The following is a 1,022,492-nucleotide window of genomic DNA, read 5'->3' as shown; positions in this document are numbered from 1 at the left end:
ATATATAACGTCCATAATTTGCTGGTATTTGGTATATAATGTAAATGGAATTACGGTCCGCTATTTCAATAGTCATTTAATATAATATTTAGATCGATAAAGAATACTTTGTGGATATATTACATATTGCTTTTTCTCAAAACTGAATATAACAGAGTGAATGATACGATAATATAACTTAAGTACAGAAAACAGAAACCAATTACAGGAAATATTTTGATTTTCGTATCTGTTCGTATCACTGCTGTGTTTAATATGTAATATAGTAATATTCATGTTATTTATAAAAGAAAGCGTAGTTCATCACGATTGTAACGATTTTTGTAATAATATTAAAATGAATACAACAAGTTACTTGATATCGATATATAGCATCGATTCGATCAATAGCCGTTTAGTCTACGATGGATGTCCCAGTAAGTGTAGTGCCTTGTTTTATAGATACTATATACTAACAATTTATTATTCGATGTAAGTAATAAGTTAGATTCCAAATACACTATGTAATTGAAAACTAACTTATTTGTTATTGGCATATCCATTATTGTAGTTTTGTAAGTTCCACGAGAAATGGTCATAGCCTCTATAATGCTAAGTAATAGGCAATAGAGCAAATACAGTCAAATATATAATAATTTTCAGTCAATGTTTATTTTATACAAGTTAGGTGTTGTGTTCGTATTCCAGAGCAATAAATATCTTTTTATCTAAACAGTCTTTTATTAAATAAAATAAAACTCAAAAATATTAAGAATACGTTTTTAATGTACAGTGTTTGAAGAATTAAATTATAACTATAATTAAATGCAATTCATTATATATATCCTAAAATAGAACGCACCAATTAACCTATGACGAAAATGTTAAAAAATATTCTTGAATCTATAATAAATTAAGACCAATTACAAGGCAATTTATGTAGTCACAAATAAAACTAAAAATTAGTTTTAACATTCCACAATAATCATTATGAAAGTAAAATACGATAACCCTAGACAACAAACAGAGTTCAAAATTAGTCCAACTGATACCTATCTAGTACTTAAGAAATTTTACATCTTCTCATAGTCATTAAAAAATACAAGATAAGACCTAACAACCAAAGATATCATGCCAAGTAGATTAAAATTATTCTTAATTAACATTATTTAAAATCATTCCACATTTGTTATGTCCATTCTAAAAACACTTAAATATGAGTTAAAACTTTAGTATTCTCAATATAATGTTGTCGCACAGATTTAAGTGTTTTTCCAGTCTTCGATTCGTAAGCTATGTCAGATTAGAAAATATTTTTTTTGCTTATAGAAAGGATTCAGCGAAGCAATAATACATACTATAGTACTATTATAATCCAGTTTAACTTATAACAGTCATTTAGTTATTTTTACTGAAGGCACATGTAATGTATTTTATTCGTTTTTAAATGTCATCATATATTTTTTGCCTATTATTCAGCTCATGATTACCACATATTCAGCTCAAATTAAACATATTTAGGCATAATTGAAAAGGGTAAAATCCGGATAAAATATGTAAGAGTATTTAACTTATAAGTACAACGCTCAATTTTATAATATGACCACTTAAAATATGCATTTTGCACAGATTTTTTAGGTAAATAGGGTGAATTGGATAAGTAATCTAATTACAATTGAAAATTAATGAAAATCGTTGTTTTTGTGTGTATTTTTGTTTACAATGTATATAAAATACAAAATATAAAATTCTGTTCGTTTTTTATAAAAAGTTGATTTTGGCAACTTGAGGTAACAAGGATTTGAATATTCAATTCGTTCAAGAGCTTATAAAAATTGGCAGCACAAATTTCCCGTCAAAATTACAGCAGTTATGATTTTGATATGACAATATTTCAAATATGTATGTCAAGTAATGTCTAGCTTTCGAACAATACGAGTTAGTTTCGTAGTTAATGAGATTTCCTAGTCAAGTGAGCAGTCATACTACCCATGCAGATAAATAATGATATTGAAAGTGACATTGCCTCCATTCACTTATCGTTTGTACATTCTCGCTTTATCTGCATGGGTAGTAAAGAGAAACACCAACCGATTGAGTCAAAAATTAAGTCAATCTTTATACCACGGTATTATATTGTTAGTGCCCTTTTTTGTTACATTATTATTACATCATAAATATTTTATCACTTAAGTAATTTAACGAAATGTCTGTCTATATTTAAAATATTTTAGTACACGTTGGTAAGATCCAAATAGCTTGAATTCAAAGTCTAGTGACAATTACTTTTTAAGGATAACTATGAAATAAATAAATAAAATACTTTGATGCCACAAAAAAATTGTCGAAAAAGTAAGTATCTATTCTTACTAGGTTTTTAGTTAAACAGTGAAATCCGCGCTATCAGAATGGGATGGAACCTGGTCAAAATGAATCAGAATGACAGTTCACGAGAGAAGGCGCGCTGATATTAATTTCTGAACAATACAATAAATCATTGCAAATGTCGCGATAGAAAAAAGCGAATAGGATTTAAGATGATCGTCTACGAATGTATTTTAGTTGCTATTTATTATGAATCTACTCACTAACATAATCTGAAAACTATAAATCTTATTAATGATCCTTTCAAAATCTACAGCAACGTCTCGCTAATTCGCCGATGCAAAACTACCAGGCCGACCTCACTCTGCATGTGTCTCAATTACAAAATGTCGCATCCCATTCTCATCGGAATTTAATTAAAATTCTTTACGGCGTGAACTACAATGTTACGGCTAATCATTAAACATCTAATTTAGTCTTATGATGATGGAAATAATTCCATCTTGTAATGGAATATAATGGCAGTGGTAGGTAACACTTTAGAGTCTTTACTGGTTTGATACTAAATTATTATTTTGAACTTTGATATTTGTAACACAATCTTTTTTTTTTTAAATTTAAATTTCAAATCTATATCTACCATTTATAAAATTTTTAAAAACCATCACATATTTATAAATTACATATTACGAAGGATTGACAAGTAATCGGTACACATTATGAGTTTACAATATTATAAGTTTTATAATTGGAACAATCTTTTTGTTAATATTTTATTATTTTTTGAAACATTAAAAATCCAACTAATTTAAAATACATACATACTTCTTTTGTGTAAACTTTTTGTTACAGATAAAGCAAATACTATTTATGCATTTATAATACAAAATAGTTGACAAAGTATGAGTTTCATTGATTACTCTTTAATAAGACAATTACAAGAAAAAGTTTAACTTGTAACCTTTTTTTTCAAGGACGATAAAAAATATAATAAGAATATTTTACATAAAATAGTCTGACAACTGGATGAATAGATTAAAATTGAATGTATATAAAAATAAGACTGGACTGGGGGTAGGTAAAGTTTTCTAATATCTGAATTAAAGAATTATCAATAAAATTTTGTTTAAAATGATAGTTATTTTTGTGTAATAAAATAATTTATACATGAATTTTCTACACTAAAAAAGTTAATTACATTAAAAAAAATTTAAGTTATAAAAGTTAGGCAATTTCGATTCTCTTTACGGTTGTTGCACTTTGCTATAAAATTTCTCTTAACCCCATAATAATTTAAATGGTATGATTAATTTATTATAATGGTGATACCACAATAAAATACATTTATTTTATTGAATGTGTTTATGTTTAAAATTATTAATTTTTCCCGCAAATTTGTTATGACCATACATATTTTTTGCCTTGAGTTAAAAAAAAGACATTATCGGATTAACATTTGGGTAAAACAGAAGACCAGATGCAGCCCTATAAAACTTAACCCTCTGAATTTCAAAGTCTCTGTCAATTGTGCGTTGATAATCAACCAGTCAGGACCTAAATTTCAAGTATCTACATTTCAGTTTTAATAAAAAACACTATTTATATATCAATGCTGTTACAACAATGTTCATAGGTTAACAAATTGTAACATGTATTTGATCCCTAAATACCAACATGCACAGATGATACTCAGCCTCCCTAACTACATAGATATTTTATACATGATCCATACAGAAATACTGCTCTAGCTGAATGTGACCTAGTGCTGTTGGCAATAACAGTCTACTGTATCTTTGTGTCTAATAGTTATTAACTCGAGAAGTTGTTAGAATTAATACTCTGCAATGTCACCAACAAGTCATAAGGCTGTAGGATTGCTCAATGGCATGCCATTATCAGTAGCAGCACAACCTCTCATTTTGGTTGTGTAATAGATATTTTCAATACACTCTATCACTTTGTTTTTAGGCACTATAATATATATTATGCACATTAGACACTCTGCACTGTGTTGTCAGTGTCTGGTGAGCCGTCGGCAGTGTATCGTATGTAGGGCGCGTGTGTAGCTAGTCCGGGCGGCAGCTTCACGTCCCGGAAGTAGCGGTGTCTGCGCGCGTCCTTCGCACTGATGCGTCGCACCGGGTCGTACACGAGCATCTTCTGGAGGAGGTCCATGCCAGTCTCGTCTAGATTTTGCACCTGAAAAATCAAAATCAAAATATACTTTATTCAAATAGGCTTTTACAAGCACTTTTGAATCGTCATTTAACAAACTATTTAAAGTAAAGCTACCACGAAAGTAGAAGTATTACAGTTTATGTAAAGTATCTATAAAAAAAAAAGATATCACATTAAAATAATTTAAAAGGAAATTTTATAGAATAATAAAGTATGAATCTGAGTAGTTATTAAAATAACTTTTTAGCTTCATCAACAAAATTTATTTATTATTCTGGGTTTTTAATCAAATCCAATACTTAATTCGAATACAATGTATTACAAGCAATGTTGAAATATATTGTTTAAATCATTCATTAATAACAGTTGCACTATGCAAATACTAAATATATTTATCATGAACATACCAATTTCTCACTTTTATATAATTTATAAACATGTCTAAAGACATTTTATACTTTTTCTCATAAGGATCAAGTCTCTGACTTCTCTAACAGATGAAGTGAGGTTAAGAGTAGTAGAAATATCAAAAATTACAACATTTGCTCACAAACAAAGTTCTGAACAGTCTTGAAATTCTATCTTACAAAGTTGTGGAATTAACTGACACAATTATTGAAATTACGTTATTTACTTACATGGTTATGAAGATTAAAAGTAGTCCAGTTAGGGAATGTGGGTTTGTAGTCTGGTAGTGAAGATACACCTGGCCAGATATCTTCAGTAGGCGTTCTCAACATTCTAAGTAAGAAAAGTAAAGATTTGTAAATAACATTTTTATTTCTTAGTAATCAAGCTTTTCTTCTTTATTGTTGATAATTTTGAGAAAACATGCAGAGAGGGTACTAGAAACTCATTAATTATTCTAACCATAAATACAAAGGTTGCTCTAATAGTTTGATTAATAGATTATATTTCAGAGTCAACCAATCAAGGTGAGCAGTTACAATCAGTTTTAATCAGTATTCTTTCTTTCTAAAAAAAAACACAACACAACAGTTCGTAAATTTTAGAATGCCTAAACATCATTTCACTTAATAAAAAAAAATATGTAAATTATTTTATATAGAGTGCATGAGGTTACATATGTCCTTACCTTTACCTGTACCCCTAAATACATGCATACAAGATTTATGATTATGGGTGAGTTCTTAAAAGTGTAACAAATTACATATTCATAATATTAGTCCAGATTAAAAATTAAAATTTTACACAAGGTTAAAACATTGATTAATTATGAAATTTCAACATTGTTACGAATATACTTCTCTAACATATACACAATGTGAATATCCTTATCAATATTATCTTTTATAAATTTACTTTATACTTTATTTTAAAATGAAATCCCTAATTTTCGCAAGTGTCACTGGGGTACAGTACAAAGATCAATTTCATACCTGAATATGCGGAAGAGTTGATCGATTTCTGAATCACCTTGAAATAAAGGCTTCTTTGAGGACATTTCTGAGAAAATACATCCCACTGACCACATGTCAATTGGGCATGAATACCTGTAAATAGAAAGTGTAAAAATATTACTTGGCCTAATTACACTGTTAATCCACAAGGTTCAATAGTTAAACTGATATACTTAATGTAATCCAAGCACAAGCTTGATTGAATTTGCTTTTAAATAGTAAGCTACACTTGGAAATGTAAGTAAGTATATAGATTTTTTTTTTTTTTCTGAAATACTTATAACAATGAGTACCATGTCAATTCTGTATACATGCAAGATGCCTACATTGCTATTTTTATATAATAAATTTCTGTACTTAACAATTTTCCAAATATCTAACAAAATGGTTATCAGACCCATACCTTTGACTGCCAAGCAGGACTTCAGGTGCTCTGTACCAAAGTGTTACAACTTCATGAGTGTATACCCTCACTGGTACACCAAATGCCCGTCCAAGACCAAAGTCTGCCACCTGAAATGAGCAAAATTCATAAACATTCATAAACTTATCTATTTTATCAGTAAATGTTTTTGTAATCTGTCTGTCTAGCAACGTAATTGTCACAATGGTTTCTTATTCTCATATACAGCAATATAACACATATAATCTAGATAAGACAGTAAACAGAATCACTACAGGCAGATTAGTGTGAATGAGAACATATTTTTGTTTTAAAAAAATGTTAAGGCCTCTTCTCTCTTTGGTATGAAAATCACTCCATCACACTGCTCTAATGCTGATGAGTGGTATCCTAACAATATTTTCCTTTACCACTGAGTACAAGATTAATAAAACAAATTCAGCAAATTAATTCAGTAGTGCTTGCCTCAGGTTTGAACTCAGAATCATTGGTTATAATTCACATCTTGTAACCACTCGGTCAATACGGCTCCTGTGAATATTGTTATTTAAATTGCAGAAATTAAGAAAATTATATTTCAGCATATTAAATTCTGTAGTAAACTCATTCAATTTGCACTGTATATGTAAATTAACTAATGTGTGTATACAGTGAATAAGTGTAGTCTTAACGTAAAGGTTGAAATTAGAGAAAAATAAAGTGACCAATACCTTGATAATACCAGTTTTATCAATAAGAAGATTCTGAGGTTTTAAGTCTCTGTGTAGTATGCGACGTTGGTGGCAGTACAAGATAGCATTGTTTATCTGATACAGGTAACTTTTCACTACCGTGGGATCCATGAACTGGAAAACAAAACAGTTTACAAATATGTGTACAATTTGAAAGAAACTCTAAAACTTATACTTTAATAAACAATTAAATTTGATTTTTCCCAATAAAGAAAAACTAAACTACCACAGCGGAAAACACCAATAGCACAATTATAAATATAATTTCAAGTTTAGATTTAGTTTTTTGTTTGTAAATTCATATATGAAAGTTATTATAAAGACAACAGTGACATATAAGCACTTGTCAGTACTATGTTCCCATTAAATGCCTTTCATACACATATAATACATATAATATTCACAAAACGGATCCATTTTTTGACAAAATTATGTGTCTAATAAATTACTTGCTCAAAATGTTTTTTGACACATTTGAAATAAATATAGTACTCACTTTGCCTGATCCTAGAGAATCCATGTATTTCTTTAAATCCATTGATAAAAACTCGAATATAAGATAAAGGCGAGATTCCTCCATTAGTACATCTTCCAGCTTGACAATATTCGGGTGATTTAATTCTTTTAGCAGGGAAATTTCCCTGTAATAGGAAAGATGTAAAACAAGAAAATGTTAGGTTATAAATCACCTTACATGTTTATTAATATTTGTGACTTTAAAATTCCACCGGCAGTTTTCCCTTCATTGTTTTCGTACGTAAAACATTGAAGGAAAAAATGCTTTAAGACTTACCGTATAGCTGTCGAGGGAATGCCTTCATCTTCAGATTCCAACCTAATTTTCTTCATAGCAACAAACTGTCCAGTTATTTTATTTTTTCCTTTATACACTACTCCGTAGGTGCCTTCGCCAATTTTTTCTATTTTAAGAAAATCATCCATCTTGTAAGGCGGAATTTTGTTAGATTTAGCAAACACAATTTTATCAAACTCTGCGGGTCAGTGGCCGCGCGTGTTTCTTTGAGGTTTATTGAAACATTTATTAAACTTATATGTAACCTATGTGTCACGAGGTTTGTAGTATTTCAATTATTTTTTTATTGCAAACTATTGCAACGTTTACAGCATTTAACGACTTTCAAACGAAGTTTTTTTAAATTCTACGAACGACATTTAACGCTGACATTGCCATTACTTAGATTAGTCTTTAATACTTATAACATATTTAAAAAATCTTATTGGATATAATAATGTAGAAATGTAATTAAAATAATGAAAAACATCAAGTTACTAAAAAATCTTTTAAAAAAACTAATTTTATTTTATTTCATATAATTAGTAAATATTTTTCCCCATTCACAGGATAAAAATATTTAAATTTGAATAATTAAACTTTTGTTCTGTTCAAGATTACCGCTACTAAACTTCCAAACTATCTATAAATTTATAAACGAAAACAGGTATGCGAGTATAAGAAGTGGCGATTCGGCGAAGCTATAGTCGTATCTGTAAATGTTGACGATGTGATACCAACTTGGGGGTATTTCCCCCAAAGGGTCTAGTCGTACTTCTATGGTGAAACTGCCCCCAATAGAAACCTATATCGTTACCTCTGTTATTTTGAAAGGATTAGTAATAGCCCTTGATCGAATAGATATTAGATTCATATTTGAGATAGTCTAGGATCTTATATATTATGTATATCTTTATTGATTTTAAAGCTAGAAAAATTTAACCGATGCCTGTAGAAGTACAGCTATATACTTTAGGGAGAAAAGTATAAAAAGCAAGAAATTATGTTTATAAAGAAAGAAAAAATTCTGAACAAACAATAATACAATTGAATTGAGAACCATCAAGAAAATAACTTTTTTTAAAGTTGTATTTTTTTTAATGTTAGTTAAAATAAATACTCTAAACCAAAACGTTTTAACTGCGCTACCTGTAGTCTAAAAATTTAAATACATACCTTAGAAAAATAAATACCTTAGAAAATGATGATTGGAAAGTAATGACTGGGCTACTGTTATACTAAGAGCCAGTTTACGTAGGAAAAAGATATGTGTATGAGTGTTGGACGCGACGACGAGATATACGTCCGCCGTTAAAATTTATATGGCAATACTGCTAATCTGCTCGTTTACATTTTGTTTACAGAAATAACTTACAATACACTTTATGAGTATAACAGTGTTCAATTTAGATTGAACAGGAGAATTTTTGGGTACATTTAATTTTTATATTAGACTTATATATTACACAATACGTTTTACGAAAAAAATACTATTTCGATTGAAAAGACACTTTCAAATGAGTAGTAAAGTCTATCAATATCGTTGAATATAATGTATTGATGGAAATTTACAATACAAAAGGTATACTTTAGAAATTTTATTTTTAACTGTCTCATTAGCTAAATACAAAATGTTCTTTTTGTGAGAACAACTAAAGTACACATTTTGTATAATTATTTATATTGTTATTTATATAGTGTCATTTTTATATTCCGATTTGATAAAATAATATACAACTAATGATTAAAACAGGTGACATTGCTTAATGACTGCCAGATAGTACCTAATTTTCGTCAAATATAAATAGACTACTCCTAAAGATCACATTTTAGTTTTAAGAGCAGGGATGTTACGGATATAAAATATCTCATTAGATCAGGATATGAATACGAAAGTATTTCGCAAGTGTTCAATTGTTTCATGTACGTAGGTATATTAGATTAGGAATTCAAGAAAAGGAAATATAAACCATTGCAAGGTAACTTTATTATATAAGACGGTTCGGTGCTCCCCTAATATCGCTCCTAAGCACCTAATAATTAAACAAATTATCCATTAAGTTTTTACCAGTATATTCCATTTACCAGTATGTGAACAATACCTCAAACATATACCCGGCACTTACGTAAATATTTATTTTCTTATTTTATTATTGGAATATCTTTAAAAAAATATTCAAGAGTACATAGTAACTATACAAAACACGATTACGTTGAATCGAAATCGTAATTGTATTGTATTATTTATTTAAGATATAACTTTAATAAATGTACAAAAACACCTGTTATAATGTCTGGTACCAGACAAAGACTTAGCAAAAAATACTTCAATATAATTCACATATATTCTTTTTAAATTTGTATTAATTTAAATTTGTTTTAATTTACTTTATGTGTATATTTAATTTTTAATGATAGAAGTGTACACTTGCTTATTGATAGTCAAAAATCTACCACCGGTTCGGAATTTAGCACCTCGGACCTGAGAAGAACCGGCGAAATAAACTCAGCGGGATATATATATATTTTTAAATATAATCTTATATCTGTATATAATATTACATTAAGAAATTTGTTTACTCTTTTATCAACAATTAAAAAAATATTACAATATAAACAACTTATTTAAAATAATGTCTGTATATAATATTGCAGACATATAATACATTAATATATTGACGACCTCCGTGGTCGAGTAGTGTGTACACCGGTTTTCATAGGTACGCCACTCTGAGGTCCCGGGTTCGATTCCCGGCCGAGTCGATGTAGAAAAAGTTCATTAGTTTTCTATGTTGTCTTGGGTCTTGGAGTTTGTGGTACCGTCGTTACTTCTAATTTCCATAACACAAGTGCTTTAGCTACTTACATTGGGATCAGAGTAATGTATGTGATGTTGTCCAATATTTATTTAATATCACTTTAAGAATTCTGTTTACTGTTTTATCAACAATTCCATTCAGAATATATAATAATTATAACAACGATACCAATAATATAAATGCTAAACTAATAGGTCTGACATTTAGTCAGTCTGGGACCAGGATAGACATAGATCATCAAACACAGGCTTAATGGAAAAAAAATGTTGACGTCAACAGAGTCGCGAGGAATAGCTAGCAAACTAATTGTAAGTCAAATGGCGACTTGATATGGTATCTTATTTCTGTCGATCTCATCACTTTCGGTCACGTAATTATTCTTATTATTCACAATGCGTGCTTTTGAACTCATTACCGTTATCGTTAAATTATCGAGAGATTATCTTCATTATAATCATATTAAAATAGCCTGATCATTGAAAGATCAGTTTATTTGGACGGAGATTCCGATGTGAATTAGAAAAAGTTCAGAAATGTGGAAGTGGTTCATTTTGTTATGGTTATCGCAATGGAGAACTGTAAGTTTATTTATATACACTTATTAAACACTAATTCTTATAATTTGTTAAAAATCAAGCAAATCGCAGTCGATGAAATGATTCTAACAATATTCTGTAGAGTTTATAAATGTAAAAATTATAAAACAAATTAGCTTTCTACATTTATCCTTAATTCCGCTAAATTCTTCAAAATTAAGTATTCAACGGTTTTTATATGGTTTCCATTAACATAAAGTTCGATAAACGCAAAAAGTTCATTATCATCATTAGTTAATATTTTGTACACAAAGATGATGATTTATCCAAAAAATGGTCTACAGAAAAATCCGCAATAATATGTGTCCGCTTTCTTAGGTACACTCTTAAATACTATTTTTTATCCGACTAGCAGGAAACTTGCAAAGACATTTTTTCAATTTTATTATTAAACATTATTCTGGTAAATATGTTTACTAGAATAAGGCGTAATACCTAATACCTGGCTTAATACCTTGGGTATTTAATGTACTTATATAACTGACTGTATGTAAAAACATATTAGGATAGGATGTTTGTTTATTGGTTAGTTTATGTTTATAATATAATTATATTTTTATTTTTATAGTTCATGTATGTAATATAATTTAATATACTGTAAAAGATAATTTTCATCTAAAATTTTCTTGTAGATTATATAAAATTTCAAATAAAGTACAAGAAAAATCTTTAAGTGAACCGCCAAAATTTCAACCACTTTAGGTCGAACCCGAAGGTTAAATTTGAGAAGTATAACCAATATGCTACGAAATTAATATAAAAGATATATCCAGATTTATATATTCACATTCGACAGTAATTTCACGTAGAATTTACGTTGACAAATTTATAAAGTCATGAATAAAAATGAAAAAGCGTATTTGATATGCGCACGTATGATATTGTATTTAACATAAATTAATAAAGCTAATAATGAGCCGAGATGGCCCAGTGGTTAGAACGCGTGCATCTTAACCGATGATTTCAGGTTCAAACCCAGGCAGGCACCACTGAAATTTCATGTGCTTAATTTGTGTTTATAATTCATCTCGTGCTCGGCGGTGAAGGAAAACATCGTGAGGAAACCTGCATGTGTCTAATTTCAACGAAATTCTGCCACATGTGTATTCCGCCAACCCGCATTGGAGCAGCGTGGTGGAATATGCTCCAAACCTTCTCCTCAAAGGGAGAAGAGGCCTTTATCCCAGCAGTGGGACATTTACGGGCTGCTAATGCTAAAAAAAAATACTCCTCAGCATATTTAAATGAATCAATGAACCCTCGAACCTACGGTGCAAAGAACCGCTTATTTTAAGATAGATTGAAGTTTAAGAGAAGCAAAATGATGATTGATGAAATGATGATTATGACATCTAATTTATTTAAATGATCGCTTATTTATGAATAGATATAATACTAGCCAACCACCTCGGCTTCCCACGGGGGCAATTTATTAATAAATAAAATGAAAATCACGTTTTGCGTGAATATATTGTGTAGGTATGTTACTTTTTATAAGGTTTATTTAATGATTTGTTAAATATACTACAAATAATATAAAAATAGCTTTGAGTCATAATTGTTGTTTTTATGGCGACAGCCAATTTCTCGGTTTCACCTGGGAATTAACCTTGGGAAACTATTTAACAAGTTGCAGGGAATTACAATAATCTCGTTATATTGTTTAAATATACAGTCACCATTATTTTATTAACTTTTAGCCAATCTGTAACAGGATTTCTTAGGATTTATTAGGCCTTCGGTGTCGGCTCAGCCTTCGGCCGAAGGTTTTACCGATAGCCGATACAAAATGTATTTGTTATGTTGCCGATATAAATGGTTGTAAAAATTAGGAATTGACATTAAGTTCACAAAAGCCCAGTTAAAGTAAAAAAAAAAAACAACAAGTTTAGTCGTCCTAGGCTCGCCCTGCTCAGCTAGCTAGTAAATCCGCCATTTGGAAAGCAATAGAAATGCAGCTATTTGCAAACGTTGAGAAATTATACCCCTGTATCTAATAAACTAACTAATAAACAAACATCCTATCCTAATATGTTTTTACATACAGTCAGTTTATTTGAGGTCTTTGTACTTTACTTTTTGTACCTACTTCATTTTACTTACATACATATATTTTTTCATCATTTTATCAAATTATTATTATACCTAAATAAACTAAATTAAGAAAAGACAAATGTATTAAAATGTTATTATTTTTTTAATTTTATTACAAATTACAGTTATCGTCAGAACCTCTGATAAGCGAGAATATAAGAGAGTCCAGACAATTAAATTTTGCTGAGTGTTGTCCCTGTCACGAGTCACAAACAAGCGCTGATTACGATGCTATGGAAGCAGCAACGACTCTTGACAGCTGTCCTTGTCAGTCGGCACTAGATTCTGAATCGGCCCCATCAATCTTCATACCTACTGTGAGAGCAGTCGAACCATTTATGAGGTACCCATTATTGTGAATATTGTTTTAACAAAAATTAAAGTGGGTGGTATATATATATAGATACATATAAATAGTGGTTATACTTATTTAGATTCCTAGACCTAATAGATTTTTTTTTTTCAGATCAAGTGAAGTAAAAACTCCTAAGCCTCTTTTGAAACCTGAAGTAGGACTTGCATCTTCTGTTTTGGAAACTTTACAGGAAGTAACGGACCAAGAATATCAAGAAGCATTGGTTAGAGATGCTACAAGAACTGCACTTAATGATAGAGAGGAAAACCTGTTAGAACCAGAAATGGATAATATACCGAGAAATATAGTTAACATTATCTTGCAACCAAAAGATGGGCATACGATAGATGATGTAATGCCAGAAGCATCGCATGTACAAGAAACACGTTGCGTTCATCCACCTTTAAGTAGAGCCAATAGTTTTGACCAAATGAGGCTTAAGCCAAGAAACAACCTGTTAGGAAAAGCTTTTCCTTCGTCAACAGTGAAAAGTGGTAAAAAATATTTTGATATGGCAAACAGTGCGAGTGATATTCAAGAACATAAGATGCCTCTAAAAAGTAATATTATAGAAGATTTAAAATTAAAATCTGACTTACTAAAGATGAAACTCTTTTCAAACGTTAAGAATAGTTTAAAAGATAATTCTAATACATTAAATCAATTTGATAAGCAATCTAAAAATAAAAATTCTAATGAGAGTCATACCAAACGTATTCCTAATTATAAATTTGGTTCGCTCTTAGATTACTTAAAAACGTCGAAACAAAAAAATAATCTACCGTTGAAAGAAACCAATAAAAAGTCAGAAGATATTTCATCTTCACCAAGTAATCCTCAAAATTATTACTTTAGAAACAATGAAAATATACACCAACTATACGAAAATGATAAATCATTACTACATGCAGAAGACTTGATAAAAGAAAATCCAAATTCAAGAGAAAAGTATTTAAATGATAAGTTTATAGAAACACAAAAATCAGTAATTAAAGATAATGAAAAAAACAATTGTGATGTAAACCTCTCTAATGCAAACAATTTTAAAGAAACAACATATATTAAAAGTGATGAAAGTATGGATGCAGAGACGAGTCCGACTGAACTAAATACTAGTGTAGTGGATATATCTATTAAAAAACTAAGCTCAAAAGAAAAATATTTCAACGAAGATAGGAAAAGTGACATGTATCCTAGTACAACATTCAATAACAATATGCAAAATCAAATTTCTGTTAAAGAAACTGTACCAGGAGACTATGACGTAGAAGAAAATAAAAACAAAAATGAATTTATGACTAAAAATGGAGAAAACGATGAATTTGAATATGAAAGTAGCGACGGACACTCATGTGACGCTGATGAGGCTGGATCAAGTGATGTCTTTGAAATTGCTAACATTCCACAAACAAAGGAAAAAAACAGCGTTGATAATGTCAATGATTTTGATATACACGAACAGAAACTATTAAATACTGCAACATTGTCACTAACAACGACAGAAAAAAGCTTTGTAAACTATGATATTTTTAAATCAAACGACAATAAAATATTTCCAAATATAAAGACCGACGTCCTTAAAACGTTAGAAAAAATTAAAAATGCAAATATAAAAATCCAAGATAAACTGCGATTAAATGCACAAAATGTTCAAAATTTTGATGTGATAAATAATTCTTCGACAGAAATAGAACCGAGTACTTTTAAAATATCTAAAAATGATACTGAAGAAAACTATACTAATAAGAGTAACAATATAAATACTCAAGATTTACAGGAAATGTCAGATCGTATACTTAATTTAAGTTTAGCTAATGAAAAGTTAGTAGAACCATTGGTATCGGATTCTACGGTTAGTATAAATAACAATACAAATGTCGATATGGATAACGAAATATCACCATCGGAATCAAAAAATACTATAATATCCACAAATAATATAAATAAAATGAAAAATCCAACTTATTCCTCATCAAATTCACTATTAAAAAGTTCTGATAACATTGAAAATATAGTGGAAACATTTCATGAAATAGATAAAAATCAAGATAAAATCAATACTGATGTAATCGATTCTACATCTACAAAAAATCTATGTGAAAATATAACTCCTAAATTTCCCAATAACAACGAAGTAAGTTCATCAAATGATCAAGAGAAAGAAATGATGTCGCAAGCTAGTAGCCCTTTTGTAAACAGTGTACGCCATACTAATCGAGATTTTGTCGTTCAACCTGAATCGAATTTAAATGTAAAAGGATTTCTGGATAACCTTAAGTCTTCATTATCAGATATTTTTAATAATGATGAAAATATAAATGCCAACAAAGGTGGTGACAATAATAATAATAATTCAAATAAAAATTCAATATATTTAGAAAAACCTGAACAAAATAATTTAAATAGATCACCATTCAGTTTAAATGAACCTAAAAATATTGATACGGTCAAAAGCTATTCTCAAACGAGAACTCGCGATAATATATCGAATTGGGATAAAAACAATCGCTTACAGTCTTATAAAGCTAGAGTACCTAGCCCAGATTCACTTAATTTAAAAACAGTACCATCATTATCTAATAGAAAACAAGATATTTCACAAGGGCCATTAAAAGATGATGCTGAGGTAAGGTCAGCAAGTACAATCTTTCAATATCCAGTGGAAATACCGAGTTCTTCTAGGTTAAAAATTCCGACTAACAATGGCAAAAAAAATTATGATTCCGTTTTTAATTTACAAAAAACTCAAGACATCTTACCAGCTACTGAATCTTTAAACACATTTTCGGAAAACTTCAAATCAAGAACAGATGATGCTTTAAGAAATATAAAAGAGTCTATTGATGACTTACGAAGATCACACATAACAAATCAGAATAATTTAGTAGGGGAACCCCAAACGCGTCAAAACATATTTCGGGCTAATATACAACCAAATGATCTTGAAAAAAAATTACAGAATTTCAATTCAGATTTAAAGGACAGACTTTTGCAAGTGTCGCAAAGAATACCAGATATTTTGCACTTTGACGACAAGTCTGCTTTACATGCAAAAAATAAATTAACAAATCTCAATAATAGAATGAAAAGTAATTCGAAATATAAACCTCAAGTTAAAAGCAATGATTTACCAAAAAGCAGAACGAATTTAGCGTTAAAACCATATACATCGCAATCAATTTTAGGTTCAAGTAAGAAGGGAACATCAAAATCAAGCTTAAATCTCTCTCCGAATATTTTAAATGCTAATTTAAGAAAATTCGAAGATTCTTTACATTTGGGTCATAAAATTGAAAGTAAAAGTCCTCTAAGAAAAGAAATTAAACGTAAGCCATTAAAAGAAAACAAAGTAACCTTTTCTTTTACTACATCTCGCCCGGAAATAACCAAATTAAGACCAAATCAAAAAATATATAATAAGCTTACACCAGAAACTTTGCGATCCTTGATTAAGTTACCAAAAACATCATATAAAACTCCATTACAGAACGGTCTTGAACCTAAGTCAAAATTAAAACCTGATGAACTAAAACATGCAGCAAGTAACCAATTTACATCACACATTGCACCGGATTGGAAATTAGATAATTCCAAAACAGCAGCATTTTCTTCTTTGGAAGAATCCGTTAGTGATTTATGTGACGACAATACTAATCCAAAAAATAGTGGATTTTACTTAAAAAATGTACCAGAAAGTAATGAACCTAAAAATGTATTGTTGTCTAAAATGAGAGATGCCGTCAAAGCCAAAAATATGCCATCAGGTAGCGATTTAAATAAAAAGTTTTTATATAACAGCAGTAATAATTTGAAATCGATAGCTCTACCAGATGCAAAGCAATCAGCTTCTAATAATATTAATACAGCTACACCAAGTTTTACAGATAGACCTTTAAAGGAAAACGTTTCATACAAATGTAAAATGATCTGTTTTGAGGATAATGAAGATTCCAAATAATAGAGGCGAAAAAAATTACGACAAAAATATTTATATGTTGTAAATAAAGTCTACCAAGTGCATAGCTGTTAAGATAGTTAAATTTTATATGTAAGAATTTAACTTGTAATAAAATACTATCAGTTTTCTTTGATTTTTATTTATTTTTATCTACAGCATCAATAATTAAAGGCTCTATAGAGATTTGACAGTCTTGTACTGTAAAAATAATATTAGAAGATTAATAGAAAGAATAACAAATGAATATATTAATGGTATTTAATACCTATATATATGTAAGATAATGTTATACCAAAGCTCTCGGTTTCAGCGAATCCAGGAGAGAACCTTCATTTACCCGCCAATATTTTTTTTTATTTAATATTGCCAACGCATTCGCCCCCGAATGACGTTACTCGGTCTGGTGTATAAAGCTGTTTATGTTAATTGTACAAACAACAATTAGACCAGTCAGTAGAGCTCGTGAAGGGCAAATAATTAGTATTATTATGATTTTTTGATATGTGGTTTGGGACGTTAAAATAACAAATTAAAATTTTCAACCCTCTGGGGTGAACGCTAGGCGGTTGAGAGGGTGGAAAAAGGCTATATATCAATTCAAATTAAAATTATATATAAATATAAAAAATAGTATACATATAAGGATATAAACGTGATATATATATAATGAATACTTACGGTAATTTTTTTTCTTTATATGTACGAAAACATCCGCTTTTTAGTCATCATTGGATATGTTTATAAACGCTTTCATGTTTTCGACACAAGCGACTCCGTTGTATCGTTTCGAAGACTCAACAACTACTAACTTGCTAGTCTGGTCTGATTCTGGCTCTCAGTAGGTATAACTAGGAATCTTGATTACCAACAAACAAACTGTTTCCTTTTTGCGTCAAATGCCTGTTATTGTTTCTAAGCATGTTCTTAAATTGTAGCAACAAAAAACAACACAAAAATGTTTATTATTTACAATAGTATACAAAGCATATTTAAGGTTGGGTCTCTCTAGTGAGCATAATACATACTCGTATCAGAGGGACCCACTCTTATGGAACAAAAGAAAAACGAAACGAAACGAAATCGTTGTAAGCTTATTAATAATAAGCAGCTTATAATATGTGAATAATATCTAACATAATGATTATAGTTGTGATGTTTCGTGTATTTTTACATTTATGATTTTAGTTTTTCTACATAAAGTTAAATAATCTGTCTTATATGATGACCCTAGAATTCCGTTGAACTTCAATTGGATATAATTGCCAATAGCATTCGGTCGTGTTCACTACAAACGTGCATACGATAAAGAATGTTTTATACTCTACGTTTCAAAAAGACAATGAAGTTGTGCCTTGGACTTATTATATTGGTTTTAACAAGTTTTACTTATGTTTTAGCCGGTAAGTTCTTTAAATAATATATATAATTATAAAATAGATGTGACATTTCACTATTTTGTCAAAATATTTTACAAATATTTTTTCTTATATTTTTGACTATAGCTGGCTTAATTTTTTTTTTAATAGACATACCATGTGCAGAAAGACGTATTCCAAATCAATCTGTAGTGTGCGTGTGTAACACATCATATTGCGATGATATTACAAGAGAAATTCCTGCGCCAAGATCGTTCGTAACGTACACTTCGTCGAAGGTAAAAATATCTCATATTTTATATTTTTCAATAAGTCCGCTCCTCGTAACACCCCTCTTCGATGGTACGATATATTTCATCATGTTTACTAAAGAATAAATAAACATCCTGTCGAATGTTTATTTAGACTAATTTTATTAACTAGGAATGAGAGATATATTATGGGCAGTATTGGCCGGGTCATATTCTTACCTCTGCTATAAATAGACAATGTATTTATCTAGGCTTGGTATTTTTTTTTAATACGAATCCTTATAACTTCGGAAACGATTGTATTAAAAATTTAAATTATAGATTATGTCAGATTCTAAAGGTACAATATTATAATGGTGTTTCATAGTATTGTTATAAATAACATAGATAGGTACTCTTCTTCCTTCGGTTATGGGCCGACATGATTTTGTCCCAGCGACTAAATATGACGTTTAACTTGATTTTTTTTTAATATAGAGCGATACAGGCAAACAAAGAAACTTATATTTTTATATTAATTAAAAATAAGTAGGTAGGTGTCATCGTATATGTTACTATTATTAGAACATTGTTGACCTAGGCTGTATAACGTAGTAGGTTGTTTATAGTAAGCATATATTAACGGAGATTAATATTATTCATTCGTAACATAGAATTTCTCGACATTCTATAGAAATCCAAGACAGCTTAAGCTATGTAAATCAGTTAATAATTGTTTAACGATTATACACATTTCCTAGACGCTATACAATCTATAGATAGTATTGTATAGAATGTAGATAATAGATTCTACAAGTAAATATTAAACGAAAGTAAAGAAACAGGTAATTTATTTCACATTGTTATTTAAAGGTTAGACATTAATTCAACCATATGTTACAAAATCATTCATTTATATCAAGAATTCAAGACATGACGAATTCAAGACACAATCAAATCAATTTATTAAAAAAAATGATTTGTCGTGAAACTTGGATCTGTATTATAGTATTATATATATACTAACTGTGCCCTCGTCTTCATGCGCGTTTAAATTTAACAAAAAAACTTATTGTTGAAGCCTAAGTTACTCCTTATTGCATTGGCCAGTGAAAGTCCCGTCAAAATCGGTCCAGCCGTTCCAGAGAGTAGCCGGAACAAACAGACAGACAGACAGACAAAAATTGAAAGAAATGTTAAACATACATATGCATTTAGTAAAGGGGTTGTTTTAACATTACAAACAGACTTTTATTATATGTATATAGATGTTTGGTACGTGAAACACCAAACAACAATAGTATTGGTTTTTTGCGATATAATATGTGATAAGAGCTATTGGACCGAACCTTGACTGGTATACATTGGATCCGGTAAGCGTGGGTAATCGGGATCCTGGTTATTTCTATCCCCTACAAAGTGGGAAAATATAAAAAAGCAGCTTGTATATTTTTCTTGACCTTAAATTAACTTTTAAGCAGTGCAATGGCCACCTACAGTTTTGTAACTAAAACACCTGTTAACTGTCTATTTGGGAAACAATGGAGTAGTTTCTGTTTTTCAAATATTGATATCAATAACTGTTAACTGCTGGGCTTGCTGGTGACAAGTACCTATTTGTAACACCTTGTTTTGTACTAAGTTGATAAACTAAATGATCTCAGCATGTTTTGAGTAATCATTGTTAGTGGTAAGAAAATTCAATCAAAAACTTTGATAAAACGTCAACAGCTTTCACCACATTTCGGTATTTTAAGTACGTCACGACTTTGCTTCAAGTTCTAACAAAGCTATCATCCCAATCTATACACAATAGAGAGGTTTACCTAAAAATAAAACTTATCTATTATTTTTTCATCAATATCCGGAATCCATCTTGAGTTAAGCACCGATCTTTCTGCCATAAATCAGCCTTTCCTACTTCCTCTGCGTTAATGGCGAGCCTTTGCTTGCTTTAAATTTGTTACTAGGTTACGCACTGGGTGACGTTTTGTCATTATGGCACTCATGATGCACCAGGTAGACCTTACCAGGATTCCGGATATTGATGAAAAAATAATAGGTAAGTTTTATTTTTAGGTAAAACTCTCTATTATTTGTTTTGTATCAATATCCGGAATCCATCTTGGGTGATGTGTTTGTTATCACCTGGTGCTAGTAACATATGTAAATGTTATTTTATTGACGCTATAATGTTTAGAAATGAGAATGTCTAAGTAAAATAAATTACATTAATAATTATAACGTTGTATTAACTGTTATAAATGACATTCAATCACACATACAAAGTAGTAATTATTTTTTTTAATCTGTATTTAACTAGTGAGAAAATTGATATTGACACTGATTCAGTAGGATTAAAGGATTTTTAAACTATGGAACTAATAATTTTTGACAGTAATTTTGAAATGTATGCACCATTTTTTACAGATAGTAGACTGTTACTAATTGCAAGTTGAGTATGAACTATAGATCTAATTGAGGGATACTACTGCTGTTTTCACTGACACTAGAGGAGTCTCATTATTAGCATAATTTAAAATATATTTACCCAATCAACAATTTTTATTCTGGATGCAGGAGGTATACTCTTGCTATGATAAAGAAATTATTAATATTTTCTTTACGTGATATAAACAAATTTCGATAAAGAATTTAACGTTTAAATATTTAGCAGAGTGCTCTTAAAGCCAATCAGACTTTGTGATTTGTGACAAAAGTGAGCTACAAAATTATGACAGAATTTTCATCAATTAAATATTACTGCTCGTAATAATGTAAGTTTATTAACTGTACGATGTACCTGATGTTTATCATACTATATTATGCAGTAAGTTTAAGTAATTGGTAAAGGTTATCAACAACTCATATATTTTTCCTTGCTTTTTGCTGGTAACAGATATATTTTTAAGCATTTGATTTATAAATAATTTAAAGAATTATATTACAATTTAAATAAATTAAAGTAAATTAGAGTAAATGTCATAATTACTGATTTGTGTATTAAAATTCTATATGCAAGACCTATGTCAGTGTAGACGTGCTAGGTATCGAGCAACTGGTTAAGCGCTAGGATATTTTTAATTAATTTAATAAGACTTACACCACTTCGTCCAATGCTGCAATGGTTTGAAAGAGTTGATTATAATACTTTGCCAGTTTGACATCACTAATCTCCGCCCCTGATTATTCCACTATTTTAAAAAATCATGCCACCTGAAATCTGCTATTCTTCCAAGTGCAAGTCCCGAACTTGTTGTGGGTGTTGTTCTGAGCTCGTCTCTATTAATGCTTGTACTAAATCCATTATCCGATAAAAAGTTCGTAGTGCTCAGCGGTTTACATCTGCTTTCCAAATTACTTTTATTTTAGCCGCTCATGTGTATTTGACTGCCTCGTTGGTCTAGTGGCTAGTGTTGATATAAGAGTACAGATCATGAGGTTCTGCGTTCAAGCCACAGATCGGGCTCATATAAAGTTATCAGGTTTATTAGTCGAAAAAAAAAACCAATAATAGCCCGGAATCTGAAAGTTGGACAAGTGTTAGCTCCTCGTACCTCGGGAAGCACATGGTCCTGTGCTTAAACTGTTACCGGTTGTACGGACGGAATATGAGAGAAAGGGAGTAGAAAGTACACCCGTGTTTGCGCACACATTTTTGCAATAAAACCAGTCCTGTTTTTTTTTTTGTTTATTCTCCCTTGAGATTGGCTGCCGTAACCGAAATCGGTCAGTATATCATCATCATGTAAATAATATCGAATTCCTTTCATTCACATACCACCATTTTATCGTCTATTGAACAGACAGGAGAATATTTACTTGACAGTTTAGATGATTCTGTGGCAGCTGTCGAGTGAAAAATTATTATACAAAACAAATTGTTATACAAAACAAATAATATAACATTTTTCATTTTATTACTTAAGAATTATTAACATTAAGGTCCACTATTTTATTTATCGTGACACATATAACGATATTTTATATTTAACCAGTACAGTCAGTGTATACAATGTCTAGACCAAGTATAAGATAGTCTTTTCATATAGCACAAATGTTTCAGGCATCGTAGGTGTAGTGGCTAGATTTAAGTCGCTATATTAAAAAAATCCCAATATTAGCCCGCTTTTAGAAATGTGTACACTTTCCAAAGATTGTACGCAAGCTGTTGGTCCCGCGCCTGAACTCCTTCCGGTCAAGTCAGATTTGCTATCCCGTCAATCTATGAGAATAAGCCTATATGTCGTAATTTGCTTTCCCTTGAGATTGTCTGCCGTGGCCAAAATCATCTAGAACTCATGACCACCATCATCATACTGTATTTAAAATAATAGTTTTTCAACAAAAAGTATAGGGATATGTATTAAATTAATAATAATAAAATAAATTCCTCTATATATTTAATTCTATATATTTTAAAATTTGCTGCTGTGGATTTTTGTTGGCAGGATGGATTGCGTTTCAAAAAAGACGGTGGAACCTGGAATGATTCAACGTCGGGTAAGATTTTTATTTATATTTTATTCATTAATTATCACATAATTTTATGCAAATTAATGAACCAGTATAATTATTTCATTGTTCAGAATCATGTTGTTCAGCGACACTGGAAGTATTCCCGACCATAAAATACCAGAGAATTGAAGGTTTCGGGGGTGCGGTGACCGATTCTGCTGGAATCAATTGGAAATCTCTGCCATCTTTACTTCAGGATTCTTTTATTCGGTAATGCCTATTTCATTTCAATTTTTTTACATGCGTATATTGCAATTAAAACTAAATAAATAAAACTTATCAAATAATCGCAATAAACTACGCCGAAATTTCGCCCCAGCTGTGCAAGCATGTAATTTACAATTGAAGAAAAAGAATTGTCTAAAAAAATATCGAATTCCATGTAATGTCTTGTCATAAAAGTTAATGTTCCTATGAAATATTACCATTGACTAATTTAGTTCTTTCAATACAATAATTTTCTCGACTATAGGTATGTTGATTAAAACTTACTAATTATCTTATTTTTTGAGAAATTTGTGTATTTACATAAAATCAGAATGGGGAATGCAATAGATAAATGAAATTGAATAAAATCAAACTATACAGACATGACATAGGTGCAAATTATAGAAATAAATACGCGGTCCAAAAGATTCTTCTGTGGCATTACCCAGAACGCTGGAAATATTACATCAAATACTAATTATGATAAATAAGATCAAATTATTATTAGATACTAGTAATATTATTCAATAATGAAAATTATAATATAAGGTACTGATGTTTCATTTTCTGTCTCATAAAATATACATAATGTCGTGAAGATAAATAGTGGCTTAAACAAATAACGGTAACCAATACAGTTGTTCAAGGCTCAAATCCGTAATTTCTTATCGTCCGAGACAATAATACAAAACAATGATTTATAACCTATATATAGCCTATTCCAATGGAAGTAGGAAAAAAGATAAACAAACCTAAGATTTACGGATTTCATACGTAACTTGTTTAATTTATTTCTTGCTAATGACTCAGCTATATTGTGAACTTCTTAGAGTTTATGATTAATGAGCTTTTTTCCTGTTATGGTTAGAATAGAGTATAACATACTCGCGGTCGTAAGTTTAAGGAGATAATTGTAAAATTACAATGAAAATAATAACAAAATTAATACCTTAATTTTGTTTAATATTATATTAATCTACGACCGTAGAGTATACCGACCACACTTGTAACTTTCTTATATCTATAATTATAATAATATATATGTATATATATATCTAAATATCACACATAATGTTATCTCTGTACAATCGCAGCTCGATATAAATTACGGCCTTTATTTTATTTATCATTTACAGAAAATAACGGGGTTTAATAATTTTTAACATTAAGTCCTTAAATATGTATATAAAAATGTGAATTAGAAATTGTTACTGTATTAATCATGAACACTTGGAATGTTGGATTTTTTGCCAATTTAAACCTCTATAAACGGATTGGTATTTTTAGTGTAATTACTTTTTTAAAGACCAAGGGTAAATTTGCAATCCTTATCATAAATTTTATGAGTTGTGAGATAATTTGTTAAAATAAGTTTATGTTTTAAGTATTGAATGGCGCCCAGGGCATGTACCGCCCTCAAATGTATGAATAAAATGCTTTGATTTGGTACCCCAACTTGCCTTCAGCTTTGGAACTGATGCGGTATTGGTTTCTGTACAGATCCTACTTCAGTGCGAATGGTCTCGAGTATAACATGCTCCGCGTACCCATCGGAGGCTGCGACTTCTCGACTCACGCATATGCTTACAACGAACTGCCCGTAAACGACACGCAGCTTTCGAACTACACGCTAGCTCCAGAGGATATCTTATACAAAGTATAACCGAATTTTATTTTATTTACCGTATAAATTTCTTCGTTAAATTTAATTGCCTCCTTATTATACTTTAATGGCTGCCTGGCTGCCTGGCTTTACTCGCAAGTCTCAATATTAAGTGTCTCTTGAGCATGTAATAACATAGACTTAATATCTTAGAGCGTAAAAGATTTGATGTTTTATATACCTAAAAACTCCTAAAGTACCAGTAAATAGAGCTATAGTCTATTTGCAAAATTAAACAAAATATGTTACTGTGAAGCAGTGCAAGATTCAAATAGAAGTACTGGCACAACCATTAGCAGTGACAAAAATTATCCGGAACAAATAAAATTATTTGATTGTTGCCAAATTAAAAAAAATAATAAAGGAAATTAATTTTAGATACCAATGATAAAATCTATCATGCAAGTAGCAACGGCTCCCGTGCACATTGTGGCCACCACCTGGTCTCCGCCCCTTTGGATGAAGACTCACCAGACGTATGGAGGGTTCAGTCGTCTCAAGCGTCAGTATTACCAGACCTATGCAGACTACCACATAAAGTAAGTACTGAAATTAACAAGGAGGTATAAAGCCAATTGTCTTCTATTGACTTGATCGTAAGAATAATTTTTTAAGTTTGCGGACCAATTTTTGCGCAGAGCGATTAAAATCTGTTATCTTTGAAGACCAAGGTTGATATATTTTTTATCTCTAATATAAATGTGTATTGTTCAATGTTTATGATAATCAAATAACGAAATACTATGATAAACAAAAGGGTTTTAACAACTTGGGAGTTTCATATCAGTTTTTAATTTAACGCAAGAAAATTTAATATTTTAACAGTCATAGAAAAAGAAACTAATGTATTTATAAACCAACGTTATTCGTTCACATCAAAACATGTGACTATATGTTATTATTTATATTAAGATAGTTTTGTAAGTTTAAAATCTTTTTTATCTATAATATACATGTGTATTGTTCAATGTTTATGATAATCAAATAACGATAAATAGGTATAATATGATAATTAAATTGTTTTAACAACTTAACGTTACACGTCAGTTTTTAATTTAACGCGAGCCTATTTTATATTTTAACACAATTTCTTTCGTACTAAAGACGAAGGTGTTTGTAAACGACTGTAATTCGTTCACATCAAAACATGTGACTCCTACACTTGTGATACGTTTTTTAAAGAGATTAAAGATTAGAGATTTGAATTACGATTTGTAGATTAATTACCATCCGACATGCAACTAGAAACTTGAATCACCAAGGAATGTTATATTTCTTCTTGATGCAAGTTTCAGATCTTATAATATTTTCAGGTTTCTTGAAAAATACAATCAATCCGGCATTCCTGTTTGGGGCATAACGACAACTAATGAACCCATTAATGGAGTAATATCACTTGCACCGTTTAACTCTCTCGGGTGGGATGTAAAGGAAATGGTAAAACATAATTAAGAATAGATTATTACATTAGCTTAAATAAAATGACGATGAGATGATGAGGCAAGGTGGCTCAGTTGATGAATGAGAAATTTGACTGGATTTTTTTTACAATACTATAATCAATAATAATAAAATATTATGTAATTTTTGAATGATGTTCATTTATTGTGCCTGCATTTAATTGCCAGGCAGCTTCACAATGTAAACTTTTATTTGAAAATATATACCTACTGCATTATCATGCACTTCATTTGTGTTAAAAAAATATCTCGTACTCGGCGGTGAAGAATGACATGACAAAGAAATTCATTCCATTAGGGCATTCCTTAACCAGCATTGAAGCAGCTTAGCGGAATACGTTCCGACTTTCAAAAAACAAAGGAGACCTATCAGTGCCTTCTTTAATGAACTTTGTGTAGATCAAAAGAAGAGAAAAGAAGTGTTAATGTTAATCTTTTTTAGGGAGAATGGATTTTGAACAACTTAGGACCAACGATCCGCAATTCCGCGTTTAAAGATCTCAAAATATTAGCGGGTGACGATCAAAGAGCCACTATACCGTACTGGTTCAATGTGGTGAGTTAACAATTGTTTTATGTAAGCAGTCATGCGTTAGACATCAAATATGAAAATGCAATTTACAATTTTATATCTGAAATTCATTTTTTTTTTATACGTAAACGTAAATTTTCACTTATAATGTTACGTAAAGTCCATTCCCGGAAACGAGCTCCCAAAGGAAATTGTCCATGTGCACTCATTTGGTTAATAGTTTTATATAATTATCTTCCACTTTCTAACATCAACATACCGCATTCGTCTCCTATATTTCTAGCCATGTGTTTTGATCATTGGTCCGAATATTTTATTCACTAGGATTTCGATTCTTGGAATAGACTATGAAATATTTCTATATTTTATTTTTATATTGTTAGATGTTTGCGCGTTACCCAAAAGCATTAGACTACGTCGATGGTATGGCAGTACACTACTACACTGACAGTATTATACCCGCCGCTGTATTTGATGCAGTCACGTTAACACATCCAGAAAAATTCATTTTGGCGACTGAAGCTTGTGAAGGTATATTAAAATTAATACTCAAATGTATATATATTTTTAAATACGTTAATTATTTATGTTTTTTCTAGTTTTCCATTTGAAACATAGTAAATATTGTGTACTTAATATTTAAAGGTAGCTACCCATGGCAAAAACACAAGGTACTACTCGGTTCATGGGACAGAGCGGTAACATACATAGAAGACATTTTAGAAGTAAGATTACACTTAATTATTATTAACAAAATCATGTATGACACTATTTTGATCTTTTTACGCGATAGTTCCTTACCACAAACATTTTGGTAGGGCTTCGTGCAAGCCCGTAGGGTTAGTTACCATCCACTCATCAAATATTCTACCGCCAAACAGCAGTTCTCGGTATTTTTGTGTTCCGGTTTGAAGGGTGAGTGAGCCAGTGTAACTACAAGCACATAGGACATAAAAACTTCATTTACTTTTCAAGAAAAAATACAGTATAATCGAAAATCGGCTATCGGCGGGTTTCTAGACCCATGCTCCATGTGACCTTATGATAAAGACGGTACTGCATATAGAGTCACCCCTTGACAAATTTGAAAAAAATATATAGTCTTTACTTATATATAAAAATTATTAAGTTTTATACAATTTAATATTATTTTTAGGATTTAAACTACAATTTAGTTGGATGGATAGATTGGAACTTGTGTCTGAATAAGGATGGGGGGCCAAATTGGGTTGGAAACTTTGTCGACTCGCCAATCATTGTGGATGAAGACAAACAGGAGTTTGTGAAACAACCGATGTTCTATGCGATGGGACATTTCTCAAAATTTATACCCCGTGAATCAATAAGGATCAAAGTTGTGGAGAAGAAACAGTTATTTACTCGAAGCCTGCGACATGTGGCTTTTGTAACGCCGAAAAACACGATCGTGGTTATTGTGTACAATAAGTAAGAGTTATTTTACGTATCTTCTGTGAAGTTCAATATTTATTGTTGACTTAAAGCTAACATGTTCGTATTTCTTTCAGTGGACAAGCCAGAACCATTCGTTTGAAAAATGGCATCAAGCAAGCATCGATTAATTTGGCAGCACACTCTGTAACTACCGTTGAATTTCCATATGAATAAAATATTGAAATAAAATAACTATACCCATATTGTAATGCGTACGAAAAGTTTTAAATTTTATTGTATATTGACTAATCACTGCATTATATCAAATCTTAATAACTGGCATGAACATAAATGACACATTAACCAATACAGTTTCCACTAATTTAAATTCTAACAACGGTGGCGCGTAGTCCAATAAAAAAGTTAAAAAGTAAAAAAGTGTTTTTGTAAAATCTTTAGAGATACGCAGTATACCTATCATTTTGTATGCTTTCTAAATTAAAAAGCGCATATGTGATCGAAATAGAAATTTTACTATCCAGTTGAATTCCCAAATCACGCAACTCGCAACAACACAATATTGAACACAATCCTGTTCAATATTGTGTTGTTAAGTCAATTTATATATAGTTCTAGTCCATTTCGGTACAAAAACTATATTTCATAGTAAGTAATTCGGTTTTACACGAGGTCGCTCGATAACTGATGCGGGAATAGCACTTCTCAAACATATTTACAATGCTTGGGAAAAATCACAGAATGCTATTAGAGTATTCTGTAATTTATCTAAAGCATTTGATGGTGTAGAACACGGGACGCTCCTTTATAAGCTCAAATACTATGGTGTTGTAGGTAAACCTGTTGATTTCATTACTTCATACTTAAGTCGAAAAGTCCAGAAAGTTTTCATTAATGGAATAAAGTCTTCTGGATTTACGTTAAAAATAGGTGTTCCACAAGGATCAATTTTGAGTCCCTTTCTATTACTAGAATATGTATATAAATGATCTTCCTTTCTATGTTAAAGGTATTTGTGATATAGTATTGTTTGCCGACGATTGTTCACTGATTTTTAAGGTTGACAGGAAAATAGCTGACCATGACGATGTGACAATGCATTATCACAGATACACGATTGGTTTACAGTAAATAATTTAGTTTTTAATGCTCAAAAAACAAAATGTGCAGTTTTTAGCCTACCCAATTTTAGAAAGCAAAATTATAATAAATTTTTAACCGTTGGCCGTCTTGATATTGCCGATACTACGACGTTTTTAGGAATAGCATTGAATTCGAAACTTCAGTGGAGGCCTCATTTATCGTCACTGACAGGAAGACTCAGTTCCACAGCAAACGCGGTTAGAAAAGTTAAACAACTAACTGGTATTGATACCGCTCGTCTAGTATATTGTGGTTATTTTGACAGTATTATGTCATAATATGGCATATTACTTTGGGGTAACGCTGCAGATATTGAATCGGTTTTTATTTTACAAAAGAGAGCAATCCGGTCTATTTACAATCTTGGAAATAGAGACTCTCTTTCGGATGTTTTTTACAAAGTAGGAATACTCACTGTTGTGTCACATATTTAAAACAATATTAGGTATATTCACAGTAACATTGATAAAATCAGTGATATTCATTGTATGTGTACAAGAAGTAAGGATAAGCTTATAACGCTAAGTTTCCGACTCTGCAAAATCAATAAATCCTTCTTGGCGCAAGATATACGTTTCTATACTACACTTCCGCAGACGTTTTTAACTTTGCCGTTCCATAAATTCAAATCATTTGTAAAAAATACATTGGTAAAGAAACCATATTAGTCCAAAACAAGATTTTACAGATGATAAAAAAGCATGGAGCTAATACTTGTTGACTTCCAGGCATGATATATTACATACATTTATTAACTGTATTTAACTAATATGAGAGTATTTTAAAATGTTGAAAAAGAGTAACTACTGAGTTTCTTGCCGGTACTTCTCGGTAGAATCTACATTCCAAGCCGGTGGTAGCTTCACTTAATATTGTTAGTTAAATGATGATCCGAAAGTGCTTGTAAAAGCCTACTTGAATAAAATATATTTCGATTTTGAATATTATTTGTAGTCATTTTCTAGTCAATATTACTATACAACATTTTATTTTATAATTATATTGAATTTTATTATCGTTGTGTACAGTACGTTTTAATTTATTCAAATCTTCCGAAGTAATTTGTTATAATACGTTTAGCTTTAATAGCTTTAAATATTATGTTGTCATTGGTCATTTTGACTTTTTTCAAAAATAAGGTTATTCAAAGTACGAAAACACAAGGAAACTTCATTTATGTGAGTATAAAATAATAGTGGCCCGAGATGCGACCCCGACCCCAGAGGAACGGTAAAGGAAATTAGTAATAAAAAAAAAAAACATTTGACGATAACATCGAGACGTCGATCTTGTAATGATAATTTCAACTTTCGCAGTAGATCACTATGTACACCACTTCTTTCAGCTTTTAGATCTATAAACAGTGATAAATAATTTTATTGGAGGCTTTCGAGTAATCTGTGTAAACAACAAACACCAATCTGAATTATACTGCCCAGAGCATTATAAATAGTCATAATTATAAATTTATTTCCTCCACGTTAATAAACACGTAAAACAGAAATCATATATAATCTAATTAGGATTTTTTTGACGTCTTAACTCTTATATTAATCGTGTCTATCAAATTATATAAATATCTAATAAATATTTTTATTGTTTGTATTAAAGGATTTTTTTAAATTAGTTTTTTACCTTTTTTATTTTATACTTTCTGACGGAAGTAACTCATTGTTTAAAATAATACAGTTACTCTTTAATTTGATATTAAAATAATTAGTTCCTTTAAGGTAACTGTAGGTAATGTTAATAGTTTTCTTCTATGAAAAACGACCCGTTTTTAATTATAAAATACCAAAAATGAACAAAAATTTTTTTTATCGAACAATACAGTTGTTAACGATCATTTAAAAAAAATATATGATAACCGGATTTTTAACTTAGCTTTTACCGTTACAACATTTATAAATTCAACTAATTTAAAAAAGCTTTACAATACTCTGTAAGCTTATTAATCATAAACAGCTTACAATATCTGACTAATATCAACGCAATGATTATATAGTTGTCGCGTTTCGTTTATTTACGTTTATGATATTAGTTTTTCTAGACAAAGTTAAATAAAAATAATTATATAATGACCCTAGAATGCCGTTGAACTTCAATTGGATATAATTGCCAAAAGCATTCGGTCGTGTTCACTACAAACGTGCATACGATAAAGAATGTTATTAAGAACACTCTACGTTTCAAATATACAATGAAGGTATTCCTTGGACTTATTATATTCGTTTTAACAAGTTTTACTTATGTTTTAGCCGGTAAGTTCTTAAAATAATATAATTATAATATAGATGTGACATTTCACTATATTTTAAATATTTTGTTGTTTTTTTTTTCTTTTATATATTTTTTGACTATAGCTGGCCTAATTTATTTTTTTCAATAGATATACCATGTGCAGAAAGACATATTGAAAATCAATCTGTAGTGTGCGTGTGCAACACATCATATTGCGATGATATTACAAGAGAAATTCCTGCGCCAAGATCGTTCGTAACGTACACTTCGTCGAAGGTAAAAAATATTTTTTATTTTATATAGTTTAATAAGTCCACTCCCCATAACACCACTCTTTGGTGATACGATTTATTTCATAATGTTTACCAAAGAATATATAAACATCCGACAATTGAGACTAAATTGATTAATTAAGAATGGATGACACACCTCACAGTTTGGGCTTCTTCGCGACATTTCTTACCTCTGCCGTAGACAATCTATTTATTTTTAACTAGACTTGGTATTTTTGCTTGCGAATAACTTCGATTACAGATATATTAAAAATTTAAATGATAGAATATGTCAGATTCGATAATATTATTTGTTGCTAAATTTAGTATTCCGTAGGATTGTTATAAAAATATAGATACTCTTCTTCCTTCGGTTAATGGCTGGCATGATTTTGTCTCAGATTTTCACTTGGAGAATTTTATTTATTTATTTATTATTTATTATTAAGGACAACTTACAAAACATACACCATTTAGAGTTTAAAAATTAAGGTAATAAAGGTAACATTTTTAGCTTAGTGTTGTTTCAATTAAAAGTTATCACGGCATGCAAAAGGACAGTTTTATCTATTAACCTAAAACAACTTTTTCTACTATATTATATAAAAAGGGGGAAAAAATACTAACAATAATAATACAATACAAAAAACGCAAATTACGTTTTTAAGTTAAATAAAAATAAATTATATCATATTTTAATATTAATTAATAATAAGCAGGTATACATGTCGACGTATGAGATGAGGGTTCCAGATTATTTTTCTAAGAACGAAGTCGGGACAAGCAGTTTATATATTGTTTTTCTATATAAATCATGACCGCGTAGAATGGAGCACAAACACTAGCAGCATTTGCCCGTCATTTCCCATTTGAAGCGCAATTCCGATCGTCAGGGCTAAAAATGAACCAGCACTCCTCTCACCAGAGGAGGCAGTATGGCGAAATTTATACTTTTAATTAAGATTTTTGGCATGCCTTATGTCAAAGCATTCAGCTGTAAATGGAACCAAGACATCATTTGGAATAATAGACGAATATTTGGATCGTTTGTTCGCTTCGGCTCTTAACATTGTTTCCTTGATATGATCTTCTATATTTGTATTTTTAATATGCAACGATATTTCACACCTAACCAGTACAGTCAGTGTACACAAAGCCTATACCAAGTACAAAATAATCTTATTATATTTTCTAAGCGTTTTAGTTATAGCAAATACTATTTCATTTTGACTGTCGCGTAGATCTCGTGGCTAGGCCAAATTCCTATGTTATTGGGCTTTTTTGTCTAAAAAATTCTCATTATAAAGCTTACTTCTGGTGTGTACGCTCCCCTCGGATAGTACGCAAGAAGTTGGTCCTGCGCTTGAACTCTTTTCGGGCACGTCAGATTTGCTGTCCCGCCGACAGTGATGAGAGGAGAGAAGACAGTGTGCCTGTGTTAGTTAGCACCTTTGTGCACTATAATATATCCTGCGTAATTGCTGTCTCTTGAGACTGGCCGCCAAAATCGCCAAAATCGTCTAGAAATTATCATTATCATCATTATACTATATATTGTATATACCTAGATATTGTATAGAAAAACGTTGCCGGTAACTAACCACTAACATATAAAACTGACTTAAAATAATTGTTTTTCAACAAAAAGTAAGTCAATGTGTACTAAATTAATAATAATAATAAAATAAATTCCTCTGTAATTTCGAAATTATAAAATTTCCTTCTGTGGTTTTTTATTTTCAGGATGGATTGCGCTTCAAAAAAGACGGTGGAGCCTGGAATGATTCAACGTCGGGTAAGATTTTTATTTATATTTTATTCATTAATTATCACATAAATTTGTGCAAATTAATGGACAAGTATAATTATTTTATTGATCAGAATCATGTTGTTCAACAATACTGGAAGTATTCCCGGACATAAAATACCAGAGAATTGAAGGTTTCGGGGGTGCGGTGACTGATTCTGCTGGAATCAATTGGAAAGCTCTGCCGTCTTTACTTCAAGATTCTTTTATACGGTAATGCCTATTTCACTACATATTTTTAACATAGATACGTTGCAAATATTGCTAAATAAATAAAACTTATCTAATCACAAATAACTACGCCGAAATTTAATCAAAGCTTTGCAAACATATATAAGCAAAGATAGTAAAATTGAGAAAAAGAATGGTCTGTTTGATTTCATCTTGTCATAAACGTTAATGTTGCTATGCAATATTACCAATGATTATTTTAATTCTAACAATACAATATTTTTTTGATGAATGGATGAATTATCAAATTAAGAACTGTATTTTTTTAAGATATTTTTTTGTGACATAACATCAATAGATAAATGAAACTGAATTAAATTAAAAAAAAAATACAGACATGACAAAGGTACAAATTATAGAAAAACACACGCGGTCCCAAAAGATTATTCTGTGGTACCCAGAACGCTGGAACTGTTACATACATACATCTAATACTAATTATGATAAATAATTACAATACAATTACAATACAATTTGTTATAATTTAGAACATCGGTTCTAGTAATATAATTCAATGATGAAAATTACGAAATAATGCTCATTTTCTGTCTCATAATAGATTAGAACATCGGTTCTAGTAATATAATTCAATGATGAAAATTACGAAATAATGCTCATTTTCTGTCTCATAATATATATAATACATGTAGGTAAATAGTGGTTTAAACAAATAAGGTGTTTCATTGCTAAAACCCATAATTTTTTATCACCTGAGTCTAAAACATATAATAATCATATTTTATTATAACCTATCTAACATACTTGCGATCATAAGTATAAGGATAAAACTGTAAAATCACAATGAAAATTGTATAATAAGATCATTATCTTAATTTTTCATAATATTAATCTAAGACTGTATAGTGTCTTATATCTATTTAAATATACACAGATAATATTATCTCTTTACAATCACAGGTAAATAGCGACATTTTTTCACGTAAGATTTATTGAAATGAAGTCCTTAAATATATACTAATATGAATTAGAAATAGTTACTGTATAAATCACGACCGCGTTGAATGGTGGCAAGAATGCTAGCAGAATTTCGCCGGTGAATCGGAATTCCGATCCTCCGGGCAAAAAATGAACCCTCCTGTAACCAATCAATACTAATAATAAAGGATGTCTTTGTTTTTATGTGGATAATATTTTTATAGGCATATAATGTAATGCAATAATGATGTAGCTTATCATATTATAATTATAAGGATATTAATGGAATAATTACATTTAATTATACTTATGTAGGTTATTACATTATATGTTGTAGGTACATTGTATGTAATATAAATAATGTTCAATATGAATGTATGTGTCTTAGTGGGAGGACTCTATGCAAACCCATCTGTGTTGGTACCACTCACTAATCACACATTCTTCTGCCAAACAACAGTACTCAGTATTATTGTGTTCCGCTTTGAAGTGTGAGTGAATCAATGTAACTACAGGCACGAGGAATAATGGGTTGGTGGCGCTAATGCGATGTATATTTCTTACAGCGCACTTGTCTATGGGCTTTGGTGACTACTTACCATCAGGTGGGCCATTTGCTCGACCGCCTACCTATATCGTAAAAAAAACAACAATTTCTGTCAAATCTTCATCCTATGTGAATTTAGCGAAATAATCTGCGCTGCAGCAATTGGCTGAATCGTGATTTTTATTTTAGGTATATGTTGTGTACAATATGGATGTAAAATTTGTATGATAAACAGATCGCTGTAAAAACGATGGAGATAGAAGAGTGTAAGAGAAAAGTTATGTTTTGAGTATCATAGATGCAATATAATTTAACCGCGACTTATATTAGCAACCCTACCCTCTAAAATTAGGAAATAATGGTTAAAAAGTAACTTAACCTCTATAAGCGGATTGGTATTTGAAGTGTAATTACTTTTTAAAGACCAAATATAAATTTGCAATCCTTATTATAAATTTTATCAGTTGTGAGATAATTTGTTGAAATAAGTTTATGTTTTAAGCATCGAATGGCGCCCAGGGCATGTACCGCCCTCAAATGTATGAATAAAATGCTTTGATTTGGTACCCCAACTTGCCTTTTGAACTGATTTGGTATTGGTTTCTGTTACAGATCCTACTTCAGTGCGAATGGTCTCGAGTATAACATGCTCCGCGTACCCATCGGAGGCTGCGACTTCTCGACTCACGCATATGCTTACAACGAACTGCCCGAAAACGACACGCAGCTTTCGAACTACACGCTAGCTCCAGAGGATATCTTATACAAAGTATAACCGAATTTTATTTTATTTACCGTATAAATTTCGTCGTTAAATTTAATAGCCTCCTTACAATAAGGAGTAAAGCCAGGCCATTAAAATACAATATTTTAAAGGCCTGGCTTTACTCGATAACCTTAATATTAGATGTCTCTTGAGCATGTAATAACATAGACTTAAACCGTATCTCTCAGAGCACAAAATATTCGATGTTTAAAATATTTACAAACTCCAAAAGCACAAGTAAATAGCTCTATAGTTTATTTGCGAAATTAAATAATAGATGTTTCTGTGAAGCAGTGCAAGATTCAAATAGAAGTACTGGCACAACCATTAGCACTGACAAAAATTATCCGGAACAAATAAAATTATTTGATTGTTGCCAAATTAAAAAAAATAATAAAGGAAGTTAATTTTAGATACCAATGATAAAATCTATCATGCAAGTAGCAACGGCTCCCGTGCACATTGTGGCTTCCACCTGGTCTCCTCCCCTTTGGATGAAGACTCACCAGACGTATGGAGGGTTCAGTCGTCTCAAGCGTCAGTATTACCAGACCTATGCAGACTACCACTTAAAGTAAGTGCTGAAATTAACTAGAAGGTATATAGCCAATTTTCTTCTATTGACTTGATCGTAAGAACGGTCTAATTCATTATTATTTATATTAAGATAGTTTTGTAAATTTGCAAACTAGCTTTTATGCAGAGCGATTAAAATCTTTTTTATATCTAATATAAATGTGTATTGTTCAATGTTTATGATAATCAAATAACGATAAATATACTATGATAATTAAATTGTTTTAACAACTTAACGTTACACGTCAGTTTTTAATTTAACGCGAGCATATTTAATATTTTCACACAATTTCTTTCGTAGAAAAGACGACGGTATTTGTAAACGACCGTAATTCGTTCACATCGAAACATGTGACTCCTACACTTGTGATAAGTTTTTTAAAGAGATTAAAGATTAGAGATTTTAATTACGACTTGTAGATGAATTACTATCCAACATGAAAAATGTTATATTTCTTGGTGATGCAAGTATCAGATCTTATAATATTTTCAGGTTTCTTGAAAAATACAATCAATCCGGCATTCCTGTTTGGGGCATAACGACAACTAATGAACCCATTAATGGAGTAATATCACTTGTACCATTTAACTCTCTCGGATGGAATATGCAGCAAATGGTAAAACATAATTGAATTGATGACATTACCTTAAGTAGAATGATATGACGAGACGAGATGGCTCTGTTGAGAGTGAGAAACTTGGCGGGTTTTTCTTGGGATCTCATAATTTCTCCAAAGACGTGCTGTATATATATACTATATTCAAATTTTCAAATATGTTAATTTTTCGTACCTTTATTTTATTGCCAGGCAGCGTCACAATGTAGATTTTAATTGAAAATATATTATGATCTTAAACTTACTACATCTTCTAACTCTTCATTTGTGTTAGTAAAATTATTCTCGTGGTCGGCGGCGAAGACATATCAAGGAAAGCTGCATGACTCGGATGAAATTCCGTGTGGGCATTCCCTAACCAGCATTGAAGTAGCTTAGCGGAATACATACCAAAGTTTCAAAAAAAAAAGGAAACTTATCAGTGCCTTCTTAATTTAACTTTATGTAGATCAAAAGAAGAGAAAAGAAAAGAAGTGTTAATGTTAATCTTTTTTAGGGAGAATGGATTTTGAACAACTTAGGACCAACGATCCGCAATTCAGCGTTTAAAGATCTCAAAATATTAGCGGGTGACGATCAAAGAGCCACTATACCGTACTGGTTCAATGTGGTGAGTTAACAATCGTATTATGAAAGCAGTCATGCGTTAGACATAAAATTTTATATCTGAAATCCAGCCAACGATGCCAAAATTATAGCAGATGGGAAGTTAAACAAAAATTTTGTAATTTGTGAATATTCAAAATACCTCGTCAATGAATCTATCTTGTATAGATAAGTCAAAGTACCTTAATCAATTTTATGTTTACAATAATAACTATAATATTAGATAAATAGCGTTTTTTTTACGTGAATGAAATAGGTATTTTCACTTATAATGTTACGTAAGGTCCATTCCAAGAAACGAAATCCCTAAGGAAATTGTCCACGTTGAGTGAACATGGTTTGTTAATAGTTTTATATAATTATCTTCCACTGTCTAACATCAACATACCGCATTCGTCTCCTATATTTCTAGCCATGTGTTTTGATCATTGGTCCGAATATTTTATTCACTAGGATTTCTATTCGTGGAATGGACTATAAAATATTTCTATATTTTATTTTTATATTGTTAGATGTTTGCGCGTTACCCAAAAGCATTAGACTACGTCGATGGTATGGCAGTACACTACTACACTGACGGTATTATACCCGCCGCTGTATTTGATGCGATCACGTTAAAACATCCAGATAAATTCATTTTGGCGACTGAAGCTTGTGAAGGTATATTAAAATTAATACTCAAATGTATATATATTTTAAAATACGTTAATTATTTATGTTTTTTTTTTAGTTTTCAATTTTAGACAAAATTAAATATTGTGTACTTATTATTTGAAGGTGCCTTCCCGTGGCAAAAAGAGAAGGTACTACTCGGTTCATGGGACAGAGCGATAACATACATAGAAGACATTTTAGAAGTAAGATTACACTTAATTATTGTTAAAGCTTAACAAAATTTTTAAAGCTTAAAATTCGTCAATTCTGGTGTTCCACAAGTCTGCGAACTATCCTACCCGCTCTGTTTCTTCTGCCGTGTTGTAAATCAGGAACATTTACTGCTATGCAGATGACATTACCGTAGACACCTAATATACCGGCCATGCTAATATTTCTCGGGAAAAGGTCGACGAAAACCGGAACAAACTTGTGTCTGAAATCGAGTCATTGTTAAACAAAGCCTCGGACTGGGGCCAGCTAAGCCTAACCCAATTCAACCCCTAAAAGAAACAAGTTTGCACGTTAACCACCAAAAAATCACCATTCGTCGTATATCCATGATTTGAGAACATTCCCATTGCTGCGGGGAATGTTCTCGCAACGCATCTGCAAGCACCCCGGTATTGCATATGTCCATGGGCGGTGGTAGTCACTTACCATCAGGTGAGCCTCCGGCCCGTATGCCACCTATACCAATAAAAAATTACCAAAATCATAGATAAAACTTTTTTGATCTTTTTATCCAACAGTTCCTTACCACAAACATTTTGGTAGGGCTTCGTGCAAGCCCGACAGATTAGTTACTACCCACTCATCAAATATTCTACCGCCAAACATCAGTACTCAGTATTGTTGTGTTCCGGTTTCAAGGGTCAGTGAGCCAGTGTAACTACATGCACAAAGGACAAAAAAAACTTCATTTACTTTTCAAGAAAAAAATACAGTATAATCGAATATCGGCTATCGGTGGGCTTCTAGACCCATGCTCCATGTGACCTTATGATAAAGACGGTACTGCATATAGAGTCACCCTTTGACAAATTTGGAATAATTATAATGTCTTTACTTATATATCAAATTATTTATTTTATACAATTTAATATTATTTTTAGGATTTAAACTACAATTTAGTTGGATGGATAGATTGGAACTTGTGTCTGAATAAGGGTGGAGGACCAAATTGGGTTGGAAACTTTGTCGATTCGCCAATAATTGTGGATGAAGACAAACAGGAGTTTCTGAAACAACCGATGTTCTATGTGATGGGACATTTCTCAAAATTTATACCCCGTGAATCAATAAGGATCAAAGTTGAGGAGAAGAGACAGTTATTTACTCCAAAACTGAGTCATGTGGCTTTTATAACGCCAAAAAACACGACTGTGGTTATTGTACACAATAAGTAAGACTTATTTTACGTATCTTCTGCGAAGTTCAATATTCATTGTTTACTTAAAGCTAACATGTTTGTATTTCTTTCAGTGGAGAAGCCAGAACCATTCGTTTGAAAAATGGCATCAAGCAAGCAACGTTTAATTTGGCAGCACACTCTATAACTACCGTTGAATTTCCAGATGAATAAAACATTGAAATAAAATAACTATACCCATATTGCAATGCGTACGAAAAGCTATAAATTTTATAATATATTGAATAATCACTTCCAGTCATTAGTCTATATTTTTTATTTTTCAAAGAAAACATTATATCAAATCTTAATAACTAACATGAACATAAATGAATAATTAACTAATACAGTTTCGACTAACTTAAATTCTAACAACGTTGGTGCGTTTATGGCGCTCAGCTAATAGTGTCGTATTTTAACATGTTTTATAAATTTGTTTTAAAGTTTTCTAATTTCCTATTTGTAAAATTGTAGTGTGCATTATCTAGAATGTTGAGCAAGTAGTCCAATAAAGAAATAAAAAAGAGAAACGGTGTTTTTGTAAAATCTTTAGAGATACGCAGTATAAATACCTATCATTTTGTATGCTTTCTAAATTATAAAGCGCATATGTGATCGAAATAGAAGTTTTGCTATCCAGTTGATTTCCCAAAACACCTAACTCGGTTACCCTGTTTAGTATTGTGTTGCCAAGTCAATATGTAATTCAATATTTTTTGTTGTCATTTTCTAGTAAATACTATACAACATATTTTTTTCATTATATTGAATTAAATTTTCGTAGTGTACAGTACTTTTTAATTTATTTAAATCTTCTAAAGTAATCTTTTCTATATTACAACATTGTATTGTTAAATTTTAAGTATCATGATTCTTAACTATAATACGCCACAAGTTGTTAATGTTTACAAATGTCCACGCACTTTACAACGTTGCCAAATCTCGTCTCGAACTCCCTGTACGTGGTATGGTTTCTAGTAGACAAATTGAATCCAATCTCGCATGTTGCGCGGATTCGCGCGCTTTTGCAAATGAATAGATTTGGCAACGTCGCGTTTTTATCGTTATATTAACGTTATCTTGCTGTCTTCATTTCGTTATGATACTTATAAAACGTTATACAAAATATTGAAAACTGTATGTTGGTTGAGGTATCGATACTATTTGTAAAGATAATATATTGTTATAAATTCCGGTATAGATAACGTTTTAAGTCCCTGGATTATATATATTTATATGTTTATGTAATGTGATTCAAGTGAATAAGGGTGTTTACATAAGGCGCCGCAAAAGTAACGGTACCGTCCAGGCCAGCGATTGGTTTTGTGTATCTACTTTGTTTTGTGTTGACTTGGAGAAGGGTACACCTTTGTCTTGTTTCAAGAGAAAATAATTAAGCAAATAAAAAAAGTTAAGCGTCTCTGAAGTCTGTCACTCCACTTATCAGTTGTCAGTGTCATTGGCAAGTGTCACCAAAAATTTTAACTTGAACTTGTTATTGCTTAAGTTACAAAAAATAACTTTTAAAAGTATCTCATTAGAAAATAATTGTAACCATGGCAAACTCCAAAGACGAGCCAGCTTTCCTTGCTCATCAGTGTTATTTGAAAAAAGACTACGCAGGTGCAATGCAACATTTAAATGAATTGGAAACTATTGTCGGCAACAACAGCAGTTTGTTGAAACGAGTACAACACAACAAAGCTGTTGTTGAATTTGCCATCAGTGACATGAAAAATATTGATACATTCAAAAAATCAATTACACAATTTACAGGGCTTAATTTTTCTGAAGTTGATATAAAAGATACAAGTATGCCTTGCTTATTATACAATTACGCCGTGGTGCTATATCACTCTCGATACTACTATCAATGTACAGTAGTATTAGAAAAGTTATTAACCTCTAAGAATATTAATGACACTAAACTGCATCATAGAATCATACTGCTATTGCTTGAAGCTACATTGTGCCGTAGAACATATGAAAAGACATTGGAAATAGCCAAAAATCATGGTGAACCCCTAAAGTCTAATAACGAAGTGAGTGATTTATATGAAAGGTTAGTTTGTAGAGCGCAGCTGTATCTCGGGCAAAAGGTTAACTTAAAGCCTGATTCAATTGAAAACATATTTATTATAGCCCAACAGAAGTTTGTGAGTGGTGATACGATTGATTCAGCCAATACACTTGGCCAATATAAAGCAATGAAATTCAATTATGATTTAAAAACTCAAGGAGAAGATATTTGGGCTGCTATCAATAACAACCTTGGTGTTATATATTTGTCTATAAAAAAACCATTTTTGGCCACAAAATACTTTCAACACGCTGTCAAAGAGCACTTCAGGGCCATGGAAAGTGAGGACAGTGAAATGTTGATAGCATGTAAGGACAGACCACTATATGTGTATAATTTAGGGTTAGCATTGTTAGCTGCTAATAACTCAGAAGGAGCATTTGAGTGCTTAGTAGAGGCCGCTCGTCACTATCCAAATAATCCTCGGATATGGCTGAGATTGGCAGAGTGCTGTGTCAGGAAATGCTGTAATGAAGAAGCACAACAGTTTACAGTCAAGAAACTAGGTAGTGGTCCACATACAAGAATTCTTCTTTCAAAAGAAAATAAGGAGAAATATTCAACTTCTGGTGAATCATTTGCTATTCCTTCACTTTCGCTAGAATTTGCCGCCCTTTGTTTGAGAAATGCAATAAGTTTACTCCCCGATCAGGAAACGGTATCAGACACTAGTACAGCTTCAATTCAAGCACCTCCGGGCCCCCCTATAAACTGGAAACAGAGGTGTGACCTGAAGAATTCAATCTTAGTCCTCCAGAGTTACATATTTCTTCATTTGCAAGATCCTTTATCAGCTCTAATGAGTGCAAATGAATTATTGAATCAATCAGATGCAACAACTTGTCAGAAGGCATGGGCACACATTTATGCTGCCGAAGCATTGATAAACTTAGACAAAATAACAGATGCCGTGGATCACTTGCATCCTCCTATGATTCATGATCTGGTTTCAGTCCTACCATCACAAATGAGAGATATGATTGCTGTTTCGGTTTGGGCTAAAGCAGCTGTTTGTCATATATTAAGGGGAGATTTAATTACAGCAAGAAAAATTTTATTACAAATCAATTCACCAAGAGTCCTGCCACTACAAATGTATTTGGAAATTTGCACAGGGAATATTGAAAATTGTCATACAATATTGCGAAAGATTCGCATATCTAACACATCTTAACCTTTTATTTGTGGTTATTTATCAAATATTGCAGCTGTTTCGACAGGGAATCTGTTAATTACTATTAAATATATTTATGATATTATAACTTATTATAAATTGAATATTTTGTATTAAATCATATACCTACAAAACTTTTGTTTTTAAATCATAATTTGAATTGTAAATGTTGTTGTAAGACAAAATGAAATAAATATAGTATTAATTTTGCAAGTACATGTTGGTAATGCGTTATTTTAATATTTAAATTGATAAAAAGTAAATTTCATATAAAAGAAGGAATTAAGTATGTAGTTGATAAATTTATAAAAGGTACAAGAGCTTTAAATGGAGCGTGATAGTGGGAAATAACGCCCAGTTTTATTTTAACTAATAAATACGCAAATTTATCTAAGAAATGTGTAAACGAAGAAAAAATAACATCAATCGGCATCTGCCGCGGCGCATTCATAATTTCTTATGATAACAATAAATAATACAAAGCAAAACTGAATATCTGATCTGAAATAGGTATATATCATTTTAATAATAACATTAAATGGTTCTTTTATTTATTATTCTCGTTACAACACTAAGTAAGTGTGATACTTCTATGTTGAATAAAGAATGAATTTGATAAAACAATTTTCTGAACAGAAAACAAATATAGTACTGGTAGCACTGTCACTTAATGTCATAAACATTTTAGTTCAAACAAAATGAGTGAGCTATCTACACTACATACCGATTAACAAGTTGTAATTAATAACGAAAGTTTCCTATTCATATTTGATTCATAAAATATCTGCCTGTAATTACAATTTTGAATTGCATTGTTGTCAATTATTTAATAATCGAATATATTAATACAAATTGTATTCAATTAAATTTATGAATGTAACATATATTGTTTATTTTTGACAAAATATTTTCATGCTGTATAAAGAAAAATGTCTAGGAGACTAACGTTTCTTCTTGCTGTGATGGTGGTATTAATTTACTTTTCGTTAATTGTGTTTATGTTACGTCCCTTGCAAGGAGCTAAAAGTTATTACGGAAATAATTTAATAAATCACCTTGGTTTACGAGAAACACCCAGGGTGAATTGGTGTAAACAGCTGCATCGGCGTTCTCCACCGTCTCCAAATGTGGTAGCTCTTGTGTCATACCCTGGGAGTGGAAATACGTGGTTAAGATACCTACTGCAACAGGTTACAGGTATTGATATAATATATATAATACTGATATTAGATAGAAAACTAGTTTCAATTTAAATTATATTAATTCAATAACATTTTAAAAAATTAATAGTATATTTTAAAAATGAAAATAAAATGGTAATTTATAGTTATTTTATATTATTTTAAAGATTTGGTAAACAATTATTCCAGGAATTGTAACAGGTTCTGTATATATGGATTATGGTCTTCGAATGCATGGTTTTCCAGCTGAGAATGTGACTGATGGATCAGTATTAGTTGTCAAAACTCATGAAGCTCCACCCATCGAAGTAGACAAATTCAAATCTGCTATACTCCTCATCAGGAACCCCAGAGATGCTATTTTGGTAACTATTATAATATGAACTTATTCATTGAAACTAATGTTTGTTATGAGTTTATTCCTTGGTCATTATATTATTATTTGTCAAATCTGAATGCATCTAAGTAATTCTATTCAATTTTTTTAGTTACATTTTAATTTATCTCTATCATATGAAAAATGAAAAAAAAAAATACCATACATTATAATAAGATTATTACATAAATAATAAATTTAAATACTTAAAATATATAAGGAAATCTCAAAATCATTCAATCAAAATCTATGAGAGTACTAATTAAATTAAAAACATAAGAAATAATTCCAAATGATCAAGTTATCTGAAAAATATAAAATGCATGCACTGTTTATTATTACTGCTTCATGATTTGCAGCTTTTCATTAAAATTAAAAATTTTATTTACTTTTTAAAACTAGAACATTAAAATCACTAACATAATAAACGACTCAGTTTACAAGAAACCATGTATATATTCGTTTGTTTGTTTAGAGACAGAGCTATCCATAAACAAAAAGTTGATATTTATTGTTTAAAATAGAGAACTATCTCTCAACAAAGTTAATTATACTAATATTATAAATGGCGAAAGTAAATCTGTTACTTCGTCACACATAGGCTTGGTATGGAGATAGTCTGAGTCCCAAGAAAGGACATTTAATACACCCCTCGAGGGGGTCAAATGTTGACAGTTGGTGTACTATAGGTAATGTTGGATAAATTTTGCATGAGTAAAGTTGCATATTCATCTAGTAAAGAATAAAGCTGTAGAATAGTGTATTCTGACAATGAAATCAGAATGAAATACATGGTTAAAATATAATATGTATATATATTTAATACCTTTATGTTGTGTCATATTTCAGTGTTCTGTGTTGCAGCTTTTAACAATATGCTTCTGCACTTAAACGAAGTTTGACCGGTAATTGTTTTTTTTTTTGTTTTTAAGTTCTCTTTATATATTTCTCTTCATTTTATATTTTTTTCAAATATTTAATTATATAAAATATATTAGATTTACATTTGTTTTTTAATTTATGCACATTTTAAATTTAAATCACTAAATTATTTATGTTATATTAACATATATGATAAAGCAACGGCTCTGCTATATTGTGCACTACAAAGATTTGTTCATTAATAAATCTTTATTTATAAGACGTCACTATTCCTATCTCTTTTAATTTTACTTCTAAAGTCCATGTCAAGTCCATGACATCTTTAATGCAATTCGAAACACAAAAAAAGTTTTTTTATGAATAACACTGATTATATTTCAAGGTCAACGTTATTTATTTATGTTTATTTGCTAGTGGAATCTGCAATTGTATTAACAGTTATTACACCGAGTATATATATATATATATATAGTGTAAATACCTTAACTTGGTCAACTTTGTGTTTATGATTTGTTACTTAATGAAATAATTTATTTATTGTAAACTGTATTTCAGGCAGATTTTAATAGGCTACACAAGGGTCATATAGGAACAGCTCCAAAGTCGGCATTCAAAAAATCTAATAAATACAAAAATTCAGGTTAGTAGTGCTTTCATTTGATTAACATACTTTTGTTTGAATTTTTTGATACATATATTAATAATAACAGTGATACGCCCATCTAATCTTTTATAACTTATTTGTGTGTGAAAAATTGAATCGTTATTATTTTTTGCTGGCAATTGTAATAGTAGGTTCAATCCCAATTAAAAAAAAAAAGAATCAGAAATTTGAGAACTTGATACTTTATAATATAATCTGCTACTTAGTTAAATATATTCCTTCAAATAAAAATAAGAATTGATATTTTTAGATTGGTCGACATATGTATTTAATCAGCTGTCAACTTGGGAGACTCTCCATCGGCTGTGGCTTAAAAGGTTCTTGGGACCGGTACATATTGTGTTCTACGAGATCCTTGTCAGGGATACCAGGAGGACATTACAAGAGATTTTGAATTTTCTCAACCATACAGTAACTGAGGTAAGCGTTTTTGGCTGTTAATTGACATAGTAAGCCTTTTTAAAATAGAAAGCTTTTTTAACCATATTCGCTTCATTTGTACGAAGATGGCGTATAATGTAATTATATAAATCTATTTACTTGCCCGATTTTAGTCATAAATTAGTTCGAAGAATTAGCAAAATATTTGCCATGAAGGTACTTTCAGTGTATGGAATGTGAATACTATAAGGTCAGGAATACACTCGAGACAAATAATTCGAGACAGTGCGAAACAACTAAAGGTTTCAAAATACATTTGTTGACCAGACTTCAGCTCCTCATGGTCAAGATGTGGCATTATTGCACTCGCATTCAATTATTTGTTTGATAAGAATTAGTCTACGAATTCAAGTGGAGCTAAGTGTATATAATATTTGAGAATTTGCCTAATAGATATACTGCTTTAAGCTCATATATTAAGACACTTATATATCACATTTTAAGATTAATATAGAATAATAGACACAAATTTTAAAAATGTCTATTTGGTTTTAAAATTAATTTTGCCCTTAGCCAATTAAGGAAAAATTAAGCAAAACATCAAACTAAGTTATAAGAAATTATTTATAGAAGCAAAATGTTTAATAGTAAATAGATAATTTATTTTGTTTGTACCAGGATGACATGAATTGTGCGGTAGCTAATCGGGAAGGAATTTACAGACGAAAAAAGAAATATCACGATTTTGAACCGTTTTCACCGGAAATGTATTCTGCAATAAATAAAGTTCGATATAGAGTTTTGCGTTTGGTTTCCGATTTTAGGAAAAAACAAAACTATACTGGCCTATACCACAGATAAAATTGCTATTAATGACAATAGATAATTGTACAGAGTTATATTTTTTAAAAACGAATTTAGGTAATTATAACGTTACTCAATATTACTAAATGTTATATTTTTAATATGTTATTTATTTAAATCAATTTTACTATGTAAATCATCGAATTTGTATTGATATAATGCTTATTGTAGATATTTTCAACATTTTCATAAATTTTTTTTTCTATGCTTTATAAAACACTTGATGTATTGTTGGCCTAAGTATTTATAGTATGTACTCAACCTGGATATTGATTAACTCATGGAAGATAGAATTGCGAATTGTAATTAATTGATTAATTGAAAATATGCTCATGCAATTTTATGTATTTACGTAATATTTTAAGACCTATTATTTTTTGTTAAAGGCGGCAATGGCGCTATCGAATCCTATTAGTCGAATAAGTAATCGTTATGAGTGTGTCGCAAATGTACAAACTAACGTATAAGATAAGAAGTACTACTGAACTGACATAATATATACATAGATTATAATTTTATTTTATTTATAAATATAATTTTAATTAATTAAAGTACGAACACGAATGATTCATATAAGATTTAGGTTCTTTAAAGAAATATTAATTGATTTAGATTGTATTGACCACCGTACAGTAAATGAAACAAAAGGCGAACTTAATGCCTGAAGGCAATCTGCCAGTCGACCTTTAGATCAAACAGAAAACCATGAAGGCGATAATTAATAATATACACATTATATATTTTTTAATTTATTATATTTATTAAAACCAGTTTAATGTTCCGCTGGACAAAAGGATGATGTCATATTGTTGTATTGATTGTGTGAGAATATAAAAGCCTAGAGAAATATTATATTTCGGTCATTCAATATATAAATAAAAAAGGTTATGGCCTAAACATTTTAGAAGTTTTGCTTGTTAAGAGTATACTTATATGTGTATTTCAAGTAAATAAATGAAAATGTGGATTTACAAAGCTGATGTTACTATTTAGATATGTTTATAGTTCTTAGATGGAAGTCGGTTAATGCTCATTCTCTTAGTAATCTTAATGTTTTAATGTGTGGATATTAGTTACAATGTAAAATAAAATGTTGTTTGTGGTATTCTAGATGCTAATTTTATATATGACTAATATTTAATATTGTAATATAAAAAATATTTAATTTATCAGTCATTAAATTAGTTTAATTTTTTTTTCTAAAACAATAATAGCATTATGTGTTATTTATGGTTACAAAATTAGTTTTTAAAGCTTTATTATTTTTCAAAAATAGGTGGCCCAGAATTGTAATAAGTATTTTATTCCATTTCGATAATAAATATAGTTAAATTTAAACAATTAAATTTTCTATCACATGGTCACTGATGTTTTCTACTGTAACTGTGCTTCTTTATAAAAATTCAGTGAATAGTGAACGTTAGAGTTTCATAAATATTAGTTTAATAATTTACTGTAATTGGATTGCAATTTGTAGAATCATATATATTTAACAAAAAATGTATTTTAATTGAAACAGAATCAACATGTAAAATTTACAGTGATAACGAAGTATTAAGTTCAATCAAGTCGTAGTATTCGTAGTGGCACTGTTATAATATTTGCGCCATAAATGCTTACAAGTGATACAAGCCACTCGGAATATGAACATATAAACTTTATATATTATAATGATTAAGTTTTTTGTAGTTTTTATTACCTCTCCTCGCCAAAGATAATTTTCAATCCTATTTATACAAACCATAACCAAAGATTAGTATTATTTTATTGTTATTAATAATAATAATTAAATTTTGCTTGTGTTACCTACAAAACTATTAATTCAATCTGAGTCGTTATTAAAAACTATATGACTGTTAATAGTTTGTACAGAATACATACATTTGCTGTGTAATTATTTTTATGTTAAAACTTTTTTTATCTTTATTTTCATTGAGTAATTAAGAATTATTCATGTATGTATGTGTTACAAATGTTTTAATGTATTTAATTGTTTTGTTTCCTTTGACCTACGCTAATTAGTTTAATCTTGTTATTAGTTGTGTAATGTTCTATTTATAACCATAGTGATAATACGTGACGATGTTTTTGAATAGAACGTTCTTCGGGGTCAATTCTACTAACCATAACGGTTATAATACGTAATAAAACACAAAAATAAACCTCAGCTCAATCGTAACTGAGGGCCAATTCTACTTATTTATATCGGTTATACGATTCCGATAATACTTCGATCCAACTCGAATAGAAAAACGACTGAACGACGATTACGTTTCGATTCGACTGCGTTTAAGTGACAATTTGTTGGTGGAATTGGCGTCTTGATTGGTTTGGATATATAATAGTATTTATTGTAAGTAAATACAATAAATGATCAGTATTTCAAATATATATACGAATTTACAGTTATGACATATGAGGATATGACAGTTCAGTTTCTTTCGTTGGCGGCGCATTGAATTGAGTTATATTGTTTCAATCTTAAATAATTAAAAAAATGTCATCATCGAGAGAAATTCATCGAAATTTTGTAAACAAATGACGTTATTGTACAAAATAATTTAATGTATTTTAAAATTTAACATACTAAATCGTTATTAACGATTGTATTTGCCTGTACCACTGCGGACTAAAATTAAAGTAAGTCGTTAAAGTTTTTTAATTAACCAAAATGTACTTATTTGATGTAACTGCCATATATGCCATATGTTCTTTAAAATATATTTGATACTAGGTACCATTTTATTTCGTTAATATTATTAAATTAAAAATGGTCAGTTGAATTGTTTTAATATGGGTTCAGCGAAGAACGTAAGTACTAAATACCTAATATAGTATTGAATGTTGATATATAATTATGTAACTACGATGTGTGAATTGAGAAAAACATAAAGATTATTAATAAAATTAAAAGTGTATTTTTTACTTTTTCCTGACCACTATGTATAAATTCATCCGAAATTCTGCGACATATGTATCCACCAACCGGGGTTGGAGCAGCGTGGTGGTAAAAGACTAGGTTTCATTTTATAAAATCCCCCAGCCCCGTCTGTACGCGATAAACTCGATAACTACCAAGCAGATTTTCAAACGATTTTCACTAAGGGGCGGAGTGATTTTAAACAACGATCTCTCAGTTTGCACTTATAAAACTAGGACGTTTTTACTTTATTTATAACTAATTGATGCACACAGTTTCGCTGGCGTTTTAGGAGTTTGTCAACCGTGAAGCACAAAAAGAATGCTTATGTCTATGAGGTCTCTTCTTGGGTTATACCAAATTTCAACTTTTTCGCTCCAGCGGTTTTGCCGTGAAAGAGCAACAGGCAGACAGAGTTACTTTTGCATTTATAATATTAGTAATATTAATATAAACATATTATTAATTATATGTAATTAAAAATTCTAGATTATTATTTTCTCTACAATTTTAGTAATAATAGAAACAGCATCTGATAGCCTTTTGCTTTCCAAAGGAAGTAGGAAAAAAGTAAACAAATCTTAGATTTACGTGTTCCATGCGATTTGTTAATAACTCGGATCTATTGTGCACTACTAAGAGTTTATGATTAATATATCTTTATTTATAAGACAACACTATTACACTTAACAACTTATTTTCACTTTTTACTTTACAATTTTACTTCTAAAATTTCGATAACTGTTTCGTCGACGTTCAAACGCTATTTTTTCAAATCATATCTAGATTAATAAAGCTCTCGACCAATCATATCGCGTCAATTTGCCGTCAAATTTGGCTTTTTTCCTCTTTTGGCTGGAATAGAGTATGACAAACACTAATTATAAAACAATTTTGATATATGACCCTAATATCACAACTATGATTTAGGTGTCGGAAAAATAAAGTATAGATAGATTTTATTATATGCAGATATTAAAACCAAGTACGCTGTAAGTAAATAAGAACTATATAAAAGGTTATAAATAAATGAAAATCCTTTATAAAACTAAATATGCTTTATTCCACGTTATATCATTCATTGGTCACAAACAAGTTGCACTTCGACAATAAAACTTAAGTTACTCCGAGCATGATTTTCGGTATATAATATAATTTATGCAAGTAACAATTTCATTTTTTGATAAACAAAACATTACTAAACAGATACATTAATGTCACAAGTTCATTAACAGAAATAAAATCAAGTGAATATTTTGTATGTATAATGCATAGGTAATCTTGTGCCAAATTCAAAATAAATTAAACGGACGATTGACGTCATTACTATTAAATACGACTCGCGAGAAATACATTTTCTTTCGGTAATAATTGTTAACGATGTGTTTCGTGGCAATCAGCGTCTCGATAAAATTACAATTTATCTTAAATAATGTTTCATTTCCATCATTTGAACATTGTTATTGCTTATCGTGTTCAGTAGTACGCTCAGCTGTTTGATTATATTTTTAAAATTATTGTTAATAACAATAATTTGATAAATTCAACGAGTACGCACCGCGATTAAATAATCACCATAAATTTAACGTATATCAACATGTTTTAAACTCTTATATATAGTATTTTACAAAAATTATAATCAATATCACAAATAAAATACAAAACTGCGTTAATTTCCTCACGGGTTTGAAAATTGGTTAATGTTAATTTCTTAACTATTAATATAGGTAATAGACAACCTGACCAGACGATCCATATTTGCTGCTTTCTCAATCCATCTATCTTTTATTTAATGGCTTGTAATTTAACTTTTCACAATTTGCCGTTATTTTTGACATATTAGTAAAAATTATATGTTCAAGTCTATTATTGACATCGATGTAAATGTCTGGTCAGATCGACTAAACAGACACTATTGCATCGAAAGTTTTTCAACTATGTTTTAGGCACTCAAATATTTTGTTATATTTAATTCTAAGAAGGTCGGGCATTGAAATGTACAAAGCAATTATAAAAATTAAAAGATAGACAGACGATAGACTTTTAAAAAGTCACATTGAACATTCTCTCATTTTCGAACAGCAATAATTGTTTAAGGGCTAACAATCGCTGAATATTTTGAATCGATATAATGTAGGAAAAAATGAAATAGAACTTTGCTCTGTGGACCGTACCATATGCTACATTCCCTTTAACGCTATCTCCTTAAGACGATTATACTCGGTGTCGAACAAATTGAAGTACATTTTTCTAAGACGAAGAATTATTTAATAATAAAAAATAATAAAATTTACAATTATTTAATTATAAAGTCAATATAATATAAAATAAATAGTTTTTTAATATATCACCGTAGTACAATCGCTTACACCGCTTTCCATTATACATTAACTCGCCACAAGTAAAAGTTCAGTCTATAGTGGCATTCGTTGACGATACGAGAGTCGCACTACGTTATTCATTTAAGAAATTCGTTGAAAAAAAAAATCAGCCTTCGCTTTTGGACATTCGAAAACTTTTATTTCACAGTAACGACTTTCATTCACAACGCAAACTATTTAGAAGTTCCTCCCCTAATTTTGAATATGCTAATGATCACAATTTATCTAACCTTTATGTCGTAGATATCTAGCGAAATTTGTCATTTAATAATCGCCTAGCCTCAACTACACGTCACATTTACGGGACAATCGTTTAAATCCCAAATAAAACTAGATGGCTGCGACATTAACTCCGGTACCGCTTTAGCTTTCCCGCTAGGAGTCGATAGCGAATGATATTCCATACTTCGATATCGGTGTCTCAGCCGGTGTGTCATTTGTACGGACGTATTGTTTATACATGTCGGAGCCAGCACATAGTTATATATATAAAACGCATTAAGCTTTATTGTACCGTCATTTAACATTATTGGATTATATTAACATTATATATATAGGTGTAAAGTTGGAGTAACTGTCATGGTGTCTTGTGGAATAGTCTTTGAATCATACATTCTTACAAATAACAAAACAATGTTTTAAAATGTTAAACGAAGCAGGCTGACTAGTATAAATAAACTATTGTATCGTAATGCATGTCTCGGTCCGCGCTCGCGCAGGGACGAGCGTACAAAATCTCCCCTCATAGTTACATTTACGTTCGAAGCCGCCTTAGGGACCGGTAGGACGAGATGGATACTATTTCATTATTAACATATTCTGCAACACGATAGATGTGATTTATCGTTAAGTAAAAAACAAAAATCGATAACATTATGTAAACTTTATTAGAACAATATAGAACTGATTTGGAAGTAATCGTTAATTAATTAATATCTAATTAGTATAGGAGAGTCAATCGTTCGACCGACGCGTCACTCGTGAGCAGTTCATTGAGGAATACTGTCGTTGAATCAAAGACGAATTTCGTCGAGGGAACATTCGTAACGTTTTAAACGTCACAAACGTCACTCGGCTACGGAGGCGGAGAGGCGGGGCGGGCTCGTCACCGCAGGCGGCAGCGCCGACACACGCGCACCGCGCCCAGCTCGCCCCACGGGCTCATCTCCGAGCACGAGCCGCAGAATATGCCGCCGCACCTTCTGCGGGCGAACGGTACTGTACTCTCGTGCATCGTAAAGGGATCGTAGGAAGGCCCGGCGGGCGGCGAGCGGCCCTACCTGCAGTGGTGCCGCCGGCGCGCCAGCCAGAACTGGTTGCGGCAGTGCTGGCAGCGCGGCGCGGCGCTGTCGGGCAGCCACAGCACGCCGCGCGCCTCCTCGCCCACCTCCACCTCCGACGCGCTGCCGCTGCTGCTGCCGCTCGCCGCGCTGCTGCCGCCGCCGCTGCCGCGACTCGCCGTGCTGCCGCCGTTGCCGTTGCCGTTGCGGCACACCTGTTTTTAGTTAGAGGCGCTTTACATTATGTTGTGACAGTGAATTCCTTCATATTAATAATCTTATTTGCCTACACCTATATTAATCACTTTCCAAAGAAATAAATAGGCAAGTAAATCGTTTTCATATTATTATAAAAATGGAATCGATTATACCTGTGCTTGCGTAGCGGACTGCGGCGCAGGCGGCGGCGCGGGCGACGCCCTACGGAGAGCCTCGCGCGCCTCGCGGAGCTGCCCGCTCAATTCCTCTACCACTTTCTGTTAAGTATACGGTTGGCAATCAGTATAACTTCATTAATTACTTTCTTATACAGAAAATTGGAGATCACTTCGATCGAACACTTCACTGAGTTAGATTTATTAGTTTTCTGTACATTTCTGAAATGATTATAAAACAAAATAGTTTCGCACAATTAAAGTTACACGCAACTGTTACGTGCAGCCCAAAATATAAGGTATCTAAAAGAGGGCGTCACCTTCTGGTACAGTATGATCTGGTGCAGGCGCGCCTGCAGCGGGTCGGCGGCGGGCGGCAGGCCGTCCAGCGAGTCGCAGTGCGCGCGCAGGCCGGCGCCGCACACGCAGCGCGCCCGCGAAGCGCCCGCGCCGCCGTCGCACGCGCCGCACCAGCACGCGTCGCTCGAGCCCGACGACTCCTCGCCCGCCAGGCACACGGCGCAGTGCGGGCACGGCGCGCACGGCGGGCGCGGCGCGCGGCGCGGCGACGCGGGGCACAGCGTGAGCTGGCTGGCCACGCGCGTGCCCGCGCCGCCCGCGCGCCCCGCGCCCTCCGCCTCGCCCTCGCTCTCCGAGCTCGCGCCGCTGGACGACGCGCCGCCTGTCGCATGTGTACGGGTGATAGGATGGACTGGGACTCTTACCACGAGTGAAAGGAATCGAGTCTATTTTAGTATTTAACTACTGTAACGCACTCTAATATAAAGGTCTTGTTTTTCTTGTTACATTAAATGGTTGACATGTTTAAGGTCGTTTTAGTTTCTTCGTGTAGTTTCATTATGAAGACGTATTGAAGTGATTAACGATGAATATATAATAAAAACACGGTTTACAAAATTCTTTAAAAGCGACTCACCATTCAAGTCTACTTCAAGAAATTTTGTGGCAACATCCACTAAGCCGTTGACGTCCCCGTTGCCCATCTCCCTGTTGTGATTGGTCAGTTGGTTCACTATGTTGTGATTGACCACATCCCCCTCGGTGGAATTGTGATTGTCAATGGGTGTCTCCTGGAGACGGTTGATCTTAGATTCGGTGTGATTTTGTGGCGAGTTCTCGGGGACGTCGAAGCCGGTAGAGGATTGGTTGCTGGATTCGGATATAGATCGCCATGTTATGCTTATGTTTCTCGTTCTCGCTGTTTCTCTTGCCGCCTGTGGTGACAAAAAAATTATTAGCAAATATTTAATACAGAAAAAAAACGATTTTTATCAAATTCAATATCAAATTAAAAAAATATATATAATTTTGAATTATTATAAGATAAAGATGCCTTAACAATACAAACAGAACTTACTTCAGCCATGCCGAGGACGTCGGTGTACGTTTCACAAACGAACACAGGTGGCTCCTCGGGAGTGTCCGCTGGAGCGTCGCACGCCTGTTCACTTGTGGTCACGGTGGGCGCGGCCACCAGCTCGCGCTCCAAGGATGATGAATTGCTCGTGATGTCACGCAGTCTGTTCTCGAAATGGTCTGGGTGGAGGCCATCAACCTGAAAAATAGATTATTGTGAGAGGTTAATAATAACTAAAGTTCTAACTGGTAAATGATAACTCGTTTTTATTAAAAAAAAGAAGTGTAGCAATGCCCCAAATTAATTAAGGAATTATCCTATTTCCCTCCCTTTTAAGCTTATCACTTGTGTCAGAGTCGGGACTAAGTCTGCGACTTTTTACATCGCTAGACGGCCCGTAAAACCATTGCGCTATTAACGTTTAACTAATAATTATTTCTGTTTAAATTAAACTGTAAAGAAATAAATAAAATATTTTGAATTATTCAATATTCAATAATTTAAAACTTCATTTTATATGTAGTTCTCCTTCAAACGTTCTACCGGTGTTACTTATTATTGTTGTGTTAACTAATTTACAACACGACTAATTTACTTAAAAAAAACACTCGCTTTACCTGGTCAGTTTCCGTATCAGTATCTCCCGTCAGCTGCTCGACGCAGCTGTCTGTGAGTACAGGAGCTTCGCCCTCTGAGCGTTCCGCAGTTGGGCCGCCGTTTACTACCAATGATAATTTCCTAGAAAAAAATATCCATTAAATGAATCTAATTTTCTTCAATTTGAAGAACAGAGAAATTGGTAAATTAAAACCGAACATAATTTTTGTAAATAAAAATATCATAGCTTACATAACATCTGGCGCCAAATTTGGGTCGCTGCATCTCCTCTGCGTAGTTCTCTTCTCTCCCTCGCTAAGCAGGTTATCACAGGATCTAGTCTTCGTCATTAAACCTGCAATTAGTATTCAAAAATGAAGTTATTTCAATGAGGCAGATTAATAAAAGTACAGAGGAACAGAGATAAATATAAATCAGTAAAACAGAAATATATTAACAGCTCGTTCAATAAGGAATATTTAAAACAAAAAGAAAGATAAAAAATATAATTATATTAGAGTGAACCAAAAAGGCAGCCGTCACTGGTACAGGTGATTTCTCACAAATGATTTGATAATATTATCGAGGAAAAAGATCACGACGCATAGTCACCGTTGGCGTGCGGCGCGGCGGCGGGCGCGGCGGGCGCGGCGGGCGGCGCGGGCGCGGCGCGCGGCGGCTCCCGCTCGCGCTCGCCGCGCAGCAGCCCCCACCACACCTGCATCGCGCGCACGCTGCACTCCGGCCAGATCACCTGCGGGCGGGCACCGCACGTTAGCAGATCCGATAGATTCTTAGGGTGAGTGCGTCGCGGCTTTTATTTATGTGCATATGATGTGCATATGCTATTTTTTCTGGCCCGTAGCGTCGGCGGGTACCTGCTCGTGCGGGTGGTGCGGCGGCGTGTAGAGGTGGTTGCGGTAGGCGGGCGCGCGCAGCAGGTGCCACACCTGCGCGGTCGTGTCGCTCGCGCGGCACTCGGCGCGCTCGCGGCTCGTGTTGCACAGGAACGTGCCGAACATGCACGAGTGCACGTGCGTCGCCAGCTTTATCTGTAGTAGATTCATGTCACCGTCAATCGTTCGATCGTTTTTATCCTATTTACTCCCCGGCAAATCCTATTAGAATGACGGGGGCGGAAGTCGTTGGAGGTATTCGACCCTAAGAGAGGATTTGTCAGACTTAAGCCTGACGCCACAGCTTTCTTGCAATTGCTATTGGATTAATTCCCAGGCATTGTAATAGAATATTATCAATAAACAATATTGTATAAGGCTAGAAGGCACATTCTGTAAATGGAACATTATAGCGGGTTTGATTTAGTAACTTTAACTCGACAGTTACTCACTAGATAAGCTTCATTGAATTCGAAGCTGCAGGGATACTGCAACATCATCTGGTAAACGACGTGTAGCCACTGCAGGAAGATGGGAGATCGTTCGTTAGGGTCTTCTGCGCCGAATTGATGTCCACAACGATCCGCGAACTTATGTCCGAAGTCCAACCACTCCCGCTCGATTAGTATCCGGAATCCCTAAAAGATAATAAGATTAATCGATAATTTTCATTAAGACATCTTTGATTTTATATATTCTTCCATGTATTTGGATAATTTAATTCTAATTTCAAGATTTATTTGATTTGATTTGATTTGAGATTACATGATTGATCTGACTTTACTAACGCATTTAAAGAAATAGCATAGAGTGACCCCAAAAAAACTGTTTTCATTTAATTAATTTCATTCATATGTAACAGTTTTAACCCACTGACAGCCAGTAACGAAAGTATTAGGACTATCCCTCTATTAAAATGAATATTTGTATCTAAAAATGTATAAGTTAAATATCTATCTAATCTATCGTTCAGTGTGCGTGTAGCGCGTAGCGTGCGTGCGTACCTGCAGCGTGCGGTAGTAGGGGTCGAGTATGAGCTGCGCGGCGGCCACGAGCTGCGGCGTGCGGTCCCAGCCGTCCGAGCAGTGCACGAGCACGGGCCGGCCCGCGTGCGCCGCGCGCGCCACCGCCGTCGCCGCGCGCGCCACGCCGCACACGTACTGCGGCCACACCGTGCGCTCCAGGTTGCTGTGCCAGCTGGGACAAGACACATCCAGTTACTCACGCCACAATTATTTCCTAGTGCGTCATCGAATAGGAAAGTTGCCTATTTTTATATTTTATTAACGGTATGCCGTCCTCGTCTTACTTGGCCTGCTCCCCGGGCTCAGCGGAGAGCGCGCGCATCTGCTGGAAGCTGCGGCGCACGTGGTGTATGTTGGGCAGGCTCATGAACTGTATGTCGGCGGCGGGGTAGTACTGTGCGCACTCGCAGCCGCCCCCGCGCGCGCGGTTCGTGACCGCGGACGCGTACGAGCGCGCGTCCACTATCAGCAGCTTCAGTTGCTGGAACAGGCGACACCGATTTATTGCTTTTGAAATATGTTTTTTTTAATGATAAAGTTAAAAGTAAGAATTATTTTTTTAATAATAAACGTATAAAAATTAAAATATAAAAGCGTAATGACGCAGGCCGCCATGCCATATTAAACTCGACTCTGACCGTTTGTTAGCGCATACTCCAAAAGAAAAGTGTTGATTATAATCTAATTTGTCGGGCCGTAGCTAGTGCTACCATTTACCTTGTTAGGAGTAGGCCTATCCTGGTTACACGCCGTGACGAATGCGGCTAATAATCGTTCGTCTTCGCTGGAACGCCAGCCAAGCCACCCGACTTCCGGCTGCGACGAGCGCGCTATCACCGCACCCGTGGACCGGTGGCGCCAAACCACCGCCGGAATACGCCGCATTGCGCGGAAACTAGGCCGAGATAATTACCGTTCATTCAAGAGAGTATTCAAACTTTATCGATTCGTTTTACCTTCGACTGTTAGAATCAAACTAAATGATCGGTGTCATAAATTAAAACTTCTTTCTCACATAATTTTATCAACAAATCGCTTCATTGCGTCCTTACGTTAATAATTTTTTTTTATATAACTTTTAGGACAAACTATTAAATGATAAATAAAGCTATATTATATTAGAAGGTAAAGATACCAGGGAACAATAAAAGGGTTGAAGAATCATTTCTGTTTATTCAGTAAGATCGGAAGTCAATATTAAACAGTGACTGTTTTATAAATTATTATTATTATTTATAACATCAAATAAGTCTCAGTCTCACCGTGCTACGGAGTCCAGGTCTTCGTCACCGATGCAGGCCGGCACGATGAGCAGCGGCGGGTAAGAGGGGCATAGCTTGTACTCTGCATTGGCAGCGGTGACGCGCCACGCGCCTTTAGTCGTGAAACCGAGTCGTTCCAACTAGAGATCAGACAAACCAATACTTGTTTACTGGAGACCACTTTCATACGTGTTCTGATCGATAATTTCTTAATATGGGAATATAAATAAAAAAAAAAACCTACATCTTATAACAAGGTATGGTACTTATTTGTAAAATACTTAAACAAAATTTCACATGTAACATGGTATGGTACTTATTTGTAAAATTCTTAAACAAAATTTCACATGTAATATGTACAAGTATCAATTGTGCAATAAAAAAATACTGGCTGACCTAAGATTACACTGTTTTCATACCTTTGACCTCATGATATCAATGGAATTTGTATGATAACAATATTTTTTCTTCTATAATGTTATTCAACCTTTTAAACGTTCATAAAACGAGTTAAAGAAGCACTTATTTCAGATTATCGTTATAAATTATTTATATTAAGTTAAGTAAAACCAGAGCGTTGCAAAACGTGTTATCGAAGCCATCTTTCTCAGTGAGTAATTACTTGAAATAATTCTAGATTTATTCAACGACGAGTATTTATAAACTTTCAGTAATATTTAAAAAGCGTGAAACCTTTCTTTAAGAAAATAATGGAACAATAGGACGCGTCAGTTTAAACTAATATTATTATTTTTTTCGCAAAGATTAGTATAAGATACCCATTTTTTTAATGTTAATTGGTTAGTATTATATAAAATAAATGTATTTTATATATGACGGATTTTGTTGTAAGTTTTTTAGTGCTTTTGAAAGTATTAGGGCAGCATAATCGCCGAGCGGTTACCTCAGGTCCGAACCAATGTCGTTGAGGGGCTTGTGACGCCCTCATGAGCGCCTTATGGACGGACGTGGGAGGTAGTTCCTTGGCCCAGGCGGCATATGCAGCTGCGAACGTTTCTTGCAGAGAACCAATGGGAACTAAAGCCGTGTTCAGTCTTCTCCACCATTCAACGCATTGATCTCCTGTGTTGAATGAGCATCTGCAATTGTAGTAATAATAATATTTATCAGTTATTGTAATTAAGGTATGTATAACTATTAAAAATGATTTTATTTGTAGACATTCATTTATATCTGAATATAAAAATGTAACACAACTTTATTTTAATAATATTATAAAGAAAAATTGTTACACGCGGTTAGGTGTAGGTTTGCTGAGTCTATTAAAGATGATCTTTTATTTACATTTTATAGATAATACATAGTTTGAATAACTGGACTATGAATAGAGAAGTTAAGTATAGAACAAAACTATAAAAAAGCTGGATTAAATATTTAAATACTATTTGAATTCTTACAAATGATGTACCTAATGGAGAATCTCACGTATTAAACATAAACATTAACTCTTTTAAGCTAGCATGGGTTATTTTTACTTTAAAACGGATTCCTCATTTCCGATGTATCGGATACTTTTCATAAGTATTTTTATAGTGATATTGAGGATACGCCTCGTCCTCGTTACGATATAAACTACATACCAGTCTTAAAGTCCTATAAGCCATTAAAAATAGATAGAACGAATTAAAATTATTCCTGTAGTTATAGCGAGTTTCTCAAACAAATATATATCATCCAGTTTTATAATTATAAATAGTGTTTGTATTCAACTCGAAATGTTCATAACACTGCCTTAAGAGGGAACAATTACGTTATATCGAGAACCTGTTGAACCGGTAAGCAAGGTTATAAATAATGAAACAGACCGTGGCAAATAAATGAAAATTATGGAAAGAAGATATCGACGGTGATAGATTATTAAGTTGTTTTAATATATTATATAATATTGTTTGATAACCACGGGAATCTATGTTGTCCTGGTCATATGATACTGATTCTTAGCCAAAGCAAAACATAATCGGGCTCGAGACTCTTACTACCCTTATAATTATTTTGTGTTCGGGAATGAAAACCTGTATGAGTCGGATGAAAATAAGCCAAATGTATTTCCACAAAAGTGGAATGTATTCGTATAATGCACACGCTATTAAAAACATTGAAGTCTCTATTTCTTAACAAAAGTTCATGAAGTAGCATTCATACGTTAAGTCAAATATTACAAACAGTACAGTTACAACAGGCAAAGATAATACGAGCTCTTAAAGTATATTGAAAAACAATAAACAAACAATAAGTTGTAAGCACTTGCGCCATTAGTTGTCATTTGCGGTAAACACAAATGACTTACTCAATATGTAACTTGAGAACGTCCCTTCGTAATCATTTCGTCACAGAATGGCTGTTACATGTGTAAAGAGACTAATATAATATCACTTACAATATTTATGTTCTTTTAATTGAATATTTGAAAGCATAGAGGCAAATCGGTCACCTGATGGTAAGTTTGCACCGTCTATAGACGACGTAAGTAACTTTCATTAAAATTCGAAATCTTCACTCGACTCTCACGAGTTACACTTGCTCATTAATTGGCATAAATCTATCACCAGTTCGGGAAGGAAGACCTCAGACGTAGAAGAGCCGGTAAAAGAATCTCAGGGTGTTTTTAATCAAAAATGTGTGTTGTGTATCTATTTTTTTAAACGGGCTGAAAGCGATGCCTTAGTTCTCAAGATGTACTATGAAGTTGTTAGGTTGAAGTTGAAGATTTTGTGGGATCCTTTTGTAAAAGCTTATAATTATGTGCACTGTGCCAGAATATGCGTAATTCTTCGCATCCTGTGTAGGTCAGGTAACACAAGTAATAAAGTTTATGTTAATTTCTTATATTAAATAGAGTGCACTCCGCAATTTTACAGTAACAGGACATAAGAGTTACTTAGGAGATACTTACTTTAATTGTCGGCCGTGTTTACAGAGTATATATAAGCAGAGTAAATCACGGATCTCCAGTGCGTCAATAAGCCGTAACGGCACCGAAGCACCGGGCCCGCCACGCCTTCGCGGCTGCAAGTGAAGCCGGTAGTTTGACATCGCAATCGTACCGCCGTCTGCCGTGCGGCCCACCCACTGCGGAGAGAGCGCCACATTGTTATGATAGCCTGGTATTTGAAGTGCAATAAATATATATTTATTAAAGTAAAATTATGGTTATATGTATAAAAAAATATTTTGTTTATTTTTAATATTTATAAATATTAATTAATAGTTGTGTACTATGTAAGTTAATTGATAAATATAATAATAATTATTATTTATAACTGTGGTACGAGTTACGACCCGGTAATCTGTTGAACCTAGCCATACATTAATGAGATCGTAGGAAATTCTTTTACAGTGGCAATATATGATAAAAGTTTATTAATTGATTAAAAATAAATAAAAAGCATTTGTTTTTATACTTAATATGTACCAAGCGATTACATATATTATGCCATTTAAATATTATAATATACTTTAATCGCTTAATGGTGTCAATGACTCTTGCTAAGTGTTAACCCTTGTTAATTAGCAACGGCAAAGTAACAATGTGTCTACTTTCACGCCTTAAATATTTCCGCTCGTCATGGAATGGAAAAAGTAGTACGAATTCCACATAAGAGAAGACCGTTTCATCCACGGGGATTAAGGCAGGTTAACCATTTATTTAAACACTTTACCTAATTGTTATATCACATTTAATATTTATACATTCTTATTAGGCACGGCATAATGCGCTTACTGACATGGTGTCTAAGTTGTACCTAAGAGTTGTGTAACAGTTCTTATAATTACTTATACATAAGAAAAAACACAATTTTGTAGACATTTATAATATTTACAAAGATCTGTGGTATGTATTCTCACATCAATAGTATTTTCTCTACAGAATATTAACAAAGTCGAGGCTAATTTATAGCGTTGAAGACTTTTTTTATTGGTGGTTCTTCTCGATATAATCTACATTCCGGACCAGTAGGAGCTTTGGATTTAATTACTCTTATAAAGTGACCTTTAAAATGGGCTTGTAAGAGATTGCTTATTATGTTTGTGTAAAAGGCTTTGATTATTTTATAAAATAATATTGTCACTAATTATATTATTTACAGGTATATTGATCGCTGTTATGATTGAAAATGTCTAAACAAAATGTTATCTCTTAATATATTTTATTATATAAATCATAAGGAACACAAGTACTTTAGCTACTTACATTGGGTCATAGTAATGTATGTGATGTTGTGTGTGGCCAGTGTGCGGCCAATAAAATTGCAAGTATGGAATAGTTTCAGGAATTTAAAGTTTGAAGATCCTGGATCAACAACGGAAGTCGCCCTTAATTATTTTCCAAATAAATTGATTTTTTTTTTCAAACGGGTTTTTAATAAATTTGCGCGATAAATTAAATTAGTTTAACAATCATAACTATGTTGATTTATTATATCTGTACTTATGATATTAAATTTTTAGTCGGAAAAGCGTCCTCTCCCGTGGAATGCCCAGAGCTGTAGCTCCGGAGTCCTCCCCTATATCGGACCCTACATACGTCTACCATTACGAACTTCACACATTTGTTCCTTGACTAAAACTTAATATAATATCTGTAAATGCCAGTTTAAATATTGAGTATTAAACAATTTCAATGAACTTGCAATTATAATGCATACACACAGATAAAATCACATAACACGGTTCGTTCAACTCGGCCCGACCTGATGACCTTTAATACCGTCGTGTATACAAATATCTATTACAAATAACTTTTAGCTTATTAATTATGTTAGTAATCAACGTCACACTGCTTCGCCAGTGTCTATTATCAGTACAGATTATATAATGACCACAAAATGCATCGTTTGACCAGATATAGAGAAAATAAATTCTTAAAGGTAATAGCAGTCTATCTGTCTAAAATTAGCGATAAAGTACTGAATAATATTAGGTAAAGATACTCCCAAATTGTATTCGATTGGATAAATACATATTTTAAAACATTCTCGAAGTATCTCTTCAATATACAACCAATATATGTAATAAATATATTTATGAATGCGTTGCTTCAAGCGTTGAATGGGCTCTACGGACGCGTCGTGGTGTTCGGTTATTTCACTGAATTTAAATTATTTCTACACTTATTATAAATTAATAGTTTTTAAAAGTATACAATGGTATATACATTTTATCATGATACATTTACAGTAGTATTGATTGGGATTATTAATATTTAAACTAAATTCACTAAAAAAATAATGTTAATATGAGCGAATCACTCGTTTATTTTTTATACATAGATTTATAATACAGTATTTAATGTTACCTACATACATACATAACAAAAATAATTAACAATTATACAATACCTACCAAATTAATTAAACTGTTCGATACTCGAAACTTACGGTATATAACAATTAGATAATAAGTGAGATACTAATTAAATAAATTATAAGTAAGTATCGGTCAATCTGTAAGTTTTTCGTTGTTATCTATTTTTAGGTTTTTAAATAATTAATTTCTTAGTTTATTAATAAATATATTTGTATGGTACCAAATAGTTCACTATTTTGATAATATTTTTTGCTAAAATACCTATTGGCTATAATTTATCATTGAAAATTTATAGCGAAATCGAACGATTGAAAGATCCTTTAACCTTTAAATTGGGAAATATTTATACCTGTACAAATTCGCCGCATATTGGAGCGAAACCGGATTCCAAACCGGGCTCGTCGTAGTGCGTGCGCATGCGCGGGTAGAGATCCGAGGCGCGCACGCGGTGCGGTGGAGGCTCGGGTTGCGGCGGCGCGCGGTACCGCTCGCGCTCGCTCATCTCGCTCGACGTCGCTGCCACCTGGAACAAAAGTATAACAACAATTAAAACTATTTTCTACTTTGCTCTATTAAAATAATACTTAGAGTCTGTAGGTAACACACTACTGGGAAAAGTGCCTTTTTGTGTTTAGAACGTTTATTTAGTGCTCATTACACCATGCTGTCGTTGGATATAACAGTGTCGGCTCTTCACCTAATACAGTTTTCCTCACGAAATAAAACACAAATATTGTTTTCCTAGTATCACTAAAATTTATAAGATCATCCACTTCAGCTTAAATTAATTACGTAATCTTCTGATTTTTTTACCATAACTATAATATCGTTAACACAAAACTAATGACCAAAACAATAAATTAATTATTAATCAAAGTTAAATTATATATATTTACATTCCACCCGCAGAGCACGTCGAGGAGAGCTAAATATATTTTAAAACCTATCTTAACAAGAAACACGTTCGATTTAACAATATTGTCAACTTAAACTGGCACACACTATCATAGGGTGCACTCCAAATAGAAATTGTGGAGATATCTTAAGTGAGTGACGGCTTGCTTTCTCCCTCATTGGGAGGCAAAGTTCAGATCGTAGTCGTGTAACAATTGCATATACTATAATATAGGAATGTTACGAACAGTATAAGGAAATAAAGGACGTTGACTCTTTCATTTAGTAGCGTTAACATAACATTGTATTTTAGCAAAAATGTTATTACCTGAGATTTTTGTATATGAAAATAAAACATACGTAATGTATGTTAACCGACTAAACGTAAAAACACATAAAAAACGATTAACGTACATGCAGATTGTTACGGACGGTGTAGTATAAGAAAACAAAGGAAGTTGACTTTTTAATTTATTACCGTTAACATAACATTGTACTTAGTGTATGAAAGTGTAAATAAAAGTCATAAGTCGTAGTTCATTTCTATAACAAAAATAAGATTTTTGTTTATGGAAATAAACTATAAATAAATTATAACTTTTAGATAATCAAAATGAAAATAATTATGTTTACTAGTATAGTAATCAAAACATACATAGGGCAGGTAGATTTTCTATTCATAATTTACACTTTGAATGGAATAATCCACTATACCCAAGATAATAACTACATGTTTATGTTATTTATTTGATGCAGTTTATTTGGAACTGTGATATCTGCCTACCCTATCTATGTAAACAAGCACACACTTATTATTGACACATTTTATAATAGGTACATATGATAAATATTTTTTTCAGATCAAATGTAAGGGATATTAAAGGTAAATTTCGTAGGCTAGTGTCGCCTTCACTTATAATAACAGATATACAATTAGTTGTTTACGATTAAGACATAACATGCTTAATAAGAAAAAAATAAAGCACCAATATTGTTGAAACGCTAATTAAAGTCAGATTAACTAATTTGACTGAATACAGAACGCTCATTCGTTACCCATCGCGTCATCGACCAATTAAATTTCAGATTCGAGTAAAAAGTTAAACTCACTTTAATCAATGTTTTAAAAATCAAGGCTAACTTAGGATATTTGTCGTTTTTAATTGTATGAATTACATATAAGTGAACATAATCGTTCATAATATTATTATTGTATTACAACAAAGAGAATCGGATTATAAACTTTGACTTTTACAAAGATTACACAAATCTCTCTGTGAAATAATAATCTTTTTAATAACGTTTGCTGATTAGCAACAAGTGATAGCGATAAAAATGGGCCTGTCAGCTTAAAGCTTACTAAGCCGGACCGACGGTTTAGTCGATAGCTCACGCTGTTCACACTACCTTTAATTATATCGTGACGCACTAGAAAAACTATATGCTTATAACATAGGACGTGATATTTATATAGTAGCAGAACATTCGGCCAAAGCGTCGGTGTCAGTTTTATTAGATTCTACTTATGTGATAGTGCTATTTTAATATAAAAGCAGCCGCACACATTCAGGGTGACAATTGTAGTATATTTAATTGCGGACTATTTAGCAATTTCTATATTTATTACATAAAAGTGCAAATTCCACATAAATTACGAAATAAGTCTTGCACTTATTGTTTAAAATTTCAATAATTATGATCACTCATTTGATGTTAATTTACACATAATATAATATTATCATTTCTGATTTATAAATAATAATATTATTTTTATATGTTTAAAAAAACTGACAAAGAAAGCCAAGGCTGTTGATATATTGATAAAAGATGATAAAGTAAATTATTAAGGTCACAGCAAGGTTGGTAAGTTGGTATTTGGTAAACAAGACGTCAGAAACATTGTGTATATTAACTGATTTTATTTAATAATAATAAACTTTTATAACTGTTTGTTATATAGTTCATGTCATATAGATATAAGGTCGTGAAGTTCAAAAGTACTAGGATAACATATGAAACGAGAATGTCATAATGTAGAGGTTTCATAATTGTCTTCAAAACATGATACTCATAAAAGATATAAATAAAGCATTTTGTACAGTTCGATATAAATAAACTTTTTAATTTCGTTCCAATTTTATAGATATTAGGACCGCAGACTACTAATAATATATATTACCAACGCGTCGATCTCTTATGTTTATTTAAAGAAATACAAGTTGTTTGATGTACTCGAACTCAAGCCGGTTTATTAAATATACCGTCAAGTTTCTAGAAGAAAAGTATTGCGGGTTAATACAAAACAGTTACTGCTAAAAAACTTTATACACCGAGAGCTGGCAGATACTTTTGACTAATGTGTGAGAAACTTTAATGGGCATAACACTTTAGTGGGCATCCGTTTGGCGAAGGTGGCCATCAGTTGGCCAGTTTGTCTGCCTGCCTACAATAAATCTACAGTAACAACTACAAAGACCTTGTATCTAACACTTCAGTTTAAATTGCTGACAGTTTCTGCTATTGCACTTACTAATCCCCTGATGATATTCAAATATAAATTCTGCTATAATAAACAGTTAAAGAAAATTTCGACTTACGTTATTTATTTATTTTTTGTAAAAGAAAAACAATGTTTGTTTTATAATACCAGTACACAGTATCTTTGATATTGTATGTTACTTCATTATATATGCAGATTAAAACAGAGAATCACATTGAACATTAAATATACAACGATTGATCATTTGTATTTTCCTCATTCTCTGTTTCCGTTGATATAACAAAGTTTTGCGGTTACTATTGTTATCAACAAGTCCTTGGTAGAGGTCAAATGGGGTCACGAACACCCCCCAATCGTCAGTCAAATCCGCGGTTGCGGTGGCAGCTAATAGAATGAGTTATATCTAGCCTATTGTGTGTAGCTGCTCAACATTTATCCTTTTAAACATAAAACTCAACACTTATGTGAAAAATCTTAGCTATGTATAAACAATTAACGTTTTTTATTTGTGTTCTATACGTTCAGCCATCGCGTCAAAGCTTTGTAATGATGGTTTTAGATAGTCGCGTGAAAGTTTCTGACATAGTCCCATCAACGAACAATAGGTTGAGCGAGAGTCGTATAGATTATTTTTTTCAGAAATCTGAATACATAGTCTTTGTTACATATGTCAGACATATACTGGCATGTAGTATTTGTATGTTAAAGTCGTTGACAGACACGAAACTCTCGCTGTAAGTTAGACACCTAGATGAGCTCAATTATTTAAAGGCTGGAGTTATACTTGATTGTTTAGCTTATAAGTGCTAAATACATTTGAAGATATTCTTTAGTTATAGAAATAATTATAAGTACTTTTGAATGGTCACTATATAGCATTAATTAAAACGTATATTAATATATTACTCAATGCGTACTTCGTTTGTTTGGCCATGCGGCTAGGGAGGAGGACAGTCTGGACAAACTTATAATGGTTGGCCACGTGGAGAGAAAGAGAGGTAGGGGAAGAGCGCCGTCCCGGTGGTTAGACAAGGTAAAGGCGTCTACAGGATCAAATGCCCAGGCTTGCCTACGAATGGCACAGAATAGGAATACCTGGAGGAAGGTGGTGCGAAGTGTAAAGGAGCCACACACATGGTGGTCACGACCCTCAGTAATGAGTAAACGACTAGGAAGAAGAAGCAGAAGATATTCTACTAAGAAAAACCGACAACTCAGTATTGTCTCAATTCCACCAATTTAAAAAGGTATGTGTTTAAATTTATATAATTATATATTTAATACTTATTTTACAATACTAACGACGCCCTATAAAAAGTTTCTAATAATTTCAACAATAACTGACGCATCTATTAGAAAACGTTGTTTCATAATGTTGAGAAACTATACGAATTGATTATAATTAATTAATTACTACTACTACTGTATAAGTACTTTTATACCAAATAAAATCGTAAGCTCATTCACATTACTCGCTTATGTTTTCAATCAACATTAAAGTAATTACGTTTTATATTTATTTAATATCTACTTCATAAAACATTCAAACTTTGAAAAATGATGTTATCGTTTTATCACGGAAGATGAATGAATTAAATAATTTATTATGGTTGAATATGTGTTGAAACCAATATTCCTATGCAAAAGATTTAAATGTTTAAAGTGAAAAAAAGACGGTGAACATCACCACACTCACAAAATTTATTATTACGTGCGAAACGTAAAAAATAATGATAGTGTCAAATGAAATAAAAATATGGATATCATCTAAGACTAATCCATGTCACCAGCATGTATTATTTACATCTGATTCGACAATAAGTTTTTTTTTTTATCACAGGAAATATAAGGAAATTCTTCGGAGGCGCCAATAGTATAAAATTCACTAACATCACAGAGATCCATGCAAATTGAATGTTTTACATCTGATAATTTGTACACGAAAACCAAATTGATACAGGTGTTAGTTTAAATAATTGCAATAAGTGAACACTTAATATTAATTTATAAAATTTAATTGACCAATTTATTGTAGTTGGTACAAAACGGGACTGAGTGCCTGAAGGCATTCTCTACGAGTCAACCTTAAGGCAATTCAGAAAACATGACTGCAGTATTACAACTATTAAAATAATATATACTAGTGGGTCTCCCGCGAAACTTCGCGTTTATTCAAAAGATTTTTTAGGAGTTTCGGAACCTATGGCAGGTTGTGTTTTGATTTCATTATAAACTGCAAGACACTCATCTACATTTAGCGCCAAAATGATGAAACCTTATTTAAATGAAATTTTTAATGTCAAATAGTATTCATTACTAACAGTATTTAAAACGGGATATTTACCATGTTTTTTATTTTTATTTGTTGGAGCTCGATATTTCGACATTATCTACGAATGTCTTGTTCACGAGACGAGAGATTATTTATTAGTTCAGTTAGAATTGTATTTTGTCGATAACAATTTACTTTAATTTTGTTAAGTTTTTAATTATTTCCGGCCAGTAACTTTTACTGAATTGTAACAATTCACTTAATTGCAATCAAGAATCATCTTTATTTTTCTGCACGTCTACGGACGGAGCTCTTCAAAATGAGACCATAACCGATTTTTTATGTGCAGCTACGGTCCCAATTCCCATAATCACTGGGACTAAAAACGAATTACGCTATTAATATATAAGATACTAATATTCTAAACGCGAAAGAAAGTCTGTCTGTTTGTCGCTTTTCACGGTGAAACCAGTGAACCGAAATTAATAAATTTGGTACGAAGAAAGCTTGTTTCCAAGGAACATAGACATATGACTACTTTTTTAAAACAGCTGACGACCAAAGACTACAACAAATAATAAAGACGATTATTATTCGGAACATGTTCTCGCAGAGGATACTTAATACTATCTTTATAGACCTTAATACCTTGCTGGTCATACTAAAGTTACTACTCTTGGAACTAATTGAGATGACCAAGCATTTGTACCTACTTCCTGATCAGATGTTAGGTTCAAAGCGACAAGTTTATCGCCTTTACTTTACTAACTTTAGATTGCATTTTAAAAATAGAAACATAGCTGGCATTGATACTTTTTGACTCGACTGGAAAACCTTATATATTGCAGTAATGAGAGAATCTTATGTTATTTATAACAATAATTTGTTTCTGTGATAGTGTTATGATCCAAACTTGATACATATTTTTGTTTTTCTGTAGAGGCATTACGTATATATATGATATATGTAAATCCGAGATGACTCAACTCAAGCGATGATAGCGGGTTCAAACCCAGGCAAGCACCACTGAATTTTCATGCGTTCAAATTTATTTGTGTTTGTAATTCATTTCATACTTGGCGGTAAAGGACATCATCATGAGGAAATCTGGACGTATCTAATTTCAATGAAATTCTCAAAAAGGATCAAATCTCACATTTACGGGCATTACTTATACTTAGAATAAAGTAAGTATACTTTATTAAGTATAAAGAAAATATTTAGTCGACCGACTAAATTATAACATAACAAATGTAACTAAATACAAATGCAACACAATTTCTTAATAAACTTGTAATGTTACAATGTTTATATTACTGGTTGATATCGAGTTTATTATGTGGGAAAGGTTTCCATTTCCTCGTAGCAACAGGGCTCTAGGGTTGGCATATCTTTGCTGTTAAAATATTTAAACTTAGTTTAATTGATATGAGAGTTCAACGATACATATATTTTCTATATATTCACACCCATGTTGTCTATGCGATTAGCGTTTCTGCAACATAACTCTGTCTGCAAAGAAGTATATTTCAGAACGATTTACGGTACGTCTAGCGATGATAAAGTTACAGATTCGAAGTGAGCTCCTTAGCCTGTAATCGTAACTAGCTTTATCCTAACATAAGCATTATAATTTGACAAGGACGAAAATATAAATGTTAGTAATTTTCTAATAGTTTTGTGAAACAAATCAATTATTTATATCAAAGGTGATTAAACGAAATGCAATTTTATTTAAATTTCGACAGCCCTAGCGAGTGACCTTTATAGGAATGCAATGGTATAACCAATAAGTGAGTTGGAATGCCATTCAAGGTTTACCGTCTTGTCTTTTATTTTTATACTTGAATAACAAATATGTATTGTAAACCGGAAATTAGTCACGAGTAGCTGTAGGTGTAGTTCTGGGAAACAATAGAGGAATAAGGGCGACATCTCGGGGGTAGATAGGCGACATACTCACACTCATATTGTGCTATTAAAATTACCAAAAGATTGTTTTTGAGGCGAAAGTTTAGAATAGCTCAACTTCAGCCCAGTCAACACAAAGTGTGCGTATCGGAGTATCATGAAATTATTGTGTGTCGTTCTGCTCGCTGCTCTGCAGTGGTACCCTTAGTGTTAAAATTATTTAGGCTATATAAGCTTCCTTTTATTACGATTCGTATCTACTGGGCGAATATTATGTACAGAATAGTGAGTGTTTTATTAATTTGAATTCGAATTGATATATTTTTGTATCGCATCTCAACGTATCAAATTTGAATATTCGCTTGCGAGACTTGGCGAGATTCAGTCACAAATTAGTACTATTAGTATCAAAGAAACACAGTTTAGTACTATTAGTATCAAAGATAATGTCAAAATATTGATTTAATGTATTATAATCATTACATTTGCTTATTGATATTCATGTGTCCTCTATTCTATCTACATATAGTACAAGTACATAAATGTGTCGCTATTTTTAATCTAAATGATTTGACTTTATATATCAATACAATCATAGTTATTTTATTTATTTTTTCGTTGAAGAATTCAACCTTTTTTCCTGTACACAAACATGGGATATCTTTCGAAATATAATACAATTTGCAGTCCTTTGCTTTTATTACAAAATAGATAGCCTCCGGTCTATAGAATACTGAATAAGGGTCTACATAAATCGTTTATATTGAAGAACAAATATACTCAGAATATTTGTTTACAATTACATACACAATTTTTTTTAGATTGATTTATTCGTGGGCATGTGTAGAACATACCGAAATGCGATAATTATCGACTGAAAGCATGTATATATAAATACGTATGTGTCTGTATATTATATATCGACACGATCTTTCTATCTATATATAGCTTATGATTATATATTTAATATTAAAATAATGAAGTGTGTAATATAGTCAACGTTATTTGTTTATCCATCTCGTTATAATCACGGAAATCTGCGCAGTCATCCACGCGATAAACGACGGCGACAAAGAACTGTAAAACAAAGCGAAAATGAACTTCGTAAACATGGAATAAATCGTTAGTTTTAATCGTTTTCATTAATTATTCTTAAAGTATATTGATTACAAGGCTAGTGTTTCTTTTATTTATATTTATTAATTTTATAACAGCGCTTCACGTCGAGGTATTGTCTGTTGCGTTTTCAGCGCGGTACGTTTCGTTTTAAACTAAAAATGTATGTAGGAAAAGATAAAACACATGTTAAGCCCTGTCCAATTTAAGCCACGGCGAGCATCTCAAGGGCGACTAGCTAACTACGCAGGATATTATATTATAGTGCAGAAACACAGATGCACTCTCATAAGGGACGGCAAATCTGACACGACCGGAAAGTTTTCAGGCGCTGGTCCAACGGCTCTACGTACATTCCGAGGCACAAGAATGTACACACTTCTAACTTCCATACTCCGGGCTGTTACTGAGAATCCTTCGATAGAAAAATCCAACAACTTTTTATTGGTTTGAGCCGAGGACCTCGGGATCTGCGACCGTATATCTAGCCGCTAAACCAACGAGGCAGTAACATCACGTAACATGTAAAATGTAACATGTTATGTGTAAAGCGTGTAAAAGCGGCTTCATCTTCAATGCAACCTTTATTAAAAATAACAGGAGGAAGACAAAACAGTAAATAATTCCATAAGTACTTTTTACTTTTACTACTTTTCATTTATTATGAACGTAATTGTGGTTCATGTTCATGCTACGTAGTATTTAAAAAAAAAAAGAGGGAACTGTGGGATCGTTCATTTCCACGCTATAGTTTACAATAAGCATTGTTCCAGTATTTTAATCAATGGATACGCTATAAATTTTTTTTATATTACAAGAATTAATAATCTCAACACAACTGTAAACAAAACACATCAAAACTTCAATTCCACGAAGTATTAGATAGATTTTATTTTAAAGTTTTTCAATAAAAAAATGCATGCTCTGGTTTCCTGTAATTTAAGGAAAAACATGATTATTTAAATCGTTAGGATTTCCTTTTATTTAAAAAAATGCATTGTTATTTAATTTGGAAACGTAATTTAAATAATCTGTCACCTTCATTTATAATTTGTCGTCATATATATATATATATATATATATATATATATATATATATATATATATATATTGTTTTCATACAAATTACTATGCGTTCATAAGACGAGAAAATTGAACAATAGATGTTATGTTGCCAGATTAAAAACACACACGATGTTTCAAAGGAAAGTGCTAAAATGATACATTGATGCATTATACTTTTTATCCGTCTGAATATTATTTACTATAATACGACAAAAAACGTAAGGTCTCTTGGTACAGCTGATTGGAATGCAGTTGCCTTCGCTATTCATTATGTATTAAATAACAAACACATTAGCAGCCTGTAAATTTCGCACTGCTGGGCCACGGCCTCCTCTTCATTTGAGGAGAAGGATTGGAGCATATTCCACCACGCGCACACACATGTGGCAGAATTTCGTTGAAATTAGACACATGCAGGTTTCATCACGATGTTTTCCTTCACCGCCGAGCACGAGATGAATTATAAACACAAATTAAGCACATAACAATTCAGTGGTGCTTGCCTGGGTTTGAACCCGCAATCATCGGTTAAGATGCACGCGTTCTAACCACTGGGCTAACTCGGCTCTTTAATAACATCCACAATAAATTAAATTAACCGAGTTTCAGAATAATTAAAAGACAATGACAAAATTGTTAATATTAATTTAATTATAATTTATAATTGTTAATAAAATCCCGTGTGAATTAAAACAATAACAAGAAACAATATTATATAAAACCGGATTTAAAAGAAAGAGAGGGAAGGTCGCCTGGAGGGGGTATAACGCGTTTCCCTTACGTGACGATATCTGCCATTTCACTCTATTGTAAGACGCGTAAAAGAAAGACGTTCCAAAAAACTTTATTCGATAGATAATACCGACACAATGTCTACGGTAACTTTTATTTATAACAGCACAATAAACCATAAAAACAAACGTAATTCGTTTTAAATATGGAACAATATTTTATCAAACAGAGAAAGTAGTGTAATCATAAAATCCTAATTGTATTGTAACAAATCTATTTGAGCAGTCTTTGAGTCTAATTGGCGTAACATTCCGAGGCGGTGATGTAACGCGGCGCCCGCAGCGTTCACGTAAATACGTGTGGTGTACCAACCGCTACATCTATCTACCTCCACTGAATCATTACAACTAGACGACACGTTTACTTATTATAATATACGATTATAGTATCCTATAATAAGTATATTATAATAATAACCATTATAGTATACGATTTTTTAATCACAATATAATGGATACTCATAACACAAAACTCATAAATTTATTAATAAATTTACTTATTAAGATTCGCGCAAAAATTGGCATCGTGATGTATATCTGTAACGTTACTATTACGTATCATATTCAAAGTTTCAGAACGGATATATATGTTATAATATATTTATACGTTATTTTTTTTTAAAGAAATAATTTATTTCACGAGTCATATCAAAAATTTGGAGTCATTCGTCAATCGTTTTTTAGCTGGTATTGTTTAATCTGCCATCATGCAACTTGATCTCATGAGATCAAGTGTTCAAATCACAACATAACAACAACATATCACAACCGGTCACGTCATTAAAAGTTGATAGCTTTTTTTTGTCAAGAAATTCGTCAGCCCGGCAGTTATGAATTTGGCAGTGTTTACGATACCTGTGCCTCGAAAGCCAATGGACATTTATTACACACACTTAAGTATGTAAATCTGCACCTGTACTTGAGATTGCTAATCGAACGTAAGAGTGTGCAGTTTTACTTACTTTAGTTCTTCTATACTGCTGCAGTAGCCGTCTTGACGTCGTTATTAGACTATAGACCATAAGGATTCAATAATATGTTGGTCAATCAATTTTATAAAATCTTTATTTACAGAAAAGTGTCAGACTCCGACAATGATAAATACAAGGTCATAACTCCGAGCTTGAGTATTTGTGAGATTAGAGATTTATTTAAGATATAAAGATAACACTTTTTAATTAAATTCTTCAACTTGTACTTCGCAATTTAAACGAATCAAATCTAAATAAATCCGTCATAAATATATACACAAACTAGTTTTTGCAAGCGCCTTCTCACGCGTTTTTAGGGGTTGGTTATTATTATATTCTGATCTATAAATTATATTATTGTAAAGTTTCATTAAAAACCATTCAGCAATTTTTGCGTGAAAGAATAACAAAATCTATACATAAATCTGTACGTACAAACTTTCGCCTTTACAATATTAGTAAAGATAGTTAAGGTTTATATTGCGAAAAATCTGTCAGAAATGTTTGCACTGGGAATACCAGGATAGCTTCGACCGCAGAGTAGTAAAAGAAGTATGTATCATCACTGTTTGTATCATAATAATTAATTCTTTTTATTGTACTCAGTGCGGCAAGTTCGTGTTATATTAAAAGACTGTATATGAGTATATTAATTCCTCTAAGTGAATTAAATCAAGTCCTAGTATTTTAATGTTAGCTGTAATTAATAAATAATCAATTAAACGCTCGTTGCCATTTTTTATAAAAACTAGGAATTGTAAGGTGAATAAATGAATTCTATTTTTAGAACATAAAATTTTAATCGTAAGTATAAAAAAAAATGTTTTTAAAAAGGTACTATGATTACGTAACGAGCAATTTTTATGATTCTTCGACTGGGGTAATCTATATGAAAAGCATATAAAATTATTTAGGTACCAACACCGTTCGTGATATACGGAGCTATAAAAATAACGATGAAGTGCATACAAGGCGATAGATAGAATATTCAAGTGCAGTGGAGGTTTCTAGAGGTACCCCTAATTTTTGTTGCACTTTCTGGTATTTTATTTTTAGTATTTTATATTTTTGTTTTATGGCAAGCCTTCGAAACCGCTACTTGATTTATTTATGTACACAACACATAAATTATTAATATTTGACATTTCAAAGACTTCTATCAAGACAAAGCTGAAGTAATCGCCACAGCAAAGAAACGAATACGACGATTATGAAAACTATGAAAAAAGTTTAATGTTGGTTTCAAGAAGAGTGACTGATTGATATTAAATTCGGACAAAAGAGTAAAAAGTACCCAGAAGAAGCCGTGAGAATTACCTAATTACAAAATATTTAGCTTCATTCGTCCGTCCGATTATAGTCCTTATTACTTTTATCGTAAAAGTGAAAGTGGTTTAAAGCGTTACGAAAATTAATATCAACTTATATTATTTTACTGTTTTTTGAAGTAATGCTGGGATTTTCATGTTTCGGAATGAATAAAACTCGCTCTACAAAGATTTGCATCATTGTCAATGTCATCCTTATAGCAATAGATTAACCAGTGTCGGATAAAAAGTGTCTTGTATTTTTTTATTCTCATTGAAATAATTCAATGAAACTTATAACAATTATATACATTAGATATAAGTATGTCATCGTAACAAAAAAATACATCTAAGTACACATTAATCGAAATTCTTTGTGTAAACGTAGGTCATTGAACTTTACAAATATTTCCTTAATACAAGCACAACTCGTTAGTCGACAGCTCGTTCGCTGAAAATCGTAAAGAAATACTAACATAAAACGACATAAATAAAACGAAAAACATGTAGATAAGTAAGGAATTAAAAGAACGGTATATTTATAATCACAAATAAGTGGGCGCTACGCCCCCACAAGCGCCGCGTTATCTCGAATCATGACAACACCATAAAAGGATAGTTACTGCGGGATGTACTTTCTACATTGCGTTTAAATAACGAACATGGCTTATAGTAATATCTTATAGTATATAAATATTACAAGTCTTCGCCCTCGGCTACGCCCACGTTTTAGACATAAAAATTAGCCTATGTCCTTTGTCTGGGGTCCAAGTGATTTAGCCATGTATCAGACAGACAGACAGACAGATATATAATATTAGCATATATGATAATTCTAATTATAAAATAACGACGACGCTATTTAAATATTTAAACAAATGAACAGTGTAAAAACCGTCGAATATAATTAATACTAACTACCGGTTATGACGAACTCATAATACCCGACCGAAAATAAAATACTTGATGGTAGACTTGCGTTACATTAAGTTAGAACATATTTATATCGGACGGTTAATAGTTAAATCGTCATAGTTCAATAACCTCCTCCCTATTTGGTAATGTAAAAACTCATCCAGTCAAATAACTTCGAAGATTCTAGAGCGTTTTATCAATAATATTATTATATTATTAGACTCTAAACCTTATATAATGGTATTAAGAGTGAAAACTAAAATATTTATAACGTTTTACAATATTAATGAAGTATAATACATCGTTGGACAGACACATCGTTTGATCCTTTAAAGCTTGCTTGACACGAAACAGATTTTGAGTTAAATTTACGGTAGGAGAAATGAGGCATTACATTGTTGAGCATTGTAGTGCAACCGATTAATCTCGATATATAAAAAAAACTAAGGCATTACATTGTTGCGCAATGTAGTGCAACCGATCAATCGCGATATATTAAAAAAAAACTAATTCCTGGTAATGTACTCATAAAAATATTTTATCTATTGTTCGTTCATGGTAAACACAAAAGATAAATACATTACCGGATAAATTGTTTAAGATATATGGACCAAACAAGGAAAAATTAGTTTATATATAAAATTTATTATAGATTAATGAATTCCTATTGATCTATTTTCAATCGAGCTGTATACATCATGTTATAATGAAGGCATATAAAAAGTACCTAAAGGAAAGTATTCCTTTCATGTAATTATTAAGTGTTTTAATTGGGTATGAGTTCACGTTAAATCAAACCCATGATACAAGGAACTATAAGGTCACCGTTAATTGCTCAATGGCGCAGTATCCAAAGGAGAATTCGCCAATCTTTATTATTGTCTATTAACCAAGAAGGTCGTCGAACAAGAATCAACACAGAATATTTATATAAAAATTATGTTTGAGACTACACTTCGAGTCCGTTTGACCGATCACTATAAAATTGTATATCATAATTACATAGTATAAAACGAAGACGTTTACCTCTGTCTGTCCCTGTGTATGCTTAGATCTTTAAAATTACTTAACATATTTTGAGGCGTTTTTTTTTAATAGATAGATTGATTTAAGAGGAAGAGGAGGATATGTATAATACATGCTCAATATAGTATAGAAAAACTGATAATTTTAGAGGTTCTAAAGTGATGTCGTAAATAAACACATTTTTTTGCGCTTACGTCCAAAAGCCAAGTCCTATCGGATAATAGTTTAGAACCAAATTTTAAAAGGCATCCCAACGATGTCTTCTGTTACAATGAATGTTGAACGTCAAGCTGTACACTAAAAACTTATTTTATTAATTTATTAGTTATTTCAAACTTAAGGAAATAAGTTCTATTAAATAAATGTATAATAATTGCTGTATTAGTAATTTTGATAATAATATCTTTAATCCAGTATAAAACAGTGTAAACGCGTTTATTCTGAATTTTTTATTATACTATGCATTTTCGTGATATATATCATTGTTGTGATTTTTGGCACCAGCTGAATGAAGATATGACCAATAAAAGAAATATGGTAATGACATTTAAACTTATATACATCTTTATCTTGATTAACTGATTTGTTAAATGAATAAACTAAATATATATGTTATCTATTCCATGTGGATTCAACCACGATAAAAGTTACCTTTATCAATAAATAGATTATTCTCAGATAAAAAAAAGGCAGAAACGAATTCCCGGTAGAGCGAAACGGCGTATTTTTGTCAATACCTCAAGTGCTTTAATTATTCATATACGTCAGTAAAATTAATTAAACGGCCGCTTGACGCCAAGCCTTAGAAATGCTGGTGTTGGTGGGTTGATTCTTTGCTACCATACATGTATGTGGTTGAGGTGCTCACGTTGGTGGATGCGCTTCATATCTTTTTTTAAGTTAGTCCTCACGACACCTCATTGTTGACTGTATTCTTAAGCACATTGTTCATTATTTATGAAATCAAATTCAAAGTAGTACAGATAAACAAACCTTTCATTTACATATTAATTGCAATTCTCCGATAACATTGCTGTATCATACGCTACAAATATTTCTTAATGAATATATATTTATATTTAATAACGATCCATAATATTCCACTTAGCATCTTATATCCACTTTAATTTTACTTCGAAAGTTTCGATAACAACTTTGCCGACACTCAAAACGTCCTTTTTCCGAATGCATAATGAATTCCATAGATTATTTATTCAAGATCTCGACCAATGATATCATTTCAATTTAATACCTGAGTTGTTTATTTCTCTTTACGCCCGATTACCTAAGAAGATATTTCATATTTGTAATGCACTAAGTTTATCAATAAACATATGATATTGAGTAGATAAGTTTAAAAGAGTCTACTAGTATTTTGATTTAAGATTTTTGCTATCTTTTTTATTTTAATCGTTGTATTTTATTTGAATTTACTTGGTTGGGTTTTGTGCTAGCCCGCCTGGGTAGGTACCCATTTATTAAACACTCCACCGCCAAACAGTACAATTTTTGTGTTCTGGTTTTAAAGGTGAGTGAGTCAGTGTAACTATAGACACAAGGGACATAACACCTTAGTTTTCATTGGTGGCGCCTTGACGATATAAGGAGTGGTTAATATTTCTTAGAGCGCCATTGTCTATAGGCGGTGGTGATCACTTACCATCAGGACTATTTTCTTGTCCGCCTAACTATGTAATTTAAAAAAATTGAAGTACTTTCGTCTCATAATAAATTACAAATACACGGCGCAGCCATTAACGTAACTTGTTACTCCACTCCTACTTACTTAAAGGCGTAAGCAATGTAGCTATGGCTATATAGAACCTCGGGTATTGCCTTATCTAAATTGCTATATGGCTATATATCAATATAGTGTACAATACTAATACGCTGCCAACCGTGAAACCTAAATCGCTAGTTCTCTGCACTTAAACTAGTTCAGTTATCCTTTACAATGTTATAAACATTGAATGGAATCAATTTGTGTTGTCCTGTATCGGCATTATATAATTAACGTTGCTATCGTTGATTAAGGTATTGTTGTACAATGTTTTGTCTTCTTATTTCGAATGTCAAATTACTGAAGTCAGAAAGGGAGAAATATTTGTGTAACTATTCCGCTTAACAACGTTTATTAGTAAGCTCGTTCATACGTGTCATGGATATATTTAACTTTTTGCACGATCATCTTCATGATACTGTTAGTGTCCTTTCGCATTTTAGAATATTATTGATCCAATATAGCACTTTTCGAAGGCTATTTTCTTTTTGATAAAACATTTGTATTTTAATTTTTAATTAGTGCTTAACGTTAAGACCTTTATCTTAAATCTCGTTATGTACTTCTATTGTTAAGATTTTAACGAATTGTTTTTCTAAATTTCATAAAACAAAATGAAACATACATATATAATCACATTTAAAAAAAAAAAAACTCAAGTATTGGTTTGCAATCTTTGTGATATTTATGTATTCAACACAACACGACATAACGCTGTTGGATTAATAATATTCAATTTAAGTATAAGAATGGAATAATAATTAATAATTATTTGCCTTAGCTTGTCTAAGTAGTATAAGCCAATAATTAACATTTGACAATATAAATTAAGAAAACTGTAATTATAAAGTATTCAGTGACAAGTGGCTCACACCGTATTGCGCGTTGAAAGATTGAGCAGATTTTTAATTTATCTAACTTCTACATATAAAACTATAACCGAGTTTCATGAGAAATATGAAGTATGTCTTCAGTAACGTCTCTTAGAACTTGAATGCATGTCATTGGTTTCCAACCATGCAATATTTAAGACCTGTCTTCGTACCACGAGACAGATTTATAGCTCTTTGATTTTTATGTTTTGATTTCATTTCATTGTAAACTGCAAGTCACATTTGGCGCCAATATGATGAAACCTCTTCTAAATGTTTTTTTTTTTTTTTAATATCAATAGGTATACATTAGTTCAGTTGGAATGTTTACGTATTCATTCTTACACAGCCGTAGAACCGCTCTCTAAACGGCCGGTAACTTTTTTCCTCTCTCTAAAATGAATACTATTAATATGTTAAACCGTAACAGTTTAGTAAATTGAAATAAGAAATCCTCTTTAATTCACATCTAAGGCTAGAGCTCTTCAAAATGAGACCACAACCGATTTTTTATGTGCAGCTACCGTCCCATAATCACTGGGACAAAAACGACTTACGCTATTAATATATAAGATTTAGTAAAATATTTGTCACTTACTCTAACGTAGTGTGTATATTTTGTAATTTTTCTTAGTGGTTAAAGCTTGTGAAATGTTTGTATCGTCTAGTGTCCGCTGAGTGATTGCTGATGTACTTGCAAGGACGTTAGGCGCGTAGATGGTTGGCCAATCGCGGAAACGACGCCGGCGAGCCCTCCCCACTTTCGCAACGTCACGAATGTACATCGTTACGTTAATGCTATGAAAACGTAGACCATACACATTGTACTGATTACGTGTATTGTAACGTTTTGTAACCGTTAAACTAGCCGATTGAAAACGACTTATATTTCGAAAGAACTAGCTTAAACTACTAAGACGGTGTATAGTACTGTTTCCAACGTCGAATGTACACAAATTCAACTCATCGTTTTGGTAAAACTGTATAAACCACTCAAGTATAACCAGCAAGAAACTCAGTGGTTACATTTTAATGTCATTTTCTATTGAATCTAAAGCCCAAACCGATACAAAGTGATAACTACAACACTTCAACACTGTAACTATGCAGAAATTTTAGATTCAGATTTTATGAAGACCAATAAAACCTTAAATAGTACCTTTGCTATTTATTATTATAGGTTATTACTCAAATCGTTGAAGACATTTTAAAATAATACACGTGTGTATGTCAATTTTATGTGTTTGTTTGATGACGATGAATAGAAAGACATATTGACCAATATTCCAAATCTTTGTCGTTTCAGCTTCTGTCAGTGTTATTAAACCCACCTGCGTCAACATACATGAATGAACGATATAAATCATACAAGTAAATAGTATTACATAAACCTAGTTGCTTATGTTGTGTCCTTGTGATAGAACTATCGAACTTAATATCTCATTAAATACATCTAAAATCAGAGTAAGTATCTAAGTTTTCTCAGAGTAGCTTATCGTTGAAATTTCGCAATAAACCGTTTAAATAACAAAGATTATTTTACGCCTTTTTTAACGGCATTTTCTGCGTGCGTCGTATTCCTAACGAAATTTTCATTTACGTCCAATGTTCAAACATTGCTTAATCAATCAACTAATTACCCAACAAACAGCACGCCATGCTAACCCAAGCTCCTCAACAATGTTTTGATTAAGTTAGTCACAGAATTCTTTGTGAAACATTAGTATCGGATGATTCACTTCGAGGTTACGTTTGTAAAACTGTCCCGTTTGCTTTGAAATAAACACGAGCCCCTACTGTAAGTCGTCATTATCAATTGCTTCGAATTTATGTCATTTAAATTCAGACCAGACACGACGGGAATTGACATTAATGTGGTTGACAAATAAAAAAAAATACATTGACGTTAGTGGTTATGCCAATTCGAATGTCAATATTATTAAACTAATTATCTATACTAACGTGACTCTATCTTTTTATCGTTGCTCTTTCACGGCCGAACAACAAAACTGAATTTAATGAAATTTGGTATTTAGCTTGCTCCAAAATACACTATAAAGAGATCTTACTGGAACGATTTTTTTAGGGATTCCGGATCCAAACGTTGGAATTGTATTACTAAGCCTACGTCTTCTCTCATAGGGTTGATACCTTATAACCGTAATAGCTCCTTCCTTTATTATTTATTTAAAAAAAACGGTATAACATATTAAGAGTAACTTCTCCAAAGAGCAGTTCATACTCTATAATATATTAAAGCAACAAATAAAAGAAAAGAGGAGAAGAAGTTTCCAAAATTATTACCACGATGATAGAAAACGTTGTTGATAACTGAAAAAACTTTAAATACGTTTCAAACTATCTTAACTTTAAGAGAAGTTATGGAGCTGAAAAATATCTGTAAAAGAATCCATGACGACGTACATATATCTGTAGTTATTTCAGGAATGAATTAAATATGACGACAAAATTACAAGAAGAACCTCTTCCACCAGCTAGACAGGGAGGTGAGGTTAGTATTAAATATATAACTTTAATAAAAAGAGCGCATAGTTGCAAATATAACTTTAACAAACACTAACATCACCCAGATGATTTCGTAAACTCACAATCTTGCTAGATGTAATATAAACTAACGGTGCTTACAATTATCTGGTGACATATTATATATATACATATATAGTAATAAAGATGCTAAAGAGATTTGCATCGGCGTCATATTCATGAATGAGTTCAGACGTTAACGTGGGAGTTAAAGGCAAGCGATGTCTGAACAATTATCTTTCAAGGCAATAGCGATATTCCGAGCGAAATCGTAGCGTTATTTGTGATTTAATACGTCTGGCTTAAGATTATGTTTCCGTGTAATAATAATAATATATATATAAATATTTGTGCAAGTCATTTCATATTTTGTCTAACTTGTTTGTGTTTCATGCAATTGACTATAAATATAAAATAATATAATCATTTTGTTAGAAATATATTGCTTTATATAGTAACATCAAATAAGTAATCTGGTGTTGCCATCTGTAATCTATGGTATTACGTCTTGTCTATGTATTAATGTATGTACGTTTATTTTTAAATATACGCTCTCGGTTGTCAGCTTTCACTGAAATACGTCGTTTTGTTACGTTTCTTAGTATTATTCTATAGTCAAACATTAAGGCTCTATTCGGTATAGAGGATGAATGAAGCAGTGGAATTATTAGTACAATACAGAAGCTTTAACGGCACGGTTGGCAGCGTATCGGCATGTCAAGTATGGCTCATAAAATAACTCCACGTACAGATATTTTTAGCCGAAGAACACTCACAATCAAGTCCATTATACGTCTATCTGCCTTAGTACTAACAATAAAAAAGTATAAATAAATCTTTTATGGCGGCTTCTGAGTCGATTGCATCACCCGCCGATCATATGTTTACCCTTAAAGTAATTACCTCTTTATATTCAGGCGTAGTAGGTCGAGGGTACTTCGAAGCGAGGCGTGCTCCCGCACCACAGCCCTGCGGGGCCGGCGGTTCATCTTCCGGATAGTACAGGTGTACAAAATCCTCAGTGTCAAGGAACGTGTTGATCAGCATACTCCGATATAGATAAAACTAACGTTTAACCAAATCAGACTTTTATCACTACACACTAGTTTAACTCACTAAAGGAAGCACGAAATCGTAACGCGTCCAGTTTGTAACGTTCCATCTTTTAATGGATAACTGCATCGATACTACGATGTAAATAAATTAGTTTAGTTTTTTATACTTATATAAAATCACATTTGCACCGCTTCGTTCACACTGTCCTGAAATTTAAAACTTTACTTAACATTGGACAACGATAACCGCTTTGACTCTTTAAAGAGTGATCACGTATCAAAAATATAGTCTTATGGTACAATATACTATAGAACATCAGTAATTGACAACTGTTTGAATTTAGAAGTAAGTTTGACTAAAAAATATATTGGATATTTTTATTTATTTTATTACGGCAATAAAATACTTCTATTAGCGTTTATAATAAAACCATCAGCAGTGCTATTCTGTAAAAATCACTTCGTATCTCACTTGTAAAAAATTAAAATTGTTATGATCTAATGTGGCGTATCATTTCTTTCTTTTCGATTCTATCGTTTACAGGATAGCTCTACAGATTTATCGTTGACGCAATGGTCTTTCAAGATAAGTTTTAATTAACGAACGCACATCCGAACTGTGTTAATATTGTAACATGTACATAATCTTTATTTTTGATACGTGAATCCATCTATTTTATTCGTTATATCACTTCACAAGTCCGACATGGCTTCACGATACGGCTGCGGTAAAATACAAAATACACCCGACGATTTTTTTTAGTTTTTTTTTTGTCCAGAGCAAAAACTCACAAGCGTGTTTGCTTCACCTCGACTAAGTTTTTATGTGCAGCGGAAAAGCTATTATTGACAATGAGCTGTAATTAATTTTATCTTTATGAATGCTCTAACAATACCTATTTGTTATTGATCACATAATACTCGGCACAGCGGATCGTCGACCTCTCGGAACAGATCAAGTGGTTCAGTATAATGCAAACCACATGACCGGAAACGGAATATTGTTAATTAAGCTCTTTTTAGAATTACTAATTAACCGCCGTACCTGTCATTGACACGCAAGTACCATATTATATACGAAAGATGCAATATATATGCGACTACGGTTTATTTGTAGGTTGAATTTTTGGATTACTGAAATTTAAAATATTCCTATAAAATTAATTGAATCGAAAAGGATCCGATCGATAAGGAACCTTCATATTATGTTGATATATTAGTATTTTTTTATTGCCGTAAAATAGGTTGATATTTGAGTACTTCAGTTGGACTGGCTTATGGGCTCCAAGATGAAGTGTATAAGCCATCACCTTCCATATACACTGGCACTATAAGAAATATGTACACCGAGAAATAGTAGCAAAGCGCCACCAACTTTGGGAACTAAGTCTAATTATGTTTCTTGAACCTACAATTACACTGGCCTCACTCGCCCTTCAAACACACACAACAGTACAAGTATTGATGTTTGACGGTAGAATACGAATAGGTATTAGTGAAGAATAGAATATGAGTCAGTAGCACCCACCCAAAGGGGCTAAAACCCTTCCTCGCTCGTTTTGACTTTGCAATTTAGATTAGTAACGCAAAACATATTTTCATGGCAATAATAGATACCGCAAAAAGCTGAACGCTTGCATTAAAATATACTAAGTTATTAGCAATGCACCGGCCGCTTGGATCGATACTGATTGGAATATGATCGCTATTATTTAAATAAAAATATATCATGGGGTAAAAGCTTATTATTTCCTTTGCACTTTGCGGTTCACACGAGACTGATAGCTAATGCATATATTATTATAGCGTTACTAATTGTCAGATCGCAGAGTCAATTTATAATAGCTAACTAGCCCATCCTGGAACCCGATCGCAGCGCCACCTACTGGGTCCAATCTAAGCCACCCACTCACACACAAACAAATCGGTCCAATCGTTTAGTTCAATGACACACGTATAGAAGAATTATATGTATATATATTAAGACATCATTACGATGCATTCCAATGATATCGATATAATTTTTTTTTAATAGAAATGAAATATTTGACATTCTAATTGGTTTTTATCAAGATAAGAATATATTGACACAAGTTTGTAACTATTTTTGTACGTAATGAGTACTGACGTAAGTTTAGTGAGTAGGGAAATCGGTCTATTATGTAGGTGATTTTCACTTTTGAAAATATATTCAAATATATGTGTAGAAGTGACAATTTGAATAGCGTAATGAACTTTGTCTCTATCAGTATTATTATAAGTATCAATATAATGCATGGAGTTACTACGATTATGTTCATAACAGACTTAAACTATCTCCAAAACCTAACATTAGTTACAAAAACTTTCTTGTAACAACTATGTGTTTACATTTTTTTTTATTATTTTTAGAAGAATAGCAAGAATATTTACACCTCCGATTAAATCTTAAGTTTGTGCCTGGAGTAGGAACGACAAAAGTCCAAAGGGTCATGATCGAATTTGTGAATTTTTACATCGCTAGGCGGCCCGTAAGTCATTGGGGCTATTGAAGCTAAAAAAATCATAATAGTCTTATTATCAAAGTATTAAGAAATCTATTCTAGGGACAATTAATATAATTTGAATATAGAACATTTTTTTTATACGAGAGCGTAAAGCTTCGTATTATGTATTATTCGTATAAAAATATTTTGATCGTTGCAATTGAAAGACATTTGCCTGTATTGATTAATTATTATTATTGATGATATTATGTTGATTTATACTTTATTGCATTCATCTTAATGACGAATATAGTTTGATAAGATAAACAGAGTGATATACTTTTAATTAAACCATAAACCATTAAATAAAATTTTCATTTATGGTACTAGGATGTCAGGAAGTAGTAGGAGATATAATATCGCGAGACTTGGTAGTTGTTTAACGGACGCGCGCTCCAGTTTCTGCGCATGTCGACGACAAAGAATGCGGTCACAGGCGCTTGATTCTTCGCAGAATAGTTCAATAGTCAGCAGTCAAAGACAATTGTAGGACTTGTAAGAGTATCGAATACTTTGAAAAGGCTATATCAGTTTATAATCTGTAACGATATTGAGTATGAACTATTGTTTAATTTATACCAATCATTTGATACATTTATATTATTGGAATTATATAAGTCCAATTGGTTTTATTTAAATAAACGATTTTATGAAGTAAGCAAATTTATATAAAAAAGTTTCTTTTGCCTTGTAAAAATGTAACTCTTTAAATAAGACAAAATATCATATAAACATATCTTCACGCTTAAACTGTTGATCCGATTTAGATGAAATTTGGTACGGAGTCCCGGGAGCGGGACATAGGCTTTTTTAATTCACCCCTCGAGGTGGTAAAGTGGGTCATGGTTTGGGTGCTATAGGTAAAGTTAAAGTAAAGCTGCAAGTTCAGCTAGTATCATATGTTTTAATAAAATATAAATATCGTTATGCCTAAACACGTAGCCATCGTAATAGCAACAACTACGTTATTAACATACCTAATTATAAACGTAACGTAAATGTCTAATTATGTTTCGTTTCAACGTGGAGTTCCATTATTTCGATAGATCGATTGATAATTTTGATTCTTTGTTGGGTTTTTAAATATGAGACATATGCATAAAATTTTGTTAAAAAAAAAAAATTTTTTTTCAAATGTTACCAAGTCCTATGACACAAATCAAATACTAAAGAATATTATAATATACATGTATCCGCTTCATCAGACTTGACATTGGCAAAATGTTTTGCGAACTGGCACAGACGTACGACACGTTATACGACCATGAATATTTTAATATTATTTATAATAAAAACATTTCAAAAGTGGGTCACTTATTTTTGGGGCTCATTGCCCAATTGCTCAATTGATAAAGGGCCCAAAAATAATGTTGGTGAACTAGTTAAGTGTAATTATATAGAGTAAAATACTCGATACTTTTATTTGAATGGTTATAATCGTTTTAATATGAGACATTATCTATCTCTCGCTGTAGGAAAAAAACATCCATGAGGTTACGCCAGTTTTTTCTCTAAAGGGCCCAATCTCGATGAGGTAGTGCATATGTCATATATGAGGTAACGGCCAAATGGGCCACCTGATGGTAAGTGGTCATAACCGCCCATAGCAAGTAGCGCTGTAAGGAATATATATCATTCCTTACATCATAAATATTTCCATAGGCTTACGACAGTTTTTTCTCTAAGCGCTGCTGTCTGCTCGTTTGAACAGCGCATTTGAACGGAAAAACATATCATACTTATTATATTATTTACTACTATATAATAAGATATAAATTTTAAAAAAGAACTATATATAGCAAGTATCGATCTTTATTCTTTCTTTTTAAGTTGACTTCATCATTATTCACCTTTATCTCGTAACTAAGTAGTAGGATATGATTTTTCAATGGCATGATTCAATCAAATGACATTATAATGAAAGATAAAACAGTCGAGTCTCATACCGGACCGCAAGCGACGTTGACGTAGCCATTCACTATTCTCATGTTACGTCCGACATTCCAAAGCATAAATGAATAAACTGGTGAAAATCTAGTCAGACAACAATAGTTTAGCTGTAAAAACTGAATTTCTACTTAGTTTCACAAAGTATTTTGCGGTGGTGTTAGGATACATGTAACTCAAAACTGTTAGACCATTTTACACGATTGTCATTATATCTCTTTCACTAGTGTGGAATTTCAACGCATTCTAAATATAAAATAACAACATATATAAAGTTTCCCATTCATTTTTAACACGTGCAAGAACATTTGATACTGGCAAGTAACATTAGATCGAAATTCAAGCAATATCAACGGACACATGACTTTTACTGAGCAAACATTCCTTTCATAGATTCGTGGCTAGATAAAGGACATGTATGACTCGTATGTCATGCGCACAAGGACACTTAAAAGATTTATCGTATAAACAATTTAGCAAACACATGACATTAAAAACGAGGATGATAGTGGGCCAAGGTTTGTTTTTGGTGATATCATGAATCGTGTCGAAAATCACGACCATGTAACTCCAAGCATATATCATTACTATTGAAGTACATGTCTCGAATTTCCTTTCCAATCTTTTACCTGCACAACAGGTTTGAAAATAAATTATACGGATAGAATGCATATAGTCTTGTTTCTTGATTCATTCTATAAATATTTATAAACATTTCTCAAATGAGCGCTTTCCAAATTTTTGCTATATAAAGGCAGATAGGAACGGATGGGTGTTCTCACACATAACGTTGCGGCAAGACCGACCTTCTTTGTATTCACGAAGTTCTGCTGTTACACGACGTTCCTAAATAAGCAAACAAACAACTTGGACCTTTGAATGATCATTTACGACTACAATAAAACAAAATAAATCAAACACCGCGTTAAATTGTTAATGAATGAATGAAGAAACACTTACAATATACACGAATCAATTTAATTACAAATTTGCATAATGTAATGTACTTTTTCAATATTTCTTTCGAAATAAAAATTTATACACGATTCGTTCAATCAATTACCATCAAAATAATACAATCAAAAACATTAAAGTCATGATATATTTCAAAATCGATAGAGAAATAATAAAAGAGATAATTCTTACTTTATTGACCTTATAATGATCTCTACAAGCAACTAAATGTTGATGGAATAAGGTCGGATATCCGCGTGGAAATCACGTGACCTCGTTAACGATAAAGCACTTGTAACAACACATATGTTGTTTGTCGTTTACTGTTCTTCCGTTAGAAATTATTAAAAAGGTTTAATTAAACGGAATACTTGGAAATTTAAGCACAATTTACAACGAAATTTACTTTTATCGTTAAAAATATATTAATTTATCGACCTTTCATGTAATCTTCGCCTTTATTATTAAAACCAGAAGTAGACAATAATAGTAGAACTTTACGAATGGCGAAAAACAAGTTCTGCGAATGATTAAACAAAACAAGATGCTATGTGTACGACCTTCAGATAGTAGAATACGATATTATTAATAAATATTAACAGTATAAGACTATCTAAACAATAATAAATGCAAAAGTAAAAATAGAAATTGAACTGCACGAGAATTGATTTATAAAGTAAAAGACTCATACATTTGTCAAAATAAAAACGGTAATTCACCAGGAACTAGGAGTATTAAAAGACTACAACTTCAAACCAATAAATTCTAATTTTAGTTATAAACAAAATTATAAGAGAAGGATGTATTCAATTCTGTGAGAAGAACCGATTGGATTATCCATCTATCTATCTATAAGACAGTTGTTCTAAAGGAATAAAATTTATAAATAAATGAAATATTTCTTGAATCAAATGCTTTGGCAGAGAAAGTTGACTTGGCAAAGCGCCGCAAACGTTTAGTAGAGCTCACGTGAACACTAAAGGTCAGTCAGGAAACCTTTAAAGTACAATAAAAAAAAAACAGGAAGGAGGACATAAAAATACACCCAATAACGTAAATGGCAATAAATCACGTTTAAACGATAATAAAGCTGATACAAATATACAGCTAAATGGGAATTCATTTAATATAATTATATATATCATAATTATTTTCAAAGGAAATTAAACACAAAAGTTTAGATTTCTTATCCATATCTAAATAGGACAAAGCATTCCTAAGATTAAAGTATTAGATTTTTATTCTACCTTCCATTATTTAAATAATCACATACATATTTTTTTTTCGATATTCGTATAAGTTAAGAGCACAGTTTTTATTGTAATGAAGGTGAAAAGATAGACCATGTGATGCGGTAGATGTTAACGATTTTCCTAGTTCACAGCTGTGACGCGTAGACTTGCGCACAGCTTGGGAGCACCACGTGGCGTCCGAATTTTACTATCACTTGTAAACTTTTAGAGTTAATTATTAAAATAGTTTCAATTAAATATTAAACTTGATCACTATATTAGATAAGAACGATAATAAAAAATATAATAGAGTTATCATTCAAATATTTTTATTTACATTGCATTAGGTATGAATATCTCCATCATAAATTAGTTTATTTATTGTCAAAGAGTTATATTTCTATAAAATTCGAGGCGTGAAGGATGTAATCCATATTAAAACGGGTTCACCTATTTGACATGCGCACAAAACACGATTGGGCCACGTGGCTTTCTCCCGTTGCATAACCTTTCTCTAATGCGACAACTGTTATAAACTTATTATTACGATACCCAGTCTAGACGATAATTAATACCCGGCATCTTGGTTTTAAATTAACACTTCGAAAATGTGTCCGGTTATTCTTGTTACTTTCACTTAAATAGGGCGTTTATTTGGCAAATTACAATAACGAGCTATGTGGTATGATAAAATAACGAATATAAGATAACAGGACCTAGTTCTGCACAATGTTCTTGTATTATGTAAATATAGTGTACGATTTGTAAATACAATAGATAATGAATGATGTTATTGTCGATAAGCATTCTCAATTAATTTAATTGCTCAAATTGTATTAAAAAATATCTTTTAATAAATAAAATACGTATAGATATAATTTTTTAACGAAGAAAATGCAACAACTTATTGGATTAATACTGAGATTTCACAATAAACGTGCATAAATTATTGGCATTTCAATAAAGCACTGGGAATTGATAATGGAATTTATTTCTTGAATCGCAATGGGAACCTGATTAGTCTGATTAGATTTTAGGAAGTCAACGCCGAGAGAATGTGACTGGTCAGTTGACCACGCCTGTGAACCTTTCTGTAGTACTACAATTGTAATTGACGACACTTATATTACATTTGAATAATTGATACACACGAAGGTATAATATAATTGAATCCCACTTAGACTTACGTGTCTTACGCATTTGACTGACGTGTATTATTTCCGATTTAAAAGCAGTGGGAATTTATAATATGCTAATGAACGCTCAACTAATAAGTGTAGGTATTACAAATGTAGACGTTGATTACAGCTGTTTTGAATTAAAAAACAATTCATTGAATGTTTCTGAGCGATTAGCCAACTTGCTGTAGAGCCAGTGACCTCGGACCGAATATACTTTGAACAAAGCAACGTTTTTGTATGAAGAATTACAATTGGAAAAATATTGCAACAAATCCGATGAACACTCTCACTTTTAATTTAAAACACGCAAAGCGCCTTATGAAAATATTTTGCAATTGTTTAACTGGGGGCATGTTTATAAACAAATTTAACGTACAACTTATTATACAATCACACAAAGTTTGATATTATATTGTGGTTCTGAGGCGTAAATACAATACTCACAGCAGACTTTGAACTAAAGCCCGCCATAGTGTAACGTGGACGCCACGAGTACACCATGCCGTGTTTTATATGTACGAGTTATGCAGTCACTTTTGCTTAGCGACGAAAACATAGACGGAGATTAAATAAACGTAAGAATTTCACTTTTTTATATTGTTTTGAGGTGTAACGTTATAGTAAACTTGTATTTTGCGCACCACTACAGTATTATGAAGCCATGTGCCGAACATGACGGAGCGCGCGGTTGGCCATACTAGAAATTCCATTGCGGACCTTACAATTCTAATCGTTTCCGATCGCACTTTACAATATAATCCATTTATACTTGTCGGAGACTTCACAAAACCACAAATATGAGAACTGAATATTGACAAGAGCGCGAATATGATATATATCCATATTATGACAGATGAGGAGCGGTGTCGCATTGAAAATGCGACGGACACACGCGGCAGCTGCGGAGCAACTGGAGGCGCGAGGAGGGCGGCGGGGCTGCGGGGCGGGTTTGGAGCGTGCGGGGAGCTGGCGGCGTCTAAAACGCGCGTCTTTTGCTACAACGCTACTAGACAGTAGACTCTGAACTCAGACTAGAGGTACCCATCGTAAATTGTGCAACGTAAGCGCGTGCGTACTCACTTACCTCATCATTCCTCGATACTGCGGGTTTGTATGACCACAAAAACCCAGACCATTCATCAAGGGTTCGACTAATAAAAACTTGTTTACAGACTTGCTGTTGTTGTTTTGATAGACGACAATATTATATATTCCCAAAAGTTATAGTACTATAGTGAATATCGTTTACTTTAAAGATTTAAAAATAAAATAATAATAATATTTTTTGTAATTAATTGTTAGTAAGTGCTAATTTTTTAAACTTGCTTCGATGACTTGCAAGATCTTTGTGTATTGTATTGATCCAAGTTTGGTTCTGCATCTTTTCAGAAAGTTTTCCTAGAGTTCTAGACGCTTGTGATAAGTTACCTTGTGAGGTAATCGTTCACAAAGATGCTAGCAGATAAATGTTTGTATTTAAACTGAAGTGAAAAGAAATGTAAGATAGAAGGTTATCAGAGAGTTTCAAAAATAAATTGAGGGTAACAAAGGCAACACAAAAGCATATAAACCATAACAAACGTTGCTTTAATTCATATATAATTACGTGGTTAAAAATGATCTAAAAATAGGTCTTAAGGACTGCTGAATCATCTGCTAAATCAGCCAATGTTTTTAATGTTATCGTGGGAGTTCTCTTTATTCATCTGAGTAATAATTGTCAGTGTGAATATATACTGTTGGTTAATATTATTGTAAAGGATATTGCTTCAATTTTGCGATAAACGGTGGATTCACAGGTGACACATTTCATCCTACATTTTTCGAAATTGGTTTGGTGTTTTTGTGATTGCAAGAACGAGAACAAAGGCATACCTATGATAGTAAACGTGATAGCCAGTGGATACATGAAGATATAAGTAAAGGTCAATATAAGATTTAAATCTTCAATCACGACCAGGTTTTTTCAAGTGCTATACTCGTTTTTGCAATTTATCTCGTACTGGCCGCAGGAGGAAAACATCATTACAAAATCTAAATGGACGAAAAAAAATCTAAGACCAGTAGAATACCTATTCAAATACGCAACGAAGCACTTAGAGTAAAAAACCTAGTAGAAGTATTCAAATAATTCGCATGAAGACTGTTGACAAACGGTGAAAATTGTACTACTGAATACACATACATATCCTTGCTTATAAATGTTTTATAGTTAGTGAATGCATAATTCTTTATCTTCTTCTAAATGTCAAATCTCCGTTGTTAAAAAGAGATAAAAACTATTCAACGTTTCATGGCAAGGCCATAGGCAGATTATAGAATTATTAAAATTTAGCGAGAAATATTTTGCTGAATGTTTAAGACTTAATTAAAGACGAGGTAGAATGCATTCAAGCGAAATTGCAAGATATTGTGAAAGGACTGACGAGACAGAAGATAATTTTAAACAAACCTTATCAAGGTTCAATCATAGATGTGTAATAAGCAAAAATTTACCATCACAGAGCTTTATTTTAAATAAAACCTTTTTAAAATATTCTACTTGGAACTTATCAGCTTGACCTATGAAAAAAAATAGTATGCAATATGGCATTGTTATTTTTATACATCTTATGTTCTAGTTCAGACTAACCTAACACACCGCTTAAAATACATGCCTATTCCATATTGTTTCCATATTGGTAGACGTTTAAGGTCTCCTCGATCGAAATTGAAGATATCTTGCCTATACATATAACCTACCTTATTGACATACGATCTAAGCCCAAAAAGGAACTCAAGGGCTCGATATAAAAATGACGGTCGTCCAAAAGCGAGATGAGCAGATGACATAATAAACGACGCAGGCCAAACTAGAGCGTGAACAGGGAAATTAATATCTATACCGAACAATTTAAAAATTCAGACTGCGGGTGAGGACAGTTTGATTTAGATAATTATTTTCAGGATTTGCATTTCCACTTAAAATATTCACCATCGACTTCGTTTCGAAATCAGTTTCTTGCATTGCCGAACAGATATTATCAGATTGTATTTTGGCATTATCGTTACTTATTAATCTTCCAAAAATATACCTTTACTTGTAAAGGTAGAGCCTCTTTACATTTCTATTATACGTTTAATAAATATAAAGCTATTTTTATTTGGAACTGCGTTATTTCTCTCATCAATGCAGCTGCATGTTTTCAAGGATGTCTCGATTGCATTCACATATAACTTCCGCGACTGTTTTCCAACAATGTTTCCGTGTAAATTTTCGAAACGAAGCATTATTTCTATAGTTATTATTTAAAATTTCCAGCTTCCTGTGCGTTTTAAAACTTGTCACGGTCGTATAGCTGAACAATGAATATTAGGCAGTTAACGTAATAGTTCAAACTATTGTTAATTGGCATATAGTTTATCCTTGAATAGTTAAATGGTTTTTTTTTTGTTGATTATTTACATATTTTGAAAATACTACACAGAAATTTATGATAGGAATCATATTATTATAATTGCAATGAATGCTTAATAGTAAACTATAATTTCCAAATGTAATTTGTTATTACTTAAACATAAAGGGTATTAGAGAAGATTGAACAAAATTAAGCGTAATATTTATTTTTGAAACAAGAACCGATTTAAAAGTTACATCCGTTAGTATGACTACATTTTGTAAACGTGTCCGCAACGTGAACTAGTGTTTTGATGAAAGCAAAAATTCTATACTAGTACGATTGAATTAACCTAGAATAGGTTCAATAACTATAATTTATCAAGTTTTCCAACAGTTTGCTTATTACTTTAATTTTTGTACGCGTCGATTCGGTACAATAAACTGTTAATATTAAATTTAACCAATCTGTATAAAAATGTACAAGGGCTTCACAATCATATAACATGAGAACAGATTTAGTTACAACATATGTTATTAATTATTATGTATCTGTAAGGTTTTTTAGATGAAGGCATAATTTAGCATTTTATTTACGTCTCTACAAGCCGAATAATACGAAAAGTCTAATTCTAAGTGTAATGGTTACGGAGCCTTACGTTATGTATAGTCCCGAGAGCAACTGTACTTCTACTGTGGGAATATATTATTATTATAAACTAATATTAATAAATTAGTATTTATGGATTCCTAGCGAACTTGGTAATGGCGAATAATTCCTAAGAGTGTAAATACAAAATGTTAGTCATTTTGTAACACGGGGAGCAGCAGCCGAAACTTTTTCTTCTACAGTTTCTGTTTACAGTTTTTTTTAAGAATTATTCTATATAAAGATAGGCAGTCTGACGTTAAATGTTCACCACCCATAGACATAGACAGTGTAAGAAATATTAAGCTAGGAAACTAAATTATTACTCCACTTGTGCCTGTCAATACAGTGGCTCAACTCACCTTTCCAAACGGAAAACAAATACTTTTTGACGATCTTGCACAAAGCCCTTTTACCAAGTAAATTCTGTATATTTTAATGCTTCTTACAAACGAAGTCGTCTTTCAATATGTGACTATTTTTAATGTAAAGTAGTTTTTTAGAACTTTAGAAACTTAGAATTGACAAAATAAGTTTTTTATTTTTTTTTATTCATTCATTATTCTTCATATTCTTCTTGTTAAAAGTATTACAATTTTAAGTATATTTCATTTAAGTGGTTTAAAATCAAAATCGCAACAGTAGGTATAACAATATTAATACTTCATTACTCAAATGGAAAGATAATCTGTACACGAACTGAACGGACAAGTTTATCCAGCAATTTAGAATCCAGCGCAACAGCAATGTAACGAACAAAATATGATTTTCAATTTTCACACTTGCGTCCACTCCAATAAGGATTACTGATAAATTTTCTCTAGTTGTCACAAACTTGTTGCAAAGTTCCCAGTCTCACGACAGATTTTACATAAAGCATAGTAAAATTCATTTCCTACCATTTAAACTGCTTTAATTATTTAGTTATTATAACTTTAGTTTGGAACTTGTTTAAACACACTTGCAGATTAATAATAGTTTTTGTGACGATATACATAAATTCAGGTAAATAACAAGTTGTACAACTAGTTTTTAATACTTTTCATAACATATTAAGTTAAAAACATAGTTTTGGCAAACATGATAAAAAAATTATAAATTTAACAGTCGAAAAGTTCCAGAAAAACAACAATTTACAAAAGTACGCGTAGTTCGTCACGTAGACATTTTACATTTTAGTAGGTGAAGGGCACGCTGATGGGTGTTTTAACTAACGTAACGCGATATTCATAATAAAGAGAATAGTGATGGTGGCACGGCTACACGGCGGCTGAATAAACAATTTGATGATTATGCATTTTTATCCGAGAAGAGAAGACGACGATGAGAAGAGCAGTAGTTCGTTTATATATATATTATGAAATGATTAATGGGACTGGCAAATAGTCCACCTGATGGTATATAGTACACGCCCATAAACATTGGCACCGTAAGAAATTTCAATCATCTTAAATACCACCAAGTGTTGCTGCTTGGCGGTAGAATAAATGATGAATGACAACACCCAGACGGGCTTGCCAAGTATCAATTCAGTTATCTAACATATGTTTTCAGTAAGTTCATAGAAGCTAAGACTACTAAGTCTAATGATTAATATACAGATAATTATATTAAATAATTTCTTCCTTTATTAATTCACTAGTTGTCGCCTGCGGCTTAATAAGTCTTTCTTTGGAGTTCAAGCTTGCTTTATACCAATCATTCCATTAGATCGAGTTCAATGTTTAGACCGTGAAAGAGCAACAGACAGAATATTATTACTATAGATAAGAATATGCAATTCGTTAGTCTAAATAAAAAGCGTGTGAAACTTTGAACCGTTGCTTCTTATACAAGAATATATATATACTTTAACCTTTTCCGAAACGCGCTGCATATTCTCGTATAAGTTTTATGTATATTGGTTAGTAGTTTTAGTTACATATATGTACATATATTTTAAAAAATCAACCCATTTATTTGTATACACAGATTTATGAAATATTGACGAGTTTTTTTAGTAATAGAATATTCCGTTCTAAATTATTCCCATTTGAAATATTAACTTCTGTATGTAAAATTCTCAAGATCTATCCCTGTTATTATTTGGATAACAGCAGTGATCAAAGGAATACAAAATCTGATTTGTAAGAGAATATTAAATGTTAGGCTGTATTCATAGACAATAGTTTGCAAAAGTATCCTATTAATTTCAACCTTATTTTTTTACAAATTTCTTGAAGGTTCACAAGTCATATCGGTTCGGAAAAATCCTCATTCTAAGCTGATTCCAAAATGTGATTGTATGAGGCAGAAAATGAAAAAAAAACGCGTTGGTATGGATTTCCGGACATCGAGGTGATACTGTCTGTTTAATAATAAAGTCGCGAATTATATAGTCTTATATACTAAGTTACACCTAATACACACTTACATACTACACCGTAGATGAAATTTGTAGATGATATTCTGACGTGATATCCGAACGTAAAAAAGTTAATAATAACAAGAAAAATGATCGTCTTCAACATTAATAATGATGGCGCTTTCATAACACAATTCAAGTCCACTTAGAAATTAAATACACTACCAATTGTTTACTGCATATACGAATCTAAACATATTTGTGTTAAAACTGAAAGCTTAAATAATCAACCGAAATAGAGCGGTCTGAACGGCTTGGTCTGTTATGTGATCGAATGGTTTGGACAAATACGAGATCCGTTAAAAGCGAAAGTAAACACAGGAAGGGACCTGTTGAAATATTGACTGTTTTACTAATGGTTGCTAATAGATCTATATGTAGTAACATTTTTAAAGACTTATTATTAGGTGTCTTGCTTACAGTAACAGACATTAAATTTCCCAATGCAGGGCTAAGGCCTCCTCTCCCTTTGAGGAGAAGATTTGAAGCTTATTCCACCACGCTGCTCCAATGCGGGTTGGTGGATTCAAATGTGGCAGAACCACATTTAGTATGTAAGTAGGAAATTGTGGTAGACGTTGGCCTATCTCTGTTTATGTGTATCAAAGTCATGGCGGTTAAATAGTTTACAAGCCGATATGCTGCACCCTCACTTGATGGCGAGTCACAACAATGCAATTATTATAAGAAACTTTTCCATGCATAGAAACATGTTATAATCAAACGTCAAACGACGTTTTTATTAATAAAAAAAGCGAAATAACTTTGTCTGTTCTCTCTTAATTTGGTACGGAGTTGAGTCCCTATAACTACTTTTACGTAGGCTCCTTTTTTCATTCACTCCTCAATGGGGCAAAACGGAATACGGACGTAAATGTATTCAAAATTTCGCGCGCGTAATCCGCTGGATCAGCTAGTATTACATATTTTAGTATTTTCTTCAATTCTCGTCAATTGGATTGGTATTGTTAAGCCAACTATACACATAGCTGATATCGAATTCAATGGAAACATTCGTAACTGATGCTTCAACATCGTAGTCTGGTGTTATTGTTGTTCGGTAACCTTGTTTTTTATTAAGCACTGTTTTTGCATCTAGCATCGTCTGACGCATTTGTGAAAAACTTGTCTCTTAACAAAGGCCACGGGTTCGATGACTTTTGTACCAAGTTGTATTAGAATACGTCCAGTCGTTTACGCTTGATGGAATCAGAAACATCCGGACGCGTAACTGTCGAATTTATAGATTATTATATAATATTATTTATATCTATACATTTAATTATGTAACCTGCATCGGAGTAGCATGGCGGAATACGCTCCAAACCATGCTAATGCCTCGACAAGGAAGAGACCTCACCCAGAAATGGCAAATGTAGCGACTGTTACTTACTTAACAAATAATGAGGCCGATCATGTAAAAAGCTCAAATAAAACATTTAATACTTTTCAAGATTATTGGGATACAACATTGAATATTATGATATTTCCCAGTATACAACTTGTAAATAAATATCGGTCAACATATTTGTATTTCAAACTATGAAATCTTATTTATATCTCGATATAGTACTGTATCCCTCAGTTAAAAACTAGATTAAATAAAATTTGGCGTTTTTAGAAAACACATTCGGAACTTACTTGAATACAGTCATAATGATTGCTTTGAACATTTTTTAAATTAAATAGATGAACACAATCTTTTCCAGCATTAGTGTGTTTGTAGGTCCGCTAAGAATGTTGCCATAGCGACAGACACCGGTGCTACAAAATGGCGAGGACGGCGGACATTGCCGGCGGTTGACCTTGAACCAAAGGGGTTGGAATATTTAAGCTTCTTTTTGCTTTTCCGATAACACTTACTATTTTTTTGTATTTATTTCTTCATCCGCTAGGAAGGTAATATAATCACTCCGATATTCGGAACATATTTTAATATAGAATCTTTTCTTAACTACAAAGATCTTCGGAGTCTTTTTTTTAAGTAAAGTTTTTTTTAAGAGCCTTTTTTTTAAGTATATTAATGTATGTATATGTTTGGTTGGTTTTTTTATGTATGTATATATTTTCGCTAATGTTATTTCGTCTCGTACATCTAGAGATACAATTATGATATCGACTACGAACTAATATAGAACCATCTATTAATATGTAATTGACTCAGAGCAAATAATCCTTTCGTGGTGAGCTTTAGAACATACAGTTTACAGATTAATGTTGTTACAGGTGATACACTTACCAGTACATTGCAATATTAGCGGACTTACAGCTTACCTGAAACATAAATTTCATTTGAACTGACACATTGTACTAGAATTTACAAAAACATCTAATGAATCAACATTATTCGACATCATACATATTTTTTATAAATCCGCCATAGTAACTACTTTCAAGTTGAAATAAATTCCAAAATAAAAATAGTTTCCAAGACATTGCACTTTACTAGAGGAGAACAAAATGCGCAGATATATTAAATATTCGATTTGTTTTTATGGCTATATATATATATTAGAATATCTGATGACTGGGTGGTACCTACCCAGACGGGCTTGCACAAAGCCTTACCACCAAGTGTCTATATAAAAATATTATATCACATTAAAAAAATATTTCAGACTTTAACTTTATCCAAATAATGTAATTATGTAAACATTATATAGGTATAAGTTATATAATATTTGTTTTTCATAACATATTAAGACATGTCTAGACTATAGGCATTTGTAAATTCCCCAAATTGGATCAAACAATGAAACCTTATTGGGCGAATTCTTACCTTGAAGATGCCAAGATGAAGAAGTATATGTGTTTCTTTTATATGAAGCTATATATTTATATATGTGCATTCATTTTTATATATGGAGCAGGTTAAATATTTTACTTTGAATTTAAAAGTGACTCCATCCCATCATTTTTTTTTAAATCAGTCCTGTGCACAACGGTTTCCGCGCAGAGATCGCTGCTTTAACGACACACTTACACGACGACACTTAAACTTCATTGAACTTTCAACATTACACATGAAAAAACATTTATGAAGCATTGTAGTTAGTTCAAGTGTTGGTGGCAATAAATATATAAATAAATCATGACTATAATTTCTCTATCCAAGTAGAAACCAAGTCGAAATACAAAAATGATAAAATCGTTTATGAAACCAATGACTTAAGATAAACTAATACATGACTCATGAAATGTGAGACGATTAAGACAAGTCTATCATTGACACATCAGGCTACCGAGTATCTACGTTAAGAATAAAAAGGTCCTTTGTGTATACATCGTCCTTCATAGCGTTAGTGAGATAATCTGTACATTTGACAGATCAACAGAATATAGAAAAATATTAAAATATTTTTTACACGTAACCGTGATAGAACAGATACTAAAATATAAAAAGAAAGCCACCACTAAAATAAGTGTTGCGTGTAAAATAAAATAATAACAATGTACTTATTAATAATAAAATAATTATTAAAACGATAAATTAAATTTATTCTTCTTCACCACTATTACACACAATTTAAATTTGTAACAGAATAAACATTGTAAACTAATATTAAGGTGTGAAGTTGTCTATTTCAAGCGCCTTTACAAACTTGTTCGTTTTTGATGTCACAGTCATGTCAAAGAAGACCCAAAAATAGTAATATTATAGAAAATTGTCTTCTCCATCGCACGTGACATTGGCGAAATAATCTGTGTCTTTTTGGCACAAATAAAAGCCAGAAAAAAAAAAAATTATAGAAAATAAGATCGCAAGTATACCTATGTAGCTGAATTTATCTCTTGTATTCAAAAGTCCATAATCCGTATTAAAAGATCGGGTTGTATAAATATAACAAGAAAATAAATAAAAACAATATTATGTTTTGTTATACAACAAAACTCTAATAACTTATATCTGGTAATAACTGGTTCTCTTAGTTCTATGTAAATATTTAATTTAACAAACACATTGATTATATTATTTAACATACAATGTTTATTAGTTTAGGTCGAATCTTGTAAGCTGAATTAGAACCACTTCCACTTAACCTACGGATTTGAATTTTTTCATGTTGGTTCGATACCAATAACAATGCATTTTTATGGTAAGCATGACATCATTAAAATATTTTAAACGCTATTAAGCCGCGTATATTAAAGATTTATGTATTCGTGTCATTGAATAACATGATCAATTGTATTTATTCAATGATAATATTATTTTTCATCGTGGCGCCATGCCTCATTATCAAAGTTTGGCGATAACACTATCATTGAAAATAATACACCGCTGATATTAAAGCTACGTAACATTATTTTAAGCTATCATTCTAAATCAAAATATACTTTATTCAAGTAGGCCTTTACAAGCACTTTTGAATCGTAATTTTACAACAGTATTGAACGTAAAGATACCACCTGTTTGGAATGTAGATGCTTCCGAGAAGAACCGACAAGAAACTCAGAAGTTATTTTTTTGGCTTCAGGCTTTGTGCAAGCCCACTCATCAGATATTCTATAGCCAAATAACAGTACTCTGTATCGTTGTGTTCCGGTTAGAAGGGTGAGTGAGCCAGTGTACAGGCACAAGGGACATAATATCTTAGTTCCCAAGGTTGGTGGCGCATAGATGATGTAAGGAATGCTTAATATTTCTTACAGCGCCTTTGTCTATGGTAGGTGACCACTTACCATGAGGTGGCCCATATGCTCGGCTCAGGCAGGTTATAATATATTTATATATTATAACCTGCCTGAAAAGTATTAGCTCCGCGCTTTTTTATCATCAATATAATCTTGTGTGTATATTAATGAGTTTTTAACAAACGATTTGAATTTATGAATTGGCGAAGTTAAAAATACTATCCGTATTTTCATTTCCAAGATATTTTGTTATATTTATTTTAATTTTCCTATTTACTTTACGTTAATAATTTACCCTTAACTTTTAATTCCTACTCGGCTTCTGAGAACGAACAAATATAAAACATTTGCTTTGAACGTATCTTAAAAAAACATTAGAACAGATTTCGCCATTAAGCAAATTCATTAGAAATTATAATCAAAAGGCATTACATTAGGCTACTTTGTATTTCGATGTCGTTACATTATATATTTTTGCAAAATTATCGCTAAATTATTGATGTTGTTATGAAATTTAATATTCAATACCTATTATTTTATTATGTTTTGTATAAAGTTATAATTAGAAATGATAATTATGTCACCTCCAATTTTATATAATACGATAACCTAAAAGTAAAGCTTTACTTATTACTGAATGTAAACAACATTCAATATATACTATAAGTATATAATAACCACTAAATTTCTTTGTGGTGTACAATATAGTATAAAGTAAATTTCAAGCTGAAGTAGAAAACAATTCTTTCAGTCATATTTTCACTGCCATCAAACTGAACACGTCGTGTTTATAAAGTTTTTCAAGTACATAGTTTAGAACACTTTCAACTTTAATATTGCATATCACATCCGCGTATATATCACTCCGCGGTCATACCTTTTATATTGTCCAAGGAGATTTTTGAAGCGTTGTGATCATGACCTGAAACGCGGTTAAATACGGATGGACCGAATATTAGGTTTCGGGACATGGCATATTCAAGCAGGTTAAATGAACATTTTTAACCGTCAACATTTTAAACGTGCAAAAAGAAACAGTAACAAAACTCGCGCTGTGTTGATTTATCGGTGTGAGGATAATTAAATGGTAGGTTTATAGTTTATAGATAGCACTGCGTTGTAAAACTTTGGAGCGAATGTCAAAATGGAGCTGGTTTAATTCTAAGTGACGCGGGTATCGACCGACGCGTTAATAATAACGTTGTTTTGTAAAAATGCTTTTGTAATTGGTGTTGACTATTATTTGGTAATGATTTTTCAGATCATTTAGATAATATTAGATTTGTAGATAAGATAAGATTGTATTGTGATTTGTTCAAATGAGAGTTCTCAACATTGCGGCTTGGAATCCAAATAATAATAATATATGTATAAATAGTATATAGTATAAGTAGTATGTAGAAGATTTGAGGATTTGAGGAGGTTATAATTACAAAAAAAATTACAATTATTAATTGTAGAAGAGAATTATTAAAACGTAATTATATTTCGAAAAAAAAATGAACAATACTAAAAAACAACTAAATATTTTGCTAATTATTTTAATATTTAACAAAAAGTTCATTAGAAAAATATAATAACTAAACTACAACGAAAGAGTCATCGAACCTTGTCGTGTGATAAGAGTTCTGAACAAACAACCAAGGTCATACTGATAACGAACATACCGTCATACACCTTTATTGACTCCCACATGTAAAACTTTTTTTTTTACATCTTTGTATTTACACAAAAGTATATATCATATTTTAAATATTATATAACGTGGTCGGATACAATTGCGTGTTACAAATCATTTTTTAATCGTCTCGAACCATAAATTAAACGTATAAAAAGCTTAATAATATTTTAATTAAACGACTTCTGAAAAACATACGTTAAATAGTGCAGTGACATATAAGTGAGTTTGCTTATCAGCTTCCAATAATAACGCAATTTTAAATATGTTGTCTTGTCAGGGGTACAGAAAAGGACATCGGGTACATAACACCTGAACGCAATCCCTCCCCCCGCCCATATATACGGGGAATACCGAGAGTTAAAACGTGATGTTATTTTATAGTCTGTGCATGAAAACGCTACTAAAATATAAGTGAATCATTTATTGTATAATGATTAATGGACGAGTATCTTGTATCGAACCAATCAATGATACTTACATGTATACGTTACATTGTAATTACTTTTAAAAATAGAACAGTTTATATAACGTCTATTATAAAACGTCACACGGGATTTTTAATATTGGAGTACTATTGATTTACGTCATCATCATAATATGCCATTATCAATTAATGTATTTAGGCGTATCAGTCAAGGAGGTGGAACCCAAGCCTTCCCTCAAAATAGATCGGAGACCCTTACCAAAACTGAGACATTTACAGATTGTATATAAAAATGAAACTGTTGTTGCATTGCTGGATTAATTAACTGTTAGTAAAGTAACGTTTAGTAATTCGGTCACACTTTGTAAATATAAGGGTAAAAGGGGGGGGGGGTGAGAGTTTGTTTGCTTAAGGTAAAGGTTTAACAAATTCGCTTCAATAAAGCCGCAGGTTCAGCTAGAAAACATAGAATAGTAAGCTTATAAAAATTCAGCCTCACCATAATTCCAAAGTGTTCTATTTACTCGACTTTAAAATGTACTCAGTTATTTTTAAAAAATATGCTGATTTATTTAGTTGATGGTTTGACTATTTCTCTCCGGCCAGTCACATTTACTTAAAAATAAACGTACAAGAAAACAAACTAAACAATGTGCTTCATATTTTCAGGAACTCTGTCTGTAAAAAATCGGTCGTTTGTTCTCGAGCCAAAAGAAGTTTATAGTAAACACAATTTATAACTGTATTTTTACTTAGCTTTGTTACGCTAAATTTAGTAAGCGAGTTTTTATGTAAAGCGACACTTTCCGTATATTTGAAGACTACGTGTAGTTATGCGGCTTTCTATTAACGTTTTACTTTTAAGTGTTGAAGTTGCAATACAAATAAATGGCGCTAAATAAGTCGCCATTCTTGTGTATATATTCAAGGTAGAGTCAAATACCCGCCTCCCGTAATGTTAAGGCTAGTAGACCGAAAAGTAATTACTATCATTTAGAAAAAAATTGTACAGACTGAAAAATCTGATTTATATTATAGTTATGAGAAGGTTGAAAGCACTTACTGTTCTTTTGTTCATTCGTCAATTGATTTTGAACCCAAACTCGAAACAACGTGGATGTAACGACAATAAATATTTTACTCAGCATCACACTACTTACCATATAAAAGAAAAACTGTTCCGTACTTTTAGGGTTCCGTAGCCAAATTGCAAAAAAACGGAACCCTTATGAATTTGTCATGTCAGGCTGTCTGTCTGACCGTCAGTATATCACAGCCTTTTTTCCGAAACTATAAGAACTATACTGTTGAAACATGGTAAGATGTATTCTATGTGAACAGCATTAAAATTTTGACACAAAAATAGAAAAAAAGCAATAGTTTTTGGGGGATCCCCATACTAAGAACTGAAACACAATTTTTTTTTCATCAAACCTATTTATAGATAGGTCTTTAAAAATGATATTGAGGTTTCTAATATCATTTTTATCTATACTGAATAGTTTGCGCAAACACATTCAAAGTGGTAAAATGTGTGTATCTCCCTGTAACTTTTAAAATAAAAGAATGATAAAACTAAAAAAATATATATGATGTATATTACCATGCAAACTTCCACCGAAAATTGAAGAACTGCACTATTAAGAAGTTTTTTTAATACGTCATAAATCATGAGTTGATTATCACAAGCCTATACGGGCTCGCATGTAGTTAGATCTAAATTCCATAATTTAGGCACCTAATTATAATGTTTACTTATCAATAACTTAATTAAATTAAAAATATTATTATTAAAACATCGATCAAAGTTACAACGAAGTACGAGAACTTTTATATTATGTTACTTGCTCCTACGGAACCCATGAAGGGCGTGTCCGACTCGCACTTGGTCGCTTTTTTTCTCCTTTGTATATCTCACCCAGTTTTCCTTCTTTTTTATTTGGTAACGATTTAGGTGCTCTATAGTTATCAAAAAGTCGTCAAAACAATTGAAAGTAAGAGCACTCTTTTTAAGTAGAGTATGCAATGCAAAATCAAAATTATAGTAAGGATTTTTATATCGGATATCCGATAGTTTCATTTACGGAATTCTATAAGATACCTGGTTCCAAACATTCATTTATTTATGTATATCAAATTAGAACGGTGATACCAGTTATACAAACTACATGATAGTTAATAAACACAAAAAGAAAGTGATAATAAATAAACATAAAACTTATCTTCAATAATATTGTGATTATTATGAATTAAATATGCAAAATAAATAGTTACTTGGCTATTAGGGCGATACAATAACCCTAATATAAATACTTGTACAGGTACCAATAAGGTTCTCTGGGAATATTGAATAACCGCTATTCGATATTCTCAGAGTACCTCTGTAATCCAACAAACAAAGTTGTCCACTTCACGTTGAGAGTTAACTTGTTGTCCAAGTGCGCGTTGAACGACGCCAATGAATATTATATTGTATTTAGTTTTTGGGGCATTTATACGACACAATCGGGAATGAAAATCTGGAGCATCGAAATGTGCTAACAAAATTCGGCGTATAGTTTTTAAATGCTCATCAATCCTTCTGATCTACAAGGAATTGGAAAAAGAAAAATGAAAACGGAAAATTAACCTAAAAGAAATTTGGTTGGGTATAGGCAAGAAGAATATCCATAGCAACGTTTGAACAGGTATCTAACGAAGGGCATTTGTACTTTTTCAAATATAAGTACTTATTTTCATACGGGAGTCAAACGCAGGCGCTTGATTCTAATTGGATTTAGACTAGAAGGTAATATAGTAAACGTATTACTGCGGGTGCACTGTACAAAACTTAATCGTAGTGTTAACGTGATCTCGGAAGGTTAATTTAGTGTCTCACAAATGTTGTATTCTGGGAACAAGAATACCATCCATTTTATAATCATATGTTAAAGGTTATCGAGCTCTACTGAACATTTGTCATAATATACCATTTAACATTCACAGCTGTTAGATATAGTAGTAATTTGGCATATAAGTTTGATATCATCAGTGTATAATACGCATTTCGCATGTTTTATATATTTCAGAAGATCATCAATCAGGATTAGTAAGAACATAGGTCCTAAGATAGATCCGTGACGCACACCAGATCGCGTATGTGCTTTTGCGTATGAATCGCTGACGATCACGACGATAGACTGAGATTACATAGTTAAAGAAATATACCGATAGCACTGAGTTGGTGAGAATACAACGAAACGAAGACCAAGTCTAAAGAAAAAATTAATTATAAAATGAAGTGCGAACTATGGTGCGTGAACCATTTTTTCATGTTAACCATTTAATAAAGCCGTTAGTTAATCACGATAACACACGCAAGAGTTTCGTTTTAAGTAGCCAAATAGCCGCTTACAATTTTATATAATAATACTTAAGCACTTTTATTGATTTTTATAGTTTCATACCATTAACTTATGTTAGTATAAATGGTACTCCTCTGTTCAAATATATATTAGTATATAATAAAATTATCCTTTTTTCCTATTTTATATGACCGGTAGTTTTAAGAAGTAACTTTCTATACTTATACATCCCTAGTACGTTATACGTTCCCTAAATTATAACTGATGCAAATTTATACATATACATATACTTAATTTACTATTTCAATGTTTCATATAAATATCAACATACAAATAGACTAACTTTTCAGCTTTATAGTGTTAGAATAGATATCATTATATCAATTCCCCTCCCTATACATACATAAAGGAAATCATTTTTTAATTACATATATTAATCAATGATGGAATGATAATTTTATTTCGTTTTTTTTTTATGTCATAGGTACGCGGACTGGCAAATGGATCTTAAGGTCATCTTATTGGTCACAACTGCCAATAGACATATATACTATAAGAAATATAAATCATTCCTCGTTTCCAATTATATTAACCTTGAGAACTAAGGTGTTACCCCCTTTGTACCTGTATTTACACTGGCTCACTCACCCATCAAACCGGAACATGACATAACTAACTATTGCTGTTTAGCAGTATTGTTGTTATATAGTTCTTAATATTCGTAACAGCATGTTTCAATTAAATACAACGTGAAATAATTTAAGGAATGGGAACCGATCACTGTCAACACGAGAAAGCCGTAGACCATGGTCTGGATTTTCAAGGTTAAGGTTGTATTATGTCTAATGGTCCTACTACACGCAACTACTTACTAACGCAGGCCGGCTATGACAGACTAAATGCAGCAGACTGGCCATAGATGCATTAAAAAAAAAAAGCTTAATAGAAATAGGCTCATGGCAGTACTTTTTCTTCTACAAGGTATAATCCTTTATTGAAAAAGTAGCCTGAGAGACATCCTGAAGACATCATTCGGAAGACTTGCGATTTTATTGATAGTATTTATCATAGTTACATAAGTTTATCTTTAAATTCCGTTTTAATGAAATATTTGACACCGTTTCTACCAAAATCATCAATTTTGTTGTGAATGTACAATGAAGATCGTTGACACCACGATAAAATTTATTATAAAAAAAAAACCTTATATTTATTAAGTAACTAAGTAATCGGTGAAAATTATAAAATTATCCAATGACATTGAAACAAAGATACGAAGGTTGCAACATTTAAATATTCAATAAAAAAAAAGTGATAGCTCTTATCGGAGACAATTATTCGCTGTCACGCTAAGTCGCTCGTTCCAAATGCATTAATTACATTATACGACTTGAACGTAGAACATCGGATAGCAATAATATTATTCCAATTTAAATTATTTTTTAATAAAAGTACAAACGTTAGTAGTAGTAGCTTTGCCCTGCGGTTTCACTGGAGACTTATTATTTATATACTTATATGAGTATATACATATATTGTATACAGTGGCGTAGCTAGGTGGATAAGGGCCCCGGTGCATAGAAAAAGAATCGGGCCCTCGCCCCCTCTTTAACGTCATTCAAAATTATAGATAGTAATAAGAATGGGATACAGGATACAGTGAGTTGAACATATCATTAGTAAGTTAAATCCATACTTCATCTCTATTCAAAGCTCTTTTCATAGCTTAGGTTAGAGGGCCCCCATACCTCAGAGGCCCTGGTGCACTGCACCACCTGGCCCTACGATAGCTACGCCACTGCTTGTATATCTCATCAATATAAATAATGTAATAATGAATATGAATAAAACAAAAAGAACAAATAAAATTATTAAGTTACACAGCCTATAAACTTAATCAATATATCTTGAGATTAGCGTTAAAAGTACATAAAATCTGACTTTATAACTAGTCTAGACTCTACACAAGTAATCAAAATAAATCACAATTTACAAGCTTTCATTACTTCGCTAGTTGGTATGTTGGTATGTTACAAGATAGATTATGTTAATAAAATGGCTACATATATATTTCAATCTTTGTCGATTCTTATTTTTACATAATTATGAATAGCATGTCGTAAAGTGTACAAAGATTTGTTTATTTATTTAGAACGACCAACACAAGACGTGCTAAATAACAAAACCTTAAAATAACGATATAAATTAAGTGCTGTCGTACATAAACCTTACCAGTTTATGTACACGTTAGAAATATAACGATACATATCATAGCATGGCGCTATATGAACTACAAGTAGCAAACCTTGTAGTATACAAAAATATATTTATCATTTATTTTTTACTAGTTGTCGCCTGCGGCTTCGCTCGCGTTTTAGGGGTAAGTTATCATTTATTAGGCAAAAAATAGCCTATATCCTTCCTTAGAGTTCAAGTTTGCTTCATACCAAATTTTGTTAAATTTGGTTCACTCGTTTGGCAGTGAAAGAGCGACAGACAGACAGACAGAGTTTCTTTCCAATTTTAAATTTCTTTTAGATTTTTATTAATTCTAACAAATCTTGAATGATTGGTTAAAATAAATAAAAAAAAAAAACCTAAAAATGAAATGAAAATGTAAATATAAATGAAAAATGGCTTTAGATTAAATAAAAAAAAAAAAACATGTCTTTTCTGTTTTACAAATATTTATACGGTTTAATTGTTAGTTCAAGACGTTTTTCAATCAAAAATGATTTTTGAATTAATTCGTTTAAACAGACAATCTCTCCAGCTTTATAACATTAGTAAATTATTCGCGCAAATTTATTAGGTATTTCCATTAAGATTTGTACTTATTTGACTTTACAGAGTAGATAGTTCGTAGATAAAGGAATGTCAACCGCTAATGGTACGGATGGGACTTTTTAACCGTTGCAGTCGATCCTCACATTTATTTTGCTTTACCGACAAAAAATATAGTATCTAATCAGACAATAATTTTGCAAATCAAGTCAAAACCATTTTCAACTGTGACGCTTTAAAAAAAAATAACTTATAACATATACATAAAGTAAAATATATTATACATCAAGATTCATTTATAATAGATTACATTTAAAAATGTTTTGTATGCACAAATACAAACGATTGGAGACGCTTTGGGTAAAGACAGAAATAGCTGCGCGTGCGCAGAGTCCGGTATGACATTACGATAGTGATGTGTTCACGTTACAGGAGACGAGAGATTTATATTTAAAATCAATAAAACACATAGATTAGTAAATATAAGTATTGTTTAATTTTATTTACAGAAACACGGATTCCACTCTTTTTGCGATTTAATTACACTGTTTCAGAGTTTAAGATAATTTCAGTAAAAAAAAATCTTTATATATAAAGAACAGCTGTTATTTATAAAACAATAATATTATTATTTTCAAAAATATAAAATAAACATCAAGTCTGAAACAAGTCGAGTGTTATATTCTTATACGAAACGTTTTTTACTTGCACTACGCATGGGCGCATACGAGCGGAGTCAAGGGCATTTGCATCTGCGTGCACGCATCAAGGCATCTACAGCAACGTATTTTTATCACAGCATAATTTTAGATTCAAAGAACAAACATTAACTCTCTTGAAAAACGTCGTGATTATTTGGGCTGAGTAATGAGGTTGGAAAAAATACTGTTTGTACGATTCGTAGTTATACATTTTATTTATAATAGATATGCGTATTGGCGATTGGGCAGACTCATCGATAATACTACCAACCTTAGCAAGAAAATAAGTAAGTAAGAAGTTATGTCCCCTATGTGTGTAATAACACTGACTCACTCACATTTCAAACAGGAACACAACAAAACTAAATTGTGCTATTTAGCGGTAGAATCAGAGATGAGTGGGTGGTACCTACTCAAGAAGCTGGCACAGAAGTTTCTAGAGAGCTCTACACTACCAGGTAAACTAGGATTTGTAATCAACAATATTATCGATAGTAATATTATCAATAAGAATATTATTTTAATTTTTATTTTAATTTCTTATGTATTCAATGTCATTTCTCATTTAACATACATATAATATCGCTTTAGAAATATAAAGTTTCTTGACTGCAAGGAATGAATGCTAAAAGACAAACAGTTGCAGATGGATATAAATAGGAAAATATACGTGATGTGATTGTTGATCGTTGAATAATGTATAAATTGCAACTATAAAAGTATTTATAATTATAAATAAAGTATGTTCTTATAAATGATCACAGTTGAAAGTAGATTTTATTTTAATCCTGAATTTTATTGCATTAATACGGAGACTGACAATGACACAGTACTATCTCAAGTCTATAATTTTTTTATGCTTATCTTATAGGTAAATAAGTAGTCAAAAAAATTGACAATTTCAAATGTTCAAAATTAAACAAAAATTCAAACAACGCATACAGTTTGACCTGGGAGCAACTTTATCCGTATTCGGTCTTGGCACGTCCTCATATTTGTAGTCCTTAGAAACCATCATCGTTTTGATATGCTATTTTTATTATATAATGAAACTTTTTGAATTACGCTCGTTTAGAGTTTATATTAAAAAAATTAATAAAATAAATATTGGACAACATCACATACATTACTCTGATCCCAATGTAAGTAGCTAAAGCACTTGTGTTATGGAAAATCAGAAGTAACGACGGTACCACAAACACCCAGACCCAAGACAACATAGAAAACTAATGAACTTTTTCTACATCGACTCGGCCAGGAATCGAACCCGGGACCTCGGAGTTTCGTACCTATGAAAACCAGTGTACACACTACTCGATCACGGAGATCGTCAAGTCTATATAGTTGAAGTTATTCATTCACAAGATATACGAAACGAATATTCCAAATAAGAAAATACAATATACAAGAGCGAAAACCATGCGGACAGAAAATTTCAGAAGATATAAAAAATAACCATTGTGAAACTTTCCTTTTGTGTATTATAAAGAATAGAGAACCAAACCCGTGGGTGCCATACATGAATAAGGGAATTGTTAAGCATATCTAGTCGAGCACGCAAACGTCTTAACCGATGTCCGAGCAAAAGTATCAAAAGGGTTGGGAGCAGGGCAGGCGCTTTAATTCTATGAAATCCTTTTTTATGCAGATAACAGCGACACAAATAAATGGGATAAATACAACCGAAATATAAGCCGTGAAAAGTCAAGGAAATAAAATTTAGGTACAACATTTATGTTATTTTTTTAAGATATCACGTAAAAATTGTTGTTTCTGTAAAATATCATTTAACATGTATTTAAAAAAAAATACAGACGAATTGATAACCTCCTCCTTTTTGAAGTCGGTTAAAAAGTGGTTTTCGTGATCTGTTCATTTTAAATTGCATTGTTCAGTAAATTGTGAAAGTAATGGCCACTGACCGAAGCTAAACCGATCTTCAACCTGCTACTAAGAATTTCATAATATAAATATTACTGACTTTAGAAAAGAATAAATCAATACGTACGTGACACTTCTCTTATCAAGTGGATCAATTTTATACGTTCGATCGTATTTTAAATAGAATATATACAATTATCGGCAATATTTCTGTGGCTTCAATATAATCCTCTTTAATTTTGATTTCAATCAAAACATTTTTAAGTGTCAGAACGTAATTATTTCTCATCAAGCATGTTATCATTTAAAATACATTCTAGCGCTGCTGTTTGTTTATTAAGTACAAACAGCGTAAACCAACGCACGTAAAGTAAGGTTTTTCATATCTTCTTATTTTTTAACCAATGAGACACTCAATTATTGTATAACACGTCCATTTGATTTTCGTATATTTGAATGTTCATATGTATAAGATTTCGCTGACTTTTCAGCAGACGTTTTAGAAGCCCACAAATCTAACATGATATAATGTTTTTTTAGTAGTATTCGCTTTAAGCTGCATAATTAAATTATCAATGAAAAGAAAGAGATAAATTAGTATGAAACTATACGTTATAAAAAGTTAACCATTGACGCGGATAAAGATAATAAAATAAACTTTACAAAAGCTTTTCATATTGTTCAAATAAAAATTACATTCGACGTGAATTCAATTATAATACATATTGTTATCTAAAGCACTTATAAAGTAGATTAACATTAACAAATAGTTTAACATAAATTAAAACCTTCATTGTTAAAAATCAGAATGAAACCGAAGCGCATGCTACTCGATGCACGATGCACATGAGGTGTATTCATTCCCCGCGTGTTTCTACTACATATTAAAGAGATCGTGACATTTGAGCGTGACGTTTGACGTTGTAGAGATTATTATACGGTTTATAGGCAAATGAATTGATGTGCTAATGTTTCACTATCCATTATGTAAGTTGCGAGGTTACTATAAGGTCGGAAATACTTGTTTAAACAAGAGTTTACCAGATTAGATTCTTATGCGGAAACTATTGGTCCATTACATGATTAATGAAAATATATAAACTCATTCAATTTAAGTTGAATGACTCTATTCTACTTTTATTGAATGAGTTTAGAGATAGATTTGGTATATTGTTTGCTATTTATTTATAACTAAATACACATAAGTTTTTATCATTTATTGGCAGTTGACTAAAGTAATATCTTAACTGATATTTAAAAAAAAAAAAAGTTTAATCGGATTTCACGAATACTTATTAGTAAAGTATAAGTGTTTATTTTGTGAAATCATATTTTCGTCGATAAAATCATTTCTTTATAATATAATATTATGATGGTGATATTATATGAATTTAGTACGCGTTGACTTTCATCCTGGTTATTACTCGTGTATAATTATCACATGTCTATTAATTTGAGTAATTACTATGTTTGATAGAATCTACAGTGCGAGCTTGTGTAAGTTTCACATTCAATGTATCGCGTATGGTAAAATTGCTTGGAAGACATTTTAATTAAATGAGAGCTCAAGTACCAATTACGAATATAAGTACATGTACACACACAGACACCTACACATCCAGTTACATGCACAGAAGAAAATATAATTGCCTTTGTGCACATTTCCTACGAGCGATTTACGGTATATAGTATAATAGGATATTTTAGTCTGATATTATATCAGACTAAAATATCCTACAAAATAATAAAATAAATTTTATTCTATGTATTGTTGTTTTTTTTATCAATTATAAGATCCCACTCGCTCTCCACTTATTAGTCATATTACATTGATGGTAGTAAGCCAAAACCTTCCCGCAAGTGTCAACAACTATTGTACAATGTTACAACGCAATCAGATGATATAGGAATGCGTACGAAACAAACAAAGAAACATTATTTTAATATCTATATAAATATTTTAAATGCGAAAGTAACCAGGGTTACTACAGGTTCTATGGATCTGTTACGCTTTCTGAACTGAATTCGATGAAATTTGAAGAACGACATAGGCTACTTTTTTATATCTAAAACCTACGACCACACCTTCTCCCCCCTCCCCCCAACACGCGGGCGAAGACTTGCATACTATAAATAGAAAAGTGCGGTAAGTTTACATGTAATAACGAATTCAAATGCAATACAAAATATGAGAAGCCGTGACGAAGTTTTAAATAACTTGTTTCGTCGAGCTACACACGTACAACTCTAAAGGTTGTCACCCTTTGATATTGCAGCGTTTTTAAAATAAACCTATCTCAGTATGAATTTTTTATAAATACAAAAGATATATATTGACTCTGTCTAGAGATGAATAGAGTTAGTTTTTTTAACCTTTCAAGCGATGTCATGACAATTTATTTGATGGTAGAGCTTAGTGCAAGCCTGTATAGGTAGGTACCACCCACTTATCAAATATTCTGTCGCCAAACATTAGAACTCAGTATTGATGTATTCCAATTTCAAGGGCGAGTGGCCAGTGTAACTACAGGTTCAAGAGATATAAAATCTTAGTGCCTAAAGTTGGTGGCGCATTGGTGTTTTAAGGAGTGGTTATAGCTTACGGTACCAATATCAAAGGGCGACCACTTACCATCAGGAGGCCCCTTAGGCCGCCTACCTATTTCATAAAAGAAATCTCTATTTATTTCATAAAATAAAGCAAATACAAGAAGTCTCAGATTTTGCACGTATTACGTTAACTAGACTATTTATTTAGGCCATTAAAATTAAGCATAATTATAATATATTAGAAAACTAAGTAATTTTTCCATACCTAGGTAACGGCCTGTTCTCCTGTAGTGAAAAAAGATTTGTAACTTCTATAACTATCCTCATAGTGAGTTAGTATATGCACACTTCAATCAATTTGGTAAGCAGGCGTATCGTGTTGTCATTTAAAAACTTCTACAGTTTCATATAGACAGAGTAAGAGATGGTACTACGCGTGGAATGTCTATGATAAAATAAAACCATGAAACGTAAGCAAGTTCCCAACGTCCCCTCACCGGTTTATCTCTGTAATTACTGGCAAATTTCTAACTAAAAATAAACTTCAATTTAATTAACGTACTCGTAGAACATGCTCGAAGCAACCAGAGCATTAACAATATGGATGTTAAAATAATTCTGTGAGCGAAATAAGTGAACATTTTATTGAATCAGAAATATTATTCAATTTAACGGTATATTTATTATATAGGAAAATATTTTAAATAAGCAATTTTCATTGTATTGAGTACTATTCATATAAAGTTACTCCTCCATTTCTCTTCCTTAAAGTTGAAATTTCCGAAAAATACATGTCTGAGTGAATTATTTTATTATGAATTACGTACTTAATTTCAGCTTACCTAAATCAGTATTCAGTTTCCTAATCAGTTTTGACATAACATTAATAGCCATAAAGAGCAAAAAAAATTATAGGTGAGATAGTAAGATAAATTTATTTATAAATGAATCGCGTTTTTTATTTCCCTGGGAAATTGGGAATACCAGCTGCCGCTTCGCTTTCGATATGTGAAAAATACATATATAAAGTTTTTCATTAAAGACTCGTCATTATTTTTGATTTGACCTTACTGACAGTATTTTTGGTTTAACCTCACTGCAGATATTGGTATTGTAACAAATCTTCCGATACGGCTTAAATTGTTATATCCTTAGTGTCTGTAATTACTCTGACTCACTCACCCTTTATACCGAAGCAGAACATAAATTGCATTGTTATTTGACCGTAGACATCTGACGTGTAGGCGATGCTTAAAGGGTCAAGCTTTCATAAAGGAGTCATGTTCCAATAAAGTTGTAATTGTAAGAATGACGCTAAATATTTTGATCTTGATGATATCCTTCTGACAGAAATAGAAGCGATTTCTATCAGAAATTTACCTATTGCACGAAATATATTATAATGCACAAATATGCGCAGAAGCGGTTGCACTCCTATTTCCTCACTTCCACATTCCGATAGGGATTTCGACAGAAAGATATCAATTTCAAAAGCAGCAAAGTGATTTACATTGCTATTGATAATTTATTGACTGAAAAGTTTTACTGGCTCAACCCTACAACCCTAGTTTGAACCTCAGGCTTCGGGTTCTTCCTTCTAATTTAATTGGGCAACAAGTTAAAGAGGACAACATAGTGAGATATAAATTTCCAGAGAAACTGCATAATCTATTTTCATTTACTTTGACTCGATTTAATCCTCACAAGCTTCAACGCCCTATTGACCTTTCGGCAATAAAACTGTATAAACATGATATTTAATATCTAATCTCATGTGACAATTGCTAATGGATTTATGAGCTTTATCACTGATATACACATCATAAAAATTTACTCGCCCATGTCTGTAGAACATTATGACATTGTTACGGATTCAGGTCACTCTTTAATGGATATTGCCTGCGTGTGAGGAGTCATCACGCGTAAATCACTAGGTGGATTTTGATAAAACTCGGTATACTGATAGCGTAGCTCTGTGTCGTCACGAGTCATGATTAGTTCCACTGGCCTTGCACAAGGGTGCTCGCAAGTGTACTCTCTACTCAGTTACTCTCATTATCCGATGTGACGGCAAATTTTACAAGAAGAAATGCAAGAGAGAGAGTAGAGTTGTGCTATACGTAGACTACATAGGGACGAGAATTTAACCATTACGGAATTTCAAACATCGGATTGCTACTGAGAGTTTTTTGTCGGAAAACCCTAAGAACTTTAAATTGAAACAATTATTCTGAACCTAGGTCCACGGCGTCTGAGGTTATTCATTTTAATACATGAAAAAATATAAGCTACTTAACCAACGAGGTAGTTACGTAATGAAACTAATCAATCAAAATACATTAACGATAACCATTACAAGCTAGAGTCGTAAGTTTAAAAGTATATGGATTCTAGCGAAAAGAATCGAGAACAGGAACTATGTCCTTCCTTCTCCAATAAATTTTGTTGTAAAAATAAGTATGTCTACCAATAAAATCAAATGTCAAGTGGAATTTTAAATCAGAATCGAAAACTTGACCCAAGATTGTTTTGAGGAGTCGTAGCTTTTCATTTAATTATTTAAAACAGCTATTTAACAGAAGTAATGATTGTAAGATATTAAAAACAGGACAGATTGTATATGTAGATATAAGAAGGTTCTGGAAGAAATTAAAAAAAAAATGTGGAGTTCACTCGACTTTGACGTAAGTTTGAGTTTACAATAAAATTAACAACAACACTTTGTTTCGTCGCACATAGTGGTTTGAAGGGTGAGTCAGCCAGTGTAAATACAAGGGATATCTTACTCGTTGGCGCATTGGCGATGTTAAGGGATGATTAATATTTGTTCAGTGCCAATATATATAGACGGTGATAATAACTTATTTAAGGTAATCCATAAGCAAGTCAACTTATTTTCCATTTAAAAGAAAAAATAGTCCCATCCATAAAGTCGAAGGCCGCGAATCACGTGATCGTTAGATAACCTAAACCTGTCGAAAAATACTTTCGGTCATATAAATCTGCGGATCCGCAATGATGCATAACTTTGAATAAAACCTCCTTTCTATATTGACAATAGCGTTTGCTGGGAGTGGATTTGTCCATACGGGATACAAAAGTCTATTGTGAGTTATTAATGATGTTGTAGTTGTTTTAATGTACACGTATCTATATTTTATGTTTATCACGTGACCTAAAGCTGTTCATAATGAACAGGATCGAATTACATTTGGCAAACGTAATGGGATACTATTATTAATTAGTTAAGAATATCAGATTTTACTTATCGTTTCAAACGCGACAGGCGTGAATTAAGTTCGGTAATTTAATAATATGTATACTTTATTCCAACCATAACAGGATAAAAACCAAATAAACGATATTTGACAGAAAATTGACGCGATATCATAGGTCGAATATCGCGATATCACTATGGATTTGCGAATAAAGGACGTTTTGAACGGCGACGAAACTTTTATCGGAATTTTGGATGTAAATAAGTAGTTAAGTGTAATAGTGCTGTATTTTAAATAGAGATATATTAATCAAAAACTGTAAGTAGTGCACAAATACAGCTGAGTCTAATTTCAATTAAATTTGCCACTTGAGCCAAAAATCTTTGTTTAATATATATTGAGCTTAGTGATAGCCCAGACACTAAAATATGACGGTAAAAAAATAACTACGTATATACCTGTTTTTTAAGATTGTTTTCGTTAAAATTTAATAACGCCTATAAAAGGCAGTAATCCTTCGTTTTAATTGTAAGAGATGTGTGATAGTAAAAATTCTTAAAAAAAAAAAAACTTTCTTAATGACGTCACAAATGAGCAAACACGCTATATAATGATACTTGATGTAAATTTTTAAAAGTAATATGATTAGAAAAGGAATAGATTAAAAAGTAACCGCCCGTAGATTATCTCCCATCACATCTGTTGGATAGGACTTAAATGAACTAAGCTGCTTCAATACCGGTTAGGGAATACACATAGGGAACAATTTAAATCGACACATATAGGTTTCCCTACTATGATTTCCGACACTATAAGGAATTATACACTAAAATTAACCACGTGAAATCTTAATAATAGTATTTGTAATCAATGTGAACGTAATTTATCAGAAAATCTCTTAAATAGAAAATATTACAAAACTGACTGAGTTTCAATAATTGATATAATTGGTAATGTCACCTTCACAAATCCAACTAAATATTCAACGCTTATTGGTTGATTATTGCGTCATCGGTTCCCATCAACCAATGATGGGCACTCATAGATAATACTAGAATTAAATCACGTTTTCCAGATATTTCAGTTGTCATTGAAATTTAAATTATACAATAAAAAAAAAACCCACTGACTGACGTGACAAATTCGCTTTATTATTACTGTGACAAAAAACATTAGACAATGGCTATGATAGGTACTTATAAATATTAGTACCATTTAAACCATACAACAAAAAAACTATTTGCAATCAGACAATGATATTTTAAATTTCATAATAGCAATAATTAAATATTGACATGATTTGACCTTTTAGTATTAGGTAGGTACCTACTTTAATTATTATCTAACTTAAATTCTATCATCTATGTTTCTCACGCAAAAAATACTTAAAACCTGTATTTTAGTTTACAGTTTTAGGACTGACATAGGTTATCTATGTTTTATAAGGTACAGATACAGACTTCGGAGCGAAAATTGTCGCGCCTTACGTTTTCCAACTGAACGCCAAACATATTTTGCAATTTTTAATTAAATCGTCACAAATTATAATTATTAATCCCAAAATAAATACCAATAGATATCTGCCCAAATCGCCTAGATGCTATCGTTTAATTCTCAAGATGGAATCGTTTAGAAAAATGGCTATTATCGAGGCCCAAATAAAATGTTATTGGCCCCTATTTCAGAAGTTAGCAATGTTTACAATCCCGTGCACGGAAAACCTTCAGTTCGCGCGTGATCTTGCCCTGATCGTATCATATTACCGTCCCATCGGATAAATAATAAGAAGAAATAGAGATTAAAGAGTTCACCTGTGTACACACACGCCTGTGCCATAATACTAGTCTCAGTTAGAATTGGCCGCTGTGAACACCGAAATCGATCAGGAGGACGTTATATTATATAAGTTAACGTTTCAAATTCTTTGAAAAGCGAAAAATTTCGCTAATACCTAAACGTTTGGACCTACCAAGCCCACTTAAAAATTCAACTGTATCTGTAAAAATTCACTAATCGTATAATTACCCTTTGCTCACAAATGTCTTTTAACAATTATTTAAATTTGGCAACAATGACGCCCAACTTGGGCGTTGTCTGGTATTATGTACTTCTATTCCAGCTTGTAGTTTATACACACTGCCCTAGAAAAGAGTTACTGACTCTATAGCCGAATAACAGCCGTAAAGTTTGTGTCTGACGCTGAGTAGGAATGCGTAAAGTATTATAATTAAGATATTGTTACAAACGTCGCAAATCATTTTTCAACATTTAAGAGTTCAGCGTCGGGAATAGTTTTTTTTTTTAAATACGTATCAATGTTATTTATATATCAATTTCTTAAAAAATTGTTAACATTTTTCCAGAATATTCTCTTGTCTTGAAAGTTTTATATTATAACTCGTATTTTCTTAGATTAGTGCATCAAAACAAACAAACTCTACATCTTATATATTATATTCTATAGGTACAACTTATTTCAATCAAACAATACACCATTTATTACAAATTAAAAAAAAAAAAAATGTAAAAACTTTATGAACGACAACATATACCTATTTATAGTATACATCTATTCATTCAATGTGTCATATCGATTTATCATTTTATCTTTCTATTGTACACAATTCCGTCCCAGTTTTCTTTTAATCACACCACATGAAACCCAACGTGTGTAAATTCCAGACGCCCTTCATAGATGCCTCGCCCTTGACAAGGACGTGAGGCTGCGTCATAAACTGTCTGACGTTTAGGTTCCGACTAGACGGCTGTTAAATTATAATACATTCATAGCAAAATTTTGTATCGATTTGATGCTACACTAAAACAAATGAATTTTTTGAAACATTTTTTATTCTTTTGTACGTATTTGTAATTAAATAAATAAATATTGGATAACATCACATACATTACTCTGATCCCAATGTAAGTAGCTAAAGCACTTGTGTTATGGAAATCAGAAGTAACGACGGTACCACAAACACCCAGACCCGAGACAGCATATAAAACTAATGAACTTTTTCTCCATCGACTCGGCCGGAAATCGAACCCAGGACCTCGTAGGACACACTACACGACCACGGAGGTCGTCGTTGATAAAAATTAAAGTAGTTTTAAGTACGATGTTTACGTATTCTAAACTACACAATGAATTTTACTTTGACTTTTCTCGGAAGCTATTATACTTTATTAAGGATATATTATACGATAGATTATCCACAAATAAGAATTAAAAATAGTTACTGTATAAATCATGACTGCGTGGAATAGTTGCAAAATACTAGCATGGAAAGCTATTATGCATTAATATTAATATCAAAACTTAATATGTATTTCTATATAATATAATATAGTTTTCTAATTAAGTAGCTAACATTCAAGGGCGCTACCAAATACCTACGGAAGCTAAATCTTAAAGGATAAGTAAATACCTAAATCAAATCTTACCGAATCGTGTACCAACCAAAAAAAATAACACAGATTACAGAAAATTCCACGATAGCATATATCTTAAATACTTAAGAAAAATCAAATAAATTTGTTTTAAAAATAAATTTTAATGTACCGGTGAATTTATTGAATTTTGTTCATAAATAATGAACCAAGCAGCTATTAACTATGCAATAGCGAGGCTAGCGATAGTCCGAGAAAAATATCGACACTTATTATATTTTAAAATGTTATTACTTTCTCGTCTAGAAACCGCTAAATATTCTGATGTTGAGGTCGGGCGATTAAAACGTCTATTCAAGCTGTTTATATATTTTAACGAACGCGTTTAAAAAATGTAATGGATTTCTATGCCTCATGTTTTAGGTTTTATCTTAAAATTTTGTTGTCTATACCCGATTACAGAAGATATTGTTCAACAAAGTACCTATTTGACACCAATAGACACATAAATATATTTTTTTACGCTGTATCTTTCCACCTCTAATACCTTTGTCAATGGACGGTGGTGACCACTTACCATCAGGTGGCCCATTTGCTCGTCCGCCTACCGATATCATAAAAAATAAATAAAGAAACTGATACAACATATTTTTACCGTATACACGATTACAGTTGAAATTTAGAAGTTCGATGACAAAATCACGGATGTATTGCGTAAATAAACCGATTTTAAATTTAGAGGTTGATTACGCAAACAAAATTTCTTAATTATAATTTTTATTAATATCATTTTTATATGAAACGAAAAAGACTTTGAATATTTAATTGGCATCAAAAAAGCTTGGTGTGCTCAGCAAGGCAAGACAATATTTCACGTCGGCCCATCGTCTAAGACTATACAAGGCGCAAATTCGGCCTCACATGGAATACTGCTCTCACCTCTGGGCGGGTGCTCCCCAGTACCAGCTCCTTCCATTTGACCGTATCCAACGTAGAGCGGCTCGAATTATCGACGATCAAGCCCTTTCCGATCTGCTTGATCCTTTGGCTTTGCGTAGAGATGTTGGATCGCTCTGCATCTTCTACAGAATTTATCACGGGGAATGTTCCGAGGAATTGTTCGGATTAATCCCGGCTGCTGAATTTCACCTTCGGACATCTCGTCAAAATTCCAAATATCACCCGCACCACCTAGATGTCCGAAAATCCACAACAGCGCGATTTTTAAGACATTTTCTGCCTCGCACAACCACTCTGTGGAACCAACTTTCGCCGGCGATTTTTCCGAACCGATACGACTTGGGAACCTTCAAGAAAAGAGCGTACTCTTTCCTGAAAGGCCGGCAACGCACCTGCAAGCCCCCCGGTGTTGCAGATGTCCATGGGCGGTGGTAGTCACTTTCCATCAGGTGAGCCTCCTGCTCGTTTGCCACCTTATGACATAAAAAAATTTAGTGAAAAATAAATATTTATTGAAAAAATAGTAGCTAACATTTGGCCACTAAGCGCACGCACATTCACAGTACAGTAACAGCCTGTAAATTTCCAACTGCTGGGTTAAGGCCTCCTCCCCTTTGAGGAGAAGGTTTGGAGCTGATTCCAACACGCTGCTCCAATGCGGGTAGACGGATACACATGTGGATACAGAATTTCATTGAAATTATGCAGGTTTCCTCACGACGTTTTCCTTCACCGCCGAGCACGAAATGAATTAAAAACACAAATTAAGCACATGAAAATTCAGCGGTGTTTGCCTGGGTTTCCCGCAATCATCGATTAAAATGCAAGCGTTCTAACCACTAGGCCATCTCGGTTATACAAGATCACACGCACATTAGTACAGTAGGTATGACGTTATACGAGTGTCAAACATATGTAGCTGTCAAGCAGAATAATAAAGCTAACTAAGATAATAAAATTGGATCGTTTTCTTTAGTTCTTTTGTAGTGGACATTATATCTAAATATATAAATAATCTAAGAAAAAGCTTTTTATAAGAAATACAAGTATAATTTATTTTTATTTTAAACACATTTAATTTCATGCAGGATAAGGATAATTAGCAGAAGAGAGTAAGTGTTTACTAAATTTCTTGTCGGTTATTTTAATTCTACATTCCGAACCGTAATTATATAAATTGCATATCTTACAAAAATTTTAGTTTAATAAAAATAAAATAATAATGTTTTGTCTGTCAAGCGATACTTTTTTTTGACTACCTTAGTTTTATTTACTTAAATTAGTTTATTCATTCAGAAAATTATGAAAAAATATTTTTATTTTCTTCGAAAATCAAGTACTGTATGATTTTCCAGAGCAATCTATGACGCTAGCAGCGACATCTGTAATCAGTATTTCGAATTACTCTACATTTTACAATTTCTTTTTCGAAATAACCTTTTATATTTACAAAAATAAATACAGATTATCTCATAACCTTTATTTGACTATGCTGGGTTAAGCAATGGCGGTTCAATGAACGTTAAGAATAAAAGATTTTTATCAGCTGATTAATCTGATTGTCATAGATATCTACTGTAAATATCGTGATACATTGTTCAATAAAATCTGTGCTCAGTCTTACATGTAATCTTTTAAATTGAATTTGCATACGTCACACATATGTCAAATCATAGACAATACTTGCCCGCTCATAATCACATCTGTTACATTATTTTTCAAGCATATTTTGCTAACTATAGACGCTATTTATGAAGTGAATATAATAATTTTATTTTTCTAAAAACTTCAAAGATTCTACAAAAAATAATATAAAATTAATTCAGTAGAAACAATTTTTACAATGATTTTATTAATTATGTAAATCCATTTATTTTGTAAATTAATTATATCTACAATTATAAACAACAATGTAGATTGAACATTTTTTATTATAGAATAATATTTTGTATTCTATTAATTATTAATAAATTCTGATTAACATTGTAATAATCTAGTTAATAATTCAATAAGAAATAATAAAATACTCCTAACAAATTATAAGAGCAATAAAAATAAATTATATATTCGTTGCTTTGAATTAGTTTATTATGATAAGCAATGATGTATATATAAAAAGACAATCAATGTATTCATCACTTGTCCAATTATTTTCCAAATTATATATATATACAAGTCCCCCATTGTTGTCTATTGTGGTTTATTGCAATGACTGTTTTATCTGTGGTAAACTATATAAACAGAACAAAGGTGTTTATTTGAATTTATGATTTGTTCATACCCTTCCCGTGAAACTCTAAATAAACCTGACCTTCCACAGGGAAAATTCATATTTTATACATAAAATATATTTTGAATATAAAAAACAACTGAATAAAATATAAAATTGAGGGATATAATCGTGAAAAAATACCTAATTATGATACTTACCTTATATACCCTTAGAACCTTCCGTAGAAACAGGCAAAATTTGGGTTCAGCACAGATTAGATTCAGATTCATCACAATGGTTTATTTGAAAAAAGAAATCCGAAATAAAAGAAAAAATAGGATATTTCTGTTATTTATACGGACTTTAATTTTATATTATTTTAGCAGCAATCAAAAAACTCCAGAAATATGTCCAACCAATCCCTCCTTACGAGCTACGAGTGGGTTGACTATACCGATGATGATAAATTACAAGACACAGTGAAAACGAGGGGCTTTAGGGCAATAAAAGATCTTACGACGTTCAAGCTTCCGCTATGCCTTAAGAGGAAAGTCATGGACGTTTTTTTAAATACTCCTCTTATTTTAAAATAATCTAGCTCTCAACCATGGTATTTTACAAATCAACAGAGATTTGCCCTGGCAAATTGCCAAGGATCGATGGAACGGAGTGCTCTGCGTATGAAATTGTCAGACAGGTTAACGACTACCACATAACCGGAATTATCGATGTCACTTGGAAAACAGTATCGCTAAAATTACGCGAGAAACTAGGCTGGACATGGCGTCGTAGTCAATTGATCTATGGACCCAAATTACAATAACGTCTACCGCTCTTTCAATAAGGCACTAAATTGCAAGCAAGAGGACCGTAACGTTAAACCAGTTTGAAAATTACAAAAAAATAAATTTAATACGAGTTCAGAGAAATTAAATAAATTGGCTCATACAATTAATTCTACACAGTTATCAACTTTTTTTTTTATAAAATTGGTAGAGTAGGTGCTAATAGGCCACCTGATGAACCTGATCACCACCAATTTACATTGGCGGTGATCAAATCAAATATTAAGCAGTCCTTACATAACCAATGCGCCACCAACCTCGATAAAAAAAGATGTATCGTCCCTAGACACCAAGGCACTGTCCCTTGTGTCTGTTATACTGGCTCATTTACCTTTCAAACTGGAACATAACAATACTATATATTGCTGCTCGCCAGTACAGTATACGATAAGTAGGTGGTATCTAGGCAGGCCGGCTTGCAAAAACCCTACCACCATGTGATAAAGATATATGTATGTTACACAGTCATGACATCAGATTTGTGATTTGTCCAATTGTTCAATGCATAGGTTTTTGCCATAGAAGAATATTATTGTGTCAAATGTAACCTTTTAAATAAACATTAAAGCCTATTTGGTTCACAGTTTTATAATTACAAATTTAAGAGATGAGAAGTTTTTATATATATATATAACTAATCATACCTATGATGACCATGATGGTGGTAAGTGGTCACTACCACCTCTAGATATTGGTGTTGCAAAAAATATTAAACATTTATTACATTGCCGATGTGTGTAAGATGTTATGTCTTGTCTATGTGCCTGTCGTTGCATGTCTTTGCATACTAAGTATTTCTGTTTAGTAGAAAAATAGATGATGAGAGGTACTTACACAGGTGGACATTCACTAAGCCACACCATCAAGTAATCATCATCATCCTCCTGCCCTTATCCCAATTGTACTTGGGGTTGGTGCAGCATGTCTTCTTCTTCCATACTTCTCTGTCAGACGTCATCTCACAAGTAACATTCTTTCTAACCATATCATCTTTCACACAATCCATACATTGTTTCTTTCACCATCAAGTAAGTATATTTTAATTGCACATGTATAAAAGCATATATGTTTTTTAATGACCATAAGCTGAAAATAAGCCTATGACAAATATAACTTACCAAAAAAAATACTAGCAATATTATACTTAAAGAATTTGCAAACACAATTCATTCTTTTGAATGATCAGTCTAATAAGAATTTATTTGTTTCATTATTAAACAAACAAAACCATCACCAGGCATTGTTCTGCCTGCATGTATTATATACTAAAACCACCCCTAAGCATGCTGCTTTTTTTGTTACAAGTTATATGAATATTGGTTTAGTAGTTTCTGTGAGGCATGACAAAAGTAAATCTCATTTTAATTATACGAGATGACATAAAAATACATAATCTTATTGGGATCAATGAAATTGTTGGAAGTGTTATAATTATATAATTAGCCCTGTAAGATATGTAGTACCTTACTACAAGGTATTTTTTCTTACAGAAATACCTTCGAATACTGCATTTTAATGATATCAAAGAATTAAATATACCTTACAAAACCATTTTGTAAACAGCTAAATTTTAATTTTGGTTAATTATTTGTCTCAGTTTTTAAAGATAATTAGGCATATATTTTAAATATTATAAGAATAACCAGAGTGACATTTGAACTTGTATGTATTGTTTTTATTTAAACAGTTTTATTTTAATTAACCCATTGAGTATTAAATAGGTAATTTAAAATAATATAATGTTACTACCTTCATAATTTTTATTTTCAAGGTCTGTAGTATTAGTGAAGGATATGACTGTCTTAAGTTTATTAATACAGAAACATATTCTGAGAGATAGGCTTTGTACTTGACCTATGATCTTAAAGCAAACTTTTGTTAAGAGATTTGGATAAACAATAGTAAATTGTTTTTTATTTTATAAATTTTGGAAATAGATTTTAAGCAAAAAGAAGCTATGGCAATTGCCACAGATTTAATAAGATGGAAAGGTGTTATGCTATGTTGTGTTTCGTAGCTCAAGGTTGATAAGATATTTCAATTAGAGCAACAACTATTGTCACTGTGTTATATACTCAATGCGCAATAAGGTCTTACCTGATTAAAGTCACCAAAAACTTGCACTTAGCACTTATAACCAAAAACTAAAGTTCGATAAATTGCAAAGTAATTACTGCAATAAGCTACATGTAATTTTCTTATCACCAAAAAAGTATTACCATCGGACGGAACAACAAGAGAAAACATAGCATAAAATATATGAAATAGTAGATTGACATCTGGTAGGAGTGAGGGAGATAGAATTAAAGTGACTGCTATTGGTATAGACAAAATCAGCTGTTGACAATGATTAGAAATAGGTTCATAATAAAAAAATATATATTTTTATAAAAAAAATAATTTGTTTTAGAAAATATTCATAAAAATAAACAAAAATCTTGCGACTATAACTGAAAGTTATCATACTATTATTCTTTATGGTTAGGTTCATTGCAATTTGTACTTACATAAATAAAACAGAAACAGAAATAAATAAAATATTCCGTAACAAAAAAACGTTCCTCTTTCTATTACATATTAAATAACTATTTATTCTACTATTGTATTTGTTAAGTTAACAATACTTTTTAACAATCTTCATACGGGTAATAAAAATATTTTTGACATTATATACAATAATTTAATGTTTATTTCGAATTTATAGCAATTATAATAACATTGCTTTAGCAAAAAATAATTTGTAACAAAAACTCGTTCATCTGACGTCTTCAGATTATATTTGTCTATGGATTATGTATCTAAAATACACAGATCAAAAATATACTATTTTTAATTTTTATGTCAAATTCAGCCGTGGTTGAATATTTATTAGTGACCTCAAAATAAGATTATATTTTAGCATATAAGTAATTAAAAAAACGATTAAAAATTTACTAAAGTATATTTCAATTCCTAGGATCAAACAAGTCTAAATGAATTGTGTCCTTGAAAGCTTATACTAATTTTCTAATTGTTTCTATTAAGTAACCTTTCGTCATTGCGAATAGATTATTTGCTAATGACCGGAGATTGTGAATAAAATAAAATTAATCCGGAAAAAATAAACATGGCTAAAGAAGAGGATGACGACAATTTACCCGATAAAGATGCGGCAAAGGAATTCTACGCTAAATATGAACCGAAAGAAATAATTGGGAGGTACGTTGTGGGCATACAATAACGATATTATTTATATATATAGGCAAGCCATTGTAATGTAATTGCCAGATCTGCGTTGTTGCCAAAATTGTCGTACGCAGTATGTACAAAGCGTAAAGCATCAATTTACAGAGGATAATATTTAATAATTGTAATATTTTTGTTGGTCCACCGTGACCTTGAAAATAAACTAATTATCAAATTTGTAATAATATTGACGGAAGATCAAAAGAAAATATGATAATTAATATTAAATATAGTATAATTAAATAAGATGTCTTAGTAGGCACACATAGCATAAAATTATATGATGACTATATAAATAGAAAATGATTTTGTCCTTTCAGCACATAGCAAATTAATTTTTAGGAAATTCATTCTTATATATGTATATATAAGCCCCTTGAATTTTTAATAAAATAATTCTTTCGCATTTATTTAAATGCCAATAATATATATTTTCTATTAGTTTTTATTTCATTTGAGGATGTCAATCAGTATTTACAAATTAAAATTATCTACTGTGGCTTCGTGAAAAGTGACTTTGTGAAAAGCTAGCAGCAATTTCCCCATTAAATCACAATTCCAATTATCTGTGCTAAAAGCCTTCCATCAATAAAAGGAGAAATCACAAATATATAGATATTATTTAGAACTAAATTAAATTAAATTACATAAACAATAATATAACATAAAAGTATATAATAAAATAAATATATTGGCTGTTATACATATAAGAAAATAAAATGAATGTGCTAATAAATAAGTGTATTTTTTATTTTAGAGGTATAAGTTCAACAGTAAGACGATGTGTTGAAAAAGAGACTGGCCGGGAGTATGCTGCTAAAATTATTGACCTCAGTCAGGAGTCTCAGGATGGTGTGGATACGCACACAATGAGGGATGCCACCCGACAAGAGATCAGCATACTGAGAATGGTCGCTGGTCATCCTTATATTAGTGAGTGAGTTATATGATATTTAGGTTACATTAAGATAAATATAATTATATTTTTTTTATTTCCATAGAGATAATTCCCTTATAATAAACAAAATTTAGACTGTAAAAAAAGAGGTTAACATAAAAAAATAAAGGTATAAGTAAAACATTCAGAATGTACTTGGAAGCTACTAAATTTTTTTTTCTCATTTTAATTTACAGACAATATACTGTGTTGTATAGTGAATTAGTATAACTATTGTATTCTGTATATTTTTTATTGATTACTGATTGACACTTGAATGAATCTCACTTACAGTTGAACTACAAGATGTATTTGAATCCGAGACATTTATATTTTTGGTCTTCGAGCTTTGCAAAAATGGTGAACTGTTTGACTATTTGACATCAGTTGTGACATTGTCAGAGAAGAAAACTAGATATATTATGAGGTAAGTTCTTTAAAAATATATTCTTAATTAGAACTACATCTATAAGACATAAAATACAACAACTTATAAATAAAAATACATTCATGCTTTAATCCCTCAACCACCTATACAATTTTGGGAATCCAAACAATGAGTACTCAAAAGTACTCCCGTGGGGTTGGAGATATTAGGTGATTTTAATGCCATTAATAACATACCAACTTTTAATATCCACCTAAATTATTTGTAGTTTTTATTCACTAGCCTATGTCTGATAATAAAAAAAATAAATAAAAGAACTAATAGTTATAATCACTTCCAAGTTATATTACTGTGTAAACAACTTGGTTTCTATTAATTGTTTAATATATATTAAGAAGTTGTTCACAACATTTCTTTGTCTTAATTTTAAGGTTTTTTTTTCGTTTATATTCATATAGCCTTCCATATTTCTTTCTATATTTGTAAACCTTGAGCTTAAAAAAAATAGCAGCATAACACGAGTAATAAAGATTTTTATTAATACTTAATAATTATTACAGAATTCGATCAAATATTGACCTTCTAATCTTCGTTTTGTCCTCGATAAGATCGTACTCATTTTGCTTTACGTCATTCAATGTTGAACAGCGTGTATAAACAATAGAAGCAACAGGATTCGCGTATCTTTTCAGTCCGGCTCACTCTATACAAAATATCAGCCCAGTTTAATTCAATCTCTTGTCGTGTTATGAACGCCTAGTAGTTTATTGCGAAAACGTACATTGTTAATTTGTTCATATATGTGTATCAGAAAATTCAGGAGAATTGTTCGTTAAAGATGGTTGAATCAAGACACGATATATTTGAATGTGTAAAGTTAGTAATAGTAATAAAGCTCATAATATATATCTAGTATATGACAGCTAATAAAATAAATATCTATTGAATTGTCTGTCGCATTACACAGGCAGGTGCTGGAGGGCGTTCGTTTTATACACAGCAAGAGTATAGTTCATCGGGATCTTAAACCAGAGAACATTCTACTTGACGATCAACTCAACGTTAAGATAACTGACTTTGGCTTTGCAAGGGTGCTGAACGATGGCGAAAAGTTATTCGGTAAGTGAATGTAGGCAATAGTCATCAAATATTTGATATTATCCTACTTGGTGGTAGGGCTTTGTGCAAGCCCGTCTGGTAGTTATCCACTAATCAGGTATTCGGCCTTAAAACATTAAGCTTGCCTTAAGTGTCGTACACGCCTGTAATGGTGTACCACACAGAATAAGTCTGATGTTCTTTTATTAACTACTATTTTATTGTGTATATGCCGATGGTGTGTCTTCTAAATAAATAAATAAATAAAACAATAATACTTAGTATTGTTGTGCCTCGGTTTTAAAGGTTAGTGAGCCAGTGTAACTAAAGGCACAATGGACATAACATCTTAGTTCCCGTGGTCCGTGGCGCATTGTCGTTGTAAAGAATGGTTAATATAACTTCAGCGCCAAAAAATATTTATCTGTATTAGTATCCCTAGAGTATTTTATTAATAAGGTAGGTAGATATTATTACTTCTTTAACTATATAAATATATTGCTGTTTGTCAAAATTTCTCTAGACATATGGGTAACTTCAAAATCTTGCTCGCAATTTTTTTCGCGTTTTTCAAACTGCTTCAGTTATTCTTCACCTACACATCAGTTATTTTACCATACAAAAATCATATAGTCTTAGCAGCGTTCGCTTGGAAAGCGCCCGGACTAACAATATTGTTATTCTTTCTATGTTAACGTAATAATATATATATATATATATAAATAAAAGTATGTTTCATACATACAAAAAAGACAAATAACAACAATACATCCAATGTCCCTCGTGAAATTATAATCATTTGAAAATTATATATCAATCAGATTACATTATAAAATATTAGTCAACGTTAAAATGCCAAACATCATGTGTTTGTATAAGTACGATGGAAATATGATGTTAAAACGTTTGTTCCCTGTAATGTTACTGGTATGCGCCGATGCTTTACAAAACCTGTTATAACTTGTACTACATACTATTTACTTCTCATTTCAATATTATGTTTCAGTAGTTCCTTTCTGTAAGACAAACTCGGAAACTCGTTACATGACAATGCCAATGGACAAATAATAAAATACTGTAAAATACGGGTTTACACAAATGCTTACCACCAAGGATAAAAGTGTATAAAAGGCAAGGGCACTTATCAATCCGCGCTAATACCTACATGATGTATATTTGGTTTTTGTATATACTTATTCGGAAGGCGGACGGGCAAATGAGCCATCTGACGGTAAGTGGTCACCACCGCCCATAGACATTGGCGCTGTAAGAAATATAACCACCAACCTTGGGAGCTAAGATATGATCTCTCTCATAGGCACATGCCTATAGTTACACTGGCTCACTCACCCTTCAAACTAGAACACAACAATTCTAAGTATTGCTGTTTGACGGTAGATGTAATGAGTGGGTAGTACCTACCCAGACTTGTTTGCACAAAACCCTACAATGAGAATATTCAAATTACATTATACGTGTATAAGAATATTAATGAGTCATTCCATTCTTTCAGAACTATGTGGAACGCCGGGATATTTGGCACCAGAAACCCTGAAAGCTAATATGTTTGAAGACGCACCCGGCTATGGCAAGGAGGTTGACACGTAAGAATATTTTTTTCTTTAGTTACAAAATAAAAACAAAAACTATTAAGTACTTTTTGGATTTGAAATGGTAAAAAACATGCTTAAAGTTTGTTGAAATTAAAAACTATTTTTTATTTTCAGATGGGCATGCGGCGTCATAATGTTTACATTGTAAGTAGCGTTAATCTATACTAATATTATAAAGAAGGTTTGTTTGTATGTAGGGGGTAATTTCCGGAACGAATTAATAAATTCTAATAATGTTTTCACTGGTAGAAAGCCACATTATTCTTCAATGCTATAGGGGTATTTATATCATATCATTTTCTTTATTAATAAATTGCACTCGTGCGAAGCCGGGGTGATACGCTAGTCATAGTAAATATTAATATTTTACTTAAACTTCTCTCGGTATATGAATGTTTTATATTTCGAAATAAAAAGGGTCTATGTCAATTAATGGTCTCTCTCCATCGTAACACTACAGGTTAGTCGGGTGTCCACCGTTTTGGCATCGGAAACAAATGGTGATGCTACGTAATATTATGGAAGGGAAATATTCTTTCACGAGTCCCGAGTGGGCGGATATTTCAGGTTAGTGACAAAGGGAAAGGACACCGTAATTAGTCGTTATAATCTCAAATCTCAATCATAGTAAATTTTAAAAGTGTGGTTTTTCTTCTATTTTGGAAACTGTTTAAGCCAAAAATTGAGAAACGTTTATTTGCCTTCAAACATTTTGTTTAAACATTTATTTGCCTACAATCTCATAAGCAGGGTAAGTTTTTAAGCAGTGGTTCTTTCTTATTCTTCTGTTGGCTAGACTCAAGAACTGTGGCGTACTCGTAATTGTCTCTATAATAAATAGTTTAGAGTTCATAGAAAAGTTATCAGAATATGTAAGCTGCCACTTAATATAGTAGTCGTAGAACATGCTCAATCTTAGTGGTCCAGAATGAATCAAGCTCTCCAAGACAATTCGGATAAATAAAATATTAAAAAATAGCCGTATATTGTTAATACTTATTCAATATTACTACCAATAGGTCCAAAAATTGTCATAATGTAAAATAATTTTAATTTTTTTTCAAAAAACCTACAAAGATATTATATGTTTCACAAATTGTGAATGATGTCGCAATTTAGTATTTATAAATAATATTATAAATAAATATCTAAAACTAGCTATGAACTTTAACAGAAAACATTACACAAAAAGGTCTCCATAAACATTGTTTAATAATTTTGCAGAAGACCCTAAAGATCTGATCAGACGGTTCCTTGTTGTTGAACCAAGTGAAAGGATCGACATCGAAGATGCCTTACTTCATTCATTCTTCCACACGGTGGTGAGTGACTCTTTACGATTTCTGCCGCCCTGGTACTTTGTGCGAATTATTTGATCCTTACTTAATGTTTTGCTTGAGCTTAAATTTGTTTAAAAAGCAGATTTTGATTAAATCTGTATTTATTTTACGAGGATCGCACTCGAGCTTGAGTTACGCAATTATTATAAAAAGAAAACAGTCTTTTTGTACTATGTTATTATACTTTCAGCTTTTTTCTTTGTTTTTAATATTTCTTTTTTCTAATAACAATACTTTTTGTTCAATTGGCACAACAAATTACTCTTCTTGTTAATAATATCTACATTAATAAGTTTAGCGTAGAGCACACCGTAGAGCTTATTTTGCAATCAATAAGTAATAAGTTTGTGCGTTTTATTATATCACTTTTTTTTTAAATATTTACAAACCGTTTCAAATTAAAAATAAAACGCATAAATGAATACTTGTCACTTACCTTTTTGAAGCTTACGTCATTTCATCGAAGTACTCGATGAAACCAAAACATTCATTGATATCATATGAAATATGAATATCATATGAAATATGAATATCGCACAATTAACTTTTAAAGTCAATGAAATGTTTTTTCGAGTTTTCGCTCTGATGGCATGTTATTATAATGTTCCGGTAGCTTTGGGACCAAGACATGACCCCGCTGAAGAAGTCCTATGCCGGTACAAGCCGCAAAATGTCCAGAATCGACCAGTTGGCAATGGTAATGTATTAGGGATATGTGGTTAAGCTTATAATAGATCATCACCTTTTTATTGTATAGTCCATTCCAATAGCGAGTCGAGATGGTAAACAAACAAACAAATTGTAACCTACATTATTATTTCATACATTTCATTATTTATATGCATTCAATAAAATACAATACGTAATAATTTCGAACAACTTTTAAATGTTTTAAAACCTTTACTAGGTTCGATATTTATATCCTTACGAATATGTATCGTCGACTAAAAAATAATGAACAAATTTATAAGTTATTTTTATTTATTATATAATCTTATAATAATTAAATACAGAATTAAATTTGGCATATGACAATATTTGTCCCTATTAAAGTTTTTAATAACGTTCCAGAAAATTCTAGATTGAAAATCCATAAAAATAGTGAATATTAAGCTACCGTTCAATTATTTTTTCACTAAATAAACTCGTTTTAGTTTAAATTTGTGCATACACCATTTTTCCTCCAATTGGATTGGATTATACAATATTAAACTGCTAATGCACACACAACACATATAACATATACAATTATACATACATTACCTTTCTAACAATTATCGTAGCAATTGACTATACAAATATTATGATAATTATTGAGCCTTTAACTATTTTAATTTGTCTAGTAACGTTTAATCGATTTCAATAAGCTTCTGCTAACAAAATATAATCTTTTATACCACTAGATCGAAGTTTGATAATAAGTTAATTTAATAGAAAGCATAATTAGTGCTAGAAATAGTAGTAAGTAGTTGCTGATTTAACTGCCGAATTAATACATAAGAAATCTTATTTAAAATATCTAGTTTAAGACCGAACGTTTTAACCAGATATGTAGTGTGACGATAATCTATTGACAGGGTGACGGACGCAATAATATTTTGTAACGAAATCTTTGGATATCGGCTTTGTAGATCAGAGATTCGATTCTGTATAAACACTGAAATGTATAAGTCATTAATTTCACCAAACAACAGGTTGAATTTGACGACCAAATATATAGTAATTGTATTTGTTTTATTGTACCTTAGTATGTTTTTATTATTATTTTTAATGAATTATCTTTGTAATAGAAGTTAGGAGAAATTACGTTAAAATTATGACTTTACTTAAACAACACTGTAACTTATTTTTACGAAAAATGACAGAAAGAGAGATATCAATGTTAGAATACACACCCTTTAATCAAGAAACAAACACAAACTTACACCTAGATACCAACACAGATACTATTAAATAATATTTTGAGATGCTTACGAACAGGGATGATAACGGACTGTCAATATATTTTTTTAAATTCATCAAAGACTTAATATAAAACAAAACCTTCAAAATTAGAACCCAAGTTTAGGATCTGATCCATATTATGTTAATGAAGTCTGTCATAATATCTTTATTTTACCGAGTACGTCCCTGTTTGATAGTTAATCACGTGCTTTTAAGCTTTTCTCTCGCTTTAACCGTTTGTATGGACTATGTTGCACCTGTTTGACTTCGCTTAACTATTCAATAAGGCTGCATTTTGAAGCTATAGGCAAATAATACATTTTAACCTAAGTTAAAGCATAAGATAGATCGTGTTTTTAAATAGAGACACTTGTCAATAGAGTTTTTTTTATTTTATATAAATAATAATTATGTTATTTTTAAGTTTTATAGCTTTGAGGTTTCATTTTAGAAGGGATTTATTTCAATGCTATTGTTGATTATTTTTTTTTAATTGGTGGATTGTGTTTTTATTTACGGGTTTAATTTTAAAACGACAGACATTTATATTTTTACATTGTTTAAACATGGGTGTCATTTTAATATTGGAATTTTATCGGGCGATTTGTTTTATTGAGGGTTGTTTATTTGTATTATTATTAAAATGAACTAATGGGTGTGGGATTAGTTTTAATATTACACAAAATAATTACGCAAAATGTATTTATATTCTGTTTGTCATAAGTCACAACAATATATGATATTTATTATTAAATAATTATTATAATTAAAATATTTTAAAATCAGATTAAATGTGCTTTACTTACGTTAAAAAATATATATTTAAATTTTATGCGTAATGTTTTATCATGTTCTCGTAAATCAAGTACATAAATTATCTATTTCTTATGTTTGATAATGTTAATTGCGTAAAACTAGGCGATAAAATCCGGTGGTTTCAACGCCCGTGCGAAGCTGCGTCTCGCTCTATTGACTGTGCGGGCCGCGGTGCGTCTGCGTCGTTTGCCGCACACCTCTGCGCGTGCCGTGCCGCTCTGCGATGCGCTGATAGATCCGTACGCCATGCGAGCACTGAGAAAGGTAACAGGTTTTAATTCAGTTTATGTCTGGAAAAACTAAGAAATTATAGTCTATTTTAGATATATCGATACCACATCTACCTCGTTGACTAGTGAAAATATTGCTATTGACAAAATTCTATAATTTATTATACTAACACTTTCTATCCTTCACTGAATTATCTGTGTCTTGTTAAGGTGATCGACGGTTGTGCTTTCCGCGTGTACGGACATTGGGTAAAGAAGGGAGAAGGTCAAAACCGCGCCGCACTGTTCGAGAACATGCCGAAAACCGAGCTAAAAAGCCTCTACGTTAGCAACTTGAGTCGATAACTAATGAGTCAACTGAAATGGCTATCTCCTTGCCGCAGCTGCTTCCCTGGTGATTTGGTGAGTAGGTATATCATTTTTTTTATATAAATATGAGTCAATTAAAAAAGTTTATTATGTAGGTATTATTATTATTAAATATAATAACTGATGGATGTGCGAGAGAGCCTATATTTGAATATTAATAAAATATATTTTATCAATATTTCGTAAAAAGGAAGGATAAAAATACAAGTAATATTAATACATAATAAATTAATGAATACCAAAAATACACGAATTTATTATAATTATTATTTAGAAATATTTTAACTGAACGAAAACCGTTATCTTCGACAGAAATACCAGGATAGCAGCACTATAGAAGAAGTGAGTCAGAATCAGCGAACAAACATGTGTGATGTAGGTAATAAAAAATCTATTGAAAATCTGATTCGTTCTTGATTTAACGAAATTAAAAAACATCGTTTTATACCGAGTGGACTGTGTTACAAAATTCTTAGTTAATTACAATTAGCAATCGAAACTGTAGCAATAATAATAATAATATAGAATTGATTATTGTTATCGTAAAAGAATTTAAACAAGGTTTTCTATTTAGTTTATAAATCGTTTTCTCATTAAATTTAAGATGGTAGTGTATAGAGATTTAGTATTATTGGTATATTTAAATTATTATTTTTATATATGTATATGGTGTTAAGACAACTATATACCAGAGTTAGTAAGATTGTTATAATAGTCACATAGGCTCACCCGAGTAACCCACAAATTCCTACTTAGTTTGGCCTTATAAATAGTCGTGTGGTTTTCCCAATAGGGTACTAAGATTGGCTTACTCACACACTTGTGATATAGTATGTTGTTCGGACAAATCAGTCATCGTTATTTCAGACACAGGGACATAAAAGATTTGATTATTCCAACGCTTGCTATTGTTATATGAGACTTTTGTAAGTTGTATTTGAGCAAAAATGCACCTTTTTAACACCAAGTGATTTACCTAAGTGATTCAAAAAAACTAAACATTTTGTTTAGTCACTTTTGCCTTATAAATTTTCGACTGATAAATGAATAATATTTTACGTCAATACTGTTTTATTATCCAGTACATTTTTTTCTAACAGTGTTTTAATAAAATTAAAAATATATATATTGTGACGTAAGGGAGATGATTTTCTTTTAGTCGATAAATCGTTGCCGATGAAAGGAGACAATCATCTTAAGTTATAATTTATTAATAAAAAAAACCAGAGTACATGTATATGCCACCGATTAATGGTCACCGTTAACGTATAATAATTCTTACCACTGCGATATAATTATCCCTCTTCCTCGTTACTAGTCTACATCCCAATGTTCTGGGTATAAATTCCGGATCAGGCCAGTAATAAGTTATATATTCTGACAGTAAATTATCAGTAACATCCAGGAGTTGGGAGGTTAACAGCGTCTGGAAGTTTGCGTTTCGTGTCTCGAATAGAGAGTACCTGTACATATTTGCGCACAAAAACTGCGCAGTTAAATAATCTCCTTTGAATGGCTGCAGTAACTGAAACAGGTCAAAAGAATATTATAATAAAAAATTTTAGATTGTAATTAACGAACAGTTACAATAAAATGAATAAAATGTCGATAGCTTTATATTTTTTAGGTTAGGTTAGTTATTTAAGGGAAATTGATCCGAGGGCCATAATAATAAAATCGGTGTTCTGTACAATTATATTAACAGCTTACAATATATCCCTGCAATTATTTATTATAAATTAACGGTGCTTAAAATCTGGTGACGTATATGAAGCAATAAAAATATGTAACAAGTAATTATATCTATTTGTATCTATGTACTTATATTTAATCTATGTAAAACAGGTTTTTATTACAACACATACAATAGCTGTATTCAAATGTTCCTGGTGCTGTGTTTATTTCTCATGAGTTTTAGTTTCTATATAGAAAGTGTATTTGTCCGATTCTTGTAAACTTTGCACAGATAATATATATTAGCAGAAGTATTTAGAGAGCTGATATATTTTACGTTTGTTATTTTAACAAATGTTTTATTTAAAAAAAATATCTTTGAGTTTTCTTTTAGGAACAAATTGTTTTTTATCTCCAAGTTATCTCCTCTATATATTAGAAATTAACTCAAAATATGAAGATTTTATATACTTTTCGTATGTGTGATTTCATTATGGTATTTTTTTCCTATAAAAATGTAGTCTTTATTATCAAGAACATTGCAATGGTTTGGAGCTAAAGTGATGTCCTTATATAAACAAATACATATACTTACTATGCTACTATTACTGCTTTTTTCACATTATTGTAAAACCTAACATATAATATATATTATTTATTTTTAATATTAAACAATTAAAATCTACGTGAATGTATATATATACATATATATGTATTACCCTTCTCTACAAAACGAATTTAATAATTTCACTAAACCCCAGGTTACCTATGTGATACTAAGGTATCAAGCAATATGTCTTTCTATTTTTCGTAAAACCTTTTTTTTTGTATTTTGTAAAATAAAGATTTTTCATCTATCTTTATATGATATCTAAAAATTAACTATTTATTCTAGTAATATATTTTACGAACTATATACCTAATGAAATCACGCATACAAAAAAAATAACCAAATTTCATAAAATGGACATCGCAATTCATAATTTTTGCAAGGAAAGTTAATTCCCCAGAATTTGTTTTAAACCATGCATGAGACATTTTTATAATTAAAAAAAAAAAATAGCTAATAATTTGTATGAATTAATCTCGGTTTAAAACTTGTCATCAAATTACCGTGATAGCCGTTACATTATTTAATTATTTTTAAATGTTTATAATTAATAAATGATACTACCCACTTGTATTTATTTATTACATATAATATCTGCTCGATTATGAATTTTCATTACATTGTTACCTAAAACTTACTTTTTTAATCCAGTAAATAATAATTTCCGAACAGTTAAGTTCGAGTAAATATCTTGTATCTGTCTTATTGTAAATATTAATAACACTAACTCGAATATTACTTTAATATTTCATTATTAATACATTTACTTCCAAAAAAACCAAATTGAACATTTGACAGTAAATTGACGCGATATCATTGGTTAATCGAGAGCTTGATTAATCTATGATATTCATTATAGATTTGCCAAAAAATGACGTTTTGAACGTCGACAAAAGTGTTATCGGAATTATGGAAGTAAAATAAAATTAGAGTGGATATATGTAGCTTAGAGTATTAGAGTGTTATTATAAATAAAAATAAATTTATCATAAACTCTTAGTAGAGCACAATATATAAGTATGAGTTATTAGCAAGTGCATTAAACACGTAAATCTAAGGTTTGTTTAGCGGACTTAATTTTCATTCGTTAATTTGTTCGCCTTTTTATTTTACGTATCGTTTAAAAATTTGCTTTTAAAACAATTTTTTATCATTACTTTTATAGTAGCTAGTGGTCGAAATTCCACGATCATAATTGTTTTATTTTTAAAACATTTTTATATACTCTGTTATAATGGAAATGTCTAAAATATTTTTTATTGATAACGATACAGCGCATTAATAGATACAAAAAAAAATTATTGACAAAGTAAAAAGATATGTTGAACTGTTTTGTTTTGTCTTTGCCTAATTTGTGTATAGATAGTTTGACGTTGCGCTACCGGCCGAGACATCGCCTTCGTGATACCAAATACTTACTATACTAATGTGTGTCAGTGAATTTGAAACCTACAGTTATCCTACAGTTTATATGACGGCTTCCCTGATGGAAAATGGTCGCCTCCACCCATAGTCCTGTCCTCATTGAGCTTCGGATTATTAACATTTGAGTCAAGTTAAACCAAGCTAATCAAGTTAATTATTTTAATATCTACGTCAACAGTACAGTCCTTGTTTTCTAGAAAAAGTTAAAAATTGTATTATTTGTTTATTTTCTTAAGATATATTGGTTTAGGTTTTAATCATTACGAATAATGGGTTAATTAAAGTTTAAGTCTAGTCTATAATTTTATTATAAAGTGTTATTAACCGTTATTTAATTAAATCATTATTAAAAATGTTCAGAAAAAGGCCAAATAGTTTCCTCTCAGAAATTAACAAATACAAGGCTATTTAAAAAAAAAAATGTCAATTACAGGAGAAGTAAAAAAAAAATGTAAAACTTTGCCATTGAATTGACATGTCATTGATCACGATCAATTATGTTGAATTATCTATGGTATTCAATATATGAATTCTTGAAAAATGGCGTTTTTAATGTCACCGAACTCCGAAGTCGTTATCGAACTTTCAAGGAAAATTCAAGTGGATGTAAGTAGTTTAGTGGAATATTGTTTCATTATTAATAACGTATATTAACTAAGAAGTATAAGTAGTATGTAATATAGCAAAACTATTAGCAAATCGATTTATTTCTTTTTTGATTGAAATCGTAGATATCGGATAACTCAACGACGTAGCATAACCAAATGTTCACTAACTCCTTTGAATTTATTTGTATTTGAATAAATCAATGCCGATATCACGTAACTATAAAATAACTTTCGTAGGTCAATATCGACGTAAATTATAGTAAAGGAAGGATCGTATTGATTTTTAGGTATTCATCTATACTTTATTTTAAACAAATAAATGAGTTGCCCTATTATTATTTATATAGTACACTATATGACAATTGTATATTTTATTAGATCGTCATTTTTTAAACAGTTTTATTTTATTATTAACTAGCGACCCGCACCTGTTTCGCATGGGTGCAATGCTAATACTAAATATTATGCTGAATGTGTTACAACGTTCAGTTTTTCAGTCATTAGAAAATACAAACTAATATGTCCCTGGCGTTTTAAATCTCTAATGTCTTCGAAAATATTCATTTAAATTTATATGAATATTTTTAATTACGCTGTAAAGGGCCATATTGATCTGTATTAAATTCACAATGTATTTAGGGTAAATAAAATAAAATCGTTTCGAAAATAAGACATTATTTCTCGTAAAAAGTAAAGGATAAAAAATGGCTATTGTAAGTTATCCCTAAGAGATAGACATATACCATCGCGGAGTTTTTTGAAGACCTTTTTAAGGTGTACAATATTTTATTAGGTACATTATTTTGATCTATCTCGTAGGGTTCAGACAGCGTTTGCAACGTAAGCGCAAAAATTCTGTTTATTTACAACATCACTTCAGAAACCTCTAAAATTATCAGTGTTTCTCTACTATATTGTGCATGTATTATACATATAAACCTTCCTCTTGAATCATACTATCTATTAAAAAAACCGCATCAAAATCCGTTGTATAAATATATAAGCATACATTTGGAAAGACAGCGGTAAGCGACTTTGTTTTATACTATTTAATGATGATGTTACAACATACGCAGTAATTAAAATAATCTCATTATATTATCGAAAGGTGGATACATAGTATTTTGAAAAACTATAAATGTAAATTAACTTTAAAATGAATAAATGATTTTTTCATTGTGACATTATTTAGATGAACAGTTGAAAGTCTGTTTTAAAACTGCTTTATTTTTTACTTTGATAAACTGTTGAAATTTAAAACATTACGATTACGTCCCGTTTTCAGATTTAGTTTGCTTTAGAATTAATAATAAGTAATGGATAGATTATCATTTAATATATTCGTCGATCCTTTATACTGAATCGTATAAATGAAAACAATAACGAAGTAAATGGACCGAAATCTTAATTAACAAACAGTACTATTCTCAAAGAACAGACTTCGTACCTCAGTTGTCAAATGGTTAAAACCTACAGTATGCTATTTTACATATATTGAAGTCAAGTTTTTTTGGTAAGTTTTTGCAGTACAAAAAAATCTTGATAATTTTTAGACCAATACCTAAACATATTATTTTTAAAAATATCTTATGGACATACGGTTGTGAGATGTTATAAAAAAAATTGTGGAATTATTCCTTATTATTAATACTTATTATTATTAAGTGTTATTACTCACGAAAAAATCTTGGCTAAATTGGAGGACAAAACACCTCCTACCTGACATGTTGAAAAAAATATTAAAGGAAATTTTTGGTTAGCGACCTTGTTCGTAGTGCTATCTTGGAGTAATTTCGAGGTGTTAGAAACATTCACGACTACACATACATACATATCTATTATATGTTGAAAAATAATTATAAAACGAATTTTATCTAGATAACTTTAAAATATTTTATTATATAAGCAATTACCTCGATTGGATGATTGTTTGGTAAAAATACTAAGTATATTGCAGAATATTAGGTGTCTAGTACAGAGGTACAAGAAATAATAGGATGTTAGGTGAAAATATAACTTATCAACTTCCGTGCGTCCTCAACTCCCCACGCGTTGGAAGTGAAAGTCGGGCGACACGTGCTGCTGCGCTGCGCGATTGCTGGTGTCGCCGGTAGTTCGCCCGCGCTCCGCTAAAGTATTTCGATATAAACAAAGCGTGCCGCGTCACAGCACCGACGTCTGCATTCGATTGTTCGTCGGCCGTCGCTCTCGCAGTATCGCTGTCGTACTCGTACCTCTGGCTCTACAACCATCGATCGCGCACGCCCCGCGCGGTGCGCTCTCTTGTGTTGTCATTGGTGAACGATGAGGGACACGTGACACGCGTGCAGCGCCGCGATTCGCCAGTAGGCCGGACGGCCACGTGAGCGGCTTGCGGCGCGCGTGGCCAGTCGCGGCGTGACAGCGGGCGCGCTCGTACCGCGCGCGGCCGTGCCGCGCTCTCGATATGAGCCTCCTCGACACGCTGCTCGAGGCGGCGCGCTTCATCGAGCTGCAGGAGAGGCGCCTCCAGGCCGGTAAGTGGCGAGCGTGCGCGGTGTACCCGGGCCCGCGCCCTGCGACGGCTGACGCCTGCTGCTCTTGACCTTGAACGCCACGCAGCCGCGGTCCGCCCCGCCCCACGTAAACAAAGGAAGCCCGAAATTCGCCGGTTACGAGAGCCGCTCGCTCGAGTGTCAAGTTATGCCATGTTGTGTTTTTGTGTGAATATGGAGAACGTGGTGTGATGTTGTTAACTTTCAAGAGAGTATAACGTTCGACCGTCCCTAGACTACCTCGTCCGCAGCGAATATCGCCAGTGCTATGTATTTCAACACAAAATTTACACTGAGGCGATGAACCGAGATGCGAGCGATTCTCGTCTCTATCACTCGCACGCGATTTCCGATCCGGCACTACTTTGACGCTCTCAACAGTTTCTTTCTCAGTGTTCGCCTTCACTGCGAGTTGTGTGTAGTTGCAATGACATCACGTTAGTTTTCTCTAAAGTAATATTGGGTATGTGTTCTTTTCTATCGTACTCATTTTGTACACGCACACCTACGCTATATTTGCGCATGTTGAGTGAGCGGTTACTCGTTCGTAATTCATCTAGCGAGCGTTTTCTTTTATTTTACGTACAACGCTGCGTCTGTTAAGTACAACGTAATCAAGGCGGTAAAACGTAATGCATTGGTCACTGAGTGCGACGCTGGCATGGATGCGGGCAATCGGTCAGCTGATCGCCTCGTGTCGAGGCCGGGGCGGGAGCGGAGAGGCCGGTGCAGCGCAGAGCGCGGGGTGAGGTGGGGTGGCGACTCGTGATGTGCACACGCATCCTGTGACTGCCTTGTTTACTCGAAACATCCTAATTGCGATATCCATATATTATTTAACTTTACTTCAAAATAAAGCCCAAGGCAATTATTTCACAATGGTTTGGCGTCTGCACTTACATATGTTATACGGTGAACATAATAATATGCCTAGTATAGATTTTAAATATTCTTATTTTGCAAAATGATAAGGCTTGCAAGATATGTTTCATTTTCACTGATTAAATTCAGTGAAAATGATATGTCATAAAATAATAATCTAATACTAATTTGAACGTTGATAAAAGCTTTATAATATACATCAATATACAATAAATATTGATTGATTATAAAGAATATTTTCTTATACTGATTTTAGCCACGGTTTGTCAAGTAAAAAAAAAAACATGTAGTTTCACTTTAACACAAGGACGATTCGTCTGGTGTCTAACGTTATCTGGTTTACCGATAAGTAAGCATCTATACACGTGTATTTATGAACCGGCTGGTTATTTGTGAGACCACTTCGTCGTTTCTGCTACCCTGGTAATTTTAACATTTATGTCCCTCTTTCGTTTTGGTTATTTATTTTATTTGGTAAGAAAGAAGTGCTGCGTTGTTTTTTATGAAATTAGTTCTAATATTTGCAGATCGCCTATCAACTTTGTACAGACAATAATGGAATACAAATAGTTGATTCCATTAGAAAATAAATTACATCACTAAATAATAAAAAAAAAAAACATAATATGTACAACGTATATATATATATATATATATATTAATATCAGACATTTTGTGAATTTGAGAAACGTTTTTTAACGACTATTTTAGAATTTTAGAAAGCATTGTATTAAGAACATTTTTTTTAATAATACCTCAATACTTTCATGTTATTTATACATATATTTAATTATACATTATATATAGTTCATGTATATCCCAATGGATGTAATTGAAATATATTTTTTGAAAGTTAAAAAAATCCCCTTAACTATGTATTGAGAACGTACTAAATTGGATAAAATAAAATCAGACTACGAACTGAATTCATTTGAAGGATTTTGGGCAATAGATAATTTACTTGGTAGAAGATGGTATGTGGCTTTGTACAAGCTCGTCTGGGTACCATGTACTCAACATATATTCTACCGCCAACCAAATACTTCGGAGTGTTGTGTTCCGGTTTGAAGGATGAGTGAGCCAGTGTAAGTACAGGGATATCACATCTCAGTTTCCAAAGTTGGCGGTGCATTGGCGATGCAAGGAATCAGTTGTGGCCATTTACTTATCAGGTTACCCATTTGCCAGTCCGCCTATATAAGCTATAAAATAAATAATAAAATAAACGATAAGTGTTTTAACTTCTGCCGGCCACACGATTAACAAATTATATTCTCTTGATTAACTTATTAAATTAATCAACAAACCCGCTATTTTTTCTTTCGAAAAATAATTCTTTTCGTAATTGTAAAAGTTATAGAGTAACAAGGGTCATTACACCTTAGCTGATTAGAACCCGTGGTTGTCAGCGCATTGACAATATAATTAATGGGTTCAACTTTTCACAATATCGATAGCAATAGATAAGTCAGCCATAAATAAAACAGTAATGATAATAGTAGGTAACTCGCAGATAAGAAGATAGACAGAAAGTAATTTTGATAGTTGTATGATCCCTAAAATGCTTTCAACAGTCAAACGCTTTCTTTATATAATATTTTGTTTTAAAATTATTATTTTTCCGCAATTAACATATTAGGAAATCGAGCTATTTGGAAAGATGTATTAAGTTTAACAATACAAATATATCATTCAGTGTATCAATCACAGGAAACATGTCCATCGATATCATTAGGTTTCCACTTGCAATTATATCGTTTTGTCAATATTTTTGAGAAATGTTTCTGCCAAACCATTTTTTCTTCGGAAATACCGCACAAGTGTGCGCCGACATGAATTGACTTTGTTTAGAAATATTGATATCGTTTTAAAAAACTCTGGCTGGGTGGTGTATCGGAACTACGCAGTAAATAAGTAGGCTCGGTGAATCTTATCACCAAGGTTTCAGTGAGGTCGTCACGAGTACCCGGCGATCAGAACGGTGAAAGGGATTGTATGACCTCGCCATATGCGTCTACACTGACAACGCGTTCTTTTGTATTCAGCTACACGGGAACTTGACGTCGATAATCATATGAGTCGACGAAAGTTTTGCACAAACGTGTGGCTTCAGCTTAACAGGGTTCCCTAAAATGGGTTTGGTTAAAACCAATGGTACGCTGGCTATGTATTATAAACTCATATAAGTTTTCTTTAAGAATCCTGTTTCATATACGATATTATTGCTTCAGTACAGGCATATGTGATATGCGAGCACTGAGTATTTCAATCCAGGTGAGCTCTGAGCATAATAGATTTAGCCAGCATTGTCGAGAGAGGTATAGGATGCTTTCCGGTGTTACCCACACAAAATAGCAACAAGTAGCGAAAATATTTGTTTGAATATTGTGATTGATTAGTTGAATAAGCTCCAAACTAAAAGAGGAGGCCCAGTGCAGGAGCATTTTAAGAATGTTAGTACTAAATAAAATAGCTTAATAGAAATGTTTTTTTACAGATTACATATAAGTTGAGATAATATACATAAGACGTTGTTTAAAGTATAAACCCTCTGTTATTTAATTAACACTGAATAAAAGTTTTAAAATTAAAGGAGAAAATTTATTGATTAATGTACATTTATAAAATTTATACACATTGCTGCTTATTTCCGTTGATTATACGGCTGATTCGAGGTCAACTGAGATAGACATAAAAACTTAATGAAAGCCATAAATAAAAATGTGTGTCTGCCTATCACGAGAAAATAAGATACGCGGAATTTTATGTCATATAAATTACTCAGTTTATTTCTATGAATGTATATAGCTATAAAAAGACAATACCGTTTTATAGAAATGGTTTTCCTTTTGGAACAATGGTTTGTAAATGTAACTCATAATCTTAAGATATAAACACGTACGTAAGTACAAATTAACCAAGCATAAAATTCTAAAATAAATTGCATTTATATTAAATGTGTTTTTAATAAATTACTTTCTAAATACATTTTGTACAAGAATCTAAATGCTTATCATATAAGGTTACATGAATCAGTGAGCTTTCGTTGCATGATACGTAGTCATATCTCGACTTCCGGTGGGTGGATTCCCCTCTTCATAGTGTTTCCACTTGGACACCCGTGTCGCTTTAAGCGTTTTATATCGATTGTCAAACCATGAAAATTGTTAAAATGTTTCTTCATATTATTATTATTATAATATTTAATTTCTGTCTTCAATTATGTTGAAGTTGCCCTCATCGTGTCAAAGGAAACTGAGCAAATTTCATGAGATCGCGTATTCCGAAAATAGAATCTAGACATGATGCTAGGTTGGATCGCAACCTGCTAAACCGGCAGGTGTGGTTACAAGAGGTATATGAAGCGGGGAGAGGTGTTTGTCCGGGGGGAGAGAGCCCGGGCTGCACGCTGCACCGCGCCAAGGTCAGACGTCGCACGCATGCGCCGACTCCCTCCCTCGCACGACCTTATCGGTACCTGCACCCACTTATTCATGTGTTCCTGTGACTTGCACTCGATACAATAATCGTTCCCTCCTTTTTCTCGCGGCAAAGGATTACGTGACCCATAGGCGTAAAATGTTCATTGTTCAAGAATAGCCTTGAGGGGTTTGGTATTTTTCTAGAATTATTTTGAATACGAAATATTTTTGCAAACATAGGTATAAAATGAAGTTTTTAATTATTTCACTTCCGCAAATTACTTCCTATGTTGGAAGTTATATAAAAAAAATTTAGTAAAATTCTACATAAAATATATGTGTTCAATAGAACGAAGTACCAACATGTGTCATGGCGTAGGAGGAAAACAGTACTCATGTACTAGTATCCTATAACATAATATAGAAATCCTATTAATCAAATTAGCGCTCGCATTGACACGCAAATTAGTCTGTTCAATTCTGCTTGGATTACACATAGTTTACGATAGAACTATGTAATATCATGTTACGGACATAATAACGATATTCGTAATAGTATTAATTGGTTTTTAACTAAATAATATACTTAAATGTTGCAAATGTTAGTAACAGTGCGTCGGCGTCGTCACTTAACCGTCTTTTATTAGAAAGTTTAGCGATATTGTGCATAAGGAGCGAAGTGCGGGACACGGTGGACACTTCTACATTCGCACCGTCGCCAACACAACCCGATTCGGTTGCAACGTTCCATTCACCTTATTCGCCGCCGTCGAGGTTCAGTGACTCCGCCGGTGACCGACTAACTCTTCAAACACGTCATCGGCGTGCTAATGCCGCCGTTTCATCACCAACAGCTATCGCTGCGCTGCTCTTAACATTCTGTAGGTGTATCGCGGCGCGGCCGTTGTTGCGACCTCGTTTCGAGGTAGTCGAATGTGACGCGCCGCGTGTCGACGTCGGGCGTGCAGCGTTATGTAAAATGAGACAGTGCAGCGGCGAGTGTTGCGCTCGACCGCGTGCGCGCCCCCCGCCTGCAGTCCTCCCCTCGCGATTTCGTCCGGCGGCGGCTGGCGAGCGGCGCGGCGCGGGGCTCGGAGGTCGCGCTCCTCCCGCCTCTGCCCTCCGAGACGCGTTGTAGTTCTACAATCCGCGATCGGCGGCCGCTCAGTCGTCGAGCGGAGTTCGTCGGCACCGGTCGGCTTCGTGTCCGGGAGCCATTTTCTCTCTTTTCGATATCGTGACGTATTACAGCTCCGGTCGCCTTCGACGCGCAGCCATTTCGGGAGTTCGTAGTGAATCCGTGGGTGCGTTTGCGACGGTCACGAACGTCGAGCCGGCGGTTGCGGATTAAAATAGCGTTCGTTATCATCGCAACCTCGAACGGCGAGACGAGATAGCGCGAGGTCGGCGGCACCTGCGCGCCGCGCCCCACGTGCGCGTCCGCTGCAGCCGACAATTAGCAAGTGGTAACCACTGGAGCACCCGCTGTCCCCTCTGCTCCTCTATCTCTCGGGCTGGCTACCACACTAGAATTGTCTGGACTTTGCTCATTCTAGAACAGATATAAAGCATTTATTTTTACTGGTAATTTCTTACCTTTTATTATCAGGAACCTGAATAATACTTTGAATCCTATTTCTCATCAAATTTACTCGAAAAGTATTTAATTTTAAAATAACCTTGACATGAAATAAAAGATCTGACAAGAGTTATTTAACCATATAAAATATAATTTAAAATAATATTGCAAACGGAACATAAGATAATGAAATCGCTATGAAATCATCATTGTCAAATATTTCACCTTTGAACATATTCATTCGCGATGTTCGCAGAATGGTATTTACGTTAACGTTATATATACATAATATTTTGTTATTGTTATTTTACGTACCAAATATTTCATCGGATTCAAGTAATTTTATCTTAATTCAATATTGTATATACAATATTATCACAAAGGCAGTATTCGTTCGGTCTTTGTTTTCTTTACGTAGAGAGATTAAAATTTATCTGCAGGTTTTGTTTCTGTGAACATCAAATCACCTTCAATGTGTTGATATAACTTACTATGAGAATTCGACCGCACAGCAAAGTAATGCAGACGGATATGAATGAAAACAATGACTGCAATAGTAATACAATTAATTTAATGTTATAATGTAAAATTGTACAAATCAGACAGTACATGCATGGATTGGTTTTATCGGCTCCTGTGAGATGTGCACGATGCACATTTAATTCACGTTAATTGGATATAAATAAAATGCATTTTTTTAAAAACAAATGACATCGTGAGGCAGGCATCAAAAATAATAATGATATACTGACGCACATACCAGATCATTAATTACAATCGAGGTTATCATTTTAATTATGAAAAGGAACTCGGATAATTTGTTGAAATTGTCGTAAATATGTTTTTTTTTTATCTCAATAGAGTGACAATATATTTTGAATTTATTTTCAATCGCGGTCTCAAACTAAAATATTTTATTCAGTTCACTTTCACTTGTTGAAAAAATGAAAATCAGGCAGACGATCGCTAAATTGTTTTGTTAAATTATTTTCGGGAAGTATTCATTTCAATCATAGTACTATATATTTTTCGATTTGTACACGTATGACTATGGATATACGCGATTGAAATTTATACATATATTTATTAAATTATAGCCAATTGTCCTCAAATGACCATTTCGACCTAAAAAGAAGAACGCTAACTCTATTTTTAACGATTTTGAATTACAATCATAGTTATGCTAAAAATGTAGATTTTTTCTTTATGTTTATTTGTTAATTAAGTCGTATTCAAGAATTGTGTCATTTAATAAAATGCTATGTTCAGTAAAAAAAAAATCTATTCCTACATTAAAATTGAAATATTTGTCCAAAAGATTGTATTTTGAGCTGTTATTTTTATTCTCCTTAATAATTCACAGAATTCAGTTAATCAATGATACAGTGCCTACGAAATTTGAACAAAGATATATTTTTTGTGTAACCACAACTGAGTAGATCTTACCTTAGCCTTACCAAGCAAAAAAAAAAGCAAATTTTCAAAGACAAAATAAAATAATCGATCGTAGAAGAAATTTACCCTATTTTACATAATGTTAAAATCAAACAAGCTTATTAAAATCGAAAAGGATTAGACATAAAGGAATCTTACATTCGCTTATAGTACTGCTATATTATTCACAACAAACATATAACTTGATTAATATATATTTATAATATAACATATTCCACTTAACTACTTATATCCATTTTAATTTTATCGTACCTTCCATTTTTCGCAAATCCAAAATAAACATAATAGATTACATTAAAGCTTTCGGCCAATCAATTCCGTATTAACTGGATGTTAAAAAAAAAAATCTATTACTTGTAGTTGGATTATTTATACGTATAGCATATAAATTATAAATAATTGAATCATGCGAATAAATTTTCCCCAATTTCGGACTAAAACTGAATTTCATTGTTTTTTTTTTGTATCTGACAATATGTACCCATATTGTAGAAATAAAAATGAACGCAGTTGAAACCGCGGTACAGCTAGCATAAAAATGATAAATCAAAATAAGTTAATGTCAAAATAAACATATTTGAAATTTAATGTTCTTATAAGCCAGGCGTTAGCAGAAAATCTTAAATAAATAAATTATACTAATAATATTGCACAATTTCAACAAAATTTGCGCTAAGTATAAACAAAGGGATTTCAAAAATCCTTTTCTAGGTTAGTGGTATCTACATTGTGTATACTCATTAATAATTATTTTCCATGGTTTTTCCAAAACAGCACATGTTTATTGTTGAATTTCTATATGTAATTATAGCATATTTCTTACACAAGATTTTTTATTATAGTGTATACGTAATCTTTCGGTATACTAATAAAAATATATACGTGTGATTGACACCAAATAACTATTCTACAGTAATTGATGATACGATTTTCGAAGCAGCAAAATTATGACTTAACTTTTATACGAAATTTAACCTATTTAAATTAAATACAATACAAATAAATATATTGAAAAATAACGCAAGTAAAATCTTAAAAAAAAAAATTTTTCATGGTGTTTTGTTTTTCGAAGTTGGCAACATGTAATACGAAAACACGCACAGAGATACGTGAAGCATTTTCACTTTTTGATAATAATGCATTTACAAATTGTTTGATCTGACATAGTTTCACTACTACACGGAAAATTGTTTTGCTTTGACATTTGTGATGAAGTCATATTGCATTTTCAATTTAATTTTAATATGAATAGTTGCGGGTAATCCATGCCTATGTGAGTCTTGTTTCCGTCACGGAATTGTTATAAGGATACGATTCTGGCACGGTTTATAGACTGTTATATGCTGTAGAAAAAAAAATCATCAATACGATTCGCTTAGTGACAACTCACAGCATACCATAGCAATACCACATAACAATGATTTTGAATTATCAAATCTAACTTATATTTTGTGTAGACCGCGGTTGATTTTTGTGACCTCACTTTATTAAAAATACTCTCGGTATTAATAAAAACAATTTACACCACCGAACTTTGATTAAATGTGACTGACTATTCTCTAATTAATCATTTAATTTAGCATAATTATTTCAGTTTAATTTTCTTTTCACACCTTGTGATGCCTTACAATCAATATTATAAAGAATGTAGTACTTATTTATAACCTATATTTTTAGGTGACAAAAGTAGAAACATCTATACTTAAAAAGTAAAACAGTTATTTTTACTACACGCCTCGTAGTATTTTATAATTTCTAAAAACTGTCGTAATATTATTTCTGGCTCAGTGTTAAAATACTAGTATAATTTAATTGGAAAAAGTCTGTTTAATTTCTTGATATCCTATTTCTTTTGTCTTTGTGCAATTTCTAATGGAGTGAACTATAATTTACAAATCGTAGCAAGAGTAACGAAGTACTTATATAACATATAAACACATACACGTGTCCGCCAGTCTTAGTTACGTAACAAATATGGTATAATACGTTTACATTCGAACCGATATAGGTACACACATTATGTTCACTGTTTAATGTTTTGATTTTTGTGAGTTCAAAATAATTGTAGTACATTTATATAAATGAGTCAGTATTCATAATTATTACTATTGTTTATATATTCCATGTATTTAAAATGCAGATTAGTTTGTAACATGTAGACCAGATTGCGCTTAATATTTTCTAAATCTAATCTAATTAAGAGAAGTCATGTGTAGATCAAACTACGCAAGAGTAATCAGCATTAACTATTGTTTGTTTAATATTTCAAACAATGTTGCCCCATTCAACGTGTTTTCATCGGCATGGGCACCGCCCAACACGTATACATTAGACCTGACTAACAATAATGTTTATAGGTTCATAACCAAAACACCTGCTTTTTTATGTAACTTACTTACGTACTAGTTACTATGTACTATTTTCGCCACCATTAAACGGGGATATTTTTTATATACTTAAAAAATGAAACGAAGATAAATCGAACAAAAAGAAACAAATTTTAATATAGAAGAAAAATGTTTTTCTCCTTTGAATCGAAAATGTCTGCCAATTCGGTTGCTTTATGTACCAGGGCAACATTCTACTGAAGGAGGTAGAGATAACAGTTACTATTGAGTTGGCGTCGGAGTGCGAAGTGGAGGGCGGGAGGCAAGTGCACGTGCCCGTAGCTCCATGCGACTGTGCATGCTGTCCTCCCCCCTCACTTGTTGAACACATCCACACTATCAGTGGCGCTGGCCTTCGAGCCACATGAGCATGACACCTCGCCCATTCTAATGTACTATCTCACTCGTACATGTTTGTGTTCATAGCGCTCTCTTCTTTTGTGCAGAAAATATCTTTTACGCAAAATCGTATCGAGTATAATACAATTTGGTTAAATCGAAATATAAAACAAATCGTGGAATTTATTTATGTACATAGCTGTTTAGGTAACTTTTTCAAACATATTTTTTAATCGTAAAAGATATTTTACATTATGTAGGGGTTGTTAAATTTTTTTAAAATCGTTTTGCTTACTAGGAAGGACTGTTATATTATGATCTGTATATACCTGTATAATAACCCAATTTTTTAACGTAAATAATTAGTTGACGTAGAAATTATATAATTTGATTGGAAAGAAAATCAAATGAAAAATACGTTAATTAAAGTTGAATAAAACAAAATTTATCAAATCTATGACGGCGATTATTTGTGGAAGTTTGAATACATTGTTGTTGATTTTGTTAGTCACCGTGAGTTTGATTAATCTTGCAAAAAATATTAATATTATAGGGGCATATTGGTAAAATATTTTGTATATATTGTATATATATTTATATAAATTTCATTATTTTAAACACTCGTTTCCGTAAATTAAAAATCGTTGTTTGACCCTCGCTAACGCACCCTTATAAATTTATCCATTTTTGTGTGCAGATGATATTTTAAAAAGTGAAATAACAAGTTAAATATATAAATTAACTATGTGTGTTTTTGTAAACATTGAGTTTGTAACAATGAGGACTAGTGAAGTGCAAAGTTAAAAATTATCGTGCCGAAAAAAGGATGGGTATATTCATGGAAATCAAAGCCAATTTGGTCACTGCCAGTTACCGGGGACGTGGTGCTGAGCCGCAGCTATATGACACAATGAATGCGCCCAGGGATGCCTTCTACTCAGACACGCTGCATACCATTGCTATAAATACTAGGGAAACAGAATTTGGCAGTATAGTTGAACCTATCCCTATTATGCTAAAGACTTATCAACAATTTCAACCAAACGGTCACAATATTAACGGCTATGGACACCCCCATCCGGTAATAGCTTCTCTTAATTCTGCACCACTGTCACCAACGGTCGAAAATCCGTCCACTTCGACCACTCAGAGTCCGGTTAAAGAAGAAGCGAAGGACAAGCAAAAAATCGCAAGGCCTCCTAAAAAGAAATGGATCAAAGAGTATTTGGGTAAGTTAAACTAATCCTCGATAGCGCTTATAAAATTATTTTCCATTTAATAGGTGCAATTAGTAATTACCGAAAAACAATCGTTAACCTTGTGATATTGAATTAGTTATAAGTGCTAATAATGGAGACAGACTCGTGACACGTCTTACTACGTGAGCACAACTTAAATACATCGTTAGTGTAACTTTTTTTTTTAATGGAACGCTATAAAAATGTGTTTAGTACGTAATACGTAAGCTTGGGTACGACTTTTTATTTTAAAAAATCGAACACTCAATTATCTCGTTAGCTATTGTGGAATTGTTATAATTATGAATATGTCATAGTATATCCTCGTGCAAGTCTATAGTTAGTTATTAGTTTGCACTACGGAACCAATAGAATTAAATATAATTATTTCTTGCGTTTAAGAATATAAATTTAAACTGTATTATAATTAAATGCAAAGCCACTGAAAACTATAAACCCCATTAAAATATAAATATTATTTAACAAAATTATTGTCGTTTTTTATTTTTTTTAGATATCACATTAAGTAACTTTATTAGCATAGTCAATGTACAAGTATTAAAAAATAACAATATTATACGTAATCGATAGACGCAAATGCACTGTTAAAATCCAATAAAGATGAACACTAGTGTGTCTGATTGTAGTATTGCGTAATAGAAGTTTCTAAAGCTGCCACCCACTGGGTTACAAATCGACGCCGTGTTTACATCACGACTCCTCTAAACAATTTTTTAAAAACTAACTGAATGAGATTATTTTCTAAACGTTCGAGTTAACTTTATGTGAAATAATTTTCAAAGCATCATGTTTGTTAAATTATAGTCTCAAGTTGTTTCAATTTTAAGTTGTAAGAAATATACAAACATATAGCTTTTTAAGATCACCAGGGAAGAATAACTCTTAAGAAGAATAATTATCGATGCGATACATCCGATTCAAAAAAATATCAATTTTTTATAGCTGAAATCAACACCACTATAATTATTAACTTGTTATTTTTAATAAACGACATATAAAACTCGCCATTGAATCGTACTATGTATTATAGTAAAAATAGCTTCTGGAAATGTTTAAAAAATATAAAATTGTTTAATATTCTTCTTTTTTATTACCATAAACAGTCATACTTGACAGTTTCTCAATTGTCAAAAAGAAAGTCATTAAAATCACAGATAAAAACTAATTGTAAGGAACTATCATTTTCACTCATATTTTCAATATGACTTTATTTACAATCTACGTAAACGCGATTGCGTTTGTGTTATTGTGACTATCTTAACAAGGTTTTCTCTGTTACACATACAAACGCTTACAAATACTTATTTACGCAACTCTTGATCTTAATTGTTGGTATTAAGGACTATATTAACTTCGCTGGATCTTGAAATCGTCATAGTTACGTGTAAATTATCGTGGACTAGTTGATATCAGTTCTATCCAATGGACTTCTAGAACAAGTTTACAGACTTCAGTTTAATTAGCAGACATATTATATATAATACTTCTTAATGTAACTGTGAGATAAATCCATAAATTACTTTGACCCATTTGAAAAAAAAACACATAATCGAAATACATTTCAATCAAATAACTACCATCTATTTTTCTCACATTTCTATAACAAAAGAATGTTTTAGACACCAATATGTACAAAATAAAATAAAATTCCTCTTCATAATTAGGGGTTCTTGGGAGGGTTTAGTTTGTTTAGCTTCTTGCTAAATAATCAGTTGAATCATATCTCCTACTATTGCAAAGTAGGAGAAATAAACAAACCTTAGATTTAAATATCCCATGCGATTTGTAATAAGTAATAACTCTACTACATTGTGCACTACAAACTGTTCTTTTTTACTTTATTTACTTAATTACTTATATCTACTATAAATGTATTTCAAAAGTTCTGATAACTGCTTCGTCGACATTTTAAACGCCATTTTTTTTAATTTATTCGTTTTTTTTTATTAAGTTTGTTAAGATTCGAGATATAATAAACGTCCGGTGAAGCGTATAACTTTCTTTATAAAGAAAACCGCGTCACAGCATGCGTTAGTTATTTAAATGAACGAAGTCTTTATTTATTTGTTAAATAAATACACAATGCTTTTATATTTCACATATTATAGATAGGTAAGTATCGGCCGCGCTGACATAACTATTCAGATAACAAAAATAATTCTTACACGTGCTGGTTAGTAAAAGAACGTCATAAAATGTAGAGCGCAAAAGCGAGGTTGTTGACATTACGATAAAAATATTATTGGCAAGCAAAATTTTTCCTGTCATTTGTAGTTTATTTGCTTTCATATAAGTACATATTTTTATTTTGATAACGAAAAAAGCGAAAATTATTTACGTCAAAATAATGTCGTAATTGTATGCACTTGAATGATATATTCTTTAAACAAGTTACTTCCAAAAGTAATTCTACTGTTTTTTGGAAATATTTTATAATAATTACTACGACGGATTTTGTTAGGAAAAAAAAATACGAGGACGGTCGTCGCTTATACTCGCTACACGTAACTGTCTGTCACGTGCCGACCTGGACCTCCCCACTCCATATTGTGTTCTATCCATTTTGGCCTCGCGCTCCTCCCCACTTCATGCGCCGTCGACATAAGCAAAGCAACTATTGTTCCATTTGTAATAATATATAGTCAGTTGTCTTATCTTGTGGTCCATCTGGGCTCATATCTTGTCTATAGCAATTCAAAGCACTTCGATAACACGAAGACAAGCTTTTTAAAAAAAATATGAATTAGTAATAATGGTATTGATAAGTTTACATGTGCAGTGTTACCATATTTATTATTATTATTTTAATTACACTAGTAATAGTTACGAAGGAAACGAGATGAATCTCCGCGATTCGAAGAATTGGCAACTTCGCGCGGCGCCATGCGCTAGTTTTACCAGGAGATCATATATACTAGGAGACATATTTCTGACGTGTCAACAGTTTACTTCCATTCAGTTTGATTTTTTCATTAAACGCATTATTAGTACTTTAGGTGTATTACATAACATTTAAACCATTATTATATTGGTAAGTGTGATTCAATATTTCATAATAAAAACATTTATATTTTCATCTGTACTCGTCCTCGAAATGCCAATATCACTATTTTTTGCTCAATCTGAACCACCCGACTACGACATAAACGCCTACGACAATCGGGAGAAGTTCGATTATGACGCACGAGTAGACTCGGTCGTAGCTCCTGTCCCGACATGCTATCCTAGTGGAGTGCAATAGACAGGAGCTATTACGCCATAAATGTAAGTTTTAAAAACGTTATGTTATTTAACTAACTAACTATATTTCTCATCTATATTTCTCTGGCTAAATAAAATCGGTGGTATTTTTGGATACATAAAATAATTCTGATTGAATTGCGTCTCATAAATGTTTTTTTTAAAATCGCATTGAAATTAATTCGACTAGAACCGTTGTTGTTATTTATTCGTTGACCTCTGTGAAAACAGTTTGGTCGCTTTGGTATCATTGAGGATAAATATTGAATCAAATGAATACTTTAGGATTCACGGGAATAATCACAGGATTACTGTAACTGATTGATATTTTTTTTTTCTGTTGAATTGAATCACCCATTAGAAGATTTCGTACAAGTATCATTATCTGTCCTTTTAAATGTTAATGGTTGAGATCTCTTTCATCGACACAGTAAGTCCTTAGTTAAAAAAATATTTGTTAAACTCAATTTATATATAAAAAAAACATAAATTGACAATAGAGGAAGATGTAGGTAGTATATTCAACAGGATATATTTTTCATACATATATAAATAAATCTATACTATAATAATACTATTAATGCGAAAGTTACTCTGTCTATCTGTATGTCTGTCTATTTGTTGCTCTTTCACGGCCAAACCACTGAATAGATTTTGATAAAATTTGGTGTGAAGCAAGCTCGAACCCCACGGAACCTCAATTTTTTATGCCTTACTAACCCCCTAAAACTCGAGCGAAATCGCAGATGACAACTAGTCAACGATATATTAAAGACTGATGAAAAAAAAGAAAACTACGTGTTACCGGTTCTTCTTGGTAGAATTTACATTGCAAATCGTTGGTAGCTTCACATAACCTAACTTGATGATCCAAAAGTGTCTGTTAGTGTCTACTGGCACGAGGAATATTTCGATTTGATTTATAATGAGTGATTATTTTAATGTATTAAAAATGATTACTAACCAAAGTCGAAATTGTTATTCAAAGTCACGAGTTCACCAGCCTTATGGGTAGGTACAATTCTTAGACATTTTACCTATTCAAATTGACGTTAAACGTATTAAAACGACAGGTCAGTAACCAACCGCCCACTTATCCGTTTTCCTTTTAGTATTCCTTATTGTAATCTATTCTATCACATTGCAAATTAAATAACACATTTTCAAATAAATGTAAAATCTAACTTTAAAATTATTTGTGTATATAATGTATGTATTAGATAATACATTCAGATTATCTTCTGTATCTAAGATATATATTTATAGGAATAATAATTGATATTGTTTAATCTGTTGGTTTTCATTTAAGGTAAAAATATTACATAATAAACAATCGGTAATTTTATTTAATAGTAAGAAAAATTGCAAATGCATTCAAGATGATATAATTTTTCATTCCACAGACTGCACAATATAAATCTTAGTATCATTATGAATACGTCATTTTTATTGCATTATTCATTAATAATATGGTACGCTTGATAAACGTGCCTTGATAATGTTATTCCGCAACAAACTCTTTCGGAACTGCGAGCAACAACCGTATTTTCGGAACTACGAGCGCTTAGTCCCAAGGGGCCCAAGTTAGTAAATTCCGTAGGACACTGGATTTTAATAGTACTATCGTTTTCACGTCAAAAGAGTTGAGAAATGACAACTTTGTTTATGGAATTGATAGACCGTAGACGAATATGATAGAAGTACTGTTTTTCGGTGTTGTGTAGTTCCATTTTTGAAATAACTCAAGGTTTGGTCGCTTGTAAAACAAATGCTATGGAATGTCAACTTTGGCAGTTGTAACAACATACACAATTTACTTTCTAACATAGAAACAGCTGGCCTGATTCTCTTCTGAAGGTGAGAATATATGTTTTTGTGTAACTACAAACACCAATGCGATGCCATAGCCATTAAAACTGGATTGTGGATTGACGTTAGATAGCCTTATCAAGATACATATACAAATAAATGCAAATTCTGATTGTTTGTGTTATGAAATTCTTGTACATAATCAAGTTAATCCCGCGAGATGGCCACAATTAATATGCTGGAGTGGGTGGAGTTTCATAAAATCCATTCTTAACGGATATCTACACCCAATAAGGAACCTACCTGCTAAATTTTAATCAGTTAGTGGTGTTTCGCTTTTTAATATATAGATTGACACTAGATAATGGAAAAAAATAACTTTGAAATAATATTGACAATTTTGCAAAAAAACATATGTTGAATCAGAAAGAAAGATGTTAATAAAATAATATATTTCATTATTTACCAATTTTAACGATTATTACGACTGAAATGTTTTTCCAAATCTACACTACACAGCGATAAGTGTTCGTGTATTCAAAATACGGATAGTTTTTAGACGGAGGCATTTTTATTGAAAATTATTCATTCGTACATTCATGAAAGTCATAATCGAAGAATATAACGACAATTTACTAATTGTATTAAATTGTTTTATTAGAGTTAATGACCATTTTGCGCAAGCAATTTTTATAATATGTATGTATGTAGTAAGCACGTAAGCAGTTTTCGCAAGACGCTAGTTCTACAGAGTACAGAGTCGTAATATTATTATACGTTACGATCAGCCTCTTGGGTTAGAATAGCGCGAGTCGACGAGCAGCTGATTTTCGGCGTAGCAACTAGTAATGTCAAAAAACTGGCGTGCTTACTCTGTTTTATTTTACGTCATTCTATAGGCCACGCCTATGTTTTCTATCTCTTTTCCTCAACACAATTCCAACGTTCTGACTTCGCTTTTATGTCCCAAAATATTTCTAATACAAAAGAATATGAACTTTATTGCCTGCGGTATTACGTCGTTTTTAAAATATTGAAGGTGAACACGCTTAAGTATTACAACCGTCTCATTCACTCGTATACGACCTTTCGTTTCATCGTTGTTGAACTCTTACCTTGGTATGTTCGCCTAGTACTTTACCGCCACAGACTGCAGCCACCGATGAGCGGTTGACACGGATTTGACATGTCGGCCATCGTCAACACGTCCGTTCGTAGGTTGTTTCGAGAAAATTAAACGTAGTAGTGGTTTTCTTACACGTAGTTCTTTGTTTACAGAGGAGGAGCCGAAGTCGCCGGTGTCCGTGCGACTGACAGGAGTATCGGTGACGCGTAGTAATGGCGTGGTGCGGCCGACGTCGCCGGTGCCGGTGGTGCCCCCTGCGCCTGTGCCTATCGCGCCCCTCGCGCCGGTCCCTATACCCGCCGTACCGCCCTCCGCGCCTCTCGACTTCGTACAAGAACATTCCAGGTCGCGTAATACAAACAATAGTCATGGGTGAGTTATGTTCTCCCAGTAAGTACAATGCTCAAATCAGCTGGTATTGAATTCTTCGTACCACGTGCTTGCGAATTTAATCTGTAATTTTGTTCTGTTATGACGTCAACAGTTAGAAAGTTATCATTATTAAAGTTAAGTTTTATTATTTATAGTATCGGTGGCTGACAGTATCGGATTAAAAAAAAATATATTGAAAAAAAAAAATCGGATATATCTCAAAAAAATTTTAAAATGATCTATGAAACTAGTTAACGACTAAATATTTTTTTTGTTTAACCTTAAATTGGAAATATGTTCATGTCGAAAAGAAATTGTTAATTGGGTAGTACAAATCAAATCTCGAATTTTCAACTGTTTTATGAACCCTCCATATTTAGAAATACCTCCGCTATTTGAACTACTTTCGATGGAACCAGTATTTAAGTTTTGTTTTAATAATAGCTGCTATGTTTCTTTTATCTCGTATATTGCAAGATCTTTTTTGTACCAGATAGTTGTATAAATATTTTTTGTCATTATTACTTATAAGGGAAATGGCTGTGAATGGAGTTTTCGTGTGCTTAATTTGTGTTGATAATATTCATCTCGTGCTCAGCGGTAAAGGAATACATCGTTAGTAAAATCTTAAGGGTCGGATGAAATGCTAGCATCACAAGTATCTATCATAGCATTTGACTATCATGGTAGAAAAATCCCCAAATCTAATTAGGAGAAGGTCTAATAGTGGGTCATTAACGTGTTAATTTTATCAATCATATTCTAAACCATAGACAACTCCGTAAAACTTTAGTAATTATTAGTTATGCTTATATTTTAGTACCACATACAGAACTCTGTAAACATGGGAACATTGCAATAAACACACAACTAATTTAATATCATAACGTAGTTTATTTGTACATTCAAAGAATCAAAAATCAACCAAGCATTTGCGTAATTCAAAGAGTCAAATTGTTAAAATATATATACATATATATATCTGGGTGTGACGTGTTTGCTTGTGAATATCAATTTCATTCATTTAGATATTACATCTATTTTGAACCGACTTTAAAGAGGAAGTTCTCAATGCTTTTGAATCAGATTTTTTTTTGTTTTTAAAACGACATTAATTTTTATTTTAAAATCGGCTGGGCTGAATTAAAAAAATACTCAAAGGTAAGCTTATTACATTGTTATTTATACGTTAGAAGTTTTTATTTGGGGACATTCAGATAATTTTTCGCATGTAAAGTCTGTTTATATATTTTTATTATTAATAATGAAATGGCTAAAATCTATTTAAATAAACAAGTTTTATTATATAAGATAAAGAGATTCTAATTCCGCTTTACAAGAGTTGATCTAAGCAAATAAACATCAAAGTTAAAAAATAAACACTTAAAAATTATAAAATACTTTTAGGAAAACCTAACCTTCTACAAGCACTTTTGAATCGTCATTATACAAAACTATAATAAGTGAAGCTACCACTGGCTTGGAATGTAGATTCTACCGAGAAGAACTTGCAAAAAACTCAGTAGTCTTCTACATTTTTCCACCATTTAAAATGCAAATTTATGTTTGTTAAATACAATTATATATGTGATAAATCCTGTCTAGAAGTCAATATGTATTAGCTCCACGCAGAGTTCATCCTTGAAAAATCTTAAAGAAAAACTTGATAATTTTAATATGTAAAAATACTCTTTAAAGAAGAAGTATTATAACTACCCGATAATTCTGTACTATGCATATTTGTTCAAGATCTGCGATATGAAAAAACCTTGTTCAGGAACAAATGTACAAAAAGATTGGTAGAATTATTTAAAAAAAAAAACATGGCAAAACCTGCGTGTCCAATTAAGATTACATTGGTCAATTGAAAACAGCCGTCATTAATTTAGTTTTTTGTACGTTTGTGGTTAATGATTAATAAAAAAATGTGCATTGTTTAACTACTTAAATATAAAACCTAATGTTTTCGTAATTTTTACAATTAAAAATTAATTATTTGTTTACTTTAGGTTTTACAACTACATATTTAAAAAATGGAGTTGTCCAGGAAACCATTTTTACTCGAAGTATTATGTACAGTTAAAAAAATTATACCCGTTTATTTTTTACTATTCATTTTCGTTAATGAACTTAGATTACGCAGCCAACAAAAAACCTCCAGTTATATGTTGCTGTAAGTATGATGATAATAATAACTTTATAGGCTAGAATATACAAGTAAAATATAAATCTTGTAATTTATAATCAATCTTTACTTAAGTTTAGGCTAATTAGCCGAGCAAAAGACCTGCGAAGACTTAGATTAAAAAATAGTTATTTTATTAACTTAGACCGATATAGATAGATGCCTTAGTAGTAACGACGAATATATTAAGTCCTAGTAGCATCATCCATGTATTATGTGGCGTTATATATGTAAAGGGGTCGAAAATGAATCAGTAATTGTATCCTTGCGGTTCGTTCTATCTCGCGCAAGGTTTATATCCAGTGAGCTTATAAATAATTTGTTCCTAAGGTGTTAATAAGTAGGTCGAAAGACCTCAAAGTGTAATTTTTTTATTTAACTACTTAAAAGTTACCATCTTCGAGGATAAGGACTTGAAGTGAGATTACAATTCCGTTATTTTGTTCGATATATGGCGCGAGGGCTATTTGCACAGATACAAAATTTTACTAATTATAATATTTTATATTAATACATACTGTATATACAATTGTGGCTTTTAATTTAAATGTAATTAGCTTGTTTTTAAATGAATGATTTATAGGTTTATAATGTTATATTTTTTAAATTTAATATTTATTTTTGGCATGCAACAATGTTGTAAAACCGTTATAATCAAAATAATTTGATGCTTAAATCTCAGTAACGGATACATTGACACGAATATTAAGTAATTTTATTATTCATCGCCCTATAGATCAGTCCTTGCCGTTGTATGCATCATTAATCTGATGTTATGTAGGCCCTTATTTTGTAATTTAATTACAAGAAACTTAAGAGTCATGTCGCATCGTTATTATGGATGTTCCTTGATTGTAAAACAAACTTTTTTAGAACAAGGTTAGAAGAATAGAAGGCGATAATTACTTGAGTGCAAGTTTATTTAAAAAATATATCGGTTAAAGTTAGGAATCAAATGTTTTTAAATCTTTTACGATAGCTTTGTAATTGTTGTCCACAGACCACCACAAATACCATCGCCCCCATCAGTCAGCAGTAACGGCAGCGGGAGCGGAAGCAATAGCGGTAGCATCGGGAGTGCGCCTCGAGCCGGAACTCGGGAGGTCCACAATAAGTTGGAGAAGAACCGCCGAGCACATCTTAAAGAATGCTTCGAACTCCTCAAGCGTCAATTGCCCGCTACACCCGACGATAAAAAGACTTCCAACTTATCAATACTTGGCTCGGCTATACGTTACATTCAGGTAAAACTATAGTTAACGTTAGAATATAATATCGCATAGTTTTCGTAGATATATTTATACATGTTAAAAATGTTAATATTTCGTCCAGCCGTGAATTGCGTGATGGGTGTGGCTCCACACGATGAGATTATATATAAAACGTCAACAGACTTCGCAGAAAAATACTCATGGAATAAAGATTTGCTTACGATTTCATTTTTATGTCAAATAACTTTAAACAGTGCCCATAAATAAATCAATGTTGGTAGGTATATCGTTGAATAAGAATATGCCTTTATTTTTAAAACAAATATTTTTTTATATCAAATTTATCGTTCTAATGCTCAGAGCATTAAAATACTGCACGCTTTTCTTATAAAATGTAATGCACTTAATAATATTAAATTTATTATGTATGTGTATTGAATAAAGGAAATGATGCGTGAAGGACCTTTGAGTCTTTAATTATAAGTTTTATCTCACGGTTTCGTATTTTTCTCTGGTCTGTTAATAAAGCACATTGTTGCATAATAATTTTCATTTAGATTCTAGAAAATATCGAGAACACTTTGCCAATATTGCTACATGTAAGCGATGTATGTTACCCTAGTACTTTGTTCATAGGTGCTTCGACGAAAGGAGCGCGAAAGCGAACACGAGATGGAACGTCTGGCTCGCGAAAAGATCGCAGCGCAACAGCGGCTCGCCGCGTTGAAGCGAGAAATCTCCGTTCGTGCCACAATACGCCCAAACAGTATTGGTAAGTATATGACATATATTCTTAAGGCTTATGTCAAAAACTCTACTTCTAATACATATTTTATTTCTTTATAAATAATACAGTTTTTTTTTTAATATGAAACGAATAAAATCATATTTTAAATAAATTAGTTTAAAATATTTGACATATAAACAGCAAATTTTGTTACATTTAGAAAAATGAGGTCAAAACTTTTGGGTTTTCAGAAGCTGTTTGCGAAGAAAATGACAGGGACGATCGTGTCAATGGGCAGGTACTGGGAATCCCTGTAAGTGTGAGTTTATTTTTTTTTTAGATTATATTGACTAAGTATGTGCAAATATATACTTATATACATATGAAATGAAATTAGACTTTATTTGAACTTATGTTTATTTATAAAATTTATTTAATTTCAGATTTCTTCTTCGCCGCCGCGTTCTGCAATTCGAATGGATTCCTCACCACCTCGTACACTAAACCTAAGCACGAAGCTGCGTACGTTGCCGATACAAATTACACCTACGACTTCACAGGTAATCACGTATGCTTATACACAAAACCTACAAATAAACTTTTCAATTTATTTATTTGCATCAGTAATTATCCGATTTCAATTATATAATAACTTAAAATTATAATAACTTTTGTTAATAACTATTAATGAAAATAATTTACCAAGTACATAATTATTAATATTGTCGCGTGTAGTGCGTACAAATTACTTTTTTTTCGTGTAAATTGACCACGAACTCACATCTGCGTGAGTCGTGACCTGACGCGACCTAACCTTGCTTTGTTTTATTATTATAACACGGAGATATTATAAGATTTATGTTTTGGTTCAGGTCGTGAGAACGTCGTACGGGACGAGACATAATACCCTTACCCTTACGACGATTGCTCCAGCGGATCCTTCGTTGCAGGTATCATTCTGCTTTTCTTTGCATTTATTTTAAATCTTTATCTTGTATCTATCAAGCGTGGAATACCTAAATATTTTTATTTCAACTTACATTATTCTCCTTAATTTTCATTATTTTATTCTATTTTCCGATATTAGTTATGTGGTAACATAGCACGCCATTTTTAAAATGGCTTTCCTCCACATGGAGAGAAATCTCGTTGGAACACAGCGACTCTTCCATCAATTAGCCTAAATTCCATAATACTTTGTTTTGCCTATCGCATATGGAAATAATAAACACGATTAAAATATTCCCGGCAAATCAAAAATCCTATATCTTTTCCCTCTGGACAATACTATAATAGTCGTTAATTTAGTGTACTATGTATACCATACTATATGGCAGTTATTTCTAAAATATAGGTTTGGGTAGGGTCAAACATAAATCTTTAAAAAAGCTATACTATAGTCAATTATTTTGAAACATACAAAATAATTTAAGTTAGCACCGCTAGTTAATACACATTCTCCTAAAATAAAACCAATTTAAAGACCTGAATACTCTTCATAAAAATTGCAGTCACTGAAATAAATATAAAATGAATATATCCTGTTTAAAAATCAACGAATACTATTTTTACGCGTTTTGTAAAAATTTCGGTGAATATTATGGTATCTGCTATGGCCAATTCCTACCACAGGAGGAACAAGAACTAAAGACAAATAAATAACTTTGATATTGAAATGACGCAATGTCATTGGTTGAGAGCTTGAATAAAATCTATGATATTCGAAAGATGGTTGGTTGGTATTTTGAGTGTCGGCGAAACTGTTATCGGAACTTTGGAAGAAACATTAAAGTGGATATAAGTAGTTTAGTGGAATAGTGTTGTAATATAAGTAAAATTATATTTACTATTTAAGAACTGTTAGTAGTGCACTACATAGCTGACCTATTAGAGAATCGCGTGGCATACGTGGTTTTTTTCTAGTCCAATATGTATATTTTATACATATAAACCTTTCTCTTAAATCATTAAAGTAGTTTAATAGATCCAAGAGTTCAGACGGCAGGGAGTGACTTTATTTTTTACTATGTTAATCTCCAAAATATTTGCCGTACTAAGTAGGTATAATATTTAAATAACGTAATATGTACTATACGTATTATATTATCATCTATATTTATACGGATAATAAGATGATAATGACATAGGTCATTTTAATTGAAATAATAATATTTAATTATAAAAATTATTATATACAAGTGTACAAAGTTCACGCGTGTGACGTCAATATTCTAAATTTAAAATTGCAAAATACCCTATATATATATAATATTATATTCTAAAATTTTCGCGAAAACCGAAACGCGCTCTATTTTTCATTAAGGAATTACATAAAATCGTCTTCTTATTTGAATATAGTCAATGCTTTATTATACCAAAGTTTTTTTTTTTAATTGCAGAATGGTCAAGATGTCAATGGCGTAACAAATGCATTGAACAATATAATGCATCCAGCTCAAATTCATCTCCCTTTATCCCAAGTAAGTTTATGGTAAATGTATCGTCAATATACCTAGGTGGAAATAAATGATTTTATTGTATCTGTGAAAAATCTTTTTTTTAATTTGAAGAAATAAAATTTTTATTTTATCTATACAAAATCGTAAAATTAAGCTATCTCTTATTTTATAACTAAAATATATTAAGTGTACCTTTGGATATTAGGTGGTCAGTAGCGGCGGTCTTGTGGTAGGGCCGGCAGCATTACAACTGTTGTCGGCGGGCGGCGGGCTGCGAGTACTACAAGCGCCGTCTTTTCACACCAACGGTGAGTTATACTTACCTGGTACCTTCGATGCCACGTGCGTCGTGTCAATGTCATCTTACTTTATAAAAACAAAGTGAGGTTGTTTGCTACGTTTTTCACGTCTTTAATACTCAACCGTTCACCAAGATATTTTGCATACACAAGGGTAAAGAAACGGACATAGGATAACTGAAATAACCTAACCCCCCACCCAGTAACGAGCGATAATTAGTAATTATTATTGTTATTTGATGAAATAAGTTTACATCATTTTCCGTTCATTGTCACAACCAACGCCCGAAAAATTTAAATGACCTAAATCATAATTTAATATTAAAATTACCGTACAATATTCATGATCGCTTAGTACGGTAGCGATAATGCTCGAAGGTAGTATTCGTACATCATATAAATAAAACTTCAACTATCACGATTTGTAAGATTTCCCCATTTTTTAAAAATATTTTTTGGTAATTTGCTATTATGATTTTTTTTATATTTTTATTTTAAATATGGCCTTTTTTCAGGTGTAACCACTGATAGCAATAAAGTTTCTAAAGAAAATGGCATCGTGACGCCACCGCCGACGTCAACAGGCAAGTATTTATATATTAAAATCAGCCAATTTAACAATATTACAATTAAATGTGATATGAAAAAAAAATAAGATCTTGCGTAATTAAGTAATAAAAGTAGTAAAAATACAGTTGCAAGTTTAGACACGAACTTATTTATTAGTAAAGTTTTATAAAATGCGGTCATTTTTTTTTACTAAAAACCAATTTGTATTTTTTTATATAAACATTTCTAATTTTCATATATAAAACCAGTGCTAATAATATCAATTTTTTAATTACATAAGACATCTTAAATTGTTTGACGAAGTATTGAAAATAAGTTCTACATCAGTTCCATAACTAAATTTCAATTCGACGATACTACGTAGAAGATATAATATATGTTTTCTCTGCCAGTTGGATAATTCATTTGTAGACAGATTAAACTAGTGATTGCAGGAACGCATTTAATTTAATTATCGATTCGATTATTACAATTTTAATATTTTTATGTAGATTAACAATTTTATTTATTCAGTAGGTCGAATATAATGAATTATTGTATTATATAAACAAATCAGTTTATATAAATGTTTTATTTCAGAAGGAAGCGTTTTGGTCGGTGGCTTGACTCCTCTCGTAGTGTCACAGCCGGGGCATTTATTGCAAACGCACACACTCACACACAAGGTAAGATTAAATAAAGGCTTTAACCGATAAAGAAACCAACATTCTACCGATAAAGAAAAATAACCTAAGACTGAATATTACAAAAAAAAAATGATTTTATAATTTTGAATATTTCAGATGGTAGAAACCCAGATGGTGAAAGGTAGTGTGGCGCCATTGACAGTTAGTGCGCAGTATTTAAGCGCCACTACCATCGTCAAACCCGTGGTGGTAGTGTCCAGTGCATCGCCTTCCACGTGACCTCCGCGTGAAATCTGAACGCCTAGTACACGCTCACTTTGATAGTGCTGTTCATTTATTTAAAAAAAAAAACAATAGTTTTTTTGGTGTAAAATTTTGTTTAAAAAACTATTATTTGACAATTTACTTTAATAGAGAATAAATGAAATATGCTATTATAAATTATATTCCGCGCATACATGTTAACTCGTGATTATCCTGCAGAATAATACAGAATCCTGCAGATTCACTCGCGTCGCGTATTATAAAGATAATTCGACATCATTCTCCTTCGATTTCACACATTACATTAGAAATTAATTATAACAATTCACAAAAAATAACACCTTGAATTAGAATTTAATAATATACAATTGCAACAAAATTTTACACCAATTATATATTCATATATAAACAAAAAGGATGCTTATATTGTATAAAGCATTTTCATCAGTGCGCGATCGAAAGTTACGTTGCGAGATGATTGTAAGGAACGTGTAATCACTGCCTAATTTACCAAGCAATAATTCGATATATGGACTTCTCGATTACGACACGTTAAACGATGCGTTTTTCTGTGAAGTTTAAATCGTTCTACAACAGGGTAGACAGATTTATTTCTCGACAATACGATCGCCACTGACATTAATCTTCAGTTGATTGCGTGATGCGCGTACGCAGTGTTCAGTTATTCGAGACAGTGACAGCAAAGTGAAATGTGTGATGGACGATTTGCGATGATTTTTATGCGTATCATCCGGCCAAACTGTTGAATTAGTGTAGGTACAATTCACTTTATATTTTTCTACAAATAACAAATTCCAATTGTGATTGTACAGAGCGCTACGAGTGTAAAGATATAATTTAATTATTATTTATTTATTTAGAGCCAGTAAAATAGGGAGCAAATTTTATATGTATCAAAACTGGAATATATTTTGGAGCCGATTGGAAAATAGATGTGGTTGTAATGAATATGTTCCCCATGATACTACTACTCCGCTCAGACATCTATCGAAAATCTGTGAATTTCTACAAATTATTCCTTTTATTCGAATAAAGTGTAGCATTTCATTGGATGCCATCTATAAGGAGGTCTATACAATTAACATACTGTAAATATATTTAGATTTAGGCTAAAATGTACTTGTTATGTATAGATTAACAAGATAAAGTTTATTTTTTCTATATATCTGTGATGTGTGCAGTTTAGCTACTGTAGTACTGGAAATTCTGTACAAAGATTCTGTCTTTAGATGTTGTCAATTTTTAATAATCGCGTGTTATAAATATAAAAAGTCAATAAATAAGGCGTAAATAATTTAGGTTCAAAATGAATAATGTGGCTTATATATGTGAAAGAAAAACATCATTATGTGATAAGTATATATGATGAAAGTACCAGGGATTAATAAATTAGAAGGCTGTGATTCGCACAAGCGTTTCGGCTATCCGGAATATGTAAGGATAAGCTTACACTTGTCCAGAATTGTAAGAATTTTCAATAAATTATTGTATGACCGTCGTAAGCAAATGCATCATGTACCCTGTAGTAACCCGTGCGGTTATATATTCGATGATACTTAAATTATTTAATGTCGTTTGCGACAGCATTCATTAAATTAGCCGGCGCTGGGTCAGGTCCCTCGGCCGTCCGAATACAGTGCCTAAGAAATTATAATAGTCAAGCTAAAATCGAACAGTGTTATAAAAAACTTCATAACGTCGTTGATGTAAATAACAGTTTGCCATCAAATAAAATATTGGTACTTTATTTCGCGACATAGAATAAAATTCAATTATTTTTAGCTTGATTGAAAGAAAATATAAAGTAAACGACACATGTATTGTTCAAAATCTAATCCGATATTGTTACCTCGATAAATAATTACAGAATTGTCTTTCTTCAATATTTTGTGTTTACCTCTTTTGACTATAAATTAAATAAATCAAAACGTTGATCTAATTAGCGAACAGTATGGTGCCTAATGTATGTTACGTCTTAAGCTCTACGGTGTAAAGACCGTTGGAAAAAAGAGCTTTGAGTTATTATTTAAGGGGTCATAAGTCCATTTTGATAATGTAGCGCGATTATAATTTCAGTTATGTTGTGTGCAATATTGATAAAATAAAATATAGATTTTTATTTCTCAGAAACAAAACTGAAAATAATGTATTATTTGAAAGAAAATTAAGAAAAATATTTATACCTTACATGGGTAGCATGAAATAGTGGGAAACGATGGATCATTTTGTGTCACACCCAGTCGTAATCATTTAAGAGAAATTAAAGAGACTCCCCAGAAGTTTAATTTAAATCGAATGTCATAATGATTAAGATTAAAATTAATGAAGCGATATTTATTATTTACAGAACTGGAACAAAGAAAGATCTTACCTAAGTTAAGTTTCTGGTTTTCAATGTTGGTTTTAAGCATTTTATAATTTAATATTGCAGTTTTAGTGTCTTGCATATTTATTATTCTCATAAAAATAACGAACAATCACTTTAGAATTCCGCTTTAGTAAAATATTTAAAGAAATCCATTATACGATTTTTCTGAGCTTCTGAAGTGATGTCTCTTTGCCTAATAATAATAATAATAATAGTAGATATGAAAATTGTATAAATATTATAATTTAAGAGAGAATTTATTTTAATTTTATTAATATTGCGAAGCGAATGCTCATGTAAATACAATGATGTAGTGTATAAAATTCTAATATGTTAGTAATACAGGAAATTACATATTTATACTGTAGTTTTATTTTAAACTAATAAATGTTAACAGCGTTTTGTAGGAGAATGCGAATGTGTGTACCTCGCTTTGGGTAAGTAAAATGACGCTCATAAAAATGAATGCCGCTAAATCTATACCGATGCATAAAAACTTTTAATGTAAGATTTGTAGTTTTCCACATTGCCAACTAAAGGCCAATGGAGCGTAAAAACATTTTATAGGTAAGTTTTCGTTTACTGAAATAACTTGTGTACTACCTACAGTAAAATGATTGTACTACTTCAAAAATCATCGCAGACGTACGAACAACTCGCAATTTGTTGATGGCAATCAGATAAACGGTATAGGAATTCATACAAGACAAACAGTTCACTAGCTACCACTTCCGGTAAAAATATCGCAACAACACCGAGCGAGTCCATGCTAACCTATCCAAGCACTCATTAAAATACACAAAACATAGTATAACACACAACCATAGATTTCGATCCAACAATTTAATATTTTAGTTACATACACTCGTATAGAAGAGTTATATTTATTTATATTATAAAAATAGTCTAACGTGCCATATATTTTTTTTGCAGTTAACAACAATTTTACATCTCATTATTTATAACTTTTCCAAGTCAACTATAACTTAACATTATCATCCTCCTGCCATTATCCTAATTTACATAATTTATTATTTTGAATCATTGCAATTGGTAATTTAATAATTAAGATATTAATTTAACACTCAGGAAATACATAATTGAATGTGAAATACAAAAACAATGAGAAATAGACAGACAGTTTTATTACTTTTTACTAATTGTTATATTCCGAACAGTTGGAGATAAATTGGCGTCATTGGTCATTCTTATAACACACAATATCTAAATAATATAAGATTATATGAAGATTACCAATATTATCGTAATTACAGAAAAAAAACATGACAGGATAAGGGTACACTATGTATTAAATGGAATCACATACATCACATTAACCAAGTGTCTGATTTAACAAAAAGAAGTAAGTTTTAAAATGATTTATTTTGATTCATTTATAAGAAAACTGCATAATAATGTTACACATCTCACATATAAACATTGCTGTTATTCTACAATGTGGACCAGTAGTTTAAGAGTTATAGTTTAGAAATATTTTAATAATTGGTAGGATTCAGAAATTGTAATAATAAATAAGGAAATAGAATTTAAACACAGATAGACAGATCTAAGTATATAAAATAAAATGCCTTTTATTTCTTAGAGAAAATGTTCATTTACAAAGTTAAATAGTTTTATTAGTATTAGAGAAAAAAAAATATTTTATTATAGTTATGTCAGTAGTTTTATAAATAAATTTTATATACGTTGATAGATAATTATTAAAGTGTAGTTATTATGTAGGAACCCCTCTGCAGGTAAAGGCCTCCTCCATTTGAGTCAGCTTTCTCTGGACTTCTGGACAGATCTAAATGGGTCTAATTTTATGTAATATTTTATTTTTATTAGATGAAAACTTTTATGTCTGTGGTAGAAGACAGCCACTGCCTTATGACCGTGCATTCGTAGATATTAAGGATAGTCTATGGTAAGTGCTACTAGTGTTGTAGCGACTCCGATTACCTGTAATCACAAATTTGAACTTATCTCGTAACATCGTAAAAAATAATTATGTTAAAAAAATGTTTTGGAACTAAAATAGTTAAATATTTTTAACTCGAATTTAAATAGTCGCAATAAGTAGGTTATTAACTGCGTTATTGATTATTGAGGGACACGGATTTAAACTATGGTGAGGAATTACGAACATCGTCCTACAACACTAGATACCATATTATTGTTTTGAATGAAATTGATAGTTAGTGGAATTGATAGTAAGGAACAATTACTGTTATGACCACACAAACAAGTATGCTGCATTTTTTTAAATATATTTAATAATATTTACTTGCAGGAACTTCGTTAAATTAAAGCTCGGGTTTACTATGTCGGATTACTGTGTAGTTGAATTTACATTTTAGATATATTTACATCTTTCAAAACACCGAATGTATGTAAATGTTAAATTAAATAAGAATCATACCTCGACTTCTTTTTTTTTTCCGATTAGCCGTTTGATTCCAGTAGGATCAAAAATTGTAAATATATTTCGTGTAAGTTTTCTACGAACAATGTTTAATAGTTCAAATGATTTATGAGTGAACCATATATTTTACCACGCTAACTTTTACTTAGTAGTAAGTGACAATATTATTGATTTAATTATTTATTTATATACTCTTTATTGCACACCAATATAGACAAAAATAATAGGAGTACAACAAAAACAAAGAAAAGAAAAATGTACAATAGGCGGCCTTATCGCTAAAACAGCGATCTCTTCCAGGCAACCTTTGGTAGAGGAGAGAGATAGGATGGTAGGGGTGTACAAATTATTTAATACATAAAAAAAAAAAAATAGATACAATATATATATATATGTATATATACGATACATAAATAAATATTCCATAAATATATAATTATATAACAATATAATATACATATACATTATAAATATATACATTTACATACTATAGATACTTACATAATAAATAAAATATTGAATTGCAGTAATTACTACGTGGGAAACATTATACTTGCCATAGATATAACGTGTCTGTCAATTATACATATTCCCATAACATCATACGAAATGTCATTCAAAATTAGTTGTTTGAACAATGTATCCACAGCTTCAAAGAGTTGAATGGTATCCGAGGTCACATGAACCATGATTTTTCCTACCAGGATTCTGGTGCATGAAATCTGTTAACATTTTACAAATATGTAATTATCGTATCTTCGGAACAGGTCGCTCTTTACATTTAATTGAACTTGTAAAAAGTTTGAGGCCTTAGCCCAGCAGTGGGAAATTTACAGGCTGCTAATGTAAAATGTACTGCATGTAAAAGGTCGACTCAGAGTTGCTCGAAAAAGCTTACACATGAAAGTTGTATATACTGTATACAACTATAAGAGAAAAAGCCAAAAAAAAAGCATTTGACGGTAAATTGACGTGATATAATTGGTCGAGATTGACTTGATTGACTTGACTTGATTAATCTATGATATACACTATGGATTTGATTGGATGGTCTGTCTCTTTAAATAGTAGGTACCCATTGAACGGTTATTCTATCGTCAAACAAACGCTATGAATATATTTTAATTTACTTCTAATTGTAGTATAGATTTGATACTATGTTAATGCAATATAATATTATACAATTTTGTTGAACTCATGATTTAGCCAGGAATCAGGATGTGGGAAGTTAACTTTAAAGGCTACAAGTTAACCACTTGACCTAAAGTGTATTAGCTTTGTTTTGATGACATGACAAAATATCTTTTTATACATTACCAGTTGTCGTGTTTTATGGCAGGACTCCACTAGTAATAGTGTTCGAATTACGTTAAATAGTACCCAGATAGACTCCGCGATACTTGAATGAGGTTCCGTTTTCGGGCTACCTGTTTCAAAAGAAATATTATTGAACGAGGCAATTTACTCTGACGATTAGCAACGATCAGTTATTTGAATGTTCATAGTATATAACAAAGAACTTGTTTAAAGTCAGAATCAATTCTCTATTTAAATATTTTACAATTCCCATATGAGAAGTAGGTTTATTACATAAATTAACGAACAAACACGTATCCAGACGAATCTTTCTTATTATTGTCGCGTATTATTTATTATTTCACGTCGACAATTTATTGTCTTCAAAATATTTTCAAGGCGAGATACTTTCGCAATTATTATATTTTTAAAATAATACCTGAGCTAACCACTTTCAGGGTGGAGTTGTAGTAATGTCGACTAAAGAAATTTTCAAGTGTACCTTTAAAGAACACGAATTAAAGTTATTATGTATTTATAATACAAGACGTAAAAGATAAATGAAAGAATACGTATGTACTTGGGATATTTCCAAAAAAGATGTTGAAAGTTATTCCAAGGTTGACTGTCAAAATACACAAGTGAAAAAATAGGTTAGTGCTTTCAATTCTGTTTAATTCTAGCATCACTTCACAAATCGAAACAAATTTTCGAGACAGGTGACGGGCCAAACGCGCCAATGTCGTTTTTTGCGAGTTACTGATACCTGTAACAATAACGAAATAAATTTTATTATATTTATTTGTTCCATGACGAAATATTTGTCGTTTTACAGGACTACGTCTAATATATTGTTATTATTTAGACGTAACAAAATATTCTTAGAATTTTGTTTTATGAAATTAGACTTAAAAAAAGAATTGCGGTGTGGTTATCAAAAGTAAAATACTAATTACATTCAACATTAACAATCTCGTATCTTAATTAAATAATTATTAAATATTGATTATGATAGAATTAAAAAAGTCTTAAAAATAATCATTCAGCGGTCTCCTTTAGTGCCTAACAGAAAAAGGCCGACGCCGATATCCAGTTTTCTGAGTTTTTGTGACATATCATATATTACAAATCCTTTTATTTAAATAAAATAAAAGTAACTTACATTGATCCAGCTGTAGCAAAACATCTTCGAGCCTTTCATTTAATTCTCTAAAGGAAGAGTTGATAATCCCCACTATGATCGTAAACTGTATTTCAATATATAGCCACATATTATTTAATAATATTTTGTACATTAATACAGAAAAAATATCTAAAAATAAAGTTATAATATAATTGTAAATAATGTCTTAATTAAAAAAGAAATGCTAATTTCATCAGCTAATTATATTTATAAGCAATTCTACATCATAGGTATACTATATCGTCACCAGGCTCGTCCCAAGCCAGGGTGCAGGAGGTGCAAGGTCGCGCTTTAAAAAAAACGGAATACGTGTTACAGATAATAATACAATACCTTTTGAGGCGAGACATAAAGATATCAACAACGTTATCCATGGTGTTAGTATTACCAAAACTTTTAGGCAGTTGATTCGCCAACGTTTTGGATTTCGACAAAAGTATCTTCTGTCTGAGCTTTTTATCTAAAAAATATAAACACATACATATCTTAAATTATATATAGCATTTAATTAAGAAAAAGTAAATCTTTTTCTTACTTAAATGTTATATATAATTTAGGATATATTACTGCCTTCGGAGCCTGATGATGATAACGCGTATCATCAAACCCGCGGGCTCCTACTTGTCGGAGTTGTCAAAATTCTTGTCAACCAAAATTAAGAACTGATGTGCACACACAGTTGCCCAATAGATGTATCACACTGTCTTAGTGAAACTATTGGATGTATATTCTCGTTCAGAAAAGTATTAGATTCCTTGAATCTAAGCATATAGCGGTATAACGAACTCCAAAACCCAATCTAAGATCCCGTACTTAACATATACACAGGCAAAGAAAGAATCTCTCTACCACCAGGGGTATGGCTACGGAAAAGATACCAACGCCCTCACAATTACATGAGACACAGGGACTTGATTACGAGATAGTCATTATTATCAAATGTGCTACAAGACAGTGCAGTGGTTGAAAATCGCTTCATACGAAAAACTTCGTATTTTACATCGACAACAATGAGGGCGCGTTAAAGAGACTAAAGAACGCACAAATGGCAAGCACCAAGGAGATTAGAATCTAAAAATGGTAATTCATAATTGAGATGACAATAGCATCTCGACAAGCTGGGGAATACAAAATCTCACAAAGACTAATAAAACTACTCAACAAAGACAAACTCCGGCCCATAAACAGAAGTCGTCGTCGTAGAGTTCAATGCATACTTTAGACATCAATTTGCAATTCAAAAATTCGACAAATTGTGACGGCAATAAAATGCAGGCACGCTAAAATTAAGGAATTATTATCATACATAACGATAATTACCAAGTCTGTGGAGAAATAATAATAAATAAGTTTAAGCGATGTACAAAATTTTTTTTGTTGTAAAACTTTTTTTTATAATAATTAAAAAAAAACAAAAAACAATCTTTCTGATCTAACAGAAAACTCTCCAGGGTTCAGTCGTTCAATTGCGACGAGCGCTTCCAATTATCGTACAGTATTCACTTTTCATCACAAGTAATGATTCGTTTTAAATCCCTTCATTATTGTGTTGGTTGAGCAAAGTAACACAGCAGCAGTCGACGCGTGTTTGCGAGTTCGATGCTTCAAGTAAATTAATACAGTTTTATCACTTACCCAGAAGGCTGTAGCTATCTCTGAAGTGCTTTGTGATGGATCTGCTTCCACAATAGCCATCATTTTCCACTTTAGTCTCCGGCCGTCCACGGGGTTGGTTCTGAAGGTCGAAATTTCCAGAACGAAAACGTTGTAACCAAAAACGTACCGTGCTTTTTTTTGCGACACCATCGCCGTACACATCATGAATCCTTGGAGCGGTTTCTACAGCACTGGTGCCAGGTAATAAGCGATGCCAAAGAAAAAATAATAAGGAAAAAACAAATGAATGACTGTTTTCCAAACTCAAATATACCGGCTAAATGAACTTATAAATTTGAATTTAATTCTTAACCATAAAGGATATATGTCAGATCAAAGTGGTCAGTACCATAAAACGCTAATTTCAATTGTAAGGACCTAATACAACACTGACAAAATATAGAAGACACCATCTACGATCCTGTATTGAACGGCTAATGCTACCGATAAACGAAGGTGAAAAATATCCATAATTCCCTAATTACCTATATTCGTGCATTCTTTCACCACCAAACCACTAAGACCCCAATCCATTATGCTATAGTTAATGCAGACATAAAACGCACTCCTGTAAAGCTTAAAGATACAAAACAGAAAAATTAAGCAGTTGTCTCCACACAAGATAAAACAGATATTAACATGATGGCAATCTAGGATCGAATCATACACACGAAAACGATAGAAAACACATCCTTAAACACGACACACTACTTTTACCGACATTGCCGCAATAGCTCCGAAACTATGAAGCATAACACGGGACCATGTAGTTCAGTATCACTGACAGATAATAAACATAGGCACCATCAAATAGCTGCCATTGTTCACATAATAATTTGTTAGTGACAAAACTTGTTATTATAAATAAAAACCAGATATCATCCACAAATCACGTGAATTTAAGCTGTATTAGGATAGACTGTAATAACTGATAAGACTGTGCAATTTAATAGACCGGATATACCTTATAGAGATTGATATGCCTAATACTTATAACATAGCCTTTCACCGAATGCTGAGTAGATTGATTTGTCTTTTGATAAATCTCAGTGGAAAGTAAAAGCCGTAAAAACTATACCCATCATCAACTGAAGTCATTTCTCATTATTATTCACACTCCAGCTTACATAACAGGTGCAGTATTCACAAACTGACTTTTATTTTATTACAGAAAGCAGTCATACTCAATACATGAAGAATTGTTCGGAAATTCCAGTAATTAGGTACCCGTCATTCCGGACAAAATCCGAAAACTAACGTCAAAATTGTACCTTGATAAAACGAGAGCAGTAAAAAAGTAAAATAAGAAAGATTGTTCTTTCAAGTCGTACTAAAGAATACGCTTTCAAATTCCATTTTATGTGTATTATTTAGAATTAAACAAAAAAGCAACAAGCATGAAAATAGTTACATTTCATATTTTTTAAACATGTAAATAAAATACTCTTCTCGACATCAATGAAACCATAGGTCCGATTGACTTCAAATTTAGCACAGTTACTCCTTTTGTGACATATGTAGATGTTTAAAAGGTTTTTTGATAATTTTTTCCCTAAGTGAGTGTGCTATTTTTGTATGAATTTACTCGCACGAACTACGAAGACTGGATGGACAACTAGTAATAACATAAAATTATTAAATTATATAAAATGAATTAAAGAGTTCATTTCATCTGTCTTAATAAACTGTATGGACTTTTTGAAAGATATTAAGGAGTGCTACGGTTCGTCTTCATTGTGATTCATTGTGATATGTCTATTATAACTTGATCTCTGCTAAAATTGATATATTTAATTATAAATTATTAGTTTTTACCGGAAGCACTTATTACGTATTTTTATAACACGAGGTCTTGGATCATTTTGTAAAACATGCGCGTGGCGGGGTGATCTGTGTTTCATACTTACCTCGTTAATGCGTGTGAGTAGACGAAAGAGGTTCATCATTCTGACGTAATTGTAAAACATAAAAATATTCATAGGCACCAAACTCGTGGCGGTTTTAATTAAAAACAAAACTACAAAATTAATTTCATTTAGTAAGGTAATATTATCTGATTTATTTTTAATTGTCGTATTCAAGCTATAAATTGCTGAAGCGTCTGAAAGAAGAATACTGAATTAACATAATTTAAACAAAAAGAACATTATTAATATTTTATTTTTATTGCATCGGAAACCGGACGTTCAAATAGGCCACCTGATTGTATGTGGTCACCACTGCCCGTAAACATTGGTGCCGAGTGAAATTTTAACCCTTTTTAAATAAGCACTGCGCCACAAACCTCTGCAACTAAGATGTAATATTTCTTGTGCATTGTCTCACTCTCCCTTCAAAGTGGAACACAAAAATATGTTTACAAAAATGCAATGCAAATTACGTCAAATGTTCATACATTGTCGTACTGTACCAGTGTTGCTAGAAAGTTATCACTAATTGTTAAGTAGTACCTATTTAGTAGTAGTACCCATTCAATTTAAATAAGCTAGAAAGTAGAAAACAAGTAGCTCCCTGTCATTGGAAAGTCTGAGACGAAAATAAATGTCCAACTTCTTTTTTGATACATGCACTATCACAAAAGAAGTTGGACATTTAGTTTAAAATCTTTCTTCTTATTTACTCAATTAACTGATTTACTTCCTTTTTTATACATTCACCGTCTATAATTACGAAATATTTTAAGCGTTAAATAAAACTAACCAAAACATAAGATGATAAGGATCCCAATGTAGAAATGAATACGCGAAAGAAAGGCGACTCTTCCACGTATAGAATTAAAGCGAACCGGCGCTACGCCGATGATCTGTGAAACTCGAAGAGTCAGCGCCAGTATCTCGTCCACTACCCAGCATTCGTATTTATCGCCCATATTCTAGAGGAATAAAATAAATCAAGGCAATTAAAATATTTTTTATGTTATGTGGTAAAAGTGTAAATTGACAAATCAAAATACCTTAACACGTGATGAACTAGGAGTCGAGAATTATCGTGTAACTGGAAACTATCGCTATAAATAATTTAATGACTTTTAAATTATGATTCTACGTGTTTTATTGTATATAATTACATTGGTTTAATTCCACTATACTTACATTTCTATTATTTGATACAAAATTGATATTATTGAACATGTTATCTTCACCATTTCGTATAAAATAAATTTAAAAAAAAGTGTGATTATCGGGGTACGCGTTGTAAACACATTTTTTATTAATTATATGACTTTCGACACTAAATCAATAAGACATACAATGATGTTATGTGGATTTACATAAAAAAAGCGATAACAATACGAATTTTTTTCTTTCTACGATAAACAAATTATGTTAAAAAGTAAGTCAAGGTCCATTATGATCTACAAAAGGTATGATTTTCTTTATGACTTTCATCGGACGATCTACTTCGTTTGGTTGATCGGCTTTAAGTTACATTTTATTCTAAATATATGCCGGTAGGTCTGCAAGATCTTTTTGCAGGTGGATTAGTGGACCTCACGCGTGGACTGTGGATCGCTATAGCCTGGAACTCGATGGGAGCATTCACTACGTGGTCTCATGGGTTTCAGCTTTACGCTGGACGTTGGTCTCAGCTTTGGTGATATTACTTAACACTTTTCAGACCTTGCTAAGTTTGCGCGTGTCGTTTTTGGTTTTCCCGGCTTTTTAAGGGTATTGGCTCTTCGTAGAACATTTTAAAATAATCTGTAAAGTCTATGTACTACGGGGTAGTCTCCTTGAAAAATTGTATTGAATTTATTAGTAAATGGTAAAATATATGAATTACTGTACCCTACTCCATGTAGAAGCATAATAATATAAACAACTAACTGTACTTGCAGTTTTACCCGCAGTTTTTACATGGCCTATGTCTTTATTGAACTCTGTGCCGATTTTATCGAGATTGACGTAGTTTGTTCAGCCATTAAAGTAAGAAAAAAGTCACAAATAAACAGAACTCCATTCGCGTTTATAATTTATAGTAAAGTGATGATTTACACGCGAAGCAACCTGCAGCTAGCAAAATGTAATTTGAAAAAATAAGTATCGAGAAGAATATTTGTTAATGTATGAATTATATGTCTTATTTCTGAAGTAATAGTGTTTATTTTGTCTATAAACATAAAAAATAACTTAATGTTTGATGAAAGTAAACAGTTTACGAAAATATGTATTTAATTTCACTCTACTGAGCATATTTAACATTTTCCTTGAATATTCAGATATTCATTCATTCAGATACATTTATAAAAAGTGATTGACTTGTATTGATTTATTAAAGTAATGAGACAGTATATTACGATATACTGTCTCATTGCCTTATTTTTAAAGTATCATCACTTTTTTTAAAACGTTTCAATCGCTATAATCCCACATATATACATATCGCAGCCCCGTGTTAAGTTGCTTTGTAGTCAGAGCCCGGGTCCAAGTGATCGGTCCAGGCCAAGGTCCAAGGTCCGGTCCTCTGCTCGATAAAGTCCAATATCGATTGTCAAAGTTTTAACCATCATCGGCGAGACAAAATTTAATGCGAGCGACGTCCGGGTTTTTCGCACACCCTGCACTCTGATAAGTCAGGCACACCCAAAATTCTGCATAGCTTTTTGCGCTTTTACGACAGCCCGTATTAATACCTACCTCGTATTTACATGGCGTACATTAAATTATAATCCATTTTTTTTGTAGACCGATTTTATTAAACTAATAGAATATTTAAATTGTCAATATAATTGTGTACATCATTTCTATCTCTATAACCATATAATTACATTATCACGGCGTTCTTGATCAAATGCTTAATAAAATTGAAATCGTATCGTAATTTTCTTTTATAAATATTATAATCAATAATTTTACAAACAGCCAGTACAATGTATCTACACGTACCCCTAGTAAATCTGACAGCTTTAACATGGACGATCGTGTATGCGTTGTGCGGGGCGCATTGTCACATGTGCTGTACGTATCTCGAATCTTCGGTTTAGCGCCCTTACGCTTCGAGCAGCTTGAAAATGGTTACAAAGTTTCCGTTTTACAATCGCATTTGTTATACTCCTATACAATGATGATCATCTTAAGTAAGATATTTATTAAAACAGATGTTAACATTAGTTAAAAAATATATATGAAGGTGTTCTGAAATATATAAATATACCTACGATTGAAGAAGATTTAGTTTAGATTGCTATAAGCAATTCTTATAAAGGCCATCTCTTCAGCAATATTATTTACTATAAAATAATTAGTGAATTGTATGATATTTCTTCAATTAGACAAATAATAAAAATATTCGATGGGTTTGTAATAATTTAGGTAAAGCATAATCGTAATAATACCCAATAGATAGAACTCTTGTCTCTTGGGCCTGAAAAGAAAATCGAAAATATTGTAAGGAAACCTGCATATAGTGAATGAAATTCTATCTAAGGCGTATTCTTACCGCGCTGCAACAATGAGATGAAAATATGCTATAAACTATTGAGATATTTAGACACTGTTACCATAGAATTATATGTAAATATATATAATTCAAACGCTGTAGAATTATTAACATAAAGGCCTTAACTATATACAAAAAAGAAGTAAAAATAGTTACCGTTTAAGCCATGAAGGCGTGGAATGGTCGCAAGAATACTAGCAGCATTTGCCCTTTGAGTCGCAATTCCGATCCTCTGGGCAAAAAATTAACCAGCTGCAGCAGCTCCTGTCCCCAGCGGAGGCAATATGTTTTAATGAAATGTTAAACAATTTATTTGCGTATTTGTTTTACAGATCTCCTGGGACTATTTTCATTTTCATTGGATATTGATGTTTTATTAACCTCAAAAACATTTAAATTAAAAGAGTTTCCATTCTTCATTGATTATCATCAACTAAACATTATAATAACGTGGGTCATTATTACACTAGCTTATTGTAACGTAAAGAACCGAATGGAACAAATGATACTCAACCGAAATATCATAGAAAAGGTATTTTTCTTAAAATAACAGTTGAAAGTAGAATCGTAATCAAAATCTTTAAAAAATATATTGCCATGTTATCATAAAAGTTTAGTTTTGATTATTTTGATTAGTCTACATTGACAAACTGTCAATGCCACCGTTTCTGTCTTTGTATTCACTTTATTGCATATGATTCATCAAGGCGTCCGTGAGCATTACAGCATGTGTTATGATCAATTTCCTTATCAGCTTAATACGAATCGATCAGGTGCACAAAATTAAGGCCCTACGACGCTTACAGGTGTTTTCAGAGCATCTAATTTGAAATAAATGAAGAACATCCATGCCCTGAATTGTCATTGGACCTCGTTTTGAAATTGTTAAAAAATATTTTCGCTTTGTGACGCGACTCCTCGTAAACGCCAACATTGGTTTAAATTTAGCATCTTGTACAGACTTACAACCCGAATATTTTAAATCCTAACTAGGTACCTAATCTGAATTATTTCCATTTATTGCTTAGATGTATCATCTTTTACTTGACGGATGGTACGGGCCTAGAGCTGTTCAAATAATATTTAAATGCCCTTGGAATATCAGAGTCCTATATAATCGAATCGATTTTTATAACAAATTAGACATATTTTCAAGGGGCCGAAACAGTTTAGTAATAATGTAATAATATCATTAATTGAACAATTTAGGTCTGCCAAGTGTGCATGAGCAAATCTTTAAAATTTTGCTCACCAGATCTCCCAAAATAGGTATATATCTCAGCCCCGGGGCCGGATCAAGGGCAAGAGTTCTGGGCTCAACTACTTCATATTAAAAATTAAAAAAGAAAACATTCCGAATTAGCAGCTTGAAAATATATACATATTGTCTTAAAACTGATAGAAAATGGTTATCTGTAAATATTTTAATAAAAAACCTGACAAAATGAAATTAAATTGTTTAAATTATTTTATTAAAAAATAATGAGGGGATTTCGCTTCTTTTTTGCCCCGGGGCCTCTAGCAACCTAAATCTGCCCCTATTTCTTCTACACGATAGTTTATGTTTCGTCCACCGCTTGATTTCAGTTTGAGCACCTTATAAAGTTAAATAATTTAATATAATTAAAATGCTTTAAATTCTATAATAGTACACATATCGTTGATATTGTACGTATAAAATTAATTACTTGGAATGTATTAATTATTACAGATTATGTTTTTTCTTGAACATTAATAACATAAATAACAACATTTTGTTTTTTAGGTAAAGATAAATATTGATCAAAATTATGGGTCAAATTTGAAAGAAAACAAAACCAAGATGAACTTTATTGTGATATTTATGTTCGTAGCACAATTTTTCCTGATAGCTCTTGATCTTATATATTATATCGGATTCAATTTAATGCACGGTAAGGTAATTTATATTTATTTAAGTCTATATAATGTATTTGATATCTTCAGTCGCAATGCGATACAATTTAGTTGAAAAAAACGTACTTATACTATTTAATAATAAGATAGTAAACTTTAACTACTGAGTCACGATATCATTGCATTCATTTCCTAACTTGAGTATTTGTGGGCACAGTTTGCATAACACTGCATTGGCTATAGTTATGAGGCTAGTACCAGCTCGAATTAACGATTTTTCCGGTCCAGAACAGATACTTGATAGCCCGCAGTGATGCCCGTAGTCCGCTCACATCTTGGATATTTTGAGTTTTTACTCAACTGGTATGCATTTTAAAATAAGTATATTATCAATATTACAACGTACGCGGGAGTTTTTAATAAATTATATTTCCTCAATGCCATCATTGTCATATGAATTTGGCACCCCAGAAACTGCAGTTCGTGCTGAAAATACGAGCATGTAAACGTTGGTAGTATGTCACAGTAGTGTTGAGTTGTTCATTAATTTTGGTAATAAGATGGGTGGTTATTGAAAATTCATAGTTATTGACATGGAAAAATATATTCCACTGTTACCTATACACTAAGATGCATCAAACTCGAGGCCACAGATATGGCGGCAAGTCGCATGCGCCGCTATTATGGCAGTGCGACCTCATGCTTCGTAAACTTTGTCGTCGACATTACAATTATTAATAGCGCGCACAGCAAAACGAAAGTTTTTAGTTTAATAACGTATTACTATCTCATATTTGTTACTGTGAATTATCGTATAAGGATATGTTTATAGTATTTCAGAAAAATAACGACTTAAGTTAAAATATTGGTAGTGTTCTTAGGAAAGCCATTGGTTCCTTATAAAGCCAATCAAAAATTTGACGGTTGGCCTTGCTAGGGTACATGGGCCTTACAAGGACCTTCTACAAACCATATAACATATTAACAGTTACTTTTTAGTTATAAATACGTACCGTAACAGTTAAAAATTTTTTTTATATTTATAATATTTTTATTTCTAAGGGTTACCTACTAAACTTTTAAAGTCATATTGAATAGACTTTTTTCAAAATTATTTTGACAATACAATTAGAAGAAGATTCACCAACGCGAATCAAACGTTTTGCGAAACTGGGTGTATCGCTTATTAGAAAACAAACCTTTTAATTTTGTGAGAGGTTTAAAATCAAGAACTCTTTCAATATTGACAAGAATGGCCGCAATGGCTCAATGTGTTTTTGGCTCGAAACCATCTATTTTAAAAAGAAAATCAAAGCTGATGAATAAATAAAGTTCAAAAAAGCCCATTGTAAAACACAATTTTGAAGAGCCTCACTTCTTAAAAAAGTAATTGATAATAATTGTTACTTTGGCCTGCTCAGGAACATTTTGATCTTTCAAAGAAGGGACCAATAAGAAGGCCATTTTAGGTAAAAAGTTTTAAATTTGATTATAAAACGCGTAATACTCATTACTACTATTTTTAAATAATTTCCATTAATATATTCTTAGTTATAGGATGGTGTTCAAGTAATGTTCGTTGAGTTTTTTATAGATTATAAAAATATATTGAGCATTTAATGTTTCGCTTAACTGAAAGAGCTTATTATGTGGTTTTAGTAAAAGTAGATATATCAATTGTTACAATTCTATTTTTAAGTTAAACGACTGATGTCAATAAACGAATATAAAGTGTGGCCTTCCATGGTCCACCCACCTTATATGTTTGCTCAATGAGAATAATGTAGCAAAATTATTCTCATTAGGGAGGTGAGAACACTCATTCACTGCACTACGCTTAATTGTCCTTGTACTAAGGAACCAAGGGGCACTCTTATATTGAATGACTATCTAGAGACAATGTTACATGCAGACTAGCGACGAAGAAACTTAATTTACTGTAACTTGTAATCAAATCAATTTCTATTGATCTAAGGTGAATCCTTGCAATATGTAACCACTTTGGCTTGGTTATTATAATACCGTATAAATGTATATATAAAATATTAGGTACTTAATATATGCAACTATTTCGAAATAAAGCAAGATCATTGTCATGGTCAGTGATTAAAACGAATAAGGTCTATTTTAAAGTAACTTTATATAATAATTAGTTAACCTGTAGGTACGCATCTACATAGATTATATTAACAAAACAAATTAATGATTTTGATTCCAAAATATTCCTTTCAGTGGGCACATTAATTTATCATGTATCATTTTATGGAACATTCATGATTTTGTTACTTTTGGAAACATTGTTTGTTTTCATTAACATTGAAGTTCTCGCCGCGTTTCAAGCGATGTGCAGAAAACTACAACAATTAGAAGCATTTATCAAGACAGGTAACCTTATAAATTGTAAAGTAATTAATATTTTAGAAATAATGTGTCTTAAGTTCAAGGCGAGAATTGCGATGATTCGTGAAATTACAATTATCATAATCATTGTATTTCTCATATCATATGTTCTCAAAATAAGGACAATATGTTATAGTAAATATTCTCTTCCTCGAATACAAGTCGTCATCTTAATCTTATAGGATTTATACCAGATTTACGCATTGTCAACGACAACATTCGCAGCCTCAGCCACTCTTATGTCTCTGGGTGCGACGTTGTGAGCCGGATCAACAAGAAAGGCGGAATGATTATTGTGCTGCTGTTTTCAATAACAGGCGTTTCTATATTCATAATTGGATTCAATTTATTCAGCTCTAATCAAAGTTAGTAAAACATAATTTCATATAAATCATATTATGTATATGTAAAGAAAAAATACTATCTAAACTTGTTGTAATATTTTTTATTAACACTTTCTTACAGATGTTACATACAAACCTTTTTTTTGTATGAAAGAAATAGCGTGGATTATGTTATATATTTTAAAAGCGGTTGTTTATGTCGAACCTGGTCATTTGATCGCGAAAGAGGTAAAATAATTTGGCGCTTTCCTAATATATTATGCTTGCGCGCTGCGTGCTGTCAAGATATACCTGACAACACGCAGCGCACAGTCCACAAATAACGAAAATACTTTATAGTTTCTCGACATTCATTGTGTAGTGTCATTATAATAGGTTTATTTTAATCGAGGACTTTCTCTCTCTCCCCTTCGTTTAGATATTATCTAGATAACATAAGAAATTTAAATAGATAATTCATTTTTATTTCCATTTTTATATACCAAGAAAATCGTATGTCTTCGTTTTTCTTTTAGTTTGATAAACGTGTCCTATAACACATTAAAAAATAAAATGTTTCAATCCTTATTCTACTGATCCGAAACTGAGATGAGTAGCTTAGTATATAATAATAATAATCATCGGGAAAAAATTATGTAACGTTGCCAGAAGAGGCACCTATAGTGTAAGAGGTACCTCAGTGGAACCTCAGAAGTACCTCAGTGGAATCACGTTCAGCCTGACTCTCGGTAATCACAGCTAAATAATGAATGATGTCTTGAGATATTTTGATGCATAAAATCTGAGAAACTATTATAAGACACACTAATAATTGTTAGGAATTAGTAAACTTGTCTATGTCTAAATCTCGTTGTCTTTGATTAGGTGACATTATATTTGACTGTACGATAGGCTTTCTTTATTATTAGTAGATTATTTGCCGAAGGACTCTAATAATAGTTCGCATATAGAATAATTGGTAGTTAAACAAGACGACAACTAAAGGATATTACAACACTAATGACTTTTTAGTTGACTGCACACCTTGGGAATGAAATGATCGCCTCCAGGCTGTTTCAAACAACTAAAATATACTTATCATTGTACCTACATGGAAAATGGTTAAAAAAAATAAAAAAAATATATCCCGCTGAGTTTCTTTCGCCGGTTCTTCTCAGGTCCGAGGTGCTAAATTCCGAACCGGTGGTAGATTTTTGACAATCAATAAGCAAGTGCAAACACTTCTATATTGAATAAAGATTTTTGACTTTGACTTTGACTTTGACTAATAGTAATAATAATATTATAAAAACAATTGACTTCCAGGTACAGAAGATGCAAGTTCTCTTAAGTCAACTAATGATCCACACGACGCCGGTGGGAAAGCCAGTCTCAATAGAAATGGACATAATGTACAAAGAGATAATTTTGAACGAACCGACATTCGTGCCGCTTGGTTTGCTAACGATTGACAGATCTCTTATTATTGTGGTACATGTACAACTTATTCTAATCTAGTGATAGATAATTATTAATGTTACGGACATATCTGCCACCTGATGGTAAATAATCCCCATCGCCCATAGACGTAGAACTAAGATTAATATCTTGTGCCTGTTGTTACCTACACTAGCTTTTCATACCGGAACACAACGAAGTATCATTGTTTGGCGGTAGAATATGTAATGACTGTTTGGTATCTCCCCAGGCGGGTTAACAACTTGGTGCACCTAAAAAAATCTACTAGTTAATCTATTATTTTCCCTTTTGTTTCAGATGTGCAGTTATATCACCACGTACTTGGTGTTTTCAATACAATTAAGTCACAATAAAACCTGATTTATATCTGAGTAATTATTAGCTCGTTATTTACTTTTAAACAATTATGTACTTTACTTATACTTACATATTTTCATATTTGTCTCCATTAGTTATGTCTATGCAGTGGCGTAGCTAGCGTGGGCAAGGGCCCCGGTGCATAGAAAATCATCGGGCCCTCACACCCCCTTTCCACTCTTTCTTTAACTTTATATTGCCCTTCAAAATTATAACTAGGAATAAGAATAGGATACAGGATACAGCGAGTTGAACTTATCATTAGTAGGCTAAATCCATACATCATCTCTATTCAAAGCTTAGGAAAGAGGCCCCCCTGAGCTCCGGGGCCCTGGTGCACTGCACCACCTGGCCCTACGATAGCTACGCCACTGTGTCTATGATGAGATGTTTGTGGATAATAGGAAAGCACGTTCAATTGCTTGTTAGTTTATTGCTAAGAAGAACGTTTCCCATAGCAACCCGAATAACAATAAATACTTAATTGAAATTGAGGTTATTTATTAGGCTCACAAATCATTCAACCGATTTCAAATACAAGTATTTAGGGGCTTAAAAGGACATAGGTTACCTAGCCTTCGTCACTCTAATGAATGAGGAAGGCAGGTTGAGCAAAACCATTAAAAACACTTGCAACGATTTCATATTGTGTATTTTAATAAAAGCAGTTGTAACAATCATATTTGGCGTATCATCCGACTAGTATTATAAATGCGATATTCTGTCTGACGATATATTACATATTTCTACGTAATATAACTCGGGGTAGCACCTGTAGTAGTTAGTAGGTAAATAAAAACATAAATTGCGGAACCGATGGAAAAATAAATTTGGATTGGACAAAGATTCAGGGAATTAGGCTCAATGTCTGTATGTATGTTCTCAATGCGTCCATTTATTATGATTAACTTTGCACATTCCATGTAAATCGTTTGTTAAAAAAACATTGGTAAATAAGGCGCATATTACTCAATTAAAGATTATAAAAAAGCGTGCAGTAAGACTTTCAGGCGGGTCATGTTATACATAAATCATTTTTATCAAATACATTTAAGTTATATACATAAATTTGATTGACTTAAAAGTAACTTTAGCGTTTTTTTGCCGGTTTTTTGACAATTTAATAAAGTATATTTCGAAAAATAAAACTTGTCAGGTGTTCTAAGCTCGCACAGCGAAGGCCCTCACCCAAAAAACAAGTCTTTTGTATTATATCTTTTGTAATATCTCTTCCATATAAGCGTTTTATGTAGACCATTATTCGAGCCGTCCGAAACCCGGACGGGTAGTTAGTGATTTAAAAATCTTTTTACTTTCTTATCTTTGTCCAAGTTTGTCCAAAGTGTGGTCCACATTTCAAATTGCTCCCTATATCTGTACCATATAAAGGCACACTTAAGGACGATAGAGGTTATCTTCTGGTATATGCGGCTGATGATTGCTAGTTAAGTTTTCATTCACAGCATCTACGTCACCATTGTTATCGGCTTCGTTTCCTTTATGAATGATAGAAAACAAAAACGTCTTAATTAAATTAAAGGTTAGATTAATTGAATAAATAAATAACGATTTTTTTGCTGATTTTTCACGGTTTAATTTAGGTTTTGGAGCTTTGATGGACTCATATTGTGTTTGGAATATAACATTTAGTAAAAAGTAGTAAAATTGTCTATGTCAAAATCTCTTATTTTCTGCTGAGTATCTATTCTATTTGAAACTACGCATAAATATATCTTAGAGTAGGGTTTATGGCGGGGGACTATGTGTGTAGTGATATCCAGTATATATTATAATTAGTATATTAACAAGACACTACTTTACCGTGTTCGGTTTGCAAATGTTTTTTTTTTTGTGTAATAGGTTTTGCATATGGGGGTTACCTGATGTAAAGTGGTCACCACCGCCTATAGACATTTGCGCTGTTAGAAATATTAATCATCCCTTACTTCGTCAATGCGTCACCGTATAAGTTAAAAATTGAAAAAAAAAAAATTTAATTGATATTGTAAAGGAAGATTACTTATAATATTTTAATCACAATAAGTCATTAGCCTTGTGTATTTCCTAATCTATACTAATATTATAAATGCGAAAGTAACACTGTCTGTCTGTTGATCACGGGCAAAAGCACTGAACCGAAATTAATGAAATTTTGTATGAAGCAATCTTGAATCCGAAGGAAGGTAGACTATGTCCTTCCTATGTGATTCCTAAATGTGAGCAAAGCCACGGGTGACAAATAGTATTCTATATATGTTCGTATTGTTTACTGTACTTCCAGCATAGACCCTACTCATACAAAGAGGTCTGCGTATTACCAAATTATATTGATACCTTCTTATTGAAGATATTATGACGATTCCATAGATAACAGCTGCTTTTTAATTATAGCTTATTTGAATTGAAGTAAGTATAACGATAGACAAACCTCTAGGTTTACGTATTTCATACGATTTACATCAGTGACGGTGACAGTGGTACGGAACGCTGTGTGTATCAGTCCTAATCGCACTTTCCTGGTTTTTTTTTATACAATGCCTCACTTGCCATCACCTGCCTTACTAAACCACTGCTTATAAAATAAATATAAGAAGGAATACTTGCCTTTAATACGCTTATGAATGATAAATGCAACTGACGCTATAACGAGAAGTATCAGGCCTATGACTAGTGAAATTATTCCAATTGCGTTGAGACTTGTGTACGTCGTCGTTGAATTAGCGGAAATAATAAATTTCCGTCTACCACTATATCGACTTGATGGATAATCTAAAAAATATTAATTATTTGATTATAAATACTAGTGTTCGCCTATTAATGACATTTGAAAATTAGATGTAAACATATATATATATGAATTTTTATATTTCAAACAAATACTTTTACTCTTATGTCCAACTTTTTAAAAGTGAAAAAGGGCCTTATTTTTACACCACATCACTTCACATCTTGCCGTCACTAGTCAGATTTAACCTAGACGTACCCGATATTGTCTATGTCATTTAGTTCAGTTAGTAGTTACATTATTTGAATATCATAAAAATAAGTTTAGCCCTAAACTTTCCAGCCTTATATTTGTGCTATTCGAACGTAATATAAGTTCTAATGTCAAAGAAAATTGTGGTTGCAAAATTAAATACATACTATAACCGACGCGTAACTCATATTCTCCAGCTTGAAGACCATTTTCAAATTGAGTCTGAGCTTTGTCGATACGCGCATACGGCTTGCGTTTCCATTCGGTTTTCATCCAACCTATGAATCGTTCGTTCTGTAAAAGTTTATATATTTTTAGTTACCTACGTTTTATTTCAATCGATACAAAAATTTAGTATATTGATACATTCAGGTGTATATTAATACAATACTGGTAGCTCCTATCAACACACTATAATATTTAGATAACCTTATTTTAAAGCAAATATATAAAATATAAACACCTGAAATCCATTATTTTCCGAATTCGAAGTGTCTAACTCCCAAATATTTTTATCCCAATTTATAGGTTTGGAGAAATTCTTAAAATCTGTAATACAAATATTTATAAATTAATATAAAAATATAAGCATATGAAGCATAAGCAATTTACAAAGTATTATAATTAATGTAATGCAGTTGATATTACTCAAATTTAACACTTACACATTTGTAAAAACTTTTATAATGAGATAACAGTATCTACAAAGTATTGTAAACATTAAACAGAATGTATTTTATTTTTACACTTACAACCTATTTAACCTCCTTTAGAACATAAATATAATTTTTTTATTGTACCATAACAATGATAAGTCAATGTTCTGAAAGACACTGTATTACAATCCCTATGATGAAATATATCTATACATTAACATAAATCAATTAAATGAGGACTATTTGTTTACCTAACAAATAAGGTCCTAAAACAAATTTATATTAAAAAATGCAGCTATTATCAGAGGTTTTAGAATATGATGGACAATTCTGTCGATGGTTTCAGAAGTAAAGAGAATATTATGATAACAAATACATACCTTCCCAGTTTTCCGGATTATGGTATCCAACCTTATCATCTTCTGTTAGTATTCCGAATTTGCGAAATGGTGTAATTATATTACTATAAGTATTTCTTAGTTCATATGTGTCTAAAAATATAAATAAGTATATTTAGGCATAACTTCATATTTATTATTTATTTATTCATATATTTTTTATAAATTATATGGAGATGAAATAGCACAGTGGGTAAATAATTTGTGTCTTTATGAAATATTGGAATATTTATTACTATATTTTCTTAATTTGTGTTGTTAATTTAATTACAAGCAACCCCTATAGATATTTCTTTATTTAAAATGTTTCATAAATAAACCTAAATATAAAATCTAATATAGCAGAGTAAATGAATATCATAAAATTAAAAATTAAAATTATTCTTTAAACTCAATTAAGCTTATAGTATTTTATGGCTAAATAAATACAAGGTAAATCTTTAATAATTCAGAACATAAATGTTATTTTATATATTATAACCACATATATTTCCTCAATATTCAATTATCAAAAACCTAAATCATATTCGTATGACCTAATACATGTTGAATTATAATTTAAGAAACACTTACCATTAAACATTGCATCAGCTATAGCACCACATGGAGATATAGATATCTTTTCTTTTGTAGTATGAACAAATCTATAAGGCTCACAATTTTCAGACGGTATCGGCACAGCAACACCCATTAATTGATTATCATCTCTGGAAAATTAAAAATAAATGTTGTTTTTTTTTAAGACAGATATTTAAAAAACATCTGTAATATAATTCTTCTAAGTGTTATTTGAGTTTCTATTCGTTTCTAAAATAATTATATTTGAACAAATAATACAACAGTTTCATAAGCTTAAAATGAAAATTCATCATAATTTATTTTCGGATCATACTTTGTCTACCGATGACCACACATGATACATATATGAATGTAACTTAGCTTCTTAGTATTCATTATGTCATGAAAACTAAACAATGCATAATAGGTTGAGTGAAACTAAGAATGATAAAAACAGGAAATAATTAATTTTGTACATATTGTTATATATTGTTTCACCAAATTCAATATTCTTTCTAGATTACCTTCTATTAATTAGCTGTGACATTGTTTACCTTGAATTAACATAATCACTTCGCAATTGGTCAAATGACTCCAATTCATAGTATACAGTGACATCTCCCTCTAAAGAATCAGTGATGTTGATATTATGGAAACATACACAAGGTACATTTTTTTCTGCACATGTTAAACTTCCATCACTATCAAATTCAAATGCTTTACAATCTGTATAATCTACAATTTGTTCCTTAATGTTAACCTGCCATTTAAGATATGTTATATTGATTAAAATTCTATTATTAAAATACACATAATTTGTATTATCAACAGAAATGAAAAAGCATACCTTGTGAGATATACACAAAAACGTTATCCCAATGGGAATAAGTATTATAGCTGTAAACACAATAAATGGAAGTGTTTTCAAAAGACATGAATATAATAAGTCGAATTCTGAAAAAAAAATAACATTGGAAAATAAAGATATAAAATAGGAAGCTTGATTGATTCATATACAGCTTTAAAGTGATAATAGTAAGATCATTTTTACTTTTATTTCCCATTTTGCTTTCCACTTTGACAGTAAAACTAAGCTTCAAACATTTTCACCATTTTCATTGTGAGTATAATGAATTTATAAAGAAAAATAAATATATATATTATATATAGGAATATTTGGACATGGGTTATTCTTTCAAATATTAAATTTACATTTACATATATGACACTTCAAATATTTCTTAGTCACACCAATAAGTAAAAAGACAAAAAGTGTCCTAATTTCCTAGAAGAAGAAACTATACTTTTGACTTCCAGAGTCTTAAACTTAAAGTTTCAAAACCGAGTTTTGACAATTGACAATGAGGTGTGATTCGCATAAAATTGCTGTTGTCTTTATGTGGGTGAATTTATAATCTAATAATAACAATTATATTTAACAAATTTTAATTTTTTTTTTTGTCTTTTTTACTATTTGTTCGAATAATATTTCTTTTGCCTCTTACCTAATGACTTTTCATACATAATTTAAGCTGTTCTTTTATTAATATATCCCCTAAAAACATTCTAAATAAATAAAACCCCAAAAAAACCCCTGTACATCTTGATTGTACCTAAATTTAGGAAAATAAACCAAAGTCAGCATCTCTGTAAGTGATGGACAAAATAAAAAAATAGAGATTTAGATTATAATATTAGACTGCTATCATTAGGTGCCAAATGTTACATACATAGGAATAAGGGATAAGCTTATTTTAATAAGATTATATTTCATCTAAAATTGTCAAGTCTGAAAAACAGTCAAAATTGCTTTTATTCACTTCACCAATTCTATATATTTAATAAAGTTCAATGATCACAGAAGTGGAAAATGAAATAGTAAAATTTCCTTGTAATTGAATGTTATAATGTATGGTTTATTATTATTGCCTTTTCCAAGAAGCAACAATAAAAAAATGAACCTTCAATAGTAAGTGTCACTGTCAATTGTCATTATGACAAATTTAATATTTATCAGCGCTTAGCCGTAGTTCATGACAAACTTAATGATTCATATTTAATTTTTCAGTATATTATTTTTAATGATAAAAAAATATAAGGATACAAACTGTTCCTTGTAGAAACTTTGTTACTACTAACTCCAGTGAACACTTTAAAGTGTGTAAATCTTCTTTAAAATGCCAGTAAGTAGTATTTCGGTGCCTTTATATTTTTTTAATAATGTAAGATTACTAAAAAGTTTTATTATTACAGGCCTACCATTCGTCATTAGTCGAATACACCCAATCTGTGGGAAATTTAGCGTTATTGCCTATTCGCACTACCTTCAGAGGACCAGCACCTTTAAGTCCAAAAATTGAGTTGGATATCATAGATGAAGCTCTTAATTATTTTAAAGCGAACGTTTTTTTCAGATTTTACGAGATCAAGGCATGTTTATATTTAATGAAAAAATTTATATTTGGTTAAGTATTCAAAGAGCAGAGCAAATTTTGATGTGGTATTATTATCATAAATAATATACATTCAAAATTAAGTGTCCTATAAGACACAATATAAGCAAATATTTTGTATGCATAAAAACAACAGGCCTGCCTAGTTTATATAATTTATTTGTATTAAATGGTTACACTACGTAGGGTCCTAACCACTTGTGACCTGAGATGGCCCAGTGGTTAAAACGCGTACATCTTAACCGATGATTTCGGGTTCAAACCCAGGCAGGCACCACTGAAATTTCATGTGCTTAATTTTTGTTTATAATTCATATCATCCTCTGCGGTGAAAGAAAACATTGTGAGGAAACCTGCATGTGTCTAATTTCAACGAAATTCTGCCACATGTGTATTCCACCAATCCGCAATGGAGCAGCGTGGTGGAATATGCTCCAAACCTCCTCAAAGGGAGAGGAGGCCTTAGCCCAGCAGTGGGAAATTTACAGGCAGCTAATGTAATGTAATGGTTACATACATGTTAAGTTAAAATTGAAGCAAATTCTAGTACAAATTGTTTCTTATATCATTTTAGTCTGATGCTGATAGAGTGCTCATTTACTTGACCCTGTATATTTCTGAATGTTTGAAAAGATTGCAAAAATGCTCAAATAAAAATCAAGGTCAGCAAGAGATGTACATGCTTGCTATATCAAAATTTGACATTCCTGGAGAATCAGGCTTCCCTTTGAATTCTGTCTATGCCAAACCTACCAGCACTCAAGAAGCAGGTATTTGTGACATTTATCAAAATTAATTTCCTTGTGTAACTTTGGAATACAATATATATATAATTATATATTAAAATATATTAGTTTAATGTAACTATAATTTTAGATTTGATGAGACAATACTTGCAACAATTAAGACATGAAACTGGAGGAAGAGTTTGTGAAAAGGTATGAATTAGTCTTATCTAAGTTTGTAGCTTATTGGACATTCAAATGTATAAATTATTGCTTTAGGTTTGTTTTATCTCAGTGTAATATGATTTTATCTTGATTTAATTAAAATGCTACTGATAAAAATTAACAAATAAAACTAATATAATTACAAATTTTTCACTTTTTGGACGAATTTTCACACCTGTAAAAATGGTCTTTATGTCGGTCTAAGCTGTAAAGCGTTCTGTAAAATGTAAAAGTTGATCTTTTAAATTTTACTTTTTGGGAAACCAGATATACTTAAAAGATATTAGTAACTTTCCACTCCTATATACTACCATATAAAAAACAACCACCAAAACTTAATATTGTTGTGGTCTACAAAGTTTATAACCTCTTATTCCCAATTTTTTTTTATTAAATTTTCAAACATAACATTTATTAGTTCATTCAAATCCTCAGAATTTTTATGAGCAGTAAACCTTTGATTTACAAGTTTGTAATTTAATCATGCCCTTATCCAAGATTCTTAATTGAATTGCAATCATAGTAACTGTAACATAATTGATAGCAGTTATAGTAACTGCTATTAATGATGTCAATATGATTTGTGTTATGTAAACTTAATTATTTTAAAGAGATATTTTTATTATTAATGTTTTTGCAGGTATTTGCTACAGAAGATGGAAAACCAAGCAAATGGTGGCTATGTTTTGCTAAAAGGAAATTCATGGATAAATCTCTTTCAGGCCCAGGCCAGTAATATTAAACTGAATGTTTCTGCATAAAATATTTATTAGATAAAATATGTAGTTATCAATTTTATTCATGTCTTAAATTCCAAGCTCATATTATATGGATATTGAGTATTAATATTATTTTTATTATTAAAAATACTGTAAATTCTTTTCTAAATAAATTTCACTATTTCGTAGTTTTTATTTTTTTCATTTCATTGACAGAGGGCTTTAATCTCTTTCATATTATTTTATCCTTAAAATTAGTTGAATTCTAATAAATTGCTATAGTATACATTTTATTTCAATAAAAGTAATACAAGATATTAAAAAAAGAAATTTTAGATTTATCTTAATGTATAAAGTTTGTCTTTTTAGTGCTATAAATGATTACTAGTAAATAGAAAAAACATCTATTTAAGAATATTTTGTTGATTGTTTGTTTAATCTTTTAACAGAAATAAGGCTGCACATTTCATTAGGTAAATATGTTCATACTATTATGAACTAATTCAGTTATTATAAAAAATGTAAACCTCAAACTAATTTAAAATCTTTTACTGTACCAAACAAAGCTATTACCAAATTACTCATTGTATGCATGGTTTTGTAAGAAAATATTATACTGAAAAGGTTCTGATAAGTATTGCAAGAATATACTAGACTTGAAATAATAAGTCTTTATAACAATTTATAATACACTTTCTTTATACATATAAAAAATATAAACTATACACCATACTCCTTAATCAGTTGTCCTGCAATAACAAGTCTCTGAATTTCTGATGTACCTTCATATATCTCAGTAATTCTTGCATCTCTATAGTGTCGTTCAGCAGGCATGTCTGACACATAGCCCATGCCTCCTAGGATCTAAAACAAATTACATTTATTAAATGTTTATTTCATATAAGAATGGTATCAGCATAAAATAAATACTTGTAGTCTATTCCAACCGTAAGAGGAATACAGGATTATAAACAGCTTCAACTTTAAATTGACACTATAAAAAATATGAATTTTGTTGAATTTGTTTTGGAAACTTTAAAGTAAAATTAAAGTGATTATAGGTAGTGAACTGTCTGTAGTACATAATATAACAGAGCTATTAGAGAATCACAATTAATAATATGTCAATCGAAGGTTTGTTTATTGTTATTCCTTTAATTGGAATAGAGTATACATATACTACTAAGGAAATCTTATCAAAACTTGGTTGCTTACAAGCATTTAACTGCTGTATGCAATTGGGATTTAATGGGATTATTGATTTAACTATATTAGGTTTTGTACGACTATATTCCACCAAAAACATTCTTCATTTGTTTTTTGGTTCAAATAATACAAGTATTGAAATATAAATTAAATAAAAAAGACATATAAGACTTTGTTTAAGAAACTATATGATAATTACTTGTATACACTGATGTGATAGAAATGTAGCTGCCTCAGATGCTGCAAGTTTTGCCATAGCTGCCTCTTTTGTGTATGGCTTTTTGTTATCTTTTAACCAAGCTGCACGCCAAGTTAGTAGCCTGGCAGACTCTAGCTGCAATGCCATATCAGCCAATTTGTTCTGTATTGCCTGCAACTTCATAATTGGTTTGCCAAATGCCATTCTCTTTGAGGCATATTCTACAGCCACATCCAGAGATGCCTAAAAATAGGTATTATATGAATAAAAAGTATTATTTACATGTTACATCTAATCATTTAAATTTAGATTACCTGTGCAATGCCTAAAGCTTGCGATGCAATACCAATTCTACCTGCATCTAATGTCATCATTGCAATTTTGAAACCAAAACCAGGCTCACCCAAAATATTCTCCTTGGGAATCTCACAGTCTTCAAACATGAGGGAACAGGTTGATGAACCCCGTATACCAAGCTTGTCTTCTTTTTTTCCTAATTCAAGTCCATTTATAGGTTTTGGCACAATAAATGCAGATATACCTTTATGTTTAAGGCTCTTGTCAGTTGTAGCAAAAACAACAGAAGCTTTACTTTCATAACCATTTGTTATCCAACATTTGGTGCCATTAAGAATCCAACTATCTCCTTTAGTTTTAGCCGTTGTGGATGCAGCACCTGCATCTGAACCATTTCCAGGCTCAGATAGTGCAAAACATCCTACTATGTCACCTGAAAATAGAAATTCAGAGTTGGATTATATGATCCTATAAATTATTTCATTTTTTAACTTAAAAGCACATAAATATAGAAAAATTGTTATATTTTTTTCTTAAGATTAACAGACCAGTGCAGAAAGGCGTGACAAACTCTTGTTTCTGCTTGTCAGTGCCCCAGTGGTTCAAGGGACCCAGGTATAATGAGTTATTCACTGACATTATAACACCAGCTGAAGCACATCCTCTGGATATTTCCTCTAATGCTATAGCATATGCCAAGTAATCTAATCCAGATCCTCCCAGATCTTCAGATGTAGCTATCGCCATAAGGCCAAGTTCACCCATTTTTTTAATAGCTTCTTTAGGATACAAATGGTCTCGATCATATTTTGCAGCGTTTGGCTTGAGCTCTTGCTCGGCGAAATCTCGACAGGTTTTATATAACATCTGGTATGTTTCTGGTAGAGCCGATAGGGAAGCAATGCATCGGGAACTGCGTAATGTTGATGGTACTGAAATATAAATGTTATGATCACTTCATCACATACGATATCAATTGTAAAGGTAAAAACATTTGAATTATTTTTTGTATAACTAAATTAAGCTTGTTAACTACGTACCATAACAAAAAGCAGTTCTTGATAAAATAGTTAACATTTTTATTAATTTAATTAAAACAACGAAAAAATAAAAATAAATGAAAGACTAAATTAGAACTATGAAGTTTGAACCTTTAAACTTTTATTTTGCTTGAGGGTTACCAACTCTTAATATTTTTGCCCTGGAAAAACATTTGAAAATATATCCTTAAAAAAATTTGTTATAAGTATGAAAATTTATAGAAATATTTATTTATTCTTGAAATTAAACAACAAGCTAAAAGTTAAAATTCAGTCCAGGGTAACTACATACTACTACAAGATGTTATTGCCTGTAATATGTCCAATTACTCTATTGGAGAAAATTTATGGAATGACATATTCATAAAGCTAATATTTTTATTAATGGATAAAACAAAAACATTTTGTGTTCATCAAGAAATAGTTTTTATTCTCTGACTACGAGAAAATCAATTAAATCTTAAATTAAAAAATTGTTACTTATTGCGAAGTATATATTTTTTAAGTATTAAGTTAAAGTATTGTGTCAATTTGGCATAAGTCAGTGTCAAACAAAAACCAAAAACATTTATGTGTTGCGAAAAAAATAACAATTTAAAATGATAAAATGGAGATATTATTAAGATTTGTACCTACAAATCCATTAAGATTAACAGCCTCTAGGATATTATTAACTCATGTAGCTTACTACACCAGGTGTTTTAACGTCTTCTACGTATTTTATATTATACATATATTACGTACCTAACCTAATATACTTTTCATTTTTGTTTCCCAGACTAGCTGAAGTTGGAAAATTAGAAGCACCGAAAACATCGGGCAAATACGAAACAGGACAATTAATTTTGCACAAAGTATTTGGCTATAGGGGTGTTATATTATTTCCATGGTTAGCGAGGGTTTATGATCGGGATGCCACTAATAAAAAGGATAGCACGGAGTCCTCGGGTACTACAGACAATTCGCGAGATACGCTTTCAAATGTTGGCAAAGAAGTTAAAGGTAGAACCCACACCTTCTATCAAGTTCTTATAGACACCAGAGACGCACCATACATAGTAAGTAATCTTATCCATTTTTAATTTCCTTATTATCAATTAATCTTCTTACTAACTCAGCTTTGATATAAAAAATATCTATCTGTGTAAGCAATATTTGTCTGACATTTGTATTCTAATGATAATAATTCATACAATTATGTTGCAATTGTCTTACAATATGTGGAATATAATTATTTAGTATTTTGCTGTTAAAGTAGGTTATTTTAAAAGTGTAGTTGGTTGCAACTCAATAATAACTTTTTATAATTTGATTTTATTATATTGAAGATTAAATTAATTGCATGGCATTTCCAAAGAGGCTTCAGTTTAAAAAAACTAAACAATCTCATTCATAGGTTTGTTTATAAAATAAATCTTATTTTCAAATACATTATTGTACTGTATTTAGTAAAGTATATTCTATTCTATCTATTGTATGTAAGTGCTTTAAGCGGAATTGACTATGAATACCTATTTTGTTTAAGTTTAAATTTGTTACAATTTTTGAGACGTTTTACATTAGGGTTATTATCATACAAATATTTGAGTTTATTTGTACATTAATCTCACTTTGCTAGACATAAATAAATCCTTCTTTACCATAGACTAGTTTAGAATTTTCATTCATCAAATGATATTTTTTTCTTTACTTTTATATATTAATGTTTATTTAAGTGTTGACTTTAATCTTTTATTATTTATTTTTAAAACTTTATATATGTTTGCATAAAATAGAAATAATAAAAATATTAAAATAAATTTTGAATTTAGAACACAATTTTAATTAAAATTAATTTATTTTTGACTGTGCAAACACACTACGACATGAGACCTGAGTGGAAGAAAAAGGTACATTGAAATATTTGAACCTTTTTTTCTGTTATAATAATCATGACTAACATTGTTATATTTTAAGTAAAACAATATTAAATTGAAATGTTTTTGTTTACATAACTGCATTTGGACATGTTTTAATTCCTAAATAATATTTATTTTAATATTTTTTCTTATTGTGTCATCTAAACCAAATCATGACCATTTTTACTAATTAAAGAATTATGCATTATGTAATAAAATTGTATCTTGAGTTCTATCTTAATTTACATGAATTCTAGCGAAATAATTCAAACATTGAATGTAGTTTTAAGTAAGTAAGACTTTAAGTTATTACTTAAATTCTCTTATTTTAAGTAATTAACTTAGTATCTTACTCTGTCCATTGTAATGTAATTAATAAATTTAAAAGAAATAACTTTATAAATTATTTAGGTTAAAATAAATTTATTATAAAGTTTACATCAATAAACAAAACCAAAATTATGATTATAAGTAGTTGCAATCTCATGGTAATTTGCCACTTTTTTGTCAACTCATGAAAACTGTGTGGTGTCTTTCATTGATTTTAATTTAGATATTCATGTATAAGTGCACAGATTCATTCATTCATTATTAAATCATATATTATAATACATATTTATCATATTGGGGTTTTTACTGCAATCATACCCATTTTGTTTTTGTAGAGCAAAATATATTACAAATAAATAAAATGAGTAACACAATTAAAAATTAACTCATTTAGTATACAAGCATAGGGTGTGTCCCTTAGTTTTTTATCTATGTTAAAAAAGGCAGCTTTATTGGTTATATTTTTGCATACATTTAGTACTTTTCTACTAGTAGTTCTAAATAAATGGTCTCTATAAATATTAACTGTTTGTGTTTTTATGATGGCAACATTTTTTAAACATATTATTTGATATGAGATGCCTTTATTTCTAATCTAAGCAATATAATTAATAATCTTGCATATCGATATGAATAAGAATATAATAGAAATTACTATAAAAATTAATTATAATAAATAAAATATATTTCAATTAAAATTACACATTTATGTTTTACAAAAAAATACATTTTGCAATATATTGACGGAAATTCTTACAATGCTCAGTTTTTAATATCTGCTTGACTTTGGGTCCTTATTAATGTTTTTGTTGATATAAAGTGACATTTCAGAGAGCACAAACTGAGGCAGTTACCTTCTTAGGCAACCAAGAATCCAGTCGCAGTCTGTATGCTATACCTGGTTTAGACTATGTAGCCCATGATGACATCATTCCCTATACATCTGTAGAACGGGTGCCATTGCAACACGAGCTTTTTGATAAATTTCTTATGCACAATCCAGATAAAGGTATATTATTTTCGATAGCATTAATCTTCTTTATTTCAATAGTTACAGATATAATTTCTGAGTCAAATTACCTACAGGTCACTTTTGATAAAAATGTTGACATAAACTTTAAATAATAAAACATTAAAAATAATCATCAATAGCCTAAAATTTATTTTTATTCGAAGTTATTCTTTATTGTCCGGTTAATTTTCATCATAAAACTAGCCACCAAGGAACTAGCAATTGTTCTCATTTGTGTCTCAATTATCGTGTGTAATGTATGTAATATCTGTTCCTTACTTTCTTTAAAATAGAAAAATTAAATCTGTCGTTTTGCTTGAGAGTTCGTTAATTGTAAAATCTGTTTCATTATTTTAGTACTCAACTTTGAAAGTCTGGTATATATTGAAATTCTAACAAAATAATCAATCTTAAATAAATTTTATTCAGATCCACCCTTCATAGCGCAAGAGACGCTTCGAGCTTGGCAAAAGAAGAATCATCCGTGGTTGGAATTGAGCGACGTCCACCGTGAGACCACAGAGGGCGTGCGCGTTACGGTTATACCGTTTTATATGGGCAGTCGCGAATCACAAAACTCAGCTGTCTATTGGGTAAGGATAAACTTTTAAAAATGTAACGAATTATAAACATACAAATAAATCTTTAGGTTTATAATGCAGGTTGAATTTTACAACTTTGTCAGTAATGAAACGGTATTTCAACTTATTTTAGTGGAGGTACTGCATACGCCTCGAAAACCTTGGTTCACAAGCTGTGCAGCTCAGGGAAAGGCACTGGCGGATCTTCTCCTTGAGCGGCACGCTGGAGACCGTTCGCGGGCGCGGCGTGGTGGGACAAGAACCGCTGCTAGCGCGACATTCGCCCGCCTTCCAGTACAGCAGTCACGTCAGTCTGCAGGCGCCCAGCGGCCACATGTGGTACGTACCACTTTACAATCTAAATTTACAAATACGTTGAATAATTGGATCTGTATGTACATAATATATGTATTACGTAACTGTCATATTATGTAACAGGGGGACGTTCAGAATGGAGCGGGAAGACGGGTACACGTTCGACTGCCGCATCCCCCCCTTCTCGCTGGAGAGCAAGCCGGACGAGGGCGCGCCCGTGGCGCCCTCCGCCGCCGCGTGAGCGCCGCCGACATCACAGGAAGCCCGATTTCAATTCAAATATGGAACATGTGATCTTTTATCATACCATAGAGCTCATGAGCTGAAGTCATTATTTTTAGTTTATCGATGATAGAAGATATTTATTATGATAGTAAAGCTCCTTATCGTTGTTACATCCCTAGGCTGTTTTCAAAAAATCTTAGTTCTCTTAATAAATTTAGATCTTAAATAAATTGCAGTATTCTAAACAGAATTTGGACTTTTATTTATTCAGGTTAAATGAAAATAAAACACACTTCGCGCTCTAAATAATTTAATATTCTTTAAGTTTTTAGTAGATCTATAATAGGAAGCTATGCTATGGTCAAAGAATTAAAGCTACGTTTTTTTCGCATTAGTCAACAACGTCATATGAGGGTTTAAAATTATTGCTTAATACAAGTGGTTAGTGACGTGCATCGATCAAAAATACAGAGAATATCGCTCAGCGTTTAAAATAACGAACCACACATGGTAAACTTTGATGAATAATTTATACAACGTTTGATAAAAGTCCTTGAACATAATTAATCCTTGTATTTTGATCGACGCAAATGACCATCATAATGGTTTAAATTCAACAGCCCACTTTAATCATATATGTATATAAGAATAATAGTCTTCTATATATTACTACATTACAAGTATAAAATTCAATTGAATTCATAGTATTCAGCATGTAAATTTTAAATTCTTAATAAATAATTTAATAATAAAATTCATGTCAACTTTTTGGGTAACTATTTTTTTATATTATCTGTAATAAATGACGTTGTATTTAACAGTCTATGCTATTTTTATTTTATTATGTAATACATTAACACGTTTAATATTGAAATTTAAGGTGAATGGAATTAGTAATGTCCAGGTACTCAAGTCTACAGGAATAACGCTCTTACTTATACAAAAGGCACTTTAATATTTCTTTGGTAACGACACTCGTGTCGAAATGGGCTCTCACTTTATTTACAACATGTATCCACATATCTTATACATTACTAATACTACCTTGCTTAGCTTTTATTTAACTTCAGCTGTTAGTATGTGTGGGTCAAATACCGGAAATTAATTTTAAACCAGTACCAACCAAAACCATGACTGACACTTTTGACGCTGGTGACAATACAATCTATACCTTATTCCAATTGAAGAATTAAATATAAACAAACCTTAGATGTACATGTCTCATCCAATTTGATAATAGCTCTGCTATATTACACTCCAAACATTTTGATTACTATATCTTTATTTATAATACAACCCTATTCCACATTTACCTAGTTATATACTTTAATTTTACTTCCAAAGTTCCGATAGTAACTTCGCCGACATTGAAACCTCCATGTTTGTACAAAACCATAATGTACAACACTAATGGCATAATGGCAATTCAATGTCAGTTGCTGTTATTCAATTTATTTAATATCTTTATTAGATTAATTAACAAAGTTATTTTCTCATTCAAGCGAAATATTTAATTACAACTTTCATATTGTAAATAGTTTAAATGTTACAAAAGCTTACGAGAGTTTATTTTTTGTTTCTTTCTTTTGTTAACAAAATGAGCAGGACAGAATTATTATTAATATCGTGGGAACGAACTAGCATAATGTTAAAGTATTACTTATTAGAAATAAACAAGCATTTATTGAATAATTCTAATGTTCTTATACTGAGACCGATTTGGGGCGTTTTTTTACATTTTCTGATACAGGATGTACAAAATAATTGTTTATATAATACTAGTGCTATTGCTTTTATAACAGCCTGTGAATGTTAAGTAAGTGATTAATTTCGAAACGGTTTATACTTACTCTAAAAAGTTAAATTGACTACTATTTATAAACAAGTTATCATGACACTACTGTGTCAATAGTATATAGCTTTGAATCAATTTGTACAAATTATAAAAAATAACTGAAACTCAGTTTTGGGACCAAATTTTATGCATTTAAATGTTTCTTGTACCTACAATTTTCATACAATATCTTGAGATTTTATTTAAGTATGGACCAGGAGCAATTACAAGTTACACTATTATCTAAACTAACTAATTAAACTTCTGCAAGTTGTGTATGAATTTAAGGTTTATGAATATCGACGTCATAAAGCTTTTCTAAAAATAGTACAACATTATTACACAAAAAAGCATATTCGACGACCAATAATGCATCTATTCAATTGTAACATTGGATAAGGACTGGCTAGAAGTTACTACGACCTTTAACTAGGAAGTTAAAGGCAAATGGAAAACTTGTTTTAAAACATTACCTAGCTAGTTGAATAATGAGTGCTGCACACATTTCGAAGAATTCCATTGTGTGGTGACCCTGGGGCTGAGTGGGAACCGGCGGAGGGAGTGAGGGGGACGGGGACGGGGCGAGGGGCGAGGCCTCCTCATCCGTGTCCTCCTTCTCGCCTGAAAGAGATTTGAAGTCGAGGAGGTAGGACTTGTAGTCGACTTGGTACAGTTGGAGCGACATTTTGATGTGTTTCTGTGTCATCTTGTTCAAGGTGCGAACTCTGAAACATTTAATACAATGTAATGCGAGATTTGACAAAGCTATTCTTCTTCTCATTTCAAAACTCACCGCGAACCACGATCGTAAATTTTCAGAAAGTATTATACGACATTGACTTAAATAATAATTACAACATTTATTAAATTACTTATGTGTGTGCAAGATGATTTTGCAAGTAATATGAATCGCAGAATAGTACTACAAATCAATATATTTAACGAAGTGAAAAATTATGTAAAAACTTACATACAATAAAATAATAGAGGAACCCAGTAATCAGACCGTGTGAATCCGAAGATTGCTTCAAACCGAGGCGCTACTAAAATCTTACCTATTTATTAATGTTTTTAATTCATATCGTTAGAAAAGGAAAACATCGTAAGGAAACCGGTACGTGTCAAATGGAAATGTGTCTAAAATGAACTCCATACCTTTCTTTAAAAGCAGATCAGACCTTAGGCTCATAATAAAAATCTATTTTTTACCTGACATGATAAGGATTGATGACTTTCCACTCGTAGTCGAGTGCTTTCATAGCACGAAATACTTCCAACATGATGTCGTTGGGCTTGCTCTGAGATCGGATTCCTAGGTGCCACTTTGCTCTGGAAAATTTACATTACATTTTATAACGCATTTATAGCTATTACCGAGCGAAGCAAAGTTACCTTAGTTCATGTGTAACTGTTTATAACTCATGCAGCTTTGAACGTTTAGTGATTTGTGTCGATTTCTTGCGATTTTTAAACTTCTCCTACACGTGCAATATATTCCCAAGCATTACTAAACGATGAAAAATGCATACACCACAAATCAAAAATTAAATCACGACTCATATCGGTCACACCACCAGACGTCAACCCGTGGACGTCGGAGCGGCTGACAAATGGAGCATTCCGACCAGCGCAGTCAATGGAAGTAGTGAACAGCGGCGGAATAGCGAACTCCAGCAAGAGGCGGCTGACCGTTTGACGGGCGTGCCCTTCTGCTTGTCGTGCTGCGGCTGCGCGGCGGGCGCGGGCTTGTCGCGCAGCGGCGCGATGCGCTCGGGGTGCGGGCGCGCGCTGTCGGCGCTGGCGGGCGGCGAGCTGCCTGCGGGCGCGTGGTATTATGTGTGTAGTACGACTCGTGATACCAAATACCGTGCTTATAAAATTTAGTAATGTAGGGGCATTGTGATTTCAATTTTAAAGTTTTTATTTAGGCATACAAGCTGATATTCTGAATCTATGACATTTGGGTATAAAATGAGAAAACTCGTTGACTATCCCTAACCCCGGGTCGGACTGACAAAAAGTTATAGAGTTTTTCTATCGGAATCATGAAGTTGGAAGTGTGTACATTCACGTGTCACAAAAACTTTATATATAGTTCTTTGTCTGAACTCTTTTAAGTCGTGTCGGATTTGCTGTCCCATTGGATTGAAGGAATAGAAAGTACACCTGTGGTTGCCAATCGGTCAGGAGGATATTAGTATACTATTATGTGTTATTGAATCGGAAATCTTACTGGCGACGTAGAACTCTTTAATTTCGGCCTTAGCGGCTTCGTCTGCGATTCTCTTGTTGTCTATGATGAGATGGTAGGCTATGGCGAGCTGATCGTGCGGGTCTCCGCTGAGCAAGGCGTTGTGGACTTCGTTCTCGCGTACGCCGAACTTGTCGCACACTTCGGCGATCGCCTCTGTGTCGATCACGCTGCTGTCCTGTTTCAGAGAACATTTTCTTAGATAGAAAAAGTCAATACATACATGCAATATTAATTACTATCCGGCAGCTGAGAGAATGCGTTTCAGCAAGTTTTGTGATCGAATTGACTAAGTAACTTATAAGTGCAGCATTAAAAATAAAAATATTACTACATTTTATTTGGCCTTCCAACAAATAATTAATTTTAAATAAATATATAAAAACATTTTATTTAAATTAATATTGTATTGTTAATAAAGAAAATTCTCTCAGGGGCCGGAAGTTAATATTAGCATGTATGTGCTGTTAAGTATATTCCTAATCTGAATGGTACCAACTTCACAGACGAATACAAAAATAAAGTTTTCCTATTTCTAAAAGACACTCATATGTCTAATCTCTCTATATTTAACATCTATCTATAATAATAAAAGAGAAGACGCATTTTGTAATGTCACTTTGAAAAAGTGAATAAACCAATATACATGGAACTGATACCAGGAAATTCAGCAGAAATACCAACATAAGTAGATAGTAAATTGAGACTAATTCACGTGATAAGCCCGACTTCCATGTTCTTGTACAATATATCTATTGAGTATATAATTTAAAATAAATAACAATTAAAAAATATTATTGGAGGTGAAACCAAAACATGCTATAAATACTATCTATGAAGGCTTAATATAGTCAGCCTCGTAAATAGTGTGACACAGATTTATCTCTTTCTGTATTCATGCCATAACAAAACATTGTATTACTATAGAACCCCTATACAAGATTCGTAACAGGGATGTTATGTAGTTCCGTAACCGAATTCAATAAAGAAAAAATTGTATAGTGTTACACTTAAAGATATCACAGCTCATTGTTATTTAAAGCTTTAATTTTTTTCTTAAATTATACCTAGTACCAAATAATAGACTTGTAATTTAATCAATTATCTGAATGAATCGATAATCCGAATTAAATGCGTATTTGAAATCGATATTATATTCGTATTGATATTCAGATACGAAATTATATATCAATAACATCCGTGTTTTATTAGTTAGGAGTATGTTTAACTAACGAAAAGAGTTTCTATAAATTTAGGACTTACAAGTTACAACATAACAAGTTTTTCATAAAAAATATTGGTATGTTTTGTACATAAAAAAATATTTTATTGCCTTGTAAATGTTTTAATACAGAAATACTGAAATGTTATGTGTATAAATGTTTTTTTTTTTTAATTCATAGATAGCCTTTATAGACTTAATTAAAACTTCTAAATATATAAAATGTATGTTCTTGTCTAGTTTCATTGTGTTTTGAGGATATTTACAGCCAAAAACAAAAGAGGTCACAAAATTTAAATGTTTAACGTAATATACAAATATAATTTTGAATTGGTACTGTCAAATCTACTACTTCCAATTGACTGGTACGACATTTTCAAAATACAAGACATAAAATTAGCTTTGGCTCCAATGAATTTTCCGATCGTAGCACGTTGGGGCGTCCAATGATTTAAGAAATATGTAAATCTTTTTCGTTAGTTAAAATTCTATATAATACACATATCATCAACTGTATATTTTAAATATTCAATCATCACCACAATCTTGCTCACCAAATTTATCAAAATGATTACTAAATGCAATTGGATATATCAGACTTTAATAGGAATTTATAAGTAATGATATTACACTATTACCGACAAATACATTTCCTTGCAAACTCACAGTTTACAGTGTCGAGAACCAAACAAAACTGTCATTCCGACAAATAAGTTATGTTAGTTACCATAGTTTACCATCTAGTTCATACAGTGCTGTTAGTAGGACTCAACAATTGTGATTACCACCTGCTCCACGGGAGACGGGAACAAATAACCAGGTAGATCTTTCTGGAACCACTCATGTTTTTTGACATCTTCGATAGTTGCCCTCTTCATGGGGTCAACTTGTAACATGTTGCATAAGAGACTAACAACACTTTTATTTAAGTACTCTGGTATGGGGAAAATTCCTGACTTGATTTTTCTGAACAATGTGGGTACATGTTCATCGTCAAACGGCAAAGTCCCACAGAGTAGTGCATATAGAATTACTCCACATGACCACACATCAACCTCCGGACCAGCATAAAGTTTACCTGATATAACCTTGAACAGAAACAAAAGAAAAGTATTAAAAATTTTAAAAGATTATATAGTTAATTCTATATATATTTTTTTGAATATACCAAAATATAGACGTGAAATATTATTATTTTAGCTTTAAACTCTCAATGAAAGTACCATTAAAATATATAAAATCATATGTTCAAATACTGTAAAATCTATATATACTCTATTCCAACCATAAGAAAAACCAAATAAACAACATTTGACAGCAAATTAACTCAATATCATTGGAATTTTGGAAGTAAAATTAAAGTGGACATAAGTAGTTAAGTGTAATAGTGTTGTATCATAAATAAAGATATATTAATCATAAACTCTTAGTAGCGCATAATATAGCCAAGTTATTAGCTATACAAGTGATTTACCTCAGGGGCGGCATAATTAGGTGATCCACAGGATGTCCTCAAAAATTCTCCATCCATCATCATATTAGACAAGCCAAAATCTGCTATCTTAACATGCATATTATGATCTAGCAGAAGATTCTCAGGTTTTAAGTCTCTATGAACAATCATATGTCTATGGCAGTAGTCTACACCTGATATGATTTGTTGGAAGAAACGCCTGGCTTCGTGTTCTTGAAGTTTACCTCTTTTAACAATGTAGTCAAAAAGTTCCCCACCAGATACATATTCCATTATCATAAATATATCTGTTGGTGTAGATATCACCTGTAATACACATAGAACATCAAGAAACTCGATAGACATTAAATATATATGTTATCTATATATCACATCACATTCAATTGTAGTAGAAATTATTTAAAATATAAATTACCTGGTACAATTTAATAATATGGGGATGCCGGAATAGCTTAAGGTTCTGTATTTCACGTCTAATTTTACCGACGACATCTAACGATTTAATCTTTTGTCGATTAAGAATTTTAACTGCGACCTTGTGCTTTGTCAGTTGATGTTCTCCAATCTTCACTTTACCGAATGTGCCCACTCCCAAGGTAGCTCCTAATGTATAGTGACCTATTTTAACAATAGGTTGATTACCACTTGCTACCACTGGTTTATCAGACATTGTTTACGTTTATAAGTTCTTATTATCGAATTTCACCAAGTTCAAGGAGCAAGGTTGTAAATAATAGTGTAGTCTCTTCTAACACTAGTAGTTACATAGTAATTCATTTATATACAAAATAAAATATTAACAAATGAAAAAGTAGTATCAGGGAAATTATAATAATACAATAAAAATAATAAATGAGGAAAAATTGAAAAGACGAAGGAAAAATTTAATCTTCTTCATTGAATTGTCAATGTCAAAATTTTTTAATGATGTTTACTTCATAAATAAACTCGGTTATACACTTGCACATTATATACGATTCAACAGGAAAATAAAAATATATATATTGTAAAGTGTACACTTGAAATGAATAATTATTATGTTATATCGTTATATACTATGATGGTTAGTCTAATAATCTTGTAAGCTGTACTTTTCATGGTCAACCATGTTTTTCTTTTGGTTTTCAACGCACATTATACTATGTTAATAAGTGAACGAAATATTTAAATTATTAAATTAGAGTATTAAATATGTTTAAAATCTTATTAGTTTAAATTAACCTTTATTTAACTTTGAATATTATCTGTGTCAATAGCCTGCCCCACTGTGCCCCACCCCGCTTCTACCTGTCTTTTCACTGACTAGCTGTCGTATAATGAGAAAAATACTAATATTTTCGGATCTAGCGTTGTTTTTGTTACTGAATTGATAATTTTATACATCTACAATGGATAAATGTGGGATCTGCTTAAAACCTACAGTTGTAAGTACATATTCTTATTTATACAAATGCTTGTTTTGAAATATTGGCTCAATGTTTTTTTTTGTTTTCTTTTTAGAGATTCCAACAAAAATAACATCTGAAATATGATTTCGAAATATAAATATATTTAAATGGTTTTTGCTTGAATAGTTTTCACATTTATTTAAGCGAGGTGTCTAAAAATGTAGCACCTTACTGCAGTTGTAATAAAAAACCTGCATTCGAAACCTGCCCGCGTTATTTTTTTTTACTTCTCTCAACCCGTCGGTCTGTTTTTTTTACGTCTGGCTCTGTGCCGTATAAAAAACATTGTGTTTATTTTTTTATGTTCTTCAATACCGAATGCTAGCTTTCCGTTTCGATATTTCATTGTTATACTGTTGTAAATCGTTTTATTATTTACATAACAAAATTGCAAATGCCGGTTTTGTTGGTCCAGTACGAATCTAATAATTAATATAGAACTTTTCTTTAGTTTTACTGTTTCGTATTTTGATTAAATTTGTTTAGCTAAGTAAATCTTTTTTTTTTTCATTTTTATATACTCTATCTTTTTTTTTCGATAAGAATAATTTCAAATTACGAAAATAGTTTTTTAAAAATCTGACCATTTTTTTAGCCACTTTTTGAAACTGGTAAAGATGGAGTTTATGCTTGCTTTAAATGCCAACCTTTGGTCCCAGAAGTTACATTAGATGACAATAATTTGGATGAATCAGAGCAGCAGTCACAATCTTCAAATAAAGATGAGGTATATTATTTTACTATTCCTTGTAAAAACTTTTTGTCCATCATATTTCTTTTTTTTTATGGTCATTGTATTTTGCATTGAGGTGCAATTATCTTATAAAAAATAATGTGAATAATATTTGTTACACTTTAATTAAACTTGAATATCATTTTGGTTACCTATTCATATATTTTTAAAGTGTATAATTATAACACTAAATAACACATAACATTAAATCTCAGTAGTATATAAGTATGTATAATAAAAATTAACTTAATTATTATAAATAACACTATTCTATTATACTTAAAAAAATCAAAATGATAGTATATGTATTATATATTTGTAATATTTAGCAAATCATAATGATGAAATCATAACTACTTTTATTTGAATGTCTCCTAATTATAGAAAGAGTATCTCCCATCTATACTTATTACATATAAAATTATTAAGAACCTTTTCCACATCAGTGTTCCATAACTAGCTAGTAGCTTTTAGACTATACTTTCTAAATTTCGTTTTTCGTTATGTGTTCATCTATCATCACAGAAAATATTTAAAGCATGATTCAGTGTGACAGGATATAGTAGGTGATCCTTGGGCACAACTTTACTGTGGGTGAAAGCACAGCAAACTAGGTATATCTATACCAACTAAAAGAGGATCGAAGCCACAAACACAATGTTGACATCGAATTGAAATGATATTATTGGTTGTGAGCTTGAATAAATTATGATATTCATGATTTACAATGAAATTGTATTTTGAACATCTACAAAGCTGGTACCAAAACTTTGGAAGTAAAATTTAAGTGAATATTAGTAGTTAAGTTGATTTCTGTTGTATTATAAATATAGATATGTTAATCAAAAACTGTTAGTAGTGCACAATATAGCAGAACTATTAGCAAATCACAAGGAATACGTAAATCTAAGGTTTGTTTATCTTCATTCCTTCTTCGATTGGAATTGACTATAGTAGTAAATATTTTCTTAAATATTTATTGCAATATAGAGTAACACATAATTTTTAGTATTAATACATGTACAGTTTATTTAATTTCTAGGACAACGAAGGAAGCCTCTATTGTAACATCTGTAATAAATCATTCCAGAAGTCAATGCAGCTTCAGAACCATATGCGCAACCATCGCGCCGAGAGGCGCTTTGTGTGCACTTATTGTAATAAAGGTGTTTTTTTTTACTTAGTACATGATAGACATTATATTTAGAATATCAGTTTAAAAATGAAGTTCTTCAAACATTGTTAATCATTGAAAATTTAATTGATCTCATTTAAATATTTTATTTTAACTATTACAAGTAAAATTAAGTGTTAGTTTAATGTTTAATGCATTTTTGTTTTGTTGACAGCATTCTCTCAGTCTAACAATTTGAGGGCGCATCTTCGTATTCACACAAACGAGCGTCCATATAAATGTCAAGAGTGTGGAAAAGCCTTCACTCAGGTAAAGAAGAATGGAACAATTGGTATAGTGTAGTATTAAAATAATTAGATTGTTCTAACTTAAACAGGTATCTCTATAATTAATACTAGTTTCCGCGTGCGGCTGCGTCCGCTTGTGGGGGGTGGTTGAGGGGTACCTCATACCCAGAGGACATAGGGTAATGTCCTCTGTAACCCTGATAACTCATTTGCAAAATTTGTTGATATGTTGAGTAGTTAAGACGATTGCACTTTCACATTTATAAATTTTTAGGATGGTAACATCCAAAATTTGCGTATATATATTCTTATATTAAACATTTTTTATAAGACAAATTGGATTGATAAAAATAATTTTAATATATTTTTTGTTACAATACAAGCTTAGGTTTACAAAGAAATATAACATATATTAAGAATTTATATTTGGGGGCTAAATCTGTCATTTCTATTTTATTTCTCGAGACGTTTCGTTGTTTGGCATTTACCGAGGTCATGAGATGACCTAGCAAAATAAAAAATTAAGTTACTGTTGGAACCCAAATAAAATATTTAAAATGATCGTGCACTTTTTTCTTTTGTGTATTTTCCGTAAAATATGAACTTAAAATTAATTTTATTTTCTGGAATAATTGCATGCTGGTACAATTTTCTTGCCAATGAAACGCCTTCATGCCTGAAATCAGAATGAATTCTCGCTAAAAATTTTATTTTTATTTTAGGTTACAAATTTAAATAACCATGTCCGCCTTCATACCGGAGAGAGGCCGTTCGTGTGTCCGGAGCCTGGCTGTAATAAAGCATACGCCCAGGTGAGAATAAACTAGCTAGCAGTTTTAACTTTGTGCAAAAGAAGGTTTTACTATAAGATATTTTTTTAAAATAAAGTATTGCGAAATAATATTAACTATGGCAATTTAACTAAATGTGCAAAAAATAAATGGTCAATTTAACCAAATATACATAATCATTCGATTTGATGCGAATAAAATGTTTAGTACTTTCATAGAGGCGACTTGTCTAAACAAGTATCAAAGTGGGGTCGCCTTCGTGAGTGATTAGAACTATACTCCATATACCAGTGAATTCACTGAAATTGTGAAGTTTGGCAAAACTCCGTGCAATTGTGGTATCCTCAGTCCAGTCGTAAAAGTAAATATCTCAAAGCTAAGTAAATACGAGAAGCTATCGTGTTTTGCAGGTGACGAATTTAAATCAACATCGCAAGCGACATATGACAGGGCGACCCATGGAACACACTTACGATTGCACGGTATGCGGAGAGAGATTCTCACAAAGGAACCACATGTACACACACAGGTGAGTCACTCGCGACACCGTCTCAATCGAGGCTCGCGATAATGTAAACATCCATGTATTCTAACAAATGAGATTGTTGAGAGTCTTCGCAATGGCTCATGCGACACGTCTCGCCTGCCGCAGAAGAGAAGCGCACGACATCAAGAGCCCGGTGCGGAGCGCGCAGCGGCACGCCTGCAAGCTGTGCGCCGTCAGCCTGCCCAGCGAGCGCCACCTGCAGCTGCACATGGAGCAGCACGCGCACGACAAGGACGCCGCCGAGGAGCACAGTGAGTCGACCCGTGCGATGTGTTTTATGACACTACAACATAGAAAAGCTTCCGGAAACCTTTCCGATACCACCCTGCCCTGGAAATTATTTTTTTAAAGAGCCGGCTCTCTGCCGTCGTACGTCCGTTAATTACATGGGTTCGAATCCCATGTCGAACCATACCGGTACGGACCGGTGTTTCCGAGAAGGAATCGTGACGAGCGTGTGACCGTAAGTGCGTGCGTGCCGCAGACTGGGGCGTGTCGTGCGTGTTCTCGTCGTGCGGCGTGCGGCTGTCGTCGGCGCGCGAGCACACGGAGCACCTGCTGCGCGCGCACCAGCTGCGCGTGCTGGCCGCGCACCACGCGCCGCCGCGCCGCGGCCGCCCGCCCAAGGTGACCTCTCTGACCTCTGCCGCCCCACGCCTAACGAGACCTCGGGGTTTGTCTGCATTCTGGCATCTGCATGTTGACAGTGCCCATGTCAGCCCCGACGCCTACTAAACAAGCACGACTACACCATCGCCACCGTTGATCGTATCCTCTACTTACGCTTGCTATTACTGACACTTTTACCGTTACCTCGATGAAGTTGGTGCTTTAAATTAATACTTACATAGTGAATGATCTTAATGTTAACTTTATACAATAATAACTTTTTTATTTTTCTACAGATAATGAAAGATCCCCTCGAGCTCTCCAATACGGATTACGACGAGGTACGATGTAACCATTACGAATATGTATAAAGATATTTATTATATTTAACGATATTTATTTCTTCGCATTGGAGCAGCTGGACTGCTCCAAACCTTCTTAATTCGAGATGAAACTTGTCCAAGTGATACATTTATTAACTGTTATTATTAACATAATAAAAGGACACTTTATCGATGATAAATACTGCCAGAATTGGTCATATACGAAATTAAAACCAATATGGACATTGTACATGATGAACATTCTTACATGGTGGTAAAGCTTGTGCGAGGCTGTCTTAATAGTACCAATACCGGCTTATATGATTATTGGGTGGATGACCTTTCAAAAACAGCCATATTTTGTATTGTTCTATTTCGTTTTGAGTGAGCAAGTGCAACGACAAACGTAAGGGACATAACATCTTAGTTCCGTAGTTAGTTGTGGCGTATTGACGATGTAAAGAATGGTTAATATTTTGACAGTGAAAACCTCTGTAGGCAGTGGTGACCACTTACCATTAGGTAGCTCATTTGCCATACATTAATTTAGCAACGTTATCCTTTCGTTGAAAATACGGTTAAATCTGAGTTTGCGGTTTAGCTAAGCTAATGTATATTAAGAGATAAGCAGAGGTTTATAAAAAAAAAGGTTTGAGAATTTAATATTAATATGTGCCTCTTCGTGATTTTTGCTTTTCTATAAAAATAATACGGTACTTTTGTACTCGTAATAATAATTGAAAAAAAAAATCATGATCATCAACGATATTTTCAGAGTAACAGAAAATAATATGGCCGATCCTAACGTATATGTTAGTATTAAGATTCTCTATTCTTCACGAAGTAAAAATAAGTATAATAACATTTGCCCGTCTGCAGAGACCTATAAAAAAAATCTCGTTCACAATAACAATTAATCATGCAACATATATAAAATTGTCTTTTTAAAAAGAATAGATAAATCTGACTTTTTAAGAAAAATTAACAATTATTTTTAATGTCTAATAATTAATTGCAAAAATCAACTAAAACTATGACTCCGCCCCAACTTCCTCCCAAAATGTATGCAAAAGCCTCTCTCCCAAAAAGTTCCCAAGACTCTGTGACAGGCGATCGGTCGCTTTTTTTATAGAATTACCTCACTAGATATTAACGCACTGGGCGGTAAGAATATATGAACATTTACATATATGTTATTTATGTTACAGGTTAAAATTATAAAAGAGGAGCCTCAATACTTGCCCAAGTTGAAAGTGCAGAGTTTGTTTCAGTGATAGAGATATATGAAGGACAATTACATAGCCAGGTGAAAATGATCTAATCTATTCATTTTTTTATTAGAAAGAACCATATATTGTACTTAGTCGGATAATATTGCATATGATTTGAAAATTATTCGTATGTCGCTAAGTTAAAATGTTCAAGAGATCTATAGTTATGAATAATTATAGTATAATTAAGTGATAAATGTAAGTGCAATTTACTTAAAATTATATAGTTGTAAGTTGTAAAGATTATCATAGCGTAAAAGAGATATTATAGGCAATAATGATACACAGATTAAAAAGGTAACGAGTATATTTTATAGAGCATCAAAATTTTATTTTTATTTTTTTGACATTTGATGTTTTTTTTTTTATAAATTATTTTATATAAATGATTTGGCCTGAATGAAGATAGTTTTCAAATGATATTTTTTACAAACGAATACGAGAAGAATTTTATAATTAAAAATATAAGTACATTTTATTTTATAAGAAGTGCTAACGAAATATGTTTTAAACAAATACAAAAGTTATTATATATATACATTTTTCATAATAATATGTTGTAACAATTACTAAAGCCCGTTTATTATTAATATAATAAAAACTATTCGTTTTGCTTATGGATGGAATAACCTTGTCTAAGAGGCGTAATTAAAAAGTCCGTTCAGTAACCATTTAGTATGATACTTACGAATCATACGGATAACGAATAGTAGGGTAAATTTATGAAGATGTCTACCACACAATTTAATATCCGTAAGCGAAACGAGTCGTTTTTTTTAAATATATTAACATGGCTTATGAACTTACTAGTATAGGCGGAGGTTGTTGAACATAATTATAATCTTTCTATTATTTAATGACAGTTGAAGTTGACAGTCGACATTAAATGGAAACATTGTCATCAGAATCGTTTTCCATTTATACGTTTGACAACTAGCCTGCCGTTTTACAACAAATATACTAGTAAGTAGCTGTTGAACGGCTTTGAGAGGGCATTTATATTACCTAATGGTATCGCCGTAGTCCTAAAACTACATTTAAATATCGATTTCTATAATTTTGTTTTGTGAGGCTGGACTTCACATAAAAACGAAAACCTTTAACCTTTATTGATAAGGTTCCGTACCATATTTTGGTGAAAATTAAGACTAATACAATGTTAGCTGTGGCTGTTTTGTACTACCAACTTTTAATTTTATTGTACATTATATTTCATGGTGCAGTCGTATGAATAGAAAGATAGCACATTTATTAATGAATGGATGTTGATATTAGGAAAAGCGAATTATCAACGTTGTATATTTAAAATACACGTTATTATTATACAAGCATTTTTTTTTATAATTAATCTTAATTCTTTTAAATATATAGTATATTAATAGCAAAATTGATTTATCAAAACAAGTTTATGTTAAAGATTTCTTGTTGATGCTGTTGGTCATTAAGTCTTCGTCTGGATCTCCTTCATCAGCAGCCTATCCAGGGTTTAGAATCGGAAATTTGACCTAAACTAACCTAAAAAATAATTTGTGCGTTTTTATCTCGACATTTGTGTAGAGTTTGCATAAAAATGTCATGAAATTAAAATTGAACTGTAACGCAATACAAAATCCGACAAATGTGAGCTCATATTACGTCTGTTGTTTAGTCTTTACATTAACTGAACCGTGGTACGGAATCTACTTCGCGAGATTCGATTAGCACGTGATCTTTTTAATGTCATTCTCTTGCATTTTTCTTATTAAAAATAAAATACCTAGTGATATAATATACCTAGCGGATGCACAAATGTTTGTTTTGGAACTAATAAGTGTTGTGAACTCTGTTCCATTAGCTATTTTAACTCTAGATACGTTATACACTCAAAACAACTTAGAGAAAGTAAGACGTTTACGTTTACGACTTTATTTTCGTCATAAACCTTTGATTATATAACCTTAATAAATGTTGAAAACATTTCAAATCTCGATAATAATAATATAATATAATAATAATAACATAATTATATCACAAAAGTAAATTACCATATATTGTGTACTTTTTTTAAATTGGGCTACGTACGGTTAACAAAACAATTAACCAATATTTAACACGATGCAATGCTAATAGTATAGTGAGACGATTTTTAATCAATTCGAGATATTCTTGATTCAAGAAGGTCTAATGAATCGTCATGTAACAAGATTAAATGAAATGTAAAACCACCAGTTGAATGAAATAAATTTTCACAGATACGATATATAAATACAATTAAATTATGATGTATCCTGAATCTATATCGATGAATACTATCTTAAATAGTGATTCTGAGTGTCTACTCAAATTAAGCATTTGTTTTTGGGCGTGAGAAAAATCTATATTTATCGTTATTAAGATTCTTCGGTCTCATTCTTTAAATTCTATTTAAAAAATATATATGTATATTTAATTTCATGACTTAGTAGCAGTTTTGGAATTAGTTTTGTTTGAAAATAACGTGTCTAGAGATGAAATGTATTTGATTATTTTTAAATAAAATCAGTCGCCTTAATATTTTTTATTAAGTTCGAATTGTATGTTACGTATTTTATGCTAATGGACCAGAGAGTTGAAATCTAGGCAGCGGTTTGCCTGTAAAAGTATTATTTGATGTGTAAGAAAAATAATAGTATTAGATGTGATTTTGTTCGGGATTGTAATTATTTCTCATCTCGCTGCCGAGTAGCGCGTACAAGATGAGCGACACGCGTGCTAACTTGTATATATATAATGGAACTCAATTCCTTTTATATATTTATAAATATTTTCGTTATGGGATCGGTAATCTATAAAATTGTTCAAAAGCTTATATGTTTTTTTCATATCGTATGCGGAGGCTGCGGATTATTTTCAAGGTCAAAAGTATTTACACAACGCACTATCCGGTTTATAAAACCACATGGGCTTAAGCGGACAGGCTTACATTACAGTACCATTTATTATATGAAATTTTATTAATAGGTTAATTTAATAAATATTTATTGGAAAGACTGAGAGATCGATCTGAATATATTAACAAGAAATGTTTTATCTTCAAAACAGAGAGATTCGACTCAACTAATTTATATTCATCTGTTATATTGCTACATTTATTCTTACTACCGTAATTCCCATGATTTGGGATCGGAATATATTTCAACGACTTTACTTCCCTCTAATACAACTCAGGTCAAAGTTAAAATGTAATCAATATGAAAGTAATACACTTATCACTAGTTCGGAATTAAATACGTCAGACCTGAAACTAATCGGCGAAATAAAAACCTTATATTTCTCAAATGTAAAAATTTATCTAAAAATGTATATTGTCCCGCACTGTGCTTCCTACGTGAGACTTAGGTATATATTTAAGGGTGAGTTTCATTATATATACCCAAGTGAGTGCTTGCTTCTGTAGGTATTTTAGTATAAGGTGCAAATGTTCCTATGAGTGTCAGATTATTGGATCGTATTATGGATGGATACAAAGTGTTGTAAGTAGTATAGTCGACAGTTTCAATATATCTAGCCTTGTTAAGTGGAAGCGGTGGAGATTTTTCTATTAACATACACTTATCTTATTAAATATACAATTTTCAACTATATCTTGGTTTTTTTCCGGAATTATGGTCCTTTTTTTATAGCTTTTATTTGTGCCGGAAGGACAAAGATTATTTCACCAATGTCACGTGAGATAGAGAACACACGATGGAGATTAAAAGGTAAGGTCGAGATTACAGGCTCATTTTTTTTTTGTTAGCATAATCTGTGGTTAGGTTTCTTTTACGTTCTTGGTAAATATATTTGCGTCATAGAGGCTAAATCTATGCCTGAAATGACATAGTTCACGTATGTCGTTAAAGTATTTTTATACATTTTTATTAGTATTACTAACTAATTTTTGATTGTAAGTCTAGTCTTTCGTCTGATACATTAACAATATATTAATTATTATTCCGAGTTGAGAACATGCGATGAGAAATAAAAGTCGTCTTAAATATTGTTATAAAGTATCCTTTGTGGCGCTAATTTGTAAATGTTTTGTTTCCTGGGAGTGATTCTCTGTGTTATTTAAAGTTCAGACAACCATATACAACTTTAAAAAAAGACACTGTAGATACTTACTGTGAATTTATTTGTCAGAGCAACGATAATTGATACAATAAACTCGTACAAGTATTTTAATAAGTTTATTAAGCATGCATAGATGTTTCGTAGTGAACACTATGGAGCCGAATTTTGTTGAAATTAAACCCAAAATATTCTTGATTCTGCCTTTAATTACTAGAAAGGTGTACAACGGTTCGAGTGCAAAGTTAGAAGTGACACAGCAATAATTTGAATGAATAGAAATTACATTTTATAAAAGTTAAAATAATGTGGTCGGTAGATTTAGAAAACTGGTGCGATTATAATTGTATGTAGAACTATGAAGCGCCTGATTATAAAAAATAGCAAAAATGTTCTTAAGGAGTTGCTGCTCCCTTAAATGGTTGTAGGCGCGAACAATAGATTTTAAAATTTACATCAAATGGTAAAATTACTTGTAATATTTAAAACTGATAGAGAAATACTATAATTGTTGTAACGCTTCCAATAATCTGGAAAAAAAAATTACAATATTAAAAGTTTTCCATACTGCAGAAAAATAATAGTTTTTGGTCAAAATTTGCAATGGACATTTTAGTACAGATGCTAAAAGAATGAATATGGACTTTGCACAGAAGTTCATATTAAAAGAAGAAGGAGAAGTTATTTCAGTTCATGGTCGCTAGTAATTGGGGATTTATTGGGAGGTCTTTAAGAGTACCAAGAGCTCTCCGGGCTTGGAGTTGACATTGTTATCGGTTAGATCTGCAAAGTCGGTCTTCTGATAGCATCTCAAAAACGCGTGGTTCTAAAACTACGAGGAGCGAGGTACCGATTGGTTCGCACTTCTGAACTGGTGTCCATTCACATAGCCCATTGGACAATAAGAAAACCCACTTGATGATCGAGAAGAGTTGCCATAGCCTATTGCCTAATCGTTAGAGTGAGAACTTTTTACACGTTGGCAAAGTTGACTGAAATATGAAGCTCCAGCCAGAAAAGCCATTTACGAAGGTAAGTTAATTACTGATTTGTCTTTTTCAATTTGAGTAATATCTAAATAATTTTGAAACGATATTTAATAACAACAAAATAACATCAGTCGTTTACCGCCGATATAAGAGGTCTCCCGATGTTGCATATTCCCATAGCTGAAAACGATGTATTGTTAAGCAGCAATTGTTTGTAAAAATCATCAATTTCATCTCGTACAGGGTCTGTTTCAGAAGTCACGTAGCACATAATGCGACCCACCAAGAAGCGTACATTGGAAACCTATATGTCAAAAGAGATATGTTGAAATTTTTGTATGTTAATGTTTTATTTTACCACTACATGTGATATATATTTAATCGGTGATAAAGTAATAATAATGTTTGAGATATTCGTGATCTGTTTTCTTATCTTCAGTTCGAAGCTAGTTCTAGTTTCCGGGTTATTTTCAGGTAAGTAATAAGAAAAACTTTATGTGAAATATCTGTTGCGGTATGCTCTGATAAAAGAAGACCTTATTTTATTAGATGATAATTTAGTAAATTTATCCATTACTGTACTCCTTTGTTATTTGTGCTACAATTCGAATCGTATTGATCACAAGTCACCACTTATGGTCACGAAGTAGTATGACAATCTCTAAAATCTCATTTTACTTACCCATATTTTTTAAATAAATTAAACGTTATTTGATAATACCTCTTTTTGAGTCCGATAACACGGCTCCACGAACATAATAGTTTTCAAGAGGTGATAAATAAACCATACGGTCTGTAGTATTTTCCTAAAGTTGTACGTGGTAGAGTCTGAAAAATATTTTTGGAGAAATTACTGGCAACGATTTCATTTTATTTACATCTAAAATATTTTTTTATACTTGAAATAAACGAGTAAATTACCATTCTCGTATAACGTGCGCAGGGCATTATAGACGGTCACAACTAAATTTAAACCGAATATAGCGAGATGTAAAACTAGAACGAAATTTTCTGATCTGTTTATCTTTCTCAAAACTTCGCTGGTTGAAACGAAACAATGTGTTATTTTACGTAATTTTTGTGCAAATACTGTCCTCTGCATAAATTTGTAATCTGTAAAAGAATTGTGTATTGTTACAATAAATACTTTAAGGAATACAATACTTGAATTGCGGATTATGATATTAATATTAAATTATCAAGTAAATTACTTAATAGCTCTTTCCTGTACCGTATGTACTCTACTCTCAATTTACGATTTAATTAAAAAAAGGTATAATATTATTTACACACACAACACATAACACCTACAAACTTGAAATTTGGCAGGTAGGTTTCTTATGGGGTATAGGTAGGCAGGGTGTATTTTGCGAAACTCCACCTCTAGGGGAATAAAACGGGGCTTGGTCCTATGTTTTGTTTGAAGTAACAGATTTGAAATTTAAAATGTATGCACTATAGATGGTGTGGAGGTATACTAATAATTGTATATTTAGTATTTTTAGAAATCAACCCCATTTCGGGGTTAAAACAAGGGATGGCTTGTATGAAAGTCCAATGCTATTGAAGTTGAAGTAATTATGGTAGAAGGATTATAAATGGTATAAGAATTATTAAAAACAACTACGGACTATTATAAGGGATATTTTATTATTACATTAAAAAGTATTTTAGCGTGGACCGTGCGGACCGAGTCGTACATAATAATATTATGAATAAAGATTTTTTTGTTTGTAACAGTAATAGATAATTATTTGAATCAATAACATTTTACTTTATTTCAGTAACAATAAGACTCTTACAGTTTCAAACTGAAATAGCTGCAGATAAATCCACGGGCACATCTAGTATATAATATACTAATAAATAAACAATAATATACTCTGCCGATACATTAATTTCTACGTCAAAGTTCATTCGTTGACTCAAAAGTTTAAGAGCGTATTTGCATAAGTCTTATTTTGATTTTACATTTTTATATTAAACACCAATTCATTTTATTCATGGAGTTGTGATCCAATAATAAATATTACTAACATGAAAGTCTATTAAATGATAACATCCTTACCTGGATATAACTGTTTTTTCATTCCAATCAGATCTATAACTGCGTTAATAGATTTTATTGGTATTTTTAAGTCAGAAGCCTTCAAGAAAATTTCAGATCTCGTATGACGTGTTTCGGCTGGTATAAAAATAAATGAAAATTATATTGAACATTTTATATCAGATGAAAGGCAAAGTATTAGAAATATTGAGAAAAAATTGGCGTACTATTCGTATAATACCGTCCTGCATTTAAGAGCTTGTATCACATTTGCTAATACGGTTTAACAGATTGTATTTTAAGCGTACAATTTGCTGTTTGCACTAATAACTGATTCTATAATATTTGAAAACTACTAACATTCAAAATGATGATTTATGAGCAGTTCTTGAAGGCTTTTATTTATAAGTTTAAACGCAGAGTTAATAGAAATCACAATGACAAAAAATTGAACTTCCATCATGAATTGAACGGTAATTACTGTGTAATGGAAATAATTGCGTATCGTATACCCTGAAATAAAAAAAATATACTGTTTTATGAGACTATACCGATATTACTAATGCTATACTATACTACTAGGACTAAGTAATCTCTTACATATATGTATATATATTATGGATAGCTATTTTTTTACACAAGTTATTAAAATTTGTAGCATTTTATGTCTGAGACATTTTAATTTTTTTCTAGGAACGCTTATGGCGGCTATTTACGGCAAGGATATATTTTGCAGATTCGTGTTTGTACGGTTATTTAGTTAGGCGGCCCTATGCTTTCTGCAATGACCGTCATTTTATCGCTACTAGCTCATGTGTAATATATCTTCGTGAATGACAGATTAACGCCTACTATTATTAAATATTATTGACTTCGGGCCTTTTAGAAATATTACATTTTCGGCATGATTAATTCTAATATCATAATTATGATATTAGAATTTGAACTATAAAACAGACTTTATAGTTCACACATTCAGATAATTCACGTTCATGTTCTGTGGTGAGTTTAGAATTTCTAACAGAATACTACTATTATCCAAACTGTAGGAAAATAGTTTTAAAAATCCTCAACAGTCATTGTTTTGGTCTTATTCTTATTAATTTCGTTCATATTTATTCCTCTAGATCTTTGGAAAAATGATTACTTATCTTCAGTGAGCTTATAAATCGAAATATTACTTACATTGATTGTAGAACCAAATATCAAAAATCCCAAGTGTCCATACAGTCATTATTATCATCGATATAACTGCATATATTTTCAATATATTGTACTTGCTGCTATAAGTGGTACCGATTCTTTTTTTTATCTATTTTATGGATAGAGAGAGATATATAAGAATATAATTGAAAAAAACAATAAAATTGTAGTAAAATATTCAAATTTCTAATACAATTAAATTCTATTCTATAGTGTCAGTATTTGTAATCATTCAGTAATTATAGGCTAAGAACTGACGTCGCGGTTCTCGCACGCGCTCTTGCGGGGTTGTGTGCGGTGCTGTTTTATTTCAAATCCGAAGCTACCTACCACAGATTTTTACGATCTTGGTGAGAGAAAATAGGAAATCGTGTGATTTACTAAATTGATATACTTATATTCTTCTAAGCTTCTATCCAAAAGAACTGGCCTTCTTGACAACCACTCCGAGAATTCTTAGTCATATATTTTGTACATTTACATTTAAATTAACGAATAAATTACCTTTTGTATTTGACGAACGCAGTACATAAAATTTCTTGTTCTTCTTATGCCATAAAACACACCGTAGTTAATCAGTAGCGTCATTACGCCAAGGTGTGCAAATAATAAAATAAAAGTTGTATTCTTAGTATCACCTTCAACCCCAATAATACTATTTAGTTGAATAATAACACTACATATGTACGTTGTATCTGCAAAGTTTAAGTGCTATTTCATTATCATAGTCTCCTTTTTTTAACATTATATTATTTATAATAAACAACTAACGGAATATAGTGGTGCACACAATTCCATATACCAGAAATAAACGCGATATACACAAAATCGTATGTGTGTGAGTTTTCGTAAATTGCACTGGAGCAATGCAAAAATAACGGGAAATCTGCATCATTTTTACGAATATATCGTCGTCCATCAAGTATCGATCCCTTGAGTATGCCATATCTATTCTGGAAAATACAACTCTATAGCAGGTAAGTAAGTAGTAGCCTATAGGCTAAGTAGTTTTAGCAAAAATGTCTGCTCACTTATTAGTATAGATGTGTCTCCTACGTCACTAGATTGACAAAATCTTCTTTTTTAGTTAATTGAATATAAGAATATTTCAATTTTACATATTATTAATATAAAAACTACAAATGACATCCACATATAATACGTCAAACAAAGATGGATGCTTCGTGGAAAATATAAATTGTTTAAGCATTAAGACTTCACTTTATTCGTGTTATCTGTACTCGTATATCTTGAAATTTAATGCAGTTGTATTTGATTACATCAACAATTATAAATAATAACATTCATTATACTTATTTTGTTTGTTTGTTTTATAATGTGAAGAGACATTTTAAAAAGAAAACAATGTTGTAATGGCGTCTAGTGGACAGGATCGGTCACTGGATCGTTTTTAAATCTTCTTTATATATTAATAGTGTAAGCCGATTTTTGTCGCAGTGATTATGGGACGGTAGTTGCATATAAAAAACGGTTATGGTCTCATTTTAAAGAGCTCCAACCGTAGATGTGCAGAAAAATAAAAAGGACTCTTTAAATTAAATTAAATTAAATTTACTAAATTAAATTTACTAAATTTTTACGATTTAACAAAGAATTAATTTTAGAAAGCGGAAAAAAGTTACTGGTCCGTTAGAGAGCGGTACTACGGCTGTATAAGAAAATAAAAATATAAACAAAATTAAATTGTTTAAGACAAACTCCAATTCTAACTGAGCTAATGTATAGTATTTGATATTCAAAATTTCATTTAGCAGAGGTTTAATCAGTCTACAATGAAATGAAAAGCTGTCATAGGTTCCGAAATTCCAAAAAAAATTTTGAATATTCGCGAAGTTTCGCGGGAGACCCACTAATTCGATTTTACACTAAACAGATTATCTTTGGACCTGATCTCTCTTAATCTCCGAAAATGCTTGCTCTTAACCAAACTTTTTTTTAATGTTTCAACAAATAGATGAAATTAGATTTACGGAAATTTAATTACTTAATTAATAACATAATTATATATAAAATCTAAATTATCAATTAATCACTTCATTAGTATAATAATATTAAAAAGCGAAGAAAAAACACTTCAGTACCTTGTTTTCCTCTGTTTGGTTGGTAGCTCTTGAGCTGTTCTTGGTGGTAGAGCTTTGTGCAAGCCTGTCTAGATAGTTACACCCATTCATTAGATACTCTACCGACATATACTTAGTATTGTTGTATTCCGGTTCGAAGGGTGGCTGACGAGTGCAACTGCGGGCACAAGGGACATAACATCTTAGTTCTCAAAGTTGGTGGCGCATTGGCGTGATGTAATAAATGGTTAATATTTCTTACAGGGCCAATGTCCAAAGGCAGTGATGACCACTTACCATTAGGTGGCCCATTTGTCGTCTATGATTATGATTATGGAATTTCGACAACTTAACGAACTCTAATCGAATTAAACCATTATTGATTCCATGATAAACCATATATTTTAGAATTTTATAAAAAACGAAATCGACAATACCTGGGTGACTTTATCTGGGACCGCTGTTAATTCCACGTTAGCTTTCTTACACATGGATATAAAACTCGATTTTGATGTAATTTACATTTAAATTGTTTACTTAGAAATTTGAAGGACCATTACACATATGCCATCTTTATTTGTAATTATGTACAATATCCGATGATTGATGATATACTTATGACTGTTTATCTTAATGTATAACTAGTATGCTCTAACTTCGCTCGGCTTTAATCCATTTTATTGTATAAAACAAAGACGCTTCTTGCCGTCTGCCTTACCCTTAGATCTTTTTAACTACGCAACGGATTTTGTTGCGGTTTACATGAGTTACCAGAGTGATTCAAGAGGAAGGTTTATGTGTATAATATTAAACTAAGCCTAGAATTTCAACCTTTCCTAGCCGGAAGAATACATTTTTTTATGTTGTTAATGAATATAACACTTCTATATATATTGTACCCCTTATTGTACCTGTGCGACGTCGGGACGGGCGGCTGATTAATATATCATTATAATGATTGTATATCAATTTTTAGGTTGCAACTGCGTAAAGAACTTTTTTTACAATTAGTTTTTTTTCTGCTCCAAAATTGTTAGTATCGTTTTTTGTGTTTGTTCCTTCTGGATACGAAATCGAGTTAAAATGAAATCTCTTTATGCTATAACGTCCGGGTATTTAATAACATGTTTTGCTAAACGAGGCAATTAGTTTCATTCAATAACACAATAAATACTGTTTAAGTTTTTAATATACTTATAATATAAAACACACGCAGTCACACGCGCAGAAGCTTTAAAATAACAATAATAAGCAAGCGGCACTTGGAATAAACACTCTTATTATTTTTTTATTTTCGTATCTAGACCTGAAATTACCACTATCATCTCAAGGTACAGTTCGGTATATGTTTACATAATAGTAAACATCATAAAGAAATAAATTAGAGAGCTCTTTTTTGAAGAATAAAAACAGCTTAAATATCCGTAGTATTCCAATACACTCTGTATAATATGTAACATCAGTTAGTTTTGATCTGCATTTTCATTACACTGAAGTTTTGAATCTAAAGTAATTTCTAAAATTAATATTGATTCTCTTAAGTAAAAGCGAACATTAATATTATAATTATTGTATATCAATTTTTAGGTTGCAACTGCGTAAATAACTTTTTTTACAATTAGTTTTTTTTCTGCTCCAAAATTGTTAGTATCGTTTTTTTTGTGTTTGTTCCTTCTGGATACGAAATCGAGTTAAATGCTATAACGTCCGGGTATTTAATATAACATGCTTTGCTAAACGAGGCAATTAGTTTCATTCAAGGACACAGAAAATACTGTTTAGGTTTTTAATATACTTATAAAATAAAACATTCGTAGTCACACGCACACACGCTTCAAATTAGAAATAACTTAAGTGTTGTAAACCAGTTGCGAAATAATAATATTGTTTCATGTTCATTTGACAGAGTAACGTAAAAAATATGAGAGTACAATGTGTCTTTGATGGTAAATAAATTAAATAATGAACACTTTAATAAAATATTTTAATTTATTAAGTAAACAAAAGCAATATTAAGCGATATCGTATTTTAAAACAATTAACAAAATTAATGATAAAATTACATTTAATAATTATTAGATCTGATGGAGGAAAGCTATTATTGTTGTGACGCTTCCAATTATCTGCAATAGAGGTACATGTTAGTTGTTATTATGTCATTAAAGATTATATAGTTTTCTATACCGCCGATAATTACTGGTATTCTGTACTAGGTATTAAGCAGTTTTGAAATTATATTAATATGTATTGGTATTATCTTAGTAGATCATATTGATATTATTTATGCTGGGGTACTTTTTGTATATATTACACAACGTAGGAGAAATAATAAGGTGTAATTACATAGAATAAAAGTTATTTCAAGCTAACACAAATATTATGAAGTCACAATATTTTACGTTGTGTGGCCATTCTCACTAATAAATCCAGTTACTATGGAGTAGCGTCGGTCACTTACCGTTGATATAAGAGGTCTACCGATATGGCATACTCCCATAGCTGAATACGATACGTCGTTAAGCCTTAATTGATTGGAAAAATCATCTACTTCATCTCGTAAGGGGTCTGTTTCTGAGGACACGTAGCACATCATGTGACCCACCAATAAGTGCGTATTGGAAACCTGTTTTTGATAGATATTTAATGTCGGAGGTAATCGTTTAGTGGCAGTAACCTATTTTTTTATAAGAAAACGCAGACTTTTACGGATTTTATAGCGCGATGTCTACCATTGCTTAGGAGGATGATTTCAATTGGGATTTAAAAATTTGTACGGGTTTAATTGTATTTGTATACAACTTCATTTGTTTCATAAAAATATATTCTAATCGCTTATGGCTTTGGTTATTGTCAGCGTTTTTCAAATTGTACCGCCACATCAAAAATCTTCCGTTTTATTGATAATAATAAAAATGCAGTACTTAAATCATTACGATATGCAATTACACATAACATGTAAACAAAAACTCGGCAGTCCCGCTCAGATTTGTATTTTATTTTGATTTATTCATGTGTACCTCATTTTCAGTCCGATAACATGGTTCCACAAGGAATAATATTCTCATCATGTGATACATTAACCACATACTATTTAGTACATTTCTTGAGTTATCTCTGGAATATTTTTCTGAAACAAAATTATTTGGGTACAATCTTTTGTTTCGTAATATTTATTTTACTACGATCTCCAACAATAAATATTACTTATTGTATTGTAGATCATTATCACACATCGCAAGATTGCAATAAAATCTTAAGCATATGTTAAAGTGCTCTCTCAACTATAGGATTTTTTTTTTTATAATATTATATAATAAGACAGAGGTACATTACCATTAACATGTCTCGAGTGCAGGATGTTATTGACAGTGACGGCTAAATCTAAGCTAAAAACAGTGAGATGGAGAAGTAAAATGAACCCCTCGGACTTGTTCATATTTCTCAAAGCCTCACTCGTAGAGACGAAAGAATGATTAATTTGGCGAATTTTATGCGCCACATTTACCCTCTGCATTGTTCGAATATCTGCAAATATTTAATTGTATCAACAATTAATGTACTTATTAGAACTCATTCAACTATTTATCATACCGTAGAAATTTATGTATTGAGGAATTGTTTTGTTAAATTATTGGGACAATGGGAATTCTAATTATTATTCATAATGTTTTTATAATATATATCGTAAATAATACAAATCTCACTTGGATATAATAGGTCAGTCATTCCAATCAGATCTACAGCTGCGTTGATAGACTTTACTGGTATTTGATGGCCATACGTCCTCTTATGATTTTCGGCTAGTATGTAAACAGGCTAATTATTTAAACGTTTTTACATTATTTAACTTATTTAAATGTAGTGTGAATTTTAAAGATAAAGTACTAGTCCTGATAATATTATAAAATATTTGAAATAATTTTAATCTATAGACTGAAGTAACATCAGTCGACCTACGATTGAGTTCATGTAAAGTGTATCAAAGAAAACATGGTCGAGAAGAAATCGACGTAGCGGCAGCCGGAGTCTTAATTCCACTCCGTGGAGACGGTAAAGGTCTTGGCACTTCAGTAGCCCTAACGTCCGGTTTCAAAAATAGGACTAATCCCTAGAGCATGATTTCATGAAATGGGGACCTCGCGTGATTGTTTCCGGTGGCTTTGAGGAGTGTGGCTTGACGTTACTTTACACGAGGTTGGCTAAATTATTCTCGCAATCTAAGGATAGCTCTGCCAAGCTACGGCTGTGTTACGGCAGGGAAGAGGCAGTAGCGGATGCATAGGTGAAAACTTATCAACGATGCCTTCACAGAGATTTTATTGGATAAGAAATCCACATAGGTCGGTTCCCTCTGAGTTGATTTGATTAATGGTAATGCTATAATTAATTACTAGTTTGTTTAATGAAATATCCGAAGGTAAAAGGGCTTAATCAAGCAATAAATACTAACATTCATGGTGTATCTTCATAAGCATTTCTCGAAGGCTCTTATTTATAGCCTTAAATACAGAATTGATAGAAATTGCAACGGCCATAAACTGCAACTCCATAACGGTCATTATAAAATATGTTAATCCAGTTAAGTAAAAGCCTGGGTTGTAAACTGAAAAGGCATTTTATTAATAAAATGCAAAATAATATTATTAATGAATTGCATTTAATATTATAACGTTTTTAAATTATTTCCTTTTGTATTTTTATTTGATTATTACCCTGTTGTTAGGTCGTGTATTTACAAAAATATATATACGAGTAAAAAGCATACTCATCATAAAAAATGACTAGGCAGTCGACCGAGATATGTTTTTTGTATAAAACTAGTTAATGCTTTTTAGTACAATTATATAATATAAAAAGGATAATGGAAATAATATTTTACTTACATTGATTGTAGAACCAAATATCCAAAATAGATAGCGTACATATTACAAATAAGATTGTGATTATAAATAAATAAAATTGCCATTTCTTTAAGTACTTTTCCTTATTATTATCGAGTCTTTTTCTTATCTATAAATTGAAAAAAAATCTTAATAAATTAAAGAGGTTATTATAACACTTTCGGTAATGCCAGTGTATTATAGGTAATGTTGAAAATAATAAAGAATACCTTTTTAGGTATTTATAAACCAATTTTAAATGGTTATGAGTCATTAGAAAATGACGTGTAATTTTCGAGCAAAATGCGAAGAAACGTATATAATAAGAAAAATAAGCACTCATTTCACGAGCATTCTTTAAAGATCAGCTCTGTCCTTAGATTCATAGATCCTTAAAGACATTCTTGTATTGATTTCATTCTCATTGCAAAAGCTTAACTAACTTAGATTATCTTCACGAGAATTTTTTCCATCATAACAAAAACCTGAGTCAACTCTGGGCCTTAGAAAGATGTCAAAGTCCGCTTTGAGGACTTTATGAGAATTATCGTACTCGCCTTGGGAAGTATAGCTATAGACAACCACCAAAGAATCGAACCGATCATGCCCCTAGTGTTACGCCCAAATTTTACATCTAATTACCAAGCAATCAACCGGTAGACCGCGATAACCATCAAAGATGGACGCGGTAAATCACTGTGCTGTGCCACCAACGCATGAAACTCTATGGAGGAGATCGAATCGATAGTGAAATTGTATAAATACATATAAATAGTTTTGAAGTTAAAAAGTTTCCTTTCAAAAAAATCAAAAAGTATCAGGTTATTGAACAGTCACAGTACGGAATACGAAAGAATCATCTAGCGTGAATAAAGGCCATCTATGAGGCCAAACAGATACCAATGAGCAGTTCGAATTTAGAGCCGGGCTCTCGGGCGTCAAGGTCCCGACATTATTTTTGTAATTCAAAAGGAACGACATTACGGACGAGATTCGTTCTTAACAAAGCCCAAGCCCTATAAGCCCTATAGCCCTAGCTTCGATGTGGCGACAGCATTTCCCAAAGTGTGGCGCAAGGGTTTATTGTATACACTATATTGCGAGCCCTGTCTTTCGGGTATTTAACATTCACACGAGGCAAGACAAACTAAGTTGTGTAATTTTCCACTATAACTGGTCTACTCTTGTATATGTTACCTTTTGTATTTGGTGCACACAATCCATAAAGTTTCTCATTCTGCTCACACCATAAAACACACCGCGGTTAATCAGTAGCGTTGTTGCACTGAAGAAGCCCAGCCAATATAGTAGTGAATTCATTTTTTTATAATATTCAATAGAACGAATATTTTTTTCTATTATTTTAGATACTATATAACAAAATGTAACATCTGAAAAATATTTATGTATGCATTTTATTTATTGCTATTTTATTTTCATGAATGAACTGAAATAAATGATAATTAAAAATAGCTACCTACTGACGAAAAAAAACTGATTCTCTGGGAGAAAAATGAACAATATGACTCAAAAAATCAAAATCAAAATATTCTTTACTCAAATAGGCTCATAGAAGCACTTTTGAATCGTAATGATATAGTGTAGAATTAAATGTAAAGCTACTACCGGTTCGGAAGGTAACTATACAAGAAACTCAGTAGTTACTCTTTTCCACCATTTCAATTATATAGTACGTCAGTAAAGTACAATTAATTTTTTTATATATCCTGTCTAGAAATCAATAAATACTACCTACAGACTAGATAGTTTATATAATAAATATACCTACAGACTTTAATATAATGTTTTTTGAGTAACGTGCCTTATTTAATAATGTTTTTTTTTTATATATATATGTGCCTTAATTTTGCCCATGTTAAAAATAACTGGAATCTAATTATAGATTGACATCAATTGAGGCAATAAAACGGGGTGGTATATTTCTTAGATTTTTGGTGTACAATTACATTATTATCCAAATATTGTCAACTGAAAACCAAGTGGGCATGTAAATGGATCCATTGTCGGCTCGTCAGACTTCATCTTTACGACGATTTCCATACGTCAGTATGGTAAAACAGTTGCATTAACCTAACTTTGCTTTAAAATGAACTGGGCCTACTTTACATAAATACTTTGGTATGGTTCAAATTATATTTACTAACGGAAGGTGGTGCTCCAAACGATTCCAGATATCAGAACCAAACGGGAGATGTACATTATCGTGTGTTTATGTGTGATCGTAAATCGTACTGGCGCAAGGCCAACAGAACGGGAAACCCTTGTTATCATCATGAACAGTTCATCTTCCACGACGTATCGGTTATTCATGTGAGCCATATTCTGAAAAATACCTAACATATAGAAAAAGTTTCTTTATATTTCAGATGTTAAGCCAAGAGTCGAACGAACATATTTTTGCAGCGATAAATCTCGAAAAGATGTGACCGATCGTATACCTTAGTCTTAGTGATTACGATTTTGCATTGCTGCTATCGCGAGATAGCATGGCTGCAGAGTCGATACAGATGTTCCTTGCGGTGTCTACCTGTCAATGTAACCTACTGTGGGCTCGGTCGAGATAACGTTGATGACGTTGTCTTGGTTGTTATTGCTGTAGCTGTATTGCTGCAGATGAGGGGCGCACAACGGAATAACGAGATAAAAAGAAGTTACAGAATGGCAATTATATAACAAAATTAGGTACTAAATGAATACAGTAGCGTGTTTCAAATGGGACGAAACGATCGAAAGTAGCAATGCTGTATGTTAACATAACGAAGTATTAAATCGCTGTAAAAGCAGTGGCGATTTTTTATTTTAATTTATCATTGCATTTAAGTTGCATTAAAAGATTATTCGCCTTACTTAATATCACTCACATAAGACTCTCCACGTTAATATATTAGTTTAAAAAAAATAACAAATACAATCTTCGGTTTTGCTGGATTTCCTCTTACTTGTCTCACGCACTCTAAGACACATATTATATTGTCAGCACGAGCGTCACTCACTCATACTAATGCACGTCGATTATAATTATATAGATATAAATATTTCCATCTATAGATCTATATTTATATCTTCACTACTTTAAGTGATTTTTAATAATACATACAGTACCGTCATTTTGGGCGTTGCAATGCAATTTGTATTTGATAACATCGACTAATATCATCGAAGTAATGACATTCATCAAAATGATTTATTGATATATAAAAAAAAAAACCTGTAATGTGTCATCTACGTCATGTAGATTAGTATGAACACTCGATGACTTAGGTTGATGTGATTTAGGTTGTTTACTAAGAAATGTTCAACTTAACTTAGATAACGGTATTCTTTATGTAATTTTATGTGTTTACCCTTATATATTGTGTCGTATGATTTCCGATGAACGATTAGATATGACTTTTCTATCTTAATATATAACTGTTTTGACCTTTCTTCGCTCGGATTTAATAAAATTATTATGTTTATGATATTTTTATCTAAAATGATTCATATGAACATCTCTCCCTATAGCAAAAATAAATGGAAACATTTTAATTCATCTAAGTAATAATATCATAAAATAATATTTCTTCAAAATTAAAATTAAGTTAACACATAACGTACTCTTAAAAGATCACTTTTTATCTCGTATATATATATAAACGTCTTAATTATAATACACCAATAAAGTTTTAGTAATAGATTCATGTTATTTTATTCATTATTACAGCCACCCACCTCATATTCTATGAGCTATCCTGACCTACACTGTTGGTTGCATGGAAGAGACACTTATGTAGCGATAATGTCGCCAAATTTGTACGCGTCTTTTATTAAGGCTGAATCTATGTTGTATTTATTTATTTTCTCTGTGTGGTGTACAATAAAGTATAAAGTAAAGTAAAGTAACGTACCCTAAAACAATCCTCCCTGTTTATACGCTTTAAATTTAAAAATATATATATGTATATATTAATACATATGTATTCATTTCGTAAATTAGCTTATTTGGCTTCTTAATGGTGTTGTTTGATTAGTTTTGACCAACGCGAATTTATAAATTCAGTTCTCCAGGTTTTTTTTCTTACTCGCTCGCTTTTGTCTATGAAAGCCTTTCTCACTGTTCTCGGTTCACGGATGATTCATTTGGTGTGGTCATCATTTGATCATAGAACAATGATATAAGCGAAGTCGCTGATTTCGATATTTCTTTAGGTGTCAAGTGTATGAATGAAAAGAACACAAGTTACAAGCTACAAAAAACACTTTAAATAAGTGTAACTCAATTGCTTGTAATATATTTAAAGGAACGTTATTTGCTTGGCTACCAAAATATCTGTATTTTCAATCACAGTAACAATTCTATCATCCAATATCAACTTAAAACGCTGTTGGCCTTCATTTGGTAAGGTAAACACTACGTTGTGACCCAAATTTCTATGTGCATAACGTCAACTAAATCCAAAGTATTTTTCGTCAGTTAGATATAATCTTTAAAGTAAAATCGTGGATCATTGATATGTATAATTTCATTGTGTCAAAGATATGAACTAAACTTTATCTCTGGAGCACGCCTATCTTTAACATATGTAAAGTCATTTCTCCTTTACCGTAATGTTCAAAATTATATAAAAACGTTTCGTGTACTATACAACACAATACTTCAGATAAGTCGCAGGTTACTCCAATTGCATTCTTTTTTATTTACCACGAATCATAGTCATCGATAGCAATCAAAATCGTTGTGATCCAAGATTACAAATACCCTAGACTTACGCCAAATTATATTTTTAAATTAAATGTTAAAAACTTACTTTTTTTGGTCTACGGCTAAAAGTTAATCTTTTGTTATTATCAATGTCGAACCTATATGATTTCTATTGCAGAAAATATATTGAATTTTAATCTGGATGTATCTAGATAGATGATTGCTTGAATATTACTTATTATTATTATTTTAAAACTAAAAATAAAAAGGATATTATATATTGTCCGTATCAAAGGATCGACGATGTCCGAATAAAAATTACTGATTATCTTAATAATTACTAGCTTGCCCCGTATTTGCTCGACTGCAATAAAACTGTTGTTCATACATTTTATATTTAAATTTATTTTTTAAACTATATCCAATACTTTTTTTATTTAATTTTTTCTGTGAAAATTTCAATTTAGTATAATAATGTTGCTCGGTCATCTGACAACGCTCTAGTCATTTTCGTCAAAGTTTTCAGAGATCTTAAACCCATGTAATTTAGTAAAACTAAGATATTTATAAGCAGACACAAATGGTACTAAAACGTACTCAAGGAACGTAAAAACTTCCTTCATTATAATAGCAGATATGTAGATACATCTTTGGTTAATTTAATATTGAACCTGTATTATTTCTACTGCTGAATGTATTGTTTGTTTTACTCTGCTATGTTAAATTGAATTGAACAGATTAAATCTTTAAGTGTAAACGGATTCCAGCTAGTTTATTGATACTAAGAAATACGATTCAAATTTTGTTGATATTTTAGTCATAAGAAACGAAAAAAATATATTCGATTTTAATAAAAATGTAACAAGTATTGTGTCTCTAGTTTCTAAATTAATTGTGTAATCGTTGGTCAGGGAAAATAATAAAAATGTAATCAGTTAAACAATAAACGAATATAATATTTATTTTAATTATGTTTCCAAAAGGGCAGAATAAGCTGAATTAAAAATAGCGTTGTTATTTTAAAATCATCCGATAAAATAGTATAGTTACTCATATTTACACATTAGAGCTGATACAGAAAGACTAAAATTGTTGTGACGCTCCCAATAATCTGCAAAATACAAGAAATTAAAATTTCAATATTTAACAAAACCACAGTAGACTACTGGAATTAATATTAAATCGTCGTTTTAAAAGATTAAATAAAATGTAAAGTTACCGGTGGGATCCAGATCTATATTAGAACCGACAAAAAAGTTTAGTAGTTACTCTCTTAATGAATATGATAGCAAAGGTAATAAATAGGTATAAAGATAATAACAAAAAATTAAAAAAGATATAACAACGTTTTTTTTTAACCGAGAAATATTGTTTTATAATAAGCCAGGAAGGGTTTTTTAATTTTGGGGCGTCGGAAACATGTTTGGAAAAATATCAATTTTACAGTTACTTGAATTTTTCGACTTGCGAAGATGTAACTTAACTCATCACTGTACTTAAAATCTAATCCTATTATTTTAGAAGTATTAATAAAGTAAAAGTTTGGATGGGTGGATGATAGTTACTCGATCACACCAGAACAAATGAACGGATCTGAATGAAATCTGACACAGAGATAGAACATAGTCTGCAATAGCACAAGGGCTACTTTTTATCCTGGCAAATGTACCTCATATAACATTTAAAAACCAAATATGCAAAAGTATATAAATATCGTCTATAATTATGTCTACTCCTAATTGTCCAAATCGAATTATGTTTCGTACAAGATACGTCTTTTACAATTATCTGCTACATCTGTAGCTTAAAACGTAACTAACTACCAGACATAGCAATTTTTTTGCTAAATATTTACAAAAACCAGAAACCAATTTGTCGAAACTTTGTTAAAAATATAAAAAATCAAAAATATATACAAGAGAAAGCATTATTATTATACAATACGCTTATTCTAACAATAGACCTGCCACTTACCGTGGATATAAGAGGTCTACCTATGTTGCATATTCCCATAGCGGAATAAGATAAATTGTTAAGCGCTAGTTGTTTGACAAAATCATCTATTTCATCTCGCAATGGGTCACCTTCTGAGGTCACGTAGCACATAATGCGAGCCACCAAAAAGCGTGTACTGGAGACCTACATATATGTTAATAGATCCTTAAAATGTTGTATATAATGTTTTATATTAACACATATCGAACAAGTCCGTTACAAATATTTACATGTCGTTTTCGATGTTCCTAATCCTTACTTAAAATTAGTGACACTTAATATATCTTGTGAGATGAACTTCTTTTGTGTCTTTTTTAATAAAAGAATATAAAAAAAATTGTTCTTAAGTTTTGTGTAAAAAAGATGATTACGTCTATATTTTTTTAATTCATTAAAATATAAAAAATGGACTAGGAAACATTTGATTAATAAATAATAGTTAAACTATGAACTTTAATGTTTTATATTTAACACAATAATAATAGATTTATAAACTCAAATACACCTACGGCCGGATTAGTGTCGTAATATTTGGATAATTTCTAACATTACATTATAGCATTTTTGTACCCGGCCTTTCTTTCTTTCTTTTGGGTCAAAATACATGAAGTCTTTTACAACATTTAAAGGAATTCCTATTAATTTCACAAAATTTTAAAAACAATTACAAGTAATGGATAATAAATAAGCGAAGTACTATCTCTATACGTAAATATTCGCATCTTGCTCCTAAGCTAACTATGACAACTATTTTTATTGACATCAGCATATTGAATAATAGTTAGTTTTTGCCCGCAAGCGAACCAAAATAACCGACATAGTTCGAAGAATTGCTGGAGTGGTAGTGGACGGGGCACATAGCTCGTGGAACCGAGTGTCGTTGGGGCAACAAAGTTCTTGAGTGGCGACCAAGAACCGGAAAACACAGCGTGGGCAGGCTTCCTATAAGGTGGACGATCTTGTGAGATCAACAGGATGCGGGTAGCGAAAGACCGCCCCTATGTAGCTCCTCGAGGGAGGCCATTGTCCAGCAGTGGACATCTTCGGGCTAAGATGATGATGATAATTTTTAATGTTTATTTTTACGTATATGATGTGTATAAATCAATACATTAGTGGGAAACGAGATGTGCTGAACAGACTAGTGACACTTTTCTCATGCAAATATAGGGCACAGAGGGTGTAAGATTTGTACGGGGCATGTAATCGGTAATGCCCAATCAAGTGACATCAATGACTTATTTACCTTTTAATTGATTGCGATTTCAGGAACAGTATGGCACATGTAAATGGCGGTGAAAGCATCACTTTAACCGCCTTTTTCTCAAATTCGTGTTTATTTTATTCATGACATACAGAGACTGTATAATTTTCACTAAATAAAATTGGATTTCGTCATACCTTTTCTTGAGTCCGATAACATGGCTCCACGAGCAATACTATTTTAATGGTATGACACATAAACCAAGCAATCTGTACAACTTTTTTTATGTTATGTTTGTAACACTTATCTGAAAAATATTTTAGGAGATAATGTTTTCAAATTAAGTCATCTTATTTTGTGTGAACAAATGAATTACCATCAAAGTTTAACATTTGTACCAAAACATAGACGGTAAAAGTTAAATCGAATGTAAATATAGTCAGTTGTAGAAGTAAAGCGACACTCTCTGAACTGCTCAGCTTTCTCAAGACATCACTCGTTGAGACGAAGGAATGGGCGATTTCACGAATTTTTTGGGCAATTTTGATCCTCTGCGTTACTTTAATATCTGTGAAAGTATTATTTTCTGTTACAATCAATGTTTTTATTTAACCTTACATATTGAGTTGAAATGTGTTGTTTTCATTTATCGTCTACCATGACTTATAATATATTATTTAAAGGGGCAACTAAGTCGTAATTCGATAAATAAAAAAATTAAAGAATATTTCGTGAATAAAATAGATTCTCACCTGGATATAATTGGTCAGTCATTCCAATTAGATCTATGACTGCGTTAATGGATTTCACAGGTATTTGAAGGTTAGGCGTCCCCGTTTGATGAATTTCTGCTATTATATGAAAGATATTAATGCGGATTTTTCAAAAAGAAGTAGATTAAATATATATTTTGGGTATTCATCACATAAATCTATTTTTATTTTCAATATATAACTAATTTAGTAAGAAAACGGGGGCGTGTCTAAAATACCGGAATAGTGGAGAATGTGTAGATTGTATATCTTCATGGTTCTATGGTTATTGGGAATGGAATAATTTTGACGTTTGAAAGCGATTATATAAAATTCTAAAGTTGACGGTGATGAGGCGTATGCCTAACGGATAGCTCTTCAACAGTCGAAAGCAGAGCTACTTATATCGATGCGATGCGGGGAGAAATGGATCGGATGGTCAAACCATAGTTTTCGAACCATAGCCCTGAACTGTCAAGTAAGAAAAATGTACCAAAAACAGTATTTAATCACTTTGTTGGACGAGACATAGTTAGTTAATGCTAAAGTCCAAAAAAAGATGGCAGTGCGGGTATAGGATAGGCTACATGCTAAAAATAAAAAATAACCCAGTTCCACCCCCCCGAGACTGGTTACATTTCCACGACTTGTACTGTGTAAAAAGGAGAAAAAGAAATTGTGTTTCAAAGTCAGAAATGATTGCGCATATTGCAAGTAAGCTTGTGGAATGTCTGAGTATAAATGCAGGCATTTAGAAATGTTATGTACTAACATTCAAGGTGTATCTTCTTCAGCATCTCTTGTAGACTTTTATTGATAGCGCTTAAAGCAGAGTTGATAGAAATAGCAACGGCAATAAACTGAAATTCCAGTAGGATTGTAAGAATATATATGAAGTAGATAAAGTAAAGTCGGTTCGTGTTCCCTGAAAATACAAGTTTCATTCAATTAAACGCAACACACTGAAGGAAGAAAACATAACATTAAATTAAAAGGACGATATTATCCATTCAATATCCGCAGGGATGTATGTATGAGCTATCATAATTAAAAGAGTAAGGCGAATATTGTCTCCAACGTATTATATGAAATTAAGTTTTTTTTTCTAATTTAGTATCATTGGTCTTGACCTGAATTCGTGCCTTTTTATGGTTTCGTATGGTAACTTGTGGTACCAATAAGAGTTAATTCATTGAAATATATTTTCTCGGTGATTACAATATAGTAACTGCTGGTAGCTAAGAGTAATTATTTAGTAAAAGTAAAAAAAATATAAAGTAATATTCCATCATAAATATTCCAAAGGTGGGCTAAGGTTATCTCTGCCTTTGAAGAGAAGATTTGGAGCTTATTCTACCATGCTGCTCCAATGTGGATTGGTTGGACACATGCAGGTTTCCTCACGATGTTCTCTTCACCGGCGAGCACGAGTACAATTACAAACACAAATTAAGCCCACGAAAAGTTAGTGGTGCTTGGGTTTGAAGCCGCAATCATCGGTTAAGTTGCACGCGTTCCACCACTGGGCTATGTCGGTTCATTTAGTAGTAATAGGTGAATCTTAAAAATATAAATAAGGAACAACAAGTGATATTGCAATCAAATTTGCTTACGAGGATTGTAGAGCCAAAAATCCAAATGCAGTAATGTATGTAATACAACAAAATATATGAAATTAAATAAATAAAGTCGCCATGATAGGATTTTACACTCATCTTCGCTCCCAATCCTCTTTTTAATCTGTAAAATAATAATTTTAATAGATTTAATTAGGTGTTTTTTGTGTGTAAGTGATAAAAAAAATTAACACGTTAATTGCAGTTACATTACTGATATTATATTTAGCTTTATAATGAAAAAGACAAACTAACTGATAATAGAGTCCGACAAGAACAGCTACTGACACAGTTTAACAGCTTAAACACCCATTAATAATAACAGCTGCACTAAATTTGAAACATGATAAAAATAAATAATAAAAAATCTTTTTTTTTAAATTGACGGCGCATGGTGCCCCAACTTTTATATTTACACTGGTCGTAAAAGAGTGTCATGGCAGTGAAGCGTCGCGTCTATGGTAGCATCTTGAATCGACGGCTACATTCAAGATTTCCCGCGCACGTTTTAGATTCAATGATTTCCTTGTATTTGTGTATATGATATATTAAAAAAATCGACATTGATGACTATTATGAATTTATCGGAGTAATTATTTTTTTAATTAAAATCTTACTGGATTTGTGGATAATCGTTTGAATATATACCCACTTATTGTGAATAATCCTTTTCAATAAAATATCTATAAGTATACATAATCGGTATACGGTATAGCGAATACGAAAAAGATAAATTCCAACACGAGACAATTTGATAAAATTAATAGCTAGATACACCGAGCACCATGTGTATCCCTATAAAAGATGAATTATAAGATATAAGCCCACATTTCAAAGCTGCATTTAACAATGGTTAAAGATATTTGGCATGGAAGAAGGTATTCAATGTTAAGAATGATGATAAGTTATGAGGCTTTTTAATTCTTATACTCTGTTTTTTTGGAAATACGACGATTTCCATCAATTAGTCGCATAATTTATCGCTCATAATTCTCGATTATGAAGCGTTGATATATGTACTTATTACCTGAAAATACGGATCTTTTATTAACAGGTAGCCCTTATACTACAACTACATTTTTCTATCAATATCATTGGTTTGCCAAGATCCACCACTATACTTTATACTAAAATACATTTTAACCCTTAAATTTAATTATTCTTTGTAATTTTAGTATTTAACTGAGGACAGACGCACGAATTCGTGTAATTTACGTGATTTTAACCACTTTTGTATACATTACCTTCTGTATTTGATCAACACAGTACAAAAAGTTTCTCATTCTGCTTACACCATAAAACACACCGCGATTAACCAGAAGCATTGATGTACCAGTGCTGCCCACCCAAAATACGAAAAATACAATTTTGTCATAAACAGTGGTACCAGAATCTATATGGATTTCTTGTTGAATAAGTATATCATAAAATAAAAAACTATCTGAAAAATAGAATTGTTTTATTATTGCTTTATTGTTTTATTTACACCGGGGATTCAATTAAATGTCAGATACCTACGCGTTTAAATCTGATTTAATTAGAGTGCTGTGCTCATTTTACATTTTGTCATGTGATTATTTTTATCACCGGGTTTTTTTGCGTTCTTGGTAATAATTGAAAATAGAGAAGAGAGAGAGAGATAGAGAGAAGGGGAGAGAGAGATACAGAGAGAGACAGAGTAATATTGTGTCAATACAAAAATAGTAGCGGTTGGTAGAACCAGTCTGGACATACATGATCGTGTAATCCTAATGTTATATTAATATTTTTGATATTGAAAAACGTTTAAATAATTCGATGAATCGGAAAATATTGTTTGCAATAATATAAAACTTTTTTTGTAACAGATTACGAGATCGATATAAAAAAATTTAAACAGAAATTCGGTTCAAGTGACATTGATATAAAATACTAACAGGCGACGATGTTGCATATTATTCCAAATCCCAGAAACAAACGAGAGATATACATAAAAGTGTGTGCGTGTGTTTTCGTAAATCGTACTGGAGCAATGCCAAAAAAACGAGAAACCTGCATTGTCCTCACAAACAATTTATCATCGACTTCATATCTCTCCCTTGTATGTTCCATGTTCTGAAAAATATTGTCTATTATAATAATGTTTTTTTTTTTATAGCAAAATGCCTTTAATTTCGTGAACACCGAAATCTCATACGTCCTGAAGACCTGGGTGAATCGATAAATTTAACGACGACTAATTGCTCATGAAAAATATAAATTACATTTATTTTTGTTATTGAACAATTAAAACGATGTAAATTATATTTAAGCTTAAGATAATTATGATTAAAAGTATAAAATATACTCACGAATATTTCAAAGGTATTCTGCAAATGTTACGTTAAACGAAGAGGATGCTACACACAAAACATGTTCTTTATAGCGTCACTTTATACGTGATGTATGTTCTATAAAGCTATATCTAGAATTATAATGATACTGAATTTGATTACATCGACAATTATAAGTAATAACGTTCATCAAAATTGTTATACATATTGATTTTTTAAATAAAAAAAAGCAATGATGCAATGCTTCTATACATTGAACTCTTAACCACTAACACTCGCTTTGATGTGATTTACATTTAAGTTGCTTACTAAGCAATACGCATTCCACTTCCTATATTTCAAACGTCTTCACACCGACGACATAATAATGTTGTGGTTTTATATACCTACCTCACAATCTAGTGTAGGATGATTTATGATGTCGAAATAGAAATTAATGTGTCATCTTAATATATAACTTTCATATTCCGTCGTTACTTCTGATTTTCCATAACACAGGTGCTTCAGCTACTTACATTGGTATCAGAGTAATGTATGTGATGTTGTCCAATATTTGTAATATTTGTCCAATACTTATTATAAATGTTTATAAATATTCCGACTTCACTCGGCATTCATTAAAATACTAAGCAATTTTAAAACGATCTTTTCTGCATTAGCAGAAAATATTAATATAATATTTATCAAATATTAATTTGACATTATGCATCTTAAATACATTGTTTTTTTTTATAAGTTTCTTTGTTTTTTATTTTTTTAAATAATTTAATTGGTTTAAATGCTTAAATGTAAAAGTAATAATAATAACAGTTCTATTACCTACAACATTCTATATATTGTGAGATCGCTTTGTAAACATGTTTGAATGCTTTTGTTAAGAATTAGCCTAATTTATATAGGCTTATAAAAATCGGTGTTATCACGTTCACCTGAAGGCATTTGATGCAGGTAGTGACGATATGAGTACAAGACCCAAGGGTCGTGTCTCGGAAATAGGTCGCGGAGTGGGAGAGTGTGGAGTGTGCCTCCGCTGACCCGTTCCGGCGATGTAGACCGCGAGGAGGTATCGGCGTTGAGCGCACCTTTTCCCCAATCGTATATACGACGAATACACTTTAATGCACGTTTTTTTGAATCAATGAAAACTTTATACAGTGGGCTCTCAGAAGTTGACTATTGTTTTTAACAATTATTAACAAAAACAATGAATGGCGAAAGCATGTTTTTACTCGTTTCATGAGCTGTATGAGAGGAAATTATAGATCTTCACAATGTCTACAGATTTGTTATGGAAATTAGTAAATATAAATTATAAGTTCATTGAAGGCGTTGGCGTATTTACTATTTACTATTTTCATAATAATTTAGATAAAACCCAACTTAAGTACTTGGATATAATGTATGGAAGTAATTAGTGAAGTGAATGTTACGATATTCGGACTTGACGTTGAATTAAATAGAAAAAAAACATTAATCACATTGCACTAAGCCTATCCCTTTAGTTTTTTGAATAAAACTAAAACAGGCAGTGTTATTAAGACAGGACTATGGACCGTTTCGCTGTTGATATATTTTGTTTTATTCTATGGAAAATTAATAGAAAAGGATATTGAATTGTAGACATAAAATGTTTGAGGATTATTTTTAGATTGAAAAAATAATCCTCAAACATTTTCTTATTATTCTTACAATTCCATGTATGTTTAAGTTAGAGACTACATTTTTTATCAAGTTAAACCTGACTGATTGAAAACCTCAAAAGTAAAATACGTATCCTAAAATTGGGAATGAATTTTCATAGGAGCAAACCTAGTAAAATCTTTATTTCATAATATATTTCTCGGCGCACCTTAACATTAGACGATCAAGAGTTCTCCTTTAAATTTCTATGTAAGTATTATAGATTAAATTGTAAGTCAGGACGACTATTTTCATAAACTTTTCATCTTTTTTCGTCTATAATTTTGATTGAACAAGGCAAAGTTGTAGCTATTCAGCCGTTACCTCTGAATTTTAACTATTAAAAATCTTAACTCTTATTATGCTCCATTTTAAATGGATTTTGTATTTACTCAAAATTAACAACCCATTTAACTTAACGGTTTCCGTTTTACATAAATAAAATCTACTGGCTCATAAAATTACTATCTTAGTTCTTTAAGATAGTGGATAATGCCAAATTAATTCAAATAGAGAATTCTTAACAATAAACATAGATAAACTGTAAAATAGGGGTCCCGTATGGGATACATTTACGATCTTAATTAAAAAAAATAACACGTATATTACTATTTAAATATATTTTTTTTAATAAAACATAATAAATATGAAAGGAGTCTTCCTTAGATTTCCTTTGTACATGTCCGTCTGTATTTGTACCGACCTTATTATATATATATATTCTACCGTCAACGAGCGAAACTTAGAATTGTTTTAATTCGTCTTGAACGATAAGCCAGTGTGAACGAGGGACATCACAACTCACTTCGCAAAATTGGTGGCGCATTGGGCAAATCAGAAATCTTTATATTTTATAAGTGTTACTTAACACACTTAGCCACTTACCATCTGGTGATCCAGTCCACCTACCTAAGCCATTCAAAAACAATCCTTTCCCAGCTTAAAAACGTAGTGTAGTGTTCCAGTATAGAGTGAGTTTGAATAGACGATGTATTTGAGCAGCTGACCATCAGGTGGCCCGTTGGTAAGAGTGCCTATCTATTTGAAATAAAAAATCGTGGCCGGAATCGTTCAGAAGAACAACGTCATCACCAGTGATATAATCATTAAACGTAACTAATCTGTATGTTAATATTTGAACATTTATACATTTCTCTGAGTAACATACATCGGATGTCACTCGTTTCAAGTTTGCATCCGGTAGATACTGCAGCACTTTATGTAAACACTACTGATAACACGTTTCAAAATATTATGAAATGTGTTTCCTTATTACGATAAAATTGTTAATTTATTTGGTAACTTAAGTCATCTGATGTCATTATCGTTTTGCTACTAGCATTTGTGCCTGATAGTATTTGAATAAATTATTTTATAAATATATGTACAATATTTATATATTTATGAATCGTATGCACGTGTGCATGTACCTGAATTTCTTCTGGAATGATTTCGATAAATATTTTTAAGTGTATTTGGGTAAGTCGTTGGACGTTTTAGACGGTAGGTGTCGCTGCGATCGGGAAGTATATATAATTCTTATTCCACCCGGACGAAGTCGGAGCGGGAAGCTAGTATATTATATACATAGTAACTAGATATATAATTTATTTGATTAAAATTTCATGAAAATCTTTTCAGTTTTGAGATTGAGATTAACAGTTTATTTCAAGAATGTTTGAAATAAGAATAATTAATCGAATAAGAAGCTATTTAATAATTTATTTATAATTCGAAAATAAAAAGTAAAAATTACACAAAATAATATTAAATTATTCGTAACTGAACAAATTCCGGTAGCTTATTAATCAGCCGAAAAAATGAGATAATAAACAAGACCGATCTTGTCTATCAAAATACTAAAACACATAAAAAACAAACTTCAAGGCACTCTTTATCAGAGTACATATATCGTATATCCTTTATCAGAAAGGTGTAATGAACTTTAGACGGTTAACACTAATTTATATAAATGGAGCAAACTTATTTTTTTTTCCATACATACTCGTAACTCCTGATCGCCTAGTACATTGAAGTTACTTATGTGAAAGTTTTAATTATATTTTCATTTATTTTATATAACAACAATAATTATTTAACTTAACAATATGGAATTTGGTTATTTACTTTTAAATTTAATTTTAATTACTGGTTATTACGGGCTTCCTGTAGAGGATGATTCCTCGGTTATCGTTATCGATGAAACTGAAAACAGTATAGACGACGGCGACGTAATTGATCTTACTGGCTTAGAACCAAATGCTTTTGGATACCCTAAGGACGAAAGTGGTAAGATATTCTTAATTATATGTTTTTATAATTTAATGCTTCAGACATTGTACTTTTTTTTTTTTAAATTAAGCAATTCCATCGGACTGCTACAAAACAAACTTATATTAAACGGATCAGAGAAATTTCTGACAAGGAATTAGCACAGATCGAATAGCGGAAAAATGTAATATTTTATTATTTTTTATATTAAGAATTGAGTTATTTCACCTCTAAGAACTTTTGATATAATATATTCAAAGGGTGATTGAGCAAGTGTTTTTTTGTGTGGCTTATTTATAACGTTCGAAGTGTTTTATTATATTCTTACCTAGGTCTTGTGATAGAAAAAAAAAAACTTTGAATTTATTTTACCTACTTAGGGTTTCTTTATAAGTTGTGCATCTAAATATATTTTTTTTAAAGGTGAAGCCGTAGCAAATTGGACAGAGTCATCTCTTATGAATCCTGAAGAAATGGGAGGGTATGCAGAGGGGGACATATTAATTCCTCAATATACAAGAAATGGTGTTCGTGATCAAGCATCACTATGGCCGAAAGGAATTATCCCCTACGACATTGATAGACGATTCAGTACGTTTCAATGAAATAGTATTTTACAAAAAATATTACAAAATTTATAACGACCTAGCAGATATCACACGGGCAATGAGATCGTTTATTCATATCTGGAAAATGTAGTAATTTTTTGTAACTCAATTCATGGTCTGAAGAACAATATCGTTTACGTGTAGAAGTCGCTGTGGATTGTGTTTCAATATTGTCACATTTTCATAACGACATTTTATGTATATGGGTTATGAATGTATAAGTCCTCCTCACTCTTAATTAGTCGCATTTTAAGTGCGCGCCCTGTAAGGTAAGATTATTTAAGGTAAATTTTATTATGTAATTATTATTGTTTATAGACCAGGAGCAACGTGATACAATAATGAGAGCAATAGCTGACTATCACAGACTTACTTGTCTCCGCTTTGTCCCCTACAAAGATCAGGCTGATTACATCGCAATCAAGAGTGCCAACACTGGTTGCTGGTCTAGTGTTGGGCGACTTGGTGAGTTTTTTATTTTAATAGTTTGTTCATTTATATGCCTAGCTAGACTATCAAAACGCGTCGAAATCATTTGTGGCCAACAGTTGGCCGCTAAAAACACGCACACTATTAAAGGAAAGACGTAAGTTGATTCGTTTGTTTTAGTTTGTTTGTTTGTTTTAGTTCTTTTGAATTGCGACACTCTATTAATCAATATACTGTCATTTTGTAATTAACCTTTTTTATGAACTAGCTATTCTACCCGCCCGCTTCGCTAGGTGTTTTAAATTTTATCTAAAATAAGTTATTTATAATAATAATAATTATTATTATAAATGGAAGCCATACTTTTTTATTTTGAATATATTCACACACACACACACACACTAACATTAAAACAGTTGAATAATTCTTTTTAATTAATTTAAGAGAAAATACAAAATGAATGAATTAATTTTTATTATGGCTGCCATGAGGTCTCCCGGCATTATATATACAGATGACGGACAGACAGACCAAAAATTCAAAAATGGTTAAACTCTTGTCAGTGAGTCATAAAACGAATATTTATGACGAAATTCGACAAAAAAAATTGGGTTTACAGACAGACTCTACAGATTTATAAATTAATATAGATATAGATTGTTTATCCACACTTATGTAATTACAAAAGTAATAATGGAAATATATGAACTACTATTTCGATGAAACGAATTTATTTGTGGTTTTTTTACTGACGAATGGGGTGCTCGTTTGTTTCCGTACAAAAATAAAAAAAATAGTAAATAGAAACGAGGTAACTGCCAAACGTACATATTTGTGATATCATGACACGCAGAAATATGCCTTGTATCGTTCAGTTTTCCGGATTACATATGTACCTGTATTTTTTTTAAATGTCTGTTTGTGTGTATATCTAACGTACACTATATACGTAAGTTAGTAAACATTTCATAAGAAAGAACATCATTTGTCTAATAAAAATGTAGGTAGTACGGTCAATGAAATCTCACAATTATTTATTTACTTGAAATTAAGTCGTAATATCTTTGAAATTTTATCTAACAACCACATTTTCAGGGGGTCGTCAAGAGGTGAACCTACAGGCACCAGGCTGTATGTCTAAAAAAGGGACGGTTTTACATGAACTGTTACATGCTGTGGGATTCATGCACGAACAGAGTCGACCAGAGAGGGATAATTTTGTGAAAATACACTATAATAATATCAAAACCGGTAATTTAGTTTTTTTATTTATTACAATTTATAAATTTACACGTTTTTTGGCGCTTAATAAATAAAATGAGAGTGATGATTTATGATGCGTTTGTCAAATAGATTGAATTTGTCTTATCATCAATTAACTTACATAGCCTCATCATATGAGGTCAATTAAAACGGATTTTTAAATTATATTATTTTGATTTATGCTCATTTTGTTTTAGGTGCCGAAAACAATTTTAAAAAAGCTGATCCGAAACGCTCAAATGACTATGGCATATCATACGACTACAACAGTGTAATGCACTACTCCGAATATGCTTTCTCAAAAAATTCTCAAAAGACAATTGAACCCAAGGTACGTATGTAAACTACTTTAATTATTACCATGAACAGTTAAGCAAAAGAAAGCAATCAGTATCAGGTATATTGAGGTATTATATGATATCTCTCATAATATGTATAAAGCAATGATCTACATATACAATTATATCTCACGCATAAAATAAAATTGAAAGGAAACTGATATGGACAGGTTATGCGGACGAATTAATGTTATATTACACGGGTGTTAGGTACGGATGTTAATGGCTATAAAGCTAAAGGAAAGACAAAATAAATGTAGATAGTCTATGTGATGTACAATAAACCAAAGTAACCGAAGCTGTAACTATAGTGAGCGAGGAGAAAGATTAACGAAACATAAAATAACAGAGTGCCGATTTAATAAAGAGAAAGGGAGCATTCATCAGGATAATCGAATGATGATTACGATTTTAATTTTTTATAATACACAAGTAGACAAACGTACAAATGTCACCTGATATTAAGTGGTCACTATCGCCTTTGGATATTAACAGTCTCAGAAATATTAACAATTCGTTACATCGCCAATGCTCCGCCAAACTTGGGAACAAAGATGCTATGAACCTTGTGCCTCTAGTTATACTGGCTCATTGAACATTTAAATTGGAATACTTCAATACTGAGTCTTGCTCTTTGGAGATAGAATATGTAGGTGATATCCAGACTGGTGTATAAAAGCTCTACCTCTAAGTAATGATATGTTTATTACAGGTTAGTGGAGTGACACTCGGACAAAGAGAAGGCTTGAGCCGAGGAGACGTAAAAAAAATTAACAACATGTACAATTGTAAAAAAGAGTACGTAAAAAAAAAACTTTTTTTTGAATCAAAAATAATTTCATTTCAAAACTTCTTATACAAATATTACAAAAAAACCATTTGGAACACGGCATATTTACCGTAATTATTGTTGTACATGTTTAAAAAAAAACAATGCTAAACTAAGTTCCCAACGGCTTTTCTTAGCCGTCGTATAAATTAAAATTTTCGTTTGAACAAGATATTATTATCAGCTAAAAATTATTATTTAGAGTTAGTATTCGTTGATTTTCATACAGGGCATATCATAAGTTGCTAAATATGTACATAAATCTTCGTATATTACGAAAATCTTTATTAAATAAAAACAGTAACTACTGATATCTTGCTTGTTTTTCGTAGTAGAATCTACATTCCTCACCGGTGGAAGATTTATATTAATTGAATACTGTAATATCTATGTATCAAAAGTATCTAAGAGCATATTTTACTTATATGTAATGAATGTAATATATTATTCAATATTATTTTTAAAATTTTCAGGGAACCTCAAACTGGATGGGTTGGGTCGATATGGCAAAGTTTGTTCGGGGAAAAATCAAAAAATTTGCCTTGAGCAAATTTTACTTTCGTAGTATTAAATTATACATTTACTATTATTGACATACGCCTGACATGAACAAATAAACATTTGAAACAAATGTTAATTCATAGTTTAATTTTATTACCTTGGGATCCTTGTTTTTAAATATTGAATTCCTTATATGAGAAGAAAATGTCGTACTTGAAAATTACTTTACAGTTAAACATTTAATAACTATATTTTATTTATTAATGTTGTGTCATAGCCTTCATTCCCATTTACTATTTTCATTATTTAATTTTATTGCATTAATCTAAAAATGTAATAGATGAAGTTTAAAGAATCATTAGTTAAACAGTGCATTGCCTTCTTACGAATGATAAATCTACGATGACAGAAAGAGAGGAAAAAAAATCGTTTATAAGTAAAACTAAATTGTCTAAAGTCTGGAGCTTTTATATTTTCACACTGATATTTATTTTTTCTACTTATAGCACTTTTTTTTAATTTTATATTCCATATATGTTGCTTAGAATAAAAATACTCGGTGTCCATTACTTCAAAGCTGGGTCAAATTGAAATATATCCAATAATACATTAAGTAGTATCATATTTGTCTATGACTGTTTCTAAAATGCATTTTAAGTACTGATAGGATCGTTCGCACTTACAACTTTCGGCTGAAACAAAATAATTTATATTGCATCTATAAATCCATATGCTAATATTAAAAAAGGCTGGGAGTTAAAATTCATTGATTTTAATCCTCAATAGAGCCTAGCCAATTTCGCAGGACATGTTATAGTGCACATGTGTGCATAAACACAGATAAGTTTTCTCGTTCTTTTAACTTAACGGCAAATTCGAGAGTTTAGGCGCAGGATTCACGGCCTTCCGTACTTCTCAAGAGATTGAGCACTGTTAATGAATCAATAGTAAAACTTATAGTTAGGGCTATCGGGATGAGCACGGTGTAGCCTTACAAGTCAGCTATTACACCAACGAGGCTGGTGAATGGTCAAGTATTTTTCGTATGATGTATTTTCATTCAACTCATTTTTATGATAAATAGTATTTTTCACGTGTTTTTTTACAATACTTACATCTGTCCGAACAAGGCGTCGCCATTTCGAGAATTTCCTCCTGAGGGATGTCTCTGATTTGTTGAAACAATTCAGCAGTGCGAGTCACGTTAAACTGATTATCTTCCATTGCCACTTCTGATTTTTCCAAAACGCAACGTACGAAGCACTAAAAATTTTAATACATATAATATGTCTTGTTATGGCAATGGGCCACTTGGGAAAAAATGGTTAGTGGTCACTACTGCCCGTAGAAATTGGTGCCGTATGACATTTTAACCAATACATAATATATATGTCACCAATCTCTGGAACTCGAATGTTATGTTCTATGTGCCTGAAGTTACACTGGGTCACTCACCATTTAATCCGGAACACAATATTATATATTCAGTATTACTGTTGGCGGTAACATATTGTGTGAGGAGCAGGTTGTACATACCCAGGTTTGCACAAAACATTATACAGCTGCTAGTTTTTATACGAACCATAAAGATTATTGTTATTAAATAATTATTAACGGAGGGAGATGAATTAAAATTTGGATTTCCGAATATTGAGCAAATTACTATTGCTGATTTCGTTTTTTTGTTGGATTTTTTTTTTATGCGGGATAAGAGACAATTTAATATATACAGCGAGGGTAGTTCAATATATATATAATTCCTATAATGTGTGTTTCCTATAATTCCTATAATGTTTACAATGGTATCCATTTTAAACATTATAGGAATTTATTTTTTTGAATGAAATAAGGAAATACCTTCGGTGTCCTGTCCGTTTCGTCTGGAAAACTGCCGCTTTTATTGAAAGTATCTAAATATGCTGTAAGAATAAAATTAGTAAAATTTACAAGCAGTGTTTAATATAATAAAAATGAGAGCCGAGATGGGCCAGTGGTTGGAACGCGTGCATCTTAACCGATGATTTCGTGTTCTACCCAGCCAGGAATTTTCATGTGCTTAATTGCTTAATTGTGCGTGTTTATAATTTATCTCGTGCCCGTGAAGGAAACCATCGTGAGGAAACCTGCATGTGTCTAATTTCAACGAAATTCTGCCACATGTGTATTCCACCAACCCGCATTGGAGCGGCGTGGTGGAATATGCTCCAAACCTTCCCCTCAAATGGAGAGGAGGCCTTAGACCAGCAGCGGGAAATTTATAGGCTGCTAAGGTAAAAAAAATTTTTAAAAATTATATTATTATTTTTTATGAAATAATTCATTTTAACGAAGTCGATCTAGATTTATGAATTAAATCTAATATACATTTATTAAATTTGTTCATAAGAACAATAGTCAAGTAAACTATAAAATACGACCACGTAAAAGAATCCGATCGGATGCGGAAGATGGGACAACGGGGAGGTTTCACGTACCTTGGGAGAGGTCTATGTCCACAGTAGATAGCGTTTGGCTGAACATGATGACTTAAAATAAAATCAGTCACGATTTCAAACTATTTGCTGTTATCGCTTATGCATTATACTTTTATATTCATGTTAGTATTTGAAAGTTCAAGTAAAATAAATGATAAAATTTCATATATTTCGTTAATACATATAAATATAACGTTAAACGGTAGTGTGATCATGGTTCTATTTTACATAAACATTTTAGAATATACTCGTACGGAAAATGTCCAGATGAAAAGAGTAAAGGAACTCTATATAAAAACCGGACAAAGAATTTTTCACAATAAGAAGATTAGAAGTTTCGCCACGTTACTTCACTACTACTCCGTGGATATCCAGATGAGATGGAGAAGTTAATCAAACTCGGGATACTTACGCATTTCAACACGAAACGTGTCATTACAATCTAACATAATTCCCATAAGATCCACGTCACTGTTCCTAGCCTCTTCTTCCATTGTCATTGTAGTTGTTGTCGAAACATCAGTATTCATTTTATTTTCGTTTTTTTTCTCGCATTTTGTATTTGAAAAAGTAATTAGCGTTAATGTTATGATTAAAATGACTTTCATCTCATCATACGCTGACAAACTCATAACGTGTATCACAAAAATAGTGGTTTTTATATGTGGTTTGTTTAATGTGGCAGATATGCTAAGCATTTTTACATTGAGTATTTTATATAATTAAAAATAGTTACTGTACAAGTTAAGGTGTTAATGTAAATAAATTTATTACAAATTGAAAGTCGTATATATATCATTTTTGAATTTATTCATAAAATTTTATTTATTCAATAGTGTTGTAAATACCTGTACTGATGTATCGGTCATCGGTCCGTGTCCTTCTGATTGCATTGTTTTTGTGAATATGCCGATGGTGTTTCAAATAAATAAATATTAATAGTCTTCAAAAAGGGGAGGTGTATTTTTTATTTTAATGATTTCTTGATTTGTATGGATTCAGTATAGCTTCAAGATGTTTATACGTCAATTTCACAAATTATTATTTGAAGATTGTAATGTTTATGTTTGAACTGATATGTTTCAGAAAATTATCAAGTTACTTTGATATATAACTTAACGAGTATTTTGTTGTACTAACAGCTGTTTTACTAATAAAATAATTTAGCAGACTACCAAATCGTAAAAAAATAAGTGATCAAGCCGATTTATTTCTTTGATATTTTTTTGCATACTGTGTGTAGGTTTATATTATATAATGAGAAACATAAATATTTCAAATTAAAATGTTTTTAAACTCTGCAGCGTTTACAATCATTTGTGGATGCTGGGTAAATTAATGAGAAACGAACCATTCAAGGAATTATTCTATTTATACGTCATTAAAATAAATCTTATGTACTTAAATATAATGCATGTTGTGTTTGCTAATTAAGAATACTTTTCCAACAAATTGACAACAAACAAGCCAATTTTATTTTTTTTCATGACCGACAATAATTTCCATTAATGTCAATTGAAAAATAATTATCATAATAAGTTGAATTCACGTGCAATAAACTGCACGGAACTTACATTGATTACGTTAATAATGAGATCACAATATCACGAACATCTATCGTTAAGGGCTAATCAGACATTCGGATTCAAGTAAACGAATCAGTTTCGACAATTTAGAAATACCAGTCACGTCCATTTTAAGTCAATTTCTTAAAATGTACCTTATCTCGTTAATACAGACATTATAGAAGTAGGATGGTTATTGCTTAGTAAGGTTGACTACCTTACTAAGCAATAACCATCTACCTCTTATCAGAGCATTTTTTTTATTTAGTCAGAATGCGCAGTCAACCTTCGAAGCTATGTACTTTATATCTGTTATTAGTTATTACACTGGCTCACTTGATTATCAACCAGAAATACAATGGACGTTACCCAACTGGACGGGCCAGCTTCTCCTACCTATCACCGGTACACAAAGCCTTAATGTGGCAAACCCACCTGGGTTAAATTAACTGTATAAATAGATAAACTATATTTAAATAAACCTGTAATAAATTTTGTATTCTGTAATAAAATATTTGGCTGACGAATCTGCATAGAATTAATTATTATCCTCGTTAAACAATAGAAGAATAAAAATTTTAAAATTTCCGGTGCAGATAGTGAGGTATTGGTATTATCTACTACCGTTTGAAGTATGTTAAAACAACTGTTAAGGAAGTTTTATCAGTATGGTGTCGGTCGTAACATTTCGTTTTTACTTAACCCGTCAATACTGGGCGATGTATAGAACTGACACAAAAGTTTTTTTATATTGGAAAGAGGATATTTTTATTACGTTTGTTAACGCTTTCTTCGAGAGGAACTTAACTGTCAGTAATTATATCTTTGTTGACTTTAATTTTCATAATTACTATTTATTGACTGATAGTATTATGAATTCTTAAAGGAGTAGTAGTAGGAGAGTAAATTAAATATTATATGACAATATACAATTGTAATAATTGTATATTGTCATATAATATTTAATTTACTTTTAAATAAATTCGATCAACAACTTTAATCTATTGTCTTGTTCTTATCCTAGTTCTGTTCTGTTAATTGTTAAAAGAGTGTTATTTATTATCGACAAAGTATCTTTATCTAAAATTAACAACAATCAATGGAAATGTTTGGAATGTGACTTTGTGAACATCTTTATTCACGTTTAGGCCTTGTTTGAGAAACATTGTGTCCAAACGAAATAATAATATGAAGTTGACAGTAATTTTAGTGTTGCTAGTAACTCTATCAGAAATTTATTGCGAAGGTTATATATAATTTATTTTTAATGATATATCAATGTTATAACATATGATATTAATTATTAGTTGTTGTTTTTTTTAAATATTTTTTACAGATGAACAAGATGCATTGAAATTATTGTCTGATAACGTTGACTATACAAATATATTCCAAACAATTCCTACCTTATATCAGTATCTCTTTAATTTACTGCAAGAGAAACCTGAAATATTAGAACGAAATGACATCACAACATTTACAGACGATAAGGTTAACGACGATGAAGTGTCGTTGAGCCAAGATGAGAATTTATTTCGTTTTCGCAGAGGTGATAATGTTTTTAAAGCAAACGAGGAAAACTATTTAAATGCAAAAACTGAGTTGGAAGACAGACATACAGTAGGTAAAATAAATCGTATTTTCTATCTAACACCGGACGAAGTTATGGAACAAATGATACTAATTGAACAGAAATTGGAAGACTACAACAGTGAAAAAAGAAACTAATGCTTTATTGTAAATAAAATAATATTACTGTAAATGTATTTTATTTTCAAAATTTTGGTTCTATGAGCTGAACTGTAATTCTACACATAATTATATAATATATAATAGAGAGAATAAGGTTAATACTTCTTACCTGTAAATTATTTGTGATGGCTATTTACTCCGTAAAAGTCTGATCGTTATTTTCGAAATATAAAATAAGGATTGATTCTGACATTATAAATTTAAATGAAGTTCTTAATTTTCAATTCCTTACTTTCGTTTCAAATAATTTTGTAAAAAAAGTATTCTTTAAATCGAATGACCAGTAAATATTACAATTCATAGTCCTGTTACTAATTTAAATATAAAAGTATGGATATTTGTACTTAATCATACAAAAACGACAAAGCTTAAATTTAACCTAGAAAGAGTAGTAAAAAGAGTAGCAATAACATATATTCGCGATTTTGCTATTATGTTTAGTTTAAGGCGTAATTATTCGACGATATATTGTTTAGTTTTTTATGATGATAAAATCAATATTTAAATCATTTATATTCTCCAAGTTAAACTTAACTTATTCTTTCCAAAATTAATTTTAATCAAATTCTAAAAGTCTAAATTAAAAAAGTCCTCTTATTTTCAATTAAGTATTTAAACATATCTCACACAGTAAATTTGTTAGTAGTTTTTAGCGCATCCGTAGTGCGTAGTAGTTTTTAAAGCAAGTGTTTTTATAAGCTGTGTTTAAGTTTAACCTAATATTCAAATATACAGATAACCATAGTATGAGGAAACAAGTGAAAAATAATTATAAGTGTGTCCTCTTCACCATTTTCATTTTTGGTGAACTAACGTCAACATGTCTTACTTGTTATTTTTTTTTATTATCTGCACAAGCTGTTTGTATGTTATACCAGCAATGAGAGAGACTAACAAAATTACCGAAGATTCACAACCGATAACTTTGAAAAAGTTTTTGGATAACAAGTTATCAATGCTAAGAGTAAAAATTGGCGAACTAAGCGAATTAAACAGAGATACGTTACCGGAAAGAATTCATAACTATGCTGAAAATAAATTTAATAACATTTTCAGATTTGAGAAAAAAGGAATAGATAAGAAATTGATCCAAGAAAAGCAGCAGCATGATGGTTTAAATAAACTCGACATAAAATTCAAACGACAAATCCCTGACTCGCAAAGCAATATGATGATTGGTACGTTTCAAGCAATAATGCGACCCATGACTTTGCCTGTCAATCAAGACAATTCGGAGCAAGCGCGAAATGTAACTGAACGGTAGAGCTTCATAAGACACGGTCGTGAAATATGAGAAAGTAATGTGTGACATTGATATAACAATTAAAACATACGTAAGGTTTCCATATTTAACGAGTAAGTTACGAAGTGAGTTCTTATATATTCAGCAGGACTCGCAGTAAATTGTTATATTAATAGCCGTTATAGTTAATAGAAAATGTTATTAAATATAATTTAATTATAAAATTATTACATGATTGCATTGCTTTAAAAATGTTTATGAATGCTTAAAAAATAAAATGTTTACTTTATTTAAACAGAAAAAAATTGTTTTCTATATAAATCGGTTAAATAATCTACAAACACTTATTGTGGATTTGTATTGGATGTGTATTTGATAAATACACATTCTTAATTAAATATTACGTAATAAATATTAATTAATATTTACCATTAATTATTTTTGTACATTTAATTAAAATTGTAATTACTTAAAAATAAATAAATCTTGTCAATTTTAGACATACACTTATTGTTATTAAATTGAGTATAAAGTAAACAGTACGAAAAATATTTTTATAAATGAGGTTTTCGGTTTGTAAAAATTATCTTGATCTCCTGACAAACTACTTGAAAGGTAACCCTAATTGATCTGTAACTAAATATTTAGACACGATTTTGATGTCAGGAGTGACGTTCGTTTAATATCATTTTTGTCATTAGTGACACAGTTTGACATTAAATCAACATTTCACACGTCATAAGTGTTTATATAAGCGCTGTTCGTATTAAAAATAAATAATGTATATTTATGTTTTTCTTTCATTTCCCTTAAAAATATAGAAATCAAGTACGGACCTTGTATTTATTTAAAACATTATCGCAAGGCAACTTTGCACGGTGCATTATACTTCACCGTCCAAGTGTTGCAAGTGTTCAATTCGTAATATCGTTTTACATTTATTTGTTGTTGAAAATCATCAAATTCAATACATTCGGATATTTTTAGAACAAAATAAAGGTATATTTGCTTTAAGATATTTTCTTTCACCGTACGATTGAAGACACGAGTAAATTGCTTAGTTACTCTTTATATGTTTCTACTTCGATAGGGATTAATGCTGTATTGCTTCAAAACGCTTCGAAAATGAGCCAATATTTCTCGTAAAAGTTAAGGATAAAAAATGATGTTTCTCGTAAAAGCCTTTTAAAGGTGTACAATACTGTAGTACATTAATTTGATCTATCTCGTAGGGTTCACCCAGCGTTTGCAACGTAAGCTCAAAAAATGTGTTTATTTACGACATCACTCCAGAAACCTCTAAAATTAATAGTGTTTCTTTATTATATTGTGCGTGTATTATACATATAAACCTTCCTCTTGAATCATATTGTAAAAAACCGCAACAAAATCCGTCGTGTGATTTTAAAGATCTAAGCATACACAGGGATAGACAGCGACTATGTTTTATACTATGTAATGATTAGGATAATTTTTGGAACCAAGTTCTTTAGCGCGGTTCACAGTAGAGTGAACTGGCAAAAATTTCCAGACCACTGTATCTCTATTCTATTATATAATGTTTTATATAATATTATTTAAATGACTTTTTTGATATTGTTTTAATTTAAAGGGTATTATTACTAATTTTTTTTTATTTATTGTAATTTAATACATAAAATATAGCGAAAGCTACTTCGTTCCAATTGGGTTACCTTTCATTTTTAATAAACGAAGTCTTTTTTTCTAAAAGAATATTATTTATATTTAGGGTTCCATACCCAAAAGGTAAAAACGGGACCCTATTACTAAGACTTCGCTGTCCGTTCGTCCGTCTGTCTGTCACCAAGCTGTATATCAAGAGCCGCGATAGTTAGACACTTGAAATTTTCACAAATCATGTATTTCTGTTGCCGCTATTACAACAAATACTTAAAACAAAATGAAATAAATATTTAAGGGGGCTCCCATACAAAAAACGCCTTTTTTGCCTATATTTGCTCGATATCAATAAATGGTAACAGATAGGCACTAGAAATATTGTTGCGAATATTTATAGTGCTTAATTGTATGTTTACTTTACCTTATTAGACCACCATTATACCTGTTTTTTTGCTAGTTAGTTAGTTAACTTAATATTAGAATAAAGTTGCTTCTATTATTTTGTTATAATTAGATACCTGTTATTTTATCATTGAAAAATCAATTAAAATGAATAATTGGTTATTTTGATTCTTTCATAGTTATGAAGGTATCTGCAAAATGTCCAGTGGGAGGTGCGTTAGCGTTAGTCCTTCGTATGTCCCGTTTTGTGGGCGTTGCTCCGGTTATTTTAACGCAAAATGGCATCCGTGTTTCCCGTCCTCTGACATTTTATAGCTATTTTGTCGTCACAGCTATCAGTAAGTTTATATAATATTATAAAATACACAATTTAGAACTATTTCTATACAACAAAACTGTACTAGGTAATTCAGAAAAATTACTTATTTAGGTATGTCAAACTTATATAATTATTATTTTATTTTATTTTATAATTTATTTTTATTATTTGCAGGTGGTGTAATACTCTCTGGATTCGCGTTAGATCTTTTAACTGAACCGAAGCGATCGTTGCGCGTGCGCACGCCTACCTCCCGAATGATATGGGTGGCAAATCTTTCAATAGTCATTCTCATTACGGGTGTTGCTGCGTACAGAGCTCCGTCACGTTTCTTATGCATTATCAATTGCTTGAAGCAAATTCAAAAGGTTTTTTTTTTGGGTTACATGTCAAATAAGCGTTATTTTAATTTACACAGCAAAAAAATATTAATTATTCCTTGTACTCCCCTCCCTATAAACCACCAACCTTGGAAATTAGAAGCTGCTGGAATTTAATTGAATTGTTCTGACTAACCGCTGATCAGTTTTTTTCTATCTCCTTTTTTTTCATTGCATAAAAATACTTTATATTGTTAAATCCATTCATCCATTTGTTCTAGATTAAAATCTTTATAATCGGTGAAAATAACATAGATTTGTTTGAAAAACTCAAAACTGTGATGGTAATATTGACTTTAGTTGGCTTGGGATTTTTAGTTTTTTTCGATATTTACGGCTACGTGACAGAAGCACTCACCCATGGCCGAGAAGGTGATATCATGGATTTGGTATTTTGATTATATATAGCTTATGTTTATTTTAATCTTCAATATCGCGAGTATCATCAAAAGCAGCTATTGGGACTCTGTCTTTTCTTTTCTTCTCTGTCTTCCCGTTATTATTTTCGGTGGTGTACCTTCTGACTTAATGCACGTGACCATGTTTTCGCCAACCTATCTTAGTGCTGAACAACGAGTACCATTTGGCCAGCTTATTCCACTATCACAAATCTTGCTGAATTCATTTTAATTCCTTTGCCTGTTTTCCGATAATTAAACTTCCATTTCATACTAAACCCGGTGTTCGGGATGCAGTTGCAGGGGGGTTCATTCTACGCTCTGTGGTTTTGTGTGCAATTTTTATCCTGTACACCGTTTCCACAGAAAGCGTCCATGTCTTGGCACTGTAGTTCATGTGGACTCATTCAACTACACTACTACACTCAAATGTAGAAACGGTTCTACAGGCATTTCAGGATATTTCCCGAATGTTGTCGAAATTATCAAACAGTGCTCTTCTGAGCGATACTTGGCTAGAAATCGCTTTGGTTGAATACTATTTATTGAAAAATGTGTACTAATTACGCGTAATCCTTAAGCTCCTTCAATTTCTAACCACCAAAAACAACTACGAGTTTACCAACAACGTGCTATTGGAGATGATTGACATATGTTTTGGCTTTTTATCGCTTTATAGAAGAACACATATTTTAAATATATTTTTTGCTTTGTTAAATTTTATTACACTATGCATAATTGTCTCCTTTGATTATTTCAGTACGAACATTGTTTCTTTACTCGTTTCTATATTACGAGTACTTTATTGTGCTATTGGTAGAATTACAATTCATATTGATCGCGCAGAAACTACTATCAGCCCTGCGGTTGGTGAATGATGCATTGCAGCAGCTGATGGTCAGCTTTAAAACTCAAGGTATGATTGAATTTTTAAATACAATCGACTTTTACTTTAATTTGTAACTTCAAAGTACAATCTGGTGTGTTAAAATTCTACATATAAAATATATCATTTTTACTATTAGTATTTATTTATTAGTCCTTGTTAATACTCATTAATTTTAATAATTGTATCATTCGAAATAATACATATATATTATATTGTAATTCAACGTATATATATATATATATATATATATATATATATACAACAACGTATATATATATATATATATATATACGTTGAATTCGTAAAAATAAATTTGTAAAATGCTATGGAGCATTTGTGACGCCTTTTGCTTGAAAAATTGATGATAACCAATTCGAATAACACAAATAATGTATGATATTTTTTGTGATTTCAGGTAACAATTATTACAATCGTTTTCGAAATGAATTTACGACCTATGATAATTACGCTTTAAAAGAAAGTTCAACCGTTCCAAACAAAGTCATAAATTATGTGGTCGACTCCTTAACTGTTAAAGAAAAACTTGGTAAGTAAAATTTCAGATATTCAAAATCAGTAAGTATTTTATTCCACTGTAAATTGGTAGATACTTTTTAATCTTTCATGGAAGAATTACTTATGAGAAATGTTAAGCTTGTCAAATTAATTCGATTTACAAATTATGCACTAAGCAAATTACACGAATTATAAGTAATTCGGCTTTAAATATGTAATTTATCACATATATTCTATAGGAAGCATAATTTGTGTTATTCTAACTTGATTTATTTGAAATATACTGCATTTCTATAGCTTATATGCTTCTAAAAATTTTTGAGTAGCCTATTGAAGGTTATTTTTAATGTAAGCAGTGCTATTCTTGTTTATTTATTAGTCCCTCATTAATTTAAAAGACAATCATTCGAATCTCAATTAGATTAATTTAAAGTCGAAGTTGTCTAGTACTAGTAGTTGTTAGCCAAAGATATAATAATAATTAAAGATTCAAAAAAAGGCAAGGTTCATTGTTCCATTTTTATGTTTATTAATGAGGTGAATGAATTCGCGGAATAGAGGAGAAGGGATAACTCATGCGGTGTTGATGAGGATATGGCATGCACATGTTGCAGACCTTTAGAACCGCTGCGAATGTTAGTTAAAGCTGTCAGAAAAATCTATCTATCCCGATGGATTGGTTAGCGGCGAAACATTTTGGAAGCCAAATTGGCATCAAACAAGCTTGGTGTGCTCAGCAAGGCAAGACAGTATTTCACGTCGGCCCATCGCCTAAGACTATACAAGGCGCAAATTCGTACTCACATGGAGTACTGCTCTCACCTCTGGGCGGGTGCTCCCCAGTACCAGCTCCTTCCATTTGACCGTATCCAACGTAGAGCAGCTCGAATTATCGACGATCAAGCCCTTTCTGATCTGCACGATCCTTTGGCATTGCGTAGAGATGTTGGATCACTCTGCATCTTCTACAGAATTTTCCACGGGGAGTGTTCCGAGGAATTGTTTGGATTAATCCCAGCAGCTGAATTCCACCTTCGGACATCTCGACAAAATTCTAAATTTCACCCGCACCACTTAGATGTCCGTAAATCCACAAAAGCGCGATTTTTAAGGCTTTTTTTGCCTCGCACAACCACTCTGTGGAACCAGCTTTCGCCGGCGGTTTTTCCGAACCGATACGACTTGGGAACCTTCAAGAAAAGAGCGTACTTATTTCTTAAAGGCCGGCAACGCACCTGTAACCCCCCTGGTGTTGCAGATGTCCATGGGCGGTGGTAATCACTTTCCATCAGGTCAGCCTCCTGCTCGTTTGCCCCCTATTCCATAAAAAAAGGCCTTTCCGAGACTGTTATGTCTCAGAAGGGAATAGCGATCAATCGTTTCAATCTACTATACATCTATAATTTTGTGTTTATAGCTAGATACTTTTTCAGATGATAAGAAGTATTTTCGAAAAGACACTAGGACAGTGCGTGATTTGTCTAACGCGTACACCGGAATCTGTGATATTTTGAGGCGTATCGATGAGAGTCACGGTTTTTTGCTACTATTGATACTGATTTCTTTCTTTATGCAATTAATAATAACACCATATTATCTTATTACGACTCTATGTGAGTATCTTGTAACAATTCAATAATTTAGTGAATTTAAAATTTTCGTAACTTAGATCAAAACGATATCGACAGGAAGTTATTACGCGGTATTTTTTTAAAATATCTTATTTTGGATTACTTAGATTTAGTAAAAGTTTTATAACAAAACAATTATTTTACAGTTGATTCGTATTGATTCATTTATAATGACGTCAACAAAATTTGTGGCATGATTCGTAGACACATAATAGATGTATATATTATATTTCTATGAATTTAATTGAATATATACCTAACGCTTGCAATATACATATCTGTAATATACATTTTAGAGACAAAATATATAAACATTTTTTTATATGTCTTTTATTTTTTTAGATACGTCTATGAATCAAATAAATTATATACTACTTCAAATAAGCTGGTGTATGTATCATATAATCAGCATGCTCATGGTTGTGGAACCGTGCTACCAGACCCAAAAAGAGGTACTAGATATACAATCATATAACTCTGTTCTGTTTTTGTATATGTGTTGAGTTCCTTATCTATACTTATAATATAAATGAAAAGTAACTCTGTTTGTCTGTCTGTCTGTTACTCTGTCACGATCATATCATTGAGCCGAATTGCAATTTGATAAGAAGTAAACTTGAACTCGAAGGAAGGACATAGGCATAACGACAACCCCTTACAACGGGAACGAAACCGCGGCCAATAACTAGTAAATTAGTAATCGATATAGAGATCGTCTTATCTAACCTAAGCTCGAGCATTTTGATGAAAGTTACTCAGGGCCCTTTGCGTTACATTTCCCGGCGATGAAAGATACTGTGGCATTGACCAGGATGTATCAGAATAATTTTGATACATATGCTTATATTTGTACAGGATCTGCGAAGTCAAAATCTATTTATTACCATTGCGTTGATGAGGTTTAGTTCAGCATTTTATTATCTACTAACCATTTCTTGCTTATTTACTTTTACTTGTGACAACAAGTAGACGTAACATGTTTGTAAAAAGTCATTTCACCTTTGGCAAACATTCTTTGATATATCCCGCTGAGTTTCTTTCGCCGGTTCTTCTCAGGTCCGAGGTGCTAAATTCCGAACCGGTGGTAGATTTTTGACAATCAATAAGCAAGTGCAAACACTTCTATATTGAATAAAGATTTTTGACTTTGACTTTGACTTTGACAATTGCCTCAAGCGTACCAAATATAAACCAAATGAGAATAATCAATGTATGTATAAATAATAAAATAAGACGACAGTTTTATTGCATAAAACAAAAGTTTTCAAATCAAATATAGGTATTTTGTTCAAGTAAACTTTAAAATCATTTTTGAATCGTCAATATTTAACCCCTGTTTGTATGTATGTCTTTATTTAAGTACTGTTTCGGAACGCAGGGTCAAGCGGGAAGAAACGGTAAGAAACTCGCATAGTTGCTTTTTTCAAATAATCAGTTTTACTTGACATATTTATTTTTCATGACACACTGAAATAAATACTCTTCTCATCACCTCGTAATTGTGTTAGGGCTGACACATAAATATATATCAGAGTAAAATAAATACCGATACATTTTTAAATTCTTGCTACGCTTCTCAGATGGATAGGACTCAGGTGCTCGTCTCGTACTTGATGAGGTACATTTCATCTACTGACCCAATGTTTGTGGACGTAGACATTTTCTGCAAGCAGTTATACCTTGACCGGCCAAGCTATACGCCGCTTGGAATGTGCACTATTTCGAGACCGCTCACCGTTACGGTAAGAATGTATAAAATATAGTATTAATCGGCGACTACCTGCTCTTCTTTACTTTGTATTGCTACTTCGGTTTAAAGGTATCTTTATGGGTTTGTATCCTAGTCGTAATGGTTGGCGGCTTATGAGCTTTGTAGAATAAAATAATCTCTTTTACATAGCTAGTGTCTATGGTAAAATATTCACGTTATAAGTGTTTTTTGTTGCCAAAAAATAAATATCAACTCCATTGAATAGTCAAACATGATCGTGAATTTTCGATATTTTTGAATATTATTTTGCTTTCGAATTTGTTTTCAATAGACTTATCATTTCCTTTCTAGACAATATAAATTCTGGTGTAATATATTAATTTCGACTAGAATTCGTTTGGTTTGAAGTTGAATATCTTTTTTTACTTTCTGAATTAAAAAAATAATGGTCATAGGACATACAGCCTAGATTAGACTAGACCAGAAATAATCGATGTATTGTGCAATTCAAACTGCTAACAAGTGTTTGTTAATTTAATCGTCATATGGAATTAATAATGTACATTCTATTTCAGATAATCGGCGCCGTGATGACATATCTCGTTATAATTATCCAACTCCGCTCTTACGAGTCTAACAGCAAAGATCAATTGTAGAGATATTTTCTCCATTTGCATCGACGTTATTTTCATTGTATTCACGTAATTACCGCTTTGATTATAAATTCCATTCGTTGTAATTGAAATATAAAATGTATTAATGAAAAATAAAAGCGCATCCTATTTTGTTTATTGAACTTTTTCTTTTCCAGCCTCACAGCTAGTAATAATATTTGGAATTGGTACAACAGGTGGTACAGAGGTTACATGAATTATATAGGTATATTGTGATTTATTTATTTTAGTAAAATCCATTTGATTGTGGACAAGGACCTAACATCTTAGTTTCCCAGGTCGGTGGCGCGTTTGTGGTGTAAGGAATGATTAATATTTCTTTCAGAGCCATGTTTGACATGTGGTGACCACTTACCATCAGACCATTTTGTCCGTCCGTCTACCTATATCATAATCACGGCAAATCCGTGAATGGAAATTGAAGGATTTCTAAAAACAATGTATAAACTGTAAACTTATACAATATGGATCGGCATGCAAAGCAGAACAAACTAGTAAATGGAGACGCTTGAACGAAACGACTGCGTCATAAGCGGCGCTCTGGCGTTAGTGCTGAGTGCAGCTCGCGATGGACCGGTGTCGCGCCGCTCAGCTTCACACACCGTCGGAGCGGTATCTACGGAGTCAGAACCTCCATGCCTATATTCATAGTTGGCTGTACGTGTATGGTTATACTCCGCAAGTCGGAATTGTATTTGATAATTAGATGGGTTAATCAAGTTTAGTGTACATTATCTACTCTAAACTAAATAGTTAATTAATATTTAAGATAAATATGTAAATGAATTCAGTCTTTCAGTCAGAATCATGAGAACCCGTATTATTATATATAACCCATTTCGTGGATGCTATCACACAGACTTAAGAAAGTTTTTTTGGAGTATTTGAATCTATTAATGACTATCATCTGCAGAGTATACCCAGTTTAATTTTATTATTTTAAGCAATATATACAAAATAACATACAAGTACAATGTCCATGTCTCTATGGAACTAAGTATAAGTATTATAACAAAAATCTAAGTAACAGACTACTGACATAAGATAAACTAGCATTCTACAGTTCTATTGCCAACAAGATCTTTGAAATATCGTAAAAATGTACAATTTCATAATATGTAAAATATTAGACATATCACCGTAAGAGTTAGTGTTTTTTTTTTTGTATAGGTCGGCGGCATATATTCCACCCGATGGTAAGTGGTCACCATCGCCCAAAGACAATGGCGCCGTAAGAAAAATTAACAGTTTCTTACATCGCCGATGTGCCACCAATCTTGGGAAATGTCCCTAATGCCTGTAGTTACACTAGCTCACTCACCCTACAAACCGGAAGACAACAATACTGAGTACTGTTTTTTGGCGATAGAATATTTAATATGTAGGTGGCACCCACCAAGTTTGATGTTATAGGATTAAATATAAAAATATAAACTTAATTTTAGTGATAAATAATATACTACACTTTTTTATGTTATATTCTACAAATTCTTTAAGGTTATAATATGATATGCCATTTTGATTCGCGTATCCAATAAATTTCATAATTATCTGTCATTCATGCTCGTGTGAGAATCGAGTTTCTTGATACAGAATAGCCCTGTATCAAGCTACCTAGAGCCTACTGCTATCTTTATTTTTAAATTCTCAGATGGGAAAAACGAAAACTTTACTTAGTATGCTGATAAGCAAGCTGTTCATCTCCAACCCACAAAGAGAACTTGGTAGTTTCGTCCAACTTCCACCAGTTTCTGTTAAATCATCCGTCTCTGAAATTAATTGGGGTTTGTAACTGCAACAGAAAACTTATTGTCCATGCCTTTGACCATGCCTTTTCGGAATCGTCGTACGAACTTCATACTGTAGTTTAATACTAGTCCAAGCTACTTCAAACTATGCCATAACATTAACACATAATAAAAAACTGTGATTTTGCTTAAAAAAATAATCTGACTATACATTATTTTTCAGTCGGTACATTATTCTGGTACAAAACAAGTTACAATTTGAAATTACATAAAACCTACTAATTTAAGTTATTAATTCATTTCTGAACTTTAATGTGATATATTTTAAATGCATTATTCCTTACTGATAGTTAGAGGAGTGATAACATTCATAATGATAGTACTGAAGTTTAAATTACATAATAATTTTTGATAAACGGCTGCCGGCAAAATTTTTTATGATATAATTTAAAAAATACATCTTTCATTGCGATGAAATTTATTTTCTATTGCATAAAACCTCAATTGTGTATATCATGTTAGAATATAAAAATTAAAAATATTCTTGTTTGTTTAATTTCATACCACGACTATATATTAAGCAATTTCCTTCTAGATTGTAAGGTTTTTTTACGACTCACATGATTAAGTTCACAAATAATAGTAAATATATACGTCGGGAAAAAACACCACTACTATCTACACCATCATAAGTGGTTACAAAGCACAAAGCAAATAATAGACTGTTTCGTACAATTTAATTAAAGTTTATATCACCTCACAATTATTATTTCACAATTACTAATATAAAAAATTAATCCAACACTTTAGTTACATTCGAGTAGTGAGTTCACAACACTATCTCCATTCAACAATATTATTATTTAATATTAACTTTTCCCATGATCCACCTCGATCCAGCTTTCGGCCATATTGTCACAGACTAAATAGTAAATAGCCACTACGTATTTCCCGCCAAAACGATAAGATGGTGCCTCGACCTTTTTTTTACGACGCAGACGCAGAAAGAGACCATCTCGTTCCAGCACCTCTCGCTGCCTAGCATGGTGGCGCCTCGACCCTGCTCAAAGACCATCCTCGACTCCGATTGGCCGTGGCGTATGATGCAATATTATTATAGTAACTTTGATATTATTAGTAAGTTTTAACACGATAATTAATTTATCAATACAGATATAATTTAAGAAACGATTTAAAATGATTTGATGACTTAGAATGATAAAACCAGCCGTTCAGCCGGTTTCATTATATTTACCGACTCCTGTTATTGGAATATAGTACCTATATGTGTTATATAATAGTGTTTAGAATTATTTCGACGTTAAACCGCAGACTATGTAATAAAATCTAGCGGTATTTTCGCTATCATGTTTCCACGTGTCCAATCCGTCATTAAATCAAAGTGAAATCTATTTAAGTATTCATTGTTTGTAATTAGAATTGCATTAAGGATTAAATAATATATGGTCAGAGATAAAAAACAGTTTCTTATTCTTAAATTATGGTCATTCAAGTTATTATTTTTCTCTAAATTATTTATTATGACGATCTCGTCCTGACCGATTACATCCACAACGGCCAATCTGAAGGGAGACCAGCCAAAAACGCAGGACATATTATAGTGTAGGTAAGCGTGAGTGTGGATGGATATAGAGGAAGGGGACGACCGAAGGAACGATGGATGGCTGGAAAGAAGGCTGTGAGATGATGTCTGACAGAGAAGTAGGGAAGAAGAAGACATGCTAAGGTTTTATATTCGTTTCTATAATTGGATTTCTCAGATATAATTTAACTTGGTCTTGGTAAAAAGAGAACTCTCGATAAATAATAATTTATTTGGATTTATTTAATATGCATATTATTGTATATCATGTTACACATATATTGGTATATTGATCTTTAATATGCAGTCCTTCTAGAGACTATACCGTACTTAAACCAGCATCGGCTTGGCCAGCACCGAAGAACTTTGAGCCAAAAATAACGCTTAGATCGTTAGTACTACCCTGCATTTTGCGTACTATCCTAATGAATGCGTATTTAAAATTTCGTGTATAGTCTAACCGTTGAGGAGTACCTTCGTCTGAAACCAATCCTGGGTCATCAATTAGGTCATCCTTACCACAAAAACGCATTGTCATCCGAACTAAAGCAACACGTAAGATTACATATCCGTGATATTAAAGTAAATGCTTCTAGATTACTACATTAAACCTAAACTAACTGACAAAGAAATATTTCAAATGTTTTTTTAGATGTACATTCTAGATACGGGAACTGGTCAGTGGAGAAATGATTATATGAATAATTATGAGTTATTATAAGGATTAGTAGTTCATTGCATTGTTGGAACGTCTGCTCAACAATTTTATTTTGATATTCTTCTTTTCCTATCCACGTCATTATGTCATTTAAATTAGAACTTTAATTGGTTACATAAAAATACGAAGCACTTTAATAACGTCAAAGACACTTTAACATATCTCACGCCAGTTTACCTCATAGAAAAAGTCAAAGAACCATATAGATAGACCACAGTTCATTAATAAAATATAAACTTGCATATACTTCCTGTCGAAATTATTTGTAAACAATGTACGTGGGAAATAATAGTCGAAAGGTTAACAAAATTATTTATTACAATTTACTGAACTACTACTAATGTACATAAATACGGTACAAATTGAATACTTGATTCGTGTCAACGTATTTTCGTTAGCATATCCAAATTCAATAACTTGTCTACCGCAAAAAAATGAAGTAGTTGAAGTACACAAATTAGTTTTCGACCATTGACGTACTACGTACAAAGAAACGATGGATGGATTGTGTGAAAGACGATTTGTCTGGAAAGAATGTTACTTGTGAGCTGACGTCAGACAGAGAAGTATGGAAGAAGAAGATATGCTGCGCCGACCCCTAATAAAATTGGGATAAGGGCACGAGGATGATATTGATATTGACGTAGAAGCGGTTCAAAGTAATTAAAATGATTTGATAAATAATTTAAAACAAATTCGCTTTCTGTTTCTATCTGTATATCCGCTAATTTCTTCCTTACTATAGGAAAGTAGTAGCAGCAATAACCGATGAATGTCAAATGCTGGTCAATTTGTTCAAACTTTACAAACACTTATCTTTAATAACATTAAAGTTAATTTAATAATTTAATCTTGCATATGCATAATAGGCCTTGTTTTAAAGAAAGAAGATGCTAATATTGTTAATAGCGACCTCTTATTTCGACATTCAAGTACGTTTTTTTTAGTGCATTCACTCAACCACAAAGTTCATTTGAATTTATTTTGAATATTTTAAATAATTTGTATAGAATTCTAAATATTGACAATTTCCATAAACGAATTTGAATATTACGTTTTGAACTCCGGGCACACGAATATTTTTGTTTTATTTCTAGCATTATCCATATAAAATTTTGATACATGATAAATTTTAATAATTTAATTTTGCTTTAGCAGCCCGTCACTGCTGGGATAAAGGCCTCCTCTCCCTTTGAGGAGAAGGTTTGGAGCATATTCCACCACGCTGCTCCAATGCGGGTTGGCGGAATACACATGTGGCAGAATTTCGTTGAAATTAGACACATGCAGGTTTCCTCACGATGTTTTCCTTCACCGCCGAGCACGAGATGAATTATAAACCCAAATTAAGCACATGAAATCCCAGTGGTTTAAACCTGCCTGGGTTTGAACCCGAAATCATCAGTTAAGATGCACGCGTTCTAGCCACTGGGCCACCTCGGCTCATTTTATAAATTTTTTTTTTTTTTTTCAAAAAATAATGGAAAAATTAAAAAAAAATACGTTTAAATTCATACATTTTCTAATTGTGCATCCATCGTGCGTATGTAAAAACATATATATCTTTAATTTACGTTTTTTTCATGATATAGGTAGGCGGACAAGCAAATGAGCCACCTGATGGTAAGTGGTCACCACCACCCATAGACAAAGGCGCTGTAAGAATTAAGATGTTATGTCCTTTGTACCTATAGTTACACCTGCTTACTCACCCTACAAATCGGAACACAACAATACTAAGAACTGCCGTTTGGCGATGGCATATCTGATAAAAGCGTGATACCTATCCGGCGGGCTTGCAACAGCGGGCAAAGCCCTACAACCAAGAAAAGTATATTAATCGTTAAAAAATCACCTTTTGATCGCTCAAAGGTTAAGGTTGGGTTCAATATAAGCCTTTGCGTGCATTAATATTCTGGTTTTAGTATAGATACAATAAATAAATCAACAAATAAATTTTGTTAATGATAAATTATTTCTGAAATTATATTTTTAATTCTTAATTGAATCTATGATGATTAGTGTGACGTAAGTATTATTACGTAAATATTGTTACCTTTTTTCATTGCTACATATTGTTTGCATGCATAATACATTCTTTCTTTACTCATTAACATTCAAGCTTGTGTGGATAATACTAATAGTCAATTTGTTTTGTGTCCATACAAATCGAATTAAATTAAAGTTTTTTTTAATTTTTTTAATAAAAACGCTTTTTTCCCAGTAATGATTCAGACTATTGATGTGATATTACGTCCTAAGTAAATTTAATATTTACTTAGAATGTACATCGTAGGGTTTTATTTGATGACGAAGTAACGTCCCCGATTCTGTTCCGATCCCACTTTGACAGAACCACAACTATACCCGTATCGGTGCGTTTGTTGATTAGATAGTTTATACTGTACCGAACGGAAACGAAAGTGATTTTATTTGATTCCGATAAACTGTCAATTTGTAAGCAGGATTTCGGCTGTTTTATTAGACTTACTTATAATACTGTAGATCCCGAAGTAAAAGTAAAGCAAGCCTGTAAATGTCCCACTGTTAGGCTATGGACTCCTCTTCTTGTGATAAGGTTCGGAGCTTGTGAAACTACGTTACTCCAATGGGGATTCTTGGTACATGTAGGTTTCCGCAGGAAGTTTTCTTTCACCGCAAAACACGAGATAGATCAAAAATACAAATTAAGCACAAGAAAATACTTCTTTTGGTTAGGTTAAGAAATTTTCAGTGGCACTTCGAAGTTAGGAAGCTTGCAGTGTTATATTTTCGTGCCTTCGAAAGCAGGCAGAGATTCCCCGCTTTGTCCAAGTTACGGTCAACTGGGATTAATACGACTAATAAACATGCGAACTCCTTATTTTTTCTAAGGTATCCGAAGAGACGTCTTCATATTTCAAAATCATTCTAAATTCTCTCCTCAAAGGGAGAGGAGGCTTTAGCCCAGTAATGGGGCGTTTAAAAGCAGTTACTGTATTATTCATTTATCAAACGCCATGTGTAGTGATAATTGCATACAGTAATTCTTTAGACTTATGGTATTAAACAAGGTATTATAAAGTTAAATATAAAATTTTGTTAATCGATTTGTATACTAAAATTCCACTGTTTTGACTATATTAGTAGTATTTTGAATTTCTGACAACTAGCTCCATGGTTTGGATTGAATATTAATTGTTAAAGATGAAAGGTTAATTAAAATTTAATAATCAACAATTTAAATGTATGCATCAACAGTTTATATAAAGCATTTTAATGTACGTAGTTGACTAGTAACACGGAAATTTTTATTTGTACCGGGCGGTACAAATAGAAGTCGTGTTTCCTATTTATTTTAGCCAATATATATAAATCAGGTAATAGTTTTATATTGCGTAAAATGTAATGATTATAAGATAAAATTTAATTATTCTAAGTTCGTATAATAAACCATATTGCATATTATGTGACATAGGCATATAATACATCCTAAATAGCAATATTTTTTTTTATATTGAATGTAAAAGTTTCATATGTGAATATTCAATCTCTAATATTTAATAATATATTTCAAAATTAGTAGTTATTATTTTATATGATATTTTTTTTCAGCTATGGCGCCGATTACCAGGACCTTCGCGGCTCCGCCAAATTTCGACCAGAATGGGCTAGATGGCGAGAAAGTTGTCATATCGGGTATGGCGGGGCTATACCCAGAGTCGCATAATGTAAAGGACCTTTCAAAGATCCTTTATAACAAGGTGCGTTTGAAGTATAAAATAATTATTGGTTTAGTTATACTTCCAAGAAATTTTCTATTGTTCGACGCGCTTACTTATCATTTTCAATGTTGAATGTAAATCAATCATGAATTAACCTCTGTCTATAATTCTGTTTAATTATGACTAGAGTCTTTATACTAAAACGTATTTCAATGTATACTATTAAAATGATGACTTTATAAAAATATATTATTATATTTTGATAGAAATTGAAAGCGACCGCGTGCCCAAACATTAGTCGTTATCGTAAGATGCAGCATTATATTGAAATATTAATTTTTAGGAAAATCCTGTAAATGCGGACAATACTCGCTGGCATTATGATCATCCAGAAGTGGCTAATTTCAACGGTAAAGTGCCCGAACTCAGGCTGTTTGATGCTCAATTCTTCAAAGTGCACTATCGTCTCGGTAATAACATGGATCCTATGGGCCGGAAAATTCTAGAACAGGCATATCAAGCCATTTACGACGCAGGTGATTTGCACAATAATAAAATAAATCAATATTCAACATTTAAATATGGAAATAAGTGTCTCTAAATACTACTAATTCTGCTCAGCGGCTTAAGTTTCGTTAATAAATAATTTACAAATATTAACCTGACTGAGAGCCGAGATGGCCCAGTGGTTAGAACGCGTACATCTTAACCGATGATTTCGGGTTCAAACCCAGGCAGGCACCACTGAATATTCATGTGCTTAATTTGTGTTTATAATTCATCTCGTGCTCGGCGGGGAAGGAAAACGTCGTGAGGAAACCTGCATGTGTCTAATTTCAACGAAATTCAGCCACACGTGTATTCCACCAACCCGCATTGGAGCAGCGTGGTGGAATATGCTTCAAGCCTTCTCCTCAAAGGGAGAGGAGGCCTTTAGCCCAGCAGTGGGAAAATTTACAGGCTGCTAATGCTATAAAAAAACTGTCAATCCTATTCTGAATATACCAATAGTTTTTAATTATTATATCTGAATTATATTTATGAGACAAATAGCACTGAACAAATATTTAGTCTAATAGTATGTGTAATTGTCACAAACTTATCTTCTTTACCACTCTGTATGTAATCTCAACCGATTTTGATTAAATTACTCATTTATTACTGCTGTTTACATTTGTAAGAGTCGCTAGTTTAGAAAATTATCACCTGACAAAAATACAGACACTCAAAATAAGAACAATGGTCATTTTGATTTTGGTTAACTTGCATATTTGGTACAAATTAAAATGTTTTGTGTAGTTTAATTCCTATTTGAAAGAAGTAAATTTTGTAAGAATTTCCACAGTTTTGATCCCCAAAAAAAATTGTTCGAAACGCATATTGCACTCAGATCAGTTTTCAATAAGACTTGTCTTAAAATGTTGGTGTTACTGGTTACTGGTGGATACTGGTTTAAATGTTCTATAATATTATCTTTATTCATTAGGTATTAGTCCAGCAGAACTTAATGGAAAAAAAGTCGGTGTTTATATTGGAAGTTGCTTCTCTGAAACTGAAAAGGCTTGCTTTTACGTGTCAAGTTCGAGAACTGGTTTCGGTATTGCAGGGTACGTCTTTGGTATCAAACTTGACAAAAATACATTCAGAAATTTTTCATACGAACACAATATTTGACGAATAAAATACCGAATTTAAATTTGATTATGAAATTAAATTACGTTTCATTTTTAGGTGTAGTAAAACTATGTTTGCAAACCGAATCTCTTATTGGTTGAATGCCAAAGGACCATCTATGGCTATTGATGAAGCTTGTAGCAGCTCGACTGGAGCTCTTGAATTGGCTTACTTAGCAATCATACGCGGCGAATGTGAAGCAGCTATAGTTGGAGGAGCTAATTTATGCTTACATCCCCAATCTTCTGTGCACTATGGAAGGTACTAGACTGGTTTAATTTTGGAATACATAGTTGTCAGTACTTTGGAATACGTAATGATTTTCATTAATATTTTTTTCAGAATTATGCAAATGTGTATGGATGGTAAAACAAAATCGTTTGATAGCAATGCTGCTGGATGCGCAAAATCTGAAGCTATCAATGTTTTATTCCTGCAAAAGGCTAAAAATGCTCTAAGGTATGCTTGATGACTTATACTTTTATAAAGGAAAAGGATAAGAATTAAAACTTAGTGGTGGTCATGCCATTTATTTGATAGGTAGATATATCTTAAAATTTTATGTGACACGATATGATGTTTTTCTTAACCGTCAAACTCACCGTCAACTCTATAAAATTAGCATAACATTGAAATATATTCAAACCGAATATTGATTTATTCAACTCGAAGTCTCGAATGTTCTAAAATATTGCTGGATACACAGCCGTTTCTAATACTATGTAATATTCTATTTTAGAGTTTATGCGGAAGTAGTTCATGTCAAATGTGAATTTACGTCGATACTGAAAGACGAAAGGGGTTCCTCAAGGTATGGTTTCTACAGAAATCCATCGGATACCGCCAACTTTATTAAGCGTTTCTATGAGGAAGCTAAAATTTCGCCCGAAGCTGTTGAATATGTCGAAGCTTTTGGTTCAGGTACTAAATATTGCACATAGTTTTTGGTTTCCTCAGTTTTTCTCAAATACTAAAAAAAAATCTTCTTGAACTAAAATAAAATATATGTATTCAACTTGAAATATTTTTTATTACCAGCTGTTTCTGAAGCTGATAAATCGGAATTGGAAGCAATTGAACAAGCTTACTGTCAAAATAGAAACCAGCCACTTTTGGTTGGAAGCGTTATGTCCAATATTGGATACGGTGAAGCTGCTTCGGGAATATCATCGATCACTAAGGTACATACGAATATACATATTAAGATTGATATAACTCTTCATAGAACATTCAATTTAAGCATCTTTATTGAACTTTTTTTGACGCTTTTGTACGAATTATTATTAAATTTATTATTGTTATGTATTTGCTGTAATAAAATCATTTCAGTGTATATTTGTATATGTATGTCGTTTTTGCTTATCAGCTCAATTAAAACTACTATTAATAATTAATTTTACTTTTTGAGATTATTATTGTTCATATTTTTTAATATCAAATATTTATATAGCAGACTGAAATCGATATAACGTACAAATCATGACCACGTGTTAGTTAATGCTTTGGGATTTTAGTTAAAGTTAATGCGTCTTAGTTAATGCTTTCGCATTTAATTTATAATTAATATTTTGAACTAAGATAAATTGTATATTATTAATACCTAACATTCTCATTCTAGGTTCTTCTAGGGTACCACACCGGTAAGCTTGCTGGGAATTTGCACTGTGATTCGCCGCGTCAGGATGTAGCAGCTCTTCGTGATGGAAAGATTAAAATAATAACTGACCACCAGAACTTTAGCCGCCAGTACACTGCCGTTAACGGAATGTCAGTCACCGGAGTCAATACACACGTTCTGTTGCATGGTCATTACAAGCCAAAGGTAAAATTAATTTCCTTCTTATTTTATATCACTAAATTGGTAAATTTGAGCGTACTATTGGTTTATTATTATTCTTGATGTATATCAGTTTTGTGATGAATATGCTCAATAATTAGGAGTTATGGTAGCTTAACTTCTGCTTTCATATGCTATTAGACCAAAATCAGAATTAATCTTGCAATCACTTTTGGATCTTTATTTAAAAAATAAATCAAATATAGAGCAACCTGTTTTGAAAGTAGATTCTAGTTAAATGTAGTTAGCTGATTATATTAAACATAATGATCATCTATCAACCAACATGCCAGTCGAATATAAAATGTAGAAAAATACTTTCAACAGGACCCAACACGTTACAAGTCAAGTATACCACAACTAGTGACATTGTCAGGAAGACAAGAATCGTCAGTAAGGAAAATTATCGATGACTTGAAATCTCGACCCATTGATCCAGAGGAATTGGCACTGTTTAGAAATATTCACAAAACCAGTATTTTTGGTCATTTAGGAAGAGGATATACGATACTCGGTAATAAGATAGTTTATATTTATATAAAATCTAGATCCTACATTCACATAAAATATTATAAGCTTGTTCGTTTTACTTATTTTTTCAATACAAACGCCAAATTATTAAGAAACATCTATTGTTTAATTTTGCAGCAAATTTTACTTCTTTCCCTTTAGTAATTCAAGTATTTCTTTATGACATACTTTTCTATAACTTTGTATTTATTTTCAGACACAAAAGAAAATAATGAAACCGTAAGCCTTGCTGAGAAAACTGATTACTTTGATGACGCCAAGCGGCCGCTTTGGTTTGTATACAGCGGTATGGGATCCCAGTGGGCAGGCATGGGTACACAACTCATGCGGATACCGATTTTCGCTGCATCCATAGAACGGTATTTTTCGATTTTTTGCTATTCCCTAGATTAACTTCCACTTTCTACATATGTTTGTACTGTTTATATTTTCCTCAATTTTTGCCGTTTTAATAATTTTATTTTATCTGATGTTCTATTATAAACTAAGTTACATTATATTGTGTACAGTAAACGGATATCATTAAACATTGTCATTTCTTACAGTTGTCGCCGTGCCTTGGAACCTAAAGGAATCGATATTGTTCATATTATAACGTCACCTGATAAAACAATATTCGACAACATTCTGCACTCGTTCGTCGGTATCGCAGCCATTCAAATTGGTCTCACTGATATTCTCAGTGAACTGGGAATCTTTCCAGATAAGATCATTGGTACTTAAAAATTGTAAATATGTAAATAAATTGAATTTTCAAAAACATTCGCAACAATAACAACAACAAAAACATTTCACAAACAACAATAAAATATGTACAATTATCTCATATAGAAGTCTGTATAGATGTTGAGATTTACAACTATGGTCGAAATCTGTCAAAAGGATAATATTATTTATCATGAATGAAAAAAAAACAATTAACAGTAGTTTTATTTACATTAAAGGTCACAGTGTTGGTGAACTAGGATGCGCATATGCGGATGGTTGCTTTACAGCCGAAGAGATGATTCTCGCTGCATACAGCCGAGGCTTAGTGTCCTTACAGACTCCTTTCATTAAAGGATCAATGGCCGCAGTCGGTATTGGATACCAACGGGTAAGCTTTCGAATTTAAATATGATAAAAATCGTACCTTCAAATATTTTGACCATCATCAGTAGCTCTCCTGGTTTTATTCAGTATGATAAATGCGCTTTACACCTAAATTTCCCTTTTTCGACTTTGATATTAAGTGGCTTAATACTATGCTAGTAATTTGAGAAACACAAATTGTTACAGATATCAAAAATGTGTCCACCAGAAATTCAAGTCGCATGTCATAACGGCCCCGACTCCAGTACAATTTCTGGACCTGCTAATGTTATGAGAGAATTTGTTGCCCATTTGACTTCGAAAGATATTTTCGCGAAGGAAGTGCCATGTTCAAACATTGCATACCACTCACGTTACATTGCTGAAGCAGGTAATCAATCATATTTAACTTTACTTTTATTAAAAAATAGAATATAATAAAATCTGTACAAAATAATAAAAATTTGACATTGCCACATTAATGAAAATAACATTCGAGTTTCTTTGTGTTTTATTAAAATTAAAATTGAATACAATAATGTTATATTTAAAGGTCCTGGTCTGCTTAAATATTTAACCGAAGTAATCAAATCGCCAAAGCCTCGAAGCGAGCGTTGGGTTTCAACATCTGTTCCGCAAGATCGTTGGGATGAACCAATTGCTAAGTATTCTTCGGCCGAATACCACACCAATAATTTGCTGGTAATTAACCTTGCATTACTTGATCAATATGAAATAAATTCTTGTTTAATAATAACGCCTCTTTTGTAGAATTCCGTGCTTTTTGAAGAAGCGTCCGTATTGATTCCACCTAATGCAGTATTAGTGGAAATCGCGCCACACGGCCTTCTTCAGGCTATTCTCAAGAGATCGCTACCTGACTCCTGTAGACATATACCACTTACGAGACGTGGACATCAAGATAATGCACAATTCTTGCTTGAGGCTATCGGAAAGTTAGTACAAATTCAACAATAAAATTGATAAATGTTCATTAAATATGTACCGTACTTACAACTGTTGACATCCACAGACTTTACATGGAAGGATATAATCCAAAAGTAGAAACACTCTATCCCAAAATTGAATATCCCGTTTCTACTGGAACGCCAATGCTTTCACATTTAGTAGAATGGGCACATACTGAGCGATGGTAAGTAAATTATCATTTTTTAACTTTTACTTTATATATATATATTATAATTATACTTATATTTATTTGTGTTTAGGAACTTAGCTCTCTATATGGCAGCACATAGAAAAACGGCAGCCGCTTGCAAAAATGTAATATCAACTCATGATGATAATAATAAATATTTGAAAGGTCATGTGATTCAAGGTAAAGAAAATTATTTTTGGCCAATTTGATATATTATTATAATAAGCAAGTAATAACTATATGTAAAATTACCTTTCATATTAGATAAGAATATGTACCCATTTGCGGCGGTACTCGTGGCAGTTTGGGATACTTTAGCCATGGTGTCGGGAGTAGAGAGGAAACAGTTGTCGGTGGAGTTCCGAGAAGTGCAACAACATTCGCAGATGCCACTCCACAATCAACGGCAACTTAGAATCAACGTAGCTCTGCATAGAGGCACAGGAAGATTTGAAGTAATATTTTCAATAATACCTTTCTTGAAGTGACATCACTAAAATACAATACAATGGAAGTAGAGATTTAAAAAGTCTTTTTAACGATTGGCGCAAAACTAAAATTTTTTACAACTTACTCACTTTATATTCATTAGAATTGTAATAAATTCGATAAAATTTATGTTATTTGCATTGTACCTTTTATAAATTAAAATGCTTAGAAACGTCTGTTAACACAAATCTAATATGGCGTTCTTAATTCTCATTGAATATTTCAGGTATTGAGCATGAAAATAAAAATTGCAACAGGGTACATTGTTGGAGAAATAAAAGACGAAAAACCTAAAGATGACGTCACATCAAATGAACCCATGACTTTAGAATCAGACGATATTTATCAATTACTGTATACCAAGGGCTACAATTATTCGTAAGTATTAATTAAAGATTAAAGTAAATTATTTGACAAAATAATAATTAATCATTGCATCAAATATTACGATTTATGTAATTTTTATTTTACTTACAGTGATGAATTCAAAAGTATTTATAATGCGAATATGTCTTTAACTGAAGCGAATATAATTTGGCGTGATAATTGGGTAACATTTATTGACGGCATAATTCAATTAAACACACTCCGGCGAACATACGAGACAGTTTCTCAACTGTACTCTATAAGCAAAATGGTAATCAATGTTAGTAAGCATTTGGAGAAGGCAATATCAATAAACGACAATACAGTGGTAATCCCTGCTAATGTAAATGAGCTACACAATTACACGAGGTACGGTAAATTCAAACAAATTTTACGATACTCGCATAAATAAATGGCTATAAATAAATTACCATTTATTTTAGGTGTGGAGGTGTTACTATTGAAAATATAAGATTTTTTGACTTACCACCAAAAGTTAACAAGAATGTGGCACTTAAATCTGTGCAAAAAAATAAAGTAGGTGTAAGTATTTTAATTATATTTAAAAAGACCATCTTATACTTCATAAATGTTTATTACTGTAATTTTAACTCCGTAAATAGTATCCAAACCTTTACTCCAGAAATAAATACATTGAAAATAGCAGCCGCGGTACTTTGAGATCGTAGAAGCAATATTTTTTTGCAGGATACGTAGTATGCATCTGAGAACGGCTCCGTATTTTGTGATGCTACATCATTGTATATTTAAAAAATAAATGTTTTAGTATATTAGAATTAAATCTAAAGTTTATAATATGTGATATATATTTAAGGTTATCGAGGATGGGCAATATTATCTGCCATTACGCGAAAATCGTGATATGACGCTAGAAATTAAGCGACAAGGTGATTTGGACTCTTTGCATTGGGTGGATGGATCAGAATCCAATAAGGATGGTGTAAAAGTTACGGTATGTTAAATAAGTGTGTGTGTTTATTATTCCTTTTATCCAAAACGGCTTGACCGATCCTTAAGTTTATTTACTACTACAACTTTGCACTCAGATAGTTTTAAAATCTAATTGGACCTTATAGTTGGTGCTATTGTCACCTGGAATTTTATTTTGTATTCATATACTAGCTATTACCCGCGGCTTCGCTCGCGTAGAATAGGAATGTATTTACAAATTAACTTAAAATATTACGTAAATTTAAGACCTCCTAGAAAGAAAGAATATCAAGAAACGCGTAAATACGTATCTACTGATTTTTAATCAGTAGCCCATAAATAAAGTTTCGTGCTTCTAACTTCAAAAATGACGGACTTCCAGACTAAGCTATATAAGAAATATCAACCTCTATTAAACCCCTTGGAGGTAGAATGTCTAGAAATACTTAAATACGTATTTAATCATTTTTAACTAGTATCTCAAAAATAAAGTCTCATATTTTCTACTTAAATAAATTTATGGACTTCCATTAAAACTTTCATCCCCTATTTCACCCTCTCACAGGTAGAATATCGAAAAACATTTAACTACGTAATTACTCATTTTTAATCAGTGTCACAAAAATAAAGTTTCATTGTTTTAACTTAAAAAATGATTGACTCTCATAAAAACTTTCAATCCTTATTTCAACCCCTCAGAGATAGAATATCAAGAAACGCTTTAATACGTACATATTTACACTTTTTTCCCGTTAGACATAAAATATCAAGAAACGCTTAAATACGTATTTACTCATTTTTAATCAGTATCTCAAAAATAAAGTTTCATGTTTATAACTTAAAAAATGACTGACTCCTATAAAAATATCAACCCTTATTTTACCCCCTTAGTGGTAGATTATCAAGCAACGCTTAAATATGTATCTACTTACTTATTTTTGATCAGTATCCCAAAAATAAAGTTTCATGTTTCTATTTAAAAAATGATGGATTTCAATACAAACTTTCAACCCTTATTTCACCCCCTTAGAGGTAGAATATGCAGAAACGCTTAAATACGTATCTACTCCTTTTTAATCAGTATCCCAAAAATAAAGTTTCATGTTTCTAACTTAAAAAATTACGGACTACCATACAAACGTTCAACCCCTATTTCACCCCTTTAGGGGTAGAATGCCCAAAATTCGGGTGTCATGTTATATTGGATATATGTTAGTATATAAGTATACAGACTAATATATAAGTTTTATGCTTCTAGTCCTAAAAATGACAATACTTTCAACAACTTACAACCTTTCATCCCCCTTTTCAATCCCTTACAGCACTTTTTCCAAATAAAAAGTAGCCTATGTCCTTTCTCAGGCTCTAGACTATTTGTGTACCAAGTTTCATTTAAATCGGTTCAGTAGTTTTGACGTGAATGCGAGACAGACAGACAGACAAACAGAGTTAGTTATTAATTAATATGGATTAGATTTCGCACATAAATATATCTTTTCAACACTGCATTTCTTTATTAAATTAATAACGCATAAATTTCTCATCGCTTATAAAACATCAAGATAAAAACTTAATTTTATCTCGATGTAGTCGGAACAGCAGCAGTCAGCAGGCAAGCGCTAATTTTAAGCTGATATTTTTTAGGTGCGCTATGCTGGTATAAACGATGTGGACATGAAGAAGAAAATGGGACTTGTTGCTTTGGACAAAGACCAAACAAAAACCATGCTCGATTTCAGTGGAATTACCGAAAGGTAACTAAGTACATTACAATTTTATCTTGAAAAAAAAAACACATTTCGATCTAGTTAAAATATATACACATAAATATAAATAAGATATATGTATATGTTAACATAATCTTCTTATGTCTCAATAGCGGGGCACGTGTTATGGGAATCGTATATGACAAATCAATCAAAACATCCGTAAGAGTTAAACCGGAACTATTATGGCCAGTACCAGATCACTGGAGTCTTGAAGATGCTGCAACAGTTCCTTTGGCATACAGTGTGGCGTTCTACTGCCTGGTAAATATACTAAAATGATTCAATTTCTTAATATCAAAATATAAGTAAAACATCTAAATATTTTATTCCATTGTAGATAATGAAGAGTAAATTTAAAAGTGGCATCAATTTGTTAGTCCACGGTGGTGCTGGTGCTCTTGGTCAAGCAGTTATATCGATTGCCTTAGCTCATGGATGCCAAGTTTTCACTACAGTCAGTGACACTAAAAAGAAACAATTCTTGCAAAGATTATTCCCAGAATTAAAAGGTATTATTATTACAATGCACAAAATATTATACGTGTTGTGCAAATTACGATGTTAAAAATTGTATTTTATTGCAGGCGAACACATTGGAAACTCGCGTGATATAAGTTTCTCAGATATGGTCATGAGTGCTACGAAAGGCCTAGGTTGCAATATAGTAATTAGTTGTGTCCGAGGAGAAATCAAAAACGTAAGTTACAAATTACGAGCGAGCATAGTTTTCGGATAATTAATTCTCCAAGAATATATATTAGCAAAACCAACCAGATTTTGTTCTGACAGTGTACCAATAAACTGATTTTCAAAGTGTTTGGCCAAACGGTGTCTAAGTCAAAAACAAACTTAATTTAATTAAATCAAACAAGAGTATCTTCATATAAATTTGTGACAAAAAATATCACATAAATATTAATACATTATTTGAAAAAAAAATGGGATCTCTAAAATCCTACGATTTTCTAAAATAGTTCTAGTGGCGTGTGCCGTTGAATCGCATACCTATCATAATGATACTCAATATATTATTTTTAGGCTACGATGAAATGTTGTCACGTGTCATCAACTTTCATCGATGCAGCAGTTTTACTAAATCGGGAAGAGTTCTTCTTCGGAATGAAGTATCTGACAAAATCTGTATCGTACTGCACCCTTGATTTGAACTCAACCGTAGAACATAATCTAGTCGATGATTTGAAGGTAAGTGTTAAAATTATTTTCAAAAACAGAAATCACCTAAAGTAGGTACTAATAAAATTACAGCATTAGCATTAGCAGCCCGTAAATGTCCCACTGCTGGGATAAAGGCCTCCTCTCCCTTTGAGGAGAAGGTTTTGGAGCATATTCCACCACGCTGTTCCAATGCGGGTTGGCGGAATACACATGTGGCAGAATTTCGTTGAAATTAGACACATGCAGGTTTCCTCACGATGTTTTCCTTCACCGCCGAGCACGAGATGAATTATAAACACAAATTAAGCACATGAAATTTCAGTGGTGCCTGCCTGGGTTTGAACCCGAAATAATACATTGTATCTTCATGCGTCATATTTTTTAGTACTTTAATAGATAAGAGAGAGGATTTTTTTCTGTAAACGCCAAAGTCGGACAAATTTACGGGTTCTATTTTTAAAAAAATATTTTACGGTTTTTAGCAATTGCAACAAATGTTAAGTGAAGGAATCGCGCGCGGTTACGTGAGGCCACTGTCACGCGTGACTTACGCGCCCCAAGACGTGTCAAGAGCCTACCGCTTGCAAGCCGGCAGTCGCCATCGAGGCCGCGTTCTTATCAACTTACAAGAGGACCCGTCTTACGTTCAAACCAAGTACGTAATTGTTACGTGATAGCGTCTTTTATACGTAAAATATATGTACATTGACCAGTGACAATTTGTTTAAAAAAATTGTTGATTGATGATGTGAATTGAATCTACTTTTATTCTAATTAAAAGTATAGACCAAAATACAACTTAATATATAAGACATCGTAAATTTTTAAGAATATTTTTTTAGTACGGAAGGTTAAATAATAATTAAAACTATAATTGATTGCTCACAAGATTAAAAAAACAATATCAAAATCGTTATTTTTTTCTTTAATCGACGATATTATTTTTCAGAATAAGCTGCTCTCCTAATCTTTACCAAATTATAGTGTTGGAAAACGAAGTATTGGGTTCGCATTTAGTTGAAAGATTGATAAAACGCGGTGCCAAAGAGATCATTTTAATATCTTCAAATCAATCGAACTGTCTTTCTTACAAATTAAGGTGCTGATATTTTATTGTTTAAAAGAATCATACCAATTTTTTCTTTTCTTATTAAATTAATTAGGTGCAGTATAATGTTTAAATTCACAAATAATAAGTAATATTGAAAATAAAACTTTAATTAATAATGTGCTTACTCACCATCGAACGAAGACATTATCTTTAACAAATAGATTACTTTCTTTCATTATTTAAATATTTATTTTAGTATGTTGTAAAGTAAGAAACAGATTTTAGCAAATTAACGTTAAGTTGTAAGTAACTGTAAGTTTAATTGTTTATAATTTTATAAATAATGTCAATTTTTTAACCATAATAGAACATTAAATAGATTGAGTACTGCAAACTCAAAAGATGCCAAATTACAAATTAAAAAATTATTATATATTATAGAACATGGGAAAAACAAGGAGTTAATGTCCAATTACTACTTAAAAATGTAAATACCACAAACCAAAATATATTCGAAAACATTAAAACTATTGGCATCGAAGGTATCTATTACGTTGCTTCACCGGATGTTCAAAGGGATAGAAATAGCTTAGAACAATTAATGCTACTTGCACAGAGATCGTCTTCGACATTGAAGTAAGTGATTGAATAATACCTAGCTTTATTTCGATCTTTTATATTATTTTAATTATTAATAATATATTATAACATTCTAGTACTCTAGTGGTATATTAATCTTCTAATTCCTTCATCTTAAAACTAAACCAAAGATTAGCGTTAGTTTCGTCAGATTAGCTTAAAATAGTTCCTAAAATATCTTACGCTTCTAAAAATAAAAATGGTTTAGTACCTTTTATTAAAATATTATAAAGGAATTAGCAATATTCTTATTTACTCCTCCATTTAGCTCCAGGGGTCAGGATCGATGGTGCGACTTTTTACATCGCTAGATAGCTCTTAAGAAATGGCGCTTGTTTTATATTACAAGACTGTTGTTTATATAATATATAATTTACATCTTTATTTCTCGCGTGTATCTGTATTATTTAATTTTTAGATTCTTCGCAGTCATAGGTAATGACAACGACAATTTGATAAAAACTGTGGCGGATAAAAATCACGAGAAGTTGACTTTAATCAAGTTACCAACTTTGAAAAAGGTAAAAAAAATTAAAATAATTTGTTATTATTAATTTTCGATTCAATATATATGTATTCATAGTATATTTAGATAAACGACATATTCAAGCGAATAAAAAAAGCCATAGTAAATAGAACGGTAGTAGTGTTGTACGCCAAAAATCATCACAAAAATATGTAATAAAATATGCAACTCTCGTGTTACAGGAGACAAATGTTGGAGTCAAAGGAACTATTACAGTATATGACGCTATTGATGCTGTGGAAAAAGCGCTGTGCTCAAAACAACACGTTGTATTTGTGGACTGTGTTGAGGAACCTCCCAAAACTTTGTTGCAACAATTGAGTTCATTAGCCGGTAACGATATTCGATATCTAATATTTTTCCTCTCTAAGGCGATCCGAGATGGCCCAGTGGTTAGAATGCGTGCATCTTAACCGATGATTTCGGGTTCAAACCCAGGCAGGCACCACTGAAATTTCATGTGCTTAATTTGTGTTTATAATTCATCTCGTGCTCGGCGGTGAAGGAAAACATCGTGAGGAAACCTGCATGTGTCTAATTTCAACGAAATTCTGCCACATGTGTATTCCGCCAACCCGCATTGGAGCAGCGTGGTGGAATATGCTCCAAACCTTCTCCTCAAAGGGAGAGGAGGCCTTTATCCCAGCAGTGGGACATTTACGGGCTGCTAATGCTAATGCTTGTATATTAAATAAATGGCATTGGCATAGATATATTAAATAAACCCCATGACAGGCTAAGTAAGCTAGTATCAGTAATTGAACTTTAACAAATGATACCATTTCAATTGTAGGTATACAAGTACCAGATGATGCTAATAGTGAAGCGACATTACAAGACTTTGGTATAGATCCTACTAATTTCGGAGTCATTCAAGTATATATGCGCGACGTCTGCCATATTTCATTAGACGAGCGTGAAATACAATTGCTAACTATTGAAAAGTAAGTAATGAGTATATCTTATTTCTATTAAAAAAAAAAACATGTTAACTGATTTTTTTTTTATTTTTCTCTTAAACAGGATTCGTGATTTAGATGAAGGTTTATCAGACACTGTTTTTAAAGAAACGGACGGCTTAGAAACATTCATATCATACGTTGATCAAGATGAGCTTTTAGCAACAACTGAAATGGTATTTTTACCAACCCTTACCAACATATCTGCACAGGTAATGTATCCAAATACAAATATAGTTCTAGTTTTAGATCTAACAAATACCACATTACAAAATTAGTTAATAGCAACATTGAATACGAAATACATTAATGATAATTAATCAAAAGTTCATCTAACATTCTTATTCAACGATTCTTATTCGAATTGTGTTTTTCTCTAATGTTTCCTATAAATTTAAAATATTGAAAATTAACTGTTTATTTTTACAGCGTGACGATGAATTTGATGTTAGCCAAACATACTTGTGTGTGGTGCCTGGTGTGGAAGGTCACCATGCTCGTTTCCAAGTGTTATGTGAACGACTCAAGCTGCCCGCCATTGTACTACAGCCTGGACTGGACTCGCCACATCAGACGATACAAGAAATGGCAGACAGATTTGCAAAAGTAATTAATTAAAAATATTTTTATCTATTACAATCATTAGTATTGACCCATTGAAGAATCATAATATACTTTATTCAAGTAGGCTCTGGCTTTGGAAATATATTTTTTTAATTAACTAATCAGAAAACGTGATGCTACCGCGGTTTTAAAAGAAGATACTACTGAGAAGACTAAGAACTCTGTATAAACTCTGTAATATTTGACACTTTTTACCGAATGAATTCTACAAAATGAAAAATTTACTTCCTTAATTAAATGTTTTGATGTTAATAGAACTTAAATACTCATTGATTTATTAACAAATGTAGTAAATATTAAAAAATAAATAAATTGATAAATATACAACCTAAATAATAATGTTGATATGTTCATTTACAGATTCTTCTCAAAAAGAAATTGTCGGATGGATTTTACTTAGTAGGATATGAAAGTGGTGTACTGGTAGCTTTAGAAATGGCAGCGATTTTCGAGGAACAAGGTAATCAATGTCGATAGAAGGTTATGTACCCATTATTGTAGACAATTTTTTACTTTATATTAATCTATTTCAATACATTCATAGGTCTAACTGGTACTGTTTACTGCATCGGTGGCGCTCCTAATGCCATACAGGAGACCTTTGAAGAAAAACTTAAGAATTTCAAAACCGAGGATGAATTACAGGATGCTGTCGTGCGTCATATGTTTAAATTAATGACTAACGATGAAAATACAGAGCGGTTAGACAGCGTGCTACAAAACAGCATGACTTGGAATGAAAAGGTATCCGCGTGCGTTAAAATGCTCTCAGGTCACGTGGTACATTCGAACCAATACACCGAAGAGAATATTAAAGCAGCATATGGAAGAATAATTCAAGTTCGCAAGTGTAACATGCAACCGCGACGACTTCGTTCCAAAATTGTATCTATGCGACCCAAATCCAACAAAGTTGGTATATCATCTCTACAAAATTATTCAATGCAACCTGTCGTGGAGTATGAATTAGAAGCTCCACTCGCCTATGCTGCACAAGATTTACGCGGCAGTGCCTTTATAAACCGCCACTTGGACCCTGCTATCCTGGAAGCATTTGAAAAGAGAAATCTGTGTGAGACCTATATCTTGAATTCGGACACATTCATGTCAAACCATGATGATGTGTAAAACATTTTAAGTTATTTTCTTTTATTGATCAAATAAATATATTCCAAGCATACGTTTTCCATTATTATTTACTTACAAATATTATAAAGAGGAAAATTGTTCGTTTATTTTTCGTAAGATAGACTATACTAATATTGACTTTTAACTGACAACTATTACTCATTATAAATCTACAATCGATATATTAGATTCTGTTATATTGATGTACATATATTATAAAAGCTAAATGTTGCGGAATGGCACATAGTCTTAAAAAGGGAATAAGGCTTGCTGGCTAACACAGAATTAGATTTCAGAATTTAACTACAGGTACAAGGACACAAGATTTTGGTTCCCAAGGTCGATGTCACATTGGCGATGTGAGGAATGGTTATGACAGCGCCATTGTCCATGGGCGATGGTGTCCACTTACCATCAGGTGGCCCGCCTAACTATATCATGAAAGTAATAGAATAGTTACAAATTTTATCAACAAATATGTATAATATATTCCTTATTATATTTGTTCATCTAAGGATTTAAAAAAAACAAAATATTCTTTAACCACTTTAGTACGGGTTATTTATTTTTAAAATTATAATATTGACTTCTTCTTTCAAATGATCTATTTGAGTTTATAATTCATTTAATGCTCAGCACAAAACAAAACGTCGTGCGAAAACTAGCTTGAGTCCAGATCAATGAATGACAATGTCACGAATATCGATCAACTTGCTGTCGAACAGCGGATTAAGCTCCAAACATTTTTTCCAAAAGAAGAGGAAGCCTTTGCACACCTGGGACATTTGAGGTTATTTATTTTACCTTTAATAAACGGAAATATCCTATTTATAAGTTAAAAAATAAATTATCACAACAAAAAAAAAAAAAACAAAAATATATTATATTTTACATAATTATTTATTAAAAATTTAACCCCACAAATAACAAAATATACGCAGTGCACAAAAATAACGATAAACACATTTTAAATGTGGAAAAAAACAAAGGTGCTATAAATATGACTAATTAATTATACATTGAAACAAAGTGTAGGCAAATCAATATAAATATTTATTAATAATTTACACTCGCTTTAAGGAAATATTTAAGTATTCATTATATAAGCTTCATTTAAGAGGTATCTTTCACAAAGATTTACCTTCTCGAATTCCTTGAGAATATCTTTATCGAGATGACGATTAATGATCGCAGCGCATTGTGGATCTTTCGTAAGATATGAAAATGGAACGTGTAAATCATATTCAATAACTGGAATTTTAGAATAGCTTTGCAAAGATGAATCTGTTGATGTTTGATGATCACTAGCTGATTTTGAACGCATTGATACCAGCTGAGACTGAATAGCTCGCGGTTCAGCGCTATAGCCACGCAACTGTACCACTCGTGAATATGTCGTTTCAATTAGCTCACGAGTAAATTGATATGAATAACCAACTCGACCTCGAAGGTTTTTCACGCAACACTCAACTTTTTCTTGCCACGTCATGGCATTGCTTAATAAACAATCCAACTGTTTCGTATCGGCGCCAGTCATCAAAGTAAACATGTGTTCAATTACGGCAACTTGTAATGCTTCGTCAGTGTCATACTCCTGTAGTTTATTATTGATTATTTTGCAAATTTCATCCGGTGATCCTCCAATGCAGAAAACTGTACCAGTCCATCCTGAAAATGTATTTATTAGAACATATTCATACGGCTGTATACTGTATACACGTGTCATAAGTTTAAAGAGAAAATTATTTTTTTTTAACCTCTCTCTTCCAGTAAGGCAGCCATTTTCAAAGCTATGAATACACCGTTTTCGTAGCCTAGCAGATAAAATTTTTTATTTAGCTCCATTGCTTTTTTAGGCATTATCTAAAAAAAAATTAGTTTTTATAATTAGTATTTATTAATTTAAAAAATATAAATTTATAGTTTTATATTTTAACAGACCTCAACCAATCTTTGGGCTGTTTCGCAGAAAGTCTCAGTTTTTTCTACACCTGGCTGCAACAATAGAACTGGAAGCTTAAGCCGCTCACAGATGTTGCTGAACTTTTTATAATGTCCCTCGATGCCAGGCACCACACAGAGATACGTCTGGTTCAAGTTAAATTCATCAGATGTCTGTAATTTAAAAATGTGTTTGTAGAACTAACCAAAATAATATTTCTTCAAGATTTGCAATTCTAAATTAACTAAACGGACATATCAATATAATTATATTGTACGAATAACCAATAGGAAGTTGTCGTTAGTATATAAAATAATATGTACTGGTTATAATCGTTATAATCATTGTATATGTACAAGAAGTAAGGATAAGCTTATAAAGCCAAGTTTCCGACTCCGCAAATCATTCTTGGGGCAAGGTATCCGTTTCTATAATAAAATTCCGCAGACAATTGTAACTTTGCCGTTTCATAGATTCAAGTCATTTGTAAAAAAAATACATTTGTAAAGAAGGCATATTATTCGATACAAGATTATATAGATGATAAAAAGCGTGGAGTTAATGCTTGTTGACTTCCAGGCAGGAGACATAATATACATATATAATTGTATTTAACTAACATGACTGTATTTTTAAATGTTGAAAAAGAGTAACTACTGAGTTTCTTGCCGGTTCTTTTCGGTATAATCTACATTTCGAACCGGTGGTAGCTTTACTTTATATAGTTTGTTAAATGACGATTCAAAAGCCTACTTGAACAAAAAAAAAATGATTTTGATTTTGTTATAGGTCATAACTGTGCACGTCATATAATGCACACTATTTAGCAATATTGACAATTGATTCTATTAAATCAATCAATAGTTTAATGGTATATAGGGTGCCATGGATGTTCGATTCTAACTCCTGGCCTTACTGTCGTCAACAGCAGTCACACGTAACTAACTCCCCGTTGGAATGATAAATAGGAATATCAGTAATACTTAAAAATAACCGTACCATTGCTGCTTTTCTAGTTAGTGATGGCATAAATATCATTTTATTTGTAGCTTGTAGCTCATCTTTATCTACGTATGAAAAGAAAGTCCACATTCCTTGCGTTTCTTCGTAATGTATCTTTGATAGTACTCCTTTTTCGATGTCGATTAATCTGAAAACGTGACAATATACAAACTATATTTATATATTTATTTAACTATAACTTAGACGAAGGACGAACAGTTCGCGATTGTTGATATTATTAATACAAAACCATGATTGAATTTATGTATGTAATATAAATAAAAAATGATAATTAAATTGACAGAAATTAATAATGTCTTCAGAAATCTACAACAGATACATATTGAAAATTCTTGAGATAGGTAATAAACGACACATTTTAAAGCGTGTAAAAACATTTTATTTAATTATTATTCAATTATATCGACTGTCATTTTACTACAGTTCTAATTGGCATTAAGTTTTATTTCTCTCAAACGTTGAGTTACTTGAGTTACTTGATTGATATTGAGGGCTAAAGACTTAGGTGATCACATATCATCATCTCGACGTACATTTAGTCCTAAATACGTAGATTTTACTATGGAAATAATTACTTACTCCTGAACTGTTATACTCAAAATATTATCTTGAGAGCGAGATATATTATAATGATCACGTAAACAAGCTTGTATAGAATCCAACATTGATAAATCTATACCCAAATCTTTCAGTGTCATAGAATGATTAATATCGTTTAGATTGATTTTGTTGCCTTTACTACTAACATCTGGAAAAAATGTTAAAAAAATTAAAATATAATTTGTTTGCGCTTAAATCACACAATTTGTCGTAACGGCTTTATTACTCTCATAAGTTGCTGATAACACATATTTGCAATTATTAACCTTTTATAATTTGTTTATTTCATATTAATAGGTATGTTATATGTAAATCATGTCCAAATTTCAATTATACATTGTAACTACATGCACAATTGATATACATAATTTCTCAGTTCCAAAGGTTAATGTAAAAAGGATGTTAAAAAAATAGTTAACATTTCTCACACTACCAATATCAATGGCCAGTGACCCCATACATTTTCCCGTCCGCATACCTACGCTATGAAAACCTTTCTCGCTCGTCGTCCTTTATAATAGTAAATACTTTATCAAAATACGTTAAATGGTTAAAAAGAAGATATCAAAGATATAGGCAGACAGAAAGCAATAGACTATAAGACGAAAGATATATAAATTACCGGATATAGAAAATATGCGTTCCAAAATCGACGTTCTTTTGTCTGACCATGTAAGAGAAACCCCAGATAATTGGGGAGTAGTCAATGTAAACTCCAGAGCATCAATCGCATTTTGTATTGATATCAGATCCTTCTGTTCAGATCTTAAAGGATCATTGATCTGTAAATCAAAAGTATGCTTAAATATGTTTAAATAAATAAGCATTTTTCCTTCAGCTACATTAATTACTCATTTTTGCAGTTCAATGAAAATTAAAAAACATTACTGCTCCAATGATTCTGATGATACCCCAAACATTCAAACCTGTTCGAGCATTTAAAGTTATGTTTTAATAAACAATTTCACATACATCTGCACAAACCCTAAAAACATTTCACACATATTCTGTGCAGTCGTGTAAAAATATAGCATTAATTAAGAAAATCTGTCTTTTGGAATTAAGTTATTTTGATATGAAGTAATTGTCACGTAAGGACAAAGCGTTATGACCCCTTTTAAGACGACCTTTTTCTCCCTTTCTTCTTTCCTCTTTGTCTCTTTCTATTTATACGGTTTGTCATAATATTATTTAAGCCAATTTTAAATGTCTTAATTAACATAGTATTTATAATAACAATTTTGTAATTGTCATTTAATTATTCTCAAGCTTTGTTAATTTATTTTATTGTGTCTGTTATACAACAATATATAGCGAACGCAACTTCGTTCCAACCAAGAGCCACTTCTCTTTTTTTGTTTTTTTTTTTCTAGAGCAATTATAGTAAAATATATAACTTACGCCTTTTAACTTTGGTAATTTGATAATAGTCGGTATTTCATCACTTTGAAGTTCAAAATTACACCTTTTATCTTCATTCTTGTCGTCAACTCTTATAATTGCAGAATACCTAAAAAATAATTAAACATTGCAAGATTTTTGTGAACATTGATTACTTACAAATGAAATAATATTCATAAAACTGGTAAACAGTTAGTTGCTTTCGAGAATTTTTAGGTGACTATTTGATCGTCCTATGGTATGAAGAATATTTAAATTCTTATATTCCGTAATTGTTAATCGAGTGACTATCAAGGAAAATTTGAAATAGAAATTTACATTATTTATATTCTAAATTTAAATAGTTTATAATAAATTGCTTTTGTTCGTGTATGATCTGTAATACGTTTACATTCGTTATCGGAAATCGAACAGCGAGTCGCGTTCCAAACACACTTATTTCTTTTTTATCCTTCACAGGCACAGCCTTCTCGGGCAATCGAATAATAGAACATGTAATAGAATTCATAAAATCCCTAACTACAATTAATAACGAATGTTACAAGATCACAACATATCAATGTTTTTATAATATTAAAATATTACCCTCAGGTTACCCATATAAAGAAGTCTTACTCATCCGTGTAATATATATCTTAATATATTACACGTGTACATCGTCAAAGTACATAAATAGTTAAATATTATAAATCAAATGACTCACTTTAAGTAGGGATTAAATTTTTGCTTCATTAATGTTAGTCGTTTCAATTCATTCTCCATTTTAACAGCGTAATTGTCGTCAATAGCGATTAAATATATTCCTTCAATAGGTCCAAAGGTGCTAATCTTATCAAGCAATTCACGAGCATTATCTGCATTCAAAGCATCTTCGTAGTATATATTTACATTCACACCCATCTTTTCCCAAGACCTTAAAAAGTGTATAAATAATGATCATATCAAAAAGTCACATTTTTAATATGTACCAGGTTCCAAAATTAACTTCAATTCAATCAATACCTTGCTTTAAACTCTAGTATATTCGAAGGATTTTTCCACTGTAAAAATAGTTTCTTAGCTCCACGGCTAATAAGTCTTTCAATTAGATGTATCCCAAAAATGTCATCATCAGACACCACCAAATGGTTTAATTCAGATGAACATTTCAATCTACAAAATAAAAAATAATATAGAAAATAACAAATAATTAAGAAATAAAATTCGGATCGGAGGGTACCTGGATTGGACAATAGGTGATATTTGTTTTAGATTCAGCAAAACTCGTCCACGATGACGGTTACCAGCTAGAAGACGAAGGGCTTGAGGTGCGTCATGTGCTCCATATGTAATGCGGGATAGAGGCCGTACGTAGCCTCGCGCTATACCCTCACTCACAAGAAGTTGCATACGCTGAAACATTTACAAGTCTCAATGTTTGCGTGTTTATTTTTACATATGGTACGATATGGTATTTAAAACTGATTAGTTACATATGGTATTAAAAAGTTTAAAAGATACCTTAATATCTTCTATATTCCCTGATGAAAATATTGAAGTTATATCGACGGTAGCAAAACCTCTACTAAAGAACATGAAGGCCATTCCAAGGTTATAATCTTCTCGATCTTGTAGTAAAGTTGTATCAATAGTGATTCCAGACGCTCCACAGCACTTTAAAGTGGTCTAAAAATATTATATTCATAAACATTTCCTCAGAAATTTTACTCATGTGAAGGAAATACAATTCGTCCAATTTTTTACATTACTACAGTATCTTTCAAAGATAAGTTTCATATTAATTTTTTTAATCTAATTATATGATAATTTTTATATAGAGATAAATCTTACACTTCTTAGTTCTCCTTTAACATTAGATATTATGATATCACAGCCTTGTCCCTTTGTGATATTTAGCACCATATCACTAAAGCTGTCATTACGTGAATTTCCAATATGATCATCTGAAATAACCATTGTAAAACGTTGGTACATAAGATTGAAACATTATATATAGTTTACATTTTGATAAAAAATATACCTTTAAGTTCGGGAAACAATTTCCGAAGAAAATATTTTTTGCTCATAGTACTGACAGTAGTGAAAACTTCACAACCATGCGCCAAAGCAATAGATATTACTGCCTGACCTAAAGCCCCAGTTCCACCATGGACAAGAATGCGCATTCCAGAATATAAATGACTCTTTATGCACTGCGACAGAAAAAACTAAATGAGTACACTAAGCTAATTTTATATAAATCGTATAAAATTATATTTATAGCTACAAAATCACATACCAAACAATATAACGCAAGGCAGTAGGCCAAAGGCACAGTCGCTGCGTCTTCCAAACTCCAGTATTCTGGCACTGGCCACAACAAATTTGGATTAACTTGAATTTTCGTACTAACAGCCCCATTCTCCACTAAGCCCATTACACGAGAACCAGTTCTGAAATTAGTAGATTCAATGTAATTTTATTTTATTACACGCATTTTTCTATATAACACAAAAAATACATATTTATTACCTTTCAACAATTCCACTAAATTCCATCCCACAGACATTTTGATTTTCTTGTTTTGTAGTTTTAATAATACCGTCAATTTTTTTTGCGTCTACAATACTTAAGCCAGCGTAATGCACCTGAAATCATTTTTTAAGAGACATTTCGAAAAACATTCTTTTATTTTAGCTTTTTAGTAGCAAAACTTACCATGACTTTGATACCCGAACCAGTAGGTTCTGGAACCTCTACCCAATTTAGAGAATTTGTGTCAACCACACTCATATGCTCTAAGCTCATGCCTCCTTCAATGGTTGAAGTTTGAGGAATTGATAGATAATATTCTCCGCCCATGACATCCTGCAATTGCATGTTTATATATAAACTTAAGTTACAACTTTTAAACAATATGTCACTTAATATTTTTACTTACATCAACTACAACACTAAAAGCAAGGTCTGGACAGCATAGACGCCCACTCTCGAATTGATTAGACGTTTTATTAATCATTATCATGGAAATATTTTTATTTGTTTTTTTCCTATAATCTTTTACAATATTTTTTAACGTCGGTAAAGGAGGGTAACAAGACAACACTAACAATTTTTGATTATCAGATATAGTGGTAATTGTAGAGAAAAGCATTGGCAGATCTGATTGAGAATTAACTGAAATTGCGCTTATTTCCTTAGAATCCGAAGATGGTCTCCAGCGTATAAGTTCCAAGCGATTACTTCCTGTGCTGTGAGCACATACAACACGGTAAAGCAATGATGGTCGTGGAATTGATTGTAAATTAGCGTTACCTTCTTTGTTAATTATAAATGTATTAATATTGAGCATGCTGTAAAGAGATCGGCAGAGCTGAAAATAAATAAAAAAACAATAATAAGTGCGATCTGGAAAACAAGGATCATCACATCACATCACACTCTTAGTTGATTATCGTCCTGAACAATTTATAATGCTATATCTTGAAGTCCTGGTTTAAAATCCCAGGTTAAATAGTTATAATAGGTAAAAAACATATTTGGAACAAGTCATCATACTCACATCGTTATCTATAGATAAATTTTCTACTAAGACAAGATCAACGTTTTGTAAGGACGTATCGCTTAGAATTTTATTTCTACTGACAGTTCGAATTTTAAATTTTTTCTCCACAAATCTGCGAACGACTGCACTGAATCTTGAACCTGTTAAATCTTCTTTATGGCTATTACTTATCTTTGTTATATTTATTATGTCTTTATTTGTGTTTTCAGCTATCTCTTGAAGGTAAATATCAAGCAGCGTAGTCTCCTATAAAATAACCGTAATGAGTTTTAGTATCTAATATGTCATTATTCATCAAACAGTTTTCAACACCAAATAATATTTGACCTACATCAGTAGTCGTAGTAGAGAAGTGTGGTATAAATTTCAAAGTTTCCATTGTATCAGTGACGCCATTTGTTCTAGGTAAGTTTTGGAGTTGGACATTCTGCAAAAACACTCCACCACATCTAGAAAAAATATTTAGATTATTAGTGCTATTAACACACCTCATAACTTATTAGAACAATAGTCATATCCACATACATAGTATCTCACATATAAAAATTACCTTATTTAATTATTATTACTAAATAGTTATTATAAATGCCTAAAGTTATTTAGTTAAACCTACCGGAAATAAAATTGAAATTGATTGTTCATACCTTGTCGAATTATTAAATCTATCGAGGTGTGCAGTCATAATTGTTGAACCGCTTTCCATTGCACCATTACTACTAACGTGATCATTGACATTAATTACAATATTTTTAATAAACTTTATTTGAGATGTAGTATTGCGTGCTTCACTTAAGAAATTAAGTTGTAACAAGCCGTCAATGAATGTGTCCCAACTGTCTCGCCATAATATCTTCGCCTTTGTGATTGACGTATTTGCACAATGGATACTTCGGAAATCACCACTACAAAAAAAATATTTTTAAAATGTATGGTTAGTTTTATCCGTACATTGACAAAAGCATCCATGAGTGACTTAAAATACTTTAAATAAGTAAACCGAATACTGACAAGTAATTGTAATCCCTTATGTAGAGTAGATTATAAATATCTTCAGCATTAAGACTTGGTTCATTTTCAGTTGAGCCAGTATCATTCGGATTTGACTGTGATTTATTTTCACTAAACTCTTTAATGAAACCACTGATTACATCAGTTGTACCATCCGTAACCTTTAAAGAAATTTTAATTTTATGGATCGTATCGCCTATATTTATTGTATCAATTTATTTATTTAAAATATATATAAATTTAAGATTACATTCCGAAAATATAATACCTCAAATTTTCCGCTGCCCCGGTGTAATGTTACATTCAATTGGAATTGGCGTTCATCGTTCAAAATAGGCTGTGAATGGAATCTAACATCGTTGAACTTTACCGATACTTTTTTCCTTTCCAGACCAAATGACATCACCATTGTATCCCATACAGCCACAAGAGCACTTGCAAATGGATAAACATTCTTTTCTATAATAAATATTGAAGTTATTATTGTTAATGATGTATGTCTATTATAATATACTAGCCCACAAATCTAGACCTCTTTATACCTCTTATCACATGTCCTCTTAAGTAACTATGTTCGTCATCGTGCACAGATATAATAAAATTGCAACTAGCTGCCACTCGCGTATCGGCACCCACGTACAATGTTAGTTGCCTAAAAACAAATATTTAACAATACAACCAAGAATCAAATCGATGATGATACAAATTCATCAAATCTTTTAAAGCATTATTAGCTTTTGCAAAAGTCTAATATTGATCACCTTTGCTTTTATAATTTTTAATTCTATATAGCACTAGTTTTGGATTCAGTGGTGTTATGAACACAATATTTTCAAACCGTATACATAATCGTAGTACAAAATTCAGTACGACTTTCTTCTTCTTTCTTCAATCTTTTCTTAAAATTTTCTAATACCTAATACCTAATAATACTTTGTAGAAGGTTCTTATGAAATGAAATATTAAATATTAGTACTTTCCAGAAAAATTATGAACGTAATGCCGTATTTGCCATTTACACGGGCATAATTTTTACAAAAGATCTTAGAGGATCCCAATGTGGTTCGAAGAGAATCACATTTTGTGGCGTAAATATATATTGTTTTAGAGTCACGTTTACTTATATTTGTAAAGTATTCATTTGAGAAGCTCACCATTTTTCATCATGTACCCAATCCACTAAATGAGAGAGCATCGGTGTTCCAGTCGATACGGGAAAATTGATTTTTGGATAAAGCGTTTTAATAACCGGATTAAACCCAGCCATATATAGTCTGAAAAAAGACAGATTTATTACTCAAAAAAATAATAATTACATTATTAACTAGAACAGCTCAATAAAGAAATAGCCATCGCTATACTTACTCGCCGATGGTTTTCAACAAATAGCTGATACCATCTGAATTTCCACGTTGGGTCAGTGATAAGTTCAAGCAAGTCGGCAAAGATCGTTTAAGTATAGCTTGTAACAGGCCGTGTGGTGCTATTTCTACAAGGATGGCATTGGGAGGTATAAGCTTAGATGCCTCCTCAAAAAGCACAGGTCTCTGTGAAAAGTAACAATTATAATGCAATAAAATTTGTTATACATATTAATACAGTAATATTCATATGTTACGTAAATACTTTAACATAGATTTAATTTACCTGACCAAACTATACTTCAATTATCAAAACAATGTTCCTTTACGTCGTCTTTACGCTTAGATCTTTGAAACTACGCAACAGATTTTAATGCAGTTTTCAACAATAAACAGAGTGATTCAAGAGGAATGTTTATTAAGGTATACTATGTGCAAATTATAGAAAAGAAAAGCTGAGAAATTAAACTTTCCTAGCCGGAAAGAAAAACAAGAATAAGTTGTATATGGAACCGTAATGTAACTATGTGACTGATAGCTAGTAATCGGAAGGTATATTAAAGCATTATAAATTTTATTTATTTATTTAATGCTTAAATACGATGTGTACATGACTACTTTTTTACAATAACGCGTAATCACTCCAATAATATTTAACGCAAAGTACTAAGATTATTTAAGTGACGTACCTATGTAAAGGTAAACTTATCGTGTATATTTATTAATCTCTTTGTTTAAGTTGACATTTTTTTGCAATAAATGTAACGTTTTTTCGCATACATCCCAATATGTGCCCTCAACATGTATCGCATCGACTAAATCCCTCAACCTCTCCTATCCGAGCCAGAGACGACCATCGCAGTGATTTTGGGAATTAAGAATCCCACATAACTCGGTTACATTCTGTCCCCAGGTACCTTTCTGAAGGTTTCCAATGCGACTACATGATCATAAGCCTTAAAAAGTACGTAGAACTTATAATGATAAAAATATAATTACTAGAAGATTGTTTGTATGATATTCCGCCGAAGAGTACATTGCAGAGGGATCATTCCACTGATCTTGTGGTACTGACGTAGAAACCCACCGCTCAGAACGAAGCTTCGGTTTTTTAATAACCTTTTTTAAAAGCTCCAATAAACCAGGTCCTAAAACGTGTAAGATTAAATTACCTTAATATAGTTTATTATATTGTAAAAAGCTGTTAGGAATTTAACAATTAGTAAAAATTAATATACTTAATTGTCTGTGTAATAAATCACATTGATTAGTTATGTTAGATTTATCTGCCGGGGGAATCTATTAATTATCATTAGTAATTACACAAGGCAATATTGTAATAATAATACCATAATAAAACTAAAAGCTAAGTAAATCGCCATTTAAATTAATAAAAAAAAAAATTATACTATACATTTTCACAAACTCTCAAATTTGATGGATTTTACTTTATGTAGTCTGTTCGTGTGACAAATATACTACTTGAATAAAAAGCAGCCACTCAAATGGAACGCTATCACCCATAATACAATCAGAAAGTAAATCAAAGTAGTTTAATTATAGTGCAAAAATGTATGCATTTAAATTGACATAAGAAAAGGTGACTTAGCTTAATAAATAAAAACTTTAACGGTAATTTACCTGCTTCAGCTATGTATCTTGAATGATAAGCAATATTAGAGGAAGCCACTTCCTTAGCGAAGATATTCTTAGAAGTTAATTGGGATACGAATTCCTTCATTATATTAGTTGGTCCAGAAATAGTGCACGACGTAGAACTATTATGACAAGCTACCTCAATTTCAGGAGGAAGCAATTTAATTATCTAAAATATAAATAATTTGTTAAATTTTTGTCTGGCAGTAGCTGTAAGGCTACAGACCCAGGCATCGTTTACTTGGTGGTATGGTTTTGTGCAAGAGCGTCTGAGTAGGTATCACATATTCTACAATCAAAGAGCAAAACTTAGAATCATACAAACCTCTTGATAGCCCATGCCAACTGCAGCCATTGATCCAACAATAAACGGAGTCTGAATAGAAACGAGACCTCGACTATACGCAACCAAAATCATTTCCTCAGCTGTGAAACATCCGTCTGCGTATGCGCATCCTAATTCGCCTACACTGTGACCTGCAAATTTTAATAATAAACTTTCCTCATGATATTGGGTAAATAAATGGGAGCAATATTTAAAACCAAATCTTATATATTAATAGCGTAAGCCGATTTTTGTCCCAGTGATTATGGGACCATAGCTGCACATAAAAATCGATTAGGGTCTCATTTTGAAGAGCTTCTCTTTAATTTTCTGTAAGCAGACTTACAGAAAATTAAAGAGGATTCTTGATTTCAATTAACTAAATTGCTAGAATTTAATAAGGAATTCATTTTAGAGAGCGGAATAAAGTTACTGGCCGGTTAGAAAGCGGTACTACGGCTGTATGAGAAGAAATAAAATAAAAACGTAAACAAAATCAAAGTAAATTGTTATCGACAAACTCCAATTCAAACTGAACTAATGTGTACTATTTGACATTAAAGATTTCATTTAAATAACATTTCATTGGTTTCATCATTTTGGCGCCAAATGTAGATAAGTCAGTTGCAGTTTACAATTAAATTAAATCAAAACAAAACCTGCCATAGTTTTCGAAAATCCTCAAATTGAATTTCGCGAAATTTCGCGGGAGACCGACTAGTTCTTGTTGACTTATACTTCCTAAAGAACACAGGAAGCCTTCGATCATCAGCAGGAAATAAAAAAGCTGCTTTTTTTACCTTTATTTGTAAAGCATGCATAGATGAACTTATCTCTTGTGAGTGCAAAATTGAGAGACTATAAGAGTTTTATTATTCATTATAACCACTATCCTTAGATCGCCTTCAGAAAAGTTTTTTGAAGTCAACGATGTGTATAAGAAAGGACGTTTAGAGGCTTGAAATTTAAAATGTATTATCTTTATTGTACTCACCAATAACCTTGTCTGGAACGATTTCTAGTTTTTTGAGTATATCGGTAAGCCCTATCTGTATTGCGGCATTACCAACAAACGAGTTTAAAATGTTGTCAAAGGTTTTCGGATCAGGTGACGTAATAATTCTTACGACGTCCACACCCTTTGGCTCCAAAACTGCATGACAACTATTAATAACATATTAATAATTTAAACGTATAGCTTTTCAACTAACTTCGAATACTCACACTTATATTTTTTGTTTACGTTTTTGTACTAAATGTACGCACGTACCAAATGTACACGGTAATGTATAGGACCTCTTTGATTATAATTACTAAATTTAGACAAATGTGGCAAATAACACAAATGGCAATAAAATATTATGCATTGTACTTATAGTTTGTGATAATATAGATACTATAATCGATAGAAAATGTAATATTACCGTTGAATTGCAGCAGCAAATATTGGTATCTTCATTAGCTCTGTTCCCATGCCCGCCCACTGAGAGCCCATACCACTGTACACAAACCATAGCGGTCGTGTTGCGGCGTCGAAACTGCCTTTTCTTTCGCATAAACTTATCGTCTCATTATTTTCATTAGTGGCTGTAGAATTGGAAATCAGCTTTTTAAAAACTATACCAAATTCACTTCCTTGATAATTTAAAGTTGACTGAGATCAACGTGATACTATTTTTCTGATAATATTATTTTATTTTTTAATATTTTAATTGCTACACATAATCTCTTTCTCCTACCTAAAATAGTAAATCCTCGACCGAGATGAGCTGTTAGTCTTTTTTCATGGATGTTATGAAGTAATGCTAGCTCTTCGGGATCTATCGGACGAGTTAGCAAATCTTCCAAAATAATTTGCACTGAACTTTCTTGACGTCCAGAGACAGTTACTAAATGAGGAATAGTGGTCTTGTAACGGTTGAGGTCCTATGAAAAAAAAATGATTCAATAAAACTAAGTCGATTATAAATTGTGTCCCCAATTCAGTACTTAATGAAGACTTCTTTTTATCACCTTCTGTACATTGTGTCCTTTTAACAAGACGTGAGCATTAACTCCGGTATAAGAAAAACTATTGATAGCGGCATAAGAAGGGTTCATCGGGCGATGCTCAGTGACTATTTGTATACGTCCTTCTTTAATTGCATTAATGTCCTGCCTTGGAGTATCACAGTGTAGATTTGATGCCACTTTGCCAGTGTTGTAAGCGAGCAAAACCTATAATTATTGAAATTATACAAATAAAATGCATATTTTTTATATTAAATGATTTCCAAATTAATAAAAGACATTAAACATGAATATAATTTCATGACAAAAATAAAAAATATGTCAAGATTATGATAAAGAATAAAACATCAAAAAATAGAATTAAAAAAAGATGACTGTCGGTTATTCAATTAGTGTGTCCAGTGATGAGAGATTTAGAATTGCGATTCATAAGGGAATTTCGTGATAATACATAACATAAAGAACGGGTATGATTATTACAGTAGCTGTTTTTAGTTTTGTTTGTATATATTTATTGACTTCAATCCTTAATGTAAATAATTCTTATATAAAAAAAAACCTTAGTGATAGCAGCTATTCCTGTCGCGCTTTCCGAATAACCAACATTCGATATTACACTACCAACGAAAAGTGGATCATCTCTTTCCTTGCAGAACACCTCACCTAGCGCTTCAAGTTCGGCTTTGTCAGCATCCGGTATACCTAGTAAGAATAAAATACGAATACGTTACAAAATTTTTATATATTTTTTGGCTTGTTTTTGTGCCGAGAGTGAGATTTGCCAATGTCACGTGCGATGGAGAAGACACGACGGAGATTGAACGGTACGGTCGAGATTACAGGCTTAATTTAGTGTTACAGCAATTTAAGGTATCCATTTAAATGATAATCAATCAGACGCATCAGAAATTGAATGATCATTCGATGCCGTTTATTTGATAGTTGTTTTATAGTACTTACCAGAGCCAAAAGCTTCAACGTACTTTACAGCTTGGGGTGGAACGTTTGCTTCATCGTAAAATTCATTCAGAAAATTAATTGTATCAGTTGGATTACGGTAAAATCCATATTTAGGACCTTTGTCTCCTTTAGCTAAAGACGTGAATTGAGATTTCACATGTACTACTTCTGCATATACTCTGAAATATTGTATTTAACTTTAATAATATTACTATATAAATAAATCATAGTGTGAATATCATGTTTGATAAAAAAAATATACTACCTGAGGGCATCCTTAGCTCTCTGAAGAAAAAGAACACCGATGGCTTCGGATTTTACACATCCATTGGCTTTAGCATCAAAAGATCTCACTTTGCCATCTGGGCTTAAGAGATCGGCTCTGAAAAAAAAAAAAAATTCTTCAATCGGGCTTTTCTCACTTTTGATTCATATTGATTCTGAGATTTTATCACAAGGTCATTGAGTTTTAGAGAATAACTGACTAGAGAAATCAATTTTTTGTATTAGTAAATGTCAAACATAAATTATAATTCTTTTTTTATTTATAAAGAATGTCACAACTGTAATATTTGTTATGACAGAAGTAATAACTTAAAATAATCTAAGTTGAACTATTTAATATACTTAAATTTTTTTTTAACTTGAGAAAAGCTTAGTTTATTACTTAAATGTTATGTATATTAATTTGATAATGAAAGGAAAGGTTATTTATGAATTAAATATTATATTGATTATCAAATATATTTCTCTTAATTACAATTCTTGAAAATATACATTAGATTTTTGTGTATGCACATTATTAGTATTATTATTGTATGCATAAGAGAAAGGGAAGACAGACAGACCGGCGCTGTATAATAAACATTTACCTGTTGTAATGTACAATACATTGTGGATGTAAGCAAAGACTCGAAGCAGCAACTAGAGCTGCCTCACATTCACCGCGGAGTATTGCTTGGTGTCCCGCTTCTAATGCTGCTAACGTGCTGCAACAGGCTTGATCGATACATAGTGATGGACCTTTTGCATTCAACCAGTAGGAAATACGATTCGCAAACATACTCTTGTTACATCTGAAAGTTAATAAATTAGATGATAACTGTGCTTTTTATCTGTATAAAGGTAATTCTGATAAAGTGTATACCCGGTAATACCAAATCCATTCCTTGAATATTCACTAAAAAAGGAAGCCTTTTCAGTCTCAGAGAAACCACATCCAATATAAACACCAGTTTTCATCCCATTAAGTTGTTGCGGACTTACACCTGAAAAATCAAGCATAAAAACTAGTACGGTATGTCAATATGGGCAGTTATCACTGCCCACCATTAACTATAGTCCTAAACAACGAGGAATATCTGAGATGTTTATCCCTAGTTACTGTTGCATTGACAGGGTAAGAAAGTCATTCGTTACAGTGCCAATATATATAAATTTTCTTTTTTTCCGTTATTATTTAAAATTGCTGCCTCTATTTGTTTAATAATTTAATTTATAATTTTGTATCTTACATAACTGATTTAATGTTTATAATTATTCTTGATAATTGCTTATTGTTTTCATAATTTATCTAATAGACAAGCTCAGATTATTTTAATTTTGTTAATTATATAAATTATCCTTTAAATTAAAATAAAATTGTAATAATGTAATATCCTCCTTTTTTTCTTGTTGCTCTAATGTAAATGTATATTATTTATGAGTGGAAACTTGATTGGCTTGTGATTTCATTTGTATTTGTTAATATTAAGACTTATTGTACTGTTTGTTTCCCAAATAAAATAAAATAAAAATAAAATAAAATAAAATATATGTAGCTGTATACTTCATATTTTAATCTATACATATAATAACATTGGAGTGTCTGTTTGTAATATTAAAATAACAGCTTTTTACTAAATGCATATGTGTACACGGTACATATACCGAAATATTTTTTTACAATTTTTGACTGTCTGTCTGTTTGTTCCGACTATACTCTGACCGATTTTGATGGGACTTTCACTGGCAGATAGCATGGCATATGATGAAATAAGGAATAACTTAGGCTACAACAATATATTTTTTGTTAAATGCAAACGCGCACGAAGTCGCGAGCACAGCTAGTATCAAGTTTTAAGCATCTTACCTGCGTCATAAATAGCCTGATATGCTTGCTCTAAGACTTTACGGGACATGGGGTCCATCCGTTGACTGAGGTGATAATGCACCTTAAAGAACTGAGCATCAAATAGATCCAGCTCAGGCACTTTTCCAATATACGGTATGATTTCGGGATGTTCATATTTCCAGCGACTGTTTTCAGACTCGGATATCGGATACTCCTACGTTGATAAACAAATTAAACAGTTTCATTAGTTGTATAATATTTATCTTGTAAGTTATGGTCTAAGAGCATGTATTGGTAGTGAGCGTTCGTCTTACTTTAATGCGGTACCGGAAATAGTTGCAAAAACCTATGATGATAATTTAGACATTTTAGCAAACATTAAAATAAGTCTTATTTTACAAACCTTATTGTAAAGGATATTGGATAATTCTTTCACGTTGCGACATCCTGCAAAAAGACCAGCGACCCCAGATATGACAATCTTTTTTCCCTCGTCCGGTTTTCTCTCAAACGATGGCATCTACAATTGTTTTGAATATTGTTATTATTTGATTTTCAACTATGAAGGTTTAAGCAGCATTTTATATAAAATTAACAACCAACACTATTATTTTTAATTTTTGTAAGTATTTGGGAAAAGATCTCAGATCTAAAATCCAGAGAACTATTCATCAATGGTTCTTATTTAAGAAAATTTCCTTATCATTACATATGTAATTAAGTAATTGCACTTGGAAATTAGAAAAGCAATAGACACTTATACTTTATAAACAATAAAATTTATTTAATTAAACAAATAGTTCTGTTATAGATAATTCACCTCAAGACCGTTTTGTATTGTTTATTCCTTGATAAACTACGATAAAATTAATTTCGTAAGTGATTTTATATTTTACTTGAACACATGTAATTATATACCTACTGCACTTTAATTAGTATTTATAAATGATAAAAAACAATTTACTTGACCTTATTTATGTTACATTTTATTTATTATTTTTTATAAGCGGTTTAAAAACAGTATGACTGTCTTTAAACCGCTACTTCGTTCAGGAAATACTATTTTCCTTTAAAGTTTTTTCAAAGTAGTTTTAAGGATTATGAAAAGTCGCTTGACTACCTCACTGCCTCGTTGGTATATTAAGCCGCGGGACCGAGGTCCTGGTTTTAAATTCTATGTTGGTAATAAAACGTAATTGGGTTTTTCTGTTCAAAAATTTTTAATCGCTGCCCGAAATATTATTGTTGGAAGTGTGTACATTTCCTTCTTCCAAAACTACTTCCGAAAGCGCGTAGAACCAACGGTTCTACGCTATAGTCGATCTCTTTCTGGTCGTGTTGGATTGCCTTTGTGTTTGCGCAAATGCACTATGTCCTGCGTAGGTGCCTAGTCTCTCTTGAGAATCGCCACCACGTCTGGAATCAGTCTATCGCCAATCATGCTAATCATCAATATACAGTACTTTTAAACAGCTTACTAAATTAAAGTATTATTAACAGTAGTTAATGGACTTGACTCATTCGTTTCGGTAACCTTCATTTGAGAAACAACATTAATTTTTTGTTATTATTAAATTAAATCGTTAAACCCCACAGAATACGATCCTGAAATCTTAGAAAGTTAGTGCGACATTGAATCTATTAAATAAAACAGTTAAAAGATAAACGCATCAAAATAGAGTATCACGGTATGTCAATTTTCAAAATTTTACGTGGACCAACATAGATGAAGATCACTTACACACACTAATCAGAGCGCATTTAAGGTCACCTAATAGTACCTACCAAATAATTACTATAGTAAGATTGGAATTCGTATGTTTGTATGTTTTTACCTAGTTAATATTAAACTTACACACAGAGTATTTAAATCTGGCTCAAATGATCATAGTTATTAAGATTGGGCTAGTTACGATGGCCGCTAAGATAATATGAGATATATTTACATAAATGTGACGTCAATATAGATTTATTAAGGACTTTATTTGTATTGAACCTCGTCCGATATTTAGCCTCGGTGGCTAATTTCAAGCATTATTTATTTCGTCATGCATAATCCGACAGTAGGGCCATCAGAGACTGCATTGACAACGTGCAACTAACGGTGGAACCGTCAGTCCGTGTCCGAAAATTTGTTAACAGAAAAAATGCCTAATTGATTGAATTGATTGACCTCATATTTGAAGCTGTAGTTTAATCATATGAATGAAAATAGGTTACTAATGTCGTCCTGACCGATCTAGACCACGGCGACCAGTCTCAATGGAGACCAGCCAACTACGCAGGACATATAGTGCACAACCGCAGAGGCGCTCTCTATTTACATATTCCGATGGAACGGCAAATCCGCTCTATCGGTAAGAGTTCAAGCGCAATATCAACGGCTTTCCGTACTTTCCGTGGCACAAGTGTATACACACTTCCAATATCCAGACTCCGGACTGCTACTGAGATGTTTTTAACAGCAATACCGAATAACTGTCTAAGCAATATAGTCTCTATAGACCAAAGAGGCGGTCGATGGTCACTGACCCTGAATTTTGGCTATATAGAAAAATTATAATAAAAAAACACTATATTTAAAATGCATATAAATCATTAGTCTTGCTGGATTATTTACTTGAATATTGATTATTTTTATTTTATTTTACATACAATACAAACAATAAATTAAATCGTGTAATTACTTAACCTTTTATAGATTTCGAATAATTTATTATTATTCAACGAACAACAATTTACTACTGAAAACGTGATATCAAAAGAAAACTATATTAAAAGAATACATATCACATCAACACAAAAATATATTCGTATACGGATCTACTAGATACTAGATCGAAACACGGATATGGTTCTTTTGAAATATGTTTAGTTTGATTATTGTGTTAACTTCTAAGTCGATATGATTTCACTAGAATAATTAAAAAAAATTGAAGTATCACCGGATACGAGAAACTGACTGACTGTTTTGCGAGTCAGATTTATTTCGACGAATTTAAGTTATATTTTGATGTATTTTATAGCCTTAAACAAGTTTAATCAAGAAAAATTAAACAAATATGTATTCAACTGTAAATACTAGAAATCCAGGACTGTAAAATGTCGTTAGGTTGTGAATCGTCAAATTATGATTAATATCAATATTAAGAAATGACTTTCGCCAAACCAACGCGCCAAAAAGGAAATTATACAAACAAATAACGTTATGATTATAAAATTACCAACCAATAAAATCATTGGTATTTACAATTTGATGGTAAAATATACATTTCATTAATTTATAACAATTATAATAACGGATATTATAATAATTAAATACATACAAAATATATTATTGAATAATTACGATTATAGCTTGATAGCGGCGAGTAAATGTTAAATATAATTTACAATCACGAAATTTTTATTTTTTTTTATGTTATACGAGCAGGAGGCTCACCTGATGGAAAGTGATTACCACCGCCCATGGACATCTGCAACACCAGGCGGGTTACAGGTGCGTTGCCGACCTTTAAGGTTGAAGGTTGGCATGAAGACATGAAGGTTTCCAAGTCGTATCGGTTCGGAAAAACCGCCGGCGAAAGCTGGTTCCACAGAATGGTTGTGCGAGGCAGAAAATGTCTTAAAAATCGCGCTGTTGTGGATTTTCGGACATCTAGGTGGAAATCGAGATGGACATCTAGGTGGACATCTAGGTGCCAAAATCTTAAAATAAACTTTAAGATTTTGGCAATGCTTCCGGACATCTAGGTGGACATCTAGGTGGACATCTAGGTGCCAAAATCTTAAAATAAACTTTAAGATTTTGGCAATGCTTCCGTTAAACTGAAAAAATATATATTTAACTATATTTTAATCCTGCATTCCTGATAGTTTTATTTTTGTATTTTTAGCCATCGTAAGAAGTAGTAGTTGTGTGTTATCCATGTGTTATATTAGAATTCATAATAAAATAAGTCAAGGTTATTTTTTGAATATTAAATAGTCAAAAAATCATGACGATCTATCAAAAAGATAGCACAGTACGTACAGACACTGTGCTATCTTTCTGATCGCCGGTGGGTCTAACTAGAATATATATAATACTAGTTGTCTCCCGTAGCTGCGCTCTTATTTTATATTCTCTCTTATTTTTATATTTTTTGCGCTGGGTTTGTCGTCAAGTGTTATGTATAAAAAAGTAGCCCATGACTTTCCTTGGGGTTCAAGGTAAGCACTAAGAAGGAATCCCTTAAAATTAATTTCCTCGGGGAATTAAATAAGAGTTGAAAGTTTGTATGCAAGTTCAATATAGCTCATGTTAGAAATATAAAAATTTAGGTATTTAGGCTTATGTTAGTAAATCTAAGACACTCGTTAAAACCTAAGAGTGTAAAATTTAGGATGATAGTATGTATGAAATTGTGTCATTTTTTATTTTAGAAATATGGAAATCTGTGTTTTGGCTTCTACTTATCTGTAAAAAACAGCTGTTAAAGAGTTTTTGAAAATCCATCTCCAATGAGGTTGTAATACAGTTGAACGTAGGTGTCGATTAGATAGTTGGGTATCTGAATAATGTTCTGATTTGACATACAAGCCAGTACACGGCTAGTAATGCTATAATTTGACACTTACCTATTCTGTACTATAATGTAAAGTTTTATTAAATTGTTTACGCTTTTAACTATATTTTTATTCTGTTATAGATGTACTGATTGATTTGCAATAGAGATTAAGAATAAAATTAAAAGAACAATACTCTCAAAATAACCTTCCAGTCTTAACATAAACTTAAAAGTCATTAATTTATTTAAATATAGTAGAACTTCCGTTAATATCGAGCCGATTTTCTGTAAGACATACAAAAACCGATCTGCATATATAAGATGACTTAATACAAAAGATATATTAATACATACTATGAAATAAACACACAGGTATATGTGTTTATTTGTTCCAAAAAACATAATCAAGTATATTATTTGCTAAATACATGTATGCCAAAAATTATACCCGATACGTTTTAAAAAGCTATGCGGCTCAGTTTAGTTATTCTGTAAGAAGGAACTCGAAACTCACTCAAATTAATAATTACTTATAAAATGTATTGGGTACACATATCATAATGGCGTATAACTAATGATGTAAAAAGTCGCTGGTTCGAACTTACCCCTTGGGATATTGTCGTCCCCACTCCTAGCATAACCTTTAAGCCTAATTGGAGGGACAATTAGGAATATTAGTAACTCCTTAAAAAGGGGTATTGCTACGATTTTTTATAATAAAAAAAATTCCACGTCGAGTATCGAAGTGAATTCTTACAGAATCGCAATGTATATATTTATTGAGTGAAACAGTCAAACACATTCTATGTAAATTAATATTTACTGACATTAAATTTAACTTATCATATTACAAGAAAAAATAAATCATAAATATAAACATAACTGTTATTGTGATCACCGATTTATTTAAAATGAGGTGGCCCAGGTATTGCCAACCGATTTTCAATTGAGGTATCATCAAAATACGAATACTATAATTTCAAAAGTAACTATATGTATTTTTGTTACCATCATGATAAAAACGCTGAACAGATCGTTATTAAAACTAACATTATTATAAAAACGTTATTAAAAAAAAAAAAAAAATGTCGAAGGAAATCCTGCGGAATACATGAAGTTACATATGAATGGTTTAGTATAAAATATCTATAACTTAAGCATATTTCATTTCTAACATAATAATTACATTCGAAAATAAATTACATGAATAATGTTAAGTAATTTTTGATGTTGCAAATGATCTTTGAACATTATAAGTCAGTCAGAAGTAATATAATCAAAATTTTGTGATTATTATGTAATAGCTGGTTACAGAGTGTAAATAAATTAAATTAATGTTACGTAACGGCTTTTAAGTTAATACTGATTAAACTTTTTCGGTCATTATTGCTTTGACATTTGAAAGAAAAAGGCAGAACTTATTTAACTAATCCTATCAAACTCTATAAGTAAGGCCGACCGTTCAAGAAACGTTTCAATTTGCTTAGTAACCAGAATGCTAAAAATAAACACAATAACAATTAATCAATCTCTTTTTAAATATATTCGGCTATATCGGGCTTAGGCTTTATTGTATTCGTATAGATCGCTAGTCACAAATCTCAGGTTAATTTTTAATTAAGGCGTTTATTTGTAAGTTAGTTTCGTCATACCAATTGCCTTCAAAAATATTCTTGATGTAAACATTTCAAAAATGAAACAATAATAATACTAATGCACATACAAAGAAATCAGTCGACAAAGGTCTTCGTTAACTTATCAATAACAATTCTTGTCCTCTCCGATAAATACTGATCTATCTTTCCCAGAACTTTCACGAAATGTAACATTTTCTGAACACCCTTTTTAAACTTTTCCAATCTTTCTGCACTCGATTGCTCTTCATATCTCAAGGAACGAAATGACATTGGAGATCCTATTTTAGGCGGTTTCAAAGCTCCCTGAAAAGGTCTCAGCTTTGGTACGTTCAACATTGGTGTTCTTAGCCTCGGAGGTTTTAATTTCGGAAATCCTAATTTAGGTATGAAGCCACTGGGTGGAGCGATGGCTACTGGGGCTAAGGAATCACCCAGTCCGTCCTGATCGAGATCTTGTTCGACGACAATCTTCCCATCTTTAACCACTTGAGGAATTGCGTTGTGAATCAAATTACAGAAGGAATCAACGTCAAAATGTGAATTACTTCTAAATAACTCAGCTGACCTTGAATTGGAGATTTGTGCAGGATCCTGAAACATTGGAAATATTTATATAGTTTATGTAAGTATTTAATATAAAACATTATTTACATTAAAGGATACAAATGACATTTATATTCGTACTATAAAAACTATGATAATTTAATTCCGTTTAAAAAACAAAACAACAAATTTTACTATTCATGATCGATTTATCATGAATACAATCGATTATCATGAATAAACATTGCAATCGCTGTTTAAAATTGTAATAATTAACGAGTCTAGTCTTTTATTCTACGAGTCGTTTTTTATAATGTATTTATTTTAGGAAGTCAGCTGATCAAATGGCCGTGCTTGGCCAATATACATTGTAATAAGCACATATATTAACTCTTACACCAATTACTACGGAATGCTATTTTTCTTGTGCCTGTAATTACATTGACTTACTTAACATTTAAACAGGAATACAGCATTGCAAAGTATTGCTGTTTTGCCATTGGAACAGGCCTACACAAAGCCCTACCACAGACTGGACTAAAACCATCCAGACCGGCTAAGGAATCATTCCGAATCAACGAAGATGTCGTCTGGAGTCTACGGCTTCTAACGGAAGTTAATATTTATACATAACACTATCATATCTAGATTTAAAAAAATATCACAACTTAAAATGTGATTCTGCTTGGTAATAAAACAGGAATATAATCGCATGAGCCGAGATGGCCCAGTGGTTAGAACACGTACATCATAACCGATGATAGCGGATTCAAACCCAGGTAAGCGTCACTGAATTTTCATGAATTGAACTTGTGTTTATAATTCATCTCGTGCTCGGCGATGAAGGTAAACATCGTGAGGAAACCTGCATGTGTTTTATAACAACAAAATTGTGTCACATGTAAATCCACCAACCCGCATTGGAGCAATGTGGTGGAATATGCTCCTAGCCTTCTCCCCAAAGAGAGAGGAGGCCTTAGCCCAGCAGTGGGAAATTTACAGGCTGTAATCTGTAACTAATGATGATGATGACCTCCTAACCGATTTCGGTAACGACTGCGTTCTAAAGGGAGACTAGCCATCTTTGAAAGATATTATAGGGTACAAATGTGTGAGCAAACATAAGTGCACTCATTATTTCCTCACTCTCATATTCAAACTGCAAATAGAATCTTTCGATAAAAATTTCAATATAGGCTCCAGGCAATCCAGGCTTTGATATAAATCCTGGTCTCCGATCTTTTAAACTAGCCTCTAGAACTGTCATCGGTCAGGTGACAAGAAAATCTAGGACTGGTAAATATCTAGCAATTATGCGGGCGTATAGAAAAATTGATTTTATATTAAGAAAATATTCACACCTCGTCAGATCCACAGTCAATTGTCACTCGGAGAGGCGGAGGAGCGCACGTCATCAACTCGACCTGAAATTCACTTTACTTTACTATCACACAAATATTTTAACTTAAAATTTATATTAAAAAAAGAAAAAACGTTAAGAATACACATGTTTAAATTAATTAAGTTTTGAAGTGTTCCAGGACTGTATAATAAACTTTTAAGAACCGACACAGCCTAACACTAGAATTAGAACTGATATAAGCATAAACTTATGACCCAATTCGGGAAGCTTGAACCGAAATATAGATCGAAAACATTTTAATCACATTTGTTATCATCACGCGAAACCAATCGTCTGGCGAATTTCGAAATAATACTAACCATCGCAAATGCGACAATCGCCACGTACCGACACATGCTAGCCGTGTCGAGTTCGCGACATTTTTACTAACATCAAATATTGAATAATCACGTTCGTAATCTGAATTGCACCGTCAGCGATTTTGGGTGGTCCCGTTCGTGTCAGCAAGGTTTTATTTCATTATGTATCAGTATAGTCTTTATCTACCTTACGTGATACTATCCGATGTGATAGGAATGTGTGTATATAATTAAATTGTAAAATGCAATGGTTGTCCAGTATTTGTTACGCTGGTACATTAGTATTGCATCTTATTATAAAACATTATTTTGAGAATGAATTTAAGAAGACACGCGACGCGGATAATTTTGGTACTAGCAGCTGTGAGCGTTGTACAGGTATGACATTTATATCATTATCCTCGATTTTTTATATATTTGACTTCATTCTAGCAAAAATAAATAATATGATATAGTTTTTTGAGATAAGTGTTTTTACTTGTTTAATAAAATTCTACTATGTATTTATAAATTTAGGCAACACACATGATATACCTACATATATAAATTTATAATTTTCTTTTATAATAATGAACATTAACTTAGACTTCTACCCATCGTTAGATGCTTCTGACTATACCTATTTACTTATAGCATACAATGTATTTTCCTAATTCCCAGTTACAAGCCTATAACCAGGAAACCATAGCCGATTTCCAAAACATTTAAAAATCTATCACCTTAACACACTTGTACTTCTGTAATTCAAATAAGACGGAATACCGAATGAAGTTCTTAACCCTTAAATGCGAATAAATATATTTTATTATTATTTTACAGAGCAGTATATTAAAAAAGAAATCTCTCTTAAGTCCACTGACGGAGACATGTTTCACTTGCAAGCCGGAAGACAAGCCGTTCGCGTGGCCTCTAATATCACAGTTCATCAAAGTAAAGGACGCTGTCGTACGCGCTGTCAACTCTCTTACAGATAAAATTAGTAAAGGAAAATTAACCTAGACATATTTAATTTTAATTTCAGTGTAATTTAAGATAGTTATATTATTTATTATAATTATTATTAATAAATGTATGTACTACGTACCGTTGATGGCACCAGCAAGTTGAAAAGCCGCACTATTTGTAACCTATCCTGTTATTCCACTGTCAAACTAGTTTATGTATTTTGCTTTGAAGTTACACTTAAACTTATTTACGCTCGAGTTGAGTCGAACTGTAGATACGTCATAGATAGTAAAGTAAAGCACGAGCCACATTAACAGGATTTTGATGATATCTTCAAACTGATGACATTGAATTTATAAAAAAGAAAAAGATAATCATCTAATTAAAGCCTTTATTAACACAAATAAAAATATGACAAATGAAATAAAAAATATAATGTCATAATAAGCTTTGTAAATGGCTAATATGTAAAATGTTTTAAGATTTTATAATAAAAAGTAATTTGTGTGTTTGAATTATTTGTCGCAATACTCACGAATACGTTTATGTTCAATCTTATTTAAATTAAACTAGTTTTCGTCGGAACTTCGTCCGAGTGTTATCCAGGTCGCATCGTAGGTTTTAAGTATAATAAGCCTATGTTCTTCCTTGGAGTTCAAGCTTGCTTTATAGCAATTTTCATCAAATTAAGACAGACGGACAATTCCTTTCGCATTTATTATATTTGTATTTATGTAAATAAAATTATACGCTTCGTCGTGATTTCAATTTTCGTATATGTTTAATTTGTGTTTTTGGTACATTGATATTTTATTGTCACACTAAATATTAATTGTCCATTGTTTTCGTATTCAATGTACTGCAGAAAGTGCTCAAGTTATTATTTTTAATTTATATATATATATATAGTATAGTTACGAGTGTTATTTATCGAGAAATGCTCGAGATATTTTGGAAAGACTACGGTTATCATGATTGTCTGATATTCAATTATATTTTTCGTTACTAGCTATTACTTATAATCCTTTCATTTTGTATGTAATGTGATTTTATTTGGTTATATGCTCAGACAAATACACACAAAGAGCATTCAAACTACAGCTTAAATAATATAATAGTTAAGATAGATTTTTGTAAATAAGACTTGTTGAAAGGGCTTTAAGCAAAAATATTGCTTGTATTGTTATATTCCAGTATGAGGGAGCCAGCACAACATCACAGGCACAAGGGGCATTACATCTTAGTTCCCAAGGTTGGTGGCGCATTGGCGATGTATAGAATATTTATTTTTTAAGTTACCAATGTCTACGGTGACCACTTACCATCAGGTGACCCATTTATTTGTCCGCCTATTAATGCCATATAAACTACATAATAATTTTGTTATTATTCAACCAATCATAATCTACTGCCGTCAGAGGCGGGAGACAGAGGCGTCTTCCAAGATGCGCTGACGTACCAGGTCATCCACCTTCCATTTCTAGCCGATTCCTGCCATTTTCATCAGATCGTCGATCCACGTGCAGGAGACTGACTGACTACGCTGCATTTACCAGCTCTAATTATAAATAATTAATAACAACTTTGATATATTTATACATTGTAGTTGTATTTAATAATAAAATTTAACTCCTTTCATTTATTATTTATTCAATATCCGTATAAATGCGTCTAACAGATGCTAAGCCGCTTATATTTTTACCAAACCCAAAGGCTTTTTGAAAAATATTGCTCTCTTAGCATTAATACCGCTTTTGTGGCAATATATACCAAGTTTTAAACTAGGTTCTATAACATGAACTCTTAATGCATCCTTTTACTTCTGGTCCTTAAGGACCAGTTAAGGAGCAGTTAACTGCTCTGTTACATCTTTGATTTGGGCTGATTTTTTAAATTTGTGAACAGTGACCTGTCGAGTCAATAGAAAGACTATATACAGAAGTTAGGAAGGTCAGAATGACATCGCTGATGCCGATGTCACCGTACCCGAATGCCGAATGGGTCGAGTAACTTGGGTACAGGAATACTCATCAGAAGATGCCTTTGACTTATTTGATAGAATGGATATTAATTTTGTTCAAATTTTTATTGGATGGATTTCGATGGTGTCTGTAAAACGGTGTACAAGGCTCTTTACTTTAATAAAATTTTTGATAATATCATAGTTTTCCTCCTATAGGTACCTCGTCTTATACGTTTAATTTAGATTTTGAATTTGAGCTGTAGTTATAGATTTCAATTCTGAATAGAGCAGGAATCGATTAATCTCTGCTATATTTGCCCACATTTGAAGTATTGCCACAAAAAAACTTTTTATAACGAATTCTAACATTATCCGCTATAAAGCCAAATCTTAATCAATTTTTTTAAGTATAATTTTTCAAAAAAATATGCAAAGTATGGGGTAGTCACTATTAAACTACTGTTGTTCTACTATTATTGTTTAGTAAAAATACTACACTAATTGATAAATTAAATTTATTAAAATAGTGTGATGAAGAATCCTTCTACGTTAAAACCTTCCCATATCTATTTGTCATGATTTAGCATAAAATTATTGTTACTAATGGTAATAGTAATAATGTCACAATATAAGGATTCTAATCCTTATACTGTCAGTCATATTTGCGGCACAGATATTTTGCGCTTGCTATGCATCGCTTATGGTTGGGACCTTAAAGCCATATAATTTTTTTCATTATCTATTCCCATATTCCCCAATATTACAAACGTGAAATTGCGCGTGTATTTGTTTGCTCATCCTTACTTACTCATATCGGAGTGATTCTTTTACTTAGAGATAACTCATGGATGGATGATGCACCCACAGTTTAAAACACCCGGGTAAACTCATGGTTCAGAAGCCAGTTATAGTATAAATCATTAAAAGTTGCAGTTTATTTTAACTTTTTTATTTTATAATAAATTATTACAATAATAGTTTTTTAAATCGAATAAATTGTGATGTAGTCAACGATCCATCCTTCTTGAGTTTCAAAAGTTTTTCTAAAATATTTTTGTTTAACTTTGATTTATTTAAATTCACCTTAAATGGCTTTAATTGTGAACCCAAAGCCTTTTGCAACTTGGTTTTTCCTATTATCGGGACACGGATAGGTTTACTTAGTTTTGTCAAACCTGGTAATATTGGTGGGAGAAGTGGAGGTAAGATCGGTAAAATTGGTAAGGGTAATTTAGGTATAAGCGGTGGCAATATAGGAGGAATTATTGGCAGAAGAGGTAGTTTTGGTATCCACGGTATCTTGGGCAATTTTGGTAATATCGGTACTTTGGGTAATTTTATTAATGTCGGATGTTTTATTTTTGTTTTTACTGTAGGACTTTTTAAGGATAAAAGAGGAGGTAATATTGGAGGAAGCAGTTTTTGTGGTTTTAATGTTCCTGGTCTTATATTGATGGTAATTGGCGAGTGATGAGATGTTTTCCGAATAATCAACGGACTCGAGGATCGTTTCAGGTCACCGGATATGAGACCAAGATTCAGACAATATGAAGTTTCTACCTGAAAATCAAAAAAATATTTAGCTAATATAATATAGAATATGAAATTATGTGATCTTCATATTAAAGTTCACAGTTTCTGAAACTTAAACAGCCAAACTAACTAATTAAACTTCTTTCTTAAATGTAAATATTATTAATGAAATATATGAAAGAAATTAATATATCTATTCGAATTTTAAAAGTATATCATATTGTTTAAGGGTAAATAACAATTCAAATGTAAATATATACCATACTTTTCTTATTCCGAAAATAAAATAAAAATATCTTCAGAAAAAATGTAGTTCATAAATATAAAAATAGCTCAATCAAAGAAATTCTCAATACTTACTAAAAATATTAAATAAAGAAATCCAAAACATATAATTCTTTTAATTTTGTCTGTTGCCATTGTTTACATAAAATCGCTTCCACGTGCACTTAACTGTGGTTTTAGATGAACTGATCTTTTAGTGATACATTATTCCTGTTATCTTAAGATTTGGATATGATTGATCACGTTATGCAACATTTAAATACCAATGATCACTTGAGCACGCGCCGTACTTGAAACATTTCTTTGGAAACATATTGTTTTATGAACAAAGTTAATTTATCTTTCTTTATAGAATCTCTTTGGCATATTGGCTTTGTGAAAAATCACTTGCCACGGATTACTTGTTGTCTAAGGATACTTTAATTTGCCATTGGACAGCCATCTCTCATCCTTCATTTGTAATCACAAAAACATGTTTTTCTCGCTAATAACTGAATATTAAATGACTGGACCCAAACTGCCTACGGATAAATCTGATAATAATGGTTTCTCCGTAGCCTTCATTAGTGGCTTACAAGTATCGAATTTATTAAAGGAATAATTTTTTAGCATATTTTACAGCCCGCCGTCTGATTTTCTGGCCGGCATTATATTCTTGTGAATATATATATAGAAGTTCCAATCAGAAGCAATTTCTTAAAATTTACACAATCTTCTGAAGAAAACATGACGTCTGTTTTGTGATACAAGAATATGGAAATCTTTCACAACCTTCCTGATATTCTTGGAAATAAATATCTAATCTTCCTAGTTAAGATAATTCGTTTTGAAATTTAAATTTCAGAACTTTACAAAACAAAAATATTAAAACTAAACGTAATTAAATTTTAAATTAAACATCGATTTCAAGATTCCCCTTATTCAAACATAGCGGCGTTATTTCAACATGAGGCATCATTCACAACATAAAATTAATTTGCGGAAATCTTCAATTCTTCAATTGAACAATATAACCAAAGTCGTAACAAGAATATTTGATATTTTTTAACATTTTACGATTCTATTGCTTCTCTAACGCGACATTGAAAAGCGATTGCAAAATATTACCTTTAATAAAAGTGTAATATGACAAAATCTTTTATCAGCACGTTCAATCTTATCAAACAAATATCAACTAATTGTGAGTTATCTCCAAACACCAATCACGTTTGATATATATAATTACAATATCAGCACCTTAAATAGCTTAGAATTTGAAAATTTTAACACATTCAATCAAAGTTTGATTTTGTGAAGAACGAAAATGGGGGGGACGCAGCTGTTTTGGTCCTCCTTCTGTATAATGTTACTCAGTTCGAATTTCGTGATAGCCTGCGATGAAAAAGGGCTATGTTTGGTAACGTACTAACAAACATACATTATTATTATCACGATGGATTCGTTTATATTAAATTCACTTATAATTCTAGATTAAAATTCAAAAGCGAAGAACATAATTGTATTTTAAAAAACAAACAGATGAATAGCAATGGCCTCAAATTCCTTAATAGGTCTCTCGAGGAGAAAAAATGTTTCGTATATTACTTTCTCAAAATTAATTCACTGAAATACGTTAAATCAATACATATTCATCAATTTTTATTACAGTTGGAGGCTCTCAAAGAAATGAAAGATTGTAAAAAGACAGCGTTGGCTTCGTAAGTAACTTGTATTTAAACATAACCTTATATTTTTGCTGGTGGTTTTATCTAAGTCTTTAAAATGAATTACAGGTTACTGAAGCCGCTGCTCTCTAAGCTTGGTAAGTACATTAGAGACTTATTAAAAAGCAAACAAATATAGCATTTAAGACATTAATAAGTTTATTTTTAATTTACAGAAAAGAAAGAGAAACTTGTATGCAGTAAATGCGGCGCTAAAGAGCCTCCACCACCTCCAGCAACGATTGTTTTGATGCCAGCTTGTCCACCGCCACCATGTTTACCCCCTCCACCAGCGCTACCTCCAATAATATTGGCTCCACCTCCGGCACCCTGTTTTTCGCCAGCGCCCTTATGTCTTCCTGCACCACCCCCAGCCCCATTAATGCTCCCCGCACCAGCGCCAATATGTATCCCTGCACCAGCTCCGAGCCCTTACTTTCTACCTGCCCCAGCACCTGCACCTCTATGTCTGCCTCCCCCAGCACCTGCACCTCTATGTCTACCTTCCCCACCTCCAGCACCTCTATTTTTGCCTGCACCTCCACCAGCGCCTATTATGTTGCCAGCTCCTGCCCCTGTACCATTTATGCTACAACCCCCGCCAGCTCCTCTTTGTTGTCCTCCACCACCTGCGCCTGCACCAATTGTTATATCATTGGTGCCCCCCGCACCACCACCTCCTCCACCGTGCGCCTTACCGCCACCTGGACTGCCTATGACTGCGTATATGGTTCCATCTCCTATTCCAATAACATTGGAGCCGAAACCTCTAGAACTTCCGCCTCCGTGTGGTTGCCATTATTATTAAATTAGTACCTTTAATGAATTTACTTTTAAGCAAAATATTTATTCATTATTTTAGGTGCGTTTCCATTGAAATAATTGGCAATTTCTATGTCTGCAACTTGCAATACATTAAGAAGTTGCCAACAACAGCAAAGGAAAATTTTTGTTGACAAATTATAGTAATTATAGAAATATTTATTAACATAAAAGTTGAATATATTTTATTTGTGGATGGCGCTGTATGTATCTTGTATTAAATGTCATTACGAGAAATACTTTATCATTTATTGTGTAACATTGCAAACAATGTTACTCATCAGCCCTATTATTTTGAAATACGTGGTCTATAATTTGGAACGGCACAATACAAATGCATATGATTTATAATTTATGATCCAATTATTCGTCCTCACACAAAAATTAAATTTCAACAAGATATTTTGTAACAATTCTAAAATTAAAAATATACAGCTAAACTTAAAATATAACTAATGTTATGTTTGTTTAAAATATAAACTATATTAAATTTAAATGTGAATAAAATATGTGAAATTTTCTGAATGTGTAATGTTCTTTTATTTTAAGAGAATACCCATGATATAGAGTTGTAGCATTGGAATCAATAAATTATTTATGGAAGGTATTATAAAAGCTACTTCACTGTTAACGTAAAATTAATAACCATTTCGAAGTGAATGCAACAACAAATAAAAATATATTAATAAATACCAGTTATAATGCTTATCCAAGCAATTGCTGAATTATTCAAATTTAAATGTATTGGCAGTTTGATAGTTTTAACGTGCTGGCCAGCTGTAGGTAAGAAATTGTTTTAGTTTCCAATAATTAAAATGATGTATTAGTTCATAACATTTATATTTCGTTAAATCAAGTTCTTACACCAATATATATTTATATCGTATTTGTCTTGACATTATCTCTGTTAATTGTTTGGAAAGAGATTATTAATATTACACATTATTGTACTCTTCAAATTTTATATTAAATAAATCTGGTAAGAACTCAAAAATGTTTTGTTACCTATGTCTTAACTAGACATCTTCCAGAAAAGCCAATCTATGAATATAAGAGATAAATTTGAAAACATAATCTGGGTAGGATAATCACTATTAATACTTAATACAACATCAACAGTACGATACGTATAGTGTACAATTTTTTTTCAACAGATCGAATAAAATTAGCTCGAGAGCTCTTTAAACATGATCTAATTGTTAGTTTCTCATGCGGTCCAAAATCACTCGAAGGATCTCACAAATCTCAAGTGCAAGGAGTGCTGTATATATCATCTTCTGTCGATCAACTGCATAAGGTTAAATAAAATTAACTTACTTATCTTAAAATACCAATAATCCTATTATTTCACTACTATGAATCTGAAGCTCAGAATTAGGTAGTCCCAAAATAAATGGTGAGTGCCTAATTTTAAAAGATGATAATTTAGTATTAAAAATATATACTATCAATTTTTTATGACCTTTGGATTATTGTTGTTTGTTGTTATGTTTCTATTTAATCCCCGCATTTTTCTACTAATGAATATAATTTGGTCACATACATACATAATCGTCTACGAAATCCTTTTTCATTCTTAAGTATTCATTTTATAGGTGAAACCGAAATACTTCTCTAATTGGTACAAGTGGGTTATAGTTGGTGAAAGCGTACCGGATTCAGTAAAAACCGTCCGATATGATGCTGATATACTTCTGCTAAAGCCATCGATAATCGAAACAGTAAAACAAAATGGTAAATGTTAGAATCCAAATACTTTATTATAGATAGTCTAATGCATCTAAAATAATCCCCTCTAGAGGAGAGAGTTTTACTCATAGGCTCATTTCACCACAGTGCTTTAATTCGTATTGGTGAAAAAACATGTGATAGATTTTTATCCGACATGCAGGTTTACTTTTGGCTGGACAGCTTTCCTTCGCCGCCGAACACCAGATGAGTTATCAAAACGAAATTCAGTCATGTTTGCTAGACTTTTAAGCCTCTATTAAAATTCACGTATAAAATTTTCGAATATATTGCAGTAATAAATTGAACCTTTTCTTTTCTAGTATCTAAATTTCCTACTGACAATAGAAATAAAGCCGTTGACTTAACATTAAATGAGGTTACATATTATATTGACGATGTTTATGTTCATCCAAGAGATGGTATTTATCTACATCTTTGGGGACGTTGGAACTTACACAATGGTCTTCAAATCTTACACGAAACAGAGAGAATCATAAGACGTCAGAACTTGAAAAAATATCCTCTAAAAATTGCGACTCCGGTAAATACATTATTTATTTTATAATAGCTCTTTTCTAAAACCTGTAAACAAGCTATTGTTTTATCAAAAAACATATGTTATATAATTAAAAAATAAATGATCGAATTTCGAGCCTTGGACACACATTAGTTATTTTTAAACTAAGTCCTCAAAGCAATTCCATCTCCTCAATTTATATTACCCATAGATAAAACCAATGTATTTGTATATACTGTACCGATATTTTTGCGCAGATTAAATTTTATGATTTTTATGTATGTATGGTCGATTTAATTTTTCTGTAATTCTAAAATTTGAAGTTTCATTGAAGTATTTTTATTCGTTTTATAAATAATTAACAAAATCATCTTTTTTTTTAAATAACTCACAGTTAGGATCTTACTCGTTGGACAGCTACAATGGTACATTTTTGGAGTATCTAATGGATATGTCGATACGAGAACGTGACTCAGGAGTGCGAAGTGGTTACAGTTCGTCAGCTTTAATCATTGAAATGCTTAACGCTACGTAAGTAATCCTAAAATATATAATTTTTTATGGCATTGGTTGGCGGACGAGCTAATGGGTCACCTGATGGTAAGTGGTCACCACCGCCTACAGACAAAGGCGCTGTAAGAAATATTAACCATTCCTTACATCACCTATGCGCCACCAATCTTGGGAACTAAGATGTTATGTCCCTTGTGCCTGTGATTACACTGGCTCTTTCACCCTTCTAACCGGAACACAACAATACAGTGTACTGTTATTTGGTGGTAGAATATCTGATGAGTGGGTGGTACCTATCCAGACGGGCTTGCACAAAGCCCTACCAACAAGTAAATTTAGTAATATGTTGAGGTATTGGAAGGGTGATGAGGTATTACCAAAGAGGAAGCATGAGACAGAGCAACGGTTTGTTTTCTTTTCAAAAATCATAATACATAGTATGCTTTCGTTTCTTGTTTGTTAGAAAATTTTATTTGTGAAGTTGCAAGCTCTATGAATGAATTAAAAAAAAACACACACACACAATTTTTTTAACGAATAACGTTATTTTTTCAGTGAAATCATAGTTCCTACTATGCTTTGGAGCACTGAAGTAAATAACAGTAGTATGATGCTTGAACTAAAATACGGTAGTTCAGAGCTCGGCGGAGGCGTATTACGAATGATGCCAGAGCGCTTCGCCAAATTGGATTATGTCATACCTATATGGCCTTTCCAGTAATCATTTATTGTTATTTAGTTAAATAGTAGCTGGTTTTGTTAATAGTAAAAATTTTCATGTCATAGCTTCAAACCTCGGTGAAAATATTAAATCTATGAAAGCACAAATTACCACCGCGTATGTTATAATCTTATTTCGTTTAAGCAAAATGGTTCTTTTTTCTAGAGCACTATTCTTTTGTTTTGAATTCGTTTTCAAATGACTTTGATTTATGTCTTAGTGTGGGGTTCACCTACCTAGCTGAACGGGAAAGTAGCAGCAATATGTTCTTGGAACCTTTTACACCAACTGTCTGGTGGTGTTGTCTGTGTCTCTTGCTAATTCTGGCGCTCGCTCAGCGCGTTACTGCAAAGACGCCCATGGAAAAAGAAGGAGCGTATGTAGCTACCTTGGCTACGTATCTGCAACAAGGTTAGTATAGAAGGTTTGCGGCGCCACATTTTGAACAAAACATTATTCAGTGAACATTGAACGATTGAACATTTTCCATCCCCTGCAACTTATGAAATTAAGAAAGATTTTTATTATTTTATCTTTTTATTTCAGATATGGTTCCCAAATTACGTATCTTTACACTTTGACGTATCAACGTAATAAATTAATTATTACATTACATACATTACATTAACAGCCTGTAAATTTCTCACTGCTGGGCTAAGGCCTCCTCTCCCTTCGAGGAGAAGATATGGAGCATATTCCACCACGCTGCTCCAATGCGGTTTGGTGGAATACACATGTGGCAGAATTTTGTTGAAATTAGACACATGCAGGCTTCCTCGCGATGTTTTCCTTGACCGCCCAGCACGAGATGAATTATAAACACAAATTAAGCACATGAAAGTTCAGTGGTGCTTGCCTGGGTTTGAACCCGAAATCATCGGTTAAGATGTTCTAACCACTGGGCCATCTCGGCTCAATAGCCATCTCGGCTCAATATTAATTATTATTAATAACATCAAAATATTTTCAAAGCGTAAAAAAAAACAATTGAACTAAACGTCTTCGTCCTACATCAACATCTAAAATAAAATTAATGTTTCTCTCGTTTGACGTTTTGCACATGCTTCGGCAAAAATGTTCGAGAGGTTTTGTTCAACTAAAGGTTTAGGCCACGCCCCTTATTTGTGTTTACGAACAATGTTTTGTTCAAATAGTGTCGCAGCAGACTCAGCTTAAACCGTTTGTAGATGCCAGTGCTGTACCAGAAGGAATATCTGGCAGGTGGACATTTCTGGTCCTGTCTGTGTCCGCCATGCTTATTCATGCTTACTACACTTCTGCAATTGTCTCCGCGCTGGTGAGCGCTGGTAGAAGTGGTCCAGATTCGTTGCGCTCTTTGGGAGACTCCAAATATTCCATCGCATCAGAAGATTATGATTATATGCGATATTTAATGTTCGACGTATGTCAACGTAACTTTTAACTAAGATTGCTTACATACCGTAACATCGATTTACATCAAAAAAGTATCCTTAATACTACTTAAACATTTTTCTTTCATTTTATCATTAGTTTATGATCATTAAAATAAATGTATGTGTATTTATAACTTTTGTTCGTGCCATGGAAGTAAGACCGACTCCGATACCGTAACGGCAAAAGACATGACGCTCTCCTACACTCATTTGTCATGCCAGGTGCACACCAAGTGTTCGTGGAGCATACACTTAAATAAACTTCGTTGCTTTATATTATTATAATAATTATTATTATTTTTTTTGAGTACCGAGTCTTTGTATTTTTTTCTGATTGGATTTCTTTAATTTATTTTAAATAGTATTGTTTAATCCCTTAATTATACCAATATAATTAAGAGATTAAACACCGGTCTCTAAATGTTAGTCTATGTATCTATGGGCATAGATGATCACTTGTTTAAATATTTTAAATATATCAAAAGATATATATATCTTTTTTATTATAATATATTTTTTTTTTATTTATCATATTTTTTCCAAATGCGTGCTGTCCTTGCTATTATTACATCCTATGTTATTTTAATGTGCCTGCAATTTTCTGCAGGCGACATCAAATACCATTTGGATTGATGATGTTACTTACAGGTTGAAACAAATCGTGAAGACTTGGAATATTTAAAGAAAAAAAAGTTAACGTCTAAATTCTACCAGGACATTCATAAAGGTGTTCGTCTGATCCAAGAAGGTCAAATGGCATATCACACCGAGTACAATCAACTATATCCACACCTAAAGACGTTCACTGACGACCAACTCTGCAAGCTGCAATACGTCGATACTATTCCAGAAGTGCAGTATTTTTTACTATTATAATAATACGCATTCACGATTACACAAAAAATATCGTCTCTCACAAATAAGTGTTATGATTATTGACTTTTATATTATGTGTGCCTCGTTGGTCTAGTGATTAACTTAAAAAAATGCCGACTACGAGACCTTGGGTTTAATCCTGAGGGCGGGTAAACACATACATCAAGTTAATTGAATTGTTTATTGTAAACAAAAATTAAAACGTAGTTTAACATATACTAGATTAGCTGGTGGACTATCAATTTTGACTTCGCTTATTAAACTGATTCCCTTATTAAATTGATATTTTGGATCACTTATCACATTTTTAATGATTTTTTTTTATAAATCTTCTATCTCTTAGATATTAGCTTGGGTGACGACGACGAAACACGGCCAGTGGACCGACGTATTTCGAATAGCAGGTGCTTGGTTGCATGAAACAGGTTTAGCAAAGCGTCTCATGTCTCGTCTTCGCATTAAGCCTCCGCCATGCCGCGCTTCACTCCTCGCTGAAAGGGTGAACATAGATGATATTACACCTGTATTAATACTGACGTTAACTGGAGTAGCTGTCTCTATACTTTTACTTGGGATTGAGATATCATTTGAGAAGTGGATGAGCAGGAAAACGACTGCATCTTCATCGGTAGTTTTAATTGATTCAACGAAGGATTTCTTAGATTAGAATTTTATGATGAAAACTACATCAAAATTAACTTATAATTTAAGAAATATAAGATTTGACTTGCATAACACTATTTAAATGTAGAATTGGTAGCAATAGCTGTAACAATACACACGTAGTGTAGTGAAATGAACTTTCTTTACTCAAATAAATAAATAATAAAATTATTGTAGAAGATATTTTTTTTAATATAATTATTGCATAATGACCAGAAGTCCTATCCCTTCTGAGTGTGTTTTTACCGTTTTCATCACGCACGTTTATCTTCGGACTTTATCAAGAAAGCCTTATCGATCTACTAGAGTTTCAACCATCACGTTTACCGATTTATTATCGATTAAATTTTATTTAAATATCAGTGTGAAGTAATAACTGACACAATATTGTGTAAGTTATTGTTTAAACCAGTGATTTCATGAAAAATGCTGAAGCTCCTGCTATCGTTATGTGCACTTTCTATCGGATTGTGTTACGCAACACCGAGCTGTCATGAATTACAAAAATCGCAGGTGAGATTTATTTTCGGGAAACAAGCGGAGTTCAACTGAAATAGACGTGCTTAATGACGACCTTTTTAATTTAACATTAATTTTATAATTAATAATTTTCTGTAATAGTGACAATTTGAAATTATTTGTGCAATTAATTCCATTTAATGCTTTCGATTGGATATGTATGTATATCATCTATTCGGGATATATATACTTCATCAATTAAATAAATATACAAGCGTCGTATCCATTTTGTTTTTAATTTTATATTATATTACAATAAAAACTTTTGAATTATTTTTAATGAAAATTTAAAATATGTAGATTATACTTTTATAGTACCTAATATTCAATTAGTTAGCAGAATTAAAAAAGTCTTTTATAAAAGAAGAAAGAAAACGTTCAAATAAAATGATTACGTCTCTCTTAAATGTTAGTAAGTTACTGAGACTGAGTAGACTGAGAGTCACAATTTTACGAGAATGTAAAATGTAGAGTAAAAGTAAAGTAACAACTTATAAATGACTCACTGCTGGGCTACAGCCTCCTAAACTTTTAAATATGAGGCTTAGAGTTTATTCTACCATGGTACTTCTATGTAGTTGAATACACATGTGGCAGAATTTCATTGAAATTAGACACATGCAATTTTCCGATGTTTTCTTCACCACCGAAAACGAGATAAATTATAAACAAAATTAAGTACACGAAAAATCAGTAGGCCTTGTCTGTGTTTGAACCCGCCACTATCAGTTAAAATGTACACATTCTAATCTGGGCCATCTCGGCTCGGATGTAATTTGTAACCGACGTATCATAGACTTAGTCGGAAGGCAATAGCTGGGATTAATAAATACCAGGCAGAATTTGTAATAAACTCATATTATATTATATTTTTTATGACATAGATGCACGTAAAAAGCGAGCAAATGGTCACCACCGCTCTTAGACAATGACGCTGTAATAAATATTAACCATTCCTTACATCGAAAATGCGCCGCTAACCTTGGAAACTAAGATGTTTTGTCACTCGACTCTGTATTAACACTGGCTCACTTACCCTTCATACCGGAACACAACAAAACTGAGTACTACTGTTCGGTGGTAGAATATCTCATGTTTGGGTGATACCTATCCAGGCAGAGTTACACCTTACATTTTACAATATCATAAATGTATTCAGAAATATGTCATCGTTATTACGATAGGATTTAAAAGAAATCATTATTAATATGGAATGATAAAATACAATAAAATATAATTTTCTAGGATCTCAATTTTTTTATTTCAGTTGGCATCTCTGAACGAACGAATCACTCAAATGCTTAGTTCACTTTACACATCACGTAAGTTGATATTTAATTACTTTGCAGAATATAATTTTATTTATAACATTCTAATGTATGTGGCAATTTATGACGATTAATTAATTGTTTGTTAATTAGCTGTTAACGTAAGCAATTTTATGTTATACCTAATTCGATTATAAAAATGACAAGATTTACTTTATGAACAGCATTCGCTTGTGGCATTATTGTTTATATTTTGCGCAACACACTTTCCGCTTTTTAAAGTAGTTAGAGTGAAGTAAAATTAAGCGAAGAAAAAAACGAATAAATATTACGCCCCACACAGCAAATTTGAAGCGTCAATAGCGCAATGGCGTAAGGGTCTCCTCTAGTGATGTAAAAAGTCGCAGGATCGATAACCCCTTGGGCTATTGTCGTCCTCACTCCTAACACCTTTAAGTTTAAGTGTAGGGGTAAACTGAAATATTAGTAATTCCTTATAATGGGGCATTGCTATTATTCTTTATAAAAAAGAAAAAAAAAAAAGAAAAGTATGGAAAATTAGTTTGTCCTTCACGACCAACGTATTAAAATAAAATAATATCTAATCAATGCGCTATTAAGAAATTGTTTTATAATTTTAGCAAAAACGCAGTCTACAACGACAACAGCAGAAACCGCACCGAACGCCACGCCAACAGATGAATATGCGAGCACTCCATACGACGCCTCTTATTATCCCTACCAACCAGCGTATGCGGTGCCGGCGCCTCAGGTGATATACGTATCCCCACCACATGCGGCTCCATATCCATTTTACCCACAACCCCCTAAGCCGAGCGTACCAACACCACCGAGTCCCTATTATCATTTAGAATCAGCCGTACAACCATTAGATCCATATCGAGTAGTCGCTTCAGTTCCACCGAAATCACCCGTGTCTCATTATTATGAACGTTATCAATACCCGCCTTCTGTGCAATATCCGCCTTCTGTGCAATACCCACCTTCTGTGCAATATCCTCCACCTCCGCCATATGCGCCAACTCCCTATCCACCAGCGCAGCCATTATCGTATCCGTATTCCTGGGAATACAGTACTCCGTATCCCGAATATCCTACAGTACCATCATATATACCTAAGCCCGTTTATTCGGCTCCCGCTCCCGTTCCTCCGCCATCATATCAACCTCCTCCGGCGTGTCCTCCACCCATGCCTTACCCCCCAGCACCGTATTATCCAAAGCAATATGAATTGCAACCGCCCCCATACTATGTCTAATGAAAAATAAAATTAGACATATAATTCGAAATTGCTATAAATTAAGCTAGCTAAGTTCAATGTAGAAAAAATATTATTAAATTATTATTAATGTAGAAATATTATTTATTAATGTAATATAAATAATAAAAAGTATACATTTAATTTCATTTTATAAATATATTTGTTCCTCAATAACAAGATATTTGTTAAATACGTTTGCAAAAGTGTAAATGATTATGATTTAATAAATGCGATCTTGTTAAATTGTCTTTTAATTATATAAACATATTTACAAATTTATTAATCTAAAATATATATCTTTATACTATGTATACATATAAGCTAAGCGGCGATAATCACTTGAATGTAAAAATAACAGATATTAAAACATTTTATTACTCTGTGAGAATGTATTTAACATGCAATACACCAAGATTAATTATTATTTATTAAAGGTCTTATTTGAATGTTCAGGTGTTCATGTTTCAAGTGTTTATTATGAACCAGTCACAGAAGTTCAGCTGTATGTAACCAGCTACGAATTTTGAAGACACATAAAATGATACGTAAAATTGAATTAAGTTAAATGATCGGAATTTAAATCTTCCATTTTTGTAACCAATCACACAAGCCTGAACTGCCAGTACTAACAAGGGCGAGATTTACAAACCTGCGGACCCTGGGCAACAAGCAGGGATGACCTTAATTATTATTTTGAACTTATATGTCAGCCGGGTTATCAATAATAATTTATTAACAAATAACTTATTTTTTTCTTTGATACCCCTTCCCTTAAAGCCAGCCCTGGTGCTTAAGCATAAAGCGGTATTCCACTAGCACACAACGCTGCTGTCCCACGACCCCATGCGGCGACATCACGCTATTCGACTTTTCGTGTTAACTAAACCCACTATGTGTTTTAAAATAAGCGCCTTAGTTCTGCGACAACTGCATAGATGGCGCTAAAATAAAAAAATATTGTCAAGCCGTGCGCCAGGTGCGACTTCAGATCGGTATAACCACAGTACGAGTACTTTCTGACTTATACTCAAATATTTGGGTAAGTTTGAGATGATTTTGCAGGAATGCTGATGGACCCTTCTTATTTATTCATACAAAGATGGCTAAGCACCAATTACGATATTTTTAAATTAATGGACGTAATTTAAACGTAATAAATTGTACGTAATTCCATGCAAACTTACTTCGCTTATTTAAACGGCATAATTTTCTTTAATTCTTTCTCATCCCTTCAGAAGCTATGTGTTAGAATATTTAGATGGCTTTCAGTGCTAGAATGTTATTAAGTAGATAAAACAAATCAAATTTAGCTTCTCTATCTTGAATTATATATACCTACTAGTTTCACCCTATATACTTACTTAACATTTAAGTAATAATACGATTTTTTAATATTCACATATTTAAAATCAATAAATATTAAAATAATTCTTTTGTAGCTGTCTTTAGCTTCATTTCAATTAAAAATATAATAATATTGAACCTACAGAAAAAACGAATATTTCTTAATTTTAGTTTCTTATATACTTAGTACTGTATTTCATAATATTAGCATTATTAAGACACGTTTTATCGCACCCTTTTATAACTGTTGCATTGTAATTGTTACATTTCATAAAAAAACATTTCCTCACGTAACGATAATTTTTATATAAAAATATGTTGTGTTTAGATCGAACAGCATAATTTCTTCAACATGGGACCCTTATACCTAATTATAGCTTTATTAATACAGGTAAATAAAATTACATATATTATATTTTCTAACTAACTTTAAATGGCGTTTATCAAGAAAGTTAATTCACTCCTTTTCTTATGGAGGACTTGTATAATTACATTGTGATTTAATATTATTTTCAGAATTCGTACACAGAAACAATAACGGATAATGAAGACAATCAAATTGAGTCAGTTAGTGAAAGTATAGTTAAAGAATATGAAACCGCACCCAAAGATTGGATGGATATGTTCAAAGGTTCCAGTAGTAACATTTTCCCAACGTCCTCCGCGACTCTCATGGCTCAAGCAACGTTCTCTGACAAATCCCCAGAGGAACAACTTGAAGAAATAAAAGGTATAGCTGAACACATAACAAAAGCTATACAGAGTGAAATGGCCAATCTTCTTTCTTATGCTATTTCCATTACCGACAAAGAGGTCGACAATACTTTAAGGTCAAAAAGATCCGTTGAAACTCCAATGGATAGTACACAGTTAGTTATGAGACTACTCAAACATATTAAATCTAATAATGAGTACCAAAATATTGCAATTGAGAAAATGATGACTGCCCAAGAAATTGCTGACAAATACGGAATTGATTTCAATCCTGATCCCCAAATACTATCCGATCTTGCGTTAGCTGCAAACGAACAGGCTGAAGAAATGTCAGAGATACTCAAAGATGCATGCGATTTAAAAAATGTCACTAAACGTCACGACACAGACTCTTTTCTTGACAAAAACTTAAATTCAACACAAAATCTTTCTAATTCAGAACAAAAGAACACCACTAGAACGATGCCAGATGTTATGCCGCACAAAGAAAATGAAAATTCTGATGCATTTTCGCATTACAATTACTATTACAACTATCCATATGAATCGCAAATACCAGCTCCTCCTACCCATCATCATCACAATGCGCCAGTAAGTCCACGGCCGGACTTCTACGACTACATTTCTTTCAATCCAGCTCTGGAATACTCTCCATACTGTTCCATGGAACCGATGTCTTCAATATTCTATATAGATGAACCAGTGTTATCTGAACCGGAATTAGTTGGTGAGGAATTTGAAGAGATTATATCATCTAAGGTTTACATCGATCATGACGAAGAGCCTGGAATGTCATCTGTCAATCACGTCATGACGTATACAATTTCGGAGAAATCTCATTTCCGGACACCGCAAATAGAAAGTCTGCCACAACAAATGCAATATTATTTCTTCCTCATGTAAGATTTTATTATTGTAGTATATAATTATTTTAATGTAATATAATTTTTAATTTTTCAATAAATATACATTGATTTATAAACGAAGATTTTCTGATTTGACTGAATAAAATCGTATTGACGAATTACAATATCGATGGTCGTACGTAATATATCATAACAAGTTACGGACTGCAGTCGCATTTGAAGTACATTACCGTTTTCTATGCATTATTATCACGATTTAGTATATAAGTCTTGCTTAAATATTCTTAACTGTTTACGTAATTATTAGAATAGGGTTAATCGGCATATATCCTCCTCAATAACCTACCCTTCTGGCTTTAATAAGATCAAAAACAATTGCGTAGTTAAAATTATGTTAATAAAGCAATGTATTTTTTTCTTTTCTATGTGAAAGGAGGTTTAATTACCTTTTCGATTTTTTTTTTTATTTTCACTCTTTTTCAATTCAACATTTATTTTATTATAGGTAGGTGTTATTTCGACCAAATTAAAATAAATTTTTATTACTTTCCACCTGGACATTTTTAAAGACGATCTCTTACTAATTTATTATATTCCTAATCGTATATTTAGCTAAAAGGGTTGAGTGGGTAATCAAAGACATTTCATACAATTAATATTTATTATATTCATATGAATATACAAATATGAGTATATAGCTTCAATTATTTTTATATCAAGATAGAGTGTCCCACTGCAAAAGGTTATGGTGCATAGGGTTAACGGTGCAACTTTATTATCTCAGTGTGCGTGACAACTACGCTTGACAATACGCACACGCCGTAGTGGCCAACTGTTGGCCATAATTTTATTGGCACGTTCTCAGATTTGACAGTCTATCTTGACATAATAATCAAAGGTATATAGTTGTCTCTTTGGTTACATTTGGTACTAAATTATTGACTGGTAAGGCACTCGTTAAACTTCGTATAAACGAGTTCACGTTAAACTAAGTATTGTTTTATTCAAAATTACATGATTATATTAAGAACGAAACTTAAAAAGTCACGTAATAAATATGACGATATTATTTACTTGTAAATAAAGTACAGCCAAGACATTTTTTGATTTTTACTTCTAAAAACATACAATAGAATAAATAAGTATATGCTTAATTTATTTCAATTTGTATAGAATATACAATCCTTTTTTGATAACCAGATCATTTAAAGCTTGAATTTTTATCATCTTCATAGTGGCGAATCAAATTGTAATAAGAATATTTCATAATGTACACGGCTTTTTTTATGTAGATATCATATGAGATGGCAGACGGGTTGGGCCACCAGATGGTAAGTGGTCACCACCGCCCATAAACATTGGCTTTGGAAGAAATATTAAACATACCTCACGCCTCCAATACGCCACCAACCCTTGAAACTATGATGTTAATACTCCTGTAGTTGCACTGGCTCACTCACCCTCCAAAAGAGGAACACAACGACACTGAATGTTGCTGTTTGGAAGCTTATGTTATTATTAATGTATACATAACATAAGAAACTAAATGAAATGCGTAAACAATATATTTTTGTACAAATTCCATTGAAATAAACTAAAGCAATTACAATATGGTTCCGCAATTTAAATATTTTTTTATTTGTTTAAATAATACGTGAAAAATTATTTTCTAAATATTTTAATTTGATATATATAAAAACAATTAATAAGGATACACAATCGTTTTTAGAATCATAATAAAACATTATATCTACATAAATATACTATAACTATGTTTAATTTATATAACAAAGTATGTTTACAATATTAAATGACTTAAATTTATAAGGCACGGGTGATATAAATTTATGTTTATATTTTAATTTTATAACCTTATATAATAAATTAATCATTCGCTTAGTTAAAGGGGTTCAATATAATATATCTAAATAGTTTGATAAACATATATATGTTTGCAGGACTTGGTAACTTCTGAACACATTAAATCTTTCTTTGTAGATCATTGTACATACATAACATCTTATATGAAGATTTTATATAGACGTCTCTTTCTTTCATATTAGTGTAAGATATGAAAAACGGAGATGGCTATATGTTAGTTGTTTATATTTAAATCCTTCCCTTTCTTCGTGAGAGTTATAAATGAATAATGAGAGTCAAGATAACTCTTAATTGATGTTTTAAATCGAAATATTGACAGATTTCATAATTTGATAAGTATCTATAGAAGATTAATATTTTTAATAGTATTATTACAATTTATTTTGCAAACTTTTGCTAGTCTGTTATTTGACGATAATCAAAATACTAAATAAGCACCTCATCGAATGATAAATAAAAAATATTAAAAAAAAAAAAAAACAAAATAGAAAAAATAAGTTCTGGACGATAACGGACCTATCGAGACCCGTCAGCTGCAATTTTTTTTTAGGATTTTTTTCTTAATTTTTTGCAAGATGTTATTTAACAAATATACATTGGACGATAACGAACCTAACGAGATCTATCAAATCATCAGTTCGCAATTCATCAGATAAGGTGCTAAATTTGTAAACGTCCTATGTGTCTCTTCTCTTTCTTTATTAAGATGACATTTTTTTTTATACAAAGCATATTTGCTGTTTCTTATCAGTGTTTTGTCGATATTAAAATTATCACTAAGATTTAGAACATATAAATAAATATTCCGTGAAAGTCGATTTTTTTGTTATTGAAAATTTAAACAAGCGTTATAATTTAATGAAAATACTGGACGAAAATATAAAAAAAAAAAACAAACGAAAAAAATCCATAATTGTGTCGACCCATAATATAAATGTTGACGAAATAAATAAATCTAAATTCAAATATATTTCCTTGAGTATCAAAAAAAGTTAAAAAAAAAACAATCTCCCATAGTTACATTTCATGCTTAAGTCACTTAAATTCTAATTGATCAGCTGTTGAACCCCAGAAGAGTTGTATATAAGTAACTTCCTACATTATCACAGTACTATACTACTGTAACATATATTGTTTATCTGTGTGCGTAATACGCCGTGTATGCACTATTGTGGCCAGTGTGTGGTTGGTACCTGAAATATATCAACAAGAGTTGAACAGACGCGTCATAGTTTTAAAACATATTTTATCATTTTAGCTTTTTTAAATTAAATATAGTTTTAATATAAAGATAAAAATAATTAATCGTAATACCATTGATTATATTGACGTGTAACAAAAAGAATAATTGATCTGAATATTATGAAAATTAAAAATCAGGAGCAGTTTACTTATATTATTATTATTTTATATTTTAATTTTAAATTAAAAAGTGACTTTTAAAATTCATATAATAATCGCAAAAAGCTCATGCTTAGGTTCTCTATTTGGTCTTACACGACCGCCATATTTATTTTTTTAAACTTATCATTTAGCCATATTCATTACCAAATTAATCAAAATATACTATAAGAAAAAATATATAAAATACCACGACTACTATCAATCTCACCGTACTGGATGCGCGTGCGCAGCGTAAAGCGGGCCGCTGGCGCTGGGGTCGGCGGCGTAGGGCTGCGCCAGCGGGTAGGGCTCCGGCGCGGGCTCACGACGTCGCGCAGGTCCGCGTTGCGAGCTCTGCTCTGGGGGACTGGAATACCGTTGACATATTAAATTTGGACTCAAAGCTTTAAAAACTACCCATGTACCTACAAAAAGACTATAATAAATAATAACTCAATCGGACTATGCTTATAAAATCTTTCATATACGAAAACAATGGATGGTGAGAATGCATTTGTTTAAATAAATCGATAAGTTGATTTTTTATAACAAGATACATTGACATTTATTTCGTAACTTCATCTAAGATAACTGGTCCACCTCGAATAGAATAAATGTAAGCACCACTTTGTATTCCTATGCTTGTGTATTTAATTACCTATTATTTGTTGTGAAGGATAACATCGTGAGGAAACCTGCACAAGAACCTTTATAAGAAGACGAGACCTAAGCCCAGCTGTGTGATATACACGTGATTTTACAAACAAAGCCTAGGTGGTCTTTTTGTTTACTAGTGAAAACTGAACAGCATAAATGCTTAAATAAAGCTCTTATTTTAATTTATGAAACGACTACATTAAATAAGTTTCAAATTTATATCTATTTATCTCTCCTATAAATAAGATTGAAATTTAAAACGCCATTTACTATGCAACATGCTAGAAACTTCGTCGCGTTGGATCGTATTACGCGTTAATACTTTATTTTGACAAGGAACGACAAATGACGTTCATATATTAGTCAGGATTAATCGATTTTGCTTGGAAGTTGTAAAAAAAAAATAAAAAAAAACTCTCTCTAAATCTTTGTTTGTACACGTGGCGAATATAACGAACTGATTGATGACCGATTTGTTTGCATATGGACACACTAGTGATGACTACGGATCATTATGACTAAAACTAATATTATTTCAAGGATATTTTTTTTATTAATAATTTATATAACAAAGAAACTAAAAATGTAATAAACATTTTTATTGTTATTACTCGAATATACTTCTTATTTATTTTAGTTATTTAGAAAGCAGTTTCATTATTTTTTGGCAGTTTGAATAAATACTTTTTAAACTACTGATACGTTCGATATTCGATAAATCAATTAATTTTATTTGACTTATGTTTTCTTTTAATAAAATCAATCACTTAATTTATCGATAATTTTCAAAATGCATGATATAAATATTCATTCGTCATTTGTTAATAATAATCTAGTATATACCTTCTTAATACCAGCTACACACGGATTAAATTAGAACTAGGATCATATATAAACACACAAATAAGTCGAAGTCCACTCTGAGACTGTAACCTATCACAACATAAAACTTGCACATAGATCAAAAGAGTAGTGGGTATTTGCGGAAAAAACTAATCGACAACAAATTCCTATCTACGTAATAGTCGTATTATAGAGATTAGTCAAGAGAGGTCGCATTTTTTAACACCGCCCTGGTAGCACGAGGATTCAACATAAAAATTACAAAAGTATGCATGTACAAGAGAAATTTACTTTAAAGATACAATAATGTTTTGTATCAATTCAGTACCAGTAAACATCGTAAATTAACCGCAAGCTCCTATTGGTCGGTAGCGGCGCAGTAAATTCTTAACGTAAACAGTGAATTTTAGAGCACTAATAAAACATTCGATTCAATTTTTACAGTGTCGATCAAATTGCGGTAGAAGTATAAAATACGCACTTAAATTAATTAGTTATTTTTTTTTTTTTTAAACTGAACTAATCTATAGTATTTTTCTTAACGTGACGTATGCTTTTATTAAAAAAATAACCTTATCACTAAATATAGTTTTTTTTTTTTTTAAAGTTATGTTGTTAAGTAATTCGGAGTCCTCCGTAAATTATATTTATCAAACATCAAACCAGCATTCAAACAAACTACCAATTGAATTCTAGACGCATCATGCAATAAACATATTTAACATGAGTTTGCCAGCCTGGAGTTAAGATTATCTGATCGAAGATAGTAAAAAATACAATATTTAATTCTTTTTTATATAGAAAATAGGAAAGCGGACGGACAAAAGGGTAAACTGTTCGTAAATGGGTGCCACAGGCCTATAGACATTTACGCTATTAGAAATATTAACCATTCCCTACATCGCCAATGCGCCGCAAACTTTGGGAACAAAATGTTGTGTCCCTTGTGCCTGTAGTTACACTGGCTCACACACGGTTCAAACCGGAACACAACGATACTAAGTATTGCTGTTTGGCGGTAAAATATGTTGTGGACTACTTACCCAGCGAGTTTGCATTGAGTAATATTACAGTATGTTATTATGTATATATATATTATATACATAATGCAATGTAAAGGTTTATAGAGACATTTATTTCCCAAAAAAGAACATAATTCATTTAATATTGGGAAAAAAACATCTTATGTAACTACTCATGCAGCAGTGCTACTTAACCGGATCTGATTAGCGAACAACTTAAGTTTTCCCTTTTTATATAACCTATGAAATCAACAGAATTACAATGTTTTTTTAGAAAAAAATATTTATTAGTTAAAAAACGACGATAAAAATACGAATTATTTATAACCTCTTTAATAAAATATTCATATCAAACGTTCCAATTTCTCATATGTATAGTGAAACTCAAAAATATTTTTATTTAAGATAATATAACATCTTTATTAAAAAAAAAACCAAGACATGCAGATGTAATTATATTGGCGGGAAACACGGCGCGTCCGCCATAACTGTCAAACGTAACTCTTTAGTCTATGGTCGAGTCGTAAAAGTAAATTGTCACCGGCTGCTGAAATCGAGTCAAACGGAACGACTTTGTACATAAAATATAATCATTTACGCTCTCAACTTGATTCATAGCGTATTTTGACATCGAATAGCGTCGAAAAATGTGGTATTCGTTTACTGGGCCCTTATATCTGTATAAATTTGTTTGTCATGCTTGTGGTTTTTTTTTAATATCTATTTAGCGGCTATGAAAATAAGTTTGGAACAAATATATATGTAATAACATTAGCATCTTACTCTTTAAAAACAAAGCAGAGGTGCACTTATGATACGTAGGTACTTGCGGATGAGGAGTTATAAGCCGATAACTATATATATATATACAAATATTAAAACTACGTTACCACAACGAGGGAATAGCTCATAGTCAATTAACATAGTTTTAATTTATATTCGTTTAATTTAATAATAATATACAAAATGTATAGAAATCGCCCGAACCGAAATCGAAAAACAGAACATAAAACATATAAATTTAACAGCAATAACTGATAATCGATATTATCAAAACACCATACATCGATTAGTGTCAATAATCGACAATCAAAATTTTACATTTTCGCAATCACTGGTTCCATCTGTCGAAAAGTGAACAAGTAATTGAACAGGATATTATCTCCTTCGCAATGACATTGACGAAATAATCTGTGCCCTCCTGGCAAGAATAAAAGCCAAAATAAAAAGGATATTTCCTGTAATACTTTCTCTACTTACCAATCATCAGGATCGCAGTCGCGGAATCCTTTAGCGAACGGATTGCTTGCTATTTTCAACTGCGTTATCTGCAAACAGATAATACAATGTGGGTATACTTTAGTATGAGCTAATCAGTCTTATTCCAGATTTTCGATAACAGAGCAAGAATATATATACTCTATTTCAACCATAACTGGAAAAAGCCAAATAAACAACATTTGACAGCAAATTGACGCGATATCATTGGTCGAGAGCTTGATTAATCTATGATATTCACTATGGAAAAAAATGGCGTTTTGAACGTCGACGAAACTATTGTCGAAATTTTTGAAGTAAAATTAAAGTAGAAATAAAGCGTTAAGTGCAATAGTGTTGTATTATAAATAAAGATTATTAACCACAAACTCTTTATAGTGCAGAATATAGCTGAGTTATTAGCAAATCGCATGAAATACGTAAATCTAAGGTTCGTTTATCTTTATTCCATCTTCCAATGGAATAGGCTATAGGTACTAAGTCTATTTTAAAACCTATCTAAGCGTTAGGTTGTCTAAGGTAAAATAAAAAGTTGAACGTCAAATTCAAAATTGATTTCGAATTAAATCCTTGACACCTTGCAATCTAGATGCACATTGCACTGAGCTATAGAGTTTGAAAATTACTCAGAAACCGTAGTATTCAAAGTTGACCTTGTAACCTTTTCAAAATACCCAGAAAACGGTTTTTCTATAATAATTTGTAATCTGATTGTCGTTCACTGGGCCCTTAATTTTTCAAAATCTCTAATAATAATAATATATATATATATATAGGTAATATCGCCTGCAAATACAAGCAAGCCTAACTTAGTGTTAGGGTGATACCGCCCCCCAAAGGTGTCTCAAGAATATTTTTGGAGGGAGGGGAGCGCTGCTTGAACTGGGGCGCGTGTTATGCTTTAAACGGAGCTGATTACAAGGCACCAGAAAAGCAGATCGCTTGCGTGCAAGAAGAAATAAAAGAAGAATAGGTGGCGTAAGGATATATTGTTTTTTTGTTGTATATTGTTCTTTTTGTGTTATCGGTGCTTGCCGTACTTGTAATTTGCGTTTAATAATTTTTAATTTTCCAATTTGGAATTAGGACAAAACTCAGCTGGTTATCAAAGTTTTTTACAAAATTTATAATGATAATGGTCCATCCAGTCACTTCGTAATTTGAATATGAAAAGTTTTCTAGAACTTTTCGGGATATCTGTACCAAAACACTATACGCACTATATACTATATAGATAGCCAAGATGACAGAGTGCCCAAACATCTTTTTCTAGTTTAATAAAAAAACTTATTATTTATATAATTTAAATTATATAATTAATAATATATTTTTATATACTTACTCTATGATTCTGGTAAGCCGTGACCGCAGTAAAACCGGTTTCAGGGAAGATAAAAGTACGGTACGGTACCGTACCAGGAGCGGTACTGTGGCCTTCGCCCGGCAGGTACACCACGTGGAGCCTCGGCTGATAGCGATGCATCGAGTTGAGGATAATCTGCATGAAACGAACAAATTAAAAAAATCATTGTTATTTTTGTAGAAATTTCTTTTCACGTTCTAAAAGACTGTTTCATCAAAATAACCTTTATAAACGAAAGCTCTTACGAGCATTTTTAAATAATTATTTACAGATTATATTAAATGTAAAGATGGCGTAAGGCGTGGTCGACGTTAGCCGCCACCCAAACGGTTAAAGGCATTTCCCACATTCAAAGTTAAGGGTAAAAATATTAATAAAATACAATTATTATTCTGAAACTAAACAAATACTACATAAGCACCGTCGTGTGTGGACTCTAAGTATACATTTTCATCACCAATCATCACTCACACTACGAGCCAGTGTCAAATTTAATTCAAAAATACTTTCCACCCAATCCATCTAAAATGACAGCAGTTCGAAGCCGATGTCGGTGGCGATACACGTGGAGAACAATTTTATGAGGCACATGCGGCACTCACGTGTCCATTATCGTCGAGCTGGTTGTTGGTGAGCTTGAGCTTGTCGAAGGACACGAGCTGGCGCATCCAGTGCGCGCCGGCGGCGGGCGAGTCGGGGTGCACGTGGATGCGCGGCGGCGACACCGGGTCCGCCTTGCCCGCCACCACCCAGCTCGAGCTGCGCGCACGTCTCGGTTACAAATCACTAATTCTATGCCAAATTAATCAGCCCGGATATAACTTCGGCGTGACGTATGCACGATGCACGTATGTAGTCACTATTGTCAATGTATATTTCTTTATTTCAATATCGAATTACATTTAGTCAACAAAGGAATGACTACCACCGGTTCGTTGACCTGAGAAGAAACGGCGGAAGAAACTGCACGTTTAAAAGACACAAAACATGTATGTTTCGTGAGAATTTAATTATTTTTAATACATTAAATGTATCTTGTACAGGGCCGGATCTACCATATGGCTTTTTGGGTTTCAGCCTAGGGCACCGTGGATTAGTTAAAGTCAAAAATAGACGATAATGCGAAAGAATCCATAACTTTATTAAATTAAACAGATCGTATGGTTTACAGCCCTACGAGTCATGCAATTAATCAAACCCATTCAATTAAATTAATTCAAGTTTACGTTCAGATATGTCTTAGATGGGCCCCTAAATAGTATTAACCCACGACCCCCTAAGCTTACGGTCCAGCCCTGATCATATTATATACATACATATATATATATATATACGCATGCGTATCTATATATTAATTACTGTACATTATTTTATCTTAAAGATATTATTATTTAATTATAATGTATTTAATATTTATATATTATATTTTTCTATCTAGATAATCTTTTTTTTAACTCTGTTTATCTCCTCTAGCTTAAGGTTGCCTAAAAGATATCACTGTTTTAGTTTTAGCGTTAAGCTCGCCTCTTGTGTATCTTTCTTAAATGTGATCTATACATGTATTTATTGAGTATTATGATAAGATTTGATTTAATTTGAAAACATTTATAACTCTGGGTAGGTAGACTGACTTTCAAAGTGTAAGTCAGAGCCGAACTCTTAATTTTCACATTGTAAGACGACCTATATACCATCAAACAAAAAGTGCTTGAAAATTTACCAACAATAAAGATACACCCGAACTAATAATTCCAGTATCATCGCTCACCTGTGGAAAGCGTATCTATATCTTTTATCGTCTAAAGGTACGAAGTCCACGAGCAGCAAATAGTCCGCGTTGGGCAGCAAGCCGGAGAGCCTCGCCTGTAGAGCGGGGAACATTCGGCGGCCGGCCTTCGTCACGATCATCTCTGTGCCGAGTTCATGAAAGCTTCGCCAGAGAGTGGCCAGCTCGAGGGACGCGCTGCAGCGCGCCACCGCCGGGTGGAGCGTCACGTTCTGATTTGAAACCTAGCGGCCGACGCATGGGGGGGGCACTTAAGTAATCTTACAGACATTTCTTATTCAAGATATAAAACAAACATTATTAAAACGTCAAAAATTCCAAGTGCTCAATAGGAAAATATTGAATAGGTACATTTATTTTTTTAACATTTATTTATTAATGATATTATTTATGAATAATAATAAATGAGAAATGTGAATACTATAAAAATTGGCTATAGCTTAAGATTAAAAGAAGATGGTCCAAATTCAACTAAGAATCAACAGATTTGTAACTTTTGCCATTATTCTTAGCTTATTTATATTCCAATGGCTTGTTTTCTCCGAACCCCAAAAAAAATATTCGAAATCATACATAAGGCGCTATATAAATAAGAGTTAAAATCACTTAAACATCAGGGTTGTATGACACAATTTTAAGTGTTGGTTGGTTGGCTCTTAAGTGAACTATGTATGGAGACTTGACTATGTCATTTAAGTAATTTTAACTGCCAAGTAAAAGTAATTAAGTAATTTTCATTAAAAGTATAACACACTAATTGCCTCCACTGGTGACAGGAGGGCTGGTTCGTTTTTAGCCCAGAGGATCGGAATTGCGATTCAACGGGGAAATGCTGCTAGCATTCCTGCCACCATGCCCCGCGGTCAAGATTTATACAGTAACTATTATTAATTCATATTTGTATATATATTTAAGCACTTAATGTTATCAATTCTTATGTTAATAAAAGTTACTACCAAGTTCAACATTTTTAATTATCATGTCACAAGTTTTGTAGCGAACGATTTTTTTGGTTGCACTTAATTTGGAATTAATGCTCCCAAAGTATGCATTTATATCCTATATATATTATATACTATATATCGCTAATCAAAGCACGGACCTGCATCCGCGGCGGCGGCGGCTGCGGCGGCGGCGCGGACTGCGCGCCGTGGTCGCGACACGTGCTCTCGCTGAGCGCTTGCAAGGGAGAGTATGTACTGCGGGAGCACACTGCATTCTATACAGGCAAACATAGCACATCATTAATTTAATAGCCTCGTTGGTCTGGTGGCTGGATAAGGCTTTAGACCACGAGGCAAGACCTGGGATTTTCAATCTTTAGGTGCCAATAAAATATATTGGGCTATTCTATTGAATTCTCACAAGTTGCCTGAAAAAACGAAATATGTACAGAAATTAGAAAGTTGGTAGTTATACCACTCCCGTTGGATTGGAAAGCGCATTAAGCATTTGCTCCGCCGTCTGAACTCTATTCACAAGCATGGGATTAACATCCCGTCAGATAATAAGCATAAGAAAATTGATAGTTCATTTCTTTTTGCGAATATATTAAGTCCCCTACACACTAGAGTAATTTAAATATTTTTTGAGAGAAAAAATATTAGGATTAATAAAGAACTCTGGAAAAAAAAAATAGTAAAATTGTCTATGTCTAAATCGAATATCTATAATATTTGAAAGTACACCAAATATTTATTTTAGATTAAAGTTTATGCCGGGGGACTTCGGTTTATGTAGTAAAAATAAGTATATAGAGCAATTAGTATTATAAGAAGATTAGTGATTAGCCATACAACATACATCCCGTACATTATGCAGCGGCGGCAAAACCGGAAGCTGATCTTGATCACGGCTCACTCGCTGCGCCAGAGAGTGGAGGTGGAACCCGCCTCTAGGGAATTGGCTGGAAACCACGCCTACGAACAAACAAATACTTATAAGATATTTTGATAACGTAGGCGCTATTCGTGCAATATATAATTTTTTTATCTTTTTTCGACAAATCTATCGAGAAACATAAACATAAAAAAGATTAAAGTTTTTTTTTTTTAAATCAGTTAAAAATCATAAAAACTTTATTTTAGTTTATTGAATTCGTACATATCCATACGAAACTATTGAAATAGGTGCTTGTTCTCATGTGTTACCAGTTGTTACCTACCTGTGTTACCAGTTAAAATTATGAATGACTAACATATATTTATATAGGTACGCGGAAACCATTAATGCAACTCTGCTGAACTTTAAACTTAAAGTTATGTAGTCAATTGAAAAAAAATAGCAAGCAATAAAGTACCCAGATTTTAACTTTTATATAGTACGGCGACTTGCCAAAACATTCTGCACTACAACCTTAAAATGACGATTTATAATAGGGATGTTATGATTATCGGATCTGGATACGGATACGGATATATGAATAATATTTTATTGATTTCAGTTACAGTTACGGATACGAAATTATTTCGGATTATTCGATTGTTTCGGATAGTTATAGTCAAAGAGGAGATTACGCCCCCGCCCAGTGTCGCAGTAGAGGTCACTATGGCTAATAGCTACTGTTATTTGGAAACGAAAATGTATCGCCCGCTCGAAACTGGAGCCGAGATGGCCCAGTAGTTAGATCGTGGACATCTTAACCGATGATTTCGGGTTCAAAGCCAGGCAAGCACCACTGAATTTTCATGTACTTAATTTGTGTTTATAATTCATCTCGTGCTCGGCGATAAAGGAAAACATCGTAAGGAATGCATGTGTCTAATTTCAACGAAATTCTGCCACATGTGTATTCCACCAACCCGCCCACTTTTCTACTACTTTTTAAAGTTTCTTTCACCGTTTGATACCGTGATAAAACTTCGGAGTAAACGTACACTATTATAAATATATCAAAACATTTTCAATGTGAAAATTTAATAAGAATATTATGCACCAAAGAGTCCGTATAAACTGTTTATGATATAAACAGTAATATACCCTGAATTTAATTTAAACCACTAAAGGGTTCTTTATAATGATAAAACACTTTCCAACAATTTAATAATTTTGCGATATTTCACAATAGTATGTGATATTTTTATTACATTTTGCGATGCGGTTAATGAGCTATTTGATGACACACTTTCCAATATATATATGTCGCAGCGTCAGATAATTAAATACTTTGATTGTAATCTCTTAGTTTTGAGATTTGATTCTGGATGGCCAGTGAAGTCGATCACTCTTTGTCACGTTAGAAAAACATAAAATGTCAGTTGTCAAGAAGGATAAGACAGATGTGGTCGCGGCCAACGAAATATTGTAAAAATCAATATACGATAATCCAGCTATCGATTTGTTGTATTATTTGTGAAAATGTATGACGAAAATGGTAACCCCGAACTAAACAATATTGCCGGCTCACCGTTATATATATTTAATTCATTTAAAAAAATCACTTTTGCGTCATAACTTAGGCACTCTAAGTTATAATGAGTCAATTTATGAAAACACACGTCTTCAAATATTTTACTAGGTCAATTCAGCAATTAAACACATTTGGCGATTTAAACATCGGTGCGATTAATTAAAATTGCAATTAGCCTAAGTTTTACAATAATGATGATTATGATATATTAAATATATATTCAGTAATAAAAAACAATGTTTGCTTACAAGCTGACGTTGTTGGTATTTCGAAATGTAAATAATCTTAACAATATTTTAGTCTGTTCTTAGCCACAAAATGTTTCACCACTTCACTTTTAAATTTGGAATGAAAATGTAACTGGCCACTTAAATAAACAGTAAATAAAAAAATCCCATAAAAATCGAAAGCGTCCACCCATGAGCGGACATCTCACTCAACTAATTGGTATAATGGCGGGAAACTCAAAACGCGTCTAAAATGGCGGCAATAACTTTATCGGGCGTCAAGAAGAGATTATAAATAAGACGGGTGATGAAAACTATACTTACGTACAACGACAATGATCTTCGTTTTATTTTTGACGCACAATCCCATATTCTTTATAGATTCTTACGGCATGATGACGGCGCCGCGTCAAAAATGTACTTATGGATTTCAAAATTAAGTCTTTTGCCTATTTATACTTTTGTTTATTTTTAGAATGAACGATACTTCGTTCATTCTTACTAATTCCTTTTAAAATATTTTCATAATTTTCTATGAAAATAAAATCAAAATATAGATCATATTCCAGTAAGATTTAACAAGGACTTTTAAAATTTCATTTTACAGGATAATATGTAAGGCTTACCACCTTTTCGCAATATAAATTCTACCGAGAAGAATCGGCAAGAAACTCGATAGATCGATTCAGAATTTAAATTACAGATAAAAAATATTAAAATGGTAATTATAAACACCAATCTGTATAACTCACACATAAATATACCTATAAGTATATAGGTATGCCACAAGCCGTGAGAATAATGCTTAATCATAGCATTCCACAACGCTGCACTTGGCAGTCGGAAACAATAAATTTTTATAAGCGACGAATAAAGAATAATTGTCACTTTTAAGTTGTTTGTTTGCGCTACCGATATGTCACATTCAGCCTAATAAACAATTAATTGAAACATTATGTATTAGTTCACCGTTTTTATTTTTAGTCTGTAGTGTATTTTACCAATGCATAAAATAGTAATGTGAAATATCTAGAAAATAGCAAGGTCATAATTACAGAACTAAGTATAGGATAGGATCCTGAAAAAATCCGAAGAATTTCTTTACCTTGTGAATAACCCTCTGTTGGCCTAAGGAGTCCTCTTCTCTTGAGGAGAAGGTTAGTTGAAGACACATGTAGCAGGATTTCGTTCGACATATAAAAGTTTCTTCATGATTTATTCCCTCACCGCTGAGCACACAGACATACACAAATGAAAATTCAGCTATGCTTGGTTATGCTTACACCCGTAATCTTTAATTAAGATTTATCAGTCATTGGTAAATGAACTATTTCTGTCCACATACATAATATACTTTAAATATTATTTTCACTATTTTAATTGTGCGTTGTAGTGAATTATTATTAATTTATCACTCAGTCACAAATACTTAAAATAGTATCTAGTTATAAAATTATATTCGCAAAAATAATAAATTATATTCACAATGAAACTACAAGTTTAAATCTTGAATTATTTTTACTAACGCATAAATTAATCCTGATCTAAATCAGTCGCTACAATATAACAATCAACAAAGAGGAATTATGTAAGTACCTCGGTATTTGAAACTCTATAAATTAGATTAAGAACATTGTCGAAGGTGTCGTTTCGTGCCGGTTCCACTCTGATTGACACAATGCTCTTCTTGTCAAATGTATCGATAAAATGACATTTTTTAGATAAACTATGTACCTTGACCTTTTATTTCACATACATCTACCTTAATATACGTACAGTAAATCCATCTCTATTATATTTTATTTAAGATCAATATGTGCGCATAATATTACGCATGGCAACATTCCTATACAATTAGTCCTATATTATTTTTTTATGTGACTATATAACAGCAAACCTTATTCGAACTTTCACTCCAATAAAATACAACAGTAAGGCAGTAACTTGGGAAAAATAACACAATGACATTTAGTAGGTAGTTAAAGATAATTCAGACGTTTACCAAGTGGTCAACGCAATACTCAAGCCAATCTGTACAAATGAATCACTATAATTACCTTACGTACTAAATATAAAACGAACAAACGCGAATTAACCCATTAATAAGCGAATAAAGACATTTATGTCACTAATAACAATATAACTGGTGCTCAGGTGGTACCCAATTATAATAGTCCTATTATTATCTGTGGTAACAAAAGGGAACGCTTCCTTAACAATAAATCCGCATTGATTGACCGCAATAAATCTAAAGCTGCGCGGGCGCCGCTCCGGTTGCAGTCTTCAGGGTTGGCGGATAATACTGAAGCTTTTAACATACTCTTACTGACAGTAATATTATAAATTATGTACTGTTTTGATAATTAAAAAAATACTTTTGTCGTTCAAACAATGGCCGCCTTATTTATGTTGTATAATTATTATATGTAATATTTTAACAAAATAACTGTTACTGTTATTGCTTTTAATATGTAATCGTCTGCTTTCAATGATTTTTTTTTCACCAAGTGAAACCTAACGGTGATTAAAAATGTTTGTTGAAGTACGTAGTATCAAAATATATGTAAAATATATTTCAATGAAAGTGTTAACCCTGCATTACAGGAACACGTGTAGTGCAGCTCCAAGTTTCTCTAAACGCGTTTGATTTACGCACCCTCGTACGATACATATTACCCGAACTAATATAAACAAATTCCTTATTAAAATGCTATGTCTAAACAAACCATCAATTAAAGTGTGTTTTTATTTTAGACCAGCATATTCTACATTCATATAAGGTGTATTTAATTCTATATTAAATCGATTTATTTTTATTGATTATTAAAATAACATAGGTCTCTCAAAATGCTACTTAAACAATCAAATGAATTAACGTATACAAGTAGGACTTCCCGGAACTGCCTACCCACTTACGATGCGCATTTGCTTACAAATAAACTATAAAACACTTCTGCCTAACAAATTAACAGAGAAGTGGATTCCACTTTGATCAGCCTTGGTGTCAACATTGCGAGCATTGCTCATTAACAAGCCAATCGACACGTCACAAAGACGAACATGTGAATGCAATGTGAATAAGGAACTATTTTTAAGCTGTACATTATTGCAAAATCAAACTTACCAACTCCAAAAATATTACGTGACAAAATTAACTTGACATTGAACAAAACATGATTAGCTCCAGTGAAATTAAACATTACGTAAAATTAATTGTGAGATAATTCATAAGTTGATTTAATATATTATATCAATGAACTGTTATTTAGTTAAACATTGTAATTATTTTCAAGTTTGTTTCATTGCATTCAACAGAAATCACATTAATAACGAAATCATTCACAAATCAGCTGAAACCAAAACGCTAATCAGGCAATCTTTCAAATCAATTCGAAGAAGCAATGATAGAAATAGTCGCGTAATCAATTCGAAACAATGGCTAATGTGGCTAGACATTATCGTAAATTTCCTGTTTCGCCTGATTTGTGATCCATAGTGTCTTGTTCTGGGAACGTAGGCCTGTGAACGGTAGATGTCTCTGTCGCTTCCTCGCGGTGTTTTGACTGCTGATTGACTGATGCTGCCAACCCCGTGCTATTTTCAGCATCGACATTCGCGATTTACTTCTGTTTGATTTCGATACCTTCAGGGCTGCCAGATGTTCAGAAATGTTATATTGGATCGGGTTCAAATCGATACTCAATCATAATCCCTCTCATTTAATTAACTTTATAAAGGAATATTTTTGTCTTTTAATATATACATACGGAAGAACTATAAATAATGCCCTTAATGTAATGTAATGTTATATATATATCCTTCATTAGTATTTACAATAATTTTACTTTAACTGCACCTTTACGCGTACTATAAAAAAAATACTTTAATATATTTATTTGGTTTCGTTGAATCAATAAAAGCTTGCTCCTTTTTTATATTCTACCAGAGATGAACATATTTGTACACTTAAATTACTTGATTACATTAAATTCAACGTTATTAAAATTAATCCTAATGTATATTCGTTAATTCGAATACTTTTGTTTCTTTTCATACATTCGTTTCGAGGCTCATAAACAAAATGGTGGTCACATTAATTTCAAAACTAATTACACCGCATATATCAAATGACTCTGGCAAAGTTGTAAGCGTGAACGTGTACAAATTGCTTGACACCGATAAAGAAATGGCGAGGGGATGTTGTGATTGCTGATAGACCTGCCAATATTCAGCCCATTGGCTGAATGCCTGTTCTAATTGCAATTAGAATCAATTTAAATACTTTATGTCATTTTATACAGTAACTAAAACTAAAAAAAGTATAGTAAACGTGAGTAAAGTAAAATCCAATTCCAATTCTATCAATTATTTTAATATAAATATAAGTCATCAGTCTCCTAGATGGAAGTTTTTTGTGCAAGGCCTTCTGTGTAGCACTAGTGGCCTAACGGTTACAGCGCCTGGCGAAAATAAGTTTCCTTTTAGTCGCGTAGGTTCGTATCCTATCGAGCTGTTTATATTTGTACTGCAAAATACCAGGACAGAACAAATATGAATATTTCATTATTCACGGTAGTATGCGTAAGCGATCCCGTGACGTCTCCCAACAGACGGAGTGGGTACCGCTGGTTTTCTAGTGGGTATTCCGGCGCCTTCAGCGCCGGCGAGCCCCACATACCCCCTCACAACATGTGGGGGAAACGCGTTATGCGTTTTTCCAGCGAAAAAAAAAAAAAGGCCTTCTGTGTAGGATACCAACTAAACAATTATAGTACCGACAAATAGCAATAACCTATCGGTTTGAAATGAGAGTAATCCATTGTAATTAATGGAACAATAACATGATATCTAATTTCTCATGGTGTATTGGCTATATATGGACCACTTACCGTGTGGTAAATATAAAGTTAAGGGTAAATTAAAAAATCAAAATGGAAAATAGTATATGTCGTCGATTACGAATAATTAGTAACTAAGTTGTTTTTGTTGTATCTGTGGGGTGTGAACGTCGTGACGTAATGAGTCACGTGATCCGAATCGTTTGAAGAGACAACTGTCACATTTTTTTAATTCTTTTGAGAGCGGTTAGTCGGAAGCTAAATTTTATTATAAAGAGCTTCCAAACGGGATCGTTGTTTCACGCAACTCTGATAGTTATAATATTTATGATTGCTGATTACCTACATAAAATATTAGAATAATCATTCCATTAGGTACATTGTGACTTAGTAAGCAACTCGGTGGAATAGGCCAGAAAATTAATCTGTATTCGTCAAGCTGCGGGTCATTGACGGGCTTACTTACTTTTATTTACTACATTATTTTTATTGATTTAATAAAACAGTGTATGACATGTTATATATGAAACAGTTTATATTTTCTGTCTTCAAGATATAATCAGTTCTTAAGCTATCTAGATTTGTGCCACGCTCACGGTCCGGCGCGAGCGCTAATAGTGATTTGTGTACCGCGCCTCGTTAGTCGCAACTGATCCGCTACGTAGTACCTAGTGATATTTTCAGCTTAAATTAGACACTGTTAAAAGTCATACGATTTTTAACTTAACCAAAGCAAATTGTTTAATTTTTTAATCTTTAAACACATTAATTTTAATATAACCGAAGATACGAATACGATTTATTTATTTCTTAGAATGTGAAATATTCGGAGGTTTTTTTTTAAGTACACGAATGAATGACTACTTTTATATATTTTTTCATTTAGTGATCGTAATAAGATTGTCAACCAATACAAAGCTGAACTAAGACCTCTTACTAAAACAGCATACAATAATTTCTTACTTCTGTTCATAGGAAGGAAATTCTATAAAACTTAATAAAAACAAAGCCAATTTTTGAGCAATGTGGTAGAACAAGCTCCAAACCTTCTACTCAAGAGGACAGGAGGCTATGGCCCAACAGTTACACATTTACAGGCTTTTTTTCTTAAAATTATATTGTGTGATTTAAAATTTATAAATTATTTTATTCTGATAATAAACATCTTTTTTTTTTAATTTATTTACTTAATATATAAAGAGTTTAAATTAAATGCTAAATAAAGTTGAATATAATTCATCTTAATACCATTTTTATATTGAATCTCAAAACAATATTTATAATTTTAATAAAATTAGTTTTTACTAAATTAATTATTTAATAAGATTACATATCTTTCTGAGATGTATATAATGCTTATATGAATAAGATCAAAAGTTAAACAAAAAACTAAATAGTGTCAATAACATCAAGAACTGTCATTTCAATCGGAATGGTATAGAAATGTATTTTGGACAAACAAACATATACATACATACTTATACAAGAATATGTTTACGAAGATTAATTCTTCAAATTGTGTCCAAAGTTTTCTATAACAACAAAATCTATTCTATACTAAATATTCCATATGAAAGTTATAACGCGAGGCGGGAAGTGACGACCCACCCGGGACGTAAATCAAACTCAGTCCCGACGGGACGGTTTACAAATTGCAGCTTACATTGTCCTGCCGTTTTAAACTTCCTTCCTATATTTAAAATATATTCTTATTAAGTAAGTGACGTAAAAAATATTTTTTATTAAATTAATTTAAGCAATTTACGTGCCTATATTTACTCAACTAAAAATCGTTTTTGGCAGAGGTAAGTCGAGTGTTACATATTTTAGAAACTATAATTAATATTTTATAATTATTGAAATATTTAAAATGTTTCCCTCCTATGGTTACATAAAATGTTTCACTTTTGTAACCACTGTAATATTCATTTATCGTAAAAAAAAATATCGTCTGATACTTATTTGGTTTGACACCATTACAATTTTTGCAATCTGTCTAAATAAAAATTAAAAATATTTAAAAAATAAATAAACCGCTAAATCGTAAATCCATCTTATAAAACAAAAAAAATGTCATATAATCCACTCTATACTAGTATTAAATTAATTATTAATTCCCAAATTAAGACAAGCTTTAGATGCGTACGCGCAGCGTCGGAGTTCTAAACTAATTGGCCTAATTTATACCACGAAACCAGGTATGCGCTCGCATATCTCACATTACTATCCCTATAGGTGATTTGTAACTCTGAGGGTGGTATTTTCTTTATTTAAGCTCAACTTGAGATGTTTGTTGAAGACGTTTGTTTTCTGCTGAATTATGTTCTAATATATATCTTATATAAAGGTATATCTAAAGACCGAGATGGCCCATTGGTTAAAACGCGTGCATCTTAACCGATTTCGGGTTCAAACCCAGGCAGGCACCACGGAATTTTCATCTGCTTAACTTGTGTATAATTCATCTCGTGTTCGGCGGTGAAGGAAAACATCGTAAGGAAACCTGCATGTGTCTAATTTCAACGAAATTCTGCCACATGTGTATTCCAGCAACTCGCATTGGAGCAGCGTAGTGGAATATGCTCCAAACCTTCTCCTCAAAGGGAGAGGAGGCCTTAGCCCAGCAGTGGGAAATTTGCAGGCTGCTAATGTATTTATGTATATATCTTACCAAAATTATTACACCGACGACGTTGTTACTAAAAAATGAAAATAAAACATAAGAGAGACTTCTCAAGTAAAGTAGGTATAATTAAATACATAACCTAATAAAACAATAAAGGGCATATTTAAATTAAATATTTATTAAACGATATTATAATCGTGAGTGACATTACTATCCGTTAAAATATCGTAACGAAACCTCAATAATTAAGAATTATTAAATTAAGACTTAAATATACACAAATAAAAATTAAAAATAGTAACTGTATAATTATTATTGTCGGATATCGTACAATTAAAATCCTTACTAATATTATAAAGAGCCAAAGTTTGTATGTATGGATGTTTGTTACTCTTTCACGCAAAAACTACTGAACGGATTTTAATGCAACTTTACAAAAATATATGTGCCTTTAGATATAACTGTAGATGTAACTTAAAATAAAGGTATTGTGTGAATAATACCAGACAATCAACCCCTTAAACGCGAGCGAAGCGGACGAAATGTAATTTGTAATAAACTAACGTAAGTGACACTATCATGGTTGTATTCATGAAATTGCATCCAAATATATTTAAGAACTCCGATACGATATACAATATTTCATCTTATCGAAGTCGGGGATACAACGAGTATCTGCACAATTAAACCACGTGTTTATATTGAACCATCATCCGAACATCCTCATGAGAATTCTCAATTGTTTAAGTACGTATATGTATGTATGTACAAATTTTAGTTTGTTTAGAACAATTCATTATTTAACCTATAAAGTAGCTCACATTTCTTTAATAGCTATAATCATTTGTTTTGTCGTCAATTTTTTTGATGTCGTTTATTGGTACAGTCAGCGTCGAATTAAGCAAGCGCGGGGCCCGTAGTAAATTATTTCAAGCAGTGCTCGGTCTACTATGGGTTCTTAGTCGTAAAGTGGTAAAAAACCTATTTGATTTATTTTAAGATTTACTGTCGTTAATCTCTTCATTGTCCACAAATGATGAAACAATGAGTAGAAAGAATAAATTAAGAATTTTTCAAACCTAAAATCGTTTGCTAGAAGCGCTTTGCAAACTTTTATATATTTAAACAGGACAGGCCCTTCGGTATAATACTACCACAAGGACGCATATATCTGATACGAAAACAAACATTTTACTTAAACTTTTTCAAAGTGTTTTCATCTAAATTCGTATATATATAAAAATGTGTATTTTCACCACAAAAGGATAAAATATGTAAGAATTTTAATTATCAACAGAAAAGTTTCAACCCGAACCATCAAACATATATGTGATACTTCAAAGCTCCTCACAGCCGCTACTCAGCGGCTTCAGAATTAAATATTAGAATAATAAACAAACGACGGTCCGTCCGTTTATTTTGCTTAGCGATATCGCCGTACATCGAAGACGCGTCGGTTTGTAGAGTCACCACACACTTGTCCAATATAAAAATGGAAATTCTTAAAAGTATAGAATACAGCTTGATTCGATTATCATGTTTAAGTATGTTAAAGGGTACAAAGTTTTTGTGCTGTAAACAACACGATTCTGTGATTCTCCTGCACAGACATTCCATACATATAATACATAGTGTATATCTGTCCGCTGTCACTCATTCTATACTGATATTATAAAGAGGTAAAGTTTGTTTGTTTGCATGTAGAGAGTATTAATAATAATATAATAATAATATACTTTATTGTACACCACAGTAACACAGTAATTTAACAATAAAAATGAAATATATACAAAATAAAAGTAGATGCACAATAAGGCGGTCTTATCGCTAGGTAGCGATTTCTACCAGACAACCTTATGGGCTTAGAAACACAGTCATGATTTCGGAGAAGGGGAGAGTATTCTACGAAACTAATGTTACAATTGTATAAAAAAATCACGTGTAGAAAACTACATTTTTCCTATATTAACATACAGGAATAATGTAGTTTTCTATATCAGGAGATATATAAATTAGGTAAATTTATTTAAAATATATTTATTTATTCTTAAATTGAACAAGTGCAAATCGGGTCGTATCACTAGTTCGTTTTATAAACGTGTTCCATCATATTTACAAGCTGACCCATATCCTACCTGTATTAAAAAAGGATTTGGACGACTTTTCCCTTGTTGACTCTTACATTGTTTCGTGGTGAAGATGTTACATATATCTTTGCGCCAGAAGTCAACTACGTACTTCAAAATGATAAATGAATTTGTGATATTAATAAAGTAAACATATTTTTATTATTAAACTTATGTGAGTAAAATTTAATGGAAAAGTTTCTGACTTCTGTTACCAAGTATGGTCACCCTATCCTTGATACATTGCATATTGAAATCGTTATAGACAAGTTTATCCTACTTCCATTACCATTTTAATTTACGAAACTATTTCGATAAAATTACACTTTGAAAAATAAACAATTTTCTATGTGAATTTATGAGATGTTTGTGTTCCTTTCTTGTATTGTAATGGAAGAACAAAGGGTATGAATATAAATTATTAATATAATAAAATACATATTATAAATATGTTATTATTAAATATATGGCAATAATATTACCAAACAAGAAATAAAACTAACGCGTACTATGTTATCCGCTCATATACTTTTGACATCGAACTGACGCGATATTATTGGCCGTGGATTGATGGATTGATATTCGTTATGGATTTGCGTAAAATTTGCGTTTTGAATGTCGACGAAGCTGTTATATGAACTTTTGAAGTAAAATTAAAGTGGATGCAAGTCGTTAACTGTTGTATTATAGTTGAATAAATATTGATCAAGAAATGTTTGTAGTGCAAATGACACATTATTACCAAATCGCATGGAATGCGTAATATAAGATTTGTTTATCTTTATTCCTTCTTCAATTCGGTATAGTTAGCGGTTGAACTGAATATAAGAAACTATTACCACTCATATCGATGCGATGGATTATTGTATGGATATATTTTTTAATTTAAATACAAATTATGAAATTATGAACAAATTTAAAACCCGAATTTATTTTATTTTTTTACATACAATTAATTTTAATCAACAACGGTTGGAAACCCTAGTCGTATTATGAATTTATGCGTCCATTGTTTGTTTTCATTCACAAGCGTTCGTAATGCCGGATTTTTTTGTTACATGGCGCTTTAAATAGTTTGTTTGGTAAAGCGTGAGAATTTGAAAGGGCATGTCAACGATACGTCGCAGATTTAACTTTGAGAACATAACTTAAGTATGTATTAAAGTATTTAATTACCATTTTTTTTATGTAAGATTATGAAACCGCAGTTTTTTTTTATAATTTTATTTATGGATAACAGGTAGGCAAATGTACATCTGATCTGGTAACTCGTCACCACCATACAATGACATTGTCATTGTAAGAAATATTTATTCCCCAACCTTTAGAACTAAGATTTTATCTTCCTTATTCCTGTAGTTACACTATCTGACTCACCCTTCAATCCGGAACTCAGCAAGACTAATATTGCTGTTTGGAGGACGAATATGTCATGAATTTAGTACTCAGATGAGCTTGCACCAACCCTTGGTAGTAAACCAAGTAAAGTAGTATGGTAATGTTTACTTCCTATAACAAATTTAATGCAACTGGCATTTAGAAAGGACTTCGAAAACTACAAGTTAGATGGTATGTTTCATGGATAATATCGCGTGTATTCGTAAAAGCTTTCCTTAGCTTTGAAACATATTTTTTTAAAATAAAAATGTATTTTAAACTATTTTACGACAACCAAAACGATTAACTCACAAAATTCACTGATAAGATAAGCGCACGTGTTGAACAAGAGGTCTGCAATATGTCATTTTTTTATATTTCACCCCCGCCGATTTTACAGCTGTTCTTAAAATTTGCGATTTGTCAACATCTGTATTAAAACATTCGAAATTAAAAAACCTTAATACTTAATAACTTAACTTGTAAGACAAGATTGGGACTTTTAAATGTCGATACTGTTTGTAGATAAAATTTCATTAATTAAAAATCAATCACCTATCCGGAAAGAAATTTATCAAATGAAGAAGCGAAGGAAAATCGTGGGATATTTGTTTCATCCTTTTGCTCGTTTTTCATTTGGTTACAACAGATCATAAATATCTGTATGTCTTGCTAGTTTTTTAGTTATTCAACCGTTAGTAAATATTATTTAAATATAATATACTGAAATAACACAATAATCATAAAATATTAAAATACCAATAACGAAAAAGATAAAACCAAAAAGGTTCTCTTCTCCATGTCGCTCTTTGCACAAAAATAGCATTAAATATAATCTATGCACACTCATAAGCAATCACTCACACGTGTTGAGACTCGAGAACATTACGTGAACACCTAACGAACCATTCTGGGCAGTAAAATATTCCTAGCAACTCGAGGTAATTTATGGAGCACTTATAATCAAGACACAGCCACAAGTTTCCTTCGGGATAGCGTAATATTAGCAACTCCATTACTGACAAAACTATTGAATATTCAAGAGAATTGATAAAAACTAAAACTTCATTTGAATGCGTGTATTTTCAAAAAAAAAATAAAGTATTTAAAATCTCATTAGTAAATTGATCAGGATGTTTCAAGAATCAGCATTGTCATGGCGCACCACCCACGTTTCAAAATTTATAATTTTGACATATTTTTTTCTTAAAAAAAAATCTTTGATCATCTTATATAATTAATGACAAATTAATTGATACGATATGTATAATTAACAGATTCAATACGTTATCAGAAGAGCTATTCTCGAACAACAAACTCAAAACTCCACAGTGATTATTATCGTGAAAAGCTATAAGGTAATATCAGCCTAAGTCGATTTTCATCATTTCTCGTATGAGGCACGCAATAAGTGCACAGAATAGGACTAAAATATAGATTGAATCTAGATTTGATCGAATATATGCGTTACCTACAACTAGTATCTATAACTCATAGATATTTTAAATCAACAATTAGTACGAGCATACGTAGCTCTCATGCACGTCGTCCGTCCGTCGCCTAATTACTACAAAAAATGCCGCCCACCCCGCAGCCCATTAATCTGAATTGACATGTTATGTATCGCAAGATTTACGACTTTCAGATCCGTCGGGGATGGGCTATTTGCGTTTGTCATATTTTGTTTGGATCATTTAATGATTGTTTGATTTTGTTTGCGTGTGTTTAGCCCCTTGAAAGACTTATCAACTTTTAAATTAGGTATCGAGTGACAAGCTAGAGCTATTTATTAGAAGCGATTTAATTTTAAACGTAAGGCGCATGTGCAAAACGCTTTCTGCGAAATTTATGTACCTGTTTTATTAAAGTAACCAACAGTTACAATAGCAAAGTCAATCGAATCAGATTTTGTATATTTAGCGTTTTAGTATAACATAGAATTCGCTTGTCAGTCATCGCACGGCTGTGCTCGCTCAGTTGCGTTGACGGATAAACGAATGAACCCGTTTCTAATGAATCCTTGAAAATAATTGGAATTATTTAAATTCGATATTTAACGGAAGACTATATGTATTTATCGTCATCTATTGTTATCATTCATAAAAATGATGGGAAGCAACTAAATAGACGAACCAAAAAAAATCCTTAATAACATCTGTTAAAATTAAAAGTACCTAATGATTTACTTAATATTAAATTTAGTTTACTTGGTGGTAGGGCTTTGTGTAAGCCCGTCTGGGTAGGTACCACCCACTCATCAGATATTTTACCGCCAAACAGCAGTACTCAATATTGTTGTGTTCCGGTTTGACACCATTTTTTTTGTCGTCAGTATTATAACATGCGAAAGAAGATGACAAATGAATGTCGAACTATACGACGTTCATTATTTGGGGAAACAATATATAAGATGTATCTAAAAATAAACTTCTTAACTAATAGCATATTGAATAAAAAAGAAAATCGCAATCGCTCGATTCGAACGGTTTTTTTTAGTTGTTTTCGGGATTGCATGTCAATCGTCACACCGATGCGCTCGCGCAATCTCGTTGACGGATAGATGAATGAACCACGTCCATACGTGACGCGACCGACGAGATGAGGCCGTTGAATATGATTGGAATCAAGGTTCCGCATAGAAGAATAACTCTTGTTTTAGTCGTTTAGGTGTGTGTACGTATGTGTAGGTGTTTTTGTGTATATGTAAGTAATCCTTAGTGCGTTTTATTTAATATATAATTGAAACTAAGACGTGGATGTTAATAATTTGTACTTAAAAGTTGTGTGTAAGTAACGACTTCAAAATAAACTTATTTTAAAGAAGTCTCGGGATCTTCTTGTATTTCTACGGTAGCTTTAAATTAATTCTAACGATAACGAGCAGAATTATTTTATTTTAGTTCATATATTGTCATTTAATAATACAGATAAATATTTTTTTTGTATTGGTTACTAAAGTTCCAACTGTTATATTGTGGATAATTCCACAATATAACAGTGGCGTGGAATAATTGTTGTCAAAATCTTACCAAAATTTTTTCGCTTTCCTTATAAATTAATTACATATTATATGTACCGATTATTTTCTGATTGACGATTGATTCTATGTATCAGCATGTTTTTATTGCCAAGGAGTATTCATCATCATTCATATTCCATATTTAAATATTATATTATAAAGAAATATATGAAAAACTGAACAACAGCTACTGAATTGGTACTTGTTTTTTAATTAAACTTGCATATGCAAGTGCATGCAAGTATTTAAGTTTGTTTCAAGGTTCGCCTTACAGTATGGCATTCAAATAATGATATTTTAAACATACAATATCATATATAATATATTTTAATTGAATCATTATTTTTAAATAACTACAATAACGCCTATTTACATATCGTAACTCTAAGTATGCATCGATCTAAGTAATTATGTTAAAATAATGTTTTTTTTTTTAATTTTTTTAAGCGCCTTGTCTTATGATTATATATGTATGATCATTTATGAATGGAAACAGATTAAATTAAATCGAAGATAAATAAAAAATCTATAAAAGCAAATTTACCAAATTAATAGTTATTTCTTATTGAAAAAATAAATAAAATGAAATGTAGCAACTTAAAAAACATTTTCTAATAGTATAAGAATTATATATTGAACAGCTTTAAAGCTTTAAAATAATCTTACCGGTAATTTATATTCACGTATGACGTATAGGGACCGAATTAAATTACATATTGCAATTTACATTAGGTTCTAGTCTATTACGGCGTTGTATCACTCAACGAAAAATTAAACACTTAGACATTTCAAGCGCCGCACTTTTAACACCTAACGTTACTCATTAAAGCACCTTAATAAAAAAACGGTGACACTGACCGTCCATCTGGCGTGGCTGGTGCCAGTCGTCGCGCCAGTCCTGGCCCTCCATCACATATCCTCTGGCAGGCGATTATTTTTTCAATGGGTCGCGATAAATCAGTTTTCTGTACGTTAATCTTGCGCGCGCGTACCGCGGCGCGAGGCGAAGACTTCTGTCGTCGGCGCGCGCTTGCCACCACGCCGCCCATACCCGCCTACCGCCCAATGCGGCGGCCTTTATTCTCGCCTTTATTTATTTTAATGTGAGTTATTATGTACGCTGTTCTGTATTGACTGCAGGCTTAATAACTCACTACCTATATGCTGTGAGGATGAAATCACTGTTTATTGTCATTATAAATACCTAAGTGTAACATACCTACTGCTATATTGTGAGTTAAAAATTCGAAACTAAGATGTGGCATGTTCTTTTTTATTTTATTATTATTGAATTTCTAATAAACATAATTATGATTTTAGAAATTAATAAGTTAATATAAAACCGTAATAAATAATACCTACACGATGACAGAATAAAGAGTAGGTAAGTTTAATTTTACATTTTTAAGGGATTTCATTTCGAATTCACTTATTTATTAAAAAGTCGTAGTCAAATATTTATATATTTCAAATTTAGAACAAATAGATTTACTCATTCGCTTTGTTTTTTATGTGAATTAACAATTTAATCACTTTTTTATAATTTAACAACATCCACAGGTTCACAGTCTCCCGTGCCTTTTTTTACATTCTACTTTAGGTAATACATTTTGGCGTTTTATTTTTATATTATTAGTGAACATCAGCAAATCTTCATTGGACATGGAGCTAGTCGTCTGACTGGCTTATGTACATTTTTTATTTTTTTTTCATACATAATAATTACGATTTAATAATTTACAAACAATTCACACAGTAGCGAACAAAAGAAAACGATGTTAAATAGTAATTTAAACTATACATAAAAATAGCTTCAAACAGGTTTCGATAAAGAAAACAATAATCCATCGCACTCCTACATATTCTGAGTAAATACATTTACTTTGACGTTAGCGAAAACCATTAACCCGAGGCCACATTGCTCTCCCAAAACATACAATACCTACTGTTTATTTTCGAAACGTTTACCTGTACTAGGTATATATGCGTTGACCATGAGTTTTTAAAAAAAGAACGGGAAAAATATTGTGCTACATCAACTGATTAAATAAGCGATATCACGTCTACAGTGTTATTCTGTAAGAACTCACTTCGGTTATTTTTTGGAAAATTTTAAAAATCGAATTATTATAACACTATTATATTTTTGCAAGCTTGCTGCCTGCTTGAGTTTTAGAATGATATTATAATCAATGTCGCATATGATTTTCTATTATTTCATGATCGTTTCTTGCCTTGTTTAAAAAATAATACTTAGTAATTATAAAATAAAATATTAAAAGAACACTCTCTGAGTTTCTTTCGCAATTTCTTCTCAGGTCCGAGATTTGACTGAAGATGAATAAAGATTGACTTTGACTTTTTGATTTTCGATTTTTTTCTTTAATAAGTATCTAATTTTACCGCTCGCCTTAGATAAAAAACCTATCGTTTTCCATTACAAGCAATTAATACAATAATTAATTATTTCTATTTTTTATTTAAGTAGGAAGACGGGCAAATGATCACCAGACGTCACTGCGTGAAGCATAAAATACATCGTCAATGTCAAATCAACCATTGGGTGATGTAAGCCAAGATATTATATGCCATGTTACTATAATAAAAAAAAAATTTAAACTGTGTCGAAATAAGACACAACTAGCTACTGTGTACGGTGATCAGTACGTGTTTAGAGATGATTTTCTTTCTCTAATAATGAAATGACTTGATTTACAAGAAAAACCAATGTACCAAATACTGATTACAATCATTGAGTATAAAAACTTTTTTTTTTTTTGTTAAACAGCAATATTCTCATTTAGAGCAAAAAGTCTGGTCAACATAAGTGTAAAAAGAACCGAAATAGCTAAGTATTATACTGCAGGCGCGTCTATCAACACTTGGCATAAACAAAGGCATCCCAAAGCCAGACTGCGATGCAGTTACTTGTTAGAATAAGAAGGCTCCACACGTACCAGCCATAAAAATATTAAATATTACGTAATTAACGTCCATACTACTTCTTAGTTTTTATACATTAAATAAAGTGTAGGAGTCTATTTGGATAAGATATTTTTGTTAAAGCTTTTAATGACACTTTTAATTTTAAGTGTGATTAAATCATAAAATGGTAGGTACCAATAGATTTTGGCAACTTTTTTACTGGGTATGTTCAAACTCGTAGTATCAATAATAAGAGGAAATGTCTCTAAATTCTTCATTCTAGCTTAAGTACCTACTCTTTGTTTTCGTACAAAACGGATCTAATTTCAACTGATATTTATTATATTTCCGGAAAAGATACTTGGTTTCCTCATCAAAGTGTCGCAGTTAATTTCAATTCATTATTTGTTTTAAAAATAATTAAGAACGAAGATTCAAATCCCTAATAAGTATTTCTTAATTTTAACTTACATTTTCTGTGTGGTTAATAGCTAAATTGTATTAATAAAAATAGACCCTTACGTACCTATACCCTAATATTTTTTTCCTTAAACCCTAAGAAGTACCTATTCCATGTACAATGTCCATTAACGAGGTAAATTAATTTATAATAATAAATACTACTGTTGCTTATGTTCCTAGTTATTCAGAAAAAAACATTTTCAAATATTATACCTTCGTTGATTTAGTTTGTACTTAAGTAGGTACATAGACTAATTGTTCATATTTTTATCGCTTAATAATTCGCTTATATGAAATTACATATTAAAAAAGCTGCGTTACAATTATTTATAAAAAAAAACCTCAAATATAATGTATTATTTTTGTATGAAAATACTTTCTCATCACAACAGCATTCGCTAATAATTAATTTACCGTACCATAAATTAATTTAGCGTATAGAATTTTACGATAAACATAAAAGATTTCATAACAATTTCGAATTTTTTACGCCTTTATATTTTAAGCCTTAAAACCCAAGATTACGCCTTCATTTTTAATTGTAACCGTGCATGTTTTTTGTTAAATTTTATTATTATCATTTAGTTTTAAAAAACAAAAGAATTTCAATAAAAACTTAAAGCTTATATAAAATTATATAAATATTTACACTAAACTTATTATGTGTGTTCTTAAAAATGCTATAAAATATCATTGTACTCTATAAGGATGATAAATTAACAGGAAGAAAACATTTTTATTAAACAAGTTTTTATATGTAATTAAAAAATTTAAAATCTATGCCGTTGGCTGTTATGGAGTTCCTTCGTCTGGACCCAATTTTAGATATAGTCGTGCTTACCATTAAAATGCATTGTCATCGAAACTGACCAACCGACTGAACTGAAGTTATTACTTTCTAGAGACAACTAAGCCGGACAATTTTAATAGCTAAAGTAGGTATTCAAATCACTTTACAGGTATTAAGATTTAGCTCAATATACAAACTTTGAGCAATTTTCACAAACGTAAAATCTAATTTAAATGGGCTTTTGTAATTTGCAATAGCAATTGCTAGGTGACTAAAAATTAACTCTCGGATACACCGTCACATAGGGAATACGCCAGCTTAAACTATTTATAACGTTACCATTGAGGAATCGATTACTTAGAACTTGGAACAAGCGAATGATTGTTAATTATAAATTAATTAAGTATAGATAATAAATATAGAATATGTTAAAAAATTACGTCTTGACACAATGAATGCCCTCTGCTGAAAACTTCGTGGTACTTCTAAAGCAGTACAGCAGTGTGTGCTTTTTCATTCGGTTCGAGTATGTAGAGTGTAAATGTAGAGTTGTTTTAAAAGTCATATCAGTCGCCTCAACCTGTATAAAACTAGTAGGTACTACAATAACACACCAGATGATCAAGATACAATTGGTACTGCGAAAGTATTAAAATCTGATTGTTGTCTATCTTTAAGACCAACACTTTACTAATGAGCTAGATCTCGAAAAAAATATTTAAATTCTAAAATTATTCTTAAGAGCTTTCTACAAACTCGCTTATTATTTATAACTACGCTTATATCGACAAACCTAAAAAGTAGCAGCAAATACGATTTTGAATTTCTCAGAAAGTGACATGCGATTTTGGCTATATACGATATGATGCTTAGCCCAATGCGTGTTAGTGGATGAACTATAGTAGAACTTCATGAGACACATCGCGATATTTTTGAATTAGAGATGAATTCATCATGAATTAATGTGATCTTATAATCACAAAAACAAAGGTGCCTACCATATCCATTACCTATAATGTTCTAATTTTTATACTTTTGTGTCGATTAAAGATAATAATATAATTAATATAAATACGTATGTAAATTATGAAATACTTAGTAATAGATATAATATATTATATTGTTATAAACGAAATCTATCTAAACAGCGCTAATCCTGATGACATTTATTAATATTTAAAATAAGATACTTTATTACTCTGTTACGTTTAAACAAGTATAATAGTTATAGAGTATAGCTAGTCTTTGAAAAGAAGAAACTCGAAAAAATTAAAAAATAAGTAAATCCCATTTTTAAAATAATTTCATCCAATACAATTTAGCTGCACAGCTACGCAATGGGCGTAACTTACTGTCTCTGTTCCTCATAAACAGAACAGAGCATGCGTGAGTGATACAGATATAGAATGGGCGGAGCAAAGAGATGCCGATCCGAGATCATCCCACGCGACGCAGTTTAACGCTGTTTGAAGTCTGAATACTCAGTGAAAAGAAATAAAACTTAACGTTTAATGATTCAGAGAATGGCTTCGGGCAGCGACGCTAATAGATTGCCATTCCAACAACTCTTTCTTATTACCTACGCATAGTTAGATATCTGTGAAATGACAAAGTACTAAAACAATTATCTCTCTTTTCTTCTATTAATTGGATATTAATTTAAACTTTCGAAAGAAATTTAGTTTTTTTGTAAAAACCCAAATAAAACCTTTGAAACTACCACAAGGTCGGAATGAAGTTTCTGCAAGAACACAAATCAAACTAATAGCTACGTGATACTTTTCACCTTGATACCTCTACCTTTATACTAACTTTAACACAGGTAAGTATATACTTAACACTAGTGTTAGTTAGGCTCTATAAGTACTTTTCTACCATCAATAATAATTAATTTATTATAGCATTTTATGATATTTATTTATTCATAGCTTGAGGTTTTCTTTTAATGCGAATAATATTAATAATAATAAGGTTAATCTTATGAACTACGCGAATGTACAGAAAGATAATATCCTCTAGAAGACACTAAAAGGGTCATAGTCGAATCATTTCAGATTAAATCAAAACATCGACACAAAATACCTTGTCTTTTACCTACATTATATCTTTAAAAGTGTGCATACTCAGTTAAATTACATGATTTGGTAACATCTACAAGACATAAGATGCCAAACTCCTAAGCCACCGAGCAAAAAGGTGGTTTTGCTTAGAGCGTTTTGTTTCTTCATTTTTAATGCACACAGCCCAGATATCGTTTTGTCTACATACTTTTCCTGAGTATTAGATACAATCCAGGTAAATTCAAGGGGAATTAAATTTTTACTTTCCAAGACAACGCCTGAAAATCTGAGACTGAATCAGTAGTTGTATACAGTAGATGAGTATTTAGAAACTTAATTTAAAAAAAAATCAATAATTTTGGCATATCTTACATTTGCCGCCCTAGAGTGTAACCTGCTCAGCCAGTAAATCTGCCATTAAGGAATCCTAGTGCCATAATTATTATAATCGAACCCTAACTTTTTATCATGATCATCCGATACATGCGAAATCCGTGAACGATTTCAGCAATAAATTTCGAGGATGTCTTACAAAAAATCTCTACAGGTCTGTTTGTCCTCTCTGTAAAAGATTTTTTATTTTATATTCGTGCTTATCATTGCCCACAAATATTGGCGCCGTAAGAAATATCAACCTAACAAAACCAATACGCCAAACCAATAGAACAGCAATACACAACAATACTTAGTATTGCTGTTTGGCGGTAAAATATGTGACGGACAGACGGCCTTGCACTAAGATATTATTTTATTCGTAGTAAAAACATATGAGCAAATAACTATTCAATAATCCAATTTGATATTAATTTAGGCAACAGCATTGAAATTCCTTACACTGTCAAATGTTCAGCCAGTTGTAGAATAAAAATATATGATCCATTACACCTGTAGTCTGGCTGACTCACACGAGAATACAGTCAAATGAAGTGTTTTCGTTTATCGATGGAACAAGCTAATTTACTAGTATCAAGTAGGTAGACAAAAATATATTTGGGGCAGTAGTTAACGTACGTAGGTACTTAATAATGTGTATGAATCTTATTAATATTTGATTTAACATATATGATGTTAACCCAACTAGGTGCCTACATAATTTTACTGTACATTACTTTGCAGTACATTTTACTGCAAAGTAATACAGATTAATTTTCAATTTAATATCGAGATTTGCCTATCTCACTTACTGAGTAAACAAAACCGAAATAACATTTATGATAGTAACACTCAGTGCATTTCCGTAAAGAAAAATCGACGTTGTATATTTACATTTATAGTGAAGGCGACGACAGCGCTAACGACGCCATCTTCCTGCCGCGCATTTGTCTGTCAACGGACACTCGGTTGCGCGCCGGATGCACCGCCAGAAAAACATTCAGAAACTTGTGACGATCTTTCTACTAGGTTTCTGGACGGGATGGTTTTATTCTAAATTCAATTTGTTAGTATCGTTGACAAAAGCAAATACGTATGTATTTGCTTTGTAAAATATTATAAATAATGATTTATTAGTATAGTTTGATATTTGCGCAATTCTTTAAATACAGCGTAATAGGTAACTAACATATTACTCTTTCCTTATATTATATATATTCAATCTTGACATTGACGAACAAAACAATTCTCTTGCGAATTTTAGGGAAAAAAACTACAATTTACAATGCACAATTGTGTGCGCAAAGACTAGCACTCATTCCTTACCAAAAGGATTGCAATCCTATGGTCGTACATGCTTTCCGACAAACGAAAGTTAATTTCTCAACTTTTTAATTCTTAAATATTTGCTTAACCCGGGCAAATTTCAAAACTTTATTTAACAAACTATAATTACCATTAGTGTGCTATACTTTAAATATAAGTATAATATATATACAAAATTATATACTTATTTTACAGGTACGAGGCAGAAGCCCGTAGTAGGTACATCCTTGGTAAAATAGTCTATTGACAGTAGAGATGCTTATGAAAAAAAAAATATCCCAATGATCTAGAACGTTAATTGTTAATATTATATTAATGAGCTCAATACCTAGCAAAGAAGCAATTTGTTTGTTACCTCTGTTTATGATTCGTATCGACTCTCGTTGCAAGGCTTAAGACTAATGGTTAAGTTATCTTTATAGACTAAAATCTATTAAAGGCTTAATATTTACGGATTATCCTATTATTGACGGATAAAATGAAAATCTAATTGCAACAATGTGTGTTCCATTGCCACAAAAATTATCATAACAATTTATACAAAACTTTTTAAATTACAGTAAATAAACATGGACACCCTTTCTATCTATAGGTCCCTGTTTTTCAAACAATGTTGTCTTTCATATTATAATTTTTGGAAGAGAGATCGTAAAACACAAAACGGTATCAGATGCTTTAAAATCGAAGAGTGCCTGCGTATTCTGTTATTATTAGGTAATTTACGCTTACAGCTAATAAAATTAAAAAAGAAACTACGAAATAATAATATCTAGTGTTGTTCCTAGCTATTTTTATAGAAAGTCTTTTTACTAGTTTTTTCGTTGCTTTATTAAAAACAAACGCGGAATAACCATTTGTTATTCAATTGTTTTTTATATGATTACTTACTTGGTGGTAGGGCTTTGTGCATGCCCGCCTGGGTAGGTACCACCCACTCATCAGATATTCTACCGGCAAACAGCAGTACTCAGTATTGTTGTGTTCCGGTTTGAAGGGCGAGTGAGCCAGTGTAACTACAGGCACAAGGGACATAACATCTTAGTTCCCGAAGTTGGTGGCGCATTGGTGATGTAAGGAATGGTTAATATTTCTTACAGCGCCATTGTCTATGGGCGGTGGTGACCACTTACCATCAGGTGGCCCATTTGCTCGTCCGCCTACCGAAAACATAAAATTTGTTTGTTACCTCTGTTTAAAAAATACAAATACTAAGCTTAAATATTAATAATAAACCTTAATAACACAACAATGACCAATATAAAAGCACTCTATCGCGTTGAAACAATCTCCGAGTAATTTTCATGAAATATTCAAAATCCCATATTTTAAGAGGATGGGAATTATAGTAGGTATATGTTCTCTAATCTTTACTATAAATAGCACAATTTATTAACCATAAAATTAACTAAATTCCATTTATTATCCTAAATCTCGTAAATCTTTTATTTATTTGATACTACTACAACTACTTATTTGAAAAACATTCATTTTTATGACTTAAATTAAGAATTTGTTTAAAAAACTATTCTGGGCATATAATAATCAATATAATACATATTATGAACTATATTATTTCAAGGTGCTTATTATTTTTATCTGTGCAAAATATAGAGTGTCATAAAGCTATCGTCGCGGTTCAGGTGAACGGCCGCAGTGCGCGTGCGCGACGCGCGTCGTTCGCAACATGTCTCCCATATTTCCGTCATCGATGCGTCTGATGCGCGCCAAAATAAGATTATTGGAAATTTGACACAAAACGTCAGACAGGGCTACCAAATCAAGCGATATCAAATTAATATTATTCCACGAAAATTTACTTGACCATACCTAACCACTATTATTAATCAAAATATATTTATATCTTTTTGTCAACCAGCATTCACGTAAAATAAAACGAGTACAACAAAGAATCAATCAACAGCAACTTGTAGGTTTCCAAATTATTGCAAAGTAGGTAAATACGACGGGCTTGTTCCTAACGTTTGTCTTGTCCAATGATAAACATCCCTTTACAATTCGCCCCTTTGTCTGTGTAACTCTTGACCAAAACAATGCAAATTTTGTACGTATATGTTATTGTGATTTACATTTATTTGTATTAAATAACAATTTTTAAATTCTTATTAAATAATTATATTTAAACAACTGACATAAATAAGCTACAATGTGTTCACACTGGTAACCCTACGGTTACTTTACGATCAAAACGCTACATACACTACCCAATGTCGATGACGCATTTAAATGGCCCTCAATATTTTCGGTTCAACAAGAACTATTTTTATTAGCCTCCATCTAGAGCTAAACACAATCTATGAATCTATAGATAAGACGTCTCGAAAAGGAATTAATACTTTCTATATTGATCAAGTTTAAGATAATAAAACACCTCTATCGACTATGTTATGTTTAAAATGATAATTAAATTTTACTATTAATGATTATTTTATACTTAGTAAATTATAATATTAATTTAATAAAGTACCACCTCGTTTAATCTGAGGTTTGAAAATAAAGAAATTTGTCACTTATTTCCATCAAATGGTGCTGCCTTACTTAAACAGCTTGGCCTACCCATTATATATTCAACACAGCTATAACATTTATTTAAGGCAAAAGTTTAAAATAAGTAACTTTACTTAACTTTTATAAAAAAAACTTCATTAATTTGCATGCATGAACACTTGTACTAAAATCTTAAAAATAATATTGTAATTAGGTTAATAGCACCATTGCGGTAATTCGTACGGGGACGGAAAGAGTTCAGGCGGAGGTCCAACGGCTTTTTGTGCTTTCCAAAGCACGGACACATTTTCAACTACCAGGAACAGAGCTGGACTTATATTCTATCCGATCCGATGGCGTCCTAAGCACGTTCTTCGTCGACAAACTATAGAATGTAACAAAAATACTAGACTTAATTGTATGAATGTTGAATATATGAAAAAGATATGTAGATATAGCAAATACAGTTGGATCGTTATTAATAGTGTTCCATGTGCCTATAATAGGTACCTATTACATTATTTCAGCGGCGGCCTTACCCTTTGCGAGGCTCCGGGCGGTAGGTCTTTGCGAGGCCCCCTGTTATAATATGTATATGCTTGTTATGATAAATAATTAGGGATCAAATACAAAAGTTAAAAAAAAAAACTATTTCAATTTTGCTTGGGTTTTTGCGCGAGGCCCCTGCAAGAGCGAGGCCCCGGGCGATTGCCCTATTCGCCACCCCTTAAGGCCGCCGCTGCATTATTTGATCAAGTACCTAAAATTTATTCAATTAGATTCGATTAAGTTAAAAATGTAGCTTAGAAAATTTGTATTAGATCACGCAATGGTTTGTAATACGAAATAATTGAAGTGATCATAATACAATTACAGTCAATTAGTTACTAACTTCGTCGATCATTCTTAGCAAACAAATTTAAAGAGTAACAAATTCAACTAAAACTTCTATGAGCAATTTTTCCTAATGTTTATTTCAAAAATAAAATTCTAATTTAAAAATTTGGTGTCCGGGATATATCAAACATTTGGTAAACATTTATGTAGGTATACAATTGAAGGAAACGCCATCTATTAAATGGCTATAGAAATAACCATATATTTATTACTTTGTTCATCGTAAGATGTCTCTAGCAGAGTTTCTAGTAATTTAAAATTTAAAAATAAAAGGTGTTTTTTTACGATGTTACGACTTTAGATAATACGTGAAATAATATTCAAAAATATTAATAATAAAACTTTCTTTAAGAAGTAAAACTATTGTGATAATATTACAAATATATTTTCTATATGGCAACAAAAATTGTTTTCGCAAGATACTAGTGAGCATCATGAAATTTATTTTGATTGCGAAATTGTCATATAATTAGTGATAAACGTTAATTCAGTGTTATACAAAAAGTGTTATGTTTTAAAAATAATAATATTTGCCATCCAAGTGGAGCTCTTAAAGAAATTGCTTGCCATGGCCGGCCCGTCCGACGGCGACCCCGACGGATGGGTCGAGTTCTGCGAGCGTCAAGCTAAAACCGCCGCTCAGGACTTCGCCAAGGCTTGCTTACAATATATTCAAACCGGCGCTGGTGAAGTTGCAGCACGGCCGATTTCTCAAAAGGAATTTCTTAAGAAATTTGTAGAATGTTTTTCAGAACAGTTCGATTTTGAATTTTGTAAGCTAAAAACGCAATACAAATTACCAAACGGCACTCATACTGGCCACGATGAAAGCGATTATTCTGAGGATACGGACTCTCCTAAGACTCAGCACAAACCGTTTTTTCGTAGATTGTCTTTTAAGGGTTTGCGTCGTGGTAAGGGTTTGTTTCATAAGCAGCATTCCGACGAGGTAGAATTGTCGTCAAATTTAAATAAACATAAGACTAAATTAGCTAAGATAGTTGTGGAATGTAGAAAAGAGGGCCTCGTTAATTATTTAACTCCGGAGAGCCTTGAGCAACCAGGAGGGCCACAGAAATGGGAGAAATGTAGACTAGCGCTTGTAAAAACTGTTGGTGGCTACATGTTAGAGTTCTATTCACCACCAAAAGCACAAAAACCTAGAAGTGGAGTGTTCTGTTTCCTCATATCAGAAGCACGAGAAACCACTGCATTGGAAATGCCAGATCATGAAAATACATTTGTTCTAAAAGTAAGTATTCACTAAAATGTCGCTTATTTAAAATACTTGCTTTTATTTAGTTGTAAAATTGGTATTTGAATTTATACTAAATGATCCCTTTATTATATTTCAGGCTGACAATAACATGGAATATGTAATAGAAGCTGCAGATGTAGATGACATGAAGTCATGGCTAGCTACTATAAAATATTGTATGAGATCAGCTCCTACAACTCAACCACCCCCTGAGGCTTTAGCTGGCTTACCTGAACCAGCACCACCTGATCTGCCTCCAAGAAGAGATTTGCCATCCAGTACAAGTAACATAGACCTAGCAACGGATACACCAGAAGAGGCTGAGTTAGGTGAGAATTCTTGAACTAATTCACAAATAGTAATGGCTAGGCTCTAACTATAAAATAAGTTTAACTTGATGACTTAGTTATTAATACATATACATTTATGTGAAAAAAATATTTTTAGGTTCAATAGCAGAGGAAGTTTGTGAGCCATCATCACCACGTTTATCTCTAGCAGAATGGCCATGGTTCCATGGTACATTAGCAAGAGCTGCAGCAGCAGCATGTGTTCTGGCTGGTGGTGCAGCTGCACATGGTTGTTACTTGGTGCGGCAGAGTGAAACGAGAAGAGGCGAATATGTACTCACTTTCAATTTTCAGGTAAAATTGTGTTTTTTATTCATTCTGAATGACTAGATAAGATTCTATGAATTATTAAGCCTATAAAATCAAAATCGAAATATTCTTTAATCAAGTAAGCTCTTAAAAGAATAATTATGCTACAGAGTGGAATTAAATTCAAAGCTACAACTGATAATATATACATGATATAATCAATGATAATATAATTTAAACAAAGGATGGGAACCTCCCATCATCAAAGTAAACATGCTTAATTTTTTCTTTCTGATTCTCAAATTCTGAATCAGTCACATATTTCATACAATTTATAGAATATTTCTTATCAGATACGTTGATGAAGTAAATTACACTAAACTTTTATAAAAACTTTATTAAAAGCTTAAAATTCCTAATCTAGTCCAGTTAACTTTACTAAAATATTTATTTAAAACAAAGAGATTAATTACTAATCATTTGAACATATTCTATATAGGGTCGGGCAAAACATCTCAGAATGACCCTCAGTGATGCAGGTCAGTGTCGAGTCCAGCACTTGTGGTTCCCTAACGTACATGACATGCTGGAACACTTCCGAGCAAATCCAATCCCTTTGGAATCTGGCGGAGCTGCTGATGTTACACTCACCGAATATGTGGTCTGCCAGGACGGCAACCGGCAACAAGTGAGCCACTCACAAACGGTTTCATAGTTCTCATGAATAAGCAGTTTTATAAATTAAATGATTATTATATTCTCCTTAAAAAAGGAGATTTATATATTGTATGGAAAACAGCTATTTTTCTTTAAATATTGTTATAAAAAAGAAAAAATATCAACAATTTGCTTATATTTAAGCTAATCCTTGAAAGCTATATATTAAGATGCAAAGATTATTATTAAATATATATAAAACTGCTAATTCATTTCAGTAGTATTTATTTGACAAATGAAAATTAAGTATGAACAAAAATAAGTTTATTTTTGGGACTGAATTTTAATTTGCAACAAATTCATCTTTATTTCATAAATGAGTTGAGACAAAAACATGATTTATTAATAAATCTATATAGTTATTTTATTGATAAAAAACATTTGTACCGAGTTTGGCGATATATTCATATCTATAGAGGCTTTTATCCCACCGAAAGTCTTGGTATACAATATATTTATTATTTTATAAAATCATATGAAATGTGTAACACACATAAATTTGATAAAATATATGCTTTTTAGCAAAATTTTTGTCTCACTCGCTTCTTTTATTCAATGTCTTAATGACATTTTTGTGTACATATTATTATCTTGTTGCTATTAATGTTGTACTTGCCTAGTTGTTGTTTTTTTTCTTAGCTTGTACATAGTTTCTTTTGCTCAGCATTCTTTGTGTTAATAATGGCAATGCCTATTTTAAGTATGTTTTGATTTTTACTAAAATGTGCTATTTCTGTTTTAAACTGTGGGTTATAAATAAAATTAACATAAAAACAGTTTTATATGTATAGGTGCATCTGTTAAGAATAAAATTGTCTTTTAATGAACCTTGTAAATATAGGTTAGGTTAGAATTTTAATGTAATAATAATTTCACTAATATATATTTCTTTTTTATGGAATTCATGTTTCTGAAGTTTCATCAGAACAATTGCCAATTTATTATCATATTGATTAAAATCTCATTTGTTTTTTGGTTTGAATTACTTTTAATTAACCAAATCCAACTTATGAGTTTTGGAATTATTTTTATTCTGCTTTTTTAATTATCACATATACAATTGATATACTTTATATACTATGACAACAATATAATTGTCATGAAACATTATGTTAATTTTAGTGCTCAACTAAAGTCAACAAGAAAAAAGTTAAACTGGTGCTGACGTTATACTGCCATAATATATAATTTAAAAAAATACAGCACTGACTTTAAAACATAAAATATTTTTTAAACAATAAGTAATTTAAAAATTGTAATATAAGATGTGTTATGATAGGTGTTCTTGTTTTAAAAGGCAATATTAGAAAGGTTTTTTTTATGTTATCGAGTTTGACTATTGATTCCTGGATATGCATTTTATTTATTGACAGCTGTAAAAAATAATTATATTTATTAAGTAGCTAACATTATTCATGAAGACACTAGGATTATAAATTCTTTCTACTAATTATAATATTTCCCTGTGTATTGGATTACAAAAAATATTATATAGATATACATATATATCACAATTAATGAAGTAATTCAACTTTGTTATTAAAGTGTTTCAAACTTTCTGAAAATCATCGCTGATTGGTGAAATTTTGTTCATTATAATTTGATTGACCAATATACTGTTAGTAAAACAAAAACTGAACAGACATTAAACCGGTATCTCTCTTTAAACCGGTATAACAATAATAATGATAGTTATCCATTATTGCAAATACAAATTCACTTATTCACATCACAATCCTGTTTGTTTGTAAAATAAGTTTTTTTATTGGTCATCAGTAGACAAGAAAATTACTAGTTAAAACTAGCTTTATTATACAGAGTAAGGTTTTATATATTTTGGGCTTCTAAGAGTATGTCACTGTCCTATTATAATTCATAATAATAAATTTATAATATTAATTGTTGTTAATATTTTGTACAAAACGAACTTATGTTCTTTCAAGCTTTAATCGTATTTCTTGGTTGTAAATTTTATTATTAAATCTTATTTTGCTGAATGGCTTTGTTTTTTATTTTGCTAGATTTCATTTTAGTTGCCTGTGTTTGCTGTTACATTTGTACATATTTCTACTGGTAAGTTCATTTCGACTCTTGCTTTTCTCATACTGTTATTTTGTATATTTGTAATATATCGAAATATTTTTTATCTTTATTGAAAAGTATAAAATTGACTAAATATGTATAAATACGACACGAGTCTTTTTATTATATTTTTCGTATGTATTTTCTAAATATCTTCAGAAGCTGTCTCTTTTACATTTGTACATGATTCTATTACGTACAAACTCTTTGAGGCCGAATGTTTTCAGCTGGGTGTTTCGCATGGAAGCGATGTGCGCATGCGTCGTGCGGAACTCGAAGCGCTCTTGGTTGCTAGCGGTGCTCACCACGACATACGCGCGGTAGACAACCAATACGTACTCTGCAATCTACGTCCGTCTACATTAGATCGCAATGGCGCCGCATGAAGTAAGTCTAATAATTTAAGTATTTACAATTTCGAACGTGTTAAATGTTTCTGTTCATTAAGTATTTATTGTCTTAATTTATTATACAATTCAAATAACGTGTAAAATGGCAACATTAGTGCAATATTCCTCCATTATATTTTTACCTGCATGATGCCAATAGTTGAATGAAATTTACTGTTTATTAAACACCTGCTATTTTATGTGCAATATAATATACTAGTTTAATGTGTATAAACAACTTAGCTAAAAAAATAAAATTCCAGTTATGTAAACATTTATATATCGATCGAAGTTTAAACAAATCGATTTCAAATAGGATTATATTCCTTAATAATATAATGACTGGTTAAAATAAAAAATAAAAATATTTTATTTGCATAATAATGCAAATGAATCATTTTTTAGAATCGTTGAAATTTAGAAGGAATTTTGTTGCTTGAAATTTAAGTATGTATATGATATTAAGCAAAAGGGCTTAGCCTGCTTTTATTTATTACCTAATTTTAAGTCATTACCTAAGTATGCACCTTTCGATATAATTATACGAATTGTTAAATGAAACCCTCGCGTGAAATCATAATACAATTGCCAATTAATATATGATCTTTTAGGTTCTTGGTGTTTTCGTTTTATTTTTTAATGATAGACATCTTTTAACTTATCGATATATTTTTTTTAATAAATGTCGTTAATAACGTAACATTCTGTATATCAATGTTGTACTCAAATTTATGTTATGGGATCTTATTTTTGTATGTATTGTCAAACATGTTTATATTAGCAATATTGCTTTTATGAGGAATTGTTACTCAACTGAATAATAAATAAATAATAATACTATATTTTGTAGTAAAATTAAATATCTATATGATATTGTAAACGATTTCAAAAGAAAAAATATTGATGTAATTAAATACTGCAACGTTTCAACTTTCATTTTTATAATAATTTTGATATTTGAAGCTGGGAAAATAAGACACCGCAGCAACTTCGCTATAGTCGTATATTATGACGATTCCATACGCGCGCCTCGTATATAAATATCGGTGCTTTTACGGTTATTAGCATAGTTACTGTTGATATCAAAGATTTGTTGCGAATTGATGTCAAATCAAATAAAAAAGAAATCAGTATTAAAGACCTATGCAGTAGCATTATATTCCGTTATACTGATTTATCGACTGCAACATTTATTAACCCGCAACAAATATTTGATAGCAACAGTTGCTATGCTATAACCGTATTAGCACCACTGACTTACTTGCTCATGTTGCCAGGTGACTATGTGAATATCCCCCAATTTTTTTCTTGTATTGAAAAAGCTACGAAATTTCCCTCAAGTATATTTTTAACCCCTAAATTTCCCTCCATGGTCCAATAAAACCTAAATTTGATAATACCCCTCATCTGGCAACACAGCCTGCTCAACTATAAATATAATGAACTTGTAATCATTTTATACATTCGCGGGTTATTATAGAACGTTTTATTGAATACGTTAGTTGATTTATTTTGATATTATCATATCGAGCGGTGCACGTAAATGTTTCAATATTTATATTAAACATTTAACTTCCAAGAATGTAGACATTTTGTCACGCGAAATTACACAGATTATTTCGCGTAATATCAATATGTAACGAAAAAAAATAATTATCAAACATTTTGAATCAGTCTTTCAGTTAAAAACATAATGAAAATATGAATACCTACTGTATTCATATTTTCATCATAAACTAATAGTCCACTCAATCAGTTTACATAAAATCGACTTAAAGGTATTCAACGTAACTGCCAATAGAGTTTAAGTATTTTCTAAAAAAATCTGGGATTACAGATGTGCTACTGTAATGTTAGAAAATATAGATAAATAAAATCTAAATCAACAAGAGTTCAATTACTTTTGTCTCATTTTAGTAAAAAAAAACCATCATAACTTAAAATTCAGATAAAAAATGTCAACGTTGTTAAATCTACAAACGAATAATTTAATTTGTAATTTATGTCTATGTAATCCACATGGAATTCCACTAAATGGTTTTAATTAAAATCAGTATTTCTATATCGATATTTTTAACATCAAACGTTGAAAACTATTCATTTATTACTAAAGACAGGCAGTGTTACGTTGAAGTATGAGGCGTTATAAATGTTTAATAAATCTAGTCATGTCATATACCTAGTATAGGATATAGTATATCCATATAAGGGATGTTACTAGGCGTACTCAATATTGCTTAAAACGTGGAGATGAAGGAAGAGGCACAATGTTTTATTAAATTCTTGAAACAGTTTTTATAAGTTATCTTTCAACTGAGTACGCTTAGAAGTTTAAGAAGTTATATTTATTTAAATATAATTTTCTATTTAATTATTTTTATTAATTAACTGTATTAACATGTTTAATTAAAACATATAATACCATCGATGTTGTAAAAACTTAGCTTGGGTGTTAAATAGTCGATATCAGCGGCTTATTGCAAGAATTCATTATTTGAAAATTGTTTCAATATGTTTTGTATACTGCGAACACTATTTTTTCGTAAGGTATAATGGTGTACAGTTATTTTGAAAAATAATAATATGCTTTTACACTATTCTGGTGAATGATGTAAATAAATAGTAACAATTATTAAAATGAGTTCTTGCAGTCAATCGAAGATATTAAAATATAAACAATGATCTTGAACTGATTTCAAAGACTAATACTAGTAAAATGTAAGATAAGTGTATAGAGAAATTAACGGAGAACTTTAAAAGTACGACGAAATATCGCCCATAACTATAAATTACTATAAAATGTTGTTGGAATTGAATGATAATTAGGTTAAATTTATTGTCACGCTACTGTTGTAAATGAATTATGTCGCAGGGTTTTGTCCGTACAAAAAGATACTTAGTGCTTAGAACCAAGGATATTAAGAGATTCTAATTGGATTGGGACATTATGACATGCATATATGTTTTATCAAACATGGATAAGCAGGTGACTCTTATGCCAAGTGTAAATTCAAACTATTTTTACAGCAGTGAACATAGAGTCCTGCAAATTTATACTTCACGCCACTATAGTCTTTTCTAATCACAGGAGTAAAGACAAATAAATAACTTATCAAAGTTATTTTATTCAATGATTATTCAATATATCAATATTGAATAATCTTTTAAATTCGGCCAACTTGCTATCGGAACTTTGAAAGTAACATTACAATGGTGTAAATAGTTGCGTGGAATAGTGACGTATTTAAATAAATATGTATTTATCAAGAACTGTCTACTGGAATGCATAATAAAGCGGATCTACTAGCAAATCGAATGGAATGAATAAGTTCTAAGTTTTTATTTTATCTCTACGTTATTTGTGATTGGATTAGGCTATACGATATAATTTTGAGAAATAAGAATGACAGTGCGTGGCTGAATTTAGACGTGGTTTAAGATGAAATACAAGCATGTTCGTATATTGCGGGCACTAGTTCAAAATAATGAAATTGTATTCTGTTTGATTAATGGATAAGTAGAATTAAGTCATAAAAATGTTACATGCCAAATAGTGTTACGCGATTACAATCATTGTTGTCTTGTAATAACGTTCAAATTGATGTATACAATTTCGTAGAAGTGTATTATTAGTAATATGTAAATAACTTTTATATTTTAAGTATTCTAAAAAATATTTTCTAAAAAAAATAATACTCTTTAATTTCATTTAAAAAATCAAAAATCAGTTAAATTTATTTCACGAGCAACAAATGCATAGCGACCAAATTTTAATTCAATTATTATTCGCTTAAGAAATTTTTATATATGTTCCTTTAAGAATATAATTCAAATCTTATCGCAGACAGCATTAGCAAAAGGCACCTTCATTATTGTCAGAATGAACAATCGTCATTCAAAAAGAAGATGGAACATTGTTTAATTAATCAACCCTTAACATTTGTAGGTAAAGCCGTGTTATTGAAATACATAGTTCATAAATGTATAATCTATACTTATTTTTCAAATCGTTATGTAATTTTGATAATTTTAACTGGTAACATTACCAACTACATATTTTTATTTGTGTTTTAATGCTTTTAAATAAAATTGGCAATTAAGAGAATAAGAATTTCATCGATAAGCCATTGTATTTGAAATCAAAATAAAGTGTTTGTTTTAAAAACATAAAGCGTAAAAACATGTCTTGGTGAATGCTTATTGCAAGATTAACTGTAATTTAATGTTGACCATATTTGATATTATTTTCAATAAATAAACTTATACATTTTACTACAAAGCCAACTTTATGACTTTAGTTTACGATACTATATACTAACATTGTCTATGGTCAATGATTGCATTTATAACCGTGGCTCAATTTTTTGTTATCGTTTTAGATAGTACACTGGGTAATGTAACATTCCGTATGTAAGGTGCATGTAATTTTTTGGTAAAAGAATAAAACAATATATTTTGCACAATATGTCTTTTATTTGTTAAAACAAAACCTTTTTTGTAACAAGGGGATTAAGGTCGGGTGTACACTACAACAACGATTTTATTCTGACGGGTAAATTATATCTAATTATTTCTTCCATTCTCCTGTACAAAACATAAGTGGCCTAAATTTCAAAATCTTATTATTTTAATCATCTAATAACGGTAAAATGTAAAATTCTGAAAACATCTGTCTTTGATCTTCTTTTTCTAATTTTAGTTGCAGCAGTAAAATACCATTTGAACTGCATCTTAATACTACCTGCAAAATTATATAAATTATTAAAAAAATGCCTTGAATTGAAGACTAATTTAAAGACAAATATTTTTCGCAATTTTCAACTTTATTATTTTACTTACTACAGATAAAATAATTATCGAGTGACGAATAACGTAACCCTTGCTACATGAAAAGCTATTCGATTATCATATCATCTAGTGTTGTGTCATATTATTCAACTTTGTTAATAATCATTCTATTACATGTAATGTCATAAAAAATCTATACTCTTTCTTTTCTTAACTCTATTTTTTATTTTTGTACTTGAAACATACCTTAGAAGATATTGCTAATGCCTTCATAATCAGTCTTATGTGAGGTAGTTGGTATTTTAGAGTAACAGGCTGATCACAGCTAAAGCTTTCAACCATGTCTGCGGATTTCGGAACATCTATACAAGATCTATCCTATAATAAAAGGGTTTCCTTTAAATATAAAATCTAAAATTATAATATTATTAATAATCTTATAAATATAAAATTTCTTCAATATAAAAAATGTCAAAGCTTAAAAAATATATCAAGATAGCTTTATACAGTCATAACTGTAACTTTTGACAGTTTACTTACATGTCATGCTTACCGACTATACATCAAATCTCATAAAACCCTTTCCAAATTAAGTGCTATTTAACATAGTAATTTGTCACAACTTTTGTTTCTACAGTTGTGTATTACCAATTTATAAAAGAGATTATTAAGTAGCAGGTCTCAATCTTTGTTATCGGACTTAAGTTTCCCCTTCTATCTTAATATATTTGAGAAGTTTTCAAGACTAAATAAACATACCTGCATCCCATATGTAATAATACTGACATTGGGATGATCTGGTGATAAATTAAGCTCAATGATATCACAAGATCTTTCTAGATCTGCCAGCAAGCCTAAAAAAGCAGTTGCTTTCAAAACTAACTTAGCAACTTCTGATGCATCCTCATCCTTTAATTCAAGAACAGAATCTGCTGTTTGTGTTGATATTTCGCAGTCTGTCATCACATTGTGTACGGACTGTGGCTGCAAGCTACACATATACTAAAAACAATATTAATGATCCTTATAAGCTTTAATTTAATTTAAGCATAATTTATATCACAACACATTGCATATTTAAGAACTTTATTCTTTAACCTTAATCAAAGCCAGCTGTAGTCTGGACTTTATTTGGCATTCCCATATATGTAATCTTTATATATTATGGCTATTTTAAGCCAAGTAAAAACTGAGTTCAAATGCTATCAGTTAAAATACAGTACATTATTATTGAATATTTTGTAATTGTCTACTGTATGCATTGAACAGAGATTCTCTCAATAAAAGTTGATAGTTCTGTTGTAAATCCATCCTATTTGTTATATTTTAAAAATATGATTCAGTATTCATGGTTAATAAATAAAACCAATGTAAACCATTGCCATTCCTTTGGATGAATCTACAATGTGCAATAATGAGAAAAACTATCTAGATTATTATTGCTTATGTCTGAAATTGGCCCTAGTTATTGGAACGACAATTGGCAAATATTTTGTGTACCATCGGTGTCTTTTGAATTATATTTTAACAACTTTCATAATAAATAAGTGATAATTTTAATAGTTCAAATAGTAATTACACAAGTAGCAGAGGTGATCCTTCACTTCTGTAGTACATCTTCAAACTTGACTCTTCACTAGCACCAAATATGTTTAAACATTCTGTGAGCACTGCTATACTTATCTGAAAGTAATCATTTAATTTCTTATTGAACAAATTCACATCAAACATACAAATCTGTGTATATACAATAATTAATCACTATTGATATTAAAAATTGTTCATATTTGCCTGAAAACCACAAATATTATTTTTTAAGTTAAACTATATCAATGGTGTCACAGTTGCATGTGGCTTTACACTTTTTATTTTTATTAAGTGTGGCAGTTTACATTTTTTTTTATTAACTAAACATCAGCTAATCTTTGCTGCAGTTGGGAATCGGCATCAAAAACCCCTATTATAAGTGCTTAAATTTGTCAGCTAAGTGAAAATATATATATTACAATGCTAAGACAAAATTAAAGTTCTCAACTAACTGCCATATCAAAATTAAAACCTATTTTATAAGCTTTAATCACTACTTACTTTAAACATGACATCAACATCAGTTCTAACATGATACTCAGTAAAATTATCTGCAGGAATGTAAGCAGAGGCTTGCACACATTTTCCTTCTTCAACTGTTAATTTTAATCCCTCAGACATAGCACTAAATACAGCACACTAAAACATTAATTACTAGACATTTAATAATGTATAAAATAAAATTTTAAAGTATTCATTTCAATGAGCCATTTCTTGATTCTGAAAGTAAAAGGAATATCAGGAACAGGGATAATGTCTGCTACACTATTGAGAATTCTTGAGATTGGCCACCGGATCATGTCAACGGGATATAGTCATTATTATAAGCTGTTTAATTTAAAAGAAGGTAATTTAAATAACATACCTCTTGAAATTGTATGGCTTTTAATAAACTATACAAAGATTTTCCTGTGTCCATAGAAGCTGTGAAATAATATTCTGATGTTCCATTATCCATTTTGATCAAATTCAAAAATGGATTTAACAAGCATTAAATATTGTTCTTGAGTAACTTCTTGATCAATGGTCTTGCCCAGCATACAAGCTATTCTTCCAACTAACACATGTTTACATGTTATTTGCGTTTTCTTGTCTATAACTTGATGTTTGAAAGCTCGACAGGAACAGAAATTGATGTTAGGAAAAATTCGATAGCACTGGTCGTTTTCACCTTTAATTTCTATTAAAGTTCGTACTCTATTTGTAGTAGAGTATGTTTCGAGAGTAGAATACTTTTCCAATATATCCAAAGCACGTTGAAATACAGGGCCAAAAATTGAATAAAGATTTAGCAAGTCTTCATCTGAAACTTTTTAATTTTTCCTGTATACATTTTATTTGAATCAGATTTAAAAAATATATATATTAAGATATTCTAAACAAACTATATACATTCAAACACGTTTGATTCTTTAATTCTTTTCTCAATATGATTTAAAATACTTTCTGCTACTATTGGAATTCTTGAAGAATTGTTCATATTACTTGTTACAAGTCACACTTGCACTATATTATTAATAATATTAAAAGTCGCAATCATTTATACAAAGAAGTTTGTCACAATCGAGGCTTATTAATTAACACATTAAAAGTTAGTTCTATATTATATACTATTATTATGCTAAAAATTTAAAATTACTTTTTATTTCACAAATGAATGTGAATAAAAGTTAGGGTTTCTCAAAGTTCTAACATGTTTTGACGTTTGAGACTGAGTACATAGAATGTCATAGTCTACATGTACATACTACATGCATCAACGGTTATTTGTAGTATGTCTATTGTCTAAAGTTTAAAACAAAAACGAATAACCAATTTTATTATTTTTTGCTTTATAAAATGATCGATTGCATACTTAGTAGAGGAGAGGTGGGAATCCGTATCTTTTGTGTGATATTTAATTTCGTTAAATTCATAAAAGAAGTATAATGTACCATTGATCCATTGAAAAAAATATTGTTTTTTTCCGGTCAAGGACGTTGATATTTTCATGTTTTAAACATATATTTTGTTTCAATTGATATAACAACGATTCTGTTTTAGTTGTCGATTTATGTAGTAAATTTTTGTACAGATTAATTAAAATAATTCACACTCTACGATAACATTATCCTAAATATCGTAATCGATTCAAGTCGGTTTTTAGAACATGGAAGACGAAGCACTATAAAGTTGTAGAGCAGCGCAACAGCAGGCAGACGTCAGCTGAGGCTCTAGTACCGACGTACTTAGAGCTTAGTTGTCAGAACATGTCAAAAATGTGTTACTTCAAAACAAACTGTAATAGTTTAAACATGAGAAATTAAATAATATTATTTAAAATATTTATGTAATATAAGGACTCAAATCTCAGTAAAAATGAAATGTCATATACCAGGGCCGAACGTTAAAGGTTGTTTATTTTACTAAATATTGTTGTTTTTTGCCACTTCTGTACTCATCTATAAAAAGTTTTTTAAGTTCTAGGTAGAACGATACATGCCTTAGCAAGATTCGGGGACGAATTATATTTGGAATCTCTGTCCGATTGTATACTTTTAAGGACTCTTAATGCTGCTGAAAGTGCCTATGCTATGGTAAAATTTAATAAGAATTTTTTTTCTTATTTTAACTACAACTTTTACTCAAGTGATGAAAATGAAGGTCTAAAATGCAAAATATCTATGAAATCTGCATTAAATACCTTTAAATCTCCTACACATATGGATAAACAAGTCGAAAATCTTGAAATAAAACTTGATCCAGTATCATGTAAATTAATATTCCAACTAAAATGCAAACATGGCATAGTTAAAACACATTATGTGTCCATATTAGACTGTAAAGCTATGCAAGCAATTTACACCAAAGATCTTGTGCCTAACAGGTGATTATAATTTTTTTTTTCTAAGATATTATTTATTTTTATTGTACGTAAAATATACAAGACTCAAATATGTTCTATAACTAATACACCATTTTTTAATACCTACCCATAATTGAAAATCTTATTTTAGGATAACATCTTCCCAAAGAATGCTTACTGAAGCTCTTAGTAATTTTCAAAATTCAGATGATCAGGTAACATTGGAGGTATCATCTCAATCCCTCTTAATGCGTAACTACATCGATTCTAATTTGGATTTATGTAAAATAATCAGAACTCAGATAAATATCAAACCATCTGAATTTGATAGTTACATGATAGGAGCTGAAACAATAATCACATTTACTCTCAAAGAGTTCCGAGCATTGTTAGCATTTGCAGAAGCTTTAAGCCTACCCCTCCAACTGCACTTTGAAGTGACCGGAAAGCCTGCAGTTTTTATCGTACATAATGGAAGTACTTTCGAAGCACATTTTGTGCTAGCAACATCAAAACCAGATGTGGCAACACAGGCTTCAACACAAGCTAGCTCTCGAATAGATAAGAAACGAAAAGAAAATTTTAGTTCTCATGAAAGTTCCGCAAAGAAAAAACCCCACATGGATGAAGAAATAACAAAATGTTTAGAAGATGATTCACATTTATTTAATGATATTGAAGTACCAGAAGATGTATGCACCGAAAAAGGACAAAATGTTAGCCAGGCACATTTTGTTGAGCGAAATATGGACTGTGATAATATTCCTGCCTCTCCAACATCTCGGATTAAAATAAAATCTGTATTTAAAAGATGCTTTGAAAGCACTTTTGATCCAAGTATACAAGGAATAGTGCTAGCTGAGAATTCTGATAGTGACTAAGTTCACTAAGCAAATGTGTAAATACAGAACTTTAATAATTTAACTGTTATTACTAATAAGTGTTGTTAAACTAATAAAATAATAAAAATGAAATAACCTTTTCACTGCATTATGATTTTATAGTAAAAATATACATACAAGTAAATAATGTACACACTTCACAAATCAATATTTCAGGGCATAATTATAAATATTTTCAATTGATTAATACAACATTTAATTTTATGGTTAATAATTCCAATCTATAAAGGAACCATTGGTATTATTGAAGATATAATATTTTATCTACTTCCATGGCAATAGTTAAAACTAAAGTAACAATTAGGCAAGTGAATAAGTGGATTTTCATGGGAAGTTTTCATTAGTGATGAAACCATATTATGCCACATATTTATCAATCACCCATTTATTGTTGTCATAACATTACATGGTTTAATATTAATTCAATTCAAATACTCGAAGCAATGGTTACGCTGCAAAAATAAGTTTAAAATTTTAAATATATAAAATAGCTTATATATTATTATAACATCATAACATATCTGTGCTTCATATGCTTAAGTGCAGAATATGGGCAAGGTATACCGTTATAAAAAGATAATTTTACAAAATTCGCATTTATTCATTGATATAATTGGTTTTAATTTTACTACTAGCAACACAAAATATTTTCCAGAAACTCTCGAAATGAACATTATAAATGAATTATTACATAAACTATGGTAACTTACAATTTTACAAAAACTTTTTTACAAATTTTTGTGATTGATGTGACAGTTATGTTTACAAATCATTTTTACTAAGAGAAATAATTAAATTACTGTAACAATTTGGTTTTACTATAAAGAGATCGACAAAGTAATCTTTAATGCAGATTCGTATTCTGTAGAAAAAAAAATATCATACACCATTTAATTATCATAACAATAGCTAGCTAACATGTCTTAAAAAAGATGAAAAAGACCTCAAGTTCTACCTTTAATTTATTATTTATAAAATACGGCAGCGATACCATTTAATTACAATAATTATTTATTTTAAATCAATTTCAATATTGTCTCTGGCCCAGATGGTGGGGCTTGCACTATATCATGGCGATTCTCTGCGGTTGCAAAGATGCCCAAACTGTTTCACCCAACACTCACTATCCAAATAAATAAATGAAAAAGGGCACTGTTATTTAAGAACAATCCTCCTGGCTCTTTCTCACACACTGCGCTACTTTTCTTTTAAACTCCGAATATGATTCTCTCCATTCCTTCTGTAAAAAGAATGAGAATGAGCACACAGCTACTACTATCAGTTTGGTTTGACGCCAGCTAGTGTGCAACCTAATGTTAAATACATAATATGTGTCTTAATGGTGTCACATGGCCCTTTTTCAACACGACTCTGTTGTAAAATTTCTCTCCATCCTAAAAACAATCTTCTTGACTTTTCCTAACACATCTGGCAACTTTCTTTTTGAAATCCGAATACCTCTCTCTCCATTCTTTCTGTGGATACAAATAACATGAATTTGAGTACAATAAACATACATATATACCTGCTGTTAACAGATTGTTTATGAAAATTTGTTCAAGTTTTTTATGAAAACAATAGTGTATCAAAGAACTTAATAGTTGAAACAGTTCATTCCATTTAATAAATGTAGATTAGAAACATTATGATTCGCTGATGAGATTCTATAACAGTCTTAGTAAAAACCTGCTAGAAAGACAATAGAAACAAGTAAAAATACATTTATATTTTTATGAATATGAATAAAAAATCACATGATTTAAAATGTAATGATCACTATTGATAATATAAATGGTAACTAAATAATAATTCATACATACTTTATAAAAAAGTGATTCAATGTGTTCTTGACAAACCTTTAAGTACTTATCACTGGAGTTTTATATTATTTCTTATTGTTTTCAAACTAATTAGATAATTATTATAAAATTAATAATGATGTTATTAATAGTTTATTATACATTTTATATAATATATTAATTATTATTTGAGATAAAGCCCTCTTTAACTCTGCTTAGTTTCATATCTCCAATTGAAATAATGAAAGCTATAAAAAAAACTTTAAATGTTTTTATATTAAAACAAAGTTTTCTTATCACAATATCGTAATTAAATTTCAAATTATTACATAATTAAGCAAGACGTTAATGTATATCTAAGCTTTTGTTTTATGTTTTAAAACTGATGTTATGTTCACAAATCTAATAAAACTGTTGAATTAAGAGTAAACCAAAACACAAAATGATGTAAGTTGAAATATACACATGAAATTTTTATTCTCCTTAACAGTTTTGTTCTATTTCTAATAAAACAGTATTATCTTTAATTTGATTAGTTATTAATTCAATATTTTTTTCAAAAGAAATACTTACAGCTGCATCAACATTAGCAGGACTCTCGTCATTTGGATCAGCCAACATAGAAATAACACTTATGAGAATAGTTTCCACTGTGTGGACAGGCAGCCATCTCTCAGAGGCTTTTTCATAGCCCCACTTGTCATCACCTGGCTCATGCAGTATTGATATGCATACATCACCATTCTTTTCAACTGGAATTTTTAGAGGCATTAAATATAACACGAAACGATAGCCAATTAAAACTTACAAAATTTATAAAGTATAATAAAATATTTTTACATTATTAAGGAAAGTATTAGATGATTTTGTCTATGAACAGAGACATATTTATACAATATAAAAAACAAATTATACCATAATTATTGTTATCCTATTTGTTGAAATGTTTTTGATAATATATATATATATATATATATATATATATATATATATATATATATATATATATATATATATATATATATATATAATCAATAGGACTAATATTTTCTCATATTGTATATTATTTTATAATTAATAATACTTGTAAAGTTATCATTATATATAGATTTATTAGGCAAAATGGTTATGATCACAGAAAATAAATCTAGTATCATTATTTTTGTTAACTTTTTCTTCAGTTACCACCTGATATCAACTACCACACTCTACAAATAAAATACTATTAGTCTAACATAAAATAACGTTTGGTAATTATAAAATTAAAATTTGATTATTACTCACTATTTGGATGCCAAATTTCTGTGACAAACTTCATCCTAGGTGGTCTCAAAGGGTATTCTTTTGGAAAATGTAAATGTGCCTTAAAGAATCCACCTTCACTGTAAAATATAACAACAGGATATAAAAATAATACCACATTAAATGTTTTGCTTATTAATATCTTATTTTACCGATAATCTATACATGAATGCTGGAATTTTAATGCTGTGGTTGCATAATGTGCATTTATCAAAAGGCCTTTTTCAAGCATAACAGTTATGTATATATATTGCAATTAAAATTAGATTATATTTGAATTAATTATTACGTATTAAAACTAATAACTTGTTTCTAAATTACATTTACTTAGTTTTAAAAGATACTGCACTGTTGAGGTAGTTTTTGTTGACCTAGTTACAGTAAATATGTAATGTAATAAAATACATTAATTCTTTTCATTTCTGCAAATCATGATTTTTATGTTTTTATTTAAAAACTTACTATAATGTGTCTGGAGGGCCAATAATAAGGACCTCCCATCTGTAAATGTCATTGTCATCTATCAACCCAGCAGAAAAACCTTCTACTGGATTTTTGTTCAGTTCTGAAAGAAAAGCACAGAATGACTCATCTTCTCAAATATTTTTATTTAAATCGTATACATTTAATAAGCGTAATGTGAAACTTTGCCAAGTTCAAACTGAAATGCCTCATTATTATTTGTCTTTGGCTACCAGTGCCTGTCACTGCGGCAAATATTGATTTTATTTGCACTTATTTATCACTTTACACGTAAAAACCCGAAACGTAGATATAGACAAATGTTTATTAAAAATTAATAAGCTTCGAAAACTGCAAAAATACCCTAAATTCATCTCGCTAAGGTCAATGATTGCACGAATAGTTATGTCGCCTAACGCTCTCACTTTAACCATTTTCAAAATTGTGATAAAAATAATCTTATATTACACATACCTGCTAGTTGCTTTTTTAATAAAAGCGAAGACTGTGGCTCTGACATTAATTACAATTATGAAATTTACCCTGACGACACGAAACAAATGATTTTTCCACAAAAGATGGCTGGCTGAATTTGTGCAGGTTGTGAAACATATGAGCTGTGCTTGTTTCCGGTACATAGGTGTTGCCATAATTTGACAAATACAAATAAATGTTTCCAAAAGATAAAAATTAAATTAGAAGAAAAGAAAAAATAATAGAAGAAAAAAATTAAGTGGTTGAACACAACTTAATTTTTTTTTTAAAGTAGTTAATTATTGTCATAAATCAGTAAGTATACATAGGATTTCAATTTGAAAAAAAACATTGTGACCTATCGGAAAATCACTGGTATTCAAAAATGTGGACCTTGTCTTTTGTGAATCTTTTAGAAGATCATTATTGGATCATCGAATGATTTTGCGAATAGATTAATTATTTAAAATGTAGGGTAGAATTTCAAAGCTTAAATAACTTAGGTTTATAAAATAAATAGGTTTATAAACACCGTCATATAATTATTGTATTATAAGATTTTGTTCTTCCTTGTACAAATTTTCTACTACGTTGAATAGGTTGAAGGTCTTTGTGCAAGCCTGTCGACTACGGCTATCTGTCTGAGTAGGTACCACCCATTCATCAGATATTCTTTTCATCAACAGTACTCAGTATTGTCCGGCTTGAAGGGTCAGTGAGCCAATGTAACTACAGGCACAAGGGACATAACATCTTAGTTTGTTGTCACATTGATGATGTAAGGAATGGTTAATATTTAATACAGCGCTATTGTCTATGGGTGGTGGTGACCACTTACCGACTGGCCCATGTTTGCCCGCTAACATATACTATATAAATATATATAAAATAATAATTTTTACTAGGTACTGTCCTAATTTCGTAGGGCACATTACTATACTACTGTATTGCTCAAGATAACGCTTATATAAAATAAGAAGATATAAGCTAATAGTAAAACTATACTATGTACTATAGTTGCTGAAGACATTATTTTTTTTAACATAAAAATGGAAGTAAGTTACGTTATAATTTTTTTGGTGAATTTTTGAATTAGCGAATAACATCAAAATATTTTTTTTATAATTCGTTTTGTTGCGGCACAGGTTTGGGTAATGTTTTATTTCGAAAGCGTCCGAACAAAATTTTGTCTATGACTACATGAAGGGCCGGAGCTACTATATGGCTTTTTGGGCTTCAGCCCAGGACCCCATGGACTCAAGGGGCTAAATAATTAAATTGCTAGTAATGACAATTTTATAAATAAAAATAATATATATAAAAGTATGTTTTATTACGATATAGTATAAGTTTAATTATTATAGAATTATTCTATATCTGAAGAATCTTTTGCCTTCTTTGCCTCTGGTTCTGATTGATGGTGGTCACCATTACTTTGTTCCCTCTTTCTTTTATTCTTCTTATATTTTTTCGTTTTTTTGACTCCATTTTGTTTTTTAGTTATTTCGTTTTTGTTTGGATTTTTAACAATCCCCTTTAATGATCCCAAATCATCTAACAATGTTTTGAAATTTAAATTTGATGGAATTTTGCAGTTTTCATGAAACATTCGCATTATGTTGATCAATTTTTTTAAGGTTGCTACAAAATTAGATGTAACTTCTATTTTGTTTTCAGATTTTATTGATTCGGAAAAAGTACTGTTAAAAGATTTTTCTATTTTATTAATTTGAGTCGTTATTTGCTCTGACGTTGGTTTCAATCTATTCAATGCCTGGTAGAAACCAATTACCAGATTTAAGCCTTCATTGCGACGAAATTGGCGCACGTTCGCATTAAATATATTTTTAATGATAATCGGCAATAAATTATATTTTCCGTCCCATTCTGTTTGTAAAACATTATGGAAGAAAATGATTGGCAGCAGGCAATTACGGTTTTGGAAGTAATTTTCTACCGCTTCTTCGAATATTTCAATAATTGGTGATTTTCCATTTTGTTTCTTAGATGATTTCGAAGCTTTAATGGGGATTTTTTGAGAACAATGAATAATGAATATCGAAAAATAAGTTATAATATCACCAAGTGCTTGATACATAAAATGAGACCTGTCACCTTTTTCTATAATGGATTTTAAAAAGTCACCCAATATTTCAACTGAAATGTCATGTGCAGTAGAAAACTTTTTAATTTTTGGAAAATTTTTGATAGTTTTTCTAACCCTATTTTCTAATTCTTTAAATTGATTATCCTGCATACAAAATTCAAGGCACCTTGAAAGTGGTGCAATCATGCCTAGACAAATATCCATAGCAGGATCTTTCTCTAGATAAATGTCGATAAGATCTAACACTCTGATTCTAAAGTCAGATAATGCTTTTTTGTTTTTGCGGTCTTTCTTGGTTTTAATATTTTTACCCTGATGGAATTGTTTAAATGCTTCAGCTAAAGCTTCATCCAATTTTTTTCCTTCACCCTCACTTATCATATCTGCATCTATGCTTTCGGCGTCTGTGTCAGGAGCAGCTGCTGTGCCTAATGCTTTTTGAACTGCTAGACGTAACTGATCAGGTATTTTCATCTCCTCATCTTCTTCTTCTATATCGCTACCATCACTCATGTCAGTTTCATTGGTATCTTTATTCTCATCATTACTCTCTTTGTCAGATTCGTCCGAATTTTCATCATCACCTTCTTCATCTTCTGATTCACTATCATGTCTAAGTGGGTTAGCTTCACTTTCTGGATCCAAAACAGAAATGATTTGGTTCATTGAAGTAGGTGTTAAATCTTCCCAAAGAAGTCTAAATACACATTGGACAACAGATCGGAGAACACTAGATTCAATTGATAATATAGATAAGAGAACTTCAATTAACACTTCCATCCACTCTGGTTCATCCTCATCTATGGTCTCTTTATTTTTACCTGTTTTTTTCTTCTTTCCTTTTTTATAGTGTTCGTAACAACTTTTTAACTCTGTTATTGAGCTTCGTGCAATATTTACATGTGATGGTTCAGAAAATAAAAACAATCCAAGTTGATATAGTAATATTAGAAAAACTTTATCAATTTTTGATTTGGCATCATTTTGCTCAATTTTCTTACATATACCTGTAAGCATTTCCCAACACTCTATATTTTCTTTTGAAAATTGTTTTTCCAGTTTTTCACGGACTTGTTCTTTGTTCATAATATTCGATGTGAATGTGGTAAGCGATGATAAAACTAAAACTAAATCATCAACATTGGAAAAACGAGATGTGAAACATCTGTAAAAGCATGTCTTTATAGAACCTGAAAAAAAATTGTTTCAATTAGTATTTTTACTACAAAGAGTTTTACTATTTAAGAATGGCCATTAATTGATATATAATTCTTGCATACCTGCTAATTCACTACTGACAGCAATATTCTGATCACCACTAATTTTGAAAAATCCAAAGCACATCAACAGTTGCATATGATTTATTTTAAAAGCAGTATCTTGTTTCATTGCATCATGGCTAACGATAAAAGATATTATTTCAGCAGCTTTAACCCTTTCATTGTTATACCAGTTCCTTTCAACATTTTCTTTAATAATTTTTTTGGAAGTATTCATGAGAACTTTTTTTAATAATCCAGCCAATTTCTTTAAGCCATCTATGTCCAAATCAGCTATTGTCGATTTTATGACTGTCGAACCTGTGATTTCAGTAAAATTTATTTCACCAGGACCAAATAAGAGTTTCTTTAATGTTGCAACTCTTAAGTTACTATCAACACCTGGCATTTTTAATGCTTTGGAAAGAGATGTCAGCACTTCTTTCTCTTTCTTAATCACTATCTTATGATCATCCTCATTGTCCCTCTTGTTTCTTATTTTGCTCGCCGTTTGCAAGCCTTTAAACCAATCCATAAATAATTTGAAAAAATTGTCAGTAATCAGGTCAGGTATCATGGCCACATTGTCTTGAATGCTGAGTAAAATAATATTGAGTATATTTAATGATACCAGCTCTCGGTTTCTATTATGTTTTACAAGATGACTATCAATTTTATTCCAGAATGACATCAAATGTGGGGATTGGGATATTTGTGTTGCAATTTCTTTGTAAATAGGATGGTTTATTGAGTTTAAATCAACTCCAGTCTGTAAAAATGGAAATAAAATTAAAAATTGAGTAAATTAATCAATAGATATATATTCAGCTAATACTGTTAAAATCTAGGTACAAGAAAATAGGAGTTACCCACACCACCACACAGTTATATGGTGGCAAAAAATACGAAGCATCAAGACTATTTAAAAAAAAAATTGTAGTACAAAAGACATACCATTATTTTTTCACAAATATCAGAAATATTATCCTCGTGTAATATTTCTGGCACCCCAATTAACTTCCTGAGTTTTACTTTTTCAGGAAACTTCTTACTTATTACTAGAAGAAAATATAAAGAGTCCAAAGTATGCTCCTTAATATCTTTTTTGTAATCCTGTTTGATATTTGACCATACAATTGATGAAAATTGGTCTTCATCAAGCTGAAAAGAGTTATTAAATCTTGTAAAAAATAAACAGAAACATGATATTCTATACTTTAGTTCTTTGTTATTTGTTTACCTTACTATAATTTGCTTAAGATGAGGGGTGCCTTTGAGTTAGACATTTACGTAATGTTGCATAGCTTTACTGGATTTGATAAAAAATAAGCTTAACAATAAACAAACCTTATCAATGAACTCTAGTAAGATGATAGATGCCGTAGTCGAAAGGTACGATTTTTTATTACCAGCTACTTGAAGAAGTTGTAATATTTCTTTTTGTTCTTCTGGTGTACTTTTCAACATCAAACCAGATCTAAACAAAGCTCCACATACTAATATCTGCCCTAGGGCCACATCTCCGACTTCCTGCAATATATCACTCATATCAAAATAGTGAAAAAGAATAACATAAAATGGAATAAAAAGTTGAAGTTTTTAAGTTTAGGATCATACATCAACATACATTAATATTACAATACTTTATTACAAAATGCTATGTATATAAATTAAGGAAATATTGATGCTGGTGGAAATTAATTTGTCACTTTGGAAAATTTATTATTGCTTAATATATTTTATTTAAGTGATTTAATGATAACAATACTCGCGAAAAAATGAATACATACACTCTTTGATGAGCCATTGGCATGTAGTTCTTTTTTCACTAAGTCCAATAATTGTTGTACATTTATCTCTTCAAATTGATGTATCAAGCTAACAAGTGTAGCACAATAACCCAGTCGCATATCAATGATATTTGCACCCATACTTCTTACTAACCGTTTCAAGACATACTGTATATCTTTTTCATTCTGAAAATAAATTTAAATTAAAACTACCTTATTTAACATTTATCTTTAAAGATAAAAACAGTAATGGTATTTATTATTATAAACACAAAATTATGGTTTAAGTGACAAAGTAAATAAATTTAACATCATTATATAAATGGCGATAACTCTATTTATTAAATAAGCGAATGAGCTTAGTAATAAATACGTTAACTTTATTAAAATAAGTAAAAACGTGGTTATTGAATAGTTAAAATTAACTCTAACCTTATTTTCAGCGAGTCGCGTAATTATTTTTATGCCGCCTAAAACTTTAACGTCATCTTTTGTAGATTTAAGTAAATCAAACGCATCTAATAAAGACGCAGTTATCTCTTTTTGAGTTTTTTCAACAACACTTTCGTCCTTCATTTTATTTTAAATTTTGATATAAACTTAATCAAAAAATTACTCGAAACCCACATGGGTGCAAGTTCTATCAACACGAGACACAAGTCGCAGTATTCATTTGATAGTTGTCATTGTCAAATTATAAATGACAGAAGTAAATAGTCCAGAGATGTGCATTTTCTTGAATGTTCACTAATATACATACATCGATAATAAAAATCAATACATCAATTCACTTTGAAAGAAAGTTAGAAAAATATCTTGTGAATCACATAATAACCGATAATGGATGTTTATTTTATGTAAAATAAAAATAAAACAGTAATGACACTGTATTTTCTATTACGACGTTTATTTACTAAAATATCAAATTTAATATTAAAATATCTCCAAATTATGAAGTTACATATTCAAAAACAAATAATACCCATTCATTAATTCAGAGTTTTATTCCAAACGTAAATATTTATTGAAATTTGTACATCTATTTTTAATTTTAGTTAAAGTTTAATTATTGTTAAATATATAATTTAAATAATTTTGAAGAAATAATAAAGTAATTGCATTTTTATATTATTAGCAAAAATTTATAAACAATTTAACAAAAAATCGTATAATACAACATAGTACGGAGACCGCTTCTAGAACCTGATGCGCGCGCATTTAGTATTCCATGTTTCTAAACATGGCAGGTCGCAGTGGTTTTGACGATGGTAATCTAAGGTATGATTGATAAAATACAATATTACTTGTTAAATTTACTAACCAGAAGTACTAATGGTCATTATGTTCATATATTATATTATTCACAAAAATAGTTCCGCGATATTTCCTGTAAATTTCGATTTTCTGACAGTGCGATAACATTGAATGAAAGTGGTATTTTAACAAAGCGTGCGCTTCTAAATTAATTTGTCAAAGTTTCTACGACTTTTTGTAACTATCGAGCAAATCATTAATATAAAAAGTGAGTGAAATGTGTATTTGTAGGTTATAATATTCCATGGTTATCATGACTGTGTGCAGGGACTATGGAGGCGGTAGGAGAACAGTGGGAGGCCGCCAGCTCCCGACAGAGCCTCCCTATAAAGCTTATGTCGGAAATTTACCCTCGGGTATCATCCAAGGCGACATGAACAGAATCTTTCCTGTAAGTATTCTACTCAAATCTGAATTAATTATGTCGCGACTTTTTTACCTATTCTTAAAAAATCATAATAGTGTCAAAATTTAATTATTCACATTTAACCCCATAACACTTTTTGCAAGCTTATTAAAACTGTTATCATGTTTGCATTCATATTTATGCCTTGAGCAGTGATTATGTCACTCTAGATTATTAATCATATAATTAGTCTTTTAAAACTGTAAACCTTTAAAAATTATGTGCAAAAATTAATTTATAATTTTTAATATGATCACGGTTGCCAGCCGGATCAGTGAATACAATATTTTTTGTAATTTAGTTAGTCTACTACTTGTACAATTTAAGAAGCATTTAAATTATAGTGGTAAAATATATGTATTAAATAAATATAAAAGTATATAAAAAAAATCAGAAAGTCATTTTTAAATATGTCTATAATTACACAGTACTTACTTCGTAACAAATCTTAAACCCTTAATATTATTCATTGTATTATTTATTTTTATCAAAATAAACCTCTATGAAAACTCTAATATGAATTTTATAAGTGAAAAAGGTAATATATCTTAAAATTTCTCATAAACATAGAATGATTGATTTACTAAGTATTGTTATAGTTAAAATGTCTTATTGTACAATAAGTATCGTGAAAGCCGAAATATACTTATAATAGTGCTAGAACATGACATTTTAAAAGCATTTCTAGTGACAAATAGTTCAAGGCCAGCTTAGATTCAGCGAGATTTATATCTAAAAATAGTAATTTTATAACATAAGCATTACTTAACTTTAAGAGCATGTTAAGAATATATAACATCTACACTGATAAAAATATTTCTGGTCAAATTAAATTTATCTTATTGTTGTTAGGAATACCTAACAGCTGAATCCTAATTAGAACCCTTTACATTTTAAAATCATTTTGCAATTAGTCAGTAGTTTTAAGTTTAAACCTTTGTCTATGTATCAGTCTGTAGAGAAGCAAACAGTACTTTCTAACAAATTTTTTCCTCGATAATGTGTTTTTTTTTTGTGTTTTTGAAATTTATTATTTTTGATAAAGGTACAAATTAATACGTAAAATTTTTTGATACTAAATTGTTTAATCTTTTTTCGTCAGGACCTGGCAATTAAAAATGTAAGGCTGGTTATGGATAAAGAAACGGACAAATTCAAAGGCTTCTGCTATGTGGAATTTGAATATTTAGAAGATTTGGTCAAGGCAATCGAAATGAACGGATCTCTCAACGTAGATGGTAAATTTGTCAAAATTGATGTTGCCGAAGACAAAAGAAGTGACAGGTGAGAATTTAAGATAATTATATATATTTTTGACAACAAAACATTTAAATTAGGTTAAAAGTGTTGAGATATAACACGACTAATACATTCGGATATTTTGTTCGGCTCATTATGTCTTTTAATTTGAATAACTTAAAAAGTATATGATGGTTGACCACTTTTTGGGTTTAATTAGTTATAATTATATCATAGTTTAAAGTGATGTTTATAGGGGGGTTAAAAAAAATATTTGCTTCAGTGTAAATTATTTACTTGCATGCATTACTATTTCATCTTCAAATAAATAATAAAGAGCATTGAGGCTTGGAATTGTGAGTGCGACACTATTGTTCCTTGTACTGACCAATATTTTTAAATAACATGTTTTAGCATACTTTATAGCATTTGGAATATATTACTGTATTCTTAACTTGAAATAGCCATGCACTATCTCTGAATTAACATTAAAAGAGGATGATATCGTATTTGATTGAATTGTAAAATGGAACACTGTCAAAACTTTGTTACATGTGACCAAACTATAGTTATTATAATGATGGATCTGTCAGAGCTCTATATGAATTTCCTATTCTCAAATTAAGCTCTTGTTATAATATTTAGTGCATACATTTTTAAGTGCTTACTGTTAATGACATCAAAATGTTATAATTGCAAATGTATCATATATTAGCATACCATCAAGGATTTCCGGAATTGTTTATATTTCGTCATATTAAAGTGTAGTAATATTATACAGCATTTATAGTTTTATATTACATCTTAGTTCCCTTAATATATACAACATACAATATGGTACTATGTGATTGTTGAAATGTGTGTAACTCGCTTTAAATTTTTTAATCAGGGTTAAGAAATTCGACGCATTGCCTGGTTATTTAATCTTGCTCAATATATTAAAAGAAAAGTTTTCGATATTATTAAAAATCAATGCAAATATAACAAAAGAGCAAATTTTAATCTCACAGAGGGGGCGGGTTTGACCGCGGCCGACGCGATGGGGGACGTGACGGGCCGCGCGAAGGGCGCGAAGGGCGCGGGGGTGGCGGTGGCGGCGGCGGTGCAGGTGGTGGCGGCGGCGGCGGCGGCGGCTTTCGGCGGGAGGGGCGCGGTACGTACGAGCACTTCGACGCCGCCGAGCGCCGTGCGCCGAGGACCCAGGGTGGTGGCGGGTTCACACATGGTAACATTGCTAACACGGAAAAGATTGGGACTTGTTCTAGTTTTCGATTAAATATTTTATTTTTAGTGTTTAAAAAAAAGTGGAAACTATTTTTTTTTTAAATGTTGGTGTTTTAATCGAATTTAGTACATGTAATATTTTTTTTGTCTGGTATTATTAGTTACAGCATCTTATAGTTTATATAGAATTGTGAACCTGGATTTTTATATATACATATATTGTTAGATTTTAAAATAGTTATTCACCAATACTGTTATAGTATACTTTATTGGCACAATCATCTCCATTATTTAACATATTAAATTGATTTTTTCAAAATTTAAAACTATAGTATTTAGACATACTATTTAAACAAGCCATACAAATATCTATTGTGTAAGAACCAGATTAACAAAGTACACTATTGTTATTTCTACACAAGATAAAATATTGAATCCTGTAAAGTGACTGGCGGGACTGAACTCCAGCCCAAGTGCTGGCTTCTTCCAACAGTTAGTGTAGTAGGTATCATATAAAATTAAGTAAAAAAACAAGTCTCGTCTTTTCTTTCATCTATCGCATTTCATAATATTAATACTATCATCATAATTAGTGTTTTAATCCTCATCCATCACTATAGACATATACTAATTTTGCATGCTTGATTTTTTTTCACACTTCATTTTTGGCGTTATAATAAAATTATTTATTATCTATATACGTAGATACGATAAATACATAATTATGTCAGAAGCTTTTGAAATTATACCAAAAGACTTTTAAAAGCATTTTTTTTTTAGTAAAAATTAGTTAAATTTTTTTGCAACTTTGATATATATATGTGTTAGGTTTCTGATGCAATAAATGTAGCACACACTTTATTTTTAATACAAGCAAGTACATAAAAAATAACAAAGATAAGATCTTTTGTGCACAGCAATAACGCGAAAAAGTCAAGGTCAATAATAGTAAAAAAAAACGTATCTTGTATATCCACCAAAAATATAGTATAGTATAAGTTTTAAAAGGGATTTTGATTTATATTTTAAATCTATGATGACAATAAAACATAGAAAAAGCAACAGTTGCAATCAACGGAATATGGCGTATTCTGAATAACTGGCAAGGAATCCAGTACTTATAATACAATACAGATAATAATTTAAAATTAAATTAAATTATTCCTTGAATAAAAACAGCGAATACTAATTCCACGCGGTTATTTTTTTTTTTTATTGAACTATAAACTTACTTAGAATATATATCTTGTCTATTTATGTATTTGTTTTATTATAAGTACTTTTTTCTTTTCTTTGTTGGAAATTAAAATTGAATCCCTATATCTAAATGGATCGATCGCAATATTTGTTTGTAGCTTCGATGACCTTCACCTGATCATAATCGTCTCCTGACGCGTAAACTACGTAATCGATAGTATTAAATTTAAATGTTTCGAATAGCAAAGAAATTAGCATAGATACACGTCATATATACAAAAGTAAATATGTGTGGTTTTATATGTTTCGCACTAATAAAACACACACACTGTTAGTGCTAGTACAAATATTTAATTACGAAATATATTGTTAATGTCAACTATGACCAGACAGCACATGTACTGCTATATCAAATGTTTAATATTTGAAAGTTTTATGAAAATATATGATATTTTACTTTACATGTAGTTAATAAATGATTCTAATATATATAAGAAGGTGATATTTTTTTTTTGCCATGAGTTCAAACTGTTTTGACGTTTGTTGTATTGGTATATAATATTTTATCATCGTAGGAAGCTATCCTACTTTGTTTTTTTTTTGTAAATATGTGCCTCTTGTGTATTGTGTTGTATGCATGACTGTAAGTTTGAATATGTGATTGTATTCTGCTTGCTAACTTAACTTTACATAGATTCTTTAAATTTTAAATATATTCTTGCTTATTGGTGTGTGTTGCTAAAAACCTGATTGTTTTAGTTATTATTATATTACTAATAAAAAGTAGGTATAAAATAAAATACATAACTCATGTTGGTCAAAAAGCTCCTGTTTGAAGGTTATCCTGAATTTAAGTCATGTTGATTTGTAGACATGGTTCCATGATGATTCCCATATCTGTAATAAAATATATATTTTTAAGATGAATTATCATAATTTCCCGTAAATTAAAGGGCTTTAATAAATAATGTGTGTCTAGTATATTTCTTGTGTGTTATTGTTATAACAGCTACTAATATTTTTTTGTCAGCTCGATCACCATATTATCTTATTTTTAGATTTTTTATATAAACTCCTTAAAAAGCCGTTTACTTAACTATGTCAACGTGTAAATCTAATGTAACCAGTATTGGCCCTCCAAATGATTATAAAACGAAGTGTAACAATGAAAGTTTTGTAATTAATAATAACAATATTCGAGATGCGGCAGAACGTGAGCGAGGCGGGGGCTCGAGCGGCGAGCGGTGGAACGACCGCGGCGAGCGGTGGAGCGGCGACCGCGCGGCGCGGGGCGCGTCCGAGGAGTCGCGCAGCGGCGAGTGGAGCCGCATGGGCCGCGCCGGGCCCGCGCCGCCCGCGCGCGCGCCGCCGCCGCGCCGGAACTTCGACGACATGCCCGCCGCCAGACCGGGTCAGTGGCGGCTGAAGCCCCAAACGTTAAACCGTGCCATTTCGATTGAACGATAGCGATGAATTATTTTGTTACTGCGAGCCTCACGGGTCTTGGACCTTGTCTAATTCTGTAATATATCGAATTCAAATCGCCATACAAACATTCCGGGCCTGAATTCGTCCAATCATCACTTGCGTTTATATGTGCCCGATTTGTTTTTATGATTTGCTAGAAATGATCTGTACTAGTTATTTATTAAAGGATTTGACTATATGTTCCATTAATAAAATGAAATTTGTGAATTTATTCTCCAGATACGTCTGGAAGACCAAAGCTGAAACTGGAGCCGCGAACGGTTAAGGAGCCCGTTAACTCATTAGCTTCGACCAGCCAGGCCTCGTCAATATTCGGAGGCGCGCGGCCGCGAGAGGAACGGCTCAAGGAGCTGGCGGGCGAGTAAATCCCCCTCCCTCGGCCCCCCTCCCCTCCGCACCCTCTCCTGTGTGTATATGTATCGTCCAGACGCCCGCCACAGTACACTATGTATTTACCCTCCCCACGACAAAAGTGCAGAGTTATTGTAAATGAACCAGAAAGATTTTGTTAGGTTGTGAGGTTGTAAATCATTTCTATCGTATATCTATTTTATTAGCTTTATTGAGTATCGCTTGTATCGCGCGCGACAACGCTCGTTTTTGGGCGGAGCGCCTGCACTCCACTCGGTCTACGCGTTGTATTAAAATTGCTAGTTTTCGTTGATGACTTCACGTATTGTCCGGGCTTGTGTGTATGATAAACTTAGCTTGCATAATATATTTCAAAATTCAACTCTTTAAGTAAATCGTTTCTTTTGTTTGTAATGTTGTCACTTGGGTGATTCAAACATAATTATTTTTTTAACAGTTTGGCAATATGAGATTTTAATTAATTCTCTGTTGTAATGGATTGTCTTTTTATTATTGTTTAATTTGTTAAGTCTTGAAAATTAATCATTGAATGAGTAATAATGAAACATAATTTAAGTGATGTAATTATGGTGTCATTAATAAATTAAACTTCCACGTTAATGGATTTCTACTTTATTAGATATTGTGTAATGTCATAAATTACGTGGCAGATAAAAAAAAATCGCAAAATTGTAACTGAACATAGAAAAATTAATAAAAAGTGAATTCTTTGTAACCAGGAATTTATCTGAAGTTCCAGTAAACCTTTCCGATTCCGAAATCCTTTGCTAGATCCATTAATTTATTTAGTGTTTATTATTATACATTAAAGTATTATATATAATTAAAAATAATACTATCAAAACATAAAATCGAATGTTTGTTACATAGAAAAAATATATAAAATATAATCATATTTTATTCAAATACAAAATAAGTACTGAGTTAATTTGGTATACTATATTTTTATAAGATATATCAATTAATTTATATTCTGTGTTCTATAGTGATTTCAGTTATGTTATTGACCTAAAATTTGAATGTATTGCAAATAAAAACTGATTAAACTGACATTAAAGATATTTCAAGAACACATGTTAGTAGACGTACGAGTATTGAATAATAAAACATTATACTATACAAATGTTTTAAATAAAGCCATTTTTGAGAAAAACTGGTTGTCTTATGTATACATATAATTAGGTAATACCGTAAGGACGCAATCTTTGTTAATTATCTTCTAGTTTGGAAACATAAAACTAAACTGTTGTTTTAATTTTGGCAACTCATTAAGACCATGCCCACAAAGTAGGGGTGGCCAAGTGGCTTTGGAATTTACTAAAACGCGGCAGATTAACATAAGAGGGATCTGACCTTGTATGATGATTACTTCCACCATATTATTTAAGCTTTTTATAGGGTCTTCCGGCTAGGGCAGCCCACCAGAATAGTAAAAAAAAAGATCTTCAGATATACTCAGCGCATCAGAGTAGGGATAAGGTAAGGTATGGGTTAATTACTAGCTGAACAGTGCATATTTCAATAAACGGAAGTTGTGAGCGTGACGTGAGGGAGTTCGAGGGTAGCAATTTTTTAAATAAAAACTTTTCGAATTTCGACATTCTCGTGTGCAATTGTTTTTTTTTTATTTTGAAATAATGAATGCATTGTTTACGATTATAAACTACCGGGTACTGCAAGCCAACGTGGCAAAAATCTTGTATAAAGTTAAGTCCTTGCATCTGGAGTTAAGCCACTTCACATTGTAATATTCGCCATAAATTTACTATTTTTTATAAAAATATCGTTGAATTTCCATCATTTTAGTAAATTTCTTATTCTTCTTAAGTATTTTAATGGCAACACTTTTCATTACACATTTTTTTCATATTTTCCGCATTTCACTCAAGAGAATTTGACCGATATTTTAAAATGTTTTAAAATTTAAAAAATTTAAATACTATTGCTTATTCCAATGAAAGTAGGAATAAAGGTAAACAAACATTAGATTAAGGTGTTTCATGTGATTTACTAAAATCTTCGCTATATTTTGCACTACTAAGAATTTATGATTAATAATACAAATTTGTGTTTATATTTATCTTGTGCTCGGCGTAGAAGGAAGGTATCGTGAACACGAACGTGACAACGAAATTCTGCCACACTTGTATTCCACCAACCCGCATTGGAGCAGTGTGGTGGAATATGCTCCAAACCTTTTCCTCAAAGGGAGAGTAAGCCAGCAATGGGAAATTTACAGGCCAATAATGTTATAATACAATATTATTACACTCATATCCACTTTAATTTTTCTTCTAAAATTCCGAAAACAGTTTCGTCGACGTTCATAACGCCATTTTCTTGCAAATCTATCGTGAATATCATAGATTAATAAAGCTCTCGACCAATGATATCGCGTCAATTTGCTGTGAAATATTGTTTATTTGGCTTTTCTCCTTTATGGTTGGAACTTGGAATAGAGCAGCAATACCACACTAGAATAGAGTATATTATATAACTTTATTTTGCTAATAATTATAATGGTCAGAAGAAAAATACATCTCAAAATAAAAATTGACAGATTTTCGTTTATTTATTACTTTCAATGTGGTGTATATTTTCAAAAATTCGCTACTAGCTAAAGTTACTCACGAATCGTAAGTCTTTTGAATGGGACCATCATTAGGGTTCACTTAACACTCTTTCTGAATATTTGATATGCTAAGTATTTCTATGTAATGGTTTTTGTAAATGATCTTTTATTTTCCTTGTTATCTAATTTTCTAAAACTAATGGCTAACAATGCTGAAATTAATCCCTATTTAGCTAAATAGGAGCTCCCCACCAACAACGATATCCAGTAGTAGGCTACTGGATATTGTTGTATACAATATCCAGTAGCCTACTACTGGATATAAGACAATTCTACTGGTAAGTGATCAATCACCTCATCCTATTTAGTTTGATAATGTTAAAAATGTAAGCTGAAGTTTATGTTTTTGACATTAAAAATACACAAGTGGTACAAACTTGGTGGATCATATTGATAGTTATAGATCTGTTTTTTAATCCCATATTATATTTTTACTGACATCTTTTTTCGAGGGCCTAAATTCATTTTGTAATCTATTTTAAGATAAAAACAATGTGAGGTGAGCAACCATGCTGAGCATAAAATATTCAACAAAGCAGCATAGCTAGTAAGAAATCAAACCCTGTTCTTTTTGAAAAAACTCATAATCTAGGTCTAATGAACCTAATATATTATAGCGACCACACAACTTTGTTGAATATTTTTTGATTGACATGGCTGTAACAAGGCAATTGTAGGCAAGTATACCCTAAATAATTAAAACCAAATATGTTTTAGTATTCTTTTTAATTAATTCATATATCAAGATCATCATCTGGATCTTCATCATCCCAGTCATCAACTGCATCAGGTTCATAATAAACCTTACCCTGTCCTTCTTTTATTTTACTCATATACGGTAACTTTAGTTTATGCTTTTCTAATTGCTGTGTCTGATCCATTTCTATTTTGAATGTAGTGAGATTACCAGGTGATATTTTTTCTGGCTCTTCAACTTTCTTATCGGCCTTCACAATCGGCGTTAGTTTTAATGTAGAGGCCATCCTGTCATAGGATATCATTTCTTCGCTTTTGAAAAATTTCCCATTTTTCTTTATTTGAATTGACACTTTGTAACAATTTTTACTATCATATGTTATAATACCATTTGCCATGTGATTTAAATTAACACGTAATTTAGAAGCGTTTGGAATGCAATCCGTATGTAATACAATTATTAATTTAATTATACTGCAATCGTTCTGCAGGTTTTTTATGTTTCTTAAGCATTCGTCCCAACTCATTTCTAATGCCATTTGATTAACTGAATCAATGATACAAATGACCTTCTTACTTTTGTCTGTTATTCGAGTACAATCCTCTTTTTGAAATCCTTTAAAGCATTGGACAGATTTATCTTTAAAAATACTTTGCCAACAATGTACTGGTTGTTCATAACAAAATATTTTAAGAATACAATCTGTGTTATCGATGAGTTCCGTAACTATGGGAAGTATATTTTTATTGCAGTCATCTTCAATCAGAAGTGTAGGAACAGTTTTCAGTTTAAATAAAGACATATTAATAAACAAACAATATACTATAAAAATATATAACCTCAAAATTCTCACATGTCAATTTTGTCAAATTGACATTTAATCAGTACTGCCAAATGCTGCAAATATAATTAATAATATTAATATTAATAATTTTGAAATAATAATTATTTAAATAAATATTATTTATTTAAAGAATACTATATTATAGCACATTGGTTTAACAATGATATAATATCCTATCAAAAAATATAATTATTAGAGTTAATCACTAAAATTTACTGTGAACAGAAAATAAATTGAGAACTAATAATAACACAAAGCTACCTTTCAGGGATAGTAGTGCTACCTCACCTCACCACTGAATTTTCATGTGCTTAATTTGTGTTTATAATTCATCTTGTGCTCGGCGGTGAAGGAAAACATCGTGAAGAAACCTGCATGAGTCTAATTTCAACGAAATTCTGCCACATGTGTATTCCGCCAACCCGCATTGGAGCAGCGTGGTGGAATATGCTCCAAACCTTCTCCTCAAAAGGAGAGGAGGCCTTTAGCCCAGCAGTGGGAAAATTTACAGGCTGCTAATGCTAATAATGCTAATGCAGTGCTACCTTATCTAATAAGACTGTTGCCAATCCCTTCACGAATATTAAGCTATAAGTCTATTCTACGCACAGCAACGTAATTGTAGAACGCAGTATAGTGTTAAAAGGCCTATGCCTACGTCATACGAAGAAACATAATTTTATCACATATGAGTAATTTTTAATGCTTAGTACTAGAAAATAATCAATTTGTTCATAGGTATTAGATCTAGCGAGCTAGCTACCTCATAATCATCATCAGAAATGTTAATGCACAACTGGACCCAGCTCTCTCCAAAATTGGACGATATTGCCACGCATCCGCTTTCCGCAAAGGCGGGTCCTGCCACGTTATTGAATCATGCGCTCGCGGATTCATTCTACTTTATTCTACTCCCACTACTACTTGGTAATTACAGGTTTTCACCGAGTATCTGATTTTATAGTTGAATAACTACTAAATTACAATTAAAATAACCATTTTGTCTTAGGGCTAATTTTACAACCGACGGTAAATTATTTTTGTACTATTACTATAATAGAAATGGCCGAGTATAATCACTATTTTTATTACTTACTGAATCGAAGTAATTACAGTTAACTTTACTTATTCCTACATTTTATAAAACAAAGGCCTTTCACAACTCGTCGACAAATAATTGTCCATCTGACCAAGAAAAACTAATTCGAATTGATTCGAATGGATTTTCATCAATGAAATATAACGATGATTTTGAGGATATCAGAAAAATCAAGCCCTATGGAAGTTATTGGCGGGCGACGTCTACACTAATATAATCATATGTGTATATGTTACGAGATAAACCTTTATATTTAATTACCTTTTGTAAAACAAAGTGATTATGTTCTCTGTGTAAATATGTTACTTGTTACCTATTGTACATGAGTTGAGTGTCATCACTTAATTCATCAGTCATTGTCATTGGTAATTTGACAATTGACGTTAAGCAAATATTATGCTCAATAATAATTTATAATATCAATCAAATACCTATCCAAGATGTAAATATATTTATAGATACTACTCTTAATTTTTCATCACAATTCAAAATTTTTATAAATTACAAAAACCAAAGAATTTTTAATTTAAGTTAAAGTTATAACATAAACGTTTAATCATGCTTAATAGAGTTGTGCAATATAAAACATTATTTCGCCAAATAGCTTATGTGCCTGCGTATAAACCACTAGATCAAGAAGATTTCCATAAACTGCGTGAATATCTGCAAAGACATGATAGGCTTCTTATTTTAACAGGCGCGGGAATATCTACAGAATCAGGTAAAATAATCCCAATTTTGGTATTAAAACACACATTTTTATTACGTATTTAGTTTATTTTCAATTTTAGGTATTCCTGACTATAGATCCGAAGAAGTTGGCCTTTATGCACGTTCAAATCATAAACCTATTCAGTACCAAGATTTTGTAAGGTATCCCAAAGTAAGACAAAGATATTGGGCGAGGAATTTTGTTGGTTGGCCAAGGTTCAGTTCAGTGCAACCAAATGCCACACATTATTCCATTAGAGAATTGGAAAAGGTAACCAAGAAGTTAGGTAATGTTAATTATAGTTTTATATTACTATTGAAACTATTGGTTTATACATGCACAGCGATTTTAAGATTATTGGGATCCTTATGTACTTGGTTATGTTATAATTATTTACCTATTTTATATATTTAATGGAAATATTGATTTCGACATAATTAAAAGGTAAATTCAATACTATGATCTGAAAATAAGATCACCGAGACTTATGAAAATGTATTATTAATGCAATATTTTTATATATATAATATCTTCTTTTGTATTTGTAGTAAGTTTAATTTCATATATAATTTGTTTATGTCTTGTACAAAGTATTATAAGGTGAATTCTAATTAAAATGTAACTTTTAAGGCTGGCAAAGTAACAGCAGTTGTGACGCAAAATGTAGATAGACTGCATCATAAGGCTGGTTCAGAAAATATTATAGAACTTCATGGAACTGGTTATATTGTGAAATGTATGAAATGCCCTTATGAAATAGATCGATTTAAACTACAAGAGATATTGCTTAATAATAATCCTGGCATGGAAAGCAGCTTTAACATGATTAGACCTGATGGAGATGTGGATTTGTCTAAGGTATAAATTATACGTTTTACTAATATAGTCAAAAAATTAGTTACTTACTTTATGAATCCTATCCTAATTTTTAATTCTTGTTATGTATCCTGGTGAATGAAAACAAAAAATATCCAATTTTTGTAATGTTAATAATATTCCTTTGAGATAGTGATATAATTACCACAACTTTATTATTATGTTATAAAAAAAATAATAAATAAACTGATGTTAAAATTTTACATTGCAGGAACAGGTTGACAGATTCCAAACACCATTATGTCCTAAGTGTGAAAGTCCACTTAAACCGGATATTGTATTTTTTGGTGACAATGTTCCCAAAGAAAGAGTGGAACAAGTGAGACATCAAGTGTCTGTCAGTGATGCTGTGTTTGTGTTAGGATCTAGTCTTACTGTTTATTCAAGCTACAGAATAATTTTGCAAGCAAAAGAGGAAAACAAGAAGATAGCTGTATTAAACATAGGACCAACGAGAGCAGATAACATTGTAGATTTAAAGATATCAACAAAGTGTGGTGAAATTTTGACAGATTTGTGTAATTCTATAAACAAAACTATTTGATGTTATATAATTTTATCCAATGAAAGTTTGTGATACATTACCTCATATTTGTAAGATGGTTTTATTAGACTGTTAAATGATTTTAAATAAAATGAAAACAATCATTAAATAATATCTTGTTTTAATTGATTATAAAAGCAAGAATTAATACAAATTGATAATTTATAAATCAATCAGTACTGACCAAAATTATTGACTTTATACTATTACTATTGTAAAAAAATAGCATAGTTACATTTAAATGACACTGTGCTATTCTTTTTCACAAATGAAAAGGGAGTCTTATAAAGATAAAAATAAAGTAAGATTAATATGTTTAAATTACATTCAAATTAAAGATGGTAAAAATTGAGACAGTGAGATCATTCTAAGGCTATTGAAACACTTTTTAAGTATTTATTAATTAGAGAAAAGGCTTATCATTTATGCTTAGAAACTTGTCAAAAAGGGTAATAAAAATGATGTGCAGCACAACATTCAACAGAGTGTTTTCAATTATTGTGCCATGCTTTGGTATTCATAAATTATAGATGTAAATAATTCTTACATTGGTAGATTAAGATTGAAGACCTTGGACATGTTTTAATCCAAAGATTTTATTTTAATTATTTTATTAATATCTAAAACAAATAAAGAACATTAACTTATTTAAAGCCTAACCTTATTAAAAAAACTTTTGACCACAAACTTTGCCATCATATTGGTCATGTGTATGAGTTATTACATCTTAAGCATGTAGTCCAATACCACAAGGTTATGCATGTAACTCATAAACATCTTTTTTAACAATAGCTGAAAATCTTATTAATTTTATCACTGCTAATTTGGAAGATAATAAAATTTTCATCCTTACAAATATAAGAATTTTTGAAATACTTTTCGTACATAAACACTTAGTTTATGGCAGTGATGAGAATTATTGAAAAAACTCTTAACAAATAAGGAACATACAGACTTCACAATAATACAAAAGTCAAATAACTTATTTTATTTATATCAATATTTGAAGTAAATGCGGGGCGAAAAATGTGAAGGAAACAAAGCAATAGTGCATCCATTATTCTTCTGCGTCGTCATCATTACGTCCTACAGAAAAAAGACAACCGTGGCAGCACAGTCACTTTGTGTCTTTGGAGAGTAGTAAATTGTATGAGACTATCGCTCGGTGCAGTCTCTATGTCAATGTTTCAATTACAAATTTAATTGATATAAGTTATGAGGCCACATTATCATAATGTAGTTCTTAAATAGGCCAGGTTTCATTTATTATTTTGATATCTTACTTATCTTCCATACTTTTAAAAATTACAAAATTTTTATAAACATTAAAAAAAATTTTTGATCATTAAGTTTTTACTAAACCATAATTGATTTATAACACATTTAAAAATATCCCTATTCATGCTTGTGTCACTATTGTTTTCAGTTATTGGTTAATATCCACAGAACTTCATCATAAACACATACAAATTGCAACACAGCAGTCTTAACATCACAATGAATTAGTTTCACATTGTAATGTTTTGTCACTACAATAAAACTGTAATACTAAACGAGGATCAGAATTGTCTATTGGAGGTAACATTATAAGAAGTAGTCAGCTTGAGGTTTTTTAGATGGTACGCCTCGAGCCTCCTGAGGGGCCGCTTCAAATATTGTGAATTCTCTTTGAAGACTCTCATTGAGTTCTAATATTGCAGCTACATTGCCGCATCTGTTTAAAAAAAAAATATATATATACAACTCTCTCATTTAAACTGTCCTTTTTATAATATTATTTAAACATAAACATTCCATGCGGTCAAGATTTATACAGTAATAATTTTTAATTCATATTTGTACATATATTTAAGCACTTAATGTTATCAATTCTTATAATAAATATTTTAAAAAATTAAACATAGATTGATTTTTAACTATGTACATAATTTAAAAACTTAAGATCCTTTTAAAAGGATATATATTAACATAATAGTTTATGTTAATATCCAGGCTAAAAGTGTGTTCTTTTTCTTAAAATAATTAACTAAAAATTAAAAAAGCTCCAAACTTTGAAAAAAAAATAAAATTATATATATGTATACCTGTAACAATAGTTGGGAGCAGACCAGACAGTAAGGACAGTCTCATTAAAGTGCCACTTGTATCCTTCCATGACAAGCTGGTGAGCACGGCAAATCATATCAATATCATTGGCCACATTGAATTGAGCTACCACATCTGAACCAAACAGGTAACCAGCACCTCGTGGTGACACTCCCCAACCTTGTGTATCTAGAAAGTCAATTTATTATACAATTAAAGTAATATGTAATTATAAATTATTATGTAGTCTAGTTTCACACTACATGAGAAAAACTAAATCGTTTTGTGATTGTTAAATAACTTTTCAATTTGAAATAAGTTATTTTTCAAAAGATGATATTATTTTTGACAAATTATGAGGGTCTTAGTTTCTTTAGTAATTAAATAGTATATTTAAGTTTTCTTGTAATCTGTTTTTTACTTGTTGGCATGTGAATGAACTATAATGCATATAATTAAAAAGTATTAAAAAAAATTCTTTACCTTCAGGGTCACTCCACAGCAAGTCACACATAGCTCCATCATGAGGTACTTCTTGTTTACGATCAATGGTTCTTATTTGGTCTAACGTGTGTATTGAAGGGCTCAACCCACCATGAACACAAAATATTCTCCCATCTATTATAGCCGATAATGATAGATAGTCAAATATTTCAGTGCAATATCTGGAAAAAGATATGATTATAATACAGGTAGATATGTGTATGAAATGTTAATGATGATCAGTAAGAACTAAATTAATTTGAAAATATATTTTTATAAAATAAATATTATATTTTTTTAATGAAAGGTTTAAATTGATTGTTAAATTTAGAATTCCACTATCAAAATAAAATGTTTTAAATATCTTACCTCCAGACAGTAATTGATCCATATTTCCTTAAGCATTCATCATAAAAGCCATATACTTGTGTAATTTGTCTTGACTCGTGATTGCCTCTTATCAAGGTTATGCGATCTGGATAACGAACCTAGATAATTTTCAAAAAAAATATTATATACTAGTTAGCAGTCAATTTTACTATATACAAAAATTAAATAGTATGCTTAATATAGAAATATATTGATATTTCCGCCTTACTTTCAATGCTAGTAATAATAAGAATGTTTCAACTGAGTAAAACCCTCTGTCCACAAAGTCACCCATAAATAGATAGTTGGTCTCAGGTACATCCCCGCCAACTTTAAAGAGTTCTTTGAGATCATAAAATTGACCATGAATATCTCCACACACCTGGAACAATGTTATTTGATTCGAAAATGCCTTCATTAAGATCTTCAGTAACATTAACTCATAAAAACAGAGTATAACATTGCTAAGTATGTAACTTTATAAAAATCAACATTTAGAATAGATTTATAGATGATAATATAAATAGGTTTGTTGTCCAGCATTGATTAAATAAAATATAGTAATCAATTTTTTAACACTCCATTCAATTTATTTTTAAAATGGGCAACCTTTTGATTGACCGAGAAACATTGACGCTTTAAGAAATATCTCTTGAGTGGGTGGTATCTACCCAGACAGCCTTGCACTAAGCTTTGGTGTTAAGACATAAGTACTAATTCTGATTTTTATAATTATAATGTATAGAAAATTATATGAGTGGTACAGCATGTACTATTGCTTTTTTCAAACTGATACATATAATTTATTGTTTGTGTAATCATGTCCAACACAAATAAGCTTAGAGTAAATTGTTTATGTAGAAAATTTATTTAAAAAAATATATATTTTTTTTAAATTAGATTGAATTGAATACATTATCAAACAGCATCTTATTAATATTATAAATGCTAATGTTTGAATGGATAGATACTTGTTACTCAATTACGACAGAAAGGCTGATCGGAATGGAATAAAATTTGACATAGAGATACATATACTCTGGAATAACAACTATAAAGAATTGTATTGTAGTTGAAAGGTACAAGGTTACAACATATACTTACCACATAGTCAAAAATATTCTTGTTTATCAATGTCCTTACTCAAAATAAATAAAATTGGAAAATACAGTTAATTTAAAATTATAAAATATATATAGCAAAACTTCATATTGTCTTTACTGTGACATATTCAGACATAGAAGTCATATTTTTTAAATAAGGAGAAAGCACTTTCCAAAAGATATAGGAGCGATATTGATGTACGTTGTAAATTTTGAACTCCACATGTTACTTTTCAGGCCAGTTCATTTATTATTATTAGATGATAACATTTTATGATACTTTTTTATTATTTCCAACCTGTTGTCCATGTTATAGAGTTTTTATGAATGAGGTCATTTTATATACCGTGACAGGAGAGTCGACTCGTTGGACGTTGCTCTCTTCAACAAGGATCTCGCGGGCTTTCGCACAGAGGGCTTTAACCTCTGCCTCCATTATAATCTCACATCTTTTCAATTGTTCGATTTGACGGTCTAAATCACTCGTATCAGACATCGTTGCAAATTATAACGGGCTAAATCTGCAAACATTGAAAACGTAAATGGAAAAAGAGGGTACTAATACCATTGCTTCCTTCGTTTTGCATAACAATGGTGTCAACTGACTCGATGAATGAAAAGATTTTATATCGTAACTAAAGTATATTTGATGATGGCAAAAATGGGATACTTACAAATAGAATTTTCACTTCGTTTTTTATAATATAACCATTAGCAATATCTATTATTTTACCTACAAACAATCACAAATTATCATTTATTCATAGAGATTGGAGATCTTAGAGAAGCAATAGAGTATAGATTTATAAATACAGATAATAGTATAGACACAAATAAACGCTATGTGCAATAAAAAAAAAGAAATAATTGTTAGTTTAATAAATAATCTGAATAATTTCAAACCTACGATGGTATGATTATATTAATTTTAATCAAGTTTTATGGAAAATTCGTTAATAAAATTAATGGGCTATCTTTAATCATTTCATTAATTTATATTTATTTTTATACAGTGATTTAGAAAAAGATATTACTAGAGATACAAGAGACTAAAAATATAAAGTGAAACAATATCCGATGACTATAATTGTAAGCCTGTTAAAAATTTGTTAAAAATTGCCTTTGCCGAACGTGTGGTGCCGACGGTTACCTGTGCCAGAATTGGGAATCGGCGCGCGCAGCACAAACTTTTCTGACAGTTGACGATGACGGAATATTGTGTAATAAAATTATCGTCGTGTGTGTAATGTGTATGTTATTGTTGTTTTCTACTTGTCAAATATTGTGTACTCCAGCGGCGCGGGTTTTATTGTTGTAAATAATATCGATTTAGTGAATATTGATTAGTGGTTTTGTGAAGTGCATTTGTTTTTCAAGAATATGGGAAATATACATACCGTGGGCCCGAATGAGGCGCTAATAGTATCAGGTATGATTATTAAATTGTTTTCCTCGTTCATTATTACATATATTATTCAGGGAATACAACAATTGACCTAATAATACTTAAAAAAATATTGTTTTAAGATCGGTGTCAGGAGATTAAACTATTGAGATAAGCGATGTGTCATCATTAATACTCTGCATAATACAATTTTCCCCATATATATGAACTGGCCTACAAGGCCATCGTTTAATTTATGATTTCAAACTTAACTAATGCTAGTTATCTACATGCTGGCGTCTTTTTAGTACTCATTCTTAGCACTCGTAATCACGACATAAATATTCCTAATACATATTGTAACAAACTTCGTGAGTGTTTTCATATTCATAGATATGCAATTAAAAAAAAATAAGTATGTATGAAATGTTCGTTGGAACGTTCGTGTGTTTTTATTTAGCTGTGATCGTCACGTATTTGTGCTCGCTGCGATATAAAATGTAAATTACTTTAAAAGTATTTCAAGAGTTCGTATCAATGTGTTCTACCCGTTTAGTAGATGGACATCTAAAAATAATCTGTATAGCCAAGAAATAGGACATTAACAGCGTTTGAATATTTTATAGAATTCTACTTTTTATTTTTATCTTTATTGAACAGTGACAATGTATTATTTTAAGATAATATGAAGTGTTAGCTCAAAACTAGTCAGAACTTATCGCGAAATGAAGATTAGGAAGCAAATATATGGACTGTCAAACGTCGGTTGTAAATAAATGTTCATGATAAATAAAAGGCATGACGTCATCTAATAATATAATTATTTACATTATTTTAACATTAACCTTAAATTTAATTTAAAGCCCATGTATTTTTTATCATATCTGCACATTTCTCTCCGATCATAATCGCTGGTGCATTTGTGTGCGCCGCTATGGTATTTGGTATAATGCTGCTATCCGCCACCCGTAATTTTTTTATTCCGTATACACGTAATTCTGGATCTACTACTGCTTCGGGATCCGACGCAGGACCCATTTTACACGTGGAGATCTGATGGTGAAGGGTCATTGTAACGGTTCTAATAGCACATTCCCAATAACTGTCGGTGCCAAAATCAAACTGCTTACAATTTGGAAATTTTTTCTTATACAAAGTCGCTCCATACTTCTGGAATGGCGGAGTATTAACCATCCGTATAATATATCGTATACCGGCTATCATTGTTGCAACGTCTTTTGGATGAGTCAAATAATTTCCATACAACTTTGGATAATCAAAGGGATTTTTTGATCTGAGTCTCAGGTATCCTTTCGATTTTGGATGTAATAACATAAAAAGTACTGTAAAGCTTTCAACATCTTCTATCGGCTTATAAACATCTTTGTATAGCCAGTCGGCCATATGAATTCCGCTAGCTACAGCACTACCTTCATCTGAAGAAAATGAGGCGCATCCTTCGAATAATTCCAAATCAGGAAAATCCTCTTTTTCATCAGATAAGTTAGTTTTGATATATCCTATAGTTTCTATTCCAGCTAAAGATGAAAATGGTCCGTCTCCAAATTGAGTATATTGTACCATATTTTCAATGTTACTTATTTTTCTTTCCACTAATGTTAGCCTTGTCGAATTTAAAGTAAATACTATGGAAGGAAATGTTATGTGATCGTACAGGGATTCTCCGACTTTGAGATCTTGTATCACGGGAATGCCCATAGATTCTAAATGTGATCTAGGACCGATTCCTGATAACATAAGTAAATGAGGAGATTCAATAGGACCAGCTGACAGAATAACTTCTTTCTTAGCACGTATTTTGTATCTCTGTCCGTTCCTTATAAATTCAACACCTGTAGCTGTTTTACTTTGTGGATCAATCAATACCCTAGTGACTTGGCTGTTAGTTAGTATGTGTAAATTTTTTCTTTTCTTTTTATTATGTAAAAACGCCTTAGCGCTACTCATCCGTATACCACGACTGATAGTTGCTTGAATGTGATTGAAACCGAAACTGTCGGGACTATTATAATCAACTCGTCTGTTTCCTAATAACTTTGCAGCATCCAGAAAAGCTTTTGATAATTTTGACCTAGAAAAAAACAATAACTTTTAATATTTTGTATTTTCAAATCGATTTCGTGCGAACGGCTTAAGTTATTGCGGACATTTTTTAAAATTCGTTTCTTAATTGTTGGAGAAGATTATTATTATTACTTACCGGAATGGAATATCCTCTACAGTCATTTCACCACTTCTGCCGTGCCAAGGCGAATCTCTAAATTCTCGGAGATTTGCTCGCTCCGATTTAATATAATAAGGAATTACATCGTCATATGACCTGTAAATAAAATATTTATAAGTATATGTATCAAATTGCATCTTTCATTTTGGTTTATATAAATAATTAATTGTAACAGTAACCACACAGTGACGGAGAAAATAATAGTCTGTCACGTTATGTCGAATAGTTGAAAACAGTATAGATTTTAACCGACACTATTAATTTAACCGGTGATGGTGGTAATGATTGAACAGTGGAGATAGAAAAAACCAAATAATCAGACAATAATAAAAAAATACAGAAAACTAATAAGATCAAATATTTATTACAATTATGAAATTTAAATTTCATGAAATATGTTCAATATTTAAATTCGCTATTCGTCTAACAGCATATCAGTTGAAAAAAATCAACATAACTGCCCCTTATAACATGTGACAAAATGTTTTGCGCATACTCACTTTGGGCACCCGTTACCAGAAACAAGTATGCGCCAAAAAGTTTATAAAATAGTAATTGCAAATTATTCGAACACACGCAACTCGAAGGAAAAAAGTCTACAAGATTTGTTATAAATTTCCGTTACTAATATCTTGAACTACGGTTAAAAAAGAAACAGATATTCTCTCAAAAGTTCTCATCTTGGAGTCAACTAGTTAAGAAATTATGGAAAACTCTCATACAATACTTATGCAGACGCAATGCTTCGCGTTTTAATATATATTAAGGGGACTACATGAGCTAAATGCAAGTTTTATAATGCAAAAAAGTATATGATCCAATGCAGTAAACCAAATGAAAAAAATATATGATAATCTTCAGGATACATGCTAAGTATTTGTTATTTTGAAAACATGGTGTAATTAATTTGGTACGATAGAAAAAAATCACAAAGTTACCTCTAAAAAGATCTTTTAATCAATAATAACTATACTTATATACGTTCCATAATTCTGGTTTTTTGTCAGATTATTCTACAAGCAATATACTATTTAACCTGGGTGTCACTTTTTTAGTAAAATCAATAGATTTTTTTTAAATCCGATATTCTTATTTTCGAACAAAATGCGTACGCATGTGTGCGTAAACGCCGTGTACAGACAATGCCGGCCGAGGCCTGATGCTATACAGACGTGTCGATCTTTTCGCCGCATCATTCATTACGTTACGAGATATTTTTTTGTAATTTTAATTGTAAATTCATTGTTTCATGTTTTCTTATAATAAATTTTATTCTTTCTTGTAAATAAATATAATAAGTTAAAATAGTGTAGTAGTAATTAGGCATTTGTTTTTTATTATATTATTTGTTATAAATTTTAATTGTGTAAATATGGGAAATAAAGTGAATCGCGTGAGGAAAACTAAAAAACGTTTATATAAATCAAGCGCCGAACATACATATGAACGATATTAAAAGGTAAGAGTATTTAATTAGTAAACATATTTTTTTTTTTATAAATTATAAATATTGAAAACATCTATTAGAAAAATGTGCAATCAGTTCGCATATAATCAGATTTTTCGAGCCATTTGTAATAATTACGATAGAGTATTTGGTCAAAGGAAGGAAAACATCAATTGACTTTCATGGGGATCAAGTGACTACATTCGATCCCCATGAACTCGAAGCTTTTTTTTTTCATTATAACTACTATGACATATTAAGATACATATTTTTTAAATACATAATTTTATAATTAATAAAAATGTAATTACTAACATATATATTTATTTTTTACAGAATAAAGAAAGTCGAAAATAATATCACGGAAGCTATTTATATTGCGTAAGAGTTTAATTTTATCGATTGTTTATAATAAGAATTAAAGTTATGTATGAACTAATTTTAATAATAATAAAAAAAAGTAAAGTCTTAACAAAAAAAATGTAATTGTTGTGAACCAGAGAACTAGAATATTTAGAAGTGTCATTTGTACGTAATTCATAAATTTAATTTTTTTTGTAACGTCCACCATATTGGATTGAATATAGCAGCAATTCATGAATCGTGCATTGTCATCGAGATTAAATATGTGTGCCAACTTTCAGCTGAAAGTGGGTGTAATATTTATTCCAAGATTCCAGGACATATGTAATAACATTAATACATACAAGTGAAATTAAATAAAAAAATGTAAAAAAAAATTAACACTAAATGTTTTTTTTTGTAGTACTAAATATAAATAAAAATATTTTAAGTTTAATTAAATCAGTTTTATTTTTTAATCATTTTCGAATAACAGTCAAAAGCAATACAAATAATTCTAATATCCTATCTATTTTTATGAGATTTATGATTAAACCTATTATGATTAACCTTTCATTCATCAATGATTCAACCAAATCGAATTGACAACATTTTTTTCTAGTAAATATTTAGATTTTTTTTTTTAAATTGAATATATATTTTTTCTTTATGAACCAATATTAATAAAACGAACAAATACTACGCTATATGTTACCCCACGGTCACTACACTACAGATTTCGAACTAAAAAAGTTAAAAATTGGTATGTTTCAATATTTAGTATAAGAACTAATTGTGGTATAATAATATAAATAATAGAAAAAAAAGGTTAAAACTAACTGTCTATTTTATTGTATACAAAATATAAATAAAAATATTGTAAGTTTAATTGAATCAGTTTTATTTTATAATCATTTGTTAACTAACATCGAAAGAAATAAAAATAATTCTGTTGTCCTATCTATTTTTTATGAGATTTATGATTGATCTTACGTCGCTCGGTTTGGCGCCATCTATTAGAATATTTGGGCGTAATCTCGTTACCTCGCTTAACCCTTAGTACACGGGCTTGCCGTTTTTGTCGATTTTGTAAGTGTGTGCGTGCGATTCTCAAGGGCACTTAGCTCTTGTAGTCCTCTTAATATAAAATATTTTCTTCATATTTACCATCCGTAATTCCCTTTAGCTGCGATTCTGTCCCAATCCTTTTTGTTACCCCTCGTGTAAATCATGTAGTTGACAACGCTCGAGCCGCCAACTGCCTTTCCTCTGGGCCAAAAACATCTTTCATTTACCATACCTAAAATTAAAACATGTTAATTTGATTATATTCTTAGTATTATTAAGTTTTTTTAGTTCTGACTTCAGTAAAGTAAAATCTGCAAATCGAAATGATCGGATATTTTTGATACGTTAGTATCTAAAATAGGTTGACACGATTAGGTTAGAGCGGACCCAATTTTGAAAGGTATTTTATTAAAATGGCAAAGTTATGATAGCTATATACTTTTATTGAAAAAAAAAAAGTTTCTTCAATTTGATCATACCCACGATCACACACCGAGGCACTAAATGTTAATAAAATTTAAAATGCTCGTACAATAAAACATAAACATTTTTTTTTTTTAATTTTAATATCTTGCTTTGCTATGCTTTGGTTTTGGAGTTAGATATAAATTAAAATGAATTTTTAAACTTTAAATTACAATTAAAATATTTTTTTGTCATATTTCAGTTTTTATTCATCTGCCATTTGTCCGTATGAATAAGTACCACCCATTATTTATCCACCAAACGGCAATACTCAGTATTGTTTTGTATTCGTTTGTAGGCTTATTCACTCCAGTATAACTATAGGCACAAGGATAATAACATCTTAACTTTTTAGTACATGGTTGGTGGTGCGTTGGTGATATAAGGAAAGCTTAATATTCCTAACACCGCCAATGTTTATGATGGTGGTGATCACTTGCATTTGGTGGACCATTTGCACGTCCGCCTGCTTATATCATAAAAAAATTATAACGTTTTATTTGTGCATGACTCTGAGTCCGCACCCCTTATATTTTGACGCAGCTGGGTCATTGCTGCCTAGTGCAATGCCCTTGTCATTCACCTTGGTATTATTATTATGTATTTAACAGAACAGTTTATCTGACTTAAATTTAGTTTACCCTTCATAAAAACGAGTTCTTGTTTTACTTCCTATTTGAAAGTTATGAAATGTTTCCTTCGCCTCGCATATTACGCGGAAAAATTTAGCATAATGCAAAATTAAGGTACAATTTTTATAAAATTAGTTTAAGTTTTTCTTATTACAAAAAAATGATGCTTTGCTTTACGGTTCTCGCTTTGAAGCATAAAACCACCCCATTAAGTCGTGTGTGGGGTCCGCCAAAGGGAACTTTATTTGAGGGAAGCTATCAACAGCAATGAGTATTTAAGCGTCTCAAGTAGTTGCGATACAGGGAAAACTGGAGGGCTAGTGTCAAGTTTCCTAAATCATATTTTTTTACAGTTTTATAAATCACATCGCAGGATAAAGGTAAGCGAGTTATGATGATGATTGAATCGAATACTAAGGCAATTATCTATTACGTAAGGGTTGAAATTAATTTAAGTTAATATAATCATTTGAAGTGAACATATTATGTCAGTCAACTTAACAATTTGCTGTTTAAAAAAGCGGCAAAGTCCGAGTCGGACTCGCCCATGCATCAAATAAGAAAATAATGGGTCACGGTTAGTAGTAGTAGTAGTCCGTTTTTGCCATTTGCCTACGGAACCCTAATAAGTCTAAATTATGTTCTCTTCGTTCGTAATATTTAACAGAGTCACAAAAACTAACGTCTTAACGGTTAAGGTCAATAGGAACTGGTTGCTACAAAAAATATACTAACATAATTTTTATATGTATGACTAATTTCCGCATATACTTATGTGGGGCGACGGGATCAGGGATTGTGAAGTTAGGTACCTTATGTCCGTTTTAACAACAAATAAACAAATCTTCTTTTCGCAATTATAATGCTAATTATAATTAAGATCTAAGTTTAAAAATACCACTCACCCATACAGACACCTGGTTGATGTTCCATTAAATATGGCCACATGTACGTCGTTTGTTGCAATAATGGAGCTAAAATCGGTACTCCTGTTAGAAAAGCCTCGCCCTGTCCCGCTTCTAATAATAAAACGGAAGCTTTCCGTCCTTCACTGAGTCGTGAAGCGAGAACACTTCCCGCTGATCCTGCACCGACTACGATGAAATCGTATTCTTTAAGAGGCCCTTTAAATTCTGTCAACAAAATATAATGTTCGCTTGTAGTTGTAATCTATGTATTTAAATAAATTAGGTATATATGTTGCCATTTAAGTTTAAGGACCGCTAGTTTGTAACGAATGCAGCTGGATTACAAACGAATGATGCATATTGTTTTAAAATAACGCTATAATTTCACTTAAACTTTAAACACACTAATAAACGAAACTAATCTAACATCAAATGACATTGCTGTTGAAAAATTTAATGCGTTAATTGAATTTTTTGACAGTTTACAATCTGCCCAGTCCTTTTTTATGAACTAATAAATAGTCCTTATAAAGTAACCGACATATACATGTATATCTGTAAAGCAAATAAAATGTGGACTGATCTAACATAGAAATAAGTATGGTTATAATAATTAATTGTTAAGTTCCTGCTTTGACGAGTTTTATTTACAATAAAAAATAACATTGCGTCAATTATTTATATATTAATTACCTTTGGCTTTAATTATATAAACCTTGCTTAGCCGATGTTTAGTTCAATACAGATTATAATAAGAGTAATACAATTACTTTAACGAATCAAAATGTATGAGTTAAGCTGTGTTTTAATATTACAAATATTGTCAGCAAATATGATGTTTTTGTAGATATGTCACGTGCTTTTAATTGTATTATATATTATGAACATAGATAGGTGTACAGATAATAAATAGTTTAAATAATTATCATTAGTAGTGACCTAACCTAACATATGATTTCTATTTAATTGTCGTAACGATTTACGCACTCTAAAATAAACTTGTAATGACTTTAACGCGGTTACGATGTTAATTTTACGTTTAATAATAATTAAATATCAATAATTTATAACGTACTTACCTAATGGTAAATCGTAATTATCTCTGAATGCTGAAAATATGTTCGGTTCAGATCTGTTAAACGCGAACATTGGAGATTTTAACATAGTTTCGACGATCCTACTTCTAATGGGCGTTGAAAATTTGTCTTCTCTCTTTTGTATTTTTTTATATTCATTATCGCAGTATTCCTCGCACGGCACTGGTTGGGCGTACTCGTAGGAGACAGTACCATCGTTATAGAAATCTTCTCGATGTGCTGTTACTGTTTCTTCATTATTTAAGAGTAGTATAATACTGGTCACTAATATTATGCCTCTCATATTAATGTGGCTAGTTTTTTTTTTTTGTTTTATTAAGGATCACTGTTCCACTCGAGTCAGTGACTAAAATAAGACTCTCGGTTTAGCGCTGATTTTTAAAAGCCAACAACTGGTTATAATTCTTTTGATGTTTTAGGGTTCCGTGTAATTTGCGAGACCTTTTTATTTATGAGGTTGTCAAACTTATGCATTTTTTTTTTTTGTTATTAATACATTAGTAAGACAAATTCGAGTTATTTGTTTAATACGACAAAAAATATGAAGTGTATTTTTTTTGTCAAATATTTCAATTATATTTGATTTTATTTGTTTCGACAAAAGATATTTTATTTATTGAAAAAAAAAACTTCATTCTTGGTTTTTCTTTTTTATGATACACAAACACGAAGAGTATCGATATTTATCGAAATTGTATTGATACATTCGCGAAATAAACTTCGCGTTCTTGACTGCTTCGTAAAAGTTGAAGTTATTATATTTAGTTGAAGCTCAAGTTCAATGCCTTTCCTGGCTACTATAGGATATTAAACTCATTGATACAAGCATTGAAAACAAACGGTTTATTTATTTAAAAATAAATTTATATATGATTTCTTTGCTGATGTAATATTTAAGGGTGTTAAATATTACTAAAAAAAGTAAACCTGAGCTAAGATAGAAATATGTGATGAAATATTCGAATTATTTTATTTTTTATTAAATTTAGAATTTAATTCATATGTCAAATAAAATATATAAATTAAAGAAAAATAAATGAAATTGAAGTGTTTGAAGACTCTATAGATATCTAATAAATTAAACAATACATTTATAATTGTTTAGTGATTTTAATGTAGATAAAAAAAAACTAATAAAATTTTAATGTTTTCCTTTCGTCGCAACCAATACTTTAGGGTCAATGTATTCACCAAAACAAAAAAAAACAAATCTCTGTAATGTGTAGGTACATACAGGTAGTATTTTATCGGGTTTACGTTTATTTTTAAAAACTTTCTTTTTAGATAGCGAATTAAAGTGTAGTGCTTAAAACTATCTTTTTTTTTATTTACGTGCGCGAAGCCGCTAAAAGTTATGCTTGATAGATAACATACTTGGAAACATTGTCATCCTTCAGTTACAGTTAGATAGTAAAAAGGCGTGGATTATGTATTGATTGATTTTCATACAGCTTATATAAATTTTCATTCAGTCATTATACATAGGTATAGATAATATGTATGATTGAAATATGAATATGTTTGGAATAAGTGTAGCTACGAAGTTAATATGATTGTTTGTTAGTCTACCTTTTTATATATAAAGGATTGACGTAATATTTTGACATGACTAGAGTATTTCGATTATCTAGAATAAGGACCTGAACTCTAGAGTCGTTTCATTTTCTGCGGCATTAATTTAAGACTTTAACCCAGGATATAATAAATAAAGTTACATTTTATTAAAATCAAAAAAAAAAATTGTTCAAAATTTTAGCTTTTGTTTCTTTTTATATTCATGTTAAAATATGATTTTGTTTTAATTTTCCCTGTATAGCTTCAATTAGCTTCAATTAAAACGTGACATCAACATGACATGAATCCAGCATGATTAATGCTAGATTTTTAGTTTTCGCTGGCTGATAATCCGAACAGATATGGCTTGGGAACCTTCAACAAAAGAGCGTAAAAAATTCTTAAAGGCAAAACAGTGATGCTTGCCGGCATCACTGGTTTGCAGATGTCCATGGGCGGTGGTAGACACTTTCCATTAGGTGACCCTCCTGCGCGTATGTCATCTATACCAAAAAACAAAACTGCATATCAATAATTTACTATCTATTGATATCATTGCTATGCCGATGACGAGTAATGTGCGGCATGACGTCATAAAAAAGTTGGGTAAAAAGTATCTAAACTGGAGAACTCTCTAGGGTGAGTACCCGAAAAGGTAGAATCAAAACAAAGGCGATCGGAACTTTCGACGATCACAATCTGACTGACAAATTGGAGCCGTTAGAACTACGCTGCTGCTGAAAAAATTTCGGTTTTTTTGTGTGTTTTATCTACCTACCTGCGTTTGTGTTATTTATTTCAACGTAGTCAGAACGATTTGTATTCGGGCGGCTTGTAGCCGCAGCCCAAAACAATGCTGCCATACCAATGACGAACAATAGTGGGGACTCACCTTCGCATTTATGTGAGATTTGATAATTTTAAAAATATCAACAGAATTAAGTAATCCATTACAGTGGACCTGGTATGTTTATTTTAATTTAATTATAATTTAACCAGTATAAAAAATATGTCGTTATATACTAGTTTTGGTGATATTAAAGGTCAAGGTGAAAAATGTGTTATCAATAGGCTGTTGGGATACAATCCAAAAAGTAGCTCGAGGGTTTACTGTTCGTATTTATATTAATTTTCTTTGTTTAAAAAATATTTATTTCTAAATATGCTTAAAATGAATGTATGAATACTTTGTGAATATGCTAATTATTGCTATAGATATTTACAATACAATCAATATGGCAGTATAATCGAATTAATAGGTAATATAAAAACAAGTCATTTTTATCATTAATGTTAACTCGAAATTGTTGGTTATTTGTTGTTTATTTTGATAAGGATATCAATATTGTTATAGTTTTGTCAACATGTGATATTTGTAAGTTTACTGTCCTGAAATCCTAGGACTAACAGTAAACCGGAAAACTTTTGATTTATATTTTGTTAGATCAAACAGGTATTGACGCAGTAATAGAAGGCGATCGTCTAAAAATAGTAAATTCGATTTTGATATATTTGCTTCTTCTGTCGCTGTAAGTTGTCAAATAGCCCGCTACGATGACGACAGGTGGACCATCAGAGTAGTGAAATGGCAAGGTCCTAGCGGCCGTAGGGCTAGAGGTCGTGCGAGATGGTCCGATGAACTGGTTAAGGTAGCAGGAGCAAATTGGATAACCTTGGCTAGACAAAAAGATCGCTGCAAGTCCTTGGAAGAGGTTTTTACCCGAAAGTGGTCCATATAAACCACGACAATATATGTTACTTAATTAGAAATAATATAGCTTAAAAACAATCTTAGTAATATAGTTAAAAATTAATCTTTATGTACACTAGTTTATTAACGAAATTGTGGTATGTGGAATTAAAGCTTTATTATCATAATCATTATTTTTATTTTATTGCATACCGTGTTTGTACTTAGTAGGATACGATTTAAGGAAACTTATTGTATCCCATTTTGTTAAAAAGTTTTAAATTCTTTAAAACTAGTTTTTTAATAATAAAAACCACCTGACCGATTTTCGACGTATAAAATATAAGTCTACTAGGACCCTGCAGGAAGTATACAAACGAACAAGCAACATAAATCGATGAAACGGAAATCTAACCCGTCTGGGCGAAGATCACGATCAACAGGCAAAAAGCCTTACGTGCTTTCCGCGGCACGGAAGTGCAGTGCTAACTGCTACCTTCCTAACCCTGAGATGTTAACTGACTTGAACTAATGATTTGCACTATTATAATTAGCCACTCCAGAACAGCAGTTATCTCATTAAATATATAACTCAAATGTTCATAATCTCTCTACAAATATTAATTTCTAAATTTGGAAAATATTTTAAAAATGGTCAGTGTCAAAATCTCAATATACGTATTACATAATAATAAATGTTTCTACATTTAAAATATTTAATAAAAATAACTTGATATCAATATTTCAGTCTTAATTTCATTACTTTAAGTTCCATGTAAATTTTATTAAGTCCGCTGCCTTAAGACCTATCATAATAGCTGGGGCATTTGTATGGGCAGATATAGTTCGGGGAATAACACTGCTATCTACAACACGTAAATTATTCACACCGCGAACTCTTAGTTCTGGATCTGTTACAGCTTCTGGGTCACCATCAGGCCCCATTCGACACGTTGCTATTTGATGATGCAGCGTGGCCGTAATAGTACGTACAGCACATTCCCAATATTCATCAGAATCAAATTTATAGTTTTTACATGTTTTGTATTTGGCTCGGTGAATTTTTGCACCCAATCGCTGGAAAGGAGCAGTTGCTGCCAATGCCTGTACATGCCGAATGGCTGCGACAAAACTCGCTACGTCACTCGGTTCTTTTAGATAATTGCCATACATACGGGGGTGATTAAAAGGGTTGTTGTCCTTTAATTCGAGGCGACCGAATGATTTAGGATGTAGCAAAAGCGGAAAAACACTCCATGTATCTGTGCCGTCTATCGTTCCATATGCCTCATCGAAAAGTTTGTTTTTAATTTTCATGCCTCTACGGACAGCTTTGCTTGCACCAGGGCCTCCATCGGATAGTATTGATCCTCCTATACCGATTAACTCTATGTCTGGGACTAAAGGATCGGGGTCATCGGATACGGATGTTTTTATGTAACCGATATTCTCTACACCACCGGGCGATGCAATTATATTATCGCCGTTATGCAGCCATTGTATTACAGTGGGTAAATCTATATCTCTATTTTCAATTAAGCTTATTCTTGTTTCATTTAGAGTGAATACTAATCCAGGGAAGCAGATATGGTCAAAAAGTTTTTGACCGACAGGAAGATTTTGTATTACAGTAATTCCTAGAGATTTAAGATGACTAGCTGGTCCAACACCTGATAACATTAAAAGTTGTGGTGAAGCAATAGGTCCTGCCGATATGATAACTTCTTTCCGCGCCAAGACTGTGTAAAGAAGATTGTCACGCACGTATTCGACACCATAGGCGTCTTTTGTTCGTGGATCTATTAAAACTTGTGTTGCTATGCTGTTTTGTAAAATATGAAGATTAGGTCTGTTTTTATGACGATGAAGAAATACTTTAGCGGCACTGTATCTATGCCCTCGACTCGTAGTGGTCTGCACTCTTCCGAAGCCAAGTTGTTCTGGGGCGTTATAATCCACTGTGGGATGGTTAAGTATTCTACCAGCTTTTAGAAATGCATCAGACAATTTAGTCCTGAAAAAAATAATGCAAAAATGTATTGTTATGCAAGCATGTACTAATGTTACTAGTTTAAAATTATTATGTTTTCAGTTATAAATTATTATGCTTTATTGTACTATGTATTGTACTGTAATTATTTATTCTATGGTTTACTAAAGATAATTCTTAATCTTAGTAATATTAGAAACATTTACTTTTCTATAAAACGCTTTTTGTATCCGAGAAAGGAAAGAAACGTTGACTTCTATTGTCACAACTTAGCTTTTGTGACATTTTTATGCTTAAAGTACTTCCAATGGAAATGGATTAAAATGCTACGCTTAAATGAATATACTTGAGACGTTCAATAATTTTTCAGTCTCAAAGAAGAGTCGACTAGATGTTCTCTATTTACTTATTTGTTTTTTACGTGAGCCGTGGAATTGCTATACCGTCAAATTTATTTATTAAGGAGTGTTACTCTGTATTTATGGCATGACTCAGGATCCGAAACCTTATGATCCACAGACGTATTAGGTATACATTAGCTACAGTTACTAGGGAGTAAAATGTAAAATATAATTAAAGGAATTACTGTATTGGTACAAATTCCACTGGCATATCACCGTTCCGACCTCGATGTGGTTGTTTTTCGTAACCTTTGAGATCAGATTTTTCCATCTGTATGTAATACTTCAGTACGTCATCATATGACCTGAAAAGTAACAAAGAAACACGTAATTAATGGGCATGTTTCATGAGTTTTGACTAAATATTATCATATAATATTATAGAAATGATAGATATTATATATATATTCCATTTCTAACGTAGCTGGCTAGTATGTGTTTATAATATTTTTATTTTTATATGAATTGTAGGCGAACGGGCAAATGGACCGCATGATGGTAATTGGTCACCACCACCCATAGACATTGGAGCTGTGTGAAATATTAAACATTTCTTACTTCGTAGGCATAGTTTTTTAGATGCAGTGAAAATGGTTACTCGTCTACATCAAATCGATGAAATCTGATATTCCGACGACATCCGAATGTAGATTAGTTTCGATGTATCGGACACATGCCTATTACTTCGCCAATGCGCCACTAGCATTGGGAAATAAGATGTTGGGCGTATAGTTACACTGGTTCACCCACGCTTGAGACCGGAATACAACGTTACTAAGTATTGCTGTTTGGTGGTACATACCCAGATGAGCCTGGACAAAGCTCTCCCAAGTATCTAATTTGAAACAGCTCTAAATAAAAAAATTATGTAGCAGGAAAACCGTTATATTCTTAAGCGTTTTTATTTATGTATTGGTATAATCGTGAAAGAATTTTAAAACGGTTCCACTCAAACGATAGTATTAAATATTGCTGACACTCTACGTAATGATGACATTGAAATCTATTTATATACCTACTAAATTTATTTTTTTAAACTTAATATTAGTAACATTGTACAACAACATAAAATGACTACAAACTATTTAACTTAGTTGATATATGAATAAATAAACGAGATGCAAGTTTTATTATTAAGTAAATATCATTGTTCAGATAAACTTCAATTACCATCCATAATTTCCATCCGCGGCGATACGATCCCAATCCTGTTTCCTGCCGCGAGTGTAGATCATATAGTTTATAACACTCGTGCCTCCGATAGCTTTCCCACGGGGCCAAAAACACTTCTGATCAATCATACCTACAACAAAAAAATACTTAGTAAGCAAACCTTAGTTTTGCACATGCCGATAAATATCTGATACCATTTCCTTATTGCCCTGCAATCTGTCCAATGAACTAGTTATATTCACTTTAAATATACTTTAAAAAACTCAATTTTTGAATCCATAAACTATAGTGAAAACCATAGATATTTTTAGTTTTCGATCAGTGAAGTCACGTCAATTCAAGGTCAAACTTGTTTATTTATCTACTCCTGACATTGTTATCTGTTATACATAATTATATGACATATTGGCGCCAAGAATGGTTCAATATTAATAAAAACAGGGGAAAAATGTTATTATAAAATTCTTTGCTTAATGGTATTTGATTGTTTAGTATCAGATACAAGAATTCTTTCATTAACTTGACTTGTTATTTAACTATTTTTTTTATTGGATCTCATGTTGTTTTTATTGTTTTCCATACAAGTGTTTATTAGTTCTTTGACCCAACGTAGTTAGTAAAATCAACGTAAAATAATAAAAACTAAAGCTATAAAAACGTACCCATACACACTCCAGGCTGAGGTTCCATGTAGTACTGCCAAACATAATCTGTTTCTTGAAAATACGGTGCCAATGCCGGTACGTCTGTCAATAGCATTTCCGGTTTTCCAGCTTCAATGAGTAATACGGTTGTGTTTCGGTTTTCTGTTAATTTTGATGCTAAGGCACAGCCGGCTGAGCCAGCGCCGACGATTACAAAGTCATACTCGTTGTATGGTTGTTTTAGACCTAGAAAATAAATTTTCATGTTTTTTATAATGGAAATTATAATATTCAAGTAAATACGATTTATTAGATTTTTTCTAGGCTAATAAATAGATCATTTTTAATGATGATGATATGTTGCCATTTTCAAGGGTGACTAACCAGTTTCACAGAGCATTGCACAGCAGGGCACAAATGTGTGCACGAATACAAGTGCACTCTTATTTTAAGTTTACTCTTACTGGGCCTTACTCATTCCGTCGAACATGCCGTCCCGTTTAGATAGGATGGCATGTCAGTAATGTCAAAACCAGGCCCAGAACCAATGGCTTTATTTCATATTGCCTGTTTTATTAGCTTTATATTACCCAAAACACAAAATCTCCTCGATGGTTACTTTTTGTATCTTAAAATAGAATTTCCATATCGCTCGGTATCTTGACGTATTGTAAGATGAGGATATGTATTATCTTCGCCGTGTGTGATGTTTCATTGTTTTAAAGCTAGCAATATACATATATATATATATTTAAAAATAAACTAAAACTATATGTCAAAGATATAATGTAATACCAGTGATTTTATTGATTCTTGTAATGTAACTTGTGTATTTTAACCAATGTTGTGTATTTAACTAGCTATTAATTGTTATTAAATGTGTATATAACTATCATATTTAATATATGTATTTTTTGTAACTGGAGATGTATGCCTTCGACTTTAATACGGAATATTCTAGAAAATACACGTAGAAATCATTGTTGATTTTTAAATTAACTATTTTTGTTTTAGTCCACGAACAGTGAACTTGAATGGTAATTAATACCTGCTTAAACTAACTTGAACAAGACAGCGTCTGCACGTTAGCGTTATATTTTTATTACCTATAGACTATACCGAACGAGGAAGAAAACAAATCTTAAATTTATATATACCATGTGATTTGCTACTAGCCCAGCTATATTGTGCACTATTAACAATTCTTGACCAATATATCTTTATCTTCTTTACATAGTATAAAACAAAGTCGCTTTCTCTGTCCCTATTTCCCTTTGTATGCTTAAATACAGCATATGATTTAAATGAATATTTTCGAATATATTACAAATTAAAAAATTGCGGAACGTAGCGTTTGCGGTGGTACCGGCTGGCCGGGGCGGCGGGAGCGTGCCTATAAATAGCGCTTCGGAGGCCGCTTTTCTCCCTGTAGCACTTTGAATTTAGCAGCGATCGGACGCGGTTATTATCGGAACTCTCTAGCGAGGGAAATAACAATCCATACTTCCATACTTTTTAATAGTATAAATGCGAAAGTAACTCTGTTTGTCTGTCTATCTCGCTTTCACGCCAAAACTACTGGACCGATTTAAATGAAACTTAGTACACAAATAGTCTAGAGCCTGAGAAAGGATATAGGCTACTTTTAGTTTGGAAAATAGTGCTGTCAAGGTTTTGGATATTCTACCCCTAATGGCTGAAATAGGGCTTGAACGTTCGTATGGAATTTTTTAAGTTAGAAACATGCAACTTTATTTTTGGGATACTGATTAAAAAGGAGTAAATACTTATTTAAGTGTTTCTGCATATTCTACCCCTACGGGGGTGATATAAAGGTTAAAAGTTTGCATAGAAGTCCGTCATTTTTAAGAAAGAAACATGAAACTTTATTTTTGGGATACTGATTAAAAATGAGTAGATACGTATTTAAGCGTTTCTTGATATTCTACCTCTGAGGGGGTGAAATAAGGGATAAAAGTTTTTATGGAAGTCCGTCATTTTTTAAATTAAAAACAAAAAAACTGTTTTTAGGGATACTGATTAAAAATGAGTAGATACGTATTTAAGCGTTTCTGGATATTTTACGCCTAAAGGGAGAAATAGGGTTAATATTCCGTATACAGGTTAGTCTGGAAGTCCGTCATTTTGAAGTTAGAAGCTTGAAATTTTATTTTTGGGCTACTGATTAAAAATTGATTTGATATGTATTTAAGCGTTTCTGGGTATTTTATGCCAAAGAAATAAAGTTTGACATTTCGTATATAGGATAGTTTGGAAGACCGTTTGGAAGACAGTACGTATTCGTTTCTGGATATTTTACGCCTATGGGGAGAAATAGAGTTTGAAATTTCTGTTATTTTGATGTTAGAAGGTCGAAATTTTATTTTTGTGCTACCGATTAAAAATGAGTTGATTCGCATTTAAGCGTTTCTGGATATTCTACCTTAAGGGCTGAAATACACACCAATGTAGTATACAAAGAGATATTACATTAACGTAACATTTTAAGTTAATTTGTAAATATATTTATATTCTACGCGGGCACAGCCGCGGGTAACAGCTAGTTAATAATACAACACTATTCCACTAAACTACTTATATAGACATAAATTTTATTTCCAAAGTTCCGAAAACAGTTTTGTCGACATTCACAGTGCCATTTTTTTACAAATCCTTGACTATCACAGATAATTTTAGCTCCCGACCAATGATTTCTCGTCGGTTCGATGTCAAACTTCGCTGGACTTGACTCAGCTGTAACTCATATGATTGTGTTAGGAAAATATTTTCTACAAAAGTTACGGGAAATTTTAAGCTTTTTTAATTGATAACAACTATTTTTAAAGTAGATGGCGCTCGATTAAACATAATTTCGATAAACTGGTTTGTGGTATCAATTTTCTAAGAAGGCGGCGCAAGTAGCGATCGCTCGAGGTCGTAAACTAGGAATATTAATAAGGACAAAAATTAGGGCTTAGCTTATAAGAATTATAATAGCTAAGCCCTTTTTTGGTTCACGTTGTACGTGTTATGTTAATCCTATTAATCCATCAATACTTTATATTGTTCCTTTAAATCTAATCATATCTAAATTTAGGGCTTAAACCTTTACGAATAAATGAAAGGCTTAAACTTTAGATATGATTCTTTCTCAGCCCAAATGTTACTATTTCACCTTTTCCGAGTTTTTAATATATTTTTTTAAGTACATTTTATAATTTTATCTTTATAAGAAACTCAGGAAAATAGAATCTCATCAAATTGAATATTATAAATGGATTTCAACGGAATGTGTTACCTTATAGGAACATAAGTTGCTCAACCGAATATAAAGTTTTGTACATATGGCGTTCTAAAAAAGTCCGCTCGTAAAGAAGTTGGGTATTTACATATATATAACATTGTGATGGTTAAGGATTTCCTTGTGTTTACCAGTCGTAAAAACTCTTACTTAGTATTGTTGTGTTTCGGTTTGAGGGATAAGTGTGCCAGTGTAACTACAGGCACAAGAGACAATGGTTAATCTTACAGTGCCAATGACTGGGGCGACCACTTAACATCAGGTAAACAACAGCCTGCCTTGGTCCTATATAAATCAAAAATAAATATATGAATTTTTACGTCTAGCAGATAAAGCGCTTTTTTAATTGTCCCTTTTTTAAATTAATGTATTAATCTTCATAACGTAGTTTCCGTCCGCGGCTTCGACCGCGTTTGAGGCGGGGAAAAGGAGTCTCGTGTGCTAGTTAAATTAACTATTTTTTTTCGGTTTTTTTAATAAATTCCATTCATTAATTTTATTTTTAATTTGACAAATGAAATTGTAAAATTCTTGCGTTAGTAAAAGTAAATTATCGATAAAGTATTTAACTATTTTAACTAAAAATTCTAGTAACACATACGTTAATTTGTTTATTCTAATATTATAAATCCGAAAGTAAGTATGTTTGTTTGTAACGCTATCATGTCTTAACTCAACCGATCAGTATGAAATTTTGGAAACAAGTTGTCTCTGGTATAGAAAAGGACAGGGTATAACACCTAACTCATCCTCACTACACGCGGGCTTAGCCGCGCTCAGAAACTGGTATATTTACACATTTACAAGTATACATAGTTAAACATATTTCTTCCCTACGTGTACATGTCACCGAACTCTTCCTAAAACAAAACAGCTTGAACGATTTTGATGACTTTTTGATGGGTGTTTAAATAGGATGGTCCTATTTACGGTCTTATGGACGGCTTAGATTGGACCCGATAGGATATTTTGTTGAAAAAAAACTTATTATTTTTAGATCTTTTATATAGAAACAGATTAAATTTATATTGTAATTTAAAACTGTTATTATTTTGCAAGAATCGAGTTTATTGATAAATAAATTATAAAACGGACATATTTACTTGTATCGTTTGTGGGGAGGCATGGAATGCGATTGAAAAATTGCTGTGATCTAATTTGCGATAAGTGGCAGTCGGTAAAACGATTTATCGAATAAATTGAAAAACACTGTCCCTGAACAATTTTATGTTTCCTAAGAAGAACAAACGTTTACCTGTATTCTTGTTTGTATTGTACCCTACACAGACTTGTGTCTGTGGCATTTCCAAGTGAACTGTTATTTTGCACCGGTAATTGTGAGCTTCTAATAAACTGAATAATAAATATAATCACACCTATATAATGTTATTCGTATATAGTGTACTGAAATAGGTATTGAATTTATATGTAACTTGAATGAATTTATAATACCTTAACACTTACCTTTAGGTAAAGGATACGAATCCCTCAGAAAACTAAATATGTCTCCGTTATTGGAATAGCTGTGAATATTTCCCATTGCTTGCATAAACTTATCCACAACCGGGCTTTTAAAGTTCGACCGTAAAATCCGACCACGTTTTCCCGAGTCATAATCGTCTATCACGATAGCATCACCATTAGAATCTTCGATCGTTATCTCTTCATATGTACTTAAGACATTACATAAAGATGAAAAAATTATAAAAAAACAGATTATAAATTTTTGCATTATTGTTTACATGTAGATATCACAAGTTATATCGTCTTAAAGTGGTTTTAAAAACCGTCCCAAACGTTAGCGAAGCCTACCACAACTGCGGCTTGCGATCGTAAGATCACTGTATTTGTTAAGGACGTGGTCCGGCTACATATAAACTTGATACTGTTAGGATTATATTCGCTTATGGTTGCACTGGCGACTCGTCCCGGCTTCGCACGGGTGCAATGCTGATACTAAATATACTACAGAATGTCTTTATATGTATACAACGTTCACAGCTTTATCAGTCAGAGCAGGGCCATATTGATCTATATTAAATACACAATGTATTTAAGATACTTAATTGGATAAGAATTTATGCTTAAAATCGCTTTGTAAATAAGCCATTGTTTCTCGTAAAAAGTAAAGAATAAAAAAAGGTTATTGCGGGTTATCCCTAAGAAATAAATAAATACCATCACTGACTTATTTGTAGACCTTTTTTAAGGTGTATAATACTGTAGTATTTTGATCTATCTCGTAGATTTTAGTCGGCGTTTGTAACGTAAGCGTAAAAAAATGTGTTTTTTTTATGACATCACATTAAAAACCTCTAAAATTATCAATGTTTTATTCTACTTTATTATAAACCTTCCTCTTGAATAACTTTATGCATTAAAAAACCAAAATGAAAAACGCGAAATCGTCCGTGGCTATAAGCTATAATTTTTTTGAACGGGTGGTTCAAAAAAATTATAGCTTATAGCCACGGCCTTTTTTTGCCCGCGAAGCGGGTGGATAATAGTGTAACTACTTATCTAATCATCATGGCATATAATAAAATATATATGTCTGTATGCTTAGTAATAAAATATGTAGTAGGTTTATTTATTCGTTTATATAAGCATGTCATAGATAAGGAATATGAATAATAATATATTGCGAAACATATGTAGAACAAAATGTGTCTAAGATTCAAACCTAGGTTTAAGACGTACCTTATCCTAGAACTTTATTTTGATGTATGTACTAAGATTTAGATAAAACGTAGCGTAAGCGTACGGAAACAGTTTTTCTTTTATTCTAATTATGTATACAAAGCTACCTTCTTTAAAACTCTTTCATGAAAACCGCATCATAATCCGTTGATTGATTTAGAGGAAGTTACAAACGACTTACATTTATACCATTTGTATACTTATATTTATTGATATATTTATATACTATAGAACTAGCGTTAACAATTGCATTTAAATGACATGTCATTAGGTGTTAAAATGTTATAGATAATTGTTAAAAACTAATCTGATCATTCTGTGCCTGTTGTTACACCGATCCAGTGTACTTATAGCACAACTTAGTTTCCAATGATGGTGGCGCATTGAAGATGTAAGGATTGGTTAAAATTTCTTACGGCGCCAATATCCATGGGCGGTCGTGATCACTTACCGCCTACCAGATATATAAAAAAAAAAAAAATTCCCTCCTAAAAAGAAAGATGATGATATCATTACTAAAGTTCATTGCACATAATTATTATTTCAAATGTACCGTTTTTTAAAAGATTGTAATTTATGTATTATTCATTTTAGTTAATTATAGTGGTTGAATTCAACCATAAGATAATCACATATGAACCATTTGATTTTTTCTGTTTTTTTTTTAAATGTTTTTATTCGTAATACAAAAGCTCGTTAAATTCTACGACGTGTGTACCAATTCACATTTGATTAGCGTGGCGGAATATGCTTCGAACCTTCTCCTCATAGTAAGTGGAGGCCATAGCCCAGCAGTGGGACATTTAAAGGCCGTTACTTTTCAATATAATACAATAATAATTCAAATTTAAATAATTCCTTTTGACTACATTAATAAATGGCGAATAATACTTGATACATTGTGCAACAGTTTTTAAAACAATAATATTATAGAATAGTATTCCAACAACTATTCAAAAATAAAATGCAACTGACATAATAAGAAGGTATGGAAAAAAGTGACTAAGAGAAAACAGCAACATAACGGAAAACCAGTTTGATTTTAATCTCAGAGCGAGGGATAATGAACGCCAATCGTGAAAAAGTCCAAAAAATGCGTAGAGATCTACGTACATAATTATGGTGTTCGTTGACCTCGAATACGTCATACAGTGAGTTCTCTGGACCTGGAAAAGAAAGGTGTGTCAGGTAATATTTTTTTTAGCTAATTCAAGCGAGGTACGATTCGGTACATACGTTCGGTCAGCAACTGAAACGTCCGACAAGTAGAGTGCGAAGACAGTCCAGCATTAAAGCTCTATCGGTCTAGACTCGAGCAGAAAAAATGACAACTGAAAGTGGAGATTTTTTGTTTAAAATTTACTAGAACTTAAACTGAACAAAATGTTTCGTGACTTTAGCGGTAATTTTAGTATTTCTCTGATAAAAAAAAATATGCTCAGTGTAATTTAACCAACTTAGGTTCACGTAACGTTTGTGCATTGTTTCTGACATACCTAATCCCATCAAAAACATAAATGTAAAAATGATAGCCAAGTCCATTATTAATATATATTCCTTGGTTGTTGACTTCAACGACAAAAGAAGTGAGATCCAAATGGGTGCCAAATACAATGGTCTTTCCTGAAATTTATTTATCACTACATAAAATATAATTTCTTCTTATAATTTAGGATAACATATTGTAGCCTAAGGTCTGTCTTGTGTACCTAAATGCCTATTATTATTGTTTTTTAAAGTATGTTTAATGATTTTGCACCATTGATGTACTAAATGCCAGTTAGTACCGTAATAAATACGAAAGTCGACTATACTCATAAGTACTAAAACGGAAATATCTGGATTAAAAAAAAATAAGGGTGGCATTCAATTCGTTATATATAAACGTGAATACCTTAAAATCCACATTAAGACCGGCTGTCATAAGTTTTGATTGCTGGTTCTTACATCATTTTTTTATAGTTATTATTACATTACAGGAACTAAGTATATAAGTGTTGGTCTAATAGACCCAATAAAATAAAAAATTATAATAAAATTATATTTTTTTTCCAGATTCAGATTTTTTCCTTTGTATTGGCCTAATTATCTACCTGCATGCCAAATTTGAACTTTCTAGGTCACCTGGAAGTAGGTTATAGTTTTGATCTATAGGTCAGTCAGTGATAAAAATGACAATTTTTGACGTTAATATCTAAATAACTGTTTGAGATGCGTTTATGAAATTTGGAATACATATGTATCTCGCGAGTCTCAATATATGAACCAATTTTGACACGTTTTTGTCAAATAGTCTTTGAGTTATGAGGAGGTCAAAAGTGGCTCCAAATGGTTCGTGTAATATTACACACGGTGCTGCTCGCCAGTTCTGTTACTTGTACTTGGCTGACACGCTACCGCGTGTTACCTAATTAAGCAAAATTATTAAATAAAGTTACATTGAAATTTTCAACAAATCATAAAAACATTTTTTCTTTTGTCGGTTATAGTTTTTGCAGAGCTTCCTTAAAAAGCGCCAAGATAAATAGTTTTCCCTTTGCTTGTGTCAAAATATAATACTTATATATAAATAATGTTAGGCAATCATAATCAATTATGTACTTATATGTTATTTCCCTTAAGTATGTCTTCCCATTGCATCCCATCACATTAGTGGAAACTATTATGGCTTATATTATTTTGTTTATCCAAAAAAATAACCACGATGAAATAATAAATTATCAAAATGCGGTCCATATCAGCCGTAGTGGTTTCTGTGTTACTACGGATGAAACGTACACTTCTTATATTATTACTATTATGAAAATAATTACTTTGATAATACAAAGTGGTTACATATAAAAAACAAACATAACTTGGTTCCCAAGGTTGGTGGCGCATTGGTGATGTAAGGAATGGTTAATATTTCTTACGGCGCCATTGTCTATGGGCCGTAGTGACCACTTACCTTGGTGGCCCTTTTTCGGGTCCGCCTACCGATATCATAAAAAAAATACTGTTCATTTTTTTTGTAATGTTGAAACATTTAATTGCTTCAAAAAGAGACCGATTTATACAATATTCATTTCGATATCCGTAAAGAAGAGCATATCATGTTCCATGTGATAAAATAAAAAATATCCATACTTAATATTATGAATGCGGAAGTAACTATGTCTCTCTGTAAGTTACGATTTCACGGCTAAACCACTGAATCGAATTTGATGAAATTTGTTATGAAGTAAGCTTGAACCTCGCCAACATAGGCTAACTTTGTATGCTAAAAATTTACAATCGCCCTAACGCTCGGACCAGATTGCGGACGAAGACAGGTTATTTATTTAATGTACTTTTATGAAGAAAACAGTTCTTACGGTAGTCGATCTCTTCGTACCACATGTCAAGTTGTGCCAACGGGTTCTATGTTGTTTATATCGTGATGTTATATGAAGTTCATTGCTCGCTTAGTCATTCATTCCTCAGCCTTAGGTCAATGACCCAACGTTATCGAAAAAAAAAATCGCTGTAACAGTTATTCTGTCATAATAAAAAAAAATGTAATTAAAATAGTATGTAGGTATACGATTTTTAAACTATTCCAAATATTTTTTCATATTTTTTTTAATATTTCGAATCCTTATTTGTTTAAAGGTTTATTGTGGAAGGTAATTTTTTATTTTATTATTAATGTTATAATTTATAAACTGTGACGTAGTTTGTTTCGTTTTTATGTTGTCGTATCTATGTTTAAATATATCGTTACCAAATTTGGCTCATAGCTTAGACCATACAGGCTACAATTTTTAGAGGGTATTATATTTTAATTTTGACGGTCTGACTGATTAATACAAGATCGATCACAAATAAAAGGTACATATTAATCTATTCATCTTCTTTTAAGATGTAGATATAGAAATCGTCTATGTAGTAACTGTACGGGTGTTAAGTTACGAGTATATAAGTTTGAATGTGTGTGTGTAAGATGTATCCTATTATATCCCAGTAAGGAAGGCATTTCCTTGGTCGGTCCGGTTTCTGTGCAAATGGCCGTGTGGAATAATACCGGGAATACTAGTATTATTATGGTTTGTTAGCGCCAAGTTATGATACCATGACATTTTTATTATAAAGATGTAATAAACCACTATTAAAATAATGAATGTATCTTCATATCGTCAGTATCTATCTATTAATCTTTCTAGATGGAATAGCATCGCTTGTTACATACAAAATACATTTCTTTCTACAGCAAGCCGATTGCAATCACACTAGAAGTAAAGACGAAGTTTGTAATGTCATCGAAGTTGTATGCACAATTAACAACTCGTCCGTCAACATCATTACATAGTATAAAACAAAGTCGCTTACCGCTATCTGTCCGTATGTATACTTAGATCTTTAAAATTACACAACGGATTTTGATGCGGTTTTTTAAATAGATAGACTGATGACAAGAGGAAGGTTTATATGTATAATACATGCACAATATAGTAGAGAAACACTGATAATAACAAATTTTATAGGTTTCTGAAGTGATGTCGTAAACACATTTTTTGCGCTTACATTGCAAACGCTGGCTGAACCCTATCAAATAGATCAAAATAATGTACTATAGTATTGCACATCTTAAAAAGGTCATTTAACAAAATTTAAAAGTTTTAAAAGTTGTGTTAAGAGCCGAGATGGCCCAGTGGTTAGAACGCGTGCATCTAAACCGATGATTACGGGTTCAAACTCAGGCAGGCACCACTGAATTTTCATGTGCTTAATTTGTGTTTATAATTCATCTCGTGCTCGGCATTGAAGGAAAACATCGTGAGGAAACCTGCATGTGTCTAATTTCAACGAGATTCTGCCACATGTGTATTCCGCCAACCCGCATTGGAGCAGCGTGGTGGAATATGCTCCAAACCTTCTCCTCAAATGGAGAGAAGGTCTTTAACCCAGCAGTGGGAAAATTTACAGGCTGCTAATTTCAAATAAAAAAAATTAAAAAAGTTTTATGAATCAATAAATCTAATTTCTCATTAAAATTTAGATGTTTGGATTTAAGCTTGGTTTTCAAAGTAGGACTTTTTAAGAATAATAATTATAGATACTATCCTCACTTTTAATCGGGTTAGTTTTAAAAGAACAATTATGCGATTTTCTAGCCGTTTCTTCTAGCTGGAAGCTGCTTTTCGAAACGGTGGTAAAGTTGAAATGTTTTAAATTTTACATGAATAAAGTACAGTGCATCTTATTTTGAATAGCATTTTTATACACAAACGCATTCTTAAATAAATTATCTAGATTATAGTTAAAACCACGTTAAAATCAATCCTTTATTTTAGACGTATGCGAAGAAACAAACTTCTTCAAACTGTCATAGTTTTATGTTGCTTAAAGACATATTACACAAATATTTTTAAAATTAATGATACATAAATTTAAGGCATATTTGATAAACTTGCTCACTGGTAACTGTTTTATGCGAAGGCAGTTTGGATACAGTTAGGATACGTCATAATAAAACATGTTAAGATACGTTAAGTGTAAGTTACTTGATGATTCATGTTATACTTTATATAATTTAATACTTAAGACATGGTGATTGATTCTGGAATCTTTATTAAACTTTTTTATATTTTAATAATTTCTATGAATTATATTGCAATCTATCGCATCTTCATATTATTTTAAAGCAACTAGCTTTACCAATAAGTGTGACTAGTGATAAATATAATAACCATACATGTACAATGTTTGTATTATATGATTGACTTTATTCTATGTCAGTCATAATGTTTTAAAGTGTCTTTCGTCGAACAGGTTACGAGTAGATTAAAAAGTGTAATTAATTTTAAACGACAGACTGTAACCTAAATGTGCTCCAATTTGTTTTCAAGTCATTATATAGTTAAGCTAACGCTTAGTAAATGCTTAATAGTACTAGTACTAAAGATCAAGCGATTTTTTGTAAGAAAATGTCGTTTGGACAAAATTAAAAATAAAAGGAGCTTCTTCAATACTTCTTTTATCTGTCCTCTTATACTTTTTCTTTAATAAGTATATTTTTAAAGTTAATCGTGTATATAAACATAGTCGACGTTTTGACTAAAATGGAAATGATGAAAATTATTTCTCTTGATCATCACGATGATGGTGATGATTTTATTTTCCTTCAATTTTATTATACTAGAGAACGTATTCTCATTAATAGTATAACCCGTTTAATTGAGATGAACATAATATAATACTATTGAATGATGATGACGAAATGATGAATAAATTGACATTTCAAATTATCATTTAAAAATAAACTCTTGAATTTATTCATATTACAATCTCAATGCAAGTTTATTGAAAGAATAGGTTTGTTACTCTTACTGCAAGCGTTTTCATGAAATTAGACATATATTTAAAATGAGATAAAAATAGTTTCAGTAATCAATCGTAGAATAACTAGACATTAATACAATTAGGCCGAAGTATAGAATGACCTCACGTCGACTACGCCCACTGACCAGTCGCTTAGAATTCCGGTGTACCTAAAATGCTTACAAGGACGAATTTATATTGTCTAGTGTCTACTATTGTATTAAATGCTCCAACGTTCTGAATTTTTCAAATCTGTTACATTTATATTGTAAACGCGATTATATTTATTTAATTTTGATCACGAGTAGATCTTTATTATGTATACAAAGTTATAGTTTGACATAACATTAGAATATAATGAAAAACATATAATGAAATGAAACACTTATCAATACTGAGTACTCGCCAGAGCGTACCAAATGAGGGTTTCCTATCGAATATTGAAGAAAGAGAGAGATCGAGAGAGAAGTGGCCATTGAAGTGTTCCAGTATCGTGTATTCTGGTACCATTATCATTGTCATTGATGATACATTACTTACTGATAGGGCTTTGTGTAAGCCCGTCTGGGCCAGTGTAACAACAGGCACAAGGAACCTATTACCTTGGTTTTTAAGGTTAGTTGCGCATTGGCGATGTAGGAAATGGTGAATATTGCTTTCAGCATCGTTGGCTATGGCCGGTGGTGACCGCACACCATCAGGTGGCACATTAAGATGACATGTACATTATTGCAACAAGTTGCTAGATGGCGTTGCAGCACACTAATACATTTGAAGCGATACACTACGATACAAGCAAACCTATCAAGCGATCGCTAAGCCAATTTGAGCATGTAATATTTGAGCCCAAGTCACAGAACAATTAAAAACAAATTTAAAGACATGGTAAAGTTTGCCAGGCATTAGGTACTAACGGCACATTAAATATAAAGTGTGTTCAGTTATTACGACAATATTCCCATTTCTTAGTATTTGCTATATTTTTTCTACAGGCTCTGCTATTATTGATTTTCGGAAATAACTCAAATCGGCCTAACTATATTTTTACGATATCGGTTCTTCTATAGCTTCGCTGTTTGTGCATAGAATTTGATACTTCTTTTGCAATTATTATACTTACGATATTGACGACGTGTCGAGGAAACTGGGATTAGATAGATAATCGTTGTCCAGAGCATTATGGACTATAATTTTATACTTGCTGGCCGAATCAGATCAGCTTAGAAATCAAAAATACCACTAAAATCAATTGACATCATCTTAAGAAAGAAAACTGACACATAACAAGAAGAAAACAAACTATAATACATATGACAATACAATAGATACAATATTTAAAAAAAAAAACGTTTTCGGTACGACTGGTGATCATATCTAGTTTGTACACACAATTTGCTTCTTAAACTGAACTAACTAAAATAGCAACTAGAAATAATACATGATTTATTAAGTTTTTAATTTAAGTATCATGTACACTTAGCAAATTTTTGTTTTTTTTTTTTATTATAAAGCAAAGATAATTAAATATTTAGTTTAATAGCATTAAACATAATATATATGTAGGTACATAGGTAAAATAATAAAGTCTTACATTGTTAATTCTTTAATAAATTATACACCGTAAAATTTGTACATAGCGTAAATCATCCCAATAATAAAGTTTTTTTTTTTTTATATTAACGACATAATAATTTAAGTATAATGCCATAAAATTAAATAATTATTTATATATAATTAAGTAATTAATACAGGCGTTAGTTTTTTTTTCATTTTCATAAACAAAGTAGCAGTCTTCTGAATATTTAAATGTAATAAGAGAGGCAGATACTTTGTGGTTGTTTGAAGTATTCAGAAATAAGTTTTAATAAATTGTAGTAGCAGTAGCTTGCACTTATTTTGTAAATTCTAGTATATTAATGAACACAACTGTCCACTGTCTTAGTGATAAATTTTTCAATGTTTATTTTATTGTCTATGGAAATAATTTTAACGGAGTGTTTTTTATCAATTAATAATTACAATGCTGACGGACACTCGGTTTAATTTGTAAGAATGTATTTGTCGTAATACCTTGAATGTCATTGAGGACAGTTGGCAGCGTCAGTATCTATACTTTTAGATATACACACCATCTCAGGTTCAGTAAATCTGTTTGAAACTAACCGGTGACTTATTATCTCGGATGATGTATTCACCGACTGAAGTATTAATGAGAAAAGCAATATTTCTATAATAAGTATTGCTCTTAAAATTTTAACAGGAGTGTTTTTTTTGGTTTTATAAGTATTTATTAAATTACCTATGATGCAGGAAAGCGTAATATTTCTTAAAGTGCTAATACCTATCGGTAGTGGTGGTACCATCAGGTGGCTCATTTGTACGTCTGCCGTACTTCAAACAACATAAACAAAAAAAACAAAATGCAGTATGCATTTTTTCTCATAAAGGATCGAATAGATTAGCAAACGTAATCTTCTTTTTAACTCACGTAATATTTTATGTATAAATCTTCTTCGCGGCGTTGTGGGTATTCAGCTCTATTCCAAATTACATCCAAATCCGTCCTGTTTTTCCGTGATGCAGTATAATATCAGTAGGATTTGCGATGCATGTTGTTAAATAACCTGTTTAAGAGCAATCTCGATTTCGCCAATACTGACTTCTAGCAGGTTAAATATTATTAAATATTATTGACTTTTATAAATTTTATTTTAAAGGATTTATATACTTAAACTTAATAGTTTTAACGGTTTTTTTTTTCAAATAAACTTTACATAATAAACTCGAATCTTTAAAGTATATGGTAATGGTAATATTTATCATATTGTTAAAAAGATCCTTGAAATTTAAATTAGCGTGACATTTAAATATTACTAATTTCACAATTCAGTAAGAAAATCATTTCAAATAGATTGCAAGGTAACTTCCATCAGCAATTATTAGTATTTATGTCTTTGAGTCCATCAATCTACTTTGTTTTGATAAAAAGATTACGGCTACGGTATCATCGTCGATATTCCTATAGTCTTAGATGCACTCTCAAAATCCGATTCGACGTAAAAACTAATACGACTGGAAAGATTTTAGGCGCAGAACCAATGGCTTTACGAGCTTTCCAGTCCCCTTGAGTGTATACTGTCAAGATCCACACTCCACGCTGTTACTAAAAAGTCCAGCCCGGGGTTTGAACCCTAAACTTCTGGAAGAGTGGCTTCATATATTTAACCATTAGATTAATTTATCATTGATGTGACTGGAATAATATAGAAATATGTTTGGAAGTCTATAAATCTGAATGATATTATATGGCACATTATCACGTTATTTAAGTCCAGCTATTATCAGAGCACATGTTGTTTTTATCCTTATATTATTTATTATGTCATTCATGTGTAAAATACTAAGGGTGATCAATCAAATTTGATACATATGTATACGCTTTGAGTTGATGACTTTAGAGGTTTTCAAAAACAGTTGAGGTAGGTTGGTTTATAGTATCATCCGAGGTAGGAGAGAGACAACCATCTGCAATTATCGCAGATATTTTGCTGTTTTCACTGAAAAGGCCTTTGACCATCTACTTATTGTTTAAAATACATCCTGGAATGATTAATTAGAAATTGAAATAAAATAAAATTGATTTTAACATATACATATTATAATATTATTGCACAAGTACCTACCATTTAAAATATTTCTTTTTTTTTTTTATCTAGCGTTTATTATTTTATTACAATTTATTCTCAATACCAATGACTTATAAAATAAAGCTTAAATTAAATCACAGTCAAACTTATATTTTAGCTAGTTGATCCTACTTCCTCCAATCTTTTTTAATCATATCTGCGCCCTTTTCTGCTATCATATATGTAGGTGCATTTGTGTGACTTGATACTATTTGAGGCATAATACTAGCGTCGATCACTCTTAATTTAGAGATACCGTGTACTCTTAATCTAGAATCTACTACCGCTGTAGGATCAGACTTAACGCCCATCTTACATGTTCCACTTTGGTGATAAATAGTGAATGTGAACATTTGCGCTTGACATGCAAAGTATGCATCACTGCCAAACGGTCCATGCTTCAAACACTCCGCTACAGGTACATCATACACTTTGGTTCCTAATTTTTTCATTGAAGCTTGTCTTGATATTTCAATGGCTACTTTTATTCCCTCAACTATTTTCTGCAAATCCTCGGGATACTCGAAGTAGTTGGGAATTATAGTTGGATGTACTTTAGGGTTTCTATTTTGTAACATAACCCTTCCTTTTGATTTAGGCTGCATAAGCATAGGGAAAACCATGAAAACATCGTTGTTACCTAAAGAGGCATAGGTATCGGAGTAGATTTTTTCATCAAATCCAAAGTTTCGTGGCAATAGAGGGTCAGAATTAAGTCCACCACTTATAAAAAGTAATTCTAAATCAGGCCATCCGGATACATTGAATTTGTCTTTCAAGTCCAAAAACACTAGAGCTTCACATCCGCCAGGGATTGATAAAGGTCCCTTGTGATTTCTCATCCACTTAAATACTAATTCTAAATGATTTAATATATAATTTGTGGATAGAGTTATATTTTGTTGACGGACCATAAATTGAACTCCACCAGCGGCAATGTGGTCCATTAAATTGTGCCCTACTGGTAAATCTTTAACAACAGGAATATTTAATGACTCCAAATGATCTTTTGGTCCTATACCCGAAAGCATCAACAATTGTGGTGAATTTATTGCACCTGCCGAGACTATGACTTCTTTCTTTGCTAAAACTTTGTATTTTTTCCCTCGTTTTTCTAGTTCTACACCTATTACTTTTGTTTTAGTTGAATCCAAAATAAGCTTTGTGACCATGGAAAGTTTAGACACGTGAAGATTATTTCTTTTATTTATAGGATGAAGATAAGCGCGACTAGAGCTATGTCTTGTTCCATTTTTCATTGAAAGTTGTAAAAAAGATACACCGGCAGGATTAGCTCCATTGTAATCGTTATATTTGAAACCTAACTCTTGAGCGGCTTTCACCCATGCTTTACCTTTGACAGTTCGAAAGGGTGCGTGTTCAATGTTTAAATATCCATCATGACCGTGGTAAACAGGGTCATCGTGTGATGGTATATTAAAGTTTTCAATTTTTTTGAAATACGGCAGCACGTCGTCCCACCCCCACCCTTCATTCCCCATTGCTTCCCAATTATTGTAATCGTTTGCTGCTCCTCTGGTATAAATCATATAATTTAAAACACTTGATCCTCCGACAACTTTACCACGTGGCCAATTACATTGCTTATTCTCAAAACCTGCGCAATATTTATCTGATGGTTTCGTCTTATACTTCCAATTAGCGTTAGTAAATTGGAGATAATTTGCAAGAATTGGTATATCCATAACGAAGTTCTCGTTGACACCAGCTTCTACCAGTAAAACTTTCCATTCGGGTATTTCTGTTAATCGATTGGCAATCACACAACCCGCTGTGCCTGCACCGACAACTATGAAATCGTACTCAGTGAGGATATTTACTTGGTCAGGTGGTTCATTATCTAATTGATTCGTGCCTTCTTGGAGAAAATTCATTACTGATGCTATAGGATTGGCGAATTGAGTGTCGGTTGGTATAAAAATTGTGAAGAATACCCATAGCGCCACCTTAAATGTCAGCGATCGATGCTGATTCCTCATCTGTAAAGAAATATAACAGTTATTTATTATGTGTGTCAAAATCTTAGTTGTAGTTTTCCTTGACTGAATAATTTTTAAACATTTATAAATCATGCAAGATACACGATTTTAGTAATGCAATTTTCGTCTCATCCTCATTGAATTTGACTGAATATATTCATATTCTTTACATATCAATATATAGCAAAAATGACACATTGGTAATTCATAAATATGGAGCAATTTGCTACAATAAATTGCAAACCATGCATTTAAAAGTAGAGTATTTAATTGCTTACAAAAAATAATAATTTTAAATATGTACCTTTATAAGGAAAACAAATAAGATGAAAACTTTGTTAAAATAAATATACTTTACAGAAAAATAATAGTATAACCTTTAACTAAAATTAAAAAGCTACCGATTCTTAAATGTCAATTTATGAGTATATTGCAATTCTTGATATCAATAACATTTCTAGATTTAAGCTGTCAGATCGTATTATGTATCGATTAATGAAATACTACCAGGCGAATATTTAATTTAATATCATAAAACGTTATCTATTTGTGTACCAAGAATTTGTCTCGATAAATAAAAATGACATCATTTTAAAATAAACTTTTTAAACTTGATAGAATGACGAAATTTGCGACTTCTGACTTTAATATAATGTACTACTTCTTTTATTTATTGAATGTGATTTAACTAAATTCGAATTTTAAACTGTGACACTTAAATGTATATTACCGTTGATTTTGACCCTTTCCCATAAGAAATATTTATTAAAAATATTTAAAATAATTGTATATATTTGGTGAGTGCATATAGTATATTTAAGTATTTTTTCGGCACAGTCGAATTCGAACCATCTTTATAAAATGAATCAAAACGGCTACTATTAGAATAAGTGAATGATTAATTTATTAATTTTTATTAATTTACATGTGAGAAATAATCACATTTATATATTATGAATAATTTTTTGCATGTAGTTTTTATATAGATGTAGAGATATTTTTTTTTAATAAATATTTTACATTTATGTTATTATTTTTTATATTTAAAAGGCATGTTTAAAACGTTTAAATCCTAATCAAGATATTCAGGTTAAGGTTACTTCTAAAGCAGTGCTTTCCTTTTATTAATAATAATTAGGTCATTATCAAGTCAGGGCCATCTTCGAATATTCTATTTACTATGTAATACTTTTTGGTTTTCAGGGTTCCACGTAGACATTATAATCGTTTTATTAGTGGCACACTTTGAATTTTCTTAGCCGGGTATTATTTTTATATTTATTGTAACATAGTTATTTTGTTATTATTTTAATTCACACGGAATTTTTAATAAAAATATTATATCTTGTCATTTAATTATTCTCAAAAGTTGTGGATTTATTCATTGTCTGTTCGTTCCGACTGGATGTCCCACGAAACGTCTCGTTTTATTCGTGTTGATACATTATTGCATAAAATGAGGGTTTAACGATACTGTATTAACTACTAGTTAACCCAAATAAGTGCATGTCATGTGATTTGTTGTGTAAAATACAAATAAAACTAAGTAATATACGCAGTATTAGTTTCCGCCAACGATTTCCGTCCTGTATATGGTATATAACATACTCTGTCTATTTCCGTACCCACAAGAACGTACATGTAAAATTTTCTGATGATCGGCTGATAAGTTAAACTGTAGAAGTGTAACATACAAACAAATTAACTTTCGTATTTATAATAATAGTTAGGATGAATATGTATACATTTCCTCAGGAACCGCTAAATACTTTCAAATCAAAACAATTTAATGTTACATTCATAAATAATATGATTTTTAGTACGGAACCAATTTGATGTATTCGTAATTTTTATATAGATAATATTTATTTTTTCGAGGTCAAGGTATGACCTTTGTTTCAGAATATATATCAAGTGTAATATTTGTATGATTTGATATTACGATTATATGTTATTCAAGAGTGCGCGAATATTTTTAAACCTGTTTAAAAAAACAACATTAATGCATAACAAGTTAATAAAATTTTCTTTGCACTGTGGCAAGTTTAAGCTAATAAGATTTTTTCTGTCTGTTTCATATACGACTCATTTAACTTTGTAGAATATTCAATTTGTTTTAAACGGCTTTTTTCTTACATTTATAATAAACTATATACTCGTAAAACGTCCACAGCTTTATTGTCATTAGACAATACAAACCGCTATGTCCCTGCATTTCAAATATGTGATATCTTCGAAAATAAAGAAATGAAAGGTCGTATTTATCTATATTAAATGTATAATATATTTAAGGTACATAATTGGATAAGGATTAATGATGTACTTCAAATGTGTTTATTTACGACTTCATATTGGTATTATACATATAAACCTTCCTCTTGAATGGCTCTATCTATTAAAAAAAACCCGCATCAAATTCCGTTGTTAAGTTTTAAAGATCTAAGCATACGCAGGGACAGACAGACAGCGGGAAGCGACTTTGTTTTATACTATGTAGTGATGGTATACAGACAAATGGATCACCTCATGGTAAGGAGTCACCACCGTATTATCCCAAATATATTAATTAGCCTTACAACGCCAATGAGACACTGACCTAAGATGTTAGGGAATTAAGAGTAACTGTAGTTACACTGGATCACACACCCTTTAAACCGGAATACAATTTTTGGCCTTACCTACCTATAGGACTTCTACATGTAATTATCAATTCAATCAATTATAATTATCCTATAACTAATATTGGCAAATATTTGTTCTATTCCGTGAATGCACTAATACTTAAAAACTTAAAAACGTCTATAACAAACTTTTCTATATGGCCACAACCGCAAGCCATATTAGATCTGGTGATTATGACACTATCTTTATTTGGTAAGCCATTAATTTACAGTAATTATGTGACTTTGTAATAACCTTAAATGTTCTGCTTGACAAAGGCCCTATTAAGGAAAAGGCTTCGTAAGTTTTGTACAAATGTTTTTTCGCATAGACATTTGCGTATGTATGCATTTTTTCCCGTTTATTTGTGTTGTTTCGCTCCGTTAGTTCTGAGTTCAAATTGTAATGCATTATACCTATTCGTCTCTGCTTTTTCCGCTGATCATTATTCTCCATTTCTCAGAATATATACCGACTTATTTAGGTTCCTCAACGATATTTTCCTTTACTGCGACCATGCGATGAATATTAAATAGAAATTGTGCCCTTGAAAAATTTATCTTTGCTACACGGATTTGAAACGGTAAAACGTAATTGCCATTGAAAACTAAGTATTGTCATAAAAAAAAAAAAAAACAAACTGTAGGTGTTATTTTCTTCCCGTTTCACACACTACGCACACACCTATACAAACTGATTCAAAAATAAATGAACGATGTTATCAATATTTATTTATACCTAGAATTAATGGATTCAAACAGGTCACGTTAGCGCAATTTAACCAACTGAATGCAAACCGTGAGCAACATAACTATCCATATAAATACATGATAAGTTAATCGCTCGTGGTGTGTTATCATAAACAAAACAGGGGCAAGCACAGAGGCTCGGGATGCCGAAATGTCGAAACTCCCCGAACTCGGCCGGAGCTGGCGGGATGGCTTGGAGTAAAAGCCGTGCGAATGCTATAAATATGTATGTTAAGGTTATTGTTACAAGTTATTGTTATTGACCCTCGTTAGGTTTTCGTGGTGGAACTAGCGATTAGGATTTTCCACATGCGTAAACGTATGTACGGACAGCGGATGTTCTCAATCAAGTGTTCTGTTATTTTCTAAATGCTTAGTTCGTTTAAATACGTCGATAATTGTACAGTTCAACTTCTGAGAAGTATCGTATTCGTTACGGTTGCGTACCGTGAATAATTGTTAGGCATTGTGACTTTAGTTATGTCATTATTTCATAAACGACTCATTACGTTTATAATTCTGAATATATGTATGTTCGATTTTAAATTAACGTAAGAATTAATACTAAAATATTCAATATTATTTTAGTTTCATCTATAGACGTGTTGAATGAAAGAGCAAAATGAACGAATGCCTTTCTGATTCAATCTTTACAATTATTTGAGTTAAATAAATAAAAAAAAGAATGTTATATATTAATGATACCTGTTTTCTATTGTTAGTTTATCATTGCAAATTCAACAAGCAGATTTGTCTAAGAATATAGTAAATTATTAGCTCAGATGCGTTATCCTATACGAAAGGTGATATAATTTGTTATTTCAGTTTTTTGTAGATTTGACATTGAATTATTTGAATTGAATGACAGAAAATTACACAGTTTTCATGTATGTGTTGCAACATATAGATAGTTATAGTATATAGTTTATAGATAAGCCGGTTCGAACTTAAGGAGTCTGCCCACGACACTATACCACTATACTAGACCGTGCTGAGAACGTATCAGGTACGGAAACAATCATATCACGGACTACTACTTTACTTTTAATTCAACTGTGTAACATGATGATTCAAAAGTGCTTATGTGAGCCAACTTGAATAAAGAACATTTTGATTTTGATATTTAAGAAAAATCTTGGATTGCAATGTATGAGACTTTTGTTGATGCCTCTTGCATGATCCGCGACTGAGTACGTCGGTGACAGAACGGTCTAATATGTATAGATTCATTCTTCTCAATACAAATAATATTTTTTTATCTGACGCGTTCCTAGCACTCCTGTAAGATCGATTAATATCACACTGAGTTCTTCAACATAATATAAAATATCAATATATATATATATAAATAGATTTATTAAGATACGGTATACGAAATATACCGTCATTTGTTATTTGATGATGATATAAATTATGTGTTAGATAAAACATGTACAATGTTAAATCCCAATTGGTCACTGTCTGTTAATCTCAGGCCAATAATAAAATTAGAATATTTTTTTTATATATATAAATTATATGTATATTAATCGAACATAGTCGAGATAATATTACACGAGGAATTGGATATATATATCTCGTACTAATTTTCCGCTTGTTTTAATTTAAAACTCGTGCAAAAATCGCATGGCTTTTTTTACTTTATTGAAATAATAATTCCTTTCTACATATATAAAAAAAAATGTTTCATAATAAAAACTCACCAGCGTTGACGGAAGAAAACATGTCTGACGATCGATTGCAAGAATACTCATTATTATGTACGAGTATTGCATTATATACTTTATCCTATTCTTATCTTACTGATAAGTGATGTTTTTAAGTAATATGCGTTATGTAATATTGCTCATTTTGAGTTATATCGATTTCCTAAAAATATATTCCGATTTATTTGTCGTGAAACATTGACAATCATTCCGGGTGTTGCTAGTGTGTAAAGATTTATCTTTTTTTTTTATTTACTCAACGGCAAGCGCGATATAGCAAAGCGTGGTATAATATTTTATTCACATATGACTATTTTTTTATGATTTTTACCAATGCATATTAATGATTAAAATACAGATAAAAAAATAATAAGTGAAACCTTCGTTTTGCATTACATTGGATTATTAAGGCGAAATTAAAGACTTATAATTACGCTAACTTTTTAAATGTCAAAGATCTACTAAGAGTCATTACTGATTGTAGTTATGTCTTATTTTTACAAGTTAGTAACTCAGTAATTAATCACGTGAAAATTTTAAATGGTTATGTTCTTAAGTACTTTACCTGTTGACGATTTGATAACTGTTTCTACGTTGTTCTTAATATACAAAACAAAATTAAGATGAGTGTTAAGTGTAATTAGTGTGTACGCATATACAATATTATTTTTAAGGATAATGATACCTATTTATCATATTAGTAAAATTACAAGACAATTTAAACAGCTATGCGGTTTCAGACAGACAATCCGAAGTTGTAAGACTTTTTAAATTAACATGGTTATTTTTATTGCAACAAGTATTTAAAACGGGATATTTACGATGGTTTTTATTTTTATTTGGGGGAGCTCGATATTTTGACTTTATCTACGAATGTCTTGTTCACGAGACTGACTGTCTCGAAAAACTTGCAGTTTCAGACTTTCAATCGTATAAATACATTTCTTAGGATATTGAAAATTACAATTTAACGAAAACCTACGCCATATAAAAGAACCTACATACCTACTCTCCTAGTTATCTTGTCGACAATGGACTATGGACCAACGTGTTTGACATCTGTAATATAATTACGATTTAAAAAAAATATTCTTACAAACGATCGGACACTTGTGACGCTCGTATAAATTTTTAAAAGTAGTATAACAAGTTTAATCTCAATTTTATTTTAAACCGGCTCTATAATTAGACAAAATTCAATAGCACTTATAGAGCTTGATAAATGTATTATATTTTTCAGTGGATGAAGGCATATAGCGCTAAAGCGCTGTATATTACAATTGGTATAAATACTTCATAATAAATATTTTGTATTGGGTAACAGTGTATTTACGAACATGACCGACTGCATTGAGATGGATTATAATATAGAGCTCTTACCAAATTCAGTAATTAGATTTTTTCGAATTTCAGTAAGAAAATAATGAAAATATCTCTGTAATTTATGGTTTTTTTCTGAAAGCACAACGATGTCCTTTAATACTAACAGCTAAAGATTGCAATGAAAAATAAACGTCTCAATGATAAATCAGTTTAACAAAATAATACATTAAAAATATTTAAGACAAGATTTTTATTTTCATATATAAAATTAGCATCAAAATTATCTACCAAAATTACTAATATTTAAAGATATAATCTAAACGACTTATGTATAGTATCAAGCTTAAAATAAATTTGATGATATTTGTTAATATAAAAATAAATCTTTTGAAAAATTCGAACGAGATTATAATCCTAGTCGGTCATTTCTGCGGATAGTTATTAAAAAAAAAAAAAACTGCTAATTCGTTCGTGACTAATTTGTTGCAGCTATTATTTAAATTGATCAATAAGTAGGTATTATATTTTATAACAACATTAAAAATAATAATTTACCGGAATAATATTTATTGTTGAGGTAAATTATGTTATGGAAATAAATATACATTATATCTTTAAAATTCTAGAATGTGCAAAAACTTTGCTGGAGAAGGAATAAGCTGCTGATTGAATTGTATGTTCCTTAACTTTACCTAACCTAACCTAACCTAAACTTTGTAGAGTCTAAAAACTAAACTTTAAAAAAAAATCAGTAAGACTCGTTTTTTGTAATAAATATTTGTCTAAGTTAATATGATTTTTATTTATTAAATTAGTTTTATAGAATTATAAAATTAAAATTGTATTTAATTATCCTGGTCTGGACTATATTTAACTCGATAATAAATTTGTGAAGCGTCAATATTTCAATGATCTACGTGCCGCCTGTCAAGGTGAAAGTCATAGGTTGGATCTTGGCCCTTTGGGCTTTTGTAACACTCCTAATATAATGCACGGTTAGAAGGTGAAATAAGAATCTCAATGTAGTATTCTAATAGTGTTTACTATTTATTGTTTTTCTAAGTGTATTTATGTACCTATAAGGTAGTGTTTCCCTTTAAACGCACGAGTCATGAGTCACGACATCAACTGGTCCCACATCCTTCGTGCTATACACATAATTTTAAAGTTTTTATTATCTCTTTAATATGTTATTGATAGTATTCGCTGTCAGCGGTATGGTTGGAAATATCTTGGTGTATCTATTCGGCATTAAAAAAAATCGATAGCGTTCGACAGATTACCACATATACATATGTATAAATGGTTAAATTGAAAAGGTTTTTATACAGTCCATTTCGTTGTAACTGATCGATAAATGCTGTTGAAGAATATAACTTCTATACATTTCAACCAATCGTGATGACAATTGGTGTTAATACACAGGTAGGACGACGTCTACTGTATCTTTTAGATTTAGTATTTTATGAACATAAAAATCTAAACAGGGATAAGCGCCCTAAAGATACAAATATTAATGAAATTTCGGTATGTGATTTCACCTTAAGTTATAGACGATACATACTTATTAACAGAACTGGCGCAAGCGCACGTGTAGAACCCGCTACGCACGCGTGCGGCGATTTGAGGGTCATATTCAAACTCTTTAACATTACCAACAATGAATGTTTAAAATTTACTAATCCTATGAAGATTTAATATATTGCGACGTAAAATAAATTTGAACCGGCTCCGTTAGTATAATTATATACCTAAAATATACAACCCCAATAACGAATAATATATATGACCGACTGCTGGGCAAAGGCAGCCTCCAAACTGACAAATGTAGGTTTTGCTCACAATGTTTATTTGTTTTCGATCACCGCAGCACACGACGTGATTTATAAATAAAAATGAAGCACTTGAACTGTCAGAGATTCATTTAAAATTCAAGTGGTCTATTCACTCGACTTATTTGTTAAACTAAATCTATTGAAATACTTAGTTTTAGTTAAGTTCTATTGTTATTTTCGGACCCACTTAAACCCTTTAATAACAACGATATAGGTATATTTACGAGAACATGGATGTTTGCTACATATCTTAGAAACGGAGCATTTTAGGTTCGATAGAGTAAATAATTAGAGTTAGAGAGTCGGCCTTTTTTAGCTAATTTTAAAAAGAGAGAATCTACAGTAAGCTACCTTATTCTATGAACGGAAGATGAATTGGTTAAGTATCATTCAAGCTGCCGCGCTGGTTAAACGGCGCCGTTTAGTAAAGTGTCTAGGCTGTTAATTAAATAGCCGATTTAACCAATAGTTGCGACATATATATTTTTAACAGTATAGAAAAGGACAGCGTACGCGAGTGAAGACGCGCGCTGAAACCAGTTAGTTTTAAATAATAATATTGTAAATACTTATGGTTCAGTTGTAAAATTATATCATTTGTAATCGTTAGACGTACACTTAGTAAATGGAAGCTCGTTTTAAAATCATAATGGCGACGGATTATATGCTTTGACAATGTTAATACGTTATTTAACGATGTTTTCATGGTGCGTCTAAAATAAATTCAACTAATTTATCAATATTTATTTTATTTTATAAACCTATACGTAGGTAGATGATTGCAGTGTTCAATCATTTTTTATGCTTTGATTACACTCTTTCACCTTCGTCCTTATTTGGTCATTGTCGTGCATTTTGAATATTTAAATTCTCAGTACGAAAGTTTTTAAATAATAATATACGTTATTTATTTATTTTTATGCTAAATTTATATGAATTAATTATTGTAGGCTATGTATTATAAATAAGGTTGCAGTATTATACTTATGAGATCAGAGTTTTATATAATTTTTTTAATAATGTTGTTATTCATACAATATACAATTTATACGAATACTACGAAGAATAATTAAAATATCACAATAATGTATATTTAGAGTTTTAGTAGGTATCTTGTGGTTTATAATTACTCTGAAGATTATGTATGTTCGTCACATCGTGTCAATTAAATTTAAAAAAAAAATATTGTGTAATAATGTAAAATTTATTACAGTATTTTGAACCAATTAGAGCGTCTAGAGAGCTATATTTGACAAACTGATATTTTTATTGTTTATTAATAGAACAAATAGCAAATTGTTCAACCTGCATTAGACATGGTTATTAGTCGTATGATAGTTAGTCATCGAGCATGTATGTTAATTTATTTTATAATGGTTGTGTTTTTTTCCTCAGCCTTAGATAGTTGATGCACGTTTTACGGTCGGTCTATCTTTTCTTCATCTTTCAATAGTTTAATAGGTGAAGGTAAATTGTTTGTTGTTAATCGTGTTGGAGTTTTACTTTCGTTTATTAAACAATCAAAGAAAACTTCGTTAAAAATCCTATCGACTTTATTGCATGTACATGTACATTACATCTTAATTATTATTAAATTACTGTTTATTTTTCATAGTATTTTTTGAATTATCTTGTATATTTAATCTATTTATCTAGTCTTATTCATAGTTCGAGTGGGTAGTGAATAATTTTTAGTTAATATGCGTAACATTATGCGTCGGTTGGAGTCACCTATCAGGGTAGATCGCTCTCTTTGAACTTCCATTGTTTCCCCAACGTGTTGTCAAGGCTGTGACCATTGACCCATACTCTTCAATTATGCATGTCAAAATTAAGCATATATATTTTTTAAATTCAGACTAACGTTAATGTCCTTACATGTTTTGCTTAATAATATTTTTTCTTTTAATTGTTTAGAAGTAGGTATTTAAGAAAAAACTAATTAATATTCATTGCAAGCTTGCGTAACTATAACTCTTAGTATAAAGACTATATCATAATTATTTTAAAGGTAGCCTGGCAATGGAAAAGTCGATTCTGACCCCTTGGGCTATTTTCCACTCCTAACAGAACCTTTATGCTTAACTGAAGGTATAAATAGGAATATTAGTAATTCCTTATAATGGTACATTGCAACTATTTTTTTTTTAAACTATGTTGTTTGAAGATTGTCTGTGTGGTTGGATGTAGCGTCAATTATGCACTTTTATCTTGTTATTCTAATAGTAGTCTTAATCTGTTCCTGTTACACAGATACGTGTACTTATAATTCTCAAAAAACATATGACATAATAATCTTTTTCATTATGATGTGAATATCTTAGTATATAAATCGTAAAATTACGAGGAACAATTAAAATATCTTAGTAAAATATATTTAAGTGTTACAGTAGCGTGTCTAGTTTTTAATTAATCAGAAAACGCAATAGAATTGCTGAGTTTATATTAAAAATGTTTCTTTTTGCTACAAAACTTAAATAATTAAATAAATAGATAAATCGTTTTTTTTTTTTGATTAAATAAAACTGTTATGTATTTCTAATCGTCTACAAAATGATGTATTGTATTCGTGAATGTCAAAAGCAACTAACATTTGACCTTACTACTTTGTTTAGATTTCTTTTAATTATCGTCATTAGATGAACTCGCGTCCCGAGGTGATGTTAAAAGATCAAAATTTTTTTTTTAATATTCAACAACAATAACGCTTTGTTATTAAAATGAATAATAATATTTTATGTTAAGTCTATGATTGTCGCAATTTTTTTTTTCGGCTCGTGTCGTACCGTTTTTTGTAAAAATCTTCAAAACGTATCGAATTTATTGGTTAGATTCACTATTATGGTTAACAGAAAATCCCCAGTGGATAGAAAGATGGCGAAAACAGTTTTTAAAATCATATCTATTTAATAGATTAAAAGTATCAGCCAGATACAATAAATACAACTAAAACGATTTTACTGCAAATTTTTATTTATAAAATACGAAAGGACTGTTTCCTCAATCCAATACAACGATAACTGTAAAATTTGTATATCTTTGTGATATAGTTATTTAAGTGTCCGTGGCTTGAAGGTGTCTTGTTTGAGTTATTTTTTTATTCTTGGACCGTAGGCTTAATACCAGTTGTAAAACAGATTATTAAAAACGGTTACACATTAATATGTATATTTTTTATATTATTCGTACGTAGTCTAAATTTTAAATCAACTATTCAATTAATTAATTATAGGTATTATATATGAAACGAAAAAAACATAAAGATTTGACCCCAATGCTCAATTTTTAAATGCGTAGGTTATAATAAATAGCACTTAGTAATATGGTTTAATTTTTGTTTTTAAACTGATGATTTAATATGAAATGTCCCCCAGTTAATTTTTTTATTTTACGATGTTAAGTGAACTTTTATAAACATTTACAAGCTCTAGGATTACGCGGTAGTATTATTTGCCTAGTTTATTAAAATACTTAAAAAAATATTATAAATTCAATACCTAAACCAGATAACATGTCTAGGCTACTTACTAGATTTAGCCGTTTAAGTGCTTTGGACAAACAGACAGTGGCTTTTGATAATATAATAAATAATTCAAGTTATGTTTTAATGTCAATGGGATGCTATTAAGATATAAATATTTTTTGATCATCATCAGCTGGCTTTTATTTTTTTTTACTTTACTTTAAGTTACCGAGTGTTATTGTTATTTAATTATTTCGCAGTCACATTATTATTAAATAAAACAAACTTAGTATAAACTAATTATAATTTGAAGTATTTTTTTATTTCGCATAACGTGTGTGAACACAGCTTTATAGAACCCTACGTCACCGTCACACAGGTTGTTTGACATTTCAAGTTTGCCGATAGTTTGTGCGTTGTAAGTAAAATCGTGGAGAAGAAATACCACCTTTGTATATGATAGGTGTATTATTAATATTATATTTTTATAGCATTCAAGCTGATGGACCGACCACCTGATGGTAAGTGATCATCACTGTCCATTGTCATTGAACCCGTAAGAATATATGATACGCTCTATAATTCGAGAATAAGTATTTTATTTGTCGATGTGGACGACAACAAGAATTACAGTGAGTTTACCGGTTAATAGCACTGGGGCATTGCTCGCCCTTGGTGCATGAAAACCTCGTTCTTGGCCCTCTTTCTCTATTCGTTTTACATTATCATTTTATATCGCGTGATAAATGCGTTGATCTAAACTTTGTTACGTGTTACGCTCTTGGAAATTATATTGCCCGTGCCTCAAATATTGTTAATGCAACAGTTAGATTGTTTGCTTTACTTTCAGGTGTTGTGTTACTGTTAAGTGTTGAATACTCAAACGATTATCATAAACGTTTCCATACACCTTGTCCGGAGTACTGAATCGGACAAAGGCTACATTAAATGCGACACACCCCCCGCGGAGAATGCCGCGGAAACTAGTTGAGATGTGGGTATATTTATCTTATATACGAGTGTTCTGTTTATGCAGTTAAAGTCAAAAACGGTTGCGCTGATTTCGATCGTTTTTTTTAATTGGGTGGATCCCTGGATGGTTTAGGTTAGACCCGGTAGGTGGCGTTGCGATCGGGAAGTAAATATAATTTTTATTTCACTTGGATGAAGACGGGATGGCCAGCTCGTATGTGATAAAACGACAATTCAAAAGATCTCACAAGAGCGTGTAATATTTTACTTTTTAGATGAAATAATATAATAATAATAATTATTATATATCGAATTTACGCTTTACATTCGAGAATATCGTTCGTATTTAATAAATACCGTCATTAGTGTAAAAGAGTAACTTCTCGTCACAGTTAAATCAACATTCCGAACAGGTGGTATATTCCCGCTTAATTGCACGTTGCACTAGTTAAGAAGCGATAAAAATATACATTTGTAAGCCCAACCTTAAGTAGAGTATATTTTAAGATTATAGAAGAACATGCATTGTAAATGTTTATCTATTTATATATATATTTATAACTTACAATCGAGTTGATATTTAGATGCGGCTCTGTTAAGCTGTTCCTGCTATTTTAAGACTAAATTATAAGTAGGTTTTTGTGACTAGTTGATAAATATGTCGGCCTTTGGGAAATGACGTGACGCATTTAAACGAGGTTTAATGGACTAGTGAATCTATTTATGCATACTACCGTATTTTTTTTTTTGAATAAGCTATATGTAGGCGTCGAAGATAAATAATCAAAATATACTTTATTCAAGTAGGCTTTTACATGCACTTTTGAATCGTCATTTAACAAACTGTGTTAAGTAAAGCTACCACCGGTTCGGAATATATTTTTTACTGAGAAGAACTGGCAAGAAACTCAGTAGCTACTCTGTTTCAACATCTAAAAATACAGTCATGTTAGTTTAATACGATTATATATGTATGTTATATATCCTGCCTGAAAGTCAACAAGCATTTATCATCTATATAATCTTGTATCGAATAATATGCCTTCTTTACCAATGTATTTTTTTTACAAATGACTTGAATCTATGAAACGGCAAAGTTAATGTCTGCGGAATTTTATTATAGAAACGGATACCCTGCCCCAAGAATGATTTATTGACTTTGCGGAGTCGGAATAAGCGTATCCTTACTTCCTGTGCACATACAATGTTTATCATTGATTTTATCAAAGTGATCCATGCTACTGTGAATAAACCTAATATTGTTGTAAATATATTGTGACGCAACAGAATCAGTTTAGTTGTGGTCCTACTTTGTTAAAAATATCCCGAAGAGAGTCTCTAGCTCCAGGAATATAAATATAATAACAACATATATTTTATGTGCGTGTAATGCATTTTGAAATCGTGGGTATGTAGTGTATCAAACAATTACGACCTTAAGAATTATCAATGTCGTATAATTGCAGAAATTAAATATTCTTATGCAACGATATAACAATGTCCGATTGTTTATAGCTAATTGAGTTAATTCATTTATAAATAAAAATTACGAGTTAGAAATATTTTCCATATAAATATATATTCATGCATATGTTTAATTCAATATAAAAATGACGAATTATGTGATCTTTATAAAATTTTACTCAGGTTTTGTAGATTTAATTTTTTAGACCAATGTCTCGTTTTTTTTTTATAGAATTATTTGAACATCTTTAAATGCTTTTTATGTTTGTGATGATAAATAAATATTATTGTAAGTGCACAGCGTTTGTAATTTAATCGATAAATGATCTATATTATGTATTCCAGTAACAGACAAAATACGTGGTTCGAATATCGGTGTATGATCCCACGTTTATATATATATATATTTCTTGTTGAATTGATAAAATCTTTAAAATACTTTATAAAGTTATATAAATTAAAGTAATAAAATACTATGTTATCATAATTAACGTTAAAATATTTTTATAATCGTTAGTTTTAACTGTTCTTTTAATTCATTTTATAAGTGTTTGAAATAATAGTTTTTCTTAATTTATTTCGGTTTTATAATCTTTTGATTTTTTGAAATTATAATCTTATAGTCTCTTTTTTAATTTGATGTTATTTTTGTTATTTTAAATTATAATAACACTGAAAACACCAAAATTAATTAATTGCGGAACAGTTTTTAATATAATGCAATGAAAAATAATTGAATTAAAAGATCTTAAGATCCTTAAAAATACCCGTGACATTGATTTTTTTTTTAATAATATGCTGAAGTATTTGACTGCTTTTGTGTATGTCTATTATTCTTGCTTAACACGATAATAAATACTATTAATTATTTTTATAAAAAATATTTTTGGTAAAAATAATATATAAAAAACAATAGTTACATATACGTATATAAATAATTTACCAATAATATATATTGGTAAATTATTTTTGTGTAACTATTTAAAAAATATATTTATAATAATATACTCACTTTTTATACCGTAATAGTAATCCGTACACTAATAATAACATGCGCACACCGCACTGCACCAACTAACCCTGCTACGAGTTAGCTCAATGACTGCGCGCAGGACGATCTTCGAACAGCACTAGCTGCGCTGAACGATTCGCTTCAAGTTATATTTGTTAATGGAAACGCTTGTGACGCGACGCTCTCACCGTGACCTCTCTTTCACGATCAAGTTCAACGCAGTTTGGCGTTTTGACGTCACTGCGTAACCGCTCCTTAATCATCCATCACAAGAACAAAATAATAATAATAGGCTTAACAGGGCTTCGTCGTAGTGTTCTGTATTCATTGCGTTGCGTTTAGATACGCTAAAAAACTTTTCCGTTTTAACCGCGCATGCAATACAGCTTGAAATGCAAGCAGTGATTCAAGTGATAATAATGATATCAGTTTCGAAAGTCGACAATTATCGACCTTACTTATAAACGGCGTTTAATAGGTATTTATGAACAATGTTTGGGCTTATGTGGGCTCTTATTTTATCATTCGAATTCTAGTTATAATGTGTTAAAATAGTCGTTCGTGTTTCGAAAGAAAAATAAATACATATAAAAAGATCATAAGCAATAATATTTAAGTTTAATTATATTTTCTACTCGTATAATCATAGTAACGACCTCGTTGTTTTAGTAATTAATTTATGAGGATTTAGATTTTGAGGTCCTGGGTTCAATCCCTGGATTTGGCTACTAAAATGCATTTTTTTTTCTCCAAGAAGATGAAGTTGGTTGTGTTTACACTCGCGTCCCATAACCACCGTTATTAACTCTAGTAAATAGGAGTAAAGTTAAACTAACAACACCTAGTTTCCGACTTCGAAAAGTTAATACATCCTTCCTGAAGCACGGTACTCGTTTCTACCTATGATAAGGTTTCACCGGGTTATAGTAAGATAAAAAAGTGTGGACATAGTATTTATTGATTACTAACAGGATATGTATATATTTAATAGAACATTACCGACATCTTTTATTAAAATGGTAAAGAGGTAAAGAGTAACTACTGACTTTCTTGTACGGTGGTATAGTAGTGCTACGTTGAATTCATTCTCTGTAACATGACGATACATGTTTTTTTGAGCTAATATTTTGATATCGATTGATCGAATAAAAAATATTTTGATTTTGCACTAAATGTACACTGCGCTATCCCCTAAGAATAGACACTGAAGCCGAAATTAACCATGCAAACAATCCACAACATGCCAATATCACAAGTTACCATCATCATCAATTCTAGTAATTGTATTGGTGTTATGATTAACAGATTAACGCAAGAAGTAATAGAAACTTAACTTTTTGAGTAGGGGGATTATGTATTGTATTAAATATCGATACAACGAAAACAATTGACACCTACTTTTAAACAACTTATTGTAGTATGTATATATGAAAAAAATGGAATTAATTTTGAAGTAGGTAGTACTTCATTTTTAGGGTTCCGGAGCCAAATGGCAAAAAACGGAATCCTTATGGATTCGTCATGTCTATCTGTCTGTCTGTTCGTCCGTGTGTCACAGCCACTTTTTTTCGATACTATAAGAACTATACTGTTGAAACTTAGTAAGTATGTAGATATGTTCTGTGAACTGCATTAAGATTTTCACACAAAAATAGAAAAAAAAAGCAATAAATTTTCCCCTGAGAACTGAAACACACATTTTTTTTTATGAGGTTTCTAATATATTTTTTTTCTAAACTGAATAGTTTGCGCGAGAGACTGACTTCTAAAATAAAAGAATTAAAAAACTAAAAAAATATTTGATGTATATACCATGCAAACTTCCATCGAAAATTGATTTGAACGAGATGCAGTAAGTAGTTCTTTTTTAATACGTCATTAATCGTAAACCGCAATTTATCTTTCATTCAATCAACTGAAATATAAAAAAAATAAAATATTTCATACACATTAAGCTTATGCATAAACCGTAAACCATTATTTTCTAATAAAAAATCGGTAATAGGTGCCTATTAGCTTGTTTAGCTATCACAAGCCTATAGTTAGATCTAAATCTTTTTTTTTATTTAGGTATTCAATTTAAATGTTTACTTATCAATAATTTAATTTAAAAAAAAAAGCTATTATTAAAACATCGATCAAAATTACAACGAACTACAAGAACTTTTATATTATATTACTTGCTGCTACGGAACCCTCCATGAGCGAGTCTGATTCGCACTTGGCCGCTTTTTTTCTATATGATGGAATATTTCATGAAAACTTCCATCTGTTAAGACAAATAAACTTAATGAGTCATGTTAAACTTCTTATGTTATTGTAAGAAACAATATTAAAAAATACTTTCTTGGTATAAACCTATGTCAGTAGGCAGTAGGTAGGAAAATTTATAACAATCACTCGAAATTTAACGTGTGTTGTCATTAATATTGGTTGGGAGATTAAATTTTTAATCTTGTTATCTTAAATTGTAAGGATACATTTTAGGCAAATTAATTTTTACAGCTAAATTTTGCTACTTCTGGACGAAATTAATTAATATAATTTAAAAATATTTAATTAAAGTTGCCCTAGAGTTAAATTCAATTTGCAAGTGTGTGTATATAAATTTTAATGCTGCCTGGTAATGAAAACATACAGGTACACCATAAAACAATACAAACTTAAAAAAAATATATATTAACGGCATGGACAACACGTCTATGGAGACACAAATATAAGAATTATAATAAAAAAGGTATGTTTATATGTTCAATAACTTGGCTGTGTGTGTCTGTGTTTTGCGTGAAAACATAACAGCCGTATTTATGTGTGCGAAATGCGTGCGTGAACCCGCAAGATGCTTGTGTGCTTTTAAGAATACATACATGTGTTTGTGATTGTTTATTTATTTACACACACTATTAAAGCTTTACTTTTATGCAATTAGTAATATCAGTCCGTAAATGAATCTAATAAGTCGATATCGACCTACTTCTAATTTTTGTATATCTTTGTATTTTTGAAATTATATGTATTTTGAATGAAAGGTATATACCATCGTCTCCAAACATTGAACGCGTCATATATTAATTACTCTGAGCTGCCTGATTAGGCATATAATTCGATTTAACTGCTTTTCTTATAATAAGAATCATTTTATAATAATAATAATCTTTACACATTTATTTTATAAGAAAAAACTGAATCTAATAATTGTTAAGATAAACACGGTCTTCAAGAAAATCTATCAATCTTCTAATTCTGTAACGAGGAAGAATATTTTGGTTCCGGAACTTTTTTTTTATTTGAGGCAGTTCATTTTACTTAGTCAATATTAATTCGCTTTGGTTTGACACGTAGATTAAAACAAATGAGAAACGACTATATTATATACGAGCTGTCAATGAATATTATTAGTAGGTGTTGACAAATAACTAATAACAAGGAAAGCTTTTTATGCCTAATATGTGAAAACGCTAGCAAAGCCGCTGGCGGCAACAGGTGTACAAGACACAAGTCACGTGTCCTCAATCCAAGATTGCCTATCCGATCCGTAGGCGTCCTAAGCACGTCCTACATGACCCCGTCGACAGACTCACTGCCGACAACTCTATTTCTATAGGCAACACAGATAACACACACCGAACCCGCCGACGGGGTCGAGGTCCCTCTTACTTACCGACTCGACGATGAATGCACACGTCATTCTTCCCTCCCGTCGACGACGGCGTCCTAGACGCCGAGGTCCGGCCTCGTCAGGAGTTCGAGACTGACAAGTTGGTAAATAATCTACACACTCGATATATGTAACGTATAACACGAACGCTTGTTAAGAAAAACATTTCAAAGAAACAGTTCTACTTTGTTAAAATATTATGTTATTATTTAGCAGTTTCATTTTTATATCGAATTGGAGGCGATTCGATTATTTTATTCACATTTTTGGGATATTTATGTGTTTGAGTATAGCGTGAAGGTGTAGAGTATGTTGTTGAATAACCCAGATATATTTGGTATGTAGTTTACATAAAGTGTTTTATTGAAAACAGAGTAACAACGCAATTTCTTGGCGTTTCTTCTTGATATAATTTCAAATCGAAATACAAAAGTTATTTTTTATTTATTTATTATATTTTGATTTTTAATCGACGTCAAAAAGGAGGAGGGTATGAATTCGCCTGTATTTTTTAAAATTTAAATTGGTATCCGATGTATTGTTTCACTGACATGATTCAAGAAATAAAATTAGCAGGAAGCATTGTCAAAAATTATCATTATAATTATTTTACATAATATGACGCATCTTAAGTTAATTAAAAGTTTTATGTATAAAGTAATTTTATTTAAATTACTATGTTTTATCAATTAATTATTAAGGGTATACAACTGTTAGTTCAATATGTTTCGTTCGTAAACATAAAATTTAAGTACTGCTTTTACATAATATAATCGATTTATATGTAACGAGCCGGCGAGCATTTTTCTGCATGGTTTGGCTCATATTTCATGTTTTTAGAACTAAATAAGAGAATTCCGTGTTCCCAAAATCCAGTTTCAAAGGCAGACAAACGATATATTGTCCCCAATGCTAATTAAAAAACGCTTCTAATTAACAACGTATGTTATCGCACCACAGTGGCAGATGTGATCCTTAATGTCTTGAAGATCAATATAGAAATTGATGTTCTGCAGCGCCGTTCAGAGGCGAGAAACAGAATATAAGTAAATAAAACGTATCCATTAAAAAAAAAAAAACATAAACTTGTCTGTGCCAACTCGCATTGTAACCGGTCAAATGGTATCGAAGTTTTCTTTTTTATTTCCTTACTTTACTTTACATTAATTTAACCTTTATATACTTACGTGGAATTATAATAGGTAACACAATACACATTTTAATTTATTTGTTTAAATTCATATTCGTTTATAAAAATGTATACATGCAAATCTTGTCTATACTAGTAGATACTCTAATTTGCAGTAATAAGGATTAATGTAAGGATTTCTTGAGAGCATATTCGCCCGTCCGATACATATATTAAAAAAAAAACACTCAAGATAATGTTGCTTAAATTATTATTTAATTTTTATCACACTTGAACTAATACATTAAATAACGAAGAAAATTATATATTATTTAAATATTATTATTTTTTATATTGTTAGTGACTTGATATAATTTCTAAGTGTTGGACCCGAATTCGCACGGGTACAGTTAAGGTAAACACTTCGTATTTTGGTTTATATTTGTAAGGTGGCTTTGTGCAAGCCCGTCTGGGTATGCATCAGATATTCTACCGACAGTCATTCCTGTTTGAAGGCAATTAAAGGCACGAGGGATACGACATTTTAGTTAACAAGGTTGGTGCCGCATTTTCGATATAAGGAATGTTTAATATTTGTCTATATGATAATTATCTAATATCTATGGGCGGTGATGACCATTAGTTGGACCATTTGCTCGTTCGCCTACCTATACTATAATAAAAATATATTTATGTATATATTGTTCGAATATTATAAACAGTTAGAATCGAATTAAAGAAATTATATCTGACTGTGTGTAACTCATACATACATACATACATTTTAGATTACTTAAAATTATTTAAAAAAAAGTAAAAATACATATTTGTTTATATTTGTACTTATATAGTATCATCAGATGTACATTTAATTATTATTATTATTGTGTTATAGCAAGCGGAAAATCTCGCTTATATGGCAAACGCTGCCAAAACTCAACGCAATAAAACTATAGAAGCTGGTTTTGTATGTTATATATAATATATAAGATACGATATTTAGTGCCGTTTATAAATTGTTTTATAATAAATTCCAACTCTTGTTATAGTTTATTTTATTTCAGATAAATTAAGATAAACAAAATTTTGTTAAAAATATATTTTTTATTTGTAACATTTCTTTAAAAAAATAATACAATGTTATAAAACAAAACAGTGGTGCCGAAGGAATAAATTATAAATGAACAATGACCTTGAAAAACTTTGTTTTCATATTATATTGAAAGCCTAAATCACCCAAAACATGCTAATTGATGAAAAAAACCAATATTACAACTGTAGTGTATTGGAAATTAAATTACGAACGATACTGCATGTAAATAAAAAAAAAGAAAAACAAATAACAACATAATGAAGGTTTAATGTTATTACATCGTATAAAGTTATTTTTATACTAATTGTTCAAGACTTTCTAAGACTTTACTTTAGCTTGGAATTCGGTTTCATAATCAAATTTGACGTTTTCTAATTTATTATTCGTATGTAGTTAAGTGATAACTTAACTACACATCAGTTTTAATACTACGAAATTGTTAATTACTAATACTTAAGATAATGGTATTAAATAGTGAGTTATTTATTTATTTAATTAATTTTAGTATTAAGTATATTTTTATCTATATTGGAATTCCCCAATCTTCTTTTATCATATCAGCTGCATTTTCGGCTACCATCATAGTTGGTGCATTTGTGTGACCCGCTGGAACTTGAGGCATAACACTCGCGTCGACTACTCTTAGCCTCTTGATTCCGTGTACTCTTAAACGGGAATCTACTACAGCTCCTGGGTCACTACTCGGTCCCATTTTTGCAGTGCAGCAGTGATGGTATATAGTATTTGTTATTGTTTTCATTGCACATATCCAGTAAGGGTCTGAATCGAATCTGTGATGTGCACATCGAGGTATTGGAATATCGTGTAATTTGCTACCAAATTTCTGGAAGGCTTTCGTTTTAGACAGTTGTATGGTTTTTCTTATGCCATACAATATGATATTTTCATCGTGACCTCCGTCTTTGAAATAATTAGCATATATTATAGGTTTGTCAAACGGGTTGTTACTTCTCAGAGCTATACGGCCTCTCGATTCAGGAAGTAGCAACATAGGAAACACCATCCAAGTATGTCTGTCATGTATGGGCTTATAAACTGCGTCATATATATTTTCGTCTATAGAAAATGCATACTTATATGCTGACTGAGAAACTAAAGAACCACCAACAAAGATTAGTTCTAAATCAGGATAGCCGTCTTCATTTTTTTCGTCCTTGGTATCAATAAATGCTAGAGCTTCTGTTCCCGTTGGTGCTGATAGAGGTCCTGTATGTTGCGAGAAGTAATCAATAACATTGTTCAGAGTAGCTATATTTTCGAACCTTATTGAATCAGTACTATTAATAAGAAAAGTAAGGCCACCAAGTGCCCAATGATCTTGGAGGTTATATCCCACCGGGAGATCTATAATTGTCGTAATATTTTTCTCAGTTAAGTGTCCTTTAGGTCCAATTCCACTTAACATCAAAAGTTGTGGTGAATTAATAGCGCCTGCGGATAAAATTACTTCCCTTTTTGCTTTGATACGATAGTTTTTTCCCCCTTTTACAAATTCTACACCATAAGCTTGTTTCTTCCAGGGGTTTATAAGAATTTTCGTAACCATCGCGTTCTTGATTATATGAAAGTTTTCACGGTTTTTAATCGGGTGAAGAAAAGCCCGGCTCGCGCTCATTCTTGTGCCATTTTTCATCGTGAATTGGATGTGAGAATATCCAATTTGTTTTTCTCCATTATAGTCGACAATCTTGCCTCCGATTTCTACTCCTGCCTGTAAAAATGCATCAGATAGTGGTGTTCGCCAATTGGAGTTTTGTATGTTTATCGGACCTTTCGTTGAATGATATTTAGTGTCCAAAGCCAATTCATCAATTTGCATGTTCTCTGACTTCTTGAAATATTTTAACACGCTGTTATAATCCCAACCTGTAAATGTATACGTGTAATAAATTTCAAATAAGTATAAATTCTATTTTGTTACTATATTGTTATCAACTATTTACCTGTATTTCCATTTGCAGCCCATTTGTCATAATCTCTTCGATTACCTCGCGTATGCATCATAGAATGTAGTACGGAAGATCCCCCAACGACTTTGCCTCTCGGCCAAGAGCATCGTCCAGAACGCATGCCCAAACAAGCGGCCTTCTGTAAATGGAAAGGCCAAAGTTTTATGATTGTTTATTTTCCTCGAAGTACCTATTGTGCAAGGATTATATTTATTAGAACATCCTTATCTATAAATTTGGAAGTATCGAGGAAATATTGATATTGAACGAATGTCCTTTGTAGTCATAGCGACATTCTTGCATTCTTCAATCTATGGAATTTAAAAAAAAAAAACGCTTGTCGTGGAATTTTCTTTGGTCTTTTTGATTTTTTTAAATACCAATGAAATTATTGGAATCGTCGACTTTTTTAAAGCCTTGAATACGATCGATGCCTTCATGTGTCTTGTAATTCTCTGTTCGAGTGAATATTTTATGGTGGATCGAGAATTATAGATATACTGCAATTATCTCTGCAAGTATCCGCGTTGAGTTTTACTAACCTTATCGTCTTTGTTGATTTCTTCCGTGTCATGCAATTCTTATTACAACATGGAATGAACTAATTCAATTATGAGTGTCTCACTATAATTTTTTTTCTGCAGATATGTATATTGGTATATTACTTTGACACTTGATCAGTTGAAGATGATTTTGGATAAACTAATCAAAGAGTATACGATACCATTTAGTTTTCAGTGTTTTAATTTAAATATTATAATCGATGGTTTTACGTGTTTGGTATTTTAGTAAGGAATAAAAATACAATATAAAATATTCTTTGACTGATACTATGGATAAAATACAGACAAGGAAGAACCTTATGGCTGAGACAGAGAAAAAAAAAATAGGGAAGAAAGGTAGAGTGCACTTGCTATAAACAAACATATATAAATGTAAATGCAATAATCTATACTTTTTATATGTAATTATAATTGCAAGGTCCAATAGTATAATAATAATAGTAGTAGGAGACGGAAAACTATTCAATGATTTTAACTCGACCATAAACAAAGGAAAGCATAACATATGGCAAAAACTGTACCAAAAATATAAGATAAAATACTAGAAGATTAATAATGTAATGAAAATGACAATTCAAAGCGCAACGTGAATTGAGAAATAAGGACACGTTTCATAAAAGTCTATTAGGTAGTTTAAGATTAACATTAAAGTTAATAATAACAAATAGTAAAACTGTAACTGTTGAATCTTAAAACATTTTATTTATAACTAAGACTTTTTTTGTCTCTAAGTTGATACGAAGGAAATTACAGAATATATTGTTTGTTTATGGTCTAGTGCCTATTAGACCATTAGTGTAATTTGTGATAAGTGTAATCTGTGGTATAGGCCCAAATGAAAGACCATCAGAAAAATATCATATTCGACAAGAAAAATATTTTTTATGAAATATTGTAATCTTCGTTGATATAATCAAATGTGGTTTACTTGGTGGTAGGGCTTTGTGCAAGCCCGTCTGGGTAGGTACCACCCACTTATCAGATATTCAACCGCCAAATAACAGTACTCTGTATTGTTGTGTTCCCGTTAGAAGGGTGAGTGAGCCAGTGTAATCACAGGCACAAGGGACATAACATCTTAGTTCACAAGGTTGGTGGCGCATGGGTGATGTAGAAATGGTTAATATTTCTTACAGCGCCTTTGTCTAAGGGCAGTGGTGACCACTTATCATCAGGTGGCCCATATGCTCGTGCGCCAACCAATGCCATAAAAAAAATGTTATGCAATTGAATAATAAAAAAAAAAAACAATTTTATTACAGAATTATTGAAATGCCAGAGAACAAAGAAAGATGTCGAACAAGTAATTTTGATATTTGCTGAGCAAGGAAAAGGAAGTTTTTTTTTTTAATAATACGAGCAGCAAACTTCTTGGTATTTGGATAATGCCATGGGTTTAAATGCCGTTATTTTAATATACATAATTGTCGATCCGGAATTCGTTATTCACTGTATTGACCTACCGGATGAACAATCCTTAAATGGATTGTTATTTATGTTTTTATAATTGATATTTAAATCTACGTATGATTGATAGTTATTCAGTTATAAACGTGAAAACATGAAAAGGTCAGGAGCTACAAGAAATTGGATGTTTGATTTAATGGAATTTGAATTATTTGATTTAGCGTAAGACATTCAAAGCCGATAAGTTGGCGACTCTGTGTGATTGACGTCTTTCGTTTCTCAAATGAACAATTTGTATGTATATGGTATACTATATAACCCATCAGGAGTCGACAAGAGGAACCACCAATATATATTAATTAATAATAATCTCATAATACATAATTAAAGACCAGGACCATCACACTTTTTGTATAAAGGTATCGTGTAATTTTCTGACATACACATATACGCTAAGTGTGGTACGGTCATAGGGCGCCAATTCTAGAAATAAAATGTAATTTTATCGCAATCGATTCGAAATGTAATCGTGGTTGTTTAGCCGTTTTCCTATTCAACTAACATAACGATCCAGTCGCGGTTCGGTCAGAGTTCGGAATAGGATCGAGTATATATCACAACCGTTATAAATTAGTAGAATTCGTCACTAACTACGATTCAACTGAGAATTATTTTTGGTAATTTTTTTCGAAGATTATTTGGAATAGAATCGAGAACATATCGTAATGTTTATAACTGACCTCGATATTGCAGAATTGACCCGTTTTATAAAGCACATATATTCGTAATCAAATACAATAGGATCTAACGTCTAGTACACAAATTTTATTTACATATAACAAATCACGACAGATTTTTTGTGGAATAACCAAATGAGCAATAAAACACACATTTTTTTAATACCGAATAAGTAAATTTGTGGAATTCACTCAAGGCTTCAAAGTAGTCGAATTACAAATAACTTACGTGTTATTCTAGAAATGAGTAATAAGTTTTTTTTTTGTTATTTTTGATCTTATGATTTTAATTATTAAAAAATATCAGTAATCTTTAAATGATTCAACGAATTTAATTTATTCATCCGAATCAATTTTATTTTATAATAAGTATATTTAATATTTAAAACATTACAAAAATTTATTAACATTTAAAATTTATCAATATCTACGTGTCAAGGATGCAAATATCTATTAGTAATCTATCTGCCATTTAGATCTATTATAGTGAAACAGTAATAAAATGCACATTTAATTGGATGAACGACAGACTAGACAAAATAAACATTTACTATTATTATTATTAATATAAATAATCGTGTAGAAAATATATACAAACGAAATGTCTTGAGTCACTGATTATTACAAACGAATAGATTTAATAATGCATTGAGAAATTAAGTTCTGTGTCGACTTGTGTTTTTTAGGATATGCCCAAAGAAAGGATTCTGCGTAATACATGTTTTAATAAGCATTGCACAAAATTAATTGTCAACTTTACTCGATAAATATTATTAGCCCACGAAAGAAATGGTCGTACGCCAATTTTGGTTAAATAAACCGTGTCCCGCTCAAAACGTACTAATGCCTGTACTATAATATTATGTACGCGAAAGTAACTGTGTCTGTCTGGCTGTCCGTTTCTCTTACACGTATTATGAAATTTGATATGATTCGACTAAATCAATCTGGTAACTGTTTATTTATTGTGATATATGTATATACTACAATAGTTCTTACGACACGTTTGATGCATTAATTATTAAATGATATTTTAATAAAAAAAATATGAAATGGTATTTTTTTTGTGTCGTCTTATTTAAAGCTTAAAAAGTGAATCATAGAAACAACGAAGTTTTAATTTAGTAAATAATCTTAAAAATCAATTAAGTACTCAACCTGACCATTACTTAGCTATTAAATATATGTATAACTATATACAAAATGACAATATCACCCACCATATATGCTATGATCCATTCTAATCTACACCGTTGGTTGCCTGGAAGAGATTGCTATGCAGTGATAAGATCGGCAAAATTGTACGCCTCTTTTATTTAGGTTGGATCCATGTTGTAAGTATTTATTTTTTATGTGTGGTACACAAAAAGTATAAAGTAAAGTAAAATTTAAGGAAATTTCAGAATATTAAAATATGTATCTTAGTAGATATTTAATCAATTTTATATATAGACCTATGATTTTTTGGATTTCTATGAATAATTATTGGCATCAAAGAATAAATTTAAAACAGTAAATTAATGATCGGTAATTTGTTAGACAATTCTGTCGATGATTTTTTTTTACGCGTATAGAGCCTTTCCGGTTTAATTTCCTGATTTATTAAGTGTGTATGGTTGTTTTACCTTTATTTAAAATTGGACGCCGTAGCGATCTTAGTAATTAAAATAAGTTTTTTTTTAAATAAAATGTTTGAAAATAAGTTTATTTGAATATCATTATATTACGGTTTTACTAGAGAATGCCTAATAACAGTTGAATTAGATTAAAATTAAATGCTTAAGAAAACGTGCTATTTAAAAAAAAAAAACTCACCCCTATATACTTGCATTTTGGGGTGATACAAAGAAGTGCGAATCCCGAAAATTAATATGTAGTGTAGCCGGGTTTCCACCCAAGGATTTCCAGAGAAAAAATACTTTTTATAATAAATTTAGTATCAAATCTTAATTCGACGGCTATTACGACTGACACGTGTATATATATAGCAAAGGAGGCATTCCAGAATGCCAGTGATATATTATGTTATCTTTATATAACACCTCATAATCGATTTTTTTTTTTTGTATAGGAACAAGTGACAAAAGTATTATAAACACTCCACATCCTTCCTGAGGCATGGTATTCAGTTCTATAATCAAACGCCACATATAATATTACATTTTACAAATTTATTAATTTGAGGTTTATCTTAACACATTATGAATAAATAAGTTTTAAAAAAAGACATTAACAAACCTGAATACGTTTCAAATTTACTTCAAATGTAAACAAAAAAAGTGCAAACGTTAGAAAAGGTGCTACATTATTTGCTTGACTCTGCCTCGTGGATTTAAAGGTGGAAAGACCCTTGATATTACGAAAGCGGACCAGATAAATATTTATTAAATTTTTTAGCATCAAAAAATTACGTCCAATAAATATTAATGAAGTTGTATTATGTTATGCATAAAATAAATATAATTTTGATTGATTGTTCTTATAATTTACTGAGTTCTGATGAATCAACTAGACACAACTAGAAACTATCATAGATCTGAGGCTGTTTCAAATAACTAAAATATAATTATCATTGTACATGGAAAATGGTTAAAAAAAACTAAAAAATAAATCCCGCTGAGTTTCTTTCGCCGGTTCTTCTCAGGTGCTAAATTCCGAACCGGTGGTAAATTTTTGACAATCAATAAGCAAGTGTAAACACTTCTATATTGAATAAAGATTTTTGACTTTGACTTTGACTTTGACAACGTATCTAATATCTATTCCTATTTGGGCATGAATGATTAAATGAGATTTATGACGTCAGCGTTCATTACTATGTCTTTAGTAACAGTCAGTAATTATATGAATAACTTTTGTTATCTTACCTTCTCAAGATATTACACTTAGTAATCTCAGATTAGTGATACAAGGATCCGAGCATAGGTTGCATTTGTTTTTTTGTAAATTATCATCATGTGGCAGGTAATTGTTTTTATTAACAATTTAATCCTATATTCAAGTTGTAATATGACTTTGGAGTTTATAAAGCGATCTCAGTTAAGTTCGATGATTTTACTTTTAATGTCAAAATGTTTATAAAAATATTTCTTATTATGTTTTAAGTAGCTATTAAAACACAATAGCTGCTTAAACCTAAAGTAAAAGTAAAAATAAAAGTAAAAATAGAGATATATTTACACTAAAGTAATAAAAGTTCAGCTTGGTTGTAAGCAATATTTGTATGGGGTATGGTGATGGCGTACCTATGTGAATCACGTCACGTTTGCCACTGTGCTATCGCTGCGCAATCAATCGACACAGTTTTGAATTAGTTAAAAAGTACGTACTCTATGATCAAATAAGAAATCATCTAGTAATTTGTATCGAAGAAATATCAACGATACCCCATGTATCATGTTTAAGTATGGAACGATTAATAAATTCGTATACAGAATAAATCTTGTGACCGACCGCATCGAGACGGTATCTAATATAAAGTAGCTCTTATCAAAGGGTCATAACAGTTTTTTCGAAATGCGAAACGAAAAAAACAAAATTTCAATTATAGAAACAAAAAACGAATCACGATGAGGTGTTAACTGCTCTATATGATTCCATAAAACCAAAATTCTAATCTTAAATAACACTCGCACTAATTGCAACTATTTTCTTTTTCAGAAAATCCAAAAAAAGTTTGTGATAACGTTAACATTGCAAGTGTTTTTAGTACTAAATAACTTCTGTCGATCGATGTTGTAAAGTACAATGCGATTGGTATTTATTTTGAAGTATTATTATGTGTGGTCTCAATCACAATTAACTAATTAAATGCCTAAAGGTGTGATCGTCGACCTTTTGAGGTAATGAGGTCGATAGAACCGATTTCTTCAGTTGATAGTCAACTGAAGAAATCGGTCGGTCAAAAATTTGTTAAAAATTTTCCTCATTTCCGTCATCAGTATCGTTCGAATGGAATTTAAACTAATCGTAGTTACGTCAAGTGGCTCTAAGAGTCTCCTTCGATGGATCGAGATCTGAATCCTAATTTCATATATAAGGTCGGTTGATAAGCTACATAATAATATTATAATGTGATAAATATGTCTGTACTGTTTATCTGTACAATTTATGGACCATCTCGGTAATATCGTAACCTCCGAAGAGTTTTGCGACTTTTCAGTTCATTTTAAATTTAAAAGTTCAGTTATTCGTCCTTCTTATATTACTTTTACAAAATTAGAACAAAAACATTATAATACAGTATCCCCTGAGGTCTTCTTAAAGCAAAGGGCCACATTCATAAAACCTTAATAATTCAATTGCCTATACTCATTGGAAATGTATTGATTGCAGTGTTAGGTCACTAAGGTGATATATGAAAAGTGAAAAATGAGAATGAAATTATTGTCTAAAAAAGAGGAATATTGATCGTACCACGAACCAACAAGTGTCGTACAAAAAGTGAAGCTGAATATGGATGACAATAAAGCGAGACGAAGACAAAGAAAAATATTGATCTAACTGATACAAATACAAATAAAGGAATAAGGAATGATTGAAAAACAAACTGCGCTAGCCCCAAGAAAATGGTATAAAGGCTTTATTAAGGCTAGATAGGCTTGATTATGTCGATGATCCCTTAGTTAAACTTGAAATATCACTCTTGTAGACTTACTTTTTTATTTGTTTTTATGTACTTGTATATATTCTGCATCTATATGCAGTATTAATTTTAAAATGATCATTGTTTGTTTTAAGGATACACACAATATAAAAATCTAAATAACATCAAACGTTAACATCATAATACTTTATTATTTTAAAACAGAAATGATCTATAATTATTATAAAGCTTGGTTATAAGCTCAATTCGCTTATAATTTTTTTTATTTGTTAAATTTTCGCTTTATCCATTGTATATATTTCTTTATTTAGATATAAATCGCGACCGTATCTTTTTATTTTTTTCAACGTTTCGACAGACACGTCGGTTGTGGTTTCGATAGGCTCGCTAAAACGGTCTGAAACCCATATATAATATACCCGTATATGAACATCGCGACGCCTAAAACCTTCAAAATATTTATTTTAAAGATTTATTATACTAATATGTTAAATTTGTAACTTGTCCGAAATTGCTGTACTATGTTGCTGGTACTCTACGTACTAGCTACCCGTGCGAATGGAAAGGCTGTATTTAATTGTATTTGTGCGTAAGTTCCAACTTGATTGTCATTCGTCTTATTAAAAAGTTTAGCCATTCTGAAGGCACAATAATAATATCTCAATATAAATTCAATACCATTTCAAAATAAAACGTACTATAATAATAATATTTACTTATAAATGGAATGTGACGCATACTTATTTCGTTGACTATATTTTTCATTTATTAATCGCACGGAAACTTGCGTTTTAGCTACTTGGAACGATGCTCCCAATGTCACACAAACGAACCATCCATACAGCATTCTGATGTTCTCGTTTCCGGAAGGAATCAAACCTCAAACATTTGCTATATTGCATCACGTCACGCATGCGTTGACATGTCCCCAGTGTTCTTGTTTGCTTGGAACAAGGAACAAGGCCTGCAAATTGATAAACGTCATGGCTTCTGACGTCATACCAAATCAAATCAAAATATACTCTATTCAGGTAGGCTTTTGACTCGTCATTTTATACAACTTTATTAAAAGTAAAGATCACGGTTCGGAATTTAGATTCTACCGTGATGAACCGGCAAAAAACTCATTAGTTACTCTTTTCCAACATTTCAAATATGTTAGTTAAATACAATTATATGTAATATATCTTGCCTGACAGTCAACAAGCATAAGTTCCACGCTTTTTTAACATCTATATAATCTTGAGTTGAATAATATGACTTATTTTTTAAAAAATTTTTACCAAATGATTTGGATTTGTGAATCGGCAAAGTTTAAAAACATCTCACCCCAAAAAGGATTTATTGTCTTTGAGGAGTCAGAAACTTGGCATTATTGAGTTTATACTCACGTCTCATACAATTATATCGAGTAAATATATGTCTGAAAATACAGACATACACATTACGTATACATATAACATGTAGCCTTCTCTAGTATTTTCGACAACTGATATTATTCGTGCCGTTACATGTACAAGGACGGGGAAGACCTCTAATCTCTTAAAACCAATGCTCGTCTGACTCTTGGAGAAGTGCCAATGACCTACCAACCAGTACTGGTGAATTTAATATTAGATACTATAAACGTGGTCCGTTACTTTAGCAACTGTCTGTCTTGAATGGATGTTTTTTTTTATTATCTGTGTTATGGAACCAGACAAAGGCCTTGAGAGGATGGATCGTGCGAGGAAGAGTAGGAAATATTATGGGTCGCTTACCTCCGAGTAGTTACACGATAGATAGTATTTTTGTTCATAGCAATTATGATATCTATAATGTTTATGCCAAACAGATGTTTTATAAAAAAAAAAACAAAAAAAAAAAATCCAGGTAAATATTATTCCATATGTATATTCGAAAGTGACTTTCCTAGTTTGTTTGGTTTTCACGTCTTAACTTCATGAAAATTATCATGAAATGAATATGTTAAAAATCCACACCCCTGTGTCTTAATAGTAAAATTGAAAAACATTAAAACAATTGGCTTATCGTATAGCAATCGTAAGCTTTATTGCACGATATATATTGATTACTAGACAACGAATATTATTGATTTCAACCATCCTAAGTCATGAAAGAGTACCGTCTCGGTAGAAAAAAAAACCGACAATACATCACTTTGTAAGATAAATATTTCGTAATTTTAATGATACCCAAAGTTTTTATAGCGATGCAGTTGTTTTTGCTACCTGTCTGCCATTAATCGTTTAATCCTTAATCGAAAAAAACATTGCTAGCGAAATATATTGCGGTTTTATCGCTATTTTATCTAGACACGCGGTAGCGTGTCAGCCAAGTTCTAGTAACAGAACTGGCGTGCAGCACCGTGTGTAATATTACACGAACCATTTGGAGCCACTTTTGACCTCCTCATAACTCAAAAACTATTTGACATAAATGTGTCAAATTTGGCTCATATATTTGGACTCGCGAGATACATATGTGTTCCAAATTTCATAAACGCATCTCAAATGGTTATTTAGATATTAACGTCTAAAATTCGTCATTTTTATCACTGACTGACCTATAGATCAAAACTATATCCTACTTCCAGGTGATCTAGAAAGTTCAAATTTGGCATGCAGGTAGATAATTAGGCCAATATAAAGGAAAAAATCTGAAACTGGTAATTTTTTATCATTTTATTATAATTTTTCATTTTATTGGATCTATAGGAACACTTATATACTTAGTTCCTGTAATAACTGTAATAAAAAATGATGTAAGAACCAGCAATCAAAAATTATGACAGCCGGTCTTAATGTGGATTTTAAGGTCTTCACGTGAATATATAACAAGTTGAATACCACCCTTAAGTTTTTTAAATCCAAATATTTCCGTTTTAGTACTTATGAGTATAGCCGACTTTAGTAATTATTACGTTATTAACTAGAATTTAGCGCATATCAATGGTGCAAAATAATTATACTTAAAAAAATAATAATAATAGACATTTCGGTACACGGCGCGCGACGCGACGCCGGAGCAACGGGATAGGAGCGTTGCGATTAAACCTTAACGCTAACATGTCTGAGCGAGTGGCAACCGCGCTCATAAGAATTATTTCAATGCCTTCCGATGGAAGCTGCTTAGTCTATTCGACTGCATATTTTTTGTTTGAGTATACTAGTATACAACAATAAAATAGGTTTCGTGAAACTGTAGTAGAGTATGTATGTCGTAACTGGAATGATTTAAGTTTGTACTCTAGCGCTACAAACGGGGATCCTTATTGCTTGGAAGAACAGTATCGAGCAAGCTTGCTGATGTCAGCAGTCAGCAGGACTGGTGAATGGGTCCAATGGAAAAATAGAGAAGGTACATTGGGGACGTCGACAACAACAATAGCGCATGTAAAATAACAATTCAATTTAAACATAATTTAATTTGCGAACTAGAAGTCAAAACCAAGCTACAGATATTAAGTAATGTACATATATGTTCAAAGGAAACAATTCTCTATTTGCTTAGCATATTCTACTACTATACACAAATTACAAGGCCTTCGTCTTGACGGTGCTCTTTTCGACATAGGCTCCTCTATATTAAGTAAAGAGCAGGCTTACGTTGGCCTCTCCAGAGTTAAAACTTTAGATGGAGTACATCTTATCAATTTAGGTCCAAGTCAAATCAAGACACAAGAGAGCTCTATTGTAGAGTACAACCGTCTGCGCACGTTATACCACCCCTATTTGGCCAAATTAAGTATAAACAGAAAACGCATAAAAAAATCCGGAAACTGAATGGGCAATTCACTCGAACATTTCAGAGGTACCTACAAGAAAAATAAGAACGTATCAAAAAAAAAACAATTATACCCCGTAAACGTAGGAAATAGGAAAATAGAATAGCTTAACAAAAACCATTTGGTATTAATTTTGTTATTAATAAGTACCTACTAATAATTTATATACAAAAAGTAGTGATATCCCATCAAAAACATAAATGTAAAAATGAGAGCCAAGTTAAATATTATGATTTATACCTTGGTTGTTGTCTTCAACGACAAAAGAAGTGAGATCTAAATTTGTGCCAAGTTAATAGTCCTTTCTGAAATTTATTTATAACTACATAAAATATCATTTCTTCTTATAACTTGGGGTAATATATTGTTGCCTAAGGTCTGACTTGGCTAGTTCTTATATGTTTATAAACACAACTTGTAGTTTGTATTTAGAATAACAAATTATAACTCAGAACATCTAAGAAGAATGGAGGACAGCTCAGTATTGCTTAGTTAGTATTAAGAGCTGCGATTGTCCAGTCACTAGAAAACATGATTCTTAACCAGACACCATTGAATATTTGCGTGCTTAATTTGTGTTTATAATTCATTTGTAAAGGCTTAGAACTTACGAAGGCTATAATATAATTTGTATATGAGAACTAGCCAAGTCAGACCATAGGCAACAATATATTACCCCAAGTTATAAGAAGAAATGATATTTTATGTAGTTATAAATAAATTTTAGAAAGGACTATTAACTTGGCACAAATTTAGATCTCACTTCTTTTGTCGTTGAAGACAACAACCAAGGTATATATCATAATATTTAACTTGGCTCTCATTTTTACATTTATGTTTTTGATGGGATCTTGTTTTAAGTAATAAGAACTTCTATAAAGTATTCTAAATTTTACAAACTGTTTAACAACATTTTAAATGTTTTTATTGTTGATTTAAATGATATTTTTATGCGTTTTTGTATCAAATGATTAAGTACTCGATTATGTTTATTAATTGTTTGCAACGTATTAACTTTTCATATTGATGAATTATTATGATTATGAATTATGTTTTTAGAGGAATTTTGTTTCTTCGTTTTTTTTTCATTACCCATATACCAGCCTGAACACATAAATGAGAAAAATACTACTGAAAATAACTTTGCTCTCTGTAAGTTTATTTTGAAAATTTGAATTTCGAAATATTTGACGCTTAAGACCTGCATACGACCTCGTTGTATCCGTAATGTTACACGCCGCTCATGTCCACAGCCTTGAAGCTAAAAAAATGTTTTAGAACGATTTTTGTTTAATAAAACTGCATAAGGTCAATGTGATTGCCGAAACGAATCTGATGAAAATTGCAATAATTAATTAGTGACATTTCATAACCTAGTTAACATCCAAAACATTTAATTGTTAATTATATGTACACGAGTAGTAGTTGAAATAACATTTTTTTACGCGCTTTGGTCTGTTTCATTCAAAATAGGCGCGTTTTCTGAGCGCGTTTTCAATATTAAATCTCTCTCTACAACTATAACTATTTATTATATTTGGTAGGGCTTTGTGCAAGTCCGTCTGGGTAGGTACCACCCACTCATCAGATATTATACCGCCAAACAACAGTAGTCAGTATTGTTGTGTTCCGGTTTGAAGGGTGAGTGAGTCAGTGTAACAACAGGCATTAGGGACATAACATCTTAGTTCCCAAGGTTGGTGGCGCTTTGGCGATGTAAGGAATGGTTAATATTTCTTACAGTGCCATTGTCTTTGGGCGGTGGTGACCGCTTACCAACAGGTGGCCCATATGCTCGTCCGCCAATCTATACCATAAAATATATAATTATATATTAAAATATATTAATATATATTTAATTGATTTGCAAGTTCACTTTATTTCATACACGTCTTGCTAATTCCCACCTGGAACATTGACATTTTCTCAACAAAATACATACAAAAAATTTGATTAGTCTAGCAATTGTTATGAGATTTTTGTCATTGTGTGTTTTGTTTGTATGTTTATTTATTCATAACTAATAACGTGTTCCCAAAATAAAAAGATTACGAATTAAACGCGATATTATAAATATTAAACAAGGTTATTGCAAAGACGTGATAGGTTTCGTAGTTTATAATTAATTAAAAATATTCATATAATTGAGGGATTAAAATGATTAATAAAAAAGCTTTTCGATTTGAGAAGATCGCCATTTCGGCTATTAATAAAAATTTAAATAAATACTTATTATTAAAAATAAATATCAATACTTTATTTTATTAATTAACCGTAATAACAGACAGATAGGATAGGTGACTTGATCATGCTTATATATTTTTAATATACATGTGAATGTTTGTTATTTAAATACGCAGGAACTAATCGCCGGGCTGATTCTAATAAAAACTTACTATGCTTCCGTTTAGTTAAGACTTACATTACATTTGTATCTAGCTACCCGTGATGACATTACACGGATACAATAAGGTTCTATATATTTACAAACTAGCTGTGGCCGTTACTTCGTGCGCGTTTGATTTAAACAAGAAGTTATTGTTTAGTTCGCAGATTTCACCACGCTGCTCCAATGTGGGTTGGTGGAATACACATGTGGTAGAATGTCATTGAAATTAGTCACATGCATTTTTTGCCATATACATACATTACCGTGTATACATACATTCACATTTAATAAAAAGCTGTTATTTTACTATTACTAACAGACACTCCAATTTCATTATATGTACAGATTTTAAATTCAAAAACAAATTTAAAAAAAAATTACGTTTATCCTACTAGGACAGTTGTATGTCTCGGCTTTTCTCTACTAAAATATGCACATATTATTGAAATAGTCGCCGTGAAAAATATTTATGTCCTAGAATAACGTGAATTAATTTATAAAGATCACAAGTTAACCGCAAAACCGCCGCGATACTTATTTTAGTGACGTCTTTGGGTTTTTATAAAAATATTATATCGGTAATAAGCCTGTCTATATCTGTGTATATGTTTTTATTATTATATTTTATTAATTCAATTAGTTAAAATAATTAATGGAATAGACGATTCTATCTGATGTCTTGCGTAATATTTCTTAAAGTCGACATAAGTACGTTGCTTTTTTGGAATTTGTGACGCACGATGTTGAGTTTAAATTAAAAATAATAATAGTTATAGATACGCATAATATACGCCTCATTTTGTTTATTTATACATATAATAAAATTGGAGTGTCTGTTTGTAATATTAATATTACCGCGTTTTACTAAATGCATATGTACATATGTATACACGGTGCATATACCTAAATAACATTTTTTACAATTTTTGTATGTCTGTCTGTTTGTTCCGGCTAATCTCTAGAACGGCTGAACTGATTTTGACGAGTGGCAGATAACTGATGTAAGGAGTAACTTAGGCTACTTTTATTTTAGAATTATATGTAAAATAATAATAAAGTCACGACACACAACTCATAAAAAAACAACTTAAATCGCTAGAGCTGTTCATGTTTATTATTTATTGGACAATAAGAATGAGAGCATAAAAATTTTGCCTCACCTAAATTTGTGTTTGCACACGTTTTAATTTATAATAAATCTCCGGTTTACTGTCATGTAATTAACGGGGTAATTACATGACAGTAAACCGTTCTGGAGGTCAACTATTCAATTTTTGTATAAATATTTACCGAAATCAAACATATCAAGTTTTATGAATTATATATGAAGAATAATCTTACTTGAGGTTCCGTGTGATAGTCCCAGTTAGCGTTTGTAAATTGTAGCATCGTGGCCACGATTGGTATGTCCATAAACATCTGCTCTGCGTCACCAGCCTCTATGAGCAGCACCTGTTAAGGAAAGCATATACAATTAATTATTTAACTGTCGAAAGAAAACCTCTTTTGATGTGGCGGAATTATATTTAGTCTAATAATATTATATTCTTGTAATAACCAGTAACTGAGCCGAGTCTGTACATTGAATATTTTTTGGTATATTTAACATATTATATTTTATTCTGATAGTAATTATTATCTATATCAATATATTTGTCATTTTTTGGCAATCCGTTACAAATCACGAGAAAACCACTTCGCCGATTTTGATGTAGCTAACTATTTGTCTGGGTCAACATATTTGCTTAAATAAAATATAAAACGGTTCGAAAATAAATTACAATGAAACTATAAAAAACATTTTAAATTTGGTTGGTAACAAAATGTTTTTACCTCCGTAACTATTGTTAGATTTAACGAGATTTTCATTATTCCATGCATTATACCTTTACTAATATTAATAATAATTGTATAATGTAATTTTCATTAAAACATGCGTGAAACCGCGGAGCTTGTCTAGTAGCTATTATTATATATTACTCTTTTATCGGTAGCATATAAACATTAAATTAAATAAAACATTAGTAAGGAATTTATGTAAAAATTTTTATTCATGCGAGAATAAATCTTGTTTTTAATGAATTCTAACTTGACTGTGATTAGATACTGAGAATAATTCAGAACTTGCACGTACACTAGAAAAAAGATCGCGACGCGTACATTAGACTGAGAAGTTTCAAAACCCATCTTTTTACGACTTTGAGCCGGTGGTTCGCATCGAAAATCGATTTGAAAATAAAATTTACTAAATACTAATTGCTTCTTATTTTGTATAGTATTTATTAAACCCGGCTATTGACAGGGTCTGTCTTCCTCCTAACCCTACTTTACGTCACGCTGTTTAGCGTAATCCTGTGTAAGTCGGTTGGCTCTCATGTCCTGCTGTGTGTCATGTGCGTCCGGGATGTCTTGCTCCATGTACAAACCAACAACAAAACAAACAACAAACAAAACCGACGTAGTCCTTATGTCAATGCGCGACATTGTCATACCACCTCAGATGACACTTTTTGAGCTTATCCACTACGTCAAGGACCACGAGGACTACCTCGGATGAACGAGTTACATATGTGTCAAAAGCCTTCTCGTAGCGCTCTCCTTCAGTCTCTGTAAGCCTCGATCAAAGTACTAAGGGCAAAAATGGCGTCCATGGTGTCCGATTCCGACTGAAATCCATACTGAGATCCAGGGACAGTGCAATTTCAGAGGAGCCTGAGGTCGATCACGCTTTCGAAGAGCTTCATGGCGTGACACATGATCTCGATCCCTCTATAAATACCGCAATTCTGAACACTCCCTCCCCTTTGTATACAGTGTAATATAACAAAAGCGCCACTGGTTAGGCTTGCTTCCAGTGTTCAAGATGCAGTTAAAGATATAATTAAGCATGTGCCCAACAAGAAAGCCCAACGATTTCCATGCCTCGATCGGTATGCGGCGAAGACAATACTGAATTTAATCGGGTGTTATTGGACCAATAAGACCGAGGCTAGGGGGTAGTTCGGGTGGGAGACTCTGAGTCTGAGATGAGTGCTGATTGATAAGCAGGTCCGGAAGTGTCCTCTTCATTTCACCTTCACAGAGGTATGGTTACAAAGAAACCCTAGCAGTCCTTCAATCAAATTTTGAGATATCTTGCGTCGCTTTATCCCGGGCACGTGATAGCTTGTAATGTACTAAATGCTAATTACAATGAGGTGTATTTTGAATTTTAAATAATTCCAACCTTCTTTTGTCAATACCTGATTAGAATTTAATTATTTATAGGCAATGACCTGATAATTGTAATTTATTATTAATTAAATCATTACTTATTTTCATATAATAATTGACTACATTTTAAAAAAATTAAATTTTTTTTTAAAAAATACATAATACAAAAGTTCCTAAAGATTCAAGCGTTATCCGAAAATTTTAAGACTTTTTCTATTATATATTATTGTTTCAAAGTAAAATTTAAATAGAAACACTGAAAATAGTAGAAGCTTGTTCAATGTTACATCGGTCGGGCGGTAGGCACGCGAACAACAGGCAGAACTGCTACAATTATCGATTACAAAAATCCTTATTAATGATCATTGTTAAGTTATTATTACGAACGGGGGTCGTTTTAGCTGTATAACTCTCTTTAGCTGGTATAACTCTTTTTAAAAAAATTAGTTAAAAAAAATAATTTTAATTTGAATTACGCATGCCATCGTTCCATCGACTGTTATATATGGTATATTTTCTGTTTTTCATCACTAGCCCGTCTGTCAAAAAGATCAAGCTAATTTGAACAGGGTATAGACAGAAGGGTCAATGGGCCGTCTGATAGTAATTACAGTTTCTTAGATGATAGCACGCGTTGGGAATAAAACGGTCTCCAGGTCGTTTTAAAAATAAACACTTTATTATTGCAACCACCAAAAACTGACAAAATAAATTAGAATATCCCACCGTTTCTTTCGTGTCTGAGCTGTTAACCTGTGGTAGAAGTAACAATCAATAAGAAAGTGTAGCACTCCTATGTCGAATTAAGATTTCAGTTCAAATTTGAACTCGTCACTATCATCCATAGACTTTGTCGCTTCAAGGAAATATACCAAACCACCACCAACCTTGAGGACTAAGTTGTTATGTCCCTAGAGCCCGTAGTTCACTCACCCTTCAAACCGGAATGACAATGAACCGGGATGAGTGTGTGGTACCTACCCAGTAAAAGGCAAATGTATTAATTTTCCGTTGTATTTTTTTTTACATTTAAATTTAGTTATTTAAACAAGCATAAAGTTCTTTCTAAAAATAACTTGCAACACGATTTATTTCTCCTATTTTTAAAACGCTATATTTAAGCGCTTAATATAATCTCAGTACCGCTTGTATCGGTGCCCTTTACTTATTATATCTCAAGAACAAGGGTATTCCCCGACAGCATATCAATGTTGCGGACTTAATGCATTCTGATTACATTATTCGACTCGTACTATGGTTCCTTATAATAAATATATGGTTCCTGATGAAAAGGACGTAAGTTCGTGTAAATTCCTCCGATATAATATCCTTTAATGACTGACACAAAAATAAAATGAACTAGTTTACTTAATAATATGTTAATAAAATTTATTTTATTTAATCCGGAAGCTTAATTAAATATGAATTTATAAAAATGTTCTTGACTATCAAATAACACATTTCGACTAAGCGCACTAAGAAAGTATTCTTTAATATGAAACTTTATCTAACCAACACGATCGAAATATCTTTTGAATACATACATATATTGAGGTAAATAGACATGTTTATAAATACTTAATTGCTTTTTGTTTTGCGTGTGCAAAGATGCAATAATTAAAATATAAAGGTCTAGTCCGACGCAGCTCCTGCAGTTTTGGGTCTGTTCGTTACGTGTTAGGCATAAAAAAGCCGATGTCCTTGCTTCAAGTTTGCTTTATAACAAATTTCATCGAATTCAGTCCTACGGTTTAGCCGTGAATAAGCAACAGACTGATTATAACTAATTAAAAAAAAATGTAACTTGTAGTTTACCTTGAATTTCTCAACTTCTGTTAACCTGTTACTGAGTACGCACCCAGCGGTACCAGCTCCGATAATAATGAAGTCGTACTCCGAACGAATTGTCTTAGCATCGGGAGGTTCTCCATTATACAGTTCAGCGGAGTCTCTCAGGAAGCCTGCGATGCCGTCCAGTATCGTGTTCCATGCTGATACTTGCGTTGATAGAAGAATATATATTGAACTGCGGGATAATAACAATTGTTGTGAGTTCTTAAGAAGATTTTTATCTTGCATTTTCGCTTGAATACATAGTCATTTATGCTTAATAAGTAAATGGATGTTTTACTAGGTTGTTAATTTGCGGAAAGACCTAAAAGTTGTTGTCAAAAAACATAACTATATCTGTCTCATTATTTATTTTATAACATGTTATTTGTTTTTATTTTATTAATTGTTATCAAACATCAACGTCATATTAAAAAATAATACATTCATACAAGTATACTTATCACTCTATTGTAGTCTACCATTGTGTATATCCTAGATGTAATTGTTGTACAAAAATTATATATGTATGTGTTTTTATGCAGAGCACATTAGACTTAAATGCAGTTGTTTGAAACAATTTTAAGTTTATGTACGATAATTATTTTTTTGGAAGGGCGTGCCCACCTTTGCCCCTGCCTACATATATTCACAATTAAATAAGTTATACATACATAAAATGATATTGTTTACAATAAAATAGCCGTAGGAGGTTTTTCCGCACCCATTCATGGTACCTATAGTTCATAAAATTAATGATACTCTATTTTAGGAATTCGTAGCCAATAATATTATAAGAGACAAACGAATACAAAAAATCGTACCTTATTAACCTTACAATATTGGTACGATAACTAATTTATCTTGTTTCTTTGTAACTAGTTACCGAAGCAGAGACTTAAGCCTGCGTATATTATTTTTTTTTTTATTGGTTAAATTTTTTCGCACAACGAACCGTGTAAGATTATAGTATTATTGAATATTTATTACCCCTATTAATTATAAGTTAAAAAGGAAAAGATATATGTTATGTTTATAAATTGTTAATCTATTCAATAAGCAAGCCATTATACTAAACGGTGCCATTCAACTAGCGGCCTGAATGACATAAGCCAAATTCATCTTCCGTTCATAGAAAATAGTGAATTTCTTGCTTCCAAGGGTCGAAATGGACGTTACGACTACGAATTTTTGATTGAAACATTTTTTTTTTAAATTTGGAATTGGCATATTTTATGCATCGGCATTACGATCATGCCCTCATTCCGCCACCATTACTCTTTTGTGTGACTCTGGGTAGTACCTACCATATATACTACGTTGCTTGTCCTTGTGTGTGTATATACACACGGCACAGCACACACATAAATATATATATATATATATATATGTATTTTACGAAACTGTTTTAATTAGTCTACTCCTAATTATTAATAGGCCTTTAAACAAATGATTTAAATTGGCTTCCCGTGACAGTTTTAAAAATGTTGTTTAATTATTTATTACTTTAGGGTTAAATAAAAATTTAATTTTGCAAATTCGATGCGCCAATAGCAAATTTAAATTTGATGTCTTAAAAGATAATTGGCATTTATCTACTAGTTGAAAAAATTAAAAAGAAATTTAGATAATATCAAAGTATTACGATTAAACGTTAAGGACGAAATTAAACATTGATCGATTACTTGAGAAGTCTTTTTCTTGAGAGACTTTCCTCAATTTTTTGGTCACATTATCTGCAAATTGTAAATGAAGTCTATAATAATTATATGGTGACTATAAGTATTTGGAAATATGAAATTTAGTATATTTCAAAGGATTATGTTTGAATTTAGATATTGAATTCCTTTATTGTCAGTGATCCAAATAAAATGTTACAATGAAATAAATCACATATAAATATGTCAATGTATCTATAATAGAGTCATTTATTTCATACGAATTGTATTAATGAAAACAATATGTTTTTCTAAACGAAAGTAATGTTCGTAATTTTTAACCAACTTTAAACAAAGATGAGTTTTCAATTATATATTTTTATTATTGTGGCGATTAGGATAACTTTAAAGCGGTCCATTTTAATTTAAACGGTAGTCGTTCAAAAAATCCCGATTTGGTACAGTGTGTAAACAATGACACAATTTTTTATAAAATACAGTTAACCAAATTATCTTTAGGCAGTTGAAAAGGTGACAGCACCGCCTAAGTATATTAATAATAAAAAAAAACTCAAAAATTATATTAAAAATAAATATGAATCAGGCAAGGTGGTTCGAAGCTGTCAATGTTATTACGATAACTGTTGTATGACTTATATACAAAAAAATTATAAGTAAATACCTTGACAAGACCGTTATGTACTTCATCACGCCTCACATGCAGTATTTACTTATTGAGACACAACAACAAACTGTTTAATAATACAAGTTTATTAAATGGTTCCTCAATATAACTTGATACTAAGTACTGCAATTTCAATAAGTATTATTGTGTATTTTTTTGTTTATTTACGTATATGCATATATAGTCTTTAATAAAAGAGCAATACAGTCGAAAGTGCTGGGTATCAGGTTGTCATAGTTAGTTCAACTGTTATTAGTCTAATGATTGTGACATTTTAATATAATGATTCGATGTGTATTGCATAATGACGACATCATCGAAAATTGTTATCATATTGATCATGTTATTGATAAAAACAAAATAGGCTTATATACTTCCTATATAAATGATATTCAACTTGATTTCTGATTAAACATGACGTCACAGAAACAAATTTATTTATTTCAAGTCTTTTCTGCTAACTATCGTGCTACCCCACATTACAATATATATGACAAGAGGCGGATAAGCAGATACCTCAAAGGCCGGCAGCGTTTTGGCACTATCTCTGGTTCTATACATGTCCATGGATGGCGATTATCACTTAACATCAGTGGGGCTATTACGGTTAGAGCATAGCAACTGTGGGCTGTAACAATATTGTGGGCCCACAGGTGAACCACGTAACCAGTCTGCTCGTTTGCTCGCAAAAAATAACTCTTAGCCCTTTAAACACCTTTTATAACTAAATATATAAAGTAGTAACATTAAACCATCTTTAGATTTACATATTTCATTGGATTTTTTAATAACTCTGCTATATAACTACAAACACTTATTTAGTAATGTATATTTATTTATACTTCAAACACTATTTCACGTAACTACGTATATCCACTTATATTATATTATACTCTCAAAGTTTCGATCACATCTTCGCCGAATTAAATCGCCATTTTTACACGAATCCATAATAGGAAAAAAATACTTAAGATTATTTTACACCTCATATTTGGAATAGGCAATCTATCGGACCTAGCGTGCCCGAAATATGTACCATACACAAACTTGACGCGCCATTATCTTAGTTTGTGTGTCTTTTAATTGTGTATACTGTAAAATTCTTCTAGGGAGTTAATCGTGATAATGAGGGTAACATAACATCGGTAAACGATACTGTATCTCAATTAGCTGTACTAATTATAAAATATTAGTTAGAGGTTTAAGGCTGGCGTGAAGTCATCGTAGGTATAAAAAAGATGACACGCTCGGTTTTCATACTATCAAATCAACATGCACTTAGATTCGGCTGACTAAACTCTGTGGTCTAGACCAATGATATCACGTCAATTCAAGGTCAAAGTAGTTTGTTCTCATTCAATCCTGTGATACTCCCTGACTCGTAGCACCATATATATCTACTATTAACGTCAAAAAGTACTTAGTGCGTTACCATAATATAAACTGAGGAAATAGCTTGGAGCTTAGTTCTATATTGTTTCTGAATTCAATTGTGGCAGAATATCATCCGACACTTGCCGGCTTCCTCGCGATGTTTTCCTTTCAAGCCGAGCATGGTATGAAATATCAGCCAGCTTAGTGGTGAATCTCGCGGACTTAAAACCGCTGTCTTCGGTTAAGATTCATTTATTGTAAACACTCGGCCATATCGGCTCATATATAATTTGACGATATGCTATTTATCTTGAGAGTAGTTAATAAGATTTAATTATATTAGTTTTACATTATATTATATATATAAATTAAACATATATATAAATTAAAACTTTGGCAACTATTTTCTCTGTCGTACCGCCAAAAAATGGAATTCTTTTCGTTTTTACCTCCCTATATAACCTTGGTTCCTTTAAAGGAGCTGAAACAAGGCATTTTGCGTGACGGCATCCGAGTGGAGTCATTTGCCTACCTAGAACTTATAAAAAAAACTATAAAATAAATGAGAACGTGCAATAGTTGCAAATGAACAAGCGTTTTTCCGAGGTTACAAGTGAACCTGTTACTACTGGATCCAATTTATGAATTAGTTCCGTATAAATCCTTTTTAATAATTGCAACTAAGTCGGTATGCTATAACACTGATTTAGATATAGTGTACTCTTTTAACAACGGTAACGAATTTACAATACAATGACGTATTGTTATTATTCTCTTGAATAAATATAAATTGGTATTCTATTCTTAAACTAGAACATTAACAACGATTGAAACAGGAGATGTCTAGTATCAAATCATTATTAAATATTATTAGAACACATGAAAATAAATGAGCTACTTTTTTATTAATTTTTTATGTATTATTGATGCATACCGCGAGATGTATGATTGGCCAAATCAAAAGGGACTACTGATTAATCTATATACTCAGAAAATGATATAGGCGTCTTCCAAGACCTAATATACCTTGTGCCGATATTTGGAGATTCCCACACGCAGTGGGTTCCGCTTTCAAGATATCAGTCCACCAGCCTGGAAGGCGCTCACACTCGATTACCCTGACATGCCTATTGTCACTTCAGCCTTATAAAGAAATATACAAGATACGTCCGTAATAGATTAATCATTTCTGATGTTATTCTTTTAAAATTACTCTAAGTATAGCTCGTACCATATTATCGTCGAATATAAAGAAATCATTAAATTTATGATTATATAACGCGAAATTTTAAATTAGCTTATTTGGTTACCATGATATAAAAATTGATGAATTTGCGTGAATTTGCGTGAAATACTACTAATAAGTAAAATGTATCTGTATATAGAGTTTTAACATAAAAATGAGTTACTACAATGTTACTATGGATGGAAGAAAGTGCCGATCCAAATAAATAGGACAAGGGTAAGCTAACGATGACAGTAATGATTGTACATAGCGAATGAAATTGTACAAATAGTGTATAGTTATCATAGACGTGCGATATAAGCATCAATAGTGCACGTGTTAATAGCGATATAAGTGATTGTGTAAATTTTGTCAGTTTAAAAGTATATATGAATACATAAGTTCACGGAAAAATATTACATTATACGAAATATATTTGATTTTAAATGTCGACGAATTTAATATTATTTATTCATATGTCTTGGTTTGGTAATGCAGATTTTTACTACTGTCAATATATCGCGTACTGTCAATATTTCACACACAATATTAAATGACCTGTAATATATTTTAAAATAATAAATGACGAATAAAATAGAATATCAATCTCGAATCACGATTACATAGAGGGTACCCTTCACGCCGTACGTGTACATTTACAATTATTATCCGATGGGCCAGTAATAACTTTTTATTCATTCGGTTTGAACCTAGGATCTTGGGAACTGCGGTGTCATAAGCTAGCCACTTAAATGACGAGGTAGTCTTTCGTGATTATATGTATATACATACTATTTTATGTTTATACAAATTGTTGTAATTCTTATGTTAGGACAACATGACTGGTTTCGTGCTGCCTCACGCAGTAGCGAGGATTGTGGGCGGCTAGATTATATCTTTGAAAAGAGCTCCGCCAAACCATGAGCGAGTCAGCACGGGAGAAACCGAGGATGCGTTATATCAACATGGCATCATGCAGCCTCTCCGATCTGTACCGTAGACGGTCATCGGAGTGGTTTCAGTAGGTAATAACCCCATATAAACCGGTGGAAACCCCAGGAGTCGGCTATCTTTCTGAAGATTTCCCTTTCGTGAAAAATAAAAATCATAAATATTTGTTAAGAGGTTTTGTTATACTTTATAAATTCTATATGGGTTGTCGCAAAAAATGTCATGATTATATATATGTTCATATAAACTCAAGATATTTGAATTATGTAAATCAAAATACGAAAAACTGGTCTACGAAACGGTAAATATGGTTTAAGACTTGTTTGAAGTGACTTTATAATAAATATTAGGAAGGCCAATTATGGTAAGGTCACCTTCACTAACGGACATTGGAACGCCCAGAAATATAAATTTTGTAATAATTATACTATACCCTGTACAAGATAGCTTGATCTTTTTGACAGATATATTTTTTTATGACAAACATATTATTTTCTTAATTTAATGATTTTATAAATTGTAAAAATATTTAAAAAAAAACCTATAATACAAAAGTTCCTAAAGATTCAAACGTTATCCGAAAATATTAAGACTTTTTCTAATATATATTATTGCTTCAAAGTAAAATTTAAATAGAAACACTGAAAATAGTAGACGCTTGTACAATGTTACATCGGTCGGACGGTAGGGACGCGAATCTCAGGAAGTAACTGCTACAATTATCGATTACAAAAATCCTTATTCAAGATCATTGTTAAGTTATTGTTATGAACGGGGGTCCTTTTGGTTGGCGTCTCTTTAGCTGGTATAACTCTTTTTAGAAAAATATCTTATTAAAAAAAAAAATTGAATTCTAATTTGAATTACGCATTCCATCGTTCCATCGACTGTTATATATGTTATATTTTATGTTTCTCATCACTAGCCCGTCTGTCAAAAAGATCAAGCTAACTTGAAAACGGTATAACTCATTATTACATAACAATATTAATATACAAAAATTATCTCGATCTGTTCCACTGTTTGTCTTCTCATTTTTTGAGTAGGTTTGGAGCTCAACCTACTTAAAACGCAACTCCATTGCGATTTTCATCCGACTCATGAAGGTATCCTAACGATGTATTTTGTCACCATGCCTAGCACGATATGAACTTTCTCAGTTCATATCGTGCTGGGCAAATTAAGCACATGAAAATTCAGTTGTACTTGCCCGAGTTTTGAACCCGAAATCGTTGGTTAGTATTCACGTGTTCGTACCACTGAGCGGCAGTCGGCAGTATTTATATTTGGCGTTTGAATAATGGAAATTACTTCTAAGAATGTCTCAAGACCTAACTTCATTTTTTGTGACGTTAATAGGTTTATTGTCATGATGAATGATGACGGTTATCTGGTTTTCTTAATTACCTCAACGTGGTGATATAAAGAAATCTACGTCACGCTCTTCGTATTCGAGTTCGTTGCCACGCGTTTTCATGCGATTATAATTTATCTTCTTCTAATTGTTATCTTTAAATATAATGTTTTGTATTGTCCGTACAGCTTTAATGTTAAATCATTGTTGCCTAATTGCTTCATCTTTAAATGTAATATAAAAAGTCGGATTTGTACAAAGATTACAAACAAAACAAGCCTTTTTGTAATAATAGTACCATAATTTAGGTAGTTTTAAACACTCAATTTACTTCTACCAAGTAAGCTTTTTTTTGGATTTTATTTGTGCCAAGATACCAAGTAAGCTGATCTGGGGGCTAATTCTACTATCAATCGGGAAAGTATTGTAATCTTTGTAAGCGTAACCAGTAAGTTCCGTTAAGGGAATGTTGTAACATTCTTTTGGAAGAATTTCAAACCTAAAAAAAAAATAGTAGAATTAGCCCCCTGACCAAGGAGTAACCGGCTAGGTTTTTCTGATGAATAATATATATATTTATGATTATATTAATTAAAATAATAGACCAGTTTTTTATATTTTTTTATCATAGACTATTTTTAAAATATATATTGGTGTTATAACAGTAGGTAAATACTTAATAAATATAAAACCAGTTGTCGACCGCGACTTCGCTTGCGTTTTAGGGATTAGGAGTTCGGCATAAAAAGTAGCCTATGACCTTGCTTGGTGTTCAAGCTCCCTTCATAATAAATTTCATCAAATTCGTTGCAGTGGTTTTGCCGTGAAAGAGCAATAGACAGAGTGATACACTAACTTAAAATTCAGTTAATATGACATATTTTAATATCATTGCACTTGTTTAATTATATTTATAAACACTGAACCAGTTATATAGCAGTTTCCAGTCGCGGAAAACTGTTCGGGCAAGTAAAAGGAACAACACTTTAAAAAAGTAAAAAACGAATACTTTCAAAAGTATTCGTATTCTTTTTTTAAAATTTAAAGACAGTTGTGTTTGACGTCCCAGACGAGAGTTGTCATTGTGCTAGTTACATTATATGAAATAAAGCTTTAATTTCAAGCTCATTAATATCAAGTTTTGTGGTTTAATGTGCGAAATATATACGATTAATTGATTACTATCTTATAAAAAATTATTTTGTCGTTAAAAAAATACCAAAAATAAATGTTTATTGATTGTTAACAAGTTGACTTTCTTACGTCCGTGCAAAAAAGAAACCTTTCGGACTACCTCAATATTAATTTTTATAACGGTTCAGTGATAAGGCAGTTTTATTTTTAGTATATATATCTATATAAATACTGCTATATCTCTCTTCACAGGCTCGTGCGTCCGTGACGTGAGTGAAATTTTTTTCCCTTATTTAACTTAGTTTTGTAACGCATTTAAAACTTTTAAAAATAAAAGAGTGTATACTCGCATACGTGTACTTTTGTATTTAAAATATTAATAGAAAGGAAGAAAAAAGGTTTTTTTGTACATAAAAGTAAAAAACAAATTAATTTATCCTTTTTTATATTACATATAGATTGCACTGGGCTCTTATTATAACATATACCTCTTAAAAAAATAAAATGATTGTTTGTATGTTCGCCCTCTATGCGTTGCTAAACTATTAATGTGATCGTGATGAAACTTTGGTAAGTCGCGTACGACCGCGAAGGTTCCTGGCCCAAAAAACAACAAGGTTTTTTCTTACATTTGTCCTTCAATACGAAGGTTCTATATAGACCCTTATACACACGCGATTATATATACACGTGCGAACATAACAAGGTCTGGCGGGTCTTTTATATTTTGGTTATTTTCATAATATTATGTCATATGACATATTACTTTGTGTTAGCGCTACAGATATTGAATCTGTTTTTATTTTACAAAAGAGTGCAGTCCGGTTTATAATTTTGGAGCTAGAGACCCGAAGGGGGATGTTTTTGACAATGTAGGAATATTCTCTGTTGCGTCTCAATATATTTACAACAATATTATGTATATTCACAGTAACATTAATCACTTTGATAGAAACAGTGATAATCATGGTATGCAAACGAGACGCAAGGATAAGCCTATAGGGCCAAGTTGCCGACTCCGCTAAAGTCAATAAATCCTTCTTGGGGCAAGGTATTCCGTTTCTATAAATATAAATTCCGTATTTATTTTTAAAAAGCATATATGAATACATGATTATATAGATGATAAAATAGCGTGGAGCTAATGCTTGATGACTTCTAGGCAGGATATATATATATATATAATTGTATGTAAAGTATATAATTAACTAAAATAACTTTGTATTTTAAATGTTGAAAAAGAGTAACTACGGAGTTTCTTGTCGGTTCTTCTCGGTAGAATCTACATTCCGAACCAGTGGTAGCTTGACTTAATATAGTTTGTAAAATGACGATTCAAAAGTGTTTGAGTAAGTCTACTTGAATAAAGTATATTTTGATTTTTTATTTATTTACATTGATTGTGTATCGAGACAATTGTGAAACTGCTTTTGCTTATGAACAATAATGTTATGAATATTATTAGAGTATGACGTTTCGCAAAGCTTTTCACCGATCGAAGTGAGCAACGAATTTGTATATTATATTTGCACAAAAGATCACTTCCACTGGCAAAAAAAGGTAAACCTGTAGTTATGCAACTATTCGTACCAGTTCGGGGTTCGCTAATATTTATTTTTAGAATTCTCAAGGTTTAACTTTACACGTAGATCGTACGAACTAACCTAAATGACACTTTGTTTTTCAACGTAAAGTTAACATATAAATAAAGTTCATTTAATTTCAAAAATGTTAAACTTGATACTTGTTTAATGTTAAATATTTAAATTTAATTGTTATATTTTTCTTTTGTATATAAAATTGGTGAATTGTCCGTGAGTTAAAAGTTTTAAATTTTTGTTAATCAATAACAAGTAGCCTTTTTAAAAACAATTTCAATCCACTATATGTGAATGACTATACCAAATTAAAGTGTTTTCTCACTTTCTTTCATCCGAAATTTATCATTTGAAAGAAAATGACAGAAGAGCGTTAAAGTATCAAATGTTTAGAATATAATAAGCAAGCATACATAAATATTTATTTTTAAACAAAAAAATATATTTTTGTTTAAAAATCCGATACGCTCGTGGCGTTTGTCTGAATTCAATCACGTGTTTGACCATTTGACGATATATTTATTTGGCTCGTGTGCTAAAAATTGGGCCGTGCTAATAATGACAATAGAAATGGATCTATTTGATTGAAGCTCTGCTCCTAATTTCAAAACTCATGTCTTATGGTTTAAGTTGGGCGTCTTTAAGGATATTTTCTATGTCACTAGCAATCTGTCGGGACTTCGTATGGATAATTAGAGGTCTTCTTGTCGATAATGCGATGTAAACAAACATTTAAATTAGGTAGGTACATATATTATCGCACTGAGCGATATATCCGCTCTTTCGTATATTGCCGTAAAATTCTCGTCTATTTTTCTTGCGCTTATTCAAATATCTGTATAGAACATAGAAGTATTACTATTGATTTTTAAAACTCTACCTACGGTTCGGAAAGAAAAACCGCAGACCTGAGAAGAATCGGTGAAAGTAATTCAGCTGTTTTTTTGTCAGAAATTATTTGTTGTAATTGATTTATTTTTGAACTAACGTTCAAAGTTACATTGTCCAAACGTTCTAGTTCCAAGAGTTAAGAGTTGCATTCTTTCAGCGGCCGGACATAAGTAATTTTATTTCAGTATCTGAAAGGCTCTTACAGGAACGAAGACAGACCACATTGACCTGATGTAATTTTCTAAGTAGACATTTCATAAATTTATTTTTCTGTTTACCCCATTTCAATCGTAGAAGGAGTAAAGATAAGTGAATAGAAGTAGAAGGAGTAAAGACTTACATATTCAATACGATTTGCTCATAACTCTACTCTGTTATGAACAACAAACAGTTTTTATTTAATATATATTTATTTATAATACAATACTATTTCACTGAACTTCTTATAACCACTTTAATTTTACAGTTCCTATAACAACTTTGCCGACATTTTTTTTCCTTTTAATAATGAACACTATTCAATGTTGAAGTTGTTTATTTGTCTTCACTCCTCCTGTGATTGGAATGAATAATTTTTTTTTATGACTCTGTCTCGCTCGCACTTATTGGGGTGTCACTGATCGTAAACAGGTAGCAAACGGTCGATATTTCGCAAGCTGTTGACAAATTCCTGTTGTTAATGACGTGACTATTTATCATTCGGGTTGTAACAGCCGTACTACAGTGAGACCAAGCTCTTATATACAATATTCCCCTGTTCTATATAACTATGTATATATTTTTTAATAATTATTCGCTGTATTATCTATGAAAATAATTCCGTACTTCTGATGAATGTGAATAGTAGTATTCAGTTCCAAAATGAATAAAACGAAAAAGATGAAAATATTGTATTTAGGAACAGTATTTTGACGCAAAATATAAAGTTAACCTATAGTGGAATATTTATTTGAAAGTGCCGAGATGGCATAGTGGTTTGCTTACTAACCGAAGAGTGCGAACTTGGGTCAGCAACACTGTTTTTTTTTTATAATTCATCTCGTGCTCGACGATCAAGGAAAACATCGTAAGGAAACCTGCAGGAGTCCTTTGAAATTCTTCTCAAGAAGAGAAAAAGACAAGTTGAAATGATCTTTAGAACAGCAATGATATTCCCTATACATATGTTTGTATAATGGCCGGCAACGCACCTGCAAGCCCCCTGGTGTTGCAGATCCATGGGCGGTGGTAGTCACTTTCCATCAGGTGAGCCTCCTGCTCGTTTGTCACCTCTAACATATATATAATTATCGTAGTGTGCGTTTGAAGAAAGAGTGTGATGTCTGTCCATGTGTGCACAAAAAGAAGCGCATGCACGATCCTCACTCTCATAATTTGATGGGGCGGCAAATTTGACACGACCGGAAAGATTTCAACCACAGTAATAATTCCTCTTCCTTATTCACATGCATAAATTTCGTATTTAAAATTGAACTTCATATTTACGACTTTGTGTCTTGAGACTTATAATTAAGCAATTTTATGAATAAAACTTTTCAATTCGTTTTGATATTTTAAAAGGCAGTAGAATGTTGTTACTATACTACTAATAACTTAATTTTTTTTTTCTTGATTTTATTGATATAAATTCGTCCATATTGAGATTCCTTGAAAAACGTGTTTTTTTTTCATAAAATTTATAGTTATTCAAAGTCGCTTAGAATATTATAAACTAGTTTTTAATATATAACTATCTACCCGCGACTTTGCCTGTGTGTGAGCGGAAGGTATTAAGTACCATATAAACTATTTTCCGTTCCCCGTCGACATGTTAAATGATTGAAGATTTGTTTGAAAATAAAATAATTCGGTGCGAAACGGCTAGTTGGATAACTGGTATATGATATATGATAATTTTTTTACATTGGTACTTAAAATTATACAAATTTGAATCTATATTTTAAAGTAATATTTCGCAATAAATTTATTAAATTTCTCATATATATTATTTTCACTTATAAACTAAGAAACAAATAAACGCTATTAAATAAATATATTATATTAATATTTTCTTGCTTGAGCAGTTACTGGTCTCTTTAACAAATAAAACGAATGAATATATTATTTTTATTGCTATTATTTTACTTTACATGAGTGAGTCAAATAGCCCAAGTACGTAGAAATTGCAGATAATTTTGGAACTTATGACAATACTATCCAATATCAAAACCAAAATATTCTTTATTCAAGTAGGCTCATGAAAGCACGTTTTAATATTCATGTTGCAGTGTTGAATTAAATGTAAAACTACCACCGGTTCGGAAAGTAGATTCAACTGAGAAAAACTAGCAAGCAACTCAGTAGTAACTGACCATTTAAATTATAGCTTATGTCAGTATAGTACAATTAATTTTTTATATCTCCTGCCTAGAAATCAACGAATACTAAGTCTTCGCTTTTTATCTTTAAATTAATTACATATTGAGTAATTGGCCTTATTGATCAAAGGTTTTTTACATGAGCTTTAAATTTTTGAATATGCTAAATTATGTAAGTTTTAGAACACGGATTAAATAAAACTTCTTTAATTGTTGTCGTTATGATGTTATGTTCGTAATTTGAATAATTTGTAAGTCGTATTTGTCTTTAATGATGCGAAATATTTTCTTGTAGTGGTTATATTTTTAAATAATAATTCATAAAAAAGCCGACCTTATTAAAGTGACAAGGCGGACGTTGTACATATCATTTTATATAAATGACGAAGCTCGTTAGTTTTTTAAAGCCAGTTGAACCCGGATGAACATACGTGCAATTTTTTTTTTTTTAATATTTTTGTACGTCACCTTTACAAGGCCGAAAATATAATGCCCATAATATTAGTAAAATTTCAAGTGTGTTTCAATATGTGTTTATGCATTTCTTTATTATATTTTGACATATGTAAACATTTATAATAATAATAGTCATTCCTATCTATTATCTGTTCCTTGTTATTGTTTTGTTCGATATATTTATATGCGTAATCTTTTTCTGTATTTTTTACTTATTTAGTTTATACAATAAATATAATAATAATCAATATTATATAACTTTGTAAATAATTAACATTAAAGTAAAATATAATACTAGAAGAAGTTATTTTGTAAATTTAATCGGTATTAAATTTCCTTATTTAAAACTCAAAAATGCAAACTGCTCAAAAATACATACTGTACTACACTACTATAAAAGTGACTTCCAGCCTTTTGTACGCTTAGAAGGTCTTAATTATTAAAGTAGAGAAAATCCGAGAAACTTTCCTCGCCGGTAAAATAACAATTTTTTTTTTTGTTTATGTTTGTCTTCAATGTTAAAGTTGTTTAAAAATTCTTATAAAAAATGTTGTTGTTCCCGTATGAAGCTAGGACGGGTAGCCAGTTTTTTATGAAAACAAGTTTTAATATGTTAAGATCAAAGTACGTTATCAGTACATTTTGTATCACATCTAACCTCATTAACAGATTCTTGTACCAAAAAGTATAAACAATAGTTTAAAATTAACTAAGACTCACATGTGATATACCAGACACCCTGTCTGGGCCTTTGTAAACTTTACGAAACAATATAAATTTAAATAGGGTATTCTACTACGTTTGTAATTCGCAAATTAAAAGTAATTCAAAATGTTGATTTTCCTAATAAAAAACTGCAAAAAATATATTTCGATAAAATAAACATGTTTTCTTGCCATAGAATTTTTTATTGCCGCAAAAACTGTCATTTTGGTGACGTAATATTGGTAAAAACAACAGTTGTGTGTGTATTTGGTGTTTTTTTTGGAAAAATAGTAAATTACAATCGCTGTCGTTGGTGTATAGTGTACAAATACTAGCATTAAAACTTCAGAAAAGTTATTTAGCAAAGTGCCAGATGATATTGAAATGACAGTTTTTGCCTATATGACATCATACCACGGTGACTTGTGTTTTAGGTTACGTAATATACAGACTAAAAATTACGACTTTTAATTTTAATATAATAAAAGAATAATATGCTTTTGTGACTTTAAATCATCATTATTAAATTATATTTGATTATAATGTGTAATATACTTATATTTCACAAATATTTAAATTTTTATAAAATATCATAATTTATTTTCCATATCGAAAGATTCCCAATCGATTGATTACCTTATATTCACGTATTCCATCTGATTTGCCTATAGCACATTTATATTGAGCGCCATTATCAGTTCCATTTGTATTTATTTATAATACAACAGTATACCACTTATATCCACTTTATTTTTACTTCCTAAGATCTAACAGCTTGTCGACATTCTAAACGTCATTTTATCGTATATCTATAGTGAAAATCATAGATTAATGAAGCTTACGATCAATGATATTGCCTCAGCTTGATGTTAAATTTCGTTTATTTGCCTTTTTAGTCCTTTTGAGTTTGGAATAGACTATGGTATGTTAAAGCAAGTTATAAAAATTACAACAGCAAAAAATTACAGATCGCTAATAATAGCAAATGCGTGCGATTAGTGCTTTGCTCAGTTTGTTTTAGTAGGCGCACCCATTTGAGATCATTATGGAATGAATAATTTCATTTAAATGTTTAGGTTTAGTAAATGGAACAAGTTGTTTTAAATATGTCTAATTTGAGTTTAGTGTGCATAGGTTTTGGAAATGTTTAACTCGTTTCTGTGTTGTTTACAGCGAATGTAAATATTGTAACGGTCACTGTGTGATCCGGAAAAGACATATGTTTTATGTACATAGGTTTTGGTTGTAGCGTGATGATGCTCTGCGTTTTCTGCTCCTTAAAAGGATGCTCTTGCACTGATTTATCATTGTGATAAACCACTAGAGATACAACCGTCATAAACTTATGTTTTAACAGTGTCGGTTGTCTAGTTACTGGAGGCTAGCTGTTAAGGTTATCGAACCCGAATATATCAAAATATAAATAAAAAAAATAGGTACATCAACACCGTTCGGAGTATAGATAGGTATGTACGTTCCTGTACTTCAGGTGGCAAGTATAACTGTTGGTCTTGCATCTGATCTTTGGTTATCGGATTGTCATACAAATACATTTTATAAGTGGGTAAATAGAAACTGTCCTGCGTTAATGCACACACTTGTGCATAATATTCTGATGGTGTTTTATCTCGTGGTCAGCTAGCAATTTTAATGCATAATCAACAATTGCCGTTAACTAACTTATATTATAAATCCGGTCCGACGCTTTTTGATAGGTACGCTTTCAAGTCATAATAAAAAAAATGATAAATTTAGCATAAGTTGTGTTCTAAGGAAGGGAAAAAGTCAAAGTCAAGAAAATTGTATCTAACAACTGCACACTTTCTCCCGCAAGTTGCCTACAACCTAGTTTATGGAGTAACTAGGATGCAAAATTAAACTGGTATTCAAATTTGAGAATTGTATTCGGAGATATGAGACCAGTGCGCACGAAAAAAGTTATCTATATTTGTGTGAAAAACAATGGGCGAATTTTAGATATCACGTGATACTATTAGTTAATTTCTTCGATTAAATCTTATTTAAGTAACATTAAATAATATTAAAGGGAATGAAATTAAAAAAATATAAATCAACAAAAATTTATTTAAAATGTAATGTCGCTTTTGGTTTTTAAACCTTTTAAATTTACATTGCAAAAAAACAGGTTACAATCAATACAACACGTAACAAAATGGGTAATATTAATATTTCTTAATAGTTCAACTAGTTCATTTTCTAGAAATAATAATATTTGATGATAAATTTTGTTTAGATGTCTATTATTTCTAAAATTATCCAAATTATTTAATTCTGCAACAGTAATAGTAATTCCTAGAATTTGACATTACAGCACATATTAAAAAAAAAACTCATGTGATAATAATCAGTTCATATTGTATACTTGTCACATTCAATATTATTGAATAATACAATATTGTTTAATATTTAATCATGTCATACAAATATACATATAAATAAGGGTGAGACTTCTTGTACATGATGTCGCAGTCGCACCGGATCCGCACTTTGTCGCTTGTTAACTGCAAAGGTCCATTAAGCAAGAGGCCATATATTATAAGCTATATTATATAAGCTAATAGTGACAGTCCTCGCCTTTTCTAATAGATATAATTAATAATGTCATTATTGTCAAGGAGTTACTTAATCTAGAAACAATGGCAAGAACGAAGTTTTAATTTTAAGGCGATTGGATACATTCCGTTTTATGCTACAAGTGTTAAGTTATTGTTATTTTTAAAGAGTTACGTTATGGTACGAACTCTTAAAATTAATTCAATAATGTTACTTGTGAAGTAGTTTTTATTAAGATACATAAATTTAAGTTCCTGTGCTGGCGCGGCTGTCGCGTCATGTACACAAAGTCTATCTTAAGATAACAAACAAATATGCCAAATATTATTGACGATAATATAGTTATGTAATTTTCATTCCTCCCCACTGCAGCCCGTGACTTCGTCGCAGTGTCTGACTAACTCGTAAGCTTATTCCTATTACAAAAAATCTGTATCTTGATCCTGACCAAAAATATATCATAATGTTTTTATTTTAAATATAATGTATCGATAATATGTAAGAAAATTTGCAGGCAATTTGTAAATAAGATTGTGGTGTTTTAACATAGTCTTTTTAATAAAATCGGTATTTACGTTCAATTTGCTATAAGCGGATTTTCATTATTAAAATTTGGCGTGGGAATGAGATGAGTAAAATGAACTTTGGCATTATTTGAGACGAAAGAATATCTAATAATGATTCCATGATTGAATGTGATGTGAAAATTTTGGACGAAATTGAGAGTGAATGCCTTGATTTTTTGTAAACTTGCAGTCTTGTGTTATATAAGAACAATTTTATAAATATAATTTTTTTATTTTCTATAGGACTATCAAGACAGCTTTTAGTAACTTTATAACAAAATATGCTTTAAGTAATGACTATAACGAAAACATAGACACAGGTATGGCACTTAATTCAATAATCCAAGTTATAATTAAAAGATTTATAACGATATGTTTATCTTGGAAACCTATAAATGACAAACTAAATTTACGTTTTTATGATAGTACTACATCGATATTCTTATTTCTAAATGATTTTGGTTTAAATTCTGGTAACTAATCATATACTATTATATTATTATTGTACAATATATTTACAAGTTCCTAGTAATTATTACTTTCGTCATCTTTTCCGTTTAGACCAATCTTCTTTTATCATGTCAGAACCTTTCTCTCCGATCATTATAACAGCCGCATTGGTGTTCCCACTAACTATAGTTGGCATTATACTGGCATCTATAACTCTCAGTCCTTCAATGCCATGCACACGTAGTCTAGGATCAACTACAGCGCCTCGGTCCCACGAGGGTCCCATTTTTGTCGTTCCACACTGATGGTATATTGTCATACTAATTGTCCTAACTTGGCATTCAATGTATTCATCCGACATAAATTTTAGATGTTTACAGTTCGGTAATGGTTTCATATATAGTCTCGATCCGAACTGCTTAAATGGAGACGCATTTGCCACTTGAAGGGCGATTTTAATTCCTTCGACTAGTCGGTTAACATCTAAACGGTCTTCATGATATCGCGGATTCATTACTGGGTAGTCAAATGGATTGGAACTCTTCAACCTTACATATCCTCGAGTATTTGGACGTAATAAAAGAGGCATAATAGTCCAAGCATCTTTGTTAGCTATCGGTTTGTATACCGTGTCATATACTTCATCAGTGAGACCTAAAATTTTTCTTACAATTTGACCGTTGTCGGAAGAAAATGATGCGGGTGCCATGTGAAATTGTATATCAGGCCATAAGCCGGAGGTATTTGCGTATTTAGTATTAACGAAGGCTATTCCTTCCAACCCGCCTAATGTTGTCATCGGTCCTCTTTCGTTGACAACATAATTCATCGTGACAGGAAATGCTTGAAAACGATTTTGAACAATCGCCACTGGTTTGTCGACTAGAAACGTTAAGCCTCCTACCCCCACGTGATCTTGCAAATTTTCTCCTACAGGCAAATCTTTCAAGACTCTTATTCCGACATTCTTTAAGTGATCCCTTGGTCCAACACCAGATAACATTAAAAGTTGCGGACTGTTGATCGCCCCGGCAGATAATATAACTTCTTTTCGGGCATACACTACCCTTTTGACGCCATGTTTTACATATTCTACACCGTAGGCTTTCATTGTTATAGGATTAATTAAAACTCTTGTGGCTTGTGTGTTAAGAGATATGTCGAGATTCCTACGTGTCCTCACAGGTCTTAAAAAGGCTTTGGCTGTGCTGCATCTTGAACCTCTTCTTATTGTGCCTTGTGCTATCATGAAACCAGTTTGATATTCTCCATTAATATCTCTGTTTTCATACCCAATTTCCACGCCAGATTCTACAAAAGCAGCAACTAAAGGAGTCCTCCATGGAGCTTCTTGAACAGTTAAATAGCCACCTCGGCCGTGATACTTAGTGTTAGCTAAATAAGGATTTCTATTATCTTCAGATTTTATAAAGTACTTAAGTACGTCTCGGTACGCCCAGCCTGGATTTCCAAAAGATTCCCACTGATCGAAGTCATAACGGTTTCCTCTTACATAAATCATATAGTTGAGGACGCTGGATCCACCGAGCACCTGTAACATTTAAAATGTAGCGATGAGTTTTCTTTTACTCCAAGTCAAATAACAATTTAATCAAAACAAAGTAATTTAGTTAATTTAAAGAGTAAGATTTTACTCCAATAACTTCATTAATAAACCTAACTTTATACAATTTTACAAAGATCAATGCAACAATGCTCCTGGTATTAACACAGAATTTCACAATTATTGTCAGTCATCGACTCAATTAAACTAATCATATTACCTTCCCTCGCGGCCAACTGCACCTATGTTTCTTAAAACCTAAGCAGGCGTAAGAGGTAGGTTCGGTCTTGTATTGCCAGTCCAACTTCGTTAGTTGTAAGTAGCCCGCTAACGAAGGGACGTCGGTGATCTCGTTTTCATCTGGTCCTGGAGATTACGAATTAACTTGTAATTTTTAATATAAATATTATAAAGGTTAGTTAGATTATAAGATTAATGACTTCATTAAAAGGACGATGCTAGTTTCCTTAAAAAAACTGAGATGTGTAGTAAACTTTTACGTATTTTTTTAAGATAATCTTAGTATTGTCATCATTAAAGCCTACTATGTTATGAAGGTTTAGCTTGTTTTAACCACAATAAGGCTTTGTACTGTCTGAGTAGCTACCACCAACTTATTATTTTAATCAGTTAATTTCAACACTTCGTATGTGCTCCAGTTTGAAGCGTGAGCAAGCCAGTGTGGATCTATTAGTGTTTAATGTAACTCACCACTTTCAAGTAGTAACAAATTCCAGTCCTTGACTTCTGTTAATCGGTTCGCCACGACTGCGCCCGCAGAGCCTCCTCCCACAACTATGAAATCATATTCCATCTTCGGTTCCTTGTCCAGAACTTTAGCTTCGGGGTCGTAAGAATTATAGTTATGATAGGTGAATGCTCCCAATAAAAGTGGTATAAGCCATAAACCCGTTACGCTTACAGTCTTTAGTGCTGTCGACGCTAAAAGTACGGTAATACCCATTTTGTATTATAGCTTAGCTTGTTATTTTGGTCGTTGTTATCGTTTTGTTCTTATCTTCTAATTATATAATTGTATGTTGCGATGCTTTGGTTTTGTTTGAGTTTAAGCGATTGAGAAGATTTTTGTTTCGATCTGGTGGTTTACATTTGCGCATAACCTTCTTTGTTCCGTGAAGCGATAGTTGCGACATATTACCAGTCGCAGTTTCGACTTGATGATACGTTTTCTGGGTGTTGTATCTGAAATTATGAAAATGTTATTTTTAATTTAGTAACGAACACTTAACAAAAATTAATATGTTTTTTCTTCTGTTACAGGTATGAAATGCATCACAACTGTTTATAATAGTGCATACGGGTTGCATAATGTATCACCTTCGGTTCCGGGGTATAAAAAATAATATTCGTAATAGTCTTCGTTTATTCATAAATTGTATGTGAAAGATAATAATTTATTTTTTATATCTCTTTATTCGTTTCATATAAAATTCTCAATCAAGGAAGTTACTAAATCAAGAAATGGCCTCCGTCTATAATTTTTTTCGGCCAAAAAAATTATTTACTATGTAAAGAATGGTTTAATATAGATTAATTGATTAATTTGGTCCTTTACAGTTTAACATTAATAAAAATTATACATCATTTTTTTTTGTACTGAAATCTTAGAGCATATATCAATGTTGATAGAAGTTTGATTAAAAATAAACCACCAATTCCTCATGGCTTCCACATATTTCATTTCAAGATCTTTAATAAAAGGAATTTCTGTTATTTATGCATTCGTGAACAAAACTTGTAAGTATGTCGGCGAATTTGGTATCGGAATACATAAATTAATAAATAAATATTTAATATAGCGGCGCTATTAGCAAATCGCACGGAATAAAATAAATCTTTTATGTTATCTTTTCTCATTGGAGTAGCATATAGTACCCATTATCAAATATTAATATCACGAGGAAATGTAATAATAATATATAATGGTAATCTTTATAATATTAACAATTATTATATTATTTAAAAGCATATTAGAAAGTAGTGTTATAAAACAATAACTTTTATGTAATTCGCCCCTCAATAGAATAACAGACCACTAGTGTGAAGAGAGAGATAGATCCATGGGCACAATGCAGGTTTGAAAGAGACGGCACGATCGCCTATTTCCTTGTTATACGGAAGATATGATCTATTTCTAGTCTCGTGAAAGTGATCTTGGAATATATATAATTATATGTATTTATGTTTAATTTTAAAATATATTATTCGATTCTGTTACTAATAAGGTAGATTTAAGAAATGGTTATACATGCATGCATGCAAACTGCATGCATGTAAACTTCTTATATTTCAGTTCTTTCTGGAAATTGTTGCTAGACTTTGTTATAGCTAAGCATAAATTAGTTGCGTTTGTGATCTAATTGCACGGTGTTAATGATTATTTTTGGGACAATATATATTTTTACTTGGTATAAGATTACAGAAACCGTAAAGAAATATTTTATTGTAAAATGTTAAAAAAATATATTTTTGTGTGTTTTTGTGATACGATCGACACCAGGTCGTTTCAAATAATATGCTTGGTAAACAGCCTGCTCTTTCGTCCGTTCTTCCCATGTTTGAGATATTTTTTCTGAAAGGGTGGAAGATTCTTGACAATAAGCAAGTAAGTGCTAGAATAGGAGCATTACTTGCAGCATATTGAACCAGGATTTTGACATTTCAAACTATTTTGTAAATATCATATTAGGTATTTCCAAACAGTATAGGTTAAGGTTACATTTCGAAAACTAAAATTTTGGTATTTTAAAAATTTACATATTACGCTAGAACACTTAGCAGTTAAAAAATATTTACAAATTATATTATTGAGAATAAATCGAATAACTGGAGAGTCGCATAGAGTCACCCATTCGGCGGGTGTCGTGAGGAAGACATGAGGCTTATTACGAACAATTCGTCGTTATATATTTGTGCGTATTTCTGCGTTTTATTTAGTATAGCTCTTATCTCAATATCATTGGATACGATACGACCTATAGGAACAGAGACGTGTATTATATATTGTATGGTAAGTAAACATAAAAAAAACTTGTATATGCTTTCTTTTTTTCTCACATTACGTACTTATACGTTTATAGTAAAGATTCTTTAGTATAAAATAATATTTACTACATTATCTATCCTAATATTGTAAAGTTACAAATGTTGTTTGTTTGAACACGCTAATATGAAAATCTATATGTCCGATTAAAAAAAACTTGTTTGCCTTAAATAGCCCATTTATTAATAAAGACACAGACATAACATCGCACTACCTACTAGTATCTAATTATTAAATTTGACTAACAATTACAAAGACAGGTTAAAATTTAAGAGTCACCCAAGCAGTTTACCACCATTTAATATCTACATAGAAAAAGTCTGGTTTTTCCAATTTTTTTTACTAACGCTCCTTCGCTCAAGAACTATTGTTTTCGACGTATACTTTGGCAAAGTTCCGTCCCATTCATTGCGGACTATATTTAATTGGACATTGTTATTTTTTTATTTGAAGCGTATATTTAGGCATTACTGAAGTCGACGTTTATTTCTTTTTTTTTTTCTTTTTCTCTGGCCTATTATACCATCGTTTGAAACAAATGCACTTGGCACAGTTGCTGGAGCGAGAGCATTTGTTAACGACTGACTGTCTCGGACGTCATCACTAACTGTATCAATTTATGACTTTATTTGAATTTTGGTTAAAATGCAGATTAAATAAATGTATATTCGTGGTAATTCGATTTTCACACTTAAAATAAGTCACGTAGTTAAATATCATGGGCCTGTAACCGCACGATGAATTAATAAAACCAGCGTCACGCTCTGATTAAGCCGAGTACAGACAATAAGAATATTGTTCTTGTGTTTTGGGTAACTTGTGTGTAACCTGTTTAACCAGATGTAAACTTCATTCTAAACATTGTTAAGATATTACAAATCCAATTGAAGTTATATTTACACTAATATATATACTCGTTGAGTTTGTTGATATTTATGAAATTGAAGGGTTTTTTGTATGTGTGTTCGTCTGCTTGGACGGGTTCGGCATCTTTTTTATTTAAAAAAGGTAGCAGACTTGTGAACGCTTCCCACAGGATAGTAAGTGGATGACCACTATAGTGCCAATATGGGTGGATATCCACCCATAGACATTGGCATATATGAAATATCTAGCATGTACGGGGGTTAACATGTCAACAATCAAAGGTACTAAGATAGGAGTGACGGAATAGAGAGTGCAACTGTGTGTGCGCCCACACTTGTGCACTATAACGTGTCCTGCGTATTTGACTGGTCTGGTCTGGTCTATCATCATATGTTATAATTTAAATTGTTTCTGTACATCACAATGTGATAGGTTACAGAAGATGTAACTTCACAATAAACTACGGGGGCGGAGTAGTCCATTTAACGTGGGTGCAACAGCGCGTAGCATATATTTACACATAAACTAGATAATGCAGAGATTGGACTTGCATGCCAATTTTGTAACTGTGTCAAATATATTATTCATTCGAAACACACAGAGAACATGGCTTAATAAAAAGATGAATATCCTTGAAAGTTCAATGAACGTCTAGACGAATTTATTGAAACATATCTGATGGACATATCTACTAATTTTACTTATAAATAGTAAGTTTACTTATCAATAGTTTGTCTCAATATAATACTTTTTTTTTAATTTGGTTTTGATGAAAATATGTATAAATTGGTAAGTGGTCACCAACAAATCCACGCTGGATCGGCACTGCAATAAGTATAAAACCTTGGGAATTAAAGTTTCATCTCCTTTGTGTCTATAGTTTTTTTAGGATCAATAAACCTGTACTCTAAATTTTAACGTTACGAAATATACAAACATAACATAAGCTTTTATAAGCACTTTTGAATCGTCCGTTAAGAAACTATAATAAACGAAGCTGCCACCGGTTCGGAATGTAGATTCTACAGAGGAGAACCGGCAAGAAACTCAGTAGTTACTCTTTTCCAAAATTTTAAAATACAGTCATGTTAGTTAAATACAGCTATATATGTAAGTAATATATCCAGCCTAGAAGTCAACAAGCATTAACTCCACGCTTTTTTGTATTGAATATCTTGTATTGAATAATACAGAACGTTTAAGTAATGTCTTTTCTGTTTGCTCAAGCAACATTGTAACAAAACAATTTTATTTTTTACATATATGTCTCAAAACGTGCTCAACTGGTTAGCAAGTTGCAAATAAGTTGCACAGCGCCAGCTTAGCTTATTGGTAAACAAACCTTATATAAGAGACGGTCCGAATTGATAAATCTGTGCCATTAGGTGAAGGTCGTATCTCGAACTTTCGATTGCTTTACATACGTATATAATGGGTTTCTTTCTTAATACATACAATAAATGATTCATACATTGTTCCATATACTTTCTCTCTTTTGGTAATTTTTATTTTTGGCATTTTCTGGGACCTCAATTAAATGTTTGAAACCCTTTTGGACTGTTTGATTTTTTTTCGTGTTTTTATTAAACATATTTTTTTCATTAGGATTTTCATAAAAAAAGAAAAGGGGCTTGCTTTTTCTTTAAACCAGATTTTCAATGGAGTTACATCTTACAGCTGCAGTGTTACGAGTCAATTCGTCGACAAGTCAGAATAATATCTAAATTATTATCGGCAGAAATACAGGAGTTGCATTTCGTGTATTATTTCGTGTATGTATGTGTATCGTAACCCGAATTCTGTATATGTTTAACGCCGGGTGAAGGCCGCAACAGCTATTACTTTCACTCTTACGTAGTTGAACCAACTTCCCGGCTCGGTGACGAGTGATGTCATGCGGCGACCTTCAGAGTTAGGTAATTTAAGGTAGGTCGAAATTAAGAATCAATTTATTACAATCGTTGCTAATTCATAAAATATATTATGACTTTTCTTCGTATAATCCGATTGTGCGATTTTTGCCTGATGAAATCAAACATTATGGTAGAGCGAAACTTGAGTAGAGCTTGAAAAATATCGGGTCTCGAGACATCTCAGAGTTAAAGTCCCCTGTTTTACAGACTTTCTTAATATATATTTTGGGTTAGTAGTATTTATCGTCATCGTTTTAATAACACCTAATATTACGTTTATTTAATCTGAAATAATAATCCCCTCATTTAGGAGTAATTATAAATCTAGAATTAGGGACACGAGAAGTCATGGCATTGGCGTTCAAACCCTACAAGTTATTAAACATTGCTCATTATATTTGTGATTAACGTCAATCCAGACATACTTATTTCTTAATGTGAAGTTCTAAGAATTACTTGGCGGAAAATTTTGAATTAATTTCTAAGAGTTAAACATAAAGCCTCGGAATCTTTGCCTAAAGCTAACGAACGCAGTTATTTCTTTGTATAAGATTATATAACGCAGACAGTGTGTAATTAGTGCGAAGGTGACATCAGACACAGTTAACGTGAACATTTTATTTAGGCATTCGCGAAATACTCAAGATGACTGACACAGTTATCTGTGCCTTGTTATTTTCAAATTTAATTATGCTATTGCGTACAAGTCTCATGTCAAATGCTCAACGCATACAGCCTAGATATTATTCAAATTGATGTTTAATATGCAACGTATTCTTTTATATCGTTTGTAAATTATACCAATTTTAAAATGCTGATGGGTTTGTTTACACACGCTAATCTCAGGACCTGCTAGATTTATTAAGACAGAAGAAGATTCGAAATTTGCTTTTATAAGTTTAATTTAATAAATTTGTCTAAGAATAGAAGAATTATTCAGTAAGTTTTGTATAGTTTTTGTACAAAATTTTGATATGACCGATAGCGTCGAGAATACAAGAAATAGCTAGAAAAATAATATCAAGAATATTTCAAAATAATATCAAGTTAATAACAGCACATAACTACCGTGAAAGTGAATTCGACCTTCAATTAATAAGCTAAATGCTGGCAGATCGCCTTCATTTCGATACTGCATTATTTTGCAAGTGGTTACATAACTAATGACCGAAGTTTTGTAACTAAAGGATTCGCGGTCGAGTCACGTTTTATAAATTGCACTTTTATAGATGTACTAACTTAGCGATGAATATTTAGAAGAGAGTTATGTGTGATGCTTAGTGTGATGCGTGATTCTGGCAGCGTTGAATAAAGCAATCGTATTAATTCGTCGTTGTACGATCCGCCTAATGGGTTACATATATTGGTGAGTGCATTTTTATATGCCTCATGTTTTATTTGTTTGTATAATTTCGTGCAAAGTGCATTTTATATGTTTTCATGTTTACAATAAACATGTTTTTATTTAGTTAATAGTTATCGTCTCTACTATCAAAGCATTCCCAATATAACATAAATTATACCGTAAGTAAAAATAAAATTAAATATTGTCTATGTATTTTATTAATATTTTACATACATACATTTCAACCTCGGCCACGACATTGCGTTCAGTCGACCTGACCGACGCGCTACACACGAGCAAAGAACCTTGGTGCTTCCTTACTTCATTCATTGATACCGATTGCAATAACAGTTTAACCTAATATTATATAAATATATTTTATTTTTATTTTTAGTTACTTTGTTTATGCTACTTCTGTATAAATACTGAATTTATTATAGAATACGGATATCTTCTGACGGTTGCACATTTAAGCTTAAAGAATTCCTTTCTGAATTGTTATATTATAGCCAACAATGGGATAGATTATTTTATTGTCTAAATCAAGATATTCTTTATTCAAGTAGGCTCATAAAAGCACTACCTATTCGGAAAGTAGATCCAACCGAGCAAAACCGGCAAGAAATCAAAATTATTGTTTAACCATCACTACATACAGTAAAGTCGCTCCTCGTTGTCTGTCTGTCTGTCTACGTAGACTAAGCATACACATAAGCTTAGATCTTTAAAACTACGCAACGGATTATGATGCGATTTTTTTAACAGGAAGGTTTATATATAATACATACATAGTATAGTAGAGAAAAACTGATAATTTTAAAGGTTAAACAAAATTTTTGCGCTAACATTGCAAACGCTGGCTGAACCCTACGAAATAGATCAAAATAATGTACTACAATATTGTACACCTTAAAAGTCTACAAAAAATTCCGCGGTGGTATATATTTATTTCTTAGGGATAGCCTATAATAACCTTTACTTTTTAAGCAAAAAAAATGGCTTATTTTCGAAGCAATTTTAAGTAATAAAGCATTATTCCTTACCCAATTACGTACCTTAAATACATTGTGCATTTAACATAGATCAATATGGCTCTTTACAGCATGTAGTTTAATTGAATAATTTCGAAGATATTACATATTTAAAATGCTGGGACATAGCGGTTTGTATTGTCTAATGATAAAAAAACTGTGAAAGTTGTATATAAAGTGCATTGCATTGCTTCCGTGCGAAGCCGGGGCAGGTCGCTAGTTAAGAATATACAATAAATTATTTTGCATTTTCGTTAAGAAAAACAACTTTTTTTCAAATTATAATGTTCACGAATCGTATCCGAGATAATAAAATATGTTCGAAAATTAAAAAAAGATGAAGTGAGTGATTGAGCTCAGCTTAGGTAGACAGAGCTGGAGTGATCACTTGACCCTATTCGGTTATTTTACGTAAAACTACAAAATAGAAGAGCTCGAATTGGCACTATTACATAATATCAATTGGATCCACTTTCCAGAAGTAGGATTATATTTGCATAACCAATCAAGCCTATAAACGATTTCATGCTAAGGGCACTAATTTGTACAATTCATCGGAATGTGGTTCGCTAAGTAAATAACTCGCAATCAAATGTTATGTAAAAGTAAGTTATTAATGTGAAGGGTTTATTTACGTGACGTAACAACACGCGGTGCCTTATGATAATCAGTAACACCGAGAGATGAGTAATAGGAAAAGAAAATATGAACTTTTAAGTAATTTTTTGTTAGTTATTTGGAAATAAATAAATCGTAAGAGACTGTTATTCACTTGGAATATTTTATTATATTTTAAAGTACAGTAAGGCAAGCTTTTTTTTTTTTAAATCAGTAGTTAGAGTTATGAATAATAGTAATATTTATAAACAGCAATCTGCAAACCGATAATCAAATTCCAAAAGGGCTCGGCTAAACTGGTTGTTGCTAGACGATTTATTCTGTGCAAAACATGAACTTTAATATACAGTGTGTGCAATGTAAAAATACTCTATAATGTTTCAAATACTTGTGACCACTCACCACAGGTCGACGTACTTTTGACGATTAGTAACGCATTTTTTCCGACGTATACCTTTATCCATGAATCCAAATGGGTTCATCCGTTTAAGAACTATAGTGCCACAGATAGACACACAAATAATTACGTTAATTTTACATTACTAACTTATAACTATTTTTGTATGATATTATTTCTCGCCTACATTTGCCATTAATAAGCACAGTCACTGGTTAATTTTCCCTATTTAAAATACCATCAAATGTCACAAGAAGTAAGTGTTTCGTCTAGAGGCACCATTTAACTTTTATTCATACTCATTTCGTCATAGTTAAGTAATTTGAGAATATTTATCTAATCTCGTTGAGAATTTGCAGTCGACTTCCGTATGTTTGTATGTTTAACAGTTTGCGTAATGTATGACTAAATGTTTCTGTACATATAGAATATGACCGACATACTAACTTATAAAGGTCATGTAAATAATCGATAAATTATTGAACCGTTGAGTATTTGTTAAAATTTAACATTTTTGATTTGATATTATGTAAAAAATGTTACATCGAAATATTTCCAAGACTGGAAAAATATAACATATTGTTCAGGAAATGCTAAGTAATTTAAAAAAAATGTAATTTAGTTTAAAAAAAAAAAGATTTTAGCTACATAAATCTTATCGCATCAAAAATAGTATTTATATGTTTGGATAGAATGCAAAGCTGTGAAAGCGTCACTAAAAAGGCCACAACTACACGCACACTAGTAAAGTAGTACAATGACATATTTTGGCGTAGCTGTCGTGCACACTAAAATAAAGTTGGCTCGTTTCTTTTCTTTCTTTTTTTGTAGTGTGATATATAGACATATAATTAAACCAAACTTATTCCAAGAGGAATAAAGACGTATAAACAACTCTGATAGGAATAAATAAAGTTATGTTAAACAACAAGAACTCCTTTTAATGCACAATATAGAGATGATATTTTCAAACCGCAAATATACAAATCCAAGGTTTGTTTATCTTTACTTATTTTGTTAGCTAGATTATATAAAGGCGGTTTTAAAGTATATCAGAGTAATGGACTTTTTAGTTGCAAGCTATCAATCATAAATAATCACTAATAATAGAAATGAAAACAGAAATACGTTACTGTATTTCTTGAAGCAGTGGTTCGTAGCCTTTTGGAGCCAGGGAACTCTCAATTTGGATAACTTATTGCACAAAACACTAATGACTATTAAATACGGATGTAAAAGATTTATATTGCGTCCTAATTCTCGTGTTTGAAGTTGTTTTGCGAAGTTTTGCGTGGACCAAAGGTTGCGAGCTACTGTCGTAGATTAATGTGCTGATGTTACTTTCTTTCATTCCAAGGCACATTAAGACTATCTCACTTCGACTGGTAGATTTTATTTGAATACTAAATAATCTTGATAACAATACGAACCCATTATTACGAAAGTTGCAATAATGAACGTTATTGCGTGTATAGTAAAGTTACTTTTAGCTTAATATTTATATTGTTACTTATGATTAGGTTATCACGAAATTGATCTATTTCGTCACCGCTATTTTATTTTGTATTATTTGCACCGTATTCGCATTACATTTGTAATACTTATTTGTATTCTCTGATCAACTCATAGTTGTCTGGAAGAGAGCCTTTTTGCATTATGTGCAACCTTTGCGGAATTCGTGCAAATAAATAAATAATTAGGTAAATTCAATAATATAAGTTTATAATAAAACAAATTATAATTTAGCAAATATCGTACTAGATAGATATTAGTGTCTATGATCTAAATAAAAAAAAAATTAATAAAAAAAAATAATATTCCATAAACACAAGCGCTTCGTCGCGTCGTATAACGTATCTGAGCTGTGCAAAGGTTTATGTCACCATGTTGCGTAAAGCATTACCTTACTTCCCCTATGATCTTACGCAAGCTGTAGTGGGATCTTTCTGGAACTTTGCGGCTGAAGAGCACCGACAATATTTGAATGAAAAACAATCATCTCTTTGTTTTTATCTTATTGCATACTTTAATATCATATTTTGTATTCAATAAGTATGCATAATGTATCAAATGTGTAAGATAATAAATAAATTATAGATGAAATCATACAAGACAGCTGAGTGTGGCGCCACTATTGCTATTCCTGTAAAATATGGTTATGAATAATGTATATCAATAAGAATATCCTTTGAAATACCTAATTGCTTATGACAACTATAGTTTGGTTTTTAGCTTTATGAGTTCAATGGACTTTATTAGAATTTAAATTTACATTTATTTTAGACTGTTTATGCTCTTGTATTATTAATCGGATTTAATTTTAATGAGAGTAGGATAAATTTAAATGACTATGTTTAGAAAGATTCTTTATAACAGCCATGATTGAGAAGTAGATCTGTACCTCTACACGTAAACATACACTAATATTTACAGGAATTGTTTCGAGAAATGGAATCAGATTGTATAAAAGTTATAGTATTTTATAAAAAACTGATATTAATTTAATTTCGATCATAAAAAGGGTTTTAATAGTCTTCATTCCCTGCATATTTAGACCTTGATTGATTAATTGTAACTATTATGCACATAAATAATTGATATATGTTATATGTATGTAATACGCAATATTTTATTTCTAATTCTATTGTGATTACAAAGATTAAATAAAAACTGATATTGACATGATTTTTTTTTTTGTAAATAATATTATGTGTTACGACATATTTTTCAAAAAAATAATTGTAACGAAAACGTAATATTGAAGATCACATACTCGTATATACCTTAATACCAATAGTAGGATTTCTGTGGCAATAAGTTTTGAAATTTGCAAAAATGTATGTTACCTTCTTCACCAAAACCTTTTCGGAGCAATTGCGCCTGAATATAATTACGAAAGGGATTGAACTTCCGTATTAGGGCATAGTTACGTCACACGCCACAAGAGCCAAGATGGCCCATTGATCAGAAAACGTAAACATTAACCGGAGAATGCGGTAAGAATAAGACATTTGTTAGGATGAAATATTCACAAAACGGTATTGGAGCAGCGAAGTGGGATAAGCTCTAAACTTTCTCCTCAAGAGTGGAGGCCTATGGTTCACAGTGGAACAATTACGGGCTGATTTTTTTTACGTCACACACGAGTCTCATTAGTCCTATCGACCATTACGTAAATATTGCATTGAAGAGTGATTCACGTATGAAACACAATGCACCGAATCAAATTCTCTTACATCGATATACAGGTAAATACGTCTGATGCAACTGTGTCGAATCTAGTTTTTTTTGCGTAATATCAACCTGCCATATATTCTATTTTAGGTGATAATGAATATAAATCCTTACAACGAATACTTAATAGTAACTAATGAGGCTTCGTCGCGTCGATTCTAACATTTTGAGCCTGAAGAAATGTATGCAACATTTCGACATTAAAAAAAATAAAATTTGTATTCTTATATAATATGATTTGAGCTATTTTTTGTTGCAATACATAATTTGAATAATTTTACTCAAATGTCACCCTTGTCCTCAATGTTGTCAGAGCTTAATTTCGTATCCGATGATGAAAAATTTGAATTGTATATAACCTTGGCACATGGAACATAAAAGCAATTATGTTTAATGTAATTATAATAATTGAATAGGTCAATGCTCGCTATGAAATAACATTACAAACACATTAACTCTGGTTGCTAAAGATTTGATTGACGAACATGAGGACGAAGTTTCTCCAATTGTTTTATTTATGACCTACTGAATTTAAAAGGATATAATTATAATTTAATAGTATTATAAAAATTAAAAAATAAGGAATATTTTTCTGTATAAGATAATACATATATTATTTTGTTATAATTATTATATACGCTCGATTGATGAAAAAGAGAAAATACTGAGTTTCTAGTCGTTTCATCAAAATCAATATTGTGAAATAACGATTTAAAACCAATCCTACCTTGTTGAAAAAATATATTTTGATTTTGAACTTAAGTAAATTTGCGTATTTAAATGTGAAGGAGAAGGACTAATTTTGATGCGGTTTATTAGATTTTACTGTCCATCTAGAACTTGAAGAAAAACATCATACACGTCGACAATATAAGTCGGAATGTTTTGAGACGTTTATATATATTCCCGTAAGCACTATAATGGTATCATCTCCGAATTTAACAAAATGGCGTTTTTTTCCAGTGTTTCCTTACACTTTTACTGGTAGTGGTTTCGATAATAGTATATCATTCACTTATTACAAATGTCTTTCGGGTCATTTAACGATACTTACAATCATTGCTGATGATTCTTTCAACACAGCTTACACAATCACTTTCAGTAACTATGTCTCGTTTTAATGTTTCTTAGGTCACTGTAGCACCAGAGATCCTTTCTAATTAGAATTCCTTCGTCTGGACTCACTAATGACAATGTCAATTATACCTCACTGTTTACATTCGAGAGTTATTATTATTGTTCTGTATGTTTTATTGTTGCGTTTTCTCTCACGATTTTTCTTAATGTACGTCGGATCAGCTTCATCTGCGTCTGTTACATCAATCCCAGAAACGTTATATAGATCAAGATATGATATCGATGAAACTGTTACGTAAATCGTCGAATATAAAAGGGACATGTTTAATGATTATATCAATGATAGTTTAAATCGAATAATTGCATAAAATGCTTACAAAATATAAACAAATAAAGTTATACAACGTCTTAAGACGGATTATAAGTAATGATCGGTCTTTTGATTAAATTGTCGGTTAGAAGGTAATAAAATGAAGACGATTATTTTTCTTTTAAATAGATTTGGATTGTCATGTTATTTAACAAGTGCTTTTTATATTTAATACCAATTGAACGCATTCTTAAATTGATCATTAATCGATGTTATCAATGTTACAATTAGTTTTTCTGTACTGAATATAAAATTTATTTATGACTGGTACTGGACTGGTGTCTTGATTTTATATTAAAAAAAATCACTGTAAACAAGTTCGCATGCAGTATCCAGAATTTATGTAATACCTCGCTAGTTAAAGTTACGTTAGATTAGGTAAGGTTACACGACTAAATCGGATTTATAACTAAACGGTTATAACAATTGTTTTAATGCAATCCGACATTTAAAAAGCTAACGGCTTTGTCGATAACTAAAGTTGGCCTTTGTAATATTTATTGTTATTATTTAAAAATATCTGAACAAGTTGCTTATTATATTTTCTGGGATTTAAATAACACTGTCACTCTCAATTCTAATGTACGTATTTAAAAAAAATGAAAGAGTTTGGACTTAAATTAATTTATATTTAAAAAAAGTTTGATTTTTAAAAATAAATTAAATTAATTAAAATTAACTTCGATACTAACAATTGATAAAATAAACTTTTTGAATAATGTCGATGTTCGCGGCAACTGCGCGACGCGACTCCGCGTGGTTGACTGGCGTTGCGCGCGCGCCGATGCTGTAATCGCCGTGGGGTTACAGGTAAATCGTAATATGTGTTACGAGGTGCCTTATGTCTATGTGGGTCGCCGTATTTGTAGGGTTGAACCTGACGTATGTCACGATTCGCATGCGTTTTGCAATGGATTGATTAATTTTAACAACTATGATAATGAAAGCGATTAGATTATGTCATGTATAAATTTTTTGGTTTAATAAATTGAATACAATACAATTGTAGGATAACTGGTTACAATAATTTCGATAAAATTGTGCCCACTTAATATTTTATTATAACATTTATTTGTGACGTAACTTATGTTATTTAAGTTAATACGTAACTTTAATCAATTGTACTTAATGAACAGTAATTAATTGTATTTTAAATATTCGAATTACGCTTTGCATTTTTGTGTCTATATTATCATATAATTTATATTGAAAAAGTAAACGCAACACGATCGATAGCGATGAATACACAGATAAAATATATTGTGCCAAATCCTTGACATGTGTTTCAAATAAAAAAAACCCGCACTCTAGTTTAGATGTCGTTCAAGAAATTCATGACGAAAGCCTGAATAAACATATAAAAAATGTAAAATTCTAGTGAAAATAGACACCATTTTTTTTTTTTTTTTTTTTCGTTTTAAAGATTCTTATTTAGTCGAAAAGGTGATTTTGAATATATTGTGTGTCTATGTCATTTTATATATCTTTTTTTTATTTTTAATGATATAAAGACTGGTACAGTGAGTGAAAACTTGTACTTTATAATATGCAATATATTTATATATGTAAAAAACATAAAATACTTTTTATTTTTTCTAATTATAGGTAACTTGTAATTATAGTTTTTTTTTTACATTAGAAGTCTTAAGACAAGAAGACCCACTAATCATCCTAAGCGATATTTTCTGCCTTCACGTAATAATATGTTAAACAAACCAGACTTAAGGTTCAATAAATTTGTCCTGTGTGATGTCACAGTACAATTTCAATTGAACTGAAATTTTACTGTCTGGAAATAAAACCATACGTGCAAGCACATCAGATATGGAAAGGCTAAACAAAATGTATTGATATGTCTGTATATTTGTGTAAACTTAGGAAAATATAACGGAAGAAATTAATGTGAGTATAAATTAAGGCTTAAGTATCAGACGACTTATCGAACCAACGACGGGTGGTTACGATTTGTTAATAATGAAATAGTGGTCATAGCTTCAGATCTTTCTTCCAGTTTATAAGTTTTATATGTCATTATTATTTCATATTAATTCGCGTTTGTGGAAAGTGATCTTTAATTTTATAATACATTGCTTTTTGTGGTAATTTACGTTTTTCATATTTAACACTGGCTTGTCCGTACTGGTCCGTAAGGTATAGCCAAAATTATTGAGAGTAGGAAGCAGAAATTTGATCAGTTTTATTTAATATCTGTATAGGAACATTTCATTACAGAATCAAAGATTTTCGATCGACGATTGGATAACCGTAACTGTCACCGTTATCACTTTAAACGAAACTGTTGTCCGGTTTAATTTATATGATTACAGGGCGCGGTACTAGAAACCAAGGTTTACGATAGTAAGCTAACAATATCGACGATAGTAAGGAAACGGACTCGATTTCATCCAGAAATGGAAAGTTCTCTAATGAACATTACGTCACAGAGTGCACAAATATATATTATACGTATGCGCTATACGTACATATACAAAATGATTTACAGTTTCTCATAGTTTTGTTTGTATATTCTATAACGTTTTTTGTAAATAATATATTCAGATATAATTAGGATAAGCGTGAAGTAAGTGTTTGTTAATCATGCAAGATAAATAATAGTAAATTTGTATTTAATTAACATACTTATGTAAATTGGTATGCAACAAAAACAATTAAATTGTTTGAGGGTTTTTCTCTGTATTATATGGTATCTTGAGTCTGTGTTATCTTAACATTTAATTACATAGTCTGCATGTTATAACCTATGACAGCTAACGTGAATATTTAGATGTAAAGAAAAAAAATTGTTTTGTTTTTAATAATATTTTAATTCCTCTCTGTAATAATTAAAGCGATATTAGTATACAGTTTACTAGTTTAAGCGATTAGGTCTAGATTAAGATTATAACTTAGTATGGTTCTAGGTCTTATTAATACAGCCATGATTCCCCGCGACGATGCTTAGGCTAAGAGGAAGATCATTAAAAGTCGTATTGTTGTTTTTAGATCAGCTCCTCAAACACCACGGTGCTAGATGCAGTATCTGGTGTTACCTGCCGGCCTGGAATGTAGATTCTAAGGAGAAAAACGGACTAGAAATATTTTTTTATCTTCTCCGACGATGTATTAATTAAATTCAGTATTTAATTTTACTATACTCTTATATTCTTTAAAATGATTATTATTGACAAATGTAAAATTTTATGAGTACGAGGTTTTATTATGTAACTAAAGTAATATGTACATTTATAAAGGATGTATGTATTGATATTGCAGAGTTGAAATTTTTAATGCACAATTACGAGACTGATGTCTCTAAAATTTGCTAATTTTTCTGTTAGCAACCGTTGCAACGGTTAAATATTCATAAGGAAGATACAACATTTACGTATCACTGTGTAAAATTTTGTTGACAACTTAAGTACAGAAACTATTGTAATCTAATAATACAAAAGTGGTCAATTTTTAACATAGACACAGCTTAAAGATTTAAGTGTTTCTTTCGAGTAATCTATTTAAATAACCTTTACTATTGCCTCTCACTTTTCAAGTCAATCTGCATGATTACATTTTATTTTTTTGTCCCAGTTTCATAGTTATTCCATAACATTTTAAATTTTTAAGTGCGTTGTTACAAAATTGATATATAATAAAACTGTAATTTCACGTGTGCGTGTAATATTAAAAAAAGACTTTACATATACGGCCTTATTTATATACGTTGTTTAGCGTGTTTAATTAAACAGCTATTTTTTTATCTCTTTCTGTCATTATTGATTTGACTTTCGAAAGAAGAAGACAGCATTTGTTAAATCTGACAATGATCTCTCTCTAAACATATTTTATGTTATAATATACAAAACACAAACTTTTTTTCCTTTATATTATACATTGATTAAATGTTTATCATTAAATTAATTGAAATAGTAATTAGCTTTTAGAAGGTGTCAACATTTTTTTTCTTGAATATTTGTTGTTGGATGAAGAAAAAATTTGCACAGTTCTATAAATAATCTTAAAGTAAGAGTTGATGTAAGCGGCTTTATTGCTGCTTGCAATTTCTCACAGATACACTTTATCTTTAACTTTATAGGAATCGATAATTTATATACATTGTTACATACCGTCTTCCGTGAACATTAAGATGATGGTGAAGCTGTCAATTTTCATACAAAAAGTGATAAAGATATAGGATAAATTTGAGGAAAATTTGTTTATGTTGTAGATATTATGAAAAACCAGGTCCGTATGTTTTTATTGTAAAGAAAAATTGAATACGATGTAAGTTATTAGCATCTAAATATCTATTGTTGACTTAAAAATCGAACATTTCTGTTTTTTTAAACGAAACTGATCTAAATTACTGTAAAAGAAATAAGTACAAATCTAGATCAAGAACTGCATCTTATAGGAGACAAATTGTCTTTTTTTTATCAACAGGAATTAGCTCCATACCTTATCAAAAGGAGAGAAAGCCATAACCGAGCTGTAAGACACGTACTGCTATTTAAATTTTGTTTCCTAAACAAAGAAAATGTTCTTATTTTGAAAAAAAGGATTTTTTCACAAATCGAACTTTTTGAAAATCTGACTATAGTTGGATCATTAAAAACATATATTAAGTAATCAACAGGAAAACCGCTATACGTTATAAAGCCTCTTTAAACTTATAAATTTATTATCCGATACTCACGCGCGTCATATTGTACTATAAGGTTACTATGTCACACTCGCGTGCCAACTATCACTGTACGACGTTTCAACGACGAGGGATACGAAGTCGAAGTACCTCAATTATATGTTATAGTAATTTGTATAGACGGACATTTGTCTTGTTATAAGGACTTTGTCATATTAAAAGAAAAACAAAAATATTTTACGAAGCAATAATTAGATATTTACAATAATATAAAATAATTATTACATTTTGACCGAATTTAAATAACACGAATTAGGCAAATACAAATTTAGTGACTGGCATCCGTACTCTTTAGTAAAGATTTACTTGTTTTAACCACAGAGTTATTTTGGTATATCACAAAACAAAAACTATGCAGTCCGCTTATCTACAGTCGTCTATGTACATAAGCGGACGAACCAGCGTTTTTGGTTAAGGATTTACAACCGCAAACCTGTTTAAGCAATTTGGTTTAAAGTGACATTTTTACGCTTTATGATTGTTTAATTTACAATACATGTTTCCATTGAACCCAATCGAATATGTCAACACAAAGAGAGTAATGCATATACAAAGTAGATATGTATTTTTGAATAACATTTAGATATCGTTTCGATGCGCTTTATATCAGCTTCCAAATGACTCAAGTTTCAAAAAATATAAAGTAGGTGACAATAATTCGATCGCGCTCTATTTAAATATTGAATATATATTATTATAAAAATCAGATCATGAACAAATCTCACTAATATCTCGTGAAAGCTTGTGTGTTTGATTATATTAAATTACGTAGGAACTGGTCGCCTGTCTAATTCGAATACTTTTTTATTACTATATATTCATATTCAGAATCGAAAGTAACATTTGGACATATTATGTATGTTTGTCTACGTTTAGTTGACACACATACATAACACTTGTAATGCAGCATGGATAAAGTAAATTATTATGATAATGACTTGAATATATCGTCGATTTCATTTACATCCATTAAAAAAAGAAGTACTTATTTTACACGTATTATATTGACTACACTTGTGTAACTAACGAAATCAATATTCGAACGAATGTACGAAAGGGATTTTAACATACTTAATAATAATTGTCGTATTGTATGAATACTTTTTAAATTACTTGTAATTCGAATGATGATACAATGATTTGATGCTCGGCCAGGATTAATACTGGAATACATCAATGGCTTCTGGTAAATAGACTTTAGGCTCATTCGGTTTGTTTTTATGACTTATTTTATACGTGAGCAGTATGTAAATATTAATAGACTTCAAAGAAAAAGGACATTCTTAATTCGTCTTTCTATGTGTCTTTGGCTTTACTTATATTAAATGCGAAAGTAACTCTGTCTGTCTCTTGCTCTTTCACAGTCAAACCACTCAACCAAATTAGATGAAATTTAGAGTGAGGCTAGTTTTAACCCCATTTTTGTGTCTGACACATGACGACATACCCCTAAAACGCAAGCGAAGCTGCAGGTTATACACAGTATTTTTTGTTTATGATTATTTTTGAGTTGGATTCAGTATATTTCCAAGGAGGTTCTATTTCAATTTCATTGCTATGTATTTACATGGACTTTGTCATTTTTTTTTTCGTTTATTTTTCGTTACTGTTTTCGTTAAGTTTCGTTTACTGGCATTTACAATAAATAAAATATTTTTATTATTTTATCTAGAATTTATATATTTTTTGGAAGCGTGACCGCGGAACAATGCGATATGATACGATGTTCGAATTATATAAGTGGCGTACGTGATCACAAGTTTTATGCCCTCGATGTGAAATCAACTCCAGCGCAAACAATGCAACGTATGGGAGGAATTTCAATTTCAACGCTTACTAAATTATGTGTGTATTGTGATGATAGCTGTCACCCACCCAGGCTTTGTTGAAAATTTAATTGATTTTTATTTTATGTTACGTTTATAAATAAAATAAATTACAAAAATAATATGTAAAAATGGCCGTTAAATAAAAATGCTTCCTCTTCGTTTAGGGAGAGCGTTGGGAGCTTATTCTACTGCACCAATGCGGATTGGTGTATACCATGAGTGAACACATGTGGCAAATGTTTACCGATAATTAGCCAAGATACAATAATAGTAGCAGTAAAGTGAATGTTCAACTCGTCGACTGAGGTTTACCGTTTGAGGAGAGGATAGGAGCATATTCTACCACGCTGCGCCTATGCGGATTGGTGTCTACACAAGTGGTGTCTACTCAATATTTAAGGTTTCCTCGCGCTGTTTTCTTCACCGCCAATACCGTACAATTACAAATGCCAATGATAGTTCAATGGTGCTTGCCTAGTATAGAACCCACTTTAGGATTCAGGTGATCCAACCGGCTCGAGACGACATACAAAATACACAGAAATAAATCTCCCGATGTAATATGACTAAATGTATCGTATACGTAACGACTTCCTCAGATTTTGTATTATTATGCCATCTTATACTTTCATAATAGCAACGTTTCGATCGATCTTATAGATTATTGCAATTGTGCAATAGGAAATGCATATACATTGCACTGAAACCTGTCCATTGCGTGCTCTTGTTGAATTTGTTTTCCTATCCTATAACTAACATTGTATATAATCTATAAGGTTTTTTTTTTACATTTTTTTTACATTAACAGCCCGTAAATCTCCCACTGCTGGGATAAAGACCTCCTCTCCCTTTGAGGAGATGGTTTGGAGCATATTCCACCACGCTGCTCCAATGCGGGTTGGCGGAATACACATGTGGCAGAATTTCGTTGAAATTAGACACATGCAGGTTTCCTCACGATGTTTTCCTTCACCGCCGAGCGCGAGATGAATTATAAACACAAATTAAGCACATGAAATTTCAGTGGTGCATTCCTGGGTTTGAACCCGAAATCATCGGTTAAGATGCACGCGTTCTAACCATTTGGCCATCTCGGATCTCTATAATGTTTAGTTTAATGTATTGATTACCAAGAATAGTTACTCTCCGGTTGTATATCAGTAAATCAAATATCTTGCCGAAAATAGTTTATTTATTTAATCAATTCTAGATCATATTCTTGCAATTAGTATTGTCTAAGAGAATTAAGATGTATTACATCTTATATTGATCGGTCATTGAACTTTGGATTTACCACAGTTATAATATGTTTGGGTTTTACATTGTAAAATTTGTAACTAATTTTTCAATGTATTTTAAGTTTTCAATACAATGTAGGTTGTCGTTTATAAAGTTATATAGTTATTTAACATTACTATCCGCGATTAAGACGGATGATTCATTTTGAAGGTAAAGTTTGACTTGGCAGTTAAGACTTTACCTGAGCGTAAGCCGGTAACGTCAACAAACTCACGTCGTAACTTTTGAGTTGGACACGAGCAATCGTTGATTTTCTTTTAAATTAACATAAATTAATGAGTAGGTTAATAATGACGTCATAATTAACTGAAATATTGATTAGTCAATAAGTGAAATAAATGTTAATGTTGATAGACGTAAGTTAATATCAAAGCATTTTATTAAGTGTCGATGGAATTTGGAATGAAGAAAATTATTTAAATGTTTTTTTTACTTGGCCTTTGTGCAAGCCTGGATAAGTACTACCTACTCATCATATAGTCTGCCGCCAAGCTATATCACTTAGTGTTGTTGTGTTCCGATTTTGATAGTGAGCGAGACACCTTAACTATACGTACAAGGGACAGAACATCTTAGTTCCCAAGTTTTGTTGTGTATTGGTAATGTAAGAAATTGTTAAAATTTCGCACGGTGCTAAAGTCTATAGGCAGTGGTGACCTTTACCATCAGGTACCCATTTGTTTGTCCGCCTATCTGTCCAAAAATAAGAAACGCTTAGATCAAAATATTTTTATAGGTACATGTACGTTCTACGAAATCTGACTTCTTACTTATTATTGGCGTTTTAATTTCAATCTATAACGCCATTTCATGTTAATTCCTAAATAGTTTATAGGGAATAAAATAAATTCATCTACAAGAGACATCTAGCGGCAGCTTACTGTATTAAATTGGCTATTATTAAAACTCTGAATGCCAACCACTAGTCGTTAACAGATGGCGTTATAACTTTAGCACCGTGATCATAGATGGCGTTGTATCGTTTATTTAATTTTTTAATGCATTCGTAAATATTCTTTCTCTTTATGTTTTCAGTTTATTTTTTATTTTTAAGAAGATATTTAACAAATTTTGAGTATTATATCGTATTTCTATTTTTATCACATATATTTATGAAATTATTTGATTAAAATAAATTGAAAGTTATAATATATTTTTGCTAATACATATAAGATAACATATCAAAATGAAATAAATTATATAAGTAAGTGTTTTTTTTTATACTGGACTATATTGGATTGGGTAAATAAAGTATTATAAAATTTATAATAAAACAATAGGTATGTTTGAAGTTGTTTATTAACAAGTTTGAGTATATTAAAATTATGTACATACTTAATTACAATTGTTTTAAACATAAACAACTAAAAGTACTTTGTGACATAAATAGTTCTTTAGCGTCCAATGACTAATAACACACAGCACTGAACACTGTCATAACACAAGCCAATCTTCCTTGATCATATCAGAGGCTTTCTCGGCTATCATTATAACGGGAGCATTAGGGTTCCCGCTGATAATCGTCGGCATTATACTTGCGTCGACTACCCTGAGATTAGCTACACCATGTACCCGCAGGCGAGGATCGACTACCGCATCTTGATCGTGATTTGGACCCATCTTACAAGTTCCCGTCGGATGATATATTGTAAACGTGAAGTGCTTTAGAGAACACTCCCAATATTCATCGCTGAACAGCACGTGCTGTTGGCAACCCGGTAAAGGTATATTGTGCGGTCTCGACCCGTATTTTTGGAACGCAGTCGTATTTGATAAAGCAAAGGCGATCCTTATACCCTCTGTCAGCACCTTTATATCTTCTTTGTACGCGAAATAGTTAGGCTCTACAGACGGTTGTTGAAAAGGATTTCGACTTTTTAATTTTATCCAACCGGAGCTCTTAGGACGCAACAGCAAAGGTAATATCGTCCATGTCTCAGCTTCTTCTATAGGTTTATAAACGGTATTATACACTCGATCGCGCAAATTTAATATTTTTCGTATCTGCTCCCCACCATCAGAGTTTACCGAGCTTGGTGCAAAGTGAAATTGTATGTCCGGCCAGTTGCCAGATGGTGGTGCATATTTGGTGTTAACAAATGCCAAACCTTCGACGCCTTGCGTGGTCATTGGTCCTTTCTCATATAAAATATAGTTCATAGCAACCGAAAATGATTGAAAACGATCCTTTTTAAAGGTGATGGGTTTGTTTACAACAAATGTTAGACCTCCCAACCCGACATGATCCTGAAGATTGTGACCTACTTTTAAGTTGGCTATTAGTGGGATACCATGTTCCCTTAAGTGGTCTGCGGGACCAATGCCACTTAACATCATTATTTGAGGTGTTGCTAGTGCTCCAGCCGACATGATGACTTCTCGCTTAATCCTGACTTTATATTTTTCACCGTTACGATAAAATTCTACTCCGTAAGCCTGTTTTTTGACCGTATTTATAAGTATACGCGTGACTTGTGCTCCTAGTGCTATATGTAAATTTTCTCTGTTCCGAACAGGTCTCAGGAAAGCCTTAGCCGTGCTACATCTACTTCCACGACGCATAGTTGCTTGCGTCAGCATAAAACCAGTTTGTTTTGCACCGTTTATATCGCGGTATTCGTAACCCAGTTCCATTCCACCTTTTAAAAAAGTAACCGATAACGGCGTTCGCCATGGGGCCTCTTGGACCGTCAAATACCCACCGGACGAATGGTAAGGCGTGTTCGTTAAGTATGGATTGCGATTATCTTCGGATTTTAAAAAGTAGGGTAGCACTTGATCGTACGACCAGCCGGGATTGCCGAGTGCCTCCCAAAGATCGTAATCATTTCGATTGCCTCTGACATACACCATAGCGTTGAGTACGCTGCATCCGCCGAGTACTTTGCCTCTGGGCCAGTTGCAGCGATCACCATTCATTGCGAGGCAGTAGGAACGGTTTTTGGAGGGCGTCGTTTGGTATTTCCAATCCATTTCGGAAAGCTGCGTGTATCCAGCTAGGGCTGGGATATCTGATATCTCGTTCTCATCCTGACCGGCTTCAAGGAGGAGCACGGTCCAGTTGCCGATCTCAGAGAGCCGTGACGCGACGACCGCACCGGCCGAACCTCCACCAACTATTACAAAATCGTAGATCGGCAGTATCTGAAATGTTAAATAAGATATGTTAATACAGGTTAAAATTATAGAATTGAATACTGGATCAATTATTCTAGTAAACTAATTTAAAAAATCATTAATTATTAGATATTCCATTAAGTAAATTAAAAACAAGAATCTTAAACAACATTCTTTAAATTTTATTTTATGAAACGCCAAAATATGCGATTTACTGTATAATAATTTTAAGTTTATTTAATGGTAATTAAGTTAATAGAAGATCATGTAAATACTATTAATGAATGTGACGCTTACTTTGTTGATGTCGGTTACGTATGACTCTGGATCATATTGCTGATATCTGAAGTACGTGATCCCGAGAGCCAGGAGTGGTATCAGCCCCAGCACGGTGATGGGAGAAGGTGCCAAGCTTGCTAACGCTCCTGCCGCCTCCATTCTTACCTTCCTTATACATCTACGTCTACGCTAATATTTACAACTTATCCTACTAATCTCAACTAAATCCAATTCTCTATCTTTTTCCGCTGCTCCTCTGCCGATATAATTTTAGGTGTGTAATTTCTTATACCGGCCCTCTTAGGCGTCGGACCAGCCTTCAATTTAGCTTTCTCGGCTTCGCTGAGGTAGCCTTTCAACCTTCCGCTTTTATTTTCGTCTTTGTCGTCGAACAATTGCTTATAGCGTTTATCTTTGGGTATTTTGACTGGTTTATAAAGTTCTTTGTTTATATCTTTGTAGTGATTGTTCTTGTATAAGGATGTGCAGTAATAATCACTGTTTGACGATCTCTCGGAACGGCATTCGTAAGCACTGGAACCGCTTCTGTAGCCACTGCTCTCCGTCGAGGAGTTGTCGCTTTTGAAACTCTCGGCACTACTCCTTGCTCTGTGACGTTTGTAATCTGTCCTGTCGTAGTCGCTCGTTCGATAGTCGATAGGAGAAACTCTGTATTGTATGGTATCGTCGTATTTGTCCTGATATTTTTTTACAGGAGCAACACTGGCTTGAGTGATGAAGGATTGTTCTTGACCCATGATTCGATGCGTGGCCGTGACCTCCGTAGGGAAATTTTATTTCTGAAAAAATAAATAAACATAAAATAAATAAACGGAATTTTATAGTTTAACGATAAATTAAGTACTTTCCTATATTAATGACGGTTTAACGACACATGCTATGCATATTATAAACGAATACATTAAATATTTTCATATATAATGTAATACTTGTTACGATTTCATTAGAAGCCATGAATCTGCACCTTGTAGATATAACTGTTAAACGTCATAGACTAACTTGTGAACTACTTAGTTCGTCAAGGAGGAAAAATAATTTCTAAGTATTATACGCATTAAAGCAATTGTATGTGTATTGATCAATAGAATCGACACATCGTTTAATAGTAAATAAAAAATAAGAAATAAAATCATATGTAATAGTTTATAATCATATTAAACCAAAGTTAAGCAGTTATTTTGATGTCAGTTTACATTTGTTTGTTGCTTGCTGTCTCTGAATTCTGATATTGAATTAAAATTGGATATTTTGTACTCATATAACAATGTTACTTACTAGTGACTACTAAATACATCCTAAAATGATTATAGGTGGCAAGATTAATATATTGTAATCTTTCTGGACTATAGTTTATTTATATAATGTGGCCAAAAACAGCGTCAGTTATTCTACTAACAAGTCTGCGATAGTTGACTTGAAAGAGAGCGAGGTAGAATCACAGAGATACATATCCCGATATCATCACTCGCTGTTCAGTCGAGTCAGTTAAGACCCTTCTGATGGCAATGTGACAATATTAATTTTTGCTTATATGTGTTTCTCGTGAACACAACGATAGCTCGTTCTTTTTTAGCACAGCGACATCTTTTGGCAGTTTAACGCAACTGTTCGGTCGACAACCTTTAGTATGTTCCGTTAGTGAATATTATAAACTCATTTTGTAAAGAAGATAATAATTATTTATTAATAAAAATCATTCAAAGTTTTTTATTATGTATGTGAAAAGTCGAATTTACAGAGTCATTAAATATTATGTTTTTGATTTTACTAATTAAATTGTTAATGAGTTTTATTGTTGTAATAAGGTATTTTTTTATTTTTTTGAATTATTATTTTACCGCGTCCTCGTTTATATGTCTACAAACAGGAGAAATTGTCTGTCTGATAACAATAAGTGCTGGTTTTCGTCAACTATCTCTGAGATTAGATTCTCTACGGTAATAAACTTTCACCGGTAGATTATTGTTACTCTATTAAGATGTTGCAACGACTCTATAGTTTTCGTTTAGATTTAGCTCGAAATTTAAATGTTTGCTCGTGTTATTTCGTCAGTTTTCACTATCGACGGCTTGTGAAGTGTTAATTATTTCACGTATGACGGTATTAGATACATAATTCACTATCACTTTCTCATTTTGACGAACTATATTTATTTAGTATTAGCTGAAGCCGCGGCTTTTCCCGCGTATCAATCAGCTTGTTTATTTAATAATAATGCATATTTCAATGAATTATTAAAGACTGAAAGAAATTAGTTGAATAAACAGATGTATTGCGATGCCAAAATTTTATCTCACGGCACTCTTCTAATTAATGATTTTTCATTGTTTTGAACTTACATTTGACATAGAAACCGTGATAGTGGCTTATTTATTTAATGACAGATAGAATATTCCGCGGGCTTCGTTCAGTTTTACTAGGGACCATTTATCGTGTAATACTCCATTTATAGCGGACAACGGACCATTTAGTCAGCCCACACGGATAAAACAGTTCGCTAAGGATTTTTCATCTGTTTTCCTTCTCTAATATCATTATATTAGGCTAAAATCTTAGCCTTTATCACGCGTGGATAAGTTAACTTTCTGATGGTGAAAGAATTATCGAAATATTATCATTAGTTTCGGACTTTATCGATAAGAAATAAGCGAACCTTTCCTATTCTAAGCTAAAGGCACGGTGCTTCTTTAAGTTAAGGAGTTAAAAGTAAACTTTAGTTAGTAAGTAAACTTCTTTAAGGAGTTAAAAAGTAGCCTATGTAGTTCTTTGATTAAACTACCGCGATGCAAATTATAGTCGCGATTTCTTGCTCCGTGAAAATCAAAAGCAAAACTATTCCACGGGTACTATTCCAGACTATATTTTATCACTTTGGCAAATTTCACCCAGATCCGCAGTTCTGGCGTGAATTGAGTAACTGACAGTCCATTCGAACTTTCGCATTTATAATGTTACTTAAATACGTATAAAGAAACGTAACTTGTTAATTATGTTAAACGATTGTGCAGTGCGATTCTGTAAGAATTCACTTCCTATCTCACTCGTGAAATGTTAACAACCGACGTATCATACGTTCATTATGTATTCTAAATATTTTATATTTTTTATAGTGGATGTCGTATATCACGTTCTGAGATTTCACTGATCGTCTCGTAATATTTGCTATTGGTTTATGCGTTTCTTTGCGGGTTCGTTTCAGATGGTTATTTCAAACTTTATATATTATTTTTTGTTTTCCATTTGTTTCTTTAATGAGATTTATTACCTTTTTAGTAGTTCAACGTGATGCATCATTTTTATTTGCAACGAATATTATAGAATAATAACAACAATTTTTTAACGCAGTCAGTAGCTTAACTAAGGTCGAGGGTTCAATTCTCGCTTGTGACATACAATATATTTGTGTAATTCACACTTTCTGTCATTGCTGCTGTTAGTTGCATAATATGTTTTTGGAATATTTAGCCTAATTGGGTAATGATAACCATTTTTCTTTGCGTGTTTAAAGGTCTAAAATCTACACTAATATTATAAATGCGAAAGTAAGTCTGTTCGTCTGCTTGTTACGCTTTTACGGCCGAACTACTAAACCGAATTTGATACAATTTGGTGTAAAGCTAACTTGAACCCCAAGGAAGGACATGCGCTATGCTTTTTATACCTAACACCTGACTATCTACAACTAGCCTTACATATACATATGTATATATAAAATAATACATACATTTTATCGGTTGTATATCGGTTTTATCTTTCGTCTGATTTTCATGAAAGTTGCCGTATATGAGTATTTTTTAATGAAGGCTTTTAACTATTAACTTTCTTGTAGCTCGCCTCGAGGTGGCGCTGTAGCACAACTTGTATGCCGTTCAAGCGCTGACCATGTAAATTGGTATAAACACAATTACACATACATATATTTACAAACGTAATAACAACTACATTCACTAAAGCAGAATAATTGTAATGCGTTTAGCCAAAAATAATAAGACACCGCTTTGAACGATTACAAGCCAACAAGCGTGGTAACCGAATGTTCCCATTGTTAAAAAAAACGTTACAAACAAACAAATGACAGAGAAAATTGAACCTTATGTCTATGATGATAACGACTAAAATAAAGTATGAACTCGAAAAATACTCTTAAGATGCAAATTGCAATGTTACCTAAATATTTAAAACAAATACTTTTAAACGCTCCAGCTTCTTAAGCCCATTGAAGTGGTTGCAAATATGTATATTGATTTTTATGATACTTTTTGTGAACATATATTTGTCAAGGTACAACAATTAGCATTATTTGGAAGGATAAAAATGTATACTTTGAATGTTGAATCACTAAAGAAAAAAAAAACACATTTTTTAAAGCCTAAATCCCAGTACTTTGATTTCATGTGCTTAATTAGTGTTAATAATTAGTTTATCTCGTGCTTGGTTGAGACGTACATTGTGATTAACTTGTTCTAAGCCTTTGCCATAAGAGGTGAGGAGATCTTAGCCAAGCTACCTACATTTAGAAGATGTTACTTACATAGGCATCATTTCCGGTTAAGAAATTAAAAATCAGTAAGATTCGATGAAAAATTCTATACATGATTAAAATTTTGCAATTCTATTTATCATATTTTAATCTATCAGAAATTTAAAAAAATATATTTAGTAGTCAGGTTGGACTTAAGAGTATCAACGTTTAAATTGATTGAAAAAAAAAGTATTATTACTATAATAAAGCAACACAATTAGGACGCGGGACACCTATATTATGTCATAAGACGGACTTCCCCCCTAAGGAGCGCCAATGAATGTTATGTATAGAATGGCCAATGTTTATGGACAGTGGACTTACCACCGGGTGGCTCATTTGTCAGTCCACCTACACATATCATAAAAATAGGAATTCAGAAAATTATAGCTAGTAATACACATATGTTACATGACCCGAACAAACAAGTCGTTACCGTTTGTATCAATTTTCTGCTCGAATTATTACCGGTGAATTATATTATTGAATTAATTTCCTTACACATAAGTTACGTCTACAGGAGTCACTACTGAGTATTTTACCGGTTCTTCCCGGTATAGTTCACATTCCAAACAGGTGGTACTTTTAGAATTGCAAGGTATGCGCAAGTTAGGGCTTTTGTACATTAAAGCGGAAGCTGCAATAGCGCCAGATCGCAAGTCAGCGTAAACGAATAAAATACGCTGCACCGCTGCCGAATGTGTCACGAGGAAAAGTAAGCACCATATAGCTCATTATAGCAGTATCGGACTTGGAACTGTTTGTCTTTATAGATTTTAGTAGTCTTGATTAATTTGCAATTAATCTCTTACCTAATATTTAATTACGAAAATCATATGAGATTATTTATAGTTTCAAGTTATACATAAGATTTTTTCTATTTTTATTGGTGTCAAATTTGATAAACACTGGCGCCGGCAATCTTCTATCTGCCTAGACGCTTTCTTTTAACTTTTCATACTAAAAATCCTACAAAATCTAAAAAAACGTCTAAATATAGAAAATTCCGCGACGTCATAAATTCCTTTTTATAGATAATTCACAAGAACTATTAATAATACATCGTTGTTTTTCGTTAAACGGGAATCCTTGCTCAATTTGTTTTGATATATATTTGTTTTGTATACATATCCTAACCCAAATTGCACAAAATTAATGACAAAAGAAAGTCATCATTTTACCTTCAAATCTTTTAAAGATTCTTATATACCATGATGTGCTTGTAAATTGTACATTTGTGTTATTTCCTCCGTGCAAAATAAACACATATAAAGTATATCTCAAGTTGCAATTACAAACGTTTCCGAACGAGGACCGTTGACCGCTAGCCTCAATAAAACTGGTTTTGTTTCATAAAAGTTGAATCTGAATCGAAATAACATATAACATCACTCTCACAATATCTGATATATCTACAACGTATTATCGACTATTTAATTATGTCTGACTTGGCTTTATATACAATACAAGAACACATATCTAGGTCATTGATTTACGACGACTTAGATTATATTAAGTTCCGAGTTCGTATTGTTGATGGGATGTCGTGTAGTGCATATATTTACCTGTACGAATAAAAGCAATTTAAACATAAGACTGTGAAAATAGATAAAAAGACGTTCTGATATTAATAGGGGGCTTAGAAACTGTGGCGAATTTCTCTGATTTGCGTAGATATTTGAAGTCGTGGAAATAACGATTGTCGATATGCAGTGAATCTGTAAGACATTCGTATTATTTGGTATCATTCGTGTAATGTCGTAAACCGACTATCCTCTGTGTCTATGTGATTAAATGTCATGTTATATAATACTTCAAATTGATTTAGATTAAGCATTTTGATTCGTATAAATATATAAGGAAGTGTTAACCTCACAATTATTTAAACAACATTTTTACTAATATATAACACAGTAAATGATTACAATATGCAGCAGTATATAAGAATAAATAATTGTATGATGACGGCATTTAAATAAGGTTAATTTAAAACCGACACAACTCACGTAACTCACTTAAGGAATATTAAATACTTTTTATCGAGATATGTACATATATTTACGTATTACATCAAAACGAGTGTGGCCTGATTTAATTATTCTACAATCTGTTATGCCATACATTATAAAATGCATTCTGTTCCTGTGAATTGCGAAAATATATACTTTTTTAAAATACGTTACAATAAAAACTTGTACTACAAATGCAGTTTTGGGGCAGGTTTTTGTATGTATATAATATTATTTTATAAGTAGATGCGCTTTGGAGTATCACCCAATTAAAATTTAGACTATTGACGTGACAAAAGCTAATTTTTATGTTCTTATTTATAAAAGAAGTTAATATAATTGTCCCATTATTTGGCAAAGGGACGCTTTCCTTTAGATGGGTAGGTTTTGAGTTATACACATGTGGAAGATTTACATTCGATATATGCAGGATTTTTCTTAAGTTCATGTAAATTCAGAAGTGCCCAATATTCGTTCGCGCTTCACGTGTTTTGGCCACGTTCAATCATCCAAGAATCTCAATCCTGAGGGGTAACCAAGTTATACGTCATTCTTGCCCACTTAAACTAGGTGGTTTGGAATCAATAAGCCAAACGGCTCTATATTAATTAATATATTTCTCCGTAAATTTATCATTATCAAAGTATGCTCAACATGTCGACCACGTAATATAGAAGCGGAAAGTGATGACGATTATGATGATGGGAAATGCAGATAATAATCTGCCCGAAAAGTGTCGAGAATTTATTGATAAAAAACATTAACAAAGGTTATGAACACTTGCACTGCACTTTATTTAGTAGTATAAAATGCTTTAGTAAGTCTTTCACTTCTCGGGATAGAAAGTATTTGACCCAAAATGTTGGCTATAACAACGTCGCGCACGGACAGACAATGTTTATAAGTGACTATTATACGTGTTTTTCTGCAGTGTTTACATTTACTAAATATCCTAATAAAGGCTTTAAAATATTCGTATATATGAAAATAAATTGTTTCGGTATAGTAATCGTTAATATTATATATTGTATAACTATTTTATACTATATAAGATTTTAAATTAACATGGTTATTTTTATTACTAACAGTATTTAAAACGGGATATTTACCATGTTTTTTATTAGTCTCGTGAACAAGACATTCGTAGATAATGTCGAAATATCGAGCTCCAACAAATAAAAATAAAAAACATGGTAAATATCCCGTTTTAAATACTGTTATTTTATACTAATATTTGAAATACGAAAATAACTCTATCTATCTGTATGTCTGTTGTTCCCTCAAGATGCTAAACCGAAGTTGATAAAATTTGATAAGTAGCATGCTTGAACTCTAAGAAGGACATAGGTATACTTTTTTTGCTAACACCTAACAATCTCTAATACGCAAGCGAAACCACGGGCGACACCTAATTTTATATAAAAGTAAAGACTCCGAAAAATGCTTTGTCCACTGATATCGTTTCAATGAGAAGTTATGGGGCTTATTCCGTCCGTTATATCCTGATTCAATGCGGGTTGATTACCACACACGTGGCAGATTTTTTATTCCACACATGTATGTTTTACAATGTTTTCCGTCACCATCGAACACGACTTGACTAATAAGCAAATTGAGAACGTCAAAATTCATAGGTGCTTGCCTCGTTTTGAACCCGCAATCTTCGGCTACCGGGCCATCTTTAGTCGTTATCTATACATATAATAAAATTGGAGTGTCTGTTTGTATTGTTAAAATAACCCATTTTACTAAATGCATATGTATGTATACATGGTACATTTACCAAAATAATATTTTTTACAATTTTTGTCTGTCTGTCTGTCTGTTTGTTCCGGCTAATCTCTGGAACGGCTAAACCGATTTCGACGGGACTATCACTGGCAGATAGCGGAGGTAATAAGGAGTAACTTAGGCTACTTTTATTTTAGAATTATATATAGAATAAAAATATAATCACGCTACAATATCCAAATAACTTAAATTCAAACAACGCGCACGAAGTCCCGGGCACAGCTAGTATGTAATAATAATATACATCTTTTAATTTACTCGAATCCGTGTTTTTTTTTTAATTTCCTTTTGGCTGTATGCTATAAGTGAACTGTGTTGATTTGTAATTCTTTGATTTTGTATTAATAACTACCGATTTTCATTCATGTATCATACGTCATTCGAACGTTTGTAGGGCGGACACGTATTTAACAAGTAAAATTATAATTGCAGAGTCTAAGACTTGCGTCATAGGCTAGGACTCATTTGTAACACGTGATATCCGGTTTCAGTGGACACCTTAACGGGTAACATTTTACGTGATCCTTATTCATAGCATGTTGATAGATTTATAATCCAAACACCGAACGGCATTGGTACAGATGTCGAAATTTAACTTTAAGAGGTCAGCAAAGGGATTTACAGGCTGGTACTTTTCAACTTTTTTTTTGGAATATTGTTATTGTCAGGACAATTCCAGATTCTGTATTCAAAATATTATAATGCGATTTGATTCGTATTTTGTCGGACGACGTCATGTCTCTTCGGAAGTTTTTTTTTAATAATTGTACTGGAATAGGCGTTTGTCTCTCACCTGATGGAAAGTGTAGATGAAGACGAACGTGGTACATGCCCATCCAATAGAAACATTATTATTATTATTTATTTCTCCAGACATCTTTTGGTTAACGTTTTGTTAGTGATGTCATGATTTATCGCTATGTCCCCTTACCATCCCTATGGTGGCCTAATCGTCAGTCTGCCTACCTATTTTAATTATAATACGAGTCAAATTAATTTATAGTACAAAAGCCCTAATTAAAGTTAGATTTACATACTGAACAAAAACAAATAATTATAAATTCTTAGATTGTGTATGTTATTAAATAGTAAAGTCTATTAAATAAAGTCTTATATACACAAGGACAAAATCGTATAATTTGAAATTATAATATATGTTTGCATAGTTCAGGTTATTTGGCGTTTATAAACTTTCGACTACCGAGTGTCCTTCGTTCGGTTTAGTCAAGCACATAGTAGTTAGATAAATATTTAATTTTAATTTTGGCAATCAAATATCAAAATTGACATCATTTTCGTCGTGTTATGTAATCTTTGTGAATTTTAATATTTACATTCATTCATTACAACGTAATCGATAAGATATATTTTACGTTGATTTTTTCGAGTATTATGTCCAATTCGGTCGAATGACCGAATTCTGTACGTGGCGAAATATTTGATACCTCGGCGCCTTACTCTTTGCTAATAAATATTTTTGATCACACAACGCAACGATTTTAGTATGTCAATATACCGTATGCCGTTCGTTTATAGTATACGACGCTCTTGTTGAACCTGCGGCTTTATACGCGCGAAACTTAAAAATCTTTATCTATATATAGGATAAAAAAGTTACCTATGTGCTTTCCCGGGACTCAAACTACCTCTCCTACCAAATGGTAAGTGGTCACCAAATATTAGCCATTCCTTACATCACCTATGCGCCACCAACCTTGGGAACTAAGATGTTATGTACCTTGTGCCTGTGATTACACTGGCTCACTCACCCTTCTAACCGGAACACAACAATACACAGTACTGTTATTTGGCGGTAGAAGATCTGATGAGTGGGTGGTATCTACCCAGACGGGCTTGTACAAAGTCCTACCACCAAGTTTTCTAATAAGTAATCAAAATCAGTTTAGGGGTTTAAATGTTCGCATGTAACAGACAGAGTTACTTTCTCATTTATAATATTAGTATATATTATGTATAGCTTTAAATTCTATTGATGCTTACTTTTGAATTAGTCACTCAACATTGGTTAGGTCGTTATGACCGATTTCGGCCATTGTAGCTAATCCGAAGGTATACTGTGCAGGAGGGACACTATAGTTCACAAACACAAGCGCAGTCTCTGTAAACTCCATCTCATAACGCGACGGCAAATCCGACACGACCGGAAATAGATCAGATGCCGGACTCACCAGGCACGGAAACGTTTTGTCAACTTCCACACTCCAGTCTGCTACTGAGAATATCTCGACCGAGAGACACAGGAGCTTTATATTTGCCTGAGCCAGAATTTCAATCTAGGACCTCGGGCATCTACAGCTATTACACCACGAGCCAATCAGATCGATGATAATTTTCACTAGCATAGATTAACTTATTTAATATCGTTTTTGTAACGTTGCAAAATGATAATCTAAAACATTATATACCAACCATTTAACTTAAAAAGTTAATTACTGACAAGATTTCCAATAAAATATGTAGATCACATGATATATAAAAGTAGGTGGTAGGTGTAGTGGGAACTCGCATGACCATACACATTTCACCACTTAAAAAGACAGGTTATGTTAGGTGTACGTGAATAGGCTCACGTCACACCTCGTCAATAATCCATTTGGATTCATGACCAACTTTACCGAACAAAACATCATCCATTACACAGCTTTACAATCGTGAATCGTTGTGTGAATAAAGTTAGAAAAAGCAATATAATATATATTAGAATTAATGTAAACAACGTCTTATTCGTGAAATAAACTACTCAAATAAGTTGCAATAAACTAAATAAAGGCTTCGGCTTCTTTGACTAATAAAATACGAACAAAAATGTTTTTTTTTTTTATTAATAAAAAATAGAATACACGTAATATCAATGTTGAATAAGTTAGTTAAGAGCGGAAGAAACTGCTCGAATCGGTAGTATGTTTATTTATATTACGCTGACTTGAACGAAAAGATTGATTGAATGATTAATTGAATGATAAATTATTAGAAAAGTATGTTGAATTTCATCAAAAGTTAACTGAACCATAACTTGCATCAACATGAGGGTAGGACTTCGTGCCAGCCTGCCCGTGTTTTTGCCTGCCACATATGCGAATTATTATATCGCTAAACTTCAAACTGGATTATGGAGATATTGCTGTTCTTCAATTTTTGCGCCTGGGGCCATTGACCTTGTATGAATGTTTTTTTTTTAATATCATAGAGGGAGACGGACCGCCAAATGGGCCACTTGATGTTCAGTTGAAACATTTGCCCACAGACATCAGTACTGTAAGAATTATTAGTAGCTTCTCATATTACCATTTCGCCACCAACCTTAGGAACTAAGGTGTTATGTCCCTTGTGCCAGCAGTTGCTAGCTTACTCACCCTTTTAACCGGATCACAATAATACTTAGTTCATCACATCACAATAACACAATAATACTGTTTTACTTTAGAATATATGATGATGGTGAAACTACCCAGACCTACTTACACGGGATGTTTTGCACTATCAATGTTTTGGGCAAAACGTGACTATATATCATAAGTTGGCCTTTTGATATTCCGTCTCTCTGCATCAAATGATATTTAAAAAAACTATAATCGTCATTTAAAAACTAGAAGAAGCTAACTAATGATCGTATATATTGCGTCGGAGAGAGTTGTCATAAAACATTTTGTTTATTCAACACTTAGACAGCAGCTGCTAATATGTATTACGTAACACCGATTCGTAGACAGAGAGTACTCTTCATTTCTAATGGCACGTACTCCTTCAGGGCGGCGATACGCGCAATGCGGCTAATTCTATTGCTTAAGCGGTTGATGAAATACTCTGTGATGTCAGATGGTTATCTAAACAATCGTTGCTCATTCTTGCTATATTGCATATATGCAGTTTGAGACGAGTAGTCACCGTCATGGCTTGTGATAATAAGGGAATCTTCGCCGAAGAGAGCGGGTTCAAACATTAGTGAGTTTATGATTAATGTCGTGCTCGGAGGGGAAGGAAAACACCGTGAGAAAAAATGTTTCGGATGAAAATCTTTATAAGTTCTGATGTGTTTAATCGATTTAGAGACTTATAAGGCCAAATTAAATATTATTAATTAATTATTAAAAATAATATTTCGAATAGCTTGGAATATTTTTAAATACGTCCTGTATCTTTTATTGTGTGTGTGGAATTGTTAATTACTTGTTGAAAGTAAATAAAGGTTGTTGAAAGATACCGTCGTAAAGCTCATTTCATAAAAGTAATAAATTTAAATAAACAGTTACGTCCAAAAAGTTGAAATCCGTGTGCACGTGACTTCTTTCGCGTGGTACTAAAATTTTATGGCACATGGTATAATTTGTGAAAAATAATTATAAAAAAATCTATGATTTCTATCTATTTCCGTATCAAATGAAGTACGTAAGTAACTATTCTTCACCATAAATGAAGAGTTAAGCTTGTGTTAGGAGCGGCATTGACAATCCAACTTGCGACTTTGACATTGATAAAGGATGTAACCGTTGACAAACTGACGTGTCTCAGGAGATTATCCATAACACATTAGGGAATTTAAAACAAATATACATACATACAAAATTTTACTTATATTTCAAAGATTTTTTTTAAATATATAAGAGTAAAGTTAGCTTTATATACTTTGAGTCATCTTCATCCTCCTGCCCTTATCCCAATTTTACTTGGGGTCTTACTATACTTCTCTATCGGACGTCATCTCACAAGTAACATTCTTTCTAACCATATCGTCTTTCACATACTTATAGTGTATATCAATATTATCTTGCTTTATGACAGTTATCAAAAATGATTTTATGGAAGCTATGCGTAACAAACGCGTTATGAGGATAAAATGTATTACTGGTGCGCCGGATAGTATACAATCGGTCACATTTATCAAAAAGTTGTCAAAGATTGACTTATTGTCTTTCTCAGACACAGGGCCGGATTGAGGGGAGGGCAACCGGGGGCCTCCACGTGAGAGTAGTACAGAGATCAAGATATATAAATTAAAATAATGTTACTAATTACATAAAGTACTTGTTCAAATTAATCTCTAAAATAATTATTAGGGACTCCACTCCTTAGTGGCCCCAGGGCTTCCAGACCTTTAAATTCTGTGCAGACTAATATCTAATTATAAAAAATACTTTAATAAAATTCGCCATTACTACTTGCAGTTCATAAAAAGCAATAATTGATTTTTTATACTTTTAAACATACAATTATGAGTGAATATCGTTTAATACCGCTTACTCACCTACTTTATATTTGCGGTAAAATATGTTATTTACGTCTTGATAACGGTATAAAAATGTATATTATCCGATTAAAATGTTTTTATCCTTTTTTTACCTGGTATTTTAATTAGCCTACCCCTGTTTCATTATTCATCATTATTTAATCAATCAAAGTCGAAATACAATTTGTATGAGAAGGATATTTTGTATAGTCATGTTAAGTTACTAGTTCCAAAGATCAAAGTCAATAATAAACAAACCGGCAACTAATGGAGGTGAAGTGGGAGGAATCTGGACGAACCGGTGAATAAGGAAACGACGATAGTGCTCACAGGAATGTGAAGTAGACTTTCTATTGTATTACGATCTCAGTGTTCAATATCCCGTGCAACGTTTTAGAGTTTTTGTACCTTTTTTATTTCAAGTATTTTTTTGCTTTTCAATTTATGTAATTGAGTGTTAAAATTTAACATTACGTTACGTTATGTTTGTTTCATAATAATGTATTTAAATAAATGACTTAAACTTAATCAAATTAATAGAACGATACAAAAAAACCCGGACATCATGAGTGAAGATTTGTTAGTTTAAAAAAAAAAAAGTAGTTATCTGTAAGATGTTGATATTCATGTGGAATCAGTTTCCTTCGACTTTAATTGATATTCTATTTAATTTAATATTATTTCCATAGTATGTATAACAAGTAATAATTGTAAAAGATTTCCTGCAAGATATAAAATAAGAAAATATGCTAAGATTAATTAGTAAATATATTTTTTGTGGTTATGACTTCGCAACAACAAGATAGTATGCAGTTGAGTAATATTAGCAGCACGAACAAACCTTGGATGAATAATTAATTCTATCGCCTACTCATTATTCAACACAATATGTAAGATTTTATTATTTAAAAAAAAAATAAACGTCAGATTTGAGTTCTAATTTTAAAAACTTTTATTTAACTTGCATTGATAGTGGGTTACAAATTTTTATAGGTTGAACTTTGTAAGACAACCAGATCTAATCCTAAAAAAATTATTATAAACATGATCTGATTCATCTAGAGCCCAGACGAGAGAACTTCTCAATGGTCAATATCAGTCGATAATTTTACGTAAAACGTTTAAATTATGATAGCCTGTTAATTTTGTTCTTATTTTGGTGGATTTTTGAAACTATTTACTTATAAGCATTGAGGTTAATGCATCGAATGTGCTTTCTATTGTAATTAATTCTATACAATGCTCCGACGCACCCAGTGGAATAAGTCGTCTTCGTTGACCGTTATTGTGTAATGAGAACATGAGATTCATGTGTTGGAGAAACAGTATCCGCGCGTTTTTTATATTTTTGATATAATTTTATTGGTCTGCACATTCATTGGTTATTTTATCCGAACTTTTGTTTTGACAAAATTGATGTAGAAATTATGCGAAACTAAATAATTCAAAGTCATATTTATTTGCGTCCAATGGATTAAAAAGAAGAGAAATAAGACTTATCAAAATATCTTGTGTTTATATACTTATGGATAATAATTATTTCTATTTAGGGATACAAATTGACTTTCTTTAGAGTTAAAATAAATAAGAAAAGTAATTTGTGTGACTTGCTATAAGATGTTGCGTGAAGTTGAAAATATCTCACGTCAATAGCCGTTTGAAGAATATAATAAATTTTAATAGAAATTACAGGGAAAGGTTTAACATCAATGAATCTAAACATTTTATATAAAAATGATAGTACAAATTTATAGTGTGAATATTTTTTAACTGAAAACTCTTTGTATCTGTTGTATGATGTTAAAATACAAAAAAATAATTTTGAATGGTTCATAGATTTGTGCTGCAAGCTGAATTTTATTCGTCTTTAGGAACGTGGGCAACGAGCTCAGGGCTCTCGAAGTGTCGGAGGCCAAAAATTTTGAAACACAATGCCGTTTTTTTTTAAACTTTCTAAGTGTGGCCAAGGGCGCTTGACCTGAGAAGATCCTGTGTCGATCATTTTAGTTGAAAGGGAGACAGCGTCATCTATTTCAAAGTAGGTCAAGGATGAATGGTTTTATAAACCAACAAAGGCATTTCAACCTTACGAAATGAGCTTGCTAGAGATTAATATTCAAGTAAGTATATTTACTTAAGCTCAGTACATTTAATGATTAAAGTCATATCAAAGAGTAGGGGGACGTCTAGAAAGTTTGTGTCACTTTTGTGAATAAAGAAATTCACTTAAAATACTGTCCTAGATAAAACGAAGTCGATAGATTAATAAATTCATCTGAATTCTTATAAAAATATTTTCATCAAATATCTAATTGAGTTAATATTTTGAACGATCATATATTTGATGAAAGTAAAGCCAGCGTATAAATAGAAACTTTTATTTTAATGTAAAAACTAAACAAAATAAAAAATATGTTACCTTAAATCCATGTTTATGGTATTCAATTAAGACAAGAGACCAATGTTGTTTCCACTCTCAGATCAAATAAGATTCCTGTCACTAACACGTGTTTATCCCGTTTGAATTTAATATCACGGATGTCACTTAGATACGTCAGTCTAAAGTATCAGCTTGTGTAGGGTTTTATTTGAAACATTCACTAAAGTCGATAGAAAGTCGCGAGTGTTCCGGTACTTTCATCGCAAACGTGCGCCGGCGCACTTGGATACTGAGCGAGTGACTCCAGCTCCGTTGTCATTGGTGTCTTCGTTTATCTAGCACGTTATTTGAACTTTTTCTCGGTGGATTATTGTTGTGTTCGTATTAAATAAAGCTCTATAATGACGCGTATTTAGCTTTCGTTATTTTATTAATGTGTTCCTTTTTTATATAAATTCTATAACGTAGAATTATTGTTTTTTGCGAGACTATTGAACTTCTTAATTTGATTAGTTTAAGTTCATAGATGTAAAAATATAGACCTAGTTTTATTATTGAAATATAAACTAAATTTTATAAATTATTTTAAATATTTTCGAATGAAATAGTAAAGTAATCGTTGAAAGCGAATTGCTTCCGGAGACATGTTATGTACGTTTAAAAAAATTATCTACCAGTTATGTACATTTTAATTATATCAAATCTTTAATACTAAAGTCACTAACTATACATAATATCGAAAATAAAAAAATAAATCATTTAACTTTAATTGATTACCTTCTTAAGTTAATCTTATCAAAATAAATAACGTATATATTACAAAAGTATTATCGATCGCAATTTATAATTTGCAATGTGGACTAATAGTAATAACAATATATTTAAATAAGAGGTATGTGTATGTGTGTGCTGTGTGTCGTCCTTTTACTGTATAGGTGTTAGACGTATATATTTCATTTAATTATACTGGTTCTCATTTAAAATACTGTAAGGGGTAAACCCTTATTTACCTATTTAGCCAGTATATAAGCATATGAACTGACCCTTGCTTAATCTATCACTACGTAGTAATATATATCTGAACGATTTGCGTTGATTCATCTTTCACTCGTTATAAGCCGTATGGCTCAACGGTTGAAACACGTTTATAAATCTTTCAACCGTTGCTAAGTTCTCATGTATTCGTATTGACAATATATCTCGTCCTCTAGGAATCGTGAGGAAATTGGCAAGTAACATCTAATTGTTTATTGCAGCGTGTTGGATTAAGTTCTAAGCCTTTCCTTGAAAGGAGAGTACATCTCAGCACAGCGATTGGAAATACTAATTTTACTCATTTTTATTCACGTGATAAGTAGTCAGTGGCAGAGTGTTAAAATATTCAGTTTATATATATAGTATATATGTTAGAAGATAAAATTCTTAAAGAAATAAAATAATAATCATTTTTTTTTTTAATTATTAAGGTAATGCACTGCAATTGTTAATCTTACTATCTTAGTAATATTATAAATGCATAAGTTTGGATGGGTTGATGTTTTACTCCATCACGTTAGAACGGTTGTACGGATTCGAATGACGACCTCCGTGGTCGAGTAGTGTGTACACCGGTTTTCATGGGTACGACACTCCGAGGTCCTGGGTTCGATTCCCGGCCGAGTCGATGTAGAAAAAGTTCAATAGTTTTCTATATTGTCTTGGGTCTGGGTGTGGTACCGTCGTTACTTCTGATTTTCCATAACACAAGTGCTTTAGCTACTTACATTGGGATCAGAGTAATGTATGTGATGTTGTCCAATATAAAAAAAAAGAATGAAATTTGGCAAACACATAGGGATCTTTTTATTATTAACACACACTCACAAACGAGGGTAAAGCCGCGGGCGGAAACAAAAAAAAATCAATAATTATTTTTATTAATACTAAGACAATAATTCTAGTTTGCGAGTGAAGTGGTTTAATCCTTATTAGTTTTAAAACGTAAAAAAATGCGTATTCCGTTATGTACATAGTTATGTAGTTACTGGTTATTGATTAAGTGAACGGTACCGTTCTAGTTTATTACATTGCGTTTAGATAACACTTAAATTTGATCAGTATTCCGTCTGCCTTTAGATGAAAATAATTTTATTAATCAAATATGCCTACATAGTTATATATATATTTAAACGTCAAAAATCGATGAACTGTTTGTTATTATAATATGCACTATAAATGATTTGGTAATTTGTTTGTATTTATTTAATAGTCTTTCGTGTCTTGCAACTCGCCGCTAGATAGCGCTGTCGCACATCAACTTTTATACTATTTCAATGATCTGGTGATATTTGTTTAGCACTTGAGCACCACGAATATTTAAATATTATTTATAATGAATAGAATATTCAATCGAAAGGTTCAAAAGTTATGTCGAACAAAATGTAATAGGTACGATCGGCTTATTCGATACTCGTACCCTTATTTTACTTTTACTTATATATAACATATGTATATTCGTATATAAATGATAGAGTTTTAAACGCAAACTCGTTTTGTTTGCGTTTACAACAAAAACTATCGAGATATTTCGTCCGTGTTAGGTCTACTGTCTACTCATCAGGACTATTAGAGCATGGCACATGTTGCTATCAAATAATTTTTGTGGATCCCACTCTTTGACCCAACTAAGTTCTTTGCGTTTATTAAAATAGGTTGATGTGCTGTAGTGCCATCTAGTGCCGAATTAAAACAACAAAATGCCTCGTATAAAAGGCACGAAAAATACTTAATTTGAGCCAACTAATTAGTTACTTCCTAGTTTTAGCCTATGTTATTTATACTAATATTATAGATTGTTATTATTACATGGGAAAGTAACTTCATCTGATACGCTTTCACTAGGTATGATGTTACTGTTTTAGGAAGCAAGTTTGTACTCCAAGGATGATGGTCTCTGGCTACTAATTTATGCCTAAAACCTACGAACACTGCCCTAGCCGAGCGAGTTTTATAAGATGAATTGTGTTAATAAGTTGCGTTTATATATTTGTTACGAAATTCATATGAGTTTTAAGTACTGACATCTAGCATGAAGTTGTAGAACTAATACTGTACTAAATTAAAACGTACGGTACCTAGACAGATGGCTCTACGTGCTATTCACTATTTATTAAACGTAGGTATCGTTCAAACGTTACACGTTTGAAGAAAGCGAAAGTGTTATTATATCGTATAGTTATTAATAGTTGTACATTTGTTAATATATATAATATTTCTGCTATCCAGTCAATGTTCTATATACTTAGTGAAGTAAGCCTATCCCACATAGATTAATATTGCAATTATGCCAACGCTGATTTTGAGTGTACGTTATCATAAATATCAAAGTCAAAACTTGGCACGCATCACTGCGTTTTCATGTGTTAAATTTGTGTTTATAATTAATCTCATGTTAGGCTGTATAGGGAAACGAGGACACGTGCAAGTTGCATTTGTAGTATGGAATTCTTCCATATGTGTATTCTTCAACCCACATTGAAACAGTGTCGTGGAATAAGTTCAAAACGTTTTCTTCAAAAAAGAAACTTTGGTCCGTATAGGTACTCACAGATACAGTTACTTTTCGATATAGTTGTTCCTTAAGAAATTTAAATGAATTTTTGTTTTACTACATTTTGCTATTTTTTTTCATAAGGCGCTATTTCTTATTCAGCTATGGCGCTAACAATTAATCTTAGTTTATTTTAGCAAATTAATATCATGATTACCTCTAGGCTTTTTTATCTGGCAACTTTTTGAAGACACTATTTCATATCGAAAATATTTTGGAAATAAAAGAAACTACTGTGTATTTAAAATTGTATGTTAAAATTGATATTCACTTGAAATTCTGATGAATATCAATATTTATTAGCTACATCAAAATGAATATTTTTTTAAAAATAGAATCGATTAAGCACATTTATATTATATTATTTTATTTTTGTTATTTGAGCAAACTGCTTATTTAAAAAAAAAATATGTTGAATTCGTTTAGATACAATGATCTCTCGTAATCGAGAAATCGAGAGAAAGATCGATGGTCTCAAAATGAAGTCAATCGAGTTACGTAAATCATAATGCGCGTCTCGATATTTTTACTTGAATATATTTTACTATATGTTGTGGTATTTTGATCTTAAAATAGTCGATGTCAATCGAGTTGGCGCCAGAGTATTAATGCTAACTCCTGACTCATGAGTTGTTTATCTTTGTTGTATAATAGGCAATTTTTTGAATTTTAGATGTTTAGGTAACACTGGTTCAGAATTTAAACAGATGAAGACAAATAAACACAGAGCAGTTACTCTTTTTTTAAATTTTTTTCTTTAAATGAAATACTAATTGTATGTCCACTCAGTTATCCTGAGTTTTTACTTAATGAGGTTTTACGGTACCTCTCGTATGCAAACGTAGGACTTACCGACAGTTTAAACGGGGCTTTAATCGATATTTTACTAGTGCGATTGTACGTTCTGCGCAGAAAAACGAAGGTCTCTTTAAAATTTCGTCTTTTTATTTCACTTCTATTATCGCATTCGGAGTCCTGGGCATCGGCGCCCCCTCTCCACTTCCGTTTTGTTTAATTTTATTCTTTCTTCGATTAGAATAGACAATATAGCGATTGTTTCTACCCCCTGTGCCTGTTTACTTTTATTTTATGATTACATATGCCATACAGTACAGTCACACATACAATATACGTGAATTTATAAGTAAAAAATTCTGTTAAGAGTTCAATCAACTTTAAGTAAAATTTAGTTTAGTACTTACTAGTATTTGATTTGAAATTAATCATAAAATAATTAATAATTAACTTCAAAGAATGACTGAAAATTATAGAATCGAATTAAATTAAATTTAAATCTAAAATTTGAATTTTTAAATTAGAATCGAACGGGAAAAAAGCATTTTTTATTAGTTTTTCTTTCATTTTGAGTAAAATATATAATTCATTTGAAAATCATTAAAATATACGTTTTGGAACCTGTCAGCTCTTATTTTACTTATATCTTACAGGTCCCAATGACTGGGAGACGTTTAGTTTAAACGAAGATTGCGCGTTCAAACCCGTCCTGTTCAAGCCATCACGCTGTACGAGTTCGTTGAGTTTAATTTGCTTTTATAGTTCATTTCTTGTCGACCAGTGAATAACATCGTGAGGAAAAGTGCATGTGTCGGATCTCGACGTTTATAATCTCGCCAGATTTATTATAAACTAACGGCGAATATAATTATTTTCTGACATCAACTATATTGATAGGTACTAATTAAGCCATTATTTATTTACTGTATACTTTCTGATATATTTAACATAGTTTAAGTCAGACATTCAAGTCACATCGTATAACTTCTCTATTATATTATGTGAATAGGTAATTATATCAGGATTTTTTTTGCGTTGCGCGATTTCGTATTGTTTTGTTTTAATCCATTATTAACACACATAATACGTATAATTTATAATTTGACGACCTCCGTGGTCGAGTAGTGTGTGCATCGGGTTTTATGTGTACGCCACTCCGAGGTCCCGGGTTCGATTCCCGGCCGATTCGATGTAGAAAAAGCTCATTAGTTTTCTATATTGTCTTGGGTCCGGATGTTTGTGCTACCGTCGTTACTTCTGATTTTCCATAACACAAGTGCTTTAGCTTAACATTTTGATCAGAGTAATGTATGTGATTTTGTCCAATATTTATTTATTATTATTAATTATATATTCACTCGCTGAACCTTTGGATTTACCCTAAATCTTTACCTATAGCACACAAACGTTTTCTCAATTTTACTCCGTAAATCAAAAAATAAAAAGCCTATATTCTTCCCTGGGACTCAAACTCCGATTCATCTAAATCGGTTTAGCGGTTTACTTCCACATTTATAATATTAGTACTCTACATATTATTATAGCATCTGAAGTTTTTATTACAAATCAAATCAAAGCAAAATATACTTAATTCAAGTAGATTTTTATAAGCACCTTTGAATCGTCATTTAACAAACTGTATTAAGTGAAGCTAACACCGGTTCGGAATGTAGATTCTACCGAGAAGAACCGGCAAGAAACTCAGTAGTTACACTTTTTCAACATCTAAAAATACAGTAATGTTAGTTAAATACAATTATACATGTATATATTACATCCTGCCTGGAAGTCAACAAGCATTAACTCCACGCTTTTTTTTAACATCTATATAATCTTGTATCGAATAATATGCCTTCTTTACCAATGTATTTTTACAAATGATTTGAATTTATGAAACGACAATGTTAAAAATGTCTACGGAATTTTATTATATAAACGGATACCTTGCCCCAAGAATGATTTATTGACTTTGCGGAGTCGGAAACTTGGCGTTATAAGCTTATCCTTACTTCTTGTGCACATACAATGAATATCACTGATTTTATCAAAGTGATACTTTGATTTACAAATTATATTATGAATATTTAGTATCATTATATTGTCAGTCGTAGATCCCGCGTCACGTAGCAATATTATCAACTTCCGAATCCTCAGTCTCGTTAGGTTATATAAGTTTTTAATATTGTTACCTCTTAAGACTTTTTGTAGTGTGAAGGCGTTATATATTCGATAATGTCATTGATATCCTAAGAAAATCTCCGACTCGAGTAAAAGTAACGCGTGATCGCGAAACGCAAAAGATGCAAATATGTCGTGTAATTATGTAATTATTCTTCCGTCATTCGATTTAAACATTTATTCGTACATCACAAGGAGAAATTATAGTACGTATTCCGTGATGAAATTAGTAACTGTTTATTACGATTTTTCTTTATAAATCATTTTACCGATAAACTAGAATGCGATATGCATAAGTAACTTCTCATAGTATTTCATTTGTTCCTGCTTGTTAGTTGGAATGATATCTCCACAGACAGACACACGCGTACGCTCACAAACACTTACACACACCGCTGCGCACGTACCGCTGCGTCGCTATATTTGTTATGGTTTTTAAAGTTTTTAATCTATACTAATATTATAATTGCGAAAGTAACTGTCTCTCTATCCGTCTGTTACTCTTCCACAGCCAAACCACCAAACCGATTTTGATGATATTTGGTATGAAACAAATTTGAACTTCAGGGAAGTACATAGGCTCCTTTTTATGTACAACACTTTACGGCCAACCCCTAAAACGAGAGCGAAACCGCGGGCGACACCTACTTACTATATATAATAATAGTCTCGTTAAAAATGTCAAAAATGATATATATATAAGAAATCTTAACACATATATCATTAAAAGATTATAATTGAAGCTCAATTATAATCTTTTAAAAAGACGATCATAGTTGCTTGTAAGAACTTATTTTTATAATTGAACATGAAATAAACAAATGTGCTTGTAACAATAACGAATCTTATCTGCTCTCCGCTTTGACTCAGTAATTTTAAGATTGATTACGTAAATAATAATTACGAAATGAGTATACTCATCGTGCGATGCGTTGAGAAATTTTATAATGCCCTCCAATTTTCCTTGTTAGGTTTTAATATTCATTTGAAAGTACGCGGAAGTAGGGAGGGCTACGTGTAAGAGTGACTTATGCGGTGTTATGGTCATTATTAATTAACTTTTATTTAATAATGTCTTTAGATTTATTTATTTCTATATTGCAATTAATAAATGAAAAACTTAGCTTAGCTATGTATCGTAAATATTTGTAGCGCTATTCTGTAGAAACTCATCTCGTATTTCATCCCTGAAATTAAAAATAAAAAGATTTTCGTTGATAATGAATGTTTGTTGGTATCTCATCCCACTTTTTAATATTTCACGAATGTGTTTAGCGGTAAGTTTTCAGAAAAAAAGGTACATTTTGGAAAAAAATTGCGATATAATTTTTTATATTATTTGACAACATATTGACAATCGACAAGCTAAATAATCCTTTGATTTCATTCACCGGGGACTTGAGGACTAATACGAAAACACTTAACACCTTCCTTCCTCCCCACATGCAGACGTAGCCGCGGGCAGAAACTAATTTATATTGCTGTGTTCTTTAGTTATGTTTAAACGTTATGTGAGCCAGTATAGTTACATTAATATTTCTCATAGAATCTACGAGTTAAGGTTTACTATAGAGTAGCTCAGTAGTCTATCCGTCTTTCTTATACGATTATTCAATTTTTTTTATGGCATTAGTTGGCGGACGAGCGTATGGGCCACCTGATGGTAAGTGGTCACCACCGCCCATAGACAAAGACGCTGTAAGAAATATTAACCATTCCTTACATCACCTATGCGCCACCAACCTCGGGAATTACACTGGCTTACTCACCCTTCTAGCCGGAACACAACAATACAGAGTACTGTTATTTGGCGGTAGAATATCTGATGAGCGGGTGGTACCTACCTAGACGGGCTTGCACAAAGCCCTACCACCAAGTGAAACCCACCAAGACAATATAAATTATAATCCGACAGACTTAAAAATAAAATTGTTCCACAATTTCAATCGTTATCTCGAAGTTTCTGTAATCTCAGTGTTATAAATCTCAAATTTATTTGATTAAATATTTTGTTTTCTCACGCGTTCACTTCTAATTAATTTGATTTAAATTACATTGTTACGATGAAAGCTGAATTAAATATATCTTTCGATTTACGTGAAATATGTTCTGTGTGATGATTAAGATGAGTCTTCACAGTGGAAGAAACTAAAGAATTCTACTGATATTGTTTAATTGTACATAAATGTATTTAAAGAGGTATGTATCAAAAGCGGTTTTATTGATAAGATAGATTTTGTATACGTATTATTAAGAATGACTTAACTAAAATATAAAAAAAGAACTATTAAGGTACATGCGTTATATTTTTGTTATCGGAATTTTTCAAAATATAACTTTACTGGTGATCTGTAATCTATAAGAAGAGAAACCTTTTATTTCACTTCTTAATAAAATAGACTATTAGATAAACTTTTCTAGAAGAATAGAGACTTAAATACTTTCTTGCTTTTCTAATTAAACTAGCTGGATCGCCCCACTTTGTACAGGTAAGAATTCATACATAGATACTTTTGAAGTTGAAATTCCCAAAATTTATTAGTGAGCATATACTAAATTTCAATTCAATCGGAGCATTTGTTTTGGAGATCTCGTGATGAGTGCATTTCGCTTATTTATTTTCTGGAAATTCTAATTTTCCGATCTTTTTTCCCAAAAGAATGAATGAAAGCGGTAAACTCGTCCTCAAGGTGTGCATGAGCAAGGGAAATATGGATTCATTGTTTAAGTATTAAATCAGATATATTCAAAAATGTTATTGTCTTTTCTTATTCGAACCATTCGAGACTATTTACCCAATCAAAATCAAAATATACTTTATTCAAGTGGGCTTTTACAAGCACTTTGAAATCGTCATTTAACAAACTATTTAAAGTAAAGCTACCACCGGTTCAGGATGTAGATTCTACCGATAAGAACCGGCAAGAAACTTGTACTTACGAGTACCTAAGAGTTACATAAGAGTTACTTATATTCCATTTTCTCAGCGTAGATAACTAATGCTTTTGAATATGACCTAATGCTGAAGCGAAATGGTTTAGTTTCAAATAACAAAGAAACCGATTTCATAATATAAATAGTCTAAGTATGTCATTACTTATGTAAATAATATACCTTTATATATTTTTTCATCATTCCTTACATACATAAAGATGAACTCTCAGTATATTAATCTTGTAACTCTTAGTACGCAACCGTAACATTATTCGGTGATCTAATTATTATTTAATTACATGGTTGCATTGTCTTGTGATATAACACCAGTTCCAAAACTTGATGTACAATGTAATGTGTATAAAAAATAGCGTTAAAGTTTTAACCGAATGATTTTAATTATATATTTTTTGAAGCCACAGAACAGTAGGTCACGTGATCTATAAGAAGGTATATGTTGAAACAAAACCATGTTCAGATATTAATTAGAACAAGATATAATTTATTATATATTCTTAGTGTAGTTTTTTTTATATTTTAATTATTAAAGTTTATTAATATTATATTCTGTTACTTTCATTTTGCAAGTCAATATTATTTAAACGTTTTAAGGTTGACTGATAGAGACTTCAGTAATAAACATTACTGAAGTGAAGGTAATTCTATTGTACTTCAACATACGAACAAATGAAATATGATTATTTTGAGGTTGGCCTTATATATTTATTACGTTAATTATACTTTATATAACATCAATATGACCGTTATAGCAATATAAGTCAATAACAACATCATAAAGTTCCCATTTTGATATATACATAAAAAATATATATATATGTATATATTTTTTAGGTATGTTCGGGCACAACTCCGCCAAAATATTTTTTTATTCTAATAAGTTTTTACGATCACATTTTAATTTCGTAAAGATCTGGTTATGGTTTTTGGAGACAGACAATGGAACTCTTCAATAAATGCCAAAATAAGCGGGTTTTCTGTTATATTATTGCTATATGCTACTGAAATCAGATTTTTTGTGTCCTCTAATTGAATAAACTAGCTTACCTGTCAAGAATTTGTTAATATGTTACATAGAAAACATCGAATTTAAATTACTATTTACTATTTATTACTATTACTATAATTATGCATAATGTTGATAGATGATTTATTGATTGCTTAGAATGTAAAGATTTTTTTTAAGCTAATTGATCGTCTTAAAATTATTATACCAGTAAATGATCCGTCTAGTTAATGTCAATCAAAATTAAAGTATACTTCGTTGAAGTTGACTCTAACAAGCACCGTTGAAGACATTTATTATTGAATTATATTTGAAGCTACCACCGGTTCGGAATGTAACTAACAGTATTGTAATGGCAGTTTTACTTTTAATGTAGTTGTAAAAAATGACGATTCAAAAGTGCTCGTAAACACCTCATTGAATAAATTATATTTTGAATTTTATAAAGAGGTATTTGTTTGTTAGTATGTAATCGCTCGGAACTTATGATCTAATTCCGAAAATGTTAATATTATTCCTGAGTACTATAGGGTAAGAAATATATTTATATCATATCATTTTCTTGATCAATTAATTGCAGCCATGCGAAGCCGGGCGGCGCTAGTGTATTATATAAATAACTTCCAAGACTTTAAAATTATTAGTTCATATATAATTATCATATTATATGAAAGGGTATTCATGTATTGTATTGAGCCTATTGTGATTTTGTAGGTTGACGTAGAGTCACGTGTCTAGTTCAATAGCTACGGTACTACATGCTAACATTTAAGTATGTATGTAATAGCCGTATATCAATATTATTAAAAAAAAATAGCGTATAGTTTTATGTTATACATTTATACTAGGAATAGGCTGGACAAATTATATTTCTTAAAAATGCTAATCTCAGAAACATCTAACTCGATATGATTAATTCGTTTTGCGATCTTTGAATTAAAACTTCTTGCGTATCGTTCTGATTTGACACAGAGAAAAACGAGAGATATATATAATTTAATTATTAAGTTTCTTCTACCGTGTGTCAATTGCACATATAATTATATGATCTTAATCAAACGCGGGTGAAACCGCAGGATATAGCTTGTATTAATAAAAGGGAAATGGAGAATTAAGAGAGAGATTTGTCATAAACTGCGATATCGTTAACTAATAATAATACTGTATACTCGTCATATATTCTAACGTCGCACCGCAATACTTAGTTTTATTGTGTTCCGGTTTGAACTAGATGTACAAGGAATTCAATATCTTAGTTGCCAAGGTTGGTGGTCCATTGGTAATATATCTTACAGTACTAAGTTCTATGCCTAGTGGTGATCAATTAACAAAAGATAAGACACATGAAAAAAAAAAACAAACACAAAAATATATTAAATCTATCAGTATGCGAGATTAATGTTCATAATTTTCTTTCTGTAATTGTTTCTATGGATAATAAACAAATAAATAAAATCAAAATAAAATAAATAGCCTTTTTTTCAGTATAGATTTACTGTTTAGAAACAGTGTGCATGCATTATTTATTTTTCCTTTAAAAACAAAAGGTTAGTAGTACAAGTATTTAAATTTAATCAATATTTTGATAATAACGCGACGTAAGATTTAGCGAGATGCAATTATTTTTTTAAGCGTGTCAAAGTGAGATGAATGGTAAAGATTAACGGGTAAATCTAAAATGTACTTCTGCGTACAATGTTTATTTACCATCGAAAGTGAAACGCATTATGTGAAGTCGCACTATAAATGTTGTACACTTATGTAATGCTTTTATGTTATGTACACAATATTACATATCTTTGACAAACACTTCTGTAAATATTATCATACATATAATAATATTTGAATTATTAATAAATTAAGTAAATGTTATAATCACATAAGTTTTAATTGTTTATATTAATTCATAATTCTGAATGATAATTTTTTTTCTTAAATCTTCTTAAAGACGTATGTTTACGACTAATTCACACTGGACAGACCGAAGATCATATGAGTTATCTGATAAGTGTTCATAGGTACCTTTTCTGTCAAAATTATAAATCAATTCTGTTACCGAAAATGACCTTACTTCTTAACTGACTTTATTTAGGGTCAGCTCTCCTTGGTTTAAACCTCTAAGATGCTGTCGTGGGTCCTCTATATCTCCAACTATGCGCTATGCAGATGCTCTGTTATATGTAGTTTTCAATAACGTCGCGGGCATCGCCTGCCTTCATCGCGGTATTTTGGCGTCTATAATCGTGAAAGGTACACACGATATAATCCTTATCTCATCACGGCCCAAATCATCGCATTTGACACTCAATAATATCCATGGAGAAGTATGTGATGTGCTCATTGCGAATTTCAATATCCTAGTATTTTGATGGCATTTGTGGGCAGTTTTTGTACGTGAAATATTTTATATGTCCAGAATTATATTACTTTTTCCTATTAAATTAATAATAATATAACTCTTTGCTATATATTTTATTCCATAGCCATTCGTTTCCCTTAATTCCATGCGCACGGCTATTAGAATGTTGCATTAAAAAAATACTTGGCAGACTTTGAAGTTCGACTGCCTGATGTTAAATCTCTTGCAGTTCTAGTAGACTTAGTAGCTTGTTGGTTAGTTATTTACTAACATAAGCGTGGAAGATGCGATACAATATTTGATAGTATTGTTAAAAACAAAAATGTTTTCGTCTACTCTAGTCTCTAGTCGAGATGAAGTGGCTTTATTATAATTCTCTTCATGATACTCGACATATTATTTATTATTTTAAGTATCGTTGTAGTATGTTTGAAATAAAGTCTTATGTCGTGTTTTCCTTTAAAAAGTAATCATAATATGAGTAAGTAAAAACAGGTAATAGTTTTGAAAAAAACAGAATAAATTCGGAGACAGTATAATGACAAACTAAACACATCATAAGATGACTAAATATTTATTATGCGTTGTATTAAATTTATCCTTCAAGTATTTCAAATTAGAATATTCAATTATTTATTCATATAATAATATTCATTAGTTCTATCTCAATCTGCATGTCGTATTATCGACATAGTATTTATGATGGCAAAAATAAATTCACATGATTACGAAATACCGAACTCTTACTTGCTTTCTGACAACTAATATTGATTTACGTTAACTTATGTATTTTGTACAAATATAGGAAAAGCTTAGACCGACGCAGCTATGGTTAAATTACAAATTATATACAGTATTTTTTGATGTAATAAAAAAACTGTAAAGAAGTCTTAGACCGTATGCTTATTTCTCGACAGTGGTAATAATTTACAATCATATATACCTATAAGGGCTATAAGCGTTTGTAAGGTTATCTTATTAAAACTATCTTTCCATTTGATTCAATATTATATGTGTAACTTAATGTTATACCTTAAATATCAAAGCTACTATAAACACCAGTTGGAGCACAGAACATACGAGTATTATTAAGGATTATTAAGGTTTTTTTGCTGTTATATTTGAACGGACTAATCTCATGAACTACTTGTACAGTTTACATAATCCTTTTCGCCTTTTCGATAGTCTGTTTATTGAGATTATTACTTTACGCTTCAATCCTGAATATAAAGCGATTCGTCAACCGATAAACTAATAATTATAATTTTACAAATATATGAACTAATCATTTATATGAAACAGATATGTACAATTGTAAAAACTGGCTGTTGTAGCCGGGCGGGTATTTATATTACAGGGAAAAAGGGGGAAAGTCAACGGAATAAAAAAATGAATAGCTTAACCATAACCCTCATAACCATCTACGGATGTTTCCGCGTCGATTGATCATAGTCTTATGGCGATACGTCCAGTAGTTTTCACGTGATGGACGTACAAAGAAAAACAAGTCATTATAACTATATATATAAAACGCGGATGAAACTTATACGCGCTGTATAAATCTATTAAATCAATCTTGTATCTTAAATTATGTAGATTAATATAAAAATCGTCCGTAAAAATATGAATTAATTTAGTTTTTTTCAATCAATCAATGATGAAATTTAACTTTAGAAAAGTAATAATTTCTGAATGCGGTAGCATTACATTAATTTAGATTATTTAGAAGCTTATAATAATGATTCAAAATTCAAAAGTGATTGTAAGAGTGGTTGAATGAAGTATATTTTGATTTAATTATGCATATCGTAATAATATTTTCATTGTATAACTGACACTAATCGTTTGAGGTTTAGAATGTAAACAAAATATTCATAAATTCGTATGTATGTTCATGCAGTGATCTAATGACGAATTTCGAAAATCATTTCATTTGGAAATAAAATTAATATTAATTTCTCGAATAATCATAAGCAATAGATCATAATTTAATAAATTATAAAGTTACCGGTTTAACCGTAGTGTTAGTAAAAGCAAGTGTGTTCTGTGATATACTTTTTTAGAAATTCAAATAAATTAAAGAACAATCTCTATTATTCATTTTTTATATATGACAGAGTATTTTATTATAAAGATAAAACGTCTTAATTACGCCTGAATATCTCACTGTGTAGAGAGAAATGTAACGCGGATAATCCACGTCAATTATCGTTTCAGCGTCATTTATAATTTAATCAACTTTCAAAATGTTAATGAAACAATTGTTGTTAAATAAAATAAAAAATACGGACTTACCTATATTAAATAACAGCAGGGTGTGTAAAGATTATCCAAAAATGTTTTTTTTTTTTTTCAAATATAGAACCACATGTTTTCTACGTTCGAAAACGAGAGTGCCGCGAGGTACCGGCGCGCGCGCCTCTCCGTCACTGCGCGTGCGACGCTATGACTCGTAGCTCCTACTCTTTCGATGACTTCTCATATGATTGTTCGCTCCATTTGAATGCATATAGTGCATTGTTTAAGCCGTTAATATAACATATAGACCTCAGATATATTTTTTAATAACATTTATGGGCTAGTTAACGTCTAATATATTAAATCCACTAATAAGTCACTTAGTCACAATGTTTTATTTAAGTTTTGAATGTACATATATGTTTTTTAAATGGACAGGCAGACTAGCAGATGACTCACGTGTTGTTAAGTCGAGACCATCCCTTACATCGCCAATGCGCTAACAACTTTGGGAACTAAAATGTTATGTCCCTTGTACCGGAACACAAAAATACTAACTATTGCTGTTTGGCGGTACAATTTGTGATGAGCGGGTGGTACTTAATCAACGGACGGCGGACTTGCTCAAAGCTTTATCACTGAAGAAATAAATTGACACCAAAGTGAAAATACACTTTGGTGTCAATTTATTATTAAATAGATTCCCTATATATACCGCAATGTATTACAGTTATGTATAGATAATTTTATTATATTTTTTATTACTTATATAATTAAATATTACCGTTTACAATTTTGTTGCAAATGTTGCATCACTTTATTCGAATTTGTATGTATTTAAAAATGTTATACATACTCATTAATCGGAGAAAGTTTTAGAACATTATCACGATATAAAATTAGATACATAAATTATTATTAGCCAATAAATCCATAAGCGTTAATCAATATTATATTGGTATTTATAGAATTCAACACAAAATCCTTAATTGTATCCTGCTTTTCTAAGTAGATTCTTTACTTTTTAGGGTTCCGTAATAAAAATATCATCTATTATACTATAACACCTATCAGAACGTGTAAATCGATTACTGAACCCTCGTCATATATTTGTCTTCCAAACCGTAATCTGGTTTAAACTTTGCATAGAATGCAATGACAGTTATTATGGATAATTCTAATTATCAAATAAATCCTAAAGGTGTTTGCCCACTATACCGTTTCATATTATGACCTGATACGTTATCGGATACTATAGTTACCAGAACATATAAACAGCGTATCATGTACATCATAAACGGATGCTACGGTCATTCAAACTGTTATGTACGGGTGTGATACGCATCACACGTTCTACCGCCAAAAAGCAACACTCACCCTTGTAAGCGAGTGAGTGAGTAACTATACAGGTACAAAGGACATAACATCTTTGTTCCCAAGATTAGTGACGCAATGATTGTGGTTATTATTGGATTTGCCATTTGCAAGCCTGGTTGCCTATTTCAAATAAAGAATACCTATTTTTATTTAATTATTGGTGAAACTATCTATATCGATTCTCTGAAAATAAATTGATTTTTTTACGATTATTTGTCTGTACGCTTGATACTCTATATTATATTTAACTGATACTTGTCATAGTTTATGATGTGATATGGCGGCTATTGAAGTACAGATATATTATTATAAGTCCATTTGAATATTCAAATGGGCATGAATATCATAATTATATAGTCAATAGACTTTATTTAAAGCGGGTGAAACTCCGAAGTGTAGCTACTTATACAGTAATAAGACATAGGCAACATATCCTACCATCCAATTATTTGTCAAGGCTTGACAAGTGTCTGGTAGACGAAAGAAGCTACGTCAAAGGGATCACGACATCCTCAGACTCACTTTTGTGCGGGCCTTCGCGAGCGGTTGTCGTTAGATATGGTCCTTTTTATTTTATCATTAAATTATACTAGTTTCGTGATTAGTAATCTGACTAATTAAACGATGTATAGGATTAGAAATAGTGTTAAAGTTTAAGTAGTTGAGTGTAGTCTGTTTTTTTTAAATTATTTAATTCTGTTTTTTTTTTTTTTTAAATATTAATTATAACGCCTGGATTTAGGCTCGGGTTCCATCAGGACTGAACACTAATTATGTATAACAGCATTGTAAATCTGTTACTTTGAAAAGAGCAACTATGCGAGTTTCTGGCCGTTTCTTCTCGCTGGAGGTAGCTTTCCGAAACGATGGTAGTGTTTAAATATTGACGATTCACAAAACGCTTTATTGGGATGTTTAATTGAATAAAATTGATTTTATTTTATTTGTTAATATACTAAAACCTATAAACCGCTGTATCTGCTGGTATAAGTTTTATGTACATTGGTAGATCGATATAGTAGATCTTCCAGTTAGGCATTAAAAAATACGTCTTATAATTGATTAGTATGCATATAACTTCAGCTTAAAGGAAATAAATTACATAGTTTCGTTCGAATAAACGAACAATCTCGAAGATGCCACTTATCATAAACCAATAACAGTGAAGGGGTTTCCTTTTAACATTGATCAGCTATTACAAAGTTTCCTAGACGCGAGTATGAGCGCTGACAGCAGACACACAAAATTAGCTGTAACGCAAATAGGGTATTCTACTATGTTTGAAAAAGTACTTAAATATGTTGGTTTTCTTAATAAAAAACCACCAAAAAATATATTTCGGCGAAATAAATTCCCGAATACCTTTTTATTCCCGCAAAAACGTTGTTAGTAATTTTGGTGACGTAATATTGGTAAAACCAACAGTTGTATAATTTGTACGACCGGCACTCATTGAACGTTAACAGATATAAAAATTTGGTGTGTTTTGGGGGAATAATGAATTACAATCGCTGTCGTTGGTGTATATTGTATAAATACTAGTATTAAAACTCGAGAAAGTGCCAGATGACGGAAATGTCAGTTTTTGCTTATATGACGTCAAACCACGGCGTCTCGTGTTTTAGGTCTTGTGATATACGAACTAAAAATTACGACTTTTAATTTTAATATCATAAAACAGTAATGTGCTTTTATGACTCAAAATCAGAATATTTAAGTACATTTCTACATATATTTTATCAAATTTCATAATTTCTTTTTCACAACCGAAAGTATCTATGGTTAAATAATAATTATTTTGTTTGTATTACATATCGTGGTCATCGTTCTTCCGATTGGCTGAAACTTTGTACAGTAGTTCTTTGTACTATCAATGTACACAATGTAGCGGTATAAGTATTGAGAAGTCTGGAAAGAATATAAATTTTTATAGATAAGATTTTTGTGTTTTTAATTTTTTTATTATTGTTATATTTAAATCTCCACAGGCATGTTGTGCGTGTGCCTTTGTTCTATGTATCTTTGATTTGTAAATAATAAAATTATATATGCGAAAGTATCTCTGTCTGTTTGTCTGTTGCTCTTTCACGGCCAAACCAGTGAATCGAATTTGATGTAATTTAGTATGAAGCAAGCTTGAAGATTTTTATACCTAACACCTGACGACCAACGCCTAAAATGCAAGCAAAGCCGCGGGCGACAACTAGTACACAATATATAACAGCTGTAAAGAACCGTCTTGTTATTTTCGTACCTAGTAGCTTTCGAAGAGTGAAATGTCGTACACGGTCTAGTGGTTTTTAAGGTTTATGTTTTAAACAAGAACAAACAATTAACATTATATTTAATATTAAGTTGAGAAAAGGGAATTGTTTCAAACAAACACAACCCAGGAGTTATGGGTCAGGGAATACTATTCGATATATTCCCCTGGGAAACCATTCTGTAATACAAGCATGTTATGTTTTATCTCAGAGCCTTTACCTTGCCCAGCAGTGGGACATAAGTGAACTGTTAATTAATTTCAAGCACATGTGCACATGGTCCTTTAAAATAAATATAATAAAGGCACGATCCTTAGTTGTTAGTGCGACGTTTTGTGGGCAGTTTTGCCATAAGTGCTATGACTGACGAGTTCAGTGTTACTGCTAATGACTTTATGTGGATATAAATTTAAACTTATTAACAACTACATATATCAATTTTATCACGAGATCAATGTGTACTCTTTACCTGTGACGGAATGGAAGTCTAATGTCGATATAAATCCAACGTAACTGCCACTACTGTTTGGAGTTTATTTCTCTACGCTGCTCTAATGATGGTAGGTTATATATAGCAGATTATTATCAACATGAATTACAATGTATTTCTACACTGTCGAACACTTGGCAAATTATCAACACAAAGCAAGCACATGAAAATACAGAGTACCCGGATTTGAACTCGCAAATATGAGATTTCTTGGCTTAAAGGGCTTTAAAACTTGGCCATCTCGGCTCAAAGCAGCTTTTTGTTTCAGCCGCCACGGCATACGAGTCGGTCCTACCCTCGAGCCACGCCGAATGATGCTTAACATCATATAGACTAAATATGCCGAGTTTTCCACGATTCATTTACTCGCAAAGACCCCCCATCAACATTTTCAGCAGAAAGGTTTTCTTTTAAAATATAATCTTTTATTTTTTTATTTTACAGTATTTACTTTTGTCTTAATCGTTTCACTCACCCAGATACATCTTGTGAGCACGTGCATGTCACTCGTACTAATAGGCGCCAAAAGTTTGATGTGGAGAGATACGCCTTCGTGAATAAATAGATCTATAACTGACTGTAATTAGTCGAGTAATAAGAACGGTGCTTATAAACTGTCTTAGCGTAAGTCTACACTGATCTTAGAGCTTCATACAACTTCCTGCAGTCGTAACAGGAGTAAAATAGAAAGTACAGTAATTTACTTGGAAGTGATCTTGATCAGTAGGAACATAAAATTGATTTTATCTCGTATATAAAGAATTTGCGTGTACGTCTACAACTGCTTGTAAAGTATATACATTGATATCAAATTATGTTCGTGCTAGATTTGCGATATCGGTTTTTATGGTGTTTAATTCAAGTCGTATATTTCTTTGGCGTTGTTTGATTTTATCATGTGGGTTTTTTTTAAAGGTCGGCTTTGACAAAGTTCGATGGACTAACTCGATAATGAATGCATTGTAAGGTTGATTTCATCTGATTTATGTAACGTTAATGTTGAGAAATTAGACAATTTTATACGATCTTATGAAACGAAATATCTTAGTATCTATAAATGAAGTTTCAGAACTGAGCAAATACGATAATACGTCGTAATTAGTTTTATATAAAGGACGAAGGTTAAAAATTATATTTGGTAAATTTGTTGGAACATTTCTCCATATCAAAATCATGTCTAAACGTGTCTTTTTCTATCTTTCTTCATTAGTAAAAATGGCAGTACAATATTATGGCGAGGCTAATTTCATTATAAGGGGGAGCCGTGATTCACTTAGTAACCTTTTATTTGATATTATAAATATTTTTTTGTAACAGGTAGCTAAGAATATTAAATACATATAACTGTTTTCTTTTTTATATTAACAAGAACCTTCTAATTTTTTTTTAGGATCGTAGGCTGTTAAACTTATGAGCATGATCCATCTTATTTTGCCATAAAGCTGTGGCATCAACAATCGTAGCTTCGTTGGTGGAGTCATTTTGTTTACAATCTCTGAACTCGTTATCCTCTGAGTTGCTTTCCTTTTCAACCATCCATGAATTAGTAAAATGTAGCGGTAATTTTACGCCTGCTAAATTTAATAACATTAGCATCGAGTCTCTAGGTACGAAAGAATCAGCATCGATTCGTTTTTTGGATTATGCCGATAGCGTTTACAATATATATTTATAGGCAATTCCGATCGAAGTAGGAATAAAGATTTAGGAACAAACCTTAGACTTTAGATTTAGGTACGTATTTCATGCGATTTGCTAATTACTCAGTTATATTGTGCACTACTAAGAGTTTATGATTAATATATCTTTATTTATAATACAACACTATTACACTTAACTACTTATATCCTCTTTAATTTTACTTCGAAAATTCTGATAACAGTTTCGTCGACGTTCAAAACGCAATTATTTTCGCAAATCCAAAGTGAATATCATAGATTAATGAAGCTAAAATACCAATAATATCGCGTTATTTTTTATTGCTATAAATTATTGTTTATTTGGCTTCTCCCCTTTATGGTTGGAATAGTTCTATTCATATACATTAATACGTGATTTAATTGTTTCTATTTCTTAATGAGAATTATGATATTCAAAATAATCCATTCCTTAAATGGGAACCAAAAAATCTATTGTTTTTGTAAAAATAAATAAATACAAATAAGTATTTAATTTCGATCACTGGGAGCCCGATACAAACTATCGGCGATGAATAGTATGTAATATTCATTCGTTAAATATTATTTACATAATATGATACTTTTAAGCTAACTAAATTAAGCTTTTTAAGGTATCGTGCGCCTGGAATTATCTTTCATTTTTTATTTCAATTGTATACTATGTAAAAGTACACATACACGTGTGATCCATTTATTGTAATGTATTTTTTTTCTTTTTCAGGTACACAAGTCGTTCAACTAATATATTGCGAGTAAGTTTCGAGGCAGAGAACGTTTTGTCTACTAGTTAAGTTTTCGGCCATCACTCACTCGGTAAGTCAGTTCTACGTCATATAATTCGTACTGGCTATTTGGATCGTCATAAAAATGTACGTTTGTCATGGTCAGGCGCAGATCTGCAAAGTGAAAGTCGTTCGAGTTTTCTGCATCTAGCAGAGATTGCCTTGGACGCCGTCATCACGCATTATGCTTATGAATTGGTTTAGATAAATTAGAGCCTTCGGACGTGAAACGTGTAGTACCGCATTAACGTTACGCGGTAAATTATAAACCACTTTGTGATCGACTTGTCGATTAATGTCAATTGCATTGTATCGCCCAGTTTGCTGTGCTATAGTTAATAGAGGGGCGTTAACCCAGCTGTGGGAAAACCACACGGTATTACTAAAACTATTGCTGTAAAAGCTGTAAAAATATATTCGAATTATTTATTAATTCTACAGATTTATGGTTTTTTTTTACGTTAATATATTTGCGGCTCTACATATTTAGGTTCAGGGATTTAATCAATTTTAACAAATTGCAAATAAATCGTTTTGATTTAAACATATTGGATAAATTATTATATAATATTCAAAACTCTTTAACGTTCAACACTGATTCTGTCCAGCAAAAGGAGTTAAGCTTAATCGTAACATTTTGGATGTAAAAATATGGACAGGTTTGAGGGATAAAATTTATTATATGGCTTTAGGGGAACAGTGGTATTAAAGGGTAGTAAGTGGTGGGGAGAGTGCACAGAACGAAAGAGTAAACCTCCCCCTTAAAATAGAAAGGAATTAATAGTTCTTCTCTACATATAAGGTTATAATTATTAGGCAAAACAAAAGGTCAGGATTACTACGAATTCACGTTGACAGCCCGTATAACGTTGAACTATTGTGGTATTATTGCTACTTATTTTCACTTTTTTGCTATCAAGGTTACCGTCGGATACCGTTAGAGACATAATTTTAAATAACAAGTAGGTTAGAGCTAAGGAGAATGTTATTTATTAATTTAAAGTAAATTGTTCAAATTATGTAAAAACTTTCTAGAAATTGCTCTCATTGAAAGCGAGTCTTTTTCAAAGGTCGTCGTCATCTGTCCAACTGCTAGGCGAACGCTGCACCCGTTTAACGTATGTTGAGATGTATTCACTCTGCACCAGTATAGGATGGTGATGTCGACACATGCGATGTTCTTCGCGATGTTTTTATAAGTATTTTTTTTATCAATTTATATTATTATTAATACTAATTTACAAATCTGACTAAGATGTTAAAAAAAAAAGTTTTTTGCATGTGTGTGTTTGCATGCGTGCGTGTGATGTTTGTGAATATTTCATTCGCCTCGCATATCTCCAGAATAAGTAACGGTGTCGACACCAAAACAATTTCAGCGAACACGTAATAAAAATGGCATAATGATCAATTAAGTTTTTATTGAATGCGATTTAGTTGTTTTTATTTTAATACAAAAACTGCATAAGACGTTGATGTATATGATTATCTTTAATGGGTAGGAATACTGAAGTTCAGTACCAACTTACCTATAAATCAGATTGAAGACAGTAGTTGAGTAGGAGCCTGTTAATGTCCCATTGCTAGGCAAAGGCCTCTTCTCCCTTTTGAGGTGAAAATTGAGAGTTAGTGGATACACGTGGTAGATTCTCATCCACCGCGTGCAGGTTTCCTCACGATGTTTTTCTTTACCGTTAGCTCGAAATAGATATAAGAATACTAATTAGGCGCATGCAGAAGTCAGTGGTGCTCACCTCGGGTTTGATCTTGCAACCATCGGTTATAGAACTAGATCGAACCTAGACCAGTTTATAGTATTTTTATAAGACACATACAGAAATAAAATTTCAAAAACCTTTTGTAAAAAATATGATACTTCGTCTGAAAGCCTCTACACAGGTGACAGTAAAGCTGTTTTATGAGGATCGGAATTGTGATGAAAAGAGACATCATGCTAGCATGGCCGCATGGCACATGGGATGACCATGTGCCTGGTCATAATTTGTGCAATAGATATTTTTTAATTTGTACGTGTCGTTTATTCATTGTCTTTATTGTATCGCCTAGTTTGTAGGATTTTGTGGAAGCCCATCTGAGTAGATACCACTCATCATAAATTCTACCACCAAACTGTTTTGTTCCAGTTTGAAGGTCGATTGAGTCAGTGTTATCATAATATATTATAGTTGTCATAATATATTTTAGTTTTCTAAGAGTGATCGTTGCATTATCGATCTGAGGGATGGAAAATATGTCTTACAATACTAATGTCTGTAATATATTGACAATGGTGATCTCTTATCATCAGATGGCCCATTTGCCAATCCACCTATAAAATTGAAATAAAAAAGTAGCATAATTTTCAATAGGAAATTCATTTTTGTGGTCTATGTACGAAACTTTGTTACAAAATTTTCGTATGTGTTAATAGTTTCCTGTGCGTTCGTTTTGTAAGCAACCGAAACCAGAAATATGAATACTTAAGCGATATTTCATCGTTCTTATGATGTTTGAGTTATTTGTTTTGTAAGAGGTGGTTAGTTGACTTCTAGTTATAGTTGCAGGTTCAGCTGTGGTTTAATAATGTTCTTGGTTGACCTAGTTTGATCTAACCAGTTTCTGTGACCAACTTTGTTTTGGTTTATTTTTATATCGCTCTGTTGTGGAAGAGAATCGTACTGTACGTATATAATAATATTTACGAATGCATAGCAAGGTAAGAAATGATTTTTTTTTTAAATCTAGTTCCACCATCCACTATCGCCCATAGACATTAGGTCAATAAGAATTATTTTAAACATTTCATACATCGCGAATACACAACCACCTTAGGAGCTAAGATATTATGTCCATTGTGTTTGTAGGTACGTACTGGCTCACTCACCTTTCAAACTGGAACACGACAGTACTAAGTATTACTGTTTGGCGGAAAACTTATCTAAGTTGCAATGAATTTTTATATGTTTAATATGTGTTTATAATTTAACTCGTATCGACGGTGATGATACACATTGTAAGGAAACCAAGCAAGTGTCGAATGAAAATCTGCAACCCGCATTTGAGTAACGTGGTGGAGTAACTTCGAACCTTCTTAAAAAGGAGTTGTGGTCTTAGGCTAACAGTACTTTTATGGTAAGGTTTCTCCTATGGGTTCGAAGTATTGTGTCATTGCTTTTAAGTATTCAATTGTACAATTGTTGTAAAAAATCTCCCTATGACATTTGGGTTTAAATTATTGACATTAAAGTAATTACATGTGGTTTCCAATTCCCTACTTACCTTATTCTCATGATAGACGTTTCCGACAGTGACCCCTTGGGTCGCTTGTGATTGACTTGCAGCTTGACTTGCAAATTCTATTGTTATACGAGTATAGTTACTGTTACATGATAGTTTAAATGCTTTGGGCAATTTACGTTCGTTTCTTCTTGTTATATAATAATGGTCATTGTTAATTGTTTATATTACTACATAATATCAGACGGCTCAGCGGTTAGAATACTTTGATCTTTATTAATCAACCTTGGGGTGCTTGGTGAGATTTTGTGTTAATTTACTGAAGTTTTTAAAATTTCTTTCTCGTTGACGTTGATCTAATCTAAGTAAGAATAGGCTACTTGCATATATCGGGATATTCAATGATTTGAACAGAGAATTATAAATTAAATATCGATATAAAATATGTTCAAGCTCTTATAAGCACTTTCGAATTCTCGTGTCAGGATTAAATTGGAACGTAGAGCTATCTAAACTGTATTTTACCGCCAAATGGCAATACTTAGTAGTGTTATTTTCTGGTTTGACACGTTAGTGTGTAACTAGGACAAGGGACGTAACATTTTAGTTCCTAAGGTTGAATTTGCATTGATGATGTAAGGGGTGGTTAATATCTCTTACAGTATCGCTTTCATTGACTTTAGAATCTACTTTACACTTACTATTATTACGTGCCATATCAATCTGCCTTCTTAAAATTAAACTTAGGTTCGCAGTGCACCAAGAGACAATTAAAAAATACACCAGATGCTGACGCTTTTTTGACTGATCATGGTGTGTCTTTTGTTGCACAGTACGTGTAATGCATAACATGTATTCCGAGTTGCTATATTTGTTAAATCGAATACATGTCTCTTATTTTTTAAATTTATAGCACATAAAACTGCTTCAAATGTATGTATGTATTGATACATTTTTTTAAACACGTTTTGGTCTGATAGTTAGTTTTTCTTACAAGGATGTCATTATTATGCAATAGATTAAATAATAATTTGTCATACATTTAGTTTTTAGAGATTATAGAGTCGTTTCGTTTGTTGCGACGTTGTGTTATTTTTTTCCGGTTGTTATATAAGACGGCTTTTTACTGAAGGTAAACACAATAATAATACATATTAGAGAAATAAGAACACGACTAGTATATTAAAATTACTTATATTTTTTTTAAAAATTACCCTAACTAACTATTTACACACAGATAAAATTACCGAAGTAATACCCATTTTCTTCCCTTAAAGTGATTTGTGCTAAAATAAAAACTAGGTGAGTTTTTTAGCCGGTTCTTCTCAGGTATCTTACCTGATTTTTTCTTTTTAACCGGTAGTTGACTTTTGGCAATCAATAAGTAAGTGTAATGCTTCTACTCGGATACTAAAGTTTCTATACAGTTGTTTGATCAAAAACCATCTTACAAAGGATAAGCACAATCTCATATTACAAAACAAACGGTAGATGGAGCGCGCGGAATATTATAGTGAAGCAACAAAAACTAATACATAACTACAAGTAGATACTCATCGTTTTGTTACGGTTTGAGGTATTATTCGCTTTTGATTTTTCACTTTAATGTTCCCCTCGATCCATTGTCCTTTTGTCTTATAATCTGAGAGCACAGTCGTATTGTGTGATTAGTGTAACATAATAGCTAAAATGATTTAAGTGTATTGAAATAATTCTCATTATACCTTAATTCAAGTTTTTATCTGCGTTTTAGATCTTTCTAGAATGTAATATTACGTCTATGTATAAGTTGGGTTTTGTAATATATATTATGAAAATTAACACTAGTGTTCAAACTTTTGCAATTATGAAATTTTATTTGTCTAAAATAAAATTTTGGCGCCATCTATGTTAAATCTTTGAGACTGGAATATTGCAATGGCAATAGCCGTAACTTTAATAGCAGTTCTAATATCCTAGTTTAAGAATAAATACATAGATGGCGTTATTATCAGTTTTTTTTTTTTTTTCATAAGAAATATTTGTTTCGAACCAGATGCAGAAAACCAAATAACAAATATTACAATTTCAATTTAAAAAAAAGTATTAGTTATAATTTTATAATAATTTTTATTTGCTATCTATATAAGAAGTCAACATTAACAGCAATCAGTCCTTATAATAATAAACACAAATTTATGACAATAAAAATCCAAACCAATTAATTAGTACGTTCTATTCTAGGAAAATTGTTGTACTATACTAGCGTGATGTATACGTTAAGGGCTTATTGCATTGAATATATTTGTCAAAAAAGACGACTAGAAAAGTTACAATTACGAGATATTCTATGGAAGCAGTGTCTGATGATTCTTAACATTACATAGTCTATTATTGTCGTTTTGTACATGGCTTTATTAAAATAACTAGCTAACCAACACCAATATCATCTTTCGATATCACACTGAGGACTCAAGCGACCTCTTTTCAAAATCCGTTCAAAATTTGAACATTTTAACGACCTCCGCTTCCTCTTTGGATTCTGTGGCAGCCAGGTTTCTTTTATCATGTCGCTGCCTTTCTCAGCTATCATTATTACAGGGGCATTGATATTGCCATTCGAGACAGTGGGCATAATACTAGCGTCTATAACGCGGAGTCCCTCTATTCCATACACTCGCAGCTGTGGATCTACCACAGCCATCGGATCACTTGTTGGTCCCATCTTTGCAGTACAGGAAAGGTGATAAATTGTCATGGTATACTGCCTTATGTAACAGTCCCAATATTCATCAGTATAAAGCGGTAGGTGTTTGCAATTTGGCACGGGATTGCTGTTATATCTAGCGCCCAAACGCTTCATAGCCTTAGTCTCTGCCGTAGCGACAGCTGCTTTAACACCCTCTCTTAAAACTCCGATGTCATCAGGGTGTGTTAAATAGTTATGAATCATAATAGGATAGTCTAAAGGATTTTTCGATCTTAACTTGATAAATCCACGACTTTTTGGTCGAAGCATCATAGGAAATATACCGAAAACATCTTTGTTTGTTAAATGTCCAAATACTTGGTCGTAAAATTCGTCCGTGATACTATGAGCTCTTTTTACTTGGGTGCCACCATCGGACGGAATGGATGCTGACGTCATCATAAACTCTATATCTGGCCAGTCGTCAGTTGAATTCGCATACTTCGTGTTTATGAAAGCTACCACTTCTAAACCGATACTTGAAGTTAATGGTCCGTCTTCTGTCACAGCATAGCGCAAAGCAGAATTAATGTTAACAAGTCTGTTCATAACTAAACTTATGGGGTAGTCAATTTGGAAAACTATTCCACCAACAGCAATGTGATCTTGCAAATTTCTACCTACTCCAGGCGAATCGTAGACCACTTCAATTCCAACTTCTTCTAAATGTTTTGCTGGACCAACGCCAGAGAGCATGAGTAATTGAGGAGACGCAATGGCACCAGCAGCCAAGATAACCTCTCGTTTGGCATATATAACTTGCTTAGTGGTATCCCTTATAAATTCAACGCCATATGCTCTTTTATTGTTTCTATCTATCAAAACTTTAGTGACGTGTGAAAATAAGGAAACATGAAGGTTTTGGCGTAGTCTTACAGGTCTGAGAAAAGCTTTTGCTGCGGAACAACGAGTTCCTCTCCGCATAGTAAATTGAAACCAACCGAAACCAGTTTGTTGATCTCCGTTTACGTCTATGATGTCATAACCCATTTCTTCACCAGCTTGTAAAAATGCAGCTCCAATTGGCGTGTTATATGGGGCGTCTTGCACTGTCAGATAACCACCTGAAATGAAACAGTCGAAAAATGTGTATTGAATGTGTTTTTTATTTATTTATTTTTTATATCTTTGTGAAATAGTCATTAAAAAGTTATGATACTTTTGCATAATTTTAGTTACTATTGCTCACTAAATCATCGAATAAAAATAAAATAGTTAAGAAACTTTTACCTGTTGCATGAATTTTTTTATCCTTAGCCAAGTACGGATTCCGTTGATCCTGAGATTTTTTGAAATAAGGCAATACATCTTTGTAGCTCCATCCAGGATTACCTAAAGATTCCCAATGATCGAAATCCCGTTTGTTACCGCGAATATAAAGCATTGTATTGAGTACCGAGGAACCTCCAAGTACCTTGCCTTTTGTCCAGCTACAACGCTTGTCAACCATGGCTTGGCAAGCGGAGTCTTGGGGCTCAGTCCTGAAAAAGAAAAGCCGTTGTTTAAGCTAAGAAAAAAGGAAAAAAATAGTGAAAATTCACGAGAAATTATAAAAGGAGGTTCATTCAGGAGGAGGAATATTTATAGTCAACGTTTAATCATCCAGATTAATTCATCTAATATCATTTATATGAAAAAGATGACTAAATAGAGCGTTTATTGCCATATCTTCACGGATTGAAGACACTAGGTCACGGTTTAATTGAATTGTTAAGTAATAATGGATATCAAAACGTTATTTATGTGAAATTGAAATTTGGGGAGGGCCAGCAGTAGATTACGATAGAGACTATTACGATAGTAGACTGATGATGGTGATGAAGTCGAAATATTGACGGTTTTCATGTGAGTGTATTAAAATGATTATATTAAATATCACCATTTATATTTTTTACATACCGGTATTTCCAGTCCAATTTGCTTTTATGTAGATACAAAGAGAGCAAGGGTACGTCGCTAATGTCGGTTTCATGTCCACCTGCTTCCAACAATAACACATTCCACCCCTCAATTTCGCTCAATCTGTTTGCTAAAACAGATCCAGCTGATCCTCCTCCTACAATGATGAAGTCGTATTCCTCTCGAAGGTATTTTTGGTTGAACGGTCGGCTTTCGGGGTCGAATACGTCGTAGTGAAAGTATGCCAGCGCTGCCAACATGGCAGGGATAAATGTCAGTTTACTTATCCCGCCTATAGTTAGAGCAGCTTTGGTGGCCGCTGATACCGTTGTTAGTACAGCCATTTTTCAGCTCATAATTCTGGAATTTATTAAACATATTAAATTACCTGTAATAGTGAATAGTGCTGTATATCTTATTAAAATAGTGTAAATATAAATAAAGTTCAATTTTTTTTTAGTTATTGCGTTTTCATTGTTTTGATTCGCGATTAAAAGGTATTTATAGTTGATGGTGAAAGTTTATAAATAGAAAAAAATAATCGCTTACGATCGCAGATAATATAAAAACTTCTCCCTTTTTCCGCTTCGTCCAATGTCGTTACTCTTACTCATAACTTAGGTTATGTTTTTATTTAATTATTTTTTATTTAGAGAGATATCTGTTTTTGTTTATATCTGAGATATCAGAGAATTTATTTGCATAAATTGCAGGCCGCAAATCATCTCGTTAAATATATTTTAATTAAAATTATGGATGATGGAGTGCTCCAAACTACGTAACGCTTTTATACGTATGCATACCTAAAAGTTATATAAACCTCCTTGCATTGAAGTGACTAAGTAGTATACTTATAAAATGGGCTTCCTTTACTTATGAATAAGAATGATGTAACGCTATTATTTGTCTCGTTCACGCATCGTAGGTTAGCAGAAATGTGTGATAAGGACAACTAGAACTAAGACAGCTAAGTGATCACCACAGACCATAGACATTCTTGAAATATGCTAAAAAAATTGGAGACTAAGATGTTATGTCCTTTGTGCCTGTAGTTACATACATACCTCACACACTATTTAAATTGAACACAACATTAAATAACACCAGTAAAGTATTGCAGTACTTGATGCACTTTTTATTCTGAAACACGGCAATACCAAGTATTGCTGTTTGGCGTTTGAATATATGATACCTGGGAGAACGTAACAGTAATCCTTTTAAATTGAAGAAAGATTTTTGCCTTTGACTTATATGTGTACCGAATTTCAACTGCTTTAGTGGAATTAGATTGTGATAGACGGAAAAACAAAAGATTGATGGTTAAATTAGTTTTTTTATTGTATATACGTAATACTGAAAATCACGCAATTAAAAATAATAAATTGCTGTGCATTTAAACTCAACAATAAGTTAAAATTGCGTGCAAAACCGAAAGCGTGGCCTTTACTCGTATCCTCGAGTTTCTTTCCGAACGGCATTCCTTGTCTTAATTATATAAAAACCGCTAAATGTCGCCAGAGCAATGCCGAATACAGGCCAAAGGGAGCGTTTACTGTTTCACTGTTATTAATTGATTGAAATTTCCTATGATTATAGAAATTTTGTAAGCAATAAATCTTATATCACTTCTACTGTAGCGATATTTTTGTGGAATCGTTAATAAAATACCACTGCGACACACATGACAGCAAATTAGATGGAATTCATGACTTAACACATATAACTTCAAATATTTATATTTTTTTTATATAAACGCACTTAAGCACCTGTATTTATGTATGTATATTGATATATTTACGTTAGTATATGTGCATGTGTGTGTGAATATACCGTTGTAAATGAACAATTTATTCAGTCCTAAGGTTTCCTAATCGCTCTTCTATATCTTCTTTTAAACCACTGTTTCGATTACAGTTTTCATGAATAGAAAGAACGATAATACCCTAAATATATAATCTAGATAGCTAATCTATAACAATATTATAAAGAGGTTAATTTGTTTGATTGTATGTAGGGCATTGTAGGGGGTAATCTTCCGATAATAATCCAATTCTAAAAAAAAAGATATAAATAGACAGACAGATATAAAGCTATATTATTCCAGAGTGCGTAGAGTATCAATTATATTTATACTCTACGCACATATCAAATCAGTTTTCTTTATAAATAAACTGCACCCTTCGATCTAGCACTAGCGATCCGTCCCGTTCTGTATATATGTTTTACTGTGACTGTTGTCCTGTCAATAAAATTTTATTATTGTAGTTTTTTTAATCTGTCACAGTCAGGATCTCCTGATGTGGTAAAGCAGTCAAACACCAGCCCGATGTTAGAGCTTTTATTTTCATAGCCTTGTTAGAAATGAAGATCCTTTTCTAAATTGTTGTCAATTCCCTTTATTTGTCTGAGATGCCATTTCACACGTGCCTTTTATGGCACCGCTTTGACACTTACCTCTTCTAAGAAGTCAAAGATCCCAATCCCAAAAAGGTGAAATTTGTCTTTAAGCTTTATCTGCCCGGCTATATTAGAAATATTTTAGAGGAAATGTTTATGGATTGGAGTTAATTCTGATATATGCCTAACATGCTTGTGGAATTTTTACTATAGCAGAAAACATTATTTTCACAAGAAGAGAATTTTTGATTTTAATTAACATTTGCAGCGCAATCTCCATGTTGCGTTAACCGGAATGACAGAACAAAATAATTCTTAACTTTAGTATAGTAATATTATACTTAAATAATCCTTACCCCTTTTATATACCCTATTTATAAATATATTTTTCTTTTTATAATATAATTAGGCGAAATCATCCTTCAAACCTAATACTAGTACTAGTGCTAGTACTAGTGTTTATCGGAAGAATATCTGATGAGAGGGTGGTACCTACCCAGAGGGGCTAGTGCAAAGTCAGTGGTATTTATGTTCCAGTCAATGCATCGATGTCTCTAATTATATATATTTTTATGTCATGAATGATTGAAATGATTTGTATTTCTCAAATAATCTCGTTATACATATAAAGTCCAATACCGTAATCGCGTCGATGTCATAATTAATGGCGTCGATGTGTACTTCTGACAGTGGCCTTGAGTTACTTTCACTCTTGTAAGTTCGTAAGTGTTATTTAGTCGAGAATTCTTAAACCTTTTCTATGTTTCCAATGAATTTTTGCAACATCGCTTAGTGTTGACTGACGACTATGTCTGTGCTCAATAAGTAGCGGCATTAGAATACGCTAATTGTTTCTTTCCTAATTGAATAATAATTACCATAGAGATTACTTTTATAGACACTAGACCACATTTTGTAAGTGCATAAAGATATCATACGTATTTTTTTTTAATATCTTTGAACAAACAAAATTTTATAATTTATTAAGTAATCAGGTTCACGCCAATGACACGCACGTCATTTTCATGGTATTAACGACTTTAAAATAGAAGGAGTTCACGATTTTGGTTGTATTTTACTCGATATTCAAAAGTCGTTGTTTTTTTTTAAAGGCGAGATTATTTTAGCCGACCCTTTCGAAATAAAGCTGTGCTTTTATTTCTAAAATCTTTCGATTACCAAAATTTAATATACAACCTGTAATATTTTGTTAAATTCGATTTTCTTATAAAAATAAATTCGTTGAACTGTAAATATTTATAATTTGGCTATTAAAAAATGGGTATGACCTTGTTTTAAAAAAATCTGTTCCTGGTTCAATATATATTTAATGATTTAATAATTATATATGCTTCTGATATTTTTTGAGGTATTTAAATGATATATTTATTTGATATCAGTAGGGAATATAAGTAGGTAGTATACACAAGGGCATAACATCTTAATTTCCGATGTTGGTGGCGATTTATGCATTTGCGCGTCCGTCTACCTAAATCATAAAAATAATGTTATATTTAAAAATATGATACCGGTATATGACGCCTAATTATTTTTCTCTGCCTATTTTATGTACCTATTAAAACTCTTTAAATACCCGTCATTACGTTAATAAATTAGTAATTGTGTTTTTATAATCCGCTTTGATCTCCTTGGAGTGATAAAATTTATGACACGTAATTGGCTAGGCTTATACATATATACAGCAGCGACGTTACAAAACCGATAAGTTACCCAATACTTACCAAATATTTGTACCAGTCTGTATTCATTGTAATTCATACAACTTTAGTTTATCAATCAACACTTTGTATACAATGTAGTGTAGCAAGAAAGCAGATGTACTTATGTACTTATAATAGATAGATAATTTGCACAATAATGTTTACAAAATAAGTATTCGTAATACAAAACGATGCGAGTGTTTTAATATATTATTATATTATTAAATTATACATGTTGGTAATCGGTAAAGTTTTGCGCAAGCCCCTCCGGGTACCACTTATTATATATTCTACTGCTAAGTAGCAATACGTAAAGAATTTTCTTACCGTGCCAATTTGGATAGGCATTTGTTACCAACGACTAGCAAATTTGTATATATATAAAAAAAAACTCTAAACAATAAAATCTTTGTTGATTTGTCTCCGAGTTAAAGTATAAATAATGTATGAAGGTAAGTGAGCAATTGGTCCGTATAATGGTAATGAATATCTTTCGTTTATATGCACATTGGCATTGCTAGAAATATTATTAATCAAATCATAGTTTTTGTGGTTAGTGCATAACCGCAGGATCTAAGATGTCACCTGTGCCTTTAATTACACTGGTTCATTGACCCCTTTTGATTAATTAAACTATTTTATTAAATTTTACAGATGTGTATATATGAACAACTGTTTATGGTTCCCACTAAGACATGCTCCTGAAACATATAATAGATACCATTAATAAATATATTTCTTAATGTACCTACTATACAGCTTAACATAATATTCATTTAATATATATCCCTACTAGCCCGATGGAGTTAATACTTGTTGACTTCCAGGCAGGATATATTACATACATATATAATTGTATTTAACTAAAATGACTGTATTTTTAAAGGTTGAGAAAGGATTCTCAGTGGAATCTACATTCAGAACCGTTGGTAGCTTCACTCAATATAGTTTGTTAAGCGACGATTTAAAGGTGCTTGTAAAAGCTTATTTAAATAAAGTATATTTTGTTTTTGATTTTGGTAGTGTAATTTGTTAGTAAAGAAAATGATATCATTTGAATATTCCTTATTTCTTTCCATCTGGATTTATTTTAGAGAATAGATACATACTACATACAAACAAACCAATTTTAACTCTTTATAATATTAATATAGATTATTATAAAATTATCAAATCGGCTTACGAGTACTCAATTTGAATAATCAAATTTAAATTACCCGTCAAACATGCTTTATAAATATCAATATGATAAGACAAATACGAATACACTTTCGTCCGTGTTTACGAAGTTACGCACGAACGGGCGGAGGGTAATATTGACTGTTTTGGTTTAATTATAAGGCCTCGATTCCACTTAAGAGGGTCTGCGTTCCAGGACGATGCTCGAATACGGGTTAGATACATATGTGATAGAATTTCGTCTGACACATTCAAGTTTTTTATTTTTCCCGATATTTTTATCACGAGATGAATTATGAACACATTGTAACCATGTGAAAATTTAGTCGTGCTTGCCCAGATTTAAATCCGGGAACCTAGATTTTCATCTCACAACCACGTGGTCTATCAACTGGGCTAGACGCAATTATAGTAGTAATTTCAATGTACCTAATGGGCTTGTTCGTAGTCGCATCATATTAAGTGGTACCCACTCATCGGAGATTCTACCATTAATTTTGCTTCTGTTTGTTGATTTGGAGTAGATATTGGCAATTGTTGAAATCTGGTACCTCACTTGCGCATGAACACATTTAAACACACTTTAAACACACACACACTGGGAGTCTAAAGGCAGGAGCAAAATTGCATTCAATAAAGAAATATTGCATAGCAATTTAAAAAAAAAAGATACGGAATCAATACGCTTAATATTTTATTACACACGAGCAAAACTCTCGGCAAGTGTTGTCTGCCATGTTATTAACTTATTGGTATAAGTTTTATATATATTTGCTTAGTAGTTTTTTCATTTAGACATAAAAGAAATCATCTTTTCATTTTATATATGGATACGTATTTTATATATTGTAATTTGCCAATATTCGTTGAATGTATGATCGTAACGTATAAAGATTTTCTATAAATTTAAGCCTGCGGGTTGCGAAATAGTTCCGTGAACTAAGGATCAGAAGGATTGCGTTCTTGACACGCTTTCTTATTACATACTCTTTCAATTATCGGCTTATGTTTTATTCGATGATATTACATAAGTAAAAATTACTGAATCAGTATATAATTTATAGTAAACGTCTTAATTTACACTTATTTATCATGTTTTTATTCATAGTCTTCCAACTATCGGTTAATAACCGATACTCGACTGGGGTTTTCCAGGTCTTAGTTTTTTTCAGTGGTGGCTTGGACATGAAAGAGACAGACAGTCACGCAAAGTTACTTTCGCATTTAAAATATTAGTATAGATGTTACTACAAACAACGTTATTATTGAACTAGCCGTGGCATATCCCGTCGGAAACATTATGCGGAAACGTACCGAATTGTCTCATGTATTCGAGGTTTTGGTAATCTCAGTTGCATGTGTGCGTGTATTTGAGTTGAATGCTTACTTTACCAAACTAATATATTGTAGATTGGACTTACCATAAGGTACTACTAGGCCGCCTTTTATGTAATTCGTATATGTATATCAAATCAAACGAAAATATTCTTTATCGTGTAGGCTAATAAGATCATTTTTGAACCGTCATGTTAGTGTTCAACTAAATGTAAAGCTACCATATATTTAACACTGAATTTGTTATATATTGTTCCCGCATCATATTGCACCTAACTTGATCTTTGAATTTTACCTTCACTTATTTACGTAAATCATAATAAGTAGCGCTTTTGACGGTGTGGCGTTTGTTTTTATCAATCATATCAATAAGTTTAAATCAATTTACTTTATGTAATATATGTTATATTTTAGTTTGGCTTACTAGTAAATTAGCCATCTGATGGTAGGTGGTCACCACCATCTACCATCAGATGGTTCCGTGTAGTTCTGGTTCACTCACCCTTGAAAATAGGACACAAAAATACTAAATATTACTATTAGTCGATAACTGTATATATATATGTATGATGCGTGTGTAGTGGTGTAGTGTGTGTAGTGGTGTATTGTATCTAGTGGTGTAGTGTGTGTAGTGGTACCGATCCAGACGGGCTCGCATAGAGCCCTACATTTATTCCAAGTTTACTTCAACTTAAACTGTTTATTATGTTGACGTATTGTCCGTACATTGGTTGTATCATTGTGTTATTTCAATTGATTTTTGTTTTCGATGTGCGATCCTTTTCACGACTTATTTTAGTTGTGTTCTAGTTGCCTTCGTTGGTATTTTGTTGATCTTGGAGTCGAATACAATGTTTATCAACTCTTCTGCGATCTAGTTGGAACAATGTGAACGTCGCAGGTTCGATTATGAGCTGTTATTGTGCCCACTCCTGGCACAAGCTTCACACCTTGCTGGAGTAATGTGTACTATTTGTAATACGTTATTGTTTTTTTTTTCAATCACATCCCTTCACGCTTTAGGTTTTCTGTTGCCCTTTCACGGCCACGGTCTTTCACTGAACCGAATTCAAAGAAAATTGATATGAAGCTAGCTTAAAATTTTATGTCTTACACCTGACGACCAACTCCTAAAACACTAGGTAACTAGTAGGCTATAAATATAGCACTTATAAATAAGTTTACTTAGCACCTTCTTAAATTAAAACAATCATTAATTTAAACAATTTATAATGAATACTAACATTGCGCTTTCACGAAAGGTCTTTATATTTTTTAGCTCGATAGGTTGGGTAGAATTTAAAATTAAATAAACTTAAAATTATTTCGAAGATTTGACGCAGTTATAAGCAGGTGATGTTAAAAAGATTGTTAAATAAACTTTATTAAACATTCGTTCAGAAATGAATGAGCCCGCATTCTTGCATAATACGCCGTCTAGTTTTACTGTAATTATGTTTTCTTTATGCATGAGATATAGCGTTCAAGGTCGATCAGTGTTACCAATACGCTATATATAAAGTCTTTAGAATGTAGGTCGAAGTTTTTAAAGTAAAATAAATTCACTTTCACTTTCACTATATATGAAATAAAAAAGGAAATAGGATAAAATACATAAGACGCGCACGATGCACGTCAAAACTGAAGCACTACACCCATACATAGACATGGGCTTGTAAACACACACACATATTTTGGACTAGAGAAAGCATTGGTGCGATAAGGAACTCTTATAAAATAGGAACGACATGACTTCTTGAAGAGTATCAACTTCGGTTAAAGCATTTTTTTATAAACTTCTGCATCGAGCACGTAAGCGCCTCGACCACCCGTATGCAAAAGCATTCCTAAAGACGATTTGCGTCAGTCGGTCAGCCAAATCCTGTTTTTATGCAACACACACTGCACGACCTCAGATAAATGACTTTTTAATGGTTTTGCTGTTTGAGGGTAGAGTACCCGATAATTCTTTGATTATTTATACATATATCTAGATAGACTGCCCAAGCTGAAATCGCGTCGTAAAATAATGGCCAACGGTTGGACACTAATACACGCACGCTAGGAAAGTAGTATGATGTTTGGTGAGTATCATAAGTACCTGTCACGCACACCAATATTTTAAAAATTGATCGTTCATTTCTGTTCTTTTGCAGTGTGATATTCTATAAATAAATAATATAAATAATACTTATATAGACTAAATGGCACAAAGCTCATTGTAAATATAATATTGAAATAATTTGATTACGTGAAAACTAACGATTTAGAGCAAATATTGTAAAAGAAAGTTTTGAGGTTTTTTGATAAATTGATTTAAAACTGTAGCATTATAACTTCAACACTTTAATACCATTATTGTTTGAACAAAAACTTAGATGAGGTGACCATAACCTTTAGACGACAAAAAAACATATAAGCAGTTTATTCCGCCTTAAGTACTTTTGTAAATTGCATTTAGAAATATAATTTCATTTTTTTTTTTCAATTTAAAGTGATACTAAAATATTTTTATGATTACTAGGATTATATGACGTTAAATATTATCAACATATGTAGTTGAGGAATTTAGTGACAGTTTAACTTTGGTGTAAGAGCACAGAATAAAAATCGATCTATCGATTTGTATCTATTTAAAATCGATTTTGTAGATATTATATTAATTTTTACCGATTGATGAAAATGTATTGTATATATATTTGAAATCTTTACAAGAAAATGATTGAAACCACTGAAGTCGTCCTCAAGTTATGGCGTGACCAAGGGAAATAGGGATTCGTTTATATGTATATAGAGATGGCAAGCAGACATACGGTGTGATTAATATTCACAACACCGCCGTTGTGATCCATAAAAATAGTCCGTTCTTTTTCTCAGGTCAATGTCATGCATAACGTATCTTGTGTAATAACAATAAATTAATTATAAAGAATTAATATTGATGTAGCCAATTAATTTTGTAGCAGTATATAATTATATTTGTGTATATATTTTTTAAAATTATAAATAATAATTTTCTATAACAATGAATGACCACCACTTTGGAGATATTCTGAACTAAAATAATAATCAAGATTGGTTCATAAAAAAAGTTACGAACATATAAATATAAATAAATAAATAAATTCCTTTGTACATAATACTTCACTTGAAAACTTAAAAACTTCACTTGGTGGTAGGGCTTGCACAAAGCTCTAAAAGTTTTTAAGTAAATTTAAATTTGGAAATGTAGTAATTGATATGTTACTTTCGCTCCAGTCGGTCGTTAATAACTGTAACATAGCCAATCTAATACTAACTTTTATCGATATACTTATTTGTTTTGTACATAATATTTATATTGCATGAAAATTGTATCTTTAATCTAATAGACTGGATAGATTGTCACCAGCACCAAAAAAAAAAAACGCATTATTTAAAGTCAATCGGTTCGGTTGAACTGGTGTAAAATTCAGTTGCAAGATTTGACCCACAGCACTAACAGGTTCAATTAAATTAAAAAAATAACTAGAAGAAACTAGATAGCGCCCTCGTAAATTATAACTTGGATCTTCCAACGCGCTGCTAAACTGTGGTTTAGTGATGCATAAATCCGAACTTCCAATTGACGCAGGTTACGTCACGTCTCAGTGTTATTCTTCACCACCGAACAGGAGATGAATTGTAAACACGAATTACTTTTTTTATCATATTATTGCAATATGTATATTTTATACATGTATGTATTTTATTTATATAAGCTTACACGCTTTCTGTTATACGCAGTTCTTTATGTACGTAATTATTTATATTTATAGTTGTGTATGTGTGTGTATTCTGTATTATTGTATTATATATTGTAAGCCTATAAATTATTTTATATAGAATATTTATAAATAATCATTAAAGTTTGTATATTTGTTTGTATTATTTTGATTTTTTTTTTCAATTTAAAATAATAAATAAATAGTCCATTTGGTTTGACATTTAAATATACATAATACATATTTGACAAATAAAAGCAGAAAAATAATATTTTTTGCATTTGACATGGAAGTTGTTAATCTGGGTTGAAAATCGGAAGATGATGGATGGTTGTAATAAAACTGGAAAATATAAATATTGTAAACTATATTAAATATTGTTAACTATTTGATGTTCCCGTTAACTAGAAGCTGGTTCTTTAATGTGCAGTATATTACTAATTCGCAATTTATGGTAATTGTATCGCTTCCCACGTGTATTTTACAACCAGTCCTCTGTCCAAAGCTTGCCTGGAAGAGATCGCTGCCTTAGCGATAAGGTCATCTGTTGCACCTCTCGGAACTTTTGTTAATTCGAATGTGATATTAGTTTACCTATTGGTGTGTAATAAAGAATAAATAAATAAACTATAGATATATATTTTTTAAATAATTAAAAAGCTATTTGTATTGTATTGAATGTAGGCCGAATATTGCAACACAGATAACACAACAGAGCCTGAGAATAATTCAGTTTTTACTCACGTTTAAAGGAAAAAACTTTGCTCTATTTAAAACTCACATAGAACTAGAAATATTGGTAATTCAAAATCAATTTAAAATGTATTTTGTAAAATAATATGTAATTAAGTGTTTGATGCGACATTTCTCAATAAATTTAAATTTTATTTGTAAGCATATAGAATTTATTAAAATAAATATTAAATGTCGCGATGTGTTTTGCAAAACTATTACCTGATTCACAGTAAATAACAATGTTTCACAATCACTTTAAAAAAAAACACAAATCACAACACTGGCGACAGTCTCTCGTTATACAACAGTGCAATCTGCGCGCGCGCAACTCACGCGTCCGTATGGCACTGGAGCCAGAGCCAGCAGGGTAAGTGAGAGGTCAATGTTAACGCAAGAAACTAAAGTCATTTGGTAATGGTATCTTTACTATAACAAAAAAGTAAGGTGGTGTTATCGAAAATCATTTTGTATGTAATAAGCAAGTAATCTGTTTTGTTACACATCATTCGCACTCACACAAACAAAGCGTATGTATAAAGAATTATCTAACGCAATCGTTTCTTAAGAAATTTTTGTTAAATTATTACTCCTCTTAGACTTATCCTGCCTTTGGTCGATAGATTTATAAAGAACAAATAATATCCGTACCAGTCCCACTGCTAAGCAAAAGCTTCCGGAGAAAGTTATTCAACCACGCTTCCAAGGGCAGGTTGGTGAATGTGAAAGAATTTCATCCGACACATGTAATATCCTTGATTACTGATTTTTTTACCCGAATGACTAATAAGAGTTTCCTTCATTGCGGTGTATCTTATCCACAAGATCTGAAGGAAATCTTTGATTAAGATTACCCATCGAACAATTTCGATTCTTTATAACACAACATCTCATTATCGCAAGTCTCACGATGTTAACGTAACGTTTTGTTATGAGGTCTCAGTATTTCATCTAATAGATACACGCTTGCTGACGAGTCACGATATTATTTTCCAGAGCACGATTTTAATTGGAAAATACAAATCAACTGGATTACTAAACTCATTGCTTGCTGGAATTCTAAATTGCGCACCAAATACGTTATCTATGAATGTCGTGCCAGGGCATGTTTGTGCGCTAACACAGATTTAGTCTCTATTCTCTAACTTTCATAATTTAACTCCACCGGGGTGAGTTCAGGCGTAATCTTTACGTGTTTATATTATAATATAAAAAAAATGTTCTGTGACGATAGCACGTGATAACCGCTGAACCGATTCTGATGTAATTCTTCTTCGATTGAAGATAATCTTCTCTTTTGCCTCTAGAAGAAATTTATTATATTTGATAGGAAGTAAGCGTAAAATTCAAGGAAGGACATGAGCTACTTTTATGTACCTAATACCAGACGATCAACCCCTAAAACGCGAATGGAGCCGCGAGGCGGCAACTAGTATTGAGTAAAAGGAAAAGTATTCGAAGGTCGTTATTAAATCGAATTATTATTCTTGGTTTAAGTTATTTTTTTATATTACTTTTTTTTAAACTTGTTTAATTACAAACACTGTCCCAGTTTTGATTTTTATTTTGCTCAGTTCTGCTCTGGTTATTATAAATTATATAATAAATATGTTCTCCCGGAATTGTTAATATTTTAAATTATATTATATACATAGATAAAATGATAAATTATATACAAAAGTAACATATGATTTTCCAGTATTTTACTCAAATAACATATTGATAAAAAATGGGGGAATAAATGTATCGTACGGATTTAATATTAGATAAGAAATATTACGTAACAATAAACCCAACTCACTGCACAACACGATTGTAAATTGTAAGAAAGTAATATGTAACATTTTCTATAATAACGTTTAAAGGATACACGGAACAACAATAACGATAAATAAACAAGATACATCTATACTAACATTATGAAGTTGAATAGTTTGTTTGTTCGGTTGAACGCGCTAATCTCAGGAACTACTGATCCGATTTGGAAAAATCTTTTAATGTTCGATAGCCCTTTTATCGAGGAAGGTTATATCATGTACAGCTAAGGGACGAGCAGGTAGTATTAAGTATACTAGCTGCTCGTCCCGATTTGACTTTGTACGTATACGTCGGATATTATAGAATATACATTATTATTAGACGAAAAGGTCATTCAGTTTATTTGTTGCTTTTTTGGAGATATATAAAACCTTTGGTCTTACCTATCTATAGATAGGTGAGAGCGCTTCAACCTTCTGTCCTCGAACCATCCAGGTACCCATACAGACGGCTCTTTGATATTCTAAAGCCTTACAGTAATACTTTGTATCGTTGTGTTCCGGTTTGAAGGAGCCAGTGTAATCACAAACACAAGTGACATAACATCTGAGATACAAATGCCTTTTATACATACACTTTAAAAGTATTATTACATCCACTGAAATATGTTCTTCGCGAACAAACTATTTTGTGTGATTTGTTTACACTTTTTATTAATATTATTTATGGAAGTATCCATTAAAATAAATATAATGACTGAGTTCTTGCTGGTTGTTTTTGAACTATTAAAGTATTTTTGTAAAAAAATAAATAAAAAGCGAGGAATAATTGATCTTGTTAGAATCGATTAGCTTAAAGTAGACTGTAATAAAAGTTAGATTAAAAAAATAGGAATCTACTTATGTGGGTGATACTTTTATTTGGTGTACAAACTAAAAACAATTTGAAGAAGTTTACGTCAAAGAGGGGAAAAGGATGTTACGATATTGTCTATACATATATATCTAAAGTGATTTTAGCCGAGTTAAACAACATTGCTTAAACTTGGAAGTGTTTATTTTGACAGTCAACATTTACGGTTTGCAGGTTTTCTATACACGTGAATATGTGTGTTTTTCTTTGTTAATTATGTCGTTCTAGATGATTTCGGCTACGGCAGTAAATCTCAAGGGAGACCAGCCAACAGCCATATTACAGCCTTACTCACCCGTGCACTAGCACGGGTGAGTGTGCAAATACTTGTTGACTTCCAGGCAGGATGTATTTTATACATATTTAATTGTATTTAACTAACATGACTTTGTATTTTTAAATGTTGAAAAAGAGTAACTACCGAGTTGGTTGCCGGTTCTTCTCGGTAGAATCTGCATTCCGAACCGGTGGTAGCTTCAGTTAATACAGTTTGTTAAATGACGATTCAAAAGTGCTTGTTAAAGCCTACTTGAATAAAGTATGTTTTAATTTTGACAGAAGAACTCTCCGTTCCTTTACTCGCGTAATACGACACGACATTTCATGCCTCTAGACAATAGGAAAATAGGTTATCTTAGTAAACTATACGGCTAAAAAACATATCAAAGCTATGTTCAGCAAGAAATATATTAATTTTTATATTATAAATAACTTTATTGGTTTTCGACATTTTTTAGCAGATTTGCAATTCTGATTTCGGTGATTCTGAGGCAATAAAAAGTTACTTTAGACCAGTTTGTGTACGTGCAGATATACACATAACCATTGCCGTTCTTGTACGTTCGACATTTGCAGTTTTGCAATAAATAATAATCGTACCGCTCGCCTTGGGGAAACCCTAACCTAACCTCTAATGATAGCTTACTCATATGACAAATATTTTTTGGATCAAAAATTAATAAGATTATTTTACATTACTATCAAGCTTAACATATGTATGTTACGCTAGTATTCACACATTATTTTATGATACGTAAAAAAAACTAAAAATAAATCCAAAATATAAATTTCACTAAAAATCTGTTTTTCAGCGTATCTTGTATTAAACGTAGATATATATTGTTGATTGAATTCATTATGTAAAATTACGATTCAAAAGTGCTTCTATAAAATAATAATCAATCATTCAAGATCGTGTAATAATTTGTGTGTAATCGGGCCTATCCTTAAAAATATTGCGTCAATAATAATTCGTCAGTTTTCGTAGTTTTCTTAAAAATTGAACTTTGATTATTTATTTTTTTTTAAATTGTTTTATCAACTATGTTTGTTACGCCCTTTTACATGTTATAAACAAATTATATTGATAGTGTATATTTGTATATATGTTAAATAAAATGTAGAACTAATAATATTAGTGACGTGGCGCGTACAAAAATAATTCAGACACATTATTTTAATATTAGTTTAACGTTTATTTAATTGACAGAAAAATTATGTCACCATTCGGTGTTTCATGTAACAATTACTTTTTAATTATGTATTCGATAACTTTCTGATATAATCAATTTAAAAACGCTATAATATTTGTTAATAAATAATTGACACAATGATATAAATTAAAAATAATTGAGAATAATTAAATAACAAAAAAAAATATTCTTAAAATAATGAGTTTTTCTAAAACTGTATATAGAAGAAAGAGACAGAGAGATAAAGAGCCTGGAGGGGGCGCTTTTTCCTTACGTGACGATTTCTGCCATTTCATTTGTTAGGACAAACATTAGGACCCCAACTGATGATAGATAGGCGTGACGACAACTAGGTACACTACATCCGAACGTTGAGCCGAAGGCAATCTGACAAGGAGACTGCTTTAAAGGAAAAAAATGTCACTGCGTCACTTGTGATCCGGCTAGGGAAAACAGCTCAGCCTAAAAAAAATGCGAAGACAACGAATAGTGCTGATAGATGGTCAGTAAACGGGAACATTGAGACGCAAACGAAAAATGCGGCAAAAGTAACGTTTAAAACGGCTTTTCGTAGTTTTTCACTTCGTAGAATATTCTAAGAAATCTATAAACGTATAACGCATAATACCCATATAAAGATGATTCATATGTTCAGGAACCTTCGCTTAAAATAAACTTTCTTGTATGACCTTACGCAAATGGCATTGATTTAATTTGTTCTGTAATAAGGCACACGAAATACATTCAATAATTAAAGTTTCGTTCTACTTTATTATGGGAAGTATTCATGACGGGACTATTGTTTACGAAACAATACGATTTTTTTATGGAATTCTCTTTATATCAAGCAATTATGATCGACTTTTGTAAGGTGAGACATGTTTTTGATTTACGTTGACAGTGAAAGATTTTATAAAATGTTGGCACATTTTATAAAATTAATACTCTGTATCTTATCGTATACAATGCAGAGCATTTTTAAGCAGGTTTTAGTATATAATATTTAAGTATAGGTAGCTACGCTTGCAGTATAATCCGCTTTAAATTTCGACTACATATGTACGTGACAAGCGTGAATTTCACGTTTAGATTACCTCGAATTGCATCTGTTGCATACGTTGAATGTTTCGAGCAGGAATGGATTTAAAGATCTAGAGGCCTCGGGGTCACAAAGGATTGGAGGCCCGGATTTTTAAATATTATTTTAGAAATCCGCCCTTGATTTTGAAATATCATATCTTTGATTTAGTATTTTACCTGCCTTCTAGAATGAATACTCACCAAGTATTAATATAAGCATTTTTCACATGCAGAATACGAAACAAATCGAAAACGAAACGAAATTACAAATATAAAAAAATGCAAATCGTTGGAGGTATTTAATGCTTCAATTGAAATAAAAATGTGTTGAATCTAAATACGTATGAGTTTCCTAACGTTTCGTTTCAAATGCGAAAGCGAAACTATTACTACACGTCTGTCGAAATCACGTCAAGGTTCACCCTTGTGACATAACGCGCTACCCATCTCATTGTTGAACAGACAATCCTTTTGGGTATAGGCAGTTATTTAAACTTCGAACTACTGGAACATCAGCGTCATTAGTTAAACAGTAAAGTATTGTTCAATCGAGGACTAAGATTCGATGATAGTGTAAATCTAGTCTTAAATGAGGGAAGTGAAAATGTAAATCTTAATCTAGTTTTAAAAATACTGCATAGATTAATTTTAATTATTATTTGAAGAAAACTATTTACGATATTTTTATTAAACGTCTTGATTTGTGTAAGTTTTGATTAGCTTAGACATTGTGTTTAACAGAAACCACTGTCGTTAAGACGAAATATGTGGTTATGGAAACTTAGTATAATTAAACAAAAAAATCGAAAAAAACCCTTTATTATTGGAATGCATAATTTATTTAATTAATTAGAATAAGGTTCTCTAAAAAAACAATAAAAAAAACAATTTAAGTAATATTAAAAATGAACGTTTAAATTGTACGTAAATGGGAAATGAAATCCTTTACTGTAAAACATCGTTTTATTAAATTTGCTATTATTGTTTTTCAGGGTCTGATTACTAAACTTTGTAGTTTGTTTTATTATTTAATACTAATTCTCGCCCGCGGTCACGCTAGCGTTTAAGGGGTTGTTGATTAGGTTTTAGGTAAAAAAAACCTATATAACTCTTGAGGTTCAAGCTTATTTCAGACACATTTCATTGAATTCGGTTCAGTGGTTTAGCTATGAAAGATTAACAGACATACCGACAGGCAGAGTTACTTTCGCATTAATAATATTAGTATAGATAAGCCTTCTCGCTTGAGAATAGTCTAAATTTAATATTAGACACAGAGTATTAATTAAAGCTAATAATATTAGATTGTTTTGAGCCATACAACAATACAACATTAACAGCAAATGGCTGACAAACGTTAATTATTTAATATCAATATTTATTGTATCGCAAATATTAACGTATAACGTTAATATTTGCGATACAATAAATGCCATGAATAATCATGAATTAAAATATTAGTTAAATTTGTATATATAATTTGGCTATATATTTATATCGGAGAAATAAAGAACAATATAAAAGGAAAAGAAAATGTGGAGGGTTAGGGTTTTCTGAAAGTATTGACTGATCTGACCAGGACTAAATGGTTTTTGCAGGAAGCAAGGAAGAAAGATCAAGTATCATTTTGTTAATTAAAAAATACTGAAATATTCACTTTCATCATCTTCATCATGTCAGCTGGGAGACGTCCACTGCTGGACACAGGTTTCCCCCAAAGATTTTCACGTGGGCCGAACTTGCTCTACCCGAATCAAACGGTTTCCTGTGATCTTTTAAAAACCGTCGGCCAATCTCGCGTGGCCCTGCCTACACTGCATTTATTAATTTAATTACTCTATATCTTTTTACCAAATTCAATAAGATTATATGTACATATATAATTATAGTATGTATTGCTTATAAAGTTCTCCGATGAAAAATTTCATAATAATGTTAAATTATGCACAACGCAAGTGTCAGAGACTTCTGAGTTCTGCCCTCTAACTTCACATATGGCATTTCTGACCTGACATCGACATTTAAACTAAGAATGTATTTTTAATTTTTCATAATTACATAATTTTATGTGTCATTTTCCATTCGGCATGTTTGTGTTTGTACAGTGACAAGTTTAACTTAATTTAATACAAAGCCTTAATATTTCTTAACGTTTTAGATTAATATGTATATCACATATATGTGACATATTGAAAAAAATGTCTGAAAGCTACTTTATGAATAATATACAACGCAAACTAAACAACTAAGATACATTACACTTATTTATTAAAAATATACATATCTTATTATATAATCAAAATTCATGTTGAAATAATTTGAGATTTTAACAGTTATAGTTCATCTTTGCTATCGTAATGCTTTTTTATAATGTCAACAGCTTTTCGAGCTATCACTAATGTCGCAGCCATAGTGTTACCTCCCGGTATGGTAGGCATGATACTTGCATCGACAACTCTAAAATTTGAAATTCCGTGAATTTGTAAATCGTGATTTACAACAGCATTGACGTCGTTTCGTGGACCCATTTTAGCGGTACCAACGGGATGGTAAATAGTAGTCGCCATATGACTTATATAACACCGCCAATAGTTGTCCGTATTGAATAAATGTTCATTACATGTTCGGATGCTAACGTTCAGTAATTCAATTCCCATTTCGCGCAAAATGGAGGTTTTTTCAAGTTTGTGGACAAAATCAATAGCTCTTAAGAATGTACGTACATCGTCAGGATGTTGAAAATAATTAGCCTTTATAATAGGCGCTGTTAAGGGTCGTTTTGGCAGAAGTATCTCACCTGTAGATTTGGGACGCAGAAGTGTAGGATAAATACCCAAAAAATCGTGCTCTTTATTCAAATCTTCTATTGCTTCGATGATTTCAATTTTATATCCGAGCCCTTCGAGATAAGGTTTTAAAACGAAATTATCATTTTTAGTAAAATAGAAATAGTGGAATTGAATATCAGGATAATCCAAATTTCTCTCTGTGTCAATAAAACCCATATAGTCAGTTAAACCGATGTTAGAGAATGGACCAGTTTTAGTTAGCATATACTGAAGCAGAAGTATATTTATAACATCGGTTGATGTGGTCATATTCATATTCGTTTTCAAAAACAGAGGAAGGAGGACGTGATCTTGTAAATTCTGCCCTACTTTTAAATTTTGATGGCATTCAATACCAATTTCATCTAGATGCGACTTTGGTCCGATTCCCGACATCATAAGTATTTGCGGGGTGGCGATCGAACCAGCCGATAAGATTACTTCTTTATTTGCAGTTATGTTCATTATGATACCGCTTTTATGCTTCACTACTACACCAGAGGCTTGTTTATTTAGAGGGTCTATAATTACCTTTTCAACAAGTGTATTTTTCATAACAAATAATTTATCAGTTTCTTTGAAATATTGTTTTGCAGTATTCATACGTTTTCCATTTTGTGTCAATAGACGTGTCTTTTTAGTTCCAATGATAGCTTCGTGGCTTTCATAGTTGTGTGATGTGAAGTTTAATTCATTCCATGCATTGTCGAGAATTTTGTACCATTCATTGTCATAACCTTTAAACTCAGGATCTGTGATTTTGAAAAGTGCCTCTTGTTCGTTGAAGTGAGTTACGAGATTTTCATAGTCCCAACCAGGGTTACCTAGATTGTACCACTCTGCGTAATCCTTAGGATGGCCGCGAAGATAAATCATAGCATTTATTGAACTTGATCCACCCAGCCCTTTACCTTTGCTCCATATGCAACTGTTGTCTTTAAAACCTAAACAACTGTTGCCATCTGGGTGCGTTTTGTAAGACCAGTCGTTGCTTGAATTTTGATTTAAGAATAAAAATGCCGGTATCTAAAAATAATAAAATTATTTTAGTATGGTGTACTTCCATTAAAGTCGTCATTATAAGGCACTTTATTACATTACATCATTACATTAGCAGCCTGTAAATTTTCCCACTGCTGGGTTAAGGCCTCCTCTCCCTCTGAGAAGAAGGTTTGGAGCATATTATAACACGCGGCTCAAAGGCGGGTTGGTAGAATACACATGTGGCAGAATTTCGTTGAAATTAGACACATGCAGGTTTCCTTGCGATGTTTTCCTTCACCTCCGAGCACGAGATAAATTATAAACACAAATTAAGCACATGAAAATTCAGTGGTATTTGCCTCGGTTTGAACCCGAAATCATCGGTTAAGATGCACGCGTTCTAACCACTGGGCCAACTCGGCTTCACTTTATTACCTCAGTATCAATGCCAGGGTCGTCACCAGCTTCTATCAATAATATTTTCCATGATGGAAAAGCATTTGATAAACGGCTTGCCAGCAAAGAACCTGCTGTTCCTGCACCGACTACTATGAAATCAAATGATATGCCTGAAAAGACAGGAAAATACCTTAAACATTAAGGTTTTTGAAGATACGAAAACAGGGATAAATAAAACTAAGAAGTATATGTGTATTAATTAAATAAGAAGTAATTGAACATATTGTAAATATTCAAGCGTCTATGACTCAACTTATATGCACATAGAGTTTTGAAATTCGTAAGGTTAGGATCACAGGAGTTATTGTCGTCGAGAATTTTGTCACATAGTTGGATTGGAAGTACGAATATTAATCATGTCTTGATAACAAGCATTGCTTACTTTAAGTTAACTTTTTGATTTTTATTTGTCTACAATTAATTATATTTCGCATCATTAATGAAATATTCTTACCCGAACCTTCTTCAAGGATTTCTCGAGAGTTATCGGGTGGCCAATGGAAGTCATCCAATATCGTACAATGTACAGCAACCACTGTTGACACAGCTTTTAAGAATATTTCTCCAGCTATTCCACTGAATGGCAATGGACACATAGATGATATTTGTGTTTCTAAATTTTCCATTTTGTTCTACTTCTTCGAGTTACATAACGTTACGTAAATTAAAAAACAATTTAATATCTTTTCTTACGTCAGGATGTCAATCATACGATCGACTTAAATAACTATTACACGTAAACATCTTGTATATATTCCTATTATTCTTATTTGTAAAATGATATCAAGTTGATTGTTAATAAAGGGTAGGCCGTAAAGTAAAATTAAACTCGTACACAAAAAAAAATATATGGCTTTATTTTTTCTTATTTATAAACAATATTTTTTTACAAATAATTAAAAACGATAATTTTTTTGGTTATTTAATTTTTATAATTGTTTTTCTTCAATTTAATTGTACTTCATATTTTAATCCATTATAATATAACCAAATATTGCTTTTTTTCGGTTGGTTTGTTATTGATTCCGTGTTCGTTATAAATTTATTCTCTATAAAATTATTATAATACATTAGGTTTTGTTTATAATTCTTACTTTGCTCAGAAAATATGGGAGTATAACTTTTAAAATAGTCGATTTTTCGGGAATTTTGACTCAATATCGACTCTGTCATCGCCTTACAATATTCAGCTCTATTGTACGGATACGGCCTCAATAGTTTAGGCGAAACATTATTGTTTACGGCATTTGACGAAAATTGGGGTCGATCACCTTTTACCTGTTTATTTTCTTTTATTTTTTTACTATAATATGAATTAGGTAAGAAGTTAGAAATGTTATTTTTTTCAAAACTGCCTCTAGATGCTTTCGTTGATTTTATGGAAATGTCAGTAAAATTTTGTTTACCTGTTGGGTTGGTAATTGATTTTTCGTATTGTTTTAGGATGTCTTGTGATAAATACGGGAATAGACTAGATATTTCATTAAATATATTTGGTGTTGATTTACTATTTTCCACATTTCTTGGTTCGATTTTTACTATATTGTTTTCATCTTGATATTTCAAACTAGGTACCGTATCGTACTTAAACCCAACATTTCTTGAGTCAGACCAATCTTCTTTAATTATATCTGATGCCTTTTCTGCTATCATGATTATTGGCGCATTAGTATTACCGCTAACAATTGTTGGCATTACACTACCATCGATAACTCGAAGATTGGTGATTCCGTGAACCTGAAATAAGTGTTTAAAACATTTTTAACATCTTTTTAAATTGATTATTAAATGAGAAATAAGACAAACAAATCAATGATTTAATTTTCTTTTTAATGATTTAAGCTTACTTTTAATTTTGTGTCCACTACTGCTTCGGTGTTCTTCGCGGGGCCCATAGCACAGGTACCTACTGGATGATAAATTGTCAAGGAATGATGACGCGCTTGACACTCCAAATGCTCGTCAGACATTAAAGAGTGTTTTTTGCAACCCGGATTGCGATTTGGATTTGGTCGAGCATTAAGTTCTTTTAATGCGGGCTGTTCTACCAACATTTGGGCAATTCTAGCGCCCTCAATCTAAAAAAAAATACAATTATAATAGTAAAAAAATATCATTACATTTAATTCTATACAATCACGCTGTATAAATCTAGATTTATTATTTTTAGAACCTACTAGAGCGGAGAGCTATAGTCGCATATCAAGCGTGTCATATACATTCAAGAACACAATTTTATTAAGTAATTTAGCAAGGTAATCCAAAACTACATTAAGTATAAAATATTTTTACTAATTAAATTTGCAATTTAATTATTATATATATAAAATTATTAAATGCAAATTACAATTTTATAATTCTGTTATGTATTGTTAAAAGAATTAAGACTTACCAGTCTAGCCATATCTTCTTGATCTGAATAGTAGTTCGGGTAAATTAGTGGTGCTGTATTAGGGTCAGAATTACGTAGCTTAATATATCCACGACTCTTAGGTCTAAGCAATAATGGTACTATAGAAAACGAAGACTTATATAAAATATCTTCATACAAATCCGCATATGTTGCATCAGTAAGTCCATTGGCACGTTTCCCAAACAAGCCACCATCCATATTATCTGCAGTAGGTGCAATAAAAAGCTGGATATCTGGATAATCTTCTACTGGGTTTTGGTATTTTGTATTGACAAAGGCCATCGCCTCAGCTTCCATCATACTATATAAAGGACCATTTCGATTAATTGCAAAATCAATTAAACTACCAATGGAAGCCACAGTGTGGTAATTAAAGCAGTAGTCGGATCCATTTGTATATGGATTATCAAACAGAAAGGAATGCCCGCCCATAGCAACGTGGTCTTGAAGATTCTTTCCGACTCCGGGTAAATGAGCTACGGGATCTATACCAAGACTTTTCAATTCCACACTGTCTCCGATCCCCGATAACATTAAAATTTGTGGCGATTGAATTGTTCCAGCTGATAATATAACTTCTTTATTAACTTTTATAACGTTTGATATTCCATTTTTGGTAAATTTGACACCGTATGTATTGTTATGATCATCTATCAATATTTTTTCTACCAAAGAGTGAAGACTGATGTGAAGATTGCCTCGTTTTGCTGCCGGTCTGAGATATCCTTTAGCGGTACTGCATCGAAGACCATCACGTAAAGTTGCATGAGATTTTGTAAATCCAGTTTGAAATTCACCATTTACATCTACTATTCTGTAACCAAGCTGTTCGCCAGCTTCTAAAATTTTTTTTGTAATCGGTTGTTCATATCTGAAATTTTCAATAGATATAGGACCTCCAGTAGAATGATATGGATCATTTTGGTATTCGGGGATTCTCATGTCTTCCGCTTTGAGAAAGTATTTTAAAACATCGTTGTATGCCCAACCTTCATTGCCTAACATTGCCCAGTTATCGTAATCTTTTCTATTTCCTCTTATATAAAGCATTGCGTTTAAAGTGCTCGATCCACCTAGAACTTTACCGCGTGGCCACTTACATCTATTTCCCACCATACTTAAACAATAATCACTACTCGGTTCTGTCACAAACTGCCAATCTATAGACGATGTTTGTAAAGCTGGAAACAATACCGGCACTTCTGAAAGGACGTTTTCATCTGGTCCTGCTTCTAATAAGAGTATATTCCAATCTGGATTCTCAGAAAGCCGACTTGCGATGACTGATCCGGCACTACCACCTCCGATTATAATAAAATCATAGCAGTTATAAAGTTTATCAACTGGTACATCTTTTACTCGATGTTCAGCGTCTTCTATGTCTGGCCTGTAGAGATGAATAACCATGCGTAACATTAATATGGATCCCAATCCTGGTAGGAGCCCAAATAGAATCCTCGTACCAGACACTAAAGGTCTCAATGAGAAATTATGACTAGCCATGATCAATAATGTGTGATCACGTTACAATATTTATTCTTTGAATACATTATAATGTCAATTGTTTATTATTTTGCTGATGTAAGTGATGCAAAGTTGTTGATTATAATTGTGCACGTCGTATTTTTTTTTAATATAGAGTAGTTATTATGTTTTGATTAAATTCAGAAACATTCTAGTGCAATGTAAATATGCTCCAAAAGAACTATATTACATATATATTTTAATGTGTAAAACTAAAAATGGGATCTTATTTCTAAGATAATATCTTCCAGGCAATCTTTGGGTAGGAAGTGTTTTGATGCCACCTAATTACTTAAATTAAATTAATAAAAATGGCAAATAGATATCACTTTTAATAATAATAAATACATACAAATTCATAAAAAGTACATAATATATTTTTTAAGATATTATATATTATATATTATAATTAATGATAAATTATTTATATATTTAAACCTATGTACGTAAGATCACGTGACATAATATTAACATTAAATAATAAGTAGAATAAAATATATTAAGTTATAAAAAAGGGGAAGTTTATGAATCATAATAAAATTATAAATATATTTTTTTGATGTGTATTATAATATAGTCTATGTCAATTGTAGTACTTCTAACACAGTAATACATAACAGTCAGCAAAATTAATTTATACCGCAACAGCATTGCGATATACTTGCTTGACCGATTTATCTTTTTAAAACCTTAAACCTTATCCTACTCAACCATTATTGGAATTTAAGAGAGAGATTAAAATAAATAGTCTTTAGCTTAAATAATGTTAAAGTTAGCACTCTATGAAAAATATAAAAGGGACAAACAAACACATATTTTAATAAAACATGTTTCTGCTAAAGACAATGCTAAAGTATCTGTTATTTATACGTTCACAAATACCGGGACAAATTTCTAAGCATTATTTTAAATGAAATCACGTCTTTATATTTTGTTCAATATATTATATGACTGGATGTAATTCACGCAAACAGAAAAAAGGAAAGCAAGGGGAAAAATATAACACATCAATAAAACACAAATGTTTCGTTGTAAAATTAAATTTAATTATATTTTTTTTAATTAATTTATGATATATTTATTTGGAAACATTCTTTGTCTAATTCAATACTAGAGTGGAATTGTCATTGAATTTTATTTAATTTAAGTAGATATATTAAAATTATAAACTAAAATAAATAAATAAGTTATTTTTATGTACAGTACACTTAGAATTATATTTATTTGCGTTTGTACGATTAAATCAGGCGTAGTATCTGGACATCCGACGTTTTAACCAATACTCTTTAATCATATCGCTGCCCTTTTCTCCAATCATAATAATGGGAGCATTTGTATTACCGCTTACTAAATTGGGCATAATACTTCCATCTATAACTCTGAGTCCTCTTACACCATACACTTTTAGTTCGTGATCAACTACAGCCTGGGGATCCCAGTAAGGTCCCATCTTAGCTGTTCCGACAGGATGGTATATTGTACATGTATATTGTCTTATCATACACTCCCAAAACGCATCAGTAAATTTTTGAATATGATGACAACCGGGAAAAACGTATTTGTTAAATACAGAAGCATGTTTTTGGAAAGCCCTTGTTCTTGACACTGAAAATGCAATTTTAACTCCTTCGACTAAAGTTTTTACGTCCATCTCATCGGTCAAATAATTTGGGTAAATATACGGGTAATCGTAAGGATTTGCACTTCTTAATTGAATAAAGCCTTTACTCTTGGGACGCAATAACATTGGGATAATGCTCCATACGTCTAGATTGTTTATCGGCTCAAAAACTGCTCTGTAAAATTTATCGGTTAAGCCGTGAATTTTTCGGAGCTGCTCACCTCCGTCGGAGTTAGTTGCTCCAGATATAAAATGAAACTCTATATCGGGGAAATCGTCTGAAGCATTAACATACTTCGTATTCACGAATGCCAATCCCTCTACTCCACCCATGATCGTTAATGGTCCCTCGCCCATCACTGCATATTCCATTAAAGTGCTCATAGTATGAAGTCTGTTTTCAACAATTGAAATCGGTTTGTTAACCATAAAAGCTAAACCTCCTAAGCCTATATGGTCTTGAAGATTTTTACCTACTTGAAGGTTCTGAATTAATGGTATCCTATGTTTTACTAATTCCTCCGTGGGGCCAATGCCTGATAGTAGAAGTAACTGAGCGGAATTAATGGTGCCGGCTGAAAGAATAACTTCTTTACGAGCTCTTATTCTATATATCTTTTTATTTTTTACAAATTCCACCCCAAAAGCAATCCTCGTTCTCGGATCTATCATGACTTTGGTAACAAAAGAATTGATCGAGATGTGGAGGTTCTTTCGATCCTTTGCTGGTCGCAAAAAAGCTTTTGAGGTAGAACACCGGTGACCTCTCCTTAACGTACCCTGAGCTACCATAAATCCCGTTTGGTTCTCTCCGTTTATGTCTCTGTTGAGGTAACCCATTTCTATTCCAGCATCAATGAAACTCGATACGAGTGGTGTGTGATAAGGAGCTTCTGAAATAGTTAAATATCCTCCAGTGCTGTGATATGGCGTTTTCGCTAAGTAAGGATTCCGATTATCTTCTGATTTCTTGAAGTAATATAAAACATCCTTATATCCCCATCCTTCATTTCCAAGTGATTCCCAAATATCGTAGTCTTTTTTGTTTCCTCTCAAGTATAGCATGTAGTTTAATACTGAGCTTCCTCCGAGAACTTTTCCCCGGGGCCAGTTGCACCGGCCACCTTCCATTGCTAAAATTATATAAATAAGACGACTTAAAAACAAATTGTTAAATTTTATCTATTGTTTTGTCATTGTAGAGTATTACTTAGAGTTGTTATGAAAATAAACTAAAAACCTTACCTAAACAACTAGTTCCTTGAGGTTCAGTCTTATATTTCCAGTCAAGCTTACTAAGTTGCAGGTAGCCTGCCAGTAGAGGCACATCAGATATTTCAGTTTCATCTCCACCTGCTTCTAGGAGGAGAACATTCCAATAACCAATTTCGGAGAGACGATTTGCCACTACGGCTCCTGAAATAAAAAAGTTAGCAAATTTACTTTTAAGCAAATTGTCAAAGGTAGCTTAGATTTAAACGATACATTTAAATAAATTCAATTATACAAGTTTTCACTTAACTAGAAGTGTAACAAAAGTTGTTGTCTTGGTCACATCTTGCAAGCTGAAATAGAGTCATGTCCACTTCACAATTTCTATATAAACGGGGTTGAACTTTAAGAAATAGATTCAGTCCCGATGATCGTGCATATATATGGTATGGACTTTACTCCCAGGATTTCTAAGAGTTTCCAGGAAAACTCCATAACGGTTACCAACATTTTCTCAACAAAATTTGCAATTTTTGTATAAAAAAACTTGTTTTTTAAAGGTATTTTTAATAACAATTTATTGATATTTAAAAAATATTTTTTCAATATTTAAATTAATAATTTATATAGTGTAATATAAATAGGTTTAAATTTGTCACGACACTATTTGACAAGTAACATGGGGTGATCAAATGACGAAAGAAACTAAGGAAGTGTTTTAGTACAACGGTTAATATAACTTTATTTGATCAGTTTTGCAATTGCTGTTCTACACTCAGGAGCCAGAATATATACTATGAGTATTGGTATACATGATAAAATACTTAATAAAGTTTGTGAAAAACTTCAGATTAATCCGCGGGTGAAACTTTTATAAAATTCATTTCCAATATACACATTTTGAGGTGAAGTTAGAGTAAAATAAAAGTTAGTGAAAAAGCAGAGTCGATGAAAAGTGATATTTTAGTAAGATTAAGAGAAGTATAATGCTATGTCTGCCAAGGGTGTCCAATCTTTAGTACCTACTAACCAGCAGATCCAGCGCCTACGACGATGAAGTCGTACTCGGGTAAAAGTCTCGAATCTGGTACATCCGTCGGTCTTCCTTCAGGGTCTGTTTGGTCAAATTGGTAGTAGGCTATCGCCGCAACTAGCATAGGGATGAACCATGCAACCTGAAGTTTATATACATATATTATTAATAACGGTGAAGAAGTAATTTTCTTCTTATTTACTTGGTGGTAGGGCTTTATGCTAGTCCGTCTAGGTAGGTACCACCCACTCATCAGATATTCTACCACCAAGCAGGAGTATCCACTACTGTTGTGTTCCGGTGTGAAGGGTGAGTGAGCCAGTGTAACTACAGGCACAAGGGACAAACATCTTAGTTGCCAAGGTTGGTGGCGCATTGGTAATGTAAGGAATGGTTAATATTTCTTACAGCGCCTTTGTCTATGGACGGTGGTTACCACTTACCATAAGTTGGCCCATTTGCACCTCTATTTACTTATATCATAAAAAAAATACATGGTACAAGCAAACTCAACTCAAACTCAAACTCAAACTCAAGACATCATACATTACACTACACCTTTACATTACACCTTTATACATTACACTACGTTTATTTGACCAGAAAGTGTCAAGCCTAAAGTGAATTCATTTAAGTGTTAGATTATTCGTTTACTTTAAAATTTAACTTCGTGTGATATATATTTTTTACTTTAGTAAACTTTTATATGTACACGATAATAATATAAAATAGTTTTTTATGAAGGAATTATTGAAGTTTGAAACACAAATTGCATTATTGTATCGGGATCTAACGCTGACGAAATCGACGTATTGACGAAAAAATGACAGAAAAGTTTTATTATTTTTCGCCGTAATAAAACCCTATGTTGTTATAAAAGCTCTTTACTTTAATTTTATTATATTCTTCACAAATTATAAATAGCCTATGTCGAACAGACAGACATTTACGCATTATTATTATTTTTCTAATAACATATACAATGAAAGTATGTCGGGTACAATAGTTACCTGCGTACCTGCAGCTGCGATGGTCGTGCCAGATATCACGTCGGCGGCCGCGTTCACTATCGCACTCATTGTTTCTGGAAACAAGGACAGACAGAATAAAGTTAACTGTTGTTTTAAAGGATACGACGTTATAATTTGTAGGATACTAATAATAAAATACTTATATAGTAACCCGAATATTCTGCGCCTCAAAAAACTATTATCACGATCGATTTGTTTTAAACTAAAACATATCACTTCTACGATCTATCTACATTTAAAAGTTAAATCTAAATCAATTCAGTCTTGAAAAAATGTTGCACACTACAATACGAAACGATTTTGATGAAATTTTATTTTCAGCTTCTAAAATTACAATTTCGACAAAATAAGTAAAATCAAACTTACTTTGAGTTATTATCACCAATAAAACTATGATCGAAAATAATACAGACATGACTACCAATTATATAACTTAATTAATAATTAGTGTTTCCATTTTTGATTAAAAACAATTATGTTTACTGTTTTATTATTTTGAATTATTTTTTTATTATTAAAGTTAACTTCTTTGAATGCGGTGAGTAATATGCGGCGCGGTCATTATATTTCAGAAGTTTGTTATTGTTATCTGTAACACACAATGGAAAACAATTTATCAGAAAATCTGATTTTAGTGATAATAGATAGCACGCGAGTCGCATCAGATAATTGTTTGTGTAGAAATTTAAACAGGCATTGCAACGTATACCAGACATTACCTAGTATAGAATGTCACCTTAGGCTTACGTATTAAATAATTATTAAACTAGCTACCCGTCACAGCTTGTAAAATAAGTGACTACATAAGACCTTTATATTGTACATAAAACTATTCGCTGCCGCGGTGCTCGATAGTAGATTTCCAGTCGGCATGATTTTTTCAGACATCTTCACAAATCAGCGTCATGCTTTAGCCTACTTAAACATCAATAAAAATCGCTCATGTATTGCTCTGTATGAAAATCCGTTCGGTACTTTTTGAGTTCATGTTCAGACCGCCGAAAAATGATGTAGAGAGCTATCTTTTATAATATGCAGTGATATTAATTAAACAGTACCCATTTATTCTTAAGCACTTGGAATATATGTTATATAAAATTCATAGATATGAATACGAACTCATGTTTCTTTATATTCGTGCAATTTACATTCGGAAGTAATATACGAAGAATGTTAGTTTTCACGCCTGACCACGCAGGATGGTGACGCACAAGCACCGTTACATACACGTCGCTTTAAGGTGACTTTTAGTGACATACTTTTTTGACCACCTGACTGTCTTATACGTTGTTCTTTTTCAACTCAACTGGTTTAAAATTTATATATATATATATATATATATACATAACGTTGCAATACAAAGACAAATTGATTATAATATATATATATATATATATATATATATATATATATATATATATATATATTATAATCAATTTGTCTTTGTATTGCAACGTTATGTACTATGTATGTAATACATACAATTTACACCTTAGCCAAAGACGTTAAATACGAAAAGGAATACTTTAAAGCAATATTTACTACCCTCAATGCCTTCACCGTTTTCAAGGGCTACAGAGGTATCTTACAAGAATAAACTGTAAACTCACCGCGGAACTCAAGCATGAAATGTCAGAATTTGATATTCTTTAATCATTTTAAAATGTATATAGGGTGATAAATAAATAAGCCAAGGTTGTCAACATTTCAAGGGTGCGATGCAAAATGAATTCTTACAGAATCGCACTGCTGTTAACTGCGTTAGTATGGGTCCTCAGTGACGGCGTATCGCGGACGCCGAAATCCACCGCGTACATAACAAATACTCGAAATGTTTGAACTTGTCCGGATTGCAAGCAGTGACTCAGGACGCACGCTAACTCTATTAACAGCAGTGCGATTCTGGCATGTAGTTTATACATCACCATCCACATTTAATATACAAGTTTTAATATATTGCAAATAGTTTAATAAGCGTTTTTTTTTAAAGAACGCAACGTTTTATTTCCATAATTACTTGGGTGGTTAATATGGTGCAAATAACTTTATAATGTGTATCGTTAAGGCGCATTGCTCTGGATGGGAGACATTAACAGCAATAATTACAATTAATAGGCGCTAACCACGCTTATTGACACATAGATATATAATACTCTTACATAGTAATATTTTTTAAACAAATTAACTAGTTTTTTACCCCTTGGTTATTGGTTAAGTATTAATTATCTAATTAGTAACTTATGAATAAAATAAATATATATTAAGACACACTTCTAAAATAGCATTGTTACCCTAACTGAAACACCTTGCAACCGTAATCGGAATGTGTCTCGTTGAAGTCCTACATGTGGGACGAGCATACGAAGACAGATAGACATGCTGGCCGTGTCTCTATTTACAGCAGGGCTATTACGGTTAAATTAACAGCCTATAAATTTCCCACTGCTGGGCTAAGGCGTCCTCTCCCTTTGAGGAGAAGGTTTGGAGCAAATTCCACCACGCTGCTCCAATGCGGGTTGGTGGATATAAATGTGGCAAAATTTTCGTTGAAATTAGACACATGCAGGTTTCCTCACGATGTATTCCTTCACCGCCGAGCTCGAGATGAATTACAAACACAAATTGAGCACATGAAAATTCAGTGGTGCTTGCTTTGGTTTGAACCCGTAATCATCGGTTAAGATTCACGTGTTCTACTGGGCCATCTCGGTTCTCAGTTGCTTTGCTATTACGGTTGTAGCAAAGCAACCGTTGCTATCAAATATTTGTTTCGGATTGATAAATCAGTATTATGGAGAATTATGCCACAGCATAGGCAAAACCTGATTTATATTTATATGATTTGATATCAATCCGCAACAGATATTTGATAGCAATAGTTGCTATGCTGTAATCGTAATAGCCCTGCAGAACTCTCTTGTTACGTTGGCGTATTAAATGTTACAATCGAAGTGAACGATTACACTTTTTATAGCAATGAATTCGGATATTGTAGAAAGTTAACACACACCAATACATAATTGCGTACGTATTGCCTTCACGTGTGTGCGTTTACATATAGAATAACAATTGTTCCGGTGAAAATAACAAATGTTACGTAACATAACCTAATAAATTATAGATTAATATTTAATTATTTCATAGAGCTATGCTTGATTACTAATAAGTAAAACTAGGACAATTATATTATATTTCAATTATTATGTAATGCGAAAACTCTTCCAGAAGTTACGTCAGTTTTTATTGGTACTCCTATCGGACTTAAAAAAGAGGAGGCAGTTAATTCGTATGTTTGTATGGATATATTCGGGTAAAACTTTTTGTTGATTAAACAGTTTTGATTTATTTTTGTATAAGTATCAATACAGCTCCTATATTTTATTTATAAAAACTTGAATTCAGACTATTTTACGATATTATAATATATTTATTTTTTGCAAATAATATTTCTACAGATAAAATATATTTAAAAAAATCAAACTTTTAGGGCATTTAATTCTATTATTTGTTGAAAATTTTTCAATTGTTAACAGAATAGCAGTTAGTCTGTGGTAGTTACCACCCACTCATCAGATATTCTACCGTCAAACAGTACTACTTATCTATTGTTATGTTCCAGTTAGAGGTTGAGTGAGCCAGGGTAAATACAGTTACAATAGACATGGCATCTTTGTTGCCAATGTTGGTGGTGCATTGATATAAGGAATGTTTATACTAACAGCGCAATGTCACTGGCCGGTGGTAAACACTCACCTTCGGGTAGCCTGTTAGCCTGTCCGACTTCCTATCAAATTTATTTTTATTTATAATAAAATTTTGTTTTTATAATTATTTTGAAAAATCAATTTTGATCAATTTCAAAGTTGTTTTCCTGAACAAATTGTTTACTAATATTATTTTATGTATCATGATTTTAAATGTTCTATTTCAACGAAAAAATAAATAATAATAATATATTATTGTAGTAAAAATAACTAAAATACTGGAGAATTATTTGGCCAATGAAAAAAAAAACGTGAATTATTAAATTTGGGGCTACTCTAATAATAATGACTTAATTAGAGTAAGTCTTTCCTAAATCGTTTTTTTTATTCCAATAAAGAAAAATGACAATACTCTTAAGAATAGCGAACGATTTCATTTTATTACATGTCATTTTATACCATCTCTTATACATATAAACCTACCTCTTGAATCACTTTATCTATTAAAAAAAACACATCAAAATCCACAGATAAACACACAGCGTGAAGCGACTTTGTTTTATACTATGTAGTGTAGCCCAAATATATCGCTAGTAGTATTCCATAATAAAATATGAGTATACATAGAAATTAATAATTATATGTTATTTGAATCAATTTCGTTAACACGAAAAGTGTTTTTAAAAGTCTTAACCAAAGGATGTTTTGATAAGTTTTATATTTCTGATGTCTTCTTCAAAACTTTTATATCCATAACGGTTTAGCTTACATTTTGCTCTATAAATGTCAAACTGAACTGATATGTCTGTTATATCATTTTAAATGACCAAAGACAACACTAATTGACTTACTATTAACTAATTAAATTCATTATTTTTTTTTCGTACGATATATTGTGGTAATTAAATCATTTGTCTAGTGCAATTAATAGATTTTAATTACTTTAGATCGCAGAAATAATCATACTACTTTTAATTTTATTAATGTTTGGTAAAAAATATATTAAAAAAACTATTTATGAAGTGATTATTGTATCACAAAAACGATTATAACTGTCTGAAAACGTGTCATTGACTAAGTTTGGATGACGTTACTTCAGAAATCTTAAAGGTCGTATCGTCATGGAGATTTATAGCGTTTATTACTTTTTAATTCGGAATTTTCCTACAATACAAACTCTATCAAGAATAAAATCAAAAAAATATTTTAACCATTCTGTTGTAAAGGCTAAACTACATTGTTATTTGTTAATTTTTTTTATGTATAGAAACATAAACAAAACTTACCGTCAATATGCTTTCACTCGGGAAAATAAAACAAAGATCACATAGCAAAAACGTTCGTGCACTCGGACTAACCGAAATTTTTCGTGTCATTCCATGTAAAAGGGACAATTACGATTTCACGTTCGAAATTCAAATCACTTTCCGTTCGCCCTTTTTTTAAAAAAAAACTATTCGTTACTTATTTGTAAAATTGACTGCCAGTTTCTAATAAAGAGACTATCAAGTCATATCGCGTGTAAAATGTTTGTAACGGGTACTTTCTTTGAGCGTTGAAACGCAACTCCTGCGCATGTAGCCCGTTATACAGACGACGTTATGGTGGGAGTCTAGAATGTTTACTATCAAAGGAACATTGATTGAACAAGATTTATTTTTATAATTGGAACATATTTTTTTTTAATAGTTGTTTAATTTATATTTAATTAAGAGACATATAAAGGAGCTTCGCCACTATGATATCAATTAATAACAAAAACAATAAACTTTATTACTTAAAAAAGATATTTTATTCATTCAAAATTGATTATGTTTGTAATATTATATTACCGCGTTAATAATATTATTTATTATTATTAAGTAATTATTTTTTCCCTATTTCTAGTTTTTCTTATCTTATCTACATGTGATGTGGGATCTTGAATTTTTTTTTTATTATTACAAAAAAAAAAAAGAAGCGAAGCATTCGATAAACAAGATTCTTATGTTGATAAAGTTTATTATTATAATCGTTACTGAGTATTATGTGATTGATTCGTTAACATAACGTCGGTAAGAGAGAAAGTTTAAAGTAGAGATAGGTATAGAATATCTTCATAAGTAATTGCATAAGTAATATAGAAAAGTGTTTGAAGCGTGTACAGATTGTCACGAAGAGATTAATTAAAAAAAAAACAAAACGAAAACAGGATTTACACGCGCACCATTAAGGGCTGGTTGGTATTCAGGACGTCGTTGTTGCCATGACAACGCTTCAAACAATATTTATATTAGTTTATGGTTTACGCTTCCATCATTTTCACGTATGATTCAAATATGATTATTTAATAATTTAGTAGAGGTTTTTTGTATGTTTACTTGAGAAAATTGCTCAACCAACTTACATAAACATACGTTTCGGAGAAGATTTTTTTATATAATATACTAGTCGTCGTCGGCGGCTTCGCCTGTGTTTTAGGGTTTTTTAGTCAGATTTTAGTCATAAAAGAGTAGTCTTCCTTGGAATTCAAGCTTGTTTCATATTAAATTTTATTAAATTCGGTTCAGTAATATATATAGTAATATTAAGAAAGACAGACAGACATTACTTTGGCATTTATGGTATTGGTATAGATAATTGTATGAGAAGTTGCCCTTCGCACTTTCACTCGCTTAAAATTTAGTCTATTGACGTGACAATGATAAATTTAATGTTTTTATTATTAATAAGTTTCCTCAGTTCAATTGAAACAATTTAAATTATTTATTGTTAATTTGCTAGAACATTCTATTAGTACAAACCCTACATTGATGATTTCGGAGAAAGTTAAACAATTTATCGCCAGCTTCTAATTTATATAATGGTTTATAAATTTTCTCCTATTTGTCGGTTTGTTAATAACATAAATAGTAATCTAGACATTGTGTCTGTCATTGTATAAATTGTATAATTATAAATGTTTTATTAATTTGTGTTATATTAGACGTCACCTATCTTCGCTCTCGTTTTTGGTCGTTAGGTATTAATAAGGAATCCTTCCTTGGAATTCAAACTTGCTTTATATCAAGTTTTATCAAATTCGGTTTAGTTGTTTGGCCGTGAAACAGCAACAGACAGACAGACAGAGAGAGTTCATTTCGCATTTAAAATATATTCTCTACATATATTTTAAATGCGTAATTGCACCTGATTAATAATTTCAACAGTTATAATGTAATTTAAAAGTTATTATGTATTTTCTTGTTTATTTTGAATGCAAGTGCAAATATATTTTTAATGATCCAAATACAACGATTAAAGTATGTTAGGTATTCTTTATTCCTTCGATTTTCACTCCGTCTACGTTGAGTCATAGCAGTATCTCTTATTTAAGAGAAAGCGAATCAAAGTTGATCCCGAACCGTTGGTAAAACCCGTCGGTGAACCTGGGTTAATGCCCTTAGATGTAATTTCTTACGATTGTTGAAGTTGTGCTCATAATATAATATATACATAGCTTTATATATTCCTAATATAAAGCTATGTTTATGTACTTGGACGTGCAATAGTAATAAAAAGTAGAAGTAGTACTTAGAAGTGGGTAACAGGAAATTTTAAAGTTAAAAAATGTATTTGCCTCACGTTTCTGCATATCTGATAATATCAAAAAGCAACTTGAAATTAATGAGTGTTTTATTTATATTCGGGCTTAAACTCTGTCGTGTCTTCTTTATTATTGGGTGGAAGTTTACAACAGAGTTGCACATGACGTGACCAGTGAGTAAGCGGTCCCAGACAGGTCACATGCTCAGCGGTCCCTTTGATGCAGGACTCACATTTAGAGCACTTGTTTGCTTAACTTTGCTTACTTATGAACCGAAAAGTGGATTTGTGTGTATGGTAGGGTTAAAAAATGGTGTGGATGATTAGGAGTTTTTAGAAATCGGTTCGAAAAACGTACAAATAAAATTAATTCCCACTCAAACATAATTTCCTTGAATAAGTATACGTATTTACAAGGTTTAAAATTCAAATATACCTAAGACAAAATATATAAGTAAGTTACATACTGTTTACGTCCCACTGCTGAGCAAAGGCTGGTCTTCCCTTTAAAAGCAGTTTTGGAGCTTACTCTTCCACGCTGGTCCAATGCGGTTTGGTGGATAACGTGGCAGATTCTCATCTCACGATGTTTTCTTTCACCGTCCAGCATGAAAAGCATTATAATGAGTACCTGATTTCATCAGAATTGTTTAAGATTTACGTATTTTAACCAAAGGGAACTGACAGCCTATTACGGGCGAGTGAATGAAATGTTTAACACACAGAAAATGATTTTGTTGATGTTAAATTTAAATTAAATTTCCTTCTTACAGGTGGCTGTTTCGGGTCTACTCAGAAGCGAACGATAGTAGGGGGATTTGCGTGGGCTTGGTGGCTTGTCACTGATGTACAGCGTATATCTCTTGAGGTCAGTCATTTTGGTTTCAAACATTTACATTACATATTTTTATTAAACTCTAATTTGATTCTCATTTTACTTGGTGGTAGGGCTTTGTGCAAGCCCGTCTGGGTAGGTACCACCCACTCATCAGATATTCTACCGCCAAATAACAGTACACTGTATTGTTGTGTTCCGGTTAGAAGGGTGAGTGAGCCAGTGTAATCACAGGCACAAGGGACTTAACATCTTAGTTCCCAAGGTTGGTGGCGCATAGGTGATGTAAGGAATGGTTAATATTTCTTACAGTGCCTTTGTCTATGGGCGGTGGTGACCACTTACCATCAGGTGGCCCATATGCTCGTCCGCCAACCAATTCCATAAAAAAAAAAATTCATTGAAGCTAGATTAGTTGTATAATAAAACATATTCTAATACACAAGTAATATGTCACCTAGCAACCAACGCAAATCTTTTCTTTTTGAGATAATATTTGTTTTAATTTAAATCGTTAATAAATTTTCGTTTTGAATTAAGAACGTTAATAAATTTCCAGGTTATGACATTAAATCCAATGTGCGAGTATGTGGAAACTGCACAAGGAGTTCCGTTAACGGTCACCGGAGTCGCTCAGTGTAAGATCATGAACGAAGATGAGTTGCTAACAACGGCCTGCGAACAGTTCCTTGGGAAGTCCGTTAAAGAGATCAAGATGACTGTGCTGCAAACTTTAGAAGGTCATCTGCGTGCAATATTGGGTAAGTGATTAGTGTCTACTTTTTTAGAAGGATTCTCTTCGCTCTACAGGGTGTTTAATTTTTTTACAGTGCATACACAAAAAAATAATGAGTTACAAAAGAGTTAAATTTAAATTATGAATATAATCTATACTGATATTATAAAGAGGTAATTTTGTTTGCTAGCGATATGTTGGTGATAAACTCCAGCACTATTGATCGAAATAAAAAAAAACACTGGTAATTTCTTTTCTTTTATGTAATTAGCATAAATTATGTTTATACCATATAATTTTCTTTATAATAAATTGTACCCGAGCGAAGCCGGGGCTGGTCGCTGGTATATTCACAAATAAATAGCATATAGAATATGTAATCCACGCCATCTATTTCTACATAGGATTACTAACGAAGCCAGTCAGTTCTTTAAAACCAAACGTTCTCAGCTTTTTATGCGAGTTCGCATAGATGGCGCTAGTTGTAGTATGGCGCTAATTTCCAATTTAAATATAATCAATAATATTTGTTTTTTTAAGTTATGGCAACAGAAAAAATACAAAAATAGTTTTCAGTTACTTTATTTTCATTAAAAACTTTTGTATAGGGTTGAATTTACGTCCAACGATTTCGGAACGACTGTTTTTATTGTTCACTTATGGAGTATGCATTTATCGATATTAATAATAGAAATGCGAATGTCTGTCTGTCTCTCCGGACAAACCACTCAACTGAATTCGATGTAATTCGGAATGGAGCAAGCTAGATATATTCTTTTTTTATACCTAACACCTAAAGACATCCCCTAAAACGCGAAAGAAATCCAAGGCGACGACTATTATTACATAAACGTATATATATGTTAAGAAATCATGTATTCATTAGGAGACGTTTGTTTTGTAATGACCAACTAAAAAGCTAACTATCCTGTATACATAAAACTTAGACAAAAAGAGGTAGTTTTGAAGAAGGTTTTAGTATCGTAGGAACATTGTAACACATGGTCGAGCAGCACAACGTCTGTCAACAGTTTTGCTTGGAAATAAAAAAAATCATCCTCACTGGCCATTTGTCAATAATAGGGATATCTTGAGGTATTCCTTGATTATTGTCCTATTTAACTATTATAAAGTTATTATTATTTTTACAATCTTCTGGCATGGAACCTACTCTATCATAGCCTTCTGGCGTACTGTCAAATATAATAGATGACTGACATTTAGACATAGACAATTTTACTGTTTTTTATATTTGTAATATGCATTTTTTATTTTATTTCTTTCATTCATTTTTTCTAATACGTCATGTGTGTCGTGTCTTGGGATACATTGGTTTCTTAATATTCATTATATTTTTACTCAGAATTTATAAATCACAATATTAAACATTTTTACGTACATATACATCAATGATTAATCAATTAGGTACTCGGTTGTAGATTTTCGTGTAAGCCCTTAGCCCATCTACACTTATCGCAAGTTACCTTTAAATTTAAACTGTTATAATCAGTATTGTTGTGCTCCGGTTTGAAAGATAAGCTTATCAGTGTAACTACAGACACAAGGGACATAATACCTTAGTTCCCAAGGTTATCAATACCTATGTGACTACTTACCACCACGTGACCTATTTCCCTGTCTGTTTGTTACCTCGTCACGTCAAAGCCACTGAAATGATCGTTATGAATTTTGACATTAAAATAGCCCACAGACTGGATAAGTACATAGGCTTGTAAATTATGCGATTAACGAGATAATAAATTTGAAACGGACGGTCTTGAATTTGCTTGAAAATGTCTAATAGTCAAACGGCTTTACTTATAAACGTTCTTAAGTTGTAGTCTAATTTCTCACTTGAGAGACGATACAATCTTGCGTAACTAATCATTCCTAAATCTATACTAATATTATTTTCTCTTCAATCTAAATTATCTTTAATGTTTTTTGTTGCAGTGTATACATTATAAAGCGATATTAATTTATATGACTTTAAGTTAAATTTGAATTGAAATTAATAATTCTATATTAATGTATTTTGGAGTCAGTCTCCGGAACTAATGATCCGATTCTGATAATGTGTTCACTAGTAAATAGCTACGTTATTCCTGAATATTTTTTATTAATAAATCATATACAAGCGAAGCCGGGCTAAATCACTATTACTTACTAACTATTTTATAGATAAAAACTAAGATATTCAATTATATTCCTGTTCGTACATAACAAGTGAATAAAATACAGACCTGGATTATTTTGTTAAGTTTTATTTGTGTCGTTCTTGGATCGTTACCTTGTATCTAGTATATCCATACGATTGAAACAAAACCACGTAAACGTCTACGTCCACACTTCCGTCGTATCTGGGTCACGTTCTACATGGATCTGTTTGTGTAGCCATTGTTATAAGACCGAACTTATTCATAATCATGTTAATTTGTAAGTAAAAGCCTGTCGTTGTGCTCCGTCTTTGTTTGCCACAGCCATTCAAATAAATAGAAGGTAAATAACTCGACGTAAAGAAAAAATAACAAATGTATGTCTGTTTGCCCGGATTTAAATTCAAACGTGAAAATTTTAATATGTAAATAACTGGATTTTTTGTCTTTGATGTAATAAACATCAAGATATATTGAGTCTATCAAAAGTTTACCCTTTAAGTATAAGTCCTAATAATCGGTAAAACGATTTTCATGTTTCGGTATTCTCTCGTGATAGGATAAGAAGCGTTGTTTTGCTTCCGTTGATATTTGTTAGGTTTTAAGAATATTTATTATTATATGTTTATGCGCGTAAAACGGCAAGCGCATGGTTTGGTAAAATATTTTCGTTCACAATATTCGCTTAAATAAAAAAATAAAACTCATAAGATTATACGTAATGATTATTTATAATAATTTATAAGCGATACAATTAATAAATAAAAGTGTATCGTAAAATTATAATTGTCAATTTGCAGGATGAGTAAGCGTAAGTCAACTCACAAGGGACATAACATCTTAGTTAGCAAGGCTGGTGGCGGATTGGCGAAATAAGGAAGGGTTAATATTTCTTAAAATGCCAATTTCAAGGGCAATTGTGACCACTCAACATTCGCCAGTTCACCATCATAGAAAATAAAATAAATTATGAAAAATAAATATCTCAAATAAATAAATAAGTTCAAAATGTAGTAAATTTAATGGTACAAACTTTTCTAATGCGTAGTTGAGATAGTTTTAATATAATTATTTTATGATTAATATCGTTATTTAATTATCTTGACATTGTGTCGTTTGTGTGTTTAATTTTATATTGATACACTTGATCTAATTCGTCAGCTGATAACGGTCTACAGCCACACTCTGTCGTGTCTGTAATCTTGACTGTGGCCTGGAAAACGTTGGCCGAAAAGTCGACGCACTTGACCTAAAGCCGGTCATTGATCCGAATCGCCTTTCGCGTGTAATTGAACTTCCTATATAACAAGGCCGAGTAAAATTATTGCATTGTGCAACCGCTTCCACATCATAATCTGCATAGAAATATTATTAGTTGGTTGATCTAGAGAGTTTTTAAGGCCGCAGTTCCTGACGTTCTAGATTCAAACGCGGTGTCGGGCTATTAAAAAGTTTTTGGATTTATCTGTCAAGACACACATACATATATACATATATACATATATACATATATATATATATATTAAGGTTATTACTATTATTATATAATATGTCAGCTTTGGCTGAAATCTAACGCTTTTTATCACATGCGTTAGATATCAGTATAAAATACTGATCAAGATTTATTCAGCGATAAAAGCAAAGATGTAAGTCGGCACTGCTCATGATGTAATTGGTCAGCCCTTCAGCTCTTATTTCAGTTCAAATTATGGAATATACAATCCATAGACGAGATAAAGCTCAGTTTCTCTGTTTCTTTGAATGCGTCAATCTCAGGAACTTCTACTTCGATTTGAAAATATTAAGTTGCCTATTAGAATGAACCATTTCAAAGAACAAGGGTAAGCTTTTCAATATTTCCTTACTTAATTATACCGCCAACTTGGTCTATTGATATTCAAGCCGTAGAACTTCTTAAGAGATGAAGACCTACGATTTGCAATCTGTTACTTTTTTATATAAAAAAATAATATTAAGCAATATGATTACTGGCACAGTTTTTTCTTTGAGTAAAATTAACTAAATATTGCTAATTTTGAGTAATTCCTAACATTTCTATATTCTCTCAAGTAAGCTTTGTTTAACTGAGGAGTGGAGATTGAAGATAAGACTATGCACGTACCCCACCCATCCTATCAGACAGTATGCCAATTGCTGATCACGTGGTTAATCGAATACATTTATCATTTACATACCATACAATTTGGTATTTTCGACAAACAAAATATACATCAGTGTGACTTGACTTTATCCCCCTAGTATATTGTAAACATACACCGTGTCAAATTATAGCTTAGTTTTTGAAGTGAACGTAAAAGTTAAACGATGGCAACGTCGTGGTACAGTGTTACTGTAGCCTCGAAAAAACAATATTGTTGTAGGAACAAGCTCAATAAACAAGGGTGTTGTAGTGTCAGGGTCGCACACGTGTGAAGTTATCTTTACAAATAGTTCTCAATCATGAATACCTTCATCCTAGTCGTGTATATCTATCTATCGGGTGCTTCTACTTAAACGTATAAAGCAAATCGATTAAAAATTCTGTTCATACTGAGTGTATTATGAACTTAAGATTATCTAGACAGCATTACAGAGACAGGTTACACAGTTCCTGCTTTGTTTGATTAAGCCACGAATAAGTCTCTTATCTTTTTGATATAATTATTTTATATAATATTTATAATACAAAAATAATATAAAATAATAGAATTTAAGCGTTTTTGCACAAACAAATGATTTCAATTATTTATTTTTAAATATTCCTAATTAATCTGCAAACACATCGATTGATTTATTTTTAAGTGTTAATTCTCTGTAGAGTCTGCTTAGTCTCGACATAGATTTTACTATTTACTTTATCGATAATTTATATTATGTACGTACCTAGTTACTTTTTATAAATGAAGGTCTAATGTTAAAATAATATTCGTAACATACGATTATTTAATAATATCCAATCAGCTCTCTTTTTAAATTTACTAAACCCCCAAGACTGTAAGTTTGTTTTCCGATCCTACCCTACACTTACAATACGCTTTACCGTCCTACCACAGTCTGTTAACACTTTGAACTGTCATTTCCGAGGCGTTTTTTAGGTCGAGGTCGAATTTACTAGGCCAGGCGAAATGTATTGTGACAATATAACTATCGATGATAGAAACAAACTTGCAGATCTGTGAGCTATGATATAAAATAGGTGGTTAAAGATAGCGAAATAGCGAATGAGCTTGGTGCGGAAGAATTATGCAAAAATTAACATTTTAATGAACTGCAAACAATGTTCAGCTTTGCCATATAAAAGACAAGGCTGTCTAAGCATACGAAGTGGCGCTTTAATCGTCGAACCTCTTTTGTTTCCATGCCAACAAAAAAAAAAAAATTTTTTATAGTTTATGGTTGCATAGTTTTTATTTTGATCGTTTATGTGACGTCATTAACTCGTATATGGAAAAGCAAAAATGTCGTATTATTACTTCTTAAAGATAAATGTTTGAAATGGAATGAAATATTATTTAATATTCAAGCAAACATTTCCTTAACCTAAAATCAACTGAAGTTAGTTCCACTCTGACAATGCGGTTTATTGACACTCGAGTAAAGCCCAGACTTCAAGTAAACAAAGAGAAAACCAAACGGCTTTCTAAATGACTTTTGGTAAACATTAAATCCGAAATCTACAGGACTCACTAAGCTTGTCAAGCCCTCGGCTGAGAAAGGGGAATCCAAATGAGGGATCAGAATTTTCTTTTCTTGGGATTCTGGTGGTGATGTATTTCGCCTTAGGGCACTGTCAGGGAGGAGAAGGGTGCTATTCCACGCATGCTCGTTTCTAATATCTGACTTGACGTTATGTTGACGTTATTAGCCTACTCATTCCTTAAAGGAAGACAATGGACCTGTGCCATAAAAATCTGTATTCCGATTCCAAAGACTTCGACCTAAGATTAAAAAACAAAAGATAGATAGTAGCTATAGGATTATTTACGACGTATCAATTATTCGACCCTTCGTTTCGCACAACCGGGAATTTTTAAACATACCCGCCGAGCGTGCAAAACCCGTCGCACGCGCCTATGCCCCTTAATGCTACGTATAATATTTCTCAATTCAGACACGCAAGTACATACCCGCGCAAGTTTTTGCGGACGCCCTAAAGATAATTATACCAAAAACTCTTCGTTTAGATAAAGCTGCATATTAAACAACATCATTTTCTTTCCGTCTTAAAATCCAAATGCTTTCTTAGTGCGCCTCAACACATAACAAAGGCCTTCTTGAAATTTCAAGGATGTTTTTAAGTTTATTTTTAGCATTCATTGTATTTCATATATCCTTACTAATATTATAAATGCCTAAGTAACTATTTATCTCTATCTATAATAATAATAATAGTAACAGCCTGTAAATTTCTCACTGCTGGGCTCAGCCCTTCTGTCCCTTTAAGGAGAAGGTTAGGAGCATTTTCCACCACGCTGCTCCAATGCGGTTTGGTGGATTCACACGTGGAAGTATTTCGTTGAAATTAGACACATGCAGGTTTTCTCACGGTGTTTTCCTTCACCGCCGAGCTCGAGATGAATTAAAAATACAAATTAAGCACATGAAAATTCAGTGGTGCTTGCCCGGGTTTGAACCCGCAATCATCGGTTTAGATGTGCGCGTTCTTGGGTCATTGGGCCATCTTGGATCTTTCTATCTGTTACCTTTTAAAGCTTAATTCTCTGAATTGTTATGAATGTTGGTATAATTATCAAGAAGATGACAGTTATTGATTAAGCGATGGCAGCGCTTGACGATTCTAAAGTACTCATAAAAGTATTCTTGATTTAAATTCAATCAAAGTAATTACTTTTTTAAAGCGTAAAATGGGTTAATGTTACTTTTACCTTTCCGATTGTACTTCGATACGTGAGTTGTATCACGTAGGCTTAGAGAACGGAGCCCGGTGTACACTAACCTATTACAACGGGAAGTGTAACATGACCTAACAAAATACGCTTGACTTTCTTGCTCTGTAGAGCGGATCATTTTACACAAAACACACACAACCACACATCTTGTCTTGTTTGTAGGAACATGACTTTCTTGTTCTATAGAGTGGATTATATAACAAAAAATACACACAAACACATTGCTGTCTGCATTGATTAGCAATAATTAATTTGACATTCTTTTTTCTTCAAATTGAATCACTACGATAAGTTTTTGCTAGTACGCTTCTGTAGGCGATACATGTTATTTTTTTGTAAGTAGTAATGATTAAACATTGCTCAGAGGCTAATCCCCTAGTATCATTAGTCCAATTTAAGTAGAATCTAATTGATTTTATCTATTTTTTAACTATGATACCTTCAATATACATTTAAGTGAGAGATACTTTCATTTCATTCATTCATGTAGATGTCCTACTCCTGGGCTGAGGCTTCCTCTCATTATAAGGAGAACGTTTGGAGCTCTCATGCGGGTCGGTGGATACACATGTGGCAGAATTTTATTGAAATTAGACACAGGCAAGTTTCCTCGTGACCGCCAAGCACGAGATGAATTATATACACAAATTAAGCACATGGAAATTCAGTGTTGCCTGGTTCTCTTCGATTTATGCATAATGCATAGAATAATATGCCCTTAAAAAGTTTTTAAATTAGAATAATCCCTTAAGAAACCCTTTAAAAACGAATGCCTTCTTCCGGTAAGACTTTGTGGAGTTGAATGTTTGGTAGGATTCATTTATATTTACATTTCATTTCATTTATATTTACATACATTGTGTTTATACAATGCTTGGCAACTATACCTATAATATATATAATATTTACGATAGCATATTAAGATGCATTTGTAAAGGTGAGACTACACTTGGTTCCGTGTTTTCGCGAAGCGATATCGTTTTGTTGACCAAATATTTTTTTGTATTTGTGAATATGTATCACGTATTCCATAAACTGAAACTGCGTAAAATTTCTAAAACAAATACCATAATAATTGCTTATCCATAAAAATATGTACTTATCTAGGCAACCAATAGCATTCCAATCATACTAGTGTTCGATGACCATATTCAAGAAACGATTCGTTTTACTCACGGATGATAGAATTGCCTTAGCCCAGCAATGGGACATCCAAGCTATTACTTTACCCTAAGTAGGTACTCGATATAAATACAACATTGTTGTAGACATTAATAGTTTTTTATTTTAATTTTATTTATAAATCGGTAATGAATAAACCGTGTTAATATTTTGAATTATGTTTGTACGATTGATCTTAGAGCCTTAAGTTTCTAAACCCAGGTGGTAATTGAACAAACAACTATGCATCGCACTTGGATTCAATATCTTTTTAATGTAAAAACATACTTTGGATTTCGAAAATCTGGCTCGGGGCCTTGGGCTCGTGTTCCACATGCCCTTTGGCTTAAAACGATACTGCATAGCATGTAGAAGGCACTTGTTACGAAAGTATATTTTTAGTGCTATTTAACTATAGAAAGATTACTGTTATTGTATATTCATTGGCTCACAAAGAAACGTCAAGGTCAGATCGTAATTACTGTTTATTATTCTCGATTTTATTTTTGAACAACATTTTTAATAAAATACGCAGTGGCTTTTATTCTACATACGTTTGATTGAAATTATTAAATATAATATACTAAAACCATAAACTTTACTAGTATAAAAATACTTCAATAAGAAGCTTGTATACTTGAATACACGTAATATAGTTATTGTTGTCTCAGTGATATAAAGAACCACAGGTATTCCATCAAGAATTACTAATTGAATCTTAGTTATTAATAATGAACTTCCTTCCGATATCGGTCAGAGTGAATATTGTTAAAAGGTGAAGGACCAATTGCTACACATTGTAAAACAGTCTGCCTTAATGCCTCCCCCCACCGTCTGTCTCTCTGACCGCAATAAACTCATAAACCATCAAACGTATTTTCAATGAGTTATCACCAATAGACGAAGTGCTTCACGAAGAAGGTTTAGGTGTATTCATTAAAGTTTTGAGTTAATTAGCTGAAATAATACGATAATTGTTGAAGGTGTCAAGGTGTTGAAGGTGTTGAAGGTTATAATACTGGAAGATTTACTGGCGCGTTCCGCGTTAACTTACATATTTATATAGATTCCGTAGTTTTATGTAGACCCTTGATCTATCCAGCGAAGCCCGAACGGGTAGCTTTAATACAATAGTGCAGGACTGTTGTACGTTAACACAAAGCTTTGGGCAAGCCCGTCTGGATGGGTACCATCCATCAGATATTCCATCGCCAAACAGTAATACTTAGTAATGTTGTTCTGGTTTAAAGGGTGAGTGAGTCAGTGTATCAAGGGACGTAATATCTTAGCTCCCAAGGTTGGTGGCGTATTGTTTATGTAAGAAATGGTTAATATTTCTTACTCTCTTACTCTTACCATCAGGCGGCCAGAAAAACATCAATTCCCTCCCTCTCATAGTTTAGGTAGACGGTAATCTATGATAAAATCTGGTAAACGACCAATGACTATTCGTACATTCTAGTGTTCAATTAATTGCGGTGTGTCTATAATGATAAATACAATGACTCTTTGTTTTTATCATATTGAACATGACAATATTCAGTTTCATAAAAAACGTCCAAACACACAGTTTACAGTGAATAGTTAAAGTTCTTAATATAAGTTAGTTTGAACTAAACTAAATAGTGGCTTAATTCCAAATCTGGCATTCAAAGTCTAAAGTTTTGTCTGCATTTCCGAAAGTAATTACTTCTGTTCAGCGCGGAAACACTGCCAACATTCCAACCATTTTTTTTAGAGTCAAGGTGATTCTAGAAATTTTAAGCACTAAGTATTTATATATTAAAAATTATTAGATTTTAAATAATTAAAATAAGATTTTATTGTATCTTGGTTTTTATGGCACTGGATAATATTTTACGAAAGTAAATTCGTATTATAGTAACTTATAATACTACTTCTCATCCCATCGTTATGAATGTTTAAACCCATCTTAGTTCCCAAGGCTGGTGGCGCATTGGCAATATAAGTAATGGTTAATATTTCTAATAGCGCCATTGTCTATGGGCGGTGGTGACCACTTAACATCGGATAGCTTATTTGCTCGTCCGCGTACCTATATTATTAAAAAGACTTATAACATTAAATTTTGCTTATACGCTGTCCGAGATTTATCTTTGTACGAGGGCGGTACTTGGAATCAATCAATTTTTTATCTAAAAAAATATATATGAACTTGGGCCTCAGCAATTCAACAATTTGGCGCACGGCCCTTGGGCCGCGTTCTACGTGCCCTTAGGGTTAAAAAGGTACTGCTTGGGATGTATAAACCGTTAGTTATGAAAGTATCAAGTTTTTAGTGGTACAAAAACCTATATACTACCTTGTTCAATTAACAGACTTTCTCACGCAAAAACATTGTTGAAATCGGACTGGTACTTTTAGAGATCATGTCTTGAAACATACCTACAATATTTCCAGCTTGTTAAAATGTAAATATAGATTGTTTACAACTATTATATAAATATTGGACAAATTTATTTTTAATAATTCTTGTTTTGTGGTTTGTTATAATTAAGATAATAGTTTTACATTATCAACTATTATCAAACTTATTGTGACTATTTTCGGAATGTTTAATTAAAAACCAATAATATAATTAATTGACAGTTATTCCTTAGATATAATATGTATTAGGAATGCTCGTTAATTCAGCGCTAGGTACCACCCACTCATCAGATATTCTCAGATATACCGCCAAACAGCAATACTTAGTATAATAGTGTTCTGATTTGAAGGGTGGTTGAGCCAGTGTAACTACAAGGCACAAGGGACATAACATCTTTGCTCCCAAGGTTGGTGGCGCGTTGGTGATGTAAGGATTGGTTATTATTTCTTAGAGCGTCAATATCTATGGTCGGTTTTGACTATTTACATCAGGTGGCTTATATGCCGGTTCACCTATATATCACATAAAAAACCCTACTTTAAGAGAAGACTAACATCCTATCAACGCGAGTACAACCGACGTATTGATCAATTTTTTTGTGGGCTCATAAATAATGAGATAATTTACAACCACTCGGTGGATATACACGTGGCAGATTTTCATGAGGCATGTGCAGGTTTTCTCACGATGTTTTCCTTACCGCCGAGCACGCGATTATTGACACTTTTCGCCGATTATTCAAGTCTCCACTGGTAATATAAACTTATTATAAATTAAGTATTCTTATAAAAGAATATATATACTTATTTGATTAGGCTCATAAATGCACTTTTATATCGCCATGTACAGAGTTAAGTTATATGTAAAGCTACCACCCGGTTCGAAAAGTAGATTCTACCGGGAAGAACTGCCAAGAAACTCAGTAGTTACTCTTTTCCACCAATTTAATTATTAGTATGTCAGTAAAGTATAATAATCAATAAATACCAAGTCTTCATCTTCTATCAATAAATACAAATTTTCATCTTTAATAAATATTTTATAATTTTATTATTCGTTAATTTGTGTATACAAACGTTTTATCAAAATATAGAGCGTAGAAAATCATAGCATCAGTCGCTTAAAACTGGATATTCCAGATACGTAATAGGTATTGGTAGTAGGTATACTTGAACGTATACAGTAATTATTGTGTGATGTTTAATTATTTAAATTACTATTGATACTCGTTTGTAATTATGTATTTATAAGTCACTATCTATTCGCCTGCGACTTTGGATGTAAATTTTTTTTTGAGATTTATTCTTAAAATATTATATTATTTCAGAGATATTTGTATCAGATCACCAATTCGATCACCATATAATTCTGTACACCTGTGTTAAATCAAAATCAAAACATACTTGATGAGGCAAGTTTAATTGAAGATTTGCAAGCGCTTTTCAATATCCATTTTAGAAGTTAGTGATGTCAAGCTTTTTATCACTGTAACGAATCGTGATCCACTCTCCTTAAATTATTTCATATTTTATTACATAACATAACATTTTAAGTTAATAAAAAGCTGATTTACAAATCAATCAAATTCGTAAATCAAAATGTTTATTCAATCTGAAATTATAACAATTAATAATTATTAATTATCAGTATTATTACAAATGTTATACTATTATAATAGTTATTTTCGCGATTCGGTCTTTGTTATTAATAATTTTATCCGTTGGATATTTTCCCAAAAACGCGATCAATCTATGTTTTTATACAGATTCCATATCTCGTATTGAAATGTTTACGGTCAATTCAGTGGCTTAATAATGTTGTAACAAATAGACGGACAGTGACATTCAAACAAAAAAATATCTTTTAAATATTTCCACACCAAATATGTAAAATATTAAAAATATAGGTAGGTATGTATGTGTATAGGTATTATGTGATAATAGCTTAAACCAATAATTACCCGACAGCTCTGTAAACAATAGTTCAATTAGATTATTTATAGCATACGTTTAAATTAAAAAATAAAAATTGCAATGTATTGCATCACTAAATATAAAGAACAAGAAACACCTTTAACTGGTAGCGGGGGAATCGGTTTTGTCGTAAGGACCATGCGACTGAATCATTCGCTCGGAACCGTTTGCCCGTTACAGTTTACAAATACAATTTATCACCTTTAAAAGCGTTTTGTTTTTACTGAAACAAAAATTTAAAAATTAAAAAAAATAAGTTTGCGTTTGGTTCTCAAATTAAGAATCGGAAAATTTTATCTGTGGAATAATAGCGTTTCGTTTTTTAGTGTTGTGATGAAAGTGTTTGTACAATAGTGCGTTATTCGATTTAGTTTTATTTTTTTCGTTTATTAGACGCGATGTCGCTGATATGGATGAGCGCTTTTAAGCTTGGCTTGACAGTTGGCGCTACTTATGTTATTGTTAAAAGGTAAGCTGCTTAGATAATTGTGTTTTTTTAAAAAAAATGTAATTGAAATGTTACGTTTGTATTGTATTTAACTGAAATTTTCTTTCTATTTGGAACGAAGTCTTTTTGATATCTTTAGTTTAACTGCAAAAAAATGTTTAATTTGTCTTCGATGCATTTCTAAACCATTCGTCTGATTTTGATAAAAGTTTGGTGAATTGTTCTGTGTAGGTACGTGAACGTTCCTGGCCAAAAAAAAGAATCAATATATATGATATGTTTTTCTTAAATATCGATGACACTTATTTAGTTATTCTATCTGTGCAAAGCCGGGCAAGTATCTAGTATTAGATTAAAACTAATTCTTTATATTTTCGTTAAAAACTTAAATTTTATTCAAATTTATGAAATAAAAAGCGGCCAAGTGCGAGTCGGACTCGCCCATGGAGGGTTCCGTAGCAGCAAGTAACAATTTATATTTACCAAGTTTCAACAGTATAGTTCATATATAGTTTCGGAAAAAAGTGGCTGTGACATATATGGACGGACAGACAGACAGACATAACGAATCTATAAGGGTTCCGTTTTAGGCTATTAGGCTACGGAACCCTAAAAAATACACAAATACGGCAAAACGGACTTGGGTTAAAAATATCTATAGTATAATTTATTCAAGTGGTTCGTGGAAAGATTTGGAAAAACACTTCGGTCGCTCTCACGATCTCAAGCCAAACCTTAACAGCCCTCTTTGGATTTTTATGTACATGTAATCAAACTCAAACTTGGTAGTGATACTTAAACTGTTTCAGTGATTTATTTTAAGTTTATTGTTCATTTTTAAAATGATTTATTTCAGGTGAATTCGAAAGATATAAAATGATTTTTAGACTAACACTTCAAGACAGTTATGTCTCTAACCTGACCACTTGGAATTCGTTCTATATGTAATATAAATTTCATATTTTTTTTCGGTATTTTTCAATTGCATACACAGGCTTATCTGCGTGGATTTATCTGCGTAAAACTTGCCTAAAAACTTATCTGCCTTTGGGGTAATTAATAGACTATCTAACGCAAAAATATTGTTCCAATCGAATGGACGGTAGATCTTGTAATTAGTACTTCCCGAAATACTGACAAACTCTTCAGCTATACAATATTAGTATTTAGTACCTATTAAAAAGCACAACAACCGTTCATACAAATGAACGAACGAACTACCTAATTAGCTTTATAATATTTGTATAAATAATACGTCGATAATAACTTATTAAAAATGTCCGCATTAATGTTAGATAAAAAAAAAATTTAAATAACGAAACGAAACGAAACGAAACTAACTGATAAATTTAATTATTAATTTTTATCGCCAAATTTTAGATAAACAAAAGTCTTTTTTAATAAATTAAATTTATTTCGACCATATTTTTCAATCTGATATTTAATATATAATAAATTAACACCTAATTTCGCTGGCTTCCTACCAGATTGTAACCATTTATTTACTTAAAATAGCAAACATGTAAAGTCATAATATATATACATATATTTGTAACGAAAAATGGATTTGCTAAGTTGGACCTCTTTAGTGACTTGGATATTTAATTCAAATCAAAATAATTTTATTCAAATAAACATTTAAAAGTACCTTTGTAACGTCAAACGCTACCGATGTTGCGGAATGTGGATTCTACCGAGAAGAACCGGCGATAAATTTAGTAGAGTAACTGCTTTTAAAAGACACTTTGTATAAATTACATGCAATTGGTTAATTTCTACACGAGATGCAATCAAAGTAACAGGCTTTACTAATGAGATTATTTTTAATAACTAATTGAAGTCTCCTTAGTGGTTTTGTGACTTTTTCTGTTTATACTTTTTTAAAAGCTTAAAGTAATTCCCAATTTTTAAGGAAACTAATATTCCAATTTATTACTCCAAGCCTAAAACTTGTGCTAGAAATGGTGACCCCATTTCTAGCACAAGTTTAAGCCAATTATATTATTATTTATTAGCCCAATAGCTAACACGGATCGAACTTGTGACTTTTTACATCGCTAGGGACCTCGTAAACCATTGCGTTATTGACGCTATTAGTCGATATCTTCGCCTATTGTGAATCGATTTAAATAAATTAGAGATCCAATATAAATTTAAAAAAAAAGTTACCAGGAATAGATTATATGTGGAAACTTTGGGCATTAGTTTTGTTATATTTAATTTTTTGGACGCTTCTATATATAAATAATTCCACCTCTAAGGTTAAAAAACTGGACAGCGCCGTAGACACACATAGTTTTTTGATTAGGTGATTAGAGCTGCGCGAACGCCCACAAATATAAATATAAAAACTTATCTTATAACATTTGAGTTTAGCTGTAGCAGTAAAAAAAATGAATTAATATGTATTTATATGGTGGTAATGAAATGCGTTTGCGTGTTACCGTATTTGCATAAACTGTTTAAACGCAATGTGTCTCCAGCGGTTTTAATATGTAAAAAATATAAGTATATACTACGAAAGAACTACTATGATAGTTATTGTATCACAAGCACGATGGCATAAAATATAGTATCCCATAGATCCCATAGTTTGCGACACATTGTCGTAGAATGGAATGTTTTACTTATCTGGTTACTATATTCAAAAAACGCTTAGTTTGCTTACGGATAGTCGAATTAGACAGTTGTAATATGGCATCATCCCGAAGTTCCCTATACTTGTTTATTTTTATTTTTTTAATAATAATGTACGCGGTATATCGGCAATCTGATGGGTAGTAGTCTCTATCGACTATATATATTGACGCTGAAAGAAATATTACCCGTGCCTTACATCACCAATGCGTCACCCACCTTGGGTACTTGTGCCTGTAGTTGTACTGGCACACTCACCCTTCAAACCGGAAAACAACGATACTAAGTGATTGGGTGGTACCTATCCAGTCGGGCTTGCACAAAGCCCTACCGCCAAGTAGGTTCATATGGCTCCGAATAACGGGTACAAAAATAAATTTATAATGATGATACATACTAGAATATAAAATTTTAGTATCCGTATGCAAAAGATTTTTTGAATATAGTAATAGGTAAAAGAGTAACTGAGTTTCCTGCCAGTTCTTCTGGTGAATCTACTTTCCGAACGGGTAGCTTTACATTGAACTCGATTCAAAACATTCAAAAGTACTTTTATGAGCCTACATAAATAAAGAATGTTTTGATTTTGGAACTTGCAGTGCTAGTATCTATAGTGGATCGTAATTTAGCTCGTGAGCTGTGAAGAAGAAAACAAATTTTGAATGTATAAATAGGTAACAAGAATTTTCGTAACAATAAATAAACATGTTAATTGTATTTCTGTATTGTTTCTGGACTAAAATGCTCAAACATCACTGGATTGAAATAGCTACTGTACCATGCGGCAATATTTACGTTGACTATTTTCGTATTGTTACATGGAACTTTGTTGTCGAATAATAAATCGATCAATACAAAAATTCAAATATGTTATAGCTGGTCAAAACATATATATTGACGTTGAGCTTTATAGCAAGTACTTCACTTTAATTATGACGCCGCGTTTAATTAATTCGTTCTTTATAAATATAATCTAGTTTGTATTATTTTGCTGTCTTCAATGTCGTCTCACGCACACTATATATATATATATATATATAGATAATAGATATCTTGTATGCTCCAACGTTACTCACTCATACTAATGCACGCCGATAGTAATTTTACGCGGAGGGAAAGATCTATACCAGGAATCGTTATAACACACAAGCTACTTTTTTTTTAAATAACACCTACGACACGTACCCCCCCCCCCCATCCCCCTCCTCTTTCATAGTCGCAGCGGTCGTAGCCACGAGAGCGAAATTAGTAGCTATAAATCTCAACATCGAGCTATGTTTGTAATAAAACTTAATTTGTATTAATCATATTTTCAATTAATTTCTTAAATATATGTTTTATTTTCATATATAATTATTAGATATACTTTTTCAAAAATCAGATGAACGACAATTATAATTGTTGTAGTATTCCTATTCGCTCACTGACTTCATAAATCAGAATACAAAAGCGGAAAGTATTGCTATTATTCTATGAAATATCAGATGGGAAGACTTTTCAAAGCAAACGTAAATAGCTCTATAAGCAACTTTGATTACAATCGCTGCTGGCTTTAACCTCCGAAGCAAAAAGAAGCGTGCGACGTGTGTATTTGTGTGTTTGTGTGTGGCATCGTAGTTTCGAAACGGATGAATAGATTAGGATTTAGGGTTTTTGTTGTGAGCTATGAAAAAAGAGAATCTGTTTCGTTTTTGGATATTATAATGTCTCTCCAAGTTGTTGAAAGGAAATTAACTTTAACATTAACATTTCAAACATAGTTACCCAGACCTTACGCTGCAGAATCAACTAAATCGGTTGGATGATCAACTTCTCACCAACTTACTGCAGAGGTATCGTGTTTGAGCTCGTTGCACTGGTCTCAGATAATAGTTTATGGGTATGCATGGATATAGATTTGCAGTCGGTGCTTCTATAATATTTTAAATATATATTTTTTTATTATTTATTATTAGAAAGACTCCTTACTAAATGTAACTGCTCTTTATGGCCTCTTTTGCAATTTTTCGCAGTTATTTACCTTTTTCTAAGCTCCTAGCTACCGTTAAAGGTGTCCGTTAAATTTACAACTGAATTTTACACCCGTCTCATACAATCGATTGAGGTTATATTATGCATCTGGCGGCGTTATAACTAGTAAATAATTAAATAAATATTGGACAACATCACATACATTACTTTGATCCCAATGTAACTAGATAAAGCACTTGTGTTATGGAAAATCAGAAGTAACGACGATATCACAAACACCCAGACTCAAGACAACATAGAAAACTAATAACCTTTTTTTTCTACATCGACTCGGCCGAGAATCGAACCCGGGACCTCGGAGTGGCGTACCCATGAAAACCGGTGTATACAATACTCGACGAAAGTCTTAATATGTGGTTTAAATGAAGACCTGTTTTTTAAATTTCCTATAATTTTTAATGCCAAGGCTGGAGATGTATTTGTACAGCTTAATGACGCTAAAGATTACCAAGAAATGTATATTTGCTGAGTTCTCAATAGTCGGGTCGTCTGTCTTTTTTATATCCTAAAAGAAAAACCTTTTTATTTTGTCAAGAACGAATGTCAACATTCAGAGGTAAAGCGGAGACCATTATTTGATATGTATGTAAATACGAGAGGGTTTTGACCCCTTACTTACGTTTTGTCTTTTATAAATATGCTATTTGTATCTTTTGTCCTCTTAAAAAAAAAGTTTTTTTTTTTTATAAAAGAATTGTAACAATGCGCCTAAGTAATTAATGAATTACTAATATTCCTATATTTACCCTTCTTTTTATACTTGTCACTTGTGTTAGGAGTCGAAAGGACAATAGCTCAAGGAGTCAGGATCGATCCTACGACTTTTTACATCGCTAGGCCCGTAAACCATTGCGCTATTGACACTTAAAGTTTTAATACCTAAACAATTATAGTTACTTGATAAAAAATTAATTATATTTTGTTCTGAAATATTTGCCTAATATAATATATCTATACTAAGATAATTCTGGAGAGGTTTTCTTATTTGAACGCTATCTGTTGTAGTTCGTACTAGTTGGATGTGAAAAAAGTATTTATTTATTCGATAGCCCAATTTTTGAGGACGGTTTTAGTCTAATTATCATCAAATGAACGAAGGACTAAGTAATGTTAAACGTAAGCGAAACTGCTCGATGTATTTAGTTAAATATAAGGGCGTAGTTTGCTTGAACGCGTTATAAATAATATTATAATGATAACGATTGTGTAGAATCGATATCGTCGTGTTTTACAACACTACGTCTGTCTGATTAACTTGAAAATAATATTACTAAAAACTAAATAAAGTTATTTACATAACGTAATTATTGTTATCTAAGTTTATGCCCTGAACTTGAAACGAGCGCGACCATGACCTTCACAAGCAACTTAACTGGAGGTTAGGTAAACTGTACGTCAACGCATTTATGCGACCGAGATAACTTTTAATTTAAAGACTAAGTTACACCAAAAACGAGGGCTATTTACGTAAACGATTTTAAAGTCAATTTAAATCATGTGTCGTGATGGCTAAGTGGTTAATATATGTGAATCTTAACCGAGGATAGTGGGTTCAAACTGTGAATTATCATGAGTATATTTTGAATTTTGATACTTTCTTAGTAATGTTAATTTATGCTCAATTATTCTTAATCGAGCATAAATTAACATTAATATAATATTAACATAACATAACATTTACCGGATGCAATTATAAAAATTGGTTTCTGTAAACCAATCTTGGCTGTAAATGTTGGCTCAATACACATATGAAATGTTGCATGCATTTTAATGTTAATATTAATCATTCTAATTCCGTCTGGAACACTTATTCATCAATTTAATACACCATTCACAATTTCATTCAAATAAAATGATATGTACGACTAAGACTACGATGTTTGGGAATGAGCGAATAGTTGAATGTGACTTTCGGCCGGTCACGTACGGATTTGGACTAACGTACTCTTAATATGATTATATGAATTGTAAGATATTTCAGCTGTCTACATTTGTACTCCCACGGGCTCAGCTGTTGAGTTTAATTTATATGCAATAATTTAAATCTTACTCCTTCCTCGTAAATCCTATATTGGTAGTCTATTGGTCTTTTAAGAATCTATGGAAACCGATAACTGCTGCTTCTGTTATTGAGCCGTAATCACCACTCCGTTAGATAGCTATCAATTATTATCAATGAAATATTACTAAATCTAACTTTGCTAACAGATTTTTTTGTTGACAATAGACGGTGTTGACTGAGCCCTAAAACAAATTAAAAACGCTGACCGTTTTACGCCCCAGGTAGGACGGAATACCAACAAAAAATATATCATAACGCCTTTGTTAAATTTCGGTGCAACGCTACGTTGTCGTTCCTTTTTTGTTGGTTTATCTGAAATACAGTAAAACCATTTTATTACATTAAAAACGATTCAAATAGTATATGTAATAAAAAAAATGACTGCAGCGTCATTATATATCGGTAATAATTGTTGAAAAGTAGTTTTAATTAAGATAAAGTCATCTATTTCTGTACTCAAGTTATAGTTTCTTCATTTGCGTTGCATTTGCTTCTAAAACATGCATCCGATTGAGTTGTAACTTTGCACAGTTTCAACCAAAACACTTAAATATGCATTCCGCGCGTTAGCTAGTTCAGAATACCGTTGTGAAAGATTTTTTCTAGAATTTTATCCTCGGATTCTACGTTACAGAACATTACCTCGCTATCTCAACGACTTGCAGGCCGTTGCCGAGGAAATTGAGCGAGAACAATAGCCTATGGAGATGTCTTTAGTACAAAATATATTGCTTAGTAAAATAATTTCGTAACTAAGTGCTAACGATGGATAACATGTTCGTTGAATATATATAAAATTAAATACATCGCCCGTCTGTATGCCTGTAAGGAGCTTATACTTCGTCTTCTATAAAACGTTGTATATATTTATATAAAAAAATGATGTTCGTATATATAATTGAGATTAATAGACTTCGACACCGTTTGCCCGGTCACCTTGAAAGTTGAAGATGTATTTTTTTTAATATTGTTATAATGTCCACTTTATTGCAACTCGTCGCCAGGTGACGTTGCAATAAATGAGTATTGGCATATATACACAGGTGTGCTAATGTCTGCTTTGAGTTTGCTAGTTAAGTATTAATATTTCTATCTCATTCAATTACGCCTTTTTCATGCAGTGGAAACCATCAGAAACCCCTGGGGGGAAACCGGGCTATGTGGGATTCTAACTCACTGTTTCAATTGGCTGCTATGGTACGAAGGCTCTTGCCGTAATGTGCTCCGCTCGTGGTTCGGTGGAGCTCTTCTCAGACGGTTTAGGTAATCCCGCCCCCCGCACTCCTTACTAGTGCGTAGTACGAAGCCACCCCGGCTCGCCAGGGCCGTCTAAAATCGGACAAGTAACGCCCGTCCTCACGCTTTCACGGCCCCAGATTCACTTATCTTTTAAGTCCCGGGCGTCGAGGCTTATTCAACTACGCCTATCCACATAAAGGACATTTCGTAAGGAGTTTTAGAATAGAACCAAGATCTGAATTTAATATTCCATAAGTGTAACGTTATTCTTATCCCAAACAATATACTGATCAAAGAACAGCCGTCAATACACATAACTTCCAAAACAAAAACAAAAAAAAATGTTATGAATAAATGATAAATGACATGAGATAAAAATTAAAAAGTTATTTTTAAATATCCAATACTTGAATGCAGTTTTGACATATATCGCTTTATGTTTGTATTAAGTGATAATTATTATATAAATATCATTTGTTTATCATTTGTTATGATATTATTTTTTATCTCACGCTTTAATAATATAACTATTTCAAGTTTGTATGGATAACAGTGTACTGCACGCTTTCATTGGCCAACTAAGAGCCGTTAATTCTGTTGCAATCGCTTTCACGACTATAACGTTCAACTTTATTTATTTATTTAAATTAAAAAGTTAATTTTTGATATACATGTAAATGACATTGTTCAATTAAATAAAGTAAGATAAAATGTTACAAAATTAAGTACGTAATTGTTTAATATAATTATAGGAGTTTATTCTAAAGTAGATTTCTCATGTTGTAGACAAAACGCAACCGGAAAAAATAGATTAAAGGGGTAAGGGCTAACTAATGGTGGTACTAATTTAATATGAAAAAATGTACATTTCTTGACTGTAAAAATATATAATGTCCACATTACTAATACTAGGCGTATTGTGTGGTCGAAAATTATACAGAGGTTTGACAATGATAGGTATGGTAGTCGGGGTCATTGCAACTTTAAGTCGCGAGTATGATTATACTCTAACATAGTAATCATAGATTTTAATGTCTTAACTAAGATGTCTCCGTAGCTCGTCGTTCCTGCTCAATTTAACCGACAAAGGTCTGAGAGTCTCAGCAAGAGGTAAAGATACGTAACGTGGACTTTGGAAAAAATATACTATTATCTTAATGAGAGTCTTATAATGAGAATTAGTAAGATTAGCTACTATTTTGTATATGGGACAGCTAGCTGAACTTAGAAACTTGAAATTTAAATTGTATGCTATATTGAAATCAACTTCCTACTATGAAAAGTATATTAGCGTGGACCGCGTGGACCGAGACATACATAATAATATTATGAATGAAGATTTGTTTGTTTGTAATAGATACAATCTTAATTTGTTAAACCTATTATCAGCAATAACATTTTATTTTATTTCAGCAACAATTCTTACAGTGACAAACTGAAATAACTGCGGATAAATCCGCGGGCACAGCTAGTAAATAATAAAACGTATAACACTACGTACAATATTATTAGCTTGGCAAAGTAATGGTATAATAAAAAAATCATTATCGTTATAAATAGTGTTCATTTTTATGTAGCTGTCCATTTACGAGCTTTCTATCGAGTAAATCTTATCTTTAAACCTCATAGGAAAATCATCTCTCACGGGATTGAAAACGGAGGCTATAAAAACGAATGTTTCTTTTTATTATGAAGAATAATACTGAAATAATATACTCTATATATTATTGTAGCTAATATTATCTATCTATACATATAAAAAAATTGGAGTGTCTCTTTGTAATATTAAAATAACCCATTTTTACTAAATGCAAATGTATGTATACACGGTACATATACCAAAATAACATTTTTTACAATTTATGTCTGTCTGTTTGTTCCGGCTAATCTCTGGAACGGCTGAACCGATTTCGATGGGCAGATTTCACTGGCAGATAGCGGATGTAATAAGGAGTAACTTAGGCCAATTTTATTATAGAATTATATATAAAATAAAAATAAAATCACGCTGTAATATCCAAATAACTTAAATTCAAACAAGACGAACGAAGTCGCGGGCACAACTAGTATATATATATGTATATGGTAAATATATTTTGTTGTTATATGTGATTTGATGGGTGCAAAGAGTTTCTTTCCTGTTCTTCTCAGTAGAATATGTAATATAACAGTACAATTACTAGTTAGTGCTAAACATTACTGGAATTGAGGATTCAAAAATGTTACGTATTGGAAATTTACACTTTAGTTTTGATGCTATTGTTTAAAGTAAAAATCGCTCTCTAAGTGTTTCCAATAAAGTTTGGACTTGATTATAATACTTTCTGCTTCGTCGTATGTGTCCGCTCACTGTAGATAATTCCAACCCAATCCAATTTGTTCCGACAGAGATACAATCACAATTGCAAGGTTTATATTTATTTGGTCGTAATAGATGATCAGCTTCTAAATGTTAGGTTAATGTTAAAAACGCAATAAAATGTAATTATACAGTTTTATCGTTTTAACTAAAATCACTTCGTTGATAAACATTTCAAAAATAAACTTTTATAAGTATACTTAAGTACTTGTTTATGCTGTTGGAGAGTTCCTTTGTCTGGAGCCAATCTTCGATCTAGAATCATATCATACTTACCATAAAAATGTACTGTCATCGAAAATGCATCAACATCTTAAATTTTAACTTTTTAGGTTAAGGACAAACTGGTTTCATTTGGTTGGACAATTCAGTTTCGAAGATTTGTCTTAAACAAACTAACAATGGAAGTTAAATAAAAGCTAGTAACAATATGTACGTTTCAAGTCTTTGTAGACAGAGGGGCAGACATAGTTCCAATGCGATTTGTGATGAACTCTAAACACAAACTAAGCATATGAAAAGTGAGGTGCTTGTTAGGTTTTGAACTTTTCATTCCATCATCGGCCATTCGAGCCGAGATGGCCCATGATGATTTCGGTTTCAAACCCAGGCAGGCACCACTGAATTTTCATGTGCTTAATTTGTGTTTATAATTCATCTCGTGCTCGGCGGTGAAGGAAAACATCGCGAGGAAACCTGCATGTGTCTAATTTCAACGAAATTCTGTCACATGTGTATTCCGCCAACCCGCATTGGAGCAGCGTGGTGGAATATGCTTCTTCTCCTCAAAGGGAGAGGAGGCCTTTAGCCCGGCAGTAGGAAAATTAACAGGCTGCCAATGCTAAAAAAAAAATCGGTTTAGATTCACATGTTTTAGCTCCTACACTCTTGGCTATAATGAAATGATACTAAATTAAATAGTAGGTTGTTATTTAACCTAATTCAAATTGATGGTAGTTTTTTATATATTTGTATAATGTAATATATTTTAGTAAATCGAAGTAATAAGTCGACACCGCGAGGAATGTTAAGCGTGATAAAAATTTGATAATGTTGAATTATGGCTGAAAGTTTTGGGTTTAATAAAATTTTGATGGATTAGGTTAGACCGCTCGTAATTTACTTATATATTTTATTATAAAGAAATGCACCGTTTTAATTTTATTTTATAGGTATTAATAAAATTTCATTGCCCACTGACCTGTTAACAATATAATCGGAATTGCGAGGCAGAGCCGCGTGTAATTATATTATAAATCGGACGATTTAACAGTAAATTAAAACACCTTGTTATATATATTTTAAACAATGTAATATTTTTTTTATAATCTCAGAAGGTAGAAATAATCATATTTCAATATAATTACTGCAGATATTATTTTACAAACTAGACAGACTTTATATCTATGAATTTATAAAAGCTTAAAAGTGCTTAGAGATAGATTAAGCAAATATCATGTTTATATTATTTATTTCCTATGCCATTTTTATTTGCAAATTCGAATAAGTCTATATTGACAGTCTCGTTGGTCTAATGGCCTGGTCCGGAGGTCCTAGGTTCAAATACGAAGTCGGGTCGATGAATGTTATTTGTGGTTTTTGTGCCTGGAAGTTGGAACTGTGTAAAATCCCGTGCCTTGGAAAACATGTAACGCTGTTGGTCCTGCGCCTAACCCCTATCTCGGATTTGCCGTCCCATCGGATTATTAGAGTGAGGGAATAGGTCTGTGTAGGCTGGATAGATTGGCCGCTGTAGCCAAAATCGGTCTGCACGACATCATCACATTAGGTTAAGCTGTGATGGTTATTTTTATTGTACTCAAACTATTTTTAAATATAAAAATATTTCGATGTGCGATAGATTTATTGACTTGTGAATGATTTTATTTCGATTTAAATAGGTCATGCTTAAAGAAACTTTTAATTAGGGACATATCGTTTATTTTTGAATTTAGGTCAGAATCATAATAAATTGGTATTTATATTAGGAAGAGTTCGAACTTTACTGGACTAACTGAACTTTACGATATACGTATAATAAAAAAGGAGTTTCTTTCGCCGATTCTCTTAAGGTTTTTAGCATATTAGTATATTTGATTTTTCAGACATGTAGTAGTTTTTATTTACTATAAATCTATCATTCTTGTTTGACTATCAACAAAGTATATGTTTAATAAAGAAATTTCGAATTTTGAATATATTTAAAATTAATTGTATTACTGTACGTTTTTATGAGCACTTCAATCCGGTTTTATGACAAACCCTAATGATCTTGATTATTTCAAAACTTGTCCAGTAATTCTATTGACTCAAGGCTGCTAAGTTAGTCTAGTCGTTGTCATGTCTAGTCACTAGTGATTATTTTTCAAATGGTGGTAGGTCTTGCATTTAAACCACCGAGCCCAGACCAGACCAGACAGTGAGAAGGTATTGAGTTTAATTGTTAGAAAATTCTTCGTAGCAGCCCGTAGCTTGGAAGTTGCCAGTGTTTGCACTCCGTTCTTCAGATAGGAGTAGCTAAGCAAATAAAACAATTTTTTATATATTAATTGTAACGAAAATTATGATAAATCGTTTATAAGTTTAGGTATAAGTTTGAATAATAATCAGTCGTTCCTCCGAACCTGTTATATTCCAACGTACTATAAATACTTATACTCGCAATATCCGCTTCCTTTCGCTGCTCTGAAGTGCTTCGCTGCTCTGAATTGATCTGAATTTAAATAGCATTTTAGAATACACGCCATGTAACAGTGGGATTGCACAGGGGACAAAACAAATGAATATTATTTGAAAATCTCGGGTTCTTATACATGGCATATGAAAATAAAGAAGGGCAGTTTTCAAATGACTTATATGTGTTTAAAAGGTAGCAATCTGTTAATGTCCAAGGGTTAGGTTAAGGCCTTTTCTCCTATTAAAGTTAAGCTTTGGAGATTTTTCCACCACGCTAATCCAATGTGGGAGGATAGGACATGTACGGTTTCCACGCGACATTTTCCGACATTCCTGAGCACGAGGTGCCAATTATATTTGTGTTCATAATTAAATTATTACGATTACCTTGTAAACGAAGTCTTATACCCCGAGGAGGACATCTCCATCTACATATACGCGTATATCTGATGTCACAATGACAAATAATTATTTCACACATACTATATATCTCAATATTTCGACATATTATCCTTTGTTTTTAAAATACGCGAGGCTCAAATTCGCTCACACTGATTTAAATCATTGTGTACTTAAAGTAAAAACATTCTTAAAACATTTATCTTAAACCTTTTCTAGTCGAAACATATGACACATTTCTTTCATGAAAAGATATACGTGCTGATATAAAAATGTATACATAAATTGTTTTCAATTACTTTTTTCCGTTAAAAAAAATCATTCTTTTTATTTTCGGTGAAAATCCATTATAGGTTCGTAACATCGTTCGACTTCGTGGCGTTGAACGAAAATGTAATACTGTAATCCAAAGGGATATCGTGATGTCGAGATAGGTCACACGCTTATAAGGTTAAAAAAATATTAAATTACAAAAATGTATCGTTTCTAGAATCGAAGGGCGTTATCGAAGTAAAGACTTAATGAAGATAAAAACTTATCGATGATTATATTGTTGGTTAATAATGTTTTTAACATTTTGTTGTAAGTTGACATTGATTTTAGACAATTTCTGTCTTCGATATTTTTGCCATTTTGACTGTTCGTGCAGTCACTCATGTATTTCTATGAATTTGTGAGTTATTGTTGGTGAATAACCGACCGACCTGACCTCATTGATCTAGTGACTATATAAGGCACAAATCCCGAGGTTCTGGGCTAAAAAAACAAAACAGACCAATTTAAAGGATATCAAAAATTAAACAAATAGTATGTAATACTGTATTATAAAAAAGTACATAACCATAGTTACAATAATACAAATTAAATAAAAAACATTTTTTTTTTTAAACTAAAGCTTTTGTAAGCATCCCGTTTTTGGACAAAAATGAATCGGTCAGAGCAGTGAGTAGAGCATTACAAGAAGTATGACTCGTAGGGATGTCGGAAAAGCAGTCCCGCCGCGACCGTCGCGAGCGGCGGGTCCCGCTAAAACGTACACGGAATTTTTACGTCAGTAAAATATGATACTGTTTTGATTTGAGGACATGAATTGTATTGATATTATTGATACGATCGTTACGTGAAACAGTGACCTATTTCCAAGGTCGACGATATATTTAACGTTCGGTCGGAATGTGTGATTAATTGATGTGATATAATTACGATCATAATACCTACTTAATGTCTTATATAAATATTTTATTTTAGACTAATTATAAATAGAAATGGCACATAAAGACAAAAAAAAATACTGTATCAAATATAGATCAAATAAATAAAGTAACGATTTTTCATAATCTTAATATATCATGCAAGCTATGGATATTTATTTATAAGTCCCAATAAACAAATAAATAATTATACTATAAAACTTAAAAAAAAAAAAACAAATAAGACAACTGTATCTGAACTGAATTCATAAATATTAGTATTACAGGCAACAATGTTCTTACATTGGATTGACATAGTTAAAGATTACAATAATTCTTCCTTTAGCAAGAATATTGATTAATAATATATAATGTCTAAAACCTTGATTAATTTATATGCCTAGATAGACCGTAAAAGTTGTGAATGCGTTAAAACAAATAGTCCAACGGTTGGTCACTAAGTACACGCACACTAGTAAATTAGTATGACGTCTGACAAATGTCAAGCTTAGGTCTCACGCACACCAAGATAATTAAGCTTGTATTTTTTAGTGCGTCACTATCTACATCTATACACAATTGAAGATAAACAACTGAATTAAGATTTAAAAAATAATAAGAATAATACCTAAACTAAAAAGTACAAGTACAATACAAGCGCAAAACCCTTATCTCTTAACATTGATTAAGCTTTAGTTACTAATAAATCAAACTAACCTTTGCAGATGTTACTTGTGAACCAATCTATCTTAATCATTACGCTACGTCAAGCTCAAGAAATTTAGAGCTAATCTGTTAGGACAAACTCGAAACTCATCTCAGAAGACGACCATGAAATGTTAGAAAATGATAAGCAACATTGCCTATAGTAATTAGTTATCCCATCAAAAACATAAATGTAAAAATGAGAGCCAAGTTAAATATTATGATATATACCTTGGTTGTTGACTTCAACGACAAAAGAAGTGAGATCTAAATTTGTGCCAAGTTAAATAGTCCTTTCTGAAATTTATTTATAACTACATAAATATCATTTCTTCTTATAACTTGGGATAATATATTGTTGCCTAAGGTCTGACTTGGCTAGTTCCCATATACGAATTATATTATAGCCTTCGTAAGTTCTAAGCCTTTACAAATGAATTATAAACACAAATTAAGCATGCAAATATTCAATGGTACTTGTCTAGATATGAACTCGCAATATCTGGTTAAGATTCATGTTTTCTAGTGACTGGACCATCGCAGCTCTTAATGTACGTTAATACTAACTAAGCAATACTGAGCTGTCCTCCATTCTATTAGATGTTCTGAATTATAATTTGTTATTCTAAACACAAACTACAAGTTGTGTTTATAAGCATATATGAACTAGCCAAGTCAGACCTTAGGCAACAATATATTATCCCAAGTTATAAGAAGAAATGATATTTATGTAGTTATAAATAAATTTCAGAAAGGACTATTTAACTTGGCATAAATTTAGATCTCACTTCTTTTGTCGTTGAAGTCAACAACCAAGGTATATATCATAATATTTAACTTGGCTCTCATTTTTACATTTATGTTTTTGATGGGATATCACTACTTTTTGTATATAAATTATTAGTAGGTATTTATTAATAACAAAATTAATACCAAATGGTTTTTGTTCAGCTATTCTATTTTCCTACGTTTACGGGGTAAAATTGTCTTTTTTGTATACGTTCTTATTTTTCTTGTAGGTACCTCTGAAATGTTCGAGTGAATTGCCCATTCAGTGTCCGGATTTTTTTTACGCGTTTTCTGTTTATACTTAATTTGGCCAAGTAGGGGTGGTAATACGTGCGCAGACGGTTGTACTCTACAATAGAGTTCTCTTGTGTTTTAATTTGACTTGGACCTAAATTGATAAGATGTACTCCATCTAAGGTTTTAACTCTGGAGAGGCCAACGTAAGCCTGCTCTTTACTTAATATAGAGGAGCCTATGTCGAAAAGAGCACCGTCAATGCGAAGGCCTTGTAATTTGTGTATAGTAGTAGAATATGCTAAGCAAATAGATAATTGTTTCCTTTGAACATATATGTACATTACTTAATATCTGTAACATGGTTTTGACTTCTAGTTTGCAAATTAAATTATGTTTAAATTGAATTGTTATTTTACCGACGCTATTGCTGTTGTCGACGTCCCCAATGTACCTTCTCTATTTTTCCATTGGACCCATACACCAGTCCTTTGCTGACATCAGCATGCTTGCTCGATACTGTTCTTCCAAGCAATAAGGATCCCCGTTTGTAGCGCTAGAGTACAAACTTAAATCATTCCAGTTACGACATACATAGTCTACTACAGTCACACGAAACCTATTTTATTGTTGTATACTAGTATACTCAAACAAAAAATATGCAGTCGAATAGACTAGGCAGCTTCCATCGGAAGGCATTGAAATAATTCTTATGAGCGCGGTTGCCTCTCGCTCAGACACGTCCGCGTTAAGGTTTAATCGCAACGCTCCTTTCCCACTGCTCCGGCGTCGCATCGCGCGCCGTGTACCGAAATGCCTATTATTATTATTTTTTTAAGTATAATGATTTTGCACCATTGATGTGCGCTAAATGCCAGTTAATAACGTAATAAATACGAAAGTCGGCTATACTCATAAGTACTAAAACGGAAATATTTGGATTTAAAAAACTTAAGGGTGGTATTCAACTTGTTATATATTCACGTGAAGACCTTAAAATCCACATTAAGACGGGCTGTCATAAGTTTTGATTGCTGGTTCTTACATCATTTTTTTTATTACAGTTATTATAGGATTATAGGAACTAAGTATATATTAAGTGTTCCTAAGAGACCCAATAAATGAAAAATTATAATAAAATGATAAAAAATTACCAGTTTCAGATTTTTTCCTTTATATTGGCCTAATTATCTACCTGCATGCCAAATTTGAACTTTCTAGGTCACCTGGAAGTAGGATATAGTTTTGATCTATAGGTCAGTCAGTGATAAAAATGACGATTTTTAGACGTTAATATCTAAATAACCATTTGAGATGCGTTTATGAAATTTGGAACACATATGTATCTCGCGAGTCTCAATATATGAGCCAAATTTGACACATTTATGTCAAATAGTTTTTGAGTTATGAGGAGGTCAAAAGTGGCTCCAAATGGTTCGTGTAATATTACACACGGTGCTGCACGCCAGTTCTGCTATACTAGAACTTGGCTGACACGCTACCGCGTGTCTAGATAGGATATAACGGTCGGCTTGTAATATTTCACAATTGATTTCTTCCAGAATAGTACGCTGGTTTTGGATATTGTACAAATCGTCACAATAAAACAAACTACGTCTTATATTTAGTCTTATTCTCGTGTAAATAGTTTTTATATGTATTATAATAATATAATATGTATTCGTTCATTTATTTTCAAATTTGGTAGTGCAAAATGTTGGCATTGGTTCTAACTATTTCCTTTTTATCATTCATATTCGTTCCTATTATCTAATTAAAAAAAAAATAGATTACTAGATTAGATGCTGGGTTTCAATTCCTAACAAAAATTTGAAATGTTGCTAAACAAGGCTACAATTAATTAAATTATTTAGTTATTTTGAAATATATATGACGAGATGTTCAAAATATTTCAAAAGTAAATTTACTACATTTTTTTTTTTATTTAAGTTTGGAATTCATGATTAAAACGTTATTTTTTTTATAATATTTCAGTTAAAGCGCAATAAAGTTTATGTTTTTACAGTGATTCTCCATCTTTGTAGATATTAGTTAATCTTAAGAGTTTATAGGTAACGAAGTGCATATAAAAAATAAATAACGAAAGACTGACAAGCTTTCCGGTACTTTGAATTTTATTGAACACTTTTATTTGTTAGCTCTGAACAATGAAATGGAGATTTGATTACCTTCAACGAATTCCGTCATACAAAATTCAGATTTATATTTTGACCCGGATGTAAGATAAAACCCCGTTGAACATTAATATCCATTCTAATGTACAAGGGAAAAAGGCTACTAAACAGAAAATATTGTACAAGTACTTCGTTTCATTTGATTATTATTAAACCGAGCGACACTAGCAAACAAAATCTATTGAATTGTGACCCACGATACAGAAACGATACCTAGTGGGTACCACCGGATACATTAGCAACTTTAATTTTGAATTTTAGATTACTTTATTAATTAAACACATTTTTACACAAACACTTTATTTTAAGCATGTGTAGGTAATCATTTATTGCACACATTCATACAAGACTTCTTACTTAAGCTTCTGTACATTTTTAGCAAGAATTTTCTTACCAGGTAATTTGTTTTTTTCTTATGAAGTTTACGGAGCAAAAGTAGAAAGAAATGTAAATAATATTCATCATAGTTCTTCCAATATTTAACTTTGACTTGACTTACTCGTACTATTAAGACGTAGGTTTCGATCAATGTTACAGTACAGTGAGCGCAAAGGAGGTCACTGTAAAGTAGAAGTCCATTACTGTAAGCAAACATCAATTTATATGAACCGAGTTTGGACGTGTATAATTTTAGCTACGAGTACATATTTCCCAATAATAATAAATTAAGTACCACCAATCACTCATACACATAAATATGCGTCAACTAAAGGGTTTTAGAGCCGAGATGGCCCAGTGGTTAGAACGCGTGAATCTTAACCGATGATACCGGGTTCAAACCCAGGCAAGCACCACTGAATTTCATGTGCTTAATTTGTTTATAATTCATCTCGTGCTCGGCGGTAAAGGAAAACATCGTGAGGAAACCTGCATGTGCATAAACTATCATAATTGTTTTCTTCATATAATTTAATAATAACCATATTTGTAATAATTATTATTATAAAGTCAGAACATCAACATCGCATCGCGCAAAACGATGTAGATCCCTATCTATATAAAATACTTCTTCGAAGAACCTTGTTAGCACTCTTACCAAATAGTAATATATTTTGCAGTAAAGTCCTACTTTATAATACTACTGTGAATCTTAATTAGATATAGTATCATGATAGAATGCACCAAGTTCGCGATAGTTACCAAAACTGTGTAATCATACGTACATGAGACATGACTACTAATTTTGAACTCCCAAGTCTGGGAGCGCATTAGATTTTTTTATAAATATTGGACAATATCACGTACATTACTTTGATCCCAACGTAAGTAGCTAAAGCACTTGTGTTACGGAAAATCAGAAGTAACGACGGTATCACAAACACATAGACCGAAGACAATATAGAAAACTAATGAAATTTTTCTACATCGACTCGGCCGGGAATCGAACCCGGGACCTCGGAGTGGCGTGCCCATGAAAACCTGTGTATACACTACTCGACCACGGAGGTCACCAGGAGAATGGAATAGTATTTATTTGTTGTACATATCTATGGGCGCGTTGGTGACCATTATCCATCAATGGAAGTCCGACTGAAAACTCTATGAACAGAAGGAAATTGCTTAAATACATTTATACAGAACAGTCTTAAGCAGTCGAAAATTTAGTTATGTATAGTCAAGGGAACGAACATTGCTTCTATAAAAGACATTGAGACGACAAAGTATTGTGGGCGGTTAATAGAGATCACTTAAGGAATTAACCGTGAATGATGCAAACATTTCATACATGCAATATTATTTTTATATGTAACTTCGAGTTTTAGAAATTGGCGTTAATATATGGAACAACAACTCAGAAAAAAAAACGTAACTGTAACATAATTTATAAAGACAAAAGAAGGTTTTATATGAAATTTGGTATTTTTGATTTGCTTATGAAAGTCAAGTATGATTGATAGGTTTTGGTATAGGTATGCGGGATTATTTTTTAATTTGTCATATAAAATAAACATTGCTAAAATATGTATACTGTAGAGCTATTCTGTAACTCAAATCTCACTCAGAACGCGTGAATTGTGAGAATGTGATATGTGACGTTGACTGATAATTATTTAAAATATATGTACGTATTAAAACTGCGTATCACTTTAAGTCGGTTGTCAATATTTTACAAGTGAGATACGAAGTGAATTCTTAGAGAATCGTACTGCGGCTTGTGAATAATAAAAACGAAACTAATAAACACGTCAAGAAGTATCGCGAAACGTCACAGATACGAGATAACAATCATACCGCATTTTTATCATTATCATATTTATATCATTACTGCGCAAATAATGATAAGCTTCCTATTTGCAATCAATTGTCGTCCTTACTTCGTTAGGATAAGAACAGATATGTTGCTCGAACTATAAACGGACAGTTTATACGATCATTTAGTCTGAGCGGAACGTCTCCCTGACATATTATTACGTTACAAACTAACCTATTTTTTTTATAAAATTATTGATTTAAAAATACAAATTTAAAATAATACCAAATAAATAAATATCAAGATTTACTACAAAAAATATTTTTTTACTCATTTAACGCGAAGTATTTGCTTAGTTTTAGACATCAAAAATAATAATTATATAATCTGTAAAGTTTGGAATTAAATATGAAGTGTTGTTGAGGTTGTCTGTCGGTTTATCTAACAGTGAACAGTCGTGAATGAAAGTGATTACAAGCGAAGATACACACACACAACTATGGATATAATACGGTTCGCCTTGGTGCCGCTGACGCTCACAATCGGCCTTACATACCTTAATGTTAAAAAGTAAGTCACATACGTAGTAATACATTTTTTTGTACTTAATTTTAGTCAAAAACTTGATATTTCGATCTAGCCTATTATGCTACAGATCCGGAGGTCCTGGATTCTATCCTCAGGTCGGGTTTTTCTGTTGAGAAATGCTCGGTTTGGAGTCTGGAATTTGGCAGTGTTTAAGCTCCCCTGCCTCGAACAGCACGTATAGCTAAGGTTTTTAAGTCTGGACTTTGTGTCGTCGTGTTGGATTTGCCGTACCTTCGGATTATGAGGGTAATGGGATAAAGAGCGTTTTTTTACGCACACATTTGTGCTTCGCTTATCTCCCTCGAGAAAAACTGCCGTGGCCGATATCAGTCAGGTGGAGATACATTAAATTTGTGTAAAAAATAAATTATAAAAGAATAAGAATTATTCTCATACGATACCTACATTTTATCTTATACTAGCGACATACCCCAGCTTCGCATGGGTGCAATTTATACGGTACCCAGGATTAATGCAGCTTTGTACCCGTGAAACTGTTTTAGAATTGTATAATTCGTTTTGGAGATTACCCCCTACATACAAACAACTTTTACCTCATCCTAATATCAGTATAGATTATTTTACCTACGTAATCGGGGCTGGATGGACTTTCAAGTTGGTTCGTTGACTGTTAGTGTCATGATACAAGATATATATAATAGTTTGAGACCATTGGTAATACATTGGTTAGTCGGCAATTGCAGGCGACATAGGCCCAATTGTGTTATTATTTTACGTATGATGAATATTTATAGGCGAAACCTAATGAACGATCATTTCAATATGCTAGATTATAACAAAGGCATACGAAATCGTGATCGGTTTCTTGTATTATTCATTGCTACTAAATAAGATCTATCTATGTACAGAAAATCATATGATATCAATATAATTTATATCCTGCACTCAGTAATAATGTAACTCTCGACCAGTGAAAAAACATAATAATATACGATTATTAGTTCTAGAGATTATCCCCTACTTATAAACAAACAGATTTTACATATGTATATTATTAGTATAGATAAAACTGTAAGCCTAGAACTTAAACATGTTGTAAAGCTCTTGTAGAGTTACATAATCTTTTGTCCTCTTCTTTCATATGTAAAATTACTGATAATAGAGGTGAGATATCGGTGTATATATAACTAGTTGCTGCCCGCGTCTTAGCTTGCGTTTTAGGGGTGTGTCGTAAGGTTTTAGATATAAAAAGTAGACGACGTTCTTAAGTTAAGGTTAAGGTTCTTCCTTCATACCGAATTTCGTTAAATTTGGTTCATTGGTTCGGCGAGTAGCGGACAGACAGAGTTGATAATATTTATATATTATAGATTATTTAACATTTATTTCTTTCTGCACGTGTAACTTCAGGCAGTTTAACCTTTTCCCTGTCCCGTTTGTCACGTATGGTTCATGTTTATTGTCTAACTGTGAAGTTTTTTCTATTTGGATAGATAATCTGTTGAGGTATTTTGTGTAGTACTTTTAAAATAAAACTAAAAATATATTTAAAAAAGTACAGCTATTCGTGTTTTGTTATAATCCTATATCTGTTTCACCATTCCATCGCTGTGCATAACACATTTCTGAATATTACATTTTTCCAATTATATATTCCATTTGTATTCAAATGAAACATTCAATGTGTGTTATGAATTGACGTTATTTCATAATACATTCCACTGATCAAAGTAAAAAGATTCGCCTAATCTATTATAAAATTATAAATTCGTAAGTTACTCTCTCGGTTAGTTCTTTACGCTTAGACAAATACGACTAGATGATATTTGTAAGGACATAAGCCACTTTACCCCTCGAGGTGGTAAAGTTAAAGCTGACGGACGGTAAAGTTTTTTTAAATTTCGCGCGGGTAAAACCAGAGATTCAGCTAGTCGATTATACAATATTGGTAGAATACTGCAGTACTATTCTGTAAGAACATAATTAAGAGTTATCTTAGTACACGATCGAGAAATGTCATGACGTAATGTTATTGTCTATTTTCATTATAAAAAATGTAACGAGGGTTTTGTTATGTACACGATCATTGATTTAGTAAGACTGTTGTAAGGTAAGATTAAGAAAAACACTGAATAAGACTTATGTAGTAATTAAAGTAATGTTAATTACATATAACTATCAAATGAAGAACGCCGACGTTGCATTTCTATTGAATTATATTTGATATATTAAATTGTCGATGCAGTAATTATTAACCATTTTACAAAGTCATTTTTTGATAATAAAATTGTAAAAACGATTATTCCATATTCCCAATTTAAAGTGGAATCGGTTTTTTTAAAGCCTGACTATAGACGTTTGAAAATGTAATTCAAGAGTTGAAAATGATGATCTTAAGATATTTTTCATTTAAAGGATTCACGCATCAAAATACCATATCTTCGTTGGCAGAACAAAAAGAATTGCACCGTAGATATAAAACATTATGAAATTAATGAAGTTATCTTCCGTCTCGTTCTAATGAAACTTATTATAAAGATACGCTAGAAAACTTCATACTAATTGAACCTAGAAACTTCAGATTATAAAACCAAAGGCAGATGTAGCGCTCGGTACGTTACATTAAAGCAACAAAAGCGAATTGAATATCAAAAGAGGATGCAAATTACCAGTAGTGTGCATTGTAATTATCAATTTATTACTACAAACGTCAATAATTAATTAAAGTGACAGCACTATAAATTGACGTATTGTTAAAATGACGAGTCGTTGCGCACTATCGGGAATTTGCATCCGTTTTTGATTTTATATTCGCTTTTGCTGCTTCGTGTGATTGCTCCATCGTACATAACATAGTATATATAAACAGTCTGTAAATTTCCCACTGCTGGGCTAAGGCCTCCTCTCCCTTTGAGGAGAAGGTATGCATATTCCACCACGCTGCTCCAATGCGGGTTGGTGGAATACACATGTGGCAGAGTTTCGTTGAAATTAGACACATGCAGGTTTCTTCACGATGTTTTTCTTCACCGTCGAGAACGAGATGCATTATAAATACAAATTAAGCACATGAAAATTCAGTGGTCCCAGCCTGGGTTTGAACCCGAAATCATCGGTTAAGATACACGCGTTCTAACCACTGGGCCATCTCGGCTCCATCTGCCTTTTGTTTTATAATCTGAGCTAGAAACAGTATAATTTAATGTAAAAACTGCAAGATAAATCATGTACGATATATAAATACTTTATATATAATAAGAATAGAAATCAATCTCAAGATATTACAAAATTATCGTTTCATTTGAAATCGTTACGTAACGCGTTACGGCGCCAGTTTGTCTGGCTTCCTTTTCTTTTGATTAGTTTAAGTTATTACTTCTTTCGGGCGTCCTGAGACGCACATTTCGTTTTGAGAAGATAGGTTCTTATGTCCACTATGTCTGCTTCAGAAATATTGCTCTATAGTACAGAGACAAAGTTTACCTATATTTTATGTCGATCGAACAGAAAAAAGACAGAAGTAAAAACTATGCGCCCGTCTGTTGTGTAAAATTGATCCGCAAGTTTAAATTAAATTAAGCTCGCAACGTCGGGTTTCTTTTTATTTGGAAAATAGTCACGTCACTAGCAGCTTATCCTATTTTAGTCAATTTGTATTTTACTCTGTAGATAACTCATGCTTATTATTTTAATATTATAAATATGAAAGTTTGTATGTTTGTAACTCAATAATGCAAAAGGCTTTACGGATTTTCATGATATTATTATATTGGAATAGATATAGTTTATACCCTAGCTTAATACATTGACTACTTAAAACCTAACGCCATCTTCACACACGGGCTAAGCCGTGAGCGTAAGGAACCAACTATTAATTTAGTAAAAAAATTTAAAGACGAAATATATAATTATATCAGTACTTTTACGTTAACCGCACGTGATCCATACCGAGCTTCAATAAGACAAGCGCGCATGTCGCAGCTAACCTACATCTTGAATACGGTCGTCATGTTATGACCACAATGACAATATTTTCACTGCAGCTTGGAATATTTTTAATATATGTTAATAAAGAGTGAATACTGAGTTTTTTTTTGCTGGTTCATCGTAAATTTTTTTTTTTCGTATTGAAAATATCAGAGATGAACTTGACATTTAAGACATATCATAATATATCATGTATGCTATATGTATATTTGATTTTATAACATAGCCGGACGAGCACATGATGGTAAGAAGTCACCACCGCCCATAGACAATGGCGCTATAAGAAATATTAACCATTCCATACATCGCCAATGCGCCACCAACCATGGGACTCGAATTAGAATCTTCAAAGTGATGCCTGTGTTTGATGCAGCGTGTGTCGTAGAAGGTTTTATTATATAGTTTTATAATATAAATAGCTGCACTTTACAGTTTCAGCCGCTTTAAATATAGACTAGTGACGTGACAAATTTCACTTACATGTACCTTATCACTGATATATTATTATGTCGATTTAATATATGCTCATTAACTGTTATTAAATGAATTAAATAAGCTTTCCATTGAAATTTCCCAACATTTATAATTCAAGACCGTCGTTTCAATATATAATTTGGTTATAAATTTAAATTCCTTCTTGAATTGATATAACGATAATTCAACAATTGTTGGACAGAATTATTTATCATACGGAAGGTGATATATATTATCTATGAATCTATGTAAATCCGTATTAGCAAAGTATTAACTATAACTAAACACAAATGATATGCAAATATATACACCAAATTAACTTGGTCTTAGTTTGTTCAGACCGAGGATAAAACAACCGCAGTTCCTTTTATTTACAGTGATCCAGATCATTACAAAGTTTATCGGAAATCGTGCAAACTTTGTATACGAGGTTTTAATGGTGGCACAGATAATTCCTTAAAGTTTGTATCGTTCGTATGATGTATTGTATTAACGATAAAGCAATTTTGCTTTTTAAGTTCCTTAGACATTTTTTTTAAGATATCGGTAGGCGGACGAGCAGATGGGCCACCTGATGGTAAGTGGTCAACACCGCCCAAAGACAAAGGCCTTGTAAGAAATATTAACCATTCCTTACATCACCTCCCTTGTGCCTATAGTTACACTGGCTCACTCACCCTTCAAACCGGAATACAACAATACTGAGTACTTCTGTTTGGCATTAGAATATCTGATGAGTGAGCACCCAGCCAGTCGGGCTTGCACAAAGCCCTACCACCAAGTATACGTACAAAACATATGAACGTACATAACAAATGGGCAATGTGAGACTTTGTTCGATAAACACACACTATCAATGTGTCGCCAACATGACCCAGACCCAGTGCCTGTATTTGTACTGGCTAACTCACTCTTAAAAAAAAATACAGCAATACAGAGTATTACTCTTTGTTGGTAGAATGATTTGTGAGGTGAGGTAGTGACCCTAGGTTGCTAGGTTACTACCCACACGGACCTGCTCAGTGCTTTACCTATACCACAGTACATTGGTTAATTACATCATACAAGCTATTAGGTATATGGATTATTTGTTAGTTGCACACATTTACTTGACGGTAAGTCTTTGTGAAACCCATCGGGTATCTAACCACCAACTTATCAGAGGTTGATCACTCATGGTTAGTTGCGCATTGGTGAGTTAAGGAGTTGTTAATATTTTTACAGCGCCAATGTCTAAGGGCGGTGGTGACCATTTACCGTTAGGTTGGCCATTTGTCCGTTAGCATAAATATCATACAAAAATAAACATATAAGTCTTTTAATTGATTAAAATAAAGCACTTATATTTTATGCTGGTTCTTCTCGCACCTCTAATCTATACGAGTAGTTTCTATTGCATTTAATATAATTCTGTAAATCACTGTTTTAAATTGGTATACTCGTTTATTTGTTAGTAATTAAATGACTAATTAATGCACATAAATATGAGTCAACCATAAATTTTCATTAGTTAATTAAATAAGAATTATTATTATATTTCATAAAATATCCTTCCATTTACTAGTTTGATTAATAGATATACTGTTTTGGTATTTAGTTTGTAGGTATGTAAGTGCCTCGTTGGTCTAACCTAACAGAGGTTTTAGGTTCAAACATAAGGTAGAGCCGTTGAAATTTTATTGTTTTTTCTGACGTTGCATTCTCATTGGTCTCTGGAAGTCTGGAAGTTAGAAGTTTGAGAACTCGAAAAGCATCTAAAACCGTTATTTCGGCGTCTGAACTTTGTAAATAAAAAAAGTATATGAATCAGTGTGGGCCACGTCTTCCAAGAAGATGACTAGCTCGAAGTTCAGCGTGTTTGAAATAGGACGAGGACTTGTTTTAGTAGTGGGACGCGTACATTATCTTTCTCACTGTTGTTGGTACAGGTGGATAGGCAAGGTGTGTACAGCCTCATAAGCTATTATAAAATACAAGTTTTTTCTTCTAAAAGATTCTCAGTAGCAGCCCTATGTTAGGAAGATGACAGTTATTACATTTCCGTACTTTGAAATGTACGTGAACGTATATCGACTCATTCGGGATCTCTGATCGTGGCAATTCCGTCATATCTAACTATGATGAAAACGGAAAGTGCACTCGCTGTGCGCTCTAGTATACGCCTGTGCAATTTGTTAATCTACTTTGAGTTGCCCGCCACGTGGAATTGGTCACGATTATGTCATCATCGTGATTTAATTTTTCATCTATACTAATATTATTAATGCAAAAGTAACTCTGTCTGTCTGTCGTTACTCTTTCACGGCAAACCACTGAACCAAATAGATTACTTTTCATTCCAAACACCTGACGACCTAGCCCTTAATTACGAGCTAAGATGCGGCAACTAGTTTAATATAAATTAATATAAATTCATGATTTTGTCAACAGGAACGCTTACAGTCGAAGAGGTGTACAAGGACAGAGACCAGTTCGCGGGTCTGGTTCGAGAGGTGGCGGCGCCGGACGTCGGTCGGATGGGCATCGAAATACTATCCTTCACGATCAAGGACGTGTACGATGACGTCCAGTACCTGGCGAGTTTGGGGAAGGCGCAGACGGCGGTCGTGAAGCGAGACGCTGACATTGGCGTCGCACAAGCGAACAGGGATGCCGGGATACGGGTAAGGTTTACATTAAATCAAGTTTGTTTACAGATGTATACCACATTAAGCACGTATTTGATTAAATTTTGAAAGCATGTAAAGTTGTTAGCCATGCACGAGCAGTCTCTCCTGATGTATCCTATTGTCGTACTTTCGAATTATAAGTAGGAGTGTCTAATTTCAACAAAATTTTGCCATCTTTGTATCACTATCAACCAAATCGCACTGGATTTAGCGGTGGGACATTTACATGGGCTTTTTATTCTTTACTTATGATTTGTTTATATTATGATAGATTTATTTGATTCTATCCCTTTATTTTACATGTAAATGCTGCAGAGCTAAGTCTCTTCTCACTTTTGAAGAGAAGGCTTTGGACTCATTCCAATTAGAAGAATTTCATTGAAATTAAACACATGCAGGTTTCCTTACGATGTTTTCTTTCGCGCTGAGCACGAAATGAATTATAAATACTAATTAATCACATAAAATTCTTGTGCTCGTCTATGCTCTATTTGAAGCCACATTCATTGATTAAGATGCACGACTTGTAACCATTGGGTAAAATTTTACGTGTAGTTATCATAGCGCGTGCCTTCGTGAGTGAATGGATCTATATCTATGATTTCTACGGTTTCGTTAGATGAATAGAAATTCAATGATTTATTCAACAAATAAAAGGAACTATATTTCGCCGTTACTGTTGTCATAATGCCATTAACCACCGCGTTGAAAGGGTTCCGCGACCTATTTGAATCAAAGTTCGGGTTTTGACCTAATTGTTCACGCTATTTAGTGTGCATGAAATGTTTATAGGGCAGTTCTCGATTTTTATATTAGGGTCAATGTTGCGTGGATGTACGTAGTTATGGCAATTGAAAAAATGAGATGCCCTTAATTATTTAGATGAAGAAGCAACAACGTTGATGATTACAAGGGCATATATTTCTAATAACAAACAAGTATGTTTTTATTGCTCAATCGACTTTGTTAGGTAATGGGTACATTTGCAGCAGAGTCTCGATTTTTTTGCGAATGCAAAATCAATCAAATCCAAATTGCACGCCACCTGTTTGACTTTGACAGAATCCTTTAAGCAAGTGCTAACAACGACTGAAAATTTTGAAGTTTAATAAACGATACGCAAAGACACACTTGATAAATATCAAACTAAACAACCATATCTTATTATGGTATCGAGGTATAAAAGCGCATGGATTGCTCCGGAAATCGGGTCACTAGTAATTTGTACTTTTTACAGTAGCAAGTTTATATTTTTTTCTTTGTATAAAAAGATCGTCGTTATCATTTCTTTAAAAACATTTTATGCTTATGTAAGCGGATATCAGTAGTATACTATAATCGTTGTAGATGTCCTAAGAATAATAACATGCCTCGGGGCCGATTTTAACTTATAACGGTTCCAACTTCGACTATTACTCACAAAAGTTATTTAGTTAGTTATTTGTATCGCTTGCGATACGATCCCGATTATATTCCGATCCAACTTTGACCGGACCGCAACTGGATTGTTGGTAGAATATGAAAATGGCTGAAAGCAACGATTATGTTTCGATTCGATTGCGGTAAACTGTCAATTTGTCAGTAAAATTAGGGGCCCTGGGATTTAACTATAGTTTCAAATAATAAAAAAATTAAATACATTCATTGTAAACAAAAATTGTCTTAAAAGAAAATAATCCTGCTTAAGTTATTTCGCCAGTTCTTGCTGAACTAGTTTGTGATATTGGAAAAAAAAAATCAAGTACTACTACATTATTAGTTATTATTGCTGTCTTCTATGTTAAACACAGATTTTGACTCTGAAATACATGAAAAATCTCAAATGGTTATTTAAAAAAGAAAATAATATGTCCCAATTCTGGACATAGTTCTCAGCTTCTCCTAAGAAGAGGTTTCAGATCTTATTCCACCATGTTGCTCTGGTGCCGGTCGGTGTGTCGGCGGCAATTAATTGACATAAATAATTACTTTTACAGGAGGCAGAATGCGAAAAAAGTGCGATGGACGTGAAGTATTCCATGGATACCAGGATAGAAGATAACACGAGGCTGTTCAAGTTGCAAAAGGCGCAGTTCGACCAGGAAATAAACACTGCTGTAAGTTTATTTACCCTAATATGAAATCGTATTTACAACGACGAAGAGTCAATCGGCCGTCCTAAGTATAATGGTCAATGTGTAGGATATCGATTATTTATCTTGTCTAATTAATAAAATTTTAAAATGACAAATTTTCATACATCACAAGGCTAAACCGATGGCTCAAATTTTTCGAAAGAATTCCTTATGGGAAGTAAGTGAGCACTAAGGGTTTTATTTGACTAAGGCGGTTAATTGAATTTTGAAAAAATAATACAAAAGTAATAAATTATATTAAATTTATAAACATTAAAACTTCAAGTATAAGTTTATTGATTTAGCATTGTTTTGCCTTGCTGTAACTATGAATATTAAGATAATTTTCATTCTTGTGTGTGTTCTAATTTAACTTAAATAATGACAAAAGTAAAGTTATTGGTAATATTACATTCTTAAATACCGCGAGTATTATATACAAAATAAAAGATATAATCGATAAAACAGATTCAATACGATCTCCATTTACAGAAAGCTGAAGCCGCTTTAGCGTACGAACTGCAGGCTGCGAAAATCAAACAAAAAATACGAAACGAAGAAATACAAATCGAGGTCGTGGAGAGACGCAAACAAATAGAGGTAAGGCGTCTGCAATACATCACAGAATCAAATCATTTGGGAAATCATCGACTGTAAAAATCTCAATCTCTCAATCTTTGTATACTTTGTAATCAAATTTGAAGAATTAAATCCTTATTTCAATAAGTTGAATTAACATTGATTTTACGAGAATGATTCTCCGATAATGAATAAATAGTTGAAAATTTATTTAATGTTTATTTTGTACTATATTTTTGTATTATATTTTTTTTTGTATTTTTTTATTTTATTTGTAAAGTATTTATATATGTTACCCCTTCAATATTTGTTTCTATGTAAAATAAATAATACACATTTGGACAATTGGAATAGATTCTAAATAAGTATAAAAAACAACATTGGAAGATTTAGATCTACGGACATCAAAATGTAACAAAATTTATAAACCAATTAAATAATATATATTTTTTCTATCGATATGTTACTTAAAAATTAAATCATGCAACTATCAAAAATAAATTCAATCACAGGCACGGATAACACACTTCTCATACAGAATAGCTTAGCTTATGTTAAATTTGTTGTTGTTAAATTTAAGGTAGAGCAACAGGAAATCATGCGACGTGAGGAGGAGCTCACGGCGACGATACGGCTCCCGGCCGAAGCGGAAGCGTATCGTTTGCAAGCGATTGCCGAAGGAAAACGGTTCGTATTTAAGTCTATTCAAAATATACTTTATTCATGTAGGCTCGTACGAGCAAATTTGAATAGGTATTTTACAGAGTTGTATTTTAACGTAAAGTTACCACCGTTCGATGTAGTTTTTACCAAGAAGAACCGTCAAGTAAATCAGTAGTTACTCTTTTCCAACATTAAATATAATCAATCTTGCTGCTGATAAAAAAAAATTGTTGAAGTGAGGTAAAAAAAATACTTCATATCTCACTCGTGAAATCTTGAAAACTCACTCACGCTGATTCGTTATTTGACACGTGTATAATTTAAATGTTATAATTATTTTTTCAATACAATTTCGCGTATCACTTTCTGACATTTAGTCGCAGTCGTTTTTTGCGGCGAGTTTCGAGTTCGTTCTTACGAAATAATGGAGCTTATATCATTTTCGAAGATTCTACTAAAATATAATAAGGGATAACTGAAGTTAGTTAGGAAAGACTTGATACACAAAAAAATATTGAAACATCCTTTTTTGGTTCAAAAATGGAACAGAGAACATTTTTTATTTAAATTACGTTGGACCAAACTAAGCTAAACCCGCGGCTTCTTATGGTATTTCTACATCGTTGTTACTTTAAATATGTTTAAACTTTTAAATCTTTCACAGAACTCAAACAGTGGAAGCGGCTAAAGCCGATGCTGAACGCATTAAGGTGCTCGGTTTAGCTGAAGCGACGGCCATCGGCGATGTGGGCAAGGCTGACGCAGAACGCATGCTCGCCAAAGCTAAGGTCTACAAGCAGTATGGAGATGCAGCCATCATGGCTCTCGTACTCGAAGCTTTGCCAAAGGTAAATTACCTTTAAAATATTTGGTGGTAATGCCTTGTACAAACTAGTCTAGGTACGTACCTAACACTCATCATATATTTTGGTGGTAGGGCTGTATGCAAGCTCTTTTGGGTAGGTATCACCCACTTTTCGTATATTCTACCGTCAAACAACAGTACCTACTTAGTATTCTTGTGTTCCGGTTTGAAGGGTGAGTGAACCAGTGAAACTACAGACACAAGGGACACAAGGGGCCCAAGGTTGGTGGCGCATTGGCGATGTAAGGAATGGTTAATATTTCTTACAGCGCCCTTGTCTATGGACGGTGGTGTCCCCTTACGATCAGGTGGCCCATAAGTTTGGCCGCCAACATATACCAGAAAAAGGAAAAAAAAAAATTAATATGCCATTGTGTGACAATTTTATTTAATATTACGTTAAATGTGTTTTAATTTGATTACAGATTGCGGCAGAAGTATCCGCTCCGCTAGCAAAGACGGACGAGATAGTCCTCGTCGGTGATAACGGTGCTACGGGCGAAGTGGCGCGTCTCGCTGGAGGCATCCCGCCCGCACTGCGGACCCTCACCGGGCTCGACATCTCGCAGGTGCTCAAGAGGCTGCATCCAAGCACAGGTAAGCGTAATTACGGCCAAACTTATCACTGTTAATAGCCTCAGTCTCACACAAGTGCTTAAGATGCTGCGTCAATTCACGGTTAAGATTAAATAAAAAACCAGTTACTAAACGTCCCCCTTGTCGTAGGTCTTCCTCCTTTTGAAGAGTTGTTGTTTTATACACATACGGCAGATTTTCATCCGACACGGGCAGGTTTCCTCACAATGTTTTCCTTCGTCCTCAATTAAGCACTTCAAAATTAGTGGTTCTTAATCAACAATACAATATTTTATAAATAAACAATAATTCATGTCTGCGCTACGAATATTCTATTTTGACACGATATTTTTTTTTGCAGAAGAAACCTCCCTCTCTTCTACCACTAGCAAGAAGAAGGAGGTAACAGCCTGTTAATCTGTCTGTCACGAGATACAGAAGTGCCATAGCTACGATTCCCGTGTAATTTGGAAAATGTGGTCATTGTTATGTAACAAAGACATTTTATTTCTTGTATTACTTTAAAATGTAAAGTTCAATAGAATTTGTGTTGTTCTGTCAACTGTACGTGTTTCTGTTCGACGATTTCGTCTTTTATAATGTTGATACGGAATTAAACGTGTATCATAAATGGTGTCTACAAGTCTTGTAATATTTGTGAAAAATGTGAATCTATTTAGGCTTCGTAGTGACTTAGATTTTGTACGGTACTAAAAATCGAAGTGTTCCCCAACACTGCCTTGAAAATTATACAATGTTTTTTCTTCGTGTAGTATAATCGTAAAATTACACCGACAGTTGTAAAGTAATTAATTATAAAAATTTTCTAGACAACTTTATCTAAAATAATGTTTATCTAAAGCAACTGACTCTGTGATTTTACTCGTGTGATGTGTGAATAAACATTCGATTGGTTTCTCTTTTTAGTGTTGTGATATTATTCGTTCACGAAAACGCTGTTCGACATTTAAAGCACAAATTTTTATTTTTTAATACTTATTTTATTAATACCTCATATTTTAATAATTTAATTTATATTTTGTCTGTACTTTTAAGTATATGATTGTGTAATGGAACCAATTAATTATATAAATTAATAAATGTGTGAAGAATATTTTGTGTTTTTTTTTGGAGAAAAATAATAAAAACTTTTTAGTCAATAATTTAATTATAAATATGATCTTCAGACCTCTTGATTAGGATTGCTTAATTCACCTCGTATATTTGTCTTCATTAGCTTAAAAAAAAATTAATTATAAATATAAAAAATTATAAACTATATTTGTGCTTATGCATAATTTTGAAATAATGATGCATTTTAGGCTTTTATACTTTAATAGCTGTTTGGTTCGCAAAATTTTTATTTTTATAATAACCTTAAATTTTTCACTAAATTTATTAGTATATGTTCTATTTGTAAAAAAAAATAGTAATTCTTCATAATTATGGAAAATGAAATTTACTAGCCGGTCAAATTATATCTATCTTAGAAAAAGAATAACCTAACGACCACCTATCATGTAACCACGTGATCTCGATACCTGAAGAGTTACTACTTCGACAAGTCCGACGATACGCGTCTGACTTGAAACAATCTTACTGCGTTAGATTGTCCATCTATTGAGAAAGGTTATACCGTTTGATGTGAAACTACGCGGAGCAACCAGTATTTGAAATCCATTGCGCCTTCTATTAGCTAAATAGTTTACTCATTTTTATTTTTTATTTTTTCTACTTTTAAAAATAGAACACAAAAAAACACAGTAATTCTGATTGGCCGTTATAATGTAAGTCGAGTTCCACACAGGCGAGCTAAAAGGGTTACAGTAACTCTTGAAAATCTAAATATAATTACAACGTATAATGGAACCGACACGCCCGCTCGATGTAATAAGCTCTCATTATTGAATGTTTGTCTAACTCGCTCCAATTCTCACGTCCAAGGCTAACTTCACTATTACGTCACACATCGCGAAGTGAGACTTTTCTGACAAATGCACCAATATGATTATTTACCTTGACTTTTTCCGCATAACTGAGTTCAGTTTTTGTAAGAACGTAGCATAGCTTAGCAAACGCTGCCTCGGTTGTCATGTCGAAAGCGGGGACCACGCCGCACTCCACCAGCAACTACGAATCATAATATTGCTCAATTATTAATAATATTAATAATATCGAAATTGAAGTCGAATTCGAGAATACTATTGAGTAAAAACTGACGTAACATGAATGCCTTTTTCATTTAATATAAACTATAAAAAATTAAGTTCATTAAGTTAAATAAGTTTTTCTGCTCCTGCACCTGCGAGCGCGAGATGAATTGTAAACACAAATTAAGCACATGACTTAAATGGTGCTTGCCCCAGGCAACGTTTGAACCTGTAATCATCGGTTAAGATGCACGCATTCTAGCCCAGTGGCCGCCTCGGTTCTTTTACATAATTTTGTCCAGCTTAACAATCTCTTTAATAAAATCGATATTGCTTGGATAGAAAGAAGAGAACACATTACAAATAAAACCTCGACTCTATTCACTAAATAATGTTTTACTTAGAAACTTAATGTATAAAATGTATTAAACCTTAATGTACCGCGGAGGAGGGGGGGGGGATTGTTGTCTTTTATAATTATATATGTATGTTAGTATGGATCATATTACCAGTCCGGTCTCATAAATAGCCTTCTCTTGGACCGTGCCGTTTATGCATTGCGTGACATTCACAACTAATACATTATTTTTCACTGCCCACTCTATCTCTTCATAGATCTCTTTGCGCTTAATTGGCATGTTTCCGTTACCGTATGTTTCTAGAACTACACCTACAAAATAAAATAAAAAAATGTTATCTTTCATCAGTCTGTTCAATATTTAAACTAAAGCTGTAAGGATTTCATTCAAATTATTTTTATAGTATTTTTTTAATCATCATGTCTAATATTTATGATGTACCTACATCTTCGTCAGTAAAAATAAATAAGGCTTCTGTTTGAATATCGAATATCATGTTTTCTCAATAAATCGTCAATGAAGCCAGGAGTTTGACAGTTTGATATATTTTTATGTTTATGTCATGTTTTCAGTATTAAAGTTCATACCACGAAATAAATCCTAAAAGGAAATTTCCCTTTTACGTTCATTAGTGGCTCATGGCACATAATTCCTTAGGATTGTCTTACATGCCGGATTTGGATCGCTCATCACTAACGCGCGCATCGATCAATCGGCGTAAGCTTATAACATATGACATTATTAGGAAAAAAAACTTAAATAATTCTTATTACTGAATATTTACAATATAGTTTTTATTAAGGTTTACAAAGTCTAAAAAATTTATTCAAATTTGTTAACCTCTTAATATTACGATTAAATATCAAATATTTAATTAAATTTTTAAACAAAAAATTTACATGAATATGAAGCGAACATTTCTATTATGAAGAACTATTAGTGCCATAATAAATTAAAAAGGCTGTTCTGATCAAGATCTGTTAAATATTTTTTACTTTTTTGTACCTATCTTATGGTATAATTGAATATACGTTTGGGTATTGTTGTATATAAAATGTTATTAAAAGTTGTATAGTTACCTTCCATGCCTTGGAATACTGCTCTTATGATCTCAGCCGTTATTGTCGGAGCTACTTTTAAGACGTAAACCTTTCTTGAAAGTTTGTCATGTAGCCTGCACTCATCAGGCACAGATCCAGGTGGATGAAGCAACATCTTCGGATTTAATACAAGTGTTGCCTTCGCTTCTAGCAGGGCAGGATAGTTTGGAGAGTCAAATGCATATATTCTAGTATTATTATTTTTTTACCCTGAAATATTTAATTTGGCGGATTTTATAATATTCTTAATATTATATTTAACTAGTTATCGCATATGGCTTTGATCGCGTTGGAGTTTTTCGTCAGGTGTTAGGCCTAAAAAAATAGCCTATATAATAATAATTTATTCTCTCTCACATTACAGTTTAAATGCGTCTTAATAAAAAGTTAAATTGTGTGTGAACACCTTCACCTAACTGTAGTGTATGTAACATCATAGAAAACACGTACCATGTAATAATGGAGTGTGCTCGGAATGAGGCTGATAGAATTTCTTTTTTACGCATGTAATAGTGTCCTCGCTGAGCCTACATCAAAACCAGTGCATGTTTTGTACAAATTAGTGGATGGTGTTTTTAAGAATCGATGTAATTAATCAATTTGTTAAATTTTGTAAGCACTGTGAGGGTGGTGATTTTCTTACAGAAAAAACCCTCTTTAAAATAAATGATAAAAAAAAAAAAATTGTGTGTGGGATACAGGAGCCCAAACTAGGTTGCCCTGTATTAAGGGTCTCCTGGTCGCCCTTCTAGGATATTAACTATTTATTATATAATTTTACATGAAAAAAGGATAAAGACCAAGACATGGCATATATATTATTAATTATTAAAAAACAAACAAAATGAAATGAAATATCCTTTCTTGGAGGCTTACTTTATACCAAATTTCTTCAAATTCGGGTCAGGAAAGAGCTACAGAAATACAGAGAGGCAGATAGACAGAATTACTTTCGTATTTATAATATTAGTATAGATAATAATAAAATCTCATTACTTTTATGGCATAGCACTATATATATAATATTCCACTGTTTAGCTAAAAAAACAAAGGGAGAAGTTTTGGAACTTGTGTTTGAAAATATTCCAATGCGGGTGATTTTACAATTGTGTTACACGTGCTGATTTCTTCAAAATGTTTGACTTCACCATTGAGCACAAGCTGAATTATAAACACAACTTAAGCACATGATAAATCAGTGTAGCTTGTAGGTTGGAACCCGGAATATAGAATAATACGTTTAAATATTTCAATAAAAAAAGGTTCTCCTTTATCATGTCAATGTGGAAATATTATATGAAAGAAGAATTAAAAGTGAGTTACCTTGTTCCTCTGAATAGCTTAGAACCAAAAAATACTGTCACTTCAGGTATGTGTAACGTAGCAGCTATCAAGATGGCGCATAAGAAGTTGTTATTACCATCGCTACGGGGTTGAAATATTGGTACCTGCATGTAAAAATAAAAACAAAAATAACCTTTGGTCAAGAGCCAAAGCTATTGCGAGAAAAGACTCAGTGCTCAATATACCACTCTATTTATCAGATAGTTTGTGCGTAAAGTTCTCGCAAGTCACTTCGATCATTATCAAAAAATGAATAAGAATGTGAAATAAAAAATTATAAGAAGCTTGTACTAAAAAAGTATGTAGCGTTAGGATTATTATAAGTGTTTGTTTTACAACCTCTAAAATGTATATGATTACTTATATTTTTTATGCACTAAGTTTTCTCAAACTATATTTATTAAATTCACAGGAATGTTAGCTCCATTATTAAACCTTGGAGACATATCTAAGAATATTTTATTCAACGGTCAATGTTTCAATAAAAACTCATCAATTAGTTCATAACTCTATAGAATAGCTTACCTGTGCTCCTGTGAGCACAACAGTTTTGCCAATAACCTCAAGCATAAACGACAGCATCGAAGCACCGTACGCTGTCGTATCCGTTCCGTGTAGAATCACAAATCCATCGTAGTCGTCGTAAAAACGCTGTGAAATAAATAAGGATATTTTTTTAGTATAATATTAGTGGGATACCTGTCCACCTAATAGAAAGGGTCGCGTTCACCTTTTATGCTCTAGCACAGCCGCCCAGATAGACCTGGCGATCAGTGTGTGAGATATTATGCCCAATTTATTTATCAAAGGGGAGAGACGAGTAAATATTACTACCACTTAACATCAGGTGATCCACCTGATGTTAAGTGGCTCCCAGACACTGGCAATGTAAGATGTATTAGCCTTATTTTTAGGTTTTAGATGTTATATCCCGTGACTTAAGACTTCAAATTGGAACAAAAAATGGGAGTACCTTTTAATGTTCGGCGGCAGAATAGCTGAGGCGGTTGAGCAGCCCTACTAAAAAGCTTACAGGGTAACTGTTTCGTTTATAATAATACTTATATTCTATTTAATAATACTTTGCGCACACAGAGACCGAACAACGGCGGCCAGGTTTTGATAGACCATAGACAGTTCCCAATTATATTCACAGATATTAAGGATTCAGGTACCTTAATATCGCGGCCCATCTTGATCCAATCATCAATTGTGAAGTTCGATGCATCCTTTAATTCCTCATATTCGTGGATTTTGTATAAAATCTTCATGTCGGTATCTTTCCCATCTACGACCATCACATCACATCATCACATAAAAAAATACAATAGGTATACCTTATCTATAAAATATTAATGTAACAGGTAAAATTAATCAAATTAAAGATAAATAATTCAAATCAAAGAACATAAATATCTTTCATTTGGTGGCATTTTGGCGGTAATTTTAAAAGGTTATAAGTAAAATGGTAACATAACAACACTGAATATTGCTGCTTAGCGAAATAATGTATAATTACTCAAACAGGCACATAGCCCTACCACCAAGCTTAATGTAGGGCTGGACCGTGAGTTTAGGGGGCCCTGGGATAATACTACTTAGGGGCCCACCTAAGACACAACTGAATATAGATTTGAATTAAATGAATTGAATGGGTTTGATTAATTTCTAAATCTATTTAATTTAATAAAATTAGGTAATTCTTTCGCATTATCGTCTATTTTTGACTTTGACTTGACTTAGCTGGGGGCCCCTTGATGCACGGGGCCCTCGGATAAAGCCCAATGCCAAGCCAAAAAGCCATATGGTAAATCCCACGCTGGTTTAATTCATATGAAATTATGTGACCCTGACTCCACTATTGTAACTCTTGCAACGTTAATAGTTAATAGTTTACCAGGTAAGACAAGGTATTCATTCTTATCAGTTTTGGCCAAATTTTGTTGCCAGTATTCATTATCATGAAGTTGAGGCAGCTTCCTTATGATTCTGGGTTCAATGTTCTGCTGCGGAACGAGTACTGGAAATGAAAAGAGAAAAAAACAGTAGAAGAATCGAAATAAAGGATATGTAGTAGTTTCACATAAATATCCAACAGCTTGACTGACCCTCCTCTTCTTTTAAACTAAAGGTTGACTTAAGAACCAATTATGTAAGTGAATAAATATTGCTAGCCTAGATTTGAAGACATTTAAGAGACATTTTGGCTCAAATGTTATTGAATATTTTTGATTTAATAACATAAAATATTAATAATAATAAATTATGTAGTCACTAAGATATTGCTCGTATCGAATTATTATTTGATATATATATTTTTTTTTCAAGGTTCCTTATACTAAAGGAATTAAATAAAAATGAATAAAGTATTGTTTTTTAAATATATTGTATTTGTATATAAACAAACTTAAATAGGGTGATTAACAATTCTCTGCAATTTGTTAAAAATATTACTTATTTAATTAAAGGAAATTAAATAATTGCAACAAATTTTAGCTAAAATAACCGTTTCAAACTCTTTCGATTCATTAATTAATTAAATGCATATTTTTGAATCGTTGACAACGCTTCGGCTTATTTTAGCTGAAACTGAAGGTTTAGCCCAACGTGGTTTTATCAGCAGAAAGAGGCCGAAGTTTCGGTCGGGCACTACAAATCATAAATAGAACTACACTATGACGTTGAATAGCAATTTTGATCTTCTAAGTGACAAATTAACCTTGGCCATAAGTCTAGTAACGGTTTTGCAAATTTAGTCCTTAGAAAGTTACTTATAGTAATTAGACTAGATTTTGCATGACTTGGCATGCCTTGTTAGTATATCAAGTCATGATTGAAGGTAAATATACGACTTTCAGCTGTTGTTAAATATGTTTTAAAAATATTCATAACAATAACATTGAACATGACGCAACTGATATCATAATATCATACGCAATAAAGATGGAATATTGTGTTGATATTAAAGATAATTAATTTTACGAGCGCTCTTAAAAATGAACATATTTTTTTAATTTAAATAATTACGTAGTGTTTTACAAAATTTGTTTAAACGAGAGAAAACTGGAAGGTAATGATGATATACCTCTAGAAGACACGAAAGAAAATCTTAAGATAAACTGTATTATTTGATTACTTATAACTATTTTTATTTTTATATTTTCAAATAAAAGTAACGAAGTATTGAGTCTCCTGCGTGTTGTTCCCGGGAGAATCGACATTCCGAAGCGTTGGTACCTTTACATTATAATTAACCCTGGAAAATTACAATTTAAAATCACTTGTAAGAGGCTACTAGAATAAACTATATTTTCAATTTGATTTACGAGTGTAAAGATCGACTTTTAAATTTATCAGTATAATTTAAAAATCTTGGAACGCTTTAAACATTACAATATTTTTTATGATATTTTTAATTGAGAAAATCACAGTATGAGCACTGATGGTCGTGATGAGGAATCTCCAGGATCTCCATGATCTTTGTAAAGTCAAATTGAAAGGAGTTTATACTATTTTCAAGGTAATAACATTATTTAGCATAGAATAAACCTAATATTCACAATAAACCTAACTCGAAAATGATTGATTATAGATAGATTTTATATGTATAGCATGCTTTGATCATTTTTGAGAAATATGCTCCGACTACTAATATAAGCAGATATATTTTCCATAGTTCTAAGTATATCTTTGTAAAATGAATTTTGTTTTGCTTATACTTGGTTCATACCTCTCGATAATTTGGCAAGCAGAGCAACAGAACTATTTAAAAGTTGAATTACTTGAAATTTTCTATCTAAAACCTTGTCATAATTAACATTATACATATATTAAGCATTTGACCTACTTTACGTTAAATACGATCATATCAGGTTAAGTGTACGCAGTGCTTTTGCTTAAAAAACTTACCGCCTTTTTCATTCTTCAACATTCCAAAAGTACCTCCAGTGTATAAAACCAACACTCTCCTTACTTGAACCATTTTATTTTAAATTTATTTATTTTTAGTTAAATACTTCTACAACATGTATCGTAGCGAAGCGTCGAGATACAAATAACGAGTTCTATTCAATTCAAGATAACATACCGAGTTTAATAAAGTGCTTATTTTTGCTGTAATTTCCTCACAAATTTCATTATCTTATGTAAATTATAAAAAAAGGATTCAATTTCGAATTATTTAAAGAATAACAAACAAATATATTAATTGACTTAGATTATAGAATTTAAAAGTGAGTACTTGGTGGTGGGGTTTTGTGCAAATGGGCTCTCTGAGTAGGTACTAACTACTCATCAGATATTCTATTGCAAACTGCATTAGTTAGTTGTCTTGTCTCCCGGTTTGAAAGGTCAGCCAGTGTACAGACACAGGGGGCATGACAAATTAGTTCTCAAGGTCCTCATTATTGATGTAAGGAATGGTTAAAATTTATTACAGCTCCAACGTTTTGGGTAGTGGTTTTTTATCATTTTCGCGTCTGTCCATTTTGTTTTAAATATTCATATATAAGTGTAAACAAAAATGAAGGAATTAAGCCGTCACCGAGCACACACTTCTGCATCATAATACTGCCGAGCAGTTCCCTATTGATAATGGCCTGACTCAAATCAATCAGGATGACATTATCACCGTTATTTTCGCACAGATGTTACACATGTGCAGTGTGCACCGCTCACTTACGCGCTCTACTTGAAATCGATCGATATAATTCGGTCAAGAGTACAAGTTTCGAAGTACGATCTCTCATACATACTCGGTCAAGAGTACAAGTTTCCAATTACAATCTCTCATACATACTCGTACTCATACAAAAAACATACTAAGCGGACGAAATACTTTGTACAAACTACAATTTTAATGCATAAGCTTATTAGTTAAGATTTATTTCATGACTATAATTTATCCTTATCAGCTTATATAAACAAGTGGGACGTATTGAAACTGATAACATCAACTTGTTATATTATTCATAATATACTGATATTATACTATACTTATGTATATATGAATAGGTCATAATATAATGTAAAATGTACAAATGTCTTCTAAAATTGAATTTTATATTTGGTAGTAGTTTGGGTCGCTACTACTCATAATATATTCTACCGTCATGAAATGCTTAATACTGTTGTTTCCGTTTCAAGGGTAAGCCAGTGGAACTGCAAGCAAAAGGGACAATATATCACAGTTCTCATACAACTGGTGTTAACAAAAAGATCGATAGAATACATAGATTTAAACGTAAGATAACGGGCAAATCTGGGAAGCCGTAGAATTTTTGTTTGATTTGACATTATTTTTAGGAAGTGAAGGAAAACAAAGATAAAACAACATGTCATGATAGAATGTGTCACGTAAATCTCTGACATATTCTCTCGTTTATATCTTGCCCACCAATCCGAAGGGGAGCCATGTGATGGATTAATCTCTGGATTTTTTATTAAGCACTCAATACGAATAATTAAAAAAAAACATACGATTTTTATTCAACAACTATTTACTTTTTAATACTATTTTATTAACAATAATACTTAAAAACAATTACACAAACAGGAAATAACTTCACTCAAGTGTTCGTGCAGTTTAATAAATAAAAATTACTCCTAAGAACAGCCAATAATAAGGTAACGCGTATATTTTTATTTAAAGATGGCGTAATCTTAAATCATTGCCATAAAAGTATCATTATAACTGCCACTAATAATGTTACACTAATACTGTTCGTCACTGCTGCCCCAGGGCCATTATCATCATCAGTTGTGGCGGGGGGCACTGTGGTATCAGTACTACTACCATCGTCATCGTTTTGTTCAACCGGTGGAGTAGCTGTTTGACCATCCGTTGTGTATTGTCTACCCCAAACAGAAAATGTATATAATTCAGCATCAAAATTCTTCAAATCCATTGTAATAATAGTTACTATGTCAAAGATTGTTATTTTTTCAAAAGTATAGTCATTTGTTTTCAGAGGCATGATTGCTGTGTCTAATGATATTGGGAAGTAAGCGGCTTCGCTTGCATTAAGTCCCTCGTTGACTGTAGGTTCTGGTACAGTTGCAGTAATACGAAGTTCGTCAAAAATTCCTGTTGTATTCGGTTCGAATTTATCGAATCTGTAAACATTTTCTATATTAAACACTCTGATATTTCAGACATTTTTACATCCCACTCAAATCTAAAAAATGGGTGTCGCGTTAAACAATCAATGTTGTTAAATATATAACAATTTGTAAAAAGCAGTAATTTTTTTTAAATCGAAATCCCTTTGCTTAATTATTATATATTATAAAAAGTACTATAGAAGTAAATGTTCATAGGATTTAACAACACAATGAGTAAAAGCGATAATAGTACTATTGGTACCTTTTTCCACAAGTATCAATAGTGTCTCCGGTGCAAGCGAATACGGAGCACATTCTAGTTCCACCAGTGGCTACGCCGCTGTAGCTTCGCACACCACTGAAGGCTGCGGCTCTGTATCTATAATTCTAAAACAAGAAAGTGAATATGAAATCAATTCATGTTTCGCATATGTTATTATGTCTAATAGAGATTACTTATTATTATTATTACTTTTAGAGAAGAGATCTTAATCTATAAATTGATATTAAACCAAATAACAACCAAATAACCGCCAAATAACAGTAGTCTTTATTGTTGTGTTCCGGTTAGAAGGGTGAGTGAGCCAGCGTAATCACAGGCAAAAGGGACATAACATCTTAGTTCCCTAGGTTGGTAGCGCATAGGTGATGTAAGAAATGGTTAATGTTTCTTACAGCGCCTTTGTCTATGAGCGGTGGTAACCACTTATCATCAGGTGGCCGCCAACCTATGCCAAAAAAAAATGATTACAAATTTATGTATCTGTGTCATATCGAAATGATTGACGGCAGACGTCCCAAGCTATAACAGACCTTTTTTGTCTGGTAAGAGACGAACTAGAAAGTATTTTGAGAAATTTTGATTTAGTTATTATAAGTGTTACATAATAACATTGATTATCTAAATAAAGATACGTATTAAATTAAATTAGATGAGGACTTCTATATGAGACATTTGGAGTGCTTCGATCTGAAGTTAGCGGAGAAGAGAAAGCTACTGGAATTAAGTGAACATACGGAAACGATACGTTTGAAATAACATTATATCTGAAAATCTGTCTGTCGTCTCTTCAGTTGAACATCTACTTGTGATCTACTGATGCTCTTAATAAAAACAACATGGAACATGGAACAGGAACATGGAACTAATAACAGATTAAAATATTAATCTAAGGACGATTATGAAGTTTAACAATTCATAGTTTGTAGAGTTATATAAATGCATCGCATAGTTTATTCGGAGGCAAAACTTTAATTTTCCAAGCTTTTGGAACATATTTTTTTTTGATCCTTAACTCTCGCCTGAAATTATTGCCGTATTGGTTTAGATTATCTAATAACAATGGCCGAAATGACTAGATCATATATATTTTAACCGGAGACTGCAGGTACAATGCGCAAACACTACTGAATTATCGCATGTTTTTATTACTTCTCAGTCTAGGCGATGAAGAAGAACATCGTAAGGATCTTGAATGCTAGGTGTGACTAATGGGATCACTTCAAACCGAAGAAGATACTTAAGGACTGATTAGAAAACTATTTATTTTAACTTAACATTTTTGAATTTATTTTTGATGAAATGTACCTAATCAATATGATATTTATATAAAATCCATATATAAGTTATGTCAGACAACTGGACATGTTACTTCTTCGAGTGATTTTTACGGAATAAATAAATATGACACAATTCAATCTAAATAAATATAACTGACATTCCAAATTTAAATTATTATATTAATTAATCAACAGAGAATTCATTAATTTGTGGACTAACTATTACTGAAGCAACGCAGTGTAAACGTTCTCTTCAAAGGCAAAAGACGCCTTAGGTGGTTACATTTTATGATACAAATAAAACTCAAAAGAAATGAAAGATGAATTTCGTTAATTGATAATTTTAACACGTTGATAGCTAAGTTCGTAATCGGAAAATATTCTAATTTACGAAACGAATCAGATCCGATTCGTTAGACACGTCGTTTCTACGGCACGTATCATTTCTAAAAAGTAACAACAACTTAATTTTTCTGTAAAATTTTGATATTTCCATGTAGATATGGCATCTATATGAATCATAGTCTTGTTATATTTTATGGGGTTTGTAAAAATATTGTATGGGTTATTTAAAGTGTATCAGTGCAGGCAGTAATAATACTAGCCGCAACAACTTAAAATATTATGAGTAACGTAAAATAAATTTCAATCAAATATCGATGTCACAATTTTATTTTATTTTATGATTTTGGTTTTCGTCTCCATATCCCGGCTTTTTATGTTTTGCTTCGTGTTTTATGTTTAGCCATTTTTCAAATGTGTGTATCTCTAAAAACTATTTATGACTTGAAAATGCAAAATCACTAAAAACGATACTTTATCTTTATCTGCATCGGATTTTGTAAGAATTCACTTTGTATCTTACTCGTGAAATGTTCGAATTTCAGTGATACACCATTTTGATACATTAATCCTATTTATATTACAATTATTTTAGTGTTCAGCGGTGAGTTTCGAGTTTCTTCTTACAGAATACCTACACTGATCAGTGTGTCATGATTTTGATAGGGGTGTTTTCGTATTTAAAAGTCTTCTTAAATTCTTTGATGATCAGTTCTAAAACGATGGATGGATTGTGTGAAAGACGATATGGTTAGAAATAATTTAACTTTTGAGATGACGTCCGACAGAGAAGTATGGAAGAACAAGACATGCTGCGCCGACCCCAAGTAAAATTGGGGTAAGGCAGGCGGATGATGATGATCAGTTGTGATAGTACGAATCAGAATCGTACGTATCGCACACCAATATCAAAATTAATATTCAGTGCGTTAGTATCAGAAATGATTCCGTACTATATGAGTTTGTCAATTGGGGTAGTATTTGAATAAATAAATAGAAATATATATTTGTCTCATCCACCTATCAATTTGTTTATGAAATATCAACGTGGCATTATGTTTTCGCCCCCGCATCCGAGGTAAGTTCACGATCGCTCGAACGTGTTATTGTTAATTGATTGCTCGATCGTATTAAATAAATAATTAACATTTTTGTTCTGAATATTTAATAATCACTTATAAAACCTTATAATTAAAATAAAACACACTTGTCAAGTTTTCTTGGTCACACAATTAAAAAAAAAGAAACAAACCAATATCACATTTTAAGCGTAATTTCGTTAATATTTTCGCTAAGTATTTTTTTCGCTTATACATTATATTTACTAAAACAATTAAAATACTATCAGTATTTTAATTGTTTTTATTATTTTTTTTAATTTAATGAAATTAAATTATACGTTCTTAATGTTTTTTTTTATCTCCAATATCAAAAATATGATTTTCGATTTCAATGTATTTATTGATATCATCGTTAGATGGATTATATGATATTTTTCCGTCTCTATTAAATATTCTACCCCAAACTCCAAACGATACGAGTTCCTTTTGAGGAGAGTTTAATTTGTATGTTATATGTTCACGAGTCTTTTGTTTTAAAATTTCGTTATTTTCTTCGGATTCTTTCGGGGTTTCATTCATGGTATATGTAAAGTTTATCGGATTCAGTGGAAATTTATTATTTCTCATTGAAGTAGGGTAGTACATTATGTCGTCACAATTTAATGTGCTGTTGTAATGCTTGCTGTAAGTCGTCATTTCTATTTCTAATTTCTCAACAACAATGTTCTCTTCGGTTTTTTTGAATCTGAAAATTTAATAACAATTATTATCAATAAATTATGTCTACACAACATCCAAATCTATGTATATTATACTATGCAAGTGTACGTCAGAAATTTAAATGTAGATTTCCATTCTGTTATTTCTCCAAATCACGAGGAACCTTTAGATATATAATTAATGTATATTTTGTGAAAATTCGCTAACGTTATTATAATATCAGTCGATTGCGTCAGAATAACGCGCCACTTGAGATCTTTACATTGGCTACGGTCTAAGCAGTCACTTAAATTGACTGTCACTAAAAATCATTAGAAATTTTTACATGACAAAATATGTCATTTATTCCAAGTGACAAAAATGTAATCTTAAGCCTTAGGCATTTCGAGCTACTTCCCTAAGTCCCATATATCATATTCTCCTAATTTCAATCTCATTATATAATCTTCTTCATTTAACTAAATTCAGATATAAAATCATCGTAACTTTACCTTACCATAGTAAAGCATCTATTTATGAATACAATTTCAAGCATCTAAACTAAGATGTCAAACAAAATAGTTTTAACTCGCACTGAGGGCAATTATTTATTAAATTTTACGTGGTGCTTTGTATTACCTGATCAGCTATAATCGACTCAAGCGACTAGCGCAGTTCATTCTACCTACTGTATTGGCCGTCTTCGTGAACTTACTCCAATACAACTTAAAATCAAGTGTAGTTGAGTCACATTCTTACCGGGTGTATATATAAAAATAGTCATCAATATTCTACGGAACTACAATAAATAGTTTTTGGGTTCCGGCTTGAAGATAAAGTGCGGTATATCTACCGGTACATATCATAGTATTTCACAAGGTTGGTCAAGGTTGGTGATGACTTAAGGGTTGGTTAATATTTCTTCCATTGCCAATTTTACTTGGTGGTAGGGCTTTGTGCAAGCCCGTCTGGTAGGTGCCACCCATTCATAACCCATAGAAGGGTGAGTGAGCCAGTGTAATCACAGGCACAAGGAACATAAAATCTTAGCTCCTAAGTTTGGTGGCGCATAGGTGATGTAAGGAATGGATAATATTTCTTACAGTGCCTTTGTCTATGGGCGGTGGTGACCACTTACCATCAGGTGGCCCATATGCTCGTCCGCCAACCAATGCCATAAAAAAAAATGTTTAGGAACTGTGATGACCACTTACCATGGCTCTTTTGCCAATCTACCTACTACATCAATAACCTGTATTGTATATTATTATATTGTAACTTTTACCTGTACGCGCAGCTTTTCGGATCTTCAGTCTTACAAGCAACTATAAGGCAACCTACATTGCCAACAGGTCGTTTAGCGTATACGTTTACGCCGTCCTGGACAAAAGCTCTATAAAATGGACCCTGAAAATATGTGTTAAGCAATTATGGTATATACTCTACATATAAAAACGAATCAATTTTAATCCGTTAATAAAACCGAGACTATTTTAGTTTGCAAGAAAGATGCAGACTAATGCCCATTCCTCCATGCCTTATTGTGGGTAATATGCGTGGCGTCTTAATATAACGATTTTAGTGGTTAATATGACCAAGACTCCCATGCCCCTCTCTTCACCGAGTTATAAATATATTTTTCAGCGAAAAACAGTAGGTGGATAAATAATACATATTATACGTACTAAAAAGTTATAGACCCTTGGATGCATTAACATTTTTTTAATTAGCTTAGGTCAATGATTATTAGAAATAATAAGTATCATTTTTTATCTGTTGATGCATCAGAGAAAACCCAATGACTGAATATTACGGAATGTTGTTGAATAATATTTTTACATAAGGAATTGGAAACAGAGTGTGTTATCTTATTATTGTATATTAATTCTAACACACTTAAATTATAATTAAACTATGCAAAATAAGTTTACTTACCTTTAAGTCTCCGAGGTTAATATAGGTATAAAGCGTCATTACTATCATGCACTACACTTCACTACATTCAAGAATGTTAGTTACAACTAAAGGTTAAATTCAGGTTAGGTTAAAGTACTGTATGATAAATCTTTAGTAAGAATATTTAAAGTCATGCAATTTAAGCGTGATAAAAAACCAACATGTGATTTATTTTCGCTCCGAAACGGAAACTACAATCAATTGAAATTTTAATGGCCGATAAAATATGGTAATTCAATTTTCTATATTGACCAAATTGATTAAAACATTGAAATTCATTTCTATTTTCATAGATATTTGTTTTATCGCTACAGTAAATACAAAAAGATCATATGTTCTGATATCTTTTTTATGAATTTGATGCATAAGAAGTTATGTTATTCGATTCATAATGCGTCGAATAATATCAATTAACTTTTGATTATAAAATATAAGAGTTAATGTTATAACATTTAGTGCCTTTGCTCCTAATAATATTGTAATTTTTTAATAAGCAACGTAATGGTTTGAAGAACAAAATAATTCTATTAACTCTGCTATAATATATTCAAGCGGATGCAATAAAAATAGAAGCGGATCAAAATGATTCTCAAAATAAACTCACTGTTGCTCCAGCCCTTTTGCGCAACTTAACTTGGAAGTGACACAAGACATCTTTATCGAAAAGTGTAAAGTCTTCAGACTCTTCCCTCAGCAACCTCGTCACGTGAGAAGGCAAAGATGGATCCGTTATCAGAATCAAGTCATCATGGGTGGATGGATCATCGTAAATTGGACCTGGATATGTACCCTCCACCTTAAATGTAAAAACGTCATCGTAATAAATTTGTATTATTAAAACCAATTGAGATTGTGATAAATATTTTTTTAATTAACATTATTATTTCCGTCACTAAAGCTTAATTGTTAAGATAGAAAGATGGTAGAATTTAAAATGACAATCTATAAATAAGTGTTATGCTTCTATATTTAATAAAGGGATTTGATTTTATTTTATTTGAATTATAAAAATGTGTTTTTTTTAATATTACATACAAATTATCAATAAATATTATTTCACTTTCAATTTAGATAAAATTTAATTTTCATAATATTTACCTCTCCAGGAACTTTAGGTACTTTAGAAACGAGCAATCTTGTGGTCGGTACTCCTGGCATAATACTTATTAGGGCACCAGCTTTTCCAGAGTAGATACCTGACCCTAAAATACAAAGGCAAGGATTTAAACTCATAAGATCATCAATAATGTTTAAATAAAAACGATATAAGTAAGTGAAGTTTACAAAAAAAAAAAAAATTAACGACATTATATTTGCATAATCTGAAGACTTGAGAGTTTGATTGAATTAATTTTGAGCAAAATAAATCTCACCTGCACTACCAACGCCTACATTGTTAGCTCCGGATGCAAGAAAATTTACATTCATAGAATGTGCGTACGCCTGTTGAATTTGAACAGCTGAAAGTAAAGATTCACGATTTATGATGTATGTAATAAAAATTGGAATATCTATTAATTACACTGATTTAATAACAATATGGTATGACAATATATTAAAAGAAGCCAAGAATTCTAACGACAAAGAGCAAAACTTAGTATTATTCTATTCCTAATTCTCTAATTGGTGCATTATTACTCTGTGCTACCTAAAAAAACACAAACAAAAGACTCACCAGTTAAATAAGGCATTTCTGAGAACCACATCGTCGTAAATACGATATCCGTGATGTTTTTCTTCTCGACCACTTGCACAGCTGGCACTTGGAACATGAGGTCGAAGCATATGTAGTGACCGAACGTTACACCAAAGTCCGTCTCAAATATTCCTAAGTCAGGCGTCAATGCAGGCGTCCGTGTTGCTTCACCAAATAGATTGATCTTACGATATCTGTAATATTATAAACAGTAACTTTCAGTGAAATAATACTTATTATATCGAATGTATTAAGTTTCGTTATAGGATACTAACTAAATCTGCGACTATACTCGCACGAAATTTATGAAACTTAAATATTGCACAAACACCGTCACCCTCAATTTTACTTTCTCGAGGGATGAATTAAAATAAGTAGGCCTTATCCGAGAATTAAATTATCTCCATATCAACTTTAATTTAAATCGGTCCAGCGGCTTTAATTTGAAGAGGGAACAGACAAAGCTACTTTCCCAATTTTATAATAATAATATATATACCTGTCAATTACAGCTCCATTTCGGTCGAAAACAACGTTAGTGTTGAACAAATACAGCTTCCGTTCCGGACAGTACTCCACTGTTGCATCGTCAGTGCAGTTAAGAACCTCTTGTACGTTGATAACTACGTAGATCTGGTTTTGTCTAGCTGCTTCTGATATGGAGACCAGGATCTGAGGATATGATCATGAAGCTTGACTTAATTCAAATAGAAAAACATGGATAGTTTTTTGGATGTTAATGATAACTCAAAATAAACCATGACAAAGTCAGTAGCTCATAACAACCACATCACGACAATGTTCAACGCATAGTCATTTCTGTACATTATTGGAACGAAGTTCTTTTACGCAATTTACAGTAGAGTGAACTGACAGAAATCGTTACGTAAGGGGAAAAGCGTTACTTATCTTCTCTCTTTCTATGCGGTTTTATACAATTGTTCTTGTCATTTAATTATTCTCAAACGTTAATTAATTGCTTCGCGTCTATTATTTAAAGTATTAAATATTAAGTGTAATATACAGCAAGAGCAACTTCGTTCCAACATATGCACATGGTATGCACGGGTGCGATGCTGATACTAAATATACTACAGAATGTCTTACAACGTTCACAGTTTTTCAATCATTAGACAATACGAACCGTGTTTAATGCGTTTTAAATCTGTAATATTTTCGAAAATATTCATTTAAATTACATGCTTTTAAGGGCCATATTGATCTATATTAAATGCACAATGTATTTAAAGTACTTAATTGGATAAGGATTAATGCTGTATTGCTTAAAATCGCTTCGAAAATAAACCATTATTTCTCGCAAATAGTAAAGGATGTAAAATGGTTTTTGTGGGTTATCCCTAAGAGACATATACCATAGCCATGAAGGTCTTTTTAAGGTGTACAATACTGTAGTACTTTCTTTTGATCTATCTCGTGAATTTGGCCAGCGTTTGCAATGTAAGCGCAAAAAAATGTGTTTAATTACATCACTTTAGAAAACCTACAATAATCAGTGTTTCCCTACTATATTTTGCATATATTATACACATAAAACTTCCTCTTGATTCAATCTATCTATTAAAAAAGCGCATCAAAATCCGTTGTGCAATTTTAAAGATCTAAGCATACACAGGGACAGATAGCGGTAAGCGACTTTGTTATCTATTTAATGATGAGAGTGGATGCTTGTTACCGAAGTATAAAATTTCTGGTGACCATTGCAATAACCAGCTATATTGTGATAATATGATATTATTTTTAAGTGGATGAGATAAGATTATGAGGAATGTTTACTGAACTGATTCATACTTGAAAAGTTGCAGAATAATCTAAAATATTTTATGGAATCTTATTAAAATTCAAATCTCCACCCTGATTTTTTTTCTATATTTATGAAGTCTTAAGAACTATACGATGGTATTCAGATGGGAGTACTTTATTCTTATCTGAGCGACCCACACATCATTGGACCATCAGTGTAGTATAATGATAATGTTAATAGTGTAACCTTACCTCATCATACATTTCAGGTTGTAACGCTGGAATAGGGTACTCCTTTAGTGTACCATTGATCGGTACAACCACACTCTCTCTTCTTGTCAGCGTCATTTCAGGAAACACCACGATATCTGCACCCTACAATCATAAAATATAACACTTTATCTTTTTAAATTATAGCTCGTCCATAAATTACTTAACCTTCCGAATCTTGATAAGAATATTAAGTGTATATCATATTTATTTAATATTCTAGTAAATTGATATTAAACATTGTTGATGTTGATTGGAATACAGTACCACATTTCGGAGTCATGGCTCCGTTGTTTGGTGATGAGGAGATGGTAATAAGTAAGACTTTGTTATGGACAGCTGTATTCAATGCTTCTGGTTTTATAAGGAAGTAAATAAAAACATCTTCCTGACTCTAAATAAAGGTTTCTATTAATCTTAAAAAAAACCTATGTGTATTTTTATTCTAAAAAATATTATACGAAGGACATTGTTACCTGCGCACTGGCATCTTGAATTAGTACAACGTAATTTTTCAAGTTGATGGTTGAATTTGATTGCACTTGATACTCGACTACCGCTGCCGTGTAGCTGGTATCCTCAGGAGTTGAGCGCTGCAAGCGATAAAAAAGAAATATGAAACAATATACCGATTCACGTCGAATAACCTGGTTCATCTAGTGTCTAGCTTTTATGGTGGCAGATTATTATACGTTTCGGGGGGATGTCCAGGACTAGGTCAAGGCCGGAGTTCGGAAACTATGTTAAACCAAATGCTCGTAAATGCTATCAGTTCTACCTTTGACAATATGGGGTTGAATTGCTGTCCCTTCGTATTATGAGTAGAGAGACAACCATGGAACGGAGAGTACACGTATGTGGACAGTAACGAATTTTATGTGCACTGTAGTTAGTTTTACTTGCAAATTTGACTAGATACTTGAGAATAGTAGCCACGATTGAAATTCGTTATAGATTTTATCATAGTGATAGGCAATTTTTACTAAATTTTTCAATTATTGAATAGATGACTTTATTTATTAATATAAAGGATTTATTAAAACTTTCTTGCTAGCCAGGTTTCGTATTGGTAAAATTCATATAGATTTAAATAACGAATTTTTCAAAATTATAATATACGATTGTCAGTCAGGACAGACGATTTTGCAATATGAAATATATTATTGTGTCTTAACACGATTAAAAAAAAAACTTTCACTTCAAAAAGGTAACATTTTATTGCAAAATGTAGCCATTAATTAATCTTTTTGGATATTTTTAATAGGTACCATTTTTTTATTTTTTTAGTCGGTTATTATATTTAAACCCAAAGCATATTTAAAATGCCGTAATAATTAAGTAAAACACAAGAAAATTGGCTTTTCTATTTATTTATTTTTTAATAATAGATGTAAAATATTTTATTAAGAATGCACATGGAAAAATTAAAAATACAAAATTAACTTGAATTACAAACAAATAATACGTTATAGTTAATTGTTTTACTGACTTTCCATTATGATCACTGTAACGTATCCTGCGTTTGATTGTTTACAATGTTATCGTAGCTCTTATTAAAGGAATTTCAATTTAATCACTAAATAGTTCGTACGAAAAATTAAAACAATAAGCATGTGCTTCGTTTGAAAATCTGAATGTATTTAGGCCGCAAATACTTTCCAGTGAATCACGACTTGAGCAAAATGATAATAAGTAATTCTTTGTTCAGAAAAAATATAAGTGTCAAAACTGCTTTTGTTTCAATTAAATTAAAAACAAATTATTGAAGATTATTTTGATAAATTCGAGTACCGTTGTTAGAATATATACTTAGAGCCAAAACATGATATTTAAATATAATTAACATTATAAAATTACCGGCCAATTACTATATATAGCTTGTTGATCTTACCTGATACGTAGACGAGACACAAAGAAAAGCAATAAACAGACTCCAAAACATCTTAAAATATTGATAAGCGTCACAAAACAGAGATAAACATTTGACTAAAAAAAACTGAATAAAACTGCAATTGTTGAATCGGTTTACGCATTGCGTGAATTCTTGGCTCGAAACACGTCTCCGTTCCCAGCAAGTCAATACAACACTGGTTCTAGGTATTTATGCGACGCCGTGCCATATATTTCGTTACACATAATATGTATGTACAACTATGTAGTCGCTTCTCAGATGTTAAATATTCACTTCGACGCTTTCGACGTTAAACGTATTTATACAAAGTATACACAAAAAATATATACATCGATATTTACGAGATAAGGTTTAAAATTAGACACAATTTTATGAATAATTTAATTTTAAAACGAAAACAAAACACAAACAGAATTTAAAAATATATGATTTTTGGAAGGTTTTAAAATTTTACGTACTAATATTTTTAAATTGAGCCTTTGTACATAAATCCGTAATCAGTATCTGATATTAAGTATCCGATTCCAAATAAAATTATACGTTTGTGGCATTCAGATACTATTAAAAATTCCGTATTTATTTGATATTAAGACAGTATGCTTATTTACAGATTACTCTCCGACTGTGTAGAGTTGATAATGAAATCATTAACGTCAGAAGCATACTTTATGTAAAACCGGAATGAGCGCAGATAAGTTTAAAAAAAAATATTATTTTTAAAACTGGCAGCATTAAGTGCTAAGACACAATAAATTATTGGTAAGTAAGTTACGAAACAATCATGAAAGTCTATTATTTGTCTCCGAAAAAAAAAAACGGAATTTAGTTCCACAAATATGCTTCTACTGTATTGGCAATATTTAAAAATCAATAATGCCTAACTCAGGTGAATATGGTGGGTTGTTAAGGATATCTAAGACAGCACTGTATCTTGATTGATGTTTTGCGTACATCGCAAATCGATGAGCGAATACATAACACTCCCAATGACAATTTTCCAAGACTGTCCTCTTTATCACTTCACTTTCTTTGGAATTAAATTTGAGTATATAAGTGACCAGTTATTAGTAGTCTTTCTTTTTGGAAAATCTTTGCGAGCGATAGGAGCCATTTTCTTTATAGGCAAAGAGAAAGGTCGTATCAAAGACGCTTTTTCTTTTAGTTTCGAGATCAGGTGACTTGTAACATGAGAAAAGATATTTATTCCAATCACGTGGAATATTTCGAGATGACAATAAGAAATTTCCAAACGTCGCTTTTTGGTTTCATTGATATTACCCACCAAGACGTCACTGTTCTGAACTCCAGAGAATTTATTGAAATAGTTTGAATGCTTTAGAATATCGAAAGCTTTAACATTTTTTTTACAATTCATACAAATTATTCCATAACGTAGGTGAAATTGATCCAGACGCGGATCATCTTACCTATTTGAGTTACCACTTATCAATTCAGCAACCTAGTTTGTTACCTTAGTATATGCCTTAGTATATATGTTTAGGTTAGGTTACCAAAATTGTTCGCACGATAACAAAATTACTTGCGAACGAACATAAATCAATCATCTGATGCTCTATATAAAAATAAGTATGAAAAAAATTGCACATGCAAGCTATATTGTTACACTAACATCTGTTAAACACCGTTAAGCACCTGGCTTGTTGTCATCACGGAAACTGTTTTGACCCCAGTTGGCAATACTACGTAAAGTTTAATTAAAATAAAGTGTAAAGTCGGAAAAGTACTTCTATATTATAAGTTATGTAAATAAGTCTAATACTTCTTTGTTCAATTTTTTTTAACGAATCCTTGATTGTAAAATAAATTTAAAAGTGATTTAATTTGTTTTTAATATAAATTATATCTCTCATCACAGTAATGATGACGACATGATTATGACAAATATTTAATAACGTCATATAAGTATGTATTATGTATATATATGTATGTATGTATGTATGTATGTATGTATTTATATGTATTTGTTTGTATGAATGTAAGTATGTATGTATGTATGTATTTATTGATATATGTACGTATGCATATTATTGAATATTTATTACTGTTATTTATTTTTGTATGTGTTTAGGTTGTATTTATTTTAAGAGTATTTTAAATTGCACCACCCTATACTGTCTTCCAAACACAATCCTCTAACCCAAGGTAGTCTGGAAGAAATGGCTAATAAGCCATAAGGCCGCCTTTTGTTTCACCATTAGTTTATTAGTTTGTATATTTTGTAATCGTTTGTAATTGTGCTTGTGGTGTACAAAAAAGTGTTAAATAAATAAATAAATAAATAAATAATAAATTATTTATAATACGATATATATTATTTACGTACTTTTTAACCCGCCGATCCTATTTTGGAAAACCGTAGTGACTGATTTTGCAGTATTATATTTACATGGAAGCCGAATTTTTTTTTTTTTGATGCTACATACCTATATGGACCGGCAAATGGGCCACCTGATGGGCGCTAAAATTTTAACCATTCCTTACATCACCAATGCGTGACCAACCTTGGGTGCTAAGATGTTATGTCCCTTGTGCCAGTAATTACACTGGCTTATTCGGCCTTCAAGCCATAAAATTAAAAAATACGTATTGCTGCTTACCCAGACGGGCTTGCGCAAAACCCTGCCACCACGTTAACTTTAAATAAATACATGTGTGCTCAAACTAAGATTTATTTCGTACAGCCCTAGGGGTCAATTTTAGAGGGAAATTGTTATATTATATTTATTATTATTACGTATTTCCAGGCATAGTTTAAATTTTATAATAAAATATATTTGTCATGCCATGACTTACACCTTAATAACTTTTGCTATTATGAAGTTTAAATAAAGAACACTTAAACACTTAAAATTTTGCAATTTGAACTAGTACTCGTAGTTTTAGAAATACCAGATTGAGAGAAATAATATAAGTCAGTAATAGAAATCCTATGATATATTTGTCATTACGTAAGAGATTTACGAGTATATTTTGTGAGTAGGATACCCTTACAATAATAATATATTAGTATAATCAAAAGTATTGAGAAATAATCGAGACTAGGTTTAACGTAATAACAGTAAACGTATATTTCAATAAACACTACATTAGTTAGATTAATGAGCATTAGCACAGAATGAGAACAGATGCTGGCCAATGCTTAAATCTAATTGGTCAAGAAACCTCTAGATAAAACCTTTGGCACAGTGAAGTACGGACGAACACGTATGTCGGAAAATGTTTTCATCTCACTGATTAAAATTCCGGATGTAATAGAGTTTTATCTTAAGGACTTCGGGGCGGATAACAGTGTATTATAATAAAATGCTGTTAGTTCTTTTTGAATGGTCTTCTAAATATTCATGACCTATTTATTACCGTGTGAGTGATGAGCTCATTTATAATGCCGAGGAATTTAGAGTCTATCTACGTTTTGATAAACATTTAGTACAAATGTTGTATATTTTTATTATTGACATCACTCATCAGGAATTACTTTCTGTTGAAGTTATAATATTGAATTGTTATGCGTATGAAACCCTGCAATCAATATAACACAATAATATAAAGTATAATATTAATTTTTGACGACCTCCGTGGTCGAGTAGTGTGTACACCGGTTTTCATGGGTACGCCACTCCGAGGACCCGGGTTCGATTCCCGGCCGAGTCGATGTAGAAAAAATCATTAGTTTTCTATGTTGTCTTGGGTCTGGGTGTTTGTGGTACCGTCGTTACTTCTGATTTCCATAACACAAGTGCTTTAGCTACTTACATTGGGATCAGAGTAATGTATGTGATGTTATCCAATAAATAAATAAAAAAAATATAGATATCTTCACTTTAATTACAACCATTTTTTTCTTTCATTTTTATCAAGTTTTCTACAATTTTTTACAAATTTAAACATTTTCTTTTGTGCTGTTAAATTCACATTTTATAAAACGCCTTTCAACGTCCAGTTTGATTCATATGTGACTTAATCCCTTTCTTTTGGATCATTTGAAAAGATTTACAGCGTTTTTCTCCAGTTGATAATTCAACCCCAACTCCAATTCATCTTCAAACTTTTTTGGCTGTCTAGGTCGTTCTTTGTCTTTCACGTAAATATAATAATCTTAAAACGTGCAAACCACTTCCGACACGGTTGCTCATATAGAGCATATTGACTGCCTCAAACTCAGATGACTTTTCTCTGCAGCACGATTTACAATAGGCATAAACATTCATATTTAAATATTTGTATTTGTTATTAACAATTGAAAAATGAGTATTAAAAATAACAACTGATTCACGATAATTTTGTTTTTAAACGCAAAAAACAACAGGATATGATCATACGCACGCTCATACACATCGCTCGTAAAACATTACAATTTAATTCTAACATAAACTTAAAAAATCTGCGTAATTTAAATTTCGAAATATTGGTAGCGACAGTTAAGTTAATCATATTATACAAATGAAATTAATCATTGCTTTAAAGTTAAATATATTATTATAAATATACAATAAACATACATAAACATAAGCAGCCCGTAAATGTCCCACTGCTGGGATAAAGGCCTCCTCTCCCTTTGAGGAGAAGGTTTGGAGCATATTCCACCACGCTGCTCCAATGCGGGTTGGCGGAATACACATGTGGCTGAATTTCGTTGAAATTAGACACATGCAGGTTTCCTCACGATGTTTTCCTTCACCGCCGAGCACGAGATGAATTATAAACACAAATTAAGCACATGAAATTTCAGTGGTGCCTGCCTGGGTTTGAACCCGAAATCATCGGTTAAGATGCACGCGTTCTAACCACTGGGCCATCTCGGCTCTCATATACAATATACAATAGTTAGCAACAAAGGTGCAGTTTGTATATCCTCAATCCTATCATGCGAGACAAGAAACACGACCGTAAAGAGTTCAGGTGCAGGACCAACGGCTTTACTTGGTTTCCTAAGCACGAGAGTGTAGGGTACATACTTCCTTCTTCCAGATTCTGAGCAGCTTAAAAGTAAGTTTAAAAATAAAAATAATTTATAAAAAATTAAACCGACTTCAAAATTAGAAACAGCTAGTGAACTAAAAATAAATAAAATAATGTCTTTTAGGACTTCGGAAAGTAAATCAAAATTCGAAAACAGATTTGTCTAAGATATACCTAATTCAGTACACGCGCCGAGATTTTATGAGGTCGGTACCAGCACTGCCAGGCAGCAGCAGACGCGTTTTAATATTAAGTATTAATATTTGTTATTTATTAAGTACATTTTTAATTTGTGTTTTTTATGTACTTACTTGCTTACTATGAAACACTTTTGTGGTTTTATATTTTATTATTTAAATTATAAAAGAATATCGGTTTCACGCATGACATACCTACACTGTTTCATAAAAGACTGTGTAATATCTAAATATGGTGGCGGGTATTTTGTTTCTGCGTTTTTAATTTATAGAATTTCAAAAAAAATGTGATATTATTTATACATTTAGTTGCCAAATAGATTTTCGTTTGTTTTTGTACTTCGTTTAAGGATAACTTTGACGATCAAGCCTTGAGGAAGATGTGAACAGATTATTTAATTTGAGAACTCTTTATAAATTTGAATCGTTATAATGAAGGGCTGGAGACTATTATAGCCCGTTTTGAAGAGCTTAAGCAGTGGACTACGATTAGTTAAAAGATTATCATGTTGTTAATGAACAAAGAGACCTGATCTTCAATTCCACTTGTTATCAAACATTTGCAAGTCACATTCTGCAGCCCGAACTATAAAGCCTACATTCAAACTGTTATTCAATAATTCAATTCAACAAATTATACGATTGGTGTTAGTTTTATCGTTTAATTTAGATAAAATTTAAGACATGTTATCTCGGAAATTTATAACGGTATTAAATTACTTCTACAATAAATGATATATATACAAACATTAATCCGACATAAACGCTTATATAGATTTTAAACATTTTAATCTTAATCTATATACATTTAAGGAAGTAAGTTATGTACTATATTTAAATTGGAAAAACAAGAATCCCATTAAAGATACGATCATGATTCTTATGGATTCTGATTCTATTCGAAGGTGGCATAGTGGGGACTGCCACGATGGGATCCGCTACAGCTTCCCTAGAACCTTGCCTTCATAATAATGTAATAAATTGTGTTTTCGTTTCTATCGCATACATATAATTACTGTTTACGGGACATAAACTGTGAAATTACCCGCGTCATGATTTTATATGGTATAATCCTACGTCGCACAGTCGTGCAAAAAAATCCAGTAATATTTTTTTTAGTTATGATATCAATCTTTGAAAATTATATTATAAACAAATTATATATAAATATATATAAATACGATACTGTACACCACTAGAAAATATTACGGATTATAATCAACTAGCTAGCGTGTATAGTACAAGGCTTATGGCTCTGTAGGTATTTCTATATGTATAATTTTTTATCGTGTATTAGTACACACACACACACACACACTAAAAAATATTTAAATATAATAGACTACTATATCTGTACATTAAATATACATATTTAACTTTAAAAACATATAATATCAATGAACAACTTTGAGAAATATTTCAGTTATATTTAAAGGTCAATTTATGAAACGAACGATATTAAAATACTTAATTACCTGAGTGGAAAATCCTAATAAACACATGAATATGAGTAGACTTATTCCCGCCATGATTTAATATGAGGAAAACGGCGAATCGTCTCGATTTTCGCTATCACTGACACTAACTGGCGCGCCTTCAATGCCTAGTCCAATATATATATTATACAAGAAGGCAGGAGTTTATTTCCAATATCTTATCTTAGTATAAGTACGTAAAACTGACAACAAAAATATTTGTCTTTCTTTTTTCTTGTCTACAAAATTATACTTTTAATACTTATTCAATCCAATATAATGTTATTTATATTTAAGTTTTTACGTAAAGTAAAAACTTTGTATGATATACCTAACCTTTTTACAAAAATAACGTCCACGGAGTATGAAATATGGCACAATATAAGTATATATGAAAAAATAATGCAGAAAGCTAATATTTTTTATAAAAGATGCATTAGAAATACATTTAATTAATAAAATATACATTACACACACTACCATGCGCTAGACACACACGTATATACATATATAAATAGTTCATATCAAACATTCATAGTTTGCGTTCTTACTGAAAATCAATGTTTTTTTTTTATTTTGATTATAGTGTAATAATAAATGAAAAAGCATCATTCAGCTCAGTTTTGAATATTAATCCATGAAGGTCGAATATCGACCAATGACCGACCACTAGTAACCATAAAACATTGCTATAAACGCTATAAATAATATTATGATAATTATATCTCAATATAAATTCTCATAATTATAAGAATTTCATTGTAATAGTTTCAATTTTAAACTAGTACTTGTTAATAATTATTATCGTTACTTACGTTACGTTACATACGTATGTATGTATGTATGTACCTAATATGTAAATATATACCGTATTTTTACAATTATGTTACTTGAAACATAATCTATGCTATAGGTAAGTCTACATAATGAAATATATATATTTACATATATAAGTAATATATATAAATCATATAGAAAATCAAAGTATTGTTGAACACAAATTTGTTTTCGTTTTTGGTGTTGTGGAAACTGCGCACGAGTCTCTAAGGGGACATCCCGTAGTCAGTTCATTTGTATACCTAATTCATTACACGTATGATTCATCATGGAATGCATCGTAATATAGTATTTAAAGACATACAAATAAATTCCATTTTAGCATGACACATGCCTTGTCACCCAATAAAATAAAATAGTAAGTATCAGTTGAGGTTAAAGCTTGGTTTTCATTAAAATTCTTCATTAATAAAGATATTTTTTTCTATCACCGTTGAATTAATGAATAAACGCGTTTATTTTATGTTTTGCTATCCGTCAAGTTGACGTTTCATTACAGTGTCTAAACTGCGGATTGAACGTTAAATAGGTTAATAGCAATATCTCTTAAACAAAGACCCCGAATTAAATTCCGAGTAAGCTCCAATGAATTTTCATGTGCGTAATTATTCCTCTTTGAAATAAAAACAAATAATATGAATTAAAGATTATTCGTTTTTAATCCATGCTGTATATGTCCATTCATCATTGCTACAATCATGAACGTCTCTATCTCTATACATACATATAATATATATGTATGACATTTGTTTTTTTTTTGAACGATTTATATTAAAATAATATACTGAATTTATTCATAAAATTAATTTACGCATTGAAAAAAATGCAATATTTTTAATAATGACAAAGAGTTTGCGAATATCATCGTTAAAGATAGTATTAATATGTTAATCAATAAGCAGTCTCATACAAAAACGCGACTGCCACCATCTCTTACGATAAAGATAAAACCCAATTCTACGTGTCAAATGTATAAATTTATTATTTAGATAAGATATTATCATATAATCCCCATTTTTGTTCCTGCATATTACCCGAATTATTTCCGAAACGAGAGACACTACACTGATTCTCCCAACGCCGATAAGCTTATCGAGAAAATTCCCATTCGATCCCTTTAAATGCAAAATAAAAATAGCTTATTAATTATAAGGATAATATAAATTGTCAACTTTATATCAATACAAATAAAGATGAAATTAATTTAATAGGATATTTGTCATAATAGATTTTATCTGAATCATAACAATTGTGATAAGAAGGTTTAATAGCTATAGTTCACGAATCGTCGGAGATAGCTCACCGTCGACGGCTATCTGACGTTTATAGATAATTCATAAATAATCCTCTTGTTCCTAAGTGTTTTTGTTCAGAACTTTTCAATAATAGATTCATTTCTAACGTATTGCTCATCGATAAGGGTATCACAATTTCGCTAACACGAATATGTAACTGTTTAATAATACACATAGTTATGTTAAAGAGATCGCAAGAGTAATTATAAATTTAATCTGAAAACAAATATATTAATAACATTATCTTAATCGCATTGAATATATCTTTGATCTAAATTTGTTTGAAATGGAAATGTTATAAATGCTTGAAGTCTTTAGAGCACATAATTATTTTTAATTATTATGTATTTGGCAAGTTAAATAGTTAAAAATTGTAACAGTAAGTAATAAATATTATATTCTTAGAGATTCGCAAGGAAATAAGACATAGCCAGCATTTCCTACCCTAAAATTATTATTTGTCAAGGTTTGACAAGTGTCGACGAAGACGAAAGAAGTTACGTCATGGGATCACGACATCCTCAGACTAACTTTTGAGCTGTGGTCGTTAGACATAGTCCTTTTTATTTTATCATTAAATTATACGATTTCAAACTGCCACAAATACATACACGTATATACTCTTTTTTTAAAAAGATTGATCTGTCATGAGAAATAATGAGGTGATTGCAAGTTATTGAGAAATGTATTTGTTGGATAATTAATATCAAGCATGAATTTATTTTGTCATCCTGATCTACTGAAATTACACCTGCCAATGGTCTCAGACTTGATCATTATCGTGGGACACTTCGGCACGTAGCACCTGGACATTTGCGCTCCCTGCACTCTGGGTTAACACGGGTCTGATTGGGGGCCTGATCGCTGCTTAGCTTTAATTATTGAAACAATCCTATTTTAATATAATAGCAATAGCAATAGCAATTATAAATAATATTGCTTCTGTTTTTTAATAAGTACTAATTTATAAGTATTTTAAAAATAGATTATGTTATAAGATAAATATATTTTTCATAATTAGTTATTGTTGTTAGAAGATAAAAGGACAAGTTAGGACCAGCAGTTATGGGTATCACTACCAGCACTTGTGGTAGGAGTTTGTCTTCAATAAGTATTCCCTGTTTAGTTATTATTATATACAACACAACGAAGGGTCCCAACAACTAGACGATCATGGCCGAGATGGTCCAGTGGTTAGAACGCGTGTATCTTGACCGATGATTGCTGATTCAAATTCAGTCACGCACCACTGAATTTTCATGTGCCTAATTTGTGTTTATAATTCATCTAGTGTTCGACTTTGAAGGAAAACATCTCGGCGTGAGGAAACCTGCGTGTGTCTAATTTCAACGAAATTCTGCCACATGTCCAACACCCCGAATTAAAGCAGCGTGGTGGAAAAGCTTCAAATCTTCTTCTCAAAGAGAGAGTAGGCCCCCAGCAGTGGGAAATTTACAGGCAGTTAATGTAATAGACAACACAATTTAACTATAGAATAAAATATCTTCAAAATTAATTGAAAAAGAGGAATTTATAATTAAAAGAAGTAAATCATCAATCAGAAACCTAGTCAGTTCCTACATTCTGGTTCTAGAAATACAAATTGATCGTAAATTTGTCAAATGCCAAAATCAAAAGTGTGTTCCATACTGAAGCATTTTATTATTGTAAATTGTCTCGGTTTCACTAACATTATTAAGAAATACTCGATATGCTTCAGGAAGACTATTGTTATTAATTTATGAAACAAATGAAGTAAATTACAGAGGAAAGTACATTAATAATAATACACTCATGGTTAATTTGCTACTGGATCGCCGGTAGATTTCTCATACTATATCAAAAGACTGACTGATTGGGTTCTGTAACGTATTCGTACCATATATTTCTGACCACACCAAATACATATTGCTCACAAACGAAGGCCTAGTCATGAAATATCCCTATTCTGTGACTTCTCAGTCTTCAAAAATAATTTATGTAATAAATCTAAATAAATAAAATAATAAATCTCATCATCAGCATCACTTGTCGTGTGTCGTGTGTAAATTCAAATTACTAATTCTATGATTAAAATAGTTCCTTTTAATAAATAAAAGAAATGAATACATTACTCTGATCATTTTACAACAAAGGAGATATTTAGCAAGAAGTTGAAAAAGACAAATTATTAATTATATCATTATACTCGTGTTTTCTGAACTAGAATGTTTGGAATGTTCTCGATGACTTCTTAAACTTTGGCTGTTAAGTTTTTGTCTCCGCAACTCCTGGGAACGAGCACGTCTGCGACCAACAGATGACTGCAAGCGAAGAGGCCTTCGACGATCAGCTATACCTGCAAAAGTAAATATAATACTAGAGACAAGTCGTTGTTTCTACCCGGAACTTTCCGTTTTCCGATTATCGTAAGTTCACGTGTTATATAAGCCAAAATTACGTCTACGTACGTCTACGACAAAGTTATTAAATAAAACATATTTTTTCTACCTTAAGATTATCTAAGAGTATTAACTAACCCAATTTCAAGAGATAGATTTTTGTTTTACTATAAGTTAATTTTGTATTAGGCAGCTTTTTTTGCTATTAAGTCTTTGGGAGGCACCCGACGTGACGGCGGAGTGTTAACATGCGCCTGGACTGCGCTCGTTACTGGAGAGTAGTTGGACATTTCATTGTGACTTCATATATAATTCTAAAATAAAAGTAGAGCCTAAATTACTCCATTTATTACATCAGCTATATGCTATTGAATGTCCCGTCAAAATCGGTCCAGTCGTTCCAGAGATTAACCGGAACAAACAGAAAGACAGACCGACAAAAATTGTAAAAAAATATATATATTGGTATATTTACCATGTATACATACATATGCATTAAGTAAAATTCGGTTATTTTAATATTACAAACAGACGCTCCAATTTTATTATATAGAAGAAGATAGAAGATAAAATTTGTCAAATATCAGTAATGTTTTTTTTTTGGGATTTCTTAAATAGCTTCCAGTAATAATAAACCTTTGTATAGTCATTTCTATTTAAGTCACTGATAAATTGTCTATCTCTGTGTCATTATAGTTGCAGTGTTACATCAGATAATGATTAGAAAGGACGGCTGACGCGGATGATGAAATATTACGTACTTGTTGATATACAATATTTTATAGCCAATGGAAGATTTAAAAACTAACCGACATGCCGTAAGTAAAGCAATTTAAAATAAGCATGTTCTTAGCCTAGCGTATTGATACTGATATTTCAATTCAATAAAATAGTTCTGTGAACTGATTCATTGGACGACTAGTAAAACTAATTTCTTTATTAAAAAAATATCGATTAGAGTCTTTTGAGTGTCATTAAAGCGTTGAGCGCGTACATCACATATAACCAACAAAGTATCAACGAACATATAATACCAAAAATAGCCAAATAATCAAGCCTATCGAAGCCCTATCATCAGGCATATTTTTTTATTATTATTTTAGGTTGGTAGACAGTGGAATAATCTACTAGCAGCCTTTAAATTTCCCACTTCTGGGCTAAGACCTCCTCTACCTTTGAGGAGAAGGTTTGAAGCATATTCCACCATGCTGTTCTAATCTGGTTGGTGGAATACACATGTGGCAGAATTCGTTGAAATTAGACACATGCAGGTTTCCTCACGATATTTTCCTTCACCGCAGAGCATGAAATGAATTATAAACACAAATGAAGCACATGAAATTCAGTGGTGCTTGTCTAGGTTTGAACCCGAAATGATCGGTTAAGATGCACGCATTCTAACCACTGGGCCATCTCGGCTCTAATAATCTATGGAATATGATAACTTTTTTTTATATAGATAGACATTGCCATTAGCAAAATGTAAATTCCTTAAATTTTAAATATTCGGATAACCATCAGATCTTAAATTTGTCCTCTTTAGGACAGGAAACGGTCAGATACTAACGCTTAAGTCTGGTTAGATCCGTTCCAATATTGTCGTCATCATGTAATTCAATGAACTCCGTGCTGGCTTTCAGCATTTCATTGTATGGCTCTAAATACTCAGGGATTTGTCGGATATCCTTCGCAGCCTTGCCAAAATTCTCACGTATTGAGAAGCCAAGAGATTTTGATAAAGGAACTTTATCAAATAAAGTCGCGACCATCTTGTCCGATATGACATTCTGAAATTGAGGAATGTGTGTTTTAGATCTAAAAAATATTAAGACTATTAAGTTACATATAGAAACAGATATTAAGTCTTGGAGTACTGTCTGGAAACACAGATAGGACTTTATCAAAAAATATTTATTTTGTGTAAGGCAAGTGTAATTTGTATAAACCAACAAACTTACATTCTACTTGTATTGTATAAAAGAACAGGTTACGTTTAATATAAATTTATAATTTTATATTTGTATTTTAAACAAAATATCCAGTGAAAAACTGGTATTACTTTAAAAATCACTTATTTTGTCAAAATATATCTATTTGTTATTGATATTAAAATGAGTCGGCTACTTTTTAATGCGATGATTTGACTTATTAAAAACCATTGCCGAGTTAAAAATTCTACTTGTTTATTTCATAATTGCACTTTGAAAATTATTTAAATAATAGGTTACGTAACCAACAGTTCGAGTTCAAGTCCAATTAAATATTTATATTTTACTTTTCCAATAATATAATATATTAGTTTATAGTAGTATATTTTTAAGGAATTACTAATATTCCTATTTACCTAATTTTTATTTAATTAATTAAGCTTAAAGTAAAGGGGACGATAATAGCCCAAGTGGTCAGGATATATAACCTGCGACTTTTTATAAGTTGATTTTTATACGATAAGTTTTTAAGAACGCCGATTTGGAAATCAATCGAGGCACAGATAAATATAATTAATCCCTAAAAATAATCACAAATGCCTTTAGAATCAGATAAAACAAAGACCTATTCATAATTTCTAAATTAAAAAGAATATAACTCACCATTCAGATTAATGTAATATTGTTAACACATACTAAAATCTATGAAAGCAGATCAAATTTTAAATTAAGTTTGAAGATACAAGTATTCAAATGAAAGGTGCACCACATTGGAAACTTTAGGGTAATATTGTATGAAGATACCTCCAGCACGGTAATTAGTAAGATTACAACCGTCCACACACCCATCAGTACTAAGAGATTGAGATTATTAATTGTTCCAGTTCCAACACATGCAACTGCTACAATAACCACTGTTACATATATTCTTCGTAAGCCAATTATCTACTAACTCATATACACATTGTTCAATGAACAATGGTCTAAATAAACAATGATAAAATTATAAACATAATTTCTTTCAAGAAATTTCAAACTTTGTCTTCTTTGAAATTACAAGTGATAACCGTCTGAACACTAAACAGCTTCGACTCGATAGCGTGTAATTTTTAATTATAAAAGTAATAATTTATTTGAGTGCTGATGAATCTATATAAAATTTCATAAATAAAAGTGCAATAATTATTAATTTTAATTTAAAAATTCCAAGCTAGATGGTGTGTGTGATATTATAATTGAATTTCAGTAAATAATAATATTTAAGGATTTGATCAAGAGCGGTTAAATATATTAAAATAATTTTGGAATTGCCATTTTTTTATTTTTAGGTATCGGTAGTGGCGTCACGTTCATGATACCCAAAATAGACGTGATTGACGCGACACTGTAATGAGTTAAAGAGTCACAATCCTGCATTAAAGAGTCTGCTTGAATAAGTAATTTATTTTAGGATACAGATGAGAAAATGGCCTCCTGAAGATCTTCCAAAGTTGATTAATAGTAATGTAAGGTTTACAAACCACTCCTAAAAAATTAAATGCGCAGCTCACTTAGGTATCTTTTGTCTAAAAATTAATAATTACATTTTAAGGATTTTAATTTAACTGCAAAATAACAATTACGATATGTTTCTTTCGCTGGTTTTCAGGCCAGAGTTTGTTTCCGAAACGTTGGTAGATTTTTGAGTTTGAATAAGATTATTTATTTCAAATTATTGAAAGATTATTTATCCGCAGTGTTTTTTAAATAGAGAGTTAGCCAGCCAATCAATTAGGATATCTTATGGTTAGAGCTAACAAACTTTCTATACTCTTTATAAGCCATGTAGGAACATGAGACATTGACAGTGTCTGAAATAGTTACAGGATTAATCACACTGGTTCATTAACCTTTGAATTCGGAAACCGCAATAAGCATAATAAGCTCAGCTCTGACACTCGTCTATGGTAATGTTAAAATCAATGATATATGAATACCTACATAAATATGCTTCCACAAAGCGCTGTAATCAGTACGTTGCATGGTGATAAAATATGTTCCCAAATATTCCACAATTATAACACATGCCTGTCACTGAATAATTGTAACTTTGATAATACTGAACGATGTACGAGAATAAGCAATATTTCATATTTATCATTATCACGGGTCAAGTGCCCAGCACAATGCGGCTGATGAGCACGCACGGAACCGGCGTAAACCGGTTACGTTTAAATAATACTTATTAATCGTTATTGGCGAATAACAGAGTGTTTTGAAAACATTGCGTCATAACGTTTATTTATAGTTTCAAATCGAGTTTAATTCATATTTGTAATGGGGAAAGGTCTATCGGGGAGGCAGGTTCCGAAGACCTAATATTGGTCATCGTATATAGTATAGATACAACAATAAATTTCTGCAAGTCTTTGCAAATTTACTATTTATTTTATTATCTAAAAAGGAACACTATCGTATTCGTTTAAGTATTATTGCCGCATTCCTTATTAAGACAAATATTAAACACTACTTAAATCACTGAGTTCGCTTACATTTTACATTAAATTTCCGATTGAGTTAAGGAGGTGCTGTGTAATTTTACTGCAATAAGATAATAATAATTACTTATTCACACATTGGAAATATTAATTTAAAAGTAAATAATTCAATTACAAAATAAAATTCATTTTTTTCATAAGTTACTGTTCTAATAACTAATTAGTAAATGTATATTTAGTAGTTACAGTACTGTACTTGTATAAACTTCTTACAAATAGTTAGTAATTAGGTATCCAAAAACTTTAAACATTTTCATTAGATTGGGCTTTTAATTCAGAATTTTCAAAACCAACTCCAAAATTTTAACGTAATTCATTAGTATTAGATGTCACGAAACGAGTAATACTATTGTTGATTTAAAATTACATACAAATAAATTGATATCAAACGCAGCGTGGATTTATTTAACCCTTAGTGGTTTGAGTTGTAAACTGGTTATAACCGGTAGGCGTAACGAATGTTTGCGTTCACTATCAGTTGATATGTTATTTCGTCGAACGGCTTGTGACCTACGATCTGTGCTATAAACAAAAGTTAAGAATAATATAAGTTTACCTTTCAAGATTTTATTATAATAATAAATTAACCCAGCAGTAAGATATACACCATCAGCCAATCGTATTCCACTGCTGGATGGCATCTCAATAGGTGTGCTAAAGATTAACATAGGCATATCCCGAGGTGTGCACCCGGTTCTCGAGCTTTCGCATCCAGTTGGGTCCCGCCACCTTCTTCAGGTCCACAGTACCGAATGCACCTTCTGTTTACCGATCCCTGGCCTCCTCTACAGGATTTGACAGCTGCAACAATCATCGGTACTTCAACATACGCAACTAACCCACTACCAGCCCATTTCATTTTGTTAAAAAATCAACTTTATTGGATTTACTTGTACATATACTCTTACGTGACTTTTGATCGAAGTTTGAAATAAATTATTCGAACACACTATTAAACTATAAACGAAGATCAAAAACTTTAATTGGTGTTTCTAAGTGAGTTCAAAAATATTTTAATGGAATAACTTTGTAATTACAATAAGGTAATGAAGCTGTAATCGGGTAACCCAAGAAACTGAATCATAAATATTGCTACAAATTGAAAACGATCACTGATATAAGATCTATATTATGAATTCTTTACGACTGAACTTTTTATTTTAAACGTAGACTAGGGTTGGGCTTTTATAGAAAAAAAACCGCTATTAAATATTTGCCGATTAAAAACAATCGAGAAAGTACAAAGCAAAAAAATAGTTATTATTTCTTCTGTACGAGAAAAATATTAATGCATTTCAAGTAAGCTGTAAATCAGCTGTTCGAAGCTCGATACGTAATAAAATAACGTTGTCATCTTCAATAATGGATAGTTTATTTATCGGGTAACAGATAAGAAGTGGCAAGGTTGAAACGAAGAAGAAGCTCCTTTATATATAATGTATGATGCGGACGGAATCTAGTTAGACGGTTAGCGCTCCACGGCCTGGCAAGTCGCAAACATAACTTATTTCGAAAGTATCGAGTCAACGAAATGCCACCTGTCGCCGTACCCGATGAGGTAAATATTATTTTTTGATTCCTTAATATTTTGAAATATTTTTTGGAAATTAATGTAATGTAGGTGAATTATTTATTTACTAATGACAGCCATAATCAGCTTACAACAAAATTGTTGATAAAATATTCTACAAATTTCGTTGTTATGGGTGTTTGGGCTAATTTAAACACAACTTAGGCTAGGATTTACCTATACTTCTCATATAATACTCTCATGTAAATTACACCCATGTTTGACATTCATCAGATGTCTCAAATTTAATTTTGAATTGTTTTTTTTTATAGACCCCAAAGAAACACCTTCGCGTGGCGATCATAGGACAAAGTACGTTTGCAGCAGAAGTGTTCAAATTATTACAAAGAGACGGACATGAGGTAGTAGGTGTGTTCACCGTCCTAGACAAAGGCAACCGAGAAGATCCGTTAGGTAAGTAACATATAGTTATATTTATTACGCGATAAAAAGTTTATAGAAAAATACTTTACTTTATTTAATCAGTATTTTATTACGGCAGAAATATTTAAACATAGCAGCGTTATTATAAAATCATTACACGAACACATTGCGTCTGATCGCCTCACAAGTGACAGGAGGTCTAGTGTTTTTGTCTTAAGAAACTGCAGTGAGCAGGGAAATTCTTGCCACCATTCCAAGCGGAAATGATTGCGGCAATACGCCGATGTAGCTTAAATCAACACTTATAATTTATTCATAAAAATATTTCATTATCAATTGAAATAGTTCTGTATATAAATGGGATATTTTAACCAATAAATCTGTAGCGAATGTTTATGTCAACGTAAAATTGTAATTAATGTTAGTTCATAATACCTTTTATTTATTTATTTTATTTTATTTAATAAGTACACTAACAATATACATATTAATTGATGGTTTACACAACATCCAAAAAAAGAAAATCAACTTCTGATATGTACATCGATTACAAGTGTACATAACATTCACAGTGTATGGTGTCAACATGTAAAATAAAGTTTAAATTAAGTTGAAACTAAAATATATTATACAATTTTAAAAAAGATTATAGGCCTATGCTATCGTCGTTTACAAACACAATAACTACATATTATAAAAGAAAAACAAAAAACAAGGAATTTAAAGCACTATTTATTTATTTATTATTTACCTTTGGTCAGATTGTAAACTGTCGAAAAATTGTTAACCGAGCAGAAGTTACAACGAAACGCACAGTCTTGGTATTTTATGATAAGTTAGGTTAGAGTGTTTATAATTTCTCACAGTGTCTCCGATCCGTTTCGAAAACGGCCATCACTGTGGTTTTAGTATATTTATATTAGGTTGTAATCTCACATAATCCAGTTCACGTCTACGGGCTCGGGTACATCCCAGAAGGTTATCAATTATCAAAAAAAGTGTTTAATGTGCGTCGTTCGTTACCTTACAACAGTTTACAATATGGACCAGCCATAATTATCATAATAAACTAAGAGTCGTTACAAATATCCAGTAACATATTATATATACGTATATGGATCCTTTTTTTAATTTATTTATAGGAACATGACTTTTGCTTTTAAATAAATATATATTGTGTTCCATATTTAAATAAGTACCTAAAACTGCCTGAACTTTCATAATAACATACTTACAGCGACTATTGCGGCACAAAACGGCAAACCAGTGTTCAAATATAAAACATGGAGAGTCAAAGGAAAAGTCATACCAGAAGTGCTAGAAGATTACAAATCGGTAAGTTTTTCTTCATTATAAAAATGTTAAAGACCTTAATAAAAAAAATGGTTAAATACGTTTGGGTTAGAATAATAAAAAATAAAAGCAATAGTACCGAGTAAGCTTTTTGATACCGTTCAATTATGATAAGAATATACTAATGATAATAGTGTGGATATTGATTTTATTAAAGCTGTGGAAAAGAGTACTGTTCGCGTTAACGAATTTTCAAAGTAGAATCTACATTTCGAATCTTTGGAACCTCTTCTGTTAACTGATCTTATAAGTTGACCATTCAAAAATGCTTTAACTTCTATTTAATTTATTTTTTTATATTTACTAGTTTCTACTGTGCGATGTGTATTTCCAATAAGGAATTCAATATTTACTCCTATAACTCATTCTACATTAAATTCCAAATATCTTGTGTAATACGGAGTGTAGTACGTAGTACACTACAGTCTACAAATTTTTAGAATATATTCATAATAAGAAAGTATGCTATAAGTAATTTATTTCAACTGATAAATAAATGTTATGTTCCAATGCAATAAACACGTATTACACCTAAGTATTATGGACCAGTGCTCTTCTATGGGTTCAAATCCAGGCAAACACCACTGAACTTTCACGTGCTCAATTTGTGTTTATAATTCATCTCGTGGCAGTGAAGGAAAACTTCGTGAGGAAACCTGCATGTGTTTTTTCAACGAAATTCTGCCACGTGTCCCACCAACCTGGAGCAGCTTGGTGAAATATGCTCCTAACCTTCTCCTCAAAGGGAGAAGAGGCCTTAGACTCAGCAGTGGGAAATTTACAAGCTGACAATGTGTAAATTAATATCCTATTGCCTGTGTCCTCCTTTTCCTTGGGAGAAGGTAATTGTATATGGCATTGTGCGTGACACAAAGTTTAATTACAAGTTTTTTCTTATGATATTGAAATTAAGTTATGTATATCAATAAATAGCACGTATAAACAGCATGTATATTATCATTCTGAATTAAACTACGCGCCACTGCACTCTTGACCCCCGTATCTCACACGTTTTGTGTGCCAAATTATATATATACTAACTTAATATCTTGTCAAAACTAAATTATATTAGGTGTCTGTAGATAAATTAATTAGGTATTCAAATAAAATATTTGCGATCGTATTTTTTTCATATTGTAACCAACCCAATCCAGATATCGCGTTTCGACGAAATTCGCTCTTTTTTACATTAGATACTTTTCGAATGAAACCTTCTTTACATTTTATGATTAAAGCTCAAAAATGTAAGTTTACTTTCGAAGTTCTCGTATTAGAGGAGATTTCATTCTTGATAAATTAATTCAATATTTAAATATATAGGTATCCCGCTGATCAAGAGTTAATTCATATTTTGGTTGTACTTTATGAGGCCAGAAATATTTATACATAGAACCTTTAAATTTTTATTTTAAAATGTTTTTTTTTTTTATTCTTGTTAAATAAACATTGCAACGATATTAAATTTATTCAAATAATAGTTATTAATTCTTTGAAATAAAGACGTGAGTGACGATAAAGTTTTGTAAAAAACAATATCGTATAATTATGACAATAAACAGTTAGAACAGTGTTCTTGTCGGTCCTCGATAGCAGACATTCCGAAACAGTTGTTACATTCAATTTAATCTTGTAAAATAGCATTTTAAAAGTGATTGTCATATCCTTGAATGAGATATATTTTGTTTTTATAGTGCTTTATTATGTATACATAATAATTAACCTATGTCCTGGTGCATAAAAACATAAATACGTTCGAGTTAAGTAAATTAAGACATTTTTTTAAATACGAACACATAATGGATCAAAATCTTGGACATATTTAAAGCCTATTCCAATTGAACAAAAAATAAAGAGACACAAACCCGCAGTTTACATATTCCATGCAATTTGCTAATAGCTCAGTTATATTTTTACGTCACTGACAGTTCTTTAATAACATATATTTATTTATAATACAACACAATTCCACTACACTAGTTATATCTACGTTAAATTTGTCCATGACTCTTTGTGGTTGGAATAGACTATACATACGAATAGAATTGAGAACCTCTTTTTATTGGCTTGGCTAATATAATTGCCTACAACATGTTTTGTATGACATACTGATATTACATTATTATTATGTAAGAAACTATTAAGAACTATCGACTGCAAGATAACCCATGCTTTATCGCCGTTGTTAATGTTACGTTTAACATGTATTACTTAACATATTCAACGCAACGGCTATATTTACAAATAACGTGATTACGTCCTCAATTAGAAAATCAGCTGCAATAATTTATAATCATCGTTTAAAAAAATAATACTCTAAAAAGATTTAATATTTTATATTTGATTAAAAACTTTAAGAACATATCCAAAATGTGAACATTCTAATTAAAGTAAACACAATATAATCGTTGATATATCTTCGTGGGTAGGTACCACCCACTCATCGTGTATTCTATCGCCAAGTAGGAAAACTTAGTATTGTTGTATTTCTGTTTGAAGGACGACTGAGCCAGTGTTACTACAGGTATAAGCGACATAATATTTCAGTTCTCGAGGTTGGCGTATTGGCGATTTAAGAAATGGTTAAAATTTCTCACAATGCCATTGTGTATGAACAGTGGTGACCTCTTACCATCAATTGACCTATTTGCTGGCCTACTTACCCTAAAAAAAAAGAAAAAAAAAAAAAAACCACCTGTGTTTCGAATTTCTGGAGTCAGTTATTCTTTTGCTAAAGAATTTATAATAATTCGATAACTAAGCGGTAATTGTATGTTTCTTCTAGGTAAATGCAGATATCAACGTGCTGCCATTCTGCACACAATTCATACCCATGGAAGTCATTTTGCATCCAAAATATCAGAGTATTTGTTACCATCCCAGCATCTTACCACGGCATAGAGGCGCGTCTTCTATAAACTGGTTCGTAAATTTTTTAATCTACTTATAGAGTACAACAGATCTTACTAATTTTCTTAATGTAGTTTACATTTTTTTATGATTTTTTTATATAAAAATATATATACTTTACACATATACATACAATTTTTCTTTTTTTCGTGGATGTACTGAATTAAATCTCTAAAGGAAAAATCTCAATTCATTCTCTTTTGTCTTATATAATAATAATGAGTTAAAAAAATACATCTTTGTAAATCCGAAACATAGTTCTCTCTTTCTCTCTCTCTCTCTCTCTCTCTCTCTCTCTCTAATTATTTTAACTGAACTAAACTTATTAGGATTTTTACATTCACCGTTCGTTTGACTTAATAGTTGCAATTTGTTGAACCTGCATTTTTAGTATTCTAACGCCGAATAGCAATAATCTGTATTCTGTGACTAAATGGCCAATAAATTTCTATAGATCGGTGGTAAACGCTTACCATCAGGTGGTCTAACTTCCTTATAGTCACAGTCACAAATAATGCTTGTATATAACGTCCTGTGATTGGTTTCAGGACTTTAATAGAAGGCGACACAACTTGCGGTCTGTCAATATTTTGGGCAGACGATGGCTTAGACACAGGACCGATATTACTACAGAAGAGTTTCCCTTGCACAATAGACGATACTGTGGACACTTTGTATAATAAATATTTGTACCCAGAAGGTTAGTTTTGTTGTATGTTACAGTTTTCGTCAACTTTATCGTATAAAAGCAAGAATAACTCTATCTCTTTGCTAACACAAAACTAAGCCTGCGCGGTTTGGTACCTAGATAATGTCATAAGGAAAAATAAATTTGACAACCAGTGAGACGCATGGAACACCTAATACTATATAAAAAAAAACTTGTGCTAAAAAAAGCGCATGTCATGTTAAATATGTTTCTGTCATCAAACTATGTAAAAAAATACTTCTTATTTGATATTGTAGGTATAAAAGCACTAGCAGAATCAGTGAACATGGTAGCCAATGGAACCGCACCAAGAATAAACCAAACAGAGGAAGGCGCTACTTACGATCCAGCTTTATTTAAACCTGAAACTCACCAGGTTAGTATAAAACAATAAACAAAATAATAATTATTATAAAACAAAACACCCTCCGTTTTAAATTACACAACTGTATTCGAGGTCTGGACTCATCGCCTGGCGCAACCACTATTAAAATCACAAAATAAAGATATGTCTATTTAGGCAACGATAATATACTCAATAAATAACCCAACAATAGCTTCAATCGCTACATGGATGTTGCACAATAACCTCCTGAGGAATTTAGGCCGCGCCGGCTAATGGAAGACACATGCAGGATATATTAGTGTATATGCAGTGTATGCGTCAATACAGTTCCTGTCTAGTTACTCTCGTAGTCCAATATTTACAGATACATTTTGAAGGATTAATATACAGCCACATAAGCTAGCACCTCAAAGGACATTTATATTTTATAAAACAAAAAACAAGCGCTCTTAATCTCAACATTTATTTCAACTGAAGACTCCTTAGCTGCTGAAATTTAAAAGTAAAATTAACCAAACAATCTATCAAGGTTCACCAATTGTATGTTTAATTTCTGCATCCGATCGGAATTATTATTGAAACATTGAACGTTAGACTACTTACCTAATTACTTTTAAAGCAATCAACCGTGATTTAAATTTCTACTTTGATGAGTTGGATGCGAACACTATAATTTGTATGAAGGTAATCAACCATATCTGTAAATGGCAAATCATAATTTTATAGTCTTCGTACAAGATTTATTATGTCTGGACCACATACACCGCGATACTGCGAATACTCCCGTTTCGCGATGTATCGATGAGCGCCTGGACATAAAAGCGTTTTTTTGATGAGCTTCCCGTGCGCGGCCTTACTTTATTCGGACACCAATAAAATAAATACGAAATTACATTTCAATATGCATAAAGTAATGTAACTTTATTTTAGACTGACGCTTAGATTAAGAGATGTTTGTAAGATGAAAGTGACCATTATTTTATTAATTGAAATGATTTAACCATATTTTTTTCAGATTGATTGGTCAAAGGGAGGTGTTGAATTACACAACTTTATTCGAGGTCTGGACTCATCGCCTGGCGCGACCACTTTAATAAAATCACAAAATAAAGATATTGATGAGACAAAAGATACACATATGGAAGTAAAATTCTTTGGCTCATCTCTTTGGGAAGGTGAATATGAAGCAGAAGGTGAAAAACTATTTATACCAGGACTATTGAAACCGGTGGTGGTACATGATGCCGGATTACTGATTACAGCTAATGACGGCGTCAGGGTAAGTGTTTTCGTTAAAAATAAAACGGAAATCATACCTGAATAAGATTTACTTTCTTGCATATAGGAAACACTTATGTTTTTTATAATGATAACATATGTATTTTTAGCTGAATATACAAAGATTAAAGGTGAATGGAAAAATGATCAACGCCCAAAATTTCTTCAAAAATAACGAAAGCAAAGTAAAGCTCGAACTAACAGCAGATGAAAAACAATTTATCGAAAACGTCCGTGATATTTGGAAGGCAATATTGAGAATAGATATAGATGATGAAACAGATTTCTTCACATCTGGAGCTGGCTCTATGGATGTAGTGAGATTGATCGAAGAAGTAAAAGATTTAGCTAATTTAGAATTACAAAATGAAGTCATATATATGAATACAACTTTCGAAGAATTTTATACAGTGGTAATTCTTAAAACAAGAGGCGAATCGGCTAGTAAAGAAGTGGTGTTCGATGGAGTTGAATTAGAAGCTAATAAAATGAAAATAAAGTTTCCAACTCAGCTGTTTATTAATGGTCAATTCGTTAATTCGGACAGTGGGAAGATGTTAACTATAATTAATCCCACGGATGAATCTGTGATTTGTAAGGTACAAAGCGCGTCCGCTTCCGATGTAGATAAAGCAGTGAAATCTGCACTAAAGGCATACGAAGAAGGCGAATGGTCAAAGATAAGTGCAAGGGAAAGGGGACAGATGTTGTTCAAGTAAGAATTAATTAATTAGCTACCTTACCCTAATTAAAAAAGCCCCCCTATTTTCGCAACTTATTATTACTTCGTATATATTTTCAAATTCATAAAAACTTTATTTGACAACGTTGATGATAATTTTCAATACTATATATCGCATATATGTACTATATATACATATCGTAATTTATTATATAAAATATTTTCTCATTAGGTTAGCAGATTTAATGGAACAACATAAAGAGGAGCTAGCAACTATCGAATCTTTAGACTCAGGGGCTGTATATACACTGGCCCTGAAAACACACGTTGGAATGTCTATTGACACTTGGAGATACTTTGCTGGCTGGTGTGACAAGATCCAAGGCACTACCATACCTATTAACCACGCTAGACCTAATAGAAATCTAACGCTTACAAAAAAAGAGCCAATAGGTGTTTGTGGGTTGATTACACCATGGAATTATCCACTAATGATGCTGTCTTGGAAGATGGCTGCTTGTCTAGCAGCTGGAAATACAGTCGTCATGAAGCCTGCAGCGGTAAAATATATTTACAAATTATTATACGGTTTAAATAAAAAATAAGTCGTCTGCAAGATTTGATTTGTATTGTAAACTAAACCTTTCATGGTTTATGTTTTTGTAAATGTATAACCATTTTTCTTTTTTTATTATCGCATTGTTAATTTATGATAACTGCGTCATTAGTCTAGTAGCTAGTTTATAATGCTGCAGATGACGATATTGCAGGTAAAAATGCCGACCAATAAAAGCATATTGAGTTTTTAGTTGCCAAGAAATTCTATGAAAATCCGAAAATTTTTCGCCAGAATTCTCTCTAATTAATTATGATTGTCTAAAGTTTCACACACTTGTACTCTGCTATATATGCTGCGCAGTTTAATAGTCCCAGTCAAAAATAGCTGCCTAAATAACAATTAATCAGAAAACACAAAGATAGATTAAAGTAGATTCAAGTTACATGATTTAACATACAAAAAATCCCACAGGTATGTCCGCTTACTGCGCTAAAATTCGCGGAGCTATCTGTCCGTGCTGGAATTCCTCCTGGTGTCATAAACATACTGCCAGGAAGCGGAACTGTAGCTGGACAAGCGTTAGCCGACCACCCACTTATCAGAAAATTGGGTTTTACAGGCAGTACAGAAATAGGTATTTTACTTTTAGTAATTTCTTTAGGAATATATTTTCTCAGTTTTACATTAATATCCTTTATTTTTAACGTTTATATACATGATCAATATGTTTTATTTTAAGGTCAAACAATTATGAAGTCATGCGCTGCGTCAAATATGAAAAAGGTGTCACTTGAACTTGGTGGGAAATCACCACTAGTTATATTTGAAGATTGTGAGCTCGATAAGGCTGTCAGAAACGTACGTTTCATAGAAATAATGTTTATTTTGTTCATTAAACCACACCCAAAAGTCGTTATCACTCATCTTCATGATAATAAACCAAAAAGAAAAAGTTTTAATACAGCAACACTATTACTAATAATATTTTCAATATATTTTCATAAACTTCAGGGTATGGCTTCAGTATTCTTCAACAAGGGCGAAAATTGTATAGCAGCTGGTCGTCTATTTGTTGAGGAAAGAATACACGATGAGTTTGTCAAAAGGGTTGTAGAAGAAACAAAGAAAATGAACATTGGAGATCCACTGCACAGAGGAACAGCACATGGCCCACAAAACCACAAGGCTCATATGGATAAACTTATTGAGGTACAAGATAATATCTAATATTGAATTTACTAAGTTTAGCTAATCTTGAATTCTTAAAAAATAAACGTTTCTAACAACATTATCATAAATATTGACATATGTCGTTTTTATTTATCAAAATTTGTTAATAATAATTTAAAATCACATTTTAATAATTAGTATAATTCCAGTTTTGCGAACGCGGTGTTAAGGAAGGTGCCAAATTAATATATGGTGGCAAACGCCTAGAGAGACCTGGATTCTTCTTCCAGCCTACCATCTTCACGGATGTCACAGACAATATGTTCATAGCAAAGGAAGAATCATTTGGACCTATTATGATTATCAGCAAGTTTAGTAGCAAGTATGTATATAACAAAAATAATGAATCTTTTGCGCGATAGGTCCAATTCTTATTTTATCAGAATCATTAAGTAATACGCAACTAACTGTAAACTGCAATAAAATTCAGTCTTGAACCTACATTAGAATGAAAATAAGAAATTTATAAACGTATTAGTTATTACTATTAAAAATTTTGTTATATAATTTTGCCTAAACGTTTGAGTTTGAAATAAAATCAATACGACGGTAATAATTAGGTATTAATAATAGCTCCCATTTATAAATCTCATTTTTATTAAAAACTATACCGTTGTCCGAATAAAATTAATCAGCGAGACATTTAGTCGGCCAATATTTTGTAGATGTGTTTTTTTCTATATATGTATATCTATATAATTTTAATTTATATCAGTATCAATTACTACACTGTTACCTACTTTCTAGAAACCTCGATGACGTGATCCGGCGTGCTAACGATACTGAATACGGACTAGCGAGCGGCGTATTCACTCGCGATGTTTCTCGCGCAATGCGTTTCGCTGAGCGTATCGAAGCTGGCACCGTGTTCGTGAACACATACAATAAAACGGACGTTGCAGCACCTTTTGGAGGCTTCAAGCAATCCGGTTTTGGAAAGGACTTAGGTAATTTTCAATGTGTTTTACTGTTCAATATCAATCAAATCATGGTTGACTCAATCTGATCAAAATTAAAAAGAATAAGGTTTAGACTTAATTTAACTTTTTGTTGCAGGTCAAGAAGCACTCAACGAATACCTCAAAACAAAATGCATTACAATAGAATATTAATCTAATCATTACGTATAAACTTTCTTCAATAAGAACAAGCTGAAAAATGTTATTAATAACTCTTTGAAAATAATAGTTATCAAATTGTATTCCAATAATAATAGTACTTTTAATATAATTTATGTTAGATATTTATAGTAAGTTGTAAATAAATTATTATAAAAATGAGTATGAAAATGTGATTAATCGTTTGAATAAAATCATATGTTTTGTTTTAAGATATTGTTTATATACCTATCCATCCATCTCACAACTTCATCACGTACCCTACTACTAGTACCACGTACAAAAAAAGGTAACAGCCCTTAAGATAAAAGAAGTGACTGGTTTTATCCAAATTACGAGTAATAATAATAAAGCTTGTAAAGTAAAGTAGCCTTCAAATTTCCCAATGCTGGACTAAGGCCTCTTCCTATTTTCTTTTTAATAAAGTCAATTGTATTAAAGCTTTTATTGAATACAAATAAAAAATACCATCACCAGAAACCCTTATCATAATTCCATTAACTGTACTCAGTACGATTGAAATAAACTAACGCTGCCTGAAACTTATATTAATAAATAAAAATATTCCTAATTTGCGACATGAATCAGATTTGATTCGTCAAAGATTTCTTGTTCCTTGGGCACGTATCATTTTTGACTAGCAACAATTAACAAAGGGTGTTAATAAGTCATATTTTCCTTGAAATTTTGATGTTTATGTTTTCATGCAGATATTACATCTATGTGAATGAAACTTTGTCCTATTTTTGTAGCATGGGGTTTGTTATTATATGGGTTATTTGACGTCTAATTTATGTAGCAGTACTGCTACGTATATATGGGCGCAAGTCGCCATTTATCGGCAATGGTTTAAAATATTAATAATATAAAATAATAATTATAAGTATATTGTCAATTATCATTTTAATGTTTATATTTTATTATGTAAGTAAAATTTAATTTGGATTCGTCTTGTAGCGCCACCTGTAATGTGTCATAACGGACTATGTAATAAAAATATTATATTATTTTTTAAGTAATTCAATTGTAATTAATTAAGAGCTATATTTAATAATAAGAACCAAATAGATATTCATCTTTAATATTAAACTATATGTTAAGAATGAATTTGCAGTAATTGCATTAATTTATTATAAAAAGTTGTAGTTGTGAATATCCGTTTGATTCATTCGAAAAGGACGCCTTAGAAACGGGCATTGTTATAGCAACGCCATATTGCATTGACACATTTTTTAAAAAAGACAATAAATTGTTAACAGAACTAATAAAGATTATTTATATTGATTGCGTTTCACTGCGATGGAAGCTGTAAACCCGACTACTTCTCTGACAGCAGCGGTGGGATCACAGCCCCGAGACTCTTCGAGACCTCCGGATGAGTCAATATTCACTATGGAACAAGTTATGGGTCTTCTAACATCTATTACGAGGACAGCTGCGACAAGCGCTGCAAGAGCAACATTAACTGAGGAGATCGTAACTATGCGACGACACCATGACTTTTATCTTCCGCCGTTCAACCCTGATGAGAGATCACATGACATCAGGGACTGGTGCGCTAATGTTGATCAAACCATTATAAAATTGAATATTTCGCCACACGAAGCTCGAATGAAAGCCATTCTGCAATTGAGAGGACGAGCCAAGATATGGGCCGACACCTGGTCGTTGCACTCAACGACGTGGGAGCAAGTGAAGCAGGAGCTGATCCATACGTTTGGTGAAGAGTTCCGGTACGCGGATGATGTGCAAAAATGGCGCATCTACACTTCGGACCAGGCGAGCAGCTACGCTGAATATGCTACGACGGCCTGGACGCTTTTCAAGAGAGTTAGACCAGAAGCTTCCGCGGCCGAGGTGGTAGATGCACTGATCACAGGTATTTATCCTGAGTTTATTCGGTCGGAGTTGTTGAGAAATACACCCGAATCGCTCCCCAAATTAGTATCGATTTTAAAAACATTTCGGAAACGTAAAATTGAAAATAGAGAGAGTAAATATAACGATTCTAAAAAAGTACGTGTTACAGGACCTTCAAAGGATCAAATTATATGTTTCAATTGCAATAAGCCTGGTCATTTGTCAGGAGATTGTAGAGATAAAAATCTCTCTAAGCATAACTCTCTTTTATTGCAATCAAATAACAATCCCGGTACCAGTGGTAGTTATAGTAATGCTAAGATTATTGAGTGTAGTTATTGTCATCGTACGGGACATTCAGAGAAAAATTGTTTCCGGCGTCAAAGTGACGAACGTAACTCCTCGAACAAAAACGCGATTCAACCCTAGCTAATATTGTAGAACAATTGAATAGTGATTCGATTCCCAAAAATAGAGCAGATACTCACGTTATACTTCAGGATAAATTACTGAGACGTAAAGTACAGATAAATAATAAAACACATAAATGAATTATAGTTCCACGTAATTACTGGTGAAAATCTTATATCCCATTATCATGATAATCTTCAACACTTTAGTTGAGAAAATATCCTTAAAAAATTGCGAGAGCAGTATTTGTTCCCTAATATGACTAGATTAGTTAGAAAGTTTGTAGAAAACTGTATTATGTGTAGAGTAAGAAAGGAGATATCGGGCGCTAGACAGGTTACTTTTCATCCAATTGATAAAATAGCTGTGCCCTTCCATACAGTTCATGCTGATATAACCGGATGAATGAACGGGAAATGCAACGAACCTGAATATGCTTTTGTATTTATTGATGGTTTCACTAAGTATGTCCATATGCTTTATACCAATGATCGTACAAGCGAAACTGCTATCAAATGTTTTCAAAATTTATTACTTAATTTTTATTTATTATTAATTGCCGATCAGGATAAAAGCATGACATCTACAGAGCTTAAAAATTTTTGCTAACAATATGAGATTCAATACTATGTAATAGGTAAGGGAGCTAGTAGGGCCAACGGGCGAGTTGAACGATTAATGAAAGTCTTAAAAGATAATATGTCCGTTAGAGACTAATAGGCCATGGCACACCGCTTTACAAAAATTACAACAAGCTATTAACTGTACAGTATAAAAAGTACAGGAATAAATCCAATGGAATAATTATTAGGTAAAAGATGTTTCCCACCTGCCATCAAAATGCTACAAATTGACGATGACATACTGACAGACAACTTAGAGGACATTAGATCAAATGCTTAAAAACGGATGGACGAGCGGTCCCTTAATGATAAAATGCGCTTTGGTAGAGGTAAAGTCGGTGATTTCGTCTTGATGCAGCGCCATGAACGACACACCACTAAATTAGGCCCTAAATTTGAAGGCCCGATGAAAATTTTAGATATATTGGCAAATGATCGATACAGACTTAAACATGTTAACCTTCGTGGGTGTTCAGAAAAAATTGTAAGTCATAATGCCTTACGGCCTGCCCCTACAGCTCAATCAGACCCTTTTAATGATTCTGTCAACTCGGACGAATTTACCGTATGGGCGGAGGAATCAAATGAGACTGATTAACGTGACGGTGCTTCTATTTCCGCTCCGGTCAATGTTGATACTGTATGATACATTCTGTTGATATGATTTATTTTATGTTGTAATTAACATATATATTTTTTTTTGTTGATATGTTTTATTTTATGGCGTAATTAACATCATTTTTTGTTGATATGATTTATTTAATGATATAATTAATATGTGCGTGTATGTGTTAATTTATTTTTCCTAACCTATCCTATCCTATATCCCTTCCTAAAACGCTGGTTGGCCACCATGCGTATCCTTAAACCTGGTCTTGTTGGCTAGATCCCTGGATGGGTGATGCCTTATGTGTTGGCTAGATCCCAGGATGGGTGATGCCTTATGTGTTGGCTAGATCCCAGGATGGGTGATGCCTTATGTGTTGGCTAGATCCCAGGATGGGTGATGCCTTATGTGTTGGCTAGATCCCAGGATGGGTGATGCCTTGTGTGTTGGCTAGATCCCAGCATGGGTGATGCCTTGTGTGTTGGCTAGATCCCAGCATGGTCGATGCCTTGTGTGTTGGCTAGATCACAGCATGGGTGATGCCTTGTGTGTTGGCTAGATCCCAGCATGGTCGATGCCTTGTATGAAATTATATCATAACATGTAACAGCGCAGGGGACGCGCTGGAGTCAGTATGGCCGTATGGGCGCAAGTCGCCATTTATCGGCAATGGTTTAAAATATTAATAATATAAAATAATAATTATAAGTATATTGTCAATTATCATTTTAATGTTTATATTTTATTATGTAAGTAAAATTTAATTTGGATTCGTCTTGTAGCGCCACCTGTAATGTGTCATAACGGACTATGTAATAAAAATATTATATTATTTTTTAAGTAATTCAATTGTAATTAATTAAGAGCTATATTTAATAATAAGAACCAAATAGATATTCATCTTTAATATTAAACTATATGTTAAGAATGAATTTGCAGTAATTGCATTAATTTATTATAAAAAGTTGTAGTTGTGAATATCCGTTTGATTCATTCGAAAAGGACGCCTTAGAAACGGGCATTGTTATAGCAACGCCATATTGCATTGACACATTTTTTAAAAAAGACAATAAATTGTTAACAGAACTAATAAAGATTATTTATATTGATTGCGTTTCACTGCGATGGAAGCTGTAAACCCGACTACTTCTCTGACATATACCAGGTGCGTACCCAATTCATTCGTTCATAGTCATCATAGAACAACAACTTGAAATCTTATCGACAAATGACTACCGACGTAAAATAAAATTTCAATCAAAAATCGATAACTCATTTTTATTTTCTGATTTTGACTTATTTTTTACCATTCCAGCTTTTCGTGGTTCGCTTTAACTCATGCTACCAGTGCTGCTAAAATGCTACCAGCATACCGTTATTGGGTATAGTATACCGTTTTTGCGTAGTTCTATTTTCAAATGTGTGTCTTATTAGCTTGAGGTTTGCTGAATCTTAATTTTCAGTTAAATTGGTTTTGGAAAAATCCAGTAAGATTATTTATCTTAATTAAATAGCTCTTTTTAGTATTGTGTAGTAAACCTATATCGTAATAATCGTAAAATATTACCGACGGTGATACGCTATTTTGGCACGCGTATCCTATATATAATTATTTTAATTACTATAGACAATGTCGCATATATCACATTCTGACTTTTTGAGCTTGTGTTTTGCGGTGAGCTTCGACTTTTACAGGATAACTATACAGATGAGTGCCTATCGATTTTGACAAGGATTTAGGTATTTGTATTTTAATATGCACCCCCACCTTTCTTTTCACAAAATAGCGCGGCGCTAATTTTAATTTAAAAGTAACACCAGTATCAAAATTAAAATTTAGTGCGTTAGTATCACAAATTAATCGTACTATATAAGTTTGTTAATCTTTATACAGTATCAACGTAGCAAATAAGTATAACCTTATGTTTTTGCCGTCGCATCCGCGGTAAGTTCACAATGACTATTCTGATACGTTTAGCAATCAACGTGTTAATTACGTCTAAACATTTTTTTTTTCTAATTATCAAGCAAGTAACAACGCTGAACTTGACTTTAAGTGGCAGCCTTAAATAGATTCGGTTTATTTATTTTTTTGAGATTTATTGATACTACCAAAATAATAGGACGTTGTCTATCTATCTTTGTTTGTACTATCATGTATTTACCTACGGTAATTGATGCATATAATTGCTAATATTTTTGGAAATCTAAAAAGGGCTAGACTTAGTGAGAAATCTTCAACAATACGTTTTTTTTAAATAATTTGCAATTATATACAATTTGTGTTTTATTATAAATGAATTAAATAATCAAAAATATTTAATATTTAGCCAAGAATACATTAAATAATTATTATTATTTCGTATGGTAAAAAAAATTATAAAATGTAACAATTTAATAATTATATTACAATAATTATTAATCTATTTCAAAGTTGCTGTCACAAACTGTCACTATCAAAAACGTCAAAAACAGTTGTCTCTTTGACATCTTATCGAAATATAAAATACGAGAAAACAAACAAAGTTATTCGGGTCTAGGCAGTAATTAAACATATAACAAAATGGGAAAGGTTCCATTCCGTGATATTTCTCCCGCCTTACAGGCTTTTAGAAATTTTCTTCTAGGAGTAAGTTATATTTAATAAATTCGTTATGTAACCTTTACACGCCTATAAAAACGAATATATATAATTAATATAAAAAATAATATTCCTACACGTTTTATATAAGACGTATATAATGTAATGCGTTTATTTTTAGAGAAAGCATACCAATGCATTAAGATTTGAACCGCTACTAGCAGCTAGGACTCAACCTCCTCCAGAAATTCCTGATGGACCATCCCACAAGTATGTGTTAATACGTAATCATATAATATATAGTGATAATTAAACAACAAAACTTAATATGCAACAATTGTAGAAATATCTATATTTAAATAGAAAAGAAAAAAACTGCATAGTAGATTTTCGCAATTTGTCAACCTCCTTTGTCAATGTTGATTTTCTTATTATTTTTTGTTTGGTAGGTATTAAGTTGGCTGCTTTGTTATAAAAAAAAAATGGACTTAAGAGTAAAAATAAAATTTGTGAAAAATAAATATCATTTTAATGATTATTTTAGAATTTCAACAACTCGATGAACACTAGTAAAACTTTTAAATGTAATATCCATAAGTCACTAGGAATATTTACCTGTAATTAATAAATACTATGCAGAAATCCATTGTCCGGTTTCTTTAAATCCAAATATGTGATCTAATTCAAGATTATTTAACTGAATAAATTGCTATTTCTTAATATTATTGCTTTTTCAATGTGTCAATCCATTGATATAAAACTTTTAATCATCAATGGTACTTATATTATGAACTATAGCTGTTAACCAATTTGAATTTTCAGACATGCCCATAATTATTATTACACTCGAGATGGAAGGAGAGAAGTCAGACCACCAATGGTTATCACACAACAACTGTTGACTGACAGCAGTGCTGATCAAGGGTATATTTATTTTAATTTCCACATCCTAAAAAAAATTAAATTATTTTTATTAGTGTGTGTTGAATATGGTAACACAAGAATTAAATTTAACATTTTTTTGTGCTAGATTGTCTGGTCAATTAAGTTAGTCAGTATACAGTACGCAGGCATAAGTGACATATCATGTCAGTTCCCGTTCCCCAGTGTGGGAAATTAAGCAGTTATTAATATCTCTGCTGCTCTCTATGAGTGTTGGCGACCACTGACCATCAGGTACCATTTACCAGGTTGCCTATGGTAAATTAGAGAATAATAATAAAAAAAATATGTGATGTCAGTCTCAGTTTTATTAAATTTTATATACATTTTTTAATTTAGATATAGATTTTTTTAAATTTATCTCTGTTTATAGGACTCCAAAAGCAGCTGCAACTGTAAGACCAACGCCTGGAAAGTTGTATCACTGGGACAAACATTACGAATAGAATTTTAACTGGATCAGCATCTACATTTAAAGATAAAAAGTAGACGAGTCGTACTGTTTGAATATTTTATTTTACACAACACAAAATGTAGTAACACTTACATAGTACGAACTATATAACAAGAAAAGTTATCAATAATCAGATTCGAGTAAACAGCTTACAATAAACAGTTAATATTAAACCCACGATTATTATTTCATACCTTTATATTTTATAGTTATAATAATTTTCAATCACTCTACAATACTGACAGATTATACATATTTCATCTTACAACAGATAATGTATTAAAATCATGATTATATTATATCTAATTTAGAAAATATTACTTTAATCGCTAGTGTCTGTGGTTTCAGGCGTCCGAATATGCATCATTGAGAATGTTCCAAAGCTAAATGCTCTGTTTCTCGTCGGCCGTCTAGACCGATAACGAAACCTGTGTCATTTATCCCCATCCACTTGTTTCCTAAACTGCATCGCATCACCATAGGCCTTCTTAACTGCCTTCCTATCGGTCGGTTTCCTGGATTCGACCAGTTTAGCTTGGTCTACGCTTTTGTCTAATCCCAATGATTCTAATTTATTGGGGGGCAGCCATTGCCAAGTACGTTTAACGTCGAAAAATAACACGAGATAAAGTATCGGTTCATGCGCGTAGTTCTTCTTAAGGTTAAGAACATCTTGAGGTGGAACTGGAAGAGGAACCCCATTGTAAATAAAACCTTTTGGCATCTTCGGGTCAATGATTAAAGCTGGATACCACGGGTAACCTCTGTAATGTATAACAATTAATTTTATTATACTGTTAAGTTAAATAGTCAAAAGTCAAGTTGAATTCGGTGTCATTAGATATTGTAATTCATATGACTAGAGGCGAAATTACTGACCTGCATTTTGCCCACACAAGTTGTAACGGTTCAAGCTGAATGTCGGGCTGTGCACTTTTTATTGGTGTTTTAGATGTAGATGACCTCGTACCGCGACCCTGAATTAAATTTATAATTTGTATATATTTTTTATCTTTATTAGCAGATATTATGTCTGGTCTAAGTTCACTTACATTTGTATATAGAAATTAAAATGAAAATATGGTTGTTAAATTATAAATATTTTCATTCCATACTTTACTCGAATTTGGCTTTCATATCGCTATGGAAATCAGGATAACCATGTTGTAGGCAGTAGTTTTGTTTAATTTTTTTTTATATATTTATATTTATTTCCTTTACATAAAAATATATGTAAAGGAAAGAAATATAACAATAATTAGAAAATCAAAATATATGAAAAGTTGATTTCATGCACCTTTAACAACTACCAGTTATAATATTACCATAAATGCAAATTTAAATGTGTATAATAAATCCGGACGGACTTGAGGTTTACGGAAATGCTCAACCATTTAGATTGTATTAACTAACCGTGTCACGCTTTAATCCGCGTCAAATTTTGATCACTAATCGATAAACATATTTTTATAAGTTTGCTCCGAATCTTCTGAAGTGATGTTATATGATCTTCTTCAAGTAAAAAACGATACAATGCAGCAACAACTTATTAAATCTGATTATCAGTTTTTTTTTATATTAGATAGCTAATTAGTATATTTAAAAGCAGGAGAAGTTGTCCAGGTTTACAATATAGAACAGCATAGATATAGATATTGAGAGGTATAATACTTTGATTGGCGTGGTGGGCGGCTCGACGTCGGAGGCGTCGGCGTGCGCGGCGCGGCGCTCCCGCCGGCGGCGCTCGGGCCCGCTGCCGCCCTCCACCGTCGAGTCCATCGTCTCGTTGTAGCTGGACCTGTCAACAAGTATTTTGAAAAAGACCTTTTCACATAGATAAACAAAAGCGTAGTAGAATAACATGATTGTCAACTTTGCCAACACTATGAAGTGGCACATCATATAATTGCCGAACTTTCTAAAGATAAAAAATGTAGTCATTAATGGTGTTTAACATTATTGTGTTACTATAAAACGAACAAAAAATGCAATATTTGGGTCTATCTACATAAAATTATACCTATGCAAAGAATAAAATTAAAAACAACCGACTACATACAACGGATAGCCATAGCCGAGGGGTCTAACAAGATGAAATTTGATTACAGAAATTCCCTGAGGAACGTGAGCAATAAGGAAATTCAAAATTCATCTCTTAAGGGAGTTCAATTGAGAATTATTCGTCAAATTCGTCGTCAAATATAGAATTCAATTCGTCGTTAAAAAAACCAATGTCACTAACTCATTAGTGACAGTGGTTTTTTTTTTTAATATTCGCCATCTAAAAAGATAAAATTTAGGATGGTTTGTATAGAAGTTTTTGATGTTATGCAGATAACGTGCCAAGGTTAAATGGTAGTATAGCTAATGCAAAGTGCAAAAAATCTATAATGCATAAGAAAATTATTGGGTTTCTGTATAAAATTTCCGACGAGATAGGGCATCCGGTATATAGCTGTTGGTGCTATATTTACTAAAATACAGGAAAACAAAAGTCAAATAATAGTCAACTGAAGTTAGCCTGTAGTAATTTTGTCTATTGGGACTTGACATTTTTGTCGACACAGCTTGAAAGTGTCGAGACCAGTATTATCGTTAAAATTAAGAATATATTAAAAAATAATAATATTTTATTCACCCATCGCTCGAGCTAAAGGAACAGGAGTGGTCGGACGCGTTCTCGTCATCGTAATGCGTGCACGACGAACACGACTGCGACCACACAGAACTGCTGCTCGAAGACCTAAGAAAAAAATATAATATATTAGTCTATAGAAATAATCGGGAGACACACTAATGGGTCTTCCGCGAAGTTTTGGAACGTATGACAGGTTTTGTTTTGATTTCATTTCATTGTAATCTGCAAGTCACTCATTATACTATAATCTTTCCTTATACAGCCGTAGTATCACACTAACCGGCCAGTAACTATGTTCCGTTTTCTAAAATTAATTCTTTGTTAAATTGTAACAATTCAGTAAATCGCAATCAAGAATCCTCTTTATTTTTCTGCACATCTATTGCTCGAGCTCTTTAAAATGAGATCATAATCTTTTTTTTTTATGTGCAACTACCGTCCCATAATCACTGGGACAAAAATCGGCTTACGCTATTAATATCTAAGATTAGTCTAATTTCGGCCTATGCAATCCCTATGGTCAATCTCAAGGACTAGTTATAAGGGGCTATTACAGTACACAAGTGTGTGCAAAACACGTAAATGCAAATAGAACCTATGACGTCAGTATTTGCCTGGCGTATAACTTACACGCCACTAGACTATGAGTGCAATGATAGTAATGACATTTACCAACAACCATCACATTTCACATTTACGACTGGATAAATAATAATAAATGTAACGTATACATTTTATTAAATTTATAAAATAGCTTTACTAATACGATATTGTAAATTCGTTTAAATGAATTATTTAATTGTTACCTAGATAAAGCGAGATCGCTGTCCGAGCCGACCTCTCCGGGCGGGCCGCGGTACTGCAGGAAGGACGCTCCGCCTGGGACCGCGCCCTCGCCACCGCCAATACCCCTTTAAAATAGAAACAATAATTATTAATAATTTCTTTGAAACTTACGTTTATTTAATAATACTTGCTTAAACCTTGATTAATTTTATTTTATCAAAGTTATAGGAAGTACACTAAAGCTATGATTTTATTGTTATAGGGTGACCAGTATCGAGTGTATTTTTAGAGGACACGTATATCTAAATAAAAAAAACGTAACGATCAGTCGTACACGACGTAATCTACTAGATGAAAAATTGAAATATAACACACATATACTGAGTTAAATGACCAATCACCAACGTATATAGTACACTAAAACATTTTTTTATAAGTCCAACCAGTAACTACGCTCATTATGAAAACTATAGATACAATTTTATAATGTATAGTATTAAACATAATAAGATTTCGGCCTTTATCTCCAAAACTGCTAAACTTAAAATTTAAGAAAATGTAGTTAACGTTTTAACGGCCCACTCATAATTAAAGAGGGAAATGTTTACGTCATCCATAACTTTTAAATATTACTTATATATATATACCCACTGCCAATATGTTACTTATATATTAGATGAAATTAATGATAATGTTGTCTTGAAGATATTCTTGCATTTACGTGATAATGACTTATATTATTGTGATACCTAAAAAGGTCAGGAGATGACACGGACTTATCTTTGTCCTGTTTCCTCGGCCTGCCGCGTCCTTTCTTCCGGGGGGAGGTCTCCAAGTTCGTCCGGCCCATGCTGGCTGATAATGTAGGCAATGATGCTATAACATTTTGTTTTAAAACAGTTAAAATAAAATCTTACTATATATATATTTGGCATGCTCTGTCATAAACAATTAATCAGTCTATTACGAAAACCGTTGTCTTTGGTGTCGCTGTACTCCTCATTTCACTCCTTTTAAAGTAACTTTTTATAGCTTTTATTTAAATACTACCTATTGCATATATTTTACTCAAGTTTCAGGGGTTTTCCCCTTTTTCCTCAGCAATACCTCTTAGTCACTCTAAATTATTTTAGCAATAGGAATTACCAATAACATTTGTCCTGTCCTTTGACTAATTGATGATCTTGTCTACGAAATCATAAAACAGTAGCCAAAGGTATCCTAGGCCCCTATCGTCTAGGTAAAAAATTGGGAATGACCGGATTATTATTAGTTTTATAGGTCAAACATTCTACAAAATGTCCAGTTTTAGGAACAGCGGTAAATTGTATGAAATGAGATGCTGACTAAACTATTTTAACCATATAAAGTAAGGATATTACCGTCAGATCCAAAGCTCTTAGGCGGCGTTGCTAAAGTAGATGGTGTGACGAGCAACGTCGGCTTTCTTAGACTTCCCAGCAGCCCTAGAACTATAGCATAATTGGAAATATAGACTTTATAAATCAAGCAGTTGATACAGATGAAGTCTCAACATTCTATTTTAACTCACCGGGTGTGTCAGGTTGCTTTGGAGGCGACTTTTCAGGAGTAGGAGTAGCCAATTTTTGCGTACGTTCCACACTCTTTCTCGTCACGAGGGGAGCCTCGGAGTCTGTCGTTGGGGTATCTGTATAACGAAATAAAATTATATTAAAAAAAAGTGGAATCACATAAATATAACAATATCGTAGGCATAAAATAAAGATTATTACATAAACTTAGATTTATACATAAATTATAAATCTAAGTGAATCGACTTCAAATAGATATAAACACGGAGCGCTTACCGCGGTCGCGCGCGAGTGCGGCGCCGGCGCGGCCGCGCCCCCGCCGCCCGCGCCGCCCGCGCCCCCTTCCTCGCCCCGTCCACCAGTTGCGGTTGGCCTTGCTCTGCGCCTTCGACGGGGGAGACGCCCGCTGCAACGCAAACGTAAATGTTATTCTCTACTCGCTGCTCTAGTTGCTCCATATGAGGTCACGGTTCTATTTTCAAAACCCCGGGCAGAAATAATTTTATGAGAGTGACGGTATAGAGTGCAGGTGCACTCACTTGTACACTATATTATGTCCTGCGAAGTTGGTTGGTCTCGAATGAAATTAGCCGGACAACATCAACATCGTCATCATATACTTAAGGTAGCCAATCCGCCACCGCCAGCCAGGTGTGTCGATGTAGTTACAGGCACAAGTGAAATTCAGTTACATGATTTGACCAATACAGACTAATGATTAAAAATAATTAAGTTTTAATAATTTTATTTTACCACAATATTCTCCTCGTCTGTATCTCTGCTTACACTCGGATTGCGACGTTCACTTCGCGCCACGGACGCACCTCGTTCGCTACGAGTGTCTGAAATAACAAATAGCATTAATACATATAATTACTACAATTATACAATCATAATTAAATTGGACTTGGTCTTAGTTGCTAAGAAACGATGCTGCCTTTAAAATGGAAATCCTTCCATGCAACGAATTACAAGCCACCTTACTCTTATCATTATTTGTATGCAAATTTTGGTATCAAGCGTTCAATAATATCATGATATATAAATATTTAATTAAATGAGTAAATCAAAACATTTTTCCTTCAAATGTTTTAAAATTCTCTGCACCACACCCAAGCTGTTAATGTTAAACAGAAAGAGGCGTCACCGGCAGTGCGCTCGCTGTCGCTGCTGGAGCGTCGCCCGCCACGCCGCGGCTTGGCGCCCGCCCCCTCCCCCGCACTGTCGGGCCGCGCCTCGGCCGCGCCCGCTTCCCCCGCGCCGGCCAGCTCCACCATGCCCGCCTCGATCACGTCACGACGCGCTTGGCGGAATATAATAGCGCACTGCTCCCGCATTTTTATTCCGGCTCTGGTGACAGACAGACATAATTTTTCAATCAAATACATAGATAAATATATACATTTTCTTTTATTATTCATCATAATGTATGATTCTATTATAATAAATACAGTAGTACTTATCAAAATATACACGCTTATTTATTTTTATTTTTTAATTAGACAAATTAATTACCCTGCTGTTTCAGACAAGCATATGTTGAACGTGATAAATATAGTGAATAAATAATACAAATTAAGGTTAGAACACACAAATTTATAAATAATAATAAAAAAAGTAAACAAACTTATTTGTTGTCAACAAGAGAAGAACCAAACAAACGGATTCAAAGAATAACAATTACACGATATCTTTAACATATATCGGTAAATAATTCAAGACTCACTTGTAGAAGACGGTGTCCTTATTGTTGTACGTGAGACAATTATCGATCATGAGTTGAAAGTCTGTTTCGACCTCGTCTATCGTCTTGTACGAGCCCTTGTCTAATTTCTTTCCCATTGTGCTCAAATCCATTGGGTGTTTCACTATCGTACTATAATCTGGTACCTATAAAAAAAAACAATGGTGTATGATAATTTGAAATGTATTTGAGTCACGTTTAATAGAGTCTATATATACATATGCAAAAAAATAATACATTTTGTGCCACAAACAGTGATTGGTCTGAAATAGATACATCAATTTGTTTCCATATGAGGATTTCTAGTAATGTTAAATAAATATATGTTACTATTTATGACAGCATACCTACAACTCTTAAAGGCGTCCAATAAACTTGAAAATTGGCACCGATTATAGAATAATTTTCTTTTAATATAAGGTCAGGATAACAATAAAAAAATAAATTGATGTAACAGGCCTACCGTAGGCATCATTTGTTTTTTGTTAGACTTTTTTAAATTTTGTTTAAAAACTACCCGAGTTATATTAATGGGGGTTTCTAACACTATGACTCGTACGCGAGTTTATTTGGTATATTATTGTATAAGGGCTCGCCTCGAGCGGGTCGACGGGCTCGGTGAACACGTCGCTGTGGTCGGCGAGGCGCAGCAGGCGCAGCAGCTTGTGCAGCGCGGCGCGCTCGGGCCGCAGCGCGTGCAGCACGCAGCGCTCGCACACGCGCGTCAGCTCCGCCTTCAGCCGCTCGCGCTTGCGCACCAGCTCGCACAGCAGTCTGCGCGCGCACCGCCAAATATATAAACCTCTCCTCCTCATGTCTATACAATGATTGTCACAGCCAGTACCCGCCCGACAGAGTTCTTACGACTTATGAGGCCCCAAGTCTTTTTTTCTTTATAACATTTGAACTTAAGACAGAACATACCTTGCTCTTTCGAGATCTTGTCTTATTCTCTGCCAGTATTTCAACTGATTGCACAGTTCTCTTATGTTGACCGTACCATCTTGAATACCTCTACTACCTAGAAAAAATATTTAAATACAACATTACTATCATATTCTCAACTTTATTCATCGCAATAAAGAAATAAATTAATATTAATACAATGGTCTGTATATTTAGCAATTTTTTTGCCAACATCAACACAACTGGAACAGAACAATACTGTGTATTGCTTTTTTGGGGGTAGAATATATGATGATACATATAATGATGGGTGGTATCTAATTAGATGAGGTTACACAAAACACTATCACCAAACGAAAAAAATATTTAAGGCATATCAGATTGGCACGTATTGTATACCTAGCTTGTATTTTTCGAAAAAGAAGTGGCTAAAAAGTATGAGGCATGGTGAAAAAATGATTAAATGAGGAATATTATTATGAAACTGAACAATAAAAGTACATTTCGAACACTTGGAATAGTCGCTGAATGAAGATTTAGATAAAGCAGTCTATCGCTCCCAATATTTTATCATTAATAGCGACACTACAGGCGGCTGCAATACACCGTTCGAAACGAACGGGTTTCGTTTCTCGGTTGGAATAGAGACCAATGCGGTCACAGTAGCAAAGAGTGCGGCGGACCGTGGTGGCTGGTGAGGCTCTGCAGGCGGCGCAGCAGCGGCACGCCGTTGCGGCTGTGGCGCTTGAGCGTCCAGTAGGCCAGCAGGCGCTTCATGAGCGCGGCGCGCGCGGCGGGCGGCCCGTGCGCCAGCTGCGCGATCTCCGCCACGCGCTCGGCCGGCAGCGTCGGCACCAGCACCACCGGCGCCCACGTGCGCTTCAGCGCCAGCACGCGCCGCGCCTGCGCACGCACGCACACACACTCACACTCACACCCGCGCTCGGATGTGTGGAATTCGCACTCCTCATTAAATACGAATCAAAATCAAAAACTCCTGGTGATTGACGTACATTTTATAGTGTACCATATTTTTGAAATTGCCGTAGAATTGTAATTAGAAAATCGTAGAACAAAATTAAAAAACAAATGGTTGTCTTATATTTATAACATTTTTAGTTGTAGTGAACAAAATAAAGATTTTTCGTATTATGTTAAATTATGTTTTTTTAATTGAATGCTCTAGGATTGAGCCATTATTTTACAATAAACATTTCAAATTTTGATTTCTGTCGATGATTTACTAAGAGTGCGAATTAAAACAGTCTTCCTGACGCCATCTCTGCTTTAGTGGATGAGTTCGCGCTCGATATATCGATACATTAACAAAACATACTATATTCCCGTCTTGTAACAGGTACGGGTTAAGACCAAGGCTCTGTGGTCGTAAGGTCTTATGGCTCAATAAATAATTTCTTTGACAGGTTTTATCCATGAGACTATTAAAAAAGAAGTACATATATATAAAACTGAAAGAAAACTCAAAAAGGCACGGCTCAAAGAAGTAAATAAATATATAGAGTTGAACGAAAAAAAAAAACTAGTATATGAGTTATACCTGTTTTATTTTTTCCCGGCCTTTCAGTCTTACCGCTGATAAATCTGTGGATTTGTTTTCACCTTCAGATTCTTGCGCTCGTCTCTCCTGCAACAATAAATACAAACTTTGAATTATTTTTTATGTAATAGGTAGGCTGATAGAAAAATCGGCCACCACCATAGACATTGAAGCTGTAAGAAATAATAACCATTCCTTACATTACACCAATCAACCTTGGGAGCTAAGATGTCCCTTGTGACTTGGCTCACTCGCCCTTAAAATTTTAGTCATATCGCTTTTTAAATAAAATAAATGGAAATATAAATTAGATGATATTATTATTATAATTACCTGCAAAATATGAGCTGGGGTATGTGTATCGCAATATGCCATCTTTGCGACCTGCACCGGCTGGCTGGGGTCCCGCCCTGAACCGGCTGCTTCCATTTTCATATACAAACTGGAAAATGATGATTTATATAAATATATATTTTGCAGGCAAAGTATATGACGTCGTATGTAGATACCTAATATATAGTATTTGGTAAAATGGAGCTCTCTGAAAACGATATTTGCTCCGACCAGTCGTTGAACGCATCATAAGATTTCCTACGTAACATGTTCTTCGAGGGATATAAAAGGACTCTGCTGGCGCCAGTCTGGCATTCTTGGTTGAGGCATGGGACGGTGAACTCGTTGTTCTCCGCTATTGGCTTATCCTCGACACATTAGAGATAACATTTATGTGATTATCGAAATATTTAATAGAAAACAACTTAGGAATTTATTTTTCTTATTCGCTGTATACGTACATAAATATACAGATACCTGCACAGAGCAGGATAACGTTTGGTGCTTGTTCCACTGCGTAGTGATTTGATATTAAGAGAATAGGCCTCAGCCCAGCAGTGGGACATTTATAGGCTTTTATAATACAGTACACAAATACGGCCTGCTGATACAAATTTTCATGTGTACCCCTTATAGTGTTCACTAACATTATATGACAGACTCCTGAACTTACTATTATAAGTTGTGTGTCAATCAGTTAGTCAATATTAGAATTTTATTAAAAAGTCAAGCATGATGTATTGATATCTGATATAAGGAAAGTTATTAAGACTCTTTTTGCCTCTTCCAATCAAATTATATAGAAAAACCTTATATTTAGGTATGTGATTTACTAATAGTTCTACTATATCGTGCTCTACGAAAAATTATATATTAATATTTTATAATACAATATAATTCCATGTAAATACTTATATCCATTTTCATTTAAAAGTTCTGTTCACATTAGTCGACAATGAATACGCAATTTTTTCCAATCATTATTGATTATTTATTATTGAATATTTAACTTCTCAACCAATTATATCGCGTCAATTTGACGTCACGGTTGTTTTATTTGCCATTTCTCCTTTTTTCATTAGAATAGACCATTTGAAATTTATTTAGTAGTTTAGAGTCACTTCTTTTCACTAGGAGCTCCCTGGCGGTTCATTAACATTAACTTGGCGTTACATTTAATATAAAACGCAGATTAAAACTAAAATTGCAAATTGAAATACATGAAGTATATTTTGACCCTCGCAGGAGCGACTCACCCGGCCTGCTGCGCACACGTGACGTGGAAGGCGGAGTAGCAGTTGCTGCGATGGCACTGGATGCAGGCGCCCGCGCCGCGCTGCTTGCACACCATGCACTGCAGCTTCCAGCGCGCCGCCGGGATCATCTCTATCGAGTCTGGGGGGCCCAACATTAGCGGCATGTCTGACCTCGTCTTTGTCAATACGATACGAACATGAAATTAGTTAAAACGTACCGATAGGTTCCAAGAAGACTGTGTTCGCGAAACGCACTTCGGGTATCCAAAGGGCACAAACCACATGAGCCCATGTGCCTTGATCTGTCTGCTTGAATGCTCCTGAAAAAATTATCTTTATATAAACATTTTGCATTATGGTGTGACGTTACCCCAATAAGGGTGTGAAATACCCTGGTATGCAGGAGATATCTAGCCACTAAATTATCGACCGAAAAAAACTTTACGTTACATTCAAATATACACCAAAAACAGAGCCAATTAGATAGAGTTAATGATCACATATTATACGTAGAGCGTAGACCGTAATAATTGTTATATTTGATCTTGTGTCTTCGACGGCAAAGAAACCATAAGAAAGGCTGCAGGTGTGCACACATGTCTACAAACTCGCAGTAGAGCATACAGATAAAAAAAAATTAAAAATCTGAGCTAAAATCGAGTATTTTAAGTACAAGGTATAATTAAATGTGTGGGTATAATAATTATATTATATATTACCTCCTGTATTAGGACATAAGACGCAATTCACAAGACGTGAAGGTGACTGTAAGCATCGCCTGCAAAGCCATTGCCCTTCTGGGATGTATGGCACCTGTAAGAATTATTATTCCTTAAATTATTTATTTTTCTAATAAATTAATTTATTTTATTATAATTCTTTAATATGTACTTTACAAATAAATAAAATTCAAATGTCAGTCTGAGATTTTAAACTGTATTATTTGATAACTACCATAGTTTAATGAGTTTATTATCTTTTATTAAACCTACTTTGAGGAAAAAAAAAATTAAATTGAAATAACTTGTAATATAAAAAACACGCATGATGTAAGATAAACATGTCATTTTATAAATATAAATCAGTGAACTAAACTATAGTATGACTTCAAATTGTTTTTAATGATAACTGTGTGTATTTAGTTTTACTAACCCCATAACAATCCTGGTGAACAGCTAAGTTGCACATGTCACAGAATAATATAACATTAGTGTTTTGACATTCTCCATCCATACAAATACAGCAGACGGCATCCTCGTCAACAGTTGCTGTTGTCTGCTGACCATTCTGAGTTGCCTGCAGAAAAGTATTAATTAAGATAAACTCTTTTCTATACACTTATTGACAGATTAACACCAGAAAAACTTACCCAAATTGTACACATCTGTGATAAAACAGTTGAAAAAATATAAGGAAAATAATCATTGGACATAAAATACTATAGTATTGTGCACTACTAGGGGTGAATCTATACATATAATTATGATTAATACATCTTTATTTATAATACAACACTTTAATTTTCCTTCCAAAATTCCGATGACAGCTTCCTCAACATTCAAAACCCCATTCAAGTATATAATTGGTAAGCTTTTGTGTAATTTTGAAAACAGAACATTATTTATTATCAGTCATGTTAGCCTTTAGAGCCAACAGTTCTAGAAAGAATTTTTTATGGACAATTTTAATATAGTCAACTCAGTCACCATTACCATAGCAAACTGGAGCCACATTCTCCTAACATTCTCACAGAGAAGAGGCCTTAGAACTGAGGACTGGGAGTTTTACAGAAAGCAACTCTATTTTTTACATACTACTAATACCTTTACGAAGGTTCTATCCAACAATAAATAAAACTTTTCCCAATAAATTATCTTAGAGCTATTTTCATATCCACTACAATTATGAATACTGAAAAATTCTTACTTGAAAATATGATTCCTTTTCCAGTCTATCCATCAATAATTCCAAAGTATCAACAGATACAGGCGGCAAACTCTGTTTGACTCTGTTCTTGTTGATGATAGATAACCAAGCTGTATCTTCTTCGTCCACATCATATTCAACTTCTCCGTCTAATTCTTCGGCAGATTTCTCAATGAAACGTATATAAGCATTAGGACGGGCAGGAGCATCACACACTCTTTCATTGTAATCCGGTATAAGCTGGAATTTAATCATATAATTATTATATTAATATTAGTTTACATTGAGAGATGGATATACTTTGTTGACCTTGCTCGATTGGGTGTTACAGGGTCACACAATTGCAGGTAATAGTGTCACGGGTTTGTTCAACTCAACATCTCTTCTTGGGCAGAGATTGCATTACAATGTAACATTACATTATATTGCAAAAAAATAAACCAAAGATAAATATAACAATCTTGTGAGAGATTGTTAAAGAAAGAAAAAGCTTAACAAATTCAAAGGGTAGTTTGCATATGTAATGTAATTGCTTCTGTTTTTAATTTTGTTACATATATATTTGTTTGAGTTTATTTGGTAATAATTACTGAGAAAAAATTAATCAATAAAGTCAGTAGTTGCTAATATTTTATTTAAGTATATGTTTATATATTATATCATCGTAATAGGCATTTTTACTTTCATTTCACTTAAACAGATTTTATATAATTATTCTAGGAATCAAATGTAAATTTTATAATAAACTATTAAGTTGAATATTTTATAAAAAAATATTTAAAAGTATTCAATAGAAGTTTATGTTTTATGTTAATGCAACATTATATAAATAAAATAATTATCGAAAAAAAAATTAGATTACCCGAAAGGTAGCTTCTGGCAATTTCACATGTGGTTCAGCTGGTGGTTCAACAAAAAGCAATGGCTTTTCCAACTCTGAATTTTTCTTTTCCCACTCTTCTAATGAAATAATTGGTAGAGGTTGATCAATAGGTATTCTACTTATTTTACCATCAATCTCAAATTGTACGACTTTCTGAGCTTCCGCGAAAGTCAAAGCCTCCTTTGGAGGACTTTGAAGGGCAATATCTCCAGTCGGCACCGCAGCCCGAGCTCTGCCTTTTTTGCGGTTATTAGTTACAGCAGGAGTAGCCGGTGTCGGATTGTCATGATCGTAGTTAACTAAATGATATTGCAAGCCACACAAGCTTTTGTATACTTTGTCGCACTTTTCTAAAGGACACTGATACGGAGGAGGTCTGTTTTGTCTTAGTTTTTTACAAAACTCCAAAACATCGAAATCTAAACCCATTTTTAGTGTTTAAAGTACAGGTAAACCAAATGCCATCGTACTGTTATATGTGATATCGATGACAGTAACAATAGCCCAATTATGTGGACAGTGCTACTTTTGATTTCTAGTTTAAATGCACGTTTTTATAAAAAAGTGAAAGGCATATCGAAATTGATTATTGAACTAAAAAGCAAAGAACGCAGTTAAAACGACCAACTGCCAACGACAACATGAAACATTGACATTAAGACTATATTTTTGTGTTGTTGACTTTTGACTACTGAGATTTATATTATTATCTGTGATCGAAATTAAGCCAAAAAATCGGATAATTTGGGCTAAAACAATAATTCAATCAATATATAAAATTAGAAATGTTATTTGATTTGATGATATTTTAGACAAAAATTAACTAATATTAATTAATTTCATTCAATATTGAAGAAAAACAAATTCTAGAAATTTCGGCAACACAATTACTGTCACTTGTATATCTGTTGTTCTGCCATTCTTGTTTCTTATTATTCTGGAAGTGTCAAGCAATTTCGTGTTGTTTTTGTATTGCTATTTGCTACAGTATATTTGACTTTGGTTTAATAATTGCGTTTTACAAATATTTTGTGAGTTTTAATAACAACAAAGCAAGAAGAGAAAACTTATGAAAGATGGATATCTATGGATACCCTCCGTATCAATATAATCAACCAGATGAACTGGCCAAACAAATGTTCGCCCAGCAAGCTCTTGCCTCATCAGCTGCATATGATCGAGAAACACCTGGACCACATCTCATGCCTGTGCCTACTGGAGCTCCGTGGAATGTTCAAAGTCTTCCCTGGAGCTTGCACTCTCCTCCGAATCTAGTTCAATTTACAGCGCAAACCCCCGAAGACGCTAAAATTACACCAGTGGTACACTGTAAAAGAAAGAGCTTAGATGTTGAACCAGTAATGTATGTATAATATTTAAATACATCATCTAATATAAAAATACATTGGAAGTGCATATAATTGTTATCATATTGCTAATCTGCATTTGTGCTGAAATAAAAATAAATCTAGGCTGAGTGGAAAAAGATATTTTAACAAGTATTCATTGCTTTTTATTTTATATTATCCAAGGCAAAGAGATTTAGACACAGACAAATTCACTACTTTTTAATAATTGTTACATATATTTCTAACATATTTTAATATATTTTTACAATTTTAGCCCTACAAAGCAGTTCATAACAGAGGAAAAAATGGCAGCACATTTAAGTGGTCTCCATATATCCTCCAATTACACACAACATTCACTGGCCTCGGAAGACGTAATGGAGTTGAGCGTGGAGCCAAATGCCATGAGCATCAGTGAGAAATTGAAAGGTCATACAATAGTATTGTCAGAGGATGTTAAAAAATTGCAAGAGGAGCCCATTTTACCCACCTCGCTAATTGAAAGGTAAGTCATATAAAAATGAACATTGACAATCTTTATTTTTAATATAGTATTTTAATTTTATTATACATCATATAGTGCTTTTTAAAGCATTGCAGCTAAAGATTAACAATTAAATGGAAACAGTAGAAACGGTAATCAGTAATGCACTTTTTATTAAAAAAATTATGCTTTACTAAATTTTTTGGTCAATTTAGTCTTGTTCAAGAAGACTAATAATATTAACAAATTATACTTTAGGGTTATTTCTGAAGATGGGAGGCCCGTCATTAGCATAGACATTTTTACCATAAAAAAAATTACCATTCCTAACATCACTAATGCGCTACCAACTATGAGAGCTGAGATGTTATGTCCTTTGTGGTTACACTGGCTCACTCATCCTTCAAACAGAATCACAACAATATTAAGTATTACTGCTTGGTGGTAAGAATATATAATGAGTGGGTAACACGCAGCCAGACAGGCATGCACAAAGCCCTACCACGAAGTTTCTGTTTTTATGATTAAAATTTTCTCAATTTTATTCTCATCAAAGTGTTCGTAGCTTACAGAAACTAATTTATGACTTTTAGAAATAATACTACATAAGAATCTATTTGATACATTTATGAAAACACAAGGTTAGTCTTCTTGGAAATACTCTTACAATTGATTGAATCGAATTGAAGTACTTATGTGTATATGTTACTGAAAATGTATTTCTATAAATCTTTAGTATAAACATAGAACATGATAAACATGGAATTTTCATTAAACATTTATATAACATGCTCATGCTAGCACTGTTTACATCTAGCTATTGTTCACTGATTGTATCAGTAATGTGTGTTCATGATTAGAAATGAAACAGACTTTTACTAGACAGTTTTACAGCTTAGAGTACCTATAGTATATGTTGCATTGATTTAATTATAAATATGAATAATGTATTGTTTGTTTGAAAAATATATATTTTTTAATTTGATCAAAAATTATATCAATCAGCCACAATGAGAACCACTAATAAACAAGTATGTGATTGTCTCTATTTCAACTTTTATTTTATTTTATTATATTAAAATGGGAGCGTCGTATTTAATTTATAGATTTTTTTTTATATAATTTATATAGAAAAAAATTAATTATTAAACTTGGAAATATGAACTATTACTTGTGTACTGAAAGTAGCTGTGTTTTTTTTTCTTGTAGATTACAAAAGCCTCAAATGTCCTTAGTTGTCTGGAAGCCCAGGGAGAATGTCTTAAAGAAAATCAAAGAAGAGAAAGAAACATCTGACGAAGATACTCCAAAAAAAAGAAATGGTGTTCTCGTTGCAGAACATTCAAGAATAGATATGGAAATTTAACTTTTTCTATGAAATATTGTACAGGTGCATTGTGAAGATTGTGAAGGTGATGGGAATAATATTTTTATGGGTATCATTTAAATATAATACATTCAAATAGGTCCGTCTGGCTCTTAATGCAAAATAAGACTTTGTTTCAACTTATTAATTTGAAAAGAGTCATAATACAGTAAAGCCTCATTAACTCGAAATTCAAGGGACAAAATTTCTTAGACTTGGTACTGATATATGCACACTCTTAATACTTCTAAGGAAATAATAATTATTATGTGTTGATAATATTTTTAACATTGGTACTTTAGTTATTTTTTCTTCGAGATTTGTGTCATAAAGATACAGAGGTCAATTTAATTTTCGAGCTATAGATGGAAACATATTTACTGAAATACGATTACTTCAAATTTAGAGCTCAGAATTCGAGCAGTGGCATTGAGACAAGTTGTAGAAGTTTTCGAGTTAGTGAGGTACTACTGTAATAATTCGAAGGAAAAAAATAAAATGTACTTCAATTAAATTTCAATTATTTGTAGCAGTGGTTAATTAAATATAGTGCCTGTTGCCTTTACAATCTCTTACTATATTTACAGAGACGTCACAGATTTATTACTTTTTTTAGAAAGATAATTTGTAAAGATATCAATGTAGAATTTACTTAATTTTTTTTTTGTATCTGACATTATTATCATTTGACTTGAGTAGGAAGTATAAAAAAAAAAAAATGACGTAAAAAAGCCCAATTAGATCTTGCTAATTTAAAATGAAAAAAATGAGCAAGACTTACACAGATTATTACATTTTTAGTAAGATAATTTGTGTTGATATTAATGTAGAATTTTCTTCCCTTTTTATATCTAACCATATTACCAACTGACTTGTTTTGTGTGCTTTAAATGTGTTTTAATGAAAATAATTTATTTAAAATTAATAGCACAATAAGATGACAACAGCATGAATATAACTGTTCTTTGATTGAACTCATGCTTAAGTAAATAAGAATCATGTTTTATGTAATTAACAAGATGGTCGTCGTAAACTTTATAACGGATATTATTACGTGATCGAAATAAGAATAGGAATTATTTTTCATGTCTGGAAATGTTAACCGTTGAAATTGAGGAGATTTGGAAAGTGGCTGTAGTCCATTCCACAAGTCGAACTCCTAGGGCACAATATTCGCACCTCATTGGTCAATGTAATAGTTAAGTAAGACAATCCTAAGAAATGATCTTGTTAATCCAGGTCACACGCAATTCATTCATTTGTTATTAAAATTTTCCACCTGTGAATGAACAATGAGGTCTGTTGCATATCTACAAACATTTTCTCGGTATATGCACATTACATGGACAGAATGACGTAAAAACCAAATTAGACCTTCTAAATTTAAAATGAAAAAAAAACTCGTTCGCCTTATCAAGTGACATTTGTTTTTCCGTTCGTGTTCATTATCGTTTCTATTCTTATCTCGATCGCAAAGTAGGACTGCTGCTTTTTTATTTAATTCAATGTCATAAATTTTCTCCTAGTTGTAAGTTTTTAATATAAATTACTTTTAAGCTCTGTAATTTTTGTTTTTAATTAGTTGTTAATATTACATTTTATGTTGTATTCATTAGGTATGTAGAAGTGTTCTGAGTATGATTGATTGATGTACGAATAAAGATGAATAAACAATTATTAGTATTTGCTTAATTTTGAAGTCCCTTACAGAAAAATCATTTTTTACAAATCTATTAAGTATAACCTATATTTATTTATAATGTTGGCGGCGCAGGTGATTATAAAGCACAAGTGTGACACAAATGCGCAATCTTAGTCGGATTGGACAACAATCCGACAGGACCGGAAAGAGATTAGCCGCTTTGCTTGCTTTTCGAGGTTATCATAGTAGGCATGGTCCTTGGCTGAAAAACCAACAACATAAGCCTGAAAATGTTCTTTTGGACAAAGGCTTCTTAAAAAAAGTCCAATACGAACACATGGCAAAATTTCCTTTCGCGCAATCTTCTTACTGGGTCATTTACATTTCATTGCCCTGACTATTTCGAGCTTAAAATCCAGGACATTATTCGCTAGCTCTTAGAGCGACGAGGCAGTTAAATAATATCACTTTCATTTTAGTTAAAAATCAAAATCAAGCGATAAGCTTTAAGATTTTAATTGTCTTATATGTATTTATCTTAAATTCATACTATTAATCATCTCATCAGGTTTTCGTCATTTGTATTGCTATGCTACATTTTAAAATTTATCTAAAACATGGGTCGTTTTTTCTATAGGCCGAGTAAACCCGGGCTTAGAGAAGCAAATTTTGCTTTAGTAGTCGTTCTCTGTGAACATATGTCAACGTAAAATCTAAACAGTGTCCATAACAACTCTCAAAAAAAATATCCGCATGGAGATTCCGAATATTAAATGTTTCAAGAAGTAGGGCGAGAAATATTCCTTAAGCTGGAGAAGCCAAGGGTATTGTTTAAGTACTTATTTTTCGTGTTTTTGCTACATTTGCATCTCTAGGTATTGCTATACAAATATGCGACATTTTGCTTCTTTGTTGCTTTATATAAAAATTAGTAACCTGTATAGGCGCAATGGTTAAAATAAAGTATCTCTTTAAAGTAAAACAATTTTTGAGTGTTTAAATATATATTCAATTAAATTATATTCAAGTAATTTCTGACATAAATCGATTCTAATAAATAATAAAAAAAAGTCTATTATATTGAAACAATTATCGACACTATTATAATATTCTATACACAATAAATATTACAGTCTTACGAGAAACTAAGATTGCACTATTAAATTATTTAAAATAATTTTAATAATACTACAAAGCATAGCACAATAGGTCAGACACAATAAATATTTTTAATTTTTTATAGTCTTTTAAATAATCAACGATTTTGAGACTTGGTATAAATAGTACTATTTATGATCACAATAGTAAAATTCGATTTATTATCTGTTACATTCGAATTCTAAACTATTCTCGGTTCGGTACAATATTTTCTAACTACGTTTCTATTAAATTAAAATTTTACATCGATAAATACTTCGTTATAATTTGATACGGCCAATAGCGACCAATTGCTAACTTTATTGGTCAGAAAAAAATCTGAAATGTGGACTACATTTTAGATTTATTTTGTTTAATTACATAACACTTAAAATATTTTCAAATTTTTTGAAAGTATATGAAAACGTTCCATCTTTTTACTGTTAAATATATTGTGAAATAATAATTGATTGATATTTTTCAGAATAAAAATAATACAATCAATTATTATTGTACAATCACAAAAATCCAAATTATCTATGACCTGACAATTATAGGTTATATATATTTAAACCATAGACAACGAAACATCACAGTTTTTTTTCAATATTAACATCATAAAAGTTCGTATTATAACAAATTACATATTTTGAATAATTACATACTTTACTTAGTTTTTCTATTACACAATGATTTTTTGCACTAACATGTTTTTGATATTTCATATCAGAATCATTGGTACATATTAACTTTAACAGTTGCGGTGTCTAGATCCCTTTTCATATTTTCAAGTTGTTTGATGTCTTGAACTGATGTCTCACACTTCTGCACGACCAAGGAGTGGTAGAAATGAATCGCAAATGCAACGAAGACAATTAATACTGAAAAAAATATTAATCGCAATGAATTATTTAAATAATTTATGAATGTTTAATTTTAGACGTACTAATGCACGCCGATAATTTAACGTGGACTCGTGAATAGATCTGTAACTTCTAACAAGGAAGATCTTTGATTGAAAAATTAATTGTCTATAAGTATCAAAGATTGTTAATCAATGGAATTGTCTATTAGCTACAATTACAATTGCTATGGGATGGTTATATATATCGACCCTAGCTTCCCAAACAAATACATTCATATTGTAATTAAGAAAGAGAATTACTTGAAGATCAATTTATTTTTAATGATTCAAAATATATAATTATAAAAAAATAGGCAGGTACTCACTACACAATCAATATATATAAATAATTACCTGGAATAACGATAACGGTGGCTGCAGTTGCCGCAGCAAAGGAGTAGTCCCAAAACTTTACCCAACAGAGAATAGCTATTTCCACTAAGAATAGAAATAAACCTGAAACAAATTTAATTAATATACGGTAAATTAAACCTTCAAATATTTCTTATAGGTTTTTAATATAACTAAGTTACACTTAAACTACCAACTACTTACTAAAATAAAATAAATTAATTATTGATGATTTTCATAATTAAATATTTGATATAGCTACTTATGTACTATATTCAAGATTCGAATCGTTTTGCTTATGGATTGTAGAATTCTCGAGAGCGTCCTTATACAACGTTTTTCGAAAACAAAAACAAAGATATTAAGCAAACAAACCCATAAACATTAGCACTGTTTGTAGGAACACTGGCTCACTCATGAATAATAAGAACACATATACGTAACTAATACCAAGTTTTCTTTTTGGCGGAAGAATATATGCTAAGTGGGTGGTATCTACTAAGACACATACACAAACATGTACAAAGTTCAAATAAAGTTAAATTCATATATTTAATGATGTATCATAATGTATTTTTTTATTTTACAAATTCTACATAATATTATAATCGTAAATGAAACTAGGTATCCGAAACAATCGGATAATCCGAAAAAAAAAAATCTTTTACGTGACCGTATCAAAAACCGGTAAAATTTTATTCACTTATTCGAAATTACTCATCCCTGATACAAGACGTGCTCACGATTGTATTTTATATTTGTACTGACTGTTATTATATATTATCATGTTATATCGATTAATTCATAAATAACATGCTTATGGATACTGTTGATTGTATAAATTGTTATTTAAATTAAAAATATTATAGTATAAAACGAATGTACATATTATAATTATAAATAATGATTTATGAATAGAGTATGTAACGAATTATCATTAACAATGACATTTACACATAAATGTGTAAATGCATAATGAATTATGTTTAGTATAATATAACCTAAAAATAAATAAATAAATAAATAGTATTATCGCTCTTAATGCAAACATCGGTCTCTTCCAGACACCTCTCAACGAGATATTGATGCAAGAAATGCACAAGAATACCTACTTGAGCATCAAGGAACAACATCAACATCAGTTATAAACATTATAGTCTATTCCAATCAAAGAAGGAATAAAGATAAACAAACCTTAGATTTAAGTATGCCACTTTTTCCTAATATCCTAGCTATGTTGTGTAATCACAGGCAAAAGGGACGTAACATCTTAGTTCCCAAGGTTGGTGGCGCATAGCTTATGATGAAGGAATGGTTAATATTTCTTACAGCGCCTTTGTCTATGGGTGGTGGTGACCACTTACCATCAGGTGGCCCATAAGTCCGCCAACCAAAGCTATTTTTTTTTTCTAATTTATTGTTGTTTGTAATATATAACCTACTTATAGACCCTTTATATTTAATTCCAATGTTTCAATAATAGCTGCATCGACGTTCAAAACGGCATTCATTTGCAAATGCATAATGAATATCATAGATTTTATTCAAGCTCTCGACCAATATCACATCTATTCGATGTCGCTTGACAGCTGTTTATTAGATTTTTGTTCTCTTGTGGTTGGAATAGACTATAGGTTAACTGGTCCAATGGCAGGTGTAAAGGTAAATAAACAACTTTGACCTTGAATTGATATGAAATTATTGGCAGAGATCTAAGTTAATATGCCTTAGAATTCTGATGATTAATACGAGAGTCAGTAACAAAATTAGAGAACTTTGACTAGCGGTTCATACACTAATACACTTTATTCACAAATAAGTTAACAGAGTTTGAATTTGCCCTGAATGGCTTCAAGAAAAAGATGTTAAGGCGTGTGCGTGTTAAAATTAAGAATATTGTAACTTATTTTCAACTATGGATACGAAACTATTTCTAAAGTATAATTACATTACATAATGACATGCTGTTTATCTCCGATAACTCACCTAAGACAGTACTGAAGGCCCAAGCTAGTTCGATGAAGCCTCTCATCCTCTCGTGGGGGGAGTCCCGCAAGGCGCGCGCCGGCGCCCCGGGCGAGTTGTCCATCTTGCTGACAGCGTCTATATTTGGCAGCAGGTACGTAGATATCATGAGGGCGAATATATGAACTGCCACTAAAACGGTGGTGCAAACAGCGAACATGACGAATAGCCATTCCGGAACGTTCGTTGGCTCGTTGATTTGGAGTTCCACCATCGCTACCATTGCGAAACCTGCGAATAAATATTATTATTATTATATTGGACAATATCACATCCATTACTCTGATCCCAATGTAAGTAGCTAAAGCACTTGTGTTATGGAAAATCAGCAGTAACGACGGTACTACAAACGCCCAGACCCAAGACAACGTCGAAAACTAATGATTTTTTTCTATATCGACTCGGCCGGGAATCGAGCCCGGGACCTCGGAGTGGCGTACCCATGAAAACCGGTGTACGCACTACTCGACCACGGAGGTCGTCCTAACCTTACCTAACTATTTATAAGTAAAATTGCAAAGATATGAAAAATTGGGACGATAAAAATTTTACTGTGTATAATTTTAACCTATAATTAATTTCGCCTTGAATACAGATTGTTGATAAATATTATTCATCTCATTTCAATTAACAGTCTAGAGCGATAGTAAATTTAAAAAACGATACCAGAATATTTTTATTATGAAATTACAACGCAAGGTTACAATATTAAGATTAAGCCTGTTACGAATCGAAACTAATTGATTGTTTTTTTAATTTCTCTACTTCCTCTTAAATGTTAATTGAAATTTATATGTAAAAGTGGTTCTTAGTAAGTATAATATGAATACAAGTATTTTTCATAGTGGGATTTTTGATATACTATTATTTATTGAAGCTCATTACTAAATGAAAGCACCACATCAACTTCCATACCTATCGCCATAAATATTGGTATACACAGACACTATCTGCCTGGTTTGCTTGTATTATTAAAAAATAACACTATGAAGGAAACACAATTACAATGACCTGATAATAGTTCGGAGGTAGTAGCAGTGGCTTTGAGTTTGGCTCTGGACATGTGTAATCTTCTCCAGGACAATCCATCTGGTGACGCGGGGCCGGGAACCTCTTCGTTATATCCAGTAACTGGCATCGCTAGTGCTACTTCGCTCGTACTCTGAAATCATTTAATAAAAAAATGTTAAACTTCATTTTTAAATTACGAACAACGAAAAAATAATGACATGGTCATGATTTGTACAGAAGTTATTTTTATTTTTTAATTATATATTATTTAAGTCCTCAATGTTAAATAATCCTATTGTTAAAAATATTATAAGTTATTTATTTAAAATTTTCGAAAAAAAATATTGTAATAAAAATTACTTATTTCTTTTGTTTAGATTTGACGAATCCGAATTGAGAGTTAGGGTTTTTAAATTATTTTACACCTCAGTAGCTGGTTAACGAGCTGCAATACATTTTGCATCTTCAATCATGGCTTCTAAGATTATTATCGTATTCACTCCCAGCGCAGGCTTATCGTTTAGTTGCATAAAATAGTTCGTACAAAGCCACATAGACGAACGCCATCTCTACGCCATCCCGTAACTACCCTAACTATATTTTGCTGTTACTATCTGTGGCTTTATTGTTTTTTTTTATTACCTTTACTTTAATTTATTCCAAGGAGTGTTTTTTCCATGTTCCTCTCGTGTCAAACGAGCGATAGCGACTGATCCATGCAGATTGCAAACACATGTTTGTAGCACTTATGACATATGACATATGTATGATGTTGAACGTGAATAGAAAATGTAGTAGGTCAAAACCGCCTTCACGTAATAAATATAATAACAGTAGTTTAAATAATTTTAAGTAGAATATAACTTACCCTAATCGATTGGTTACATTGGCAAGGACTTTGCAAGTAGCCCGGGCTTAAAAGCACCGTGGTGGTTGACTTGTTGGTCAACATGCCGGTTGGCGTGACACTCCCGTTTGGAGTGTTGATACCCTTCGGACAATCGTACTCCAAGCTGTGAGGCGGGGTCACTGATATAGCGGGACTGTCCGCTGCCGTCACCTTGACTCTACGGAAAAAGGATTTTCACGTCATTAATATTTCACATTTATATATTTTAAATTGATTTGAGTGATGGTAGTTTGTAAGTTATTATACCTGTTGTATTAAACAATACAACAGGATGTATATACAACTCTTTACAAACTTGGATTCTGAGATATCACATTTCTTATGGCTGTTATTACACGAAAGCACTCATTCATTGAACTTATATTTTGGGATTAAAATAGGTATACCACCTTGATGAATACTAGACAATCGTAGCCCTATCACTGGTTCAAATTTTCAGCATTATCTTTTGTCGAGTTGTTGCTACATTTGATAAAACTGTGACTAACTAGAACATTTATTGCTCCTAATGTTTACTAACACCTTGTGGAAAATGACAACTTGTCAACGTAAACAAATAATTTAATCCTTATTTAATTAACATAGGAGTCAGATACGCTTCTTTCAATATTAGTAACTCTATGATTGCAACAAAAGGTGCAGTGTTTTACTCTTTCATTATTTTTGTAAACAATTATCGGATAAATCCACCATCTCATAGTACTAAGGCCAATTTTGACAAAATCGGATGAACAATACATTACATACATTAGCAGCCTATACATTTTTTTATAGGCTGCTAATGTATGTAATGTATGGTGAATGGTGGTGTATGAAAAAAAAATAAAAAAAGAATAAGGGAAGGAAGGAAGTAAGGAAAAAAAGGCTAAGGCCTTCTCTCCCTTTTTTTCTTTTCCCTTGAGGAGAAGGTTTGGAGCATATTCCACCACGCTGCTCCAATACCCGCATTGGAGCAGCGTGGTGGAATACACATGTGGCAGAATTTCGTTGAAATTAGACATATGCAGGTTTCCTCACAATGTTTTCCTTCACCGCCGAGCACGAGATGGATTATAAACACAAATGAACCATATCGTTGCCTAATATTTAATGAGAAATATGTGACTCACGATCATTTTACAGAGAAAAATAAAACGTTTCAATAACTATTCGTGACTAATATCATTCAGCAAACGAATCGCTTTAAGATCTGTTGACGATCACTCTATTGGCAAGCGCTTTAATTTGCTTTTGCATTGAAATGTGCTAAATGTTAGAGTTAAATTTAAATCGATTGTACGTCAACTGATAATATAATGATTTCTCTAATAATTATTCGTCAAATTAATTATTATTTATATAAAAAGTAATTAATCGATTCATTCTTCCCTAGACAGTGTTCCCTTCTAAAATAAAATTCCTCAAATACATGCAAATTTTTAGAAAACTTTGATTAATAAAGACGTATTGGTGGATAAATTATTATACAGATTATAAAAAGTATGGAGTTCGAATTCGTTGATTTTCATGCGGGAAATGTAACTAGTTAAAGGAAAAGAATAAATACTAAGTTTCTTGTCGGTTCTACTCCCTAGAAATGAATGAATGGAACGGAATGTAGATTCATTCCGTTCCATTCATTCATTGAAACCAATGTAATCCTGTAAAATAACGATTCAAAAACACTCACAAGAGCCTACTTGATAATTTTATTTGAATGACAGGGCCTCAACCATATGATAAAAGAATGATAAAAGTACCTCATTATATATATAATGTAACTAGTATTATAGTATATCAAGTTAAGTTCCATTCATTTACCTATAATCTTTATCTTTATATTACCTCTATTCGTTTTAGTTAGTTTTTTATAAAGTCTCATTCCTTAATAGGTTCACCTTTTACTTTGAACAAAAAATACGATTATCTTACATGCCGTGAGTTATTCAGGTGGAAACCACAAAAGTATTAAGACCTATTGTCTTATATTGTGAACTATAAAATGATTCTTGTTTTTCCTTCATAGGTATGCAAATGGGCCACCTGAAGGTAAGTGGTAACCACCGCCCATAGACAATGTCGCTGTTGGAAATTAAGATGTTCTGTCCCTTGTGATTGTAGTTACACTGGCTCACCCTTCAAACCAGAAGACATAGAGTATACTGCTGTTTGGCCGTAGATGTTGATGAGTGGGTGGAACCTACCCAGATGGGCTTGCACAAAACCCTACCACCAAATTAGATTATGAGAACAAAGACTTATTCCTTCTGTTTTAACGAAGAAAAACTCTAAACAAATTAACACTAACTTTGCCTGACTTCCACTGTCATAGCTCGGCGGCTTTCCGAGACATTGATAGGACTCGCAGACGCCCAAACTCTTCGGTCTGTAATCCTTCAGTCTGTAAGGCCGATGTCTCTCGTACAAGTGGTCGGTAGTGTTGTATCGTAGTAATGAGCGCGGCTTTGACTTCCCACACGGCGGAGTCTGAGTACATTGATCTATCCGAGACGCTTCTTCTACGCTTGTTACGAAGCTGGCTTCGGATATCTGAAATATAAAGATAAATTCATTCAAAATAAATCTTGCCCTTCTCCAAAAGCCCCGTTTTCGTAGATTTTTGTTTATAACGTATCCGTCAATTCATATTATCCTAAATGTTTTTATTGTTATATCTCTGCCTCATAGCATTGTAACAAAAAAAAAAAAACAATTAAAATTTTTCAATTCCGATCCTCTGGGCTAAAAACGAACCAGCCCTCCTGTCACCAGTGGAGGCAATAAGGGAGGTGTTATACTTTTGATGAAGCTTTTTGCACCATTACTCCAAGGGCCAAGTGTTTCGACAGCAAATGGGAAAAAAAAAATATTATTATTTGTTTTATTATTTTGGATCGGAATTGCGATTCAACGAAGAAATGCTGCTAGCATTCTTGCCACCATTCCACGCGGTCAAGATTTATACAGTAACTATTTTTAATTCATATTTGTATATATATTTATGCAATTAATGTAATCTATTCTTATTAAAATATTTTCGTCTTACAATAAGCATCTAATTATAAACACTAAGTTTAATCAAAATGGTTTCAATCGTTTTTGTATGATATTTGACATTATATTACATTTTAATTCATTAAAAAAAATCTGGCAATTTAATTTATCATATAATATTTAAAAAAAATGTGATTAAAAGAACGATTAGATCATTAGCAAAATAAAATATTGTAACACTATTTATGTTCGTTGACTTCATAAAAACGAATGTAAGATTTGGGATCTTGGGAAGAACCTCGCAGTTATAATAATAGAATTGAAAGCCACAAAAAGTATAATGATAGACATTTGCGCCGGAGCAAGGTTGCCATCTACAAATATGGCGAGACAGCGCCTTTACATTTGTAACCTAACTTAAAAGTAAGGTTACAAATGTAACAGCGCCTTTACATTAACTACTTTACACTAACCTAACCTAACTGCGGGGTTCTTCCCAAGATCCCAAATATTACATTCGTTTTTATGAAGTCAACGAATATAAAAAGTTAATATGCGGGTGCTTAGTTAAACATAGATTTATCTATTTTCATCATTATCTCACGAAAGTGGAAAAAATCACGTATTAAAAAAAGATCGTTCAACAGAAGTGTATCCTGTCTGAACTCAGTTCGTATGTCACTTGTGAAATGTTGTCAACTGACTTACGGTGATACGCTATTTTGATATTTGTATCCTATAAATTTAATAATCATTATTGACAATGTCGCATACGATTCTGACATTAGACGCTCGTGTGTTGCGGTGAGTCTCGAGTTGCTTCTTACAGAATTACTCTACAGGAACTATATCCTCGTATACCCTAGTGCCTCGGACTGGGCTAAGACAGTACTGCATCCATATTTACATTAGTTTTATTTAGTTTTGGTTATTATGTATCGGTTGCCGCGCTATATGACTGGACGCGCAAGTATGAAGTGTTTGTGTGTGTGAAAATTGTTAGCCCTAAAAGACCGACCCACTATAAAACTTGACAAGAAACATAAATATAATATTAATTGCCTTTTATTTAGGCGCTTATCGTTCAAAATATATATTATCTAACTCATCCCGGTTCTATGCAACGATGAAATCTACTAACTTCACATTTAGGACATGAGTTTCGTTATGTTACACGATTTAATCGTTTCTATCGTTCTCTGCATTGTGCCGCTTTCATAAAGCGATTAGATGGCAATCAGACCCGAAAAAGTCAAGTCGAAAGACCAATGGTTGGACACTATTTCAATCACAAGCTAAATAATCAATATTTGAGATCTAAGTGTCATTAAAATCTAATTGGAAATATAAATCATGGAATCACAAAAAATGTTTTTGAATGTCGACGAAGCTGTTATCGAAACTTTGGTAGTAAAATTCAAGTGGATATAAATCATTAAGTGCAGGACCAGATATAGAGGATGGCAACGAGTCTACTGTCCTGGGGCCTCCACAAGACCCATCTCTTTTTCTTGTCTTCCACAATAAAGAATCCGATGAGTTTATAAGTTCAATGTAATATCATCAATACATAGTATAAAACAAAGTCGCTTATCGCTGTCTGTCCCTGTGTATGCTTAGATCTTTAAAATCACACAACGGATTATAATGCGGTTTTTTTTTAATATATAGAATGATTGGAGAGGAAGGTTTATATGTAAAAACATGCCCATTATAGTTGAGAAACACTAATTATTTTTCTGTAAAAAATATGTTTATTTAAGACATCACTTCAGAGGTTTCTGAAGTGATGTCTTAAATAAACATATTTTTATGCTTATGCTAGCTGAACCTTACGAGATAGATCAATATAATGTATTACAGTATTATACACCTTAACAAATGCTTCAAAAAGTCCGCGATGGTATATCTTTCTCTTAGGGATAGCCCACAATAACCATTTTTTGTCCTTTACTTTTTACAAGAAATAATGTCTTATTTTCGAAGCGATTTTAAGCAATACAGCATTAATCCTTATCTAATTAAGTACCTTAAATATATTGTGCATTTAATATCTCTAGATATAGTCTAATTATAATAATATTACTAATTACTGTTTTAAAATTTACTAATGAAAAAGTTATACATTAAAATTATTGACTAATCTGACTGACAGAAATGAAAACGTTCAAATGAATTTGTAAAATAATAATTAGGGGCCTTCACTCCTTTGTTGACCCAGGGCCTCCACGATTTTAAACCGGGCTCTGGTTAAGTGGAATAGTGTTGTATTATAAATAACGATATTAAGAACTATTCGTAGGGCAAAGTATATCAGAGTTATTAGTAAATCGCATGCAATACTTAAATCTAAGGTTTGTTTATCTATATTTATTTGGTTAGCTATACGTGCTTTCTGCACCTTAAATGTGTCAGTGTCGTTAGTTATGCAGAGACACATTTGTAAGATATGCGAGTTGGACCGATAACATTGGACAAATAAAGTCTCGTAAGACGGAGGTGCTATGGTTACACAGGAGAAGAAAACCACTCGTACATCGATCGAACTCACATGTCATCGTTCCGAGCCCGGGCTCCGCCGAGCCACGAGCGGAGCACAGCACGGAAGTCTACATACTGAGAGACGAATAACATTTTCGAACTTGAATTTAAAGCTAGAATTTCGGTATCTTCCGTCTTATAAGTTAAGCGAGCTTCTAGATTGACCATTTTTGCCATCGTGATTATGTATATATAATATCAAAATAACATCCTATTGTGTTTAATATAATGAACGCCAACACTAAGTTCTTGAAGTGTTGATGACGATGACTCGTCATTATTGACCAATGTTATAAAAGCATCACTATTTTATGTACTCCCACAATTTGTGCGTCATCCTCTCTTAAATATATCTATAAAAAAATTAAAAAAAAAATAATAATGAAACATTGAACCTACGGCGAACAAGTTGAGTGTTTTTCAACTTTTTGTCGACTTCGAATAGAAGGAGGTTAGGACCGTTTTTTATTTTTGTGATTATATTTATTTTATCGATTAGCTTTGTTGTAGACATTTAAATGTAAAATCCAACATTAAGGGTCAGAACTTAAAAAAGGTAGGCGATACATCATTTACGATATACATGTTCCTCGATATCTTCGCCAAATGTAAGCCGGTATTAATGAGTCTTATAAAAAAAAGTAGAAAAGATTATCTGTATGTGTATGTATAATTTAAATATTATTTAAAATAAAAATAACATGATTGTTACGCTAGTAATTTTCTTTTATTCGGAATTAATGAATTTAATACGTTGTGTGTAATGTTTAGTTAGTAAATCAATTACGGATGAGCCGTAAAAATATTAAATTATGCTAGTTTCCGCGCACGGTTTCGCTTGCGTAATTTTTGTTGTCAGGTAGGTATTGCCAGGATTGAAACAAGATTATTTATTATTGGGTACCTACAAACCTAACCATAAGAAATTATTGTTAATAGCACCCAACGAAGTTTAATAATGACTGATGCTGATTTACTACGCAATTATGTAAAATTGATAGTTCCTCTTTTGTTTCTCCGTACATTCGAGTGAATTTACAAGCATTGCTGATCATCAGCCGCCAATGTCACTGGCAGGGTAATTGTTAGCGCAATCAACGAAATGACTGTCTTCCACGCCACGCGGTTACCACGCTCGTGTTACGGTTCGTTCCACTCAGTTGAATTTTATTTGTTATCATTTTAGTCACAATATTTGGTAGCAACGATGTTATTATGTGTTTAGATACATCATTTATCTATTTTTTTTTTTAATGTAATACGTACTACTAACAGTACTAACTATTCAATCAGAACTTTCAAAAGTTATTGTAACCTATTTCTGTATTATTAGTCTTTAGGCTATTTTATCTATTGATTCACTATATACATGCCACATATGTATTAATAATTATAGAGGTAACTGATATAGACCCTACAAATTTACAATTTACATTGTCTATGGAAAAACTGGTTTAACATTTCCCAAACAGTTTCTATATATACGACAGATGGTTGTTGAACTTAAAAAAATTAACAATTTTGAATCTCGTAAATTTAATTAAGGTTACGCAGATAACATTTTTAATCATATTCTGAATTAAATTAACATGGAAAAATATGTATATCCAAGCAGGTTCGTCGGATTTATTGTTATAAGTACAACTCCGTTTATTTTTGTTTCTTTATTTGAATTCTTTAATTTTTTCAAATTTAAGCTTCCTGGCCTTTTGAGTTTCCTTTTATATGTATTATGTCGTGACTTTTTATGGAAAGACCTCTTTGCAAATACAGCCATGGGTTCCGCGGCCAACGGTGGTTACGCTAAGGAAGGTCGAATTACAATTCACAAGGCTCAGTTTAAATCAATTCCTCGAACGACGCAGTCTATCTTTTTATGCCATTGTTAGATACATAATTCCATATCACGTTGCTTGGTCGTGGTCTTCCGAGTGAAGATGATAATTTCATTGTAAATGATATCAGTTGGGCTATTACGCCCAATTATTATATAATAATTATTATATTACTAGAGCATAGCAACTGTTGCTATCAAATATTTGTTGCGGATCGATAAATGTAAAACTACCCACTGTAAAATGATATATTGCAAGGAGGGTGCGCTATATTTAACTGCAGTTCTGCTGTTGCTGTCTTGGGCATATTTATGACAGTCTCACTCGGTAATCCCTGTGATTTGAGTGTGGTCACTGTGCCTACTTCATACCCTTCCTTGAAACGGGCACTCCTCTTCTGCCTCCGTATGTACCTGTGTACTATTCCAGCTTTGACATCCGTATGCAGGACTGTGGCGAATATATATCTCATATGCATAGGGCGTATACTATGTCCATTGTGTTTAGTGCCTTATGCTAGCTTTTCTTCAACAGCGGCTGTCTATTTTATGATTAGATGACTGTCCTTGAAGTTCAATATACATATTCTAGATGTCCAGTCTCATTGGTAGTAACATATAACATCTCCAAAATTACCTACTAGTCTAGTCCGGTCTGGTCTTGCAAAGTGCTGACAATAATTTTACATAGTAAATGAGTAATTTATTTTAGTCATGATTATATATTTTAGTCATATTCTTATTGTATTACATAACAATGATTGCTTTGACTTATATATCAAAGAAAGATAATATAACGCGACTATTTAATAAACATGTATGTACAAATCTAACACAAAATTGTGATTTCTGGGTTCTCAGATCAGTTACAGTTAAGCAGTGACAGCTTCAAAACGCCCGAACGGACAATTTACTCACCGACGATATTATCATATTTTAATAATATCTAAATCAAATAATATGACACATATAAACAATAACTACATATATAAGCATACGTTGTCCTGAAATTATGAATTAAAACAATTTATGATTGATTTTATATTAATTTCAATGCAATTCGTTTTTTTGGGGTACATCCAAACAAACGGACACATAAAACATACTTCCTTATAATATTCATCATCATCCTCCTGCCCTTATCCCAATTTTACTTGGGGTCGGCGAAGCATGTCTTCTTCTTCCATACTTCTCTGTCAGACGTCATCTCACAAGTAACATTCTTTCTAACCATATCGTCTTTCACACAATCCATCCATCGTTTCTTGGGTCGTCCTGTACCTCTATACCCATCCACATCCATACTCAAAACCTTTCTCACAACTTCCTTATAATATTATTACGATAATAAATTATTAAACGGTTAAACATTTAGGAATGAATGAGCTGGTAATTAACTTAAAAGTAATACAGTTTTATTGTTAAGCGCATAATATCTACTCATTGTTACGTGTATGACCGTAAAATTGCAAATGAATTTATACGACATGTTTTGTTCATTTTAATATACAAACAAGCATTATGACACAACGGGTAGACATATTGTGTGACAATTAAATTATCCAAGATAAAATTTTATTACTTTAAGTGCAATTGAAGTAAAGCGGTCAGAAATGAGTCTCGGGTGGCTATCAGAAATTTGACAATTAATACGAAATTCACCGCAATAAAATTATAGGTTAAGCAGTGATCGATATTCGAAATTCACCGTAGAAGTATTCTGTAAGAAGAAATTCGAAATTCACCGCAAAACTCGAGCGTGAAACGTCAGAATGTGATACGCGATATTGTCTATAATAATTATATTTTTTTAGGACACACGAATCAAAATGGCGTATCGCCGTAAGTCATTTGTTTGTGCAACATTTCACGAGTTAGATACGAAGCGAATTCTTATAGAATTGCACTGCTGAATTATTATAAGAAATTAGTGCAGGCGATAACTTAAGAGTAGAGATGCCGAACATACACATATTGCGGTTACGGATTACATTTACGTTATGTGTATATTTATTTTTATTACAATTCGCGGAAACAATTTACTAAAAATTAAGGTATTTACACATTAACGCCACCGCAGCAAAAAAAAATATCTGCGAATTCACCAATATAGATTAGGTTAAGTTAGAATTTATTTATTTATTATTTTTTTTTTTTTTTTAAATTAACCTAACGTTAACGGCGTTAATAATAAGTAGCAAAATTAATTAAAATGTCAGGCATTTTTTATTCACAAAACATTTTATAAGTTTTATTTCCCAAAAAACATTAGAGGGAAAAAACGTGATTTTGCCTATGGGCTTACATGGAGGACAGAGAAGATTTTATTTTAAGTAAGGGGAAAAGTGGCATGAAAGAGCTAATTCTCTAAACGTACCAAAAAACTTTATTGAAAAACTGATAGTTTTTTTTTTCATAAATTTTTATTCATTTATTAAAAAAGGTAATTTAATACGAAGAAACCTTAAATACTATGGCAAAATCAACGAAATATTCAGTTTAAAAAAATGTGTCGTCTGGCTCTTTCATAACATAATGGTATTGCCACTATAAGCCACTAAAAGTTATGAAAGATCTAATTTGTTCTATAAAGTATAATTGTAATAATATTGCAAAATAATAATTACACTATTAAAAAAATACTAAACGACAATTCTTACAAATCTCTCAAAACAAATTTGTAACTATACATACATAACGTATCTTTCTTAAAATTAGAAAAATGTCATGAAATTTTTTTTTTTTTAGCCAATGATTCGCAATCCCATTTGGAGCAACTTTTTTTTTCTGCAGCCAATACGACACTCAGAAAATGAGAGTCATCATGCAATACTAAATTAGAATAGTAATATTCTTGAATAGATGATTTTCTATTTAGGATTATTTGGGTTTAATTTTGTATTTCTTTCCATTGACATCGTTATCTTCTATAATTTTTTTTTCAGACGAGACATTTTTCTACTATTTGTGTCGTGTTTTGTCTTGTCCCGCTTAAGTAAAAGGACTTATCATTTCTATAATGCAATATCTGAAGGAAATAGTTTATTATATATATGAAAAGAGCATAATTATAATTATTTTATTTTATTTAAAATGCAGGGTTATCAAAGAGCCAGCTCTTTCATAAAAATATAACCCTTAATATAACTACAATATCAAAATTTTTGCGGCTTAGTTTTTACGCATCTGCAAGGCCAAACGCAATCTATAATACATTTACCTATAGTTGCTCACATTAAAAAAACAAAAAACAAATTCATTGAAGTAAAACACTTTCTTTTAAGTACCAAAAACTTTGAATCGATGTCCGTTAGTTTCCACGGACTATCAAATGTTTGTGGATGACAGGAAATAAGTATTGCCACATAAAAATTAAATTACCAAATAAATCCGTTGATTAACTACCAAAATAATGCAAGTGGCTCTTTCATGCCACTCCTCCCCTGTATAAGAATGCAATATCGTCCATTGGTTATAATTAGTGATGGCGATATGGTTAATGTTAATTACCTTTGCGTGCAATAATAAAAAAAAAAAACAAACATATTTTAAAATAAATGTGCATAATATTTTAGTTTATTATAATAACTTCAAATCTTCTTGAATTAATTCATTAGTATACTTTCTTTTTTAGTTATTTAGTAAGTCCAATGATAAAAATTATCATTTATAATAAGACAAATTTTCATCATCTCATATGCAACAGCTACAATACGTAACAATGCACTTTACTGTAATATATATTTCAAAAAAATATTTACGTAATATGATAATGAAAACTATGAAATTATATGTATATTTAAATATAAAAAGATTTATATTTGTGACCCATTTCATGCGTCTTAAATCTTATTTATATTATTTGTTCAACGATATGATATTTGCACCTGATGTTTTTCATATCTTAGTGTTTATTCATTAACAGTGTTTTTTATCAGAACCTCACTGTACCTATATTTACATTTTACTTTTCAGTCATTCATTTCCGGATTTTTAAGATGAAATATTTATATTTTGATTTTTTTTTTCAGTTTGTAAATCAAATGTACGTGCTTATAATTAAACTAAGTAGGTATTTAAACATTAGAAATAGCGATTTTTCTTCAGTGCAATTTGAAAAAAATCTTTATATGAAATAAATAACCCCGAAGTATTCATCGATTTAATAACTTCTTTCTTATCGAAGGCAGCTAAAATAAATAACTTGACTTACTTGAAAATATTATATTGTACAAGAATGATCACCAATTATGCTTAAAATTTACACATATAAACATTTTTTTTTTTTAAATATAAAAGATAAGACAGTTCCATTACAACGAACCTTTTTCATATTGCTTCACTATTCAATTCACAATAACTTATTTTGAATGATGTATTATTATTAAATTAATTTATAAAAAAACACTTTACATTTTAAATTAAAAAAAAAAAAAACAGATTTTGTCGCTATTCCAAAATAAAACTATCGCGTCAATAAAAGCCGTAAGTTTACATGTCGCTGGCGGACAAGTTCCCACCACAAAAGGAAAAAGCGCACTGATAGTTGATGCAACAATAACGCGCGCTATGATTTTACTATTTACCGCTTGATGTTCATTCCGATATAAGAATTTAACCCACGATACGTAATCTCCCACAAACATTCATCACCGTTGCACATGTAATTAAATCTAAATACTATAGAGCACAGGCTATTTGTGGTTTAGTGTATCTAATATTTAGAATGGTAGTGTTACAGCCGCGTTTGTAGTGGTTAGTTTATATGCACGTAGATAGCTCAATTCAAAGCTATTGGATTTTTCTTTCAAAAAATCTTGAAACCGATGCTAGCAGATTTGATTACCACAAATCATAACGAAATTAACACACACCCACACACACACACACAATTGTGACATGTTATAGTGTGAGCGACGTTTGTTATAATAATTATTCCTGAAAATACAGGATATATTTTTTTAACAAAAAAAAAAATTACTTCAATAGCATATAGCAAAAATATACAGCAAGCGGGTTGTTTTTTCTGGCATTTTTCTATGACATAGTTCAGTAAAAATATATATTAACGACCAAATTGAGAACCTATTCAATTTTGGAAGTCGGTTAAAATAAAGTATTACCGTGAGTAATTTTGCAAAATTTCAGGAGTGAGATACGAAATGAGATTGTTCACAAGAATAGCACTGGCAGGTTATTTTTCGCGTATATAGAATTGTTTTTGCAGACAGACAGACGAGCAACTGAGTAACTTTCATGCCATATTTGGTGGAGTATTGACAGTGGGGTACACTTTTTCGCCCATGGCCATTGACACTTCTTGCGGTGCCAGTGACATCACTGGATAGATCACCACTTCTAATCGAGTAGAACATACATGTATGGTAAACTTGTATACAAACCAATTACTAAGATAAATACCATAACAACTAATGTGACACTATTAAACAGATACAATATTTTAAAAAACGACGCAGGATCAAAATATCTGGTTGTACTCGACTGAGGAGCTATTCCATCTGCCTATACTTATTTAAGTATAGGCAGATGTAATAGCTCCTCAGTCGCCAATTTGGCGTAATAATCAAACTAAGATTAGTCAAAGGAGCACTTAAAAAAATTATAATCAACATGAATGTAAATATTCCACAGAACAATTCCGGTTGGTTTGCAGATTAGCTCAAGATATTTTCCTTCACCACCGAACTCGACTGACAAACCCAAAAAAGTACATGCAGTTACTTTAACTTGTTCTTGCACAATTTTCAGTTAGGATTTAAAAATACCACTGTACGATGTCGGCTCTTAACTAACAGCACGAAACTATAAAAATATTAAATGCACGTCATCCTTATTGAGATGACAGAAGTTATTATTACCTTTTTAATTTTACAACGCTTTGTAATTCATTTGAATACCACATAAACACAAATTCTATTTTTTATGATTGCAATCTTTTCATTATTTATTATCTACATGACGTAGTAATACCATAATTATTATCATATTTTTTAAATTTATTTACCTACATGTTTGCGAATAAGGACATACGAAGTTGTTTTATTCCTACAGTATATTTTATTACATATTAGTTTGTTTACTTTAATTGCGCGAATTACATGACGAATTCATTGTTTTTTTTTTCATGATATCGATTCGTATAACTAACACTTATGTCATTTTTGACGTGCTATTCTTGTCTCTGTTGCTTGTCTATTATATTGACGATTTCTTGATTTTTATAGCATTCGGGGAATTTCCTAAACTATTCTCTTCATATTCTTAATTCCATCCATCATAATAGGCCTTTTTTTACATGGGAAGATCTTCGCCATTTCATAATAGTCGAAGTGATTTCGAACTTCGCTATTGCTAGACTGATATTATGATTATATTATTGAATAAAATATGTAATTTCTTTATATTGTTGTACGAGTAAATACCGTTACATTTGAATCTATCGCGAGAGATTGTAAACTGTCGAAGAATTGAACCAGTAGATTACAATCTATCGAAGTGTATTAAAGTTCAATTATAAAACTCCAGGTTAATCTAACCGAAATATCATATATCGAAATTTGATACGCTTTGTGTAAGGGCTTGTACAAGCCCCTCTGGGTGGGTTACCCAGTCTTCGTAATATATTCTACCGCCGAACAGCAATACTTAGTATTGTTTTGTTCCAGTTTGAAGAGTGAGTGAGCCATGTAACAATCACCAGGGACATAACATCTTAGTTCCCAAGGTCGATGGTGCATTGGTGACATGAGGAATAAGGAATCAGCTTAACATTTAATTCAACACTGTAACATGACGATTCAAATTTATGAACCTATTGGAAAAATGAATATTTTGATTAATATGTATTATAAGTGGCTCATTTGCCAGTCCATCTGCCTATGACATAAAAAAAGATATCCATGTTGTTAGAAGTTCAATAACCTTTCACAATCATTCGAGAGCTTACAATCTTGCGAGATATATCATAATCTAACGGTATTTACAATTTCACGGTTCTATTTATGTACAATTTTAAAAATCTTTTTTAAAAATATAACACTTCATCTGATTGGTTCTACTGGTGACTGAAAGGAGGGTGACCCAGAGGAACAATTGTGATTCAATGGTTAATGCTACTAGCATTCATACAACTATCGGTTGTGGTCTATTGTTAATTAAGATCTATAATAGATCTATAAATGTACGGACTTAATGTAAATAAATATTACTTGATCATTAAATAAATAAATAAAAATATTCCTTATTTTTGTAACCCTTTTCAGATAGCTCTTAACATATTATTATACAGTGTATTTGTTAACATAATTAATACAAATACATTTATATAATATACTAGCGACCCGATTCCGCTTCGCACGGGTGCAATGCTGATACTAAATATACGACAGAATGTCTTACAACGTTCACAGTTTTTCAGTCATTAGACAATACCAACCGCTATATGCCTGCGGTTTAAATCTGTAATATCTTCGAAAATATTAATTTAAATTACATGCTGTAAAGAGCCATATTAATCTATATTAAATGCCAATATATTTAAGGTACTTAATTGGATAAGGATTAATGCTGTATTCCTTAATATCGCTTCGAAAATAAGCCATTATTTGACGTAAAAAGTTAACAAAGTTTGTTGGCTATCCATAACAGATAGACATATACCAAGTTTTTTTTTTGCGGTGTATAATACTTTAATACATTATTTTAATCTATCTCGTAGGGTTCAGCCAGCGTTTGCAATGTAAGCGCAAAAAATGTGTTTATTTACGACATAACTTCAGAAACCTCTAAAATTACCAGTGTTTCTCTGTTATATTGTGCATGTATTATACATATAATACTTCCTCTTGAATCAATCTATCTATTAAAAAAGACGCACCAAAATCCGTTGTGTAATTTTAAAGATCTAAGCATACACAGGGACAGACAGCGGTTAGCGACTTTGTTTTATACTATGTAATGATGCAATGTAATGATAATTTATAATTTTATTACTTATTATTAAGTGTTGTTTTATTTTATTTTATTTTATTTATGCCGTAGGAAGGGGCACATATATTATGTATATTTTTTAAAATTGGTCCTCTAGCCAAAGGTTACCTGGCTTTATCGCTGCTTAAGCGATAAAGCCTGTTGCAACTAATTGAACTTTAATATTAAACATTTAATAATCTACTGTGTAAATATTTCCTAAAGGAAAAACAACAGAGATTTCAATCTGTTATCTATGAAGCCGTATATTGATCTCAACAATAATAATGAACAGCAGATGCATAATATATTACTGGTCTTAGACTATAACTCCGATTTGCGTTATCCAAGCTCAATAATAGCTCAATAATAGTAGTATAATTGATCACGAACACGTGTGCTATTTGTTAAAATATTAATAGTTCTAACGAATGGAACGTTAATATTACAAATCAATATTTCATTTAAATTAAGCTTAAGCGTGCATATATAAAATAGCATTTATATGAACTTTGATTTAGCATTGAATATCAAAACATTAATAGATAGACACGAGAGAATTAACAAAAAAAAACATAATCTATCGCCAAACAGCAACACATCGTCTTGTTGTCTTGGTTTTGACAGTTTTTTTTTAATCTGTTTTTTTTTGGGACTTTTTTGCGACAAAGCCCAAAAATGTCTGTCCCATTGTTCCCTTAATGTCCAATTCCACCACCAGCAACAATAATAATAACATTATAATCACAACTTATTTTAACTTAAACTGGTAAATATTTTTTGCCATATCTGAGTCGGGTATAGACAGTGCGCTTTGAAAAACGCCGACATCCTTTAAATTTATATAGAAACGTCGCGTCAACTCCTGTCTCGTGGCAGCATTTCGGGCACATTCCTCTAGGAAATGCAGAATTTAATTTCTTCATTAGAAATCGAAATTTATTGAGTGGAATATGTCCAGAACGCAGCCTAACACCCACAACAATTTGTTGACGCGTCAACTCGTCTTCGACAGGTTAGAAGGATGAATTAGCCAGTGTTACTAAAGAAACGTCTTAGATCCCAGGTTGGCAGCGCTTTGGCTTGATGTAATTGCTGATATTTTTTAAAACGCCAATATATACTGGCGATTTTGACCACTTACGATCAGGTGGCCCATTCAAACGTTCGAAATCATTTTATTGAAAAAAAAAAGTATACAAATTTATTTCACTTTAAAAATATTTAAATCGACCGTGTAATTTTTTGCGATTTTACGTCAATATTTTGGTTTGCATTTAATCTCAAGTTACAGGTATTCGTGGAAAACAATGACGGGGAATACTTTCCCACGACGTTTTCAAATGAAACAAATGGAAAATGGCATGTGAATGGTATCAACATCGATAAACGAATAATTAAGCGTATCGAGCTGTATATACATCACAGAAAAAATACTCTGTATTAGTATTTTATATTGAAATCTGACAATGACACGAGTGAATTTATTTTAATTATTACAATTACAGGCCAAATTTAAGGGTCTTGAGGCCCTGAAACAAGAGAAGTGTGTAGTCTCCTAATTGATGTTTTACAAATCAATTACCACTCATGATTAATCATGAAATCTCAGAAACTATAACGCCTACAAACATGAAATTTGGTAGGTAGGTTTCTTTAGGATGTAACATCTGCTAAGAATTTTACGAAACTCTATCCCTAAGGGGGTAAAACGGGGTTTGTGTTTTATAAATTTCAGGTTCAGCTATTTAATTATATTATTATACTTTGACTTTATATAGATATCGAAATATATATTAAAATTGTTAACTCGACGAATTAAGTGTATCTCTATTTTGGGGGCCGCTCTCTTGTGGAGGCCCCAGGGCAGTTGCTCCGGTTGTCCTCATCTAAATCCGGCACTATTGTACAAAACCATTCAATACATACAGCCAATCTTATGGGCAAAACTTTTTATTGCTAGATTAACCAAAATTTTACTTATTTTTGTTGTAAAACTAGCTACGCAGTTACGTCGATTTAATAATCCAGTTTCGACGAAAATTGAAACTTTAAAGACTTAAGAAGAGTTACATAATAGAGAAGAAAGATATGACGTGGGAGAAAGAGAAATTGAGCTATTATTTAAGCGAAGTAACACTTCTATCACATGTACGGTACTGCACATGCAAATCTTTTCTGATCTACTTGTACTTCGACAGAGCACAACATCATCATGCTACAGTTGTCATTATCAAGCATTTTAAGTAACTGCCAGTTACCAAAGAGGTTTTACTGTCATAATTATAATAAAAACATTTTATTAATGTTACTAACTTTCTAAATGTAAACATAATTTAAAATGTATGTTTAGAAATTATATTTTAACGCATTTAAAGTACAAAATAATTTAATTTACTTTTATTTTTGTGTTATTGTATTTAATATATTATCTTTATTGCACATAAAATAATAACGGTGCCGTGGTAAGTACTTCAAAAAAGTCCTGGACGTGGGTAGACTTTCAATGATGCTTACGTTATTTTGCGTTCAACAACCAACCTAATTTTATTTAATAAAATATAAGGAAATTTTATAAGGGCTTTTTACCGTGTAGTTAGTTCTCTGTACGTGATATAATTTGTCCTTCCTTATTTCCTATCACTTAATTTATTATATTATTATAAACGTTAAGTATTTGTTTAAACAGAACTAGAAGTATGACTTATAAATAAGAGAAGTCACTAACAGTGAAATTAGTACCTACCAAGTCATACCATGATAAATGACGATTCAAAAGTGCTTTTATGGGCCAAGTTGAATAAAGAATACTTTTATTTTGGAACTCAAGGAGGTCTAAGACTTTATATAAAATTTACCTAATAATTATAAATATTGACTAGCAATTTAGCAAGAATTTATATCGAGATAATAAGAAAGACACTTCGACGTTTCTTGGGTATCCAAGAATAAATTCTTAAACTTTATATATAATTATATATAAAGTTTTTGTACGTATGTATGTAACAGAACTGCTTGTAAACGGATGGACCGATTTCAATATTCAATATCCACGGTAGGTGGCGCTGGGAAAGTATGTATATATTCTTGTTTCAAACGGACAAAGTCGGGTTGGGTCACATATATATATATAGTTATACTTAAAATATAATAAACCTAAATAATAAAAAAATATATTTGAAAATAAGTATTGTAATCATTGAATTGACTATCAATTTAAATACTTTACAAGACTTTACATTTTCCCAAAGAGGCGGAAAAGACAAGTAAGTTATAACAAAACACAATCGTTATTTTTGAGTTATGTTCTTACCGGGCTCCTTGAACTTAGCAATGCTTAGATGGGGATAAACATAGCAATATTAATAACTCCTTGAAAAATTTATCTTTCACATATACGTTATTAAAGTACTGGCTGAACCTGCGGCTTTACCTGCGCGAAATTTATAAAAGACAAACTTCCAAACCCCGTTTTACCACCTTAGAGGTGGAGTTATGTAAAACCCGTTCTTAGCGGATCTACACCCTATAAGGAATGTCTACCGAAACTAAACCGAATCGCATACAATAACGATCCATGGAAATTAATATAATATGATAATAATTATTATATTAATTATATAATATATGGAAAATTATTGTTAAAGTAATTGTCAGCAGAGGACGAATATGTACCTACTAGCTATATTCTTCAATATTCAATTAGTTGTTTGTGGTAATTACTGACAAATGGTGCAACCATAGATTTAGAGTCGTCTAGATACCTCAAGCCATCCGGCCGGCGTGCCCGAAGTTTCTGCTATGCACAAATTTGACGGTCTACTACTTTAATTTGCGTTCGCGTAATTGTGCCATTGTAAACTGTAAAAACTCTAGGATCAAATCGAGTCAATTGAGGTATTATCTATCATCGTTCAGTACTTTTTGCTCACATACCTATAATTAATTTAAGAATCATTGATTATGATGTTCAAGTATGCTCGGAGTGAAGTCATCGTAGGTATAAAAAAGATGACACACTCGGTTTTCAAACTAACAAAGGAACATGCGTTATCTATCCCAAATATGTGGGTGCATAAATGCGTTCTCGCTCAACTTTTAAACAAAAGCGACGTACAAGACTGTCATACTGATCGAAGAAGCTCATATCGTATGGAAAAAAGTGATCGAAATATGCGATATATATATAGGTGATATCACGTACAACCAGTTTGGTTATTCCTGACCGTGAACGACAAACGCTAGTTTCACACCTCACTAATTGTGTGAAAAGTACAGGCAATTACACAGAAACATGCATCATTGTTGTGTTTGTTGACATCGAAAAGACGCATGACCGAGACTTCCGTGATATTGTTATATGATATATAATATCGTATGTCATGAAAGAGAAAGGAGAATTGATATGGAAATATGTGGAGATATTTCGAGCGGTGTGGGTACAGCTGTTTCAATACAAACTTGATCGGCAGCTGGGAAAAGAAACATAGCTGAACTACTTACATACAAAACTAAATAAAAATATGGTAATTTAATGAATGCTAATATTGTACAAACCAAATATTTTGTAGTATTTGTATTAACAATTAATTAAAAATTAAAGGACGTGGAATAAATCCGTCTTCGAGTATTTATCGCCTATTCAATCAAAGAAGGAATAAAGATGAACGAACCTTTGTTGTATTTCATGCGATTGGCTAATAGCTGAACTATATTATGATCTATTAAGAAATTTTGTTGATATATCTCTATTTATAATACAACACTATTACGCGTAACTACTTGTAACCACTTTAATAGTACTTCCAAAGTTCCGATAAGACTTTCGACAGCATTCAAAACGTAATTTTCTCGAAAATCCATAATATATATCACAGATTATTCAAGCTCTTCGCCAATGATACAGCATCAATTCGCTGTCAAATGTTGTTTATTTAGTTTTTGTCCTCTTGTGGTTTAAATAGACTATGACTATTCTGTGTAAGAATTCACCACTGGTTGGAAGCGTCGTCCAATTTAACGTGGCGCTAATACTGGCCTAGTAACGGCGCCCTTAACTTTTCTTTTTGATTTTAAATGTCTTAATGTCAGATCAACAGGAAGATCAAATAGCTGCAAGCTATTTGACACAGTAACTATGGCCGGTTTGGAAGCCTGGCACAACAAAGAAGTGGAGGCCCCTAATATTTTTCCAATTATGTATAAGTCGTGTTTTTCTATTAGTTTTTTGGATAACTAGTTAAATTATTTTAACAAACATCGTTAATATGATGTTTTTATGATTGATATTTCTCAACAGACGTGCTGTCCGTGCCGTTATTATACCAAATTATTCATAATTGTTTTATCAAATTAAGGAATTTTAATTGCCTGCATAATATTACATTGTATTACAAGAATTATACTTGTATTTTACTATATCTATATGTTATATTAAAAATAGTTTGCTCGTTGATATTCTTGTTGTTCTTAGAAATATGTTAAAACAAGATAAGAATTTCGATCCAGTCCTTGTGGAGACGGGCTACAGGTCCAGTACATATTGGAAGTATTACAACAAAAACGAAAAAGGTTCACTTGGAAAATCAGAATCAAATCTAAACAAACGCTCTTTGACTCGGCCACTGTTCCAGTTTTTCTCCAATAGCATAGCATATGACTCAGTTCCTTGGTTAACTCATACAAATGGGTGATAAAATCTGATCAGGCCACACGAATTATGAGTGATCAAAAAGGAAAGTATTTCATAAATAAATACGTATACATGAGACGTATATTATTAAAAAAATGTGAATCAGCATCACAAAAATATTGACAAAGACATTTAAATAAATATTTACATATACAGTCTTGACATGATTAAGACGTTCACACATGAATATTATAATTTGTGCTTATCTTTCGCTTCTTTAAAATAGGGATGCAGCAATTTGAGAATTACGTTGTTTTGTATAGAATAAAATTAAACACAAAAAAGATGAGCACAACACTACTAGCGACAGACCCCAGCTTCACACGGGTGTAATTTATTAGTAAAGTAAGTGATATGCTGTAAATATAATTAACACTCTATCCATTTATTTCTACCATATGAAAAATAATTAGATTTGGATTATTCGTATCGGAGATTACTTTCTGCAAAAAACTAAGAAATTTTATCTCTTTATAATATTAGTAGGTATAGATTAGTATAGATGATTGTTGCCGTATGCATGAAGGATAATGAGAGATAACAAAAGCGGTATTTTATAAAATAAAAATGGGTTAATTTAATATTTGCAAATTAGATAAGTGCCCACTACTTTTTAAGAGCACGCTCTGTAAACAATTCGCCGGTATATTATGAGTTGATAAATATTGGCCTACCTTAAATAAAGACTAATTCTTTCATGTTTTTAAATATAAAAGCGAAATACCCCTCACTGATTAATCACGAAATCACGAAAAGAAATTGGTAGGTAGGTTCCTTATAGGGTGTAGATATCCACGGTATTTACGAAAATCCACCCCTAAGAGGGCAAACAGGGGTTGTAAGTTGGTGTTTTATAAACTTCGCGCTGGTAAAGCCAGCAAGAAGCAGCAAGTTTTTTTATAAGAAAAGACAAAGACTGGATTGTCTTAACACAAAAATGTTGAACTGTGTATTTTCAAAGTTTAATATAGTGTGAATACGTGAATATTATGATTTCAAATCAACTGAAAATACTCTTTATTGTGCACCAATAAATACATACAAGTCACATTCAAGAAAGATGCACAAGAGGCGGCCTTATCGCTAAAACAGCGATCTCTTCCAGATTTGTTAAACGAAATGAAACCTATTTATTCATCAATACAGTATCATCTAAAAATACGCATTAGTTCTATTACATCGTCCGAGTTCCCACTGACTTTAAAAGTATTAGACAGCAGAGTTTTCTAAATATATTTTTATTTTAACCTTTGATCGGTATATGAATGAATGTCTCTTTATACACAAAAAAAAAACCTTTTTAAACGACAATCATTAAATATACAATTGTGAATTGTTATCGTAGTGGTTCAGCGTTAGTATTAGTATTCATTTCACACACCTACTTGCACTTCGAATCTTATTTTGGATATAGACTGCTTCCGTTTTAGAGGCAGAAAAAACGCGTATATTTCGTATTGTTAACAGCAAAAATCCTAGAATATAAATCGCTTCAGGTAGGTTGATAATACCATACATATTCTTAGCTAACATTTAACAAAATAAGTATCTTAACATTAGCAATTAGCATTGACCACAGACAACTCAATGTAAATACCACACATTAAATACATTATTTACAATGTATATTTAAAAAAAAATACGCACGTATTCACAATTAATTTTAATTATTAATAAATAGAATTACTTACCTAGTTCATCCCATAGGAAATACGCAAACGATCTTATTTCATTACAACTTATCTTTAAATTAGTTCTACGTCCAATAATCACAATGAAACACAATACGGTTTCAAGAAGCATTAAAGTACACGTGTTATTATGGTTTGCCTGTTCAAAACGAATTATTAAAGGTACGTAATGATGCACTTTCGTACGTTATGGTTGTGTACATTTGATCATTAGGAAACGGCGCGCACGACTAACGTTCGCGTAACGAACAAATACAACATCGAACGTACATAGCTTGACCTTAAACACAGGGCTGGGATAGCACAATTAACTTCCTTACCCTTTTAAAAATATGTCCGCGCAACACATAACAACATAGTGTAGATATAATTATATCGATTATATTTAACATAAAATAGCTCAGTTAAATAGCATTCGAAGTATTTCATATACTTCTTATTAAACAGATATTTAAAAAAAATCTTCTTTGCATTTAATATGAAAAACAATAAATAAAAATATATAAATAATATATACTGAGATGATTAGATTGTTGCAAAGGTTTAGTAAATGTAAAAAAAAAATATCGACCAATATACACGACGAGTATATTTTTTATAATTATTCAATAATTCATTCGACATTGTTAAAATATTGTAAATTGTATAATACTATACATATTCTTAATGCGATAACCGAAAACATGCTAATACATATTGTAATTACAATGTATAGTGTTAGTTATATAATATTTTAAATATATTACAATTCACAAAAATGTCGCACCAAGCATGGCTGTCTATGCAGCGGAAAAAAAATGCTTTTTATTTTCGATTTTTAAATTTATATCTTCTATTAGATTAAAATAGCTGTCTGTTTTTACACTAAATGTTGACTGTTATTATTATTTTTTAAAAGGACGGTGAACCTGAAACCCTGAATTTGAAAAAACGCGATGCCATACATCCCGGATTATCAACAAAATAAATGTACCTAACAAAATTTGTTTCTGAAAATTATCTTTCCACGTTTGATATTCAAAATAATGAAATCGCGACTATAATACTGAAATAATAAAATAAGTGATTCTCGTCAACCCTTAATACTAACGTTTACTAGAAAAAGTTAATTATACGGTAAATGCTTGAGTTAATGTTTGAATAAGAACAAGATAGTATTGTCTCCTTTGGTACATTTTACCTGCTGGTTAGTTGTTATCTGTAGCCGACTTTAAACGACCTAGATCGACTAATATCGATATAACTAAGGCTCTTCCGGGATAACGGCAATAACCATTAGGCATGGTTAGGTCAACCAGTATGCGTCATATTAGTTTATACGTGTTTCCGTAAATATTAATTGGTATTTTTTTTTTATTGCGCTCTTGATGTCATTCCTTAAATATAACCGAATGCCTTATTTATTTATTTTTAACGATATTATATAATTGTAAGTAGTAGTTATTATATAAATAAATGTAAAAAAAATATATGACTAACTTGGAAGTGTTAATTGAAACAGCTGTGTTTACGTTTCCATGGTCTCAGTAAAAATATAAAAATGTTATACAGCTACAAATGAAGAAAAACAATAGCAGTGTTTTAGCCAATAACTACTAGTTGTTATACTAATTAGTTCAATATAAAATAGTAGCAACAGTCTACAATCCACACGTCAAGGCACAAGTGGAGACTTGTTACTCAAAACGTACCCTAAGCGACATATTTAAACAAACTCTATTACAAGTCAATAAAATTGATAATGGCATAATATATTTAGTTCATTGCTCTCAACACATGTTTTGGATATTTTCCAATTGAAGACATAAGAATGACTTTATTTCTGTATAGTCAAATGATGTTCTGCTGTTGATTAAATTTATTATATAAATCATGGCATTCATTTTTAAACTTGAAATTATTTTTTTAAGTTTATTGACTTACCTATACGTATTTTTCGGTAATATACCCCTTCCACTAAGGAGAACCTATTCGAGTATAACGTAATACTGTCAGGGATGAAAGAAAATGACAATTTCTTTGCAGTATATTATATCAGTTATAATTTTCATATTATTTGTTAAATGTACTTACATTGTCTGGTATTTCCAACATTTTTGCCAAGTAAAATATTAGCATCATCGTCGAAAAGCAGCTCTATCTGCAATAAAAACAAACAATACTTTTAAATATTGTCACAATGACAGAGGTCGATTAAAAGATAACAAATAGAATCATAACGATTGTGTTCAAACATTTGCCGATTATCGTCTACTTAACAAGTAGATGTTGATCCAAAACAGCACACAATAGTGATTATGCACAATATTCGACAAAATATTAATATTTATGATACAAATAAAAAGGGTTGTTTCATAGTAAATTGTTGTGTTTTGAGTAGCGTTGCCATATATACAATTTTTCCCGGATGTTCCTTAATTCGAATATAATTTAAATGTTTATTACACATAAAATTTTATTATTACGTTTTTTAAACCTGAATCAAATATAAATAAGTTTAAAAAAATATAATAGATGTATGTAATTTAATAAAGTTAATTAGGAGCAAACAATAGCTATCGAAATATACTTGAAACAAGACGTGGTAAATTTATAAGCCTTTAAACTTTTACTACAAAGTGTTAGTATATTTAAGGAAGAAAAACAAAGCGGTAAAACACAGAAAAAGACAGCTTATCATATAATGAAAATGTCGTGTTTGTCTTGATTGTTGTTGATGCTTAAAAAATAACATTTAATATCATATTATAGTCAAATCCAATAAAAGACATTGGTGGAAATTGGTCCGACCATCTTGCCAAAAAGACAGGTATAAAAATACTTAACAAATGCGAGGTAAATTATATAAAAAATATATTTTCGACAAGATGCATTAAACAATATAGACATAGACCCGAAAATATCGGTACAAATGAACAATGTCGCTTTGTTTACGAAATGATTGCCTAAGTACAGTTGTGGAAAGAGCGTTAGTGTACCATAAAAAGTTCTATAACTTAAGTGATAATATTAATTACGAATGAAAAGTCTTAATAAGAGTCTATGATTGATCGATAGCTAAACCCTAAAACACGAGTCAGGTGGATAATAGGACGGATTTTGTTAAAAGCATCAGATATTTTTCTTATTAGTCAAAATAAATTACTAATTTCTACGTTATTTTACCTAAATCAGTTTATTTCACATTGCATTCCCTTTAAAGACAGCGCTTGCACTTGCGCTCTTATTTAATACAGCGGGTATTAACCAAATAAAAACGTCTAACAAAAGCAGGCTGATATGTAAATATTACTTAATATTTTTTCGGACATGATCATCAAGCTGATCATAAGTACGCCCAGAGCAATTGTCGTGACAATTAATTAACCAAATTTCATGCCTAGTAATAAAGGTGCGTCGAATTTGAAAGTACTAAAGACCGAACTTTTATCAATCACACAATAGCGCACTTTCTTTTTGAACCATCCGCTGAGAGCATGTCGTGATTAGCAAGTAACAAAGATTCGTCTGGCATAGTGGTTGGATTTGTGTTGCGCTTTACCAGATGTTCGGCGACCTTAAAAATTTAAACATGACCAGCCAAAACTCGACGAATGGCAACCCTAATTGATATTTTTAATGTAAATGAATCTTTGATGCCAATATGTTGATTATTTTTAAGTATGCCTAATAGAATGTTTATTTCTTGGATATGACTTTTGGTACTTCGATTTCAATTAAGAGTAATGTCTTTTTGATACAAATAACAATGTCATAATTTGACAGTCAAATGTCAATGTCTAACAATGATCTATTTTTATATTTTGAATTTTCATTTGCTTCGTGTTGTTTATTTAAATCAACATTGACCATTTTATTCGTCCTAAATAACTTTTGAAATATATAACATCCAGATTTCGTTTGATGGGTTCAATATCTGCTATATAATTGTAAGTCTCTTACTTTTAATTTGATTTTATTATTAGTTAACTAACATTTTTAAAATCATTTGGTTACTTTATTTTGATCAGAAAATATTATAATCAGTTAAATGTATCGTGATTTTGCCGATATTTAATATAATGCTTATAATTTCTTACAAAACGAATTCCTTAAAATTAGGTATACAAATGAGGATTTTATATCGTTAATGGTGGAAAAAAACTGTTTATCCGTATAATATTAATTTTGTTATAAAAAGTATCATGGCATGATATATTCTAATGCAAATTATCCAACAACTATATAAGTTTCAGAATATATTCCTGCAACTGAAGGTGACCATGTAATGTTAGCATAATATAATTTTACAAGTGTACTTTTACAAATTTGTAAAATTATAAAATATAAATAATGCATTTAAAACTAAGTGTGGCTTAATCATATATAACCTGAGATTCACTATTGATTTAGGTTTATTTATACTATCAATTGAGTCGGTAATCTTCACTCATAATGGGTGTATATGGGTAATAACCCTAGGAATGTTTTTTCATAATTAAAGATAATAAATCGGATATATTAATATTAAAATTTACATAAGAATCATAAACAATAAGGCCTTTACATATAAAAATGAGTATACAAATGAAAATAAAAAAAAACTACTTTTATGACCGTGTGGAACAGTGGCAAAAATGGTACATAGTTGAATTTTGTTGTTGAATTGCAATTATATTTTCAAAATTTATTTTAAGACAATTTTCTATTTTATTATAATGTATTTTCATGGGCAGCTTTTATTCCTTGCTAAGGTAAAAAATTTAACTCAATTTAATGAAATCTTAACAAGTTTATTAAGAATATCTATAATATATATTCCTTATATAATTTAAATAATCTATAATATATATTCCTTTAATAAATTACTATTTTTTATGTATTAAATGAAGTTGAATATATTTATTTAAATTAGAATTACTAATAAAAGTGTATTGGAATAAATTCCTCGGAATATCTCAAGTGGATTTTAAAAATGCGATAAATTTAAACATTTAAGTTTTTTCCTGTAATAGAATAATTGCATATATTATTTAGTTGATTGAGTGCAACTATTATACATGGTACATATATATTGTATGTTGGTTTATAGATTAAAGTAACATGATTATGAGTAATGCATCAAATAAAAAAAAGTTAAAATGGGTATGACTTCTATATTCAAATTTTTTGATTTGAACTACAGATGTAATATCATTAGGAGACCCATAATATGTGGGTCACGTAAGTAAGAATACCTACTTTATAAATCTAAAATAAAACACAATTAATAATTTTAATACACAATTATGATTTCTTTAAATGCAATTCTGTACTGATATATTATAGTTTAATAGTCAATAATTTAAAAGAAAAATTATAAAACTTTAATAGGAAGAAATATAAGAAAAATATCTTTATCTTTAGTAATTAAAGTCATAAATAATCATAGTAATAAAAATCATTTCTGCTATTGGTATTTGATTAGCTTAAATGTACACTATTCCACTGTAATAAGGTCGAAGTTGTAAATGAATACGGAAGGGTCGACGAAAGTGGCCCTGCACTACTTTCTAACAGTGACAATTGAACTAGAATCCTCTTGAATGCCGCAAGTGTGTCGAATCTTCCGTGAGTGACAACACCAGCAGTAAACTGACAGGCACTTGTCATAAATACATATAATATAACATGTCGATGTTTTCGATATTAGTTTGATAAAATTTTTATATTTTGGTTTGAACACATATTTAGATAAAATTTGTATTGTAGTAGTTTCTATTGGGTTTAAACCTTTTTAGAGTAATGATTAAAATACACTACAGTTATTAGTGAATTACTTTCTCTATGAATCCGACTCTACAAGAGACCAACTTCCATCCGTTGCTTCCCGTGTCAGGGGGTGGAGGCTTGTAGGCGTTAGGTTATGTCCTCCGTACAAATTTTGTAAGCAAATTTAATGACGATCGATTGAATAGTTTTGACATGAATAACAAACAAAGACTTTGGAAATTACAATATTAGTTTGAATTTAATTAAGCCCTATTGAGTTTTAGAATGTGCGTATTACATAGCAATTGAGAGAGACTAGTTTGAATGGCGAGTTAATTACTGGGTAACTTTGCCTATGAATTTAAGCTATGAAACTAGCAGCTCGTCCCTGAGTAATTGGTCCGTTCGTACCCAGCTTACTCCTACTCACGTGGGTCGGTGTTAATTCTAATAGGTCATACTGTACGACCTACGCTACTTTAACGATCTTTAATTAGTTTTGTTTATAACATTCCTGGAAAACATGTAAATTTTTTATTTATTTTTCAAATTTAATTGCGGTGTACCTACACTTGAACAATTCTGGTAAGAATATAATGAAATGGTAACATTTGACTGGTATGATGATATAGGCGGGCGCGAGGTTAAAGAAACTGCTTAAGGTGATACACATTTACTCTGATATTGAACTTTATTGGAAAGGTTCTCTGATTAGATAATTTTTTTAGTATTTTTGTTATTATGAATGACTTTGAATGAATTTGTAAATTAATAGAAATAGCAACGATCTGATTGCACCTTTAGTTGCTCATAGTAAGGCCATTGCTTGACTTGTTTTAGTTAGCCTTTAAGTAAAGGACTGTGATTATATTATGAGCCTGATGATAGTTGAGAAATAATGCCATGGCAACACCTTTGTTGCTAATTAAAAATTATCAATCAACATCTTATTATCGATATAAGATTTAACTTAAGTTTTTACAAAATAATTTCAGTATAAATACATAATATGACATCAATTATTCACTACAAAACAACGACGAAGATTAAACTAACCCTACATTACAGGACATAGATTTTGTTTTTCCTTTGACGGTAAATTGTTTTGTATTAACTGGAAATTGGGATATAACATAAAAATTTCATTGTATTGATGATTAAGCGTGTGTTATGTCTAAGTGTATAGGCAAAAAGAACAGTTGCCATCAGGTAGCCAATTTACACGATTTACGGATTGTGTTTACCTCAACAAATAAGAAAGTATGTCTCATGAAATAGGCGGGAAAATATGTATAATGGTTATTGTGATTGCCCTAACGGGCTCAGTTGCTCAAGGCTCTTAAACCTTTGACCTTTGTTTAAAATACGTAAAAAAAAGTTAAACATGAACAAATCGTTAATATTTTATATATGTAGATAACTTAACGTTCGTGCCATTTTTCGCATCATCCCACATACAATAGTCGCTAATTAAAGCCGTTAGCCGTTTCCTCGTGTTAATGTCATTTCTATTACCGGTGTCCCCGATTACCATTTAACTGTAAGGCATGACCCAATGCTGTGAAATGAATATTTCAAACGAAACTTATTTCAAAGAATCGATTATATAATAGGGACGGAATTAAAAAGAAAATGAAATACAAGGCTTTATAATTACTTCACCAGTAATTAGTGAGCGTGGGCCAAATCCAATTATGTACATAATAAGATTTTTTTTTCATCTCATTTTAACATATTGTATTTTTTTCAAACAAATATTTAATATTTCGCGTTTGATATTAGGATTATCCAAATGAGAGCACAGCCGGTAAATATTATGCTTGATGAAAAGATTTGGCGATTATGCCCCCACTGTACTTTAATGGGGGTTAGCGATACACATGTGGCCGAATTTTATGCGACACGTGCAGGTTTTCTTACGATTCCATTTTTAATGAGTAAATTTAAATAGCTATTTTTTTTCGAAGGACATCGATTATTAGGTATAATTTAAAAATGACATAAAGTGGCAGAATAATAACGGTCTGTAAATATCCCACTGCTGGGCTAATGTCTCCTCTCCTTTTGAAGACAAGGTTTGGAGCTAATTCAACAACAATTAACAAGTAATTCATTAAAAAATATCTAACCCATTGTTATAATGTATGTTAAGATGCAATAATTGTATAGTAAAGATATGTAAATCACAACTTCTCGACGGCAACACGAGCATAAGATTTAAACGTGTTAATATTTCCGTTGTTATTTATAATAATATAATGTACATCCATATGTTCCACTAGCTATATGTCCCGAGTCCGCGTGGATATTTAAGTTAAACCTTTTTGGACATTCACCAGACACTGGAGGATGATACTTTACCCTATTCTACGGTCGCTTTACGGATTGCTGAATTTAAATGAGGTAGGTCGAGCTATAAATGTCTGCGTTCTGGGCGACCTTAAACCTCCGTTACGTTAGTAAATATTAAAAAGGTTAAAACCAAATGATTTGAAAGGAGAGCAGACCAACCATAAAACGTTAAATTGAGATTCTTAATATGTCATTTGGTAGCATTCAATCCAGTTCTACTGATTTACTGGGATTCAGAAAAGTGCTGACAAGATGGGCACTACGAATGTTAACCGAGGAAATAAAAAAATATGTATTTGAAAGATTATTTATCACAGCATATCTTGAAATATTCCAGCGTGATTCGGAACATTTTTACCGTCAATTTGTCACCAAGGAACGAATGGATTAATGATTAAAATTCGCGTCTTGTATTACGAAATGCGAAAGGTCCATATCAATGTGATTAGTGCTTTTTGCCTTAACCCAAAATAAAAACAAACAAACGAAAATTACTTTTATAACATTAGTTTGATAAATAGCTTGGATGTAAATTGTTTCTTATCAAGTCCATCCGTCTCATCTGGGAAGTCCCATTTTAATAATTATACCTGCAATTATCCGTAATCATATGATAGATCTCCGAGTGAATCTCAAGACTCTTATATAAAGAAATTAGTAATCGTAACCTTATGGTTATGTATTATACTAACGACCCGCTACGGTTTTGCACGATTGCATTGATTAATAAAAATTATATATTTATAAATATTTTGTTTACCTAATAGCACTCAGGATTAATGTAGGTTTCTACCAGTGCAAAAAATTTTAGGACATCTAAATATAAACAAACCAATTTTATCTCTTTATAGTACTAGTAGACAAGTGCTTTTTCGCGCTCTCGCCTTAATCTCATTAAATTGATCTTCTAGTAAAATTACGAAAAATATTGAAGCTAAAGTTATTTCTTTCAGAACGCTTGTCACTTAAAGAACTCATGCTCAATTCTGCTTCATTTAATATTGAAGAATTACACTTACTATTGTTAAAGTAAAAAAACCTACCTCCACTTTGAAAAAAAAGTACCCTGACCTAAGAATAACTGGCGAAAGAACCAGCGGGAATTGGTTCAGTGGGTTATTACTTCAAATACAATTGTTGAGTAATGAATTAGGGACTCCTTGCGTTGAATATGTCATTATTGTGCTTTTCTATTGTCAAATTACCAATTTTTATAGCCAAAGTCGTTGGAATTAAGTTGGACACTATAAAAAATAATAAATTATTAATTATTTATTTAATGCATATGAACATTATATTATTTATCTATACAAATTGTCTGATATATTTTGTTAGTTTGATTTCACGTCGTTCCCAAAGTTCGTGGAGTTTGTGTCCGATTTTCCAGTGATTTTTAACTTAGAAAGATCTCGTGACCTATATACATTTGCTAATATTAATAATTTTATTAATAGATATTGAAATTAAATCTAGTATGCGGTGTACTTGCTCGTACAATAAAATAGAGCCGTTTAGACTTCAACTGAATGCGTACGGCGTTCCGACAGACTCATGGCTAGCATGTTTAGCAATAAATTCTCCATTGTCTAAAATAGATTAGTATATATGTCCTGTCCATAATGTATCTGTCTAGAATATGATGTCATAAGATTACCCCTTTAATAAGACTTTTCACACGTATCCGATTCGACTCTTAGCTGCAGGTGTATTATGATAGATATCTAATAATGAATGAAGTAAATATGTCGGTACGAGCTCGCCGTGAATTACTCAATAGAGAGTAGAGTATTTAGTACTATTCGCCGTTGATTGGTTGGTTGTTCTGCTCTTAAACGCGTTCGAGCACGCTCGTAGTCGACGCATTAGACGTGTAAACAACAAGAGCAGGATGGAAGAAGAGGAGTTGAATTTAATTGCACTTATCTTGTACGTTATTCCAGCATCAGATACGCTAGATGCAACACCTCCACCAATAATGATTACCGGACTTGCATTAATCCAGCATAAACAGTATTTTATAAAATACTTCAATCGCAAGGTTAAGCTAAGTTAGCCGGATACTTTTCTCATTACAATTATAACAGTTAGAGGCTATCAATAATTTTTTAAACAAATGTCTATCAAATATCCATATATTTGTATTGGTCGAATTAAAAAAGCCGGCAATTATTATTAGCGACAGTTAATACTAATGATGGCTGTACCGAGCGGTATCACCTGCGTGAAACATTACAATTCTGTCTCGTGGATTATAGCAAGATGCGGCCATTTTTTTTATCGGGACTAACAGGTTCTTACATTAGCGTGTTCAAATAAACAAACTCTTCAGCTTTATGTTCAATATTATAAATACGAAAGTAAATCTATCTGTTACGCTTTCACGGCTAAACCACTGAACCGATTATGATGAAATTTTGTACGAAGTCAGCTTGAACCTCTAGAAAGGACATGGCTGCTTTTTAAAATAACCTACACGTGTATTTAAAAAAAAAATCACGCGTATGAAAGCTGAAAACTAGTATCATGTACGTAGGGATACAAATTCCATCCAAAAATAAATTTTTGTAGTTCCATTGTTTGTTCTTGAACTGTAGGACAATTGTACAACTGTACATATATTACAAATACTTTGTTTTGTTTATTAATTAATTTAAAAACCGTAAACTATTAATTAGTTAGCTACTAATTTATGTAACCAAGTTATATTACTCAAATGATTTTGTAATCTACTTTACGATATATTTTACGTTACGACTGACAACATTGACCCGTAGATGTGCATACATTGTCTAATTCTATCCAAAATAAAAGGCCAATTCAAGCTCGATAAATTACAATTGAAATGATTTTATAGTTAAACGATTCGCTAATTCGAAACAACCTTTAAAACCCGGCTTTTGGATTCCGCTATGTCTGATCGGTTTTAATATAATTACTTTATTTAAAATAAGTCTTTAAGTTCTGCTCTTAGAGTTATTTTTAAACGCATCGAATTCAAAAAGGTTGGAAGGTTTTAAATAAACTAAGCTTAGTCTTAGCTTATACCCTGATCAGTATACCCTTAGGATATTTTTTTGTGTCGGGTAATAATTTTTAAATAGATATCTTGCCGTGAAATAATTTATACCACCCACTGGTGGTATTTACCCAGGCATAAAGCTCCATAAAAAACTAAGGCATTCAGCGAAGTCTTCTCATACCCCGTTTCTACAATAAATACATCGTTAATGTACAGCAGTAATTGATCGTTTATAAGTTGCGAAACAATCCGTTGAAGTAATTCTTATAAGTTTATAATTTACGAAACGTTTTTATAGAGACGCTCTTAAATTATGTATAATTAAGTATTCCATTCCACTATCCGCTATAAAAACGAATTGTTTCTTAGATAAAGTAACCGGACATTAAATAGAGCTTAATAATAATTTATTGTAAAATTATGTTTTATTATGGGAGTCGTGTTAAAACAGAATATTCTTGGCCACAATAAAGTCGTGTTAAAATAAATAAACGCGTAATAATGCAACTCTGATAAAGGAATAGAGACGTCACCTGTCCGACTCCGTAAGACCTCCGTGTTTCACTTATGAAATGTTGAATACTGACCTACGGTGATACGTTATTTTAATTCAGGTGTCTTTAAATGATGTAATTATTGAAGGTATTGTTGCAATCAATTTCTCATAATTGACTATCGTGTTCTGAGGTGAGTTTCGAGTTTATTATTACAGAATAGCTCCACTAATCATAGTGGATTTGTATTATACACCAGTTCAATTTATAAAGACGATATAAAACAAATTCATGTATCAAATTCGCTCAAGCACCATTTAATTTATAGCATTCTAGTTTATGTTTGGAATTCACAGAACATCTTGAGGAAATTTGAAGTGATGATTATTTTTTTTTTTTTATCAAAGCCAATTCATACTTAGTTATTAAATAAACTTGTTATTTATGTCATGATGTCATTCTATAAATATACAGATGTTATGTTAATTATATCATTCAGTTGAAATAATTCAGTCTTTTAATTATAAATAAAATTGTTTTCGTATTAAAATACGATTTTACCTAGACGTAATAGAATCTTAATAGAATTGTTAATCTTATTTCAAAATAAAGGCCTTATGCCGCCAATTGTATTACTACGTACTTGTGCATATTTTTCAGTAAACCAAAGCCTACTGTACTTTTGATGTTTATAATAGTTTTTTTTTCTGTCTGTCATCCTTAACCATATTTAAATGAATGATGTATCATCTATGAATTATAGAGTTCAATTCACTGTTAGGACTCTTCAAGACGATCAAACAAAACTAATGGTCAAAATTGTCTTCAAATATATATTTTTTTGTAGGGCTTTGAGGTACAACACACACATAGAACAACATTTAGTATTATTCTAGTTGGAAGATTGTTTGAGACAGTGTAACTACAGGCACAAGGGTCATAAAAACTCAGTTTTTAAAGTTGGTGGCGCATTCTTTATGTGAGAAATGGTTAGAAGTTTCATACGGTGCTTACGTATATAGACAGTGGTGACAACATGCGCGGCTGCCGCCAATGTAATTAAAAAATAAATACAATAGTGATACGTTACATACTAGTACTAGTTGTGAGAGACCGTCCTGAGATTTGTCGTCCGATTGAGCACTACATTACAGTAGATGTAAGAATAAATTCGAAACCTACCACAAAGATCACATTTGTGAAATGCAATGTGATAAGCGACTTTGACTATAATAATTGCAAAATGTATGGGATACACGGATCAAAATGGCGTATCACCGTAAGTGAGTTGCCATCATTTACGACTGACATACAAAGGTAATTATTTTTGTACAGCATCGCTCGCTACACACACACTACACTACGCTAAAGTTGTTTTACACAGTAATGTTCGATTATTCTCTCTAACTGATGTAATGTTACAAATTGTATCATTATTCATTACATGTTGAGCACCGTTATGCTAATTTATTTTCTATTAATTATGTAATGCTCGAATCGGGACTTTTACAATAAAGCCGAATGCTCCCGGTGACAGGCCGCCCTTAGGCTATTTTTTCTATGATCTATTAGTAACTTATAAATTAAAGTACTATCCAAGTAATAAGTGTGTATATTGAATATTTATTACACAGATTAATCGAGGTATACAATTATTGATACAAATGTCCAAAAGTGTAGTTTTTGAAAATATCAATTCACGGTTCCCGTGAAGCTATTCTGTTAGAATGAACTCGAAACTCATTCATTCATTCATATCATTTAAATTATTCGCGTACATTGGTACGCGAATAATTGCTAATTGCGAATAACGCTATATTGATAGCGTGTAACCGTAGTTCTGTTTTCAATATTTCACGAGGGAAATACGAAGTGAGTTCTTGCTGCACTGCTGATATATAACAGTTAAATAAACTCATAACACATTTTTAACTAGCGTAAAGAATTTGGTGTTGGGTCAACATGTAGCTTTAACATTAAAGTGGAACATAAACGTACCAGAATTTCTTTTGACACATGCGTATTACTGTATTGCTTGCTGTTCCGTAAAGTCAATACATACTTCCTAGAGCAAGGTAAACGGTTCTGTAATAAAATCGGCAGGTACCACCCACTCATCAAATATTCTACCGCCAAACAGCAACTGTAACTATACGCACAAGGGCCACAACATCTTAGTTCCCAAGGTTGGTGGCGCATTGGAGATGTAAGGAATGGTTAATAATTCTTAAAGCGCCATTGTCTATAGGCGGTGGTGACCACTTACCATCAGGTGGCCCATTTGCTTGTCCGTCTACTTAAGTCATAAAAATTAAAAATAAATTAACTTTTTCTCTTTAATCAATTTTAAAATAAAATAATCATTAACCATTTCGCTGTCCTGTAAGGCAAATTTGACTCATGTTTTACTATTGTCTGCTGTGTGAACACAACACAAGAATTAAAAGATAACAAATGGCGTGGAAGTGGTATTCGTTGATATATGTACAGGTTTTTAATTGTATAAATACGTTTTTTTATGGTAGTATCTACATATTGTATCTATAGAACCGAAGACATGACAATCCAACATTGCTCATAACAGCCTACTTAAAAAAGATTTTAAAGCCCCAAAAATATGTTTTGGTTATGGTGCTCAAGTTAGTGGTGGAAGATAAAATACGTTATAAATAGCGACCCTAACATTTATTAACAAAAATAATCGTTGAAAGGCCGACAGGTTCCACGAACAAACTAGCCAGACTTGACGCTCCAAAAATATAATATTTAGTAAAGACTGGTCGTTAAGACATCTCAGTACTACGAGTAAATAAACAGTAATTATAATTTTAAAAATGACCTTTTTATTATTGCACTTTAATACATAGTTGCAAAAACAAATAATAACTTTGGCTACTTTTTGTTTGAGTTTTTGTTTAAGAGTCTTCGAGTTATTATATTCGTAAAAGATTGTTTTTCCGCCCACATTATCTTCTCCGTATCACTATGACGTATCAAGGTTTTTTTTTATAGACGTTGCAAAATTGATAAAATATTACACATCAAAACCTTCACTTATTCGGTCAATTGATGGTTAAAAACTTCGACCTCAGTTCAGTATGTAATCTGACATGGGTACATACCCAAATATATTTCTTAAAGAAAAACCATCTTCGAAAATTTGCCTGGATGTATGCTTTAAATATAGTTAAAGAGCACTAATTCCATTGTTGCTTAGCCTTGGGACCTTACTGGACTGGAGTAGCAACAGGCAAAGTGCAAAGACAATGGAAGCAGTTGGAGGAGGCCTATGTCAAAAGACACACCGAACTGAGGGTTATTTTTTATAATAACAACACAACTATTCATACACAAATAACTGTAAATGTTCGGAATAAAGGGCTATTAGTATTATTATTAATAAACCGAAACAAAAAAGACATCAAATTCTATTGAGAATATAAAAATATATAATTATTAGAAAAAAAACTAGGCCAATTCGAAAATGTACGCACTTTTGTGTCTTTTGAAAACTATATACACAAAATATGTTAGGTGTAATAACTATCGCACAAGCTTCATACGGATGACAATACAAGGTTTATTGTGGAGTGACTTCATTTTAAGTAATCTATCCATTTAATATGAATATAAAAATCATATTATTACAAAAAGAGAACTCACATCTTCATTTAATATGTATGTATACATTAAATTATGTATGTGTTAGTTAAACCTCGCCTTACCGAATTATTGAGAATGTGTCCCTTCCCTTCACGACTTTCTCCCCGCGATTCGTTCTTAAAGTGCCGCTGGCAAGCAACTTTTATTTCCGCACTCCGCCTATTGCTCAAAGTAGAGTTTGGCTACCACAAAGATGCATTTGACATTTTTTTTAAAGTAGACACACTTAAAGCTATTAAAGATCAATCAATTTTATTCATCGTTTAGCTGACCTAAGTAAATAAAATGAGTAATAACTTGTAAAGTTCTCACTGATGGGCTGCCTCTACTTTTGAGAAGAAGATTTGGAGCTTATGCCACCGCCGTGCCCAGAGATTAATGCATTTATACTAAATAAATGCATGACGATTCAGTGGTATAGCACGGGCAATAACCGCCTGGACTTAAACCTGTATCATCGATCAAGACGCAAACGGTCTAACCACTGGGCCATCTCGGCTCAACAACTGCTAACTGCATTTAATTTTGTAAATTAAATTATTTTAAAAAGTTCACCACATTTAACCGTAAACATTTATTAGTGGCGGTCTGTTTTAATCAAACCAATTAGTCTTGGATTGACATTTGGAAGAATTGATATGGCGTAATAAGGATTTTGTACACAATGAGCCAACAACATTTCCTGGCCGGTATATTCGCTTGTACGCAAGGAATTTGTAACCAATGAGCCATCAACATTTGCTGGCCGGTATATTCGCTTGTACGGTACTAAAACCTCATAATGTCTTTTCAAGAGTTTATTTAAATATAAAAAAAAAACTTACTGACCCTTATTTATAAAATATGGTTATCGCCTACTTTTCTGTAGACATTTTTATCTTTGCATATCATGCATCTATCATACTTAGAAACGAAGTTAAAAAAATCTACAACATATAAAAATATAATTTCTGTCGGGAAAAATCAATCAAACAAACTAACCTCTATAATATTAGTATGATAACAATTTATTTATATGTAATGTTCGTCTGACATCGCCTGGTCATAGGCGTATTCGTGCATTAATAATATTAATATCTAGTTTAAAGTAGAGAAAATATATCGTCTCAAACAAATTTAGAGCAAATTGTTTTATTCGTGCGCAGTGCCTAATAAAGCTGTCATCACCACTTGTTTGGTCGCTTAAAACTTCATTCAGAATTATCCGCTCTAGATTACCAATTACCAAACATTATAATTAAATATTAAATAAAATAAATATTTGATGTAAACTCGTCTGTGTAGGTACCACTCACCCACTCATCAGACAAAAAACAAATTCTACCGCCAAACAGCAGTCCCCAGTATTGGTGTATTCCTGTTTGAAGGGTGAGTTAGCCAGTTCCAAAGGTTGGTGGCATTAGCGATGTAGGGAATGGTTGATATTTCTTACAGCGCCAAAAATACAAAAAACAATAACGTTTGACCACTTCAATTGCTCTCCGTTTTCTTGGGTCTTTGTTTATCACCCTTTCTCATCTTAACTATTCAACCGAGTGTCATGAATTTTAGTACATATTTATAGTAAACGACAAAGGTACCTAAGACCTGCAAAAAAGCGTGGGCTAAGGCACGGTAAAACTAGTTCTTAATCAATGGACTTTGTAATGACATTTGATTGTAAAACCTGAGATTAGCGTATACAAACAAACAAACTATTCTTATTATAAAACATGTTATCAATATTACCTGCAGTAATAGTAAACAATGAAAATTATGAAAACATTCAATATCATGTACCTATTGCAAAAATATGCAACACAACATTTTATAGCGAGACTGCTATTAACAATGATTTGCCTGCTGCTGCCGCTAATATCAAATGATATTTTAAAGGATGACTATAGTTGCAAGAAAGGGAGGGGAGGTCGTTAAGTCATAACTCATACTTTAATTCTGTTCTATACTAATAATATAAATGAAAAAAAAGTAATTCTGCCTGTCTGTTCGTCTATTGTACTTTTACGGCTATACCACTCAACCTAATTTGATGAAGCAAGATTGAACTGTAAGAAATTACATCTCCAACTACTTTTTATGCCTATCCATTCTTACAGCCACCCCTAAAACGCGAGCAAAGCCGCGGACGACAAATTGTTACCTATATTTATAAAATCGTTTGTCCTGTCTGACGATCACAGCACATTTAAAACTAATGACTTATTAAAACTAAAATTTGGAATATAAATTATTATTTTTAATATTAGCATTCATTAAGAAGGGAAATAAAATACGAGAAATAACTATGTAAATTAAAACCGCACGAAGTCAGAATAAGCAACTAGTAATAAATTTATTTTTGGCCGATTCACTTTACATATTATTTGAAAGAAACATTTTGGATTTGGATGATTTTAATTTTATCGAAATGAGGCAGCACTCCAATTGGTAGCAAGGTCGCAAGGTTTTTCGAAAAATCTGTTAAGAGCAATGTTTACTAGTGTGTGTGACCAATGTATCACATAGACTTTGATTTATTGGTCAATAACGTCAAAACTGTTTTTTATTATTTGAACTGCCTTATTCATTATACCTATTTATTCATTTAATACTTGATTTCATAACACAAAAATATATATATCGGAGCGTGGTTACTTTAGTTGTTGATTTGGATAATTAATGAATCGAATAGTTGGCAATAATGTTTGATGGCTGATTTACTTATAAGAGCGGGTCACCCCGAATGGAGTTGTAAGTGTCATGGCAACGCGAGTCGTTATGTTTTGACAAGCTTCTCGAATGCGATGGTTGCTTGCAAACCCATTTGCTCTTAATCGAGATGAATTACTGTAATCCTTTGATATTATTGTGGTGTACGATTATTGAATCAATGTATACAGTGATTAGACGATATTAAATACGTTTTATTTTATGAATATCTCCATTGCACGCCCACATAGTCTTACAAATGTCGGATCAATCCCCGAACCCAACTGTTCGGCATCCTGCTTCTCCGACATATATAAATTTTCCAAAAAGCGTGCTATTATTACGGGTACAAAGTACGACAACCGAATTTTAATTATAGATATTATTTTATCAATATATTTTACATTACAGTAACCCTTTTTACAAGATTTTTAAACTTGCAATGTTTGTTTGGTAAGGTCAAATTGTACAAACTTAGTAAGAACCACTTATTCTTAACCTACAGGATTGAACTCTTACATGTTTTACATTCAGTTCGGATTATGAAGCATTTTTATCGTAAGCATGAACTGACAACTCCAGACGGAGCAACTCCTTAATGGTCAACATCATGTTGCATGCACAATATAATGATTGGGTAGTAGGTAGTAGTACCGCCAATCAGCAATATTGTTAGTATCAGTATTGTTGTGTTCCGGCTTAAAGGGAGAGTGGGCCAGTGTAACTACAGGCACAGTGAACATATCATTTTAGCTCCAAAGGCGATAAAAGCAGTTTTTAATATTCTTACAACCTCAATGTTTATGGTCCGCCTACCTACATCATAAGAAAGAATTATATAAAAGTTTGCTTTCATGAATTTATTCTTAGTATTAATTTTTTACACTTAAGAAATTTGGAAAAATGTATCAGTCGATCACCACACGTGATAGTCGTTTATATCTAAATACGAGTAGGTATATACAATGTAGGTATTTAAGCAATTTCCTTCCATAAGCAATTAACGATCAACAGTACGTTTTGGAACAGCTGTCTCGAAGATAAAACAAAAGAAAGTCCGAGAAATAACTTACAGATAAAAAAGATTTTATCTGTAGGTCATTTTGAACTAAAGCTGAAAATGCTTAGAATATTAACAGTATTTGGTGGAAATAATTTCAAATTCAGTTGCAAAATTCGACTAACACATGACGGTGGTGACGTAGTCCTAGGGGGTGATGTAGTTTCGATCATGGCGGCCGTCCTTGAGGGAATCAGCTAATTGTGCAAGACATAGCACAGTACGCGGGCATAAATGCAAATACAAGTGCACTCTTTGTTCCTTCATACTCATATAAGATCGAAAAGAAAATCCGAAGCGAGTGGACAGTTCTGGTGCAGGAGCAGCGCTTTCTCATTTTTTACGAAGCGCAGTTATGTAATAATTGCTAGCCTCTAAACTATATTTCTATTGAAATTTCTAGTTAGCAAAACCCAGTAATTTTTAGTATCCTGCCCCGGGGCTTGAACTCAGGACGTCGGGATGCAGTCTTATAAGCTAGCGTCTGGTGACTTAACCAACGAAGCAATTATATATAATAACAGGAATGGAAGCTTTTGTTTAAAGCTTGTAAAAATGCGGCGTGGAGTAAAATGTATTTATATTTAGCTCAGTAAGTGCTGGTGGAGAGCATGTTAATATATCGTCATATTATAATATTTGTGTGTATGTTTGTAAAACCTTAATATTATTCATCGACGTCGGAACAGGTTACAATTATTAATGAAATTGTTAAATCATAAAGGTGTTGTCATTGTGATTATTACAGTAGTGCCAACTTAAATGAGAATTTGACAATAAAATATAAAAGGGATTTGTTTATTGAAAATTCGTGAATTCGGAGAATTGTTAATTTCGTAGAACGCTTTATAAATTAGGCGGAAGGAAATCTTGGGAAACATGGCTTCGTGAATATTTCGTGTACGTTACTTGGTGTTAGTGATTTGTGCAAGCCCATCTGGGTAGGTTATAATATATTCTACGGCCAAACAGCAATATTTAGTATTGTTGTGTTCTGGTTTAAAGGATGAGTGAGCTATTATAACAACCGGTACAAGGGACATCACATCGTAGTTATAAAGGTCGGTGGCGCATTTGTTATATGAGGATTGTTTAACATTTATAAGACCGCCAATGTTTTTGGGCGGTGATGACTACTTACCATGGCCTGTCCGCCTACCTCTATCATAAAAAATGAGTGTTGACGCAAATGTGTTGAGTACATCGTAAATACATGCCATTTCCATTGCTCATCGCGGTAAGATAATTACAACCCGAATTACTTTTGTGTCCGTGTCGAAAACACAGTGCTATATACCAATGGACCAGACATTATATATATAAATGGTTCACATATATTTCAAAATATATGTGAACTGAGCAGGCTTATTTATATATATTTTGTTGGGGTGGTTTATTAAAGCTTAACTATAAATTATCGAAAATGATTTTCCATGAGCTTAATCTTTCTTAAAATTAAGGAATCCTTTTTATTCAGGAAGTCGATCGTCTTAAATTTTACTTTTTCTTGCGGATAATTCACCTACACATTATGATCGTCCTCAGTTTATCGATCTAGAATGTTTTTTATGCGGTACGTAAGTAAAAATATTATCAAGCTTGTAGAGCTTGTTCACATTTGAATATTATTGTAAAACATTTTTTTGAAACTATCCTTTCCTACTCTGTTAGGGTTTAATGTTGACGTAGTATAAGATTTTTCGTTGCTCAGGCTAATTTTTGTTCGAACAACTTTTTTATTCATATTTCAAAACATTCAATGGAATAAATTTGAAATTTAAACGATTCAATATTTTTCTCTTTGCTATAATATAATTTTTGTTAGGAATTAAAGTCATTTGTTTTGGCTCTATAACTATTCACTTCTAAATCGAATTGTTACATGTCAAAAGTAATACTTACCGCAAGAAGTAATTTATTACAGCTTGCGCAAACAACTATAAAAAGAGTACGCGAATAAAATAGACATATTTTTTATGAAGCAAGCTCGAAAGAAGCAAACGTGCTAAGTAATGGTAAATAGTCACTCCTATTCATAGATATTGGCATAACATCGCCAATGCGCTTAATAAGATAAAAATATGTTTGTATTTTATTGCAAAATATTTAAAAAGGGTTTCGTTTTCATTCATAATAGAGGTGATAACGTAAACTGAAATTGTTTAACTAGAGAAAAGTGGGTTAGAGTGAGAGAGTAGGAGTCTGCCGTATGCGTACGAGGAACGGAAGCCAGACAGACTGGCGCCGTAACGCGTTACGTAACGAAGCAGTTTACCCGCACATAAGAAGTTATCACTTCAAAAAATTGGGTCTACCTTTTGATTTTACGCCCTGAGGGATAATTTATAAAGGTCACTGATGCTAACCAGTTTCCAATACCAATAGGCGTTGGCTCAGTAAGAAATATTATTCTTTACAGCGTCAATGCGCCTCAGGAACTACGATGTTATGTTTCTTGCCTGCCTGCCTTATTCACACTGGCTGGCTGGACTGACTAAGTATTGCTGTTTGGCGGTAGAATGTGGGATAAATGGATAGTGCTCAATCAGTCGGGCCTGTACAAAGCCTTACAAACAAGTATTTTTCGTTACTTTATTAACATACACTATCTCTACATGATCACGTCGGTATCTTAGATTTTAACATATTTTTTTGCTTTTATAACATAATTTATTAATAGATATAAAAATAATATTTTCTATTAAATATTCTATATCAAAACTTGTTATATTGCAAGAATATAATTTGTACACTTTGACGTCATTCCGATGAGTCGTGATGCTGTTTTTCTTTAATTTAAATAAAATAGATAATTTATAAACGAGTTTCTAAAGGATTTACACTAATGTGTAAACCGTCATTCGGGTTTGTTTCAATTTAAATATCACAAAAATAGCTAACATTCCGGATCATTAATTTATTAATACGTTTTTCACGTTTAGGTACCTCCATATGTACATCTATTTTGATTATTTATTATTCTAGTCTAGGTTATTTATTTTATAGGGATCGTTGATTTTCAATCGCAACTTATGAAAGAGGTCAAAATTAAAATTATTGTGTGGGATGTGCGAACCTTCTATTGTTTTACATGCGCGCAGATTCACGTGAAGAGCAATGCAGTACTGAACGATGCTGGTTATTTAATTATAAAGTTGTAAAAAGTTAAGGATAAAAAATGTATATTTTGGATTATCCATAAGAGATACACATATACCATCGCGGACTTTTCTGAGGTGCACAATACTGTAGTTCAGCGTTGCAGAACTATCGATAGTTTGACCTCGAAAACTATTCAGGATATCGATAGTACTATCGATAGTATCGATAGCTCTCCGTGAGCAATACTATTGATTACGGCTATACTATTGATACTATCGATAGTACCGATATAAAAATAAGTTAAAAGTAATGGTTTTTGCAATAATATCGATGGTATGATATCATGTATACCATATGCAGAGCTATCGATACTATCGACAGTACCTATTGACAGGTGACAATACTATCGATAGACTAATAATACTATCGCTAACACTTTAACTATCGATAGTCTATCGATAGTGTACTATCGATATGCAACACTACTGTAGTACATTATTTTGATCTATCTTGTAGGGTTCGGCCAGCGTTTACAATGTAAGCGCAAAAAATGTGTTTAACAACGACATCACTTCAGAAACCTCTAAAATTATCAGTGTTTATCTACTATATTGTGCATGTATTATACATATAAACCGCCCTCTTGAATCAATCAATCTATTGAAAAAACCCGCATCAAAATCCGTTGTGTAATTTTAAAGATCTAAGCATACATAGGGACAGACAGCGGTAAGCGACTTTGTTTTGTACTATGTAATGATAATGATATACAATCGAGTTATACTTGTGTATCGTTGCTATTTATTCCATTCAATAAGTTTTAATACATTCGCTGGAGTGAATCGCTCTTCGGGGCGACTGTCACTCCGTACTTCATGATTAATCTCGCGTGTTTAACACATAATTAGTAATCATGAATTAAAAACAGTATTAATATTTATAACGACATTTTTGTAAGTCACTAGCTTAATAAATAAATAATTTATCTTTTTATTCGTTTTACTGAACACGATTGTATTGCGTTGATAAATTGGTATAATTATTTACAACTATGGAATAGTATATTGATATATATAATATAAAGAATATAAGCAGATAATTTAGTATTAATTATGACGTTAAAAAAGCGGAGTTGGCCCAGTGGTTAAAACGCGTGCATCTTAATTTAGATTTCGGGTTCAAGGGCAAGCACCAATGATTTTTCATGTGCTTAATTTGAGTTTATAATTCATCTCGTGCTCGGCAGTGAAGGAAAACATCGTGAGGAAACCAGCACGTGTCTAATTTCAACGAAATTCTGCCACATGTGTATTGCACCCGCATTGGAGCAGCGTGGTGAAATTTGCTCCAAAACCTTCTCCTCGAAGGGAGCGGAGGCCTTAGCCCAGCAGTGGGAAATTTATAGACTGCTAATGTATGACGTTATCGTTAGTTAGTCAATCTTTATAATAATATTAAAATTGATTAAACTCAACGCTTTTAACCCGAATATAATATATAAAGTGTATTACAATATAATCTGAACTAATCTCTAACATCTATAAAAAATGTGCCAAATATAAAGAAAAAGAAATATCTATAAAGTATTACCTTCAAGCGTATATGTTTATTTATAGATATTATGTTCAAAGAACAAAGGTTTCGTTTAACGCCATAACGATTGCGTTTCGAATTGAAGTAAACATATCACATGAAGCAGTACAAAATAATACCTAGTGTAATTTCAGTAGTTCGGGATGGCAAAATAAAATTATGTTGTACCATGATGTTTCAATCTCTCTCTATATTTTTACAATGCTCACAATCATCCAATTGTTTTCCTTATGACAGCTAAATAACTTTTAAAATAAGAAATAGTGTTACATGCCAGTAATAAATGTTATAAAATAATATCAACTAAAGTTGTACAAATTATTGATCAATTAATTACAATAATAATTGTAATAATATGTAATAATAATAATAATGTGTCATTATTAATTATGATATCCTATGACGTAGCACCGTATTGGAGGCTAGGGCTAGTCTCGTAACACTAGCTTAAAATATTGTAAAGAGCTCGAATTCCATAGAGAAGTCGTAAAAATAACGCGAAAAACAACTGATCATTTATACGCTTGAACGCAACCTAGAAAGGCATAGTCATAAAAATATTTTTCGATAGCGTATGGAAATGCGAATAGGTTTAATACTACTGCATATCGTTCTTATTCGAATGAAAATAGAGATGTACATTTGAAAAACGTGAAATACCTACGAGTTTTAGTTTATTGCGTTCTATATTTATCCTTCTCGAATCCCACGATTAGACGTTATTATTCGTGATAGATAACGGATCAAATTCATTTATTTAGATTTAAAACATAATATCTCCTAGATTGTATTATTTAATTTTTATATTAATTGCAAATTGACCTTCATTTATTCAATTATGCGCAAATAAGAAGAAAGAACTAATTTTTAAATATAGAATATGTTCTATTAACTCCTCTAAAATAGTTGTAGGCACTATGTATATATGTCGTTGTAAATGTGTGCGTGAATTCATACATACCCCATAATGCTCAGTACAATGAAAGTATTCAATGAATATGAGTTGTTTTCATAGATTACAATAACATATCAACTTGATACGAAAGAAATACTTTAAACAACGTTGCATTTGCTTTCAATAGTTACAGCTCCATAGCTTCTACTTGTTTGTAATTTTATAATATAAAATATTATCTTTTGAATAACTGTCTACATTTAGTTCGCCCTTGCTTTTGCCTATAATAGATATTACAAAATTATACTTGAAAATATTTTTGCATTGTTAAAACAATCATGCAAAATATTTACATTAAAAATGCGTTCAAATTAAGGAACGTTTGTGTTTTGGACATACACAGTATAAAGTCACTATACATATATACATCACCAAGTATATGAGCCGATCGTGTGCGAATCAATTCGCGGGCATTTTTTTTTTTTTTTTCTAGATATAAATCGTGCTCTTTTTGTACTTTTCAATTGAAAAATTGCACTAATTTCAATAAACGTCGACAATACTCAAGGTATTAACATCAAATCAAACGTTCAGATATACCTCTAAACTACATGAGTCACGCCGACGAACCCTTGAGGCTTAAGCACGGCCGAAAAACAGAAAGCGGATGATAGGCGAGGCACGCCTCGATTCGGGCCTTGAGGAGCGTTTGCATAATTATGTAAATCGTGCCGTGCTTTAGAGCTACTCCTGATCCTTAAGTACCGTAACAATTAATATTATGATCAATTCCATAGAATTATTTTTCAACTTAAAACAAATACATATTTTAAAGACTAAAAACTTGTCTGTTACGTCTGTGTGATTATTGTCCTTATTAAATCATTAAAGAAGTTTATTTTCAAATCCGTATGAGTAAAATATTAACTATGCTGTTGGATATCACAAAAGACTATAAGATAAACAATAAAACATAGAGCGCCATGATTAAGCGACCTTAGATACGGAAGAGAGAATTAAGTATGGACATTAACTCGACTCCAAGGCTTAACATACTAGACTGTTGTTACCACGTCGTTACGTACAACACGGTACGAATGTAAGTGGTTTTACACATAGATCTAGCAGTCAGAGCGATTCAATTACGAATATGGCGCTCAACGGCACAACGAGTTGTGGATAATAATTATACATTCTAGTCGACAGAGCTTATAGACTGGGCTTTAGTATTTAACACTTACTTTGTTCTGTATTATACAATTGCTTATCATATATGTAAAATATTTTTTAATATTACAAAAACAATCAAGTCTTAGTTTATTTAGTTAGTTTATTAAATGAATGACTATTTTGTTTTAAATTTCAATTATTTGTTTTGTTAGACATTTGCGTACGTTTATTTGCATTTGGGTACGGACTACCCCATATATATTTTATGGCTCCGTTATACTATTATTTTTAACGAAATCAACTGTAGATATATAATACGCTTCTATAATATATTAGAGATTTATATTTCCTGCCGTGAATTTGTAAATAGCGTCAGATTATAATCTATCTCGCGAGATTGTTAACTATCGAAATATTGTGAACCGCACCTCACAGCTTACAATTAAGCGCATTATTTTTCGTTTGTTTGTAATCTATCGAGGTAAATTTCTGTTAAATTATATAAACTCTAACCTAACGGAAAGATTATTACGTATAGAAATTGTATACGTTTTATTGTAAGTTGATTAAAATTTTACAATCATTCGGCAGTTTACAATTGCGCGAGATAGATTATAATCTAACGGTATTTAAAATTTTACGGTGATATATCTATTTAATAGATTTATTATAGACTGACGGCCCTTGCAATGTTACGGTTATATATATATCGTTATATATATTATATTATATAGTGAGTTGCAATATTAATTGCAAGGAACTTTGTTGCTACGGCGAGTTTAATTATGCGTTCAATGACATATTTATCTGCAGTATTGAAGAGTCATGTTTATGTCAATTTCTGGTTTGAAATTACCTTTAAATTCATCATAGATGTTACAATAAATTGCCTTCGTATGTCGTTAAGTATGGAGTACCGACCGAAAATGGTTGGTATTTTTCTATGTAACCGGAAAAAATATACTAACTGCCTGCCGAATATATGTTATTATATAGCTATTTGGATATGAACAACGTACCTATTGTTGGTTTATATACTATATGTGTATGTGAGAACGTTAAGTTAGGATTTTGCGGTATAATAGAACATACTTAAACAAAAGTTCTTTTAATAGTTATCTATACATGTAATAAAATTGAAGTGTCTGTTTGTAATATTAAAATAACCGCTTTTTACTAATACACCGTATATATACCAAAATAAAATTTTTATCAATTTTTGACTGTCTGTCTGTTTGTTACGGCTAATCTCTGGAACGGCTGTACCGATTTTTACAGGAATTTCACTGGCAGATAGCTGATGTAATAAGATGTAACTTAGGCTACGACAATAACTTTTTTGGTAAATTCAAACGCGCACGAAGTCGCAGGCACATCTGGTTGTAATATAAAGATGTTGACTTTATTAATCAGAAGCAATTTAGTTTCAATAAAAATTGAACCTCTTTTGTCTTAAAGATATAGATTCTTAGGTTCTTGGTTAAAACATTGGTTCGGGTCGACAAAAAGTATTTGTTCTATCAAGGAATTCCTAATGGCCCTGAAATAAGGATGTTATGACTGTCTTGGAAGGCCGGTTCTGTGCCTGAACGATTTTTAGTTGTATCGAATCGCCTTCCTATCGGATTATGAGTAGGATTAGATAATGTGTGTGAAAATGTCCAAGCATGTTAAACTTAACATAATATTAACATTACATCATTTTACATTAGCAGCCTGTAAATGTCTTATTGCTGGGCTAAGGCCTCCTCTCCCTTTGAGGAGAAGGTTAGCATATTCCACCACGCTGCTCTAATGCGGGTTGATGAAATACACATGTGGCAGAATTTCGTTGAAATTAGATACATGCAGGTTTCCTCACGATGCTTGTGCATTTTTAACTCGCATGCTAATCATTCAGACCACTGTTACGGAATTTTGGTCAGTAGGACTTAGTGCATACGATAAAGATATTCTACATGAAAATACATGTTTACTAAAACGAAGATTGGTTTATTTTAATATAATATAACGATATTTTTATTAAAACATTTTTTATGACATTTATTACTATACAACAACTAATTGTCGCTCGCAACTTCGCTCGCGTATTGGGGTTGATCGTAAAGTTTTAGGATTAAAAATTAGCATATGGCCTTCATTGGGAGTCCAAGCTTGCTTTATAACAAATTTCATCAAATTCGGTTCAGTTTTTCCGTGAAAGTATAGCAGACAGATACACAGAGTTACTATCGAATTTTTAATATTACTTAGTATAGATTATTCATCAAACAGAGTTCGATGTTTTCGCTATTAGAATATATTTTATTTTATTATATATTAGGTATTATAATATACTAGAAGAAAAACCGGGTTCGCTCTATATGATTCAAATAAATAAAACTAATTAAATACATTCACACATGGGTACCCCTGCACGAAATTATTATTTGGAACACACTTTTTGAACGTACCCGTGAAAGTCAAACATGGCCACCCGTTGCACTGTCATGTCATTGAATTTCATGGACTTAATTTCGGAATATATTGATTATACGAATTTTGCTGATATATGTTATCATCTATAAATCATTATTTTTTAACGATTTATAATTGTGGATCGGGTTCTAATTCATCTCGTGCTCGGTGAAGGCAAACAACCTGACGAACCTCACTTGCGTCGAATGAAGATCCGCCATGTGTATTCAAAAACCTGTATTGGAGCAACGTTTTGGTCTAATAATAAGATCTAAAACCTTCTCAAAATAAGAGGAGGTATTAGTCCAGCAGCAAATCATTTTTAATTGTTTCCGTTTTTTATTCATTTCCGTTGTTTGGGTTTGTACCGTGAGGTCATATATGTAGCATACACTCTTTCCAACAAACGGACTATTAATAGCACTATATTTATTTGAAAATATTTTTTTATATTTTTTGTCTTTTAGTATTTGCTGATATTTTGATATAATTTAAATAACATATTCTATACCATGACGTCATAATCACTATCTAACTATGTACCTTTATTGAAATCTGTCCAGTCGCCTAAGAGTGATGTTATGACAATCAAAGAAACTTTCACATTACAAATACTTACACTATATACGAATCTATACACAAAGATAAAATTTAAATGTCTGCCTGTCATATTAAAATGACTTTTTTTTTAAGTTAATATCTCTATTTCCGTGTTACTAAAACATTTTTTATGTCTGTTTGTTTGGATTGTTCGACGAATGTAAATAATATAATTATTTAAGGCTTTCCAAGGTACCGTCAAATTTTTATTTCATCAATATCAGTCGAGATTAATACAAGTTATAAAAACGTAAAGTTTACATGCACTATACATATACTTCAAGCATATTAGTAAATAATCACTAAAAACTATTTCAGGATTACTATTTCTGATGTTTTGTTATATTACTGAGATATTATTAAATCTCTTGATAGCGTCCTTATTACTGTTTGGTTCTTGTTTTTTTTAATTATTATTAAATGTGGTATTATTCAAAGCAGATATAGCCGCGGGACATAGCTAATCTCGCGATAAGTGTAATGCTCGATCTCTCCGCCCTTCCATCTTACTCATTGCTCTTGCTAAATATACTCGTACATATCTTAGCGACGACCTACGCTATTATTTCATCATTTACTTCAAGTATTCATAGTGCTCGATTTTTTTCTTTTTTAATTTCTTTTAATGTTATACTAATTTAATAGCGTATTTTTTATCTTTATTTGAGATTAAATGTCAGGCAGGCGGACTTCGCTCATGGATATTTTCAGAACTGCCAATGCGATGCCAGCTTAAAGGTATTTGTTTAACCGCCACAAGAGTCAAAAGTGAAAGTTAATTGTGTCCACTCTATGGTTTTTATTTTCATGATGATCGGATACTAATAAGGATGTTAAAGCGTAACAGACAATTGCATATTCGCATTTTGATATATGTAGATGGACGGGTGAAAGACTACCTGACGATAAGTGGCCATAGAAGTTGGCGCTGGAAGAAATATTAAACATTATTTACATCGCCAATGCGCCACCAACCTTGGCCAGTAAGATGTTATGCTTGTGCCTGTAGTTACACTGGCTTTCCTTTCAAAGCGAAACACGACAATACTCAGTAAATAGTGCTTGGTAGTAGAATATATGATGAATGGGAAGTATCTACTCGGGCCTGCACAAAATCCTACCACTAAGTTAAAGTAAGGATGAATTTAATTGTATAAATTATTTTGTTTGTTGTGCACTCCTCGATATTTCAATGGTTATCCTGAGCCTTCGCTGTATATCCCCACTCGACAATACAAGCTCGTCTAACTGGAGAGGGTGATACGCTTATAGGATTTTATGAAACAATATTAATTCCTTAAAATTAATCTTGCCAGTTATGTTTTTGTTGACATTGTAGTTTGATTGATTTGATTTGTTCGTGTGAGATTTTGCGTACTCTATGAATAATATTTTGAGTAATTTATTCGGAAACCTTATGTGGAAATTGCTAAAAGACCTAAAAGATGATAAATTGAAATAGTTAGCCTTTCCTCTTATAGAGAAGGTTGGAACTTATACCAGGAGATGAACTTAAACAATGGCGCTTATGCCTTTGATTAATATCGTCCCCCTATCCACCGAGACCTTCAGGTTTTTAATACTAGTTTACCCTCATATAAACTTAAACCGCAACTGTTTATTTTTATTTATATTATGGAACAACACGGCGCTGTGTATCATTAAACCTCTTTGGTCCTCTTTGGTACATCGGAAAAAAATTATGAATGACGTGTAAACGGATATGGCAAATTTTTGGTGATTTTGGTGTGAACAGACTTTAATTATAATTGTCGACCAAAATTTCCCATGAGCTTTCCACGCTATCTTAAAAAAGGCTTTTATTATGAACCTTCATTATTGGTTCAATCCATTATTGGATTAAAGTAAATTTACTTGTATACAGTTTAGTTTTACGTTATGGTAGAGTTTTGTTTAAGCCAGTCTAAATAGGTACCTGTTCATCATTGATATTCTACCGCCAAACAGCAATACAGTATTGTTGTGTTTTTTGAAGTGTGAGTGAGCTAGTGTAACTACAGGCAAGGTACATTAGCGATGTAAAGTATGGTTATTATTTCTTACAGAGTTAACTCAATATCAGGTGTATTTGCCTATTCCCCAATTTATTTGAAATAAATCCAATATTTTAATTAGGACCGTAATCAATTTAGATAAACTTGTTTCAATCTATTTGGTAGCTATGTCGTTCGGAATGTTTCTGAAACTTAATTTCCAAGTCCCGTACAATTGAGACTTATGTATCTCTATATTCAGCTATCCTTAATACCAGAACTAGTCAACTTATACAAGCTATCAATTAAAGCTGTTTAAAGGAAGACCGCTTTTTAGAAAGACGCCACATGGTGGTAAGTGGTCATCTTCGTACATAGATACTGGTTCTATGAGAAAGATCAACGACTCTTTACACCTTCTAAGGTGTTGTCTCATTCACCTTGAAAGCAGAATACTTAGAAGTTCAAAGAATTGCAGTTAAATTGAATAAATAAAGGTGTTGCCACATTTATGAGATCCTACATGAAATACTACCGATAAATACCACAAGCAGTAGATACATTGATGTATACAATACATAATAATATTATACAAAACTATTGCTACTAATAAGTTTATCGTTTCAGAAACTAATTTATGTTAAAGTTTTTTAAGGTTTAATTATAACATTAATATTTTTTAATTTCAAAGATGAATTTTAGTATATAAGTTGTAATGGAGTTAAATATGTGATAGTTGTTTTTGTCGATACAGCAAACAGGATGTAATATATCCAATGCATTATTCGAAGCTATGTTTTAAAAAATGTGAAATATGTACAATTAAATAAATGTTCCGCAACGAAATAGTCAATGAACACAATGAAAAATTATACGTTTGTAATTTTATTTATTATCTATGTACCAAAAAAAAAACCTTTGAATAAAATATTGTCGAAAAAAAATTGCTTCTACCTAGAATTGTGCATTATTCTTAAACTTATTATAATAAATAAAATTAAATTAAAAAAAATATATAAAAGGATTTCTCACCCATTTTATCTGGACCGGCCATACTTAGTTCGTATAACTTAGATCCTTCGTATCCATTATCAAGTTCAGTTAGCAGTAAAACATTGACCTTTCAGTATCACAAGTTTCGCTAACAACAACTCCAATAAGATCAAACAATAGCTGTTTCCAAACGAACACGACACACGATTACCTTTTTGTAAACAATTTCGTTTCGATCGGATACTGTGTTGAACGTGATTATTTAGGTTTTACGACACCGCGTGCGGACAACATACGCGTGTTGCTTCCGCTGAGCAACTCACCGTAATAAACTTAACTAGCAAGTTAAGACGCTCAGTCAAAGAGAAGGCAGTACGACATGCCGGAGATGTTATCTTTAAAACATATTTGATTATTTTGTTGCGTTTTTTTTTAATAATGTTTCATTTTTAATGTGCTATATCGATACAGTAAGTCGTTTTTCCTCTTTATTCTCGTCACGCCTTTTAACATATTATCCGCAACTATCGGATATTACTGGTGAATTACTCTCTGAGTTATTTTTGTATTGTTGATATTCGATTCGAATGTGAATATGATTATGAAATATTCGTATTAAAAATAATTTCAATGATGGTATGATTGAACCTCCGTGTTGCGCGTGTTTTAAGTAACTAATTACGTATAAAAAATACGTATGTGTACACGTATACGTAATTTTAAATTATGATGTATTGTATGATATGTGTGTGTATGATATATCATATGGTGTGAACTTTGAACCTTTAAATAGTGAATATATATTATAACAATTAGATACTTTATTCGAGGAATTTTAGATATAAAATTCATGTATTTATTAACAATGCAATGTCTGATGAGACGAAATTTTGTAATTGATTTTTAACTAACTACCTGATTTTGATAAAATTTGGATTATAAATATCTAAATTTAAAATCCTGACATTCTTTTAGAACATAGAGTCATTATTCGCATTTTGGATACCTTATTAGGTATTATTATTATTTAATACTGACTTTTTATATTTGAAAAATTAACCTTCCAAATATTTATGATATAGGCAAAAAAAAATTAAATCTCGATTATTAAGCAAGTTATAATTATAATTAAAATAAATTTAATTATAGCAGCAACTACCCAAAAAAGAGCGGTCATTCGAACTACGTCGGTACAAAAATATATTTTGTCTATGCTTGGTATTAATTAAACATTGAACCAAAAGTGTGGTGTTGGTTTAGTTGTTCATCATGTGAAAAAAAATTATGATAACGTTTTAGATTTAAAAAAAGACTATTACGTAATTACCTATGCAATTCCTTTTTTTGTTTGAATTATTTTCACTAGGCCATATCGATTATTCGAACGACACATCCGAATTTTAAAAATCAAGTGAATATTAATTACTTTCTTCGATTTTTTTATTTGTTTATAATCACACTGTTTATCATTAAAATGATTTCAATCTGGATAGTATTAGTATTTTAACATGGGACCTCAATTCCAATAAATTAAATCGCATCGCAAATTTGCTCTCGGAATATCCGGTGAGTGGGTGCTGCCAACACTCCCGATCTCTCGGTAGAGATCAGGGTATTAGCACCTATTATAGATTCAAGGAATACGTTAATTGGTTTATTATTAGTGTTACGTTTCATTGGAATATTAAAATAACATAATTTTATTATGACTTAATAGTATTTTAATGACACAAGTACCATTAAGAAGTTAATAAGGCGACGATATCAAAAGGGGCTAAGAATAATATGCAAAAAGATTTAACTCGTTTCTATTGATCTATATTAAATATCTAATACTTTATTATATACTACGGTGAACCGGCAGTATTGTTTGGTTCGGGGTCATCATTTTCGTCAAACATATTCACAAATAATACAACAAATCGATAGCTGGATTATCGTATATTTATTTTTACAATATTTCGTTGGCCGCGACCACATCTGTCTTATCCTTCTTGACAACTGACTGATTTTATGTTTTTCTAACGTGACAAAGAGTGATCGACTTCACTGGCCATCCAGAATCAAATCTCAAAACTAAGAGATTACAATCAAAGTATTTAATTATCTGACGCTGCGACATATCGACACCTACAATTTATACTACGCTAACTCGATTTTGGTAAAATTAGTTTTTTTGTGCCAAGTTGCTTAAAATATGTTATTTTATATGTATTAATAAAATCGTGAAGAAATATACAAAATTAACGAAGTTACAAATTTATACAACGCTAACTAAAGGCAATTTTTTAAATCAATCGATATTACGCTAACAATTATTAGCGGAGTGTGCGCACACTTTCGAGTTAGCGTAGTATAAATTGTTGGTGTCGATATATAAAGGCGGACAGCGAGAAGTATACACAGATGCACTCTCTATTCCCTCACTCTCATACCGCTGGGATGGCAAATCCGACATAACTAAAAAGAGTTCAGGCGCAGGACCTACCTTTACGTTCACTTCCAAATTGCAGACAAGGGACTTTCGCGTTTCGAGACAAAAAACTTTTTATCGGTTTGAACACAGAATCTCGATAACTTATTACTAGCCACTAGACAAAGGAGACAGTCAAAAGTCAATCGTTATAAAAAAAAAATTGGGAGAGAATTAAGAAAACAAGACAGGCTTATCCCTTAAAGAGTACGCCCAAAAAGAAAAATAATAATAAGAGGTAGACACGTATGATATATTAATATAATAACCCACCCATTTAGACATTGGCGTTGTAATAAATACTAGTGGGTATCCCGCGACTTTCGCGTTTATTCAAAAGATTTTTAAGGAATTTCGCAACCTATGACAGGTTTTGTTTTAATTTCATTTAGTTGCAAACTGCAAGTCACTCATCTATTTGGCGTCAAAATGATGAAACCTCTTTTAAATAAAATTTTTAATATGAAATAGTATACATTAGTTCAGTTAGAATTGGAGTATGTCGAAAACAATTTAATTTAATTTTGTTTACGTTGTTAATTTTTTCTTATACATTTAACGGCCAGTAACTTTTTACCGCTCTCTAAAATTAATTATTTGTTCAATCGAAACAATTCAGTAAATCGCGATCAAGAAACTTCTTTAATTTTCTGCACATCTACGGTTGGAGCTCTTCAAAATGAGACCATAACCTTTTAATTTTTTATGTGCAGCTATCTTCCCATAATTATTGGGACAAAAATAGGCTTACGCTATTAATATGTAAGATTAATCAGTACAATGAACTTACATCGCCAATGCGCTAACAGCCTTAGAAACCAGATGTTATGTCCCTTGTGCCTGTAGTTACTTTGGCTCATAATCAAATCAAATCAAATCAAAATATAGGTACTTTATTCAAGTAGGCTTTTACAAGCACTTTTGAATCGTCATTTAACAAACTATTTAAAGTAAATCTACCACCGGTGTCGATATGTTAAGATATGTTATAAGCAAAGGTACACAACCACTGCATATAATTATATTCAAATAGATGTAGCAACAATACATACTGGTTGACATAATATATATAGATAAGATAGGACATTAGCTGATAACTCCATTATATTATGAGCCAACTTGAGATAAGAATCTTAATTATAAGAATTAAAACATACGTATATGTTTACTTACCCCAGCTCTGAGTTATATTTAGTCTTACGTGTCATACTAATATTATGAATTTGAGTTTAATTTGTTCGGATTTACGCAAAACTTAAAATCCGACTTCTATAGAATATGCAGTTTAACGATAGATAAACACAAAGATAGACAGACTGAATTTATGGCTTTACTCGCGCAATATTTATAAAACACTAACTTACTCCCTTAGAGGTGGAGTTAACGGATCTTAACGGATGTCTACACCCTATAAGGAACCTTCAAGTTTGTAGTTGTTATAGTTATATATATATATATAACTTTATATATATAACAAATACTTATATCTACATCTATATATATATATAGAAGTGAAAATTGTCCCACCTCTTTCTAAGCGAACGCTGTTAAAATTTTATCAACGTCAACGACAAGCTCGACAATGATGTCCCGTCAGTTCGATGTTAAATGTAGTTTATTTGACTTTTGTCAAATAAGCAATATTACACATAACACATTAATTGCAAAAAACAACAGATTGGAATAGACTATACGTAGGAAGTTATTCACAGATCCAACTTTAAAAGTTATTTATTATTTAGGACCATATTATTTGTCAACTATCGTTGCATTAAAAATTCACACACATTTACAGGAGTTAAACATTCTTTAACCAGCCTTCATCATCCAATGAATATTATATTTCTCTTTCCAAATTTGAGTACTCAAAAATCTAATTCGGATGATTACTGAAAAAATATGTAAATTATTTTCCAAATATATGTCGAAAACAAGGTCATAAATGAAAAAACTAATTTTATTGTAGTTATAAAAAAGCTTATACACTATGTTTCCTTGTTTTCGACTCGAAAAAAATCCATGACGTAAAAACCCAGTCAATTGTTTTGCGTAAAACTGATGTTCTAAAAAAATGTAGTTGTTTGGCACTATTTATCAAATTCCAAATTTAGATTATGTATTTGATTCTCTAATTCACATCTGTGAAATGTTATATCGTTAACACAAGTTACACGTATTAAACGTTAAAAAAATGTATATGTAACGATGAAAATTCTAATTTTAAAAACTACCTTTTTTTAGGTATACAGAAAATGTCTCAAGATTCCGGATGCATCAGTACTTTCTTCGATAGTGATTTGAACACCACAGGCAGCCCAGACAGACTATCACTGTCATCGTTCGCAGAAACTTCTCAAGACATCAGTCAGACTTCAACAGACTCAATTTCAGACTTGAGTTTATCACAACTGACAATACAAGAGCCAGAACCTCTAAATATTCAACCGTTTTATAACCTAACGCCACGTCCATTGCCCCAGTCACCGCACTATGTCATCGAGGAAGATTTCTCATCAAACCCCTGGGCTTTATTAGTAGCAACGATTTTTTTGACAAAAACTTCGGGTAAAACAGCTAGGCCGTATATGAAAAAATTCTACGAAGAATATCCGACTCCGTATCACGTATTAAATGATCCACCAGCTACATTCGAGAAGTTTTTCGAAAATCTCGGACTAAAGAAAAGAGGTCGCATTATTTGGAAATTGAGTTATCAGTTTGTTTCTGCTAAATGGCGACGAGCGAGCGATCTATGTGGAATCGGAAAGTACGGTGAAGATGCTTATAGGATATTTTGCTTAGGTCATACGGATATAGACCCTGGGGACAGATATTTAAGGTTGTATATAGACTGGCTGAGAAGACATACCGACTTTATGGAAGACAATAGCGTGACGGATAGCGAACACGTAATCGAAGATCCGGTTTTGAACTATTATAGAATTACTTTGCGAAATTGTGTTTAGTGTAGTGTAAATAACATGGCCCTAGACTGATTTTACATATGATTGCATTATCTCAAATATTGTGTTTATATACAAATAATAATATTAGGTATATATTGAAAAAGTTCCAACTTATACAAGTTTGAAAGTTTTTTTTAATATATATTTCATTCTTTTTTTAATTTTTATCAATAAATAGTCATTAGTAAATTCAATTTAACTTTAATTTTATATTGAGTAACTATTAATAAACAATCAACGTTCTTTTTTCTCTGTATAATGCCATTAATTAAAGTCGTTTGCAGCTAATAAAAAAATACTGGGAAGTACAGCCTAGCGTGATTGTAATGAGGGGTTAAGTAAAAGAAGTTTTTTTTTGTAATATACCACGTCATACAATTTTTTTTATCATATTAATTATGTTTGCATACAATTCTCTTTTTAAATTAATAATTTTATTAGAATGCTTTATTCAAGGGAAGGGAAGGAAATACTTCACAGTTAAAAAATTAAATATATTAGTGACTAATACGGCTAGTGGTGATTATTTATATCTTGTTCATGTTAGTTTTCGAATTAAAAACTTGTATATAATTGTTTATATAGTATCTGCCAAACAAAGTAAAAATTAAACTAAGATTTTTTTGTTAATTTATAAATCTAAAATTATTTCTTGTTTTTATGTAAAATACTTGGAATAAAATCTTATCCTTTAGTAAAAAATGCTGAAGACGTGGCTGTATGGTGTAATACTTTTATGCATTCCAGGGGGAAAAATAAAACAAAATATTATCTATTATTTTAAATCCTATTCATATAAATAAGTTTTATATTATTAGCTTCCTAGCAAAATGCCAAATGCCAAATCTCTCATGCCAAAGTAAGAACATAAATATTTGAATTATTAAAGTTTATACGATACAAGAATTTTTAGTTCTTTTTTTTTAATTAGTTGTTCGATGTTTTTTGATTCTTCATTTCATTTTTAAAACGACGTCTCAAAGTACAATGTTCAAGTTCTATTTAACGATAAACAAATAAAAAAAAATCTAATACGTAATATTATTATTGATTCGAATAAAAAAAAATAAAGATTTGTCCGTCGACTGATAAAATAGCGAAGAATTGCTTAAGTTATGAAGTTATTCAGCGACGCCTTACAAAATATGGCTATTAAATCATTATCCGACGTAAACATGCTCTATTAAAATAGAAAGAAGAGTTTATGAGTTATATATAGATCCATTTTTATGAAATTCATTGAATATTTATGGCTTATTTTGAAATATTTAGTACGAAGTATTAATCACTTTTATATTTTATACCAGTATTTTATGCAATATGTATGTACGCTGTGTATAAATAAAATATCAATACGCAACCATTAATACAAACAGGAAATATTGTATGTTGTCTTTTACAAAATACATTAAATAAAGAATTTGAATGTACCTTAAAAGAAATAAAAATATATTTTAGTATTTTCTTTTATTATGTGATATTATTTTATTATTATTTTTTGTATCTTGTCTATCTTTATTTTATATTCCTACATATGAATGGTAGTATGATATTGTTTGGAAGTCATACATGATGAATTGTAAAAAAAATCTACTAGAAATACTTCTCAAATAATATGTCGCCAAGGACAACCTAGTTGGTATACACTTAATAAGTACCAAGATGATTTTTTAAAATTTTTCTTTACAAGTAAATATTTATTGCCCTCAATTAATTTAGACTTAACCTTAAATGTCAATGCAATGGTCACATTTGAGTTTCAAACGTTTTCTCATGGATTTTGTGATGCAAATACTAGAAAGAGAGAGAAGATACATCCCCTCGGACAATTCTGTAGGAAGCATTTAGTAGATATCTACCGAGTACGAACTAAATTAATAACTATGAATAAGTACGGAGGAAGTGCATAATATCTCCACAAGTGGCTCTATAATGTTGCACTATTATACGACAAAATAAACAAAATGAGGAGACACGACGTTTTATTGGTGAGGTTTTACATGAGTAGGTAATAATAAAGTTTTATTTCTACATTTATTTATAACATATAAAAGGTATTTAATAATCTAAATAATAAGTTTTATTATGTCTTGGTCTACAAATGACAATTATGCACTTTTTTCCTCCTTTTCTGGCCTGTAAATACGCTAGTTGAGCGCATAATATTCTGCCAATTGAGCAGTTATGCTGGGAAAAAGTAATACACGCACACATTGATAGTTGATAACTTGATACTATGTCAAACGTCGCGGACATTACTTGTGTTAATGTAATATTGCCACATAAAAATACATTTCCCTTTAAATAGAAGTAGATTTTTAAAATTTAAATTACATGTACTTTTATTTTTAAATTATTCGTATTAAATAATTTGAAAATATAAATTAATTGATTGACGGATGACCGATGAACTAACGAGTTGAGAAACTTTTTTTTCAAGTTACTACAGATTGTTAGGATAGACATGTTACAACTTTTTTTATGATGTTTATTAATTCAGAATAAAAATAACACATTAAAATATGAATGAAGAAATTTAAAATAGACTAAGCGTTCAAAGCACTTATGTATAGTCTGTTCCACAATAGGAAAAACCCAAATAAACAACATTTGACGTCAAATTGGCGCAGTATCATTGGTCGAGAGCTTGAATTATCTATGATATTCCTTATGGATTTATGAAAAAATGGCGTTTTGAACGGCAATTAAGCTGTTATCGAAACTTTGGAAGTAAAATTAAAGAGAATATAAGTAGTTAAGTAGAATAGTGCTGTTCTTTAAATAAAATTATATTAATTATAAATTAAGAATTAATAGAAACGACTAAATCAAATATAGACATTACTATAAGCGAGAACAATGCAACGACTAGTAGCTCTAGCGATTTAAGCGATGATAAGGATGGGTAAAACCTCGCTCTTAGCGACTTCCCGATCTCTAAGCATAATATTGTCGGGATCTGGCTGCACGTTAACCGACACGTGTGGTTAAAATAATATATTTAATTATCATAAATGTAAAATTTACTAATATATTATAAATAAAAGAAAAGTAAAAATAAATTATATTTTTTTATAATATCACATTTAAAAGCGGAAAAAAAATTATGACCTTTCTAATTTTAACGTTCTATGTACGTTTGATTATGATGATGATTGTATATTCGTTATTTTAATTAAATTTTATAAATATGGTTTACCAGTCTTCATTTTTTATTGTAATACTCAAATCCAAAATCGATGAAAAAAAACACTTTTTAAGGCATAATAAAATGTGGTCCATGGTTAACATTATTTTAACAGCGTTTTAAAAAAATTTGATAAGCCATAACTCTTGACCCATATTATAAAAACAGAAGAAGACACATGGATCGCGCGGAACATTATATTAACGCCACAAAACCGAAAATGATCTCAAATGCGAATTAAATTTGTCGGTAGTGTGAAATGACGCGACTTGATGTTAATACTTCTAAAGTTTGCCACTTTAATTATAAATCATTGACTTATTAACAAATTGTTAATTATTACATACAATACTGGGAATTTGCCTTCGCCTTTGATTTTGTATTCGCTATTGTTGCTTCACTATAATATTGCGCGCATTTTATATGCCTCTGGTTTATAATGTGAGGGTCTTGAGTTTCTAGAGTGTACTGTTTAAGCCTTAAGGTCTTATACAAATTGGTTGGTGATATTGGAAAATACTATAAAAAAACCAATGGTATTGACTGAACCAACTATACATACCATCGAATGTTATTTTTGTGTAAGGAAAAATCTAAAGGATGATTGAAGTATGTCGCTGTTAAGTTCGATTATTATGTTCCTGAAGACGCAATTAAATTTTATAAGCAACATGAAGTATTGCTAGTTTGACTATTTTTCCCTCTCTCTCTCCCTCTATTTTTCCCTCGAAGCTATTTTTGGTTAGACACAGCTCAAGGATTGGTAGGAAATTTTTAAATTTACCCAACTAAACATTAGATTTATTTGACTTCAGGATCGATTCAGCAGTCAATGTGAAACGAATGTGAAAGGTAACTAACGTAAGGATACCTACTTTATTGATATAATTTACTAATTACATACTTTTCTAAGAAAGATCTTAGTTCATTTGCATTGTTTTTTACTTGAATAATTTGGGCTTAGCAAAAACAATGGTCATGGTCAACGTTTACATCAAGATGTCGCTACAATCGAAAAGGCGCCTTGTCCAAGATATGCTTAAGTCACATTACAAAAGATAACTGGAAAGCTGGCTGCACCAAAAACACTTTCTCTTTTATAATCAAGCATCAATAAATTTCAGCATGTATTTTAATTTGCTCATTTTATTTGACAGCTTAGGTGTTATGGAAAGCAGTGTTTGTTTGTTTCTATTAAGTATGTCAAAATAAGGGTATAGTAATCATACACCACTAGTACTATAACCGACCGACCGAATTCGTAATACAAAACAAACCTGATTTTTTAAAATCTAAATATTATTTATAAAATTGACATGGTTAATAAATTAAAAAGGATAAATTTATATTTTACATAAACAGATATTTGTTTATAAAAAGTTGATTAAAAATAACAAACTTAAAAATATTTAAATTAGAACAATCACATAGTACGCATATAAACTTTAACTCGATACAAAAGACGGTTAAATATTACCAGAAAACATCATTGATATTAATTATTCGTCAAATAAAAATAAGACTTTAAGTCATGATGCTAAAAATCCTTTTTGCATAGCTAAGCTGTTATGACAATAAGTTTATTTTATAAATTAAAAAAAAATATATATACATAATACTTAATGGTCGACAATTATTTACGATTATTAAATCTTTATAAAATATAAGTAGTTTTATTTCAAATCAAATGATGAATAATTTATTTAATATACAAAAAATCAGTTGTAATATTTCTCAACAGCATTTATTGATAACAAAGATATGATATACTTTAACGATAATTAAGATAGAATTACCGATTTTACGTTCACATTTTATTAAACACAGAGTTCTACTATAAAGAAAATATTTCGTTTGCGATCTTTTAAAAACTCCCGCTCTTGTGTTTCATAAATAAACCAATAGGGCATTTAACGTAATACCAACCTTCAGTACATTGCCAGAGTGATTGCTGATCGCATTGTTGGCAGCAGTGTCGACTGTTGCAAATGGTGGATTGCGTTACTTTTTCTCGTGCTCCGTGTAAAATATTTACGTAAAATAGTGCAAATCTTGTGGTGCAGTGTTTCTGACTAATAGAAACATGTCGGAAACACTGCCGAATAACAAAAAACAAGTTCCAAGGCAACTGGTGAGTGTTTATTGTTAGAATTTTACGTATTTAGACCCGGGTGACGCCATGGTGGCTTTATCTGGGATCACGTAAACATGAAATGGTGCATCGCTGCATCGTGTATCGATTTATGTAAGTTATGGGAGTGTGTTAGAAAAAGTATTTTTACAAATATTTCGTAAATGGTGATAATAAATGAGGGTCATCGGACTTGATTTTTTGTGCGATCACGCCGCGAGCAAGTTTAAAACGCGGCGGCCGTATTCATTCGCGCATGCGAGAAGGTGTCAAAATCTATAATAGTTTTGGTGATCGCAGTATTGCGATGTAGCGGTGTTGACAATGAACGACAAGTAAATTGCGCACGGCAACGACGTCGTTATCGTAGCATACCTAGTGGGCATCTGGTAGGGACGAAGGCGTAACCCTCCCGCGGGCTGGCGGAGGACAGGCGGCCAGGGGCGTGCGCGGTACGAACTACGACCACACGTCGAGTCGGCACGTAATCTAGTTTATTACTTAAATAATCTTGTGTCGAACAATTAAAGGCCGACGACGAGGCGAATGTCCAAAACATTGTTTTATTTGCTTACAATGAAAATATTCTAGGGCTACACATTCTCCATATGACTGATTTCTTTGTTTAAAAATTGTAAACTAGAGTACGACAACAGAAAAGTTTTATTGTTAGGCGATCGAATACTTTTCAGCTTTATTTAGCTTATTTCATATTTACATTATTATTCATTAGCCTTGAAATGGCTTATAAAATAACCTACTTAATAAATAGAGTATTTTTTATTTTTGTGTTGTCTACATAATTATATGTAGAGCCATTTTGACAACACAAAAAAATAAATTTGTGTTACACTGTAACACTTACAAAACTAATTTTAAGATTACTTTCAATCACTCTAGAAGTATTATTCGAAATAATTAAACCATTTTGATATAAAAATGTATGAAGTTTTTTAAATTACCTGAAGATGAATCTGAATAAAAAATCCATGAGAATTTCATTCAAAGGTTTTTATGTATTCAAATATTGTATAAAATGATAATTACTGGGATAAGAGTACTTTAGAGATGTAAGGTTACATAAATTATATAAACTGTCCATTAAGTATTGTTTGTTTTTATTCGGAAGTTGAGTATAAAAAACCAAACTAGATGAGAGTATCTGTCCAAAATGCGTTTTCTTGATATATTGTATAAGCATGTTATTTTGCATATTAAAATATAATATTTTTAACAGCGTGAACGTAAGCAGCGGAAACTCTACTCAGATGAATGGGCTCTCGGTGACGATGAAGCAGAGGGTGGTCGAGGATTTTCTCTGGCCGACAAGCTGGAGAGTCCGCGGTTTGAACACACTGGTGCCGTTGTTGAGATGCATGGCACAGACCTCACAGTGTCTTACCTACAAAAAAATGGTTTTACTACTCCATTGCTGTTTAAGGAGAAAATTGGACTGGGGCTAAGGTAAATAATTTGTAAATTTTTACCCGATATATTAAAAATTTTTATACTCATGTTTTTAGGTATTTTCCATAGTATAAAAATTTATGTATGTGGAAAGACCTTATACTAAAATCTATGTGGACTTAGCTATAAAATAGACCAACCTAAGAATAAGATATAATAAATACATCAAATTAAATTTATTTCCTGAAATATCACTGATAACTGTATAACTTTTTTGTTTTAAGCTGGTAAAAGTTTGTACATTCAATTTTGTCTCTACAGTCTACACTGCCATATAAGAGTGATAAATATCGTAATATTCTATTACAATTTATTAACATTTACTATAGATTGCTATTAAAATTATATAAAAAAAAAATTGGAAATAACAATATTTCGTTTTTTTTTAATGTGTTTTTGTCATAGTGACAATTACTGTCATTGTCAAGATCTTGTTGACATATCAATATGGTTTTGAAAATTATATTCAAAATTAAAAATTCCTCACTACAAAACTAGTAATGCTTAGGCATATAATTTTATTATAAAGATGTAGGTAGTGATACTATATAAATCATAAAAAAATATTATATGAACGATTTAATTACAATTTATAGCTTAAATTATTGATAATACACACTTGTCCTAGTTTTTATTCGTTATGTAAAATTGTTTTTATATGCATATCGTGAAATGATTAGTGCTTAGCTGTTTTATTGCTTATCATTTAAGTTTCAAGCGATTCGATGTATTTACAAGACACCACTAGACGCGAATAATCGAAAGTGGAAACTCGATTCAAATGAAATAAAAACTTTTTACATACTCGGAACTTCGGCTACTTAATTGAATGCAATATTGGATTGTGGAAGTTGTTTGTTATTATTGCGTAATGTACCGAATGATAGCAACATTCGATTTTTAAATTTTCTTCATCTCAAAACATGTAGTATACTGTCCATACATTAATTTGCGTATTTTTAAGCTGAAGAGATGATGTTATAGACAAAAAGTTAAACATCAGCCGTACTTTATATATGAACCCGTGAATTTGAATATCAAGGATGGTAAATGTTGTTTGGTTAAAAATAATAAATACCGCAATATGCGTATACAATTAGAAAGTAGAAAAATATGATTAATTGTCGTTTAATAAATTAAATTTCATAGCACAATTTTATTATATATATTACAAAAACACTGTAAAATTATTTAAGTTTTAAATAGTCAGTTTTGGTGTGATTAAACCTAAAAGTCAGGTTAGGAATGGTCCTACCGAAAATAGTATCTGTAAATAATATGTAGTAAACCTAAAATAACAAAAATGGTTATCACTGCAAACACAAAAATATTTTCTTAAAAATATAACTATTGAAATTATATTCAAACATAATAAATAAATTAAATTCAAAAATATAATTAAATTAAACTTAGCTTACATTAAAACTCGACCGTAGACTTAGGTACTCACTATCAAGAATTATATCTTATTGTGCAATACGTAATAAACATTCAATAATTATAGACAGACAAAAGAATATTGCTCACGAATCCAAAAATATTGATCTAGATTTACCGTTTAAGATAAAACAGGAAACATTTCAATATGCTTACTGTGCATGTATTATCTGTGTATGACAAAGTGATTCATTTCTGATCACGTACGCCTAAAGAAGCGTACATTATATTACGATTGTGCTCGCATTTCAGTTCGTGGTGCGATTGTGCAATACATTGCTACTTATAATAAATATTATTTTATTTATATTTGTTAATATATAAATGGCTCAAGTTTATCAACCTTCGATTAATGTCATTATAATTATACCTATTTTTGACATTTACATTTGACAATGACAGTTCACCGAGTAAAAAAGAAAAAAAAAACGAAAAGGAAGTGATTTTAATATAATAAATTTGCATGTTGTGTGACGAAGTTGGAATAGCCGTTTAATTATTTCACGTGTAAACCATCCTTTTGATTAATGTGACATTTAAAATATTCAAAGATTGGGTGTTTTCATTTAACTTATAATTCTTTTGTTAAAATATTATTATATATATTTTTTTTTTTAATATAGTCTATTATCGATTATTATTAATGTAAATAGTAAAATGAATCACGATGTTTATTGTTATCTTTACGAACGGTATTCACTTGTTTATATTTGAAATAATAGTGAAAGCACAAGTTCTTTCAAAGAATGTTGACTACGAAGGTGACTTTCGTTTTCTTTTTTATTTTGTTTGATTACGATAAACACAGGTCTCTGAATTTTACGTCACTCGCGTGAACAGCAGCTGAAGAAGTCCCTTTGTGTTAATTTATTCAAAAAATTAGGCTTAATTGTTAATTACATAAGTCCAAATAAAACTCCATAGATTTGGCTTTTATAAAACGTATTTACCTTAGTTAAGGTAAAAAAATGAGGATTGAAGTCATAATTATAGTTATATATTAAATGTTAATCATTACATAATATAAAGTCGCTTACCGCTGTCTGTTCCTATGTTTACTGCTTAGATCTTTAAAATTACACAACGGATTTTGATGAGGTTTTTTTAAAAGATAGAATGATTCGAGAGAAAAGTTTATATGTATGATACATGCACAATATAGTTGAGAAACACTAATAATTTTAGAGATTCCTGAAGTGATGTCGTAAATAAACATATACCTTAAGAAAGTCCGCGATGGTATATGTCTATCTCTTAGGGATAGTCGCGTTTGTCGCATGCCCCCTTTTTGTTGTTACAGCGGCGACAGAAATATATAATTTGTGAAAATTATAACTGTATTGCGGTTCTTCAGATACAGCCTGGTGACAAACAGACAGACAAACGGACAGCGAAATCTTAGTAATAGAGTCCCGTTATCACCCTTTGGGTACGGAATCCTAAAAAGGACAATATTAATTAATAAAAGGTTTTATTGATATTTATTTATAGCTACACTCAACAGTTGAAATACTCGGAAGAGATCTTGTAATATCAATGTTGGAATGTTATTGATAACACTGCCTATGATACTATTAATCTGTTTTCGTAACTTTTGAACGAGGTGATAAAACTTACCCTCACTTTCCGTCAGATTATAAGATAGGACAAGAACCCGATTTCGTTCACTATCGCTAAAGCCATGTTCCCGCTATTGTTTCGAAATAAACTATTTCTTTTTTTAAATAGAATTAGAACTTTTTCGAATTAATATTGACTTTGACATAATGTACAAAATTGTTTTTGGTTAAAAACACGCGTCAGTATTTTTAACCGACTTCAATAAAGGGGCAGTCTATTAACTGGGGTGTTTTTTTTTAATGTTGGTACCATTACATTTGAAGAAGAATATAAGTCGATTTTTTGTTTACTATACAGTCTGGAAATTTACGGATCACACACGGCGCCATATTAAGTAGTATTATTTGGTAACAATAATATTTAGTAATAAATGAGAGTCATTACATTTATGTAATGTTAGTTCAATGACTTAGACATGTGACGGACAGATGGTATTCACACATTCCAATAGTACCTGTTCCATTTCTGTAATAAATATGACATCGATGTACCTTTATTTTTATTCTAGTTACGCCAACAAATATTTAACAGCTCGGATCGTTTACGTTCCGTCGCCTGTAAAGGTCACGCTATAACTTTTGTTAATCACATTGAATGTAATCTAATGTGTTTCTATAAATAACATTGTTTAATTAATTAATTAAATCTGTTTAGTCTAAAAAAAATGTTTTTGTATACTTAAAAAAATACAAGTAGCTAAATGAAGTTCAAGCTTGTCACGTCAATAGCCTAATTTAAAACTGTTGAAACTGCGATGCCCACTTATATATATATAATACAAATGAAAAGTAGTTTTTTTTTGCTAATATATATATATATATACTTAAAACCTCCTCCGAAACGTACTGCTTCTGGTATTAGCAAAAAAAAAGCGAAATCTCTTTAGTACTACTAAAGAGATAGATTTCATATAGCTTTTTAGTTACCTATTTGAAAATTACTTTCATTTTAGTACAGTACAGTACCGTTTTAGTTACTTTTTGCCAAATGTATCTGTTCTTGTGACCTTGAATTATATACACAAAATTGTAATAGCACACAATTCGATCGATGACGACTTTTGACATTTCATTCGTGTTGATGGTCCGAAAGGGTTAATACCTAGCTCTGTTGATTTTTTTAGATAAAGCGTCTATTTATATTGGAGATTTTATTGTGTACCGGTTAATTCAATTCATAGGGTTCGACATTTTATGCAGCGCTATGAATACGTTCGTTTTATGTATTTCAATTTCATTAAATTGATAGGTTTTTTTGGGGTTTAAAATTACTTCATAAAATCAATATATAATATAATCAATTCAAATAGGCTTTTATAAGCACTTCTGGTTTGAGATGTAGATACACTTTTCATTAATCAAGTAATAATAAGACTTACTAATCGATATATTTTTAAATGAATTATCGTTTTATTAAATATTTAAAGAAACATTCTACTCTAGGGAAAAGCCTTGTTGTAAGTTTTAATGCACTTATTTTAATAATAAGTTACGGCAACGATATACCAGGTTTTTATTTTGTTTACGCCTAGTAAACATAAGCTAAAGCAAAATTGCGCTTCGGACGTGGGTAGGTTTACGGGAATTAACGGTCGAGTTGGTACGGCCGGGGAAATGGTACGTGAAAACTTTCAAGTGTTTATTGATTAAACTATTTCGAAATTACTTAAATATATTGGTGGTATCAAAGAATATACCAGGGGGACTATTATACTAACTCATTATATCGCAATCAAATTGTAACGTCATTGCTGCCCTTAAGTCCTTTCGTTCGGTTCGATCGAAGTTGTTTCAGAAAATTAATGGGGAATGTATCGTATAATATTTATAACTTAGTATAATTGTCCCATGTGTAAGTCGGTTTTAATATTCAGTAACGACTCTCGCCAATATTTTTACATCTACACGTGAATGCCTTGTATTGTAATGTTCCAGTTTTAATGACAAGTGACCCAGTGCAATTGAAAGCACGTATAACATCTTAGATACCTTAGTTGGAATGGTTTATGCAATGGTTATCACAATGCCAAAGGCTAAACTTAGCTGTAGTCATTTATAAAGTCGCTCTGCAAACACATGTTCATGATAATAATAATTCACTTTATCGTACACCAAGACTAAACAGTTACAACAAAATATAGCACGGTACTAGCAACTGTGTTATCTCTTTCAGGCAATCTTGGGCTATACGATATTATCCTAACGAAATTAATACTATTTATATAATTCGAGATTTAAATCGATCTTAGATGTGAACCAATTAAAATATCGATCTTCAATCTGCGTGCCAATAACTAAATTGAACTGTCACACCATTGCTGAACTATACATATGTGTCGAAGTTTTATTCGATATCCTTTGATGTTATGCGATCCTAGTACATAAGAACGAAAATATTTCATTATGAAAAGTATATTTTAATTTAACGTATATAAATAATATTTTCTTTTTCGTCGTCGATATCGTCCGATAGATTTTTGATATGACTAAACTAAAATAAAGTTGTGTTTTTAAAAATATAAAAAAATCAATTGATTTTACTAACACACTTTTTTCTGAATTTTATTTTAGATTGATTATTATAATTTGGGCCGCCAATGACGGTAGCTTACAGTTGTTATATGGACGAAGTTATGTCGTGTCGCTAGTTGTGCCACTTGACAGCTACTTTCTTTTATTGATGTCCTGTCGTATACGATAGTCAAAGTAAATATTATAGATCTGATAATTATCGACGAAAGAAACTGTTTGTGTGTAATGGTCACCACCTCCCATTGGCGGAGATATTGGCGCTGTAAGAAATATTAACCGTTCCTTACATCGTCAATGCGACACTTGGAAACTAAGACGTTATCTCCCTTGTGCCTGTAGTTGGCGGGCTACACTGGCTCAATCACCCTCTAAGCCTCTAAACTGTCCAAACACAACAATATAATAAGTATTGCTTTTTGGGCTACCTAGACGTCCTTGCACAAAACCCTATTGTCAAGATTAAATTATTTTCCAAGGTGTAGTTGTTCCATATAAAAATATGAAAACTCCCTAATTATTTAATAACCTTTTGCCTACGAACATTCCTTTACATTCTCTTTAATTCAGGAACAGTAGCAGTTTGGACGTTTTTAAGAATGCATTTGTAAAATCATATTATACATTGTCCTACAAAGTTACCCACTATTCATTCGAGTAATTGTGTTTTTTTATTTATTATTATTAGTATAATAAAGACAAAAGCACATTCACATTTGATTCTATTTTACAAATTTTGCAAAATATCCTTAATTCATACGATAATGGAAGCTTAAATAAAATTTTAAACGCTAGCGAAGTTATAATTTATAGCAATTACATATTCCTGCGCTATGGTCGACTTCTTGTTAGGAGGTCGAGAGTTAAAGTACTGAATATGTAACAAGATTTAAAAGTCATTTCTTTGTTTATTATAACCTTATCGCGGGAAAAAGTCTTTCACAGATAAAATATGCTCATGAGGTACAAATAGAATTAAGAAAAAAAAAAACATTTTCTTTGAGTAGTTGCTCTTTGTTATTGTGTGTAAGTAATACTAGCCGAATGTCAAGGATCATTTGATCAAGATCAAGGTTATGGTTTACTACTACAAATTTTTATTCCCTATTGTGGCAAATATACATTTTTAGCCTAAATTAAGTATAGTCTATTCCAATCGAGGAAGGAATAAAGAAAAACCATTGATTTATGTGTATCAAGCTATTTGATAATAGGTCAGCTATATTGTACACTATTAACAATTCTTGCCTAATATATCTTTATTTATAATACAACACTATTAGATATATCCGTTTTAATTTTTTTCTCAAGTTCCGATAACAGTTTCGACGTTTTGAAATGTATTTTTTTCGCAAAACCATAATGAATACCATAGATTATTCAAGCTCTCGGCCAATGATATCGCGTCAATTCGACGTCGAATGTTGTTTATTTGGTTTTTGTCCTCTTGTGGTTCGAATGGACAACAATATACATGCTTTTTGTACTCAATCCAAACAAATGTAAGTTAGTGAAATATAAAAAATCTTTGTTATAATTTCTTGCTTTCCACTCTCACTGTATTTTATATCTTATTATACTGTAACATTCAACTCTTTGCGACGCATATTTCACACACATTTTAGTCACTTTAGAAAAATTTGATCATTATTATCGAACAATAAAAATTCTTATTGTAATATTACATTAAACTTTTGTAATATAAGAAATAACTAATCTCGTTTGAAAATGTGGACATGATTATAGAAATTTTAAATTACAGCATTTAAAAAGCACAATGTGGTAATTACTGAAAATTTAAAGGTCGTAAATCGTAAATCGCGATTTTGATATCGTCATTTGTAATGTAAATATATTTTCTTAAATAATATTGATTCTCAGTTGTATATGAAGTTAACGAAAATTAGTTTAACTCGGAGCTGATAAGCTCGATCTTATCAATCAGTGTGATTGTACCTTAATACTCGTGCAAATCCCTCGTGTTCGATTGTACGTGTGTTACGAATTCACTTGTTCACAAATCAGGTCAAATTATGTTTGTTTAGGTAACACTACATCACGGTAATATTACATAGTATTCATGAACAAGAATAATAGATAATTTACTTTGTTGTTATTTACTATCTATTTACTGGTTTATATCGGAGCGTGAACGTATGAACCATTTCATATAATTTTAATTTTATGTATAAGTCAATTTAGTGATCTCTGGTCGACCTTTGATTACCTAATTATTTGTATTGATTTCAAATCTCTATAGCTTTGAATATTGACTCTAACTGAACCTGCGGCTTTACCCTCGTGAAATGTATAAAACTTTACCTATATCACACATTTTACTTCCTCGAGGGGTGAATTAAAAGAAGTAGCCTATCCTTTCCGGAGACTCATACTATCTCTACACCAAATTTAATCTAAATTAGTTCAGCGCTTTAAGCGTGAAGAGGTAATAGACAGAATTATATTCGCATTTATAATTATACTAGTTGTCACCCGCAACTTCGCTCGCGTTTTACGCATCTGTTATCAGGAGTTATTCATAAAAATGTAGCCTATGTTCTCGCTTATGGTTCATACAAAATTTCATCGAATTCGGTTCAGTGTTATGACAGTGAATGAGTAACAGAGAGACTTTCGTATTTATAATGCATTACATTATTAGCTCTTTATAGTTTTTTGTCAGTTGAAGAAGCTTGTATATGAAGATAAACTTGTCTAACGTATTTTGTAAGACAATATTTTACGCGGCTTATGGCATTTACAAACATTTACAGATTCAAACAGACATCCTTGCAAAATGTTGTGTAATACTGCTGACTAGAAAGATGAAAGATTGACTTGGACATGTTTGCATTTTTAAATTAAATCTTTTTGGAGAAGTTTTATTAAGTAAAATTATAAATAATTATATTATTTACACTTTTGGTGTAATGGTTAAAAAATATTAAATATAAAACAAAAGTTATTTTTTTCAGTAATTGGTAATAATCTTTACGCCCATATTTCGTATGATTTTTATGACATTGTTGTTTTTTTTTAATTTAAATTATCCTATAATCATCTTCATAAATAATTTGAGCTAATATATGACATTAATTACTTTAATCACTGATACTCATTGGTCTTAGTGATAGAGCTGATGATTCCGCTCCAATGATGTTTACGCTAAGGGAGACTGCATCAAAAGTAACCGACCTCAGTCTTATTTCAGTTCTTGGATAATACTACAGTTTGTCTCTATTTTATGTTATGACGCCTTTTCGCGTTCTTTGAAGCCTTCCGTCTGATAAGGTTTTGTCTAAATTTTTTTTTACCTATTAAGATTTAAATTTGCAATGTAATTTCAATTATGAATGCTTCTTACATTTCTCTTCAATGAACCGGTTAGTTATTTTATAATATTAAATATTAATTTTTTCGCTAACTACGAAAAATGATTTGATACGAACAATTTATTATGATTATAAAAATGTCGGGTAAAATTCCTATGTTTTCTAGTGGAATATACTTTTTAAAATTGCATATAATGTGTTTTTCTCGCTTTTAAAATCTAAATCGTTGCAAATCATATTAGGTGATGCAGGCCGGATATTTTATATACTGCTACGCAGCGCTTCGGCCATCAAGCCTTTTCCCGGAATTACCGTGTCCGAGAGAGATGCAATTATGCCCGCCTGCCGATAGATACCGCCCTATATGTAGTTTTATGTCACGTAGCTCGAAGTTGGAATGATTGACGTAATCACTATGATTATGTCAATAATTTTTTTCATTATAATTGTCGTACTTAAAAAAAATCTAATTACTTTTGATACTTTATCCAGAGATAATAGATTTTAAGTTCTTATGCATATTTTTTTTGGGTTTATAACAAATATCAATACCTAAATCATAAAATTATGCGACTCGGCCATCAGATTAATCTGGTGGCCGAGTCCTCTCTTTCTTCTCTTAAGAGGAGTTTAATAAAGGGAAATAAATAAGGCGCTACACGGTGATAAGTGATCACCTTTGCACATAAGCAATGGTACTGTGAGAAATATTAATAACTAAAAAACTTCAAAGTTGGTGGTTAATCCAATCGAGGGAGTTATAAGAATATTCTCTATATATATATTTAATGTATGTATTATACAAATAAAGTAAAACCTTTGAATCTTCATTTAGAAAAAAAATTGAATGAAAAACGAACTTGTGGAAATTTATCTCTACTAAGAAACTCAAGCATTTATCAATCCAAAAGCCAGACTAAATTTGTATTTTCATTACAATATCAGCAACATTTTTATAAGTAGTTGAATATTGTGTGTGTATCTAAGTGCTCAAATGGAAAATTAATAGTGTGGTCGGACTGTACGTGCAGTTCAGTTAGGGCTGCCAAGTCTTGAAACCCAATATTCATGATTCAGGACAGACCAGCAAGTTTAACTGGGCGTTAGGGTAAATGACCGGAAATTACTGAGGATTTTGCAATGTAGTAGTATTACTTTATTTTTAAATGTAACAATATTTTCATTAAATCTTAGAATAGTCTTCTTTAATACTGATGTACCAATAATAAAATGATATGAATCAGTCTTCTTGATTTTTATGAAATTTAAAGCCTAACTGTATCTGGCTTTATCCGGATACCTGGTAACCCTAAGTTCAGAGTAGATCATTTCTTAATCAAGTATTTCAGAGATACTATACCTGTCTATTTGTTCACTTAAATTTTGGCGATCTATGGAAGTTTTATTCGAAATATATTGTTTGGTAAAATGTATATTGTTATAACATGACATGACGCCGTTAGGTCTGACTGTATTAACCGTAAAATGACTATTCTTATCATTGACCATTTAGCTCCTACTATTAAATCTGTCTTCGATTTTATGATATCTTGCACTTTTAATCTGTAAAGACTCAAATAATTCTACTCAAACAACACCTAAAATGTCAAATACTTATTGATATTTTATGTACAGTTTTTACGGTTTTTCTATGGAAAACTTCTCAGTAATAGCTCGTAGTCTGGAAGTTGGAAATGTGTACCCGTGCCTCAGCATGTAAAGCTTGGTACTGCGCCTGAACTGTTTCCGGTCGCGTCGGATTTGCCGTCCCATCTGATTTAGATCGCGAGGGATTAGGGAGTGCTCCTGTGTTTATGCACTGTTATATGTCCCGTGTAGTTAGTTGGTCTCTTGAGATTGACCACTGTTGCCGAAATCGGTCAGGGTGACATCATCACTCGAAAACTACCGGCGACGTAAACTCGCTCGAGAACATCACTCGAAACTGTTGTGTAATCAATACCGGTGTTCAGAGGTAGCATATTGTCTCTTCTGTTATTTTCTATATTCTATGCAAAATGATCTCCAAATACACTGAATCCTATCCCAAGAACTCTGACTATATTTATTTATTACACAGATATATTTCGTGTATAAATCAAAGTAGCTTATCTTATGGCCTTAGAGATAAATGTAAGAAAACACAGGTTATTTCCTCGATTTTCAGACGCTTCAGACGCAAAGGTTAGCGACATGAATTCAACAACTAAACCAAATCAAAACAACAAATCCCAATCAAATGTTTTTTCATAACAAATCGAATGATGGGAACCTCGATTGGATTTCAGAATGTCCATTTCCTATTAATTTCACGGCTTACTTGTCGAAAAAAAAGAAACAAAACAAAACGTGAAGCAATGCTGAACGATATTAGAAAAATATCATATATTTATAAATATCATATATATATATGATATAACGCCGTAACGTATATATATATATATATATACGTATACATATACGTATACATATACGTTACGGCCTTACGGCGTTGCTATAGTACGCCAATATTTTTTTTTATAATAATATCGTTTTTTTTTAACAGGCACTGAGTAATTAATTAGGTATATAAGGGTTGAAGTTTTGAAGATAATTACTTAAACTTAGATCAGTTGTCTGAGAGAAAAGTAACAATGAAGCCATAAATGTAGACCATTTGAACCTGGCTACCATGCTTATCGGGTTAAAAGAAAATTATCTACCAATCAGCTACCATTATAAAAATATCATATATATAAACTGACCAATAGAATAATCATCTCAATCATAAATCATCAGTACAGAATACAGATACAACTGGAACATAACGATTAAACAAGATAATAAAAGAAAAAAGAAATTATATATATTTACACTATTATAAACATTTGCTTAAATAATGATTATGGACAACTTTGTCACAATTTTGGCTGTTAATTTAAAGGTTAAACTTTAACAACCACCACCATTCAAATCCACCAGAATTTCATATATCACCTTTAACCGCCCCCCTCAATACGCGATTTTATTTCCATACTGATTCTATCTAGAACGGTAATGTATTTCAATGTTTTATTCTTGTATCAACAAATTATTCCGAGGATTGTTTGTTTTAATAAAATTATTAATGGTGATAATTATTACAAAGAGTGGCCGCATTAAGAGACAGACATTATGTGTTAAGTGCGGTGGATATGCGACAAGTGATTCGCGTCTTCAGAATATGTAGTAAGAGCTGCAAAAGCTTTTATTAAACTAAATATATACCGAAAAGGATTAACAAGATTATGTGTAAATATAATAAATGTATCCAATTTTTAATAATTAACTAATAGCATTACGATAATTAATAAAAAAAAAACGTAAAATTAACAGTGCAATATGGTTTTTTTAACGACTTCTTATTATTATTTTATGGTTTTGTTCATTGACAACTTAAAATAAAATACAGTATAATATTTTATGATAAACTTAAAACTGCAAAACTAAGTTAAAAAATAGCAAAAGCCGCTTTATGATTAGCGTATTTTAATATATCGTATTTTAAAAAATAGGTACAAACTAATTAATTTTTTATCATACTAGTATAACCCATAATGCCATGTGATATATTACTATGAAAATAACGGATATGACTGTTTCATCATCAGTTGATAGCCTTCCCTTAACGAACGACGAAAAACGAAGTCGAACTTACCAGCGCTGACGAATATTATACACAGAGATGACAAATAAGTTGAACTAAAGCTTTGAATACGAAGTTACATTTCATTACGTTTGACAATTGTCAACCGTATAGCTGTTTTTTAATATTTTTATACCTTAAGTAATCTAACAAGCAAATTTTATTCGTGACAAAATATATATTATCAGTCTTAATAATTATATTCAGCTTAAATCAGTGTTATTACAAGCTAGATAGTACTTTCAGTGCGACTACGTGATGAATTATATATTCAAATTAAGCGCGTGAAAATAAAGTTGAGTTGAACAATCTGGATTCGAACTCGCGATTTCCTGTTAAGATTCACGTTTTCCATTCACTGAATCGATTTCGACCTTATGTATTAAAAATGATACGATTGATATGGATAGTCATTATTCGTATTACATATGTACTAGAAGAACTAATATTAAATTTTCTAACCTAATCTATAATAATATTATTAATATGAAAGTAACTCTGTCTGTCTGTTGCTCTTTCACGACCAAACTACTGATACGAATTTATTTAAATTTAGTATGAAGTAAGTTTGAACTCCAACGAAGAACATAGGCTACTTTATTATGGATAACACCTGACGACCAAACCCTGGAACGCGAGCGAAGCCGCGGGCGACATGTACTTTATATATTATTAATAAAAACAATTTTACACATGCACAGCCATTTATGATATGAAGAGAGGATATATAATTTAAAGCAACCGCATAGTTGCAATTGCTCTTTACCCCGAGCAGGTGCAACGCCATGTGCTCCCAGACCGGTTGCTAATAGAGGGCCAATAGCAATCACATTATATATTTGCATTTAAAATATATAATGAATAAACATTTGATATATACATAATAAATACTTTAAATTATTTATAAGTGAATGCTGCAAATCTGTGTACTTGCCTACATTAGTATGGGAATCCATTGCAGTGTTGTCTTCATTGTATTCCCTTGTTGCATGACAGATAGATTGACGAACAAAAATTGTGTTTGCCGATATATTCAATGCAAAAAACCACTAAGAAACCCAATCAAATAAACGAAATATTTTATCGATAACGGTCGAATTGTTCAGACATGACTCGTTTAGAGACGATTTATATTTTAAAATATAAATACATAACACAATACGAATTTGATTATAAAAAAAAAAAAGTTATTTTAAATTTGGAATACTTACTTGTTTCAACATGTTCCGTGAAACATGATTGAAAGTGGAAGTGCATTTATACCTGTACGAGGTAAAACGAAACTTAGAAGTAAAATTCAACGCTACTACTACTAAATTGATCAAGAACAGTCCGTGGAAAAACTATATTGCGTATTTATAGATTTATTGATTGTTTTTTTCACGTAAGTGTAACTTCATACACATACAATCCTCATTTCGTAAAAAGCAATTATTAGCTTGATATATATAATTATGTCTATCATTCTTCTGTATGTATGGATGTAAATTTTTCATAAACAGCTGCACCGATTTTGATGATAATTGTTGTTGAACTGTCTGAAGGTAGTGTTTGTTTTAGATTTGATCTGTTAAGTGGCGTTTCTATAGGACGTCAGGATTATTAAACTAACTAAATAAAGTTATCAAATTAAAATGAAAGATGGGTAAAATTAAAAAAAAAACAGCCAGTTAATAAGTTATATAAGGTTCTGGAGATGATTAATTAAACATTAGCTGTGATTACGTAATCTTTTAATAATCAATTTAAATACATGAAAGATAAATAATAATGAAGCCATTATTAATGTGGGCCATTTAAATTTACCACCTAAATTTATGCTTATCGTGTTCAAAGAAAATTGTCTACCAATAAGATACAGCGAAGCGCGGTGTAGGTTTAGTTTACGAGTGAGACAAATTGTTTTTGTTTAGTTTGTAGGTAACAGTAACTTTTTTATTTAGGAAGGGATTTATGCTGGCTCGTCGGAGTGGGAGCCACTCACTCATCATTTAGAAGTCTGATTAGACTTAGAGTGTCCCTGAAGCTATTTACCATCCATTTAAATATTCGCTCGTCCGATTTCCGATACTAACGAAATGATAAGATTAATGACCTTATTTAGTCATCAAATCATGTCTTTTTTATAATTTAAAATCGTCATATAAACGATTTTTCAATTATCATGGTTAATGAGACGTAAGTTGCGCGGTAAAAAAACGTCTGGAAACTGGGTCGTTCGTTAAGTGTCCTTAAAGTCCAAAAGGGCGTAAGGAAGTAACAAATATCAGAATGTTTACCATCAGGATCCGGTTATTTCAAACTGTTTACCTTATAAACAAGTAAAGGATTTTGTATACCTTAAATCTCATTAATTAAATTCACTTCAGCGTTTCATTGTGCTCCGTCGGCTCTATGTAACTTAAAAGTCAATTGTACAAAATGTTTTGTGCTATACCAATCATAATCATCATCGTAATTATTTAAAACATAAAATTCTACGTTATTATAATATTATATTACATACTAAATCTCTGTCCCGACTTCGTATGGTTAACCCAAAAATTCGTTCTTAAAAGGAGTAAATGTCCTATAGTTTCAGAGATGTCATAATATTCATCATAGGTATTTCGTTGTGCATATTATGAAAACTGCCTTAACGTAAAAGCCTAATAAAAATGATCGCCGTTGAAACTAAAATAAACGTCGAATTCTTTATCGCAACATACTTATGCACATTCTACAGTGATTGGTTTAAATTTTCGTTATTACGTGTTAAAATTCTATTGATTGATAATAAAATATTTCATCTTGCGGTAAATTGTTAATCTGTTGCGGGGTTTGGCTCGGAAGTCCTAATGAAAACTTTGTATACGTCTCACCTCGAACACCGAGAGAGCGCTACTAACGTGAGCGCTTGGTGTAAACTGTGAAGAGACGCTTTAAACTAAATGATGTATAAATATTAATACTCGCTTCATATTATATTTATTTGAATGAAGTTTATAAAAGATTTTGTAAATTGTAATATAAGGGTAGAATGGTATATTAGCAAATTTGAAATATTTTTTTTCTTTGTTTGCAGGGTACCGACCAGCAACTTCACGGTGAACGATGTGCGCATGTGCGTCGGCTCTCGGCGCCTTCTCGACGTTATGGATGTAAACACACAGAAAAACATTGAGATGACTATGAAGGTACTGAAAGATTTCAAACAAAATTGTATTAATATATATTTTTTTTAATATCTCAGCAAACCACGTACAAAGTGCTAAGAACTTCTTTTTTGTAAAAAAACATTTTTTTATTGCGGCTTAATTTATTTTATCTATGTAGGGATTATGTAGTGAAATATATTATATAACTACACCACCCGTTAAGACTAATAACTACCCAGTTGTGTTAATTTTGACTTACAACCAAATACCAAAAATACGCGATAGTGTTCATACAAACGAACATTCTGGATTCATGCTTTGGTTTTATTAAGTTAAGGTCAATTTAAAATAGCAGTAAAACGGTTATTTAAATACTCTGTCAACGTTGTACATATACAAAGGGACTTGTATAAATCTCTAACTAAATAAATTAATTGCACTCATAATATACTAATACAATAACAAAGGTATATATTATTTATCCAAACACTAGTTGTCGCCGCGGCTCGGCGGCTTCGCTCATGTTTCAGGCGTTAGGCATAAAAAAGTTGCCTATGTCCTTTCTTGGGGTTCAAAGCTTGCTTTATATCGAATTTCATCAAATTCCGTCTAATTGATTGTCCGTGAAAACGTTCATAGTTCACGTGCAGAGTTCATTTTGCATTTACAATATTAGTGTATATTCAGTCAATAAATATTCCAATCATAATAAAAATCTGATATTCTAGAATGTATTGTATACTTTGTCAATTTTTTTTATAATGTTTTAGGATTGGCAACGATACTACGATGACGCCAACAAAGAGAGGCTGCTGAACGTGATCTCGCTGGAGTTCTCCCACACTCGCCTCGAGAATTACGTGCAGGCGCCTCGCATCGTGCGTCTGATCGACTGGGTGGACACTGTTTGGCCTCGTCACTTAAAAGACCAACAGGTACGCAACAGTAAATTGAATTATAAGACGATCTATTAAAAGTATTTTAAATATAGAGTATTATGTCCTAGTATTTGTTGATTGACCTGGATCTATTATTATTAATTAGTAACTATAACTTGTTGAGATAAGACGTAGATATTGCTATTATAAATTAGTAAATATATATTGTAAAATAAAGTCTATTCCAACCACATGCGCACAAAAGTCAAATAAACTGCATTTAACATCGAATTGATGCCATGTCATTGGTCGAGAGCTTGAATTATCTATGATATTCACTATGGATTCGCGAAAAAATGGCGTTTTGAACGTCGACTAAATTGTTATAAGTAGTTAAGTAGAGTACTGTTGTATTATAAGTAAACGTATATTAATCAGAAACTGTTAGTATCGCACAATATAGCTGAGCTATGAGCAAATCGCATCGAATACGTAATTCTAAGGTTTGTTTATGATAATTCCTTCTTCGATTGCAATAGACTGTATATACTTTGGTACTTTAATACTGGAATATTCCAAATCTCATTAGTCTTACTAATTACTGCTTATTGTTATCTTGGGTCTGGTGGGTTATTGTTTTCTTGGGTCTTTAGACTAACGTTGACGCCAAATGTATGGAAAATATTTATGTATATAATGTTATAAAGCCAGTGACTATGATTAATATATGTAATATTCTTTCTTTCCAGACTGAATCTACCAATGCTCTAGACGACATGATGTATCCGAAGGTGCAGAAGTATTGTCTAATGTCAGTAAAGGGTTGCTACACTGATTTCCATATTGACTTTGGTGGCACATCAGTTTGGTACCACATTCTAAGAGGTAACTTTAATAACTTTTTTTGTATAATCTATAGTATATATCTATATAATAATAATTTATAATCTATGAAAATTCATAACTAATTGAAATGTAGAAATAAATATTAATTTAATTAATTTATTTTTTTACTTTTTTAGGTGCAAAAGTTTTCTGGCTCATTCCGCCGACTGAAAAGAATCTTCAACTGTATGAAAAATGGGTTCTCTCTGGCAAACAATCTGACGTGTTCTTTGGAGATACAGTTGAAAAATGCATTAGAGTTCATGTAAGTATTTATTTCCAAATTTAATCCTCAATGTTTCGTTCAAATCATAAAATATGAGTCTGAGATGTTTTGACTTTTTAACTGGTCAATAAAACTTATATTTTACCCGTTTGATCATCTAAGATAGGTTTAAAAGTTATTTTGTAACTAGTATAGCGAATGCAAGTGATTATTATTTTTTGTTTCACAGCTGCAAGCCGGTTACACATTTTTCATCCCAACCGGTTGGATTCACGCTGTGTACACACCGAGCGACTCGCTCGTCTTTGGCGGTAACTTCCTACACCAATTTGGGATAGAGAAGCAACTCAAAATTGCTCAAGTTGAAGACGTTACTAAGGTAATTTTGATACAAATATATTTTTGAAGAATTGTACACAACAACTTGTATTGTTTTAATATTTACCCTAAAATATCAATACTCGCTGCCTAGTCAAACGTTTTCATAATATAATTTAATAAAGAAAAACACCAAATTAAAACAACATACAAAAATGTCAGGTGCCTCAAAAGTTCCGGTACCCCTTCTTCACGGAGATGCTGTGGTACGTGCTGGACCGCTACGTGAGCGCGCTGCTGGGCCGCTCGCACCTCGCGGCCGAGGGGCACGTGCTGCCCGCGCCGCCGCCCACGCCCAAGGACCACGTGCACCTCACGCAGAACGAACTGCACGGCCTCAAGGTACCTCACCGCCACCGGGTACTGTTATTGCTAGGAATACATCGGATAATCCAGTTTTTTCATATTAATACGAGAAGGTCCGAAGTAGTAATGTTTTTTGGTTTTTTTTACAATAGGAGCGCACCGAAGTAACACTATTCGAGTTTATTTTTTTAATTTTGTCAAAAAAAAGGCGAACTGCGACCATACGTGGTACCAACTTTAATGAATTATATACGGAACAAATAGGCGGGAGTCATTGGTAATGAGGATCATATCGTTTAAGTTGGTCTACATCATAAATTTAATCTTCATTGATTTTTAGCTACCAGCGGAATTATATCAAAATAAACACAATATTAAGTATTGATTATATTATGGTGATCACAGATCCGTGATAAAGATAACGCTTATATGTCTTAGCGAGAAGAACAACAGTGCTTAAATACATAATATTTGTTTATCCAGCGTAAAGTTTTCTAATTTTAATATTATGATGATAATAGCAAATATTTTCATAACTTTTCAGGCGATAGTTGTGTATCTTCACCAGCTGCCCGCAGCTCGTAAGTCAGTGCCGGAACTACTTACGGATCCGATTGCGCTCGTTCGCGATGTACGGACGCTGGTGGAACAGCACAGGCATGACAAACAAAACTTGGCGGTCACCGGTGTGCCCGTGCTGAAAGGTAAATTACAAAGAATTTTATTTAATAAAATCATTACAATATAAACATCAAAATGAGCATCGTTATTTACCCGAAAAATATGAGCATTCAATCAAGTGATAAGAAAAAGTAACGGTTTTTTTTTATTTCTAAATTTAAAATATTTTAACGACTACAATTAACTTGATACTGTTACACTTCGCCAGGGCCGGACGAGTCAGTCACAGGCGAGCGGCGACAGTCGAGCGGGCGCGGCGGGCGCGGCGGCCACCGCGGCGGGCCGGCCCGGCCGCGCCCCGACCACGCCAACAGCGCGCCCCGGCGCAGGCGCACGAGGTAATATACGACATTTTTACAATACCAGTGTTATGTAGTCTTACCAATGTAAATTAATTGTAGGATCCTAATCTATTATTTTATTCATTTCTAGCCGCTTCCCTCCTACTAGCACGAGCCCGGTTAGATAATGAGATGAAATATTGGTTTTATTTCTATTTCAGATGCAAGAAGTGTGAAGCGTGTCAGCGCACGGACTGCGGCGACTGTGTGTTCTGTCACGACATGGTCAAGTTCGGTGGACTCGGTCGTGCCAAACAGACATGCATCATGCGTCAGTGTCTGCAGGTTAGTTTTTCATATATACTCCTATAGTGGAGTAAAGATATTGGAGTAATTAAGAGATATATTGTGTCCATATCTTGCTTTTAGTGGTGTCCATGATAAGTTTATGACAGGGAAACCACTGAAAGCAAGATATTGATTAATTAAACTTTCCGGCATAATGTTGAAAAATGTAGGTTTATCTTTACCATAGAAGATATTTACTTTGATAATATAATTCCATTCAAAATTGATATATTATTCCTAATAATACTTTTTTTTTGTTTTTAGCCCATGTTGCCCGTTACTGCATCTTGTGCAGTTTGTCATCTTGATGGCTGGATGCAGACACCCGTCGCGCCACAGGCTAAGGGTAACTCGGGTAAAATGATGGTCTTTTAAAAATATCGTTGTTGATTTTATTTATTAGTAATTGCTAAATTAATTTGAGATATATTTTATCCTCTAACCAGCAATCCCAGCATAAAATACTAAATACACGTACATGATTTACAATTTTTTATTACGTTCCGTTATTATTTTTCTCATTGCGCAAATATATATTTATAACGCTAACGTTCTTCCAGGTCGGAACGGTCCTTCATCGCTCCGTGAGTGTTCAGTATGCTACAGTATCGTGCACCCAGCTTGCGTGCCTCCCGGTGGACAGATCAACGAGGATTTACCGAATTCATGGGAATGCCCAACATGTACAACAATGGGCCTTAACCACGACTATAAGGTTAGTCTTTTAATATGCCATCTTATTACCATTTGACCAATAGCAAGTAGAACCCTTCATATTCTCCAATATGCCTCAGTAGATTTAATTGTATTTCAAATGCCCATAATTGCGTCTGCATCTGAAATGAGAGAAATATAAAAACAGTTAGTTTTTTCGGTAAGTATTCGTTTGCCGCAAGGTGCTGATATTTGTAGGCTGCTGAATCGATCATAATCATTTAATTACAATTTTGACTTTTTCTTTAAGATTCGAATATTATATATAAGATATTATAATTTATTATAATTACAAATAATATTATAATTATTTTTATTGCGTAAATGAGAATCTATTTGTGCCAAGAAGATAATATACTGTTTTTTATTCAGCCGCGGCACTTCCGTGCGCGTCAGAAGTCGTCAGACCTGCGTCGGATGAGCGTGGGTTCGGATGCGTGTCAATTGAGCCAATACAACAACAAAGTGAGTGGAAAAAACACGTCCTAATCGAAATTAAGCTATTATATGTTTGTCTTAGTAGTACCAAAGTTGTTAATTTGCGTTAACGTTTTACGTAAATTATCGGACTAAAAGACAAAAATGAAAAGAATTATTATCAGTGTCTAAATATTTACCGTACCATGCTAGCCTTCTGGCATAAACAATATTTCTGCTTTTTAATGGGTTGCTGGTAGTTTTACCTATTTCGTTATAATCTATTTCCCTTGGTTTTTGAAAGTCATACATTTGAGACTCACTGAAATTGGCAAATATAAGGCGATTTCAGTTTGAATTAATATAATATTGCTATTATTTTGCCTAAGGTAACATATTAACACCTCTTTATACAGCAATAATAAAATTGTCAAACAATGATTTTCATTTAGAAAAAAATATCTCAACAAGCAAAGTTTTAAATTTGATATAAAAGGGTCTGTGATTTTATTTGAAAATGATGTTGTTTGGTTAGATAGGTTATTTAATATAAAAAAAAAACAAGGTTCGCTGTAATACTTTTGATTTTTGCTGTGTTAAAACAAGGTCGAATTACAGTGTTAATATCTGTAAAATCCTCTAATAAAGTAAAATTTAATTACTTGCAGAATAAGTTACCGGCGCCTCCACCGTTAATCACTGTTAAGTCAGAAGTTGGTTCAGACACTGAGAGCAAACCTGAAGGTGTTGATATCATAAAGACAGAAGATGGTAAGCCTTAGAAAATGTATAGAAATGTATTTGTTGTCTTTTCGTTAGCTAAATATGTTTTCCGTATTCATAATGATTTAGAGGTAAATTATTAACGTTCAATACATTTATATCAAAAAACATTACGAGTTGTGTTTCGGACAAAAGATGAAATGATTAAAGTAACACAGTTAACAATGACTTGTGATATTATGGACAGAAATAAAAAATGAGGAGGAACGGAATGCTGAAGGTGGTACCGTTGGAGAGGGAGAACGCGAGGGCGAGTGGGAGCCAGTCGCTAAGAAAAGGAGACCCAGCGACGAGGATGAAGCGCCCAAGAAACAAGCTCTGCGGGCACACCTTGCGCTGCAACTCACACATCACTCAGCTAAGGTGAGCGGCATAATCGAAGGCATACGATTTGATTGAATTTAATTATTATTTGCGAATGTATGTTGACGTTTGAGATTTGAAATTTCTAGAGACGTAGTATAAAACATGTAGTGATGATAAAATATTAATAATTCTTCATCTATATCTTCTACAGTCAAATTATTATTTTTGCTAACAAACCACTTGAATCGTCACTTAAAAAAGTTAAGCAAGTATTGATCTATCTAAAGAATACGTCGTGAACTCCGATGACTCACTCGCGTCGTACTCGAAAAAGCTGACAATTGGTACTAACAATTTTTGATTTTTATCATTCTGTTTATAACTTACCAGCTAGGCATGGGAGAATGTACATATATACGACGCATTAAAATAATAATTAAAGCAATTAACATCTTCGTAATATTTATAAATGACACATGAGATTATTAGGGCTTTGTATAAGTAGGAAATGTACATATTTTTCTAAAAGCAACAATTGACTATTTCCAGGCGTTAAAGAAGCCTTTATATCCAGTTCGACCAGCTCCGTTGCAGTTTACATCCTCAAGCGGCTCGCCGTGGCTAGATCGCGAAGCAATGTTGTGTGTGTTTGCTAAATTGACGCCCCACGAGCTTGCCACTTGCGCGCTTGTTTGCAAAGCATGGGCTGAGTACTCGGTAAGTTCTACAGTTTGTTGTTTATACTCACATAAATATATATTATCAGTAGTGTTGTCTAAATGATGAAATCTGTTGTTAAATAATTTAAGAACTTTAATTACCGGTTTTTGGCAAACAGCTAACTAAACTTTGCACTCAGTTTATTTGTCAAATAATTAGTAATAATGATTCATTCTTAAAAAAGTAATAACTTCTTAACATTAGGCTGATTTTAACTTTGGATAACTTCAAAATTATGCTAAGTTGTTTGCTTTATTGATAGACGAATAATGTAAATTAATGTTGACAAATTAAAAAGTACTTCAAATTGTTTACAATATTGTCACATATTTTGAAGAATGGCCATTTCTCACAATGATGAGGCTTGCAATTTGTTTCAGTAGTAATATTTCAGAAATATAGTCTTAAAATTTTATAAATTGCATTGTCGTGTTGTTTACTTGTTTTATAAATAACTACTTAAATTCTTCTAGCTATAAATAGGAAAGTGAGCAAGGATTTTTTAAACACAGAAACCGTTGTAACTGAATGAGCAGAGTTTTTTAAACTGGTTATTATGCTGTACTTGTATGTATCAAGTATAAAGTTTAAACAAATGACAGAAATATTTGCAAAAGTAAAATAGTTCCATTTTCTCCATAAAAATAGTTTCAACGTGAATCGTTTCTAATTATTTGACACAAGTATAACCATCGGCAGACATTCTCTACCACATATTATATACTAATAACTTACATTTTTTCAGACAGGTAATACATTAATTAGTATAGTTATACGTAAGCTGTATTCTATTATTTCTGTTTAATTTTTTGCAGATGGATCCGTCGTTATGGCGCAGTATGTCGTTCGTGCAAGTGCGCGTGTCGGCTGCGCAGCTGGCGGGCATCGCGCGTCGGCAGCCTCTCAGTCTGGGCCTTGAATGGTGTCATCTAGCAAGGCGGCAACTAGCTTGGTTAGTTATTATATTTTTTTTACATATATAATTCAGTTTCAAGAGAGCAACACCTAAAAAAAATCTTTGAAATTAATCATCATCACTTTTAAGAACAAGCTAAGCCAAATATTCAAACAAAAATTACTTGATTATAAGACTAAATGTCCCATTGTTCATATTCAAATTTGGGATTTCGTCAATTTGGTTCTGCTGTCAATAAATACTCAAAAGTAACCCTGAGTTTGGAAATTGATTCTGTTTATTTAAAACGGAAGCGTTTTCGAAAAACACGTAAAACCGTTGGCCCTAACTCTGCGATTGTTTCTGATTTATGATATCAATGACCCGTGTTTACCCACAAATATATATATATTAATTATTATATGGCTTGCACTGAAGCCAGTCTCCACTGAAAGAAATCACAGTGGCCGAAATCAGATTCTGCCTGATGGTCATTATTGAAATTATTTTATAAATATGTTTACTTTTACTCTCCAGGTTACTCGCGCGTCTTCCAGCGCTTCGATCTCTATCCCTAGCGGGTTCACCAGCTGAAGCTGCACTGGCACTTCGATCAAGTTCATGTCCGCCACTCACAGCATTGGACTTGTCTTTCGCGAGATGCTTAGATGATGCCAAATTGCGGGGAATCCTCGCTCCTCCAGAGAATTCGAGACCCGGTGGTGGAGCTAGATCGGGCACTGAACCATCGAGGCTCGCGGCGTTAGCTGTACTACGTCTTCCTGGAACGGACATCACAGATGTCGCTATGTTATACATAGTTCAGGTCAGTAGTACCAATATTTGTTTTATTTTTTTGATATGAAGAACTAATATACCGGTAGTTGATGACGATTATGATGGCCTGCATCTAGTCGGGTCTGTCTAATTTGATCGGTCCACCTTCCCGCTACGCTGCGTTAAATCATAATATCAACGAAGGCCTTTGATCTACTCTTCAGGCTTTACCGAAGCTGTGCGAGCTGGATGCGTCGTCTTGCGCGCGGCTAACGGACGCGGGCGCGGCGCAGCTGGCGCACCACGGCCTGCAGCGCCTGTCGCTCGCCGGCTGCCGGCTGCTCACCGAGGCCGCGCTCGACCACCTCGCTAGGTGTCCCAACCTCGTCAGGTAACGAACTCCATCCTACTAGTCTAACCTACGTACCGACCGCCTTACACCTTTTTTCGGTGTTGCTGAAAATTGCTGAATTAATTTTATTTTCATAATGAAAATATAAACTAAAATTTTTTGATTATATCATTTTTATACATCAAACTGTGTGCATTTAGCACACAGTTTGATGTATACAGAATAATACGGCTGATGACTAATATTTTATAAAAATTATTTCTAGATTGGATCTACGACACGTCCCTCTCGTGTCAACGCAAGCAGTAATCAAATTCGCCGCTAAATCAAAACATAACTTACACGTTAAGGATGTCAAGTTAGTGGAGCTCAGGAACACCTGATGCGAGGCGGAGTCCGCCGAACCGGCGGAAGAAGAAGTATTGAGTGAACCGCAAGAAAATGAGTGAACGAAAAGTGATATAGGATAGTGATGTGTTGGTGGCATAGCTAAGTCAGCCTAACGCTAACCATTCAATATATTAGCAGTATAAAATACAACTTTGAGTTTACATTACTGTTTTGTATCTCAAAGAAATATATACTAAGATATTATCCGTAGAGGTTAGTAATGTTATTAGTTTTAACATTTCTCTATATGTATCTTATTTCATCAAGAAATTTTATCACATTGACTATTTGCCAAAAAAGAAAGTAATCGCTGTAAGTTAACATTTTATGTATTCATTTTATGTCATTAACATTTCGCACATATCAAATTAGGTCTATGCTATCAACATGTATTTTGTGAAATGTAATGACAGAAAAAGACTTGTTTGATGTTAAGTGTTGGAAGTGATAATTTAAAATAATATAGTTTTAGATAGGTCCCCGGAAACTCTGATTTAGTCTTGTAAATAGTGAATAGCAATGTAGTATCTCAGAGGTTTATCAATTTTCTTCCATAGGGCATAGCTAGTGCTAGGTTTCGTTCTTCCGATTTCATACTGATTACTTACCAGTATATTTTATATGTGTTTTGACAATGGATTCTATATATTTCGAGTTTTCGAGCTTCGTTGATCCCATAAGTTAATAGCTATGCCTATATGCAACCAATCATACGAAACCAAATAGTAGATATAATAAATAAACAGCTGCATGCATTCTTTTCTTGAATTTACAATGAATACTACTATGTTTTATTTCTAATGTCTAAAAAAATACTCGTTATTCTCACTCTGTTCGAAATTACCATAAGATAAAATAGGATTGTCTCTTGTTAATTTTTAGCAAATTTCAATACAATTTGTATGTACCATCGAAGTTTAGACAGGATAAACAGTAAAAATAATATGTACCATAAATATTATTTTTACACATAGGGACACATTTTATTTGCATTTGTTTATGGGAGGAAGGGAATTGAGTGCAGTGTAACATCATAGATATCTTTCTTTGAATTTACAATCACAGCTAATTTTTGTATTGCTTGAGTTATAATTGAGTTATGTTATTTCTTTAAGTAATTCATTAAAAATAAATATTAGTATGATCCTTTCATGTATCTAAGACGTAAATATAACCCATGAAAGAATTACGCCTAAAATAGTTACTTTTCAATCTAAATGACATATTGAAAGTTAAAAATTATAATTTTATTGCATGCTGTTGCATTGGTATATATTTTATTGTTATTTTTATGTACCCTCTTCCGAAAAGGTGGCAATTGAATACATTAAATATATATTATTTTCAATTATTTAATTTTTTTTTGTGTAAAAAAAAAATCTAAGAGACAAGTAATAGCAAGATTGCACATTTACATTTAAATCTTTGACCCAATTTTGGTGTGAATTCGATGTTTGTCTTAGTTTCATTTCATAGTATTACATAAATTTGTATATACTAACGCCTTATTAGTAAATGTTGTATATGAATAGTATATTTGATTCTTATTATACATATGTAATATTTTATCTTCTTTCCATTGTCAAATTAATGTTGACGGAAAGAGAGAAATTGCTGTATAAATATTCACAATACAACTATCATCAGTAAGGCAGTTATTATATCAAATAACGTTGAAAATATCAACTGTAAAGGCTATTTTTAAAATTATTTTATTTTGCCCGCACGTATAGGAATAGTTTTATTTTGTTTTCATATTCTTGAAGTGAATGTTTATATTATCTAGAGTTGGGTCATATGAGTTTTTGTTGACATTAAAATATCAATACTTAGTAACTGGCGTTAAAATAATTATACATGTGTAAATATAAAAAAATATTTATTACTGCACTTAAAAACACGAAGCGTATATTTTAGTTTCATGACAATTTAAAATTGCTTGTATTCTTTTTAGTTCTAGTCGCTTATTAGATTTAGGTCGTTGTTATAAATAGCTCTAATAGTGACCAATGTTTGTCGTTTTATTTCAAAATATTTGAGGCTATGGAAATTGTTGAAAACCATCATAAATTTATATTATGAATAAAAAGAAATGTTATCGAAAATGTAATTCATCCGACGAATTTATAACAAAAATTGTGTAAATTTGTAATTAAATTTAAAAATCAAATATAAATTTTAATGTATTGTAAATAGTTATTATTATTTCATATCATCAGATCCAATAATAGTCGAATTGTGAAAATTAACTCATTGTCTATTAAAAATTTTTCGTTGTGAAAAAAAGAGGTAAAATACATCAATGAATAATGATAGTCTATAAGTTAACCGACTCTGGTCACAGTATGCGAGGTCGGAGGGCCGCCTATAGTATTAGTTTAGTAAAAGTATCCTTTACGACTTTGATTATTATTAGTATTAATGTACACAAAAAGTAAACGTGGTGAATCTTAATAGTAAATTTAAAAACAGGGAAAGTATTTGTTTAAATGTTTTTAATTTCAATATCTTGTTACTATGAAAAAAAAATCCAAGTCTATTTTTTATGTACATTATTCCAAGTGTCACTTGGTAAATTATAGGCTCTATGGATAAATGATTAGATGTAAGCATCGTGTGCCTCTGTGTATAAACCATTAGAAAAACATAAAATAAATGTATAATAAATAAATATTATTATCATTAATCACAAAAAAGTTGCTTTTTGAAATCAAATAAACGATAAAGTTGATGATTTCATAAAATTAATACTTATCAAATGTAACATAGATATTATATAGTTTTTTAAGAGTGGAATTTAAGAAGAAAGACTTTGTTTTGTACTGGCTAGGCCCGCAGGCTGGCAACACTGCGCAGAGATGGTGATATTACGACTAGGTCTAGCTCTATGATAAACGATGTTATGTGAATTTGATGGTTTAAGAATCGTAACATTGTATCATTGGTTACCATAAGCACTTATAGTATTTGAAATAAATATTTACATTGAAGTTTACTGGTATTATTTGTCCTATTTTTATAGAATACCAATCGAGAACCTATAAGAGTAGGTAACATAACATTCTTAAATTCAGTGTTAATAGTAAATTTAAAGTTGACTACCTCGTAACTCTAGTGACTAGATATAAGGCCGCAGGTCCTGGATTCAAACCCAAAATCGGGTCGGTAAAAAGTTTTTAGGATTTTCAGTAACTCCGCACAGTGTGCGGCTAAACTTCAGTCGGATTTGCCGTGCCATCGGCTTGTTAGAGATAGGGATTAGAGAGTGCACGTGTGTTTGAGCACACTCTGTGTACTATAATATAATGTCCTACGTAAATTGAGACTTAACTTTCTCTTGAGATTTGTCGCCGTGGTCGAAATCAGTTAGGACATCATCAGCATCACATGAATAGTTCATAAAAAATAGTATTTATAATTATCTTTTACATAGTAATATAAACTTTATTACATATATTTTATGTATCATTAATTTAAACTAGGGAGGGATAAAATCTCTGGTCTGGTCGAGTTTATTCGGCTTTGTTTTGCGTGAAATTGCTGATAACATAAATACAAGCAATTAAAAAAATTATTTGTTAAGCTAACTAATGTTATCTTGTTTTATTTTCAAGGTTTGTATAATACACATTGATTGTGTATTATTCACTTTTTTTTTTAAACTTTTAAATGTTAAGAAAACTTTAGAAATTAGTTTTGATTTAATTTTAAATAAAATGTTCATTGTTATTAATAGCTCATCAGACTAGATGATCGGAGAGAGCTCCAATGGTTTTTCGTGCTTTGTGAATGATGGTTGTGTAGAACTGTCAACTTCGTAGATCCAAGTTACTTCTGTAGTCGTATTTACTGAAACATTTTATTTCAGTATAGATCTTATTTTTGGTACAGTATCAAAATTCGATTCGTCTGTAGAAGAAGTTGTAAAAAGATAGCTTAGGAATGGTCATATCGCACTTAATGCGATCAGCTCCCTCAATTTTGAAAATGCAGCGCTCTGTCTGCCTTCTATTTTTTACATGTGAACCATTCCTTACATTTAACAATGTTTATCTCGAATCCAATTAATATATTTTTTATGATAACCTGAATTTAAACTTTTACGAATTTTCTCTAAGTAACTTGCGTGTTTTATTGGTCTCAGGGTCTTTTAGTAAAGGCTAATGGTTGCCGGCTTGCTCGCTTTTTTCTTGTAATCTGCCTGTATATTATCGATGATAAAAATCTACCAGTTGTAGCTTTTGTAAATACGGGAAACCATAATATAATTTCAACAACTCTTGATATTTATGTTATGTTTCTTGTTTTATTAATATAATATAAAAAAAATAAACAATACTTTTAAGTTTAATAAGTTATAAGTTTTAATTTCATGTAAATAAAATCCGTCAAAATGCCAATGGGGTTTTTATTGAAAAGAACGATTAATTGAACTAATGAACTTTTTTAATTAATTAAATCTAAAGTCTCGTTTATAATAAACCTCACTTGAATCAAATGTTAGAATTAATATTTAAGTATATTTATGTTTATGACTTTCGATAAATCATCAAAATGAAATATTTTAATACGAAACAGCAGGTCATGAAAGAATTATACTTAGATTATTATAATTATAAATACATAGGTGTACCTATATAAAAATTTACATTAGATGCCACGACTTTATTATTTGTAATGTATTATTTATAATTAACTAGCGACCCGGCCCGGCTTCGCACGGGTGCAATGCTGATACTAAATATACTACAGAATTTCTCTAAAATTATCAGTGTGTCTCTACTATATTGTGCATGTATTATACATACAAACCTTCCTCTCGAATCATTCCATATATTAAAAAAACCGCATCAAAATCCGTTGTGTAATTTTAAAGATCTAAGTATACATAGGGACAGACAGCGGAAAGCGACTTTGTTTTATACTATGTAATGATGATGATAGTAGGTACAATAACATTAGTACCTAGTTTATATGTAAAAATAATATAACATAGGTACTTAGTATGTTATTTAGGCAATTTTTTAATACCTATATTATATTTTTAAAACATAATTTAAATAAGTTCTGGAGAGTAAGTAAATAGGTATTTCTTTTTCAACACGCACTCTCCCCTCAAGAAACGAGAGGCGTTGAGATTAGTCGAGAATCCAATTACATTTTCCAAATACCTATTTTTCCCCGCAGCGGGTTCAAAGCTCACGGAAAATTATTTTCTTCGCCCCTTAAGAAATGAAAAATAAACGTGTCCCGGGAATAATGGAGGCTATAACGACGAGCGAGATCGAAGCATGCTAAGTTGCAAGAGGATGAACGAGACAGAATAGAAAATGTTTCAGAGTTAACACTCCCGCTTTGTCCCCAGAAGATTTGGCGAATGAGTCAAATAGTGTGGATTTAAAGGTCAGAGACTGGCTTCAATTGCAAATGAGGCGAAGAAAAAAGTTCCTTCACGGCAAAAGATAAGACGGCGAAAAATAATTTTACATCTCAATTAATTTTAATGTGAATTTTTATGGTGTTTTTAAATTGAAAAAATGTATATTTTCATAATAAAATATTATAATGCTTTCATTATTAGTACCTAAGGAATGCTGCCGTTTTAGGGTTTTCTAGATTTAGTGCTTTTTCGTTGTTATTGAGCGTGCATTTGAGAATTTTAATTCCCCAAAAGCGCTGAGTTACCCCACCCAAAGCTTTGAACGATATAATATATATTATTTTTTATATAATATTTTAATTACTCACAATAGCAGTTTGCAATAAAAAGTGGACTTAAAACTATTTAAATACAATTATGATTGTATTTAAATAGTTTACTTTTATATGACGTGTTTACTAAATATGCAAGAAATTCAATTTAATATATCATTCACATATATTTGGGAATCGGGAACTATTTTATACAATCATAATTGTATTTAAATAGTTTACTTTTATATGACGTGTTTACTAAATATGCAAGAAATTCAATTTAATATATCATTCACATATATTTGGGAATCGGGAACTATTTTACGTCATTGGTAATAAAAGTATTTTAATTCTGAATAATTTTTAAATTGTACAAAAAAAAATTGATATAAAATTTAACGGCCTCCTATTTGATCGCGGCCACGGTAGCCCAAGGTATAGGTAGCTCAAGGAAGCCATTCCAAATGCCATTCTAAATTCTGAGCTGCTAATTTGAAATGTTCGGCCGAGAAACCCAATAACTATATTGGTCTGACAGGCAGGGCCGGACCGTAAGTTTAGAGGGTCTTGGGCTAACACTACTTAGGGGCCCATCTAAGACATCTAAACGTAGACTGCTTTTTTTGTTTTTCGCTGCGGAAAAAGCTGAAACAAAAAAAGATCTAAATATTCGCGTCTTATGTCGAATTACTAATTTTGTCCCATTTGGTGTCGAAACACTTGGCCCTTAAAAGTATAACACCTCGCCGTATTGCCTCCACTGGTGACAGGAGATCGGAATTGCGATTCAACGGGGAAATGCTGCTAGCATTCTTGCCACCATGCCACGCGGTCAAGATTTATACAGTAACTATTATTAATTCATATTTGTATATATATTTAAGCATTTAATGTTATCAATTCTTATGTTAATATTGAGCCGTAGACTTGAAATAAATTAATTGAATGGGTTTGATTAATTGCAGGACTCGCAGGGCTGTAAACTATACGATCTGTTTAATTTAATAAATTTATAGATTATTTCGCACTATTGTCTATTTTTGACTTTGACTTGACTTAGCTGGGGCCCCCTTGAATCCACGGGGCCCTGGGCTGAGGCCCAAAAAGCCATATGGTAGATCCGGCCCTGGACTCAGGGCTTGAACCAAGGACCTCTGGATCTACGGCCTTATAAATTAGCTCAGAATATAGATTCAAGTGAAAAGCTCAGTACTTTCTTGCCGGACATGTCCATCTAAAGCTACACGACCAGTGACTCAAAGTTATACGCTTAAATGAGTTGGAAGACATTTGGCAAATAAAATAAAGCAAATTATCCTTGACAATTCTATGGATTAAGAAAGTAATAAAATAATAATAAAAAATGTCGCTGTTCTTTTATACTCACAGCTTAACAAGATATTTTCATTTGAATAGCCGCGCACATTCAGTATTAACAATAAGTAAAATAGCATTACATATAATGTACGAAATCACAGATCCCCGAATTTATTACGTAAATTACCCAAAACGTTATTCGATTTCCACCCTCTTTGCGCAAACATTTGGCGAGTGTTTCATACACGACGTAATCGATTTACTTGAACGTTGATATAAAATAAAATTAACAATTTCCTCGTTATAGTGAATAGATTGACCCCGAAGTTTGCTTCAAAGGCCAGATTAGATTAGGTTTTAGGTTTTCAATCGAGAAATTCTTAGGATTTTCTTAATGTCATGAATCATGATAGATGGACGATTTACTGGTTCGTTGTCATCACAGAACAGAGAAATTGGCGTTGTTAGAAATATTAACCATTGTCAATGCGCAACCAACCGAGATGGCCCAGTGGTGAGAACGCGTGCATCTTAACCGATGACTTCGGGTTCAAACCCAGGCAGGCACCACTGAATTTTCATGTGCTTAATTTGTGTTTATAATTCATTTTCGTGCTCGGCAGTGAATGAAAACACCGTGAGGAAACCTGCATGTGTCTAATTTCAACGAAATTCTGCCACATGTGTATTCCACCAACCCAGAATAAAGCAGCGTGGTGGAATATGCTCCAAACCTTCTCCTCAAAGGGAGAGGAGGCCTTAGCCCAGCAGTGAGAAATTTACAGGCTGCTAATGTAATGTAAATGTGACCAACCTACGTGACTAAGATGTTACGTCCCTTGTCCCTGTTGTTACATTAGCTCAATTATCATTCCAACCGGAACACAAAATTATTAAGTATTGTTGTTTGGAGATAGAATTTGGGACGAATGGGGGGTACCTATCCAAGTTTGCTTGGACAAGCAGTACCTGCAGGAAACCTGGATGGTCGAACACTTGTTTAGTGTAAGTGTTTCTAAGCTCTTTCCGGTCCTGACGAATTTTTGCCTTACCGTCAGACAATAAGAGCGAGGTAATAGACGTGGTATAGTTTAATTTGAGAATCAATAAGTAAGTGTAATGCTATTTGTAATGTGTATTTAATGCTAAGTGTAATGTGTATTTAATAAAGTAATTTGATTTGATTTCAGTCGATTTGGTGGTTGTGCTTGTAAAAACCTACTTGTAAAGAATATTTTTATTATATGTATAAAGGTGTCATCACATTTATCTTTTGTAATAACTTATTTATTCAAGGGAAGAATACGTTCAGTGAGTTTGCTCTCGTAAAGTATGAGGCGGTAAATGTGTCGAGATCATATATCACCAACCTAATATCTACTGTTTCTACATAGTAGTTTTATTTTAATATGACTTCGATATCCAGTACTAAATAATAACTAGAATTATTGCTCAATGTAAATTTACAAAAGATTCACAAAAGCAAAACATCCGAAGAACATCTACATACGTGTAGCTTAGATAGAAATATATACTTTGATAAGTCGAGTGTGTAACCTATTGCATCTTTTCGACTTGGTATATCTTTTGCATAAAAACAAGTGGCTTAGCAATATATGTCTACTTTATATATTTTATGTAGACGTGACTTTTGATATAGGTATAAACAAATACTAAATGTCTTTTAAGTTAAGTTGTATATGAAAGTACCTTTTCAGCTTCACATTCGGAGAGATATGTGACACTTGCCTTTGCGTCCATTTTGTAATAATAATAATAATAATAAATGTTGGACAACATCACATACATTACTCTGATCCCAATGTAAGTAGCTAAAGCACTTGTGTTATGGAAAATCAGAAGTAACGACGGTACCACAAATACCCAGACCCAAGACAACATAGAAAATTAATGAAATTTTTCTACATCGACTTGGCTCGGAATCGAACCCGGGATCTTAGCGTAGCGTACCCATGAAAACCGGTGTACATACTACTTGACCACGGAGGTCGTCATTTTGAGAATCAAATCTTATCCTATTTTATACCTTAAAGGTAAAAGTAAATACCACTCTTTTTTTTTCAAATAAAATATACCATAATTTTTCGTTCCACTTTCTTTAGACGTCTAAATGTTTACACAATTATATTAGCCGGTACTTTATTCACTAAACGAAAACATCAAGTCAAAAATTAACATGTTTTTCTTGTAAATAAATTTCGTAAGCTTAATATGCGCTGGGTAGATATCGATCGGATTCGAACTTGGTGCCCGCGAGGCGCGCACGCGATGTTCCTTCTAACCACTGATTCTCGCGTCCCCGTTGACAAGTGACGTATGTCTAGCAGCTGGCTTGCGTACAATCTAGAGAAAAAATGTTACTCAAGATTTCTATATAGTCAGTTCTATACTGACTTCTTTTTCTAGTGTAATTTTGTTTATGATAGGCTTGTAAAGTATTTATATACATTTAATTTTTATTATGATAGAAAACCGATTTTTTATAATATAGGAAGTACGGCCAGCACGGGCAGGTGGACCACCATCGACATTGGCGCCCTAAGCAATTTTAACCATTACTAACATTGCCAATGCGCCACCAAACTTGGGGGCTAAGATGCTATGCCCCTTGTTTGTAATTACACTAGCTCACTCAGCCTTCAAGCCGAAACAAAAAATAGAGGAGAGTAGGTGATGGGTGGCTTAAAGCTTCCACCAAATAAAATTTCATTTAATATTAAAAAAATTATATTTCTTAATAGTGTTCGATGAATGATAAAATGCGGTACTGTATCAAAGCCATTGAGATCAAATTTATAAAACTTTGTAGGTGTGTGTTGTAGAGCGGAAGAAATGAGGCGCAGACGAAACAGTGACACTCGAGATTACGTAAGGGATTCAACACGTGGATTTTAACAAATGAATAACAAATTCACGTAACTTGGCATAGAGAAACGCCGTCATATCTGCTGCACGTGTATTGTATTTATGTTAAACAAGTAGATCAAAGTAGATTTGCTAGCCAGCCCACTAGTAAATAACTCGATACATTACGCGAACCAAACACATAACGAACAATAATAAAATATATAAAAGAACTGACACAGATGAGATAGATAAGAAGATATATCTTATTAACAACTTGATTATTTGACTACGTTTTAACACATAATAAGAAGTAATTGCAAAATGTTTTATTAAAAAAAGAAATATAAAGTATTTATTATAATTTTCTATCGAATTGTCCGTTAAAAACTGAGGTCGGACGTGAGTGGCGTGCACGCGACGCGGTCGCGGCCGTCCTCCGTACAAACACGCATCACTACTGTTCTAAGAAAATACAGCCTTGTTAGAGTTAGGAAACTTGCACGAAAATTAGAATGGAAAATAAAATACTAATACAACTATTTACTCTTAACTTACAATATTCATTTCGACCTAGGTTTATTCTACATTATTAAAATTATTACTTGTTCTGTCCTTTTTCTTACAGTTCAGTTTCTCCCAAGACAACCAGCCTTCAAGTGATCGCTATAGCGATAAGGCCTGTGCACGTTTTCAAATTACTGGACTCGTATATCCTTAGGTATGATGTATCTAGAGTGTCTATATGCAATTAAGTTTAAGTTAATAAATAAAAAAAGAGTATTTTAAATGATCTTGCAAAGTGTTTGGAGACGCAATTAGCTTTGAAAAATAAATTAAATATCTAGGTGTATATAATAGCTATACTGGATAGTATTGAAAATATTGCCAATTTAATTAAAATGTTAATTTTAATCGATAATTACAAAGATTATTAAAATAATAATCGAAAATTATTGTTGCCCGTAACCATGGTCAATGTGGGCCTGATATATGAGGCTTAATAAATGTTCCCAAGGTCTGAATTTTTGTTTTAAAAAGGTAACTGTAAAAATATTACGTCACTTATAATGGATAGTAAATAGGTGAACTGAATTGTAATCGACACATGTGTTGCGGCAGAACATGATAGATGTAGCGACATCCACCTAGCGGTCTATGTGCGCTCGAAAAATGTGCAAGATTTTATTTTAAATCTATTTATTGTTAATATTTTTACTACCAAACTTCACGAGGTAAACCTAGAGTTTCATAAAATGAATAACAAAATTAAAATATAGAACTTACGAGATAAAAAAATAAAACCATTACTATATAAATATAGATGATATTTATAAGCAAAACTGGTTTTCAAAAATACGTTAAAGTTATACCTACTACAAAAAGAAATAAGAATAATAATTAAGTTACCAAGTGTAAGTTGAACTAAACTAAACTAAATTGAAAATAATATATTACAAAAAACAAAAAAAATCTACACTAAGAATTTAAATATTACGAAAAGGTTTTTTAAAACAGAATGATTTACGACTTGTATATTCTAAATTGTAAGAAACAGAAGCCGCGATGAAAATATTACATTAAAACATTGAATCTTAGTTCCGAATGATTACCTAATATTGGTCATCGTGATTACGATGTCATTTCTATTATATTTACTAAAATGAGTCATTGAATATCCAATATTTATTTCATTATAAACCTATGTTATCTTGTAAAGCTACCGCGCTTCACTTATCTTACTTATCATTAATAAAATTCTATTATTTATACAACGCACTTCAATCAGTCGTATGTTCTAGAGCCGGGTGTTAGTAGCTGAGCGGCGCTTATTCCCTCAAGTTATTACGGGCAGTGAGGCGAATAACGAACGCTGTGTAAATAATACATGGCCATCAAGCAAGACCTTCATTACGCTAGTTATGAAAATCAGAAATTTGACAATTTATTTTTTACCTTATTTACAGTATATAGATTAATTGTATTATTTAATATGATAAATTGTGTTCCCCAGTAATATGAAGCACAGCTATGTACCAACGGACCTTAAATAGAACCTACTAGTAGTAGTTGATAATCATATTTATCAACCGGTGATCATTCTACCGTTAGCAATTCTAGACCAATATCCAGGGCCCGTATCTACCATATGGCTTTTTGGGCCCCAGCTAAATAGCTAAAAAGCAGTCAAGTCAAAGTCAAAAATAGACGATAATGCGAAAGAATCCATAACTTTATTAAATTAAACAGATCGTATGGTTTACAGCATTGCAACTAAACAAACTCTTTCAATTAATTTAATTCAAGTCTACGTTCAGATATGTCTTAGGTGGGCCCCTAAGTAGTGTTAGCCCAGGGCCCACTAAGCTTACTATCCCCCCCTACCAATATCGCTAATTTATCAAATGAAAATGATTTTGCAATCCTACCTGATCAATACTTTAATGTTCATTCTGCACAGTTTGAATTTCGAGCAAGATTTTACGCATTCGACCATTTTAAATCTCAAATATGTACATGTGGTATTTAACGCTATTATGTTAAAAGAAAAACATGTCTGCTTTCTCGACCTAAGTCGTACGTTTGACCTTGTCAACTATATAATCGTATGTTGTAAGCGCGCTCGACACGCACTTAATGAACTGGTGAACTTGGAGAGATTTCGATACGAAGCCAAATTATGTGAAGTGGGGCGTCGCACTCTCTAGTGAATATAAATTAGAGTAAGTCAAGGAACCTCATATAACGGCTGGCTTTATTGAACCTCTTTAAGGCAACGTCTTATTGAAGTCCTTATAGGTAAATTCTCATCACATTGGAAACGTGTGTGTTAACAAAATTACGTCAATGTGCTTTAGAGTCTCACAAAAAGTGGACTTAGAAGACTGTTCAGTATTCAGATACTAAACAACGTGGTTTCGAATACAATTATGGTGTTAGGAATTATATATACATGTATACGTATATGTATTTATTTATGTTATGTGGCTGTACTCTCTTAGATTTGCGCTGTAGTTTCACAGCGTTCAGCCTTTTATAAATTTAATCCTAACCACTTTTGGATATCTGAACCTACAAATTATAGGTACTTTGGAGAGAACTGTTAAGCGACAAAACAATATCGTACTATAAACCGGATATTACTTTAACAGATAAAATACACAAACTCAACCACATTTCAGACATTAATTATTTTCAAAATATGATATTATTATTATTATTAACTAAATTGTTGTAACAAAATGTAAGTTTAAGTACCATTTATAATAGAAGGGCGCATTTGAAACCTTAATATTTTACCTTGGGTTTTATTGTCACAGGAAAATATAATAATCAGCAACTTTGTTTAAACTAAACACGTGACCTATTAATAAAGCAACCCTTAACACGATCATCAGTTGTCAACGCTAACTCGAATTGTTTGTGATTTATGAAATCCCTGTAGGATACACTGTGGTGTTAATAGAATACAGCTTTTATTATGATCGGCATAAGCATCATAATCCAATAAAAAACTTTATAGTTTTATTAAGTGTGATAATATATTGCATTATTTCGATGGTAAATAGGTCTAATATTTATGTACCATAATGTAGACTATAATATTACTTATGTGTTAAAAAATGTTCGTCATTTAGACTACATATTATTAACAACTACTTTTTTGTGAAGAAAATATTATAATCGTCTTCTCAAATAAAAATTCACAGATAGACTAGGCTTTAAGGTTACAGATCCTCGCCTATCCGGAATTGAGTACATGGAAAAAATTAATAAACATTTAAAAAATGTTATTGAACGCGAAACAGATAAAATAATTCGTGTATATTTGGCATTACCGCCTACGGAAATTTAGGTTTAGTTACAGTTATTTATAATAAATTTATTTTGTTCTAATAAAACTAGTTTAAGTAGTGTCACCACACAATCAAAGTTATATCCTGGGACATCTGTTCACGTATATTGTCTCCGATTGTAATCGTATGTATATAATTAAATGAGTGCAATATGCGTCGGTCTTCAGCCCCGAGAGACCTCCTGTTTCAACACTAACGTCGATGTGGTGTACTAGCAATGTGTGGACGCGGCATTATGAATTGCTATACCTACCTTTTTAAATAAATATATCATATAGTTTTGTTTTAAATAAATATCGAATAGTAATAATATAAACTAGGTATGTTATCTCAAAATAGATTTAAATGTGATTTTTTCAAATTTATTTTGCCTTAAAAGTGTAAACATTAATAAAAGAATACTTAACAAGAGATAATTAGTGTTTTCTAATTTTTGTATATTTTTAGAAGCAAGTGCGTTTTATATAAAATTTCCATAATGCATCAGTGATCGTTTTCGTCCAGGTCTCAAGAGACCGGGCCCCTGGGCAGGGCGATCAAGGCCTGATTTATTTGTCCCCCGAACACGAGCTGATGGGCGCAAGTGTGTTTGCTCGGAGCCCCGTTTCTGTTTACTGATCATTTATTTTTTACGCCATGTTTAAAATTGATGGAGACTGGTTCTAAATTCGAATTTAAATTAAGGTTGAGAGGATTTAATTATTATTAAAACGCGTTCAAGATTGTATTTATTATTGTAATAACGTATTATTATATTTATTACTTCATACTATTAAGGCAGGTAACACTTTAAAAGTAATCATAGAAATTTAAGTAATTATATTATGTATGTGTTATGTGAACTATAAATAATTGCTTTATTCCTGTCGTTAGGAAAGAAATAATATTTTTTTGATTATGTTGCAAATATTTACCTGCAATTTAAAGTAGGTATATTTTTATAATTATTTCGGTAATTATTTTATAGAAAACACATCTCAGCTATACAGGGGAGTAATAAGGGTATATAAAAGTTTTATCTTCAAGTTAAAACAATAAAGGCTTTATAAATCAGAACGCTGGCGTAAGAAGAACATCTCACCAAAGTTTTATTACAATTTAAAATTGCATGAATAGTTTGCACGTGTATAAGACAAATACAATGATTCATTTTTATTTATTAAAAGAAGATCAAAACGAGAAAGAGATATTGTCATTATTTATTTAAAAAAAAGTAAAAAATTGAGAAATATGACCCCTTTAAATAAGTTTGATGAAGGTGTTGCAAAAGATATCAAAACACGATACTCTCGTGGGATATGCAAATAGAAGCGATAGTATTCGCATTTATAATTCAAATCTAACCTAGCTTAGCGAATTTCTCCCCCAAGCCGCACACAATTGACGTTTCGTCCGCGAACCCCGCGCTTTTGTGCGTACGACGTGAATGCACCGCCTAATCTTAGTCACGTGATCGCCACGCGCGAGGCTCCTGCACACGACAACCAGTGAACACTCAGCCATAGAAACTATTTTTTTAAATATCATACAATTTTCTATTAGCGACCCTATACCTCGCCGATAAATGTGACTTTGCAAATGTCAAATTTTGGCGCTTAAATCTAAGCGGAAGTAGCACCCTTTTAAAAAGCGTGTCTTTTATCTTAACTGATTGGATAATCTGTACTCAAACGCCATAGTATATGGTATCGGAAACAGAACCGGCCCGACGTTCTGATTAAGTTTTGGATAGTTATGGGGCGTATTTGGTTGTAGAAAATTATGGTGATTTGACGTTTGTATTGAATTTCCCTTGCTTTTGCAGTTTTTGTTGAATATGTCGATAACGTCGTCTAATTATTGCCCTTGTTCTGTTTTGTAGCGGTTACTGAGAGATTCAAAAGAATAATATATAACAATATTTTTATATTTAAATATAATATTCGGATGTATTTGGAGGATAACAGTTATAAAATGTGTCGTGAATTCATTTAACCTAGTTATCAAAGTAGTTTAGTATTCGAGTAAACCTCGGCGATGGATATTATTTTCCAAGGATCGGTGGGATTTTCTTTGACGAGGCTTATTGAAAGGACGTGCGATCCATCTCACACCTTCACGTATTTCAAAGAAAGTCTCAGCTGAGTGTGTTCTCTCGCTCTTTCGTCTCATTCCAGACTATGTCAGACTAGAGCTCAGAGACTAGGCTTATCAGAGTAGTACATGGAACCACCTACAGCACCATATAATGTAATTTATTTAATGTTCTTATGTTGTTTTTCGAGCACATTTTTATAAACTGGCTTTGGGCTATTACTCCATAGTCAAGATAAATATTTGTAATTGTTTTTAGCAGTTAGTTAAAAATGATGAGATAGAGACTGAAATTAACTGAAATTTTGAATAATGTTTAGGATTAATTGATTTATATTTATGATACGATTTATATTAGTATAAAGTATAATTTTTGTACATTAGCTAACAAGGCATTTTAAGGCATAATTTAAATTATTCTCTGCGTCCTTATAATACGCGGATTAAATAAGAACAAAAATATGAAGTGTTTACTATAAATATATTTTGACAATAATATATATCATCGTTTTATTGAAAAAATTATAATAATAAACCTTTACCAAGGGTGGCTGTATTTACTCAGGGTTGGATTTGCGAATTCCGATATGATAGCTTAAATATTTGCACGCGAAGCTTACGTTAGCAAATGTTACATTATATTGCTAATAAATACATATAATACGATCCTGATCTGAGGATTAGCGTTGATTTTGAATACTTTATGTATAAATTTAATTCGAAGATTATGTAGTATATAAAAAAATTGTAGTAAATAAGTACCTACTTGTAGTACAAACTGCAATAGCTGAGCCATTCGTTTTAACTTGAGGTCAAACAATGAGTTTTAAATTTGACAATTACTGTACTGTTTACTAGTCGTCGGTATCCTATCATAATCATTATTGAAAAATTGAGGAAAATTTATAGGAATTTGTATGTTTACTCTTACATAAAATGTATTTAATGTTGATAGAACTCTATCAAACAGTGGTTGTTTATGCACGTCTGTACTACCTACACGTAATCTACAGTCAATATTGCTGTCAGTGTTTCTGTTTGAGGGCCAGTGAACCAATGTAACTAAAGGGATATAACATCCTATTTCCTATGGCTGGAGGCGCATTGGCGATGTCTATGTGGCCCAAAATGATAATACAAGGTACTTCAACAAAGAAACCAAAAGGTAAAATTATGCAGTCCGTCGTGTAGTTTCTGTGATAATTTTCACAATTATAAAGAATACGAATATTTTGTGATATGTCTATTAAATATTGAAGCGTAAACGACTCAAATCGAGTTTATTTGATGGTATTACAAACATATTTATAACAGTGTGTCGAGGAGTATTATAAAAATTACTGACACACGCTAAAGTGGTTCGAGTGCACTCAACAATATTTTGGCCTGGAGGCATCGCGTTATATATACTTGTGTGCATAAAGTTAGTAAAATTGAATATTCATCTTTTTTTTTTGAATTTTCGAAAGACTTATTTAGTAAAGAAATAATTGAATGAAATTAAAACAAATATATTACATCTTTATGATTTTTTTTAATATATTATGTATGTATGTATTTTAATTAAATATAAATATAAATAAATATAAATATTGGACAACATCACATACATTACTCTGATCCCAATGTAAGTAGCTAAAGCACTTGTGTTATGGAAAATCAGAAGTAACGACGGTACCACAAACACCCAGACCCAAGACAATAAAGAAAACTATTGAACTTTTTCTACATCGACTGGGCCGGGAATCGAACCCGGGACGTCGGAGTGGCGTACTCATGAAAAAGGGTGTACACACTACTCGACCACGGTGGTCGTCAAAATAATTAAAATAATTCAAACGTTATTACTGAAAAGTTAGAACAAGACATGTCGAATATTAGCGATAACTTGAATTTTAAGTGCTCTAGAAATATTCTATATCTTAATATACGGTTATTGACGTAGACTTAGTGTAAAAATCGATAAGTATAATCGATTTACGGTTAATATTGTATTTGAATGAGGTCATGTCATCAACTGTCATCATTTGACGTTATACAATAACTTTTTAAATTTTGCCAAAGGTACAATATTAAAGAGCCAATGAAAAATATATTTTTTTAAATATCTAGTTTACAATGTACTTGTCAAATCTACCCTGAATTTACAATGCCCTGCAGGGGTTAACATATTGCTATCAGCATGATGTTCGCAGCCAGCGATGCGCCCAGCTGTTACTGTTACAAATATCTCTTAAACTCGAGAGCTGTTAGCGAATAATTTGATGTTGTTGAGGGCTCTTCAATTTATTACGGGATTTTAGGGTAGTCTGAATAGGATAATTATTCAAAATATGAATTTATTTTTAATATTGTTTGGGAAACACAACATAAAGTTAATATGAAATCGTTATATATTGTAATTAGAAACGCACATTGGAAAAAAGGGGAGAATCTTTTTTTTAGTCTCTAGTACTTAAGTATCTAAAATTAATCATAATTTAACATTATTCTTAAAAGTTGCCTTGAAAATAGAATACTATAATTAGTGTACTAAAGGCTAGTCACTGCAGTATGTAATGAGGTAATTGCGTCCGTGTTAATCTTTTTTACCGCATGTTCTGTACACCGCACTATCATTACGATTATTAAGGATTATCGGGTCTGCTATTACAATAAATAGCCTAATTACTGTACAAAACACGGCCCTCGAACACAGCTCCGTGCGGTGTGCATTCTACGCCTAGTTAGATCACGCGTGTCAAAGAATATGCTGGATTCCAAATCGTATTTATCCCTTATTTTATGTTCGGTGGCTATATTCAAGCGATCTTCTTTGCTTAGGTGTAGTAGAATTTACTAAATAAATTAAAAATGTTTCGTATTTTTCGAAGTTGCAGTAATGTGACGTATACGAAGGCATTTAACTGTTCCGTTGCAAATAATGTAGGTAACTCAAAAGTATCGGCTATTCGTACAAGTCTCCAAGTTTAGAAAATTGACTCACATATTCAAAATAATAATTTTCGTTTTTTTTTTAATTTTGCCTCTCTGAGACTGTCCTGTTATATGTAAGAATATTTAAATAACTATTACACCATCTAGATATAACGTGTACAAAACAAATCGGCAACAAGGGGAGGCGTGGCGGCGCCCCGCAGCGCGCGTCTGTCGCCGTGTTGCCAACAACAGAAAAAAATTATAATTCTTACTATTGTACCATTGTGCTGGTAACCCCGATGACAGGTCGCCGTTGGACACATGTTTGAGGCATTTTAGGGCAATTCCTTCGCTTAATGGGCGGTGTTTTAATGTTCTCTGCAGATTTATGACGCAGGGAATCACCCTCGGTTTAGTTTTAATATTGTTAACGAAATTACCTATTATGTCTACGTTAATAATGTAGGTATGTGGCTTTGTTCATAATTATAATAATTCCAGGTTGCCAATCTATATCTACTTTGAAATAACGACATAATATGTATATTTTCTATTTTATATGCAATATATAAACGATATGTACAATTAAGATATATAAATCGATAAAAAACTTGACGTATTTGAATATTTCGACGAGATTTTCAACCAAAAGTCCAGTCAAGCCCATTTCGTTTTCATATGCTTCATTGGAGTTAATACATTATCTCCTAGCGGTGGAATAAAGTCTACGCCTTCTTCGAGAGAAGGCGTTTGTCAAACTGTGGGAAAATAAGTGTTGATACTTTACTTTTCTCGTTTAAGTTAAGGCACCGATACTATTGTGTTTTTTAGGTATATAATATTAATCCTTATGCTGATATTTGTCTGCCTGAAACCATATGGATCCATAATATAAAGGCGAAGCAAGTATAACATTTGATTCTACTTCGACGATCTATATACATATTTTTTTTTTTTTTACATTATCAGCCCGTAAATGTCCCACTGCTGGGATAAAGGCCTCCTCTCCCTTTGAGGAGAAGGTTTGGAGCATATTCCACCACGCTGCTCCAATGCGGGTTGGCGAAATACACATGTGGCTGAATTTCGTTGAAATTAGACACATGCAGGTTTCCTCGCGATGTTTTCCTTCACCGCCGAGCACGAGATGAATTATAAACACAAATTAAGCACATGAAATTTCAGTGGTGCCTGCCTGGGTTTGAACCCGAAATCATCTGTTAAGATGCACGCGTTCTAACCACTGGGCCATCTCCGCTCCCTATATGCATATATGAGAGGAGGCCTATATACTTATATAAAACATATTTAACTTTTATATTGCAGGTAATCAAAATGTTACAAGAAATGTAAAAACAAAATTTTAGTCCTAAATAAAATCAATACATTCAAAATATATTAAATTTTTTTAGTTAAAAAATGAAATTCCGTTCGTATGCTCATCATCTTCATCGCTCGAACAGAAACTAGTTTTGTCAATGAAGCTTCATTGGGCATCATTAATCAATCGACTATTTATTATTTTTTGTCTATATTAAGTTTGATTGACGCCTAGACAGAGGTAGTAATGAGGCTTTGAATCGTCATAACCCGTTGTTATTATTAGTATTGCTTGTGTTGAGGTCAAAGGCTTAACTTTAGTTCAATGCAATCGCGAGTGTAACTCCTCGGATGGATGATTATGAGCAATATTTCTGTTATTTGTAACCTTTGTCCATCGCAAAGGATGACTGTATTAGTGTAGAGCATGTAAGAAACAAGGTTGTAAAGTTATTGATATTTCTGATAAGTGGGTTTTAATAACTATTTTGTGATGTCGTCTTTTTTATGGCAATACTGATATAGGCGAACTGAAGTTATATGGTCGTCACGGCCCATAGACATTAGCGCCGTAGAAAAATAATCATTTCTCACATCGGCAATGTGCCACCAAGCTTAAGAACGGAGTCCCTTGTGTCCGTGGTTACGGAACACAACGGTTGGCGGTAGAATAGGTATGGCATATGACTTCACTCCACAAGATGGTAAGTGGAAGTGGAGTCCAAACGCGAAGACGACCAGTCAGCAAGATTAGGCTGCACCAGTTGCCCTCGCTATGTCGGCCCGCAAGATGCCTCTTCACGCCTCGTCTGAAGGCACCCAGGTTATAAGAGGAAGGTAACACGTGTGCTGGTAGAGAGTTCCATTTTTGATGTATATGATGACCTACCTATACTGGCTTCTATAAAGCCTCAAAGTAAACGTCTGTTATTTAGGAATTCAAATAGGACTTCTAGTTATGTTTTTGCCAATAGAATAAAATTCTGCATCGCGATGCAAAGGGGAAAGGGATAGCAAACTTACGTGGTCATGATTTATACAGTAGTTGAACATGATTTTTGTATTATTTTATATATTTTTGATATTTATAAATTATGCATCATATATAGTTATTTTTTTATTTTTGTTTTTTATGTTCGTCAACCGCGTTTTTATATCTTTGATCGTCTGATGATATGTTTGGTTCAAAAGACAACTATCAAATTTTTAAAAGTTCTATAAAAGATAAGACACTAATTTATTGGTAGAAATTTTGTGCAACGGATATAGAAGTATTGTTTATTCCGTGGAGTGATTCAAATATTATATAGGTTATGTACACCTTATAATGTAACAGCTTGGTAAAATTTGTTTTTTAGACATTTTTCCTTGTGAAAATTATATACATATAGGACAGACACGTCAAACGTCAAACCAGACGAGATTTAAAATCCAGTTGAATAATGATCTTTATTGATAAATCATGATCATTAGGTTATTTTCATTTTGGGGGACATATACGAGAACATAAATGACCATTACGAACAAAACTTAATATGGTTTTATAAAAGAAACTGTCAAAAATAAATAGTTTATTCAAATTTAAATGCCTTCTCTGTAAATTTACCGAGCGTTACAAAGTCAATTCTTTTTAAATCTCCCCAGCGAGCGTCGCATTACAGCTTATCTGTCGATGTTGCAGGCGTCCGGACCCTTCGGACGTTATCGCGATACTGCCAGATTTTATAACAATAACACCTCCCTACCCTAACCTTATCTCTTAACCAATCACGAGGGGACTGAAATATGCGTTTGAATTTGGAACATCACAACTGGAAAATTTATTCTAGCAAGAATCGAATGGTGTTGCTCGAGTGTATCGTCATTTTAATTCATGATATTTAAATAAACTTCAAAGGTATTGTGTACTCGAAAGTTAAATCATTTTGTTCGATCATATGAGAGCTTGTAATCGTGTTAAAGTTTTATCTAAATTAAAGTGCTCAATGTATTTTTTTTATACTAGAAACACTGAAAATAATACACCTTTATTTTGCATAACAACAACAAAAAAAACTAAATGAATGGACTAGAAACAAAACAAGTAACTTATAAATAACAAAACAAAAGAGGTTTAATTTTAACAACATAACAGTGTGACGTCACGAACGGGATAATTATATAATAAAATAATTTATTTTAAGAACATTTTTAAATTGTATTTTTTTCCTTAAAGCAAATTTAAAGAAATAAATTTAGACATTCTAATTAAAATGCCTGTTTAATATCTTGTAACACTTTCTGAAACTGTGTTAATGTTTTTAACGAAGTAAAAATTTGACAAAACTATTATATAAATGTTTTAGAGCCATTGAAAATGTGTAATATATAAAGACTAGCGAGACTTCCTGAGACCTAGTACTGTGGTTTGACTCATTACTAAGCCCCTTTTGGTGATTTTTTTTTTTTTTTATGGTATCGGTAGGCGGACGCGCAAATTTGTCACCTGATGGTCACCACTGCCCATAGACATTAGTGCTTTAGGAAATATAAAACATACCTTACAACACGTATGCGCCACAGACCTTGGGACTTAGATGTTATGTCCCTTGTACCTGTAGTTACACTGGCTCACTCACCGTTCAAACCGGAAAAACAATACGGAGTACTGCTACATCGTTACATTTTTTTTATATAAAATTGTAACGATAAAAAGTATCTGTGGCAAAAAAAAATGTTTTTCTTTTCAATATCTGGTGTTAACATTTTATAGGACATATTTTACTAGAGTAGGAGACATACTAACAGTATTAATAAACAGTTTTTAATATTGTATATAAGTAAACATTGAAACCGATCTTTACTATTTCCAGTTAATCTAATTTATTTCAATTAAAATATATAGGACGTATAATTAAAAAATTATAGCTTCATAGCACGAAAAACGAATCTTCTTTGTGTTAATTTGCAAATTTAAATATTTTTTTTCAATTCTGTGAGTATTCACCTGATGATATTTCATGCTCGTATTCTGCGGTAAGTTTCGGGTTTACTTTTACAGAATACCTCTGCAGTTCTGTTTTTTGCACTTTTGTGTTTCACGGTAACAAAAAAATTAGGGCCTTTTTTATATAATTTTTATTATGATTAATGAGATCGTGTTAGATTAGTAACATTTCTAAGAAGAATATCGAAATATGGTTTCCAAGGAATTTGGTAATTCTAATAAGAAGAATAATTTTAATGATATTTATTGTGTACATTCTTATAGTTGTTGGTTAGACATGAATCATTGAGATTTCTTATGTTTTTGATACCTAACGCATCAATTGTAAATCGACTTTAAATCAATAATATTTTTTAAATAAGTGGCTATCGCCTGTCCGCCTTAAGAGGATCTTGAACTACTTTGGTCACATTACCAAAAATGGCGATGCAAATGTGGAGAAGCTGTTGGTTAGTAGTAAAGAGGAAGGGAAGAGATCACGAGGCCGCACCCTAATACGTTGGTTTGATCAGACCCGAAGTCACACTCAATTCATCCGTATAAGAATGCCCTGTTTGTAGCCAAGGTTTGATCCAGATGGCGCAGCATTCTCTGGTGAAGAACATGAATGGAGGTCACGACCCTTAGACATTTTTTTTTTCATGAAAAGGTTTTCATAATTAGTCAATAATATACCATAAAGGTGCCCTTAGTATTTTTTACCAAATATTTTAAGAGTCTTTTATAAAACATAAATAATATATATTTTTGTTGTAATAGTACTTATTTATGTATAGAGTAGACATCAACCATCACCAGAAAAAAGCATAATATTTGTAAATGGTAGTTATATATATTATTCCCCAATAATCACAAATCATACTAATTATACTATGAGTTGAGCGGGAAATAGGTTGTAATCGGTTTGAAGTGGAGTGTCTTTTTTACGTTATAGTACCGGCAAATGGGCCATCTGATGTTAAGTGGTCACCACCGCCCACAGACATTGGCGCTGTTAGAAATATTAACCATCCCTTACTTCGCCAATGAACCACCAACCTTGAGAAGTAAGATGTTATGTAACTAGTGCCTGTAGTAGTGTTGCGGTGCTGTGAGTTGAAAGGTAGAGGTGAGGAGTGAGGTTATGTAGAATATCGAAATATATATGAACTGTGATATTGTTAGTGAAGGTGATAGATAATGTGAAAGTGAAAAATAAAAAAATATTTAATACAATACTCAACAAAAAACGCCTTGATGTATGCTCGGATTCCATCACAGAACTGAATGAACACTAATCGTGAATAACAGTATTGTAAATCTGTTTATTAGAAAATAACAACTATGCGAGTTTCTTGTTGTTTCCTATGACTGGCGGCTGCTTTCCGAAACAGCGGTAGTGTTTAAATATTGATGATTCAAAAACGCTTCATTGTGAAGTTTACTTGAAACAAATCTATTTTAGATTTGATTCATAATGCATCTAAAGTGACACATTTAAAACGATCTCCGATAATTTTCAAAATGCTGATACAGAAACAAGAAGAAGGGTACGTACATAATTCCCCAAAAATTAATAGTTGATAAACGTAATCGAATTGTAACATCCGCGCCATACGGCGTGTACCGCTTCGTCTTCCGTCTGAGCACACCCTGGAGGGCGGTTACGATTGCGAACATTGCTACCAACTGTTACTTTATGATATGGATGCGCACAACTGCCGTATTGTACGCGAATTAACTCCAGTGGTTTGTTGTCTATGGTCAGCTGGTCATGAATCGGCGCTTATTTTATTGATACCGTTTTTGATGGTAGTTAAATTACATTATAATTTGATTTGAGTTTACTATTATATGCATAATTGGTGTTTTAACGGTGAATGGTTTGCGAAGTGGTAACTGGCTACTGTACTACAGAGTTGCGGGTTTAATTCTTGGTTATAACGATCGTCATTCAAATGTTTGTCGTAGTTTTTAATGTTGCGTTTTCTCCGTTTCCTGAAAAACATTTCAAATTTAACTTCATAAATGTCTCAATGTTGGGCAAATACCTATTTCTTTAGAAGTCATTTTACTGGACTTGACTGAGATTTGGTTGATATTTGTACTTTCATACTTAAAAATGTTTTGCTTAACTGTCAAGCGCTAGATTAATTTTAAACTTGACCGCTGAGTGGTTTGTCTTTGGATTCGAAGCCGTGATGATCAGTTAAGACTCACGTGATATAATCACGATTCCTGTGAGTGAAATTATTTTTATGATCGTTTATTTATATTTTATTAATTTAAAACGATAAAATTGTAGCAATTACATAATAATAGGTACTTTGAACAACAAAAATGATTACATAAGTAAATTAAACTTTTTATTAAATATTATACTTCAAAGAATTCGTAGCTTGATTGAATGTTTCTTAATATCCGGAGAACATTCTAGATGAAAGAAAACGTAATAAGAATGGCGAATAGTCAACAATATCAAAAACACTTGCTTATTTTCTTACTTATTAAAATCTGTTTGAAGAATGGTATTCTATTATACAAACAAATATCAAGACCATTGAATTATCTGAAATTATTTTTTTGTGCTTAACCATCTGATGGTAAGTGGTCGTTACCATCGATAGATATTGGCGCCTTGTGAAATTTTAACAATTTCTTACATAATGCGCCACCGGCCTTGGGCACTGAAACGTTATGTCCCTTGTAACTGTAGTTACACTGGCTCACTCACATTTCAAACCGGGACACAAAAATATGAAATATTGCATTTTGGCGGTAGAATATATATTCATGAGCGTGTGGTACGTACCCAGACAGGCTTGCACAAAGCCCTACCACGAATTAAACATACATAAATGCTTAAACAAATGTTAATAAAATGAAATAAATACTTAATGTCGCGCGTCTTCTTTCGCGTTTTAGGGATTGTTTATCAAGGTATAATAATGTAGCCTTGGAGTTCAAGCTTCCTTCATACCAAATTTCATCAATTTCGGTTCAGTGGTTTGTACTGACAGATAGATAGACAGCGTTACTTTACTTTTGCATTTAAAAAATCTAAATCAAAATATACTTTATTCAAGTAGGATTTTACAAGCACCTTTGAATTGACATTTTACAAAACTATTCTGAACTAAGTGAATAAATCAATATATAAGCTACCACCGGTTAAGAATGTAGATTCTATCGATAAAACCGGCAAGAAACTCAGTCGTTAGTCTTTTTCAATATTTAAAATAAAAAGTTATATATTATATACTATCCTGTCTGGAAGTCAACATGTATTAGCTCCACGGTTTTGTATCATCTACATGTATATTTTCAAACCTTGAACAATATATCCGTTAAAGTTTTTTTAAAACGTACTAAAACTAAAATACAAACACAACAATCTATTATAAATATAATTTTGGCTTCTAAATTGTAACCATTTAGTTAAGGGTTAAGAAGCCATACATTGTCACAATGGGGTGTCTTTTTAACGCCGACTATTTTGATGGGACGGGTCTTTTTGGCCCTTTCAATGAAGGGTTAGTGCCCCCATAATTTGAAACGTTTTTTATTCCATTCTGACGTGTAAATCGGAAACTTTACATTGATATAACAAAGAAACTTGAATTGCTGGCGACAGCGAACATTATTGATTAATTCTTATTATTAATCGTTTTTATATTAAACAATTATTGTACATATTTATAAATAGGTTACAATGTTAGAGAACTTCTAAAATTTCAGATAAAAGAAATCAATATCTAAGTGTATTTTTATTACTAAACAGACTAAATGCTTGTTTTTCTCAGAGTTTTATTTCATCACAATGGTTCACTGTGGGTAGATTTACCGACACATGCTAAATTTCAAATATTAATTATAAAGTCAAATTAAGCATATGATAATGTTCGTGATGTCTTCACGGATTTGAACCTAATCATTTCCATTGTCAAGGGATGTATTTGTATATAATAATATATTTAACATACTACATAATATGTATTTATATCTGTCGTAAATTACATATAAACGAAAGCGACTATTAATTATAAATTTAAAAAAAAACGTCCCATAGACAACCTTCATCCCAACAATCGTTCAACACTGGCCATAATCTCGGCAAATCTAATCATTCATCATGCACATCTGTGTTGCCATCAAACGAACGTTTATAAAGTCGCCCGTGTCTACCAACAGTTGGTGTCCAACTACCCCTGTTTTAGGTTAAACTTAGGGTGGCATTTTAGTGTCGTGCACACGTTATGACAGATACGGTGACATTTTTTTAAAGTACTTATATTAAATTTAAAAATATATTAAATACATTTTTGCTTTGTCTAAGATTAATTGTGCTGATGATGTTGATATTCTCGTGTCTGATTGTGATAGAGTTGGATATAGAGCTCATAATCAACAACTGTCCTACTGCACTGGAGCTATTATAGTTGATTAATGTCGCCAACACAGGTGCCTAAGGTGTTCCCTCACTCTCGTAATATGTTGGATCGCCAATCCACACGCCTGGAGAAATAAAAGAGGCATCAGGTACATCAATATAACTGTCAACTACGGGCTGCTTACTAAATACCTTTTTGGCAGCAACGAGACCAACGAGGAGTAAGGTAGTAGGTAGGTAGGGAGTAAGGTACACACAAATAAATAATAAAATAATAATAGTATCGAGAATAAATTGGAATACTTATCCTATATAGTATACAGGGGAAAAGTAACTAACATTAAATTTAAAAAATAAACAAAAAGAAAAACATTGCGGTGGAGCTTATTAATTTTTTAAATATTTTGTTATGGCTTATGAAAATATGAGAAGAAAGTTAAAATAAAGAAATAAATTCGTTAGCTTAGTCCTACTTTGATTCCGTGTGTTTACAAATGTTCATCGCTTGGGGATTTTGTGAATTAAATGACGATATGAACATGTAACAGTTCAGTGATAAAACAAACATCGTTCAAAATATTCTGCATGTATGAAATAATATTCAGATTTATTATTTGGACTTATATGTTATCTGTGGTATACTATATATGCAGTATGAGCTCGTATAAGGTAAATCAAATCCCATATCTGGGCAAAACTAGCGTTGCTTTACTTAGAGGTGGGTGAATATACAAACATTTGGCATAATCATCTGATCCCTTCAACCTTGCTTACAAAAGCTTCCTTCACTGCCGAGATCCCGTAAAATGTAGCCTTAGGATGTGCAAACAGTGGCGCTTGCCTGGGTGACTTGCGTTTTCAACTTGTTCCATCCACAAGTGTGTCATCTCAAGGTTAATTTTGTTATATAAAATATTGAACGTAACTATCCTGTGCCCTAAAATATAGAAAAATCGTTTGTAATATTTTTTATCTTTTAATGCTTCTATTATATATATATAATATTTACTTATTATAATATGTTTTCTAGTTTAAAAAAAATAAACAATAAATTAGTATTTAGAGCAAGATTAGTAATCGTATCTCCATATTCCGATATGAATGGTAGGCGAATCGATTTTTTTTTCTATGACACAATTTGTCGCCGACTAAGGGTCGAATTAAATGGCTCTTTGTTAGGTGACACTTGTTAGGGTTCATCCATACAAGTTGAATGTTTAATTGCTTGTTTACATTGACAAATGTTTAGTTCAAGCAGTGTGGGTGCAGCTTTTCCCGCTGGACCCATTCATCATGTCTGATTCATTTATATTATTTTCATTATGCTCAGTAAACTATTATTAAAAAGAGAGTAAGTGGAAATTTTAAGCAAGATTTTTAGAATTGAATGTCGTGATAATTGATCAAATAAATTAATAAAATTAAAGTAAATTGATTGACTCACTTTCATTTAAAATTCGAAACATTTTTTTAAAAATAAAATATATTCTGTGCAAAGGATTTTTATAATTTGTAAATTGATAAAAAAATAGCAATGCATCATTCCGTAAGTTACCTTGGTGCACCGTTCGACATCCTTGCTCAGGCAGTCAGGCACCTACACGGCTCAGTTCTAAGCTTAAAGGATTTACCTAATTCAATGTGACATGGGCTTGACGAGAAAAAAAGTAAAAAACATAAGTTGACAGCACTGCGTCTTACGACATCGTTAAATCCCGTCCGCTTGATAAAGATCTGTGACACCTTCACTTTTAAAAAAAGTAAAAAATTTAAAAATAAAAATGTCAGACAGAACCCACCTGGGCTACTGTATTCAAATGATTTTTTTTCGAAACCCCGCAGTTTTCGGGAAACCACCCCTAAAACGTGTGAGGTCGATGTTTTTAAGCTGATTTCGTTAGTTTTTGTCGCTGTAAAGTTTTTATGTTCATTGTAGTATCGGGGTTAGTGACATTGTTGTTTGTGGTCACAAATGGATACTTATTTAGATAACATCGAGTGGTTCTCTTTGTAAACAATCCCATTGCCTTAAAGAGGATGCGTTTAATGATATGCGAAATCGTATTAGTTTAGAATTTATTTTGTAAAGAAGTTTGAGTATGTTTTAGTTTTATTATTTATTACATCATATTATCATTATTGTTGACACTATTTTCGATAAAACAAAAGAATGTTTTCTTATAATTTTTGCTATAAAATAATTCGCTATTCACTTTATAATTCATAATTATGTTAAATAGAAATATTAATGACGGTAAACGTATTCGGCAATTTACTTATATCTTAAAAAAATTACCATTCAATTTGATATCTTATAGTATTTGAATAGAGTATAATTTTCAAAGCATGTTCAACGTATTATTTGACTCGCCCATCCCATTATTGTCTCCAGGATCGATCTCAGTAGCGTCATTGTATTCAAATAACTAGAATTTAAATACAAAAACGCGATTATGTGACGAAGGAGCGCATTATAAGGAGCGTTTCCTTGCGAGATTAGCATCTTGTCCGTGAGATATCTGTTACGCACTATACGAAATTAACGTCACGACTTCTTCCTTAAAATGATTTTCTGATCGATTATCGGTATGACACTTAATTTTTTTGTAATGGCAAGTTTATAAGATTTCAGATCCTAAAGTCCTGGGTTTAAGTTTCTAGTAATGTCTACACTGGATTTCTTTGACAAGATGTTCTCAGTAGCAACTTGGAGTGTGTCATGTGTCTCGGTAAGCCCGTGCTTGTTGCGTTATCTGTTCTTTCATTTCTTTATTGTATATTTTTCACATTTCTTCAATTGTCATACAATCGGATTTAAGTGAAAATACATTATGAAGCAAATTCCTTCTCAGTAGGCTTCATACACGAGCACGAGTTAACTGTTCAACACAAACTAAATGTAATGGCTGGGCTGTCTCGGCTCAAGAACAATTATACAAAAATAATTTAATTTGTGCAACTTGTAATAATATAAAGTATGAATCTGTTTACTCACGAAGAAGCATAAATGTTAAACGATGTTAAATAATCGCCCTTCAAGCACGATATGTTTTAGTGTGCGTAAGATGATATAGTACTAATGTAAGATTATATAGTAAGAAAAGACAACAAAAAAATACAAATTAGATTATCTTTGTTAATGCACGGTAAACGCTACGGTAGGTAACGTGACGCGTGGCGCCACCTCAAAGAGTTGCTTCGAGGAGATAGGTAATCTTTCGAATTAGTTAGATATATTATATAATAATTAAAACGCGGCGTTTATTTAAACGTGTGCGTCGTGCACAATTCCTCGTTTCATTCTAGATTGAAAACCTCGTAATCTGTCTTGTTGGAGTTGAATCGCACTAATAATATATGCCTTTGTTCGCTCTTCCGGTTTATGTTCAAGCTTACTACGTTCTCATACTTCTATGGAAGGTAATTTTGATTCTTTCATCATTATATTTAATTTAACAAAAACCTAGCTTAACCCAGACCATCATTCGTGATGAGTTTTCTAAACAAATATAAATTATCCTGGTTGAAAGTTACATTACTCTGTAGTGCTATAAGCTCATCCATCAAGCCCCGGTTTCAATTTGAACTCGTACGAAGTCGTGTCGAGTCCCTAGTATTTTATAACTTGACATCATGACACAGTTGACCGTTTCTATTCAAATGGTTCGATTCTGTTTATGTCAAATATTTGTTTCGTGCTTGTTTCCCACATGATGTTCTAGTGAACCGTTTAGTTTTAATGAAATTATCTATATTGATCCATCCAATGATTACAGGAAGGTTTCATAGCAAATGCGCGTATATAATAATACTCTGTTTTACCCCAAACAGACCAAAATACAGACTATAATATATATAGTTTATTTAGACTTGTATATTCTGGATCTTTTGGTTATGTAATGACTAATGATGGATCGCTGATTCAATAGACGTATTCATGTTATTGCATGAGATAATAAAAATGTAAAGGGTGAACTTTTTTATAAATAACACGTGGCTTGCCATACTGCAGCGCTATTCCGTAAGAAAATCATATGTCACTCGTAAAATGTTGAAAATTGACTTACAATGATACGGGTATCGTTTCAATATTATAATGATAGTTATATTATTTATTAATTATTATTATTTATTATTTGTAGCAGTAAGCCGCTGCACACTTAAAATCAACTGTATAACTGATACAGTTGATTTTAAGTGTGCAGCGGCTTTATAACCACAGCGATCTTTTCCAGACATCCTTTGTGACGGAAACTATAAAAATGAGAAGAAAAAATTAGACGTGTTTTTATACGCTCCAAATTAGTAATCGTTTTGCCTACATTGAGTTTATTTTTTTGCCAATACTATTTTTTACCTGCTGCAGTCTTAACAATAAGACTTAATTATCATACTTCGAAACCTACATGTGTCAAAACTTAAAAAATGGTCGGTTTTTTTTTCTGAACTCACCTTACCTAGAATTAAGTATATCCAAATCGGTAGTCATGTTTATCAAATAGCAATGATTACTCCACACTTTTGTCCTTTCCATTAGGTAAAACTATACTTTTGTCTCCACGAATATATTTTATAAAACCTTTGATATATACATATATCGAAATGATTACCACATCTCTCAAGCTTAATATTGTGATATGACCATTTACCACTGTTAGGCTTATCAGATAATTTATTATTTGAAGAGCAATAACAACGAAACATATGACCGTGTAGATCTCTGAGTTGACCATTTATCATATAGGAAATGTGAAGGTCGAGTCATAATACCAATGTCATATGAATAAAGAAGATAAAGAAGTAAACAAGACGATAGTGCCGTTAAGTGGCCAAATCTTTCAAAATTACGTACATTACTTAAACTTATACACTTTACTATATATTTTCCCATAATAAATCTTCAAAACACACTCGGGTCCTCAGATTAAGACGACTAGCTCATCACCTATCCAGTGCAAGTAACCGTTCTACAAGTAAAAGCTTTTAATAAAAAACTTATGAAGGTAATATAATATGGTACTTAAAATAAAACGAATTCGACGTAGGTGATATTTAGCAGTTTTTATTCGAACAAGTTGTCATATTAATTGACACATAGGCGTGAGAAATATTTCACAAAGAATAATCGTCTGTAGACGCGTTACACGAGGCGTATTTAAGGCTGGGGTATTTAAATAAATCCACTAAAAGATCAATACATACCAATAAATGTTTTTAATCGTCGGCGCGAGCATTTTGACGTATGTCACAGAGTAACTCTTCTAGATGCACCACATTAATTGAATTGAGATTTTATTACTGAAAGTTTCTTTTTTTAAGTTATTTTACCAGTTTTCTCCTTTAAACTTGTAGTCTAGACTTTGTGTCAACAAGGTTTCGCTTACAATAATTAAAATCCTTGTATTGTTGTTGTTGTTGTATTAGTAGACGATAAAATGGATATTTTACTGATTTTTTTTATGTATTGTAATTTTAAAAATATATTTTTTTAGGATAATGTAGGGGCAATGTGGACTGATATGTTATCATATATTAATAACAAGCACAATCTCAAAACATTTATTATATGTGATATACGTATCTTTGATTTAGAAAACATGAGGAAGAAAAATTTCTTCCTCATGTTTTTTTTTGCCGTATTATTATAATATATAAGAGCCGAGATGGCCCAGTGGTTAGAACGCGTGCATCTTAACCGATGATTTCGGGTTCCAACCCAGGCAGGCACCATTGAATTTTCATGTGCTTAATTTGTGTTTATAATTCATCTCGTGCTCGGCGGTGAAGGAAAACATCGTGAGGAAACCTGCATGTGTCTAATTTCAACGAAATTCTGCCACATGTGTATTCCACCAATCCGCATTGTAGCAGTGTGGTGGAATATGCTCCAAAACCTTCTCCTCAAGGGAGAGGAGACCTTAGCCCAGCAGTGGGAAATTTACAGGCTGCTAATCTAGAAAAAATATAATATATACATATTATTATGTAAGTATGAATTTTATTTTAGTATTATAAAAATGTTACCATTTGAATTATAATCATATAAATTTATTTATGTAGATAAAATTATTAGTAAAAATCCTTCACTATGTTACAATATAGTCTACATATCGAAACAATAATAATTATATAGTAATCACTATTTCTATATTTATGAACTTTTGTCAATTATAAATATTCGAAATGCTCTACATCTATTCAATCTATGAATCATCTCGTATGTCATTCGGATTAAGGCGCGCGCGCAGGTAGTCTGAATGAATTGTCAATGTCTTCCCGAAGTGACAGCTCGTTTAGGGCTATCGAGATATAATGTAATAAAAAATATGAATAAAATGATATATTAGGCTTTTGCTAGATAACTAACTCGACCATTTTCTTTACCATGGTAGGGCTATAGGATAAGTTGTTCTGGTTTGAAGGGTGACTGAGCCAGTGTAACTACAGGCACTAGAGACGTAATATCTTAATTTCCTAGTTTGGTGGCACATTAATTATGTTAGAGATATTTCTTACTAGCTGCTCGGTCCCGACATCGCTCGGCTATATTTCAGATTCTGCCGTACATGATTTTGCCTCTCCGTAGTGTGATGGTAGCCTATAGCCTTCCTCGATAAATAGATTATCTAATACTGAATGAATTTTTAAAATCGGTCCAGTAGTTCCTGATATAAGTGCGTTTAACCAAACAAACAAACTCTTCAGTTTTGTAATAATAGGATACACAGTGCTAATATCTATAGACGACGGTAATTATTTGGCCTTTAGGTGGCCTAATTGCCAGCCTGCTTAACCATATAAAACATTGAAAAAAAAAACCCACAATAACGCAAAGAAGCTACGTGACGTCACTACATAACACATAACAAACGGTATTACTGCCAGAAGCCAGTAATGAATACGCCTGTATACATCACTCACTATATCATATAATGCATAAATGAGATGAATCTTCTATCAATAGGCAAGTTTCTGTAAATTTTCTTAATGGTTTATTTATATATAAGTAAAATTGATAAAAATGTATAAGTTTCTTAGTATGACATAAGTTTAGATCTTTTATATTCAAATAGGATCCATTTTGAACATTTTTTGTTAATGCTTATTCACATATTTTTCGGTTCGACTTTATAACTGACCTGACAGTTCTGTCGCTTGCCGACTCTCGGCAGTTCACAAGAAATACTGTCAATATAAATCTGTACGCTATGATATAAGTTAAATCATGGCACAGTAGAAGGGAAACGTGTCGTGGAAAATATTTTTTTTTGGAAGATACTTTTGTCGGATTTAATAATAATAAGAACAGTTATATTCGAAATATGTCATGACGATGTTGAGTCTGGCCTAATATAAACCTGCTTTCAGGTATAATTTATTTTGTAATTATAATGACATTTAAGATATATAAAATCATTCAATTTCTACAAAAAAAAATCAGTAAACATGCAATAACAGAATAATTAAATGAAATTATAATAATTATTAAGGAATTGAATTTTAAATAATGTGATACGAAAAAAGAGGTTTTATAATAAAATATAAAATAGAAATTTAGTACCTATGTGTTTATTTGTGTAAGTGTCGATGTGGCAACCCTCAGGTCCTGTCACGTTTAATCCTCGTCAGCATAAAGCAACACGGGTAGCGCGTGAGAACGTATAGCGCCCGTGACAAATGCCCTCCACACCTCTCCAAGGTCACCGTTCATTTAATATTGTAATTAAATTAATTTAGACCACTTTCATAGATCCACGAATATAATTATTATTTACAAACTGACAATCGATTCGTTATTGATGAATCTTAAAAAAGAAAGAAAAAAGTCTTATGACTTTAATTTAATCTGTAGATCTTTTAGCAAAAAACAATGCGATTTTTTTTTAAATGCTCTATAAAGCGTTAATTGCTGTCACGGAAATGTCTATAAAAACAAGATGGCTATATATCTTGGGTATCGGTTTTAGATACCGTTACGCTTTTTACAAATAAGACCGATGTTACACGTCCTTCATATGACGTCAGATTTGTGTGTCTTGCACTACTGATATCTTGTAAAAATATAACGAAGGAAGGAGATAAAAGAAAGAAAATAATCTATGCATCTTGCTTGCTTATATTTACGTAATAAATCTGTAAGTATATTTGAATTTTAGTGTGCAAATACTAAAAGGAAGACTTGAAGAATGATTATGATTTTTTATAGGTACTAAAAACTCCAATTCTAAGTGAACTTATGTATACTATTTGGCATGAAATATTTAATTTAAAAAAAAGATATCATTTTGGCGCCAAATGTAGATGAGTGACTTGCAGTTTACAATGAAACGTAAGCAAGACAAAACCAGTTATAGGTTTCGAAATTCCTAAAAATTGTTGTAGTCCAAGAGTCAGTGATCGGCAGACTTACGGTATAGTAGCAAGCTCCATATTACTGCCAGGTATACTGCTTTACCTGCTGTTGGTGAAATATAGGTTCACTATTCCATTATTATGGAGCTTGCTACTATACCGTAAGTCTGCCGATCACTGGCTCTCAGTCTATTGAATAAATGCGAAGTTTCGTGGGCGACCCAATACTACAAAATTTTTGTTTACAAGGTATACTATACTTATATCAAAAACTTCCGTTATTTGCATTTATATCGTGATTGTACAATAATCGTTGTCTAACTATTGTAGTATAATTCAAGGATAAATATAAAAAATTGCAAGCCTCGGGGCATGCACACTGCACCTCTAAAATCTCGCCAGACGTGGCTCTGACGGCGGCTGCCACTCAAAAGGGCTTTAACCTAATCCTGGGTTGGATTAACGAAAAAATACACCGACGGACCCCTCATGTCCCGCGCAAGCGTTCATGCTTCGCCGCGTTCACAAGCAACCGACAATACAATTTATTTGCGAAAGTAAATGTCATACGAATATGACTGTTATTATTATGCTAACAAGGAACTTCATCGTTATTTGTAACGATAATAAAAAAATTGCAAAAAAAAGTTCGGCATTTGACGCTTGAGGTTTCGCGTTATAATGTAATTGTTGGATAAAGGTTCGTGTTTTGTATGGTATCTGTTTCGTAGGTGTAAAAAGTTTGAAGTTTTTTTTTACCCGTAAAATAACTGAAGTTGACATGTGGATGTTTTAGCGGACAATGTGACATTAAAATGATATTAAAAAAAAAAAAAGTTCCTAATATCCGTTTAAGCATTCTGCCTTTAGGCAAGATTGCTAAAGCAAACCATATAGAAGGTCAAAAATATCTACCATAATATAATTTGGATAATGCCAACACGATCATTTTCCAAATAATAATATCATAGATTCAGATCTATTGAGACGTTGTCGAGAATTTTGTGTGCAAGTGATCGTAAAACTAACCACAATATTAAATTCACTTTCTTAAACATTTGCGGTTTCTGAGAACCAAGAAAATAAAAGAGAATGGTTTTATATACAATTACTCCGAAGAAATCCGTCGTTGAAAGTAAATTTTTCTAGAAGCTCTTTGATGTTCTTTCCGAAATGTCACTGTCAATTTTGAAAAGACCACACAAACTAGCGAATTATTCGCACTTCGGATTTATTTTACCTTCCTATGAAACACCTTTTATTGTATACATGGATAAACCAACAAAGAGGCGTCGAAACCTATACCTTTACTAAGCCGCTAAAAAAATATACCAGGCCAAAGTTGCCAGACCGAAATGTAGAAAAGACGCATCCAAAACAGATTATGACAAGCCCCTATTTTGTTTGTAAACATATCTATGGAGATCACAAAGGAGGTCCGTAATGTGACACCTTTGCTGATTGGATGTATCATAAGTTCGTCATTGATACGTGAATTTTTCATTGTGGCAATACTACGTGCGGATTGGCGGCAAATAGGCAAATTGTTGACATTTCGAGGTATTAAATAGCCACATCTGCGCGTTAAAATGGTCTTGTTATTGTATAATTTGATTGGATTTTGTAAAAAATGGGATTTGTTCGGAATCGGATGTTCCGATGAATAGGATATGTACATTCAAGGTTTAGCGTATTATAAATTATGTGTGTGGGTTTTTTTTTTTAAATTACGTACAGATAGTAGAACAAGAAACATTATTATTTAAAAAAAAAAATTAATAAATAATTGAAGTAGTAAGATAGAATGTTTGAGAATATTGTCGATAGTTTCATTTGGATTTATGGGTTGATTCATCATCTATAACTCCATTAAAAAAACCGGTAGCGATTTATAATCAAAGACGCTATCAATATAAAATATGTAAAACTTGCAACAAAATACGTTTTATATCGATATTTTATTATTGCAATTTACATTAAGGGGACTTAAGGAAATATAATATTTTTTTTTAATAATAATTAATATTAGTCATTCGGTACAATGAAAATAGATTCTGGAAACAAAATTATGGAAATTAATTAGTATTTAATCTGTTATATTGATTAAATGCTGTGGGTTTAAGCAGATGAATTATATTGACACAGAGATTTAACGCTTAAGATCCAATGGTCATTGTCGGTATTTAGATTGCTTTGCTTATTCTTATAAGGTAGATGACGTCGTATCAGATGTTTTATCTGTGAGTTAGCTCTCCTAAAATAATAAAACAATAAGTAGAGTACCAACTAAGTACTGTCAAAGTAAATACATGTATACATGTATTACCATGTAAGATATAATTGGTAGACAAATGAGATTGCTATATTATTTTGTCCTGTTAATCTATTCAGTCGAATTTTAATCTGTTTGTTGTAGAGTCGTGGGGAAAGCTGACCTTAAGTAATCAAATATTTTGTTTAAGGATATAAACAAGTAAATAGTACAAGAATATACATCAGATAAGTTTTTGTTTACGAAAAAATAAAATTGCTCCGTCAACATTGAGCTGTGGTCATATTTTCACCAATTCCAAGATAATTTCGAATTCGTCGAGTTAGCAAAGTCATTAGTCGAGTTACTTAGCGGGACAATCGGTAGCATGCAAAATTTTGTCTGCCACTCTGGCCACTCGGGGACTAATGATCGCAGATAGCGGCCGCCCTCATCCTACTAGGGGTGACGATGTAAATTATTCGTTACTTTCATTATTATGTCCGAGCATTATTATGGTTGTATAAATAAATGGAATTCGTTGATTTGTTGAGACCGAGGTACTCAAAAGTCAAAGTCAAAAATCTTTATTCAATATGGAAGCGTTACACTCGCTTATTGATAGTCAAAAATCTACCACCGGTTCGGAAATTAACACCTCGGACATGAGAAAAACTGGCGAAAGAAAATCAGCGGTATTTTTTATCTAACTTGGATCACGATTCGGGCTATTGAAAAAGTTAATGTATTATTCTATAGAGAAATTCTTAGAATCAGTCCGATGTCTGTTAATAGGCACTGTTCAAACTCCAATTCCTGGGATGTAACGTATATTCGTTGGTACATCTGAGCTCTATTCGGTGGTGCCGGATTATGATAGTGAAAGGAATAGATACTGTACTTTGTTAGTGCACACACTTACGATAATAAGTCTGGAGTGGTTGACTACTCTTCCTTGATTATACCCGTAATAACCGAATTCGGTGAGAAGGACATCGATGTCATATTATTTTAGATATGACAAACAAAACCGTTGGCAGTGATCATGTATTATATACTGAAACCTTCTTCGAAATAAGCTGCATCTTCTGGTTTATTTAATTGGTTTAATCGTATTTTTTTTCAGTTAGAAAATAAAAAAATGCCTCCTAATTTATATAATACGGTGGTATGTTTTATTTGATTCAAAGCTTTAAAATAAAACATTTTCATTATTATACAAAAAAAAAATCATAAAAGCAAAATATTTTTCTCGAAATATTTTTTCCTAAAAGTACGCGTAAGCCTCATTTTTCCCTGTAGACAACCCTAAACTCCGGCGTCTAGTTCTGTAATGAAGCAATTTAAATGCATGAGGCAGGGCGCGAGAGCCGCTTGGAGGGGGGATGAGTTTGTGAGATAGAAGATCATAACGGATAGTTCATTACAATAAAATATACACCCTATTACTATGACAGTACGGTTTATTTTCATTTTCTAATAATATATCTTATTATGGTTTGCACTGGCAAATGCGTAGTAGGTATGGATGATAGTGGCTGCTCGGGGTAAGCATGGTATATCTCTCTGCAGGTAGAGGATTATACGAGGGTACAGCAACGTAGGCGAAAATGTTTTCCTAACTTATTCGGACAGTGAAAGGAAAAGTGGAGAAAGTGGTATCAATTCCGTCTACATTCCAAGTTTGCATCTTTTCGTCTCGATCTTTCCAATTAAATCTCACTAGATGTGCCTGGCGGTTTTACTCGGCTTAAATTTGTATTTCATATAAACGAGATGGAGATATTTTTAATTCTAGTAAGCAATACCTTATACATAAGTCTTATACGAGAAGACGCAGCGCGATTCGGAGAAGGTTTTAGTATGTTATATTACTATATGTGTGAGTTAATTGCGTTTTGCAGTTGCACACGCTTTAAATTTAGACGGTTGACATAATAAACATGTATTTGATATTATTGTATGAACTAAACGCTTTTTAAATACAACACTGACTCAGTCATTAAAATTACTTACTAATGTACCTATAAATACAGGAACTTCACTTTGCTATAACTTTTGAAAGATTGATTACTTTTATAATTTTTACGTTATGAAGATCACCTCGTAAAAAACATACACACAGATGGACAGACATAAATAAAACATAACGGTTATTTTGGTTTTAGTAAGTTCCAAATCACCAAATCAACTTACAAAGACAGTTTTTAGAAATCACAGACAGACGTACTAGAATATTTTTTTTGTCGGTCAGGCCAATTTATCAAACATTATCTGAGTATGAACAATTATTTAATGTTATTTTTGCCTCTATTTTATTTCATTAAGCTTCCGTTTCTGTGTTGTGATTCGATTTTATATTAACTGAAATATTCTTTCTATAGAAGAAATTATATTGTCAATTAGACAACTTTTATGTAAACATATCTTACAACATTGTCATGTAAGATGCTCATGCTTGCCAGATGTGTTAGTGTGTGTGTGAGATGTCTAATCAAAGAATGCGCCCATGAGGTAATGTATATCCTATTCCAATGGAAGTAGGAAAAAAGATAAACAAACCTTAGATTTACGTATTTCATGCGATTTAATGCACTACTAAGAGTTTATGATTAATATATCTTTATTTATAATACAACACTATTACACTTAACTACTTATTTCTACTTTAATTTTACTTCCAAAATTCCAATAACAGTTTCATCGATGTTCAAAACGCCATTTTTTCGCAAAACCATAGTGAACGTCATAGATTAATCAAGCTTTCGACTAATGATATCGCATCAATTTGCTGTCAAATGTTGTTTATTTGGGTTTTTCCCCGTTATGTTTGGAATAGAGTAAAGAGGTGCGCGTCTTCGTGAGTGAACGGATCTATAATAGCATATTATACCAAGATGCGTATTATAGCTAAGCAGTCAGTTATAAAGGTATAGAATACAAAAGGGGTAGATGTTCGTGTCCGTGAGGGCTTTTGATCGATATCATCCCATTGAGCACAGCTCCTTTGCACAGGGTTGACTACATACACACTACAAGTAATTGAATATTAGCGAATATTTAATGTACCTAAATAATTCAGTAACCTTGATAATTTTGGTCTAAAAAAATTGGTCTGGTTTGGATTGGACTGGTCTTTAGACCAAAATATCAAGGTTATTTTAATTGAAGTTATGTAATATCATATATGTTTACCCATTAAGAGATCTGAATAAAAGGCTATTATTATTATTATTATATCATAATATATGTATATATGTATTAAGTAATATCTTATATGTTATGGGCTAAGGTTTTATCTCGCTTGGCAAGTTTGAAGTTCATCCCACCATGCAGCTCCAAAGCCGCTTGGCGGATAGAAATGACGCAGATTTTCTACCGATTCATCCAGATTCCTCATGAAACGCATATGATAACAACGGAAAGGATATGGAAACAGTGGTGCTTTCCCAGGTTTGTACCTGCAATTTTCGGTTAAGTTTCACGTGTTATAACTAATGAACTATATCGGCTCTTGTATCGGTCAATACGTGGCTTATGTAGTAATCTTTCTTACATTGTCTTGAACTGATACATAGGTATATATATTTATATTACAGTACACGTCATTACTGAAATATATAATATATAAATTTTATTTAACCTACTACTATACGTTTAAATACATTATTAAATATTCAATGGATATCAATTCGTAGTTAATAAACAAATAACGAATTGCAAGCTAATGATATACCTATGGATAACAAAGTCGTGTTAATACGTGAACATACAAAATTGTATATTTTTTTAGTATTTATTATTAATAGAGGGAAATAAACGTAAAAATTATCACTGCAGCATCAGCATCAGCAGCCTGTAAATTTTCCCACTGCTGGGATAAAGACCTCCTCTCCCTTTAAGGAGAAGGTTTGGAGCATATTCCACCACGTTGCTCCAATGCGGGTTGGCGGAATACACATGTGGCAGAATTTCGTTGAAATTAGACACATGCAGGTTTCCTCACGATATTTTCCTTCACCGCCGAGCACGAGATGAATTATAAACATAAATTAAGCACATGAAAATTCAGTGGTGCCTGCCTGGGTTTGAACACGAAATCATCGGCTAAGATGCACGCGTTCTAACCACTGGGCTATCTCGGCTCTTTACTTTATTATTATTATTACTAAATGAACTAATTTTTTGAAGCTGTGAAAGATTTTTATCCCGTTATTAGAAGAGGTTAGTGAGAAGTGGATAGTGCACATTTTCTTAGGAATTCTACAATGGTGTCAAAGATTCCTTTTTTTCAAAGATTTTTATCTTATGAGTAGTTTATTAAGTCCCTATAAATATGCTATTATTTTTAATAAAACTCGGCACAAGTTTTCATTTGCAGCATGAATTTTTTTTTTTTTTTATAATAGTATTTAAAAAAATATATCTAGGGGAATATTCCGAAAGTATTCGATATATCAAGTTTCTCAGCCCTCAGAACTGCGGTAGCTGTTGTGTCTGACAGGTCACATTTCACCTGATCGAGGGGCAGCCACGGAGCTCTGTTTCTGAACGATTAATCGAATTCTCCATTCAAGAGTTTTAGCGAAATGTTCTCTTAAAAACGTAATTGCTATTAAATATATGTAGATTAATTTGAGAGTTTTTTTTTTTTTTTTTTAATAAATCGTTTTCTTTAAGCAACCTTTTTTTCGCATTATGTTAATAATTCCAAGTCGAGTCTTTATAAAGAAACATTGCGCCCATGTTTTCTTATACGCAAATAAATAATTCTTTCGAAAATTAATATTTAAGGAAAATTATCAAGTGATAATTTTAAGAAAATTTATATTAATTATCTATTTCGATCCCAAGAAGAGTAATGCAAAATAAACAAATTTGACATCGAATTAACGCGATATAATTGGTCGAGATCTTGAATTGTCAATTTAACATAATGGAATCGTGAAAAAAATGGCATTATGAATATCGGCGCAGTAATTATCCTAACTTTGGGGTAAAATTGAAGTGGATTTATAGAGTGAAGTGAAATAATGTTGTATTATGTGTAAATATATATTAATCAACAACTGTCTGTAGTGTATTATATAGCGGGGCCACCAGTAATTTGCACGGAACATGAAAAAAATGATATTCTTCTTCGACTGGAATAGGTAATTACAACTATTCACATGAATTTGGTGTTGCTTTCCCTTGGTTTTAACTCAGCATCATCGGTTTAAATTCACGTCTTGTAACCACTGGGCCATCACGGCTCTTATGTAAGTTTTCCAATTATTCGTAATAGTGAATCATGTAATATTATATCTATAATAAATTGTTTCCTTATAGCTTACAGTCTGACGTGCCTCATTACAATAGCCGACACGTGAACTACGCCTCAGGTAGAATTGATATGCGTAAATCTACTGTAGTTATGTACTATCTGAGCTAATATAATAAAGTTTGTAAGAGGAGAGTTTGTATATGTTAGGAGTAAATCTGAGGAGTCATTAATTTTTATAAAAAGAATATATGTATAAGACCTTTTTTGAAGGTTGGAGTATTCGAAAAGGAACATAATAAGCCGAAATTTCAAATAATAATCTGTCGAACTGACCTGCTAAAATTATATTAACAGTAATTAATTTTATTTGTTTTTTTTTTCACCTTCCGCATCCAGTCGGGTTTCGTACATTCTTCAGTCAAATCTGAGTCTTTTGAATTCTGAGAAATATATATTTAGCATAAGTATACGACGAAGTACCTTTCAGAATTAAACTCGACTCTTTAATAGTAGATCTATGCCTAGAAATGTAACTATTACTGACTGTAACATTTCTCTAAATGTTTGTATTTACAACAAAATACATATACACGGTACTGAATTCTCTGCCAGCCAACTTCAAAACGTAAATAGCAAATATTATAATAAAATTAAATACAACAGTATAAGTAAATACGTATATGAATGACTTCAATGGTGACAGGAGGGTTAGTTATTTTTTTCCCCGGAATCGGAACTGCGATTCAACGGGGAAATTCTGCTAGCATTCTTGACAATGGACCACCATGGTTATGGTCTTTTAATAATTCTTATACGTATATATTATACTATGTAAGCTGTTATTTTGTTTAAACTCATACTTAATCCCGAGGGAAGTATTTTTACGCTGTGTAAATACTTCTAAGTAATAAATGTATTAAATAGCATGAATTCTGTTGTTTTTTTTTTCACGTGAACATGAAAATATTAATGGAAAAGAAAGTAGAGGCGTTGTTTAGTAGCGGTGAGCGGTTGCTATAAATAATACCGACCGCCCCCAGCCAGCGAGTTCCGCCTCGTATTCGTTAATAAATATTATATTCCGACTTCCAAGATTTAAAGATACAAAGAAAATAAGCAGTTAAATTTTCTCTAAAAGAGAATCATTTTATCAATATTAGTTAACATAACCTTTGTATTATAATAATATTGGTTTAAGTTTTGTTATTTTTTTTTAACTCAAACTCAAAACTTCTTTGCAAATTTTATATTTTTTTATTTTACTCATTATGTCAATTCACTGAAAGAAAATTATCGATTTTTGCATTATTCTAAAGTCGAAGTCGAGAAACGATTTACGCATCTTTGTATAAAAAATTGCATAACTCCAAATCGTATGCAGTTAAACACTAACCAAATTCTTTTATTAAAAAGGAGAGTTACACGATAACTTTAGTTCAATTATTTATATTACCCAATTAATTATTATAAAACAAATACACGTGAATATAAAGCTATGTACCAGTATAAATTGTTTAATGTAAAATTCGCTTATATATTTTGCAATTCGGAATCACAATCAGCCTTTAAAACTATAAATATATCACATGATATTTGAATCTACTGCGCCAGTCGAAGCGTGATCTTATATACATGTTATCTATATTATTTTACAATAAATACCTCACTGAAACCAGCACGTTCAAACAAACAAACGTCCAGATTTATTTTATAGATATTTCTTTATGTGTCATTATTAATAAACATCGCGGTGTAATACTTTTATTTTATTTTATATATCTGATCGAAATAGAGACGGTTTCCTAGTTATAAGATAAAATCGTTTGTACGTCTGTCCTCGATAGTGTAATTCCTATACAATTTGTCTGATCCCTCAGACGCTTAACACAATAAATATATTAATATTATTTTTTGTCAAGTTTTGATGCTAGAATTCATAGTTGTGCTACGATCTGATAGATGGAGTTTGTAGTCAAATTAATTATCGATCAGGATACTACTTATAGTAAATATACACAGTCACTCGATTCCTTCATTTTCCTTTTATGTACATAAATAAGTACTCAATGTATTTTATCATTATTCAAAATCAATATCAAAATATACTTCATTCAAGTAGGCTTTTACAAGCACTTTTGAATCGTCATTTAACAAACTATATTAAGTAAAGCTACCACCGGGTCGCAATGTAGATTCTATCGAGAAGAACCATTACCATCATCAGTAAAAAAGTAATCCAGTGCTTCACAAGATATAGCCAGTATTCCACTTCTTCAGATCACTGGGCCACCTACACTAGTAATTATATAAATTGTATATGAAATAAAAATTTAAAAATACAAGTAATGCATAAAATGACAATGGTTCCAAAGTTCTCATAACCGTCTTTCAAAAAGGTTTTCAAAAAAGTTTTTACTTCGCTGATCGTTCGTAATTCGTTGTTTATTTTTTTAATTTCAACTGGGCGGTGCGGTCATTAAGTTCAGCTTGGCTGTCACTGTGTAACGACTGGTAATATTATTCCGCCCACCAATTCCACCTATTCTAGAGATACGCATCGGTGGCCGAACACGCCTACACAACAAATGAGTGCAGTGTTTTGATCACGCGAACGTTGTTGAGTTAGAAAAAAAATATCAAAAAACTAATTCATAATTCGAACTCCAAGAGGAAATGGTCGCATTAACTATATGTAGGAATGTTTTATTTTTAAAAGTATATTTCAAAGTAAGAACTAAAGTCAACTGAGAATTGTCAGTACATTTTTCCCACGATTCTACCTCGGTCATAATTCGTATGGTCAATATATTTTATTTTATATTTAAGTAGGGATATTGTTTTGCTATAAATATATAATTTTTTTTTGTATTTTTGATCCGCGTGTTGGTGGTAGACTAGAACATATAATAACGTTCCATGGGTTTTGAGATAAGTCGAGTAAGAAATTAATTACGGTTCCTAAAATAATCGAACCCTAAGTGCTCTTATCACCCATATGTTGTAGTCAAATCATGTCAGCAGCAAAATCAAACGCAAGGGGGGATAGCGTAAGGCAGACACTGTAAAATCCTTTTAACTCCTTTCCTCCTTTTTTTTAAATGTATGTTTTTTTTAAAGAAAGATGCCTAAATAATTTAGCACTCTGATAACTCTTTGAAACTCAATTTAGGTCCCTATCTACCACTCTACTATCAGCGAATACAAATGTTAGCTATATTTAGTAAACGCATATTAAGTATATGTAATGTTATCAAACTAGACAATCCGACTCAAACCCCAAACAACACTGCGACAATGAAAATGTTGGATGGGAGTGTAAACTTTCTCATGAACCGGGCTTTATAACGATCCGTTGATAGCTGATTTTTTCCATTCAAAATGGAGGTTTCAGATAAAATGCATTTATTTGCTTTCCTAAGTCTTATATTTAGTATATCTGGTCAGATTTTGAAGCCTGAATTTTTCGAGAAGAATCGCCAAACGTGCGCGAAGGTGGCAAAGAACCCTTATTTCGATATAGACATGGTAGTCGGTAAGCCGTGGCGAATTTATTACACTTGGAATTTAAAATTGGACACTAAGTGCTTGGACATGGTTATCAAAAATGCTACTCGCGGGGTTAGTATAATTTAGTTATATGTACTTACTTTTCCTTGTACTGTATGTCTCGTATATTGGCGATTACTTGTATGGACCCAAGATTCCAAGGCTCTTAATTTTTTTTTGGTGATGTGGTAAATAATGTGGTAAATCTCTGACTGTCTGGAGTGAGATGATAGGCGTCACGTAAAGCCGTTGGTCCTGTCGTGCCAGATTGCCATCCCATTGAACAGTAACAGTTAGTATAATATGAAGCCACTCTTCATCCTAGATTAGCCCAATTAATATCTCCCACGCGTTAGCCAGTTACAATTTGCTGTCTTTATTTTTCGTGCTGTGCTGTATGTGGCAGGAGAACAATTTTATTACCCTTTATTAATATTTTTTATCAAAGTTAATTAGAACATAACAGCAATAGGTTATGGTAACATCAATCTCTAATTGTAGACTGTATATTTTTTTAAAATTTTTGTAGACAATTAAACGAATCTGGGCAGATATGAACGAGTACTTGGAACAGCAGCCGACCTGGGAAGCGGCGACCCTTCACATGACTATGGGATCTGCGAAACATGAAGTTCTACTTTTTGCTGATAATGGACCAGCTGGAGCATTCTTAGCAGTTCCTAACGTTATCAGAGATGCCAGTTTGTATATTTCAATTATTCTATAAAAATACTATCAGAATCTATAATTTCTTAAGTGAATATTCAAAAACAAAGTAAGAAAATTTAACACATAATTTACTTCAAAAAATTAAGGTCACATTAAATACATTGCAGATATAAATCCATTACGTAAAGCGGTCCCCCTTCTAAAGTTCCAAATGAAATTACTTCGCGAAGGCAAGTTCCTCCTATTAATGGATTGTCATGTTGGTGGGGCGTCCCTCTCAGCGTGGTCTGATCATCCACCATACCGTTCAGAGATCGCCGCGGAGGCGGCTACCCTGAATATTGGTGATGGGTATCCAGCATGTACCAAAGAAAAGAATAAAGAGGAACAGTTTTTTGTAAAATAATTATTTTAAATTAATACAAATTCTTACAGTAATAAAATGTTGAAATATTTTGTCAATTTTGTTCTGAACCCATGATAATACATATTTATTGCCATTCAGTGTACATATTTCATTTATTGCAATGTAAACTAACATGATGTTTAACATTTTGTTAAAAAAAATAAACAATAATTTGAATATCAATGCGGCAATGCGGCATTAAAATAAAATTCTTTTAATTTCTCGCTTCACAAATAATATAGTAATTGAAGTATTAAGTTGTGTTCGGGAAAATTAGAAGATTAAATTTTTATCTTGTTCCATAGTTAATTTAAGCCGTTCCTTTATAAAATATGATATTCATTTATCTTATATATTTAACATTTCATCGATCACAAGCTACTAACACAATGGCAGATGTTAGAACAGAAAATTGGACGTCCTGTGAGGAATTTCTCATGAATTCTACATTCGACGTTGAAAGTGTTATCGGCATTGATTGGAAAATATTTTATTTCTGGAATTATGATAATGATAAATCGTATAACATAAGATTTTCTTTAGCTAACCCTATTGTAAGTAAAAATAAATTTATTATGATAAACAAAATTAAATCTCAAAGATCTATGAAAATCAAAAACAGTTTTTAAACCTAGCTTGTAGCTTTTTACAACACGTTTGGCATTATTTTTACATCCTAACTATATGTATCCTAACTATGTATAGGTATTTAAAACTTACGTTAGTTTTATTTAATAAAAGTAGAATAATAAAATTTAAATGAAAAATACTTACAGCTACAGGTTCCTATCTTGTGCAAAATGTAAATATAAAATAATTAAAATTGCAGTTAGTGGATCGTTTTAAAGTGGAATTAAAAGATATGGACTCATCAGTGGACTGGTCTCGGGCGGTGCTCTTTATGGAGACGTCGATAGACTTTAGCGCTCTCTATCTAGCTACAGATGTATCTGGAAAATTCAGGCTAATACCATCATTTGCGTTTCAAAGTATGTAAGATATTCATTTAAAATTTAATTACTAGACATTTTTAGGTGATCTTATTCTGAATAGTGGAAATAGTTGTAAGAAATAAAAAAAAAATTGGTGTTGGTGTGGTAGGAACCTATATAGGGTTTTGCACCTATATCATAAAATAAAATTTTGAATCTTGATCCTCTCGAATTTCCAAGTAAGTCAATAGAACTAGTTAATTGCAAGTAGTTATTATCGTGAACATCTAACTTGACTTCCTCGCTCTCATGAGTTAGCATTTTACATGACCGGAAAGATAATATGCAGGACTCCTAAGTCTTGCTACCGAGAAATACTTATCTTTTATTGCCGGTTACTGACCTAGAACCTCATGACCTGCAGACTTTATAAGGTAGTCCAAAAATAATACAAGAATAACGTTAAATCTTCTGTTCATATCTTTCAGTGGAAAAAATACCTTTAATGATATTTGCTTTGAAGATTGTAAAACCTCATTACTTGGGTATAATCAATTGTCAACATAAGCTATGTTACGCGTTGGCTCCGGTGGACAAACTGCCGGACGAAAATAATGTAAGAATATTAAAAATTATAATAGCAATAATGTATACTTACGGTTTTTTCATTTTCGGGAATATTTTATATAAATTTTTTTGTTATTTAATAAAAAAAGACGTTCTCTATTCGACTCGTATTATTGTATGTTAGCGATTGTCTTAGAAAGTACTGATCCGATTTGAGTGTATTTTATTTAAAATATAAAACTGGTTAATTACATTTTAATTAAATTATTTGTTCTGTATCTCTTCATGTAATACTGACAGCTTGAGTTTCAGAATTGAGAGAAGAGGAACATAGACTATTGTTTATTATCAAAACAAATTTGAGAGTCAAACATAAAAAATGTTAATTTAATTTGTATCGCGTCGATTAATAGGATTACTTGTCACAATATGTCTCCATTGACTTGATTCTTCTAAATTATATATTCCCATGTGAAGTGCATTTCTGTGAAGGTATCATATATTCGATAGAAAACGAAATCTACGAAGTCTAAGTGCGTCTGTCGTATGAATTGTTTTTTATTTACTTTAGGGTGGTATATAATCAAATTAGCCTGATGCTGAGTGGTAATTTTAGACCCACAAAAATAACGTAAAACGCTTTTGTCTAACAAAACTTTTAATTTAAACAAGAACACACTAAGACCACCCCCTCTTTCTATCTCTTTTTCGTTCCTCTACCTTAATGTTGCCTGGAAGAGATCGCTGTTTAAGCGATAAGGCCGCCTTTTGTGCATCTTTCTTGAACGTGACTAAAGTATGTGTTTATTGGTGCACAATCAAGAGTATTTTGATTTGATTTGACCAAATATGGTTTGCCATTAGGCAATGGAACCACTGTTGGACAGTTGGACCTTAAATTCCATATAAATGTCATTAATTCATTTATTTCCATAAATATATTATTACAGTTAATAACAGCAGCAGAGAAAATTGGATTCAGAGGTGATTTGAACCAGTCTTATCTCAGCCAGGAAGAGGCGCCACGCGTATTATCACCATTTGCTGAAGACGACGAAGATGAAGATGAACAATTGGAAATTGAAAATGAAGAATATGAATTAAATATATAACATTATATGTTCATTATTAATACGTTCTTAAAGATTGGGATAGAAAAATAAAGACCAAAGATTGTAAATGTTAACATTTTAATAAATGGCTTGGACAATAGATTTTGTTTTAACATATCTTGAATGAGTTAAAGTGTTTATTCTTAAGTGTAACGGATAATAAATGTCCCACTGCTGGGCTAAGGCCTCCTTTCATCTCCTCCTTTTGAGGAGAAGCAATGGTAGTAAGCACGTCTGTTTTTGCTGTTTAGTAAGCATAACATAACATCATATTCAATAAAGATATTTGTATAGTACATAACAAATACTTGATGGATTTTTGACTTATATGTGCATGAAGACGGACTTATTTCGAAAATATCTTCCAGTCAAACCTTAAGAACTAAGTGGGATTAATCGTCATGATTTTCAAACGATGATATAACTACAACATAGCGTCACTGAGTCTCTTATCTATGAAGATACATAAGTTTTGGCTGTAAATTTGAATGTTTTATATTTTAAGGTACGCAGCGCCGACACCTTCTCCCCTGTAAACTTCGCATTGTTGTTGATAAGATACTAGGCATTAAATCAGTGGTTTGACCTTGAAAGAGCAACAGACAGACAGACATAAAAAGTTACTTTTTTATTTATAATATTATGGATGATAACGAGGAACTGATGATGAAACTGGAAGATGACTGAAGGAACTGTGATAACCCAACCTTTAACTTATAAACCGATCGAGTTTCTACATTAAACCTGTATAAGATGTAATGGAGTCTTTATATAACTTTAATGGCGCTTCTTGATTTGTTTTTGATAATGCTCTATGTATGTACGCAAAAACATAAAAGTTTTTTTCAGAAATTGTGACGTAAGTACATACTATTAATACTAGGAACAGGAGTAAACTGTTACTCTAAGTACCTACCCGATGACACACGGTTAGTATTTTTTTTCTGGAGCAATGTATACGTTCTTACAAGAAGATCCCAGAAAACGTTCAAAAATATTCTATTGTACCATATCTGCCTTGATTATATATTTTTTGATGTACTATTAAACCGTGTTTATAGATTAAAAACTATTATTTTATTAATCCAGAGAAAGGAGAAACAAGAAGTTGAAAAGAGTGAGATGAAGTGATAACAGCTCTCAAATTTCTTACCAAATTTAAAGCATATTTTATTTAACTCACAGTCACTGTCCAAATATAGAGATATTCATTTAAAGTACTTATTTCTTCTAAAATATCAAATAATGTTATGAAAAGTAAACGACACCAGGAAGTATCTGTCGAGTGGGGTTGTTATGTATTCGCAATGGAGACAGGTGTTAGAAACCATTTGAAATGTATTTCGATATTTTTTACTACAATCATTTATAATGATACGTATATTTTATATTATAATAAACTTTATACACAAATAAAATGTTTTTTTTTTTGATAAAATTTATCAGAGGGTACAATATTTATAGAATGATTTTTACAATTGGTGGTAGGTGTTTGTGCAAAACCCTTCTGGGTAGATACCGCTCGCATATCATATAATCTTCCGCCAAGCAGCAATACTTAGTATTGTTGTGGGCCAGTTTGAATGGTGAGTGAGCAAGTGAACAGGTACAGGGTCGGAACGTCTCAATTTCTAATTTTTGGTTATGTAAGAAATTACCCAGGTGTAAGTACGTAAGTAGCGATAATTGTTTGAATTACTCTATTCATATTTATAATCACTATTAAATACATAAAAACTAGCTCAATAATTTCCCTATATAAATTAACTGGGCACCTGAGTGCAATTGCTACGAAAACTTGGCTCCATATATTTACAAGTTCTAATGACAGTTATAAAACTATACGAACAATTATTGTAGAAAATAATTAAAGAATCAATTATGTTATTACTGCTCTAATGCATACAATAATTCCGTGGAATGATTTTTTTTATGTGATGTACCCAACATCACACGAACCCTGTCCTTGAATACATTTTCAGTATAAAGACATCGATACGATAAAAAAAAAGAAGCAATACACGGAAGAATGCATGCATTGTTCGTTTTGTTTTTAATCACGACTACAGAAGCAAAAAGAGCATTGTATGATTTACCAGAGATACAATCTGACTATAAAGTTTTTAATAATTACGGAAATAATGAACAATCTGAAACGATTCAACAAGGACTTGACTTTGGACACGTGTACAGAAATGGCTTTCGAGACCCGAGGCACAAACAACAATTTGAGCTAGAAAGTGAAGTGCCTGAACCCAAATACAGCGGCAAAATGAAAGAAATCTTAAAAAAATCTCGACAGAATAAGGAGTTGAATCTGAAAGATCAACCGTTAGTGTTCTTGAGTCCCCGAGATGAAATTTTACATTATAAGAAGTATAACAAATCCTTCACAAGAAGTGAACCGAACTATGATAGAGAATCAGCTTTGAAAAATATAAGCCGACCACTGGGATACGATTTCTCTAAACTCTTGGAAAGAAATCTAGCAAATCCTCTTGCTAATGTAAGAAAGAAAGCATACGAAGAAAAATACAATAAAAAGTTAGGTAGAGTTAAAAGTAAAGCAATCGAACCAAATGGCAACTTATCTGATTATTTTCAAGGAAATACGTTCGTCATGAAACCAAATAAAGAAAAGTCGAATTGGACGACATGCAGTGAATTCGCAAAACGAGCGGTTTTTCATCCCGATGATGTAGTCAACACTAAATGGTTGCCTTTCTATATATGGTCTACAAGAGGAGAAAAAATTCCTGCAATAATTCATACTTTTTCATATCCAACCAAAAAGGTAATTATATAATGAGGTATTATAAGTTTTGTTAATGTATTATTAAGTAAAAGATTCTCGTGAATTATGTGTGCTAAATTCACTTTATTACAGATTGTACAATTTTATAAAACTACCTACTCTCCTTATATCAGAACATTAAATTGGAAAGAACCGAAACTGCTTCTAAAGGAATCAAGAGATATCCTCTTAATTGCGGGCGATAGGAGAGGATTATTTTACGGAATACCCAAACAGGAGTTACCATCGGCAATTGAAGGTATAGTTATAGATATATAATTAATTTCCGAAGTAAAGTAGAATTATTTTAAATTGCCTTATTTACAAGACGTAATAAGCTAAGCTATATAATGTGTGATTAATTTGTATATATAAGGATTTTGTGAAGTACATGAGTATACGTATGAACATTTGTTAATTTTATTAATAGCAAATAATGAAATTGATATGGAATATCTAATATATCTGTATTATAAATACTAGTAGTAAAAAGTACAGAATAAAGAATTAAATAATAACAAAAGTATAATTTTTGCAGGTAAAAACATAACGTTACCACTGATAACGTTAAGAATGAAGATACATGATCCGTATCTTGCGATGTTGTTTTGTGAAGAGAATTACGCAGTTATAATGGCAGAATTGGGAACTGAACCACAAACTGACCAAGAAAAAACCCTCGAAGCTAGCACGTTAAAATTCAGAGGCGTTGGGTACACAACTTATCGTGATTTAGAAGCAGAGGCGATTTTGGAAAGAATGGAGAAGATAAAGAAATTAGAAGCTGAGTCTAGAAAGATCATACAAATACCTATACCTAGCGGCGATGTAGATTTTCAAGTCAGACACTAATTTGTTATGATTAAAAATATAATCATTAAGTCACGTCTTGATTTTTTAAAACATCCATTTGGTGCAATGATCAACATCCTGTGTATAGTCGTCATTAAAAATGACAAACATCCTTCCAAAGTTGTATAAATGTTAATTTTGCTTGCTTTTAATTTAGTGTTGTTCTTAATTCATTGAGTTATTTTTTATTATTCGTGTCAATTTTTTCCTTTTTATTTGAATAAAATAACTAAGTATCATTTGTCATGACAAATTTTTTTGACAAAATTAAAGTTATTGCAGTTTTAATGTTTTTTGTACCAACTATTAGGTGTGGCATAAATCCAAGTGGTTTACATGATAACGAGACAACTACTTGTGATGAGTTCAGTCGCTTTGCGAGGTTCAACCCATATTCGATATTGGATTCAGAGTGGATGTCTTTCTACTACTGGGGTCTGCCGCAGACTCCAATGTTTGTGAAATTCATTGTACCGACAGATAAGGTAACAAAATAAATTATAGTACGACACAGCTTAGATGTAGCATAGTCAAAAATAAATAAAACCGATTACACCCGAATTAATCTTAAGACTACAAAATCATCAATTATTTATTTGTTATGCGAAAATGATTTTAATTCAAACGTAATAATCTGTAATATTACATAATCAAACCAAATCAACGATTGATTGTTTTTTTTTTTTAATTTGTCGATGCTACTTTTAATTTGTGTCTAACTATGCATTATTATTATTTTAAAAAATCTCTGTAGAAGAGTCTTCTACAAAATTATAATGTTTTTTATATGAGTAGTAGGTATAAAAGTCAGTAATTTTTTTATGATATTGGTAGGCAGACGGTCAAATTGACTATGTGAGGGTAAGTGGTCACCATCGCCCATAGACATTGGAACTGCAAGAAATCAACCATTTATTACATCTCAAACGCCTCATCAACCTTGGAGGCTATGATGTTATGTCACTTGCGCTTGTAGTTATATTGGAAGACAACCATACTAAGTATTTCTGTTTGGTGACATACGTGCAATTACGCTTTTATCCATAAGTGAATTTATAACATATTAGTTAAATAGTCTTATTTTCTTATTTCGAATATTAAATAAATGATGACAGAAAGTGAGAAAGCAGCGTTTATAAGTATGACGACCTCCGTGGTCAAGTAGTGTGTACACCGGATTTCATGGGTACGCCACTCTGGTGTCCTGGGTCAATTCCCGGCCTAGTCGATTTAGAAAAAGTTCATTAGTATTCTATGTTGCCTTGGGTCTGGGTGTATGTGGTACCGTCGTTACTTCTGATTTTCCATGACACAAGAGCTTTAGCTACTTACATTGGGATCAGAGTAATGTATGTGATGTTGTCCAATATCTATTTATTTATAGTAAAGTATTTGTGAATAATATAACTAAGAAACGAATGTAACGTATTTAATTTATATTTTTAACAATATAAACAGCAAAAAGCCTACCTCAAATATATATTAGATGGGCATGTGCTGGAACCAATTGATTGGACATCCAAGACCTTACTTATGATCGAACGAGACAACAGTACATATTTTCTCGTCGAGAGAAATGATAGAGGTCACTACTATTTATATGAACCACAGAAAGGTTAGTCAAATCTCATACATATCTCTTTCTTTCTTCAGTCGTCCTCTTAACTCTGCGTGGTCTTGGTTAGACAGCTCTTTCTTCTTTCCTCCAAACGTTTTCTTTGTGTTGACTTTTAACGAATGGAGCAGAATTGGCGATCAATCTGAATCAGCATGTCTGACCTGATTAAAGCGCGTTCTTTTGTCCTCGCTGTTGCCTCTCATAATATTATTGTCCAGGCATTTGTACCCACGTCGTATAATATGCTGAAAACTTGGAAGCAATCATCATTATCAACATTAACAATGTTTCGTAGTCAATTTTAAGCTATATTTTCAAAGAAGGTTGGTAAATTCTAGGTCTAAAGGAGGGCGATATTGTTGAACGGTTAGATGTTCGAATCAAGCAGACAGGCGACAATTTATACTTTGGTATTATGCTGTGTAAAGTGAGTATTGATTGAATCAGTTATTTTATTAATGTATTATTAAAGTAGATACTAGCACGAATAAATACATAGTGTGGGTATTATAAGCCGACTTATTTAATTGAATGGATAATCCATCGGTTAAAATCTAGCATAGCAGATTTTTTAAGCGCTAATTTTATTTTTATACTTAATATCGTGCTCAAAGGCGAAGGCGAATCTTGAAAAAAATCCTACAATGAAGGTCGAACAAAGAAATGTCATATGACTTTTGACGAACACGTACCTAATATTGTATATTTATCTATAGATATATATATTATATCTGTAAATAGTGCAAGACAAATTCCCTTTCTGATCCAGTCTGTATATCATTCATCAAAGGAGGAGCGATAAACAAAAAAAAATGTACCTATATATAATTTGTAAATATTTTCTACAAAAATTATGACGTTGTTTTATCCAAAAAAAAACTGTTTATAAGCTTATATGGCTAACACTGGCTAAACCTTAACGGTTAAATTAAAATAATGCCTTCGAAAATTGTAAAATATTATTCAAAAAATTCAGATTCAGAATATTAGTCTATTATACATATATATATATATATATATATGTATATGTGTGTGTAAGTGTGTATGTGTATGTATAAATATATATGTATGTGTATATGTATATGTATATATATATATATATATATATATATATATATATATATATATATATATATATATATATATATATATCGTATATATGTACATTGTCTAAGTATTTACATGTAGATATTTGTATGCAAGTGTAGTTATAATACCGCCTTAGCACCACCTACACAACATACAACCTCTCTCTTTATTGGGTTGTCTGGAAGAAATGGCTACTTAGCCATAAGGCCGCCCGTTGTACTCTACAATAATATATGAATTTTTCTTGTAACATATTTTAATCTGTATCATGTAGTGTACAATAAATAAATAAATAAATAATATGCTACCTTGGGCATTTAATATAGGTTAAAATTAGCTTTTAAAATATAAAATTAAAGATATCATCATGTCTAAATCATGTACAACGAAAAAAATCGTCATCATCAAACAATAGCATTTTGACCCAGGCAGTTCAAATTATTTAAATTTTAAATAAGCCAACACATTGTGATCTATGTCTTACAATAAAATTAGTATTCATATTTCTTATTTATAACATATTGGTGTAAAATTCTTTATTTCAGGAGGATACTGTTTTTATTTTCGCAAGAATAAATCAAGTCCCGAAGAAAGATCAGATACAGGATGCGGCAGGCAGGTTGGGCTATCGGGGACGCGGTGGCAGGTCCTACTTGTACCAGGGTCATCAATGGATGCCAATACCGGAAGCTGATGACTGGCATTTCGAACAGGCTATGAAATATAACGACGCAATACCTCCAATAAACAATAACGTAGTTTAACACGTTTTTTTTATTTATGTTTGTATATTTACATTCAAATATATTTTAATATTGGTTAAAACAATATTTTTTTCTAAAAGTTTTGACAACTAATTTTTGCTGCTAGTTTCTTAAGTTATTAGACAACTATTATTTAATCAGTAACGTTAATGCATTGTACCTACACTTATGCTTGAAATTAACTTGATATGAGTAATTTTCTTATTACAATGAAAGACTTTGTATATTTTTAACCAAATTTTTAAAAAGTTGAGTAGCAAAATACGGGACATAATTATTCATTGTTTACAATTAATTATTTTAATTGATTGGTATGATTGTTTGTTTTCAAAGGAATACTATCTAGTCCGTCCAAATAAGCGATAAAGTTTGTGTTAGGACTCTAGACGACACTATTCCAAGGTACTCGCTTTCACATCGCGAACTAACGTAAGTTGTTGATCTGTTGCGGTATAAACATCATTTAAGTATTTGTGAAGTACAATAAAATAATTTCAAGGTATTTAAACTATTGATCGTTATCGATATATTTCGATATTTTTGGCACACCTTCGTGTACTCTATTATTATACCCGGTGATTCGCCGTGACAACATAATTAAACAATTTTCCTGTTAAGAGAAAGTTTATTTTACTAATTTGTTCAAATAGGTTCCTATTAGGCGTGTAAATATTTAATGCTATTGTTACGGGCCTCCGGCGCCCTTAACAATTAAAGCGTTTTAATCATACAACTCTTAAGTTAAGCTCGGTTTTGAGTTTCTTTTAAATTAATGATACGTGTTCATGAATATGTTTGAGTCAATAACAATATGTCATTAAAAATTCTCTATGTTTTATTACATAGAGATAGATAAATAGTCGAAATAACTTATCTATGGTTAACTGTTATTGTAATACTTATTTGTCGATTACTTATTGATTTCAAATGTACGATTTGTTTTTATAATAACTAAATCTGGCTTATGGCTAAATAGCTTTGATACAACCCAGTCTGAGAGATATTTTAAAAAACATATGCAGGTAAGTTTTGCAGCCATAAATTTACATAAAAATATGAACACACTAATACTTAGAAAATATATTTTACACAATTGTATAACTATAAAAATGAAAAAAAATTATCAAAATTTACAACACGAAGATATACTTAGAAATCTAAACAAACACATCCTTAAATATATCTGTAAATATTAGCACCTTTTTGCAAAAAAATTAATCCAAATAAATATCTATAAATTAAAAATATTTATAATAGGTAAAAATAATTATAATAAAGTTTGACAAAATTGATTAAACCTCTCAACTTAATGTCAATAATGTCTAAAACTTAATGACATTTAAAATTACATTAAACACTATCTGTCAAATAAAAGACCAATTAAAACGAGCGTTACATACAACATAGTGTTGCTACACTTGATAATTAACTACAGTTATTTATAATGTTATTACTGTGTCTTGTGAAATTACAATTTATGAAAGTCTTGCAACAAAATTAACACGATTAAAGTTTAATGTAGTGTTGCTAACATTAATTATTAATAAATTTAAATATTACACATAATGATTAGTGATTTTTTTTTGTTGAAACTATAGATAATAAATGAATACCTTGATATGTGTCACATGTATTACTTGAACACGTTATAGAAAAGGACAGAGCAACTAATAATTGCCAATGTTTACGATTTTTGTCTTAGGTTCAACAAATAAACTTAATCTGACTTTTATTTATTATACAATACAAAAATTTCATTTTTTTTAAAGGTACATATCCATTTTCGCTAACCAGTACGCCAATTATACTAAATACGATGCAAATTTGATCAAACTTCGACCGAAACGCAACTAGAACTTAGGATGGAAAACCGGCATCAATTATATAATTTCGATTATATGACAATAAAGTGATAACTTTTTAGTACAATTTTCCTTCGATACTTGTTTTAATATATTTTATTTAAGTACTGCGGTGAATATATATTTCATATGCTTGTTATATAAGTCCAGTTTAATGTCATACGAGATTATCAAAACGTATTGATAAGCATTAAATAACCGTTCATACAAAGTAAATTATTATTCTCATAGCAAACTTATAAAACGAACTCTCACAAAATGCAAATCAAAACATACGTCGGTGGATGTACAGAACTCATAAAATAAAACCTCTTTGGGCCTTCGGAAAACGATTAAGCATTCAAAATGGGGTTATTTAGTTTAGTTTACAACGACGTTTACTATCTAGACTGCTTTAATGGCTAGGAAGCGGCGTACGTAAAGCGGACGATTATACGATTATACATTATGTTAACGTTAGCCCGTCTGCTCGGGGAATAAATTTTATAATTTATGGGAGATTTTTTTGTAATGGCAACCTTCGCTCTCACCGACTGTACTAGTGGTTCTCGAATGATTTGTTTATAGGTTGAGGCGAGATTATAGAATAGCTATTGTTTTATCTATATTACAAATAGTGTTTTTAAGTAAGAAAAATAACAAAAAAAAAAAAACTATTTATATTTTAAAAGTAAAATGTTGAATTATTTGTAATATTTAATTAAATAGAATATGATAAATAGTTTGTACACACAATTCACCATTAGTAGTAAATATATATATATATTATATGTCGCTTTTTTTAAAGGCATCGTGCAATAGCCACTGGAAAAAAAAAGTGTTTTAGAGAGAGTTTTAACTAAGGGCTAAATATTATCATACAATTTAATTCAACGAATAACGAAGGTGGTCGGGTCGACTATTGTATGAATATAATACAGTAGTAGGGACTCCACTATATTTTAGACAACTTGAAAACCTTACCGAAGATTATATATTTGTAGAAATATATAATTTTTTGACCTATAGAGGTCGTTTGTATTTCTCTTAAAATAATATTTAACTAAATGATTTTATTGTTAATTTTTGTGTTTTGAAATTATGAATTAAAAAGTTTATTTTTAATAGTATAGACACGTAATATAATTAATTACAATTATACGTATCAATTAAATTTTATTAAACATAATTTATGATTTCATTCAGTTGATCGTAGGTATTTTATTTCTATCATAATAGCCACGAAAAACATTAAAAAAAAAAAAAATGAAAGCAATCATTCTTAATATAATTTCGAATCATTTATTTGTTCTTTCAACAAAAACTAAATTAAAGCACCTTGCATTTGAAATTAATAAGGAACGAATTATCACCTGATCCTAACAAAGCCCTTATCCAGGTTTGTATCGGTAATTATCGTTTTGAAGGTAGGGAGCAGTTTCGACCATCCATCCACTCGTTCATCCATCTTCTGGAACCATTGACGTGCGTGGATGATTAATGATTTTAACTTGTCGTTTGAAATACGACGAGATATCGCACACTAAGCGAGTTCTTATTAGTTCTAAAATATATATGTGCACTTAACATTTTTATAATTGACTTTTTTAGTTAGGAATCTCATAACTCTCATATTTAAAACATCGCTGCATGAAGCAACAAAATATGTTATTACTCTGAAAAACAAATAAAATAAGTGATAGTATTTAATTCTTAATATTTAATTCGAAATTTAAAATAGTCTTTTATTGTTTTTTTTTGTGTTATCTGTCTCCAATTTCAACTCTAATAAATCTACTAGTTCGAAATGTGAATATGTGAAAAGAATCACAAAAAATACAGTAATTGTTTTTTACATGCACAATATTGTTTCAATTGAAAAGCAATTATCAACGAAAAATAAACGATGATAGAAGTAGAAATTTAATAGAAGATTATTTTAAATACGGTTTATCTCCTTTGTTCGCTAAGGAAGATTCTGTGGCGTATTAAGAGTTTATTTTAGTCCGCTATATTTTTACTAAAAATTTCTTGAGAACGTAAATCTACAGCCAATAAACCAACAAGTTAGTTAAAATCAGAATCAAAAATATTCATTCAATATAGAAGCGTTACATTATCATAGTCAAAAATGAACCGCCGGTTCGGAAACAATCACCTCGAACCTGAGAAGAACCGGCGAAAGAAACTCAGCAAAAAGTAAAACTTACAAAACACGGAATAGTTAAATCGTACTAACGCTGTAGGTTGATATACAAGGTGCAGAAATAGATGGTAATCGAAACATCGATAACAAATTACGTTTAAAAAATTGATAAAAAAAAAAAAAAACATGTCACCATTCACACAGAACGTGTTAGTTGTTGAACCGTCCACAATTGTCACATTAACGGCGACTACAGGTTATTCATTAGCCGTTATACAACCACGATTATCATAAAATTCTAGTAGAAAATAATCTTGGTACGGACCGAAATGAATAAATATGCCACAAGGGAATTTAGTACCGAAACTTGGGAATCCCTGCTGTGACTAAAGGACCCGCGGGTATTGCGTGGCGCTACAACCTTTTTTTTTTTTTAAAAAAGAAAAAAAGTCTCCTAATAAACCAAAGTCGGCCGCTGTCTGTGCGTACTAATGTGTTTTATAGGAAAAAATATGAAAGATAAGTATATTCTTTAAATTTTTATTTCGTATTGACTCGAATTATTCTTTAAGAATTGTAATCAGCATCGAACTTATAAAGCCCTTTCATCAGGCAGCAGTATTTACATAGTAACAGTACAGGTATATATTTTTCTAACGTAGTTAAAGGCTTAAATATAAAATTTAAAGGTATATTAGGATTACTATGTTCAGTCAGAAATATAATAACTAAAAATTTATTATTTTAGCAATGGATTTATATTCGTGTAAATTAATTAAATTCGATTTATTTCAAATACAAAAACTATTCGTTAATTTTCCGTTGTAAAAATATTAACCATTCCTTTCCTATAAATTATATTAATTTTATTTTAGTACTTATATTTTTATTTAATTTCGTTAACATTTATTAGTCTGAACAAATGTTTATATATCAGAGTAATGTTTAAGCCGAAATATGTGTACAAGCGTGTTTTTTTTTCTCTTTTGCTCATTTTTCGTTTTGTCTTTTTTTTTTTCACTTTTGTTGTTGTAGCAAGCAATTGTAATTAATAGTTTAATTAGCATGTAGTGTTTGCTTTTAAATGATTTTACATAATCTATTGATAGATATACGTAATTCTGTATTTATGTAAGAATGACAAATGTAAAAATCGTTAGCAAACCTAATAAATAAATAAATAGCCAATGAGGGCCATTAGAACTAAGATGTTATGTCCCTTGTGCCTGTAGTTACACTAGCTCACACACACATCAAACCGAATCATTGTAATACCAAGTATTGCTACTTGGTTGTAGAATATGATAGTAGAGTGTCTCGTACCTACCCAGACACGCTTGCACGAAGCCCCATCAGCAACTAATTAAAATTATCCTTATACAATGTCATTTTTTCTTATCTTACATTATATTGTGTTTTGAAATTAACAAGAACGGGAAAGGCCGCGTCTAGTTCGTATACGTTTTCTGAACTGTCATCGGGAACTAATTTCGGAAAGCTTTATGCTTTTTTTGTACTCTTATAATGTTTTTTTTCTTACACACGGTTGCTACGGAGTATCGAATGAACGCCCAAAAAAATATACACATATATATATATGTACGAAATATCCTTAATATGTATTAAGAAATATTTGAGAAACTATGCAAGTTACAAAACTAATATACATTACATTACATTAACAGCCTGTAAATTTCCCACTGCTGGGCTAAAGGCCCTCTCTCCTTTTGAGGAGATGGTATGGAACAAATTCCACCACGCTGCTCCAATGCGGGTTGGTGGAATACACATGTGGCAGAATTCAGTTGAAATTAGACACATGCAGGTTTCTGTCCTCACGATGTTTTCCTTCACAACCGAGCACGAGATCAATTATAAACACAAATTAAGCACATGAAAATTCAGTGGTGTTTGGGTTTGAACCCGAAATCAATCTAACCTAACCACTGGGCCATCTCGACTCAACTACTACAAACTAGTGTTATTTGGTATGTTTTCACTTCGTATATATAGATCTATTTACATTGGAAGGCGCCTTTGTGAGTGAATAGATATCTCGCTAACGAAATTTGGAAAGTCGTCGGAAAGTCCTTTATATTTTGTAATTATTTAATATTACTAAGCAATCGTTGTAATTGTTTTTATTTTATCGTTTTATAATATGATAGTTATATTTGTATTATTGTATTGTATATGTAGTTAATTACATATTCGCAATTTAAAATAATTGTACCCAATACGTATTTGCAATATGTCCTCTCTGCCTAGAAGATGCCTGGAAGAGATCACTGCTTTAGCGACAAGGACGCCTGTTGGGACTCACGCGATTTAGGTTAATCCAAACGTCAAATTTAGTATAACTGTTGTTATAATCAAGGTTGTACCCTTTTCAAATATGTATTTACGAAGTATCCTACGGTAATTTTGGAATAAATTTGTTAATACATAATTTATTTATCGTACGACTAAGATAGTTAGAAACCTTATTGATGAAACATAGGAGATCATCATTGTTTAGACACGAGGAGGAAAGGTAAAATAATAAAACATAGTTCCCGAAATCGCAAAGTTAATACATCCTTCCTCCTACACGGTAGTCGTTTCTATAAAAAGATACCAAAGTTACTTTAACTTTAAAGTAAAATATTTAAAGTTCGTATAAAAAAATATTGATAAATAATACACATACAAGAACACATTAAAGAATAAAAAGTATTTATGGATTTCTAGGAAGGATATATAAAAAAATAATAGTATTTTACTGAGATAGTCTGTAATTAAAATGTTAAAATGTTGGAAAGGAGTAACGAGAGAGTTTCTTGCTGGAACCGGTGGTAGCTTAACATTTAACTCAGTACTACCGCGACGATCCATGACGATTCAAAAGTGCTTTTATTTCTTGAATAAAGAATATTTTAATTTTGATTTTGATATCGTGAAGATGAACGTAGCCGAACACATTAATATGTGTTCCGGTTTGAAAGGTGAGTGAGCCAGTATAGCTACAGGCACAGGGATATAACATCTTAGTTCCTAATGTTGGTGGCGTATTGGCGAAGGTAGGGATGGTTAATATTTCTAAGAGCGCCAATGTTATGGGCAGTGGTGAACACTTAATATCAGGTGGCCCATTTGCCAGCCCTACTTTTAACTATTACGTAAAAAAATACAAGGAAAAAATTAGCACCTACTGTATTTATAAATTAAAAAGTACATTTATTTAAATCTGATTCTTACTCAGTATAACGTAGTATTGCGAGCGGCTCATAGTTACTTACTTATAATCAAATTGCTATAATTGGTGCAGTCACGGGAAAACATCACTAACTACTGCCACGCGGCTCTCCCGCCCCAGAAATATATCTACGCAATTCTCTACCGTAGACAATTCTATTTATTTATTTCATGCTTATAAATCTATACAGGCGCCCTTATTTATTATTGTGATTGCATTTTGAACTTTAACACCTTAACAATTAAGTGTGCTTTTATTTGAAATGACCATCAATTGATACGGTATTAATTTTTGATAACTTCCATAGCGTAGCAAAAGATGGCGCGTGGCGATGCTATGGGAAGTTCGGTATCGCGGGACGGTTTACAAATTTAAATACGTAATATAAAAGCATTATAAAATATTTAGCTTATTAATAAACATTCGATAGGTACTTGGTTGCTTTGTATAAAGATAATAAGTTTTTAATTAATTATGCTTTATTATGAGAAAATTCGTGTTTGAGATAAAATTTTCTTGGGATAAAGTTTTTGTAGGATAAGCTCTAGAACTTCTCGATAAGAGAAGAATACGTCAATCTCACACTCAGCATTGGGATTATTTCAAGCTGTTTCTTTACTATTTTATTTTCAAAGATTATTAATAAAAGAAGATTCATAATAATATAACAGCGATTAAAACGATTTTTAATTTTTCGAACTTCAACTTATATGAATGAATTTGGATATATGATTATGGATAATCATCATCATATAATATATATTTTATAATCATCTTTATATATTTTATAACAATCAAAACTTTATGTTTTTATATTCGTTACGCAAAATTAATTATTATTACGATGATCATAACCGAGGGTCCGTAAGACCTCGGGCATTTTCTCTGAACTCAATTTACTAAAACTCGTCCGGAATGCAGAGAATCCGCACTGCTTGTGAACGTTGTGTGGAGTGGAGTACTTGTGAGGTGAAAAATGCTTACTGCCAATTATAATTAATTAGTCTACCGTTTTTTAAGGCGTTTGATAAATACGTTTTTTTGTTACGTTACCATTTTTTTTTGTTTAATCTTTCTATATGCTTAAAATAAAATTGCCATTGAATTCTGACATAATCAAAATATTATTTATTGTTTTGTTTAACATTATTTTTCTTAAATGCCACTTGTTTCCAGCCAGCACCACTACCCTAGGATCGTTTGTACATGTTTTTGAATGATTATATAAATGAATATTTTAAAAAGAACAACCTCATCACTGTGTAAGATACATACATACATGCATTAAAATAATAAGGTTTTACGTATTTATTATAAATAAACGAAAAATCCATTTTCAAATCAAATGGACAATGCGATGAATTTGATGCAAAGTTTTTAAAAAAGTTTGTAAAGATTTTATATTGTCAAAACAATTGACACTTCTGTTCATGTCTGTACCTCAACCCTAGCAAAAGGGCCGAGCCCCACGTGGAAGGCGCGTCAGAAAAACGGCTCGCGGCCGCAATGAATAGCAAAAATGTAAATTTCACGCAACTATACATCGCACGGGATGACTCGGGTTTGGCGAAAGGGTCTAAGTGTAAAGCGATTTTGTAATTAAGACATATTTTATCTAATCCGTAAGAAGAGACTAAATCACTTCGTGATCCCCTTAGTGGGATGAGGAAAAGTGATTTGCGATATTAACTACGATAGTTATAGATTTTTTTTTATGGCTTTGATTGGAGGACGAGCATATGGGCCACCTGATGGTAAGTCGTCACTACCGCCCATAGACAAAGGCGCTGTAAGAAATATTAACCATTCCTTACATCACCTATGCGCCACCAACTTGGGAACTAAGATGTTATGTCCCTTGTGCCTGTGATTACACTGGCTCACTCACCCTTCTAACCGGAACACAACAATACAGTGTACTGTTATTTGGCGGTAGAATAAGAGTATTTAAATGATATACATATCAAAATTTCGGTTAGTTGATTGTTAAGATTTATAGTATGAAAACCGAGCGTGTCATATTTTTTCATACCTACGATGATTTTAAAATTAGTTACAGCTATTTGAAAAAGAAAATTACACGGCATGCGACGGTCGGAAGGCTTGACGTTATCTAGCGTATTTTTAATCTGTGGTTGTAAACATTTCACAGACGAAGTGAGTTCTTACGGAATAAAACTGCAGTTCTATATGTATTGTAAATGAGTATTTTATAATTATTAGAATCGTCATAGCATTAATTTAATTCAATTTGTTTTTGTTAAATCTCGACATGATGTTATTTCTCTCATCGAGTTAAGTAGTATGTTGTATGTACATTTTCACCAGTTAAGCGGAGAGCTTGTCTTAAGATTGGGTATTATAAAACTAGCGATTTTCACATTATCGTTGAGCGATTTAGTCTTTTAATTATTATTTTTTTGGACATTTATCACTTCATGGTATTTGTTAATTTGTATGTGACTGTAAAAGCTCGAACTAAGGTAAATCTTAAGATTTCCCAGTAAAACCTAAGATTTACCGACATGAGTTGGTAAATGTAAGTATTTATTATAAAGGGACGACTTTTTCGGACTTTTACCAATCCAACCTAACCTTTTTTTTTTTTTTTGTTTAACGAGGAGGAAATGCATTTACGCATGCCGCCCGGTCGGGGGACCGGGACGGGTATGTGGGACTCAACCGGGAACTAATGCCCCGTGCCAGGGCACGCTAGTGCTAATGCCCTGTCCTACCCACTAAAACCATCCTCGGGTTTCCACCATGCCGCCGAGTGGTGAGGCAACGGGATCGCCAAGGGCATGCAACCGCGACCCCACCAGCGGCAGCCGCCGTAAGGCGGCTGAATATTCATGGAAAGCGCGCCTAGTGCGCGCCTTCCCCCTCATCCTCCACGTGGGAATGTGGCGAACTCCCCCGAGTCCGCCACTGGAGGCTGGGCGTCAACGAAGCTGACGCCCTGCGGCGGATAAGATGGTAGGCTCCGCCGCTGACCGCCGGTGTAAAACACCTGGGAGGCTCGAGTAGCGAGCCCTCCCACTCCCTCCTAGCCAACGAGGCCACTCACATGGTCCGCCCTGACGCCGATCAGGGACGTACCAGGAGCAGCCCCGCGGCATCCCTCCCGCCAGTCTTAGCCGTGGCCGACGAGCAAGCTCAAGCCGGCCCCGTTGCCCAGGGTACACCACGAGGAGGTGACTGACATGTACCCCAATCCAACCTAACCTAACCTAACATGTAAATCCTAAGATTTACCAAGTGAATGATGGTAAAAGTTCGAATCCCAAAGTTTTATGGACATTTACCATTCATAATCTGGAATATAAGGTTTTACTGAAAAATCTTAAGATTTACCGCAGTTCGAGCTTTAACGGTAACATGTATATAAAACGCTATCGCTTATATAATGGACTGCAAGTGAAAAATAACTTTATGCATTGAACTGGTACAACTTAATGATCGCAAGGGTCTGAGCCCATGTTTTGGTTAGCTGGAGGTGGCTTACGTCACACTCTTTTTATTAGTCCATTTGTAATAGAACTAGTATTGAACTTACCCTTATTGAAGTTATACTAATTTTGGCGCGTCATCTCAAAATTATGACAGTGAACTTTTATGGTGCGCGCGCACTGTGTTAAGTAGCTTGAAGTTTTTTTTTTTTTTTTTTATGGCATTGGTTGGCGGACGCGCATATGGGCCACCTGATGGTAAGTGGTCACCACCGCCCATAGACAAAGGCGCTGTAAGAAATATTAACCATTCCTTACATCACCTATGCGCCATCAACCTCGGGAACTAAGATGTTATGTCCCTTGTGCCTGTGATTACACTGGAAGTTGATAACTTCAGATCCTATCTAATTTTATAATATTTATTTTATTACAAATTTATAATGTAAATGTTTAAATTTTTAAATGAGCGTTTATAGTAATGGCGATTTAAATAGTAGCAAACGATATAAAACTTTATCGAACAATATGATTTGTCTTTATAGAGTTATGAGATTAAATCAGGAAGACGTAACAAATATTGTAAATGCCTATGCTAAAGGTCACGTAAGCGAATGTGTGCCACGATTCATAAGGACTTAATTATAACAACCAAAAAAAAAGTAGTACTAGCCACCTTAAAGTTTTCTCAAGATTAGAATAAAGTTTACATAAAAAGTTTACATTAAAGAAGAAATAAAAAAAATATTGTTTATTAAAATAAAAAGCGTAGACTCTGATATAAACACAGCATATAGTTTTAATAATAATAACTCTGTGTGTTTTTTTTTATTGTAATCATTTAAAATAAAAATCAGCAGCAAAATGATTAATAAAAAAATCGTATTATTAAGCACTCAAATTGAGATTAATCTTCTTATGTCACGGCGTTGCGTAAAGTGAGCGACACGCGCGCATCACGTGACCTGCGCGGACGCAGCCGCCGAATCGATCAGTTATGGACACAGAGTATATGAATTATTAATGTTAAACACGATATATTTTACAATTTTATGCATAAAAGTACACAAAATTTAATAACTTTTTCATAGAATTTTAATCATAATTTTAAAAAGTGGTAAATAAGGAATAATTTGTCATTTGTTCCAAGTTTCTAATATGTAGTTTAATATTCGGCTCGTCTTTGACACGATATATTAATAAGATATTATATAATATAACATATATTATATAATATCTTATTAATATATCGTATATATAACATAAAAAATGGGATGTACACAAGATTTTGATCCTAACATCAAGAAATAAAAATCTTATTTTTAAAATTTATGATCTTTTTCTAATAGTGTCGGGTAAAAAAATAAAAATAAATTTAAACATGTACCGAAATATTCAATATATTGAATATTCCGAATAACACATATACGGCTGGTTATAAACAAAACATAACAATTCATATGTTATTCTAATAGAAACAAAAAAAAATAATCAAATAGTTGTCTTTGTTTGTCTCTCAGAGTAATTCCAGTGTTCGGCATAATACATGTGTCGATATTCTTTGGTATAAAAAAGATTATAATGTATGAACGTCGTCGTGACAGATTGTACGATGCTTAACAGGCGGGGGAAGTAAATTTTGATATTAATACAGATAAGTTGATTTTAATGTGAGAAAACCAACACTGACTGTTTCTAGTTTAATGTTTATTCAACGGTTTATAGGCTTATGTATATATTTAATACTTACATGTTGAGAAATTATTGGTATCAATAGTAAAGCGACAGCTCGGGAGCCAAGTCTATGATACGTTTCTAATCCGACCCGACTTTGACTATTCCTCACAAAATTTAACCTCGCTTTAATCGCAACTGAAGTACAATTCTATAGATAGACGAACGTTCACATGGGCCACCTGATGGTAAGCGGTCACCACCGCCCATAGACAATGGCGCTGTTAGAAACATTAATCATTCCTTACATCGCTAATGCGCCAACCTTGGGAAATAAGATGTTATGTCTCTTGTGGATGTAGTTACACAAGCTCACTCATCCTTCAAGCCGGAACACAACAATACTGAGTACTGCTGTTTGGCGGTAGAATATATGATGAGCGGGTGGTACACACTCAGACGGGCTTGCACAAAGCCGTACCATCGTAAATTGGTTACGTTACGATCCCGATTATATTCCGATCCATCTTTGACCGAATCGCAACTAGATTGTTACGGTTTTAGAACAGTAGAGGAATTCTATAAGAAGAAAGTCGAAACTCACCGCAGAAAACAAACGTCAAGTGTCAGAATATATATGTGATATGTGACATTGGCTAATAAAATGTATACGATATATATAATAATAAAATATACGATACAGGTATCAAAACTTATCATCGTAATGCGAAATGATTGTTTACAGAATCACACTGCAGGACTGAACTATTTTTGAGAAAAATCTTTCTTCTCGGTGTGACGCTTGCCTGGTTTTTCATTGGCAGTTGGTTTTTTTGGCATTAGATATTAACATCATATATTCAGTACTACTCGTTTTTCCTGCCTTGACTAAAACCATCTCCAAATAAACGGATGTAGTACTTAAGTTTTCTTCCTTTAACTTAAAAACATATTTATTCTTTTTTTTAAATAGAAAAACAAATAAAATATGAGAAAAAAATTACCAACTACTAAATATATATATATATATATATATATATATATATATATATATATTTATAGTCTTGTTATAATATTTTAATCATAAGCGTACTACATAAATGCAATTATTTATATTTCGCATTAAGAATCCCAGAATGCTTTGTTTCACGAATAACCCACAAATTACGTCCGTGTCATCCCATATCATTTTCGTGTTGGCTGACTTTTTCAATTCAATTCCTATCAAATTGCCGGCGAAGTTTTGCTTTTTGTTTTAGAGGATCGGAGGTTGCGGGTTCGGATCAGACCGTGACCTCTGAAGAACATTTTTTTGCGTATAACTAACTAACTGATATCCGCATGCTTTGCTCATAAATTTGTATTGAATTTTAGGTGTTTTTTCTTAATTATTACACTGACATAAATGGTTTTCCTGACCGATTCTGTTACGGCGCCGGTTGAAAGTGGAGACTATCTAACTTTGTAGGAGATATTATATCTAATGTGTGTATAAGCTAAAGTGCACTATGTATCCCATAACACTTATAGGCTATTAAAAGCCAATTCGACATTCAAGGACAAAGACCTTAACGTATCTTTTGTGTCGCGAGAGTGTAAAACTGCAAACTTGAAAACTCTAGGGCTGTTATTGTACTCAGTTCACTGATAAACTCATCATTTTCTGACCAATCAAGCGTCATTTGAATCAGGTCCTCATAAAGTAGTGTTTGAATATAAATCTCACAGACATACCAACACTAATGTCTAAAATATCAGTGTAATATCCTTGAGTATTCCTCGCCTTCTCGATAATATATGATTACGTTATTATTGTGTATATTTAAAACACATTGATTTAATGATTAATCATTACGTTTAATGTTCTTGGGTTATTCGGTTTTGTTATTTAAAGTAAATTTAGGATTTGTGTATAAATTTGTTAAATGAAAAAAAAGACCAGAAGAGCTAACTGTTTATTTTAAAATTAATTCAAATAAAAAATCATTCCACTCGATCATGGTTTGTACGGTAACTATTTTTTCTTCTTCTATATAGTTAAGGCCTTAATGTTAATGTTTAATAACTCTTATGTAAATAGAGATTGTACTATCATTAAATGAAGAAACATATAACTTTTCTTTTTTTAAAATACCTACATCTGGGTTGTGTTGTCAAGGATATGAATATGTATGTAATAAAAATTATTATTAATTAGTACGTATCGCGTGTGGTCGTTTTTTTTTTGCCCGTCGTACAGGCACAGATCCTATATGTTAAGTTATATAGGTTTCATTTCCTTTAATTTTACAATAAATACTTAAATTGATCGATCATAATTTTCGATGTAGGTACACTTCATAAATATAATATAAATTATTCGGTGCTAAATTAAACTTCTGTTGTTATTGCCATCCATTTATATACGTAAAATATTTACCTTTATTTGAACATTAGAATTATTTTTATTAATACATACATAAATAGTATAATCAAAGTTTTAAATAGTTACTGCAAAAATGACCGCGTAGAATAAAATTCTCCTGTCGAATCGTAATTATTTCGACAAAAAATTAAACTGTTACCAGTAGGTCAAATCAAATCAAAATATAATTTATTCAAGTAGGCTTTTATAAGCACTTTTGAATCGTCATTTAACAAAACATATTAAGTGAAGCTGATACCGGTTTGGAATACAGATTCTACCGAGAAGAACCCACAAGAAACTCAGAAGTTACTCTTGTTCAACATTTAAAATACAAAGTGATGTTAGTTGAATACAATTATATATGTACCTATATCCTGCCTGGAAGTCAACAAGTAAATAACAAGACAGGACGTGTATTGTTTGAGAAGTGGTGACGTGTGTGTGTTGTTAATACCATTATAAAACGTCACGACGTCATACCTGAGCGAAATAACTGTTTATTTAGTCCTAATTATATTATAATAATTTATAATCAATCACAATGTATGTTGGTCTTATCACAGTTGCGAGGCAACCTGCCTATGTTTCAGTGGCAGATTAACTGCTTGACAGAGCAGTGGAATGTTTACATGTTTCTTACTTATAAATAGTTATATTATAGTATATTCTTTACAAATAATAATTTAAATTTAGAATTGTGTCGGTCCTGGTTGTATTTTTTTATTAAACAATCTTCCAAAGTCAATAATTTATGATATAAAGTTGACACTTAATGGCAAGACTCCTGTTGTTTTTTAAGTAGCATTACGTAAACAAAATTGCGAGTAATTCATAGACAAAAACACGTGTTTAATATAATCGTTCAGACCCACTGATCCGATAGTGCGACTCTAACGTGGTCTGTATCCAATGTCACGCTAAAAAGGGGATCCCGGCAGATTACGCCATGAAATAAATAATGAAGGCAGTGAAATAAAACAAATCAGAAAATGAAACGCATGTTTATGCTTAGTAACTTATAAATAAAGTAAACACTTTATTTATAAGTTACTTATATTATAATTCGAATATAACCTTTAACTTAGATAGTTACCTTATCCTCTACGTGCGAAGCCGGGACGGGACGTGAAGTAGGTAGAAATAAATAATTTATACCTATTTACAATAGTAAACAATTTAACGAGTATAGTATTCAAATAACTTTAGACGGCCATTTCACTATCCTCGCTAAAGCAGTCAACAAAAACAATATGTACAGCCTGTAAATTTCCCACTGCTGGGCTAAGCCCTCCTCTCCCTTTGAGGAGAAAGTTAGGAGCATATTAGACCAGGCTGCTCCAATGCGGGTTGGTAGATTCACATTTGGTAGAATTTCGATGAAATTAGACACATGCAGGTTTCCTCACGATATTTTTCTTCACCGCCGAGCACGAGATGAATTATACACAAAAATTAAGCATATGAAAATTCAGTGGTGCTTTCCTGGGTTTGAACCAATCGTCAGTTAAGCAGTACGCGTTCTAAATACTGAGCCATCTCGAAGTCGACATGGGTACTTTTTAAAAGGGCAATTTTTTTATGATACAGCTAGACGGACGGGCAAAAGTACCTGACTGTAAGAGGCCGTATAGCCATTGGTGCTCTAAAAAATAATAATCAGCTAATGTAATATGTCCCTCGCGCCTTTATTTACTCACCCAACAACAATAGATACTAATCGGAAGTATTGCCGTTTGCCAGTAGAATGATGAGTGGGTGGTGGTAGACAGGCTTGGATAAAGACCTCCCACCAAGTACTTGATGTTATGATATCAATTTGTATTTTTTTTCACTTGAAGATATTTAATTTTCTTGTAACCGTTTAAATATTTCTTCGGTACTAAGTAACTACACGCTTACGTATATATTTGTAGATATGTTAAAGCACATTTTGTCCAAATAATTGATATGTTTTAAATTAAAAATTTTTTTTTTTCATTGCTATTGAAACTCGAACTATTTCTTGACCTTTATATGTTGTACTACTAATTTTAATTTTTTTGTACTTATAAATATTAAAAATTAAGTTTCCTATTTTAAATTTTCAACCGTGTGTATCTTTCATAGACGCGAGTCTTTTTCTAGTTCCATATATATGTATACATAGACAGTTCTAAGTGTACGTATGTGCTATAGCATCTCCGACCGTCACGTAGTTAGCCGGCAATCTGGCTACACTGTAATTTAAGATATTGCCCGAAGCCTCCTCGGTAGCTTGATTAAAAATTGGATAAAATTGCTTATGGATATATAGTTTCTCTTATACTGTGGGAAGATTTTGCTTATTTTCTGTTGAATGGTAGAAATGGAAGACAGTAAACTCGCTGCTATTATTCGTCTTTTGTAAATTGTTTTCAATCCCGCTGTCGGTAGGTACAACTGCTTGTGTAGGTATCTATTGATGCTTATGTCTGTGTGCGTATGTAATTTTTTTTTTAATGATATATTTGTGGGCAGAGGTGTAAAAAATTCATACCAAAAAAATACAATGTCAGTGAACTGTCTTTTTTTTTTAAATTCATATTAATCCTTATATTTTCAATATTTTAATTTTTTTATCGTCCGGACAGACATATGGCTCCACTCCATCTGATGGTAAGTGTCCAAACGCGAAGACGACTAGTACAGTCAGCTAGAATGAGCTGCACTAGTCACCCTAGCCATGCCAACCTGCAAGATGCCTCTTCACGCCTCGCTTGAAGGCACACTGGTTATAAGGGGAGGGGAACACGTGTGCTGGTAAAGAGCAAAGAAAAGAGTTGCCAAAACTCTTTATGTGCGATGGAATCGATGTCACATTTAGGCGGTGACATCGGGGGCCAGCGCGCGAATTAATTAAATAATTATTATTATTGTTGAACTGCGACCACTTACCGAATACTAATTATAAGCAACTAAGACTAATCAAATACTGTAAAGAATAATCTGTCAAAAGTTACAAAGCAAAAAGTGCCATTTATGTCATAAAAAAATGTACGCTTCGCACTGGCGTATCTAAACGTCACTTGTACACTTGCGTTGTTAATCGTTGGGCGTGCGCGAACGTAATTGAATATTACACGGGCTCTTTAGGCTACATTGAACTACAAGTGTGGAAGTAATTATACAACAGCTTTGGTCGTGGCTTTGGGGAAAAATAACGTATAATATGTCTTATAATCAAGACAAGAATCGTCAACAAAAGGAAAAACGAAAAATCGTTAGATTGAAATTACGGTTGAATATTGCTCACATATCCACCAATTCGCAGTAGAGCAGCGTTGTGAAATAAACTCCAAATCTTCTTATACTTAAAATCTTTAAAGCTGTAGATCAATGACTGGCTGTATGCTAGATACGAGTAGCGCAAGACCGGCTGTTGTGGGGATCTTTGGCGGAGGCTTTTGTGGACGTCTTCCAACTGATGATGCTGAAGTACGCTATATGTTACCTTAATTTTAGGTTTTGTATTTTTTTACCATTAAAATTTTACTTAGTTACGTACGTACCTTTCTACCAAATATTATAATATAGTTAAAAAAATACAAATAAACAATTATTATTCCCATAAAAATGTACATTTTAGTATTCATAAAGAAGTCACGGGTAATTTATATGTAAAAATTGGCCTTATTTAATTTTTAAACAAAGCACATATTTGTATAAATTTACGAACGCAATTATGAACTGAATTAGCTATTTAAAGATCCTAGATAATATTACACAATATTACGGTTTAAATTGTGTAAAATGGTCTATTTGAAAAAAAAGAGATCGTTTTTATGATGCGCCCGCGCCGCCCACCACGCTCGCTTCCTGCGAATAGTCTGGAACAACTTCCGGTAGATGCTAATCGTTGAAATTGCTCGTATTATGTTATTACGACCTCTGGTCAGGCGTCATCGGTTTTTTGTTCGATTATCCGTTTAGTAATAATTTGATAAAATATTAAAAAGTATCGTAAGCTATCTAATCCTATATGCCGAATATAAGTAAATATAGTAAGATATGTTTTGAATGGTGATACATTTTTGGATATTTTATGTTTTATATGGTACAAGCTGTATCAGCGGGTACACTCGCGTCAAATTTAAAAAACTCTACCTGTAGCACTCCAACCTTTACTCCTCAAGGGTGAATTAAAAAAGAAGCCTATGTCCTTTCCCAGGACTCAAACTATCTCCACATGTTCAGCGAATTAAGCGTGAAGATGTACCAGACCGAGTTAATTTCGCATTTGTAATATCAATATGGATAATTATAGTTTGGTATAATTTTATGATTATTGATATTAGATATGAGAAGACCCTTGTAAGCTGCACAAATGAGACAGCGCTGTTAAAAAAAATTACAATCGGCAAAGATATCGAATAATATACAAATCCAAGGGGTCAGAAGCATGTAGAGATTTTGGTGACTTTATGACTTTAGACTGCTCTCTTTCTAGTCATGTCGGATTTGCCGTGCCATCGGATTATGACAGGGAGTGATACTATAATAATGATGTCCTGCGTACCTTGAGAATCCAAGATTCCGACGTGGCTGTCGTCAGATGAATCTTTACTAATAAACATTGTGTAGTGGTTGTGCACACAATGTTCTATCTTCGTCTTTCGAATGACAAATTGATGACGACAGAAAGAGAGAAATGGATAAGGCAGAGATTTAACCATTACAGTTATTCTGTAATAATAAACTCGAAAGTTGCCGCAGAACACGGGCGTGAAATGTGATATTGGACATTTCCCTATATAAATGGCAAATCACAGTTAGGAAGTTGTCAAAATTCATGTATACGTAGTGATTTCCAACAGAATCGCAATGCTGTGAGTTTTTTTTAAATACCGTAATTAAAAGTTGTCTTAAGAACGCCTATCTTAAAAGCATTGGTTTTGACGTACAAAAGGGATTTGTGAAAACAAGTAAAGCTCTTACAACCCTAACAATTGTAAAACGATTAAAATTTCGTTTTCAAACAAGTAGACCCGCCATATGCGCACGTCAGACTCACAGCGGGGCGCCTTACGTAAATATTCGCAATCGCGAAATAAAAATTATAAGAAACGATTTTAGTCCCTACCTTGTTCACAATAAAGACTGTATTTGGGTGAATATTTTGATAATATTCTTTTACTTTTCGCTTTTCGATTCGAAAATAATTGTATCCCGTGGTTTTGAAAGTTGCAAATTTTGTAGCAAATTTGAAGATTCGACATGACGTCGTTATTGAATTTCGTTTTATTGTTGGGTTCAATCATGCGTGTTAACTTAATGTTTATCTTCTATGTTTGTATTTAAACATTTACTTAATCTAGAGAAAGAAACTATATATTTACTCGATTCATAATTTTCATTGTTTGTTCTGCTAATTTATATTGTTTTTATTATTGTGTTCCAAGCAGATGAGCAAATGGTTTGCTCGGTGGTAGGGCATTGTGCGTGTCCGTCGTGGTAGGTACCACCCGCTCATTAGTTTTATCACCAAACAATAATTAGTATTTTTGTGTTCCGGTTAGAAAGAAGAGTGAGCCAGTGTAACAAGGGACAACATTTTAGTTCCCAAGGTTGGTGGCGTATTGGCGATGGCACGAATGATTAATATTTCTTATGATAATGAGCACTTACTATCAGGTGACCCATTTGTGGGTTCGCCTGAAAAACTAATGGTATATACCATGGTCATCTCTTGTTGATACTGGCACTGTGAGAAATATGTATATATCCATACTATATTTGTGCTGCTGAACAGGGCGCAATCTATAACCTAGGAGCCAAGGAATCTTTGAGGTATAAATTTAAAGAAATTGAGATATTGACTGTTGCTTCTCAATATATATTCTATAATGTTTTGTATGTACGGAAAAATATTAATGTTTTTATGAGAAAATGTGATTCTCATAACGTTGGTACAAGGAACAAACACAATCTTGTTACTCCTGTTACTCGACTGCATAGAGTCAGTAACTCTTTTGTGGGGCAATGTATACGCTTCTACAACAGGATCCCAGAAAGCGTTCAAAATGCTTCTGTTGCGAAATTTAAAAAAATTGTTAAGGAACGCTTGTGTGCGAAAGGTTACTATACAATTAGTGAGTTTATGTTTGATAGCACACCTTGGGAATGAAACGATCGCCTCCTGGCTGTTTCTACTCATATACAATTATGTATATAATTAATTTGACGTAAAAAAAAAAAAAGTCCCGCTGAGTTTCTTTCGCCGGTTCTTCTCAGGTCAGGGTGTTTTCTTTTTCCGAACCGGTGGTAGTGTTTAACTTGACAATCAATAAGAAAGTGTAATACTTCTATATTGAATAAAGGAATTTGAGTTTGAGTTTGAGTATGATGTATTCCTAAAACTGCCAATATACTGCCAAATATGGAACAAGCCATATGTTCTTAAAATAATAATTTTAGTAAAAATTTAACCTAGAAAATTCTTATATTAACCGTTCGTGATGGTTCAGTTATTAGAACTCATGGATCATAAACAAAGATTACGGGTCAAAAGCCCAAAAAAGCTCCACTAAGCCTTAATATGGTGTGTCTGATGGAATTCTGTCGCATGCGTATAACCCGAATTGTGGTGCAGATTGGTATCATAAGCAGCAAACCTCAATTAAGGAGAGGATGCCTCGGCAGCGGAACATTATTAGTTAAATAAAGCGTATTCCAAAAATAAACAAACCTTAGATTTACGTATTTCATGCGGTTTGCTAACAACTCAGCAATATTCTGTATTACTGAGTTTATAATTAATATAATATATAAATAAAATAATAATATTTATAATACAATTTTAATTTTATTTACGATAACAGTTTCGTCGCCGTTCAAAACGCCATTTTTTCGCTAATCCATACCGAGTATCACAGATTAATCAAGCTCTCGACCAATGGCATTGCGCCGATTTGCTGTCTAATATTCTTTATTTGGCTTTACTCCCGTTATGGTTGGAATAGAGTATAGAGGTGCGCGCCTTCGTAAGTGAACGGATCTATATACTTAATATATTATACCAAGATGCATATTATAGCTAAGCAGGCAGTCAGTTAGAATAGAGTGTAATATAATATGTATTATAATGTGTGTATTATTGTCATAGTTGTGTGCACTTTATTGTTATACTTAAATATAAATATTCTTATGTAAAGTTAAAAAAGTTATTATATCCTCTCTCATATTTGCACTACACGCACTCAGACACACGCGCACGTATTTTAAGATTTTCTTACTAAGCTTCAATCACCAAAAAAGATCGCGCACCATTTGTTTTTCTTTTTTTTCTTTTAGTTTAATTATATGTTACGCAATAAAGTATTTAATCAAATATTTTTTTAATAATATCACGTAAAGATACAAGCTACAAGTCTTAGTATACATATGAAGATAAAATTGTATTAGATTATTGCGATGGCAAGCCGAACGTAATGTTTCTGCGGTTTGGCTAACTTATCCAATATTTGTTCACATCGACACCTAAAGTTTCCATCGTATCCTGTGTTTGTCTAATACACGCTTTACACTGTCGTTATAACTTATTGTTCTCGAATATATCATGTATACTTACTAATATTATAAATGCGAGGGTCTGTCTGTCGCTCTTTCACGGCTAAAGTATTAAATTTAATTTGATGAAATTTGGTATAAAGTGAAGCTTAAAATCCAAGGAAGGACATACATAGGTTTCTTTTTTAGATTAATACCTGATGACCAACCCCTGAAACGCGAGTCAGTAACTAGTGTTATAGAAAGTTATATAAGTATTTAATAAATATTTGTGTTGAAGTTATAACACCTCTGCTGTAGGTATTTCATATTAAGTTATTTAAATATTATATGAGGTGCCAGAACAACACGTCACGTATCTTTATTACGCTTTCTGCAGCAAGACTGAAGTGTATAGATCTTACAATATTGAGCACGACTATCTTGTTACAAAAATATAGTTACCAAATTTGGATACAAATTTAATAACTATGTGTAAAGTTAAATGTCATAAAGTAACTATGTAAAGACATGTATTACTTGGTTATAAGGCTTTTGCTTAAGTAGGTACCACCCAACTGAGTTGTGTACTTAGTGTTGCAGTCTTAAGGTTTGAAGGATGAGTGAGTCAATGCAACTGCAGACACATCTTAGCGTGACGTCATATCTTAACTACCAAGGTTGTTAGCGCATTCGTATGATGTAGGGAATGTTTAAGATTTCTTGCAGCGCTAAGCGGTGGTTACTTACTATAATGTGGGCACGTGTCCGAACTATAACATAAAAAAATTTAATATTTATGAAGAATTTTTGATTTTAGAGATTACTATTTTCTCCATTTTCAAATTCTTTTTAAAATAACCGTAATTTATGTATTAGGTTCGGTGTCGACAGAAAGATTATGGCGATGATGACTATCAAATAACATTTTCACATAACGAAACGTATTTATTGAAAATTACACATAGACACATGTATAAAATGTAAAAAGTTTTGATTGTTATCATTTAGGTTATTGAGTTAGGTCTGTTTGAAAATAATTTTAACTAACTATTGATGAAATTCAGCAGTCATTTTACACTTAGGTAATGAATTTAGAGTTCATGTTATGAAAAACTTGATACAAACAGTAAATAAGACAATGTTATCAAGATATATACAAAATAAAAAAGCTAAGATAGTATGAGTTTATTCACATTAAGGATATATGCATTAAATTGTATGTAGTAATGCTTAATACATGAACGTACCCTACTACTTAGTGTCTTCATATAAACCAAATTTGTGATAGCATTAAAATTAAATAATTTTGTGAATTTACGTTCAAAAATTGTTAGTAAGAACCTACTTGAATAAAATACATTTTTAAGTTCAATTTAAGATCTTATAAGTCAATTATATTGAAGAGAAAATACGAAAATATAAATATGTAATAACAATTTACATGCAATTGTAATAATGAGATGCTACAATATGTATGTTTAACTGACAATCAGTAACAAAATGCTTAAAGTTTGATCGACAAACCGCTGTAGGGGCGTCAGGGCGGGTGCTCTCTCAAGCCTGAAATGAGTTCGGGGTGAGTTGTGGGCCGAGTTGCAGCGGTATTACTCATGAGAAGAAATAGAAAAACAGACTATCCACTGTTACTTACCATAACATGCCATATATATTCAGTATGTGCAAAAAGGTCGTCTACAATATTGACTTAATATTTTTAGACACTGTAGTGGATATTTCGCTTATGTAGCTGTGAGGCATGTGTTGTATATATCTTATGTGATGTACAACTGTTGGAAAACCAAATAATAAAATTCATAAATAGAAGTTATGACCCACGTATATATAAAAGTAAAATAAAGTAAAGTTATTTGTAAATAACCCACTGTTTGATTCTACCTTTGAGGAAAAGGTGTACAGCTTATACCGCCACGCTGCTCCAATGTGGGTTGGTGGATGCAAAATTGCACATGTACCAAAATGTCATTAAAATTAGACACATGCAGGTTTCACAGAGCACGAGATACATAATAAAAACAAATTAAGCAAATGGAAATTGAGTGATGCTTACCTGGGTATGAACCCGCAATATTTGGTTAAGACGCAAGCGTTTGTTTTTCTGACTTAATATAAAATAAATAATTCTCTTACAGTGACACCACACCTTGTAACTGTGTCGCCCGCCCTCAGTCAAAGCCCTGTTTAAATTAGGATAGGCTTTGACGTGTCTGTAGTCTTTATACAACAACTGGTATAAGCTCGTAAATCTCATTGGTTTGCAGTTAATGTATAAAGAACTATAAATATATACGATAATAGAATAAAACATATTGCTTCTTCAAGATATATGAAATATAATTATACATTTAGAGAAACAAAATAATCGAAAAAAAATATATAGTTACTACAATTTTCAAAAATAATAAATAAATAGAAGCATTATTTGTGATCATAATGTTTTTAATTTATACGAACTGGACTATGAGAAATTTGCCCAAAGAAAATCACGCCTAATATAATAGTAACAACATTAAATAAAAATAATATAAGGCTTGATTACGTTTAGACGTAATACGATTTCCGCTAGAACATGTAATTTTTTTGTATGACGTAAAGATACTCTTGTTTTATTCAATAGGTACACGGACGAGCAAATGTGCTACCCGATGGTAAGAGGTCACCACCCATAGACATCGGTGTTGTAAGAAATATTAACCATTCTCTACATCAACGATGCGCCACCAACCTTGGGAGCTAAGATGTTATGCCCTTTGTACTTGTGTTTACCCTTGCTTACTCACCTTTCAAACTGAAACAGCAATACTTAAGTATCGCTGTTTGACGGTAGAATATCTGATGAGTGGGTGGTACCTATCCAGGCGGGCACGTAACTTGATGTATCATAAATAAAATAGCATACAAGATATAAATAATATTAGAGCTATGATTAAAGTAATAAAAGATTCCATACTAGATAAAGTCCTATTTCCTTGAGTTTATGAGTTAAAATTACTCAATTTTCTATATAGTACCGACTATCTGTTACATGTTTTACTCGTAAATTAAAAAGTAGGTACATTTATGTCCTGCCATAATTTATTTATAATCGTTCCAGTGTATGCGAGCGTGATTTAATAACGAAAACATAAAAAAAAATTATATCACATTTTTTTTAGATTAGGTCGGGCGGACTGGCATGTGCTATGCCCGATGGTAAGTAGTCACAAATATTCAATCCTAACCTTTCGAACTAAGTTATCTATCTATATATATGACCTCCGTGCTCGAAATTGGTCGGGCATCAGCATCATCATCAAGCTGGAAAAAACTTCGAGCCTTCTCGGAGAGATGATGTCTTAGCCCCGTAGATCACATCACACTCGCACGTGCTTAAACTTTTTATTCGTATATCACAAATATATCATGCTACTTTTCTTTTTTTTAATTCTTTACTGCGAAATAATTGTCAATTTATGCTATCATCGACAATTTCTTTTTTTTATTTCACCTTTGATTAGATGACTTAGGTTCCTAACCCGAGGCGTGTGTACAAAAAATCGACTACCACGCGTAAAACGGAGTATTTTATCGGTTTTTATCGGTTACCGATTATTTTAATCGGCCCGGGTGTCCGTCTGTCGGTAATAGTGGTAATCGTCCGCTAATCGGCGGACAATTTACCAAATTGTCGATCCATGTCCACGACCGAGTCGATGATCGATACGTTAGTGCAGCGCTCGATTTTTATCGATGTTTTTCGTCTTACGATCTTTGTTAATAAGTGGTATTAAAATTTGTACTTGAATCGCTGTATATAAGATATATTTTTTTCCGATAAAAAAACGAATATGCGCTCGTAAATACGGTTGCAAATACCTGTGTATCAAACAGCGCTAATTGTTTTGTTTATCTACTATGGTTTATCTGTGTACTTGTAAAGAATTTTTTATTTTTTAATTACATATACATTTGAAATATCGATGATTAAATTTGTATTTATATATAAATGATTTTAATCTAGCAGCTGTTTGATACTGTTATCGATGACGTGAATCAACCACATTATTTGTTACTAAAATTATTTAAAAAAAACATGTAAAATTGGCAGCGAACCGTCTAACCCCTGTATTGATCACAATAATCGATCGTGTGCCGCGTAATTGCATGGAATCGAACCCGCGACCCATTATACCATTATGGTCGATCGACCGCAACGATACAAAAAAAACATTCAAGACAAATACGCCCTTATTCCAGACCAATAAAGGATATAATCATATTACTACCTTTATCAATTAGGTCATCTCACTTATAAATGTAAAATGTAACATAATTCAAACAAATTTAACTCATATACAGTTATGATAAAGTTGAAATTTATATGAATATCAGATTCAATAACTAGTTTTCGTTTTAAATTCGAAATTGGCAACAAACGTTCGGGCGCCAGCGCACCTGTGACGTCATATTTCATGACAGATGACCTTTTTTTCGTTTACAGAAAGGCTATCCTTTATTACTAATATTATTTTACTAGCATTGACATTGACAGGATTATTGCAGGATCAAACCGCGATACTAAAGCCACAAAAAAAATTATATATTAAAACTATGTATAATATAAGTTTAGCCATCCAAGTTTTTCTTAAAATTTATTTATTTATTCTCAATTACAAACCAATACTTAAAACTAAATTTGACATTTGGATTAACAAAAGTTGCATGAGGTGCAACAGGCGGCCTTATCGCTTATGCAGCTAAGTTTGCCAGGTCGCCAAGGCCTAATAGTCGGACAGACCAGCTAGTTTGGCCGGAAATTTGGATACAAAGACCGGACTCCCTATATTATTGAAGATTTTGTGTCTCAACATTAAAAGATTCGTTAAGATATTGTATGTAAAATCAATCTTTTCTGATTATTACCATGAATCTTGTTAATTTCTAATGAAATACAAATAAAATCGACAAAATCGAATGTATCTTGTTTGCGAAATAAATAAATAAAATGTAATCAAAAGGCCTAACTATGTCCTGCTTTATCCGGACGCCTGGCAACACCAAAAGCAGCGATCACTTCCAGATCCTTTGGGCAGAGGACTGGTTGTAAAATATATGTTGAAAGGGTTACAATTATTTTAAATTACGAAAAAATAATATTCTGCATATACAATACATCTATAAATATAAATAGATAAATACATACATAAATAACTATGTCTAATATATGTTAACTAATTTAAATAAAAAACATATGTATAGGTATACCCATAAAATCCACATATTGTAATTCGGATTTTTTTGTTTGGAATACACTTATGCATTAAAAATTCCATATGTATTCATTCCAGTTATTTCCTTTTATATATTAATCAGCTCTAATGAGATTTATATTCAAAAATTATATGTAATTACATTGTTATTGTATGTTTAAGTATTATATTGAATATTATTTTATATTGTCACAGCCCGTCACAACCACATAGGACCATTGAAAATCAGCGTTGCGTTCTTGGAACCCAACTTGGAAGCTGAATGGTACACCTTTAGGACACTTTAACTATCATTGTTTTGTTGTTGTTGTTTTTTTTTGTAGATTAATTTAGTGGTTATAATTAGTTAACATGTTTTTTATTTTTGTTGTTTTTCTTTTTTTAATTGGAATGAAGTTCGTTATCGCGTTGTGACAGGGGGCTAGACGGAAAAATTCTCACGAAAAGTTGTAATGACACTTTTTGGTATTGTAAGCTGTGCGGCGTGCGCATGTTTCTCTGTCTGTCTCTCTCTCTCTCTCTCTCTCTCTTATGGAAAGCATGCCAGATATTTTCATTTCTATTTCGCATTGAACAGTGTGGTGTCGCGACGATTATTTTTGTTGAGTGTATACAGGTTTTTTGTACATAATAAATAATAAAAAATAATTATTATTTTAACTTAAAAAAAAAAAAAATTATTACAATTCCTTCACTAATAAACCGGATGGAACGAAGTTCCTTTCGGTGTAACTTGACACCTCTCAACTTTCTTTTTTTTTATATTTTTTTAGTATACGTGTCCTAATAGACATTTCTTTCTTTCTTTCTAGATATAAGATTTAGATTTAGAGTCAGCCAGCATATCTTCCTCTCTATCTTACCTATACTGTATTAACTATTCGGCCTCTTCAAGCCGATTAGCCTTCTATAGACATACGTACTTACTCCTCTTACTATATATCTCTTACTATGTGATATAAATTACTCCGCAATATATTTCCATGCGATGATAATTGATTTCCGGACAGTTATATTTCCTTATATCAATTGAGATACTTATTAAATACCCGTTTAGTAAGTGTTCTATTCATCAGTATACATTCTTAAAAAAATTGTTGTAATAGTTTATTACTGTTAACTTAATATTTTTTTAATTCAAAATTAATTGACAATATTGCGTTTAACTTTTGACTTTCATTTTAATTTGGAATTTTAGTCCAGTTGGTGGCGACTGATAAAATTATACTAGGTGCCACCAAGTCATATTCTAGCACCAAACAGAAATACTTAGTCTTGTTTAATTTCGGTTTGAAAGTCGAGTAAAGCAGTGTAACTACAGGCACAAGGGACATAACATCTCAGTTCCCAAGGACAGTTACGCATTGGCAATGTTAGATTTATTGCAATGGCGATGGCGCCAATGTTCTGGTAAACACTTACATAAAAATATCATGTGCGTTTGTGTGTGAACTGCAGTAAGTGTTAAAGATATTATCTTTTTTTTACACGATGAGTTAGCCTGTAAGAGTGATGTATTTACATTGTAACCTTTCTAAGACTCTGATGTATTTATAGTATTAGTTACTTTGTATATCACGTTGACTTCCTAAATAAATGATATAGAAAAAAAAGAATATAAATATGTAGTATCTTAATTACGTAGGTTTTTAAGGGCGTTCAACTCAGTACAGTTCCATGATACAATAATAGATAATCTATGTCCAGCAAAATAAATTATTTTCTTAAGATAAAAAAAAGTGACAGAAATTAAACCGCCAAAAACAACAATACAAAAAATATAATACTCGTAATACGTAATATATAGAAACGCTAATCCATTAAATTTTTCAGCAAAGAGGTTTCACTTCGTAAATGATACTTTTTCTTCGTAACCGCTACAGTGTGAGTTCGTAATGCTCTGGACGGACACGATTGGTGTGGTTAGCCGCAGACACTATAGACACCTTTGTGAACGCCGACGCAAATATTATGAGAAAAATAACCATAAGTTGACAGTAAAACACAGTTATGTGTCTACACCGCAAGCTTAGTTACTTTATAACCCATATAAAATGTTATGGGAATAATATAGCAGATTTTATAATGGCACTAGTAACGACTCGCTGTTTCTCACGCGTTACAGCGCCATCTGTCGGGGTCTGGATTACGTCATTTCTTATTTTAAACTTTTAAAAATAGCCTGTGGTCAAAATCACAAAAGTATTACTAAAGTTACATTATCTTAGTCATCGGATTTACGTTATCATAATAAAAGTAATGATAAAATCAAAATCATAATATTATTTTTTTAATTGGGCTCAATAATTTCTAATTCGTCATTTTACAAAACAAGTAAAGGTACCCGATCTATGCAAGACCGCCTGTAGGTAACACCCACTCATCATATATTCTACCACCACCAAACAGTAGTAATAAGTATTGTTGTGTTCCGGTTTGAAGGGTAAATGAGCCACGCACAATGGACATAACATCTTAGTTCCCAAGATTGGTAATATACTATTAATATTACAGTAATAATGTCTATGGGCAGTGGTGACCACTTACTATCAGGTGGCCATTTGCCAGCGCGATCTATATGCCATAAAATAGAATCGGCAAACAACTATATACCTACACGGTATAATTATACCTAAACCGCTTATGTATCCTATAAAAAATCAACGAAAACGAACTCCAAACTTCTTTATCAGACCGGCAAAGGAATCCGAAATCAAGACTGGATGGAATACTGGCTGGTAATAAAACTATGCACGCACAAAAAATAAATAAAGTTAGCACACCAAAGGCACGGTCAACATGTCCATAGAGATACATACATAAAAAAAAAAAAAAATTGGTAAAACTTCAGTTATAATTTGGATTGGTCATATCTAAATGTCGATATCGGAGCAGACAGCGCAGTACTAAAGAAGCTTATCAAGTCTGGGTTTGCTTCCTTGTTTCTAATCCATCTTCCTTAGTATAAGTATCGTTGGCGCACTCCACGGCTAAATTACAAAGGCGCTAAGATACATAAACATAAGCAGCCCGTAAATGTCCCACTGCTGGGATAAAGGCCTCCTCTCCTTTGAGGAGAAGGTTTGGAGCATATTCCACCACGCTGCTCCAATGCGGGTTGGCGGAGGCGGGTTGGCGCTAAGATATTTAGTTATAAATCAATAGTATATAATTGCAGCCGTGCATATAATAAATACATGTATGTATATACAAATGGGAAACACACAGTCATAGGGCGTAAATGTGAGGCTGGTTTTTCGAAACGGTGGTAGAATTGAAATATTAACGATTTAAATATGTTCACTTGAATAAAATACATTTGTTTGATTTGATTTGATTTTTGGTGAGGTGTATACAAAAATCAAATGCTGGTCGAATATTGGATGTCTATGCATCGACGACGTCCGTGGTCGAGTAGTGTGTACACCGGTTTTCATGGGTACGCCACTCCGAGGTCCCGGGTTCGATTCCCGGCCGAGTCGATGTAGAAAAAATTCATTAGTTTTCTATGTTGTCTTGGGTCCGGGTGTTGTGGTACCGTCGTTACTTCTGATTTCCATAACACAAGTGCTTTAGCTACTTACATTGGGATCAGAGTAATGTATGTGATGTTGTCCAATATTTATTTATTTATTTATGCATTTTTCATAATATGATAAAGTTATATACTAAACCTCAAATAACGTCGATTATTAAAAAAAGGAATATTCTTAATTTAAAAATTAAATAAAAATCGCGTTAGAAACTTTTTTGATTTCTATGAAGTATAGGTACTTGATTGTATATAATTACATACCTATGTGATTTGGAGGATATGTTCAAGTACCTAATGACTGGTCGGTTCTCCTCAGTGACTACACTCGAACCGATGGTAGATTAAAATTTAGTTTAAACCACGGTTCTAAAGTTATTTTATGAACTTACATCAAATTTTTTTTTATCATTTTAAATTTGTTCTCAAAGTATTCCCAAACTGAAACAAACACTAAACACTGAATATGACACAAGTAACAACTATACTATAATCCACCCAACGAACAAGATCCCATGTATAAAAGGTCGATTAATCCAAAGTTGAAACTAATCAAGAACAAGTGAAAATCGAAAAACAAAAACGCATCGAGAGTAGAACTAAAAAACAAATGAATGGAGGCGGTACAGGCTCCCTGGAACATAAATCATGCCGGGGAACCGAACGTGCTATCTTAAGCAAGATTTTAATAAACATGAGGCTATCTCGATATCCATTCATGGGTATATTTTTTTTGTTATTTTAATTACGGACCCGTGTGAAGGGACTGGACCACTTTAGTAATGATTTAGTTTGAATTATCTCTAGGTATTTAAAAATGTTAACCCTCTATATTTCGGCTGTAATTAGTTCTGTGTAAACATTTAAACAACGAACTCACTCTGACAAAAGAAAATGTCGTTAAAAATGTCTACTAATTTTCGTATAAATGTTAGTATGTAATTAAGTTATTACTTGGATACCAAGTTCGAAGAGATGAATACATCTTAGTTATGAATAACTTTAATAGTCATTACTATAACTTAAATGAAACTTAAATCTTTATAACCTAGTAGTAATAATATTGCTATATTAATTTAAAAACAAGGTATATTATTATTTATCCATAAAATAAAACTACGAATAAACAACAAAAATTAAATAAAAACATTACGAAAAAATAGCATTAGGATGAACGAATAAATAACTCCGCGATATACAACGCAAAACATATCATTATTTCCAAAAGAATCAGTACATGGCTGCCTACATAAAACCTGTGTACATTCAAATAAAAAAAAAAATGTCTATGGAAACTTGTGGGCGGCGCGCACACAGCAGCCTTAATTACGGGGTAGCGCGCCTGGCCGGCTTCTTGCCTCGTAGAACCTGGACACAGATAATACAACCTCTATAAGGCAGTCTACACATGTTGCTATATAAATTATTTAAATAATTTATACAATAATTAAATGAATATTAACAAATGACATAATATGATTCATTCTATCTAAGTAATTCAAACGAAACAATTTTTGTGTTGCTAATCAATTTTATTTAAATTGTAATAATAATTGAACAATTTAATTAAAATTGATTGAATAAAAAATATTTTTAAACCTTTATTCCAGAAATTTAGAAGATTATGGCAATAAATATTAATATTATCATTGAAGCTACGATTGGTATATTTAATCTTAGTTTGTTTTAACCTTAAAATATAAATATTATATTAAATGCTATATATGTATAGTGTATATGTAACTACTAAATATTTTAATAAGAAAAAAAAAATCATATGACGTAATAAAAATAATTGAAGTGTAAACAAGTATTTACAGTATAAATAAATTAGAACATTGAGTTGAGTGAAAAGGTAGATTGTTTGTTGCAAACATAATATAAATACATGTCATCTAAAGACTGCTATAATATTTATACTAAAATGAAGAAATATATGTTTACCGTAATGGTGTGATAAACATCCAAATATAGATCTAATATAATGTAAATGTATAATAATAGAAAGCTTTTATCAGAGTAGAGTTCTAATATTTTTTTTTCTATAGGAATATTATTTAAATACCAATGTAGACTCTGCTTAATTCCATTCACCGTAGTTATCATTAATACAAAATCTTTTGCTAAGATAATGCGGACAAGCGTTAGCAAAATGGATTCGAAAATAGTATTTTGTAATATTATAATAATAATAATGACCCCGATTGAACTCTAATGATATTCATTCACTCATTTTTAATAGTTATTCTTTTTATTAGTTTTTTTTTTTTTAATATTTGGCCTGTGTCACCCGTGTCACGCGTAATATCATAAGCATTCTAATTGTTTTCCGTACATCTAAACCTGATGTCGAATTTAAAGGATAACCTTTATTTTAATAGAATAAAAAACTCACCTTTAAAACATTATATCCTCTTCTTGGCAATCAAGTTAAAATTATCTAAACCAAACTGCAGACAAAGAAAAAATCGCAATCCGAATAACCAAAATACAATTCAATTTAATCTAAAACCACTTTCTCGACATTCAAAACTAAAAAAAACTTCAAATAAAACTTGTAAATTAATTTCGTTCGACAGACAGAAGTCACATGGTTCCGCCAACCAATAGAAACTCGCTACAAAAACAAGTATCTATAGAAACAGTAGATTAAACTATGATTAAATTTTATTTCATATAAAAAGTTGAAAGGCCGGTGACTTAACAGTTTTTACTGGGCGGGACTGTGGGAAAGGCTCCGATAAATAAAAAACTCCATGTAGGTTGTATCTTATCAATAGGCTATATACGAGTATTATTTGGTTGTAGTCGAATCATTCGTTTTGTGTCAGTTGATGAAAGTTCGTCTAAATATTTGGATCTTGGAGATATATAATTATATATAACAGATAAAAAAAAAACATCTTAAGTTTCCGTCTTTTTTTACTCTGTTGCGTTTTCAATTAAAAATATATAAATCAAAAGTCGAGATGGCATAGTGGTTAGAACGCGTGCATCTAAATCGATGATTACGGGTTGAAACCCAGGCAAACACAGAATTTTCATGTGGTTAATTTATGTTTATAATTCATCTCGTGCTCGGCGATGAAGGAAATTCTGCCACATGTGTATCCACCAACCCGCATTAGACCAGCGTGGTGGAATATTCTCCTAACTTCCTCAAAGGGAGAGGAGACCTTAGCTCAGCAGTGGGAAATTTACAGGCTGTTACTGTACAAATCAAAAATACCTAAAGATCAAAGAGGACACTATATACGAGTGTATTTATGTACATTCGAGGTTAAAATCTAGCTAAACTTTCCCTGATTCTTAATTGAAATCTAGCAGTTTCGGGAAGGTATATCTCACGTAAAAATCGGCGAAAGACGTGTGTTATAATATGTGTGTGTGTTATTTTCTCTCAGCGATAATTTTATTTGTACTAAAAGTTTATGACCTTATATTTTACCTGAGATATACAAATACATATTGCACTTGGTGGTAGGGCTTTGTGCAAGCCCGTCTGGGTAGGTACCACCCATTCATCAGATATTCTACCGTAAAATAATAGTACACTGTATTGTTGTGTTCCGGTTAGAAGGGTGAGTGAGCCAGTGTAATCACAGGCACAAGGGACATAACATCTTAGTTCCCAAGGTTGGTGGCGCATAGGTGATGTAAGGAATGATTAATATTTCTTACAGCGCTTTTGTCTATGGGCGGTGGTGACCACTTACCATCTGGTGGCCCATATGCTCGTCCGCCAACCAATGCCATAAAAAAAAATTTAATTACATACTAACCGTGTTATCGATGGGATATGACACCTGATTACATTGCAACGTCGGTACTTATAAAAAGGAGTCTGTACTTAACATTTATAAAAATAAAGTTATGAATACGTTCATACGAATCCCCAATTTCACCACCTTGTATGATTTTCAGAAACAGCTGTCTTTTACTCAATATTATTATTACTTAATTCAAATATTAATAAAGGTGATCCTTGATACGAACTTGCATCCCCATTTTCACCCGCTTGGGTAATAAAAAATCGGAAGCGCTTTAGCTTTTCTTTTACCTGAAGACAGCCTAAACCTACCTACTCTAAACCTACGGATTTCAATATTTCTAACTTTGAGAATTGACTCTAATCCAAAGTTTCACCCCCATGGATGAATAAAAAAAAATTAACATTTTACTTTAACGAAACAAACATTTTGATGGTACATAGAGGGGTGAAAGCATACATTCAACATCTTGAAAATTACAAAGAGGGTGTGATCTGTGCCTGCAGCGGATAAAGCAATCCGTTAACAAGTAGCGAAGCACGCCTATACCGCGCCTAAGGGCTCCACAAAATTACACTTTTGCGGTATTACATTTGGAACGTAATATAGATAATATATAAGCAAAAATAGATGGGTGAATTATGGGAGTGGCCAAATAATTACACTATTGCGAACATTAAGGGTGTATCGTTGCCCGAAGCATATGAAGCTTCCACACAAGTAGCCAAACACGCCTACACTTAAGGCTCTACTAAATTATAATACTTAAGCGATTTCATGATGAAATATCCCGAAAAATAATGTATAAATTATACATTTTTCGCTCCTGCGTATGCATTTCATTAGTCAAAGATTTTTTTGATAAATCGTGACAGAATTTTACGGAAATTGTTTACAATTAATTTAACAAAAATATTGCACCCTAAACATACGAGAGTCTGTTAATAGGGACGATATTAAAGTACTAAGGACGATACTTACGCTTTTAGCTTGAATTGTAGTTAGGTAATTTTTAATTTCAAGCTCAATTTAAAAATGTTTACGATTATAGTGAGTCTGTTTGTTTGTTCCGCTTCCACGCTTCAACAATCCAAATGATTGTCGTGAAATTAAGTTTACAGATATTTTTGGATGTTGAGCTAATAGCAACTGGGTCAGCTAGGAACTCCATGCGTGAAGACATGAGTCATCATTATTGGCCAATCATAATCCACTGCTGGATATTAGATATATTACAGTTTTCGTTAAATCCATCAATGTAACTTTATCTAAAATAACTACTTGTTTGTGTGTTATACCTTCATGTTCAAATAACTCATGAATATGTATATATTTTTTGTCATGGGTACATAGAAGTGTATAGACTATATATACACTATATAGTCTATTCCAACCGAAAAAGAAATAAAGATGAACAATTCCATATATTCCGTATTCGACACAAATTTCTAATAGCTCTGCTCCATTGTTCACTACTAACAGTTTTTGATTAACATATATTTATTTATAATACAAAAATATTCCACTTAACTACTCTTATCCATTAGAATTTTACTTCCAAATTCTGTTAACAGTTTCGTCGACGTTCAAAACACAATTTTTTCGCAGATCTACATATAACGAATATCATTGATGCAAGAGAGAGCTTGAATACAAGCTCTCGACCAGTGATTTCGCGTCAGTCAAGTCGCGTCAATGTCAAAAAATATTTAATTGTCTTGTGATTAAAATATACTATAGAGTACCTTATACGTCACACGGGGGTAAAACGGGTTAACTAATAGGTCATAATTATAATCTATTTATTGACAATAATCATTTTGTAATGTGTATAAAGCTTTCTAGTTGTTGTCCGGTTAGTTGTCAGGTGTTAGGTATAAAAACTAGCCCATGGTCTTCCTTGGGGTTAAAGCATGCTTCATAACAAATGAAACCTCATTCCGTTCAGTGCATTAGTCGTAAAATTCTAATAGACAGGCAGAGTTACTGTCTTATTTATACGCGGAGCTTAGATTTTTTTAGCCCGTAAAAATATTTATTTAAACAAAATGTAAGTAATTAGTTTGTTGTACAGGATAGGTAAGTAATATAATTATGTATTAGAATCGTCACTTTGTAAAAGTAATATTAATTTAAAATTAGAAAATATATACTCAAATACTATTTGTATGCAAATATCGTTTAACCCAATAATAATTTTAATCTCCCACGCGCCTTCAAATGGCGTACACGAAGTTTCCTTAGGCAGTTAGGCACATGAAATTTATCTACCGTACCTATTTAGTATACATGATATTGTAGATGTCGACTGTCTCGTTGGTCTAGTTGCTTCATATGAGGCCGCAGATCCCAAGGTCCTAGATTCAAATCCAAATTCGGGTCGATAAAAAATATCCTTAACTGTCTAGAAGATCCCGTGTCCGAAGAACCATCCCGTGCAACCAAAGCTCGTAAAGCCCTGGTCCTGCGCCTGAACTGTTTCCTGTCGTGTCGAATATGCCGTCCCATCGGATAATAAGAGTGATGGAATAACGAGTGCATCTGTGTTTATGCACACACTTGTGGTCTATAATATACGAGTATATACCCTGCGTAGTTAGTCTCTTGAGATTGTCAGGGCGAATTTAATTATTAATATTTTGGTAAGTTTTCCCAAATACGCATACATTTTTAATAATCCAGTATTACTAAATTTTGGTTTGGTGGCGATTTAGTTTTTTAATTTTTCAATTAACAGAATATACTTACCGATTGAAATATATTTGAATACGAAACATTAATTACAAAGAATAGTAGTGAAATTAGCTTAAACAGTTCTAACTAACTTCTTCGTCTTATCTGGTATTATTTGTATACATCTAGTTACAGTTTCCGGCAGCCAAAATTAACAGACATCAAAATTGAAATATTTCAAAGGACTTTGGCATTGCAGTAAAAATATTGACAGTAAGGCAGCCGCTGCAGCACTAAAAGCAATATAATATAGTGCTTTTGTAATTATTAATAGTTATTAATCATTTTGTATATTAATATGAGGTCACATATATTACATGAACATCGAATTTATTTAAAGAATAACCTTCAAATTACCTTTAATGATACCTATTTGTAAATGATTATTATTTAATTTTTAACGAATCTACATTAGTATATATACTATAAAATTATGCCCAGTTTATGAACCACATTTTACATCAAGAGAAAACCTTCGTCCAGTCTTGATACGTTCATTAGCTGTTACTCATCAAGAGCATATTGGTGGCTGAGATATTTAAAGTATTAAAGATGATGCAACAGTATCGTTGTTGTCGGATATTTATGATACGGTGTGTGTTATATGTGATAGAATGTAACATATAATTAGGTAAAAAAATACGATCTCGACAATTACAGTGAAACTACTGACATAATGGACGTAACATCTTAGTTCCCAAGGTGGTGTAAGGTCAATGTACTTATGGTTATTTTTTTTTACCAAATTCCGCCAAATTCTATAGACAGTGACCACTTACCATCTATGTGACCTATTTGCTCGTCCACCTTCGTATGCTATAAAAAAAAACACTCTTATTTAAAAGAATACTCCTAAGATAAAACGTACAATGAAATGTATAAATTAAAAAAAATGTAACTTTCGGTTGTTACCTCGAATGAATGAGATTAGTATCGAAGGCGTGCTCGATGCCTAGGGGTGAAACCAGACTGGTATTATAAAGAAGCGGTCCACCCACCACCGCTGGCGATCGCTACCTCTTACTGGACTACGAGATAATACTTACTTTTGTGTTCGGTAAATATGTGTTTATAAATATTGAGGTTAACTCTTAATGGCTTTGAAGTAACTATTAATTTTATTACGATTATGTTATTAATAGTTTTTTTGTTTTAATAATTGCAATACAAAATTAAGAATACTCGTTTAACTTTTGCGATATCCATTATGCGGTTGATAATTAAATTATGATTAAACAATAAAAATAATGATTTTAAAATGTTGAATATAAATTGTTCTTGTGATATATGGTTTATTTTATAATTCGTACAAACAATTTACAAAATAACATCCAAGAGAAAAAAAATAAAGATATAATTCAAAAACTATAATTTTTTTTCGGATTTGTAAATATTTTAGGTTTTCTTTTTATAAACAAATGTGTTATGTTAAATTGTCTGCTCATAAAATATGAGTATAGTTTGAAAACAATTTGGCGATATTATTTAGGTGAAATGTAGGCACATCATATTTTTTGTATAAAATATGGACGCTGGGTATTAATAAGTTAGAAAAACAGCTGTTAGGTTAAAAAATATACTAAGCTTGTTATTCTACCAGGAGAGCTACGCTAACTTACAATTATTTACATACCTAGCTGTTCACGTGCTCTACATGTTTGATAATAGACATTTTTTCATTTGTATCACTAATAAATAATAATATATTAGCTTAAGGCAAATTTCAATTCAATCTCTAAAAAGTTTGTTTTCCTGTTCGATATTTGAACAATGTTCAAAAGTAGGCGAATGATCATATGATCTAAATTATAAAAGTTATACCAATTTTCTTATTAAGAAGAACTAAAACAAATAAACAATAATTATGCTTTATGTCAAAATGGAGAGGAAACATCAGAAAATCATGGTTGAAAATTTGTAGTTAAAGATTTTAGCTAACATGCCTTTTAAAATGTACCAATGATATATGTATAGACTGATCTATTTTTAATATAACGAAAAATAAGACACCAGATTTTTACAATAGCAGCGTTATAACATATAATGTCAAATGTATAATAATCATGGATTATCCTGAAGGCATAACCGTATCATTTACATATCTTGTTTACGGGCTGTCTGTCTGCATATGTTAATGACATACGAACAAATATATTCGCCTCGGACGCCTCACCAAGTTCATTGCATTGTTTTGCGATACACGACCAATTTATGACGAACTTTGAGTATTCAATTTCATGTGATATTTGGGGATCTGAGTAAAATGGTTGTTCGGTTTAGTTTTTTACATTATAAATCTCGGTTGATTTTGGTTTTTATTTTGTTATAATTTCGCGAAGATGCCGCGGGCAACGCAGAAATATGAATATTAAGATTTTTTGTTTCATGCAAGGTAACTGTTTCCATTATTTTTTTTTAATCCTAATTTCGAGTATTTGAGTTAATTTTAATAATATTAATATATTTAATTTCAAATCATAACTTACACTTAATATATATATATATATATTTTATTATATAATAGGTAGGCGGACGGTCAAATGGGTTATCTGATGCTAAGTTGTCACCATTGTTTGCATCACATATTTTCGCCGATTAGCCATTGTAATTGTAGTTACACTGGCTCACTAATCCTTCTAACCGGAACACAACAATAATAAGTATTGCTGTTTGGAGGTAGAACCCAGACAGGTTTGCACAAAGCCTACCACTCTCACTTACCATCATGTATACTATTTTACCACATAAACTTATTCTAACGACATAAGAAGAAAATAGAAATGAACTTCGACATGGAATTGACGCAACATCGTATATCGAGATCTTAAACAATCTCCAACATATGGGGTTTCGAGAATAAATAGCGTTTTAATATCGGCAAAGTTAAAGTGAATACAAGCAGTGTAGTTGAATAGCGTTGTATTTTAAATATATGTATTATATATTAATCAAGAACTGTTTTTAGTGCATTATATAGCTGAGCTGTTAGAAAATCTCGCGGAATATGTAGATCTTTATTTATTTTCCCTGCACGTGTCCCAATCTATTTGGGGGGGGGGGGGGGGGGCGGGCAGCATGTCTTTTCTATCTCTCATACTCCTTCTGAGACACTCAATCCAAGTCTTCTTAGGTCGTCCTCTTCCCCTCCCTACGTTCTACGTTCAAGTGTATATTATGTAAAGATACGTTTTGTTAAATCGCCTTTTATTTCGATTGGAATGGACTGTTAGATATAAAATATGAAACACTTCAGTCATTACTAAATTGAAATTCGTTCAGTGAATAATCAAAGCAATAACGTTCGTTGAGTTTGAAACGGTTCTCCTGTTATAATAACTAAGAGTTTTCAACTAAACTAATATTATAAATGCGAAATAAACTATTTCTGTCTGAATCGCTAAATAGATTTTGATAAGATTTGGTACGAACCAAGCACCAACCAACCAACCAACCAAGCACCCATAGGTCATGGGCTGTGATTTGTCACTTTTTATTGTTGGAGATGATGGATTGTAAATAAGTTCTTAAAAGATTTTCGTCACTAACGCAATTCCAATCGGGCGTAGCCGTGGGTTCAGCTAGTTAATTTATTATCATTTCAGTACATTCTAATTTTCGAATGTCATTTATGTTTAATTGACATGAAAATTCTGTAAATGAAGTTTCAAAGAAGCCTTCTTGAATAACAATTAGATACTTAACGAATAAATTATTATTATTTGAAATATATAACTCGTTCCTCATAAAAACCTCGTTGGTCTGATGGTAACCTGATAAGATCTCAAAACCCGAGGAAAAGAGTTCAGGCACATAACTTACAGATTGACGTGATTTTTGAGACAATGGGTAGTAACCTTCAGACTCAGAATTAAGGCTAGTAGTGGGTTTTTTGGGCACGAAAAAGCTACAAGCTTTTATTGGCCTTAACTGGATTTGGAATCCAGGCTCTTGTTATCTATAGGCTAAGAATAACTAATGAGTAGAAATACGTAAAATCAATTATTTGAAAACAATCGCAGCCTTTTTCGGTTACTTTAATACAAACGTTTCCATTATATTTTAACCATGAGTTAACAAAACGTTAAAAGCATATTCTAATATATATTGTATTATACAAAAAAAAAAACGAAATGAGGCTGAGATGAGATTTGAATTAAGAATTTTTCCTAGTGAAGAAAGAAAAAGCATGTAATTTGTTAGAATTTAAAAATATATTTGAAACTAAAATGTTGCCATATTAAAATTACGGAAAATTATTTTTGTTAATAAATAATTTTTGTAGGCAGGCAAATAACCTGTCTTGTTGGGCTTTAAATCAACTCATCCGTCAATGCGTCATACGTATAAACAGACAGATTAGTTTCAAAATATAATTCGTTTATATTTTACTTACAACAACAATTTCTTAATAATTAAATTATTTAATTGCCACATATAATAAGTATCATTTAAATAAAATTACATTAAAAGGGTAAAAAAAATAAAATTAAATAAAAAAAAAAAATACATAATACATCCCTCATCAAGTTTAAAATTTATTTTATATTTATATTATGGAAACACTGCCTATCCGGCCACCGGCCATTTGACTGACAAGTGTCTGCAATTTATTGCCTCCAATAAACGAATTAATAGTAATTGTACGAAGTAATAGGACTGGTTCATAATACAGAAGCGGTGAGATTTAACATAGAACGTTTCACCGATTATGATATTCGTGGGATACAGTTTTAAACGGACTTGTACATTCCGCATCCGTTGATTTTATACCACAATGTTAAATGTTTCTTATTTTCATACGAAAATCGTGTATTTGACAAAAAAACCTTTTTTGTCTAATTTAAGAATAAGGTTTGTTTTGTTATTTTATGATTTAAGTGGACGTCGTCATATTGTCGTCAATACACGTCGTCTAATAGACATTGGTACTCTTAGTAATATTAAGAATCCCTCGCACCTTCAATGTACCACTTTATGAAAATTAATATGTTATATTCCGTGTGCCTCACAAACCCTTCAAAGGGTATCACTACAAAAAAAAGGATTGCTGTTTGGTAGTAGAATACAGGCTTGCACAGTTAAGGATATTTTTTAATGGTTTTATTTGAATTTATTTTAAGAAAGATTTAATTGATTCTTTTATTAATTTGGGCATGATCGAGAACATGATTTTTTAACAGACATTAGATTCCAATGCGTAAAAATAAATGTAAATCAAGCATCGAGAATTTTCAGAATGATCATGTACCTGGAAAAATGGTTATGTAGGATTCTTGCCAGTTAAAACCCTTGCGATAGGCGGCCTTAACATGGATCGGATCGGGGAGGCTGCAGATTCATTTCAACATAGGTCCTCCGGTGCCCCGTCGAGATTGAACCTTCTCAATGAAAGATATACTATATCTCCAAACTTTCATGGTGATCTCTCAAACAGTGTGAAATGAAATGTACAACTAACAGAATTTATGAGATAAAAATATACAAAGACCACAATTATAAAAAAAAAAGGATTAAGCTATAAAAGCAAGTGTATAATTAAGAATGGCCAAGTACATACTTCTATATATTTTAGCATGTTTACAACAATTCTAGATAGAGATTAATATTATTTTTATTGCCGAACGACAGATAAAAGAAAATGCAAATTCTCAGAGAGCGGGGGCGTGTCTCATTCTTGCGCTTGACTCAAAAAAGGACACTGTTTTCGTCTGAGAACCATAATTATTATACAACTAGCAGCGAGACTCGGCTTTACCTGCTGTATATTTATTATAAAGGATTTTGACATTTATTGTTTATGAGAAAGTTTCATTTCATTAATAATTAATTGACTTCAGTTGAAGAATAATATTAATAGGGCGATATTAAAAAAGTAATATTTTTAATTCGTATAACTGATTCCATTTTCGTATATTCCGTTCGAATGTAAATATAAACTGTCTATAAATGGCACAACGCTGGGAAAAAACCTTCGCTTAAAAATAGGTTTGCCACGCTGCTTCAATGCAGGTAGGTAAATATATATGACAGAGAATACCAGAGATTTATTCGATATTTACATATTGGATATATTTTCCTACACCACCGAGCACTATGAACTATACAATTAAATTAAGAACAAAAACTCTGGTTTTGAACCTGCAATTTTCATTCGTGTATTCCAGTCACTGCGCCATCGCGGCTCAATTCTAAGTTTAAATAATTTTAAGTCAATAAATAATAATAAAACAAATAGCGTGGATTCCAAAGTAATAGGCAGTTCTTTAACGAAACATAACTCAAGTTCATTAGGCTAGTTCGCGCCGATTTCATTCGGTAATGACACGGAGCCCAAAAGAGGAATCCGTCGGTCGACTCATTAATGTTTTTCCATAGAAATATATTAATCACGTCTCGCCCCGCCCTCTGGCGGCTAAACACCAAATAATTTCTGCTATAACATTCTCGAAGGGCGAAAAAAAACATTAATTAATTTTACTCTGTGGCGTTTTCGGGGCGGACGGGTTTATAAACTTCTATCTGGACAGGTGAAGCTAGGATATGAAATATTGCGATTATTAATGTTTGATAACAGATGGATATTTTAGTTATCTTTATTTGTATCTTTTTTTACTTAAAGAGAAATTCACACACGTCTTCAATTCTCACTGAACCGACTTTAATAAGTTAAACAATATCTTAATTTAGTTCTATTTCAATTTGAAAATGGATCTTTGTTCACATCGATTTACTGTATTTTTGCAGACAAGAGACGACAATTTTTGTTAAGCATATTCGGTCAATCAAGTAAACGACTCCACCAGCTGACTTCTAACGATTGGTGTTAAGGCGGCGGGGGTCATAGATTTGCCAATTTTTTTTTCTCAGACAGATATGTACAGCGTATGATAATGACTTGGAAACAGACATCATATAAAGATAAGACGATAAAAACAACGAACATGTTCCAACTCCACATGAAATAGTCCTACGCGTATTTACATAGGTTCGTTAAAGTATTATATTCATTGAGACACAATCAATTTAACAAACCTTTTACGTTATTCTTTCACACATTGGATATGTGATTAATTGATATATTTCAATCTTTTTCTTTTATTCTACTTAAGATAATTTAATTTATGGCTTACCAATGTAAATTCGTGAATTCAAATTTGGAAATGTTTTTGTTTTAGGCCGCTGAATTCGTCTTGAAATCGGTAATAATGTCATCGAAAAACATGCTACCATTTAACAAGTGGAGTTTGCTTGAGCACCTCGATATCAATAAAAAATAGAGTGGTCAGGTGTGACGGAATCTTTTGTCTGAAACATTTTTGAATGTGATCAATAGTTTAAGTGAATTTTATCTGTCTCACCTGTATACCATTTAACAAGGTAATGATACCAATTTTAGCCACTGCAGACTCCCTCAAAGAGACTAGCTCAAGTGTGTGCGTAAACACGGATGAACTCACTCTATTTGAACTTCCGACTTCAGCAGATAAAATATTGACTTCCGACTCCAACAGAAATCAAATGACATTAGTTGCAGACATAAAAGAAGAGATATAATAACTATCTGGGTCTTAAGAATGATAGTCAAACCCCTTTACAAAAATACACCTCCTTGTCATTTTAAGTATCGTATGACATAATGTAATCTATTAAAAATTCAGACGAACGAGAATTTATTTTTAACTGATTTTAAAAAGAAAAAAAGTTCTAACAATGACTCAAATGAATTAACGGTTTTAATATTAGTATATCACCTATTTAAACTTACAAAACGACCAAATATAAAATTGAATCCCCTTGATTCATAAGCAGCCCGTAAATGTCCCACTGCTGGGATAAAGGCCTCCTCTCCCTTTGAGGAGAAGGTTTGGAGCATATTCCACCACGCTGCTCCAATGCGGGTTGGCGGAATACACATGTGGCTGAATTTCGTTGAAATTAGACACATGCAGGTTTCCTCACGATGTTTTCCTTCACCGCCGAGCACGAGATGAATTATAAACACAAATTAAGCACATGAAATTTCAGTGGTGCCTGCCTGGGTTTGAACCCGAAATCATCGGTTAAGATGCACGCGTTCTAACCACTGGGCCATCTCGGCTCTTGATTCAATTGTTGAATATTATTTAGTATACAGTTGGGTTAAAAAACTTTAAACAGCGTATCTCATCCAAATGTTCGTATGGCTTGATTTTTAATATAAGGTAAAGAAAATTATATGAAGCTACGTAACAACATATTATTTATTAAGTAAATAACACCTACTTGATATTTTACTTTCATCTAATAAATGTAAACTGTAATTATTGGAAATATGAAACTTGGACTGAGCAGATGTTAGCCTAAGCCGTATTATACCACACAGTTCGCTGTATACGATACAGACTAACCTTTCGAAAGACGATAAATAAATTAAATACATCGAACGCATCGTGATCACGCGCGGTCGGCAAAGATCACACGCTATTGACCAATGGGGTGCGCACACGCAAATGTCAAATGGAACACGTGCGATGTGTACTTATATAGAGAGGATTACTAATTGTGATAATTTATGTCATAAGAACTTGTGTATTATATCATAATGAAAATTAGTTTATTCTAGTTCATGAGTAAGTGTATTTAATAATTATCAGTTAGTATAAACATTAGAAGTAATAGATTAATGATTACATTTGTTATTACCATATTTAATATGTATTTTTTATAACCAAAAGGAATAAAAGTAATACGGTAAATTAAATTTAGTTATAAATTACGTTTTGTATATTGTTATTAAGTAGATCGTAAATTATACTCAGTTTAATCGTAAATGTTTGTAACATTGGTCGTTTGATTATTTTTCATTGAGGTTTTTAGACATGGAGATGACATTATGTTTTAATAATTTACCATATTTAGATTTTTATTTGATTTGCATACATGTTTTATGGGCTTTGAGATGGTTACGGAAATATGTTCTAAGTTGTCTTCGATAACAGAAACATATTGTTAAAGTATTCTTTAACATCAAAACATACATGTATCTAAAAGTAACTTGAGTTTGTTGTTCTAGCTTTATGTTAAGCTGCTAGTTTTAATTTTGTTTCCAGCGTCTGATATATTCAGACATGTTTAATTTCCATCTATTAAAATATGAAAATTAGATGAATATTACACATGTGTGAGTACACGCACTTCTGCAAAATAATGTCTTCTTCGTAAACGCTTGTCATCAGCGGTTTGTAGCGAGCATACAATTGTTTGACACCGTCTGACGATGTAGTTGACTTTTGGTCTGGAGGACCTTTACACGTATATTAAGCAGTTATTAAATTGACAAGTACAATGTGACAGCTCAAACAAGATTATATATATATCTATATATATTATTTTTAATTAATTAAATTGTATACTTACTCTTAGTAATAAGGTTATATTTTTTACATAAAAACTTATAAATATATCATATCTCGCATTTTATTGACTGCAACTTACGACTAACGTATACCTTAGTTAATAACTTCTGACAATAAAAATGTGTTTATATTGTCAAGAATTTTATCATTATTCAATTAACTTTAAATAGAAGTAGGAGGTAATTGCAGCTCTATGTCGATATACAGTAATACAGTACTTGGACGTAGGTGTTTTTCCCCTTCTAACAACAATTGTGCTAATTAATGTCCAGTTATTTGTGGAATTTTCGTGTTTATTTGTCATTTTGAATGTTGCCAATACTATTATTTTATTTATATGTTTATTTTTCAAAATTACCAAATAAGTAATAATATTTTGATATTTTTTTTAAGTTTATGTGTTTTACTATTTTCTTTTTTTTAATGACGAGGCTTCGGGCAAGATAATAAAAATATATTTTATAAATATTAATAATTTAATGCCCAGAGGCAACTAAAAATGTTTGTCAATAAATTTTATGTTGAAATTAAGCATACTTTTATAGCCGTAATGACTTATACACGTCTGACATTATAAATTTAAATAATATTAAAACTTTGAAATAAGTGTTCTTTTCGAGATATACCTGATCGTTAGTTTCGCACACTGTAAAAAAGGGTTATTTTTTAAGTCCTGGGAACTATTTTCATATTAAAAATCAATAACAAATAATGATATATCAATAAACAAGTTGACAATATAATACACAATTTTACAATTATTAATCTTAATAAATACATATTTCAGAAGTTTTTAAAAATTAAAAATACATACTTGAATTTTGTTTTATATATTAAAGTTAATTAATAAAATTTGGATCAATGTTCTACAAAATATTTAAATTAATAGTTACTTAAAATATCGCCATACCTTTCTTACGTATAGGGTTAGAAGAGGTAGTAAGTATTTTATGCTCAATTCCTATGTAAACTATATCATGCAACGATAGCTTTTGATTGACGAAGCTTTAAATGTCATTCTTATACGTTTTTTGGTATGCGACTTGGAAACTTACGAACCGATATTATAAATACTCAATTGAATTACGGCTCGTTGACAATTCTTGGATCGTTTTCTAATTAAATATAAAAATTGGATATAAGCCTTTCCAAATATATTAAGGGTTTGTGTGAGATACAACTGAATTCGCATTAATGTCTCCTTAGATGACGATCGTAATAAAATATTACGGTTATTACTTTTAAATGACCACATTAAGTGCATACTCACCTTTTAAAATCAAAGAGATACACATGTTTTAGTTCATTTATATGAGTCACCTTCCCCCATAGAATCAAACCACTTCTTACACCGTCCATTAGGTACGCCATTAACATGGGATCTAAGATGTTCTATCCCTTGTTTCTATAATTACACTTATTTACCCCTCAAATAGGAAACAATATGAAACATATATACCTAAGTATAATATACTTATTACATCTGTACAAAGCCCGGTAAGCTTACCGGCTTTTAGACTAAGTACAAAATAGTATAATTGTTAAAATCTTTAATGTTTCACAAAATAATAGTTATCTAACACTTTAACGTCTAGTGGCCCTACCTGTGTAAGTCTAGGTAGATACCCACCACTCATCAAATAGTCGCCGATGTAAATGGGCGGTTTTGATCACTTACCTCGGTGGCCTATTTACCAGTTTGCCTACAAATATTATAAAACAAAAATCCAAGGTTAAATATAAGTTTTAACAGTAGGCAAAATCCAAGCAAATAATATCTTTTTCTGAGTAGAAATTGAGTTCTATCTCTTAGGTCTCAGGTGATCTTGCTCTGAAGAATCCATTAGCTTTGTATTTGTAGAAGTGTGAATATGCGTAATTAAATATTTTAATTAAATAAAATATATTTTTATTGAATGATTGATAATATAAAATATAGAGGGTTGTGCAGGGTAAAATTCTTCTGAAATGTATTGATAGCTACCGGAGCTTTTGGCAAAAATATATAAATATACAACTAATTTTGTATAATGCGTTTTGAATATCTACAGGTTTCCTCGCGACGTTTAATATAAGTAGAGTACGAGAAAAGTTTGTTAACAAAAAAATGCCCAAAAAAACTCACACAACTTTGCTTGGATTTCAAATTAAAACCGCCTTTATTCACTGAACCATTATTAGAATAGTTTTTTTTTTTATTAATATTTTTTGCAACACCTATCTTGCCTTTAACATTACCAATCAGAGGTCACCTACCCATAATTGAGGTATCTGTCTGCAAGTCTTCCTGTTATGTATAAAATAAAACTATTCAGAGTTTACAATCGTCACGACTATACACTGACGTCCAACTTAAGTATAGTTATCGGAGTAACGAGTAACTTCAGCGTTATACAGTGTGGGAGCGATATCAAATCAATCAGCATTCGTCACGGTCAGCGGACTGCCGTACTACAGAATTTAGGACTCGAACAACATCCTGATACATTAAAATGATTGCCGTTCGAGATTTTTTTATTCATATAGTTATATAAAAAATATATGACGTTTAATATCATAATTATTAGATAGAACTTGGATAAATTTGCGTAGTCTTTCATTAACACATGGTAGTCGAAATATGATCTTTGGAATATTTTGATTGAATAGCACATTTTACGTATAAAAACTAGTTAATCAAGATATCGATTATATTGATATATTAGAGCCGAGATGGCCCAGTGGTTAGAACGCGTGCATCTTAACCGATGATTTCGGGTTCAACCCAGGTAAACACCACTGAATTTTCGTGTGCTTAATTTGAGTTTATAATTCATCTCGTGCTCGGCGGTGAAGGAAAACATCGTGAGGAAACCTGCATGTGTCTAATTTCAACGAAATTCTGCCACATGTTTATTCCACCAACCCACATTGGAGCAGCGTGGTGGAATATGCTCCAAGCCTTCTCCTTAAAGGAAGAGGAGACCTTAACCCAGCAGTGGGAAATTTACAGGCTGCTAATGTTATTGAAATATTATAATTAAGTAGTTAACTTTACTAAGTTAGACGTCATCACCTGTTAAGCTAACAAAAAAAAGGATAGGGTGTTTTCGTTACCAATAAGTGGTTAAATAAAATAAATTTAATTTTAATTGGTATTTTTTAAATCTATTATTCTCACTCAATTTTCTTTGAAATACGAGTATTTAAATAATTCCTAAAAGCTTAAGTATTGAGTATTTTAATATAATATAAACGACACAGATATATAACTTACAATTAGTGACGTATATAAATGCCCCGTACGTTCAATATGTCAAACCTTGCTTTGGCGTTTACAATGTTTTGTAGAATTTACTTGTGTAATTTTTAAAATAAAATGACTGTAGTCATAATTTATTATTCTAACTTCTGACGTAATTAGCTTCTTTAATGTCTCACAATAATATTATAAAAAATAGACTTTGTATATCATCATCCTCATCATCCTCCTGCCCTCATCCCAATTTTACTTGGGGTCGGCGCAGCATGTCTTCTTCTTCCATACTTTGACGTCATAAATAATAATTTTATTTTCACTTGATATTTGAGAGAGAATTTTTGAGTAATAAAATTGTAATCGATTTAATAGCAATATATGCCTATCATAAGCAAACACCAATTCCAATTACAAGGCAGCGATCGTACACCGCAGTTAATTCGAGCGTGCGAACCGTCACATGGAGTCGTGCCCCACCGAATTCCAATTTCCCTTTATGTCCCGACCGAGGGTAGTTACCTCGTGGTTACAGAACGAAGAATATTATTGCTATCGCAAAGGGAGATAAGGTGCGTCTATTTGTTTAATGATGATGAGTTTTTGCTGAAATTACTTGGAATTTCGGTACTTAAAAAAATACTTTATGTATGTGAATGTTTCGTGTTATTGCGTATATATTAACAGTGACAACGTTTTGACACGCACTTTATATTTACTGATAAACTCTGTATAAAACTCATGTATTGTATTAAAAAAATACATGCTAAAAATATATTTTCTTTCAACTATAACCTCATTTTTAATTCTCGTTCCTCATTGGTCTACTGACCGACTTCGAGTTTGGCGTCCGTAGCGGCTCAAGACTGATGAACCAAATAGACAGGACATATTCCCTTATCTTGCTTTTTTTTTCCTAACCTGAGTTGAGGTCAATGTGTCATGGCCATTTTTTCTACAGAGGTCGACTCAGTTGAAGATCTCTTTACATACGAAAAAAAAACGCTTAAAAGAGTCACAAGATTTTTAGAAGGTAGGGTAGCATGCAACCAGTGACCTGATTCTTTAGTGGATAAAGCAAGGAGGCGGGCAGGGATTTTTAAATTTCGTTTTAAGCTTTGTTGTGTAACGAACCAATAGCATCCCAAAATTTTTGACTGGTAATGAGGACCGGGAGCTTTGGCGCACCTTGGGAGAGGCCTAGGTTCAGCAGTGGACAACGATTGGCTTTTGATTGATTGAATGATTGAATGCCTAAGGAATATCGTTATTTGGCTACATTCAAATATTTTTACATACTGTTATATAGATATTTTCAAATCACTATCATCCAATCAATTATTTATATCATCCTGTTTTTATTTAGGGAAAATTTTACGTAGGTACTTACTAATTGTAATAATGTTACGTAATGTTATTTACTTACGTACTCTACCTATATAGTAAAAACAGTTCAGACTTGAAAAACCAGAACGAATTCCTCAAATAAACTGTATTTTCCTTAATAATAATGGCAGTCGATATATATATAAACGAAGTTAACTTCCTTGTTATTTCATTTATTACAGTATTATGATATTTTTAAATATGTGAATACATAAGTACTAATCAATAATATGGTTCTAGAAAGTTCAACTCAAAGAACAGAAGCCTATTACGCAAAGAGTACTAAAACCAAAAAATCTCTGAAGGCGAAATAACTACAGCACGGGGTAGCAAATACTATAAATCATATTGATTGTTTCGTTCGTTCGTTTGTTTAAGTCGGGGTATGTGTATAAAATGTATATAAGTATAATATTAATTACACGCGTTTGAATAAAACAGTGCAAGTGTAACCCTCCTCATTGATCGAAGTCTATATATAGTTGTAATTCATATTTAATTCTTAATTTATGCCTAGAGGATCGAAATTGCGATTCAACGGGGAAATGCTGCTAGCATTCTTGCCACCATTCCACGCGGTCAAGATTTATACAGTAACTATTTTTAACTCATATTTGTATATATATTTAAGTAATTAATGCATCAATTCTTATGTTAAAAAAATATAATATGGAATGCAAAAAAACATCTTAATTTTTGAAGATATGCTTTTTTAGTGCGTTATGAAATAAATGAAAACTATGTTTTTTTTATGATGCACGAGCTGGGTGATTTGAAAACTACACCATGAAGATGCTCGCTGAACTGCCAATTAAGTGTCACGTCGCTCGAAATAGAGAAATTAACACCTTATCTTTAAAAGTTTTTTTTTTTACAAATATAAATTATGAATGTTAAAATTTGTGAGTGTTATAGTAGGGATGAAAAAGAAATAATTACTTTTATCATTATACGTAATATTTATTGTTAATTATTAATAAGTAAATTATTATTATTTTATTGTTATTAATATTTGCATGCTACTAAAAACTATTTTAATTACGCCGAAGAAGGCGAACTTATCACGCGCGACCATAAGTACGCGCACCTTTTTTTTCAATGAAAATATACTTTATTCAAATAGGCTCAATAAACTCAGTAGCTATTTACATATTAACTAACGTAATACATCAACCAACAACATTCAAATAAATGTGTATAACTTGCTTAAGAATCTACGATTAACAATAATACGTTTTTTTCATTTATCATTTATTATTATTATTTTTAAGCTTCGTATTAATATATACTATATTTTATTAATAATATATATTATAGATTCGAAAGTAACTTTGTCTGTCTGTTATGCCTTCACGGCGTTGATTAAACTTCGTATGAAGCTTGAACCCTAGGGAGGATATAGGCAACTTTTTTATACTTAAATCTACGACGCACGAAACCACGCAGGCGACTCCGGTCCTTTCGGTTTTTGGATATTCATTATGAAAACCGCATAGAGAGCAAAACAGGGGTAAATTAACTACAACGCAATCAAAAATAAATTGTCATTATACAGATTTTGTATTTCAATTTCAAAAAAAATATATACCGTTTTTTTTAAGATTGAAAATATTTTTAGAAAAATATCCTACAGAATGTTTTTATCACAGGAGTAGAAAAAAAAATAAACAACTTTGACATTGAATTGACGTAATATCATTGGTCGTGATCTTGAATAATCTAAGGAATTAATTGAATTATGTATTCGCAGTTAGATGACATTTTGAATGTCGATGAAGTTGTTATCGGATATTTGGGAGTAAAATTAATCGCCTGTACGTGGTTGGTAGAACACAATTAAAAAAAAAAAACATATTTTTATCGAATAGATTTATTCTTACAGACAATTCCATTATATTTTTATTTATTTACTAAGCACATATAGATAGTAGTATGTACTGAATATTAACACTTACATTAAAGTACATACATATTTAATGATCCTGTTTTACACGCTTTTGTATTGATTTTTGGTTCACAATTCGATATATTTAATACTTATTGTTAAAATTGTTTATATCATCAATAATACTAAAACAATTGTTATCAATTGCACTGTTACCTTGTATACAATATTTGAAACACAATTTTATACATATTAATTTATTTTCAAACTAATAGATGTCGCTGCATTGCATGACAAATTTTAAATAACGTAGTGGTTACGTTACGATAATCGATAGTTTCATTAAGGATTCTTGTCTTCTGGCTCTGAAATCACCTTGAAAATTGATATTATTTTAATAAAAAGTTACAGCCCATTAACTACTGCAATGAACTAATTCTATTGCGCAGCTTCAAGACGATTGGTGAGCGATACAAATGAGCCCGAAACTCAGTCAACACAGGTCTTAGGTATGGCAATATTTCCTTTAGAACCGAGTACGGGATTAATTATAGCGAACACAAATTAAACATATGACAAAGTACTTGCTTTGTACCCCTGGGCGATATTTACCTCAACTCAATTTATTGACAATTCGAAGTTAACGAATAGTATTTCTATGTATATGAATAGTATTAAATTCCAGGTATTTGTGCAGAAAATCGTACTCTTTGAATAAAAATTTTTGTAACTATTTCGTGATCCGTAATTGGTTTTAAGAAAAACCGGTAGGTAGGTACGTAACTATTTAAATAGTAACTATTGCCATATCATTTGCTAAAAGTTGTCATGTACTCATCAATTTAATCGATGTAATCAAGAAAAAAATCAACGCCGTCTCATTGTACTTAGATAAATTTATATGGTCAGATTCGAAACTCAAACATAACGACTCAAGTTGTAAGATAAGTACAAAATTAAATGTCGTTATTGTTAAATCAATCCATAGCACTTACGGCCGTATAAATATTGTTTTGTGGGTGTTCAGAAAAAAAATGATTTCTCTCGTTCTGTCATCATTGATTTGACGTTCGAAAAAAGAAGACAAAACATCGTTTAACAAATTTAACATACAAAGTAGTGCATAATTAAAATAAATTGTATTAAATTTTATGCAAATTGAAATCGTCATTTTTAATAGACTTTTTTTTTCATTTCAATTACAGATAAAAAAAGTCGTGAACCAAAAAACAATATGGAATCGTTCGTCATTAACACCATAATGTTCCCTTAATTACAGAAATGCATTCGAAAAATATTTCACGATAATAGACAATAATAGGTATATTACATTTTTTACATTAAGCATTTGTAGATTTGCAAGCTAATAAAAAAAATTTACAAAAAAACGTCTTTCTGGAAAGCAATAACGGTTTAACAGATGCAAAAAAAAATTAAAATTAATAGGATATTTTTTTTATTAATAATTATTAATTTATCGTGTAAAACAATTAATGTAATAGTGCATATAACTATTTATTACATTTTAGTCTATAAGTATGTTATATAAATTATAATACACGAAATCCCAGCTATATAATGTTATATACAAATATTTTATTTACATAGACATTTTAACCAATGTATCCGTCTATACATACCCATTTAATATTTATTTATCTAGTCATGTACATAGCTATAAAAACGTTTCTTTAGAAATTAATTAATAAATACAAAAAAAAAATTAAAACGCGTAACTACTCTTAAAATAGGAACCAAAAAGTATATCTAATACTCAAACGCTAATTGTAAATAAATTAATTTTTTTATTTAACTTAATGTAGGTAATATTGATATTATAAAATCTTTTTCTGTACACTATTCACATTTATTTAATAACAAGTTAATTGCATATAAAATGCCTTAAATATCGGAATATATTAATGGCTAAGGGTCGGCTACTGAATTTTATAAAACTTCAAAATAATTAATTGAAAAATTAAAAAATACGTCAAGCTAAGTTACAGAGCATAATCAAGCTATTCATAAAAAAAATCGGACAACTTTCATATTGCGTTGTCCGATTCTTGAAATTTATTATCTGTGTAATATTTTAAACACGAAAAAAACAAGTAAAAAATAACGGCTGTATGGTTTCTAAGCCTTAGCATTACTTATAAAATTTGTCCATTCAAGAATATCAAAAAAATATATTTAAAATTAAATAAATTCCTTATGTAAAACACTTTTGGCCGTATGTCTCATACGCTTTGCCATGTAAACGTCACTTCGTTATCACTCAGTCCACTTAAAAACCCGTCGAGCCGCATCAGTCGTGGTAGTCTCGCGGCTCCGGCTTCAGCTACCACACCAGACCCTCGGGATGGAGGGGTGGCGGGGCGTCTCCAAAGGTGAACTCAGGGGACGAAGGCCGCGGAAGAACGAGGTGATCCGGTGGAGGGAATTGCTCGGGGAACTCGCCGCCCTGCAGCGTCTCCATGCCACCTGCGAAACGACCTGCTCTCGTTAAACTCTGGCACATATTGGTTGCATATCTATTTTTGGATTTCCTCTTTTCGGATGTATTTTTGTTAACGGAGATTTTTTTATCAAACTAAATAGTTGAAAATAAATATTTGAATTTTAAAATTATATATATTAAGTGGTCTCTGCCACTGGAACCAACCTGGCTGATTGAATGGCATCGACGGAGGAGGATGGAAGAACGGTGCATCATGGTGAAACGGCGGGCCATAGCCAAACTCGAACTTGCCATCGGCTGTCGCGAAGTATGGGAACCCCGGCGGCCCTTCCTCGAGGCCTCCAGGCGACAGATTCATTGGGAACCCTCGCATCTTGCGGGAGGACCCGAAGAATGGTCCTCTGCCCATTGACGTGAGCTGTTTCAGACGACGTTCTTTTGACCGCTTGTTCTGGAACCAGACCTGTGGCAGAAATTCCCTGCTTAGTTTTAAATTGTAGGACAGCTTTAATTATAAATTGACTATTTATAAACGTAAGAAATATTAACCATTCCTTAGATAGCCAATGAGAGCTAAGGTGTTCTGATCTTATGATATGAACTAAGTCTTGCTGTTTGGCGGTAAAATACATGATGAGTGGATGGTACCTAACAAGAAGGTTATAAAGCCCTACCACTATGTAAAATATAACTTCCATAATCGCATATAACCATCTGACTTTTCACTTTCTTTTCACTGAGCATTCTTACAGGATAGTCCTAACTTTTAATTCATTATCACACGCAAATAATAATTTTCGGCTGCTTGATATGCTTTGACTTACGGCCTTGCTTCGAATAATTCCTAGAAAGCCTTGGTTTCGTGATTGCCTACGTTTCTGCGTGATAACACAACTAAGTGTCAATTGCTTAATTTAATTTGATTTCTTTGTTTACGATCTAGCGTCAGCCTTCACCACAAGAAGTTTAATTGATATATTATAAATTATATGTCAAATACTTGTGCAAATGCTGTCGACTGTTAATATTTATAGTTGTAGAAGTGCTTTTATAAATATACAAGTAGATTTTTCAAGAAATATGAAGTAGTTTTAAGAAGATAATTATAAAATTTTTAAAATGTAAATTAGAAATAACATCTTAAAACAAACTGTTTGATTACTTGTTTTCACAGTTTGATATATTGTATAATTTGTACGTGAATTGTTTTTTTTTATGATAAAGGTAGGCTGACGAGCAAATAGGCCACCTGATGGTAAGCGGTCGCTACCGACCATAGACAATGGCGCTGTAAGAAATATTAAGAAATATTAAGATATATTAATCATTCCTTACATCGCTAATGCACCATGAACCTTAGGAACTGTCATGTACCTTGTGCCTGTTGTTACACTGGCTCACTCACCCTTCAAACCGGAACACAACAATACTGAAGCTGCTGTTTGGTGGCAGAATATATGATGGTTCCTACCAAAATTGTCTTTAAAGACACGTGGACACAATGTCCTTACGGGTAAATTCAATTAGTAAACGTATTGAGCCCTGGTTACAATATTCAAAAAAACAAATTGTCTCGCTTATGGATGGCAAAATTGGGTACGATGCATAGTTACCATTGGCTACCATCTACTTACGGATGAAAAGATGATATACTTTATTCAATTAGGCTTTTACAAGTACCTTTGGAGCGTTATTTTACAAAACTGTATTAAGTAGAGTTACCATCGGCTTTGAATCTAGATTCAACCGAGAAGAACCGGCAAGAAACTCGGTAGTTTTCTCAACATATATATTGGTAAAGCTTCCACGTTTTATCTATACAATCTTTTGTTGAATAATATAATTTATTTATTTATGTTTTTTTTCACAAGTGATTTGAATTAATGAATCGGTAAAGTTAAAATTATCTACGGAATTTTACTATACAAACGAATACCTTGCTCCAAGAAGGATTTACTGACTGCGTGGAAGGGGAAACTCGGCGTCGTAAGCTTATTCTTACGTACTACACGTACAATGATTATCACTGATTCTATCAAAGTGATCAATGTTACTGAGAATATACATAAGTAAATGGAAAATGGAACCTCAATAATCGGGTATAAAAAGAGATCCTAGCAATGGATCATCTCTTGTGGTAAGCTTCGATTCGTATAAACGCGGTTAATATAGCCGTAGTTAGCTAAAAGACAAACGAATATATATTCCGAATAATGTACAACAGAATGATAAAATCATGCCTAGACGGTCGTTCAGAAGTCATGGTATATTTGCCGCGTGCCGGCGCGAGTCTAATCTATAACGCGGGCGATATCGCCTCACGTGTGAGACCGCCATTACATTAGCAACGCTCTGGAATGACATAGTTTAAGAACATGACAATGGCATTGATATTTTTCAGAGAACACAGAATAGGTATGAAGCGTTTATAAGCTATTGTTAGAATAACGTTTCTTTCATTTATATTTTACTATTATTTAACCGTCCCGGCTTCACACGGGCACTGTAAATTTAAAAGTTGTATATAGACCCTTATATATATAACTTCTCTTTTTTTAGATTAAAAAAACATACAAGAAAAAAAAAAATCAGCTTAATTTTCGGATTTTTTCTACAATGATATACATATATTATCCAAATAAGCTTTCCTCTTAAATCATTGTTAATTGATAAAAACAACATTAAAATCCGTTGCACAGATTAAAAGATCTAAGCGTACAGACAGCGGCAAGCGACTTTGTTGTTGAGGAGTCTGTGTATACGCGCAAGTTTTTACATTTGTAGTAACAGTTGTTGATGTAGTAGACCTAGATATTTTAATATAGATATCCTTAATTATAACAAACAGTTCATCTGACGGTAATTCAGAAATAGTAAGAAGTTCAATCCTTCAGTCCTGAACAGCACAGGAAATAAAATTATAATGCCCATATGTGTGCGCGCACATAGGTGTAACTATAGTCTCTTATTCTCTTTATAAGATTCGATAAGGGAATGGAAATCTAACCCAACTGTCTAACTTCGTACTGTTACAGACAATTTTTTAGACAAAAACCCCAATAATTTTAAACTAGGTCGTTGCAGGATTTGAACCCTTTACGTCATCATTAGCAGCCTCATAATCTTGCCACTAAACTAACGACGCTGTCAAAGTATATGTAAATCAAGGACTGTACAGCATGCTCATTTCATTTTGTTACTAGATTAATTAACAAGTGTGAAATAACAAAATAAATCAGCTACATTTAATCCACCAGTACGCCATTTCACACACATTAAAAAACAATTAGTTTTGCCATACAATTTAAATTAGTTGCTTTAGATAAATAAGTAAATTACATAGCTGATGTTGTTAAACGGTCTTGTTACGAATTGATCATCATTGAGGTTCCGTATCTTAATGTAAAATAAGAAGTATATACTGTCACGTTCCTATATCTGCACTCCGTGTGTCACTTAGTTTGTCAATCATATCTGATGATAAAAGTAATAGGATAATCACTGGGGCGGCAGAATGGTGAGAGCAAAAAAAAAAAACAAATTTTGAAATTCGAACGTGGATTCCAAAAAAAAAATGCTTAATTAGATCTACTTCCACTTTAGTCAAAGAAAAGGCCAAAGGGGCAAAGTCCCCTCCACTTGTTAAGGAGGTTTGTACATTGTACTTGATTTTTTTACTACGGTCAAGAAAGAAGTCACTTTTCAAAAATAATCGACACAAATAACTACAGTTAAGAATGTACAAGGAGTTAATTATATTAAAATTCCACTTTAAAATTTAAAACGAAAATATTTCAAGCGTTTCAATTTTACCTACAGTTTTACAATTGAACTTTATTGACACACCACGTTTAAAAGTGTACTGAAATATTCAAAAGTATATTGATCATGTTAGGTCAAGGCGAAACAGCAACAATGAAATAGAATAGATATAAAACATACGGGAAACAAAGCGTCATTGTCGATCCTGCTGAGCGTTTGATCTCGCCGCCTCGCCTGCGCCTACGCAGCCATTTGCACAGAGAACACATTTACAACCTGTTACTCACAACCTACTCTATTTCTCGCTGCATATTGATTAAAACATCCAACGATATATTAAAATCGATTGAAGTTATAACAAATAAAATTGATACTCACATGAAGTTTTTGAGACGTTTAATTATCAGCCGGAAGCTGTTTGATAATGTTAATTACTTATATGTTTTGAAATCTCAATGATTAATTATTGATGTATTATTATTATACTTAAAAAATTAACGCATGAGGCAGAGGCGAGAATAGATTATTATCGTTGTGGGAACATTATCGGGAATCTTATCCTAATATAAGAAAACAAAATACGTATTAATTTAAAGGTTTCTTTCTGATTCTTCTTGGTTAAGTCTACATTCATAGTCTATACCAATGTTAGCTCTACATTCAATTTAATACTCAAAAGTGCTCTTAAGAGCCTATTTCAAATAGAATTTTATTACTATAGTTAAGTAAACTATATTTTTATGATATAGGCAAATTGACAACCTGATGGTAAGTCTCAACCACCCATTGAGATTGGCGTTGTACGAAATAATAACAATTTTTACATCGTCAATGCGCCACCAATATTGGGTATTAAGACGTCATGTCCCTTGTACCTGTTACACTAGCTCACTCAGCCCTCAAAAAAGATTATAATGATACTAAGTATTGAATGGGTACCTCAACAGACAGGTTTGTACAAAGCTCTACCAAGTAATACTCTCACCAAGTAATACACAAATAATTATACTAAACTATAAAGTATTTTTCGTTGACAGGAACTGAGTATACGGCTAGAGGAAGATGAATGAATAGAAATATCGCAACTACCCCAAATAAATGGGATAAGAAATACTTGAGGTAACTTTGAGTACTTACTAACAATATAACTGCGTTTGAGTTTCATGGTCGCGTTTAAATATAAAGTAGTCGATTCCTATTTCATAACCTCGTGCGTTTAATAAAATATCATTGAATTTAATAGGTAATAAAATTTGTAACATGTTACAAAACCGCCGACAGTAGCTGTGGGGCCTTGAACGATCTGATTTTCTATACGCCTATTCTGATAAAAATTATACCGGTTGAAATAGTCATCTTCCGTTATACTCGTATTATGTACGGACTTATTAAAGTAATTACTTAATCGCCGGTTTCGTGGATTAATTCCAAAACGTTACACATAAAATTATTAGCGATTATTTTTTTATGATAATGCATTTTATCAAGTGTATATATTTATAAAAGTCAATATTCTAGAGCATTGCAATCTGTACCTTGTAATTACTTGTAACAAGGCACAGATTCAAAATTACGTTTACATATTTAGAAAACAATTGATACTAACCTAAATTGAAAAGTTTCTTCTGAGATTCTTGTCGGAATAAACAGAAACTGGTCATAGCTTTATATTTATTTTATTTAATAGGCTATTCAAGAATGCCTTTATTAACTCTCTTGAATAATGTATATTTTGATTTTATGTGATTTTATTGTAAGAATTATTTTAATTTCCGCGAATTATTTATTAATATTATTAAATATTATACGAGATTTATTTTTACTATTAAAGAGTTGTAATTTTCAATAAATAAACTAAATATTAGATGTAACAAAAATTGGATTGAATTATGTTTATATGCTTCCTCGCTAGCTCAGAGGTTGGGCTGAGTGACGATGCCTTCCAAAGGTTCCGGACTGTGCTGCGCCGCGGGACGCCAGTCCGAACAAGCTACGTGGTGTTAAACACTATATTTCATACATCCACCGCTGAGAGGGTCCATTCTTTTACCACAACTCTGACGCCTTATAAACCTCGTAAAACCTTAGTATTAAACACTTGTATAACGCAATACCAGCTTAGAACTTCATAATTTTAATGAAACACTAAACGTTCAAACCAAACGCTTTAAATTATCGCGCTGCGATATCTTACTCAGGATTAACTAAATTACTAGAATATTTCGTTATTTTGTTGTTAATCATAAATGTTTATACGCGTTAAATTGTTAGGAACGGCATTGCAATTTACATTTGCAAAATATTTACCTCCTTTCTCACAACAAACAAACATCTACACGGTTGAGAGTATTTATTTCTTGCTATACATTGTGCCGTACTGTCATATGGAGAATGACCCGGTGCGATATAAAGAGATGATTAATAAGAGATCGGTACGGACATTGTTCTCTTTGGCCTCAATATAAATAACGACAAAGCCCCTACCTGCGCACGGGCGCCCCCCAGCGCTAATGAGTCGACATTACCGCACGAATAAACTACGAGCGAATGCTGTCTATAAAATGTACCATCGGCATAATTCGGCGAATTTTATTATGTTTCATACATTAATTGCGGGGATTATGATACAGGCACATATCGACGGCGGCCGATAAATATTTCATACATAAACAGAATTCTTGAAGTTTTTCTTTTTTTCTTTTTGGTGGTAAAGAAATTGCTTCAAAAAAATTATACTACAAAGTTCGATGCAAAATACACCTAAATATATACATATAAGTATAGTTGCTCGATAAAGGTTGATAGTTATATGATACTCGTACTACGAAGAAGTATAACTTGTACTTGTACATAAGTATTTCGCACCTCTTCTTAAGTGTATAGGAACGGCAATTATTTATAAAGCTCTTCCTAGTATTAAGTTAGAGTTAAGTCTACGTATAATCTGGCGGATGAGGTGACTGAGGTGAACTAGTAATTTGGGCTTAGAGATTTGAGAGCGGCCCAGCGGGCGGTCGACTCCCTACCGCGACCGACACAATACCTAACGTAACTATAATACTTAAACACCGAACAGTTGTTCGAGGCGTGCATTTTGTTTTCATCTTTCTTTCCATAAACAACGTCATGCGCCATATGGGAACGTCGATCGCAAATTTGGACGCCCCAGTGATTTTAAGATATAAGTACTAGATTGTAATGAACAAAATATAATAAACTATTGTAAAAGTAGAGCAGGTACTTGCTGTACTTGAAAAAATTAATCATAATAACACATATTTGACTATAATTTACATCAAAACATTTATCTTATATTTATCAGCATATATAAATATATAATATTTAAATTGTATAAATTAGCACCTTTGATTATTTTTAATAAATTTAAAAATATTTACCAATTAACTAAGTAATTTTAAGATTCTAAATTTAAATTAACCGGGAACAAATACGCACACATGTACATTTAAAAAAGGAACACAAGGGACTGTGGCGTCACTGAAGACGCGACCACACTGCAAGCCCTGCATGCGCCATCTACAGTCAATTGGCGTAGCAAAAGGTAAAAAGTAAATTATTTCCGCGCACCTCTATACATCTTACTTGCATGTTCATTTATAATTAACAACAGAGGAATAGAACTTAGATATTGCTTTTTTAATATTGTATATTATATTTGGACGATATGGATGTTTGACTTTTGGCTTAATTAAAATAATATCGCATAATCTATACTAAAACTGAGAAGTTTTGATGTAATTAACTGAAAAAGCCTGGCTAGCGTTAATTTCATGTTTTTCATATAAAATGCAACATTTTATGATACATATATATAGGCGGACGGACAAATTAGCTACCTGATGGTAAGTGGTCGCCACTGTCCAAGACAATGGCGCTATAAGAAATATTAATCATTCCTAACATCGCTAATGCGCCTCCAACCTTCGAAACTAAGATGGTAGGTCCCTAGTAGTTACAATGGCTCGGTCACCCTTAAAACCGGAATACAACAATACTAAGTATATATTGTTGTTTGGCGGTGTATCCACGCAGAGGAGCTTGCGACGCTTGCTTGTCTTACCACCAAGTAAAAGAAAAGTCCTACGACAACGTAGTGTTACTTCGCAAGGTACTAAGAGGTTAGAAAAAAAAAAATCACTTCAGTCGTTTTCACGGTCAATAAAAGCGCAAAATCTCATTCGTATTCCATTATTACGAAATCGTGATCAAGATCGTCCAACATTTTTACGAGTGTACGCCGCTGACAGACAGTTAAAGATTTAAATACCATAACTAATAAATTAAATAGCTAATACAGATTGAATATTTATAACTCCATTATTCCATTATACTGTGGAATTGGGGATAATTACAAATTAATTAAAAAAAAAAAACACCTTCTTAAATAGATGTAAAATTACAAAAATGTAGTCAAACGTCATCGGCAACTTTTTTTTTTTTAATTATTCAATGAAATTTTCTGGCAAATGTGTAACAATTTAAAGCAAACCATGTTAACATTTTAATACGTAATATATAATGTCGTGCGTCATAATTAAAAAGATTTTAAAAATATTCGGTTGCTCTCCGCTAAATTTACCATGCGTTTTGGTCGTGTACAAGCCAAGATTAGTCTTATTTTAGTTAATTAGAAACCGTCGTGTGTTTCGTTATTCTTGTACGCTTTCTATTTAAATGTAACTTTCTCATATCTCGTAGTATTTGTTTTATCATTTTAATTAAAGGTATTCTTTGTTTGTTCTGTGTTGAACACGTCGTTTATTATATAAATTATGATTAAATCAATTTCATTATAATTGTCATTTTATAGAAATATTTTTTTTTTTTTTATTATATTGTTAAAGAAATAAAAGCTAATTAACAATATAATGAGAAAAAGTCGACTATTTGGAACGATTTTTCGTTTTTATCACAAGGAAAAGAAACTTCGTCGAAAAACAATTAAATATATAAAATTATTTAGATCGGTGAGATATGTATTTATTGAGATTTAAAATATTTTCCCGTTTTACGAGACCGTATGATTTAAATGAACGAGTGACAGTATAATAAAACAAAGTGATCCTTGCTCAACAACTACTTAGTACTTAATACAAAACTTTTATACTACGAGAAAATTGTGATTACAGTAACAAACTAGAAATGGAATCGTATCAAAGACGTTTGTTTTAATTCTTTTCTTTGTTATGGTAATTTCACCCGCTTTAAGTTTAGACTATTGACGTGACAACGCGAATTTCATATTCTTATTAGAACTACACTACGACCGGAAAAAGGAAAAGAGATCGCCCCTGGAAACACGAAATTATAAAATTCGCAAACAACGACTGGATGAGGATAGTCCAAATGAAATGGATGACGCCTATAATTGTCGAGAGGCCCTTAACTAATATTATATATAAAAAAAAATATAAAAAAAAAAACAAATAAAGAAATATCACTTTTTTATTATTATTATTATATTAAAAAAAATATTAAAACTTCGCGTAAAAAATGATCTAATAACTTCTAACTATCGGGCTACATAGGTTAAAAATAATACATACTTTTTTAAGTGACACTTAAAATGTGAACCAATCGTTGTTCAGTATTCGTAAATAGAATCGTTATCATTCCTTGATAACATACAACACAACTATTGGTCACGGTTTTCAATATGGCGGTCTTTATCTGAATCCATTTCAAGCGTGGCTTTGCATAGTTTAACGACCAAGATAAGTTATCGTGGAAATGAAAGGCGCTACTGTGTAGTTTTAAGTGTTTTAAAAAAATTGACTATTCATTTTCTCTCTAAGAAACTAGTGTCAAGTCGATTTTTGTTTCATTTTTATACCTATAATGTTTATAAAGTTTTAGAGTTTTATTTAGGATTATTGCTTATAGCTAGTAGCCGTAAAACATGAATATAAAAGTAAAGTAAGTACACTGTTGGGTAGGCCTCATCTCCCTTTGTTAGTTAGCTATGAGAGTTTGGACCTTTACCATTGCGGATTAGTGAACACACGTGCTAGAAGTTTACTGAAATTATACAATTTCTCACGATGTTTTCCTTGACAAAGCACTGGATCAATTATGAACAAAAATGATGAACATGAAAATTCAGTAGCACTTGCCTGGGTTTGAACCACCAATGACCGCTTAAAATGTACGCGATCTAACCACTATGCAATCTCGAAGAAATCATTCTTACAAAGTTATAATTAAAATAAAGTCATATAAACCTTTTCTGTCACTTAAATTTAAAAAAAAATGTAAGTTCTATTCGGTTTAGCCAATTCTGTATTTCAATACAAATAATTAATCATTAAATATTTCCTTATGTAAAGATATCTTATTTTATATGTATCAACGCTATTTATTATTCAATTTAAAAAAAAAAAACATCTTCAGAAATAAAAAATATATCTACTAGCAACATTATTTTTTCTCGTAGTGTAGTTTATACCTATGTTTTTGCTGGTTTATTTTATTTCCTTCGCGAATGCTATTCGTAGTATTGTGTTTTATTTTAAAAAAAATAAAAAAAGTAGGAAGCTTCGAAGCAAACGTCATGACGCGGAATACGAGCAAGCGATCAAGCGTGGCGTTGCTGTGCGTTCGTAGTGATGTAGCTAAATACACGCTAATTTATTTCAAATATTCGCGTTATTTATAAAGATGTACTTTATGGAATAGAAGAAACTGTTTTATATAGAAAAAAAATATGTAGAAAATTGTAATGCTGAAATATTATTTATTACATATATAAAGTTGTTCTTTATCTCTAGGTTAGGTAGGCCTTATTTTTCTTTGTGTCTTATAAAAGTATTATTTTTATTTCTTAAATCATGTTATATGCCAGATATACCTAATCTATACTAATATTACACAGAGGTAAAATTTGTTTCAATGTATGTAGGGTATAATCTTTAGGAGAAATAAGAGATTTAAAAAAAAAATCAATAGTAGGTATATTTTAATTAATTTTGGTAATCTAATAATACATTTGTTAATTTTACAAGAATAGCTAAAAACTCAGAAATAAAACAATTTTGCCGCAATTTTAAAAATAGTTATATTATGAATGATTAAATAATACAAGTGAATGTAAAATATAAGATATTGGGAAATTCGAAAAAAGAAAACGGTCAAACCAAATCACGTCCCAAACGTATAAATCAACGTCCACTATTAACCGATGTTGAAAAACCACAGAAATCAATCATCGACAATAAAACGCTCCGTTGACATCGATATTGTCACGTCACTAGCGGCGTGAAGCGTGACAGTTACGTGCTCATCTCTGCGAAACGCCAAAAACTCTTGAAATCGGTCAACGAACTTTTTTTAACATATATATTTTTTATCGAATTAATTAACAGGTTCAATCATTTACCGAATCATAGCAAAAGTATAATTCAACGATAATTTGTTGTAAATTTTTTTTACACCGACTATAGTCTTTGTTTTAACAGCAATTGTGTTCAATAATTCAAGTTTTTTCTTCTATTTACTTGCTCCATTTTACGTCTTTGAATAAATACTAAACTAAGGAAATTATTGTAAAAGTACGTAATCTTTTGTAACCCGAACTAGTTGTCTTAGAACATAAAGCAATAATCACAAAAACATATTATTACTGAACTTATACAATATCTATTTAATCATAGATATATCTGATGAATCTTGCAATTTTCTTAACATCATATCTGTGCATTAAAATTACGCTAGACGGGTCACAGCTAGGCAATCAATTGGCTATAATATTGACTAGGGCCTCCTAGACTGGCGCTGTAATAAATCAACTTGGACCCTCTGATGGATGGTTGCGTACGCGCACATCGTATTCATAAGGTATGGTGCTACCGTCATTAATCTATTTCTAGATTTTAAACCTTGTAGCAATAGATTTTTTACTTAATAATGATACGAGTCATTACTGGTAGCAGACGTTTTTATATTAATGAGTTCTGTAGTTTGAATATACCGACCGTGTCCGGAAAAATTATACTTAAAACGATAGCTCATGTAATCATTACACGAACCCAAATTTACACTAACGATGTCGATAACATTGCGTAGTAGTTATATGTAGTAATAGAAAAAAATATGTAACGCTTTCCAAAGTCCCATCTAACAGACTTATTAATAAACATTTGAGATGGATACAAATATTCAGTATGTATGATCAATTTATAATTAAAGATCGAAAACACTGAACATAAAAGAACAACGAAGCTGACGGATGGCAGGCCTAGGGCGATCGGACATTAAGGCCCTACGCAATATTAATGTAGCTCATTCTCACCCACGGCAATAAAATAAATGATGTCATTTTTTGTCCGCACGGGGAGATCTTTTGTCCTCGGGCCGCGTCGGCACATCACTAACTTTGGAAGAGTGCGCCCGATCCGCAGGACGTCCATAGACAAAGGATTTTAGGCGCCGCTATCCAGTTTTTCTTTATATTTCGCAAAGAAATATTCTATTCGTATGACGAGGCTTTTTATCATAATTAATAATTTATTGCTTTCGCCAAGCGCTTTTGTAACGCCGCACCTGCGGACTATCGCAAGGTGCTTCTGTCTTGTAGGTGATAAATCATAAAACTTTGTTATTTTGCGCGAGAAACCATGTAGTCATACATAATCGTTTGACGCTTAACATCAAATAATTCGCTGATAATTTCGACTCCTTCACGTATCAAAAGTAATTAAAAATATACCTATTCATTTAATTATCGACCATATCGATAATATTAAATGTTACGTGTTTGTTCCAATGTCTATCGGAATAAAAAAAAAATTGTCGAAACGTAGGTCTATAAAGACATTTATTTTCATATAGATTATATACATAACGTTCACGTTTAGCGTCAAGTATTGATGCAAATCCCACATCGAACATACATCGAGCATTTTACGAGTCCTGCCTTGAACACGGTGTAAAAATCCTATTTTATTGTTAACTCATGCAAATTCCCCGTTGTTTTAATAATAACGATTAAAATTACAAATTTATTGTGATAATATCGATGTTTTTAGAAGTGCGTATTCGACAGCAGGGATTTGTTAAACTGCCGACGATAATCGTTATCGAAAACATTTCACGTACGATGACATCGTCGCGTCGATCGCGCATTGATAAAAAAAAATATATATATTTTGATATTATTTTAACAACATACTTTAATATTTTGTGGTTGTAAACTTATATTTTTTATCTTTATGAAAGTTTAAAAGGAATAAAAGAGTAGAGGTCTGAGAATGTTACCCCATCACTACACTCGTTTTACGGTTCTTGTGATAATATTATTTACATATTTTGGACGATTATAAGTGTCTTAACTAAAGATCGAAATGACGACAAAACGGGTCAATCGGTCTGCGACAATTTAAGAAAGTATTTAGTTAAGAAAATAAAAACGAGAAATCCAAACCAAGCAGCTTCAAATAATAAAAAATAAATCTTTTTTGACGAAGAGAAAGAAAGAGAAGATGAATTACTAAGCAGACTACGAATTAAAAGATGGAACAATTTGTCGTAAAACTTCGTTCGAGATCGACTCTGGCCGTAAACCCGCGGTCACATAGTCTTACCCGTTTACCTCGTAACTCGTGAAAGTTATAGTATTTAGGGCAGTTCAAAGCCGCCGACGGATATTAAAAGAAGAGATATGGTCGTGCGACCAAACGTACGGCTCATTCGACTCGGATCCCGACGTTTCCATAGATTGGAGCTTGATTGACCGGTTGCTGAAGTTAATTTGTATTTTAACCAATAATAATAAGCGTCGGCATGTTTCTTGTTGACCGGCTTCTTTTGGTACCCATGTTGTGAGAATGCTGGTAATAAACAACGAATTCCGTGTTTGTAAAAATGTACAAGCTGTGAGTAAAATTACTGTTAGGTTATTATTAAAACTTCATTGATATTTCCGGACGAAAATTCAATCGTCCAACATAAACATTCACACTTTAAAATAAAAAAAAAAACATTCTTGATATTTTTTTTCTTATTATTTCTTTAAATTATTACAAATATATCAATATTAACAGCGATAACAATGCTCATATTTAATGACAGGAAGTACTTTTTTGTTTTTTTAATTTACACGCATACACGGAATTTTATTTATATAGTTAATTAATACATTTTAATCACGCTACCATCCCTGAGCTAACTGACCACAGATAACAGAGGATGAAAGTGCATTAGACTTGATACATTTATCAGAACACGTCACATCACTAGCTAGAAGAAATGACATAATAACACCTTCCAAGCGACATCGTCAACAATTTTTTATAGACAAGTTATCAATCAAACGACGACACAAGCTTCCGTATAGATATTACTTTCACAAATAATAATCACAGATTAAAAATATATTTTAAGGTCATGTTTTAAAACGAACGTGTTTATGTGCTAACAAGCGAACCAGTCAACGTATCTAATTGGAGATAGTTTTAATTGCGAGTATTAATTTTTTTAATTCATGTTCTTGCACGTATAACAAATGACAGATAATTATGTATAATCTTCTTTATTTTTCTGTGCAAGTACGGAATTGTTTAGCGACTAATTAATAATGATTAATGATCATGTTTTAAATTGTAAATTGTAATTCTAGCGAACTCGCGGTGAATATTCTTTTGAGTAATAAGGTAATTTGTAATACGTAACTACACGCCGTTGACATTTCACATCGTAACTAAATGAATAGGTGTGAATTAATTTATTAGTGCTTATATGCATAATGCATTCCATCCGTCACGTCTCTATGGATGGAATCATAGACAAAGTATTTTTTTTTGCTAGTAACTTTTTTATGCCAATTAGATTTAATTATTCTTACATTGTAATGCTCAAGAATGAATCATTGATATTAATATCAATTAAAGAGATACTTTTTGTTTGTATAACACAGATTCCGTTACAGGTTGTAGTTTCAAGATCTGTTTTTCATATAGGGCTATATAGTATATTATAGTCAGTATGTATATATTAAACATTTTGATTTATAGCTTATTATGTCAACGTTGTCGGAGATAAATTTGCCGGTCTAGTCTTTGTATGTGAACGTTGCCAGAACTATAATAGGTGTAAGAAAACTTTGTATGTGAGATTTGTAGATCTACTACGTACCTGCCCCGGCTTTGCACGGCTATAAGGGTCAACTAGTAACAAAAATACAAAGAAGTAATCTTTTTTTTAACCATAGTGGGCGTGCACAGAACCCATCACTAAAGTTTCATCATAATCGAATGAATGATTTAGAAACGCATAAAGGTAATTTTAATTTATTAAGATAAAATATCTACGGATGAGTCCGCAGCGTAGATATGTGCTATCTACTTTTAATAGATAAATCACATTACATAAGAGTTAATTTCCATACATTCCATTTTTTAAGTTTAATACTTAAAAAATGGAATGAAGAAGGTAAATGAAATTTTACACAGTGTACAAAATAAGCAACATAACTTAGCATAATGCTAATTTCAAATTTAAATATAAGTATTTCTAGGTTCACATTTAATTATTCTGTTAAAATGTCAATGTTAAAGTATGAGAAAGAACTCGAATTAAGGAAGTCAAAGATAATATCTATTGATTACATAATAAAAAAATGATTAAATTAATTAATAAAAAAATTTTTTTTTTTGGTCAACTCAAACTTAAATTCCTTTATTCAATATAGAAGCATTACACTTAGTTATTGACAGTGAAATTAAACACTACCGCCGGTTCGGAAAAGGAAGCACCCTGACCTGAGAAGAACCGGCGAAAGAAACTCAGTGGGTTCTTTTTTTTGTCATACTATCATTATAGTATTTATCGCCATATTATTCTTAAAGCGATTACTTAAATCCAAGCCATCTTCAATTGTAATACGTCCTGATATGACTCAATATTTACAGAATAAATATTCATTCGGCATGTATAAACTCATCGACAACCCTGGCTTGACGTTAACTACACGACCTGTCAAAATAAAATATGAGCCAATAAGGGCGCGTCGCTCGACGACAGGGCCGTCACGCTGAAGAAATTACGATATATGAACTTATTAAAATATCTACGTTTTTTTTCTCGTTTCGCGGTCGGATGACAACGCGTTAAGGTGAAGTGTCGTGTTTTATTTTTATTTTGAAGTTCCTCTGTAATTGTGTTACATTTTTAGTATTTCATAATCATTCCACAATTCTATTATAGGTAGATATAATCTAAAGTTGGTCAAATGTTTTAAAATATGCTTCATAGTTTATAATATATAAATATTTTTGGTTTCTAGTGTGATCTAAATTAATCATGTTAAATATTTTCCGATTATAAGACGATGTTAATAGAGCTTCGACATTTAATAACGCCAAAAATCTTAAAATGGTAATCATAAATTTCTATATGGAACTTCAAAGTAGCCGATGATCGGCTTCTTCAAATACCCGTTCACACGAACCGGTGCTAACTAGTTAAATCCGGACTATTTGGACAAAAAGTTACTACAGTTAGAAGCCACATGTGGTACGGTATGAGCATTTGACACGCGCGATCTGGCGCGACTTGACGAATGGTAGCAAAAAATGTTGTTTACGAACCCACTTAACATACTCGACATTGTTACTAAACTAATATTGATACATAATACACGTGTATACAAATATTTGTCTTTTCGAAAGTGTGAACAATTCACGGCTAGTTGCTTTTAATCTAAGTATAAAAATATAATGTTATTTATATTTGATAACATACATGAATTTTGATTTATTATGAGTTTGATATTTGAATTAAATATACTATGTATAATGCATTTCATCCGTCACATCTATGTGGATGAAACCATCAACAAAAGATTTTTTGGCTAGTGTGATATTTTTATGCAAATTATATTTGATTAATTGTTTTAAATTTGAAATATTAAAAATAAATTGTATAATTTTGATTCTTGTAACATTTATTTGTGGTGACTAGTTGTCAAACTCTACAAGAGGGACATAAAACATTAGTTTTTAGTTCAGAAATCGAGTGCCACAAAAACACAAACAAAGAGGAAGAAGGGCAAAAAGCGTGACCGAGCGGTCGATCTTTCAACAGACATCTGTTGCTATGGCGTGGAGAATCGCAGAGCTCAATGTGTTAGATTATAATTTCAGGAAACAAATCACTATTCCAAGTTAAGAAATATCATTTAAAATAAATAAATAATATAGTCTGTATTTCTGAACCGTAATAAGGTTATTTGTCAATTTAAAATTACCGTTCCTGAACGGTTTGCGCGCGATATTCAATTTAAGAACGTTTCAGACACTTTGATGGAGTATCGGCTGTTCGCAATAGTTTCTGACGAAATATTTACCGGCTAATATAATTTAATAAATATATTTCCACGCGTAATTAGTTCAATGTTAAATAATAAATCCCTGAAATTATGAAAATTTATATATGTTTTTTTTTTTATAAATTAATAAATGGCAGCATTGTGACGTTAAGATAAATGAAAAAATTGCTAATACTTTACGTAAGTCAACTATTCGCAAACTTCAAACTCTTATTTCCTAAGTACAGTTTCATCAAGGTTGTTACAAAAGTAAGCGAACTAGAAAGAAGTTACTTCATCAAATCGAATCTGCTGTTTCAATTTGTTTAAGATTTTAGATCGAAAGTTCGATTTGTCAATTGAACTAATTTTGAATTCCGAAAACGGACTTCCATCACCATATGTTAAAACGATATATAACGTAAGCAAAAATCCAATGTCATTTGGATGCGTTTCATGTAACGAAAAAAAAACCTTTAAAGGGTAAAATGGAAAATAATCTCCAATAATATTTAAATGGTAAACGACTCGTTTATTGAGGTTATACGCTATAAAACAATAAATGTCAATATAGCACTTTATAATATGTTAAGTATAATTAATTAGGATATTTTTTATACTTACTTGTATAACTCTCATAGGCAGTCCCGTTTCTTTCGCCAGCTGTTCCCGTATATGCCGTGTAGGTTTCGGTGTTTGTGAAAAAGCTGACTTCAATATTTCCAGCTGCTTCGCCTTTATCGTGGTTCTCGGTCCTCTTCTTTTGGAACCGCCGTTACCGTCATCGGGAGATTTGTTCTCTGCCTGGGAGTCCCGAGTTTCAGGATCTCCGTCCAATGAACCCTGGGAGTAGAAGAACAACTGAATGCGACTATGTGGTCCAGTCCCATCAATGTTATATGGGGTTGTCATACTATCATGTAAAACGGTTTGAAAAATATTTCTAGATGAAGTTACAGTGTTGAGTGGAGTAATATTGATGTTCTTCTGATATATGCAAACATAGATACTATCTCTATTTCCGAACTCAAAAAATTCCTCGCCTCAGGATCCACCGTCGTATAAGTTAGTCACTGAACTAACGAGGCATTAGGCTATATTCTACTTTACATTTAGGCGTCACACCTTTCAAGTTAGATTATTTAAATGCATATTTATAATAACGGTGGTCGTTTATTGGTCGAAATTCGACTGTAATTGGTTTTTAAAAAAATATTTTTTTCGAAAGATAGAAAAATGAAGCTTAGCTAGACGGCGCCTTTTCATAATTACAAAAAAAAAAAACAAATGTAAAAATAGACGTTATTGATCTAAGTTTGACATGACGTGTGTTGTCATTGACAGTATGAACATAAAATACTTAGATATTTCTTTTGTTTTTTTTTTTGTAAACATAACATAGATATAATTTTACTACTCAAATAATGGGTATTTTTATACAACTAAATTAATATACGATATAGAACGGTATAAGTTTCGTTATTATATTATTATGAATATTTGACTAAATAGTTGTATTCTGTCTCGTTAAAAATTATGAAATCCATACAAACCTGGTCCTCAGAGTCTTCGTGCGGTTTCGTGTCGCCGTTGTGTGATAGTTCGGAGTGCAACGCTGGATGGGGCGCATGCGCCGGACTGCTAGAGTTGTTTGCTGCTCTCGACTCTTCCTCTTCTTCCTCGTCTGAACCAGAACCGAGTAGTGAATCAGCTGTTGAACAAATATTTATTATAGCCTCGTCATCACCAAATTAAATATTCAACCGTCAGTTAGTTTGTCACAATAGATTTGTATTTTTTAAATTTATGTTCCAGTTTTAAAAGTGAGTTATTGTTATAATAAAGACTGAAGGGTACGTAATGCTTGAGATAAGATTATATGCAATATAATTCTTTACTTCTAACAATACCTAATCTATTTTCATTAGAAATAATTAAAAATAATAATAAAGGTAACTGATGAACTGGCAGTTCACATGTTTGCCTACTCACATATTAAAAAAAAATATATCTATTAGACATATTTTAAATTTTGCCTAAATATATTTTAATTCGTGTTAAAAAAAAAGAAAAACTAAATTAATTAAAAATACACTTTAAATAATAAAATATAATCCATACGAGTTTTATTGTCTTAAAGAAAATTACTGATCATAAAACTTTATGAAACTTATGATAACTTGTTTATAACCGTATGATTAGACTTTTAATGTGCATGTATTATAACTCATTACAATAATGGAAATTCGAGATGTAACGTTAAGACTACTTATGAAAAGTACCCGATGTGTGCGAAATGTAGTCTCCGTAATAAACCAAAAACGAGACGAATAATGCCGCAAGCATAAGAAAGTTAAAGAAAATTATAATTTGCGATAAATTAAAAAATAATATATAGAAAATAACGTAACAATCGGCTCCACAGATAAAAAAGTAAAGTAGGATAAATGTCAAAACTTCAAACGGCTCATCTAGACTACTCTAGGTTTATGGCTACGTGTTTAATTCACAGTGCTTCTTATCTTGACTCCTAAGCTCAAAAATAATTAAAAATAAAACATGTAATTTTTTCTGACTGACAAGAGGCTTACTGTTAAAAGCTTGTTGAAAATGTAAACAAATATTTGGCTGATTATTTTGTACCTTTTACTTGTTTTTTTTTCTTGTTACCATCACAATATTTACATACAATGAACCATCGCAACACTTTATAGCTTATTCGATCGAAAATTGACTTATCAAAAAGCAATCGCTCGACCCTTCGCCAGTTCAACTAAATAAAAATGTAATTTCGATCCCCATCTCCCCTACTGGGAGGAGAATTAACCGCAAAAACAATTACTCATGGTAGGAATGGATCAAAATAGAATATTAGCTATTATAGAAAATATTTTTTTGCAAAAGAATCGATATCTAACCGTGAAATCGATTTTATCAAATCGATACGGATACACTTCTCTATTTTGCATATATGACATTTAGTCATAGAAAATACCTACCTAGATAAGGAAGTCGGCGGTACCGTTAAGACAGCGAGCTCTACCATGTATTAACCAACAAATTCGACTCGATTAGTACACATACACAATTACCATAAGTATTTAGTGCCGTAACTATTTAATACATTGTTCTCAAAAAAGAAATAAAATATAATGAATAAATTGCCAATATCAATATCGTTTCCAATGACATAGATTTAATAGGAATAGGAATTAATAGAGTATTTATTTTACTTTAAAATACAAATAGTGATGTGTATTTGTCGTTGTAAATTATACATTTATTTAGTATACCAATAACATAGAAAAACTTGGTTATTTTGTGAACGTAACCTCTGCTAGCAGGCAGGGCGATCGATTAGCAATTCCTCGAGGCGAAACAGTCGAACATCTGTCGTCAGATGAACTGTCGAACGTGGGAGATAAAATTTTACTATTATATTTTAATAATATTTAACGACTGGTTATTATTTTTTTACATCTAATATTACATTACATACATTAAAAGGCTGTAAATTTCCCACTGCTGGGCTAAGGCCTCCTCTCCCTTTGAGGAGAAGGTTTGGAGTATATTCCACCACTCTGCTCCAATGCGGGTTAGTGGATACACATGTGGCAGAATTTTGTTGAAATTAAACACATGCAAGTTTCCTCACGATGTTTTCCTTCACCGCCGAGCACAATATGAATTATAAACACAAACTAAGCAAATGAAAATTCAGTGGGGCCTGGATTTGAACCCGCAATCACCGGTTAAGATGCACGCGTTCTAACCACTGGACCAACTCGGCTCTCCATCGTATATTACAAGTAGGTATATAATAAAGTCGAGCGGTTACGGCAGAATACTATAGAGCCTATATTTTCATAAAGGAGTTTTAAGAGCCTATTGAGAGAGTTGACCTAATAAAAAACTGTTTGTACATCTGAAAATTGGATTCCTGTCTTTTTATTTATTTATAAATACAGATATATTACACAATAGTTAATTAACCCAAAATCTGAATTAAAATATCGTTGAAGCAAAAAAAAAATATATATATATATTTTTTAATTAATTTCTAATTAATTGCCGCCCATTGTACAACACATTAAATTTTTACTATTGTAATTTTAAGATTCTGTATTTTGTGTTTATGGTGTACAATAAAGAATAAATAAATAAGTAAATAATTTAAACTAGGTTAATGTTTATGTTATTAATAAATACAAAATAGCTATTTAACATTGCATACAGTATGACTAAGTCATGCTCCAGTAAACTTGACTTCTATTAATCTTATAACTTTTTCCGGTTCTGACCGGCGGCCCTTCTTTCAAATAGCGCAAATCATTGTTGTGGTCTGCAAAGACGCGTGGGGTGAAATTTGTACTAAATACTTAATAAGAACCTCTTCATACCATTAAACAAACCGAAAGGAAATTCGTTGAATAATTATAGTTCGTTTTATATTGTTATATGTTGTTAGGACTTTTACATTTACTTTTGCATGTCTTTGAAGTCCTTAAGAAGAAAAATTATTGTGCAATAACATAGGTCACTTTTCATTTCCTCAATTTCATAATCCGATGAGACGGCAAGCAGACACGGCAAAGAGATCAGCGCCAACGGTTCTACGGGCTTTCTCACTTGGGGTTTTAACACAGCTCCTTCCAAATTTACTTAACATACAAACATGTTTTTTTGCATGAATGCTAATCATGAGCTGGCCAAGACCATAAACACGTCTGTATGAAGCATACTTAAGTCGTTGTGAGCTGGTCATATAGGTAAGCTGAATAATATCATACCTAGTTATGTCTCTACGATTAATATTTTTCCAGATTTGTTTTAAAGATGTTTCACACTAAAAAATTAATAAACCCGTGTGAATGTACAATCGTTTTAAGATCAGATCGCACTTAATGTAAGCAAACACTTGAAAGTAAAATGTCCGGGCATAGAGGACTCTCGCGCACCCTCCTCAGAACAAACACTCAACATTGGAGGGTCTGTAGGAAAAATTGAAGAGGTTTGTTTTAGAATTATATCAATGAATACGAAAGTAACCTTTGAAGTTTGATTGTTCTAACCTATACTCGCATAGTGTAACATGTTTGCCTAAGAATTTATAAAACTTTGAATTTTGCTGTGAAACTAGCACGTATGAAATTTATTGTAAGTAGGTACAGTGTGTATAAAGTTTTAAATAAAAGATAAATTACGTGGTTGTGTTTGGAAGGATTAAGGTATGGGAAACCTATATGTATGAGAACTGCTTTTTGTATAACACGTATGCAATCTGTATTAAAAACATTGCGATAATTTGTTAAGAAGGTTTTGCACATTCATGATCTTCAACATGACCAACCAATTAACTAGTTCAGTACTAGTGTTATTATTTTCATTTGACACACCATGATAAATTAATTATGTTTATGTGTGCGTTTGGGATTATACAAACGAGTCGTTCTGAGAACGTACTGCGCTATTTTTTATGTTACAATGCTGAAAAGTTTTTTTCTTTGAACGCGTTAATCACGAGATCTCTCTAAAATTCTCAATTGATAGACCATTTATTAATAGAGAGTTCATAGATTACATACCTATTATTATTCTAAGAACAACTGTATTGTTGAGGAGGTGCGAAGCTACTAGTACATAAGTATCGATAAAATAGTATTAACTAACTACATATAGAAGCCAATAAACATTTTAAATATTAAAGGGAAAACGATCGAAGTTTCGAGAACAATAAAAAGCAGTTTTGCCGCTAAAATTCGATTAGGGGCGAGGAGGGGACTAAAGGAGTCGTTTATTTTGGGCGGTTTAAAATTGATTTCAGAGCTAGGGCGAGCTTGACGCTTGCTAAAATTGGAGGCAGGACATTTTTATGTTTTCTCATTTTCTTGAAAATACCCTTGTATACCTACTGCGATAGTTCGGTGGTTTGGATGTTGATTGAAAGTCTCGGGTTCATGTTCGTGTCTGGATGTCATGTAGTGATAGTTTTATTTGAAGTTATATATTTTAATTTATTGTTTGAAAATCTAATTTATTTAATGAAATAAAAAAATATGCTTGCTTTATATAATACCTACTTATCAAGAATTGTTTTTACGCGTTTGTAGAATGTGTAAAATATACATATTTATTAGATAATTTTAGTAGAATCAAGTCTCTGTGTACTGTAGATGTAGGTACAAATGTAAATATATATTTATGAACGCAAACAGGGGAACATACGAATTTTATTTATCCGTGACTCTTTAGCTTAATTTTTATATGAGTTCAATATGTGTCTTTCTTCCTATATCTTTCAAGATCTGCGCTCTCAATGAGAACAAACCCAGGTCTTCATGATCCGCAGCCACATAAACTAACCGTTAAACTATCGAGACATGGTAACAAATATTATTATTATCCATTTTTGTATAGGTAATTACAGTATTATTATTTTTATTATTAGGTATATATTATATAGGAAATAAGGAACAAGTTATATTAATTGACTCACGTGCTTAATTTTCTAACAAAAAGGTTGTATTCACTTTTTTTAATAATCCATTTCGTGAATATGCTTTTTAATTGAATGATTTGATTCTAGAACAAACTATTATTGAAATAGGTATTAGGAAAGTAGATAGCACAGCAGTTTAAATTTTTTTTTTAAGTTTATTAACATAAAAGTATTTACGCAGACAACTTGGCATTTTTTAAGCAATAGCAACACTGATTGAACGAGATCATTATAAGTTATGTATAAAGGATTATAGCGCAGAACGTAATAGTGTTTTACCCGAGCAGGTAATCAAGAACGTTGATCAACAATTAGTACCGATTAACAATTCAATCAACATGGCTCATGAATAATTATTTCCAAAAAAATTACATCTACCATCTAGATATTACAACCTATTAGTGGAGTAAAAGCAATAAAAATCACGGATTATTTCGTATTACAGGTATATTAAAGTTTGTTATGGCGTGTTTATGGGGCCGACCGTTAATTCGAGACCACCATCTTAAATGTAAAATAAGAAACCGCGAGATAAGAATCTAAGAACATAAAAGATATGGGAACTCTTTGTGAAGCCGGTAGCCGGCGTATAGTTATGTACGCCCATATACAATACGGCGGGGCACGCACACTCATCCACTGATGCGGCACACATGAAAGGGCGCTGTACGCAAACGTTCAACGTCGGTTTGTGATTGGTGGATACGATGGCGACGACCACGCCCACTTTTATCGACGTTGCGCCGGGAACGTGCGTGCGAAACATCCGTATATGTAAAATAGGCTATAGGTTAGGTCGTTTTAAAAATGACATTTCCATTGGGCACCCTGTCCGCTGTCTGGGAGAAATCTCTGCTCTGATTTTTCGAATGATCTTTTTTATTCAACCTGATTGTATTCCAAGATTTCCACGTTTTTATGTTTTAAATTGTTTGCTGTATGATAATTCCGGGCATTCAATTAAAAAATAAAAAGAACGAAAACAGTTTGTCGCAAATTGTTTTAATAGAGTTTTATTTATTTTAAGGTTTTCGTGAAAATGCAATTATTTTCCAATTTCGGAACAAACGAAACAGTCCGGCTATTGATAGATGGGTAGGTATAGAGCGGTAAATCTCATTAACATCCCTGATAACCTTGTCAATAGCAGATGCTTCAACGAACTGACACAGCGTACATACGACAAATTAGTAGCTATAGGTACCTAAGCCAGTATGAGTTGACGCGCGTCTTTATGAAGCTGAGGGATTGACAGAGGTCATGAAGTGATGGTTCATTACAAAGGTAGTCGTGAGCGTGACTTCCCCAGGTAGCCATGGGAGGGTAAGAATAGACACAATGAAAGAGCTTACGGCAGCATGAGTTGAGTTTTTACTTACTTTTGATTCGCGGCGCCTCAGCGGCGGACGTGGATGTGATGACTAATGAATTTTGCTTTATATATATTTTTTACAGACTACGAAACATTATTACCAGGAGAGTTACACAACGGGCCGGTTTTATTAATAATGTAATAAAATTATGTGAACAATTGTTATTTTAGTTTTCATTTCTATAAATAAGCATTGTTGGTAATACATCGTAACTCTCCGTGTGTAGGTAGTATTTAATGGGAATAAATAAAATTAAATTCTACATATGGTGAAAAAAAAAATGTTTTGTGATTGAAATGTATAACGGGAAGTGGGGAAGGTCTCCGTCAATATTTCTAATATTGGAGATGCTTGAGTAGTTTGATTAGGTGAATACTTATTAACTGAAGTAATTGGGTTTGTTGACCAAATAATTACCATGTGTTTAATTTCAATCATTCATGTTCTATATCATTTCATCTATTTAATTACAAAACAATTCATATCGTAATTGACCGTGAAATCATAGCGTAAGCCCATCGAGCGACAATCAAGTAGCGTGGTGTACCTCATAAGCCTGAAACCTTTTTAAATGTAGGGAAGCCCTTAGCCCAGCGGGTACATTAACAGAATGTTGCATAATTGTATTTACTAGAAAGTGTTTTAGCATTTACTAGTGTTTATATTTTCATTTCCTACATAGAGCAGCATAGACACTATGGACCATAGACCACAGGTAAGTGTATCCTTAATACTTTATCTTTTACTTATAAGATACATTTAATTTTCCCATTTGGGTATATCTTGATTAAGAACTATTTTACTTTAACAATAAAATAGATTATGTATTTTATATGTACCTACTTATAAGTAGAGTATGTGTTACACATCATTGGCGACTAGTGTAGATATAGCTTTATACGAGGTTTTATATAACGTGTTAATTAACTATGTGTGGGGTCACATTTAAAAACTATTTTTAAGGGAATTTTCGCAACCGCCTGACATTCCGTACTTTTGGAGCTAGTGACAATAATACCTAGCAAATATAATTACCTATTAAATTGAATTCAAGCAGTTACGTTACAAGAAAGAATCTTGTACTTTCCAAATTTAATTAATATGAATAAAATTTAAAACGTTAAATATAATATAAGAACCGTCTTATTACTGTAATTTTTTTTAGTATAGAAACTTATATGGAACAACGAAATATTTAGGTATTTTTAATCTATGTCTGGTTGCAAAAACTAAGAATTTAACAGAATATTATAAAGATTAATAAATGTCTTCGAACCATGTAATTAAGATAGGATTTATGTCTATAAGTGAACCTACTTCTAAATATTAAAAAAAAAACTGCAACATAATCTTAAACACAATTTATACTTACTTATAAAAAACTATAACGGAAATATGTTGGTAAATTTATATTACGTATATACAGTGGCGTAGCTAGGTGGACAAGGGTCCCGGTGCATATAAAAAGAAAGGGGCCCTCACCCCCTCTTTAAGTTATATTGCACTTCAAAATTAAAGATAGGAATAAAAAAAAGGATACAGGATACATCGAGATGAACTTATCATTAGTAGGCTAAATCCATATGTCATCTCTATTCAAAGCTTAGGTTAGAGGGCCCCCTGAGCTCCGGGGCCTTGGTGCACTGCACCACCTGGCCCTACGATAGCTACGCCACTGCGTATATACATAAGATTATCGTGAGAACATCATCATACATAATATAGAGATCAAAAATTTGTTTGTTTGTTTTTTTTTATTATTCTATTTAATTTTGCAAACACTACAAAATCGATTTTGATAAAACTCGGCAGCGCGCGAATTTATTATCGAAATCCTTATTTCCATTATAGTGTAAAGGCTTCGTATAACTGATATTATTTAAATAATAAGTCTATAATTGAAAATAATAACTTAATTTAATATAGTTAGCATATAATTACAATTATTTTTATAGGTATATGTACTGTAATAAAATAAATATAATAACTAACTAACATCGATTAACATCATTGTAATAATTAAAAGATAAATGTCCTCTCTAATAATAATTATGCTAATATATTTTCAAAGCTTAAATAAAATATCCGACGCATATTTAAAAATGGAAAACATGTTACATAATATACCTATATAAGAAAACTCTTAATTAGTCCCTCTTAATCACGAGTCTCCAAATACGTCGTCCAATCGTGTACGTACATTTTTTTTTTTCAAATAAACCAACGTTCTTATAAAATATTATAATCATTAATAATAATCTGTGAATTAATTTAAATCACAAGCATAAAGAAATTTGAGTATCCGTAGGCACGTCCAAAACGCCTCGTTAACAATATTCAATAACTTGAAAATGATATATATCGTGAGGTCAAGCCAGGCAACCTGACTATCATAAAACTCCCTAATTCCCAAGGCATAATAAACAAAGACGTCATAAATAACGGTAAGAGTGTTCGAAAGAGCAATATGTCAGCGTCCCCGGCCGCCATTAGAGACGCCATGTTTAATCTAATACAAAAGCCATGCGCAAACGCAAGCGGGCCGAAGTTAGACAAATTAGTAGCCAATCCATCAGCTATGAAAAATCGCTGTTAAATTATTTTTAAATTCTATTCGAGTTTTGTATAAATAGTGATTGTTATCTTTTATTGATATAAGTAGAGGTCCAAAAATGTAAAGTTAAATAACAGCTTGGAAATGTCCCACAGCTGGGCTAAAGTACGAGACCTTTACATGAAAAAGCTGGGAGTGTATTCCGCCATGCTATTTCAATGCGGCATACTGGTAGCAATCTTCATCTGACACATGCAAGTTTCCTTACGCTATTTTTCTTCGCCGCGGAACACGAAATGAATTACGAACACGAATAAAGCTCATAAATACTCAATATCCGGGTTTGAACTAGCAATATTCGGTTAAGACCTAAGGTTTGTTAGATTTAGAGGTCCATTGGACCATGTAGTTATAATAAAATAAATAACAAAAGGTGTTATTACGTTTCCAGTATCTTTAATAAGAAAGGTCAAACAATAAATGTATCTATTCACACTTTTAAATTGCTTCCATTACTAAGAAGTTGACGCAATTAAATAAACATTACGACAAATTCAATAGCTTAATATAGTATTTTAATATATGTATATTACTGTTTATGAATATATACACGGATACAATTGTCAATGCAAATTATGACTAGTCAAAAAGAGGAGGTTCAGTCAGTGTCGTAGATACTACCAAGTGGTAAAAATTGCGACCTTCAAAGTTCAAGTTAGAATGAATTTGCAAGAAATTTCTTTAATAATTAAGAATTTTCTTTCATGAATTTCTTAATTATTTTGCAAGTATTGCGGTGTTTAATTATACCCTAGTCTCCATATACACAAAATTGCTACGTTTTTCTTTAATATTGGATGCTGCAAAATTGGGTTCCGTGGTATTTTGAAGCTCCCACCCGACCACTTACACGTAACTGGGTTTTAGTCTTATATAAAATTAAAATATAAATCAATTATTTATTGAAGCGATAATTACGTCAAAGTACAAGTAACTTTTAAATCTAGATTAGAGTGTTAAAACAGCAAACATATCCTTATTTATTTATTTTTTAAATTACTTGTTTCGTGATATTCAAAGTTAAGAAATTAGAAACTTATTAGGTAAGTCCCTTACTTTGAATATATTTTTGTATACCATGCTTCATAAGATGCCTAGAACAGAAATAATTGTCATGTTCTATGAAGCAATAATTGACAGTTCAGAACTAAATAAGTTTTCCAGATTCAAGTAAAATCGCAAGAAGACGTTAGTACAATTTTATATTATACATCTGGAAATTTCGTATAATTTTGAGGGTTAATCTCATAAACTACCAGCCTGTTCTTATAAACTCTCAGTTACTACTGAAGGAAAACTTTATAAGATTTTAGTCGCCGAATTATGGGTTTGCACCCAGGACCTTGGAATCTGTAATCTTATAAGGTAGCCACTGAGCCACCGAAGTAGTTGTGGATCTCCATCACCCCTTACTGATAATACCAGCTTTTGCCAAACACTTTTCTCTATCTTGTGTGTGCGTATTTATTCGAAATGTCTAAAAAACGTTCACATTCATTACCATGTGTTGTCAGTCATCCATCATGGTGTTCCGTGACGTATCTTATGCTTCGGGTCTCATTAGACATCGTACTAAACGAAACTTTATGCTAAACTCTCGGACAGGATTGATAAATGGTTTCGGTAAATAGCTTGCAGTGAGTGGCATCTAATCAACATTTACGGTCTACGGGGGCTTAAAAAATTTCAAAGTTGTATGTATCAGTTATGTACTAGTTCTTTTTTTTTTATATAGCTTGACAGACTTTCAAATGGGCCACTTGATAAGTGGTCACCACTGCCACATAACCACTGTGGTTATGTCGCCTTGAGAACTATAATGTTCAGTCCCTTGTGCCTGTAGATACAATGGCGCGTTCACCCTTCAAACCATAACACAACCACTACTAGTATTAAGTACTGCTTGGCGGTAGAATATATTATAATGAGTTACCCAGACTTGCACAAAGTCTTACCATAATATTCAATAAGTCATTGACATATTGATGATTAATTAAAAAAACAACTACCGTGAAATGGAAAAATAATTGTGACTACATCGCCCTCAGACGATTTTTCATATTGAATGTAAACAAACATAGCATTAATTCTATAAATATATATGAAATTGTATATTATATACAATATAAAGGTATACGTGTATTACAGGGCGGCGTATTTCCGTGACCACAAGTCGTGACCCGTCGAGATTGGCCGCGTGCGTGTGCGGTGGCTCTGTTTGTTCTCTACGATTCTAGTCTTGCTTGATTCAGTTCAAACAAGTATTATGTGAACTACATAAATGTACTATATACATTTTCGTATTTCTTATTATTATGATTGTGTGTAGAGAAATGTTTCTTTTTTTTTACTTTTAACATATTTGAACACTGTTAAAATAGGTATATGCGATTTAATAAAAAAGCTGTCGGTTATATTTAAATAATTTTACTTAAATAAATTGCAAGCTGGTTTCTACGTGTCCAATTGCGTCAATTACGTCGTATTTTTCTGTCGTAAAAATAAGACGCAGACTATATAAAAGTCATATTTTATTTTGATCAGTGCAATGTTAGTTTAGTTTTGGTGAAGTAACAAACATAAAGAGTTAATTTCATATTTATATTAAGAATATGTAGATAGATAGGTTAGTTACTTTGAGTTGTGGTCGAAAAGTGAATATTTTTTTTTATAAAATCGATTTTATTGTCCGGTAGGTAGGATATTATATTAGGTAGAATATTCTAAGAAGCTTTGCTGTTAACTAAAATATTTCTCTACAATTGACTTGCGGATCAAAAAGCTACGGATAACGAATCGTAAAGGAAATGTTTTAATATAACAGATACTAATGTTTAAATAAAAAAAATGTAAGCGTCAATCAATTGTGCCTACTATTCGTAAGGAAAACGAGCCGTTTTTTGAAAGTAGTGTCCGCGCTTAAAAGATGACATTTATAATACATACTCGTAGTTACAAGGACGATATTATTATCATTACTCCTTGATTGCAACACTGTGATCAATAGTGATTCGCAGAAAAAGCCTTTACAGCTAGTTACGTAATCTATAATTACGGGTATTATTAAGAAATCATGTTATAATCTGTGCCAAGATAATTCAGGCAGATGAGTGCAAAAAATGCAAATGAGCATAATCGCAAAATAAATAAAACAACGGGGAACAAGTTGTCAAGTAATGACATGCTTGACACTAATGACGAGTGAGCATACGAAATCATACAATGAGATGAGGCGAAACGACGCACGCGCATCCACGCACGCAGCGTTGCAAATCGACAATGCACGATGGTAGGACACAGCACGTACAAGAATGCTGTTGTTTTTTTTTTTCGTTCGTAATATCCGACGTCAAACGTAAAAATCCGAAAACAAAACACAGAAACCAAAACTAAGACTTTAATGTATTTTATGTTATTAATTCTAAATTAAATTATATAATACGAACAATACAAAAAAGGTTAATGGCCTATGTTATTTTAGTAGCGAACTATAGAATGAATTAGGTAGCATTCACCAAACAGTAGAAACTCATAATACAAAACCTGAACGCGCTATAATTAAAAGGGCCGAGCCAAACACGATCAATCTCATCTCCATCTCCCCACTTAAAGTCAAAATAATAGATGGCCAACTCTAATGTCACTTTTTTCTTCAGCTCGGCGTACGGCGTACAAGACGGAATTGACAGGTCATCAGTGACGGAGCAGGCTCTCGGTGACGATGCTCTTTCTTTCACCCGCCAACTTCGAAACAAATAATACTATATATGTTGTTCTGTAAGCAATTGTAATCCTTATTCAGTAGCTACAAGAACCGCTAACTCCGTGAAATCAGCACGCGTATAAGTCTTTTGTGTTCTCGGTCCAGCGCCTCCTGTTCGGTTCTTTTTTCCTAAGATTATCTTCGGCGGCCAAGGCGTGAAGGCCGAGTGCCACACAACATGGCGTCGACAGGTTTCTTCCCGCTTTTTTACCTCTTTGTTTCTCTCCATTATTGTCTATCGATGTTTCCCGCCGTTCGATTTTTGAATAAGTTTTCTTTTTTTCGCATTATTAATATCGGAGCGGCGGTCGTGTTTTGTTTTCTGTTATTTACATACTCGTATACACGGACGTATCCTCTTAAAGGATTCGTTGTGGGAACTGTGATAAAGCAGTTTAGTGTCGGTTAATTTACGTTCTCAGAATAGAAGTTGGAATAAAATCGAACTCATCAAAAGATATTTAGGAATTCATGGTCGCAAATCACGAGGCCGAAGTCTTTCGCAGAATATTATGATTTAGTGCTTGCCGTAAAATTTTGAAAACAATAAAAATGGAGGAGGTCTCGAGTCGGTAGCCGGGCGTCGTTTGACCGACTTTTGGCCATCAATTGCTAGTATTTCAACCGTGATCCTTCAATCAATCATATTAATAATAAAGAAACAGTGCGCAAATGTTCCACGGATTGGCTACAGCATCCTATTATTCTCAGGTTTAGGAGGTTTATTCTACTACGCTCCTCAAATGTAGGCAGATTTTCGCCCGACACATGAATAATTACAAATAAAAGCACATATACTTATATTCAGAGCTATGAATCAAATCTTCAGTTAAAATGTACGAATTTAGCTGTATTAACTATTATTATTCCTATCGTTGATATTTTATTACTGGATAATTTATTATTCCTAAGAGCAATCGTCACTTCTAGTCGATCATAACATTGAGTATTTGAATGATTGCTTTATTAGAAATTGCTTGCTTTAACTCTTGACTAAGATTACCGAATGGCGTAAAACTACTGCAGAACTAATAATTTCGCATTTCTTTCATACATTCGGTGGATTTCTAACTCTATTTTACGGTGATTAGGTTGAAAATTGTTTGTTTACTTTTATAACATACGATTCTTATGTCATATGAAAGTCAATTAACTTCGAACAAAATTAAACAGGAAATTTCAACTTTAATACAAACATGTAAAGTGCAATTTGTCATGTCAATTAGTAAGGAAGCGAAATTAAATGAGGCGTTGCGGGTTCGATTCCCGATTCAGGCTATTAAAGTGTTAAGGTTAACTTGAATAATGCCACGGTCGGTTTGTTAGCATATGTTTTGTATGAATGGGCCGTTTTGACTGAACAAGCGTTGAATTGAGTGTCGGATGTCATTATGTTGTATAGATGAGTTATGCGATTCTGAGAATGTTTGCTTATTGTAAAGGAATAAGGTCAATGACCCGAAATGTTTTTATTAATTTCAAATCAATTATAAGTTTTATTATCGATAGTGATGTCGTCTGGACCGATTTCGGCGACGGCAGAATATTACAAGAAAGACTAGCCAACTACGTAGAATATATTATAGTACACTAGTGTGTGTCACAAACACAGGTGCACTTCCTATTTCCTCACTCTCATAATCCGTCGGGACCGCAAATCCGACTCGATCATAAAGAGTTCATGCACAGGACCAACGGCTTTACTTGCTTTACGACAATGAAGACTCCAACACACTCCCAAATTTCAGACTCCGGGCTGTTACTGAGCTTTTTTTAACGGGAAGACCCAATAACTTTTTATCGGCCCAACCTGAGGTTCGAACATAGAACTTCCTTTTTAGCCTGATATCTAGCCACTAGACCAACGAGGCAGTAATTTCGACAGTAATAAACCTAGTATACCTAGTAGCTATAATACTCGCTTCGACTCCAAAGATAAGGAGGATCTTACCTTCTATGGTATTTAATTGCACTTACTTACACTTATTTACGATCCCAAATACGATACAGACGTTATCTTACTATGTTTTATATTTTATTCATTAAATAAAATGAAATTAATATTTTAACATATATTGCCGATAATAATATAATAGCAATAAAATAAATATATTTTAACATTTGAGATGTTTAAGTTTTAAACAAAATAGGTGTAAAAATGTAGGTAGTTACACAAAAAAATAGGTAAAAACATCTTCGGCTTTCTATTGTCACTAAATAAAAAAAAAGTTAATAAAATTAACAAGGTTTGAAAATGGAACTGTGTTGTCTTTGAGAATAAGAATTAGTAAGTTTTGTTTTCTGATTATACTAGATTATTCACGATTGATCACAATGATACCTGATGCAGTCAAGGGAATGCCCGTAAATATATCTATATTTGTAACAGTTCAAAAATTGTAATTTCGTATTCAATGGTTTTGCGCATGACGTCCGGGAAACATAAGATCAAGTCATAATAATTGTTTTTTTTTAACTGATACGAATTATCGTTAGTCGGAATTATAACGGATCTCCTACACGTGTCTCTCAAAAACGTATCTCATTAATAAACATGACACGTTTATAGAAATGGTATCATTATCTCGGTATAGACTAGTAATAATTGTTAGCTCAATAAACTTTATGGTTCCCTTTTATGGGTACCCGGTGGTCCAATTAAACGTTAGGCCTTCGGCCTACCGACCTCGGCACACATTTAAAGTGTGATTTGTTTTCATTGATCTCTCTTTTTCACTCATCTAACGATACTTTCGATTAATTTTGTGACAAAGTCTGTGTATACTAACTTTAAAAATTTACAGTCAGTGTGGTTATGTTATTATTTTTGAAGCTGAAATGAATCTAATCTAAAATTGGATCGTCGTTTTTTATTTTTTTATTATTACTGAGCTCTTCGAAATTTACAGTGTATATATACTTAGCAAATATAATTTTTATAACTTATTTAAAATTAACATGGCTACTTTTATTGCTATAAATATTTAAAACGGGTTATTTACCATGTTTTTTATTTTTATTTGATGGAGCTCGATATTTCGACATTATCTACGAATGTATATTATCACGAGACATTCGTAGATAAATAATTATAGAAATATAATTTAATTTTGGACTTAAATAAAAAAAAGTTAAAATTGTCTGAAAACGGTTCGTATGTGAAAAATTATTGCCACTATAAAGGCGATTATCAAAAGCCATAAGTCAAAATTAATAGCCATTTTTATAACAACAGTCAAGAAATTCGTTAAGTATTTGTAACTTTATATGAAATCGGCCTTAATAAATGAGACGCAATATAAATATAAAAGTATTACGCTCTAAGATACGACAGAAATGTTAAAATAAAGAGTAACCTATGTCAATGTTGGTATTTCAAAATACTCGAGAGAGTTCGAGCTTCGAGTGTCGCGAAGGCGTTCAGAAACGACCTTTGAACCCTAAGGGGGTTAGGGGAGATAAGGAAATAATATTTCCTTTGCTCGTCTACTTCGTATTTCTCGCTGATAATATACATACTATCTACGATGTATATAGATACAGTAAAATATGTACGTAGAAGACGGGCCTTTTAATTTTAATCGCGTTATTTTCGTTTCATTATATGAGGTTCTATGTTTTTATTTTTCGTTATCTAATGTGAGGGAATTGTTTTAATGTCTCAACAAGATATTGCATAAATATTAAAAAAGAAAACAAAGCGGGACTCAATATTAATTATTATTAAGAAACTTAATTTTAAAAGGTCATTACGTCATACCGATACTGATAATTCTAATAGTATTGCCATTTGTCAAATATTTTTATTTCTAAAGTTTTAAAAGCGTACGTATAAACATATTTATGGGGGTAAAATAAATCTCAATGGCTCATATTTAAGTGGACAGATCATATGCAGGCAAACACTGACCAACCGTCAATTTCACGCCATTTACCCACGCACAATACCGCCGCAAAAGAAAAAAAAAATATTGAAAAAATAAATTATTCGCAACGCCACAGAAAGCGAGAGAAATATACGAGTGATGTGATTACAAAAATTGAATCTCAGAAAAATTACATATAAAAGTTTTATTTTTGTCTACATTTTTATTCGCAAAACCATAATTGTGGCCATAAATATTTTTCTAATAGCTTCTATAACTATGATTATTTTACCCGACCCTACAGTTTGACAACTAATTACTTATAAGCCCCCAAAGTTCAAATAGACCAAATTACGCTAAACGCCGGACTTTAGCCCTCGAAACGTCGCCGACAATTACATTTAATAAGTAATAATTTCAATAATAAGTGTATACAAAAAACTTCTCCGAAGCACCATTTTAGTAAGAGCTCGTCTGTTGCGTTAGTTTCAATGTAAGCTGCTTTTAAAGTCAAAGTAAGAGGGATCAAAGATAATGGTTCTGTTTTAAAACGCTGCGCACGTCCCATAATAGCGACCGGCAACAATCGCGCGGCACTAGCGATTATGACGATTATTGTCGATAACTTGTATCGACACCGGCTATTTGGTTAGTCCGTCGATTATCGATAATTTGCCTTCGGGGTACGCTCCCGACGCTGTAAATCGTTGATCGATTAGTTTTTTTACCGATTTGATTGTTACTCGATAGGTGAGGTTTAATAGACTCGACTACAGTTTCCGCTAAATATCGTAAATGTACGATTTCCTCGATTCATTTTAGCGAATGTTGCACCTTTATCGGTTAGATATAATTCTGAACAAAATACCGTAAGCGCATCATCGAACATCGAACATGTTTTACTGCCTATAATTCTATTCCACGAGTCCATATAAAATAGAAACTCGGGACTCGCGCGCTTTCAAAAACGCTGCATTAAAACATCATAAAACTCAAACATAAACGTTTACTACAGCGATTTTACGAGCACGCTACCTATCGATCGTTTTAACGATAAATAAAAATTAATGGCGGACAGGACGGGATCGCAGTGGCCACGTTAGGTGAGAACCGAACTCTAGCCTAACATAATGAAAAATGCTATTCGAAAAGCGAGCCATAAAATAGAGTTTTACTTTATATTTTCTGTCCAATGAAAAATACTTGCGTTTAATATTTGAAGCATTTTATTTGACTTTAAGTATTGTATAAAATCGAATAATTCTTTTAAGTATAAAAACCAAACCTAATTTTGAAAACGCTTTTTTTTTGGACTTGAGCAAAGGCATGAAATAAACGATATTTGATAGAATATAATGCCTATTGGCGTTATATGTTGAACCATAACACACATGAGAATATATTCATTATCATTATAACATATCTTGCAATTCCACTCTGCAAAGGAGTAATACCGAGTTTTAAATCGGAGCTCGTGCCTGTGTTATTAGATCCATCGGATGCAGGACCACCTAACCCCCCCTGCTACCGGGGGTGGGTCGAAATAGGATTCTATCAGTCTCCTCCATTCCACGCCGTTCGGGACTCGACGTGACTTCGCATACCTATACAAAACTATATGCTCCATCGCTCTTATTGCAACGTAATAAAGGTTATTTTACATCGGCCTTACAAACTTTGCGGTTCAATGGTTTTGTTTACGTCTGTAATTTCGTGTTTTATACTTTTTTCTCGAGTTGACATTCGTGTTAGACGAAGTTCGTGAATACTTTTACTCAAATAGTAGTTTTCTTTGATCGTGGAATTTAATGAACGTGAACTCAACCTGAGATTAGTTATATATAGCTATACATAGCTCAGCATGATTATATAATAAAAGAAATGCAAATATTTTTCTGAATCAGAATCTTAATAATGTATGGAAACTAATTTTATGATTAATATATATAATACGTATAAATAATATACTAATAATTATGCTTTCCTTACGTAAAATATTTTCTGCTTGAGTTGGTAATATTGGACTGTAAATGCACCCCATTCTGGTTAACTTCGATAACGCCTATCAATCAAACACACGCACCGAGTTTAATTGTATGAAGCATTATAATGTACTTCTTTATGAACGTTAAGTCGTATGCAGGATACTTGGCTATATAAAAAGTAAATCAACTTTAACGCAACATTAATAGTATAACCTATAACATGGGTTAACATCCTGCAAATACCTATAGTCCACGCTCCCGGCTGTTTGTCTTGCAACCGATATGGGGAGAGGATATGTTTTTGTTTGGCGTAAGTACGCTCTAACGCTTCTAGTTTATGTTCGCCTGGTACTTTTATAAATTGCATTTAATTTTTTAAACAAGTCACAAAAGAAAAAAATATGAGTTGTGTTGTGCAATACGCGTTGATACGAATATGTGCAAATTAGTTGTTGGGCTATCTGAAAAAATCCATATGAATTGCCAATTTGCCCAAATTGTAGTAAAAATATTTTTGGACTCTTACGACGTGATGATGCCCTGACAATTTCTAAGTGGTTTCGAAGTTGAAAAAGACTATAACAGTTATATAAAACTAGTTAATCGAATCGAGTTCTAAAAATAATTATCATAACTTAATAATTGTAGCCGCACTACAAATCAATCGAAATCAATATAATTTTTTTTAAGAAGTATTCCATTTTTAAATATTTAAATTAGTATTTTATTCAGAACAGTTATGCAGACTAAAAATACGTTATAAACAAAACTATAACGTGTATCAATAACCGCGTAAGCTCCTTAACCCTCGACTGAGGGGTCTAATCTCCTCCATGGCTTAGTGCAACCAGTGGAAGCGATTCCTTGTTTGCTATATCATATATTATCTGTATCAGCTCGCTGCACTCGAGAGGGAGACGAAGATGTTATCTGTTCTTATCCCTCCCTTAATTCGTACCATTGACAACTGTAATGGAATAACGAAGGAGAAGCGTCATCAAAAAAACTACTGGTAGATTTTTTTCTTAAAATCTTACAATTAATTATTATTACAAATTATTTCAAATCGTTATAATTTTTATTTCGTGTATTTATTTTTTAAGTCATTTAATACTTCATTTTATCATAAAATATAATACCGTCGGCTGTTTATTTACGCGTATTATTCCAGTAACAATGTCTAAACACAATTACCCTGTGCAAACAGCCGGCGCCGCGGGCGTGCACATGTTGTGGGTATACGCGAGTAAACATGAGTTACCCTTTAGAGATATATTCTATTTTATGTTTATTTTGCAATATATATCAAGCTACTCGAATTATTAAAAAAAAAATTGAAAAAAAATCGAAACTTGTTGATTTTTTTTTTTAAAGATGGGAATGATATATAAATTATCAGCTAAAATGTTTTGATCTAAGCTGAGCTTTATATTATATGCAAAAGCAAACACGATACAGTAGCGCAAAGGGAATACATTAAAAAGGATTACATATTAATCAACCTTCTATAAACCAGTCCATCCGGATCAAAGCCTTATTGACGGACTACGATTGTAGTCGATTAATTCGTACTGCTTTAATTATAAATATCAAAACGTATAAACTCGGATCTTCTCATAGAACCTTTTTGAATATCTTAATAGGGTAAGCATCGAACCCCCAATCAAAATATTTGTATACACAGCTACTTACATTTCTTCTAACTAACAATTCTCATACGTAGTCTACAATCCGTCACTTTTTCTAATATCAAGTCAAGGTGTTGCCTTCGACAAAGCGGTAAATAAAAAAAAATAAAAAAGATGTCTACGCCACTACCGCGTGGAGACGTAGCTAATGTGTAATGCGGTTGGGTTTTTGTCCAGCGCCTTCATCTTTTTGTTTCTTTTTACTCTGGATTCGGTTACGGTTGGTATTGATCGAAAAATCCGATTTCGAAATGGGTGCTCCGTGAGTTTTATTGTTGCCACGATACGTTCTTAAACAATAAAAACGCATTTTAAACTGAGAATGCAATTCTCACATGTCACGTTCAGAAATTGAAGGGGCCGTGGTCGTGTTTTAGAAAAGTAATTATTCGACATCGATTGGGTCTGGCTTGAGGCGAGGACAATAAAAGACCTAATTTATTTTTTCATACAACCACAATGGCTTCTATTGCAAACGTGATACCGTGTGTCGATGTTTGATTAAAGTTACGTAAATAAAGCTCAGTTAGCAGGCGTAGCAGCAATTTCAAACCAATCTAAGTGTTGACATATTCTATTTTTGCGACAATGAATGTTTTGTGCGGTTACTAAGGTCAGATTACTTTCTATTACATTTTCTTTAATAATACGTTTATTGCACCTACATATTTCATCATCAATTATGTAAAATTGTTCTAACTGCGGCCTCCGAATCATTTACATAATTTTATGGGGCACATCGGCTGCTACGATATTTTTTTTTAATTACTTACGTGACTTTTTTATAACGTTCGTAAAATTTTAGGTGTCAAAGATTTAAATTCCTAAACGGAACAGAACTACCATCATAATAAAATAAAGTTTCTTTTTTTAAATTCGTAGGTACTTACAATGCGTTGGCGCCTTCCCAGCTAAGTAATCCTCTTTGCATATAAACTTGTTGTCGTCTAAGACGTATAGTTCTTCGCCGGTGGACAGCTGCTTCCTGCAGACGAGGCAGGTGAAACAGTTGAGGTGGAACACCTTCTCTCGGGCTTTTCGTACCAAGTCGGAAGGCGAGATGCCGTGCCCACAGCCACTGCACTTAGTTCCGTAACGTCTGAGGACAATTAATAATTTTACCTATTTATTTAATACAAACAAAACAGTCGTCAGACGTTGTCTGCCATATATTTTAAAGTAAAACCTTCTCCGAAACGGAAAAGTCCTGGTATAAATAATAAATAATTTTAAGTATTTTTTTTAGTTAGGCAACACATAAAAGAGTATCCTCATTTATTAATATAGACTTTAATTATGAATTACTAAGTGCTTTAAATCTTACCATTTTATATCTAATTGACGTTAAGTTTTCTAAGCCTCTCACTTACCTAAGACTCACACAAAATGTCAAAATCATAAATGTTTAAAATGTAACAAAATATGGGCTAATATTATTATAAATACGATTAATATCGTATATTAATAATAGTATATGTCATTTTGACGATACACAAAAATTAAAAAAAACGCTTAAAGATTACAAAATTGTTTCGTCATATCAGATATCCTTCGAGACGAGGCTTTTAAAAACACATAATTTTTTTTAATCAGCTTGTTATTTATAACTCCGTTTAAGATTATATATTTTTATTTCCAAAATTCAAAATAATTTCTTATTAATTACAGAATTCAACGTTTGATTGTAGTTTTCCGAATATTCCTAATAAATATACTATGTACCTAAGTATTAATGTGTTAACGGGGGGATTCCTTATTTACGTCATAGTCGGCTTAAATGAAATAAAGCATTAACATCTACATTTAACATCAATCTATGTTAAAACATAAATCAAAATATAATCTCAGATGCTACACGAAGAAGTCGGTATATCGACAGATTATCGATTTTACATATTCGCATTCGTTAAGTCGACGAGGAAAAAATAAAATGCAAATGTATGAGATTATTTTTTAAAAGGTTGGGCACAGCGCCCGGAAGCGATATCGGTAGCATACTTCAAAGAGATATATACATACACTAGTAAAGAATACATTACGTGATATAAAATAAAATTGTCAAAATCACAAATTTCCCGCCTTTATAAAGTATTCTTAATTTAAATTACACTGAAATAGTTCGATTGTTTCTTAAATGGTCAGCTACCAACCTCTTTATAAGCGTGTAATGGTTCCGCTAGGGTAATTAATTAATTATAAAAACATGGGTTATTCCGTTTTATTTGTCAGAAATATACTTAATTTTTTATACCAAATTATTTACTAATAATTCTTATAAAAATTAAAAAAATATTATAATTAAAATTCAAAAGATATATAAATTCATATTATAATATTAATCTTTTAAGAAAAAGTCTGGTTTTTATGCTTTTTACTAATTTTATATAAGTATCTTATTTTCAAATAAAGAACTATCGCAGATAATCCGAATTACAAATACATTGGTCAAATGACAATAAAAACACATTCGTTATTTAATTTACCCATAAGGACGATGTGAAAACCAAGATGGAATATGAAATGACTTATTAAATGACTACAAGATTCGAAATATGCAGACGAAACTGCAGACAGCCGATATAATGCCTCATGTCGATATAAAATAATTCCACACCGCTAAGCAGTTATGACAGCTATAAAATTCGAAAATTATGTGATAACGGTGTTGGTTTGATTGGTGAGTAATGATCGGTTGATTTTTGGGTCAAATTCAAAGCGAAATGTTCTGCCGCGGCTGGTTCGATCGTGATGACAGACGTTTATCGTGTTAACACGCAACCGGTCAATAATGGAGTCGAGCACCTGTTTTCCTTAAGCCTAGTTTTAATCGAATGCCGATTCTTGTCTTAACAAATCCCTCTAATACTATTTTGTGTTAAATAAATGTTAAGAAAATGAAATTGTAATTTTTTACAGTGTTATTCACTTTTATTGTGGTTTTTTTTTAGTCTTTAATGTAAAGACAGCAATAGAACTGGCTGATTAAATCAATACACAGCCTAAATTATACAGCCATAGACATACACCTCTCAGTTATCAAAATCATCCAATCATCACGTTTCAAATGTTTAAGAACACCAAAACAAGCATTATATTAGTTCATAGACCTTTTTTGACATTGGATTAATTTTTCGATTTGTCTATAACTCATTATTAATTTTTTTTTTAATTGTTCACCGTCGTAGCCCATATTAGTGCTAGTTTTTAATAGTATTGTTTTTAATCTATATTCAAATTTAATTTATTTTTATATGTTCACAATCTATAATATTTTACCCAAATAGAATAAAAATAACAACTTTTAATATAATTTCTACTTTATTTTAAACATCGACAATTATATCTGAATTGTGAAACTGAAAATTGCCTGAAAATAAATACTTTTATAATTAACTTCATAATTAAAACATTGACCGTATTCAATCGGAATAGTTGTATAAGCTGATAAATTTGTGCATAATATAAAAAAATATACAAAAGTCGTAACTGTAGATAAAATTAAAAAAAAAGAAGCTGATAATTATTATTAACCCGAGCGGCCAAAGTTTAAAACGAACAAGCCTTTAATAATAAAGATATTACGTTATGTCAAAAAATATACAGATAATTTAAGGCTTTAGGCAAATATTTCTTTATCGATCCTTTAATATAGTAATAAGTGGTGTATGAACAAGTATGGAGCATGTATTGCGGTTTCCCATATGAAACATTGGCGGCAATGTTTTTTTATTATTTTATGATCACGATGAATTATTACCAGAGTCATTTGCATAAACGATGGAGGACGCATGAATAAAACATTTCTGTTTGGCGCGAATCTGGCAATCCGCCATGTTAGTTCGAACATTGCCGCCAATTTTAAAATAGTTTGAAATTGGAATACGATTGACTAGTTCGAATGAGATTTAGATTTGTACCTATTACGAATTAAGTACCTATTTTTTTTTATTTATAACTTAAAACATAGAAAAGAATAAATATTTAAATAACATACAAACTTTCCTTCTAAAAGACAATTGTTACCCTAAAATAATTTAAAATTAATGTTCGTGACATTGTCATGTCAGACAACGGAAATTACGTCACTTAAGTATAGGAAGCCGAAATATCACTGAATGAAGTCATCAAGTCAAATACTACCTATATTTACTTAAAACGCACGTTCCTTACCTTAAAGAACTTTTAAATATTATATAACTAATTTTGCATTTACAATTAGTTTAGGAAAAATTATTAACCGCAATATACGAATATGCAAATCGAAAAAAAAGTATTTATTCTTTTATTTACGAGTGTATATATCTCGACGTGTAATTAGTTATTCAAAAATATACCATAAATTAAAAAAAAGAAACATTAAACACGTTAAAAATTTAAATTAAGAAACGTATTTTTTTTTTGTTTGATCAAATTCATTGTAACGTATAATAATACAAATTATGACTTGGGATTTTATCTGCATTGTCTATTTTATGTTAATTTATAATATTTCAGCTTAAAAGAAGAAATTGCTTCAATTTAAACCATTAATTAATGAGGATCATGTCCTCCTGACTACATACTACATACATACTTTTGCTACATCATATTAGTGTATATGTACAACAATACATGTGTACTCTTTATTAAATTTAGAGTTCAATTTTGTGAACGATAAACCAAATGATATGTCAAGCGCTAACAGAAGAGCTTTTGGAAGCACAGGATAGTAACATGGACAGTTGCCTAACTCTGAGCTGGGTGATATAGAATATTTTAAAGGAGCCAAATCTTGACTTAGCCTTAACTGCAGGACCTAGTATAACTGCAGTCTTATATAGTACTAGTTGTTGCCTGCGGCTTCGCTCGCGTTTTAGGGGTTGATTGTCATGTGTTAGTATTAGTAAAGTATTCATGCCAATATTCGTCAAATTGGTTTCATTGTTTTGGCAGTGTAAGAGCGACAGACAAACAGACAGACAGAGTTACTTTCACATTTATAATATTAGTATAGAAGTATAGATTTACTTAAAACAAGATCATTGTAACTTAACAATTACGAATAAAATAAAAACACGTGAAGTTTACCTTTTTTGTAAATTTATTAATACAATCATTTATTTGGAGAAATATATTTTAAAGAATATTATTAACATTATAAACACTCTAAAAAAAGTATCCAATTTAAACAGTTGTATAAAAACTAGCTAAAAAAAGAGATAAGATAATTATCAAACAAATCATTCTATTCAAAATTAAAATACTGACTAAAACTCAACTAAGAGTTATCTTGATCCTATTTATCTAAACCTATAATAAAAACGTATGTTATAACTCAACCGTGTTACGTTAAATGTTTTAAAAAAGATTAATTATAATCATAAGCAACCTTCTTGGTGAATTTACTAATATACTAAATATGAAATTACTATCCAAAAAAAAAAGTACAATATTTTTTGTAGTGTGCACACTGACGTAAAAACTATTATATTATAATATATTAAAATAAATATTTGACAACTGAAGTCTCTACCAAAGTGAATGAAACAAGGAATAAATTGTCAGAATGATGATACTCTAGCTAGTATATTATCTGATATTAACATTTATAAGTTTATTTAATGTAATTGATAATTGTTTTTTTTTTTACTAAGTCCACTCTACCGTCAATTAGCGCGAATCAAATTTGACACTCTAGTGGAGCTAAATTTCGTAAATTTTGTGGGTACCTTTTTATACACATAATACTTCTCCGTCTACACTCTATATTCATGGCAAGCCATTGACAGCCGAGTTGGCTTAATGGATAGAATTCGTGAATCTCAACCGCGGGTTGCGAGTTAAATACCGGACAAGCACCAGTGATTTTTCATTTGTCTAATCTTATTAATATCATTCAGTACTCGTCGTTAAACGTATAAAACGCCATACCGCATTGGACCCAGTTGGTGGAATAAGCTCTAGAGCTTCACTACGATAAGAGAGAAGTCTCTTAGTAGGCTGTAATTGTACCTACATACCGGTAAAAGGATATCTAAAAAATACATAAACCCAAGATTTGTTTATAGATCGTCTGCTCAAATATAATCAATCATAAATTATTTATTTACGTGTTTATTTATCACTATGTAGTTGTCGTAACGCGTCTCCGCACGCGATAATAAAGCATTTATTCTTCCTTGAGGTTCAAGATTACTTCATACCAAATTTTATTTAATTCGGTTCACTGGTTTGGCCTTGAAAAAGCAACAGACAGACTGACATACAAAGTTACTTTCGCATTTATAGATAAAATTTCATCATCAGCGGTAAACGGAAAGAGGTAGTTCAAACGCAGGTGTATCTACTAGAACAATAAGTTGAAGTAAGCCTAAAACTTGCTCCTTTAAAATAGAAGAAGTATTCCTGGCAATGGGATATTTACGAGCTGTTTTTACTTTACTTTTACTAACACCAAGTTTAAATTAGTTACTTTAATTATAATAAGCCATTATTATACACTTATTAAAATTATACACAAGTGATTATGTTGGTTTTAATTAAAAAAGTAATAATCAAAACAAACAGAGTCAGGTGCTCAACAGCCTCTCGAAAATCGTAGGAAACATAACATAAGATGCTGTTAAAAAAAACTGTTAATTTTTTTTTTTATAAAGAATGAAATTAAAGTATTAAAGAGCGGAAGCAATGAGTGAACCGCTTTCCGCTGACCCGCAACTAAATTACTTTTTTTTTTTACATTTTGGCGCCATATCATTTAACAATCTAATATTATAAGTTTTTTAGGTTGTAATAATATGTGGAGAAGCGTTATTGCTCATAATGGCTATTAGTACTGTGGCTGCGGTTTTAACACAAAAAGTTGACTTTGTAAAACTGTGTTGAGTTTTTGTTGAGTTACCGGTTGTGTCTGTTCAAATTTGACCGTAAATTTTATCTATTAGATTTAATTTGAATATAACTAATTTAAGACTTCTTATTAATACTAAATATACGAACTTTTTAGTCATTACATTGATATAAAAATGAATATATTTTACTTTGTAAACTCAATTAAAACTTTTTTTTTTATTTACTTCAATTTAACAAATACATATTTATAATAAAATCATATTATTTATTATAGATGGTAAAAATGTCACGCAGTTTTAATTTTTTAATTGTTGTTGATTAGATGATTTAATCTCTTTCTTAATAGATCAAAGATACGATAATCAGAACAATGACGTGTAATTAACATTTTGTTAATCCTTTCGATCAATCAATTAAAATTAAATCAACATATGTGATTATGGTTGTTATACAGCTCCTAATATAAATGTTTATTTAAAATAAACGAGGTGTAAACTAAAAAGTGACTGAAAAGTAATCAGTTAAAAAAAATCTTTGATTGATATACTTACATCATAATAATTAATAACTCGAAATTTTATGTCATATTTATAAAGTAAACGTCTAAAAAATTTAAGAATTAAAGAAGATGGAGATGTTTTTTTTTTTGTTTTTAGACTAAAGTACTTTATAGCAATGACGGGCCGTGAAAATACAAATTTATTTTTATTCTAATATATTTAAAAACAATGATAAATTTAAAAGTGATAATTTTATAACTAAAGTTAGATAGAACAGTTGAATTTTTTATCTGTTTCATCTTTACAATGTCGCGAACGCACCTTAATGCATATCTTTTAAAATCTTTTTCACAGTAAAATTGTGACTGTCGTCCATAATGTGAGAACAAACATTACACAAAGTCATAATTTATCCAGAACTTGCGATTCACTTGACGCTGGTTGTTATAACAAATTGCTTACTTCCTTGCAAAATATTTAATTATATATTATGTAGATACAAGTAGGTACATAAATGTTTTCGTTACGATTGCTTCGAAGTATCTCAGCAGAACAGTTTGGTCAAATAAAACATTATTTTTTGTACCTAATGTTTATGTTTTGTTAAAAACTTTCCCTTTGCTTCACACGGGTAGAATAAGGCTCTACGTACAACTTTTACATTGAAGGACAAACATAAAAAGTTATTATTTTTCCGAAAGCTGATATTCTCGGATTTTACTCGTATCATATAAATACTCTTGAATCACGTTTTGTATGAATTAAAACCGCATTCAAACCTTTGAATTTTCAAAAGATCTAAGCGTACAGACGGTTGGAATCGATTTTGTTTTATACTATGAAGAGATAATATTATTCTTTTGGCGTTTTATGTTCAATTTTATTACTTACATTATTTTTGTTTCTTTATAATATGCAAAAATAAACTATACTATTCTATAAAATAATATCTTTTGTTAAAAAAAAACATTTTCAATTTGTAATTCTAATGTAGCCAAGTTTAAAATAAAATTTATAATAATAGTTCTTTTTAGTTGTCTCGATGTCCCATCATCACTTCGTGTTACAGAAATAATCTAGACTAATAAAATTAATAAATAAGCTCCAACTTTGTGATGATGACTGGTTAGATATAAATTTTTAAATAAATCTAAAAACAAAATCATTTTGCTATAAATAACTTTTTTTAACGACTTGTAGACGAATAGATGCCACAAAAAAGATTCATTAATTTAATCATTCGCGTCAAGATATTTATATATGAAATAGGATTTTTACTAAGCGTTTAAAGTGTTCACCGGGAATAGTCTGTTATAAATGTGATAGTAACTATGTCTGTTGTCTCTTCACACTTAAACCGCTGATCCGATTTAGATGAAATTTGGTATGAAAATAGTTTGATTCCCTGGGAAGGGCACAGGGGTATTTAACTGTTAGTGTGTGTGTGTGTGTGTGTGGTAAACTTTTATAAGTTTCGTGTGTGTAAAGCCGCAAGTTCCCGAACATTATTTCGTTTTCTATATAGAACATTAGCACAAAATAACACAATTTTAGTTTTCCTTAAAACAAATAACGAATCACTTGAAAAAATAAGGCAGATTATTAAATAATTGTGTAACACAGCAATATCCAATAGTTTTATAATGTCGCTTTGTATTTTAATGTCGTAGTTGCTGTTTAACCTCTAGCTCTCATAGGGACTTTAAGTACCCTAATATTTTCCTCTTAATTTCCCTAAATGAGCTAGATATATAAGTATGAACAATAGTTATACCTATGCAAAAAGAAAACCAGTACTCTTCACATACATGTAATTTTGCGAAGACATTTCACTCAAGTCATATCATTATTTCAATATATCTGGACTTACCTAAAGAAATCATTTCTACAGAACAATTTGTTGTCCCTTGAGTAGCATTTGTCAGCAAGCGGAGCACGGCAGTCCGCGCAGCGCACGCACGCCGCATGCCATGCTCGCTCAAGCACATGCAAGAGGAACTTGTCCAGGATAGGCTTTTCGCAGCCGGCGCAAGCCATCGCGCCGCCTGCCTCGCCACGTCCTGACAACAAAGATACTTTTGTTATTACACAGAACATACTAAATTCAACATACTACATAAAATATAAGATACTATACAACAAAGTTAAATAGGAGATTGATTCAAATATATTAATATTGAGTGATAAAATTATAATACCTAATAAAACTTGGGAATTATTTCAGCTAATCAAAATATAAAAGTAATTTACGAGACAGTGGATACAATATCGGGCAGCAAGTACGTAAATATTATATGAACATAAAATTCTTATTAAATTTAATTAAAATAATATCGTTCCATATTTTACTCCTAAGTTTATTGACCCACAGAGTTGTTATATTTATGTACATAACTATTATCAGGTATGTTACTAATTGTCTGGTAATTCGTACATCATTCACTTGACTTTTTGATATTTATTTGTGGCTAACGCAGGGTATTTTAAAAACTGCATGGAAATGAATTTTACAGCCGCACGCCAACCAGCTTGGTGAAGCTCTTGCTGTTGGTTTGGTTTCCTGTCACCATATTGTTTTTGGAGGCACTAAATGCTCATTGATTTTATTATTTCATGTATCTTGTAGTTCACATTAAAAAAATGTTCTTTCACAGTGTTTTTTTTTTTAAATTATTTATTACTCTTAAGAGTAATTCCTAGATGACAAATTCAATAGATAGTATGAAGTAGGTAGGTACAACGAAAAGTATTGGGTATTTATATTCAGAATTTACAACGTATAAATAAATATAAAATCATATAGGAACTCTTCAATATTTTACTTTATCGCAAACTCAGCTATAAAGACTTGTACCATAATAGGATTGTGTTTTACGATCGATAAAGCTTAGCTGAATAAACTTTTATTAGCATAGGTTATTACCGACCGTGTACATAGGCTTTGGTAAATAATATATCATAAGGTACTGATGCACATTGCATACATTTCTGTTACATATTTAATTTTAATTTCGTTATATTTGTGTTTACCTGAAACGAATCTCTATTGAATTTATATATTTAAATATTAAAATCGTCTTGTGTGAGGTATTTTTTCGTTATTTTATTTTTATTATTTTTTTTATCGCACTTAAACTTCATTTTTACACCATCGACACTCGAAAAGCCGAAAACAAGAGAAAACATAAAAACATCAAACGCTTGCAAAGCATTCTTTTTTCATTCAAAAAAATGACATTTATTGGTTAAATTTATGAAGGTCGCGTTGGTTTAATATTCCATATTCAAATCTGAATGTCCGATTGGTCGCGCACCATTTCATACGATGCGCTCAAAAATCTGTGACGGCGATTCACTGCGGTTACATGTGATTTTTTTAAACGTTTAAATTTTATGCTGTCACGCTTCTTAAACAGTGTTAAAATTATAATTTAACAAGAATCTATTTAAGATGTTAAATCTTTCTTAATAACGTATTATATATAAAGATTATTTTGTAGTTTTAAAATATGTTAATAGATTAAATAAGCAGTTAAGCGCTTAAAACCAAGCGAGTAATCTTTTAGAATTGTCGTATTTCGAGAATGCAGTGAGTTTGGGGATTAAACGGTTCTGTGAATGCGCAGACATCTCCAAATCACAAAATTAGTAGTTATTATTGTGTATAATATGAGTTATACTTTTAAATAAAGATGTTTCTTTAATGTACTTATAAACGATGTATCAAATGTTGAAATGTTCAATGGTATTATTTATATTAAATAATTTAGCTCGAAATATTGTAGTAAAAATACATATCACAGACAGTTTAAAAAATACACAACCTTAAAATATATTTATTATTGTTAATGATTTCAGCCCTTAAGTATTTGGGCAATAAATTTAAAAGACTCTATAATTTTAGTGGCGACTAAAATTCAAAATCAATATTGCATGCAGTTATGTATTTATGATTTTAGGTGTAATAAACTCAATTAAATATATATGTATGTGTATGTCTCAATTAAATATATAATTAAACAGGTAAATTCCGATTATTATATAATTACAGATACATACCGAAAATAATTTAATAAAAGCAAAAGGCCTCGTGTGCAATCTAACCCAAATCTACTCTTGACCAATTTATAGTACAATATGTTTATTATTATATATGTTTATAGTTATGTTATTAAAATGAGAAACAGACATTTTATTTCGCAATATATCCTTGGAAATAAAATAAATTCACTCGTATCATCCACCGTAGATCTGATTTTTAAGTAATAAGATTAAGTATTCAATTGAATTTTACTGTACCTATTATAAACAGATGATTTACAATATAGCAGCGACTATTTACCATATTATGTATAATAGTTAGAGCTTATGCCATTTTTGAAACTACAAGAAATCCACTAAATAAAACTCACACAAGTAAGAAAAAATTTAATTTATTTTCGAAGCGGTTATAAATTTGCTAGAGAACGAATAAAAAAGTTGTAAGAAATTACAGCTTTTTCCACATTAGCAGCGTGCGAAAAGTATTTATTGCAAAATTGAATGTTTGTCTTCCAATTACGGAAAAACCACTGAACCAATTTGCAAAGGATCCGGGCTCACTAATAAGCTGTGTATGAACACTTATTATCCCACCACAACAGGTGGTTGAATACAATGTAATCGGTATTAGTTTTTTAATAATATAAAGTTCTATACCTCATAGCAATTATTTTATTATTTTTTATGAGCCAGTTTGAAAACTATAATGTAATTATTTCATTGATAATATTATTTAATTCTTTTAAATTTAAACTTAAACTTTTAAATATAAATTTGCGAATAATAATTCATATTTACGCTAAAAAATACCACTAAAATATTAAAAAAATACTACTTAAAATAGTTACACATCTATTTTAGAATATGATTTTTTTATTCGAAAAGAGCAAAAACCTATTAGTTTAATCTAGAATCACGTCTAACTAAACCGATTAGCAGTTTTTGTCGTAACAAAATGTATAAATAGAACTAAGATCTATATCTACGGAAATACAACTTGTATATAGTCCATTAAGATTATTTACGAGTGTTTATACGTAAGCAATTTTCTTGAAAAAGGTTTTAAGATTTTAGTTATTTTTTTTCAGCTTTCATAACCTTGTTTATATTCGAACGAAATTCTAAAATTGCAATAAAATTAATGTTTATTCGACGTTAACGATTGAATTAAAAATGGAGCGCTATTTTAGGTGCTCATTAGTTAAATATAATACACCTATATTAAATAGGTCGAATTTAAAGATATATAAACCTAAAATAATTTAATACTACATGTACTTATGTCAATTATTTACTAAATGGATTTATAAAAAAACTTAGCAAGATTATAACACATAAAAAAACATTAATAGATGCATAAAGGTATCCTATTAATTGTAGGTATTGTTTCTAATTCCATCACCTTGTATAGGCAAAGGCATTGCACTATAAAGCCTCGTATTTGTTATGCACTATGCACTAGAATAATAAGACGCAAATGCGTGTAATATTTTTTTGATATCTATAATAAACTTTTATTAAAACTTAAATATAAAACATTAAAAAAATATATAAGATCTAATTTAAAAAACGCCTTAAACAGTTTAAAATAACGGCTTTAAATTTAAAAATTTACTGTATAGTTAAGTAGGTACGGATAAAAACGAAAGAGGATTACGTGAAGTGAATTCTATACGCATAATCTGTGTATTCTTTTTATATTTTTTTAAATAAAGAACATGGTTTGTCATCTTTCAGTGTATTAAAATATTAAAAAGATTTGTTATGGATTATATTCTTTTAAATTTTAGGAATTTTGTCATTTTAAAATGATTAAAAACAACGTAAGTAACGCAAACTTGGTATTGTAATGGTACTTTAAAATAAATAAAATATGGTTACTATAAACATTAAATCTTCTAAGCTTTAATTTTTTCACTATGTTTATACACAAAAAAAATATAACGGATTGTAAGTAGGTGTATACTGTTGAGGAATTTTAAGTCAACGATTACACCGAAACAACTGATAAAAATATAATTAACGCGACATTGAAAATTATAAATATGAAAGGAATTTCAGAGGAGTTAATTCGAGAAGAAAATTGACTTAAATTATTTAAATTTCTTCACTTATGCATGACAGTTTATAATTTAAATAGTTATAAACCTAGTTATAAATATACCTAAGACATGTCATGTTGTGTAGATAATTATCTACAGAACTAATTAAGTTACATATATAATAAGATGTAATCTCCCCATTTTCTGCTTTTGTCTTAATATGTTAACACTGTATTTACTACTCAATAAAATACTTTATCGAATAGAAAGACAAGAAGTCAGTATTCGTTGATATTCATACGCGATAAATAATAAAATATAATTGTATTTAATTAACAGACCTACCAATATAATTTGATGGTAGAGATTAATAACTGTTTTTTGGTGATTCTTCTTGGGATAATCTACATTCCGTACCGCTTTACATTAAATTCAATACTATAACATAACGTAGGTAGCTACTATTACCTAACGTTTTAAAAGATCTTTCTATCTAAAAATAGTTTTTTTTAACGGTCTCTGTTTAAAGACATGTATAAGACACCTACATTCTAAATTTTGCTTACTCTAAGCCTAATAATAATAGTATATATGTATATCTAGTAAGTTGCTTGTTATGTATTCTTTACATGGTTGACTTATGTACATTAAATTGTGTACGTTATATGAAATATAATTATTATGTGTAGTAATATACAACTGAATATACTTATGATAATCAATTAATTAATAGTTAAGTAATCGAATTAAATTATATTTATTTCGATACTCATTAGGTACTATGTTCTATCTATTTATATACTAATATAATGGTGATATTATTTATAATAAATATCTACCACTAATACGTTAGGTCTTCCCAATTTAATATGATAATCATTATCGCGAATATCATTAAAACAAAACTTTCAAAGAAAATAACCCATACCTATATTTTTATAGTTTACATAATAAGCAAATAATTGTGTTTAAGTTGACATTTTTTGTAATGTCATGTTTTAATGAAACAAATGTGTGTCTACATTAGGTTAGTAATGGCTATTTCTTTCATATTGAATGTATGTAAATAATATTATGGACAAAAAACAATATAGACCCGCTGAGTTTCTCCGGTTCTTCTCAGTCAGGTCAAAGTATTTTCTATTCCGAACCAGTGGTAGTGTATATCAAACTACAAATAAGTAATAAAAGATACAGAACAAATCATGACCGCGTGGAATATTCGAAATAATATTCGTATTACACTGTAGCGATAAGTTCGATATTGGATTGAACTATTTAATTAAACAAATACCTTTACTCATAACATACTCTTACACTAATAATTCTTACTAAATATACATCTATCAATAAAACTTATTGTCTTTAAAAAAAAAACAAATTGTTTTCCGCGAAAATTTTGCAAGCTCTACCTACACGTAGAGATCTAGCGCCGTCAACATAGGCCTAAAATACCTACCTATTGCTATCTCTGTTCAACGAATAATATATAATTTATAATTTTATGCACATAATTAAAGTTATTTACTGTAGAATATCAATAGTATTCGTTCAAAAACATTAATATTACATAAGAAGGTTGGTAGCTTGATACATTGTTTGTATACAGACACACTTACAGTTAAAATAATATATAATCATGCTGGTTTTAAAGTGTGTCACTTTATGGTATTTAAGAAGTAAAAAATATTTAAAAAAAATAATATAACGATCGATAATAATCATATAAATTTTAGTTCAATCAAAGAAAATGTATATAAATAATTATGAATTAAAGAAACGGATCCCATCAATCCGAGATCTCTATAAATAAATAAACTATAGGATAGTTTAAAAAAAAAAACCAAACAAAACAACCTCCGTACGTCGGCATTGCTGCTAGTCACATTCAAAGTTCAGTCGTAAAACACGTAAAAAATCTATTTTTTAAAATCCTATCGACACGAGACACTGACTTTTACCAATGTGGTGCTGGTGGAAGGGGGCATGTGCCCCCCGTCCTGCGGCAAGGAATCCCGCCACTTCGACACCCTGACACGACACTGCACAGACACACCGCGGCCAACGCGCGGAGCAACGACACTCCAACACGCGCGATATCTTGACGCGTACTGATCGCAAGCCCATAGCTTTTCCACCAGGGCACGCAACCGACAAGGACGGTACATAAACAAATAATAGGTGGGAAAGGGAAGGGTAGAGTAGCGTTCGGAGCGGGCGTGGTTCAAGTGAGCGGCCACTCGCACCGAGGGGGTGGCGCCTATATATTTTTCTATTCTTTTTTTTCCGTGCGTGTACCGTGCGGTAGTGGGATTTCATTTTGTGGGACACGTGCGGCGTCCGCAGTAAATTTAAATTGCCTGTAGATCGGGTAGCTGTATAATTATAGTCTGAATTTTTCGGTTGCTCGTCTAGGTCCGTCTTG

At 31.7% G+C, this 1,022,492-nt stretch overlaps 60 protein-coding genes and 1 pseudogene across 105 annotated transcripts; 30 read left to right on the top strand and 31 right to left on the bottom strand.

The window, feature by feature from the left end:
* Positions 1-1,669: 1,669 nt before the first annotated feature.
* LOC125071975 (cyclin-dependent kinase 1) lies at positions 1,670-8,193 on the bottom strand. The gene is made up of 7 exons (XM_047682426.1): positions 7,831-8,193; positions 7,534-7,678; positions 7,017-7,151; positions 6,307-6,416; positions 5,883-5,996; positions 5,121-5,223; positions 1,670-4,503 (listed from the first exon to the last, which is right to left on the bottom strand). The coding sequence occupies exons 1-7, from the start codon at positions 7,977-7,979 to the stop codon at positions 4,297-4,299; spliced, it is 963 nt and encodes a 320-aa protein (XP_047538382.1). The 5' UTR covers positions 7,980-8,193; the 3' UTR covers positions 1,670-4,296.
* Positions 8,194-11,092: 2,899 nt separating this feature from the next.
* LOC125071782 (putative uncharacterized protein DDB_G0282133) lies at positions 11,093-17,772 on the top strand. The gene is made up of 3 exons (XM_047682150.1): positions 11,093-11,227; positions 13,465-13,682; positions 13,806-17,772. Exons 1-3 carry the CDS (start codon positions 11,183-11,185, stop codon positions 17,650-17,652), a joined length of 4,110 nt encoding a protein of 1,369 aa, XP_047538106.1. The 5' UTR covers positions 11,093-11,182; the 3' UTR covers positions 17,653-17,772.
* A 1,129-nt stretch (positions 17,773-18,901) lies between these two features.
* On the top strand, positions 18,902-60,236 carry LOC125071785 (lysosomal acid glucosylceramidase-like). Of its 2 annotated transcripts, XM_047682159.1 has the most exons (13): positions 32,369-32,452; positions 32,581-32,708; positions 34,448-34,499; positions 34,586-34,724; positions 36,838-36,994; positions 37,405-37,565; positions 38,061-38,184; positions 38,681-38,794; positions 39,303-39,450; positions 39,568-39,647; positions 40,560-40,849; positions 40,930-41,113; positions 60,234-60,236. In XM_047682159.1, exons 1-12 carry the CDS (start codon positions 32,392-32,394, stop codon positions 41,027-41,029), a joined length of 1,554 nt encoding a protein of 517 aa, XP_047538115.1. In that variant the 5' UTR covers positions 32,369-32,391; the 3' UTR covers positions 41,030-41,113; positions 60,234-60,236. The 2 variants fall into 2 exon arrangements, with proteins under 2 accessions (XP_047538114.1, XP_047538115.1); XM_047682158.1 differs by lacking the exons at positions 32,369-32,452; positions 32,581-32,708; positions 34,448-34,499; ... (8 more) ...; positions 40,930-41,113; positions 60,234-60,236 and adding exons at positions 18,902-19,052; positions 19,179-19,306; positions 23,710-23,761; ... (7 more) ...; positions 28,795-29,084; positions 29,165-29,553.
* On the top strand, positions 42,315-44,252 carry LOC125071784 (CCR4-NOT transcription complex subunit 10). Of its 2 annotated transcripts, XM_047682157.1 has the most exons (2): positions 42,315-42,497; positions 42,567-44,250. In XM_047682157.1, the coding sequence occupies exons 1-2, from the start codon at positions 42,412-42,414 to the stop codon at positions 44,107-44,109; spliced, it is 1,629 nt and encodes a 542-aa protein (XP_047538113.1). In that variant the 5' UTR covers positions 42,315-42,411; the 3' UTR covers positions 44,110-44,250. The 2 variants fall into 2 exon arrangements, with proteins under 2 accessions (XP_047538113.1, XP_047538112.1); XM_047682156.1 differs by having other exon boundaries at positions 42,315-44,252.
* LOC125071786 (WSCD family member AGAP003962) lies at positions 44,825-49,163 on the top strand. The gene is made up of 5 exons (XM_047682160.1): positions 44,825-45,306; positions 45,480-45,655; positions 47,104-47,188; positions 47,463-47,632; positions 48,272-49,163. The coding sequence occupies exons 1-5, from the start codon at positions 45,039-45,041 to the stop codon at positions 48,452-48,454; spliced, it is 882 nt and encodes a 293-aa protein (XP_047538116.1). The 5' UTR covers positions 44,825-45,038; the 3' UTR covers positions 48,455-49,163.
* LOC125071783 (myotubularin-related protein 4) lies at positions 54,623-132,056 on the bottom strand. 4 transcript variants are annotated; one of them, XM_047682152.1, is made up of 20 exons: positions 95,474-95,667; positions 86,766-87,124; positions 66,248-66,421; positions 63,485-63,660; positions 61,475-61,670; positions 60,571-60,710; positions 60,026-60,203; positions 59,593-59,789; positions 59,288-59,480; positions 58,736-58,921; positions 58,266-58,439; positions 58,000-58,141; positions 57,640-57,742; positions 57,408-57,528; positions 56,791-56,988; positions 56,350-56,647; positions 55,733-56,094; positions 55,410-55,514; positions 55,039-55,253; positions 54,623-54,960 (listed from the first exon to the last, which is right to left on the bottom strand). In XM_047682152.1, exons 2-20 carry the CDS (start codon positions 86,907-86,909, stop codon positions 54,864-54,866), a joined length of 3,399 nt encoding a protein of 1,132 aa, XP_047538108.1. In that variant the 5' UTR covers positions 86,910-87,124; positions 95,474-95,667; the 3' UTR covers positions 54,623-54,863. The 4 variants fall into 4 exon arrangements, with proteins under 4 accessions (XP_047538108.1, XP_047538107.1, XP_047538110.1 ...); XM_047682151.1 differs by having other exon boundaries at positions 95,479-95,667; XM_047682154.1 differs by lacking the exons at positions 86,766-87,124; positions 95,474-95,667 and adding an exon at positions 131,908-132,056.
* Positions 132,057-132,664: 608 nt separating this feature from the next.
* LOC125071810 (phosphorylase b kinase gamma catalytic chain, skeletal muscle/heart isoform) lies at positions 132,665-142,702 on the top strand. Of its 3 annotated transcripts, none has more exons than XM_047682202.1 (12): positions 132,665-133,008; positions 133,793-133,968; positions 134,267-134,399; positions 135,328-135,479; positions 136,972-137,062; positions 137,186-137,215; positions 137,532-137,638; positions 138,296-138,393; positions 139,025-139,108; positions 141,274-141,435; positions 141,612-141,807; positions 142,083-142,702. In XM_047682202.1, the coding sequence occupies exons 1-11, from the start codon at positions 132,917-132,919 to the stop codon at positions 141,744-141,746; spliced, it is 1,260 nt and encodes a 419-aa protein (XP_047538158.1). In that variant the 5' UTR covers positions 132,665-132,916; the 3' UTR covers positions 141,747-141,807; positions 142,083-142,702. The 3 variants fall into 3 exon arrangements, with proteins under 3 accessions (XP_047538158.1, XP_047538157.1, XP_047538155.1); XM_047682201.1 differs by having other exon boundaries at positions 141,612-141,811; XM_047682199.1 differs by having other exon boundaries at positions 132,666-133,008; positions 141,612-141,803.
* Positions 142,703-148,455: 5,753 nt separating this feature from the next.
* Positions 148,456-177,565, top strand: LOC125071670 (max-binding protein MNT-like). Of its 7 annotated transcripts, none has more exons than XM_047681991.1 (13): positions 154,105-154,229; positions 159,383-159,914; positions 166,272-166,491; positions 169,677-169,920; positions 170,524-170,659; positions 170,866-170,933; positions 171,058-171,174; positions 171,487-171,564; positions 173,014-173,094; positions 173,279-173,381; positions 173,888-173,956; positions 174,522-174,607; positions 174,725-177,563. In XM_047681991.1, exons 2-13 carry the CDS (start codon positions 159,512-159,514, stop codon positions 174,845-174,847), a joined length of 1,728 nt encoding a protein of 575 aa, XP_047537947.1. In that variant the 5' UTR covers positions 154,105-154,229; positions 159,383-159,511; the 3' UTR covers positions 174,848-177,563. The 7 variants fall into 7 exon arrangements, with proteins under 7 accessions (XP_047537952.1, XP_047537947.1, XP_047537948.1 ...); XM_047681992.1 differs by having other exon boundaries at positions 154,115-154,225; XM_047681995.1 differs by lacking the exon at positions 154,105-154,229 and adding an exon at positions 154,385-154,509 and having other exon boundaries at positions 166,272-166,464; positions 174,725-177,565.
* Positions 177,566-196,289: 18,724 nt separating this feature from the next.
* On the bottom strand, positions 196,290-201,596 carry LOC125072019 (cell cycle control protein 50A-like). The gene is made up of 9 exons (XM_047682488.1): positions 201,295-201,596; positions 201,091-201,197; positions 200,798-201,003; positions 200,259-200,392; positions 199,668-199,778; positions 199,095-199,180; positions 198,799-198,925; positions 198,259-198,423; positions 196,290-197,150 (listed from the first exon to the last, which is right to left on the bottom strand). The coding sequence occupies exons 1-9, from the start codon at positions 201,305-201,307 to the stop codon at positions 197,050-197,052; spliced, it is 1,050 nt and encodes a 349-aa protein (XP_047538444.1). The 5' UTR covers positions 201,308-201,596; the 3' UTR covers positions 196,290-197,049.
* Positions 201,597-202,245: 649 nt separating this feature from the next.
* On the top strand, positions 202,246-204,553 carry LOC125071771 (actin-related protein 2/3 complex subunit 3-like). The gene is made up of 5 exons (XM_047682135.1): positions 202,246-202,426; positions 202,497-202,673; positions 203,271-203,466; positions 203,573-203,634; positions 204,287-204,553. The coding sequence occupies exons 1-5, from the start codon at positions 202,421-202,423 to the stop codon at positions 204,380-204,382; spliced, it is 537 nt and encodes a 178-aa protein (XP_047538091.1). The 5' UTR covers positions 202,246-202,420; the 3' UTR covers positions 204,383-204,553.
* A 346-nt stretch (positions 204,554-204,899) lies between these two features.
* LOC125071694 (short-chain specific acyl-CoA dehydrogenase, mitochondrial) lies at positions 204,900-207,241 on the bottom strand. The gene is made up of 5 exons (XM_047682033.1): positions 207,108-207,241; positions 206,616-206,999; positions 206,085-206,500; positions 205,771-206,013; positions 204,900-205,229 (listed from the first exon to the last, which is right to left on the bottom strand). Exons 1-5 carry the CDS (start codon positions 207,142-207,144, stop codon positions 205,086-205,088), a joined length of 1,224 nt encoding a protein of 407 aa, XP_047537989.1. The 5' UTR covers positions 207,145-207,241; the 3' UTR covers positions 204,900-205,085.
* A 412-nt stretch (positions 207,242-207,653) lies between these two features.
* LOC125072162 (polymerase delta-interacting protein 2) lies at positions 207,654-211,718 on the top strand. 2 transcript variants are annotated; one of them, XM_047682700.1, is made up of 7 exons: positions 207,654-207,803; positions 207,886-208,165; positions 208,952-208,996; positions 210,167-210,344; positions 210,777-210,940; positions 211,062-211,267; positions 211,367-211,718. In XM_047682700.1, exons 1-7 carry the CDS (start codon positions 207,715-207,717, stop codon positions 211,482-211,484), a joined length of 1,080 nt encoding a protein of 359 aa, XP_047538656.1. In that variant the 5' UTR covers positions 207,654-207,714; the 3' UTR covers positions 211,485-211,718. The 2 variants fall into 2 exon arrangements, with proteins under 2 accessions (XP_047538656.1, XP_047538657.1); XM_047682701.1 differs by lacking the exon at positions 208,952-208,996.
* A 1,326-nt stretch (positions 211,719-213,044) lies between these two features.
* LOC125072161 (5'-AMP-activated protein kinase catalytic subunit alpha-2) lies at positions 213,045-219,130 on the bottom strand. Of its 2 annotated transcripts, none has more exons than XM_047682699.1 (7): positions 218,665-219,130; positions 218,250-218,555; positions 217,564-217,863; positions 215,536-215,731; positions 214,992-215,118; positions 214,512-214,631; positions 213,045-214,027 (listed from the first exon to the last, which is right to left on the bottom strand). In XM_047682699.1, exons 1-7 carry the CDS (start codon positions 218,917-218,919, stop codon positions 213,772-213,774), a joined length of 1,560 nt encoding a protein of 519 aa, XP_047538655.1. In that variant the 5' UTR covers positions 218,920-219,130; the 3' UTR covers positions 213,045-213,771. The 2 variants fall into 2 exon arrangements, with proteins under 2 accessions (XP_047538655.1, XP_047538654.1); XM_047682698.1 differs by having other exon boundaries at positions 217,561-217,863; positions 218,665-219,129.
* Positions 219,131-219,510: 380 nt separating this feature from the next.
* LOC125071858 (zinc finger protein OZF-like) lies at positions 219,511-225,709 on the top strand. 4 transcript variants are annotated; one of them, XM_047682271.1, is made up of 10 exons: positions 219,511-219,673; positions 220,293-220,424; positions 221,521-221,587; positions 221,780-221,874; positions 222,575-222,664; positions 223,054-223,172; positions 223,296-223,441; positions 223,675-223,817; positions 224,096-224,140; positions 225,331-225,709. In XM_047682271.1, the coding sequence occupies exons 1-10, from the start codon at positions 219,638-219,640 to the stop codon at positions 225,394-225,396; spliced, it is 939 nt and encodes a 312-aa protein (XP_047538227.1). In that variant the 5' UTR covers positions 219,511-219,637; the 3' UTR covers positions 225,397-225,709. The 4 variants fall into 4 exon arrangements, with proteins under 4 accessions (XP_047538227.1, XP_047538226.1, XP_047538225.1 ...); XM_047682270.1 differs by having other exon boundaries at positions 221,521-221,596; XM_047682269.1 differs by having other exon boundaries at positions 221,473-221,587.
* A 4,868-nt stretch (positions 225,710-230,577) lies between these two features.
* Positions 230,578-240,340, bottom strand: LOC125072115. Its single transcript, XM_047682627.1, has 4 exons — positions 240,232-240,340; positions 239,110-239,306; positions 238,240-238,404; positions 230,578-230,754 (listed from the first exon to the last, which is right to left on the bottom strand). The coding sequence occupies exons 1-4, from the start codon at positions 240,338-240,340 to the stop codon at positions 230,578-230,580; spliced, it is 648 nt and encodes a 215-aa protein (XP_047538583.1).
* Positions 240,341-256,939: 16,599 nt separating this feature from the next.
* Positions 256,940-260,624, top strand: LOC125071950 (zinc metalloproteinase nas-7-like; the record flags this gene model as incomplete). The annotated part of the gene is made up of 6 exons (XM_047682396.1): positions 256,940-257,211; positions 257,617-257,784; positions 258,120-258,266; positions 259,326-259,481; positions 259,691-259,824; positions 260,544-260,624. Coding segments are annotated over exons 1-6 (867 nt in total), but the record flags the coding sequence as incomplete, so codon positions are not given.
* Positions 260,625-261,549: 925 nt separating this feature from the next.
* Positions 261,550-264,245, bottom strand: LOC125071905 (general odorant-binding protein 84a). The gene is made up of 4 exons (XM_047682333.1): positions 264,048-264,245; positions 263,019-263,080; positions 262,277-262,424; positions 261,550-261,853 (listed from the first exon to the last, which is right to left on the bottom strand). Exons 1-4 carry the CDS (start codon positions 264,241-264,243, stop codon positions 261,771-261,773), a joined length of 489 nt encoding a protein of 162 aa, XP_047538289.1. The 5' UTR covers positions 264,244-264,245; the 3' UTR covers positions 261,550-261,770.
* Positions 264,246-270,419: 6,174 nt separating this feature from the next.
* On the top strand, positions 270,420-276,738 carry LOC125072114. The gene is made up of 8 exons (XM_047682626.1): positions 270,420-270,450; positions 270,732-270,884; positions 272,096-272,251; positions 272,640-272,771; positions 274,174-274,353; positions 274,747-274,823; positions 275,952-276,113; positions 276,658-276,738. Exons 1-8 carry the CDS (start codon positions 270,420-270,422, stop codon positions 276,736-276,738), a joined length of 972 nt encoding a protein of 323 aa, XP_047538582.1.
* Positions 276,739-284,104: 7,366 nt separating this feature from the next.
* Positions 284,105-300,529, top strand: LOC125072031 (fatty acid synthase-like). Of its 2 annotated transcripts, none has more exons than XM_047682502.1 (38): positions 284,105-284,184; positions 284,420-284,568; positions 284,873-285,065; positions 286,016-286,136; positions 286,261-286,464; positions 286,546-286,662; positions 286,943-287,124; positions 287,242-287,384; positions 287,822-288,025; positions 288,368-288,554; positions 288,768-288,930; positions 289,117-289,286; positions 289,516-289,667; positions 289,850-290,033; positions 290,196-290,344; positions 290,414-290,598; positions 290,676-290,795; positions 290,872-290,981; positions 291,066-291,256; positions 291,517-291,668; positions 291,768-292,025; positions 292,100-292,193; positions 292,492-292,629; positions 294,252-294,361; positions 294,487-294,637; positions 294,714-294,885; positions 294,961-295,073; positions 295,415-295,579; positions 296,035-296,207; positions 296,502-296,651; positions 297,045-297,239; positions 297,661-297,763; positions 297,951-298,101; positions 298,562-298,712; positions 298,792-298,939; positions 299,157-299,333; positions 299,712-299,811; positions 299,896-300,529. In XM_047682502.1, exons 2-38 carry the CDS (start codon positions 284,422-284,424, stop codon positions 300,477-300,479), a joined length of 6,207 nt encoding a protein of 2,068 aa, XP_047538458.1. In that variant the 5' UTR covers positions 284,105-284,184; positions 284,420-284,421; the 3' UTR covers positions 300,480-300,529. The 2 variants fall into 2 exon arrangements, with proteins under 2 accessions (XP_047538458.1, XP_047538457.1); XM_047682501.1 differs by having other exon boundaries at positions 292,100-292,199.
* Positions 300,530-301,536: 1,007 nt separating this feature from the next.
* Positions 301,537-319,274, bottom strand: LOC125072030 (fatty acid synthase-like). The gene is made up of 40 exons (XM_047682500.1): positions 319,243-319,274; positions 318,826-318,942; positions 318,441-318,636; positions 317,457-317,577; positions 317,182-317,385; positions 316,575-316,691; positions 316,310-316,488; positions 315,909-316,051; positions 315,353-315,556; positions 315,079-315,265; positions 314,764-314,926; positions 314,334-314,503; positions 313,340-313,491; positions 313,000-313,183; positions 312,358-312,506; positions 311,363-311,544; positions 311,152-311,271; positions 310,540-310,649; positions 310,266-310,456; positions 309,998-310,158; positions 309,634-309,891; positions 309,321-309,438; positions 308,987-309,235; positions 308,366-308,797; positions 308,143-308,292; positions 307,957-308,072; positions 307,724-307,877; positions 307,466-307,637; positions 307,276-307,388; positions 306,946-307,110; positions 306,665-306,837; positions 306,448-306,597; positions 306,149-306,358; positions 305,446-305,554; positions 304,667-304,826; positions 304,024-304,192; positions 303,421-303,571; positions 302,421-302,594; positions 302,237-302,342; positions 301,537-302,147 (listed from the first exon to the last, which is right to left on the bottom strand). The coding sequence occupies exons 2-40, from the start codon at positions 318,940-318,942 to the stop codon at positions 301,567-301,569; spliced, it is 6,960 nt and encodes a 2,319-aa protein (XP_047538456.1). The 5' UTR covers positions 319,243-319,274; the 3' UTR covers positions 301,537-301,566.
* Positions 319,275-323,563: 4,289 nt separating this feature from the next.
* On the bottom strand, positions 323,564-327,112 carry LOC125072038. 6 transcript variants are annotated; one of them, XM_047682515.1, is made up of 3 exons: positions 327,062-327,112; positions 326,514-326,576; positions 323,564-325,200 (listed from the first exon to the last, which is right to left on the bottom strand). In XM_047682515.1, the coding sequence occupies exons 2-3, from the start codon at positions 326,565-326,567 to the stop codon at positions 324,703-324,705; spliced, it is 552 nt and encodes a 183-aa protein (XP_047538471.1). In that variant the 5' UTR covers positions 326,568-326,576; positions 327,062-327,112; the 3' UTR covers positions 323,564-324,702. The 6 variants fall into 6 exon arrangements, with proteins under 6 accessions (XP_047538471.1, XP_047538472.1, XP_047538468.1 ...); XM_047682516.1 differs by lacking the exon at positions 327,062-327,112 and adding an exon at positions 326,903-326,925; XM_047682512.1 differs by lacking the exon at positions 327,062-327,112 and adding an exon at positions 326,820-326,868.
* A 3,616-nt stretch (positions 327,113-330,728) lies between these two features.
* On the bottom strand, positions 330,729-332,225 carry LOC125071971 (protein app1-like). Its single transcript, XM_047682423.1, has 2 exons — positions 331,676-332,225; positions 330,729-331,342 (listed from the first exon to the last, which is right to left on the bottom strand). Exons 1-2 carry the CDS (start codon positions 331,733-331,735, stop codon positions 330,749-330,751), a joined length of 654 nt encoding a protein of 217 aa, XP_047538379.1. The 5' UTR covers positions 331,736-332,225; the 3' UTR covers positions 330,729-330,748.
* A 632-nt stretch (positions 332,226-332,857) lies between these two features.
* LOC125072028 (leucine-rich repeat extensin-like protein 3) lies at positions 332,858-334,561 on the top strand. Its single transcript, XM_047682498.1, has 4 exons — positions 332,858-332,996; positions 333,248-333,297; positions 333,373-333,401; positions 333,480-334,561. Exons 1-4 carry the CDS (start codon positions 332,904-332,906, stop codon positions 334,109-334,111), a joined length of 804 nt encoding a protein of 267 aa, XP_047538454.1. The 5' UTR covers positions 332,858-332,903; the 3' UTR covers positions 334,112-334,561.
* A 170-nt stretch (positions 334,562-334,731) lies between these two features.
* Positions 334,732-340,754, top strand: LOC125072027 (ionotropic receptor 75a-like). Its single transcript, XM_047682497.1, has 10 exons — positions 334,732-334,908; positions 335,280-335,422; positions 335,721-335,859; positions 336,210-336,397; positions 336,768-336,904; positions 337,442-337,603; positions 337,828-338,018; positions 338,795-339,009; positions 339,671-339,874; positions 340,242-340,754. Exons 1-10 carry the CDS (start codon positions 334,827-334,829, stop codon positions 340,563-340,565), a joined length of 1,785 nt encoding a protein of 594 aa, XP_047538453.1. The 5' UTR covers positions 334,732-334,826; the 3' UTR covers positions 340,566-340,754.
* Positions 340,755-340,921: 167 nt separating this feature from the next.
* LOC125072029 (extensin-2-like) lies at positions 340,922-343,872 on the top strand. Its single transcript, XM_047682499.1, has 3 exons — positions 340,922-341,074; positions 342,348-342,402; positions 342,990-343,872. The coding sequence occupies exons 1-3, from the start codon at positions 340,988-340,990 to the stop codon at positions 343,625-343,627; spliced, it is 780 nt and encodes a 259-aa protein (XP_047538455.1). The 5' UTR covers positions 340,922-340,987; the 3' UTR covers positions 343,628-343,872.
* A 1,384-nt stretch (positions 343,873-345,256) lies between these two features.
* LOC125071831 lies at positions 345,257-346,676 on the top strand. Its single transcript, XM_047682227.1, has 2 exons — positions 345,257-345,365; positions 345,491-346,676. The coding sequence occupies exons 1-2, from the start codon at positions 345,327-345,329 to the stop codon at positions 346,589-346,591; spliced, it is 1,140 nt and encodes a 379-aa protein (XP_047538183.1). The 5' UTR covers positions 345,257-345,326; the 3' UTR covers positions 346,592-346,676.
* Positions 346,677-349,336: 2,660 nt separating this feature from the next.
* On the bottom strand, positions 349,337-375,463 carry LOC125071832 (T-box transcription factor TBX1-like). Of its 3 annotated transcripts, none has more exons than XM_047682230.1 (9): positions 375,248-375,463; positions 358,571-358,686; positions 357,870-357,986; positions 356,750-356,991; positions 355,584-355,740; positions 354,961-355,116; positions 353,601-353,668; positions 350,053-350,185; positions 349,337-349,628 (listed from the first exon to the last, which is right to left on the bottom strand). In XM_047682230.1, the coding sequence occupies exons 1-9, from the start codon at positions 375,297-375,299 to the stop codon at positions 349,602-349,604; spliced, it is 1,068 nt and encodes a 355-aa protein (XP_047538186.1). In that variant the 5' UTR covers positions 375,300-375,463; the 3' UTR covers positions 349,337-349,601. The 3 variants fall into 3 exon arrangements, with proteins under 3 accessions (XP_047538186.1, XP_047538184.1, XP_047538185.1); XM_047682228.1 differs by having other exon boundaries at positions 349,346-349,628; positions 350,048-350,185; positions 375,248-375,462; XM_047682229.1 differs by having other exon boundaries at positions 349,346-349,628; positions 350,048-350,185; positions 358,580-358,686; positions 375,248-375,462.
* Positions 375,464-386,148: 10,685 nt separating this feature from the next.
* LOC125072016 (SH2B adapter protein 1) lies at positions 386,149-390,987 on the top strand. The gene is made up of 5 exons (XM_047682483.1): positions 386,149-386,978; positions 387,082-387,313; positions 387,432-387,628; positions 388,083-388,271; positions 390,610-390,987. The coding sequence occupies exons 1-5, from the start codon at positions 386,295-386,297 to the stop codon at positions 390,766-390,768; spliced, it is 1,461 nt and encodes a 486-aa protein (XP_047538439.1). The 5' UTR covers positions 386,149-386,294; the 3' UTR covers positions 390,769-390,987.
* A 4,243-nt stretch (positions 390,988-395,230) lies between these two features.
* On the bottom strand, positions 395,231-398,250 carry LOC125071677 (cell cycle checkpoint protein RAD1). Its single transcript, XM_047682005.1, has 6 exons — positions 398,012-398,250; positions 397,648-397,785; positions 397,139-397,242; positions 396,319-396,550; positions 395,806-395,937; positions 395,231-395,512 (listed from the first exon to the last, which is right to left on the bottom strand). Exons 1-6 carry the CDS (start codon positions 398,102-398,104, stop codon positions 395,399-395,401), a joined length of 813 nt encoding a protein of 270 aa, XP_047537961.1. The 5' UTR covers positions 398,105-398,250; the 3' UTR covers positions 395,231-395,398.
* Positions 398,251-398,942: 692 nt separating this feature from the next.
* LOC125071676 (cell cycle checkpoint control protein RAD9A) lies at positions 398,943-400,935 on the top strand. Of its 2 annotated transcripts, none has more exons than XM_047682004.1 (4): positions 398,943-399,015; positions 399,293-399,538; positions 399,613-400,012; positions 400,143-400,935. In XM_047682004.1, the coding sequence occupies exons 2-4, from the start codon at positions 399,505-399,507 to the stop codon at positions 400,870-400,872; spliced, it is 1,164 nt and encodes a 387-aa protein (XP_047537960.1). In that variant the 5' UTR covers positions 398,943-399,015; positions 399,293-399,504; the 3' UTR covers positions 400,873-400,935. The 2 variants fall into 2 exon arrangements, with proteins under 2 accessions (XP_047537960.1, XP_047537958.1); XM_047682002.1 differs by having other exon boundaries at positions 398,945-399,015; positions 399,607-400,012.
* An 897-nt stretch (positions 400,936-401,832) lies between these two features.
* Positions 401,833-405,092, bottom strand: LOC125071678 (ubiquitin-conjugating enzyme E2 G1). 2 transcript variants are annotated; one of them, XM_047682007.1, is made up of 5 exons: positions 404,931-405,092; positions 404,457-404,559; positions 403,977-404,074; positions 403,266-403,444; positions 401,833-402,133 (listed from the first exon to the last, which is right to left on the bottom strand). In XM_047682007.1, the coding sequence occupies exons 1-5, from the start codon at positions 404,974-404,976 to the stop codon at positions 402,053-402,055; spliced, it is 507 nt and encodes a 168-aa protein (XP_047537963.1). In that variant the 5' UTR covers positions 404,977-405,092; the 3' UTR covers positions 401,833-402,052. The 2 variants fall into 2 exon arrangements, with proteins under 2 accessions (XP_047537963.1, XP_047537962.1); XM_047682006.1 differs by having other exon boundaries at positions 401,833-402,368; positions 404,931-405,090.
* Positions 405,093-406,253: 1,161 nt separating this feature from the next.
* On the bottom strand, positions 406,254-410,754 carry LOC125071887 (myb-binding protein 1A-like protein). The gene is made up of 6 exons (XM_047682306.1): positions 410,519-410,754; positions 410,087-410,272; positions 409,644-409,826; positions 409,251-409,457; positions 408,318-409,065; positions 406,254-408,227 (listed from the first exon to the last, which is right to left on the bottom strand). Exons 1-6 carry the CDS (start codon positions 410,660-410,662, stop codon positions 406,297-406,299), a joined length of 3,399 nt encoding a protein of 1,132 aa, XP_047538262.1. The 5' UTR covers positions 410,663-410,754; the 3' UTR covers positions 406,254-406,296.
* A 531-nt stretch (positions 410,755-411,285) lies between these two features.
* Positions 411,286-418,119, top strand: LOC125071955 (eukaryotic translation initiation factor 4H-like). Of its 3 annotated transcripts, none has more exons than XM_047682404.1 (6): positions 411,286-411,364; positions 411,668-411,791; positions 412,909-413,090; positions 414,056-414,198; positions 416,677-416,877; positions 417,174-418,117. In XM_047682404.1, the coding sequence occupies exons 1-6, from the start codon at positions 411,315-411,317 to the stop codon at positions 417,317-417,319; spliced, it is 846 nt and encodes a 281-aa protein (XP_047538360.1). In that variant the 5' UTR covers positions 411,286-411,314; the 3' UTR covers positions 417,320-418,117. The 3 variants fall into 3 exon arrangements, with proteins under 3 accessions (XP_047538360.1, XP_047538359.1, XP_047538361.1); XM_047682403.1 differs by having other exon boundaries at positions 416,668-416,877; XM_047682405.1 differs by having other exon boundaries at positions 411,315-411,364; positions 414,056-414,270; positions 416,668-416,877; positions 417,174-418,119.
* A 2,548-nt stretch (positions 418,120-420,667) lies between these two features.
* Positions 420,668-421,514, bottom strand: LOC125071886 (elongator complex protein 5). The gene has a single exon (XM_047682305.1). The coding sequence runs from the start codon at positions 421,455-421,457 to the stop codon at positions 420,693-420,695; it is 765 nt and encodes a 254-aa protein (XP_047538261.1). The 5' UTR covers positions 421,458-421,514; the 3' UTR covers positions 420,668-420,692.
* Positions 421,515-422,957: 1,443 nt separating this feature from the next.
* On the top strand, positions 422,958-424,842 carry LOC125071760 (NAD-dependent protein deacylase Sirt4). The gene is made up of 4 exons (XM_047682122.1): positions 422,958-423,319; positions 423,390-423,580; positions 423,941-424,168; positions 424,398-424,842. The coding sequence occupies exons 1-4, from the start codon at positions 423,157-423,159 to the stop codon at positions 424,728-424,730; spliced, it is 915 nt and encodes a 304-aa protein (XP_047538078.1). The 5' UTR covers positions 422,958-423,156; the 3' UTR covers positions 424,731-424,842.
* An 861-nt stretch (positions 424,843-425,703) lies between these two features.
* Positions 425,704-429,574, bottom strand: LOC125071759 (serine/threonine-protein phosphatase 4 catalytic subunit). Its single transcript, XM_047682120.1, has 7 exons — positions 429,445-429,574; positions 429,117-429,291; positions 427,897-428,049; positions 427,668-427,786; positions 427,299-427,480; positions 426,815-427,004; positions 425,704-426,444 (listed from the first exon to the last, which is right to left on the bottom strand). The coding sequence occupies exons 2-7, from the start codon at positions 429,264-429,266 to the stop codon at positions 426,315-426,317; spliced, it is 924 nt and encodes a 307-aa protein (XP_047538076.1). The 5' UTR covers positions 429,267-429,291; positions 429,445-429,574; the 3' UTR covers positions 425,704-426,314.
* Positions 429,575-429,976: 402 nt separating this feature from the next.
* Positions 429,977-681,213, top strand: LOC125071746 (flotillin-2). Of its 3 annotated transcripts, XM_047682104.1 has the most exons (10): positions 429,977-430,199; positions 633,098-633,192; positions 633,719-633,920; positions 675,080-675,312; positions 677,295-677,414; positions 677,925-678,032; positions 678,592-678,698; positions 679,339-679,522; positions 679,965-680,136; positions 680,477-681,213. In XM_047682104.1, exons 1-10 carry the CDS (start codon positions 430,151-430,153, stop codon positions 680,530-680,532), a joined length of 1,326 nt encoding a protein of 441 aa, XP_047538060.1. In that variant the 5' UTR covers positions 429,977-430,150; the 3' UTR covers positions 680,533-681,213. The 3 variants fall into 3 exon arrangements, with proteins under 3 accessions (XP_047538060.1, XP_047538061.1, XP_047538062.1); XM_047682105.1 differs by lacking the exons at positions 429,977-430,199; positions 633,098-633,192; positions 633,719-633,920 and adding an exon at positions 646,686-646,953 and having other exon boundaries at positions 680,477-681,212; XM_047682106.1 differs by lacking the exons at positions 429,977-430,199; positions 633,098-633,192; positions 633,719-633,920 and adding an exon at positions 668,025-668,209 and having other exon boundaries at positions 680,477-681,212.
* Positions 442,299-450,688, bottom strand: LOC125071744 (glucose dehydrogenase [FAD, quinone]-like). The gene is made up of 5 exons (XM_047682102.1): positions 450,576-450,688; positions 445,829-446,056; positions 445,164-445,296; positions 444,179-444,298; positions 442,299-443,616 (listed from the first exon to the last, which is right to left on the bottom strand). Exons 1-5 carry the CDS (start codon positions 450,658-450,660, stop codon positions 442,362-442,364), a joined length of 1,821 nt encoding a protein of 606 aa, XP_047538058.1. The 5' UTR covers positions 450,661-450,688; the 3' UTR covers positions 442,299-442,361.
* On the bottom strand, positions 461,816-479,151 carry LOC125071740 (glucose dehydrogenase [FAD, quinone]-like). 3 transcript variants are annotated; one of them, XM_047682096.1, is made up of 3 exons: positions 479,022-479,151; positions 469,958-470,011; positions 461,816-463,836 (listed from the first exon to the last, which is right to left on the bottom strand). In XM_047682096.1, exon 3 carries the CDS (start codon positions 463,834-463,836, stop codon positions 461,965-461,967), a length of 1,872 nt encoding a protein of 623 aa, XP_047538052.1. In that variant the 5' UTR covers positions 469,958-470,011; positions 479,022-479,151; the 3' UTR covers positions 461,816-461,964. The 3 variants fall into 3 exon arrangements, with proteins under 3 accessions (XP_047538052.1, XP_047538051.1, XP_047538050.1); XM_047682095.1 differs by lacking the exons at positions 469,958-470,011; positions 479,022-479,151 and adding an exon at positions 468,950-468,992; XM_047682094.1 differs by lacking the exon at positions 469,958-470,011 and having other exon boundaries at positions 461,817-463,836.
* LOC125071745 (glucose dehydrogenase [FAD, quinone]-like) lies at positions 485,425-505,535 on the bottom strand. Its single transcript, XM_047682103.1, has 4 exons — positions 505,389-505,535; positions 501,702-501,812; positions 486,866-487,010; positions 485,425-486,788 (listed from the first exon to the last, which is right to left on the bottom strand). The coding sequence occupies exons 2-4, from the start codon at positions 501,777-501,779 to the stop codon at positions 485,425-485,427; spliced, it is 1,587 nt and encodes a 528-aa protein (XP_047538059.1). The 5' UTR covers positions 501,780-501,812; positions 505,389-505,535.
* On the bottom strand, positions 522,142-539,612 carry LOC125071741 (glucose dehydrogenase [FAD, quinone]). Its single transcript, XM_047682098.1, has 5 exons — positions 539,554-539,612; positions 538,469-538,725; positions 525,657-526,148; positions 525,166-525,311; positions 522,142-524,933 (listed from the first exon to the last, which is right to left on the bottom strand). The coding sequence occupies exons 3-5, from the start codon at positions 525,907-525,909 to the stop codon at positions 523,476-523,478; spliced, it is 1,857 nt and encodes a 618-aa protein (XP_047538054.1). The 5' UTR covers positions 525,910-526,148; positions 538,469-538,725; positions 539,554-539,612; the 3' UTR covers positions 522,142-523,475.
* LOC125071742 (glucose dehydrogenase [FAD, quinone]) lies at positions 548,056-550,240 on the bottom strand. The gene is made up of 2 exons (XM_047682099.1): positions 550,100-550,240; positions 548,056-549,829 (listed from the first exon to the last, which is right to left on the bottom strand). The coding sequence occupies exons 1-2, from the start codon at positions 550,238-550,240 to the stop codon at positions 548,120-548,122; spliced, it is 1,851 nt and encodes a 616-aa protein (XP_047538055.1). The 3' UTR covers positions 548,056-548,119.
* LOC125071748 lies at positions 550,303-581,288 on the bottom strand. 2 transcript variants are annotated; one of them, XM_047682108.1, is made up of 2 exons: positions 581,224-581,288; positions 550,303-550,881 (listed from the first exon to the last, which is right to left on the bottom strand). In XM_047682108.1, the coding sequence occupies exon 2, from the start codon at positions 550,837-550,839 to the stop codon at positions 550,303-550,305; it is 537 nt and encodes a 178-aa protein (XP_047538064.1). In that variant the 5' UTR covers positions 550,840-550,881; positions 581,224-581,288. The 2 variants fall into 2 exon arrangements, with proteins under 2 accessions (XP_047538064.1, XP_047538063.1); XM_047682107.1 differs by lacking the exon at positions 581,224-581,288 and adding an exon at positions 566,089-566,330.
* Positions 593,337-607,087, bottom strand: LOC125071738 (glucose dehydrogenase [FAD, quinone]). Its single transcript, XM_047682092.1, has 4 exons — positions 606,952-607,087; positions 595,623-595,982; positions 594,954-595,204; positions 593,337-594,787 (listed from the first exon to the last, which is right to left on the bottom strand). The coding sequence occupies exons 2-4, from the start codon at positions 595,964-595,966 to the stop codon at positions 593,421-593,423; spliced, it is 1,962 nt and encodes a 653-aa protein (XP_047538048.1). The 5' UTR covers positions 595,967-595,982; positions 606,952-607,087; the 3' UTR covers positions 593,337-593,420.
* Positions 613,448-616,933, bottom strand: LOC125071743 (glucose dehydrogenase [FAD, quinone]-like). 2 transcript variants are annotated; one of them, XM_047682100.1, is made up of 3 exons: positions 616,677-616,933; positions 616,199-616,332; positions 613,448-615,805 (listed from the first exon to the last, which is right to left on the bottom strand). In XM_047682100.1, the coding sequence occupies exons 1-3, from the start codon at positions 616,846-616,848 to the stop codon at positions 614,285-614,287; spliced, it is 1,827 nt and encodes a 608-aa protein (XP_047538056.1). In that variant the 5' UTR covers positions 616,849-616,933; the 3' UTR covers positions 613,448-614,284. The 2 variants fall into 2 exon arrangements, with proteins under 2 accessions (XP_047538056.1, XP_047538057.1); XM_047682101.1 differs by having other exon boundaries at positions 616,683-616,933.
* Positions 621,403-625,104, bottom strand: LOC125071739 (glucose dehydrogenase [FAD, quinone]). The gene is made up of 4 exons (XM_047682093.1): positions 625,036-625,104; positions 624,023-624,167; positions 623,026-623,196; positions 621,403-622,913 (listed from the first exon to the last, which is right to left on the bottom strand). Exons 1-4 carry the CDS (start codon positions 625,102-625,104, stop codon positions 621,403-621,405), a joined length of 1,896 nt encoding a protein of 631 aa, XP_047538049.1.
* Positions 681,214-681,264: 51 nt separating the features above from the next.
* LOC125071750 lies at positions 681,265-689,181 on the bottom strand (annotated as a pseudogene).
* A 1,445-nt stretch (positions 689,182-690,626) lies between these two features.
* LOC125071828 (vanin-like protein 1) lies at positions 690,627-709,194 on the bottom strand. 3 transcript variants are annotated; one of them, XM_047682221.1, is made up of 10 exons: positions 709,080-709,194; positions 700,992-701,108; positions 700,498-700,620; positions 698,984-699,156; positions 698,464-698,678; positions 698,162-698,248; positions 697,887-697,990; positions 697,393-697,584; positions 691,433-691,557; positions 690,627-691,182 (listed from the first exon to the last, which is right to left on the bottom strand). In XM_047682221.1, exons 1-10 carry the CDS (start codon positions 709,131-709,133, stop codon positions 690,735-690,737), a joined length of 1,638 nt encoding a protein of 545 aa, XP_047538177.1. In that variant the 5' UTR covers positions 709,134-709,194; the 3' UTR covers positions 690,627-690,734. The 3 variants fall into 3 exon arrangements, with proteins under 3 accessions (XP_047538177.1, XP_047538178.1, XP_047538180.1); XM_047682222.1 differs by lacking the exon at positions 709,080-709,194 and adding an exon at positions 702,407-702,611; XM_047682224.1 differs by lacking the exons at positions 690,627-691,182; positions 691,433-691,557 and adding exons at positions 694,475-694,878; positions 696,118-696,239.
* Positions 709,195-713,366: 4,172 nt separating this feature from the next.
* Positions 713,367-717,632, bottom strand: LOC125072002. Of its 2 annotated transcripts, none has more exons than XM_047682465.1 (3): positions 717,501-717,632; positions 715,160-715,379; positions 713,367-713,549 (listed from the first exon to the last, which is right to left on the bottom strand). In XM_047682465.1, exons 1-3 carry the CDS (start codon positions 717,540-717,542, stop codon positions 713,386-713,388), a joined length of 426 nt encoding a protein of 141 aa, XP_047538421.1. In that variant the 5' UTR covers positions 717,543-717,632; the 3' UTR covers positions 713,367-713,385. The 2 variants fall into 2 exon arrangements, with proteins under 2 accessions (XP_047538421.1, XP_047538420.1); XM_047682464.1 differs by lacking the exon at positions 717,501-717,632 and adding an exon at positions 716,325-716,369.
* Positions 717,633-719,519: 1,887 nt separating this feature from the next.
* Positions 719,520-730,405, top strand: LOC125072003 (cytosolic 10-formyltetrahydrofolate dehydrogenase). The gene is made up of 15 exons (XM_047682466.1): positions 719,520-719,615; positions 719,900-720,041; positions 721,249-721,346; positions 724,147-724,283; positions 724,820-724,971; positions 725,238-725,356; positions 726,342-726,605; positions 726,715-727,319; positions 727,519-727,846; positions 728,317-728,479; positions 728,585-728,703; positions 728,857-729,054; positions 729,225-729,397; positions 729,823-730,022; positions 730,132-730,405. The coding sequence occupies exons 1-15, from the start codon at positions 719,589-719,591 to the stop codon at positions 730,185-730,187; spliced, it is 2,781 nt and encodes a 926-aa protein (XP_047538422.1). The 5' UTR covers positions 719,520-719,588; the 3' UTR covers positions 730,188-730,405.
* A 5,760-nt stretch (positions 730,406-736,165) lies between these two features.
* Positions 736,166-737,844, top strand: LOC125071776 (NADH dehydrogenase [ubiquinone] 1 alpha subcomplex subunit 7-like). The gene is made up of 4 exons (XM_047682142.1): positions 736,166-736,323; positions 736,457-736,545; positions 737,098-737,199; positions 737,591-737,844. Exons 1-4 carry the CDS (start codon positions 736,258-736,260, stop codon positions 737,661-737,663), a joined length of 330 nt encoding a protein of 109 aa, XP_047538098.1. The 5' UTR covers positions 736,166-736,257; the 3' UTR covers positions 737,664-737,844.
* A 119-nt stretch (positions 737,845-737,963) lies between these two features.
* On the bottom strand, positions 737,964-751,890 carry LOC125071774 (peregrin). Of its 4 annotated transcripts, none has more exons than XM_047682138.1 (23): positions 751,234-751,890; positions 750,372-750,611; positions 749,598-749,741; positions 749,165-749,258; positions 748,664-748,765; positions 748,446-748,584; positions 747,190-747,298; positions 746,857-746,943; positions 745,982-746,201; positions 745,317-745,413; positions 744,989-745,166; positions 744,375-744,538; positions 743,796-743,998; positions 743,402-743,490; positions 742,925-743,054; positions 742,648-742,764; positions 742,478-742,567; positions 741,845-741,971; positions 741,116-741,220; positions 740,310-740,414; positions 739,343-739,469; positions 738,551-738,648; positions 737,964-738,435 (listed from the first exon to the last, which is right to left on the bottom strand). In XM_047682138.1, the coding sequence occupies exons 1-23, from the start codon at positions 751,681-751,683 to the stop codon at positions 738,105-738,107; spliced, it is 3,546 nt and encodes a 1,181-aa protein (XP_047538094.1). In that variant the 5' UTR covers positions 751,684-751,890; the 3' UTR covers positions 737,964-738,104. The 4 variants fall into 4 exon arrangements, with proteins under 4 accessions (XP_047538094.1, XP_047538096.1, XP_047538095.1 ...); XM_047682140.1 differs by having other exon boundaries at positions 741,872-741,971; XM_047682139.1 differs by having other exon boundaries at positions 741,845-741,950.
* Positions 751,891-752,181: 291 nt separating this feature from the next.
* Positions 752,182-756,129, top strand: LOC125072004. Its single transcript, XM_047682467.1, has 3 exons — positions 752,182-752,617; positions 752,878-753,108; positions 754,297-756,129. The coding sequence occupies exons 1-3, from the start codon at positions 752,331-752,333 to the stop codon at positions 754,451-754,453; spliced, it is 675 nt and encodes a 224-aa protein (XP_047538423.1). The 5' UTR covers positions 752,182-752,330; the 3' UTR covers positions 754,454-756,129.
* Positions 756,130-757,197: 1,068 nt separating this feature from the next.
* On the bottom strand, positions 757,198-817,273 carry LOC125071812 (calcium release-activated calcium channel protein 1-like). Of its 3 annotated transcripts, none has more exons than XM_047682204.1 (8): positions 817,003-817,273; positions 787,227-787,293; positions 764,721-764,962; positions 762,392-762,590; positions 761,524-761,674; positions 760,474-760,743; positions 758,491-758,592; positions 757,198-758,113 (listed from the first exon to the last, which is right to left on the bottom strand). In XM_047682204.1, the coding sequence occupies exons 2-8, from the start codon at positions 787,272-787,274 to the stop codon at positions 757,965-757,967; spliced, it is 1,161 nt and encodes a 386-aa protein (XP_047538160.1). In that variant the 5' UTR covers positions 787,275-787,293; positions 817,003-817,273; the 3' UTR covers positions 757,198-757,964. The 3 variants fall into 3 exon arrangements, with proteins under 3 accessions (XP_047538160.1, XP_047538161.1, XP_047538162.1); XM_047682205.1 differs by lacking the exon at positions 817,003-817,273 and adding an exon at positions 794,068-794,078; XM_047682206.1 differs by lacking the exons at positions 787,227-787,293; positions 817,003-817,273 and adding an exon at positions 774,106-774,302.
* On the top strand, positions 788,949-822,507 carry LOC125071813 (methyl-CpG-binding domain protein 4-like). Its single transcript, XM_047682207.1, has 2 exons — positions 788,949-789,082; positions 821,678-822,507. The coding sequence occupies exon 2, from the start codon at positions 821,689-821,691 to the stop codon at positions 822,400-822,402; it is 714 nt and encodes a 237-aa protein (XP_047538163.1). The 5' UTR covers positions 788,949-789,082; positions 821,678-821,688; the 3' UTR covers positions 822,403-822,507.
* A 5,065-nt stretch (positions 822,508-827,572) lies between these two features.
* On the top strand, positions 827,573-857,232 carry LOC125071735 (jmjC domain-containing histone demethylation protein 1). 2 transcript variants are annotated; one of them, XM_047682088.1, is made up of 21 exons: positions 827,573-827,720; positions 828,958-829,184; positions 844,833-844,944; positions 845,676-845,840; positions 846,533-846,668; positions 846,806-846,933; positions 847,124-847,273; positions 847,435-847,614; positions 848,123-848,282; positions 848,468-848,597; positions 848,762-848,885; positions 849,153-849,234; positions 849,449-849,603; positions 849,975-850,067; positions 850,688-850,790; positions 850,990-851,165; positions 851,658-851,825; positions 852,644-852,780; positions 853,261-853,549; positions 853,725-853,891; positions 854,118-857,232. In XM_047682088.1, the coding sequence occupies exons 1-21, from the start codon at positions 827,673-827,675 to the stop codon at positions 854,233-854,235; spliced, it is 3,048 nt and encodes a 1,015-aa protein (XP_047538044.1). In that variant the 5' UTR covers positions 827,573-827,672; the 3' UTR covers positions 854,236-857,232. The 2 variants fall into 2 exon arrangements, with proteins under 2 accessions (XP_047538044.1, XP_047538043.1); XM_047682087.1 differs by having other exon boundaries at positions 849,153-849,243.
* A 43,671-nt stretch (positions 857,233-900,903) lies between these two features.
* Positions 900,904-902,141, top strand: LOC125071970. The gene is made up of 3 exons (XM_047682422.1): positions 900,904-901,129; positions 901,587-901,758; positions 901,894-902,141. Exons 1-3 carry the CDS (start codon positions 900,908-900,910, stop codon positions 902,130-902,132), a joined length of 633 nt encoding a protein of 210 aa, XP_047538378.1. The 5' UTR covers positions 900,904-900,907; the 3' UTR covers positions 902,133-902,141.
* An 892-nt stretch (positions 902,142-903,033) lies between these two features.
* Positions 903,034-904,743, top strand: LOC125072113. Its single transcript, XM_047682625.1, has 3 exons — positions 903,034-903,121; positions 903,553-903,680; positions 904,582-904,743. Exons 1-3 carry the CDS (start codon positions 903,034-903,036, stop codon positions 904,741-904,743), a joined length of 378 nt encoding a protein of 125 aa, XP_047538581.1.
* Positions 904,744-906,772: 2,029 nt separating this feature from the next.
* LOC125072112 lies at positions 906,773-908,603 on the top strand. The gene is made up of 3 exons (XM_047682623.1): positions 906,773-907,537; positions 907,631-907,796; positions 908,076-908,603. The coding sequence occupies exons 1-3, from the start codon at positions 906,773-906,775 to the stop codon at positions 908,387-908,389; spliced, it is 1,245 nt and encodes a 414-aa protein (XP_047538579.1). The 3' UTR covers positions 908,390-908,603.
* A 180-nt stretch (positions 908,604-908,783) lies between these two features.
* LOC125072111 lies at positions 908,784-911,860 on the top strand. Its single transcript, XM_047682622.1, has 4 exons — positions 908,784-908,874; positions 909,848-910,004; positions 910,346-910,434; positions 911,642-911,860. The coding sequence occupies exons 1-4, from the start codon at positions 908,806-908,808 to the stop codon at positions 911,858-911,860; spliced, it is 534 nt and encodes a 177-aa protein (XP_047538578.1). The 5' UTR covers positions 908,784-908,805.
* Positions 911,861-967,237: 55,377 nt separating this feature from the next.
* Positions 967,238-1,022,054, bottom strand: LOC125071891 (LIM/homeobox protein Lhx5). Its single transcript, XM_047682309.1, has 7 exons — positions 1,021,925-1,022,054; positions 1,015,855-1,016,044; positions 1,007,544-1,007,752; positions 986,419-986,576; positions 985,490-985,708; positions 967,987-968,245; positions 967,238-967,817 (listed from the first exon to the last, which is right to left on the bottom strand). The coding sequence occupies exons 1-7, from the start codon at positions 1,021,938-1,021,940 to the stop codon at positions 967,663-967,665; spliced, it is 1,206 nt and encodes a 401-aa protein (XP_047538265.1). The 5' UTR covers positions 1,021,941-1,022,054; the 3' UTR covers positions 967,238-967,662.
* Positions 1,022,055-1,022,492: the final 438 nt, after the last annotated feature.

Source organism: Vanessa atalanta, chromosome 20 (assembly GCF_905147765.1).
Source record: "Vanessa atalanta chromosome 20, ilVanAtal1.2, whole genome shotgun sequence".
NCBI classification, from domain to species: Eukaryota; Metazoa; Arthropoda; class Insecta; order Lepidoptera; family Nymphalidae; genus Vanessa; species Vanessa atalanta.
This window is presented reverse-complemented; position numbering and strand designations above follow the sequence as displayed.

Coding starts and splice junctions, on each gene's coding strand:
- LOC125071975 (XM_047682426.1), bottom strand. CDS start 7,979: ATGGATGATTTTCTTAAAATAGAAAAAATTGGCGAAGGCACCTACGGA. Junction 7,679..7,830: donor ATTCCCTCGACAGCTATACG/GTAAGTCTTAAA, acceptor TTCCTATTACAG/GGAAATTTCCCTGCTAAAAG. Junction 6,417..7,016: donor ATAAAACTGGTATTATCAAG/GTATTGGTCACT, acceptor TGCTCATTTCAG/GTGGCAGACTTTGGTCTTGG.
- LOC125071782 (XM_047682150.1), top strand. CDS start 11,183: ATGTGGAAGTGGTTCATTTTGTTATGGTTATCGCAATGGAGAACT. Junction 11,228..13,464: donor GGTTATCGCAATGGAGAACT/GTAAGTTTATTT, acceptor TACAAATTACAG/TTATCGTCAGAACCTCTGAT. Junction 13,683..13,805: donor GCAGTCGAACCATTTATGAG/GTACCCATTATT, acceptor TTTTTTTTTCAG/ATCAAGTGAAGTAAAAACTC.
- LOC125071785 (XM_047682158.1), top strand. CDS start 18,962: ATGTTTTATACTCTACGTTTCAAAAAGACAATGAAGTTGTGCCTTGGA. Junction 19,053..19,178: donor TTTTACTTATGTTTTAGCCG/GTAAGTTCTTTA, acceptor TTTTTTTAATAG/ACATACCATGTGCAGAAAGA. Junction 25,641..26,024: donor CAGAGGATATCTTATACAAA/GTATAACCGAAT, acceptor AATTAATTTTAG/ATACCAATGATAAAATCTAT.
- LOC125071784 (XM_047682156.1), top strand. CDS start 42,412: ATGGCAAACTCCAAAGACGAGCCAGCTTTCCTTGCTCATCAGTGTTAT.
- LOC125071786 (XM_047682160.1), top strand. CDS start 45,039: ATGTCTAGGAGACTAACGTTTCTTCTTGCTGTGATGGTGGTATTAATT. Junction 47,189..47,462: donor TAATAAATACAAAAATTCAG/GTTAGTAGTGCT, acceptor TGATATTTTTAG/ATTGGTCGACATATGTATTT. Junction 47,633..48,271: donor TCAACCATACAGTAACTGAG/GTAAGCGTTTTT, acceptor TGTTTGTACCAG/GATGACATGAATTGTGCGGT.
- LOC125071783 (XM_047682152.1), bottom strand. CDS start 86,909: ATGCTGATCAACACGTTCCTTGACACTGAGGATTTTGTACACCTGTAC. Junction 63,661..66,247: donor TATGCGGCGAATTTGTACAG/GTATAAATATTT, acceptor CTCTCTCCGCAG/TGGGTGGGCCGCACGGCAGA. Junction 54,961..55,038: donor CGCCGGCGGCACCACTGCAG/GTAGGGCCGCTC, acceptor GTTCGCCCGCAG/AAGGTGCGGCGGCATATTCT.
- LOC125071810 (XM_047682202.1), top strand. CDS start 132,917: ATGGCTAAAGAAGAGGATGACGACAATTTACCCGATAAAGATGCGGCA. Junction 134,400..135,327: donor AAAACTAGATATATTATGAG/GTAAGTTCTTTA, acceptor CGCATTACACAG/GCAGGTGCTGGAGGGCGTTC. Junction 141,436..141,611: donor CCATGCGAGCACTGAGAAAG/GTAACAGGTTTT, acceptor TGTCTTGTTAAG/GTGATCGACGGTTGTGCTTT.
- LOC125071670 (XM_047681991.1), top strand. CDS start 159,512: ATGGGTATATTCATGGAAATCAAAGCCAATTTGGTCACTGCCAGTTAC. Junction 166,492..169,676: donor AATACAAACAATAGTCATGG/GTGAGTTATGTT, acceptor TGTTGTCCACAG/ACCACCACAAATACCATCGC. Junction 173,095..173,278: donor TTCATCTCCCTTTATCCCAA/GTAAGTTTATGG, acceptor TTTGGATATTAG/GTGGTCAGTAGCGGCGGTCT.
- LOC125072019 (XM_047682488.1), bottom strand. Junction 199,181..199,667: donor TAATCCGGAAAACTGGGAAG/GTATGTATTTGT, acceptor TTTGTATTACAG/ATTTTAAGAATTTCTCCAAA. Junction 198,926..199,094: donor CGGAAAATAATGGATTTCAG/GTGTTTATATTT, acceptor AAACTTTTACAG/AACGAACGATTCATAGGTTG.
- LOC125071771 (XM_047682135.1), top strand. Junction 202,674..203,270: donor TCAGATTTTACGAGATCAAG/GCATGTTTATAT, acceptor ATATCATTTTAG/TCTGATGCTGATAGAGTGCT. Junction 203,635..204,286: donor GAGGAAGAGTTTGTGAAAAG/GTATGAATTAGT, acceptor ATGTTTTTGCAG/GTATTTGCTACAGAAGATGG.
- LOC125071694 (XM_047682033.1), bottom strand. CDS start 207,144: ATGTTAACTATTTTATCAAGAACTGCTTTTTGTTATG. Junction 207,000..207,107: donor AAGAACTGCTTTTTGTTATG/GTACGTAGTTAA, acceptor TTTATATTTCAG/TACCATCAACATTACGCAGT. Junction 206,501..206,615: donor TGTCACGCCTTTCTGCACTG/GTCTGTTAATCT, acceptor TTCTATTTTCAG/GTGACATAGTAGGATGTTTT.
- LOC125072162 (XM_047682700.1), top strand. CDS start 207,715: ATGGAGATATTATTAAGATTTGTACCTACAAATCCATTAAGATTAACA. Junction 210,941..211,061: donor AAAACTCAGCTGTCTATTGG/GTAAGGATAAAC, acceptor AACTTATTTTAG/TGGAGGTACTGCATACGCCT. Junction 211,268..211,366: donor GCGCCCAGCGGCCACATGTG/GTACGTACCACT, acceptor ATTATGTAACAG/GGGGACGTTCAGAATGGAGC.
- LOC125072161 (XM_047682698.1), bottom strand. CDS start 218,919: ATGTCTGATAAACCAGTGGTAGCAAGTGGTAATCAACCTATTGTTAAA. Junction 214,632..214,991: donor AAGGGCACGCCCGTCAAACG/GTCAGCCGCCTC, acceptor TAAATTTTCCAG/AGCAAAGTGGCACCTAGGAA. Junction 214,028..214,511: donor ATCAATCCTTATCATGTCAG/GTAAAAAATAGA, acceptor TAAATGTTTCAG/AGTTCGCACCTTGAACAAGA.
- LOC125071858 (XM_047682268.1), top strand. CDS start 219,638: ATGGATAAATGTGGGATCTGCTTAAAACCTACAGTT. Junction 223,173..223,295: donor AACCACATGTACACACACAG/GTGAGTCACTCG, acceptor CGCCTGCCGCAG/AAGAGAAGCGCACGACATCA. Junction 223,818..224,095: donor GCCGCGGCCGCCCGCCCAAG/GTGACCTCTCTG, acceptor ATTTTTCTACAG/ATAATGAAAGATCCCCTCGA.
- LOC125072115 (XM_047682627.1), bottom strand. CDS start 240,340: ATGACCGTTATGGAGTTGCAGTTTATGGCCGTTGCAATTTCTATCAAT. Junction 239,307..240,231: donor TATGAAGATACACCATGAAT/GTTAGTATTTAT, acceptor AAATATTTGCAG/ATATTCGAACAATGCAGAGG. Junction 238,405..239,109: donor CGAGACATGTTAATGGTAAT/GTACCTCTGTCT, acceptor TATCAAAAACAG/GTTTCCAATACGCACTTATT.
- LOC125071905 (XM_047682333.1), bottom strand. CDS start 264,243: ATGAAAGTCATTTTAATCATAACATTAACGCTAATTACTTTTTCAAAT. Junction 263,081..264,047: donor CACGTTTCGTGTTGAAATGC/GTAAGTATCCCG, acceptor TTATTCTTACAG/CATATTTAGATACTTTCAAT. Junction 261,854..262,276: donor GACGCCTTGTTCGGACAGAT/GTAAGTATTGTA, acceptor ATTTTGTTTCAG/CCGAAAGTTGTAAGTGCGAA.
- LOC125072114 (XM_047682626.1), top strand. CDS start 270,420: ATGAAGGTATCTGCAAAATGTCCAGTGGGAG. Junction 270,885..272,095: donor TGCGTACAGAGCTCCGTCAC/GTTTCTTATGCA, acceptor TGATTATTTCAG/TACGAACATTGTTTCTTTAC. Junction 272,252..272,639: donor GGTCAGCTTTAAAACTCAAG/GTATGATTGAAT, acceptor TTGTGATTTCAG/GTAACAATTATTACAATCGT.
- LOC125072031 (XM_047682501.1), top strand. CDS start 284,422: ATGGCGCCGATTACCAGGACCTTCGCGGCTCCGCCAAATTTCGACCAG. Junction 291,669..291,767: donor ACCAAGGGCTACAATTATTC/GTAAGTATTAAT, acceptor TTTTACTTACAG/TGATGAATTCAAAAGTATTT. Junction 295,580..296,034: donor ATCTAGTCGATGATTTGAAG/GTAAGTGTTAAA, acceptor TACGGTTTTTAG/CAATTGCAACAAATGTTAAG.
- LOC125072030 (XM_047682500.1), bottom strand. CDS start 318,942: ATGCCATCGTTTGAGAGAAAACCGGACGAGGGAAAAAAGATTGTCATA. Junction 313,184..313,339: donor TTGGCATGGGCTATCAAGAG/GTTTGTATGATT, acceptor TTTATATTTTAG/ATAATTAAATTGCTTCCTCC. Junction 310,457..310,539: donor AAGAGGACATGTGATAAGAG/GTATAAAGAGGT, acceptor TATTTATTATAG/AAAAGAATGTTTATCCATTT.
- LOC125072038 (XM_047682511.1), bottom strand. CDS start 326,910: ATGTGTCGGTACGTGGCGATTGTCGCATTTGCGATG. Junction 326,577..326,874: donor CGATTGTCGCATTTGCGATG/GTTAGTATTATT, acceptor AGTGAATTTCAG/GTCGAGTTGATGACGTGCGC. Junction 325,201..326,513: donor TTGACTGTGGATCTGACGAG/GTGTGAATATTT, acceptor CCAATGTTTCAG/GATCCTGCACAAATCTCCAA.
- LOC125071971 (XM_047682423.1), bottom strand. CDS start 331,735: ATGGCAACAGACAAAATTAAAAGAATTATATGTTTTGGATTTCTTTAT. Junction 331,343..331,675: donor TTCTTTATTTAATATTTTTA/GTAAGTATTGAG, acceptor TTTGATTTTCAG/GTAGAAACTTCATATTGTCT.
- LOC125072028 (XM_047682498.1), top strand. CDS start 332,904: ATGGGGGGGACGCAGCTGTTTTGGTCCTCCTTCTGTATAATGTTACTC. Junction 332,997..333,247: donor ATGAAAAAGGGCTATGTTTG/GTAACGTACTAA, acceptor TTTTTATTACAG/TTGGAGGCTCTCAAAGAAAT. Junction 333,298..333,372: donor AAAAAGACAGCGTTGGCTTC/GTAAGTAACTTG, acceptor AATGAATTACAG/GTTACTGAAGCCGCTGCTCT.
- LOC125072027 (XM_047682497.1), top strand. CDS start 334,827: ATGCTTATCCAAGCAATTGCTGAATTATTCAAATTTAAATGTATTGGC. Junction 336,398..336,767: donor CTCTAAAAATTGCGACTCCG/GTAAATACATTA, acceptor AATAACTCACAG/TTAGGATCTTACTCGTTGGA. Junction 338,019..338,794: donor GGCTACGTATCTGCAACAAG/GTTAGTATAGAA, acceptor AACCGTTTGTAG/ATGCCAGTGCTGTACCAGAA.
- LOC125072029 (XM_047682499.1), top strand. CDS start 340,988: ATGCTGAAGCTCCTGCTATCGTTATGTGCACTTTCTATCGGATTGTGT. Junction 341,075..342,347: donor ATGAATTACAAAAATCGCAG/GTGAGATTTATT, acceptor TTTTTATTTCAG/TTGGCATCTCTGAACGAACG. Junction 342,403..342,989: donor TAGTTCACTTTACACATCAC/GTAAGTTGATAT, acceptor TTATAATTTTAG/CAAAAACGCAGTCTACAACG.
- LOC125071831 (XM_047682227.1), top strand. CDS start 345,327: ATGGGACCCTTATACCTAATTATAGCTTTATTAATACAG. Junction 345,366..345,490: donor TTATAGCTTTATTAATACAG/GTAAATAAAATT, acceptor TATTATTTTCAG/AATTCGTACACAGAAACAAT.
- LOC125071832 (XM_047682228.1), bottom strand. CDS start 375,299: ATGGAGGGCCAGGACTGGCGCGACGACTGGCACCAGCCACGCCAGATG. Junction 358,687..375,247: donor CCAGCCACGCCAGATGGACG/GTCAGTGTCACC, acceptor GTTTGTTCGTAG/GCGTGGTTTCCAGCCAATTC. Junction 353,669..354,960: donor CGGCTTACCAGAATCATAGA/GTAAGTATATAA, acceptor ATCTGTTTGCAG/ATAACGCAGTTGAAAATAGC.
- LOC125072016 (XM_047682483.1), top strand. CDS start 386,295: ATGGCCGGCCCGTCCGACGGCGACCCCGACGGATGGGTCGAGTTCTGC. Junction 386,979..387,081: donor AAAATACATTTGTTCTAAAA/GTAAGTATTCAC, acceptor ATTATATTTCAG/GCTGACAATAACATGGAATA. Junction 388,272..390,609: donor AGGACGGCAACCGGCAACAA/GTGAGCCACTCA, acceptor GAATGTTTTCAG/CTGGGTGTTTCGCATGGAAG.
- LOC125071677 (XM_047682005.1), bottom strand. CDS start 398,104: ATGGATAATGGAACATCAGAATATTATTTCACAGCTTCTATGGACACA. Junction 397,243..397,647: donor ATGTTGATGTCATGTTTAAA/GTAAGTAGTGAT, acceptor GATTACTTTCAG/ATAAGTATAGCAGTGCTCAC. Junction 395,938..396,318: donor TTATTACATATGGGATGCAG/GTATGTTTATTT, acceptor CTTTTATTATAG/GATAGATCTTGTATAGATGT.
- LOC125071676 (XM_047682002.1), top strand. CDS start 399,505: ATGAAATGTCATATACCAGGGCCGAACGTTAAAG. Junction 399,539..399,606: donor ACCAGGGCCGAACGTTAAAG/GTTGTTTATTTT, acceptor AAGTTTTTTAAG/TTCTAGGTAGAACGATACAT. Junction 400,013..400,142: donor AAAGATCTTGTGCCTAACAG/GTGATTATAATT, acceptor ATCTTATTTTAG/GATAACATCTTCCCAAAGAA.
- LOC125071678 (XM_047682007.1), bottom strand. CDS start 404,976: ATGTCAGAGCCACAGTCTTCGCTTTTATTAAAAAAGCAACTAGCAG. Junction 403,445..403,976: donor AGAAATTTGGCATCCAAATA/GTGAGTAATAAT, acceptor TAAAAATTCCAG/TTGAAAAGAATGGTGATGTA. Junction 402,134..403,265: donor CTGCTAATGTTGATGCAGCT/GTAAGTATTTCT, acceptor TTCTTTTTACAG/AAGGAATGGAGAGAATCATA.
- LOC125071887 (XM_047682306.1), bottom strand. CDS start 410,662: ATGAAGGACGAAAGTGTTGTTGAAAAAACTCAAAAAGAGATAACTGCG. Junction 410,273..410,518: donor CGCGACTCGCTGAAAATAAG/GTTAGAGTTAAT, acceptor ATTTATTTTCAG/AATGAAAAAGATATACAGTA. Junction 409,827..410,086: donor CCAATGGCTCATCAAAGAGT/GTATGTATTCAT, acceptor GATATATTGCAG/GAAGTCGGAGATGTGGCCCT.
- LOC125071955 (XM_047682405.1), top strand. CDS start 411,315: ATGTTTCTAAACATGGCAGGTCGCAGTGGTTTTGACGATGGTAATCTA. Junction 414,271..416,667: donor TGGTGGCGGGTTCACACATG/GTAACATTGCTA, acceptor ACAATATTCGAG/ATGCGGCAGAACGTGAGCGA. Junction 416,878..417,173: donor CATGCCCGCCGCCAGACCGG/GTCAGTGGCGGC, acceptor TTTATTCTCCAG/ATACGTCTGGAAGACCAAAG.
- LOC125071886 (XM_047682305.1), bottom strand. CDS start 421,457: ATGTCTTTATTTAAACTGAAAACTGTTCCTACACTTCTGATTGAAGAT.
- LOC125071760 (XM_047682122.1), top strand. CDS start 423,157: ATGCTTAATAGAGTTGTGCAATATAAAACATTATTTCGCCAAATAGCT. Junction 423,320..423,389: donor GGGAATATCTACAGAATCAG/GTAAAATAATCC, acceptor TTTCAATTTTAG/GTATTCCTGACTATAGATCC. Junction 423,581..423,940: donor CCATTAGAGAATTGGAAAAG/GTAACCAAGAAG, acceptor GTAACTTTTAAG/GCTGGCAAAGTAACAGCAGT.
- LOC125071759 (XM_047682120.1), bottom strand. CDS start 429,266: ATGTCTGATACGAGTGATTTAGACCGTCAAATCGAACAATTGAAAAGA. Junction 427,481..427,667: donor GGATCAATTACTGTCTGGAG/GTAAGATATTTA, acceptor ATCTTTTTCCAG/ATATTGCACTGAAATATTTG. Junction 426,445..426,814: donor GCTCCCAACTATTGTTACAG/GTATACATATAT, acceptor TTTTTTAAACAG/ATGCGGCAATGTAGCTGCAA.
- LOC125071746 (XM_047682104.1), top strand. CDS start 430,151: ATGGGAAATATACATACCGTGGGCCCGAATGAGGCGCTAATAGTATCA. Junction 675,313..677,294: donor ACAGGGATGCCGGGATACGG/GTAAGGTTTACA, acceptor TTACTTTTACAG/GAGGCAGAATGCGAAAAAAG. Junction 679,523..679,964: donor TACTCGAAGCTTTGCCAAAG/GTAAATTACCTT, acceptor ATTTGATTACAG/ATTGCGGCAGAAGTATCCGC.
- LOC125071744 (XM_047682102.1), bottom strand. CDS start 450,660: ATGCAAGCAATGGGAAATATTCACAGCTATTCCAATAACGGAGACATA. Junction 446,057..450,575: donor TTCGTATCCTTTACCTAAAG/GTAAGTGTTAAG, acceptor TTTATTTTCTAG/GTCTAAAACAACCATACAAC. Junction 445,297..445,828: donor TCAGCCTGGAGTGTGTATGG/GTACGTTTTTAT, acceptor TTTTTGTTGTAG/GTATGATTGATCAGAAGTGT.
- LOC125071740 (XM_047682096.1), bottom strand. CDS start 463,836: ATGAGGAATCAGCATCGATCGCTGACATTTAAGGTGGCGCTATGGGTA.
- LOC125071745 (XM_047682103.1), bottom strand. CDS start 501,779: ATGTTTATGGACATACCAATCGTGGCCACGATGCTACAATTTACAAAC. Junction 487,011..501,701: donor ACTATCACACGGAACCTCAA/GTAAGATTATTC, acceptor TTCCATTTACAG/AAGGCCGCTTGTTTGGGCAT. Junction 486,789..486,865: donor GGCTGCAAATGGAAATACAG/GTAAATAGTTGA, acceptor ATACATTTACAG/GTTGGGATTATAACAGCGTG.
- LOC125071741 (XM_047682098.1), bottom strand. CDS start 525,909: ATGGGTATTACCGTACTTTTAGCGTCGACAGCACTAAAGACTGTAAGC. Junction 525,312..525,656: donor TTTGTTACTACTTGAAAGTG/GTGAGTTACATT, acceptor CGTAATCTCCAG/GACCAGATGAAAACGAGATC. Junction 524,934..525,165: donor GCAGTTGGCCGCGAGGGAAG/GTAATATGATTA, acceptor TAAATGTTACAG/GTGCTCGGTGGATCCAGCGT.
- LOC125071742 (XM_047682099.1), bottom strand. CDS start 550,240: ATGGAGGCGGCAGGAGCGTTAGCAAGCTTGGCACCTTCTCCCATCACC. Junction 549,830..550,099: donor ACGTAACCGACATCAACAAA/GTAAGCGTCACA, acceptor TTAACATTTCAG/ATACTGCCGATCTACGATTT.
- LOC125071748 (XM_047682108.1), bottom strand. CDS start 550,839: ATGGGTCAAGAACAATCCTTCATCACTCAAGCCAGTGTTGCTCCTGTA.
- LOC125071738 (XM_047682092.1), bottom strand. CDS start 595,966: ATGGCTGTACTAACAACGGTATCAGCGGCCACCAAAGCTGCTCTAACT. Junction 595,205..595,622: donor AAATTGGACTGGAAATACCG/GTATGTAAAAAA, acceptor TTTCTTTTTCAG/GACTGAGCCCCAAGACTCCG. Junction 594,788..594,953: donor TAAAAAAATTCATGCAACAG/GTAAAAGTTTCT, acceptor GTTTCATTTCAG/GTGGTTATCTGACAGTGCAA.
- LOC125071743 (XM_047682100.1), bottom strand. CDS start 616,848: ATGGAAAATTTAGAAACACAAATATCATCTATGTGTCCATTGCCATTC. Junction 616,333..616,676: donor AATCCTTGAAGAAGGTTCGG/GTAAGAATATTT, acceptor CTGTCTTTTCAG/GCATATCATTTGATTTCATA. Junction 615,806..616,198: donor ACCCTGGCATTGATACTGAG/GTAATAAAGTGA, acceptor TATTATTTTTAG/ATACCGGCATTTTTATTCTT.
- LOC125071739 (XM_047682093.1), bottom strand. CDS start 625,104: ATGAGTGCGATAGTGAACGCGGCCGCCGACGTGATATCTGGCACGACC. Junction 623,197..624,022: donor CGTAGGCGCTGGATCTGCTG/GTTAGTAGGTAC, acceptor TTTTTATTTCAG/GAGCCGTAGTGGCAAATCGT. Junction 622,914..623,025: donor TCAAGGAACTAGTTGTTTAG/GTAAGGTTTTTA, acceptor ATATAATTTTAG/CAATGGAAGGTGGCCGGTGC.
- LOC125071828 (XM_047682221.1), bottom strand. CDS start 709,133: ATGGCGGGAATAAGTCTACTCATATTCATGTGTTTATTAGGATTTTCC. Junction 698,679..698,983: donor AATGGAGCTGTAATTGACAG/GTATATATATTA, acceptor ATAATATTACAG/ATATCGTAAGATCAATCTAT. Junction 698,249..698,463: donor AGAAATGCCTTATTTAACTG/GTGAGTCTTTTG, acceptor CTTTACTTTCAG/CTGTTCAAATTCAACAGGCG.
- LOC125072002 (XM_047682464.1), bottom strand. CDS start 716,369: ATGGGTGTGTGGACGGTTGTAATCTTACTAATTACCGTGCTGGAG. Junction 715,380..716,324: donor TACTAATTACCGTGCTGGAG/GTATCTTCATAC, acceptor CCTCAATTTCAG/AATGTCATATCGGACAAGAT. Junction 713,550..715,159: donor GGATCTAACCAGACTTAAGC/GTTAGTATCTGA, acceptor TTACTTTTGCAG/GTATAGCTGATCGTCGAAGG.
- LOC125072003 (XM_047682466.1), top strand. CDS start 719,589: ATGCCACCTGTCGCCGTACCCGATGAG. Junction 728,704..728,856: donor TCGATAAGGCTGTCAGAAAC/GTACGTTTCATA, acceptor CATAAACTTCAG/GGTATGGCTTCAGTATTCTT. Junction 729,055..729,224: donor ATATGGATAAACTTATTGAG/GTACAAGATAAT, acceptor GTATAATTCCAG/TTTTGCGAACGCGGTGTTAA.
- LOC125071776 (XM_047682142.1), top strand. CDS start 736,258: ATGGGAAAGGTTCCATTCCGTGATATTTCTCCCGCCTTACAGGCTTTT. Junction 736,324..736,456: donor TTAGAAATTTTCTTCTAGGA/GTAAGTTATATT, acceptor GTTTATTTTTAG/AGAAAGCATACCAATGCATT. Junction 737,200..737,590: donor GACAGCAGTGCTGATCAAGG/GTATATTTATTT, acceptor CTCTGTTTATAG/GACTCCAAAAGCAGCTGCAA.
- LOC125071774 (XM_047682138.1), bottom strand. CDS start 751,683: ATGGGTTTAGATTTCGATGTTTTGGAGTTTTGTAAAAAACTAAGACAA. Junction 750,612..751,233: donor TGCCAGAAGCTACCTTTCGG/GTAATCTAATTT, acceptor ATTAAATTCCAG/CTTATACCGGATTACAATGA. Junction 747,299..748,445: donor ACGTGTGCGCAGCAGGCCGG/GTGAGTCGCTCC, acceptor ATCATTTTCCAG/TTTGTATATGAAAATGGAAG.
- LOC125072004 (XM_047682467.1), top strand. CDS start 752,331: ATGGATATCTATGGATACCCTCCGTATCAATATAATCAACCAGATGAA. Junction 752,618..752,877: donor TTAGATGTTGAACCAGTAAT/GTATGTATAATA, acceptor TTACAATTTTAG/CCCTACAAAGCAGTTCATAA. Junction 753,109..754,296: donor CCCACCTCGCTAATTGAAAG/GTAAGTCATATA, acceptor TTTTTCTTGTAG/ATTACAAAAGCCTCAAATGT.
- LOC125071812 (XM_047682204.1), bottom strand. CDS start 787,274: ATGATGCTAATATTTTACTTGGCAAAAATGTTGGAAATACCAGACAAT. Junction 762,591..764,720: donor GACAGTGGAAGTCAGGCAAA/GTTAGTGTTAAT, acceptor CTTTTTCCGTAG/AGTCAAGGTGACGGCAGCGG. Junction 761,675..762,391: donor AATGTAACCAATCGATTAGG/GTAAGTTATATT, acceptor AAATGATTTCAG/AGTACGAGCGAAGTAGCACT.
- LOC125071813 (XM_047682207.1), top strand. CDS start 821,689: ATGTCTCAAGATTCCGGATGCATCAGTACTTTCTTCGATAGTGATTTG.
- LOC125071735 (XM_047682087.1), top strand. CDS start 827,673: ATGTCGGAAACACTGCCGAATAACAAAAAACAAGTTCCAAGGCAACTG. Junction 846,934..847,123: donor AAAAATGCATTAGAGTTCAT/GTAAGTATTTAT, acceptor TTTGTTTCACAG/CTGCAAGCCGGTTACACATT. Junction 847,615..848,122: donor ACGAACTGCACGGCCTCAAG/GTACCTCACCGC, acceptor ATAACTTTTCAG/GCGATAGTTGTGTATCTTCA.
- LOC125071970 (XM_047682422.1), top strand. CDS start 900,908: ATGCATTTATTTGCTTTCCTAAGTCTTATATTTAGTATATCTGGTCAG. Junction 901,130..901,586: donor TCAAAAATGCTACTCGCGGG/GTTAGTATAATT, acceptor AAATTTTTGTAG/ACAATTAAACGAATCTGGGC. Junction 901,759..901,893: donor TAACGTTATCAGAGATGCCA/GTTTGTATATTT, acceptor AATACATTGCAG/ATATAAATCCATTACGTAAA.
- LOC125072113 (XM_047682625.1), top strand. CDS start 903,034: ATGGAGACGTCGATAGACTTTAGCGCTCTCTATCTAGCTACAGATGTA. Junction 903,122..903,552: donor ACCATCATTTGCGTTTCAAA/GTATGTAAGATA, acceptor CATATCTTTCAG/TGGAAAAAATACCTTTAATG. Junction 903,681..904,581: donor AACTGCCGGACGAAAATAAT/GTAAGAATATTA, acceptor ATATTATTACAG/TTAATAACAGCAGCAGAGAA.
- LOC125072112 (XM_047682623.1), top strand. CDS start 906,773: ATGCATGCATTGTTCGTTTTGTTTTTAATCACGACTACAGAAGCAAAA. Junction 907,538..907,630: donor TTTCATATCCAACCAAAAAG/GTAATTATATAA, acceptor ACTTTATTACAG/ATTGTACAATTTTATAAAAC. Junction 907,797..908,075: donor GTTACCATCGGCAATTGAAG/GTATAGTTATAG, acceptor TAATTTTTGCAG/GTAAAAACATAACGTTACCA.
- LOC125072111 (XM_047682622.1), top strand. CDS start 908,806: ATGTCTTTCTACTACTGGGGTCTGCCGCAGACTCCAATGTTTGTGAAA. Junction 908,875..909,847: donor TCATTGTACCGACAGATAAG/GTAACAAAATAA, acceptor CAATATAAACAG/CAAAAAGCCTACCTCAAATA. Junction 910,435..911,641: donor TTGGTATTATGCTGTGTAAA/GTGAGTATTGAT, acceptor TCTTTATTTCAG/GAGGATACTGTTTTTATTTT.
- LOC125071891 (XM_047682309.1), bottom strand. Junction 985,709..986,418: donor ACGAAGACTCTGAGGACCAG/GTTTGTATGGAT, acceptor TTCTACTCCCAG/GGTTCATTGGACGGAGATCC. Junction 968,246..985,489: donor TGCCTATGAGAGTTATACAA/GTAAGTATAAAA, acceptor TTTCTGCCACAG/GTCTGGTTCCAGAACAAGCG.